The sequence below is a fragment of the Strigops habroptila genome, chromosome 1 (assembly GCF_004027225.2).
Source record: "Strigops habroptila isolate Jane chromosome 1, bStrHab1.2.pri, whole genome shotgun sequence".
Lineage (NCBI taxonomy): Eukaryota > Metazoa > Chordata > Aves > Psittaciformes > Psittacidae > Strigops > Strigops habroptila.
In genome coordinates, this window is record NC_044277.2 from 73,227,026 (window position 1) to 74,319,795 (window position 1,092,770).

Below are 1,092,770 nucleotides of genomic sequence, written 5' to 3' on the forward strand. Positions count from 1 at the left end.
AAAGTCTATCCTGGTATTCTAGGTTGTATTATCCAGAGCTATTATTATGTCTAGTAGATAAAAGCACTTGATAGACCACATCTCAAATACTGCATCCAGTTTTTCCCCCTCAATAAAGACAGACATTGACAAATGGGAGCAAGTTCAGCGGAGTTCAGTGCTACCAAGATGGTCAGGAAACTGGAGCATTTGCCCTATTAGTAGAAGCTGAGCTAGTTGGGCTTCTTAAGCCTGGAGACAAGAAGGCTTCATAGGAACCTAGTTGCAGCTTTCTAATATCTACATGGAGGACATAAAGACGATGGACCCAGGTTCTTCATAGTGATGCATGATGGGAAGAAGAGAAATAGCAGTCACGAATCGAAATAAAAGACAGAGACTTGCTAAAGGAAAGATTTTTTCATCATGAGGGCAGACAAGCATTGGAACAGGTTACTCAAAAGGGTTGTGCATTCTCCTTCCTTGGAGATTTTCAAGACAGAAGTAGATAAAGCCCTAAGTAACGTGGTTTGGCCTCCTAGTTGTCCCTACTTTGAACATGAAGTTGGACTAAAGACCTGTTTAGGTCCCTTCCAAACTGAACTATTCTATGATGCTATGATTGTACTACCTGTCTAGTAAAGAAGGTCTCAAAATCTCTCTACATCAAGGCTTTGGACTTCTTGCAAGTACCATCATGAGACAGTCTTACTATTCCATTCCAGACTATGGTAGAATACATCCCCTTGATCAGACAAAACTGGAAATACAGCTGAATCACAGAATCACAGAAGTATTGAGGTTGGAAGGGACCTCTCAAGATGTCTAGTCCATTCCTTCTGCTCAAGTTGGGTAAGCTAGAATAGGTTGCCCGGGAAAGGCAGCATATGCAGAGAATTTTTTCACTCACTCTGCTATTAAAGTTCACTCCTTTCCAGATACCCTTGCTTAAAAAAAACCACAGAAGGCCATCCAGTGACTTCCTCACTTGCAATTACTAACACAGACACCAATTCAGCTTCTCCTCTAAAGCGTAGCAAAAATATACTAAGCAGTCCTAGCGCAAACTTGGTGAAGTCCCAGGACTGTGCAAGTCTGACAGAAGACAATTGAAGCAAAGACAGATATTTCCTATGAAAACAAAATGGACCTGGTGTCTCCATGTTTTGACTTAAAATGTCCAAGCAAACTTTTGGGGCCTTGTTTTCTTTCAACTCCCTTAAACCTAACTGCAACATATGAAGCTGAAGCTGAGAACCAATGCCTTCCTAGAGCAACCAGAAAGAGTGCTATGGACTGCAAAGTTGGAATTGTCAAATGCCGTAGTGGCAGAGTAGATCAAGGTTTTGTTGAAATTGAAATGTTACCTAGGACTTGATATGCATTTGTGCAGTTGTCTTCATATATCCTGAATGATTTTTAAGTTTCTGCCCACCTTAATATAAACATAGGAGAAAGTAAGAAAGCAATTAATTAAACAATATGGAGGCAGGACTAAAGACTTTCCCTAAAGTTACTTGGGAAGATGAACTTTAAATATACTAAAGAATAAAATTCTAACTTGCTAGATATTGACAGTATATTTCTTCCTCAAAAGGGGTTACACTTTCTCACGTCAACTGCCACATGAGTTATTTAGGAACTGATTAACTTTTAATTTCACGATCTCTAGCCAATATTTCATTCAAAATAGAGAAAGTTATCATTGTTTTTATTAAAGATCTGGAGATTTACTCATTCACTTTCATAACTCAGGGGCTATAATTATAATTTAGATGTCAAGGAATTCTTCTGGATCTACCATGTATTATAATGTCTCCTAAGTGAATCACAAATATAGACTTTATAATATTTCTGGGACTTTTTTCCAAGGCAGAGAAGTTTCCTCAGGTGTCCTGAAAAAAATCTTACCTTAGCCAAACAAAGACAAATCTCTTGTGTTTATGGAGTTATCTCTCTTCCTCATTAAAATAGAAGTTATCTGTACCAATAAAGCTGGTTATCCCTGCTTCTCTCCTCTGGAGACGAAATACCTCCACTGCTGCCAGTAGAACATTGCATTTATATGCCTTTGTCTCAAAGAGAATATATCTATTCTTCACCAACTCATATTAAGATAAAAGGAAATTGATTTTCAAGAACATGAAGGACAAAAAGTTAATCAGGAATAGTCAGCAGGGATTTACCAAATCATGCTTGACCCTTCTGATTGCCTTCTATGATGAAATTACTAGCTGTACGGACCAGGGAAGAGCAATGGATATGATATACCTTGGCTTTCATAACGCTTTTGACATAACCTCCCACAACACTGATTTGGAAGCTGAGAAACTATGGGCTGGCTGGACTGTTAGATACGTTGAAAATTGGCTGGGCACTGGGCTCATAGTAATCAATGGCTCAATGTCCAGTTGGCAGTCAACACAAAGAAAATCACAGAGTTGCTTCTGGGACTGACATAATTCCTCATCTTCATCAGCAACCTGGCTCATGAGGAATATTTTCACTTTATGTTTTTACTTACCAGAAAATATGAGGACAGTACTAAATCGAGGGAAAGTTGATACACTAAGTGGTCAAGTTTTAATTCACAGCAGTCTTGAGAAACTTGTAAATGAGGCCAACTGGAATTTCCTGAAGCTCAATAAGGAGAATTGCAAAGCTCCTTGCCTGGGAAGAATAACCTCACGCAGAAGTACAGCTGGAAGCTGGCTGTTTGAGTCACAGCCCTGCTGAAAGGACCAGGAGCCATGGTAAAGTCTTCCTGTAAGGGTGGCAAGCCAATACAGGGCTACATTAAGAAAAGTGTAACCATCAGGTCAAAGATGTTACTACATTGAAGTGGCTGTATTTGGAAAGCTGTGTTCAGTCTGAGGCTCTGCAGTTCACAAAAGATCCTGAGTTGAAGAAGGTCCAGTAGAAGACTATAAAGATGGTCAGCACTTGACCCATCAGAAGAGATTGAGAGAGCTGGGCTTGCTTAGTCTGGCAAAGAGGGTGATAACAGCCTACAGCTACTTGAAGGGTAGCTACAATGACAATGGAGACAACCTCATTAGATATGGCCAGTGGCAAAACAAAGGGCAACAGGGAGTAGATGCACTTAGGAAGATAGATGGACGTAAAAAAATTTGTTCACTAGAAGGATAGTTTAGCACTGGAATATATTATTCACATAAGTGGAATCTCCATCCTTAGAGGTTTTGGCTAGACAAAACTGCAGTTACTTGACCTAGACTTACTAACAGCCCTGCTTCAAGCAGAAGGATGGACTGCCAGGCATCACTCCCAAATAAAATTTTAGGGATTTTCTGAATATAAGATTTGTCTTTACTCCAGAATTAGTTCTACAGTGCTCTTTATTCTTCTGCATCCATTCATTGTGACACTTTGCTGCTCCTTCAAGGTGCAACGGGTATGCCTGGCATTCTCTACTGTAACCACAGCTTATGTAGATATTCTTGAATTCAAAATACAGAGTCTGGATACTGCTGACAATGCAGCCACAACAAGAAAAAATGACCTTAGGCTGGCGGGTGGGTAGAGTTTTCAACCAGTTTCCATTGTGGCTTTTCTGCTGCAGCCATAATATTGACAGTACCTGAGCTAGCCAGCTTCTAGCTAGCTCAACTTGTTCACCTCAACTGCAGCTGCTATAACACAGATATACCACAAAGTCCAACACTCACAAGCCATAGGGATCTTCAGAAGCTTCTGTCAGCTGCTGACCAACCCTGGAGTTCCAGCTGGTTGGAGCTTACTGGACATGCACAGAACAGCCCACATCCTGCTCTTGCCAAATAGAAGGTGGGGTGATGTGCAAGCCCCAACAGGATTGACAGAGATCCCCAGTGGCACCCCCATACAGGCCCAGGTTGTACCCAAACACTGAGCACACCCAGGGGGTCAACCCCACAAGTGAACAGGTAGGGCAGGATTCCCCTCTTTATCTCACCAGAGGATTTTTCTCCAGTGATGCTGAGCAGAGGTGAACTAGTTCTAAAGATGTGCATATGCAGTCATATAGCTTCATCACAGAATGTCCTTCCAAAGCAGAACATCCAGAACAGGATGGTGTACCTTAAAAAGTACTGCAGTATCTCTACCTGAATCCAGTATACCTGGGCAGGTCTGAGTAGCAGTAAGGGCAAATTTTGCCCACGATATTGATATGAACACTCCACTTACTGATATTTCCATAGCTATAACAGAAATATACTTCATGCTGTATAGTCCCATCACACCAACGAAATTCAGTAAGTGGCACACTACTAACTGCCTCTGAAAAATCTAACCCTGCTCAGAATTTTAACTTCTGGTCCTAAACACTCTAGAGTTTTCAGGGTGATGCTTGCTTCCATAAGCCATCTGCAGTTTGGATAATAAAGCTTTTATTACTTTCAGGCAAGTAGATAAAAACAAGTTATGCCTCTGAGTTATTAAAGAACAGCAATAACACATGATTTTTTCACTTTCCTTCTAATAAAATAATAAAATAGTAATTCCATGAAAAAAGAAAAAGGAAAAAATGCCACACATCTAAGGTTACAACTGGTATCACCGTACTTCAGTAGCAGAGGCTACTAAATGGTGTTGCTTACAATAGTTAAAAAAATTAAAAAGAGCTACATTTCTATTCAGTGCAGATTGGTACTTGCTTCATAAAAAAAAAAAAAAAAAAATCCTCTTATTTAAGCTGACATTAAACTATTTTGTTAAGGCCTAAGCAGCTGCCCTTATGAAACATTAGTTTCTCAATTGGATCAAACTAATTTGACTTACAATAAATGGGAGGAACGGTTTAATTAGCACTATTGAATATACACCACACCAGAGTAGATTTTCTTCTCTGCATCAGGCAGAACTCATTAAAAAAGAGAACTCAACCTTTTGCTCATAATTACCTTTGGAAGACCAGCACTTGAGACAATTTTCTAATCGCAGAAGAGGAACTGCACTAAGCTACCATTCAAATGCATCTATTAATTTAGTTTTATTTTCTTCTCAGCCTTCCAAAACTAATTATTTAACATTGAGGTTAGGAAATTGGAGAGTGAGCCTCAACAGGGATGAGGCAGAAGGTCTCCTGAGCCTTGGGGGGGGAGGGAGGTTCAAGAAAATAACTTTTGTGAAATTGCATAGTGAAAAAAGGCCCCCACAAACAAACTCTGTAAAGGGCAAGTACTTATATCGGTTTTGTCTTCACAGATGTCTTAAAAGATTGGAGAGTAACATGGCACATTAAATTCACTGCTAATAAATGTAAAGTTACGCATACAGAAAAAAGAAAGAGTGACGGGCTCTGAACTGACCATAACAAGCCAGAAAATACAGCTCGGATTTGCTCTATGACAGCCAGTAGCAGCCAAGAAAGCAATCAATCACTGAGATCACCTCTGATGAAGAACACATACATGGATAGAAGCATAGGGTTACCTGCTCTGCATTTATTACCTAGAAGGCATGCTCTGACCCTATAATACACACATAGCAATGTGCATACAAGAAACAGTCTGGAGCAACCATTTTAAAATAAATATTAAAATAGACTTTGTGACTGAGAGGAAACAGCTTTCATGCAATGTAATTCATCATTATCTAACTGGCCAGCACAAGGTTCCGCTGAATACCTGTAATACAGGTGGCATATAGAAGAAAGAGCACTAGAGTCACTACAGTAACCACGACAACCAAACACTTTCCCTTGCAGGAAGCAATGCTTACACCAAGTTTAAAACTTGCTTTGGCTATGCTTAAAGCACAGCCAAAGATCAAATTACAGAGTCTTAATAGAACAGAAAGGACCTCAGCAGTACCTCTGAGAGGAACCTCAACATCTTCCAAGATTCACCTCTATGTGTGCACGTTGTCTAGTGAATGAGCTCAGTGTTGTCTTGCACATAAGAATGACTTCACTTGCTTAATCCAGAAAATCTCTGTCCTACTGTCATCCTATGTGTAGATTTTCATAAACGCCACTTACTGTTACGACAGCTGCATCATAGATGGAAGGCTGCTATTAAGGAATGTATAAGCACTTTATAAAAGGCCACTTTCTCTCTGCTAACTTACTATGATAGCATCTTGACCTATTAATTTATTGACAATCAATTCTTGTTTCACTGCATAACCTCAAGTATTGATAATACAAAGAAACAAGTTAATATGTAACATTGTTCACTACCAGGTGCTGCAGAATCCTGCAAATCTTTCAAAAGTTATTGCTGTCTTTAATGAACATGTTTAAATTAGGCTTCAGTACTTACAGCAGTATTCAATACATGTAATAGCTACTGTTACTGTTTAAACCAACTATGTTTAATCAACTACTTTCATATAAGCATCAATAAGGAAGATGGAAAAGTGCATCAGAGAAAATGCCTGATTTAAAGCTTCAAGAAGAGTAACTATGCCTGATTTAAAGCTTCAAGAAGAGTAACTGTGTTGGCTGTGGATCTGGCAATAGGGAAAACATTGAACAGCGACAAGAACTAGGGAGACTGATGAAAGAGCCAGCACTGCGGCTGGATGATACCACCTGAAATCCTCAGGTACAGCCTCACCAGAACCCTGCACAGTAGTCCTATCGCTCAAAAAAGCATTGCCCCAAACCCACACTAATTATATCTTGTATCTTAACAGTCCAAAATCAGCACAACAGTGATCTCTAACAATATACTACTTAAATTTTAGCAAGAATGTTGTCTACCTTAGATATTCAAACTAGATTTATATTTTTCATTTCACCTCATTAACTTTAGTTTTTCTTTACCACATCTTTCATACAAACCCCAAGCAATCCATTCATTAAGTCAGACTAATTACACTGCCCCATGAAAAAAATCCTCTGATTTACCTGCTAAAAATAACTACTAGACAGGAAGCCTATGGCTTGATGGTATTTTCATTTAGTTTAATTTAATGGCTGAATGGGCTGAAACACCTTCTTATTCAGACCAACTTGACCAACACCAGAAGCTGACAACTTCTCCTAGGAAACAGACTTGGAATCATTTAAGACAGGTCTAAGCTTTTTACATCCTTCTCAAAGCAGAGAGTGATTTAAGAATTCAGACCACAAGAAAGCACAGGAAGATTACTCTGTACTACAGAGGAGAGTAAGATTTGTTCTTAAAAAAAATACAGAGAAAATGCAATTTAAGAAAACCCTAGCTGTATAAAAAAGGTAATGCATTACGAAAAAAGCACAGGAATTATACCTAGAAAAATGCACTTTTTATAGCTGCAATTCAATTATTCTGAAGTATCTTAAGGTGAGACTTGAATATAAATTGAAGGAAACAATATTAAAGTCTAAATCATAAAAATGACAATATTTTATGGTGTTTCACCAGAATTACATTTAGCAAAATAGTGAATTACATAGCTTCACAAGCATAATTCTTATGAAGGTACGCTCTATGAATTTAATCACAAAAAACCTTATGGTAGACCCTAAATAAAAATCTCTATTTTAATTCCAAGATTTTCTGTAGCACACAAGTGATTAAAAAATTAATATGATTCAGAATTGTTAAAGGAAGAAATCTATGTAGGATTAATAGAAGAAACACACTTCAAAAGTTCAAATCCTTCATCAATGAGTCAATGCATTTCTATCCCTCAGAGCAGCATGCACATGAACAATATTCTATATGAACAGAAATATTATTAATGGGTATCACTATGGGGGTGGGGGAATATTGCTTTTTTTCTGTAAATGTGTCTCGCTTTCCCCCCTACAACAGGAGTAAAGACTCAAAGAAAAACATGTTTGCAATAAATTAAAGCCTCAGAAGCTTCTAAAAATAATTATGATATGAATCTTCCCACATGTACAGGCACAAAGGATTTCTTAGCTCTGAGGAAGCTCAGAAAAAAATCTTTCAGTCTATTAACCTCTTGCAGGGTAAAGAACACTAAATGTCTGAGAGGCAATCAAGACAATTTATTTGGGCACCACTTTCTGACAATCTTAAAGAACATTTCTGCTCAAGACATACAAGTATCTACTAAGTAATGGAGTTTCCAAATTTTCTTGTTCCTCCTCTTTTTTTCTTTTTTATTTTAAATATATATCTTCACCTCTCCTAGGAGCTTTCCCCACACCCCCTGACGTAAAAGGCATTTATCCACTTCAGTGGGCTGTGGATCAGGCTCTTAGTCACATGCCCACTTACTGTAAACATTCACCATAGAAATGGTGCAAAAATAATAACACCAATTCTCCTCTTCCCAATTCCTTCTTCTCTTTGTAACCATACCAGCACTGTACATCAGTCCCCCACACAGGAGCAATCCCTGCCCGCTGCTCCAGCGGTGCTGGGAAGGGGAGGAGCAGGTACCTGGGGAGATGTATGGGGTCTGCAGATGCAGGGACACCATCGCCTGCATCTGCAGTGTTGGGGCTGCAAATGCAGGTCGGGCAGTGGGGGACTGTTGGGCTTTGGCTTTGGGGTGTGTTTGGCAGAGGCAGAGCTGAGGCTGCTGCCAGCACAGGCATTGCAAACTGTGGCTGACAGCAGAGAGGCAGATGAGCCCCAGGAGCTTCTGGCTGCATGGTTCCAAAGGTGGTGTGCCCCAGCCTACGTGGTTGCAAAATGTGGTAGAGAAGCACAAGCAACATACTGGTGGCCACTGGGGTTTGGCTGCTGTGCAGTGGTAGAAAGAAAGAGCCAGGGGGATGAATCTCTTGCTGCTTCCTGCTCCAGCAGGCTCTGGAAGTGTGGTAGCAACTGCCTGTGGAGACGTATGGGCACTGCTGAGGCCAGGAGGTGCTTTAGCCCATCACTTGGTGGATGCCACCGTCACGGGCGGAGATGCCTGCGTGCCCCCTGCAGGTTGACCATCTGGGCTTCGTGAGGGCTGCCTTAATCCATCTTCGCATCCAGCCTAAATGCAGCTGGTGGTCTCTGCTGGAAGCCAACTCTTCTTTTCCACCTCTCCAACAGATGGGGATGCTCTCTGTAAAGTGGAGGTTACAGCAGCAAAGCAACTGAAAAAAGTGAAGGAGAAGAGTTAGTTGCTACCATGTAAAGACTGGAAAACCCCAGCCTACAAGAACTAAGACTCTGAACTGCAAAAGCTGAACATGAATATTAAAAAGAACTCTCAAGGGCATTAGAAAACCAAAACTTAGCCTAATATGGTACGAGACAGTTCTGTTAAGTCAACACCCTTGGGTTTTTGCTCTCTAGGAGCAAAGCAGTGTAGGATTTTCAAAAGCATAAGAACTGCTTTCAAAAGCCAAAACCACTACTTTTCAGCCATTTGAGTGTGGAACGAGCACACAGGTAGTACTATGATCCTTAGATGTATCTTCTCAGCATTGAGCAGGAGCCACAGGAAGATTTCAGATGTGGTAGAGCAAGACACATAGCAAATATATTCAAAAGAAATCAGGTTATGCCATGTCTTTGCATTGAACAGGTTCAATCTAAGCAGATACAACCAAAATGCATCTTACCCGCATTTCTACTAGTCAGAAAGACTAACTCGAAGCTTCCTGAAAAAGACCTGAGAAGGAAGTTAAAACCAGACCACTTGATACCATCCTCATCTCCTATATTGTAAGATCTTGCCTTATGTGAACATCAGTTGGTTCATGAGCAGAGCAACTGCTATACCTTGCTGTGAGCAGAAGCTGCAGCTTCTTCTTCCAGTAATTCGTAAAGTGAGGCCAATCTTTGGAAATCCTATTGCATTTTGATGAATCCATAAGGTTGAGTTGTTGAATGAATTTTGCAGCTCATGCACTCAGCTGCAAAAGTGCACAGAGGTGCTAGCCTGCCCATCACCTCCTGTTCAAAAAGGTCTTCAATAGCAATTCATTTTCTACCCTTGCTCCACCAAATGGACATAAACTGGTCACTTTCTACCATTTTCTAAAGCTTTTTTGGAAATGAGAAGAATGACAATGTGCTGGCTTCACCTGTACTCTCCTTAGAAACAGGAGGGAGTCATTTGGTCTTGTGCTCATTGCTGCAAGCATCCTGCTCCTCCTTTGTGGTTGTATGGCAGCACCCCAGGGTGCTCTTTCCTTCTGTTCTGGAGGTCCAGGAGAAGTTGTGTTTGCTAACTCATATATCATTAAGTAAATGCAAAGAGCAGCTGCAAGTATATAAGAAGAAGGCTCTGCTAGGCATAGGAGAAAGTTGTCCAAAGCACAGAGAAAGTGTTGGATAAAAGGAGGAAGGGAATTTATCTGGTCCTCAGCTTTTTCAAGTGGTATAAATATATGGAAGAAAACAGCAGGAAGAAAACTTTTCATGAAAAATCAAAAAGAAAGAAGGAAAACTATTAAGCAAAGATGTGACAGGATCAGCCTCAGCTTACACCTTTTCACTCTGGCAATGAAATGCAGAAGCATCATCTCCAATACAGAGAGCCTCTTTACTGACATCTGCTCTAGAGAGGCAAAGGTGCCACTTCCCAGCAGAAGGCAGTAGCAGCACCTGTTTTCCTCTAACCCCTTTCCACCACAGACAGGGACAAGAAGGCAGTGCTCACATGGGACCAGCTTCATTTCCAACCATTATATGCTCCACATATGAGCCACCCACTTCTCAAACCAATGCTGCAAGGAGCGACTGCATCTTTAATCATCCTAGTTGCAAGATAGCCTGCTCTGCTGTAATTCAAGGAACAGTCCAGTTAGAAAGTCTAGGTGCAAAGACTAATTTCTCCAAAGCCAAGAAAATCTGTCAAACGTCTTTTTAAATTAGAAAATGCTGTACCAATGCTATTTCATATTTTAAATAGTGTAATCATTGACACTAGACTAGCATTACCAAAATTTTGTAGTTAAGACCAAGTGATGATGTTTATACTAACTAACAACATCTATAAGATCTACAAGTACTGCTTCTGGCATAGATTACACATGCAATACAAGTGAAAACAGTTTATTAAACAGCTGAACAAATTGTGGGGTCGAGGGGGCTGTTGCTCAAGAGGAATTAGAATGTGCAACTGGAAAAACCAACAAAACAGCATTAAACTCTCCAAGTCAAGGTAAAAGTTGAAATACTGACATCATAATAATAATATCAGCTGTTAACCACCCTAGTGTCAAAAAAAAAAAAAAAGCCTTCAGTTCTTGCCTGAGAAGCTAAATGCTCCTGTGCTTCTGTAATAACAATCATGAATGTGGCTTAATAGAAGTAGTAGTAATGAGGTCCTGTACTAAGATACTACCCAAACGACGTGGAGAAATAAAATGTATATTGAGGACGTGAAGAACACCTGGAAGAACACAGGCATTTCATACAGGTTTTTTACAAAAATACTTTTAGATAATGCTCACACTGTACAGGACTTTTAAACAATATCTGACATAGCTAAAATGCTCACTAAATACTAGAAAGGCAAGTGTGAAACCAACTGATTGGGAAGGTTCCAAAATCATACAGCCCTTATCTCTCTGGACAAGAAGTGCCAGGTTAGACTTTAAAGCCTGGAAAATGAGAAAAGAGCAAAGTTTTAAGGAATGTTTTCCAGAATGTTTGGGTCATCACAAGTCACATATTCTCAAGTGAAACTGTCATTTTGTCAAAAATATGGTGTAGTAGGCCTGGGGGAAGGGGACAATTTTGTAACAGTGGTCAAAAGTACAGGTTAAAGTCCATGGTCATTGTCACAAAAAGGAATATAGCCCTTTAGAATGCTGAGCTGGGACTAGAGAATGGTGTTGAAGAGTAAGGTTGGTAAAGCCAAGGTTTTTTAAGAGGGAGAAAACACAGAGGTGGCATCAAATTACTCTTAGGTAAAAACTTCCCTGATATCTGTGAAAGTTTCCATGTACTGAAGCGGGGAACACAAGCAGAATTTGTACACCAGTGAGGCATCCTGCACTGCTACTTGGTCCATGGCAATGGTACCTCTAAAGAAAAGCAATCCCAAGGGCTTACACAAGTAAGAAACTAAACAGAGAGGTACTGTAGAGGCCAAGCAGACAGAACAGTGTCCAACTGTCACCATTTCAATACTGTCACCAATAATGACGGAATACTATCAGGTGCCTGATAACCCCTTCATTTTACTGTCCACCCTCCAAATCAGGTCTTTTTTCCATATATAAGTGATGTAAATGCTTTCTGATACAACCATGCTGTAGGTCTTTTCTAAACTCCAATTTGCACACCTGCCTTGTGCTCATCCCAAACTCCTCTGGGGTTTTTGGGCCCAGACTTCAGGCTGCCAGTTCTGACTGAACCTCAGCCTCATTTCTTCTCCATGTACTCTTCACTCTGCCCTCCCAAGTCACAGCAAGCCTTAGCAAAACCCTCAATTCCCTGCGCACATTAAATGTAAAAGAAGAAAAGAGCAGAGAAATTGTGTTTGCTACTTGCCAGCTATGGGGACTCCCCAGACTGCTCAGTTCTTTCTGCTCTTCCCTCTTGTGCTCCAGATGAGAGCACAGCATGGGGGACCAGGGAGGAGAGATGAGTTCAGCATATTTCTCTGGCAGACTTAATTGGATGCTTCTGCCTCTGAAAGTGAGCAAGTAAGGTACCAGAAGGCTCTTTAAAAAAAACGAAAATAATAAAAAATTAAACTAGACAGAGTCAAAAAATGGAGAGACAACCTGAAGAGTGGAAGGTCCCAGGTCCTATCAACATCCCAAACACTTCAGACAATTGAAAACACTGACAAGCTACCCACCTTAATCAGACATTCAGGAAGAAAAGGCCAAGCTTAGGTCTTCTCAGGAGCATCAATTAGGCTCCTGGCAGGACACAAAACTGTAGCCAGAAGCAATACATCATGAAGGACTTTGTGCTTTCATCCAGAGAGCAGTGATCTTCAGTGGCCACACTACCTCTGGCAGAAAAGGATGAGAAAAAAAACACCACCAACATTCAGAAGACAGCAGAAAAATAAAACATTTCAAGTGCAAAACTAAGTTAGCTACTGAAGAATGCTGTAGAAGCAATCCTGAAAACTGATTAAGACAGCTTCTTCCACTGTATGCTGAAAAGCAGCTATCCAGCATCTTCGATATGCACATAATGGTTGCTGCAGACAGGACTTTACAATAGTAAGGTACTGCTAGGTCAGGTGTGGCATTAAAAAGAAAAAAGGGGGAAGGGGAAAGGAGGATGGAGTTCCATCATATCAAATACTCCTGTCTCACTGAGCTTGTGAAGAAGATATGTACATTAAATTTCAATATAGGATCTAAAAGCTGTGAGGAAGGAATTACTGAGGAAAGAGGAATGTAAAAATTACAAAGAACAAAAGGGTTAAATTTCTGTGCAAAACCTGAGCTTGCTTTCTACACAGGCATTAGCAAAGTCTTTTGTTAATGATAGCAAGAATGAAGTCAAACAAATCAATGAACAGGTCAACTGGTGAAGAGTTTACAGAATTTAAAATAAAAACAAAACACACAGGAAATTACTCCACTTTCCATGCAAAATGTTCGCTACTTAATACTATCATGTACAAACCATAGCATTGACACTTTTCTAGGCCATCTTTGATTCAGTATCTATATCACGTAGCTTTGTATATGTGGAGATCTTTATAAATTCATTTTGCAATTTCTGAAAAGCTAGTTTCTAGCATTTTAATTAAACATCAGCCATGTAACAGAACTAATCTAACTTTTCTAAAACATAGTGCACATCAATATGCTGTATATACATCATTCATTTCAGTCAGTCAATCAGAAAGTTGGGCAGCTGAAATGTGAAGTAAACATTCATTTGAGATAAAACTGGAATTGGTAGATTTACATTTTAGTCACAGCACTGCACTTCTCTACTGTGATCTCTTGCTAAAAAATACTAGAACTCTGCCCATTTTCAAATGTATGTGTTCCATTTCACTTTTAAATTTACTGGTGTTTACTCCTGTAACTCAGAAATAATGAACATGGAATGACACAGGAATGCTCAGAACAAATTCAAGATGTTTTCCTGGTAGAAACATGTAGCTGGCAGCTTCACAGAATGGCAGGTGCCTCCATATGTGTTGGGCTGACCCTGAGGGACAACAGGTGCCCACCAAAGCTGCTCCATCACTCCCCTCCTCAACTAGATAGAGAAGAGGCTTGATGGGCCAGGATAAGGACATGGAGAGATCACTCACCAATTACTGCCATGGGCAAAACAGACTTGATTTGGGGAAATTATTTTGATTTATTACCACTCAAATCAGAGCAGGATAATGAGAAATAAACCCAAATCTTAAAAACACCTTCCCTCCACCCCTCCCTTCTTCCCAGGCTCAACTTTACTCACAAATTCTCTACTACCTCCCCTTGCAGCAGCACAAGGGGACAGGGAATGGGGGTTGTGGTCAGTTCACCATATGTTGTCTCTGCTGCTCCTTCCTCCTCAGGGAAGACTCCTCACACTCTTCCCCTGTTCTCCCACAGGAGACAGTCCTCCACCAACTTCTCCAATGTTAGTCCTTCCCATGGGCTGCAGTTCTTCACGAACTGCTCCAGTGTGGGTCCCTTCCACAGGGTCGCAAGTCCTTCAGCAAACTTGCTCCAGTGTGGTTTCCTTGCTCCAGCGTGGGCTCTTCACTCCAGCGTGGGCTCCTCACTCCATGGAGCCACAGGTCCTGCCAGGAGCCTGCTCCAGCATGGGCTTCCCATGGGGTCACAGCATCCTTTGAGCATCCCCCTGCTCCAGCGTGGGGTCCTCCATGGGCAGCAGGTGGATATATACTCCACCATGGACCTCCACAGGCTGCAGGTGGATATCTGCTCCACCATGGACCTCCATGGGCTGCAGGTGGGTATCTGCTCCACCATGGACCTCCATGGGCTGCAGGTGGGTATCTGCTCCACCATGGACCTCCATGGGCTGCAGGGGCACAGCTGCCTCACCATGGTCTGCACCACAGGCTGCGGAGGAATCTCTGCTCTGGTGCCTGGAGCACCTCCTCCCGTCCTTCTGCGCTGACCTTGGTGTCTGCAGAGCTGCTTCTCTCACATGTTCTCACTCCTCTTTCTGGCTGCAGTTGTTCCTGTGCAGTAACTTTTCCACCTTCTTAACTATGTTATCCCAGAGATTCTGCCACTATCACTGATGGGCTCAGCCTTGGAGAGTGGTGGATCCATCTTGTAGCCAGCTGGCATTGGCTCCATTGGACATAGGAGAAGCTTCTGGCAGCTTCTCACAGAAGCCACTCCCATAGCTCCACCGCTACCAAAACCTTGCCATGAAAACTCAATACAATATTTTAGGTCTAACTCATGGGCAGCAGCACATTAAGGATCTGAAATTTGAGTTATGATTGCAGTGTGGTAATCCAGGATGGAATTCTTAATCAGGTTCTCAACATCATTCGGAATAAAGTAGGATATTCCTCCCCCTCCCCCAGTTACCACTGCTACTGAAGCTTAACTGATTATGGTGTTCAATATGCTCTGCCACTGCTCTCAAAGGCTTAACCACTGTGTGCACATACACAAATAGTCCTGAGACTAAAAACCCTGCAGTGAAATGTTGCACCATTCCAATAGTACTTGACAAAAAAAATCCAGACAACCTACAACAGAAATCTGACATTTGGGTGGCCAGCAAAATTCAGTCCTTTGCTGATACTACAATTGGAAAGATCACATTTTCTAACTGAATGGCCCTCTTGTCATTATATGAGTAGTATAAGTACTTCTGGAAAAGCAAAAGTTTGTTCAGGAAGGAATGAAGCTACAATTATATTAATGAATTATTACTAAGAATGAAAACAGCAAAAGAATTTCACATTATGCTATGAACATTTCAATTTTTTTCATCTGCCCTGCTAACAGACAAGTGTTCAAACAGGCGGGATGAATGTTTAGTTTTGATTAAAAGACAATTCAGAATAAACTGAACTTTAAAAATGTCTGGGAAACAGCATGAATTTTATAGATACTTGACTATTTTAGTCACAAAATTCAATTTATCATGCTATCTGAAGAACCAACAAGGTAGCATCTGTTGCAGCTGAATTCTTTTTAAAAGCTGTAAATTAGAGCTGTAAGAAGTAATCTCTGCCTTAAATACACAAAACTTGCAAGAAGCTAGTTCAAGCAGGACAGAAAAGAATTACATTTGGTTAACAGAAAAGAGATCTCATGTGACAGCTAATGAAAATGAAAGCAGGACTGTAACCACAGATGTTTACATTGTCTCTTCATTGAAATACACAAATTGGATGAATAACTTCCATTTAACTTTTGAAACTACAATTCTACTACTGCTGTGATCTCTCTCCAAAACCTAAGTGGAATGCAAAACTTAATAGTGCTTTTCTGATCAAGTTATCATACATGATGCTTCTATGATGTGTTAGATCCATTTACAAATGACATAAAGCAATGGAGCAAATTCTGCTTAAATTACAAATTGGAGGTAATTGCTTCTGCATGTTATGGATTACCCTTTAAAAATAGCCCTTCTTGCTATTAAAAAGTCCAAAGATACAACTATCCAGCTAAAGCAGGTACAAGAAACCAAGGAAGGAAAAAAAAATTTAAAAAAAGATAAAAATAAAGGCAGAAGGACCCACTCTATTACACAATTGCACTAAACCAGTATGCAAGTTGTGCTCCTGGCAAGATGAGATGCACGGTAGAACAGCTAGGACTAGAGTTAAAAGCACCCATGTCCTCATACAGGATAAGTCTTCTATTAGCGTTGTTAGCTTTGCAGACTCAGGAGCAGTGTTAAGATCTGCAGAATCATGGGAAGGTAAGAAACCATCATCACCACCCCTCATCCCACCCCCCTGCTTCTCCCTGAAGCAAAAGCAAAAGATCTTGCTGATGAAATTGCGAGTGAAAAGAGAATTGTACAAGATGGTAGATCCTACACTTTCAGCAACACATTTGAGTCTTACACTCATTGAGGAATTAAGACATTTTCTCTGTGGCACCAAGACTAGATCTAGTGTTTCAGCCAGCAAGCTTAAGAAATGTGTAGAGTCAGTTCCTCCATATTATGAAGACCTAGACTTGAAGGGAAAATTGACACCAATATTTCTGTTGCTTTGACTTATTTATCAAAGAATAGGGGAAAAAAAAAAAAAGAAAAAGAGGGGAACCATTTTTAACTATCCACTTTATGTGGTTAAATACTTGCTTACATATAACATACGAATCTCCTGCAAATCAGCAGAGCTTGGAAAGGAATGAAACACCAATCCCTTGCACTCCTCACGAGAGCAGCAAAAGAGGAATGGAGCAGGTGGCAGCCCAGCAGGATCGGCAGCTGCTCCAGGATGGGTAGAGAGGCCAGGCTGCCGTCCAGCAGAGCACGTGTCACAACAGGCCTGTGGCAGGCTTCCCCACAGCCACCCAGGCACTGCTTTCCTCAGACATCTGAGAGCAGAAACCTGGCCCCATTGGAACAGATCTGCGCTGAAGACTCCAACAAGCACTGCTAATGTAAAGTATTTGAGGCTATTCTCCAAGAATGAAGTCTAGCAGGGAGGCTTCTCGGCAATACCTTCGTTGCACACCCTTGTAGCCGGACACTGCAGACATTGCAATCCCTTTGTTCGAACCCGATGCCTGGGCAGCAGTAAAATTCTTGGTTGCATTGACAGCAGTTAGATCCAATGGATCTGGTGTAAAAGGTCTAAAACAATCTACTGCAAGAGGCCACGTTCTGTTGGTTTTCCTTGTAGGATAATGAGGAATCTCAGCTGGAGCTGCCCACAGAGTCTGCCAGATGAGCCAGTTTCAGGGAATGGGCTGTGCTTGTTGTTACTTCATTTGGATAAACAAGCTTCCAGGGAGGTCAAGATGATGATCTCAATGACTTTGCAAAAGAGAGTCCAGGCACCATTTTAAAGGCTGTCTACCTAGGCATTAAGTACAGTGAAAATGCAAAATGAAGCAGGTTTTTTTTCCAGACAGATATTGCAGACTCAAAGCATACATTCAAATAGAGCTGGCTGACAGGATTTTTTCCTAATGTGTGCTTGAATAAATTCATGTACACATCAAAACAGACGGAAGGTGTTTTTAGAGGAACACTTCACTAAACTGCACTTTAACAGAAACACAATACACCAATTACTATGGAAATTCTTGCCAAAATGTTTTAGCATTAATTCTGAAAGGCCTGGCAATAAGGAGAAACATTGAACTCATACCAATTTACGACGTTTTAATTACACTGCAGCATTCCTTGGCTATCAGAGCATTGATGTATGACTGCATAGAGTTAGACAATGCAAAGACAGCAACTACAATGTACTATTCTTTTTGCATCACCTCATTTATTGCATTTCATAGAATCATAGAATGATAGAATAGTTAGGGTTGGAAAGGACCTTAAGATCATCTAGTTCCAACCCCCCTGCCATGGGCAGGGACGCCTCGCATTAGACCATATCACCCAAGGCTTCATCCAACCCGGCCTTGAACACCGCCAGGGTGAAGCATTCACAACTTCCTTGGGCAACCCATTCCAGTGCCTTGCCACCCTCACTGTAAAGAACTTCTTCCTTATATCTAACCTGAACTTCCCCTGTTTAAGTTTGAACTCATTACCCCTTGTCCTACCACTACAGTTCCTAAGGAAGAGTCCCTCCTCAGCATTCTTATAGGCCCCCTTCAGATACTGGAAGGCTGCTGTGAGGTCTCCACGCAGCCTTCTTTTCTCCAGGCTGAACATCCCCAACTTTCTCAGCCTGTATTCATACAGGAGGTGCTCTAGCCCCTTGATCATCCTCATGGCCCTCCTCTGGACTTGCTCCAACAACTCCATGTCCTTTTTATGTTGAGGACACCAGAACTGTACGCAGTACTCCAAGTGAGGTCTCACGAGAGCAAAGAAGAGGGGCAGGATCACCTCCTTCAACCTGCTGGTCACGCTTCTTTTGACGTAGCCGACGATACGGTTGGCTTTCTGCACTGCGAACGCACACTGTCGGCTCATGTTCAGTGTTGAAATAACCAAGCAAATGACAGTGCTAATCTCTCTCTTCATCTGAATTTTGAACAGAATATGTTTTCTTAATGACTTCAGGCACTCAACCTGATTGTAACTCAAAAAGCACGTGTGGAACAGTATATTAATTGTGATCTGGAACTGTCCATGTACACCAAGTAAGTATCTGTTGTATAATTTGCTCTTACTTCACTTACAGAGAAAGCAGAGTGTAGTATGCAGCAAAACCTCCTATTTTTAAAAACTATTCAGTCATTTACTAGCATCATATCAAATTGATAATTAAGCCTGGAATACCAGCAGAGATTAATGGGCTGCAGTAAGGCTTTTACAACTAAGCTTCATCAGAGTTTAATAAACAACCCAAATACTGTTTAGTAAATAGACAACAAATCTTCTGTATGCGGTTTCCAGCTGTGATCCATCAGACAGAACTCTGCGCTGTAACTCGGGACACTTGGGTTTGCCTCATGACCTTTAACAACAGACCTCACATTTACATAGAACAAAACCAAAATGGCTTGGCTTCTTCTGAGAGCTAAGATTAGAAGATGACAAGATAAGCAGCAAGAGGCTGCTATGCTTTGCTAGCTGAAACACCCCTTTTCACTTCAATACAAAATACCACCAAACCTTAGACAATCTATTTCCACGATGCATCTCTCCTTCAATTTCTTGCAACTTCTACTCTCCCCACTCTCGCCTGTAACTCTAATGTGGTATCATTCAGTTTTTCTGCACTTCTTTCTTATTCCAGATGAAGCCAAATGTCTTCCTTGCGCAAGATGGAAATACTCCTCCCCTGGGAGTCACTCACTGAAGTAGTCTTCTGTCTGTGGGATGCCTGCACCCTTGGACTTGGAAAGGTCTGTACCAAATGGGCCCCGAGACTGCAAGAGACAGAAGGATTGCCATATGGTTAAGGCACAGTTCAATGCCTTCCTGTGAGACCTGACTGACTTGATCTTTACCTCCTCAGTCCTGGAGCTCTTAGTTTTAAGCAAACTAAACTTTTCACAGCTGATTACTGAATATTCTGTGCATCCACCTGCTGAGATCCAGACTTACAGAAATGCTGACCGACCATGCAAAAAAGTACACCTGAAGACACTGGGAAGTCTATTTTCATAACAAAAATTTCAATAGTTTCAAGTACTCTGGACATTTAAAAGAACATAGGAAATTAGAATATCAATTTTAGCTTTAAATCTCTCTGTACCTTGTTTTCTTGTCTGTAAAATGAAGACAAATTATTTCCTTTCTTAGCATATTCTTTTCACAGCATCTCTGTGATATTTGTTGAAACCCATACTACAGGAAACTTAGTTTTAGAAATTATCTTTTCAGGAGAAAATTTCAATCATTCATTAAATAGGGCATCAGGTGAGGTATGGAGGGGTTACTATACTTCTTTTTTTAACTCTGGCCATTCAAATGTAACTGTCAGCACAGAAACCACATCCTATTCTGTTTGCTGAACACTTTAAAGTCTGTACTTCAACATTATTCTAATGCCGAACTAATTTTCATCCCTATATTTCCCAGTTTCTGGGCACTTATACTGCCTCTCTGCTGTCCCAAAGCTCAGCAAGGTTTATATCACAGGGAGGGGATAAAAATATAAAAGGGCATGGAAATGACAAATATTTTTTGAATATTAAAAACTACTGAGTTTGGTTTAAAGTTCAGATTGAACTTTTACAGTAATTCGCATTTTATGTACACCTCTTCATCCCTTCTCAATTAAAATTTGCACATTTGCCAATAAAGATTTAGAGATCCGCAGTTCCTTTATCACATTTGCTTGAGTTACTTATTTCTAAGTAACTGCCCATTTCAGTTACTCACCACACAGTGGTGCTTGATGGATTGATTAAAGACTATGGTTTCTGTTGCCAGTGACTGACAACTATGATAAAAGTGCTTAAAAGGAGGAAGGATTGGACCCAGTGCCATGAAAATAATGTGCTGAAATATTTAAATCTTAAAATGAAAGTATTTTCCAGCAAGACAGATACACTTGCTCTCATAAAACTGAGACTGTCAAAAACATGGCCTGCTAAACACAAATCCTGAGGGTTAAGAAAAGACGAACAGCAAAGTACCAGTTTAAACTTAAAAACTTTAAATATTCCAGTATCCAAGAACCAGAAAGAACATTCATTTTGGTTACAGCTTTCTAAAGAAATGTTGTTCTCTTTTCAGATTAAGCATGAAAACTCATCATGGAAAGACATGGCAGGGAGCAAGGAGTTAAGGTGTAAAGGGAAACAGAACAGAGTGCTGCAGGGTAGGCATTCCTGTGATCATACTGATAAAGTAGTCTCAATCTCCTTGCTTGTTACAGAGAATTATGTGCTCAGCTGCGAACAACTCTTCCTTCTTATTTGCAAGACAAAAAGATTTGAAGTCTAGCTCTGACTTATTCTCCTGTAGGTTTTTCTCTTTTTCTTTCTGTTAAGTCAGCTATGCCTCAAGCAGCTGCACAGCACATCTTAAAGTATATAAACCTTTCATCCACTTTGGCAAAACCTCAAACTACAATGACTGGAACACTTAAGCAAAAAAGAGAAATCAAAGAATTACATGTGACTCTCCAAGAGAGTCCCCAGGATAAAATGAATCCCTAGAAGATTAGTACTCCTCATGCAACCTGTTCAGTGAAACCTCTCATGATATCTGTAAACTAATGTCCTGACTGAACAATGCTTTATTTTGTTCTTTTAGTATTATTATTTTTATTTTCCACTGTAGAGGCACCAGGAAAGAATAAAATACACTCACCCAAGAAAGTGCACATCTTGGGCATGTTTTTATTTTATTATTCAAATAGACATTTTCTGACCTACACCCTCAGTTTCCTATACTTAGAAAAGCTGCTCATGGCTTCACTAAAGCCTCTGCCTGTATAAGTAAGCATGTGGAAATAGCACACCATGGAAGTTAGCTGGCAGTAACAGCTATGGAAGACATCTGAAAGCCATCCAACTAAAAATTCCTGATTTTTAAATGCGTCTCAAGACATTTTGGTAATCAGCTCACAATCATGGACTATTTAATGGAGGCAGCACTGAAACTACAGTAAGAAAGGTGTGCTTATGCGGAAACTTTTCTGTGTGGCTGGTTGGTTGGTTGGAGTTTTTTCCCCCAAGAAAAAAACTAACCACAAACTATTTTAGATCCTGCAGTTGGTTAGGAAAATGTATAATTTGATAGCTGTTCTTTGTTACCATTTGTTACCATCTATTACTAGCATTAGTTATGTTTTTATATTACCTTTATGCTCAGGACTTAAAACTATGTTTACTGTACTGGTGAAAATTTTGGCATAACCTTAATTGGAAAGTACTCAAATATTTACATGCCAGTAAACGTGCTAGGGGTAAACACTGACCGTGACTGTGATTAAATCACCATGTCCTTAATTCCATGTCAAACTGAGCACAATCATTTGGCCCTTCCTTCTACTCCCCTCCAAGTTATAAGTGAAGGAAAACAAGCACCTGGACCCGAAAAAGTTGGAAAGGAAGAGGAGCACCCAGGAAGAGGAGCTTTTCAGTCCAGACAGCCACTTTTTAATGGTGTATTTAGACAAGTAACTTCATTATTTGAGCAATGTGGAAAAAGCGTCTTTTGGCAAGAGAGTCTACAGCCAGTAGACTCTGCTGGTAAAGCCAGCATAGATTAGATCTAAATATCTCGTTCTATACCAATCCCCTCTTCTCTTTATCCTGCCTCCAGCAGATTCTTATACTTTATTCAGATGCCAAACCACCCCTTAAAAGTTGGACTAAGTAGCCTGATAGAAAAGATGTAGGCTTGTCTTGGATCTCCTTTTTGCGAGGAAGTCTCTGGGAATTCCTGCAGCTTCAGAGTTTAGTCAACGTTTAAAACTTTATGCAAAACCAGCAGGTAGGAAGGGAGGAGGTAAAAATTTTCTCCCATGTAGTTTGATTAATACATCTCAAACCAAACTTCCATCCCAGCAACTATTCACAAATTAAGCGAGCTGTGACAGCTTTGAGCAAAGAATAAATAGATAGTGATAGGAAAAGCAAAACTGCAGTTCGAAATTGTAGCTGGAATTCAGACCCCAAGGTAGAATTGAGATGTCCAAAGAAAATTCATATGGAGTGAATTGTTCCTTCCCTAAATACCCAATTCAGTAAGCAAATAAAAAATGAAACATAACACTCTAAATCCTTTTCCCATTAGAAGTTTCTTCAAGATTTTGATGTTGGTTTTGGAAAGAAAGAGGATCCTCCTAACTTGTTCTCCTTCTTAAGATGATATGATATTTCTGTGTTTCCCGGTCAACAAAAAGTTCTTTCTGGTAAGATGAAAACCACTGGTAGCAAACAGCAAATGAATCAGATTCATGCAGTGTGGTTTGGTTAAGGTTTCTGAACTCAGAAAATAATAAGGTTTTCCTATTTCAGGAGTGAGGGTTTTGGCTGTGGATCAGTAAATCCAGGACATTTCCAAACTCTCTTTAGAAAAATGAATCATCAGTCCTTTAAGTCAGTCAAGCCTTTTAAACACCACATGGACTGTTTTCTTTCCTGTAATAGCACAAAAAAAACCCCTCTCCTGTTATTTCTAGAAGTTCTTCAACTACAGATAGACAAACAAACAAGTTCTAAATTATTCACTGTGAGCAGTATCTCTCAATATCCAAAAACATGTCTGTGCAAGTAAATATAAACATGCAAAGACGAGTATATAGAAATAATAGTCTTTATTGTTATTATTATGTACTACATATTTTGAAGAAATTCTTTTCATCAAAATAAATCTGATGCTTCCTCCTGGAGCATCAATATTCCATAAAAGGTCAGAATGCACTATCATATTGTAATAAATATACATACATTTTCCCAGCCCTTTAAGGAAAAAGTTTACATATCATAAAAGTATGCCTATTGTTCTGTTGAAAGAAAAAACAAAAAACCACACACAAAACACCAAACCCACAATCCCAAATTCCTTTGACATGTTATCCAAATAAAAGGTGGCACTTTTGCAAAAAGGCAGAAAATGTGATTTCCCAGAATATGAGTGGCTAACATCTCAACATGGCTTTCCTCATGACTACCATTTGTGTTTCAGCATTTTTCAAATATCTTTTCTTACATCTCTGTGTTTTCACAGACAAATCCAGGCAAAGGAAAGGCACTGTCCATGGCAGAATCAACAAAAGGAGCATCAGCAGAAGTCAGATGCTTAACACAACTTAGATCTCAGTGCCTTAGACGTCTAGCTCCCACTGAAATCAAATGTCAGGCACTGAAATTTGCTTAAGAATATGTGACAGGGTTCTTCATACAGATCTAGACCAATATCAGGCTTATACTCTACCCTAGCATTTTTAAATATGTGATTAAATGAACATTCTTTGCCAACTTCAGCACAGACAGGTAAAGAATCAAACTATATTTACATCCATTTTCTACTGATACCTCAAGAGAAATAGCTAATTAAGCAGGTGAAAAAACTTTCATAGAATCATAGAATAGTTAGGGTTGGAAAGGACCTCAAGATCATCTAGTTCCAAACCCCCTGCCATGGGCAGGGATACCACAGACTTTCATCTAGAACTGTTGCCATCTGCCTACATAAATGGAGAAGAGGACATTTCAAAAGAAAACGGAATAAACGAAATGTCTAGTGCATTTACTGTTATACAAGAAACCAACGATCAAACACAAACAGACTGCTTGGCTACAACACGTATGTGCATGCCTGGCCCTACCTTCGCAGTGAATTGGAGAGCTGGGGAAGTCATTCCTATTTCCTGCCCATGAATTATGTTCTACAGTTCTCCTTAGCTTTCTCGAATACACACAGATTTTGTTTTACAGGCTCAGGAAAACTGGCCATATCTGCCTTAATGCATGGGTTAGTATTACATTCAGCATGAAGTTGTATTTATGTCCCCACAGCTGGAAGGAAAGGCTAGTGCTGCAATAAAAGATGTCCAGATACAAGCTGGTTTTGCTTGCCTCAACTAGAAAAACATTTAGGCAGCTCATAAAGAAAAGCTTACAGGGTTTTACACACACCTTGATCTTCCCTTTCCACCATATTCTCCACCTTTCATATCATGTTAGTAAGCGCCCTGGATTGCTCATCAGTGTAAATGGTCTCTTCACATAGCTCAAAAGTCTCTTGAGATAACTCACAAGCAAAGGAAGCATTCTACTGAATAAACTAACAATGTTCAAGATTTCCATTTTACAGCTCACAGCTGCTCCATCCCCACTGTGCCATGTTCACGTCAGTTTTCTGTTCCTTACTGCATAAAGTATGATTTCTTTCTAATGCTTGCACTCAAGACAATAATTAGAGTGGGATACTACTTGACCTGTGAGAATATTTATCTGTATATCAGATTTTTTTTTTTAATTCAATGCAATTGAGTAGCAATCAACAATAATAGTATATTGGCCTCTATGAAGGAACACGACAGCTTTCTGAAATCACCAGAATCACCATCAACGCTAACTAGTAGTAGTCTGCTTATGTGTTTGTCCTGTTATAAGTGGCACTCTATAAAAGAAAGCTAATGGTTTTAGCTTAATGATTGCACACATAACCTTGCAAATGTAGCACAGAGAATAAAACAAAATGGTAACTTCTTCAGCCTGCAAATACATTAGGGAGTGAGTAGTGCACGATTTGAATAGCCATGATCTTCTCAGCACAGGCTTTAATGTTGCCTTTGTATTCCACTACTAATTTTTTAATAGCACTGTGCTATTCAGTGCTATTAAATTTACGGTTGATAATTCAGCACAAAAAACTAACACATCCATTTGTTATGTTAGCCAGTAGCAGAACAGGCAAGTGGGTGCACTTAAAACTTGACAGAATGGGAAGCTGAGAGTTTATAGTTCCCTATGTCAAAAAACAGCTCTACGTTCACTCCCAAGGGAAAAGTAAAAAGGCGTTGCATGTGCCAAAAGCCTTAGCTGACCCTGAGCACGCAAGAACTCAAACTGGTCGCACTGGTGACACCTGCTGTTCCCTACACAATTACAGAAGCCTATAGCTTTTCCCCACAGTTGTTCCTACAATGTAGTTATGGGCTGTAAACACAAATATCCATGAGAAGTTGAAACCTGACTTTAGACTTTTTAGACAAATAAGCGAAAAGCCTCTAATATAAAGCTATATAACTACCACTAATATTGGTAGTAGTTGCATTACTTATGTTTCATAACCTAAAGGTTTGAATTAATTGATACAAGTTTTAGGTTGAAAAAATGCTACTGAAATAAAGAGGTTAAAGCTTTGCTTATTTTACTCTATTTATTACAGAAAGCTCTTTCACCATCTCAGGGTTGTTGGTGGATTTCAATGGCTGAGGCAACAGAGGCTTGTAAGGAGTCTAAGGTGAAATAGCATAGGTTATAATCACATTCATCACATTCTCCCCACACAGACATTATCTAAAGTTCAGTACTTGCCCATGGGGCTTACCTCTGATTTGGAAAACGTTTGTAGGGTTTTGGTTGGGCTTTGGTTGGGCTTTTTGTTTGTGTGGGTGGTTTTTGATTTCTTCTCCTCTCCTCCTCCCCACCCTGAAATTACATCTTTTTCAATCTTCAAAACTTTCAGACTGTCTTATACAAGAACCTTCTTTTTATGAAATACTGTTGTAAACTGAAAACCTATCAAATCTACTACCACATGCTAAAATAATCATCAGATGCCAGAAAACACATTCATCGCAGCAACTGGTTTGTATTCTGATACCTGCATGATGGTTTGATGTTTATTCTTCCGATCCATCAGCTGGCACAACATGCTGCATGACACAAAGGCAATGTTCCACATCAAGAATGTTGTGGCAAACAAGTAACTGTATGCCTTCCAGAAGTTTATTTGGCTTGACCCACTAGGCATTAAGTTTAATCCAACACAGAGACATACAACAGAAAGATAGCTCAAAGAAGCATCATATTCAGGTAGGCAGAGCAGTATGCAATCATCTTGATATATTTATATGTAATATAAAAGCTAGCTTAGAAATGTCTCTATGGAAATGAACAAATTATGGAAAATCTGGAAGGTTCAAAATAATGTTCAAAAAAAACTGTAATTTTTTAAATAATGCAAAATTATGCTAGAATAAATCTTCTATATGTTAATCTAATTGGAAAGCTACACATTTTGCCTTTGGATTATGCCAGCAATATATCATTGCTTAAGAGCTGCATTGTTTTTACAGTATACAATGATCCAATCTTTCCCTGCTCAAGTCGGAAAACTTTTCATCTTTTCAAACAAATCTGGTTTTAGATTACCTGAGCATAACTTCAGGCATGTCTTGTCTAGCTCTTCCCATATATTCATGCAACCATTTAAAGAACAGATGAACCAATTTTTGTGAAACTTTTGAAGAAACACAAAATCAATCTGAAACCACACACGAATCTAGACCAATCAAAACCTTTTGTGAAATTTAGAAGCTTTCAAGTTATAAAAGCACGCTTTCTTCACCTAACATGATAGTTTATACCAGCAGTGATAAAGCATAACAACATGTTATGCTTTTCAGAATCTAGTTTGTGGTGGCAGAGACAATGGCAGCTCCTGAATTGGCTTGCCAGAGTGGGTGTCACAGACACAATTTTGAAATATACAGGAACTTAGGAGCCAAATTCCTAATGGTTTCATAATCTTCCCTGAATCAAAGATAGGCCAAGAAATATGAGCTTTACAAACACCTGAGGGAACCATTTCATGGTCTCCACAAACACAGAGTAGGTGTAAGAGAAAGCAGAAGACTGGATAATATTCAAAAGAGATTTTTAGATTAAAATATAGGTGTTTTGGAGAAACCAAGGAAGACCAAGATTTAGAATCTAAGGAAAGAACACAGAAATAGGTAGGAACAAATTATAGGGACACAGGAATATACTGTAAAGGATCAGCAGGGTTCTAGGAAAGGCAAAACACGAAGAAAGAGACAAGCCCCTTTTCTTTCAGTCTGAATGCTTAATCCGTATGGGAATATGTGAAATAAGGAAGCTAAATGAGTTTCCTCCCCAAGTACAAATTTACCTCTTATCAGCTCAGGAATACTGAGATTTCCACAATCCCTTTTCCGTCCCACAAATTCAGAGTGATTAGAAAAAGTCGAGCAAGAAACCTGTGGGCTGGGCTGCAGCTGCTCTCAACATTGCGCAGCAAGGTAAATGAAGCCTCAGGCAATGGAACTGCACTGACAGGAAACTAAATGGAAAGTGTTGTATTAATCACCATGAAACAGATAAGCTCAAGAAGTCAATGATGCCAACAAGATCCTGTCATTCTCTAGTCCTAAACAGTTAACTGTGGCTCAAAGAGCTGGGTGCATCTGCTTTGTCTCATGCCAGCTACCACTGGTAAATCTTTCTGCAGACCTTTCATGAAGAAAACACAACCAGCACGTTTTAAGTTTAAAATGAAAATTAATGTTTTCATTAATGTTTTCATTAAAAATTAATGTTAACTTAATAAGTGTTTCCCCTCCCCATGACAATCTTCAGAAGAAAAAGAAGAAAGAAAGAAACAGTAACAAAATATTACCTGAGCTGGACTAAAACTTCTGTTAAAATCTGGTTTAGTCTTGTGTTTTTCTGAACACAAGACTAAACAAAAGAGTAACAAAACTAACAAATAAAAATAAAGTGACATTGGGTAATCTTTGGTGCTGGTTCACTCAAATTCATTGCTTGACATAGCACCCAGTCTTATCAGTGACTTCAAGACCTGACAAACAGACACTGCCCTCAGACTATGCCTGGCCTGGTTTTAGCCTGAGTTTAGATTTTCACAGTTTCAGTTGATAGCAGCAGGAGCTGGGATACTTTCATCCCCTCAAAGCTGTTGTCCTTGTCTAAGTCCTTGACAAAGCATACAGCTCAAGGTGGTATGTGAGGTTAAGCGAGGTACAGCATTTAACATATACCAGAACGAACATGGGGAGGTGCTTGTCTACATTTAATGCTCCACTCAAACCCAGTGTCCCAAAGTGCTCCTGTTTTCAAACCTGTGTCACAGATTGCACACTCCCTGCATATTCAATCTGTTGGCAACACAAAGGTATTAAAGAGTGGGCAGCAGAAGTTTTGTAGCAGATTTAAAAACGACCAGAGAGGCTTCCACAGAGGAGACTGACAGGACTTGCACTAAAAAAACATTGCAAACCGACTGTTGCCAAAGAAACACCTGCTAATAAATGTAATTGGATGTGCTATCCAGATTTTTTACAGCAGTCAGAAGGAACTGTGAAGGGTTTACAGCCACTGTAAAATCTCCTTTGATGCTCAGAACTACTGAAGAGGACACTCGACCTTCCATAAACCTTCTCCAGCTTTCTGCAAGTACTTCTAGAGTTTACAATGTCCAAAGAACTGCCAACTGTCCAAGTAAAAAAATTGTGAATGCCTAAGAAATACCTAGGATATTTATAAAACTATTTCTAAGACAAGTTTTGAAATAAATAAATTCCCTTCCCATTGCTGAAATGTAAGCCTTTGAAAAATAACCAAGAACTTCAGTATACTTTTACCCATACTTCATTAGAGATACATGAATAGTTATTTTTATTAAATTAGTAACTCATTACTCTTCTCCCAGACTACAAATTGCCAGACAGAGCACTATCTCACTAATCATCTGAATACTTTTAATGGCTTTTTTGAAGTGCATTCACCTGCCTGAAGTAACAAAGTAATCTTTTATCTTCAACTTTTAAAATCAACTGAACACAAACTCAATATTCATTCACATTATTGACAGATTATCAAGTTCAGATAATGACCTCTATTCACTTTTTCAATAACCTCCTGTAGTTATCTCTTTATTTACCTATATGCATTTACCTATCTAAAGATTAAACAAGGTTCAAATTTTATCATGACTGCATGAAAATATATAACATTAATGCAGATACAATTGTCTTCTGACATCCACTTTTCTGGCTAGGCTCCTGTCTCCAAAATGCTAATAAAAATTTATTACCTGGTTAAATTAAAATTTATCCTCAAACATACTAAGAAAACAACAGATTCTGTATAATTTGCATTATTTAAAGATATTGTGATAAGCTTCCATCGTGTCAAGGAAAAAAACCCCTTAAAGTTCTTATTGTTCCCTCATAATAATGTCATTCATATTTTGCACAATTACTGTCCATTCATTTTTTAGCACTGAACATACTTCTTGAAAAAAGTACAAAATATATCTTGGAAAAAAAATCAAAGAAATTAATATGGAAGCTGATGTTTAAACTTCACCCCTTTTTAAGATGCATCCATCAATTTTTCTGCAGGAAGGAAATCAACGACTCTCTTCCAACTGTTGTGCTTACGTGACAACTTAACTCTAGCGGGCAAAATCAAATTGCTCTTCAGTAATAAAAACCTTTTGTTTCCCTGTACCAACATCAAAACAGACTGTTATGCAACAGATCTGAACACAGTCAGTAAATGATTCGGTTAGATGTCAGCATGGTTTCACTCTTTCATGGGAAATCAACTACTAAAAATGTAGCTAAGTAGGCAAGTTTGTTAGGAAATGCTTGAAATAACTTTTTGCAAGTATATGCATGCATAACCTCAAATCGTTGTTAAGGCAAAGGTTTCCTAAACAGTTCATTTTTTGAAAAAGCTATTCACCATAAGATTAAAACATGAAATGATATACTGCATGAAAACATCTGATTTTAGAAATACCTTCACACTTACTGATTTCCCATTTAAAGAAAAACAATCCAGGAACAGTAACTGCTTGAAAACCTCTCAACTACAGACTTTTGTCAACAATTACAGGAAAATTATGACTCTCTAAACAGACCATCACTTCTTTTTCACGATCTTCAAACACTTCAATGAGAAAGTCTTTGTAAGGATGAGCAAACAAAAATAGATATGCTTCAAATGGATTTATACAGGAACCTTTCATAAGAAAAGCAAACACTACAACATGCAGGAACTGAGCTGCAAGATTTACTTTCAAATTATAATATTCTTGGTATTATTCCATTTTTGTTTCCTTATCATTTATAGCTTGATATGACTAGCAAATTTACTGCATCCTAAAATTGTTTGCTTTACAAATTCACCTCATTGCTACAGAAACAGTAATTTGAAATCTTAACATACTTCTGATGGCTGCTTTTCTCTCAAATTTTACTTCAAATTATTTTTTTTTCTTTAGCATCTGGGTTTATTAATTTCCAAATAGCATCGCAGTTTTGAGTGTCATTCAATCACAAATTCTGAATTCCATTTGTGGAAAGGAATTGATGACTGACTGTTGAAAGTTTTCAAGTAAATGGCATTAAATATGAAATACTTTATTCACCTTCCTGCTGCGAATGTAAGATGCAAACTTGTATAAATAACACAACAGGCAATCTACTTCCATCTACTGACCAGTATCCTTGAGAAAAATATATCACTTTTGTCTTAAAAGACTGTTTGGAAATTTGTTACTATTTTAAATAATTTTGAAGATAAACAAACAAAAGCTTTTCCATTAATTGCCACATTATGTTTTCAGTTAAAATATTGTAGTAATTTAAGCTTTGTCAGGTTTTTAGTTTCTGTCATCCCAAAGCACATTAAAGTATTTCAAACAGGAAAGAAAAAATTCCACCTATTTAAAATATAGTAGACTACATTAAGTATATTAACATGGTACTGTACGTGTTTTCACTGTACTAGAACAGAATGCTTTACCAAATTATGCACTGCAAAAGACTATAATAAATCACGTTACAAAGGACTGCATATTAAGAAATTGTTAATTATACTCCATATTTAAGTTTTTATATCAATTAATTTACACATAAGATAAGATCAGGAAATCAAGACAGCCTTTCCAGTTTCAACATATAGCATAATTGATAGAGTTCAGGATTTAGGGCATGATCCAAAGTGACACTTTACTGGATAGCAACAGAGGTATGTCTTTTATTTGTCATTTAAGTCCAGAAAAAGATTTATGACAACAAAAAAGGAAGCCTTCGCATTGCCTGAAATGATTACGAACAGAAAATGAACAGGTCTGTCCTCATCACCAATGGCATCATCAAAACTTGCGGGCTGGGCAAAGCAAGTAGACCTTTTCCTGCACCCCTCACTCTTCATTTGGGTGGAGAAGGAGACAGCGGAGTAGACAGCAGTTCCCTGCTGAGGAAACACTGGGGCAAAGCCTTCCTAGGACAGAGAAGATTCCATGCCACTTCCACAACACAATAATGCATGGACAACACTCATTTGGTGAAAATATGGGGAATAGAGGTAAGAGAAGTTAAAACGAGTTGCTACTTGGTCTTTTCCTCTGGTATTAGAGAAATTGCTTCATCATTGGTTAGGATCTTAATGCCAAAGCTGTCCTTCAGAACTGGTTACCAAGATGTGGGATTCCTAACTTGCAGCCCCTGCAGCAGGGGTTGCTAAATTATTCATACAGAATGAAAAGAGTTCTTTGCCCTAGCACTAAGGGGCACAGACTTCAAATTCCCTCAGGCAGAGGAAGCATTATAATCCAGGCAATCGGAGTGTTTTCCACTGAAAAATAGAGCACTTTTTATATTTAATTTCAGCAAGGAAAAAATTTTCAATTCAATTAAATTCAGTTATATCCAATATAAGTCCAAATACTGTTTAGACCAAAAATTTTGAAAAGTATGCAGTGTAATAATAAAAATTCTGACATATACATAAATGAGACATGACTATTCCTATTATATCAGATAGTACTCTCCCAAATAATATATTATCTGGACAAAAATAGCTATATAATACAAGTTCTCTTCTCAGCTTTTATAAAACTAGCTGTGTCATCCACATACTTTAGAAATTAAAAGAACCCAGCCAGAGCAGAATTATCTATATACAGCTTTGTACAGGATGTTGCATAGAGACCTGCGCAAAATTTATCAAAGCTCATTTACTTCCAGAAAATACAGTTTCAGAGTCAAAGCTATTTCTGTATCAGCTTTATTCAGCGAATATCTTTACCTAAGGTGGGGGAGGCGGGGGGAAATACACATCAGAATGTTTTCCTTCAACATTTTCCTTCAGAAAGTTAAAAATCTAAGAAGTTTTGTTTGCAGGAAAGCTAAGTATTCTGCACTATTCTCAGGGTATCTACACTTCGCTTATTTTGGTATATAAAACCATTTTTTGGTCTGCCATTTTTATGGCCTTTACAATACTTGGTGATCAAGGATTTATATCTCATTGCATTGGTAAAATTTCTCCCCACTGCATACCTCTAGCAAAGAGCAAAATAAATACCTGTGCCCTAAATTCACCTTTTCAAAACATTCTTCGCAAATAAGAACCATTTCAGACACATATTGTCTTAATGCCAATAAATATCGCTAAGGACATTTCAGGAAGCAAAACACATCCTATCACACTAGCACACTGGTGTTAAGACTTCATGATAACAGAACAGGAATATACAAAAGTGAAAAAATATACAGGAAAAAGCAAAAGCTAAACACTTAACATGTATCATGAACAATTCTGGCATTCACAGATTTTCCACCATTCCCATAATTAAGGTAACAAATTAATTCTTAAATTAAAAAAAAAAAAAAAAAACAAAAACAAAAACATGAGGAATGTTTTAAATCCATGCAAGACAAGCACCAGCTCAAATATCAGATTTATCAGATTTACCAGGAACTGGTAGAAAGAGACAATGCTGCTCAAGCAAAGATGGAAGATGTAAGGAAGTCAGACACTGTGTGGAGGAGCAGCATTACAGTAAGCATTTGTATCTCCATTGTGTAATCTTTGTTAACCTGACAAAACACCAACATAAAGCCTCTCATGTTACTACACAGCAAGTTCTGAGTATATAAAGCAATGGCAGAAAACACCAAGCCTATGCACTGAATAGGAAAAAGAGAAAACAGTTTACTTCAAAAGCAAAAAAAACCACAGCATCTCATCTAAAATATAAATAATGGTAGAAGGCAAACAGTTGCACCCAACTTAATGATGGGTCTCTTCACATGCGGTAAAGACTAAGGCTTCAGTTACAATTCAATCTTCCAATTGTTACTGAAATACACGTTATAGTGGATAAAATAATTTAAGTATGGACATTTACCTAGAGGATTCTGTGATAGAAATGTTACGTCTCCCTTGTATTCAATTACTTTCAATATCTCAGAGTCCCCTATTTGAGGAGACAGAATTGCATACTACAAACAAATTCTTATTTGCCTACCTTATCACTAACAATTTGCCTAGCAAAAGAAATTCAACTACATCTAGAAAGGCTTAGAAGCAATAAACAACTAGTTTCATAAGGATTATAGTGTAAAATGTATGTTGCATTATAAATATTGTGACATGTAATACTACCCAGTAAAAGGCTAAGGACTGCTCTACTGCTGTTTAATTGAATATCAATAAAATGATAGTCTTCTAGATACAAGGTTTATATTGATTTAAAAGTCTGCATCTCAATTATTGTTTCAATTTTCTTTCCAACAGGTCTAAATGTTACTGTTTCTCAGTGACCTCCACTAAGGTTCACATCAAAATGATGGCTGCAACCCACTGAAAGAGATTATTTATTTCCTGTATTTTTATATTGATACTGAATAAATACTAATAAAGGAGAATATGTAAGTTACATCAGGAACAAGATAAGCAGAATAACCAAAATGAGGCTTCTAAATGATGTAAATGCATGTAAAAAGCAGAGAATAGTGACCAGACTAAAACTAATATAGGTTTTGGTTTTGTTACAGTTTCATTAAATTCTGCCAGAGTAATTTGAGGGTGGCTCAGTAGGATTCAGCATAACTGTGCACGATCCTTTAAATCTACACGTGCAGAAGTTGTCTGAAACCGTGGTCTTGAGATAAGCTTCATTTTCCATAGGCTGAAGGACAAGAACTGTTCAATCAGCTAAAAAACAGCAAAAGTAATAGTAGGTTCGGACAATTACTCTTCAGACGGATTTATCACTAAGAAAGGCTAATTAATATCTTTACTCCCTCCATATAGATTTATTTTAGGAGACAAAGTTAATTCTACTTTGTAAGTCACAAGAACACTACCACTATTACTGTCTTGCCAATAGCAAGAAAAAACCTCTTGAGTTTCTCACTGTGATATGACATTGCTAGCCACCTCTACAGTATGTACTTCAGAGAGTATGGATTTGGCCTGCTGGCACGGACTTACCAAGTTTGTTTCAGAAAACACTAGGAGACAGTGATTAAAAGAACCTGATCCTCCCAGAAGAGGCAGAAGCCCATGTGAATGTCCCCTTGGGTAAGCATCCACATTTTCCTCGCTTGCTGGACACATGCTAAGCTGGGGCTTTCAGCTGCTCTAGCTGTGGCTCTGCCAACGTATAGGAACAACTAGGACCTTTGGAAAGAGATGAACACCAGTCAGTCTGTTTTGGAGATGGACTCTCATCCTCATACTCAGGAGAGCAAGACTGTTTAAGAAAGAGCAGCACTAACATTCACTAAAAGCTCTTATATTCAACGTTTTTTTCTTCTATGCATATTTTGATGGACATCTGGTCTAGCAATATTCGAGATAGCCATCATCTGATTTTTCAGTCTCTGCTTTCTCCCCCTCTTTGATGCAATCAGCAACTGCAGCCTAGATTGTATTTTAAAGATTCATTTTGGTCAGGCATGAAGACAGTTCTCTAGAAAATACCGTCTACTTTACTGCTTTTTCAGTCCATCACCTCAAAAAAGATTTGCTGTAAGGGGCTTTTCTAAGGCTGCTTTAAAATACACTTTAACCTATTTGGCGAAGGCACTGACTTAGATTCATCTATTGATATCTTCTAAACTAAGAAATTTTATCTATTGTAGAAATAGAAACTGCAGCAATTTAGATAGAACTCCATAAAGGTAGCACTTAGGAAGGAAGAGAAGGCAGGGTGGGGGCAATGGCTGATACACAGGTAAAAGCCTGACCTCTATCTGGAGGCCAGCTAACAGAATTCAACCCAGAAATTGGAAGGCAAGTGAAAGCAGCAAGAACAATATGAAAGTGGAAGAAGGATTAGACTCTTTGCGGGTCCTACACCTTATAGGTCCCCTATAAATATAACATACCAATCAATCCTAAATAGAGCATTCATGGAACATGCCAAGGTTTTGAAACATTTTGTTTTAAAATGAGATAGTATCAAATTATTCTTTGGACAGGTGCAATAAAGTCATAGTTTCAGAAATCTCAGTACCTTCAGTCTTATTTAATATAAGAGCTGAAATCTGTTTCTGAAATCTCTGGTGCCTATTGGTACCATGTACTAATAACACGTCTAGCCCACAATGTAGAAGAAAATACATTTTTATTGAGACTGACTAGCATATGGTATAAATTCATAGTGCTATGTGCAGTATACAAATCTAAAAGATAAGGACTATAATCTGTTCCAGCAGATTATCCACCTAAACACATTGAAAATTGGCATCTGCAGCACAGATATTTGATCCTTGAAAATTAAGGTTCTGTTGTATAATTGCATGGCAAAACTACACTACTGATAGGCAGAGTTTTTATCAATTTCCTACACTTTTTTCACCCTTAATAAACAGGTCTTGTTTTTCTTTTCACTACAAACTGCAGGACAAATGTTTTTTCAAATAGTTTTTATCAGCATAATCTGTCACTGTTAAAGCAGTTTACAGAAGAGATACTCCCTAACACATATGGATATAATAGATGGTGTAATGACTCTCTAATAAGCAAAACAATTTACATCGAGACACACACATTTCTTCTCTCTCACTTCTCAATAGACATTTTGAAAGTAAGTAGCATATAGGCTTCTTGATCCTCAGAAGGAGATTTAATCTTTTGCAGTTCAATTGGCCTTTTTGCATTGTTCATTCCCTTCTTGGCCCTAGCTGAAACAGTGTACTGATTTTTACCTGAACTTACGGCTCTTGCCGTAAGTTCATCAATGTGGCATGACAGAAGTAGTGAAAGCCAAACATTCAAGCATTACTATGGCTCGATAACACTACCTAAGTGGTAGTAACCTCTGTCCTCCCTACCACCTCTTCTGATTTTATGTAATTCTAGTGGCGTGAATTACACGAATCAACGTATTGAAGCAAAGTAGTATTCTGCATAAGGCAATGCAAAGGAAGGTCCCGGGGCTGCGGAAGGACTGTCACTAATCTTTCAGCTAGGGTGAAACAAACAAACAATTCCTGTTGCCGCACAGAAAACTATCTCAAGCAGTCTTGTCTCTATACCCATTCTGAACTGCTCTTCTATTTGGCAAGATCAGATTTTGCACTTGCTTTTCATGATTCAGTGATAAGAGGCAGAATCCAGCAATGCCATTTACTATGTTGTTCCTGGACTAACAAACTTTGACTATATTTACTTACCTGGTAGATAAGCGATTTGATTGCCGTGGTGGGGGTACTGTATTTGTTCATACATTGTTCAGTAGGTATTTTCCTGCACATGGCAGAGGAAGTATTTTGACAGAACCATAGAATAGTTTGAGCTGGAAGGGACCCTCAAAGGTCACCTAGCCCAACCCCCATGCAATGAACAGGGAGATCTCGTCTTGGGTTTGATCATATTTAGAGATGATGTCAAGTTGTTGCCTCTTACTTCAGAAAAACTAGTCAAAGCAACTAATCTAGTAAGATTCCACACATGATCTCAGCAGCCTGTTTTCCAAGCAGACAAATGTAACATACATCAGTGCTGGTTCTGAGCTCAATAAGCTGGTCACTATCAGCTTCTGAACGAGAAGATCAAGACAGTACTGTACTTAAAACTGATGGTTATGTCAGGGTAAAATGAGTTGGGGCTTTTCAGGACAGAAAATTGTAACAGCCAGAGCTGCTGATGAGTTACACCAACAGAAAACTTGTTCAATGAATTTCACATGCTATTTTGATGAAGGACAAAGTTATTAAGGCCTAAGAAAAATAGTTCTCTCAGTTCATCTCATTTGTACCCATGAACAAATATAGAAGTGAGAAATGAGAACATGTATGTTTACTAACATAGGCTATGACAGATCAAGCTGGTGACTTCATGAAAACCTAGTTTCATTTACGTTTAGTGAAGTGTCCTCAGTGAATTAAAACACAGACCATGCACAAAAGTTAAAATAAACACATAAGTAAGTGAGGCAAGTAAAACAGTAAGATACAAAAGTCACAATAATTATGCTGGATTGTAATCAATTTATATTTAACACTCAACCTTAACAGCAGATTTAAGTTGTTCAAAGATTTGAACTTTTCTGTCATTAAAAAATGGAAATTGTCAAAAAAAGAGAAGAACCAGACTCTCACACAAAGATAGACCAAGATGTAGCACACATGACGCAAACTTGTATCCTTCAATAGAAATAATAAGTTTTACAGCAAAGTAGCATGTATAAAGAGTGACAAGGACCCAAATGCAGTTAAAAGCAGTAACCATGAGACATCAAATGTTGTAGCAGCTAATAGAAAGGCAAGACTGAAGAAAACAAAACCAAGATCGTGAACCTGACAGACACAATCACTGCAGACGCTGTGTCTTACAGTCTTAAGCAGTAAGAAAGCACTAAATGGTGTACGTGAGCATCCGACCTCTATAACTCTAACTCCATCAGTTGTGAAATTGCACAGGTACTGTCACCCTCAGGAGTAGCCATTTAAAAAGTACATTCTTCCAGCTGTAGACACAGACACGCAGTTGCAGACTTAATCATTTTAATCACAGCATTGCCACCTATTACTTTTGTGGTCTTGAACAAGTTAGCTCTTTACTACAGGTTTTTTTCAGTTGTAAAGGGTGAAGATAATGCCAGCCAGCCCTACAAAAGTGTTGCTGGATTTACTATTCAACAGCAGTTTGAAAAAGAATACTGCTGGATAAATATTGCACTTTACTGCAGGGTCGAATACAAACTAACAACTAGCACTCCAACTGCCATCTTCTGCATCTACTTTTTTTTTTTTTTCTTTTTTAACACATGCAAATAAATTTCCTCAAAGTTAGTAGGAACAACACATGCTTACTGAAGGGAGAACAGACTTGTGTCTCCTTATCCAACTCCAAAAAAAATCTCCATTGAGTAGCACTCTGCTTAGTCTATTGCCAGAGTATTAGTATCAGAAGATTATTCTCATTTTCATTATATGAATATATTATGATGTTGTTACTGACATATAAAAGAAATCATGCTACTGTAAGGAATAAAACTTGATTCTTGATCTTCTCCAAAAAGGCAGAGAGGCCTGCTAATCCAAGCCTCCACACCAGACCCAATATCAAGCAGCTTGAACTAACCTTAAGCCATAGGTAATTATACCAAGTCTTGGTGGAAAACCAAGCTGTTCCTACTAGTGGTCCTGACAAATAGCATCTGCATCAGCAACAAGAATTTGAAAAGTCTTCCCAACGCTTCTGGTAAGGATCTTTGTGCTGCTGACTTTCCAAAGGGGAAGACCCTCAGTTAAAGAGCCTTGCTCTCAAGTTTGTGCTGGAGAGGAAGGACTCTGGTGTTAGGTTTTTCCCTCCCAGTGAAGGAAAGATTAGGCTGTACCAGAAACAAACAGCAGTGTAAAACTAAAGAATGATGTTCTATTGCTATTAGGCTGAGGGAAAACTGGAGTGAATTTATCTTCCACTTCACAGAGTTCCTGAATCAGCGAAGAGATCAAATTCAGCAGAGCTAAAGCAGTCTTTATAAAAGCTTGCCAAAAATGTTGATGCTGTGTCCCATCGTGCTAAGACAGCAAGCTCCAGGAAGTCTTCAGCACCCAAAGCCTGCTTGTTTCAGTGCCTTCCGACACTACGAGGATTTCTTAGGCAGATCCTTGACTGAGACAGCTGAAGCTAACATTGAGCCTGCTTACACCGAAATGTAAGTTGGGAAGGCCTTGCTAGGCCCACAGCCTAGACAAAGCTGGAAAGTCATGCAGTCATCTGTACCAGCAGCTGAAAACCAAAGAACACATCCTGATGAATGAGGTTAGGGGCGTCCTGTTTATTTTGTGTGGGAGGTAGTGACCAGGGAGGAGGTGGTTGCTAACAACAATAAACGCCAAGTGATGCGCAATGTTTTTGATTGGGTTATTTGCTGTGGAGCTTGAGCTCCAGCATCCTTGGATTCAGCACCACTAGGAGCACCCTAACAAGGAAGCTGTATCATTGTTATCCTGAAAGGGATTGAAGGTATGCCTCAACTTCTGATTTGTCCTTACGCTTGTAAGTATCACACAGGCGGGTAAAAGTTCCCCCTCAAATCATCTGATATTCACAATCACTCAAGGTACAGACAAGCATGAAAACAGCTATAGACAAAGCCTCATGAAAGATCCAGCATCCAGGTTTCCTGAAAAGCCCACAGACTACCTAATTTTCATGCAGTAGACAAATAATCCTGAGAAGAGTGGTGTTTGATCTGCACTTTTATTAGAGTAAGCAAACAACCTAATTGCATGTCACAAGAACTGCTAACTTTTTCTAAGAAACTTAAACTATTCATTAAGTCAGCCTGGATCTGACTACATTATACTTCACACACTCTCGTAAACAATACTCAGCTGCTGAAGTTGGCAACTTTTTTCATATTAGAATTTTCTAAGAGTGATCAATGTAGTCTCCATTTTAAATCTGTAATGTTGTCACTCTAAAGGTTGGCCTCATTGGTTTGGGGGTTTTTTGTGGGGAAGGCAGCCTCTGATTATACTGTTAGAAAATATGTTTCTTTTAAGCTACCACACAACACTGCTGCTTTGCTACCAGTCCTTCGTTCCCTGGCTTTGCTTAACACATCGGACTGACAACTGGAATTAAAAGGACCTCAATGGCAAGAGGCTCTACCATACCTATCACTAAGTAACATTAGTAGTTTCACATCATGAGCATCACTAGTCCCATTCCTGCTCAAAATCTTTTTAGAATTGCTTCAGTGCGAGATCTCTGTTTCCAAATAAACTTAATTGGTATTGATCACACCCACAAAGCTTATTTATGCATTGAGCAGAAAGGCAGTCAGGAGTGTAAATCTGGCTTCTATGTGTGCTGAGGAAAAAAAAAAAGGAAGCAGCAATAAAATATACACAAACACAGATGATGAGAGTCCTGAAACGAATTTACAGAATGGGACATATAAATTATTTTTATTTGTGTACACTCCAAAGCGCTTGAAAAAACAATGGGAAGGAGAAAAAGGAGTATACTTTCAAGAGCAGCTACATAATCTTAGGGGAAGAAAAAAGACAGCATGAAATCTTAGGGGCTAGAGTGATAGCAGCAGAGAAGGCCCCTGAGATTTTGGCTATATCCCATACCACTCATTTTTTGCTCCCACAATGATCTTCAAGTTTTTAACATTCATTTTGTATCCTCCCCTCACACATTCATTTTCAGTCAGCAAATCAAGAGAGCTTAGCAAGAGCGAGGCACATTTCTGCTCATCTGAACCAGAGCTCTGGCATGGGCATCTGCAGACATTACAGCATTAAGGAGTTTCATAGGGTCCGTCAGCTATTTAGACAGGCTTCAGTGGCAGCTGATCAGCTGCTTTGAAAATGTAAATGTCATGTTTAAGTAGTTCCTAAAAAAACCAACCAAACAAAAATACCCCAAAACAAAACAACAAAACAAACAAACAAACAAAAAAAACCAAACACACCAAAAAAACCCTCAGACCCTTAAACCACATTTATCATAGATTAACTAAAAAGCTAGAATTATTAAGTTATTAGGATGCAATGGGAACGTGCAAAACCATGTGGCTGCTCTCACATAGCGAAATACAAAGTTTCATGCTTACCAGAAGAGGCACCAGACAAGTCAGGTCTTGGCTCTGCAGGACAAGGCCCCAGCTCTAAACCACGTGCCATCCTCTAAACCACAGATGGGCTCATTGCTTACATCTGCCCACTGAGCATCAGCTGTTTGAGCAACCTGGTCTAGTGGGAGGTGTCCCTGGCCATGGCAGGGGGTTAGAACTAGATGATCTTTAAGGTCCCTTCCAACCCAAACCATTCTGTGCTTCTGTGACACAGACTCATACATTTGTACACTGCACAGGGTCAAGGCTCAACAGCCCATGCAAGCAACAACAGAAAGAAGGAAAAAACCAAGAACGCCTCACTTTGTTAAACTCATTTCCATTTAGCTACTGTCTTATGTAAACCCATACTTTTAGATCAGGGATTCAAAATTGATCATTTCAGACATATTAAAATTTTGCCAATGGAAGGACACAATCACGAGGAGCAAATATAAACCTACTGATAGCAGATCTGCTTTTCAAATTACTTTTTGTGGATTCCTCAGAAGGTAACCACAAACCTCAGGTTGAAAGCCATGAATTTACTGCTTCTGACCTTGTAAAGACCTCTGCTCACTTCAAAACTTTATGTCACAAGCTTTATATGGGTCTTCAAAAACCTACTTTATTTTTAAAAACCACAACACATACAATAAGCTGAAAAATATCCCTGCACATTTGCTGGTAAGCAGGTTTTATTTAATTTTCATCAATGCTAGTGGTTCACTGGATTGTATTACAGTGATTTTTTCCAAGGACTACACAGCAATTCGCAGGAAAAACATCAGTCTGACATTTCAACCAAAGCCTCTAATAGAAACCCCAACATTATACTAAGAAAAAGAAATCAGCAAAATTCCCACCTGAACAAATAACCCCAATCCAAAGAACTACTGAATGGATAAAAGGCCTGTATTCATTTGCCAGGTGATGAAATACAATAAAAATGTGAAATTAAGTACTTAAAACTACTAAATAGTCAGAATTGTTGTAGACTGAGGCTATTTTTCAGTCTAAATACCATATGGGTGGATGTTTTTCTTTCATTTACTGGAAACAAAAGTCATGCTGTGTCAGCATACAGACACCTAAATAAATCAAGGAGGTTAGTTAAATACATGTTAAAACATTGAAGAGAAAAAAGACATTCCTTGACAAATTCAGTCTTCCTGCAAAGTTGCTGAAAAAAAAGGGGAGCTAGTTTACACGGAAGAAAAAAAAAAAAAAAAAAGGAAATACAGCAAAACAGAAGATTTGATGAATTTATGAAGTCGAACACTCAAATTGTAAAAAGACAATACGAAAAAAAAACCCCACACTGAAATAAGAACAGTTCAGAAAAAGAATAAAAAAATTTAACTATCCATGTATCAGTCTCCCTCAGTGAAGCACACAAGGATGAATAGGAAGTTTATCATTCAAACAGAAATACTGAAAATATTAATTGTGCAGCTCACTCAAGGGTGTTTTTTAAATTAAACATAGGTGCCACAGTGTCCTGTCAAGAACTCAAGAAGTTTTCTAGAACAAACTTATGTTACTTCTGAGAAACAAGTTGGGGCTACATTGTAAAACTAGAGAAGCACAAATTTGGCAAATGTAAAAGAAAAATAGCTGACCGAAAGATTTTGTTGGTATTAAATCTAATGTTAAGCTGCCTCCTTCAACCATGATTTTGAGGAATTCATGTCCTTTCTTGAACAAATGCTTCAGTATTTGTAAACCATCATGAAAAGTAAAACTACAGAAGTATGAGGTGATCTATCAATAACTAGTTTTCATTCCAGTGTAATGGTATTACACATGAACCCATTGCTGCGTCATGGCATGCTCATCACAGTGAGAAATACACACAGCTGATATGCGAGTCTGTTAAACTGCTTCTGAAATAGTTCAAACTGCCACACTTGAGGAAGGGAATCCTATGGCCCCTTTTCTCCCATAGCTCAAAACATAAGAAGATAAACAAATGCTACCTCTGCTTACTTCTGTAGATCTTAGAGTGGTATTACTGTGGTAAAATATTTTAAAGTACACATACATGAGAAAAGCAAATCTCAAGTCCTTCTTAAAATATTTATGCAGAGTTCAGGAGATCTCTGTCATCTCCCAAGCTGCATCCTTCATTAAAGGTGACTTTCCCAAAGCCTGCGCTTTGGAACCTTTTTTCCTCACAGACCATACTCATACGTGAGTATGAAATGTGATACTTTACTTTAAACCTGATTCTGTACTGTCTTACCTGGCTACAGCTCATGAGTCAGAAACAAATAGCAGCTCAGAGACAGGAGATTAACTTAGTTGGAGCAACATTAGATTAAGTGGTAGCATATAATCAGACCAGAGGATAAATCAAGAACTTCAATATAGCCAGTAATAGAGAAGTGCCTAAAGCTCACAAAATATGTGCACATTTCACAAACAAATCTGGACAACCTTGGTTAAGGTTGCTGTGTAGCTGCAGTGACTGTGCAGAACACCAAGCAACTTGCATATCAAACGCCTCTCTTGTAGCCGTACCCCTCTCTCTCTCTCAAGAAAGCCAATTTGTGCAAAATGGGAAACTACAAAATTTGAATTGTAGCACTCAGATGCCACATTGGTACAACTGATCTTGCATCACAAAGCCTGTGGGGACATAATATGTCTCAATGCAAAAAAGAACAAAAAAAACATTGAAAGTTTGACTCTCGGAGAACTCTGACTTGCATTATTTTCAAACAGATCAAATTCTACATTATTTCAGGAAAGTATTACTTATTCAGCAATGTAGCAACTAGTTTTGCTAAGATCTGGCAGGGCAAGGAAGGAATAAAACAAGTAATTCCCAAGAGGTGAGGGATTCTACTAGAAGACGTAAACAAAGATAAACTATAGGTTTTTCTGTATACCTGAATTACTTTGGTATTGAACAGCATGCACATCTTGCATTTCCTTCTACTGGCTTCAGCCCTACGCTATAATTTGATTAAGCCAGTTCTCTAAGGCTTTCCTGGTTTTCAGAAGAAATAAATTTGTACTCTGTAGTAGTATATCAATGAAATCGTAATACACTACCCTAGCAATTGGAACTGTATCAACATAATAATCCATTCAGTGATAACTGAAGTCACAGTTAAGTATTTAATCTTGTAAACTATCAAATGAACATAGCAAGTGATATAAAAATGGAGGACATGACAAGAAAATGCTTTCCCAGCTCCCCCCTCCCCTTCCGTGTAAATTAGAGCAATTTGCTTTCCATTTCACACTCCCACCATGAAAACAGGAAATACTGGACATTTTCTTATGTAATAAGGAATTCTGAATCTTCAAACCACTGTCTATGTCAGTGTAGACCCCTGAAAGAAAATGGCCAGAGCAAGAAACAGCCCTCTGCCTTACTTTAAAAGCATTCATACATCTTTCCTTGCTGTGAGGACAGTACTTAGTGCACCCAAAGCTCAGGCCATCACATCATTAATTCTATATTGCCCTCCTCAACAAATATTTCTGGAGTGATAGGTGGGAACTAAGAATTACATACCCCAAAGCCTCTCCCATGGGCAGAATTGAGAAATTCAGTTTTACCTTTTAACAGGCAAATGATAACGCAATAGACAAATATATAGTCAAACACAGCAGAAAAATATTTGCTTCGTTCCCTGCAAACTAACTTTCATGAAAGCAGGCTGTGGAAACCTGGGTCAGAGCACTGCACTGCCGATGAGTCACAATTCACTTGATCAAACTCTTCTGTCTCCTCCTTTATAATCATTTGAGGAAGAACTCTGCATAATTAGCTTATTTCCCCTTTGTATGTTTTTCCCCCCCCAAGAGAAATAATTTCAGATTTCCTTTGTCTGAGGTTTCAGTTTTACAGCCTTGAGATATTAAAGTACATTCAGCCATGTTAGACATGTCGCTGTAGCCCTGTCCTGTCACTGTGTAATAATCATAACACTTAAATCATAGTAGAAAGCGTTCAGTGTAGTTCCACAAGGTGCACTACATTACACTTCAGTGAAAGGCTGTAAAAGACTGCTTACCAGAAATCAGCATTCTTTAGCACATAGTCTCCACGCTTACAGCTGTGCTTTGCCATGCAAGGCTGAAATCAGCTCTCCTTTGCAAACTCCAGAGCAGATACATTTGCCCCTTTCTTCTCCTGCTTTGTATAAAATATCAGGACAAAAACATTTTACTGCTCCTCAGTGTAGATTTGTATTTTAGATTCTTCTTACTCCTTCACTCCCACCAAGAATAAAAAGCCTGGGTACAGGTATAACTGTAGACCACACATCCCAAATAACACCTAACTTCTCTTCAAGTCAGACACTATAGTCCAGCAAACATGCCTTCCCAATGCCTAATAAAATGTTACAGGCTTTGTATTTACCTGAAATTGTAGGATCTCAGCACTTCTCTTGTCCTGAAGTAATTTTACTTGACAGGTGGCAATTCCTTAGCCTGTTTTAGCTTCATTCTATGGGTATCATATACGCAAAGGTCTGACAAACTTACATAGTCACTGCTTAACAGTCTATACGTTAACTGGGGCCAGGAACTTTGACTGATTTTTAAAAGGTGAAAACAGTAAAATTTTACCTGGGAACCAAAACACAGACCAAGTAAGCAGACTGACAAAATATAAGAGTGCTGTAACCATGTTAGAAAAGGAAAATGTCACAGAAGTAGCAGTAGTACCTCACTCCAAACCAGCAAAGACACAGGGAGAACTTGCCTCACCTTCCAAGGAAAAGCCATGCAGCAAAGCCACGGGTTTCTTAGATCTCATCAGATGGCACAGAAAAGTAAAGGGGAAAAGAAGCCTGACTGAAAATGTCCTTTCCCATCTCCCTATAAATTAAATGAGGTCTAATCAGATTTAACCAAGCTAGCCAGACCAACTAGCCCTAGAATCAGAGACAGTCTTTATTACACATTCAAGTAAGCAGCTCCCGCCTACACTTTATCCAAGGTTTGCAAGCACAGAAGTGGTGAAACTTCACTGCCAAGTAGGTGACTTCTGAAAACCTTCCTAAATCAGAAAGGTTAGGAAAAATCATGATCATTTGCAAAGATTTATACCAATAAGTGTTCAGCAAAAACACATTTCTGCAGTTTCATCTTCACATCACAAGTTAAATAAAAACACATCAAGGGCTGCACTTGTGTTAATGAATAAGCAACTCATCATATTTGCTTATCTCATATTCAACTTTAAAAAGTACACATTCAAGGCTGAGGTGCAAAACATTGGTATCATCATCACACTCAATCTGCATCAGTTTGATGTATTCAGCTTTATGCCTACTCAGCACACGTAACAGACATTTGGAAACCACAGCTCATTTCAGAAGCCGCTTGCACGCCGCTTCCAATACCAATAACAAATGTGACATAGGCTCAAAAAGAACGCATGTATTAAGTTCACCAATTTGAGCATCTTAACTAGTACATCTATATTCCTCTTAACAGTAGTGAACCATGTTTTATCCCATTTTCCATATTAAAGTTTTCCACTTCTATAAAACTTTCTCATAATTCTTACTAACTATATTAAGCCATTTAGCTACACCTTTCACTAAACTTTGTCTGCTTTCAGATAACCAGTGTATTTAATTTATTTTAGTGACTGTGTATCTCCATACCCTGGGGCTCTATTCATTCTTATCTTTAAAAGGTGAACTCAAAGCCAAAAATTTCAGCACAAAAACAAATTAAATTTTTAGGATTCTGTCTCTGGTGAAATTTCTAATCTTTTTGTTTCACATCCTCTGGAATGTTTCAAATCATAGGCCCACACAGTGTCTATTCCCTCTCCAGTAGTATGATCTGGGATCCAGCAAGGGAAAGGAAAACGACAGGCAATAATTCTGGCATTACTTTCCAGCTCTTCTTCCAGCTTCTTCTCCAACTGTGGCATCTGTTGAATAACAAGAAAAAGCTTTCAGAAGCAGTAAAAACCAGACACATTCTCTTTAGAATCTAGTTCAAGTATTTAAGAGAAGTCCAACGTTTGAAGGATTTCTGGAAAAGAAATTTAGGAAAGTATTCATGATATACGTTTTGCCTTTGATGCATTGACAAAGAATATCTGAAACTAGAAAATGGTTATTGTGCCCTGATTGGCGAGATCAAGAAAACTGTAGCTCTAAGTTCTAAAAATTCAATCAAAAAACCACAGATAAGCCCTTAGACAACCACACCACAAATTAAGACTTTGCATGTCCCAGTTCATCATTCTCTTCAGTGGGATTCTCTGTAGAGAGAAGAATTTATGATACCCCAAGTCACATGAACTTTCGTGTGATGCTCAAAGGCCAATATATCTCATAATTTCCAGTCTAACCCCAAGACATATTCTGGGACACTAAAAACATCATATGGCCAACAACCCAAAGCAAACATGCTGCTGCCACTGTATGGTAAAGTACTGGTATGTTTAATACTATTGAAATTGAGTTTTGTTGCGTCCAGCCTGTTAATATATGCATGTAAGTTCCTGCAGCTGTACTGTATGAAACAGCATATAGAATTATATAATAGTTTGGGTTGGAAGGGACCTTTAACAGTTATCTAGTTCCAACCCCCCTGCAACAAGCAGGGACATCTTCCACTAGACCAGGTTGCTCAGAACCACATCCAGCATGGCCCTGAATGTCTCCAGAAGATGGGGCATCTACCACCTCTCTAAGAAACCTGTTCCAGTGTTTCACCACCCTCATTGTAAAACAATTATTCCTCATATCTAATCTAAATCTACCCTCTTTCAGTTTAAAACCATTCCAAAACCATTGTCCTGTCACTACAGACCATATTAAAAACTTTGTCCCCATCTTTTTCATAAGCCCCCTTCTAGGTACTGGAAGGCAACTATAAGGTCTCCCTGGAGCCCTCTCTTCTACAGGCTGAACAACCATAAGTCTCTCACCCTTTCTTTGTAGGAGAGGTGTTCCATCCCTCTGATCATTTTTGTGGCCCTCCTCTGGACTGCTCAAGCAGGTCCACGTCCTTCTTATGTTAGGGACCTCAGAGCTAGACAGAGTACTCCAGGTTGGGGTCTCATCAAAGCAAAATAGAGGGGCAGGATCACCTCCTTCAATCTGCTGGTCACACTCCTTTTGATGCAGCCCACGACACGGTTGGTTTTCTGGGCTGTGAGCACACACTGCCAGCTTTCCATCCACCAGTACACCCACGTCCTTCACTGCAGGGCTGCTCTCAATCCCTTCATCCCCAGCCTCTATCGATACCAGGGGTTGCCCCAGCCCAGGCGCAGGACCTTGCACTTGGCCTTGTTGAACCTCATGAGGTTCACACGGGCCCACTTATGGAGCTTGTCCAGGTCCCTCTGGATCACATCCCATCCCTCAGGTGTGTCAACTGCACCACTCAGCTTGCTGAGGGTGCAACTGATCCTGCTGTGTCATTGATAAAGATATTAAATAGTACTGGTCCTAATAACGAGTCCTGAAGGACACCACTCATGACTGATCTTCATCTGAACATTGAGCCATCCACTGAACAGTCCATCCATGAACTCCATACCTCCCCAATTCAGAAAGAAGGATGTTCTTGGAGACTGTGTCAAAATACCACTACACAGCTCCCGTTGGTTGAAGACCTACAATCTAGCTTTTCTCCATTTGCAAAAAATGAGCAGATATGAAAGTCAAGGGAAATATCACTACTCTCCCAGAAAAGAGCAACATCCTTCCCAGTCAGATACTCCACCTCCAATAATTACTTTACAAATTCTGCTATGGATTAAGTGAGAAATGAATTAACACATCTAGACTTCAAAGAAATTTCTTTCCCATCCCAGATAATGATTGGGGGGGGAGGGGGAGAGGGGAGAAAAAAGGAGAAAGGGAAAAAAAAAGGAAAAAACTTGATAGATTTAGCCATTTTTGTCCTTTGGAAAAATCTGACATTATGTTTAATCTGCTCAGTGCACATCCATTTGGAATTCCTTTATTTCTTACATAATATATCTATCTCGGGGAGTAATAACAGCAGCAAGCTCCACAGGTTACTTCTATTACATGTAAAAGTCTATTTACTTGATATCTAAATGTTATGTCATGATATCAAAAGGTTAAAAGGACAGTAATTATTTACAAATACAGATTAATTAAGTCACAAAGGACACAAGACATGAAAATTTCACAAAAAGAAAAACAACAGAACATTATTAGAAAACAAGACTGACTGAAGAAAATGTATTTCCCAAGGCTGCAGATAGCTTCCACTATCACATACACACAGAGCGTGCCTTTGATGTCACATCCTATTATAGCTACATTTAAGCTTACAGTGGAATATTTTAGGAAAATTATAGTCATAGATCTAATATATCAGAGAGTTACCTCTGGCCATATGGCAGATATTTTTAAACATTTTTGCTACTGCACCTTAAACAAACCAGGAAAATAAGCCCACTTTGGTATCTCAAACCAACCTGAGACTCCAGAAAAGGAAAGACTAAGTTATTACAGAAATTACAAATATGGACATAGTCTATTTTTTTTAATGAGTAATTATGAAAATTAGTGACACTGTATGCCTATATCAGCTCAAATTATAAAACATCATTAACAGCTCAGCCAAAAGGAATCATACCCTTCAACCGAACAGTCAAACTAGTTTTTAAGCAAAATCTATCAGTAACATTAGGTGTTATAATTGTACTGTATTTTTTATCAAGCCAGGCTGGGGAGCTTTTTGTATGTCTACATAGATACACAGCTTAGTAAACCTTTTGTACAGTATACAATCAGTTAAAATACAGAGAACCTGAGAACAAGCACACCTGATAAGATTTCTGTCATCCCACCCTGAACAAGTAAAAGACTCTGCAATTACTCATAAACACACCTTTCCCCGTTCTTTCATAAGAACAAGGTCTTAGTTTTCCCTGAAGATAAATAACTCCACGTTCTGTAACCAAATCTTGGATATGAAATAAAAGCACTGCTTGGCAGCATCAAATCAGACCAGTATTATTAAAAAAGCTGAAGAGATCTTTTGCCCTCAGTAAAAAAGAAAAAAATGCATTAAAGTTTCCAGAAAATCAATTCAGTCATTCAGGAGGCTAAGCATTCACAATTTCCAAAGTAAATTTGAAGGGGATCACGAGCAAATAAATGCTCAGGAAATGCAGTAGCTCATATGTTTGGATCTGTCACATTTATGACAGTATTTTTATTGAAAGAACTTAGCCCAGTGTGTACTGAATTTACTGAAGTTATTCTGAGCCCTAGAGCTACTCTTTCTGTCATAGCTGTTACTAATTTATCCCACTTTATACTATTACATTTAAAGTTAAGCCAGCATTTCTGCTAGGCTTACTCACATTTTCCCAGGGCACTTGTTTATTTCTAGTTTAGTGAAATCTCTTTCTTCACCTGCACTTTTCCCCTCAGTGCAACTGCAGAACTTCTGACTGCAAATTCAAATATTTATACTGCCCCCTCCCGGAACTCAAGCTGGACAGCACCTAACATCCAAACCTGGCAACATCTGTAGCACAAGTAGCAGGACGGTTCCCACCAATATGCCACCACAAAAGTAGGGATAAAAAAAATAACTATTTCCACTTCAGTTTCCAACATGTGTAACAATTTGAATCTGAAGTAGGTATCTAATTCCAATGCTGTTGAAGAAAAACCAGAGAATAGTGAAGCTCTATTATGCTTCTTGTTGCATCTTTCTGTTACTACTACAGAAATATTAGCAGAGTACATTATACAGTATAGCATAAAGCTCCTTACTTATTTCATCCCACATTTGCCTTAGCAGAGGAAGAAGCAAGACAAAAACATTTATAGGGTATTTCTGTTTCATTCCTCCACCTGCATTCAACCTATATAGAAGATTCCAATAATAAATCAAAGTACCAAGAATATTTTCAATATTTAAGAAATTTTCCTCTTTTCTAGTAAAAAAAACAACTAGATCAAGCCAAAAGCCAAAGTGAGTGTGAAGTCTGACCGAATTTATTGAATATATCACTAAAGCAGTCACTGCAACTCAGTTACCACACCAGTTTTGAAGAACGCTTTTTCCCCAGGGATACGATGAACATAGGCTATAAAGCCTTCCTAAAAGGCAAAGAATTTGTGGACTTGTACTCTAAGCAATTATACTTGAAGTATTTCTAAACCTTCACAGCCTAACATGGGCAAGGGATTATTACAATATACCCACTGATGGCCTAATTGAGGTGATCTGGTTTTTGGAGAATATGTGCAAAATTCAATACTCTCCTCTAAGAAGGTTCCCAAAAATAAGCTGTAGCCAATTTCCCATTCCATCCTCTCCCTGCAATAGCTCCTCACTTTTTCAGTATGAAAAACTAAAATTGTCAAGAATCAATCTATCACCTTTCCCCCAAGCAACTTGAGCACATCAGTTTTCATTTTGGTTATGAACTAATGGACAGAAAATACTCCTTAAAAAAACACGTCTATTTTCAGAGCTCCAGCCTGCATACAGTCACAAGTTTTATCAGGTTTCACCATGGACATTAATAAGCAACAAGGAAGGAAGTATCAAAATATTAGTACTAACTTCCTTTGACATTCTGCAGGTTGGTTCATTTTGCAGATAAATGTACTAACACTGAACGCCTCCGTATTAAAATAATTAAACAATGCAAAAAAACTTACCATTTGAGGCACCCCAAAGACAACAACATTCGTATAATGCGAAAAAGAAACCTAAAATAAAATTTGAGAACAAGTCTTGATGAAAATGGCATTTGTATTTGGAGAAGCTCTCACCATTCTTTGCCCTAATCCCTCTAGCTGCACTCCCTTCAGCAGGGATTTAGACCAAAAAGGAAGGATATCCTGTATCACCTTTTCATCACAAAAATTTCTAAATAGACAACTTTATATTACTGAATAGCAAAAAGCTTTTGCTGCCTGGCCAAGAATATGGCACTAATTCTAGTAGCACAGAAAGTATTAATTTAGAACACGATTTTACGCATGGCTGAGTTTTTCCACAACTCCTGTATACGTTAAAATGATGTATGTTTGAAGTTTGACCACCTCCCTTTTGTTAAATGTTAGCTAGCTGTAAGAACTTGCCAAGCACATTAGGTGAATAAAGTCTTGTTACTGACCCCACAGTACCATGGGGGTACATGTCTCAGTGACACATGACATTACAGCACCCCACATCATTCATCAGGCACAATCATGACATAGTACGTTCAAGGAGCCTGTACTGAAAAAGGACAGCACTTGACCAAAGCACAAAACCAGCAGAGAGTGTGCTGTGAGTCTAGTCTCTACAGGCGCGACTACTCTTCTCAAAGCCCAGTACAGCATCTTGTGGCCAGTCAGTGTTCTGCTTCTTTCAAGAAAGTATTTCCAAATTACGGAAATCTCTCAAATACCCCAGATTTATTCTTACATACTCCACCACCTACCTTCCATAAGTCTGAAATATAAAACCTGGTGTTCTGATGTACCCCATCTCTCCAGGCACGGTATCTAGAGTACCAGACTAGCCAGGGATTTAATTCATAACCAACAGCTTTGAAACCCATTTTTGCAGCTGCTATCACCTACAAGGAAGAAAATAAATCTTCACTTACAAACAGAGAAAGTGTATTCACACATAGTTTTATTTACAATATAAATCAAAGGAATGCACTGTTGTGTTTCATATAGATTTTAACCCCCAACAGATTAGCAGTATAGCGAACAAAAACTCAAACTACATTTTAATATTATGACTAGTCCCACTGAAATTAATAGATACATTCACATAAGCAAACTGAACCACTTAAACATTCACAAGACAAAGCTATAAGCCTGTATTATGTCTACGATTTGCATGAAAGTTTAATTCAACATATTCATGACACTACCTTGGAGTTTGAATACTGAAATTGGCCATAGAGAGAACAGTGAAATACAGAAACAGAAATGCTCCAAATGAGACTACTTAACTTATTGGAAAAGCAGTGATGGGTAGGCACTTGAGAGACCCCTGAATCAGAGACAAAATGACCCACCAATAGAAAGAGCATGAAAATAAACTGGTGACCTACATTAAAAAAAGAGTCAAAAATTTAAATGTACGATAAAAAAATTTGAAAGAAACCCCACATATGAATCTCATAGTAGAGCTTTCATCCAGTTCTAAGCTTCCTATATCATTTTAAAAGGCAAAAGGTAATTCAGATAAATAGATTTTTAAAGACATTCCTCTAAATTAGACCCTAAAATTTAGAATTGTTAAGCTGTATTGCAAGTGAGTGTCTTCAAACAAGATCAAAACTTACTGAATTTTTAGAAAAAGAAAAAAAAAAATTAGAATAGAAAAAGGCAGCAGTTTCTAGAATTAAGGTTTAAGACATAATTTAAAAGGCTACTGCCGAATTCTCACCAGGATAAGCCTGATGAACTACGAATTACAGAACAGGCAAGGTGAAACCAGGAAGTATACATCTCAAACAGCATTACCTGGACAGTGTGTTGCACAATATTAAAATAGTGCATCTTCCATCATGCACACAGCATGTGCAAATATACTAGAAGAATCTGACATTTTTACCAAGCTTGGAAATAAAAATATGGTCATATTTATCCACTGATCACACCTAAGCACCAACTATTTAAAAACACCTGAACAGAAGCTCAGCTTTTTTTACGACAGATGCATTAAGGCAACACCAAGTATTCAGTTTTAGGCCTGGCTCTCCAAGTAGTCTTCAGGCTCCATTGAGGCACACATACACAAATATAAATATAGACATAATATATATAAATCAGAATTAAACACACAGTGCCTATTCAATTAGATGTCTCAGATGAGTGTGTCAACAGCCAGACTGCTGAGCAGAGAGGGCATCAAAAACTGCAGCTCATATACCTACGTGCTTTTCTCTGTTTTCTACTTGGGCACAATTCCTTCTAAGCCACTTTCACAGATTTGGATTTCCAAATCAAATTTTTTAGTGTTGAAAAAAGGGTTGATTCATTCACATGAACTATGGACAAAGGCAGCATTCAAGAACTTACTCATTTCCACCAAAAATCCACTCCATGCACCATCCTGTTGCTAAAACCGACTTGAAACAGATGGTTATGGCACACAAAACATCACAACTACAAAAAAAAACCCCACACCACTCTCTATTACAGCCTCACCACCACCTTTCCAAATCAGAGTTCAGACAAAATCTTGGAAGTACAGTATCACTTTGTGTCTCTTTAGTGATTCTCACCATTTCTCTTGGCAATTATCCTAGTTTCACATTGATTTTTGAAGCGGGGCAGTCAGCACCGCACAAAGGTGTGAAGAATACAGTACTAATGATACCAGGATTGTTATTTATGCAATCCACCACTCATCTCTCATTCTCCTGTGTTCCTCTATCACCTTTATACAATAAGCATACAGCTGCAGCTCCAAAAGCAAAGTGCTATTTAATCTCAAAACCTCACATGCTGCAGCTATAAACTTACACGGAATCACAGCTCTTTGACAATCACAGTACCAATACTTCCACTGCGTCTTTTCACGTGAACACAAAGCAAACAAGGATGAGTTCATCACTTTATACCCTACGTCGTCAAGCTGCAGGCAAGACTGGAGCAAAAAATACTGCCTACTCGCCTAAACAGAATGTAAACCCTTCTCAGCTTTGACCTTTTCCTAAGGCTCAGACAAAAACACTGGATGCCAAAGACAAGACATTCATAAATATGAGAAAACAACAGCAGCCATGGCTGGAGCATGAGACACTTTTTTGAGAGGCAGTATAAAAGGAAAGCGATATCCATGACTTACAATACGGCCATCCCCGCTACCAATGTCAACTAGGGAGCCACTTCTGTTTTCTAACATTCTCAGCACGTTCTGGATCTGGGTGGAAGTTGCAGGAACAAAGGGCAGGCACACTTTCCTCAGTGCCGGGGTCACGAAGGGGGTGACCACAGCATAGAGAGCCACCAAGGTCCCACCAACACCAGCAGTGGCCAACAGCCCCCAGCTCCTCCTTCTTGACCCGCCCTTGCAATCTTCTTGCAGGGCTGCTGCGTGGCTCTCACTTGCTACCACCTTAGACATCACACCTAGAGAGAGACATTAAAAAGTATTTTCTCTAATAGCTTTAATATGTGCTTAAGACAAAGCAGTATTGGGATATCGGGGGGAAAAAAAAAAACCCAACAACTTATACCCCTTTGGGTGATGCCGAGACTCTAGGGAAAACGTTACTATTACTGCTTTTCAGAGGCTAAAGCATTATTTTTCAAGGCATAAAAGAGTTTCCACGTAAGCCCGTTGTTCCTCCCACCCAGCCGGGGAGCGGCGCACCCGGGAACAGCTCTGGGGCAGCGCGGGGAAAGATCCCCTCGCCATGGACAGCTCAGGAGCCCGTGGCCAGGGAAACGTCCCAAAGTAGTCACGGTTCTTCCCCCCAGAAGTAGCTTTTCTCCACAGCACAACACCGCCTCTACCAACCAACCCACCACAGAGCTGCCTCAGCAACAACACGGCGCCCCTCTCAGCCGGCCATATGTGTAGGGCAGGGCAATACCACCGCGCCAGGCGGGGGGAGAGGGACCGAACCCTTTCTGATGGCGGCTCAGGGAGGAGCGGCGCGCACCCACTCTTCCGCCGTGTGCCTGCCCCTACCGCTTCGCGTTCACGGTGCCACCCAGCGCCACCCGCTGCCCCCGCGCTCGGCTTCCCTATTCTCCTTCACATAGCATAACCCCCCGGCCCGCCCCCTCGCTTCCCTTCCCTTCCCTTCCCGCCGCTGGGGAGCGGGGCCGCGAGCACTCCAGTTCCCAACGCTTCCAGAAAGGTCCGCTGGAGGCGCCATATAGGTCCCGCCCGACAAATATGTCGCGCAGCTACCGGCCGCGCAGGCGCGGAGCAACGCGCGGGTGAGCGTGCTGCGTCACGGCGCGGCGTGCGTCCGGCTCGTGCTTGCCCGGTGTGCGGGAGCGGCAGCGGCAGCCATGTCGGCCATGGGGACTTTGGCGTTTGATGAGTATGGGCGCCCCTTCCTCATCCTCAAGGACCAGGAGCGGAAGACGCGCCTTATGGGGCTCGAGGCTCTCAAGGTGAGCGGGCCGGGGCCGCCGATCCGTCCGCGGGCCCTCGCTGGGCGCCACGCCGCGGTGAGGGGCGGGGAGCGGGCGCCGTTAGGTCTCGGCGGGAGGATGGAGCTCGGTGGGACGCGGCGGTGCCGCTCTTGTCTTTTGTCTCATGTCACAGGCAGGGTGCCCCAAGTCTGGCCCGGGCTCGCGGGTGGGGGAGGGGAGGGGAGGGGAGGGGGCAGGGAAGGCAGCGCCCCGGGGCTGCGAATCCGCCGCCCGCGGCGCGGGGTGTGTGAGGTCTCCGTGGCGTGAGCGCCTCGCGCGCTGCGTGGCTGCGGGGTCCGTCGTCCTCTAGTTTCGGCGCGCCCCTCCCAGCGCCTCCTGCGCGCCGCGGGCAGGGAGGCTCCCGCAGCCGCCTCCTTTAGATCCCCCCTCCCTTCCCCTGTCTGAAGCTTGCCTTGCTTGCTTCTGTTGTTTCCCCGCTTTTGGCTTCGGGGCTGTCGTTTTACCTGATGTGCTGTGGCATGCTATAGCGGTGCAAGTGCAAGCGGAGCAAGAAAAGGCACAAAAAGTGTTTCTGACATAAAAACAATACACATATATTAGCTTTTTTTCCAGTCATAATTAGTTTTTGTCAGTTAAATTACAAAATTTGCGTTACTAGCTTCTCCTTGTATTTTTCTTAGCTTAATATTATGATTTTGGGAGCATGATTATGATTTGACTTATTTCTCCTTTGTTTTATAGTCTCACATAATGGCAGCAAAGGCTGTAGCAAGTACTCTGAGAACATCCCTTGGGCCCAATGGTAATAATAATTTTAATGCTTCCTTAAGCATAAGTATTTTTTTGGTGGATTTTCTAGATTTTCTTTCATGCTTTGAATATGTTTTTAGGCTTGGATAAAATGATGGTGGACAAAGATGGTGAGGTGACTGTGACAAATGATGGTGCTACCATCCTGAATATGATGGACGTGGACCACCAGATAGCCAAACTTATGGTGGAGCTGTCTAAGTCTCAAGATGATGAGATTGGGGATGGAACTACTGGAGTTGTTGGTAAGACAAGGTTTTGAATTTAACTTAGCTTTTCCAGCTTTAAACTCAAGCTTATTTAGTTGTTTTAAGAAATTTTGTGTGAAGTAACAGTAGCTTTTCTTTAGAACATTTTTAGAGTATTTACTACTTTGGTATTCTTGTCAGTTCTTGTATTAGGGCCTTGTGATAAGAAAGGCACTTTTGTGGTTGCATTTTAAGTTAGCGTAGAGAGTCCTCTTTGTACTTTCAAAATTTTTCTTGATGGTTTTCTGCCATAACCTTCTACCTGTCCTGCAGTGGTGCCCATGCTTCTTTTTGGTGTAAGAGAATGCAGTTTTCTTTCTAAGCGTAGCAAATCCGGGGTTGTTTAGGGTTATTTTGTCATTCAGGAAAGCTTGAACTGTTAAAATACTACAGTAAGAATCAGAAGGTGTACTCTTTAATCTTTGGATAATGTATTAAAGCTGATGCTTTGACCTGTGGAAGAGTAAATGTTATTTTTAAAATCTTGTTTTATAGTTCTGGCTGGAGCATTATTGGAACAGGCTGAGCAATTGCTGGATCGTGGTATTCACCCCATCAGGATAGCAGACGGTTACGAGCAGGCAGCCCGCATTGCCATTGAACATCTAGACAAAATCAGTGACAGCTTTACAGTTGATCCACAGAACATTGAACCTCTGATCCAGACAGCAAAGACAACCTTAGGCTCTAAAGTGTAAGTCACACAAACTTCAGAAAAATATATCGCTTTCCATTAAAAACACTTCAAGTTGAAAGGAGAAATCCCAGTGTTTTAATGATTTATTAAATTGTTTGTGTTATTGGAGTGGCTGCTGAAGGCTCTTTTATGTTTGATTTTGGCTAATTTCTCAATGGACTTATGTCTCAGGATAAAAAATTGTGCATCTTTTTCTCTAAAGGGTCAATTTTATGCAGTTAAAGAGCTGCAAAATCAATTTCATTCTAACCTGGTGATTCCAGATTTCTTCGTCATAGTGAATTCCGAGAGTAAGGCAGACCTTTTAAAAATAATTATGTGTTTTATTTCAAAAATCGAGTTTGGGTTTTTTTCCTAATTAAAAAAAAAAAGTTTGTCAGATTGTTCCATAACTGCGTATTTTATTATAGGTTCTAAGTGTGTATAAATTCAGGCATTGTAAGGGCTTCTTTTGCAGAGCTGTCTTCTTAATGGTGGTTTGTGGTTTCTGAGACTTGAATGTTTCTTAACAAATTCTCCTTGCTTCTTTCAAATCTGTATCTACAGACTATGTCCACAAAGACTACTTAGACAAACCATACTGTGTGTTCTGGTTTCTGCCGTATTAAGCACCTTTGTTTTTGTGAACAAATAAGCAAGACCCCCTGTACTGTGTAACAGTTGTTAGCTATAGTGATAGTTTTCCTGTTCAAGATTGATAGAATAGCTCTTTTTTTCCAAACTGGAAATGTAATGCAACTTTACTGTATGTTTTTTTTAAACCTAGAGTTAACCGCTGTCACAGACAAATGGCAGAAATTGCTGTAAATGCTGTACTGACAGTAGCAGATATGGAACGTAAAGATGTTGATTTTGAGCTGATCAAAGTACAAGGCAAAGTGGGTGGTAGACTGGAAGATACACAGTTGGTTAAAGGAGTGATTGTGGATAAAGATTTCAGTCATCCCCAGATGCCTAAGGTAAGTGATGTCCTTGTTCGTGTCTCTCATCTGTAATGGTTAAATGAGATTGTCTAGCCCACTTCTAAGGCTGTCCTAGCATTTCTTAAGTATTTAAGCAGTGTTGTGGTTTGGCTTGTTTTTTGAACCATATGTCAACAGAGGAAGGGGAGAGGAGCATTAAATTTTTCCTGTTGGAAAAGACCAAGGTAAATTTACAACAGTCTTGAGAAATGGGGGGGGGGGGAAGCGGCAGGAGGGAATCACTGTATGGGCAAGTGCAGCGTATGACAGGTGCTCAGTTCTATGTTGAAGCAGAAATAATCATCCATAATGTGTAATATGCTTAAGATGCTTAATGCAACTCAGTATCAAGAAATGCTTCGTAAGCTTTATGAGTTGCCTCATCCTGTTTGGAACACCCGGAAGCTCTCTTTCTATTATATTTAATGTAGGTAAGGTTTCCAAGTCTTTGGGCAGCATACTTGAGGAAAGATGGAGGCAACTTTAAATTTCGACTATTCTAAAATACATTTCTAGCAGTTGACATTTCTAGCAGTTGACACTGTTTATCCTATAAAAAGGAAGACTGATGGAAAATATCAGTCACGTAGTGCATAAAAGGTGGTTGTGAAGATGAGTATGTAGTACTTCTAGAAGTCACGGTGGATTGGGCAAATAATGGTTTCACTGGAGTGTTTTTCTGTTTGTATTTTTGGGGTTTTTTGGGTTTTTTAACTATAAAAAGCTAAATTGTTATGGGCTTAAAGAGTGTCTCCAAGCTGAGGAATTTGTTCTAGGTGGGCTAGAGATTTCTGAAAGACTTAGTTAGGTATAGTTAGTTTCAGTTTAGAATAAGTCAAATGATTTTTGAGTTTCCTCTTGCCCTTTATTTTTATACATGTCTGTGTGTTTTGCAGATACAAGAAAGAGGTGTTACTGAGGTCAAAACTCAACTTTTTTTTACTTTTTTTTTTTTTAATTCCATTTTGGTCTTTTTAAATTCTACAGGAGCTTAAAGATGCTAAAATTGCAATCCTTACTTGTCCATTCGAACCACCTAAGCCTAAAACTAAGCATAAGCTTGATGTCACATCTGTGGAAGATTACAAGGCACTGCAGAAATATGAAAAGGAGAAGTTTGAAGAGATGGTGAAACAGGTAAGATTGTTTCTTTGTTTTCTGCATCTTTCATGGCCTTTACACAAAATAGCATAAGCATTGTTGTGTTTCTGTAAATGAGCTGATAATCCTGGTAGGAGGCAACATACAACCAATAATATCAAAAGTTAAATTTATGTAAGAAAGAGGTGCCACACTGGTTTGAAATTTACTTTGATTTCTATGTATGCCAGATAGTTCTTCTTCGGACTTAGGAGAAAATTAGGAGAATTAAAATCATGAAGAGATTGTTTTTCATTACTGTGTTAGTTCTGATAAGGAGATTGATGTTGTGTGTTGCTTTCAGATAAAAGACACTGGTGCAAACCTCGCTATTTGCCAGTGGGGTTTTGATGATGAGGCAAATCACTTGCTGCTCCAGAATGAGCTGCCTGCTGTTCGTTGGGTTGGTGGAGCTGAAATAGAAGTAAGTAAAATCTTCTAAACTTGGGCTCTGCACCAGTTCTCAAACATTTCTTAAGTAATGTGCTGTAACAAATAAGTTCAGGCTTTCTGGGTAGAACTGTGTAATTATGTGCCTGGGTAGGTATTGGAGAAAAACCGTAGGGAATCTGTGGGAAGAACCTACAATGAATGGGATTATGGTGTACAATAGGAGTGTATGCATATTGGCTAGGAATGTTTCTGCTTTTTAGTCTCGCTGTTTGCAGAAACAAGACATCACCTGAAATACTTTGAAGTGATGGGAAGATAACCTTTTGGAGTAGGCATTTGACAGATTCTCTCCCACTAGTTTTATGTTATGAAAAAGGCAATTGAAAAGCCTTCTCAAAATAACCGATGGTTGTTTGACTTCAGTTAATTGCCATTGCAACTGGAGGCCGCATCGTTCCTCGCTTCTGTGAACTCACAGCAGAGAAACTGGGTTTTGCGGGTATCGTCCGAGAGATCTCCTTTGGAACAACCAAAGACAGGATGCTTGTCATTGAACAGTGTCAGAATTCCAGAGCTGTGACCATTTTCATTAGAGGAGGAAATAAAATGGTGAGATGCTTGGTTTGTTACAAATGTTTGATACGTACATTGCAGAATGTGTAGTTTCTTTAAAAAGCATGTTAACTCTTCTTGTATTTCTCTAAATTTTCCTTGCAGTGTGGCCAAATAGAAGGGAAGGAGGGTTGTAGGCAGTCATGACTGTGTTAGAAATCACTTACTAGATTCACATCCTAAGTTTTTCAATGAAAACTTTGTTTCTTACTCTTAGATCATATAGTTCATAAATAGAGAAGTAGTTTTACCTGTGGATGCTCTTAATTTCTTTTTTCTCATGGGAGGGTCACTTTTATGGGTAAAGACATACCAGCATTTTTAGAAGATTGGGTTTTATTATAGATTTAGGCATGTAATTTCTGATTTAGTCTAGTTAAGAAAAATAAAAAAGCCCAAACCACCTCCCGAATGAGACCATTTTAAATGCTAATGTACTTAACCTGATTCTTGGTTGTAGTGTTAATGTTAAATTGTATTTAGTGTAAGTCAAGTCCTACTCCAAGGGAAAACCTTAGGAAGAAAAGAACATAACCTCTAGTCTGAAGAGTTCTGAAAGAAAGCAAAAATGCTGCTTTAAAGGTTACCATAACTTATTAAATCTTCCTCCATCTGTTGAAGCTGGGAGTTGACACAAATTGTATTCTGAAAAGAATGTTGGCATTTAAATTTACATGTTTTACGTCTTGGAAATAGGCAAGATTGAAAACCTTGTGTAAGTTTTTGTTGCTTGAATTTACAGATTTAACAAGTAACGCTGAAAAGGTGTTGGAAGTTTTTAATTCCTGCTCAGCCATTGGATGTCCTAATGTTTTATGTTGGGCAGTAGTATAACATAGCTGCATTAGAGCCATGAAAAGATCCTACAATTTATTTACAGTTTCCACTCCTGTGGTAGGAAATGCATCTTCATAGCCTTCAGTTACGTATGTTGTAAAATACATGCTGATTTATAATTCCAGATCATTGAAGAAGCAAAACGATCTCTCCATGATGCACTGTGTGTCATTCGGAATCTTGTTCGTGATAATCGTATTGTATATGGTGGTGGTGCAGCTGAAATTTCTTGCGCCTTGGCAGTCAGTGAAGCAGCAGATAAGGTAAGAAAGAACAGTTGCAACTTTCTTTAATTTATGAAGGGAAAATAAAGATTAGGTTTGTCTTAAGAGATTCAAAAAAAAAAGTTTCAAAAAGCTTCCAGAATGTACATGTTATAGAACATGTTGTAGAACTTCCTGATGTTTGTTGATAACCAATGCCGAAAGTTTTCCTTCTCGTCTGTAAAATGTCATTCCCAGTGCCTTTTTCATTTTATGATAAGAGCAGTTTAAAGTGCTTCTAATTTGCAAGTAGTAGGTATTTATTCAGTTGATATTATTCCCAAGAAAATCTGCATATGACATATATTTTGTCGCTAATGTGAAAATCAGCTTTTGCTAACATTGGAGTTCATAATAGCTGTATGAACTTAAATTTCATTTCCCCTAGTGCCCATCTCTGGAGCAGTATGCGATGAGAGCTTTTGCAGATGCCCTGGAGGTAATTCCCATGGCACTCTCGGAGAACAGTGGTATGAATCCAATACAAACTATGACCGAAGTGCGGGCTAGGCAAGTGAAAGAAAATAATCCTGCCCTTGGCATTGATTGCTTGCAGAAAGGAACAAATGGTAAGAACTGCAGTGTGGACAAGGAGGAGCACCATGGGGTTTTCTTTTTCAGAAATCCTCTCGAGGGGGGATTTTTTGTGTTGTGGTTTTGGTGGGGTATTTTTAACCTGTATGTCACTTCAGTTATGAACTCTTGCCCCTTGTCATAATAAATGGGAATGCAAGTGGACAGATATATGCATGTCTGCTAGATAGAAAATGTATAATTGCCTGAAAACCTTTATTTGGTGGCAGAATGAGTCTTCAACTCGTCCTTCAACCACCTTGTAGTACAGGTCTTCCCATGACATCCTCGCAAGCTCAGGAAGTGCGGGCTGGATGGGTGGACAGTGAGGTAGATTGAGAACTGGCTGAATGGCAGAGCTCAGAGGGTTGTGATCAGCAGCAGAGTCTAGTTGGAGGCCTGTAACTAGTGGTGTTCCCCAAGGATCAATACTGGGTGCAATATTGTTTATCTTAAAAGTGCTTTACCAAATTCGCTGGTGATATGTGACAATACGTATCAGCTGGGAGGAGCGGCTGATACCCCAGAGTATCAGATGTGATATTCTGTGCTGCCCTTCAGAAGGATCTAGACAGGCTGGAGAGTTGGGCAGAGAGGAAGCTAATGAGGTTCAGCAAAGGGCAGGGTTCTGCTGCTAGGGAGGAATAACCCCATGTGCCAGTACAGGCTGGGGGCTCATGTGCTGCAAAGTAGCTCTGAGGAGATGGACCTGGGGGTCCTGGTGGACAGCTTGTTGTCCATAAGCCAGCAGTGAACCAAGGTGGCCAACGATATCTTGGGCTGCATTAAAAGGAGTGTTGCCAGCATGCTGAAGCAGATTATCCTCCCCTTCTGCTCTGCCCTTGTGAGGTGTCACCTGGAGTACTGTGTCCAGTTCTGGGCTCCTCAGTTGAGGAGAGACATGGAGTTACTGCAGAGAGTCCAGCAAAGGGCTGCTAGAACGATTAAGGGTCTGAAGAGTTTCTCGTATGAAGAAAGGCTGAGGGAATTGGGCCTGTTCAGCCTGGAGAAGAGAAGGCTCAGGGGGAATCTGAAGGGAGGGTGTCAAGAGGATGGGGCCAGGCACCAGGGTGAGAGGCAATTGGCATGAACTAAAACACAGGAAGTTCCACCTGAACATGAGGAAGAACAACTTTGCTGTGAAGGTGACTGAGGGTTGTAATAGGTTGTCCAGAGAGGCTGTGGAGTCTCCTTCCCTGGAAGATACTCAAGAGCCGTCTGAATGCAATCCTGAGCAATGTGCTGTAGGTGACCCTGCCTGAGCAGGAAGGTTGGACTAGATACCCCCCGTGATCCCTTCCAGCCTCAACCATTCTGTGACTGTAATAGAAGCTACTCAGAATGAGGCAAGACCAGGCTCTGCTTTAAATACTGCAGGTGTTTACCGATGGTAAATTTTGAGACGCAATGTAAGACATAGGGTTGTAAATTCATAACCTTTCTTTGATTAGGTGTTTCTGCTTTTACAGCATTTGAATTTTCACTTCTTTAGTGGTTGCTCTGCCCTTAGGATGCCTCTAATATTTGTATATGGAAACTGTACTCTGCCAAAAATAACGTAGAAAGGTGAAAAGCTGCCACTAAGGAAGACCTAGTTAGGAAAAGATTTTGCATCTTCATGTTCCAAAATGTTTGGTAAGATCCAAGACATAAAACTCCAGCTTGTACAAATTGTATCTCAACTACTGTGGCCAAGAGCAGTAATTTTAAAACGTTCATTAAAATTACATTGAAATTACTATGTGAGGTTAAATGTTGCATCTAGTTTTGAGCAGGGTGTCTAATTCTTCTGCTTCTTTCTGGCAGATATGAAGCAGCAGCATGTTATAGAAACCTTGATTGGCAAGAAACAGCAGATTTCTCTGGCAACTCAGGTCGTTAGAATGATTCTGAAGATTGATGATATCCGTAGGCCTGGAGAGTCTGAAGAGTAAAGGCTGAAAAGCACGAAAGATTAAGGGGGCCACCACAGTAGCGAAGACGGTAGTATTCTGATGCTTCATCTTCAGCTATTTATTTTGGATACTTTTTGTTTCAGATACTGTAACGGCTAAGTGTTAGAAATAAAACACAATTGAGCACTGGTGGTTTCAAGACTTGTTTCAGAAGTATCATTGCATATTTTCTTAGGTGTGAATATTCGTAGAAAACACTTCTCGAGTATATAGGGGGAAAAAAAACATCGATAATGCTGTAATAAAATTCCATGGGTCCTTTTCCATTGCTCCTGCAGGTAGTTCTATTAGCTGTTAGTATGCAAAGCCCACAGATCCTCATTTTTAGAGATCTGTCACTCTTCAGTGAAGCAAGCAGAAAATTATTATAGCCTCCAGGAATTCTCATACATTAAATATATCAGGTATGAAGTTTCAGTCTGAGGATTTAAAGGAGCTGTATTTCATGCTTCTGGTTGCTTCCATTTTTTCTGTTGGAGTACCCTGTTCCTGATGTATGTGCAAGTTTTTTCAGGGCTAAACACATTAAGCCAAGTGGGGTTTTATCCAAAACTTTTGTCTATTCTACTACAGCTGAGTGCACTTACTTGCTACATCCCAGGTATTATCTTAGGATGGTAGAGTAAAATTTACTAGTAAGGTGCCTTGCTTGTGAAACTACTAGCAAGAAAAAAGTGGTAGACCAGAACTGATGTGCAAATCTTTTTGCAAATTTCAAAAGATAGGGAACTATTGAAAATACCAACTCAGCACAACTTGTGTTATGTTTCACGTGCTTCGTTTCGACGTTTCAGAGCTTAGTAGTAAAGAGGAAATGTCTCTGGTTAGCTAGCAGGTCTTGTTCTAATAATTACTTGTACTAATGTACCCCTTCCACTTCATAGTGAAGTTGTACATGTGATAGAAAGGAAGTGAGAAAACAGTTACTCACATTTTGCTTATATTTTACTAGTGTTTCCCTTCAACTCCTATTCCCTGTAGTGGTTTAAGCCCTGCTGGCAGCTAAGCACTCCACAGCTCCTCACTTGTTTTCCCACAGGGAATGGGGGAGAGAATCAGATGGGTAAAAGTGAGAGAACTGGTGGCTTGAGACAAAGGCAGTTATGCATGCAAGCAGAGCAAAACAAGGAATTCATTCACCACTTCCCATGGGCAGGCAGCTGGCCAGCCATCTCCAGAAAAGCACGGTTCTAACATGAGTAATGGTTACTTGGGAAGACAAATCCAAAACCGCTGACTGTTTTTTCCCCTTCCTCCCTTCCCACAAACCTTTATAGGTGAGCAGGGTGCTATGTAGCAGGGGCTATTGCTTTGGTTAGTGCAGGTTACGTGTAGGGTTGTGCCCCCTACCAACCTGCTGTGCACCCCTTGCCTGCTTCTTGGGGGGTGCGGATGGAGCATGAAGCAGGGGCAGCCCTGGTGCTGTGCAAGCACTGCTCAGCAAGAGCTAAAGCACGAGTTTGTTTTCAGCATCGTTTTGGTCACAAAGCTAAAGCATAAGCACCATACCAGCTACTGTGAAGAAAACTGGCTTCGTCCCAACCAGAGCCAGTATACCTGTCCTGTCTGCATCCAGGAATCCTATAACCATGCTCTGCTGCTGGATGTCCCCACCAGAAGCGTGGAGGAGACAGGAGGGAGGACTCTGTGCAGGCGCCGCTGCAGCAGCCAGGCAGGGCGGAAAGCTATGGTCATGCTCTGCAGATGGCGCATGGAGTTGGTGTGCAGCACCGGAGCTTACAGCTTGTTAGCACTGGACACATCTTCAGTGTGTGTAATGGGCTGGTAGCTTCTCAAGAATGTGTGAGCTGAGACCTGGTGCTGGTGTGTTGCCTTTAGGGTTGCATTTTCTTCTAAGGGCAAGTTTTGACTGTAAACCCCTGCCTCGTTCAGAAGCCTCTTGGAACTCAGGACAATTTACTTCAAAACTTGTGAAATCGTGTGGTTTTGCTGACATGACTTATGGAAATAAAGGTCTTGTGCTCTGTAAATAAATACTTTTTTACTATTCGACCAGATCTTAACACGGGAACTCTGAAGCTGGGTGATGGAACTTTGAAACAATTGCACAAAAAGGAAGGCCTTTTAGAGGCTTGTACTTCTGGTTTTCAACATAATGAATGTATAGTGCTAGCATTGTCAATAATTGGTGCGTAGAGGCAAATGAAAGACAAACAACTTTCATCACAGTATGCAAGTATTAAACTAAATTAATGAAACCAGTGCAGCTCGAACTAGTATACTTTCACACGGTAGTAGTTGAATTTGTGCTTTGAAAGAACAGTGAGAATACCAGTATTGTGATCTTGTGTTCTGCCTCCAGTGACATAAAGCAGAGCAAACGTAGCTAAATAACGGTAAGATTTTTGGAGACAAGCACAAGTTAATTAAATTAATCATGGGGTGGGTGTTTGTAACCATCACGAAGTAAAAGCATTGCCTAGTGGGGCGGGGGGCTGGGGGCTACAGGCCCCCCGCTCCCTTCAAGTGCCGCGCCGTTAACTCTAGGGAAAGGCGAGGTTCACCGCTGGAGGGCGACACACGCCTGTCACTGCTGTAGCAGGCTGGAGCCAGTTTTCCGGAGCGAGCTGGAGCACCCGGGCAGGCCTTTCCCAGCACCCCTGACATGGCACAAGTACGTCAACGGCAAGACCTGAATCTTTCCGGATCGCCCTCAAAGGCTCGGTTACTTCAGCTAGTTTCATGTGCCCTCAAATCCAGGTTTTCACATCTTCCTGGGACCCATACCCTAGCCCTGCCTTGTCCTGCTAGTTCTAGTTCTCCTGTTAGCAGCCAGCTTTTCCCAGCCTCCTTTCTTAGTCTCTCCTGCTGCACTCCCAGGCCTGGGCTCCTTTCCTTCTCCAGTCTCTTGCATCTCCACGCTGACACAGCACTCATCTTTGCAGGCACACGAGCAAGGCTGCCAGGAGCAGAGCACGCAGAATTCCTCTCCAGCCCTCAGGGTCATACTGGCCCTCAGCAGCTCGGAGGGGCGTGCACCCAGGGCTGGGCTCTGGCTTTGGGTGCGCCGCAGTGATTCAGAGAAGTCAGGTCTGAGCAGATTTTTGTCAGGAACAGTGTTAAGCAGGGCTGTGAAACAACATTCTGGTTTCTCTACAAACTGACACTCTTTAAGAGGGAAGAACCTGATGTTTGAACTTTTCTGATTGTGTTCTGCATGGGAAAAGATGCCTCATAATGCAAGCAGTTCCTGTCTGAACAAGCTGATCTGACAATCTTACAGGCAACCACAGACAGGGTCTTAAGTGCAAGTCAAGCAGTCTTGCTAACACATGGGTCTGCTAGCTCCATCTGTAATATCAAGACAGCTGGGTATTAGGATACCTGACCCAGACCTACCTAACCTAAGCTGACTGGTTCCAGGTCCTGTGCAGGCTGTATGTCTTTATGTAAAGGCTGTACAGAAAAGAGGGTGCCGTGGGAGCTGCTCTCCTCTGCAGCAGAATGGCGTGACTGTCCCTTACACTGTAACAATTACTGTTATATTGGCCATAGGGATCGTTATTACACCCTCTGGACTCCTACCATCATCCAAGGAGGGATGATTCAGTTGTGAGGTTTGGGTCAGGGAGAGTAGCCTTGTTTGTCCTCCCTGCACACAAGTGCCTCTCCATTTCACTTCTTGGAGGGTTTCCCAGGAGCTCTCTGCCAGGGAACATTTCTCACCACGTTAAAGAGCCAATTAAATGGACTGACAGTGTTTGCTTTGTAAACAACTCATCTCTGTGATACAAGAGAGACAGTTTGCTGAACCCAAATGACTCAGGGGTAGAGCTTTATTACGTTCTCTGTAGGATGTGGACCCTGCGATACAGGCCTGGTGTACATGCAAGTAGGATCCGCATCCTTGTGAGATTCCTTCCTGGCACCAGTAACTGTGTTATGGTGAGGTTCCTGCCCTGCAGTGCTGAACGGCAGCAGCATGGGCACTGAGAGAAGCAGGTCTCTGCCAGCTCTCTGGTGTCTGAGTGCTTACCGAACATGGGACACTGCTGTCAGGCCCCCGAGTGCTCTCCCCTTGCTCCCCGCCAGGGGTTTGGCTACTTGCACTCAAGGCCAGCTCTGGCATGGCACATCTGTGTCACCTTGAATCACACTGCTGGGGGAACTGATGGGGGTGAGAAAGATCTGGGAGAATCCCTCCCACTTCTGCTCCAGAGCTGTGTTTAAGCTCAGGCCTGTGCCCTTGCGCCTTGACTGAGCTATGCTCAGCTATGCCTCTGCCTTGCTGGTACTGATGCTGGTTTGGCTTCCTGGCTTGTCCTTAGCCTTGCCTCGTCAAGCTGGACTTGCCTAAGTGATCTTGACTCTTCACGGACCCGGATCACCGTGGCTGGACCTGCTCTGCTTTTCTTGCATGGCTACAGTGATGTCAAGGAGGTCTGGAGTGGCCAGAAGTCTGGAAGGAACATCTAAGAAGGCCATTGAAGGAAACCTAACTCTTTGAGATAGGCAGTGTACGAGCAAGAAGGGCTGTGCAAGCAAAGGTGGCGTGAGCAAAAGAAAGCTAAGGAACCTCAAGGAAAAATCTGACCACTTGCTTACAGTGAATGGTGGACACCTGGGACTTTAGTTAGGGAAAGAAGAATAAAATACTAGAATTGGGAAAACAGATGTGAGTGATGTTATCAAGGACTGCTGAAGGCATCAGCTCTGTGGGATGGGGTACTACCATAAGCCCTCATTCCCTCTCAGAAAAGTCGAGCAGCTGAGTAACACAGGATTATAAATGCTCGGTGTGGATTCTAATGCTTTTTCTGTTTGCAGTAGGGCCCATAATGGGATACGGTGTTTTCTGCCATGAGAAAAAGATCACAACTGCATCAGCTTCATCTTCAAAGTATCCCAATACAGTGGCCAAAGGGAGAGCAGCAACGAGGAACTTCAAAATGCTAAGGGTGAGCTAAGGTGCTGGACTTGGCTGCTCATCCGTACTGTGTCCGTGCCTCAGGGATTCCCATTCTACTCGGCTGGAACTTCACTTTTCTGCCTGCATCCAAATCAAGAGGTATTTCCTTCTTCCTTCTCTGCACCAACTGGCTGTGCTGCCAAGGACTATATATTCCCCCCCGAACTCCAATGTGTCATTTGGTTCTCATAATTCATGGGGGGAAAAACTATCAAGGATGACTAAATTTAAAGTTTCCATCTCTCTGCAGGCTCCTCTTAAGTCAAAACCTGGTGAAAGCTGGAAAGTGTCTTTGAGGAATTATCACCATATACTTGACCTGTTCTTATTTTTTTTTTTTCAGAGATGGGATATTGGATTATATTAGCCCTTTGGTCTGATGTGGTAGAGGCATTCTTATTATCTAAGTATGACTATGCTGAGGCAAGCTTTTCAAACTTTGTGTTGTAGATAAAACCAGCTGATTTACAGAACAACAAATAACTGGCTAACACTGGCGAACTGACATATTGTTTCTGTTTCTCGTAAGGCAACTATCAAAATTATGAAGCTGCCTTAGACTTATAAAGAGGTATTTAAATGTACCTCTTTTCCTGCAACATAGCCCAAAGTTACAGGAACAGTGCATTCTTCCATACCCTTACATCTGGCAGAAAACGAATACAATTGTTTTATATTTGAGTTAATATTGTACCACTTCAACAATCAAAAAAGCTTTATCTCATTAAAATTTACAGAGGTGCCACTGAAGCAGCATTGTTTTCCCTCTACATCTTTTTATTAGTTGGATATTAAATGAACAGTCTTGAAAATATTTTCTTGAATTCACATTTGATTTGTGGTGGCTTGTTCATAAAAGAAAAATAAATATAACCCAAAAATTTAAAAGTCTCACTTGAACTTAAAGATTTTGTGATTTCTGATACAGTATAGTACTTTCCTTACCCCATGCAAAGAAAATCATCTGTTTCTCTACACCTCATAAGTAACCAAGCTGATTCCTCAAAGATGTCGTTTATTTTTTCGCTCCAGATCAGGAGGCAATGGTTTCCCTGCTGGCACAAACAGAGCCTATGGACACAGGGGACTATCTAGTGTCACCTCAGCTGCTCTGATCTCAGGGCATCAGGGCCTCAGGCTGTCTCGGTTTCAAGAAGCTGATTTGATTTATGAGCCTTATGGCACCTAGTTCCCAGAGCATCGTAAAAAACCTGTCCAACATTAAAACTGCTGAGTTCCTGCTCTCTAACTGGACTGTCTCATGGTGAACTTCTCTACCAGCTGCTCATATTCATCACTCACTGACCATTCCCTTCATCCAGCTCACAAGTGAAAAGCTCTCTGCCGTCTCCTGACCTTTCTCCCACGTGTACACCCCTGACTCCTCTGCTGCCAGGTATGTGTCCCCATAACCCACTGGCAGGACCTCCTGGTCCTCACACTCGGCTGGGTTTTCCAGTGAACATAAAGCTTCTCCAAGGAGCCTTGAACCATCTTTTGATGCGCTTGCCCCAGGTGGTTGTCAATTCTCCCCGCTCTCTGCTGCTGTTTGAATTTGAGTCTTGGTCTGAACTGACATTAGCTGGTTTCCTGGTTTTCACATTCAGCTACTGTGCTGGCTGGCATTTTGCAAGTGCCTTGACTAGACAGTTAGATATGAAGTCTTCTCATTAACACATTTCTTGTAATTGGAAGAAGGCCAAAGGCTGGGAGAGGCAAGTTTCCAGCTCTGCCTTTAAGGGCAGCATTAATAGTTAAGGTTAAATGAGTGCAAGTGTTAGTGACTGAGAATGAGCTCAGAGGACCAGAAGGTGATGTGTGGCAAGTGCTGGGGAAGCAGGAGTGACTGAAATGACTGAAAATCCATCCTTGGCTGAGTAACTTTGGCACAAGGTTACAATGGCACACCCTTTTAATACTTATTGCACTGCCTCTCTTTTCAGCTATGTTGACTCACTCTCTAAGAAAAGCTACTGCTACGGATCCCATGGGAGCTCCATTTCTGACTATTCAGGATCTGGGTCAGGATCTTTCTTGCTCCTTCATGCTGGGACAGTGCAAATGCCCGGGAGATGGGCAGATCAGCACAGTCTTCCTTGACAAAGAAAGTTTGCAGCAATTTCTTTTCTTTTGCTAATACAAGATGTATGTACTCTCCAGCTCTGGCTTGTTTAGGAAGAGCAGAGAACATAAGCAGAGATGTGTTTTTTTCAAAACTGAGCACTGAGTATTATTGCTTTTGAGTAGAAGTGCAGAAGCTGAAGGCCAACAAAGTTCAGTGGATGCTTAGCAGTGGTTTCATTTCTTGGATGAAACTAAGCATGGAAGAAGGCGAAACTTAGTTCTGGAGAGACCACTCTGGAGCTGGTGGAAAACAGGTCATATTACTAAGTCCCAGGAAAATCCTGATTCCTCATGCAGGGGTTAGTGGGTATGGGTGTTTGAATCGTTGGCACACTCCCAGCACTGGAAGCTTCAGCCACTGCAATGCAGCAATGCAAGCATCTGAGGGACTAAGATGTGGTAATGAGAATCCCCATAGTCAAACTGTCCCTTTAAGGTATTGCAAAAATCAGATTCCACTTTGCTTCAAGAAACTCCTCTGCAGGTAACGCAGAATGAGGAGAGGACCTTTGCACACCAGTGTGGAACTATAATACCTACCTCCAAGCCTGAGCCGTAGGCTCTGCTGCAGGTCATTAGAGGAAGATGGGCTAGCTCCTATGAGGGTTTGAGTAGTGCCACAGATGAGAGAGCAGAGGTCTTGCAGAGCACACAGAGAAGGTAATTCAGCAGCTCTGATGTCCTCAATGTACAAATCAGAGACCTGGTCCGGTTGGCTTCTGGTCTATGTGCCAGGATTTCTGTGTAAGACAAGACCTCAGTGACCTGTTACAGTGCATACTCAGGCTCTGCGCCATCGTGGAGGAGGGATGCAGAAAAGGTGTGCAAGAAATCGTTTACACGTATCCCAGTTTATGTGCTGCCAGAGTTTATCAGCCCCTAGTCCAAGTATGTTGAATTTATCCTGCGTACAACTTACCTACAGAAAATGTGTATATTTGTGCTCTCTGCGTACTAACATAACTGAGTCTCATGGCAAAGCTGCAGGCCTGAAAAAGTGGGTTTCAGAAGGCTATAAAGCCCTCTCTCAGGAACTATTTATAGCTATTTCGTAATTATTAGCCTACTGACAGCACTATAATGAAAGAAAATGTGGGGATGTGAAGATAGATAATCCAATAAATTCCTCAGCTCTGAGACCGTGAAGTCTGTCTCAAGGCATGTATTGGCTGATTTTCTGTTCTTAAATGCTTCTTTTCAGCCCCAGGACACAGGCAAGAAATTATTTTCCTTAGTGACTGCCCAGACATGACTAGTGTGTTAGTGCTTACCTGACAAGCTATACCAAAGGGTGAGTTTTAGTCTTTTAATCTAAGCAGTATGCGTCTACATGATCTTTTCCCTTGTCTGCAGGCTGACAGGTTGTAGCTCTTTGTTCCTAATTGCAACAAAGTGATTTGCCGATGAAATGGTGAGCAGATTTATCACTAAACTAAATACATGTTCAAATCGCAAAGACAATGAAGGCTAATGAGGGAGATTTGCAAAGTAACAGCTTTGTGAATCAGCGTGGAAATTGCTGCCAACATCCCATGAGACCCTGGAATAAAGAGAAAAGCCAGAAAAGTGGGCTGAACACTATCCATCTGAAAGTGAGCCTGCCTTGCAAATGGTCTGGTTTTGCTCTTGGTAAGGAAAGGTTCCTCACCTCTACCAAAGAATTTCCCATTCCCCTTTCTTTTTCTTTACCATCACCTGATTAGGATTACCTATGGGAAAATAAAAATTTCCCCATGCCATTGTCCTCAGACTCTAAGAACAAGAAAGTTTATAAGCAGGGTTGTGAAATCCAACTTAATCCAACCTGAGCATTGGTTCTGACATGCTACTCTCCCCTGAATAATTCTAACGTGGAGCTATCCAGCCATCCTCCATTAGCAAGCCGAACAGTCCCAAGAGCCACTGAAGAACAGCAAAATTCTGTATCAGAGCTTGGCAAAATGAATAGCTGTGCCAAAAACCAGGAACACAGGAAACAGGACCTGGATCTGTACAGTCATTATTGCCCCTGCCTTCTCCGACATTAGGAATTTAGCGCCTATATGGATTGTGGTGAGGTATGCACTTATCATTGCTGATATAAGATCCAAACTGCATGACTATAGACTGGCCTATTTTAATCAAGATGAGAGAAATTAGTCATTAGGTGATCCAGAAAGGAACTACAGGAGCTGCTCAGAGGAAATCGTTTTGACTAAACAGAGAGGTATTGGTTTTGGCGCCTTTCTTTCATTGGGAATGAATGCTCCAGCAACAACAATGCCCCAGATACTTTACTTCTGTGGAAATACTGTGTGGAAATACTGTGGAGATAAATATCTTTGTTAGCTTTCATGAATTATCAGCCAACCAGCCCAGCAAAAATGATTGCAACTACAGCAAAATACTTTGAATGAAACCAGCTTAAACGTTCATGCCATTTTTTTCTGTAGTGATTTAGTCTGTGGCAAGAGACATGGAATTTAAGTTGCAAGTATGAAATTCAGGTTTGTTCTAGAGTTATAACTGTTGTGTGGCTGAGTGGCAGGGCTGGCTGTACCCACACCTAGCACACTTAAACCATTAATTCCCCTGGCGGTCCAGGAACTCCCCAGCTATTCAGCTGCATAGATAAGGCAATGGACTGATCTGAGACAGTGGGCCGACTTGAACTGAACTCCTAGCCACCTTCACAATGAAGTGTTTGGCTACTTGCTGCAAGAGCTGCAGAAGGGAGTTCCAGACCACCATGGAGATCCCCCCATGCAGCTCCTGCTGTGCCCTGACCAACTGATAATGTTTCAGTATGTAGATTAACATTACGGGTGGACAATATGGCCATCCCAGAGACTCCCTATTAAAATTCTTCACATGTTGGCTGAAATCACATAGTAATGAAAGCAAAACAAGAAATATTGGTTCTGACCTCTGGAGGCAGTGGAGTATTGGAACACACAATGGGAAAGCGATGGCAACCACAATGCAGGCAGAGCAAGGAGTCCAGTGTATTGTAAACTTAAGAAAAGGTGGAAGAAAGTCAAGGCTCTTATTTCAAGGAATACAGTCCCCAGCTGAAGTCCAAGGTAGGAGCTAATGGTAAGAAGGGGTGAAAAGGAAAATGAGAACTCAGGGTCAGAACTTCCAATTCTTTGTCTGCCTCTGGGAGAACAGTGATATGTCTACTGGTTAAGGAGACCTGAAGTCGGATTAATGAATACTGTTTCCAGCCCCAGCCTGCTGGGTGACCTGACTTACAGCTCAGGACTTTGGCCTGTGCCCAGACTTCTCATCAGTGAGGCTTCCACCCATTGAACCAAAGCTATTCTTGGTGGTGGGTGGCCAGTTACCTTCCCCCATCATTCCTTTGGCCAGTGCCACATACCACGTGCCATAAACTCATCTCCCTCCCACAGTGACAGAAGAAAAGGAAAGGACAGGGGCATCCTGTTACAGCCAGATCTCTGCCAACCCTATCCAATTCCTGACATGCCCTTGTGCAGTCAGGAACCGGTGGGAGGGAGGCAAGCTTCTCAGGGGCAGAATTGCTGCCTATTGTGGCTCCCGCTTAATCCTCAGATTTCCATTATGGAGCAGTACAGAAGAGACCAACCAGTTAAGCAGTTCCTGAGGTAGCCCAGCAACAGTAAACTCAAACAGAGGCTGGCAATGGTTATCTTCAAAGACAAGCAGAGAGCCACCAGGAGGCCCAGCCTCCCTCTGTCCTAACCTTCTCCAGCACTGGGAATAGAAGCCACCCAACCGGCCTGCTGAAGTCCACTCCTACCCTGCTATCAGCAGCACCCAAACAGCAGCCGCTCTTCGTGCAAGTGTTTACTTATGTTTCTAGATGAGCGATAAACAGCCCTGGTGGGACCAAGGTGCTGCAGTCTCTTCTGAAGTACTATGATCAGTATGGGTATAACCTGAGGACACAAGTGCATGCCTCTTCTTGCTACAGCAGTGGGTCAAATGAGTCATGAGTGAGAGCAGCGCCTCTCCCAGCCCAGTGAAAGGAGCCACTGAGTTGTACACTAAGCACCCTGTATCGCTTCTTGAGAGACTAAAGTCTTCCAAGGTTTTGTATCAAGGGATACTTCTGCAGCAGGATGACCCCCATGAAAGTGAATAGTGGATGGGCAAGTGATACAGAAGCAGGACTGAAGGAGCGAGAAAGATGGAGGAAAGAGCAAGCAAGGGAGAGAAAAGAAATAACAACACACAAGGAAGACCCCTGAAAGCTCCTCAGGAGCTGAAGGAGGAGCTGAGCCAGGTGCAGAGTGGCACTGGGGACAAAGCGAGCGGACTCAGATCTGCCTGTTTCAAGTGGCTGTTTGCAGACATCTCAGTAGCAATCATGGCAACAGGATTGTTTTTCCTGAAGCCAGCTCTAAATAGCTAGATGTCAGATACAAACTAAATAACAGACCGTTTTACCACTTAAGATATGGATTCTTTCTCACTATCTGCTAAGAAATCTGTCAGCAAAGCTCAGGTGGAAGCTGCACTTAGAGTCAGCACACAGGAGGTGGCTATCAGGGTGTAGAACGAGAGCAGGATCCTCATGTGATTTAACCCTGAGACATAGGAGCCAGCCAGAGACATGTGTCCTCCTCAGTGGGGTGCGGCTTGTAAACAGTAAAGAAGGGTTAGAAGTGCAATTAGTCTGTATGACAACTGTGACCACCTTCTGTCACCACACTGGGCCAGGCCAAATCCCCCTTCCTCCCTCTCTTGCACAAAGCTGGGCCAAGACACAGGGCTTATAAACATGCCCAGCTGCCTGTCAGCCCAGGGAAAAACAACAAACACACCCACAGCAACAGGCAGGCCTGTATATGGGCAAGCACAGACTATTGGCTGGCATGGCTGGCTGTCAGACCTTGGACAGACCGTGGGCAGGGAAGTCTAGGATAGTGGAGAATCATTACAGGATTTAGTAGTGGTCAATTCTCTTCTTGTGGTCAGCACTGACACACATAGCCCAGCGCAATGCAAGGAGAACTAAAACTATAGTAGTAAGATGCTGTGCAACCCAAGCTACAGGATGTGGGAAACGCCAAGGCAGTTCCTTTGATCTCTCTTGTCTAAAACATTTCCCTCCAGTTCATGCATCGCCACTCAGGCTAACAGCTGAAATTCTATGAGCCATTGCATGTTTCCCAATCAGGAACCAGGTGTCTTCTGATCCAGCCACTTTCAATCCTGTAGCTCTTTGTCCTTTGGCACGACAATGGGGTTTTTTATGACTTCTTATGGCTTCTCAGCTACAAGCAGCTCTAGAAGACAGCAGCTGGGATGCAGTTGTCACCAGAATGTTCCTACATGAGTAAGAATGAAAGGTAACAAATTCCCACCATCTCTTTCCATCCCTGTGCTCAGAAGGACAGTTGTTCACAACAGGGTCATGTTTTATAGGGTTTTTTTATCAAAGCTCCGGCTTGCTTTGTCTTTGAAGTGAAAGTCAAAACTCAAGAATAAACAGTGTTGGCGGAGGCAGGCACAGGCACTATGCTGTCTTGCATCTGCCCTATCACATTTCCTGGCCTGAAATGCTTTCCCCTACTCATTTTTGGGGTCTGGTGCTCAGCCTCTCTACAGTCTCAAGACCTGGCACCTGTGTGCAGAGAGGAAAGGGTCACACAGGATGGTCAGCATGCAGTCTTGCTCAGGAGACAAGGTTACAAGGGAACTCTGGGGAATATGGAGAATTACTCCTTCGCTGCCCTTCCTAAAAAACTTCAGTCACACTAATGATATCTAACAGGGTTTAAGTGGGAAGGGATGGAAGTAACATTGTGTCAGTTGATAAGGCAGAAAGATTATATGCTCCAAGCTTCTAGAAATTACACCAAAAGCCTACTGGAGAGGTCCTGAAGGCTGGACTTCTGCCCTGCCTTCGGTCACTTGGTCAGCCAGTCCAATAGGGTGACTTTCATTAGTCTTCATATAGAAGGAGGAAATGACATTGATCCCGCTATCCACCCTGGTCCTACCCTCCCTTTTCTGTCCTGAGTCCAGCCAGCTTCATGACATGGTCTATGTGCTGGGGACATTGCTGACCTGTGGTTAGCCCAGATAATTTGCTTAAGTGATCTCTTCAACAATTAACATTTTAATTCTGAGATGACTCATCTGTGCCACTGTTTGATCATTATCATAGCCTGGGTCAATCACTTTCGTATCTGCCTGCAATTTCACATCTCTGTGTAGCAAAGATCTTCCACTTCCACTTTTTCCTACCAACACTTCCTAACTGGAAGGAGTGTTATGACCAAGGGATCTGTCCAGTTAATGGGCCCAGTCTTAACCCATCACCTTGCCCCTGCAATACCAAAGCGCTGGCCTATGCCTTCCATACACCCTGCAGGTTCTTGTCTGCATCGCAATCCCGAGGCTGCTGCTGAGCATGACTATTCAGGAGTGTACACACAGAATAGGGAGCAGAATCTGTAGTGGTGTGCACAAGGGGATCCATGTGTCCTACCAAAAGCCATGGGATCCATGCTCCCATCCTGTGCATGCAGTATGCTGCACTAGGCACTAGGCCCTGGATTCACACTTCTTGGACCACACAGATGCTGCTGCCAGAACTCACATAGTCTGGCGAGCTCTGTAATTACCCAATTTATCTCTTCATTCCACCCTGGAAAGGAGTGAAGTACCAGGTCTTTCCCTCCCCTTTGGAGCTACCTGATGCCTCTTCGGGTATGACACCAGATCCTAGTGCCTGCATTAGCTGAAATGTTACCCTTTACAGTGCCGGGCACCCGGCCAGCCCTCCTGCACCAGCGGCTGCGCGTGCGAAGGGCCAGCATGTTTGCACGCAGCTCCCTTCCATTCAGCCTCTCCCAGCAGCTGCTGTGGGGGCGATGGGGACAAGCAGATCTGTTTTCAGACCCCCTGGGGGGGGCTTCGGTGGGTCTGTTTATTCGTTGATTTAAGAAATCCAGCTGCAATTATGGTTAAGCCACTGAGGAAAGGAGCCCAGGCTGGGAGCTTGGCTCAGGGCAGGTCTTCTGACACTGTGCTCACTGCTGTGCTTGCTTCACTGAAACCCTGCTCACACCACCATCACACACATGATGCAGCCACAGTGCTGATTTCACCACTTAGCTACATATCACGCAACAGAAACCCCTTCTGCCAAAGTCTTGAAGTTCTGTGATAAAGGAGAAAGAGAAACAATCCTAGTCATTGCCACTGATCACTGTCAGTATCCTCTGTCACATCATCTTTGCCAGGCAGTACTGAGTCCCTGATCCTCACAAACATGATCTGCTTCTGCAAGAAAACAGCCTTGGTCCTGTTGAAATCAGACAGTTTTATCTATTTCCCCAAAAGTGTCAGTGTTCCACCTGTAGTAGTTTTGTATTTACCTTCGAATCATGGATGGAAATGGTGACTGTTTTCAACTATTGATCCCTGCAGAAGCCAACCAAAATAACCAAATAGCATTTCCAGCTGACAACTATTTCTCTTGTCCATTAAAAGTTCTCAGTTCATTTAACTACGCTTTATTGACTTGGCATGGCACATCTTCTTAATCAATACAGCACACCCTAATTTTCTTTATAACAATAGGTCATGCCTCATGAATTGTGTACCGTAATGCTCTGAATTTACTTTATCAGACACAACTTTTTTAGCAAACAGAATGCTGAGTATCACATTCCAAAAAGCCATGTTCCTAACCTGTAACTCTCTATTAGCAATCATCTGTATGAGATTTTCCATTATTTTTCATTAGATAGTTGTCAGCTACCTGGCCTTTAGAACTATTAGCGCTTCTCCACTTTAAATACAGGAACTGTGTTAGTATCTTAACACTCCTCTGCTATTCGTACAGTAATCAAAGAGTAATTCAAGCCAAATCTCAGCAGACCAAAGTTGTGCAGTATTTATTACCTTTTGGGGTAATGAAAGATTCTAAAAGATGGAAATGGACAGAAGAAAACTGTATCTTGAACAGAGTGAGCACAGTGCTGATTGATAAGGTAGATTGGGGAGTTGGAAGGAAGACACAAGGGATAAGTGATGTAGGGAGCAGGAAAAGTACAAAAGAGTAGTATGAAGGTGATGTTGCTGAGAGAAGAATGAATGAAAGGTGTTTACCAGGTGATGGGTAGTAGAAAGGGAATGTTAATGGGGAAGGTAAGTAATAGTAAAATTCCATTGGGTGAGAAGATGCTGGCAAAAGAGAGTTAGAGGCAACTATGGAAGAGTGTGTGCAGGAAAGGATCTGAGATGAAAAAAATCTGGGATGCTAGAAAATACAGTGCTGGACCAGCACATTTTTAAAAGTTACTAAGCCACTGAGAATGGAAACTGAGCTGGGCATGTTTTCAGCAATAGGGTCAGGCTAGGAGCTGGAAAGGATTACCAACAGCATAATCCTGGAGACTGGAAAGAGGTAGTAAAGTAAGAATTGCTTCTAACCCCTAATTCTCTACTTTCTACCTCTTTCCAGGATTAAAATGTGCACCTAGAAGGTCACTAGGGGATTAGGACAGGTATGTTGCTAGGGAAGGGTTAAAGTGGTGATAAAATGCGAGAAGTAAGATCTTCTAGAGTGGTAACCAGGCATCTAAGAGAGTGTGAAGGACATTCTCTTAGGACCTGAAAGCAGGTCGCAAGGTGGAGGAGATGTGCTCAGGCTGGTGGTGGATAATCTTCTCAACGCCATCATCAGTCCCCAGCTACCATCTGCAGCCACGTGCTGGGAGCTTCCCAGCACCTCCATCCCACTGGCCTGAAGCCACCCTTCAAGGGTCCTGGTGGAGGCCCAGGCAGCATCCAGGGGTGGTCCCTGCCTTGTACTGGTTGTCCTGAGATGGCTGCAGGCTCTGTCATGCCCCTGCCTTCCCACATCAAGCAGGCCCCACAGACGTTTTATTATGAAGGAAAAAGAGCCACATACAGAAACACGAAAGTACATATTTTGCTCTATTTCAAGACAAGGCAGGTGCCGCAGCACCTAGAAAACACCTTGAAGTCCCTGTGGCCAGGAAGCGAGTGTGGGCTTCACACACGGACAGTTATTTCCAAAAGAAAGGAGATGTTTTCAAGCCCCAAGGAAGCACAAGGAGGTGGCACTGGGCAGCACTGAGCCATGGGCTGAGGACCATCACCTGGAGAAGGAGCTTGGCTCCATGGCAACAGAGAGCTTGCTCTCTGAGTCACCATAGCCTCTCACACCCAGGCCACTGTGGTGCCCCAGACTCTAAAGTCCCTTGCAGGGTGAGACCTGCCATCACTGCCCCTATGGGGAGCGGGCTCTAGGGCTTCACCGCAGCCTCCTCACTGTTCCCATTCTCCAGCCGCCAAGGGCAATTGACATAGCGCAGCACCCCGCTGACAGGGCCACGTTTGGCAGGATCTAGGGCCAGCAGGCTCCGCAGCATCAAGGCAGCCTCGGCTGTCAGGCGTTTCCAGTGGCGGGGCAGGTCCTCTTCCAGGCCTGTCTCCTGCCACTGCATGAAGTCCTCAAAGAATGGGTCATCTGGCAGGCTCTGCTCCCAGGGGAAGTAGCCAGTCAGCAGGCAGAAAAGCAGCACGCCAAAGGCCCAGGCGTCCAAGCTGGTGTCAATGGGCACCCCCTGGGCATCAGCGGTGTTGCTCAGCTCCGGGGCGGTATAGGGGATTACCCCAGCCACCAGCTTGAGCTTGGTACCCTTGGGCCGTGTAAGCCCGAAGTCAGTCAGCTTGATGCGCCGACACTCGGGATCAAAAAGCAGCACGTTCTCAGGCTTGATGTCACGGTACACGAGCCCTCGGCTGTGGATGAACTCCAGCGCGCTCACGAGCTGCTTGGCACACTGCTTAGCGGCTGGCTCAGGGATCCCGTCCTGCCCAGGGAGAGAGACAGGCAGTGCAGCGCACTCGTGACACCTCGGCAGCCCTGCTAGCTACGCTTTCACCTGCTTGCTCTGCGCTGGGGAAGACCTTTGCATTTCTGGTCTTGCAAGTCTGAAGCTGTTTCAGTGCTGTAGACCACAGAGAGACCAACAGCCCATTGCCTTTACCTCCCTCTGACCCAGCCAGCCAAATGCTACAGTCCCACTCCCCACAGTCTTGTATTAGCACTCACCCGGGGTTTGATGATAGAGATGAGATCTTTGTGCAGTGCTGGTTCATAGAGGAAGCCATAGTACTGGCTGGATTCTATGGCAATTCCAAACATGCCAATGATGGCAGGGTGGGTGGCGAGGGAGAGTGCCACGCAATACTCATACAGGAAGGTGTGCAGCTTGGTACTGGCTTTGGGTAGCAGCTTGAGGGCCATAGGAGTCCCTGGGAATGGGAAGAGTGGGTTAGACTCCCCTGAAAGTCACTCTCCTCAAGGCCGAACTGAGAGGGCACTGAGCAGCCATGGGTCTGGACACTCACAGCCACAGGAGGTGTCTGGCCCAAAGCTTTGTGTGGATTTATTCTGTGGACACTACATCTGGGAAGAGGCGTTGCCACTGGTGTGAGTTTTGAGCCAGTCAGTGCATGCACAGGAGCACTGGGCAGCGCCAGGGAAGTTCAGGCTATGTGAGCCCACCAGTCTGAACTGGGACTACTGGGAAGGAGTAGTGTCAGGATCCTGTGGGCACTCTTAGGCGTTAATGGCCTTGGCCAACCCCACCTAAGACCTCTACTTACACCCTCTTGTCCATGGCCCTTAGGGCGCCATTTAAGCTCAGGCGTGGGGCTTCGCTCCCTGGCTGAGCTGCATGATGGGAGTGCTGGTTTCCAGCTACATCACATCCATGTCGATGCCTAGCCCTATTGATCCTGACTTGTGGATTGACTTCCCGGCTTGACCCTGCATTTGCCTCATCACTATAACCTTACCTGATGTTCTGGGTTGTCCCCTGGGTGCAATGGGATGGTCCCTGGCTGGGGAGGTCCTGTCCCCAGCATTCCCGGGGGAATCCCCATGCTGCCTGGTGCCTGGCCCCAAGGAACCACCAGCCCACCCAACACTCTGGTGAGCAAAGAGGAGAAAAGGCATAGTAGTTCACAGGGCACAGTGAGTTCCTTACCTCTCTGCCTGTGGGTCACCAGCATCACATGGCCGTACTTGCCCCTGCCCAGCTCCCGAATAACCTTATAGTGCTCAGCCACCTCAGCGCGCACCAGGCTCTGAGCTGTGATCTCCAGGAGCTCCTCTAGCATGGTTGGTGCTGCTGTCCCTGCCGCTGCCGCAGCCACAGCAGAGCTCTCGGCCATCGATGAGTGCTGCAGAGACACCACAGCCTGAGTCAGGAACATCACAACACGCACAGAGAAAACCAGATCAAATTCGCCACGCAAACCCTGCCATGGCAGGGGATGCTTCTGCCGTTTGGAGCCTGAGTACTCTCACAGCTGTGCTAGAGTTGAGCTTGTGCTTTTATACAGTACACCTATGGGCAAAGCCCCTTATCATACGATATGTCCCCGTATTGAAGGGAACCTCCATCAGCCCTCTAATCCTTTCTGGCCTCCAGACAGAAGTTTGACTCTCTAACTGTAGTCCACGGGGCCTCTCTTTTCAGGGGCCTGGATCACCTCTCTATGTCAGCTGTACTAAAGCTTGGCTTTCAGGCCTCCTCTTATTCTAGTCTCCAAGCTGCTAGACAACAAGCAAAAAAATTAACAGTGTGACCCAGTCCTCTTGATCTCCTTAGCCTAGTGCAGCAAGACCGTGTCTCTCTACTCAGAAACACACCCTTACTGCTTATTGCAGAAAGTCTTTCAGGTAGCAGCAGAGATGGACTTGCTCCTTAGGCAGCGGCACAGCTAGCCCATGGCAAAAAAGGGATTACTAGTCAGGCAGTGTGCTCCGAGCAAGCCAAAGGGACCTCAGTACCTCACATGCCTGCTGACATTTCTGACCCAAAGTCACTCATCTGTGCAGCCAAGAAACTTGGGCAGGAAGGAAGCTTGGACATCAATGGCATTCTGACCAGCTGCTTCAGACCCATTTCAGAGAAATGCTTTTCAGTCCCCCCAAGCCAGCTATAAGGCAACATTTTAAGGCACCTATGGCAGCACTCTCCCCCTGACTACCTCCCTGTGCATTGAGCACAGGCCCCCAGGCCTGGGAGACCCTCCTGCCTTTGGAGCAAGGTTACAGAACCAGAGTCACAGCATAGCTGAGGTCAGAATGTACCTCCAGGGATCACCTAGTGCGGTCTCCTGCTCAGAGGAAGGTTAGCTATAGTGGGTTGCTCTGGACTCGTCCCCCCCAGTTCTGATTATCTCCAAGGATGGAGACTCCACAACTGCTCTGGGCAACTTGTTCCAGTGTTCAATCACCTTTGTGGTAAAAACGTTTTTTCTTATGCTTAGATAGAAACTCTGTGTTTGAGACCCTTTTGTCTTGTCACTCAATACCACTAAGAGGACGCTGGCTGTGTCTTTTTTACAGGTATTTATGCACACCAATAAGATGATCCTGTCTAGCTTTCTCCTCTTGAGGCTAAACAAGTCCCGGATCTCTTTGCCTCTCCTTGTATGAGATGTTCCAATATCTTAATCATTTTCACAGACTGGATTCATTCCAGTATGTCCACATCTCTCTTCTGCTAAGAAGCCCAGAACTGGACCCACTACTCCAGATGTGGCCTCATAGCACTGAGTAGAGGAAGGATCATCTCCGTTGACCTGCTGGTAACACTGCCTAATGCAGCCCAGGGTGCACTCCAACAGCCTGAGGGTTGCAGGATTCTTGAATGTGTTGTAAACAGTGTGCAGTGAGACAGAGCTCTGGTGTAAAAATGGTGGCTCACCTCTGCACCTACAAACTCAGGATCTCTTCCCATCAAACATTCTGACACGCATGACATCTTCAGGGGAGGGAATAAGGCCTTACATTGCTAAAAAAGGAGTTGGCATCCTAGGAATACGAGTGGGAGCAGAAAGAATGAAGCCTTGTCCCTTAGTTTTTACATTGCTCTGTCTGTGTCCAGAGCTTCTTACAATTTCTTCAACTTCCAGCCTCCACTGCTGCCTAATCTGGTCATTCTGAAAAATCCACTAATTTAGCAACAGAATTATTTAAACCTAGGAAAACTACAAAAGGGCTGATTCTGTACAGGAGACTGGGACTGCTTGTGGGAGAGTTCCCCTTCTCTTCCCTTCCCTTCTTTCCTAGACTGCATTAAGTCTTATCCAGTTCAGAAGCACAAAGTAATTTGCCCTACTTTTCTTCAAAGGCTTTAGCTTGCTGTGAGAGCCAACAGCAGTGAAAGTTAGCAAAGTCCATAGGGAGTTCAACAATGAACAAGTGTATGCATGGGAGGGAATGAATGGAAGGCTGGTGAGAAACTCACAGTGAAAGGCAGTCTGGAAAGTATTTTAGAGATCTTGCTTTGATGTCCTCCTGCTTGCTGCCCAGCCAAACTGGTGTTGCCACATTTAAGTGTTAAAACAAGTAGCTGAAAGAGCGTTTTAAAGAGACCTAGCTAGGAATATTGATAAAAAACTTAAAATGTAATAGAGTTTTGAAAGGCACAGACCTTCCTTGATGTTAAATAGGCTAAAGCCACACTAAGTAGGGAGTGTAACAACAGAAGAGATGTCTGCTTGTCTTGTGCAGAACACATTAGATTTATATTTGGGGGGGGACGACACACCCAACTAAAAGATCTCTTCTGTAAGACAGTGTTCATCCTATATCAAATTCATGGTCATGTACAAGTTCTTGCCAGCAAATGGTTCACAATCTTCTCAGATAACTTAATTTCTCAAACTTGAGTTAGACAAAATTTCTTCCCTTGTAGGCTGGCCACCTGTTAGTGCTATCTAACCCAAAGGTTAGAATCTTCTCAGTGCACCTACTTACTGTATTAATCAATAATGATATAGTTTTTGAATATTTATTCATTAATCTGTTTTTATTTGTATTATTTATTACATGATTCATTATTCTATTTTTTTAATGATTCGTTCCTTCTATTTACTGTCTAAAAATTTGCTTTTGTAAATGGGAGAACATGCTTCTCTGAATATTTTTGGTTCTCACTCCAGCTTTGGGAGTCAAAACATTTCAGTACATAAGCTTTTGCAGTTAAAAATAATCCCCAAAACTTGTGTCCTTCCACTCCACGTTTCATGTGAACTGTGACATAGGTGCCAAGGATCCTTACTTCCATGCATGGCGCCCCTGGCATGGGAGGGCAGATTGGGTACAGAGCAGACCATCAAAGTGAAATAGCCAGCCTGGGAAAAAGATCAGCCAGAAGATATGGGTAGAGTGTCTTGCGGGACAGTGACAACACTGTGGGTCTGACCAGGGCTCCATATGAAGGAAGCCCCAGCTGTAGTCACTCCAGAACAGTCTGCAGGCTTGGCCATTGCTGCCCTTGAGGAAACTGATTACAGTACCAGTCCATACTTCAGGAAATAGCCAAAGCTGACAGGTCTTTCTCTGAGATGCCACTGCCATTAGCTAAGAAGCTAAGTGAGGTCCAGATTTGGGTCACCACTGAGTGGAGCATGCCTGGGTGCTCTGCATCTACCTCTGTTACCTTCTAGAGTGCCATCTGCCTTTGCAGAGTGACAAACACTAAGGAGGACGTCACCAGGGCTCTGGCCAAGATGCACTCACTGTTTGTCTGTGCTGTATTGAAGGCAGCAGGCAGGCTCCTATTCAAAACTGTTCTTTCATTCACTATCCTTCCTGTGCTTCATCCTTGCTACAGGTCTTTTTTCCAGGCTGTCAACATGTGAGAAACCCTAATTCCCCAGAAGAGTTTCTAATTACATCAGCAAGAAATTCACAACCTTTCCACAACCAGGAGATGCTTTCCAACTTCCTGAGGAGCTGAGGAGGAGCTAGCCTATGGACATACAGTGCCTTTTGGCTAGGTAATGTTATTCTGGTTCTTCAACCAAAATGATTAATATATTTGGTCCAGAAAAGCACTCCATACATGTCAAGAGCCAAGGGCAGTGTAACCTCTGTATAACAGAAACAGTGCTATGATGGCAGAATCACAGAGGTGTTTAGGCTGGAAGGGGACCTTTTGACATCATCTAATCCAATTCCCCATCTCAAGCAGCGACAGCTGAAGCAGATTATATAGGAAGGTGTCCAGTCAGGTTTCTAGTATCTCCACAGACGGAGACTCCACCACCTCTCTCATTGACACACTGAGAAGCTGCATTGCCTTATATATTCATGAAGACTCCAGAGATTTTCCAAATTAGTGAGCGTGTTGGGGGAAAAACTCCACTTCCTCTTCACGTCCCTTTCTGGCTGTTGCCTGCTGTGTTTCTACCTGAATACTTTCGCACCACCTTTAATAAATCCCGTTTTGCTCAAATGGATTTAGTGTATCAAGTAATTCAGAACACTTGGTGTCTCTGTTGTTATTAAATCACCACATTCATTCTGTCTAGGGACTGTGTAAGGACCCTGTCTGAGGGGGTTTCCCATCAACCTCTAAATCACTGGTAGGAGCTTGGAGCAGTTCTCAGCCCTGTATTGGTTCACACAGCACCTGCCAGAAACATCCCATTCACTGATCGTTCCCTGACAGCTGTCTGTACAAATTAATCCTGCCATTGGTCAAAATCAATAAGCCACACATTTTTAATGGATTTAAAAATAAGCCCAGTATAGTGGAAATTAATGTATTTTATTGGTGTCCTAACTCCACACAAATCGAAGTTCTTCATGCTGTTTTGTAGATAAAATGGGCACTATGTAAACCTAGAAATGTAGATCTGGCTTAGCCTCATTTTGCAGGCCTTATTATGTAGGATGATACAGAATTGCATCAGAAGTAATCTACAGTGATATAGATATACATCTTAATGATACAGATACAAGTCTAGAAGATTAATGCTGCAAGGGTTACTGATGTTATTTTGCATTCACTTTGCTGAATCGAATGTCCAGAAAGCATCAGACACAGGAAACATCAGCGGTGAGAGGCAAAATAGCATTTTCCAGATGCTAAATTTAGAAAATAAGCTTCACTGTTTAAAAAAAAAAAAAAAGGTATAGCCGCTCAGCTTTACATAGACTGAGACAGATGATTATAACAGAAGAAGAGATCTGTTCTGAGACGAAGTGTCTCTTACAGTGAACTCTGGTTTCTACAGAGGTTCCTACACACAGATGCCCTGAGACAGTCTGAAATTTAATCTCTGAAAAACAGCTGAGTTAGGAAAGCTGTATTTCTGAAGAGCTGGCCACCTGCTGATGACATCTTCACTAGAATTGAGAATACTGTGCACCAGTGGATTTTGTATTTTTATTAGAAATGCTTTCCTTCCATGTGCTCTGCTTTGCATTCTTATTTTGTTTCTTTTTTACGATTTTTTTAATGTAAAAAATACACTGATGTGAAAGGATGGGTTCTAGAGTAAATTTCCTGAACCCTTCCAGAGGCTAGCTGATAGGTGAACAGAATTAGCTACTGGATGTTTTCTATCTTTTTAACAGTATCAGTGAGACCACAGTTCAGCAAGCTTGTGCTGGTGTTCATGGTGTGATGGAAAACAGACTAGAGAAGAGCTATGAGAATGACAGAATGGCAATGGGGCTGCCAATTACAAGGGAAACTTCCTGGGGAGCAGTCTTTTTAGCTTATCAAACAGATAGCAAAGAAGTGACTCCATCATCTATGCGTACCTTTGTGGGCACTGGAATTTCACTAAAAGGGGCTCTCCCTTAGTAAAAGCATTATAATTAGTAAAAGTATTACAATAAAACCAATAGCTGAAGCGGAAATGAGGCTTCAATTGCAGTGCATATTTTGTGAAGAAGGACATTTATCCCTGAAAATCTCATCAAACAGTATGGAAGCATATCCTTCCATCTCTGGAACTTTTAACTTAAGAATGGCACTATTTTTTTTCCCCATGAGGTCCACTCTAGTGCAAACCACGTTTAATACAGGCAAAGGATCTGAACAGATTATCGCTGTGGTTGTTTCTGGCCTTTCTGGACAGGTTTATGGGCTTCTTTCTGAAAGTGGTCAGCAGGCTAATGCTTAATCTCACTGTGGAGAACTGCATGACCGTCCCCTTAGCAGAAATGCGTATCGCTCTTCTTAGGCAGAAACACCTAAGAGCCTCCCCAGAGAGAGCCCTGTAAGCAAGCAGTATACCACAATGTCCATGCAGCAGCCTCCTTGGGCAGAAGGTGGCACATACAATCTTGCAGGGACCAAGCCCCATCACACCCTCCTCCCAAGCAACCAGCCGCTACCACGGCACCATCCCGCTGGACACAACTGGACAAACAGCAACCTTTTGGGGCAGAGCCACCTAAGGAGCTCACCATCAACCAGATGTGGGAAATGGGTGCACTCCATGTTGCGCCGGCGTGCTACGCCGGAGTCTCCAAAACCAGTTTCTGACGGGTGGGTGCCCTCCTATGCTCCTGTCCAGCCTCCTTCATCCCACCACGGCTGCCACTTCTCTTCCCACACTTCTTCCCTGTCCGCACGAAGCCTCTCACCTTCTCCAGCAGCACAGCACTGACAGCCAGCCGTGGACCGCCTTGCTTCTCCCGCTGCAGCCTCTGGGCTGGGTTCAGCCTGCACAGAGCAGCCAGAGGGGGCTGCCAGGCATTACGGGGCTAAGCGTGACGCTCCGCCCCTTTCCCCTGCCTCTGGTAGTGGGGGCACGCTGCCTCCCTGCTGAAGGTGACCTCCAGGAGGGAAGAAAAGAGGGGGAGCGGCAGGAGGAAGGGAGCTATCCATCTGTCCTGTCTATGGAGAGGGAGGTGTTGCAGGCGTCGGGGTGAGTGGCTGTTTCTGTACTAGCCATACCATCATAAGCCCAAGGGACCCTTCAGCAGACCCACACTTTTCAGCCGCTCCCTCCAGCTTGGGCTCTCATTACAGCTGAGGGAGCAAAGCAGCTCCCCAGGCTGGTGCATGGGCCTTGCTCTGGGGCTGTGCCAAGTAAGAGTCCCTGATGGCAGTGCTCAGAATGACTGTGGGCTGCCAGAGCTTGCGCTTGACTACCAAGACAGACTGTGTCAGTGAGCATTAGAGACCAGGCACAAACCATGACTGCTTCAAGGTCCCTTCATGGAGCCCAGTGGGTCAGGCTCCTCACACACACCAGTACCATGGAGCATTATGCTGAAGCTGAAATTATTAATGGTAACTACAGTGACTTGCAGGCATTTCACCCATCTCACCCAGACTTGTGCCAAAGTCCACTTTCTTCCACTTGAGTGTGGAGGGGAAAGCAGCTCCTGGGGTCGTGGGCACAGTGCAGGTCCTAGATGTTGGCTCTGAAGCGCCGTTTTTTCTCCTGAGGAGGCAGATCAGTTTGTGTATCTGCAGCAGGGATGTGTGCAGCTGTGACACAGGCCTCCCTGTGCCCTAGAGCTGGGGCCACGCAGGGCACCTGTAAGGCTTGAACTGCCCTGATAAGCCTCTGCGCTCCCTCTGGGAGCACAGTTTTGTGAGGAAGGCTGATGACAGAGGTGAAAGACAATTTCACAGAAGAGAGCAGAGCAGCCCCCGTAACCATAAGTACTCTGGGTCTCCAGCGCAGGTAATTACCCTCTCTTCAGAGAGCAGGCAAGAAGATTCAGTCCTGAGTAGCACAGTCAGGCCCCCAGCTGTCCCTGTGCTTCTGGATAAGAGGTAGGGAGTGAGGTTGTGGTGCTGACGACCTACACGTCTTGTGCCACTCCAGCCTGCCCCTTCACACTCATTCTTGAAGGATGCTCCACAGATGGGGAAAGTCCTTCAATGTTCTGGATTAAAGCAGGTGCAGCGAAGAGACCTAATCAAGAAGGACTCTCCCACAGCTCTTTAATCCTCCTTTCTCTTCCCTTATCCCTCTTCCTTAGCGTACACACAACAGCCCACTTCAATCCCATCAGAATAGCAACAGTTCTTCAAGTACACCACATACACAGCTCTAAAGGATCAGGGTTGAATTCCTGTTAGTCAGTGCTCAAGTCAGTTGATGGCAGAGGTACGGTTGCAACTGGAACACTGCCCCTTCAAAGAGAAATTGGCCGGGCTCCAGCAAGCACCCGAAGAGCCCCTGAGGGGGCTGGCTGTTCCAACACACCATTATCAGGACACTCAGTTTCTCCAGTGTTGGCATTAGTGTGAACCCTTTTTCACGATATCCCTGGCTAATGACTGGTGATTTCCACAGGAGGTAGGTTGGGTGAGGAGGTTTGTACTCCTGTTTCAGAGCTACACAAACCCACACGGTTCTTTAGTTTCCATTCTGTACTGTAAGAGGCACCAACAGTATCTAGGATGATGGAAGATTTGATGCCGTTTAAACTCAAGAGAGCACTCTTTGGTGGTATGGAGGCTTATTAGCAAAGGCATGTGTGAGAGTAAGCTGCTGAAATAGACATCAAGCTCCTTTACCAGAATCTAAAATGGCACTGCTTTTTCAGCATCGTAGTCTATGACAATACTCATTTTGTCTGTATATATGCAAATGGACCATAAGCATTTACCTAGTACATCACTGATGGCAGCTTTTCAAAGCAGTCACAATCCCTTAGTTTCCAGCACTCAGTTTTGCTCAGCCCTTTTCAGAGCCAGCTTTGCCTGATGCTGGGATGGGAATAGCTCTTTGACTTTCCCCATTGCCTTCCTACTTCTTCTACTAACAATTTGGTGAGCTGCCAACACTTTCCTCCCCTCCAGCTTCAGGAGGCAGGCAAGCAAGCCATTCTGCAGGGCGCTGCAGGGCAAGGGGTGCCTCCTGGACAGAGAGCTGGGGCCCTGGGCCCTCCTCGGCGCAGGCAGGGTGCTCAGAGGAGTCCGCCAGCTGTGCCAACCATTTGTGCTGAGGTCATTCAGAGCTACCCCATCGCTGAGGAATCTGCTGGCCTCGTTCCTGACAGCGCCGTACAGCGTCCCACCTCGCCTGCCAGCTAACACAGCATGCTCACACTGAGCCCAGCCCTGCTCCGAGAGGTGCTTATTCACCATGCTCTCCAGCTTTGGAAAAGACCCTCTCACCCAAAGCCTCTGGTCACCCACTGACCACTGTATCTGCTTTAAAACAGAGCGGTTGCAAGAGGCAGTGTTAATCCACTGGAATCTGTGTGCGCTGATCCAAATGCCTCAGAGCAATGCTGGGGTGGTGCCCTTCCACCCCACCACAGGGACGGGGGCTCACAACAGCTGTATTTTTAACCTTTCCCATTGTAATATCTCCCAGCCTTTCCTCCAGGGCTTAAAACAATATACAATATCCAGTATCCAGGGTGCACATTAGGCTTCTTCCTGAAGCTCAATGACGTATTTGTCACCATAGGTACAGCCAGGGACTGTCCAGGTGGCAGCTTAGCTTAGCGCCCACCCTAGCCTGGTGAGATGGTGCCACCACAGGAGGCTGAGTTGGCTGGGGCTCTGCATGGCTTGGAGACAGACCCTGTGGAGGGCAGGGTTGTGGTGGGGCTTTGCAGGAGAAAAGGCTGGACTTGCAGAGGAAGAGTGGGACTTGGGTGGTGGGGCAGAGACAACCTGTTTTGCAGGAAAGCTGCCATTAGGGCAGAGAGAGGGGCCAGGTGCTCCTAAGCAACAGGGAGCCAGGAGACAAGGGAGATGACAAGGCTGGCAGGGCAAGGGTTCTCCAGCAAAGTCTTTTCCCATAACATTCCACAAGGTGGGAGCAGGACAGGCCCAGGGATGGACTCAGGTTCTGCTGAGAGTACGGATCATCAGGTGAGCTTGTGGTGATGAAGGAGGTCCAAGGTCCAGCTGAGAAGTTGTTTCGCAGGTCAGGGTCAGTCCCAGCAGTGGTAGCCAGTGCCAAACACAGTCCAATGATTGCCAGACAGGTCTGTGGTCAAGCCAGGAAGTCAGTCCATGTGACAGGCTCCAGACACACAGTGTCTATGGCCAGACACAGCTGTGAAAGAGATGGAGGCAGACCACAACACAGCTCAGGCCCAGGGCTGAGCTGAAATGGTACTCCTGGTCCCATGCGCAGAGGTTGCAGGCAGAGGCTGGTCAAGGCCACCAAGACCTTATCAGTGCCCTTGAAGCAAGACATAATGATGGCTCCTGCCTACCTCTCAATTTTTCATCAGCTTCATGTCTGCCTCTAGCAATGGGCTAGAAGGCAAAGGATGCTTCAACTCCCTGAGGAGCACTGATCTCTCCTGTGCTTCCTCACCTCATTTCTACAGCTCCACCTTCACAGGGCAGCCAGTCAGTGCCCTGCAAAGTGTCTTCCACCAACCAGCCCCTAGGGACCACTGCTGCTGGGACAGTGTCCCAGCATCACTGTCTCACCTAATGCCAAGGCACTGCATGGGCCTCTCCTTGGGCTGTCCGCAAAATTAAGAGGGAGAGAGAAGTCCCACATGGGTTACCAGCAGCGAGTGCCTGCTTTCTGACACATCTGGGTGGCCAGGGAGGGGCTAGGAATGCTCATGGAGGGACATTTGGGGCACACAGGTAAGTGGGGCTCTGGCACTGGCCAGGGGTATCATAGTGTCACAGTGCCAGGAGGCCCCTCTTGAGGCCAGTTTGTACTTCCCAGCACACACACCAGGGCAGCTTCAGCCAAGGTCATTCCTGGAAAAAAGTTCTCCTGGCGTAAAGGTTGGACTTGATGATCTTAAAGGTCTTTTCCAACCTAGCTGATTCTATGAAAGACACCCAGTGACTTAGGCTCCTGGCTGCCTGCAGCACTGCCTTCTTCTCTAAAGAAAAGATGACAGAAGGCAGAAGCCATAATAGCTATAATAAATAGGTATAATAAAACCTTGAGGTCAATAAATAAGGTGAAAATAAATTACTGCTCACGGTCTCTTCGAAAGATAAAGCGCAAGAACTAGAGGCAAGTCCAAGCAAGCACAAGTCTTCCTCCCGCAGCACACCTTCAGCTGTAGGCACCTTTCCACAGGAGAGTGTGGGTAATAAACGCGTATGATGTGGTTTCATAAAATAACTGGATAAAGATGCTGCAGGGGAAATGCACAATTAAATACAAAGATTCAACATCTGTCTCAGACTGCTGGAGGCTGGGAGAACATTTGGGAGATTTACTACATACTTGTTTGCTCTTTTATTTTCCACAAAGACTTTGCCACTGGGTGGACTTACAGGCAGGATATGGCATTAAACAGTGTTTTATGCTGATCTGGTTCAGCCGTTCTCACTCATTGCACTAATGAAAAGCTCATTATGCTGCAGCACCCCTTGGGCAAAGCTATCAAGGCAGTAAGCCCCACGGCCCTGCTCTGCAATCACTTCTCCCAAAAGAGCCCCATACCTGCTATTTAAATAGCTGGCAAGTGATTGTCTGTCCTGGGCTAGCTCATCACCTTTGCACGCTCTCACTGCTAGGGTGACAGCTTTCAGATGTGCCAATCTCCTTGACCTGATGAGATGTTATTGGATGGACGTGCATGGCAGGGGTAGGGATTTCAACTTCAACATCCATGCTACCACAATTCTAGCAGAAAAAAGAGGCAGGACAGCTGTGGCAGCCTTGAGGCAGACCCCCACCCCTGCTAGCCTGAGTTTACCTTCCTGCTATCATGCCCTGTAGGAGACGTGGGACCTGTCTACTGCTGTGGTCTCTGGAGATACTTCTGTTTGCGTAGCCCATCCAGGGAACTTCCCTCTCAGGGATGATCTGCAGGTATGACACAAGCTGTAGGATGCCCAGCTGTGCTCGTCTCTAGGGGAGCTCAGATACAGTTTAAGTCTTCCAGAGAGGAGATTTCATCAGCCTCTGTGACCGCATGAGAACAGGCTTCACTCGGGAGGTTCAGAGTCCTCCCTCATCAGAGAGTTGGAGAGAGCTGCTGCTGCAGAGATGTTAGCAAGGATTGTTCCAGAGGTAAAAGGAGCTGATCCTCCAGACTAATCCTGATCTGCCTCATCCTTATACCTTGTCATAGCCAGTGGCTCCATCAGTTCTCAGCAACCTCACATACATGGTAAAGCATTCCCACACTTTGTGGAGAGGCTTTTATGTTCTAATCCTCAGTTATGAAACACAGAACCAGGCAGAAAGGATATGTCCAGAAAAAACATGTCCACCCTATTGTGTCCTGAACACATTGCCATTTCTGACAGTGCAAACAGAAAGCTGTGGAAAGATGTACTGAACAGGTTTGGAAAACTCCTGAGTAAAGTGGACAGTAAGAGTGGACACACCAAGATGCTAAACCAAAATTATCAGTATTATCCAACCCATGCAAAAAAGGGAACAGAAAAAGAGATTTTGGCTTTGAGTGACATTGTGTTCTTTTGTACCTCCACCAATCCATAACTCCAGCAATTATCACAGAATTGCTTCAATTTGCAACACATTTTGGCTTATACTGCACTTATATTCCAAAGAATATAAGTTCAGAATTATTCCAACAAAATTGTGTGTAGTATGAACAGAAACTAATCCTAGAACAATAAGAAAAACCAAACAAAACCAAATAAAAAACCCTACAACCAACATAAAATAGTGAAAACTTGAATCCACAGTTCATTTTTTAAAGGATTTTATTTCTTGAATGCTTCTAAAGATATTTTTTAACAAAAACTTGGGGAGGGAGGTTGTCCACAGACTTCCTAAGACCACACAGGCCAGTAATTTGTGGAGGAACCCAGAGTACTCAAAGTTGTTGTGTATCATTGACCAACCATCTAGTTTCCTGAGATATTGCTGCTCTTTGTCATTATGCCCATTTAGTTTAGTACCAGCTCACTTCTGCTGAGAAACTTCACAGCCCAGGTAGGCTATCAGAGATCACGGGCTTGCACTACAGGAAGCTGGTCTTCCCACACAAGCACATGTAATGAGTTTGCTTAAGGCATCACTGTGAGCATCAGTCTTTTGCTCAGATGAAATTCGAAGTGCTTCTCTCCACAGCCACTGACCCAGACTTGTGGACGTGGCCAGCTGTCAGCAATAAAAACAGGACATTAAGAAGATATTTTCCTCCATTAGGAAAGATTCAGATCAAAGCTTCTTCTGTATTGGCCATATAAAGTCTTTAAAAACTATCCATCTGTTGCGGTCCCTGCGCTATGTTCTGCTATTCCTTCAGAGGAGGAAATGGCAAGGGTGTTGGTGGTGATCTGAAAGGAGCACAAATTAGATGCCCCTGTGTAATGCTGCCCAATGACTCTCAGCCACAGCTTTGAAAGCTGAAATCTCTCCAGCTAATGCATTATTTTCTTTCAGTGATCTCATGTCTAAAGCATCATTTCCTCCATCTTAGGCTCTCCCGTGGGGTCAGTAAATTCCACATTCAAAGAAGATTTTAATTTCTTGGTGAGTGACAAGCGGGAATGGCGATTTGAGCCTAATCCCTCTCTTGAGTGGTGAATGGAGCATCTTTTCATTAGTACATCAGACAGATGCTATCAACAATATCATGAGAATAGCAAACACCAGCAACCTGAGCCAGCTGGAAAACAATAAGATTTAGGATGGTCCCCTCTCCCCTCTATCAGCCTGCATCCCTCCTACTAGTATAGCATAAAACAGTACGGACATCTTTCTTTTCCTTTCTCTTCCAGCTATTTTCCTTCCTTCAGACCAACCATTCCCCAATTTGCTGGGGGGGAAGGAGGAATTCATATTTAAAACTTGTTCCACTTTATTGATTCCTGGTTTATTTCTTTACCTTCAAATTATTTTCCAGCTCCTTGTCTTTCTACTGAGACATACTGACATTCTTCCCTTCAGCCCCCTTTGCATGTACTACTTGGCATCAGATCAGCAGTATAAAGACATTTGGGAGACAGTAAAATTAGGGCCTAGCAAGGGAAGGGGTTGGGTGAGATCGCATAAAAATGCCCATTTTTCCCCAAGATGCTTTTGTCTTACTGAGGATTAACTTCCATCATCCCACCAACTTGTTTGTCTACTTCCTGTCATTATCCCAGGTTCAGCAATTTCTGGGAATTTCACTTTGCACTTTGGCAGAAGACCTACAGATCACCCAGCAACAGCCATGAAGCAACACGAGGCCACCTGTCTCTTACAGTGCCATTGCTCGCAGTCTGATGGGGAAAGGCTTAGTGGCAGCGAGGACTGTTTATCTCTTCAAATCTCTAGGGCACCTGGAAATAGAAATGTCCTCTGCCTTGCCTCTCCAGCACTGACCCACTGCCTCTCCTTTGAAGCAGGTTGCCCTTTATCTCTCTCCACAGAAGGGCTCTACATTCATTTAGTACTGCTGGCTTCTGCTCTTCTCCGACTGAGGTACCGCTGCTAATGTTATCTAGTGTGCAGCCGGGGCTGATTCTTGGCCTGATAAGTTGGGGAGATGGAGGGGAGGCATGGGATACCCATGACTTTCAGGAAGCACCATCACTGCCAGTGTCTTTCCCCACCTGGATACCCCACTTCTGCATATCCTGCCTTATCACCTGCCTCCTACACCCTTCACTAACCTGTTTGTTTTTTCACCTTTCTATCCTCACAGACAGAAAAGACCTGTTCAGCAGATCCTCGGCAAGCAAAAAAAGTCTGCACAGGTAAAATGTACATGGACTAGTGAAGGTGATCTTCGAGGGCCAGCCCTAGGTCTCTTTTCCTCTTGTTCACTCCCTGCTCTTTTCAGTGTCTGCCTCCCACACCTTTCCCTTTCACAGCCAGCCATGTGTTCTTCATCCCACCTGGTAACTCTTCACTCCTTGCCTGTTCCAGTTTCATCAAAGACTCCTTCTTCCCTCTCTGACCAGAAAGACCCTAAAGCTGTGCCATCTCTTCCTGTTCTGTGGTCTATGTTGCTCTGCCTATAGTCACTTACCATAGGTAGCTGCTTGCAGACATTCAGTCTGCAAAAAGTGAGAAAAGTGAAAAGAGACATGTTATATAGACAGATAATTGGGGCTGGGTCTCAGCAGTATTTTGCAGAGGCAAAAAAGACAGGATTATGTGCACTTAAGTCGTGTTGCCAGCCACTGCAGTGCAAGCCCCACTTGGAAGCCCTTTAGCTTTTGACCCAGGTTATCTCTATGCCTCTCAGAAAGAAAAAATCTGGGCAAAGTTGGAGCTTACCCAGCTGGGTGAGCAAAACAGAGGAAATGTGGGACAACAACAAGCACACATTCTATTCAAACCATCTGATGGGATCACCTTGCCTTGCACTGCTAACCTACCCCAAGCTGTTAGCTGCTGCACATAGCTACTCACAGTGACAGTCCTACTCACAGGGACAATTTTCACAACTCTCTGCTCTCTAAAGCAGCATCACAAAGCACTAAAAATTCAGTGTTTGCAAATACATACAACAACATGCAAACTACTCCTTCCCCCTGCATCTCTTTCTGTTTGCAAACACCAATGCCTAAAAATTACCTTCAGCTTTTTGTCCAAAGGAGTCAGAGGAGGCATTAATGTTTTGTCTTTACTGAGGGACAGGGGGTTTTTACTTGTGGTTAGACACCCATCTGAGGCATCTTGGCAACTTTCTTCATTTTCTAAGGATTCCGGAAAAAAAGAAAGAACCTTAAAGAAAGCTTCAACAGTCTGTAAGCTCAACACCTGGAAGAAAAGCTAAAGAACAGTTCAATAGTGCAGTTGGGATATTTTGCAATCCCCTTAACAAATAACATTATCACAGTTTTGCTAAAGTTCATGGCAAACTACCAGCCCAGATGCAAAATTTCCTCACCAGCTCTTAGTACAGCAGTGGCAGGAAGGGAAGGAAAGAAAATATATTGCCACAGGTGCCACCATCTGCTCCACAGTCTGAAAGGAGAACTTTGTTTTGGAGCCTTATTAGCCCATTTCATTCTCCACTTTCTGAAATTCAGTATTCTGCTATTCACTGGACTTTGATATACTTCAGTGCCAAAGATGAGAAATGGGCAAATAAGTAACATGTGCTGAGGGAGGTTTCTGAAGGCAGAAAGAGGAGGAATGCACCAAACTCCCATCACTCTTCCCATGGGAGCTCTTTGTGGGTCTACCTTTATGTTTTCTTATCTTACATGAAATGAAACCAGATTGTTTTGTGTCCCTGTGACAAAACTACCTACCTGAAAAATGGTCCCTTTCTAGAGGCTAAAGCTACCACTCATTGCCTGCGGTGAAACACATTGAAGTGTCATTAGTTAAAGGTATGAAGTCCAGTTCTATTAAAACCTATACTAGGTAGGCAACTACAGTCCTAAATAACAAGCTTAGTATGCCTGTGGATGTGGCCAAAATGGGTTACAGCAAGGCCTTCAGATGGGCGGGAGCTGAATTTACAAGTGTAGTCACCTCTACAACGCCTTCCATCAATTCTCCAAGTTCCAGCAAATTCAACTTCAGGTCAGTCTGCTAGCCACAAAGCCTCACTAATCCAGCCCAGCAATCATTCAGCTTCCTCCCTATGGCCTGCCCTATCTGCAAAGACAAAAATCCCTCCAAGATGTATCAGCAGAGTTCCGCAGAGCCCGAGGTTGCCTCTGAGGAAGGAGAACTGCTCCTCGCACTAGCATAGCTGGCACTGTGCAGAGGGACGTATGTTTAAAGGAAGTGCAAAGTCTTTTATAATCTACCACAAAGCACAGATGCCATTCTGCCTGCAGGCTAGAGGTTATTAGGAATTTTTGTATACCGACTGAGTGCACGTTACTTTGTGGACATATTGGCATATGCATTTATGTGGGTGGGTGCGTGGGTCATGGGGGGTATTTTTCTTTGTCCTTGCTGACTATAGCTGGTACACTGAAAACCCATTCCTGCTCGCAGTTTAGGAGTCAAAAAAGCTGTTAACATGTAACAGTGACTGTCTGGTTTAGACACCACAGTAAAAACCCCCACGGTAAATAAAAATAATAAAGAGATGCTAATCTGACAGAGAGGAATGCAGAAAATGGAGCGGAGTCAGAGAGTCATCTTGTTGATTAAAAATTGCTGCCATAAAGATTGAACTGAAACCCCATAAAGAAGATCCCACTCAGTGTGTAAAAAAAGTAAACAAAATGAACTAGAAGTTAAGTCTGTGTAATTTTAAACCAATTAAAGATATCAGGTGCTACCAAAATACTTGTGCCAGAGAGCAGAAATCAGAACCTGGAATTCAACTTCCAAGAAGGCAGAGGATCCAGTGGTTCAGATTCAAACTGTGGCTTAGTATTTTCTCTTTTATAAAGAACCTCCACCTTCTTGTGAAGAGGAGATTATCAGCAGTGGGCAGGATATCATAGAATCATAAAATCATTTCAGTTGGAAAAGACTTTTAAGATCATAGAGTCCAGCTATAAAGCCAACACTGCCAAGTCCACCACTAAACCATGTCCCTAACTGCCACATACTCACATATTTTAAATACCTCCGGGGATGGTGACCCCACCATTTCCCTTGAATTGATCAAAGGGCTCTAAAGTTAATAGGAAAGGACTTACAAGAGAGCACAACACCCAAGGAAACAAAAGCATCTGCGTGAGGTCCCCTGATCAGGCCTCACATATGTCTGCTATGTCTGCCCCACTGTTCTGCAGCTGATTCACCTTATACCAAGGCTGCTAGGTTCAGTAGAACTGAACGTTACAAACCTGAGTTTCTAATGTCTAACCTATATGCCTGTATGCCAGTGCTTTCTAAACAGAAAAGATATTCCCAAATGCAAGTTTTGAGAATGTGCATGTGTTTTTTAGTAAATTAAATGTTAACGCTGGAAAAATGCTGAGTTTTCCGTCTTAGATGCCATGTTTCTACAAAAACAAATACATAACGAGATGCAATACCGGTCCTACAGCAAGGCACTCTCAATTCTCCAAGGACAATGAATTCTGACAAAATACTCCTCAATTTCATAGTCTTCCCGTCTCAGGAGTAATTTGGCAAAGCTTAGCCAAATTCCCCGAGACATCTCTTCGTTCACATAAAAAGCAAGCTGTAATAGTTTGCCAGCCAAGATACTACCTTCTGAGAAACCAAGACTCTTTTATTTAAAATCCGTACGACACAATATTTGTAGGGAGATCAATTTCATCATCTCTGTCTGTTCTCATAGCAACCCTGATAAATGGGGCACGAATACATAGCTGGGATTTTGAACTGACACTTTATAGACTATCTGAACCACACACCCACGTTGCTTTCTTCTGGGAAGGTTTGTACATTGCTATCCTTCTGCTACCCCAGAGCTGTACAGGCACATGCATCAGATGTGCCTGCGCCAGTGAATGAAGGTGTCTGCAGTTCTCCCATGTCAAACTGTTTCTCTTCCATTCAATGAATCTAGAACCATGTCAGGACTGGCAGGAAGCACAGAAGTCACTGTCTGGCCCTTCTCTCCATCTGTAGGTCACTGGAAGCCACGCAGATCCAGCCCAAGGGCAGGATCAGAGAGGGCATAATGGAACTTCTCACCTCTCATGTGGAGAGACTATTTTCACCAGCATGACTCACAGCAACAACATGCTGCAGGCCTGAAGAGACTTCCCCTGTGCTGGCTGGACCCACTAAGAACAGGCTTACCTCTCCTGAAATCAAAGAGCAAGGAGATGGGAACACAACGTGTGGTGCCCAAACCAGATAAGAGCATTAGTGGCTGACCAAGGATATAAGCCAAGAAGTGAGGGACGATTTTGCACTTTTACCTCAGAGGTCCGCATGAAATCTTTTTGAAACACAGGAAAGTTTCTTTCATATCAGCTCAGTGTGATGGAGGGAGAACTATTTTCTTGTCGGAGACACACGGTGCATTGCAGGAGGAAGCAGAAGGAGTGATGTGAAGAAGGGGTTTGAAATGGAGGGATGGCTAAGAACCACTGGGGATATGAGACCTGAGGTGGGAACCACCTGGTGGGAGACTCTGAAGTAGACACTGTGGAGTTCAAAGACACACAAGCTGCTGCAGCTCCACCACAGATCACTTAGGTCTGGCCTGACACATGTCCCTGGCTAGGATGGAGCCAGACTGAAAGCGACTGCATGAGGGAGCTGCCAGGCATGGCTGGCAGAGGCAAATGCCAGAGTAAAAATGTTATAGGGCAATGGAAACAACTGAGGGGCTGCACCTTGAAGGGCAATGTTCTGTGAAAGCTGAGGGCTTCCTGGCCTCACGTGAGGTTCCAACAATGTTAAGATACACAGGGTCAAATTTTAAAATCTGTCTTTACTTTTATAGCTTTCAGAATTCAAAAAGCCATTTCTAAGCATCTACTTAGAAAATAAGTGAAAATAAGTAGTGTTGTTGCAAACGAATTTTATGAAATATTTCGATGGTTTTAAGAGCATCTTAATCAATACAGCCTGCATTATTTTCTGATTTCCTTCAGCAATTGATTTATTTTAGGGGCATTTATTTATGCTAAAGATATTTATTCAGCCAGTTGATCATATCCTTTCTTCCTTCTTCAATATAAGGTTTGTCTTGAGGATTGATATCTTCTCTTTTGCGATGTACAAACCCATGCGTCTGTCCAGGGTAGATTTTAACTTCATAATCAACTTTACAGTTTTGTTTAAGCTTCTCTTCCAGTACGGCAACCTGTAATACAGAATGTTCCATGTTGGCCACGTACAGTGTTAACATGGTATGTCCTTACACTCCTTAAATTGCCCTGGTTTTTCACTTTTCTGGGAGACAGTGTGTTCCTGCCATTGTTTTCCTTTCTACTGATTTCATACCCAAATCCATTTCTGCTACTACACTTTCTTTATTTAACTAGACTTTTTTCTCCAGTAAAATAACAGCATGTGACTATATAAAACTGTAAAAAAAAGCATGTGAGTTACTGTAATACCTGTAAAGGTAAAAACACCTATTGCTCAGTGTCACAAGAGGGTTAGCATGTAGTGATCACTGTACAAGTTACTGCTGATAGACCTCACCAAACAAAATAGGACAAGAAACTGAATTGATTTGAAATGGAGGAAGGAGAGGCACAGATACAGAATCAGCAGTTCAAAGCGACTGGCATTCTTGGCAGGAAAATTAAAGCCAACACCACTCAATGAAAGAGCATTTTCCTCTTTGATCCCCTTGGCAGATAATCATCTTCCTCCAGTCATTCTCCCCCTGGGCTCCCCAGGAAGGCTGTTGCCAAAAGTACCAGTAAGGAGCAGCTCTGCAGGACAGCAGGGGAAGGAAAAGGATAGTCATGGGATCTTTTAAATTTTCCTACAACTAGCGATTCCACCAGCAGAGGGGGGGACTTTCTGCTGATTTTGTGCACCATCAGTATGATTAAAGAGGGTCTCCTGTCTTAAACTTGACAGAAGTCTTCATCTGGATTCTTGCCATTTTCCTTCTAGGAACATTCATATATAAATCATCCATATTTTGCAACAGAAACAGAAAACATTTTCTATTGTCACTTTAAAACTTTCTGATTTGGGGATGAACAACATAAATTTGGGTAGAACTACTGTAAAAGTTAGCGAAAGAGGAAGAAAATGCAAATTAGTTTTCTGCTTCCTCTTAATTAAACATCAAATTACAAAACAAGCATGAAAAACATTAAAAAGACAAATATCTCTGATAGGAAACTGACCTGCTGCAATGGGATGAAGTCATCCTTTTCAGCAAAAATGAAGAAAGTGGGATGAAGCAAACTGGATGTGTCCGCAAAGAACTTGATCACTCCTAGGGAAGAAGGAGGGGCATATACAACGAGCCATGCTACTTAGAGTGGTTAAATCACTGCCAAAGATATATAGTTGAAATAAAAGACATTCTATTCAGTAAGAGCTGATCAGTTTGTAATAGAATTAACCACGCTTTGCTTGAAAGTCACTTTTGTTGTGAGAACTTCCTGTGATTTAGGATGTCATTAAAAATGGAAAGATCAGCTCTGTCTGAAAAAGTCATGGAAGAATTGTTACATTTTTGTGATTTTCCTTGGACATCTGCTTCTGACCACTGCCAGAGACAGGGTCTTGAGAAAGATGGACACTTGAGAGCTGCTTGCCTCTAGCCTCGCATAGCCCATTTTTAAGATAATTGTAAATATTCATTGTTCCAGCTACATGGTTAGGATTTCAGTGTACTTATATTTAAACCAATATAAATTCATAACAAATTGATATTGTAATTATGACTATTCAAATATATTTGCATTTAAGTAACAGTAAAACTAACTAGCTGCCACTCTGGCCACACTTTTCATTATTGAAATTATTACAACAGAGAAGCATTAAATAAATTAGCAAGTAGCATTGTTGAATTGACTCAGCTGATCAGCAAATCAGTGCAGCAAAATAGTCCCCATGAACATTCTAGATAAATACCTTCAACTTCCTTTCACCTCAAATGAATATTAACTGCTCTGGGTTGTACAGAAGTACAGAGGTTTATAACAAAAATATTAAAGGTAGCACAAATGCATTAAGAATGGAAGGGTGGGAGTCTTAAAACATTGAGTTAAAAAATGGTTCATATTAGTAACCAGGGACCACTGATAGCAGTAACATTGAGGAATAATTTGTTCTTGTCATGACCTGAAATGCTGCAGCCTGTGCAGCCCCCAGCCCAGATGTCTCATCAGCAAAAGGCTCTGCACTCTAACAGAAGGACAGCAAAAAGGTTGCAGCATATCCTACTGCCCCTGTTAGCCAAACAGGGGAACAGAGGGCAGACTTGTGTGTCAAACAGGTTTTTCAAACAATGAAAAATAGACGGTGGGCAGCAACCTGTCCTGACTTATGCAGGCTGAGGTAGTGAAAAATACGATGGCAAAGATGCACCTCTGAGTAACTGCTGGCTCCTGAAAGATATAAAAGATGTGCCCAGAAACCATTTTGTCATCACCGGCCAAGGGGAACCTGAGCCATCATGAGGCCTTGGCACTTGGTGTCCCTTGTAAACTATGTTGCACAGAAGCAATCCCAGCCATGCCACTTGAACACTTAGAATTTGCTGGTTATGATTAAGTACAAAACTGTGAGTGTGCAAAATCAAATTGCTTAAAAATTTTTTGTAATAAAATCACCTTCTTCCATAAGATGTTGCACTGAATTTTGTTACAGTAACAGTCCTACAGAATAGGTTTCTGCACCAGTCATCTCTGCTGAGAATAGGTATTTAAGATTTACCATAGATGGACACCCCTGCCTGTAAATGAGGATTTTTCAGCATCAGATGTTGTACTGCTGCTCCACCCCAGCAAAACCCGACGACACCGATCTTCTTTGCACCACATTGTTCCTTTAGGTACTTCAGGATGACATCAATTTCTCTGAGACATGTAAATGAAAGTGAATTAAGCCTCTAGCTCTGTTCCCCTGGCCTCCAAGGTGGCTGCTATTCAGAGACTGGCCGGGCATTGGTCTGCTTGTGGGAGGTGGTGACTGTCTTTGCATCACTCCTGTCTTTAATCTTCCCTTCACTCGTCAAACTGTCTTTATCTCGACCCTTGAGCTTTCTTCCTTTGTTCCTCCTATTCTCTTCCCTGTTCTCTTGGGATTGCGAGTGACTGAGCGCTCAAGGTGATTTTAGAAACAGCAGCCCAATTAATCTCACAGAGGGCAATCCTTGTCTTACAAGCTAACATGAATAAAAGTTTAAGAGACCCACAGCCAGTCAAGAACAGCCCGTTATCACAAATGTCACTATAGGCAAACTCTCATCAGGGAGACAAGTATTTTATGAAACTGTGGAAGTAAATTTGAGATTGCTGCTTCAAACTCAGCAGTCACATGCAATCAAGCTACCTGTCAGATAAAAATAGGAAAAACACAGGTAGAAGAATGGGAAAGTAGTATGTTTAAAACTACCTGGGATCTGATGGGGAGCAGGACCAACGTTCCCTAGTTAAACAGTGTTTGGTGACTACGTTTGCACCCTCTCTGAAACCCACGGAAGTTGTGCCTACCTGTGGGAACTGAATCAAACTGAAGCGGAAAGAGCAAGCTGCATTGTCTAGCCTTTGTTCGTTCTTTCCTTTTAAGTCATTTATCTTGCTCCTACTCTCTGCACAGGTAAACAGTGAGCACTTCTATTCTTGTTCAGAGTTTTGCTTTTCTCAACAAAAGCACCCCCTCACATGACCATGAGCTCAACCCACAAGCTGCATGAAATTTCTGTTTGTGGACTGTATTTGACCCATTAATAATTTAGGATCTAATCCTGCATCTTTACTGAGGCAGAAATTGCTACAAGAGAATGATGTCCACTGGCTGGAAAAGGAACAATGGTTGTACTTGTCTATTTTGCCGGCACTTCGGGTTTTCAGCCAGTCATCGAAAGTCGCCCAGTCATTAGAAGGTTTCCAACCTTCTTGTCCCACAAAAAAATCTGGGCAGGTGGCTCTGAAAGAAGAATTAAAACGCATTATGACCATAAAGTAATACTGAAAAAGGATTAAAGAGAAGTCTGTGTGTATTATACAGCAAACTCATTTTGTTGGAAACGTGTAGAATTTAACCTACATCAAAGCACTATACAAGCAACCCTCATTATTTTTCTCAGCATAATAAGAAGACTTAGCATAACTTCCACATACCTTTTGTCCTGTTAAAATTCATTAATTAATTTGAGAAATTGTTACCTACAATTGAAAATCCTCAGTGGTTTCCCACCAAAATAAAACAAACAAACAAACAAACACAACCTACCATTTTATGTACATTGTACATACATGGTACATACCATGTACATACATGGTAAATACATTTGGGCTAGAAGGAATGCTAATCCAGAAATACAGGAAAGAGGACACCCAATATGCTTTTCACATATTTGAGTACTTGTTTCTTTCTTCGGCACAAGCTGATACACTTCATCTTCACAGAATGTCTTTCAGCTTCTCTGGAATTTTTACCCCAAGAGCAAAGTCGCAGAGATGCCATGTCAGGAGGAAGGAAGCAGGCTGCTTTGGGCTCACGGAGGATGAAAGATGCAGAATAAGATGTTTCTCTCTTTCACCTCTCTTCTTCTGTGCTTGCCTATTCTCTTGTTCCAGTAGGAATACTCAACTATGTTAAGATTTCTTATACTGCTTTAACAAACAAGAAACTCTTTAGAGAAACATGTAAGGGAAGACCATGAAATTTTTTCTACGGTTTATATATAAAAAAAGGAAATGGTTCAACAAACGTTCTGATTAAAAAGACAATGTGAAAACAGTAGTGTTTCTTACATGTATCCATTAGTTGCTAGCATATCAGCTATGTATCTGGTGTTCGGGAGTTCCCATCCAAATATATCATGAATCACAATCACAGCCTTGTCTGTGCTGGCAGGTGGTTTGCACACATATGCCTTGATGTGCTCAACTTGTACTTCCTGCCCACGGCCTCCATAGTCCAGCTTGTCTCCAATATCACATGGGCAGGGCCTCGATTCATTAGCCATGTGTGCTACGAGGGAACATAAAACATCGAGTTGTGAATACCACAGCACACCATACTGAGAAAGATTAAAACACAGTCATATCGTAGACTGTTGAATTTCTGCATCATTGCAGTAATACTGTGAACATGCTGATTACTGTTAGATCTAAAATGCAGCATTAGTCAATAAGCCCACTGGGTTGGATTTTTATAAATAATAATCTTGTTAGTTACTTATCAACTTCTGTTATGAACTCTTCACTGGGGTACATCATAACCTGGTACATAACCAGGACTTCCATGCCTTATAGTAAGTAATACGGTAAAGATAAAGTCATGACCAACCAGCCAGGCAACCATCAGAGACTATTTAATAGCAAAGAAGCCAGTTCTTTCACTCTTCGCCATGTGTACGTCCGTGCCAGGAATGCATAACTGTCTTTAGTACAGAATGTAAAGGCTTAATACAGGACTTGGCATTTTGAAGAAAAACAACCAACCAAACAAACAAAACCCACACACAGAGCTACCGTGTAGAAAGATAAAAATGACATTTTCCTCCAGAGACTTACAATATTCCAAAGCTGACTTTTTCAGTGTCAAGAAATCATTTTTATAAACCAGCTCTAGCCTCAGATGTTGCAGACTTTTGAAAGAGGATACTTAAGGAAGGTGTCAAGAAAAATATACCAGTGAAAGCCAGAGTATAAAATCATATTTATTTAATATTAAATAAGGAATGCGTTCAAACTCCAAGATAGTGAAAAAGAAAAGTGCATATAAGGAAAAATTCCTTAAATGCAGCCAAATGTTTTGTGTCTGTGGTAACAGAAGGGTGTGGTGTGGCTACTTTTTTACAAACTATTGCCTAAATGAAAATAAACAAGTAGTTCACAAAGGTCAAAAAATGCCAACAGAATCTAACACAGGTTTATGCAGCTCCTTGGTCTCAAGTTAATGATTTTATGCCATCGACCTTAGGTTAACTAGCTGGGTTAACTGACTTCATACTGCTGCAAAATGTCCTGAATAACTTATTTGAATATGGACAGAGCACCTCCAAAGTACTAAAGAACTTGGAGAAAATGTAGGTAAGGCTTTACCTAAATTTTCTAAGGATAAATTGTATGTACTATCTAAGAAAACTTTGCTAGTACAGAAACAAGGATGTTCAAACTTGACTATGCCAAAAATACTTCCACAGAGAAGTGGGAATAAGCAGATTACTGAACAGTCCCTGAACTAGTGGGACTTAAATAGCTGCAGCACTAAAGGGACAGCTCTAGGAAAGCAAACAACCAACCAACCCTTCAGCCAGGAGATCTGCACAGATTTCCAGGGACCAAGATGTCCTGCATTTTCAGACTTCAAAATTCAGAACATCCCAAACAGTATTAGCAGGGAGAGGGTCGCAGATCCTGTGAGATTTCATTTGCACAGATCAATTCAAGATGAGTTCTATCGCATTTGAAAGCTCTGCTAACTCTGGGCACACATTTATGCTAATCCTCTACTTCTCTTTTAAATAAGCCACAGCCATGCATAGGTGGGGGGTTTTCACATATTGTAGTCTCATATGGGACTTCTAGTTTAAAATAGAAGGAAAAAATAAACTAATAGATGAGCATATAAGACAAAATACAGTTTAAATATATAACAGGAAAGAGTTGGTAACTAATTATCAATTCACAAACTATTTCCTTTTGGTTAGACTAAAATGAGAAAATATGACAAAGCCAGCAACTGAGCATTAAAGAAACATGCATTTCGGAGCTGCAGAAACACAAACACAATGCCCTTACCAGTCAGTGTATCCTTAAAGGCTTTAATTGAAGCATTTCACATTATCTGATAAAATGTAAAGCAACATGTGAAACATGAAATATTTAAAGATGCAGACGTAGCAGCTGAGGAAAAAAGCTCCAGACACAAACCTGTGAGGGGTGGTGGTGGCTTGTATGGTTTATAAGCCATACAGACTCGCAAGCTTTGTAGTGTAGTCAGAATGTTTCAGTATTTCTACATTTTTTGCAGTATGCATTCCATCCAATTTCCTTTTCTAAGATGCCACTGAAACATTCCTTAACAATTCACATCCCCCCTCTTACATCCATCAAAGCCATTCTTTTAGGAGGATGTGTAAACCCACAGCCTTGCATTCCGCCACCACCACCTCCACCTGCAAGCACTTGAGCATTTATTTGCAGACCAAACTATAACTTTGGTTTTCAGAAACTTGAACCTACAACCAGAAAAACACAAAGATACTGCTGTGTAGCACTTTTGCTTTTAACAGACCCTCCTGAGTTCTGCCCCTGTGAGAGGTCTTTCTTATCGCAGGAAGGAAAATATAAGGTTTCTGAGCCATCATCTCAAACAATCAGGGAAGAAAGTAGCCACCCGATGGCATTTAAATGAGCATGCACTCTTTAGAAAAGCACATAGACAAAATGGAAGTCAGGCCCCAGCACGCACTTGTTTTGCATTTCTCAGGACAAAAAGCTGCGAAGGTTTCTAAACAAACCAAGCACACCCCACACATACCTGGAGCACAGCGAGTGTGTGAGACAGCAGCGGCAAATCACAGGAGCTTGGTGCGGGTGGTCACCACTGCATGTGAGCCCAGAAGAAAGTGCTAACTCATAAAACGAAAGGAGGGACTGCAAGGATCGGGTTTCTCCAAATAATGGTTACGTAAGTTCCTGCCTTTATCTTTTCCTAATGCAGAGTGACAAAGTGCCCCTTAACCTTAGCATTGACGTTAGACTTCAGATACTGAATAACTTTTAATTTGATTTCCTGTGGTTTCATGTTCCTCGACAGGAAATCCAGGCAGGTTTTTTTTTACTTAGAAGACAAAACTTAATTCAACACACTCACGCTCTCTGTGCAGTTGGATGCACTTTCTGCTACTTCAAACAAGTGCTGCATCTGGTTTTTGCTTGCATTTTGCTTTTTGCTTAGTCACGGTGTTAGTGCTACAGCACACGAGGTTTCGGCATTTATGAATGACTGCTCTTCCCTAAATATACAAACTGATCACCCTCCTACACATTCAGCTAATGGAACTCCATTAATGTGGAGGTATCCAGCTTTTACTGGGGTAATTAAGGCACAATAAACTTCCAGACCTATACAGTCTTCTCCTGGAAAAATGTGTTATCAGACCTGTATCACTCAGGTAATAGCTGGATTAATATACTACACGAGTGGTTGGGAAAAATAAAAGAATTAAGATCCCATTGAGAGAGAAATGTTTAATTAGTACTGTTGATTATTTTTGCATGAGACACACCACAATGTATATTTCTCTGATAATACCTTTAATTTGAGAGATTAGTAAAATTAAGACTTTCCTAAGTCACATTTTCTCCCCATTGAATCACAAGCAGTCTTTATTAGTAACACTGAGAAGGTGAAAAGTGACATACATTCTTTTTGCTTTTTCTTTACAACTTAGGAAGTACCAGCAGCCAGTGCAGACACTAGGCACCTGATTTCAAACTAAGGAATGCAAACCTTTCTTCCCATGAAGCATAATGAAACTGAAGAAATCATTGTCATAAGATGTACTAGAGGTCAGCATCCCAAGAAGGTTCAAAAAGCGACTGGCGGTGGCCACAGAACCAGGCTGGTCCATCAGTGGCCATTCCACACACTGCTCCAGTGGCCACATGCAGCTCCGGAAGGTAATCTGTGAAAGTAATACCCCATCTGAATAACCCTAGCCACAAATTCTGGAACAAGATACACTTGCCATCTGTCAAAAAAGTTTAGTTTCTCACAATAAGCTTCACCAAACAATGTATGCATGTCCCCAAAGTTTGGACTTGTGATTTATGTAGAGGTTAGATGGATAATGGCCATAACACACAAATAGATTAATTTACCACTGGACTAACTTATTTCAAGCATTAAGAAAAATCTCAAGGGAGTGAAGAACATTTCACAGCAGATTAAAACATGACACTGCCAGGTGAAATCCAAGACTTCTTCAAAAGAATATAATATGAAAGTATCGATTAGAATCTACCAACAAAAAAGTCTACAATATTCTGTTTGCTCATTTCTTTAATTTCTGTTTCAACAAACTCTTCCCCCAGTTTTATAAAATGTGTTATCGAAAACCTCCACAGTGTGTTACATAATTGCATTACAAATCCAGTTGCTGGCTCTTCTATTAAATGTATTTATTCAGCCAGTTGATCATATCCTTTCTTCCTTCCTCAATATAAGGCTTATCTTGAGGATTGATATCTTCTCTTCTGCGATGTACAAACCCATGAGTTTGTCCAGGATAAATTTTAATTTCATAATCAACTTTGCAATTTTTCTTCAGCTTTTGCTCCAGCAGGGTGACCTGTAATAGACAGCATAGTAGTAGCTATATTAATATGGCCATATTCCATGCTGCCATTCTTCAACTTCCTAATTTATCATTCAGGCTAGACACTAATAACCAAGCTCCATATGGGCAGAACAAAAAGTAAAATTATGTAAAGAAACACCACCTTTGCAGTAAGGGTCTAGAAAATTTGTTAGAATATAAAGGCGGGTCCCACAATCTGCAAAGATATGGATGCAACAAAAGTATTTCCCATATGTGAAATACATGACAATGCTAAATACACTACATCTGAATAAAACCCTTCTAACAGACACCTGTGGATGCAATTTGGGGTATCCAACATGGTTTATGGGTTTCTAGGACAAATGGAAAACAGTGTCATACAGCAAATGATAGCTCCCTGAGTAGACTAGTCCGAAACAGCAACGGGATTTTGATAAATCTTTGTTACCTGGGTTAACCTTGTTACCTGGCCATACTTCCACAAAAGAGAGAGACTTCAGGAAAATAAATCTAGCTTTAATTCTCTGCCTAGGTTACATTAGCCCTTCTATGTAAGGGCTATGTAATAGCCCTATCTATCACGATTTTTCTCATTATTTTTTGACCTCCAGGCACTATTACGAGGTTGAGTTTTGACTCCCAATTCAGGATGGAAATTTAACATGCAGAAATGGAAGAAGACAGAGGTTATTAGCATACTTGATGAAGGGGAATTATGTTGTCTTTTTCACCAAAAATGAAAAACGTAGGGTTCAGGAGGTTGGATGTATCATCAGAATCCTTGATTAGTCCTAGAAAACATGAAAGAAACAAAAAACTGTTCAATTGACTTTTAAGGTGAAATCTAGATTCACATACAGCACTCTGCTTCTGCAGTGAAAAATTTCATGTCACATGCAACATGTAGCCACACATACTAACTTTACTTTCAAGCTACTGTAAACACAGCTCCTAGAAGAATTCCTTCCTAGATTAAAACACTATTTAAACCAGTTTCTTAAGATACATACTGAATACCTGAATTAATAAGACTTGAAAGATGCCTTCTGTGCATTCAAGCTTGAGTTCTTTTGAACTAATTGAAAAAGTCAATGCTTTAGCAAGTAATCCAAAATTTACTTTCGGAGAACGTCAGCAAGGGGCAGCTTAGCTATTCCAGCTTCTTAAGCACAGCATAAAAGGAAAGCTAGTGCTAAAATAACCACAATCTAACTTAACAGGGTAGCTAGAGCAAAAATAACACTCTCTGCTCCTGGGTGAAGCATGCAGAGCAGTAGTAAACAGGAAAAGGGTGCTAAATTGAGAAGATGACCAAAGGACAACATATCTGCCTGTCCAGACCTGAAATAAAGACATAGCTGCTATGACCCATTCTGAAACTAGGAACAAATACCCTCACCACCATCTTCTTTGCACAATATCCTTCCTATTCTGCTGAAAATATCTCTTCGTCAGCTGACAGCCAGATTTAAAGAAATAATGCTAGATCAAGAACTTAAGCTACACAATATACATATGCATGTGTATCTGCTTGTATTATATCCTTGTATTTACCCACCGTAGAGAGCTACACCAGCCTTTAATTCTGCGTCCGTCATCATCAGGTGATGTACAGCAATACCACCCCAGCAAAAACCAACGACCCCTAATTTCTTAGCACCACACTGTTCCTTTAGATATTTCAGAACTGCATCAGCTTCTCTGAAACATACAAGCAAATGCAAATTAAGCACCCATAGTAAAACCAATATTTGAAAATATGAAAACAGAGATGCATATAAGCATCCCCCATACCATGCTGCTATTATATTTTCTTTCACATACTTTAAAGAAATTATTATTTCAGACAAATGTTAGGGGTTGCTAATTTGAAATCATCAGAAAGAGAAAAAAAAATATCTGAATGGAATTAAATAAAACCACAACATGAATAACACACACTGAAGGAAAAAAACCAAAAAGGATGGAAAGTAGATGATTGATTAAACACCTACCTATGAGTTCAAAAAGCTTAAAATTCTCTGAGAAGCTGGATGCATTTTTATTTTGTAAACATAGATAGAAAAAGTAATAAAAAGCTTTATAGAGAATTCTATTCGCTAGGCAGTCAAAATGCTGACAATAACTGTAATTTAGTGTCTGAGAGGTTTGCTGCAGGAAAGTCAGTGTAACAAAAATGGTAGATGTTTCCAGAATTAACAATGCAGCTTGAAATACACCTTGCTCAGATGCTGTGTTCTGAAAAAACCCATTTACCCCCAAAGCAGGTGTTACCATGCAGAGGCAGTGAAAAGAAAATATTGGTGGGAGCGAGGTTGCAGTTAAGTCTGTCATATCACCGCAAGACGGTATTTTCAGACCCAGTTCCTCGCCCCCCCGGCGCACTCCAGCTATATATGCCCTCAATACATCAGCTTTGCAAATACCACATGATCCACCAACACGCAAACACACACAGAAGCAAATTAAGTGCCAAAAGAATCTTTCCTTACTGGAGCTGACACTCGAAACATGTGAAGCGTCTGTAAGAAATGTCAGGCAGAGGCCAACCCTTCCTTCCCACTGCAGCAGAGAAGGGACAGACTCTAAACTAAAACGTTTCCACAATAACTGACCCCTCTGAGACAGGGGGTCTTTGGAAATAATTCAGTTATGTCTCACATAACTTTCTCACCAAATACCTAAGCCCAGCAACCTTCAACACAGCTACTCCCAACAATCCAAGAAAGATATTTGCCCTCCCAGGAAGTTAATTAGTTTGGTCTCTAATTAGTAAGCCCTTATCAGCATTGTCTTGCCAGTATCTTCCTTCTGCGTTATTAAGGCAGCACAGCATCTCTGCTAGTGGCAGGTCTTTGCTGGTAAATGCTCAGGCAGTGTTGCACATAGAAGGGGAAAACATCATACTCTTCTTGGTGCAGCCAGCCCTCACTGTGCCCTGACAACAGATGACAATATCCAAGGCCAGGCTAGACGGGGCTTTGAGCAACCTGGTCTCGTAGAACGTGTCCCTGCCCATAGCAAGGGGGTTGGAACTAGATGATCTTTAAGGTCCCTCCCAATCCAAACCATTCTATGATTCTGTGATGATCCAGCCATCAGCTACCTGGGGCCAGTTACACCATGCTGGGCAAGTACTACATTGCAATCAAAAACTGTTCTTCTCTCCATACAATATCTTAAAATATCAGTCTGTTACACTCAGTGAGCCTCAAGATAAGATTATGCATTCTCGCTGCTGTTTCACTGGTCATTTTTAAACCATGCTTTTTGAGGCAGAGGAAGCAACTTGCAGTCTACGTTATCAACATTAGATGACAAAACTCTTCACTAAGCCACTACTGAGAGAGTTGTCTTTGGACTCTGTCCAAGGCAAAATAAAAGGTCACCGACTCCATCCACTTCTAAGGAGTCATTAAAAAAGGCCACCTTCACTGACAGATCAGCTGCATCCAACCTCAAACAAACAACTGAAAACAAACAAACAAAAGGAAAAGGAAAAGAAAGCAAAGAAACCAATATCTGACGGCAGATGTGATATCCAGGCAGTGTGATAACCAGTTCCCTGACATCTTACTTGTTTATTTTCCTGGCATCTCGAGTTTTCAGCCAATCATCAAACTTGGACCAGTCATCAGAAGGCTTCCAAGCTTCTCTTCCTGCAAAAAAGTCTGGGCAGATGGTTCTGCACGCACAAAAAAAAAAACCCCAAATTGAATGAATTAATCAAACACCATCAATTTTTTTAGCCCTTCATAGCAGGAAAAGTTTTTGTCCAGGCATAATTTTTATTTGATTTCTTTTTCCTGAGAAAGTAATGTTTTTAAATACCATTGTTAACTATTCTACAGAAATGCCTATGAGCTTTAGAAAACATTGACAGACATCTACATAGGCTTTTTTCAATGGCTAAAGCACATAACAATCACAACTTGTGATACAAATCTGGAAAATGTGAATATTTTTGTCTCTAGTATTTTACCTGCTCTGAGTACATAATTTGAAAATACACACAGTAAAACAACAGATTATCTTGCAAAAGAAGATCAAACTAGGTCCCAACTACAACAATTTTAGATTTTGCATATAACATAATATTATTTAACAGAAGACCATCATTAATGAGTTCCATTTAAACAAAGACAATTACATAAAATAGTTCTTTACTACAGAGCACATCATGAGGCTTACTTATGAGCTATTGAAAAAAACCCACCAAACACCCAATGGACTGAAGTCAGCAAAGAACAAGTGAAGGGAGAACATGTGGGGAGAAAGGGAAGAGCGTTTTACTGTGCACATCATTCAGTGACTTGATAAAGGGAAGTACAGTAAAAGGCCACTCAGTACTAAAGAGTTCCTGCACCACGGGGATGCCCAAACCATGATTCAGGATGACCTTGGCTGAAATGCGTTGTGAGACCAGCAGCAGAATTGTGATGGTGCAGTCACTAGTGGATAATACAGCCTCTTCATGAAGAAGGAAACAAGCAGAGACTCTGGAGACTGCCATCACTAGGTCACCCTCAGATGCTGCTGTGTTTTCTCCCGGCCCACGGGGAAGCAATGATACGCTTGCGAAACTGTGATCACCGCCTTCGGCTCTCTCCCTCCTCTGACACACTATATGTATCTTAATGATCATGGTGAAATGACTGGATCAGTTTGGCCTAAAGCAAATCAACATATCTGACAAGTATACTCATGTTTGGAAAGGTAGAGGCAAAATTGCACAGCCTTTGGATAAGTACCTGTCAGAAAGGCTACATACTGCTTTGAAAGCGAATCTTCCCAAGCCCACCTAGAACATGTTCTTTCCCGTTCAAACTAGCCTGATAAGAACTACAAGCCACCAGTATTAATGTGGTTTCTGAAATACAACTCTCATAGCTCCTCATCCCATACTGCACTGGAAAAAATGCAGCTATATTCCTCCCAATAAGCACTGGTGCACCAGATCAGCAACATCTTGAAGCAGTCGGGGAAGACACACATGGCCGCTCTTCATTCAGACACTGCTGCCTGAAAACTCTCAGCTGTCCTCCTGCCTAGAGTGATGGAAACACCAGCCATTTGATTGCTGCTGTATGAGCAGTACTGGTGGGGGGAAAGAAGGTATTACAAAAAGAAGTACAACATGGCATGATCACAGGGAAAAATTACTACTTCCAGTCTCATGTTGAGAATGATTGCATTTAGTCACGAGGCAAATGTAATTCCAATTATGGAGCAGAATAGGGCATATCGAGTCCTCAGGAAAGACAGTAGCAAGGAGCAGACTATAGACCAATTCATTGTTCCAGTGTATCAGAAAACCCTAATCCTCACACAAAGGTAGCATCTTTATCTCAGGGACATAAAGTTCCTTTCACCTCCACAGACAGACCTCAGCCACATGGCAACTGTCTGCTCACATGTGACTTCCCTCATGCTCCACAGGCTGAGAGCATTAAAGGCACCTTCTCTCCTTCTCTCAAAACTAGACTACTACAGTATTAGGTGGAGGTTTGCTTTTGGGAACTGCAGGCCAGTCCCAACCCTATATGAATGTTGAAGCATAATATAATTTTGCTTGAATTACTGTTTTCTAAATACTTCTAAAAACAGAATACCCACTTCTGTTTCAGAACACACTAGTTTTTAAAGCCATCTTACAATGAAAACCGTCAGAATCACTTTTTACTGCATTGTGTATCCTGTGCATGCAGTCACTTCTGTAAACACAAAGTATAAAGGAAGCATGCTGTACTCTGCAAGATTTCACAGCAATGTTCCTTTGTGGTTTTGTATTATGGAAATATATCACTCAAACTGCTCTGGTAATAGTTTCCTCTTATGTATGGGAGTAACAATTCTAACAGAAGGCTAGAAATGAAGAAGAGTGGGATTTCTTGGAGAAGGAAGGATTTCTTACATGTATCCATTAGTTGCTAGCATATCAGCTATGTATCTGGTGTTCGGGAGCTCCCATCCAAATATATCATGAATCACAATCACAGCCTTGTCTGTGCTGGCAGGTGGTTTGCACACATATGCCTTGATGTGCTCAACTTGTACTTCCTGCCCACGGCCTCCATAGTCCAGCCTGTCTCCAATATCACATGGGCAGGACCTCGATTCATTAGCCATCTAGGAATCTGCAGGAAAGCAAAAAGGACAAACACTGGCAAAATTTATTTGCAGTAACAACTTTCATTATGGCTCATAATCTTCATGCAGTCCCCACAGTCCCCTGCAGACACCTAATAATCCTTGCAGTATCAAGTAATACCTACTGCAAGGTTGTAAGTGAAAGCTCCAGATGTTTGATGTAAACAGGCACTTGGCACCAGCCCTTTCTGGTTGGCATAAATATCCATGAATTCCAGGTCAGCCAGCATAACCCAGGTGCGCAGTAAGGCCAGAAGAAGGGCTTATGTCAGGCTACCATTCCCAGCTTTGTGCCTGGAGCAATCCTGCATGGGATAACGACATATCCATGCGATGTCTCCACACACTGTGACTCATAACCATTCCTCTCCTGTGGTCTTACGGTTCCTCCTCACAGGCTGGCACCTGGTAACCTCTTGCTGTTACTCCTGTGAGACCCCACTGTCAGCATGCTGCTTTTCTGACTACTTTTTCCCTTCAAGTCTTCATTGTGTGTATCCCCTTTCCCTGCCTCCATGGAGAATCCAAGGCTGCTGCTGCTGCCTACACGCACTTTGCTGGTCCCTTGTATCCCCAGGGAACCCATCATTAACTGCCATCTCTAAAAGTTCTAATAAATCAACTCAAGGTAAATCAGCAGAGGCTTTTCTCTGAGAGTTACACACTACATAATCTGAACCGAGAGTGGTCAGAGGAATACAGACATACACCAGTGTTGTGCATATAACGTACCCTCATACATCACAGACACATAACTTCTCTAGAAGTATACATTGTAAAGGAGAAACTGGACACTCCTCCATTTCTCCTCAAGTGAAGAAAGGTTTCTGAAGAGTTTATGAGCTCAGATGTCTTCTCAGGAGAATCCCTCAAGCTCAGTTTAACTCCTTGTTCCTTTCAACTGGAGGTAAGACACAGTAGCATCTCTTTAAACCCAACTGACTTTTGGTGCCCCCTACTCTTCCCCCTTCACCAAGCAGTAAGTGGTTATACACAGAGCGTTTTTAATACCCCAATCTGAGAAGCTGTTTAACCTAGCTCTGCAGTCACTCTTAACTGATTAAAATGGCGCTGTTATTAACAAGAGCTAGTCTCTCTTCCCATGTAAATGCATACACTGGAACAATATTCCTTGATCTGGCTGGTCCCCTTACTAAAGTGGTGGCAATAAAAATCAAATGTACTCTTCAATGCGCAATTATTTTTGCTAGGAATATATCTTAACCATTTATCCCCGTCTAGATTTTCTAACTAACTCAAATAGATGTCAAATAAGACCTTTAATACACTTCCAGTACTCCTCCCCAATTTCTCTGCTACATATGTGTGCAACATGGTAAATGGTATTAAAAACAAAACTAGAAAACACAGTGAACAATAAACCAAATTACTCCAAATCCTGCCTCTTTACACCAGTTATACTCTTTCACAGGACAATGTACTTTGGGGTGATACAAGGAGAGGTTCCCATCACCGAGAACCGTCCCCCTTTAAGGACGCCTCTCAACTGTGCCTTTTTTGAACAAAGCTTGTCTCCTGACCTTCTGCAGTCAATCTCCACATAACCTCCAAAAGATGCAGCGGGAGTTTAACTCGCCAGTCTTTGCCAGCACTACAGTGAGGCAGAAGAACCTTTTCTAAACCTCAGGCAAAGGCGTGAGACTTGAAATACACGTGGTGTTACTGACCAGCTTCGAACAACTCTACCATCGTGCTTGCTGACTGTTTTCCTTCACCAGCAGTTCATGTGAGCAGTAAGCCCACAAAAATGGATTTCTATTTAAGTAAAATACTTGTTTCTTTTAAAATAAATCTGTTAAAAATACATGTTAAAACACAATTTGTGTTTAAACAAAAATAACAGTATTGCTGAGTTTTAATACACAAAACCAAAATGCTGCATTAATAAGTTTTTTAAAAAACACAATGGTTTGAAGAATGTTTGCGAAGTATTCACAGAAAGGGGTAATCATCTTGTACTGCTGAGGCTCTCTCCACAAACATGCCAAAATTCACAGCATAACCTCCCTCTGAACAGAGTGAATGCATGGTAAAAAATAATAATTAAACTGATTTTCAAAAGTACATAAGAACAGTTCACAGAAGGGATTAACAGAAATGTTGAGCAGACCACGAACAAAACACCTTTTTCTCCCCAAACCCCGCAGAATTTATCTGGTACAGCTAAAATACATTTAAATAAAAATTGCAGGAACCTAGGATTTTAAAAGTTACTTATTAACTGAATTCTAATTTTCACCTATATGTAATTCAACCACCACAAATTTAACGAGTAGAAGGTTGTTAGTTTAGAAATCTGATTGTATTTGCAGTTTAGAGCAGCTCTTTGCACTTGTATGTGAGATGAGCTCTTTGCACTTGTAGAACTTCAAATGAAACACAGTTCGAACTTGTTGCAGCTGAGACACGAGGACTTTTAGCATACCAGCTACTCAGGTTTGATCTCCACCTAAGAAATCCGCTGCATCCCCATCTCGTTTGACTTTTTTTTCAGAGCTTTACAAATTGTGAATTTCAGCATGACTTTAAAATGTCTGCGTGCCTTGCCTTCTCCCACAGAACTACTCACTATGCAGACTCACAGTTCTAGACACTCTGACACATTTTATCAAGGCCACGCATGACATTATTTACAGCCCGTATCTGGCCTTAATTTACCATTCCCAGTTTCAAGACTCAGGTTATCACATAAGCCCCCTCTATAAAATAAAAACAAACTGCAAAACAATTTTACCAAAACTCAGCTTAGGCAGAGAGTCCGATCTGGGAATTTCTAGTACAGCACCTGCACTGTTTTTCCACCCACAGTGGTGAGCCTGGGGCTATAGCACCAACACAGAAATGTGTTGATGGTAACAGGACTCAAACCAGCTTTAGTTTGAAACGCACCTGTGCCTTCTCCTTAATTCTTCTATTTATCCTCCCCATTGCTCATCAGCCCTTTTCCTACTTCCTATTCATCAAGGTGGCAACTCCTTGTTTTCTCATCCAGTGAGCTCTGATCCCCAAGTGATAGGACTGTCAGACAAGAAACTGGGAAAAATGGCTTCCAGAACAGTCCATACCATAGCAGAAGCTTCTCTGAGCACTAGTGATGCTTGGATGGCAGAAGTTCAGATTTACTAGTTGCTATTATTTGAATGCTACTTCTTCAGTGATATATATTCAGGTGGCCTAAGGGCTGTCATTTTAACATGATTTTTCCATTATTTGTCTAATCATGTTTAGACAAAAGAGTTGCAAGGAGATTAATTCACCAGCTTGGAACTAATACCATTTATCACAGTTAAAATTCCCTTAAACAGCCCAGTATACCTCTATTTATATTTGTTTATATGAGAAAAAAGATCTTACTCATGATGAGCAAGCATAAACAGAATACCTTCAGCGTACAATTCAAATCACGCTGCTTCCAACTCATTCGCTTATGAAGTTTTAATGGTATCCCAAGGCAATCTGAAATTGGCACATAGAGGAGATAAAACGATAAACATTCAGTAGAGTAAAATAAAACGCAGGGTGCGGTGATGTTGTATCACTACCAGGGCTCCTTTTCAGCAACTACAGAGTTCTAAGGAGGAAGAGACATTCCACCTTTTACCTCAATCCAGCAGGCTGCAGTGCCTTGCTGCACGCAGAGACAAGATTCAGCAGTTTGCTTGCTACAGCCTCCCACTTAAGTAGGAAGCCAAGTTTCCTCTGACAGTGGTGTACCTTACTGCAGGATTTGACAGGGATCATTCAGAGTGTTGATTATTGTAATTAGAGCCAAACACCCTGAAAGTCATCTTCATGACAATTAAGGAGAGGGGCCCCATCTTGTGGACGTTTCCTGGAGCGAGTATGGCTGTGAAGCTGCTAACACAGTGCTGAAAAGCTAGCTAAAATAGCCATCTGCATCACATCTCACCGAAACCAGAGTTACATCTGGGCTGAGCAGCTAGGGCTTATGAGCAGAAAACACCTCCTTTCTTTCTCTAGAGGCAAACCATGCTCCCCTTTCTGCAGGTGTGAGGAATCCTGCCTCAATACTGCTTTTAAAGACCTGGAGGAAAGTTTACATACTGCCTGCAACCTCCTTACCTGCACGCTGGGCAGGGGCAATGAGGGCAGAGGGAAATGAACCAGGATGAGGTCAGGGCAGCCACCACCACCACCACCACGTTTAACCAGCCAAGCCTGGAAACAATTCATGAAGGGCCCACAAGCCATGTCATCTGCATCCATGTGCTACGAACAGCAGAGAGCTGGGATCCCCAGCATGGCTGGAGACACCCTGTGCCAGCCCTGATGACCCCTTATCTCTTACAAAAATAATATCACATATGGCACTGCCTTCACAAACACACAATACTTGGAAGATTTTTCCGAGGTCATGAAGGCATGTGGGGACAGGAGTGATGCCAAGGGCCTGGAGCTCTCCTTCGGGTTCGTGGGAATGCTGCAAGACCTGGACCCTTGGCTACACAAGATACAGCTAGGGACCGACATGGCCATCTGGGGACCTGGGCTAACATGGACTCAAGTTTTGACGCACAAAAGCACCAGGGTTGCACAGGGATTTGGGGGGCTTAGGTTTGCCCCTGAAAGTCAGTCCTCCCATGCAATCCCCCACCAGGGGCCAGAACAGCTCCTAAGCCAGACGGCGCCTTTCAGGCTTCACACCGAGGGCTTTTGAAACTCTCCAGAGAGCGAGCTTCCATCACTTCTCGGGGCGGGTTGCTCCCGAGCTTGATCGTGAAACATCCTCCCCTCCTCCGAGCTCAGCGCTTCCCCTAACGCCGGCTGCATCCCCGCCCTCCCCTGCGCCCTCCTGACGGCGCCCCCTCCGCCAACACCACGACCCACGGAGGGCGAAGGCGGCCGCAGCCAGGGGCCCCCTCAGCCCTCCGGCCCGGCCCTGCCCGGCCCGGCCCGGCCGCCCCACGTCCCCGACCCGCAGCCGCAGCCCCCCGCCCGCCGCGCTCCGGCTGCCCAGCGCCCTCCTCCTGAGAGGGGCCCCGCCGCGCCCCGCCGCGGGAGGCGCGGGCCGATGCCGCGGCCGCCGCATCCCCCGCCCCGGAGGCCGCAGCCGGTACCGGTCGCGCCCGCTGTGTGTCGTCCGCCCGGCGCCCGGCGTGTAGAGGGCGGCGCCGGCTGCCGGGATCCGGGGCGGGAGGGCTCCGGGCAGCAGCCAGTGCCGCCCGGTGGGTGCCTCTCCGCTGGTGGAGCTGTCCTCGCCGGAGGGTTTCGGGTGGCTGTGGGAGGCCTGGTCTCCGCTCCGGCCCTTCAAGAGCAGTCGGCTGCCGCAGGGCTCGGGGCCCCGGCCTCTTAGAGAAGCGGCCAGGCCTGGGGGTGGAAAGCGGGGAGGGTGTACAAGGGGACCTTATAGAGGCCCCCCTAGAACTGCCCGAAACCTGGTCTGCAGTTGCAAAGCATGGCCAGGGAGAGACTTAATCAAAATTGAAAATGCACGCACGTATTTTTCTTTTATCCTTCTGTCTCGGTGTTGGAGAACATCTATTTCAGCAGGCGGGCGTGTGGAGCAGGCTGCATGGGGCCGCTGTTGCCATCTTTGCAGAAGCACAGCTCCCCAGCAAGGTCAGCCCTGGAGACACCCTTGTGGTTACAATAGGACATGCTGTAACAGAAAGCTTGTATTTTACATTTCGAGTTTTATTCTCTGCAGCTATTGAATGTGATTAATAATATACATAGTTTGCTTCAGCAAAAGCTTGCTTTATCTTTGTTTTTGCATTGTATCCTGCTTGAGCAGGGTAGGCAGATGGGAAGAATGTAAATCGTGTAGGCAGATGGGAAGAATGTAAATTCCTGAAACTGTGAAACAAACAGGAATAAGGGGCTTTTGCGGCCGGACATAGGACATGCAGCAGTCATGCTTGATTGAACCAACATCTAATCTGGAAGTAACAAAACAAGGTATAAGATAAGGGCTTTAGGCTCATGCACGGGGTTAAGTGGATCAAAGGTTCATATCAAAGACTACTAGCCTTTATCAACTAGCTCTTGAAAGACCCTCCTGGAAGAAAGAATGAAGATTGCATCAGCCATTGGGAGGTGGGATTCGTCTTCCTAAAAGTTCTATGAATATGTAAAAGGCTTGACTATAAGAAACTTTGACTCTGTACTCACACATGTGCATGCAGGATATGAAGGCATGCACCCAGCGCTGTAAATAAACCTTTGCTCCACCAACTTTGTCCCCAGTTAAATTTTTCTAAAGGTGAGCACGTTTCTCACATGAACATCCTCCATCACCATGTCTATAGCCATACCGACCTTGATACGGCTGCCCAAAGGTGCAGACAGACATGCTGGCTGGCCATCTGGACACTGACTGGCAGACCTGACAACCAAGCACTGCAGTACGTACAGCACCTCTAACTTCATCGCTGTGCTCCTCACAGCAGTGTTCTTGAACATACTCAGTCTGTTGAGGCATGCAGACAAGCAGCATACTGTGACCATGGAGTTACACTGGTAGGATAGCAATGTGTGAAACTGACAAACATTCCCAGTATCAAAGGGAAAGTCGTATCCACACAGACAGCTAGCCTTGATTTATGGCTACATTAGCAACGCAACAGGGTGAGAAAATGACAGATGCTGTAGAAAAGAAAAAGGGACGTGGGTCCGTTATAGGATCTCTGACTAAACACAAGTTGCCAACTCATTACCAAGACAATGAAATTAATAATAATAACAACACCACCACCACCACTAAAAAACGCACACACAAACCCCCTCCAAACAAAACAAAACAAAATAAGTCAGCAGGTCAACAAAACTGGAGCCAGTGCAGTAAAGAGAGCAAACAGGGGTGTTTATTGTTGTTAATATGTTGTGTAATTGGGAGGACGGAAGGGTGATAAAAGGAAAGAACTTGAGAGAGGAACAAGGAATATATTGTAAAGCAAACTATGAGGACTGACTGGGGTAGCCATTTGTCAGCCCTGTGCTCGATTACCCGAGTTTGGACCAGAACAATAAACCCACTGTTTCCACAGCGTTCATGCCTGGGTTTCTTCCACAGTCAGGAGGGACTGGTTATTTTTTCCCTTGATGTTGATGAAGGAATACTGGAAGTGCCCCACTTAATATTGCGAAGGGAATACCTAGAGGGTGCCAGCTAACAAGAGCATTCCTTCCTAGCTCCTTAACATAGCCAAGGGTTTGTTTCACACATGGGAAATTCTTCCCAGTACAGCAGTATTCCTGAAACAAATGCTTTGTAGTTAATAAAAATATGTCTGTGTGCAAGACCAAGGTATTTCCATGTTGGCACCTATGACCACCAACCACCATACCAAAATAAACCCTGAAACTACTTGGGTAAAGTCACAATGAAGTCAGGCTCACTAGCAAAGACAAATGGATAAACAAGTATCATTACAATTGATGTCATAATGCAGAATAATGAGGGAAATGCAAAGCAAGGTATGTTCAAGCAACTTTTTAATTCCTAATCGTCCTTTAGTCCAACTTTGATTTCACAGTCTTCTATAAAACTTGTAAAAAAATAATTAAGAATTATAAATTAAAATGTTCCTATTTTTGTTTATGACAATTTTCAATCCCAAATAGTTTTCCCTTGACTCTTTTCTTCTCTCAAATTAAGTCACTGATCTTGAAGCCTAGTCTTACTTTATGCTTTTGTCAAACAAACATTTTGATCCAGTCAATCATATCCTTTCTAGCTTCTTCAATATAAGGTTTATCAGCAGGTTTCATATCTTCTGGCTTCAATTGTGCAAAACCATGAACTTGTCCAGGATAAACTTTAATTTTATATGCAACTTTACAGTACTGTTTCAACTTCTCCTCCAATAAGGTGATCTGTAAAAGAAAGCATTTTTCCATTATGTTGTGGGGTTTTTTAAGTTTGCCAGACTTGCCATTTCTCACATCTCTACATCTTTGTCTTCACTGTCACACTTGAGGCAAGTTCTGTTGCTCAACAGATGAGAAAACCCCTCTTTGGAACATAAGGCTGAAACATTTTTTAAAAGCAAGGGTAAGTCTAAGAATCTCAACAAATATGGCTAGGTGAATCTAATTGCTGGGTGCATTTCTATTCAGAGACTTGGGCTTGTAACCTGATTTTAAGCTCTGATCTTGATAGAACATATTCCCTAAACCTCAGTGACTCTCAGTGCATGATCTTTTGATGATAAGTACATGCATGCTTACAGAGTACTAATCATATGATTATGTACCTACATACATGTGTGGACACATTTTTGTACTTGTTTCTATTAAAAAGTCAGAAAATAGGAGAATGAACACCTATTTTGTCCCTGCAAGCTTAAGTCTGCTCATTGTGCAGATTAGAGACAGTACTGTAGTTTATTTCATGTTCACTTTGGTTTTCACCACAGAGCCCTTTATTGTTCAGCGCTGAAAACGATGTATTTGAGGACTCCTTTTTTTACACAGGAATTTTTCTTACACAATCCACACAGACAGCTCAGAGAGAAAACCAGGAGAAAAAGGTATGTTTTCAATGTGTAACACATGATGGAAAAAAATGCATTCATGACAGTTGTGCCCCTGGGAAAAAGACACTTTCACCATAAAAAGTGGTCAGGGAGTGAAGGTTTTCCTGTGCAGAGGAGACACATATTTGAGGTACAGATCAACATGGTTTAGTGCGAGGTGTCCCTGCCCATGGCAGGGGGGTTGGAACTAGATAATCTTAAGGTCCTTTCCAACCCTTACTATTCTATGATTCTATGCTGAATAACACAGAAATAAATATTGATTGGCTTCTGCATTCCCAGAGTACATTGCCCATTCCCCAGTTAGACCCTACTCCTACACAACAAACTATGCTAGAGGTGGTGTTATCCTTGTCACTGATGAAAAAGAATTTATGCACAGAAGAGGGCACCAGCTTCCCACCCATATATTTATCCAACCTCTCAGATACGCTTATGATAGAGTTTAAATCAGAATATAGATGGCAGCCAAAGATCAAAACAGAGTCCACAAGTTGTCATCATCATAGTCAAAATTCATGCCCACTCTTCTGGCATAGTTCATTTTGTCTTCTTGTACCAAAAGCAATTAGTCATTGGTCCATATCATCAGAAAGTTCAGTTACTAAGCTGAAATTACTTTTTTTCCAGTTCCAGACTCAGTGGTTTAACTACCTGTTCTCTCTTCCATACCAGTAGTATCCAAGTTTTTGAGGTGTTTGGCTCATATCAGTTGGCTCTCCCTGCCCAGTTTCACACTCTGCTTGTCCAGCCACTCAGAGACCAATGACTGGTCTTTACTGCATTTCTCACCTCAAAAAAGAAGCTTTGAATAACCTAAGCAAGACATGGGGAATGTTCAAATATAAGCAAAACAATCCAGTCTGTCCATTTTGTATATAAAAATGGTTTCTAATAAGCTAGGATTTCTGTGTGGGATAAAAGAACTATGGAAAAAGAAAAAGCATTTCCAGTACAACAGCTTACCTGATCATAAGAAATAGTGTGGTCTTTCTCACCAAAAATGAAAAATGTGGGATTTAGTAAATCGTATCTTTCTTCAGAGTCCCTAATTATTCCTAGAATGTTTTTGAGAAACAACCTGTTAGTGAGGTTAATGTTATTGCAAGATAAATGGCTAATTAAAACACAACATTTCTATTTAGGTTTACTCATTATACACATTTTTTAGGTGAGGACAGTTTCTATTTGGATAGAGAAAAAAGCATTTGGAAAATATATTTCCCCACTCTCCAAGCACTAAAAAAAAAAAAAAAAAAAGATTAGAAAATTACCATGCAAAAGGAAGCAATTTTTTCTAGTTTATGGAATGATTAAATTTTTATACCAATATAGCATATTGCTGAAATAACCATAATTAAAATCTGCAACTCATCTTTGAGTTGAGTATTCATAGATTTTGTTACAAAGCAATAACTAGAGTTACACACTATGATAGTTGTGAGCCCATTTAAGTTTTCATGTTCTACACTACCATAGAGGGACACCCCAGCGGTTAATTGAGGATTTTTCAGCATCAAGTGATGTACTGCCATTCCACCCCAGGAAAACCCAACGATACCAATCTTCTTTGCATCGCATTGTTCCTTTAGATACTTCAAGACAACATCAGCTTCCCTAAGACATATAAACAAAAGCAAACTAAGGAATCTATTGCAGAATCAATACTTGACAATTTAAGAAGTAAATTAAAAGAGATACATGAATTTTTCTGTGTCTGCACCCTCAATCATTTGAAACAGGGGAAATCTACCCAAAACACATTTCAGCCCAGAGCAGTGACTTCTGTTCTTAAATGGGAGTCAACATCTCTGGTCCTAGTTTAGGGAAGTACAGGTTTAGGTACTTAAATACTTACCTGAATTGTGGCCTGCTCCTTTGTTTCAAAATAAGCAAATATTTAATTGAATCACTTTGTCTAGGACAGGACAACTAAAGACAAGACATATCTGCAAGTAGAACAACATCTTGCATTATGGATTGTAGGAGTAGATAAGCTGCTATCTCTACAGAGTCCACCTATGTAGATGAAGATTTACCTTGAGTATGTCATTCCTGTTGCATGAGTTAATGTTAAGATATCCTACCAAGTCCACATGCAACGCTATACTAAAGTAGCAATTACTCGAAATTAAATTGCCAGTATAACTATGTTCGAAAAAATGCAAGCATTGCATGAGGTATAATGCAAAAAAAATTATGAAAATCGGTTTTAAAGTAGGCCAGAGCAGGTAATACTTTTTTTTTTTAATTGCTAACATTTTAGTTCTCAATAGTTTTATCTTTTCCATTATCTATAGAGTTTTAAATGAATTTTAAATGCAGACTGTATGTACTAATAACTGTATTTTCAAATATTAGTTATATTAGTATGGTCATCACAAGTTTGGTTAGGCTGACAAAAAACCAGTATGAGAGTGAGATGAGGAGGAGGTCGTGTCCTAGACTCTCTCAGATCCAGCTTGTTTGGAAGGGTAACTCAGTCAGTCATAGGTATGTTGGATTCCTTGTGCTCTGAAAGAGCAATGGAACTTTCCTTGAGGGCAGCTTAGAAATGAACCCTCAAAAGACAGCACAGGCATGTCCTCAAGGTCTTACTTGTTGAAGACAGTGCCCACAATCTGCTCACGCTTTGGAGTTGGATTTTTTATGGGTGTTAGTCATTTGGTCACAGCTTTTGCAACTACGTGGTCAAAAGCATTGCTGAGAGATGTTGAAGTTAGGCTGTGACTGCTGAGACCACTTGAAAGGGCCAGAATAATACTTGTAGCTAACAAGATGATAGCTGAGTAATAGAGCAACACTGCCTCACTATCATCTTCTGAAGTTTTACACTGGACTGATAGATGCCGAGGAAACAGTAATGCCTCCCATAACTCAGGGAAGCCCTGTTACAGGCACTGCTAGGCTCTACGGAGAGTGGACCCTCTATTTCACATTGAGAAAAATGCTATAGTTCATCAGGGTATATCTTAGGTTTTGGGCAGTCTTGTAAATTTTGATGTAGTGCTGCTCAGGAGAGTATCATCTGCACCTATTGTTATCTACAAGGCAGAAAGAAAGATGGGCAAGTGACAACTGGCAGTTGTGGAAGAGTTTTCCTCCTTGTCTTGAGGAACTGGAGGCAGAATCAGCACTTGTGGGTGAGAGTGCTGGGTGTTTCATAGCCTGTGAAACACTGGCTATGAGCCTGTATGGCCAGTATAATAGTTGGAAGAGGGCCCAGGAAAACAAGATGGGAACAATAAGCAGAGTGATGGACAGAGCAGATGATTCTTTCCAAATCCCAGCCAAGGCAATGCCCAGAACCACAGAAGAACGGCCCAGAATAAGCAATTATTGTGCATGCAGCTGGCTTGCCCTGCTGCGAGATGCCACATTTTTTCATACAAATTCCCCTTGTTTGCTGGATGCTCTTTAAAGTTGAAGTACAAATATATATCTTACTTGTCTGCTTTCGTAGGATCATGATGTTTCATCCAGTCAGCAAAGTCAGCCCAGTGATCAGTAGTTTTCCAGGGGTCTGTCCCCTTGAAGAAGTCTGGGCAGATAGTTCTGTATGAGACATGGAATCAAGACAACTTTCACATACAGGCTGGAAGAATCTGTGGATGTCTAAATGTCTCCTAATGTCTTTTACTCCAGAGTATGCATCTACATGGTTACTTTCTGAATCATATTCTATTCATCCTGTTCTGGCACCCAGCAGAGCTATAAGTGTATGTCTTTCTATGTGAAAAACAAACGAACGAACAAAACCTACCACCTCTCACCCTTAGACATGTTTAAGACAAAAGTAAAGGGGTTAAGCAACCCTCCTGATTCTAGATAAACATATATATATCTCTGCTAGTAAAAACTAAAGCAACTATTTAAAAGGTTTGGTTCTGAAGAGCTTATACAAATTAAAGATAGATATCAGCATTTATCTTTTAATCAGCCATGCTGCCATGCAAGCACAAACACTGACACTTTGTGACTCTCCTTGTGGCTTTGTGCTCAGGTAGCCATTTTTGATGGGTCAGTTTCAGTAGCTTCGGAAACCTCATGGAAATATTTTATCCCTTTGTGTTTTTATTCACTCAGATTGAAATGGGATGGTTGCCACATGCATGCATATGGGAAACATCAAACGCCATGCTTAGCTTTTGTCCTGATGATCTCTCCATGCATTGAAGAGGAAGATAGGAAAAACAGTTACTTACATGTATCCATGACCTGCAATCAAATCAACTATGTATCTAATGTCTGGGAACATCCATCCAAATATGTCGTGAATCACAATCACAGCTTTGTCTGTGAAAAAAGATGGTCTACAGACATATGCCTTGATGTGCTCAATTTGTACTTCGTGTCCAAGGCACCCATACCGAGATCTGTCTCCAGTATGATATAGAAAAGGATCAGCCATTTGAAAACCTAAAAAAGAACAAAAAAACAGAGAGCAGTAACGTAAAAATAATTTAACACAAATTATTAAGGGAAAATAAAAGCAAACATGATCTGCAGAAAGTAGTTCAGTAACTTCTGTAAATAACATCGACAACCTTGTCTGAAAGGAGAAAAGTAGAAAAATAGCAAAAGCAGTGTTCCAGTGCAAAGTGGCTCCTAGTCCACGATGTGTTATTAAGCCGAGAATGAAAAGAAATAGCAAAAGCAAGGTTATAAAATTGCAAGCAACCTGTACATGTAGGTCCCAACTCATGTCACATTTGTTTTGCTCCCACTTGCTTGCCACTCTGTCAGCACTGCTGTGAGGCACGTCAGTGTCACTCTCTCATCATGCATGAGGCCATCATGCATGTCTTCGTGGGGAATCCCATGCTGGTTTCTCTGAATTATGTGATGGGTAAGGACCACGGCACTCAACTGCTACTGAAAAGTACAGTGTTCAATGCTTCTCTCAGTGCTGGTGCCTGTTAGCTAATCTGCTTTCGGTAGCAGCATCACGGCTGTTCTGGGAGCCAATATATGGGGTACAGTTGGTGAAGGACTGCAGTACAGATTTGTAAGTTAAATTCCAATGCCTTGGGCCCATATGTCTTTGAAAGGGATTGCAAGAAAACAAGTAGATATGCAAATCTCATTCAAAATACGTCAGACTATTTGGTTTTGTCCCTTCTCCAAAAATAGCAATTACAGACAATGAGTCAGTAGCTGTGCTGGAGAGATTAAAGCCAAAAATTTTTCTGACTCTCTGTGTCAGGAGCATGGAATGGACTCTGTACAAAAAGTAGAATGTGATCCTGTAATTAAGAGTAGTGTTATAATGCATCTATACAAGTCTGCAGGGGCAGTGTTAGTAGTAGCGTTTCCTAGCCATGTTCTGACTTTGAAACTGTCCTTGGGTATGTAGTGCACGCACTTGCATATACATGATGACTGTCTCCGCTTCATCATTTCTACATCAGCCTATTACTTGTGTTTGTGTTGTAACATGCATGATCTGGAAGTGTGTCAAATTCTGGTAAAAACTTGTACCTTCCTCAGCTCTCCATTGACCACAGCAGCAGAGAGCGAGGTTTCACTGAGTAGTTGGAAATTTTCCCTAGGCAGTACAGACACGCTTGGTGTCAGACACATGGTGCAGGCAGGCTGAAGAAGAACAGAGTCGATGCTCCAGAGATTCACCACTTACTTATGCCTTACACAACACTTCCAGCTTGCATGATTAACAGACTCAACAGCATGCAAAACTTATATGCATTTAGAGTGCCTTCTACACAAGATAATCAGCTTTCTTCCCAATGTACAGTTCAGAGACACTGTTCTTCCTCCTCCTCTCCCAACCCTGGGGCTGCTGTCACCAGATCTGGCAGGGCCAGTACTGAGTTTAAGCAAATATGCTTGATTACAACCATAACCCTTGGCTGATAGAGTGTGGTGTAGAAATGCAGGAACTGGGCCAATGTGGCTTTACTGCTAGAATCAAGGTGCTTCAGAAATAACCATGGAGTGGGTGACCTCACATCATTGCTAATCCCCTGTGCTGATAACTGAGAGCTGATTACATTTGTTAATTTTTCTTCCACCTTTCTCAACATCTGAATGTCAGGGTTGGTGCTAAGAATCGTGAAATAGCCTGATTGCAGGACTAAAACCTCTGTTGTTCTGGCATTATATGACAGTGGAAGTTGTAACATGCATGAGAGAGTATTTCCTAGTTTAAGCACCACGTAATAAGCCTGAAAATGCTTGAGAGAGATCTGTCCATGCAAAAGTGCTTCCTACTTCTTTTTCTAAAACTAAGATGAATGAGCTTTCTTCAAGTGCAAGAGGCTGCCTGGAGAATTCACAGGCACTCCCAAAGATAGCTAACACTGGCTTCTGAGATGGCAGCCACAGCCTCACTCTGCTAAGGTCATTTGTTCAGAAGGGCACAACCGATGGTGTCCCCTTCAAGGAAGTAGTGCTGAGGAGGAATTAAGCTTTGCAATGGTTGTGAAACAGCCTGCTCCCTATCTGTTGGTTCCTTCCCACAAATCGTTTCTCTGGCCTATCTTCACTGAGGCCCAGCCAGATGGCTCTCCTCCAGGCACCAGGCTGCGGAGAACGTTAGTAAATAGTCAGCCACACCTGAACTGCTTAGTAGTCTTTGATGGGATCCTGTTCAGTCAGAAGCTTTCTTTGTTGCCACCCGCTTTGTCCCACGCAACATGGTGTGGCAAACAACAAGCCAGGATATTTCCTGCCTGTCCTGCCTCACCTCATTCCCTCTTCCCACCAATTTCAGCCATTACACTTTTCCTTTTCCTGCTTTCTCCATGGCGTGGCTCCAAGCAGGCAGCATCCTGCTCCTCATCTCTGAGATCCAGCATCACTGAGGAGATGCAGGGCCTGGCGGGAAGTGAGGAACAGGAGAAAAACTGACTGCTGCTAACAAGGAAAAAAGACTGATATCTATGAGTCTGCTGTCATCCTCCTGCTTATTCAGAGAAGGCCTTCTTATAGCTTCTCCTTCACACCAGTGGTCCTGCTCTTCCTTGGGTGTCTTGAAACCATTCAGCTTTTGTGCAAGTGACATAAAAACTGAGGAGAGTTATTTACTATTATCACAAGGCAAAGGTGGGCTTCCTTGGGTGGTAGGACAGACCCGAACTACTACATTTTTAAGGAACATGGTTAGATCTTGCAACGTCTTAAGTTTTCAATAGCAAAAACCAAATCCCTACCAGGAAGGTGAGGCTAAAAGTCTTTAAAAAAACAATCAGGTAAAACAGGGACAAACAGTCCTAAGGATAATCCCTGCTTCTCAGAGAGTTTGAGCACGTGATCTCAACACACTGTGCTGTTTGGCAGGATGTTGGACTAGTGATGCCAAGATGTGACATCTCTGCCCTTTTCCTGGATCCACTGATAACATGCAGTAATTTATTTCAGTGATAAGTGCTCCAATGGACCAAACAAGAAAAAGAATGGAAATTCATTACCATAAAGGCAAAAGAAATTATTATGGCCCTTTAATGTGATCTTGCTACTGATGAATATAAAATGGTTACCAGTGTCCTCACTATTACTGTGCTACAGCTTGCATCAAGGGCTCAAAACAAAGTCCAGTCTTTCCTAAAGTTGACACACTTCATCTTCACCTTATCCATTCCCTAACACTTGTCTTTGTGCATTACTGAAAAGAAAACCTCTCTTTGAAGGAGTTGATTTTGCTGAATGTTCTGTGCCTTTTAAAAGAGCTATATCTAATTGCCTAGCAGTTTCAGATTTCTCCCTTTTAGCACAGTTAAAAGTAGTTAGCCTTTCTCTGCTGCCAACTCAGTCTTTGTGGACCAGTTCGCCATCACATACCTGGAGTACAGGATCCTGCTTTAGCCCAGCTCGCTTCTTCTGCTCAGTGAGATACCAGCTAGATTTCTCTAAGCACAAAAAGAAGAAAACCAGTTCTGCTGACAGTTTTGCTCCTGCTGCTGCCCATCCAGCTTCCAGGTGCTCCTCAACTCTTCTTCAGACCTTGGGATTGGGAGGTGAGGAGGAGAGGCTTAGCACAGGAGTCATCCCGACCGGAAAGGGTGGGGACAGATCATGCAGAGAGGCAGGGTGCAACTCTGCATCAGTTGCTTTTTACTCTACCTTTTATTTATTTATTATTCAAGGAGTTCAGAAAGCAGGATGCACACAAGCACTATAATGCATTTTTTTTTCTTTTTTTTTCTTTTTTTTCATCTCTCTAAGTGTCTGTGATTCCTAATGAAACAGTATAGAGAGACTGAAACAAGACTGCTGAGTCTTATTGCCAGCACATTTCAGCTTTCTGGGAAAATTTCCCTTCCAAACCCGTAGACTACAAAGCAAACAATTTGTGTGTGATGCAGCTATTTAAGATACTGCAGAATCTTTACTCAATATTTATATAGCTAAGACATTTAGCATCAGTGGTGCATTTGCTGATGCACTGTTAAATTCGGAGATGCATTTTCTTGTGGTATATTCATGAACTCTTATTGTCCATCATAAATGTTTTTAATGGACTTTGTGCTGAATTAAAATGAATCTGTCCTGGCAAACTTGCAGCATGAAAAAGTGATGGAAGTCTCCCTTGCCCAGAGATTAAACATATTACAGCCACACCCATAAGTATTCCCAACAAGTCCAAAAGTGTTCCAGGTTATTTCTGATTAGACTTGTTTTCAACAAGTTAGAAAGATTTGAGTATGAGCTGGTTGCTACTGATGGTGGCTCATTGAAATTTTCCATTTCTATTTCCATAATAGCTTTGTATGCAAGGAACATTAGCTTAGCCCTCAGGCTGATGTCTACTATAGCTTTAATTTTCTCTGTGTGTGCACGTGGTTTGTGTGAGTGTGCATGTTGGGGGAGGAGGAATGAGACAAAAGAGCTCAAAGAAAATGACAATGCCATTTCAAATCAAAGATCAATAAAGAAATTTTGATCCAAACTGTATATGACAAACAAGTCCCACAGTCAGTCTGTAGATTCTCAGTAGTACTCTGTGAGGTAGCGACCACTGTGTAATCTGAAGACTATGTAAACAGGTGATGGTTGGATTCAGTTCACCAAATTTCAGACATATACAATGAGGATGTCTACATGTCAGCAAGGTGTCTACACTTCCACAGTTGTCAGCAAGATTTAGGGTATGATTCACACTCTACAGGTGTCTTCTTTAGAATGAAATGGATAGTCCCCTAGATGCCACTAACTGTGCTGATCTCTGAGTTTAATAGCAGCCTACCCACCCCATGCAGGTGTAGATTGCTGTGCTGAGTGCATCATCACTCAGGCAAGATGAGTCCCACCTCTGTGTGCTACACGCAACTTAAAATTAAGGTTTGTCATGACCACACAGAAAGGGTGTTCGTCCTGTCATACCTGTCAGTAGCTCTGCACATCTAGATTGTATAAGAAATCATTTAAAAGATTGCTTGTGTTGCAAGGGAGGGAGTGGGGACACTTCACTAAAAAGATCTGGTTTATACTTTGATATTAATGGCGTCTTGCTTGAGCTTGTTTAACCTCATCTGGTTGGGCATGCTGTATGCAGATCCACGAGACTGAAGTCCAGTCTTCCCAGAACTTGCAAAACAGATTGGGCCAGCAGGAGCAGACATCTGATCCCACATGCGTCTCATCACTGTAAATCCTGTCTTCCTGCCTAGCATCTCTAATTGGGGTGGTTAGGGTGAAAGGAGAGCAAAGGACTTGCTCTGCTGTAATGCAAGCCTTTGCCTGCACACTGATTATGTTTGATCTGCAAATCCTAAATCACTTCGATCTCACATATGTGAACAGACTGTCTCATTCCCCATAAGATATAATCACCTCTGTAATGGACTTAGGATTATGGAGTTCATTGCACCCATGCGTTTCCTACAGTCTCAAAAAAAATTATACCTTTATTTTTTAAGCCTGCTGTGAGTATCTCTATTTTTATAGCTTAAAAAGAAAAGGGGGGGGGGGGGGAAGAAGACAGGTGGACGTTGGAATGGGCACAACAGATTCACTTGATCAAATTTTTCCTTCACCTGAAACACACAGCTGTGTTTGGTTTGGTTTTCTTTCTTTCTTCCTGAAGGTTTCACCAATACTCCTCCAATTGCTCCTTCTGATTTTATAGAAATGGGTGTGGAATAAAACCCCAAATAAATTCTCTATTGGGTTTGCATGGCAAGGTTTTGGTAGTGAGAGGGCTACACGGGTGGCTTCTGTGAGATGCTGCCAGAAGCTTCCCCCATGTCAGACAAAACCAATGCCAGCTGGCTACAAGACGGATCCACCACTGGCCAAGGCCGAGCCCATCAGTGATGGTGGTGGCTCCTCTGGGAGTTAAGAAGGGGAAACAGTTACTGCACAGGGGCAACTGCAGCCAGAGAGAGAAGTGAGAACATGTGAGAGAAGCAGCTCTGCAGACACCAAGGTCAGTGCAGAAGGACGGAAGGAGGTGCTCCAGGCACTGGAGCAGAGATTCCCCTGCGGCCCATGGTGCAGACCATGGTGAGGCAGCTGTGCCCCTGCAGCCCAGGGAGGATCCCACACTGGAGCAGGGGAAGAGTGTGAGGAGTGCTCCCTGGGGAGGAATGAGCAGCAGAGACAACGTGTGATGAACTGACCACAACCTCCATTCCATGTTCCTCTGTGCCACTGGGAGGGAAGAGGTAGAGAAATCAGGAGTAAAGTTGAGCCTGGAAAGAAAGGAGGGGTGAGGGAAGGTGTTTTTAAGATTGGTTTTCTCATTATCCTGCTCTGATTTGATTGGTAATAAATTAAATTAATTTCCCCAAATCAAGTCTGTTTCACCCATAATGGTAATTACTAAATGATCTCTCCCTGACTTTATCCCGACCCACAAGCCTTTTGATATATTTTTTCTCCCCTGTCCAGCTGAGGAGAGCAGTGATAGAGTGGCTTTGGTAGGCACCTGGTGTCCAGCCAGGGTCAACCCATCACAATCCTTATGGCTGTTGACTGTAATTTTAGCTGTATGTTAACATGAAACCCAACAAGCCTGCTCTCTGGAGGCAAAATAGAAGGGTATTCTCTGCCAGACAGCTACTGATAGATAAAAACCCAGAAAGGCAAGTACACTGCTGGCATCTAGTGCAGAAGGGAAAGAGTCCAATGGAGAGACCAATGGACAGGCTTAAACATGTCCCATTCACCATCACCTGGTACAGTATTTGGAGTGCTGCTGGTAGCAACAGACTTGTCAGAAAGTTGAAATCATTACAAATGTTATATTTATGGTGTGAAAAACCTGTTCAAAGCACCTATGATGAGTGATGCTCTGCTTGCAGCCTAGAAGCTGTAGAGAAATCAAGAGGGATGGCAAGGCTTCTCTCCCCTCTTGCATGGGTCCTGCTGGCAATAGCAGCCTTGTTAAGGAGTTACCATCACTAAGGATACCTTGAGAGGAACTGGTGGAGAGGATCTCAAGAAGGGTTAGCGGAGAAGCACAGTGAGATGGAGCCAGAACAGCACAGCTCTGCAGGGCCAGCTGTAGTCCAGTGAGGGCTCTGTACCCAGCTCCTGCCCGGAGAACAAGAGGCATCCTTTGGGACTTGAGGAGCTACAGGAGAGCAGCAGAGCTAGTCCCTCTCACACATTCACTGAAAACAGGGCCTTATCAGTGGGCTTGTAATTTGGAGCTGGGATTGGGGTTCTTGCTTCTGAATGTTATTCTGATTCCTTTCCCTCCATCCAGTAAAAGGCTGCATACCTAAACTTATCTACCAAGTCATCACTTGGGAGGGAAGAAATATAGTTTAACAAGTCTGATTTCATTTTCCAGGTTTCTGGCTTTGGTTTCTAGTCAGTGTTTGAATAAAGACCCTTGGAAATTGGGCCAACTCTTGTTACTGCAAATCAAGGCTTGGCATGAGGTTAACATATACTTTCACTGCCATCAGTGAAAACTAGTCTCACAGTTTTGTTCTTTACCATTTACCTAGCGTGGTACTCTGGAGATTGCTGCTGCCTTTGCCTGGAGCATTAAAAAAAGTCTCCAGGAATTCTCTGATTTGGCTAGTAGAGAGCCATGTCCCCACTCTTTCCCATGCTTTCCCATGTGTCTAAGAAGAAAGGCTCCGAAGTCTTTTCTCTGTGGGAGTGACCTTATCTGCTTCATCTGGTGCCACACTGGCAGGCACTGCTGTTTTCCCTGAGCACCCGCCATTCCTCACAAGGCACCAGGACCCAGGCCAGGGCAGTTGCTGCTTCTTTGCTATTAATCTTTGCATCTCTTGCCATGCGTTTTTATTTGCTGCTAAAAAATAAAAGATTCAGTCTGTCATCATCTCTCCCCTTTGGCCATCTCCCCATTGCATCCACCCCCTTCCCTGGCTTTCTACTCTACTCCATTTTTGTGAGTTATCTGAAACCACTGGTGTCAACTTGTTTCTGGCTGTCCCTCTTAATGTCCCTCTGAGTGTCCTGTTTTTCTTTTGGGTAGGCTAGGGTCAGCTCTCAGAGGATACAACTCCTTTTCTCCCTAAAATCAAAAGTATGGTTCTGACCACAGGGACAGGAGGTCATCTGCAAAAAAATTATTTTCAATAGGCATGTTCCTAATTTGCTTGTTGGCATGTGCAACTGGTTGACCCAACAGCTTCTGGGTTTCTCATGCCTGGTTTGGATTAATTTTTACCTAAAATAAATTGTGACTGTTTAGTCTCAAATTTCCTGTTTTTGCTGAAAGAGCCTGTGGGATTTCAGGGGGTGTGTTTTGTGAACTTTATAGAAAAAGGGTGGAGTATAACTTCAATTATGCCAAAGCAATAAACAGGAACTATTTTATTGCAGGTGACATGCAAAGAGGCGTATTAAAATTACCTAATGCTGCCCAGGTGTTTCTAGGTTATTCAGTAGCTCACCACTTTAGTAAGAAACACTTTTAATGGAATTTCAGTACAAGGCACATGACTACAAACAATAATGAATATTAATAGTAATATATAAGGAAAATAGTACATTTTGGAGCAATGCCTCTGAAATAGCTATCCCAGATCAGAGGCAACATCCCCGTTGCACTGAACGGTATAAATAGAAACATCACCAAGACAACAGAATTAAAATTACATGGATAATTGCATGGTTTAAGGGCTGATTTCCTTATCTAACATCATGAACATCTATTATTTGCATTGTTTAAGAATGTGTCTTATTTTTTCTTAGCAAATACTTTGTTTTCTCTAAAACTACAAAAATTTGGAACCCAGAAATGACTATAAAGTAATTTTCCTTTCAGTTATCCACTACTCACACTATGAAGTTCAAAGATTAATTCATTCCTCATATTTAGTCATTGAAAGCTGAATTTTGTATGCAGAATTTTCCCCATAAAATGTTATTTGGAATGCACTGTCTCATGCAAAACTCATCTAATGTTCATCTTATATTTCCAGAACTTTCTGGGATTAATCAGCTAGGAGGGGGTCATTTTGTTTGTTTGTTACTGGGGCTGTGTTTGCACAGAGATATAGACACACTTTTGGTCTTCAGTACAAATAAGTTGCCTTGGACAAAAAGCTGCACCTTGTGCCAGTAGAATTTACCCCCCTTTTCAGAAGAGCTAACTTTCATGAGTAGAAATCTGGCTTTTCCTCTGTAAACTCCCAGTGTGCACTTGAACAGTTTGACCAAACCTCCTTCCCATGTTTGCTTGACTTTAAAAGTCCTGTTTTGCAAACGTGTCTGTGTGTTAGTAATATTGGACTGGATCCAGTCAGCTTTGGACTGCATCCCACAGAGTCATACAGACGCCCAAGTGCAACATCAAAGAAGCAAGTTTAAGGAAAGTATGTGTAAGAACGTCTAATTATATTACAAGGTAATTACTATACATAAATCAATTCAGAGCAACCAAAGTACTTTATTAAATACATTTGCAGAGAGTACCTGTTCCTACCTTTTTTCTAAAGCAAAAAGAAAGCAGAAGGAAATTACATTTGAGTGTAATCCTGCAAATGGTGAAGCCTGTGCTGGGAGTGAGTGTACCTAACTACCAGGCAGTTTAATAAAATCAGTTTCTAAGAGTCCCTGAGCATATGCTGGAGTAAACACATTACGGAGGATCTCAGAAGAGAGGAAGGGTCCAGGCAGGGAAGGGGCCAGCCCACTGTGTGTCTCCTGCCCAGCGCTGCCCAGGGCAGGCACAGGCAGGCACATGGGCAACGTGCAATACGCGTGGAAGGGAGCATTCGGGCCAGGGAGGCCAACCAGGCCGCACTTGCTGTCCACTTGATTCAGAGAGGAGGTCTGCCATGTGTGGCATCAAACACCATGATGTGGAAGAGGTTGTCCCCCCCTGCCACCCAGACATCTGTCCCTGCCTGCCTGGACAGTTAAAATTTTGGCAAGGGCTATCTGTGCCAAAGCAGCTGTGCCCACAAGGACTGAACTCTCAAGCTTGCTTTTCCACAGCTTGTTTGCGAATTAGTGAGTTTCAAACAGGAGATTTCAGCACAAGCTTAAGAAGAAAACTTTAAGAAGATTTGCTCTTCAGGGCTGATATTTGCACCTCCAGATCTGACAATTCACAGCATTCTGCTTCCTTCTGGTCTGAAACAAATGGACCTTAGTTGCCTGACAGATCCACAATGAGATCTCAGAGAGCTCACAAGTTATGGGCCATGAGGCAAAAAGCTTAGGACTACCTTATTCAGTCCTTCACAAGTTTCCTTTCTAGGGTGCTTTGATTTTCCCTTTTTTTCCCAGAAAGCTATGGAGATGATGGCCTGTCTGTACTTGACACAGCAGCTACCATAAGGCAGGCCCCTTCTAGAGCTTTGCCTTGAGCTGCAGCTCAGACCTCAGGCCAAGCTCATCTGCTCATTACAGCCTGTTCTCCTAGTTCAGGAGGAAAAAACAACCCAAACCAGAAACCCTTCCCCATCAAGCTGGAATCAAATCCCCAGTCACCTGCCTCTCTTCAAAGAGACCAACAGTCTGAACCACAACTTATTAGCTTCCCCAGATGTCCCAGCCTGCATGTAGGTTTGCTTAGGGAGCTGAGATCACCACTTGCTTCTACCAAGCCAGACCCCAGTATGTTTCCTTTCCTCCTTGTGCAAACCTTCTTGTAAGCTCAGATACAAACAATAAAGTTCTCCAGTGTGTGGACGATCATCCGGCTTGTTCTCTGGATGAAGAGGGGGAGGGAAAAAAGGAAAATTAGCCACCTTCTCCGCAGAAAGAATTCATAGTGTGTCTCTACCATCACAAACTCTTTCTAATGAAAGAGTCATAGATTGGTATTAATGGAGTAGCATTTGTCTGAGTGTCCATGCAAAAAATAAGAATTTCATACAAAGGAGATAGGAATAACACTGTGGAAGGAAGTCTTGGATAGGCTGGTCCTGAAAGAAGGACCAAGGACTTGCTATCCAAGACATATGCCCTCAGTGTAGCCTTGAAGTTTTAACATAAATATGCTGGGGCAGAGATCCACATTCAAGCCACTGCTCCACCATGCTCATTCGTGCAGAGGCTGCCATACCCACATGGCTACTTCTTACTCTCTGTCTATCTCTTCTGTGAGATCCTTTATACAGACAGTTATGCTTTCACGTAAGCAGGAACCGGAAGCCTGATTCCTCTTATTCCAGTCAGATATCAGTATACTATTAGCTATTCCAACACTTCCTCTCTGGTTTTAAGTGCTTGATCTCTTTCCCTGAAATTTCGTCAAAAGCAGCATGGAAACTACACTTTTAGACAGATAGATAGATATTTTATATATATTTACCCCCCCCCCCAAAAAAATCACAGCCAGCTCATTTCACTTCCTCAGAGTTAAACCCCATGGTTTAGCTGAGCACAACCATTTCCGTATACTATGCAACAATTGTGGTAAGTTCTTTCCTGTGAGAAAAGACATAAATGCCAATATTTTTAAACGTAAAGCTCTGAGAGCTAAACAAATTCTCATGGAAAACTACATGTCATGTGATTTGAAAGCCAACAGTAAGCACGGCATGACTCAGAAGAACAGCAATGAAACTGCACATTCCTCAGTCAACTTGTGAATTATGCAAACAGAAAGCCAGAAATTAAATAACAGGCTTCTGCCTTACTATTTGTAATTAAGGCCTTTCATTACCACAAAATGCTTTTATAATACAGGTTTTTTAAAAGGCCTGTTTTATGTTTCCTGCTTTGATGGGATAAAAAGGTTTTGTGGCATTCGGGAAACAGCTGGTTTCCCTAAATGCAAACTAGGTTCTGCACGTTTCGCCTGGGTATAGTTCAGAGTAATTTCTGATGTGTTTATGTTCATCTTTCAGGCAGCTGAACACGAACTGGCAGTCATGTTGCTTACTCCTGAAAATCTCCCAAAGGATCTGCAGGCTTCAAAGGCTGTTAGGAATTCTTCATATTCTTTGGATAGGTTATCTTTCTGAGGAGCACTTCTTTCTGTGATCTCCCAACAGCAGCTGAAAGCCAGCTCCTTGTCACACCTGTAACTTTCTTTTCTCTTGTGCTAAATGTCTCTCAATTTATCTTACATGCAAATTTTACAAACAAGAATATACTTTGTTTTTTCTGTTGTGTTTTTTGGTTTTTTGTTTGGTTTTGGGGTTTGGGTTTTGGTGGGTTTTGTTTTTGGTTTTTTTTTTTGTGAAAACAAGAAATAGACGGTTTTTTCCAGTTTGTTGTCTCTGGATTGAAAAGAAAATGAACATGACTGAGATGCTGAAGAAGCCAAGCTCAAGCCAAGCTCAGAAGAGCCAAACCAGTACAGGTCCCAGTTCTACAATGCATACCACTTTCCCAAGACCCCATTCACTTTATTCCCTAGGCTCCGGGAGCAGCTTTGATTTGTCTATGGAGCACAATACTAAATATATATGACAATTTTGTCAGTACAGGGATTTAGGATGGACATCCAGGTGAGTAAAAATTTGTATCTTTCAGCTTCCAGCTTTCATTAAAATGTCATATTAAATAACTGAAAATTAATAGGCAGAGAATCTTATTGAGAGTCTGTAACTATATATGATACTTGGCACATTAGTAAATACCTTTAAGAAATTGACAGAGATCAATACAGCAACTGGAATACAGGAGACAGGGAAAGTGTGATGGAAAAATAGATGGAAAAGTCACTGAACTGTAACTACATTTTACTAAATGTTTTTTTGCTCTGCATATTATGAATATGGGTTTTCAAAAACAGAAAGAGCGCTTTAATGTCTTCTCATGTGTCTTTCAGTGACAATCTAAATTCAACCCTTTTTTGGTCATGGTAGCTGATCTGGAATTGATCCTACATCCAAAATGTACAAGCCAATCCAAAGTATAGTGTAGGTCCAAGAACATTTCAGTTATAATCATGAAAGATATCTTAACATAAATGTATCAACATATTTAACATAAGCATACATTTTCAAAACAGAGTTTTCAACTGCAGTTGATAAAATCTAAAGCAGAAAACCAAGCACAAAATACAGATTCCAATTCACTTACATTCACAGATCCCCACTGCCCAGACAAACTAGATAGCATAGGGTCCCCTCTCTTGACCTACTTAGACTGCACGATAAAGGCTGCTGGTGAGAACACATCAGTTCACACATGCATGCTGCTCAGTAGGACTGTGCTGACATGCTGCCAGATTAGATCCAATCCCTTATGGCCAGGTTCACACAACACGTAAGACCATTCATTGCATAAGTGCTGGAGCACTCCCACAACCTATCCCTGCCCCCTGTTCCCCTCCTGGTGGAGAGCCAAAGCCTTTCTCCTTCCTCTTGACTTTGGACTGCTTGACGCTGCCAACAGGACATTTTAGCAGGTAGCATTTTCCACAGAATTTCCTTTGACTTGAACCAAACATTCGCTGAATGTCTTTGGGGTGGCAGTGACCCCTACCTGAGCCCTCATCAATAAGGCAAGCTTAGAAACTTCTGGCATGTCCTTCCCATATCACCCAAACAGAGGGACAAGGGGCAGGAGCTAGGATTTTCTGCAGCTGACTGGAGGCAGAGGCCATGAGGCACTGGCACATCACCCAGCTCCTCCTGGGGGAAGTGCTAAGTCCCCAGATCTTTGTCCACAACCACCTACAGCCGCGGCTGAGCACAGGCAATGACTGCCCCAGCTCAAGGGGTTCTGGCAGCCGTGGGATGTGATCTGGGGGTTGTTCTAGGGAAGATAGAGCAAGGGACGGTGTCCTAAGGGAGGACAGCAGATCCGCAGCTTCTGGAGACTTACTTGTTCGGCTGCCTCCAGTGCTGGCAAGGTGCAGGGCAGCTGTGCAGGATGCTGCTTCACATGTTGAAGGCTTCAGACACCTAGAAATGCCCTGGGGCTTGTCAGATAATAGGCTTACTCAGGCGGCAGCATTCGAGGCAGTCTGTTTCCCAACATCGGCAGCTGCTTATTTCATGGCCCATCAAACTGTCAGATGGCCACAGCCGGGTGCATACCACCATGGTTCCTGCCTGGCCGGTCGAGTACAGGCCCCAGAGGTGCTCCATCTCCTCCACCACCCTCTTCTCAGCCTCTGCCCACCTCCTGGGGCTGGAGCGGAGGTGCCCTCTTGTGGCGCCCACGGGGCTGTGTCCCCTCTTGGATCAGCCCACACCCCTGTCTGCTCTCCAGGTCTCTGTTGCCTGGAAGCACTTTCACTGCAACTTCCATACTCCTCCTATGTAGTGAAATTAGGCTGGCTGACCTGTAGTTCCCTGGGTTCTCCTTCTTTGCCTTGAAGATGGCTGTGGCACTTGCCTTCTTCCCGTTCTCGAGGACCTCCCGCTATTACCAGTTTTTGACTTCTAGCCTCTCTCCTAGCCCCTCTCCTCTCAGTCACCCACACACACATCCCTCCCGACTCTCCACACTCATCTTGGACATGCTGTTCGCCATAATCCTTTCCACCACACTTTGCATCTGTACAGCTCCTGGTTGTTCTTCCTGCACTCCTGCATGGTAAGACCCCAGTACAGAGGAGAAACTGTTTGCCCAGCTTCAGCTTACCCCCATCAGGAGTGAGATTGAAGGAGGAAAAGAGAGTTGTCCATGAGCTTTTCCTTTCCTTGAAGCTACTGTGAAGTTCAGGCCTCTGAAGAACTCCCTGCCCTTCCACAGAAGCAGGATCAGGAACTGGCTCCCCTCAAGAAGCGATAGATAATTTGAAGACCCCTGCTTTCCTTCCTGGTGGAAGATCAGTAAGAGGAGAAAGGAGGAAGGGAAACAAACTTGAGGATCCAGGGAAAAACGTGCAGGTCTCTGACAGCAATTTGTGTTCTCAGGGCTCAGCTGATAATGAGTCAGAAAATACAAGCTCTCAGAAGAGTCTTCCTTGTAAAGCAAGGATAAAATAGACACTTCGGAAGTAGGGACTTTACCAGATATTCTCCTTTGAAAATGACAGATTCCAAACAGGCTTGTTCTCAGGAGCTGAACAGGGTCACTGAGCTGCTCAGATGTTCTTCAGACCTTCTGAGGACAAGGCCATGAGAAGGAATTACCATGTACTTCCATTTCTGTGTGTATCATTATCTTTGTGAGATGTCTTTTTCTTTACCACTTTTAACCAGGCTGAGGCCCTGGCAGAGGCCCATGTGCCATCACAACTGCATTAAAAAAATTAGTGTAACAGAATGTTTAATTGATCCACACAGAAGAGTCAAGAAAATGTAGATTTTTAGTACTAAATGTGTTCAGTTTTTCATGTCAGTTACCCAAGTGAGAATCTACTTCACTGAGCCAAGCGTTTTGCTTTTCTCTATAGACATCAAAAGCACTAAGTGGTTTCTTCACTGTATTTGCAGACCCTGCACTGAAGGCAGTACACACAGCAAATACATTATTGCTACAGGGAAACAAGCAAAAGCTGGGGTTTCTCCCCAAATTCTCAGTGTCCAAGCTACAATGAAGTGAAAGTTACTACAGAAATCAGACAACAGAGGTCATTGACCCCAATTAACCTGTAGTAACTCTGACCTTTAGACCATAGCTCACTTTTCTCTGGCTATGTTTTTTCTTGTTGCTGCAAATGTTTGACAAAAAGTAATGATAAGCCATTAGAAATCACAGTCCTTCTGCATTTCTTTCCTTGTCAGTGCAGCAGAAGCAGAGGCAGTAACATAGGTGGTGTTACAAAACCTATCTGTAGCAACTACGTGGATCGTTCTCCACAAAAGACACGTTCTCTTTCTGGCAATGCTCACGGTTTTAAATTAAGTAGAACTGAACCTTGCCCCAAGGAGTTCAATTTAATTTGGTTGGCAGTCATAACCTCCAATAACACGTGGAAGGTCAACAAAAAGGTTTCTGGCAAAACAAGATTGCTCCTGATAATACTGAGAGTAATCCCTAACTGCTGTCACCTGTAAGGATATTTTCACAGATTTCTAAAGACATGAGAAAAAGCATGTCCTCAGAAGGACTTATAAGCAGTCCTTTGATGACAGTAACATTGTGTTGGTGTTTCACACCACACCCTCTATTACCAAGAAGAACAAGAAATATATATATATACACCTCTATATATAGAATCATTCAAATGTAATGACACAAATATCTAACTATCAGAAAGGTTCACTTGAAGTTTATGGAAGCGTTTCAGGTAAAGAACTGTATGCCTCAAATGATACTACAGTTATTAGGAATGGGATAATCTGCAAGACAAATACAGCTCTTTTTTATTGTTTTACACTCAGTTCTTCACTGTGCGCACAGCACTATGGCACAGCAGCCACAGCATTCTGAATCTCCAGTAGATTAACAACAGCAGTGAGCTGCACTCTCAGCAAATCCCAACCAAGTTGATGGGGCCTATGTTTTAAACAGAAAATCCACTGTAATTAACACATGTGAAAAAATACCTGCTGCATTTAAACAATATAATTTGGTGGTGCAAAACCTGCAGACCTTGAGAAGAATCAGTGAAGTTCTGAAAATACTTTCTTACTGTGTGGAAACAGATGTGTATCAATCACTCAAGTGTTACCTAGCTTGAAATCTAGACATATATAAACTGACTTGATTTCCTTATTAGTCAAAACCATTAAACAGTGATTTCTCCTGTAATATCATTCTAGAACAGTTTTTTTAAACTCTAGAAAAACCTCATCTCTCACTGAAAATGCTAGTGGGCATAGTTTTTTTCTTGGTTGAAACGTCAATAATCCGTAGACCAAACCCCAGTGCACAGCTTCCAAAATAAGCAGATCTGGAGGCTATATCATGGCTGTGTCTGATGGTGCTGAGCCATTTTGTCTGTCCCTAAATTTATGTTCGATGCAGTACTACTACATATTTTACAGCACACAGTAGGTGTGCAAAAGAGGAATCGCAAGTCACACTTTTATTCAGGAAGCTTGATTCCTCAGGTAGCTGCTGTTCATAGCCTAGCTCAGTATGAAGCAAACACCAGCAGGAAGGAAACACATTGGTCAATACTGAGGCTTCAGAGTCAGCATTTAGCACCAGTGCAACCGCCTGTGTCATGCTCCTGATGCAGCAGTAAACATCATTGCGTACACAGCACACCTGAGACTACATCTCCCTGTCTCCGTGCTGGGAATCTACCAGCACAGCAGCTACCTGCTGGTTGGGGCAGCTTTATGAGATGTAGTGGCAAAATGGCCAGTCACCAGGAAGCATATCCTCCAAAGGCCCTGCAGTGCATGGGGAAGAACCGGGGCGCCAGTGGCTTTCACCGTGTGTTTCTGTAGTCTACAAACCTTTGTGCTTTCTGATTGTGCCAGGCTAATTTTCTGGAGGCCGTACTTTGTGCTGTACATCAGAGTGCCTGCTCTAGCAGTTTTTCCTTTGCCATGGAAGTGCTAGACCTCCCTAGCAGTGGTGAATCAGTTATTCAGGAAGCAGATACATGTTCAGCCCAAATACTGACTTTTTTTTTCTTATAAACTGACATCCATTTGGGTTTCCTTAAGATAATCTATTGGTTTCCACATTTCTGTTACTTGCTGTTTGTAACCAGCTGAACCATTTTTGTGGTAAGTCAGGCAACCAGCTGAGGAAAAGAACTAGGACGGCACTGGAAAAAGCCAAACAAGTGGGAAAGAAAATAAATGTATTAGCATTTGCTTTTTCAATGCTCTGAACATTCAAAATAACTCTAAAAATGTAGGGGAAGCATTTTTATGAAGTCAAATGGGACAAAAGATGGAAATGTCACAGTGCAAATGCTGGATAGTTTTAATTTTGCAATTTTTATTTTGTATTCTTTTAATAGAGTTTTTGGAAAAAAAAAAAAAGATTTCTAAGCATTTAAATATTACAAACCCAAAATGTTTTACCAAAATAAACCCATGTTTAAAATAATCTTGTCTTTTTTCCACTCCTCCCACCTACTCTAAATATGCCCTTCTTTTTGCCATAACCTTCTCTGATTTGCGGTTACATCTATTACTGTCTTCAGTTTCCACCTGTAGAATTTCCGTATTTCCTCTGTTATCCAGATAACTTGTTTGGAGCAGACATTTTTGTTCCAGTACATTTGCTCAGTGGCTGTTGGCACTTGGCCTTGATGACAGTCAGAAGCTAATAACAATCTCATAACATTCTCCTCTGTACCAAAAATTACGAACTACTTAAGCCGTGGGTATTTCTCAGGCGAAGAACACCTAACATACTACCAAATACACAAGGATCGATGATACATTCACCAAAAACACCAAGAAGGCTGAGAAAGGTTTAATTTAATTTAACTTACAATAAAGTATTTTACTTTTTCCTTTTCTGTTTAAATTATAATGGCCTGCCTTCAGCTCGTGGTTACTGGTGAGCTGTAGTGTAGCCCATACTGAAGCACTAAGAACAAAATTTTGGGATTAATTCTCTCTAAATGCTGAGAAGACGGCATACATCTAGTATCTGTTATGTAATTTAAATGACTGAATAGATAGATACAGGCAGGAATGAAATTATTCACTGGCAACTTACAGCGACTCATTTCAAAGGGTTTCATCTCATTTAAAAAAGCCTACCATGAAAGACTGAAATTAGAGAATTATACGCATTAATCCTGCCATGGCTTCTTAAAAGTGAATTATATGATATTTAATTCATCTTTATCGCAGCAGAGTAATGACAATGGTTACATGTTTGGGAAATAAAGGGTAGGAATTATGAATGTACCTGGAAATTGAAGTGCCCCGTTTCTTGGTTTTTTAATCAATTTTTCCTTATTCAGACAAATTAAATACATTGGCATTTCTCATCTCCTCAGCACTGCGCTTGCACTTCTTAACATGCCAAGATAATTTGTCAAGATGAAAATAAGCTTACTTTTAAAATAAAATTGATTTTTAAAGTTTTAAGTAGGAGTTTTCTCGCCTTGCCTTTCTGAGACTGAGAACACGGAAGAGCTGAATGTAATAGCGTAGCCCACGTGTTTTATTGCAGCGCTTTGCTGTAATTATACAGCTACTGGAGAGCCACTCCAAGCCTTCACAATTTCCTGATCTTTTTTTGCTTACACAGACCAGTATCATATATCCCACCAGCTTGAGAAAGATACTATTGAAGGCACTGGTGTGGTTAAAGTTGAGGGAAAAAGAGTCATAAAATTGTAACTTGGGCACGTGCCACCTCTGCACTCCGAGTCCAGACTTGACCGGCCATCCACTCTGCTGCTGACACGATGGCCAAAGGCTTAATGCAAAGGATTTAATAACTGCTTGGACATTGAGACATGAAAGTTGCCACAACTCGTCGATCAACCAGAGGGGTAAAAATAGCTGCCACAATGGAATACAAAATAATACGTATGTGCACTTCATCAGTATGGAATTTCGCTTTATCCTTAATGAAACGAACTTCTGCTTTCTTCCTTAATAAGCTTCTTGCCAACTCACCAGAGGCCATCTGACAACCTTCTGTGCCCCCGGCAGACTACAAAGTTTTAATGTATGCTGTCTCAGCTACTTAGGCAGGCAAGACCTGAAAACATAAATTATTAAGCTAACGGAGGTTTTGTGTTTTACTCAAGAGCCCTATTTTCCTGTTGGAAATCTCAGGCAGAGCAAGGAGAGGCGGGGGTTGAAGAAGGGCACTCACAGGTAACACCTTCCGCCCGAAGGGAGTAGGAGGAGGAGGGCGGTTCGCAGGGCCAGCAGAGGTCAAGCTCCTGCGCCCTGAAGCACGCACCATCCCAAAAGCTTGGCACTCCAAGCTGCACGCAGTGTTTCCCCTTGGTTTGAGGTGCAATTTAGAACCTGTTTTAGCAGCAGTGTGCCTGACGCCCGTGCTCCGCCCGGTGCAACCGCTGCCCAAGCACGGACGCGTCCCTCTGCCGTGGCGTGCGCCTCCACGGATACCAACCGCCCCGTCCCGCTCGCCTTGGCCGGGTGCTGCCGGAGGGGGGCAGCCACGCAGACAGCGACCATCGGGCTGCCCCAACGCCGGGCCCGGCCCGCCGCACCGGGCCCCTTCTCCCGGGCCTCCCGGCGCCACCATCTCCGCCAGGCGGCGCCCGCAGCGAGCTTGGCGCTCTATCCCCGGCGGCTCGGTGGTGCGGTCTCTACGGCGCCCGCACCGCGTACCGGCGCGGCCCCGCCCCGCGCGGTCACACCACCCGCTCGGCCGGCGCTGCGTCAGCCCGGCAAGATGGAGACCGCCGAGGAAGGTAGCGCGCTCGCACCTCCGCCACCGCCGTCAACCCTCCGGGGCCCGGCCGAGGAAGGGCTCTGAACGGGCGGAGGGTGGGCGCGGGGCCGGGGGGTGCACCACGGGGCCCGGTAGCCGCCGGGCGGGCCAGTGGCTGTTTACGCACGGGTGGGGGTGCTCAGCGTACCGTGGCTGCAGGTGCCCGGGGCGCCCCCCCCCCACCCAGCGCCGTTCCTCTGCCGGGCCCGGCGGTGGGGCCGCGGCGGGTGGGGTGGGGAGTGAAGGCGGGCGGCGCGCGCGGGGGCTGGCGCGCGCGGGTGCCCCTTACATAAGCGCGGCCGTTGGGAGCCGGGCGGTGGGGGAGGGGCGGGCGGTGCTGTGGTAACCCCGCTCGCGGCGTGGGGCGGGCCGGTCCTTACCCGGTGCGGGCACCGTGCGGCTGCCGCCCGCCGCCTGCACCGCGGCGGCGTGAAGGGCCGTGAGGGAGGGACCTGTGTGAAACCCTCGCCGGGTCCCGGCTTCCTAGCGGGCAGACGCTGTTGTGCCCGGTCCTGGAGTTTAGCGAGCGCAAAATACCCGCTTTTAGCTGAGCAGTACGAGCAGCTTTAGCTGCTGCTTCTCTTGCAACGTTAACTTTGTTGTGTATGCTGGAAAAATGTGCTTGAGAAAATGCAGTAGTGAAATGATGACATGTCTCTCTGTGTCTTCCACAAGGAGCTAACACATAGCAACTTACCTCGTTTTAAAAAATAAGTTGTCAAAGAGGTCATAGTCATGTTCTTTAAGTGGGTAGTTCGCATTTTTAAGGGTATTGCTTTACGTGGGATCAAATGCGGGTATGTTTCAGCAGCACTTTTGCTCTGCTCAGAGAATGTTGAGGAACTGCGTAGTTGAAGCTGTTGATGCAGAACTTTGATAAGCCAGGAGTTCATACTGTGGTGTAAACCAAAATAAATAAAGGATACCTGTTGTGCCGTGTTTCTTGTAGTATTTGAGCTTTGTTTGTCATCCTTAGCGATAACTACAAACAGTTATTGCAGCAGGGAAGCAGTTCCAAGGGAAGTGCTTTGTGTCTTGGCTTTCATTTCTTTGGCATCATTTTGAATGTGGCTTTTTATCTGGTGGCGCTGGATTGTCCAGCTTGAGAGAATTAAAAAGAAAAAAGCTGCAAAACCATGAAACACTGGATGAAGAAAGACAGCACCTGGGTTGTGCTGTGGACATCTTTAGCGCTTGTCGAAACAGATAGTTTATCAAAATATTAGTGTGTTTAATATCTCACAACTTTTCAAACTGCTTGCTGCAACTCTGGCCTGCCTCTGTAGACCAGCAGTTGCTTACACTGGTGAAATTAACAAAGTGAAGCTTTGATTGCTTGGCCTTCAGTTGCCCGGAAAACCTGGACTGTTGCAAACAGTGGATTCTTGGAAATGTCCAACTGCATTCCCACCACTCCAGTAGTTGGTAAATCCATCTTGGTGGATTTAATTCGGACAGCATTGGTGGACCTTGTTACAGGCTGTTGTTAACAGTGGTAGTCTTTGATCGTACCTGCTTTCACAGACTACATGTATAATATGTACATGTAGTCTCAGATATTGTAGCGTAGCCTTATCAATGTTACCCTTGAAAGCTCTGAATAGTAGGATGAAAGTAACTAGTCTATATATACACTCACTTTCCATAAATACCACAAGAATGTTACAACTTCTACAGTTTCAAACTTCAGTTCCCACTATTAGAATTTCACAACACTTGCCAGGATGCTGAAGAGGCTTCCCAAGGTTATAAAGCTTTAAACAAGAGTAGCAGAAAAGACTGTGTTTGTGCCGTAAGGAAGAGGAAATCTGTGCTCTGGTGTTAGTGTGTGCCTGAACTTCTGCCATAAAGTGTCATATGCACTTCCCTAGCTATTGATAGGCCACTAACAACATTACGATCATTGTGTTTCTGGTGGGTTTTGTGCTTGACTGAATTGCATTGTGGAGCTAGGAAATGTGACTGGATGGTGAGAGCTCAGACAGGAGAGGCCATCTAGGGTAATAAAGGTTAGACCAAAGCGTCAGCTTCGCCTCAGAATGAAAGTTTCTTCTCTGTAACACCTGAAAGCACCAGATACCAGGTTTTGCTGAGACGTGCTTCTGTTTCTTTCTAGTTAAATCAGTTTGTTGCTAAATAGCATAACCTTCGCTTTTGAACACTACAGCAGTGAACATCCAGTTAGAGAGGTGATAGGCAGGGAATCGCTCCCTGGGGGAACAAAAAAGAACTGTATTACTCAAGGTCATTCTTTCCAAAACAAATGCATGAAGGACGGGGCACAAAGTGTGCGTGCAAGTGGAAAAACAGCGTGTATGACGCAGTGGAATTCCCTCTGAATGTGACAGTAGGTCATAAGTAGCTTTACGTGTTGAGTCTCAGCAGGGTTTATTGATTTGAAGCTATCGACTGCTTAACAGTCCAGGTTGTTAAACTCATAATATGTTTATTTGGATTTATAAAACAAGTGGGAATATTTAGAAAATCTCACATCCTTTAAAAAAATAAAATTTAGGTTTAACTTATTTTAGTAAGCTAGCAAATGAAAACCTTTTTCAAAGAAAGAGTGTATTTGCTTTCGGTAAAGCAAAGTATGGGTTTTTTTCTCAACAGTCTTGAGGATAAGTGAACTGCTGTGGAAGCCAACAGACCATTAATGAGTGGGTTCACAGAGCTCTGGGGCTCTTCCAGAGAGTAGCGTGCTCTTAACTTGCTGTCTTTGGTGCCAGAGAGCGTTCTTAGAGCAGTGGTTTCACATCCTGTCTCTTGTGCTTGTCTGACCCTTTATGAGGCTCATCCAGTGTACAAAGTTGTCAACTTGCTATAGTTGAAATAGCTCTGTTGGAAGCAATGCTGGAGGAAGGTGGGCATGCCGCAGTTGGTGCGTCGGTCCTGCCTCTCAGATGAAGAGACCTGTCCTGTGCCGTCATTTGGAAATACTCTCTATGATAAAAGAATCATTTGTTAGGTGAAGTAGTGGGTCTGGTTGGCCTTGTCATCAGAGAAACCAGGGACTCTTGATGTTTGCAGCGATATGTCATTGCTCAATACGGCTGTGACAGAAGTGCTCTTTATGTCTCTTCGTAGCATCTTTAATGTGGTATTGAATACATGGTTTTGTTAATTCTGGGGTTCTGGCCTATGCAAATAAATTCAAATCTCTCTTTTACGGGTAGAAAATTAATTTTTTTACTTTAGAATCATTTGGATTCTTGCACTTTATGTGTAGAAACTATTCTAATACTGTGCAAACTATGGATATAGAACATTCACATTTGAATGTTTGGTACGTTTTGGAACTTTTTGTAAAAAAACATTAACTTTTGGAGGTTTCAGCCAAGAACAAAGATAAGTGGTTCAGACTTGAAACTGCATATTTTCAGTATTCGTACATCAGTACTTTAAGCTGGTAATTTTCTAGCAAGGATCTCTGATGTGTTACAGTTTCTGCATGTTACAGTCATGCGGGTTTGCTGAATGGTGGTTGATAGAGGAGTAATTTACAAAAGAGAAAACCCTGAACTTAAATCTTCAGGAAAAAAAAAAAAAAAAGGATGGTTTATGTTTGTTTCCTTAATAAAAGTAAAAGAAAAAGGGAAGATACCATCTCTCCATGAGTAAATTTACTCAGACAAGTTGTGGATGCCCATCCCTGGAAGCATTCAAGGCCAGGTTGGATGAGGCTTTGAGCAGCCTAGTCTGGTGGAAGGTGTCCCTGCCTGTGGCAGGGGGGTTGGAACTAGATGATCTTTAATGTTGCTTCCAACCCAAACTTGTCTTATGATTCTATGAAATCAAATACTTGGTTTTTATTTATATTTAGTTGTGTGTTAAAATGCTCTGGATAACTGAATGGTATTAAAATACCATCTGCTCTTTAGAGGGAGAGGTTTACACTCACTTTTTCATCTGTAAAACATCTTGCAGTCTTTAGTTGTAAGAAAATGTCAAAAAAAGAATAAAAAAGGTGCGGAACCTACTGAAATATTATTGAAATTGAAATCACGAAATAAGAAATGGAAAATGTCTTTCCTTTTGTAACTAGACTGTAGACTCCTAAATGGATGGACTTGTTCAACCTGGGTAACCCACAAAACTCACCTAATACTCACAGAATACCTATTTCTGTTTATTTTTATGGATTATTTTTTTCCTTTAATCAGGAGCACCAAGGACCATCCATGTTAGGTTCAAGAGCAGCAGGTGGCATGTCTAAGTCATTGTTAGATCTTGGTAAATCTCTTCTTCTCAGTCTCCATTTAAGTTGTCCAAAACGCAACTGAATTTTTTTCCATTTTCAAATCTCCACTTGCAGGAAGATTATCCTGAACGGTTTATATGTTGTTTTAGTGATAACTTTTTTAGGCACAGAGCACCTCTGTGTGTAGTTTTACTGTATCTATTTCCTAGAAATCTTCAAAATATAATGTTTCGGGGTTTGTTTGTTTGGTTTGGGGTTTTTTTTTTTAATAACACAACCAGGCAGATAACATTCTGCTTGCTTTTTTTGGTGATCTCTTAGTCTTCATGTCTTGCCTCAGATGAAATCTGTCTTTTGTCCTCTTTCAATGTATTCTAGTTTGATTTTGCTACATGGTGAAGCTTCTAGAATTGATCTGTATAATTTGTCTTGTAAAATTGAGTTCTTTAAGCAGTAGTGTAATAAGCTTTATGTCCTTGTCAGCAGATATATGCAGAGTCTGCCGGTCTGAAGGAACTCCTGAGAAACCCCTCTATCATCCATGTGTGTGTACTGGCAGTATTAAATTTATTCATCAGGAATGGTGAGTTCTGTCTTCGTGGGGCTTTTAATTTTTATATTTTTTTTTTTTTAATAAAACACATCATATGTTTCTAAAACCAATACTTCCCAACTCTTCAGATTAACTAGTAAGAAAATCCAGTTTTCGCCAGGAATGTGTTAGGGGTTTGATATTTTTTACATGGTGGTTCATTACAGTTCAGATTTAGTAATTATATATGACAAGGAAGTACTGGCAATTGTTTGTGTTTAGGACTACAGTTCTGCTCATATGTCAGCTTTATGAAAGCTAAGCAGAAAAGTCAGTATGCAGTCAGTGGGCTTTTTCTGCCCACTTCTAGTTGTGAATAAAAAGAAAACTAACCTCACAGCAAGAAATAAAAATACCCTAGTACTTTTGGGTCATTTTGAGGTGTGTGTTTGATCAAGGAAATGCTAAAGTGAAAACAGTAATTCTGGCCTAAAGCACACATTCCTTTTGATGGTATTTTAATAGCCATTTTTTTGCATATACAAGAGTTCTAAATCTTAGCTGTGTGCATATATGTGTCATGTCAAAGTATTTATAAGGAATAGTGTCACTTGTGGGTGTCCGTGCTGGGATGTATGCTTCAGTTTATTAACCTTTTCGATAACGTACTCTAAGAATGTACTTTATCAATAATGTAAGTGATGGAATTGAGGAATTGCTATTTTTCATAGTCAGCTTGTCTTTATAACTTTGTGAAACTTACTCGATGGCCTAAATGGACTTAATAAGCATGCTGATTGAAGTCCTGCTTGATAGTACAAATAGCCTGATTTATGTTTGAAAACAGAGAATTAGCATGTTTTCCTTTAATGGAGGGGTAAAGTGAGAGATGTAATAGCATGTGTTAATATGATCACTTTTTATTGCAGCTTAGTTCAATGGCTTAAACACAGCAGAAAAGAATACTGTGAACTATGTAAGCACAGATTTGCTTTCACACCAAGTAAGTATGTTTTACTGCTCCTATTTTTTCAGAATTCCTTTTGTTATTTTTTTCTTAGTATGTATGAAGTGATTTCTTCTTCACTCAGCATGGTAGATCCAGACTTGCATTTTAATTTACACGTTCTTGTTTGAATTGCAGTTCTTACGCATATTATTGCAGGCTGTGAATTGTTTAAATAACGGATAATCTGGTGCTTTCGTAATCTTACGTGAGCCATAAAAGAAGTGTTATTCTGTACCTTTTCTGACTGCCTCAGTCCCATTCTTTTGTTGCCAGCATTACAGCATATGGCATGTTTTCAGCTTCATTGTTAAATTTGAGTGTTTGGAAATCTGACTGTTAAGGTGAAACCACAGCAAAATTTGAATTTGAAAAACAGTTGTTAGTTACCTTTGAACTATCCATCTGCAACACTACCACCTGGCTTGTGTCAGTTTCAATTCAAATGATCTTGACAGATAATGCAAATAATTGCTCCACTTGTATTTCAGTCAAAATACAGTAAATATCCCGTATTACATCGCCTGTTGTGTTAGATTCCTCTAAATAAGTTAGGCAGCTTATGATGAATGACTGTATATAGTTCCCAGAAGATTCTTAATTACATTCTAACCGATAGTAGTAGAAATAAATGAGGTCATTTGGATTGGTGGCAGGCTAGCTCAATATTTAGTATTGCCAACTTACTGCCTGTTGAACAGGTAAAGCGGTTCTTGTGTACATGTTTTCCTCATTAAATTTATTCGTGTCAGTTCTTTACAACTGCTGAGCTCAGTTCTCCGTGGTGCAGACATGTATTTAAAAAAAAGGAACTAACTCACTCATGAGTATCTGCACTATACATGTCTCAAGAAAAAGAGGACATGAAGTTCTAATTGAAATGCACTTTATACATGTGTTACTATTTGCACTAGAAAGTTTATTCACTGTCCGTGTCAACAGAAGTGTTCCTGCAGAAGTTTAATCCTTGCCTGATACAGCTGCTGCCAGCACAGCTTGTAATGTAGTTGCAGATTATGGACATATGAGAAAACGTGTTTGAATTGCTGTGGTTTTAACAAGTTAACACTTGTCAGAGGAGCCTTGAAATTGGTAATAAGTGAACCTTTTTCTTCACTATGTAATAGAGTACTTCCTCCACATTCAGCCTGTAGCAAAGGTCTCCTTATCCTCCTGTCACACACTGGCCACTCCCCAGGCTGAGCACCCTCAGCTGATAATGTTTTCTTCTTGGCTTTCCAATTGCACAGTGTGGTTTGTTTTTTGTTTTTCCTTTTCTACCAGGCTGCACACGGTGGTAGCATATGTCAGGTATCTAGCAGAGATTCCTTCAGCCCTCTCTACTCAGCATGTCTTGTTTCATTGTTTCCCTCACACTCAACACTCATGCAGTTACAGTTTCCTTAGTTTCTCTTATCCTTCTTTATTTGGACTATAATGTGGATGTCCAGTCTGGAAGCTGGGTCTGCGTGTGGGAGCTGGGAAAGAGTCACCGGTGCTGGGGAGAGAATGATAAGGCAGAGGCAGGACTGATGTATATGTCAGTCATCCAGAATGAAGTTGGATCTGACCTAAAACTGTGTCATGTTTAAAGCACTTTCAGATACAATTCACCACAGGATGTGGTTGCATAAACACATGTACATAATTAGAATCTGTGCTTCAGCAGACACGCAATAATAGTGCAGAGAATAATAGTGCAGTAATAGCAGCAACTCCTCTTTTAGTTTAGCTTGGTTTTCTTGTTAAGGCTGTTGCTGTCACCCTGTTGAAAAGGCTTCTTTGCTGGCATAACTTTTTGCATATGGAGCATTCATAAAATATTCCTAGACCATATATTCTTTAAGTTCTATAACATCTTGTGACTTCTTTGGCACCTGAACTACAAGGTTAGTTACTGTTTGTAGAGGAAGGAAAGAGAGTAGAAGGTTCAACTTGCATCTTGGCAGGAGTACAAAGGAACTGATTTTTCTTCTGAATAATAGCACCATTCTCTAAAAATGTTTAGTCATGTAGGCAAATGACTCCATTTTCAAATGCACACTTCAAAGCTAAATTTTTTATGTTTTAAACATTCGTTTTCTGCAGTTCTCCAGTTATGAATTAATATAGCTATTTTAAAAAGTGATTGCTCCTTTTTAACCTGGATGCTTTCTTTCTGAGTTTTTAAAGAGCTAACTACTCTCTATTCTTTTCCTCCCTACACACGCATTTTCTTTTGTCATGTGCTAGGGTGCACTTTTCTTGATGCTACACTAAAGGTTCATAAGCACTGACCCGTGAAAGGCTGTATTTCCCAAGAGAAGATAGTTTTCAAAACTTCTCTTTTCTGTAGAAGGTAACAGTAACATAAATATTTTCAAAAACACAAATATGGAAGTAGACTAGCCTGATCTTTGGCTGGAGATTGGGATGGGTTCATTTCTCTGCTTCCTAGGTGGTCAATATGATGTCACAAGCATAGTTAATACAAAGATTGTAAAATAGAAGGAGGGTACATGGATAGGATATTCTTCAGTTTATAAATTATTTTATAATAAACTTTTGATTTGTGCATGCAGAGTTTCTAGTTCAAGGCTTGCATGCATTTGGACCTCGCTGTATTGCTGTAATCCTGTTTTGTTACTGTTCTTCCTCTTTCTTGTTGTTTGCCACCTTTGTTCATGTGTAACAGTTAATATGAAAGTTTGTTGGATTGGGAACTATTTGTTTCTTGGATCATTTGGATTGATTGGGCTCCTAAGATATCCTATGGCATACTGAGATTCTCCACATTAACTACTCATGGTTGTTTGTTGTTTGGGTTTTTTTTTTAAATTAACCCATAAGCCTTGATACTTTTTTTGATCATCTTTAAAACCTTTTGGATGTGACTAACATATCTAGCTTAATGTGAAAGTGTTTATGGTTCATAGATTTTAAGGCAAAGAAAAATGAGTATCTCTCTGACATAACTGTAAATTATTGAATTATATATTCATATTTTTAAGAAACTTGTGCAAAAAACACCACTTAGTAATTGCATGTTGTTTGTAGACTTCATTAAGTTCCAAGCTTTTGGCCCTTTTATTTTGTACAAAATTATCTGTAGGAAGCTGTGTAATTATACTGAGTGACCCATTTTGATGGGCTTGTCATTTGAAGTAATTAAGATTTTATTGAAGGATATAATGGGCTGATTTTTTTGCCTGTTCATTTTGACGAACTTTAACACAGTAGCCCATAGCTTCAGCATTTCTAGAAACTGTAGTTTGGAAAAACAAACTTCTGAAAGAAAAATTCAGTATGTCTGCTGCCAGCTCCAGGGTGTAGGGTAAACATACAGGTGAAATACATGAGTGTCATGTCATATGTCTTGTTAGACCCATGGCTTGCATGAGAAGGGGTGGCATTTTTCTCCTTCTACCTTAGCAGTCTTCAGCAAGTCTGTGTATGTTTCAGAAGTGTGAAACATAAAACCAGAATGGCTTGTGTTGGAAGGGTCTTTTGAAGATCATCTTATCCAGCACAAAGAGTAACTCGCAACCCCTGTTTTGCCAAACCAGTGCTTTAACCCATCATCTATAAAACACAAGGTTTTTACTTGTGAGTTATATAGTCTCATTTCATGATCAGTGCACGTGGATGATGGAGGTGGCATGTAAATGGCTTGCAAGTGTAATAGTAAATAGCAAATCTATGGGTAAGAGGACTGTTAAGTGTGCAGATTCTGTGAAGTAGGCTAAATGGCTGTTTCACCTAATCAAAGAAGATGTTTTAATTTCTTCCACACTAGGCCTGCACCCGTTTAGGTTATGGGCACGTAAATAGGCAGACTTGGATGGGGAAAGAGTGAGAACTGAAATAGGATGCAGTTGCATTGTGGCAGCTGTGGAGAAAAATAAGACTATTTGAAAAATTTAAGCCTTCATAATAAATAGTGATGGAGGTTTTGGTATGTCAGAAGGCTGTTGTTTTTCTAGTTTCTTTCTGCAGCTCTGTTGTCCTCAGCCCTTAGGAGACAAGGAAAGTCTTGGAAGGTTGCTTTGGGACCAGTTGCACATTGCTGATGATTCATTGCAGAGGTGGGCTTGTACAGAGATTCTACTGCCGATGTGGGACAGGAAAGAGGAGCAAGAGAATTCCAGAATTAGGAAGAGCCTCGTGTTCTGTCTAAGTTGGTCATTTTTTTCTGTTGTGCAGGTGGCATTTATAACTACAGAAGGTGCCAGTGCTCCTGGTGTGGCTGCTGCTTTTTTTCCTTTTTTTTTTTTTTAATACAAGCAACAGAAGTGAAATATGAAACTCTTCATGCTTACTAATATTTATAATTATCATTACGTGTTACATTATTGTAACAGAACATATTCAAAAAGCCCCTGTTATTGCTCAGATACTGCTCTGATAAGAGTTCCTTTCTGTACTGCCTGTGCCATGACCAAGTATCTCTCATATCTCCTTGCAAGGGAAATTGTGAGAGGTTAAATTGAAAGTTAGTTTGTTTTATTTCTTTGTAAGCTTGGTATGAGTTAGAGCATTCAAGTTGAGCAGATTCTCCCTGTTGTGTTTGTTGAAATAAAGTTGTATGATGTTTTTACTAAATAGCCTCTGAGGAAATGGGAATGCTGAGAAAGCTTCCTGTAATAAACTAAAGGTATCACTTTGGGAACTTTTTTTCCACTTTCCTGTTCTGGATTTTTTTTGTCAGCTGAAGTCTGTTTTCAGACTGTTTCCTTGAAAACTACGTATCATTATTGTCTGCATTTTTCCTTATTTTCTTCTAGGAGAAGGAACATTTCGAAATACAGCCTTGTGGTTTTCCTACCTTATTTGTGTCAGTGTAACAGCAGTTTTTTGTCCTAAGCTGTCTGGTTTGGAGAAACAATATTAATGTTTGTGTTCATGAAAATCTTAGGCTTAATGGGGGGGAACTTGGGTTGAACAAAAACCCACGCCCAGAAAACAACCACCCAAACCTAGTATTCAGAAATAAAACAGCAGGTGTGACCTGAGTATCCAAAAAGCTTTCTAGTCCATGGCCTGGACAGCTAAAGCTATGAAAGCTCACTTATACTCAGCCAAAGTCTGTTTGAATTTCTTGCTATAATAGAAAAAAGCTATTGTTTTAATTGGACTCTAGTAGAGAGACTTTTATTTGGACAAACTGTGGTAAATAATACAGGAAATTTGTTTCTCAAACTGAATTAGGAAAGATTACTGAGATGGGAATTAAGGGATGAAGGAAGGATGAGGAGAACAAGTGTGTGAAAGGGAATGAAGAGGATATATATTGTGGTGACAGGGGTCAAAGTCTCAGGCCTCACAGTGGTGGTGGAGAGTGGATAAAGAGGTGGAATGTGGAGAGAAAATGGCAGTAGGTGATAGACAGAAGCAGGAGGATTAGCTGTGAAAATCACTGGCAGCAAGCTTCAGTGCTGCAGTGTGCTTGCACACTGGGGGTTCCTCTTGTCCTAGGAATTTTTGCATTTCATTCACCAAATGTTGTAGGACATAGGAGGGCTTTATTTTATCATCATGGTATAAAGCTTCTGGTGGTAGAAGCTTTATATGTTTTGAGCTGTGGCAAAGGAAAATCAGCAGTCTTCCCCTGTCCCACTCTCAACTCCTGAAATCATCAAAAATCACCAAATTGTTACAATTTGGGGGATGTAGCTTGTCTTTGAGTAGTAGATATGCTGTGCATTTATTTGAATGCTCAGTTGTAATCCTAAAGCCTTTAGAAAAATGAGTATGTAAGGCTGCTAACTTTTACAACCACTTCAGCTTTCCTGAGTTGAGATGGGCATCCTTTTTGTACAATCCCTTGTGTGAGGGTTGAGTAATTCCTGAAATATGCAATTTTTTAAAAAAAACTTTAAACCCTCCCGACTTCTCCGTAACAAATGATTAATGCAAAGTTAATGTTTTGCATGTAGCCTCTGTTAAAGTTCCAAAGTGTTGACTAAAATGCATTTTTGTAAAATGAAAAACATAAGCCTCCAAGTATCCGAGTTCAGTTTTGTTTCAGCTGGCATTTTCTATAATACTACCAAATTGTATACTAAGTCTATTTCTGTAATAAGAAAATTGTAAGTTGGTAGGTAGTGTCAAAACAAATTTCTGTCCTGCTTTTCATTTACTGCTTTATTTTCTCAGCTACACTTCCCTAGTTATGAATTCCAGTTCCTTGCCAGATACCTGACAACTGAGAACCTTTGAAGTTTAAAACAAGTTACTATTTGTCTTATGGTTACTGTTTTGTTGTTAATTTGTGTCAAATATAATCCACATGTTGAAATGCACCAAACTCTCTACACTTGTTGACTGCTTACACATGTTGATACTGCTTTTCTATGTTCTTGAGGGCTTTTTTGCAATATAGAAACTAACGGAAATGTCGCTGGAGATAAAAGAGAGGTTTTTTTTCTCCTACAGAAGCTTCCTTTCTGAGATTAGTAAAAGGATGATTAGGAGTGTAGGTAAAGGTAGTAGAGATGTTCGTTAGAAAAAACGGGGGGATGCAAGTGGGTTGTATGAAGCAGTATTTCTCAGACTTTCAAGTCAAAGGGTTGTCCATGAGAGGGAAGGAAAACTTTTCTCTAGTCATTCTTATAAAACTTACATTTCCTCATGTACATACAAGCATGTGATTTTTATTTGTTGTTTCTTTTCTTTTTGGAAAATAGTCCATTAATTAAATGTGTGAAAGTCATTGAGCTCAGCTGTTTCCAACATGACTTAAAGGTCCAGGCAGCAGTGTCTTTGTGCAACTCCTAACTGTAGTTTATCTTTTTTATACAAATCTGTGATTTACGCTGTGCATAACCACTTCTGGGTGTCCATGTACATGTGTAAAAGCTAAAGAAATATAATGAAATCATTAGAGATAAATGTTTTCTAATTGTTTGCAAAAGAAGCAGCTCTGTCACTATTTTTCTTGGCTTTTGAGTAAGAACAGGTTTATGTAATATGTAGGTGTTGAATTTAAAAAGTTGAAAGTGTGCTGTTATGAAAATGTCTGTAGTGGCTGAGAGATTTGCATTGTGTTCTGTAATAGGAGTGACCTTTAAAGAAGTCTTGCATGGTATGAAATAGACATCTATTGAAAGTAAAAGGCATTCTGTGTAAATTTCAAGGTCTGTAGATACTTAATCAGGTCCCTTCTGTTTTCCTGACTGTGAGGTGCTCTCATTTTGCTGCTTTTTTTTGGTTTTGTGCTGTTGGATAGCAAATGGGAATCTAAATTACCTAACACAAAGAGTTTGTCAGTATGCAAAACTGCTAATTGCACATGTTCCTTGTAGTCTTTCCTTGAACTAAGTTTATAAATAGCAGACAAGGATATCTTTGAGGTACTGCCGAGTAGGAGAGCTACTGTATTTATAATCTGCTTTTTCTTGCAGGCTTGAGCTTATTTTGAGATAATCAGTTTACAGTTGATAAAGTTATTAAGAAAACTTACCTAAGTCAAAAACTAGCATGGAGTTTATTAATTTTCCTATTCCGCTCAGTACACAATGTAACAAATGTGTCATGCGAAGTTTTTTTCTGGTGTTTGTTTGGGGTTATCTCTTGGGAATCTGTAAAATGTGCTTATTCTTCTAGTAAGCTTTTGCCAAATACAGGCATTTGGTAATTGGCAGGACTTTTACATAAATGCTTCTTTAAAGGAAGAACTGTTTCATAAGTGCCTTTTCTACACAGTTTATTCCCCAGATATGCCTTCACGGCTTCCAATCCAAGACATCTTTGCTGGACTGGTTACAAGTATTGGCACAGCAATACGATACTGGTTTCATTATACACTTGTGGCCTTTGCATGGTTGGGAGTAGTACCTCTTACTGCATGTAAGTATTAATTTTTTGTACTGTAATAGTCTTACAGGCAGGAAAATATGCCACTTCCTGCAGCAAAGTTTTGTGAGACCATTGATGGTTTATTAAAAAAAAAAAAAAAAAATCATAAATTTGAAGACATTATTTCCGTTGTTTTTTTGCTTCGAAGTTCTAGCTGCTTGACTCTTATGCCAGTAATGCAATGCAGGAAGGTGTTAAGAGAGAGAAGAAAATGCATGAAAGGGCTTTTAAACTTCTTATTCCAATAAAATACCTCTTTTCAATTATCTTATTTCATGGAATCTTTTATTTGACACCATTTATTAATATTAGGATAGAAGAATTGTCCTGTTTTTTCTAACTATCTATAAATCAAAGTTCAATATTTATTCTTACTTTTTAGTATGAAACCCAAAGTCCCTTTAGAGTCATACATAAATTGATTAGTAAAACTCCTCTTAAAAAAAATCTCAAACAAAGGCCTGTGAGTACTAAAGGAATTCGGTAGAAAAAGAGCACACGTATTTAAATTACTGTAGTATCCAGTTTGAAATTTACTTTTCAAAAATAAACAGAAAGAGAACTATTGATGTTTCAACAAGCTAAGAATATAGAGAAGATGAAAAGAGGTAAAAGGGATATAGTGTTCAGTCAAGGAAATGATTGGTAATGGATCTTTCCAAACAGTAATATACCCCTTGAACAAAACAGCACTGAGCCAGTAAATGCATCTCCCAAGACAGTTTCTCAATATATTCTGTGCTTTTGTTTGTAGCTGGCACTGGCTTAGTTTGGGAATAGCACAATACTGGCAGCAGCTATGAAAAAGTGATCCTGTTTCTGCTGCCTCTCCTTCCTGTGCAAGAAAAAGAGCTTTTGGAGGCATTGAGTAAACAAGATTCACAAATTGCATTAGAACTAAAAAAGATTTGAAAATTCTTCCTTAGGTTTTTAGAAGAATCTTGGTTTTCTACCATTGTCTTTCAAAATGCAGATGTTGTGCATTTTTCTTACTAAAACTTCTGAAGGACAGCAAAATTATATTCAGTAGATTAATTAAGGTAGTTATGTTTCATAACTGTCTGGAAACCTGATGCTGGCTCTTCAGTAGCACTGAAATGTTACCAGAAGTTACCACCTACATCATTGTTATATAAGAGTTGGGGGTTTTTTGTTTGGTTTGGTTTTTGTTGGGTTGTTCTTTTGGGGTTTTTTTTGTTGTTTTTTGTTGTTTACAAATGTCACTTTTGGGTTTTCATACTCATTTAATAAACCAGTATAACTAACCTATGATTTGGATTTATGAGTGACCATTTTGTTTTATGGAGGGTTTTTTTTTACTTTGTCTTAATTTTCGTCTCTTAACGTTGCACATGTACCTATGTTTGTGGGTTCCTTTAAGAATTCGTGTACTGTGAAGGGTACCATATTTGCACAGGATGATATCCAATGTGATAGAGACATTCAGTCTAACAAACCTTGAAAAATCCATTTACTTCTGAAATGTGTCAGTATCTGTCTTGGATTGATTTTATATAGTTCTTGTCTTCTTACTTCAAATGCCTGTAATGTAATCTTTCATTTTCTGTAATACTTAAATGCTTTTTAATGTAATCTTTTGCCTTCTCTGTTTCTCTGATATGGCTCACACAATTTTGTGGGACTGGCTTCATAAGGAATATTATTCTCGTTATATCTGGAATAAAAAAGTGCAGCATAAAAAACTTGTCAAACATACCAAATGAGATATATGGTTGAACAAATTTGTCTTCCAGATTAACTTGCTAATCATGCAGTTTTCCCATTGTAGGATAAATTCTACATTTTTTTTTTGGTAATTTCACTTCTTTATTGTGTACATGCCGTATCTGGTTAGTAAAAGGAATCTATCTGTCTGCATACCTTCGGCCTAATCCCAGCAGGTTCTGATATGCTGTTGTGTTAACACAAAGCATATTTACATTAGTGCATGAAAAAGCCGATTATACAAAATTATGATCTGTTCAGAGGAGTAGGATTGATTGGGCCAATTTAATCCAAAGTGGGTTTATTCTCTGTGATAATTCTATTTAGCTCATGGTTCCTACAGTGAAATACCCAAGGTACCTATACAGTACATGGGGTAAGAAAGAGATGTATACCCTGAGTAAAGTTTATGTGTGCATTAAAACAGTAGGAAATGCTAAAGTGGGAGTCGGGTTATCTGAAGTGCCTTCTTTACCTTAAACTTTAGAAATTACTGTTCACACACCTATATATGGCACACAAATATATTTTTCTGGAGTGATTCGGCTGCCATTTAGAAAAAGAATATATAGATGGAAGAGAATGGTTGTATAAGTGTTTCATGTAATTGTGTAGCAGCTAAAAGTGTGGAGATGTGTGACAGGACTATTTAAATTGGCATGAGTAAAGTATGAATGGAATTGCTTATGTGAGCAGCAGAAGCAGCAGCAGGAAAATGGCTAAAGGAGTATTTGCTGTTTGCCAAAGAGCACTGTATATTGTTTTCATTCAAATCTAGAGGGAAAACAGACTAATAAATTCAGTTAGGACACCAGGTGAATAGAGGATACCTATGGTCCTTTCCAAGTGCAGCTGTAACCAAAATCTAATTTATACCATGCTTCTGTTTGTACATGCAGGTCGTATCTACAAGTGCTTGTTTACTGGCTCTGTGAGCTCACTACTGACACTGCCATTAGATATTCTATCAACGTAAGTACTTAAACAGTTTGATACAAACAACTTTTCCAGTCGGATTGCTGTGAAAATGGTTGCTTTGGAACTTCACGCCCCTTTTTTCCAGTTGTGCTTATTATCTTCCATCATCTCACGCGAGCAGCTGCCCGTTACCCTTTGCAAAATGAGATATGTAGCCAAAGTATTAGGGTAGAAATCATTTTACTTTGAAATTCTGTTATTCAGGATCTTTGGAAATGGAAAACTGATTTTACAAAATGGGCTCCAGGTAATGAAGATTCGTATTTAAAGCCAAAAAAACTTCCACTGCAAAATTACATGTAATAATTTAAAAAAATTAATTTCCTACAGTTTGAATCAGATGCCACATAGTAGAATATTAATATATATTGCTAATAATATTAATGTCACATCATGTTTGCTTTGTTATGTTTTTACTTTTATCCATCCTGTATCTCTTGTGTGATAGAGTTTTTTTTTTTAGTTTTTTTCCCTCAAATTTCCTTCTAGCTTACACTTAGTTTTAAGTGATTTAATCACCATATGCTATTGAATATTGTCTGTCTTTGTCTTTTTATAAATCAGTTTTACTTAAAACAATACCAACACAATAAAGTTTCAGGCTGGTTCTTACTTTTTTCATTATCTTGAATATGAGAAACTGAAACTGCATAGAATCAAGTAAATTTTGAGTGAATGTCCTGAACGGTTCAGCTGAGTCATCTCACTTGGGCTATTTGATTTGAGACATCAGGTGATGTTATGTTTAATTAATTTTTATTAATAGAGAGAGATGCTAGCTTGAGGTTAATAACAGTGTTTTCCCTGTTATCTCCCAGTAAGTGTAGATTTTATTTTTATGAGAATAATCTGAAACAACTGAACCTAGAGCACCTATTCTTGTACCTTACAGTCTAGGGAGAAAATAAAGGACTCCAGTGTCAGGTTTTAATGGCATGTGAAGCTGTGCTTTGGCACATATTTCTTTGATAGAGTCAATGACAATAGTCTTGCATCATCTTTTCATTTTTGATGTCCTGTCCCTGTGGTATTCACTCTGCTGTGCAGGCACAAGTGTTTGTGCAGCTGCATTGAGAGCCAGACTGATACTTCTCTAGGGGTGTCAGAGTACTATGGTGGCATATTTTAAAGAACATACTGCAGTTAGTTTCCTAAGCAAATCCACTGTGGTCAAGGAGTAGTGCAAGTGTGGAAACTAGTGGGAGGGGGTACCTGGAATTGGGGATGAGAGTTGATTAAGCCAATTTAAGTACCTTTTGCATTGCACGAAACCCTAGTTTCAGTTGGCTAAGTGCATTTTATTTTACTGCTGGTTTATGTATACAGTTATGTATGACTTTATAGATGAGGATTTTTAAAGCATGGGGATAATATCTGGGGTAAAGACTACCTGAAATATAGAGCCGTGGAACACAAACCCTGCAGTTCCATTCTTTTGGTTAGGGTAGGTTAAATGTTTCAGTGGACTGGATATTGTGCATCTGGCCATTTAAACAGACCTTTTACTGTAGCATTTACTTAGCAACTGTTGTGTTTCCTTTGCTATTCTTGAAGATTGTTTTTCCTGAACTACTCTTGAAGCTTTTCTTCATATCGAGTCAGATCCTGTTTTGCAGGAGTATTTATGTTTAAACAGTAATAATTTCACAAACCAAACCAGAGGGAAATAAAACCTGTTCCAGATCAGTATTTATCTTGGTATTAAAACCATTTATAAGCAGGTACATACAGCCTTCCTAAAAGAAACTTGCTTTGCACAGATTTCTTAAAATCAATTAAAAATTACGTCCAGGTATTTTCTTTACCTGGACATATAAATAAATACAGCTTTTTGCACAAATACCAGTTTATTTGTTGATTTGGACTAGGAGGTTGTATTTGTGGTAGCTAACAATGACTAAATTTACCTTTATTAGCAAAATATATTTGTCATTAATGTTTTGGTTTGGGATTTTTTTCTTTCTTTAACAGGGAGAACTTACTGGCTGACTGTTTGCAGGGCTGTTTTGTCGTAACATGCACTCTGTGTGCATTCATCAGCCTTGTTTGGTTACGTGAACAGATTGTCCATGGAGGAGCACCACAGTGGTTGGAACAAAATCACCAACAGCCACTCAATGGTGTTGGTCAACAAAATGAGGTAAAACTTAACCGCTCAGTAGTTAAGTTGTGAATAAATACATTCTTAGAACCCAACGGTAATGTTATTTTACTGCAGGGTGTCTCTGTACATTAGTAGAAGTTAAACATGTGTTCCTGTATAAACTCAGTGATACCACTTACATTTCTGAAGTTCTGTAAAATGGAATTTTAATGGATGTTGTAGTATAATTTTTGTAAAGCAACATTAGTGTTGTTTACATTCTTATGCCTGTATCTTTACACTTTTTAAGATAATTTTGTGCATATAAAGCCAAATTGTCAGCCGCGATCATGGAAGATGCAGCTTGCTTTTATTTTGTCTTTTTCATAAGTATTTCTGTAGTTCATGAGGTAACGATTCACTGTTCTCAAAGCAGTTGGAGGTGTTGCTGAAACTTCTGAAATTGGAGCTTCTCTGCCCTCCTCCCATCCCCCAACACATACATGCAGCACGCCTTCAGTGCTTACAGGACCCTCGTGGCAGCAGAAGAGATGATATAAGCAATATGTGCATAGGGAGGAAATAATTAGAATTTTTTTTCTTTTGTAATAAATGTCAGGTTTTTTGAAGACAGAGATGGAGATCCTCAGCTTGATGACTGGCTTGGGTTGTCCTTGAATTACCATCTTTCTAATATAATGATAGCTTTCATAAGATCAAGAGAGTTCCCCTGTATTGAGCACTGGTGAGATCACATTGGAGTGCTGTATTTAGTTTTAGGCTCCCCCGGTACAGAAGAGACATGGACACAGTGGAGTGTGTGCAGTGAAGAGCCAACAAAAAAAATGCAGGACTGGAACATCTGACATACTATGAGAGGCTGAGAGGGCTGGAACTTTTCAGCCTGGAGATGAAAAGGGCCAGGGTGGACCTTCTCAGTGTGTATAAATGCCTGATGGGAAGGTGTAAAGAAGACAGAGCAAGCATCTTCTTGGTAGCATTGAGTGACAGGACAATAGGCAGTAAGCTCAAACTAAAACACAGGAAATTCCATTTAAACCAAAAAAGCCCCAAGCAAACAAACAAACGAAAAAAACCCCAAACAAACAAAACCAAAACCAACCCACCAAAACAATACAGACACTGGTTTGGGGAGGAGGAGGGGTTGGTTTGTTTGGGTTTGGTTTTTTGTTTTGTTTCGAGTTTTGTGTCTGTTGTGTTTTATTTGCTTTCTGTAAGCGTGATCAACTACTGAAACAGGTTGCCCAGGGAGGTTTTAAAGTCTCCGTCTCTGGAGTTAGTCAGAAGCCAACTGAAAACAGCACCAACCAACCTGCTGCAGCTGACCCTGCTTTGAGTAGTTGGGTTGACTAGATGATCCCTAGAGGCCCTTTCCAATCTCAGCTCTCTGTGAAGAGTCTGAATGTTTCTCTTCCCCTTTTAAAAGGTTTAGTGGTCCCAAATTTAATGCTTGTCTAAAAAAAAGATATTAGTAACATTTTTAAAAATACTATTAGTTTTTTTCTATACACAGAATAAATGTCTGGAGAGAGGTTAATCAATTTAACTGAATACTAAATCCTGTTTCTGCAGGCTCAGGCTGTTGTAAATGGAGGCGTTGAAAATGCTGTGCTTGATCAACCTGCTAACCCAGCTGCTGAGAATGCAGTTGTAGGTGAGAACCCTGAAATTCAAGAAGAGCAAGTAGATGAAGAGGAGGAGGATAACGAAGATGAAGAAGATGCTGTAGTAGAAGATGCAGCAGATGCAAACAATGGAGCACAAGGTAACAGGTGACTCAAAACAGTAATGTCCTAGTTCTTTGTAAATACAAATGAAACCATTGAAAACAGAACTGTCATAATCCAAGGAAGCTGTGAAAATTCCCACTTCAGCTTATTTGCTTAGTTTTTGTCAATTTCGTATATTTCTTTTGAGTGCTGAAATGCTTGCTGAAAAGCTGTCAGCACTTATGAGTTGAATGTTATGCACTTAAGTCTTTTTGTTCATTTAAAACATAGCATGGAGTGGTTACATCTTATTTTGGGTAAGACAGCTGCAAAAATGGCCATTGTCTCCTCAGATGACATGAACTGGAATGCTTTGGAATGGGATCGAGCAGCAGAAGAGCTTACTTGGGAGCGAGTGAGTAAGAATCATTTTCTTGAATCGAATAATCAAGATTCATACTTGAAATGATTCATAGTATTGCTGTGTTAAAATCCATTTGGGAGAAATTTGGATACCACTGTCTAGTGTGAAAAGTATCAGTAAGAGGCTTTAGTGATGTAAAAGTCATTGTATTTAAAAGCCAGATGCTACTTGTTAACTATCCAAAAGGCGTTTCTTTGATTTGAAATACAGCAGCAGCTTAAAACAAGACTTGTTTTAAGCACAGACTTTTCTGAAGTCTTCGACTTGGTCAGGTTTAGAAATGAATTGCAGCTTGCATTAAGGATGCTAGGCCAGATTAGAAGCACATACGTGTTGTGTCATATACAGTTTAATACTTAATTTTTGTATTCATGAAAGCATTAAACTAAAGAAATTTATTTTATGTACTTGCAACAGACAAATGTATTTCTTAAAACATTATAGAGCATTTTAATGTAACATTGCTTCTGTTTTGTTTATGGATCATAAATTCCCTAATTAGAGCATGATTTGGATGATTTGGATCATGTACACTGTAATCACAGAGTAGTATAGGGGCTCAAGAACTATTTTTTTGTAGCTGGTATAGAGGCAGCCAACATCCGAGTTCAAAGTTCACCACATGCAGCAAAATCTTCCTGAAGGTAGATAGAGCAGCTTCATGGGATTTACCAATGTCACTAGTGCCTATGGCAGACAGCTGTAAAGCTAATCACTGCGTTCCCAGGCTGTGATATCTTCGTTGCCTTGATTGCTGTGTAGTAGAAATAAATTTTTCATCACAAGGGACAAGTCTTCATCTTTGTTTTGTGTCTAGTGAAAACTTTCGTTTGTTTTGAAAGCTTTTAGTGAAAAAGGGTATACATAAATTCAGGTTTACTGAACCATTCTGCTGCAGATCTCAAAATGAAAGTGTTATGTTTCCGAACCCAATTTATGTGCTGGGAAATGTTGATGTACTCCTAATTGAAAATACTTTGATGCCTCTCCATGAATATAAATTGGCTTCAGCAAACTCTCATAACCATTTTGAATCCTACCCACTGGCATAGGCAGTAGCCATCTACTTGGCATTTAGTATCAGAAGTGGGGTAGGGTTTTCTGTCATGTCATCTTGTGAAAACAGCATGCAAGCTTTCTGAGTTTTTGAAAATATTTGTATCTTGGTTTATTTTGTAAATTATTTGCAACTTAGTGCAAAATCCTGGTTAAAAAAATAGCCTTGAACCTGGTACTTCACAGCAGTAATCATGGAGTAGAAGCGTCTGTAGTGAAATAGCAAGAAATCCTTGAAGTGGAGGGGAGAGATTATTATGGTTTTTTAATAGATGCTTTACTTTTGCCTGTTCTGTGGATGCTTCCCATAACAGCTGCACAGTGCGATGGAGGATTTGGTTCCTGTCTTCCCTAGCTGTAAACCAGTTCTGCTCTAAATTTAATTACATAGTGTAGCAACATTAACCTGTTACTAGTTACTTTTATACATTGAAGGTAAAATATGAACCTTTGAATTTTCTCAGTGCAACATAAACTGATACTTTACAATTAGGAAGCAAAAAAAACGAAAAAAAAAAGTTGCTCTTGTGTTTTAATGTTCAGTTGTTTCAAAGTGTATTTAAATAACAGTTCAATCACTAAAATCTTTTGTAAATAGAAAATCTTTGTCAAAGTCTTAGAGAGAAATAGCCTATAAATTGATTATATATATGGTCTACCACATATAAATACATGTGTATTAAGATATTCCACATGTATATCAGTGCCTTTCATCAACTGAGTTTACTGTGTTGAATGAGAACTTAGTTTATATCTTTAAGAATTTATGTCCTGGTTCTGTTGGTCGAGCAGTTAAAAAAAAGCTTTTGCCTGTATTGGACATAAAAAGTTGGTGTGAAAGAGGCTTCTGTGAGGCTTATTTTAGATGCGTGTTGCTTAGTTTTTCTGATGAGCAAATAAAATCAACTTTCTTATCTTCACAGATGCTTGGACTTGATGGATCTCTAGTTTTTTTAGTAAGTGAATTCTTGCATTTCAAGAATTTCTATAGAAGGCTTTTTTTTTTTTTTTTTTTAAAGTAAAACTAGTTTTTAAGATTACATCATTCTCTTTGAAGTGCCTATTTTCATATAATACATATTCAGAATAGAATCATAGGACGGTTTGGGTTGGAAAAGACTCTAAAGATCATCTAGTTCCAACCCCCTGCCATGGGCAGGGACACCTTCCACTAGACCAGGTCACCCAAAGCCCTGTCCAACCTGGCCTTGAACACTGCCAGGGATGAGGCAGCCACAGCTTCTCTGGGCAACCTGTGCCAGGGCCTCACCACCCTGACAGGGAAGAATTTCTTCCTAATATCCAATCTAAATCTACCCTCTTGCAGTTTAACAGATTCTTAAAATCTTTTAAGAGATTCTTAAAAGACATAGGTAGCTTTGGATCATCTGCTCCCTTGAAAAACTATACACTGAAAATACGTATGTTCTAGCCTCAAGTTTTGCTTGTTACATTATGGTTAAAATAGTGTCCTCATTCCAACTTTCACGATTTGCCCTATTACCACCAGAACACCACTAGTGAATTTCTACCATAGACTAGATTTTAAAATTTAAGATCTTCAGTTATGTTTCTTGACTTCATTTGGTTTTGGGTTTTTTTGTTCCTCCCTAGATTTTTTCCCTTCTTGAATATTATTTTAATTTATATCACTATTTTATTTATTTTTTTTTTTTTAAATGGGAGCATTTTCTCATTTATAAAACAATTATCCACGTATATTTTAAGTAATTGTTTTAAGGGTGGAACTATTCATATAGATTTTAAAATAAAAGCTTACTTTAAAAACATAAGAGTATTAAAGCAAATGTAAGTGCTCTCATCTAGGTAAATGTCCACGAATGTGAACAGATGCTTTCATAATTTGCCCTGCATGTTTTGGTCTTTGTGTTAGAGCAAATTTCTTGGCTCTGACAAGTGATATGCAATTTCTGGTAATAATAGGCAGCTGAAAGAAGTTTAGATACAAACGTAAAGTCGCGTAGTTAAATGACTGATACTAACTGTTGTCTTCCTCCCTCCTTCTGCCATACTCCTTGCAGGAACATGTTTTTTGGGTGGTATCTTTAAATACATTGTTCATACTTGTGTTTGGTAAGTATCAGTTGCTCTTGAGTTTTGTAAAGATCTTTGTAGCAATAATTCAAGTTAATTTTAAGGCTATTCTTTCAGAATAGATGAAGTTGTGACATCTAAAAATGGAACCACAAACAAGCTGGGAATATAAATAATAAATCTTTGTTGCTTCTAGTTTTGTCATTTTAATTCCTTTAAGCAAATAGGATTAAAATGGGAAATCTACCAAAATCTTAATGATGTCAACCAAAGCATGGGGTGTATAAGAATGTAGCTGACTCTGTAGAGCTGTCAAATGTATTTCCATTTTGTGTCAAAAATTACTATGGAAGAACTTTCCTTAGTTCATGCAAGTCAGACTGATTGAAATTTTAGAAAATAGTAAATTCTAATCAGTGGTGTATTTTACTTTATGTTCCTTTCTCCTTCCCATAGATGCTGAACTGCAGCTTTAAATGTTCGCAAGGCTTTCTATTCCTAGTACAAGATAGGAATATTTCCGTATTCTGATTCCATGTACAGTTAGTGCTAGGAAAATTCCTTGGAGATAAACTTCCCACAGCTTAAAAAAAAATAAATATATGTATATATATAAGTAAATCCCCAAACCATAGATGTGTATTTCTCAATCATCTGAACCCTAAAAGGGTAATATGCCTGCCTTATTGTACGTAGCAGTAAGTTCCCCCTTGAAAGTGTCTGGAATTCCTGTGTCATATTTAATGCTGATATGTAGGGTAAATTTGCATTTCCAGTCTGGTTTTACTGCAGAAAGTGGGGTAACAAATTTAGAAATACTTTTTTCTTGGTACCTTACACCTATTGAGTAACATAACACCTGTGGAGAGAATAACAGCTCTTCCCTGTGCCTCAATTTTACCTGTTCCACATCAGAAGCTTTTGGATTGTGGTGCTTGAGCTTGTTAGTGTTGTTAATTTGACAGAACTGTGTGCAGAAGCAGTAGCATGGTAGTGGCAAGATGGAGCATTTCATACATTGATTATGTTGCATTGTTTTTTTCAGTGGTCCTTCTTGGCAGAAGAGTTTGAGCTTTAAAAACTGAAGTCATACTGTAGATAAGAAATAAGCAAAGTAAAGATCACACACTGAACCAGTGATTTGAGCATCTAGTTATTTAAATGAATCAGCTGATCAAGAAAATAAAAAGAAATATTTTGTATATTTAATTCACAAGAAACTGTAACTGTTCTAATTAGAATTGGAAAATACTTGAATTATTTCTGATACTTTGTCTATTTTAATCTGTAGTTCTCAGAAGTTAATTAGGTTTTTTAGCTGCTAAAAAAATATAGGCTTTTTTAAGAAGTAGATAATAGCTATGAAATTTCTAAATTCTTGATTTAAATTAAACGAGTAATAAGTATAACTAATGAAGTTGTCATATAGATGCGTTTTCAGCAACAATAAGTGTGCTTTAACAAATGGGAAACTAACAAGTAGAGAAGGGGAACGACTTTCCCAAGCAAGCGAGCAGGAGATCTGGAAATTTAATACGTGCTTCTCAAGCCTATTTTTAGTATCTTTCCTACTAAGTAATATTGCCTAATTTACAACTGCCAAATCTCTAATTATTTTTAATTATGGTCCTGGTGAGTTCAAATGTCACAGGAGGTACTTTCTAGAAGATAAAATGGAAGGAAAGCATTTAGAACTTTAATTACCAGTGCAGAAATTCTCCTGTGATGTTCTTTTGGACAAGTTAATTAAATTTGACTTAATTCATATTTTCTGTAGCTCACTATAGTACTCAGAGAAGTTTGTACTCCTTCATGCTTTTGATTAAAAGCGATCTATTAGAAATTCTGATTTAGAGAAAGTTATTTAAAAGCATTATAAACTGTGCACTATAATCTCAAAAAGATAAAATGGATCTGATATCTATAGGAACATGATCCGCCTCCCCCCGCTTTTATTTTTCTTGTTCTTATGGGGCAGGGAGAGCTCGAGTCCTCCCATTGTCTTTTATATTTTTGCTATTCCTGGTAACTGTTGATTTCTCTGAAAGGGGCATAAATTAATACTTTTCGAAAACTGATTGGGGTAATACATGTCCTCTGCAGGCTTTTCCTAGGGTTTGAGTTGTTTGGGGTTTTTTTTCAAATGTATTGGTCATATGGAAATTAGGAGGAAAGAGAAAATCATCAGGCTTTTCATTTGAGGATCTATTTAATCTACAGTAGTCCCCAGAGTGGATTATCATGATATAATGAAGGCAATATAGGTGAAAATAAAAGCTCACAGTTACTGCAGCCCTTTACTTCATTACTGACTCCTACTCCTGTAGGAAAGTGATGTTGTATTCTGTAGTCCTTCGTGGCTTGGTTAGAAGACCACAAAGAGAGATAAAAGAAGTACTTGATCCTGTTGCAGATACACAGATGTCCAAAAATGGGGAAAGTGCTGTGTTGGGTTTCTTTATTCATTCCTCCTGAGACCTCCAGATTGGCAGGAGTGAGCTCTCAGGGATGATGACAGTCCTTGGTATGTTAATTCAAAGCAAAGACTTCTCAGTTGCTCCTCATCCCTTCACTGGAGCATTGTCTTTTTCCCCTCATCTTCTCTTCCCTTTGCAGATTGCTACAGGGCTTACATGTTTCACAGTATTCTTAAGAATTAAAGCACTAAAACTGAAACCTAGCTAAAGTAAGTCCTATCTGACCAAAATGTAAAATGGCTACTTAAGTCTTTTAGTGCATGGGAAAGAGTGAGTATACAGAGCAGGTTCCTACAGCAGTCTGTGAGAGCAATACGAGCCTAGTACATAAGACTGAGAAATTGAATTAATTTACACACAGCAAGATTAATTAAAAAGGAAGAGGCTGTTTTCTTATTCTGTGTAGGTTTATATTGTTTATAGTCTTACAGTGTGAATTCTGATCTGGTTGTGTTTTGTAAAATTATGGAAATATAATGCTTGCAAATATTTGCACAGAAAGTAATTTTTTCAGTTGTTTTCACAAAATTGATGAGAAGTAGAATAATTACCATGTTACAATACACATCCTGCAAATAAGGCTCCATGTAGCAATTTTTATGGTCTTTTTCCCCTTTCTTTCTGTTTGCATTATGCAGCATTTTGTCCATACCACATTGGTCACTTCTCCATTGTTGGCCTGGGCTTTGAAGAATATGTAAGTACTGGTTTATAGTGTCAAAATGAAAAAAAAACTAACCTCCCACTATTTATTTAATCACAATATTTTTGTAGCATCCTTCCTCTTTTATTTGTGATCACAAAAGTCACCTGGAGTGTGTCTCACTTTTTAAATCCTCAAACGTTTTTTAATCCGTAGTTAAAAATGTTCTTTCACTCTTTTCCATTTCCTCCATTACTTACATGTCAAGTGAGGTTTCCTTTTCCAAAAAAAATGCATACGTTTGGGGGGGTTTAAGAGTCTTTTGTTCCCTGTGTATATTTTCAATTTGTGTAGTAAGTAATTTTCATAGTTGATGACAGTAGGTAGTGAAAGCTAATGAGGTAAAGTGACATATAGAGGTTTTTTCATGTTTGAAGAAAGTAGTTGTCAGTATTTCCAGTAAATATAATTATTTTCTATTTTTGATGGAGATACCAAAAAAAAAAAAAAAAAAGTAGTAGATTATTAGAATGTGTTAAAACTAAAGAAAATTGTCATTCTCCTTGAAGAGTTGAGATTTGGGATTTATCTTAATTACGTAAAAAGGAGGTGTAATCTCTTCAGAGACTGATAAACGTCCCCTTTTTTCCCTTCTTCTCCAGGTTCAAGCATCTCACTTTGAAGGCCTGATTACAACTATAGTCGGATATGTTCTGCTAGCAGTGACTCTAATTATTTGCCATGTATCCTTTTGTCACTAGTTACCTGCTTCAGATTTTACATGTAGATAAATATTCTGTCTGTATTTTGAGGAGGCACAGACATGATGTAGATGCAGTCAATTTACCATTTTGTTCTGCTATTTTGGTGAAATAAGAAGAAAAGATCTCTTCTGTCTGAGGAATGTAGAACTATTGGTTTTTTCCCTCACTGTCCTTACACAATTGCTGTGGGCTACGTAGCTGCAGCAGAAAGAGAAATGGGATTATGAATATATGTACGGTATGATGGAAAACTTACATCTTTTTGATCCTGTCAGATCGTTAGAGTGCAGATGGCTTTAGTTTCTCTTTCATATCTCTGAACCACTGCGAGTTTGCAGCAAGGACTTCTTTCAGGTGATAATCCTCATTATTACAGAGAAAATTAAGTAACGGTGGAGTCCTGAAAGCTTAGAAGGATTTGATTGCAAGTAAAATGTCTGCATTCAAGCTGCATGTTTTTAAAGGGCCTACCCCAAATTCAATTAGAAAGAATAAACTTTTGTTAGCGGTTTTCTATTTAAGAGTACACAAAGCTAACATCAACTTTAGACCACACTATACCAATGTCCAGTGCAAATGTGGTAAAACAGTTGATTGGCATATCTCTCTTTTACTTCGTAAAAGAAAACAAAACAAACCCCCTAAGTGTAATATGCATCCAGCTCTTCTTGGAAAAGATGAGAATTTGTTTCAGACTGAATAAAAAGGAGAGCTACCATTTAAGATAGGCTTTCAGTTTTGAGACATCCTTACTTATGGCAGACGTATTCAAAGGTAACCGTTTATTTCTTGAGAAAACTTCTGGATGCTTAATTAGGAAGGGTGGTAGTATTTTTGTTTGTTTGTTTGTTTCAGATGCATGTTGGGGGGGGTTATCCAGCACATCAGAGATTGTGACTTACAGAGTCATGAGCAATTTTGAAAATAGAATCTGGATAAAATACTTCCTTCTTCAGTTCTGTCCTTTATAAAATTTCCTGTTGCTAAAAGCCCCATAATGTAGTGTTTAATGTTAATCAAACTATGTTATAGAATATTCTTCAGTATTATTTTCTTGACAAAACTATTCAGGGTTTGGCAGCTCTTGTTAAGTTTCAACGATCACGTCGTTTATTAGGAGTTTGCTATATTGTTGTCAAGGTAATCTATTTCTCTTGTGTGTGTGTGGAGCAAAAAACCCTCTGAATTTAAGCTTACATTATAATTCTTAGCAATTTCTGTTAAACTAGTGAGATTATTTTTTTCTCTTTTTTTTTCTAAAGGTTTCCTTGTTAGTGGTGGTTGAAATTGGTGTGTTTCCTCTCATCTGTGGCTGGTGGCTGGATATATGCTCTTTGGTAAGAATGGACATAAATGGGATAAAATCTTTAACAGTGTTTATATTTAATGGAAAAGTTTTGGTGAGAAGAGAGTTGTTAAGAGTTTGACAACACTATTCTCTTTTTATAAACATAGTGTTTCCAGCAGGAAAGGGTTTTTTAAGTACTACTTAATGCTAATTTTGTTTTCCTTTATGTTACCAAATGCAAATGCAAACTTGTGCACTGAATAAACTTATTTATGTAGCCATCTTATGTGAAATGGTAATGACTTCATATTTTAATAGTTATCCAGTCTCTGTTTTGAACAAGATAGGTGCTATGTTTACTTTGAATTGAAAGGACAGTTTTTCTGTGATTAATTTGAAATGGAGAAAATTAATTTCTTCTTGTCTTAGTTAACATAGAATTTTACTTAAAGGAATAAGTATTTGCTTCTATCACAGTGCCACTTCGTTTGAACTGGTTTATAACTAATGTAATATATGTTAATGTTCGAGTTGACTTCTTTCTGTCAGAAGAAAGAAATTAATCAGAAATTGATCTTTATTTGCTGTTCTTATTGTAAATTATTCTCTTTCTGATTAAATGTTATAATTATTTATGTGTTAGAACAAGGCAGACATTTAAATTAAATGCCTTGTAGTATATATGAACTAGGACAAACAAAATGAGTAACTGTGGAAGATTACCAAACTTTATTCATATTTGTTTACTACTTACCTTTTAGGAAATGTTTGATGCCACTTTGAAAGATAGAGAATTGAGCTTTCAGTCTGCCCCAGGTACCACAATGTTTCTGCACTGGTTAGTTGGGATGGTTTACGTCTTTTATTTTGCATCCTTCATCCTTTTACTGAGAGAGGTAAGTCTGTAAGAACAGGATTGGTATGGAACAGAGAACTTTGCATGTTGAATTTTTGGTTAAATATTTCACATATGGGTATTGCTGCTACTGCATTTTGTCTATGTATATTGGATTTCAACCTTAGGTAAAAAGGGTCACACTGCAGTAGTTACTGCAGTGGGAAATGATGATATAAAGTGTATTTCACTTACAGGTTTTTAGTTTCAAAGAGTCCTTAAAAATAGGTATTGACTTCAAATGAATCTAAATATAGTTCAGTTCTTTTAGATTGATTAATACTTGAAAAATAAGCTTGTAATTAGTTATTGCTTCTTTATGTTTTTCTGATAATGCTTTTTTTATTCTATGTTTGTGCCATTTTGTTGAACATTGTTCAACAAATAACCTTATTATGTTTAAAACTTTACTGCAGCAGTGTTACCCAAAATGAAAAACAAAAAAGAGATAATTTTCTCTTCCTGTATTGTTTTCTATTTCTTCTTTCAGGTATTGAGACCTGGTGTCTTATGGTTTCTCAGGAATTTGAATGATCCAGACTTTAATCCTGTGCAGGAAATGATTCACTTGCCCATTTATAGACATCTCAGGAGATTTATCTTATCAGTGGTAAGGACTTTTTTCAAAATTTTCTGTATTTGGAAAGAAAATGTCATACATTGCCTCCCCTATACGCTGCAAAGATCTGCTTCTTACTGAAAGTCTTAAAAGATATGTTCTCGGACTGTGTTGGAGCTGATGGTTATTTGAACTTCACCTCTTAATTTATTTAGCTAATTAATTCAGAACTTTTACCAGCCTCATGCTGGAATAGGGGATGGAGTTAATTTTCTTCATAGTGGCCCATGTCCTTCTGCACTTTGGATTAGTGGCTGAAACAGTATTGCTGACACACTGCTGTTTTGGCTATGGCTGAAGGGTGCTTGCACAGCATCAAGGCTTTTCCTCAGCTTTTGCATTTTCTGTTAAACTGTCATTATCTCAGTCCATGAGTCTTCTTGCCATCCTTCTGTATTCTCCCCATTCAGCCACAGAGGAGAATGAGTGAACAGCTGCGTAGATGCTTGGTTGATAGCCGGGGTTAACCCACCACAAACGGGCAACATGTCAGAGAGATGGGTAGGGAACTGGGTTTGGTTGTTCCTGCTATTTGGACTAACTTGTTTAACTTCCTTGTTCCAGATTGTCTTTGGATCAATTGTACTGCTCATGCTCTGGCTTCCCATACGCATTATTAAATACCTTCTGCCTAACTTTCTTCCATATAATGTTATGCTTTACAGGTAAGCTTTTATTTTTAAAAAGATGTTTTTTCAGTCTCCCTATAACTAGAAAAAAAAGTATTTGCACTCTTTGAGCATTAGTGTGATGCTGGTATGTTACTGGTTTTGTTTTCAATTAATCTAAACTTCATTGTTCTAGAAAAGTAAAAATACAAAGGATGTGGATACATCAAAATTTGTCAAATAAAAAGCCAGTAAGAAGAATAAAAGGTATTTTGTATTACTTCCATGATGATAACTATTAGGTTTTTATGCGCCCTTAGAACACTTTCCCCTTCAACTTTTTGATAGTGAAGCTGCTGTCATGTTTGTTTCCACTCTCATTCCTGATTATCATTACTTCAAGAATAAAAGAATATCTGTAACTATGTTTCTTTTTAATGATACCAGTATCTTTCTGTTTCAAAGCAATAATTGAAACAGCAATGATAAAAGCAAGTAGAAGACCAAATCATATCTCTCATATAATCCTTCTCAACACTTTTTTCTTTCGTAATGCCTAAACACTCATGAACACTTCACCTCGGAATAGTATATAAGGAAAAATGTCTGCAAAAAACTAAGAATTGTTCATGTTGGCATCCAGTATGTTTTTTTATTGTGGTGGTGGTAATGTGATTCGGTGTAAATGGTTGCTATCAGAATGTTCCTTACATTTGACTTTCTGCTCTTCCCATTGTTTCTAGTGATGCTCCAGTAAGTGAGCTTTCCCTAGAGCTCCTTCTGCTTCAGGTGGTGCTTCCTGCTTTGCTAGAACAAGGGCACACAAGGCAGTGGTTGAAAGGGCTTGTACGAGCATGGACTGTTACTGCTGGATACTTGCTGTAAGTACAGAAAATCAAAATCAACTACAAACATTGTGTCCAGCTTAGCCTTTTGCCATGAAAGCAGCATGCTTTCCGGAGAGTTACCGGACAAGTAAGCTGTTTTACAGATAAATACACGATATAAAACTTCTATAGTTATTTCCGTCTTCTAAGGAGTAGTTGTACCTGCTTCTTGACAACTAATTCTTCTGGTACGCTCTTACAGCATTTTCTTAGTAAAAAAATCTATAGGAGTATGACTAACAGCTTGTTAACTTCCTATTATATGGAAAAATTAGAGGTAAGTGTCAGCAGTGCATTTCCATGAATCATCTTGCATTTCTTACTATAAGAAGAAGTGAAAAAAAAAAACCAAAAACCAAAAAAAAAAAGTAGAACACTAAACTGAAGACGTGCATACCTTTTAAATTGAGGATTTTCAAGTTAGAAGTCTCTAAAGAAGGATAAAACTGTATCTTTGTCAGATAAAATAAATGTTTATACAAAGTGAGGTTCTTTAATTTAGACTGCCAGGCAGAGCTCTAGCACTAGAAATTATTTTTTAGTTCATACGTTGTTTGCCAAATTAGCCAAGAAAAAAAACAGATTGATTTTGTTTCTGTAAAGTTTTAAATTTAACTTCAAAGTACACTGTCATTCTCTCATCATGTCTTGTTCATTGTGTGTTGTGCCAATGCAGCACTATTAAGATGAAGATTGATTTTTTGCTATCTCTGAGACTGAGATAATGAAAAACTTCCACTGCAATCCAAAATATTTCTTTTAGCTTCTCGTAAGGAAACTCTCCCCACCCTTTTTTATTAGTGTGCATTTTGGAAACTTATAGTTTTAATTAATTTGTCCATGTTTTGATAGTGCTTAAGTATGACAGAAATGAATTTCGGACATGATGGTAAAAATATCTTTGCTTTCTCTACTGTTGCAGCTGGTAACAGTTGTGAAATATCTCTTCAGCAGTTTTAGTTAACCAAAGATGAAAACCTTTTCCCTTGCTTTTCTTAAAAAGCAAACTGCTGTGAAAAATGTTTTTATTTTTTGCCGAGAGAATATCCACATGTACCTTACTGCTAATAAAAATTCAGCTAAAGCTGAGGAAAATTAGATTCTAAATGTTCATATTGGGTTTTGGGGGTTTTAATCAGACTCAAATATTTGTTTGCTATTGATGTATGCCAGAAATATCAACAGAATACTTTTTAAAGTAGATTGACTCTTTTTAGGATGGTGTTCTTAGAAAGCTCTGAACAGGTTTTGAGCAATATAGAATCTTCTTGAAGAACTCTCCCTGACTGTACTTTGGAAAATGGTCTACAGCAATTCAGTACTGTCCTTGTACAGTTTAGGTTTGAAGGCAATTGTTTCCAATAGAGCTTAGTAGCAGTAAAATAAAACCTGTCAGTTGAACTGCTTGCTTACATGAACTGAAATATTGATGCAATTTTCCTTTTATATGCACAACTTTAATACCAGATGTTTTTAAAGCAGTCAGATAAGTACTTGTGGCTGTATTCCCACTGTTCTAATCTTCATCCACGCTCTGATTTTTCTTCTAAATTCTACGTTTAGGATGACATTGAGTACACTGTCAGAAAATGGTTTATTTTACTTTATCAAGATTCTGCTAGTACTCCTGTATAAGTTTTATGCAGCTTGTACACATTATGGGTAGGCCTCTCTTTCTGTAAGACTATCATTCATATAAAACAGAACAAAGCTGAAATTTTGGTTGTTACAGGGATCTCCATTCTTACCTACTTGGTGACCAGGAAGAGAATGAAAACAATGCAAACCAGCAACCTAACAACCAGCATGCTCGCAATAATAATGCCATTCCAGTTGTGGGAGAAGGTCTTCATGCAGCCCATCAAGCCATACTTCAACAAGGAGGACCTGTGGGTTTCCAGCCTTATCGTAGGCCTTTAAAATTCCCGCTCAGGGTAGGTATATTTAATGCATTAAGAGAAAAGGGAAAGGCAAAGATTTGGCCCACATGTTATCAGAAATCAAGTGGTGGCTCATATTGTTTTGTGTTTTGTGCTATTTGCATCTTTCTACTTTTTAGAAAGTAGAGTTACTCTCACATACAGCTTTTTTTCAGCCTGTAACTTAAGACCTTCAATTACCACCATTGTTGTGTATTTTCTATTAGTTCATGTTCTTATTTTCCTAATGGTTAGTAATGAAGAGAAATAGAGTAACTCCCCAACAAACAGGTAGTTCAGGAGGCATGGCTTTCAAGAGAGCATACTTCAGTCTTGTAGCCAAAGTGTATTTTAAACTATTTTGCTTTATTAAAGAATTAAATGGAGAACTTTTATTGTGTCTATATTAAACATAGAAAGGTGTTAAAATACTTGAAAGTTCTGGATTCCTACAATTTGTTGTTGGCAAATACTTCAATTTCTAGAATAATACATAGGTCAAACTAGATAAATTGTTAATTTAGATAAATTAACAATTATTATTGTTAAACTTATTTAAACTAGATAATTAACTCAGAACTCTGAGTTAATTAAATATAAACTTAAACACAACTCATTTACAATGGTTCTAGGTATAGCTCAACAGTTGAAGTAATGGCTAAAGTTAGAACAATGCAGTATTGCTCGTGAAGTTTTCTTAAAATGCAGAATCTACCAGAATTCTCATGACAAAGTACAAAATAAAGCTTTTTCTTTCTCACTACACTCTCGCCACCTCCCCTTCTCTCCCCTTAAATCTCAACCCAATAGAACTGCAAGCAAATTCGAAAGTATTTTAGGATACTGTTTAGCTTCTAGGTGTTTGAAGTTGGGGCTTTGGGGCGGGTCAGGGGGCCAAGGGGGGAAATAATTTCCATACTGCTGGTTTTACCCTCTAAAATGGCTGTCAAGGAAGGGGTGTGTTAACCTAGGGATTCATTAAATACTTTCTAGAAATACCTTTGTATGGGTTATTTTATTTTTGTGGATGCTTCTGGATAAGGACATGTGCTAAAATCATCGTATTATAAGCTTTCAGTAATTTGGGTTGCTGACCTGGTGATAGTAACTAAGCAGTTTCATATTCAGCTGTCAAAGACTGTTTTTTCTGGTCTGCTTACCTTCATCTAGATATTTTAAGTAGTTCTTTGGAGACATTCTACAGAATGTATAAATTAATAGAGAATCTGATCCATTGTTTTCAAGAGATTGTTTTCAAGCACTTGCACAATCTCAGACACGTGGTAGCTCACTGATGCAATTCTGTGTCCCTTGTTCCACTTGTTAGAAATATTTAAATACTGAATCACTCAGCATTGCTGTAGGTGCTTCAGCTGTCATTTTTAGTATATTGACCTTGGTTCTACTTTGATCACTTCATCTTAAGAGAAATGTGTCTCCCACACAGACTTCCACTAGGGAACAGGGCTGTATTTTAATTACCTTCTCAATTGGGATTTTAAGCATTTGAGAAGGGGGAAAAAAAAAAATCTGATCTTTTCTGTGCTGTCATTTTTATTTTTTTTTTTTCCCCTCTTCATTGTATCCAAGTTGCAAGATCCTAGAAGAAGATGGTTTATATTCCGTTTTTATTATGTATGAATGTTTTCCACTAGAATGCACTCATCATGTCCATATGGATTGAGCAAGCAACAGAACTGATCCTTTGTTATTTCAGTTACAAATAAGCATGTGGTAAAATGTGGTTTTGATAATTTTTTTTTTATTAAGCATATACTGTTAATCTTAAAAGATCAGAATTTTTTTAATTATTATTCTACATAAAAGCCTGTCATCAGTTTTATCAGGCAATCTATATAATTCTTCCAACTCATTCCTTTTCTAAACAAACTTTCTCTTGTGGGGGTCTCCCAAAGCCTCTCAAACAAATGCAGATGTGAAGAAGTTGTTGAATTTTCCTGCTACTGCCTTATCTTCCTTTTCGCCTGCCCTTCATAACCCATAGTTGTCAGCAGAGCCTGCAAACTCTCTGCAAACCTTCTTCTGAGGATTTTTAGATTTTATTACTTTATTGCTGATTCTTTTTAATTGAAAAAAAACCAACAAACTATCTATAAAAATAAATTTATCATTACTTCTCGTGGGCTTTGGTATGCTATTTCTGAAATCCCTTTGGCTGTAGTTTTGAATTTCACTTATCAAAGTTCATCCATTTTCTGTTTTGGTTTGCATTGGTTTGATTTAATCCCCCCCCCACCGATTTATTCCATCTTCTGGAAGCCATTTTTAGTTTACTGTTTACTGTGGCAACTTCAGGGAGATTTGCAAGATCTTTGAGGCTGAATATATTGTGGTCACTGTCAATGCCTGCTTCTGTGATACAAGTGACTGGCTGCCTGTGCATTGTTCAGGTCCAAGTCAGGAGTTACTCGTCCTCTTGTATGTTCTCACTGGTCCAAGAAGCAGCTGTTTATAGTGTTCAAAAGCTTCATACCAGCTTTAGTTCTTCATGTGTTGTTTATTCCCACATGGACTGGCGTTCCCCTGGCATTCCCTAAGTAACAAATTATTGGAACAGTATTGGTCCCAAGCAATTCACATCATTTTCCTCACCGTTGAGGTTTTTTTTGTCCGTAGTCCAGTTGTCAGCTACTTTGATTTTCTTCCTTCCATCATTTGGGATCCCTAACCCTAAAGAGAGTATTCTGTGTGAAAAAGGGGACATAGCTGTCACCTTGGCAAGTAGTTGGGTATTGTGGAATCATCTCTCTTCACTCAGGCTAATGTTTACAAAATCACAAGATTTTCCTTCCTTTAAGCAGTGCTGAAGATCCTAACGTAGAGATGCAACTCATCTACATTGTCCCAGAAAGTCTCATCAAGGAAAATGTGTGTTACAGACTTAACTTTCTCAGTAGTACATTAAGGTGTTAGTTTGCTCATTGCTTTTTGTGTGGCTTTGATTAGTGAAGCAGAATTTCATAGCACATGGTGCTTGAGACATTCATATACTTAAAGAGATCAGGTACATGAGAATTCTGTGATAAGATATAAACCTGGCTAACTAGCTACCAGCTTTCCTGTCAGCTGCTGATCACATAAACCTGAGGGCATCTGGAAGAACTCTCTCAGCAACTTTTTCTGTGTTGTAAAACCATTGTCTTGCTTACCTGGCATGCAGAGAAACCTGTAACTGAAAGTCATGCTGACCAGTGCAGAAATAGATTATTTTTTAATGTAACACAACAAAAACCTTAAGTCATTCTGGATTCAAATGTGAATTTTTACTGTTGTGACAACTGATGTGAACTTTTAAAAGAGATACATAACACTGTAGGTGTGCTTTGTATACTGTGGAGAGGTTTCTTATTGCTGATGTATTTATACAGTGAAACACGAGTTGGTGTTTGAGTGTTCTAGTTTAGCTGTGTTTCTAGGATGATACATCTTTTTATATGTTTTTATTGGCTTTGGTTAAATAACTTCCTTATAAACTGTTTCTCTTTTTCTTTCCTCTTTCAGATATTTCTTTTGATTGTTTTCATGTGCATAACATTACTGATTGCTAGTCTTATCTGCCTTACCTTACCAGGTAAGTCCATTATTGTGAAACTACAATGAAACAACCTCAGCATGTTGCCATGCTCAACAATGGCAGATGTTTTGAAACTATTTTTTTAAGTTAAAAGGAGAAAGCATGGAAAATGATGTCTTGTTTTTAATCATACACCAACATATTTTAATAATCTAAAATGTAAATGATAAGAGATAATACCTGTATTTAAATGGCAGAGATTGCCATTTCATTTTTTTGTTGTAGAATAATTTTCTTCTAAGGGCAGGGCTTCAAATGCTGAGACAATCTCTGTAGTAGAATTGAGAGAAAAAGAGAATTTAAACTCTTGCACCTGCTTTACCATTTAGAGAAGGAAAATATACAGGTTGTTACCAGGTCTAAAATAATAAAATAAATAATTCCAGTATAATACTAGTGAATAGAAACACGATTAAAAAGTGAAATGTAACAAATGAGTCTCCCATTTTTGTCAGAGAGCTTCAGAAGCCCCATTAGTAAGTGATAAAAAATTTTATCAGGCAGTAAAATAACCCAAACATAGCTCATAAGATTCAAGTTCAAGCTTATGCACTAATTCATTATTGTCTTTGCGGTTCTGAAGGTTAGTGTTTAGGTTCTGAAGATTAGTGTTTAGGTTTGGAGTAGTGCTTTGTTTTGCTGTAGTTCAGATCACATTGCTGGTGTAATGACGTTTTAGGGGGGAAAAATCCTACATATGTATTTGGTATCCTTTATGTAACTATTTATGCAGCGCTTCACACATTCATGCCATATGGGTACAGTAGTAAAATACTGCTTTATTTCGAATAATATTTGTGCATTAATATTTAACAATAAATTTGATACGTATTTTTTAATAGGCACCCTTCCTTAATATATCAGAAGCATTACTCTAACAGTGTTTGTGTTTTCAGTATTTGCTGGCCGATGGTTAATGTCATTTTGGACGGGGACTGCCAAAATCCATGAGCTGTACACAGCTGCGTGTGGTCTCTATGTATGTTGGCTAACTATCCGAGCAGTGACAGTGCTGGTCGCCTGGATGCCGCAGGGTCGTCGAGTGATTTTTCAGAAGGTTAAAGAATGGTCGCTCATGGTGAGTCCGGAGACAAACATTTCACTGAATTACCAAAAAAGTAGCTAATGAAACTTGTTCTTTCAGTTTTGCTTCCAGGTTTTACTCTCTCATGTATCTTATGCTTTCCTTTTCGGACTATTTTGAAGCTTTTGCAGCTTACATTCTCATCGCATAGGCTAACTGTGTTTTTGGAAGCCACTTAGAATATTAAGCCATCAGTGTAACTAAGTTTGCACATATATGCTTTTTTTATAGTATGTGCATGTTTTCCTTTAAAAGTGAGTATGTTTCATTATATTACCCTGTGTGATGTATCCTCCAATACATTTACATTTTCACATACACCTGGAAGCTTAACTGTTACTCTTTTAGCAACTTGACATTATTAAATAAGAAAAACAAACTAGTAAAACTGATAGATGATGATGAACGTGTCCCTACAAAGTAGTTTGATGCATATTTTCAGGAGGATCTTTATAATTTGTCAGATCTTTGTGATGTTCAAATTAATGTTTTTAAAGAAAATTTTTTTTTTTTTTTTTTTATGAGGAGTTCAGATTCTCACCATGGCAACAAATTTATAGCTCACCTTTTTATTTTAGTTTTGGTTTTGAGGATTTCTGTAGTAGATTTTTTTGCCTTAGTAATTTTAAACATCCAGGCACAGTCATTCCTTTTTCTGGAGGGAGCACTGGAGTAGAACCCACTCTTGAAGACTTGCATTGTAAAACTATGTACATAAGAAACATCATTTTTAGGGGTATATATGTATTAATTAAAGGTCTGTGTGTTGGTTTTTTTTCCCCTCCAGCTTTCTCTGTATAGTTTAAATTACATTTTGAAGTTTAAACAAAAAGAATCCTCTGCTGAAGATATTAATCAGGTGCCTTTGTTTTTTTAGATAATGAAGACATTAATAGTGGCTATACTGCTAGCTGGTGTGGTTCCACTTCTACTTGGTCTTCTGTTTGAACTGGTCATTGTAGCACCTTTGAGAGTTCCATTGGATCAAACACCTCTCTTCTATCCTTGGCAGGTCGGTTGCTCCCGTTCTTCTTCTGCTGTTGATACATTTCTTTACTTAGAATTCAGGAGTATGGGAGGTCGTTCCATGTCAATTCAGTGCTTCAGAACATTTTCTGTGTGTTTCTATGTGGCATAGAAAAGACATCCGGTCTGGATGTGAGGATTATTTCAACGAAAAGGATATGGTTAGGAATTGAAAGTATGAAATGCTAAACTCCGTGGGATGACATCAGAGGGTCTTTGCATTTTAGTGATCGGGGGGTTTTTTTTTTTTTCAGTAGCATAATTGTAAAGATATATACAGAAGTTAGTATAGCTGTATGCACTTACACACAGACAGACATACTCTGACCTTTCTGGAAAGCTTTCTGCCTATACAGTTACACAGCAAGAGGTTTAGCTGACCTTTTTTTCATATAAGGTGTCAATTTAGTGATTATACACGCTATGAATGGAATTTTGATATGCTTTAGGATCATTCTTAGTTCTTTAAAAATTTGGAATTAAATAACTGGAAGATTTTAGGTTCATGTGGCAGAGCTTCCTCAAAATATTGGATTAGTGGGATTTGAGTTTTGTTCTAAATTAACAGGGAGCTATTTAAATAGGGAATAATTTCCATTTTTCACAAAAAAGAATAGTTATACAAAGGTTACATGCTTGAGCAAACATGAAGCAACTTTAACATGGACTTCTTTGTAACAAGTTTTTAAATTTTTGAATGTATCTGGGCTAGCAGATGTTAATAAAAGCTGTTATTTTTAAATAATTGGTTAAAGAAAATCTATTTCCGCAGCATTTTAAGAAAGTTAATTAACATATGATGTCTTAAGTCTTACCAGTTCTGCAGCTGTTTATTCTCCCTTGTCAGCCTTTGCATTCTAATTTTGGTGGGTTTTATTGAAGAACTTCTCACAAATCTGGATTACAAATCTGTAATCCAGAAGAGACTGACACATGATGCGCAGGGTTTACTAGAAGCCTGTTATTACCTTCTGTTCTTTTAATTCCATGCCATAATAATTGTGGTATATGTAAAAAGCATAAATTCTCCCCTGAATAGCATGACATTCTTTTGAGAGGAACAGTGTCTTGCTTTGTTTAGCTTTTCACATATCAGGTAGGGTTTTGTGGACAATTAAAATTTAAAAGAGGAAGAAAAAAACCCTAGCATGTTCCAGAGGGCTGAGTATTTTATAGATGTCAGTTAAGCTTGAGAGTATCCTCTCTTTCTTATGAGTTTGAAGAAGACGTCATGTCTCTTAAACAATATCGCCTGTAAATAGAAAAGTAATTGTCTTTTCACTTATAAGTAATATTAACAAGTTGCTCTAAAAGCTTTTGGTTGTCAAACTATTTCAAAAGATGTTAATGCTAACTGTTCACTTTCGCAAAATTAGGACTGGGCTCTTGGAGTTCTGCATGCCAAAATAATTGCTGCCATAACACTGATGGGTCCCCAGTGGTGGCTGAAAACTGTTATTGAACAGGTAGGGAAAATTGGCTGTGTATATTATCTGTATAATACGTTTTTAACGGTTTATGAATGTGTGAGTTGGGAAACGGAGTTACTGTTGTAGTAATGGAGTAATTTGAGTAATTGAGTAAAACTCACCTAGTTTTGTAGAATCCTTTCAAATTATATAGCCTAATCCATTAAGGTACACTTATAAAACAAATATAAACCTCAGAAATCTGAAATCAAGAAATTGCGGAGTATGTGTGTATGTAATTTTATCAGGTTTGTATTAAAGTGGGAAACATCATTATTTATTCAGGTGAATTCACACATGTACAAATACTGGATATTATTTATGTCCATCACTCAAGAACAGAGAATTTCTGCCGCCTTCACAGCTGTAGAGATTAGTTCATTCATAGATGAGTACATATGAAAGACAGTCTTTCTGTTCCCCTTTGATTATTTTGTGAGCAGTTCTGAGTGACATGGCCTGTTGCTTTCTTTGGAAGAAGTATTTTTTTCTTGATTATACTCTTAAGTTCTACAGTTGTTGTCTCAATGAAGTATCTCAATTGTTTGTCAGAAAGTAACTTTTCAGCCCTGTCTTATATGCAATGGCTATGGTGCATGTCCTGACCTCTGTACAAGAGGTGGCCTCTCGTACGTATAGCACACAGTCCCAGGTATTAAACCATTTACTAATCACTTTAGGTGTCACACTGGAGAAATGAAGTCTTAATTCTGTGAGTACCTTTTGATGCATACAACAGCTCTTCCTTCCATTTTGCATACTCTCCCTGGGCCTGTTTGTTGTACACACATTCTCCTGAGCCACCCTTAGAAATGGATGCATCCAGGCTGTGGGACAGAGGCCACTGTCTAGCTGTATGTCGTAGCCATTTGGAACCGATCTTTTCGTGTGATTAGTCATGTTGAGACTTTGGCTCCTAATAGTAGCTGCAGAAACTTAAGAATTATGGAGGCACTTTATTCAGGCACAGACTCCACATGCAGAGGCTTTGGTCTGAACAGCCAACTACAACAATCTTATTTTCTGCCTGTGTTACCAGCTTTAATAGATTTGCTCTATTAGCATACACAGGATCCTCTTTTGGCAAGCTAACAGCACAAAGCAATCTCAGGTCGTCATCCATAAAACCACCATCCACAGCTACATTTAATGACCTTTCAGCTGGTCTCTTGCACTCCTGCAACCAAATCACACTACTACTCAAGACAACGTTGCTCTCCTGAGCACTGTTTAAATGATTTCCTGGAACCCTGATGTGGATTAGTATGGAGTTTTTCCTCCTTCGACTATGGCCATCATGGTTTTCTTCAAGTTGGGAACACCTGTTTCCTCCCATAAGGAGAATTGTGTAAAACCTTGTGATTATTAATGTAAGCACAAAGCATGGCTTTTTGATTGATCCTTTCTATTTCTAACTCTTTTTCTTAGGTATATGCAAATGGGATTCGTAACATCGATTTACACTTCATAATCCGTAAACTGGCAGCACCCGTAATCTCTGTTCTGTTGCTTTCCCTGTGTGTACCATACATCATAGCCTCTGGTGTGGTACCTTTATTAGGTATGTATACATTCAGAATACCTGTTCATTATCTGATGGTTTAGAGCAATGTAAATAGATCTGTGGAAATAAAACTTCAAGCTCTAGGTTATTTAAAAACAAACACACACCACTATTCTGCCAGCAAATGTAAATCCTTAAGAATTGCTGTGTCATCTTAAAAGTTTGGGATTTTTTGAGAAATGCAATATATTATTCTGATTGGCTTTTTAAAAACTAAGTGCAGAATACATTGAGAGTATGGGACTGTATAATATCTAACAGGAGAAATGTAGGTATCTAGCTAGTTTTGGAAAGGGATGATTAATTCCTTCCTTCTTTGGACAGTCAACCTTTAATCTCTGTTTAAAAGCTATACTGAGTTGAAGACATCTTTTCTGACTTGTCAGATTCTAAGGGAAGCTTAGAACAGGTAAAAAGATGGGTTGAGATTTTCATTCAGATTCAAAATGTAAATTTTTTTTATTTTTTTTTTTTAGACTTTCCTATCTCTTTATAGTTGAGGGAAATAATTTCATTAGAAGCAGGTAGATGTGCTTTTTCATCAACAGTTGTCTTTTGCTAGTTAGTTACATGTTACAACATGTTCAAGAAGTCCCATTTTATTCTTCAACCTCTCACTTGAATGCAGCTTTTAGTGTCAACTTTCTGACAAAAGTTATAAAAAAGTCAGCAAGAAAAGCTGATAAGCCCTTTTTTTTTTTTTTTTTTTTCCCCTGTGGATTTTTGCTGTGTTAATGGAAAACTTCCAGTTTTAATGCTTTGGATGAAAAAGAACAGCAGCTGTTACGTTGGATCTGTGAGAGAAATGGTTGTGCTATTCATTCACATCCCTTCTACTGAAGTTACAGTGCAACAGAACGTATGGAAGCAGGCAGAGCAGCAGAGATGCATGAGTCACTTTAGCACTGTTGGATTATGTGGGGGTTGTGTCCTGTTTTGCAGGAGTTACTGCTGAAATGCAAAACCTCGTTCAGCGACGGATTTATCCTTTTCTGCTTATGGTGGTGGTTTTGATGGGAATTCTCTCCTTCCAAGTCCGCCAGTTTAAGCGCCTTTATGAACATATTAAAAATGACAAGTGAGTATACAGTGGGGGGGAGTTAATTTTTACACTTTAAATTGTGATAACAACTTCAGATTGAATGCAGGTGTTGTAGATCCTTAGGGCTAAAAGGGATTTTGAGAAGCTTTCTGGACTTACGACCCTGTAAGGCAGACCTGAACTGTTCTTGGCAAATGTTTTATCTGTAGTTCAGGTAGATAAACACAGGAACAGACTGTCTTTACAAGTGGAAGATACTCCCCTATGTCTAACTTGGATATGTTTTACCACAAATGAAGCTGATTGCCTGGGGTTTTCCCCCTCTGTAGTCTTGAAGGACAAGTGAATGTAATACTAAGAGTTGTAATTAAAATTAAACTCTCAGCAGGTCAATTTGTATTTTAGCACCTTTTATTCGATCAGCTAATTTAAATCCTGTCCCCCACCTGCCTTCATAACATGTTCCATAGTATTTGGCCTACTGTAGTATGTATAGCTGGTATTTATATTTACAGATGGCTTTTCAGCTAAATGTTAGTATCTTTCAGGCAGAATGTGTATTGAATTGCAACTTGCATTAATGTTGCAAGTTGCTTTCCTGCGTAAATAAGGCATGTAAACAAATATAAAGCTGTATCTAAGTGAAAATTACTTCAATATTAAAGGAACTTATTGAATGTTACAGCTATCCTTGTAGACAAGAAGTCTGTACAACCTAAGTTAATGATCTCATTTCAGGAAGTAAGCAAACATAGTCATGCTAACCAGTAGATTTATGGTTTAGAAATGTGCTTAACTAAGTCTTTCATGTAACAGATTTCAAAAGCATATACAAGTGTTTGTGACATTCTTAAAATGTGCAAAAAAATATGTGATGGTTGCTTGGTTATGATACCGTAAGAAAAAGAGCAGTGGTGAATACATTTCTGAAGGAAATGGCAGGTTTCAGGGGAATAATTCATAGGTGTATATGGCTCTTCTGCATGCAGAGCCATCATACTAATAGGAAGCATGGAAACAAATTTAGATGGCAAAAAGTAGGAGTGTGAAACAATGATCTAGAGGAAAGAAGGAATAATGTCAAAAGTAGGAAAACTGCTCAGCTGTTGAGATGTTGAAACAGAATTTAAATAAAGGAGTCCTACAGCCCTTAGGCTTGACATGAAGTAGCATTAAGATATTTTCTCTGCCTTTAAGAAAGATTGAGCTGCAGTAAAAGTTCTTCCTTCACAATATTTACTTTTTTCAAACCAGGATATTTTTCATTAGATGTAGGAGCTGAGTCTCTCTTAGTCTCACCCAATACATGTTATGTATTGTGACAGGTTCTTTATTTGAGCCAAGAACTGCATTTAGCACTCACTTGGGTTTAGATGAGTTGTTGTTCCAGATGTTCAAGTGACGATGCTCAAACAAACACTGCGAAGATGCTCTTAAAGTGCCATCCAGCAAAGGGCTGGGTATGAAAATAATGCAAACACACTCTTTATATTTCACGTTTTCATTTAGCTTGTATGAGTACCAAAGTTGAGGCTGTAAACACAAACCTGTAATGCCTATATTCCCTTATATCATGCCTGAATGTTGAGGAAAAAAGATGACGATGGTCGATGATGAGAAAATAGATGAAGACTATAGGGAGGGGCAGGAGGGATCACATGTAGGACAACTTTTACTGAAATGATAAGCTACTTCTGCAGCAAAGGAGATAAAGTGGATTTGTGTTACAGAATTGCATTAACTTCTGTTAATTTCTCACTGGTTTTACTATAATCCCAGGTACCTTGTTGGGCAACGACTTGTGAATTACGAACGGAAGTCTGGTAAACAAGGCACATCAACAACTCCACCTCAGTCTTCGCAAGAATAGATGGTCACATTAAACATCTTGACCTTCCCTTTGCCTTCACATGTCCTTTTTTTCATAGACTCTTCTTCAGTCTTTGGATATCTCTCCCAATAATGCTCTCAGCAGTGTTTTGGCTTCTGTTAATAGCATCCAGATAGCAGTTAAGGCTCTGTTCCTTATCTGCATTTTTCTGATGTTATCAATGCTGTCTGAGGTCTGTATATGTGTAAATAGAAGTATCCTGACACCCTAAAACCTTGGATTAAAAAGAATGTGCATTGTACATCTTTAAAAAAGTATATTAATTTATTAAATCTAGTTGTCACTTTATTTTGGACTGCTGTTCTGTTGACAATGTGCCACAAAGCAATAGTGCAAAAAGGCAAGATGTTTTTATAAAATTTGGAGCTTACTTTATGGCATTCATAACAGTTCTTACTGTAGTAATATAGTATGAGTTTTCATGAGTGGAAAAGCCACACAGAGAATATCAGAAGTAAATAACTGTCTTACAGTCAGCAATGAAGTGGCTGTGGTGAGAACATAATGAACTATGTATCTTGCTGTCAAGTCTTTTTTATTATTTTGTATAACACCAAAGCTGTTGTACATTTTTCTATTGCCTGATTGTTTTTCATGTGTCTGAGTTTGTAATATTGTACAGTTGCTGTTAAATCAAGAAAATACTTCCTCTTCTGAGAATTCAGATGTACTTGTTGAGACTCAGCTGGGTGTTTCTGTTGGGGGGGAGGGGTTTGGGGGGAGGACGTAACGGGGGCGGTATTGGCTTTAGGAATCAGGATTTCCTGAACTGAAACAGTAAATAAAAAATTTACTAAGGTTAGGTGATGGAAGCATTTAAAGGTACCAAGGAAAATTAGATGGGTTCATAACTGAAATTGTAGCCAATTTCTTATCAATAATAGAAATTTTCAGGACCTCAGGGGGAGGGATGAACCTTATCTGATGTGTTTGCACAGCAACAAAGAACAGAGTGTAAGCACCATTCTGACCTGGTCCTTAACTAGAGAGCTTGAAATCTTTTTTTCTGTAAGTTACCAAAGTTGCAAATTGTAGTATGGATTTTATATTGCACAATTACTTAAAAACAAAAAAAAAAAAAAAAAGACCTGCAACAACAAAAGTATCTCTTTTCTTTCAGAATTGGTCACTGTGAATTTTTATGGGAATAATATTGGGAAAGTAATTTATCATGTACCATTTATTGCCTGTGGGGCAGGGAAACACATATGCTATTAAACAGGCAAGGAAGAGTTAGCAGATTTCTTTGCAAGGATACAGTCAAACGAGCCACCAAATCAAGTCTGTGTTATTTCTATATGTAGATAAGAGTTCTTTTGCAGTAATGTTTGGGGGATTTTTATGTAGATATTTTAAAGAAACTATGTAACAGTATCGCAAAGCTTTAAATAGCATCAAATCACATGCTTAGATCGCAATATCTCTCATAGATTAAAAGGGGAAAATGTGAGTATCCATTGCAGCAATCAGAAAATTGATGAAGCATTAAACTTGCTACTCGGTACACTGTCCTTCAGTATTCCACACTTGACCATATGTGTATATAATTAATACTTGAGAATCGTTTGGCAGGTGCTTCGAGAGTGTCATCTCCTTTTATTGATGTTGCATCTCTGATCTGATGTGTTTTGAGTTAATGTGGTCCAGGCTGTGATGGTGGCAGTTCATTTTCCAGTATCTGGACTCATGCTCGGAGGCAGTGAGCACAAGCCAAATGCATCTGAATCTAGTGACAGGAGGATTGGGCTGTCACTATCAGAAGGTCAGAAACTACTATCTCACAGAATCACTGCTGTCCTAATGGTTTTGAACCACAAATACTACCCTTTGGAGTGATTTGTTAGGAAATTTCCAGGGAAGTGAAATCATAGAAAAATAATCAAAATGTTTGTCTCTCATTCACTATTGCTGACTAAATGCTAAACTGAGTATTCGCCCAATATATTTTTGATGTGCATAAATACTGCATTTGACTATTTACAGTGGTGTACATTGTGGGACAGATATATTTTCACAATATTAAATTCACTGGTAACATACATTCTTTCTTACACCAAGATCCTGTCTTTGACATACCTTCCGTAAGCAGTTCCAAAATGGTCTTGCCACTCAAAGATTGCGAGCACTCCTGTGCATCATGCAGAATTTGCAGAAGTGTGGTTCTTGTAACTTTGTGTTTTTATCCAGACAAACTGGTCTTAACATTAAAATTTATTAAGAAAAAGCCTTTGTGCTGTTTCTTATTACTGTTGTTTTGCAAGTCGTAACAGAAGAAACTGAACCGGGCATGAACCAGTCATGCAGCGTGAACTGTAGCTATTTTACGGTAGCTTACATTATCTGTATTCACTCTTTGTTATGGAAAACTGACTTCAAATCAAACAGTTGTGCTTGCTTTTGCACTGCTTTACAGATCCCAGGTGAAGCTTGTTTCTGAAACTGTCCATCATGAACTTTTACGAAATCTCATCTCCCTATTTCCTTATTTTAGCACATGTTTTGGGAAAGAAGATGGAAGTTGTACAGAACAAGAATTAAGTAACACTGCTTTTGTATGGGTTTAAATTTTAATAGTTTGCCTTACTGTGCTGTGTGTACTCCTGTGGCATAGAAACTTGATAGTAAGCATGTAAGTTAACTGGCTGTTACTAGGACAGCTGGCAAGCTCTGTACCAGAAGCTTCCATCTCTGCTAGGGTAAGACAGCATGCAGTGGTCGTATTACTCTTCAAGTGGGAAAAGGTTCTCTCTGTGTGCGTGTGGTTTTTCCACAACCTAAGCCTTGGAGGGGTTGGAGAAGCGACCTGGCCTAGTCATATCCCTTTTGTGGTGTTGAGAATCTTCTGCTGTTAGCAGTTCTACAGGCCTTCATCCAAGAACTGTCAGATGGCTCTGTAGCTGTCTTTTGATTACTGAAAGAATTGTGGCATGACTTTGACTCGGTTTATACAGATTATTTTATATTGATTAAAAATAGTTAAAACTCTGCATCCTTTCTCTGATTCCCCCTTCTCTGCTGGGTAAAGCCTACATTACTTGTTCTGTTTCCAGGAGCCCTCTGGAACCTGTAACTCTGTTCTGTCAGCACCTCCCTCAGCAAGATAGAATCATAGAATGGTTTGTGTTGAAAAGGACCTGAAGATCATCTAGTTCCAACCCCCCTGCCATGGGCAGGGACAACTCACACTAGACCAGGTTGCTCGAGACCCCTTCCAACCTAGCCTTGAACACTGCCAGGGATAGGGCATTCACAACTTCCTTTACTCTCACGATAACGAATTTCTGCCTTATATCTAACCTTAATCTCCCATTTAGTTTTCAATGATGCCAACTCCAACACCAGTTACAGCACTTGCATTGCTTTACAGCTGAGCGCATTGCTTCCTTCCTTGCTTTTTCCTAAGCTCGAGCAAAGGTCTTCATGAAAGTCTGCACAGCAGCCCTGCAGTTCTTCGGAGAACTTGGTAAGAAGCCCTCTGCCTGGTGTGTTGACTCCACTGCCTGACACACTGATCAGTGCCATTTTGTTTCCTCATGCTGCACTGTCTGTCTGCTCGTTTATGTCTAAATTGGACATTCTCCATGGCAGGGTCAGTGTTCTTGTTCTGCTTGCCCTGTGAGTGGGCAGCGTACAGCCTGAGCAATGAGCGGGGTTCTGGGTAAAAATAGTGATAAAGGTAGTAGAAACATCAAACAGGGAACTTAATCTCAGTAGTATGAAGTTCAGGACACCAAAAAAAGGAAGCTGTCTTCTGAAACGGGTAAGGAAAAAACTTTTACAAAGCATAATGATAAGAGTTCTCTTACTCTGGTATTTTAAGTTCTTGCATGGATTAACTGGAACTAAAGAATTGCATGGTTAACAGGGATTTTATCGAGTTTGATTATTCCAGACAAGCTGTGCTTCTTAAGTTCTTAGTTTAGAAGTCACCATAAATTAAGAAATGATAGGCTGAAATTAAAGTTATTCAATAATAGACGTTTTTAGAAGATGGTATTTCCAAAGGTCAAATACTGTTCCAAAATAAATGGAATGTTTGGCATTCAATATAACACTGACACATGGAGCAGTGCCAACATAATTTCACAACACAGCACAGCAGTTCTGCAGTTTACATGCTTACTTGGTGTTTTTTCTTGCTTGTTGAGTAGTGGCAACTGCTTAAGCTGCATAGCCACTTTTTTTTTTTTGCCCCTGTACAAGGAGAAATCAAACACACTATCAGGCTGGGGCGGGGGGATTACTTAGCCTTACTTGTCTGATTTATGTTAAACCACTTGGCTTCGAGGAGTGCCTCTGTTCCTGGAAAATGACACTAGTTTTACCTGGCAAGAACAGACTTGCTTGTTGCCTACAGAACCACAGCACTGCGGTGCTGGAGCAGTGGGAGGGCGGTGCTGCCCAGGCCCATGGTGCCAGCTCTGGGGCAGCAGTGCGGAGCAGCAGCTGGTACTGCCCGTGCTGCGCTAGGAGGGACAGTCCATCGGCAGTATTACTGTCCTGAACCTCCAGCACTCTGTAGCAGCAGCCACTCTTAACGGGAATTTTAGGGAATACGCTGGCTGATGCCTATTTTGCAGCTCAATCAGCGTTTGTTCACATCTCGTCCAAGCCAGGAAGTGTTGCCTGTTTGACAGAGAACTCTCGAAACACATTGCAGGTCTGTTTAGAGAGCAGAGGATGCTCACTCCGCGCAGGGTGCTCGGTGGTGCATTTCCACGCTCGCCTCCTGTTGCGGGGTTCCGGCTCTTCCCACACGGCTGGGAAAGCCGGGCGTCGCTCCGGCCTTCCAACAGCGCCGGCCCAGCCCGCGCCCGGCCCCGCCCTCCGCGTTGCCCGGCAGCGGGGCCGCGGCCAGGGGCAGGTGAGGCGGCCGTTGCGGGCGGAGCGGTTGGGGCCTGTTGTCTCGGGCCTGGCGGCGGCCCCTGAGAGAAAAGGGAGGGGTTGGCCGGCCCTCGGCCCGCCTGCCGGTAACCGGGTAACCGCTGTCGTGGCTGAGCCGGCCTGACCTGCGCGCCTGCGGCTGCCCGCTTTAGCTTTGTGCCAGGCGCCTGGGGCTGGTGTGGGGTGAGTGAGCGGAAAAGTAGAAGGTAAGAGCAAGGAGGGTTGAGAGACACGAGATGATCTCTGCGTTCAGCAAGAGAGCTGAATGGGGCAAACCTACCTGTAGGGCTGTATGAGCAAAGCGCAGTGCATAACTGCAGTACACTTTTTGTTCATCAAACGGTAAGATTTTCATGTGAAGTCTGCCAGGAGCACAAATTAGTACCTTTTTGCTGCATAATTTTTTTGTTTTGGTTTGTTTTAACCTGTAAATGCAGTATAAACTTGGTAATCTGCATACTTCAGCTTCTGTACAAAAATGACAAGACTCCCCTTGGCGTGCAGTAGTGAGTTGTCAACACAGCTAGCTTTCACATTGGCATGAGTGGTGTGACTTGCCTGGACTACCAGTTTTGCAAGTTCATACTGTGGTAGGCTTGAGGAAAAAATTAGTTTAAAACTATCTAAAGATGCGTGTTAAAGCCTTACCCGGAGCTGTGGCTGGTGTCCCAACTCCAGTCTTCTACTTGGTGTTGACACCAAGGTTGTTTGGCAATGCACAGAGCCCATCTGCTTACCCTTGTGGGTCTGTCAGTTCTCCAGTAGCCCGAGCTGTTAAGTAGGACGGGAGGGAGTTTGGATACAAGGTGATCCCTGTGTGCACACACAGTGTTTCATTCACATTCTGCATCTGTGAACTGCTGGTATATTATTTCTTTCAGGGCTGTATGACTGAACACAAACCGACCATGCCTCTTCCAGAAACCATGTTTTGTGCTGAGCAGATCAGAATCCCTCCTGAGCTACCTAATATTCTGAAGGAATTCACCAAAGCTGCTATTAGGACTCAACCTCATGATGTTTTGCAGTGGTCGGCTGCGTAAGTATGATGTTCACATAACAATGTAGTGCTGTGCATATGGACCCACAAAATCTCACTGCTGTTTATTACACAGTGAAGCTGGCTTTGACTACTAAAACAACCTGTATATTGCCTACGTGCTTCTGGGCCTTTTAAAAATGGTGTAGTACTTGATATATTTTCTGTTTCATTGAGGTTTAGGACTGGCATATTTCTGGAATAGTTTGGTTTACAGACAGAAAAATGCATCTTAATTTTTTTTTGTTATTAATTTCTCTGTCCTGAAGACCAAATATTTTTCTTTTTTTTCTTTTCCTCCTCCTCTCCTGTGAGACATAATTCTTGTAATTTAAAGGAAACCTAGAAAATAGCTTTCTCATTCTTAAGCTTGCTTAGGTTTCGTTTTTTTGTTTCCAGACACAAAATTAAGGAGTGTCCTTAAATGTTACTGAAATAGGAAAAGATCCTGAAAAGTTGCAACTTACAGGTGATAATACACATAATAAACCTCTCACTGTAAAGCTGATTTAAGATGCTTAAATGTTTCTTCTTTAACTTCTTTTTTCTTTTACCTCAACTGCTTACTATCATTTTTTCCTGTTTGTGTGGACAAGCTCTTGAAAGGTATCTGTGAGATGTTCTTAGTTGGGGGGATGGAACAACCTCTGTGCTGTGTACCTGAGGGTGGGGAGGCTGTTGACAAAGCCAGGCTGGATTGGGGCTTTTCCACTGAAAAGAAAAAATAACCCTGAAGCTGAATTGCTACAACCACAGTGTGGAGAAAGGCAGCGGGACCATCCTAAAATGGCATGGCCTGCCTTGGGAATGAGATGGAGGTGGGATGCAGCATACCTCTGGGTGATGGATGTGCAGTGAGCTTGCCCCAGCCGAGCAGTCAGAAGCAGCAGACACTAAGGACGGTAGCTTGAGCCTGTGAGGGTATGTGGCTGGTGAGAGCAGGGGCAGTGCAGCGCTGCCATGGCCATGCTACCAGCCATACCCCGACCTCTGCTTGCAAATTGCACTAGCTGGGTGGGAGGAGTCCCTGCTGATGGGTAGGTGCTTGCTGCTGATCGCACATCCCTCTTTCTGGAATAATCTCTGGTGTGAGAGCACCTGTGGCAGAGCAAGGTCTGGACCCAGGAGCCACATGAAGCAGAATAAAACTATGGTTTCACACTTGCTGCCAATGTAGTAGAGCTTGTCCCTGTGAATAATCAGAATGGGAAATAGATCTGGCTGAAAAATAGCCCAGGTGTTCTATGTACATACATGTAACATGTTATATGTACACACATACCATGCCTCTGTTTCTGAACAGTCACACTTAGTTCTGCCGTGCTGCTTGCTGTGCATTTTAGCAAGTACTTGGACAACATGGGGTAGCCTGGGCATGGATATGGGCGAAGGTGAGGGCAGGTGAGGGAGGGAGGATGGATGGATGGATGGATAAACCCTTAAATTAGACCTACCACTGACTGAGTGAAAACTGAGTTTTCCTTGCGCGGTTCAGATTGCTGGCCAGCTATGGCAGACATGGTTGCTCTTAAGGCTGTGGTGGCCTTACAATTAAAAGGATCTAAATCTAACTCCTTTTCTGCTCTAGTCTTACAGTTTATTTGGAGTGGACAGAGATAGCAGAAATGCTGATGAGAGCTGCAATGTAAATAGCCAGTTGTGCTTCTTGGGTAGTGTGTGAGGGGAATGTTAAGCAAATGAGCCCTCAGGTGCTCGTCAATCAAATAGGAAAAGCCTGTGCTTCGGTTTGCAAGCACACGCTGATGTTAATAAATCATTGCCTTTGCGAAGAAGGGGTGAGTATCTCATGCACAAATAAGTTAAATGCCTGAAGAATTATTAGAATGTCTTAAAAAGGAGTGTGTAAAGCCTAAGGATCGTGGTTTCCACTGAAAAGAAAGGTGGTATCTGGGCATGGGGAGATCAAAGTTGTGCGCACGGGCAGCTTGCTGAGTGCTGCTGCTCCTGCGTGGGAGTGTGTGGGTTCGTTCACTGGAGTGTGACAGCATTTTTGTCTGTGCAGCTTGTAATGGCCATAGGCATTGCAGTGTGTTCTCTTCCCATTCACTTAGGTATTTTTCAGCGTTGTCAAAAGGTGAGACCCTTCCTGTGAAGGAGAGGCTGGAAATGCCTTTAACGATAGAGAAAACAGAAGCTGGTTTGACCCTAGGACTCCTTAAAGTCTTGCACAAGCAGGTATAAATGAGCCTTTATCAAATGCATAATGCTGTTGAGGACTGCTGATGCGTTGGGGATGGTTGGGGAGACTGATTGTCAAGTATCTGATGTGTTTTGGGGAGGGAAAGCATTCTTAGTTTCATTCTGGTTTTCAGAGTTCTTACTGTGGTATCATGATTTTGTTTAAAGCTTTCTCCCAAAGGCATGGTGAATGTTGCAGAACTGAAGGAGAAATGGAAGCACTTGTGCTTGCCAGAGGAGCAGCTACAAGCTATCCTGCAGTTGGACGACTTCGGCGAGGAGGTGGAATGGATGAAGTTTCTGGCACTTGGGTGCAGTGTGCTCGGCAAGGTATGTTAACAGCAGCAGCAGCCCTCATATCCAAACGCAAATGGTCACATATGATCATGTATGAGGTAGACCACAGAACAATTACTGCAGATGGACTTGGGGACTGCTTTTGCAGCAGCTGGAAAAGTGACCTGTGTGTTTACTTCTATTCCCCATCAGCTTTTGATCAGGAAAGCTTAACCAGAAAGACAGCTAAGTCCTCAGCTTACTGGGAGGGCATTAGAAGAGTAAGCATGTCTGCAGGGAGCTTGGACCATGAGAGAGAGGATCATAGAGGAATGATGCTTATGGCATCAAATTAATGATGCTTATGGCATGAGCATAAATGTCTGCGAAGGAGAACTGAGGGAGAAATTAAACCATCAATTTATAATTGATTTTGCAGTCAATTAAATTTTCACAAAGCAGTTAATGTTACTAAATCTAAATTTAATTCTTTTAATGTCAGTAATAAAATCTCAGCAGAGCATTTCAACAGAATAAGAGATTATAAAATGCTCTAAGCTGATGAATTTATGAAGTATAATGCTGCTAATGATTTCTGCAGTAGGGAAGAAAGGGTACTAAAAAGAAAGTACGTATTAGGTAATATTTTGACAACGTTGCAATCTCTGGAAGTCCTGAATGTTGACCTGGCCTGGTGATGGAATTGTGTGTGTGTGTATATATATACATATTCATTTCAACTGTGTATTTCTTGATTCTAGTCCCATCCCCCAACATGATTTTGTATTTTGGGCTCTTAATTAAAAAAAGTAACAGCAACATTACTTATTAAAAAAAAAATCAAAACCAGAGTGACAGGAACATCATTCTGATGGAGCTAGACAGGCTAACTTTACCTCCATCTATCCATCCTTTCAGATATTAAGTAAGTCAATTATTTTATTTCAGCTCTATGTAATGAAACCTAAACTTCAGTTTCCTAAACCAGAGAGGAAGACACACACAAGAAATTTATTTCCTTAGCTGTAAATTATGTTCATAGTTAAAAACAAGAGTGGACAAGTCTGAACTTCTTAAGAACACCAGTGATCTGAGGTAACTTTCTGCAAAGCAGTGGTGTGTTTTCACAGCCTTGGAGAAATGATGATACAGGTTAAATTGTCTTTCAAAGGTGGCAAAAGCAATGTGAATAACTTTGCTGCGTTGTGAGAGAGCAGCCGCTTGGAGTGGCAGGAGCAGGAACGGCAGTAGAGGGGTAGCAAACTGCAGGGGGCAGATAGAGCCTGCCATCGTATAGGCGGCTGCCTCTCCTTCCCCAGAAAGGCCACCCAGGGGAGGAACTACACTAAATAAACGGTTCAGGGATTATAAACTGTCCCTTCTCTGGCCTGTGTTCTACATATTGAACAGATATTGTATTTATTTAAAATACTGCTGTTCTACCCTTAGGAAATACCTTTTTTCAAAGGCATTGCTTGCTTGTCAATGAATAGGTAAGGATACATTTTGAAAAGGTTATAGCAAAAATGTTACAACTTGGGTTAAAAAAGGCCTGTGGGGGGGGTTTTTTGTTTGTTTTAATGGCACCCAACCAGTCTTTGACTCAGTGAAGCTCTATGCTGAATTTTTCCACCTATTTCCCTGGGTAGCTCAGCACACATCAGGCACTGTGTTATGGCAGTGTACTGAATAAAGGATTTTTTCAAAGTATATTTGGAACTAATACCTTGAGGCATATTTGGTTTTAAGGGAACTTGGACATTATTGGGCTTTGACTAAACTGGAATATGCTTGAAATGCTTTATGCCTTAGTGCTTTTTCTACTAACTACTTTAATGGGACTTGCACACAAATAAGGAAAACAGTAAATATCAGCACTCCTAAAAGTTAATATCATATAATATTATAATGTTGTAATAAAAATCAAACCCCTAGCAATTTTCTGGGCTTTGTATATTTTTCTGTCTTAGCTGCTGCTGAGGATTCATTTAGATCCATTGAGATAATAAGTACACATATCTATATCACTAGGTATAGTGATGCTGGAGCTTCTACGGCAGCAGAACAGAGCAATTTGGCCATATGGAAGCTAGAGCTCAGGCTACACCGCGCGATCTTTAAACATCCCAGGATTCTGGTGGTTTTTACTCCTGACTTTACTAGAACTTCATTATTGTTTCCATCCCTGGACCTGCACCGGAGGGTACATTTGAGGTTGAAAGCTAGGCAACAACGATAAAGCCTTCATCTTCTACACTCTTAGTTGCTTACAGTGTGGATTTTGTCATGGTGTGCAAAGGATATTTGTGGCTCTGATACTGTTCCTCTCATTTCTTGACTGAACCCCCCTGCAGTCCTTGCTGAGTTCAATGAAACATGCCTGTGAAATCTTAACAAAGGACCCAGAAGGTGGAGCAGCTCGCATTCCCTTCGAAATGTTCTCCTTTCTTTACTCGTATTTGGCCAGTATTGATGGAGATATACCAAAGGAGGAAGTTGAAGTATTCCTCCACAAAATTAAAGAGGAAGCGTAAGTAAAAATCCATGCATGGAATTTTAATGTATCGATCGCCTCTGGGTTCGCTGTAAACCTTTAATTTCAGGTGAATAGTCTATCAATCACCTTCACTTTGGGCGGAGCCATGATGACAGGAGTAAAGGTTGACCGAGGTTCTGCCACCGTCACTGATGGGTTCAGCCTCAGCTAACAGTGGGTCCATCTTGTAGCCAGCTGGCATCATTGGCTTTGTCTGACATGGGGGAAGCTTCTGGCAGCTTCTCACAGAAGCCACCCCTGTAGCCCTCCCTCACCTTCCCGTCACTACCAAAACCTTGCCAAGCAAACCCATGTCCACATACACGGGGGCTCAGAAATGCACAAGCACACAACTGAACTGTTTTGTTTTGTGTTAATTACCAGAGTGACAATTTATTAGTATGAACCAATTTTTAATCACTGTGCTCTGGCTTGAAATTAATATAACCCTCAATTATCTTGTCCAACACACTAGGATTTACCATGTTCAAGTGTTGTTCTAAAACATTTAATTTATTCCTTTCCAGTGACAAACAATCTGGCATGGTGCTGCTCAGAAACTTCCTGAGCCAGGCCTCAACACTGTTTTGATCAAGCCCACTCTTCAGCACCGGCTGAGAGAATGAAAAAAAAAGGAAGAAACAAACACGTGCAAGAGAAGAATCTGTGTTCAAAGGACTGTTATTTGCACATCACAGTAAAAGAGGACCCTCTCCTGGCACTTTCTTTTCTTTATCCCACTCCTGAACTCTTCCTTCAGTGGGCCTCTCAAATATTAACACCTAGGGAGTGATACTTTCTCTCACCTGTTTATATTGAGAAAAAGGTATTTTGGCATGGATCTTCCTACCTATACTTTGTAAGTGACCGTAAGAAAAGCAGCAAACCACAGAATTAAACTGAGAGAAGACTTGTCAGCTGTACTTGGTGCATCTCATTACACTTCTGCTAGCACTGACCTTTTTTTTTTTTGACTCTTTCTTACACAGACAAAGCTTGTCTTTTGACTACCTTGTCTGCATGAATACGCTCTTTCAAATCAATAGTTCTACCAAGCCTTAAGGGAAGTTCATGAGAACCCTGTGGCTGAGCTGGTAGAAGAAAGATATACTCAAGAAAGAACTGCAATGGTTCCATATTGTTTTCCCTCTAATTAGGACCCTTTCATAACTTAAGTCTCTTTTTCGATTCTTAGATAGACTTGTCTAATTCAGGATCTGCTTTAAAGTACATCTTGTTTTTTGACAAGAAAAGCTACTGCATTGTCATGTAGGTGAGGAATGAGTTCAGTGTGGTTTTGCGCTGAATAAGCTGCAGTAGGCACAAAAGTCTAAATCAGAACTAGACTTTTTAGTGACACGTAATCACACTTACTTAATTGCAGAAACGGCTGAAGTAAGAGACAGGCCACGGTAAAACTAGAGCGATTCCATTACGAGAGGCCAAAAACAGGAGCGTGTGGAGTGCCCTCTCCTGGCAACTCGCTCAAACAGAAGAGTGTTGTAGGAAAGATGAATCCGAAAGCTTGTTCTTTTATAGTTGCTTACTTTGTTGAGGTAACAAGCTTGGCTGGTGATGACTGACCTTGCTGTAGTAGATTGTGTGAGAAATTAACTGGAAATTGATATAATAAATACCTCACTGAAGTTAAGTGAATCTTCCTCCACACCCTTAATATGTACTTCCATATCTTAAGTCTTACTTAAGTTTTATCAACCTCTATCACTAACACGTTAGTCTACAGGATGGGAACTCCTCCTAGTTATTTCTGGAAGTAAATGGGTATGCACCTGGTGTTTGAGAATGGCAGTCAGCAATATTACAGGTGTCCTTGGTGCCTCTCCACTAGTTTCTGTAGAGAGCTATATTCTCATCATCTTTGCCAGATGACATTGATCCTAAATTTCTTTGAGCATGAGCTTGGGAACAGCAGCTTTCCCGTTATGGTTCTTTTACCATTAGCTGCAGTTGAAGACACTTCAGCCTGTTGGAGAACTCTCAAATGTGCCCTCTCCCCTCTGGTACATATGGTAACCAGGCAGCAAGTGCTGTCTTTCTGGAACCCTGCTCCCAGAGGTGACAGTATCAGGTGGGAGGGTACGAGGGGAGCTCTCTGCATGCCTTTTCCATTTGTAATTGATCCCAGACTCCAGGGATTAGTACTATATCCACTGTGTGGGGGCCAGGAAGGCAAATTAGTAAAGCCTCTCCCACATTTCATTCTTCAGCCTTGTGAGACTAAACTCAGTATCTCTCATAGATGAGATGAATATCATTTATTAAGAGATGCATTAGTGTCAAAGATTTACACACTTTCTGATGTATACTGCTTCCATCCTGACAAACCTTAACACTTGTAAGTCTCCCAGCACAGCTGTGATGCAACACCAATATTATGTACATAGTGTTACTGTCCCTGGCACAACAGCAGTAATGATAGCTCTTGTTCAAGTCATTTTCTGAACAGCTGACAAACAAAATAATCAGGTTCTTGCTTCTACTTTCTTCTTTTATGGTTGTGATACTTCTCTTCATCCCTGAAACAAAACCACAAACAGTGTGTGGGCTGTTAGGCTCTGACTGACAGAATCTGAAGGAAAAAAACCCACTTGGAAAATGGAAAGCATTCATTAAATGTAATGATGCCTTTTTCTAAGGAAAGAAAGTAAACTACTTTAAGGCAGTTTATTTCCCATGCTGTTTAATCAAAGCCTTGTCATGCAGTGCCATAGTGGCACTTAGTTTAGGATGAATGGCGTCACTGGGAAATGAAGCCAGTTTTGAGATAAGCAATCATCCCCTCCCCTGCAGTTACCTACAGCATTTCTTACACACACACCAGGGACAATGCAGCATTTCTGCTGTCCAACAGCTTAAGTCTTTGCTCACACACAGGTCTCACACACCTATGGACTTGCAGGTGCAAACATGCCCTTGTTGATGGCATTAGAAGTGTGGCCTAGATTTGTTTTCTTTTGCCTAAAAATATACCCTGAACTACTTAAAAAAAGCAACACTGTTTTAAAGCACCTATCTTTGAAAAGCTATTCAAGTGATTGTGTGTATATATGTATTGGTGAAAACAAATAATCTTACTGACTGAGTCAAGTCCCAGTGCAAACTAGAGCAGAGATCAGCATTAGACATGACAAGCATACGTCATGGGTTAAACAGACAGCATGCCCCCCTGTGCATATGTTGGTCAAGGAGTAAAATAGCCTGCAACAGTACTGTGCTAATCCTGCAGCATGCAGCTCAAAGTGTCACCTTTCAGATGTGAGGGTAAATTCTGGATCACAGTTTATGATCTCAGCACGTTCTGTTTAATATGAGTAGTCTCATGCCACTGGCTTGTTATACAGTGTAAGAGTTGAGCCTAGCTTTTTAACTGAAAGAGATATTCTAATTCTCTGCACTAATTTCTTACAGACAATGGCTACAGCGGCCTGATTCAGAGGCAGACTTCAACTGTCACCAGGCCTGCCCACCTCTCTCTTTTTCTCCGAGAATCTCTGTCTTTGCCTCTTTCGCGACTCCTCCTTCGTTTACTTGGACTCCTGCTGCTCTCTCTCCTATGCCTGGTGCATTCAGTATCCTTAGAGCTTCCTCCGGACTGCCGGGAGTCCACCGAAGCTGACCGCCTGTCTTCCTTCCTGAAACAAAGGTTATTAAGTCTATTCAGTAAAAACGGTGTCACAGTCACTATTGTTTTCAGCACCACGTGTATCATATAATGACCCGGTAACAGTTTAAGACAGAGGACATATCTTTTATTAAGGCTCTCCATCTCCCTAAGAAATACAATACATCCCAAAAAAAGCCCAAAGTCCATGCTCTTGTACATGCATCTCTCAGCACACTATTTAATACAGTTATTTCTTACAAACACTGCCCCTCAGTCTTACACTCTCTGCTCATGAAACAGGAAGCAGTAGAAAGGGTTCACCCCATTTTGCTTTCAGTCCCTAGCTCTTCAACAACCTGTCCTAAGCCACTACTTACAGCTGGAGAACCCAGCAAGCCTGATCTGCTGTATGGCCTTTTCATTCACCTTCATTCTAATGATGAAAACAAACACCTCGAGTGTCACCTTTTAGTTTAGTTCAACACCATTTTCATCTCAAAATCTCCTGAAGAAGCACAAACAGGCTACTGCTAGGTCATGACTCCATCTTCATTTCAGTGACAAATGTTTGGAAGAGTGTGCAGTGTTGCCTGACACAGGAAAATAAATGTATACACAAAACATGCTCCCAGTTAGCACAGCAGCATTCACAGCAGTAAGAACTTTAAAGGGTTCTCATGTTTAGTAACTCAGGAAAACCTTTTCTCTCAAGTAATTTATATCACCATAGCATTTCCTGTCATGTCGTAGGGAAGGGGAAGAAATTGTATCTTTCAAGTATCCTTCTGTCTCCAGCTATCGCATATGTATTTGGACACAAGAGGGAGCACTATTCATTCCCTAGCTCCACCAAAACCTACCTGTTCACCTGGATCACTTGGAACTTACCTTCTTACCCCTGAAAGCAAGTTAATAATTCCTTTTACCCCCATCCCTCATAAAGGCGGAGCTTCTCAAGCAAGAAATTAATAGCATTAGTATAAACCAAACTGTGCACATGTCTCAGCTGAGGTTGATACGTGCTACTAGAAGAAGGTGGTAAGATATAATCACAGACTATCAGCCCGCTCACATGCCCAAGGAATTTGTCAACTGCAGCATACCTTCCTGAAGATTTTGACTTCCCTCCTTCAGACATCTCTGCATTATCCAGCCTATTCTCCTCCTGCCAATGATTGCTGAGTTCTTCCATATGCACACCAATCACATCCCGAATCACCTGGAGATTAAGATATAGTAGAAAGAAACAAGATGAAAAGCAGCATGTCATGGTACTGGCCTGAATTTGCAACTAGACAGCAGAAAGTAAACATCTCCCCCAAAACCTATACATTGGATGTTTGAATGGAAAGTCTTATTTGCATAACAGGTATTTCAGCAGAAATTTAAATAGCACCATTTTACAATAGACAGTCAACTACATCTTGCTGCCTTTTTCACATTCAAAATGTCATCGTCAGAAATGCTCCTGTTATTTGTAACTTGCTGCAACAAACAAACAAACAAACAGATTCCTCCACAGTTTGTAACTCTTATAAGGCAGGGTACAAGAAGTGGAAAAAGACAGACATTTTCTTTGTCTGAAAGGGTAGAGCAGAGCCTTGCTTATGCTGTTAAAGGCACTTTTGTGCAGAAAGTCCTTATTTTCAGATCTCACCTCAGTGTAAGACTTCTTTGTTATATGAACGTTCTTAGCCCTGTATGACTGCCGCCGCCTTTTGTAATCTCGCATTTCAGCCAGAATTTCAAGATGGGACTTGGGACCTTTCTGACTATCATCTAGTGAAAAACGGAAAGTAAAACATTAGCAGGACATTAACACCTGCACATATGCAGGTCTGGGGCTTTAGTGATAAAAGTCTGAAACATATAATATATTGTGTTCTTTCTGAAGTTTCTCCAGTATTTAGTAACTATTATGAATTCAGCACAAGCTTCCTCTCCAACCCTCTTGCTAGCTGTTTACACAAGACTAAAAAGCCACTGAACAAAACTGTTATGTGATCTCAGTCTCCCAATAGTGATCTAAATCAACATACGGGCTTGCAATTTGGCCAAACACCTACAAGATATGGGCCATGTTTTCAAAGCCAGTATTACGATAAGGCACAGAGACTGAGAAAGCCAGATTCTGTAAGTCATTTACCTGTGTAGATCACAAACACGATCTCCTGCCTCCCCGGCACAGCAGGGCCCACAGGGTAACAGAGATGCTTATGTCGCACTTGGTACAGTTACAAACTGGCATGACTCAACAGGGATGAGAGGCCTCAGTTCAACACTCCCATTTGTATATTGCTCAAGAGCTCCATCGGATGACTGCCAACTTTTCTTGTTTGGCTTTTACTCTTAAGTGATCTTTAATCTCATCATCTCTTACAGCAAACACTGTTCTGAACTGCGTGGTTAGTTGGCAACATTAAGCAACCTGTCGGTTGCAGCAAAGACAAAAGATTCATCTACTAAGAAACACAATACGTGTGCCAGGAGCAGAGCACCGAGGTGCGCTCAGATGAAAAATAACGTAAAGGATACCAAAAACTAGTGCTTTCAGATGCCAAGTCTTCATTGAGGCTTTTAAGAAAAGCATGCTTTTCACAATAAACAATTCTGCTTGGCTTGCAACAAAACTCATCTAACTATACAAAATGAAAGTTCCAAGACAAAATTCAACAACAGATAGTTATTCAAACCTTGGGTGATTTTTGCTGCTAAATCCACAAAGAGGTCACTGTCATTTTCCGTTATTTGGGATCTAGACCTCTGTTTCTTTGTTTCCTCAACAACATAATCATAAAGAGCAAGGCGATCAGCTTGAGTCAGGTCACAGGTGAAACGCTTGTGATTTTGGGGAACTTCTACAGGTAGTAATGAGTAAGATCCTAGAGGATGAACAAACAGCTGTTATTAGTAAAATAGTATAATTGTACAGGAAAACACAGAAGCTCAACAAACAACGCAGGAAACACCCATGCTTTTTTCACCCTTCTCCTACATTTCCGTGAGAAGTTTCATCCTTAATTTGAAAGGGTAAAAATTGCTCAAAGGTTTTCAAAGGTTTTTTCAAAGGCCCAAATCCCTCCCCAGCCCCATGCAGGCTGTAAAACCTTTCTTGCTTACGCTCTTAGTTACAGGTTTTCATATGCTTTGAAGGGATCACACTAGACAGATATCTCAAAAGGACACTCTGTATTGTCCCACCAATTTCAGCTCATGCCTTACGAGAGAGAAGAGGCACAAGCTCCAACTTGTGGGTTTGTTTTACTCCTAAAATTTTCCGTAAAGTACGGTCTGCAAAATACCTGCTCCTCTGCCAATGAGAATGAAAGCTAGGAGACTAAATAACTGCACACTGTGCAAATCAGTGTCACTCACATTGTCACTTTCTTTACAGTGCTCTTTATTAGAGACTGCCACAGGCATTTCTAGCTAAGAAGGCTACAAAGGCACTTTCAAATGCTCCAGATTAGTTCAAATAACTAATGTTATGAAAATACACACAATGCCTGCATTCTTTCCCTGAATGATCAGCCGAGTACTTGCTCTTCCTATTCCCCAGTTAAAACATACATCCTCCAAACAATAAATCCATTCTCAATCCACTGCAACAGCAGCAAAGTGACTTCCCCAAGGATACAGTATTCTAGGACATTGCCTGCAGAAAAGCATTTTACTCGAGAACATTCCAATTCCCAGCAACTCTTGACCTGATCTCCATAATCCTGCTCCCCACAATGCAACCTTCTCCCTGCAAGGGACAATCCCCCACAGACACACTCAGACAGACAGAAGAGCCAACACGTAAGATGGGGTTTATGCAGGAGCCTGCACAACAGCAAAGCTACTGTTTCTCTACATTACTCAACACCTAACAGAAGCTGGGCAATCCTTCACCTCCTAATTTCACTAAAGACACCAAAGAAGAGGAAGAGGAGCCACAATAACTCTGCAACAAACCTAGAAGACAAGATTTTGTCATTACTGTACTTGAAGCCGAAACCAGAACTTTTCCAGTACGAACTAACAGATTTAAACATGAAAACAAGAATTTCACTTTTTAAAATGCACTGTTCTTACAGGGTCACGGAAGCCCATAAAAGCGCCCTAATAGTTATGTGCTTGTAATTTTACCAGACTTTTACAGGTTGTGATTAATACCAGCTTTCCTGTCCTATTACATAGCTAGCTTAAAGAAGACTTTAAATTAAATGAACAATACTAAGTCAGTAAATCTTACAATAGGCCAAGATACCACAATGAGAACTACCACAGCACAGTTTTAGTGTTATCTTCAGAGAAATGCAAGCTTGCAGTGAAAACTGGGTAGCAAATGCTAGCACCTAGTGGTTCACGGATGTATCTTTGCAATGCACCACTTGATAAAGGGTGTATCTGTTTGTTCTCTACTTGGATGTGCTTGTGTCAAATTAGTGAGTGACCACTTCCCTCCAGAGGAAATGCACCGGATGTGCTCCAAACATGAAAGCTCCTTCCGAAGCAACCGCCTGTTAAGGTCCCATTTGCTATGCCAGAGAAACAAAGTCAACATGAAAAGCTATGCCTGAGCATGTGCTGCTGTATTTGACCATCGGGAAAGTACAAACACACTTTTCTGTCTGCACATCTATGTTTGGCAAACTAAAGGACTACCGACAGTAAATGCTGTGTCTTCCAGGTGTTGCAGTAACTTCCTAACCATACACTGCAGCTCTACAGTGGTTTCTATAGGCACCCCTACTTTTCTGCTGTCTCAGTCTGAACTTTCAAAGCAAAGCACAGCTCACTCTTAACCTGATCCCCGGACTGGTCACAAAACCCACAGAAAAATGAAACGTAAAGGAACTAACGAGCAGTGGCAAAAGACAACATGTTTGCAGATGCATCAGCATATTTCTTATACAACTTCTTAGGACAGTCTTGAAACAATCCAGTATAATAACACATGTTGTTAGGGTTTTGATCTGAGGAGTGGTGGATAAGCACATACAACTCATGTCCAGCAATTAATTCTTGAACAAAACATTACACAAAGAACCATCACACAAAGAACAAGGCTGAAGGCAGCATTAGAAGAGTTCGGGCCACAAAGTGCAGAAGGAAATGCAGTTCGAAAGTAAAGTGTAGGTAGTGGGATGGGAAGTGAAGGACTAGCGCTTTAAGAAACTCCTGAATTTGCAGTTTTGATCTTCTAGATCTCTCTGCAAAGACCTAGAGGTGTGAGCACAACAGACTCAAGTTCTCTTATCAGGTTTTCTCTCCAATTAATTTCTCTCCAAGCAGAGAAAGTAGTTATGCTCCAAAAAATACACGGGAAGGAATATTAAAAATAAGTAAAAAAAGTCTCATTGCAGTTCACCAGTGGAATGAGGAAGCTGCGATGGGGGAGACAAGAGCAGCTCTCCATGAGACCTGATAAAGTTGCCCCGGTGTCTGCTTGTTACTTACCTTCGCTGTAGCCTGCACCTTCTTTGGCACTTTGAGCTCTAGCTTGTTTAACAATGTGAAACTGTAGATCTTTATCTGCAGACAGAGAAGACAAAAATATCACAGAACTTTTACATCGAGTGCTTGGTAGGGGTAGTCTTTATTCCCCAACTTCTATTATGAGACTTATGGTATGTTACGGAACATTGTAGTTTTATTTATGCATAAGGGAAGGTCTGGACTAAAAATATCATTTGAATCTAATCCACATTTGAACTGAGGGGAGGGGAAAAAAAAAAGTAAACAAAGGATTTCTGAGTTACAGGGATATAGGGATAGGAAAAAAGACATGCACGTATATTGCAACTCTCTTCTGTACTGTTTATATACCCCTAAATTCTAGGGCCAGTTTTTCCACCTTCTAAGCATGTGTTTTAATTCACTTCTTGCACTCAATACAAGGAGAACATAGGAAGAACTTGGAAAACACCCAAAGAGGAAAAAACCATTCCTCACTGGGTGTCAAGATGAAAACAACCAAGTGACCTACAGAGCAGAATTCCACAGCGAAAGCAGCATGACAAGAGTAAAGTAAGGCAAACTACAATGGTGAGAAAATAAACCTACTGATGGAAAACACTCATGTTTTCTAGGAAGCCTGACAAGGCTGACAAGGCACTGGAGTGTGCTACTGCGAGGACCCAGACCCTGCCCCATAGGGTCTCCCTTAAACCCCATCCTCAGCTTCTCCCAGTGACCTCTCTGCAGACCTATCCTCTGCCCCTCCGAGAGTCTCCCCCCAGACCCTCATCCTCTGTCTGCCCCCGGGCATCTCCCCTCAGCCCCTCATCCTCCGCGCCTCCCCCGGGGTGTCCCATCGGCCTCCCCTCAGCCGTAGCTGTTCCCCCGAGGCGGGTTCGGCCCCCGCTGCCGCTCACCCATGGCGACGGTGGGAACCTTCAGGTTTTCGTAGAAAAAGCTGGAATCGTACATCTCGGCCTGCGGGACCAAGCGGCGCAGTCAAGGCCCCGCGGCCGCCCCCAGCGACACCAGCTCCGGGCTCTGCCGCCGAGTCGCCCGGACACAGCGGGGACCCCCCGGCGGCACTGCCGGGCGGCATCCCGGCCCCGTGCCCCTTTCCCCCGCCGAGGCCACCCGGCCGCCCACCTCCTCCTCGGCGGAGTAGCCCATCTTGCGGAGCCGGCAGGACGCGGCGTGCCTCTCCAGCGACGCCGGGGGAACGCGGTGATGGACGTCGTAGGGGCACGGCACCAGCTCCACCTGCGGTGGGACACGGGTCAGCGCGAACCCCACTGCCCCAGAGCCCCCCACCCCACCCCACCCCACCGCCTTACCGTGTCTCCGAGCCACACCGCGCCGGGAGCCGCCATCGCGGAGCGGCGCGCGGGGCCCGTCACCGCGGGAGGCGGGAACGGGGCGGAGCCGGCGCCATGCTTACTGAGGGCGCTCCCGGCACAGGGCGTGGGGCGGCGGTGGCGTCACTTTGCGCGGCAGCGGGCGCCGGGCGGCGGGCACGTTGCGTGTGCACCCCGACGGCAGCGCCGCTCCTCCCCACCGCGGGGAGGGAGGGAGCGGCCCCGGCGCGGCGGGACAGCGGCGGAGGGGCTGCGGCGGAGAGGCGGGACGGGGCGCGCTGCCTGACGCCACCTCCGGAGAGTCGTGAGGGGCCGAGCGGGGTGGGAGGGTGCCGCCTGCCGGCGGGAGGGGGCAGCAGCGGGGCCGCGTGTCCTGCCGCCTTCCCCGGGTGCCGGGAGGCGGCCGCCGCGGAGGGGAGGCCCGGGACCGTGCTGTGAGAACCCGCCCTGTCTGCGGAGCAGCGGGGCGGGAGCCACCTCCCGAAAGCAGGGGTCTGTTAGCAACGGGGCAGGGGGACATCAGCGAGCCCCTGGTACCTGCTTCCCTCTCGCAACACGAGGAAGCAGACGGCAGCCCTTCCAGCAGGCTCCTGCCACGCTGCGTGAGGGGATCCGTAAGGAACACACTTCACAGCGCGGGGCCGGGATGTGATTCCTTCCAGCACCCCTCCCGAGTACAGGCAGCGCAGGGGTCAATGCAGGGCGCAGCTGCATGACTGCAGCATGCCCCAGGGACTCCTGCCCATCACTTGGCCAAGATGGTGAGAAAGTTCCCTGGAGGCTGAGGGAGCATCAGGACCCAGTAAGACTGTAATGTAGGATGAAGAAAGAACTGCTGTCCTACAGAATAACTGTCTCATGATTGACATTTGTGCTTGCCTGGTTTTGTTGTCTATGAGAAAAGCACATATGACTAGAAGGAAGAATGGGTTTAACAAAGCAGAGTGGGGGAGGCAGCACGACAGATGTAGCTGCCAGAATGACTCTTGTACATCTGCTCTTCTTAGCAGATTACAGGCCTTTCTCTCCTGCACAGTGAATTTGGGACTCAGCTGGAATTGTAGCCCTTTGAGAGATTTGCTGTCTCTAGCTATGTTTGCCTGGGGATCCTTGACTTCAGGCGGTACAGGATACTTACAGTGGAGACTTCCCAGCTGCCCTTGCAGCTTCACCTATGCTGTGCTAGAGCGTGCTCAGTAACATCGGCACGTTTTATCCAACGAGTAATAAGAGCAGCTGGGCAAAATTGTTCTGACCATCTCCCCTGGAAAATACCATTTCTTCAAAACTACAAAAGCCAAGTGTGACAAAGTATCCAAGCAGATTCTTAAGAATAAACAATATTTTTATTCTCTTGTAAGTTAAATTGATAGTGAAGAATCATGATCAGAATAGATGTTTTGCTTTACTAAACAGGAGAAGCAGGGGGCCCTGGCACCCTTCTGGTGAGACTGACCATACTCAGAGCAGCTCTGCTAGTTTACCTTTGTAGTGGTGCTACCTCTCCTCTCTTGCCCCAAGAGCCCACATGTCAAACTAATTTTCTCCAGGGAAGGAGATGTGATACCTAAGCTGATAACATGGGCATCGCTTAGCGAAAGCTACCGAACTAGAGAGAGGTTTTGTAAAGATAAAGCACAGAGGCACTTGAATTTGTTTTTTTTGTTATTGCTGCTGTTACTCCCTGCTGTCTTAGGCTTCAGCTAAGATGCTGCACTCAAAATCTGTGGCACAGATTCAGCTGAATCAGCTTCGTTATCTGCAGGGACATGAGGTGAATTTCTGTAGCACACATGAATCAATTCATAGAAATACTCTTGATGACATAGGCAGGTTTTTCAAAATTCCCCTCTGGACCCTTGACCAGAGTATTTTCATCGTTTGCTCTCTGAGTTATGGTTTGTTGCCCTTCCAGCTCATCCCAAAGCACCGGTGTGGAGCAGCACAGGTGCCGATGGCAACCAGGGAAGTAAAGAGACTGCTCAGACCTCACTGGTTCCTCTACTGGGAGAATGCAACTGATTTATTCCTTGAGCTGCGTACCGCTCAGAGCCTGCTGCAAGTCCTTGGCTTCTGGATCTTTATTCTTTTGTAGGTTAGTCCAGTTCACAATTACAGCCTAAGGTGTATTTTACAAACTGCAGTGCAGGGGACAGTTCCAAACAGGTGGCAACTCTAGCATCTGTTAATGCTTTATTGATTCCTCTTTCTTCATCTCCACATGATCTCTCGTGGATTCATCAGATTTAGAGCAGTTTATCAGGTTGGTATCATCCTTATCTTTACAGGTGAAGCAATTGAAAGCTTGATGTTGAGCCCATGTGACAGATTTCTTCAGAAGCTATGTAACCATCTGTGTTTAAGCAAGTGGCAAGACGTATCGCTGCAGGAATATTGATGGAAAACATTCTCACTTGACAGAGCTGGGAGTTCGCCATTAAACAGGCAGAAGTAAATCCAATGTCCTCTTGCACATTGATGTTTTAGTATGTGTGGTTTTGAGCTTGCATGGGTTTTTCCATTTAAGCCCTAGCACCTTCACAGTTGCTGCACTGCGGCCCTTAATCCTTTGCCTGCTCCCTCTGCCCTGCCTTTGCTTACCTGCCATTTCCTCCTGGGTTGTTAGTGGCCTGTGATAGGCACAGTCTCCATCAGCTTTGAGCATATTCATTTATTTAACACCCTCTGTGATTAAGCATAATCCTTGTGAAGAATGAGAACCTCTTCCACACATTTTGTCACAAATACTGCCGAGATGGAAACCAACTAGACCAAAATGTGGCCAAGACTCCATAACTGTGGAGACTGGTGAGTTCTGGCTAGTGACTCAGCCCCTGATTGTCCTTTGCTGTGCCAGTGCCCTGCATGTCGTAGGCATAGAGATCCTCCCAGCATGAGGCTACTTGCACTCATTACCAAGGAAGCACAGAGGAGCCTGTGATTTTCTTCTAAAAGCACGCTATTGATGTCCAGTTGATTTCCAATTGATGTCTGCTTGAAATTGAGACATAAGAATTTACTCATCTGCTTGCTGTTTCCCCATGTCAGTCTTCTCGGGGAGTCTTTCCAGCTGAGTGCTTGGAATGAGGCTGTGTAACGTGTCCCAGCCAGGAGCTTGGGTGTTGCCTTAGCTGCTGAGCAGAATTGTCCAACCCGGAGATAGCTCCCTGCTGGCGAGTGCGGGCTGCACAGGAGAGCCCACACTGCGCAGAGCCCCGTGTCATGCTGCAAGCTGCTGTGCTCTGTGGCCGGGGCTGCTGACCAAGGTCAGCCAGCTGATGCTGACGAAGAGGCAGTCTGACGTCAAGGGTAATCCAGTATAAATGCTCACCGCTTCTGGCGATATCCTGTTGCACATAGCCTCAGGCTGCAGCCCCAAAAGCATGAGGGCAGGGGTAGTGGGTTTGGGAGGCGTGCGAGGGAGGCTTTAGCAGGGCCTCCTATGTCAATGTTGTATCCAGGATTTTCGATGAAGGTGCTGGGTGTGTTCGTCAGAGGTGGTCACTTACCAGTGCTGCTTCTCTGGGAAGGTCTGAGAGCGGGATCTGAGTGCCCAGTGGGCAGCGGACGGCAGGTAACATGTGGCCACCTCCAAAAATACATACTTTACTGTCTGCTTCATTTTCCACAGTAACAGGTCCCCACCCCAGGGCAAAAGCTAATGAATTAAGTATTTGTTAATTTGTTATGTGGCTAAAGGGTGTTAACCAAATTACACCTCCCTCCGCGAGTGCATCTAAGGCTCAGCAGCAGATGAATGCTGCTCCCTGAGTTGCTGTCCCAGCTTTCTGCCAGACCTTTGTCCTTGGGCTGATGTGGCCCCTGCCTGGTGTGTGTTAATAGGATTGTATTTCCTGAGCATGAGGAACCTGCCCAGCTGATCGGCTGCCAAAGATCAACAGGAGCAGGCCATCCCCTTGGTTCCCACTCATCCCTGTGTCAATGGAGCACACTGATGTGCCTTCCAGGGGCAGGATCCATCCCCTCCCTTTGTGCCACCTGCAACCTCTGAAGCACCTCTCGCTGCCAGGCAAGCCAGCCGAGTCCCAGCCCTACACACTGCACCGCAGCCAGCTGGAGCCCTTCCATGCTCCGGCAGATGAACCGCAACACAGGGCAGGGCAACAGGGAGCTGAAATAGCACAGACCTTACAGCGCACTCTGCACGTGCAGCACTTCTAGAGCTTTAGAGCAACACAGGACTCGTGCCAACTGCTTGTTTCAGCTGGTGCTGAAGTCGCCCTTGCATTTGCCATCTGGGCATGTGTCCCACTCTGTGCTGGTACAGGGCACTTCAGCCCCTCCCCGGGGGCCCTGTGTATGCGCCATGCATGGGGCCAGCAGTCGATGTCTGGACACATGGATGAAGCCACCTGCTTTTGCTGCATCTGCAGTCTTGTACAGCTTTAGAGGTCGCTTTGAGAATGTGGCCTATAATGTTTAGCACAGTGAATAATGATAGCTGTCCCTAGCCATTCCTTCTCATAAGGGTGTGTGAAAAAAGCAGTATTACATTAACCTGAAGCAACATTTCAAGGGAAGTCCTGGACAGGAAGGAGACACTTACTCACCTGCAACGATTTCTTTGGAAACAAGAGTCAGCAGACACAACGACAGGCCAAGTTTTATAACAAGCTTAATATTCTGGGTGTGGATTTGCAAGTGCTGCCCACAAGCATCCTTCCTCTTGCAGGAGGATTAGCACGGGAGATTACAGATGCCCTTTGAAGAGTTTGGCATATGCTCAGATGGTCACACCATCTCAGGCTTCCCAAGCACATGGAGGGGGGAGTAAGAGGAAGTGAGCGCAGGGACGAAACGGAGATCCCACTCAGTAATTGCCAATAGGGAAAATACAGTGTGGCTTCAGCCCTTACAGGGACTCATCATTCAAGGTCACTGTAGTTGCTGAGCTCATCAGTGGTGGTATTTCATCAGCCCAGCATTAAAAGCACACCCCAGCGGCATCACATTTGGAAGCACGACCTCCTGGCTGAGGCACAAAACAGAAGTGCTGCTTGCTTGTGATCGGAAGTGGTCCTCAGGCACGTGTGTGTGTCTGAATTACAGCCTCAAAATCAACGTCTTGGCCAATTTCTCTTGACTCTACACACACAAGTCATTACAAGTTGCAGCTAAAGTACTGTGCTCATCATACACACACTGTGGTCTCCATATCCCCCTCTTCCTCAGTGTAGGCTTCTGTCTATCCTCTGCTACTTCTTTGCAGGATTTCCCCCCCAGTCAGACCCCTGGTTTTGCAGTCACCCCACCTGTTCAGTATCCCCATCCACCATGTCAGCAGCTGCATGGTCCCAGGTCTTTCTGATTCTGTTCACTGATACTCAAACTTTCACTGAAAAGCAGGAACTGCTCCACTGTACTGCTACAGTTTTACTTCCAAACAAGAAATGTTCTCATCCAAGCAAAACACACTGTTTTGCTCATCCCATCGTTATTTTTGCAGTTCTGAACCATCCTTCTGCACATCCCCCAGCACATACTTTATCTCTCACAACAAGGCACTGACTGTAGTGAATACGAAAAGCACCCACCCTCACCCACTTCACCAGTTGTGTCTTCCATCCCAGCGCACACAGTACTCTGGCACACAAGTGTGCGTGAAGAATAAGGTTATTTTCTTTTAATAGTTGTTTATTTCCAGACACTAAGGCAGAACTTTGCATGTGCTGTTCTTCATGCCTGTCAAATGCACTGTGCAGTGAAGTGTCTCACCTCAGATACATCTCCCGCCCACCACAGCAGGAGCAATATAGAAACTCTAATAGGACATATCTTAAGATAACAGCCCTGTTCACATCAGCAAAAGCTGTTAGCAAAGCAAGAGCACTTCAGTAATCAATCCAGGGTCCACCTAATACATACAGAGTTGTAAGCTGTGTGAAAAGAGCTGCTTTAAAACTATATCATTTAAGCTGCAAACTCAAATATAGGAAAAGCCAGATTTGTAGCTGAGGGCCCAGACACCTCTCCTGTCTGCAGCACGGATGGAGAACAGCAGTGCCTTAGTGGGTGGGTACCCATACGTATTGTATGTGGCAGTGACCAGACAGAAGGAGCTGAATTAAGATGTCATGCACACGGCTGTGAATTACAGAACTATCTATAAGACTGCCGGGCACCAGGATTACTCTGGTCTATTCTTGGCTCCGGCAGCAGAGTGTTAATGGGTATGGCTGTGATTACGAGCAGGATAAGCAACAGCCCACGGCTGGAAGGGTTCCTTCCGAAAGCCTCTGTGGCTGCCTCTGGGGGATTTGGAGCTGTTCTGCAAGCCTGGAAGGCTCCCCGTTCTTGCTAAAGTGAGAGGAAGGATATTTACATGTTTTACAGGAATGGAGATGCAGTCAGGGAAGTCAGGATACTTTAACTCGGTCTTGCCTTTCCTAGGCTGTAGGGGGCTACATAGGAAACCAGATAAGAAATCAAGTAGCAGCACTGATTTAAACCAGATGCTCGTGCAAGGTATAGCAGTGTTATCACTGCTCTTAAAGTTCCTCACTCAGTATTGGAAAAAAGCAGCTGCTACTGTGTACCGCTGGAAAATGTGAGATCCTGCAAACCAGGCTTTATTTTTTGGTTGCAGACATAAATCTCAGAGCTGAAGATTCAGGATCCCATTTCCCGATACCTGCGCTACCCCCTGGCTCCTCATGGGATTGCTCATGTGCAATCACCCAGGCAGCAATAGCAGGCAGCAGCTGCAAGGGGAGAGGCAAAGAGCTCCTTGGCTACCTCCTCTGTCTCCTCACCCTGGGGTTTGTAGGGGCAGCAGTGCAGCAAGTTGTAAACACACAGTTACTAAAAAAAGCCTGAGCTGTGGCTCCTCTTGCTAATGGAAAGCAAGCCTGATTAACAGGGGTCGGTGCAGTTTTTTACCACACAAGCCTGCGGTGTAGAACCGTGCTTCAGGTTGCACCCGGGGTTTCTCGCTGCTCACAGCCTGCTCATGCTGATATGAGAAGGCTACCACCAGTTTAACTCAGTAAATGATACTTAGCGTAAGAGCCAAATGCCAATCGATCTCTTCTTAGAAATCACAGCTGCCCGCCGCAGCTGCAGAGCAAGGGCATGCGGTGGTGGAACTCACCAGGCACCTCGGGAGGCTTTGACAGAGAAGCGATTTGTGTTAAACAGAGAGAAGAGCAGAGGGAGGGTTTTGGGATGGGAGCAGCTCTGGGAATGCTTCTCTTGCCACAGCCCAACACCAGGTGGGACTATGAAAACTACTGTGAAGCCCTGCAGCACCAGCTGGTGGCACAGGGTGTGCAGAGGTGTTCCCTTTCCTCAAACAAAATGTTCATGGCTTTTTTGTCTTGGGACCCCAGCTCTTCTTTGCCCCATGCCTGACTGCAGCAGGCAGCAGTAGGAGATCTTATGCCTCACTGTCTGAGAAAGGCATAGCGACATGGATGCAGTGATGTCTCAGTAGTGAAACAGTTGCACAACCACTTTCCTCAGCTTCTGGAGGGGTCTGGGCTTTACATCACTGGGATAGCCATCAAAGTCCTCCCAGCATAAACCTGGAGCATGTCCTTCACCCTGCTCTTTCCACTGTATTTGGGGCTTGCTTTCCCAACCCCAGAAGGGATCCTGGAAACCTTCCCTGTCCCATCAGCTCTCCTCTCACTCTTCCACTGCCCCAGGGGCCCTGCAGAGGCTCCAGAAGCAGACAAGGATGGCAGAGGCCATGACTGCAGGAAGGTACCTGCAGTCTGGCTGTAAAAGGGTGGGCAGGAGAGACACAGCAGCTCTGCCAAGCCCTCCCAGCCAGCCTGAGCCATGCAGTGCCCTATTCCCTGCCAAAATGGAAGTGCTTCCAGGCTGACCTCATAGCAGCCTCCCAGTGTCTGAAGGGGGCCTACAAGGACACCGGAGAGGGACTCTTCGTCAGGGACTGTAGTGATAGGACAAGGGGGAATGGGTTCAAACTTAAACAGGGGAAGTTCAGGTTAGATGTAAGGAAGAAGTTCTTTACTGTGAGGATGGTGAGGCACTGGAACAGGTTGCCCAAAGAAGTGGTAAATGCCCCATCCCCGACAGTGTTCGAGGCCAGGTTGGATGGGGCTTTGAGCAACCTGGTCTAGCGTGAGGTGTCCCTGCCCATGGCTGGGGGTTGGAACTAGATATCTTTAAGGTCCTTTCCAACCCAAACCATTCTATGATTAAATGACATTTGCATTTTTACTGCTTTTTTTCCTCTCTGTGGCCATGAAAGAGGTACACAAGAAGATTTCAACTGGAGGAGCTTGTGGCAGGCTCAGACTGAAGGCACCGTGGGACAGACAGAATGGCCATACTTGGACAAATACCATAGCAGTAACATGCCATAAGCAATTCTGCAAATACCCCATTTCCTGCAGCCAGTGAGTGGACCTTTTGTGCTTTAAAAATCTAACATCTCAAGTTAAGATTGCTCCTGTGCATGTTGATTGTTAGGCCTATTGCAGCATTATTTCAGACAACATAAAGGATATTGGAACTTGTCACCTTCTCCCGGATATTTTGTTTTCCTCCTTGGTTTGAAATGTGAATTGTTTGAAGCCCAGAGGATTTCACAGGGCTCTGTTCATTATGACAAAATGGCAATAGAAGCAAGGCAAGGTTCCTTCAGCTTGGCATTGCTTTTTGTTTCTGAACTTATTACTTCGCAAGATCTTCCCCACAGTAGCAATTCCCCAGTCTAACATTCTCTAGCTCTTGATCAGAGCCTAAAATCATAAAAGAGCCTCAGAAACAAACCAGGCCCCCAGGTTCATCTGTCTGGAGAGTTTTTCAAGAGGTGCCTAGGAATTTTCTAATATCTTTTTGTTTCACTTATACTTCTCCAGCTTCACTCATGACCTGTATGAGAAGGAAGCCAGAGCTTCTTAAATTAAAGAGAAAATCTCCAAGGAAATGACAGATTTTTCTATATATAGTATTATTTATGTATATATTTAAAAGGTGAATACTGTGTATATATACGTATGTATGAATGTGTGTGCATATAGGCATAAAAGGTCAACAGTATGATCAGAGTCTCAATATTTTCAGCTGTTCTGTCTAGTTGAATAAATACTGGAGGTCACCTAGGATGGCAAAAAAGGCTTGTAATCATTACCTTCTTCTGCAGGTTTTATAGGCTTACCTGCAGAAACCTTCCAGCTTTGGAGAAAATCACACACACCCCCTGCTCTTTTCCACAAAGCCTTGTAAATTCAACAGTGTTCTTCATCATGGGATGTTTTCAATCTAATTAGGGAGGGGGGAATAACCACAGATTACAGTATGATTTTCTCCAAACCACCCTAATTTAAAATGAACTAAAGGGCCTGTGTGAAACCAATCAAGGAAAGAAAAAAAAAGTGAGGTGGATAACAGATGGAGGAACACTAGTGAACAAGACCTATAAGTAACCCTGCAAGTACTTCTTATATTTTGTTGAGCACTTGTAAGGCCCCTGATGGAGGTATATGCTTAGATTGGATGCTGTCGCTCAAAAATGAAAGGGATCTGGAATAAAGTCATGTCAGAGAAGCTGTGGAAGCTCCAGTGCCAGAAACTTGTAGGTACAGATTAGCTAAATACTAAACTGACCTCAGCAATGTTTACTCCTGTGCTCAGGCAGATGTCATCCTGGAGTTTGTGTCACCTCTGTGGTGACCAACCATAAAACACATGTTGATGGGACAAGGAGGCTTCATGCGCTCAGGCTATGCATGGAAGCCCTTGCTCTGGTCCAGTGGTCAGAGCACAGTATCTTTGTATCTGTGTTTGAACTTTGGAAGACAACATTATCCAAGTAACTAGCATCATTTGCTTGTGTTAAGGGGGTCAGAGAACCCTTAAGTGTGAGAGAAGAATCCAGAGATGGGAAAAAGCGGTCACCAAAAATCTCTTCTCTTATAGAAACCTGGGAGCAGCACCAGGGAAGAATCTTATGGAAAAAGAAAGCAATGCTTTAAATCACCTGGGCATGTTATTTTCCCCATGGAAAGCCCAAAGACAATAAAAGTATGCTGTGGCAAGGCCCTGTCAGTTCTGCTTTCTCCATTTCACACTTTGTGATTTGTAGGCAATAAGGAGCATCACAGTGTTGCTCCTGTGTGCAGGCCTCTGTGGCAGGGGTCTTTCCTGTGTTCCCGTGACAGGTTTCATTGCTCCTCTGAAAAACACTGTACAGGTAAAATGCAAAGGTGCAACAACACAGATTAGCTAAGGAGATTATCCTCTTGGTTTCTCTAATGGAGAAGGGTCAATGGGAGATCAGGGACATTCCTGTCTCACCATGCATTGCTAAAAAGAGACTTCTACAAAGTTTCTGAACAACATGCCATTCGAGTCCTTCACAGACACGCTTGGCTTTACCCTTCTAACCTTGGTAGCAGGAAGGAAAATCTGATTGCAATTAATCTTACTTGACAAATGGAGAGCGGAGCCAGAGAGACAGCAGGGCGTGCTGAAGGCAGCAATGCAGCTGGGCGGCAGAGCTGGGGTGAGAATGCGCTCCGACCTGACTGGGACTCCCCTGGGGGGCATTGCTCCAGATGCAGATACACCACCCTTTGCAGATGTGATTAGAACCATCATAAATAGCCATAAGAAACAAAACAGGCTGTTTTGTTTCTTGCTTAACTGCATAATTACCAACAGAGTCAAATATTCTTACCACTTCTACAAATGAGTCAGATTATGCATTCCATACTGCTTGACAGTGCTGTTAATGTTTACCCCATCCCATGCTGCTGCACGCAGAGCAGCACCCTGGCTATCTCACACTGAAAAGGAGATATTTTGGTAGCAAAAATGAGACTTGGCAAGCAGTACTGCTATTGTGTGCATCAGGCTAGAGTGGGGGTAAGGAGAAAAGCAGATAGAAGGGAAAGTATAATACTGCACAGTATGAGTAGTACTCTGAGATCTCATCTTCTATATATGTAGTAATTCAAATAATTTCTAAGTGCTAGTATGAGAGAAGAAATATTCTTTCATATATATATATATGCATAGAATGAATGAGAACATACCACCGTGTAGTACGAAGTAAATTGCAATAAACACAAATTTTTTCAGAGGAAGCAGTGATTGGTTTTTACCTACACTTTTATTGAAAATACTATGGAAGGACTGACTATTTAACTGTTCACCATGTTCACTTTAGCTCTTCATTTCTTTTCTTTTAAATGCACATAGTTTTAAACTACTGTATGTATTGCCTTACACGTTTTTCACTAGTCATGGTTCGAAGATAAACTTGCCCTAGGATAATTGACTATTTCACCTGTGTCACAAAAGCTAATACAAACATTTTTGCTCTTTTTAAGCTGTGATAGCCAATATGATTTTTTTTTTTCTAAATTGCTGTTTTAATGGTTTAGCTATTTCAAAATATGTTCAACTATTTTGCTACCTTGTTTTGAAGCTTGTTATTTCCCAGCTGGAAATATAGCAGACTGTGGGCTGAGGTAGCTGGCAGATGGACAGGGAGGAAGAACTGCCATCCCTCAACAGGCAACACCCACACTTGCTGCGGAATTGGTTTCCTCAAAGCACAGCCCCAATGTAGGTTATCTGGCAGCAGTTCAGTTTTGAAGAAGTCTTATGATACCCAGTGTTAAAAGAAATAGAGTCAAGCGCTCTAAGACATAGCAATACATCTCACCCACCTTTGGAGCAGCAAAAAACCCTACAGTACATGATAGATTAACAAAAAGTTCTATCACAAATGAAGACATTATTTTCCCTCCTCACACTTCATTTTCTTGTGTTTTAAGCTATGCACATTCAGAAGTAATGGAAAAACCCAGCTAACTTTCATTTTGACATGACAGCTGCATCAAATTCTTGATACAGTGGAGATCCAAGTTACTCCGGTAAAGCTTTGGGGAGGGAAGGGGATAAGGGGGAGAAGAAAGACTTCTAAACTAGAGTGTCTGGACTAGGAAAAGTAGTAGAATGGACTTCCGAATAATTAAACATGGGGATTCTCAAAGGCTAATTTAATTGGTGCTATCTACAACAGCAGCAACAAATAAGGCTTATCCTGACCTTCCTCCTCAAAAACTGTTTGACTACACAGCTGGGAAAGTGAGTTTCCTGTGCATATGTGCTCTGTATTCCAAAATACACAAGAAAGTGCTTGCAGCACATGTGGGACTTGACTGTGCAGTTTTCATACAGGCAGCCAAATGAGGGAGCAGACTGGAGGACCACAAGGCTGGATCATGAACACTGCAGTGGGTCATGAACACTGCAGCTGAACAAGTGCTTTGGTTTTGGCTGCCATTTGGAGCCCTGAAGGGTACCATTCCCACTGGCTCACAAGTGACTTCCCTTGTCCCCTCCAAACGAGCCCTCATTCAGCAGGTGTCAAACTTATGATGGTCCAGAGAATGGCAATTGCACATTTAAAAATGGACAAATAAAACATCAGACCACATATGGCAAAACTCCCCTTCCACTACCACTGACCATTCATAGCATAAAAGAATGCAGAGTGCTATGGCTTCACCCAATATTAGCCACTAAGAACAAACAGAATTCATGGCTTCTCCAAGACATTTATCCTGTTGGTAATGCCAAAATACAGTAATTATTTATTAATGACAGTTTTTAGAGTACTAGTCAGATCAGTGCTTTAGGGGCTTCTGACTGTCCAGTCAGAAGGCGGACGCTACAGGCAGTTCAGGCAAGTTGTTCATTTCTCTGTCTCGCAGTGCAGTTGCTGGCTGTAAAAAACCATTTCCATGTTAAAGGAAACGCAAAGTATGTCCTGGAGACGTTCTGGGTTTTACAGAGACTGATCACAACAGGATTCACTTGGCAATCGCAGTGGGTTATTGAAGCTGCCTCAACTTTACAAGAAAATAAAGTGTATTAGCTAAATTTAATAGATGAACCCTGGGTCCTCCCAGGCTATTTTGAGTTCTGCTCTAGGAAGGCCATAGTCCTGTAACTGACTGCATTGGCATTTCATGCAGATTAAGAAATGCAGCCATATACTGTAAATTACAGGACTAGCATCTTAGACTTTAAATTCTTCAGGATAGGAGGCTCCTTCTAGCAAGAATTATATACAATGAGTAATAAAAGCCCTATGTATGGCATAATAATGGCCTACTATGTCTATTCATTATTATTGATGATCACATTATAGTATTATTAACAATTTGCTTTATGCCAAAATTTCCCCAGAAAGCATCTGGATTGTTGAAGGCACTAAAAAGTTTTCCTTTGCTATCCTAATCTGTGGCACAGATATAGAACACTAAAACCCTGTAAAAAAAGAGGCAGAACACAAGCATTCTTCATCTTCTTATTAAAAGATACTTTCTTAGGGGGAGGTTAATTATTTAAAATGCAATTTAATTACCTCATTCACCCACTTCACTTGGTCTTTGCAGCTGGCTGCTCCGGGCTGCTGTGTCTGCTCCCAGACTGCCAGCTCCATGCAGCCTTGGTGTTCCCAACTGCTAGTGCCGTGGCTCTCACCCACTCAGCCCAGGCACCAGCCCTGCCACCATCCTGCAAAGCTGCTGCATGGTCCCCAGCACAGCACCCAGCCATATAGCTCCCCAGGCAGTGCACAGGTGTGAGTGGGGGCTGCTCCTGTCTACACTTGGGCATGAATTTCAGCTTTTTCTCCTCCTCCAGGCTCAGCAGAGGCTTGCATCAGCACTACATCCCCTAGAGCAACCATTCAAGCAAGCTCCTCACAGCAGAATTGGAGGAATGGCAACATGTATGGCTGCATGTGTCTCACCTCAGTCAGCAGCCCTTGCGGTAATATCACACAAGGTGGCTCTATGGTCCTTAACAGGAATGGATTTATTAAGAGGATGAAAATTTACCCTTTTAACACTGGCTGATGCAGTCTTGCGGTATTGAAAGAGAAGAGAATAACACACAGCCAGTTTGGGATTGCTTTTGTCCTCACTAAAACAAGACAACTCCAGAAAACATGTTTGCATGTAGCAGGAACCTACTTTCAGCAGGTGCCTGAGCCTTTGGAGCAATGCAGGGACACCACATCGTACAGCTGACAGTCAACAAAATGGACAGATGAAGCAAGAGGACAGTGATAGCCCTAAGCATGTTTCTGGGGCATGGACCCTCTTCATAGAGTTGTAGCTCTGCATCTCACTTGCTGACCTCTCTCCCACCTGATCCTTTCAGCACCTGCTCTCATGTTTAAATGGTTAAAAATAATAATCAGTTTGGGTTTTTTTTTTTTTAACCTTGCCAGGCTCTTTCGTAAGTCTTCCTTCAGCAGTCTGAGCAGATCCCTGTCTTGTGACTTTGCTGGGAAAAGATCATTCTTCTACATTTTAGAGAAACTGTGTGTCTGTGGAAGAGCACTTCTGGCTCTGTGAGCATTGGTGTTCAAGTCCAACACAGAGTAAAAGGATGGATTAGCCAAAGGACTGCCTTTCAAAGAGAAACCTGTGGTTTGAAATAGATAAGTATTGAGAACCCCCTCCAGGAGCAGTTAATACCCAAGCTGGGCATAAACACATTTTCTAATCCAATGCGCTGTATTCTACTTCTAAGCATGTTGTAAAAATTATAGAAAAGAAAAAAAATGCTTTAAACAGCCATTATAGACTGTTAAGCACACTTTAGCAAGACAGTATTATGCCTAAAAGACAACCAGAGTCCTATGAAAGAATCAAGGGAAAAATAAACAGCACCAGAAAGAAAACTCACTGCTGTGGAAATTAGTCATTAGCAATATGGCATTACTGCAGCAGTTCAGCCAAAGAGTCCAATTTGACTGTCAGTCTGCTGGTTGTGACCATTTTCAGGATGCGGCTGGTGGTAATAACTCACAATTTCTTTCCTGAACACTGTAGGTTGAATCCTGACCACTCTTAATATTTGTTACCAGTAAAAAAAAAAATCATACTTTAATAGTAAAAATAAACTGCTACTCACAAGGTTTCTTTAAGATGGACCTATACATTATTTAGTTACATTTTCAATAGTATCCTGAATTATGGCTATATGCTGTTTTTAACTAAAAGCATATTAACTGCTTATGATCAGAACATTTGTTCAAGCTTGGTAAAAAACAAGTGGGCTTGATTAATAAGTATTTGCTGAAATACTCAATTTAATCAGAAACTTCAGGTCAATTGTTCCAATACATCAAAAATCAGGAGAAATGGAGATTCACTGATTAGCTTATTAGCAGCATTCAAACCTTATCTGCTTCTGCACTACAAACTTTGCTTTGCTAGGTTGAAGAATTTCTTGACTCATAATCCAGATGTTATTTTCTCGAGGAACTTTCAGGAAAGGAGGGCTTGCAGCTAGTGGAAAGGTCTCATCTGTGTTTCTAAACAGAGCACAAATATATTGTGTGAGCTGGGGGAACTCATTAAGCTGTTGGTTACTTCACTTTTCTCAAAGAAACTGAATACTTCTTTTATTTACTGTGGGGATTATTTCATCAATACCTGTAAACAAAAGAAATCTTCAATGGAAGATAAGATCCAAGTACTATTTCTTTCCTCTTCAGAAAGTTTCTGGAGCATGAATAAAGTTAAACTTAAAACTGGTTATAAGATTCTATAATTTTGCTTCTGGGTGAAGTATATTTTCCTGGCTTGGCTTTGTTTGCTGATGTTGAGCCCATGTGTCAGCCCCAAATTAAAGTAAACTCACTGTACCATTGACAATATGGCCACCTCTATTTTTAGGATGAGCGTGTGCACAGCCAGCACACTAAGTTAGTCTTGCATAATGTAAACCTCCTTTCCAGCTGCTGAATTAAAGTTACATGTATAACACCATAAGGTGGAGTCCATCACTCTTCTAACCAAGGCCAAGCCACTAGAGCTGATGAGTGGCTGCCTATTTAGTGCAATGTGGCCATCTATAGCACATTACATGGGAGGCTACACCTCTGTGTAGGTCTCTCAGTTTGTGCCATAATAAAAGGGGGCTTTTTAGTGCTCTAAGGACTGTTTTTCAGACACACTCTTCTCTGAACAGCTAATAGGCTCAGACAGCTCCATCTGTAATGAGCATATTCTCATTAGAGTATTGTCTCAAGGTACCACTCTGCAAATTTACTTCTCTGATGCGGTCAAAAATTTGAAGTGAAATCAAAATGTGAAATAACACAATAATGTTTAATACATTTCTAGTCTTGCCACGAGAAAGCCCTGTGCGGTAACAAGAAGAATCACAGAAGGGTTGAGGTTGGAAGGGACCTCTGAAGATCACCTGGTCCAATCCCCAGTCAAGACAGAGTCATCTGGAACAGGCTGACCAGGACCATGTCCAGGCAGCTTCTAAATATCTCAAGCAACATGACAACCTCTCTGGGCAACTTGTACCAACACTCAATCACCCTCACAGTAAAAAAAGTGTTCCTTGATGTTTGAGGGGAACCTGCTGTGTTTCAGTCTGCTCCTTCCCAGCTTCTTGTGCCCCTCCTCACTAGCAGACCATGAGAGACTGAAAAGTCCTTGATCTGGCTAAGTGCTACTGAGCATCAACTAAAGCATCAGTGTATTATCAGCATTGTTCTCAGACTAAAGCCAAGACACAGCACTGCACCAGCTACTAGGAAGACAATTAACTCTATCCCCCCCAAACCAGGACACCAATATGCCTAGGTCTCTCTTGTACTGAGGAGCCCAGAACCAGACAGTGTACCAGGTGTGGGTACACCAGTGCTGAGGAGAGAGGGAGGATCACCTCCCTTGATCTACTGGCAATGCTTTGCTTAATGCAACCCAGGATACCATTTGCCTTTTTTTGCAGCACAGGCACATTGATGGTTCACAATCAACTTGGTGTTTCCCAGGATCTTTTCTGCAAAGCTGTTTTCCAGTTGGGTGGCCTCCCTCAGCCTGTACTAATGCACGGACTTATTCCTCCCCAACAGGGTGCAGGACTCGCCCTATTGAACTTCAGAGTTCCCATCATCCCATTTCTCCAGCCTGTCAAGGTCCCTCTGGATGGCAGCATGACCCTCTACCTGGCCATTCAGCCAGTTTTTCAATCCACCTCACTGTCTGGTCATCCAGCCCATACTTCATCAGCTTCTCCATGACAACCTTTCAGCAGACAGCATTGAAAGCCTTACTGAAGTCTAGTCCACCCCTCAATCCTCATCTGCCAGGCCAGTCTTTTCATCATAGAAGTTTATTGTCAAGTTGGCCCCACAGTTATAGAACCCAAAATGTTGTTACTAGCACCAGCTCTGTGGCAAATTATTGACCTCTACTATCAGTGCCCTCCTGTTCCTCATACCCTTTTCCCCACTTGAGAAGGATATTAAACACTACTTGCGCTCCCTTGCCTGTAACTACAGCCTGCAGAGCTTTGTAGTCACTGTTGATACCATCCAGGTTTCCCTGGAAATATCATTTGTGTCCACACAAAGTAACAGCAGGGGATAGTAGTTAGAGGGTCAAAGGACCTGCAGGAGCACCCCCCCAGCATCCCCAGTCCTGGCCCCTGGCAGGCAGCACACCTTTCTAGATGACAGGTCAATTAAACAGATGGATGCCTCTATGCCATGCAGCAGGGGGTCACCCATTTACATGGACTCACCATTTTTCCTGGGTGACCTTACATGGTTTAGGGTCAGGTGGACCAGATCCTTAGCTTGAAAGCATATCTGGCTTCTCCTCAGCTTGGAAGGTGGTGAACATACTTTTCAGTTGCAAGTGTTTAGGTGGGGCAGGAGGCCATCTCTTGGTGCCAGAAGTGACCAGCTTCCATCCTTGCCATTCTCCAGCAGTTATGCTTACCCTAATATTAGGGGTGCACACTGCCTGCTTCTCCGCTGCAGCTGCAGTCTAGAGTTCTTCAAGCTTCTATGTCTAAGAAAGACCCCATCCGTCTCCCTTTCCATCTTCTCTGATGCTGCACAGCCTGCTCACTTCCTCCTGTAACTCCTCCACTTGGCAGCACAGTTCCTCCACAATGGCACACATCCTGCAGGACAGCAGGTATTGGAGAGAAGCCCCAGGTCCTCTCTGCAGCCCAGGGCTTGGAGGGCTGCATCTGCCATCCAGATCCAGTGTGCATCACAGCCTCTGCCCTAGCAGGGACAGCTGCTCCAACAGCTGCTGGGCAGACTGCCCTGTGGCATGCCACCACCATAACCAAGGCTGCAACAGCAGCACAGATACAACTGAGGTCCCCTTCCCAATACTCTACTGCATAAATTGCCACCTCTGAAAGCTGTGCTCCCCACCATAGCTCTCACACAGCCCTCTCCTGAGCATCAGTTAAATAGTGCTTCATCCTCCTTAAGCAGGGACAGCTGCAACAAAGGCTCCAGGCACCCTGGGTCAAGGGCAGCTCATCATGCTCATTAGAAGCTGCTAGAGCTTCCTCAGGCCTCTGTTGGCTCCCCTTTCCTCATCCTCACCTGGCAGCAACAGGCACCCTCCAGTTTCTCAGAGGGTTCCCAGACGTGCCAAATGATCCTGGACCTTGTCCCCAAAAGACCCAGAAGCTCCCAAAGCAGAATGTAGCGGCTGCTGCCCAAACAGCTGCGCCTGTTGCACACAGCCAAGAATATCTTACTAATATCTCCAACACTTGTTCCTAGAGACCTTTGTGTGCTCTCTGTATTAACTCAAGTATGCATTTAATCTGTGTGAATGCCTTCACATGTATTATGTATATATACGTAAATGTATTTGTATACATGTCTAATATATATACATATAAATTTCAGGCCTCCTTTGTATTGAGGTGTAGGCAGCCTCAATCACTGCTTGGTCTCCCCCTTATGTTTAACTGCCCATCATCAGAGCTGTGGATAAACAGTTCTGGAGAGCTTGCTTGAACACTCATTATGTTTGCGACCCAGAAGACTGCTGAATATGAAAGAGGTGAAACTCTAGGGAGTTTAAACATAGCAGCATAAGAATAGCTGCACTGCATCAGACCAGTGGTCCATCTGAAAGTGTCCTATAGCAGATGCCTATAGGGGAGCATAGGGGCAGGGCAAGCAGGTTTGGGTACTTCCTGACCTTCCAGAGGTCTGTGCAGCCGAGAAAGTCTCCTTAACTCTCTTTATCACCCCTCTGCCCAGCCATGGGTTCAGGCTGGGATGAGAGGATTTATTCACAAATTCAGCTTCTTTGACCACATGAATCATTCTGAGTTTACTGACATCCATTAAAACCAAGTGAGCTAAATGTTTTCACTTTTAGAGCTATCCTTAGGGTATTTAATTAAAAATAGGCTCCTCACCAAAAGAATTCCATCAGATTAGCTTTCATGAAAGCATTACTGTGAAAGAAAGTAATTGCTTGGGAAAGACTTATCCGATAACATGGTCTTGTATTTTAGAAGCCATTTCTGTTTGCATTCCAGGTATTCTAACAAGAAAAGAAGGACCATAGCTGTGTCTACGGTATATGGCTTTTTTCCTCTGTGTAGCGTTATAAAGATGCTTTGACAAAAAACATTTGTTTTGCTTCTTCATTAAAACAGAAATTAAGTTGCAGTTAAGAAAATAAGAAAGGAATTAAGGGTGATGGATTACTGCTCACCTGAGGTCCTCTGTAAGTTCCCTGGTGTCAGACTAGTACCATCTCCAGCCCTTCCTCAGAACACTCTTTACAGCCAAGACAGAGGAGATCCTGAGAGGGCATGAAGGACAGGAGTATGCTGAGGCTGAGGTCCTCCTCCACTGCTCAAGGTGTGACACCCTGTAGCAAAGCAGCACAAATGCTAGAGGATTCAGGAGAAGAAAGGGTGAGTGGGGCCATAATTCACTTTTTTAATCTCTTTTTTGGCTGGAACAATTTCTCTCCATCTGCACATACCTGGACTACAGTTAATTAATACTTTTGAAGCATGTTTGAACTGTGCATGCTCTAGAATTTTTTAGGGTTTTTTTTTTTTTTTTAACCGAATTACCTAACTGGGGAAAAGGACCACGTTACACCAGCAGTTCAGAGACTGTGTTACTTTTATGTGGGGCACAATTCAAGGCAAATTGTCCTTTGTTCCTGCCAAGTGCTATACGCCAGGCTTCACCTCCTTACTCTGTAAGATTCTGCTGTGACAGATGAGCAGTTCAAGTGAGGGGATGACTTGCCTTTCCTCCAACTAGTCAAACTGCCAAAGAGTTGTTTGACAGTGTAGTTAAAAAGAAAATTCGGCAACTAGGTTTAGACAAGAAGGGAAGAGCATTTTAAAGGAGGAGCAATGAGCACTGTGCTTACCTCTCCACTGGTCCAACCTGTCTGCATCAGAATCTAAATACAAACTTGCTCCCTTTCCTTGCATTGGTGTTAGCCTGGTAAAAGTAATGTTTTGCTAACTTCTTCGATAACTTTCTTTTGATCAAATAAACCCCCCACCCCTGTTACTCATTTGCCTGAAAATATTAGAAAGGGTGGATCTTTTATAAATCAAACAGCTCCTACATGAAGACTTGTCTCACCACCTCAATTTAGAAAGAAATGTCAGGATTGCCTTCCTACCTCCCCTGACCCACCTGCATAGCTTTTAATGTCTCTTCTACCTTCTCTGCCTATGGAAGCTGAGTCACGGGTCATGGTCTCTGGACTAATGAGCTTTTTGGTCACCTCTTTTACTGCCTTATTCTCCAACTAAAACTGATGCTATTTTTCTTAATGGTGAAGGGAATCAGTAACCCAATTAAACAGGGGAGCATTTTAACCTCCTGGGCAACATGCCATTCAGAGACCATATTTTGCCCAAGAAATAATTAACCTCTATGGAGCATAGAAAGCACAGATCCTGTGTACTGAAGCCTTTCTCAGATGTCAGATACTTACTTTTTCACATCCCTTGGCCCTTAGTGTACTTTATTATTCTGAGCCCCCTAATGATGCTATGCTGAGACCAGTGGTATATCAGTACTTAGACAGCCTTGCCCTAACACAGCCTGCGCAGTGAAGAAACAAACAAGATGTAAAGACCTTAGAAGTACGATGTGCCAAAAAACATCACACATTGTGTGACAGCATCAGCATACCCCTCCAGTTAGGCAGAGACTGACCTTTTCAGAAGAAAGAGGGCAATATACATTCACTGGAAAAAAGTAATTAAGGTGGGATATTTAAAAGCACAGCACTGGCCTAAAACACTGCTCACAATCAGAGTCATAGCTGAACTGCCCTGATGGTAGGAGGCCAGGTATACTGGGTGCAGGTTCACAACACTTGTAATGTCCTGCACCCACAAGTCCTAAGCAAGGCTGATTCATAAGCGGTTAGACATTTTGTTAAAACCTCGCTCGCTCTGTGGGAGCACTTTTTACTCTCTTCCTTTCCCAAAAGCACTGAATACTGGCACCTAAAGCACTCAATCTGTCTGAATGCTGTGATAAAGACATACGGCTGTTACAGTAAGCACACTCCTCTTGTTCCCCAGAGCGCAGTACGGTGGCTAGTGGTGTTACCAGACCTCCCTCCTCATCAGTAGCTATGGGTTCAGCTAGGTTATATTAACCTTGGCTTAATCCATTACCATCACTTGAATAACAGCACAGTTATTATCAAATACTCAGTGTGGTCTTCGTTCTCCTGGAAAGATGTTTTTACTTTCTTAGCTGGTCCCTTGGCTGATATAATTCTGTAAGAGCCTGGAATAATATGTTCTTCACTAAATTTGCCATATAATAACCTCAACAATATTGCATCAAATCTATGTCCAGTTTCTCTCATTTATCCCCCCCAAAAACAGTGCCTTTGGGTAAACTGCGTCTTTCATCATTCAGCATTTGACAGCAGTAATTTTATCCACCACACTGAGAAGGAAATATTTTGTTTACTCCATATAGAACAAATATCCCAGAGAATTATTCCTAGATTAAGCATTAGGAAAGATGGTAATGAAAGACCTTGTTTCACTGGACAACTAATTACACTTGCTGGGGATGGCAGCTTAAAGAGTAATGTAAACAAACACAGTGATTCCCCTCAGGACACGCCATGTGCTGTTCTGTAATGAACAAAGTCAGCTGAGAGCCTTTTGGCTGAAATGTCGTTAGTGACATTAAGAAAATGCCAGTGCTTGCTGATATATGCAAAGTCCAGGGACTCATCAGAACTGAGAAAATGTTGCCTGTAAATTTTAAGTCCACCAAAAATGCAGTTTCATATAGGTTTTGCAAGTACTTTTGTCACTCCCATGCTTAAGCCTACAGTAAACAAAAAACCCTCCTGATTTCTTACTTCAGCCACTGAACCAAGAATATTACTATTTACTCTGGGACAACAGACTTCACACTACAACATTGTGAGAAGATTAAAAAAATGAGCTTTTAAAAAAATTTAAATTCCATGTGCCTCTACAGGGAATATCTAGTTATACTGATCTTCTTTGTTCACTCGCAGTTCACATGCATATTTTTTTAGCACCTTTTTGCCCTGCCCTTAGAATCCTGAATAGTTCAGACCAACAGTAGTTTCCAAATAATTTGTACAAGAAATATGTAATCATGCGTCTTTCGTGCCACTGAGGTCTGCAGCACCAGCAGAGCTGCCATACTCAGGCTAATGGCTGAAAACCTAGGTAGGATTTTTATTCCTTAATTTTGAGTGGCCACAGGGCAGTACTTCTATCTTGGCCAGGTGTAGGATCCACCTAATGCTGCCGGTGGAGAGCAGAGTCACACCTAGTCTCTCTCCACTGACCATCCTTGCCAGACTCCACTGACTGTACCTGGAGCCCACACAGCTGTCTCAGATGTAGGTATAGGTACCTCATGCCCTTGTGAATGAAGCAGAGCATCCCATCTCCCTCCCAGCTGCTGTGTCAGAAGGCTACAGGTATGCTGTGGGCCTATGTTGTATCTGACTTCATGTCACCTCATGTAACAGTCCTCATGTAACATGTAACTCATGTAAGCTTCATGCAACACGAATGTAGGGAGCCTACTGCCATTTAGATCACCAACATGCTCCTATCACAGCGTAAAATCTTTTAATGCTGACACAGCTTGTGCTGTTTGCTTCCCTAAAGTTCAATAAAAAGTATCTTGTCTGCTTCTGCTCTGTTGATCTTAAAATTCATATTTAGGCACAAAGCAATCTGGGAAGATTCTTCACATCTATTGTTGGGGCTGATTTGTGTGTGCTGTTTAGCAGTAGCAGAAATGCTGCAGATGCCCAACCCTCACTAAAAACCATGCATATTTGCAATCAGAGAAAATTGAAACTCAAAGTGGATTCCTAAATCTTTAAATTCCTGAGAAAGCCCCAACACCCAGTCCCAGTTTAGCAGGTTTAACTAGCTCAATCACAGCACTGTGCTGCTTCAGTGCGAGGGTAATTCACTTCTGCACCTCCCAGTTCTGTGTGGCAGAGGTGTGGGCAAGCCACAGGATGAGTGCAGGCTCCTATGTTTGCAAGGCTTTGCCACACCAGGGCTATCAATTCTGTTAAGGGTGCCAAACTGGTCAAAGCTTTCTGTCTGTTTTTGAAATACCTATGGCTCCTGATCCAGCACTTTTTTTTAGTTGATATTCGTTGTATTTCTTTGTGGTTTCCTGTCATGGCTTACTGCTTTCTGCTTTACCTCCAGATCGTCCAGTTCTTCCGAGATTTCTTTACTTGCCTTTAAATAGACCACTGGATGTCTGACCATACTGCTACCACAGTAGCACACCACGCCAGGAACTCGCTGGAACACTTCTAAAACCCCTTCTGACTTTGCACTTTTGAAAAACCCCAAACCAAACGAAACACGGTGCATGGCTTAGCCCCATACTGGAACAGCTGGATCATACACCCAAACCCAAAACTTCAAAACACTTCACTGAACTGAAACTCACTGCACCAGAATGTTTTGCTCCATCAGGCACTAGAGCTGCCTCCTCTTCTGATGCAGGCCTCCACTTACCATACTAGCTGATACTGGAAGATTGTCTTTCCAGTAGAGAACAGTTGGCTGCTTGGATGCAATCCAAAGGCAAGTTGTTTTGTTCTCATCTATAAACCAGACCTAAAATGGGGATGGTCAAACAGCTTTAAGGCCAATTTCTTCTTCTAGGAATCTCAAGCCATCACTAAGGTCCAGTGCACCAAGAACTGCGTGCAATGGAGTAGCAGCAGAGTAAGCAAACTCCATTTCCAGGAGTCTTTCCGAAGGGCACTGTTTCTCCAAACAACTTCATGGTATCTAAATATTACCAAGGCACATAAAATAGCAACTCATACACAAATTAAAATAATTTGTAAGACTAGCACCAGCAGCCCATATTTGTCTCAACAGTGTTGGCTTCATCTTGTCTATTCCTGAATAATTTTTCTTCATGTCACAAAATCTGGAATGACTGAACATCCTTGCAAAAACTGTGACTATTTCACTAGCTGCTACAGATTTCCTTATTTTCAGAAAAATCTCTTTCCTATTTTCGGCTTCTAAACAAACTCTAAACAGAGGAACAGTTCTTCTTTTTCAATTTTCTTCGAATGTCATTTGCCCATGCTTTTGATAGGAATAAAACATAATTAAATGATTTTCTTTTGTCTGTGGTTAATATAAGCAGAATTAATAACTAATTATAAGCAGAATTAATTGAGATGGGAGTTTTCCAAACCTATCCTACCTTTCAATTTCTTTCAGTTATGTTTCATTAAAAGTACTCTATCATTTCATTAAAAGTACTCTATCAAGTCATTGGTAACAGTTATGTCAAGTTTATACGCCAAGGAGAGAAGCTAGCTTCAAATGACGATTTTCTACGATATCAAAAACATAACATTTCTGCAACTACATTACTGAGCATCTATCTTATTATTAATCAGATGCAAATTTCTTTATGTCATTCCTGAGTAAATGCATTATTCCCTGACAAAAGTCTTGGATGTGCTTCTTGGTGCGCAATTTGCTCACCTTGTTTTAACTTATGATCAATACCCCTCTACATCTTTATATTCAAATAAGAGACTGTTTTGGGTACACAGACAGGAATTACACATCACTTTATTCTGCTCTAATTATATTTGAATAATTTAGAGGAGCAGTCATCTTGACAAAAACTATGCAAATCTGATCCAGTCATGGTGCGAGGAGTTCCTTTCCAGAGATGTCAAAGTCATCAGAAGCTGTGTAATCATCAGCATTGATAATTATTGGGGTTCTTTTTTTGTTGCTTACAGTTTTATAGATATCTTCATAAGAGCTCTCCTTAACCTGTTAACAAAAGTTAAGGGCAATAAGATTGTGTGCATACAAAATGAGTGTTCATTCTGTTGTTTTCTCTGGTTTTACCGCCTGAATCATGTTTTCTCCTAATCTGGTGATTCTCTAGTTTTGTTAGCTGCTATGGTAAATTTGAATTACTTTTTCTTTACATGGCACAAAGACATCACTGCAAAGCTCAATATAGAGGAGGTCTGCAAGATATTCTAAGAAAAAAAACCCTGAAGATGATCCAAAATATGGTGAAATCTGTGAAAAACCTCCCTCCCCATATCCTTGGAATGGGTCCCAGATGAGGTGCTGCACTTTTGTGCCAGACTTTCTCTCCCAATAGAAAACAACAGCAACCTGGGTCCAGCTTTTGTTCCTTACACAAAGCACTGGAGAAGAGAGATACACCTCAGCTTCTCACTCAAACAGCCTGAACGATGAGCCCAGTGCATTTATTCAGGAACATACGTGAGGGCTTATATGCCAGCTTTGTTCTTGGAGACTCTCACTGTAGGAAAATGAGAAAATAAACTACTTAACTGTGCAAGTAATTTCAGCTGGAGCCTGTTATCCATCTGCTAATACAGTGCAGCCTGAAAGCTTTGCCAATGACAGATTAAGGTCAAACAAACGATCATTCCTACAAGATATACTTCTCTTCCTAAATGTATTTTTCTTTCATTATGTTGTGAAATGAAGATCAAAGAGCCTATAACAGTATTACATTAGTATAAATTTCATGTAGTGAAGCTACAACAAGTTTATGGGATAACACTCTTCCAGACAGTATGTTTAAGACAGTGACTCTGGTCTCAAGAGCTTTCAGGCCCAAAAGGAAAAACACAGGAAAGATTGGAGAAAGAAAGTGCTTTGTTTCATTTTAAAGGGACAGAACTAAAGCAGAGGGATGTGGGAATGGGGCATATGAGGTTTGTGGTCACTGAAATAACTGTGGCAACTTTAAAGTCTGCATCCAGTGACAGTGTGAGGCTGAAATGCCACCATGTTATGCCTAAGACTATTTCCCTTGACCTTCGATTTGTGCTGACTTGTTTTTGTAGAAACACTTTTTCTAAAAGGTTTTTAAAGATCAGCTTGAGACAGCTTTGAAAATCTCAACCTGCACAGTTGTGCACACACACACAAACCACATGCATCTAAAGACAAGGTCTTTGTATGAAAAGTGTTAAGCAAACCAAGTTGCAGGGACTGCTACTTCTGCAGCCCAAAATATAAGACATCAGAGACAGAGAGGTAATTAGTAGCATTTAATTTTATGACTGAAAGGTTACACGAAGGTAATTCAGGCATGTTTCAGATTCAGACACAGGTCTTAAGTACTAAATAGTTAAGCCTCGTCTTAAGTACTAAATAGTTAAGCATCATTTGCTCAGGCACATTGCTCAAGTGTTTTAAATCTTTGCACAAGATGTCTTGCCTCTTACCACTGCTTTAACCATGAGAAAATGCTCTTTCCTCAAAGCCAGACACAGGATGGAGGATGATAACACTGACCTCTGTTCTGCGTAGAGCACTTTAATACCTAGTGATGAGAAATGCTGCCTGGAAGCTGGGTACCGTTACATAAACCGAGCATCCTCACGCCAGTAATCCACAGATGTCTCACAGATTCTTGTGTAACGGACTGGCAGGCATGGTGCGCACATTGCCTCCTCTCAAAGAAGCTGCTTTGCATGGAGGTTAAGAGCCTACTTAGCCTGTCCCACAGTAGCTCAGCTCTGACAGTGCCCCACCTGCGCCACTCACAGCACAGGTAGGAAAAACAATAGCACTACCTAATTAGGGACTGCACTGCAATGCCAGACACATGAGGAATCACAATTAAGACTGGTTTGAGCTACACATTTGAAAGGGAAATGGGGCTGGTAAAAACAGGAGCTTGTTGGAAGTGAAGGCAGTCTGGCAGAAACTCAATTTTTTTAAGGTTGCTCAGAAATTAGTTCCCCTCTCTCCTTAACTTTCCTATTTCCTGGTAAAAAAGGAATAAAAAAGGAATAATAGAAGAGAAGTCTGGCTTTTTAAAAAGAATGACTAACTGTGAAACAAATTTTGTCACACACTAGAAAAGCTTTTTCAAAGGAGATGAAGCATGAAGAGGCTGGGATCATGAGTGTCCACTAACTTAGAGCACACTGCTGAAGGTGCTTAAGACCTCGATTTCGTCAGTGCATACAAGGCAAACAAATGTATTGAGATGCCTAACACATATGCCTGGTTACCTTCATCATTCCCGTAAGAATTTTGCAGGATGCTCTCTCTCTACAGCATAGGTATGTTTTAGTTGCAGTAGTGAATGATCAGTGTGTTTGAAAAAAGCTGATGAAGGACTTTGAACAGAAGGAATCAAGACCCTCTGAAAACCAGGAACACACAGCTGGTGATCGCTAGTCTGGGTTCAAAGAGCTGAAAGGCGACACTGCTGGGAAAAAGAATTCATCATCATATTTACTTGAGAATAATCTTTATTTGAGCAACATGATCTAGTGAGAGGTGTTCCTGCCCATGGCAGGGGGTTGGAACTAGATGGTCTTTAAGATCCCTTCCAACCCAAACCAATCTATGATTCTGTGATTCTAGAATTTACAGAAAGGCAATTTTCAAAGAGGACACCTGAGTATTTTAAACATGCAAGAACAGCACACAGAATCTGTCCTTTCTTTTCTTCCCTTCTTGAAAGTAGAAAACCAAATTAAGGTAAAAAAACCACCAAAGTCATAAAAGCCACCTTCCTAAAGCCTACGGAATTTTGCCTGAGCATTTAAAACCTGGTGAAATTTTAAGTAACAGAACAAGGTTCCTTATAATGGGAAAGTGTTAAGCTGTCTTAATTCCATCAGGACCCAAGAGGCTGAATCTCTGTTACAGAAGGCTCATGATCATGAACTCCAGAAACTTTCCTCTTAAAGTCCAGCTAATGAAACCTGTTCCCCACTAACAAAAGGCTGGTCACATGAAATAGTCGATTATGTCCTTGGGCCACACATGAAAAGCTGGCAATACAGAAACTGAAATTCAGGGTAGATGTACAAAAGTAGCTGAGAACTTGGTGGGTTATAGATGCTGGACTTCATCTATATTATTTCTATAATTACTTTATATATATACTTTATATATTACATATTATTTCTGAAAGATTATTCTGCCTATGTAACAGAATAATGGGGCAGTACAGTGTGGGAGTGCCTGTTTTACTACTAACCGGTAAATATACGTTCCTCACCAGAACTTCCTAACCACTGATTCCTAACTGCTAAATTTCAAATTATGTAGAATTTTTACTAATTAATAACTAACTTGCGAAGTCATTGACATACTATCGTATTGTAGCCATCAGCAAGCATTGGGAAAGTGGGATCTGTATCCCAGATTGCAGCAGAATTAGCTCAGATAGGCCATGAATTTGGGGGTTACTCTCAATTTGTGCGTTGTTCTTTAGGAAATGTATCACAGTGGATTCACAGATTTCAAGGACTGCCACACTCAAGCTTTCAAAGATCCTGTACTTAGTAACATAAAGCACCATATTATCTTCAAAATCATCGGGTATTTAATATAGCAGCCTTCTTATTCCTTTTATTTACCTCTCTAGCTTAGAAATGTGATTTCCATATAAGCAGGTGATTTCAGAATCTCTGACTTTCAGCAAAAAATGGAAGTATCATGACACTCCATTGGAAACCAAGACAGTTACACAGGACGATAGCCTAGTCCTATTATTCACAGGGAGTTTTCCCATTAGTATGTATCTTATTCTCAGAAGTTACTCCTAGTGGATCTCAAAGCTTTTCAAAGGCCATTAACTCTTCTTTTAGTACCAGCCTTTGCTAAAACCTCAGCTGTAACCCTCCAGTTTCCATAGCAGCCTCTCTGGCCTTGTGGACCTGGGACGTAATTAATCCCTGTTTCAGAGTCTCCAGCCTGGGCACATTATTGGTATTGGCATGCAGAAGGCAGTCTTCCTCGTGCTCTCCAGAACAATGAGGAACCTTTGCTGGGACCATGCCTCACTTCCCAACCAGACCAGAGGAGCACCACCAGAGAAATGTGCCCCTGCTCCACATTTCTAATTAGCTCAAGTGTTGTAAATTAGCAAGCTCATGCCTATTGACTTAATGAATGATTAAAACTCATTTTCTCTCAACCCTCTGCTGACCAGCCAGAACATACGCTGCTGAGTAGCGCCTGCCTGGTGTGGTTTTGAGCTGTGGTGCTGGGCTGGGGAGGTCTCCTTACTCAGCCCATCCCACCCGCTCTTCCTCCATCCCTGGAAGAAGCAAACCCACCTGCTGCATAAAGGCAGGTGATTCATTGACGGGGGCTTGCACCATCTGTGCTGATTTGCACAGCACTGGTGCCGGCACACTTGGCACGCGCAGCCCAAAATGACTCACTCCAAAACGCCTAAATGGGGAAATGATGTGTGAATTGCACTTGGCTCTCACAGCCCTCAGCTCTGTGTTTCTTGCAATTCTGAAGTGGTTTAAAGTGTTATTAATGCATTTGTCTTAGCTGCTAAGGGATTTACTAGGGGTGGTAAATACAACTGGGGTGAAGAGCATGGAGGATGCCACTAGAAGGAACCCTGAACACCTATAGCCGTCACTCTGGGAGAGGAGGACATAACTTGCTCATGGTCTAGCCAGTGACATGGTTCTCCACCCTGGTGCACAATGTGTTTGCCTCCTTGCAGTCCTCCTCACCCAGGCACATAGGAACTGTGCTGGCCTTGCTCCTGTCTGTGAAATCACCTGGAAAGCTCACTCACTCTGCTCTCTTTTTGAGTGCCAGGAGCCTTCTGACCGCACCATTCAAATATTTAGGAATGCCTTGTGTGGTATAAACCCAGGGACACCTGCTGAAAACATGCATATGATCCAACATATACCCGTGATTAGGGACTCTGCCCATTTTACACCATTGTGTCTTGCTGCAGAAGTTGTCCCAATGACATCAGCAAAGGATTGTCTCCACAGAAAGACAGTGGTGCTTCACACACATAGAAACTATTGAATATCACCAAGATTGCTGTAGCAAGTCCTCATTTCAAATACAATATTTCTTAGCTATTTAAAGGGCATTTCATTATCTTCCACAACTATCATTCTAAAATACCCATTTTTTTTTACAGAAACACAGGGAATGCATTTTGGTTCTAACACAAGGAAAAGTTAATAGTAGCACAGATCCAGAGTTAGTTTTAATACGGGTAAGCAAACGACAAATCTGTAAAACTAAATATTAGATGTCTCTATTTTTTTTCCATTATTGGAAAAGGTATATTTAATTCAGCTAAGAACAAACGAGAGGTGCAGCAGAAGAGGTTTTAAATCGAAGGCCACATTGCTATTTTTGACTGGCAAAAACTTCTCTCTTGTGATTTAACTTTAGAGCATGCCATAGAGCATAGCACAGTGCAAAATCTTACAGCAGTGCTGACAGCTTTGTTTTAGCTAGAAACCTCTCAATAACCTTATTTGAAGATATACAACAAAAATTATCAACAATCTTTCTTTTTTAAATACGTTTTACCCTATTATTCCCAAAACAGTGTTTTCAGCAGAGTTTGCGATCAAACACAGCTCAATATACGAGTCCCTGGTGGTAAATCTCATTGCTGGTGATAAATAAGATGCCATTTTTATAAACCAGTCAACAAAAAAAATTCAATCAGCTTGCTAGCAAGTTGTCAATTCTCTCTTACTATTCTGTAAATAAAATCCCTCCTGGAAATTTATAGGAAACATCAAGGTTCATTTTTCCTGTTTGCATTCTGAAATGGCATTATTTTCAGAAGAGTCAGTTCACACTGAGCTCTTGGACCAATTAGGCTTCATTACATTGCTTGTAATGCTAATATGCTAACTGGTGTAATGAAACTTTTACAAGTGGTGCAACAAATTGTGTTCACTATTAAGGCAGAGCACATACCTTTCCTGGACTGCCAAAATACTGTTTCCAGGCTTCCAACGGGAGAGTTATCTTCTGTCTCTGCAGCAGCCTCCAGCTTGTGTTTCCCCTTATCAACTGGCCACATATGGGGCAGAACATGATCAGGATGCTCAGTGCCTCCAGGCAGGACATGCCACATCCAGGCAGTAAGGAGAAAGGAGATACCTCACTTGACTCTCACACCTCTCCCAGGGAAAGGGAAATATATAGCGCAAGGGGGAGTCATATCGTGTGAATGTAGGGATAAGGTAAACGAAGCACCTGTCGTCTTCTGCCACTGATTATTAAGTTAGGCAGCATAACTCGTTTCTGTGTCATGTCTGCTGAAAATGGAAGAACCTCTGCTTTGGCCATATGCCTTAATGTGAGGGAGAGGACTAAAAGGGATGATCAGTCCAAAACATTCAATTTCCACAGTTAAACCCTCCAACTTTTAAGAGTCCTTCAAATTCCATGCATTCATGTGATGCATTTGGGGTGCCATCTGGTCAGCACTTCATCAGCGAATTATCTGTAAGTGAAGAGAACACACCAGTCATGTGGCTCTTGGTCTGCATCACTGCTCACCACCATACTCTGGACTCCCTTTCAAACAGGACTGTGTGGATGTGGAAAAGAATCAAGTGCAAACCCTCTTCTAGAGAACTGTGTTGTCTGGTCCTGTCCCTTCCCTACTACTGTCCTCTGGGAAAGCAAGATGCTCTTTCTTCCCTCTTCTCTCTTCATCATGAAAGTGCATATTTTCATCTTTTCCACAATCACCCACAGAGTAGATGATACATTTTCCTTCACTTCGTGTATAAGTTCTTTCATTAGTGAGAGACAGGCTGTAGTGAAGGCAACTGAAAAAATGCAAATACAATTTTAAGAGCAACCAAGATATTTAAGGAAAATTTCCTCCTAATATCTTGGTACTACACAAGTGCAAATAGATAGAGGGGGGTAATGTAAATGCAGATATCTACTGCTGAAGGTAACATAAACCTCCAAAACCTAAAGAGATTCAGATATCTTTGACCGTGACCTAGCATTGCCCCAGTCATAAAGCAAGAATGTTTAACTTGGTTACAACACTTCTGGTGTATAAATGAGTGTTCAAATTCCCAGGATTCCTGAAAATGTGCAGCCCTTTTGATTTTTTAGGTTTCAGAAGTTTGCAATTCGTGTCATTAATTTAGCTGTTGAAATCCAGCCACAGATTTTAAATTGGAAGACGTTGACCTTGACCTCTTTATTTCAGTTTCACCAACTGAAAAGCAGAGATAACAATATTTACCTCAGTGTCTTCTGAATATGAATAGCTGCTGCTGAAGCAGTTTGACCATGGGAACATCATCCCTCGCTGCTGCCTTCTTATAGATCAAGTTAAAGACTTTCTTTTTGCTGGATATGCAAGAAGCGGTCAAAAGGAAATCACACTAGACTCATAGGATGTTTCCAAAGAAAATACCACCACATACAAGCATCTATTTCCTTTACTGAATCAGTAAAAGGCTTTATTTGGAGTTGTAAGGAAAATATAGGCAAGAAGAACAGTGCATGAGGGAGATAGTGCACTTTCCATTTTCTATTACTTCTTAAATAACTCTGAACAGGGAGGACAGAAAGACCCTCCATACATTCCCTTTATGGCATAATATGGTTTGAACAGTGATAGCTCTTCATTTTAATACACTACATCCATACAGAGGAGAATGGATAGTAACAGAACTGAAACTAAACTGCATAGGATTTAGCACAGAAGTGTAGTCGGTGTTATCTACTGACTCATCCCTCTAACTTCTTTAGCAAATTAATGGAAATATATTTTCTTAGGTGAAAGAATTCTGATAGTGGAAGGATTCTGATAAAACGAGATATTTAAAATTGTTTAAATAATGATCCCATGGGAGAAAGAGTTTCTAAAGAGGTGTGTTTTACAGATAATCTGCTTTCACTTGAGCATCTCCTGGGATAAGCCCTATGATGTTTGTGATTTGTGAAAACTGTGTTACAAAACCAAGAAACAAGGGAACCATTGGGTGAGATGAGCATCTATTTATTTTAACCTGGAAGAATAGCAATTTAGATGATTTCATGAAAACATTAAATAAATAATGTCCTTGAAGAGCATCTCTTTTCTGCAAAGATGAAAATTAGAGTGATCCTATTAGAGACAAGGAAACGTAAGAGATATTGTGCACAGTATGAAAATAATAATAGTCCCATAGTTATTCTATGAGTTTTTAAAATGTTTTCAAACCACACACACCTTTATCAGGGCACTAATTCTCTAAATCACTTAAATACATGCACAAATCTTTTCCAGAATATTTAAGCATATTTGTCTTCAATACAAGCCTCCAGTTAATAGTATGATTGCTTACTCTGGTGAAGTGCCAGTTAACACCAGAAAGACCAGCTACCTGAGGAAGACGTGGGAGGGGAAAACCAAGACATCCTTTGAGCGTGATTCATTGCACATACAAGGAATAACATTTCCAAATATAGGGTGTTATTATTTTGATACTGTACAAAGAAACAAATGTGAACTCTGAAATCCTGTACTGAAGCAACCAAGTGGTCTTGTATCCATGTGGCCTTGCTGGATACCACTTTGTTTCTCAGTGTCCTGGTTTATATATATATTTTAAGACTGTAGAAGAAACAGTTGGAAGAAAAATCCAATATACTGAATATAATAACTGTGTTCGTCATAAAGTGCCATTTACAATATTTGCAGGCCAGCATTCATTATGTTCTCAAAAGACAAATAGTTCCAGGATGACCATTTATAGCCATTGATGGAGAATCTGGATCTGTATGTATTCATCTGAATACATACACCATATGTATTCAGATGGATTTCTCTAACGGTCTCAGTGAGGAGCCATACCCTATTCCCCATCTGCCTGGCTATACATATTTGGGCAAGCCATTTAAACCATGAGTCATTCAAAGCATTTGAGTAGTGCCAAAATAAGACATCTGTATGTTTGACGTTACATTATACAATGCTCGGCTGCATTTGAATAGTCTCTAATTCAATTTCAGCACCTATAAAACGAGCATGATATTCACCTTTACAACATGAGCTGAGGTACTTTGCTGGAACATGTCACTCGATGTGGATTATGTTCTAAAGCACTCTAAATTCTCACAGGAGGGAGGATAATAAAATGAGGTGGTATAGATGAACAAATTATGGTAGCGAAACTTCTAGATTTTCCCTTTACTTTCTTTGCTTAGTGAAATCATTTCTGTTTCTGCTTTTGTATCAATGTTTCTCCAATACTGGATTGCATTAGATAGCACTGTCCAACCCCTAGTTTGAGTTAGATGAAACTGAAATAGAAAGAGGATTAAAAACATAATATTTCAGAAATAGAAACTGGGTCACATATTAAAGCTTTCTCTAGGGTTTGCCAGAAAAATCAGAATTAGGTTGAATTCATCATTGACTTCTTTATAGTTTACTGATGCAGGGCAATAGTAAGGATAGATGAACATGTATCTGTGGTATTTCTATGGCTTGAAGTCAAACACCATCTGAACTTCTACAAAACTCTAATGTCCTTAGCTCCCAAACATCCCAGGAGTAGAAAGACACAGCATTATTGTCATTCAGGAGCAAAACCAGAGGGATGGAAAGGCTTGAAGCTCCCACAGTTGTGCAGGAAATCTGTAGCAGAGAAGACAACTGATGTTAAGCTTTGTAAGTGCAAAAGCAGATGTGCTACACATCTTCTGCACATGGAATAGTGTCGGTGGGCTTATTCGTACCAGTATCAAACCAAACTATTTTTGGTTGCATTATTTTGAGAATAAAGGAAGAGGAATAATTTTAGGAAAATGTGAAGCAAATGCATGGTTTATTCTCTGTATGTGGAAAGAAATTCCTTTAAGGAGGAACAATTTCAGTATAAAGATAGCTTTGGTTTTTGATTTTAGATACTGAAGTGACATGTTTTCACACATGTATGTGGGGAGTCCTGTGCTGCACTAGAGTTCAAAAATAAAATAACGGTTTACAAATAAAGTCTTATGCACACTAATCCAGTAAAAAACCCCCAATGATCCAAGAATTCTAATCTAAAATCATGATATTTTTTCCCCTATTTTTATACATGTATTAACTTCTAGTATTTTGTTCTTTTGGTAAAAGATACCAAGATACGGGAAAAGAAAATTAAACTTATGATTTGTGAAACATTTTTTTTCTCCTACTCTCAACCTTTGTTAGCCTTCGTCCAGTATCATATTTTTACACTTACATTCCTTTGTTGTATTAACTGCACAGTGATACCATTGGGCTGGTATTACAGATACTTTAAACAACATTTAATTTGACTGAGCACCAGCTGAAAAATACCAGCAACCATGAAAACACTAACATTTAGCAAGATGATTGCTAATATTCTGTATTCTCTGGCTCCACTCTCATCATTCAGATCAAGCATTTGGTTTCTAGGAAACATATTGCAACTTCCACCCATAGCTCCTCAGCAGATGTTACTTCTCAGATCAAGCAGGATTTCACATCAAATCTTGGCCAGAGCTTAGGAAAACTGAGGCTTCAAATCTGCTCTTTCCAAAAGACTTTGTAAATGGAGTGGTCTTAGCAAGTTCTGCTGAATCTGTTCATTTGTAAACATGGCGACCCCCCCAAATCAGGTAATTATGAAAGCCAAAGCTTGCTGTCTGTCTTTGGCTCTTTCTAACGGACAGGAAATTTTTCCTCAGTGATCTCTTCAGCTTAAATCTTAATCTTTACCTTGAATGCCTTCTTCTCACATACCTTGCCAACAGTAAAGCACAAATGCTGTACGTCACCTGATATCTTTTGACGAGGTTAATTGCACTTATACACCTCACAGCAGCTAGTCTGTTTACCATCTTGCTACAGCCCCAGCAAAGTATCCAAATCAAAAATACGTTATTTGGCATAATAAACACAGGGTTGGATTTATTAGTCTGCCAGCCCTGCCAAGAACTCAGCAACTCCAGAAACCAGTTTCTTACATCTGTGCCTAAATATTGTATTGACATTAACTTCAAGCAGCCTGTTTTTGAAGCTGCAACCAGCCTTGTTTGAGGACCAATGCAAGGCTTGAAGACAGTAAAGCTGAAAGTGCATATTTCTATCAGTCTATCTCCAAAGATCCAAAAGATGCTGTCTTGTAAAAAGCAATACCCATCTCTTTTATCACCTTGTTTTGCCCAGTGCTCGTGTTTCCTCCGCAGCCCACCCACTGTGACCTTTGGAATGGACCAGGTTAGTACTGGGTTAGATCACGCCACCAAACCATTCCCCACATGGGCCTTCTGGAGGTTTCAGCTCCTCTCCCACCCGTGAAGATGGCCATATCGTTTGAGGGAGGTTTCTTTTTGCTCTGAATACTTCCTTTGGTGGCTTTGGTGGAAGTACTGTGAAAGAGATCCAGTGTCCACAGAAACTTCTATGGCTCTCAAAAGAAAAGCTTTTACAAGCTGTTCAATGAGAAAGAAAGGAAGGAAGGTAGACTGCTCTTAAGTTTAACAGTGTGGTGCTGCCATGACTGGTGGTACTGTCAGCTAGTGATGCACTGCTCCACCCTTTCACATGCTCCAAGCACAGACTTACAAAGCAATGGATGAGGAGCCAAATGGCTGCAGAAAAAATGATCTGATGTGCAACTGAGAATTTACAAAACCCTTGAATCATTGAAACCACTTTTTCTCTGAGCAGATTTCATTTTTAAGAGCACTAGCAATAACTTTCAGTGTGTTGTGAATTTTTTCCTTTGATGAAATTATTGAATGTGAGAAGGACACATAACAGTTATTGAATTTTCATATTATTTTTACTGTTGCACATTAATCTCAATGACTCTCAATCTCTGTCTCAGAACCGTTTATAATTGGAATGGCTTACAAACCTTAATGAGGCAAACTGGGGGCACCCAATGCTATAGTCGTTTCAGAAATGGATTTCTTCAAGGGAAGCTTTGTCTGCATAGGGACAGGTGAGATCAGCTCTGGATATTTTAATTTCCTACCTTGTTAATTCCCAGCAATAAATTTTGATCAGATACTCATGGTGATAATGACTAATAATTCTGGGCTATTTGTTTTAAGATGGTAATGTTTATTTCTTCACTTTTATTACAAGGTTTATAAACACCAGCATTTACTTTCAATGACGTTAACTGGTATCATTTCTAGATGGAAGGTTTGAGGCTCTCCTTTTACAAATGCCATGAAAATGTTGGGGTTTTTTTGGGGGGGTTTTTTGATAATTTGAAAGCATTTGCAGAGTTATTCTATGGCTTTTCTTCACATTGTTTTAATCTGATTTGCACTGTGGAGCATAAATGACAGGAAACCCGGTTTGCCATGTACAATCTGTGTCACTGAAAAAACCAAGAAACCAGGCATAATTTGTTTTAGATCCATAACCATGCCCAAGCAGACTAGCCTTGGTGAGAGCCTCTATGCTGACAAGATAAATGGCTGCTGCAGCATCTTAAGAAACCATGTAACAGTTTAAGTCCAATTAACTGCACCTTTCTGTGGTGACTTATTGTAGAGCTGCACAGAGATTAAATAATTTGAACTACAGTCTCAACAGCAGTTGTAAAAGTGAAAATTCCAATGGGAAAATGCAGTGCCTGCTCTGAACTAGCCTGACACCTTGCTCTGAAAGCTCAAGCAATATCACACTATTCTTTGAGAGAAAGGATGAAAGTGTCAGGCTCAGTCGAGAGAAAACATTTTTCATCTCTGAGGTCCCCGCAGAACCACCTCAGCTGTGGAAGCAAAAGGATTCATTTCTTTTCCATTTATAAACTGATAAGGTAAACTCTGAGCACAGGAAAAAAAGAGGATGAATTTTCAGAATCAAACTTTTTTCCCTGTGTTGAAATAACTGTTGTTTCCCTTTAGTTAGAATTAGAGGTTTTCACAGTTGGGGTTTGTTTTTGCTATTCAAACTTCCTGGTGCCTGCATCTTTGCTGACGTATTTCATATTCAAATTTTAAAAAAAGCAATCTGGTAAATAAAGTAAATATTCATTCTTATGAAATTATTCTATAAGACAAAAACAGAGCAAGTATATTTGATTAATCAGTTCTTACAGATGAGCTGAAACTTCCCCCCCCCCCCCAAATTTTTGTTTCTCTGTAGTTAGAACTAGTTTTTTTGTTTATCTGCTATCAAAAGTTGCTAGAGCCAAAAGTCTTTCTGAGCTTTAATGATGAGTTCAGGCTGAGAACAAGGCAAATGCTCCCCTCCAGATGCAGGGTCTCAAGTGAAAATGAATTTCTTCCAAAATATGAGTATACTACTCTAAGAAATATAGAATCATAGAATCATAGAATCGTAAGGGTTGGAAAGGACCTTAAGATCATCTAGTTCCAACCCCCCTGCCATGGGCAGGGACACCTTGCCCTAAACCACGTGGTTCAAGGCTCTGTCCAACCTGGCCTTGAACACCGCCAGGGATGGAGCATCCACAACCTCCCTGGGCAACCCATTCCAGTGCTTCACCACCCTCACTGTAAAGAACTTCTTCCTTATATCTAATCTAAACTTCCCCTGTTTAAGTTTGAACCCATTACCCCTTGTCCTACCACTACAGTCCCTAAGGAAGAGTCCCTCCCCAGCATCCTTGTAGACCCCCTTCAGATACTGGAAGGCTGCTCTGAGGTCACCACGCAGCCTTCTCTTCTCCAGGCTGAACAGCCCCAACTCTCTCAGCCTGTCTTCGTACGGGAGGTGCTCCAGCCCTCTTATCATCCTCGTGGCCCTACTCTGGACTCGCTCCAACAGCTCCATGTCCTTTTTATGTTGAGGACACCAGAACTGTACACAGTACTCCAAGTGAGGTCTCACAAGAGCAGAGTAGAGGGGCAGGATCACCTCCTTTGACCTGCTGGTCACGCTTCTTTTGATGCAGCCCAGGATACGGTTGGCTTTCTGGGCTGCAAGCGCACACTGCCGGATCATGTTAAGCTTCTCGTCAACCAACACCCCCAAGTCCTTCTCTGCAGGGCTGCTCTGAATCTCTTCTCTGCCCAACCTGTAGCAGTGCCTGGGATTGCCCCACCCAGGTGTAGGACCTTACACTTGGCTTGGTTAAACTTCATAAGGTTGGCATCGGCCCACCTCACAAGCGTGTCAAGGTCCCTCTGGATGGCATCCCTTCCCTCCAGCGTATCAACCGAACCACACAGCTTGGTGTCGTCGGCAAACTTGCTGAGGGCGCACTCAATCCCACTGTCCATGTCGCTGTCAAAGATGTTGAACAGGACCGGTCCCAACACCGATCCCTGAGGGACACCACTCGTTACAGGTTTCCAACTGGACATCGAGCCGTTGACCACAACTCTTTGCGTGCGGCCATCGAGCCAGTTTTTTATCCACCGAGTGGTCCATCTATCAAATTGATGTCTCTCCTATTTAGAGACAAGGATGTCTGTTGAGCAGATCATTGGCCACACTAACTGAGTAGGAAACAAAAAGGTAACTGAATGGAGCCCTTAAAATTTGTGAACGCAAATACTTCAGAAATGGGTAGGCAATAAAAGGAAAAAGTAAATCCTATAGAGCTGTCATGCTGCAGGTAAAGTCAGCTCAGAAGCATTTGATTTGGGAACAGGCACATAGAGCAGTATTGGAGTACAGGCCTTTCTTTACACAAAGAGATAATGGGAGATGGGCAGAATGAGCCTAAGCATGGCTGATAATACACGTCAGCTATGATCTCAGAGGTGTCTGGTGGTGAGTGAATAATTTAATCTCCTTTCTTCACAGTTTAGCTTCTTTGCTAATCAGGGTGCTCTTTGTTACTAATTCTGACTACAGATGTCCTCCAGCTAGGCACTAGGCTAACCCCGCCAGTTAGAGATCAGCAAGAAGCTACCAGGCTTTCTATCACCCATGACGTTTGGTTCACATGATGTTTTCTTTAAAGACTGTAAACAGATACTCCTTGGGCCCCATTATTCACAGTTACATTTTACTTTTCACTCATACCTTCTTTTAATAAACAAAGTGTGTATCATATTCTGTCTCACCTCATGAAGAAATACATGCAGAAAACGCAGCTTGTTTCTCCTGTCAGACTGACAGGGACTCAGACCCTGGACATTCACCTGCTGAAGCATGTCATATATATAAGGTTCACTTCAAAGTGCTCTTGAAGAAAACAAATACTCTGTTTTGTTGGCCAAAGCGTTTCCCCCCACTGTTTCACTGCCAGAGAATGGTGCTAATTCGTGGCATTTGAAAGGGAAAAAAGATTTTAGAGGCACCGTGACAAAGCAGGGACTCAATTTGTACATGCTTTATTCCTCTCAGCCTAATCTTCAAATGCCTTCCATAAAAAGTAAGTGCCTGACATCTCTTACAGCTGGTTAAACTGTCAGGTCTGTGTGATGTGATTTAAGGAATTAATTGCTTTAAAGCTCTCTTTCAAAGCACAGAAATGCCGTATTTTCCTTTGTTTCAGTATCTGTTTCAAAAGATGAATGCCACAAGGGCTAGTCATATTCCTGAAAAGTTTAGTGCACATCGCTGTAATCACGGCTTTCGGGACCACGTAATTTTTGCTGAGGTATTAGTGGCAGCCTCTGCCTCACCCGCCCGGGTCCCGCGGCCCCTCTTCCCCCCGCGGATGGGCTTGTGGTGGACGATCTCTTCGCACGGAAGGGCAACCACAGCCGAAGGGCAGGTTTCCCACCCGACAGCTACAGTGGGGTTGCGCGGCGCGAAGGAAGCCGCCGCCCGCTCCCCTCCTCCTCTTCTTCCTCCCCGCCAGCCGCTTTTACCCCGCTAAGCCTGAGCCCAAATCGTCTCAGAGAGATGCTGAGCGGATTACGGGCCAGGAGTTTGCGAACTGTCTGCTCTCCACAGACCGACCCTGCCTGCCGGCGTCCTCCCTTCGCTGAGCGAGCGATCCCGGCCGGGCCCCGGGGGAGCCTCGGCGGCAGCACCATGCCCCGGCCCGAGGGGGCCCGGCCGCCGGGCTGCTGCTGGGCGACTCGCGGGACGGGCCTCAAACTTGCGTGAGCGGGGCAGAGGGACCCCTCGCCGGACGCGGGATTACAGGGGGAAGAGCCGGTAGTCCCGGCGGGGCAGCGCTCGGCTGGCGGGCGGGCAGGGGGCTGCCGGAGCCGCTGTGAAACCCCTCCTGGTCAGCGCCCCGCGGCCGGCGGGCGAGGGCAAGCGCGGCCCGGCGGGGCCGGAGGGGAGCCCCCGCGCCCCGGCCCCCGGGCCACCATGGTGCTGCTGTCCGGGGCCGGGGAGCAGCTGTCCGGGGAGCGGGTGTACCCCGCGCCGGCGGCGGACATGGCCAGCGCCGAGCAGGAGAGCGACCCCGAGCAGGGTGCGGAGGGGGTTGCAGCCGAGGGGCTGGCCGAGGAGCAGGAGGAGGAGGAGGAGGAGGAGGAAGAGGACTGCGAGGAGTACGAGGAGTACGAGGACTTCTCCGAGCTGCCCGACACCTGCAGCATCGCCTCGGATGACTCCTTCTACCCGCCGGGTGGGCTGGAGGACGAGGAGGACCGGTGGTACCTGGAGCGGGAGGAGCGCGACAGCCCCGAGGCTCTCAGCCTCTTCCGAGCCTGCTGCACCAATAACACCATCGTGCTCAAGGCGCTCATCCGCCAAGGCCCCGAAGAGGAGGAGGTGCGGGAGACCGACCGCAACCGCCGGGTGAGCATCCCGCCCCGCGCTCTGCTCCGCCGGCCCCGGGACGGGAGAGCGACCCCTGGTCCCTCACCCTGAAATCCTCTTGGACCAGGGCCGGGGGCAGGCGGGCGCGGGGTGTGGGGCGCCACTTTCATTTGAAGAGTGCTGGTCTGCGGTCCCGTCCGCAGGCAGCGGGGACAGGAGAAAGGGATGAAGCTTCGCCCCTTTAGGCATGACCTTCTGCCTTTGGCAAAGGAAGCGTCCGGTTTATGGGAAGAGAGGAAGGCTGAGATTCCAGTTTTCCCGCCATCAGTTTTGAGCTGGGTCTCGTTTTCCCGCAGGTTACTGGGGAGAGTGCATTTCTAGTAGCAGCCGTGTTCAGCAGGGCTAAACCTTCCTCTTTGCTGCGCAGCCCATTCCCTGCAGTACTTCATCCATTTCACCTTGACAATTTGCGCAGCAGGGCTCAGGATATTCCTACGCTAAAATCAGACTTTTTAGAGTTCTGGTATTTGTTTTGCTGCTGGCGAACTGTTTTGGGGGTTTGTGTCAGTACAAGGTTTGCGGTTTGGTTTTTGCCTGTTAGTTTAACTGCAGGGACAGAAGTGTACTTCACTAAACCAGAGGGTGAAAACTTGGGAAAGATTTCGTGGGTAATGTGTAACTGGGACGTTTGAGCAACAATATTGAAGATTAGCAACAGCAACTCCTCTTGCTGCTATTACTACTATTCCTATTAAAACTAAGATATTTTTACTTGTAGTTTGCATAAACAATCTCCCAAAAAATTTCTGGGACTAGTCTGTGACAAGAACGTTTTGAAAGAAAGCTGTGTTATTTTAACTGGGCAAGTGACTTGCACATTCTGGCAATGTAAATGGTCTTTACATCAAAATAATGCAGTGATTTGGGTTTAGTGCTGTTAGGAGAGGGCTTTTCTTGTGTCTTAGATGTATGTACTTTTGGGATTTTTCCTACAAATATCTTTACTTCCCCCCCAAAGGATTTTTAATACAGATTTCTAGAGATCTGATTTATTGTAAATTTCTGCAAAAGACACAAAATTTGTACTAACACATCTGAGGGGGCAGTAACCTGTGGCTTGGGGGTGGGAATGAGCAGCATAAGACATTTAGAAATGTTTTAAATCAATTTTTCTGTCTAAGCCAACATACTGTGTAGTTACGCTCTCAGTAGGTAACATGTGGGATCCAAGCATACATTACAGGAGATTCTGAAGATCCTGCAGATACATTCTGAAGATCCTGCAGATCCTCAAGGTCCTGTATATGAGGTCTAGGCCTGAGCTGGAGCCCAAACCTGGCCCCGACATTGCATGGACACTTGCCTCCACTGAGGCCTATTGGTGCAGCATGCTCAAGTGTGTGACGGTAGGGAGGTTTGGCCCCACTGTACAAGTGGCATAGAAGACCAAGTGCTCCATGGCTATCCTGTCCACAGGGGAGGCCTTCCCACCCAGCAGAGGGTATGAGCCAGCTGTGAAGCTGCAGGCACCCTCTGTCTCAAGGCTGGGATCCTGAAAAGCTGATCAAGGGGTAAGAAAAAGTTCAGTGTCATCATCAGCCCTTGTCCCACAGTAGCTGCTTTTGCAGAGGTGACCAGATCAGGGTTGAGAAAACAGTGAATTTTCTTGTTCGGAAGCCCTCGCTTCACCATCCCACTTCCCAAAAGCAAATCAGTCTTCTTTGTCTGTCCAGCTTCCCAGAAAAGAAACAAAGTTATAGCTTGAATCCAAACTGAAAGTTCCTCTTATTTGTTCATACTGTTAAAAAAAAAGGTTTTTCTCTACTTAAGCAAATATTTCATTTGACCTGAAATTAGACTTTGACATCACATTCTGGTTTTTGCACTTTTTGTGAAAACAAAGTAAAAGAAGTTCTGGAATTCAGCAATGTCTTTAAGCCTCATAATGATATGGGATACATGAGTTTGGTTTCTCTCTCTGCCTCCCCCATGGAAGTGCCCTAATTGTACCAGTACAGAGAAGGACAGTCTTTCTTTTCCAGACAGATGTGAATGGGAGGGGAGAAACCTTTCTTCTGGGAATCTGGAACATCTGATATTAGCTGGTCCCACAGCGGACATCAGGGCAAATTCACATTTTTTTGCAAAGGAAAAGCACCTTGTTCAGAGAACTTTAACTGACAAAAGGGAATTTTTGCTCAGGTTTTTTGTCACCCTTCCTGTGGAATTTTTGTAGCTCTTGAATTTGCAGGTTATATAAAGCCATTGGACATTATCCATAAACAAAACTTAATTTTACTGCCAAAAAGTAACTGAACGAGTTACATGCACCATTTGTGCTAACAAAATTTTTCAGCTTCTGAAACTCGTACTGTTGGCTTTCAGCACCTTCTTTCGCAGAGATGTTTGTTCTAATGCTATCTTGCATGCATTTATTGGAAAGCCTTTTTTGCTGACCTTTTGTTTCTTCTAAGTTTTTGTTTCTTTGTGAGACAGGAGAGGGAGGAAGAGCAACTTGCTTTTAGGGAAGTGGGATGGTGAAGGGACGGCTTCAAATGAGTATACTAGCTCTTTTCACAATCCTGATCTGATAACCCCTGTTAAGTATGGACAGCAGAGTTTCATTTCAGAATTTAAAAATCAGGTTTCTTTTACAAAATAGACAAAGCCTACAACAGGTTGTGATAGTAAGACAATACCATATTTTGATTCTGAAAGTAAGTAAACTGATCTCACTAAACATAACATGAAGAAGAAACTTCCTAATGGTTAAATTCTTTAAATTAATTTGGGCACAAACAGCTGGAGTTTTGCCATTATTTTTAAATTTTACCTCATTCCTAAAATCTAAGTGTATGAACTTAAGATTCAGAAGGAATTATTTCCAAAAACGCAAAGATCCAAAGATAACCTTCCTTTTTTAACTCCATCCTTTTTACAAAATACATTAATTCTCTCTTTTGAGTCAATTTGCCAAGGCTGTCTGGTGGTTTTTCCTGGGGGTTTCTGCAGAAGCGAATTTTCCCCGTGCTTTGTTTGTGAGCTGCAGAACCTCCCCCAGGCACAGGTTTTCATTAAATTCACCTTCCTGCAGTAAACCAGACTCCACAACATCCGATTTATTAGTCACCACATGTAGCCTGGAGACTGGTACCTTCCCTGTCTTGTTTCCGTTACTGTTGAGACAACAACAGTTTAGATATCATTGTCTGCACAGGATCCCCAAAGAGTTGATCCCTGAATCTTCTGTGGCACTGCTGCTGTATGTGGAGTCCCAAAAGACTGGCTTGGTCCTGCTGGTTTCATCTCCTTGACAAATCTAATACTGAAATGTCTGGACAATAACTGTGACAGCATATAATACACTAGTTGTAGATCATGCAGCGTGACCTCTCATTCATTAATATTGCTGTATTTACTTGCCTCATGCTAGCAGTAAAGAGGGATTTGCAAATACATATGACAAAATAAAATTGTGGCTCTGGTGAAATCTGCTGACCTGACTGAGACCAGAGTGTCATCTTGAAAATGATGCTGCTTTTCACCATGGGGACTGGCTTTGCTTCCTTGCTGGCCACATTTCCAGAATGTCAGACATTTGCATCTCATAAGTTTAACATCAGTTAATATTAAATTTTGCCTGGTGACCAGGATTATATATACTCAGAAAGACAGAGTTACAAAATCTGGTGTTACCTAACTGCAGAATGCAAGCAAATTTAGAAATTTGCCATGACAATAGAGAAGGCAATAAGGGATGGGGGAGAGAAAGTAAAGAAGGCAAAGAACATTCCCTTGCCAGATTGAAAATAATCACTGCAGCTCATCCTCAGAAAGGTTTTGTTTTAACCATCCATGTGGTACAGTCTGTATGAGTAGGTATTCTGTAACTCTGTACTTCAGAGTTAGTACATGTGCGAGAATATTCTTGCACATATATTCGCAAATCTAGTTTTATTCAGCTTTTTGGTTTTTATGTAACTGTTCAATGAGTCTTTTCCCAGTTCCATGTATAACTAGGAACCAATCTGCAGTTAAACAGTAAGTGTATCATATAGCAAAGATCATACATTTATGATTTTTGGTTTGTCCCATTAAAAGATGTGAAGACAAAATAATCTATGTAGCTCATCTTGTAGGCTCTTTCTTCTCCTCTCAGAAAATATTCCTAAATTCATATATGAATACAGTTAACTTTTCCTTATAATGGTTTATACAGGATGCTGTTGATCAGTACTTGTCTGGAGTAAGATTTCCTTTGAGGCACAATAGCTCTGCAGCTCCACCACCAAGAGGGCCTGATTTTGTTTGTTCCTTTCTCCTTTTTCTGCTGAAGAAAGAAAACAGGGGTTTGAAGCCTGTTGTTGTTCTTCCTCTTGATCTAAATTTCTTTTGATTTCCCCTCTCATGATACTTATTTCTGGAGAGGGACAATGATTGCACCCAAAGCCTGGAAGTTGCTGTTACTGACTAAACAAAAAGGAGGTAGCGGTGTCCTGGCTAGAAACCTTCTTGAAAAGCTTGTGAGAACATAAGGTTGTGCCAAACATGGAAGTAAGCCCAGAGGAGTAGGAGCAGGAGAGAAGTTCCCAGAAAGCGGGGTTCACACCATGGTGTAGTGCATGAATTAGTAAGGTTGTTTCCCTGCTATCCTTCTCTCCTCAGCAGAGAGGAGCGGGTTTCTCCAGAGGGTGATTCAGAAGTCTATGTTATGCTCATGCTCTAATTGCTGTTCCCTCCTTTTCTGTCCAAAAGCCTCTCTTTGCAGACTTTTGAGAGGTTTCGCAGAGACCAGGCACATGAGACTTAACATTTGGGCACAGTGAATACCTCCTGCAGTGGACATGCTGCATTGGAGAGCATCAGCAAGTGACCCTCCCCCAGAATCAAGTGGAGATGTCTCTCTGAATGCAACCTAGATTTGTTTTTGTGTTTCTGGCTGTAAAATGATGTTTTGGAATGGTGGCACTTACCCAGCCTCCTTACAGGACCCATGACAGCCTCTGAGGCATCAAACATGTCATACTGGTCTCCGTGCCCTATGCTGCAGACTGCTGCTCAGCAAGGCAAAGTAGTCCATGGGATTTGTAGTACCACAGACAGGCTGCCTTGGGCAACTCAGCTAGTTTAGAGAGCATTACCCTTCAGAGTTTTTCAGAGAGAGATGCACAGTGAACCCCCCGTGGGGATAGAACCTGAATTTATCTTTGACAAAGGGCTGTGCTCTTAAAATTGTGTCTGGCTGAGAGGGACAGGGAGCCAGTGGTTCAGTTCCCACTTCCTGGGTGAGTGAACATTGTGCTGGATACTGCTTTGTTAGAAAGTCATGTATTACAAAAAGTGCCAGAGCTTGCATAGCACTCCATTAACCTGTGTATATTATTTTTGTTATCTTCACAACGCTAACTTATAAAAAATAAAAAATGACTGGAGCATTTTGTGGTGAGGGATAAAGATAACCCTGTCACATATTGCTTCTCGGTTGTCATGGCGCATAGTGGAAGTCATCCCATGTCAGAAAAAGAATTTGAAGAATGTCCTCTGCTACACTGCTGGGAACTTTTTTTGTATTTTCATAGGCAGTTTCAGTTCCCTCATATTCCCTCATAAAAGGTATTCTTATGGAAAGGCTTGTATTGAAACTTAACATCATGACACTAAACCATGAAAGGGAATTTTTTAGGGTGGAAATAGTTTTTAAAAGACCCCAATGGCAAGAATAATCTAATTTTAATCATTAAAAAAAGTACAGAAATACACAAATGCATGAAAAAAGTCCCTGGATATATGTATCTGTTTAAAAAGGAAGTGAGTGAGCAAGGCAAGGCAAGGAATGATAGCTGTCAAAATGCAAAAGCTTCTCCAAACAACTTTGGAACCCTTCAAATACTGTAAATACAACTCAAGGGAAGACATCAGAAAGGAGTAGATAGAGCATGGAAAATGCAAAGTCAGATTGCTAAGAGTAGATTCTGTGAGCTAACCAGAGTGTGAACCATATTGATACACACAGGGACTCGGAGGCGTTGTCAGAAGAGTGTGGGCAGGTTAGCTGTCTGCCTGCCCTTGTCTGCTTTCACCTCAAGTGTTAGGTGAGTAATGCCTTTGTAAATCTGGCACAAGAACGTAGCCTTTAAAATAACTTAACTAAGCAGAAGTATATGCACGGTACATGATTTCTAAAATAAAAAGGACAAATAATAAGGACCATGAAGGAGGGTGCTTAATCACAAAAAATGGAAATGCAGATCTTTAGCAGACCACTGGAAATGCATCAGCAGACCTGCTACATCCTTCATGCAGTTAACAGGTAGTAAGATATTATTTGCACTTAGTGTCAAAAGCAGCACTAGCTAACAGATGTAATTCTTACTGAAACTGATAGATACAGATTTGAAGACCTCATCAACATGTGAAAGTTTTACAAGTTTAATCTAGTTTCAAGTGATGCAGCTTTTAGAGAAACTAGATGAAGAGTAGTTTCCTTGAAGAATTTTGACAAATTACTTAATGCAAAGTGTATGGAACAGGAGGGATGTTTTTAGCCTGATGGTAGCACAGAAATGAAGGTCATAGCAATCTTTTGTTCTAGTTTAAGCAGTGTTTCACGTTAGTATCTTAAATCAAGTATGTGGACTTACAGAGCTCCCCAGAGATGCAGGATGATCCTGGTTACCCAATTGAGCACAGGTTGACTCCAGATGTAATAAAGTGTATCTGCATTTAAAATCTAATAATGGTCTAATAAGACTGGTTGTCTGGGACATCTGTCATCAATAATGATGACAGATCTATAACGGTGTCTTTAATAGAACACGTCTGTAACACAGGTAAGAAACGTGACCTTGGGATGTCTTACTGCATTTTTCCAGAAGAATCTTTGAGGTTTATTTCACAGTGCACAATGTGACACTGCTAATTCCTTCATCCCATTAGGAAATGAAAATTTATGTTCTTGTGGAGGAGTTACTCAAGAAGGAATATTGGCACTAATTTTCTCTCTTAAATGTTCCTAAGATCCTTTCCCTGAAATTTTATTGAAGCATAAAATGCTCTCAAAAATTCAAGATTTAGATAAAATTAGGTTTCTTGTAGCTTGATGTATGAAAAGGGCTATTTGGAAATAATACATAGGTATTGTAAATAGGCAACTTCCAAAAGAAGTTCCTTTTGATGCTGAAGCTGCAAGAAAGAGCAGGTCTAAAAGAACTTGGAGGGGAGAAAGAAGCTTCAGAAAAGTCCATGAAGAGCAATTGTCTTTAGAAGAGTCAGGTTTAAATCCTGCAATAAAAGAGGTGGAAAAAGACAGTGACATTGGTCTCCTGTTTACATATGTTGGATCTGAAGACTCCCATACAGAAGACTTAAACGCTTAACTGGTGCCTGATACAGGATAAGAAAACTCTAGAAGCATCCTGGGACATGAAAAAGAAACATTTCTATCCCAGCAATCTTGTATCTTCTTACAGCAGGAAATGAGCAATTTTTAATAATTTCTTCCCAGTTCTGCTTTGCCTCCCTACTATTCCTCTAAGCGTTGTGGTCTGGCTTTTCAGCTCCATAAAATGGTATCTTACATAGAGCACTGGTAGTGTCAAAGGTGCCTTAAAATTGGACCTCTCCAAAAAGATCTGGGAATTTTCCTTACTGTAAGGTACTGCTGAAGTGACTGCTGCTTGACATCGCATGGTGGTTTCAGGGTGGCCTCAGAGAACTGGGCTGTTAACACTCTCCTGGCTGCCGTGTGGCTCAGTGGTTACTGAGGGGTGCTCCAGCTCTCCTCATTTTGGACTGAGAGTCCTCAGAGGCTGAGCCAAGTGTGCTGCTTTTTTCCAGAATATAATCACATCTGTGACAGAATTCGTTGGCCTTAAATCTGTCAGAGGTATGCAGTACTTCTTCCCAGAGAGGAAGAAGGCAGGGACTTCTTTGAGAGGATGGGCACTTGGGTTTTGGTTGTCTTTACAATTCACCCCTCAGCAGAAACCAACCCCAAAACTTGGAGCTCAGAAACTATTTTGGGTATGAATAAGTTTAAAAGGGGTGATTTTAGAGACCCCACATGTGGTATGTGGGCAGCATGGCTGTTGCAAATTCAGAATCAGAAGTTAGGAAGTAGAGGGCATCTTCTGTTAGTGCAGCACTACGGTTCACAATTCCAGAAGCCTTCAGTTGCTGTCCTTGCTACTTTAGGTTTTCCATGCTGTATCTATATTTATTAGCAGGTTTTGCTTTTTTTTTTTTTTAAAGAGGATATGATAAAACCAAACCTAAACTAAGCTGTACTCCATGCTGTTTTGTTGTGGTATTCAGGCATTCGTTTTTGAGCTGTTCAATCAGTTTCAGTATACATCAACATATGTAATGGTTGGACTTGATGATTTTAAAGGTCTTTTCCAAACTAAACAATTCTATGATTCTATGTAAAGAATGCGTGACTATATGGAGAACTCCTGCATTGTTTCAATCCCAGCAACTCTGCTAATACCTGACATACCAACATACACACTAGTGGATCTAGATGAAACTACCTCTGGCACAAGAGCATGTGTGCGGCTCAGCTTGCATACATCCTACTCAGAGTTAGCCTTTCTGGAGTGGACCGATGATGTCCACACAGCCAGTGCTTGGCCCAGGTTTTGTCTGAATCCCAAGTAGTTCTCCTAATTTGTCCTTTTTTTTTCAGGCTTTTCAATTCAAAGTGCCCAAACTAGCATCATTTGTTATGTTATGGTTTTGGGAATCATTAATTATGCTGATACTAAAATTGGTATAATGCCTATTTGCACATGTTATATATTTATTTTAGAGACGATAGGATAGTTTTCGAGTAGGGTGACATAGGGTCTAGTGAAAGGTGTCCCTCCCATGGCAGGGGTTTGGAACTAGATGATCTTTAAGATCTCTTCCCACCCAAACCATTCTATGATCCTATAATATGATGCTCCAGTTTTTCCCAAATTGGTGGTTTTGTCATTGATTTTGATGTGTTTTCCGGGTCTTATATTTTGTTTATACAAGTTATTCTGTTCTGGGTAGGTTTTTTAGCAATTGACATAAACAGTATATAGCCTGCTAAAAATTTTTCTCCATATTCTTCCTAAATTGTATGTCATTGCACCGTGGAATTAGGTTTAAATTTTGTGACTGAGGTAGAGTTACACAAAGGCCACTTACTAAAAACTGCTGGTAGATTTTTTTAAATAGAAAAGAATATCTCTGGAGGATGTGAAAATGATGGAGAACTCTCACAGGCTTTATTGGAGACAGGAGCTCACCTTTAATGTTTTCACAAATACAGTTTCTCTCAGAAGGTTACCCTTTTAAATTACTTAAAATGTTATGCCACAGAGGTTTGAGTTTACCCATTTTTAAGGGTTCTTTCATTAAAAAAAACCCCCAGAAACCCTCCAACCTGGGCTAAATATAATCCTATAGCATACCCAGTGTGTCACAATAAGAAATAATTAAGTACCGCAGGAAGAGGATGGTTGTCACAGAGTCTGTGGTTGCACATCTGGCAGTGAATTAGCAATTCAAATTGTATCCACTGTGGGAAAAACCCACAATGTGGAAATAGTTCCCATTTTTCAGTTGTATTATTTTCTATTATGTCTATTACATTCCACAGGGAGCAATCTGAAAGCAGGCTGATGCAAAATGAGAATGACTCATGTTCAGGCTTTTGTTGCTTCATACATTTTGGATGTATAACGTTTTGAGCCCGATCCTGTAATACCCTCTCAAATATGTAGTTTGTTTTGGGGTTTTTTTTGGTATTTTGCCTCTTACTATGTGAGGCCCCATCTTTGGGACAGCGTGTGTGCAGACAGACCAACTGCTGCTGCTGAGAGACACTGCCAGCAGCCACCACAGCTCAGAACTGGGCCCTTGGGGAAGTTTTGTTTCTATTACTACTAGAGGGGGAAGTTAGTTACACATAAGCCATTGTTACTAGTTTTCTGAAGAGGGGAAGTGGCAGATAACTGAATATATTCAATCTGTTCATAAAAGCAGCCTTTTGGGTGTATTTGGTTGGGGTTTTTTTTACAAAACCTAGGTATCTTGCTATTTGTAGCTCATAGGATAAAGGCTCAGCACACCTGTTCACCATTTGACTGGGAAACATGAGGAGGGTAGCCATGTATTCATGCAGGGAAAGGGAAGGTGGTAGAGCACTTCTGCGTATCTGGATTTGATTAAGCTTACAAGAGAAGGCAGAGTCAAAGCTCAGGTCCATAAAGGAGTTAATTTAAAATATTTTTCTTTCTATACAAAATGATTTCCTACAAAAAGTATACGAAATAGCAATACCTTTTTAGACAACGAGTATAGAAAAACAAGTATTCTTAATAGAATAATGAGTTTGGGGAAATGAAATGTCCCAAATATTAATGGAACCATAGTGTTTAGACTTACAGAGCCCTTCTGAGCTAGCAAAAAATGCAAACACAGTAAAAGAGTTTTCTGGTTGCACTGAGATGAGCTGTACTATGTAGTAAATGCCTAGTGCACGGGGGAAGAGGAACGGCAGCCAGAGGAAACATATGGCTGGGAAACAATGGGTTATTTTCCATGTGTGCTGCAGGCGCTTCATCATGGCTGCATCAGGTGAGTCCTGTCTGCATAGCAGACTAGGCAGAATAACTGTGTCAGAGATACTGCTCTGCGGCACTGCTTCAGCAGAGCTCCCTGTGTGGAAACACCAGCCTGGAATAAAACCCATGTTGTTCCTGAAGGGCAATCTGGTTGGTGATTTGAGGGGGAATGAAACCATTTGTCATTTCATGGGTGACAGGGAAAAAAATTAGTAATTTTAAGGTCCCTGGGAACAGAGTGAAAGCATCTTCCTGCTACCTCAGGGACAGAAACTCAGTGCACTCCCCCAGGCAGAGAATGTCCCACAGCCTGCAAGCAGCGGCGGTGGGGAAAAGCTTGGGCATCTCTGGGGTCTCCCATTAACCTCCTGCCAGCACTTGCCAGCGGGACAGAGTCCACGCTGCGCTACATTCTGCTGTCATGTAGGGTAGGACTGAATCTTCCTTGTCATCTATTTATTATGTACGGGTATGGAAAGGAGGTTGTTGTTGGTTGTGCTTTGTTTTGTTTTGTTTTGCTGCTCTGCTGCTGTACGGTCTGTGGGCATTTCCCAGCCTGGAAAATTGTTCTTCTTGTGTGGAAGCAACAGGGATGCCCATGCGTGAAGGTATCCGTGAACTGCCAGTGGAATAGGAATCTGAACTGAATACTAGGTACATGATAATTCTTGTTAGTACCTTACTTGAATTAAAATACATGTATGAAGTTTATTGAAATCAGATGTCTCAGTGCATTTACAATACTTATCTCTATACAGGTTCCCATTAAGTGTATTGGATCCATTACATGTATGTGGAAAATTCCCTGCAAAAGCAAGCTGATACAATGGTTAGAGTTGGAAGGGACCTTAAAGACATCTAGTTCCAACCCCACCTGCCACAGGCAGGGACACCTTCCGCTAAAGCAGGTTGCTCAAAGCCCTGTCCAACATGGGCCCCAGGGGTGGGGCATCCACAACTTCTCTGGGCAACCTGTTCCTGTGTCTCACCACCCTCACAGTAAAGAACTTCTTCCTAATATCAAATCTAAACCTCCTCTTACAGTTTGAAGCCCTTCCCCCTTGTCCTATCAGTACTTGCTCTTATAAAAAGTCCCTAGGTCGTGCTGCTTGCACCTCAGCTCAGCTCCATAGGGAACTCTGTGTGGAGCTGGGAAGTTTAATGCTGATGAGATTTATGTTCTCAGGCCATGCAAAGATGGGTTTAAGAATGCTCCTAAAGGTCTGCTGCTGAAGGAGGACAGCTAGTGCTCCATGTACTCAGTTGTGATGAAAGAAAAAGAAGTCAAGTGCCAAAAAGGTATAGATATTTACCATTTAGCATCTTATTTGTGGTGAGGTATATTTAATCATCAATCAAATCTAGAAATGCCAAATATCTGTTTTTGCTCAGCCTCCTGTAAAGCTGCTTGATTTGTCCACAAGTGTGGCCACTGAGTCACTGCTAAATGAACAAGGACTAACATCAGAAAAATTATTGTTATTCCTTCTGGGGTGGAAATGTAATGTTTTTTGTTCAGTGTAATGCACGTAATTGGGCTGCACAGCTGAAAATTTACATTAAGAATATGTCATACATTGCTAATAACAAAATGCCAAATTTATAATAAATATTTAGTTACTCAAACATGTACTATTTTCCTTTTAAATGCAGAAATAACTCTTCATCCCAGCTTTTTTTCCTCATTATTCCTGTTTACTGCTAACCATCCTAGCTTATCCAGTATCTGGAGAGTTTCCTTCTCTATCATGCTCTTCATCATTGTGAAATAGAAAAATTGCACAAATATTAATGGAATCTTCTTTGCAATATTTCTTCAAAGTATGTGTTTCTTTGTTTCCATATCTTAGAAAATTTGTCACAAAAATGAAGAAAATTGTGTTTACAGGTCACCTCCATACTATTTCAATGGACAAGTCTCTCTAATCAACCAAGTCTATTTCTACCAAAGGTTTGCATGTACCATACAGTAATTTCTGCAGTCGTTGGCGTATCTTTGTTTATACCTTTAGTAGAAATACACTTCCAGTTTTCTGAACTTGCCAGCCTGTTTGCTTAGTGGAGCCCTCTAATAGCAACAGATCAGCCTTGACAGCTTGTGTGGCCTAATGCCATACTGAAGTGATGGGAAGTATCATCCTGTAACAGAAAACCAGAAAATCCTGGAAGGCAACACAGACTGCTGATGTATGTGCAGGCCCATTCACTCATTCCTAATTTTTTCAAGACATGAATAATATGGCTGCAGCTAAATGCTCAGTTATGTGAAAGTGCTAGTCCAATAATTGCTATGATGCCTGGCCACCATTGAATGTCATAGGATATAGTCGTCTTGTGAACAGTAGAAGTTTTCACAAACTGAGGTGGAAGGAGTCAGGTAGGCAATATTTTTCTGTATCCTTTTATTTTACATAAAGGCATTTATTTACCAATCTTTAGCTGGAGACATCGGAAAGCTTTTGTGATGAGTCTTAGTTTCCAACTGTATATTGAAAATCCCCTATAAGCCAGCTATCTATTTTTTTTTTGTCCAGTGGCCTGGAGCATCATTCAAATGCCCTTTAGTGTGTTCATATACTGCTCTGGTTAGTGAGCTTCCATCAACAAAAATGCAATCCTGCAGTCAAGCAATGTTTTGATGTACCCAAAGACTGTTGTATTTCAGCTGCTGTGGTGCACAGAGAAGTGTCAAGCTCACTCCAAAAGCTCTGAAAAAACCCACATCAGATATATTTGATACATACGACTTTTTTTTGTAGTGTTTCTTTTCCGCAAAAGGTATTCTTCTGTTAAGAAACCTGTGTTTTAAATGTCTACCATTTCTCTCTTAGCTTTAGGTCCTTAAATTAAAAAGTAGAATGCTTACATGAATTCCTGGAGAATTCAAGAGAAACTGTTTTGCATTTTACCCAAATATTCTCCAATTTTATGAAGCAGAAGAAAAGCAGTTTCTGGATTGTTTGACTGAAACTGTTCTATAAAGTGGATATGTTATATGAATGAGTTAGCAGTTTTTTACAAAGGGAGGTCATGTCTAGTCATTCCAGACGTTTGAATATAAATATGAAATTGACCCTCCCTCTTTTTTTCAGATATTTAATTCTACCTTCTTTATTTCAAATTCAACAGTATATTAATATTAAATCCCTCCCTATGTTTCTTCATTATTTAGATGAAGGTGGTGTACTCATTAGAAGATGAGATTTTTAGATCCAAACACAGAGGCAGAAGGTGCCTTCATGCCTTTATCGCAAGAGCTGGACACTCAGCTGAGATAAACAGGGTAGTCACAGGCTCCGTAGAGCAGGGGAGACCTGCACCAATAGCAGGTAGAGCCTCACTCAGCTCTTGCCACCAGGTAATGAGCTACAGTATGAGCGTGTGCTGCATTTGCTTATTAAACTCAAGTTGCAGTACTGTAGTGGACTTGAAACAGATGAAATGGTGATGCTACTCTCTCATGTGGATATTCCAAATATGATTTTCACCTTTGCTAAACTGTTCATACACTAATACCTGTTACAGCTGCAGTGGATGTTGAATCCTTATTTAGCCAATTGAGATAATAGAAGAGAGAAATTTAAAATGGAAATGCACACTTTAAAAAAACAGCCATTTTTGAACCACATTCTTTGGGATTTTTAAAAAGTTGAATCTACAAAAACCAGTGAGCTACCAGAGGAAAAAAAAATCCCTCTGAACAGATGAATTCCGTGCCACAATGTGTGCTTTCTCAGTCAAAAAAACACCAGGCTAAGCCTCTTTTTAGCATCATTGTGGACGAGCCCATTCCCTAAATACAGCACTAAATTAATGTAAGGCTACTCACCAGGACTTGCAAGGCAGTAGCAGCAGTGTTGTCCTTGATTTAGCCAAATGTAGTCTCTGATCTTTCAAAAATATAATTCTGCCTTTTGTTAAAATAAATGCACTTTTCACAGCGTGATCCTAAACCTTCAGGAAGGAACCATTCCTTAAGGAGAAGTCTGAGGCAGGCTGGCTTCTCCAGTGGCTGTATGCAGCCTATCAGTTACTTTATTTCTAAAATAGACAGAACTGTAATTTGATGGGTTTTATACGAGGAGTTAGTTCTTGGTCTCTAACCAGCCATGAACATTATGAAGTCATCAGTATAGGTGGGAAGTCACAAGAGCACAACACTCTTTGCCCTTGACCGAAGTGTAACTGGAGAAGTCTTACTGAAACATAATCCACATGCTATGCTGTAATTTAAAATACGATCGTAGTCATCAGTGTTTCTAACAGTTACAAAAGATGAAAAACTTGAGTGTAAAATGTATGCTCTTCCATTTTGGTAATGTTAGTTCACTATGCATTACTTGAAAACTGCATACTTTGTTTGAAAGTAGTGTTTTCACCCAGAACTGAAGATCTGCAGTATTCAGCGACTGAAGTTCCGTCAAGGCTGTGTTTAAAAAATTACAGTTATTAGTGCTTCTTCTCTCTTTCTTTGTGGAGATCTACTTTTCAGTGCAACTTGTGGAGCATTAGTAATAAGTAATGCATAGGTAGGAAAGAGCAAAAGGAAGTCAGGAACTGTGGCACTTTCCTCCAAGTTTCACAAGTCTGAATCCAAGGAGTAATACTTATAAAAATCCAGGTTTTAGCCTCCAGCATGGTCATCTGTGATATTCCACAGTAGCTGCATTGCATGGAGCTATGGAATTACAGGATTGCAACCCTTTAATGATCATGAGAGTTGACACTAATCCGTACATACCAAAATCCACCTTAGGTCTCTGAGTGAAAGACAGACACCTCCCATCAGTTCACCACAGATGCATCTGTTGCTCAATAGTTTGTTTTCTAAGGAAAAGCATGATATCTTTTTCACATTTACGCACAAATAAATCTTTTGCCTTGCTGGGGAAAAAAAGAGGAAGGGGTATAATTGAGTTGAAAACCAGTCTAGGTAAAACCAGATGCATATCCTAGATAAAGGAGGCTCTTTCACTGTGGAAAGCATAGTGATAAGGGCTTTCAAGAGCCTGGATACTTTGACATCCGAAGAACTGTTGTCACTTGCACTAGTTGATGATAATCTGAAGAGCCAAGCTAATGAGATCCAATCAGCGGGATCTTTGTGTTATACAAGTAAAACAGTAACACCTCTTTCATGTCTACCAATAGTATTTCAACATATATTTCTTCCTGAACATCAGTATTCAACCTGTGTTTTCATCAGTAAGTCAACTACTGATTTTTGTTACAATGTTATCCTCTTGGTTGAAAAAAGGATGCTGACTGTTGCTACGTGATAACACATCTAGACTTCAGTATGTAAGGTGAATCCTATAGGCTAAATACAAATACATCTCTCTCATCTGAGAATCATCTGCGCTTCTGCTGTGCAAGAGCAGCTGGTCTTTTCCCCTTTCTTTATTTTCAATGGGGGAGAAAGTTTTCCGCAGTTTCCTGGTACATTCAGGTCAGTTGCAGCATCAGTGTGGCTCATTATTAGAAAATCCAAAATCAATAGGGAGAGTTATTTTTAGACGTGTTATAAAAAAGGAAGCAATGAAGTTCAAAAGGTAGAGCACAGGAGTGGTGGGGAAGAAGAGACAATGAAGGTGTTACCCACTGATGTTGTTATGAACTTACTGTGAAATGGAAGACTAAGATGAAGACTGGGCTTTTATTGCTCTTACAGCTTCTTTAGATCAAAGGATGAGGAAATAGGCTGGTACTTTTATGTGTAGCATGCAGGCGATCTCCCATCTCTAGTGTCTCAAGAAGTGTATGCAGTTGCTTTTCTTGGTGAGCATAGGGCCTCTGCAAGGAAGAACTTTCACCCTGATGCTTTTGTTACCAAGTTGATTTCCTTTTGAGGAAAGAGACCTTTTTGTTTGGCTTTTTTTTTCATTTATTTTCAGTGACAGATTAGCTACTGATGCACCAACCTCTTCCTGGGATCTTTCTTTACAAGGATTGGGTCTGGTGACACAACTGAGAGGCTCAAACACAGGCAAAATGAATTTACAGAAGTTAGAGGAATGGAATTGAAACTTCTCTGGAAAGTCTTTCCCAATATAACTACAGGAGCTCATTGCCATAAGAGGGTGCTTGCAAGCTTATCACTGGCTATGTCTCTTCAGAGAACTCTACAGTGAAAATTTGTGAAAGACTGAGGCCTTTCAAATATTAGTTATAAAAGAGACAGATTAGATACAACAATAGATAACGATGGACTAGAAGGTTGTACATTTATCTTTTAGCCAGTGTCAAACTGAAAGGTATTGCTTACAAAGTTTTTGTGAGTCATTACTTTTGGAGAGGTCTCCTGAAAAAAACCTATGCATTCAAACATTCTGTTTAGCCTCTTGCAATAGATCTAAGCTATGGCCAGCCTGTGTCTGATAGAACATAACATAAAGAAAAATGTGTCTATCAAACACAGAGAGGAGTTGAATCATATGCCTTAAACCCAAAGGGAGTATTTTTTGACAGAGTTATGTCACAATGAATTTCACAATGGCTTCTGAATACACTACAAAATATGCTTTTAAAATGCTGCAAACTCTCCTTTTCATCTTCAATGTGTTTGAATATATGTGTATATTTAGAGACCAAGAGAGAAGTTAACAGTAGTGTCCATCAAGCTCAGGACTTGGAGTTCAGATCTAAACTGGTTTCCAAATGTTCCTAAAGGTCTTACGGGGTGAGAGAGTGAGCTGGGTATAAGTCGCATCAGGTTTGGGTTATGTTGTTAAATGATCCAACTTTGACTATAATTTTATTTAGTTCTTAGCGGGTTTGCCTTTCCAAATAAAATAAAATAAAAAAAAAAAAATCAAAATGCTTCAATTGTATATGGATAGGAAGACTATTATTGTCATATCGGATTTTGAAGTAATCTGGCAATTGAGAGTCTCCAAAATATTTTACATGTAATTATTTCCATAAAAGGTGTAGTTTGAGCTTTATTACAAACTCACTTTCTTTCAGTGGTTCCCAATCCCACTGCAGCTTTGTGCAGCAATTGGCTGGAGCAGCAGGTGCTCCCAGCCTCCTATGCTCACAGGAGGAAGCCATCAGCAGTTTGCTGTTTTAAATCTATCGGTAGCTGGAAGCACTTGTTCCAAGCAAAGTGTAATAATGTACTGTGTATTTAAGGATCTGGAAATACATTAGCCTTGTTCACAGGATGGTTTACAGCCTTTGGAAGCGCTGCTTAACATTGCCTAGCGAGCAAGTGAAAGATAAAGAAGTTAGCTCACTCTTTGCTGGAGCAGAATCCTGGCACTGGTGGAAGTCTGTCGTGTTGCCTCTCCCAGCCCTCTGCAGTTAATGGTTTGGGCTGCTAACGTTTAGAGCACCTTAAAGTGCTGACATGGGATTTGTGGTAGAAATGCCTTCATGGTTTACATCAGGATCCCCCAATTAAAGTTCAGTACATCATTCACATTGTTTTCTGAAGTCAGACCTCTCACTTCTTTCTTATAAGTATCTCTTCCTTTACTTTTAAGCCAGAGTGACCCCTATCTAGCACAAATACCAAAAAGCAGTCATAGCAAAGAGGGATGTATAAATCTGGCTGCCATGTATCATGTGTTGTTACTGTCAACACTATCAAAACTTAGCACTAGCATTTGACAGTATTAACACTGATTAGTATGTGCTATACAAACAGGAAAGCCAGGATTAGTAAGGCTGCACTATTTGTCAAGGGATCATCACTATTTTGTGCTTGTACCTGACAGTCTAAATAAAGTGAAAATGTGAAATTCAACCTGACAAAAATTGTGCTATTTCCCCCACCATCTTTCCATGATTTTTTATGTCCTTTACAGCTAGACATCCCATAAACAGAACACAGAACTCTTTCCCAAAAATGTAATGCTGGGCTGATTTGCCATGTTATTGCATCCTGAGATAACTTCCTTTTAACGTATGAGTAATGACAATAAGCTCCACTAGGTGACCTGTCGGTTCATTCTAAGAACGTGTTATTTTTCTTTAACAGTATGTCTTTGAAGTTTCCTTACACATTCCTTTCCTGAAATTACACCTTGTTTACTTCTGCTGTGACCAGAGATTTCACATACATTACAAAGAGTAATTTTTGACTGGTTGGCCTGTATAAAATGTTACTTCTGTTTTCAGTTGTGGGAGAACTATTCCTGATTACATATAAAGTTCTTCATTCTGTATCGTGCTTTGTTGCAGAACAGTCTGCTGTCATTAGCAAAGGCACTTATACTCGACAAAACATCAGACTGATGAGAACATTCTTAATACAATCTCACCAGCTGTCACTGCAAAAGAATACATTATTTTAACAAAATTGATCTTGACCATGGATGTGTATGCCTGCTAACATCCTAAGTGAATATTTTTTAAATATAAGTACATATTTTTCAGTGGAATTGCATTAAATTTCCAGCTCAAGCACCTTAACGTTAAAATCTGCCAGAGTTGTAGCTGCTACTGGCTGTTGTTCATACGTTCAGGCCTTCAGTTCTTTGTTTAGAGCTGAGGTTCAGAGAGGAAAGAATTATAAAAGGTTTTTCATGTGGTAGCTCCAGTTGCTGCTGGTTTTATAAGTATCATCAAGTGTCATCTTGACTCACAGTAAACCAGCCGGCAATGCAGTCCAGGTCTCCTGCAACTCAGCCAACACAGTGTCCCTCAGCTCATGATTTTTTGCAGGGCTGTTTCCGCTGCCAGATGTAACCGTGAGCGCCCTGGGCCTCCTTCTGCAATGAAAAAGGTGGCCAAAAGGATGCAATACAGCAAGGAACAAAGTGGCCCTTTTCTCCAGTGGTCGGGAGAGGAGCTGCCAGTGAGTGCTGGCTGATGACCAGGTATATAGCCAAAAAATGTCTTCTGTACTTCAGCAGCCCTCCAGCCCTTTGGACACAGTGTAATTTGGGGGGAGGCACATGCAGGGTGAGAGGTGGCAGCAAATGCTGCCAGTAAAGTAGTGTGAGAGAGAAGCTGCCTTCCATGGCTCCCAGAGCATCCTTCAGGGATAGGGTGTGCTGAAGAGCTCCTGAGCAACTGGTTCTTGCCTCAGCTGGGATTTGCCTCCAGGGAAAATGAGAACTCCCCACCAGGAGTGAGGAGAAAAAAGGATTGCTACTTTTGGTGTAACACTCCAGTTTTCCTCCCATCAGGCTCCCTGTGGGTTGAAGATGTAATTATCTGACTCTATAGTCATCCTACCCCCCAGCTTCAGTCAAGGGAGACATGTCAAGAGGCAGCTAGATGGCTGGTGCTGCGAGAAGGGGTTAGGCAGTGCGAGATCTGGGGTTGTGTTCCGGCTTCCTGTGGAACAGTATACAACCCCCAAGTCCCCATCAGCTCCAGGTCTTTTGATTTTCCATTGAATCATTTTCTTTTATTATGTAGCTTTATATTAAAAAAAAAAAATAAAATAGAGAAGGGTTAATCTCTCATAAGCATCTCTCAGTATTGCCATATGATAAAAAAAAATTGTTTCCTATATATCCCGCTTACTGGAATATCTCTGGCTACATAGCATGTGTTTATTTGCCTTGTGTGTCCCTTATGGCCCCTGGCAGTAGCTTCCTGAGGTTTCTGTCAGCTGCTTATACCACTAATGATGATGAAACTGATTCGTGTTAGTAAATAAGGAAAGTTACACTAATTTTATTGCCTTTTCTTGTTGTCCGATTTATTACACAAGTGGCATTGGTTTTCTTTGTTGTGTAATGCAAGCTTTTGCAGGCATAGTAAAATGAACTTTCCTGAGACTATTTTTAGAGGTGATCAGAGAGATTTGGATTAGAACAGATTAAGTAAGGACTTCTGCAGAGATGATACATACACTAAGCTATACCTTTACTTAAAGACATGTGGCCTGACTGATATAAGAGGGGGTTACAAAATAAGTGAAGTGGAACATATTCCACAAAACGGAGGGGGAAAATGGTGGGTTATCATCTGCCTGTCCACAGACTGGCCTGTGTTTTTAGCTAGCAGAGTGCGCTTCACACTGGGAAATGAATCTGTGAGCACTCATGATGCTGTGACGCTAAGGTGGCAATTTTATGCCTTCAGTATTCAGGACTGGAAGGGGCAGTGCCACTTAAGCTTGCTTTTGGATATGAGACTGTGCTTCAGGCTACTGTGTTCCTCTGCAGAGGAGACAGATTTGTACGCTGCTGCTCTGTCTGTGCTAGAATAATACTCCTTTGCACTTGTCTGATCACTTTCCCTGGCAAAACCAGGATCTCCTCCCTTGCCCCTCTCCAGGAATGTGGGGTTTTGTCCAAACAACAGTCAGACAAAATTAATTTAAATTCCCAGCTTTTTTTTTTGTTGCTTTCCCAGTGTAAATTTGTATGTGGCTAAGCTGTTGCAGCCCTTTCTCTAAAAGGTCAGCCTAAATTATTTTGTGCAGATATTAAAGCTTATGTGCTTGATGGATTTCTGTAGCACATAAACACCACTTCTCATGGGACTGATGACCTGAATAATTACGTCATCTCAGTCGCGGTTGGTCTAATTGGCTAAACCAATTATGATATAAGCTCAAGCCATTTATGAAAGTTTCTCAGATTGCTTTATGCAGACTGAAAGGTTTTAGGCATTATACACAACTTAGTATATAGAGGATAGTGATGCTCAGCACTAAATTTTGCTCTTTTTAATACAATGTAAATTCAGAATCTCTGTTAACCCAAGTTTCACAGCATTGCAGAGCGGAGATCAAAATTTCTCTCAAATAATTTTGGGAGATCTATTTTGAAATACTTGACCTGGTTATTTTTTTTTTCCTTTGTATGTAAATTATGTTATAGTGATAGTCATATGTAATTCTGTTATGATAGTGAGCTATACATAGCATAAAACATTAATATATGAATTATTATTTTAGTAAATCAACAAGAAAAAGTTTAAACACAACTTTGCATTCTTGTATGTCATATTATTCTTCAATTTCTGTTACTCATTACATGGTTTGTGTAATATGCTTTTGACTCAGACATAATTTTCATAGTTATCCCTACATATCATTATGGATCACAATCGTTATCCCATTTAATTCAATTACATGCAGTTTTAATCATTGCTGTAAACTAACCCTGCAGAATTGTCATTAATACTTACAGATGCAAACAAAGCAAACCGGACAGTTGTTTATCACGATGCTTATCACAAGCAATGAGTAATGTCAATTTAGTCTTTTGTCAGACCCATTTTTGCCTGGTATAATAGGTGAAAAGCTATAATAAGCTGTTTTCATTCTCAGAATTTTGGGGGAAAACAAGTTGTCTAAAGAGATTTTTTTAAAGGCTAAAATAATTGCATGCTGTATGCTATTTGCTCTCCTGTTCAGCTTGAGTTCATTATTGATCCTCTAGCATTTCTTGTGGTGCCTATTACCTGTAATGATCTAGTGTACAAATAGCCTTACATCTGTAATTTTGTCAAAACATCTCATTTATAAAAGTGCCTCCTGAGATATCCATGACCTCACTTAATCAAACACATTATGTCATTAGCCAAGACAGCTGAGCAAAAGAGTTTATTTTAATAAGTAGCAGCACTATTCCAGTTTTACATGAAATCAAAGGCACATGAAGAAACATCAGTTTAAAAGGAATCAAAAGTTTCCCAAGACTATTTTATTCTGTTTCAAACATGCAAATTTCAAGCTTATGCTTTTGTAGGAACTTTTAATACAATGATTTTAGTCTGATTACAGAAGAGCACTTTGAAACTTGCAGTTTGTAAACACTGCTTGTGGAAGGCGTTGCAACAACTTAATTTCAGGTAGTCCCATGCCTGAAATGTCCATTTATGTAGTCTGGGATTAAATTAAGAAAATTAGGTATACTTTATTTAGAATATAAGGAAAATAAGTAATTTATCCCAGAATTACTGTTTTGTCATGTTCTAAATGAAGTATTGTTAATTTTGCTCTGTTACTTCAAAACAAATGGGGGTCTTTCAAAACTGCTGGTTGCATAAAAATAAGTTATACTACAGAACCATGGGGAAGCTCTATGAAATGCCAAATATTCCACAGAGGAAAGATAGAGGCCTCAACACCTGGCAGTATTACCGCTTCTACTTGGAAAAACCCTGTGACTGAGTGGAATTTCAACTGCCCTTTGTGTGGAAAAATCCACAATAAATGTTAATGTAGTTGGTGTGACGGATGACTTATGCTTTCTTGTTTGTCACATCCAGTCGGTATGCGAAATCTGAAAAATTATATAGGATCTGTTGGAAACCTCATTTCATGTTTAAGATCTCTTCTGCACAGAGGATTAAAGCAGATTTTTTATTGCCTGCTCTGTTTCATTGGTCTGAGAGAACGAAGGGCAGCAACCCTGGCCACTGATTATGAGAGCAAGCTCAGCTAACACCTCAGTCCTTGAAAACCAGGGATACTGTGCTTGCATGCTGTGACATATGTATAGCTATTCCTTCTAATAATTGATTATTATTATATATTAATGGGAACAGTTTCAGGTTTTATTATGATTTAAAATAACTGGTGGTCGAGGACATATGAAAGGGAAGAGAGGGAAAAGGATGCTGTTGAAGGAGAAATGTTGAAGTCTCAGGGAGATGACATGCATTTAAGAATTATCCATCTTCCTTCTCCTAAAGCTTTCACATGTAGTGAATATGTGTGAGAATTGCTCTTACTGACGAAATAATTGTAAGATTCAATTTTTTTAAATTTTTCTTTTTCCACATACACTGACCACTTCATAGTTGTACCATGACCCTTCATATGAGGAGCAGAATAATTGATGCCTTGGTAGAACAGTAATGAGACGAAATGTCATCTCTTTTCTGAGGACAACCAGATTATTCAGGTTCAGAATATTCTGGCTAAAATTCATTTATACTGCTTTATTTTTGTCTTTTAGAAAAACATTAAGTGCACAGCTGTATTTTCCTGCAGACTGCTGTGATACAGGCAGCTGCTTTACCGGTTGCTTCAAAACGCAGTTTGCTGAAAGCAATTTTGTATCATCAGTTATATTTATTAATTGAAATTATTGAAAGAGTTTATAATGTATTATGGCTGTGGATAGTAGTGTTTATTGGTATATGAAGTTAAAGATTCCAGACTAATCATGTTGTGATCAATTCATTGTGTGTCCTGACTGATCTGCTTTTACTAACTTTCAGCAAGCAGCAGATAGACAGAAAGGGCCAGAAATGGATGAAAAGAGAAGGAAAAAAAAAGAGGGGTAAAAGGGAAAAAAATCAACATGGAACCACAAATTATCATGGTATCATTGAACCAGAATTTGGGAAATAATTGTCAAATCTAGGGGTTTATTGCAACTTTCATTCTAAAGCTGTAGCCTTCTGCACCTCATTTCAATATCTGACACATTTGGAAGAGTTATGCAAAGGAAAGCAGTCCTCCAGTTAGCTGTCTGTCTCACCTATCTCCCTAAGAAACACATAACCAGGGAGCACTTACATCACCTTTACAGCCCTGGACATTGAAGTGACTTCTTTTTATCTCCTCATGCAATTGCTTGTTTTGCTTCTCAACCAGGCAGTGCTGGGCACGCTCTGTCAAACACCAGGTTCTCACAATCTTATCTGACCCACTTCAGATTCATACAACCGTCCTTCAGAAATTATTTTCCATGCTACTGCACCATGTAATCCCTCGGAAAGCTCCTACTCTCCATTGCCTTTCCTTATCTTTAAGCAAGCAGTCTTTGATAGCATCTTTGGAAAATAAACTTCAGAAAATGTTGATACCAAAGTAATCCTTCTGGTTTGTAAACTCAGAACAGTGAATGAGGTTGATTTGATTGATTTTAAGATAAGTAAGTTGTCTCTCATGTTTGCTGAGATCAGAATGCAAGTGTGTGTAAATGTCAGATCCTATCTGATGGAGGTGCCCACTGAAAGTAGGACAAAAGTCCCTAAGTACTGCAGTGCAAAAGACTTTCGCAAAAAAGAGCTAATGATGTTTGTTGTTTGTTATTGCTCAGTTTACTGTTTTACAGTTTGGTCTCTTTTAAAGAGAGCAAGAAATGAACTTTTATTTTTAAGCATCTGGTAAATATTTTTAGAACACAAAAATGTCCTGTGAAAATATACTGTGAAAACATCCCTCAGATACTGTGTGAAACAGTTTTTTCCATTAGAGATGGTAATTCCTTTAAGTTATTCTTAAGGCTTTTTGAAAGTACCACTCTTTTCAAAAATGCCATTTTTTTCAGTGACCAATATGATCCGCCTTCTTATTGTCAAGAATTTTAGGTCTCCAAACTATTGTATACTTGGTTTTCTGCTGTCAGTTCATTAGGAACTGCTATTTTACTGAACGACTGGGTGGTGTTTTAAATCTGCGGAGTTGTAAAGACCTATATTGTGAACATCAGGTGAAAAATTAAAGAACTAAAATAATGCTCAAGTCCTTACCAAGTGGACACTGGTACTTTTTTTTTCTTTAAGCCAAGAATGATTACACTGTAGTAAAACTTGGATTAATGTGAACAACCCCACCAGGAGAGAACACACATTTTAGTGAATACGTATGTATATGACTTTAAGCAGAATCATCTGTGCAATTTCAATAGAATGGCTTGCAGTAATTACAGGTTCTTCACAAGAAAATGGAGATGCTTTTTATAAAGCAGTGGAAGGTGTTGCTTCATGCTGAGGACAAGAGTGAATTGAAATAAAAGAAATCAGAGGAATAATTTTATTGAAAGATGCAATTGAGAAATACTCTACATAGCCTGTGAGCACCCCAAAGAGCTGCAATTGCCTCTGTATCTTAATGAAGCTGTTTGCCACCTAAGCCAAAAGGACTATCCAGAATAACTCTAATTATAATGACAATAAATCAGAAGCAGCAGTGCCATTTGATGAATGTCTCTGTCTCAGCAGTGTCCATGGGGAAAAGAAACAAAAAGAATAATAAAATCATAGAATCATTTAGTTTGGAAAAGACCTTGAAGATCACTGAGTCAAACTGTTAACCCACCACTGCCAAGTCTACCGCTAAACCATGTCCCTAAGCACCACATCTACCTGTTTAGGCAAAAGTTGCTTAGAAAACATGATGGAGGATTTGGGGTGGACCATTCAGATTTCATAACTCGTTTCTCCTTCTTGCTAGTTTTTTGCAGTTATGAACTTGTAGCATATCTGTGTGAGTGCATTTTAGGCAGGCAGGGTTACCAGAGAGGTAGAGATTTGTGTCTCTGCCCTTATCTTTTCAATGGCCAGATAGCAATGCTGAGCTCAGAAAAACTGAGTCATACATTGGCAGTGAAGAGGGAGCGCAGGGAGCACTGATTTATCCGCACCTGCTCTCTCCCGCAACCATCAGCCCTGTGAGGATGAACACTGGGCTGCCCGAGTAATCTTGAAGACCGGAGATAGTAGTTTTAATCCTGGTGGTCAAGTGAGCTGCCAGAATTAAGTACTGCAGTTCCGTTTAATTAATGACAAGTGTATTTTGCTGTATTTTAGGGAAGCTGTCAGTTTGCGGCTGTGGAGTGAAACGCTATCTTTGTACCAAGCAGAGTTACAAGGTTTACCTCCTAGCTTGGCTTCCCCCTGGAAGTTTTACAGCTTCCAACCATGATTGGAAGCTGTAAACCATGAAAGCACATTACACACGATCTCTAAAGCAATTTTATTGTATTTATGATTATTAGAAAAGGTCTAGTTCTAATAGGAAACCTGAAGTTCCAAACAGGCAGTATGAACACAACTCCTGCCTACCACTTTCCCTTCAGAGAACAAGCAGCTATTTTTCAGAGAATTAATATTCAGAGCAGGTCCAGTTCATCTTACCTGCTGGGTTCATTTTATTACATAATAAATTCTGAGTTATTCTCATTTGGATATAGAGTATATAGCCATATAAGCATAAGCCGTTCATAAGCAGTTACTTTCCAAGTAACATAATATAATACCTACTCTCTTATGTATTTCTGAGGAATACCAAATGTTGCTCGCCAAAGGGCAGAGATAAAAAGTGGTGTTTTGGATCTGAACATTGTGCCTGGAGCTAGTCACTAGTTATGCTGATATCTTCTCTGTTCTTCAGTCTGAAAAAAATAAAATAAAATTAAAAAGGAGCCTGGTATGCTTTCTTAGTGAACTTCTCTGAGTCTGATAAACCTAACTCTCTCTTTATATTTTACTTACAGAATGGTCTTATCGTTGCCTGTTACCAAGGTTATGTGGATATTGTAATAGCCTTAGCACAATGCCCACACCTTGATGTGAACTGGCAAGACAACGAAGGGAACACGGCTCTAATTACAGCTGCACAGGCAGGTAAGGCTCTTTGTTTCACCTCTGTTACATACAGAATCTTAGGAGGAATATGTGTTGTGGCTATTATTTTTAGGATTTGTCCAAGGCCCTACAAGAAATTAGTCTGTGTGAAATAATCCTGGCCAAGCCCACTCCTAAATAGGTCTGTCATGATTTTCTTTGAAATAATTAATCTACAGTAATATTTATCCAATGGATTAAGACAGAAAAAGCTATAAATTTCTAGTAGATACCATTAACTTAAAAAAAATCTTGCCTCAAGTGTGCACTATACTGCTTTGTCCCTTTAAGCTTATTTTCCTATGTTTGCTCTGGCAAGCAACCAGTCAACATTGTGGTCATACAACATGCAGTTTTAGTGCTGATAGCATCTCTTTTCTCATGCTTGTGGCACCTAACTCAGTGGGTCTGTAGTAATTGCTGGCTGTAGGAAAATGTTTCGTCATTTAGAAATACCTTAGCTGCTAAGACATTGTTCAACCACTCCATAGTTAAAAGCAAAAAACCCCTATTTACATAGTCTCACTGGGATTCAGTGTTTGCCAATGCTGCTTTTATAACAGACATGTTAATCCTGATGCAGACTGAAGTGAGAGCAGAGTTTATCTCCAGGTTTTGTTTTATCCCACCTAGCATGGTAATATTCAGTGAATAAGTGTAATAAAACACATGAATGTAAGAGATGGTCCCAAAAGAGTTACTAGTGTACAGTTAAAAAGCAATCAGTCGATTATTTTTGTTGAAACTGCAACACTGTGCTTTAACCTTTAAGTGAAGCTGTAGTTTTCCCTTACAAGTGTTAATAAAGTGCTAAAGCATGTAAATCAAGAAAAAATTAAGTAGACCATCATGTTGTAGTCTAAAGCTGTTCCAAGGCTGCCTGGCTCTGCATTAATGGTTTCCTTTGCATTCCTCAAGCATGCTTCTCAAAGGCAAACACTTCGCAAGGAAATGCATATCTGGTCTTTATCATGTCTTGTCACTGATGAAGAATATGGGATGTTCATGGGAGTTCATGGGACATGGTATGGCCTCCCATATCCTGACTGGCTGGAGGAAACAAATTTCCATCGAGCAATGTCAATGGACATTAGAAGCCATGTCTTAAGACTGGAGCACTTTGGTTTTGATGCTAATTTAGTGATATTGTCACTAGACATTTCCAAGTAGTACCAAACTTTGCTTTGTGTTGTGCCAAAAAGTTAACTCCACTAAAGAAGTCACTGAGAGATAGGTCTTGGATACTGGAAGAAAGAATGGCAACCACAGTAGTCACGTCCATAGCGAAGTCATGGGTATAGCAGTTTTCCAAAGAAAGTGGAGAAGTCTCCAAAACTCTAATCTACTTCTATTTATCTGCCATATTATAAATTTGGACTATAAAAGGTTTAACACTGACTCCTTTCTGACCTTTATAACTCATAATAATGAGCTCAGAATTAATCTAGAGGGCTGACATTGACTTGACGCTCTCTGCCAGTACTTGCTATTGATCCCCAAAGTGACTGGAAATGACTGTAGTCAGCAGAAGCTAATAAAAACTCCTAACAATTTGGATGTTTTTCCCTGCCTATGATAATCCTGAGCTACAGTGTTGACACCAGTTATTTGACTCATTATCACAACAAACTGCTGTAGAGTTAATGGAGATTACTGTGAGGTTAACATTGCAACCAGAGGAGCTACAGTGCAATAAATGCTGCTTAATTATTGCTGAATGTTAAGTAGTAGTATAAAGAACTGAAAGCAAAGCTTATGCAAGTTTTTCTTTAGTGGAGGATATATTTTTTGTGGGGTTCTTTTATACCAGAAGTATGGGATTTCCTATGGAAAGCCTAATAGCAAATCCACATTATTTCAGTTAATTGTAAAATGGTATCAGAAGGTTTCAGAAGGTGATGCCATTGTTGTTATGACCCACTGACCAGATGGGACATCAGACCCTAAAGTAGAGCTGCATGGGAAAGAGGCTGCAGTCCTGAGGGATTGTTCCTTGTGTTTTAGAGGCTGCATCTGTAACATGAGGTACAGATACTACGGGAGACGAAAGGGAGGCCTCTTTACTTTTGCTAGCGAAGTTTAAAATCCACACTTGCCTGAAACCTGGGCTGTTTCATGACTGCCCATGATGCCCAAATCTGAGCACCAGCTTGAGTTAAATAGAATTATCTTAAAGGCTAGGTAGAGCCTCAGAAGAGAAGTGAATTCAAGCCCTCATATTTATTTTGGTAATTTAATATTTTTATCCTTCAAAGAAAGTACCTAAAGCTGACATTTTTTTGCATGGGCTGACCTGAGAATGATAGGCTGGAGTGATCGGTGAAAAGCAGTGCTTTCATAACAAGTTCAGTAGCGTAGAAAAATAACCACAAAGTGCTCTGCTTAGCGTGTAAAATTCAGGTTTGAGAATTCGTCTGTTCACTTGCACTCTCAATAATTCTTATAGAAGTGGGATCCCTTCTCAAAGAGTGCTTACCTTACAAAACTGTAAATTTGTTGTGGCCTGCAGCAGGTGGTGCCTAGAAATGGGTGGTGATGATGTTAAAGCAGAAGCAAAATCATTAAATGTCAGTACAAGGACAACGCGAAAAAAATGGGAGATTGATGCAAACAAGAGATTGAAATAACAAGTGGAAAGAAAGGAAGGGAGGAGAGTGGTTTCAAAAAGAGGAAAAGGAAGGAAAATTACCTTTTTTGTTTTCCTCTCAGTTCTGCTGCTGCTGAGGACATAGCTGCATAAGTGGCAGTGTCTGGTAATTGGCATGCACTGGTGTTTAGAGAGAGTTCTATTTAATTGCTCACCAAGTATAGATGTCTTATGTTACAGGGGCCAGTTTGGGGCAGTGCTGTAGAGCTAGCAACACAAAATCAGAATTTATCCCAGTTTCTGTTTATTAGGGGAGACATGAGAACACAAACACCTAACCCATTCATAGGATAAAACTTTCTGGGTATCTTCGGTTCCATCCATCTATCAGAAAGCATTCATCACCCATAGATGCTTTTTGCAGGTACAGTTTGAAATGGTGATGCTATATGACAGAGCATCTTCCTTACATTATGGCTTATCCTTCTGCCTGTATTACATAGATTATTAGGTAATATTGTTGTCCATTATAGGCATTTCCTTTGTGGCAGCAATTAAGTGAATTAAGCTATTACAGACATCTGTGCTGATCTCTAAATATGGCTCACAAGGCGACGAAGTGTACCCTTAGTATGCCAGTTCTGGTAGAAGATAGATCTGGCTTACAAACAGCAAAAGCCTGATACAAGTTCAGTATCACCAAACTGGCTGAGGCTGGGCTAATTTATTTTAGAACTGCATACAGCTTTCATAGCAGACTTTAAATCATAGAAGCCTCACCTGGTTTATGATTTAGATATGTGCTTCTAGTTTGCCCAGACACAGGAGAACCGAAGCAAACTTTATGGCCTTAAATCAAGTGTTTGACAGGTTTTGAACAAAAACTTGGCAGCTCTGAGCTCTGCTTTGAATTTGATATGTTTGAACTAGAAATTTGAAGCAAACCCCAGAGAACAGAAGCTCCTGCAGATTAAAACTGAAGTGGTTTTCAGGAATCCCTGAGACACAAAACTTCTGAGAATCACAAACCTCTTCATTTTCTTTGTTATTTCATTGCTGGTATTTTTTCTCTCTCATTTGAGGCCATCTGTAGCCCCCTGGGGAAGTTTGGTTGAGCAAGGTCTTTCAGGATTGACTCTTAGGATCATCCCAGATTTGCAAAACGTCTTTTACCGCAGCTATACTTTTGGCAAAAGGAAGAACATCTTTAGAAATGTAATTGCTGAAAAATCTTTCATCTTGCTATTTCTCCGTGTTTCAGTTCCTGTCTCTGGGTTCTGTGGTCAAAAAGAGGTATTTCAGCTGCTCCAAAATCTTCATGAAGACACACACTGAACATCAGTGAACCAGAGCATGTCCTGCAAAACAATTTGGGCACAAAGATTCTCCTGGTAGTAACTGATACCTTGCTAGGATTTGATCTTATGCCATAAAGTCAGCTTCTGTATTGAGTAAGCAGGACTGGGACACTTGATCCCACCCTGCACCAGGTTCACCTTTCGTTTGTTCAGTTGGTTGCAGTTTGCCCTATATTTATATTTCATTTGCATCAGACTGTGCAAGGTACAGGGAGCTCCTTATTGGGTTTTCTCTGACTCCAGCATTGCTAAGCTGATCTGTACTATCTCTACATCTCCTCAGGTTTCGGGAGAGTTTCCAGTTATGCAGCAAGGAAGCCAAGCCCAGAGAATTCTAGGAGATAAAGAGTAATACCTAGAAAACAAATTATTTGGTAAAGATTTTCTTAATTTGCTTTCCAAAGTGAATACAGGACTGTGTTGGTACAAAGTGACTGCTGAGGAAATCTGCAGCAGATATGACACCATAGACTTAAAATTGTCCCGTATGAATTATAATCTGCTTCAGTAGCACTTCTAGATGGATTTGAATGACATGCATCACAGGATATTCAGCTGGACTGCAGAGTAAGATGAGAGAATATTTTTACAGCTCCTGGTAATTAAATTGTGATTGTTGCAGCTGCCTGACAGACTGCATTATTTCATAAAGCATCAAAGCATCATAAAATGAATGACAAGTGAACAGAAAACTGTTTTGAATAAGTCATAATGGCACTAGATATTCTTCTTGGTCTGATAGTCCAATTATAGAGACTTGATATTTTAATTGGACTTCAACCATTTAGCCAGAGATGTCTTCGACTACTCAGTACGCACTTTGACACCAGTTACTCTGACACACAAGACACATGAATGGCACAACTGTTGCTTTCAGAAACAGAACTTACTAGTACCAAAACTGAACACCAGCCCCATTTTCCTGTTGTTGGAGAGTAGCCAAGTGGCTTTACACTGCGAGAAAAATAAAAATGTCGGATTTCCGTATCAGGCCTGGTATGGTTTGTTAGTATTATTGGCTGGAAGCACCACATGTAATGAAGCACCATGTTTATAAGGCTCAAATTTACCAGGGGACAGAAAAAGCCGAACCTTTGTAGTCAATTCCCCTGGTGATGGGCCTTCCTTCCATAAGCTGCAGGAATTTGCAGCGCTACTCACTGAGTCAAGAAACTGAGACCTGTTGCAACCTCAGTGACCATTGCTGGTCTTCAATTATTATTTCCTTACCTTGACTTTTCAGAAAAGAGAGCAACTTGGGAGAAGGTGGTGGGAACCCAGGTTTCCAGGCTGCTATCCCAACACTCTAGTCACAAGTCAGTGCCCCTTGGTGACTGCAATGAGCAGAAGATGATACAAGGAAAAGAGATTTTATCAAGCTTGCAGGACTAATTTTTGGTTTAACCTTGAGACAGCGCCTTAATTCTGCGACATATTATCTCTGCTTTTTCTTTTCTTTAAAGGGCACATAACCATTACAAACTATTTGTTGAACTATTTTCCTGGGCTTGATATTGAGAAGAGGAATGTGTTTGGATTCACAGCACTGATGAAGTCTGCGATGCAGGGCCGAACTGAATGCATGAAAGCCTTGATGTTGGCAGGTATGCAAAGTGCTTTGTTGCTCCTATGTCATCATATAACTGTAAATGCTAGACAGTCACACGCAGACACCAAGAAGAAAATTGGCTCTTGGGGTATTTACTCTGAGAGGCATGGAGCCTTCCCTGGAAACAGGTGCAACTTTTAAGTAAGTCATAGAGAAGGTGGTGAAGCCATGTGCTGCAGGTACAGGAGCGCTCAGTTTGCCTGCGGAAACTCATCCAGAAGCTTTCCAAGTCCTCTCAGGGGGAGATTCATTGCCTCCAGAAGGGTTTGGGGAGCATCATCATTAAGATTTGCAGACAAGGAGTTAATGAAGTTCATGACACAGCTGGGAAAGACACAGAGGTCTCCTGCTGCCAGCTCTCTGGGTGTGGTAGTGCAAGGGTGTGTGATGGTGGTGGGACCATAGCCAGATCTTCACTTTTTTCCCCCAGACATGGCAGGTCTTGAGGCAGGCAGTGGAGAGCTCTGGGGGCTCTGCCTCCTGTCAGTAGAGTTTGGTGTAGGGTTCATATCCCATAGAGGACATTGGTGGGACGTTTGGCAACACAGGGAATAACCTTTCTTTCTAACCTCTCTACGGATCTGAGTTTGGTCTCAGGTTTATGGGCAATAGGGCACCAGCAAGTCTGTATCTGCTGGGTGGAGGGAGCTGTGGCACAGGGAGTGAGCAGATCCATCTCTGCCCACCTGCTTCTCTTCTCATCTGAGAACAGGGAATTCATTTCTTGCTGTGGGCTCTTGGCTGCAGTTGAATTTCCAGCTGTATGCATTTGCGATGTGAAGGGATCTTCGAAAGGCAAGAGGCTTCAGGACAAGAGCCTCTACAGGAGCAGTCCCAGCATACAGCACCTTTTAGCCACAATATTGACTGTTTTTATTATATTAAATAATTGGTATATAAATTATTAGCGAATAATTAACTAGCATATATTAGTATACATTCTTGTAATTCAGTTGCAGATATTTGACATAAATCAAATATTACGTGAATGTGAATATTGTTACTCTCTAGACTGTGAATCCTACAGGTCCATTTCATTGAGAGAGATCTTGAACAAGTGGTTCATTTCAGTGATTTTGTTGTCACAGAAGTCTAACCCCCTGATAATATGAATACTCTAAGTTGCAGGCTTTTATCAAGCATAGTGATGTTACTACCATTCATTTTCATAACATCCAGTTTCTAGATGTTGATATGACACAGAAAATGTTTGGATGATGTGGTAACTGGCATGTTATTTTCTGCAAGGTACAGTAGCCTCTTATGCTGAAATCTAGGCTTTGGAATGGGATCATTCACTTTGGAGTTATTTTTTTGTGACACAAAATTATTAAATGACTGTCAGAGCTAGAGTACTGCTAGACACAGATGCACTTTCTGGACTAACACAATAATTCATGCAGATGCTAGTTCCGAATTTTCCAGTGGCCATTATAAATTATCACTGAAAATAAAACTTCAATCCTAAGGCCTTATGAGCTGTCAAGTTGACCTTACAGTGTCATGGTTTTCTGTTATTATCACTGGAGATCTCATGGAAGCTTGTTCTTTCTGCTTTCATCACTACAAGCTATTTCACAACCTTTCCATCTTTGTAGATAACTCAGACTTTGTTATTCTACTTCTTGTACAAAAAGTAGTGATATCAAAGTTCGCTATGTGGTTTCTGCCTCTGGCATCAAATAGCCACTTTCTTGTTTTCATGATTCATAAAAAACCAGAATATTAGGGAGAACAAAACTTTAGCCAGACAGAAAATGGCTTTGTTAGTCTGCATATCTGTATATAAGCTTACCTATAGAAAGTTGTATTGGCCTGTTTGTGCATGAGAAGTAGTAAGGATACCAAAGATCACGCATTTGTTAAAGAGCTGTAGAGTTCATATACACTGCTTCTACATTGCAGTTTATATACACATTTTGGTGAGTATTTTGCAGGTCCTCACATTTTCAGCTCAAATTAGAGGCCACATAGGAAGCGTGGTAAATTGCTTGCACCCATTTTAATACCTGATTGTTTTTTTAGCACTGTACAGTCTGGTGAAATGGAGGGAGGGAGGGAGCTGCTCATCCAGAATGGATTTAGAAGTAGTTTGGGGCTTAAGGGAAACTGAGTGGCTGCTGACAACAAAGTGCTAATTTGCTGAAGAAGGTGAAAGAAATTGTTATTAAAGATTTGGTGACAAAAAAAAGCAATTTCACAAAGAAACACAGCGAAATTCCATGTTAAAACATAAGAATGCTTGGAAATAATAGTGGGAAAATACCCATAATCAGCTGTGGATCTACTTGCATAGAAAAAGAGTTACAGCCAGGAGGTTTTTAAACCCAGTATCTGTTCAGGGGCTTGGGTAAGACCTCTATTGACAGGCCCCTACTTATGGCAATGCAGGAGGTCAGTAAAGGAAAGTAACTCATCTTCCTAGCCACCTAAGCATGAATTTAACACAATCAGATGGGCAAGAGGTAAAGGCAACGTGTGGCAGATGGTTGGAACTGGATTGTCAAAGTGACTGCTCTTTCTGGAATTTGAGTTCCTGGAAGGTGGCCAAGGTCAATCACTACAAGATTAAAGCACTCTGAGACACTTGGACATAATGTTGTTCTTTCAGAGAAAGTCTTTTGAACATGTGAATGTGCTATTCCTGAGTGCACAGCAAGTGAGGGGGGAACCCAGTCGCTCACTGGCAGTTTGTCACAGGCTGCTGCACTGCCAGGACCGCACCGATGCCAACATTCAGCAAGCGAGCCAGCCCGAATGGGAGCACAGAAATGCTGGTTGCAATTCATGTGTCAAGCCCCGTTGTAATCTCCAGTGTAAACTCAGTGCTGCTTTAGTAAACTCGTCAGAGTTGTTGTGGATCTGGAGACTGGGCTTTAAATAATGCATATAAAACAAGCTGGTAACATATGCCTGAGCTCTTTCACTCCCTATCTTTAAACTCAGGATGTCAGTTTTGCATCACGGGGGACATTAAACCTTCTTAATCAAATAGGATATTGATATCCCAAAGGGGCATCTATATTCAAACTAGTTGTGCTGAAAATGATCTTCAGGGCAACTTCTGTCGGAAAATCAAGGCAACTGGCAAAATGTAGTTTTTCTAAAAGGAAACCTGTAGGCTATACTTACAGGGAAATAATAGTTCAATAAGACTGCTATCACTTTTTAAAAGTGACATAACTATTTATGTCTCCTCCAGATGAGGCAATCTGCCCAGTGACAAGTTTGTTCAGAAATGTCTCCTGATCTGTACAGAGAATCGATACCACAGTAGTACATCACGCCTTAGAAGCGATTTTGTGGTACAAGGTACAAATTGAAATATCGGGATTTCAGTACTCTGTAGTATTGTTTTCTGAGATACAGTTCCCGAAACATCTAGGGACACATCTGCCAGGGAGCAGCAGGATTGGGCTTCTCTTCAAAGGGAGGTAAGCCAAGGGTGACAGCAAGGCACACAGGGGCACTAGCCTCATCAACAAAGGCGCTCCTTGAAGAAACGGATCAGGGCTGGTGACAATAGCCTGCATCAGCCAGTACTGCAGTGATTGACAGGCAAGTCCATAGACTCAAGGTAGGTGTGAAGTGAAAACAAGAAATGAAGTCTGTGGATCAGGTTCCAAATCAGCAAGGCGCATGGCCAGGCACAGGCATAGCTGCAACACTGCTCAAGCGAGGGTGAGAGCTGAGCATGTGAGCTTCAATGCAGCCCCCAAGCAAAGGTGAGGAGACCCCAGTGGGCACTTTCCCACACAGCTCTTTTTGCACATCTCGAATCCAAGGTCTCACATCTGCACCATATCAGAGCTGACAGGTCTCTTTCTCAAAGGTAGAGGTAAGCAGCTGACAATACCTCTTGCTTGTTTACAAGTGGAACATACTCTTCATTAAAACTTCTATTTGGAGACAATTCCTTTAGTTACTGTTGTCCCTGTAGTAAATCCTTGCCTGTTATGTGTATGACATGGAAAGAACTTCCATGTAATCTGCCATGTTCCCAGTCAGCTCTAGTGGGAAGGAGTGAAGGCCCAAGCAAGTGTTAAGAAGGGGACAGGACAAGAAGCTAGCCTGAGATGGGAGAGATTCAGGGGTAGGAAATTTGGGTAGGATGGTTCAAAAGCAGACTAGTGCAGCAGGAGGACGTGTCTTTTTAAGTCTTTGTTCCTCCCCTCGCTGGTTTGTCTGTAACTTCTGCAGCCATGAACGTTGTCAAACCCTGCTGCCTTTGAGATCTCGCAATCCTTTCTTCTGTCCACAGCTAATAAAGCTTTGATTTGATTAACTCTTCCTCCTCTGTCTTCCTCCTCTTTGCCTCCTCTCTGCTTTCCAGTCTGGGCTCCATGCCTGACTCCCTGCAGTGCCCCTGTGCTTTCTCTTTGAGTGGTCCTTTCCGAAAATTTCACTTAAATTACACTTAAACTGACATCAGGTCTTTTGCTTAGGGTGTCTCCATCCACATTTACTCTTGCTCTGTGTCTCTAGCATCCTCTTTTTAGGCATTTTCTCAGATACTTAGGAATCTCGCCCATTATCCACTCTTTGACATGTATGGGAACTTTCCTTACATTTGATTGCCCATGTCGCCATCCTCTCAAGTTTCCCTAATTCTACAGTGTCCTCTCAGAGATAAGAGAACCAGAATTGCACACTGGTGTTTTCTCTATTCTCTCGCACCGCCTCCCCCCACACACCCCCCTCGAGCCTTTTTTCTCTTTTTTCTCTATTTTTAATGCTTTTCTAGAAATTCCTTTATTTTATTTGTTATTTTTGCCCTTAGTGAGCACTGAGTAGATATTTTCATGTATCTTGTGATCATTAGCCCAAAATATCTCTTCCAAGTAGCATCAACCAGTTCAAAGACCATTATTCTTTATGGGAAGGATTTTTGCGTACAGAATTGCTTCTTTCTGTATTCGTCACTCTTTTCTTGCGAGCTCAAGTGAATGGATTTTAAAATGGCAGGCAACATTCAGTGCAGTTTCAATTCTTTATGTCATTCTTTGCATTAAGAGAATTTTATATATATAGCCTTAATTTCTTCTTTTCTTTTTTTTTTTTTTTAATAGATCAGGAGTTCAGAAAGTCGGGAACCTGGTATCTCCTTCTGGCATGTTCATTTGACATAAATATTATTGAGAGTCATATGTCACATTTTCTTGTAGGGATCTGCCTGATTCCACTCTGATCATAGAAACAAAAGTGCGGGCAGTTTCATTAATTAACACTAATTGGTTTTCTTTTCTTTGAGGGGCAAATGTTCACGCGACTGACCCAAGCCGCAGACTGACTTCATGGGAATGGGCTTGTTACACAGGAAGATCAGAATCTGCCTTCATCATGCAAAAGCTGATGGACAGGCCATGCCCGGAACAGCTTTGTGATCAATATAAACCAGAATGGCCAAAGATGAAGGAACTTCTTGCCAAGGCTGCAGAGCCGAAAAGCTGTTTGCAGAGGTTTTCTGAGTGCATGAGGGCAGCTATCTCATTCCGGTCTTTCTATGGCCCAGAAGAAGACGGGGTCCTTGACCATATGGTGAAGGTGACAACAAGCTTACGCAGTCCTTTCATTGCTCTGTCGTGCCGGACTGTGTGCCCAGGCAGTCCACCTTCTGTGGGGAAACGCAGACTGGCTGTGCAAGAAATTCTTAGGCAGCAGAGAGCCGAGGAGATCCGATCTCAGGACAAAGATCACGTTAGCAGCTACGAGAAGCTATTTCAGAACTCCAAAGTCACGCTGATCCCCAAGAAGAAGGACCGGCGAGCCAGCCTGCAGCCCATCAGCCTTGCAGTCTCTCAAGCGAACACCATAGCCACTAGGAAAGCAAGCCTCTTGCCGCTCCACCTGCTTAGACGGAGCAGCGTCAGGCCAGGGTTTGTAATCCCCAAAGTCCGAATCAGCAAGGCTCCTCCACCCACCTTCCAGCCAGAAAAGGCGAGAAGGAGGAGCAGTGCAAAGGATGACCCCTATCTGCAGATTCCCAAGTGGAGGTACAAGGAGCTAAAAGAGGAGCGGAAGAAAGCAGAGGAACAGGAGAAGAAAAAAGCAGCAGAGGCTCAAACGCTGAAGCAGGTGTCTCCTGCTAGATGCAGGACCTGATTTAAAGGCAGCTGCTTAGAAGGTTTTAGAGCCATTACTCTTGTTATCTGAGCAAGATAACAGGCTGAATGCCTTCATGTATGCCCACTGCTCATGGAGCTGGAATACTGAATAATGGCCTTTAAGGTGCAGAAACAGGGCAAGGGCTATGCTGTAGTGTGTCTGATGGTGGAGCAGGAAGGTATTTTGAGGTGAAAGACTTACTAAGTTTGCCTGTCCGCTGTTGATAGGAAGTTTTAAGTGGTGCAGTCCTTTCGCAGTTTCCTTTTTTTTTCCTGTTTCAGGTGAATGACTGAGAAACAGCTTGAAAAACATGTGTGTGAAAGGATCGTATTTCGTGTTTGTTCATATTGTAATGGACAAAATAAGGAGTTGTGGTTTTGACACTAGACATTCCTCCCTCTCCTTCCTTAGGTAGATGTATTTCAAAGTTTTATAGTAATAATGAAAAGTTTAAAATATACCACAGTGTTGGAGGGCAGTGAAAATCCATGTCTATAATCATTCTGAATATACTAAGCACTTTATTTTAATCCCAGTAATCAAAGTTTAAGACAGGATAGGTATTAAACTCTACAGCTCTATACAGTCTGTATGGATGCAGTTCTCAATGCTATTTTTTGTTCTTTTGAATATAAAAAGGGCCGCATATGAAATATTTCTGTAGCTGCGGTATTCACATCCTCTGCAGGTATAAATCAGGGGCAAAGACTGATTTCTTTGGAGCAACAGAGGAGCTGAGCTAATGCCCCCATCACCTAAGATTTGCCACCCCTATAAAGTTTCCCTGTATCTGCTGTCTGTTGTCTCCTCTTTAGTCTCAGGGAATTTTTTTGTCATTGTGTTTAACTGTGAAACAAAGGGAGATGGTGAGCCACAGGTGTGGCTTTTTTTAGGTTGATATTTACGTTCCTGTTAAAAAAACCCCACCAGGTTTATTGTGAGCCTTTCCTGATTATAGCCAGGACAGGAAAATTATGCAGCTTCTAGCAGTTCAAGCAATTTTCCCAGGTATCCAGTCCAGCCATATGCTATGAACATCCAGTCAGAGATGCAGTATCAGGCAGCTTGGCCACTGAATGTTTGGAAAGCATCGCCAGATGTCATTGTGGCATTGTGCCCGGGCAGGGCAGTACCTCACCCCTCTCTCTCAACAGAAGGAGAAAACCTTCGCTGGTATATGAGCACATTTCAGCAACCCACAGGTCGCTGCAGGTTCTTCTGGTCCACATTAAGGCTCCTTATGCCTTTACCAGCAGTCAGTCTGAACGGCATGGCAAACCCTGGCAAATTCTGATAAGGAAGGGCTGTAAACCTGCTGCTTGCTGAAGAAAGACCACATCTGTGAAAGTAGAGGTCACCTGCAACAGCAAGTCACACAGCACTTTCTCAGGCTTTCCTCTCATTTGAAATGAGATGTGCTGTGGTGTGTCCTCCTGCCAGCATTGCTCTGCTGGAGCCCCAGCAGACCCCAGCTGCCGCTGTCACCAGCTTCTCTGTTCAATTAAAGAGAGGGAAAACTTTCCCATCCTTTACTCCCACAGCGCAAAGGCTGGCTGTGGTCTCACTGAAGTTGTAATGAAACTCTGCATGTCACGGGAGAAATAAACTAATTTGACTGAAAACTGGTGCCCAGATTGATATAGTGCCAGCTAGCATCTGCAGGGTCAGGGCTTGACAGAAGTTATGGCAGACGTGTGGAACAAAGGTTTTCCACACAACCTGTACTTTTACTTTTTACTGGAGTAGATGTGCTGGCTAGACTGCCTCCAAGGTCAGAATATGGAAGGAATATGCACCCTGCTACTCAACCTCCTCAGTCCTGTGAAAATGAAGAGGATTTTAGTCTGCAAGTGCACCAGTGCAATTGGTAGATGCCAATTTTGTAATGGATTTGGTGATCAGAAGAGAGACAATCTTTTAGCTGTCTGTGGCAAAGATATTGCGATGGATTCAAAATGGATTTCAAATTTGTACACTGGATTGAATGGTTTTAACTATTAATTTTTGTTCACTGCCAACACAGCGTCCTGAAGATTTAGCATTCAGATTCAGTATCTGAAAAGCAACCTGTGCTGCAGGTGAGCATTTGAATTTTCACTCTCAGTATCACTTGCAGGAGACATACAATTGACAGGTGCTCTCAGGGATTAACATACAGTATGTTAGAATTAGGGGCTGAAAACTAAGCCTGTTTTCTAACCCTTTGTACTTTACTGTGTATATGTGTATAAATATGTGATATTTCCATTAAAAGAAGCACAAACTGTCAAACTTATTCGGCGATCTTATTCTTCAGAATGGTGTGGAGATGCCGTCTTTCACTTTTCAGTAGATCAAAAAGCCCATCCACTTTCACCAATGGACTAATCAGCTTCATCTGAAAGCAGTTTGGTTTCCCTGTAAGGAGCTATTGTTAACCTCCACTCCTTGTGAATTTTTCCCTAGGAGTAAAAGGAAAACTCTCTACTTGTCCTGACATAAGGCTTTGACTGGCCACCTTGGTGGAGAGAGAAGCCATTGCTTTGATGACCCACAGCCACATTGCTCTGCTACAAGCAGGCAGTCCCCTGGCATCCTTATAGACAGCGTGGCTCCATTTTGTGCATCTGTGTAAAGCTTTGCACTAGCTAGGTTGGGAAGTGCAGCCACAGGTCTCTCTCTCCTTACTGCCTTCCTCCCCTGCTGCATTACTGCACCCCCCGGCTGTCTTACTCCTCCTCTTCTTCATCATCCTCATCCAAACTGCTGCACCTCTCTCTTGCTTTTCATATTGGCTGTCTGAGGGACCTGAAGGTTGCAGTAGGCAAAGCTCCCACAAAGCATGCTTCTAGAAACCTGTGGCAAATGTTCCATAGTAGGGGAGGAGGCATGCCTGGCTCTCCTCCAGCCATTCGCCACCCTTGAGCTGCTGCCACCAAGGTGGATTCAACTTCTGTTGGATTCCAGCACAAACAGAGCAGTTTGGTTTGTATTTTGTTGTTGTCGTCATTTTCCAAAAGACCCGTAACTATGAAATGCCAAGCAATACCCGCTGTACTTCTCATTGCTCCTGGTCACTCAAGCAGCTTGGTTTACCTCCTAAAACCAGCATGTGAACCCTTGGCAGCACCTTCTGGCAGCTGGAGCCCCTGAGGGAAGGCAGAGGTGCTGCTGCAGGAGGATGTTCCCACAGAGGGGAAGGGGACACCAGTTCCTAGGGTGGAGGAAGATTTTCTATGTGCCTTCAATGCCAGACCGCAGGTTGGCATGGTAGTGGGAATGATGCTCCTGAGTGTTGTGAGTGAAACTGGAGCACGGGCTGTGTCTGCCTTCACGGCCATTGCTTGTCTCTGTACACTGTAAGCTTTGGCATGACAGCCAGCCTCTCACCATCTGATGCTCACTCACTGGGGAGCAAACAGCCCAATGAGGTGACTTACGTCTACAGTAAGCAACAGTGATTTAATATAGTGACGGTGGAAAGTAAAACGCCAAGCACTTCCCGATGTTCTTCAAAATGATATTGTGCTCTTGTCTCTGGAGAGCAATGGTGTCACAAGGAAGAGACCACCAACCCTGTGGAAGGTTTTTCAGGCAGGAACACAGAATTACATGTAATTGGCTTCTTGTGCCACTACGTATTATTCATTCGGGAGTTTTAATGCCAATGAAAACTGATCCTTAAGCCTTGACAAAAATCCTTGCTGGGCTTCTTCACTGAATGCCTTTTTCTTAATAGTCCTGAATGCTCATGCTAATCTGCTAAGGGACAGATATCAGAGCAGCTGGTAGAAAACCACCTTGGATAGAAAAATGTAACATTCTTTGAGGGCATTTCTTTTTTAGACATCTACATTTCTGCAGGAAACATCCAAAAGTACAACCGATATTAGGACCCAATATGCAGGATATGCCAATTTACAGATAGTCTGAACTGAAGCCTCCTCTTTTGCTTTGTAATCCATGCGATGCAGCCTGGTTTTGCTGGATCTGCTCGTATCTCAAACACTCCAGAGTCTGGTTAGATACCCGGAGGTGGCAGGTATGCCACAAGCTGGAAAGGGAAGCCATGTCCCTCTCTCCTGCCCATGCACTCCTGCTTGCCCTCAGAAAACCTGTCATTTTTATGGATTAGTATTCTGCCCATTTAATAAGATGGACAAAATCACTGGAGCCAGCGCAGGGGAGCAAAGAAGGGAAGGGACAAGACCATGTCATTCAAAGCCATCCATCTGCCAGGTCGCTCAGCCAGTGCTCCAGGCTATGCCCAAAGCAGCGAGGAATTGCTCCCCGGCACAACTTAGGCAGCTCCAGAAAACATCCAGCTGTGTGACATACAGAGATGACACCCTCTCACAGGTATTTGTATCTTTTCTGAACCTCAAGGAAAGGGGCTTAGACAGGGGTGCAGATGGTCAGGAAAACTACAGCCCCCCCCTCCTCCTTTGAGCCCTCTTTGGAAAGATATAACAAGCACCAGCAACAGAGCTGCTCAGCAACTTCAGCCATAAAGTAAGGCAGAAATGGGAATTATCCTCACTTTTTCTTCCTTTTGTATTACCACAGGTAGACTTACAAACCCATATGGACATTTGGTTCATTTAAAGAGCTTCTTCATTTCTTTGATAATTACACACCCAGAGAGCGTATTCAGCAGAGAGAGCAGCTGAGACACCCTCCGCCCTCTTCTCAAGGCAAGTGAAAACTGGACTGAGAGTTCATCAGCATCCCCATATAGTAAATTTTGCAAATAAATCTTTGAATTCCAAGTCACTGACAACTGCTAAACTAACGTTATCAGAGATAACAGTGGGAAGGGATAAGCCCTGGAAGAGTGGACAAGAGGTAATGGAGGCAGTGAGGGGGAAAGAAAATACGTCTATGTCTGTGCTGTGTCTCTGATTTAAAACAAGATTGGCTTTTTGACCCAATTTTTTCTGACTATTCTGTAGACAAGAGTGAAAAGCACCCACAAAGGCTTGCTCTAGTCTGCTAAGGAATATATTATTTTAAAAGTGATTCAATATAAGCCTCCTTCGTATGTATTTATAAATTTATAAAATGTGTACATATAAAAAGTGTCTGACCTCCCAGCGATAATGTGAAATACTCAAATATGTTAATGATGACCATCACTAAGAAAGCTAATGTTAAATAATTGTTCTGTAAGAGGAACAAATCATTCAGGGTATAATATGGAGGCTACAAAGAGAAAACAGACCAGCTGCCTTTTCACTGAACACTGTGGAGCGCTTGCATGGAAAGAGGTAGCGGATTCTGGGAAAAATTGTGTTTCACTGGGTAATTAAAGTTGTTATGCATATTAATTTTGCCTAGTCAGGTTTAAATTTGCCACTTCTCTCAGCATGTTTGAATTTACAATATTTGTGGCGTTCTTTTATGGCTATAAAACTGTGCAGAGGTTGGTGGATAATTAGTGGGCCAAATGCTGCTGTTTCAGTCCACTCTTGGGAAAACAGAAGAGTTTGGGAAAATGGGCTCAGGCTTTTTCCCCTTCCCATTATAGCAGCTTCCCACATGAATGACAGTTTGCTGCTTTGCCCAAGCCCTTCCTCCCAAAAAACCAAAAAATAAACAGAAATCCTCAGGCGGCAGATGTGCAAAATCCATGCACACAGGCACCATCTCGCATGCATTCAGTTGTTTCTCACAGGGCACTGATGGAACAGTAAGCTTTTGTAAATCTGGATCAAGAAAGGGGCACAGGAACTGCTCAAACATCTCTGCTGTGTGTGTGTGTGTACCTATGGTTAATTTTACTTTTGGTGCCACAGTAACTGAAATCTGCTTAGGGCAGTGTTCATCACCAAAGGTGCTTTCTGAGTCTCTATACACAGCCTTCTGCTGACAAAGGTGATAAAATATTTACTTTCCTACTGCATCCAGCAACAGGAGCTAAGTTTTCCTCGTTCTTGCTGCCATTATACTGACGTCAGTTTCTTGCAGAAGCTGGTAGCGTGGGGACGCTCTGCATGATTGTGGGACAGTGTTAATGTGACACAAATTAATAAGCAATGCCGTTAAGTAATGACCGCCCCTAAAAGTTCTGTTCCAAAACAACGTGAAGCAGTGTTTCAAAAGAATATACAAACATAGCTGTATTGAAAGCAGACATGCTGTATTAACAGCTTGGCTGCTTTCACAGGGAAGTGTAGTGGCATAGCTGTCACTCAGCATTTATCCAGTTTCCCCATGCAAGGGATATGTGGCCTTTGACCACGTGGTATCCTTTACCAAAAGCTGCCATTGCAGCCTCCTGAAGTGCATTGTTATAACTGAAATAAAACAACATTTGCCTGGTGAGCAGTAGAACTGAACAGACCAGTCATATTAAAAAGATTTTGCTCTGGTTTTGCTCTCAAAAACTCAAATTTGACTAACATGCTCAGTTAAAAACATACTTAGTGGATGTTTTACACAATCACTTTTTCTCTTATGGTTTATAAAAACTGTGGTTATTATTCTTCATATGATTGACTGTACTGACCTCTTTTTTATGTTCACGCGCACAACGAGCAGTGTTTGCCTGTGGTTTCCCAGCCATTATGAGGCAGCCTTCTGCAAAAGCCTTTTTAGGCTTATGCAGGGTTTTCTGCAACAGCACTCCTGAGCGTCTTGCACCGGCTTTTTGCTACAAGAAACTCTGTCAGCTACTGAGTGGCCAAGCCACAAGAACCAGGCTTCTTCGTGTGGCAGTGGTCATCTCAGTCATGGTGACCGATGGGCACTGGTTTTGATTATATGCTCAAACTGGGTTCTCCACGTTCTTGGGTAATCACTTGCTCAACAATGTGCCCATTTATGAGCCTTAAATACCCTGAAATGTCTTTGGGTTCCCATGACTGACTAAGCTAGCGTGCTCAGAGAAAGCCAAAGATAAAGGTGCTGGACTTAAAATGCATGTCAGGTGGCCAATGAAGAACTAGGCAGGTCTTGTCTATATGTAAAAACAAACCCAAAAATTAAATAAAAAGTTGAACTGGTTTAACTGAAAAGTTAAGCTGAACAACTGTGCACAGACTCCCTTGGGCTGGTTTTAATTGGGCTAATATTCACTTGACTTAATCAGAACCAGTTTGAGATTAAAGCAATATAAATAATTCATCCTGAAATCAGAGTTTCCACCCACAGAGTTGTGCTAGCTTAGCTAAATCGTTTTCAGTGAAGAGTGCTGCCCTGCCACTGGGCAAAGGGTTGTACCTTTGACCTGGGGAAGGCTCTGCCCTGAGCTGTCTGATGACCCATTCTTCCTTTCCTTACAGCTTTCATTTTCCCAACTGCACAGTAAGGTACTCGTTTCTCTCCTACAGCCTGGCGCTGATGAGCTCTCTCATCACAGCAGTCAATGGCACCTGCTGGAGCATTTCAGTGCCTCTTGCTCACTTTCGGCTAATTACCAGTCTTGCTTTCATTAATGTGGCTCGCAACTGCCAGAGACCCTTCCCCTCACACAGACCCCAGCACCACACTACAGCTTTACTTTATCATTTGGGTTTGGGAAACTTTAAACCCTTGCATGTAGAGCTGGGTAAGAACCGCCCTCCGCAGAGAACTGCTCTCTTTCCATCAAGTGAAACACTGGCTTAATCTTTAATTCAAGGCTGTCTTTTGAGGATCACAGCCCCAGCTCAGGAACAAAGTGAGCCTGACAACAGACAGAGGCAGAAGATGAAATATTAATCCATGCTTTCATGACATCCAGGCTGGATTACAGTAATTCCCTGTCTGCAGGTCTTCCCAAGGCCGCCTCCTACAAAACACAGCTCAAACAGAAGTCAGCCATGGGATTTAACCATGCACGGAAGGCAAACATCCCACTTCCCAGACACCAAGTTTGGGGCTTGCTTGGAGACCTCTACTCCTTCTTTATCTCCAGGTATGTTCTTCAACTGCCAGGTGTGGAGCACATCTGTAACTGTAGCTATTTTTAGTCACTAAAAAAAAGTCTCAGCTTCAGGATGTTCAAGAGAAAAAACATGCAGAAAATCTACAAACATGGTAGGCAAAATCTACAATATAGTAGGTAAGCTCTGTCTCTTTCTCTCCTAAGCCTATCCTCCCAGGATGCAGGATGAGCGCTATATTTGTCAGGATTGAGTGGCATTTCCTCAGGGCAAGAATTAGTTAAATTGAAAAAGCAACAAGATTAGGCCATTGTGAAGAGCTGACTGCTGTACACCAGTCAGCTAGGATACAACCAAAGTAAAGAGAATGTGCGGTTGGATGACAGAAAGGAAACCGCCCCCACAGGGGAATATGTCTGAAGAAAACACTGAGGGAAGAAAACAGAAGTGGGTATCTCCAGAACCATCAAAGCCACAGTGGTTCCTGTGTTGGCACATGCTGGATCAATTGGAGGGCTTGTTCCAGCCAGACTTACTTGTCTCCTCTGTGCATCAGTCTCTCTGGCAATTAGACAGAAATATTTTCCTAAATCTCAAGTTAACTCATAAGGTCAGCTTTTGGTTATCAGGTAATGAGGGAAAACAATGGGTGGGAAAACCCATAGGAAAAAACCCATATGATGAAAACTATGTCAATCAAGCAAACAGAGCACATCATTTACTGGGTTTGGAAAACCACATAAAGTACTTTACAGATGGTAGAGGCAGTTTGGACAGTAGGGGCCAGAGTGAAGCCTGGGGCGATCCCGATGGAAGTCTGCAGATGCCAAATGTTGGTGATGCCGGAAGCATCCATAATGTAGATCATCTGCTGTTCATGGCTGAAGGGTAGCTGAAGCTGCACCGCTTCAGAAGACAAAGAAATGCAAGAGTACTTGTGCATTCCTCACAGTATAGAATATACTGTTAAAGGCATCATCCTTCAAAACCCATGAAAAAATAAAGTAAATACATTTCTTGGAGTAATGGGAAATTGATAGTGTCTTTGGCCTGTTTTTCACACCGAGTGCCACCTTTTGGTAAATGAGTATTTGCTGTATAGCAAAAAGTACACTGAAAGCTTTGCCTAGAAATACAAGACTAAAAAAGCTTTGCATCATACTCTACCATCACGCCATACTTTTCTGAGGAGTTCCAGCTTTCGCTATTTAACAGTGGGCTATTTAACAGATTTATGAAGTTATGAAAGTGAAATCCAGGTCTGTGCAGTCTAAATCCATTAAATCCCTGTGTTGCCATTTCCCATTATCTGGGCTCTTCTGAAAGCCTTGTGCCAGCCGAGAAGACACATGAGGGAACAACACTTAGAAGGAATTTAAATGAACCTGGAGCAGAAGAGAGGAGGGAGAGGTGGCGGCAGCAACCCAGCAGCAGCAAGTCAAACAAAGCCAAGTTCCAATTTAACAGTGTTAATCTCCCACTAGTTATTTAAAAATCACATTCATGTATGCATATGAATCTTCTTAGACAATTGTGGGTTTGCACAGACCCAAAATAGCCAGGGAAGAGCATAAGAAAGCAGGATTTCCTTCACTCATGGCCTGAAGGTCTCTCCCCTGTGCCAGAGCAGGCATGCCAGTCATGTCACAGTTATCAAACCCAGACATGTGATAATAAAGCTTATAAAATGAGTATGAGATGCCCTGAGCACGCGTTCATAAATGCATTAGAAGAATAACAGATATGTCACCACTTCTAGTCTGGGCAAGATTGCTTTTTAATTAGTCCATGCAGTATTCAAGCATCAGCTTGTCTCTGTTCCTTTGAACTTGTCCAGAAACATAGCTGAGGCAAGCGATGTTTGGATGGGATTGTAAAAACTTCCTGGGCACCAAGAGAGATTCATGAGTGAGCATGAAGCAGAAGGTGTGGGGACACCACAGCCAGCTGAGACCAAACCCTGCCACAGGCTGGAGGAAACGCAACCCCTTCTCATCTAATTTATACAAAGTTGTTGAACTAAATATAAAAGTTAATACTGTGGTGAGTACAGTAGTCAGCCACAGCATGGCACGACAGCTTGTCCTTGAGTGTGGCAGCACTGGGACAGATGGGACAGGCCCACATGCTTTGCACTGCTGTCTCTGAATGACTCCAGTCCAATAGGTTTTGCTTATAAGTCCCTCCTCCTACCCCTTAGTTCATGTTTTTGCAGAAACTTTCTTTTTCCGTCTCCCTTTCTTTTCTCCCTTGTTGTTCTCGATGGGAAAGGCTGTGAAGCCAGAAGTCTCCCCCAAACCTGCACTGACCACATTGATGCTATGCCCCAACCAAGTCCAGAGGATGCTGTCAGCAAGCTGCACTGGGATAGAAGATTTGCTCTTAAGAAGCATTTCTGTTAAGTTTGCAGAGTAAAACCAAGTTCAGTTCTCCTTTTACACTTGAAGAGCTTTTGCTGCACAGCTGATGGAAAGCAAAAAGCCTTCAGCTGTGTTGTTATTAATGCCAGCAAATATGGTTGAAAATACACAGGGCTCATATTCATTGCTCATAGCTTATAGTACCCATTAAAACTATAATGCTATCAAAGTAATATTCTCCATTTACATCAGCTCTAGCATTTTGAGTACATATTATAAGCTATCAAAATGCAGTGGCCCATAAGGAATACAAAGGTGTCATCTTTATTTAGACACCTTTCAGAATAGCAGTGCTAGGTCACTAATGCTATTTAGAATTGCTTTTCAGGGTAATTGGTACCTCTCTTCTTCCTGAAGTGCTGTGCTTTAATCTTTTCACTCTATAATCTCAGCTCCTTACAAACAGCCACAGAAATATTGTCTTTTCAGAACACAAAGGACAATAAATCAGGAGTGAAGTTCCTGCTTGATTCTAGCTATTAAAAGCATTTCAAAGTATCTCCAGGCTGAGCAGATATCATGACTATTGCTTGTTTGATTATAGGCAAAGCAACACCTCCGTAAAGGAGAAACTGCAGAGCAGAAACGCTAGGACTGCTTTTGTAAATTAGCATGGGGTTTATATCATTCCTCAGAGAATGGCTGTGGGAGGGCTTATGTTTCTTTCTCTTGAAACAGATTGTACACTCATTATTAGGAATTGCAAAATTAGGATATATGCCCCTAGGTATTAAAATCAGGTAATACTGAATTATACCATATATATGTAGACCTGTGTGTTACAATAGTGATTTTTTTCCCCGTTCCTATCTAGTAAGCTAATTTACTCTGAAGCATTTTGTTCAATTGTTTTCAAAATAACTCAGGTTTTCACTCATAGCATCTTTTCTTCTAAACTTGCTATTCCAGTAAGAAGCACTCCACAGACATGTGCTGCTTCTTCCAAGGAGCTCTGTTGAATTCCAGTCCCCTGTTTTTGAAATCATGGGGCCTACACAATGACAGGCTGGTGTCACATTTTGCGTGACAAATTGCATTTCACTCCCCGAAGCCAGGGCTTTACAACACATTTGTAAGTCAGCAAAAAAGCCCAGAAACCAACCTTAAAAAAGTGCCTTAGTAGCCATCAAACTGCAGAACTGAAGATGGCACATAGGCATTTAGCACTGACATTTCCCTGCAGAGGAAACACAACTCATACAAAGCAACGGATCTGCCTGCAAGTCTTCTCCACCATTTTTCAGGTTGATGTGCCTTACAGTGTTTGAGAAGAGAGATGTTTGGAGGTCCCTACCTCATAGAAAATACCTAGTTTGACACTCCAGTCCTGCAAAATAAATCTGAAGTTATCTTCAGTGATACTCACCAAGGAATTAAGGTAACAGGACTCTTGTAAGCACATAGTAGAAATCCTCTGAAAGATCAGTCGCCTGCATGGGATGGGAAAATAACCTGCCTTGAAGGAACCTACATCTGTAGGAATCCTAAATCTCCCAGGAGAGATCTGTTCAAATGCCATTGGTAACCTTTTCTGTACCTTCAAGGTATAGATTCTGCCTTTGAAGATTCTGCCTTTTAACCTGCTCCCACTGAGCAAATTAATACCTGTTGCAAGGGACTGACCACCAGAGTGACGCATGCTGCGCACAATGGCAGCCAGAAAAAACCCTGTGTTCATAAACAAAGTAAATGTACTAAACTACAAGAGAGGAGTATTAGGAGTCATGATAAAACGTCAGATCCCCCTCTATACTTTCTATAAATATTTATCTTAGCATCAATTGGCTAATGGTGAACCAGCAATTAGCATGCAAAGTAGAGCTCCTGTACTATGAAGTATAGGTTTCCAGTGCGTATGTTGTAGGAGCTATTTGGCACAGCAAAAAGCAAGGCTGTGTGTTTAACAAATGGCCTCATAATAAGCTCAGTTGAAAGGCTTATTTAAGGCTTCAGCCTTTCATTCCAGACCCCTCCAGCTGTCAAAATTGTCATATCAGCAGTAGGCTAATGTTTATTATGTTCTGGGTGATAAATCAGGCCCTAAAAGAGAATTTTTGCATTTGATATTCATTATCTTTTATCCAGAGAGTAGGAATTAGGTAAGGAATTAGCACAAAAAGATTTTACAGTGAAAAGCTGCCTGAAAAAAGGATGTTAAAGGTGTTTAGCCAAACTGTGTGTTCCAAGGAATCTGATCTCACGTTGCTTAATGTCTCTGGGATGAACAAAATGTTATATCTTAGTTTCTGCAATTGACTGTTCTCTCTCTTTGTAGGCACACACACACTAGAATATTGATTAGGTCTCTGTTCAACTAGAATATGTCTCAGTTCCATGTTCTGCATAAGCATACACTCAGTGCTGGCTTTTGCAGCAAGGAGAGATAATACATATTTCTTTATGTTGAACCTTCTAGGTTAAAAGAACCGTGATTTTGTCAAAATACGTTTCATTTGCAGATTTTCCACATCTGAAGGTCTCTCCCATGCAAAAAGATTCAAGGACATGTAAATTTACAAATCAAAGATTTGTACTTTCAGTATACAATTAGACAGTGGAAATTGAAGTCACTGAACAGCATAAGAAATGGTCAGTATCCAGTTCTGAAACAATAGCTTAGTTTCTTTTCTCTCATCATCTTCTAACAACAGTTTTACAGAGCACAACTGAATCCACTTCTGTGCTGATCCACTTACTATTCTAGTTTTAATACTTGAGGGTTTACTGATTTAGTCACAGCTCCTGCTTACTGCAGATTTAAATACATCAAAAATAAAATGAAGTGCACAACACTGCAGCAGCACGTGCCCCAGTCTGCTGGTCTTACAAGAAGCAAAGCTACACGACCTTAAGCATCCTTAGAGTTCCCCTCCACCTTGTTACAAACCCAGCCGACCCACCCTGCCGCTGGGGACAGACCTGCCTGGAGCAGCGGCTTGGAGCTGAAAACCAGAGCTCCACTTAGCCCATGCTTCTATGATACTTCAACAACAGACGCCAAGACAACAGAGGAAGGTGAAAAAGACCAGGTCCATGTCTGCTCTGTCCTGCCAGCTTGGGACTACTATCCCTACCATTGTCCCCCACCTTCTGGGCCTTCCCTGGCAGCTGAAGGCTTGCCTCCCTTCATCATGAACCACTTCTTCTCTGGCTCTCCCTTTGCTCCTTGATCTTGATTGGCATTAGGAGTTTCTTTGCAGGAATCTGCTGTCCATGCTCCTGTTTGTGAAAATCCGCTCCAAATTCACAGAAACAATCATGGATTAGAACAGCTTTTTAAAGAAACCATGAGGTCAGCAGAACTTAAGCAAAAGTTAACCCTCACTGCAGACTGATACATCACTTGAAAAATGAAATGGAGCCTAGGATTAGGTGTACCTGACTTTAGAAATAAAGCTATTTTTTAAATACTAAGCAAAGTGTTTAGATAAATAAAGTAGGTTCACAAGGAAGTACAAAACTGATGCCTCCCTTCCTTCCGGCCCAAACACTGTCACACTGGTGCAATTTTACTCAGAAAGGAATTGACTGTATCTGTGGTTTCAGTCATGTCTGAAACATGGTGAGGTACTAGTTATTTCAAGTTGCTGGCAGCATGCACAGATTAGTAGCTAACTTTCGCTTTTCATTTTAACTAAATGTGCTGCTCTGTATTTCCAGAGACATGCTGGTTTAAGAGGGAAGCCAGGTTAGTTGCTGTGCTCTCCAGTGCACTTGCTCCTCACTATGTAAGAAAGTGATTATCCTTAACGTAGTATCAGACACCCATTGACACCTGAGACAGCCCAACAAAAACAGCTTCAGAGACATTATTTTACATACCTTCATAACCTGCTGCTTATTTGTCAGCCAGAAAGAACGACAAACAACATTTTGCTGAACAAGCATTAGTTCCAACAATGTGAGAATACACCAATGGAAGCACACGTCCTTACTGTCGGCTACAGACAGCTCGTTAACAGCTAAACAGTTTTTATAATCCTTAAAATCACTGTGGATTACAAATGCTTTTCTTTCGCTAAAGCCAGGAGTGACCTACAGAACGCCAGCTTCTCTGGTTTTCTAAAAACAGCTCCAACACAAGCTGGGCTGCAGAGATTATATTATAGGGCTTCTTTCAAGGTCACTTGCAAGATCTGCGCTTGCAATGGCTTTAGTAGCTGTGTTTCAGTTTTGTCCCTGGCAGCGTTGGAAGTGTGTTTTGCAAAAAACCATCAGCATCCATGCACGCCTGTCAGCTCCAAGCAGTAATGAATTACATTCTCACAAAAAGGTATTGCATTCTTTTCTTGCCTCAGATCAGCACCCTGAAGGGAAGGGAGTCTTTGCAATGGAACTGACTTCTTTGTTCGCAGAGACCTTTGTAAAATACAGCCCATTCCACCTCTCCTCTTGGGCTTCTCTTCCTAAATACCAGTGCTACCATTTCATAAGAAGACTCAAAAATCAGTATACACAAGAAGAAGTCTCTTTCCTGATGGAGGATAAGGAAAAATGACAAATATGTATTCTCGAACGAGACCCAAGAACACAGCAACAAGCAAAATACAAACCTCCACCTTCCTAAGACAAGTGTGCATGCCAGAGGTGTGATAGAGAAATTCTGATGAAAGGAAGAATTCTTCAGGAAAGCAAATCAGGTACTTAATAATCACCTTTACTAACTTAACATAATACAATCACGCACAGCACTTACCAAAGGCTACAGCTAGAGGGCAGGGTTATTTTACCCATCTGTTGAAGAAATCTGATGAAGATTTCCCACTGTAGACCTGATTCAGTTTCTTCTCATCGTGGCTCCTCCAGTCACTATGACCTGCATTCCTCTTTTACTGACACAGCAGATAATGTTCGCTGGAACCAGTTACATTTAAATGTCTTTACCTTGTGAGGAAGGAGGTTTGTGTGGAAAAAAAAATTCAATTAAAACAGAGATTTGACTTCTTAATTCTTTATATCATTGCAGCACCTGACCAGCAACATCTCTCCCCCCTGTAAAATTAACTGTACCATTACTGACATTCCCACACTTTCTAAAATGCAATTAATGTATCTTAATTCTACAGCTGAAGGCATTGGCCTAGAGTTAAGTCTAATTTTAACTTGATATACCCAGATCTGAAGGGTACATGAGAAGTAGCTTATAAAACCCACTTCTCTCTCCTTCCTGAAGATGGTGAGTATTCAGAATAAAGTTATTCCAAAGGGACAAAAATGTATGTCCAATCCATGCCCTTCACCTTTGCATGAAACAGATTGCTCTGAGTAATTTGCTAAACAGCCAGGAGCATGTGATGATCATATTACCACAAATAAAGGTGCAAGACTCACGTTTCAAGACATCTGATGACAAGAGCTAACCATACTATTGAAACTAGAAGGAAATAATTTCTAACTACTAACAACATTTGCAATGCTGCTGATAGCATGGCCATGAAACTTGGAATAATTATGGACAACTCAATCAACAGCATGCCAGACATCACGTACATGTATTTTCCCCAATTTTAATGAAATAAGGTATTTTTTTGAATAATGTTGTACAAAAAGGAGGTGCAGGGGGGACCTTATCACTCTCTACATCTATGTGAAAGGAGGTTGTAGTGAGGTGGCTGTTGGTCTCTTCTCCCAGGTAACAAGCCACAGAACAAGCAGAAATGGCCTCAAGTTGCACCAGGGGAGGTTTAGGTTGGATATGAGGAAAAATTTTTTCCACAGAAAGGGTTGTCAAGCACCAGAACACGCTGCCAAGGGAAGTGGTGGAGTCACCACCCCTGGAGGTATTTAAAAGATGTGGAGATGTGATTTAGTGAGGGACTTGGCAGTATTAGGTTTGGGGTTGGATTTGATGATCTTAAAGGTCTTTTCCAGCCTAAATGACTCTATGATTATGAGTGCAGTGTCTAAGGATGTAACACTGCAATAGTGCCAGGGCAGTGAATCTATCATACCTGCACTTTATCACATGTATTTGCTGTATTATATACACATTACACATTTACTAAATACAGGATGCCCAAAGTATCAGAAAGCTTCCAGAAGCACTGCAGCTATTTCTCCGAACTCTTTTGTGAATCACTTATGGCATGCACTATGTAATGTTAATTGCAGCTTTATGAGAAGCTTGCCACCTCTTCTGATTACAATACTCTTTTTTCTGAAAGAATATTATAACTTGAAAAGCAAAGGAAAATGTTAGATTTCATTTCCTTTATCAGACTGATTTATTACCAGGCTTAGATTCAATAGCTTCACAAAGATCAAGTGAGGATCTCCAATTTCACAGTGTAAAACAGCAATCCCCATTCTAGCTGGTAGCATCTAGTTTCTATTTTAAATGAGACTGGACTATCCAACACAGCTCATCCACTGTGTCATAAGAATTCCTAATAAATTTCACTATTTATAAAATGTTGATTAGTCATGAAGCGTTCTGTAATAAAATCTCATAAACCCCACAAAACTGCACCTTGCTGCTTTACATTGTACTTACAGAAAAAAAAAAGAGCTCAATGTACAACTTCGTGCTTTATTATTGCATTATTGCCACACTTACAATTACAGAAAATTTCTTTTGCAATCATTTCAAGGTAACATCTGAACACCTCCTGTGCTTGTATGTTAGTGTAACATATTTTAAAAGCACCAATAACCACCAGAAGGAAACCCAAATCACCAGTTATGATTCTTTATTTTGGACAAGGTAATGCTTAGGTAAGGACACCTATGTATAAACATGGATACCTCCCAACAATATACAATATGCTTTCATACAGAGACATTTTCTAACCATATAGGAATTCCTGCACTCTAGAAGCCACTAAAGCTATCTTGAAAGCCATACTAGATTGTACAAACTTATATATCCCTTTAAGTAATCAAAGACAAAATTCAGGTGTTCTCTATACATGGCGTAGATATTGTATTAACAACCAGGAGCAGTAGTTTGTAATCCAAAGGCATCCACGTTCATAACTTTAGTATTAGAATGGAAATGTGGTGTTGCTTTCAGAAGCATTTCTACCAGCTATTAGTAGACACAGAGTAGAGGTACCCAGCCACATCTAATTGCGTCCTTCTACACTGAGGTATGTTTAGTTTTCCACTGCAGTCAGAGCCAAGAATGATCCAGCTCATCTTGAAAGACATTTCCATTTGGTCCAAGACGCCATACCTAAACTCTACTGACTGTCCTGACTACATCACCATTGACTACAGCTGGAGACTAGACACTACTTCAGATGTAGGCACAGGACGAGGAGAGCTGAATCCCATCCAGCTCACTCTCAAGCCAGTAGCTACCAGTACCAAGCAACTGTGATGACCTGCTTCATTGCTGGCGCAGCATGCTGGCAGCTACTGGCTGCACCATCGAGATGCCACTGCTTTCAGCCCTGAATCTGCAAACATCCCTGCCGGCAAATTACCTCATGCAGATATTCCGAGAGGCTCAACAATGTTACCCTTATGAATGAGTTACTCATGTGTGAATCACTTATACACTCATGAGCAGCTACAAACAAGGCCTCAGATGTACCGTCATCAGAAACAGAAAGCATATTTTTAAAATGATGCATATTCTAATACAGAATAATTCTTATAAACAACGCTCGTTCCTTAAGGCAAGTACAGTTATCTAATTAAATTGGTAATAAGGATTGCACATACAGACTGTACATCCTTCCTTGGGTGTAGAATAAATATATCCATGCATATACTTTGCAAAACATCATTTCCATTTCAAGGCTATGGAGAGAAAAAAATGCCAAGTCCCTCTCGCCCACATGAAGTGAGTTATTCCACTTGTGAAATGGGCCATGACTGTTGTTGTTTTAAAACAGCTATTCAGGGAATAATTATTTAATCTGCAGAAATTTTATAAAAATAATATTTTTAAAACTCTCCTCACTGGTTTTCTGTATTATTTTATTTTAAACATAAACAAACTAGGTAAAGGCCCAGGTGACCTCAAACTTTCATTGATTTGCCAGGCGAATGTCTGCAGCACTATCTCTGGTACACTTTTTTTACATTACTAGACATTTCACAAACCTAGAGGGTTTTAAAGGCTCTACTGTATTTATAGTCAGTTAAAAACAAAAGAACACTTTAAAAAAGTAGATAGAATGTTTAAAAACACAATTTTTCTGGGTTTTAGAGAGATGAGCTTCAGAAGGAAAATGACAGAAGTGATTTTGAACTCTGTAACCAAACGATTTAATTATGTGGCCAAAACTAATCTGATTGGTCTATTTGAAAATTAGCTTTTATTCCCTCTTATCACTACCGTTCTTAAAAACCCATGATGAACAACAGAAGTTGGGTCATAAAATATAACACATTTACTAATGTAAAAAAGTGATCTCAAACTGTAAGTCAAAAAAGAATACAGATTTTCCACCAGTTTAAGTTCAATTCTGGAGGGTCCTGAGCTCCTTCAGCTTGTTACTGGGATTAAGAAATCATTACCTCATAAAAATGCAGCCCTCAATGAGATCCAGGAGATCACAAATCAGTTACCTACAGCAGCAGTATTCTTGTAACTCTGATGTCTCTCTCCTTTCCATTCCCACAGACCTCCAAATGGAAGAACCTCAGCAGTGCTGTGTGACTGCAAAGAGGTGTAAAGAAGATTCAGCTGGATTTTTGCCCACTTGTGAACATTTTGGGGCCCTTCTACCATCTCACTAGTTGGAATCAGAGGGCATAGCCATTGGGGTATAACACTGTAGGATACTGGAGACTGCAAGGGTTCTACATAAGCAAGACAACCACCTATTTCTGTCTTAACATACACAAACTCCCTCCAGATATTACAGATACCAGTACAAAAGGGCTATTCTTCCTTACCGGCTTAACGTAAAAGCTACATTAACTATCTGCTATTGCAATGCCACACCTAAAAGTACAAGTTTTAAGCTCATTAATCATATTATCCATACTGAAGTTTTATCTTGGCAATAAGAAAAATCTTATAAAAACCCCACCCCTAATCAGCAAATACTTAATAGAGAATTTCCCATCTGGGATAACAAATGAACAATGTCTTCATTCTTATTAACCCTTGAGAATTAAAGTAAAAGAAACAGCATATTATTTTAGAGGTCAATTTAACTGATTTGACAGTGTGAATCCTAAAGGGTTTTCATCTTCTCTTGAAAACTTATTCACTCTTGTCAGTTTGGCTGAGATTGAGAGAGAGCTCACTTGCGAGGCTGGTGGATGTGCTGTTTGACATGCTGTGGGGGAGGAAGCTTTTCCACAGAAGGATGTGGTTTCTGATGAGCTACCTGAGCCGCTGCTGGAGGGAAGTCCTTATCACCCTGTTCAAAGAACACACCAGGAAAAATGTAAGAAAACTTAAAAGTGTACTTTCCAGTTCAAATGTATGTAAGTTTTTAGGAATGTGAAAAGCAGATGGAAAATAATGTTGCATGTTACTCTGGAGCCCCCCTGTACACATCCTATCTTGCCATTCTTTCAGCCAACTTCAAAATTTCTCTTACTCAAGTTTCACTTCTTCCAATTACAGACACCATCCAAGAGCACAGTATCTATCTTAAAGTGACCCAAGGGAAAAAAACCCCAACATTCCTATCTTCAACACTTAATAGCTCCTCATGCTAAGTCACTTTCAGTGGTTCTGTATGGTCGGATCTCCTTAACCTGTTTGGTTTCCACAAAGCAACCAGAAAAGAGGAAATTATTTTACAAGGTTAGGCAGTGTGAAAAAAAAACATGCACAATGAAACCTATGTAGGAATACCAGTTCTGTAGGAAGAAAGGCAGGATCTAAACAGACTTTTGACTCAAATCTTAGGGGTGGCTGGCTTTTCGTAATCATAGAATGCTTTAGGTTGGAAGGGACCTTAACGATCATCTAGTTCCAACCCTGCTGCCATGAGCAAGGACACTTTCCACAAGTTTTAAGTTTAACATGCACCAGCTCTGCTGGTGTTAGTTTTCACATGCTGCTGCTGGGCAGGCTCAGTGCACGTGTAACCCTTACACCACCTCTTTACAACTGTCATTTCCAGGGGCAGTCCCATCAGGTTTTCAAAAAGCAATGGGAAACAACTACTAGAGCATTCAGTGACAGGGAAGGACAACAGCACCACAACTTGCCTCTTTAGAAATTGGGCAAACATATCATAAGCCAAAAGCTCCCTCCATTCCATCGGCTCACGGGGGAACAACCTTACACAGAGGTATTTTGTACAAAGCTGACATCTCAGATGACCTGTTTCACACCTGACCCCATTTCAATCTACTCCGAATTCTTTCTGTTCTGACACAACTTTTTAAAATCTTGATCATTAGGTTAACTTCTTCCATTTTTTTTTCTCTACTCCAGTTGCTTTCAAAGATCTCCTCTTTTCAGACTTGACATTTCCTACCTTTTTTCTCCCTGATGCTGCTGTTTGTCTTTTCCATACCTCTCTGACCCCTCATATTTTGTTGTCTCAAAACCAGTGGTGTGAATGCAGCTCTTCTATGACTTGTGGGTAATGTAACAGTTAGGCAGATGACAGAGTTAGTCTGTAAATGTTAGCAGGAAATGCCTGTCTTAGAATCAAAGTATCACAGAATAATTGAGGTTGGAAGGGACCTCAGGATGTCTCTAGCCAAACCTCCTGCTCAAAGCAGAGTTAGTGGTGGAATCAGACCAACTTACTCAAGGTTTTTATCTAATCTGATTGTGAAAACCTATCGGGACCAAGACTGAATAGCTCCTCCAGGCAACCTGCTTCACTGCCTGAATTTCCTCACAGTGAAAAAGTTCATTTTTTATGCCTGGTCAGGCCCTTCCATTTCAGTTTGTGTCTGTTATCTCTTGTCTGCCTGTCATGCACCACTCCAAAGAGCCTGGCTCCATCTTCTTGGTAATTACCATAAGATGTTGTGGTAGTGTTAGCATCTTGTATGTGGAATGTGGAAAGGCCGCTGTTAGGTACTCCTGAACCTCTCTCTTCTTCATGCTGAGCGAGGCCTGTTCCCTCAGCCTGTCCTCCCACAGGGCATGTGCTCCAGCCCCTGACCACCTTGGTGGCCCTCCAGTGAACTTGATCTGGTTCATCATCACCTTTCATACACTGGGTGTCCAAAACTGCATGAACTATGCCATAAGCGGTCTAAAGAGTGCCAAGCAGAGGGGGATAATCCCTTCCTTCTAACTACCAGCTACTTTCCTGTTAACACAGACCAGGATGTTGTTGGCTTTCTTGCTGTCTCACATGCATCTGGCTCATGTCCAGATACTGCCTGCCATTCTTCCAGCCTGTCCAGGTCCCTCTGAGTAGCAGCCCTGCCCTCAAACTTATGAACTGTTCCTCTCGATTTGGTGCCATCCACAAACCTGATGAGGAGCCTTCTGTCTGATAAAGACATTAAACAGGACAGGTGATAGTATATAAACCTCTACTTGACACTGATGAGAAGTTTCATACCAGGAAACTTGAGAATATAACTGAAAAATTACTCTGGGTTCAAAAGCACATTTCTAGATTTTGTTATTACCTAGAGAAGAAATTTTTGTACATATTTGGGAACTGTTAAGTCTCAGAAAATGATAGAACAATTTTGCTCTTCACAGGTTAATACACCAACTTGTAGCTGACAGCCTACTAAGGATAAATATAGTACCCTGTTAGGTAATTGATTATCTAAAGAAGAGCTGAGTTATAAAATTAAGAGAATAGTTTCTTCCCGTTTTGAATCTTTTGCATGCCTACTAAATTGGGAGCCTGTATTTTTTATGTCTAAGATTTCGTAAGTCACTCATAAAAAAACCCCCACTATTCTACAACTGTTAAAGTGCTATCAAAGTTACTAAACATTAAGGCAATAGTTAGTTACAAGGAATTAGGCATGTAAATGCCTAAATAGGTATCCACCTTGGTGCAGATGGAGGTCCAGGAAATACAGCACTGCCTGTCTGCTATCCCTATGGGCTAGGGAAAATGGCATCAGCTTGCTCTTTCCACTTACATGATCTGACACAACCACAGCATCTTACAGTAAACCACACTGCACACCCCAGTGATGTAAGGCTATCATGCTAAAGGTGGCCATCATATAAAGCCATGATAAAAACCCTGTCACAACACACAAGGCATGAATTACTGATCATGAAATTAATGGCTAGTTAATACTAATTATTTAGCTCATGTATTTCCAGGTCCTAGAAATCCAGGGAATAACATCTTGAATCCCATGTACTTCGAGGCACAAATGGCAGCTGAAACATGTATGTTCAAGCACATATCCTTACAGGCAAGAGTGTCACTCACCATCACAGATCAAGCTGTAGCAGCAGACTTAACATGCAATTGCTTTCAAAGGAAATTAATGCAGTAATGACTAGCTTAGGTATGAAAAGAAGATCCAATAAACTTAAAATGTTAAAATTCAAAATAAAACAATGGAAGTAATTTCAATAAATAATTTCAATTTCACACAAAAGCAAAAAGAATGCTCAAAGGGACTTGCAAACAAACAAAACATAAAGCCTCTTCTCATAAAAGAGGAAGGTAAATGCAAAAGATTAATTTTGGCCTCATCAGTGATAATTCTGAAAAGCCTACAATAATTTTTTGCTGATTTAAAGAATTTTAATGATAATCTTACCCTAGCAATGACACCAGAGATGAACACCGTTGGCTTAGGTGGGCTGAAAAAAGATAAGATGGATTATTTGTATAAATTATTTCGAAGGTGAAAATGAAAAGTACATCACATATACAATGAAAAAAAAAAGTAGCATTTTTGACAATTAATGAATGTTTCAAATAGACATGACAAATTTCCTCTTCAAATGACTATTGCCTTACTAGTTCTTAATGCAGCCAAGAACAGACCTATTGGGTTTGGATGCTATTGCTTCACGTTAATTGTGATAGCAGTAAAAGGCTAGTCCAGCAACAGTCTGTTCCTTACTTTAAGCTTAGAGTCTTTGTTTGTTTGCATTGGTTTCTTAATCCCCAAATTTTATCGATAAGCTGCCAGCAGTTCTTTAGGCTTAGTGTATTTGTATTGTAACAATGAGAACTGTAGTTGGACTAAACTTACTGCTGTGATGGAGAATAAAATAAAATTCAAGTTTATATGTGTCAATCAAACGGATTAAGATTCTGAGTATCAAAAAAAACCAACACCCAGTACTGTAGATTTTTCAAGTGGGTATTTATCTACTTTATTACACAGGAGGATCAAGTCTACAACAAAACAAACACTAAAAAACAAAGCAAAGCCCACCCTGCTTTTTCAGTTGCAGACCTCCATCCATGCCAATAGGAACAGACTCTCCATGGGTAGAATTCAACTCAGAGCTTGGGCAGCACAAGCGATCAGTCTCCCTGGGCCACCAATCTACTGAACTGACCAACTCTACAGGAAGGCCAAAGAGTAGCCATGTATATCAGTCTACCCCCGGGGGTGGGCATTACCAAAGTGTCTAAATTATAAATACTCAGCAACTTCAGTGGTCTCCTGGGCAAGAAAACCCATACATGTGCATGGAGTCTACCGAACAATGAAGACCAGGAGCTCCAGAAAATCTCTGCAATAGAGATAATACTTCTGTAAGAAAACCACATAACCTGAGGCACTGCAGAGGGAAGGAGAGTGCGGAGGTAAAGTTGTGCCTCGCTCTGAGCATGTCCATAACTGAGGACTCTGAGCAGGCGGTTCATTAACTTGCACCATGAGAAGGGTCCCTGCCCTCTGATGTTATAGCTAATCAGGTTGGAACAACACAAAGCAAACACAAATCAAATTATTTATTAGAGGAATGATACTGATTATTATGATGCACTTTACAACTACACAGCTTGTAAAGATTTATTAATATGATGTTATGTGATGTTAAGGTAACAAGCAGCACAGTATTAGAACTCAATATAATAGTCTAATAAATATTGCCTGAGCCCTGTTTAAGTCATAGTATTGCTACACAGCCTCTGAACACTCTAGTTACTTTAAAAGACTCATCATCCCTTCTAGAGATTTTTAAAAAGTCAGAAAGACAGGATTAGAAAAAGGGAGAAAAGAAGGGCGTTCTGCTCTGAAATACCTCCATTAAAGAGTACCAGCAACATTTCCTATCATAAGAAAGGATATTTTGATAACTATATTAGACATCTTCAATTTTCTGTTAGAATAAACTAATAACAAGCAAAGATCAATAGCAAAACACTTTCATTTTATCCAAATTGTACTGAGCTAATTAGTATGTTACAGTCTGCATGAGATTTCCTGGATGCTGAGTAACAAACTCAAAGAAGTAACTCTGACTGGGAAAACGCAGATGTACTGCAGTGGCTCAAGGTGCCATTCATAAACTAACACCATGACATTATAAAGGAAATGAACAGTAAATGGGGAAAAAATGTGTGGCAAGTTATTCTTCAACTATACATGGAATTGGGCTTTAGTCACACTCCGAGAAACAGTTATTTGTTTGACACTGCATTATTAACAATATTGGATAGTGTGAAATTCAAATCAGATGGATTTTTTCTTATATTCTTACCATGACCTTTCAGTGTTCACTATGCTTAGATGATGCATGAAATTCAAATCAACATTTCCCAGAAAGAGCCTCTATTTGCTGAACGTGCTATGGCTTGTCTGCCCATCACCACACTGTGTTATTTGCGGTGTGTTTCATACTTCTTGCTTTAAAAACAAGTTAAATGCTCCGTGGTTTTGGCCAAAAATGACAACTGGAAGAAATCTCTTGCATAATGGTTGTTTCAAACACAGCTTTCCCTGCTGCAAATTGCAAACATCTTAGAAACCCTGGTCTCCTGTTGAAATGTCATGCTATTAATATTCAAAGGACCCAAACCTTAAAGTGCTAAGTTCCCTGGGTACACAACAGAGCTGGATAGAGTTAGAATATTTGGTACATTTCTGTACTTCCTTTTACTTAGTAGTATGTTCTTCTGTCTAAGGAACTAGGCTGAAGATTCTATAAAGATAATTTTCAGATTCAGTTAAGCTAAAATCCAACCTGAGGTTTATGTTCTCAGTAATGTTGCAGAAGTAGCTAGCATATTTGACAAAAAATCAACAATACCAATTTCCTGGTAAAAACTATATGTTCAGATGCGAAGAATTTATCTTGAACTCTTTCATGAAATAACATACTTAGCATCGTTTGTATGCAATTGGTTCTAGGACTGTCTTTAGTCACTCTCTTAGGAACAGGATGCTAACTAGGGCTATCCCAGGGGTGTGTGGTAGCCACCAAAACACCTCACATTAAGTAGCCTAGGGTTCATGTGGAACATTTTAAGGTAGCACAGGGCAATTCACTGACACATAGGTAATAGGAAACCAGGGTTGCAAAAATGTATCTACATCCAAATGCAGCTGGAACAGATTAGTCCCTGACTTTCACCCTTATTTGTCTTCTTGGTAGATTTTTGACTGGACTTTTCTTGCTTTAGGCTAGATTTCCAACTTTTAAACGTAAGAACTAATGGTAATGTTGACTTGGCTTCTCAAGCACCTCTACCCTCCATCCACAAAAATCTTTTACAGAAATCCCATCATTCATTTCTGGCTGACTTCAGTTCCCACACTCGGCTGTAGGCACACACCGTAATGAGACTTCACCTCTCACTTAACTGATTACAAAGGCAAAATGCTTCGTTCCTATGGAAGACACATCAGCCTATTAGGAAGCTCATTTTCGTGCATTAATTATTCCCTAGCAAGGAAAAAAGATAGAAAGCTGGCCAGAAATGCAAATGATTAAGTTTTGTCTTTATTTACGCTCTACGTAAAAACCAGTGGCTTTCCCCCTATTTTTATCAGATTACACTGTCCCAGAAAAGATCTTTAAAAATTTAATATTACCAATTATCTTTGATGATCTATGGAACCAGAATCAGGCCAGAGCATATACAGTCACACATCTATACTAATGAGGAAATTCAATGGATCAGAGAAAGGCCTGGATAATCAGTCACTGATTCACACTTTAATTTCATACTTAATGAGAGAAATCTTTCTACAGATGAACTTCTTCGCAATAAATTCAACCTCTACTGCCAGCCTCTCAAACCACTGGCTTTTGCGGACCCAGATTAGCTGCCAGGATCGTAACTCTGTAATTGCACTCTGGGACATCTACTGACACTGCAGTGTTGCAACATCACTCATTATCTTTCCCAAGAACCTACCAAATATAGAAACAAAAATGGAGAATACGCACAGGCTATCATCACTACATTTGTAAAACACTTCAAGTGCTTTAAATTCTATTGGTGTTTTATGCAAGCACAACCTACATTTCCCGTATTTTGTAAGCTGTGATGGTTGCTTTGAGGATATGCTTAATCTGATGAAAATCGGTTTGACAGATGTTGTTTTGAAGATGCAGCATTCCTTTGTCTAGGCACCAGTAAACAAGAGAGCCAAAAAAATACATTACTTTTTGAGAAAAACTGGTTTTGTTTATATATATGTATGTGCTTTACAGCTATTTAATGCACATATTTATTTAAAGTTAAATAATAGCCACACCTGATACTGTGTAAGGAATACAATGGCATGTTTGCCAAGACTGCTTAGCGAGTGTGTCAATACTTTCAGAGCAAATCCTTGTTTTATTATAACGTATGGAGAAAAAGAACACATCTGTTAAGATCTTAGTGCTCAAAGAACCTACCCTAATTTTACATGTGCAATGCTGCTAAGAACTGCACCTGTTTAACGTCAGACTCTCTACTGGATTAATTTATCCTGATTGTATTAAAATGAAATAAAGATTTCTATTATTTTATAATACTTCACTTAAATAAGATCTTTATCTGGCATTGCAAGTAAATAACAAAGAAGATGGAATACTTAAAAAGATCATTAACTAAATGAAATAAGGCATTAATAATACCAAAATCTTATGCCTTCACCTCAGAGGGATTAGGTGAACTGAAGTCTGACAGACATACTCTAAAGCCAAACCCAGTGACACTGAAATTACTGTGAAATCTCCTACAGGCCACAGAACATACATGGGGCAGATACGTATTTATCTAAACTCAATTTAAAATAGAGAAACTGAATAAATTAGTTCTCTAAGTTAACAGGGAATTTTACAGTTCTTTGTCTATCTATGCAGTGAATGCACACACATAGGTGCAGAGGCTACGCATGCACACATGTATCGATTACACAGATTCACAGCTGTTTATGAGTGGTCCCAAGTGCAGAGAAGAGTGTGGCACATTCCCATGGCTGCTGTATTCAGTCCAGGAACACCGTAAGTAAAGAATCAGAACAGAAATAAAGGTGGAAAAAAAACCCAACTGAGAAAGCATGGAGAAACTTCTGTATGAGAAAAGAGCTAAGAACTATTTGCACACAGTATACTAAACAGTGGAGAATATCGTTCCCATTTATCTTCTTTGTAATATAAGTAGAATGTGACACTTGAAGAAAGTAGAAGACATACATTTAGAACTAATAATAGCAGATACCTTTAACATACTATTGAATGAAATGCAGAACCTTCTGAGGAGGCAACATAAATAAATATAATAAAAATAAGGCAAAATCAAGATCAAGAGTTTCATGAGGTTCAAAATCAGAATTAGACACTTAAATGATGCAAACCCATTCATATCAGTTTGGATAAAAATGTGGAAAAGTTATATGAATGCTGATGCTCCAGGGCTCAACTTATCCTTAAACTGATCAGGACTACAAAGAAATCTCTTCTGTGCAGAGGTTAAACTTTGGTATGCTATTACCCTTTCTGCCTTCAATTAAATGTCATGAGAGATTATTTTCCTGATACATCTGATTTATCCAAAAACCATCTATGTACTGTAAATCAGTATACAAGCATAGTCTCAAGATTTCCGTATGCTAACGTTTCAAACATTTACAACAGGTTAGCCTACTTTAAAAAGGCCAGAACTACACAGATGCAAGCCTTTTGTTAGGCTAGAAGATTTATTTTTTTTTCAAAATAGGCAAAAAAAAAAAAGTTAAATGCATTAAAACTACATTAAACTAATCTTCTAAACAGGAATGATTCATATTTGTCTTTTCATACTCACGGGAGTTAATAATACATCTGTTTAAGTGGATCTGGCAAAGAGACATACAAGTATATAAATAATCACGACATGTTTTTCAAAGACTTAGGAGCCACAAATCATGCCATGATTTTTAGCTACCCAAGAATAACAGCGGAGTTTGTAATTTGGTGTTTCCTTCCTTTAATCAATCACCCAGTGGCATGTACTGCGACTCACAGCTGGACTGTAGCTGTGGAAAGCAAAGGAGAAATTCCTGCAAGGATGAGAACTGAAGAGGTACCTATGCAGAACTTGGAGCTGCACCCAATTCCCTGAACCACTAGGCAAAGGCAGCACACACCTCAGCCCTCCAGTACCCCATTCCAGCAGGGAACTGAAAAATGAGCAGAAACTTCTACCAAGCACCTTCCCCTTTACTGCCTTGCTCATTTCCAGACAAATATATTATTCACTCTCATGGTAAGTTGCTTAGCATGCAAAATGAAAGACATACATGAAATAGTATGATCTGCAGTTAGTTATTGATCACCCAACTATTCCCTAATAAGAGCAGTTTGGCTATTTTATACCTTGTCCTCCATGAACAGAAAGTTCTCCCAATATTCTGAGCAGAATTCCATCTTCAATCAACAAAACTTCAGACTTTAATCCTGCCCTTATCCTTCTGGAATTAAAAACATACTGGCCAGTTGTTCAAATCATCCAACTTAAACTTCAAGGTTGCTTGGGAATTCATGATTATGAATCATGATCATGATTATGATCATGATTATGTTATGAAACACAGAAGCTAACTAGTCTGAGTTTCAGTCCAATGCCTCTTTAAAGATGTGCACATACTTCTTTATAGAGGTGCTTATTTGAATTTACATAGCTGCCTTTGATTTTGGTATTGTTTGTGAAAATAAATTCCAAGATGATTAAAACCACACCGAGATGATTAAAACCACATTTTTCAGCAACAGAGGAAAACTAACAAGCACACTGCTCATCAGCTTGCCTGAAATACTTTCCCATTGGTTATAATACATTTAGGTTATTAATTTTCTGGATAGAAAAGTAATAATTAGTTTGACTGACTACCAGAGGGAAATATTCTAGCTGATTGCATGGGGACATACAGTATCTGATATTCTATAATAGTTTATCCTGTTGAGGTCATTTATTTACCTGTCATAGCTTTCAAACCTTTAAGAGCACCCACAGGATGGCACTGTTGAACCTCTGAGTATTGTGTACAGTAAGTAGGGAACAACGTCAAAGAAATCCAGGTACTGCAACAAATACTAAATCAAGTAAAAAGGAATACATCCTCTTGATGCTGTATCTTGATGATATGCAGTACGTATGTACAGACACAGACAAATTCATACACATACCTACAAACACTACTTTTGGAAAGCAATTTTCTTGTCCCCATGTGTTAGACTGTGCCTTGATATACCCCATGAGATAGCTTCCACTCTGCTAATTTTTCCCTCTTACTATACTGGTAAAATTAATGCAAGTTTGAAGGAAGAACTCAATGCCTTATCAGGAAATTTTAATGACTATTTGTTTTGCTATTCACATACAAATGAATTGGGTGTCCTGATCATTTAATGAGGTGGTAAATCACTGGCCATTATACTTAATAGCAACTGATTGACATACACTGTTCTTACATTCTGTCATCGTATCGCAGCATATGGCCTGATTAATCGCACCAGCCTCTCATTCATCTTTGATTTAGTGCATGTGTTAGTCATAAAAGGAAATTATTTAAGAAAGATATCCACCATCTCTTATGTATATTGTTGTACATTACATTGCTATCAGAGAATCAATTTCTCTTTCATGTCTTCTTCTGATCACAAAATGAAGATTTAAGTATCTCACCTTTTCTATAAACTTGGAGGATTTAGAAATAGTCCATAATTCTCCAACTGCTGGTTCATTTATTAGGCTTCAACCCTGTTATCACAGTATCTACATTAGCTCTTAGTGAACATCAGTGACAACCTTCTCACAGGCAGCAATTGCAGTATTAGCCCACTTAATATCTGTAGCCACTAAACGGTGGAAAAATGAGCGCTGTGAGAACTGACATAAAGCAAGCAGTACTTAAATGGTGACACAACTGAAAGGAAACTCTAAAATAAGGAATGGAGTAGGGTAGACTTTAAGCATTTGCAAAATGGCCAGCAAAGGCCACGGTGCAAAGGGGAGAGAGGACCAAGTCTCCCGTGTGTTAGCCAAGTGCTGAAGTGCATCCCCATGCATGTTCCCATGACAGTAACACACTTCCATAGTAAGAATATCATGACACAAGTCAGTCGCGGCACTGCTGTAGCTCCTCCATCTCCCAGCAGATGAAAGATGGAGCAGAATTGGAAAAACAGTGTGAAACTGTACTAGGAATAGAGGATGTCAGGGCAATGAAGGAGACACAGAAGGCAGAAGCTACTAAGAAGGGGAAAATCTCACTCCTGCCCAGGTGAATCTGTGTTTGACTCGGACTCAGGGCACTGGCACAGAATTTCACAACCCTTCCTGTTAAGAGTTTGTACCCAAATTTTGCTTTCCAATGTCATGATCCATTAATTAGATGTGCACCTTTCACTCTCCTACTGCTTTGAAGAATTGCAATACTGTTTCTTGTTACTACAAACTACACTGCAGACACAAGCGTGCATGCATCTCTACGTGCATAAATACATCACCTTTCACAGCCACAGCGCTATTGTAAGGAGCCTTCTCAACCCAATTCTATACCATGTGTTGTGCATGGTTTCCATTCTGCAGTTGCACCCTACTGTTAGGTAAAGCTCTCCAAAGGAAATGCAGAGTAAAATCAGCATTTTTTCACTTCTGTGGCTGTTCTGGCCACAGCAGAACAGACCGTGGCAAAGTTCTTGCCCGTTTCAATAGGCCATTCTTGGAAAAGCTCTGAGCACAATGAAGGGCATTGTGGAAGGTCATGAAGACACTCTGGTAGTACCAGATTCCATGCTAAACACTGCATGAGCGGGCTGTATTGGCCAGGAACTTGCTTTAGTTCAAACCCTGCCAAAGTCATTGACACATTTCTCCCTATTCTCCAGTGGCAGGTGGCACTTCTAGAGATACAAATCTTGTCATAGGAATGAGACCAGTAAATCCTGGAATCTCTTAATTGCTCTTAATTCAGACATAGAAAACAAAGAACACATTTTTTAAGCATGCAATCCTACGTTTAGAGCTTATATAGAAGCAACAGAAGACAGAATTGAAGGACATTTTCAACTTAACAGCTTACTTTTAATAGCCAGAAACCTCCTAGCACCTAATAAACTTAGCCCAGCTAGGATTTTAATGTGACAAAAGACAGAATCACAGAATGGTTGAGGCTGGAAGGGATCACGGGGGGTCATCTAGTCTAAGCTCCTTGCTTAGGCGTAGTCACCTACAGCACATTGCTCAGGATTGCATCCAGATGGCTCTTGAGCATCTCCAGGGAAGAAGACTCCACAGCCTCTCTGGGCAACCTACTCCAGTGCTCAGTCACCCTCTCAAAGACCAAAGTTATCTAAAAGGGATTCAGGGTGCATCTCTGTCTAAATGAACTCAGAGAAATTTAGTTTTTCCACTGAAAAACTGACCTCAACTGACCTGAGAGGAAGCAACCACTTCACTCCCCTACTACCATTACAATGCCTGCTGCTGAGCTGTGGCAGTCAGAAAGGCTGAATCTTAATTTTCCATCTAGGAACACTCAGTCACCTGAATACAATCAGAACATGCTGTTTCTTCCTTTCATCTCTTTAACCCTTATCTTAAGGGTTTAATCTAGAAGGTCAACACCAGATACTACTACAATCTTCAAAACTTCCACTGTCAGTGGGACTGCAACCTGGTACCAAGAAAATAAACAGAAAATGACCTTGAAGAAATCAATAGCAATGGAATTCAAAGCATTACAATCTGAAGGATTTCAAGAGGAGGTCTTGGATGGTAAGCTTTCACTCAGTGTGAAATAAATGTCTAGCTTTAAGTGATAATGAAAGCCATGACAATGCAAATGAGTAACAGATCAATGTGCTGTTAAATCTGAGTATAGTTCTATAGTAGTACCAGTTCATTTCAACGGGATGTAGAAATCTTAAAGCAACTACAAACTCCTGAATGTCAATACCACTAGTGATTTTTCCTTTAATCTAACAAAAACGACTGCTAATTTTCTAGTTGAGTTTGTTAGATCTGTCACATCCTGGTGTTCCATTTGTTTGAATGACTTTTAATTGCTTTAATAATAGCTAAAGCAGTTCATTTCCTCAAAGAAGTACTATAGCTCCTACAAGATGGCAGCAGCCACTTGAAAATATTACCTTCTACCATACAGAACAGGGTTAGATTACATCTTTTCCTATGTGTGATATACATGTAGCTTTTGCTTCTTTACCTTGCTTCTACAGGACCAATACATCAGTCCCTCTGAGGAACGAAAACAAAATAAGCATGCACAGTCTCAGCTGAGTTTACATTTATTAACAGCAGCAATGCTGTTGGTACTTTATACTGGTAGTTTGTACTAGTATTTTATACTGGTGATTTCTGTACAGAGCACAACAGAAAAGAAAAAATGACACTAAAAATGACTCATTTTACTTTATCCATTACCTGGTGGGACGGTTCCGGCTACAGAGCTGTCTAAAGTTATAGTTCTGTTGTTCTAGCTGAATGGTGTCCTTAGCAAGAACACAGTTCTTCCAAAACAACTGCCTAGCAGTAGCACCTCTGGCCACTGTCTAGATGTTATAACAAGTGACAACATAATAACGGGAGTTGACTTCAGAAATTATTAGCCTACTCACCTTTGAAATCACGGACAATGGGCATAAGTAAAATGTACGAATTTCAAATATAATGTGGACCTATTTAAGTATCAATTTGGGTTAGGTTTAGCAAAAAAAAAAAAAGATTTCTAAATATGCCTTTATTCCTCTGTTTATGCTTCAAAAAGCCATTTCAGACATCCTGTGTGTACTTGGACATACAAACATTTTAATTAATAGCTTTGTATTTTCTAATGAACCCGGATATACCTTTTGCAGAAGTCTATTAACATGCAAATGCAGAGATCTCTCCTGGTTTAGAAGGTCATTTTTACTCTGTGTAGTTCAAGAGAGTAATGGAGTCCCAGTACATCAGTGTGAAAATTAATGAAAACTTATGACACCACCATCAGATTTTCAAACAATTAAAAAGTGGAAATAGTAACTGTCACAATAAGTACACCTTCTATCATACACGCAACCAAGTGTGTATATCTATAAACACTATGCTGCATGACTTTTCTCAATGTGGTATAACTAGCTGACAGCTTATTCTTTTCAAATTAAGCATTTTGAAGAAGCATTTTGTAAATACAAGACGTTTTCACTACAAAACTGCATTTCCATTATTTATCTCTTGGTTCCATTGCATTTTATTAACCTTCCTACCATTAACAATCCCCAGTCTGCTGGGCTAAGCATCTGAGTAATGCTGACTCTCTACTTTAAGAATTCTGTATGAAACACATCCCCATTTCATTTTCATTGCAAAAGCAAGTGGTTAGACAGAGCTCAAGACCTGCAGGAGTAGGAACCAGAAGAAATTTTCTAATGGCACTTTTGGCAGAGGGTACAGAGGAGGTAATGATCCTGTCCTTCTTTCCATCTTCTCCACCTCTAGCCACCTCTAACAGCCTCTTAGCCCCCAAGAGCTAGCTCCCAAACCAAACTTGATTTTTGTCATTTTTAATACCACCACATTAATTTGGTTAATCACCAAATTGTTTATTTTCTACAGAGTGATGACTCTGAGTAACATACCTCCAAAGCCGGTGCTTTCCTGAGAACACATCTCTAACTTACAGCATAATTGCTTCACATGTAAATAGAGAAGATCAGGAATCTGGAATCTGCAGCAACCAAATTTTTCTGCAAGATGATGCACTCCCTGATTCAGCTGAACTCTTCTGAATTCACATTATCTTAGAAGCAGCTGAAAACCTCTGCAACGAGGAGTCTTAAAACTACTTTAGAGGAACTGTACCATTTTGGATCTTAACTTTCTTCTTTTTTATCAACTACTTAGGGAGAAAATTAAAGATACACCTGCCTGAGATTGCTAAATCAAAGAACACCAAGAGAGGATTCAAACAGTTAATCTGCTCACAGCAGGAAAACATACCATGAAAGAGTGTGAACAGTAAGAGACAGAGACAATAGAAATCATACTGCTAGAAATTCATGTACCTGAGAAAGGCCTCACAGTCTATAAAGGCTCTAAATTCTGGTTTGATAACTTACAATACAGATAAATCTTAAAAGATGGCCACTGGAAAAAAAAGAAATTTAAAAAAATCCAAGTTTAAGCTTAACTGTACATTAGAGATTTTTATTTTATTTTTTTTCCAGATGAGACAAGATTCTGAAACATAAAATAGCAAAGGTAAATGGAAAGCAACAAAGCTAGATGTAACAATAATGTATTTTCTGAAATGGTGTCTATCTGTGGTCACTTCTCAGACTCGTAATGATTCCCAGAGCACCTACCACATGGTAGGTGCAAATCAAATACTGCGGCCGGACTACAAGTCAGGCTGCTCCCAGACACATAAAGCTGTGGTCCAGTGAATAACTAGTCTCTGACAGGGGTTGAAAAAAAATTAATCACATGGATTAATAAAGGGGTTTGGTCACAAGCAGATACACATGCTTAAGAAATCAAAATAAGAACAGAAGAAGCCAAATTAATGCCTAAAGCATGTACTGCTTGTACTTGCATTCACTTTTAACTGTCCTTTTACATTATTTCCAAGATCACATTTTATAAATTGGTATGAATCATAGACTGGTTTGGGTTGGAAGGGACCCTAAAGATCATCTAGTTCCAACTCCCCTGCCATGGGCAGGGACACCTTCCACTAGACCAGGTTGCTCCAAGCCCCATCCAACCTGGCCTTGAACACTGCTAGGGATGGGGCAGCCACAGCTTCTCTGGGCAATCTGTTCCACCATCTCACCACCCTCACAGTAAATAAATTCTTCCTAATATCTAATCTAAATCTCCCCTCTTTCAGCTTAAAGCCATTTCCCTTGTCCTATCCCCACATGCCCTTGTAAAAAGACCCTCTCCAGCTTTCTTGTAGCCACCCCTTTGGGTAGTGGAAGCTGCTCTAAGGTCTCTCCAGAACATTCTCTTCTCCAGGTTGAACAATTCCAACTCTCAGCCTGTCTTCACAGAAGAGGTGCTCCAGCCCTCTGAACATGGCTCTCCTCTGGACCTGATCCAACAGGTCCACATCCTTCTTATGTTGGGGACCCCAGAGCTGAACGCGGTGTGTGTAAACTTTTGATCAACAAACAATTTTACACACCCCTTTCATGCCAAATACCTACCCATTCATTCCCACGAAAAAAGCAAGAAGAGCTGGTGTAATGAGAATGTCCTTATCAAACTGCCAAACCATTTTCTAATTTTCATCCTCTAAATTTAAGGCAAAACTTTGTATTAACCAATGTGGCATTCCTATTACTAACCTGCACTTCCAAGAGAGAATTCAGGCCTCTTGTGTATACTTGCTCTAAATACTTGCTGCTATGACACTAAAATTGACTGAAAGGTATTGGGCTCCTGTCATATTTATTTAAAATCTTAATACAGAAGTTGTCCATGGAGACATACCCTAGGCACCCTGATGACAGCAATGCTATTGCTGCAACATAATGGTCAGCTGCAAACTGAAATTTAATTTCATTTTTGTCTATCAGAGAGATCTCTTCTCACTAGTTCAAGTTGCAAAGAAAGAAATTTCCACAAATTTTGCAGCAGCGATCCTTATTCATAACTGTAACAGATCAAGAGAAGAAGAAAGTAAAGAAGTATATAGGAGCCTTAAGCAAGAAATGCAAGCTTTGTTCCAAAGCTCTGCTGTGAAGAACAGTAACATTTCCTGATGCAACAGGGAGAGAATAATAGCACAATCCACAGTTCAGAAAACACATGGTGCAATCACTCTACTTGATTTGTAAATGGAAGTAAGAACAGAAGGGCCCATTCTTTCCAAGGACAGTTCAAGTATGTTGTGAGTACTAGGCATAAGTATAGTAGGAGAGTAAACTATTGAGGCAAAGGGAAGGAAAAGATGGGGAAAGGGGAGGAAAAAACAAAACAGGAAGGAAAAAAGGGGATCCTCTCCTTCAACAGTACTGCTGAATAAGTAGCAGGACAAATTTCATAAAACACAGTGGCAGCTTCTGTGACGGGCCTAGATGACGGGGCAGACAGATCCAGGAACGCACTTCATGTTACAAGAACTAGGTATCTTGTTTTGTAGACAATATTAATACTAGAGAAAGCACACGGAAAGACAATGCAAAAATGCCACTGATGTGCCCATGAAGTCTTTGATGAGATACCACAGGGCATCAGTAACAGGCATGTTGCCATGGGTTTACTGCCTCCTTCAGACAAACAGCTCAGCTATGACCTTGTCAAGCATTCGAAGGGAGACAACACACAAACATTCTCTCTCCTCCCCCTTTTCTGTGTGTGGGCTAACTACAGTCACATGTCTGCAATTCCCCAGACACGTTTTATTGATTTCACATGGAGAAATGATCCAAGTGTTTTGTAGCCTATGCAGAGACAAGGAGCACTTTCTTTCTCTTGAAAGAGAGCACCAAAAGACAGATCTGCAACTCCTATGAAAAGCACTAATAAGCTATCAGTAGTAATGAGCCAACAGGCATCCACAAGTTCTGTTACCCCTGCTATCTCCAGAACCCTAGTTTCCATACAAGACCACTGGAACTCCTCAATTTTTTATGAATCAAAAGGCGATGACTTGAGCATTTGAAATAGGAAGCCCACAACTGTCCACAGCAGAAGAGAAACACATGGGAAATTGCCCACAATCCGTGTCTGCTCTACGCTGGCATGGTAGAACCACGATGAAAAATTATATACAGAAATGATATACCTAGGATTGTGTCAAAGGGGGAGCTATGATCCTCCATGGAAGTAACAGAAGTCATGTTGATTTTAGTATGCATTCACTTTGCAGAGCTTCAAGTAACAGCAGAGTGTTAACACAGAATAGAAACACTACATAAAACATGAGCTAAGCCAATTCACTATTAAGAAAGTCCACCCTGAAGTAATTCCCATCTGCCTTTCTCACAGAGTGGCAAGCAGCCTCTCGTAACTTTCTCACCAAACACCAGAAAGTCTGATTTTGATTTCACTAAGCATTATCTCAAGTGTAACTGTTGGGATATGAAGCAATTTGATCAGCTGTTCCTGTTTCTTTTAGATATGGTAATCCTGAGGAAAAAATTAATTAAAAACTTAAACCAGGCTGACAGGTGTGACTATTCAGTGGTTGTTTTTTTAATGGAAATGCATATTTAGAACTTCAGGAAGGCTTGTAATTATTTCACATAGGTCAGGTTTGGGGTCAGACTGAAATACTAACACAGCAATGTGAAGGTGTAATTTGGTGGTGTTTATGCCCTTGGAAAAATCTAAGGAAAACCTATTCAGTATCTCAGCTATTGTGCACATAATGCATCAGCTTCAAAAGCAGTTTGTAAACTTAAAGTCTGGGTATTTTCATTAATATACCCTGACACAATTTCTGAAGGGGTTAGGCATTCACAATTCCACTTGATTTAAACAAGAACACTATACCTCTGAAAACTGACTAAAGAGTATCAAGTAGGGTATTTGCCCTTGGGAAACCACTTCTGAATTTTCAGTAGAATGTGTAACCCAGCCTGCATAACCTGTCAAAGCAGCATGACAAAAGGGAAACATCTGATACAATCCTTGGAGAAAATGTGAAATGAATTTGAGCATGAATGCAGAGATTAAACAGGACAGAGCAAAAGAGCTTTTTGTCCACCACCTCACACACAATCTTGGATTTTAGTCTATACAGTCTAGTTTTCAATAGCTAATGAATATTTTTCTATAAACAATTTGGTTGTAATGATAAGGAAATGCAATATTGTGCAAAATGTGGACTTGACAGCCCAAAAGATCATAGTCCTTTTAAGTACAGATCAGGCAATGCAAGCAGAGGCCAACTTAAACACCACTGCTAATGTCACCTTGCCCCTGGACCTGTGCTGCATTATCTTCCCTAGTGGTTTATGTGACTGCAGCTTAGGCTTTATTAGCAGCGCCCACAAGTAGGCGCCAGACCAGAGAACACTCCCATCGCTACAGCGATGCACTGGTTCAGTGCTCAGGGCAGGCTATCTCTGGAGGTTCAAATGCTCACGGCAGTTATTTCACTCAGACTGGCTTTTTCTTCCTTTCTGGAGCATGTCACTGCAGATATATATATTTTTTTGCACACAAAATGCACTCATCTGACGCTGCCAGTCTGTTGATCAGAACTCAGATCAGAACTCAGATCAGACAGTCTGGACCAGTTGTACAGATAAGCCAGAAGTGGTTCCCTCCTGTCCCATCAACCCAATTTGTAACAACTGGGGATGCCCACATAAGGTGTCACCCTGAAAAGGCTAGATGGGTCTTGTGGATCATCCAGTCTTTTGTACGTGCTGCTTAGGCGCCTCCTTTCGGACAGTGGCACAAAGGACATGTGCTTCCTCTAAGACCACTCTTTCTAAAGGTCCGCCACTAACTTTAACTTGTTTTAAAACTGCTACCTTGGGTTATATCACTCCTGTAAGTCTCTTAAGTAGTGCTCGGAGTGTTGGAAACACTCTTTCCTAACCTATTCCCTGGACATACTATTTACAGAGTTAATAAAGCAAAACTGTCTTCAAGGATTCTGCTTATTTTTGAGAACTAGAAGACCCAAATCTAACACACAAACAACACTGACAGAACTAATAAAACAAATTCCAGAATTGTAATTACAGAGCAGTCCACAACAGAACCACAAAACAGTTAAGGTTGGCAGAGGTCTCTGGTGATCATTTGGCCCCAGCCAGTTTTCAATTGACTTTGCTGTCTGCTCATTCAGCCCATACTTCATCATCTCCTCTCTACAAAGATCTCACGTTAGATAGCATTGAAAGCCTTGCTGAAGTCTAGGTAGACAATATCCAAGGCTCTCCCCTCACCTACCAAGCCGGTATTTTCATTACAGAAGTTTATCAAGCATGACTTCCCTTTGGCGAATTCATGCTGACTGCTCCTATCGCCTTCTTGTCCTAGTGCCTGGCAATGTTTTCCAGATTTAGCTGCTTTCTCATCTTCCAAGGGGCTGAGGTGAAGCTGACCAACCTGTAGCTTCCTGGCTCCTCCTGACTGCTTTTTTGAAGTGCTTATAAACATTGGGAATTTCCTTCTTTCCTTTGTTGAAAGAATTACAATTCTTACTCTAAGAGCTTCATGAAAATAAAAAAAGCTACTGCAATGGTGGGACTGAAATATTCATCATTTTGACATTTTCTCCTTCAAAATATTTTATTTTCATTTAGCTTTTAACTTACCTGAATCTTGAAAGTGTCAAATATACTTCTATATAGAGCAATCAAAACTTAAGTGGAGATATATACATCACATTATGCAGTGATTATTCTGCAATAAATACCAAAGATAATTACATAACTATTAACTCATGAAGTGATCATGATATCCACATTCACTTTTTTATGGTTTAGAATTAACTATGTACATGGACATTCCTGTGCGAAAAGCAGCAGAAAAGCAAATTTCAGCTTTATTACATTTGCCCCGCTGAAGAAAATCTTGATACAAACAAGATCTTAAAATTTGGTATAGTTTTTACACGGTGCTATTTGCACAATAGAATTTGATTTTATCCTTCCTTGCATTTATGAATTCAACTTCTGTGTAAAACAATTCAACCCTTCTAATATTCTCATCAGATAGTCTAATTCTCATCATAATATTCTCAACAGATCAGAGACTTCTGGGGTATGGAAAAAACTTCGGGAATTATTATATGGAGACATATTTGAAGTAAGTGGTACATGTAACACTAACAGTATTGTATATCTGATATAAGGTCTAGATAAACCTTGAGCTCCTGAAACTACCTGGGGAAGATTCACATCAGATTCCTGGAAAGTAAACAAATTGGGAAGCATGGGCCTCTATAGTCAACACTGTTCATCCTCACAGAAGCCATGTGTATTAAGAGACATAAAAACTTAACAGAAGACTGGTGAAATTCTTACTCAGAAGCACCTTACTCAAGTCCCATGAAAATGAACTTGCAAACCAATTTATTTTTTTTTTATTTTTTTTTCCATTTTCACCCTAAAATAAATGGTACAAAGTTGTCCAAAGTTTGGCTGGTTGCTGTTTAATCCCACTCCATGGGAGACCAGAGTCATGACAGATGAAGCAAAGTCTCAGCCAGAGTTACCACAGTAAATTACAAATATAAAGACTTTAAAAATCCAGTTCTGAGAGCAAAGAATAGGGAACCACTGGTAAAACTAACACCACATAAAATATTCTAAAACTGCAATAAAGACATACAAGCAAACAAGGTACCTTAAGATCAACAGACTGATTAGCTAACGGTTGTTTTCTGGGCTCAACTGGTTCTTGGAATTCATCAGCTAAGGGAAGTTGAATGCAAATAAGATAAAGACCCTGAAGAGGTGTAGAACAGAAGTCATGGGGTGGGACTCACATAATATTACATACTTGAACAACTCTAGCTATACAAAAGTCAGGACACATTACCTCTTGACTTTTTAAAAGCTCATCCTGATACTTTTTGAAATATTCATGCATGACTGACAGCAGAACCAAGACAGTTCCCAGCAGGACTTGACTTCCTTCACAGCAATGAGGTTGCCTACTCTCCGCACGTAGAAGAAATCTCTATCACAGAAGTGCTGATCCCCTGGAAAACAGTGATGTAGCCCAACTGTTTGAATACCCAGCTTCAAGGGAAGGTAAAGTGTTCTGATATACTGAGAGTGGAAGCAACTTTAAGAAGCAATAGCATTGCCACATCTTACAGTAGAGTCTCAACTGCCAATTCTTTGTCAAGAACGTTCCCTCTGGCATTGAGTATGGCAAAAGAATATGAGGTTTTGAGCTAACAGCATTGTTCTCATGATGGCCTGAGGACACAGGCAAGGCAAGATGTGTAGGCATCTCCATGTATGAAATGGAAGTCTGAATATTTCAAATATATAACTGTCCACAAGACGGAAGGCTCACCTAAATTTCCAGCTACGTTAAGACGTCTAATGAGATACATCATCTGTGCTTGTAGATAAAGCATTTATGCTTGGATGTATCTGCCACGCACATCCTAAGGCAGAACAAATACAGTTCACCCTGTACAAGACTCCTCAAAGCTCCATGGACCAAATGGACTGTCCTGCAATTTTGTCAAACAGCAGTATCCCCAAAACCAATGCATTTTATAACACCAGCTCTGCTTTATCACCACTGCTTCTATGTATTGTCCCTACTACACACTGTTACACAGGGAAATCTCAGGAGATGCGAGTGCAGAAAATAGGAGCTTCACAGAACAGGCAGGAACAGACCAAGATAAAAAAAAGGTGAAAGACTGGGATCTGTGAAAGAGAGGTAAAGACCCCTGAAGCTAAAGTGGAGAGAAACCCTACTAGCCCATCTACATCTTTTTTGTATAACGGGGACCAAAACTGAATGCAGTATTCCAGGTGTGGCCTGAGAAGGGCTGAGTAGAGTGGGATAATGACTTCCCTATCTCTGCTGGCGATGCCCTTGTTGATGTAATGCAGCATCCTGTTGGCCTTCCTTGTTGCAGCAGCACACTCTTCACTCATATTAAGCTTGTTGTCCATCAGGACCCCTAGGCCCCTTTCCGCAGAGCTGCTCCCCAGCTGGGTTGGTCCCAGCCTGTGCTGTACTCTTGGATTGTTTTTACTAGTGTAAGGTTATGTAGAAGATCCCCTTGCTGTAACAGTTAGAAAGGGTTTAGCAAATAAGATAGGGAATGCTCAAGAGAGAAAACATTTATGCCTAAGGGAGTGCAGTGACTTCCCAGAGAATGTGCCAAAGCCATACTTAGCAAATCACATAACCAAACTTTTACAACTATACTTTTTTATGGTGTCCAACTTGAGATCCTCAATTGAAAGAAAGAATGCCAACACAAATAAAGGAAACAGGAGCTATGGTTGGAAGATACAAAAAACTACATGCAAGCTAAGTATTCTAACATGACTGGGTCTTAAGGTCAAGCTGGCCAGCCAATTAACTGTACTTTCTGCACTTTAACAGTAAACTCAGCTTCTTCATACCTTAAGAATGTTTTATAAATAAACTAATGCTAGGAGCACCACTTACAAGCACCATGAAAAAGCCCATGAGGAAATTATTCAGAGGCTGCTGTGAAAAAAGATTTTTAAAGTGTAATAAATAGGAACTAGAGCCACAGGAGATTCAATGGGGATTATAAAAGGTCGAGCAACTAGCTGTTTAATGGCATAAATTCTGTGAAATAAAGCAGGTTCTGAAGAAAGCTTGGGAGAGCTGATCCTGCAACTGAAGTCTGCCAGTGAATATATAGATGGGAACAGATTTAACCCTATTTCCTTAGGTTTTGGGGTTTTTTTTGTGTGTGTTCTTTATTTTTGTTTGAAGTCTTACTGTTACTTCAAGACAACTTTTTGCACATACAAAGCTTCTGACTGGCATCATTTGACCATGACGGTCTAACAATTAAAAGAAGTTAAGTCTGAAACAATTGTTATCAAATTCACAAACATGTCTGAGAGAACGGGCAGGTTTTCTGCAACTCCTGCTATTTTTAGAAGAAACCACCAAACCAAAGATCAGTGAAGGTTAAGTAGATTTTTAATTTTTTTTTTAAAGCTTAGTTTAACCCAGTGATATTATTCAGGCTATCTGAAATCTTTCTTGCAGCAGTGTAAGGAAGATAGCTTTTTTTCTTCTGAAGAACAATAATGCAAGGCTGCACACAGCTATTAAATGGTAAGCCTGGATGGGATGAAATCTTCTGCAACTTCGCTTTTAAAAAGCGAGACAGGAAAAAAGACTTCATCACACAGCATCATACTGACCATCACACTGATGAAGATTTGTAGGTTGTTATATTCACTGAGAAAATTAGTGAATAAGACAGAGAGGTAAGCGACAGCAGTAATGAGCTGTCATCCTCAGCACGGCATGAGGTAAGGACATTCTGCTAGCATCTTGTATCTGGTTCCTGGCCATAAAGCAGCAGCAGCATTAGAAGCAAATATCCTTTTCTGCACTCCCTTCTGTTTCTCAAGTTTAATTCCTTCTGCCATTCCAGTTCACATCTTGATTTTGATCTCCTTCTTCCTCTCTTCCTTTCTACCTAGTTCCCTATTAGCTTCAGCAGGCCTCTCACTCAGCTTTCTACCATATCTAGGGCAGTTCGGGTCTCTCTCTCACACACTTAGACAACTCCACCTTCCAATTATCTTTTCAGACAATTACGATATTTTCTTTCAAGAGCCTCCTCCTACTCCCTGAACCTCCCTTCTTTGTCCTAGAAAGATATTCATCCCCTCAGGATCTTTAATACTTCCTCTTATTATCTAGCTGTAATAAATTACTGCTTGGAGACATTAGTCCCTGGATATTTCTACAGTTGGGATATTCTGCTGATTTACTTCTTGTTGCAGGATCAAAAAGGAACTTCAGGAAGCAGAACATTTTCCTGCTGCCACTAACCAGTACCACTGCAGAGCTGACATGAGGTTGCAAAGAGAGAGAGAGAAAAGCTGTTCTTAAGGAAAGAAACAAATGCCAGCGTATATTTAAGTGTCATCTTAACTTGAAAGTTTTGCTAAAAATCTTTCCGGTACTGTTGTGCAGTTTTGGCTGCTGTCACAAGGCAAGAGCTGATAAATGTTTTGCCACTTCTTCAGAAAATCTAAACAACTGCTGGAATAAAACAAAGATAAGAAACTGGTGGCAGCAGCAAAGACAGCTGCCTACAATGACAGCACTTAATCGAGATTGGTGCCTGAAGTCTTACCTTTCTGAGAAACCATCGTCTTTTCCATTTAAAAGCCAGTCTCACAGCAGTGTTTGGCAAGCTGCTTTAAATCCTGGAGACAACCGACTGTGTTCTGTGACTGACTAAAAGGTAATGCCTTATTACAGTAGTTTGAAGTGATAACAGTAAAATTTTGATGAATCGTACAATTGGTTCCAAGTTTATCTACGCCAGTTGCCAAGCAGTTCTTTTCAGTCTTTGCTTTGATCAGAGAAAGTGACCTTGCTGCCCTTTTAATACCAACTGTAAAATAAGCTTGCAATTAGTTCTTTAAAGTTCAAGTGATTCTAATGAAATCTCTTATGACCAAAAATGCAAATTAATGCTTTAGTTCTACATCTTGATTATTTAGGGAATTTGGATTGTTCTCTGTCCCAGATACACTAGAGTAGGGAAGAAAATATTAACAGGACCAAAGACATTGGGATAAACATACTAGCATGTTGCCAGAACTAGCAATATTTTTATGCCTATGTTAATTAGCAAAGATTATGAAACAAGTTTTTTTAAGCATTTGATGAAAAGAGCACAAAAACTTGCATTATTTCTACATAAGCAAAATTTATAGGCAGCTGTTCCTAAAAACATGCATGTTTCAGCTCTTCCTTTCTCATTAAATCAAACAACAGTGAGATAATAGAGCTGAAAACAATTTTGGTACCTATGTATTTATCGCATTTCCCAGCACATCAAGCTGTCAGACTAACAATTAGTTTCATTTCGAATTAAACCTGACAGGCAGTCCCTTGGTGAAAGAACAGGTGTTGACTTAACTAAAACACGTACCGCTTCTCTTTCAAAATACCTCCTCCACCAAGCATACAGCTTTTGCGACACTCTCCTACTCCTCTTCCTGTGATTCCACAAATTCACTACTGTAGCAGCTAATAATGTATAAAAACAAAACAGGAGAGAGAACTTCTGCATTAGCCTGTTAAATGAGGATGACAACACTCTCTGAGAAACATTAATAAGCACACTACCCTATAGTACCACTATACTTCACTGCTTATCCTCAGATTCTTCATCTATCCATGTCCTTACCCTTTTGCAATTGAGGTCTACAAAGTGGCTCCAGGATCAAGGAACAATAACCAAAGTAACACAGTGAGGACACTTGATATTTAGCTACCAGAAACCGAGGACACTGAAGAGCAGCTGTCTTCTCATGTCCAAGTCCAAAGAAACATTCAAAGAAATGCCAGCAAAACTAGCCTTGAAGATTTGATATTTTTAATTCACTATCAGCCAGTGCTCCCTCTCATTTTACAATCATCTTGTCCCAAGAAAAGGTGTCAGACACACAACAAAGCAAACTATACAAAATCTGATTATAAGGAAATTTCTTCCTACTTTATCACGTTTTTTTGAGGAAGGTAGTTTATACATAAATGAGACTATAAACATTGCTATTTAAAGTCTTTCTTTTTAAACCCTTCAAGGCTGTTGCTTGCAATAACATCAATTTTCTAGGTCTAAGGTGCTTCAGCCAAACATTCTTTTTTTTTTGCTTGGACTTTAAAAAAATACAGTTACAATCCATCCAGTGGTCTGAAATTTCACCCCACAAAATAGAAAATAATTTAAGTTCTATCTGTAGACATAGAACCACAGAATGCCTCAGGTTAGAAGGGCCCTTTAAAGACCATCTAGCCCAACCCTGTCATGGGCAGAGAGGGACATCTTTAACATTGGTTTGATCGGGTTGCTCAAAGATCTGTCCAGCCTGATTTTGAACTCCACCAAGGATGAGGCATCCACAACTTCTCTGAGCAACCTGTTCCAGTGTCTTGCTACCCTCATTGTAAAACAATTCTTCCTCGTATCTAAACTAAATCTCCCCCTTTTCAGTGCTAAGGTGCCCTAGTAGACAGGAATGGCTTGACTTTTGCTTTCTTAAACTACTCTTTCATGTCATTTTACCACTGGTGTATCTGTGCCCAGCCTTGTCCCCCACCCCAACTCAATGACCCCTCTCCCCAGAAGGGCTCTAGCCCTGGCTCACTGCCTTGCCTGCTTTGATGACAGCATGCACTCATTCCTGCTGGGGTGCTGTGGGGCTGAGCATCTTCTCTAGCAACTGCTCCTGCCACTTCATAGAATCATAGAATAGTTAGGGTTGGAAAGGACCTGAAGATCATCTAGTTCCAACCCCCCTGGCCAAGGGCAGGGACACCACACACTAAACCATGTCGCCCAAGACTCCATCCAACCTGGCCTTGAACACTGCCAGGGATGGAGCATTCACAACATCCTTGGGCAACCCATTCCAGCGCTTCACCACCCTCACTGTAAAGAACTTCCTCCTTATATCTAACCTGAACTTCCTCTGTTTAAGTTTGAACATATTACCCCTTGACCTGTTGCTACAGTCCCTCATGAAGACTCCCTCTCTGGCATCCTTGTAGGCCCCCTTCAGATACTGGAAGGCTGCTATGAGGTCTCCACGCAGCCTTCTCTTCTCCAGGCTGAACACTTGCAGTATTTTTCACCTGAAGAGTGTATGGCTAGCATAGAGGCACCACTAGTATTTTTTGACTAAAGAACTTGTTGGATTCCCTGCAAAGGCTTTTATCATGGTAGCTGATTCCCAGTTTAAGGCCAGATCAAAAGATATCTTGCTTTTGACAACGCTCTATCTTCCTTAAGAGGCTTTGATTTAAGAGAACAATAAGAGTAATCTTCCCCCCTGAAAACCTATCAAGTGTTACGTAAAAAAGAAGTGAATTCCACATGGATTAACAAAAATAAGGCTCACTACTCTGTCAGGTTTACCTTTATGTTGCAATAGTAGCCACCAGTTTTGCCTCTCCCTCCCTTAGCCATCACCTCCTGGACTGGTCAAGACTGGCGGAGATTAGAAAAAACAAAATAATGGAGGATTATAATACACGGTTATAATGCACCCCTTTCAGGGGAGAGCTTGAACCAGGATAGCACAAGGACTGAAGTTAGCAGAGGGGTCTTCCCTAACTCAGACCTATCCAGCAGCTTCAGATCAGGTTTGCACTTTGAGCCAGGTGGTTGTGATCTTGTTCCCAGAACACAGTACCATCCACAGCCCAAGCACCAACCCTCAGCACTCACCAGCCTGGCTGACACCCCCTTAGTTAAATGCCCTACCAATGTCCAGAAAGACATCACTAAACTCTGCAAAAAGAAGTTTTGGATTACAAAAGCCACCGGAAATTCATGGAGAATAGTTGGTTGAGGGCTACTAAATAGAAGGACACAAGAGGCCGCATGTTTCCAGAAGACTCTTCTTGCATCAGGAAATGCTGCTGTTGCTCTAACTTAAAGAGAGTCACTTTTTAATACTGCTGAAGAGGTGTCTCTGGTCCCAACTACTGTGTGGGCACGTGACAGATGTCAGTTCTGATCGTTTCAGGATTGTCTGTAATTACCAGCTTACAAGGACTATTAAGGAATTTAATGTTTATGTTGCCAATACTACTTCTACCAAATGTGGATTATTCCAGGATGCTGTCTCTAAAACAACATCACTTCCAAATTATTTCAAGATGCCTAGCAGCAGATGGACCACAGACTTATATCCTAAATGAAAATTATCACACCTTGACTGCAGGAGGTAGGGGGTGAAGAGAAGCTCATTACCAAGTATGAAAAGTCATGAACATCAAGTACTACACACTGAATTAAAGCAACACTACTCTGCATAAAGATTTTTCAGGCTATTTCCCATACAGCGGCATTTCATCTCTTCAAACAGTTTACTTTAGGGAAGTGAAAGTAAGTGATGGATGTGCAGAACCAAATTAAACTTTTACATCAAAACTATCCATGTCTTGGCATCTACCCAAAGACTGACTAGTCTCACTAGACTCTGCTAGTTAGACTAACATGTGGCACTTAAATTTTTCAACTATATTTACCAGGTTGTCTTCTCAATTTTCAACTGGGAAAATGAAGGCATTTCTCTGCCAAGTTTGAGATAAAATTCTTTTTTCCAGACAAGTCTTACATTTCCTTTTTCTTTCATATTTCGAAAGCTAAACATGTTTTTAGGTGTTTCCCCTTCCCCCTCCCTTGTTCTAGTCAAACTGATCTTGGCAGATCATGACTCATCAACTAACACTGCAACTCTCATCTCCATCTTAAGAAATAGGAAATCAAACTGTAAAATATATAAATCAAGGCTCTTCTCTCTTTGCTTTTCATTCTTTTCCTGTATCTGCTAGAAAAGCTCAGTCTGTATTCATGGCCATGACTGTAAGTCTGAAGAAACTAGGATAGAAATAATCATATCCAATTTATGCCACATATTAAAGATAATGGACACAAACCTAAGCAAAGCCTAGGAGAGTTAAGGTGCTAACTCATACACTGCTATGCCAAAACTAAACTCCTGAAAGCACTCCTTGGCAATCAAATCTTAAAAAAGGCCAAACAACCCCCCCCAACCATATATGCGTGTCTTGAATTCTCCCCCCCCTGGACTAATTCTCAGAATCTAACCAGGAGAAATTTCCTGAGGTACTGTAAACAGTATCAGGGTTATGTCTGAGCAATTAGATTTACATTTTCTCTAGCCCTTTTTGCCTAGGGAATCTTGCAAGATTAAAGATATTATTAATATCATGTGCAACAGCAGTAAATCCAGAGAATAACACTGCTCATGAGTCGTTTCCTGAACTTGCTACCTGCAGATATGCTACAGACTAAACAGGCATAGGATACAGAGGCCAGATCCTCATCTAAGGCTACGGAGACAGGCCTGTTGACACCAGCTGAGAGCCTAGCCTACTTACGCTACTTACAATGCGGTTAAGAAAAGCAGTGATTTGCTAGAATAATTTAGGATTCAGTTTTCAAATGCCTTCCTAGAAAGTGCTCTGATGTAGGCTTCCAACTTTCCAGGTCCTTAAAAATCAACCACAAATGTTCTGCGAACTACTGCAGCAGTACTACTCGATTGCCTCCGTAACCAACTAATGTCACCACGGTCACCAAGAAGCCACATTCCCAAGTACTTCTCTTACTCAGTTACAATGCATAAATCTTTCATGAGATCAATGTCTCCTCCCAGCACACATATGTCTCTATTGAAATGGTAACTGCTCTTAACGTTAAGTCAGTCTACAATTAGCCATACAGTGTTAGACCACATACTCACTTTGCTGACTCTCAGCAGGCAGCATTGAACAGTGCTATGGGGTAGATGAGGACAAATCATGCAGAAGAGTGCTCCCGAGATGCTCTGCAGAAACCTGCTACTTGGGAACTTCCCAAGCCAGAGGCTATGTCCTTGTATTTAGTAGCACTCAACAAAAACTATTTTCCATGAATTTTCTAGTGGCTTTTGTAATCCAACACTACCTCTTGTAAAGTTTAGTGCTGTCTTTCTGGAGCTCTTCATCATTGGTAGGGCATTTAACAAAGCAAAACAGCTCTGTATCACCTGCAAACTTGAAGATTTTACTGTTTACTTCCTTAAGGTCACTAGCAACAAACAATACTTTCACTGTTTACATATATGAAGTCCTAAGTCTACCACTTCTGTAAATATAGATTTTGTTTATTCATTCAAATCCTAATGCATGAATATTTGCCCAGAGGCTTGGCCCAACACTTCCTCCTGTACTGAAAGGTGAAATGGGCTACGGAATCTCATAGCAGTAAACACTCACTGAAATTATGGCAGACTAAACAAACTGCAAAGATTCAACAACTCAAATATTAGCAAGCATCATTATAAAGGCTGTTAAAATCTGAGATGACTTCTGATAGAAATTTTGCTGTTAGGTTTTTTGTACACTTTGCCATATTGGGTAATCTTCATTCTGTAGTAACATAATTAAGTTCAAATAAAAACAAATTAATACAAAAGCTATTTATTTGTCAAGGTTTCTCATTTAAATATATTCGAAGAAATAACTTGGAAAATATTAACAGGCAAACAGTTAATTTGTTTCAGCAATGTGAATGCTGAATTAGATTCACATACGAATCTATTACTTAACTCTTGTTTGCATATTTTTCCATGCCACCTAGTGAATGTAACAACGTCAGAAAACTTTAGTTCAGGATTTTCTAGAGAAAAAATGAGTGGGTTCTCAATGTAAAGTTACTGTAAAGTTATCCCAAAACAGAGTTTATATATGTTGATGCAACTGTTATTAAAATCTGAATGAATGACTGTAGGAAGAAAAACCTTTCAGTCTATTTGGGATGTGCAAAATTCAAAAAAATGCAAACAAAGCTTCTCATTAAATAAACCAAGTTACCATGGGATATGGCAGAAGACACTCTCAAGGATCAGAAACTAGAAATAAAGCACAGGGATAAATCAAATATAATGATGGAGGTTAAGAGTGGAATCCTGCAGGAATCTCAAAAAGAGATCTAAATAGTGGGATGACAATATATGCTAATGTTAGTGAATTATTCAGGTTGAAAAAACCCTGAATGTATACAGTTACAAGGGATCTCAGAGGAATGATGGAACAATAAAGTGAAAGATGACACCTTGATGAATGCAGAATATACACACTGGGAAAACCAATCCTAACTGTACATACCTAATGATGGGCTCTAGAACAGTTATTACACTCAAAACCAAATGTTGGAATCACCGCGAAAAGATTTTTGAAATCAGCAGCTTAATACCCTAAAGGCAGTTAAAAAGTCAACTGGAAAATGAGAACAATTAAGAGAAGGGAAAAAAGCAGAAAAATACAACTATGCCAGTGTGTAAGTCTGCAGTGTACTTTTACCTTCCGCACTGCAATTCAAGTTATCCCACCACAAAAAAAAACAAAGAGAGAAAAGAGAACGCCAGGAAAAATATACAGTAGAGAGAAGTTAAACCAAATACAGTTATTCACTATCTCTTAGTATGTAAGACTTGAAGGGCACAGGAAAAAGTTCCCAGGCAAGCAAAAAGCAAACACTTTCTGCAGCACAGGCTACTCAAACTGTGGTGCTACCACCAACAGAAAGACGATTATCAAAGTGAGAAATGTATGTATGTATGATCAAAAGAGGGCAAGAGAAATAGGAACTAGGTCCAACGGCTAATATGATTGGGAAATTTCTAAGCAGTAATTTGGATTGCTAGATGCTTGGAATGTTCATCAGGCTTGTTCTACACTGGTCCTTGTACACTGTTCTGAAGTACCATCTGCCAGGGAGTGCTGCACAGGCAGGCAAGGATAGACAAGAGCTTTGTGCTGGCCCTGCATAGCCATTCATACTCCTTAAAACAGAAGAGGAAGGAAGAGATTATAATGAGGTTATAATTCCCCCTTTCATTCATTATATTAATAGTTCTTTATTGTTTTAGAAGACATGGCAACAGGCAGGGAGAAGTATGATCTATACAGCATCTTAAAAAGCCATTAGCTAATAAACCTACATAAATTTATAAAAACGCTGCAGAGGAAGACAAAATCTGGTGCATTAACTGCAAGCAGTTATCTTCCCTTTCCTCTTCCTATTGGCACAAGAAAACTGTGTGCATTAACTTGGCAAATTTCCTCTTCCCAGTAAAAGGCATTAAAACCTGAAAGAATTATCAAAGCAATAATAAAAAATATCTTCTAGCCTACTTGGTATGCACAGATTTCCAAAAAATGCCAACAACACCCCTCATTAAACTGAGTTATCATGGGATACAGCAGGAGACACTCTTGAGGATCAGAAACTACTTTAAAACATTTATGACTATCACATATCTATTTCTGTTAGAAATATGCAGCTCCTAAAAACTTCTCTCTCCCCCCTACTCTAATCTGGCACAGAAAATATAAAAGAGCCAAGTCCTGATCATCAGAACCAGGTAAGCTGTTAGTCAGCTCTGCACAGAAGGAGGAACACATACTCGGAGGTCTCTCAACATTAGAACTCCTTCAGAAAACAAAGGTTGATTTTAGGTAAATACATCAGGAAGAGGACAACTGGCAATCACTAGTACAGAAATAATTTCAAGGGTAAGACACAGCACGAAGTAAGAACATGAAGACTGGGAAACAAGGTATCATAAAGGGAGACCCTCCAAAGGGCAGCAGCAGGAATAAGTAATACATTATCAGCAGGACTGCAAATTTTCTGCAATTGTGCTTGCTTATAGGATACGAAGGAAAAATATAGTATTAACTTCAAAGCCATCTAGAAGTCATCAAAACCATCCCAATACAGGGAAGGAATGAGAACAGCCAGTGTTATCAGCCAGAATGCCTATGTTTGGAGAAAACAGCAGAACACGAAGCTCTGTTCCATAGAAGCTTTTGAGGTTCTGGCATTTTCTCCCCCTTGTAAATTCAAGCAAGAATAAAATCTTTCAAATGCACCAGCAGAAACAGAATTGTGCAATGCCTGAAACCAGGAAATTAATTCTACAGCAGTTTTCAAAGCAATAAATAAGAATGCTAAATTCCATTTAGTCAATAGCCTTCTAAACAGCCCTATGTAGAAGAATTTGTAGTAATGTTATTAGTGTCGCTGTTGATATAAAACAGCATACACATGGCTACATACACTTTTCCTCTAGGATCACAAGTTAGTGTCATCCCAGAAATAAAAGAAGAATCACACAAGTGTAAAAATACCCAGTTCAGTTTACTGTAATTTCATTCCATCACCTCCAATACAAAAGCAACATTTTAACAAAAAAGCCAAATGGGATCGTGCATTAACTGGTCAATTAATGAGCGTCCCACAAAGTCAAAAGTCTAAACTACTGCATGCAAATAAGTTGGTTATTAGCAACAATAACATCGTGCATATTATCAAATATGCTAATATGTTGGATGCAAAAATAAAATATTAAAATTAATCTAGCAATGGCAGCTTTCATAAGTCATGCAAAGTACTCTTGATCATCCTAACAACTACCAAACTGTGAACACAGTTTCTAAATACTAATGTTCTAAATACTAACATGAGGTTGCAGTTTCAGGAGAGCAACTGTCAGGACTGGAGGACAATCAAGATCATTATCAGTGCTTAATGTATACAAGGATGCATACACTCAGTAATGAAATTGTGCTTACTGAATTATTTTGAGGACCTTCAGTAGTTCCAAACACTATCAACAAGGGACACTACAACTTAAGCTGTTCTAGCAAAAAATAGCCTTGCTCTTCCAATGCCTGGAGCTCTGCTTTTTCTTTTTTTTTTTCTTTTTTTTTTTTTTTATATCAAGAAGGCAGCTTTAGAGTAGGATTTGGGAAGCGATGACAAACATTCAGTATTGCAAAGTACAAACAAACCCATCTGTCTTAAATGCAGTGCCCTGTATTTGTCATTTTCCCCAGAGTGAAATTTATAATTTGAGAAGACACAGAACCCAGTCACACCCTCAGCACATCATCATCTGCAAGCTTTATGCTACCTGCCACCCCAGGCAGAATCCCACGGCAAGCAACAGGAACTCAGTCTGAGTGCATGCCTTGAGACTCAAGGCAGGCAGAGTGCCCATGCTGCAAAGACACCAAACACACCAGGACTCGGACTGTCTCATTCAATACCACAGTATGGGGTGCTAGATGAAGCATGACATGGATCTCTCCATAATTAAGAGCCAGCTGAGTATTTAATTATGGATATAACAACCGGGGGGGGGGTGGGGAAGGGAAAAAAGTTACATTTCAAGATCGTCAGGGAAAAGAATGAAGCATTTTGGTTGTACCCCCACAGCAACAAAGCCAGCTCCTCTTTGAACACACTAACAGTCCCAGGCTCACCATGTTATATATATTCTAAGGAATGAATCCCAGAGAAACGGAAACTCATCAGTACTAAGATTTGTGTGAATGTTGCTAAAATATTTTTTATTAATTGCTATTTAACAAATGCCTGTGACCAAGATTCAATCACTGAAATGTTATAATAAAATCAGAAGGCAGCAAGCCTACTGCAGCAAATGCTTTCTCATCAAGTAAGATGCTGCAATGAACAGCTCTATCAACTGCTACAGCAGACTAGATAAAAATTGAATGCTAATACAACAAATGTTTCCAGTGTTGTCCTTAATAATCTCCCATATATCTCCTGCTTCTAGTACCAGTGTCCTGGGAACAGCCAAGTGAAATTCCCTCCTGTTTGGTCTGTTTGGTCTAGTGACAGTTAACAAATGATAATTCTAAAGTTTATTTTAATATTAAATGCTTCAAAGTTCAGTGCCTGATGCAGCTAAGGCAGAGGAAACTTAAGGGAGAGGAAGGTGCTACTTGAGAAACTAGATCCCCCTCCTTAGCACACATGGTGTCAATCTCACACACCTCCTACTCATTTTCAGCTCATGGTGACTTTACTTCAAACATAGGTTTTTGATTCTAAATAAACAAGTAGCATCTGGTCCTCTGGCAGCTTTTTCTAGTAGAAATTCATACCTTTAGCTTTAGAAATGCTGTCAGTGTTGTTTAACAAGTAATAGAGGTTTGATCTTAGATGGTATAATGAAAAGGATTTGACTGTATGCTGGGGGTTGGAAATTTTTGTGCTTTATAATGAAAGTTGGCGCTGTTCAGCCTGGAGAAGAGTGGAGACTTCACAGCAGCCTTCCAGTATCTGAAGGGGGCCTACAAGGATGCCAGAGAGGGAGTCTTCATCAGGGACTGTGAAGGACAAGCGGTAATGGGTTCAAACTTAAACAGGGGAAGTTCAAGTTAGTTTTTCTTTACAGTGAGGGTGGTGAGGCACTGGAATGGGTTGCCCAACGAAGTTGTGAATGCTCCATCCCTGGCAGCGTTCAAGACCAGGCTGGACAGAGCCTTGGGCGACATGGTCTAGTATGAGGTGCCCCTGTCCTTGGCAGGGGGGCTGGAACTAGATGATCTTCAGGTCCTTTCCAACCCTAACCATTCTGTGATTCTATGCCCATGTAATATCTGTTTCAATACAAACTGGCATTGTGATCTTCATTCCATGCATTCCAATACTTCAGAAAGACACCAAGAGAAAAGCACAAAGCAAAAGGCCATTACTCAAGCTACTAGCTTAAGATACTTTATTCTTCCATACAGACATTGAAAACCACTCACAAGATACTACTTCCCATCCATTTTCCTCTCACATATGACTAAGCTTTTCTCACTTCCCTCATCACACAGAATACAAATTATAGACTTTTATTCTTTTAAAATCTTTTTCTTACACCAGCTTGGCTGACAATTCAACTCAGCTTTCCAGCTAATTTCTTAAGACAGCATATGTTTCTTTGGGACTAAACTCGGCTCTCACTGAGCTGCATGGTGTATCTTCTATTCACTTTGAGGGAGGGAAGTATCAGATCTTTTTTAGTTCTTTCACACATGCACACAGTACTTCAGGAATATGAAAAGAGCTATCCATATAATGTCATAACTAGCACTTACACTGATGGATTTATCAACTTACTGCTTCAATCATCAAGAAATACTGGAAGCATGAAACAGTCTCTCAGAAGACTCACATCTTTCTGTATAAAAATGCTTCATTCATAATCTTGTCTATATTTTTCTCCACTCCCTACATTCACAGATATTTTCACTTCTTAAATGGAGACATTCACAGTCTCTTTTCTTGCCTTACAGTAGTTCTGCATTTAAAAATCAGTATTACATATTCTATTCTCCATATTTATAGTTAAATCTATAAACGTATATGCATTTGATACGGTTCAATACAGGTCATAGCAATTACTTTGCTACTTCTCCAGTAGCAAATCTGCAGAAGGTATTATCCTGAAAACTCACATGAAAATTGCTAATATCAGGTTTAGGTTTTATAATTAAACAAATTATGCATACATAAACTTTAGTAGCCTTGAGCATCTGCTAATCATAAAAACTCTACGCAAAAGATTAAGACAAAAGATGAATGAGGTGGGAAAATGCATTGAAGGCAATGTCATGTATGCAAAGGAGAAGAGCATGACACTATTAACAAGCTATTCCCTTAACTGTGAAGTGAATTTAAGTCCAAAATAATAAAGATGAGGAGGAAGGAGAAAAAAGGAAAACTGGCACATCAAATCTTTTTGGAAAATAAAGATGTTATGGTGAAGGTAGGAAGCTATTTCCCTCACTGAGCTATGTTCTGCATTCTGCCTAATAATATTACAAAACTGTAGCTGCAATTCTTTTTTTTATAGCTTTTTTACCAGCAGAATTAACTTTTAGCCCTTGGAATATTTAAGCAAGTAAAGCAAAAGTTATAGTCACACCGAACTCTGGAATAGCAGTGGGATGATGCCCAATGTTTGCTGCAGTCAGCACCTTTCCCAGAAGCGGCTGCAAGTGTGGTGTTCACACCTGGATTGCTTTTTCCCTTCAGACATTTCATCCTCTAAGGCCAACTGTCTCTAAAGCTCCACCTCTGAGTAATGACAGCTTGAAGGACAAAGACATGAATAAAACCCCTCAAGAGTCATATCCATTATATCCATACATTTAATCAAGTTTTAGGTTTTTAGATGGTCAATCATAAAACAGCAATATACATGTCTGTGAACAAAATCTTTGTGTAAAGCCACATCAGTTCACAGACTTAACAGAATTGGGCCCCAAAAAGAGGGGAAAAAAAGGTGAAAAGTGGTGGAAGAAATGTGAAATCTGTCAAAGAGGAGGATCTGGATGCTGATGACGGATGCTTGTACATAGCACCAGCTCACTTCAGAGCTTCCTCCACTGACACAATAGGCCAAGGGACCTTTTAAGCCAACACTCAAGTGGCTATGCTGCCAGAAAGGGAGACTCAGTGAATCCTCTACCCATCGAAGTTGCATATTTCCTCTCCAAAACTTAAGCACAAGATGTAGCAGTCTATGTGTCCCAACCTATCTCTGTCTTTCAACCTTAAATATTCATCATGCTGAGCCAATGCCACCTTGCTTTTCCAATAATTTGGTTTTGCAGATGCATGAACAGAGTAAAGAGGTCTTTTTCCAACTTTATGTTGGCAAACTACATGGGAGAAACGCTCACTCTGAGTATTTATGGAAATACAATGCTACCTGTTCACAGCGGTTTGGCGTCCATGTTCAACAAACTGTGAAGTATCTCGCTTTCTTTTTCCCATTCTTAGAACTTTCAAGATTTCCCTCTGACAAGCACCTGTTGACTCTACAACAGACAACATTAGAATTAACCTGACTGAAACACCATCCATGACGGAAACTACCTCCTACAGGACTTGTGTGCAAGCAAGCTGAACAGCAAACGTCATTTCCCAAGCCTTAGCTGTGCTGAAGGGCAGCTCTTCCCGAGTGAAAGGGTCAGGACTTTGACTGTACAGTTTCTGCCCCAGCTAAACAACCAAAACAACAGGGTAAAATCAAGGAGTAGAAAGAGCTTCAAGCATTTCCATATTTAGGGTGTAAACAAACATACGAGCCTGCTCTAATGGCTTAGCTGTATAATCTACTTCCTATTTTTTAAATTCTGTCAGAAGTTTGGACAACATTAGGGTCATTACAAGGCAAATATTAAATGTACTTCAATGACAGCAGAACCTTCGGTGGCAAATGAAAAATGGAAATAACAATGCCTGTTATTTCTTGTCAGTCACAACAGAACAAAGCAAGGGAAAGGAAAAACAAATATACTTTGAGTTGAAGGATATACCTGCAGCCTAAATTTTTGAGACTTCCATCGCACTTCTAGAAGAAAAAAAGCAGATGCATCTGAACTAATATATTCAGACTTAACAAATAACACAGAGATACCTGAAGGAGAACAGGGGCCTTCAACAACTCCTCTCTCACTATGTAACTAAGTACCAAGACTGGCTCTTTGACGTGCAGACACCCATATGCTTCATTAGGAGGACTGTGGTTTTGAGTCACCAAATTCTAAATTATCCTCTTTTTTTTTTTTTTTTTCCCTTTTACCAATGAATATAGCTAAGGCCAAAATCCACATCCTTAACTGAATTAGAATTCAGGCTGAATAATTTATTCTTTCTGGAGCCAATGGGAAAGTCAGACATAATGCTGGATTCACAATCCCCAGGTAAGCTTAAGTTACAAAACACATAATTTACATATGTATACTAAAAAACCACTCTACTGCATTCATATTCAGGAATTAAATCACTGTAATTACCCACTTTGTTTCAGAAATATAACAAGGAAAGACTCTTTTAGACATGAAAGCTTCTGCAGTTTACCGTTTGTTAAAAGACAAAATGAGACAGATATTTGCTTTAAATATTTTCCTTAAAATCCAGATGCTGACATAAAATTATAGTTTCTTCTTGAGGTCCCAGAGTGACAATTAATAAAGCTTTTGCGCAAAACTGAACAAGCAGCTCTCACTTCAAATTATCTGTCTTTCAGGAGTATTTATTATGGCTAGAGTCAGATGCTGGCACAGGAGTGCGCATGATATCACGGATCTCAGTTAAACATGCATTAATGGGCTTCTAATAAGCCCAGGACTATGGGTAGCCTACTTATTCCAAATATTTTCTCTGACAATATACAGCCCTGGAAAACTATGGTTTCTATTCATAACCCTTCGTCTATGTTTCACCTTCATCTAACATAACAGAAAAAAGCACTTCCAGCAGCAATCAGTATGACTGTCAATCAACCAAAACTGCAACCATATCCAATACCCAAACCAACTCAAGTGTTAAGCAATTACAGAAACATTAAAAAAATCAGTAACAGACCAGAAGTTCATCCAGACTGTATCCTATCTCCAACTAGGTTGATCAAAATGACTGTTGTCTTGAAGAACATGTGGGCCTAGGAGCGCACCTCACAGTAAAGTTTACCACTGCCATCTTGACCGCAGTGGTGCCACTGGCTTTGGATGCCATACATATTTTTTTTAGTTCACCTAAACCAAATTATTTTGGAAACCCCTCCCTTCTTTCATTGAGTCTTCTCCATATAATCATATCCAGTCATTCCTCTTTAAGTAAAACTATATTTACACCAGACTTATAAAAGTATTTCCAATACAGCTTAAGACCAAGAACTGCCTTGCAGGAAAAGTTTAAATTTGTATAACATCATCTTACCACATACTGTTTCGAGGGGTCACAGATCACCATTATGACAACTCAGCCTACCATTTCATAAAATGGTATGCTGTCACAACAATTTTATTTTAGGAAACATAACTAAACAAAATGCTTTGCAGAGTAAATTACAGTAACTAGATTGCAGGTTGCTAAACAACTGAGAAAAGAAATATCAAAGAAAATATACCTGGTGAATGTTAAAGTCACCTTTATCACAGTTAGCTACTGCAGGGGTGTTTACCTGTATCAGCTTTGTTTACGGTAAGACTAGAAACACTGACCCAGTGTCTTTTTCTGCAAGCATGCTGCAAAAACAACGTCAGCTGTCTCCAAAGCCACAAATACTTCTATGAACTCCAGCTGAAAGCCTTCTTGTTGAGCAGCTGCTCAGATCTGTGCCATTGTGGGGAGGACCTGTGCTCTCGGCTCTCCCAAGGAACTCTGAGAAAGCTCAAAATCTTCTGCCTCAATTTACTCCCAATTTCACTAATCTGTGCCAATCGAAGCCTGCAATGAGATTAAAATAATCACTCAATCATCCTAGCCTCCTTCTTCACACACACACACAAATTACTCTTCTCTGTTTTGTTATTTTGTCCCACATCACTGTCAGCTGCCTGTATCACCCAGTACGGGTTGCCTGAAGGGCTGTTTGCTTCTTCTGTCTTCAAATGCAATAAGGAGTGGAGATTGCATCATATCGATGATACTACCTTAAAATGGCAAAGCCTAAAACCATCAGACTAGAAAGTTAAAAACACAGATGTCTTTGCATCTCCTTACCAAAGGGACACAAAATATTAGCTAGCAAAGACCAGAAAGTACATATATATTGGTAACACAGGAAGCAGAACGGAAGGTTAATGGTCTCTTCTCCCCCTCCTGATAAACGTGTTCCCATCTCCTGAAAAACCTCCCTCCATAGGCATCAGAAATCCAAGTGTTTCAGAAGGGCACTGTGAATCACCAGGAGCAGACAGAAAAACTCCAGGGGACTGCACCTTCCTGCACAAAAGCGGCTGACATGCTGCAAACATAATTTAATTTTGACAAACAACAACAACTTCAAGTACTATGGCCTGTGGAGTTTGCCTATTCTCTCTATGGCTAAATAACTTCTTGCTCACATCTATAGCTTGTACAGCCACCGGAGCTGTACAAGTATTCCCACAGGAGCCTACAACCGCACATCAAACCTTCTCCCTCACAGAAACAAAGGTTTTCCAGTTCTACCAGGAAAACAACTTGTCTCAGACTTGCAAACCAACTCACAGTTTTGTTTTATAATTCACGCTGGTTCCCATCTAACTATGCTCCTTATGCCAATTCTGATGCTTTCTTTCTCAAAAGGATTAAATCAAAGAAATAAGAAGTGCAGATCAATGCTTTTTGTATTAATATATAGAGAACAAGTGAATACACAAGTGCCTAATACAGACCAATAATGTATCTATCTTCTACAAGAAAATCAAGGTGAAGAGCACACTCTGAGTGCATATTTTGAAAATAAACTGATCAGGTGGCTGAGGGAGTGCATTTTATGAGGTGCAACAGCCAACTATTCCCCAGCTAACACCGTAGCTCTAGAGGTCATTAAAAAACTTTCTCCTTTGCCTTTAAATAGCACAAGTTGCTCACAGACCTGCTTTACAATATTAATATACAGTGCATATCTGTTAGCATCTTAGGTTCAGGAGTCCACTCCCCCTCCCGATCCTTCTGTTGGACAGGCTTTGTTTTGCTTTGTCGACTAGTCTCAGTGCACCTGACCTGGACTCTCTGAAGATAACACTAAACTGGAACAGACAGTCCAAGGAGATTGGACCTTCACTCCTGAAGACCAGACTAAATAATCTCCAAAACATCCTATGTGAACATGAAGTACTCGGCACCGCCTGCTTTCCCCCACCAATCTGCTTCTATTGTGCCACAGCACCTGCTAAAGCAGACACAGCCACAAATACCAAGGTTAAAAATTAACTTTTCCCTATGCTGTTTGAGTGAGAGGCATGGAGGAATTAAGATCGTATTTGAAGAATTCTTTATAAGGCAGATAGCTATACTGTAACAGAGGTTTAGATCTGTGAACAAGAAGTCCTCTCACTAATCCTAATGAGATTCCCTCGCAATGAGGTTGGCATGCCAAGGAAATGTAAGAATAAATAGGTATATAACACTACACTGGGTCCGGCTGAGGTGACATTTATTTTCCCCACAGCACCCCTCACAATGCTGTCCTTTGTATTAGTAGCTAGAAAGGTGCGGGTAACACACCAGCCTTTAGGCTACTGCTGAGCAGTGCTCGCACAGCATCAAGGCTGTCTCTCCAACATTCCCCCCTCACCAGTAAGCCGGCAATAGGCAAGATCCTGGGAGGGAATATAGCCAGGACAGCTAACCCAAACTGACCAAAAGGATATCCCATTCCACATAACACCTGATCAGCAAGAAAAGCTAAAGAGGGAGGAGGAGAAGAGCATTTGTTATTACGATGTTTGTCTTCTGAACCAACCACTACACATACTGGACATCGCCTACCGATGGGAGATAGAGAATAAGTCTTTTGTTTTCCATTGCTTCCATACATAGCCTTTGCTTTCGCTTTATTAAACTGCCTTCATCTTGACCCACAAGTTTTTTCTATTCTATTTTCTCCTCACCCTGTCCTGCTGAGGAGGGGAGTGAGTGACAGAGCAGCTTGGTGAGCACCTGGCATCCAGCCAAAGTCAACTCAACACAAACACACCTCAAATAAAAGGATGTATCCCCAAGCACAGTTTAAATTAACCATAAGATACAATTCCTTCCTTTAGACAAAACTTATTGCTGTACAGAATCTGTTCTGTGCCACTGAACAGAAACACAAGGTGACCAACTCAGTTAATGAAGAAATGACATAAAGTTCACCTTCCTGCCTTTCAGTTGAATATATTAATTAAAATTATTTTTCCCTTCTCATGAAGGTGTTTCCTTTCAAGTTGTGAGTTAGTAAATAGACATGGTTGGTTTTACTTATACAGACATTGTCACAATGCTTATTTATTACCATTGGTATACATGCAAAATAAACATATAAGTCAGTCTACTTCTCGAAGCACAAGAATGTCTCTGTTTTTTTTTTTTACCTTGAGCAAATAGCAAGGACAAACCCATGCAGTAAACCAGTACATGAAGATCTTGGGTAAATATAGTCTTAGTTACAAGAAAAAGCAGCACAAAACCAGGTGCCTTTGTACGAACGGAAATACAGCAACAGTCCATTGAAGCTCCCTGCTTTCAATTCTGTACAGCAGTCACCAGATAAATCTAGTTAAAACTGTGAGGTAACTGCTGTCTGTCTTGGTATCCTCCATCACTAACACTGCTTGGTATCCTCCAACACTAACACCTAAAATAAAAGCAGATATTAATGCCATTTATTTTTTACTTGTTTTTTAAAAAGCACCACATTGTCAAATACCTTACAGAGAAAAGGAGTAAGGGCCAAAGGGTAGAAGGAATCATCCAACCCACAGCAAGAACACTTTCATACAGATTGACAGCCTAATGCTTGCGTCCAAATATGCCTAGTCTCTGTATTTCTGCACAGTCTGAAATATTGTTCACAGATTTTAGGAAAGCTGATGTTTTACTTTAACTGTACTTTTTTCTGTAACCTTCGCTTACCTGGCAGGATCATTTAAAGGATGCTCAACAAGGTAAAAATTCCCAAATTCCCCAATTCTCTTGAAAGACCATGTAACTTGCTACTGCTTTAAATCAATTTTATGATACAAAACCAAAATGTTTTTGTTTTGACAAAATGGTGACAAGGTTCAAGGTCATGGAAATTCACTGTAGCACATGCACCAAACCAAAGCGCTCACCTGCTGGTTTCCCAGTCTTGGTCATCCTTATCTTTTTCTTCTTTGGCATCAGAACTGTGCGGGTGTTTCTGCACAATCCGCATCCCACCAGCTTTCACTGGAATGAAAATTAGAGAGACACAATGAAGCTCAGTCAAATCAGCACATGTGAAGAATGTTTTAAGGATAACCCTCCCTTCTCCCCTAATACTTTGCAAAGCAGTGTAATAGTAATCACAGAAAAAGGGGCCCGAAGCATTTAAAAGTGGCAAGCCTGAGGAACAGCTAGTTCAAGACCACATCTGCCATTCCTTTTCACATCATGCCATCTCTGCTCATCCTGAGAAGTTGCAGCGCATTTTACCACCTGGTTCCAAAACCATTTTACAAAACTCAGCTCTCCTCCCACCCCTACTAACTTGCAGCAGTCAGAAGAAACCAAGGAGATGGTTTGTGTAACACTATGCAAAAGTCCACAAGCATCCATGTTAAATACTCCCATAAAACAAGAAGGGCTGAAGAACCTTACTTGTCTTTTCAAGTTAAAAAAAACCAGCTATAATAATACTATTTATACAAAGAAGTACTTCACAAGCAGTATAATAAAAAGCAAAATTTAGGACAACTGTTAATTACTATTTAGAACAGAGCTTCTTGTTTTGCGAAACATAAGCATTTACCACATTCCAAATCCTTGTCATGATTCAGTTTTACAAATGACACAAACGTGAAAGCATCCCTTTGAAACAAAAAATGAGACGTGAAAGCAAATCCACTTGTGTTCATAATTTAGGCCCTCCAAAGTAAAATATAAAACAGGAACCTAGCCAGACCTAACACTGCACCTGCTAAGCAGAGCAACAGGCAATCTGCTCTTGATCTGCCCTCTGTTTTAATATTGTATTTGTATGTGTTGGTTTGTTGGTTTTTTGGTTTGTTTTTTTTTTTCCTTCAATCATTGCTATACATACAGGATGGCCCAGGATAAGACAACGCATCTTGTTAGCTAATTCAATGGGTTACACTGCCACCAGCAACGACATCAGAAAACCACTATAGCAGTCAGCAGTCAGTAAAACCACCTACAGACACGCTGGTATGTGCTACACATTGCTGCGACACTGTAAGTCTGTGGACAGCCTCAGCAGAGATGCAGCCAAAGCATGCAGGATGCCAGAGCAGCAGTCAGAAGGAACCAAAGCAGCTTGCCAGCATGGCAAGGGGCAGCTGTACCTCTGACAGCCCTCCTGTGTCCAGCCTCGGAGCAATTAAAGCACCTCATAGCAGTTCAGTGCTAATCCCTGAAATCTAAAACCAGGTTTAGCTCCCGATTCTTAAACAAGACAGCACTGGAAAAGACACTCCTGTGCATAAATTTCACAGCCTGAGTGAAGTTAAGCAGTAAAGAGAAAGCAACCTGCCTCAGAAGAGAGACTCTGACAGCTCTTTGGCCCTGAGATACTTTAGATGGATTCTAAGCTCTATGTGGTATTTCAAAGATAAACATCTGATTCCATAAAAGACATTAACTAAAGACAGATGATCAACAGACAAAACCAAAGAAGAATCTTTCTAAACCTATCAAAACTGTCCCCCCCCTTAAAATGTATTTAAAAAGAAAACATAAAAAAAAAAAAAAAAGAAAAAAATATCAAAACACTAACAATTGTGTTCTCTTTCCAGTATAAAATTTACAAGATTTAAGTTGGTGAGAAATGTTTCACACGAGACAAGGGAAAACAGAAAGGTTAGGCAACACAGAAATGTAATTTTAAAAACTAAACAAAAGTTAAATTCTTATTAACTTTTCTTGATGCAAAGTCCTTAGAAATTTATCTGCAAATGCAAACACTCCTAGTTCTGTCAAGTGCTGCCTTCTTCGAACATCTCAGTTAATCAAAGTGATTGGTATGTTTTGTTTACATTGCTTTATAAATTTAACATTGCACAATCAGTTCTTACTAGTTCCCTTTCAAATTACTTTTTGTGGAAGATGCTGTCTCCACAACAACATCTGCCTGGTTACAACAGCACTTCTGGTATATACATGCACACTTTCACATCCTTCAAAACCTAACAGAAAATTAAAGAAAACAGTACCGAAAGATCTAATGCTAATTTAAGTGGCCTAAAATCTCTCTCATATTGCATATCATTAGGCTACCAGCCACTTGTTTGCTCTTTATCTGTCACTGGCAAATAACCAGACAATTAAAAGGCACAGTAGTGACTGACCAATGCAGTAGCTTAATAATTATAATAATCTGATTTCCTGCACTAATATCAACAGGCATAATATAGACAAATAAAAGTACATTGTTGCAAAATTGAATAATCTTTAGTAGTCCAGGGTTACTGTGCAGATTTGGGAGACCAAAAGAAGAATCCAGCAAACAACTGCAGTAATAATATTTCTGAGACCAAAAGTGACATAATTAGATCATCATCCTGTACATAGAGGTGATATATACCTCTGCCACCCCGACACAGTATGCTCATACCCAATCTAGTTCCAAGAGGTTTAGCTTAAGAAGATAAATACCCTTGCAACATAATTCACCTCCCTCTTCAAAAGGTCTCAACCAGACTACACTACCTCAGGGTTAGACAGGGAGAAGAAATTATTACATCCACCAAGCAAAAGAAAAACCCACTCCATTTGTAAGATTCTCTTGGGATTTATGAGGATTCATCCATTTCTTACTTGCCTAGCATTCACTACATAATTTGACGGATGCTTAGCACTGTGATTTTGTCACTTAGAAGTCATCCTTAAAAGAGAAAGAGCTCTGATTTCCTCATAGTAAATCCAGCACAATACAGACAGGATTTAAATAACTGACGAAGCACTTTCCGGAACACTGCCAGATATCAGCGCTCAGAAGAGGAGGGTGCCAGCGACACCGTGTTGGGATTAGGAAGAAAGCAGTTCCCAGCTGACAAGGGAGCTCGAGCTGCAGGTGCTCACTGGGGAGAGGTCAGGTGGGATCTGTGCTAAGGCAGGAGGAGACCAGGAATGGTTCCCTGTGGTGGCAATGACCAAGAGGCCACCAGCCTCCAAAGCATGAAATAGAGGGGATCACCTGCCACCACACTCCAAGAAGAACGTCACACAAGTCTGTTTGTCCCGCTGCTGGAAAACAGCCAAGTTTTGGATTTTAATTATTATCTGTCATGTTTTCCCCCGAGAGGCAGACAGGGCTGTCTCGTTTGTCCTGTGAACACCAGCATGTGTTCCTCTTACGGGTATGACTACTCCTTCTGGAAATGCATTAAACAACTTTGTTAATCAATTACAACCCAAGACAACTTGGAATCAGGAAACATTCTCAGTCTATTTACCACTTCTCCTTTCCCCCCCCCCGCCCCGCTGCCATGATTCTTTCCAGCTGTTCCCAGTTTCTGGGTCTGAATTCTGAAATAAACTCCATGGAGTTGGAGCAAGCACCGAGTACCTAGAGAAGCACCACAGCTCAGTGATGGCTCCAGCCCCAGCTCGCCCAGGTTGCAGACCCAAGGCAGTCCTTCCTAGGGAAACCTTCCAGCTCAACCCACATCACCTGCTAGTCACAGCAACAAGACAGAGTTTTTTGAAATCCAGAGTATAATCAAGAGCTATAGCAGCTTCCCCTTTTCCTTGAGTACAGTATTAAATATTAATACAAAATGTATTTCATATGTACAATATAATAACAGATTCCATTACATCGATAAGATGTATGAAAAGCCAGGACCAAGAAAAACGTAAAACACGCTGCTGTGCAAGCTTAAGGAAGCATGTATTAGTGTCTGACAAAACAAGAATGGAAGTAAGAGCTATTATGTACCTTCATTTCACAGAAGTCTTGGCTCTGAGTTATACTTTTTTAATGTAGGAAAAAGCACATAACTATTTTCAAAAGCCAATTGCAAAGCTTCATAAATAAACTATTAACACAATCACCTTGCTTTATTCCTCCACATTATCTACCAGAAGAAATGAACAGCTAAAAGCATAATTACACAGACTGCTTTAGAGGGACTGCAAGCTGCACAAACCTACTCAGCAATGTATTACAGATGCATTGATCTCACTGACGGATATTTAATAAAGCTTAAGTTGGGGCCCTCTTAAGTTTCAGAATGGAGTTCAAAGTCGCTTCATGCACCCTGTTACCAGCCTGAGGTCTTGAGGTTTCTCTCAATTTCATTATCCTTTGTCTTTTCAAGTGCTCTTCTTGTCTTTCCTGCCCCCTGTCCGCCCCCCCCACCAAGATCAGTGCAGAGAGGAAGCTAACAGACTGCACACAGTGAGTAAGCAAGGGCTAACAGTGCATATGAAAAACAATGAATTTGACAATTCTGCTGCAATTTGATGACCTGAATCCTACCTTTTACGTATCTAATTCATATTCTGCAGAGTAAGACACATCTGTAATTACAGGTAGGGTTCTTTATACAACTGTATGCAGCAAAACCAGAGCTTTTAAGCCATGAGTGAGAAAATGATCCCCTATTCACATCTTTGCCTTGCTAGGAACTTGCCTTGTTATTTATGAACACAATTCCACCTGCATTTGTGTAGTGATCTTTTATTTAAGTATGTTTGACTTTCATTTTATTAGAACTTGTTTGCAAACTGTCCTATTGCATTACATTATTCTTCAAGGATCTAAACTGGCTTGTGATAGAGGATTAAAACCAAACTTCAGCCCCTAGAGTACATATGAACTGTTGCTAGTCAGCACATTTATCATGGATATTCCAAATGTTAGAAGACCACAGGGCCACCTTCCTCTGCCAAGCAGCTCAGAACCACCTTCTTCCAGAAACAATCTGAAGATAATGTAAAGCATTAGGTTTTTTCTGGCCTCAAATATAGACTTGTGCATTGCCTTCCTTCCAAAGCTGAAGTGTTGCATACTCAAAAAACCCTTCAGGGATGCTAATGATCTTAAAAGGCACATGGCTGAAAAGGTTCTTCAGTTCATATGTGGACGCATGTTTTACAAAGAAAAAAAATAAAACGCTGAAATACTCTGAGAGCAAGGGAAATCTGTACTGCACTGCAGTTGTGCTTTTGCATTGTGCATCGCTAGTTTCTCCTGTGACCTATGGAGGCTCACTTCAGCTCTAAAAGAAACCCACCTTTTTCAACAGACAGGTTTTGAAGCAAAACTCTCAGACATGCAACATCAGAAAATACAGTTACAAAGCATCTAAATGAAAATATCTGTCACTTATCCTTCCTTCCCTTCCCATTGAAGGTGTGCCAGGAAGACACAGCTAAACCAACCCTTAGGGGAGGTCTTAACCACCCCTTCATGCTGAAGCTCAGCTCAAGGCAAGCCAGCTCGAGGAGCTATGGCAGCAAAAGCTGTTTGTGCTGAGGAAGGTGCTTTGGTTTGGTTACTTGAGCCAGCTCACCAGGAGGTCGGTAAGAGCTACTGCCACAACAAGGGAGGCTGCAGAACTGGCACGACTCTACTCAGCCAGGACATCAGCTTAACTGTACTCCTGAACTGCATCTGCCCCACAAAGCAAAGCCATTATTGCTCACTTCTGTTACCTATTTAAAAGAATTTCAGGTCCTCATTATAAAAACACATGATTTGATTAGGGTTCAAAAACTATTTTCAAATTTAGCTTTAAATCTCATCAACTGATTTGAATATAAAACTAACCATCCCATGAATCAAGAATTGCAGCCAACTACGCCACCAGGAAACACTGAAGCCACATGAAAAGTTGATGGTGTGGCAACCAAAGTTCCCTTTTTTAAGAAAACTAATAAAGAAGAAAAGCTAACAGTACATGGAGGTACAAGACACCTTGGATAGTGTGAGTACCCAAACCCCACCCGTGTAGTAGAGAGGAGCTGTTGTGTATGGTCAGCAGCAGACCACTGCCCCACCGAAGGGGAACCGCAGCTTCCTACGCACACCACCTGCTGCTCTAGACACCCATGATCACACAGCAGTGGGTGGAAGGTGCTAGACCTCCTTCACTGGGCAGCTCACTGGCCACTTTACATGTTTCCTACCCTGCCAGCCTCCAGAATTACAGCTGGGAGCGTGCACTGGCTCCAGCACTGGCCCCATAATGCCCACAGGGAAAAGGGATGCACAGAGTACTACTGATCTGTGTCTGCTCACGCTCGGCGTGCCCTGTGCTGCCAACAGCCACGCAGGCTGCGATGTGGCCAGACTGCTCTTCTCTTCCCGCCGGCATCAGCCGCAGGCGGTGGTTTCGTAGGCCTCTCGGGGCCGGGATGCCCTCCCGGACGAGGTCCCATGAAGACAAGACTATTCGTCTCCCGGGTCACAAGCCAGAGACGCCGCACAGCACAAACCCGATGAGCGTTTGCCTGCAACAGGAGGGCTCCCCTGGGAAAAGCAGGGCAGGGAGCGCTACCGGCTGCCAGAGGGCCGGGGAAGCTGGGGGAGGGCGGGCGAGCGGCAAGCAGCCAAGAGCGGGGACCCGCGCACCCGTCCCGGTGCTAGAAGCCGGGTCAGCCGGATCCTCCGAGCGGAGGAGGGTGGGGAAACCGCCCGGGGCTCACACTCCCGGCAGCGGCGGGGGGGGGGGCCGCCCGAGGCCGCCCTCCCTCACCCTCCTCCGCCCCGGGACTTCGCGGGGAACCGGTGCCCAGCCGGGCCCCCCCGGGAGGCGCTCGGCCCGCGGCTGCCCAGGCCCCCCCCGTCCCGTCCCCAGGGATGGGAAGAGAAAGAGCGGAGAGACGGGAACCGGCGGCCGTACCAGCAGGAGGGTGTCCGGCCCGCGTCTCTGCTTTCTCTTTGGGAGGCGAAGACATTTTTACTGTGGCAGCGGCCCCGCGCCCGCGCCCAGCCTTCCCCGCGATGCGCGGCTCGGCCCCACTCCCGCCCTGTCAACGTGGCCGCCGGGCGCCGCCGCCAGGCCGCGCCCACCGAGGGGCGGTGCCTGGGCGCACCCGTGGTGCGCTGCCGCCGCTGCCCCGCTGCAGACGTGCCGCCGCCGGCCAACGCGGGGGAGCGAGGCAACGCGGAAGGGCGACCGTGCCCCGCCCCGCCCCGCCCCACCGCGCCGGGGGAGGGCGGTGGGGCTGGGCCGGGGCGTTAGAGGCGGTTCTGTGCGTGGCGGAGTGCGGGTTTGTTCTGCCACTCGCCCCATCTCCGTTTCTGTTTCTTTGTGTTTCCCTAGCGGTTTGAGTTTTAATTGCTCGTGATCCTTTTTCACAGCTAAGTGTGAAGCCAGAGTTGCGAAACGGCTCCCCTGCTGAAGCCTGCCTTTCTTCCCCACCCCCCGTCCTCCCCGAGCAATAGGAATTGATATTACTTTATGTAACTGGTTAGTGCAACGGGCTGCCTTTGAAGTCCCGTTGGATAGCGTATGTTGTTTCATCAAATCATAGAATCAGCTAGGTTGGAAAAGACCTTTAAGATCATCAAGTCCAACCTTTACCCCAAGATTGCCAAGACCACCACTAAACCATGTCAACAAGGGCATCATCTACATGGTTTTTGAACACTTCCAGGAATGATGATTCCATCATTTGTCTCAGCAGCCTGTTCCAATGCCTGATCACCCTTTCAGCGAAGAAATTTATCCTAATATCTAGTCTAAACCTCCCCTGGTGCAGCTTGAGGCTCTTAAGCTCTTGTTCTATCACTTGTTACTTGGGAAAAGAGACCTGCCACTTGCTCTCTCCATCCTCCTTTCAGGTAGTTGTACAGAGTGATAAGGTCCCCCCTGAGCCTTCTCTTCTCTATGCTAAACAACTTCTGGTCCCTCAGCCGTTCCTCATCCGACTTGTGCTCCAGCCCCTTCACCAGCTTTGTTGCCCTTTCCTGGACCTGCTCCAGCACCTCAATGTCTCTCTTGTAGTGAGGGGCCCAGAACTGAGCACACGATTCGAGGTGCAGCCTCACCAGTGCCGAGTACAGGGGGATGAGCGCTGCCCTGGCCCTTCTGGCTACCCTGTTTCTGATACAGGCCAGGATGCTGTTGGCCTTCTTGGCTGCCTGGGCACAAGCTGGCTCATGTTCAGGAGCCTTCAGTCAGCACCCCCAGGTCCTTTTCCATTGAGCAGCTTTCCAGCCACTCTTCCCCAAGCCTGTAGTGTTGCATGGGGTTGCTGTGAACCAAGTGCAGGACCTGTCACTTTGCCTTGTTATCCCCAGGTATGTAGTATGGAAATTAGTGTCGTAACACTTCTGTTATTTGCTAGTACTCTTTGTTACAATCATATTACCATTGTAAAAATATAAGTGATGGGTAAATATACAGGGTTCTTTTCGCAACAGTCTGAAATATAATCACATCATAGTATACTTAACAGCCTGCATGAACAAACGTTACAAAAAGTGCTGTAACTAAGTCCTTGCATTTTGCTGCTGGGTAATTGCAAATTTTTACACATACGACACTTTAGAGTCTCAGTTTGTATTTTCAGTTTTGTCACCTTCTGTGTATCTTAACACAAATTACTCCAATTTCCTTTCCAGTCTGTCAAAATCTATTCAGATTATAATATAGGGCAGAATTATCTCCTAAATGGAGGTTTTAATGTTTGCCTACTGTCCTCTGGATTAGAATTGTAAGATTCTATTTTCAGTTATTCTTCATTTTGGCAGGTGTGTTTGGTTTGGATTTCCCTGTGCTGGTTACCGGAGTCGTTATGAATTTTTGCTGTTGCAGGTTTAATCTAAACCCACTGTTATAGAACTGAAATTAAAGAAAAAAGTGCCTTATGACATTAAAAACCCCACAAATTAATATTTTTTTCTCTAAGAATCAGCTATAATTTCATATTTCAGTGCAAAGATTTGGTATGTGGAGGTGCACTGGGAGGAAGAATTACATCAAACGTGGTTTGGCCGGCCTTGCAAAAGCTGGCAATGTTACAAGACTTTGCATGTCTCCATTAACACAAGCACTTGTATGAAGGCTTGCTGTGGCTTCACAGCCAAAATACAACATCTGTCCTGAGTATGTCTCAGAAATGCAGGGCTGAAATGGGGTATTCCCTGCAAATGCAGCTTTGCATTGGGTTTGGAAGCTGGGATCCCAAGGCACACCATTCTAGTGCAGAAGGAGCAAGGACTGGAGGAGGAGAAGAGAGATGGAATCAGGAAGAAACAAGGCACAGGAGGACTTGGCCTGAGTGGAGAGGGAGATAAAAGGACAAAAAGTTGAGTAGGGAGCAGTGGAGAAGTGGCATGAGAATTGAGAAGCAGAGTGAGTGACATGGTGGGAGATACGAAAAATCTTTCCTCAGGCAATGAAGTGAAAGCCAGGACTACTTGGGTGAGATAAGGATAAGAAGCCCTGGGGGAGGGAGGAAAGACTGAAGGTAGGTCAGGCAGGAGCGAATGCACAGATCAGGCTAGCCGGAGGAAGAGGGAAAGATCTTCGCTGCTTTCCGGAGCCTAGAGGTTCTCAGACCTCACTATATTCATCAGTACATATAATTACTCATTTCCTCAAACAACAAGGATCTGTGTGTTGGGTATGTTTCTATGCTTGCAGAAGAGTTATATAGGTGTCAGTATGATACCATAGGATGGAATTTAGTTTTCAGTTATTTATTCCATTATTGTTTTTTAAGTGTTGCAAGAAAAGCAAAAAGGAGACATCACACGTTAAGAAGAAACAAACCCAAAAAAAACAAAAATTGGGATTTGTAAAATGAAGCACCTAAATGAGGAGATCCTGTAAGGGTTGTGAGTTTCCACTTTTGTGAAACAGAGTGATTTTCTTTGCAGATCTAAGGCAACATGCGTTTCTCCGGCTAGCTGTGGTGCCATAATATTAGTAGCGATGTCCTTCTTGATTATGCCAATGTACAGGAAATACAGAGGTATTCTTAATTAATGACAGGCATTATAATGCCAGGAGTTGGCAGTCGCATTGTTTGTACCAGCACGCACAAATGGGAGCAGCTGTGGGAAACTACAATGGAAAACAGGCAGAGTTTTTACACAAAGTTGGCTGCGGAGTCACTTCCTTTGCCAAATCAACCACGCCTCATGCTGACACCCCGTTCCCACAGAGTGTAGCAAAGGCAAGTCTCCACTGGAAAGCTCGTGAATGACAGCATCATGAGACAGGGCAGTGAAATGCAAAAGTGACAGAAGAGTAAATAAATCAGGCTGGTTTTATTTCATATTTTAAGGTGTTTTGAAGACTGGTGGATGTTTTAGAATAAGAGTTTTTGTAAAGGATTCCACAGCACAACTCTTCAGTTAATAGGCAAGAACTCATAATAGACATCTGAAGTATCTGTGACTTTATCCAGCGCAACCAAGAATGAGTACTCTCCAGCTTCTAATTTTAACTGAAATAGCAAGTAGAAAGAAGCTATGTCTTTTGTGATGACAGTGCAGGCGAAAATCCAGCTCCTGCATTCAAAAAAAGAAAAAACCCAAAACAACCAAAAATAGGGAAAAAATCCCTTTACAGATCCTAAAGACTAAGTTAAAAGAAGATGTGAAGAGATTAGATAGGAAAGTGTGCAAAAGCATATATACAAGAACTATTTTCAGTGGCAGTTGGCCCTCCACAGCACTTTTGACAGTAATGCTGGGTTCTTACAGCCCAAAGTATGTTCAGTAAGCAGTCTATTTTAAAAGTAGGCAGTCTGTTGAACTATGATTAGGACACCGTTTATGTCTATTTTGAAAATACGCCCTAGTACTTAACAGATGGCTGCAATTTTGCTTTTTTCACTCAGGGCTTACAGCAAAGTCTTACATTCTTTCTGAAAATACTGAAACACATAGAAAAGTGGTTTCTGGGCTCAAGTCAGGGGGAAGTTATAGAGCAGCCGAGGGTCACTCAGTGTCTAAAAGGCAGCTAAATGTTTTGCCACTCAACTTCTGCTGTAATTTCCAGCACACATATGCACATGTATGCTGTAAATCCTAGGAAGTATGATAACCTGCTGTGTATTTAGCCATAGGGTGGGCAAAACTCTCTCAGTGAATAGGTTTTTGCCAAATTTACAGATAAAAATCAAGTCAATGAAAACTACCAGCTGATTTTGATAATGCATCCAAAATAGTTTTGCCTGAAAACAGCTAGTTGTTTTGAAGGTTGGGCTATTTTGTTTCAACAGCATGTTTTAACATTTTTAAATTTTTAAAGATTAAAAACCAGCAAGAAACTAAATTATTTTTCTCTTCCTCACATTCTTCCCAGCCAGTTAATAAAAATATCGGTTCTCCATGTAGTTCTAATCCTTTGTGACATTTTTAGGGTAGCATGATAGCTCCAAGAAACGATAAACAAACTAAAAGGTTTTCTTTGGAATTTGATCTTTCACTTTGACTTTTTGAGTTTGCAGATTTTCACTTGTATATGTCACTACCCACTACTTAAAACAATCCAGTCGGAAGATGGGGAAGTTCCCTGCTTTTCTACTTCCATCTAAATATGTAAAGGAAGCCAAATAATGGTTGTTTCAGTTCTGTCCACTGCTATTCCAGGTTAAGAAAAGGGTACTGTTTTTAAGACTGTGGTTTGCTTGGAAATCTTCAGAGATTGCGTGGACTACCATCCAAAAAAGACCAATTTGTGTAAGAAAACAAGCAAAGAAATCTTGGTCAAGGAGTAAAATGTGCTGTTTTCCAGTCTTCCCTTACCACATGTTTTTGCATTGACTTATTAAAGTCAGTTGGGTTGCTGGTGTTTGCTGGTTTCTCCGTATCTTGATGATTGGATTGATTCCATGTTGTTACTCTAACTGCACTGTTACTCTGACAAGGAACACAAATTTATTTGCTCATTGGATTTACCAATTCAGTTTTCCAGGAAGACCTGTATAATTCATTTATTTTTCTTTAGAATTAGAATAAGTTCCCATTGTGGAACACCTATAAATCAGTTAAGTGTTGAAAGTTACTGAATTTAATCATAATGTAATTGTAAAACTCAAACGCTCTTTTATCTTCACGTTTCAGTAAATTTCTTTGGAAATGTTTCTGGTGAAATGTGTACAACGGGTCTATCTCATCAGAAAGGTGGAATAAATAAATGTAGCAACCTTACATTGCCACTCCTACATTATATTGTCAGAAAGTTCAGACTTCTGAGCTGTTATCAAATGTTAAATCAGCACAAAAAGCAATTTCTCAGTATGATGGATTACTGTTGAGATGTGAATCAAATTCAGGAGGTTTGTAACATGTTAAGAAGCTGCTCTGTATGCCTTTTTCACAAAAGCGTTCTGGTTTTCTGTTAATAGTTGTCTTAGATGCAATTACTACTTTTTACATTTGCTTCTCCCCACTGTTGTTTACAATATTATTTTAGCTGTGAAGTTTTAGACATAGTGCATGCTAGAGTAACATAATTCATCGTAGGTTTCTTTTCTTTCAAGAACAGTTTCAGGTTGTTATTTGCTATACAGCTGAAGTAGAAATTTATATTGACTTCACGGGAGAATTATGCCTTAAAGGAAAACCCAAATGGAAACCACTGTCACAGTATGGCCTCACATTAAGCTAAAATTTAATGCTTTTCATTAAAATCTTTATAAATGTGTCACATATATACTGAAAGAAAAATAAAGCAGGTAAAGCGAATAAACCCCTGTGAGTTTCCAGAGACCTTGCTCTACAAAATATCACCATTTGTTCTTCCTCCATTTCAGTGTAGTTCAGTTCTGCCTTAGGACACTACTCGCAGTGATAATCCTACAGAAGTATTCTGATATGAAAGATTAATAAAGCAATTTATAGATTCAAAGGAAGGAAGAGAGGAAGGCTGGAGGAGGACAGAGGGGAGAAGAAAGAGAGAGGGAAAGAAAAGAGAAGAGAGAAGGAGGGAGGGAAGAAGGGAAGAAGATGTTTAGTGCAACTGGGAAAGTAAAAGCAAAAGCCATCCTTTGGAGCTTTTTCATTCAAGGATCTCAACATTCTGCGTAAAGGCCATAATTTTCATTATCCCCTGTGTTAAAATTGGTAAATGGAAGCACAGAGAGGTAAAAATAAGTTGTCAAAGCCAAACTAGCAGCAGAGTTGAAAACAGAAGCCAGGCCTTTTGAGGCACAGTTCTCTCTCCATTTCCTCATTAGTCTGGGACTTATGAAAGAGACTGTATATTTTATTGTTATAGATAACGGGCATATTACTGCTGCCCAGTTAGAGAGGGTCTTGTTCTTCTAGCTCTGTAGATGACAAGGCTGCCCTCCACAGGAGTGTGAGTGTGCACAGACTCTTGGGGTTTGTGAGTCACATCGCAGCTTCTGTGCTGTGATTGCTCCTGGAAGCTACTGGTATGGCTCCCAAATGAGGCTCAAGAAAATTAGGTATTGTACTAATCTTTACACCACTTTTCTGTTCCTCTGCTTCTCATCTTATTCTGTCTTTGAGATTGCAACTGATTTGGACCTGTAGAAGCTGTGCTATTTGAATAAAGGAAAGAATTTACATTGGTTAAAAAAATGAAAAAAAGGTCAATTTAGATTCTTATTGTTTCCAAACACATTGGATTTGGTGTTTGGTTTTTTTGTGGGTTTTTTTTTTTTTGTTTGTTTGTTTTGTTTTGTATTGTCTTGTTTTGTTTTCCTACATTTTATTTCTAAGAACTGTTAACGTCAGAATGTGGTGGGTTTTGGTGACTGTGATGGGAACAGAGAAGCTTGCTGACAGCAAGCCTTTTAGTAAACGCTTATTATGGAATTGATGGTTGCTTTGTGTCAATATTTCATATTTAGAATCAGATACCACATCCATGGTACATACACCCAACTTTATCGATTTCTATATCTTCAGGCTCTTTCTTTTATTTCATAGAAATTGTTCCTGGCTTCAGAGGAAGTTTTGCATGTACCCGAGTATGGGCAGTTGGCCCTAGCTTCTAGGAAATACCCTTTTAAGACTGTAGGGTTGACTGTTACAGGTGCTAAACAGCTACCATTAACACAGGCTCATCATAGGTCAGCCCCTTTCAGTCCTGGCAGGGTGGCTGTCTTGGAGCTCAGGCACAAGTAGTCACTCCTAAGACACAAGTGAAGTTGGTGCTCAGCTTCCCACAGTAACGGTACCTGACATAGGCTTCACCTGAGCTCACTTTATCCATCTAAGAGATAGCCAGACCTATTCTAAAACCCACTTTTTCTCCTGGAAGACCCTTACTGCCTTAATTTTGGACCTTTGGCAGATGACCTAAGATTTCTGTTAAATTTGCAGCAAATGTACCTATTGCAAAGTTCAGGTCTTTACAATTTATGCATTATTTATTTATGTTCCTTCCAGAGAATGTTAAGAAATAGACAACAAGAAATTATATATTGTGGTGTATATTTAGTTGAAATGTATCTTTGTCTAGAGCAATGTAGTCATTTTTTTAATCTTTGAACTGATCTTAACACATAGCTCGGTTGTAAATCTACCCAATAATTTTTCTTTAGAAACACTACTTCATCTTACAGAAAGAACTAATTGCTAAACAGCAAAAATCCCTTTTCAGTTGAATTCTAGATGCCAGATTTGTGACTGTAATTGTTTTTCATTCTTATTAGAAGGAGTCTGAGTATGTCAACATTCTTATTGATGTTTTCTGCTGAATGCTTTGTTATAAACTGAACATAATTAAATGTAAGTAGACTGGTATTTCATCACAGCTCAAGGGTATAAGGCTAACACATTCTTTCTTCTGTTATCTCTCCAGTCCTCTTTCTTCTTACATGAAAAGAATGCAAAGTATCAGCATTCTTTAGGGTTGGAAAGTCTTAAGACTTTTTCTTAGGAAACTGCAGCGTTGAAACAATGGTGGAAGGGTTGCTTTGCTTTTCAGTTGTGTTCCAGAATTATGTCCATTTTAATGAATATGTTTTCAAAATACTTGCTGGCTGAGAGCTAAAGGTTATAAGACATTTTTAAAGTATGCATCTGTATTTTATTTCTCTTTGCACAAAGATTCAGTTTTATTACCAGCTTTCAATTTTTTCTGCTTTTCCAGAATTATTTGAAATTATAATTTTCCAGAATTAATTTAATTTATTTTAGTTGCTAGTGTAACAATTTTTATACTTTTTACAGAAGTCTAGTTTTATGTTCAATTATCCTGTGTTAAGCATCTATCAAAATATCATTAGAAGATTTATCATGCTTGTACTGAGTCTAGCTGGAATGGAGGTAATTCTTTGTCATAGCAGGCCTTATGGTGCTGTGTTTTGGATCTGTGACCAAAACATTGTCAATAAAACAGCAGTGTTTTGGCTATTGCTGAGCAGTGCTTGCACAGCATCAAGGCTTTCTCTTTTTCCAAATCTGTGCCCTGCAGTGAGTGGGAGAAAGGGAGGGAGTGAGCAGCTGTGTGGGTGCTTGGCTGTTGGCCCAAGTTAACCCACCACGGTACTCTACTGTGGGAAGCTGAGTACCAACTTCACTCATGTCTTAAGAGTGGCTGCTTGTACCTAAGCTCCAAGACTGTCAGGTACTGAAAGGTGCTGACCTATGATGAGCTTGTGTTAATGGCAGCTGTTTAGCACCTGTAACAGTCCTAAATGGCACCACAGACTCCTCACAAGTTTGTTATGGTGAATCAGGTTTGCTCATTAACAGATAAGCCTCTTTTGTATATGACCATCAAATTTTGCAGTGATGAGTGCACTGTGCCTTTACGCAATCACTACCACATGCGTACAAGAACTAAGTGTCCCCCAGCAACATCTGCAATTGTTTGAATGATTCTTCTTGGCCCCCTTGTCCTTCTAATTTCTCTCCACTCCTCCTGTGGCAGCATGGGTTGGTCCTATGTGGGTGTCTAGCTTGTTACCCTCGCAAGGCAGCTTCTGCGCACAAGCCCTCTGTCCTCTCCTGTGGCCACAGGGACTTCTTACCTCTCTGCTACCACAGTCCGCTACCACACTGTTGTTTACTACTCTCCTTTCTTCCCTCCATTTCCAGCAAAGTCCTGAGGACAGTAAGCTACCGGAGGCTTTCCTCTTCCCATTTCACTGCCTGTGTACTACATTTTGATGAATTGCCAGAGGCTGTACTGGCTACCGGGCAACCTCTTGACATTGCTTTCTTGAAGAAATACTGTCCCTGGATCCTGAATCCCAGCAAATTGAAGTCATGATGGTGAGCTGGTAATAGCTGAAATACCAATTTGGTGTTACAATTTGTAAGCCATGTTACAAGGCCATGGGTAAGAATGACTGATACTGCTAGGTCAAGGAAAATGTGTATCAAATTACTAATCAAGGGTCACTACCATCATTTATGGACACTTTGTGAGGATAAGAGGGGGGCTGAATGGATCATTCTGAATTCATCACATCCTTTTGTCAATATCTGTCCTAGAGGAATAAAGGCACTCATAATCCTCTTTGCAGCCACCTCATTTATTTTTTTATGGGCTATTTCTTTCCAACCCCTAACTGATTTTAAATTCTTGGGTGTTAGAGTACTCCTGGTTCCCCCTCAAGGACAAGTCTGCTAGAAATATTGTCTCTTATGGTCATCCTGAAGCAGAGCTTCAAGTTCATACAGATTATCAGAGAAAGTTCTGGTTCCCCAAACTGCCCTATCCTCCTGACCAAGGATTAGTGCTCCTTCCTTCCCTTTTCATCTATGCCTTATCATCCTACTCACCCTTTTCCATAGCACAAACTTAATCTTAGTTTCTGAACCTGCATCAGGCATGGCAGTGTGAAAGTTTATAAGCTGCCTAAAAGACAGTGCTCTATATTGAAATTGAGCTGCACATTTGCTGTCTTTATCAAGAGCCACAAGTCATACTTCACTCCACTGTCCGCTGTCCATCAGTTAATTTTTCTCTGAATTCCACCACAGGTTAAAAGCTCATCCTTCAAAAGGCTCTATACAGCTTGCCTCTGCTTCTGTAAGGCTTTTTACTAGCTCTGGCTTCTCCTTTCTCTGTTCTATTGTGATCTTTTCCCAACGCCACAATGAAAATAACTCCATATGGTCCTGTTCCAAATGGCTTTCCAGAAGATTAGACAGTCCTCCATATTGCTACCATCTCTGAACACCTGATAGAAATCCTTCCACCACAGATTGCTCAGGAAGAAATGCCCTGTTTCTTTGCTCTGCTCAGTCCCATAAGTCGGTTAAATACTTGTTTTGCCCACCTTCTGTTCACATAATTAGTTTGCCCTTTGAAGACAGTCCTGAAATAAAGTTCTGCTGCATCAAATTCACCCTGAGAAAATGAAATATATATGAAAACAGTCTAGCTACTGTTTAGTCTCACAGGCACTTCTCATATCTCATGAGTCACAGATCTATAGGGAACAAAATCAAAAAATCCCAAACAAAAAATCTCACACAATTGTCAAGTGCTTCCACTCCATCTATTGGGGTGGGTTTTGTGGCCTGGCACCCATACTCCTTGTCCCACGTGCATGTCTCTGCTGTCTCCTCAGCTATGAGGGACTTTACCGTGAGCATCTCCTCCACAAATGCTGGGATTTCAGCAAAGGTAGCCTATGCCTGGAGGACTCGCCTCTTCCTGCAGTGGCCTTGGGATGCTGCTGCAATGTCTGAGAAGTGCTGCGTGAGAACCTGCAGGCACCACTGACCCCAATTAGTTGCATCATATACCAAAGTGAATCAAACCCTGTGCTACAAATGTAGCTGTCAGCTGGGGGTACTCTTCAGTCATCCCTTGCCTAACTTGGCCTACCCTGTGGGGTAGAGCTCAGTTGCATCTGCTCCAGTGATTATAACCAACAGACAGATGTGGCATAGTCCATTTTTATGTTTGTATAAGACGTGGGTGAAGCCTTACATGAAGTGAAGCCTCCTGATTAAAGAGATAATACACACTGACTTCCAGAAGTGTTTTCAGTTTTGATCACTTTGAAGAGATGTGTATCCATTGGTGATAAACTGCTTAATACTAATCAACAATTGCTAATACTCAAGCCAAGAAGATGACTATGTCTGGTTTGCCAAAAAGAAAGCAGCGTTTTTGAAGAGGCAAGGGCGATTAGTAGAAAAAGATCCAAAGTGAAGGATCACCTTTTGCTTAAGAAGTGAAGGTTCAGAATTTTGTGGGAAGAGAAATTAGATTTTGAGCACACCCTTAAAATGTATTTAAAGGAACATATTATGAAAAGTAACATTCTTTCCTGAGCCAAGGTCCCTTCCATGAGAATGTAGTTATTTCAGGGCTGGGTCCTATGTCAAGAAGATGCGAATTTCTAGCAGTCACTCAGCTGCCTCATAATGGGTGAGAAGAAACTTTAGAGCCAACATAAATAACAACCAAACCCCTGCATGCATTTTCCATTTCCTTTTGGCACTTTGAATTTAGAAGATTTTGCAACCACCAGTTTTGAGTACTGTAGGCAAACATTTTTCTTCCCTTTTACTTTAGGTCGACTTGAATTAAGGCTGATTTCATAGTAAATAGCTAATGACTTAATCCCGTGGGTACAGCTAATCTTAGAACCAGTTTACTGGAATATTCTTTTTTCTTCCCGGAGCTTGTCAGATAAGGGTTTAAGGGGAAGAAGTGTTTTCGGTTGCCCGGTGCTAGGCAGGGAATCAGCAGAACAGTGGAGAAGAATGCTTATACCCAAGAATTCTGCCAGTTTGGTTGTCAAAATGTTTTCTACACTGAATGAAAGGATTTTTTAAATGTCAAGTTACATTAAGTGAAAGGCGTGCAGCACTGTGAGAAGCAGTAGGAAAATGATCTGTTATAAATATTTGAACTCTTGCTGAGGTATCTCTTCTCCTTTGTCCTCCCTGGAATAGGTAAAACTAACATCTCTGTTGAGCTTAAAAAACTGGGCCAATCAACTATTGAACACAAAGCATTTGTTGCCTAGAGGAATGAATAATTAATGTAGCCTCCCTAATCTGATATCAAAGAGAAGGAAAAGTAATAGCAAATATGCCTATGCATAAGGGGGAAAAAAGACAATAGTAACATCCTATCAATCAGGTCTGCTTAAGTAGCTCATACACATGAACCTGAGCTGAAGGTGCAAACTGAAATCCCTAGGGAAAAATCCCTAGGCTGAGAAACCAGAATACCTTCTTTTGCTTGAAAGAGAAGTGAGGTGAAGGCAGAAAAGATTTCTGAGCCTGTTCAAAAGGAAGCAGGGAAAGTAGTTCTAGCTGAAGATGTTGGACTTTGAGATGAAATCACTGCTGCTAAGCTTGACTACTCTCTAAGGTAATGAAAGATTCAGGCTTGTATTTCTGTAACTTCTTCAGTATATCCTGCCTCTGAATATAACTTAGGCAAATCTAGAGACAGAAATCCATTTCATTTTCTTTTTAATGGTTCTTTCTCTATTACAAGGTAAGTATTTGTCAGGAAAAAAAAAAATATATATTCAGAAGATAGTCCTAAAAGTTTGGTTACATATTAGAAGGGAGATGCTGTAGTCTGAATGTTCAAAATTGTTCTGGAGCTAGTACAATCCACAGAGACAGTGTGGAAAAAGCGGGGTAAAAAGGGAAACAGTAACTGGTGAATAGGAAGTGTAAGCACAAGAAGACTTTTTGAGATCATTGAGGTCCTCAGAAGCGGCAGTGAAATTTATGCAAGTTTTTGTTTTGGGAAACAACTAAAAAACTGTGCTTACAATTAGCGATAGAAGTGTGGGAAAGATGGGGAACTGACAGTATAGAGGAAAAATACTGCAGGGGACCATATATACTTTTTTCTTGTCTTGCTGTGTATAGTTTAAAGCCTTTTCTCCATGAGAAAGTTATGCGAATCTGTTTAGATGTGCAGCTTTAAATAAATACACTGACATTCCTATTTGAGCTTAAACCATTTTTTTTTTCTATTTTTAATTCAGGAGAATGAAAAACGTGTGTATGTTATACCAAGCAAGAAGGTCTACACAAGAATTTACATTGGTTAGACTAGATTGATTTAAAACCTGGTTATAATTAAATCAATGCATCTTTCTGCTGTAAAGAAGGCTTACACCGTGTGAACTATCCACATGAGAGACAAACCTGGTAAAAGTATTTCGCTGCTGAGGAGGTACATCTGAGGATTCACCATTTTTCAGAGAAGTACTTTGAAGAAGAAGCTAGAATTAAGAAAAGTTGACTGCCTTATAGGCACTCCTATTCCCCCCCCCCCAAACCAACCAAATAGGAAATTCTGCATACACAGCATGAAATTGGACTGCAAAATCAGGAATCAAAGACATTGAAAGACAGAAAGGCCTGTTCAAGAAGTGGTATTAAGAAAAGCCAAGACCATTGATACAGTCAGAGAAGCATCGCAGGTAGCTTGGTGAAGAAACCAGTTGACAAATTCAGAGAGTTTAAAGCATGTCTTGAAAGATTCAGTGACATGTCTTTGTTGTTAACGTAATGAAGCAAAATCATAAAGGCTGCTGGGTTTGCATGCCATAAGCAAAGGAGAGCGCACACAAAGTCATGTTCATCCCTGCTCCATTCAGCACGTGAGAGAACTGCAATCTGGTCTTCAACAAAAACCAGTGTCACATTCTGCTGCAAGGTGCGTGGATCATTGAAAATCTGTTGTGGTAGAAGGAAACAGAACTCCTGTCTCAATAGGTTGAGATGAAGATTTTCTCTTCTCCAGCAGTTCATATATCTTTGTAAAAACATAGTAGTCAGTGGAAGGGAGTCTGGGTAGAAGGCAGACTGTACAGATCTAGGAAATGAAGCCAAGTACAGAATTTGAGAAGAAATAAAGGGCAAAATTTGCAATAGTTTTACTGCAAAAATTTCCTCCTTTTTCAACCACCTGTATGTTGTAATGAGGTGACCATGAGAGAAATATGAAAAGGTAAAGCATAAAGGATTCTTTCAATAATGCAGGATGGCAGGGAAGGGAAAAAAGAAACTCAGATAATAAATGTAAGCTAGGAAAAGAATGAAGGCATAGCTGAGAAGAGAATCCATGGACTAAAAATACCTAGTGGTAGTAGGAGACCATTACACGGCTGACTGCAGACTAATTGCATTTGTTCAGTCATTGTGAAAATGGATACAGATGGGATGCACAAGTTTGGAAATATCCTACTGTTAAAGAGAAAATAAAGCAAATGTTAGATGGTAAGCCATTACCTAAGATGATGTTGTTGGAGAGAACTCAGAAGATCATATGTCTAAAATACTCTTTTCTGCTTTAGCAGCTCTTTTAATTAATTTTTACAGTTTGTTTTTTTTTTTTTTAATCAAAAAGAAATGTTGGATGGTGGTTGGTGGCGAAAAGGAGGCAGCAGATCTTAGCCAGTGAAGTAGGTTTTCCTACTGTGCCACAGACTGAAGTAACGTAACACTTCCTTGCTTGAAACAGAACTTAGTTTTGTGAAAATATGTTAGAGCTGGTAGCAGGACTTCAGTGGTTCAATGAGTATTTTGCATTTTCTTTGCTGCTGTGGTATTGCAAGTTCTTACTGGGATGCCTTCGAAGGCACAGTCCAGATTTTACAAGCTTTTTCTAAGTAGAAACAGCTGGGGAAACAGCTGATATCAAAGTCAGCAATTCCTCAGAGGTCTGAATACATTCCAGATCCAAAGGGAGAAAAAGAAAAGCCCAGACCAGTCTTTTGTATCTGTTTTTTATATACTCGTAGTACACCTAGTGGCAACTGGGACTCACAGCTGTTACTCCTGACTGCTCTGATGTTATTGCATGGTTCCTGGAGAGTTATGTTTGGTCCCAGCAAATCTTCGTCAGAGGAAAAGCATAAAGCACAAAAACTCCTGTCTCCAGCTACATAAACAACACAGCGGGGTCCTACATAGTTCTCAAAATAATAGGAGATGGCTGATGTATGCCAGGCAGGAAATCTTCTTTGCCAGTTAGCGTCCATCATTTCCCACAGTTCAGACAGATTTACCAGTCAGAGACACTGGGCAGCCTTTGGGCCAGATGCCTGGCACGTCATTCTCTGCTGAAGAAGGACGCATGTTACCCTTCATTAGGGAAATCATAAGATGCACTTGGCACTGTGTTCCTCTGAGCAGGGTGACTGCGACATTTAGTGTGCGTCTGTTACAGAGCTACTTCACTTTCCGTCTCTGCACTCCAGGTAAATCAGCTCTATTGCATGCACTCTGGTGTTTATTTGTCTCTTAGAAACACCCTGACAAAAAACTAGTCTGTTTTTTTTTTTTTTTGGCTTGGCTTTTTTTGTTTGTTTGTGGGTTGGTGGTTTGTTTATTTTTGCAAAAGGCTTTGAGGCTGATGGATAAAAGCAGAAAAAAATTGAAGAGATACTTTGTGGAGAGATTTAAGTCTGAAGATTAAAATACTACTCCATGGTGAGCAACACTGAGGCATTTGTGGTACTTCTTTAGGCTCTGTCAGTTACCTAAATAAAAAGTCAGAAGTGCAGGCTTCTGAGCTCTGGTAATTTAACACAAATTTTCATTCATTTTGGCTAAATTACTACAAACTTATACAAACCACATTAATTAGATAAGCCTGGGGAACTCTCTGTATTACGGCACAAAGAATCTGTAAGGAAGGACCTTACAGCCTTTAAAGAGAATTCTAGAAAACCACAGGAAAATTAACATTATATCACAGAAACTCAGAAAATTGAATTGTCAAGGGGAAAAAGAGCTTGGGAAGAAAAGAACAATAGGGAGGGGGAGAGAGCCAAGTGATAATAGTTTCAATATCATTTAGAAGAAAGAGGTCAGGCAGAGCAGTATACACCAAAAAATTGTGTCTTCAGCTTCACAAGTCAGAAGGAAAAGCTCATACACTTGCTACTAATAATCCGTGTTTCTCATGTTTAGCTGACAACAACAGTGGAGACTGAAAAACAACTCCTGCAGGTACATAACTAAGAAAGTTTCGAGAGCATTACTATTCACTCTGTGGAAGGCAGATATTAAATATTTAAATCAATTTAAATGCAATTGTTCTGTTCTGAGTCAGAGAATACCTGCAAGCACATCAAAGACACACAAGGATTTTGATAGCAGGCAAAAGCAATTACCTGAGATGCAATATCTAATCATCTGCCAGCCATGTCTGAAACTGGGTGCTTAAGCTGGTATGACAAAGCCACTGCCCAGATGTGTAGACTGTGGCTGCAAAGGGAAAGCTCTAATTGGCATTCACTGACATGTGTCCTATGGACTCCTAACTTCAGGAGTTCTCCCATCTGAGCCTACAAGAGAGTAAGCAGAGATGCCTAAAACAGGCTATGTTTCACACAGTGTCACTAAAACCATGGATCGCCTGGCTGAGCAAGAGCTGAGCTTCCCAGCAGGCTGGCTGGAAGGAAGAGATTGTTTGGCAGAGCAGAGTACAGGAAAAACATGTTACAGAAGTGCTGCACAAGCCGTCACCATTAACACTATAATCTTACCTACTGTTTTATCATGTCTCTATAGTCCTTGCCATCGAAATTTGCATGTTTACAGGAACCTCGTTTCACTTTACTGTATTTTGTTGACTATATATTTTACAGTGGGTTTTTTTCCCCCAGAACAATGTAGTGGTGTGTTGGTCGGCCATGCCCAACTTAACAGCCTTGTGTCTAGATTAATTATTGCCTTTTCTGCAATGCACAGCCCAAAATTACTAGCTGCTGGGAGGGACTGCTGTTTTCCCTCAGGGGATGTTGGAGTTCCTCTGCTGGTGATGAGGCTCAAATGATAGCACCCATGGGTTCGTTATCTGGCTTAAAGCCCCTCTGCAAATGATTGGTAGCAACTGTCTGTCTGAGCTAGGAGGCCCAGCAATGCTCCCTGTTGTCTCTGCTGGTTAGGTTGTCCTTGCTGCCTCACTAGCTGACTCAGGACAGCCAGAGCTGCAGCGAGCATATTCTCCTTCACAGGATTTAATGGCTGATTCTGTGATGTTTCTTTCACTAAATGCTGCATATACGTTCAGATTAAACCAAACTGCTATTCAAGGCTCTGAATGTTTCAATGAGTGAACCATCATGTAATCTTTTCATGAGTTAAGTTTACTCTCTGGGGAAATGTTGTTGAGAAGAAGATCCAGAGCAGCAGGATTCACTGTGTGACTGAAATAATGCCTGGGCAGAATATTTCATCGTTGTGCTTAGTCACCCCTCAATAACTAACATCTATAGATCTTCAGGACTTCCCCATCTCAGAGAAAGCATTTGTTGTGGTTTAAGCCCAGCTGGTCACTAAGTACCACGCAGCTGCTCACTCATTTCTCCTCCTGCCCCTTGGGTTGGGGAGGAGAATCAGAAAAAGGTAAAACACACAGGTTGAGATAAGAGCAGTTTAATAATTGAAATAAAGGAGGATAATATTATTATTATAATATTAGTATTCATTATAATTATAATTGTAATTATAATTATAGGAAAGAGAGAGGAATAAAACTCAAAACACAAGTTATGCACAATTGCTCACCACCTGCCGACCAATACCCACCACTGTCCAAGCAGCGATATGGGCCTCCTGGGCGGCTCCCCCCAGTTTATATGCTGGGCATGACGTGCTGTGGTATGGAATACCCCTTTGGCTAGTTTGCGTCAGGTGTGCTGTCTCTGCTCCCTCCCAGCTTCCCGCGCCCCTCCTCACTGGCAGAGCATGAGACTGGAAAGTCCTTGATCAGGGTAAGCGCTACTGAGCAACAACTAAAACATCAGTGTGTTATCAGCATTGTTCTCAGACTAAAGCCAAAACACAGCACTGCACCAGCTACTGGGAAGAAATTAACTCTATCCCCGCCGACAACAGGACAGTGTTGACCAGCTGCACTTTTTAACATAGTACTACAGTCTCACAGTATTTTATATGTGTTTTAGCTCACAGAGTCCAAAAGAAAGAGAGTACTGTAACACAGCTAGTCATTGCTGACATAGAAGCTATGTGCTGCATGCATTATGGTGTGGCGTGACAGCGTACAAAAATGTTTGAGATTGCACAGTCACCTGCAATTGCACTGAAGGACAGTGCAGGCCAGGTAGATGTGATACAGTCTTGTCCGTGCTGCCTAGTGTTCTTGGTCTTTGGTTCAGCTCTCTGAGAGGCTGTGGGTAGGGCGGGCAAACCCGTGCTGGGGAGTGTGCTTACAATGAGGCAGTGAGAACAGAACAGAACAAGGCAGGCAGAGGGTGCTTGAACATGCCTCTAAATCCTGATCTAGTAAGATGTACAAGCACAGCCAAAAAAAGGATCGGTACATGTACAAGAGCAAAACTTTCAGAATCTAACTTGGCTGCTGGAAACAAAAATGTTCATTGGAGTAGAAAGGACCTTTTAAGAATTAGGTGGTTAAATTGATTTCTAGCTTTCCTGTGCCTTAGCTTATCAGCAATGAGGGTAATCACAAACCCCCCTACTCAATGTTGTGAGGATGAATAACATAATTATTTTACAGGATCCAAATAAAAGAATAAGGAGGGCTAAACAAGGACTTTGAGTAGCTTGACCATGAGAACAGTAATGCAGTTTGACTGCATAATATCCTTCAGTGCTGTAGACTATATCTCAGCTCTGACAACTACAATTAACTGCAGTATTGCAAATTGACCATAGTATTGTGTTGAAGTTTTGCAATTCCAGATACCTATGTAGCCATTTGGATGGTCACTGAAGCAGTAGTACATACTTAAACTTGGTTCCTCTGATATGACTGTTGATGGGATACCAAAAAATTATATACGTTCTTCTCTGTCCCTCCTTTCATCTGAATCTCCCACATTACTCAACAAAGTCCTCAAATTATAGTGTGTTAGCCTCCAAGGCGAACTGAGGTCCCAGGTGGGCCAGGCCTTCTCTGCTTGACACTATAAGCTACATGACAACACTATGAAGTGGAACCCCTTCGGCCTCCTGAAAATGGTGATTCATTGCAGGGTAATGTGTTCATCCCTTCCAAGTCTAGGCTTAGTTAATCTTATTATATGCTGGATAGCAATCGGTCTGATGCCAGCATTTGAGTGCTGATAAGTGCTGGCAGAAATCCCAATTAGTTGTTTTTCCCTCTGTAGACCAGAGAGAATATTTTAGATGTCCTCTAGTGTGTTGCTTTTGGAGTGCCTTTAAATCTTCCAAGCTTTATGGAATCTGTCTCCTTCAGGCTTTGGTGCTGTTCGTGTAAGATGTTACTACTTCCAAACAACATTCCCTTTGAAGGACACACCATTGAAGAACTTGGTCTCTTGCTGAGGCATACAACATGATGACATTTTAGTTTAGAAACATGAAGGCTTTTGCTTGGGGTCACTGGCAACTTTGTGAAGTAGCAAAAGGGTTAATAACTTTAGTGCTTGAGCTAGAGTGTGTAGACCATGTTGTAGGGAAATGGGATCTCTGATTTTGGGAGCTACATGTTAATTTCCAGTGTGATGTACATTTTACTTCATTTCTGAAAGTGTTCTGTACTGTTCCTTGCAGGAGCAAATGCTACTAATGCTGGACCAACAGACTTGTACTTCAAGTACAAGCCTTACTTAGGCTCTGGGCGTGGTCTGAGCCCTTTCCTCCCCTCCCCTGATGAAAGGCAGCTCTGCTTAAAGCTCCCTCTAATTTAAGCACCTCAACAGTTTTGAAGCTTCACGGAGAAATGCTGCAATGACTCAGCCTGCTGGAAGCCTGGCACTGCCACGACCCAGAGCTCCTCAGGGAGTGAGCCTGTAAGAATCCACAGGAGATGAGCAGCACCTCTGCTAGCAAACAAAACAGGGGAAGGATGCAGGTTCACAGGACACTGCCTGGTGGCTATCCAGACTGTTTAATGGCTAGCGTGTTCTCCCACTCAGCCTTAGCCCATGCTGGCTGAGATGCTGAGATGCTGCTGGGACACAGTTCAGAGTAAGCAAGGGTCAGGAACTGTTTTTAGCTGGTGTTATGAGTCAGGACACACTGTTTTGGGAAGGAAGTGTTCAGTTGTATGCATACCAGTTTTACCATGACATTTGCCCTCAGGGTATCCCGGCAGGGATCTAGGTGATGATGGGATTCAGGAATGAGAAAGAGTTGTTACTGCACTTTAGCGGGCAGAATGCTGATGCTGAAGTGAGAGATATGTCTGTCCTTCATTTCCTCAGGTCTCACTTCTGGCCCCCATGTACAAGATAGAGTTGAAAGGGACCTTACCGGTTGATTTCCAGACAGCAGGGGAGCAGGGGAGAGTGTCTTTGAATACAGATCATGCTTCAGGGAGCCAGCCTCCCTCATGTGTGCCCCACACACCCCTCCCAATCTCTATGCCCATGTAACGCAGCCCCAGGATATAACCCAAGCAGCAGAGAGTGAGGATTCCAGTACACTGGTAGCAGTGGGAAGATTACAGTTGCAGACTGGCTAATCTTCTTGGAAACTTGTCCCTGTAAACCGAGCTTCAGCAGCCATCATTTCTGAGGATAACTTTTAAATGCTCTGATTTCCTGCCACTCCTGAAGTTGAAGGACTAGCTTCAGATTGGCTTTCTAGTTTAAAAGAGAAAGTTTCTGTATAGCTGCTCTGGGCTGAGTTTCTGCAAATGGGAGTTGTTCGGCTCTGTGACTGTCTTTGTGAAGGGAATTTTTGAAACTATCATTGCCCCAGTAGCAATATCTGGACTGTAAAATTGTTTAGCAGTTGCTTGGTTGATCATCGGATGATACGTTTTTCATTCTGCTCCCACTGAAAGACTCGGCAGCTTTGTAGTTTGAATACCCTCTGCTAGATTTCTAAACTATGCTTTAATAGAGCACAAAGTCTACTGAGTTGAGGCCTCAGGAGTGTGGATTAGGCAACTGTGGTTAGTTCTCAATGGACTAAGTCTATCAGAAATCAAAGCTATCTGACACTGAGTTCAGTTTAATTGCTTTTTTTTTTCAAATGTGAGCAAAACTTCTTTGTACTCAGAGGCAATTTTATAAAATTTCAGTCCTTCACTGCAAAAAGAAAAAAAAAAAAGAAGAAGAAAAGATTCCATAGTATTTTTTTCTATGATATTTAAGATTAACAGTTTCCTACAAGAACTGTACCAGTTGCTACTTTTCTACCATTGAACTGGGTGACATGGCTTTTACAGTTCAAGGGCAATTTTGGTATAATGGAGATAATTCCCCCCCCAGTTTAATACAAATTTAAATTCTTAATTTGTAGTATTTTATGCTTATTTTATTCCACAAAGATGATTAAGGGACTGGAGCACCTTTCATAGGGGGAGAGAGTGAGAGAACTGGTACTAGTCATTCAGCCTAAAGAAGAGAAAGCTCAGGGGAGAATCTCATCAATGTATATAAGTACCTGAAAGGAAAATGTAGACAAGGATGTAGCCAAACTTTTCTCAGTCGTGGCCAGTAACAGGACAAGAGGCAGTGGGCACAAAATGATGCACAGGAAATTCTACCTAAACCTAAGAAAAGCACTTTTTTACCATGAGTCTGGACTCATAGTCCGGAGAGGTTGTGGAGTCTCTATCCATGAAGATATCACAAGCTGAGTGGACATGACCCTGAGCAGCCTGGTCTAGGTGACTCTGTTTTAAGCAGGATTTGGACTAGACAATCTTCAGAGGTCCTTCCACACTCAGTGATTATCTGATTCTGTGATTCTGTTTTATCTCAGTTTCCAAGGTGTGTTTTTCTATTTCACAGGGATACTACAAGAGATAATGAAGGCTGTGAGGTGCTTAAACACTGCAGTAATAGTATGAGAAATTACCTATAAAGCCTGTTTTTTAAAATATAGTTTTCCCTGTAGCATACTGAAGAAAGAAGAGGCTGGTGATGTCCTCCTTCATGCCTAAATATATTGCTCACTGAACTCTGTGCAGTTTCAGGTGTGTTAAGTACAATCATTTGCTATTTGCTCAATAACAGAGATGCAGTTCAGGCTGTCCAGGCACATTTAATAACTTTATCAGGAACTTAAAATGACATGGAATCAGTGCAGTGAGTGCTACACTAAGAGTTTTCCATCTTTGTTTTCTGTCATGTTTGAGCAATCATTTCATAGACTGCACTGCCAAGATTTAATTCTGGTACAAATGGAATTTATTTATTTATTTATTTTTCATAAGAGGAAATTGACTTTGGTATATATTCTAAGCATTACAATAGAAATGTTCTATAATTTGAAAAGCCTAATGGTAAGTTACATTGCGTTATTGTTTTCCTGTCATGGCATATTTCATCATTGCCAAGCAGGGTACATTTCTGTTATGCCGTGGCAGATTCTCAGTGGAATGGAGTTTTTATCTATCATGTTAATGAATGGTTTAATAATACAGTAAGAAAGACTACTCACATAAAATGTTTTAATGATGGATGTCAGAAGAGTTTCTAGAATGGATTTGTTTTAATGCAGGCAAATGTGCTTCCTCAGGCATCTGTGGGATTGCTACTAATAAAAGGAATGAAGGCCATTAAATTGGTAACATCATGTGCCTACACTTTTATTATCCTTACTTCTTTTATTACGTTTTACTAGATGTTTTTGAAACATGAATTATAAAATACTCTGTCGCATTTATCAGTAGAGTTGAAGAACCTGTGTTCGTTACAGTGTTCCCGCATTGTGTTCCCGTTTTAGCATGTATTTAAATTTATCTAAAGACACACAGACACAGAGGTTAGATGACTGCCACTCTATTAGACTGATATTCCCTGGGAATAATCAATAGCAAATGATGATGCTATAAAAATTGGAATCACTGTTCTGTATGTGAGAGAGACTGTTATAAGCTTTTTTTTTTTTTTTTAGTTTTTGTTTGACTGGCAAGACATGGCTTCGTTTTGAACCCAAGCTGGAATAAAGGCTTCACCAGGCAATTTAGATTATTATCCTGAAGTACTAAGCAACAAACCTTTCTTCTTAGTGCTTAAGGACAGTACAGATTTCCTTGCAATACTAAAACTCCCTAGGATTATAAAGTAGAACTCTTGTTGAATGTTTCCCGCTGTAATGTTATACTAGTCTCTAAAGTCCTGTACAAAAAAAAATTTAGTTAGCAGTCAATACCTGCCAAATATCTAGCCTCTCATTTGCTTCCTGAAGGAGAAAAAAAAATGAGAATTACATTTATCTTGTATAAAAACGTATTTATGTTATGTATGTCGTGTGTACATTCTAGATAATGCACTTGGGACTCAATCTTTCCTCCATGCATGAAATTCTCATTTATTTGAACACAGTAAACCTCAGATTAAATTATTTATTCAGTCTCTCTGATTTTGCTGCATAGGAACTAAGCAGTTGCAAGATCATATGAAATATATTTCAATTTAAGTCCGAAATCCTGTCTCTGGCCCTGTCCAGCACTTGGTGCATCAGCAAATAAACAAAACAAAACTTACAGTTCAGCTATCTGATTGCATACTACTAAAGATCTAGGGGAGAAACTTCATCTTCATTCTCACTAAGATCATTATTAGACTTGGAGTAAGAGACATGAATGCCCCTCTTTCTAACATTTATGTCCTAATTTTTGTCAGAAATGTATTTTTGGAAACTTACTGCAGGCAAAAGAAACATCTAATGTAATATACAGGTATAATAGACATACATACATTACATGCATACATACTTGATATGTATGCATATCAAGTAAATATATATATATGCAGGTATATTAAGTAAAATGCAAGCAGAATACTATATAATTTTAGTCAGGCATAAGATACTTATTCTGAGAAATCTTCCACATTATTAGCTTCATTGATGAAAATAACATTTAAAGGTCAATTGCAAATTGTTTTTAAAGTATTCCTTTTCTGCATTTTTTTGCCTTGACAGCTGTACACTAAAGCTTTGACAAGTTTCCAGGGGAACTAATGGCTATAAATGTGACTGATAATTGAATAATACAATTTTATTTCCTAATGGTACTACTAAATCTAATTGGCACAATGCATTTCCTGAAATCTTTCTGTCTTTAGAAAGTGACTCTTCTTTCTCCACTTCTATAAGAAATACACAATTATTCCTCATTATTACACAAAAGTATGATTTATCCTTTCTCATACCACTCTAGAAAGCTGTAAAAAGATGTTTACAACCTGACCCACATAACTACTTGGACAGGATTTAGATATCTAAGACCAGCATTGCACTCTCAAAACCCTGTGCTCTACTCATGCCTAACTCCCTAGAACTTACCTTTTTTAAAAAAATTAGTATTCATATTAAGGATGTACCTCTACTTGTGAGCAAGCTTAGAAGTGTCTCAGTCTTGTCAGAGCCTCTCAAAACCTATTCATGCATAAGTCCAGTTAGCAGCCAATAGACAGGTACTTGCCCATCTATTTTGCCGGAGGGATGCTGTCAACAGGCACTGCCTAAGTGCATTTAATGACTGGTTATCTACTCTGAGGGCAGCGGTGGCTACCATTATACTCCCACTTGCTTCTCCTCAGTGGCTCTACAGTCAGTGCATTGGCTCAGGCAATCTGAATTTAAGTCCCTGCTCTTTCTTTGCAGAAGCTGGTTTTTAGAATCCAGTTTTGATGAGACATACATTATATGATTTGTGCCTTTTCTGTGTTTAAAGCTCCTCAGAAATGACAAATGGACTGAATAAATTGAGCACTTCATCTTGGAAAATGGCAAATTTTTAACAGATTTTTTTATTTCCTTTTTTTGGTATTTCATGTATCCATAAACTCCAGAACTTCTGTCATCCAAACAGGTCCCATGAAAGCAGGAATTCTTCCCACTTTACTATGCTCATCTACAAATGCTGTTTTTCTTGGGAAGGTCATTTTTCATGACATCTCAAGCTTTGAGCTTCCAGCTAAAGGTAGCAACAGGGATCCCAGATGTGCCAGTCATTTTTGCAAGGCAGCTTCTTAATAACAGATCAGGTGCAGGAGGCAAAGGTATCTGCAGCACAAAACTTCCTGCAACCTCTAAGGGAGGGTGGGAAGGGAAGCCAGGAGGACTGTGCCACGTGTGAGAAAGTAGCATGGTCCTATGGGAGAGGCCCATATGGGAGAGATGTGGTATAAACCAAAAGCTCTGGAGATAGGGGAAAGGTCAGTTGGTGGCAGGCAAAGAAGGAACCACCACTGCGGTAGTTGTTGCTGTTTACCACCAAGGGGGGCATCAGACAAAGTGAGCTGATGGCAACTTCATAACAAACACATGGAAGCAATTTCTCACATATCATGTAGTTCACCTTGCAAATGTCTTTCTGACAGATGACGTAAATGCTAGAAGTTTCTGTGAGTTAAGGGTCAAATGGACCAGTCTGGTGGAGTCACCATCCCTGGAGGAAATTAAAAGATGTGTAGAGGTGGCACTTAGTGGCATGATTTAGTGGTGGACTTGGAATTGCTGGGTTAATGGTTAGGCTCTGATCTTAAAGGCCTTTTCTAACCTAAAAAATTCTGTGATTCTATGATTCTATAATTCTACTTCTGCAAAGCCTTGAGCCAACTCTGCCTCAGGTTAGAAATGTGGGATTCATATATTTTTACTCAAGCTTCATCATATATCTTACGCAAGCAAATTCCCTCAGAAATCAGTGGAGTAAAAGATTTGGAGTTTGCGATAGCTGCAATAAAAATATCAGTTAGTAAATAAGCCTCCAGGACATCCACAGTGCTTTCAAAACAGATGAGTCCTCATTATACCAAACTTGCAGAAATATTTCCTCTACTACAGGGGGCTGTAGTAGAGGAAAGACAAGACTACAGCCTGCCACTAAGCCAAGCTACAAAACTTCATGAATAAAACTTTCAGAACACACAATTCTGATTGTGCAAGAATTGACAAAAGTAAAGAAGATACGGAAGGGGTGCTGTCCTCTTCCAATGTGCAGGGCAAGTCATGGTGAAAGATGCTTCTGCCAGACTTTGTTCAACATTGACAGTGCTCCAATTTTTGCTCCAATTTTAGTGTCTTCTGTCTCTTTGTCTTTACTCAGCCAGCACTCAGTCAAACTGTCCAGGTGTGGAGAGGTCTGTGGCCACCTGGCCTTCTGATATTCTGATATAACAGAATATATATATATTCTGTTCTGATAATATGCTTTAACCTCAGTAGTTTGCTACATTTTTCTCCTTTCTTTGCTACTCTTCTTTAAAATTAAAATTAAGTTAAAAGCAAGGAAAAAGGAAAGACTCGAATTTTTAGTTATTCCTGGACTGTTTGGCTAGAATTATGCTGTCAGACCCAGATCAATAATCACATCTGACAACTTCAAGTGAAGGTTTATGTTTAACTAAGGGGAAATAAAATAGAAGTTAGTATAGAGGGGAATTTATTTGCAGAATGATAATTTTTCTCCATTACCTAACATATAGGTGTCACAGAGGTAGACTGCATACAAGACACTGAAGACTACTAAAAAGGCCGCAAAGTGTTTATTTATAGGCAGTTGAAATATTTCCCAGAGGCCTCACTTAACCACAGCACCCTTTTTATCCCTGTGTAAATGGACTCTGATTTTAAAGGCGGAAGCTAGCACCTAATATACATTTATGTGATCTTCATTACTTCTCATAGCAGAAAATTCCTCTTCTTTTTATTTTTTTTTAACAGCATGCAAAGATCTTTCAATTTCAGCACCCAGCATGGCAGAAAAAGGCTCAGGGACAGGTGTGTGTGCCTGGAAGAAAGGACAGTGAATTGCTTTAGTGTTTGAAATTGTGCCCTATATTTAACAGTGCTGAGAGAAGCTCAGAAGTTAATTTGCTTAAGAGCAAAACTCCTTACTCTGTCTAGATAATTTCCCAGCCTGTAAAGGATGAAGAGAAATTAAAATACAATTCCAAGTGGCCTTTGGATTCTTTTTTTTTCCTTACAGTTAATATGTACAGTTACAATAGCACTCTAACAAGTCCTGCATGTCACTAACTACAAGACACAGGAATACTACTGTGGAGATTAAAGGCACAGACTCTGGCGATCTGCAGACCAAAGACCTTTATTGCTTTAACAGAGCCTTATTTATACAGTAATAAATGTAAGCATTTGCCACCAGGCAACTCCTGATAGGGTTTAGCCTTCCGTTCACACACCCTTGCTATACATTAATTGGTTAAGGTGTAGCATTTGCCACTCGGCAACTCCTGATAGGGTATAGGCCTTTGTTCTACAGTAACAGATGTGAGCATTTTGCCCCCAGGCAACTCCTGATAGGGTTTAGCCTTTTCTTCACACACCCCTGCTATATGTTGATTGGTTAAGGTGTTACCTACATGCACGCAGTCTCTGTTAGCCAAGTCCCTGCTTTTCTACTGACTATGTCTCTTCACTCAGATAACTTTCTCAAAGTTGTTTTTCTTTTCTCTTCAGAGGCACAGGGCTCTATCGTCAAGGTCAAATACTTCTATTTTGTTGCTGTCCAAGTCAGGGCCTCCTGCTACATACTACTATTACTATTGCTACTGCTATTCCAAGTGCTTTAACTGTTGACAAATGAGAAAAGTAATCCATACGTCCCATTTGGTTAGTGTTGCATTGAGGTGTAATGTTCACATTAAGGAGATTCTTGATACACGTCTCTGGAACCAATGTCTTCCTCAATGTTCTGAAATGACAAACACAGATGCATTTCTTTTAGCTGATCTTTATGCTTGCATATATTTTTCTCTTTGTCAAAACCATTTTAAGGTTCTCTGGTAATTATTTGTTGTTTATATGAGCATTACTGTTCAAAATCTGTTCCTCATTTCCAATGTATCTGCATAGAAGTTTTTTAGAGCAAGTCCAGAAACTGGCAAATTTCCTTGCTCTGGCCATTCAACATAGCAAGAACCAGCTACTTTGACCAAGCACTCTACTTGGTAACTGAGAAAAGCAGTCCCTACATCAAGACACAGGCAAGAATCCTTTCTCATTTGGGGTTATTTATAAAATGACTTATTTTTCAATCACGTAACTCAGGTTAGAGAGAGGCTCTACTTTGTGGGAAGGCTTATGAAGCAGAAGTACATCCTATATCCAAAAAATTTCTAGTCCAATTCTCCAGCCACATTGGCATTTATGTTTCTACTTTGGGAGGGCACTAATGTCAAGCACATGGAGGAGCGCTTGAAGGACATGAGCAAAGTAAGATAAGAGCCAAGAATAAGCATAAGGATCAACAGAGAGGTGGGGAATACAGGCAGGACAAAAATATAAGTATGTGGTAAGAGAAAACATCTGTGAGAAGCAAAATGGTTGGGTTTTATTTTTGATTTAATTGAAAAATACCAGACGTAACCTATGGAAAATGTTACAACTAACAGAAATAAAAATTTATTAATGAGAGGCATATTTCTGCTATGATTTTCATCAAAAGTTACTGCAAATACTTGGCCTTCCTGTAACATAATTCATATTTTTATTTTATAGGGTCTTGGCAGGTAAATGAAGCAAATCACAACCACACTGAAGCTTTACTCATTCAGGAGACCTTTTGCAAAACAGATGACATTGGAGATGGCCCAGCTAAAAGACATCCAATTCAATAAATGCAGCGTGGTCCATTATGCTGTGTAGTCCAACTTGGAATGAACGAGGTCCTCCGTCATTAAAAACCAACCAAGCAACCAACCAAACAAAAACAAAAAAGCAACAGAATGCTTCCAGCAGGAAAGGCAGCTTGTATTGATAATGTCTCGGTTCTGCTTACCTGTGTTAGAGAAAAATTAATTCAAGCTGGAACCAAAGCTGGAGAGGTCTATTAGAATTATGGGAACAAGAGAGGTTAACATACAGAAGGCTATCCAAAGAGCCTCGTTAGAGAAAGGAGTATGAATATTGTCTAAAAAACATCTAGATGCAGGATATGATATCAGGAGGGAAGAACTACTTAAAATATTGGACAAACAGGAGAGGTATTCACTGGAGCACACGACTCCAGTGTCAATTCAAAAGACTCAGCTTCAACTGCTTCCCCATTGAAATGCGGACAGTGACCTGCGGTTTCTTTCTACCTAAGCAGGTAGCCAAATCAGTAGGGTAGAGACATGTTTATTCTTTCTCTAGTAGTTTCACGTGAAGTGGAACTAGTGTAAGAGAAGAAACAGAGCACGCCCTACAGTCTTTTACATCAGAATGCTGCAGCCTGGTGGCTTCCAAACTATTGCATCCCAAAAAAAATTATGAATGCTCCAGCTTCTTCCCAAGAAGAAGGTGGGAAAAGGTTGCTATAGCAAAATGTATCCTTTTACACAGCCTTCATCTCCAATGCAATACAACACACTTTGCTTTGATAAGGCTTGCATTTCTTTTGGGATATGTGGAGCCAGATGGTCAAAACATTTTCCTTTGTAAGAGGTATATCAAGAGAGAGGTGAAACAGAAGTTCCCACTGCAGTAACTGAGCTGTCACATAAAAAATATTTCTTGCCTCTTGTTTTCTGTAAGACAGTGCCTTTGGCACCTGACCTTGGGAGAGGATGCAGGATCCTGAAGAGAGTCTGCACCTTCCTTTTCATTAGGGTAAGTAATCCAGGCTCTAAAGATGGCAAAATGTAAGACAGACATCTTAGCTTTTGTTTTTATCTTTTTGGTTAGGTAAGCTAGCTGCCTGGCAGAGCCAAACAGCTGGCTTGTGTGGATCCCTTAGGCACATATCCCTCTGGATTATATGGGGAAGCTAAGTCTGAAAAAACTTCTGTATTCTACCTCGCTGTTGGCTTCGTGACACCAGTGTGCAAGATTTAAGCGTATGAGAAGAAAAACTTGTGACAGGTGTTAGCCAGATTGCTTCATGCTCTACTGGAAGGTCCTCAGATGACAAAGAGTGTAGCCTAGTTAAAAAATTTCTGGATGCTGATGGTAGAGATCATATAACACTTTGGTTTGATGGAGTTTCTTGCACACATAAATCTAGCTGGAAATCTTGCAGTCCAGTTGAGGTTATTGTACAGAACACATCATTATTCTGTTTTGCAATCTTATACTTTCAGTACATATATACATAGCCTGTAAATTCAAACACAATTTTTCATGCATCAGTGTTCATATGACTAGGGGCCAAGATGTTCTTATCTTTTTGTTGTTTTGTCACAATAAACTTGTAAGTCTAAAAAGCAGACACTGAACACAGTGCCACTAGCTTTGCACTGATGCTTTTTTCCCCTCATGTCCCATTTTCCCAAAACAAGCAGCAAAGTAATAAAAAATTGAAAAGTAGAACTATTAATGAGTCTCAGCCAACATGACGGTTTTTTCTTTTTCTTTTTCCTGTACATCAAAGACCCATGCACTTCTTTTCCCCAGTGTAGCACAGTTCCTTAAGGCATCTAATCATAAAAATGTTGGCTCCGGTCAAGGAAAGAGAGTGAAGTGTTTAGCCCAGCCTAAGTCAAAACCTAATGAAAAATACCTGTCATGAACATAGTCTAACACTGCATTCCTTGACCACGCTTGCTTTCTGAGCAGCCTGCCTGTAGCATTGTAATTTGCAGCCAGATATCAGCATTCCCAGAAGATGGCTGCCGGAACTGGTGAGCAGCTAAAAAGAGCATCAAAGGTAAAATTACTAACACTGCACTTGAAATGATGTGTGAAAAACTGGAATAAAAAAAGGTAATTAACTTTGGGAGAGTTGCCAGAGCAAAGGCAGCTAACAAGCACTACAGATTATTCAAAATTGGGGGATTTAGTTTTGTTCCTAAAATGGTATGCAGATTACTGCTTGAATGTCTTCTTTTTACAGTCTTGTTTGTGAATAATCCTGTGAACAGCTGTTTAGCCCAACACTTCCAGCAAAGAGCCCAAATGACTGACCTGATTTAACCTCTTTCCAGCTACTAACCCTCACCGGGACTGCAGACTGGCACTACTCTGCAATGGCTGGAGTTAATGAATAGATTATTTTCTCTCCCATTTTTAGTAGTGCATTGAAAAAATACCAGTGAATATGGCGGCAAAAGTAATAAAGACCTTACTACATGAAAGGACAAACAGGAAGTAATTCATTATGCCTGAGATGTGCAAGACTGCATTGCAAATTAAACACAAAGGATTTTATTATGTGGTATTTTACATGTGTTTGATTTTTACTTTCATACACATGCTTAAAACCTTTGGATGTTCCAATTTTGTCCTTAAAGATAAGGCCATCTTCTGAACATTGAATTGTTTTAGGACATGGGCAGATTGTAGGAAGTGTACCTTTCAGTCTGCACCATTACACAGACAGCTCTAGGGAGCTGGGCATGATTTCCATGAGTGGTTTCTAGGAAAAGGAGAATGTTGCTAATTTGAATTTTGGTTTCCATGAACTGATATTCTTTGTATTTGAGCTTCACAAATGTAGAAAGATAAATTTTGTTTCAGCATTTCAAAATACAGCCTCATGTCTGGGATCTCTTGTGCACTGCTGCTAAACTGCCAAATCTGTAGTAACCCTTCTTTGCTGTAGTCAGTATGTGCCTTGTTACTATGCACTAATGACAGAGTTACAATTAAATAGGTTCTAGCCTTTCTGGGGGAAAGTAAACATTTTTTTAATCTCATTACTATATTAAAGTATTCAGGGAAAAGGCTTACGGGACACTCTGGAAGGAAACCTTTCTTCTTTGTGGAGCCTTCTGGAAATCAACATCTCAGTCAATGTGTGTAGTTGATGCATTTTGGCTCACAAAAGCTGTCTTAGAGAATAGTTTGGTGCAGATTTGAAGCAAATCCCATTTCCATTCACGAGCTTTTGGTAATTTCTCAGTATGGCTTAGATGCATAGAAACTAGATCTACATGGAGAAAACTCAACTGGAAGCTCTTCTTCAAAAATCACTCTAACTCTTACATAGGGACATTAAGTTCTGAGCTACTGGGTAGGATGCATCCATTTCTAGCACAACAGTTTTTCTTTAGAAAGTTTTGAACTGCACATATAGTAAAAGCGCTTGGGAGAAGGAATGATGGTCAATTTAATCTGAATTAAATTTCCTGTTGGGAAACAGCAAGAGCAGGCTGCTCCACAAGGGAAGGTGAGCGAAGGGCGGAGTGCTGAGGATGATGGTGGGGCAGGCAGGGGCAGCATCCTCAAGGATAAGAGGGCAGAGCAGTGCACCTCAACAAGAAGAGCAGAGCAGTAACTGAGCTCAGGTGGCAACAATCACCAAAAATGTCTATAGTGATGAAGCAAATCTGAGGTAAAGACAGGAAGTCAGCAAGGCAAGGCCAGGATCAGCAGGATACGTGGCTCCACACAGGCATACCTACCATGTGGCTCAGGCAAGGAGCAAGGGTCTGAGCTGAAATGAAGCTGAAATGTGGCATGCAGACCCCAGACAAGGATTGTCATAGCTCTTTCTCACAGCATAGCTGTTTTCACAGCAGAATAATGCAAGATTTCACTGCTGCACCATATCGGAAGCGATCCTGAAAACAAGAAGCTAAACCTTGTTTAGTAAGGGAAGATGTTGCAGATCTTGTTGGTACACTCATGGCCAATTTAACCCAGGGCTTACAGGTTCTTCCCAAGAGGAGGAGACTCTACGAGCTTTACAAGCTGAGTAGGACTTGGGGTTAGTGAACTGTGAGATAACAATGCAAAGGTTAATAGCTAATTTTACATTCTGTCCCCCATTCTGCTGTCACATTTGAGGACCTCTCTCCTGACTCTCTTGATTCTTGCTCTGTGTTGCTGATTTAGTCTCTGACCATCCAGATGTTTGTCTCATCTTGCCAGAAACTGATAGGCATTTCATTAAGCAGGTCATGTTTGGGGATTTACCTTTTCTCATGTGGAAAAAGACCCCATGTAGTTTCAGGGGGCTTTTCCCAAGCAGTCTAGGTAGCTGCTTTGGGCCAACAGGAGTGAAGTCTTTCCAAAGATATGAGAGGACACACTCAGTTTTCTCTGCAGAAAGAAAGAGAGCTCTTGCTGAGTTTTCTGTGCCATGAAAAGAATTTCTGTGTCAGCCAAGATTTGCCTAAGCAGCAGCCTGAGGTTAGCTGAGACTCAAGCTAACTTTGTTCAGAACTTGGCCTGTCCTGCAGAAATTCAGCCCTTGTTTCCCAGAACTTTTTATGAGACTTTGGCTTATGTTCAATACTCCCACCAGTCTCGGGACCAGACTAATTTTGCCTTATTCCTTATTTAGGGACTGTAGTGGTAGGACAAGGGGTAATGCCTTCAAACTTAAACAGGGGAAGTTTAGATTAAATATAAGGAAGAAGTTCTTTAGAGTGAGGGTGGTGAGGCACTGGAATGGGTTGTCTGAGGAAGCTGTGAATGCTCCATCCCTGGCGGTGTTCAAGGCCAGGTTGGACAGAGCCTTGGGCGACATGGTTTAGTGCGAGGTGTCCCTGCCCATGGCAGGGGGGTTGGAACTAGATGGTCTTAAGGTCCTTTCCAACCCTAACTGTTCTATGATTCTATGATTCTATGATTTTGTTATGAAGTATCATGTCATTCCAACCCGAGCAGTGTACTTATGCTAATAAACTGAAATCTAGATGGGGGGGGTGGGGTGTTTGTTTTTTTGTTTTTTTTGGTTTTTTTTTTTTGTTTAATTATCATCACATAAGATCATAAAATCATTACTAGGTAAGGTAATTTTGCTGTTAATATGACACCTTAGCACATGGTAAGGTTGGCATTTGAGCTGCATGCCACCGGACTCTTCCTCTTCTCTCACAAAATACCAGTGAAGTAATTCCAGAGCAACTCCACTGACTCCAGTGGAAGTAGGAAGTATCCAGTGCCTTTAAAAATCAAGCTCCTTATTTAAAGACCTAACTGCAGGCACACAAGTCTAGTAAAGCTTATCTTTCAGTGCTGAAATCAGAGGATGATAAAGGGGTACAGAAGAGAAGCAAGGGAGAATGATACAGTGCAGAGAGCTGACAGCTGTTAGCTACACAAAGAAAAAAGAGGAAAGAACTGTGGAACCAGCTTTGAAGGAGGTTTGGGGGAATAATTTGAAAGTCACAGCCCCTCTTTCAGAGTAGATGTCCCAGCTGGATTTCAAAATTTTATACAGATACCCTAAATTCTTAAGGTTTAAAGTCCTTGTTATAGACCTACCGGAAGAAAAATTTCAGGAAGTGTTCCCAGTATTCCCAGTTAATCTGACTGTCTTGGGCAAGAGAGTGCCAGGCAATTTACATTTCTGATTCTCACCTAGGGTAAAGCTAGTTGTACAAACCCCAGCAGTGACAGAAGTGTTTAAATGAGCTAATCTGATGAAAAAGAGTAGAAAATATTTTATTATGGGTGGAACTTTCGACTTAAAGACTGCAGTATATATACATAGGAAAGAAGATGATAAGAGCAGAATTAATTTTGGTTTTACTGTCCAAGTCAACGTGGTGAATTTGAGACCTGTTCTACTGTTTGTATTGTTACCACATGCCATGATTAGATCAGTTGATATCAGGATGTAACAACAAATTCAGGCCTCTAAAAAGAAGCAAGTTTTACTTTCAGTCTATTTATGATACAGGCAAGGGCTTTTGAAATGTGCCAGTTTCTGCCACGAAGGTAAACAGGGTATAAATAAGCAGATGTAGACGGATATTCCTGGATAAGTAGAACTCTTTGAGATGGTCCTGTCAACTGTTGTTCATCTTAGCAGTAGAAGGTGTATATGGTCAATCAGTAGACTTCAACAATCATTTTGTAAAGCGACATCTCCCTCAGAATCCCCCTCACCTTCTGCGTGTGTTTGTACTCAGCTCTGAGTTACTGCTGCATGATCTGGTTTTTATATCTGGGAATTCAGCCCACTCCTATCCCATGACAAGCGTAGTTTGCCAATAGTGTAGTGTTACAACCAGAAGGTAGCACACAACTACACAGCAATTACTAAATTGTTTTGTCACTAGAATCTAAATGCTTTTTTATTTCAGCCTTGCTCAGTTATTACGAAAATACAAGTAGATGTTTGATATTTCATTAATACTTGAATTGTATCATTTTACGTGGAACATGCATGAGGTTGAGGGCAAAGACATATTTATGCTAGAAGAACAAATCAGGTATTAATAGTTTCTAGAATCATTCCCATGCATCAAAATCCTAAAAAGGCAAAACTGAAGTGCTCCATAAGTTACAATAATTTATTTCATAGCTAAAGTAATACTTTAAAGCTGAAAGTATTATTTTATAGTGACAAATTCTGTTCTTCTGATAAGAATTCTTCTGTGTGAATATTTGACATAGTAGATAACAGCCAGTTCAGCTGGTACTGACTCTGCTTCCCTTATTTGAGATGAACTAAGTCACTGAGGCCTGACCAAGCCTGCCTGCACTCTCAGGACTCCAAAGGATGAAATATGCTATTTGGCTGGAGCAGCCCCTGGCATTTATAGTTTTTGAAGTCAACAAAGGCTGCTGCTGCCAAAAAGATTACTTTCGGTAGCCTCGCTAATGCCTGGGAGCCTGTGTAGAACAATCTACATGCTGCAGAACACACACATGTCATTACTACAATAACCCAGAGAAACCCTCTAGCACCCATGACTTAGTGAAATCTTGTTTCAAGCTAATCTGCAACCAGAATGTGATCATCATCTTCACTCTCAGCTGCCCTGTTTCTGATAGAGAGTGCCAGGGACCAGAAGTGCACATCTGAGGCAGCTGCAGACCACAGTGCAAAATTCTCTCCTACAGAAAATCCCTGTAATGGGAACTTAGTGACTTGCTGGACTTCCTGCTTGGAGTGGTATTATCTGAGTTTCCTCTTGAAAGAATTAAATCCTCCCTTCCGAAGCTCTAAAGCCTCTATAATGCAGTAACCATCATATCTGTAAGTGATAGTGACAGATGGTCTCAAATGCTATGACCCTAAGAAGTAATATATTCAAAGGTATCAGTGAGCAGGTCTTCTGAAATGTAAAGCTTAAAGAAAGATAATCTGCCTTTGAGTCTGTTGGACTATTTGCTGTAGTTTCCAGAAGTTTCAAAATGGAAGTTCCTTTTTAAAAATGCCTTCTTAAACAGTAAATTCTACCTGATCATAATTGAAGAATTGCCTTGCAATTCCAGAAGCTACAATATTTGAGGAGGCCCCAGCACAGGGTCTTCCAAGCATATCAGTTTGCAGGACTGAAGCTTTTCTGAGCTGCCGCTGAAGGGAAAGATTTGAACAGCCATCCAAATAATACCAGAAAGATCTGGTGTTCTTTGCTAAGGTACTGAGGTTTTAATTTTGTGCTCAATGCTTAGGGGACACTTATTTAGGCACTCATTGAGCTGCCAGGATTTTGCCTTGCCACACAAATCTTTGCTCACAGACTCCTGGGGCTCATATTGGAGAAAAGCCTTGCCCAGCAAAACCCATCAGACTCTAGCTGTACTTTAACAGTGACTTTATGTCTTTATGGCTACAGTTTTATTTTGTATACATTCAAATCTCTAAAGATCTCAAAGTAGCTTAGAAGTGAAAAAAATAAACCTAAAAGAATTCACGAGGACCATAAAGTAAGAGAAACCCTGTGAAAAAAAAGAAAATATTTTTAACCCTTCTGCCACTAAACACCTTTTCTTTTTTTCTTTTTTTTTTTTTATTTTTTATTTTATGCATGTGTCAAGTTGTCAAACACAGGAAAGCTTTACACATGGAGTTTGCTGTCTTCCTAGCCCTTCTCCTAGCTTCTCAAAATCATCAGAGCAGAAGATACGCAAGTATATGGCACCTATGTTCCTAACACACCCTTTTGGGGTATGACAGGCTCCATAAAGGCATTGTAAAATCAGCCGTAACTAGAGAAAGTCCTATGGTGGGCATGGCCCTAGGCAATTGTCTACCTTCTGGTTAAAGCTATGGGAAAGCAAAATGGTCACTGGGTGGGAGGGGAGGAGAAGGAGGAGGCTGCTTATTTTGCTTATGCTCAGGCCTGAATTGCCAGGCTGGCCGCTGCTGCCATCCCAGAGGACCAGGCTCTCCATGAGATGGGGGCCCTGGCTGCTCCCAGCAGTCGTGGTTGCCACCTTCCCCTTTCCTGCTCCCTGTGAGTAGCAAGCCAGCTCTGTAGGACTCTTTTTTAATGACAAGGGGTTGGTGTTGGTCTGTCATTCTTGTGTGAGAAAAATTTGATTTTGCATATATTTCCTATGCCTTTCGTGAGCTCTGCTTATGCTTGTCACAGCTGGAGCCTGATGATAGAGATCATTTAGGATTTGGAAGGTATCTAATTCATAAATAAAATATCAGCTATACAAATCAATGTAACACTTTTTTATGAAGTTGTTTAGATTGCCTGAGACAAGCTCAAAGGAAATTAAATTGTTATGTCACCTGTAGTGCATGCCATAATCCCCTTCAACCACAGATGTGCATCTCCCCATGATCAGCATTTTCTGGAGGAAATTTCAGCTTGCTGAGGGTTGTGAGCCTTCCAGAGCTTCCTTAACCAAACTCCCTGTATTTCATACTCATATGCCAACCATTACCAACAGTAGTGTTGTGAAATGGAAAAATCAGGCAGGGGGCATTGGAAATAAGAGCATTGTCCAAAATACTTAAGTGGGAGCAGGTTGGTATGCAGTGATGAAAAATTAGGAGCTGAGATCTTATGACTGCTACAATGACACCTTTTATCACCAAGAGCACTGAGATGGTAGTATCAGACCTCTCCTTGTGGTCAGGACATCAAAAGGGTAGTTAAACACTGAACTCAGGTTGTATCATAAAGACTAAACTTTTCCAAACAAAGAAAATTCAGGATGAGAACAGAAATAAAAGGACTTTTTTACAAGCCTTCATTATACCACCATGCTTTTTCAGGGCATGTCCCTTCTTACATGTTTGCAACTTGCTGCCTTCTGGATGTAACAAGACCTATGCCATCTCCTCTGGCTCTGTAGCAAACATCCTTTTGCTATTACGTGTCCATCTGCTTCTTGCTTTTCCCAGCAGTCTCCTTGGCAGTTCATCAGGCTCCTTGCTGCCTGACTGCCTGCTCCCTGCCTCCCTTCACCTGGGCGCATCCTGACTGCCTTGCTCAGTGGCTCCCAGGGAAAGCACAATCTTCTGCTCCATCCAGAAGTTCCTCCTGACTCAGACTGCAGCAGCCAGGACAAGGTTTTAAGATTATGCACATTACATAGTAAACCACAAACACAGCAGATGTCAACTGCCAAAGCTACTCACTTCCTTCATTTGTCTCTCTGTTGTTTTTAGGGTTCTGTTTGCAAGAAATGACATATATTAATATCAAAAATGTCTCTTAGAAATACTGATTCTGTGAACAAAGCCTATCAGAAACACCTAAGCTAACACATACAAAACAGACTTCACTTGAAGAAAAATAGTGGAACAAATAATCAAGCAATCTGTACATAAGCACCTAGAAGATCATGAGGTGGGATGGCACCAACATGGACTTCCCAATCTTTTTTTAATTTTATGCCACAATAACAGGTCTTATTTATATGGAGGAAGCATCAGAGTTCATATATCTTGACTTTAGAAAGGCAATGCCTCCCATTACAGTCTATAAGTAAGCTGAAGAAAAATGGACTACTACATAAATTTTATACAGGGGAAAAACTGTCTGGAAAATGAGACACTGTCATAATGACAGTCAAAATGGGAGATAGGTCAAGCAGTGTTCCACTACAGGTTGATGTCAGTGTTTTCTAACATTTTCAGTGATAATCTGGATCAGGAAGTTTGGGAACAGAAAGTGGGACAGTGGAAGCAAGAAAAGGAAAACTATGACTGCTTAATCTGCAAATGAAGTCAAACTAGGAAGGACCTTAGAGAACAAGCTTAGGATTCCAGATAATTTTGTTGAATATTTTGAGGAATATTCTGCAAAGAAGACAGGGTATCATTCAGTAACGAGAAGTAATACACCTAGGCAGGAAACAGAGGAGCATGTAAGTTACATAAACAGAGAAGGAGCAAGAACTGGCAAGAAATCATTCTGCAGAAAAAAAGAAAAAAAAAGATTTTATAGTAAAGAACACGAGTCAGCAGTGTCATGTTATAGCTAAAAAAAAAGGAGAAATGCTAAACCCACTATACTGAAAGATATTTTCTATTTTTATATCTCTATATAGTTAGAGAAAGAAGGGTTTAGAAGACTGAATGCCACTGCAGACAGCATTGCCAGGGTCTCAGCAGGAGGACTATGTCCACTTTTGGTGACATGCTTTAAAAAGGGTGTGCAAAGAAGCATTGCAGAGAGAACAGTGAGATCACTGTAAAACATCACCTACAAGAAAAAGTTAAGTCAGTTGAGGTTATTTAATCTAGAGAGGAAAGTGTCAAGGAGACATGCAATAACAGTCTTCAGATGTGTAAAGATGTTGCTGCTAAAAGCAAGTGAATAAGCTCTTCTCTATGTCTGTAACAGGCAGGGGATAAAGTAATAGGTTTAAACTCAGGAGGAAAGATTCAGGTTAGACATCTGGATATCAGACATACTACATGTTTCCACAGAAAGAAGAAAATTTAAGTCAATTGAGGTTGATTTGTCTCAGCAAGGGGACTGCACATAATGGGAACTCAGGGAATGATCAAAACTTTACTGACAATTACTGAATTTGATGATACTCTACTGATGCCAGAAAATGCAATAAATGGAGGAAATAATGCAAGTTGTGATGTGGAGAGAGGAAAGGTGTGGAGTACAGTGAAAACAACATTGCAGAAGAAACATTAAAGAGAAGAAGAAGGCAGTAGGTCAGAGGAAGCAATGGGGAATAAATCAAGGTGGTGAGGGAAAGCGAGGATGCAACTGAAAGATAAAAAGGTGACGATGGGGTGAGAAAGAGAGCACCTGGCACAGAAGATCCAATACTAGTTGGATCCCTTTAGAGATCTGGGGTGTAGACACAGAAAGATGGTCAAAATGATTTCTTGTCTCCCAGATGTTTCCAGACCACACTGCTTTCCAGACACCTCCACAAAGTCCTCCTCTGTTTCCTTCTGCAGTCAGGCATGACCATGAAACCAACTAGTAGAGAGTTTCAACATTTTCTTCTTCCTTGTATTGTCATGGCAGTTCATTTCACAACCGCAAGATTTCTCTGTCACTGTTCTCAGAGAGCAACACTTTCTGTGCTTGGTTTTGGGTACCAAGGAACTAATCACTATGGAAAGTTTAATAATGAGCATCACATAGAAATTCTCCAGCAGCAGGTTGTAGGATAAAGCACATTTCTCCATGGCACCATTCCACTGGATCATCCCTTCAAGCATGTACAAATGGCACAGCGATGGTTGCCCCTTTTGGAAAGGTAGTTACATGCTCCCACTTTTTCTGTGGAACTGGAAAAGAATCACCAGCCATGAAGATTTATTTGTCCAATGCTAGTGTGAGTGGTAAAATGAGAACCATCAAACAGCACACAAGAGGGAAAAAAATGCCTGAGCAATTTTCCTTCCCATGGCACAAAATGTAGTGTTGCATCTTTGGACTGCCAGATATTTTAGCCGCTCCTCCACAGAGGAGGCGTTTAGAGTTCATTGCAAAAAACCCAAGTTCATCTTAAAAATCTGTTTCCCCATTAATGTTTTCAGGCACATGTCTTTCTTTTATTCATTTATCAGCTAATTCTCTGCAGGTTGTCTTGGCAGTGCAACTTTTTCAGCAACACTGCTTAATGTGATGAAAAATGCTGTCATGATGAGCTTCAGTAATTTTTCTCTAGCCAATACTTCATTGAATTACGACCAGACTAGAGGAACTTTATGGAGTTAGAAAAAGCCCCCAACAATTACTTCTGTGTGAAAAGGAACCAAGCACTGGTGCTTCATTGCCCAGGAAAGGGGTAAGATGTCTGTGACATCAATTTAAACAAGTTACCAGACCAGACCTGCTAAGGTTATTGGGGGTGAGGGGACCTTACTATAAGCCAATGTTTTTCACCACCTTAGGAAAAAATTTGTAAATGAAAAATACAGAAGCCTTAAGTTTTTATGAAGCCATATTCCTCATACCTTATTTTTCATTTAGGGAATACTTTCTAGCTGGATTATCATTAACATCAGTATACTTTTTCAATGCAAGTTGTTTAGCTCGATAGCAAAATTCAGAGAAAAAAACCATCCTGGTAATGGACCTTAAGGTCTGTCAGGCTGAAGAGAAAGTCAGGAATGCAAGCAAAGGAAGGCAAAAAGGTCAAACTAATAGGAAACAAATAGTCTCCAAATGCTGCATGCAATAAAGCTCTCAAAGTCTGAACACAAAGCCCTAATTCTGTCCTTTATGGCCTGCCGTATCCTCATTTTTAAGACCGTTTTCTAATCACAAGGGAAGGAAAAATGAAACTGGACAACCCTGAGGCCCCAGCAACTGTACAGTGCCTCTCCCCACATCCTGGACTGACACTTTGTGTACAAAGAAAATGTGCTAATGAGCTGATTTTCTGCCCCTCTCTGAGATAAAAGATAGCTTTCCTGAAAGGGAGTTTGCTGTTAGAAGTTGCCATTGAAGTAAAGCAGCAGCAGGCAGCAGGTTGCTATCATTTCTGGATTTCACTGAGACCAGAAGAAATTATTTTCTTGTTTTGAGCAGCAGATAAAGTTCTGTATTTAAAAAGAAAACTTAAAAGTCTTGCAATATAAATTTACCCTCCTGCTTTCACTTCGTTTAACAGGTTCTCTCCCCTTTCTTTTCCCTGCTAGAGAAAATGCACTGCTTCGGCAAGATTTCCTTGTACAGTGATCATGAAAACTCAGCTGGCAGTCTTCGTCCACTTTTTCAGTGGGAATTTTCAAATAAGATGAAAGCACTAGAAAATGAAAGCATTCCTTAGATGTCCCAGGGTATCTCCTCTATGTCAGAAACTGGGCAGTCTCCAATGAGAACAAAATGTATCTCGGTTTCAACGTGGTCTTCATTAACAGAAAGACTATCTAACACTGCCTTTTCTTTTTTCTTTTTGTCTTAGTGGTGGTTTGTGCTTACTTAATACAGATTAAGAAATCCTTAAGAACAAAGCTATGTTCCCCTTCCCAGAAAAGGGGAACCATGTTTCACGGCTGGAGAAAACCAAGCTACTCAGGGCTTAGTGCACACAGCTACAAAGAGCGGTTTTGAAATCCCCCAACACATAACTTTTCGTTTTATCAGACTGATTTCTGTAGAGAAGATTGTGCATAAAGAGATAAATATGAAATAAGAGTACAGCAGGCACAATATTCTTTCAAAGATGGCTGAAGTGATCTACCTAAAGTGACCCTGCCTAACTAGCTGTTTAAAAATAGGAAGCTGTACAGCATTGCAGGATTAGTACTGGACAAAAGAGTGCAACAGTTCTACGTGCCAACATGAAGAGAATAGCAGGGGATGGGTATGGTGACCTTGGGTGTTTTGCCCTGCCGTTTGCCTTGGTGGTGCAGTACTGCCTGGGTAACCAGCTTCCAAGGTCTCCGCTCCTTCATTTCTCCTGGGTATACAACAAGCTAGTGACACGGATGTGCCCTTGGTTTAGCTTCACCATTCCTGCAGTGCACATTGGGGCCTGCAGTTCTCATGATTGGATCAGGCTGTTTGAACCTTGCAGTTGATGACAAAGAGCTTTCCTGAAGCATTGCTTATGTACTGCCTTGGGAACATGGCATGTTACCCTCATGGCATGAAAGATCTAAACCAAATGGTCTATATAATAGAACACCTTTGGCCGCCCCAGGCAAAGATCAGACAGAATCAGACAGAAACCCAAAACCAGTTTTACAGCTGCAGTGTTCTCTCAGTTACTGCAGACATCCTGAAAAAACCATGAAAACACTGCTGAAACAGCAGACATTGTGCTTGGGTTTGCCAGAATCCAACCTAAAGTACATGAAGTCACTGCAGTGTGTGTGCTGAGCAGGGATAGAATCCATGTCTGCTGCAGATGGAAGAGTAGTACTGTTAAAGTATATCGGGGTGGCTCCAGATCGCTAAACCAATGCCAGAATTGACTCAGTCATTTCTGTACATATTTGAATCTGTTATCCCACAGTTCTTCTGGAGTTTATCAGTTTTTTAACTTATATTATGTGCTTGGTTGCCTGCATGCAAATTTGTCTTTTGATATGCATTCTGTAGATGCTGAATCCTGTATAATGCATAGTTGTACTGCCATCCTAGGCACAGATTTGTTTGTTGCACTTAATATGCAAATAGCGATTGATGTCCTATTTCAGTACTACCCAAAACCACTATAATGTAAACTGCAGTTTCAGTTATTCCAGGAGAAAGTACTGTGAAGGTGCTTGGTTGGGCAGAGTTTGCTAAAACATTTGAAGTTCAATATTATGTGGCTTTCATACAAAAATAAAAAAAATTTAAAAAATCCCCCTGGTTTTGTGTGAGAGAGATTATTCCACAAAAGCTTAAAAAACTCACTCAAGTTGTTTTCTGGTTGGTTGGGGGTTTTGTTTGGGGTTTTTTTTTTTTTTCCCTAGGTTTCACTAAGAAGTCTTTTCATTAATTGAGGAGAATCAAATAAATCTGTGGTGCCGACAGAAGTTTTTATTATCCAGGGTGGTCAGGAGCCTGCAGTTAGAGGTAGTCAGGCTCGCGTAGTCTGGAGGAGGGGAAAATAAGGTCCCATATAACAGCTGCCAACAGCTACTTCAGGGAAAGTCACAAAGATGGGGGAGCCAAGTTGTGCATAACAGTCATGGATGATACAGCGATGTGCGAAGGACACCTGTTGTGCCTTGGAAGATTCAGATGGGACTCAAGGAAAAACTTCTTCACTAAGAGGTCAGTGCAGCACAGGGACAGCTTTCCTGTGAACATGAGAAACCTTGAAGCTTTTCAAGAACTGGCCAGGCAATGCTGTGGCTGACCTGATACTGTGTTGGTGATACTTTTGCTTTGAGTGGCATGTTGGACTAGGTAGACATCCCTTCCCACCAATATGACTATGATTCTTTGATCTGCTCACCAACCTGTAGGACAAATGAGAGTTTTTGTACCATCAGCAATCACAAAGCCATTCTAGATCACCTATCCACATGATCTATAAGCATAATATTAATTTCTCAGAAATGTATTACATTTTCCTTGACAAGGAACAGTTCCAGGAGTTCACTTTTCAATTTTATATTCTACTTTAGGTGCTTCAGGCACAGGGTGTCCAAAATAAGCACGCTTTCCTGAAATAAGGGCATATACAATAATATTTCTGCCTTTCCAAATATAAAAGTTAATATAGGCCTTCTGATGATTGTTGTTATATTGAACAAGGTTGACTAAACACTGTTGGTTTTTAGCATAATGACAACATTTAGTGGTGTGAAAACAGTGCTCACTGCTGTGTCTGTTGCTACCTGTAGTAAGAGTGAGTTCATTGGCTTAACAAACGGGCAGCCTAGGGCAGACAAGGAATGGAGGAAAGGGAGTATGTATAGTGGAAAACTGAGATAGGGAGATATGTTGTGATTCACCAAACATTGCTTAGAATAAGGAAAGATGAGTTATTAGATAAATGCTATTCTCCTAAGGTCTAGCTCAGTACTACCACAACATAACTACCTTCCAATAATTGTTAAAACTTGTGTTTTGTTTTGTTTTCCAATATGAATAGAGTGAAATTTTCAGAGAATCATATTCTTCAGCCTCCCAAGATAAATAAAAAGATATAATTTCATAATTCTTTTGGTGGAGTGTCCTGGGTATCTGCCCCTGCTGCTTGCTGCAGAGGCAGAAAAGTTCCCACAGATTGTTTTATAAAGAACTGCAGACAAGTTCCTGTGTCAGTTTTATTTCATTCGCTGCCTTTGTGAGTGTATACATACTGCCCAGGGCAGAGGCACAACTCCGTGGGAAATTACTGAAGTCACAATTCATATTTGGATATTCTAACAGCAGAGTCATGCCTGACTCATTTAGAAGGAGAGGAGAAACAATATAATCAGCAAACTAACCTATGGATGTAAAGCTATGGCTTGCACTGTCCAAACACAGGAAAGCGTCCCCAGTGAGCCCCGAGCTGGTTCATTTCTTGGGGTTAGCTGACCTGACAGATTTTTCTTGTGCTGTTCTGTAGTTTCTGCAAGCCAAGGGTGAACACCAAGGCAGACATCTCAAATATTGTTTCCTCATTTAGGAATTCCAGACTCTGTTCAGAGCCCATCTCTTTGCTTCTGCGTATCGAGGTGAAGTGCTGCCTACAAGGCACGCAAGTAAGTGCACTTCAGCTACCAGTAGTAGGTACTTTACAAAACCAAAATCAACAATGCCACACAGCTGGAGAACAGCATAGACAAAGGTTTTTTTGGCACGAGGAATATGCTGGTGTGGATACTGTAATAATATAGACAGTCATATGTTTTCAATCATCTTCAAAATTATGGAGAAGTTACTGCAAAGCTTAATGAGAATATGGGAATTTCTAGTTTTCTGTCATGTAAAGCAGAACAGGTTTACAAAATGAAGGTGTCCCAAAGCCCTTGTTCAGCTCAGTTGTTCCTGTGAGATAACATATGATGTAAGCCCAACCTTGCAAGAGGAGTGATATGCGTGGATTTAAAAAGTGGCTGGACAAAATCATTGTAGAAACAGCCCATTCACAGCTACTAACTATAGAGACACCAGTTCTGGTTCAGGAAGTCTCTAGAAGGATGACAATTTACTGGAAGCTGTAGACACTCAGAATCTATTTACACTCAAAATTTTGTTAATGGCAAAAGGGAACAGTTTAGCATCAGCCCTGTTAGCATTTTAACAGTCTAATAGTCCAAATTACTAGTGCACTTACAATAACATGCACTTTATTTAATTTAGATAAACCTCATTAGTAATACAGTTAAAATTGTTTTACAAGAAGATTTATTGATATCTCCTCCTTTTCTCTGGTACTCTGAAAGACCTTCCAAGGTCCCTCTTAGTGCTAAGATCAAGGACCTGAGTCTCCCTCATGAAAAATGGAGTGGGGTTGCAACAAGTCATCAGCGCCCCAAGGTCTTCGCTGTGAGTGGTGTGATGACTGTGGCAGGGGTCCCTTTCTCCTCAGCCTTGGGTCTCTTGTGGGATGTTTTTATTTAATGTTTTATCACAGGCTACCTCCTTCTCCCTGCTTCCCAGGGAAAGTGTGGGAGGTGCACACTGCCCTCCCATACCCCGGAGGAGCTGTGTGTTCTGCACTGACTGCATAGGGAAGCCAGGCCCCTGCCCCAAGCCCTCCCAGAGTGAAGAAAATGCAGGGATGCGACAAGCACGTGGCCATCAGGCAACTGCTGCCACGGCTAAAGCCTGCGGCCTTTTATTTGTTATTGTCAAAGATCGTATTTACAGGGCTACGACTAGGTGAAAACTTTAAGAAAATATTACCCTTGTTGTACATTATCTTGCTTTATAGACTATTCCATGTACATTTGCTGTTGACTGCTGCTGAACTGAGGATCCTGGACTAGGCAGATGCTTGGCTTGACCCACTGCAGTCCTCTTTATGTCTCTGTAAATACAGGTGGAGCTAGGAGACAGTATCCTGTCAGCTAAACATGATGCCAGAGCCTCTTGGTCTTCTGATTCTATAAAACAACCACCTAAAAAAGCACATCTTCAGCAGACAAGCATCCTGGTTTGTGCTTCCTTTTGTCTGAGGGTCTGCTGAAATAAAGGCCAGTAAAGGATCTGAAGGAGGAAGGGCGATATTAGTGAGATGTGTGAGAAAGTTTGCAGAGCTGAGGGTATTTTGTGACAGAGTGAGGAGCATGGTATGATGCTGAACATGTGGTGCAAGGCCAGGGAGGGTGAGGTTAGCATAGGAGTGGTGGGTAAGGAATATGGGAGAACTGAAATATGATGATTCTTCGTGTAAACATCACCTTACATCAAGAGGAGTTCCACTACATATTTTAGTAAAGTCTTTAATGTATGCCTGATTGACTCATCATAGAGTTCCTGTTTGGGTACCCAACAGGAGTTTACATCTCTCGGCTGAAGAGAGATAAATGCAAACCCTAAATTATGTAATAAAATTATAATCTGAAAAAAATAGGTTTTATTGTAGCCCAACTGACTCCTTTTTTTGTGCCTGCTGAAACATGAAGGTTTTTATATAGCAGCATGAATAATTTCGATGTGAACATACAAGGATGTCTTGTCTTCATTACTTTTGCGTTTCTTGTACTAATTGTAGTGCACTTTTAAAGCATACATTTCAGAAGGTAATGACAATGCTTTCTGGGAAGCCCAAATCTGTCTCCTTCCTCTTCCTGTAACAACGTTACTGTAGTGGCAGGACATCTTTGTCCTGCTCCTTAAACAAATGGAATCCTTTTCTTATTGAGTTAGGGCACTGACAAGTTATTACTCATGACTTGCTTATCAAGTCTTTTCTCCACAGAGAATGATTTTCATATTGCACTTTTCCTAGAATGCATTCACATGCCTAGGGATACATCCATCACGGGAATGAACAAGAGTAGCTCCAATGACATCAGCAATTCAGATTTTGTAAATTAGTATTAATCTGACCCATACTGACATTTTGATACATGGAGTATTAAAATTGTGTGTTGAAGGCAAACATTTATTTTCACAAATCAAAATGATAAGAAACTTCTGTATGAATGCTTTCTTTGGAACATGTTTTTAGGAACTTGTTGAACGTATTGATTCAAAAAGAGTAGGGTCTGCATTTTTATATACTGCATGTTGGCTTCATAAGCCAATTGATCTAAATAATCTGCTTCAAGGTGAAGCATGACTCTTTCGGTGTTAACTGTTACTTTGCCTCTGTTATTAAATTACTTTCTAAATGAGATATGTCTGATTAAATCATTTTAAAGACCAAACAAACAGCTCCAAATTTGATTAATTTGTTATTCATGAGTCACACTGAAGTCAGAAGAGGCTTTGTTCACAGCAAATTGATATTCAAAAATGCAAGTTCATGTTCATACAGTACCACTGAGAATCCAATAGAGAATATGCCTTACTTAAATAGTTTCTGACTGACAGAGAATAAATCATGACATTTATCAGTTTCTTCTTGCCTGTACTGTACAGTTAGCAATATTTACACTGAATTCATTGTGGTTGCTGAGATGCAAAACTTGTAATCAATAGAAGAAGGCCCATATTCCTGATAATGTAAACTGTCCCCTCATTCTTCTTTGAAGAAAGATGAAGACAACTACAGTGGCATTAGATTGACGTATATTATCATAAGAGAAGGGTCAGGCTTTGACATTCCTGGCATTAATGAGAGGCAGCAGTTAAGGCTGTCATCTGTCATGCTGTTGTGGTTTTTCCTTGCCTTTTATCCCCTCAGAAGTCTTATTTTTAGATCTTCAGCTCCTGGAACCATGAGACTGGTTCCAGGTTTTTACCTTTCTTTTTAAGACAATTTTTAAAATCTTGGGGACTGATGGACATCATGGGTTGCCTGTTGTGTCACTGGTGTTTGTAGTTAATACTGCAAATGGTGATCCACACAAACATAACCTCTTGGCCCTTCCTAATGGAGGAAAAGAGAGCCAGCTTACATGGCTGCCACCTCTCAGTGATGTTTTCCAAGCTCAGTTGAATGCCTTCTTGTTTGCCAGGAATTTGCCACCATCTTGTCCTTTTCTTCCCATGTGACTTTAGCAATATTTGTGTTTTAAATGTCTATATCTAGCATAAGTAGTGTCCTTTTTTTTATTAAGCCCATAGAATGAGATGGAAGGTCATGACTAGTGACTATACTGACACTCGATATCACTAAACATAATCATGGAATTTATGCTTTATCATCCTAAAAGCTAGATCCTTGGTTTAAGGATGATCGTGTAAGCTCCAATCATAGTTAATAGAAAAGAAAATAGAGGCTTCCAGAAATCAATTCACCCAATACTAAGATGAATCCCTCTTTATTATAGAGGAAGCCTAAATAACTGTCATAAACTAGCTGCCTCATAAATGGCTGCAGTTTGATGGGATGTGTCTCACCCCTGTGTCTGAGGAAGAAAAAGACCTGCAACCTCTACAGGCTGAAATTTAACATGATGCATAATATTCTTAATAGGGAATACTTGAAAATTCATCACTGATAACTCATCCAGAATTGCAACAACAGGTCACTGAATTGCTATTTATAGTGAAGCTTATTACCATTTATCCTACTCAGGTTGAGTGACCTTGGAATTTTTGCTCATCAGACCCTTGAAATTTCATTTATTGCTTAGTCTCCAGCAAGGGAAGGAGTCCAGCTACATGCTTTGGTTGTTAATGCGGACAGTAGAAGCACTATTTGCTGCAGTGCTCTAGCTCTTCATTTGGTGTTTTACTGTTGCCCGATGTTAACAGCAAGGTGTTACTGATGGTCCCACGTTCTAAAAATGGAGGAGTTACGGAGTTTCAACCTGGCACAGCTGCTGCTGTCAAAAGTTTCTTCTGTCCTTTTCCCCCTCTTTTTAATTCTTCTTGTCTCTTTCCACCACAGGCACCATGAGTAAAGCTTTCAAGGCAGGATGTCACAACCCAGAACATAGACATGAAGATACAGATACAGAAAACATAAAACTGTGTACAGTGCAGAGGGCTCCCTTCATTCTGATCAAATAAGCACAACCTCACCCTCTATTCCAGGGAGACAAACTTTTCTTGTTTTCTATTCAGTGCAGAAAACTTTTTTCAGTAAAATGATGCAATTTACCACATAGTGGAAAATCGGGTTCCCAGGCAGCTGCACGTGTAGATAAACACATAGGCACAGTGGTATGAACTAAGGTATCAGGGTATCCCGGCTTTTGCTGACTTCAACTGGCATGACCTTGCAGCTGCAGTAACACCCTTCTTGTGAATGCGTTTTGTGCATAACTGCCTATAATTGCTAAAATGCAAACATAAACAGAAGAAAACCAACATGAGTAGTTCTGCCTGTGAGCCACAAGTAGCTTCAGGAGGCTAGAACTTTTTTATCCTGAAGTTTTCCTATTTTGAGGCAATTTTTTTATTGAAAACATTTTTGGGCACTATGTAGTCATAAATGGCTATATTCTCAACACCTCAGTACACAGGACAAAGTTCTTCAAGCTGATTTCATATTTATATCTGATCTCCGAGTGGTCATATCACTTTTCTCCAGAACTACAGCATGCAATTGCAGAATGTCCCATTTGTCCTTTTCAGGCTTCAATCACTTAATTGCAGGGGGCCACTCAATGTCCCAGCTTAGCTCTTTTACCAGCAGCCTTGGATGGAAGTGCACGTTGACATTAACTACATGTAGATATCAAAGTCCTTTTTGTATGTAGATGGCAGTAACCAATTACTCAAGCCAGGATTCCTGCTGGAAGTTAGGCAAGGCTATCAAGACAGCAAGAACACAGCTGTGCTACACTTCCATGGTAAAACCTCCAGTCCATCCCAAACTGATTTTCTGTTTTCCACAAATTTGGCTTAACTATGGGTTGTCTGCAACAATTGATGCCTTTTACTGAGGAGGAAAAATGTCTAAGAGGAAGTTTTCTTTAAATGTTCATAGGTAATTAATGGTGAATCCCAATCAAGCAGACCTGAAGGTCATTCCAGAAAAATCCAGTTTATTCAGTTGCCACAGCTTACAATGGCACTGAGAATGGAGATGTAGAAGGATTTGATTGCAGCTGGTGCCAGGAAAGGATTTAGTGCTTGTGACTAAAACCTAGGTCTGAAAGCCAGGCTTTCCATACAAAGAAGTAGTCTCGGTTCCCAGAAGTGATTGTGCTTCTCAGTTGCATGTGAAGCTTCCTTAAGGAAGCATTAAAAGAGCAGGACACAAAAAAGCATGGTTTGTTCCCTGAGTTCAACTGTTTTAAGTGGCTGGCTTGTACACTGCTGAGGAGAGCAGTCACTTCTGGGAGCAAAGGACAACCTAAGAGGCTGTATTTGGCCTATTTTGTTTTTCTTTCTCCAGAGTCCTCAGCAGAAGGTCCTAATGCTCAACAAAAAAGGAAGAAACTCTCAATATGCTTCCCATCTGGCTCTTAACGCATGTGAATCTGAATCCTCTCTAATACTCCAGAGAGCGCATCTGAAAACCATGCTTGCTGTGAAAGCCCAACATGGTCTTACTGCTCTGTCCCACAGCTCTGATGTCAGGGTATCTGAAAAGACAACCCCACACAGGCTCCCTCCAGCCAGACCATGCACCACATGGTCCCACCTCAGAGGAGAGGCATCTGTTCATCATCTGGTGTCTCCTGCCTCTAAAGTCAGCCCTGTTAATACCACCAAAATATATTTTCCTTCCACGCAACTAGTATTCCTGCAAAGTAGTAAACTTGCTCTCTTCTCTACTCTTCACACAAACATACATGTTAGCACACCAGATGCTTATAAACAATGTTGAGATTTTAATTTTCCAAGGGCATTTAGTCTTTTTCATTTCACACACCACTCAGTTACATGATTCCTCAAATTTTTACTTTGCTTTTCCCTTCTTCTACAATTTGGATTAGTCAGTGTAAAAGCAAAATAAGTTGCTGTTATTTTCAGATCAGCTCTCTACATTTCCCTTCATTGTTTTAAATGGTATCCATTTCTCTGTCTTATGCACTATGTAATATGCAGTCTCTGTGGACTCTGCAAATTATTTTCTGTAATGTTTGCTGAAAGTAAACTACTCAAAGTGCAGCATAATCTTTCCAAGCCTGACTCCTTCATTTTTAAAAAGCATGTATAAAGATAACCAAATGGCATGCCACATGGGGCCTATTCATAACCTAATCAGGCAGTTTCAAATTTGAAAAACATTATTCCAATAGCAGCTTATATAGGTAGTTTCTCATCATTAAGAAAATAGATATTCTGGTTGCTGCTGGATCTTATGCCATCCACGTTCTCTCTGCTTTGTGGATCAATGAAGAACTCCTGACTCCATGTGCTTCTTTCCTGTCCCTTACAGTTTAAGCAGGTGTCTGCCAGCTGCTTGTAGGCTTATTCGGAGAATCAAATCTTCAGATGTTTAAGCTGATGTGTGTTCAGAAGGAAGTCCTCCTGCTTACCACCTCTCAGGAGAACCATCCAGGACCTGATATTTATGAGTGGAATCATACGTATGAGTGGAATCAGCCAGATATCAAAGATTTCTGTATCTCTGGTGGCTCTTCAGGTATTCTTTTGTTTCATTCCTTTGATCATTATTTTGAAGACTTAGATTGTTTCCAAACACCCTGCAGTTATGCTCTTCTGCATCTGCAAATACATTTCATACCAGCTTCAAATATCCAGTCATGTTGGGAGAAAAATGTGACTCTACACTGCTCTCTGTTTTCTTATGTACTCTTGAATGACTGTTTATAATTTCACAGTGAAAGCCCAGATCCTTGATCTTTAAAGAGTCAGGAAATAACTTGACATGAAAGAAAATCATTACTATAGGTTGGCTTTTTAAAACTACTAGGCCATTTGTGTTCTGTTTACTACAGTACATGTGTAGAGTGTATCTTTGTTCCTTTTGCATGACAGCAAACATGCACCAAATTACATAAATATGTAAATATGTAAATACATAAATACGTAAAAATATACCTTCACTTTTTCCCTCATTCTTTTCAATCGACACTTTGCATGTACTATTTGTACACAGCTCCTAGTAAATCACTCTAGTCAGAAAAGGTCCATGCATCATTTGGTGTTCACCAGCCCAGCATGATATTGAGTTGCAAATGTATAAATACGTGCAGCTTCATGCCTGCTGCTGGTGCATGTAAGAGCCACTTCATGCAGCAGTGGGAGACAGAGAGAGGTCCTCTTTTGAAAATGCACAGGACTCTGCCACATGGACATAAGGAGAATAACTTTTAGACTTACAGCAGTTATTGTGTCTCCATGGCACTGATGCATATGCACATGACACAGTACATTACAGCATTTTTTAGATCATGTCTAATTTCCCTTCCTCACTAGACAGGTTATTTGCTTGGTCATTGTAGCTATAGAATAGTCTATGCTTCTAGCTTTGAATTTTAATTTCAAAACAAGAAGATCATGATACAAACACATATGGAAGACAATATCCCAGATTAAAAAAAAAAAAAAGAAAAAAAAGGTATGTATAAAAGGAATCCTGGGAGATGGGAGTAGATGGGTTTTTTTATTAATGACTGCCTCTGTTCATTTCTACTTTGCGTTAGTGGTAGAAGATAGCAAAACAGGATATTTTAGAAAGAGTTTGATGTTACTCATTTAACTGTATGTTTGACACCATTAACAGCTGAAAGTTTACTGCTTGATACATGGTTCTAAAATTTCCTGTGAAGAACAGTATAGGCATAATTCAAAAATTAACAAGCAAAAGGGGACACACTCGGGAGCCATGTTAGTCACATCTCAGTGTCCTGGAATCTAGATTGCCAAATCCTGTTCCTGGCTTTGGTCTCCTTCAGAGCACTATGAGGTTAAATATTATTTGCATTGATGATAGACATTTTTTATTTTTTATTCATTTGTTTTCCTCAGGAGCACAGAAAGGTGACATCTTTCTAACAAGTAGACTTATGACCACAGAGCACTTTAAAGAGAAAATATGCTAAACATCCCCCAGCCAGAATGCTTAATAGTAATGATGTTAGGTTACTAGCGGCCTGCAAGAACATTCCCACATATGAGTCTGTCCAGAGATCACAAAACAATGACACTTCACTGGAAAGTGGACCTGAAACTGTACTCTTTCAACTGCAAATGTCAATCATCATTGAGGAAGACTGATTAGACTTAATGTTGATACACTTACAGACTAACTTAGCCAGTTTCCTTGTCCACCAATCTGTTGCTCCATATGTCTAAATCTACAGCAGAGAAGTGTCTCAAGAGGCAGTAATACATTTTGTGCTCTGAGGCATCTGTCACAGCTGGGGCTGGGCTCTGCCTTCTGAAATAACTTGCACCGGTGCCTGCAACTGTGTTCCCCATAGATGGCATCCAAATGAGCCTGCCTACCAGAGTTATTCAGCAGTTGACAGGAAAACGTGGAGTGGTAGTCTGGGGTCTTACAGATTGCAAGCCTTCCCTTGAAGCTAGTCAGTTGCCAGACAGATGATGGAAGGCACACAGCCCAGTAGCTAGTCTAGGCAAGCTATTAGAAAGCATCTAATAGTACAGGAGCTGTTGCATTGTCAACAAATACCATATGCAATGCCTTGGTTTATTCTCTAAGAATGAAGAAGTGATAAATATTTCAAAGAGCACTGAGACACAGCAGTGACATTTGCCTTGCTTTTTCACAGCACTGAATGAAAGTTTAGACAAACAACTTTTTTGGAAGTGAGTAGGAGATGTGGTTACACGTGTTCATATAGCTGGCAACAGCACTGATTTGTGCATCTGTTTGGTCCATGGCTAAGAAGCCTATGCTTAAATCAAAATCAAATCATGCTTTGCTTCTTTCCCAGAAAACAACTAAAAAAAAAAAAAAAAGCTTCCTAAAATCATCTAAAATATCAATGAAAACACCTTTTTTTCCCCTTGTAGTAGGGCAGGCGATCTTTCTTCTTTAAGAAATAGTGAGGCTTAAGGCCAATTCCCAGTATACTCCATGATTTCACACCTTTAATGTAACAGATGTTTAAAGTTGCCACAGGCAAGCTGGGGAAGGAAGGACAACTACTAATCAGAGCAGCCCCAGATCAAAAGATCTCTTGACTAAAATGGCCTTTGGTCTCTTCATCTGTTAACTTGGTTGAACTGCCCCCTTCATAACTTCTCTGAAGTAAATATAAAATCTCTCTTGCTTAGCATCTCTTGCAAGAATATGATCTGAAGGAAAACTTTGTGTATGCTTTTAAATATTTTATGAAATGTGTATTATGAATATATAATTAGAAAATATTATATGTTACACTGATTCATGTTTGTGTAAATATGTAATATACAATAAATAGTGCACAAATATGTGTTATACTATAGATAAGAAACTACAAAGCTTTACGGAAGAACAAAAAAACGCAAAATAAATACAGACACCTTTGATTTGCTTTTCAGGTTATCTTTTATCAGTGGTTTTATTGCTTTCAACCTTCCTTGGAAAACAATAATTAGAGTTCACTGCAGATCATGATTTCTAAGACTCAAAAGAATTCTCTCCCTCTTTCTCCTGGCAATAGCCTGTGTGCTTTTGTAACCCCTTTTATTTCCATCTTCCAAAAATGGCTGTGGATCCCTAGCCCTTAAAAATGTTTCTTAATCATTTAGATAAAAAAACTATTGTTAGGCACACTTTTCATTCCTTCTTTTAATCACTTGTATATATTCCTATTCTCTCTTGATATACACTGTGTAGCTGGGTCCTGCCGTAACTTCTTTGGGGCAATATTTATTCATGCACCTGTTCCAGCAACTAAATATTTGAAAGGAGAAGTGCTGTGGTAAGTGGTATAGTGTTTGCAAGAAGCCCTAACATGTATAAAACCACTTCTACAGATAAAGAACAAGGTAGAAATAGGTGGATATCTATGCAGCTGGTCCTGAAAGACCTGGTTGAAACCTTAATTGGTTTGGAAGAGGAATGGGAATGAATAAGAGAGCACAATATGCTGTTCCATATTATAAAAATGCTTGTGAAGAACTCTAAACTCTAAAAACAATTTATGACTTGGTAACACCCAAAGAACACTATACTCCATTGTTTCTGAAATTTCCATTTTTGAAATTTCTTCAAAAACTGGGAATTATTTTGAACTATATAATGAAGAAGCTACTTAAGGCATACTTATCTCAAACAACACATAATTTCTGTATCAAATACAATTTTTGGTTGGGAAGTTAAACTGTACAAAGAAAATCCTGAGTCCAATGTTAAAAATATTTCAGAAGTGTCATGTAATGCTCTCCTTGCCTTGGGCAGCCCAATCAGACTTTGTTACTTCGTTTCAAAAGGAACATATGTGAGATAGATGTGGTTGGCTTGGGGAAGGCAACAGGAGATCAGGGAGCTGGAGCTGTTGCCTGTATGGAGGGAGCTGCAAATGACTATGGCTATTACTGGAAAGAGTATATTAAAAGAAGATATAATAAGGGAACATCATAAAATATTGTTGCAACTCAGGGCAGATAGCTACAACACAGGAAAGAGACCTTGGAGCCATTGCTGTTTTCCAAAATCACTGACCTGCTGTGCAAGAGCAGCCAGAAAAGCCTGGCTGCTGGCATCATCAGGAGGCTCTGGGCACCATAAGAAAAAGTATTGGGAATGCCACATTTCAAGAAGGACATGGAGGTGTTAGAGAAGGTACAGAGAAGAGAAACCGCAGCAATCAAAGGGATGCAGGGGTTGCTTCAAAAGGAGCAACTAAAGAGGTTGCAGCTCTTTAGTGAGGAGGAGATGGGGGATAGGGGTATGACTAAGGTTTACAAAATCAAAAAGGCAGCAGATAAAATGAATGCAGAACTGGGCTGTTAACCATCCCATGAAGTACTGGCACTGGGGATGCTCAAAGTAGACTGGTTTAAAACAGAGAAATGAAAACACCTCTCTGGGCTGTGGGTGGTGAGCATATGGGGTTCTTGCTATGGGACATTGTGGAGGCAGTCACTGCCAGCAAGTCCAAAGAGGAGAGGGGAGTAGCCAAGTTCATGGTCTGTAGATCCACACATGCATGTTAAAGGGAACAAGCAACGTCTCTTACACACAGTCCTGAGTGCTGGAGGGGTATGAGGAGGGTGGGCTGCAGACAGTGGTAGACTTACTCTGAGCCTATTGGGCATTTCATCCATTGTTAATACAAATATAGCAGGGAGATCTCATTACCACCAGTCTATAAAATGTAGGCAAGGGGACAATTCATTTATTCCATAATCAGCAAAATGTAAACACAAAATAGAAAATGTTTTGCATATTCCAAATTCATGGAAATCATTGTGAATGACATGGAGTTAAGTAGGTCATCCAGCCCAGACATGAGCTTATACACCAATTAGGGTAACATCAAGAGGAATATTTGTCAGCTAATCCCTGAAGACAGGAAGAGATCCTTTCTGTGTATAATTTGTTAATCACAGTATGACTTGGGTTGGTTTGTTTGTTTTCTGGCAGAGTTGTTCCCTTGCACATGTGGAAGAAGAGAATTAATTCACAGCGTATTGTTGTCACTTTCTGCAAGGGCAAAGACTTTAAAGGGCAGGCAGTGGAAGGTAACTTCCTTAAATGCAAATGCATTTCCTTCTGCTTCCTTAACTGTGGCAATTACAAATTCAGGAAAGGTTGCTGTGTTCAGCTCCTTTAGTGCACAGATTTTGGCTCACAAAAGCAAGCTGATGGACTTATTAAGTAGGTATATTTGTAAGCTTCCTCCATATAAACATTTTCTTGAGTCTGTATCTCTCCAGTGGTCACATCTGCCAACTTTTACTCTTCCTTATTATTGTCTGCGACTGTATGATGGAGTCATTTTTCTTTTGCTTTTATGTTAGAGCAGCTTGAGAACCTGTACTGCCAGAGCTGAGCTCTGTGCTACTGAGAGACAATGAACCATGACCAGTAAATCTCCAGTAGCACGAGTGAAGTCCTCCATCTAATGGTTGGAAAACATTTTATAATTGCAGAACAGGAACGAAGCCCCAGCTTGTGACAATGTGCATGGTTTTCTATGAATAGACTGATTTTTACAACTTTTTACCCTGATAGAAAACCCAGACAGCCAAATTAATAGAAGTCATAGAGGGCTATTGCTATTTTATCCCTGATTCTAGAATGCATCTACTCCTGTATGTAACAAGATAAGTTAGGTTCTAAGATGGCACTTCTAGCCACTACATGAGTTTTTTGTTTTTTTTTTTCAACTTTGAGTTTCTAGTTTAATTAAGCCTTGAAGATTTAAGCATGTTTTGCTGTTCTGATTTTCATCCTCTTTGTAACCCTCTTATTAAACATGGATGTTGAAGCATGAGAGACTCCTGATGTGAGACTTTAGATGTTACTGCACAGTAATTTTGCCAAGAGCTATTATCCCTAGTGATGAATCTCTAAATTAAAAGGGAATGTCTGAAAACTCAACTACCCTGTTACTTCCATGTGTAGTCACAACTATAAGAAACACAAAGTTTTGCTGGAACTTTATGTTATAAACCTACTCTCCTACCGTAGTCAGCATCCAAAATCGCTCGGAAATCTGACATGCTTCTGTGTCAGTTCCTACCTAGATAATGCAACAAGACACATCCTTGTAACTCTTTGTAAATGCAGGTGCCTTGTATTACAGGATATACCGCATCTGCAACATTCTTGTTTTGTGGTACCTACGTGCAACCCTTGTAGCAGGACCTGACTGACAGCAATAAGGGCCCAGTTCAAATTTCAGAAGTCACTAATGAAAGACTGGCATGCATTCTTACTCAGAATCTGGGAGAAATAAAATGAAACCAGCAGTTCCTCAATGACCTAATCTTCCTCACTTGTGAACAATAAATTAACTGGCTTAAAAAATAGGATAGCATAAAGGAAAAACAGGCAAAATATCCCAACAGATACATTAAAATAAGACATGCTCCATGTATTTGTTTTTTTAAACTCTTCTCTCCATCAGCTATCAAAAGGAAAGGCTGCTCAACTTTTTCAGGCATCAGCCACTTCAAGCTCCTGTGGTGCTACAGGATCCGTCTACTTTGACAAGAAAGGGAGCTGTAGCTGCAAATGGAAAGAAAAAGGGGCATCTTCTTTAAATGGAAACAAATGGGGTTTCTCTGGAAGAGGAACAGCGTTTTTATCTGTAAAACAGTGTAAAAGTTTGTCATGCTGGAAAAAAAGGGGAAAAAAAAAAAAAGAGAGAAGCATGTTTTGAAAGCAAAAAGACAGAAAGCTTTCCTGCAGTCCTTTTGCATATTTGCAACAGCAAAAAAATACTATCAGTGATAGTAGTGGTCTCAGCAGCAGGGGAGCAAGTGCCAAATGTGCCTGGCCCTGGTAGTGGTGGGTCACTCATCTGTATAATGCACAGGTACAACCGAAACACTTCAGGCAGCTTACCTCTGCAAATTTCTCTGTTGATCACTGAACCTGGTGTGCATCTAGGGTCGAGAGACACACCAACAAAAAACTCACCTAAAGAAGCAGCCTGGGAAACAGGAAGAAGCACTTAGAATCTCCAGGAAAGCTGAATCTCTCCAGAAGCCTGGAGGACCCTGGGAGACTGAAAACAACCCCTTGCTCTGTGTCTGCAAACAGCAGCTACTATCATGAATGACACAGAGGGCGCCTTCAGTTTGTAATTCTGATGTTTTTACCAGTTTTCAATCAACTGCAGATCTATTTTACAGATATGTGAATGGTATTGTCAGTGTTTACAGGGAGTACCAAAGAAGGGGAAACAAAATAACTTCAGACTGACTTAAGGCTAAGGAACATATTCTGCATTGTGGCAATAACACCGAACAGCAAAAAAATGAGTTTATCTTGGCATCCTAGTTAACTGTCATCACCCAGGAAAAGCAAGAGAGCATACAGGTTAGCACAAGCATTGTAGGGGTTCAGACCACATGCAGATGAGAGAGTCATATCAGAGAAATCCATTCTGCAAAGCCATAAGCAATGTAACCTCCAAATTCCAGAAAAGGGGGAGCAAAGGTGGCTGGTTCTGCCTGACAAAATCTTAGCAACAGCTGTAGTTTTGAAATTAAAAGTCCAAGACCCGCTAACGTCATAGTGCAGAGACCATGCAGTTCACAAGAGGCTACTACACAGGTTAGCCATCAGGCTCCAGATAATGCAAACTCGGTAAGGGCTTTGGTTTTACCACTTTTTATTCCTAACTGCTGCTGTTTTCTGAGAGAAGAGGAGATGGTTCTGTCATGAACCAGCTGGAATAGGTCACTGAGTTTTGGTGATGCTCATGGTCTGAGTGCAATGCTGTGAAAGAGAGCTAGTGCGCTCCCTAGTTACCCTTCAACAAGAGCACAGGTTGGGGGCAGAAAATGGGCTGAATGTGCCAAAAAGAGAGGCTAGAGACCTCCAGATATGTTTCTTGGAAGCAGTGCTGCCCAAAGACACTTACAGAGCCAGGGCATGTAAATTGAAGTCTAATGGGACAAAGACCCTTCAGCATTTACCACCTTATGCTCAAAATTGCATGTGACAGGACTCCAGATGGTGTACACATGTGAAAAGGATTTGCCTGGACCTTTTGCTGCTGTGAATTCCCCAGGCAGCTTTCAAACTCAGAAAAACCGGGGTTCATTACAATACAAAACTCTACTGCTTATATTTGTGAATGGAGACAGCTCAAAGGTATTGCCAGGGTTGCTACACCAGAAAGGGACGAGCTGAGGAGATACAAAGAAGGGTAAAAGTTTGTCAGGAATGGTGAGTATCAAATTTGTGTTGTTTTTTCAAGTACCTATAAGATTTCGACTGCCATTAAATTAAGTTGGAGTTGGAAATATTCCCTCAACCACTTCTCAATGTCTCAACAGTAGAGTTTTCTTTTTAGAGAAAAGTTTCTTGTTTTAATTAAGCTCAAAATGTTGGTTTCATGGCTGGTTTTCAACTCCTGCCTTCTTTCCCTACTGCCATTCTGAAGAGATCTTCTAAGCAGCCTTCATCTCCACATTGTAATACTGTGGTAATTAGCTGCAGCTTTGCTGAGTTTGTGGAAATTTTGTGAGTGAAGTCATTATAGTAGTTTAGTGTTTCAGACTCTCACTTTTATTTGCAAGATTGTTGGCTTGATAAAAGACTTTTGACTATGTGATGGCTGTAGATACTTGAAAAATACCTCCAAGTAGTTTTCTTAGTTAAGTGTGCAGTACAGTTCCTTATTTAAGGAGCACAGTAACATTGTGGGTAGGAAGTCCAGTGATATGGTGACAATATCATGTAATTGTCACATTTTTGTTTGTCAATTGTCACAATAATTGTCATAATTCAGCTTACATGATAAAGCACATCCAGTCATCAATTCAGTTACCAGGCCCCAGCTGTGGCTAAACTCATATATTTACATTTGTTATCACATTTTGTGGGTTCAAATTAGCCTTCTTTTAAAAAAAAAAAAAAAAAAAGAAAGAAAAAATCTGTCTTCTTTATTCTCTTACTAGTGGTTCAGATAAAAAAAAATAAATTTTGTATTTCAGAACTAACAAAATTCAGTGTTATTAATAAAAGCACAAACTTAAAGGTCTTTAGAAACCATGTCTTCAGCTTTCTCCTATGAAAAGTGCAATCTCAGAAATCCCTCCCAGACAAATTGGGCATCTGCCAATGCAACTGTTTGCATAGACTATTTAAAGTAAAATGTTTTGATAGAGTAGTAATAAACTGGTGCTGGAAGGGGCACAATGAGAACGAAACAGAAGGTGGATATGTTTGCAATAAAAGACAGCTGATGGAGAAGCCAAAGAAGTGTTGAATGAGTTAGAGCCTCATGAGAGGTATACCAGGTGTTAATGGGCTCCAGTGACTGAAGTGACTTTTGAAGGTATGAAAAAGTCAGGCCAGGATAAGGGTGGCTGCCTGCTTAACTTCCACCTTATACATCAGCTGACATGGAAGAAAGACAATGAAAGATCAGCATGGGTTCAGTATTGGAACAGGAATTCAAAATTAATATTTTTTAATTTCCAGTAATGATATCCAAGGATAGGTAATGGTGTTTAAATAAGAGAGTCTGTAGACCAGACTTGTTCATCTGTCTTGATAAGAGGGTTAATGGTGGGAGCCAAAGACAATTTATCAGCATATCTTCTAAAACCTGTTTACTTCACATAGGAATTAATTTCAGTCTTGAAAGTTCTAGAGTCCTTATGGCTAAATAAAATAACTCAGTGTAACAAGTGAAGTATGCAGATGATTTTATGACAATTGTAGCTCCTTTTCTTTCACTAAATTATTTGCCAACAGGCTATGAATTTTGAATTTGTTCCAAGACCAATTTCAACATAATTTTAGCATAATTTTTGTCAGCTTGCCATGAGTATTCATTGTTTATTTCTGCCATATGAATATTCATTCAAATTCGCAATGATGTTTCTCTCTACTGATTTGGCAAGAATCATATAAGCAAATAATTCATCGAATACAAGTCATTTTTAAATACATCTTTGGTCTGAAGTCTATCAAAAGCATTGCAGCACTGAGAAAGTTTTTTGTCCAGGCACTCTCAAAAGTATTGGTGTTAGTGCATTTGATGTTTGGCTTCTGATAAAACTTCATGAAACCATTATCCTCCAATTGCTACCTCAGTGCTACAGCACGGACTCCAGCTACAGTTTTGCATAGCTGCTGAAGTTTGAACTAATGATTTAGTAGTTTATTCATAGACTGAATAACCTATAATATACATAATTTAAGATGCAGTAAACCATCTTACACTGCCTATAGGCTTGGCTGTGTTAAGCGTTACATGCTTATGCAAATGCAAGTTTTCAACTAAAGCTCTTAAAGGCAAGGTTAGCAAGGGGGTTTCAAGATAATATAGCATAATGAGGATTACGCATTTAATATTTTGCAGTGGGGCAATTGGCCTTAAGACAGAATCTCAGAAGCATTATATTGACCTGTGCAATTAGCATGGTGTTTGCAATATAATCTTCTAGTTAATTAGTTTTGCTAGAAATCCCATTGATGCTCCTCCTTCCAATAAACTAAAATGCCTTGGGGGGAAGTCTTTCATCTGCTTTCCGACAGAATTAGTGAACATTTGGGCAATATTTTATGTACTGTTATATGTGAAGGAAATGTGCTTTGGAGAAATTGGTTGTAAAATCTGCATAAAACCTTCCTGAACCTGTGGCCTCCCGCTTCTTTACTGAGTGATACGAGCTCAATAAGCAAAAGCACAACTGCGCTTCTGAACTTAATTTAGCCAATAATGTTTGAGCTTGTGCATGGAGCAATAGCTATGCCCAAACTCTCCCCTTCTCCAAAGAGAAAGGGAAAAACTCCATCTGTTTGAAGTGGTCTGAGGCAATTTGCTAAGGGTGGGCAGCAAGTGACTTCTAGTTCTCCCACAGTATTGCACCAAAAGAGGCAGCAAGCTGACAGCCAGCTCAGATCTTTCAATTAAAAAACATGGTTGGGGGAGGTTCTGGAAATGGCAATTGCTCTCTTTTACACAGTAGTTAATTTTTCAAAACATGTGTTCAGAGAGGTTAGTAAAATTATTTCTGTGCAAATGATGTGAGACTTTCGCAAAGTGCTGAAAAAATAATTTAACTACAAAAGAAGGCTGAGAACTCTGTCTTACAATTATACCAGAGTCTCCAGAACTTCATTGACTTAATTACTGCCAAGAACTGTTTGATTGTAGGGTCAAAACTGCAGATGATAATTGCTCTGGGTTGAGTGTGATACCTTGCCATAATCAGGATTTTTAAATCATAGAGTATAAATGAGCAAGAGAAATTGAGGCTGTTTACCTTATCAAGTAAAGGTGTTTCCTGTCATGTGCTACTTCCTGACTCTTCTTACTGCTTCCAACAGGGGTTGTTCAGAAACTCATTATGGATTTCTTTGTGTATGGATCTCGTTTGGGAAGGACACCAGGATGTTGAAGCATCTTCCTGCTATGAAACAGGGATGTAACCCTGGGGAGCAGGACTGGGGCATACCACAGGGTTGGCAGGTTAGAGAAAGGGCTGTGACCCTTAATGACCCTTAGTGTGACCTTGTGACCGTCGTTTTCTCATTCTCATTGATCTTTGCAATCTTTATTGTCCAAATTCCTGCCTGTGATATTATTAACAATCTGTAGGTAAGATGTATTAAGATCTAATTGGATTGGATCATTAACAACATCAGAATCGTGCTAAGCCAGCTGCTGAAATAAATACTAATGTACCAAATATGCATACACACTCACAAGCTATGAATATGTATATAATATATATATGAGAATGACAATGCAGAATTCTTTAATAGCACTCTTTAAAAGTTCTGTACTTCATTATATTTTCACTTTATCTCTGAAAGTCAGCTTTAACCTTGGCTTTCAGTGTTTTGGCTTTTCTTATTTCAAAACCTCCACAACTTTGTTGTAATGTCAACAGAGCTGGGCTATTGGGTTTGTGATTTGTTTTGGGTTTTTTTTCTTTTCTCCATTGAAAAGGAAATTTTGGTTTGAAAGTGAGGTTATTATTTATAGATTCCAAGCTAGGTGCTGTAAGTAGACAGCAAGATTATATGACATAAAATAGAAATAAAATTTGAGAGAGAAGTAACTGTACTCAGAGAAGTAGAAAATAAATCTTTTAAATATTTCAAAGTTTAGTTTTTGTGAGTAGCAGAAAAAAGTTATATGCCTGTATGTTGGTCATATAGTCAAGTTTGGGACTCACAAGAAACCTGCCTATTGGTTTGAAATGTAAAAGCCTAATAATTAAAAGTCAGCATCTCTGATGTTTGTGTTCATATTATAACCAAACAGCATTAGGCTTAAGTCATCATTTACCACTTATTAAGCTCTAAAATGATTAAGAGTCAGCCAGTCAGAAGTCAAGGTGCAATGAACGCTCCAGCTAGAGGAGACAACAGAACACAGCCTCTCTGTTGAGGCAGAGGTTCCTTTAATGGATCATGTTGAGTGGTGCTAATTATACAACTCTGACCCAAGTCTTATCAGGAAACAATCACATTTGGGTGGCTGGGGAGAGTCAGTTTCCTTTCCTGCAAGTTCCTTGTATCTTTGACTCAGGTGGTTGCCAGGATTTTCTGTTTCCATTTGGGAAAGAAATTGTTTCTCGTCCTAGCCAGCAAAAGCAAAACCCAGGTCACGTCCCTGGTTTATGCATCTGCAACTTCTCTGCAAGTTGTTTCAGCACTGAAGGTACTTTTGAATTTGGCTGTCACCCATAACAGTTGGACGAAGGGTCAGACCTATGCAAAGCATACCACTTGTAGGAGACATGGGCTGGCAGCATGTAGGTACAACACCTCCTTCGTGACAAAAGAAGAAGTGAAGGCTCAGTCAGATGGACACTTCCTGGCAGCCTGAAAAGAATGACAGTTGCTAGACCCAGGAAGGGCCATCACCCTCGAAATGGGGGTCTTAGCAGCATGCCTTTCATGCTTCCCTCCAAGAGAAATACCATTTGATTATCAGAAAGAGAAAAAGAGAGGTTGGAAACAGAGACCAGCCTACAATGAAGTGTTTCCATACTGAAATATTATTCTCCATGAGAAGAGAAATTGCTTGCCATATCAAATGTTCTATACTGAGGTGCTAACCTCTGACTGCAGGGTTCTATTTGAAAAGTCAGCAGACCCTTACCTAGAGCTGAGCAAGGTCATTTCTATGATATGTAGAAAACAGGAATATCCCTTGGCCTGAACTGGATGAGACTCTAAACAGTAACTAATTTGAAGCTAAATATTTTCTTAAGCTCAATATAAAAAATTCCCATCCTGTGCTCAAAGATGTGAGAAGTTCAAAATTTCAGACAAGAACTACTTGTGCCAAGAGGATGTTATCTGCTGTCAGTATAAAATACGTCAGATGTCATAGAAAGGACTGCTTGGTGAGCCTGAAAGCTGTAAAAGTCTCAACGGAGAAATTACAAGCTGCTTTACTGAGCAGTGTCTAATATTACAACTGAGGCAACAGAAAAGCAACACAGAGAAACCCCATCAAATCGATATGCACACAGCTAGGCTGAAGTGCCCTGAATTGTTCCACATTGTTGGCTCATGTCTCACTCATGCTCCCTACAAGTCAGAGCAGCATTACAAAACAGGATTGCCATATAGAAGTTTTTGAGGTTTTATGTCATGCCTAGCATTTGGGCTCCAGGGACTGAACACAAACTGATCAATTTAAGGGGAGAAAAATTAGTTTTAATCAGGAATTCCACTGATTTATCTGAAAGTGATGGAGGAAAGTCAACTGTGGGCTATGTTCACCTTCAGAACACAGAAGCACATTTTGCACCTAAAAAAACAAGCCGGAAGGTAGGACTATGATCCTAGAAAGAGTGTACACTCTGTGCAGCATAATAACTATGAAGGGTGCCGCTGAGCTGTGGGTGCCTTCATGTAGTCAGTGGTTGTGGCATGCAGAAATATTTACAGGATCAGGCCCAAAGAATCAGTAGCAGTCCCAGACATGGTATCCATAATTCCCATTCCTCAGGCCTAGTAGTAACCACCACAAGGCAGGCTGAAAATGAGCAAGCCTGCTGTCCTAATCATACAGTGAATTGTGCTCTTAATCACTGTAAAATTGTTTAAATCATAATAAAAACAAAAATGTATTTCCACTTTTATTTTTTCCCCTGAAACGTGTCTTATTTAATTTTTAACTCACTGACCCTGAAAGCTGTTTTATTTTCATAATTTGCCAGCCCCTATCCCACCCCATTTGGAGAGAAATAAGTGTTCTCAAATTGGGAAGGCTTGAGCAGTTCCTCTTCGCTGAGTAAAACTGGAAAAGGTCAGCCTTGACTTTGGTCCTTTGAAAATTAAGCTCTTCTTCATTTCTATTGTTGTTGGTTGTTGTTAAAATATTCTAAGTATGCCTCCCAAATCTCCTAAAAGTGAAACTAACATCTGGTGCAGGAACTTCCATGCCAACATTTAGCCTCATGGCAATGCATATTTTAGCCTGCATTTCACCTCAAAATGAAAAGGCTGAGGGAATAGCAGTGATTCAAGACCTGTCAGGTTGTGCTTACCTGTCAGGTTTCTTTCTATCATCTGCCAACTAATTAAGGTAACCTTGTCAAAGAATTAAATTAACACTCAAATGAAATGACAGAGGTTTAGATGTTCTGGTTAGAGGTTATTGCATTTCTCTCTTCTTGGCTGCAGGTGGCTATTGCACACATGCTTCTGCTGCCCTACTGAAATAATTTTCCATTGCAACACTGCGACATTGCAAAGATGATTAATCTTTCCTCTTCTCCAGAAAGCCAATTTTTTTTCTCTGCTTTCTGGTTGAATTTTATGCACAGTAGGCAGACAAAACAAGGGTTGGACAGTGGAAGGATTTTGGGTGGTAAAAGCACAACATAGTGAGTCAGGATATGGTGCCTGGTTTCTCTGATTTACTATGAACACCCTGTACAGCCATCAGCTGCTTGGTAGAAGATGTATTTCATGAAAAAAGACCAGGCACCAATTTTTCAAAAGGAACTCATGTTTGCTAATGAGATCTTCTGAAAAAAGATCTGTCCATGAAAATTACATTTGAAGCTTTAAAGTGCTGAGCATTTTGTAAAACTTCTTAAATGCTTGTTACGTTTACCTGTGCGTTTTGCATTCCTTGATTCCTCATTGATGTAAAGGTGTTTTGCCACTTATAGACACTGGAGCAAAGGAATTCATTGCTGTCTAGGATACCATTGCAGCTGCAGAAAAATCACTGAGACAAACCCATTGGATGGGCAAGAATGCATCCTGTTGTTTTCATGCAACCCCCATTTTCCAGGTGCTATTAGCAACACTTCTGAGATCTGTAATCTGTTAAATACAATTGAGGTAAATCAGCCAGGCTAGGAAGTAAGTTTTCAGCAAAAGGTCCCCAGTACTAATACCAGAGCTGAATTGGATAATAGAGTAGACTTGTTTATGAAAAGCTCAAGTAAAAGAGTCTGTTAAGTTGAAAAGAGGGGACAATCACTTAAACAGTGAAAATGACAAGCGAAAAAGGAAGCCAGAGAAGCAGTGTCAGCTGAAAGTGGAGTTAGCAGTGGATTTTATAGCTCTCCAGGGAGAGGAAGACTCAAGACATAGAAAAAAATAATTTGTAAGCTCATCCACGCAAGAGAACAAATGATAAGGGTTATGAACACATTTGCTTATATTAGAGGTAAATAAGGTATATTGGAAATGAATGCAGAATTAATTAGCAATGCTTGGAGTGATTATTTTGCAAGAGTACCATATGAAGAGAATGCAAGAGAGGAATTAAATCATGTAAATCGAACTGGAATGAGATTGGTTGTATTTAGAAAGAGCAAGTCATAAAACCAGGTAGGAATATGAAAGTGAGAAAAGTCTCTTGATGAAGTGCCAATGCATTTGTTGAAGTGACTTGTTATGGAAGGCATGTTTGATTGCTTTCCTAAGTCTGAGAAAGTACTAAACCAATGTTGTAAAAGCTTTGCAGAGTATATATTTAAATGCGGAGAAGTATGAGGCTCAGCACAAATTATCCAAGTGAAATGGTGCAGCAGAATATGAAGTCTTGGCAGAGATTACTGGAAGCATCTGTAGAGAGACTGAAATTTAGATGTGTTAGACATCTAGTTTCATGGTAGGAAGGAGTAGAAAGCTTGCTGTATGTGTTTTCTTGGAAATTTAGAGAAAAGAGACAGCTACTGGAATGGTCTTTGTAGAAATGGGGAAGGCATGCACTCACGGAATGAGAATAAGCAAGCTGGTTTGGAGAACTTCGTATGTGCCACCTCTGTCAAAAAACGTGCTGAAAAGTGATAAAGTATGAAGAGAACTAACACAGAACATGCTATTATTTAATGAGATGCAAAAGCTTGTGATGGCTTAAATAGCTAAATGTTAATAATGGCAAGACTTTCTTACATAGGCCTGAATTAAAGTGATTGTTAATTAGACCGAAGCCTTGATAGCTGGTGAAAGGCATCCTCCACAAACAGGAGCTTCCTTAGAGGAAGCAGTTCTAATACCTGTATAGACAGACTGTAGAGTGTCTCTTTGGTTCTCCCACCCACCTTCTGAAGCAGTCAAACAGCTTTGTTCCAATACCTTTGATACTCAAGTTTATGACCATATCAATCTGATTATGACCATCAGTCAATCTCCGTGTTAAATCCTTCATAAGATAGCTGTCATAGTTCACTTCAGCAGTTGCACTGCTTCGCAAAAGGGGCTGAAAGGTGGGTGTAAAAGCTGACCTGTTCAGATGAAGAGTCCACACCATTTACCAAATCCTTGACTTGTTCTTCCTTCTGCCACCAAATGTTGTCTTTGGAATGCTTGTTTTATGTGATGTGGTTTTGCATGTGGGTAATCCATGCCCTCCCAGCTCAGCTCTAAAGATACAGCATGGTATTTAAGTATTAGGTATTCTCATGATGATTTGCTTTTACAGGCATCTGTTGGAAGATAAAAGCCTTTGAAACAGAACTCTCTCTTCAAGCTGTTAACCCTGTGACTAGCTACTGCCTTGTTAGTTCTTTAGTAAGTTATATATTATTTTGGTTTCTGTAATTATTTTCTCCAACATTAATCTAACTTACAGTTGGCATCAAAAGCCACGGATTTCGCTCACACTGTTTTTCTGCAAGAAGAAACAATTCTTTAATATGCAAATCAGAGTGGCAAAGTTGGATGAATTTAGTCAGTATGCCCTTGAAGGAAAGAAAGGCTTTCATGAAAAACTCAAGGTTACAGTTATGTTCCTAAGCACGATGAAAAAGCTACTTAACCCTTTAGAACAGATAAGGGGGAAGATCGTTTTCTCATGAAAAAGAAATTATTCTTGTGTAAAAAGAATTAGCAAAAAAAATGAGAGCTAAATTAGTGGGAGGGAGGATATGCAGAATCTAAACTGTAATTTCGGCAAATGCTGCAGCCTTATCTTTCTTATTTTGCTGGGCAAAATGCACATTCATTCAAATTCTAGTCAATGTGATAAAACAACCTGTCCTCATAGACACATTGCAGGAATTCATTTTGGAAATACCTTGACAAAAGAAGTCTTTCTATGCTAACAGGTGTTAGAATTGGCAAAGGCAATTGACTTCAGTTACATTGCCATAAAAGGTTAGTTGACCATAAGCTTTGAAGCCTGACATGGGATACTGCTGGAGAGATTCTTCATAGTTTGCAATGCAGACCCAGGCAAGGAAGATTTTTCTAATGTCTGTGGTTTCCCTTCAGGACTAAAAAGCAATATTGACTCACTGAAATTTATAAAATCTCTCTTTAACAAGTCCCTGTGCGTGTGCTTTTTACAAAACAGATATCTAGCCAAAAAGCACAACTAAAATGGATGTTTATCCTAACTCAGAACTTAATCCTCCAGCCTACATCATGTGTGAGGAGTCCAAACCAAGAGATGTTCCCTGCAACACAAAATGCTTATTAATTTTGATCAATTGGATGGACAAGTGAATTCTGGAACTAAACTTTACCCAGGATGAAGATCTGTAGGCATCCTCTGATGTGAAGGCAGTGTTAGGATCTCATTTTTATTTTTATGAAGATGATTAAAAGAGTTTTATAAAAAAAAACCAACTCCAGTGTCTATTGAATTTTATGAATTGATTGTACTTCATCCTTGATGCTGCCTGAAAGCAATAGAAAGCCAGTTACATATTATTTTATTATCACTGTAAGGCATAAATGTCTTCAGTGAATTAATAGAAATTGCAGGCAAATATTTTGTTTCCAGAAAGATCAATATAATCCATATTGTACTACTTGGCTCTATCAACATTAAGGAAATAAGTAAATAATGCAAATCAATTATCAAACACATAAAAATAACATCATCCTTTTGGAGACAATAACAACAGCATAAAGAACACAAATAAGAAAAATGGTATTTGATCTCATCTATCTACACTGAATTCTGTCTATATTTTAAAGCACCTGTCCTAATCAGAGTCAGCTTCAGCAGGCCATAGGCAAAAGGTCCTCTCATTCTGCTTTTAGAAAACTGAGGTCAAGAAGAAAGGCTGAACTTTGCAAAATCTTAACCTGACCAAGTACAATGTTTTCATTGTCTTGTGGAGATCCCCTCAGCTGGACCTAGCCTTCAACAGGGCTTTTGCTCTCCCAGCTTCTGAGTCCTTTTCCATGTTAATCCAGCATGAAGGAACACCATGTGGCATTTTCCTCTCTTGAAAGCTTTTGGTTTTCTCGAAGTTTGACCCTGCATTACCAGATGTGCCCAAGGAATTTTTCATTTCCAACAAAGTAAGCTGAAACCAAAGTTGAGCAGCTCTGTGACTTTGACAGATGAGAACTGACTGAAGCAATATCTTATTAAAACAATCTTTGAGGTCCTTACCTATTAACTCACAGCCATGTATGTGCTAGGCCGAAGCGATTCCCCTTCTGGTGAGTTTTCATTCTGGGATGGGCACAGATGCTATGCTGCTTTACAGGACTTGGGTATTGTCTGTGATGCACAACAACCACTTGACAATACTTCCTGGTTCTTGATGTAATTTTAGCAAGATCTTGTACATGTAAGAACAGACACACATTCAGAGCTAAGATAATTTTCTTTCCCTAAGCTTGCCAGGACTGAGAAATGTTGGACAGGAGCTCCTTCTGTCCAGAGCATCCTCTTCTGGTATTGCTCCTGTGGGGGAAAAAACAGTGCCTTTCTTACATGTCTGCTGTTAACCAGGTTAACATACAGACACTGTTAATTCCCCTCAGATTGATTGGCTCGTGGGCACATCCATGCTGGGTAATGCGTATCAGCTTGGCCTTGAGTGCAACTCATGTCCTCCTTTCCTCACTTATCACATGCTGTTCATGCCTTAATCTACAACTGCTTAATTGGTTATACTTTATCCCTCCTGTATTTGGACGAGTATTTTTGCTTGTGGTGACTGCTGACACCACACAACTGTCCAAGGCTTTAAAAACCTCAGCAAAGACATACAAATACTAAGAAAGATGGATAACAGAGCTGCTGTTACTAAAGCTTTTTGAAAATACTGCTAAAACGGGTTCAAGACCAGACAAATCCTGAGGCTTAATACATTCTGTTATTTTATAAAGCTTAAAACTTACTATTAATATAAAGGTATCATCTCCATTAATATTATTATTATTATTGCTTGACAGCCTTGCTGACCTTGGCCTCTCTCTGTCCCAGTGTCTGAGCTCAGTGAAGCCTTGGTTCCCCTGCAGCTCTCCTTAGCTCTTGCGCCTCCACCACTGCCACCCATGCACAAGATGAGCTCCGCTTCTGTGGCCACTCACTGGGACTGCCCCAGAAGAAAAAGTGCTGCAAAGCCCTGGCCAGTCCTGTCTCCTCTGGGGCAGTAAGAGTGGCCGGTGCCACCCATCCTAAGCAAAGGCACTGAAAACACACAGCAAACTATATGTCTAGCTTAGCAGGCAGTTGTACAGCATTGTGCAAAGACCTGACAGACTCAGTGCACCTCTGCCTGTCCTGCAGGCACACTGCCTTTCATCCCTTTCCATGATCAGGGGAGCTGTCTTTCCAGAGGGCGCTTTAAATGGTCTCAGGACCTTTGGCTTGTCAATCTTTTCCATTACATCAAACTGGTTTGACTTCATTAAGCCTCAGTTAACTTCAGTTCCTGGTGGCAGTATTTTTTATCTTGCTTACTGATACAGGTACAATAAGTAGTCAAGCCTGCAAGGACTTGATTGGCAGTAACTGGAGCAGCGGGTACATTTAAGGAGGTTGTTAACAAAACACTGGCTACAGTGTGCTTCAGAGGCATGGGAAAAATTAGGTGAAAACTTTTTTGCATTTAAGAAGCTAAATTTCTTTCTGTGCCCATAGCCTTAAAATATCTTATTGAAAGGAAAAAAAAAATGAGAACCTAACAAGGAGATGAACTCAGCAACTAATTGTGCCCCACACTGTGCCTTGCTCTGCCAGTTATTCCAGCCAGCTCTGCTAGCTGTTTCTGTTATTTCATCTTGCCACAAAACTGATATATGGAGCTATGAAGTCCTCTTGCATTGAGGACACTCCTAGAACAGCTTCCTTGCTTTACAGTTGACTCCAAAAGTCATAAGCAAAAAAAGGGGTTTGCTGTTTTTCCTTTTTGGAGTATGTTTGCATCCCAGGACTGGTTGCTATTGTTTTATCTTAAAGCAATTACTCACCCCAGGCACCTAACTGGCCTGTCCATCATGCACCTACACCTACAAACCCTTCTCTGCTTTACAGCGTGCTGGCTTTTTCAGCAGAAATGCCTCCCAAGCACAGTGAAATGGCAAGTGCCAGCTATCCCTGTTACAGGACAGCCCACTGGTCACTCCCCTTTCCTTCTCTCCACCACATTTTCTGAGGGTACTTCTCCCTTTTCTAGCTACTTTTTCACTCTTGAATAATTTTGCAGGTAGGATTGCTTGCTTTTAGATACCAGCCTAGATCTTTTAGATCTGCCTAGATGGCAGAGAAGAGCAAGAAGCGCCTGGTACATCATAGGTAATAGTATCTGAATTACCTCATGTAATTCAGTGGGTTTGTTTAAGCTGAAATGGCCCCAAAGTGTTCCTGCTGTAAGAAAAATCCTCTTCTATTCCCTTTTAGCCAAAATTGCATAAGGAAACTGTACTGGAGCCCATAGTCTGAAAGAACTAGAGATAAGATATCATTAAACAGTTTTAGGTGCTGCTAGTTCCAGGCAGTGATTTATCTGAAATAGCAAGCTGGGGCAGTCACATCCTCTTTCTGCTCTTCCAGCCCTCCAGCTCTATGTGGTGTGGAGGAAGGTCTTAAGAGGAAGGATCAGGAGTTCGGTTGTGGCAAGACACAGACCTGCTGTTTTGCTTCCCAAACACATATTTGCTTCCCAACCACAAACAAAAGATTGCTTCCCAATCTTTTCTGAGATTTCATGAAAACTTTGATGGCTGAACTGTAGGGCTCCATTGTTGCCTTGACAAATGGCCTTGTGAGAGGCAGTGTGTTAGGCTTCATACTCTTTCTTTTTTTTCCCCTATCAGTTGGTGGCAAACAAAGGTTAACAGTTGATTGTGTCTGTACAGTAGCCTCAATTTTCTCTTCAGCTTTGATGTCCTATTTATTGTCTTGACGTGTTTAGTTATCAACATTTTTTGCCTATGTAACATTCACGTAGAATAAGTAAATCATGTAAAAAAAAGTAACCTCCATTGCCACTGGGCTATATATATAATTGAAACGGATTATGTGAATTAATACTTTAATTGAATTTGTGAAAAATAGTGAATCAGCAAACCACTGCTATTTTGCTTTCCCAGATTTACTGGCAAGATTCAGATTTTGCATGTCTGGAAAAGAAAGGTATTTCAGTGTCTGAAACTACTCATCTGCTACTGAAATTAACTGCAACAATCAGTCACAGCAAGTACTTTTTATCTATGTCACTCTCTTAAAGCAGTGAAAATAAAATTGAGAGAACCAAAGGCTTCATAGTAAATTTTGATAGACAGGTACTAGCAAATAACTTGCCGTTTTTCTCCCTTTTAGGTATTTGAAGGTTGCAGCCTTTGGCGTGCTGGCAAAAGTGGCCTCAAGGTGCTCATCCTTTGAGAAGGTTGCAGCAATTCTTCACCTGTTTTCACTTTGGGCCTGATGCATGGCTTGGTGAAGCTGGTGGAAGCCTTTACAGGGAGTTCTGTGGTCTTTAAAACTAGGTGTAAGCAAAAGGTTTACACTTTCCAAGAGTTTAGCATGTGCTTTCTTCTGGCAAAGCAATACCAATGCCCACAGAGGAAGGAAACTGCTTTTAAAATTGCATTAAAAATATTACAGTGAGTTTGACTGGGAATTAGGTTTAGGAATAATGCATCAGCCTGGTGTCTTGCTAGAATATTGAGCCTGGCCAGCACCAGTGCTCTTGCATGTACCTTGCTGGCCTTGCAGAGGATTGGGGTGTGCCGATCTTTCAAATGATATAGTGCAGTCAAGACGATGCAAAAGCTGGGGGGCACTGGAGAGGAAGAACTTGAAGTGCTTATGTTAGATGGCATCGTTTGGTGTGGCTCTTCGAAGGCTGGAGCAAGAGCCGAGTCAGGAGCAAGTGCTCCTAACCCAGGCTGTCAAAAGACATGATAGTCACTGCTTTTCTCACTTGTTTTTCAGAAGCACCTGGAAGGCGGGAATGCTCTGCTCCATATAGGTATCAGCTGCAGGCTTCAATCCCCCCTCACCTGGGAATGAAACTCAAATATCCCATTTTCAGCCTGAATGTCTGAAACTGGCTTTAGGCACTGTTTAAATACTGGCTAGTCCCCTGGAAAAGAGCCAGTACTGCACAGGTCTTCAGCAGATACTGGTGCACATCTGGCCTCCAGGGAGAACACTGGGCTTCAAATTGCAACCCTGTGTGCACTGTGTTCACGTACCTGCAGGGGGGACCACACTCTGCCATTGAGGATGGTGGGGCAAGGTGTGGGGGGGCTGTTCGCAAAAAGTTGCCTCTGTTTTGGCTGCCTAATATCTTTTTGGCTTAAAGGTTTTGATCAAGAGCCTCATCCCTCCCGTCTCTCCTTCACAGCAGTAAGCAGTCACTGCCCTCCTGCCCAACATCTGTTGGCTGAAGCTGGACGTGCCCAGTGGTGACCTGTGATTTCTCTCTCCTCTTCCCTCCCACTTTCCTAGCATAAAGCTTTGCGTGCATCATGTTGCTGCTATTAAGTGTTCACTACATTAGGTTGTTAGTCCTATTTGATGATCTCAGTGCATAAAATCTCTTGCTGGGTCCATTCCACTGTTAGTAATTATGGGTGTGTATCTGCCTTCGCACACAAGCTCTGAGTGTCTCTATTTGTGAATCGTCCCCCCTGCCTTGGATTGCTGCCTCCATCTCTCCTACTCCTCTCAATACAAGCAGTAACACTAAACCCAGGGCTCTTTCTGCCTCTCTGCAGGAGAGGATGAGTAACAGGGGTGGAGGGGTTGAGAAAGCCTCCCTTGCAGCACACTGGCCTGTGTTGTGCCAAGGCATAAAAAAATAAGTCAGCATTTCTTAGTTGTAAGTCTCCCAGTGAGATGCTTCTGCAGGCTAATGCAACCCACTCCCAGGAAACAATTATTCCTGAGCCCTGACATGGACCGCATGCTGGGATTCCCAGCAATGCACGAGTAAATTAATAGCTTGCTTTTTGTTTCTTGGCTGTGGTCTAAGTAACACTGGGGCCAAGATCATATTTTTTTACAGCATGTTCCTATCCAGTGGCACCAGCCTTGAGCTTTTGAGTTTTTTCCTACTGGTGTAGTTAAACTCTCTCTCTCTGTAAGCGGTGGCAGCTGGATTCTTGCAGCTATGATTAGGGTGTTCTCAAAAATAGCTCTCCCCTTTGCTTGGTGCTGTGCTTATAAACCTGGTGGAGAGGGAGGGGGGAGGAAATGACTTGAAAGCTGGAAGTTAGGCATCCAATTAACACTTTAAGTAAATACCTGGGTTTGTTGGCTGTGTGAATCTAGCATCAGTCTATGGACTCAACTTCTGAGTTTAAACATATTGCACTATGACCAGCGATTCTCCACAATACAGTAGGATTTATTAATAGAAAATATGTCAATAGGAGTTTGTCTTTGTACATGTTAGCAACATGTACAGTGAAACACATTTTTTTTTTTTTCTCAATCTATATTGTTATAGTTCTTTTGTGTTATCTGACATAACCATTTATATTTTGGGCTTAAATATGTTATTTGTCAAAATGTACTTTCAGTGTTAATATACCTTTAAAATCATAGTTTATCTTTTAAATATTGAATTCATATTATTTTTTTTTCAAATCACTATTGCTCATGTTAGTGCAAATTTGTTAATCTTGAGATAGGTTAACCATTCCTTCCAGACCATAAACAGCATTTAATAAAACAGTGAGATTTATATAGCTCTACACAGCTGAACAAGATTCTAATACGAAGCTTGTTAAAAAAAAAAAATCCAACATTTTACAGTACATCAATTGCATTTTATACATTTGTTTTTGGAACAGTTTTGTTTCTTCTCTATTTCTGTGTGTGATCTAGTACAAGAATGAAGGGAACAGCAATAGGTAATGATACTTTCCTCAATATTAAAAAGAATGCATCATATACATATCTTGCTCAGTATGGCAGCAGTGTTGGATTTCCAAGCCTAGAAAAGAAGCCAGGTAATTCAACACCTTCTCAAAACTCAGTACAGCAAGAGTGAATGTTATCAGTCGGAGCATTTGCCACTACAGAAGAATGGAAACAAAACAACACAAAGTATAGACGAAAGGTATTTTATGCCACTTGATCAATCCAGAATCTCTCACTTGAGCAATGGTCAACATTTGACTCCAAGTAATTCCGAAGAGGAGCTGAAAGGGGGCAATGTGGGCGTTTCAGTAGCTTGAAGAATGGAAATAAATCCAACTTACAATAACCTCCTGTCCTAAGAACTTCAAACAGAATGACAGATCCCCTCTGCCTATTGGCAATGCGGTGCCTGGAGAACTGCACCAGCCTGGTGGTTATCAGGCAGTCAAGAAGAACTTCAAGTTGTGAGTGACATTCTTTATTAAAAAAAAGCTTTTATACTGAAAATGTGCTTTGTTCAAAAGAGCACTGCAAATGTCACTTATCTTATTAAAATCAATGTAATAAATAAAATATAAACAACCTGTGTCCAAAACTATGAATAATATTTTTATCTACCTCGCTATACATCTGGCCCACTGTGCCCCTCCCACCCACCCTGTCTTAAATGTGTTAAAAATTTTTTTGCATGCGATTTTTTTCCCCCTGTTTACTACAAAGAGCAGATAAGGTTACATATCGTACACTGGGAAAAGCTGCCAAGATATTCAACTATAGTCCTAGATTACCAATAAACCAATGCTACGTCACAACACCCGCCTGCGTGAACTACTCGGGCTGCGTCCGTACAGAGCAGGCGATGACTTGCGAGAGACTTCTCCCCTGCGCACAGCCGGAAGTGTGCCAGGTGATGGTAAGACTATTACAATGACTAATCACAGAGATGTTTGCAACCTAAAACAAATTCTTTAACTGCAATTGAAGCAATTTACGACTACTCCATTTGTGGTGGGTCTTGCACTGCGAAAACAGTACGCTGAAATGTTGCCTGAACCAAAGAAATGAAGAAATGCTAAATTCTTCTTTTTCACTTCCAGAATCCCAAGAGCTAAGATGAATATGCCAGCTCTCCTGGCCTCCTAGCTTAGCTTCCTGTTCGTTTAAATAATAATAATAAAAAATATCTCTGTCCGTTACATTTTTTACTTTTTTGAGTTTTACTTTAAATGCATATAAATGGTCGGTATCTTTCGTATTTGAGGAATGTATTCTGGGTGTTGGGTTTTCTTTTTGGTATGGGTTAAAACAAATGATTGTCCTAATGGTTCAGGAATTGGACCCTTCTGTAAGACTGAAGAGTTTGGAGACTCCAGACTTTAGTCTGTTGGGTCTTTGTTTTCCATTCCCTCAGGGAGATGGCAAGATCAAACTCTGCCTTCCTTGAGCATTTGGTTGGTGGCTGGAGAGTAATGAAATTTCCTCAAGAGAAGATCAAGAGATGCTATTTTAAAGGAAATGGCACCTAAGGGTGAAGGAGTCAGTGAAAAAAAGCTGACAACCCCTTCATTTGTGAGTATGTGGCCTGACAATTTTGAATTGCTATCAATGGTTAGAAAGTGAGTAAGAGAAAGCACATACTGGAGTTTCCACTGTTAAAAGAACTGGAAAATCAAACAAAAATTGAAGCTTGAACAAGGAAAACATTGGATGAGAAGAAGTCTTACGCCACACAAACACACACACTCAACACACACACGCACACAGAATACTATGCATACACGGACACACACAAGTAAGAATGTATATTTGTATGGTAGGTTCTTGGAAATAGACATTCTTAGCAAATATGGATGACAGATCAATTGTAATTTATTTTCTTTTAACACTGTATCATCATAAAGAAAACTGGTATAAATGAAAAAAATCTATTTCAAATATCTACATCTAAAATTTTAGGCAGTGAAAAAGCACTTCGTTGACAAGGAGTGTGGAATGATGAATGTTAATTGTCAGAAACTGCTGAATGCCTTTTTTTTGTTTTTAGTTGCCACAAACAAATTCACATATCAGAACAAACAATACTGCTAAATATTCCTTTTTGTTTTTTTGATTTTTTTTTGCAAATTTTTTTTTTTTTTTTTTTGTTAAAACGCACCGGGGAAAAGAAAACGAAAACCTGGAAATTCATACATCTTTCAAAATTTGAAATTGAAGCAATATTTAGAACCATAGATGAAGAAACACTGTGGCATTGGTGTAATATACACAATGCACTTCTTTTTTTTTTATCTGTAATGTACATCAAATACTTTACAACAATGCATTAACAAAAGGCAAGAAACATCTTGCTGTACAGAGGAAACCCCAAATGCAACTTGAAGCCTAGATTCACAATGAATGAGGATATTAAACAAAGTGTGAGAAGCTGTTCCCCATAAAGTATGTACGCTGCTCAGTTACTTGTGCTTAACTCTTGACCCACATCCACTGCCATGTTCTCCCTCCTTCCTTCAGCCACATTCAATATACAGCACCAAACTTTAGACTCTACAGGCCAACAATAAAGTTGCCCCACACTGTAAAATATATATATGTATATATATTTCTTTCTAATTACTCCCAGGTTTAGCTTTTGTATCTTTTAGCCTTCTAAAAAAAACTCTTAAATTTTTCCATACTGGTTATCTGGGCCTTCCTATGGAACAGGCTTTAACAAACTAAATCTGCAGGAAAAAAAATGTCTTGTGGTATGCATGCACATGCACAGTTCCTGGAGCTTTTGTATCTGCCCAAGTCTCAAACCCAGGAGTCGGGAGAGGCTGGATAGTGGCTTGTTTCATAGTTAAGTTCACTATAGGGACGAGCAGCTGAATAGAAGTCGACATAGTTGCCAGTTGACTTTAGTCCCAGGTGCATGTTGTATTCGCTTGCAGGTGGGCGATGATGCACTTGGTCCTCAAAGAAGGACTCGTCATAGTTTCTTGTTGAATTCTGAAATGGCTGATATGGTTCATAATCTTTTCTGCTGGGCTCCTGTGGAACTGGCTGTGTTGAAACCTGAAAGATAGTAATACCCACAATTTGTCAAATACAACTTATTGTGGGCAACAGGATAGAAGAATGAGTAAATCATGTTGGAAGTACAAAGCTGGCCATCAGCTCAACATCTGCTCAAGAGAATTGGTAGTGAATTAATTCCACAGCTTTGCCTTGTCATTATATTTCTTTATATCTATTTAATGTTATCACTAAATACATTTATTATTTAATATTATTGCTGCTCAAGATGCTGGTTTACTTCAAATGTAGTTCAAGCATCACAGCTTACAGTTACTTTCATAACTACAATCTGTGTGTAACTTCCTGACTACTTTGCAGCTATACAACACAAACATTGGTGGCCAAAACTCAGCTTTGAAAAATTTGAATGGAAGTGATATGCGCTCCAAGAATGCTAAACATTCTGCAGCTGCCTTTGCCAAAAGTGAGATTTAGGGTGATACCATATCCTTAAGAACCATTTATATTCTGCAGGGCACTGACATGAGAAAATTTCAAGCTACGTGCTCTGAAATGTGTTCTTCTGCTAACTGGAAGCAGAAACAACTTCTTGCCACCTCCTCAACACTTCATGTTGGCAATCTTGTGGTGTTGGTACATTCCAGGAAGTTGTCTTAAAGGTAAAATATTTATGATATGCAGAAAAAAACACTTGGGTGGTCCCCTAAATATAAGTTTGCCATAAAGTTTTTTTGCAGACAGCCCTAGTGGGTCTCTGTTTTTATAGCTGGGACTTAATTAAAATCTGAAATTTATAAACACATGCTAAATATCTTAGTGGAATGCCATCTTTTGCTCTATGCCACCTCTATGTTGGGCAGACTTCGTGACTGCAGAATGATACAGCTTTTCAATCCTCAAATGGTCATCCCCTGGAATATTGATGCTCAGACACTAGTGGCAGGATAATGCAGATCCTGCTGACTCTGCAAGAGTTAGTAATGCTCCTTCAAGAAGAGAGGAACAGTTGCACTGCTATGGCCCAAACTCTGTGGTATAAAGCACATCTGTATTGGACTCCATGCGTAGAGTGCAAAACGCTGCCTTTAACAATCCTACAAGTGATCAATCTGACAATACTGGGCCCAGTATTAGAACTGCACAAGGGAGCACAATTACTCTAGCTTCTATTTCTAGGACTGCTATGCAGGTGTACAGGACCTTCAGCTGCTCCTTTAATTTCACATATTCAAACACAGGTGTTTAATTTTGGATGCAGGAGAAAAATTCTGTATGAAACAACCTGTTTGTATGTCAAAAAGTTAAGAGATGGTCATTTTTTAAGAGGAAAACAGGCGACTGAAGTAGTATTTCTGGGTTCTTTTTAGCTAAAAAAAACATTCTTTCTGATATGTCAGTCATAAACCTGACATTTCATTGAAAAAGCAAGTGGGAAAAGGTGGAAAACTAGTGGGTTTTGGGTTGTTTTGTTTTGCTTAAACTCTCATCCCCCAAATTAAATTGGTTGATTCATGACTGCAATCAGAGTGCACCAGTTGCTTCAACACCTTATACCCTTATTTCCTCCTTAAACGCAGTAAAAGCAGAAACATCTTCATGCACTGTCTTGCACAAAGAAATATGGTGCACTACAGGAAATACTGTCTAATTAAAAAAAATAAAGAGAAAGCTTTCTGGGCTGCAAGCGCACACTGCCGGCTCATGTTAAGCTTCTCGTCAACCAACACCCCCAAGTCCTTTTCTGCAGGGCTGCTCTGAATCTCTTCTCTGCCCAGCCTGTAGCAGTGCCTGGGGTTGCCCCGACCCAGGTGTAGGACCTTGCACTTGGCTTGGTTAAACTTCATAAGGTTGGCATCGGCCCACCTCACAAGTGTGTCAAGGTCCCTCTGGAAGGCATCCCTTCCCTCCAGCGTATCAACCGAACCACACAGCTTGGTGTCGTCGGCAAACTTGCTGAGGGTGCACTCAATCCCACTGTCCATGTCGCCGACAAAGATGTTGAACAGGACCGGTCCCAACACCGATCCCTGAGGGACACCACTCGTTACAGGTTTCCAACTGGACATCGAGCCATTTACCACAACTCTTTGCGTGCGGCCATCGAGCCAGTTTTTTATCCACCGAGTGGTCCATCTATCAAATTGATGTCTCTCCAATTTAGGGACAAGGATGTCATGTGGGACAGTGTCGAATGCTTTGCACAAGTCCAGGTAGATGACATCAACTGCTCTGCCGCTGTCCATCAGTTCCGTGGCTCCATCATAGAAGGCCACCAAATTGGTCAGGCAGGATTTCCCCTTAGTGAAGCCATGTTGGCTGTCACCAACCACCTCGTTGTTTTTCATGTGCCTTAGCGTGTTTTCCAGGAGAAACTGTTCCAAGATTTTGCCAGGCACAGAGGTGAGACTGACTGGTCTGTAGTTCCCCGGGTCTTCCACCTTCCCCTTCTTGAAAATGGGGGTTATATTACCCTTCTTCCAGTCATCGGGAACTTCACCTGACTGCCAGGATTTTTCGAATATGATGGACAGGGGCTTAGCAACTTCATTCGCCAGCTCCTTCAGGACGCGTGGATGGATTTCATCAGGTCCCATGGACTTGTGCACGTTCAGGTTCTTAAGATGGTCTCGAACCTGATCCTCTCCTACAGTGGGCCTAAGGTCTTCATTCTCACAGTCCCTGCATTTGCTTTCCAAGACTTGGGTTGTGTGGTCAGAGCATTTGCTGGTGAAGACTGAGGCAAAGAAGTCATTAAGAACCTCAGCCTTCTCCAAATCCATCGTAGCCAGTTCTCCTGATAGCTTCTGGAGAGGGCCTACATTGTCCCTAGTCTGTCTTTTATTTGCTACGTATCTATAGAATCCTTTCCTGTTATCTTTTACATCCCTTGCCAAACTTAATTCTAGCTGGGCCTTAGCTTTCCTAACCTGGTCCCTAGCTTCTCGGGCAATGCTCCTGTATTCTATTGCTAGCTTGGATTTTGTAGCCTGTCTCACACATATGACAGAATGATAGAATGGTTTCGATTGGAAGGGACCTTAAAGGTCATCTAGTCCAACCCCCCTGCAGTGAGCAGGGACATCTTCAACTACATCAGGTTGCTCAGAGCCCTGTCCAACCTGGCCCTGAATGTTTCTAGGGATGGGGCATCTATCTAGAACTTTAAAGGCGTTCAGGTCCCAAGCCCCTCTTGCCTTCATTATAAACTACAGGCATAAGCACCTTAGATAATTTTTGTGCATAAGCTATCATAACCTGTTGGACATTTTTGAAATTTAACTGGAATTATCCATTAGCATAAAGAATATAGCTTCTCTGAAGCTAGCGGAATTGCTAGCATTTGTACAAGCAGGTGATTCAGTTCTTCTAATCTTGATTTACCAATCTTTGGGATATTTTCCTTCATTTCCATATAAGATGTTACATTGGAACTGTAACATCTCTGTAACTTTAACTGTCTCTGTACTTACCTGGTTATGTTTGATATCTTCAGCAGGTGCACCATACGAATTCCTGTACAAAGTTGAGATTCCAGTGTTCTGAGCTGGAGACGGGAAAAAGGAAGGAAAAAGCAGGTTTACCAAACATACCTCTTTGGCCTCAAAGTGAATTCTTAGGGCTTCATTAAATACGTTACACAATGTCTGTTTTACCCCCATAAAAATCTTCAAAAACATCTGCAGATTTCTGTTTTCCTCCAACTGTACAGTCATAATTTTTGCTTTGTTGTACATGCATGTATATGGTATACACTTATTAATAGTAACAGGTGCTATGTCATGTTCACACTGATCTTGTGCATTTCACATATAAATCAACAAAATAACTTCAATAAATAACAAAATATACATCTAGTATTTGGTAATATATATCAGGTTATATAAGGGATTTTATATCACACACACACTAAAGAGGTAACAGTTGTAAACATTAAGACACATTTCAGTCCTTTCACTTCAATTGGATGATGTGGATTATTTATCCTACGTCATCATAAAATTATTCATGAAAAAGTGACTAAATGTAACTGAAAATGAATTATGCAGAAAGAAAAAAAAGTTATATGTAGTCATACTGAAGAGGTCTGGCCAAGATAGTCTGAAACTCATGAACTGCTGTCACTTTCTTTTCAGATGTCCTACTTCTAAAATGCATGGACAAAACTGAGCTATGAGTTTGAAAGCAGAAGTAATTCTAAAAGACAAGGATAACGTAGTTTTCAAAAAACCCCACATTATTTCCCACCCTGCCCCTCAAAACCGCATGAAAAGCTAAGGCTCTTCCCTGCAAAGCTGACTTCACTGATCATGTTGATTTGGCTATCTAGCTGAAGCTTAGTCTGCTGGTCAAACTAGAAAGATGGTAGTTCTTTCTCATATTTGAAAGAGCAGTATTTGAAAGATGGCAGTATTTTTTTTGTGCGTGTGTGTGGCTGCTGTGCACCATTCTTACCGGCCATGTTATTAACTTTCCAGACATTAGAATCCATGATTTGATGCTGTCATGAGGACTGTCATTATAAAGACACATGCCTGAAAGTAAAAATTGAGTAGTTGTGAATCAGAGTCATCACTGGAGATGAAACACGTTGGTCACATGACTTCTCTCAGGCCTCTGTGCAATGGTTCAAAACCTGGAGGCACCAAAGCGTTGTTTTTAATACCTTCACAACTCAAAAACTTTGGCAGTGAGGACTGATCATCAGAGCTAAAAGCTGGGTATGGGATCCATGCGAGCCACATTGCTAAGAACCACAGTTACTGAAGAAGTAACCACTCTTTCTTCGTTAACCTGCTAGCATGGACCCCAGCATGTACAACTGCCTCTCTCTGCTCCATGTTGCTGTTTTACAGATCTCAGATGGTGTTCTTAAATACCTCAAGCGTGTTCTTCGAACAGGATAAAGACAGGGATTACACGGTAGGGTGATGTGCCCTAACAGCTGCAAAAAGAGATATTTCACTTCTTCTTCTTCTTGAAGAGCTGGATGCAGTTACTGAGATAGTGCATAGTCTTGTATAGGAAATGGAGAAGAGCTTTGGACGTCTCCAAGGAGGGTAGCAGGATCTTTTCTTTGAAGGGGGAAAGAATATGAACTCTACTAACAGATGCTGGATGGTCTTTTCCAGAGGTAGGTACTTTTAGTTGCACCTCTGTGCTAATAGGTGGTAACAGATGGAAATGACAAGTGCTTGATCAGTTTGTCTTGGTCATAAATGTTAGTGCCGAAAGCTCAATCTGCAGAGGTTCTCTCTGTTCAGGCTGCATTTTGTTACCTGAGTGGTGTATAAGACTCGACTGTTATTTCAGTGGTTATTTTTTTTTTTAGCATCCTCTGCTTTAGTGTTAGAAAATTTCCTTCCTGATGACAGTCGTTGGTATCAGAGGATCCGCATCAGCATTGCTATTTATGGTGCACCTCATGACAGCATAAGTCTCCGTAGTACAACTGCCAGATCTTTCCTTGATACCATCTTCTTTTTATGCTGTTTCTGACTTTTTTGCTTGCCTCACAAAGTGCAAATTCCTCTTCTCAAGACCTAAAGATTCTCAAAATTAGCATTTCAGCTACCCATTTTGTGATGTGCTACTTCTTGAAAAAAAGTGACTTCCTGTAACCATTTTGTTTTCATGTATATGAACGGCAAGATAAGCAGGGTTGAAGTTTCCTGCATGCAAGATTTTAGTGAGGCATGACCAGACTAGACACTACTGTTCATGGTTGTTTGATGTCAAGAATAACAGACTGGTATAAGGTGCAACATCTGAGGGTTTTATGAAGAATCTGATGAAAAATAGCAAACCGGACACATGCTAATTAATTTATATGTTGTTCCTACAGGCAATCAGAGAGACTTTAAGGAGAATCATGATCTTTCCATCTTTTTACAGATGTGTAAAAAGGCACATCGTACATATGTGCCACTAGCAGCCATGACTATTATAAAACCAGAAATAGTCTAGAGTTGATGCATAGCTGTCCAATTCACTACTGTGACATTTGCACTGATATACTGTCACATGCCAGATTGAAAACTTAAGGTCTCCCAGATTACATATTCTGCCATGGAAAATGGACAGTATCAGCTTATGAAAATAGCTGCAAGGTCTGCGTTGCTGATTTCACTGCAAGTGAAATCAGTGATGTGTACAAATTCACGAGTTTAAAATGAAAACAAAATAAAAAAGGTAGCATTATTTTCTTAATGTAATAAAACCAATGACACATCAAATGCTTGGAAATGAATGCCAAGAGTTCAAGAAGTCTTGACTTAGCCTAACTGGGAAGATGAGATAACTCTCTCTGGAGGGAATGTAAGTCAAGCAATGTAGCTGCTAGCAGTGCATGCAGCCCCCTCCAGTACCTGCTTCTGAACACGCAGGTGGCATCCCTGGGAGCTCCATTCCTGCTCTGTCATGCTTCAGTGAGCAGTTGACTCTTGCTGTCCAAAAGCAGAGGGCAAATATAAGAGGAAAAAGGGAAAGAATGAGCTGGATGAATGGACAGATATTGTGTGGTTAGAATCTGATTTTTCCTGTTAATACTGTATATGAACTATCATAGTAAAATTTTCAAACAGGGAGAAAAAGACATTAATGAAATAATGTTCTTCTTTAAAATATGGCAAGAGAAGGGGAAGGAGTACTAGGAGTAAGAGATGGAGATTTTCCAGCAGCCACACTTCCTTACAGAGATATGAGAATTGCAGCTGCAGATGAAAAGACTTGAGGAGTGATGAGTGTGTATTTTATGCAGTACCTAAGCATCAGTATGTGATAGTACTGAAACAGCAGTGTATTTATGCAGTACCTAAGCATCAGTATGTGATAGTACTGAAACAGCAGTTTTTACAAAGCAAAATTGTGAAGGTTCTAAAATGAGTACTGTAATCAACCTGCAGTATTTTGTGGTCGTATTTCATAAAGAACATGATAGAAGAATACCTTCCTTTTCTCCCCTTGTTCAGTTTTCAAGGTGATATTGGTTAAACAAAAAAATCATACAGTTCCCCACAGCAGTCTTCTGCAAAGCTGACAATAGCTTTCAAATTACGTCACACTGTAGTTTATGTGACAAAGGCATCCCTGACCAAAGCTGTCCTCATATATCCCAGTCACTTGACTCATGGTTTAATATTCAGCTTTCAGTTCTTTTAAGTACTTATTCTGAACACATTTACAGATACTTTGAAATAGCAAGAGGCTAGCCTTTTGCCCTCAGAAACACAGACTGATAGTAAGAAAGGAACACTCAGCTAGACAGATAGTTGTCTTCATCCGGTATCACGTAACCTGCTTTCTCTGCTACAAGCAGCAGGACTCCATTTTATAAAATTTAGTTCAAGACAGTAAAGCAAAATGCTTCTGTGCCTCACAAATCTCAGCTACCAGAGATCATTACCTGTCACTACTGCTGCCACCTTCCTGCATGGTGAAAGATAAGGTAAGGGCATGAGAAAAAATTACAGTGTATTATGGTTTCTTAAAGTTATAATGAGTAGCCGTAGTATCTGTAGCTATTGTAACAGATGATGGTGGTTGTGTTCTGTATGTGCGGACTTGAAAATAAGTTTAAAAACTTATAAAATAAGTTTAAAAACTTATAATAGCATAGATGACTGATTCTTTAAAACCAAAAGAAAATAAACTAACCAGAAGATGCTTCTGCTGGTGAAAGTGAAGATACAGGGTGCAGTCTGTGATGCACATATTACTTCAGTGAAGGAACTAACAAAGTAAAAGAAACTTTAGAATAGGGGTCCCATGACAGTATACAGTAGCCTTATCTTCTCTGTTCTAAAGGAAAACACCATGGCATAAATAATGTTATCACATGCACTTAAAAGTTTCTGGGTTGGTTTTTTTTTTTGAGGAATATAATAGGTTTTGTCTAAAAAATATACTTTAGGTGATAAAAATTTATTATTGGTTATTATTTTCTACAGAGAAGAGATGGACAGTAAATATAAAAGGCATCATAAACCTGTGAAGAGGGCAATGAGAACTTTGATATTGTTCCTCTATTTTTTAGCTGTCCTTGTGAAATCGATGCAAGTTATCATCTTCAGCCACACTGTTTACTTCATAGATTCTCCATTTTTCCCCAGAGTTTTCCTAACAACTCCCTACAATGGCAAGAAGCCAACATTCTACTTCAAAAATCCATCAAAAAACGTTCATTTCAGTCCCAACCAAGAGGTCGTAAAATTTCTGAACTATAAACTGGGAAGAGCTTTGGAGAAGAACACGGAGACAGTCATGGATAAACTGGAACTACAACTGTGGCTTTACATTCCATGTAAACATGTAAGTCAAAGAAAGCTTTGTGTAATACATCAGCTTGGCACAAAATCCAAGAGCAGCTCAAAATATGTATATGCCAGGTGGAACCTGAAAAAATATTTATCCCATAGGTTCCACAGATGTATTAGCTGAAAAGTATTGTCTGATGCACAAAATGAAATACAGAGATTGCAATGAACTTGCTACATGAACTCATATTAGACCATTCAAATAAAGCCAAAATGTCTCACAATTGAAATCACAAATACTGATTTAATATAATTCTTTAATAAAGTATTTATTATTTAATGAGCTACAAATATGTTACACAAATTTCATGTTGAATGTTGATGCGCAAGACTTCTGTCATTTTCTTTTGTTCTTAGAATGGTGCTTAATTTGAACTTAGAGCAAATGAGCAGAGATTTGGTGATCTGAAAGAAAGAGAAAGTGATTTGTTAACTCCATATTAATTTGTACAATGGTCATATGTGATTGTGAAATATTACTGCCCTTTTCAATTTGATTTTGGTTTTGATTTTTCTCACTGAGCTCAGTAGCTGGGAAAATAGTCAATAACTGAGCATGATGCTGAGTGTTTCAAGTTTCCTTACTAAAAGCCCACCCAAAAGATCAATAAGAACAGACAAATACAAGCAGATATTAAAGGAAAACACGATGCAAAAATCAAAGTGGAGCAAAGATTGCAGGGAAAATACAAACCTCACACTCCCAAAAAGTATATTGAAAGATAAAGGAAACAAAGAAAACAGGAATGGGAGAAGAAAAGCACTACAGTAAAAGACAAAATGAAAAGGGTTGGGGAAAAAGAAAACCCCACTTTTTTTTTTTTTATGTGTGGCAAAAGACAAGACTATCTGCAGGTAAACACAGATTTTCCATATGGGAACACTTCTCTTTGGGTGAACCTTCTGATACAATCTTGTAGTCTGAATTTGCAGATACAGCTAGAACAAAATACTAATGTTTCTGCCTTTTCAGCCTTCTGCTCTTACTCCTGAGATTCCCTCTTCATGGGTCCTTGACAAAGTGCTGAAAAAAACACAGTCCTGTCCTTCACAATTGCACACGTAAGGACCACTGAAGTGCTTTAGAGAAACACCTTGTGCAATGACTATGAAACACTGAAAGTATTACAGATACATAAAATGCAGTACCTTGACTGAATCTGCTGCAATCTCATGTAGTACTCTGCAGATGTCGTTCAGGAGACTCCTAATTTCAGTGGCTTCTAAATGCTCTTGTTATTCCTCATCTTCATGTTTTCACTTTCACGCTAACTAATGTTCCGTATTGCATTTTCACACAAAGGCTGGCCTTTAGGTTTTGATTACACAGTAGTGAATAACGCAGTAGATGCAGCATGACTATCATCATATCCTGAATACGGTCTTGAAAACTAGTACCGATGGCTTGATTCTGAGTCAGTATGTTCCTGGTGTCCCCTGTGAGCTGAGGAATCCAGGGATCCCCCATTCTGGCATCCTCTGAGCAAGACCTCTATGGAGGGCATGGGGGATGACAACAAGCATTCAGAATGTGCAGAGTGACTCCTCACTGTGATAGCATTTGGAGGAAGAGGACACCACGATGCTCAGTATTATATAAATGTAACACCATGTTCAGCAAAGGTTATATATGCTTGTGCAATGGTGACGGAGACCAACATGTATTTGCAAGAGAATTAATTAAGAGGTGCAGTACTGGGCAAAGCACTCAAAATTTTGTAATTACTGAAATGCTGACAGGTTAATGAGCTCACCAGGGGGGAGAGGCCTTCAGTGAAACCTGCAATAGATGCCATAACACACAGAGAGAAAATTGTTGCATTTAAATCAGCCCAGCTGGGAAAGTAACACACACAGACTTCACAAACACCACCCAATTTCCTAGGGATGACCGATGTGCAAAATAAGCTAACTGGCCCTGGAAAGCCATTCCCTGTCAAAGACAGATGTTAGGGCACATGCTCAACCATTGTCATGCTTGCAGAAACAACATTAGTTAATTGAAAGTGATCTACCAACTTCCTTCTGAAATGAAAATAAATGTAAAATTACAAAGAAATGTAAATCTGGTTCTATAGCCTTTCTTCTCTGAAGAAACATGGTCTTCACAAATCATTTTCACATACCATTCTATTCATTAAGATCAAACACTTCTTCAGCAAACCCAGCCAAGCCTATAAAATCAGTGGTCTATCACAGCTGATTTTTACCTATGCAATGCAAGCATAAACTCACCTGTCATGGTGTCTTTCCTAGAAGTGTGTTCCCCCTTATTTCCATGGTAAGTGGCGTTTGTTCCAGTTGATTCATAGTCTGTTTTTCTTTCTTTTAGGCTGATCATTTCCCGAGGTGAGGCTGGGGCACTTGCTAGATCACAAAAATTGATTTGTTTTTTCTTGCCATATATGACTGAACATATGAATGTTTAACTCTAGAGTAAATATTTCAGTAAAGTTTATATTTGTTTGCATACTAACATTAAGCTGTTTGAAGAAACACTACCCCATTATGGAGGAAAAGAAAAGGTGCTGCTATTTCCACTACAGGACAAACATATCCATGCAACAATCAATCAACTCCAAACATAATTTTCTCTCTGAATATTTTACTTTTTTCACTTATACTCAACAACTAAGATGATCGTTACAAAAAAAGTACAATAAATAAAAGCTTGCTTTCCAAGTTCTTTAACTTGTCAAAACTTTCTGGTATAGGCACTTCCTTTTTTTTTTTTCTCAAAAAGGATTAGTTTATTTCTGTTGAAAAGCCCATTAACTATCGACTGTGTAGAAAAAAAAGTTATAAAATGATTTCTTCCTTTCTCTGTTGAAAATAAGCAAACCAATTAAAGGATTCTAATGGAGATGGGAAGAAAAGAAACATGTTTTTCTTAGAAAACATACAGCAAAGAATGCCTAACACTTAAAGGTAACTTAATTATGTGTCTTTAAAATTCTATGAACAACTGCCTTTAGGACAACAAGTGTTACTTTAAGCTATTGCTAAAATGAAATCCTTCACCTATACTTGTGGTATGGCTAAGAGGAGGAAAGTACACGGTGACTAGGAGGAGGACTGGTATGTACCTGATTTCTGTGTACTTGAGAATGTGAAGGTGATCACTGGCACTGATTATGAAGACTTAGAGCCTGTGATGCTTAGGAAAAAATAATGGCTTTCACATAAACTGACTTCACTATATGTAGGTGTTGGTAGATACAATTCACCTCCCTGTTGTGGAGAGCAGGGGAAGGAGTACAGGGCAAGTGGCAGAGCACCCAGAGCCTTGTGAACGTGCAGTGTACAAAAATAACTAAAGGGCTGGTGCTTACTTCCACACCCTCTCCTACCTCCACTCAGGTATTTGGTATATCAAAAAAACCTCAAAAGCAGTAACAATGTCCTTGCTTAAAAAAAAGGAAAAGTAGATACAAAAAATATAAGACAAGCTCATTTGGGATGCCTTGAATCATGAATTGTATCTTTCAGCATCTCTAACTATGTTACATTTTTTAGTTAAGGAGTACGGAAGCACAAGCGATGCTGAATTCTGCCTTAGATTGGTTCTGTTGGGCCCTGGCCTCTGAATTTGTAAAGCAAATGCAGGACAAATGGGTTTTTTTATGAGGCCATTTCGAATTTGGGATTGCTTTTAAATTGCTTGTCCCATAGTGATGTAATTCTAAAGTTGATAAATCCAGCAGGTATAAAGAAATGTGACATTAAATTACCAAATCAGCCAACGACAACTTAAGTCTAATAAGGAACAAACCAGAATGCAAACCTTGAAGAAGTTGCTTACAGGGGGATGCATTTTGTCTTCGCATGCTCTGGTAATGCTTTTTAAGCACTCTGGTGTTTTGAACACAATTGACCAATAAAGACAAAAACATCTCTCTCTGTTCCTCTGTGGGAACTATCTCTCTCCTCCATGTGAGAACAACGGCTTTCTGGCAAACTGTTAAAGTCCAGAAATGTCCTCTTTCAGAAGCTTTTACTGGAAGCAGATATAAAAATCACTGGTTGACATTAGACCGAAAAGTGGTATCAAGGTTTTCTATTCTTAGAGGACACAGAGAAGAAGACAGAACTCTCAAGTCCTAGCGATGAATGGGACATTGCGAGTTCATTTACTTCAACTCTTTACCCCAAGGTAGGATCCAGTATACCAAAATAATTCTTGACAGATTTTAATCTAAAACTAAAGATCGCTAATGACAGAGATCACGTAACTGCTCCGAGCAGTCTGTTCCAGTGCTTTGTTTCCCTGCTGTTAGGAAATGTTCCCTGATGTCTAGCGTGACTCCTTGCTGTTCATTATTTCCAGTTGCCTGCTATGAAAGTAGAGAAAGTTCACGCTGCCCCTCTTCACAGCTGGCTTGAATAGAATCATAGAATCATAGAATAGTTAGGGTTGGAAAGGACCTTAAAATCATCTAGTTCCAACCCCCTGCCATGGGCAGGGACACCTCGCACTAAACCATGTGGCCCAAGGCTCTGTCCAACCTGGCCTTGAATACCGGCAGGGATGCAGCATTCACAACCTCCCTGGGCAACCCATTCCAGCGCTTCACCACCCTCACTGTAAAGAACTTCTTCCTTATATCTAAACTTCCCCTGTTTAAGTTTGAACCTATTACCCCTTGTCCTACCACTACAGTCCCTAAGGAAGAGTCCCTCCCCAGCATCCTTATAGGCCCTCTTCAGATACTGGAAGGCTGCTATGAGGTCTCCACGCAGCCTTCTCTTCTCCAGGCTGAACAGCCCCAACTCTCTCAGCCCGTCTTCATATGGGAGGTGCTCCAGCGCCCTTATCATCCTCGTGGCCCTCCTCTGGACTCGCTCCAACAGCTCCAGGTCTTTTTTATGTTGAGGACACCAGAACTGTACACAGTACTCCAAGTGAGGTCTCACGAGAGCAGAGTAGAGGGGCAGGATCACCTCGATACTTGGTGTGTACTTGGTGTGTCCTTGGTGAATACTTGGTGTGTACCTCTTCCCACTGCCCCCATCTTGTGCCTCTCTTATTTGAGTTAAACAATTGCAGTACATTCAGTGTTTTTCATATCCTGATTTCTCCATCTCCTGATTCAGTGTGCAACTGACAAAAATCCTAAATAATTTCAAAAGAACTTTTGTCTAGCCAGCTATTCTCCTTGTAATTTATTTGTGATGGATTGATCTTTTTTCCCCTTTGGACAGGATCTCCAGTTTTTCAGTATCACTCTGAATTCCAATAATGACCTTTGAGGTACATGAGTTTCTCCCAGTTTGTGGCACCTGCAAAGGTAATAGGCATCTTTTGTACATTATCTGGGTTATTAATGAAGCCACCGAAGAGTACTGGGCCTCAGGTAAACCTCCAAGTAAAGCATTCCTCTATTTTGGCAATAAACAATACCCATACTATGTGAATGGTTTTTAGTCAGTTTTGTATTTACCACACATAACACTTTCTGGACTGTCTGCTAGGTTGCCCTAGCTTGCCTATAAAATTCTTGTCTGAAAGAGTCTTACAGATTACAGTAGATTTCATTTACTGACTATTCTTTCCATAAAGTGCTTTAACTATGTTGTTGTAGGAATTCAGGTGCATTTTGTAAGAACAAATCGTATTGAACCAATGTTTGGATTTTATATGGATACTACTAGGCAGACAGTAACTTAGGCTACGTAGAAATAGACACTCCTAGAGTGAAGCAGTATCTTGTGTTCCTACCTATCTTTGAGATGCTCAGATTGTGATTATTTGTTCCAGCAATTTTCTAGAATTACAGACCAGCTGACTGGTATGTAATTACATGGGTTCCTCTTACTTCAGAAACCAGCACTATGTTAGTCCTTTTGCAGTCTTATGATCCTGATGATGGCAGTAAGATTTCATCCAAAATTTCTCTAAGTATGTTCTCTAAGCAATAAAGTAACATAAGTGAAGCGACAGTTCTGGAAAGAGACAGAACTAAGATCTTAGGGCCAGACATTTCAAGTGTCTTGTACTTACAGTTAAAATGAGATTTTGGAGAAGGAAAAAAGGAACAAGAGCCTTTTATGGACTTGTGTAATGACAGATTTTGAGAAATGAATAGCAGCTTTCACTGTACTTCTGGCTACATTTTCAAATTTTCCCAGAGGTTGGTCTGCAGGGCTAAAATGTAGCTTATGTATATGTAGTGTATAGTAGGTAATTAAATAAAAAAAAGGAGATTTCTTAAAAAGAAAACTATGATCATGGCAATAATCAGTCTGGCCAATTTTAATCCTAAATTCTTTGTATATATCGATTGACAGAATTTGACTGAACAAGTAGTGAAAAGTACATTGAAAGGCTGACTGTCCTACTCTGTTTATTTTAGAAGATTTTATTTGGGAATGGTTTTATCTAATTAAGGTACGCTCTACCTTAGAATAAGCTGACGGGAAAATGCCCAGATTTATGAACAGAAAAATTAATTAACATTGCAGCGTAAGTTGAGATACTTACATTAATTCATTGTATGGATCATACAGAACTAATGATAACTGGTGTAAATATGCCATCAACATTACATGAAGACCTGTAGTCAATTTTTTGTAAAACTTATCCATACCTGTATATGAACACTTATACATGCATACACATATAATCAGAATAAAAGCTGACAAAAAATAATGCGGATCCTTCAACAACTTCTAAGTGTGCAGAGGTCATCATTAACAACATAGCAGTTTTCATGACTAGAAAAGTAAGTAACAAAATTTCCTCCTGTCCGTTTCCTTCACGGACACCACTGCTCTGAGATGCAGTCAGGTAACCCAAATCAGGAAAACACTGCATGAAAATTCATAACAAGAAGTTATGGAATATTCTCCCTGCTGTAAAACTTTACACGGTGTTAATAAAAAAAAAATAAAAATCCTGTTTTGAATAGATAATTCAGGTAAGAGTAAAGAATGTATTTTGTGCCTTTCCACCATTGTTAACAACAAATCGGGATGCCACTGACATTGCTTAAAGAAGGAAAATGACAGTGATGGATTACCTCTGTCTACTTGAGTCTTGAAAGCCTGCTCTTACCTGAGCGGTTGTTAGGAGACATGCGCACAGGAGAGATGGAGGGCGTGCGTGATGAAGAGTACGGTCTTTGCCGATCCCTTTCTATTGTTGAAGATGAGGCTACAAAGTGATACTGCGACCACCCATCCTGCAACATCAAACGTTATGACAGCAGTCAGTGAAAATGCCATACATGCCCCATTTTAAGTACAGAGTCATTTCCTCTAGTATTTTCACTACATAAACATAAGTAGGCTACTATCTCTTTCCCGCCACTGGGTGCCATATATTCTTAGTGGTGCAGGATATGACATGCTGACTGTACTGACATACCAGAAGAAAAATCAAAATGCAGAAAGTTCTATAAATTAACACATTCCTGAAACACTCAAATTATGAAAACACTGAGCAATGTTTTAGGCTATTTGTTTAATAGCCCTGTCTCTTTTCACGCCTCTATTTTCACATTCCGAATGCCATTCTGGCTATGAAAATATTCTAAATCAGAAGACTGTTTGTTTTCATGGTAAAAATCAGCTTTTGCTTTAAATAATTCTATCTTATAAGGAAGTTTTGGAGTAAGTAGATGGGGAAGCTCCAGGATTATCAAAATTAATCTATTTGGGTATCTGTAGTTTAGTTATACTAACTGCACATTTATTCACATGTGAGGGAAAAAGAATCAGTGCACTCTCCTTGTTGCGTTTTCCCCCAAGATGTACAGAAAGAAATTCTGTTCTTTCTATTTAAAGCTGTGGTAATGGCAGTGTATTAAAAAAAAACTGCAACCAAACAAATACAAACACTAGAAACAGCTAGTTCAGAAATAAAAAAGGAGATATTAACTCATTCATGTTTTATTTCTGTACCATAGTATAACGTGATAATCTAAAATAATGTAATTTAAATTTTTAAAAGGATATTGAGAATAGTTTGAAAGTATCATAAGAGAATAAATTGACTTTTGCTACTGCTCTTAGAATCATAGAATCACAGAATGGTTTGGGCTGGAAGGGATCTTAAAAATCATCTAGTTCCAAACCCCGCAATGGGCAGGGACACCTTCCACTAGACGAGGTTGCTCAATGCCCCATCCAACCTCATCTTGAACAGTGTTTCAAATGTCTTCAAGTATTGATAGATTTTAACTGTCTTCATAACTGCTTAATGTTAAATCTAAATTAGTAACACAGAGTTTTCCTAGTCTCACACTGAAGGCATAAGCCTTTTAAAAACGCTTTCTGTTGGGCTCAGTGAAAATCGAGTCAAGTGCCTGGATAGCACTAAACAAAATTTTTGCAATGAAACGCTATATAAAAGCAAAACCAGTAAGATAATACCAAACCCCAATTTTCCTCTTGCTTACAGAAAAATATTTCTCTGTTGGGGTAGTAAAGAATATTCCCACCCTGCACCTCAGGCTACTCCAGACATCCAGTCCTGAACTGCACTCCCTCCCATCCTCTGCCTTTGCCCAAGGCATCTGTCTGTCTTTATTCTCTCTACAGAAACCACGGGCACCTGGCTCTCAGAAATGCAATAGAAAATGGCTTGAATATCCCCCTTCCACTAAACTTTCAGGAAAGAGAACTCAGCAAGAGTGTGACACAGCAGGAAGAAGATACTCATAACTGATGTAGAGGGAAATGTTGCAAGTAAATTAGGATAGAGAGAGGTGACACCTAACTACAGATTCTGAACGTCTGTACTCCTCTCATAGCCATTTGTATAAACATGCATGTATCTCAGTTGTAATTTCAGAAGGAAAGAAAAAAAAAAAGTCTGGGCTGTGGCTTTCACAGTAGTCATGACTTTCCTTAGAGTTGATAGTGAGTGTTTGTCCACAGAGATCACTAATGTTTACGGCACTTCAGTGAACTGCACCTCATATTTCATGACAGTCATACAAAAAAACATAAGGAAGAAAAACAGTTAATTAATAAAAAATAGTAAGATGAAAAAAGAAATAGTTAATCTTTAATATGACTTGCTTAAACCAAAATTTTCTATATCCGATTTTTATGTGCAACACTACTTTTACACAAGCTGCATTCTCCAACCTAGATCAATAAGAAACACCAACAAAAACATATGTAAAGCCCTACATTCTTAAATCAAATTGGAAATTTTTAGAAACTTTTCAATATATATATAATGTATATATATAAAATACATACTTTTTAAATAAGAACTAATAGTTGAAGAACTATTAGTTATAGAACTAATAGCTATAAAGCCCCATGCCTTTATCCTGCTGAAGAAAAACGGTTCCCTTCTTTCTCCTCTAGGGTCAGACATTCTTACCAGAAAGGTGACTCTCTATAATTCACTCTGTTACAGTTTTCTGATCATTTATTTTTTCTTAACAAGACTGCTGAAGAGTAAGATAATAAGAAGGCAAACTCCAGATCAGATAAAAAGAGAAGGAATAGACTATTTCTTACTGTCTGCCTTTACTGTCTGCCTGCAAAAGGAGGAGACATCAGTCACGCTTACACAGTGCAAGTCATGAATGCTTCCAGCTTTGTGAATCTGGATACATGCATGGCCAGGTACACTCTCCTTTTGCACTCTTGCTTCCCTCAAAAAAATCCCCGGCATGTGGGTCAGAAAAAAGTGAACCAAATCTTCCCCTAAATGTTTCTTCCTGTGTCTATTCTAACTGTATTGTTTACATTAATACCTGGACCCTGTCTCTGATGGGAAGTGGATGAAATCCACTGTTATCTGCACAGTCCCACAGCTCCACAGGAAGAGTGCATGGCACCAGTTTTGTTCTGAAGAGTATCAACAGGTACTTTGTCAATGTTGCTTCCTCTGAAACAGCATTGCAAGGTGCCTCAACAGTGAGGGAGCAAAATCCAGCTGTAGCTGGGACACAGGCAATAGCATTCTTCTGTGCGGCAGATGTTTTTTCTTCTCCTCCTCCCTGCAAGTTTTCATTTTTCTCTCTGCTGAGAGTAGTGCCTATAAGGAGGTCTTCAAATAAAATCAGCTACAACCCTTTCAAGTTGCAAGCCTGATCAGCTCAATAAAACAAGTCAGGCAAACAACAAACTCTAACCCAAGTATTGTGGTTACTGGCACTGCTTTTGTCTAAACAAGGCATACTGCTGTCACTGCACGACAACCTTCGTGGTGTTTTTCAACAGCATTATGGGCAGCTCTCAGAACTCACAGTATTTCAAAATCCTAACACTTTTAAGTCTTCTATCTTAAGCTCCCTTATGCCTCAAGGAAAAAGCTTTTTTCTGTGGAAAGGTAAACAGTTTGTAAGAAATTTATTAAAACTATCCCCATCAACAATTCCAAAAGCTATTAGCGTTAAATATTGAAACTAATTTTTAAGAGCCTAAAGGGAGTATTTTCAATTTAATGCCGAGATAAATACCACCTGACGTGATGGCTGCTTTCATTAGTTTGTTTCAGCTCTAGTGCCTGTAATGAAATTTAATTAAATTGATTTGGGTACTTAAAGGTACAGTATATAGCAGTGTCCTGCAGAGAAGGTGGCTAACTCAAAAGCAAAGTGTGTGAGACTGTATTTCAGAAACCAATTTACCAGCCATAAACGTGACCTAGGAGAGGAAGAGTTAAGACAAAAAAGATCTGACAAATTGGAAAGAAATTCAATGCAGTTCTGTTACAAAATGGATGCATTTGTTAACTTGCAACAATTAATTAATAGCTGGCAACTGCACACTACTGGAGGGCACAGAACAATGAGAGTACAGAAATACTAGTATATGTCCTTATTGTCTCTTCCAAGATATCTTCTACTGGGTATTTCTCTGTATTGTCACTATAATGGATAAATATACTAATCTCTCAATTATAATCCATAAGGCCCAAACGTTAAAGCTTGATTGGTAGCGACATGTTTCCAATCATACATTCTTGGGAAAGCTGCAGGGATTAGGTGTGGGGCGGTTGCTGGATACCCACTGAAGAAAACAAAAGTGATACTGTATTCTCACTGATCACCTTTTAGCAGGCTTAAGCAGTGAACAGGTATTTTGTCTCCCTGCTCAACTTTAAATAATTTTGAAAATTAGTAATTTTCTTCAGGCCCATGGGAATTAATTATTTTGTAAGAGTGACTAAATTTACTGTGCCAAACACCTACTCCATAGGTATGTTATGAAAATATAATTTAGGTTTTCCACATTCTGCTGTTTGTATTTAAAATGTAGGGAAAAAGAGAAAGCAGTTCTCTATTGTATTTGTAAGAATTTCAAATTTTCAGAACTCTCTAGTAGCAGAGTCCTTGACTTGACGAGATGATTTGTGGAGGTGGATAGTATCAGATACACGATCTTCTCACTTGTACAGTAACACCGTGAGGGCTGAATGAAATTAAGCCCTTATGGGAACTGACACCATGCTCAGACCACAGGGAACCAGAGCTCCTGCCTGAAGAATTCATAGATGAGAGGAAAGAGAGGGGACCAGGTACAATGAGGTGGCCAAGGAATGGGTGGCAGAATTGGGGATGGAGCATGAACATCGCCAGCCTTGGTGTGGTGCCTAGCCTGGATGACCTCATGGCATCCAGTCTGAAAGAAACTCCACACCAGCTCATGTGCAAATAGCCAATCAACAAAAATAAAAACAAGCCCTACCCACTGACTGATTATGCTGATCGGCTGCTAAGAAGACACTGACTTGAAAGCACTGAGTGGTTTAGGAAAACTGTACAGTGGCTGCATGCACATCAGTATCTTCTAATGCTGAAAAGCATAGTCTGCTCTGACTTCCAGACACTGATATCCTAACATTGTCAAGAAGAGAAAGAGCAACTTCCTGAAAGCAGAGAAATACTACTAGGGAAAAGAAACAAAAACGATGCAACAAATCCAATAATGAAACTGCTAAAACCTCAGAAACTACAGAGAATGTTGTGTCCTGCCTCCCCCAGATTTACAAACTCTCCAGCATGCTACTTCTTGTTTCAGGTCTGATCCTTTTGTGACTTGATTTAATAGACATTTTTCCAGATGACTTGAAGCACACAGGACCAGACTTGTTCTGTCATGCTATTTCCTTACCTGTAAGCCAGCATTTTACTGTTTACAGGATATTAGTTGTGATAACCATTGCTCCTGTAATGGTAATAAGCTGTAGAAATGTGATAGGCAACCACTTGCAAGAATCTAACTAGATCCACCATGGTGTTAGAAGTTGGTGACACAGCAACAAAGCAAAGTGCCTGTAAGTACATAACGTAGGATCTACTTGCTTTGAAACTCAGCCAAACATTGCTCTGAGTTGCTGGTGTTGCTTCTTTTGCAAGCTGACGCACTGCTGTCGGGTTAAATGAAACATCCAGACTGGCGTGCACCAGTGTGACACTGTCTAGAGTAAAAGATAAATCTGATGTGAATTAAGTCAAGGCTCATCAGACTTACACAGGTCTGGGCAATTCTTCACTGGGAATTTGCTGTCGCAACGCTAATAAGACATAACAGAAATTAGAACTGGATCAAATTATCTACATACATTGACAGATGAAAGTTACGTGCATGACTTGACTGCAGTGAGAAATCTAAAATGGTAACAAGGTTGGAGTGATTCACATATGTATCTCATGGACGCGCTTTAAATGTTCACCAACCTTTCAACTGTTCACCAGAGTTATCAAGCTGGGATTGTACAATTTTCTTTTAATACAAGAGGAAGAATATATTCCAAGTGCTTCTCAACAGAGATACCGAGCCTGACTTCTCTCCCTCTGCCAGCCCCATGGCAGCAGAGGCTAACTAGCCCCCACCAATACACCTGAATGTTGAGTGTGCTAGCAGGACTGCTCCCTGAGTGCCATCAAAGTAGCTGACAAGGAAATGTCAGCTGCTAAAGGAGATAGAGAGATGGCGGTTCTCTAAAAAAGCCCCTGCCTTTCTACTTGAAGTGTTCTGATTTTGGAAGAGTGATTTCAACTAAATGCTTACAACGACAACTCTAGAAACACTCTTGAAAACTGAATCAAACAGTTTTAGATAAACTATCTAATTTAAAAAATAAAGGTATTTTTTAATTTTTCCTTTGAATTTACAGCGTCAAATCCTATTATCAGTAAATGATTCCTGGAAGGATTGTCCTTTCTGGATTTGCTTGCATTGTTCCCAGGAAAACTCAAAACCAGCAGAGTAGCTGGGCATTCATCTGCTTTATGATGCATTTTGAATAAATTACTTCACTGATGGCTTTTTACTCCTACCAGCTAAGCTACAAACACATATTAAGTAGTATATTGATATTTTTACACCTAGGATTTTATCTTTTCCTTCCAAAGTGGTAACTCTAGATACATTTTTGAAGAAGGGAGCATGGATTGAGCCTGGAAGATCCTGGTGTTCTCCCAGCTTACATGTTAGCAGTTGCTGTTTGGGTTAAATCCTTCGAATGAATTCTGTATTAAGTCTGCAAGTGGAAATCTGCAGTAATTTTAGTGGCTTCAAAAGACAAAGAGCTGCTGACTCCAATTGTCCCAATTCCCACCCTCTCCCAAAGAGTCATGTGCCAGTCCCTCAAAAACAGATACAAAGTGAAGAATATGGATCAATGGATCACTGAAGCTCATCTTAATTTGAGGATTTTCGTGTTTATGTTTATAGTCTTATTTCCAGTTTATGAAAGCTGGAAAATTACTTAGAGAAATTATTCAAGTTTAGGGGATTTAAATATATTATAATAATTAGGATAAAAGTGCAGAAGTTGCTCACAGTATGTCCACTCAGCCTAACTGGCTAAAGGAAAATGCAGTTTGCTTTCCATGCCTTCTGATGATGATGCTGCCTGTTAGTTACTGGTTGCAGGTTATGTTTGGAGTATGACACCTGCTGCTGTGTGAGCCTGGAAGGAGGGCCACTCATTCCTCCCTTGCGCAGACATAACTTAGGGGAGAGGATGGAGACCCTGCGGAGAGCACCACAGAAGCAGTGCCATCATCTGAGCCAAGGCAAACAGCAGAGGTGGCCGGGCTGGGCAGGGGAGGACCAAGTCAGCTGGGTGGCAGAGCTGCCACTGGAGCAGCTGCCTCTCCCAAGGGCTCTCAGCCCCCTACCTCAGTGCCTGATGCTGGGGGGGGGGGGTGTGCCTCACTGCTCCCCAGCCAGCGTGGCTGTGTGATACACACATGCCCTGCTTCAGTCTCCTTTTTTATGATGTGCAGTGGGCTTGACCTCAGCACTTCTCTCCTTTTTACTCAATTTCAATGCACAAATGCCTTTTACTTTTAAGTGACTGTTCCTGCATCCCAAGCACAGCAGAAGTTCGATTGCTTTAAGAAGCTAAAAGATAAATACATATTTAGGGCAGCATTAGGCTTAAAGAAGGGCTCCTAGACAGACAGATATTAACCACAGCAAAACTGTCCGGCACTGGATGAAGATTATTAAGTTTTCTGTAGGCTTTTTAAAGTGACATTTTCAGAATCAGTGGTTAAACTCATTCTTTTTGAAACGAGACACGTACCTCCCAGCCTCCATCTCAGCTTCTCTGAAAGCAAAGCTATTATACTCCTATTGTCAGCATTCCACCCCAAAATCATTTAGAATATTTTCTCTCCCTGTTTTTCTCCTGTCACCACAGAGCCTGAGGTACTATATTCTTCTGAGAGTAACACCCAATTTTTCCCTTTCAAAATAACCAGATAGCCTCGACTGGTTTTCTCTTTTTCAAATGCCTTTTTTTTGTGTGCAGTGTTATCATCTTCTAATCACGTATCTTCTACCGTAATTTCACATCTCACCCCTTGATTTTAGCTATGAAGAGACACACAATAAGGGAGAGATATGTTAATTACTTGCCAATCTGTCCAAGTGAGAAACAGCTAGGTAGCTATCCCTGGTTGTTTTACATAGTGCAATTGTGGGATGTATCAGGGAATCACTGAGGCATTGCTTTACCTATCCGTAATTAATTATTGATTTCCTGTTGTGCAAGTTGCAAAGATGACAAGACCTAATCTGATGAATAAAATAGCTATAAGAAAAGGGAATCGTATGTGAGGCAAAGCATGAAGGACAAGACTTCAGATGTGGCAGAGTTCATTATTCATTTTGTTGAGGTTATATGCAGCTAAATAATAAACCTTTCAAAACACTGCAATAAAATGAACTAAATTCATTTTTCAAAGCATCACTTTGCCTCTTAAACAGAAATAAAATTTTTTAAATATATTTTAGAGGAAATGAAGGTAGTATTTGGCCCTTCAGCTAGAATTTCTGTTTTTCTATTTTCCCCTGCATAAGATATGTAAGCTGTAATTTAAATTGTTAGAATCACAAATAACTATTTTTGCTTGAATCTTGTATGCACAAAACCCCCTGCATCCAAGAAAAAGTGTTTACAATAATTTTCGACTTACATTGTCATTTTCATTCCAGTAATGCCATTTCATCTATCTTAACATGTTTATGCCCTAGAAATGCAAACTCTGCCTCTTGACCTCAAAATCTCAGGGGCAGCACAAATACTACTTTATGCTCAGGGTCAATTTCTTAAGCCTCCTGTCCTTACAAAGGCTAGAAACTAGTCAACATCTCTTACTTTTCACGCCTTAGAACCATAAAAGCAATCAAATGCAACTCTTCTATTGTACCTGTGTGCATAAAACATAAAAAAAGATCACTATCAGAATAAAATATGCACTATTGTCTCTTCTGGTGAAAAACATGGTAGGATTGATGATACTGACTGTGATCAAGAGCCCTCAGGACTTACTGCTTCCTGAAGAGTGGCACTGTGGCTGAAAACCAGGGATCATTTTACTCAAATATGTAGCTGCCTGACAAAAAAGGAATCTGTGCCCTTTTGGAAAAATCACTAGATAAACATGCTGTTCTCAGGTTTAGGTCAAAAGCTCTTGCATGAATACACTTAAACTAAAGAATTAGAGATCTGACTGATTACTGCTAAGCTGTAAGAGTTTTAAGGAACTGCTGCTTTGAACATGTAGTTTCATTATTAACATTTAGACATTAATAACAAGAAACGTATATTTTATTTTTTTCTAATTGAGATACCTTTAAGAGTTTTTGATTTGGTAAGTAAGAGCTTTAGTACCGTTAACTCAAACAGGAACACACTACTGGACCAAAGCCTAGAACTCTCTAGGGGAACCACAATTTTCTGTAAAAGCACTTTGTTACATTAAAAGTAATGAAAACAATTTAGAAACTGCCAGTGAAACTTTTCATTTCTACTTCCTTCAGGAAGAAGAAGCTATAGCTCTTTTATCAAGACAAACTGTATCAGCTAGTGAATGAAGTAAAAAACCTCAGAACAAAGCACACATACTACAAAAGAGACTCCTTTCAAAATACAGAGTTTCTTTCTTCCAAGACCGAAACAGCAGACGTTTTCAGGCCACTTTTGAATTCTGTTAGCAGTTTTAGCACAAAAAGAGGGAAGAAACAAGACGGACAACCATAACACCCCCCCAGCAATTTTTTCCCCACCCATTATTAGATCATGTAGAACATGGAAGAATGTTCTACATGACCTAAAGTAGGATATTGATGGACCAGCTTAAGATTTCATCGAACTTTGACTGAATTTACATGTACTGGCCACATTAAACTAACACTTTTAACCTCCTTATAGGACCCAGAAGAAAGAGGATGATGATGGCATAAGTACAGGAACAGATGCCCAGTGTTACGTATCAGACCATCACAGCTAGACTATTTACCTCTGAAAAGAAAATATGCTTTGACTGCCATAGTAATAAATTCAATTTGATTTCCATCCCCTCTGTGCTGCTTGTATATGCTATTACTACTAGTAAAAGTTCTACTGATCTTATTCGTTTACAAAACTATAAGCAGCCATCCAACATACCCGTTGAGGTTTGCTGGGAGAAACTGAGTTTCTCCACCTATACTCTTTACTCACACATGCTTTTATCTGTGTCTAAACCTAGATATGCAAACATCAAGCATACAAGTTAATTAAAAATCATATTTTGTTTTGAATGTAAGAAATCATGTTCCTTGAATGAATTTTGGAGAAAAAGATTGACACAAATCAAAAATGGGTTCTCTTAACATGTATCTTTAAAGGACTTTAAAGTCTTCCGAAAAACTTTTGGATTCCTTTCGGTATTGTACATCTGAATCCAGCTAAATTTTGTTTGCCATTAATTAATGGCATGTATAGTTTAAAAATATTTAATACAGTATTTAAGTGGACTAAAAATGTCCTAAAAGACATGCAGTTAATCTTCTTACTTATCATCTACTTTGTATTCAAGTATTAAAATCCAATCTTCTTCTGAGGAACCATATTTTTGAGAAGAAAAATTCTGTAGATGTGACCTTCCACTTACGCAGAACCCTTCAGATTCTGTTTGCCTACTCATACCTCTACCCTAAGGATATTTCAGAAACTTCAGTTACGCAATTCCCTTCAGAAGGCTCCAAGTCAAAGAAGATGCTGACTCCTGGCCTGCATTTTAGATTTTCTTTTCTTCAGAGAAGTTCAAAAGATGGAATACTTTGGAGACAGACTTTACACAACTAGGACATTAAATGTCTCTCTTCTAAATCTGTATTTAGTAACCTTAAAAATAGACTTGGGTTTTCAAGTGAACAATACGTAGCCATTCCCACATAAGTCAGCTAGAATTTACCACGAGATACGATCAATGCTAAGATATCTTAGGATCACATGTATGTATGGCTCATCCTAGAGAACTGTTTGGACAAACTTTCATTCTTTTCTTATTTGTTTAGCACCTCTTGAGTCTAGCTGTAGCAGGATTTGGATGAGAATGGTGTGAGCTTCCATGCACTTGTTACTGATGATTTAGAAGAGTAACTGCTACGTTTGGTTGCTGAATTACCACTTGCTGAGTGTTAAAGTACTATCATGCCTTTAATGCCCTCATGGGAAAAGCAACAGTCAAGCACAGCTGCAGATAATTTTCTGAGCTCATAGCTCAAGCCATTAAGGCTTATTCCTTTACGTATTCCCAAGCTCTCTTTGTTCAGACATCATGCAAAAAGGCATTATCTTCTATGTTCATGCTGTGTTGTTTTACATATACTCTCCATTTGTGTATATATATGAGCACAAATACGTATTTACCAGCAAAAGTGCAGGTCTGTCTTTCCACAACCATGCAAGTATTTGCAAGGAGTGGAAAAAAAAACCAAACCCCAAAACAAAAAGCAAGCCATTACTTCGGCTTTAATTGTGCTCAATCATCATATCTGGTGTTTTTTTGATACCATTCAGTAAGAAAGCCCACACCAAAACAGTGTAAGGATGGGCAAGGTCTGGTTTCGGCTACACAGGACTGTTTTCATGAAACTACTACCATCAGTATTGAGTCTTCAGTTCAGCACAGACTGTATTTTAGATTACTGCTAATATTTTAAGTACCATAGTAAACACAGAAAAAAAGTTAGAAAGAAACATGTAAGTAAGGAAATAACTGACACACAACTAAAGGAATGGTAGGTGATATTGCATAGTATATAAACCTTTGCTGAGAGTATCACAAACAATTTAACTACGTAAAAAGCAAAATGTTCAAAATAAATGAAGTCTATTATACAGTAAACGATGGAATTCAGAAGCATAAAACATTTGAAAACATCTCCCTCTAAGACCTGATGCAGAAACACAAATTTAGATAAGTCCAATATGTGTTGTCACTGTCATACAGGTAAGAACATCAATATTTTAATTCCAGACGATCTTCTATCCTCTTTAGGTCAAGTAAAATATAAAAACCATTTTATAAAAAATTAAAAATTATATAAAAAATATAAAACCCAACATAATGGCAATCCCTTCTCTTTATAGTATTGTCTGATACTGTTAAACTCAAAGGGGGTTAGAAGGAACTAGGGAAAATATTACTTCATATGATGGATAAGCTAGGAAAAACAGAAAATGACCTACTTGACTGCACAACTGAAATGATAATTATATGCATTAAAATAAAATCAAAATAACATTTTGACTTAGCATTTTTTAATGTTTTGGATATATTTTTTGCCCTTTTTTTTTTTCCTAAATTGTTCTTCTTAAAATTTAGCCAAATGATTTAGAATAATAATACTGCTAGGTGAAGACACTTAATGGATTTGTGTTTTGCCAAATGCTGAGAATTTCTATCCCCTCCCTCACCCTTTTCTTTTAAAAAAATCAAGCACAGTTTATACATCACTTTTTCTATGTATGAATACTTCTGAATGCTTCGGCATATGCCAGTTTTTACCTGTACAGCTCAACTCAATTTATTTGCACTATTTCTCTTAAGGCTTCATGATTCGGTCATGATATGTAGATAGACAAACAGGGTATTATTTAAGCAGACAACTGGCAAAGAAAGAGCCGCAAATGTTCAAATTTACTTGAAAAAGTTTTGTATGATTCTTGAAAAAACAATCCCTGGGAAGACATACACAATCAAAACAGGAAGTAAGTTAAATGATAAGTTTATACCATACAGTGATGCTGTCTAGTGCTAATTATGGTGGAAAAAAAAGCAGCACTGAGGTAAAAAGAAAATCAAAATTCCATACTAATGTATCATTTCTCACTGAAGATGCTTTGTGTCTCTAAGAAAGAATGTGAAAAGATTAACAGATTTTTCTTTGGTCTGCAGCTACTAGCTGTTATTTCCTGCACAAGAGAAAATATGCCTTTGCTTTAATGAAGAAATACTTCATATTTGCATGTGCATTAGGAAAGGTAAACCTATCTTATATGAACACTGGAAACTAATATACAGCATAAAATACAGAATTAATAATAACTCAAGATACACGCAGAAAAAATCAGTAATTCCAACTTTTTCTCCAATACTGCAGCCAATGACAATTTCATGATTAAGTATTTAATAAGACTGCTATCTGATAAAAAGCCACATTTAAAATGCTCGCTTAAATGCAAATAACATGTTTACAGGTAAGTAAGACTGAAACAGAAATGAAAAATGGAAGTATATGTTTGAAGATGGTAATTTTTTTTGCTATATTGGTTATAGAATTAGCATCTTCTAAAATTACTCAGATGATGCTTTAGAAAGGCTTGAATGTGTTAATTCCACAGCAAATTTCCCCATTTCCTTTATTTAAAATCAATTTAGGAATCTGCTTAATTCCTGATTAACAAAACTAAGCAATGTCATATATCAGATGATGAAATGCTGGCCATTTAAAATATCATATTCCTGTTAGCTAAAGATTAAAAGGATTTATGCCAACCTTGAAAGATATTTATGTCTAAAGTATTTAAATGAGATCTCCTCTGATGTCTCCCCTCTTCCAGGGAAAATTAGTAGAAAAAAACCCCTTCAAAAATAGCGTAACTACTATGTCCTGTGTGACCAGCAAGAATGTGTAAATTCCTATTTTCTCTAAACATTTTAACAGAAATAATACACAGACATATATATATATAAAATTTTGAAAAGGTTTCTCCAAGAATTTACTTGAATGTTGTGCATATGTAGAAGGTATTTTGGTTTTTTGCAATAATTTTATTGCAGAGTCACATTTTATTATGAAAAAATATAGGGGGAGCAAACCAAAAGACTATACTTGGTTAAGGAAATGGAATTTTAGTACTGAAAATTAAACAGTGCCCAGTTGTGCTAATTCTCATCAACTGTACTTGTCTGAGGAAATCTCCATTGTTCTTATTAATAGATACTTTGAAAACTAGCATTTTAAGAATTTAATTCACTCATGGACACACTGATTTTTCTACTGGGATCCTCTTACTGAAATATGCAGCTATTGCTTCTTTCTTACAGATGTCATTGGGCCAGAAAAAGTAAGCAAAGTGCTTGATAAATTTAATCTGCTATTGCAACACAGTGCTTATCAATAACTGCCTTTCTGTTTCAAAGGTGCAGGCAATCAAAAAAGAGATTACAGAAATGCTGGAAAGCTTGTCAGGGAACTGAATGTAATGCACCTGTCCCCCTCTCTGTTATATGCTGTCCTCAGAGAGAGCAAAACTCTGCATACCTTCCTCACACGGCTGAAATGAATGGGGCTGCTCTCCAAAGTGAAGCGTTAATCTACAGTATAATTTAAAAATACGTTCTTTAGTAAGGCTTTGTTCCTTTTGATTCAAATGTCTTCTGTAGAACTTTTTTGGGTACAAATCTCAGCATGGATGAAACATAACAATTCAACACTGGTCAGCTGACAGCCAGAATACCTGGGTTGGGGAATAGATTCTGGTTTCTTGGCTCTGGGAGAGCGTATGCTGAGCGTGCCATGACCCAGAGTGGTGGGTTGGTGAAAATCCTCTGTCATCAGCCACACTGAAGCTTGGGGCCGCCCACTGCCATAAATCAATCAATCAGTCAATTATTTATTAATCAGGTACTTGCATTTTCATAGTTAATATAAAAATGGGCTCTAGACAATGCCTTCTCTATAATGACAATCTAGCTTTCTATTACAGTGGGGAGTTTGCCTTAAATTTATCCATCCCTTTTATAAAAGGGTGTCTTGCCAGTTGTACAGAAACAAATCAAGCCCCGCTGAAAGATCAGCACTGCAAAAGACATATGCTCACAAACAATTTGAGCACATGAATAGTTCCTTCAAGTCAAGCCACTTTTTTGAGGAACTATTACATTCTGATTTGGAATTTAGATCATTAATGTAGGGTTTAAGTTCTGCACAGACATTTTCACTAGGTAATTTCACCCTAAACTATCAACTTTTTTGGGGGACATCTGACTGACTATAACCTTACCTGAAGAAAATCCAAATGATGCATTCGAAGTCTACATGATAGCACTATGTAATTAACATTTTTAAAGGGTAAGTATTTATATTTTGCTTTAGAAAGGACTTCTTTAGATTCTAAACCTCCTTGACCAGAGTTTTCAAGTTTACTGCTGTCAATTTTCATGGAACATTTAGCCATAAAGGACCTTTTCATAGAGTCATCATTTTATTATTCCGAAAGTCTAGATCAGGACTGGCTTAATTTCTTCTAAGGCTTTGGGCAATTCTAAGTATTTTTTCCAGCCAATGACAGACAAGGCCATCTTCAGAGTAGAGTGACTACTCTGACTTCATTAAATGCCTATCACAATAGCATCCCTGTTGTAAATGGCACACTACATGCTGAAGGATGGCCAACTTAAACAGTCTCTCTAGTTTCAAATAATTGGTTGCCTTTTTATTCATATGGCAGGTGAATAGGACAAACATTTATATTATTCCATGCAGAACAGAAACCTACGGTACTAAATGGGGAAGAAAAATAATTTCTACAAATTCATTGTGATCTCTACTTATATACTGGAAGATGGAGTAAGTGTAAACATAATGACAGAATGTAAACATATTTTGTTGGATCCTAAGTGATTAGGCAAAACAAACCAATTAATAGAAAACATTCTTCCTGACAGTTCCTCCAGCTCTTTAATATTATACAAATTTAATGCTAATTGAAGCTTTTTTTTATAATAATATATTTTTTTTTCATGTTAAGTTCATTTAGCACAACCCTTTTGCTCAAATTTCCTCATGCAATTTAACAAGCTATCTGTGTTTAAGAGTAGCTGGTTATTGTCTGGAATACTGACATAGGTAAGAGTTTACCAGCTAATGGAAATCTGTTCTCTTACAGTCACACCTGTATTTTCCAAGGTGTACCTGAATCTTCAGCCAGCTAATTCCTGAGAGATTGGAAGGGGGTCCAGTGTTCCTGACTTGGAAATAGGCATCTTTAAAGAATCACCATAGTAGCTCCTTTCACCTTGCTTAGGTGGCTAAACATAAATGGGACAGGACCTCTCTCTGGAGACTGTAAGCAGCACTTAATTCTCCTGCTGGCTGCACAGGTTACCAAGATACTTGAAGAAGGGTGTACTGTGAGTCTGAAGCACAGAGACAAACAGGATAGCTCCTCTACCTGTTTTTTCTCAAGTGCTGAGCCACCCACGGGGCTAGCGACCATGTGACCGCTAAGCACTTTTGAAGATCAGATTTTAAATATTTCAGAATAGACTTCGGAAAACAGAGGTGGATAAATAATAATTTATGAAAATATAAGTCTTATTCGTAGAGAACAAAGAAGTTTGAAAATGACATGACATTAAAGTCACTCTTTGGGAGACAACATTTCATCTACTGATGAAAACCTGTGATGATCACCTCTTTTTTTTACTTGGTAAGCTTTAGCAGTATCTAGAAATGAATCACACTAAATAATCTAAACATTGTCTATATGGGACTGAACGTGAACCTTGTTTTCCTCTTCGTGGGATTTTTTTGAGATTAGATTTCTGTTTCTGCTATTGCTCGGAACACTGAGAAGTATTTCCTGTGAACTCTTCCCTGATGAAGGATCTGCAAGTTAAACTTCTGGGATAGATGGCAACTCCTTCCCTTCAAGACTAAATTTGTTGCTTCCTCTTGGACTGTCCAGGTGTTTTTTTTCCTATAATATTAGAACCGGAAACATTTATGTATTTTACAACTTTTCCTTGTTGGACTGTGTTAGGATAGTGTCAAATTAACCATACCAGGGACTGAAATAATGTTTGTTTTTTTTTTTCCCCCAAAGCCCCAGCCTATAAAAAATGGTAAACACTGTCACTTCATTCATGGATCTGAACGCTGACTGTTTACTTTCTGTGCCTTTTCTATGCCAGCCCAACCTAACAAGTCTAAGTGTCCCACTAAAACCACAGCACAGCTATGAACAGGAAATCCTAGTACACTGGATAGAACCTGTCGGCGGAGGGTACAGGGTGTGTGTGACACAGCTCTGCAAACACTGTACATAAGGTATTGCGGGCTTACAGAGCTTTCCAAGTGAAAACTGAGACAACAAAGCCAATGCCTTCTCCTTCATGAGCATGCAGCTCAGGCTGTGGGAAGTTAGAAATCTATCCATTATTCTCCTAAGCCAGAAAAGCTACAGTCTCTACCTGTGCATGCTTTTCAGAGAATAAAAACCTATCTGACAAGAGAGACCAACAGTTCAAAGAGTGCAGCTCCTCTTGTATTAGCTACCAATAAAGGGACACAATGCTCCTGCTCTGGCAAATTGAAAGCCACACATAAACCTTCAATCCTTATTTTTTATAGGATCTTGGGAATCCCAGGACACACTGGATGCTGCAGATTAGTTAGCCTGTCTCCCCAGTAAATTCAACTGATTGCAAGAGTTTCCACTCTTGCTTTTGATATTTTACAGAAAGGACCTCTGAAATGAATAGGGCCTTCTCATTGCTTTCATTGGAAGCAGGATCAAGCCCACTGCAGAGAAGCTTCTGGGGACCAGAACTCTGACTGTCAAAGCAACATTGCTCACAAGGTTTACTCCGTCCACCTGCTCTGCCTTTCTGTTTAAACACAGCACGTGGGCTAGCCTGAAACTCTTTTTGCAGAAACATCTCTCTAGCCTAACTTGACTTACTAGATTTAATTTTCTGTGCTTCCCATCTCACTGACTTGTGGAATAATTTTGCATTCTTCAGGATGAAAAAGATGGATAGGACCTTAAAATTTTGTGTTGTTAAAAGACTGTTTGGTTTCTTAGAAAGTTACACTACGACCTTCAGACAGGACATATTGCTTGATTTGGTCAATGAAGTTAACTGAGTAGTTGCAGTTGCTGCTGCAGTTTTTGGCTTTGAAAGGCCCGGAGAAACAGGCAATGTCTGTCAGACACTGAGTGGCATGATGAAATTTGTGAACACTACTATTCTTCTTAAGCAACGCAGCTGAAGCTGGCACCCTGAAATCCCTTAAATTTGGACTATTTTTTATGCCGCAGCTGATTCTGATAGTGTCCTTAGAAGCAGCTTCATTTAGGTTTCATTACATAGGCATATTAATGTTATAGACTTGGTTAAAGCTGAAGAGCTTGCTCACTCATGATGGGACTGAAGCTTGCAGGAAGCATTTGTTGCACACACACTGCTTACGGCAGCCCCGCTACTGACAGCAGGTGGAGGACTCGTTTCTGACTCCTACACTTCTCTCCACTTCCCAGCTAGGAATTTATCAGGGATTGCTGCAAGTGGGAAATCAGTGCCTGGGCACTTCATGGCTTCTGGTCCTCCACAGGTGTGGCATGTCATTAGGTGACCACACCAATCCTCAACTCTGGATGAACCTCCTGTCAGTGCAGTTTATATTCTGCCAGCTATGGGATGATTCCTGTTCTGTTGAGCAAAATTAGGCAGTGAAAGAGGTTTTCATGTTTTCGCTGATGCAGTCATAGTTGGACTAAATATACTGACTACTGCTGTATCTGCAGTAAACATATTGCCTTCTTTCCCCATTAATACAAATGATAATACTTCTTTTTACCTCTCCTTACTTACTGTACTGTAAACACGTAGCTCTAAAATACACAACTCAAACTACTTGGTTACAGTGTTTCTCAAACAGTCAGGTAAGCGCTGCTGCTTTTTCTTAAGTGTGATGTGATGCTTGCAATTTCCTTGTATTACAATACAAAATTGTGCCTCTCTGTAGGCCACCAATTCTTTGAAAGTAATTGTATAGATACTTTAGTACACAGGAAGAAATTGCTGATGGTTATGCAGTGGGATTTACTTGCACTTCAAAAAAGGCTGTGCAGGTGCAAGATACTGCAAAGTGACGATCATATACTGTTAACTGTATGTTCACATGTTTTTACTAGCATATTATTTTAATGGGACAAAATAAAGATTGAATTGACCCAGTATCTTTGTATGACATAGATTACCGCAAACTTTTATAATTTTCCTTTCACAAAAACATTGTTTCCCCAACATGGTGAAACTCAGACAACCAGCATAACAGCCAGCCTACTGTAGGCAAGTTTAATAAATATTACAACTTTATAAAGATTACTCTATGTCTTCTAACAAACAGGAGCGTGCAGCATATGTGATGAGGATAAAAGTATTTAGCAGAGACTGACCTTCATTTTAAGAATTTGTGAAGCCTGTAGGAATTAGCCAATATAGAGATCAATAAAATACTTCATGAGAATATAGATAGTGTCTGCTATGAGATTCCTGGAAGCTACCTCAAAGGCTAGCTGACCTTATTTTCCATACCACAAGTACATATTTGTGGTTGCAGGAAATTTCTTTTAAGCATGCAAGGTACTTAGTACCCAAGCATGCTTAGTATGTAAGTACATCACCAGGCATTCACTTTGGCAGCCAACAGAATGTCCTTTACGTAGCAGTATGCATACTCAGAACCCACACAGCATATAGATTACCTCATGCACGGAGCAACCCCAGAAACTGCTTTTCTATCACATCATGTATATATACAGACAGAAGGCTGGAAATGAGCCAGACATTGTAAGAATCTCTGAGAGATTATGGTGCAATGAAGTTCAGCCTTTACAGTGCAGCCACCCACATGCACAGAAGTCGGGCTATGCACACTTCCAGTGTGTTACTGCCTTCCATCAAGAAAAGCCTACTCTAGCTCATGTTTGTTCCCACTTCTTAATGGGACAGTTGAGTACCAGCCTGTTACTCGGAACATCATCGCATATGGTATCCCTAGGGCTGCCAAGGATGACTGAAAATACTGGAAGTGAACAATGGGAGAGACTCAATAATCATCTTCTTTACTCCTCAGACTTGACAAAAGCAGGGCTGAGGCATGCAAAAGAACAGCATTTAAAACAGAAGGTCAGCTTCTGTCATTTTGAGATTTGGTGCATACGTTTCACGTAACTAAGTTCTCTTCTTGTACAAAATACACACAACACAGATTATGCCACTGTAAACCTTCTCTACTTCACTATTCTTATGCCTCAACCTTAACTAGGACCTGAACTTTTGTGCCACAGGAAGTCTTAGCTCTCTTTGCTGAGATTACAAACACAAATATCAATTAGTTAAGCTGTGAAATTCCATGTAGCAAGAAGACCTTTGAGAAACAAATCTGAAGGCTGATACTCACACGGAATGTAATTCAGTTTGGAAATCTTCAGCAAGAATTACTTTAAATGTTATCATTTACTAAGTAGACACTGATGTTTTAAAAGCTACACAGGATATTATTTCACAGGATTGTATTACCATATTGCAATTCATTTTTAAGAAGTTAGCAGGCCCGTGGGAATGGTATGGTACTGAAGACTCCACAGACTGTCTGAAAACCAAGTATATGATGTTTCTGTCTGCCAGCTGATTGGAAGTGAAGCTAACAAGTTTCAGCCCAGCTCCACACATAACTGGTCCCTAAGCACCACTCATTCAGATACTCTTGTTTACAATCTCATGAGGAAATTTTGGAGCTGAAGGGCTGGAAGTCTGGTAATCTCAGGACAGGGTGGTGAGGTGTAAGAAGGAAAGCTTCAGTAGGAGAGCTTGCATAGGTTTGTTCTATGACTTCACTCTCCACGGCTGTCAGACCCAGCACTTTTTGTATGAATTATTTCGAAAAACAAATTCACATCCCATTTTCATCACCACATGTATTTTCAAAAGGTATTTCTATGATAAAAGTAGAAATGAGGGAAAACCTCATAGCTCCAAGTATCTGAAACTTTAAACTCTAGGTGAATTTTCAGTCACATAAATCTTTTGGTCTGAAGTTTTTGGGCAACCATATGAAAGATGATAAATCTAGAAAAAACCCAAGCCTTACCTTCTTGTAGAGACTTCTCAGGTCTCTGTACTGCCACATACTATTGAGGACCTGAGATGCTGCTTTCACCACTTTTGGCGAATGCCTGTTACGCACATATGTTAAAAAGGGAGAGAGAGAGAAAGAAAGAGTGAGAAAGAGACTGTTAAGTACAAGACTCCATTCATTCCAATTTTCAAATGCATTGCTATGGATTTAAACCCCCATTTAAAGTGTGTTTCAAATGTGCCATAATTGGCTGGCGTCTTGGAGGCCAATGTGTTTTTAAGCAAGGGCAATACATGTTACTTCTACAGTGCTAATTATTCAGTGAGGAGCAAAATGTGTGTTCCTCAGCACACTGAGAACAAGAATTCATCCTAAAAGCATAGTAGGAGGAATGGGAGAGGTAGCAACTGGCAAAATTGTTGAGTACCCAACTGGTATTATGTACATCTAAGATGTCCTGGCTACAACTTTTGGCATAAATGACAAGAAGTTAGAGCCAGAGTTTCTTTCTCTATAAGGTGCCAAACTTTAACTCTTGACAGCATGCTCAATACAATAAATGCCTCTTAGCAGTGGCCAAAAGAAACACTCTGGGTGGGTGATGAGCACTGTTCTTGAAGTGCAGAGGCAAGATGCAGAAATACAACTGTTTATAAAAAGTCAGGACAAGTTTCATTAGGAAACCAAATTAGGACTTGCTTCTTGCTCACACTATTAGCCTTTAATGACAGCAATACTGTGTCATGTTGAAAACCATAGATAACTTCACATGGACCTTCTCTTCAGAAAGGTTTCAAAAGAATCTCTAAACTACTGTTACAATCCGTTGGAGTCATATACTCCTCTTGGAATAGGTAACTTTAAAAAAAATCTAAAGCCCCAAAATTTAAAAACCAGGGAGTACTCAGCTCAGTGAAGAAAGGTCAAATAGAAAAGAACCGGGAAGATAACCCAGCTCATTGAGGAAGCAAACACTGTGCTGTACCAATAACACACCTAAAGCAGTACAGAGCTAGAAAATCTTGCAAAGCTCGAAGTCTGGAGCGAGGATTGATGGAGTTTGGGGCAGTCATTGAGATGATTTATGTTTTACTCAGAAAAGGCACATGGACTGCAAAACCAAAGAGAAACCACAAAAACAGCAGTGTATGTTACTGGTTTGGGCAGGAGGTCTTCTCAGGGGTCAGGCTTTGGTGCATCCTGTGACTTCTGAGAGGACCACTAGTAGACTGGCACTCAAACTGGTCAAGCAATGTTCATGACACAACTGATTCAACTAACCTGCACAGTATTTTCCTGGGAATTTATTTGGGCCTTTTTTTTTTTTTCCCTTTTCATCCATTTCTCACCCAGAGGACAGCAGTAGGTGGGTAATTGGTGAATAAACATGAATTTGATAAACCCTTTCAAACATAATTGTTTTTATTACACTCCCAGCTGTACTGGCTCGTGGAGTGCTGGTAGCATGGAGCAACTAGGAAAATAACTGCGCCAACCATACTGTGAGTACTGAGGAGAAACAGGAACTATGAGAAGCCAATATGGGCTTGGCCAGTATGACCTTGTTAACACCAGTTCTCTTGTGCTGCCATACACAGAGAAAGTGCTCAAGCCCTGGGCATGTTCCAAAAGCTAGCGGGGCCAGCCCCACACTCCTGGCACTGACACATACCAGGATGCATCCAGCCTAATACCTTGCACTTGTAGAAGCAGCTGCTTCATACTGGACAAGATAAATTCATACCGAAGTGTTTTACTGTATCAAAGAGAGCATGCCAAAATTTCCTATCAGTCCAACAACCAGCAATTCTGATTTTTAAACAATGGATTACCTATAAGAAACCAAACCAAAGCAATAGTGCATGATACTAACATTTCTGAAAGCTGAAAAATGGAACATTCAATCAAGATGGGCATTTGTAGCACTGTGAGTTGACAGGTTTTCTTGTTCTAGAACTGTGTAACATGGAACAGTAGTAACACAGGACTGCAACTCAAAAGTACTTGAGAGGAAGGATACGTATCACAATTTGGGAAGGCATTTTGGAATTACTCAACACTATCTGGGCTAAATACTTTAATTCAACACAGATATGGCTTTAACAGTTATGAGGGATACTTAGACAGGGAATTATACCCTTGAATCCCCCTAAAACTGCCCATGATACTTTGAAAATTCAAGACTTAACGAGTATTAATAATCTCTACCAGATTATGAACAGGTAGACAAATGCAATATTACGAGGAAAGACACATTCAACTTCACTAAAATGGATAGGAACCTGCTTGCAATATTGGTACATCTGATCTAAAAAAATATAAAATAAAGTTTTAAATAGATTTAATAATAATAAAAAATGCAAATATAAATAAATAGGCACAACTGGTTATCGCATACTTTGTTACACTACTACTTTTTATCCCTTACAATTAGAATGTCATAATGTTTCAGTTACGAATTTGGTATGAAAAGGGTGATAAGAGAGGAAAAGAAATGTGATTAAATTATCTTGGCAATGCTCAATCACATAGGTGAGCATAAGTTCTCATACCACATGTAGGGTGCATAAATCTTTCCTTTAGGGTGAAGGCGTTGTGAGGCCTGGCTCAGGCCTGGCTTTGTGAGGCTCTTTTAGAGCTCTGATGCTGCAGTAGGCTGTGGGATGACAGCTTTGAGTAGGTGGACTGATGGGTTTTGTACACTACTGTGAAGGCTTTTTGTTTTCAAACTGCCATAGTCCCATTGCACTATACTTCTGCAGGCTGACAAATACGAGAAGCAGGCTATGTTTTAGGCAGAAGAAGGATAAAGGGTGAACTCTTCATGAAGAGTGCATACATAGGAACACAGACAAGATGAAACCATAGCTGCTCTGAAAATATCACAGTCATGTGTAAGATTTTTGCATGTTCTGGTGCTTCACAAAGTAGCCTGCAGGTATCCTAATGCTCTCTCAGAAGCAAGGTGTTAGGAAAATCACCGGATCCATTTTTGTACTATGCCCCACTTTACAAGCAGACTGGTGACCCAGAAAAGGGTGCTGTGAAGAGGGACAGTGATTTTATATTCTTCGCTCCCAGAGCAAGAGGAGCAGTAACAGAACTGTGGTAAGGTCCCTTCCTTTCACAGGATCCCTCCACCTGCATGTCACCCCTTCTGTAGGGTGCAATCCAACAGCTCTGGTCTCTAATGTTTTTCAGGATCTTCTGGAAGTGCCCAGAGGCAGTGGTTACTGTAGATAATTACTCTTCCTGAAACTGCACAGCCAGTGCACTCCATACACTACTGATGGTATGTCAAAAATAAACCACAGCAGAGACTTTTGCTATTGGTATTGTCTGTTTCTTGTCATCTTTCTTACTGGGTATATGATTTCTGATGAAACTAAAGAATTCAACTCACGATTGCACAGAGGAGGCAAACACATTCAGGACTAGTAATAACTACTGGAGATGTTACAAAAGTGCAAGGGGATTTGCAAAACATACTTGTCTCCTTTACTCTTAGATATGCCAACCAGTTTCTCAATGCCGCCTGCGTCTCGTAAGGCCTTGGCATTCTCCATGTTTTTAGTGATGACTTCATGCAGAGTGCAGCAAATGGCAGTAACGGTGTCATCAGACATGGCCTTGCTTGCTGAGCTGTTGCTGTTGTTAGCGCCTGGCAGTCGGTGGACCAGATCCCTCATGGCATACTTGCCTTTGTTGAAAGAAAATGAAGGGAGAATTCAGAAGATACAGCAATAAAGGGTGACGGAGAAGAAGTACAGGGAAGACATGCGAGACTATTAGCACCACTTCCATCATTGCATGTAATCTAATTGGCTACTGAATCTATTTGGAGCGAGCCACATTTATACAATTGCATGGTCAAGCATTTCACACATTACGGACTCTTAATATTTCCATACTACATCAGTTGGAGACTTTGGATATGGCTACATCATGCCCTTAGGAGAATGAAATGATGATAGTAAGGCCAAGTACATATATAAAGATAACCTTAATATCACAACTTACAGAACTTGGCAAGCCCTCATCTCCCGCCACCCAACTCATAACTTGTTACTATAAATAAAATGTGCATCAGTTGTTAAAAACACTACAGTGAATGCAAAGCCAATGACATTGTTATTCGTGAAAAAGTCTTCTCTGAAGGACCAGTTTCACTGCACAAGGTCAATTCTATACTACATGCACTAATTTAATTAGGCTTATTAATATTTCTTAGATTTTATTGCTCATAGAGGACACCATCTTTTCCACATATGCTTAGTTGTACGCTTGGAACTGACCAGAAAAGGGAGCTGTTCTGAGATCTATTCCTGTCTGATGTTTTGTAAGGAGTTACTTTATATAACAATAACCTCCAGAACTTAAAATATCCTAAAATTAAAGGGAGAATGAATTTTTAAAATGGTCACATTGAACTGAAGACTTGAAAAAGAAATTCTGTTGATTATGGTTGGACTCGATGGTCTTAAAGGTCTTTTCCAACCTAAATGATTCTATGACAATTATAACTTTTTCATGTTCAAATGAACAAAGGTGATTTTTTTTTTTTTTTGCAAAATTGCACCTGAAAGTCATGTGGTGCTTGGGAAAATAACAAAAGAGCAGCTTCTGAGAATTTATATATATATATACACACACACATATAGTATCATTGTAAATATATAAATGTAACTATATAAATGTAGGGCAGGGTTAGCACTGGCACAGATATATGAGAAGCCTCACACCAATTCTAGAGGGTCACCATTACATTAAAATAATTTCTTGGTCCTTCAATGTGATGAAGACAAGATCAGAGAGGGCGAGGGCCTGATAAAGTTGTTGCTGAGGTCAGTGAAACAACTTTGAATCACCTTCAGTGCAGCTGTGCTAGGAATTTGCATACAGCAATCACCATGAGTGTATCATGCAGGATGAAAAAGACAGGAAAATTGGGAAAAATAAACATAATTAGTAAACTAATCTACATCACGTTTTATGAATGAAATAACCAGGTGTGATTATTGTATAGAATATGATAATTTAATCAGATTTTTTGATAACTTAAAAAAGTTCTGATCAATTAGTATTTATGAGTACTTATTAAAAATTTTACTTCTGAATTCATAAATTCAGTTGTGTTTGCCCATATTTGAAAGCAGAGGTAAGAGGAAAATCACATCTTTTAACTATCAGAGGTTAAATTATTTTTATTTCTCACAATTTTGCCTGCTGTGGTAGAAATATAGTCAGTCATTTGGAACAGAATATTCTTAATACAGATAAAAACTAAAATCTCTGTAGTGAAATGTTACAGGTTATCAAGAGATTTTGTGGTAATGTGATGTCTTAGAAACAACTCACTCTATATCATGTAAAAACATTCCTGATTATAAAAAGTATAACATTACCAACAAAATGTGTGGAGTAGGCTTTGAATCTTTACAGTGTGCTGCAATACAGATACAAACCTTTTCCTGATACATCGTTATTTCTTTGCACTTAATATTTAATTGGTCATTTGCTTTATTAGCTTTTCAGCAATATTATTCATATCAGATGTAGTACAGATGTTAACACCACTTTCTCTTTCAGAAATGGTTTGAGCAAACTGAAAATCTGTTTTTCCCCTACACATATATGAAACACTGAAGAGCATGAAATGCTAGTTACAGCTGCACCTGTTCTAACACGAGCACATTAATAGTTGCTTATCACTTACAGTGATCAGTCTGTAGCATATAGCAAACTAAGCTTGTGTATGAAAAAAAGAAGTAAAACCATGATTTGCTGTAACTTTTACTCTTCTAATGCAGTGTCTGCCATGGGTCAGGAATAAGTACAAGTAGACAAATCACATCAGTGAGACTTTCTCCTTTACTCTGTACACACATCCAGAACAAATCAATGTTCCTTTTTCATTTTGTACCTCACTTAAAGTGCAACAGAGCATCTCACGACCTCAGCCCTCTGGTGGAACCAGATTACTGTGATCATTCCATTAGCAGTCAAAGACTGTCTCCCTTAGCACTGGGTATAAGGAAATTTGGATGGGTGCCCCAAGCAGTTTTCCTGGAACTGGCCCAGTATTCCAGGCAGTAGTATTTATACCAGTACACATGCCTAGACACAGAAGATGCTTCTCAGAATAAACAAAGGCTTTGGAGGTATCAGGAAAAGCTCAGTAGGAAAACTAAAATAAACACAATCAAGCATGGTATAGGCATTCTGCACATGTTAATGCTCAACAGTTCTAACATTTCTGCTGTGCACACCCTTCAGTCAGGCATGAGAAGATCGAATCGGTACTCGATACTTCAAAACCAGGCTTTTCATAGATAATGTGTTACAGTGGGACAGTACAGCACCCCTTATTCTGGGGGGCTGTAGTAACTCTAGATCAATAATACTACTCAATTCTTAATCAGTTCCATATTTAAACTAAAATATATTCTGAGTGGTTTTGCTTTTGTTTCTCACAATTGCATCAAATTTAGCCTTTGGATAGAAAGTGCCAGAAGACTCACAGTGCACATTTTGTAGACCTAAAATCTAGTCAGTGTACAGCAGCCGTGGCAGCTGTGCAAGCTGGTATCCAGTTTGGATACACCCTGATCAGAACCTGTAACGACAATGCCAGGCCCCTAGTCCTGCCAGGTGCTGCCTGACGGGGAGACAGGCTTCCTCCTCCCTGCCCTGTCCCAAGGTGCAGCAGAAGCCAGAACTGCCACCTCCAACAGAGCTGCTCACACACACGCAGTTGAAGGAGCTGACTGCAGAGACAGGCATTACAGCTCAAACTGCCCTTCAGAGATTCACCAGAACAAGGGGGCACACCAGCTGGAAGAAGAGGGGAGTGGCTGGGCTACAGAGTCAATCTATGCCACTGTTTCTATGGTCATAAAATCTGTTAACATATTTTCTGCGGGTTTAGTACTTTGAACTCTTTGCTAGATATTTGAAAATATATTTGGCATGAGAAAACCCCCTGCCTTAGCCATAAAAAACTGTGTCATTAATTTAATTCAAACCATATGAACTTATATTGAGACAGCAGTAAATTTGCTTTAATATAGAGTTAAGTCATGAAAGTTAAAAGTTGAGTACTATTCTTTATACTGCAGAAAACATTCCACAGTAACTTGCTTGCATTCTAAATGTGTCTTCTAAACTCATACATAAAATCATCTAATAAACTATGGTACTACATTCACAGAAAAAAAAATAATCAGTTATTAGTAAACTTATCATCTCAGTTATGTTTCTGCTGCTTTACAATAGACACGAAGGAAAGAAGACTAGTGTTGTCTAGCATTAGCTATAGAAGAAACCCTTCTCAATTTTGGAGTGGTGTAAATGTCGAGTAATGCAAATGAAAGCACAGCTACTGCCACATCAGCCCAACACACCTGACAACACATGTGATCCTTGACTTTTGCATTAGTCTGTGTTACAACCTGCACAGCATTTGCCATTAGAGTTACTTTTTCGATGTTAACAACCTCTTCTAAAAGCAAACTGAAATGTATAATGGAAGCTAGCCTTGTAATGTCAGCAAAGTTTTATACAGTACTACTAGTAGGAAGGCTGGGGAATTCAACTTGCAGCGTAAGAAGCCTCCCTGAGCTGAAGAACTGAGAACTGATGAGGGTCCTGGGAAGAGAGGAGGATGTGTGTGAGAATGATATTTAAAATAAACAGCATTATTAATTTTCATTAAGGTTCATATAGAACTGCTTTATCCAGAAAAAACTGATTTTTTATTTGATCAACATTACACATTACAAGATCCCAAACTGATATGATGCCTTTAAAGAGGATCTACATGATATGATTAAACATAACCAGCTTGACAAGGAAAAAAGAAATCATATTTATTTGTTCAATTTTACTTTTAAAGGAAGGAAGAAAGACTACAGAGCCATAATTTGGGGGCAGCCTTTGACTTTAAGATGGTAATGTTTGCTTCCTAAACATTTCAACAATGTAGATTTAACATCCTTCCCATAATAAATCTCATTAGCACCTTAGTACTTAATTCAGGAAACTTTTTCCTTCATAGGAACAAACTGTTAGCTCTGCTGAGAGCCTTCAGAGCAGATCAGCAGAACAAACTATTTTGGTAGATTTAACAGGAGCAAAATCATCACAGATAAGGTTCCACTTCCGGAAATATTTCCCTACTATTGCCTGGAGACAAATTCACTGCTGATGTAACCCCACTGACTTCATTTCCATTTTCACTCATCTCTGAAAAATTACTTTCACACATTGGCACATTTATTAAATAGTTGTGACATGGTTCCTAGTTTGAAAGAACAAGACTGAGAAAATTAACCTATTGAGAACACAAGAAACCTCAAACAGATATTAATTTAAACCCTGTCCTAAAGGTAGAGCTCACTGTAATAAAAGTTATGCATCACCATTTTTTCCCCCTCAAAGATACTCATTAATTCACATCATGTAGCTAGATAATATAAAAATAGCAAAATCCCACCATATTTTATTGTAATGTTACAGATACTCTATTCCAGAACTACTCGTGTCTGTATGTCACAATGTATGTGAATTTTGTTCTCTTCATTCTAACACATGTACACCACTTAAATTTCCAGACATATGTGACTCTGTGCATTTTTATCATCCTTGTGTTTTTAATACCATTCAATTTCAGTATTTCGAAATCTTTATGGGAAGAATATTACTGGGAAAGCTTCTATTATTACTTTCAATCATTACTTAAAAAATGTGCCCAAAAGGTCTATTTAATTCAGATGGAACAAATTTTGATCATGAGTCAGTGTATTCAACTGATAGTCTAATAAATTAGAGTGTATTTATCACATGATAGCAGTGGCAGAAATACCACTACTGTATTTGATAAACAGCTCACTTGTGCACCATGCTTTCTCTTGCCAGACATTGTTGTTCTAAGGTGTAATTGGTAATCAGTATTGGCACTAGGGTAGCACCTGAAAGTGCCCCTCAGGATCCATCTGTCGCTGTTCCAGAGGAATCCTGTCCCTTCTCTGAACACTGGAAATCTAGTACATACTGTGGTGTAATATGGGGTGTAAGAGCCCACAAAAAATGATTATGCTTGTACAATACATCACAAACTCTGGAGTCAGACTGCCTAGACTGTATAAGGTATTTTGTAGGCATTGAAGCAGCACTGAAACCCATGTGATTTAAGAGGGTAAAGGTTTGTTTGTTAGTTTTCTCGGGGAGATTTTCCTCTGCTACCGAAACACTCAAGAAGAAAAACTACGCTGAATTTAGAAGGCAAAATAGGTTAAGAGGTAATAAATGCTGTCAGGCTGGGTCTTGCAGCCAAACACATGTAGTCATTTGTGGGAATCATTGAGGAGGAAGCAAACCCAAGAATATGAAGCAGGGTAATACCAGCACTGTTGGGCCAGCAGCAAAGGCAGCAGATGGAAGGAGATGAAGTTACATTTTTGAAAGCTAGCAAGGCTGCAGTACCGAGGTTGAGAAACACTTGTCCCTGTGAGTATATCATTACCCCTCAGACCTTGGGGAGCACCAGGAAAGGTTTGGTGAGCCAAGAACAAGAAATAACCTAAGTGATGTGGCGATGTTAGAAAGGAGGACCCCTATTTCAGAAGCCAGAGTAGCACAAACTTAAGTAAGGGTCATTAGCCACCACAAGGTTTAATGCCCTCTTGTTCAGTGCTGAATGATATGACTGCCTCCAGATAGGCTTTCCACTGTAACCACTGAGCCAGTGACTTTGCTATCTATGCTGCTCCATAATACATACTCTCCAGCACTGCCAACTGCAGAGTACACTGCATATGAGGAAACTATAAGTCGCAGTATTTTGTACAGAGCAACTCACTCTTTCCTTTGTCCTTTGACTTCTGGTTTGACAAGAATTAAGCTGTTAACAAGAGCAGATTTCTGAGAGTCAAAGACAATGGCTACTGTCAAACCCACATGGCTTGACCAGTGCTAGCTGACAGTCTGAGATGCTGCACATCACAACAGACCACTGTGCATGACGCAGTATTGGAAGAAGACAGTGGTAAAAAACCTGAGCAGTAAGACCGAAAAGCATGTGCCCAAAAAACATGGGCCCTACCACTTCTAACAAGTGTCAAAGAACAGAGAATTTTGGATCAGTTTGGAATTTCAGTGTAAAAGGAAAGACAAAACCAATTTCAGGCATGTAGGGTGCAACTCATGTGTCCAAATGTGAGGGCTAGTAAAGTTTCAAACCCTCTTGGATACTTGAGATGTCTGCACAGTCAGTAGGCCTGTGGAAGATACACAGCCTTCTGGAAAAGGAGATGGAGACAAAGTAGGATACTCTATACTCTTTAATGTTTAATGCTTACCTTTAAGCATCTGAATCTCATTCTCAAATGTTTGGCCAAAAATGTTTTTAGGTGTGCAAGTCCTTTAACTTCTTATGTTAGTGATGTGCACAAATATCTGTAATCTGTGGCACTTGAACGTAAATGCATATGAAGACAGTTCACTACACAGCGTTCTTGACTATAGTACTGCAATTATCCCTATAAAAAAATATTATCACCTCAGCTCAATCATTTGTAAGGGAATGAGTGATGAGTTAAACTTGTTTGAGCAAGCACCTCAAAGCTCATGGGGTGGAGCCACTGCTGTAGGAGCTTCTCATTAAGCCTACCTTGCCAATTAAGTTGGGATAATGAGTGCTTTGAGCTAGAGAACAATGCGGAGTTTCACCTCCTTGAAGGTTTATTTGAACTTAAATTTTAAGATTCTGTGGAGACAAATTATTTTTGGAGAACACAGAAAGAATTCAAATGGTTATACACACATGCCCTCCTGTGCCCCCAAACACCCAGATGCACTTTGCTCATGGCTGCTGAGACAGAACATAAGATCAGGTGGAGGTCGCAGATTCCTTATTTCCCTCAGAAAAATGATACATACTTATTACTTTCCACCACCTCTGATGACTGGCAGCAAGATTTCAAGATGTAAGATTGGTATTGGTATGGACCACGACAAAGAGGAACAATATCTTCCCTGATGCATTGTATGTGATGTGCCATTCATTGGTTTTCGTTTTTGAAAATCTTTTTTATCAAGAATAAATTCAGCCATAGGTAGTGTAGCATATAAAGCTCTACAGGGAGCAGGAATAGTCATCTTTCACAGTTTCAGGGAAGAAACCCTCAAACTTTCATAGAATGATGAAAGTATATGAACTACCAATATCTGTGCTGACAATGTCAATTGAGATTTGCTTGTAAAAGAATCAAGTATCTGAAAGGGTAACCAATATAGAAGCTTTTATCTTTTTAAAAAGATTAAAGATGCTGGTTTTATATTTTGCAACAAAATGGTATAGCATGAGGAGAACTAGGACTGACAAAAGGGCACAGTCATAATAGGGATGGAAGAGCAGTATGTATAGAAGTTAGGAGCGTTGGACAAAAGACAATCATTTTGGTATTTTCACTCTGAACATGCCATGGGAAATCACAACTGCGTGCAATGCAATCACTGTTTTTCAGCAAATTGCTTTCTCGGATCCATGATCCTTCGTAGATTTTCTTTCCTGCAGCAGCATTTTAACCCAGCCACTTTCTTCCTTCAGCTTCTCTGCTTCTAGAAACATAACTTCTCCATTTGATGTATTTCCTGCCTCCCCCTGGCTGATCATTTTTCTTGCTTTCAACTTACCTTCTCAGGGTTGCCCCTTCTCCCCTCTGTTACATGACTGATATTTTTCCTTCCTTCAGCTGTACACCCTCAGCTCCTTGGATCTTAATCGCTTTAAGCTTTGATATTCCTTTGCTACCTCTTATGCATCTGATATTTAAGCATGTGTCTCTGCATCTGCCTTGTCTGCCAAGCTTTTCCTTTCTCTCCTCATATTGGTTTAAACACATTCAGTTTGATGCTCAGCGAGATCCTGTTTTTGTCACAACCCTGCATGCCCATGACCCATCCCCCAACTCCTGCCCTTTACTGTTCTGAACTAAAGGAAATTTTAACTAGCTTACAAGCATAGGTTTTAGACTTGAAAATACCAGTGTGTTTAAAAGCTATTGCTCTTATACTACTTGTTATCTCTCTTGTATATCTCAGTTCCACAGACAACTATCTATCTAATCTACTGTTATTTCCAATAGTGATTTTCCTCCCATCTCAATGGAATACCTTCATATTCTGCATTTGTCTCACATAGCAAGACTGCAGATATTCAGGCTTTATATTAGCAGTTGTCTTAAAACCTAGAGATTACAGAACTTCCAAGGCTCTTTAGCTGGCCATAACCTGCTAATTCATACAGCCTATCTGTCCCAACATGTGCTTTAAAGGCTAGATCCCTCTACCCTTTGCATTCAGAAGCACTTCAGCTGGCTTGACTGGATCTAATGCCAACACTAGAGCACTGTACAAAGACTCTGCTATACATCTCCGCTTCCTTCATCTTTGCTGCTGCTGTTCTGGCAATTGTCATGGGATGCGTGCTGCCACTGAGAAGTGGATTTCTGGAGAAACTAGGTCTCCTTTGGGGGAGTAGATGTTTACAGCAGAACAGCTAAAAGCCTAGTACAGAAACGGATTTATGGGTACCATGGCCAAATGGAATTTCTGTTTTTCAACAGCACCTCTCACTTAGCACAGTCGATGGCTTCTGTTTTGAATGTTAATCCATATATTAGCTGAGCAATCCCTATACCATCTCCCTGGCCAGAAAGAAAGGATTCGCATGGTCGCTTTGGCTGTCTTCCTTGCAGTCTTAGCTTTGGTAGGTTGGCTAGGAACAAAAATGATAGACCCAGGCTTTATTGTTCTTGGATCCAAGGAATTTGATCTTGCATGCTTGGGTTTTATATCCAGAATGGATGGAGTCCATGTGGGCAATTACTCAAATAATTTCCTTTTTAATTAATTTTGTTTAATTTCCTGCCAGGTATACACACTGGAAAAGGCATGGGAAGGATTTGTTAGCCTATCTATTGACCAGGTAGTGCAAATGTATTGAATTAATCATCTCTTTTACACACCAGCAGATTTATTTCTCATATAGACTGCACTGTCATCTTTCCTTTCATCTTTCCACTAGCCCAAGGTAAAAAAGATTCTGCAAAGGGAAGTGATTCCTCAGTTTAATTGCTGCAGGTTAAGTTTTCTGATTACTGGAGCTGGTTTTAGTCCGTTGCTACACTCTTCCCCGCTCCCTACAGAGAATAGAGCTTTTGGAAGGCTGAATTTTTAAAAAATATAGTTGTATAATTAATGTTATGATTAATCAGTGTTTCTAAAGTGCTTTGAAGAGGAAAAGTGCTATGTGACTGTTGAGTGGAATTTTGGTTTTATCTGTATTATTTTCTGAGGTAGGGTAATATTTTGTTAATGGTCTGATTCAAGGGACTCTTAAGTTAGGTCATAATGAAGAAATAAGAATGTAATCTATTTTTTGAAAAGTAAGTTCAGGCTTCAAGATCTGTGCCCTGATCCAACACCCCCTGAAATTAATGAGCTTGTCTACCAATCTCAAAAGGTATTAAATTGGATGAAAAAAGAAGTAGCTTTTCTTTTCTACTTTGGTTTTTACTTTATGTCCAAACCAGAACAAAATTCTGACATGTATGTAGCCAGATGTGAACTGCCACTAGACATTATCCTACTTTAACTGTCCATATATAGCTATTGCTATTTATCTCCCACTATTTTTCTTCTGCTTATGCTATAATACTGCCTGAAACTCATGAACAAATTTGTCCCCATTGTATGGTCTGAAAGAGTGATTATTTTTGCATGCTTTTATACATAGCTACGACAACACCATGGTGAAACAAAAAAATTTTTATGTTTAGAGATGTACATTAAAATCTTGAGATAAATAAAATCAAAAAGGATCCTCATGATATATTCTATTATTAAAGATTACATAAAATGCACAGATGTAAATGTGTTAGCTCAATAAATATAAATCTTGGGAAAGTGATTGATAGTATCTTTTGATAACAACTCTTCCAACAAACATCAAAACCATTCCAAGTCATACTGCAGTGTTCATATATTCCTTAATTACTGCAATGTTCAAACCTTTCAAACAAGTGACCACCATGAAAACTCTACACGAAGCAGGTAAAATTACTAATCTATGCATGATGTCAAAATAATAATACTAAGGATACATGTCAGTATTTCACATTGCTTTATTAGATACCATACAATAAAATAATTTATATTTAATAACAAAATCCTGGTTAGTATCTAAGGCTCAGTGAAACCATACACTACCTTCACAGATGTCAATGTCTGAGAGAAGGACAGAAGGGGAAAAAAAAAAAGAACAAGTAAAAGAATACCAACAGAAAAAGTGCTGTTTAAAAATATTTTTTAAAATGTCAAGAGAATTTATCTGTGAAAGGGTAAAGGTATTATACAGTGTTTGCTTTTTTTGCCTGCAATTTGGACTTGTTAGTAAATACCTCATGAAGACACAGTGTCCATCTGTTAAACTGCAAATGTACCAGTGTAACTAAACCAGACCATACTAGGGTCTGCCGTAGTAATGAAGCTATAGGTACCTTTATTAGAAATGGGGTCTCTTACACCAGTCATTCAGAACGTGGACAGGTACACATTTTTAATAGTTATTTTTTAGAGGTCAATTAATTTTGCATATAATACTAATGTCATGACTCAGTTTAATTCCTATTCTTGACAGAATGCTTTGTGTTCTTAGCAAGAGAGTCATTAGAAAAGACCAAACCATAGTGTAGTTTTATATTTTAATTCACCTGAAACTACTACAATTTAAGGCCTGAATACAGTAGGTGTGTAAGCAAGGATATGGTGCAGAGTGAAAATACGCTTTGTGTTCTCATGGGAAGGGCAAACATGCATCTAAAAACATTCTTAACTAATGTATTTTTTTTCTGTTTCAACTACAACATGACTAGTTTTTACATTTCTCATAAAAAACTTCCTCACCTCTTTTTAGTTGTACAATTCATTATTAGCTGTGCTTAAAGAAATTGTGACAACAGATGAATCCTACTCCTGACTCCTCCATCAGAGTACAGGTCTACTACAGCACAGTTCTGTTTGTGCTCCCTCAGGAGGGGGAGTCAAAGGGTTCCTAATATGACTTTGTTTCAGGGTAGTGCTACTGCTGCTTCTTTCAAGGTAACAGCGCCAGGTGGCATCTTCAGGCTAGTAGCTGATCCAAGTCATTTCTCTAGTGGCCCTCAAAGAAATGTTGCCTCCAGACATCCATCTGAGCTTGCTCAGTGCCACTGTATCATTGCTTTTTTAAGTCACAGCTGCTCACCTACATCTGAGTAACACACAGAGGGAGGATTCTCAGGACTGTGCGCTCACTCAGTTTCCTTCTCTTACCTCCATGGGGATGCAATTGCCTACATGGCAAAAGTCAGGAAGTCTACACTTTAGACTTGATGTACTAGACTTGATCTCTCTCTTGGAGATCAAGTTGGACAGAGGAGATCTGCTTAAGGTAAAACCCTTAACCTCTCAGATCCTTCAAGCTCATCTCTCTCAGACCCCTGCAATGCTGGCTGATATCTGCTGCTTCCAAAGAGAGGGGGAGAATGGGGCAAGTCTTCCAAAAGTCTTCTCCTCTCCTCAGACACAGGGAAAAGAAGAATCTGACAGCAGCTGGTGCCCTGGCTCCACACTCCTTATTCTAAATGATCAGGGTGCTCTGAAAGACGAGGGTGGAGTCAGAGTGCAAAATTTAAATGTACTCTGCAGCCTTGCTACTTCCTTGCAACATGGCAGAATATAAAGTACACTGCATTGCAGGGGAAGGATGGCAGATCAGGTTTGAAGTGCTAGAAACAACAACAAAAAAAGCAAAGCTGAAAAATAGATGCTCGCAGTAAAGCAGAAGAGGAGAAAGGTCAGATACAAAAAACTGACCTCTCAACCACAGGAGATTCAGAGGACAATATTCCCAAAGGTAAACTATTTCTTCATAGACTGCTCCACTGCAAATGATAAATTGAATTTGCAGAATATCATGTTCCCTTTGTGAGCGCAACCGTTGTTGTGTCACCTTGAAAAATTTTGCACACAAATATCTGACTTTGCATATACTCATGCTAATAGAAGTATTTTCCTCTAATTAAAATTAGCACTCTGATTATTTGCTAGAATAATCCTGAGTTATGAAATCCAAATAATGTATAAAACATACCACTTTAAGAGCACCCTGAGTAGCACACAATCTAAGAGATCCTGTAACTTTTCTCCTGAGAGGAGTAAGTAATGAGGCAATTTATTTTCTTCATGTTGCACGTTAGATCTACCAAACAGCAGGTGAACTCTAAACACCACCACCACTGCACATTATTTTGGTACATGGAGCTGAATTACTGCCTTATGCTGCAAAATCTATAAACTTGGACTAGGAGCTTTTTTATCTTTCTTAGGGTTGCAGAGGACTTCTCGGGATTTTGAGAAGAAAAGGAAATCCAGAGCCTGTATCTTGAATAAAATGCAAGGACAGCCATAAACTAACAGGGTCACTTACTGATTAATTAAAAGACTAAGTTAGAGACGTTAGAAAAATCAGCCTGCCTCTGCTCCTTTTCCTCAAAAGGCTAAGAGCATAAAACCGAGGCACAACTAGGCACGAATGAAGTGCCTAGCCTAGTCATGCTTGACCATGGACCTTGATAATTCTGGTACAAATAAAGGAAATGAAACCTGATGCAAATAATTTCTTTATAAATCATAGAACACTTGAGTTTGTTAGGATCCCCTAGAGATCATCTAGTCCAACCTGTCTGCTCAAAGTAGGGTCAGTTTAGTGTTTTCTTATGTTGAGATGGATTTCCCTATATTTCACTTTGTGTTCATAAGCCCCTGTCCTGACACTGGGCATCACCAAGTAGAGTTTGGCTCTGCCCTCTTTACACCCTTCCATCAGGCATTTAGACACATGAATAAGAGCCCTTTGAGCCTCTTCTTCTCTACGTTAAACAGTCTCTGCTCTCTCAGCTTCTCTTCATGGGACAGATGCTCTAGCCCCATAATCATCCTTTCCATGTCTCTCTCATACTTGCGAGCCCAGAAGTGGACCCAGTACTCCAGATGTGGCATCGCTAGTGCTGAGTAGAGAGGAACAATCTCTGCTGCTGACCTGTTGGTAACAGTTCTAACATAGTCCAGGAGGCTGTTGGCCCATTTTGCTGCCAGGGCACGCTGCTGACTTCTGGATTTGTTTTTATTTTTCTTGGCAATTAAAGCAATGACACAATGTAGCTGGTACAGTGAATGTGAGACCACATTTTTAAGCCCTTACCCTAATTCTGACCACTAACCATAATCCCTTGCAACCCAATCCCGAACCTTTACCCCAGCACCCTTCTGTAATACCTAACACCAAGCCCTATCACAAAGCAAAGACTGAAACCCTAACACTTTATCTTATCCTCACCCTAACTCCTTGCCCTGGTCACTAGCCTTATGCTGCTGCCCCTAACCTTACCTTAGCCCTGACTGCTATTCCAAACTCAGCCCCCAACTGCTAACCCTAACTGTATACCATAAACCCTATGCAGAACCTCCAACCCTCACCCAAAGCCCTTATCTAACTCCAAAGCCTTATCCCTCTCCCCAAAAGGCAAACTTAACCCCCTCACCCTATTCAATAACTAAATATTGTAATAATAAACAATAATGAACAATCTGGTAAAAAAAAAATGCCACAAGAAATATTTATACTTGTCAAAAAAAAAATCACATCTTTTTTGCATGATCTTGCTCTCATAAAGCTGAGCAGGAGCACTGAGGTAAAGCATCATTTATCACTGTCTTAAGCAAACATAACTAAAGATTTTCCTCCTGTTAGCCATGATGTTTCTGCAGCACAAGCTGGTTCTCAGCTTATTTAACTTAGCAGAAACACCCAATTAAATTTCCTGCCTATGAATCAAATCCAGTGTAAAGCAGCTGGAAGATAGCGATGGATCTGACGTAATGCACTAGCAAATGGCACTGGTCTTCCCTTTGACGATTATGCTAAATATCTATTAAAATGGCATCACTGAACTCAGTGGATCTTAAATATCATAGCCCTACTCTTCAAAACAATTCCACTCAGTTATATGAAACTTTTGTGAAAAAAATGAGGGGAAGAAAAATAATATTAGTATTGGCATATCAGCTTTTGAGTGAGATAAAGTTAACAGCAATATTGTGCAGCCACGCATTCCTTTAACCATGAGCTCCTTATCTATTATAATCAGCAATATAAAAATATTTGCAGTCATGTTGTATGAAACTTATAGCAGGCAAACCATACTGAAAAGTCTTTAAAAATCATTAATACATAAAGCACACTCTTACCAATTATGTGATATTCTATTGGATATTCCTTAGCTTCTGGTTTTATTGTCACGCATACTCTTTATCTTTGAAAATGGCTGAAATACATCCTCAGTACATATCTATTTCAAATATTAAAAGTAAACATTCTGGAGAGTATCTTGGAACCTGAGCTATGAAATCCTTTTCTTAAAACAAATTAAAGTAGATAAATCTGTCATTTATGTTGAAGTTCTCTTTGTCCTGGAATTATTTTTCCTTTCAGAGACTGAGGCAGATAATGCTCTCCTTATAATTCATAGCAGTATTTGGGTTTAGATACACATGAAAAAATGTTTGTATTAATACAAATTTCATAATTACATTTAGAATCAGAATAACTGAGGTTGGAAAAGACATCTGGAGTTTATCTAGTCCAACCTCCCTGCCCAAAGCAAATGCAAAACCAATGCAACACAAAAAGATCACAAGAGACAACTGCGTATCAATAGAAGACTGTTTAAAACTACCTGTATTATATCTGGTACAGCTGACATAATACACTGGATGGCACGTAGAGTGCCTTTGCTGCTCTCCTGCTAAAAAGGCTACTATTCATAATGAAATAAATACTTAAATATTATGAATGTGTCTCTTCATGTGTGCACAGACGTCTAGTCTCTTCTTCCAGTACAATTTTTAAACAGAATTTCACCTACACAAATACCACAATGGACTGCACTATTTGTGATATGAATATATTCTGAGACATGAAGGCAGCAAGGGTATGCAAGCATAAAGATTAGCTACTGCAGAGCAGAAAATACGCATTTATTGATAGAACAGGAATAGAAATTAATATGGTTTCCTACTGGTACGTGCACATACCACTACGCAGCTGCAGGTGCCTTTAAAATCCAAATCTTTCTTCAACACAAACCACTAGTACATTAAGATTTTAAATTAATCCATATTTTAACTATCTCAAAAACCTATGCTTCTCTTCTTTTGTCACAGCAGTTGAAACAATGCTACTTTTCAAACATTTTGTAATTTGGGAGAAAAGTGGGCACAAGGTTATGTCCCTGGAAGGAATACACTGCTAGAGCAGCTGCATTTTACTCTCAGGATGTTAGTCTTTATCCTTGCAGGCATACAGCCTGCAGGAATGAAGAACACCACAGAAAGAACCAAGAAACAAAGAGCAGGCTATTCAAAATCATGACAGCAGTAACATGGGGTCCCATGTAAGGTTTCAAGAGTTGATTGCTGGATTTTTTTGGTAACCTACTAGTACTTTGCACCTATTAAAATGCAAATGCAGCAGTAAAATATGGTATATTTGTGCATTTTGTAGTTAAAAGAAAATACCCTGTAGCAGAAGGTCTCATGGAGGAATACTTGTGAATCTCACTTGTCTTGACATCAGTAAAGTGTACACGAGTAGTCTCACATAACACTCTCATGAGAAAGCTAGCAGAAACTGCTGCAAGTAGGATGAAAAATGTCTAGATGGTGCTACTCAGAACAGTCAGCAATGGTTCATCAATGAAATAGAAGCATGTGTCAAATTAATTCTGTAGTAAATATATGAAGTTCTGTAGACAATCTTCTATCCTGGGTTTATATCCATCCAGTGTCACAGTCTATGGTATGGATGGTGAAAGAGAGGACAGGGGCTGAAAAATGTCTGAGGCCTGAATTCAATTATCTTGAATTAGCAAGATGGCATTCACTAAAGGCAAACAGGTATTATACACAAGCAGGAGATGATTATCCACAGAAATACCCAATGAAGAACAACCTGAAGAGTAATAACTGTGAAAATGATCAGAAAGCCAAATCATGAGATAGACATGCGTTACAAGATGAGTTGTTGTGAAAAAGACATTTATACAAGAGTGTATTAACAATTATTCCTGGCAGAATATATAGATAATATGTTACTCTGTGCAAAGCTTATAGAGGAATACCACAACTAGTCTGAATGCTTAATGCCAGGAAAGAAATGGAACAACTAGAATGAGTCCAAATCAAAGTAACAAAAATAGTTAGGAAGACAGACCAAATTGACAGCTATCTCAGCTCCAATAATACATTCAACTACTCCACCTGTACCTCTTCAATCATCAACCAAGGTATAATGCTGTCTTCTTTGTGGTACTGTACTGCCGTGGCATTGTTCTTACTGATCATCTTCACGAATGACCAGATATATGGATTCTATTGTTGGCTGCAGATAATCAAGACAGAAAAAGCAGGGCCCATGAACATACTCAGGGTTCCATGACATTCAGGATGAGGTCTTCGTATGGCCTACTTAAAGAACTGGATCAAAGAAAATCGCTAGTCAAGTGTCTAAAATCAGCAGATTTTAAAGAAATGGTTCAGATTTTAAAGAAATGGAGTAGTTCTGAATTTACACTTGCAAGCTTCTCTTTCTTGCCTTGAAGTAAAATGCACCAATTTATATGTAAGTTCCATCTGTTTCACATTATTTACTCAGTCAGATGACTTAATAAGTCATCAATTAGGACTGACACAGTTTGCTCCAACAAGATAGTTTGGATCCCCAGTAAAAGACTTGTTTTGTCATGTTTTGAGGTCACAATATGGCAGGCACAGCTCAATTGCCTTCAGAATTTTAGCCCATGAGGCCCACACATTACCAAGGGGCTAAAAAGAGTTTCACCTTTCTCTTTGTCCAAAGGTGGAAGTATACTGTTGTCTCTGCAGACTTTGAAACAGATTTCTTGCTCTCTTCCCTCCGGAATGGCTCCTTGTGGTATAAAAATGCTAACTCCAGTCTCTAGGGAGCTCAATACACCATCACTGCTGTTAAATACACCACTTGCTGTTGCTGCAACAGTGTCCATAGTCTTCCTTCTCATCCTCAAGTGCTGAAGGGCTTACAGGAATGGCTTTAGGCACAGCAGTAATATTACTGGGTTGATATTTAGGCTTGCTGAACCTGTACACTGAAGGTATCCATTCCACTGTCAAACTCAGAAGGCTGCAATGAACTGTGTGCTTTCAAAACTGGTTGACAAGAACTGGAAGATTTTGATGGCTTCTCTGATTTCTGTTGAGCTTAATTTGTCAAGAGATTATGTTTGGGTTTAAGACTTTCAAACTTGTGCTCCAAGGGCCTTGCAGCACTGGTGTAAGGTTTTATTGTAAAACAGTTGTATGAAGGAGTGACTGTTTTCTGAATCTATTAGTTCCTTTAACAGGCCTTTGTCAGTATTTCTGAGGATAAAAACTGGACTGCACAGTGTTTTCTCTAGAGGATCTGAAAATTGCTGGCTTATTCTGTGGTGGAGGAGGGTCAGGCACAGAGTTAACTTCAGGAAGTGCAGGCTTATGCTGGGAGAGACAGGACAGGACTACTAACTGACTGAGGTTGCATACACTGTATTAAAGGAGTAGGAGGAGGGCTTGTAATTTGAGGGATTGGCTCATAGTGCTTTTCAATGACAGGCCTATCCATTGGCTCAGCATCAGCTGGTTTCCCTTAGAATAATTGGTGAAGTTCAGCCAATACTGCTAACGTATTGCATCAGTGGACTCAGAATGACGGCTGGCAGGAACCTGCACAGACAGCTTATTTTCAAAACTCCTGTGATCAAAGCTTTCAACAAAACTCTTTGTCTTCTTCAGGATCATAATAATTTGAGACCTTCACTCTCTGTGGTTCAGGGGCCCCATAAATATTCTTACATGAAGCACCCTTTTAGCTTGTGAATGTGTGAAACACACTGGTTGGAAGATAAGGTAACACGATACTGCAAAAGGAATGAACGACTTAACTTCCTGGTATTTGGAAGAAAAGGAAAAAAGTGATCCAAGAAAAGAAGCGAGATGAGAAAAATGGCAGATCCAGCAACCTTAATCCAGGTCTCTGAATCTGTTTTCCTTAACACTTTACCACTTCACAATTCTCCAAGTTCATTTGACCACCATCTTTTTTTTCTTACTCTCCCTGTTGTCTGCTTCCTTTCTTTCAGGATCAGGAGAAGCAGAAATTGGAGACGTCTTATCTCCTTCTACTCCCTCCTCATAATCCAGGGAATATTGCCTGGACAGGACCTTGAGCAACCTGGTCTACTGGGCGGTGTCCCTGCCCATGGTAGGTGGGCTGAAAATAGATGATCTTAAGGAATTTCCAACCCAAACCATTCTTTGATATTCTTTATCTTTGTTCACAGCCTTCAGGTGACTTGGCAATCCTGGCTTCTGCCATTGCCAGACAGAGCAAGTGCCTGCTCTGTGCTCTGACTCACCAATCCTCCAAGAGTTTGCACACACTGAAGAGCCAATACTCAAGAGTGCTGCTCTTTCCAGCAAGATTAGTGTGTGAACACCTTGGATGCTTTCTCTTGGGTTCCTGCTGCAATTTAATCTCGGCTGTGCCCCAGGACTGGTAATAAAGTTCATGTCATTCTAACTTTCAAATTAGTACCACTGCTTCTGAAAGTACTCTCATCAATTTTGAAATAATGATGCTCCTTTTACAATGCCTTTTAGCTGATGATGTCTAGGCATTTTCTGCACATTAATTGCCCCTGACAATGACAAAGACACATGATTATTCATTCATAGTTATGGAAACCAAGTCAAGACAGGCCAATGACCAACTCAAGAAACCAGCTAAGACTTCATGGTTTTCCTCCTTGGGAATCACTGAAAAAACTTAAGAGAACAAATTAACTCTTCCAACTTCCTGATGGGATTTTGTTGTGTTTGCTTTTTAAACCATTTAATTCTCTTACTTTGTTTACTTTGGTGGCAACTCTACAACAAATCTCTAGCCACGGGGCTCCTAATTGCAGCATCTTATTAATATTGCCAGGCTAATAGCTACTGACCTCTTAAATTTGAAATAGATTTTAGAATAAAAATGGTAATGGAAGAGACAACATTTGATTTCCCTAAGAATGTAGAAATGGTTACAACTAAGCTAATCTCTGATTCTTAATCAATTTTTGTCTTGTTTGAAGCTTGAACTAAAGGTGCAGTTCTCTTTTTCTTTTTTTTTTAAATAACTTTGCCTTGGCTTTGAAGTTTCTGTAAGCTGAGGATAGCTTATCAGAAAAGTCCCAGTGAATGAAAGATGCTTAAATAGGGCTATGAGTGAATGAAATGAATTTAGTCTCCCTAGGAAAAGGCTGAGCTCTTGAGTATAAGGCATATACATATTCAATCCCAAGGCAGAAGAACAGATTTAACTACAGCGGATAATGCACAAAAATCCATCCTCAGAACCCCCCGTCTCAAAGGCTTTGCTTGTGCTGTACTTGGTATCTCAGATTGTTAGTGGCTCAAAAGAGAGAAGGAGACATGGCCTTTTCTTCGGGGCTTGATTTAGACATTGCAGTACAGTATTGTACAACAGAGGATAACACCTTTAACTGCTAAGATTTAATAGCTATATAGGGAAATTATACATGCCAGCTTGCCAGCCTATCTGATATCATCACATTTCAAAGGACCTTGCTGTTGTCTGGCAGAGGAAAGCAGCTTATATGTTTTGTTATTCTAATTTTCTAGTAAAGACATGAAGGAATTACCTTATCTTTTTTTTTTTTTTTTTTTTTTTTTTTTTTGTGGCTGGATTCTAACAAAATGGAACAACTTTCAGGGCACAGGCAGACATCTAGTATGCAAGTGTGAAAATTTATCCGATAACGACCACATTCTGAGCCTCACAAGCACTTCTGAGCGAAGTCAGAGTTCTCCACCCCTGCGGTTGGCTGCTCACATGACTGGTTGGGAGCTTTTTCTGTTTAACAAAAGTTTGTCTGTGAAAGGAAAGAGTAATTCTTTGCTCACTCAGCTCATTTTGACTGATAAGTCAGGCAGCCCTGACACACACAAGTGGTTTGACTATAGGTGTGATGTGTTAATGAGAGACTGGAGGGAGCCTAGGAGCAAGAATATCTTCTGCCACTGACTGCCTCAGGGTGAGTTACCATGTCTTAAGTGAGGAAACTCTAATTTCCTAAACATGCTAACTCAATCAACTGAGAACCTCTAATTCTGGAGTGAAAATAGAAATTCCACTATTAAAAAAAGGAAGTGTTTAATGTAATATGTTTAACATGAATTTATTTCTATTATATACAGTTACTGAGGAAAATGCAACATTTTGAAAGGACCAAAGTGACTTAACTGCCATTCAACTCTATTTTTCAGAATAAACTATTAGTCCCTTTAAAACAGTCTGCTTAGAACCTACGTCTTGACTGAAAATAGAAATTCAGTTCTTAATGCACCATCCGGCATCTAAAAATTCTACCCAGATGTTATTAGCATGGTAAAAACTGGCAGTATTTTCACTGTCTCTTCTCTCATACTTAACTAACTGATTTAAAGTAGACCTCACCATTGTTTGACATTGTTATGATGATTAGCACCTTTGCAGCCTACTCATTCTATCTTAACAACGTTGCTTTGCTACTCTGAGTAGAATCCTGCTTCTCATGAACCTGATGGAAAAAATCCTTTTAGCTTCCAAGAGAGTAAGATTAAGCTACAAGATTGTATTGTGGTTGCTGCAATTGTATGCTATAATATATGTTTTTAAATGAATGAAGTTCAAATGAATGAATGAAGTTTAAATGAATGAATGAAGAATACCTTTCTGTATTATGTGTACTCCCTAACACAGCCTCTCTTCCTCTTTGGTGCAGGTAAAATGCCGAATTGTTACCTATGTACATACCTATATACAAACACACACACATGTAATGTCTGTGTATATATATTCATATATATAAGGATTAAAGACACTATGTCAATTTAATATGGGGATAATTTTGCTGATGATATACAGAGGTGAAGCTGAAGAAAGTTACAATAAATGAGAGAATGAAAATGTCTTTGGACGTTAGAGTGTTTGTGATTATATTTCTTACAATAACCATTTTTTCCATTTATCTCCAGTAATTTAAAATTTATGTTATTGCTATATAATTACATATCAGATCAGTCAGAATCTACTGGTTTACATGTGGTTACTGAGATTAATAATAGGCCTTGTTACCGAAAACTAGGGAAACTTCATTTATTTCCACTGATTTTAAAGTAACCAATTCCAAAGACACAGTTAAAAAGGTTCCACAGTATCTCTCTTTTAAAATCTGCAAGTACAGTGCCTTACTAAAACCACAATGTTTTCTGTTATTATTATAATTCCCTCTCTGGCAAATAAAGCAAAGTTCTGTGTCTAAGTGAATTTAGTGGCAACTATCCTATTATGACCTTGATTTCACAGTAAGATGATTTGACCCTGGTCCTTACACACTGTCACACTGAAACTGTATTTTAAAATTTGGTGAAACTTGTCCTGAAGTAACAAGTATATGCAATGATGTTACTGAGATTAAACACATTTAAATTGTATTTATCCACTTCTAATCTAGGAATTACAGAGTTTCCTCTGCATGGCATGAAATAACAAATATGTCAGCTTATGCACTTCTTTTACTCACTATAGCATCCTCACTGAGATTTTGACCAGGTAAGTGGATGATATTGTAGGTGGCAAACTGGCTGGACTCCTGGGCTCAAAAGATGGTGTTCGGCAGTACAAATCCAACCGGCAGATGGCTACTAGTGGCATCCCACAGGTGGTGATACTGGGGGCAATACTGTTTTACATCTTCATTAACAACATGAATGATAGGATATAGAAAGCATTCTCAGAAAGACTGTGGACACTGTGACGTTGGGAGGAGTGGTCAACATACTGGAGGGCAGGACTGCTATTCAGATAGACAGCTAGACAGGAACCTTGAAGTTCAACAAAGGCAAATGCAAAGTCTCACACTCAAGATGAAATAACCCCCTGCACCAACACAAGGCCAGGGTCAACCAGTTGGAAAGCAGGTTTTCAAAAAACCTCCAAAACCTACGGGTTCTGGTGGACAAGTTGAGCGTAAGTCCACAACGTGCCCTTGCAGCAAAGGCAGCCAACCACATCCTGGGCTGTATTAGACAGCCCGGCCAACCAATCACAGAAACAATTCACCCTCTAGACTCACATCATTCTGCCTCTACACTGCATCTCGAGTATCTCATCCTGTTTAGGTCTCCCCAGAACAAGAAAGACATTGCAATACTGGAACAAAGACTGAAGGGGCTGGAACACACAGCATAGAAGAACTGCATTTTCTAGACCTTAAAAGAAGGTTAAGGAGAGACCGTAACTGTTGTCTACAACTGCTTAATGGAATGGTACAGAGAAGATGGAGTCAGGCTCGTCTTACGGTTACAGAGTCTAAGAAAAAGAAGCAAAAGACAAGCTGGATCACAGGAAATTTCAACTGATAAAAGGAAGAGAATTTTTACTATGAGGGTGGTTAAACAATGCAAAAGATTGTGCAAGGAAGTTCAGGAATCTCCATCCCTTCATCAACTGGACAAGGTCTGAGCAATCTGCTCTTATGGGACCTCCATTTAGCAGAAGGTTGGACTAGCTGACCTCTAGAGGTCCCTTCCAAGCCCAGTCAATTCAGTAAGACCAAATTCTGTCTCGTGTTGCTCTGGCAGACTGAAACCTTCCTTACAAACTGAGGAAGCGAGCTTATTTTTTAAATACATTTTCTGAAGTTACTCAGTTAACTTTTTAGACTTACATGAACTAAAAGGAGGTAAACTGGCACAAGATCATTTAGTATCCACATGAATTTCATAGTATATGTATCCCAGATTGTTAGCAATTACTTAACAGTTAAGACTGCCCACAAAGTAACTCTTGAATTTTACTGGTGATTCCTTCCATGTACATTCATCAGGGTTTATAATGCACCAGCACCAAGGTAGATTTCCATTTCTTTCTGTAGGGTAGGGCTCTGCAATCTAATGAAAATTCTCAAAATCATCTCTTTGGAGGTAGTTCTCTGATTAGGCTTGTTCAAAATCTTCAGTCTGGAACATAGGAGTGATCATATCTAAAATACTGAATTACCAAGTTTCTTAAAAAAAAAATAATAAAAAAAAAAAATCCTTCAACTGTAAGCTTTAATAAAGCACTGTATTCTTTTGTCTTAACCCAATCTTTCCATTTGCACTACACTTTACATTTCCGCACAAAAAGTATGGGTTTAAGCAATAATGCATGTAAGTGCTTAGATCAATTCCTGAAGTCTAATCTATCATTATAAAGTATTATTCACTATACATATACAAAATTTTTAACTCTAGGGGGCAGTCACTGTATCTTTTTCAAGTTTGCACGATCTCTTCCATACCGCAGCCACATGAGGAAGCAAAAGGAAAATGAAAAACATAATAATACTAAAGATTGTATCAGTAATACCAGATTTCAAATAATTTCATAGAGATGCCATGGAGAGATCAATGGGGCTTTGAAGCTGATTCTAAGGGTTCTCTAGGCTTTCCTTGGGAAGAAAACTATATTTCTTTATTTTTGTTTAATTGAGCCCATTGAGATATTAAGTATCAGAATCACAGTCTTACCTTATGGAATTATGATAATAAGGCCCCTCAGCAAATTGATTATTTCCTCACTTATCTCAGATGATGAGAATTTGTTACCCTTTTAATATTTCATAACTGCATATTACAAAACTACTGCTATTCAATCACAGCAGTTATAAGCATAAAACAGCAGATTTGGATTTTTAAAAATTTGCTTGTTAAATCGGGGTGCAAGCTGATTTATCAGCTAGTATCCAAAAGAACCCCAGAAAGCTAACACATAGTGACAGTGCTTCCAGCCAGTCCTGGACAGTGCCTTCTTGGAGATACTACATGCACATAAAGATGCAACATTCATGAGGAAATGCAAGAATTCATTTGTACAGGCTGCAGTAAAAGACCATTATTCTGCTTTCTGTAATCAAAAGGATATTTGAAGTTTTAATAATGTTATCTTAAACAAGAGCCTGTAATACTAAACCCAATAGTAAATGATGGAAACAACTAGTGTGATTGACTTAGTTCTTATAAGCAAGCAAATCCTACATCGAAGTACTTCATGAAGAACAACTATTCTGTAAGAAAACAGAGTCAATTAAAGATGTCATGCAGAAACCAATGAGTACAAGACTGAGTTCCCCTTTCATAACTCTTAAGACTAAACTAATACTAGGATCATCTGCATTTTGGCACAGAATGCATATAACCCAACAAAGAAATGCAACCACCTTCTGTGTATACTGGGGCAACTGCTAACGACCAGCAATGTTGTATAAGCACCTAATGGTCAGGAGTGGAAAGAAAAACTAAATTCAATTTAACTGCACTGAGATTTAGTTAGAATGCCAGTTCTAAGAATCCGGACAACCATACTGTTTCCTAATACTGCATTCTTTGAACACCGACACCGGTATCTTTTACCTTTGTCGTATTTTTATCCTGAGAAAATGAGACGTTTTATGGTGCAAATATTTATGTAATGGATGGTGACAAATATCTGTGTTGCATATCCACAGGTATTTTACTTCTGTGTTAGCTACATCATAGAATCACAGAATACCAGGTGGGAAGGAACCTCAGGGATCATCTGGTCCAACCTTTCTTGGCAAACCATGACCTAGACTAGATGGCCCAGCACCCTGTCCAGCCAAATCTTACAAGTGTTGAGGAATCCACCACTTTCCTAGGGAGATTATTCCAATGACTGATTGTTCTCATTGTGAAAAATTTTCCTCTTGATTTCAATCGAAATCTCCTCAGGCGTAACTTGTGCCCATCACCCCTCCTCTTTTCCATGTGACTCCTTGTAAAAAGGGAGTCTCCATCCTCTTTGTAGCCACCCTTCAAGTACTGGAAGATGGTTGTAAGGTCTCCTGTAGGTCTTCTCTTCTCAAGGCTCAACAAACCCATGTCAGCATAGTCCTCCTGTGCAGGGGCATAGCAATCTTTTATGTCTCTGCAACTTGAATTTTCTATGTCACCTTTGTGAAGGGTGTTTAGGTTTTGTCCTTAATATTCTCCTTTTTTAAGCAACCAGCACTCTGAAACATGCAGAAGATGAGTTTGGGGATACTGAAACAGAAGTCTGTCTGAAAAGCCACATGTGGGTAAAAGGACATTGTGTACTTACACTTCACCCTGTGAGCATCTAACTCAGGAACTAGGATTGTATGAGATTTCGCAAGAACAACTGCACCAATTTAGAGAGTGCAAGGATGTAGATGCACAAAGAAAAGTACTATTAAGATGTCTAGAAGCAATCTACAGATAGCATAAATTTAACCTACACACATTTTTCCATTTCTCAGCTCCACCTCCAACATCCTTTGCAACTACAGTGCCCCAGCCCCATTCCCAGGGTCTTCACATGCAAGAAGAAAAGGATGTTGCTTTTTTCTATCAAGTGCTAATTCACCTTCCATGTTTTACTCTCATGTGTCATGAATAGGATAGGAGTTCTAGTTTCTTCAAAGAACAGTGCTTTTAGTAAGAAATGCCATATATGTAATTACTATCATTTGAAAATCGCTGAAGTTGATAATGATTTCAGGAGAAAAGGTTACTTTGCATCTTACATAGGAGAAAACTAGCTCAGTTCCATGAATTGAAGCTTGTAACAGAACAGGCTGGAAACATCCGTTTTGATACACTTATCTGTTAATATAAGGCTATCACAAAATTTGGATTTTCAAAACCACTTTGTAGATTTAGGATAATTCCTCATGGATTTAAAAGTACTTTTAAAATCACTTTGTCATTTTGAGACATTTGCATTTCTACCTTTGTATGTTTTACAGAATATGTGACTGAATTATATGCACTTTTTACTTCAGAACTCCAAATCTTCAAAAGATAAGTAGCACTTCTCAGTATCAACATACTGAGAAACAGAGATGAAAATTAATATTGAATTGTTTGAAATGTCAATCTTATGAGTGAGAAAAGTGGATACAGTTACAGCGTAATTGCTTTCTACCTTGTGCAGAACAGATTCAAACTTTTTATCTTAAATTGTTTATCTCAAATTAAAAGTATAGTGCAGGTTGGGACACTTTCATATGTGTGAAATGCTCATCAATGAAGTGAAAAGGCACATCTGTTGGCTGCTTGTTAGTTTTGGTGGTGTTTGTTTTGGCGATCACACTGAATGTAGGCTTTCCTGGGCCACCTCCACAAGGTTTTGCAACTTTTATGACTTGCACTCAGAATTTAATTTGAAGTAATACTGAATGTGAATACAAACTTATAAAACCTATAATAAAGACTTTAAGGTTTATAAACTTTAAACCATTATATAGCATAATTTAAAACTACCGCTATCATCTACATAAGATGTCAGGGTGCAATACTGAAGATGATTCTCTTGAAACTGGTATTTAAAACAGAAATACAGGCGTTTTCCAGGCGTTTCCCCACAGGTTATTGTACTGTGAGGAAGAGCTGATCTAGGGCTGTGTTGTGGTTAGTATTTGTGAGGAATCTTGATCTTATTTCATGGAATGAAATGCTGTGTGATTCTTTGACTTGGCATTACAATGAAAAACAGATCTGTGAAAGTGGTGTTCCTCACTGTCTTTGACCTGAGCCTGTATACAGTTATTTCCATTGTTTTGAGTGACAGTGAGAAACTGCAGAGCTTATTCACTAATTGCCCTTGCGAAATCTACTAAGCTAATTAAATGGGAGCAGGGCAGTAGCTGTTCTGCATTATCAGAACAAATTCTGATAGGATACTATTTGCTTACCTTCAGTCACCCAGAATTCAGCCATAGAGTCTCTGGCTACTTCTCTAGGTTCTCACACACCATAGCATGCAACACTTTAGGTGACAGAGGTAAGTGGGATGAACACTCATTTTCTCTCTACTGTCCACAGCAGAAGCCTACCTGCTTAGCTGAAACGCCATTTTTTCTGACTGTTAACAGTAGAGAAAAATCCCTCCAAATCCAGGCAGACATACTTAGGCAACAGGGACGTTCAGATGTAAGACTTGATTCAGTCTTTAAAATACCTGATCTTGACTCTGATATTAAAAATTAGAATTCAGTTTTACCAATCCTGTTTTTCCCCCTAAATGTCTTCTCTTGAGAATGTTATTTAATAAGAAATGACTGAGGAAGAAAACCTTTCCTAACCTCCATAACTACCAGGTCTGCTTGTCACCAGTATGTTTTGAGATAAACTTGAGCAAAAGGCAATGCGTAAGTGGCTGAAGGTACATGAAAAGTCAAAATCTCCTTGACACAGGCTTTTACACTGTAATGGAAAAAAAATTTAACATTTAAACTTCTATCAGTTTAAATTCTCAGCTAACTTATGTATAAAGCACTAGAAACCAGGGAGTCTGGATTTTGCCACATAGGTGTTACAAACCATCAAAGTTTAAATATGCATTTACCACCTTAACTAACATCTTTCTCTTCATGGTCTAGGGTGAGGCGTCCCTGCCCATGGCTGGGGGGTTGGAACTAGGTGATCTTAAGGTCTTTGCCAACCCTAACTATTTTATGGTTTTGTGATATAGAGTAAGGAATACCAACTATTAATGCATGACCATATCTTCCATATCAACTTCTTGATGACAGCCTCTTTTTATTCAGGTATCTATCTCCTCACTGCAATACAGGTTTAGCACAGCTCAACTATTAAACATAACAAATGAAGTGCAATAAAAAATGACACAGATTAAACATACATTCTGTCTTCACCTTCTTACGAACAAATGTCTATGATTCCTGATTAATGCTTTCTGGCACCTTGTGCATTGTAAATTTATGTCAATTTTACATTTCGGTGACTAAGATACTTTATAAGTCAATTAAAAATTCAATCAAAAAACTAGAGCTCTCTTTTTCAGATCCTTGCAGATATATGTGTGAGAAATTCAGAAGTGCTCACACTTAAAAAGGAGAGAAAACTGCATGTAGACGCTCTTAAGTGGGACGAAAGCTGCATACTTGATTTAATCATCTACCAACCCACTCCCATATTCTCTATCAACGTGCATTACCAGGACTTAGAATTTCTTACAGCTGCTGTTTTTGTAACTACAAAACTGAACAATGTTTTCGCTTGGATTCATTACTAATACTGAAACAAAGTTATGGCCTTAAAATGTGGCCATTTTCTAAGATAAGAGAACCGCACATATTTATTTCTGCTCCAGAAGAGTCACGTTCTGCTGTGAGACTGCAAATACTTGTTTCTGACGTATTTTCAGCCTAGCAGCTGAAAGAAAATCTTTCTAAATGTGAATCAATATCACACTTTGAAATAACATACCTGACCCTGATCTGAGTACAAGGCTGGGCAAGATGACCTCCTGAGATTCCTTCCAACCTGAATTATTCTCTGAGTCTAACAGTTCATTAGGGTTGTGAACTCCTTATATATATTTCAATCAAACTTTCTCAAGTTTAGCAATAAAACTCTGAAACAAAGACCACTTGTTTCAGGCACCCAAATAGATCCACACTGCTCATGAGCTGGCAAGGCATACACTCAGTGGCAATTTACACATTGCCTAGAATTTTTTCATTACTCAGCAATGACGAGACAGTAATAGAGGGGGAGATCCATTATATCACACATTAGAAAAAATAAATCACTTTCTGGAAGTCTTTCTCAGCTGCATAAAAGGGAGTCCAATACAGGTATCTTACACTGGACAATGAACTTTTAGACACCTAGCAAGATGAAGCAGGTTTCAACACATATTAATTAATAATGTAACTGATATGTTATCCTTGAATTCTGTGTATATCTTATAACTGCATTACCAACAGATCAGTAGTGAATTGAGAATAATTCAGTACTGACACCTTGTAGACAGCAACTCAGGAACAATTATTAAAAAATGACCCCTACTACAGGCTCTATTTCAGGACTTGACTCAAAATCTTGTGAAGGCGGCAGAAATTGTACCACTAACGTCACTCATCTGAATCATGTTTGTACAGCAATAGCCCCAATAGTCTTACATATTGATACACTTAAATTTATCCCATGAAACTCCCTACGATCTAGACGCCTGAACAGAAACATGGGTTCTCTACACATTTTAAGGGAAGAGATACATAAGGATGTATCTTCCGACACAGGACAAGAAGTCAACAAAAAGCCTTTAGGTGGAACTGTCCTCCTTTTATTTTCAAGGATGAGTGATCAAAATAGTTCCAGTCATCTTTTATTTAATCACAAAAATACAGGCCAAAAGGCCAAGAGAAAGAATGGTGCTCTTGAATTACTAGCACAATATTCTCTCAATCAACATTGACCCAGAATAGCATTAGAAACCACTGTCAGGATAAGAGAAAACTGATAGAAAGACCTGAAGCCCAAAACTGTGCACTGAAATTTTACATATTTTACCTCCAGCTCTGCACACACTCCAACGGCCATACGCTGTGGACCTACCACTAGACAGTATGAAATGCAATAGGGTAAATCCTATATTGTACATATTCTGCTGTACATGAATAGTGACAAACTTCTCATTTGGGGCAGCTTGAAATAGCAGCTTAACGCTTCTGAAAGACCACCTTCTGCACTTTAATATGCTGCAATAATTGTCACTGAAAATCAAATGTAAATGCCGTGCATATACAAGAACAATGCAAATGCAAAGTTTGGGGACACAGATTCATCCTTTAAAAATTTCAGTAACAGACAGTCTGTACCTGCTTGTGTAGGTAAAATAACAAGTCAGATAGTTTTCAATTAACTGTACATTTCATATTCTTTTTGGTTAAAGAGGTCATGGATGCCAGTAGAGAGGAAAACTGCTGGCTGTGTTTCAGATAAAAGAAATATGAAACTGGCTTGTTCCCCACGATTGAACAGGGAAGCTCGGTTCAGAAAGCCTTCTCACATGCAGAGTGGGGAATGGGAATAGCAAGAAGGGAGGCTGCTGCACTGGTGCTGGCTGGAAGACTCTAGGGAAGAAGAGTTTGTCTGAAGTAGGACACAGGTCTACAGTGCATGTTCAGATGATCCACAGAGAGTTTCCTAGAAGCCCAGAGGACTGCATTGAAGGTGTCTGAATCAGAAAGCCACTAAGGGTTGCTGGAGCACATTGCAAGGAAACAATTCACCCTGCAAAGGTGCTGTTTACCAGGGATGAATTTCTTTTAAGCTCTTCTGCCCTGCCCAACTGCCCAAGTTTCCTCTAAAGAAAAAAAACCCATTTTCTAAGTTATCAATTTTTGGACCTCATTCCAACAAAGTGTGTCTTTAGAGAATAAAGTCTGTAGGTGCGCTCACTGTGGAAGATGGTGGAACAGCTCTGGCACCAGGTGCTGGCCTGGCTGACATCCTGCAATGGCACTGCCAGAAGCAGCAGGTCTGCAGATTAAAAATGACCTTCCTGGAGAGGGAGAAAAATGCCATATCCTCAGATTAAGGCACCTGTATCGTGCCGAGGGACACAGAAGGGTGGTTTTGTTACGCTACTTCTCCCTCCTCCCCCCTTTTTTATTGAGAGAGAGATAAGAAGGAAGGCACATGGGATTGATCTAACTGCACTGAGGTCATCGACAAAGCTCTTGGAGGACCTGTGGGACAAAAGTGATAATCTTTTATCTAAGTGAATGATCAAAAGCAAACAAATCTGATTTTTGACCAACTCAGAGGCATCTAGCGGAGCTAGGGGGAAAAGATAACGGCCCTGTGGAGAAGCTTAGCAGAGATAGAACCTGATTCAAGGAAAGAGAAGCCTTCCAAAATGCTTACAGAGCATGTGAAAAGAAGCAAGAAGATGCTGGGATACCAAAGGGACAAGGAATGCAGCAGCCTAGACTGCTGAAACCAAAGAACAAAACAGGCAATATCCGTAGTGGATCTTTTCAAGACCCACAGCAACATTTCCCTCAGCTGTGGCACGGCTGGGAGAGAGAAAAGGCCAATGAACTTGGGGTACATTCTTTGGGAGCAATATAGAGTGGGTACTATTTCATGCACACAAGGGTCCTGAAAGGCAGGTGTAAAATCAGAGTCATCTGACTGGGACCAGGAATGCATCTGGGCAGTGCACCCAAGGAGGGAAACCTGGGTTCTGGATTATCTAGTGCCAGTACTAAACAGGCCAGTTTTACCATGTCTTTGTCTGAGCGTAGTTTAATTTTGGGAAGGAGAAAGATGAATATGGCTGCTCTCTTGGCCTAGAGACACATGGTACAATTCCAAAGTGATGGAGAAGGAGAAAAAAGAAATAAATCTGTGTGAAAAGCAAAACAGATTGGTCAATTCAATGAAGTCTAGAAAGAAACTTCTGGCCATTTAGAAAAAGGTTTTTCTGTTTGTTTTGTAGTTCACTACAGGTGACTCCGGATTTTCGTGAGCTTTATGACATATTTGCCAGATGCCTCAACACCGATTTATGAGCTGCTTAGCAGCAGCAGAAAGAAGTATTTCATTCTGTGGCAGATTTCAGTAAGAATTTGTCAGCCAGAACGGAACCACAGCACCACTGAAAAGAAAGCTTTATAGGCACATTAAAAAGCCCCAGACAACTCAATTTAACTTATGGAATTCTATTGTATATACAGTTGGAAAATTCACCTTTCAAAAAGGTTACCTTAAGGGGGAAATTCTAGTTTGTGAGCTAGGGTTTGTCAACACAAGAATACAATACACATACAAAAACTGTAAAGAGGAAAGATAAATAGGATGTCAACTCTGTTTAGGCAGAAGGACACTTGAGTGACTAACCTGAAGAGGACCCTTTTGAGTCTTTCTTTCCAAAACAACAGCTAAGGCATCATAGCGTATGTCAAACTGTAATATTCACAAAAATGGACCACCTACAATGTAAGCTGAAATTCTTGACCACTCCAGGTGTTTAGCGTTCTGAAAATCAGCTATATAATATGCCCTATTTGCCAAAAAATATTCAGGAACAAGAGCAATAATGATTGTTATGACTATTCCTTTGAAGTTCAGTCATGAAAGCCAAAGAAAAGAACACATAATGATCACAGCTGAAATGGTTCAGGAATTATAACTTCTCTGTCATATTGGCATGTTTGGACTTTTTTTAAACTGCAGCAAATTTGTATTGCAGTTATGAAGTACAATTCCCCAGAATCACACCATAAATAACTTAAATCTGAGCAGCATTGTACAGCCATTACAAGTCTGCTACATAAATACATTTATCAGGTAATTATTTTCAACAGATTTTTCCCACCTTTTAAAAATTCATCTTTGTTTCACATATTCTTTAAGAATTAATAAAATATTAAAAAATTGAGGTTGTCCAAGCTTATTAACCATAATTTACCCAGTATTTTGAATGGCACATTATATTAAGACAGCTCAATGTCACAAGATAACCTTACTTTCCTAAAGGAAATTTGCAAACTTGGGAAGGAAATAAAACTTTCAATAAAAAATAATAATCAGAGCACAGAAAAGGCTACCATAGTCTAATTCATGGCATTACAAACCATGCTTATACTCTCCAAATTCAACTGTAAAGATTTTTTTGTGATGTCAATAAGTAGTGTTAAGAGATTATAGAAGATAACTCAGTATGAATGTGGTTTGTGAACCCTGTAGAGGAAGTACCACAAATAATGGAAGGAGATGTTAAATACTAGAGATTATGACATGCTGTAGACTGAATGTGGAGGTGGGATCGTGAGAGAAAAATAAAAGGTCTGTTATTAATCCTGATTAGATGTCCTGATATACTTGCTTCAGAGTAATTTCTACTTAAAAATTCCCAGAAAACAAACAAGTAAACCCCTCTAAGCACACACATGCAGCATCCTGCTTCCTGAAAGCTGAACACAATACATAGAACAAATCTCATTTCACGCCAAACTTATCAACTATCAGGCAAGCAGAAGCTGAACAAGTAGGCTGGTCTCACAGGTAAAGCATCAGTATTGAGTTCAATCCCTGGGCAACCACAGCAGGTTTACACTATTCACCAACCTCTTACCTCTATTTGCTTTACAACATTTTGTCAGTGAAGTCTCTTTAGTTTGCACAATATGTGAGAGGAGTGATTGCTTTGTTTTAACAACTTGGAGAGCATTGATGTAATGAAGCACTAACCCTGAGATAGCAATGAATAGAAATAAAAACATTATGATCAAAGTATCTGTTTGTGGAATTCTGTAATTAAAAGCAGAGGAGAAGTATGCTGTAACAGTACAAAATAAGAAGTTAGCAAAAATGAATAAAAAATATGCTCTTAATGTATGAAAGAAGTAGAAATAATTTCGTCATGACTGGTGAAATAATTCAAAATCGAGGAAGTGATTGCTTTTCAAGGACAGAACATGAAAATAAAATTTCAAAGGTCCACAGTGTTCGGATGAATGTCAGCTAAAAAACACCACCAAAAATCTAAACAAAATAAATATATCACCCCCCCCCAAATGCCAAGATGTCTGCTTACCATACCATCAGAATTCAGGGGCAACAACGATTTATGTAAATTATTGTCCTCTTCCTTTTAACTGCATATGTGTTTGTGAAGCAAGCACCTCCCAATTCTGTTGCTGGAACTAGTAATATGGCCTGTAAAATCCTGGAACTATTTTAAAATCTTTATGATCTGTCACTTCATGACCCCCAAATTACTTGCAATAGATAATCTGAGGATAAGGAGTGGCTGTTCTGCTTAGATCCTTGATCTGGAAGATGCAAGTGCTACTGCCAGCCTAGGGATGAAGTGTTAAAGCAGAACAAAGCCATTGCTTTTCTTCTGGAGATTACGGCATGACAAATCATGAAACACCGCATATTGTTTAATTAATTTAACAATTCTTTGCAATATAGCACTAAGCTGTCGCATAAAACCTGAATGTGACACATTAGAGAGAGAATTAAAGAAATCATGCTAGAAATGTGAGAATAATTGTTTTCATTGAGCTCATTCTGCTGTGAACTGGAATAAACCCCACCAAACCCACAGAATATATAAATTGTTTGGAAAGAACATACCTATTAATTCCTTATTTCTGACATCTAAGGCCATGTTTCGTAAAGCTGTAGCAACTGCGCATACCACCCGGTCATTGTCTATTCGAAGCAGTTCCACCAGGATTGGCAATCCTTTTTCTTTGCGGACAGCAGCACGGATGTACACTGACCACTGAAAAGACACATGGGAGAGCATGAAGAAGAAAAAGAGGAATCCGCTAGAGAAAGCAAGGCGTCTGAGTTTGTAACAGACACAGAGTAAGGGGTAACGGAAGCATGTGAATGCCAACACAAAAGAGGGGAAATAATTACATTTATGATGCTAGGCAACCACTTGATTTGGAAATCTGCACTAATTTTTTATGGTAGCAGATGAATTGACTCTACTCGTAGCACACCTGGTAACATTTTTACAGCCCAAGTCTGCAGTTGACTTGCTCTGCATCAGCATTTCCTACGCAAAAGCTTGTTCATTCATAAACCAACAAAATTTATATTACAAAATATGTATTACAAAACTGACTCAAGAGGTCTGAGTATTTCTTTGTTACGACCATAAGAACTATTCAGTCTAAAACCATGAAAATGCTGTTACAATTTCTCTTGTGACTGTCAACTTGTTCAGAAGGAAAAATGAGGACAACCATGTGTCAGGCCTGGGCACTTGTCGTGATCCTAACCAGAAGACTACTGTACATCAAGCAGTTAGAGATTCATGTAAGAGTTGACCTGAGGTAGGCGCAGGCTTTTGCTGTGCCATGCTGCATGTACCACGTGGCTGCGGTATAAACCCAGTGCCTGATGGTATCAGAGAAGCCTGTAGGCATCTCCCACTTGGCAGCTGATCATGACACCACTGGCATGCCCTTGTCTGCATGTCAAAGTGAAGCATCATGTTCTCATGTGAACATCCTTTTTGCTTGACAGTAGAAATGATGAACAGAGTTGTTTACTTCTAAGAAAATGGTCTAAGAGCTCTAAAGACTATCATGCCAGTGAACCTCTCCATGGATGGGGTCTGTGCAGTGTGCTGTGACTAGGAGGTTGATCCAATACTGCACGCTCTGGGATCCCAGCACTTGAAGGGATGAAAGATTAACTATACTACTTCTTTTTCATTCCACTGTGAGCTCCAGAAATTGGAAAAAATGTAAACAAGACCAAAACTGTGACCTTGTGATTCTAAAACCTATGGGTATTGCCAAAGTTGAGATATTTGGACACCTGCAGGACGTGCAGGTCTTCTCAGCACAGCCCACTTCAAAACAAGCCATCTACTAGGCATATATTCCTTCCCACATCCTGAACTCTTCTCTGGAATTTTCGGAAAGTTCACATTCATGTTCCTTGTACTAACATTTGAAAAGAATTTATTGAAGTAGAGCTTCTCCCTCCTTTCAGTGCTATGCAATGCTATCATACCGGGTAAAGACAAAGTTCTGGAAGCCCTTAGTCTTTGAAATGTTTCAAGTATAGAATAGAATAGAATAGGATAGACCTTAGAATTTTCAGATCATAATGACCCTTCTCTTTTGACAAACCTTCCTTAAAGAACAGTTAGATCACACCTTAGAAAAGTTACATTGCAATAGCATTCATCCATAAACAGAAACAGTAAAAACTAATGCCATGAAAAAAAGCATTAGAGAAAGGTAAACATATTCACTGTCAGCAGACCATGCTTAGCCTCTGCATATGGCCTCTACTTACCATGAAGTGTTCACTTCAAATGCTAGCATCTGTTTACACTATAGAGGGGTGCCCTGAATAGCAGAAGCCAGAATATATTTTATGACAAGAGGAGAGAGACAAGGGCTGCGAGGTTGCAATATCTGGAGTGCAAATTCATTCCAGGTGACGTCATTCAGGGGAAATTAGGAAGAAGGAAAAGAAACCAGAATTTTAAAAATATTATTTTATTATTTCTCTGTAGTAAATATGCATAATAAAAGCCAACTGGCTGGACTGCTGTAGGTGAAAGTGGTAACGGTTACAATAAGCCTTCAAGTCAGGTAAATGGGACATGGGATTCTTGAAATCACTGAGCACAGTAATGTACTATGTCTAAAATGTAAACATGCCTTCATTTTCTGCAGCAAAGCAAATAGCTCTTAGGTCAGAGAAGTGGTAGCAGGATTCTTGACTGACCTTATTCTATGCTCTCTTCTCCAGTCTGTTCTCTAGAGCCAGTGTATAGGATGATCATCAGATAAAAAACTAAAACACATCTTAAGCATCAGTGAGTTTAACAGCAAGTATCTGCTGAAAAATTTCTTTCTTATACCTTGATCTTAATGGCATATTAAACATAAAGGATGCTATGAGAACACCTAAGTAATATTTCTAAGCTTCCTGCTGTAATAAATGTGTTCACCTGCCAGTTAAACACACGCTCACCTGGAGCTGGAAGTACCCAATGCAATAGCTCTCCTTGCACTTAAAAACTTCCATTGCTGTATTCTCTATACCTCTCCTGGGGAGGCCTCCCCTGTGTCTGCTGTGATTACAAGGTGACCGCTGGAGTGAGTTCATGGTTAGCACTGAGACCATCTTGCGAAAGGAGTGAGACTGTCTGGTTGAGGTGAGAGTTCAAGTTTGCAGACAGTATACTGAAAGATGCTGTTGTCCACTGCAAAAGTACCTCACAGATGTAGCGCCTCCAGTACAAATCACATGGGGAATCAGCAAGGGTGTTTGTTTCTTTTTTTTTAATTATTTGCGTCTATTCAATATCTGAGAGACTCTAAAATGATCTTATAGATTATTATATGATAAAAACCTCCATATTAAAGCCTAGTGAACGGTTTTGCTTTGATTTTTTTAGTCACCTATCAAGGGAAAACACAAGTACTTGTTTTATGAAACCCAGGTTTACAACAGAGTTCTTGGGTTGTAATATTTTCATCATCCATTCCAAAACAAAAGTTTAAAAGAAACAAATGAAGTTTTTTTTTTTTAACCCTAGGGAGAGTAGAAGTTCTAGGAGAAACTCTGAAGTAACTCAGTATGGAAAAAAAGAGGAAATATAAACTTCCTTACTGAATAAATAAAATGCAGCCTTCAGCATCTGCAATGAACCAATTAATTAGATCACCATAGTAAAAAATATGCTCCAAAGTTTTCACAGGGGAAAATCCAGATAAAATGTTTTACAGACACACATATGTGCACATATACATAAAACAATGGGAGAAACAGAGAAAAGCATGTACAAAACCTCTCCTGTCCCGTGTGTATTCCTTCCCCGCCCCAAACACTCTTTTTCCAAAGGATGTCATCCACTTTGGGAAGAGCTCACAGACTCCTCAATATGTGATTTGCTACCATTTCATCTGTGTTTTTAAGTCATGCACCTTAGGCAGAAAGACAGAAATGTCTATTAATTGTTTCAACAGTCTCTGGAGAACTTTGCATGTGGAAAGTGCTAAGAACTGTCTGTGTCTCTTTCCTTAAGCTGCCAATTAGGACAAGTCTCTGCAAGCAATTATGCTGTGTTGTGCAGATTTCAGGAACGCTCAAATTGAGATGCCTCAAAATGAGCATTATATTCTCACAGAGAATGGAAAAATTGATTCGCTCTTGCGTATCCTGATGATCCTTTTGTTTGCCTAAAGCCATCACGAAATGCGCTTGCATTTCCACATTGCAGGTCAATTGCTAATATGAGCTCAGTGATGTATAAAAGAGAAGATACAAAAAATCATAAAAAAGAAAAGAGACAAAGGGTTTGTTGCCTATCAGTAGGTAAATGAGGCACTCTACCAATATACTTAATCATCCTGTTACTCCACAAATCAGTGGCAGTGTCAACGATCAAATAGCTGTTCACTTTGTAAAGAGAAAGGGCTCCTATGGGAACAGCAAACAGTTTAGAGTGAACAAAGAGCCAAAAAATAAAACTATTACTGTTGCATCAGATTGTGGCTAAATTATCAAAGACAAGCACAGAAGCCACAATCTGTGCATGAATACACTTTACAGATAATTGAATGTGGGGGGCATAACTACTATACATCACTTTGAAGGTACCTAGTGCATCTTTATGTCCACTTCCATTAGTAGTTTCCTTTTTATTTTTGTCATAGTAATTAAGTAAAAAAATATAGTAAACCAGAAAATTATTTTTTAGTTTGTCACAGTTATTATTATAAAGGACCATTTCCAGAGCTGAATGCTTCTGGGGATTAAGATTACATTAGGCTGACACTCAACAAGAGTAATGAATCTAAATAAAATGTATTTTTTTTTAAATTTTTTTTTTCAGAAGAAAATGAAAAGCATTTAGCTACTTAACTCCTTTTAGTGTTTCTTATGGTTTTCTTTATTCTCTATAAAGCCCCACCACAGCAGACCAAACTTAAAATTGAAGAAATGTTCAGCACAAAATGGAAATGAAAAAATCCACCAAAATAAACTGACCTCTCCCCCCACCTGAAGGAATACCAGCAACTGTGTACACTTGATATTTTTAATGGATTCACTTTCCTGCCATTGATATCAGTGTTATTGGGGTACCTCCAGAATATTTCACCATCATACACCTCAGTTTTGACCAGCATTTGCATTGCATTAGTACAGTTCAACACTGTGACTCAAAGACTATTAAGACATCGAATACTAAAGGGAATTGCTGAGACATAAACTACAAAGTGAAAGCCAAATCAGGGCAGCAAGCATGAGAAAACAAACTACGTTACCAACAGAACCAGGAAGATTAGAGAGACTTAGAATTTGCTAAGAGGGACTTAGAAAGGGCTGTCTGCTAACAGGATTGGAACAATAGACCATGGAAGAGAACTGCACGTTGAATAATAAAGATCAATGAATAATCAAAGATCAATATTCCTCTTTGCCTGATCATACTCAATGTAGTAATACATGCATAAGGAAAAAAGAAAATATTTTTACATTTTTACGTTCTGCTTACAAAACCACAGATCTGCTTTACTCAAATAACTCTACTGGGATCCCTGAGAAGTCACACAAGTCACCTGACAGAAAGCAAGGGTCTGAAATCGTGACTATCTTTTTGCAGTTTCTGAAGAGAGTCCCAGGACTTTCTGCTCCCTGCTGGCAGTGTTTTGTTCTCAGAAATGATCCCATCTGGTAAGCCACCAGTATGTTCTCTACATCTTTGCGTTGGGATACAAGAAAAGTTTCAACTGCTTACTGTCCTCTTGCTTCATGACCTTAGTCAAGCTTAAAGAGAAAGGAAAAAAATCTGGTGGGAAGAGACATACAGTGAGAAAACTAAAATGGTGTTAACAAAAGGTATCTTAAACGTTTTAGGAATGTAAAGGTCAGATGAAACTGCCCTTGCACCTCATCATTCTTAGTTCTGCAGTACAAGTATGTACAGTGTATTCAGAATGATCTGAGAGCCATTACAATGACTTTTACAAACACTGTACCTAGTATCATTAAAAAAGAAAGGCTTTGAGACAAAAGTGACACATCTCATGGGAAGCAAACTGAGTATAGTAAGGGATTTCTTTGAGCATGAATTCACCATGAGCTACTGTACTCCCAATTCTACAAACCGATGTCCAAGCTGATCTCATGATGTCTGTGATACACGTGTTTGCAGCAGCACGGTCTTGTTTCTTGACTATTTCCTGTCCCTTGAATCTTGTCTCCCTTTCTATAGAGCAAATATGTTTCCCTGTATTAATTGATGCTGCCTCATCTAGAGGGGGAATCCATCCAGGTAAGAATTCCTGAAAGCCTAAAGCATTGGTTATTCAAAAAATTTGCTTTTTTTGATTATGTGGTGTGTTACAAGTGGTCTTCTCCACGCTATAACATGATTCGTAAAGATAATATTTTTGGAGAAAATCAATATAAGCCTTTTCACTGTAATCCAAAAAACTTTCTCCTGGAACAGCCCAATGAAACTCTGAAGGGTTAATATGTAAATAACTAGAATGATCAGAAAAGTCTGACAAGGAACCCACAATATGTCTTTGCCTGATAAGAGGAAGATTGATAACCTAGATGTCTGCTGCTTTAGACAATAATTACACATTATCTGCAAGTGTCTGGATGGTAAGGAGCTTGAAACTCTTTTCATGCTACTCTTTGAAGTAGATGCACTGACCTTGTGCCTGAATCAGTCCATTTAATGTTTTCAGTTTCCTTATCTAATAATCTACTTATTGGAGCTCTTGCTCTGACAAGAGTCAGATTTCTCTATGATAGAATTAAGAAAATAAATCTAGTTGCTAGCCTAAGGAACAAAGACCGAGATTGCATCTAGCTATCTCAAGAGATCAAGCCAATGACCCATAAACGCCATTCACATGGGTATTGTACCTGCTGGAGATCAAAGTCAGGGACATTCAGTTGTCTAACCAAAGAGCCTTACCATTTCCTGCTGAGTATGATCAAATATGGAAGTGAAAGGAAAGAAGGTAGAAAGCACTAGCCAAGGAATGCTATGGCCTCATGCAATTGCAGACTTAAATAGAACAGCACTTGCTCCTGATGTTAAGGAGCCCAAGGAGAAATAAGAAGGGGGGTCAGCAGAACTGCTACCTTGGACTTCTGGAGACTTTAGTTTCTGAAACCGAAAATGATTTTATAAATACATTAGCAACAAAAGGAGGGCTAAGGATAATCTCGATCCTTTATTGCATATGGAGGAAATCAGACTGAAAAACGATGGGGAAAAGTTTGAGGTACTTAATGTCTTCTTTGCCTCAGTCTTTAAAAGTAATACCAGTTGTTCTCTGAGTACCCAGCCACCCAAGCTGGAAGAGAGAGATGGGGAGCAAAATCAAGCCCCCATAATCCAAGGGAAATGGTCAGAGACCTGCTACACTACCCAGACACACACAAGTCTACAAGGCAGGATAGGAACCACCCAGAGGTGCTGAGGGAGCTGGTGGAAGTGCTCACCAAGCCACTTTCAATCATTTATCAGTAGTCCTGGCTACCCAGGGAGGTCCCAGTTGACTGGAGGTGAGCAAATGTGACATGCATCCATGGAAGGGTAGGAAGGAGGATCTGGGGAACTGCAGGCCTGTCAGCCTGACCTCAGTGCCAGGGAAGGTTATGAAGCAGATCATCTTGAATGCTATCATGTGGCATGTACAGGACAACCCCATGCAATGCTAAAGGCTTGCTAAAGGGGAAGAGGGGCTGGAAAGCTGCTTCGTGGAAAAGGATCTGGGGGTGTTGGTCAACAGCTGTCCAAGTATGAGCCAACAGCGAGCCAAGAAGGCCAACAGCATCCTGGTTTGTATCACAAATAGCGTGGCCAGCAGGACCAGGGAAAGGATTGTCCCCCTGCACCTCAAATACCATGTTCAGTTCTGGGCCCCTCACTACAACAAAGACATTGAGGTGCTGGAGCGCATCTAAAGGGCAATGATGCTGGTGAATGGCCTAGACAAGTACTACGAGGACTGGCTGAGGCAACTGGGGGTGTTTAGCCTGGAGAAAAGGAGGCTCAAGGGAGACCTTATCGCTCTCTACAGCTACCTGAAAGGAGGCTGTAGTGAGGTGGGTGTTATCTCTTCTCTCTGGTAACAAGCGACAGGACAAGAGGAAATATCCTCAAGTTGCAAAAGAGGAGGTTTAGATTGGATATGAGCAAGCTGGACCTGTTTAGCCTGGAGAAAAGATGACTGAGAGGGTATTTTATCAATGCATACAAGTATCATAAGGGCGGGTATCAAAAGCATGGGGCCAGACTCTTTTCAGTGGTGCCCAGTGACAGGATAAGGGGCAGCAGGCGAAAAATGAAACACAGGAAGTTACAGCTGAGCATGAGGAAGAACTTACTTTGAAGGTGACAAAGCACGAGTGACAAAGCCCAGAATTGTGGAGTCTCCTTCTCTGAAGATGTTCACAATTCGCCCTGATGTGACCCTGTGCAGCCTGCTCTAGTTGAACCTGCTTGAGCAGGGGGACTGGACTAGATGATCTCCAGAGGTCCCTTCCAACCCCAACCATTCTGTGATTCCATGATCCAGTCATTAAAGCAAATGAGGGAAGTTTGTAAAGCCTGAAAAGTAACTGTGACAGAAGACTGGGCACACAGAAGGGATTAACCAAGGCCCAGAGCAGGCGTGCTGGCTGTTCTAATGTAAGCCTTTGTGTTACCAACAGAAATAATAGAGTAGATCTCATGTTCTGGTTTTAAAAGATATGTACTACTAAGTTATGACAGTATTTTAAAACAAAACAGGATCTTGAGTGAAGAAATTATTTTTAAGGGTTTGACAAAACTAAGGAAACCCTACTTGTGGTGACAACACTGTGTTTTTAACTGTACGTAATAGAAAAGATAATATTGTAGGACCAGAAGCAATGTGAACAAACTGAAACACAGGATGTTTGCAGAACATCATGAAATGCTTTTTCACTGTGAAGGTGACCGAGCTCTAACACAGGTTGCAGAGAGGTTGACATCAGCCTAAATTCGGCTGTCAGACAATAGACAGACATAGTAATATACAGATATTCCATATCTCCTTTCTCTTGGAGAGGGAAATTTTGTTCAGAAGGGATATAACCTTGCATTCTTGACATCATTAACTCTAGGATATTCTGCATACAACTTTTTACATGCTCAGTAGATTTAATGTATTAATAGCCTACTGACCAAGGTGAAAACTAAAAAGAACTTGCCACTTTTATTTCCACCACCTAAGGAAAAATACTGATGCCAGACTGCATATAAAAAGATCTATGGAGATTTCCTGTTACAGGATGAGTCTTGTAATTTTATACCTCATCATTTTTTTTAATCCAAGGTATTAAATAATGATATGAGGTTGCAGAAAGGACTTCAGGTTTGAAGTGTTACAGTGAGAGAAATTTCTTAATAAGCAGGCAAGTGTCTTCAGAATGCAACTGAGTCAGCAAACCTATTTTTATTTGTGCTCACTTTCTCTTCATAATGGCATTGGCTAAGCACTGCCTGTGTTACTAGTGTTACCTCTTGGTCACCAAAGAGACCTAGACAACTTTATACCAGAGGAACCAAAAGGTTGAAAGAGCTAGGAAAGAATTATGCAAGTATGTCAAATGCACTGTATTTTTTTCCATAAGAGACTGTACCTTCAGAAGCGTGTGAGCATGCCTGATGCACTGTCTGCCTCATATATTCTGGGATTTTTCTGATATCAAAACAATGCTAACTGCAAAAAACCCCTAAAATTGCTATTAATAGCAACATCATTTATTTGCATGCAGTTTGCTCTTTTTCTTTCAGTCCATCACAAGGTTATTCTTGAAAGATTTCAGGTAAAAAAGAAAAAAACCCACCTCTTTTCCCATTCTTTTCGCAACTACAATTTCTTGGAGGAACTAAAAGATTTAAAGTCTCCTTTGGGAATAATCTCTTCTTTTAAGAGTTTTCTATCTTTTATTTCAGTCATTTTATATCCAGAAGACTGAAGCAGTGGAAAAGAGAGGTCAAAAGGTGGAAACATCAATGCTTATATAATCCCCGAAGAGGATTATTCCCCTCACAAAAAATGGCTAGTATGCCATGTGAAATTGAGGATATTTATTTTGTGTCTGCAAATCACTTGTAATGGAATTGGTGAATCTTTAGAAAAACAGAGCAACCTGAGAACAACTGAGCTTTTCCCATGGTATCGGTGAGATAGTATGCAATTTGAATCAGTTTTTCTAACCCAGCACTTGCCAAAGAGCTCTGCGGAGCTTTGCTTCCTCTCCCTGTACACTTTTGCCAGCTAGAAAATGACAGGTATACAGATTTATTAGAAATGGGAGAAGGGGTACCACTTGGATTTTAGCACTCTTATTAGTTCTGGCAAATACGCATGCACTGTTTTCTCATTTAGACCAGGGCTACACCCATTCCCAGATGGAGAAAACACATTTATTGTGTTTCTGTGCCAGGATTACACAATCTGATGTGGTCTACAACATGAGAATAATAAAAGTATAATGATTTTCAGGCACAATGTATACATAGCACTTCATAGGACAAAAATCATTGCACAAAGACTTTGTTACTCATTTCATATGTCACTGAATGCAACAGTCAAAGGCATTTTATAAGGTTGGTGGAAAACAGTGCTCAAAAAAAATGACATGCCTCTGAAGATCTATTGAATGTGCCAACTCAACTCCCAGTAAAACTTTATGGGAAAAAATCCCCATTTTATTAGTGTCACGGATAACATTTAAAAATGAATACTTAATTAAATTGGTATTTACCTATCACATACAAATGTCCAACTGCTTAAAATCAAACAGGGTATCTGCTGAGACATAACTTTGATAACTGCATTTCTGCATACATGTGTGTTTTCACAATAAATTAGAAAAATTCCCACTGAGAGTTAACTTAAAATCAACGCATTACATTTATAAAATAAGATTAGATAGTACTTTCACTCAATCAAACCAGTTTACCATCAGGAAGCAATAAAGGAATTACCCTAAAAAGTAAACCAGGCTCAACTGTTATCTTGAATGTTACTGATTTGTTCTATATTTAGAAGTACGTTTAAAATCTAGCAAATGAGTTCTTAATTTTTTTCTCAATCCAGCACAAATAATACAAGAGAGAAAAATGGATCTTTTAAATATAATTGAAAAGTAGGATTAGTTGGAATAGGGTGCCTTGATAGAGCATTTCCTTGGTCATTGGTCATATTTAATCATACTGACGTATTTTAATAATGTCTTATTTTTAAAAAAAGTAGATGGTAAGATTACTTGTGTTGGTGTTGCAGCATTTATATCTTCTGCTCATGCCTGGTTTCTCTTAAGAGGCAGAATGTCAACTAGTTTCTGCAGTGACAGAACAATATGGTTTCATTTGATTGTCACTGGTGATACTTTTAGCTCATTTTTCATGGCTCTGTCACACAGATTCATAAAGAAGCTGCTTCTCCTCATTTGGATATTGGTTTTCAGCTGCAATTTTTCATACCTGACTTGACCAATGTGATTTTCCCTGCTGTATGCTGACTTTTGCTATGATATGACTATCTGTAACAACTCATATAACTTAAAATACTATCTGAAATTTGACTGCAGATAGCTCTGTGAAAACAGAAGGTTATTCCACTACCAGGAGCATTCAGACACATTTGTATCACCAATTTGCTGTCATCTGTAGGGTTTTTTCTGAATTGAAAAAGAAATACATATCAGGTCAATATTCCTACCTTCCAACTCCCAGCAGCCAAGTTCTGCAGTGCCCCTGCTGCCCCCTCCAGCGTGTCTGGATTTGAGCACTCAGAAAGAAGTGTGAGGTAGGGTTTGACTATTGAAGGGTGCCACAGCATCTGGATTCCTTTGGGTGGTTCTGCACAGTCTGGAAGAGGTCCTACGCCATCCCACTGTTGGGAAGTATAAATCAAATTGTCAGCAAGGAACAGTGAAATACCTCAAAATTGCCTCAGTTGAAGCTATAACATCTATGTGTGCATGCGTGAAGGCATCTGCCCACAAGGAGCTGTTCTCAGTTTTAGCACATCATGTGATTCTTCATAGGGAAACCAAATTTCCTACTCAACACTCCTCATAGAATAGCTATAGCATTGGCAGAAATCACAGTGTTTTAGCTAGCTGGCATAACAAAAACACTTTTCACTGCATTTATTTTTTGGGGTAGGAACAGAAGCCCCGTGAGCATGAATGTATTTTAAGAGGCAAATCTAGAACCTGCATGGGAAGAAGATATTTTCCTTTATCCTTTTTCACATCCTGCTCAGTTTCTGTATCTTCTCTCTCCTTATGAGGGCAACACGAAACACTACTGTAGAAAACTAAACCATTCAAAGCCATGAGCCTTCCATCCCCTGAAAGGCCCAAGTGTGACAAGTCTTTCTCAACTGCACAACTTCTGCCTTCTCACTGTGTGAGTGCCTGAGGCATTCGGCCATACAGCCAGCCAGCCATAGGGTCTGAGACATGAAGCTGGTAGAAACACCTCTCACAAAACAGCCTCTTCCTCTCATCACATACAGATTTTTGCCATGAATATAATCCAGGTCTGATATCCAAAATGGGCAATATCAAAACCTTGAGAACAAGCAGGTTATGGCGCAAACCCCACTTTTACCAGAAAGAGAAACTTTTTTTGCAGAACAGGGATTCAACTCTCCAGTGGAATGCCCGATACCTGCAGCTAAGCATGAAACACCTTAAAGAAGGAAATTCTTTTTTTTTGCCTTTTTTAAACAAAAGGAAGATGGGGAATACACTTTTACTGAAAGCTTAAATGTGATTTCTATCTGTATATGTAATGTATATTTTGCTTTGCTTTGTTCAGATAAAGGGATTTAGAAAATTCATAGCCTTAATACCATTGTTAGGAACAAGCCTTGACTTTTTAATAAAATCTCTTTTCTAACACCTCTGACATGTCCAGATTGCCATTATATGATACAAAGTAAACCTTTTAATGCCTTGGGTTAGAGCTTATGTGATTACATAGATGAAAAATGTGTATCATAACATTAAACATCTACTAGACATACAAAGATAGTACAAGCCAAATTAATTCCTTGTTTAGCTCTGCAACAGTTAATTTGATTTTTTATGAATGAAACACCACAATACCTGTACTCGGAAAGACCTAGATTATCTCATTTTCAGGAAGTGTCGATCATCATTTTATTTAAGTTAACTTGAAAAATCTACATGTATTTTAAGGGACAATCAAACACATCTTTTCTAACACCAACTATCATAACTTAATTTTAACAAGGTCTTACTAGATTACTACCACTGAGAATGCGGATCACTATCGTTTTCTAAATTAAAGCAGAACAAACACCAAAGTGGAAAGCTAGTGGGACCATTTAACACATGTGAACAGTTACTGAAACCCAGAAAGCTGCTCAGATATGAAACTCACTTCACTGGACAAAAGTTACTGTAGTTTAAAAGAACTTCCACAGCAATACCCAGTGGTGGCTGAGAACCTACAGGAAAATTGCTTTCTGGAGAAACAATCCCTTTAAATAACACCATTATAGAGCTGTGCCTTTGAATTTTTTAATGCATTTCTGCCTTTAAACCAACAGGTTGACTTCACTGCATACGCCTCAGTTCTCCTTTTTTTCTCCATATAAATCATCATCCTTGCCAGAAATGACTTCTCATCAGCTCATAAAACATACATTAAAACCTGCTTCTTATTTTAACTCTTGGAATTCAATCACTTCCACTGTCAGAATTTCTTGGGAAACAAATGAGAAACATCTTACAGGGCAAATCTGACCCTACACCAGATTTAGGCTTTGTACCTTAGTAAGTTCACTAATGACTTGTGATGTCCAAGGGCACAAATTCAGGTCTTCATCTGTCTCACTGCAATTCGCACAAATTATGGATGCATTATGCAAATGAGCAGTGTTTGCACAGGGCATTTACTGTATTATTTCAGGGACAAAGTACATGATTCTATGAAATGTATCCTATTTACCCAATACATTTTTTGTGCATATGTCGGGATATAATTTTCTTTTTTTTTTTTTTAACTCAGGTATGTACACTCTTATAATCCCAAGGACTACTAAAAAATAGCCAATGTAAATAGAACTGTATATATGTTCATGCTGTGCTGGTACATATAAAGCAGTAGAAATGATACTTGCAGATAAATTAATTTTTAATGTGGTTTTGCCATTCTGCCCAGTAATGAGAAAATGTTAAAGAAAAAATAAAGGCAGACAAATTACTGCACTTCCCTGCCCTTCTTGCAACTCACTGGCAGCACGATTGCATTAATTTATCACCAACCGTGGGGAAAGACCTTTTTATCAAAGGACCGTGAAGTCTCAGGTTGCTTGTAAAGGTGATGGAAGTCTTCGGTACTGCACATGCATGTGCGGTGAAGGCACTGTAAATCCCATGATATTGGATAATGTCCTGCCTATTCTTCGGATGTGGTGTGTGTGCCCAGAGCAGCTGAGCAGCATGCACAGGAAGGGTGTCACTGCCAGCCATGCATAATGTACGTGCTGTGCCTACAAGATCTTCAAGGTTGTGTGATAAAGGGTGACAGAACTTCATCTGCTTTCCGGGAGGTAAAGGGCACAAGCAACTGACCTGTCACATACTCTCTGTCTCCATGTTTCAGCTCCTCCCTGCTCCTGCATGTGTGATCTCAGCTAACCCTTTACTGAAGAATTTAATGGCTTCTGGCATCTTCCACATAGCTGAGACTAGTGCCTGCGGCTGTACAGCCCAATTGTTGCAGGGCATGCAGGACTGATACAGGTCAGGAAAGAAGCTATTGCAAAGGAGATTTTCCTGAACTTTACCCATTTGTTTTGTATTTCCTAAATATAAGCACTGATTGCCTGAATGAAAAAAATACTACGATATTACAGTCCATTTTCTTGTGGCTAAAGCACGGTAGAATTTCCTTTGTAGTTCACACAGAATCACAGAATAGTTAGGGTTAGAAAGGACCTTAAGATCATTTAGTTCCAACCCCCATGCCATGGGCAGGGACACCTCACACTAGACCATGTCGCCCAAGGCTCTGTCCAACCTGGCCTTGAACACCGCCAGGGATGGAGCACCCACAACCTCCCTGGGCAAACCATTCCAGCGCTTCACCACCCTCACTGTAAAGAACTTCTTCCTTATATCTAATCTAAACTTCCCCTGTTTAAGTTTGAACCCATTACCCCTTGTCCTACCACTACAGTCCCTAAGGAAGAGTCCTTCCACAGCATCCTTATAGACCCCCTTCAGATACTGGAAGGCTGCTATGAGGTCTCCACGCAGCCTTCCCTTTTCCAGGCTGAACAGCCCCAACTCTCTCAGCTTGTCTTCATATGGGAGGTGCTCCAGCCCTCTTATCATCCTCATGGCCCTCCTCTGGACTTGCTCCAACAGATCCATTTCCTTTTTATGTTGAGGACACCAGAACTGTACGCAGTACTCCAAGTGAGGTCTCACGAGAGCAGAGTAGAGGGGCAGGATCACCTCCTTCGACCTGCTCGTCACGCTTCTTTTGATGCAGCCCAGGATACGGTTGGCTTTCTGGGCTGCAAGCACACACTGCCGGCTCATGTTAAGCTTCTCATTAACCAACACCCCCAAGCCCTTTTCTGCAGGGCTGCTCTGAATCTCTTCTCTGCCCAACCTGTAGCAGTGCCTGGGATTGCCCCACCCAGGTGTAGGACCTTGCACTTGGCTTGGTTAAACTTCATAAGGTTGGCATCGGCCCACCTCATAAGCGTGTCAAGGTCCCTCTGGATGGCATCCCTTCCTTCCAGCGTATCAACCGAACCACACAGCTTGGTGTCGTCAGCAAACTTGCTGAGGGTGCACTCAATCCCACTGTCCATGTCGCCAACAAAGATGTTGAACAGGACTGGTCCCAACACCGATCCCTGAGGGACACCACTCGTTACAGGTTTCCAACTGGACATCGAACCGTTGACCACAACTCTTTGCGTGCGGCCATCGAGCCAGTTCTTTATCCACCGAGTGGTCCATCTATCAAATTGATGTCTCTACAATTTAGAGACAAGGATGTCGAGCGGGACAGTGTCAAACGCTTTGCACAAGTCCAGGCAGATGACGCCAACTGCTCTGCCCCTGTCCATCAGTTCCGTGGCTTCATCATAAAAGGCCACCAAATTGGTCAGGCAGGATTTCCCCTTAGTGAAACAATGTTGGCTGTCACCAACCACCTCATTGCTTTTCACGTGCCTTAGTATGTTTGTTTTCCAGGAGAATCTGTTCCAAGATTTTGCCAGGCACAGAGGTGAGACTGACTGGTCTGTAGTTCCCCGGGTCTTCCACCTTCCCCTTCTTGAAAATGGGGGTTATATTACCCTTCTTCCAGTCATCGGGAACTTCACCTGACTGCCAGGATTTTTCAAATATGATGGACAGTGGTTTAGCAACCTCATTCGCCAGCTCCTTCAGGACCCGTGGATGGATTTCATCAGGTCCCATGGACTTGTGCACGTTCAGGTTCTTAAGATGGTCTCGAACCTGATCCTCTCCTACAGCGGGCCTAAGGTCTTCATTTTCACAGTGCCTGCATTTGCTTTCCAAGACTTGGGTGGTGTGGTCAGAGCTTTTGCTAGTGAAGACTGAGGCAAAGAAGTCATTGAGAACCTCAGCCTTCTCCAAATCCATGGTAGCCAGTTCTCCCGATAGCTTCCGGAGAGGGCCCACATTGTCCCTAGTCTGCCTCTTTTTTGCTACGTACCTACAGAAGCCTTTCCTGTTATCTTTCACATCCCTTGCCAGATTTAATTCTAGCTGGGCCTTAGCTTTCCTAACCTGGTCCCTAGCTTCTCGGGCAATGCTCCTATATTCTTCCCAGGCCGCCTGTCCTCGCTTGCACCTTCTATAAGCTTCTTTTTTCCCTCTAAGTTTCCTCAGCAGCTCCTTGTCCATCCATGGAGGTCTCCTGGCCCTCCTGCTGCACTTTCTTCTAGTCGGGATGCAACACTCCTGAGCACATAGCAGGTGATCCTTGAATATCAACCAGCAGTCTTGGGCCTCCCTGCCCTCTAGGACTATATCCCATGGAACCTTAGTAAGCAGGTTCCTGAAGAGGCCAAAGTCTGCTTTCTTGAAGTCCAGGGCAGTGAGCTTGCTGCATGCTCTTCTCACTGTCCTGAGGATCTCAAACTCAACCATCTCGTGATCACTAGAGCCAAGGCTACCCTGGAGCGTCACATTTCCAACCAGTCCCTTTCTGTTGGTGAGCACGAGGTCCAGCATGGCATCTCTCCTTGTCAGCTCTTCTATTGCTTGAAAGAGGAAGTTGTCTTCCACACAATCGAGGAACCTCCTGGATTGCTTGTGCCGGGCCGTACCGTCCCTCCAACAGATGTCAGGATGGTTGAAGTCCCCCATGAAGACAAGGGCCTGTGAGCGTGAGGCTGCTCCTGTCTGTCTGTAGAGCGCTTCATCCACAGAGTCCTCTTGATCAGGCGGCCTGTAACAGATCCCCACCGCAGTGTCCCCCATTGCTGTTCTCCCTTTGATCCTGACCCACAAACACTCACTTAACTCATCACCCGTCCCCAGACAGAGTTCCATACTCTCCAGCCTATATTGCTCAATATTAATGAACTGAGGCAGTGTGCTAAACAACTCTACCTAGCGAATTACTGAAATGGCTACTGTGTTGCTGCAGACCATCAGGAATGATCAGGAAGATCTATTTGAGATAGGCTGTGGATGTAGTAGGAGCCTCTGAAAAAGAGGACGACTGCATGCAATTACTCTTCCTAGCTTATGTTAAGGAGTTAAAAAAAGTCATAAACAAATATTCCTTCCAGGCTTCTCTCCTTCAACTGAAATTACCCACATATATTATGGCTGAAGCTGACAAACTGTTTGCTACGTGGGTGAGATACAAATCTCTCATTTCCTGAAACTGGTGCAAAGAAAGCATGAAAGTCAAGAACAAAAAGCCGAATGCAGAGATCTTTAAGAACAACAGACTTTTCAGAGTAAGAGTATTCTAATAAAGTTTCCGAAGTTTTCACATTACTAAGGAACTTTGAGAGGAGAAAAAGATCAGCCATTGAGATACTCCTCCATGCTCCACAACAGATTATCTAATGCCTTCTTCCTCATATTAATGAAAGCAAAACCACGTTTATAGTGTAATTGTACTGAATACCAGGGAAGGCTTAAACTCAGTAAGAGAAGTGCACTCCCCATATTTTATTTTGTACCAACAACCTCAAATTGGTGGGGTTTGTTATTAAGAAGTGTCACATGATGGTAGCTTTTCCTGTGATAACAACACAACAGTGTTTTATTTTCATTTATTAAATGTGATTACTTTACTCTCTCCCAGTCTGTGCAAAATAACGCTACTAAAAAAAGAAAATCTAGGCAAACTCAAACAAAACCCAGCAATGACTAAACCCATCTTGATCTGTCTCCAATGATCCTAGACATTTGAGATAGTCTGATAACATTGTAGCTGTGGTCTTTGTAGCTGCAGTGACAAAAATTATATCAGCAACTAAGCAGTGCTCACCAAAAGCATTTTTGAAATGCTGAAGACTTTCAAACTAACGAGCCCCCTAAAAGGACAATGATTTCTCACCCTGCATATCTTAGAGGCTGTGGCAGTCTATGCCAGCATGTCAGTACAACACCATCTTTTAGAAACCTTTGTCCAAGAGACGCAGACCAATGCTGTTGAGAGCAGAAATCTAAACTTAAACAACAAAAATTAATCAAAATCACAGTGCTTGCTTTCAGGTGTGATGGGAATCCATGCATCTGACACACAGGAAGCAGGAATACCGCTATTTAAATCAAGTCACATTTCAGTTCAAGACATCCAGGTCTAAGGAAAAGTGGTGAATATAAATGAAGGTGTCTACTGACAAGAGATTACAGGAGTAGGGTGGGGGAGGGTAGAGCTGCTGTGGTCCAACAACATGAAGTCCCCAGAAAGCTGGGCAATTTTTTGATAGTTTATTTCATAAATAACAGTAACCTCCTCAATTTGATGCAACAATGTCTACAATTTTGGGAAAGGTGTTTGGAATGTTCTCCAAACATTCTAATGCTTTCGATTTTTATTAATGATCTGAATAAATCTAAATTGTACTTCAGATTATGGATTACATTCTTTTCAGTGCCTTTATTCATCTTTTTTATATTACTACACTTAGCTAAGAAAAATAATTTTATTCAATTTGTGCATTTTGTCTTTGCTTGAGACCAGACCCCTCTCAAAGAAAGCAGGATGGAGCTCAATCCAGGGACAAGAGTCCTTGGCATCTCACTGTATCTCCTTCTCCTCATCCCTCTCCATAGGAAGCTGAAGCTAATGGGCTTTGCACTATATGCCACAAACTGACAAATACAAATCATACTTATCATTTTATACAAATCAAATACAAATCATACTCAAGTCACCCTGTTGTTTGGACTTTGAAAACAACCTGGTCATACATGACACTGAGATTCCCAGGGCATACAAGATGTTTCTGTGTAGACAAGCAAGAATTAAGAAATGGTTGCTAAGAAGCTCTGTAAGGAGATGCTTGATATAGTCGATTTCTTGCTAACGAACACTTGACATAACCAACTGGTAAAAGACAAGGAAGCAACAAGTGGAAACAATACCTTCCTGAGCAGAACATACTGGCAACACAGCCTTTCACCCCTAATCTCAGTTGAGATTATTAGCTAAATCCAGGAGCTGCCGCCATTTCTTGGTTTCTGTGTTTACTAATTTGGTATGGCTTGGTAGAGTACTGAAATGTAATTGGTAAAACAGTGGTCTCACCACACGAAAAGGCATATCTGACAGCTTTATTCCTTTTGAAATATTGTCTTAAACCTTCTATTTCACCTGGATAGAAGAATTTACAGCACATTTAGCAAGCATGCTAAAGGGATGTGCCAGTCAATTCATAACGATATGTAATGGTGCTGTTACACCTTAAGGCTCCTGACACAATGTAAAAGAGGTCAGGCTCATTTCAAAAGTGTCACTTCCAATCAAAAATCATATTTTGGGCTAGATTCTGGGTTAACAAGAATGATCACAGATGGGGAACTCGAGAGGAGTGTGAAGTCAAGAAGTCAGCCTGTTTCTTGTAAGTGAAGAAATGAAATAGTGCCACATGTGTATATAATGGGCTGCGTAACAAGAAATAGAGTAATGATTAATGACCACTCCCTGGTTCTTCTACTGAAGTTGGACCATGGACCTTATTTTCCCTAACTGCTTTTTTGAACATAATCCTTGTTTCTTGTTCAGCTGAAAGAATAAACCTGCTGGCTGCCAACAGCAGAGACAAAATTTTCAGCAGTGAAAAAATTAGTTTCCATCTGAACAGTGACATGATACAAGGCAGAGAGGTCTGTATCTACAATGCCCTAGTCAGAGATGAGGGCCTCTGCAGCTGGAGAGCTTTGTGGTATAAGCTGATCGCAGGTAAGCAGCAAAAAGAATATAACTAACAACAGTGACAGCAGGGAATTACAGTCCTTGGGATCCAAGACACAAATAAAGTCAGGTGAGTCTCATTTTTCCTGGGGCTTTTATGGAAGTTTTGCTTCCTGTTTTCCCGTAGATAATAACAATGCTATACCTGGCTTTTAATGCAAATCTTTAGAAGCTTTGGGTCACTAAAATTTAATGACAAAGCATATGCCTCAGGAACATGTCTGAGCTGTGGTAAACCACCAAAGAGAAGAACGATTGCGGGCTCTTTTAACACCACCCAACTTTATTCTGAAATGTAAAGAACACTTGTTTCTTGTGATCCTAATGGAACTCCTTAAGTAAAGTAATTTGAAAGTTCTTATTAGATTTAACTATGACCTAAACCAAGAAACTTCTGATTTCAAGATGTAGAGAACTTGCCATTGATTTAGACAACTGATGTCATAAACGACCAATATTTTCCAATTTGTTCTTGAAAGGCCTTTCAAGGAAAATTACCTTTTGTATTACCAATCAGTCCTGTTCTTCAAGTAGCTTATGTGTGACTACAACTGAAATATAATCTAGAGAAACAGGGATAATTCTTTCCTAAATCATAAACCAAACACATTAACTTCTACTTTCTTTACAGAGAAAACCAATGAGAATGTGACTTTAAAGTCACAGAAAGTTTCTCCTGCTTAATGGTTTAAGAAACAAACTCCCCAAGTGTGTACGAGACTTATTTTAGTATAGAAAATTGTAACTTCGTCCACGTCCACCGTCTAAAATGATACATCTGGTGCTCTTCTTCAATTACAGTACTTTTGCTACAAAGTTGAACACTTTTACTTCAAAATTAAAGACCACCCCATATTGGAGAAGGAGTTGAAAATATACATACTTGAGAAACTAAGTGAAAGACTGAAGTATACTGTAAAAGGAAAATTTCAAAATTGCATTCACAAAAATCTGAACATTTTTACCCCACCCTATTTTGTAAGCCTTATCTTCTGAGGAAGACTGAAACAGTCCATATTCTCATATGAGAATCCCATGCACTGTCAAAAAAAAAAGATACCTATACCCTCAACATGTATTTTCTGGGGACACAAAACATAGCAGGCTGCAGAACTGGAAACTGCTTTCCTGTACTGAGGTGTCACAACTTTTAGAGATGTGCCTGTGCCCTGTGCTTTATCTGACAGGAAGGGCAAAACTCTCAAGTCTTAAAGGAATCACACAGGTGAACGACGGGAGTTTCAATACTGGGCTGAACTCCACCTTGTGTATCTGTAAGTAACAATAATAATGAGCTCAAAAAAAGATTTTTTTAATTTTTTTTTTTTTAAACATTTCTTTAGAACTTTTCCAACAAGGAACTAAGGTTTGTATTGACTAGCGTGAACAATGTATTAAACGTAGCCTAAAACTCATTGCTGTCTCTTCATGGGGCACCTGGGTAACCGACTACTTTTGCATCTTTCTTGTCTCCATTTCTTTGAGGTTTCCTTCCACATGTTCAAATCCATGGTGGTGTGAAGCACTTTGTGTTTCAGATGTTGTAAATCATTGCACCCTATGAAGATTCCACAGGCATGCCTTTGTTATTTACATGTAAAACATTGTTCAACATGAATACTGTAGGATATTTCAGAGCATAAAAGCTTCACTGCTGAGGCACTTAAAGGAATGAGCACTCTAAAAACAGCATCCCAAGGAGAGCACAAGACCTGTCCTGAGGGACAGAACAAGCAGTACGTAACAGCTTAAGCACTGCAATTGATGAGACATTATCAAAGGTATTACCTGGAAAAATCCTACTGTAAAAGAATATGTACATCTGCAATAGATAGGGCAGCAGTCAGCACATATGGAGACAATGTATAGGGAAAGGACATGTGAAAATGTTCTCAGCAGAAAGTGTTAATGAGGTTGATTTAGATGGGCGAATTCTGACTAACCTGAGGAACACAAGATGACCCTGGTGTTAGAGACTTTTGCCTGGAAAAAAAAATAATCCTCCAACACCCCATGAATACTGATTTATCTTGACACACACAGAAACAGTAACCAGAGTATTCCTGACTGTGACACAGTCTAGACGAAGAAAGTTACTCCTGCTTTTCAGTAGTATGAATCTACTTGGATCCTGAAAAAACTCAAGATGACAGAGTGAAAGCAGCAGAAAGAACATTCTATGTTTTTTTTCCCCATTTATGAGGGTAACTTGGGAGAGCTGTTTCCAGCATGGTGATCTTGCTGACAGACCTCAGTCACATTTGATTTGAGTAGCGTTCTAGTTAATCTGATAACATATTTTAAAATATTCAGTATGGTCAACAACAGGTAAGTATCATGGGGTGAGAATAATGCCCTCTGCAGAAGATTCACGAGGATGCCTGAAACTCCTGAACTGAGGTCACAGGTGAGAACTGGTATATGGCAAGATGGGATAGGCTGTCCAGATTTAGAGGACATTAGATGAAAGAAAAAAAAAATCATTAAAAAAATATTTTGAATTTTTGTAAGGGGAAGTGGTCCTGTGCATAACGAAGTTAGTTCTGGAAAGAGTAAATTTATTTCCTTGTTGCAGAAAAGGCTACTGAATATAAACCTGAAAGTATGGGCATAGTTTTACTTTGCTTTGGATTTTAAAAATTGTATTAAACCCTTCCATTAGACAAACACAAGCAGATCTGAAGACACTTTTACTATGCTAATAATGAACACCCACAGAAAGAGACAAAAGATATCTAGGAACAGGCAGGAGCACGTATATTGTAAAGGAAATCAGCCAGAAGAGATTATTTCTTTGGCCTGGAGGAGCAGAAAGATCCTTTATAGGGAACCTTTAAAGTACAGAGAAGCCCAACAGGAACATTGCAACAGTCAGCAGCACACAGAAGTATGAACCTGATATCCAGAAATCACAGCAGGAATATAAAAGGAAGAATTTAAAAAGCCTTTGTATAGTGCGTGTCCATATGCACCCATGTGTTGATAAACAGAGCACTGACTGAGAAAGGAGGGTTGCAGTATGACCCATTCATACCCAGACATGCTACTTTTGTTCCTGCACTTTGAGCAACTGCAAGCGTAGTGTGTGGGAACTGTTAATTTGGGAACAGGGATGATAACTGCTTTACGGGCTACGATTAATTTGCTTTGGCACTTTTTATCTCACTGTAGCCCAATACAGGAATACCAACAAAAGGCCATAATAAATCCACCTTATCTGATGACTGCAGTGTTTAATTAGAAGAGTAGGTGAAATTAAAAGTTTTACTAGTCACGAGTGCTGCGTTTTTCAGCACCTGAATCGTAGCTTGTTAATGTTCTATAACTTTTCCACATTACCGCAACTTGCCTTTATGAACTCAGGGATATTTTCAATACTGGTTTACATCGTTTATTCACATACCCAGTGCACCTAACTGCTTACTCAAATGAGTATTTTCTTCGAGCAATCTGAAACAGAAATAAATGGCAATGGAAGAGAGCAAGTCTAGGAAGAGATGGAGAACTCAGCACAGGTCATTTGAAAAAGCTCATAAATTGGAAGCCATTCCTATTGCTATTTAGTGTGTGCACCGATAGGAAAATGTCTTTCTCTGCAATTTCATCATCATTCCCCAAATTTTAAGTCATTAATGGAAAAACAAGGAGATAAATACACCTTGAAAATCAACCCACCTAATAAAATCTGCAGCACCTCTAATAACTTGAAATGATCAAGACTTTACTTCTCAATCTTTTTTTTGGTAATGACATAAAAAAAGCATGCGTATTTTGATATATCTAAACATTTACTCACATTGCTTGATTCAATCCTGTACAGTTTTCTCTCAATATGTAGAGAAAGAGTACAAAACTAACTTTGAAGTAAGCATACAAATATAAGCCTGATGTTTGCTTGTACCAAGGCCTCTCTCTACACACTGTGTCGAAGTACAGTGTAAACTATATGCAGATTACATCTGAATGTTAAGACTTACACTGTTCATGATAAACAGCTTCCTTTAACAGACTGAGCATTTTACAGTATTTATGGCAGTGTACCCATGACAACAGTTTCCCGGTGCCGTCATGTAATGTGCAACTTTCTCAAGCAAACATATTCCGTTATTCCAGAGCAATTTCTGCTTTAAGCTCTCAGCTAATTAACAAAGGCAAGAGTTTTGTATATTATGCATCACACACTTTATTTCTAACACAGTGCATTAATTATTTATATTTTAAATGATGGGCACTTCAAGTACTTGCAATGCAGCTGCAAGTAAGTTTCATTACCTGATCCTGTGATTTCTTTTTCTTCTTCTTCTTCCCCCAGCACCCTGAACTCTCTGCGTCTTTTCCATTGGCATCACCACAGAGTAATCCATCAAGTTCATCTGTTCCCATCTGCTGTCCCTGAGATGTTTCTGCAGCTAGCCTGTATGAGAGGTTCCTCAAAATGCACACACAGTTTTCCACGGTCTGAAAAGTATGACAAAAAAAAACCAAAACGCAAAACCAAAAAACACACCAGAAAAAAAGTTAAAATCCTTCCCTTACTCCATATACAAAGCAGAAGAAATATCATTGATCTTTGCACATAAATTTTCCCAGCACAATTCTTATCTGCTCATTTCTGAGCGCTCCCTAGATAACCACAGCTTAAGAGATTTAGAAATTTTTATTGAAAAAAATCAGTAGTCCGGACAGTATTTTTCCAGGAGTTTTTTTATTGTCATTCTGAATTTCATGCTGGAGCCCCATGTGAAACAAGCTGAGGTAAAAAGTCATCAAGAGAACTTGAACACACAGAGAATGTCAGCAAACTCCCACCTCAATGAACAGAAAATGCTCTGAACAGGAAGTGGCAACAGGTTCTGAGTTTGGTTTGCGTTTTCTTTTCTGGCATAAATTCTGTGCCAGAATAGAAAACACAAAAATGCAGAAATCAACAGAAAAATTGGATCCAAGTTCTGTTGCACAAGTATTTGTAGCATGACCATATGATGCTTTTTGAGTCCCAGAGATAAGACCAGATATGTCAGTCCTGCTGCTTTTAGTGCTTCTAGCCAGGCCGCAGATACCCTGTGAGCAGCCTTTCCCTCTCATCCATTTGTCCCCCTAATAGGTTGTGCCTTCTGTAGAAGGTGCTGGTGGAAATCCAGAAATGGAGTGAGACCCAGTGGAGGAAAATTCAGTGATAATTCAATATAATTTCTGCAAGTCTAAAAGAAGTTCAGTTTAGACTTACCTGAAGCTTCCCCATTTAGTTTGTTCAATTTGGTTTGACTATACCTAATAAGAAGGATATGAGCTTAGTTTTCTGCAGGCAGGGAAAATATGGTTAGAAAAATCCATCTGTATCTGTCTGTATTTATTTCAACTATTCTTAATGCTCCATGGAGGTAAAAACCTATGGTCACTACATCCCAGCTCCATTGCTCCATTAACCCAGAATGGAACGACTGAGAGGCTTTCAGCTCTGCCTTACTCTGCCATATTCACCAGTGAGGCAAACAGATGGGGCTGCATTTACTTTTATATAGTGTGAGCTTATGCCAGGCATGCAGTTGGCACACAGTTTTTGCAACGACATTAAGTTCCAGAGATGATACTCAAACTCATCTATGCAGGATTATTGTTTTATTTTTTAACATAGGTGAAATTTCACAATATACTTGTACTAATTTGAAATCTCCAGCCAAATACAAAAACATGTGTAGAAATATGTGTGTAAAAAGTGTTCTCAGTGCACCTTTCATACCTGAAAGCTTTGCAGACCTCACAGTGACCATATATTTTTTAAAAAAGTTTGATGCCTCTTTTACTCTTCCATATATGAATTTCATTTGCTCTTGCTAACACTTACTTCTGCACAGCCATAGTGAAGCTTTGAAGCTTTGTGTTTGTCAATTAGGGTTCTAAATTTTAATTCCCCTTTTTACAAATAACAGTTTTCACACTTAATTCTCTTTATGTTGAAAAAAAAAAAGCTGAGCCCACCGCAAGGACAACATTACCTCAAACTGAAAACTGATAAGCAAACTTTAAAGGCTCAAATGCAACCAACACCTTCTTCACTAAGGTGAACTCCTATTAGCCACGCAAGCTGGTTCTAGCCGTGCAGCTGGACAGACTTCACTCCTTCTTGACTTGTATCTTTGAACTTTCCAGGATCCTTGTATTCCTTATTCCTTGATCAGTTTCACCATAAGGGGACTAAATATGAGTTCACTAGTCTTTCTACTTTAATAGATGAAATTAAAATTATGACCAGCAACTTTGTCAGGTAACCATGTCTAAGTCAGTCATTTTTAACACTTTAACTTGAATTAGCATAGCTTTTTCTTATTACATATTTACAAGAAACAATGCTGCTAAGATGCTTGTAATGCTGCTACGATTTATGCACTCTTAACTTCACCAACATGAGGAATGACTTTAACAACAGCTCTGCATGTGCTTGTAAGTCCCCAATCTTCTTTCAGAGCCTGTGTGAGCAGAGACTAGTTTTTCAGCATTTCAGTTTTTAGTCACTAACAGTATTACAAAATTATCTAATAGGGCAATTGTCATGGTATTTGGAAAACAACATTTATAACTTTATTTTAGAGTTCAATTGTTTTGTTACAACAGCACCATTTTTGAAACTAGATACCAAGTGATTTAGAGTTATTTCAATATTTTTATTAAATTACATTCTACTTTTAGACAGGTTAAAACTACTAAGGCAGGCAGAATAATTTTTCTCTCATTTCTTCATTTTTTCCTTCATACATGTCTTAGCCTGTAGTTTTTCCAAGTCATGCCAGGTATGACCATAAACAGAATAGTCTATATTAACAAGAGGCAGCAAAACAGGAGGCTTACGGTGCTCCTTATTTAGCCTTTTTAACAGTAAAACAGCCCAGCACCACACAGTACAAACCTCTCATAATTCCTCTCTCTGTCCCCTAAATTCATAGGCAAATTTCAGCTATTTGGTTCAAGCTAATGACCAGAGAGTTCTGGAGAGTATCACTCTCCAATCTATAAACCCACAGAGGTCCTATCTGGGAAACTATCCGTGAAGGATCATTTGGAAATACAAACCAGTAAGCTTTAAAACTTTGCTGCATAAAAGGCTGTTCTCCCTTTCAAACTGAAATCTCTGATTCTTAGGGGTTTGCAAATGGACCACGGTTGCTCTGCAACAGCAACGGCAATTAATTTAGCACCATCTACTGAAAGCAAAAGATATTTGAAGCTAGTCTTTTTCTTCTTTTTCTGGAATACTTTAGTGTATTACAAATCTTCAGCTGTAAACGCTTGAAGTGTTTTTCATTAGGCAGTGCCTTTCACCTTTGGAGAAGCCTGTTCATATTCCAGTACTTTCAGAGAAGTGAAGTTGACACAAAAATACATCTTAAAACAGTTGTTACTGAAGGCATTAATTAATCCTCTTCAAAGAAGAAATAATGTTGGCTGTAATGCCAGACAGCCCATTAACTGTTTGTTGGTTTGCTTTCTAAGCCTACCTCAGTATTATTAGCTCTGTCTCATACTGGGTACTGGAAAATCCATTTTAAGGTAAACGTGGCACAGCAATATCAGGAACTTTACATGGAATATGACGTATTTGCTCTTCGTAAACGAGTAGCCTCTGTTCTCCCTTAGTAGTGAGAGGATGACACGCCTACCTGTGCACACTACACAGGTAGACACAAATCCAATACTTAGTACACACAAAAATACATAGCTCAACAGAAGGAAAATAGAAAGACTGGCTAAATTATGCTTTGCTAAAGCATCTCCCTCACAACATATTTTTTAAAAAACAACCTGTCACTTTATAGTCCTGATACGCCCTGAATACTTGGATCCCTTGCACTTGAAAAGACAAAGATGACAAACCTTACTATCAATTTCACTGCTCCCCAGAGCAGACTGGATCACATACAGCAATGCGTCCGTCAGGCCATCACACTCCCTCATTCTTCTGCGGGCCTCCTCTCCAGCAGAGCTGACATTCCTGCAAGGCAACAGCAAGGGTCACCACCTCCACAGCTCCCCTGCCCACCTCCCCTCCTGAAACCTTCTCACCATTAACATACAGATAAAACACTTGTTTTCTGTTCTCCTTTCATCAGTTCAGAGCTGTGAATAATGGAAAGAGCTGTGAATGAGCTCAGGAAATGTAACAGGGAGGGGAACAAATGGAAGTCATCAGGTCCTCTGCAGGAAGGGGCAGCGAGGCCAAGCAGCATGCGCCCACCTGAGCAGGGAGGCTCACTGCCTGCTAAAATCTGGAGAAGGGCTGATCATTTTTCTTTCTTTTTTTTTTCTTTTATAGTAGTGAGAAAGTGTATTTAAAATGTGCATATGTACATATAAATCAGGCTTTAAAAAGTCTAGAGGTTTTGCCAAAAAAATCTCCCAGGATTTGAAGAGCCCAGTAGTTAGGGCTCTTAACCTGAGAGAAAAATACTATCAAAGCATAACATAAACCACCTGGTGTTGCTTGCTTCTCATTTGACGTAAGTGTTTCCTTTTCTCTCTCATTTTGAGACAACATTAATGCCTCAATCTTCTCTTTACGTAGTTACTCGCAAGTTGTTTTACATTGCAAAATTTAGAACCTCAGCCTATTATAATAACTGTGTTCCTCAGACAGGGCCAGAGGGCCTTGTGAACACATTGAGAAAAACACAACTGAAACAAAATTTACTGCATAACATGTGTCATAAAGTTCAAAATATTGATATATAAAGAAACAAATATATACGAAAGAGCACCTATAAACAGAATCTATACTTGCTACCATCAAGTCTCCCTGATGCATTAAAATTTGCACAGCAATTTTGATTTGGAAATAGTTGAATTAGCAATCTCAGGAATGGGGTGAAAATTTTCACATAGTCTCCTTCAGTAGGGGAAGACAACCCCCTGGCATTGGCCCGTTGATTACGCCATTTTCAAATGCCTTTGCCTTAAGGATGGAAAAAGGATGAGAAACCTTGGAGGAGAGAATGAATGCATGGAAGGTGAGAGGACTTAAGGATAGGTTTCCTTTCAGTTCTTTTTTTTCTCTATCTGCTTCATCCGCCTCCCTATCATCTAAAAACCAGAATTTCCATTCCCCCAAAGCACCAAAGAGTTTTCCTAATCAAGTAATCTTACAACCGGACAATCCCCCAGCCCCTCCAATGCAGGTTCCTAATTGATTCTGCTCCCTAAACACACATCTGTACTTGCATCCCTACGAAGTTCTAATTAGTTCTGCTCTCCCTCACAACCTGCCTCAATTAATTCAATACTATTCCCTTCACCTCTACAGACAGCCTGACAAAAAAATCAGCCCAGGAGCACTAGAATGAATTCCTTTATCTTCCTAGCTCACAAATTCATGCTTTCCACTCTCCTTGAGACTCCCTAGTTCACCACACATTACACATGAGAAGTGTGCTCTTCATAATGGCTTGCAAGTTTTGTGTTGCCTTCTGGTCCCTGAACTCTGTACCTCCTTCCCCCTTCTCTGCTGCTTAAGAGCAGCAGATGAAGGCTTTTCCTCCAGTTCATGTGGAAACCTGCTTCTGTCATCCAGGAATTGGGTTCTGGAGAGCCTCGACTGGAAAAAGTCTTTCATTGGCTCTCCCTTTGAAGTGGTGGAAACCTTCCAACTTCCCTTTGGATGACAGAAATCAGTAGGTAAAATTATAGAGCATGGTTTTCCCAAAACAGTGCCCACATCCTATATTCGCAGGACTGTGGACTCTGCCAACAGTTTATTTTTAGTAGGCTATCCCCTTACAAAAGCCAACAACTCCACATGAAATTCTGGAAGGGCAGCACACATAGGAAAAGCAGAATCACGGATCTGAAAAGTGCATTATGGGGTGGGCAGTGCAGAGAAGGGGGATCAGAGGACTTCTTTTATTTGAAATTCTACTTTCCCACCTCCAGGAAGATAGAGAGTTGTATTCAGCCCTAAAAGAATAACTGCACAAATTACAACAGGAGGATGCTGAGCGAATTGTTCTTAGCACACCTTCTTTCCCGGCAATGCTACTGAATCCTTTTAATCAGAACTAGATGCAACAGTCTGTAGCAATGTAACATGTCCAGGCCTCTTAATTTTCTGCAGTTACACATACTGTGTGTAAGCTTTCAAATTATATAGACTTATACATTGGCAGAAACAGAGAAAGAAATTCTTCCTGATCTTTTCATTGAGATGATTTCTCCTTCTCTCCACCACGGCCAAATGCATGCCACCTTGACTCTCCACAGCATGCAGAGGATGGCAGCCTCTCAGTTCCTTTCCAGGTTCACCAGAAACTCCTCCTCACCAAGACAACCACGTCAACCTTATAGTCCCTGGGCTGTGAGCTGTCTGCCTCATTCATTTCTAGCCAAACAAAGAATATGAGGCCTTTATACAAAGTAATACAGACACACTAGGCACACATCTTGCACAGACAATATATTTCCTTGCCCTGTGTGGAGGAGCTGTCGAGTTCATTTCTTCTGTTAATCATTCTTCTTATGCTCCAGTTGCTTCTGTAATCAAGAGGTGGGTATACCAAATTCCCATGACTGCTTTTCTTTTTCTTTTAAAAGTCTCTGTCTAGTTTCTGCACTGACTCATAGCTACTCCAGCCCTCCCCAGAACCGGCATATTTATTTACATGGAAATAGCTTAAAACCCAAGACAAACCCAAACCTGGCAGCAGCATTTTGGCAGAACTAATAATTTGGTTATTTAAAAAGAAATACTTATTATCTTACTATTCCCAGTCCACCTCTATTGATGGAATCATTAACAGATCTTTCACAGAAGGTCTCTATATCATCACGTTCAAGCTACGTAATTCTGTGAAAGAGAAGAAAGCTCCAGATTATGTGAGCTGTTGAAGAAAACATGCTGCCATCTTAGTTTTACTATTTCTCATTGTTAACTGGAACACGTTGCAGCTGTCAGTGTGACAGGGAGTAAGACATGATTTGTCATTTGTTATTTTACAGGTCACTGTGAAAACCTTAAACTGGAGCATTAGCAACGTTGGCAAAACGTCCCACTAAGTAAACACATATTTCTCCAGTGTCAGTCTCCAAACAAGTGACCAAATTTTCTGGATTTTTGAAGAGATACAGAGATACAATGGACAGGTTTTCAAGAAAAAAACACTTTGCCATCATAAAGGCAGTCCAGCAAAACATTCATTGCCTGGTAAATTTGGATTATTTGTGGAAACTCTACTCACAGGGTATATATGAGGTATAGGCTGATATTTTGAATCTAACAGGACAAGAAGTCCTTTAGACCTCTATATTCCAGTAAAATTAATTTCAAATGGAATCCAGTCACACAGGAATACCAAGAATACTGAAGAATAACTCTCAGCTTAGTCAGAAGGTCCCACTCAGACTTCCAAAAACTTGCTAATGTAAATAGCTTCTTCTCAGGAGAGGAACACTAAGAACAGATAGTCAGAACAAGACCTCAGACCTGTGGCTCATCAAACCGCAATTTTCTGAACAAATGGAAGACTGATAATAACGTAGGAATGAAAGAGAACTACAGTAATCCAGCTTCAGTTTTACAGGAAAATATGTCACAGCTGTCATTTCATCACCTGATAACTAACAGCAAGCATGATCCTCCCAACACACATCATAGAATAGTTAGGGTTGGAAAGGACCTTAAGATCATCTAGTTCCAACCCTGCTGCCATGGGCAGGGACACCTCACACTAAACCATGTTGCCCAAGGCTCTGTCCAACCTGGCCTTGAACACTGCCAGGGATGGAGCACCCACAACCTCCCTGGGCAAACCATTCCAGCGCTTCACCACCCTCACTGTAAAGAACTTCTTCCTTATATCTAATCTAAACTTCCCCTGTTTAAGTCTGAACCCATTACCCCTTGTCCTACCACTACAGTCCCTAAGGAAGAGTCCTTCCACAGCATCCTTATAGACCCCCTTCAGATATTGGAAGGCTGCTATGAGGCTGCTATGAGGTCTCCACGCAGCCTTCTCTTCTCCAGGCTGAACAGCCCCAACTCTCTCAGCCTGTCTTCAGGTGCTCCAGCCCTCTTATCATCCTCATGGCCCTCCTCTGCACTTGCTCCAACAGCACCATGCCCTTTTTATGTTGAGGACACCAGAACTGTACACAGTACTACAAGTGAGGTCTCATGAGAGCAGAGTAGAGGGGCAGGATCACCTCCTTTGACCTGCTCGTCACGCTTCTTTTGATGCAGCCCAGGATACGGTTGGCTTTCTGGGCTGCAAGCACACACTGCCGGCTCATGTTAAGCTTCTCATCAACCCACACCCCCAAGCCCTTCTCCGCAGGGTTGCTCTGAATCTCTTCTCTGCCCAACCTGTAGCAGTGCCTGGGATTGCCCCACCCAGGTGTAGGACCTTGCACTTGGCTTGGTTAAACTTCATAAGGTTGGCATCGGCCTACCTCACAAGCGTGTCAAGGTCCCTCTGGATGGCATCCCTTCCCTCCAGCGTATCAACTGAACCACACAGCTTGGTGTCGTCGGCAAACTTGCTGAGGGCGCACTCAATCCCACTGTCCATGTCGCCGACAAAGATGTTGAACAAGACAGGTGCCAACACCAATCCCTTAGGGACACCACTCGTTACAGGTTTCCAACTGGACATCGAGCCGTTGACCACAACTCTTTGTGTGCGGCCATCGAGCCAGTTCTTTATCCACTAAGTGGTCCATCTATCAAATTGATGTCTCTCCAATTTAGAGACAAGGATGTCGAGCGGGACAGTGTCGAACGCTTTGCACAAGTCCAGGTAGACGATGTCAACTGCTCTGCCCTGTCCGTGAGTTCCGTAGCCCCGTCATAGAAGGCCACCAAATTGGTCAGGCAGGATTTCCCCTTAGTGAAACCATGTCGGCTGTCACCAGCCACCTCATTGCTTTTCACGTGCCTTAGCATACTTTCCAGGAGAATCTGCTCCAAGATTTTGCCAGGCACAGAGGTGAGACTGACTGGTCTGTAGTTCCCCAGGTCTTCCACCTTCCCCTTCTTGAAAATGGGAGTTATATTACCCTTCTTCCAGTCATCGGGAACTTCACCTGACTGCCAGGATTTTTCAAATATGACGGACAGTGGTTTAGCAACTGCATTCGCCAGCTCCTTCAGGACCCGTGGATGGATTTCATCAGGTCCCATGGACTTGTGCACGTTCAGGTTCTTAAGGTGGCCTCGAACCTAATCCTCTCCTACAGTATTGTCAATCCAATGCTCTATGAAGTGTGCAGTATGTAGGAATGCACTGTGCAACACATTCCTGATTCTTGTCAACCCTGGCATTTATCTTAGCAATTCAATATAAGTGGTGGAATTTGAGGCAGGGGAAGATGGGTGGTGTCAAGTAATTTCTTTCTCCTTTAGGGTCATTTTTTACAGACTTATAAAAACTGGGAAGTTTTGAGCAAAATTCTTATGGCTCTAGGATAATGAACTTCACCTGCCTTATCCAGGGAAGGACACTGAATTATATGGAAAGATCATTCAGAAAGCCAGTGTGCTTCTAAGAAACATGCCCTCTGGATATGGGAATAGGAAGCTGTTGATATTACTCCCAGTGGCAGTTCTACAAATCTCAAAGACAGAATTGAAGTATCTACAGAAGCACAGAAAAACAGCATGTTTAATATCTAGTACATGTAATATTTTTGCTATGGACTGATGTGATACAAGAAAGGACAAACACAAGAAGGACAATATCCTAAACTGGGTGGAATGTAGAACTTTTCTTTGGCATGAAACTTCAGATGCATCCAAAGTACACCTTATTCCAAAACGTCTTGTGTAAGAGGAACTAATCATAACAGCCTTAAATTTTTTCATCCTTCTCTTTATTGTAATAGCCACCAAAAAGAGATTTTTCACAGAAAGGGGGAAAAGTTTATATAAATCAAGAACTCAAAAAATTCCATTAATGTTGTAGGACCATGTTGTTGTTTCTCTGAGGATATCTCACAAGGGAAAAGCCCTCAGCAGAATACTGAGCATCCAAGTTGCAACTGATGTGCTAAATACTCATCTTTAAAATACATATACAAAAAATAAGAATACCAATATCCCTGATACTGGCCTCCTCTACATGTGGTCTCTTACATGCTGCCTATTTTAAATCCTGTCTGATTGACTAAGCATTCTCCTTCAGGGACAGAGCCTTGTCTCAGTGGCAAGCTGGTATCCCCAGCCCCACCGCAGGCTGCAGTGAATGGTGATGATTCTCTGAGCTGGTCTGCAGTGTAGCAGATGATCACATAAGAGATATTACTTTTTCTTTGTACTTCCAGCTGTTTCTATAAGCATTCGGGCTCCTTGGTGCAAGGGTCTAATATAGTAACACAGACAGCAAAAAGAAACAACCAGCATTATGCACACATCCAGCAAGTGTGCTCACAGCCATCATCAGTCCCTTGACAGCTACACAATTTTAAGGGCTTTCTGTAATGGAGTAGTCCTTGAATCACACTGGCTTATCTGTAAGCGCTCAGTACAGCCTTTGGACATACAGTAAATAGATTAGCTGTAGTAGTTATGGTTACAACTGTAACTTTTAGACATATTTTTTTTTTTGTTTTCCATCATTCTTTGTACACTAGGATTTTTTTAATCATTCCTTAGTGGTAAAAACTAAGAGAAACTAGCACTTCTCAGACAACATACAGATTTAAACAACAGATTTAAGTGAGACAAAAAATAAGAAAATGCAAGATGGTTCATGTTTATTGTTAAGAGTTTCTAACTGTTGGGCTTTTAGTGACTACGAAAACAGCTTATTGTTTGGAAGTAATAATAAATTAAAATAGATTTTTCAGTCACTGCCATAGATCCTCCTTGCAATTTTGCCCGATTTGAATGATAGTTCAATGCAGTATTAGCAATATTTTTTCTTGCTATATGTTCTTAGACTTCTTTATGTATACGTTTGTCTTCAGAGGAGTAACAATTTACCAATACTGAATGTGGATTAAGAATAACACAGGTTTTGGGGCAACTTCTCTCTTATTAATCAGAATAGCTCATTTTGTAACAAGGAATTTAGCCCCAGATCTTTATCTCTTAGGTATTCATTTCACTTTAAAAGCATACTTTGCAATTAGACAAACACCTGACAGTCTCATGTGCATACAGTCTTGGTTATTAACCTTTCTCTCAAATGCTACGACAATGTCATTTAGCTTTGATTATTCAGCTATAGCTTTCATTTTCAAAACACCAGAGCAATTAGCCTACCAAGTAAAGCACTCAACAGGTAGCTTATACTGACTGCTGGGCTTCTGCATGTCCAATCCTTAGGATAAATGCACTGTTTATAATGACTGCTCTGTGTGATCTGTGAAGCAATTGACTTCTAACAATTCTTGCCTATTTTGATATGTTTTGAAGAGATATGTGATGGAAAAGAACATATACTGCAATAAACATCTTAAAAGAACTTGTCTCCCTAAAAAACCCTGAACAAACTCAAAATTTTATGCATATTTTTTGTAAGGTTCATGGTATAATCAACCATAGCCTCATCTGAAAGAAACAAAAAATATTTCTAACTCCCCCTCTCCAATTTGCTATGTATTTTTGTTTGAAGTGCAACTTCTATTTAAATAAAACTGAAAACTTCTATTTAAATACAGAATTACATATTGTGCATTCAGGAAATGTTTTAAATTATGGTATAAAAAAACACCTGCAGGAAATTTCTGATCTGATACTTCATTTCTCTGATAAGTAGTATGTGGCTCCATAAAAACATTACACTCATTAATGCTCAGCTGTTTATGCATATACTGCTTTTAACGCATTACCTGTAGGAGGTGAAAAAGTCAGTTTGACCGGTGTTCATTCAGCTGGTAAGAGCTAAAATATTGTGCCACTTAGCGCCCTTGCGAAGAAGCTGCTGTGGTGCAGACTCTGAAGGTCATAATGGGAACAGTTTATAGATGTCAATGTGAAGACATTTTTCTCCATTTAGAATTGTAACATTGCCAAATGAAGCTCTGTATGTGTTAAAGACCTACTGCACACAAGCATGGTGTGGTGTGGTGGCCCCAGCCAGAAGCCAACCACCACACTGCTTCTCACTCATGCCCAGAGACTGCAGAAAATATATGAGGAAAAGCAGACTTCTATTTTCAGCAGTCTTTCCTTTTTGCTCTGTATGTGAGGGAGCACAATAAAATGGCCAATCCAAGATGTCTGAATGGCTGCTTTTTCCACTGAAAAGCACAAGATTGTATGAATTTAAATGAGAAGGTGTTAGGCATAATAATTCAACCATTACTTTTGCTTCAACATATGCTGTACTCAAGTAGTAGCACTTTGCAGATCTTAGGAGGCGATATCTGAATCTCTAATGGTAGTGTCCGAACTGTTTACTATTACCTAACTGTGCCATAACCACAGTGTACAGCCTCCCATTTTAAACCACCTTGGTATCTCAGGACTGAAAGAATGTAAATACATTAGCATGCTGAAAAATGCTATGAACTATAGCAAACCATAATAAAATACAGAAGTAGTAGATATAGGAATAAATAAGATACGCTAGGATGAGTCAAAAGGGATGATTCACAATCCTAGCTTTGTACTTTGAAGATGAAACGCATAACCAATAAGCATGTTAGGTAAGGGGCAGATTGACTGATAGTATTTATTTCAGTTTTAAAAAGGCTTCTGACAAGATCTCTAACAAATGCACTTTAATGAAAATAAGCAACCATGAGAAGATGGATACATAAACTGTTAAAATAAAGCAAAATAAATGGTCTAGTTTCTTCTTACCTGGTTACCTACTCTGGTCACCGTGAAAACTCAAAAATATCGTGTCAGATGCTTCAGTATTGTAAAGTAGTCTCTCTGGTTTTTTTCATTTTTCTGCTCAGCTTGTTATCTTATTCAGAACAAAACCATTGGTCAGACACAAATGGTTTTCAATTAACCTCATTCTACCAATTATTTATCAGATTATTTTCTTCAAATGGTTACAAATTTGTCTGTTTTGATGTTCCTTAATTGCTTTCCTCTAAATTAACTGTTCAAACAATTTCTAAAATATTAACATTCAGGTTATTTGTTCAGCATTTCTGTGTCTACTTTCCTCCTCCACTAAAAGATGAAGTCTGTATTTGTCCTGTTTAGTCCTATGGTAAAGTCTCTGACTTGCATGAGCTGCATAGCAAAAACAATTCCACAATAAGAAAAATATTCCCCTTTTAATTTTTTGTATGCTATATTCTCAGGAAAAACTTGGCGTCACAACTGCGTTCATAAGAACAACTGAAAAGAAGCTGGCAAAATGCCTTAGAGTTCAGAAAAAGCATTCAAGAAATATACTATCTGTAAAAACCAGTCATTTACTAAACGTTTAAAAATATTATTCTGACTGTATTTATCAACATGTCTTACACAGCTGAGATCACTTTATAAAATCCTTTGAATGTCATTTCTCTAATATAATTTAGATTTTGTAAACAAAAAGCACTCTCCTTCCAAAATTTTAACATATACAACAACCAGGGAAAAAAATTTTCTTTCATACCTGAAACTTTTGAAAAGGAATTTAGCCAACTTCACACATTGTGTGAAATTTCTTGCCGTTCTGATGTATCTGACCTTGTTTTAGCTAAAGAACAACCAATACTAAAAACTGTAACAAAACCTTTTGGTTTTGACAGTTCTTTCCCCTTATCTTATTCCCATCATAGCTCATGTGCTTTTGAGGGATATACGCCTCTTTCCTATACACACGGAAATATTTTGAATGCCAGAGTTGATTATGACAGAAGTGCAACTTCAGAATCCAACTTTGCGCCAAAATGCCCTCCTGGCCTGCTTCCAGCTGTTACCTGAAATTGTTTAGTGCTTGCAGGCATGTCCCAGCTATAGAAGATGTATTTGTTTCTAGAGTAATAGGAAAGGACCAGACCATCACATAAAATTAATGTTAAAAATAAACATGACACTTTCCCAAACAGAGCAGTTTGCTTATTTAATAAAACTCCTAAACCAAAATATCTGCGAAAAAGTTTCACAAGTGTAGTTTTTGGAATTAGAATAAAAAACAAAAAACAAATACCAAACCCCACAGAAAACATACTTTGGGTTATGCTTCAGTTGTTAAAAATCTTGCTTTCTTAAAAGACCAGGTAGCACACCCTTTCTTCCCTCTGTCAAGAATTATGAACCCAAGAAGTCCTGAGAGTTTGTATTCTCTGGAGCCATCCTCTGCTCCACTTTAATAAGGCACTTGGAATTGGCTCTCCAGCATGCTGAGAAGTCTTTCCTGAGAGACTATGGCTCTCAATACAGAGTAAAAAGGAAACCACAGAAACAAAAAGGAAAGCAATTCAAAGCCTAACATCTGCATTTAAACTTTCTCAGTCCTTCGACTATCTTGGATTCCAGTGAGTCCCCACTATTGCCCAAACATTCTCTTAAATGTCCATTATAAAAGCAAAAATATTTTAGCTAGTAAACTATAAGTCCCTATCTCGCTCACGTTATTACTTGGGTCTCCTTTTCGGTTCATACATACAAACAAAACACCGAGGAGTGTTAGTCTCCCAGACAAAACAGGCAGTTTAAACATCTCGTGGATAGCCTGGAAGAAACTCCATATGCCAAACAGACCCGTTGGCCATACATTTGAAGGACCTCCTAAAGTTTAGTCACACAAGTTCCATTGAGGGCAACCAAGCTTGTGCAGTAGAAAGTCCTGTGCCACAACTGCCAAATTCCTTCTACAACATGACACAAAAAGACGAATCTGTCATTCAGCTACAAACCCAGTAATTTTACAGTCAACTGGGCAAACAATTACATACCCAAATAAGTAGACACTTTTAAATGGTTGCAAGCTAAAACAAGATCTCCTAGTTTGACGATATACAAATGTGCATCTGTGCAAACACGAAAGCTGTATCTTAAAAAAAGGGGAAGTAGAGCTTATTTCATACATATTAACTCCAAATAGCACCTCTATGAAGGCAAACTATTTTAAATCTTTGGACAGGATGTCATGACACTGTCACTTTGGTTTCTCACTCTGTGATAGACAAGCATTCTATTTAGGCTAGATGACAATTCAGATGTGACTTTTAGTTGCACAATTATGAAAATAAATAATGGCATTACAGATGCATTCTGGGTTCCATTTTGACATAAGATTCTATTTTGTATATTCTAATTTTCACTTTTCCATTTGTTATGCTGATTTATACCTTGACACTGTTATCACTAAACCAAAGCAAAGAGTTTTGGATCAGGTATTACAACATATTGCATATTCCTCCTATACACTTTGGTAGGCACTCAAGCTCAGTGAGTCTGTTTGCAAGTGTCCTTCAGTTTGAAACATTTAAAAGAATTATTAGTAATGCACCTCTCAAGTCTTATAAATCAAAATATTGGAAAGTTACACAGTTCTTTCGCTTTGGTTTTAGAATCAAGTGAAAAGAATAATCACCAAAATCAGACCGCAATATAGTTATGTTTAGCAGAGTTACCAGTCTGAAAATCCTATGAATAAATATTAGGTTCCAGAAAAAAAAAAAAAAAGAAAAAAAAGATCTGCAATGAGCAATCCTATCAACCTGGAGGAACGAACAACTAGGATCATGATTGCTCAAGTAAGATGATTCCCCTAACCTGCAAAGCAACCTCCCTGTCACATCTGAGTTTCGAGTGCCTTTCTGCATCTATTTTACAGTCTTGAAAAAACACCATCAGTGCGAAGTCTTGAGAAGAAAGGATGGTAAATCAGCTTTGGTTGTTGACTAATCATTTGATCACAATTAATTACAACACCAATCAGTTCACGGGATTATTAGGTTCATCTTTTTCTGATCAGCTACTTACAAATTTTAATACAGAGGATAAAAAGTCACAAAGCAGAACACTCAGTAGAGTATTAGAAAGTATGAAACAGTATTTTGAATTAAACAAATTAACTTACAGCATAGCCTACAAAAGTAGAAGTCAAATGTTTTTCAACAGTGTATATAGTGACACTACCAGTGAATTGACTGCTATGGACATCTCTCCAGCTGGAGTCTCACCGAACCTGAGGTGTCTTTCTCCTCTACCAAACTTAAAATCCTTAGAAATGCTGTCTTACCTCTCTTTTCTCTCCGTTCCTAGTCTAGACTAGTTACTAGCATATTAGTAACCTTTTGTTTTACTGTCATTATCCAATGCTCTATATTACCTATAGCACTTCCTTCGCAATTTTCAGTTAGGCATCTCAAAATTCATTTATTATTTGCCTATGTTATTTCTTTCTAGTCACATTATTCATTATATGACACTGTTCCTGCGAAATTGCATTTTACTATTTCTAGAATAATCTCTTCCCTCAATTTTCTTATTTTTATACTTTAACTCCATTATAAACATAAAGGTATCTCTGCTGCTTCCCACTAATAATGTCCCACAGTGTTACATTTTTTTTTAAGCTAAATACCTGTAAAAATATCTCATTATCCATAAATCGCCTAATTAAAAAAAAAAAAAAAAAGTGATGCATAATAAATCATAATTCTTACGCTTTGGCTAAATATGCCTTCGGCGTAAGAAATAAATATGTATATTCATGTCCTACTTTCATGTCAGTTAACCTGAAATTGCCAGAGTGTGTATCCTACCTCAGATTATGTCACTTCATCATATCTCCAAACGGCTTTATGTGCATACTGAGAGATGATGAAAGAACTGACCCTCTAGCGTGCCCTTCAGCCTAACGAGTCATTGTGCATCAATGCTGCTTGAAATAACCTGTAAAAAAAGAAGGGAATCACTCTACCACAACCCTACTTATCCCCACTTAGTCCATGCCATATAAACCAATGAACAAACCCTCTCAGCTATGCTCACTATTGTCAATGCTGCCTACGCTCTTTGGCTTATACCTCAGGGATGGTGTCTGACAACTCGGCTCTTCTGCCAAAACAAACCTCTTAGAAAACCCTACACTGCCCTGTCTCAATGTCTGACTGTTGTATGTCACAGTAATTGTTCTGGGGACAGAGATTACGTATTGTCAGAGATTTCATTTTTCCCTTTTTATTTTAACACATACCCTTTGAGCCGTTTCATTTGTTTCTGTTAAACTAAACACCAAAATTCAAACTTCCCATTGGGCCTTCAGATGGTCATGAAACTCCTGCATGACTAGCAGGCTCTCTTCCTCCACTTTGTCATCTGCTTTGCCATGAAATGTAGGATTATGCTTGCCTTCAGATATCCTTCCCTCCCATCTGCAAATGTACACATTTAGCAGGTTACTCTATTTGATTCATCCTCATTCTTCCTATAAATTGAACCAAATCACTTGTATGCAGCGAAAGAGGACAACCCCCCCAAGCATTCTGCCCCCTCTCTCCCAAACTGACTTCACAGGAGCTGTGTGTATCTGAGTAAAAGCTTCTGCAGAATCATCATGTTCTTTATCTCGTGATCACTTTCGTGCATCCTATTTTCATCAATTCTCACCTTAAAAAAGGGCTTTACTATATGTTCTTTGGGCCAGTGGGCAGAGCATGTTTGTATTCTAACAACCAACGACTGACCAACCACAAAAAACAAGAGTGGGATGAGAATTATGCAAACTGAACACCCAAAGTTGAGGGCTGGTTTCAAGTACAAAGTTACAGATGCTCTGGCAACCTTCAGCCCCAATCTCTTGAAATCTCCTACACTAAGGGTTTTTTGCAGTTGTGATAATTCTTTACTTGACAGGTAAGCATTCCCTGAGTGGCAGATACTCATTAGACTTGCCTTCGTGTGACCTGCTTTTACAACACAACCAGTGTACAAACCTCACCTCTAACACAGTGCTGACTGTAGTGGTGTTATGCTTGGGAAGAGTTTCATCCTCCGTATGCTTTGCATGCCAGTCAGAGACCAAATTAGCAAAAAGATAATTACAGCTTATAAAGGTGTCTGTTCTTTTATGAATAAACACTCATTCTAATTTTGTAATTATTATTTTACCATTCTCAGGCAATTGTCAGTTACTCAACAGCATAGCTTCCTCTGATACAGTGCAAATACAATTCCTAGAATTACAGTAGAATTTCCTATTCTTTGTATAAAAGACTGCAAACTACTTAATACAACTTTAGAAAGCTCAGTGCTTACTCCCTAGCCCAGATTATTTCCATTGCCAAATCTTGCTGAAATAAGTATGTTAATACCAAATACTAGTGAATTTTTGATTTCCTTCCTGAACAGGTGGCTCTGGTAAAATGACACTCCATCAAGATGGTAACTGGAGGAATCAAGTATCGCAATGTTCCAGTTCGTTGTGCTTGAGTTATCTTCCTGCCCAGACCAGGAGAGATCTTAAAGGCTCATGTGATCATAACTGATAAACTACCTGTCTGTTTTGCTCAAGATGATTAATTTATGGACACTGCACTGAGAAGGGCAGAATTACCACACAATTTATTAATTATGCTTAAAGTCATTCCTACCACTTCTGTATTATTTGATTTACTTCATTTTTTACATACCTACCTACTCAACTGCCAGCTTTACATACTAGTGCCCACAGCCCAGGACCGTGCACTGGTATGTAAAGGACCCCTCTGCTGCCGAGCCTGGAGCCCTGACCCTGTCCCAGAGACGCTGCAGCAGTGCTGGTCCCCAGCCCTGTTTCTGGCTTGTTTGGATTTCCTGCCTCAATCTTGGACCAGGTTTGATCCACTGCTGCTGCTTGATGCATCCTGAAGTGCCAACAGGACCCACTGTATCTTCCCAACTCTGCTTCTCTGGCTGAGCTCGCTGGTGAGGGCATTGCAGGTCCATGTCGCATCCACCCTCACCTCCCAGCTTGGAAACCATGGGGAGCAGCCCCTGCTTTTGCTGCTCCCTGACACAATTCATTAGGTAGCTGACTGTCTCAATTTTGCTATTCTGGTCATGATATTCCTTCTCTCTCAACTCCTAAAGCCACTGAAGACTGAGCAGCACTTTTGGTTAAAGGTCTATTATTCTGAATGCCCTAAGACCTTGATACTTAACTGGACTAGGCTGACGTCATAAACCTCCGCAAGAGCAAAGTATACAGTCTCCATCTGAGAGCCCCAGCATCTCAGCTTCTCAATAAACCGAAGCCATAACTATGTCATATTTAAATTATATTATTTTATTTATGCATAGACTGGAAGGTCACAACAGCCCTGCACTTTCCTCTCTATCCTGCAGCTTTTGTTCTATGTCACGTTATGCTGCTGAGGGCCCTACACCCTCCCACACTATGTGGGGTACAGGTACTGGAGGAGCCTCAGCAGAGGCTCAGCCTCTCTTCCCTAGCTGCCAGGATCAGACGATGACCTCAGTTTTGCTGGGTAGAAGCACCTCCCCCTGCATCCTTGGAAGTGTCCCTCTGGGAACAGACTTCTTAGCTGTATGAAACCACACCAGTGTTTAGATGAAGGGAAGAGCTGTATACCCACACTCCAGAAACCCTCTGGTACTGATGGGTGCCACTGAACACACCAGGAACATGCAGGCACTGTATGGACTCTTCTGCTGCAGGTAGCTTACAGAAAAGTTATTTGAATTTCATATGCAGTATTTATCCTGTGCCAACTTCCTCTGGGGACCCATGGTCTACCCTGACAGTATTCACATAGAGAATTACTGAGAAACAACTATTCTGCAGTTCTTTGCTTTCTGTTCGCCCACTGTGTAGACAAGTCTAAGGCAAAACTCTTGGTTACAACACCCAAGTTGTAACTCTTACTCAGTATTAATTTAGCCTTTAAACCTACTTCTCACCAACCATATCTGTACTCTTGCCTGATCATTTTGCCTAAATCATTGCCCTCAGCATCAAAGTATTAAGCCGTGCAACACCACTGTCATGAATGTCATCGCCTCTCTGAGAATCTCCGTGGAAAGCAGCACCCTGGCAGATGGAAACCACGAACCTCAGCGTTTACTCACACCTTTTGTGGCTGTGCTGGGCTGCTCCAATTACTGCCTCTGCCAGTCAGTGGTACTGCTGTGATGGCTGCAGCCAAAGCCACTTGAACACATGTAGCTGAATGCCGGAATTTCAATCCACACAGTGAAATCTTTTCTCAGAACATGGCTAATTAGACTGAGCTGTTAACATTTATAATTCAGATGGCAAAATCTCTTAAACCTGACTTTGCTATTTGCTCTAACCTCTTACAGTAATCATTTCACTACGCCGCCCCTGCCTTCCCCCAAATTTCCCCAAATAAAAGTGCTTTAGGTCACTCAGGTCTTCAATTTACACATTCATAACCCAAACTCCACTTGAAGAGTGGCACTACAACCTGCCCCAGAAGATTCAGGCAGCCTGTCATACTGTAAACTTGCTTTAGAAATCTACCCTGTTAACTGAACGAAGCATGACAGCAAAAAATATTGCAGGGCCAGAGAAGTTGATTGCTACTATTAATACCCAGAAAGAACAGCAGTAACAAGCATAAACTCTGAAACTACTTCAATGATCAAGTGCAACCGTCTTTAGCCCAATGATGAAGTAATTCTGAAATAAACAGCAAAGACTTTTGGAAATATCTCAGTAAAAAATTCAGAGAACTCTGGAAAAATACAGAGGTATCAATGAGACTGAAAAATAACACCTAAATGTTCCAAAATTATACTAGTTATGGATATTAATTAATGAAAAATCCACTGAGTTTTCCTTATCTCCATTCCTTCAAAAAATGTAGTATTAATATCTTGCATAGAATTTCAAAGTCTGATCCCAACTTTGAGGGGATTTAATTGATTTTAGAGACTTGCAAATGGCACTTTAGACACCGAGTAATGGTCAATACTTTTTTCTGACTATAATTTCATCTTGATGTAAAAAATTGTGAACAGCAGCTTGTAACTGCAATTCTGAGATTGTTTGTTTAAATAAACATCTTATTACGTACATCCAATGTCATAACTATGTATTTCAATTTAAAATCTCATCAAAATACCACTAATTCACAGCACTTTATTTACTTCATAAACTGCTCTATGACTTAAAATTAGTCCTAACAGAAATTAAAAGAAAACAAATGAACACTTATAGGCCTACACTACTATAATTGAAAAAAGATGTTTGAAATGGAAATCTTTCTCTAGCTGCTTGGCTGACATTTGAAAGTAATCATACTTGCAATTGCTAATCAGTTCATCATTACGGATTATAAAGAAATTCAAGAACTGAAAACTTCAGTAATATCCAAATTGAGTTGGCCTCTGCAATTGCAATTCAATCCCTTTTACAGAATGTTGTATGTTGTCTACACTGTCACTTTTCACCTCCACGGGACACGTGCCACATCCACTGCACAGGATGGACTTACGTGATGTGAATCAGAGTTATGCTGTAGAAAGGGTTGGTTTCTGTCAGCCTGCTCACCTCTGTCCACAAGCACTCCATGACGAGCTTCTCTTGCAGTAGTATGCTCGGGTAAATCTCATCCAATTTCAAAGGTCTGACTATATGTGCTTTCTCCAATTAGTTCTCAACCTGTTGCTTGTTCATTGCTGGCTCCACCTTTTTCTTCCTAAAACATGCTGAAATGTACAGTAGTCTAGGAACAATATTCGCCTGATAAGACTGAGGCATGAAAGGTGATGAGTTCTTCAGTCTTTTCCCTTTTGTCTGTCACTACTTTGTCTTCCCCATGCATTAATGGACTCACATTCCCCTCAACGTCTTTCTGCTTTCATGATAGACATGCCTGTAAAACCCCTTGCCGTGATCCTTTATGTCCCTAGTTTGCTCCATCTGGGCTTTGACCTTGCTCATTTCACCCCCAATTGCAGAACCAAGGCTTTTCATACTCCTTTACTGTTCTCCTTTCCACTCCTTGGTCTCTTCTCGTGCTTTCAGGAAGCTTTGTGTTTACCCAAGTGAGCCTTCTGCCATAATTTGTAGTCTTTCCGTACAACAGGGTGGTTTGTTTCCCAGTTCTGAGCAAGTATTTATTTATTTATTTATTTAAATTTGGCACCTTTTCCTGTGAAGCAGCTCCACAGCGGATTCAAAATCCATTGAATTCGTGACTGCCATGGATACAGTGGTGATACTGTCAGAAGGAATGATCAAAGCATAGGCAGGAATGGTTAACAACCAAGTTAAAATGGAAATTATGCCACTACAGTTTAGATTAATAATCTAAAAGTATAGTCCAGGCCCACGGAGGTTTGTACCAAATGCAACAGTCTGTACTGCTGGCTGAACATGCTGATGTGAAGCTGCTGCAGTCACATTTACCCAGTAAGTCAAGTTAGCCTTCCAGTTCTACTGCTGACATCATTCCTGTTTCCTGCCTGGGTATCAAGGACTGACAACAGTAGCATTGCTGAGTGAGACAGTAGCAGGAATTGTGCTGAGGCCACTAAATTCGTTTCACATGAACTATGAAAAGAGCAGAGCAAACTCCAAACTGGCATCTCCTGGAAACTGTTCTGTTTCTCACTGCACAGATTTTGAGCATGAACAAGTATTTACTATTGGTAAGATAGGTTAATAATTTGTTTTTTACTGAACATATGAACTTTACAAAACAAACAGCACAAGGATGGACCTCCAACAGGGAGGAGTAAATGTGAAATGAATAAGCAGGAAAGGAATGAATAAGCTTAAATGCCTGCCAAGAATTCCATTCCCAAAACCGCTGCATGTCTGCACCAAGGAAAACTCCAGCTATTCAGATGTCATTGAAACACAATCAATCTCTCTGACAGAAGGAAAGAAAGAAAGAAATGGCACTATTTGTATTATTGGAAAACAAGAAAAAAACTGGTGGATAATTTCACTATTAATTACCTTCAATAATATATTCCTGCACTTAAGAGTGGGAGCCATTAGGTTAGCTTGGCTTATGGAATGTCAATTACTTTCACTGTGTGCCAGCTACCTCTAGGGTTTTTGATAGATGAAAGCCAGTACATGACAGTTATCAAAGCATATTTCATTTCCTATGTATTTGTTTTTACCTATTATGTCTGATACTACAAGTTTGCAACAGCATCCCCCAAACTCTCTGTGTATTAACTAGAAATGCATATTTACTTTGCTAAAGCATGGTCATTTAAAGTTTTCACATACTTGTAGGAAAGAAAACAAAAACTGTATGTAGGGATTACGATACTTTCACTTCATAAATGCTAAATCTTCGAGTTTACAGTATAGAGATAATTTACAATAAAGATCTACCCAAGCCCTTGAAGAATGGCTATGTAACACATCCACTAGCAACAAAACATAATGATAGGGCTCATGCTATGAAAAACTAACATTTGTTTACATAAATTACCCCCCATTTAGTAATTACAGTGTATGTCTGCCATAAGGTCAAGCAAAATGCAACCCTGGCAGAAGCAATACTGCATGCATGATAGTCTAGACAGAGATATGTCGGAGAATTATGGGGCATAATTAATCAGTTAATGCTTTCTATGTGATTTATGATATGTGGAGCTGCAATTCTAGAATAAAATTCTTGTGCTAATGCAGTCACTTTCTGCTTTCTTAAAACAAATAATACCACCAACTGCTGTTATTCAGGCCAAAGAGTCCTGAAAAAAGAAGTATATAGCTATATAAACATTCAAATCCCCATACAGATGCACACACATCTTTCTTTCTGGTTTATTAGCAAGTAATGATATATGTTCATTATAGATAATAATAATGTCAAAGTATTTAAAGTACCCATACTTTTGGAGGAGCAAATGGTGAAACAAACTCAGTATTTATAGGTCATCTGTGTATACACAAATGTGACATATAGCAGTAGTATGACTCCAAACAGGTAGTACTCCATTCAGGTGCCTACTTAAGCAAGCCACTTAAAAGAAGTCATAAATTGCTTTTATAATCAAAGGAAGGTGACTGATTTTCTTGAACTCCTCCAAGGTGGATATGCTGCCCACTTAACTCTTTGTACCTCAGTTTTTTTGACTAAAACCCAAACAAAAAAAACCCTTAATAAAAAAAAAAACAAAAACCCCAAAATCAAACACCCACAACCCAATGAAATAAAAAACCCAACAAAATTTCTAGGAAATCTGGAATTAATTTAGTGTCCAAAAACTACATTAATTCACTTTTCTACAATCTAATTGAAGGCAAAACCAAAAATTACCTATCCTCTCAGAAGCAAAGCCAAAACAAAACTAAAAAAGCAAATAGATTATTCCTGTAAAACCTATTTAAAATTCCCACATTGTTCCTGTAAATCATATAAAATTTCAGTTCAGGAAAAATGTATCACTCGTGAATTTCCTTCTCCCCCATTTCAGTGCTGGCGATCTCAGTGACAACCATGCTCCAGCTGGTTTTGCTGGTGGATCCTGTGCCTGTGTGTGGAAAGGTGACACGACTGTGCCAAGGAGTGGGCTACAGAACAGTAGACAAGATGACATCTGTTTTCAAGACAGATGATGTCTAGCATAGAAGACACGACCCTAGTGCAACGAGAGAGCGAGCAGAGGCAGCTAACAGTAACACATAAGTAACTGCCAAAAGTACAAATGATAGTACCCATTTTCTCATATTTGCATAGATTAGAGGACACTCCTTCTTAGCGTAAAGTCGGGCAACAAGAAACAGCAGGTAGCAGTCAACATCAATCATTTTGACCAGTCTACTGAAAAATGTCTTCAATGCATATTAATTATATGAGGTGAACCCAAGGAATTAAATGATACCTTTTTGGTAAATAAAATATTTTTATTTTCTATTTTATTATATACTTTCATTTCACTATGGGATTAAAAAACCCACACTACCCCTATTTGTATATGCACAATACTTACACTGTGTGCTTTCATGACTATGTCTTTTGAAAAACTTTCCAAGTCTTGTACTTCTGCACACAGTAAATTACATACAAAGATGGATGAATGATAGCAGGGCCAGAGGAGGAGGTATTTAACAATGCTACTGTCCTTCAAGAGAAAACACCGAAGCTGCAACCAACTAACTATAATAAATGAGTACCTGACAAAAAGAAATGAACTGTGAAAGTAAAAAAGCTACACTAGGACAAATACTTCAAAAGTACTTTGTCACGGAAAATCCGCTGTATGTCGTGTGCAATCCTAACTTGAAAATAGAATATGAAGCTAATTAGGGAAGAAAATAGGGGAAAAAACCTAAACCCCACAAACCTCTAATATCATTATTTAACTCATTTTTAAAGAGGGATGTCTTCCTCCCTGCCAGCTGTATCAGACAGAAACTTGGCACAGACTTTGCTGGCAGAAGACAGGAAGATCCTTTTGGCCTGCTCTGTGTCTGCAGGTCTGTGTGCGCATCAGTGAGCTACAGCTGGAAATCAGCATCACCTTGCACCTTGCCCTAGCTTTGAACCATCTTACTCCACTTGTGTGTTAGCTTGTATAATGTCCAGAGAAATATCCAAATTGGATAAAACCGATGAAACTGAATTAGTGACAGGCATCACATCTTTTTTACTTCAGTCTTTATGAAAAGTCTCCACTTACCCCCAAATTAAAAGTCCACTTTGTTAATCCTCTCAGAAAAGGGGGAATCCATTTGATTGCAAGTAATGGACTTCCGCCTTTCTTTCTCAAAGTGTTTTTACTAGACTGCCTTCTCTACTCAAGGAAGAATCTTACAAAGTGCTAACACTTCTCTATGGAGGTGTGTAGTGGCAATAAGAACAAAAGTTCAACACTCACAGGGCAAAGTTTCACAGAAGATGACATCCAAAAATGATCTGCTGCTTTTCAGGCTTCAGCTCAGACATCGTGAGTGGACTGTAAACTAAGCAGACTTGGCAGTGTGCAGCCTATTTCATCACAACCCCCAAGAGCCCTATTTTTATTTACTTACTTCATCAGTAGGCTTCCTGAGAAAATATTTCCAAAATGGATAAAAATAATGAAGTTTGTTAAGTGTGGTTAGTGGGGACTGCAATTCTTAGGGCTTCAGTGCTAAGGATGTTAGCAGAGAGTGTTTCTCATGAGCTCTCGGTAGCTTACCAACTTGCAGAAATGTGGAATGCCATCAAAGCCCTCTCGCAGGAAAAGACTTGAGCACTGGCTCAACTTGAGCTGCTGGCATTACTCTTGTGCTTGAAGTGAGACAGTTCACATGCTCAAAACATTCTGAAAGGGGGTGATAAAATGTTCACTCTGTGATGTTGACTGGCTTATCCAAAAGGATGAAGCTAGCTCAGTGTACTTCAAACAGGTATCTCTACTGAAATTCCTCTGACTGCGTGAAGAGACCAAATCATCTCACTCCTAGGGGAAATTTCTTCAGATTTGAAGCAGTCTATCATAAGATAAGGAGGGAAAGCTGCAGAAGTATGCCCTGCCTTTCCTTCACTATGCAGAGCTGTATGTTTTCACACGTTCCTTTTTCACACTGCCTAGTAATACAAACTGTTTTAAGAGGAAAAAAGCTACTCAATATACAAATCAAGCTATGAGCACCAAAGCTCCTGAACCTTAGCAAGTATTGCTTCATTATCTGTGAGGGAATTGAGTGGGTATACAAACTGTGGATGATTGTGTTTCTCATCGTCCTTGGGTAAATAAAACATCATCCTCTATCATCAGTCACCATGACCATGACTACAGAATTGTCACAAGCAGGTTTTCTCTCATGCTGAGACAAACAGTATTTTCCGTGAAGCCAGACTGACTATACCAGTTTTTCAAAGCACCCATTTGAAAAGGACTATCCAACATTTTGGATAGTCAGCAAAGCAACAACAGAGTTACACTCTGTTTCCCACTGGCACCTGTGGCCCTTGTGATTCTTTCCAACAGGCCCAGACAGTTCAGACAGAATTGGCTCCATCTCTCCAGTTTCCCATGCAGTGACCGCATGGACGTGCTGATACATTCTAAAATACACGTGGTACCACACAGGCTTGGGGACTCTTCCCAAAAGGAAAATAGTGAGGCCACTGTCATACAGCTCTGCAGCTGGCTAGCGAGAAGGAGGCCAGTTATAGTCAGCTGGGCTTGGAGTCAGCTCAAATCAAGTCAGCTGGCCACCAAGATTCAGATCATACTTTATTACAGTGTCTGCCAAGCTAACACTCACTACTGAATAAAGGAAAACTGTTCTGAAATGAAAAAAACCCAAACCACAGAATCTAAACCCTTTCACAAAACAATTTCACTTTCTTCAGAGCTTTCATATCCACACAGCTTAAACCTCAGACAGAAGTAAATATAAATTCACACTACCTAGCCATGCAAATATGAGAGGACATTTAATTTTCCCATTAGGCACAAGTTAACAGCAGGCATTCAACCTGAAAGGAATTAAACCCACCAAAAGCAGGGAAAATCGTAATTTAAAACGTACTTGAGATAGTCAAGACATCCCTAATCCAAGGTACACCATGAGCCATTCAGCCTAAGAGGTAGCAGCTGATAGTTTTATCATCATTGCTGAGCCTAAGAATATCCTAAGACGAAAGCAAAGGTATTGCGGCACTTTCATTCTTTTTGTATGTGTGTGTACAATTTCCAGCAACAGGAAATCAGTAAATTACAGGAAGAACACACTCCTGCCACAGTAACAAGTAAATATTTATAATTGTATGACACCCAGTCAAGTTGTACTTTTTTCCCTGAAAAACCCACATACATTTCTGTTTAAGAGAATAGGAACTAAATTTCAGCTACCCCCTAAATTATCAGACTGTGACATATAGGTCCAATATTTCTAATTTTTATCCAAACATGAAGCCCCACTGCAACATAAATGACCTTCTTGTTTGCCCAGGGATCACTTCAATAGTATTTTGAAGATGGATGCTGATACATCACTTTTTAGCTATCTCAGTGCAAAATCAATACATTGGGAGTTCCTCCTGCATTTGAAGGTAGATTTAGGAAGAGCAGCCCAGCGTCTCTTATTAGGTAAAATGATGGAGGAAGGAGGTATGCCTTAAGTACAGGACAGCAAAAAGCGTCTGGAATTATGCTGTACTAGTTTTCAGATCAAACGAGAATACGAAAGACATTCCATAACATCAGTGTAAAAACAAAATTTCTGGTTGAGATTTTGATCAACTTGAGCCCAGAATGAACCTCCAGAGCTATGTGGAATTTGTAGCATCAATTTGATAGGCTGAAGTAATGCTTTTACCAGAAATGCTGAAAGAGCATTAAACTTCAGAGTGCTATTTGAATACCACTGCTATAATTAATTCAGTATGACCTTGTATAAACCTTATAAATTTGTTCATGAATATGCAAAGTGGGAGTAACTGCACTGTGAAGAAAAAGTGGGGTGCTTAAGTATCTGACATAGCTACACATTTAATTCTGCTGCTACTTTTCCCTTGAGTATCTTCTGAATAAAAATATTACTGCAGCAATCAGAGGACACAGATATATAGATACTAAAATTTCCCTCTCCTTCCCAAATCTTAACATTAGATTTTTATTTCAGCTACATTTCTGAACGATCACAGCATTCAGTAAGGAACAATCTCTCTTATGTCTTTCAGAAGTTTGCCTCTGAAACTTTATGCTTAATTGGGATGCAATTATTGCGGCCTCTCAGATTGGTTTGTGACTTTTCTTTAGACTGGACCCTGCCAGCTTCTTGAAAGGTGAAATACATTTTCCACAGCAGACTGGCTCATATTAATTTCCTGTGATCTCTCCCATTTTGGTTTGCAGTTGGAAAACTAGGAGCCTGCTTGTGAACATTTACACATGAGCTAGTGAAAGTTTTTGGCCTTCTTAAAAATACATTTTGCATAGTTCATGCCCATGAAAGCAGCCTGTCTGAAAGTTCTGATTTGGGGTTTCCGAAATCTGACAAACTCATTATCAACCACATCAAAACTACAAATGATTTTCAAAGCTGGTAAATCAGTGATAGTCTAGAAATACTAAAGCCTCTAAACCCCAGGCTCTTGTACAGAAACCTAGTCATTGATTAAAATGCCTGCCATTAAGTAAATGCAACGTAAGAATTTACTCCTTTTTATATAGTTTTAGAAGACAAGAAACAACAGTTCAGCTCATTTCCCCTCCTGTGAACTATGACCCTGTATGGTACTCTTGGATGTATTATGAAATTTACTGCACAGTTTTCAAAAATTCACTATGTACAAGTAATACAGAACTTCTGAGCTAATATATTTAAAAGTAAGCAATATGCTATTCAGCTTTAACCTGGAAGGACAAGATGTAGAAATTGTGATCAAGATACCTTCAGTTATATTAAAGTGGAAATTATCTGGTAGTCATTCGTACATACAGTGAGTATCAGGATTCCTCATTTCTTTAAAATGTTGTTAACATTTGCCCTCAGTTCCTCCATAGCTTGTTGTTGCTGGGACCCAGGAGCATAAATGATACATTTTAATAATAATATTAGTTAAAAGAGATTAAACTTCACAAAATCAGACATTAAAGGTAAGCTTTTCCTTAGCTTCTTGTCAAGGCTATCCTCAGCACTTACTGCCTGCTCCAGGTCCTAGAGGAATTACCAAGCTGAGGAATGCTCTCAGGAGTGTGCGTTTCACAATGGACACACCAGTACAGCCAGTATAACCCTGCAGACCACAGGGGTTATACATCCTAGTTGTGGCTAAATGAGGTTCAGCCCATGGTGTGCAACTCCATAGACTATGTAAAACATAAACTGTGTTTCACCAGAATACACTCATAGAATATAGCTAGATAATTGGCATCAAATCTGCTGGTCCTCAGATATTTATTTGATTACACCAGCTTTGCAATTTTTATAGCTCAAAATGTATTAAAAAGACAAGAATGGTGGTGATGACCCCTTTCTCCAAGATTAGACTGGATTTGAAGAGGATAAGAGGAGGAAAAATTGTGGGTTTGGATTTGGACAGCTTCCTCTCTACAAGCAGATATCTCTGCCTCAGTATCCTTCTAGGTAGTTGTCTCTCTCATGCCACTTGCTTGCTGTAAGTGTTTGTAGTAAAAGTCCTTCCCTTGCGTAGGCTGCCAGCGGAAATACACAATTAACAGGAGTTTTGTCCTAACTTTGGATTCTGACTGGCTGCTTGATGGAGCGTGGGCTTTCTGTTACTTGATGCGCAAGACTGCAAGGTCAGACTGAGAAGAGCTCCTGAGCTCTAGAAAAATTAAGGGAAATACTGAGATCAGTTGTCAAGGCCAATGGCTCTATATCCACTACATCATGGACAAGGATGGACAAAACGTGATTGTTGTGTTGGCAAGAGAAGAATCATGTATCAGCAGCAAAGGTCCTCGTTCTACTGTAAGAAGCCAGCTCTTTTTATGCCCAACCGAAGATATTTAGAGCTTGTACCAGTCAGTAAAAACAGAAACGTATTATAGCTTCAACAATCAGCGCTTCTGTATCTGTATGTATATACATATAAACACACATATGCACATGCACATACACATGTATCAGTTTAGTTTCATAAGAAACATGTTTCACATATTTATATAAGAATGTTTCTTCATATATATGCATGTTTCTTTAGAAACAAAACAGATGATGAATAATACAGTCTGTGCTATTTATTTTATGCTGCTCCCACATCTTTTGTCAGTATGCAGCAGAATGCTACATTCAAAACATTATAGAAGTTCCTAAGAATAGGAATCAATAGATATTGGATGCTTATAAGAGAACTGGACAAGAAATAAGACAGTGGGATAAATGAATTAGCCATAAATGTCTGTGAAACAGATAATTCACCCACAAAACAGTTAAAAATATTCGATATTCAGGCTTCGAAGTGAACACGAAAAGTTTTAACAAGTTAATTAACTTCTCAAAAATCTGATCTCTCCAGAGAATACTACTGGGTCAGTTACGTTTAATTCATGTTTTAAAAGCTCTCTTCCTCTCTGCTTTTCTACACTGAGAGCTTGCTATGTATTTTTTCAGCTGAAAAATAATTCATGGTATTTTGTGAAAAGTTTGACATGTATGAACATATGAAGTACAGAAATTTGAAGGGTACGGGGCTCTATAAACAAAACCTATTTGAATTACTCTCCCATGCAATTTCTAATGAACTAATGAGGGGAAATAAGTATTCCAACAGATCTTTGATTTTTACAATTGTTCCTGTACCTTCAGTGTATGATGAACATTTAAAAAAAAAATGAAAGCAAAAAAAGTCAGCATTTTATGAGTGTGCATCTAAAACCAGATTAGAATCTTATATCAGTAAATTCTTATAATTCTTTGACGTCCTCAGATGAGATTCTATGAACTTAAATTCATTTTAAATTCATAGCAAAAACAAGGTTCCAGACTTTACCTCAGGACAAAAAGTCTCAAAAAGATTTTTGCCTGGGATTTTTCAGATAGTCTTTGGACAGAGACCTAGTTCTGTGATAAGTAAGCTTGAGCTTCAGGTTAAGACAACATTATGCAGTGTGTGTCCTGTTGATTTTTAAATTTCATATTAGTGATTGTAATACCCCTCCCTCCCCCCATAAACAACAGGGATTCCAAATTCAGTTTTCACCTGACTTTCCCTAATAAGTCTAAATGAATCAGAACCTATAAAACAAAGATGCAGTACTTCCCTAGCACAAGCAAAGCAGTCACAGCTGAAATCTGAAAGGAAACAGAGAAGTCAAATTTTCACTGAACTTAATGAGGCAAGGTACTAGTATCTCTGTGAGGAGGCAAGTAAATCAGGTGATGACTCTAACCCATCTCACACTGAGGTCTGGCAATTTATGAAAGATGAATTTTAAGATTAAATTTGTAATGATAGGTATAACGTTCTATTTAGAGCTTTGAATTATCTAAACCATTTCACAGTATTCAAGTTATGTAAAATTAATTAGTACAATATTGTATTAAAGCTATTTCCTTTTTTCAATTCACCAAAGTACGCAAAGAGCAATTTGTAAATAATGTCTTTATAGAAGAAAAATAAAATACGAAAAGAAGGTCTGATGTTGCTGCTGTATTTCGTATGATTTCGTACCAATTTCAGCTGGATTACTGCATGACTGGAATTGCAGACTTAAGCACTTGGTTAGGAATGATAATGAATAAGCAGATAAGAGTACTAAAAGTTGTAGTTAATAAACAACTTTTTAATTGAAAAGGAATAAGAAACTCTCCTCAAGAAACTGAAAAAGGAGAAGATCAGCAGAAAGAATAATTCATACACTGTAGTGAAAAAATGTAAACCAAAGATTCTACTATTCCTATACGATAGCCATTGCAAACCATTTATTAGCATTGTATATGGGATGGATTATATTACTGCACCTCTCAGGTATTGTTTAAAGTTTTCAGCAGTGAATGCATCAGAAAACCAAAGGCACAGAAGACTTTAAAAAAAACCCCAACAAAATCCTCCTGGCATATTTGCTAGCATTAAACCTTACGTAATACAACCTGATGTCTCTAAAATCTGTCAACATTACAGATTCAGAAACATTTGTGAAGTATTCTGAACACCACTACTTTTCCTATGATACTGAGTATCATCACTGATAATCCTGATGCTACTGAATTTTAATCAGTGCCCCTTCAAAAAAGAACTCTAGTGAAAGTAGAAAAAAGCCAGCAGAGAACCACCAAACTGGAGTCTTAGAAGAAATTCTGCCATGGAAGATGGCAATGGACTTTCCATTTACTAGATAAACACAGCACTATCTCAGCCAGCAGCAACATTACATCTTCCTGATTTACACTACCTTCCTTGTCCAGTGAGATCTTGAAATGAGAAAAGGAGGCTTGTAACTAGTCACAAGTGGAAAGTGTGAGAGCTGTTCAGTTTATTTGGGGTGGTGGGTGTTTAAGAAATGCTAGCTACAGTACTAGCATACGCTACTCCAACAATCTCCACAGAGCTTTCTGATCTCTTTTTTTTTTGGCATTCACAGTTTCCTCCAGCCCACAGTCCCAGTATCTTACATGAATTCAATGCAAGAATCCAGTTACCATCTCAGAGGACAACTTACACTTTTCTCTCTTGCACAAACTCCAAATTGACATTCTTTTCAGAGAGAGAGAGATTTTCAACAGCAACCGGGGAAAGGCAAACAAGAACGTTCCCTCTGGTATGAAGCAAATGTAAGTTCAACCCTCTCCAAATGTTCTGGCTCTGCCAAAGAGCATCCACACAGAGTGGGATGAAATTGTCTAAAGAAGATAGATGAAGGCCAAATAAGTACCTGAAGCTGCTAGAGAGGGCAGAAAGATGTATCTGGGAAATAGGGAGGATTTTTTATCAGAAAGATATTACAAAGCCATGATATAGTTGAAGGGCCTCGGTTTATAAGGAAGACCAACCTGCTCAGGACAGCCGTTTGAGCTGCTGTTACAGCTACCTGGGAAGGAGTCAAGAGCTGTAATATGCACAATCTTTTGCAGGCAGATATGAGCTTTTTTTGCATGAGCTGACTAGAAGCCATTCTGCTATGACAGCGTACCATTGAGCACTTGGTAATAAGCATTACTGCAAAGCAGTGTGTATTAGATCAGGCAATGTACCATTCTCATGTGGCCCCAAGTCCTCAGGCTGACCCAGAGTGCAGGCTACAGTAAGCTCACATCAGTTTACAAATGGGCATGCACATACACTCACAGAAAAAAAAAATGAAACGAAGAAGAAAGATTTCAAGACCAACGTGCAACGAATCCATCAACTGTGAGGTAGGAAGCAGTGAGGTTTGCAGGATCAGGGATGGATAACAGTCCCTGAGAAGCGGTTGGGAAAAATTAACAGGAAGACAGAGCTTATGGTGCGGGAAAACCAACACTAGACATGCTCATTCAGCGAAAGGGCATCATTAAGCCCCAGATTTATAATAGGCACTTCTTTCAGAGGCAGCTCTTTAACTGAGATAGGTTAAACATTGGAAGTGTAAGACATGCAACATGGTACAGCTCTTTATGGAATGACTTTCGGCATAGTCATTTCAGCAACTTTTTTTCCTAGAGATTTCAATGCGATGCAACACAGTTATACTACCAAACTCTTTTCAAAATCAATTCAGCTCTGGTACTAATACCTACCTTCAGTCACATATCCCAACACAGCTGGTATTCAGATATAGATACCTGCATTTAAGTCCAATATAACTGTATTTGCAATATGGAAGTTATTCCCTTCTATCTTTCATTTTCTCCCGATCACATACCAACTGTCAACAGTAACTATTACTTTTCCCCATAAACTTTTCACATATTACTTATGAAAGTGAGACACTTCATTTGATGAAACAGCACAAAGACAAAAAGGTGCTTGCTACGGATATGTAAAAAATACTGCTTTTTTACTTTGCCTCGTATCAATGTATGTTTTATTTAGCTCTTTGATTATGGATATCTGGTTTGGATTCAGCAGACAACATAGACTGTATTACTGATATATACTATTCACCTAACAATTTTTCTGTGATGTATGTAAAAATATTAACAGAATCTCCAACATGCAAGGAGGAAAAAAATAAAATAAAATCAATGCTTAAAAGAACTTGCCTAATATGCTAAAATATTTCAACAAAATGATATTCAGAAATTGTTATGACTCAACCCTTTGTAAGGTTTTGTCAGAACTGAAACTCTTTTTACTCATCCTATTTTCATTCTCACATCTACAGCGATTTTTAGGAATGGACAGATCATATTGCACATATTTATATAAGTGCACCTTGGTGTTGCATATACAAGTTTGGTATACAAATATAAACATACTTGTTAAGGATCTATTTAAGTATTCTAGTTGCATAATGTTAAATTGGTTGGTCTCTTACTGAAATCCATTTCTCACCTTCACAAAGCAGAAAAAATCTACTTTAAATATTTATTATAGCTCCAGCAATGGCATCTGGAACCTGTAAGTCTTGTGCGCATCTTCATTACTTTTTGCACTGATTAAATTGGGTGTAATAGTGAGAACATACTGACTTCTCTTAAGCAACTGGGGAAACAAGGTACATGTACAAGATGAAGAACATTGTAACATACAAGCTCGGATGAGAAGATTGGTCAAAGCTGCTAAGAAAAGAAAAACAGAAAAACCACGGGAGCTCTTCTAGATTGTTTTCTGAATGGCTTGAAGCTCGTTTTCTAATTAATTTCCAACTTTAAGTTTATGGCACTGAAAGTCATTGTTTTAGCTAACACATAAACCAATTACTTATTATACAGATGCCTAAGAATGAGAAATGCCAATTTAAGCCAAAGCGAGATGCTTAAGGAAAAGCAAATGTTTTGCAGTACTCACCTTAGGCACCCAGTGGCATTGCGCAGCACCTGTGACGAATGGAGTTGTATTTTATGATCATCCTGGAGCGGAGAGTTTTCCCATCCAGAGTGAGGGATGATCACTGCATTGGTCAACACTGCAAGGGCATCCTGGATGATTGGCATTTTCAGTGCATCACAGGAGGATAGATTCCAGAGAACTCCTACAAAAAACCCCAAATAACTAGTAATTAACATTTCTGCAAAAATATTGAATAGTTTTCATTTAAAAAAATACCAGCAAAACATTTCGCAACATGGGTGTGCTTAACAAAACTCTTTCTGTCAAGAAAAAATAACCCTACATTTTAAATGAGGCTGAATGATACCCGTGAACTTTTGCAGTGCAAATACAACTTTGAATACACAAGTAATCACAGCAACATTAGAAATTTCTGAGAACTAAACCTAAAAAATGAGCAGCTGGTTATGATCTTGGCCTGTTTAGGCTGTGAACCACATGTGGAATGGAGTATTACATATATTTTTTTTTAGGGCTTGGACTTCTAAACGAAAATAATAAAAAACAATAGCAGAAAATAGGTCCTGATTTACGCTGTCAATGTTGATAGATATGCAATTAGAGAACAAAACCACAACCCTGTGATCTTCAATGTAATGAAAGTAACTGTCTAGACTACTTGGTACTACAAGCAAAAAGACTTCCTCCACAACCCGATATGGTAGTATGGTATTATCCCAGCCTTCAACAAGTCATTTTTTGTTTTGCAAATATTTTACTAAACAAAGTTACAGAATACTACTAGTTTTGCATAGAAACAACAAGCTTAATTGTGCAACTCACAAGAAGATTTACTGGAATTAAAACCAAACTTCTGTTAAAATTCATGATGTGCTAGAGAAAAGGAAGAGCAATCAAAAGCCAAAGCTTTCTGAGCACAGCCGCAAGGATCAGGGCCACTACTGATGTGCCACACAGAAAGCACGCAAGACGTTACATGCAAAAGAGACTCTGCTTTTCATTCCCTTGCACATATTTGTATACTTGCTGGAAAAGCAAATTTGATTTTTGTGCTGTGCCAAAAGCCTGCTGCTGCTGGGCAGTAGTGCTGCCCTGGTGCTGCTCCTAGTGCTCCAGAAGCCGGAGGGCAATACACTGCTCTGAAGAAGCAGTAGCCTTTATTCTAGCCCAATGTCCTCCCAAGAGTAGCTGGAAGAGCAAGCCTACCTCTTCCTCCCCTCCCCTTGCCAACATACGTCCTCTCCTCTAGAGTCCAACCCCGCTCCTTCCTACTTTTCCTGTACTGACAGTAGCCTGCGCACACACTAACCCTGAGTGGCAAAACTGAGTTTTGCTTTTATGGCTATCGAGTCCTGAACCAACACAGAGAATCACAGAATAATTAGGGTTGGAAAAGACCTTAATACCATCTAGTTCCAACCCACGCTAGACCATGTCGACCAAGGCTCTGTCCAACCTGGCCTTGAACACTGCCAGGGATGGAGCATTATCATCATCATATACATGAGGTTACAAACATGAACACTATGAAAAAACAAACTGAGTTGTGGTGGGAGGAAACTGCTGAAGACCTTGTGAACATTGACTCAGACATTTATAAATATAAGCAGCAAGAACACCACTTGCTCAAGGCTTTCTTCAGCATTCTGTGTTTTGAAGAAGAGGTGTAATTAACAGGAATGAACCTGCATTTTTGGGTTTCCCTTTAAAATTAATTACCTCTATGGGGAGACTGTTTCAGTTACACAATTTCATGTTTTAATTATTTTATATGGAACTGTATGCAAAGACAGTTATGCAGTTTAATGTGAAAATTTTGCTTAGCATACTAATAAAAAACCTAAACCACCTTAAAATAATCTGTATGTGATCAACAGGCAGAAACTGACAGACTTTAGCTACAGAACAAAAAAACAAAACCGAAGGCAGAAATAAGACTACTGTTCACATTTTCATTTATGAATTGGTGCTTTAAAGGGAAAAAATCTTTGAATTCTATTCTGAATGCCTTTATGAAAAATAATACTATATTTAAAGGAATAAAGACCTTCAGAAAGATATTTACCATTGCCTTTCTATGACCTGTTCTTTGTAAGCTTTATTGACACATCTATTATTCCTGAAATACCTAGTATTTTGGTGGTTTTAGTCAGCACAAACAACAATGTGGCTGTTTTGTTTTCGGTTTTTTTTATATTTATCCAGATAGGTGTAACTGATGTGCATGGTATAAAAGCAAAGAATCTGAATGCAAATCTTTTCCCCTTCAAGGTCCGATCTAGTTCGTAAGCAAGACGGTGTGTTGCTTCTTTGTGAAGAAGTCCCACTGTGGAAGCGAAGCAGAAAAGAGTGCTTTAATGGCAACAAAAGAGTATTTCGGGCTTCAAGAACTAGTCATAAACTGGAAAAGCAGAAAAAAACCTACAAAAGCGGCAAACATAACAGCTCTGCCTAGAAAAATACTTAATGTGTCTGTCTACTCTATTTTCTATCCACTCTAAGTTCTTGCTAATTAAAAGTAAACTCGCATAAGCATCGTGATAAGTTGGTATTCAGCAACACTTGAGATTCCCAGAAATAGTCTTTAGGCCTTTTTTCTCTGTTTAAACTCCACTTGACACTGCACATGAGCTTTTGCTCAATAAAATGCCATAATAACTGGCAAGCTCCAAATCCAAATAAACCCCTACGTATTCACCCATGAGCCAAAAAGTGGGGTCTGTTTTCATTAACTGGAAATGAAACCTTCCCAGTAAGAGGATGAAGGGTTTACCAGACCAAATTAGCTGTTCTACCTTCCCCTAAAATGAATATAAATCAAAGCAGAACCAAGCAAAACAGCACTGCCCAGTAAGCCTGAAACTGTGTTCAAAGTTTCTGCACCTACACACAGCTTTAAGGAGTAAGATAATCTTTCACCCTAGAATGTTTTACCTAGTTTTGAGTCTTTGAATATTACCAACCACATTAATGGAAACAACAATTTTATTCTGACAAGTTGTAATTTATTCTCACAAGTAGTGGAGTCTGCCATTTGCTGAGGTTGGCATTTTAAGTGCTCTTTGTACCCTTCCTTAATTAAGGATTTGCAATTATGAAAGGGCACTGTCAATTCACTTCCCATTACTTTTGCTGAGCACGACCTGAAGCTAGATTTATGCGGGGTCTAAGAAGATGATCCATTGCCTTGTCTTTGCAAGGGAAAGTGGTAAAAAAAATAAACCTTTTACCTGAGGCACATTACATTATGGAGCTGCCTGTTCTTCACAAGACTCCGAACATATTTTCCAAGCATGTACGCATTAAGACTGTTGTAAGGATCTGGTCACTGAGATGATTTGACACCCTTACTCTGAAAGCTCTGACTGAATTGGGTTTGAGCACAATGAGCAAGTCTGGAATAGCCTCAGAGGTGCCTTGACTGCCCCCTAAATCATTCGTGTGTCATCAGATGCCCACAGGGAGGTAAGGGACAGGACTTAGCACACCAGTGATTCATCACAAATAGTGGGACCCATCCTACTGTGTATGTATTGGTAGAGGGCTGCTAATCCAACAAATCAACAGTCTAGCTCCACAGTTTAGCATCCACAGACTGACTCTTGGGAGAGAAGGCAGGTAAGGAACTCATCAGCAGATCGGTGTTGAATACCTCCTAATGAACTGTGTTCATAGTATCTTACCTCCTCCTTGCTTTTAAGGCTGTGAGGCATTCAGAGTGGGCATTTTGTCTCCCCATTTGCCAATCACTTTAGGTTGCGTTGGATGCTTTGTAGAAAAATACCTACACCAGACTGATCATGTTTATTTGCAGGTTAAAATTTCTCACCCTTGCATATAACAAACTGAAGGACAGGGGAAAAGTGTTGTGCAATCTCATTTTGAGTTAAAAACTAATGAGAAACTGGTACTGAAAGCACTCAGCTGGTTTGGGTTTATTTTTTGGGTCTTCGTACCAGTCTTGCAGATATGAGATGAAGGACTCTTAAGAGGAATCCACAGAAATGCTCACTATGGAGATCTTCCTGTACCATGTTACTTCTTCTGGAGTAGCTTATCAGAGAACATGCATCTACTATGTTCAACAGGTCATTTAATGCACTAAATGTAAATCTTTTCTAAGAAGGCCTTTCACTGATAACAACAATCGAATTTAAAAACTGGTTATAAATTTTGAAAAGGATTATATTCAACCTTTTCAAAGACATAACTACAGATACAGTTCAGGAGGAAAACTACACACAGATCTTAGTAAAGGCAATTTAAGTTTACTGCCACTGGAAGAGGGAATTGAGAGAATAGAGAATCAGGAAAACTTCCATTTCTCTTTCTCTCAGCCGAAGTCCAGAAGATTGAAGACAAGACCAACCCTTTTAAAAGCACAGTCCGGGCTGATGAGATGTTACTACTGCTTAGCACACACAGGTTATCCACCATGCTTTCAGCTTAGAAACAACATTCCTTTTTACATAAATGAATTTAAGCTATTGTAATAGATACTACATCACTTACCCTAAAGAAACAAAGCAAATTATTTAAAAAATTCAAAGTAACTCAATTTACTGGAGCAGTCTGAGCCAAAACCCCATCATCTCTCAATCAGGCTGGAGCTCAAACTCATCCTGATTAAACTCTTCACTGCATTATTTAGCCAGTGTTTTATTTAGAACTGGTACTCGCACATGTGTATCTATAGCCAGATATAACTAAAGACCTGCTGACCCACATGCTATCCTTATTCCATTCAAAGTTAAGAAAATAGAGATCACACACTTTGATGCAAAAAATATCACCCTAGCAAGAGAGCATGTGCTAAATCAGGAGAGTCTAAACAATTATTCAGTGTATGATTTAATGCTACCTCATATTATGACTTCTATATCTATAAACAAGCCTCTTAGAACAACTAAAGACTAAAAGTGTAAGCAGAAACCAAGAAACTTGAAAAGTCAGCTTTTTCAAAAAGCATTGCGCCTGTCACACTGCCACTATGCATTTTATTTTTCTTAATGTGCTGCAAAAGATGTACTTTGCCAAATAAATTAGAGGGTAAAAGGAGTGTAAGTAAACAAACATTATTGGGAGAAACCAGACCGATTCTTCCCAATTAGGTATGTTTAAGTCAACTTTAAATTTATATGAAGATTTTGCTTATTCAGTATTGTTCGTAAAAATAAAAATCTAAAAGTCTTCCAACGCATTCAGGGTTTTCTTTTCCATCTTAATTTAATACTTTGGTTCTGGACTGATGCAGAATGCCATTCGGTAGTGCTGGGAGACTGCATGCCAGGAGGACCGAACACGAGTTGGCTTTTTTTTTGCTTTTATGCTGAAGGCACACAGGTATATGGGGAGTTTCCCTTATGAACATGACAATTAAGATTGGCATCTCAGAGCCAAATACTGTGCACAGAAGCCAAGGACAAGGGATCTTTTGCTGAAGTCCTTAGGAAAAGCATCTTCTACACCAAGCTCTCAAGTGCTAGAAAAGTCATTTGCTGGCTCTTACTGCAGCTTTGATGCTTGGAGTCCCCTGTTATTGTAACGTTGCTCTGCAGAGCTGGATCTGCTCCCTGGCGGCAGGGTGCAGGCTCCCAATGTATTACAGCAGTTCTGTTGTAAAGATGCTGAATACCAACCACAGCGTTTCTTAATATGAAGTGCAATAAGACTTCACGCCCAGCTCAGCCATCAAGGTGAAGAACTGGTCTTGGTAAGAGACTTTCTGTAGGAAACAAGTAGCTAATTTGAATTCTTATTCTAATGAACAATTCATAGGTCTTAAGAGACCTCTTTAAATGCACACTGTAAAAATAAGTTTAAAATTGGCATACCAGAGGGGTATGCCAATTCTCTTGAAATAATTTCTCTTCTGGTTACTGAATGAATACCTCTGTGCAGCTTCCTGTAATTCTCTTATTTACATGCACAGAGACGTTTTCTATCTGTGTATAAGATGACCCATGAAAAGCGCAAATTGAGAAAGGCTGGGCTGCCGTAAAACTCATAAGCAGGCAGGAGTTTAAGAAACAGTGAGTGAAGTTGCAGCCAGACAATTTTTTTCCCTTTGTAGCCACTCAGAGCATTAGAAAGCAAAAACTTCCACAGAGAATAATTACAGACACAGACTGATGTTGACTACATGTAAGTAGTCTACATATAACAGAGGAAATATAACCATTTCCTCTGAACACCTAACTTTGTCAATTCTTGCTCCTTTAGTTCCAAAATTACATCTAAGACCTTACTAAAATAAAAAGGAGGGGCCGATTTTAATACTGCATGCAAACAAATTCTGTCCAAATGCTACTGCATTAAATGGGAAAGTCTGCATTCTTCTTACGGGACTGAATTTTGACCTAACATTGCTTCTCTCTCTCTGCTGTACACTTTAAAATAATGTATAACTGTGGAAGGGAAGAACTGCCAGCCAAGAATGTTAGACAGTTATTAGCTTTAATGTTAGACAGCAGAGGAATTACTAGAAGAGCTAATTCAATTACTGTGGAAAGACCAGCGGTTCCTGGTTAACTTGTCTTCCTAACTGATGAAATGAAACTGGTCCCATGGAACACAGAAGCCAAATCAAAAGCAATTAATTCTAAGTGAGAGAAACACAGGAAAAAACCAAATCAACTGTTTTCAAACAAAACTTCATCCTAAGAAATGACTAATGGCAATCCCGTTCCCAATTACATACTTTATTGGAAAACAAGGATACATATATGAATGGAAATATTTTTTGTCAATGCTTACTCATGTATTTTACTGAATATTTTTTTCTAGCACCCAAAATCCAAACATATTGTTGGTAACAGACCCTAATACAGAGAACGAAAATGTTCTACTTAAAACTGAACATCCACTTACAGCTCTTAGTACCAAACTCCTTTCTCGCGAGAACCAATTAGGAAGTTAGTCCTATCTGCAAGGTTGAAGTTACAGGCAAAATCAAAGGCTCAGTGTACAGTTGCCAAAAAAAAAAAGGGGGGGGGGAAGGAGGAAAGGTTGACTTACCAAGCCAAATCTTAAAATTGTTATCTAAGATAAAGACAGCACTGAAAATAAGATTATTTGGAAGGGAAGTTGGGAATTTGGCCTCTGAAACTAGAACAAAAAAAAAAAAAAAAAGCAGCCACAGTAAAAAAAGTGATTTCATTATGAAGTGAAAATGTTTCAGCAGATCTTCAAACTTTCATTTTGCAAGTAAAAAAGTGAAATATTCTGATCTTTTTCTAAACAAAAACTTTTTTCAACATAAAATGTAGGTATTCTGTGTTGCAAATGGCAAACATTTCAAACTAGAGAGTGGTTTTAAACTGCAAGTTTTTTAATAGCCCATCACTCAGGCAGGGGCTTCAAAATTACATGCCCAGCTGAATTTTTCCAAAGGATTACCACTTGCTGAAAAACTTCAATGCAGCTGTTATGTCAAGCCATATGCTGCAACAGATGTCCCCTATTTATCACTCCAGATTGCCTTGCTTGATGTTTCCTCTTAAACTTAGATTTGACCAAAGTAAAAAAAACCAAAACAGAACACCCCAAAATCATTTATGTGGTGTATTAAAAAGCAAGTTATGAAATTGGTTTCATTGCCATATGACTCAAGACAACTTGAATGAATTTTCCATAGATGATGCATCTCACTGATTGTACAATGGGAAAAATAGTTATTTCCCATTTAGATCCAAAGTTCATGCGATTCATTCATGGGCATGATTCCAGTGGCAGGGAGAAAAGGAGAGCAAAAAGGGACCACTTTGGGTTTCATGCTGGGACTGAGTGTGGTAAATTCAGGACAAGTGAGTGGGAAGGTGCGTGGGAATCAGGGAGAAGGAGGCAGGGTGTGATGGCAAAATTGATGAAACCACTGCCGATCAGACCCCTAAGAGAGAGATGGAAAGGTACTCCCCTGCCAAGGGCATCGCACTGCTCCCAGAGAGAACTCCGCACTCTGGGGACTTGTTCTGGCTCTCCCCTGTTCACCTCCATGTAAACAGGCATTGCAAACCTGAGGAAGGTTTCGTATTGCTGTTGTACCAGTACATTCATCTACCTGTAACAATTCTTTAAATGCAACACTTCACTCAATGAATCAGTGCCCCAGCATGCTGCTAAGAAAGCAGGGCAGAAGATATTAGGAAGAGTCTCTTTTAAAGCCTCTCCTTATTTAACAGGGAGCAGCAGGATTTGAAGTAGTTAATCTGATAATTCAGGAAAAGTTGAGAATGACTCTACATGAATACAACAAATCGTATCAGTGGATTTTTACATTTTCAGAGCCAAAACAGTGACAGCATATTGAGAAAGGGGGCAAAGATTGTTTTATGATTAGACAGTAAATTGTAAGAGATTTTGTAAACAATGATTCAGTTGAACTGTCAATATTGTTCACGTAACTCTTATTTGATAAGACAGCATCATTTCTGAAGCAAAACTGCACAGTTTATTGAATTACTTTCAGATTTGCCACTACATATGAGCTATAAATAGGGTGTGTTTTGAATGGCTCTGGAATTTCTTGAAGATGTCATAGCCTACATGTTGGAAATCAGTTTCCCAACAACTTAAGAGTGGAAGCTGTATGGCCTTTTTCCTTCCTGGTTTGCAAGGAAAATGGCTATGAAGATATGGTGTTTCAGCGACTGATTACAAAATAGGTTCACAGGAAGACTTTCAAAACTGTCAATTAATTCCTGCTCCTAATTTGTTTGGAAATCACTTCCATATTTTTAGATATGATGATGATGTTTCCTGTGGGTGATGCTAAAATCTAAAATTTAAATTTTGCCAGACTGTAGAATCATGCTATAAGGTACAATGGTCTTCCTCTTACACGGCTGTCCCTTGTTACAACACATCCACTGACTGTGAACTGTCAGCTGATTAGTCTGGAGAAGTGCAAACAGATATTTAAAGTATTTTCTAAAAATTATGGTGATGCAACAGTGATTTTCAACGACTCTGTAAAACCTTAAAGTAACTGATTACCAGGGTGGAAAAGCAGAGTAGCCCTGTAGCCCACTTACCATGCCATTGCTAGTAACAGGACAGAGGGTTAGTACTACCTCAGTGAGACCTCTGAAGTTGAGTTACTTGAAGTTGTGTTGGGGCACTTGGACCTTTACCTTGATTAACTCTAGCAACCACTTCTGCAGACCAGGTGGCTTCATTTGTTTTGCTTTTGCTTAGCTTTGCATAATTGTGTGGCATAAGCTTAATTCTATCAAGGCAGCAGTAACAAGGAGTTTTTCTGCGTTCAACGAATCCTTGGTTTCGTTTTTTCCCCATAACAAAATCTTAAATGTAACAGCAAGGAACCATAAACTATTGCAGGGAAAGTCTGAGCTGTGTTCTGAAATGCATGTTTTCATGGCAATCTGAGACTTGCAGGAGATTTGACGTTTGGCATTTTAGATGAAATTCTCACTGGCTCACAAAAATCAGGGCAGAGGTTGAAGAATACCTTACTTAACAGTATCTCAAGCAATGGGAGGGAGTCAAAGTATTAGGTAACTTTTGGGAACTGAAAAGGCTTTTGTACTTGAAGAAAGAAATACTAAAGAAACTATAGTATGTGATTCCTTATTCAGCCTCTGGCTTCAATCCAGAGTAAACAGCTAAGAATGTTCAGCACACAAATACTTTTGTTCATGTTGAAAACAGCTGTTATTTAAAACACCTAATTAGATGTAAATTAGTACAAAAGATTTAATCAACTTCTAAAATTGATTGTGCTAGGACATTGTACTTACAATTACATCCATTTAAAGAAAGAGTAGGAAAGATTTATTAGAACTCGTACCCTTCAAATCTCCCTTTTGAATGAAAGGCATTCAAAATATACAAGCAAATTTTAGTGCATAAGCAGGCAGGTTTGAAAATTGTGAATCTTAGCCTAAGTCTATTATTGAAAAAATAATTAAGATTAAAATTTGTAGGTCACCTGCCTCTGTGTTTGCACGTTTTAAGTTATTATAGATAATTTGTCATCTGCAGAGGAGAAACTAAGCAAGAAATAAATTAATATCTTTTCTTGCCAAAATCAAAACAAGCACTTCTGAAAGCTGTGTTTTGTGCTAGCAGTTATCTATCTCCATACTTAACCTTCCTAATTTTCTTGACTTGACAGGACATAGTGATTGGATGTTGGGGGAGGAAGAGAAGCTAATTCACAGAGCTGCATCTGAAGGGACATTTGTATACTTTTTGCATTTATTCCATGTCTCCATTTTCTTTAACTACAGAGAGTTATGAGCCCCAAATTATGTTTGGCAGTCTTATTTTCTCAGCTAAGCATATATTGAAGCAAATTTACGTCAACCTTGTAGCAGCAGTATTAGCATGGTTATGCCATCATGACAATTTCAGCACATAGATGGCTTTTCACCTTGTCTGCTTGAAAACTTCATAATATTCAGGATCCATATCTGAACCTAAAACATTTTATATCTTTATAAGCTAATTTTCAGTTAGTGTAATGCTGAAATCTTCTCTTTGGTTCCAAAAGCAATCTTCTGTACACATTTAAATTCTTACCTATCTTTTTACACTAAACATCAAAAGCTGCCAATAAATTAGGCCTTTCATTGGCCAGGCTTCCTTATACTTGCATTGCTCCATGACAAAACTTGAACATAATGACATCTAAGATAAACCTGCAAAAAACAAAACAAAACAAAACAAAAAACCCCAACCCAAAATACAAAAGGGTATTTTAAGATATTACATCTTAAAAGATATTTTAAGAATAACATCAAGGTGAAATACTATAAGAATGCAACTCTTGGAAGAGTTTGATTCTTGTTTACTTAAGTCTGTGGGAGCGTCACTTCAGTGTGGGACAAAACAGCCTTTACTCAATTTCAAATCAAATTTCCAAAGAGCAATAGGGTTACAAATAGTTACCACCTCTAAAGGAATGTTTGTATCACAATAAAATTTCACATCTGTGTTTACACACTCCAGTAACTAAGCTAATGTCAAGGGCACTTTTGCAGAAAATTATTAAATTGATAAACTGCTTCAAGATCCTAAGTACTAAATAGTCAGCCCTTTGCCATAATATTGTTAAATATGATTTACTATACAAGAAATCATAAGTGTAATCTTACAAAGTCCAATTAGAAAATAACATCACAAATAGCAAACAACAGCAGGAGTGTGAATTTGACTTTGGGAACCCCCAAAAGAAGGACCGCTATTGTTCAGAAGTTAAAAATTCTTAAGAACTGGCCAGAATTACCTAAAAGCCCCACATAAAATTAATCTTCCACTGAAGAAAGCCAAAAGGGCCATTTAAATAGAGTGCTCCCTTAAACCTGCTTTACACATCACTGCAGGCTCACTAACTTGCAATTACACTGATTAGCAAAGACACATGCAAGGCTTAAAGGGACCTTCCGGAGTTTCTCGACCAACCTGCCAACAATTTATGCACATACTAATAAGCAGTATGCAATCAAAACAAAGTTTAAACTGCAGTGGTTACTTCAAATCAGATAGATACAAGGAGCACAACATATAACTGCTTTCAGTAACACTGACAGATTATCAATAAGGTTATAAATACCACATTATAAACATGTGGCATTTATTAAACCGAACAGAAATGTATAACAACTACATAATAACACTGCATAACATGAGGTGACAACAGAGGATCAGCCAAGCCAAAACACAAACTGGCCACAGATGAAATTAAAGACAACACTAATGAATATTGGAATCCCAAATCTGGGAAGTAAATGATTTTTTTTTCCTGTATGACTTGACAATGGGCCAAATACACTTGGACAACTAGTGCTTCTTTGAAAGGAACATTATGTACAAAATGCCTTACAATTTTTTTCAGGAATGGAATATATTCTTTTTGATTCAGTGAATAAATATGTGAACAAAACATATAAAGTCTACGTCTATCTACCTACATTCAGTATATGTGCATAGTGTTAGATAGTTTGTTTGGGTTTGGGTTTTTTTTTTTGTTTTGTAAATGTGATGATTTTCATAGTTTATATATTTTCACTAGACAATAGTTAAATCTCTGACATGTTAATGTCAACCAAAAAAGGCAGCAGGCTGGCTGCCAGCACAGGAAAAATCAATTTCCCCTGCCATTATTTATAGCTATATTTCTTTATCATCATGTGCTTTCTAAAAGTGGATCATCCACTTTTACCTTTCAAACAAATATGGTATATAGAGTTCGAAAACAGGTGATAGTCATATAAGGGGCCTCTTCAAACAGAGTTGTTTCTAATTCAGCTAGCTTATTGTTTACAGGCAGAAGCTGTGTTTCTAGTTGTGATGGATTTCGTTTGTCAAAATGAGAAGAGCAGCAGTTTAAAACATTTTGTCTGAGACAGGTACGCAGTTACCAGAAGGAGCTGAAGGAACAAAAAGCGAGTGTAGCTTGAATCTAGAAACAGCTGCTTGACCTCTACCTTCCCTACCAGGCACCAATGGGATTCCTGTGTTATCCTTGCTAACACTTCACATTTTTCATGTCATTTATTTTTCCTGACAGCAAAACAAACAGAAAGAAAGCTAAAATAGAATTTTGTGGAAGGGTTCATAATTAACTCGGGAAAAGCAAGAGAATCAGAAATCAGCTGCTCATTGTCATTATTAACAAGTGAAAACATTTTTTTCTACCATCTGCAGGATCTGTGCTAATTTTGTACTGTGCTCTCATCTATTTATATTTATTAGAAAAGTGTTAACATTTAATTATTTTAAAATAGAAGGCTTTTATTTTCTCCCATTAACAGGAGCCACTGTGGGAACTAGCAGCACATCACTGGGGCAAAAGATGGCTAAATTAAGCACAGTGCATTCAGCTTATACCAATTTATTTTCATTTACAGACCTACATAAAACAAGATATTGTAATTCAGGTTCTCCTAGAGTCTCTGGAAATTACCAGAGGATGTAGGCCATACTGAAATCTCTATTTCTATCAGAGTATTTAATTTCTGCATAAATGTATATATTTACCGGTATACTTCAGTTTATCCAAGTTCCTCTAATAGACAACAGTGACTATGTAAGTGTTTCTGGAAGAACAATCTTTCGGTATCTTAGGAATTATTTCCTGGACATTAACACAATTTGATTTCCTAACAGCCAGGCAGCACACTTCCCTAGTGGCTTCTACATGGGAGCCTGCTCCAAAACCATTTGCTCCACATAAAGCCTTCAATCTATCAGTCTGCAATAAGGTTCAGTTTGCGCAATCCAAATTTTGAGCATGGTAAGCTTTCCCAGTATTAGGCCGAGACCTCTGCTACTGAAAAGGAGAAACATGAGATAAAGGAAGAAATGAAAACCTCAGTTTCGGAGAGAGTATGGCAAAAAGAAATCTCTGGAAAAGAGGAAAAGCCACAAATTGCACTGAAGGCAATCCTGACAAGCAAGGAGCTACCAGGATAGAAAGCAGGTTTAAATATTCTTCCAAAATCAGTCTTGAGATAGCTGGAAATTGAAACTGTAATCTCCTTAGAGAAAAGCAACAAGAAGGAAGAAAACGTGCATGTTTGAGGAATGAACTAACTAATATCATAACTTTCAATTCTGGCGGGCATGTGCTTCATGGTACTTGGAGCAGGAGAATGCTTCGCTGCTGTTCTGACACACTGAGCTGCTAAAAACCTCTTGTGCTCCTATTTCTTCCCTTGCAGCTGAGTGGCTACTCAAGAGTGATTCACACCTTCAGCTTGCCAGATATCTGGACAGGTTATTTGGACTTGATAGGCTCAGTTCCCCATCTGTGCAACCAAGATACTGATGCTTCCCCACCTAAGAGAAGCACTCTGAGGACAAATGATGGAGAAGTATTTAGGGGTCGTGACGACAGAGCCTGTATGAATTCCTAAGGCAGGAACTTCATTACCTCTCTAAAAGTAACAAATAAGAACAGTTTTTATGTAGACAGGACACATAATGAACATGAGATGGAAAGGCTCAAGGTATTTTGTTTACTCCTAAACCACACATTTGCTATTATTTTCTCTACTTCCTTCAGTCTATGGTGACACTAGTGAAATAACTACCTTCCTGCCACCGCAACTCAGGAAGGCTGATGGGAACTTCTATTTTCCCTTGTGCCCATCACCAAGCCAGACTTTTTCCTTACTAAGGCAGCTGCTGCAGGAGGTATCTTTCCAACCCCAGAAAGGACTGAGGGAAGAAATTTAACTGGGGTAGCTGTCACACTGCAACACTTTACAAAAAAGCAAATGACAGCTGATTCAGATATGCAATTCCAGCCTGTTTCCTAAGTGATGCAAGATGAGAGGTGCAGCTATGAGCCATGCTTTGGAAAGGAGCTTTGCAGAACACTACCACAACCAGGTTTGCGAGGGTCAGTGATTTGCATTCTGAAAGGAACACACCCCACCCAGGGCAAGCACTGGCCTCCAGGGATGTAGTGGCTATTAAAAACAAAAAAAGCAATACAAAACCAGGCCCAGGAATATCATCTTGAAATATCACTGAGTTTGATTCCATTCCTCAGGGTCACCATCTTGGTCTGCTCCCCTTTCATAGGTGTCCAGCACTCCTGATGCTCACCATCCCTGGGAGCTGCATCTGTCTGTACAAAGGCTGGCCTATCACTGATGGTCAGGACCTACTCTTCTTGGTAGTAACAGTTTGTGGGCATGCTATGATACATATCCTTTGTTTTGGTGGGAATTCAGAAAAATTTAACAACATACTATGCAATGGAAGGAATGTAAACGGTAGCCTAGTACCTTTTCTTCAAATGACCTAATGACATTATGTGCTCTGTCTATAGACACCATGGGAAGTGCCACTGCAACTGCTGAGGTGTACTGCTGATGTTCATTAGCAGTTTGCCACCTACTACTCAGAATAAATAGGCAGAATGTTCCCTGGAGCCAGGACACAGGCAACATAATCAAGAGACAAACAAGTATGTTGCATTTGAAGCAGTGGTTACACTTTATTTGATGTGTCAGTAATTCTGTCACTCTGCAGGAAGCACCATCCAGGCTCGCGTAACCCAGTATCCCTGGCCCATTAATCCTGCCTAACAAGTATGAGGTGATAGGTGTTGTAACTAAGAAACAAAATTAAATATAAAAATCCACATTTAATAAGCACCATGCAGTTTATTCAGACACCCTAAAGGAAGGAACCTGGAGTCAACCAAAGGACAATAATCTTATCAATTGTATCCCAAATGAGGCCTGACCCACAAGGGTAAATAATTTCTGCAGAAGCATAGATGATAGTGTGTACTCTAATGCTTCTATGACAGAAAGGAGAACTTTTCTTGCATATTTTAGTAGGAAAATCATAATGGAAATACAGGCATTGTAAAATAGGAAAATGAAAAGATCTTAAGATTTTATATTTGTAGCATTAATCACCACACTGATATTAGCAATCAAACAGGATGAAATCACAAAGTGAAAAAAAACCCTGAACCAACTACCTAACTTCTGTTTTTCATTTTAAATAGGATAAGTTGAGAGCAAGGGTTAAAAATCTCTAAACATTTCAGATCGGTGCTGTTCGACAGTATTTCTGTATTTCCGAAAACTAAACAAAACAAACCACTCCACCTTGAATTTCCAAAGGGAGAAAGTTCGAACAATCTTAAAAAGATCAGCTCTTACTCTACCAAGAAAAGAAACAGACTCTGTCACTACCTGCATACCCTGTGTCTAACAGACATCACCTAGCATGCTACCAAGTTTCAGAAAAAAGCTTTAAGAAGATGACATTGTCCATCTCATCAACATGCTTTTTCCATTTTCCTATCAGAACCATGAGAAAGGCAAACAAAACCCCCTAAATCTTCCTTGTCACTGTACAGGATATAAAAGAAATGAGTAACAGCTTCTAAGAAAACTCAGTAAAACACAACTTCTGTATGTGCAGCCCTACACCAGACAGGAGGGAGAACAGACAGCGAGCAGAGGATTCCCACCACAATATATCTGTGTACAAAGCACACCTCCCACAAGAGCATTCATGGCTAACCAAGGACAAAGTGACCAGCAACCGTAAGCATAAACAATGCCTACATTTGTAAACTGTCTGCATGAAGTTGAATAAAGCTATTCATACATTACATATATCCAAAGGGCTTGAAAGTGTTTTGTTACAGTGAAGATGGTGATAGAATAAAAAGTTACTGATGGAGCAAGTGACACGCAGCACAGAACTGTGCTTGCAGGGCCTATATAGAGCTTGAAAAAAATATATTGAAAGATTCAAACCTGTGACCAGTTCTCTGATTTCCAAATCTGTAGTCTTGCGGAGTAACCGTACTAATGCTGGGATACCACCACAGTTTTTCAGAGCAATTTTGTTGTCATCATTTGCCTTCCCATATACCAAGTTTCTCAAAGCTCCACAGGCACTACGGTGGACTTCTGTCATCCGATGGTCCAATAGGTCCACCAGTAATTGTATTCCGCCTTGTCTTCTTATCTGAAACAGGCCAAAGTGATAATAATAAAATTAAGGAACAAACAGTGGTATTATATATGCTATCTAATGTAATTAAGCTGTGGTTTGTGCAGGCTATGCGTCATCGAAGGTATGCTGGTAGTCCTGCAAAGCTGCTACGTTACAGCGCTTTGATTCCTATTATTATTTTTTCAGTGGCAACATAACTGTACAATGACAAACCTGAACCTCTGTAAAAGCAGCCAAAAGTTAGTCAAGAGTGTTGCCTCATTAAGGTTTCTCACGGTTCAGCAAGGTTTGCCCTGGCAAGGGTTTCTCCTGCGCTGGAGAAACATCATCTGCTTCAGAGTGTGACACATCACAGGCCAGAGGAAATACCACAAAACTACAGCGAACAAAGAAAAGCACTTAATGTAATAAAATTTTTAGGAGTCCTTCCTTTTACATTTAATTCCTGGGCATGTGAGCAGCTACTGTAGTCTCTGTAAGGATTTTACATCAACAAAATGAGGAAAAATAAAGATGAAAGGAAAAGGAGAAAGTCTGCAGAAACATAAAGACAAGGATGATAGATACATCACAGAAAGCTTGTTCTATCACGATTGAAGGAGACCTGGGAGTGAGGCAGGAACAGAAGTCTTATTCATTCTTAAGGGGGACTACAAAATAAATTTCTAATGCAGTATCTTACATAAAATATCATTGTAGAAAAAGCACAAAAGTCTTTGAGGCAAATGATCAAGAAGATCAAGAATACTAAGAACAATTTATTATAAAATCCATTTGCAACAAACCCATCTTTCTTGTTCTCTGGCACTATCTGCACCTCGAACAGTAACCAGTCTTGGATCTCATTTCAAGTAACTAGACTGATGCATAATAATACAAAGAGTACAATATTTTATCTTCAAGTAATTTATACAGACATTTCTGTCAGAAAGTTTTTCCATGTGTATTGTTGGCTAAGGCGCAAAGCAAGCCAGACACTTCAGCTGACCATTTTACCACCTCTAGTAATATCTTGCCTACGACAGTAAAACAGAGACAATTAGAGAATGTTTTCAAAACTGCAGGGAAAGGTGAAAAACAAAGCTTAGAATGAAAGTTTATGATTTGTGAAGTAGTTGTGTTGGGTCACAACAACCCCATGCAACGCTACAGGCTTGGAGAAGAGTGACTGGAAAGCTGCTCAATGGAAAAGGACCTGGGGATGCTGACTGACGGCTCCTGAACATGAGCCAGCTTGTGCCCAGGCAGCCAAGAAGGCCGACAGCATCCTGGCCTGTATCAGCAACAGTGTGGCCAGCAGGGCCAGGGGAGTGATCATCCCCCGATACTCGGCACTGGTGAGGCTGCACCTCGAATCGTGTGTTCAGTTCTGGGCCCCTCACTACAAGAAAGACATTGAGTTGCTGGAGCAGGTCCAGAGAAGGGCAATGAAGCTGGTGAAGAGTCTGGAGCACAAGTCTGATGAGGAACGACTGAAGGAACTGCGGTTGTTTAGTCTGGAGGAAAGGAGGCTGAGAGGAGAACTTATCACTCTCTACAACTACCTGAAAGGAGCTTGTAGCAAGGTTGGTCGGTTTGTTTTCTGAGGTACCAAGTGATAGGATGACAAAAAGTGGCCTCATGTTGCACCAGGGGAGGTTTAGATTTGATATGAGGAAAAACGTCTTCGCCAAAAGGGTTGTCAAGCACTGAAACAGGCTGCCCAGGGAAGTGGTGGAGTCACCATCCCTGGAGGTATTTAAAAGACTTGGAGGTGTGGGGCTTAGGAACGTGGTTTAGTGGTGGACTTGGCAGTGCTGGGTTAGTGGTTGTACTTGATGATCTTAAAAGGTTTTTCCAACCTAAATGATTTTATGATTCACTGCAAATAAAGACTGGAAAATGATTCAGCCTTTGAGGTTCCAAAATTGAGCTATCAAAATTACTCACTGATAAAACAGAAGATCTCTCTTTCTTCTACAGGCTTGTCTGGCATATTCATGTTTTCGAAATAACAGCAAAACCCAGTAATAGAGCCATTCTGTAGTTAAAAAGTGCATATACTGCTATGTTACAATATTAAATTAAAATGTTTTAATGTCTATACAGCTACAACAGAGTTTCGGGCTAAGTGCCGAAGTCACGGTGTTTAAAGATAAACTAAGATATTCTCCCTTCAATAAGCATTGTTATCAGTATATTATGTAGAACTTTCTGAGCAATATGCAGGTGTAGAAGACTACAGTGGCCAGCTACATGGAGAGTGCAGAGACGTGAATGAACATTTGTAGAATATATCAGCTTCAGGCAGAAAAGTTCATTAATCTTTTTGAGAGTCTATGCTTCTGCTGCTCAGAGAAACTGTGACATCTTCCAGTTTCGAAACCAGAAAAAGAGATCAAAAGGTGTTGCAATACATCTCACTGGTCAAAACTTTACCCATGTGAACAGGATGACTTGCAATGAAATCATTTGCTCCTTTCGGAGCCAGGAAAAATTTACTAAGTTTATGAGGGAAAGAGGTAGGTGTGTGTAAGGCTTGTTTGTTTGCTTGTTTTTACAATCTATCACCATTTAATCTTCAGATTAAAATACATTTGATTTCCCTACTAACCAGATTTTCAAAAGCAAGCATAGCACATGAAGAACCACCTACATGACAAAACAGACGACATTTACTGAATCAGACTAGAAACAAAAATTCATGCATCAGTTCTACAAAAGGTGAATCAACCACTGAGCTTCACACTTCAACCTCTGAAAAGAAATGAGATCTGATAGAAGAAAGAACATAGTTAAAAAATACACAAGTTGTTCTGGTGTGATGAGTAATATCAGGAACGACAGAATGAAAACATGCCTGCTGATCTTTATGAATTATATTTTTAAAGCACAATACGCTGAATGAATATTTTAATTGCTTCACTGCTAAAAAAAATATTAAGAATGAGAAAGTATTAACTTTGTAGCAAAAATTGTTATGTGTTCTACAGTTCATCTAGAGGCGCAAAGGGCTTTGCCTCTGTTCAGAGGCATGCATCTGCTGTTTTTCCCACTCTCCCTCTCGGACACAGGCAACTGGCATCTCAGTGGATGCACTCAGGTGAAAAGTCTTCCTATCGTCTGCTCATTTCTAATGGGAAATGTGTGCTTCTGCCACATTCAGCTGGCATTCTGAGCTGCACAGTCCCTTTCAGTCACGCTATCTGACAGCACACCAGCATGCAGCTCGTGCAGCAACTCCTCTCCCAGGAACCTGAAGCCAGCAGCAGACTGAAGGGATTCAAAGATACTTTCTTAAAAGCAACGTCATTAAATATTCATCTAAAATGCACTTCTGTCTGAAAGAAAGATGGCTAATATAACAGAAATGAAACGGCTGTTACATAACACTTTACCTAACTTGACATAATTTCTTTAATTCTACTGAAGATCGAACCTATTCTTACCCGGGAAAGACAAGGCTTATTTTGCAAGCTTTCTTTGAATTTCCAAGCTCAGACACTTGGCAAAGTAGCTGTGTCATGCAGGCAGAGATGAAGCAGATTCTTCATAACTGCAGCTCAGTTTCTGACGCTTTCTTTATCTGGACTACTGTCTGGCTTTGTTTTTACTTTCCCAATAGCATATTATTCACCCTAAGTCTGACCCCATCTTTGTGTTTCCATCACGTATCTAGCTGTTTAATACTATATTCTTCAGCAGGTTTAACTATGCCTGACAAATTGTGAAACTCTGATGGATGTTACCAGATTCTATTTACATGAAATTATTTGTTCAAGTCCTTTATGGAGTTAAGAGCTGCAGCCTGGAGGACAATTCTGATCTAGTGAGTCTCTTGGGGCAGATCTCAGATGAGCTAAGTTGTCACAGCTCCAGTGAGTTCAGCAGTGCTACTGCCAAACGCCTTTGGGACGGGTGGATAAGCAGCAATTTGCTCCAATGGGGCATCAAATCCACTCCCCAAAGGACATTCGATTGATATTTCTGTCTCTCTCCTGACTTTATATGAAGAGAGCATTTTTAAAAATACTTATTGACACCTTGGTGGCTGCTGCCTAAGAGAAAAAGAAAATAGAATACGCTGGAGTCTACTTGCCTACTACAACCAAATAAACACCATAGTTGTCAGGAGATACAGGAGACCAACTCTGATCTCACACAGACCAATCCCAGAGTAGCCACTCCTGAACTAAAAAGAATGACCTTCAACTCTGCAGCAGAACTGAGTTCACCCAGTCATATCATAAAGTTCATTCTTCCTGGCTTGAATATACTGTCCCTTTTTTACGCTGTCTCCTCTCAAACCAAATAAGAAAAAGAGGACCAGACTAGAAGCATTAGAAATGCTGGGTGAATATGTGTTGTGGTGTTTGTCATGACTCAATCCATGGACAGTGTTAATTTCTGAATGTTTTTTTCCTCACTAGAAATATTTTGTGTACATCTTTGGAAGATGCTGTTGGATAGGTGTTAAATAACGAAACAGGCTGTGTTCTTTCACACATGGCATTATGGAGTGTATGGCAAATTCCATCAGGACCAGGAATCCCTGCATGCATAAGGCTGAACTCATTCTGTTGAGCTTCCTAATAAGTAAGGAATCTATGCTGTGTAGTATAAACCTACACCAATCAGAAGTAAAAACTGAAAGAAGATTACATGAATTTTGCCACAAAACAATTTCTACGGAAGAATGCACAGAGCTGCTTTCATCTGATGGATCACGTGTTTTCTTTTCCTAGGAAATTGATAAACCTTCCTTTTAAAGTTGGCCCTCCACCACTAATGTTACTGTCTAGTTGCTGGTCAGAAGCGCTTGCTCTGGTCAAGTCCCATCATGTGATGACACAGACAGGACAGGAAAAGGTGCCAGACGGTCTGGTCCACAGATCAATAAAAGTGCACTCATGTCAGCTTGATACCACAGTCTTTTCCTTTGGCATTGTATGAAGTTTGGTTTTGCATTGCACCTGATAACATTTTTGTATCCACACTATGCAGATACAAGGTGAATTTAGACTTGCAAAAGGGTTTAGACCTGTGCTAGAGGCAGTGAAGATGCTGATTACTAACAAGGAGAGCCCAGACGTCTCATGCAAAGAGCCTTTGAGAAATGTAATTTATCAGTTTCAAGGCTGACCTTTGATTCAATGGTGTTTACTGCAACAAATTTTCCATGACAGTGGACTGTTAGATATTTAATCTACCAGGAGTTACACGTGACCAGCCTGAAGCAAATGCACTGGTAAAACAAGTCAATCATACATTGATGCTATGTCTGAAACAATGCAGATATACTTGATTACTGTATGATTTTAGCATATGAGTTATGTGATGGCTTCCTTTTCTAATTCAATACAAGAAATTGGATGGATATGTGGAAAAAAAACCAAATGTGGGATGTGAAGGGTATGTAGATACCTGAAATGTAAGGACACCTGTTTTGTGAGGACATTTGGTCAATAGCTGTACAGCGTGTAAACAAAGATGAGACAGGAGAAGTAATATACCACACTTACGTATGCAAACCCTATGGAACAAGGGACAGTGCCGAATGCCAGGTCTGTGAGGTCACTGATGGGCTGGTGAAGGAACTGCTCAAAGGCTTGGAGAGGTTCAGCCTGAGCTCTGTTAAGTGGTAAGGCAGGGTGGGGTGCACAGGGAGGAATGAATGACAAGGTTATCACGGATCCTACAGGAAAGAGCATGATTATGGGATGCTTTCAAGGGATTGTGCAAAACTTATGGGATGTTTAGCAGAAGGGCAAAGGCAGGAAAGGGGAGACATCCAAATGCATGAAAAAATACAGAGAAGGCTGTGAGGAAAGGGGCTGGTCATGTAAAATGAGTTGCACTTCAGTATGCTTGTCTGCCCAAACCCTGTGCCTGATCACTGCAGTCTGTTCTATCTTATTAAGCCTAATTCCTAACAATTTTCCTGGATGAGGATGGTCTACATTCAGGATTGGCATACTGCTAGTGAACCTCGAGCTGGAACAGCTGACGAGGAGGACAGGAGATCTGGGAAAGAGCTACTAGATACACTACAGATCTTGGAGATAAGATACTGGTCAGACCAAGGTCTGAGGATGTGCAACCAGGCAGACCAAAGGTCCGAGCCAGCTACTACAGAGACCTCTTTGTGTCTCTGTGTGTGTGAGATGAGACCTGCCAGCAAACTCTGAGCCTTGTTAGCTAGAGATTAAGGACCATCTATTAATGCCTTGTGTGAGCACTGCTTTGTGTGCATGGGGTGCCTGTACAGGTACTGTTCTCATGTTTGTGCTGATCTTATATGTGATCCAAGCTTCTTTAACATACAACCTAACAAAATTACTAGGGACACTTTTATTTCTAGGATGATTCGTATCTGATTAAATTCTCATTCATTTACTGTACTGGCTTTATAGATTTAGGTTAGTACATACCACACTATACTTAAAATTTTAACTGGGTTACATGTTCAGCCTTGTATCATGTTTACAGAAGGATACAAAACAAGAGAAATCACCAGCTAGCTTGTTTAGCTAGTCTAATGGAGAAGTGTCCACCTTCTTATGCAATGCCGTAACATGTCCTGCTCCATTTCCAAGCAGCAGTTAAGAGTTTGGTCCCAATCACTCTAGAGACTGCTAACACTAATTCCATGATGGGAGGAGATGGTTCATGCAGCATTCAAACACTGCTCTTATACAAAGGATATGTTGGAATCAGAGTATCAGATACAGAGCTCCATTGAAAAAAACCCAAACAATCCAAAGACTTCTCCTGAGGAATATTTAGCTCCCTTGGCAAAGATGTCTGGATTTACAGCTCTTGGTATATTCTCCCTACTTTGTATTACACTGGTTGAATATAAGCTTTACTATTTTTGAGACTACTCTGGTCAAAGGACGCTTTCTGTGGTCTAAAAAGAACTGACGGCAGGACGACTTATGAACATGGGACCTCTAAGGAAAAAAAAAATTGTTAAGTACTGTAGGAAATATTGTAGCCTTCCTAGTTTACCTTTTACTTTCCATGACAAATGCATGCCAAAACTTGCACAAATCATAACACAGCTTGAAACTGAATTATTGTCAGATGTAAGCAGTAATGGCATTAGAGTCCATGACCTTAATTGACAAAACATGCTACCTGTCAGTGATTCACCACAGAAGCCATGCTGTTCCTCCAGGCTCTGTTTAAAGTCTAACAATCAGTTGTGAAAACCCAACTGGCTTCCTTCCCTGGGGATGGGGAAGGTTTGCCTGAAAAGTGAGGATAACCAGGACTGTCACACCAAGCAGAATTCATGCTCTGACTTACAAGTGTTACTTTCTCATATGTAGAAGGACAGATAACTTCTCAAATGTGAACAAAATATAGGTGAGTGATCTTTCTTCATATCAAGGTATGAGAAAATTGGTCCTGGAATCTGGCCACTGCTTATGGCTTTCCAATGGCAGAAGCAAAGTCAAAGAGCAAAGGCATTAGCTGTTTTGACTATTGCTATGGTTCTGAACTCAAGTTTTGAAATAAAAATTATTCTATTCGCCCCAGTAATGGAGAACCAAAACCCTTTCTTTCAATCACTGCATACTGGAAATTGTCTATTCCATCCCCTAAAAGGCTGTAAAAATCAGTTAGAGATACAAAAAGGAAGAAAAGTGAAGCTTCAAGTTTTAAACAGTTTAGCCAAAGACTGTTAGATAATGAAGTATTCCAACACAGCCTAAAAATACTGCTGTGATAGAAACCAAAACACCCTTCCTCTTCTATTTATATTCGGCAAGTGGGTATCTGAGATATTGTTCAAATTTTGCCAGTAGGTATAACTGGAACATCCTCTTCTGCATTTAATTCTGACTACCCTGCCTTAAAAAGTAAAATATAATGGAAACAGAAAAAGATTAAGAATAGGTGGCAAAAACTGTTAGAGGCTGACAGAGTGATAAAATGTGTTTCTAAAATAATACAATCTCCTCTTCCCAATAAGACATTAAGCGTTCCACTATTAACAGCTCCACAGCCCTAATTTGAAGATTAATTCATGGTTAAACGCTTACCTTCCACATTTTTCTTTATAATCACTTTTGAATAACTCTTCATCCAAAGAAGGCGAAGGATATCTAACAACAATCAAGATTTTTTGACATTATAGATATTAACTGCCAGCTTAATTGACATAACACACTGCATCATCCACCACTTATTCTGTGACATTTCCGTTATTAAGCAAGTTTCAATATACCAAAATACAAGTGTTTAAACACATGGAATTAATTTTAATGCCACTATGCAACATATGGAACGGAACTAAAAAATAACTGACTACTAGCACAGGTGATGGTATATATCCAATAAACCCCAAATTAAAAGGACAATCCAATTTAAGTCTGCTTCTGGAAATTTTTAGTAATAATTGGTTTTAATGTTCTTAGATGCTGGCTTTCTAACTGGCAGAGTAAGTGCCTATTATTTCACACACGAATGGATTCTCAACAGTTCTGTTCCACGGGTGTGGAAAGGAGAAATTACAAATGAACAGAACCAAATGTCAAGAGCATTTTTAAACAGTGGCAGGCAGTATAGTGTTTCTGAGACACTCTTGACTACGGCCACCCTGCTCCTCTCAGGCTTATGGTTTGAGCAGACCAGGGCACTACAGGAAAGCAGAAGAGGACACTGTCCGCACAACGACTTGACCACACTGATACACAGGATCCATGAAATTACTATATTTCTAGATTATTTTTTTTTTATTGCAATTCTATATCCTCTCCATGAGAGCTCTCTGTTCTTTATCTTGGCCTTGATTACATTACTAAAATGACTTTCATCTAAGAGGAAAAAAGCCACTGTTTTTCAGAGAAGGGTCTGAAAGATAGGCAGTCTCATTGCTAGCTAGTTTCAGAGCGCTGATCCCTAAAACACAAAATGGATGTGAAGGGAAGAAAACAAATCTCCATCAAAACAGAATATGGTAATAGTATTTAGTACAATATGTCTCATGATAAATGTACTGGTTCAAACTTTAATTCCTCTCTGCTATTTCTTCTGATGTGCCTGTGGAACAGCAGGTAGACAATACAAAATTCGTACGTTGCAAATGCACATGAGATTTATTGCAGACGAATTTACCTGTAACATCATAGGGTAATTTAATCTCATTAGCAAAGTAATTTGCTGCAAGTTTAAAAAAGTGCTGAGCAATTTTAGCTTAAAATATAGTGGAATGTTATGCAAATTGCTGCATTAGCTCTGAAGTCTAATTTGTTTAAGAAGTCTAAATCGGGGTTTGGATTCTAGGTCCCATTTAAGAATGGTTTTGTCTTTAGGACTTGTTTGATCAGACACAAAGGTAACATATAGCTGTGAAGAGGCAAAATAAAAATAAATTCAACCACTGGTACATATACAGTGTTCCGCTTTAAGTTAAATAAGAATTGTTCCCTGGGTGCTAGACTGTAGTGCATGCAGAAAGGGGGGAATCTTTTTTCTGTGTCCACAGAAATCAGTAAGATGATTCGAGGAATGGCTGTGCAACACGAGGATGCACAGCAAGGGGCTGATATTTAGAAGCTTTTCTGTAGTCTTCTGTTACTGACGATAGATTCGTTTTTCCCTGTGTCTCTTAAGTGACCTCTTTAGATCCTGGGATCTACGCGTGGGGTTAACAGAGACTTAAAAACATATTCTGAACAGAAGGAGACTCAAAATCATGTTCTAAAATTGCCTTGAAAAGGTATGAATAAACGTGCTGCTTTCTCAGTCAATAAGCCTTAATGCATTCTGCACTGTGATACATTTTGGTTTTCACGCTTGGTAGGAAGGCTATGTCTATTATAAATCAAGGTTTTAGTATGATTTTCTTTTTACTAAAAACATCTCCATCTAGGTGCAAGTTATCTGTAATAGTAAAGCAGTTTACCCTGATGCTCTTAAAAACCATTAGATTTGTAGGCTGCCACAAGCATCCTATTCTAAATCTAAACATCAAGCATGAATGGGATCATCCAAAGAACACTCCTAATGGCAGGTGTAGAGGTGACCTAAAGTGCTTGTCTGACTGTGAAGGTATCAGAGAAGTGATTTTCAATTCCACTGTTAAAAGCAGTATCTCCTAAAATGAACAGATTGGCATTGACCTGTATTAAGCAATCTTCTCAGCTTCTGAATCACTGGGGGCATAAACTAACACTGACGAACACACACAAATTAGGAAAAATACACAAAAGCCAAAGCCCTTAGAAGGTATGTAATTACTTGATTTTAATTTGGGGTCTTTGCTTTTCAAAACACTCAAAAAAGGCACAATACTGAAGCAGGTTCAGCAGTGTGCACTTTATAGATAATGCAACAGTATTATTAGTTTAGAATGAAAAAGACAGTAGCATTACTCAGGCACTGATTTAGTACTGTCTAAAGTTAAATGAAATATGATGATTAATGCCAAGGGTATGGATCATTTACTTTCTAATATTTAAAAAGAATTAAGCTATTTGAGAATGAAAGATTACACTTATTATTGAGGAAAAAATCAACATATATACTTCACCTAAGAACATCCTGGTATTCCAGGATAACCAGATTCCTAGTGAAGCTAAACAAGATAGAGAAAGTTCAACAATTTTTTTATGTAAAGAAAAAGTTTTTTAGACAAATGCAGTAGGTCAGGACTTCAAACATTCTAGCACTAACAGAGGACATCAGATTAGTACTAGATGAAAACTTCTGAAGCTGTAGCTAACTATATTCAGTGAAGCATAATACTAGTGGGATTTAGTCAATGTGAACACAAATAGCACCTTGGAATGAGATGGTCACCAATAAGACCACAGAAAATTCCTTTCTTTTCAGTCATAAAAGTGCAAGCAACAGAACAACTCCAACTGACATTTCAGCTTTAACTGAAAGTTCAAGAAGATCCTCTTTTGATGCTTGCTGTAGCTATTGCAGATAGTTTGCCTCACAGAAGAACATGCCACATCTCAGATTAAAAATACATTTACAATTTATTGGATCAAGCGCCATACTGCCCCTGATGACCTCTGCTTTCATGACATTCTCTACTGCGATTTAAACAACAGGTATTTTCTCCTTATAACTGATGTATTAACCTCCAAAAAATCTCTCAGTCACATGAGAATTTTCTGTCTGAAAGCTGAAATATTTTGGGGGCAAATTACTTCCTCGAAAGCTAATGAATGCGTTCTCACAACATTCCTCTATGGTAGGAAGTTTTGCTAATAGAAACTCAGGCACATAAAGTTATTTCCCTAAGCTCACAAAGGGAAGCTGTGGCACAGTTACGACTACAACCTGTAATTTAAGAGTTCCAGTGCGAAACTGCACTGCAGAATCTTCCCTCTGTCTCCCCATTTACATATTATAAATGGAGTAAAAGTCAGCACAAGTAAACCTGCCTCATATCTAACGTACTCTGTAATACCCACAGTTCAATATGCAAAATTATATATATATTAAAAAGTATGTGTTATAAACATGCGTATATGTATATATACTTGCACTGGTTTGCATATTATTCCCCCCTTGTCTAGGTCAGGTTCTCTTTGCCTTCTAAAATCCAAAACTTTCTTCTGATTTTTTTCTAAATCTTCTATACTCTTTGAAATAGGAGAGGACCAGAACTTCACACAGTATCCAAGACATGAGTAACACAAACTTGCAAAAGGCCCCAGCAACAGTCTTGGATTTACTCTCTATTGCTCTCCTGACACTTAACCTTCATTTGCCTGATGGACTGACAATAAACTTCAGATGACACCTTCCAACAGCTGTCCAGCATAACTCAAGACCTCTCTTTTTCAATCAGCAGAATACAGAAAAAGCATACAGAAATGAGGAACAACCAAAATAACCATCAAAAACAGTGCCACCTCACCGCCAATGGACTAACTCTGCTCACTACTCTATCGAGTTGCAGCTATTTTTCAGTTGCTCTGAGACATAAGAATAGCAAAGAAGCAGTTTCAAAAAAACAACCCTCACCCAAAAGCCTGTAACACTTTTGCACGTGGAATAAGAAGAGTGCATCTTTCTCTAGGTTCTTGCTTGGTTAGCCATCTGCCTGCAATACATCTATTGGAGCAAAGAGCCAGATATAGCAGTGCTCCAGACAGATGCATTTTCACCTGGTCTTCAGCAACTGTGGTAGCAGCAATAACTCAAATATAAGGGATTGATTTGGTCCTATTGTGTCATTTATCATTTTGCATGAACTTTCTTTATATATGTCAAATGATCCTTATAGTGGGTGTTGTAATACCTACTTTTTATATAGATGAGTAATCAGGAACAAATCAAATCTCCGCGAAACTAAAAAATGTTATTATATTCAAAGTAACTTTTCAAGCCATACCTTACGGATCTAATGTATTTCCATATCTGCCTGAACCAAGGTCTCTACAAGATATCAGTCTTAGAAATGTCAGCACTTATCAGTAAGCAGTACTTTTCCAGGATAAGAAAAAGAGGGAAATCTGGCCCACAACCAATAAAAAAATGTACAAAACTTCTAAATTTCAAAATAGACTTTTTTTTTTTTCTATCTTGTTTTTAATTATCTTGGGTTTTTCTTCTTTTATTCCTTATGGGGTATGAGTCATATTCTAAGTTACACCAGTGTGTACCTTAGAAGAACCAGACTGACTTCAGCAGCATTGCCATGAATTTACTGCTATTAAATTAAGGATTCTCTGCTTCAAGCGACTTCCAACAGTTTTTTTGCAGTGGCTGAACAGACAGGTAGGCAGTTTAAGTTTAAAGCCTTAGGTATCCTTATGCTTCTACAAACCTGTGCCTTCTGCTGCAGCCATTCTTTGTAGCTTAGTAATAGCCATCTCTGTATTTTTAAACACAGTCTGGAGAACACCTGATGGTCTTTACCTTAGGAGTTTCATTTGGCACGGCCTTTTTATGAGGGCTACAATTCACCTTATTGAAATCAATTTGCTGCCAACCTTTTTAGCATGAGTATCTTGAGAGAGCATCAAATCACAGATATTGATATCGATCTAGGTTATTTTATTTCTATATATAGTGTGCAAAGTCTTACTGTGGCTTGCTCGATGATGATAACTAATAAAAAAATATGCTCTACAATACGAAAGTAATCCTCTGCATTCACACATCAGCCTAATAAATCAGAGAAGCAATTGGCAGAAGAGTTATGAATAGAAAGGAATCCATAGCACATATAGTAGAACATTATACTCCTCGGAAGAGTTGCAGATCTATTTATTGCCCATTCAAAATGTGGGAACATCATACCCCCTACGTCAAATGACACTGTCTTTCAGTGCGTATTATCTTTCCTTCCCTACCACCTAATATTTTCAAATACAAAAGATACAGCTTTGACAAATATTTTAGTAAAAACAGGACATTTTTTCCTCAGCCCAGAGGAGAGGGATTCACACCGCAGTGCAATGTTCTTCCTGCGTCTGCTGCGCACCATAGAAAGTAGCACAAAGGCATTCATCTTGCGCATCTAATACTGATTTTTTTTTCCTCTCCTAACTGTGCGAAAAGCATTATCACCAGATGTTCACATTTGAATTTTTTGGCTAATTGAATTTATTACCTAAAAATCTCTTCTATGTGTGGTTACTCATTAAGAGGCAAACTCTGGATGCCCAGAGCTGAAAAAGATAGAAACCTTTTGCCAGTATTCTCATCTCCTGCAAGGCACACACTGTAGAAGTGAGTCCTAAACCCAGATAAAAAAGCAGGCCTAGAGACAGGTTTTGTTCAAGACCTCACTCACACCCTTAAGCCCACAAAAAGTCCACTGCCAGGCCCCTAAATGGCAGCAAAATAGAGGTCAAAATCCGTATCACCAAGATGTTTGCAGACATTGCAATGTACTGCATAAACAGGACAGTCCAGACAACAGCAGCGAAGCTGCAATTATCCATATGAAGCACAGGCAGTTAATGATTTAAAATAAATAAATGAATAAATAAATATTTTGTGTTGCTTTGGCTCTAAATAATCATTGCTGAGTATTTATTAGTATCATAGGAAAATGTTCCTTAAAGAGGAACTTATGGGAAAAGTGGGCGAAAGTTTGTCCATTTGGCTATTCCCTGGAGAGGGATTAACCGGGGGGGCATGGAGCAAGGAACATGAGAGAAATGTGAAGCAGTGTGGGGGGTAAAAATACTAATACATATTCTCAATACCAAGCTCACCATTTTATAAAATAATAATGTTTTAGTCACTTCGTGAATTCATTCGATTCAGTCTCTTTGTGAGATGAGAGAGGATGTGGACAGAGTCTTGGGTGACATGGTCTAGTGTGAGGCACCCCCACCCATGGCAGGTGGGTTGGAATTAGATGATCTTAAGGTCCTTTCCAACCCTAACTATTCTATGATTCTATGTTACAAAATGACTGAAAACAACAGGAAGGCAGCAAGCAGAATGTCTGATTTTTGCTTAACTACTATTAACACAGAAAAAAATCAACCACACTAGGTGTTCCACTACATTTATGAAATAATATACTCTTGTCTATTTATTTTTAAAACCATGTCATTCAAAAGGAATAATTTTGAAATGTGTATGCAATAAACCCAAAGCATTAATCAAGATCCTTAGCAGAAAAGAGAGTTAAAGACAAGAACTGTCCCTCGTAATCTGCTACTAAATTGCTGTGCAGCCTTCAGTTAACATCCTAATTCTTGAATTTCCTCTTTTAACTGAATGTTAGTTCCTCTGGGGCTTGTCATTAATACATTTATTGAACAACTTCAATATTTTCCTAATCTTAAATCAATCATGAAATGCATGCCAGGTGCATAGTAAATCATTATAATAATTCAGGCACAGTATCCTAACAATGAAATCAAGAACAAGTATGGTTAAACGACTCCAAAGGGATCCCAGAGTGTAAAATGCGACTCCTTCTGTGCTATAGAAAGCACAAATTGTGGGAAAATAGCACAGCACTCGGTGACATTCATTAACACTCAGTCTTAATAAATTTAAAGACTGTGCACAAAACAAAGACATGCACTCTATTGTCAGAAGAGACAAATCTCATAAAATGATAGTGCATAAAATAGATGGTGAAGCTAAACGGACAACTACATTCAGAAATGCTTTTGAAAGCAGGTCTATCAGGTTAAGATTTAATTCCCTGATAGAAGGTGGGCTTTTATGCCTTTTTTTTTTTAAGTGAAAAGGCCTATCATTTCATAGTTAACCATGTTTCTAGAATTTATTAGCAAAACCAATTTATTAGCAAGAAAAAAATCTTGAATGCAATGGGATAAGAAGTAATGATAAAGCTATTTGTATATTTTGTCCTCCTGTGAAAAGAAAGGCTCTGTGGTGCTGCTGATGGTTGTGCCTGGAAGTTATACCTAACTTTCTTTCAGTGTAAAATCATATGCTTGAATGACAAGGTGCAAGGAGTGTAGCATCTTGTTGGAAAAACTACTCCAATAATACCAACAAAGACAATTTACAAAAGACAAATTAAGGGGTCATTTCCAAAAATACGTTGAATAAAACATTAAAAAAACCCCCAACCAAATAGCATTATGTATATGTGTAATTGACACTAAAAACCCCCAACCTATACTGCAAAACAACACAGCATCTGTTGATTGACTTATTAGAAGCAGACTAGAGGTCCTGAAAGATATGAGGCTTTATAAATGAAAAAAAAAAGATTCTTGTATAAAGACTGTTTCTGGTTATGTCACTATGTGCTGCTTTACTTCATTAGAGTAATTTCTATCAGTAAAACCAACACAGAAAGTGTGTTAGAAAGGGACAGTTTGACATTTACTTGCACAGGGGAATACAACTGCCCCAGGTGAAGGAGAGATAGACCCAAAGTGTTGTGCGTGCAGCAAGCTAAACATAGGTAAGCAAAGGCATGAACATCTCAGCGCTCATTCTGTGTGAGTCGAGTGTAGGCAAGCACCCCATCACATAAACAATTATCATCAAAAGAGTAAATTCCTTGTGAAGTCATTTAGGAAAATATTTCTCAAACTGTGAGATTTTACCAATACAGATGTTTTAACATATGAAAATTTTGGTTTTCAAAGCAGTAATAAAAATGTTTGTAACTGAACGGGGAAGTGTACTTTCTCCAAAAGTATGCAGTTATTGTCTGCACTGAAATGCACTCCTAACAAATGTTTTAGAGTCTTTTCAATTTTTGTATTACTTTTCAGTATCGCCTAGGAGATACTTATTTAATTTAAATTAAATACCATGTCTATATTATCTTGCATGCAGAGATTGAAGGGGTTTACATAATGTCTTTAATGGAAAACTGACAGTATCATCACTGGACAAGCCAAATTACAGGCTCTAACTGAAGACATTTTAGAGGAAAAACAAAGAAACAAGAGGAACGGTAGGGGTAGGTAAATGCAAAACTATGATTCTTCTTCAAACACACCAAAAAAGAAAGACACTCCATCTTCTCTGAAACCCCTTACGGAAGCAGAGGGGAATCTCGTAGAACACTTCAAAACCAAAATCAAGGCATCCTTAAAGGATGATGAGAGCACCTCCAATCCCACTTCTGGATCCCTCCAATGTTATGGACTGAAAAATTTTATCAGTGTTAGCCATCAGGTCTAAAAGCAACATCATCGACTGTTCCTCTGTCACCCCATACTACGTGTAAGTATTCCCTGTGAGAAAGGCATGCTAGAAACAGGCATATTTGTATCCTTGACCATCATGGATCTAGCAGCACAACAGATGATACCAAATTACTACAACACTGAAATTACGTGAATTATAAATGAAGATAACGGTTAATATGGTCTATGCCCTTTGCCTTACATGTGAAAGAGTGCCACTACTGTGTTGAAAGGTTTCTGGGCATGCTTTGAAGCACTCACAGAAAATTTAACGACAAAATGTGTATGATGGTTTTCAGTAAGCTCGGAAGATAAATGCTTTCAGTGTGCAATTACTGTTTTAAGAACTCCATGCAATAACGTCTGGACTGATACTTTTCTTCTGAATGCTCTCCAAGATAAAGAGGAAACTGTCTGATCCAGCAGTGTTTATTAAGGATGCAAGAGAAGGCTTCAGGCAGGACAGTACAGCAGTTGCTGTGCTTTTATTTGGCATCTTTGCACAATTTTCCAGAGAGGAGAACTTCAAGTGTTGTGGTTTTGATGGCAAAAATTAATTTCCTAACTGGCAGAAAGGAGTCACTGGTGCCAAAACCCCTGAGTGACCTGTTACACCTTTGCAGCTGATGGCAGGCTGCCATTTTTCATGAGAGCAAAATGGTGTTGGCGTGTGAAACTGCACAACTCAATCATTTTTTACGGTGACCTCATACAAAGGAGTAAGATGTCACTGCAGGAAGAAAAACTGCTGTGGAAGAATGAGTCCTGTGTTTATGAGAATGTGCTCTTTTAAAGAAATGTTCTCTGCAAAGTATTTAAAAATGCTTCTCTTTTCCTATATCCTCTGTCTGTTCCTTCTTGGCATCCAGGACCGGCTACTCTGGCTCTGCTCACAGTCTCACCATTGTTGGTGTAAGAGCCCTCTCCTAAGGAGAAAATGACATCTGAAAGGGCCTTCTTGTGCTCTTCTGACTGATCAACTTTTCATTTGCCTTCAAATATCTGATCAAAACTTCTTCCCTCCTTTCCTTTTGACTTTTAGTTACATTCTTCGCTGTCATCAATGAAAGACTAATTTATATAATGAATTGCTGAAGTATTCTGAGATTCTGAATTTCAGAATTATTATGCCTAACTGTAACGGGCTGCCTGGTAATTTTTATAACCTTTAGCCTTCTGCCTCCCTATGTCCCCTTTCACACATGTGAGATCTTCAGATCTTCAAGACTGGTCAGTGCTCAACAGGAGATGAAAAATCCAACTATCAAACATTAGCAAAAACAATCCAGTTTCTTCAACTCCATTCTAATGTCTGATACACCACCTAAGCACCACGCACAGGGAACAAGCGTAGAGAATGAGAAGCACTACTGACAGCAAATTCTTTTTGAAAGTTTTTCAAGTGAGAGAAAAGCTTTTGCAGACCTCATTGCTACTTAAAAGACTGAGCAGGGCATTTGCATTTATGTAGCAATAAAGGCACATTTAGAATGATATAATCAAATTGAGAAGTATGCCTGTCATCAACATGTGTTTTAGAAATAGCACCTACCATAAAAAACATGGTCACGAAGGAAAAAAGATCTCTTGTTTCCCTAGCCATACTTCAAATGCTTTTAACTGAATTTCTTCTTCATAGTTGTCTTCCGCAGAGTATTTCCACTTCCTTTTCTTGGGAAGCAAGAGGCAGTATTCCAAACTTCAGCCACAGAAATTAAAATATTTAGAAGAGAAAAATGCAATGGTAAAACCATAAAAGGCATTAGGAATCCCAGAAATGCATACAGTCATAGCTGCTATTTTCTGTCTAAATTTTAGATGACACTGTTCTACTCAAAAGGAATATAAAGGCCTTTGTCCTATCAAGTACATGAGGAAAAGTTTTATACAAATTCTACTGAACACTTATGAGAGTTCATAAACTCTCATAAACCAAGAAGGTTTAACAGCACCACTCAAGATCCTCTGGCTGGGCATAAGCCTAGAAGGAATCTGGGATATCTGCTATGATATGCCCTTAACAGGATTTTGAACTCCTCACACAAAAAGGTTCCTCAAGAAATTCTTATTCAGTAAGGAGCTCAAGCAGACCCTAAGCACACTACTGAGCCCTCTGTGTAGACTCTGTAGGTTCCAATAAACAAACTCAGAAACTGTTTAAGTGCTCTCCTGCTTGTGAGCCTGAAGCTTACAAAGGCTGATGTCCTAGTGGGATGGGTTAGATCAACAACCTGCCTTTTTCACTAAATGGTTAGCAACAAGAGTCAAAGCATCTTCTTCCCTCAAATGTGATAGCTACCTAAGGGCTCTCAATCTATGGCTAACAGGAGGCAGCACAGATTGTACAATGAATAAATTGCTCTAATCATTTAACTGCCTTTCTCAGAGGTTAATCAATTTTTTAACTGAAAACCTAATTTGTGAGTGAGGATGAGAAAAGAGTATGGGGAGAGTGTGCAATCAGAATTTTCAGCAGTGTCTGTAACAGAGTTCTCTTTTCCAGTGCACAAACATTCTTCATTTTAACATTCATGTAAATATTTTTTTTTCATTATTATTTCTAAGATGTTTGAGGTTATGTACACAGCCACTGCAGTACTATCAGTGTCAGCAGACCGCATACCTACTCACTTGGGACTTTCCTCAGCATGAAAAAGCCTAGAAGGGAAAGCTGCTATAGTCGGATAGATCCACAGAGTGCTTATGTGCCGAGAGTGAGGATAATGAAGCACTAGCAAGCCAGCATCACTGCACAGTTCTGACAAAGAAGCAATAGCAGATCTTGATCTCAGTTTACCTTTACTTGCCAGGCTAAAAGATGCCAGGACAGGCAGAGATTTATGTGCACACCACATGACCCTGATTAGCAGTATCTCTGAAAAGGCCAGGGGAGGCAGCTGGGGCTGGTAACAGCTTCACTCATTCAATTTTAATTGACTCCTGTGTGTTTGTCAGATCCCTCAGAGCTGCCTGCCTTCTGTTTCAACTTGTGCCAAAAGCTGAACTGGTCCCATTAACCACAGGGAACAAGCAAGCAAAATGTACCGATCAGCTACACGTACAGAACAAAGTCTATACTGCTGCTTGAATTACATTTGAGATACAATCTGAACTGAATTTCAAGATCACAGACCAACGATCACAGTTCAATCTGCAAACCCAGTGCAACGACACTCTATTCAGACAATTATACATTAAAGTGGGCTTTGATTCAGAATCCTTTTGCTTAATTTTTACCTCCTGTGTTTGTATTTAGTGCCAAATATCCCTCTGAAAATCCTAAGGAAACGCCCATATGCTTCAGTGAGATCAAGATTATACCACAAGCTGTTTACTGAGCAACTACTGATACAGTGTTTAAATGGTATGCAATCAAAATATTCAAAACTAAACAAAAAATGTTTGACAATAATATCTGATGTATTTTTCGCTTTCTCTAATGTTAACAAATGACTTAAGTGAACGCTTAAGTAAAACGGGTCCAGACATATATACATGATTTCTTTTGTAACTCTTTCTAAGGTATGTAAAAATAATTGGCTATGATAAATGGCAGACAGCATCACTGCTGAAAAAAGGGTTCATAAATCTTACCTCTGCTTTTATTTTATTGTCTCCAAAACAGAGGTGTTGTAAGTAGGCTGCAGCATTGGACTGTACTGAGGGAAATTGATGCTGTAACATCTGTATAACTTCTGGAAGCTCTGGATCTCGCCATCCAAACTCTCTGTGAGAAAACAAACAAGAAAGATTCATCAAAAATACTGCTGTTAGTGGATAAATGTGGCAATAGTTGAGTCAACAAAGATGACAGACATGTCTAAGTAAAATCTTGATTTTTTTTCCCATTATTTTCAAAGCAAACAACATTAAATCAAATATGAAGCTGTTCTTCATTTTAAACTGTACTTCTCTGGGAAAAAAAAAAAGTTATGTAAAGTATAATTAGAGTAAATAACTTCATGGAATTAGGTCTCCAACTGCTAAAGTTTCCTGAATAAAAATGGCTATATGAAATCTTAATATAAGAAAAGAAAGAAAATACATGCTCACACCATTATTTTTTCTCTATTAAAACTAAAATATGGAGGCTAGAATTAGAAGCACAAATGGTTTGCTATGAAATACTAGTTTGTCAAAAAGTCTTTTTTACTTATTGCAATCTATATTTGATATAAATTGCTATTTTATATAGCAAGCAGTGACTTATTTTGGCGTTTGTTTTCTTTTTTCCAGGTATGATCCATGCTCAATCCAAATCAGTTCTGGCCCTTCTTGAGCAGTGGGTTGGACCTGGCAACATCCAGAGGTCCCTTCCAACCTCAGTCGTTCTGTGATTGGGCAATTTTACAATTATACATACACACTCATGTATTACTTATTCAGATTACTTTTAAATCTTCATTCTTACTACTCAATCTAAAGCAGCTAGGCAAACACAAAAACTCCGCCTTTGCACTTTTCTTTAATTCTATAAAACATAAAACACCACTAGCATTAAATGAAACAACTGAATCCAAGTCCCAGCAGGTATTCTGCAGCTTCCAGAACAAAACTTAAAATCAGTCTGTTACTTCAGGTAAATTTTTGCCCTCTGTGGGGTAAAATAATTTTAAGGGTAAAATAATTCATCATAATGGCTTTGGACTTTTGTGTCCCAAGATCCAGAGATGCACACAGATACTCTGCAAGAGATACTTAATTCTCACATGCCTTTTCCCTAAGAGCTAATTTTTTGTGTCATACAAATATTTTTACTGTCTTCCATTTAATGCTACACCTACAAGGCAATAGAGGGAAATTAGGGGAAAGAAGCGACTTGTAAAAAAGTTTGTAGGTTCTCTGTTGCCCTTACTATAATCACCAGGGAGTTCATTGCCAATAAATCTCAGAAGCAGAATCCATCTATAATATTTAAAAAAATATTCCTGATCATTAGTTTCCTTCCCAAATTATAGGGGTTCTGCTGCACTGAGGCCAACTGTATGTCACTGGAGGAATTCACAGTAGCTCTGCAATCTACTTCAAGTAGAATCAGGCATCTCACACTTTAAGTACAACAGTTCTCCAAGACACTTCTTTGAAACAAGACTCATTTTGCAATAATAATGAATTACTACAGACCAGAGCTATTGTCTGTTCTCTCCTCATACAAGATGTTTGCCAGATTGAGAGTTGTTGTTACAGTTGTATCTTTATGAAGATCCAGAATATAAATAGGAGATGTAAAAAAAATTACACTCAGACTTTCATCACCTATTTCTCGTCTGACAAAACAGATGTTAACTCATGAATATTAAATTTCACATTAAGTGTTTAATACAAAGAAACCATAAAGATACAGTAATATATCACATACGGACTATTCCAATGTATCTTTAGATTATACAGACTGTTAAGAAGTTTTTACAAAAGATGTAGCATATGTTCAGACAGAATTGATGTTTTGAAAAAGTCAGACAACATTGTAAAAGGAATAAAGGAAGACTACAAACTTCAGCAGCCAAAGATGGCAAGCACCACATTTTCTGTGCTACCAACTTACTGTGACTCTGTTGCCAGGTGAAAAGGAAGTGGTTCTTTGGTTAAGCACTTACTTCTGTTTAAGAATGGGTAGTTCAGACCCATAAACAAATCATAAATTGACAGAAGTGACAGAAACAATGTTATTTGACGTGTTGTACTTCCTCTTGTATTTGCTTTCTTACTGTTAACCATGTTAACATTGCTAACAGGTTCTTCAAACATATTGGATCTGCCTCCTATATACATGGCTCTCAGCCAACCAAAGACATCTTCCAAATTTTTAAAAAATAAAAATAAGCAATGGAAACCCCCAAACCAGTAACCTTAGTGAATATATTCTCATTTTTGATCCTAGATGCCAAAGTGCAGGTGTCGGTATTTTGGAGAGGATACAAAATACCAGAAGAAAACAGGTTGTATGACGAGACCACATGGGGGGACATTAGAAAGTTGTTGCTTTACAAATATATATTTGAAGTATAGTTACCAAATAACTATACTCCAAAATATGGGGACTTCTATCACCAAATTCTCTCCCAAAGGAAGTTTCCTCCTTTATAATACGTGTATTACTTGAACAGAAAACAGCCAACCAAAAAGCCTGTTATGTGCAGTAGTGGACTTTGGACTTTGGACACCATGGACTTTGACAACCAGCTCAGATTCTTCTTCCTTTTGTTCTGGGATCCAGGCCAGAATTGGCAATGAGGGGGCAAAAGGAAAAGGCCCACTTATTAAAAGGCATAGTTAATTGTTCTGATGAACCTGCAGTCTTGACATAATATTTATGTATGAAAACGAGGCTGTGCCTACTTTTCCCCTCTGATCTCCCAAAAGAAAAGATAGCAAATAAATGATGTATGAATACTTGTTGGACATGGTTGTGTGCACATTGGATGTAAGTAGAAAATTAATTCAGAAAAGAAACCCTTAGCACTGAATACTGAGTTTGTCATGTAACCAATTTTAGGAGAGATAATGAACAAAGCAGGAAAAGAAGTTTAAAATTTTAGCCCCAGTATGCACTGTCATTTCAAGCAGATGGTCTGTAAGATGATTATATTTTTAGCAGTTTCTAAATGAAATACAGTAGCTATATAAAACAAACAAAAACTTCTGTCAACAGTTAAGGCTGCTTGAATAATTGTGATAATTTTAGCAGCCTTCAAAGCAAGAAGGAGTAGTTTCCAGTGGTTTAAACTTTTCATTTATTATATACAAGTGTCTTATAGGTGGCAAAAAAAAGTGAGCTAGAGAAAGAGAGTTTTGGGCTTTTTAGGAACAGCAAGCTTGCAGCTCTAGTAACATTTACTTGAAAATTTAATTAATTTTTTTAATTTGGCTTCATTATGAAAAGATAGAAGTCGACTGGCAGAGGTCTTGAGAATAGAGGAGGACTGCAATTTCTTGAAAATAAAGGTAAAAAACTATCTGGAACATTTTGCACAGATGTGGGGGAACTTTCAGGCCACGGCTCCAAGCATATCTATGTGACAGAAAATACGTATTAAAATAGACAGCCAAACAAGTAGTAAGAGAAAAAAGCATGTAAGAACGGAAGGTATGCTGTAGAAGTCAAAGGCTGGAATAAACTGGGCTGCATGCTAGACAGGTAATTTAAATTAACAAAATACTTTTAACTGGCTATCAACAAAGCAGTAGTAGGTTCAGTACTTGATGAAGATAAAGGTCAGAATAAAATAAGGAAGAAGGGTAATGAAAATCAAATCTACCTCCATTTCTGTGAAGCATCTGATACTGTGCCACATGGAAATTAGTTGAACTGGCAACATACAAGGATCCAATCTCTAGTAAAATTATAATGTAGAAATAAGCAAAATATGAAACTGTAGTGAATATCCTAAACAAACACTAGTTAAGCCTGTGTCCTTTATTAACATGCCCATGCTTAGAAAATCTGAATGAGGTGATCCACACAGATGGTGAAACAAGCCAGAAGGCTGGAGTAAATCTGAAGAAGCGCATGGCATGCGATTTTGAGAATGCTAACAAAGTATCCGTGCAGTTGATCCAAAAATGAAGATAAGCTAGCATCTGTACGTGCAAGATCTTCTGCTATTGCCTACATTTCCCTTGGAATACCAACACCAAGCTTTTCAGTGAAAGGCTTCTGGTGGTGTGGGTTTTTCAACAAGAGAATCACATTTGTGCAAGAACTTCACAGCTTTGGCTATAAAGTAGCATTTGCCACGTACTCCAAATATTTCAGCAGGTTGTAAAAGTCTATTATTTCTAGGAATTGTCCTCATCTGAGGAGACTGACCAAAGCATGTCCAGGTGTTCCACCTTGTTTCTTTGATGGACTGATCTAATTTTGAATCCTGCAGAAGGTTTTAGCTTGAAGTGGTGACTAAGATTACAGTAGGCTACTGATCCAGGAGTGGAAGAGGGCCCAAAGGGGAACACTGAGTTATATGTAAGCTGGCAGTATGTATGCCTACACTATTAGAAGATGCTGCATTTTACCTGTGAACAACTGAAGAAAATCATGAAGGAGCTCGGACATGAGACACAACAACTCTGACACAGAGCAGCAGGGGCAGTAGCACCAAGAAATCGAGACTGACTTGGGTACAGCAAGTACCGCATCAAAACCAACTCCTGTTCCTGACATCGTATCACATACACATGTCACAAAGTAATGGAGATGCAGACTTAAAAGAGATTGTTAGTAACACAGTAGAGTGCAGCAGCTATGAGGGATCACTTAAAGGTGCTGCTGAATACAGAGTATGTACTGCATCTGAATATTTGCCTGAATTATGCCAGAATTTTCTTCTTCTGCTACTTCAAATGCTGATGACACATGGAAAAGAAGAAACAGAATTCCTGTTACATCTGTATCTGCACTGATTTTAAAAAGGCTACAAAAGAAGTTTTAAAAACATACGTCTCCAGTCAGTAACGAAGGATACAGATTGCTTCTACACAGCACTGCAGAAGCAGGTGTGCTGGCCCTGTCTACTCTCCATCCATTGGTCTGAATCTCATGGGACTTTGGGGTTTTATTTCTGCTTTACATTACCAGAACAGAACATTCACATCTAGTCAAGCAGCTGGCACAGGCAAGCACTGACACCCAGAGCTTTTCCCGTCTCAGGAACACTCCCCAAAGGCAGTACTGTGAAGATACCTACTATAAAGAACCACAGGCTCGACAAAGACTGAACTACAACCAAGCATTTATCAAAGAAAGACAATGCACAATTTTTAGGTATATTTATTACAATGTTTAAATCAGACTAGTCCATATGCACCTGCTTGTCTTAATACATGTATGTATATCTGAGACGGTCTTACTGGTGAAGGAGAGGTTTTCATATATAATATTTCCTGGATTTCTAACTCTCACAGTTGTATTGCTAATGCCAGTCTACAAGACTGCTGAGCTTATGACCACAGACATACACCCTTCTGTTTGCTTCTCTCCCTCCTCAAAATCTGTAAATAAAGCCTGAAAATCTCTTTTGACTTGTTTCAGGAGATCTGCGAGAATGGTTTTCTGTTAGTACTAAGAAAAAACAAACTACATGTAGCTCAGGATCAAACACAAGGAGAACTAATCAAGAGCCAAGAGAAGATCAAAGACAGAACTACATCCTCTGTTTAAAGGGATAAATTTATTTCTATTAAAAATATTTTGAAGGCAATATATCAATATTACAGGAACCTCTTTCTAAGGATTTTATCTTAGTATATTTAAAAAGAGCAAAGACAAGATGTAAAATTTAACTGGTAAAAACATGACAAATACTTAAATATAATCCACAGACAAGGACTGTAATAGAAAGAGGAAGAAGCCCTCTCTAACAACTTGTTCCCTCATTTTCTTTCTGTGATTCCATGACAGCTAGTCAAAAAAAAGTGAACACATTCTTATTACACTTTACTTATTAGAAGTTAAATTTGAAGCATTTCCTTATTTTCCCTTTTTCAAACATACATCACCATATGGAGGCACATACATATACACAGATTGTCAGCCTGGTCTGAATGATCGGCTACAGTTTAAGAGGAGGCAGAGGAGCAGTATTTGCTTTGAAAATGTTACACATGAGTACTGGGTACTTTTAGCACACAATTTTAGGAAATAACACACAGAGATGTCAATCTCTGTTCCACTCACCTTGGAAAACCCTCAAAACCTTTCAGCATATGGTCCTCCCTAGTCAAAACTTGGCCAAAGAAGTCTACAACACATGGGATCTACTTACCCAGGTATACTGTGACCTGTTAGTATATGCAGTGTTAGGATATTATCTGCCATACCTGGACACACTGTATGGGATCAATAATTTCACTGATGAAATGGGCAACAGTTTGCATTTTGGCAATGTACCATTTAAATATTTAAATGTCTAACACATACACAGTTAACACCATTTGACTGTACTTCAAGATATACTTGCTTTTCAGTTAATCATGTAGCTTAATCTAGTCTTCCTTAGATTTCAAATTTAGCACAGCTGAATATAAACCAGCTGTACAAACATTTGTCAATCTGCTGAAAACCTGGATGCTGCTCTTGGGTTAAGACATTTTCCTTGGTTTACGCTTCCATGTTGCCCAAACTAGAGCTAGCACAAGTACTGCTTACAGAGATTCATCACAAATGTGGTTTTTACAATGTATTTGTGTCTGCTAATGAGGCGCAGAGGAGGATGTGCTGTGGAAGATGCCCAGGATTCCTGCCCATCTTTGCCAAGCAGTGATGGAGATGCTCACCATGTCCCAGGTCTTTCACAGAACCATAAACCTGAGGTTTTAGGGCTAACCCAGCACTTCAAAAAAATCACTTCTCCATTATAACAAAGGGCTAAAACTGACTTGTACAATGGCAAATACACCCTCCTGCAGTTCTGCCTTTGTATCCTTCATATATTCTCTGTCAAGACATCACTTGTCTGTTTTTATATTACTACCTGTGATAAAGATTTTAAAATAAGAAAACCATAAGAACTGAGAATGTGAAGAGGCAAGACGAGAACTACTTTAACGTACCAAAAATGGTCTGGAGTGGAACCGTCTGTAGATTTCTTGAACATTTTCATCTTAAGAGGAAAAGATTTTAAAGATGATACGGTTGAGTAAGGATTCTCTAATGACACTGTCCCACATGGTACTATCTACAGCTCTATGTTACTGCCTCCATGATTACATTCAGACGTATAAGTATTATCTGCTCGAGGTTATCTTGATTTCATTTACAAATCTCTTTTTAATTGAAATATACTTACGAACCTTTATGAAATAATCTTTCTTGCTATCGGTACTGACCTATAAATATTTAATTCCCTCACTCCCAGAGAGGGAGCTTTTAAGAAAAAAGTTGCCTGTGTCCTGAGGTAGCCACACCCTGCTGTAGCTGGTATAGTGTTCTCTCTCCTCTAGACTGTGGGATAGGGAGGAGAGAAAAATTAGGGACTTCAGTGCTTTAGGATATCTTTAATTTTGCATTTTGTACTATTTAGTTTGTTCAGTGCTTGGTTTTTTTGGGGGAGGTTAGAAAGTGCCAATTGTCTTTCGGGGCTGTGGAGCTAAAACAGTCTTGAAAATCTTTTATCTCTTCCTCTGCAGGCATTTGCAAATACAGTGACTGCTTCTGCAAAGGCAAATAAGAGGCAAATTAGGTAAGCTTGATAGATGTCTTCAAGCTGCCTAATTTATCTCCTTTCTCCCTGCAATTCATAACATTTTTCTGACCCCCTACTACAGAAAGGCCTTAGAGTAGCTTAATACACTGCAGCTGTGAAAACATGCCAAATTACCCCTTGCCTGAGAGACCAGCTTACACGTGATTCTCTCCATCTGCAGGAGTTCAGACTTTACAGGGAAGATTTCAGAAGATTGTGAAATGTTGTTCATCATCAGAACAGCTTTCACAGATGTGGGTATCCTTTCCTCATAGATCAGAAAGGTGGAAATATAGACAGGAGATTAAAACAGCAGACAGACTTAAGGGGTTCCAGCCTCGACTCTGTCATTGGCTTAGTTTGTCAGACACAGTCATTTACTTTAATGCCTTTCTCTGAGGTTTGATAGATTCGCTGTCTCTGGAGACTTTCAAATCAAAATTGTCTTCTTTTCTAGAACTAGTGTTCCCATTCAGAGGCTTTTACGCCTTTCTATATTTCAGCATCAGGAGAAAGAAGCTTCTGAGGTCCTGCTCCCATCTGGCCATGTAGAAATGTATACTTCCTAAAGAACAGCTGTTACTCCACAAAACCCTGATTTTCCTAGGAAAGATACTTATTTTATTTCCCCACGTGCATTGTAACACCTAACCATTTGCAGCTATTAAAAAAAAAAAAAAAAAAAAAAAAAAAAAAAAAAAAGAGCACAAAAAGCAGCAGGAACCATTCAGCATTAGCCTAACAGCACCAGTGTTAACAATTCAAACCACGCTCATCTGCAGGTGAGGAAGCTAGCATGCACAATACCCTGAAAGTCTAAGAGCATCCATGTTATTTTATGAAATCACCACCACCACAAGAGTTCCCAAAAGGTTTTGGGGCACTCCACCTCTTTTCAGTTGAAGCTTTTAATAATGTGTTATTAAGCACAATGAGTTTCACGGTAACTGACAACACATGGATTGTCTCTCCCCATCACTCTCTTTTGCTTGATCAAGCTACTGGCCCCAGCAGATCTCCCAAGTTGCATGGCAGTGACAGAACTGCTCCTACCCTTTTCCAGCAGGGATGACTAAAAGTGAGGCTTTTTCAGGTTTGGGTAAATAAAAAAAAGCAATGAAACTGGATGTTTCCTTCCTATCCACAAATAAAAAGCTCGGGCCACCTGGGTAACCTGTAAAGTGCCATGGGAATGTAGGGACCACTGCAACCAAAAACTGGGTATTTTCTATGTTTGCAAATAGCAGACAGTAGCAAATACCAACAGTGCATGTGGTTTAGCATAAGTTGCAGAAATACTTCTTATAGCTGGGTGCAGGCAAGGAAAGGGTGCCCATCTGAAGTATTAGAAAGCATCAATCCTAAATATCTTGTGCTATCTCATTCTTTAGTGATGACTCCCTCCAGTGCACTACCTGCAATACTATAGCAGCAACTTTCACCTTATCTCTACACATACGTGCCCAGGCATCGTTCTTATCTGTGTATCACTTTGCAGCATTGCCTTCCTGAACACAGGAAACTCTTCAGAGTAGACATTTTTTGATGCTTAAATAATGAATATTAAACAATAAAAGTTAAAGGTCACTCAAAATAATCATACAAATTGATAAACCCCACCATTTGCCCTGAAATCCCAAATGTGGAAAGCCGAGAAAAACACACATGGATTTCTAACACTGAATTAAAAAAACTCCAACTAACAAACTCTTTTTATTTTCTTACAACTAGACTCCTTTTCAGTCTTTTAGACAAACAGAGGACTAATTCAGTTCATCAAAGTTGCAAGCTGTACAATTCTATAAATGCACTTGAATGTGATCTTCTTGTCAGAGGAAAACATAAGACTAATGGTTTTTCTTTACTGCCTTTATTTCAGTTTTCATTAAGCATGAAAAAAAACCCTGGTCTCCTGCATGCTAGCTTGATGTATCTCAACGTACAACCACCAAAGCAATGTAATAATGCAAGATATATCTGACACTCAGGAGACAGGAAGTTCATGGGATAAATAACCAAAAAGTCAAATTGTCAAAGAATTGCTCAAATGGAAGACTGCTGGATGGGAGGAAAAATATCCACCAGAGTATTATATCAGAAAACAAGGCTGTACTACTGTACTTACAGTAGTACATGGAAAAAAGATTATTTCTACCTGGGTAACATCTCCAGGCCACAGGATAACGCAGAGAGTCTACACAGTAACTCAAAAGCCAGCACAAGAATGAAGACAGAAGAGCTCATCAACAGACAGACATGACTAACAAAGTATTATCAGTGCTCTACAACACCAGGGAAACCCACAACTCTCAAATGCTGTGTCAGCAACAAAACCAGACCAAGAACACTGTGTCTTACCTAAAAAATAATGCACAAGCTGAATCAGAGAAGAATTATTTTACATGGGCGATACTCAGAGTTCAGCGCAGAAATAGGCTGTAGATTTTAAATAAACATAAAATAGGCATCTCATTTATATTTGATAGTTTTACCTCAGTGAAACACAACTTTCAGAAAAACATCCTTTGAATGGGGAAAACCAGCTCATCCCTTAGTTGCCATCCTATCAGGTTACAACTGGGACATGATGTTTCTATCCTTGACAAAAAGAATGAGGCTGAAGACTGTTCTACACAGCACTTTTACAGAAATATTTCCAGCTGAACTGGCAAATACTGTATATATCTAATAAATCCACTGCAGAAAATAATCATGCTATTGATTCAGGGCAATTGCCCTTATTAATGAAAGAGAGAAACACTGCCAAGGATCTGTCATTTAGAATTCAGAATCAATACCTTAAAGACGCCTTTGAAACTTGAATATATTAAGGGAAAATATTTGCCTCAATCTATGAAAAGTCTTTCCTCAGACTGTGGAAGTACAGCTACCTACAGAAGAAGGACAAGTTATTCATACGGTACTTAGCTGTATGGTACTTATTTCCATGCAATACTTTCTGGGTGGGACTTTCATCTCGTATACTGAATTCCAGTGCCCATTACCATCACTGATTCAAGATTTTAGCTGGTGGTGTGATGCCCTGCAATATATTCTGCCAACTGCAAGAAATACAGACTGAATTGCACCTTTCCCTTCTTCATCTCAGAGCTAATTCCTTTTCAGACTTTGGTTAACCTTTTTACCCCAATTTTCCTTATTGAAGCTGAAAGGACGATGCCACTCCCTCTGACTTTGATACTGTCCTCAATGTACTCAGCTGACAGCAGTGACTCCAGATATAAAACCCTCCAATATTTACATCCTATAGCTCTAACATGAATGATTGCCTCAGACTTCAGCAACTGAGCTTAGATCGTGGTTACATATAAGCAACTGATAGAATAATTATTTATAAAAGAGATTTCTAATATGGTTAAAATTACAAGTAGTTTAAACTGTGGTGAGCATTGATTCTGCAGTATGAACAAGCCATGTAGCATGTGTACCCTATATAAAACTATGTGCTTGTGAGTAATTATCATTTAAGAAATCCGATTTTGCTCTAAAACACTTCCAAGAATGAATAGTGGGTTCATTTGCTATGCTGATGAAAATTGTAATGACAGGTGTTTCCAGTCATCTCTACCAACCCTCATTCACAGACACTGAACCCATTCTGATAACCATTTATTTCCTTCTCTCTCGTCCCCTGAGATACACTTAGATCAAGAGCTGGACAGCATAACCTGATTTACAGAAGACATGAGCATGCCTGCACAGAACAGACACAAGAGCTCTCTGTCTAGGCTGGCAACCAAATGCGTGTCGCACACGATACAGAAGCAACCTCTGATTTTCCCCACTTCCCTTTCCTTTTTTAATAGCCACAGATGTCTTCAAGCAGAAAAAATAAGTTTCTTTCCCTTTATTTTACATTTTTGGTCATTTTAGGACAAATCTGTATGATTTTGAAATTCATATTTAAAATTGCTGCTGCAAATTTTAAAGTCTAGTTGAAACATAACAAAGTCCACAAATTTTCAGCATGTTGTTTGCACAAGGGGAGGCTAGGAGTGATAAAAGTCTGAGATTTTTTTAGGTCCATGTCAGTACTTGCTCTTCATAAGTTTTCTTCTAATGGCAAACACAAATTCACACAGGAGCTGGTGTTCTTGATTTAACTTGATAAAAATGAAACTGATAACCAGTTTCATTAAAACTATGTGGAAAAGCCATGGAACTGTTCTGAAACAGAGGATATTATATCTGGTGTCATTTATTTATTTATTAGTGGAGAAATCACTATGGACTATTGAAATTATTTTTCTCCGTTTCATGAAAGTATCTCTCTCTTCTAGGTTTTTTCATTTGAGCATAAGGAGAAAGGTGATCACACAATAAAGCTCTGTAGGCAACATTACAGATGAAGTTCAGAGCACATCACTCTTCAGCTTGAGATCACACGTTTTAACCACTATAATTTATACTGGAATCTCCTTTCACTCTGAAGTCAATGGAAGAAATATTATGCTCAGAGGTGGCTTATAAAGAATTTCTATCTATGAATTTACATTCACAAATCAAATGACTATATTAGATTTTCCCAGAGGCTGATATTAATTTACATTAAGGAGAATGTTCTGCAGCTTTCTTTTCACACTTGTGAAAGTCTGAGACGTACAGCAAACATGGGTATTTTTGGAACATACAAAATTAAATGCTTGTTGGCAAACTCCTCAAGGCTTGCAGACTTTCACATGGTGTCAAGTAATTCTGCGTTCTTTGGTTTTCAGCACTTTATTGCAACTAAGCACCTTCGCTATGATAAGTGGTATTTAGTGCATATATATGTCCAGTGTCTAAGTTCTTACCTGTTTAATATAAATGATAGTATTATATATATATGAACGTAGATGTACCAGCAGGACAAGGGGGAATGGCTTTACCTGAAAGGGGGTAGATTAAGCTTGGATATAAGGAAGAAATTCTTCCCTGTGAGGGTGCTGAGGCGCTGGCACAAGTTGCCCAGAGAAGCTGTGGCTGCCCCATCCCTGGTAGTGTTCGAGGCCAGGTTAGACAGAGCCTTGAGCAAGCTGGTCTAGCGGAAGATGTCCCTGCCGATGGCAGGGGGGTTTGAATTAGATGATCTTTAAGGTCCCTTCCAACCCAAACCAGTCTATGATTCTGTGATACTAAACACAGATTACAGCTTGCTGATGAGCATAAAAATAAATAGATAAGCACAGCAAAAAAACTCTCTACCTTAATTTGCTACATAATGAGATCTGAAATATTTTACCTTTTGTGAAAAGCATAAGACACCCTGATGTTGTAATCACTTTAGGATGAATTACAGATCTGTAACTGTGAAACTGGCAGCCAGACATTTACCTTGTACAATATATATTTTAACTAGAAATAAAGTTAAGTATGTTAATTAGCTACTTTTGCCAATTGTAATTTCAGAATAGGAAAACTAAGAAAAAATCTAGCAAAACAATAATTAAAGCGAGATTCAGAGTACGCTTCCCATTGGCTTTGCAATATAGTCATTTCTCAAGCCTCTGTATAACTGATTACATCTTTTTTTAACTTCTATGAGTAAATAGCAAAACTAATTAGCTGCACACTATTAAGTTAATGCACATTTATCTACAACAATTCAATTCTGACTGCGAAATAATCTTTCTAGCCCATAATTACACCCCGGCTTAATTAGCATAATTTCCGCAGCACGTTCTTTATTAAAGAAGTTGACATAAGGGTTGGTCTTAAATACCAAGGATATTCGAGACAATTAGAAAAAGGGAGACAGACAGAGCTGCATTAAACACCTATTATACTATCAAGATAGTACACATAAAAATGAGTATGAATTCAATGCTATCTGAACTATCACAAGCATCTGAAGATGCTTGCAGAGAATATAAGCAAAACACTTAAAGAGCGTGAGATGTCCCTCAGCCACTCCACTAGAAGTGGTCCCACGTCCTTCACAGATACTTCATCCCCTGTCACTGCATCTCATTCCCACCAAGGACAGCCAGCAGATTACTCATTATCCTGTTCAGTGTATTAGTTTCCTTCAAAAAGAAAATGCATATGATCTTGCATCTCTTACACTAACTTAAGTGCAGGCAGTCAATTCTCGCTGAAGAGAGTCACTGTAGGTGAAGAGACAGATCTACCTCCCCGTTCCTTTAATCTTTGCTTTGCTGGTGAGGATTTAGTGATGAGCACCCTAGTTACTAGCAACTGGGCCTCTCATGGACACTTTATTCTCTGGTACTTGGGCTGACAACGCCAAACTAGTTTTCTATGGGCCAACATGGACAACATGTATGCGGAGGTATGTGGACAATGGCACCTGGGTACTGCTGTGCTTGCTGTGAACGAGTCTTGGAGGAAAGGCTCTGCTGCCACTCACCAACTGTTCTTCTGCCTAAGCCTGCAATGTGCTGGGTATCAGTGTATATCAGACTTGTAAGTCTGGGCTATTAAATGTAACCTCTATTATAACACAAGCAGCCCTATGTCTCTCCTGACAGTGAAGAACTAAAATGAAAAAAAAAAAAAAAACTCCACAAAAAAACCCACAACCCAAACCCCTCCCAAAAAAACCCCACCAAAAAAACCTTGCTCATGTCTTCATCTGTTTCTAAATAACGGTAGTTAAAATGAACTGTTATCTGAAGAGCTCTTGGGCTCTGTGAAGGATTTTGGCCAAATACATGCTATTGGTGATGATGTCCTTGCTCTCTTTCCATAGCTATGAATGGTATAATTTCACCTGTGAAGGATTAGCATTTATTGTCTGAGATGATGAAAGACACTAAGTAAGATTTTTCAAAATCACCAAGGTAATTTAAAGCCAAAGTCCTATTTTCATGTAACCTCATAAAGGATTTTAATTTAATCAGATTTCCAAAACGCCTAAGACTCTCCTGAAAATGTAGACTTCAGCTTTTAAATCACACAGGCACTTTTAATAACTTTACTCGCTCTAATTAACTTTTTATTTTGAGGTTAGTACTATTAAGCAAGGCCAGGACCAAAATGATCTCTGCATACTAATAAGTCACTGACTCATGCTGCTGAAATGTAACGTGAGGAGATACCCTAAAAATGCAACATAAATTCAGAACAATGGAAACTGATAAATCGGTTTTTCAAGGAAAACAAGTCAGCAATACCTATTTCAACTTACTGCTTTCTTAGGAATACACACAACTAGGCAAACTGCTGATTAGAATTTAAGATAAGGAAATACATTCTAAATGAGGTAATAACTTCTTCTTTTTTATTCAGATATATAAATGATGCATCAACTACTGTGTCCAGGCTATTACAGAAACAGCCAGTTCAAGAAGTTTCAATAGCACAAGGAAAATGGAAGAAGATGCCCCAGGAAGCTGCTCATTCTGCCTCCCCGCCAATGCAATCTGTGATGCAATCTGATTTTGAGGCAGCCCCCTTTTGGCAGAAGCAGGGAGAAAGGCAACGGGGCCATGGCTAACTAGTTCAGCATCTGCAAAACCTGCTTGGCCTTCAGGCCCAGGGCTGTTTAGGAGGATGCTCCCGGCACCTTGTTGCCTGCTCTGAACCAGCATCAGCCAGGTCTGCCAACAGCCACAGCTTTGCAGCTCCCATCAGCTGACAACGCAAAGCCAACAGCAGCTGAGCCTTTTGTTTAAAGCCACCCCTTTGAACTGGAGTTAAAACATATCAGAAATTAAAAGCTAGCTTGTCAGAAGCCAAGTAGTAATCTTTTCTAGAAGGTTAACTTTTCTTGTAATAGTTAAGACCAGAAAACACAAGAAATAAAAATAGTCATAATTTCCAAGAGACTTTAATTACCGTTCCTAATAAAATATCACTTTAACCATCTGTTTAAAATCAGATTATCTAAAATGATACTAAGATAGCTGAGATCGTCAAAACATGCTAGTAATTTTGGCTGCCAAACTACAGGGGCCTGTCTGTGAGTCTTTGTCAAACCATACACCCCAAGTTAGTACACCTAAAATTCCTAGCCAATTTAAAAAATCTTGGTCTGCTACGTTTGTCTTGTTCTTTCTCCTTGACAAGTATTTAGCTCTGCCAATTTTTCTTTCCAGAGCATCAGAGCACTGAGAAAAGAAGAAAGAAATTCAGCTTCAGCTTTCAGTCCTGCAGCTCTGAGTCAGGAGATAAAGAGTTATGGCTTGAAGACATGAGATAAAAGTAAAGCAATATACTCACAGGCACAAACTCAATGAATTAAACTAAGAAAAAAACCCAACCCTGTAGGTCAGGCAGAGATCATGCAGAGTAAGCACAGCAAGAGACAAGGAAATGGGAGGCACAAATGTATTGTTATCTTTTCCATGTCATTTCATCTCTCTATACATCTGCTTTGCTACCTACAAAAAAGGCCCTTCTCAAAGGCTCTCATAAAAGATTTTTGAGAGCTTGCTGTAAAAATTACTAACTCCAGGGCAAAATGTTATTACCAGTGCTGCCACAGAGGTGCAGAGTAGCCACCAAGACTTGGATGGTTTTAAAGAGGGTGTCAAAAAGAACCATCAGGAGGCAGATTTTTTACTACAATTGGTGCAAAAAGAAAATGAGAGGAAGTTTGTAAAAGGCAATTTGTTTCACATGCCTAAAGAGGTTCTTCTGGTTTTCATTTCTGTTATCAAGGGCCTTCCTCTTGCCCTAAAAATCGCATTTCCTTCGAATAGGTTCCTCATCTTGCAGCACTGAGAACTGATGCTGACTAGAGAATATACACACAATAAAGTGAGAAAGAGAGGCTTAAAAAGAAATTCCTCAGTTTATTAAAAATAATCCCAGTGTATGCAGCTGCAAGAACAGTCAATCACACTCACCGAGGATAGCACTTAATAAAATGACACCTTAAGTCAGCATTTTACCTGTTCTGTTACCAAGCTGTCGATAAAATATGTGAATGCCTCTCACAACTGAACACTTCAGGAGGTTTCATGACTGCTTCAGCAAGACAGACTTGCTCTTGGCTTTTAATGTGATAATGGAATAGCTCATCGATACTGATATGTCAAAAGGAAGACTCATCTGTGTGAAAAGTTGTGTTTTACTTTACATACTCTCAGCAGCAACTTTTTGACAAATCTTCAACAATCCTGGGATGTGCAAACAGTATAGTCAAGTATTTATCTGATATCACCAATACCTATCAGCCTTTATCATCATCTGTTCAGCTGTCTCAATTGTTTACCAGCTACTAAAGATCTAAATACTGCCCGCACCATCTTCCATAAAAACACTTTCACCATCTACTATAACCAGGTAAGAAGCTTACACTTCTGGGGAATGCTGCTAGCCTTGGCATTGACTTCCTTCTGGATCAACAAAGGATAACATTTTGAACTGTCAAAATTTAGTTATCAACATGGTATCAGCACTAGATCTGCTTTTCACGTATTTTATTTTTTCTATTACTTACATGGCATGTTTTATTCTATTTCAAGTGTTAAAAGAAAAAACCTATCAGAGTTTCACTTTCAACTGAAATTCATTGTTGCATATTTTATCAATTGCAATGTGCGTGTTATGACATTGCATTTTGTGCAGTGCACTTTTCTTCCTAAATGCTATCTACAACCGTACAAGGCACAGACTCTCAGAGGCCTCCTTCATGAGGAAAGTACAATGTAAATGAGGGAGAACCAGGAACAGGATACGTACTTTTCCATTTGCTGGAGAAGACTTTTGAGAGTTGGAGATCAAATACGCTGTGTGCTTATTTCATGAGTAATTAACTGATCCTGGAGGGAGGACACAAGTTTGTTAGAAGTGCTCTGAGGTATTGATTGAGAAGTAAAACTAAGCTAGAAAATGGGTAACTGAACTAATCAAGCCATTTTCAATCTTTTATTCAGAGTTGAGGTAAGTAATCATTAAGAATGCATTTATTACCACATTAAACCATATCCTATGTCTTTCCAAGGCTATCTTAGGCTGATCGTAAAACTCATGAGCCAAACAACATTTAGAATCACAGAATCATATTTCCCTAACTTTAAGAGTTCACTGACATACTGCAGGCCTACCTTCTTCCTTCCTCCTACACATTTCAGAGTAAGGATCTTAAGGAAAAACTACTTAAAAAGGAACTCTATGAGGTAACATTATGAGCCTGCACATTTAAAACATACCCACTGCATGTTGCTTTGGTGGATAGCAAAATACCCATGATCTCCAGGTATGATGGACTAACTGGCAGGCAGTTCCCTACACATCAAAGTGTTAAATCAAAGAACTATACCACAGTTTACTGTGATGATTCAGCATAATCTAAATAGTCCAAAGCCCCATTTGAACTCAGGAGAAGGCAACACTCGAATAAATTACCCTCCATGACTATCTCATGCCATGTGAACCCCAGAGAAGAGGTCAGCACAGAGCCTGCCCTGACTGCAACTGGATCAGGGGTGTCTTGAAAGGAAAAAAAGGCATGGCACCCACCAGTACGTAACACCAAAGCTGCAGAATGTCACATCTCTCCTTCTGTTCTAAAAACTTCAGAGGTTTTCTAGAGTCATGTAAAAACGTTGACGTGTTTGTAATGAAATCCCAGAAATTCAAAATCCATGATAATTCAGTTACTAGAGTTGTAATGGAGGTATAGTATTAACCAATGATTATGAACATTTTCACGTAATTTGTTTTGAACCAGACTGCATACCGATGTCTTAAGGCTCACTACTGCTGAAATTCAGATGGGGTGTCAGAAGTAAGACCATCCAGCACACAACTGAGTGACAATGACAGCTATATAGCTGTAAAAACCTATGGTTCTCTGTGAGATGAGATTCCTTTGGCAGTGCTGGAAGCTAAGGACTAGTCAAAGGAATATACAGAAAAATTAAACAGTCACTTGCTTTCTGTAAAGACCTAGTTTAAGGTACATTCAAAGCAAGCTGGCCTTCAAGTATCTGTTGATAGCTGAATTCCCATTTCAAAGGTGGGCACAGACATGGTAAGCAGACAAAAAACCCCAGCTATTCTCCCTTACCCAAAAGAAAATATCCCCCCTACATAACTATCTGCTCTAAGAATACTGTCCTACCATGGGTAGATGGAAGGACATGGAAAAGAGAACAATACATTTACGCAGAGCAGGGAGTTAACAGATTTTAAGTCTGTAAAATCCAGTGAGAGAAGTAGCAATTAGCTGTGGTACACTGCAGCCCTGGGACAGCTTTCTGAACCATACAGGCAGAGGATGCCAGGGTTGTACCAGCAGCTCCTAAGCAAGTGGTGCCATAAAACATCCCCAAAAGCAGTCAGCCTGGAAAATTTGAGCTGCACAAGTTTTCTTCAGTTTTTTTGCATTTCTCTATCACCTTTTATGACTCTAGCTTTTAGTCTTTAAATAGAATATTCACTTTCCATATAGAAATTCTGCTACTGTTTTTATTTCAGTAATGGACATGAAAGTAGCAGAGAGAAGTTTTTCTTCTCCTTTAAATTGTGATGGCTCTTAGGCACAGATACAGAAAACCTTACAAGTTACAGACACTTTATTATTTCCAAAATCTTTCCACACACACTGAAACCAACAACTAACAGGGCTAAATTTTGTGGCAATATCAGTAAAGTAGAAGATAATGAGGTCTGACAGTCTAGTCAAACATAGAAATGGGGGAAAGGAGCAGGGGGGGAAATACAGTATCACCAGCTTTACGACTAATCAGCTTTAAAAAAAAAAGAACAAACCTGTTGTCGTGGTTTAAGCCCAGCCGGTAACTCACCTGTAAACGACGACACCTGTAAACCAGATGTTAAGTAAAAGAAGAACCAACTCAAAAGATGTCTTTCTTCACCATACAACTGGACCCTGAATATCTGAAGTTTTTCTAACATATATTTAACCTGCCTTTTCTATCTTACGGGAAAAACAGTTGTAAAAACATTTTTACTGATTTTCAAATACTTTTCATATTTGTAAGCTAATTCAAGAGCAGAGAGTTCTCTGAAGTAGATAAACCCCTATCATCTAATACATACAACTATCTTTACAATTTCAAATACAGCAGTTAAAAAAATACCTTTGCAACAGGAAGGAGGTCAAGCTGATACTACCACTGCACAGAAGAGCTGCGTCTGTACAACGCATTCTAACATGGGCTGTTGACACTCAGGAACAAAAGAGCTCTGTTCCCAAGTGTCAACACAACAACTGAGTTAAGGGTAACCAATTTTTGGAAGTATACCACAGCCTTGCAATATTTACTAGAGAGCATTCTGAATTTGGGATTATATCAGCTGTCTGTCATTCATACAGCACATGCTTATTTGAGTTTTCTTTTTTCACTGAGAAACCAAGAGGGACAGTATATGCCGTTAACATCTATCAAAATTGCTCTTTTAGACTGAACATAACACGGCTACAATCATGAATTCAAATCAGGTTTAAGACACTTGCATAGGATGCTATTTAGCTCTTAAATGTTTCTTAGATCTGGCTATATACAAAGCAAAAATTCAAATATTTACAGTTCTTGGTAATAAAATCTGTCGATTAAATTATTGGTTTCTTTCTCACTGTAATAGAAATAATATACAAAATTGATACAATTAATACTTTAGTTCTGAAGGAAAAAAAAATAATTTTCAAAAACACTGATATTAAGTATAGCGCAGAATGCGCCATATAGATAGCATCAGCCAGTCGCTGTATGGTAACCACTGAACTTGGGCAGATTTTAAGCTTATCACAGGTACTGATATTTTTCTTAATGAAACTTCAGTTCAATTCAATTGCTTGGCCATAGAGCTCTTCCACCACCCATTGCCAAGGAAAATTTGAGATTGGCATGTCACACTAAAACCCACAGTGGGGTAGCTGCTGGCATTTAGGCTCAACAGGGAAACACGTGTATTTTAGCTGCCAGAGCTACTCGACTCTGAGCAAATGCCATTTGTGTGCAATGACATTCTGTTAGCAAACTGCACTACTGAGCAATCCCAACGTTATTAGATTCTTAAATCCTAATTTGTTTCAGGTTGACATGACATAGTATGTTTCAGCTCCTGCTGTTAGTGATATTGTCGCAATGAAGAAAAAAAACCCATCTGTATCTTCCCACACAGTAAATGACTGTGAGAATCTGTGTGCTAATGGATTTTTTTGCTGCTCTGGAGTGTGAAAGCATTAAAATTTATCCCTACCACAAACAGCATGAATGAGTATTTAGATTTTCTAGCACGGATTTTGGTTTTGTTTTTTGGTTTGGTTTGTGGTTTTATTTTGTTTGTGGGTTTTTTGGTAGTGTTTTTGTTGTATGAACATACCTTTTACCTAGACAGTTATGTTTTTCTAAAATCTCCAGCTTTACCCTGCATTTTAAAAATGTCAAACACTGCTGTGGATCATGTAGCTGGGTCACTGTATTTGTTTATAAATCAAGGACCAGATGACCTCTAGAGGTCCCTTCCAACTGTAACAATTCTGTGATTCTGTGAAATGTTTTAAGTTAGAGTGACACAGTTGGGAAAGCATGGAAAATAGCAGTTGGCTGTGGACAGTCACATACATGATCTGAAAAGCAGATCATGTCTATGATTCTACTTGGGGCACACTTCTTGACATCATTTAGGACACACAAAGCAAAAGCTCAGATGACACGTAAGGAGTAACGCTTCTGTGGAAGAAAGGACAGCGTGTGGTAGATCTGGATAATTAATTTAATAAAAAAGATCTAGCTTTATGAGTGGAAAGATGCTCTAGAAAGAAAACGTGGATTACTGGTGCGTTAGATTTTAAGACTGTGTGAAGCACTGCATATGGACTAAAACCTTTTACTCCATGAGAAATTAAGGCCTGTGGTTTTGACAACAGCAGTACCAGAACAACAGGCACTCTCTGATTCTCTTGATATGTAACACAGACCTTTGTATCTAAAAATAATACAGAATATATTAAGTAATCCACTGCTATTTTACTCACAAATGGTAATATTAACCCGCATTATGTTCAAAATGATGAAATGGTTGTCATCAAGGTTTTTGACCTGAAAATATGGCATTTCAACAGAACCAAGATCTCTGACCACCTAATTCTTTGGAAGTAAGAAGGTCTGATGAAGAGAAACAGCCCTGCCACAGGCAGATGTTACTGGCATACTCAGGAAGCAATTCAGGACTTACTACCTGAAATGCAAAGGAACTTGCTAAGTTAAATCAAAGCCGTTAGAAATGCCATGCTGAGTTATATGTTACAAAGTAGCATTAGCCATTCTGGGTCAGGCTAATGGTTCATCCTACATACTGTTTCCAAGCACCTCCTTCTTTTTATTTTTGTTACTGACCACTGAATGGCCATTTTAATGGAGCGATCTATTAACACTGCAAGACCCTTGTTCATGCCTGTTAGTGGCTTAAAATGCATCACCGTGTATGTGAAGACATGGGTTTTTTCCACATATATCAATTCGTATTTACCAAAGATGAGTTTTGACTGATTTTGGTGTGGCATTACATTTGTTTTCTTAAAATAAAAAATATTTGCTTTCTCACATCACATTATACTAATACATCAGGTCATTTAGATTACCATTTCTATTAATTTGGTGCAAATGTGATGCAGATCTGAGCTGCCTAGACCTGCTTTGAAGCCTCTTTAGAAAACAGACATCCCATAAGACATTTTCTGAGGTTAAAAGAGGAGCACTATAGCTTTCAGTCTGCTATTTTGTGTCTGAGTGCTCTTACTACTCTTGGATGAAAATTAGCTAGCCCCAGCAATTCGTTATTCCTGATTCAGTATTTGTTCCCTAAGTTTTGCCACTGATACCACGTTTTGAGATAGGTCCTGCAAGTTCATCTCCCCTTCCTTGCTCATCAGATGTTCTGATGGAAACTGTGGTACTGGCAGGGAAATTCAGGAAGAATTAAATGTTCTTTCAGTGTAACAAACACTGTGATTCACAGGTTGAATTGACTATTGGCAAAGTCCACACAAGCAATCTGATACAGAGGGCATTTTCACTGAACTTCTTTAGAACGCTCTTCTCCATCCCACATAAGCTCTTGCCATTTCTAAGCTTTGCCTACCTTGATCTCAGGATGTCAGACTCTAGCAATTTATATCATCTTAACTGATCACAAGTGATATTTTCTCAGTTAAAGAGCTGTCCATGCATTGAGAACTGGCATGTACGTCTATGCCACTAAGAACTGGGGGAACTGGATCTGAGGCAGTGTGGGCTAAGTGAGCAACAAAGTCAACAGCTAGCACTTACAGTGCTTACTGCTTCTCACAGCTACGTGACTGAATGGCAGATCATCTCTTAAGCAGCAAAGGAAATGTGGAAATTTTCTTTGTAAATCTGAGCATACAAAAGAATGAAAAACCTGGAAGCCTTACAGACCAAGATTACCCTCAGTCTTTGTCACAAGAAAAGGAGTAAACCAAGAGACTGAGACAGATGCTATGGCTAGCCTTGGAAATGTTTATCCTGTATCACGGATGATATGATGTAAAACCCCATAGCAGACTCACTGAACCTAGCAGGTTTAGTACATTATGTCGTGGACAATCTCTAAAACCTGCCTGTTTAAAAAAAAAACCCCAAAACCAAAAAAGTATTTTAGTAGAGGTTAGGATTTGCTATTATGTCAGAATTTCAAATTAGCTTTCATAAGAATGTATTATGAATTTTTCAATTTTACAAATAAAAATTCTAATTTCTTATGTTCTATCTCCTCCACAAATGACAAACCACTTTGACATATGAATCAGTCTCATATCTATTCACTAGACAGATTCGCTTTGTGATTAATGATGTTTAAATGTTGCATTCACATTCTTCCTACTTCTAAAAATTGCCTAATTATTACAGTTGTAAAAAATCTTTTAAGAAAAATCAAAATCAGAGAAGATGTATCTGGTTTGGAATTTCATTGATAATTTGAGAAATATTTTACATCCACTGGACAAGGAGCTGAGATTAGGGAACTGATTTCCAGATTTGCGAACAGTGGTTTCATTTATGACTCAGTGCATAACAGGAAAAAAAGATCGAATTTAATGGGGTGTCTCAGAAATAAAATTCATCAAAAGTTTTAAACACCAAATTTGAAACAAAATTCAAGGTTAATGGTTGAACAGTGAAAAGCTTTTTAATTCTAAATACCGTGAATCAGAACTTCTTACTGGTCCTACCTTGTGCTTCTTCACATAAAAATCTGTAAATACTATAGGGGAGAGGAAAAAATGTTTAGGTTGGATTGAGGGAGAGGAAAAAATGTTTAAGTTGGAATGAGGCACTCTTAGCATTCCAAGTTCTTCTGTCTCCTCAAGGAATTATGCAGACACAGATCACGTTCAGCACATAAATCTTGGCAAACCTTGCCGTCTTAATAAGAAGCAGATTCTTTCCTGACAGCAGGTATAATTTGGAGTAACAATATGATGACTAAAGAGCTAGCTAAAAGAACACAAGACTAATCATTATGGTAGTTTTTGGAACAATGTATTAAAAGGAAGAAAAGCATCTGGTTTTCACAGGACCTACACTCTCAGTATGGAGCTCTGTAAGTATATGGCACTTCTGGAATGTACTTCCCTTCTAATGTATTGCTCATCTCTGTTCACTAATAGCTCCCTTCTAATACACTGAACTTTAGCTTTGTTTTTCCTGCTTTGGTCTCTTCATTGAAAAAATGTAATAAACTGGATTGTGAGAAGTCAAATTATAAAAGTAATTCCAATTACATATTTTAATATTTAAGTTAATGAGAGACATCGTAAATTCCTTCTCAACAGCCACAAAGGTCTATGTGATCTGCTTCTACATTATTTTCAGATTTTGCGATCTGCTTCTTCAATGAAGAGTAAAAATCTGATTTAGATAAACACTATTATTTACATTTTTTCAGCACATGTTTCTCAGATGAACTGGAAAACAATTACACTCTTGATACTCAAAGGAATAGCAAAATTCTTGCAAACAGCAACCCATAAAGAAAATTTTAGCTAGCTTTTGCTTTCTTGTGTTAAATTTAATGCACAGCGGGTGCCTGTCTTTCAATTCTGAAGAATATTTTCTTGCATGTTACCCTGTTTAGCTTTCAATTAATAACTTTTTTTGCACTTGACCACAGAAAAGTCTTGCAAACTACTGTAGCTCAAGTATCATACCTCTAAAATATAAGACTTGCCATCCACTATCATTCCTCATCATTACTTCTTCACATTCTTTTTCAAACACATTATCAATGTGTATGTAAATATGAGTATTTTACTTACTGACTCTTCTACTTCTTTTATATTTCTCTGTCCTTCTCCTGAGGTACTGCAAGGATGGCTTCCAAACAAGAATTGTGTATGGCTTTCATTGCTATACTTCCTCGCTCCCTCTCCCACTTTGCTGATAAGGACATCTCATTTAGAAAGACTAGATATATTCTCAAAAAAAGTATTTTTCCACAACCTAAACCACAAGCTTTAATAATCATGCCTAATCTAAAGCCTTTCAACAAGCTCTCGGAATAGATGACAACACTCATACTGAGAATATGTGAATTAATTTGAGTCACATTTCATGAGGCACAGTATGAAATGCAAAATACTAGATCTTAACAGATTCCATATAGAATCATAGAATCAATTAGGTTGGAAAAGACCTTTAAGACCACCAAGTCCAACCATTACCCCAGGACTGCCAAGACCACCACTAAACCATGTCACTGAGGGCCTCATCTACAGAGTTTTTGAACACTTCCAGGAACGGTGATTCCAGCACTTCCCCGGGCAGCCTGTTCCAAAGCCTGAGCACCCACTCTGTAAAGAAATTTTTCCTAATACCCAATCTAAACCTCAGCTGGCACAGCTTGAGGCCGTTTCCTCTTGTCTTATTGCTTGTTACTATAAGCCCCTCAACATACTTCTAAAATATTAAAATTGCCAGACAGAGGATTTGGAGGCTAAGAAACACCAAAATTATAGATCTCAATTCAGTTTTCTGTAGAACAAACAAACATCAAGACACTCAGAATGAAACAATGGTCATAGAAAATTTATGATTGCTGGAAATTTATAATTAAAGATTGAAAGAGTTCTTTAGGAAAACATCCAGACTATGAATGAATAAATATAGCAAGATAAAATAGGGATAAGTAAATGAATCAATGTTTTAAGTCCTATATATTGGAAAAACTCATGTAATTTACACGTCTATATGTCAAAGTCTGTTCTGTTAGAACACTGCTGAATCATTCAGTGTTCAGCAGCTACGTATTCTTCCTTACTCAAAACTCATTCTGACATGAAGTATCTTTGAAAGCACAAGTCATCTACTCTGAGCAGAAGAAACCAGAATAATGTACTATTATACTGCAACCAAACACACATATGAAGCCACAGTAACAGAAAACTATCATGATGAAAGCTCAGGAAGAGTTTCTGTGAAATACCTGAAGGACCACAACAGCTGCTCACAGGTTAGGATGCTTCCAGCCAATTGTGGAATTCACTTGCAAAAATACTATTAGTTAAACTGGCAGTTCCTTGGTATAACAAGATAAGAGCGCACATGCACTTTGCTTACTTATGTTGAGGATGATGGACTTTAGCTCCAGTGGTCCCAAGCGGTTAAAGCTATTCAGCTTCTAGGAACTATAAAGAGCTGACATAAAGAACTAATACAGGGTGGATGCATGGTCCAGCCAACAACCTGGTGTTCTTGGTAACTTCTTTAGGAATCCTGGTCTCAGAGTTCATGAAATATCATGGGGAAAGCCTAGGGAGCAAATCTGGAGATACTTCAAAGAAGATGGACCCAGCTAAGCCTTGCCAACTCCAAGAATACCCTCAAAAATGGTGTGACTATAGTTCAACACGCATGTTATGGATAAGGGTAGTGAGACAACCTGAAGTTGTGACCTGACTCTCCCCCGTAAGTATGGCTGATTCCTGATCAGAGGACATAGCTGGTTTTGGTATGATTCCCTTAAAACTAGGGAAGTTGTGATCTACTTATGTTTTCGCATTTTGTGTATTTCACAATTAATGCTTAAAGACAAGAAAGTCCTTAATACAATTCCTCCCACTCCCTCCCCATAAACTTCTTGTTTAAATTGAAATCAAAACTATCAGAAGTTTTGTTTTGATCATGGCATATTGTTTAATGCTCTTCCTACTTTCAAAAAACAGAATCTAGTTTTTTTTCCCAGTAATTTAAAATACATTATGTGAAACTATGACTTTGTGCAACATGAAATATTTACATGTTTTTCTGTTGTCCCTCTTGCATCAAAATAGGTCAGTCTTATCTCTCAATTTTGTGAGATCAAGGACAGAAACTCACTCAGGAAAGCATTGGGGGTGGCGGGAAGGAGGGAAGGAAGGAAGATGCATCTGAAAAAACGAAACTGGAAACAGGGCAAGCCTGGATGCACCATGATGCGGACAATATCTTTAGGAGCTTTTTTGAGGCGGCTGGACTGAAGGAAGTCAGAGAAGTACATGTACATGGGTCACATGCTGTACTTTCAGACGCACTGGCGAGCAGTCTGGACTCCAAACACAGAAAACAAGTCCTTTCAGAAAGAGCATAATCAGACTGATAGAGGAGGCTTTCAGGAACACCATAAAACAAGACCAAGTTCAGACGAACACCCATGACATCACGCAGCAGGAGGGCATGGCATTAAACCACTGATGGGGAAATGACTGCAGTGCTGAGGCCTTTCTATTCAATAGATGGCCATCCATCCTTCTGTTCTGGAACAAGGGCCCCATGATGAAGGGAAGATGAGGTTTATTACAGTGGGATTGTCATTTAGAAACTAGGGGTCAGGTGAGTCTGCAAGACCAGACAGCAGCACACAGTCACTTGCTTGTCAGATGTAAAGGTCATATGAAAGGCACAAAGACTGATCAACAGGTAAGAAGCACTGGGTATGAGAAGCCTGCACTTCAGCTCTCCATGGGTACCAGTAGCACCGGGAAAGGACAAGGAAAAGATTTTCAAAAGGAAATGTGGAACCCTGCAAGAGAAGCTGAGGACAAGGTTTTCAATGTAGTAATGTACCTGTATGCCACACAGGACCATAAACAGAAGTGCAAAGATGCCTGGCTATAAAGTGAGGTTTCATATTTGGTATGGAGTAAAGACTCTCCTGTGTGAGACATTAGATGCTGGAAACATGAAGCCTGTGCTGGAGGGGTGGAACTCATTTGAATCTTAAGGGAATCAACCTGTTAGCACCTCAAATCCAGAATGTCATGAGTGACCTTCTTACTGGTAGGTGGGGGCTGGAGGGGGAAGGGTAGAAATGGTGGTTGCAGAATAACACATGGTGAAGGATGAGTCTTCTACTATTAATGAAGACAAAGAAATTGTAAGACGTCTGCTTAGGAGTCCATAATAGAAGGTGCAACTTGATTCTGACAGCATGCAAGCTCGTTTGAACTCTTGCAACTAAAGACCCATTCCGTACGTGATCAGAATGCACTTTGGTTCAACATCCCTACGTAAAAAAATAAAAGCCAGAATATCCTTCAGTCTCACTCAACTTCAGAGAAGCGAACTACAGAAGCAAGAAAAGATTGTCTTAATAAAAAGGGTAGCTAAGATACTGAATGCTCTCTCAGGACACTATAAGGAAAGCACTACGGTAGTGCAAATCACCAATCAAAAGGAGCCTGAGGAAAGGTAAAAAGGAACTACAAAGATGAGAAAAGTTAATTTTAAAGAAGTGTTTCTGAGGTCTTTGAAATCTGTTCATCTAAAAAGCACACAAGCTAGTGAAGTTGGATAATGAAGGAGAATTTAAGAGTGGGCTTAGATCATCAGCTCAAGATTGGTGTAGTGAAATGATGTGATTCTACCTACAGGCAGCCAAGAGTAAAATCTGTCCCAAGTGTGGTGTAGTGAAGGGGAATTCAGAAGGCATCTAAAGCACTGATTGCATCACACCCATGAGATGACTCAGTAATGGAAGAACCATTTGCATGTACGTGAAGGATAACAGCAATGTAGTATTTAAATGTTTTTACAATGTGCAAAGTCAGTAAGAACCTTTGCATGGAGAGCATTAGGAATTTTTGTGCGTTTCTCATTTTGTTCCAAGAGCTGAAAATACTTTATCCACGTTAATCTACTGAGATGAATAAAATGGTATGATTTAAAACTGAAGTCACATGTGCATTGGGAGTCAACAGTTACCTAACGCAGCTTCTAAACACTCAGAAAGAGCACATCGTTATTTCAGTGCAAAGCTAGAACAGACTTTAGAGCTATCTAATAATCTCACGGAAGGAACAAATAAAGCCAGAGACTATTAATGGCCAAAAATAGCGTCAGTGCTTTGGATTTTCTCTCTCTTTGCTGGCACTCCCCTACCATCACTCTGGGCTCAGAAGCTGACTCGAAAGGCAGAGCTACCCTCATCCTGCTGCATTCACAGCATCATTCTTAGAAAGGCTGTATGTGAACATGCCTACAAAAATGCACAAGCTGGTAGGAGGACAAAGCAGTACTACAAGTTAAAGTGAGAGTGACATTAAGAACTTGTCATGGTTTAACCCCAGCAGGCAACTAATAACCATTTTCTAATCTTTGTTGTGTAAAGATACACAGAGAACACGAATGAACTCCAGACAGTGATTAATGAATACTGGCCAATTTGCACCTACCAAAGCAGCAACTGTCAGAGCTTTACAAACAAATTATTTGAAAAGGTGAAGATTATGAAACCTCCAGGGGAAAAAAAAAAAAAAAAAAAAGTAGCGCTGTGAAAAACAAGGGGAAAGGGACAAATGGGAGAGAAAAACCCCAGCAATAAACTCTGAAGTAATAAGCTAGCCATAGCTTCTTGATGCTCTCCCTTTAGAGATTATTTTTTTTTAACGACTTGCACCATCCCTAAACAGTCCAATAATCAAAATGTGTTTTGTTACTCAAGAATCTTATGGCCAAAAATCAGCATCTAAGTCCATCTGAAACTGTTTAAAAAAAGAGACTTCTTAGACTTTGAGTTTATTGGTTGGACTTGATAATCCTAAAGGCCTTTTCCAATCTAGTTGATTCTATGATTCTATTCTAACAGTGACTGCCTGAGGTAAAATGAGATCACCAGCATACCTTAATCAGTGAATATAATTTAGAAAAAGGCAGGATGACATAAATGTCTACTGTCCATCATGAAAGACTATTAACACAGTATTTCAGCTACTTTTTCAACCCTCTAGTAACTACATTTTATTGAAATCATAACCACACACTTTGTGAAACTCAAATATACACTTCCAAAATATGTTCGCATTATATATTACCCCCATCTGAATGCCATTTCCATACCTTGTACTCAAAAAAGGGCCCAAGTCCTCCTCATTACTGCAGAAGTCATTAAACTTTTATGATCACAACCAGACAAATTTCTGAGCCATTTTTGCAGATTTCTGGCAGTGATTCTACCTCTATCAAGTCGATGTTCACCAACATCAATTCAGAGTGAGAGAAAAGAGATCAAGATCATTAAGTGTCATCTTGAAAATAAAATCTCATATACTGCAGCAGAGTTAACTTGGATAATATCTGGAATCAGCTCAGAACCGAGCTTGCACACATTTCTGAAGTACATAAGCCTTTCTGATTTAAATGATTTTGACCTGTTCAACACGGTAACACTTAATCTTTTCTATACTAATTTACTGAAGTATGTGGAAATAAACTATACATCTAAACAACTAAATCCAAGATCTACTCTATTTTCAAGACTTCCTATATACATTGTATGTTAATTATACATTTATTTTTACCCCAAGTAAATCCCAACACAGGGAAATCTGAGAAGCAATTCTAACTTGGGTCACTGCTTGAACTCTCATTATTTCTTTCCCATTAAATCAGGCTTGTACAATCTCATGTCCAACCACTGCAAATGTGGAGAGGACATTTTTGGTAACTCCAGGGAAAATATCAAACCACAAAAAATCATCCATAACAACACTAGAGAGAACAGTCGGTTCCTGATATTTGGACTGTCTGGGATTTTTCATCCTAAAAGGTAAAATCTTTCTGATACTTTAACATTTTCATAGTGACTGAGTAGTTTTGGTTTGAGGAATCAGTGTGCTTTGAGAGACAACAAAAGAGATTATAGAAAAAGTCAAAATATGAAACTGAAAACTAGCCCATACCAGGTAAATTTCTTAATTTGACTGGAGAAAAGGCATTTTTTTAAAGCTAACCTCAAAACCTGTAAAACCAACTAAGAGAAATCCCAAGATTATCTGTATTAGATTTTAAAATAAAGGGGATTACCCTCATTAATAAATGCACATGAAGCTTGCCTTTTCAATAATTATTTGCCTATTGTTATACCAGCTGATCAATTTTTTCCAGTTAATTACTATGGTGTTAGATTTTTTAAGTACATTTTCCAACCTCATGTATTATTCCCCCCCTTAGATACAATCACACAAGATGTTTTAAGATGTCAAGCAACAGTTCCTCAAACAGCAAGTTCCATGATTTCAAGCAATACAAAGGGCATGTGCAGTGGAAACAAAATCGCATCAGAAACTTATTATTAAATCTGTAATCCAAAGGTGTTTTCCTAGATATACACTCCTGAATCTGTAATTGTTTCCACAAAACCCAATAATTTACTAGAAGAATTAAAGTAAATTCTTAAGTATTAAGGGGGGTTGGAACTAGATGATCTTAAGGTCTTTTCCAACCTTAACTATTCTATGATTCTATGATTATACTAGAGCGATCCCTATAGGAAGTAACTCCTAGAAATGTTATCTTACATATACTATGTAAAAAGCTGTGCAGCTTACTGTGCAATGACTGTTTCTTTTAAAAAAAAGTCTTCAGAAGAAACTGTAAGAGGAACACAGCATGCAATGGCTGTTGAACTTTCCTGTAGGAGTCATTTAAGATAAAAAAAAACAATCTGGTAACAACAATTGCATTATATCTTCATTTTCTGAATTTGTATTTACTATTATTAATATAGCACTTAATGAATTAGCATTTATTAAATATAAAGCTAACATTAGTTGCTAAATGTTAAGAAGTGCTTGTTCAAGATACATTATAGAAGCAAAGTTTTAGGGAATAAAACCAGCAAGATACACTAGCAAATATCAAGCAAATGTCAAGTATAGCCCCAAATGCAGCAGAAAGGTCATTATTTATTTAAAGAAAAAAAATATCTACTGACTGTTTGAACAAAAGTTTTAGAAGAAATAGATTAAAACGCAGGTGGGGAAAACAGATCACAGAATTTAAGCTCTGAAATTACTCCTTTGGGTCACTGATTTATTTTCCTTTTATATTTTTTTGAAAGATAAAACCCAAACTGCTATTCCATACAGAATGGACGTAGTAAGGAAGAAACGAATATTATTAGGCACAAAGATACCTGTTGCTGAAATACAGCACTTCCCAGTCAGCAGACATCAGGGAAATTCCGGTCTCTGTTTATGCCCCAGATTCATTCATCACAGTGTTGGCAGGCAAGTACCTGATGCCTGAACGAACACCAGTGTGAGAAACACACTTGGCATTCTGAGCTGCTGTGAACCAGCTCCAGATACGCTGCTAGCTAGCTTTATGTTGACGAACTGCTGCGTGACTTATCTTTCTAGTTTGCCGTTAATTGCTGTTCACATTTTTAAACATGTTCAGGTGCCATTTTCACATTGCAAATTGGCCAAATTCAGTGGCTGCCCGTACCCTCTGTTCTGCTTAATACTGTTCTCCAGAATACTTTTAACTGTGCTCCTAACTTTCCAGAAAATCCTTACAGCAGTGACAGATTAAGCCATATGCTGGTTTTCCTTTTTCCCCTGTGACGTATTAACACAGCCCCTGAACACTGATTTAAGTGCAGAGGAACTGATTACTATCATAAATCACTAAGAGCAGAAAGTCTACATTTGCTCAAAACTCTCACAGCATCTTCCTTAAACCCCAATTTGACCTGCTTTACGCCTCTGCAAAACAGCAACATGTCCCTGCAGGAAAGGGCAGTTCCTTCTCTCCTCTTCCAAGAGCAGATGGCTGTGTGCTCCCATCCTGCAGCCAGTGAGAAGGAATCCCAAGGGTCTCTTCTAGTACCACTATTTCCTACATGACTGTCTCTGTCTTTAAATAACTAAATCTGGTTTATTTCCCCTTAATCACATTAGCTTGTAATTTCCAAGTCAAATACGATTTTTCTTTCTTTAATAAAAAAATAGTTCTGCCAAATCATGTTGTTCTCCATATTCACTGGTAACCATAAGATTCTTCAATTTATAAGATTCCATCTAAGCAAAACAAAATATAAAGTTAGCATATGTTTGTATTCTTTCCAAATTAATAATGAAGACAGAGAGTGGGACTGTTCCCAGCGTCACACTCCTGGCACCATATGCTTTGCTGTCTATCCTTACATTGCTGTCTTATCTTTTATTCTTTAAATGGTGTTTAGCTTTTTTCCTTGCCTTATAAGATCAAGTTTTTATTTCAGCTACTGTGAATTCATGACAGATGGCATCAAATGCTATATAGACACACAAAGGCGACATCTACTTTACCTGATTTCTTCCAGAGGAGGTGCTCCAGGCACCAGAGCAGAGATTTCTCTGCAGCCCGTAGTCCAGACCATGGTAAGGCAGGATGTGCACCTGCAGCCCATAGAGGTCCATGGTGGAGCAGATACCCACCTGCAGCCCATGGAGGTCCATGGTGGCGCAGATATCCACCCGCAGCCTGTGAAGGAACCCACACTGGAGAAGGGGGATGCCAAAAGGATGCTGTGACCCCGTGGGAAGCCCATGCTGGAGCAGGCTCCTGGCAGGACCTGTGGCCCCGTGGGGGACCCACACTGGAGCAGGGGAAGAATGTAAGGAGTCCTCCCTTGAGGAGGAAGCAACAGCAGAGATGATGTGTGATGAATTGACCGCAACCCTCAAAATCTCTTGGGAAAATTTTAAGATTTTTTTTGCAGCTGCTGCGGGAAGGGGCAACATAGAGAAAACTGAGAGTAAAGTTGAGCCTGGAAAGAAGGGAGGGGTGGGGGGGAAGGTGCTCTAAGATTTGGTTTTATTTCTCATTATCCTACTCTGATTTGACTGGTAATAGATTAAATTAATTTCCTCTGGTTGAATCTGTTTTGCCCACGATAGAATTGGGGAGTGATCTCTACCTGTCCTTGTCTTGATCTACGAGCCTTTTGTTATATTTCCTCTCCCCTGTGTAGCTGAGGAGGGCAGTGGCAGAGCAGCTTTGGTGGGCACCTGGTGTCCAGCCAGGGTCAACCCACCACAATAGTTTAAAACATTTTTTTGTCATAACAAGCTCTGTTCTCCTAAGTATTCTCTGGCCTATTGAAAAAAAAATTAATAATAATTCAACAATGATTGACATTTGCCTATTTTCATATAAATAGGAAGAAAAACAAGATATAAAGGATGCTTAAGTTTCTCATTAAGAATACTTAACTTCTGAAGTATTTATAAAACAACCCAATGTTTATGATGTTTAAGGAAAAAAATTGGAAAAATTCCAAAGTAAAAAAATTTATTCCAAATTGTGGCAAAATTTCTATTATTTTCTTTGATCACTACCAGCACAAACATACAGGACACAAAAAAAATTATAAACCCAATTATCTTTCAGTAATGAATTACTGCAAGTAATGGATTTTAGAAACCCATCATGCACATTAAATATTAAATCAAATAAACTATGTAAACTGACAACTATTTGCCATTCTTTTTTTTTTTTTCACTATCATGTATCCAGAAGGTTATTTAGAGGTTTCACAAAACAGAGCTATGAGTTTTCAGCCTGAGGCTAAATCATAAATTGTGGGGATAGAGATACAACCAATGCTCCAACTTAAAATTCACATTTATAGTGTTAATTCTTAAGCTGCCTTTTAAAATGGAAGAATGTTGTGGTTTTAATATTTACCATTTATTCACTAATTCCCTTACAATAATACTGAGATACTTTGTATATTAGACACATATACATTAATGGAAGTTACCAAAGTGTTTTGAAAATGTAAACTATGAAGGCATATTACAATATTCCTTTACACTTTAACTTAATCTTGACCTTTTTTCTCTCCAGCCCCTGTCCCATGTTGTGCTAGCAAGAAAGATTCCAAGATGGTTTTCCTAAACCACGGACAAATTTTTCTGTCAGAACTGTGTGACCCATTTCACCATAATCTATCGTGGTAGGGGAGTAGGATGTGAATTATGAAATGACGCTATCTGAAAAAAAGGTCTGGAGCTGTCAGCTAGCTACAACAACAAGTAATTTTTCATATCCGCCTTACATGTGTTCCTTGGTTGGCTCCTTAGAGATAAAGAAGATTATCAAGGATTTGCAGTGCTGTGCGTTTAGTTGCCAGAAGTCTACTCCAAAGAAAATGTGGCATTGTTCTTTTAATCTCTAAACACTATTAAGTATTTCAGAACCAACAAATAGAAATGGTAAAGCAGAACATCAATGAAAGGACAGCCGTACTAGGAGTTCTTTGCCAAGTGTGAATGCTAACTTCACTGCAACAGCCCCTTTATGAAAAACCATACATAATATATATAATTATACATATTGTATAAATATTATCTATAGAAATGCATGCGCTGTATGTATATTATAATATATGCATACAACTATAAATACATATATGCATGTATGTATACGTATATACAAATATGTAACTACTTATAACTTTCTGCAGTAGTATGTATTAAGAGGAGCAGAGCCATCAAACTCCATGGTATTTATGCATCTGTTTGCTCTGTTAATATGTGAAAACTTATACTGGATGCTGGATTTGATCCCTTCCTTTAACATGCCATTAGGATTCATACACTAAACTCATTCTGCAGTGTTCTTATAAATACAAGATGCTTAAGAGGTGAATAGTATCAACCAAAATCCGCAAGTAGGGGGGGAAAGCCCAAGCCCTCTGTGGGGAAAGAAATGCATTTTGATAACAAGTCCACTGCAAACACCAGCTTTTGAAACTTGCTGTGACTTGGTCCCCAAATCAGACTAAGCTTGCATTGTAGTCAATCCAGTATAAATAGAATTAAAAATCATGTTACTAAGGAAAACCACATACTGATCCTAGAGGAAGGTAATACCTCTCTAGCTGAAACTGCAGAAAGGCTTATTGCATCTTTCTTTGAAGTGCTGATCACAGCTGCTAGGACTTGTCTTGCATCAAACACACAAGAGTCATTTAGGTTAGATGACAAAAACCTACTGGGTTAGCTTCTACATGATTCTACAGCAAGTAGTTATTAATGCTGGCAGAAATGTTTAGTTTGTTACTTTGTTCCAAGGGGACCACGTAACCTCAGATTCAGCATTATTTGTTCCATAGTCATGTTCTTTGTATTCAAGGAAAACTGAGCAACATATCCAGACTGAACACATTCTCCCATAGACGTTAAACTCCTTAAACTTTGTAAAAACGAAATTAGAAGATGTCGTTACTCTTAAGTGAATATTATGCTGTGAAACAACTATCACATAAACTATTAGGTAAACATTCAGAATGGGCTCTCAAATAGATTGGTCATGGGTGCATGTGAGACTGACAAATCCTGATAAAAACTACACTGAAGTAAAGACATTTCTAACAGTGCTACATCTCAGCTAACCTTAATTCTGTGGAATCTCACTGAAGATTTTGCTTTTTCGACTGTTAGTGCCTGCACGGAATAGAATTTACCTTTCATTCTCAAAATGACAGCTGATTCTCCAGCTCTTTTGTTCATCCAGTGGTCCCCGTCACATGTGTTAAGAGTGGCAGGCTTGCATGGTGAAGTTCTCACTAAGATACAGGGGAATAGTTGTCTCTGATCTCCCATAAACGATCTGGAGGAACCAAGTTTACGTATTGAAGGGCAGCTCAGAAACCAGATCCGCTCACATCCTATCCATTACCCTGAAGCACACTGCAATAACATGTCTGGAACTGAACATCTACTCTAGGCTCCTAATACTATCTGACCACCTAAAAAAAGCAGCTGTGATCCTAGACATAAAACAGTAGTCTCCATACCCTAACCAGCAAATGAGCATAGACCATAACACGGCTGCTGTCAATTACCAACCAGCTCAAGTGCTAGAGCGCAGAGCTGTATATCCAAGAAGTCGACACACTGGTGGCCATTTGTGTCGAGGGACACTATGACTCCCCATGACCAAAGCCTCCCCTCCCCCTGCCAACATTGAAGATAAAACTTTTAAAAAGATAACACCAAAAACTGCTTCACTGAAAAGCATGCTGTAGCGTGTATGCAAACAACCAGATGGAGAAAGGAGGCAACTTTCATTTGCATAACGATTTTAACTGGAAATGCTTTGCAAACACAGCATTAACAGCATGTAATATATCATTGTTACTATAGTGGCATCCCCAAATAGCATCGATGGGATCTAGGCCTTGTTATGAGATGTACGCTATAAACATATATGTAGAGACATAAACCATACTTTAAAAACCCTTTCATCTATTACAGAATATCATCTACCCCAACTGACTACAACACAAGGAAAGAGAACAGATGGTTTAGATGGCAACTGTAAACAATTTTTACAGATAGCTAAACTGCTTCTAATTATATCAGGTTTAAGATCGCCTATCACACCTTCACAATTTATAGTATGTAGCCCCCTTAACTGCCCTATAAAATTATCTATAGGTTCCCTGTTTCTAGTCCGACACTTTGTCAACTGGAGATTTTCCTTGTCCTCTCTACTCTTCCAGAAGGTATGGAAAAGGGTTTCCCTTAGCTACCGCCTCAATTAGGAGAGGACTGGAAAAATAGCAGCTCAAGTAGTGAGCTGTAGTGGTAAGATAATGTTTTTCTGCAGTTTTGCCTTAAAATTGCCTCCTTGTACATTCACACCTAAATCTTGACTAGCCTCTCGAAGAGCCAAGGAACTGGAGCCTCAGAAGGTAACCCACTCAAGTCTCCTGCTATGGGTAAAGGTAGCAGGAGAGCACCTGAGTGTTGCCGTATCCCTGCCTCTTCACTGTTCTTCCCCTATTTTAATAGAAAATCAAGTGGTCCGTTATGATTAAGTGTTTAAGCTCTTACTATTTCCATTGTTTCTACTTACAGAAGAAAGTCTAAAGGTAATTGTAAAGAAAACTTGCAGAGAAAACAAACTGATCATTTGTTACCTTGTTGCCTACAGTGACATTTCTAGGTGGTGACCATGCTGAAAAGCACCATCCCTAATTAGGTGCTCAAGAAGAGAGCTTGAGTCTCTTCTTAGGTTTCAGAAAACTGAATGTTTAAGAACTGCATCGCAGATCATTATTATAGTAGGGGGTTTTATGCTTCGATGTAAGCAAAAATTCTTCACTGTGAGGGTGGTGAGGCCCTGGCACAGGTTGCCCAGAGAAGCTGTGGCTGCCCCATCCCTGGCAGTGTTCAAGGCCAGACTGCCAGGATGGGGCTTTAAGTAACCTGGTCTAGTGGAAGGTGTCCCTGCCCATGGCAGGGGGGTTGGCACTCTATGATCTTTAAGGTTCCTTCCAACCCAAACCAGTCTACAATTCTACCATAAAAGGAACACGCATGTTGACAGAAACCAGGCTGGAAAGACACTCCTTTCTGCTCACAAGTACAAAGCATCAGTTACATGCAAAAAGAGAAAGAGCATATACACACACCTTAGGTCCAAATGCTGTCCTGAAGCAAGACTATGCTGAGCTCATTCAACTGAGCTTTTTTAAACTGAGATGTTACACTGATGGACGTATTCAATGCTGATTACTTGGGAGACAAAGAAACACAAGAAACCAAGCCTAAATGAACCAGACACATTAGGGAAAAAGTGCTCAACAACCTTTAAGAAGCAGAACAAAAAAATGCTGTTCATATACACCAGCACTTCTGTTAGGCTTACTTCTTTTGTTAGCTGGTGTATTAGGAATTCTGTATACTTGAATCGAGTTTAAAACCTAGTAAGTCTTATCAAATTCCATCAAAGCCTCAGTAACTGAGGGAAATATTTTTCTTCCATGAGAAGCATTGAAAAGTATCAGATCTGACTGCTTCAGGGACTATTTGTCTTCCCATGCTAGCCTTCCTACCCAAGGACAATAAGAAACTATAATGAGCTGGGTTCAGATTGCAGCAAGGTGAATATAAAGTCATCTGAAAATTAAACTGGTTTAAGCTGCAGCTAATTAGAAATCCAACAAATATAAAGAGGGAATACAGAAAGTATTTAAAGAGTTCTAGAAGACTGATGGATGAAGATCCAGAGAGGAAAAGAATGCTTTCATGAGGAACAAAGACAGAACAAACAACTATGCAGGGACAAAAGGACAGCTATCAACCTTCAAAGTCTGACCTCTTGGCACATTTCCCCACCGCTTGATACTCTGTTAGTCCCTAGCTTCCCACCTTCCTCTCCTTTAAAAAAAAAGTAGAAAATTACCCTGCTTTTGAGTACTCTGTTTAAGAATATAAAATATAATAAAAAGGCTTTTGGTCCTGGAACAGTAAGTTAGTAACTATTCTCTAGCAACAGACTGTACTTCCCGCAACTGACTGCTCTGTATTTCACATCACCAACAACTCTTTCTCTCATAGACTCTCCAAAAAACTTTGATTAATGCGTCTCAAATTCTTCATCTATATATATGTGTGTATATATATATACACATATATATACACACACACAATTTTGTAATTTTGTCTGAAATATATGAGTCCTATCAAACAGCTGACAAGGTTGATTGACATGAGCTTCAGACCTGGTTGCCCAGGGCTTAAACTTGACATGTCTTGAAAACCTCCAAGGATTGAAACTGTTGCACCTCTCTGGACAACCTCTTCCACTGCTTGAGTGTCCTTGTGGCAAAAATTTTTGCTGTATCAGGCCTCTTTTGCAGCAAACCTGCTGCAACCTTTGCCTCCTTCTTCTCCTTCTACCATGCGCCGCTGTGAAAACTCCTCAATATCCTCTTAGTCACTGGAAAGCCATCATTAGGTCCTGCCTCAACAGGATCCATTCTCTCAGGCTCTCTTCATAGGACACGTTTTAGACCCCTGCTCATCTTTGGTGCCCCCTCCACTGAACCTGCTCCAGTTGATATGTCTCCTGTATCTGGTGGGGTATGTGTGCAAAACTGGGCAGCCAAACAAGTTCTGGGTGGAGGGGGATAATGACCTCCCCTGATATCCTGCCTGTAACCCCTGTTAACACAGACCAGGGCACTGCTGGCTCATGCTCAACTTGTGCCTGCCAAGGCCCCATATGCCCTGCTGCAAAGCTGCTCCCAGCGAGGCAGGCACCAGCCTGAGCTATTGCACGGGCTTATTCCTTGTCAGATGCAGGACTTGGCATCTGTCCTTCTTGAATTTGCTAAGGTTCCTCTGCTGAGTCTTTCCTACAGCCTGTCTAGGTCTCTCTAGATAGCAGCCCTGCCCCCAAGGAAATCAACTGGTCACTCTAACTTGGTGTAATCTGCAGATTTGAGTAGAGGATTCTATGTTACTTCCACCAGGTTATTGATAAAGACATTATGCAGGACAGGTCCCAGGATATTCCACTTGCTACTGGCCTTCAGGTATAGTATAACCTTTAATCACTACCCTCTGAGACTGATCGTAAACCCAGGTTTCTACTCATTGAGCTCTTATGTCCTGCAGACCATAGCATCCTCAGTGCGGATAAAAGAATACTGTGGGAGACAGTGTTGAAAGCCTTGCTTAAGTCAATGACATGTGCTGCTATTCTTCCATCTCAAATCTAGTCACTTTGACAGAGAAGCCAAGTGGGTTGGTCAGGCATGATTTACCCTAACTAAATCCACGGTGACTGCTTCCAATCATCTTTTCCTTCTCATGCCCATACCTTCTATCAGAAAGACCCACTACACCAGATGAGGTCACTTTACAGTCCCATTTCATTAACTCCATGGACACACAATTTTAACACTCCAAATCTAAAAAATAAATAAATAAATGTGATGTCAATGGATGTTCTGTGAGGGGAATACTCACCCCAAACCAACCCATGTCACTAACTAGCTCATTTCTCAAATCTCTAAAGCCTTGTAAGTAACACAAAATTGTTCTACAAAAAGGCAGGCAATATAAGAATGTATTCTACAGACATAGAAAATTGGCCTACAAGTTCTAAAGATTTATTGAAAAGCCAAGTAAATATAACATATGAAACAAAAGTACTTGCCCTCTATTTATTTACAGAAGGTAAACACAATATAATATTCCCCGCATCTCACACGAACAATCCAAGAAAGTTACACAAACTGGAATTCTCAGCCTTTGATTTTTGTGAGTAAGTATATATTCATTGAATAGAATGAAAATACTAAGTAATGGAAATATTAAGACATGCAATTCCTTTGGTCTTTTCATGTGACTCAGTGTTAACATGAAGTCACACCGATCTTTGAAATTCAGATTAAAGACAATTGAAGCTATCAAAACACATCTAAATATCATTCAGACAAGCTCCTCCCCTATCATGCCCAGATAAACAGCATGGCTCTATTCATCAGCTGAAGACAGGTTAAACTAAGACCAACTTAACAAACTATGTCAGGCAGTGATGTAAAACCACAGAAACTGAAACTCTAAGCCCAGACAGGATAGGTGCATAGCTAGGACTGAATTACCAGTCACCAGCCAGAAAAGAGTGACAGCAAATGTGGCAAGCACAGGAAAAACAGAAATCCTGAGAAGGCAAAACCCACAGTCCTAATGAGATGTACATCTAGACAATTGGAAGGGGGGACATGATGCTAAGGTTAATTTTTAGACATCAGCAAAGTTATTGCATGGAAAGGCTAGACTTTGCTAATCCACATAGGGAGTGTAACATCTGTACTGGTCCTCACTTGTGCAAAGGTCTAGTCCACAATATCACAGTCAATAAACCATCTACCAAGAAATCATAAAGTACACATGGATCAAACATCTTTGCAGGAGCAAAATCCCAAAGGAATCACTACAGTTGTGTGTCTGATTTTAAGGAAAGGAGTCACAGCAGAATAAAGCAGCTTGAGAAAAAGAGGTTACGAGGAGCAGCTAACTGTGTCTCTACCATCTGTCAAGATTTAGCACTGTTTAGTACACTAAAGACTGAGACAAATACAAGCTAAAAAAGTTATCATGGCTAAACAGCAGGGAAAAGGGCATAATTAGAGATTAAGAAAGCAGTCTTCAGACAACTTGGAATTGCATTTAAATGAGGAGGAAAAAAAACCCCAAAATGTCATGAATTAACAGGTCAAATGTAGAAAATGGGGCAGGTCGAAACAGTGGCCAAAAGAATAGCTCAAAAACAACTTTCAGAAGGTATAACAGCCAATGACACATCTTTTTTTAAGGATATCAAGAGCTGAACACGCTCCTGAGGAGTACGTGTCCAAAATGCAAGGTATAAAAATATTGTTCATGAAGATAAAAGCAAGAGCAGAGGAACTGCACATATTGCTGTGTTCAGTGAGGGAAAGGTCAAAAAACTCTTCAAAGGAACTCACTAAGAAAATGGTCCTAAACTCAGAGCCACAAAAGAGGGAATGGAACAACTGGATGAAACACAGAACAACGAAAGTGCCAGGTCCAGCTATTCAAGGAATTAGTCAACAGGACTCCTTGGGAAACTGCCACTTTCCATACAGCACAAGAGCTCTTGATCCCAGGTGTAAGAAGTCAGGAAAGGAAGGCAACAGACCACCACGGATGAGTCAAGACCTGCTGGTCAAACTAGGGAGCAAGAAAGAAATGCACAGGCAGTGGAAGCAGGGAAGAGTATAACGATGTTGCCCAGTTGTATAGGGATGGGGTCAGGAAAGCCAACGCACAGCTAGAGCTCTGCTTGGCAAGAGACCCAAAGGAAAATAAGAAGGGCTTCTACAGGTACTAGAAGTCAAGGAACAGCTTCCATAGTATACACTACTAAATACATGGGGAATGCCTCAACCTGGAAAAGCAATGACTTACAGCACGTGTGGTGTAGATCTACACAATTATGAGTGGTACGGGAAAGGGGAATATGGATCTATTTTTATAAATGTGTTCAGTACAAGAGCTAAGGGATGTCAGATGAAACTCTCAAGTAGAAGGTTCCAAAGAAATCTTCGCACAAGGTGCATATAAGCTGAAAGCTCCTTGCCACACAGTGGATGCTAAAGCTTACATGTGTTCTAAGAGAGATTAGGCAAGTTAAGGAATGACAAGTCCACAAAGGAGTACTAAGTGTTGCACTGCAGGTTCCTGGCTTATGATACTTGTTGGAGACAGCAAAAACATTTTCTGCATAATAACAGCAGCCTTACTCTGTCCTCTTCCCCACGCATCTTAGTGTTGGCCGCTGTCAGAAGGGATACAGGGCTCAATAGACCTTTGATCTTAAAACTGGAATTCTGATGTTACATTGCTTTCTCTTTCAGACCCCATTTAAAATCTCACACAGAAGTCAACTGCAATTTGCAAGGAGGGATCGGAAATAAATCTGTCTCTAGCATGTTTAATAGTGGTATAAAAAGCATAATGTAAGCAGACACTGCATAACAGATGGACATATATCCACTTTAACAATACTGCTTTGGGTTGTTTTACACCAGTTCTTATAATCTCAGCTGCCCTTGCACCCTATGATAAAGGCAAATCATGCAATAGATGAACATTTGAAACCTAAGGAAGACAACCTTTATTAAATGAAAAAGGATTCATAAAAGATCTACACTGAAAAAACAATTAGGGAAGTTAGCACAATATTTAATTGTGCACTTTTTAGATGTAGTATGATCAGCAGTATCTTGTCTTAAAAAGGATCTCTAAGTCAGCTTCTCTCAGCTGTTAAGCGGCAACTGATTTTAAAACCACCAATAAATCCAAAGCCCTGGAGAGCATGATGATGCTCTTGCTTGGCTACAGTTATAACTTTTGCCAGTCAAAATAAATGCCCATAGGAAGACATTCCCAGTGCAAAGTGAAGAAAGAACAACAAAATATCATGCACCATTTTTTCTTAAAGCACAAGTTATTAATGCAAATTTTTAGGTGGTTTAAAAAGTATTATTCAAAATAAATGGCCTGCATCAAACCAAATGCCATTTTTCAAAAGTGTTCATGGTACCCGATTACATCCACTTCGAAAATGGACCACAGCAATTGACCAAGATTTTAACTTCCAGTCCACCTCCACAGTCCGTGTAAATATCTCAGGCAATTCAGACTTATTCTTAGGACCACACAGCTGGGTCACACCATCTTTTATCTTCTCCCTCCAAGAGGAAAGAAATTCTAAACCAGTTTCCTTTCTCCTTGCAGAGGGACTGGTTTACAGTGCACATACCCCAGGCAAACTTCACAGCTAGACACAGCATACCCACATCATGCATGGTGATGCACATCAGCAAAACCTTCTGAAGAGAAACAAGCTTAGTACCTCAAGAAGAGCACCCTCCATACAAGCTTATGCTGCTTTCAGGACTGCTTCTTCCTCATTCAGATGATTAGCAAATGCCTGTAAGTATAGGCAAGCTGCACATGCTGCCTTTGTGTCTATCTGTGTAGACACATTAGTGTAGAGATATTTGTCTGTCTCCAATTTTTAAAGACTGTTCTATGGTCAAGACCTTTCTTATAAAGATTCTACAGCTCTGTCTCTTTCTCCCAATAGGACACTGTAGAAGTCTCATTTCAATTTACTAGAAACATCAATATATAAGAAAAGATTTAAAATAATTCCTTGCAAGACTACTAAGGATGTTGCTTTAGGAAATTATGAATCCTTAAACTGTATCTGACTGCAAACAAGGGTCCAGCTTATGCATGTTGATATTTGGTATCAACAACAATCTTCATAGGAAAAGCAAAGAAATTGCTAAGTGGTACAGTCTGACGTGAATATGCAAATAATATTCTATCAGGCTCCTGGCATCAGCTGACCCCTTTTAGGAGACTGTGCCAGCAAGAGATGCTAAAGCTTCTTCATGAGCTTGATCAACCTCATAAGCAAGCTCTGCATTCCTTGCCTCTTTCTTACGTATGTGTTTGTGTGCATGCACACATGTAAATGAGGAAAGGAAATCAACTACAGCCCTGAATATTTTCCTAGTAGTTGATCTGTAACATTTCTACCAGCTAAGGGGAGATATCCATAAAGTAAACTAGTATTTCTTGTCAGCTTTCTAGAGATGAATAAAAAACCACCCAAACATATGGCAACTTCAGTGCAGAAAATAAGCCAAGATACCTCCTTTGCAGAGCAGTTACCCCTTAAGTTCATAAGTTGAGCGTTTAGCCACCTGAAGTAGCTGATTATGTGACCTTGTTTCAGACTATTAGCCTGCAAGGACAAGCTCATCTCTTTCACATTGCTAAATAATTTATCTTTAATCAGTAATACCCTTTCTTCACTAAGCTATAAAAGCACAGGAGCATCCGCCTTTGTATAAAAACCTTACGTATAGTTCAACCATCACTGTTTCCCTGAACTGAAAGAAACAACAGATACTACAGCTGTGGAAAAAAAAAAGACTTGAAGAAAACACACTAGCTTTGAAGCACTCCTTTAAATTTTCTTCTTTCTTAACAGTCTTTAACCAACCTAGGCTTCAACAAGTTACAGCATCCAGCATTTCTTTCATTTCAGCTTTTCCCTTTAGTAACAGTGGCGTTTTTGACAGCAGGTGGACTCCCAGGGACAAGGACTGTTTTGGCTTTTGAACAAAAAAAAACCCCAAACTTATCAAGCCATTATTCTACTCCTCTATTTTATCTGGATAAATCTTCTGGATATCTTTAGGATAGCTGCAGTTTTGGAGATAAAAACATCCCAGAATGTCTGGCATATGGAATTATGTTTTAAAATCTAGGTGATCGCTTTCATCAAGGAAAACAAGATATATATTTGAAAAAGGAAGTAATATTTTTGGGGAGATGCTTTAGCACACTCTCCATGCCTCTTCTTTCTTCCAAATCTTACAGATCCCAGAAAATCAAACTCTTTTAAATAATCCATTTTATTTTCTAATGGTTTGTCAGCATCCTCAAATTGACTGCTTTTCATTAGCTGATGGAGAATCAGAGAATAAATAGAGTAATATTCCATCTTGAAGGTCTTTCAGAGAAGGATTTTCCAGGAAGATGTCATATTCTTTGCTACTCTATCACTGCCTACATATGAATTTTGGCTAAGAGCCTGTTGTTGTTTTGGTCCTTCCTCCTCTCACACCCTCCTCCCTTCTCCCTTCCCCCACTCACCCCCCCCAAAAAAAAGGGGGGGGGGAAGTGTGATGTACTTGAAAAGATATTTTGGCTCTGGCCTGAGAAAATGTTTGGTCAGTGATAGCTCTGCTTCACTAAGCTCCAAGCTGAAAGACACTGACACATTCTACAGCAGCTATCTCGGGAGACTTACACATCAGCGAACTAATGATGAACCCTCAACATCATCTTCCCTGAGCAGCAGGAGGATATGGAAGCCGAGACTGTAGCAAAGCTTTTCTACTTCAGATTCTGAATCCTCACAGAGCTGCTCTTCCGAGTGATCCATTAACATTCTTTATAGCCACTGGTCAAGCAGGAAAGAGAGGCTGCCCTGAAACAGCAGGTCTTTGTCACAGTAGCTCACACCTTGAGACAACCACACAGTGACACTTGTTCTTTCTCAGTGAAGAACAGCCTTTGTAAAAAATCAAAGAGATACTATGCCACCTAATTTCCACATTATACACCCAAATTCAAGCCTGGAGATCAAATAATTATGTCAGTTGAAGTTGAGTGGCAGGCAGTGAGCAGGCATATATTTCAATTGCGACTAAGGGGTGGAACCCCACGAGTGTAGCTCAGAGCTCTCAGGCCATTGGGACTTTATTGGGTCCCTGTGCAAAGGAACCAGGTGGTGCCGACTTATGGTTAGTTTCACTCCCATCAGGGCTGAACTCCCTCTGATGATTTCAGTCCTTAATGCTGAACCTACTTCCTTTCCTCAAAACAAAATGGTTTCTGTGGCCAGGATCTTTTAGATCAGTCACATTGTTCCTAAATGATGCAATCAAGATAGGCAATCTATGCATATGACTCTGAAGAATAATTCATTAGAAAAATTGAAGTAATCTTAAAAAGCATTCCCTACTAACACCTTGTAATAAAACAGACAGGAGGCCACATCACTAACAAGCTTCCTAAGCATTATCAGTCTAAAAACCTTGAAGATTTATTTCTATGTTGTACAGTATAATAAAAGTAATTAACATTTTGGAATCTCATGAATTACTTCAACCTATATAAGGTAAGAAATGCTCAGAATTGACATAAGCAGTTTTCCCTTCTGGATCTTACATAAGCAAAGTCTGTAAGCAGGGCACAAAAAAATACTGTAGTGGGAAGGTGTAAAAGAGACAGATGATGGGGAAGCCCCCTAGGGAAGTTGATTTTAATACAGATCTTGCACTATACTCCAGAATATCACAGTGTTAGAAAAAAAGAGTACATTGTTTTATCATCAAAAAGCCCAGATGGCCACCAAGGAACAGCTGTTCAAGATAAACTCTAGTATCCCACAGGATTTTCAGTTTAATAATATGAAGCCAATTATAAATCTGAAAAAGTAAGCCAACACCTTTTTTGATCTGAAGTCTAGTTCATCTTTTTCAATGTATAGGAGGAGAGAGATGGGTATCAGAACAAATTAGCATACTGCAACTCTCATGGATGTATCAATGTGCTATATGACAAACATCTAAGTGTCATGGTGGCTACTTTTCAAATGAGGTGATATTCCCATCCTGTATAGCAAATGTTCTTAAACAGAATTTGTAATAGGAGCACAATTAAAACTGCCTTTTTCATTTTTTTTTTTTTTTTTAAATTCAAATCACAGTATTCAGCCTTTTTTCCCTGGATTTTTTTTAGTAGCAATGGACCTGTATGTTTGCATTTAACCTGTGGCCAAAATGACAGGCATATAGCATGAAACCAATAATTCTTAATGAAAGCTGGGCAACAAGATTTCATATACTGTACAGTTGCTTTTTTACCAGATGATCTTATCATCATGTATGGCTGAACAAGGCAACTACAATTTAGAAGGCTACTCACAACTCATTTGTATAAATGACAGTATTGTTATTCCCAAACCTCTATGGAGACATAGAGCAGGTATTTAACCACCATAAAGCCAAGTAGACATAGTTTATAATCAAACTCTGTCAAGCCATCTAAAAAATGAAAAGAAACCCCAACACCACCATAACAACTAAACACACAGAAAAAACCCAAGCAAAAACCTTTAAGGAAGCACTTTCAACCAATGAAAATACCCATGCTCCCCTCCCCCCCAGCCCCAAATGCTCCATGTCAACCCCTTATCTCACTTCTCAAAGTCCTATCAAGAATTACAAGACAAGTTCACTCTGAGGCATCTCTCTAGTAAAGTTCTGTACATGAATTAGAAGTATGAAGTATTATGATTTATTACCTGTTACAAGGAGTTAAGACAATACTACCTCAAGAAATTTCCAAGAATTTTCCAATTAGCAGATAAGGGGATTAAGAACAGGTAAATATCACTGGGCCTGAAGCAATCATTGACAATAAAAACAATGAGGATCGTGGCTTTACAAGCACAGCTATAGAATAACTAGCAAGATCACATGAAAGGGATCATATAAAAATACAACTTATCCTCTAAATACTGGAAATAAGACTTCAATGTGTATCAAAAATTTGTGTTTATAACAATCAGAAAAGCACTGCTTTGTTTCATGGGTAAGGCTGAAACAGGAAAATACCTAAACAAAAACTATTATATACTAAACTGTGACTGTTTTTCAGAAGGCAAACTGGATCAGTATATGCTGGGGCTGCACAGCAGTGCAATGACCATTCCATGACATGACACAGGCTGAGTTCTGTACTGGACAGTACAAACAAAAGATGGGGGGTGCCACATGCCTTTCTTTATCCCCCCTTTTTCTTCTCTGTAATTCCCTTCCATGATATCCTTTCTTTTACTTCTAGGTTAAGCCTGCTTCTGTGACGAACACACACACGTACATACCCACACACATACGTCTAGCACTTCCCTTCGAACGATTAGTCTTCTGAATGGTTCATAAAATCTGCACAATCAGAACCAACCCATGCTAAAAATAATACACTCTGTAACTGCAGTCATGCATTCAAATACTGTCCTCTGGAAGTCATAAAGATGGATATATTTCTTTCACATACAGCAACTAAATTTTCTTGACAACCTGAGACATTTTTTGTTGGAGAATTCAGTAATTTCAGATATGCACAAGCTAGAGTTTATGCTGACAATTAAATCTAGTTTTCAGCTGTAGCTGCCTCACCTATCCACTGAGACAGCAACTGATAGCCTCATTTTTCAGATTGTTTTGCAGAACAATCTTGGTTCTGCACATTGTTATCAAAACCCAGGCTGCCTGGCTCAGATTTGTATTATATTGTTTATGCTTCCTGCACAACAGTAACAGTACTGCATGTTTACCTGTATTGAAAAGTGGCATCACCTTCAACACTAGGAACTTAGAGGGGTTAGAAACAATTTCTGTTCTGTTCTATGTCTGTGGACCAGTAAATTTTAGAGCATTTCTTGTGAATCATCTACAACAGAAAGTATAGTATCTGAGTTACAACCAACTGTTCAAACATAAAAGGCAAATTTTGCAAATAAAATGGAAATCTCTTCTCACGAGACCTCTGAAATGCTCAGGCATTTATATCATTATTTTCCTTTAAAAAAGATGGGTAAATTAACTTCACGTAAATACATTGGCATGAACCTGCTTAAATAAGTAAATGATTACACCAAAAAGTCTTAAATTTCCAACCCAAACAGGTTGCTTTGACAGGAACTTGCTAGCAAAAGTATCTAACTTCAGCAATATGTAAACCAAAAGTAACTCTGATTCTGATTATGTAGCTTATTCTTAGCTCTGCTATCCTAAGTACTCATGAGACTCACAAAACCTTTACATCAGTACAATCAGCTTGTGACTGCAAGCAAGGATTAACTTTTCCTTCAAAGACATTTCAGACGTGGTTTGTTACTGTATCACATTCTTCCCTCCCACCCCAAGCAAGTTTCATGGAAATGAACATCCGATTGCCAGAAATGGGTTTTCCCCAGTTTTGCCTGTTACGTTTTATTTACTAAACAAAACTTTGGCAAACAGTCAGTGGATGAAATTTCCCATCAAGTTAGCAGCTACTACTTCACAGAAAAGTGTAAACTGTCACCAAAACAAACAGCAAAGTTGAAATTATACGGTAAATCAACTTGTGAAGAAAGCTGTCCTATATGAAAGCACTGAGAACCTTCCTCAAGATTTTATACTCCAGATACTCCTCAGATACTCTATATTCAAATTCTATTAAACAAAAACTTTGTTCATGTATTTGAAAGCACAGCTTAATATTTTAGAATGCAATGGCTGAAATAAAATTGTATGACTCCTAATCATAAAAAGCTGTAGAAGGGCACATTCCTTACTGAATGCATCTATGCACTTCAACCATGTAAAAATAAAAAGTCGAACTGTGGAACAAATCGAAATTTGTTTGAAATAATTTAGAATATTTAAATTGTTTTGTAAATTCAGAATTAAGATGGAAAGACAACTCATCTCAACTGACATGAAAATAAATGTAGAACAGCAAACATTCAGGAATGCCATACTTTAATTGTTCATGGCTTTGTATAACCTTCAACTTTACTAAATCTGTTGCAAGGAGAACCCTCAGATCCTTCAGTGCATGCCGCTCCATGGGGAAAGGCACACTTCCTTCCTTGTTTAAAGTACAGAATTCTTCTGCAGGACTTCCAGCGTAACTGAGACCGTCAGCTTGATATAACCTAAAGCAAGTAACTGCAATGTCAAGTCATTACTTCCAGGTCAGCCTTAATTCTGAAAATATTCATTAGCTTACTATGACAGAAGATTTCTGATCCCCTTCCTCCCCCCCCCCCCGTATGTCGTTCCATATGGCATACCATAAATTGCACGCCTCTTCAATTCTGCTCCAGTATTACTACAATTTGTGGAGTAGACAGGGGGAGGAAGGAAAGCAAAAAAAGTCATCCTCTCCTAAGCACCCCTGGCTAGCTCAAAGACTAAGTAACCCCATGTGAAAAGAATTATTTCCTACCTATACTTTGATAAATGACATCCAGACACCATTTCCAGTGTTATTTCTCAGAAGCCTGATACACGCAAAGGGCTTTTACCATTAACTAATCCATAAATAATTTCTCAACAGCAGCTTAGCTGTCAACACTCACAGCTTCTTCTACCAACTCCAACATGGTTGTCCCTGTTAGACCTGCTCCTGAAAACCTCACACTCTGCCAGCTAGAAAACTGCCTTGAAGCAAGGGGACAGAATTCACACTCAAGCAGAGAACACTTTAGAGTTGAAAACCATGGCTGGTGAGATGGCTGCACACTCTGGCACACACCACATTCTTAGAGGCTCTAGAAATGGTGAGAAATGGGAATTAAAGGCAGATACCAACTGCCATTCCAAGGGAGTGTTATTTGGCAGGACACACACATGCTACAGTTCCCGCAAATGTTAGACAGAAACTTCCAAGTCCTGCAGGTCATACTTCAAATTTGAAGGGTTCAGAAGCCTAGGAGCCAGAAATACCTCTTAGGATGAAATCAGCAAGAAACAAATTTACAACTAGTAATATTACTCTTGGAGTTCACATGTGAGTATATTTTACTGTAGGTCTTAAGCATTTTCCTGCTTTTCCCTTTGACAAATTTAGAAGAAACATTTCCATGTCAATCTTCTGACCATTTTAATTCATACTAGTTTTACATCTGTCACTCTCCTACACATTTTTAGTTACTTGTAAAAGATCACTCAACTACATCTAGTTGAAGTGTCAAACAAGAACATGACAGGAAGAAAATACCTATTCTAAGGACTTCAGAGACTAAAGCCTTTGGTTTGCAGGTGAGGTAACACACAAGGGGGATTCTTCAACTGAGTCTTCTTAGGCTCGTATTATTGCAGGGGCTTTTGAGAAAATTTGCTTTTATTACTTCCCTTAATTTCTCAAGCATCCATGAAGCGTGGTCTTCTGTCACAGGCTATAAAACCTAATTCTTCATTAAGCACGTTGGGAGTCTGCTTCCTACCCAAAAGAAGGAAGCATCTTATATGACGCAACATGCAATCATTCCAAATTATCCCACAACTCCTCAGCAAAAGGGATTTTAACCCTAAAAAGTAAAAATAAAACCCTACTCAAGGATAACTGTCCTTAAAAAAGTTCTGCTCAATTCAAACATAAAACAAAGCCAAAATGAAATAGTACCATATCAGCCAATGATTAAATCTCATTTAAAAAACTAGTAACTTTGCTGTCCTATACAGCAAACTGCTGTTTTTACAAGGAAGGATTTTGTCACATACATGTGAAATATGTAATAAATGCATGTATGTATTTAATATGAAGAGTATTATTACTCTAAAATAGTAACCCTCTAAAGTATTAATACTATTTAAAGTTTAGGCAAGTTAAGGTCTCATCCATAGGTGAGCAAGCAAACTAGCTAGGACTAAACCAAAACCTATTCGCTCCCTTACCTCTTTCAAACTGGAAAACTACTTTCTCCTTTATCATAAACTCACTCAAGAAACAAACATGGAGAACTTCAATCTTACACATTGGTCCTACTGGGCTAGAATTTCCAAATACCATATCCCTAGTAAGATGCTAGGCTTTCTTAGACATACCAGCAAACAAACTGAGTCAGAAGAGTCCTTGTCACTTCAGAATTACACTTCCTTGTCACATATTTTGGTTCTTCATATAATATGCATGCTGAAGTAATACAGTGTAGCATGCGCTGATCTGGTTGATCAGTGAACTAGATTTGTGCTAGTGTATGCAGTGTCCCAGGCAAAGTATTAAACTACAACAACTCAATAATGTACAAACAAGGCAATAAAACTATGATTTTTTGAATACGCGGATTACTTTTATTTATTTTAAACAAAGCATCCATACTTACTCTGTATGTGAAACCAAGGAAAAAAACATGGAACTCTCTGTAACTTGCCTGCTACTAAAATACTGAAAGTGAACACGTCCATTCAGCAGACATAAACAAGTCAGCGAAAGATATCACAAATACAACCAAACTAAAATGATACTGTAGTTTCCACTTTACAATCAAGCAAATCCCAATGGCATCAATAAAACTAACTGCTGCAATTGAATTTGGGTATGCAAAATTCGCAGCTCCTGAGCTCATCACTTCAAAGCAGACAGAGAAGATACTTGGGACTGACCAGTACAAAGATCATACAAGGATAGGAACAATGACTACCCGAAGTAGAGAACACAAATGACGACCATATATCCTTTCTGAAGGCGACACTTGAAAGACATGTGCTTTGAACATGAGGCTTCTGTGTGAAAAGTGCCAGAGAAGCTGGTCTCTACATCAGGCCAAGTGCTTATCAACATTTATGCAATAAATTGCAGCAGCAGCAAACTGTATTGTCAAGAAGATTCCACTCACACTGTACCTATCCTACTGTTTCTTGTAAAATGAAGTAATCTGATACACCTCTGAAAAAAAATCATACCCTGCTTCTGTGCCCATATGACAGCATACAGCTCCACACTACGTATACATGGGTAACAGAGTCTAGATATGTATACACACTACATATATTTTTTTGTGCATATATGTGTTTTTATAGTCTGTATTTATACTATATACACAATGACTGAAGTTCCTACAAACTGCACAGATCTTGTAGGCTGGGTAGAGGCAGGGGATCTTCCAGAGTGCTGCTGCTGTGGAAAATCCTGTGCTCTGTGCTTCTGCTTTCCATGATATTCCACGGCGAGCATGTGCTCAAGCTAAAAGCCCTACTTAATAATACATACATAGATATATTCACAAACATGTATTTGCATGTACATATAGTAAGCTAAGCTTATCAAATGCTAAGTGTGACGTGGTAAATAGATTTTTTTTTTCCCTGAGTTAGTTAACTAGACTTAATACTCGAGCACTTAGATTGTTAACCTATTTGAAAGACATGCTTTTTTCTTATTCCAGCAACCAAGCTTTCACAGCAGTTTTGATTTTTACAAGATGACTGCATGAGATTGTTGAGTACAGTTAGCTACATTTTCCACAGTTTCCATAGATGTCCAAGGCCCTTTCCTGCACTCTTCGAAATGCTCTTCTGACACCAACCTTGAGCATGTATTTGCCCACGTCTTCCAAAAAGATTTTTGCTATTTTCACACGACATCCTTCCTACAGCCTTTCACAGCTGACCTATCCAGAAAGAAACTACCCTCTTTCTTAATCCTTGAGTTTTCTACTGAGTAACTGGGCAGATGTTTTCCAGAGCAACAGTGTAATGTGACTACATTAAAAGCAGTTTGGGGATACCAGTAATCATTTGTTGTGAAGAATAACAGATTTTAATTGAATCAGCAAATTAAATCTATTGACATAATTAAACTATTGAACTGCTTTTGGTTTTAACCCTGCCTTCCCTTCTACTTTCTCTTTTTCTTCATGAGTCCATCTTTCTGTATTTCATTTCAAATTGAACACCAGGTTTCTGGAACAAAGATGTGCAATTTTATGTACTTGTAGCATGTATATCAAAATTAAACCACTGCACCATTTAAATGCTAGCAAGATGTGCAGAAACGGCAGCACAAATCTGTGTTATTACCTTTGTTTTACATATTAATATGTAATGCAGGCCAGTAATTCACCAAGCACTTTTCATAGCCTCCATTCCAAGTTTCACCTCCTCATGCGACTTGCATCATTATCACTAGCATATGCATATATTGGGAGTAATACATAAATCTTCATGTCATCTCCTTTTCAATAGGATCCTAAGAGAATTCGGTATTACAAGGCCTAAATTTTACATGGGTTTGGGGAGAATAAGAAAGCAAACATTCTTCCCCAAAATGTTCTTTCCCCAGGGTAAAAGAAACTAAGTCAGAGATCACATTTTTAACGCTACTACAATACTCAGGTGAAAGCAGCCATCTCTCTTCCCTCTAAGCTTTCTAAGCACTCAGTTGCTCTTTGAATTCCCAGAAAACTCAAAAGCTGCATTTACTCTGTTTAGTTTTCCATTCCTTTTTCTGACTTTTATTTCAAAACAGCATTATTATTTTTCTGACATTACTAACCAAAACCAAAAACCAGCATACAAAACCAACTACTTGCTCTACTAAAAGTTTATTTGGTTTCCTTTTTTATCACTAAGGAATTCAAACTTCAGTCTTACTACAAAAATCTAAAACATGTTACTTTATAGGTTTAATTAAAATTTTAAAGCTCCATCCACGACATCTATATTGAAACAAAATCCTTACTCTACAGAGATGCTGGCAGTGGAAAATACTTAGCTTGTTACACTGACATCTTAACATTTGAGTGATAAGTTATTTTAATAGACAGTTATTATCCAAAAAATGTTATTTTCTTATTTGAATCAAGCCGTTCTATCTGTCTGAAAGTAGAAAAAAACCAAACCCTGAACTGCTTCTAGCTGTTGTGAACAGGCTGAGAGACTCAGCTGTTGCATTTAACAGAGATACAGGGGAACTACAGAAGCATTTTAGAGGAGACAACCTGAGAAAGTTCTCTCTACACATTTCTCATTCGACATGTTTTGTGAACTTGACAACAGTGCCTTTTAAACATTACCCACCCCAAACAGGCAGTTCCACAAAGTTCAGAAAAATATGCTGTTAATGCCCCAGTCTCTGCCTGTACTGAGAACAAACGCTGAACGTCAAATTACCATTACTGAATTTCTGAAATTCATTAGTTTTAATCTTAATCTAACAAAATGTCATATTAAAGTTTTATCTTCTTAATTTTCTTAGGAAAACTAACAGGGCTCCAAAAATCACGATTTGCCTCCCCAACCACTGCTGATCAAGACTAACAAATTTCCATTTAGAGGTTTCTTTGCATTGTTGCATTTACCCCTTTCAAAGTCACATTATAAAGTAAATGGAATTTCCTCTGTGAAAAGACTGCAAGATTTAGCTTATATTGCTTATATTCAGCACAACTGGGAGCACCATGAGCTTAGCTTTCCCAAGAGGCCCGTGATACCAAAGAACTAAATCAACACCAAGTGAAGAGAATTTCATTTTTCAAAGAAGCGTAAAATATTAAAGAAGTGAGCTCATAGTTTATTTTAAGATGTTTCTGAAAACTGTTTGGTGAATTTCATTATCGTTCACGCTATGCTGAAGCTGCCGACACAGGCGTGACAAGCTACCTTCACTATTCTGCATGTCTCAGTAGTCACCTACCAGCTATTATTCCTACACGATCCATTCTATTCTTAATTGTATGGAGGCAATACAAATAACAGTCTGACATAAATTTTACAGAGATTGAGGCATAGATTTTTTTCCTTCTTCTGAAGGAAAATAACTCCATCAGTTCTTCCCTTCATCCTTCTAAAACACTTCGTTTTTTTAACTTATAGCAATGAAGTGCAGACTTTCTCATCACGGATTCTAGAAAAACACTCGAGAAGCTGATGACTCCTATCCCGTTCTTACTGCTAATGAAAAAAATCCAACAAAACCCAACCAAACCCCAAAACCACAACACAAACACTTCACTGAACAGAGTGAAACTAGTCATATTTAATGTGACTAAAGAGCAAAATCTCAGCCAAATTCTGATTTTATTTTAAAATAACAAAAGGAAAGAAGTTATGAGTTCTGTATCAGGCAGCTTTATGTCAATGAATATGTAACAGAATAAGGCTTCTGAATTCACATTGCAAGTTATTCTGAGAAGCTGTTCCCTTTATCATTATGAGGCAAATCTGGCCTACTAATAAACCTGATGGGGATTAAGAACTAATAAGCTCAGCTTCACTGCACCCATGTGTACAACCGATATGATTACAGGCATATATGGGTGGTGGTGGTGGTGGTGATAAATGGGCTCCCCAACAAAAGCATTTCCACCTACTTGACTTGAAAACTGAATCAACTAGATAGAACCCATAACTGGAAAGGAAAAGGTGGAGATGTGTTCAGCATGTATTTTGAGATACCAGCTCTTGAATTTCTCTGTGAAAGCCACATGCACACACTTCCCAGTGAGGATATTTCATTAAGGAAGTTCCCCCTGGTGAAAACGCAGCCCCTTTTCTTCCTATATAGCATAATCAAACTTCTCTAAAGTCCCTCTTATCAGACCAAGAACTGGCCCCCCATTTTTAATGAAGTAACATATATAATCCATATATAATTATATATATAATATTCATATAATGAAATCCATATAGAATCCATACTTCAGAAGGAAGCTTCTATGCAGCACTTCTCTGTTGATGGTTAGGGTTTGGTTCTTTTATTTGGGGGGGAGGTGTTGTTTTTTTAGAAGGGTAGATTCTGGTCTGCAAATTGTGCAGAAGCAGAAAGGTAACAGATGGTTGCTGGAACTGTGCCACAGAAAATGCAGTGGCTGACAGGATCTGTTATCCCTTAGTGGCTGCAGATAAAACCTTCTCAGTTTAGGATAAAGTTTCATTAAAAAAATGCAGCTGCTGACAAATGAAAAAAAACCCCATCCACTAGAGAAGACTTTGCAAAGAAGATTTCATCCCACAGAGAAGATTTTATGTATTTAAAAGAACTTCTACATACATGAGAGGAAAAGCTCTGCCTAAATGGAGGTTCTGCACTTTGGCTACCCATTGCAAACTCGGTTCTCAGCGAGGATGGTAAAGCCACAGGAGAAATCAAACCCCCTTCTCCCACTTTTCCCTGAGAAAGCTATTCAGCATCAGAACATCTACAGGACCCTCTGTGTGCCAATCTGTGTGCAGTAAGAGCTTTGCAAGGCATTTGGGAATTACTCCGATGCAGGAAAATTTCAAGCCTTCCCTATTAAAAGCTATTGGAAGGAATCACAGAACTATAGAGAAATCTCAAAAGGCATAAAAAGGGTAACTCCTTATAAAAGTCAACTTCTTGCGGGGGGGGGGGGGGGGGGGGAAGCGATCCATTTCAAGGCAAATGAAGATCATAAATTTAGGCATGGTGATATGAACACCTTACATAATTATAGGATCACACCACTGAAGAACAGAGGCCTCGTCTATCCATGAATCACTGGATGTGAATTACAACTGACTAAAACAGATCAAACACTTTATATCTTCAGGTGAAGTAAACTTCATTGTAAGCCCAGATACCCCACTCTCTGCAAACAGATAACTAACCATGCATTTGTGTTTCAGAGATGTACAACTCAAAAGTATTGAACCAGAAAGAGTGCAGCAGCAATATAATTCAGCCAACAGTAAAGGATCAACTCCACAGAAATACAATAACCTGTAGGTTGCTCCAGGCTCGCCCCCTGCCCAGATTTCTAACAGACATCTTCTGGGCTTCATGGAAGACAGGCTGAGAGAGACTTGTTCAGCATGGAATAGAGAAGGCTTTGGGGAGACCATAGAACAGCCTTCTGGTACCTAAAAGGGGCCTACAAGAAATCTGGAGAGGGTCTTTTTACAAGGGCATGTGGGGATAGGACAAAGGGGAACGGCTTTAAACTGAAAGAGGGGAGATTTAGATTAGATATTAGGAAGAAATTATTTACTGTGACGGTGGTGAGACCCTGGCACAGGTTGCCCAGAGAAGGTGCCCCATCTCTGGCAGTGTTCAAGGCCAGGCTGGATGGCGCTTTGAGCAACCTCGTCCAGTGGAAGGTGTCCCTGCCTGTGGCAGGGGGTTGGAACCACATGATCTTTAAGGTCCCTTCCAACCCAACCTATTCTATGATTTTATGATGTCCTTCCCTCGGGTCTTCCTTTCAATGCAGCAGCAGCTCCAAGCCTCTGCTGCTGGTAACCTTTCGCCACCCATGTCCAGTGATCCCTGGCGGCACGCACAGCATTGCTCTGCCCTCAATACAAGGGACACAGGATCATCAGGTATCTCCAGTCAGCACTGTTTCCCCACAGTCGGTCCCATGGGCAGGTCCCCTCAGAGAAGCATGCTAACAGGCACTGTGGTCATAGGCTGTCCCCATGTCACCTTGTGGCAGAGGAAAAGTAGTGTCATTTTCCACCTGCATCACTACCTTGCTAGTGTGAAAATCCCAGGTCATGAACATTATACCTAACATCTTACTTGCTATCATGTCCCTTGGGCCAAAGGAATCCACCCCAGAACATGTTTCTCTTCCTTTTTTGAGGCACGTTAAGAAATAAAATGGAACAAACACCTCCCAGTCACCCCTCCTGCCACTGTTCTGACCCAGGTGATTTAAGGTCAGTTCTTTGCCAGAAATGGTTTGATACGTGAAGGTCACACAATATTCTGCACTTCAACCATCTATAAACCAAGAATAGGGGAATCCCATACTGCAAAACTGTCGCGGAAATAACCTTGCTGATTTTTGGAGGGATAGAGAAGTCCCAGGTAGAAATCATACTGGTGTTTCTGTAAGGAAATAGCCAGGAATATGGAACTCCAAACACTGTGTTAGTTTGCAGTAGTTTGAGAGAAGTTACCAAGCATGACTATTTTAAGGACGATGAAAGCAGCTACAGGAAATTTAGTTTCTGAAGCTTTCCAGGACTCACAGTGAATCAAGAAGAGGGACCCCTTTTCACAGTGGTAAGAAGACTTGGAACAAGTGAGGCTGACTGATCAGCACAGTCGCTTCTGAGAGAGGGTAACACAGAAATATGACATGATCCTGACTAACAGGAAGGTAAGGGAGTTGCAGTTACTAAAAAATGTGTTACACCTGTACTGTCTGTATTCATGCCTCCCACTTCCACCAACACTGCAAAGGATCACAGTCCTCATCAGCTATCAGGGCCAAACTTTCAAACTTGGTTTTTATATTTGAGATGCTCAGATTCATGTAGGTGGAAGGAAAAACACAGCATCAAACAGCATAAAAACAAAAATCAGCCCTCCTCTTTGAAATGTAGTATATGAACCAAATACATCATGTCCTCGTATGGAACAAAAGGATTATCAAGCTAACTTCAAATGATTTCTAAAGAACAAAAAAACTGAATTCAAATACTTTAAACTTTTGTAGCTCTTGCTTATTTCCTGAAGTAAATTACTTATTTTACCTTGGGACAGAGTTTGCACAGCTCCTCTTTTCCCCATGTGTGCCTTCCTCCTCCATATTTTTACCTTTGGTATATTCACTCTGTCCTCCTTTGGGCTAAGAAACACTTTCCACTTCTTTCCAGGTCTTCAGTTGTCCAGATCCTTCCACTTCATTGCATGATAAGGATAAACGTAACCCCCAAATTATTAGTGGTGGGTGGCAAGCTAAATAGCCAGTGATCCCACTGTTGCTGCAGCAGCTTAAAAACAAACAAAGTAAAAAGAACAAATCACAGTAAGCCTAAAGCCTAGGAGTTTCCCTGGCAACAATGACTGTAGGATTTTTTGGGATCACTGGTGGCTTCTGCTTCCTAGGAAACCACTTGCTTAATGCTAAGAACTTTGATGCACCTTTGAATCTCACTTGTTCATTTGAGCTCCCAGAGTGGGGCAGTAGATTGGGGTGAGGAAGAACGATCTAAGTGAAAGTGGTGGAGATCACCAGACAAAGGCAGTCTAGGGCTCAGACTTTGTTCACACCAGGTTCTGATCTTGCGTGGGCTGGAGGAGATCAATCTATTCCCACCTAATATTTTTAATCTACATAGAGCTAGGGTTCTTAAAGTCAGGCTCTTAATTTATAAAAGCCATAAAGTTCTGCTAGAAACTAATAAAAGTTGTTGATCATTCCCTTCATTTTTAGCTCAACTCTATATGAGAAACATTATTTCAGCAAACTCTTGGTGTTAACTCTTATGGAAATCTCCTGCACTCTCGATGCATTTTGTACAAAGGCCACAACATTAGCTGTCTTTTGTTCCCTGCTTATAAAATACTTGTGCAATATCACATTGACGTCCAGCTTCAGAAACTAATAACTTCTGCATAGCACTTTATATCTCAGTGTTGAGGATGACTTCCAGTTGCTTTTTTTTAAATGAGAAAATTTGTGACTGTGTTCTGATTTTAGCAAGCTTCTTCAAAATTTTTCCCACCATCTTTTCCACCCTAACACATTTCCTTCTCCTCTCTTCCATCATGTTTCCCATAAAAGTAAGACCAAGATTACCCTTTGAACTTCAAAGCCCCTTAAAATTTCACTTACTCTCAACATCCCTGTGAACAGCAAGATCATTATTATCCATTTGGCTGATGAGATGTCCAAGAGCTACTACTGAGAAGCTTCTTGCGTGGTTTATCTTGCCAGCAGATCGTAACAGCTTACATGAGCCCAGTAAAGCCTGAAAGTATGGTTCTTTCCCATGTTTTTAATGTCTGGTTGGAAAATAGTACATTTTCTGGCTCTTAAGAGTCTGTCATCACAGAAAGGCACCACACAGATTTCGCATCTGTCAAAGTTTGCATATGAGCCACAGGATACAGAGCAAAATGTGTGGCAAACAAAGGCAGAAACTGCATAGAGACACATATATTCACCATTAGAAGCCCAGTTACGCTGTTCAAGAACCAGAAATGATGTATGGACAGTATGAGAATGAGGTACACTGTCCACCTGCTTCTCCTGGATGACTGAAGCCAAAGCGACAGAAGGAAAACAAAGAATTCAGAAAAAAAAAAACCCAAAAAAACCAAACCAAACAGATTAGGAAAGAAACAGTGGAAAGGGCTTTGTTGCTCTTCTTCAAGTGGCAGACCAGCAAGGGGTGGAGGGTAAATTACAAATTTGTCCAAAAAGGAGACACTGGTCTTGTCTTCCCCCTCAACTACTTCACCACAAGTTGACGCTTGCATGGACCAGTTAGCTCCGTATTTATTTTGCCATGCTCAAGCTGGCACTTAACATCCTCTAAGAAAGTCTTTTCCAGCCAAGGCTTCCAGCTAAGTAACTCTCCTGAAATCCTAAATTAACAAACTGTAGGATAGTCTATGGATTCCCACCCCACCTACTTTAAGGAAGCAGGCTTCATCCTTAGTTACCTACAGCAGGAAGAGGAAACAGATTGCTGTTTATTTTATCAGATCTGCTATGTTTTCTCAAAACTATTTTGTGCACTAAGTAAAAATTTATGCCTTCTATGTAGGATCTGTATGAGGAACTGCAATTTGCTCCAGAGTTGCTATTCTTGAATTGGATGTATTTTTGTGCTGTTCAGACTCTAGATTTTATTTTCTTTTAGGGTCAGTTTTTCATACTCGGAGTATACACTAAAGCCTGAGAGACTGTACAATTTTCATACAGGGAAAATAAACCAGGCATCTCCTTGCTGAATGAAATATACGCTTAAACTACAAAATGAGCACTCTCAAACACAATCTGCTTGGTTCTACCAACACAAAGGGCCTGGCCCATGTAAATTTGTTGCAAAATATTCTTAGCAGGGTATAAGCAGGACCTAGGAAGTTGAACTACTTACTTTTGGAGGTAAGCCTACACTGCCAAACATTTACATGCTCAGATCCACTAGAAGTATGTTTCCCATGGCTTCTCCCCACCTTTTGAAAATCACCTCCTCCCCTACTCTTAATTTCAGATAAGAGTAAGAGAGACCTTTGAAAACTGAGTGAAAAGGAGAGCTGTCTATCACACATTGTGTCATATAAAAACAAGGGTCTGCACGCCCTGTTCTGTCTTGTTCAGAGCAGGAATATGAACTTCAGTCTTTTATTTCTTGGGTTACAGAGTTATGCCAGAGACCAACCAACAGCCTTCTGGATTCTGAAAAGCAAAGCCCACAGCTCAGGACTGACCACAGCAGTGCTGCACAGTATTGCCACCAGCTGTACAGTAGTCACAAAAGGCCTTCTACCCCACCAGAAGTTTCTTTCTGAAGGTGACAACCCTTCCCACAGAAACTACCAGACACGTTCCCACCAAGATGTCCAACCTCCCACAAATGCAGGTTTATACCGTTATTTTCTTACCTCGTTATACTGTTTCAGTGCCTGGCTGCTATACAGATTTACAGTAGACTAACACTATTAACTCTGAGACAATACTTGGAACAAAGTGAGATTAAATATGCAGTGAAGACTCCTGCAGAAACATTTATCTTTTAACAGGCTATGTGCCAAATTCTGCATGCTAATCTCATAAGCAGTTTTGCTGGAGCACAGAAATTTAACTAGAGTTTATTTTACTTCTGTAAGTTTTCCTACAGAGTAAGAAAGCTCTTCTGCTTGTATTTTGCAAATGGAGCTTATTTTTGGAAAAAGCAAAAAAGGAGGAGGAAGAAAAAAGAAAGAAAAAAGATAAGTTCTGAAACTTACAGCTCACACAAAATGTTCTGATCTAATTTATTTCCTTTCATAAGCGGAAAGAAAGCCAATTTAAAAGTTTAGAAGACAGACAGAGAGCACCATCATCTTCTGCTTAGGAGGAAATTAAGGCCGGCGGAGGTAATGAAATGGAAAGTTGACTCTGAAAGCACAGAACAGAGCACAGATGTCTCAGGGTATTACAGTTAAATCATGCAATACCCGGAAAACTCTCTCTCTCTGCTGACCTATACCTAGACAGTTCTGAAGGTGAGAACCACTACAAGATAGCTGCTTTCAAAAAATTTGGTTTTCTTGTGAAGTTGCTACATGATTCTACTGCTAGTGTATGTGTGTGGGTTGATTTGGTTGCTTTTTTCTTAAATAAGAGCCAAATCATTATTGTGCTCTGCTCTATAATGAATAATGCACCCTTTACAGCTTCATTCACCAAATTACCCCATTTCTCCTGAATAGTTTTAAAGGTTCTGAAACACATATTGGCAAAGGGGATGCCATAAACGAAAATTGTAACTGTAGATCAATATGTAATACGAAAATGGGCATTTGAACTCTGAAATTCATTTTGGTAGCCTTAATAAGTGTATTCCACATAATTCTTGCTGTTGACTCAGCTTCTTGACAGCTTCTTTGCAGGAGAAGGTGTGTGTATATCGATGTATAATTAAAAACAGGTAAGAAGAAAATTCACAAAACAATGAAGGAAACATGTTGACTCAATCCATCAAAGCAGATGCACGGACAAGCAAAACTACTGTTACCACAAAACTTGATTGATATATATTTGACTGAAGAATGTGAAAATTATACATTTTTCACCTGCTATGCAGCAAGTGTGATTAATAAAAAAAATAGGTAATTTACATATATTTGCCAGGTTCATATTTTGGAGCAAAAATGGCAAGGCACACAGACTGACAATTTGATACCAACATTTCAATTTCTAAGGTTCCCCAGTTCCCCTAAAGTCTAGGAACAGACAAACCTTAGATAATTTGTTGGTGTCCAAATTAATCTTTCTTAAATGAAAGAAGGCTGGAAAGTATCACATGAACATATATTTCTGATACTTTAAGATACTTTAAAATACTCATGAGTTCTCTCAATCACAGTTCAGTAGGAACCAAAAGCAAGACAGTAACTAGAAAATCAATACTGCAGTCTTTCCCTCTCTCACTACACCACTTTTTCATATAAGAGATTATGGCATGAACCAGTGTATATTGCAGCCCTACTGCACATTTCTCTTCCTTTTTTGACATGAACTAAACATAAAAGAATGCTCTGAAGAATCATTCTGTAAATTATCTTTTACATTTTCCATTTGAAGAACTTAAGTTTCATTTCTGACAGGTGATAAGAGGCTTATTGCTTTTTTAAATAAGAAAGCCTCAGACTCTCCATCAGTAAAGATGTACATAGTTTTTACTACTGTTACATGAGCTCATATCAGCTAACAGTCTACATGCGTAAATTAAAATTTATCCCCTACCACAAACTTGATAAAAAATGGCTGGATACTTCATGAAAACAGTTTTTGTCCTAAGCTTTAAATTAATGAACATTAAACTGCATTTTATGACAGCTGGGTGATGCAGAACAGATGTTGAGCTAAAATTTCATTTGCCAAATATCAGCTCAGAATACGTATGGGAAACTGGAGTATTAGCAATCCAAACTACATAGTGAAAACAATGGAAAAAAATTGTCAACTACATCAGTGCCTGCCAACCATTTTCTGGGACTTTAGATGGAAATTTCGCCTGAAATGAAGAGTCCAGAAAATAATGTTCAGTTTTAGGCATGCTAATTACTTACTGGGATGAGTACGTTCTCTTCTGCGTATCTATTTCTCATCTTGAGCTGATTGACATTGCAAACGCTAATCAAACCCCTGCAATTAGGATGCTTTTGTCTTGCAGATTTTCCTCTGCCAGTGAGCCTTTGTTTGGACCTCTGGTTGAACAGGTAGGCTCAGTGTCTGAAAATGATGCCTGTCATTCCCCTTCACGATTCATGTCAGTCACAAAACACCCCAACCAACCAGCCAAACAAAGCAGCAGTAGGTCTGTAAGGAAACTCAAACCTTATCAGTTGATAAAGTCCATTCGCTGACCAACATGTTAATTTTCTTCTTGCTGTGGAAGGTATAAATGATAACCCTTTGAGGAATACAGTGAAACTTAATACAGCCCTGAAAGTCTCTCTTGTATTTGGGCCATGTTTTTCTTTTCCTGATTATAACTCTCATGTACTACCCTAAGTAATTTCTCTCCTTCCATAATATTTTTCCAAACACCTGGAAAGTCTTTCTGTCACCTCCTTTCCACACTTGTCATTTATCCATGTTTTTGTAACCTTTCCATAGAAATCAAGATGTTAGAACTCTCCTGATTGCTTTTGTTGCTTTTCACCAAACTCCTTCCAATTTTCCAATGTCCTTCCAATCGCTTAATAGTCAACAACTGCTGTACGCCATGGATAGTTACACAAACCAGTCTGCCTACGTGGGCTATAGCTACTTTACCTACAGAAATCAATACTCATGAATGCACAAATGGTATCACAGGTTGAGAGGGAACCAAAAAGCAAGTAAGTGAAAAATTTGCAAAAGGAAACCTTCTTTTACGTATCCTGTACATTAACACTTGTGAAGTGACAGTAAAGCATCTGAACAGAGATGGCTTTCCTTAAAAGGATATTGTATCTAGGACCTGTAGAGATACTGTAAATATGTCCTTCCTGTCTCAAGGGAATAGTGCCTTCAACATCACGCTGCTTCTCCTAAAAACCTCTCAGGTAGATTACAGTCATTTCTCCTCTAGTTTACGGCACTCCTAATGTAGTTTTCTTTATGTCTGACCATGAGACAATTACAAAGCAAAGCTCCTTCTATATGAGCTTTTATATTCTGGAATACAATAATATCAAAATACCAAGGTTTCATAAAAAAGACTTGTTTCCCTCTGGTTACCAATGTTTGCTCTAGGGCAGGGGAAAGAAGGGTATGAATTCAAGTCATATTTTTTCAAATTTCTGAACAAAAAGCCAAGGGGGGGGGGGGCGGAGTTGAAGACAGAAGTTTTCTCAACAAGTAAAACTCTGTAATGCCATAAGTAGCTGCAAGCAGAGTGTTTCTGATGCGCCATAAAATTTAGCTGCTGTTGTGTTCCCAGCTGGAGAGACAGAAAGGACCGCTATAATGCTAAACAAGCGGAGAGATCAGGTTGTGAATGTTTCGGGTTTTTTTTAATGCAGGGAAAGAAGTCTTGTCAAATTGTTGCTTGAACACCTCCAGAAATTTTGTTGGGGGCAAATTTTTGGGCTCTTCTATCGCTACATTACATTTAGCAAAAGAAGCAAAAAAAAAAAACAAACCAAAAAAACCCAATTAAAAAACCCCCAAACCACACCATCTACCACAGAAAAACCTCGTATAAATTAACACTTTCCACAAGTTTAATTTAAAGTTACCAAAGACACTTACTTTCTTTTCCATTAGAAAATGGAACAAAAATCACTAAATGCATTATCATGGAAGTCAAAGAAAAGTCTCAAAAATCTGCCTGCTTGGAGTTTTTTCCTTGCACCTTCCCATGGTATATGAGGAAGGTCATGCCTCACAGCAACATTAAAAGTTGCACTATATATTTCAAAAGCATGCACATTAACAACCATTTCTGCAAAGCTATAATATATACATTCTGTTACCATGGACTGGCATTGGAAGCCTGCACAACACACAGGGTGAAGCATAAGCCCGATTACGTGATCAGGTTTCCACTTTGCTCAGTCTCATTGCCCAATACCAGAATATACTTTTCTGCTGCTTTTATGAATATTAACTGCAGACAAACCAAGAACTCGTACAACTTCTGCCCAAAAAGCAACTTGAAAATTCAATCCACAATGGTTACAGAGTCAAAAGAGTCATAGCACTCCTATTTTCACAGAAAATTACTTTTCATAAGCTTTTGAGGGGTGGTGCTACTGAAAGCAGGCTAAACACATATATTCTAGAGCATACCTATCATTTTATTTCACAGAAGAGCTCAGGAGAGCCTTCCAAGGGAAAGCATTAGGACAAAGCTGTTATGCAAACGAAATCTTTCATGTTCTGTCACGGGGTTGTTTGTTTGGGTTTTTTTTTTTGATATTCAACAGCAGAAATACACAAAGCAAATTACAATTACAAACCTCCGCACGAGCAAGAAACAGTAGTAGACAATGAAGGTTTCACCCACCTGGGATCTTTCTGAATGCTATCAATGGAAGGTGACCTAGCCAAGGTCCCTTCAGGTGGGATGGCTGGCCCAGATTTGCTGTATGGTGATTCAACAGAAGGACAATACTGCAGCTGTCGGTAGGGGTCTGCGTAATTGGAGGCTGGGCCGGCCGCATAGCTGGCCCTCTGGAAGGTCGCTGTTGCGTTCTGTGTGCCGTGTTGACTGCCTGTGCGCTGTAAGGGTACGGAGTCGACACCAGGGGAAGATGGGGCTACGACAGGAAAGTAGGGACAAAGTAAAAAATTGAGGACCTGTTCACAGAAATGGTTAACCAGGTCTAGGCAGAGGAGAAAAAAACCAAAACACACACATATAAAACAGGGGTTCAAAAAAAATGAGAAAAAAAAAGAACAAGCAACATTGTAATTTTCAAAACCATTGAAGTAAATAACCATCAAACGAATTTCTAAATGACATGCCACTTCTGGACTAGAAGACCTTTACACCAGTTAAGTAGACTGTAGCAGTGCTTTTCTCTGGGGGTTTTAACTGTACTAACCTGAAATGAAAGAAGTGCAGAAGCAGCATGGGAACAGTCAAGCTAACACTCACAACCACCACTGAGTGAGGCTTTTGCAGCCCTTACAGGGGTGGAAGTCAGTCAGATCCATCAAGAGAGCCCAAACTGAAATGGATAGCTCCATAGCAGAAGAAAGAGGCAGCCGTAGCCATCCCAGATTTGTAGTCGTGGTATGCATAAAGCAGGTAAAACCAGACAGCTGCTACTAAGAGTGGCTGTGTATGCTTCGTTGACCCATCTTCTGCATATTTCATCTTAAGTAAGGCTTAGGGGACTGCTACTGCTAACTCAGTCTGAAAAAGAGCTAAGCACAAGGTGATCACGTAGATGTCTTAATGCACGCCAGCAACGGCTGTGCTCACACACCACAGCTCAAGATTAATGCATTAGCAGTTTTGAGTGGCTAAACCAATAGATTTAAACTGACTTAATGCTTTTGCAACTCAAAAGTCTTATTAATCTCTCTTGTAGCCCATTATCTTTCTGTTGCAGCACCATGTACTGGAGATCCAGTCTGCCTTCTGATTCTTATTAAGCATGCAATATTTTTTAACCTAAGTCCAGTTAACAGCAAATGGATTATCACTGCACAGGCCAGAGGACCAACAGCCACATGATCTTTGCCCTGGAAACAAATACAAATTAAGTGCTGGCTCTGCTCAGAAGGAAATTCAGACTGTTTGAAGCGGCACGTGAATTCATGGTGGCTCCCATTTCCCCCTGTCCCAAGACAAGAAGAATACTTTTGCCAAGAGAAGCGGGCTCAGGTCCATGACTATTTTTAGCTTGGTCAAATTCATATGCTAATCTGTAGGCAAAACCACATATTCGAAAGACAGGTTTGCATAATAGATTTCCCACTCATTTCTCATTAACATGCACATTTACATTTTAAGAAAATATTTAATATATTATAGGTCCATGAAAAGGACTTTAAGCATTTTCTCAAAGTGACTCTCAAAGTCAGCAAATGAAATACAGTGAGCTTTAAATACAATTACAGCAGTTCTGTCCGACCTAGTACTTGTCAAAGTTACAACACCTGAAAATCTTAAATTTGTATGAAATGTTTGCCTTATTTTTATTTTTTCTTATGGTTCTGAAGTATATATTTTACAAAATAAATATAATCTTATAGATCTGTTACAAACACAGATAAATAGGATCACCCACTTATCTATTGCCCTGAAAGCATTCAAGGATAGGCTGTATGGGGCTTTGAGCAACCTGGTCTAGTGGAAGGTGTCACTGACCACAGCAGGGGGGGTTGGAACCAGATGATCTTTAAGGTCCCTTCCAACCCAAACCAGTCTATGATTACATTAACTTAGATATATAACAATGCTTTACAAGTATTGTTTTTGTTTAATTGCTAGTATATATTTCCTTGAGAAATGAGTAGTAAGACACATACAGACCTTTACATAAAACTGCATCAGTTAAAATGCAATAACATTATTAGCATACTGAAACATCCCATGCACAAATCATGCTAAATCCAGTGTTAGGAAGACACAAGCAAAACATCACATTTTAACAGAGAATACACACAGTTCAAAACCAAAATTTGGTGCCTTGTGAGAAAAAGAGTAAAAAAACAAGTTAGAGAAAATACTGGAAATATTTTCAAATGAAAAAGCAAAAATGTAATTGTATACTGATATAGCATACTCTTAAGCACTGTCACTTCACAGAGTATGCTGCTGGCTTTTGACACATTATACGGGGGATTGCAAAAGACCCTACAACACTAATACTGATGAAAACAAGAACGTCATTGTGATGTAGATTGCATTCTTTTCCCTTTCTCTCCTTTGCAAGACAGTTCAATGGGAATAGTGTTTGTTTTAAAATTATTTGAAAACTTCTCTATTCTCTCCTTTGTCTTGTTATCAAAATAAGTATTTATATGAACTGAAACTAGCTGTCACCCTAACACCTACGTGCTTTTTCGAGTCACTCTGATTCGCTTCTCAAATTATCTTTCTAGCAGACTGTTACTTCCTTTTGAATTTTACCACAATGAACACAGAAGTGTCATAGTCAGAATATGAGAATGAGACAAATCTATGACTTAAACATTCACAAATAAGCTTGTTTGGCCAGTGTTACCCAGATCAACTAAAAGCAAAACAAAAAGCTTTAGAGTAGCTTCTACATCCAACTTGACTACAGCCACCTTCATGGACTGTAAAAGAGTCAAGCTTTAGCAGACATTTGCACACAGTAAGTTTAATGTAAAACTGAAGCAGACCCATCTCGTACCAATATGTTACTTGCTTAAACAAATCCTTCTGGCAGCCAGAATTACTAACTGAAGCGTGGCTCTTCTCGCTATGGCTAACTTTGTCTCTTAAGATCTCCCTTCTATCTAGCTATTGGAACAGCAAAGCCATAGTGATTATTCGACATCTATTAAAATAAATATATTCAGAAGACCATTTGCCTCACCCAGCAACATTAAATCTCCAGTGAGCACAGGGGTATCCAGAAGGCACACAGCCGTTGTGGACCAGAAAACATTCATGTACCAGCAAAGTTTGGAGATGGCCATGCAACCTTTCTATGTGTTTTTAACTTGAAGACACTTACCCTTTTCTCTTTCATATCCGACCTCCTCTTAAGTTCAAGGCAGCTACACCTTGCCTAGAATCAGGTCAGCGTGGGTAAGACGCAATATTACTCTGACAAGGATCAGGGTTTTGTCCCAGCAAAGGAAAAGGGAGGCGGGACGGAGTTGTAACAGAAGTGCTGTTTCTGGAGAAATGAACTGCTTTCACCTCTCCCAGAACCAGCCACCAGCCCACACTTCCCAGGATCTGGCCTGGCTGAAGCAGGATCACTGTTACCCTGGCTCTACAGCAGACTATTCTGCCTCTGCATACAGGTAAAACCAAAAGTCATAACCAGACTATGAAGAAGCAGGTCAAGTTTTGTGGACACTTGACTCGTTGCTGATTTAACAAGAAGCTTGGAGGTAAAGGTGTCTACAAGACTAGACCTGCTTCTGGTCTTCAAAAGTCCCCAAACTGATCAAGATTAAAACCAAAGAAACAAAGGCCTCAAAACTTTACTTCTCCTGTATCTTGCTTTACCATCCATGACAACGTGGTTTTTAATAGTGACTGCTGCCCCCACTTTTTAAAAACTTAGATGGAAATTCAGTGGTTGATGTCAGTTAAGTTTCTCAAGTTCTTACAAATCTTTGTCAAAGAGAAAGAAAAGTCCCTGCTAACTACAATGAAAACCTTCCAAAGACCTGATGTATGCCCTGATTATGGTTCTCTTGATTGCAGAAATAACATATAGAAAAAACAGCATTTATACTTTTCTACAGCTGTTGCATAGTCTTAACAAAGATAGAGCAACTTTTAGATTAATGCTGAAAATTTAGGTGTATCGCTAAATATGCTCACAGGCTCATGATGAGATACTCAGAAATTCACTTTCAGATTTTGTAACTTCTTTTCAAATCTGTGACATCTCTAGAAACAACCAACAAAACCTCAAAAGAAAGAACATGTTGATTTAGGCAGGAATACTACTGCGCCGTAGCTGAGTATCTTAGGGAGACCAAATTCACACAAAGAACTGCTAAGTTGTTCAGGCTTTCTATAAGTCAGCGGGCATTTTTCCCTCTTAACATACGTAGGATCAGACCTTCAGAAAGGATCAACTCGTTTATGAGACTTATCTTGCTACACTTGCTGAAAATTACTTTGCTGGTGCTGCTGTTTCATTTGTGTGTATTACCTTGTAAAATTTACCTTGTAAAATTTTCCTCTTATTATTCTATATTAGACATTCGGTTCCTGTGTTAACCTTCTCCTTGTGCCTTTCATACAGGTTTCACAATTCTTTACTTTTTTATGTCTTTCTTTTTTCTTCACTGATTTGCATCCGCAGTTGATTCTTAGTCTCAGGTGAAAGTTGAAAATTGGATCCCTATAAGATGTTCTTCCAATGCAATGTATGTTCACCATCCCTCCATGAGTTCATAGATCTTAATATTGTAAGATACAAATATAGTGCATTCTGTTGGCAGCAAATATATAGGAAGATTTATAAAACAAATACCTTTCCCATCTAATACACCATAAAAATAACTCCATGCATTCTCTGTCAATTAGGAAATAGAATTCATCAAGTTTGGGGATATAAACACTTTTTATCTCTAAATTTTGAGTGTTTTAGAGCATGCACCAGCTTTTTTGCAACAGCAGTTTAACAAAATAGTGTATAATCAAGGTAGGAGCAAATCGCAATCCAAAGTAACAAGCACATGCAGTCAAGTTTAACACTGTTCAAGATGTATGCTAATACATAAATTTTCTTAGCAGTTACTTTCTTTTAGCAGCACTTTTCCACACTGGAAGTGTAACATTTTTGAGAAATACATGATTGGGGGAACCTGAAAATGTTTACCAAAAGGGGAAAAAAACCAACCCCAAACCATAATTGATATTAACAATTATCTATAAGTTACGATTTTAGGAAGGCACTATCATGTCTTCTGTTCAAAGTACACATGCACAAGGAATTTCATATTTTAAACACGAAAATTGAGAGCAGAACAAAAAACTCCAAACACTACAGGATTTCAAGATACAATGCTCCCATTTATATTTAAAATATAGGATCTTATGCAAATATCAACACCACAGAAGTCCTTTGTAGCTTGACAACTTTGCTACATAACTTCTTGTCAAAACACGAAAAAATGGAGTCAAAACTACAACTTCCTATTCCTCTTGTTTTCCACTTTCTCCTTCCTCACTTCTCCACACTCTTTTATTTTGTCTTATTTAGTTGTAATCAAAAATCCAGTGTCCAGATTCTCAGCCAGAGGAAAATAAAAAGAACCTGTAAGCAAATCTTCTCTTGCACCCTCACAGGATGGGCTCTTCCCCATCCAGCCACCCTTTTAGGGCTTCCAGGATCACATCAAACTCCACACAGTTTTTTGGAAAAGACTCGTTCCCTCTGTTACTTCTGTGTCCTCTCCCTCTCTCAGGGATTTCTAGCTGTGCTTCGAAGACTCAGCTAGCCTTGTTCCCCCTAATTCTTTCTGCTGGCTCCAGCTTTCTCCAAATGCTCATGTTTTGCATATGTTGAGGCAACTACAACCTCTTTCCCTCCAGCCAGCTTTACCATGCTCAGCTCAGTATCTTCAACAGCCTAGTATGGCAAATGACCAGTCTCCCTGCTGTAACAGGTATGTCTTTTTAAGGGAATAAAGGCGAATACAGGTGAAATGCAAGCAAACAAAATAATTAGATACTGCACAGCATGGTACTTAGCAAAAAAGATCTCTTTTCCACCCACCAATGTGTTAGGCACAATTTCCTCACTTACTGATTATACCTGGCTATCACACCTACTTGTGATCAGGGTGTCTACATGCTGTTGCAAGCGTGTATTTGGTAATATTTTTATCATCATATGCTTCCATGACATGGTAAAGAGGAAGCCTTTTTATCAAGGCAACATCCATTTCTCTTCCAGATGGCATCGCAGGAGATTTATGTGTTCATAGTTCCTCATCCCACCTTCAAAGCCAGAGGTAGCTATTTAGCTCCTATGCTATTACTTCTCAGACACCTACTCCCTCCATCTCTGAATTAGTTAACAGGTTCATTCCTACATCCAGCAGCTGCAGAGCACTAAGCCTAATGAAGACCATAAACATAGTGAAAGCAATTGTGTGCCCCAGTAATAAATCATTACCATTTGCTATTTGATTCTTTCAAAAAAAATCTTAAAATCATCTCATGATCATTGATGCATTTATATGCCACTTCTGTGGGAGAACAGCTCTTTGATTCTTAGAAATCAAGCAAATATCACTTGTGCTCTGCATATTGTCATGTTCAATAAATCCTCTTCCAATGCAAAACCTGAAAATCTTTGAAGACTGAAGAACCAAAGTTGCTACTGCACTGATGTATCCTTTCATTTTGACTTTTTAAGAGCATTCATTAGATTTGACACTAATTGTTACAATAAGGCTGAATGTTCCTTTGCTTAGAAAATGATATTTTTCCATAATGCAGAAGGAATCAGTAGAAGAAAATGCTGCTTCCTCAGTTTCTGAGCTATTCTTCTGCCTACAGGGGAATGTGGTCACTTTGAAGGCTCCTTGTGTCAATATTGTTCTGCTTCACTTTGCACATTCTCACATTGTCTGTGTCTACGTTTCCTTGTCGTGCGTATTTCTTGTTTAAAATACATACCTTTTTCCTTTTATTGAACAGTTCCATTGGGGGAAGACATGTAACTGCCACTGCCTAGCCCTCAGCATATGGAACAACTTTCTTAATCACCAATTTAGACTTGGCATTTCTTTATTAGTAATTACTTTATTTATGGGTTTAAGTATGCAATTAGCGTACTGGGATCAGTCTGAAATTACCTACTTCCATTAGTGTTAGCAACGGAAGCAAATACATACATTATAAATAAAGTAATCTGTACGGATTTTTGTACCTCTGAAGTAAATTTTAATGAAGAAGTAGGTAGACAAGTAATTCAGTGAGCAGCAATGGTGACAGAGTTTGTATCTTAGAAATTTGTATTTCAGTTAAATAGATGCCAGAGATGAACGATGTTCAATCAAAGCTTATTTGCAGCTCTGCTTTATGCAACTTCAGTGAAATCTGAAATCAAAATTTGAACAGTCTCTCTTCCACAGCCCGGTCTGTTACAAGGCTTCGCTGCTATGCCCAACCTCACATCCCTGCACCCACAACTTTCTCAAATTCTACATCCTTCTTTCCCTTCCCCATCAGTTGCCAAAGTTATGACGTGTCCATCCCGGTAATGCAGCCTGTATCTCAAAAGCATATATAACTAAATCATCATTTTGAAATACATGTAGTCTGAGGGAACACCAAGGTTTTATGCAGATATTAGGATTCCCTAAGCAACTACATATTTGCAATTATTTCAGATTCCCAGCTTTCTTGACTCTAGGCAAGAGTGACTTCCTTTCTTCTTTACAATCAAACAGGGCAGAAGTCATGTTTTTCAAGTGTTCACTATTAAAAAATATAATACTTCTTTCCACCTCCAGGAACTGACTGCATTTTAAGTCTGTCAGATTCTAATCTCCACTAATACATGCAACTTCCATTCTCAGACTCAGCTTCTAGCGTGTTTCAGTGATGCTGCTCTGCACAAAAGAAAAAGGTGCGTCCACAAAACGTGGTAATTGGATGCCAACTTTGGCTGCTAAAGGTGTTACGCCAAGATCTTTTTTCAGATTGTCTCGTCTCTCTGAGTTGCAACCCCCAATTTGGGAAGAACATGCAGTTGACTCATTTGTTACATGAGCATTAAACATGGAAAGTAACAACTGCCAACGTCCTTAAAATCAACTGCCCTTTCAGAACTTCATCATGCCAGTTTCCTCACTAGAGATAAAATTAATCCCTGAGCAAGAGCACTATACAATACATGCACATCACCTTCCTCCTCCTTGCAGACTTCACATTGGGCGTGTGGGACATAAAGACCATAATGGTTATAAAACCTGATCACAGACCATACAACTGCGCACAGACCAGCCTACTGCAACTAAATTTTTGTTTTCACTCCGAATTCACTTTCTCTTGAAATCCCTCTGTTAAAAGTTTCCTGTCCAGCTGGCCAACATAAAACACATGGACAAAAGTCACAATCATAATTAAAAGAATACATATTATGAGACAATAACAGATTAACAGCCTGCACTGGCTCATGCTACAGCCATCAAGTACATGGATGTCTTATTCAGATTTTGACTTCTCCCTATTTAATACGCTATAATCCTAAGTAACTGAAAGGCTAATAACTGCAATTTTTTAGAACAGCTTACTAAGCTTCAGCTATTTTAATTAACAGTTTCCACTCTGGAGTAGACAGTTACTTTACTATTAAGTTAAACACTTCTGCACTGCATTGCCAGACCATGTGATATGTGCACCTTAAACTAACTTCTGCAAATGATGCTTTGAAAGTTGCAGGACCCATTAGAGTAAACCCAAACTTCTTTGAACACTTTCTGTACTTTTAAAAACAACAACCCTAAATGTAAACTGCTGAAATTAGAGTAGAAGAGACCACCTCTAAAAGTAGACAGTTTTATATTAAAAAATAAAAATAAAAAAATACAGTTTGAGAAACAACCAAACAAAAATTAACGGGCTGGTGATTTTTTAAAAAGTGCCTTTAAATATAATGCTGCAGAAAGAATGATCCCCTAACAAAAGTATTAGTCATCTTGAAGACATTACTGGGTAGCTACCCCTGGCACAGCACTGTGGCTTTATTCAGCAAAGATTTACAGGAAGATTTATGAAAGGTGTTTGAATTGCTTCTGTATGACAACCTGTATTTTGACACAACACTGAAGTAAATAAAACGGACATAGTCCTGCACCACTAACGCCTAATGTGATGAGGCTTTAACCTGAGACTTCACCTGTACAGTAAATAGATGATAAATACACAGTTTCTGGCACACGGCAGACACTGTATTTTCTCAATAGTGGCAGATGAGATTTACGGCGTATGTACTTCCCTGACCAAGATTTTATGATCACACTTCTCCTTCAATAGGTAGAAAGTGTCAAGGGACATGTGAGAAGCGTTCAGACATGCTCCAAGTCATCCTTCTATTGAAAAAGGAAAACGGAAGAATTAGAAAATGCAGAGGACAAAACACAAGCCCCTGGAGGTATCCTGTTCATGGGACACAGGAAGAACGTTGTGGATACTGACCATTTTAAAAGCTCTCTGTTCTGAGCAATGGTGAAATCTCAGGTGTCTTTAGATAGTACAGTTCCTCTATGTAACTCAACCATGGACTCAATACTTTGAAGCAATGAATATATATTTGGAGAAATGCTTCTCCACTATAAGGGGGATATTGCTCGCAGATTACAAATGTGGTTCTGCAGGTTTTTCACCTGCCACTTCCCTCCCTCTCTCACTGCTCTTTGTCCACAGCTTTACAGCGACCACTGGATACCAGTGAAGTTGAAAACAGTGTCTTCTATTATACTCCTGCCAAAATTTTCATAGGAAGGAAGTAAAATTAAAAAAAAAAAAAATTTCTTGGAGAAGATGCCACTGTACCTGAAAAAAGAATGACCTAAAAACATATATGCAATAACACAGATAAGGCTGTATCAGACACCCTGGATCTGTTGAATGAAATGGGATTATGACTTGGCACTGCTTTGAGGTGATTTGTTATTCACTATGCAGATCACTAAGGTATTTTCTGCTCAATTTACTTTGTACTGAAGATTTGTTCCCTACTTGTTTCCTATAATTCTCTCTCCCAAAGCAATGTTATCAAGTGGATGTCAGTTAGGAATACAGGTCTATTATCACAACTTTGCCAAACTGATAAGCAGTGGTAGGAATAATTTTTCTTTTTAATTTCCCTGAAAACATTATGTCTTATAGCCAGAACTCAATACTGTGTGATTTACCAGTATGATCCTCAATTAATCTGCAGCTGTGGCATCACAGTACAGTGACAAAACAGAAAAAACCAAACCTGTCCCCTAACCAGGAAAAAAACCCACAACCTAAGCAGAAAGAAGCAATTTGGTATTTATAACCTAACTATATTGCACTTTAGGACTGAACAACAACTAAATAAACGTTTGAGAAGCAGTATAACTGACGAAGGGTTTAATCCAAAGGGGGGCAAGTCAAAGCTGTTTCTTATGTTGCTCCTCCTTTCTGCCTGAAGTGACAACTTTAAAAACAAATAAAAATATATTTGAAACCAAGGCTCCCTTTTTACTGTCAAATGAAGTATTTTAATACAGGAATTAGCATGTAACAGGTAATTCCTCATTAGTAGCTAGAGGCTGCTCTGAAACCGAAGTAAAACTGTACCAACTTACTCATTGATGCTCAATATAAGAATCTGAAAACTCCTAACTGCATGTATATAGGAAACTTTTTTTTTTCCCTTTAGCCCCCTTGAAATTCCTTTTCTTCATTAATCTGAAGGCTACAGAATTACAAGTGATACATCTGACGACCTAAATTCCAGTTCCATGTTGAGAAGCAATACTAACACAACGTGAGAAAGGATGAGAGAGCTGCAGGGCAACTAGGATATAAACTGCTCTGTGGATCCTGCTACTAGTGATGTACAAGGCTTGAACTCAGAGGTGAAGTTAGGTGGTTTGGACAGCTTGCAGCAGAAAGCTGTGAACCCTCTATATGGGACTCATCATGATATTAAAATTGGAGTTCCACAACGTCATTTTTACATAGTCTAATTTCAACCTAAGAACGCCGAGTTATTTTTCTACTTTTTTTCTTTGTTAGCATGTTGAAGTCACAGAAAACTCCAGCGTTCTGAAATGGCTGAAGAGAACAACTTACCAAGGGACTGCTTGTTACAAGGTATTGTAAATGGCTATCAATAATATCTCCCAAAGTTTAAAAAAAAAAAAAAAAAAAAAAAAATCAAAAAATCTCCTTATTTCATTCAGGTATCATCTGAATACTGAGTACCAAGTGCAAGGTCCTACACCTGGGTCGGAGCAATCCCAAGCGCAGCTACAGGCTAGGCAGAGAATGGATTGATAGCAGCCCTGAGGAGAAAGACTTGGGGGTGTTGGTTGACGAGAAGCTTAACATGAGCCGGCAGTGTGCGCTTGCAGCCCAGAAAGCCAACCGTATCCTGGGCTGCATCAAAAGCAGCGTGACGAGCAGGTCAAAGGAGGTGATCCTGGCCCTCTACTCTGCTCTTGTGAGACCTCACTTGGAGTACTGTGTGCAGACCTGGGGCCTCCAACATAAGGAGGATGTGGACCTGCTTGAGCAAGTCCAGAGGAGGCCACGAAAATGATCCAAGGGCTGAAGCACCTCTCCTATGATAGAAAACAGGCTGAGAGATTTGGGCTTGTTCAGACTGGAGAAGAGAAGGCTCTGGGAAGACCCTGTAACAGCCTTTCAACACTTCATGGGACTTATAAGAAAGATGGGGACAAAGTTTTTAGTAGGGCCTGTAGTGACAGGACAAGGTGGAATGGTTTTAAACTGAAAGAGGGGAGATTCAGACTAGATATAAGGAAGAAATTTTTTACTGTGAGGGTAGTTAGATAGTGGCACAGGTTGCCCAGAGAGGTGGTAGATGCCCCATCCCTGAAAACATTCAAGGCCAGGTTGGATCGGTCTCTGAGCAATGTGATCTACTTGAAGATGTCCCTGCCCATGGCAGGGGGATTGGACTAGATGATCTTTGGAGATCCCTTCCAACCCAAACCATTCTATTATTCTATTATAAACTACTTCATAACCATTAAAAACCAAAAACCTTAAAAGGTTAAAATGTTAAAACGCTTAAAAAAATAGTCGAAGAACAGCATCTGCAAAAGCAGGCACAGAAAACCACTACCACTTCGTGATGCCACATAGCTGCAATAAAGTAGGCTTAATTATTCTTGAAAGAAGAAAATCACTCTATAGGATATGGATGTCTACCTTTTTTCATATGGTAATTGAAACATTGGAAAATTGGCTCACTATGAAAATCTGTTTACCTTGAAATAATGACTTCTAAAAATATCAATCATATCCAATAGTTCATTATATATGAAGACAAATATTTGCAGTCTTGTGAAGATGATGTATTTTGGCTCAATTCATGTATCCTTTGTAGCTTTGTGCTCCTTTTGCAAGGGGCAACAAAACAGCTAAGTAATGAGAATGAAGGAAAGCCTAAGCTGTACCAGCATAAAAAACATGCAGCAAATCAAGTATGTGGGCATGTGGAAGCAGTACTAAGTAGTCCATGCAACACCTTTCTCCATCCTTGATGTAAAAATCTCAATATAAAACAAAAGATAAATGAAAAAGGAATGACTTGCACCTACTGAGCAGTTACTGTTCCCACAGACCACTGTCTCTCTTGCTGGCAAGGCAGAGCCATCTGGCAGTAGAGCAGCACACCCTCCTGGAGCAAAGTGAGGTCTCTGCCCCACAGTGGAGGCAGCAGAGGGAGGGCAGGGCAGAGGCAAGGAGCTGGTGGCTGGTGCAGCTTTCCAGCAGCAACTCCGCACTGGACTTCTGTCTACCACATCGAGATGGAAATTCAAATGGGTTGGGTGTGCGGCTGACTTTCCTACCAGGAAGGATTCTCCAGGGTGCGTGGGAGAATCACACATGAACCTGGCACTGAGAACAGGAAGCAGTGGGACACTGAAGCGCTGGGACTAACCTGCTTCCCTTGTGCAATGCAAACAAGGAGAAGAGATCAGAGCCATGTGAGCACCCACAAGCAACAAACCTAGCAACCTCCCCTCCCTGCCAAAAATGAAACTCAAACAAACCAACAGTGCAATCAATTTAGTATGGGATGTTTCTGTCTGGGATGGCAGAAAGAGGGGTTTTTGCTTCTCCCTCTCCTTTAGGTCCTGAATAAAGACCTGATCCTCACCATAGGCACCTCATAAGATGGAACAGGGAGGCAGAAGAGAGAAACAGCCCAGCCAAGTTGCGAGAAAGCCACCAGCTCAGTGACAAGAGAAGGAACACCAGTTTTCCTTGCAAATCTTCCTTTCAGACACTGCTTAATCTCCAGGACAGCAAAAGTTCAGGCCAAGTGCAGCAGGGGTGAAGCAGCAAACACTGACAAGGCCACCTCGTTCTTCAAGGCTTTCTTCAAGGCTGTCAAGGTTCTCTTAGCTGAGAACCTTGGAGAGATGCGTACATCCTCTTTATGCATACATACTCTTAGAGAGAATTTTGGTGAGATGCGTACATCCTTCAAAGAGCTGAAGAGGACAGGCTCACTTTTGGTTCATCCTTGCCACTTGCATGAGGTTGGGGAAAAAGATACTCTCCTTCAGCCCCTGAAACCAGTGGGTCTTAGAGCATGAACAGGTCTTGAAGTCTAATGTCCACAGCCCACCAGCACTTTTAAGCAGCAGGACTTATTTAATCTGACAGAGTCCCAGTTTGTAGAGAGTTCAGAATAGGCACAGACCTCACATTTACCACCCCTCCCTCCCAGACTGCTGAGGACAGCACTCTTTCAAGGCTTTTAATAACTTTGTTTGCAAATCACATCTTTTTTACAGAAGAGGGCTCATCTCTTTCACTGTGGGACCATGATGAAAGTGAGTGCCATTAAGAGCTTCCAAGAGTGCTGCCAGCCTTCAGAAGGCAATGGCAACCAGGCCCACAGACCCCGCCGCTGCCAAAGCCATGCTCCTCTGCTGCAGGGTGGCAGTGACTGCCCAGGACCTGAGCAGCAAAGCTGCTTTTTCCTCAGGGAAGCTATGGAAATCCCAGGCTTGCAAAACAACGATTTTGCCTGCTTTGATTTGTTTCATGTTTAACGTGAATTAAGCGCCAATAACTAAAGACTAAATCCCTAATCCAAACTTCTAATTCCGCAAATGAGCGAACGATCGCCAATTCTCTGTCCCACTCTGGCTGAAAGGCAATCCTTCGCCCCTCTTAAATAACAGCCCTCTTCAAATTCTAGTGGTGTTCATGTAAATGTCCCACCAAATAAGCTCCTATTATTAACTAGGATTTAAATTAATAATGCAAAGCCTCTAGGTGTATAAAGGAAAATAAGTAATGCACCTGCCTGGACAAAAGTTATTACTGTTATTTATCTGGGTTACAAATATAAGTTGCTATTCAGTAAGTAAATTAATTTATTTTTATCGTGTCTGAGTACTTCCTCCAAGCACATCTTTTGTGGATTCCCGTTTCAAAAGTAGAATTTCATGTTTATTGCTACTTTTAGTGCAGAAGTTTGGGCTGGTACTTTATATATGACAGGAAGAATTACCCTTTGAAGACCAAAAGGGATTGTTAAGTAAAAGCTACCAACCAAAAAAGCCTATGCAGCTACCGCTGTCAACTTTGAAAGATTATTTTTATCTTAAGACAGCATGACAGTAACACACCCAGTTATAATTTAAACCACAAAGTGATGAAAAATTCATTCTGCCCCTATCTAAAGTTGTGCTAGTAAGGGAGATATTCAGTAAGCTCCTACTATTTTGTACCTTCTGCAATATGTAGCCTTTAGTGCAGAGCTATCATTATGCATTTCACTCCAGTGAAATAAAAGGGGAAAAAAAAACCCCCACGAAAAAACTTCAAACACCAAACCCAAGTTAATAGAACAAACTTAATTTAGTTTACCCCGTAGACAAATTTTAGCTTATTGAATTCTGCTCATTGTATGATGATTCACCTAGAGAATGAAAAACTCCGAGTGGGCTATATCCTTAGTTGTATAAACATTCCTGAATATAATAAGTATTTAAGAGCTCACGACAGATAAAAAGGTGATGTCTACATTAAAAAAAGCTTTCATTCTGAGTTACTTGATCTTCAAAATTAAGTGAAAATTTCACCTTCAGGAAGAATGTTCTCTTAAAAATAAAACAAAACCAGAGAAGTAAATGGCTTGCAAGTATAACTAGCATAAGTTTTGTTTTGAATAGGCAACGTGAACTGCAGAGAAAAAAAAAAGAATCCAGGCTTTGGACAAAGTCCTTAAACTAAATTTGCCTTCCCCTTTTTTTTTTCCCCCATCAGATGTGGAAAAGTGTGCACCATCTTCATGATTAAAGGTACTGATGTAATAGACAGAAAAATGTGAACTATGGTCTCTGAAGGAGCACACTGAAGTCTTAAAGCTCCCCATCACACCCCACCCAGTGCTGTTCATGTGCAAAGAAGGTACAGGGCACGAACGCTTGGCATGTACCTTCAAGGAGCACACAGCAGTCTACACCCCTCATATTTAATACCAAATAGTCAAGATGAAGAGCTATTCTGTGCTACAATAAAAAGACAACTGAATGAAGAAATAAAAAAGTTATGTGTGCCAAACTTCAGTTAAACTCCTTCCTTCCTTGCCAATTTGAGAAAAGCTGTATGGTCTCCATCAGAAGGGATATGTTCCTCCGGACATTTGGGGTAGAGGCAGGAAAAGTCTGAGAGCTGATCCAATCCAGCCCAAAATTCCCTCTGAGCACTGACAGCTCTTCAGCCTGGTTGTGCGAAAGGCTGACAGCATCCGCAGCTAACAGCTGCCAACAGAGCAAGAGAATAATTGGCCTGGGACACAGGCACCTGCTTTTATTTCCCCTGACCACAATGACAGGAGTCCCCCTGATGATGAGAGGGAAAGTAAGGGAGGATAAACACAACACGAAGCTGGACTTAATAGGGCTGTTCTTCAGAATGAGCCTGGAGCAACGTTCAAATCCGTATCTCAAACAGCAAAACAAAATTCACCTTTACAAGGCCCATCTCTGCTACCCAAATCAGTGTACTTTTTTTAGCTTTTCCTCTTCCCTTCTGAAAACTCATCTTCAGGTATTACCCACAACCACTGTGCATCCCAGTTTCATTCACTATAATTGTGATCTATATTGACAGGGTTTCTTTCCTTACAGAGGTGGTGTGAAGATTACAGTCACAAGACAGCCTGCTACTTCAGCACAGAGAACCAAGGGATATTTTGTAAGCAAAACAAGAAAACCTCTTCAGGGCAAAACCGGGAAAGAGAGCATTGTATAGGAAATACGAGGTGGCCTCATGGAATAGGAGGCTTAAAGTTGCTTCAATTACTATCACTGCCTCTGCTGCTCAGTGATTTACGCAGAAGTCTTGTCCTCTTCGTGCAAAGAATAGCAATCTTTTCTCATACACATGTATGACTCTACACAAAACATACACTATGGTAGTTTCTTTAACAGGAAGGAAATGGCATAATGGTGTATAAAGCTGTTACAGGTATTTAACTAGAGAATTCTGTGGGAAAAGTTCTTTTTAAGGATTTTCTTTTGTACTCTGAACATCCAAAACTTGCATAAAGCAACAGAAAATTTTGGGCATGCAAAATCTGACAGCTTTACTCTTGGAGAAACGGGCTTAAGATCTAATTAAAAAAATACAAAAAATATAAAGTTTTAGAAGAAAGCAAAGTATCTCACTCCAAGAAGTACACTTAACTTTTTCTTGATGAAAATGGGAGTCATCTCAGAATGGATATAATCTTCCCTCTTTGATCAACACAGCAAAATAAAACACCAGAAATACTTACAATTCCTAAGGCAAGTTCTTTCTACATCTGCTTTAGGCTATTTTGGCTGTAGCATTTATGTACTCTACTTATTTTGTGCATTAAATACCATAAATATCCCTGTTGATTTGTGATCTATTTGTGGGTTCCAACATACAGCTGTATTTCACTCGGTTGAGAGGACATTCTGCAAGTAGGACTTGTACACCAATATGTTTCATGGGCAATCGTTATTATTTATGGATAACCCAGTGATGCTAACAGCTTTTCTCTATGCCATAGTTCAATTTTACGTCTGTGTACCTATACTTAAGCCTACCTCTGCAGGAGAGAGGAAGAACATTTCTGTATGATTCACTTTGAAAACAAGTGAACAATCCTTTAGATTCATGTGGAAGGAATTTTGCACTCCCTTTGCAACACACAAAATACCTTTGCAGGCAAAAAAACTTAGCCATTTCTTCAGAGACAACACACTTTTCTAAAAGACAATACAAAAATTAGTAAAAATATTCTCTCTCCTTATAAGTAAGCCCCCTCCCCAAATTAGCTTAACTTTCTGTACGTATAGAACAACATTAAGTATTTCTCCATTTTGCACATGCCTTTGGGGTTCTATTGAGAGCTGACATCTGCACAAGGTATTTTGTTTGGCTGGCATGCACAAAACACATTCTGTTTAGCACATCAGAAAGAAAAGAAGAGTTAGTACTGAAGAATAAGGTACATCTCATAAAAAGACAATCATGCAAGTTACATCCACCTACCTGTACTAGTGCGATATGTGCCTGTGTGTGCTGGTTGCAGAGGGTCCCCCTGACTCTGGCTGAGACTCCTCATAGGGGGCTTCTGATAAACTCTGTCTTCGTAAATAGGATCTATATGGTGTTCTGGAGACTGCAGTGCCCTTAACTCGGAGCCAAGGTGGCTGTGCTGGCTGCTGTAAGATGCCCGAGACCCAGCTGCAAATAAATTTATAAGAGACAATTAAGAGAGAGAAAAATAAAGTGACAAATACAGGATCTGACTTTACTAAAAGTTTACTTGAAAGTAGTACATAAAAACAAAAAAACCCGAACACAGAAATAAACGTTTTCAACATAAGAATAGAAACAGTGTGCAAGGGCAGCAACGGCTCCAGTTAATTGCTTTAGTCGCATCATCCAGTTGCCTGCATTTACTCCAAAACTTTGTTTCTTCCAAGGAAACTACATATTTTGGTGAGATAGAGATCATTATATCATCTCTTCTTAATCACAGAACAAAATCTGCCAACCTTCTCAAAAGCTGTGTAGTGCACGAATGCCCTAGACCAAAGGGGTCTGCAGAAGAACCAGGAATGGGAGACAAGTAAGGAGCAGCAGTCAGAACCAGTTTCACGTTACACCATATCTTAAGATCTATAAATGAAGTAAGTTAAAGCCAATGAATAGATGTAGTTTTAAGAAGGCCCATCTTTTTGCTGTCTCACTAAAGCACAACAAAACGGATGTGCCTTATCAACATTTTGCCCTCAACAGTCAAAAAAAAGCAACAAACAAAATCATATTGCTAAGACTTTCTACAACTTAAGTATCTTCCGAGAATGAAAATCTATTTTACGGATACGGCTTTTTTTTTTTGTATATATATATAAATAAATAAGAGGATCAACTGGGATTGTATTGAAAACTCTTATTCTACTAATAAAAATACTATTTTCTATCATGTCATTTAAAAAAAGAGACTTGTATATTTCCAGCTGGGTTTACTTCTGCCACTTCAATCCCTTTGTCACTTAGATACTTCAGATTTGTGGTCCATCAGCAAGATTCCCAAAGAGAATCACAGGGAAGTCACACAAACATCACACATTTTGAGGGCAGGAATCAAGCCAGTACACAAGCAACACTTGGCAAAGGTTAGGTCTATACAACAAAGTGATCACATGCTACTTATCTGTTTAGAAAAGCAATCAATCAAAGACAGAACTGCTAATACTTCTGTGAGGTTAAAATCCTGGATGTGGGCAGTGTTCCACTAACTTCACTTGTACTGCTCAGACCATCGGTGCAGCCATTCCTGCTAAAAATCCCTACCACGTTCATTGTGTCAGGAGTGTGCTTTGTTGCACAAAACAAACACTAGATATTTTTAAAATGCAAACCAAACATATAAAGTAATGTGTGATGGCAACATAAGAGAGAAATGAGATAGATACACAGGCACAATGTTACTGAACTTTAATACAAATTGTCTGGAGGAAAAAATAATTTATTCCATTTCCTTCTTTCTAATCAGCTTGTGTCATATACGTGTTTTCTTCTGAATTTTTCAGCACACATACATGCTTTCAGTAGAACACCCTGTTTGCATATTTTTCCCTTCAAACATTTTTCACACTGACTTGCCATTAGCACAACACTGAAAGTAATTCTGTTGTTTCCCCTACTAGAAAGTCTGACAAGAATCCCAAGGATATATTTTACCTCTAACTACTGCAATTATTCAGGAAGTTGATATTTCTATTACAGAATTAAGTTCTTCATAGTCCACATTTTCAAAATGCTCCTTAACCCTGCATCTTTGAGACTGATTCTCAAAGCAACTGAATGGCTCCAACCAAGTCTAGCATCCTCCAGACTGGCCTAAAATACAGACTGTTACGATTATGTACAAATTTCATTGTGTACTTGGTTCAATCTGTATTCAGAGAAAAAATATAAAGGAATGGAGAGCAACATTTCAGAAGTTCAACAGTACGACAACAAACTAGACTTGCTACAGAATAATTATACCCCTTTTACAAGTACTGTAATTCTTTTTGTCCATTTACAAATTAACATTGCCTTTGGAACAACAGATTTTATTCCTAACCCTGCTTCCAGTGAACTGAAAGACTTTTCCCACTGAATTTAGCGTCAGTATAACCCAAATATTAACATGTGCTCAGTTACGCTAGCCTTCTGGTGAGGTGGGCTTAACTCAACCTCCTCCATACTCTACCAGTAGTTCTGACTTGGCAAGTGTTAATACTAGTCTAATACTAAACAGAAGGTTAGTATTAGTTTATTACACCACTATTAAACAGAGGTTTATTCGCATACTGCACGTTACACTACTGTACTAAACAGGAAACATAAAAACAACCAGAGAAACTTCTTGACCAAAACACATTACAGTTCAATTAAACAAGACAAGGAAGATGTGACAAACAACATAAGCAAACCAACGTAACTTGTCTGAAAACAGCTAAGTGGCACTCTAGAAATAACTTGAAGCACCTGAGTATCAAGATTATGGGTTAACACCCCAAAAAGAGGTGTTAAGAACTCTAAAGAGTTAAAACTCTATCAGGGAGTAACTGCCAGTATTCCTCTCACATTTCAAGAAAACAAAGATTTCAACAGGTAATTAAAACATTTTCATTTTAAAAACATGAACACTCAAATCTCAGAAATTAAGGACAACAGAAAATGAATATACTTTATAAAGCTTTATATACTTTATATATTTTATGTCGCAAACACCTTTAGTTTCAAGCAAAACTGATACTTTTCTACAGGCCTCAATATGCAATTCTACTACACTATTTCCAAATTACCAGATATCAGTATTTAAACACAAAACACTAGCAGCCTTTATAGTTCTTAAATCTAGTTAAAAAACAAACCAACCAACCAACCCAAAAAAACAATCCGGAAAATTTATAAGAAGATAGAATACCACCATAATTCTTAATGTTTCTATTAAGTGGATACGTAAAAAACTGGAATAGGAAGTTCTGTTTTCTATTAAAACCTCTTTTCCATTGCTCTTAAAATTCTTGCATGTATTAATTTATTCAAGGCTCAAGCCAGGAGCAACAGGTTTTTATGGCATGTTTTCCTAAATATTAATATCAACTAACCAATAGCTATTATACCAAGTTACCTTTGTTGCCAGTGCTGTATCATATCCAGTAAAGCTCACACAGGCAACTTCCAGAAAAACTAACAAACAATTAGATCTGAAGTAAACAAAAAAGACTTGTAGATTTTTATATCATTGAAAAAAGAAAGAAAGAAAAAGGGGTTGTGATGGATTTCAGACGACTGCATCCTACCTCATCTACACACTCAGCCCCTCTACCATATTGTGCTGCTACTTTTGAAGACACTTGAAAAACAGTTAAGATAATCAATCAAAGCAAAGACCATGAACGGAAAGAATTGATGCCACTGAGAGAGGTGCAACACATATCCTGCCTGCATCTTGGGTTAGCAGCAAACCACTACATCCTTTACTACCTGAAGCTGCAAGCTGCTTCCGTATCATCTGCTTCAAAAACCCTTGCATTAATGCAGTCTAAAGCTCACAGAGATCGGAAAAGCAATAAGGTCAGAATGGAAAAGCAGCAATCAATATACTACCAGGAAGCAATAAAACATCAGACTGCCAAGGCCCATTAGCATTCTCACATTCAAGGAGACTCAGTGCCCTCAGAAGCAGTTTCCCTAAACCCAGAGGCATCATGAATGCATCGCTCACCCCAAACTGTGCTTGTCTAAACCCGGCTTTCAACCAGCTGCCACCCCTTCACCCCACCAACACTACAATGCTCTGGGTTGCCTGAAACAAGAGCAGTGGTGTGCATCAAGGCCACATGCAACTCTCCTACATATTTTGAAGATGGACTCATCCCCACTCCCCGACCAACCCATCCCTAATAGCAGTGATTTTTTTCCTTGCAGAAGTATAAAGCATAAGCCCAAAGACAGGCCTACATACAAGTTCAAAGAAAACGCATTATTAAATTTTCAGGTCTGTAAGCTGTTAATTACAGATGATGTATTTAGCATTAGAGTAGACATAAAACTCTAATGACCATGGTTGTGAGGAGTGGATTTTTTTTCTCCCTTCTACATTAAAAAACAAAACAGCAAACTCCCAAAACATTGAGAAGTGCTAAACTGTTATTTTAGGGGATGAAGAAACCACTTGATAATCAATTCCTCAAACAGTCCAATCTTCAGTTTGGCAAAAGACTGAGAACCTATTTGATTGCAATGCCAGAGATGCATCACATCAGACAGTATGGAAAGGACTGAAAGGCTAAGGACTGAAAGGCTTTAAAATAGCTGAGAGAGACATCAAAAGTGAAGCAAGCAAGTTAAAAAACAACCAAAAAAACCCCCACAACAAACCCCAATCTAAATAGGGTACTTAAAAAAAAATTTAAAATTAAATCAAACAAACCAGAAACTAATTAACTGGAAGAAGAAACCATACAGAAGAGAGTCTTTCCTGTCTTCTGGAGTCCTTGAGACTGAAACCTGATGGAAAGCAAAATGACCCTTCTTCCGCATGTCTGTGGAGCTTGTACAAGTAGATTACAGTCAGGCTTCCGCAAGGGTATCTTGTGAGCCCCCAGCCAGGTGAATCAGATTAGGGAGACAACAATAACCTACAACCAGCCAGAAGTTTTACCAGATGAAGATACCACATTCCTACAATCTTTGTCCTCCCACATTCCAGAGGGGCAAAGGGAAGAACCCAAGAAGAGTGCAGTCCTACCTAATTGGATCAAAAAGACAATCTCCACCCTTTACACTTAAAACCCCACCAGCCTACTAGATGAAATATGTTCCTCACATATTCACATATGTTTCTCAATAGTATAGGGAAATGGTTGTTTCCTAGGAAAATGTTCTTTTTTGACAAAGTCTCACATTCTACAGGAAGAAAAATACTTAATCAGACAAGTGTAATGTGAGAGAAATAGACAAAAAAACTCCCTAATTGCTCTTCAGAGCTTGTGCAGGCTGTCATAGAAATAAATACAACAGACACACTTGAATGACACTGCTAATCTGACAGTTTAGGTCAATAAAGTAAACCACTATATTGGCAGCATTTGTCATTTCAAGAAACTAAAGACATGAAAACTATTCAAATGAATGGATACACAGGCATTTGCACACGCTTTAATAAAGCCTGAACAATTTTTATGTGTGCCCCTAGTGAAAGCCTTTGCAACCAGCCATCTTGCCTTGCTGCAGCCCTAAGAAAGAGTCTTACAAATTCATGATACTCTCGAAACACCTCTAATAGCAAGATCATATGGTACTGGCCTCCTTCCAGGATTTAAGAGTTCACTGGAAACATGAAATATGTAAGTGATCATCTCAATAAGAAGATTTGACCAGATATACTATTCAGCTTCCATTTAGAACTCCTCCACCACAAAATATATTCAAGAGTCCTCTTAAACATTTTTTCCTTATGCCTATGATACAGGAACATCATTAATGAGATAGGGGCCAAGGATGAAGCCCAGTGACTGTTCTATTACCACTTACCAACAATGCATTTACACTTAACTTGGTTATAACCCCACACATTTCAACAACAAGTATATCTCAGGCTACTGGAGGCTCTATGTATCAAACTCAGACTCTGAACACAGTACGACATGCTGCACTCAGAAGATTTGATTTTCTAACAAAGGGGATTTACCATCCACAACTGGCTGTATAGATTTTTAATTTCAAATATAATGACAACATTGCTCATGTAATTTGCATTGAGTTTTTGTTAGATGACAAGTTAAAAAAAAAAAAACAAAAGAAAACAAAAACCTCAACCCCACAGGATCGTAACATTGAAATAAGCCCATCAGCCAGAAAAGAGACTGCAGGCACAGACATTAAGAAGAGAATCACAGCAATTTTATAGCTTTGGTACGTTGCATGCTTTTCAGAGAACTGGAAGAACTTTCTGATTTAAATGGCACATCAGGGCTGAAAACCCTCTTGGACATGAGTTTCTTATAGATGCTTGTCCTGAAATGCTACTGTCCTTACAAGAAAAAAAATAATAATTATACAGTAGATTCGATCACAGCAATTCTGTGATTCTGAAATTCTGAAATTCTGAAAAAAAGCAACATGTGAGGGACAGGATACGAATAGTTGGATTATTACTGTGAACTCATACGTAATGAAACCTATTTTACAGACAGTAACCTGGTTTACATGGTAAAGAAGTTGATGTGCACCCAAGTGCAGAATTAGAAGTGAACACAGGGGAGAAGAACAACGAAATCAAACATTCATAACTAGACTCTGGATATTGACCTTTTTTTTGCCAGAAATTTATGCAGAAGCATCTCCAAAATGCTTGTCTGAATACATGCATCTTCAACACTGGAAAAGGACTTGTATGATCTACAATAAATGTTGTTATAAATAAAACTAGTAGAATTCAGATAATGGACATGTACCGGCAGCATGTGATGAAAAGTACAACGCCGAAGAGAAGAAAATGTATCTAACTCAGGTACTGAAAGCAAATACAAATTGTTAAGACATGACAGATGGTTAAATTAACCATTAAGACATGACAGGCCATATGGCAGTACCAGCTAATGCACACCTTGGGTGTGTCAGCTTGCGCTCCTAGCATACCAAAGATCTGCATTCACCAGAACCAGAACACAGCCTGCAGCTAATTCCTTTTAACTGGGTTTAGATTTTTCACAAACATACATTTCTCACCTGTTTATATTTTACACACACATACACAAAATACATCAATTTGAGCCTGAAGATTTACTTTCCTCAAGTATTGAAATTAAAGATTAACTACCAGAAGTTCAGAATTAAACTAATTTTCAACTCAATACTCTTTTTCCACCCTCACTACAGTATTCCGTCTGTGCCTCGGGACTATTTGTACAAACAAAGAAGGAAATAATGCCATTACTGAATTGACTGACTACACCTGAGGCCTTTCAATTTACATCAAACTCTGGACATCCAGAAAAAACATGGATGTGCTACTTCAACACCCCCCGTCCACACTACAGGAGATCACCACAAAAGAAATACATGCTACAACATACAAGCCCCCAGAACTGGAAGAACCACCTGCCTCACCTGTAAATATCTTACACTGCTTTTCCTCATGTTTTCTACTTAAAAGACTTAAAGCGTAATCTGATGCACGGCTTGGAGTATTTCTGGTAAACATTGCACTGTCAAACCTATTAGCAGTTTCACTGTCAGGATACTGTCACGTTCAGCAGTATGACTCACACTGTGGAATTTCCCAGACATAATTTGTCCATTAACCAGATTAAGTATCTTAGGAAAGTCTCCTCAAAACAGATTGGCTTTGGCTGCTTAACGGAGACTGCAAAACCAGCCTCTGACCTAGGGTTGGCACTTTTCACATCAGTGCTAAAACTAAAGAAACGCAGAGAGAATAATAAAAAAAAAAAAAAAAGGAAAGGAAGGTGAGGGGGGAAAAAGGATTATATTTTTTTGAGTGTAATAAACACATCCAAAATAAACTTCCAAAATCATTTGATAAAGCTTACTACATCTTATAAGAAGTATCTGGATAATTTTTTATCCTATTTAAACTAGTTTTTAACCAAATATTGGAATTAGACTTCTAAGTATATTTAAAAGAGAAATAAAGTTTAGAATATTTTCCTTAAGTTGTCTATGTTTACTTTTTAGCCATGCAATGTGACTTTACTGTATCAGTTATTTTAATCCTACAAATCTAGGAGAAACAGGGGGGGTGGAGGAGGGGAAAGCCCCTCCACACCCTAAATGTATGTTTCTTCACAAGCATTTCCTTTTTCCTGCTACTGTCCTATCCCTGTTGAAAAACATTCACCTGCTTAAAACACTTTATCAAAAACAAATTGTTAGTGGAAGAAGAGAAGTGTGACTGGGAGCAAACAGATAAGAGGCAAAGATAGCCCGGAAAAACCAGCAGATTAAAAGTGACAGACAAGTTCAGGGAGATAATTCCCATTTCATTTCTGATCTAGGGACCTGTCAGTGAAGAAAGAACAAAAAACAAACTCCTCCAAACCAACCGCTACCACACAGCAACAACTTGCCTTCAGCACGGCAGAAAGTGATAGATAATTTTTAAATATTTCTTTTTTTTAAACTATTAACTGAATGATCACATTGGGTACCCATTTTTCTTCTTTACCCTCCCTTCTCTTAAGCTGTGCCTCTTCCCTTCCGCCCAACCCTGTCAGTTTTTCCCCAAAGAAAGGGGAAAGAAGTGCTATGCACGAATGGGAACAGACGCTGCCACGCAGCAATACAAATCACCCTTTCTAACTTTCCCGCTCACTAACCATTTTGACTGAGGGCTGAGTGCCTCGGCAGCAGGATGGTGTTTCTAAGCAACAATGCTGAGCAGCCACGCATATGCTGTTTGGATAGTTCGCCACAGCTTCAGGACAACCGAATATGATTTCAAGCCTTTGTAGCAGGAGAGATCTTCTTTGAAGTTTTGCTAAGCATCTTTATCTCAGTAAAAGGTAAAAGTTTACTATTTAAAATTTTGAACTGTAGAAGCCTGTGTTGCATCGTGGTCTCCGTGCTAAAGTAGGTGCTATGACAACACAGTCAACTCGCCAACTAAAGGAATAAAAATATTAGTGGATACAGTGAGACATGCATCAAAACTAAATATCCAAAAGAAACCCAGACCAACCAAACAAAAACACACCGCTACGGGTATTTTGCAAAACGCTAGAGTCAACGCTTGTCTGACAAGGATCACAAATCAAAAGGAAGAACAGTATGTCTTTAATTCCCCAAAACTGGATCTTCCTTCCTCCCCAAGGCACAAGGCCGTACCAAGGAATACCTAGGGACTCAATTTCTGTCTGCTAAGCAGCAGTGTATATTAAACCAAAACACCACAGATCTTTTTAGGGTTAGAGACCACTTCCAGCAGCACCAGTGATTTGCTAAAAAGCATTGCTGCTGCCAGCAAAATGAATCGGGCACTATTCCACTTATGCCCACCAGTGAAAACTTAACTTTCAGATCGTGTTTAACATCATGGAAAAGCATAGTAGCTAAAAACCCCAGCAACTCACAACCCTTCCCCCAAAACAAGCGTCTGCTCAGTCAACCTTAACGGGAGCAAGTTCTCGCAGCAGCTCTGGCGCAGGGGGAAGGGGGAAGCCTTACTGGATCGACTCTGCCCTGCACATGGAAAAGGAAGAATATCTAGATCTTAACTCCAACTAGAAGTGAAAGACTCGACATTGGCACAGAAAATTCCATAACAAACATGTTTTGTGAAACAGTGGCTCCCAAAGGGAAAACAGTCACTGTGTAGCACTATGAGAAGGGTAATGAAGTGTCAAGTCTGTTCAGCTACAGTATTTCTCAACTGGCTTTTGCTGGGCAACTTGAATTTTTGATCTAATCATACTGTCATTCCTGGGAGTTCACAATCCCAAAAAGTGGCTTTCCTGCTAACAGGGAAAATGAGAATAGATAGTTCCAATGAATCCTGACCATGCGTGTATCTTTTTAAAAAGTATTAATCTATAATGAATATTGCACATACTTCTTTTGCAAACCTATGTTCCAGTCTCTGATACGCACAGTTGAAATCCCAAACCCCACATCTGGGGTTTGCGCACATGAGAGACTCTGTAACTTATCTTCTGTAATTCCTTTTACAATGACATTACATATTATTAGATGTGTGAACAATATTAACTTTTGGATTTTTCATCTGTAACACTTTGTACTCAAACTTGCATTTTACTGAGAGAATAAAGAAAAACATCAGATAGCATTTGTTCTTTTATGAAAAGTCATCTTTGATAGAATATTAAGCACTTTCTCCTCCTCAGTGAGCATCTGCTTGCAGTCCCCAGTTTCTAGAATTCATCAAGACCCAATATATAAATCTTCAGCGTTCCAGGGAAAAAAAAATGAGGTTCATTGTCTTTCTTTCAGTGCCACAACCAAGAAAGGGAGGCTCTCTCTGGATATTCTGTAACACACTACATTACCCACCAAGTTTTCATTATCCATTTGAGACTCACTGCATTTAAAATACCAGAATGAAAACATGGAACTTATTAAATATATATATAATCAATTTGAATACAATCTAACTGAAGAATTTAGTTATGCCTGTAACAAAGTTTAGACCAGCAATTATCCACTTTTACAATTATGTTTAATAGATTATCATAGCATTATTCAAGCTCATTTTAGGTTGTTCACATTACATATACACCAAGACCTCTGCTAAAACACTTAAAATAATCTCCTATTATTAAAATCATTATAATCTAAAGCGATTCTAACAGGCTTGCTCTAAATAAAAGAAATAAAAGAAATGCTGAATGTAGAGACAAAGAAAAGGAATACTGTTAACACTGTGATCATGAGGAGCTTAAGGACTCAAGCAAAGTTTATGCTGGGGTAGTCACTGTATCCCATAAAATAAAATTTTCTAATTCATTATGCCAGCAATCACACAATAGTAAGCATTTAGTATCCAACTTCCAGAAACTCAGAAAAAATCTTATGCAAATCCTTCTACAATAAGCAGCAAGCAAAGAAAGGAAATGGACTACAGATTTTTTTTTTCCAGGAACTTATTTAAAGGTGGAGGAGTGGGGGGGGTGAGAGGGGAAGAAAAAGAGAGAAACAAGAAAGTAAAGAAACAAGATCAGCACAACAGACTTTGCCATGCGCTGTTAATCTCAAAAATTCAGATTACCCCTGAAAAGCATGGCAAGGGAAAGACTATAAGGTGAAAGAGTCCTGTCACTCAAGCACAGGGTCCATGCTAAAAAAAAAAAACACCAGCCGTGACAAATGCTGTGAGAGACAAATGGTGACAGAAGTCGCCGTCAAAAGGAAAGCAGACTTCAGATAAGAAACGTAAACGTGTTCACAGCAGTTTGCAATAAACCACTGGAAGGGTTCATCTGCAAGATGGGCTTTACCAGTCCTTTCAATTAGAAGGATGAGACGCATGTTATTCCAAAGGTGACAAATACTTGAGAGACTCTGAACTGTCCCACTAGTTCCTGGTTATTCAAAAATGCAAACTGACATCATTCGCATGTCAAATGGCTGCCTCAGCTGTGAAGCCAATGCTTCCATGATCATACGGCTGGCTGAAGACATTTGCCTGATTTTACAAAAGCAGTCCGAGACCTACTGCAGACTGAGAAAAGCAGTGACATGCTATCCATCACAATCTCGATAAGCTTCAGAGAAAGAGAGATTCTCTGCTAGAACAGTTAATTCTTGAATTCCCAGACTCACAAGATAGGATCTTAAGCAGGGTAGTACACAAATTAGATCACTTTGGAGAAGACTGCTCAGTTATGTTCATATATGAAGTATTAGCTTCAAATTCCTGCCAAAAGCAGCTCAAGGTGCAACACAGACAAGGACGACATGAGCTCGACAGGAATTCCAACTTCAGACTGAAAGAAAAGCAAAATTCTGATAAATAAGCCTTGAAAACTTTGTAGCTTGGTCAGAGACTAGACAATGCAATCATGGCTCTATGTTCAACAGCTTCAATTCTCTGAGGGAAAACTGAAGAGCATTAATTCACAAAGATCCTCCAGCCAAACACATCATGGCTGGCTAGTCAAAGCCCTAAAAGCAAAGCCTAATGGTGAAAATAAGCCACTCATATGATAACTTTTGCCCTTACTCCCTTCCTTGGCCAGATGCTACAATCCTAAAAGCTGCCAAGGACTTGACTGACCTTGTCTTTGAAAAAAGGCTGGCAAATCCTTCATCAAATTAATTATTCTTACCAGGTTTCAGCAGTCTTAACCTCCATTAACTAATACATAGTATAATAATAGCTGCTACGTAAGCTGTTAAGAAAAGAAGGAAAATCACTAACAGTTCTGTGTACAACAGGCTCCTTAATTTCTTGATCATCCAGGCAGATCAGTTGAGAAGAAAAGGTGGCTGGAAAGAGTCCTCTTGTCCACAGAGGGTTACAGTGTATACAGCTCCCCAACTGAAGTCCTAACCACACACAGCACTCCCAATTTTGCTTGTTATGTGATTAGGCCATGAAATATTCTATTATGTTCCTAATATAGGCGGCTGAGACGTACTACAGTCAAGCAGGTCACCAAGGTCTTTTCCTACTCTTGTTTTCAGCCAAAGATCCCTAATTTGTAACTACCTATTATGTGTGTTATTAGCTCAGCTCCAATTCCGTTCTTTCTCTCCCACCTGCAAAACTCTTTCCACACAAGATTTATCCTCCTCTCTTCAGAAAACGCCTCCTAATATTCCACTATCAAAAAGTCTCCTTGGCATATTTCAGAGGTTTGTGCCAAGATAGTAACATGAAAAAGTATTTTTCAAGTGGCTGAAAGAGTTCTCCTTGTGGGACTTTATTAGTAGCATCCTTCCTTTCCATTAATCTAATTTTCAAAATTACAAACTGACAATGCTCCTTTGCCCAGGTCCTTGCACAACTACAGTCTCGCAAGAATATCCATCTTCTCTAGCTTAACTAAACATTTCCCAAGTGGCACTACAGAAAATGGGTAGTGCCCTGATAGGCATAGAAAGACATCAGATATAATCAGTAAGCAGGTTATTCCAGTACAATCTGGTTTTGGCGAACTCATGTTGCAAATTATCCCATTAACCATTTACCACCTTCATGTCTTCAATTATCCTTTCTATGAGCTTTTGTTGTAATGCCCAACAAAGCACTGTGATTAGCTGGTCTGCAATTTTTCTTCTACTCAGTCCTCCCTTTCTTTAATGCATTATTAGCCCCAAACACACAAAGGGTTGTCATCTCGTTTCCTTCCACCTTCCCCTCCCCACTCCTCCAATATCTGAAAGAATCCAACTCATCCTCATCCAAGGATCATGCTCCCCGGACTTTAACACAAAGTCTTTGAAGAGCTTATGGCACCTTTTGGTGAGCAAATGTAAATACGGCTGCATCCCTGCTGAAGCGGGCTGCTCAGGGAAGCGTGCAGGTGGGGGAAGGACCCCATGGAGAGGAGTCCTTTTGCTCTACAGGCACAAGAAATCTACCCCAGTGTCAGGGGCCACAGCTCCTTCTCCACCCTTGTTTTCTTCCCAGGCAACATTCTGTAAACCCAGGGAGAGTGTTAGTCCTATGATCAAAAGGTTTCATTGCCCTAGACCAGCACAGCTGGCTATCTGATAAATGGGATGGCTCACACCTGGGTCGGAGGGGGAAGGTCAGGGGCCATAAGGCAAGATAAAGACATATGCTACAGAAGAGATAATAATAGAAAAGCTATGCAAAAATTTCCTCAGAAAAATGAGGGTTGCCTAGGATTTAAGATCACTTGTATTCAAATTAATATGGCACTTTCCTACTCTTCACTTACACGTTGCAACTTGATGTACTTATTAAAAATCTATGTGATCCAAGTGGCAACTTCATATGCCATGCCTTATAATTGTAAGATTAGTCATCACTTGGTCCTTCTCATTTCAGCATATTAAATTCTGAATTTTACTTCTACTCACTTATGATAATATACAGTTCCATGAATTCATTATTAGACAACAGCTCTCTGCCCTCCATAATAACACTTTTATAAAAACGAAAAGTATTCTGTCTGTTCTGGGTCCATACCTGGGTGATCTTCAAGTTTGACCCTACAATTACAGAAAAATTGCCTCATTTATCTGCCATGATTGTTCACAGAACAAATGTGGTCCTGTGTAGTTTCTGGCAGCCACAACTGATAGCTAACATATTTCACCTGCGAGCACTTCACAGCCATGGGCATCTCCCCACCCAGGTTCTGGCCTTAAATAAACGCCAGTTGAGGTGAGCCCACCTCAACTCCCCAGCTTGTAATCTTCTTCCTACTACAGTTAATCACTTTACTTTTGAACAGAGGTGCCTGTACTCCTTTAAGGCTGGTGCGTGCACACAACAACCAAAAAGATATTAGATAACCCAATGACTGAATGCTTATGCTACTTGTGAGCTGTGTACTGACTTTCCAGGTCTTGGCTACTCCACCTACTGCTAACAGTTTATATGCCACAGCAATTGTAAGCGAAGAAGTTTCCACCACAGTAAAAATGAAGGGCATGTTCTTGCTTCTCTTAAATACCTGAAGACCATGAAGGACTAATGATTTCTGTCACTATTTATTGAGACTTTTGTGACAAATGTTTCTAGGCTATTGGATAAGGCCTTACATTGGGGTTTCAGACTCTAAGGAAACTACAGCTTCCACATGTGCCTTCTTTGCCCAGTGCACAAGCAAGACAAACACAGTCATCCCAATTTAGACTGTACAGCACAAGCAAGTATTTCTACTGATGCCACAAGACCCTGAGCATCAGAAATTTGATTGAAGGGGCTTCCCCTTGCCTAATACTACCTATCCTGTACAACAGCATTCCCTCCTGCTCTGAGCAAGTGAGTTCAAGGCCAAAGATGTTTGGGAGGACCCAGAATCATGCTCCTGGCAACTGAAGAGGACAACGGGTATGTGAGGACACCATTCAGACCTCAGGGCAAAAGAGGTGGTGACAGGCACAGACAAGACTCAGCCTCACTTAGCACACCCTCAAGAGCCTAAAGTTTAGATGTATCACAGTTCACAAGGCCTCAGCCTCTTCCTGAAATCTCACATACTAAAAATAATGTAAACCAAAATAAGCAAGACACAGCTATATGAATTGGAGTGTCAACACTGGCTAAGAAAACCAATAAAAATAGACAGAAGAATTCCAGCTCCTTGAACTAACCATCTTTCTTCTATGGACACTGACTCTGCCAGCTTTTTGCTACCTTCAGCTCTTCCTTGTGCTTCTTTTCAGCAGGTATGTGGTAAGCACAGATCTGTTAAACTCTGCTCTGATGCTAAAGAAAGTCCTTCCAGTGGCTTGCATGCTTCCATTTGAATCCTGGCCTTCTTCTGTACACTGCTAATGTTCAGGACCAGGGGCCAGAAACTGCGTGCCAGGTGATGTGGTTACAAGCAGGAGCACAGTACTGACTAGAAGTGTATTTGATGTTACATTTGCCTAGAAGCTCAGAAACAGCCACTACCACTTAGCTAACCACAGTCATTCAGATAAAATACTTGCAGGTTCATACCAGTTCAATCTATTTTCAGCAATGCTGCAGACTTTTTTTTTGCCTAAAAGCTTCTTATTTTGCAATACTACTTGATTTCACACCCCTCTGAAAGACCATTGGGAGGATCAGTCAAACAATTTCCTCTATCAAGAACAGGAAGCAAAAGGAAAGGTTATGGTCAGCATGAGAACAGGACCCAAGTTTAAACATATTTGTAGTGCTTGCTCACACAGGAAGTCAATGCCTAAGTTCAGTAGCTCAAAGATATATCCATGCACAAGAGGCCTTTGTATTTAGCTCCTGTCAATCATTCCTCTCCTACAAGCAAACTGATTTCATGTAAGCTAGATTTGAAAGACACAGGAAGAAAAAGCATGGCAATAAGAAGATGGTTCAGACATCCACCTTATTCCTTTTGCTTTATTTCTGTAGACTGTCCATTTTGGATATCTTGTCTAAGCTGCATTTGAGCACTGTTGTAAATGTTTCATTTGTAACAATTAATAACATAATTATCACCGAAGGACTAGGTAGAAGTAGAACTAGCAGCAAAGAAAAGCAGAGTGAGCATCGAGTTGTGTATTTCTGTCAGCTCCAAGAAGAAGATCGGTATTTCTAACCTCCGGGTTAAAATGTGGAAAAAAATAACTTGTTATCAGAAAGATACTGAATTTTAAGTCTCTGATTAATATGTGAAATATTACTGGGTGTCTCAAAATATTTTGTTTTGTTTTCCTGTCTGAAAGAAGAAGTCTCAAGACAAACAAGAGTAAAAGGAGAAAAAGATAAATAAATCCAATGCCTGTCTGTCCCAGAACAAGAAGGCATTAACAATGTTCTCCTGTGTAAAGGCTCTGACTGCGGATAAAAGAATTTTCTAGCTAACAAAACCAACCAAACAAACAAAAATTAGGAAGAAAATCCCTAGAGAACTCTATTTTGGTTTAAATTAATGAAGCAATTTTGTACTCCCTGTAGAAGAAATACAGTATTCTGCAAAGAGACAAGAAACATAGTTAAGGGAAACAAGTGAGCGACCTTTTCATTACGATCAATCGTATCAGTAATCCAAGTCCTCCAGCTTATCTTAAAGCCAAAAAATTCAAAGATTTTCCTTCCTTACCTGTCCAAAGAAATACAATTGCACATCATACCTAGAGTGTTCTATTAGCTCAGCCCTGTGCCTCAGGTGGGGATTTTAAGGCACAGAAAACTTTTAAATCTGAGGTGATTTAGATCAACTTTACTGTTGGTTAACATTTTGCTTGTACCTTCCTCATCTATAATGCCTGGCCCAAAAGCTGATGAGTTATGTGGTAAAGTTTTGCCTGTATTTGCGAACGTGGGTGGGAATTTGGGTTTGATTTAGTCTAAAAAGAATATTTACTTGTACACAGTTTAAATCCCTCAAAAAGGTTAATTTTAACTCAAGTCAACATTGATTTTAATACTATCTAACTCTTCTAAGAGTTACCCCTCCCACATGTTGAGGTATGAAAGAAGGGGCTGGATGCAGGTATGCTCAGGAGCAGTAATACAGCCATTCTAGCACAAATACAAAGTACAGTGTGACTTACTGGAGAACTGTAATGTTTCACCAGGTAATTTTTTGTAAAGATGGCAATGAACCAGTGATATACAGATGATCCAATACTTTCATGCAATTGAAAGGAAATCTAAACCCATGCTAGCAGTAATGTGTATCACTTATCTCATACACAGTCGCATAAGCTGATCTGTTCTGTGCCCATATGATAGCACACTGAAATGCTGAAACATGTCAACACTCACCATCAAATAGCAGTCCTACCGTAAATCTCAACAGGAAATCAGGGTTCAACATGTCACATGCAATAAAAAGCATACAGAAGGAGAAAGGGCAAAGGAAGGTCTCCAGAAAAGAGGGAGAAGAGCGAGACCAGACAGATGAAGGAGCAGAAGGAACCAGTAAAGACCCTGATAAACATAGAATTCTTTGCTCAATAGAGAGTGGAAAGCCTATTTTACATATTAATCCATGCCACATTTTTATAAGCCAGTCCTATTTTAGTATTGATACGCACATGTATACAAACAGTCCTACCTTAGAAAGGACAAATTCTTTTTCTTTCTGGTTTTAAAGGGACCTGAAAGAAGATTGTGTTTTCAAACACAAGGCTGAGCACTGGAGCATTCAGCAGTGGCACCAGGCCTGTCTGAAGGATGCTGTAGCTCTTGTTGAGGTGGAACATGCCACCACTACATGAAGAAGAGCTGCATAATATTCTTTCTACCTAACATTACACAAAGTGGTTCACATCAACACTCATTTCTTAAACCTAACCCTACAGTACAGTTGATAGAGCATGATGTGGTCTTCAAACGTATTTCTTTCTTTTTTTTCTTCTTTTGTAATAAAGCAATGCATAAAATTACCTGCCATTTTCTTTCGTGTCCCTAGTCTTCCCTAAGCCTGGATGAAAAGGCAGGAGTGGCTCTCCTGTCACATAACTGGAGGCACAAGCTACCTCAACGGCCTTTCACTGCCTCTTCTCTCTTTGCTCCTAAGAATACCCACTACTTCCTTTGTACCATCTGATTCTGGCCAGCAGGAGATGTTTCAGAGGACTGTGAAGAGATGGGCATTTGTGTGATGACCTGGCTCCTGAAGGATTTTCCCATGTTTGTGCTCCTCACCGTCTTACACACTCCTCTCCTTCCAGGCAAAATGGGCTGCTTTGGGAAGTCTGGCTCTCAGCAGCACTCCACAGCTTGGTCCCAGCGTGGAAGCTGCAAGAAGGTTATTTACAAACTGTGCTTTCTGGACTCAGATTGCTGCTTGGACAGTCAAGTATGCTTCGGAGCAGCACAGATAGGAAAACTACTTCCAAAACTGTAATTGCAGACCACAGCAATGAAGCAGCTAGACTAAGAATAAACACAGCAAATGTACACTCACAAGAACCACTATATACACAAGTACACACATACCCATACCCACACACACATTTGGCAGTGAGGACAGTTTAAGTATAACTCGACTAAAACACATTTCTGAAGACATTTCTAAGGCTACTCGGTTAAAACTGAGTCACTGCATGCTGTTGCACATCTTATTTTAAATTCAAGACGCAGTCTAAGAATTGCCATTTTTGTAATTTCAAGTTCCTTTATAATCGAATTGTAGGAAATTTAAATAAATAATGCCATCTCTTGAATTAAGTCTTACACAGATTCATTTTGGGGCAATCGATGTTTGCATTATACATTTAGTCAATTACAGTCTTTCATAAAATTGATCATATCTGAAGGTCTTCTCTTTTAAACATCTAAACCTGGTACTGATACCGTTCGGTTTGTTTAGCACATTGAGACCCAGCAGTATTTATGAACCCAATAGCTCCAGTACAAATTTCTAACATCATGCCAAAAAATTAAAACAAATGCATTATTTGTGTCCCCGGTAATTAGTCCAAATAATTATTTTTTTCTTCACGGAGATAAGAAAAGATTACTTTGAGTAACATCATCCTGATGATGACACATACATACCAATGCAACTTCACATTAATCACAGTAGGCAAACCATCAATCAGTGCAATGTGACAACTATCCTCCCCTCCTCCTCCCCCTCTCTTGAAGAAAAAAACCCAACCAACCCATCTTTGGATGTCGTGAACAAGAAGCAAAAATCTTGTTTATTGAACATTAGCTTTTTAATGTACTATTGCTTGCTCTCCTTTCCAATAAGATTGATTTCTAACACAATGGCTGGAAAACTCCTGTGATAACATAATATAGCGACAGATCAAATACTAAACCTGTTCTAATAAAAAATGCCTATAGACAAAAAAAAAAAAGATTGCCTTAGTAGTATCCCTAACATCTGATCTTGGCTAACTCTGAAGTATATGTTAATTTTAAGCCTTTGTGCAGTCCATTGACTTCAGTGAATCCAGTGAAAGTCTGGAAGATTAGTCGGGCTCTTAACACTGCTAGCAAATGTGTAACTTCGGGATGGCAGGGAGGCCATGAGGAACATGCCACAGAATGGCAATGGAAAAGAACGGGTGGGAGAACACAATAGGAAACTTTTGCAAAAGAATGGGGCATGTGATGGAGCTCCTTTCAAGGACTACTTGAAAGGCATGTCACCACTGTGGAAAAAAACCATATAGTGTTTACTAACACACTGCTGCTTCCACTTAGATTTTATTTTTTAAATACTATTTCTGCATGTCTGTCACCTAATACTTATTCAAGTTACAGAATTTTCCATTTGTAATAAAATAAGACACTGAGATTTTTATTGCGTATCTTAAAAGCAAATCCCTATGAGACATGGTAAGGAGCTCGCTATGTTTGTTCTGACTGGTACGACACTTGGGAAAGTTAGTGTTGCTTTGCCGGTTTTTACAAACTGAATGGCAAGTTCAAATGATCAATCACTATTCCCCGCCCATACTAAAATTCACACAAAAATACACCAGCCATTTCTCAAATGCATGTATCTGTAAGTTTTTCTTCCACCCGAGCCTTAAATCAATGACAAGTAACTCCTTGCAGTGGGTGCTAAAAAGAGGCAGGGAAGAGAGTACCTATGTTATGCAAGATGAAGAAGAAATGTTATCAAAAGCTTTTATTTAAAAGCAATCCAAGAAAATGAATGCCAGTTTCTTAACATGTATTCAAATCGAAGTAGAAAACCCCATTAGGAATGATTGTCCAAGCACTATGATCCAAAAAGCCCAAAGAAGTCCAAATCAGCATTGCAACTTGAGTCTAGCCTAGGACAAACAGCTTCTCTAACAATGTAGCACTTCAGAGTCACTATGGTGGGCCTTAAGCCCTACAGCACAAATTCTGACTAAGCTGTCATCGCAGGTTTTATGCTGCAAGGATATAAAAGATGCCTTCTTCAGAAAACAAAACCCTGTACAATACCAATTCCAATGCTAAAAGTACCTGAAGAAAAATATGGACCGTGCCCATTAGAAACTTCCCAAAGCAAAGACTTCTACTCTAGAACAAAGGCAAAGAAAATCAGGGAAATTCTGGTAGTTCATACCCACAGGTATAAGTTTTAAATTGAATTATCCTCTGTTCCATTGATGCTGACAGTTCACTCCATGCCCATTTAGGCTCAAATAACTCTCAGGATGAAGTTGCAAAACTTCCTAAAATACAAAGTTGGTGGCAATTTTATGTTTCCACTTTACGAAGGCATATTTAATACCTGCACCCAACAGTGTGTTGGGCTACAGCGGCGAGAAGTTATACTAATATAATTGCTAAATAAACCACTTTGTAACCTAAGACTGAATATTTGACAACAGGATTAATGTGTCCTGAGATCTTGATTTTGGCATCATTTAGTGACACTCTCCCTTTTCAAATTCTGAGCTTCAAAAATAGTGTTATGTAAAAAACAACAAAAAAGTTTCTAAATCCCCATCCTTTAACCTGGAAACCCCCCATCAAATGGTTCCTGTAAGGAGATACATTAATACTGTATTTTATTATCACTTAATCTGTATGTTTAAACACACTGGAATTATATAGGATGCCAACAACTGCTGGAGCAGGGGAGGAGAGATGGGTGAGAGGAGAAAGGGGGATGAGAAATGGTTTCCAGTAAGAAACTTGTGTACCTGCCGGGTATATACAGCCAAACCTCTTTATGTATCCTATTTATCTTCAATTCTATTTATGTCACACAAGAGAACATATGAGCATAGCAGCTGTTACTATAGCAATGAAACTGGGAATTTTGAGAACACAAAAACCCACCCCTGAAGGATGCTCAGTTTAGCAGAGATGGTTTAGGGAACAGCGCACCAGTATCTCACTTCTAGGATCTGTTCAAAGTCTGCGGTTACAGAGATATTAAATCAGCTTTAACAGCCTATTCCCTAAAGAGCACTCAGAGCCAAATAACCGCTACCTATTACTCGGCACAACTTGGTACACCGGGAGTTCCTGCCGAGTAACCCCAAACTTGTCAAATACCCCAGAACCGCCTGTAAACCCGGGAAGAGCGAATTCTCTGCAAAAGGCCCACAGCTTTTGATCGCGGCAGAGAAGAGATTCACCATATTAACACACTCCCCACCCGATCCGTGGGCAAGAGGAAGGCGCGCAGCGCCCAGCGCTGCCCGCCCCGCACCCTCCCGACACTGCCACCCCTGCCCGACACCGGGAGGACGGGTTGCGCCGGGAGAAGCGAGGTACTTTCTTGAAGCAACCGGCAGGCAGCCTGCCTCTCCCCACTCACCGCTGCCGGGATGAAACCCGCAGCTCCCAAAACGGCTCTTCTGTCAAACCCACCCCGCTCCGTCCCCTCCTCGGCCGGCAGCCCCGGGACACGCCGGGGCCGCCGATCCCCGCCCCGTCCCCTACCATCCGCGGGCGCGGCGGCACCGCGCATCCTCCTCCCTCTCCCTCCCGAAGCGCTGCCGGCCGCGATTTACCTGCGAGGGAGCCGGGTCTCTGCAGGGTGGCGGTGGCGTACAGCTCCTGGGAGTGCTTGCTGTACTGATCGGCAGCGTGAACCAGCCGCTTGGTAGGCGACAGGGTGGCGTAAGTGCCGATGGTGGAGCTTAACTGGTGGATAGGAGAGGAGGAAATGTTAGACTGGACGGTGGGCGGGGAGGTCACTCGGATGGGGGACGGCGACAGTCCCGCCGAGGAGACGACGATGTTGATGGGCGAGCTGGTGCTGTAGGACTTGGCCAGGCGGCTGGGGGACTGCTTCGGGGAGGAGAGGCGCTGCGCGGCGGCGTAGGCGGCGCCCTCGGCGGCGGAGCCGGCCCGCGGCAGCTTGGTGGGGGAGCCGCCGGGCTGGGCGGGCAGCGGGGAGCTCACCCGCTGCGCCGGCAGCGTGGAGCTGGCGTAGTAGAGCGCGGCGGCGTGCTGGGGCTCGGGCAGGTGGAAGGCGCTGCCGTGGCTGGGCGCGAAGGGCTCCCGCGGCTGCGGGGCGGCGGGCGGCGGCGGCGGCTCCGGGCCGCCCGGGTGGGCGCCGCGGCCCCCCGGGCCCTGCTGCGGGAAGGAAAGGCAGAGGCGTCAGCGGGGGACGGGGCGGGGGACGGGCGGCGGCGGGCCCAGCTCCACCGGCCCTCCCTGCCCGGGGCGGGGCGAGGGGCTCGCTCACCGGAGGAGCCCCCAGCCGCACGCAGCCCCCTCTTTTGACCTTAAACCGGGCCGGCACCCGGCGCTCTCGGGATTAAGGGACTCGTTAATCTGCTAAAGCGTTTCCAGCCTTTGAGGAAAAAACCGGCCGCCAGCTCAGACGGAGCGGTGTGAAAACTCTTCGTCGCGGCTGAAGTGGGCACCTGGCTGTCGGGCACACGGCTCCGGGGGACTCGTGCTCTGAAACGCGCCCGCACACCTATCCCTACACCGGGCGTAGGTGAGCCTGAGCTTAAGTAGATAAATAAACAAATGCCCCCCCGCTTTCATTCTGCATACACTGAAAAAGAACGGTTGAAGCCACAGAAAGGGCTTAGATGGGGTGATTTTCCTCCCAGAGAGCCATCAGTGTCCCTGGGAGGAGAGGCACCGCGCCGAACCCACACTGACACAGACGCCGCCCTCGGATGTCGCCGCTGTCGGCGGCACGACCGCTTCCCCCCATCCCTCCTTCACCCAGTGGCAGCACCGCGGCGCTCGCCTCGGCCCCGTACCCCTGCGGAGGAGCGGGGGGACAGCGTTTATCTGCGCGGCCAAAAGGAGGGCACGACAGGAGCATCCAGGACTCGGCCGGGCCGGACACCCCCCGGGCCGCATCCAGCGGAGAATCTCGCCCGGGATGGCGGGAGCGATCTGCTCCGCTGGCTTCGGGGCCCGGCAGCCGCGGGCTGGACTTCGCAAAGTTCGCCGTAAGCCCAGTAACGGGGAGGGGGTAGGGAGGGAAAACAGAAAATCCTAGGCAGATGCTGCCCATTAGAAATTTCAGCTGTGTTCCTGAGCCCCTTCTGGAGCAGCGAAGGACGGGGCTCGCCCTTACAGACGGCTCTCTTTTTTATCGGGGATCTTAGGCTCAAGGGATCATCTGTGAATCTGGTAACATTAAAATCCTCTAATAACTGCGCCTCGCAGTGAGCGAGAGCTCAGCGCTCTGTTGGAAGATGCACTCTCGTTTCAGATACTATTTTTTACCTAGTTATGCAGGGGATTTACTTGAAACCTCCGAAAGCGCTCCCAGATCCTGGGACCAGAGAGTGCAGTTTGTATCAGTCTGACCAGTGCTTCACCGAAACACAAACACCTCCGGGCTACTGATTTCCTTAGCGAGAAAAGCCTTTAAAATGTGAATAATGAATTTCGTGACTCGATTGAAAGAGGTGTGATACAACAGCAGCAGCGTTGTTTCACATTTAAATAGCAATGGCTTTTCCAGTAGCATCCTACAGGGAAAAAAAAAAACCCAAAACGAACAAGTAAACAAAAGCACCATGTTCTGGGTATGAAACTTATTTTTACTAGGGTACCAAACAAAGGATTTGGTCAGGAACTGAGGCCAAGATAAACAGCTAATCAGAACAAAGAGTAAATGAGGTTCAAAAGGCCAGAAATACGTTCTTCTTCCTATGTATGCCCCCTGGAAATTTTTCTGTCCTTTTTTGTACTTTTGGAGCTGAGCCCCTCATCTTAAATACTTTGTGTCTGGGTAAAGAAAACGTATTTTTCTAGACCCGGAAAAGAAGCGTGGCTTCAGAGGAGGAGCTTCTCCTGGTGCTTTGCTCCCAGTTGTCAGTAGCATAGCAGCGCCCAGCACTCCCAGCGTTCAGGTGTCTCGAGGGAGCATGGCCAGACACAAACCTCATTGGCTTTGGGAGGTTGTGTGCCCCAAAGAGCAACAGCCTTATAGATAAATGTAAGCTGTTCCCTCCAGCTGCTCTGTACAGTAAGTACTGGGTGGGCAAGGTGATCACAGATGCAAGTAGCCTGCTCGCTGTTGAGTTGGGCTGTTCTGGTTGCAGCCATGAGTTACAAACACCACAGCATCAAGTAAAAGCCTTAAAATTGTTATAAATGGACAACAAGCTCAAGATGCTCACTTGAAAGACTCCTAACAAAACCCAGGAAGGCAAACTCCGGGAAACATAAACTTTTAAAAGCTACTTTCATGCTGAGCTACTTACCGACTCTGCTTTAAACTGGAAAGAAGGGCTAATCTGCAACTGACTGTCCAGTAATGTATTTGACAGGAGCACAGTTTTCATTTTCCAGGTTTAAACTGTATGGTAACAACTTTCACAAAACAAAATCAGGCTGGCAAGATTGAAGACAACATGGACAGAGCAAGTTTTGCACGTGACAAAAGGTTGGTTGAACCAGCTACATTATCAATTAATATCTGTTAATACATTTTACTTTTTCGACTGTTAAATGGCATAATAATTTTGTGTTTTGTAATATTCAACCTTGTTCCAAAATACAGTCTTCTGCAATGTTACCAGTGTCTTCTGCAACACACTGCTAATGTACCAGTAACTTAGTTTGTCACTGATGATAAAGATTTTAGGCAAGCGCTGTCATCATGTATCAAAATTTCTCATCTACTTCTACACTGCTTGATGTGTCAAGGATTCAGAGTAATTAATTTCAGGTAAACCAATATTATCCCATGTTCCTAATAAATCTATAAAGCTGCAGGCATTCTGCAAGTACTAATTAAAAAAAAAAAAAAATCCCTCTTCACAATTGTCTGTTACAGGGAGGAAGGTCTAGTGGTGGGACACGAGTATTAAATGCTTAATTAAAAACACAGTGTATAGCACTTCCTAAAAAGCGAAACATTTGCTCTGTGTGAAGGAGAGAACTTTTGGATGAACAGATTGCAATGAAAACATTAGTGCGCAGTATCTTCTAGGATGTGACTAATCTCAGACCTGTCTTAAATTTACTGCGAGGTTCTTCTGTTTTTCAAAGGGCCAAGTGTACAGACGCATTCTCCACTCATGTTTTCAGAGACAAAATGTGGTTTAGTGTCTCCCTCTGTTTCTCCCTGTCTGTTGCTTAAGACAACCATACAGACATGCCACTGCTCATCCTGCAATGTGACATTATACTTCATGTGGAAGAATGGAATACAATGGTATTTTTCCCTTATTTTTCCATTTATCCATTATTGTTGTCAACCTGATCATGAAACTGTGTTTAAACTAATAAACTGAGATTTGCTTTGCAGTTGTTACATCCTCTCACATCAACCTATTTCATAGATGTGAACAAAAATCAAGGACTTCCTTATTACAGCCCTGTAAGTACCTATTCCAAGACTCAGAGATACAATTTTTCTGGTATCCCAAAGAGAAGGAGCCTGATTTGCTTATGGATCTAATAGATGGATTCTGATATATCCTTTTTAACAGCAAAAATGTGTGAAAAAAACCCCCAAAACATGAGAACATCAGTACTGGTGTGAAAATTCCTTCTTTCCCATTTAATCTGATGAGAAAGATCATTCTCTGCTGATACGGACAAAATGAGATCTACAGAGTAATATACGGAGAATTACTGAGGGTGTCCACTTAGGTTATAGGAGACTAGAGAACAGTCTAACAGCTGTTTGCCTTCCATACTTCATGCATTTAATGCACGAAAGTTCAGGATAGGTTTGGTTTTTTTTTTACAATTCCACTTGAAAATTTAAATCAGAACTTTTACAAAAAAGATTAAATGAATGACTGCAAACGAGATTTCTGTTTTACGACATGGAATTGAGAGGGGCAAAGAACTGTGTTGAATTATTTATTCTAGTGTAAATTTTGCATGGGTAAGGAGTTATAAAATCCTAGATGGCTTGACGGCTTCAGCAAAACTTTGGGATCAGCTGCTAATTACTGAAACATCAGCATGCTGATTCTTGGAGATTGCTCCCAGAGGGAAGAATGGTGTGTGAGACCAGCAAAACCTGAGTAACAGAAGTCTCAGACAAGAAGATGACCATTATGAATATGTTAGTGGGTGCAGCAGATCTATTTGCTACATCATCTAAAATCCCTTCAAACTCTTTTCCTTCTTAGGCATGCCAAAACATACTACCTAGTAGGTTTTGTGCATCTATGCTTCATAATTCAGTGAAGGTGCTAAGGAACAGAACTTCTCTTAATGCAACCCTGAGTCTTAGCAACAGAACTAAGAACAGAAATGGCTTCAGAGACATTTCCTGGGAATGAGATAATGATATCGTTTCCAGTAAAATGCTGGAGAGTTTCAATCATGATACCAGTTATCCTTAAGAAATGACAATTTGTGCTTAATGTCCTGTATACTTCTCTGACAGATAACAGAAGAAACTGAAAAGTTGTGTTACATTTGAATAAGTCTGTATGTCCATCTGAGGTCTGGATGAACCTGTATTCACAAGCATTTTTAGTTTAGCATTAAATGCCAGCATCAGCTTGCACCTTGTTTTGCTTTTTGGAACTTTCAGGGATCGTTTGGCCCTGAAAATCCCAAACAAGGTCATATCTGTTCAAGATATTCATATCAATCAAACAGTCATATGGAGTATATTGTGGCCAATGAGAAGACCCATTCTCTTGATTTGAGGGAGGATTTTCCAACGGATGCTCAAGTTGTGTGGAAGACAACCCTCCAGGCTGCTTTGGCTTCTTGAATATTGGTGGGTGTTGCTGGATTTGGCAGCAAACTTGGTCATCCCTAGTAGGGTTTTTGAGAGTCACAGGTGCTCATTTAAGGGTCCAGCTCTGTTGCACAATCTCAGTCATGCTCTGTGCTCTTTTCAGTGACTGCAAGACGTGCCAGTCTATTGAGGGCTTTTTTTCTTCTGTCAGCCCCAAGAACCTTCCATATGGCTTCACTGGAGGTATCACTCTGCTCTTGTCCAATGCCTATACCAACACTCTTCTACAAAGGGCAGATGAGGGTATGAAAATGCTTAACATTCTTAAAGTCTTGGGGATACAGACTTCAGTCCTTGGCAGCACCTGTCTTCTGCGGGACTGCTTTGCGGTCATTTATAAGTTCCTTACTTAACTAGGAAGATGCTACCTAGTTTCAAATGCACTTACGTGATAATAGATGACAGACTATACCTCTGGATCCCTCAAATGTGGCTTATTCCATCTATTTCTCCTGATTTTATCACAAAGGTAATGGCTTTACTGTGTTTGCACAGTACACCCCAACACGATTAGGAAAATTTGTCAGCCTACCTGATCTTGATATCAAAGGTCATATGTATAGATGAAAGTAGGTAATACCATTGTAGTCTTTTATACCCACAAACAGAATTATGTGAGATCCTTTCAGAGTGTCAAGAGATGGTCAATCTCTGGTTTTAAAGCAGCAATGAAAGCTGCAATCATTAATTACCTATTGTAGGATCGAACCAGCATTATGCAGATCAGTTCTTCACTACCATAAGCCAAACTAGTAAATTGTTCTCTGTGAATGTCGTAATAAGAGTAATCTGTTTTAAGATTTCATCTGCTTCCTTTCATGACAGCAAAATACTCATGTTCGTATTTGGAATCCAGTTTTAAACACATCATAATCTGCCACATCCTAACAGAAGTGAAGTCCTTATTTTAGATTTTGTCTGGGTAGATTATCAAGCAGCCTATCACCCTGTGGTACAGATGACTGATGGCAGGAAGAGCCAAGAGTCTAACTGAGAAAGGCCAGAATACAGTTTGTGCTTGACAACTGAACACATTCTTGCACTCATTTGCTAATGTTCTATATAGGGCTAGTAAGGTGTGCCAGTCTGGTGAATGACAAACTTATGACTTGTTTATAGGAAAAAGGGCACAACTTAGAAAATTAACCATTAAATGATTTTTGAAGGCTTTTTTTTTTTTTCCTTAATTACCTTTATTTTCCATCTACTTTCTGTTTTTAAGGGTTTTCAAATCCTGTGCCACCTTGATCAGTCTAGAAACTTCAGGAATAGAGTAATATGCAGTAAGGATCTGCCTCTGTTGCTGCCCCAGCCTCTGAAAAGACCGTGGCATCACCAGAGGCTAAAAAAGTTCTCATCCAGAAATGTAAACTAGTTTCACTTCCTTTCCCCTCCCCTTGTAAATACATTGTAAAGCATGTGAAAAAACACTATCTGTAGTGCATGCTATGCTTTATATTCCTACAATATCTACAACATAAGCTGACCATTCTCCAAATGACAGTAAACTCAATCAATCAGTTGCTCACGAATGACATTGTTCAAATAGAAGATTCACATTTGAGCAACTCATCTGAAAATCTGATACTTTTTGTAGTAAGAGCTACTACTGATTCCTCACAGATAACCTTAATCGATTAATACAGGCTGTATCAGGATATGGACACCAAGTTTGAAGAGCTGTTTTAAGTGGGAAACAGAGTAATTCCCTGCCAGAGAAGCAGCTGTTGCTAACAAATCCTAATCCTATTCCAGTAGCATTCAGAAGATAAAAGTTCCATGTTCTAAAGTACTCAAAGCAGTAGAAAAACTCTGTGATCTATAATGAAGTCTTCCAAATTGACAAAAATGTTAGATTGCACTTTGCAGCACCATACAGGAAGTCCCAAGCCTAATTAGTTTCTCTTTTCTATACAATTGCATTTTCAGAAATTGTTCTTGCTGTCACAGCTGGCCTTGGGACTATTTACACTTTTTTTCCCATGCATTTGGGCTATCACTCATGTTCAGAGATAGCTATATTCCTTGCACATAAATACCACAGGAAATTATCACAATCTGAGCAGTTTTGACTCCTGAGGCTTATTTTAATTATAATAAGGATAGCAAAACAATTCCAAGGATTGATGCTTTTTCTCCTTGATTGTGGGATAAGCAGTGGTCATATTCAGAACTTTTTAATTTTAACTTTTGACTCTTCCTCTTCTTGTTTACCTCTTTTGAAACCTCCTTTATATGCTTTTTATTGTATTAATTCATAGTTTATATGGCAGTTCGTTGATATTTTCAAGATATATTTTAATTAACTCGAAGTTGTCAAGCACCCTTTGCAGGATGATGGTATGAAAAATTATGCTGAGTTATTTTCCTGCAGGAACATCTACCATACATTCTGGAGGAACAGAGGAAGAAAACCTATTTTATGCTCACTCATACCAAGAAAACTTACTTACTAGTTACTTTTCTGAAGGTAACTGTTTTTCTGTGAAGTAGATGATGGTTCATGAGAGCTTTTTAGATGTAAGCAATGGCTGTTCTGTGTGATTTCAATGAAAGAAATCTAGATAATTAATTTTTTCCCTTCGTAAATTCATCTTTTCTATCAGTATGATAAATTTATATTAAGAATGTCGCTACTTCTAACTGCTAGACAATCTCACACCTGAGAGAGATTCCTTCCTTCTTGCTTTAAAAAAAAAAAAAAGTTCTTTTTCCTTCCCCTCTCATTTCTCTTTTGTTTTTGTTTCTGTTGCTTTGTTGTTCTCATAACTATTCCTTTTCTATCATCTTACTTTTTCTAGCCTCCTTGAAGAATGCTTCATACTCTTTCAGGCTAACCCCCAGGGTATGATGCTTTTCACAAAACACAAATCGTGACGGCATCTGCCTAGACTAGAACTGGATATTAGTGTCTGTTGTGGTTTAAGCCCAGCCAGTCACTCAGAACCCCACAGCCACTCGCTCACTCCCCCGCTTTCTTCCTCCCCCTGCTCCTTTTTCTTTCTAGCTGGAATCCTGCTCTCCTGTTGGCTCCAATCCCAAAGAACATCAGGGAGGTCCTCTTTGGTAAACAGAAAAACCCTGAGGCCTTACCACTGTGCAGGCTCACCTTAAAGCCTTTATTATACAATCACAGAATGGTTTGGGTTGGAAAAGACGTTAAAGATCATCTGGTTCCAACCAGCCTGCCATGGGCAGGGACACCTTCCACTAGACCAGGTTGCTCAAAGCCCCGTCCAACCTGGCCTTGAACACTGCCAGGGATGGGGCAGCCACAGCTTCTCTGGGCAACCTGTTCAGTGCCTCACCACCCTCATAGAGTGAAGATTTTCTTCTTTGTATCTAATCTAAATCTAACCTCTTTTAGTTTAGAGCCATTACCCCTTGTCCTATCACTACATGCCCTTGTGAAAAGTCCCTCTTCAGATTTCTGGTAGCCCCCTTTTAGGTACTGGTCTCTCTGGACCCTTCTCTTCTTCAGGCTGAACAAGCCCAACTCTCTCACCCTTTCTTCACAGGAGAGGTGCTCCAGCCCTCTGATCATGGAGTCATGGAATCAACCAGGTTGGAAAAGACCTTCAAGATCATCAGGTCCAACTGTTCCCCATCTTCGTGGCCTTCCGCTGGACTCACTCCAACAGGTCCATGTCCCTCTTCTGTTGGGGCCCCCAGAGCTGAACGCAGTACTGCAGGTGGGGTCTCACGAGAGTGGAATACAGGGGCAGAATCACCTGCCTCAACCTGCTGGACATGCTCCTTTTGATGCAGCCCAGAATATGGTTGGCTTTATAGAAGGAAAAAAGGACCTACCCAATTTGAAATTAAATTTAACTGTGCTTTATTTCATTTTTCAATCTTAAGAGGATAGGGAGCTTTTCTGAGCAAATTGAGAGAATAGGATATTGTATGTCTCTTGGTATCCCGCAAACTGTGAAATGACTATATAATACTTGAAATATCTTAGCAATTTAAGGTTTTGAAATTCAAATGCTACTCACTTCTACAGAATCCTGAATTATAAAGTGTCCCAGTGTCACACTGAGCAGTGTCTGCTTTGCTGGGGCGGTTACATCTAAACAGAGAAAATAACCTGTGCTGACCAAGAAAACCCAGTCAGACTTTGCATATGTAGGTACACTTCTCCAAATTTTTGTCTAAACTGAAGTTTAACGTCCCAGTGAGAAGCTTTGATGTAACAGTGAAAAGCACAGAAGGGTGAGAGGGTTGTGTGTCAAATCCGGGGGGGATCCTTTAGACATGAAAAGACATTTATAAAGTTTTCATGAGCACCCGAAACAATCTTTCAAAATGTTTGAAACATACAGGCGGCTGTCTGGTAAGTTGCTTGTTGTAAAATATGGAGGAAAAAAGGCAAAAAATGATTCTTAGACTTGGGATTAGGCCATGGCAGCAGGTGAGGCATGGTAACCCAAGCAGGTTTCACATCTCATCCCAGCCTGGCTTTGGTTTTGTTTGCTGGCACTTGCTGCTTTCAGTAGTATCCTCATATCAATGCAGGGAGGTCCTAGATCTTAGTCAGAGCTCCTAATCAGCAGTAACAGAAATTTTCAAACTTAAGTGCCTAAATATGCCATCACCAAAATGTATATGCAGGCAAGAAACTGGCATGTAAATCTCCTTTTCGATCATGATTATTTTATTACTATGCAAGTCAACCCACTTCAGAGTTATGAAAATCAAGGTGATATTCACCCTGCTGGGAATGCATTGAACAAGACAGAAAGTAAAGGCAGACATTCATATGCTGGTGGGCACCAAACAGCTCTGTTTCCTTGAAGATATTCCACACAATTCGAGGTGCAAGAGACCCACGCTGCTTAGGACACGTACCTGGCTGTAGCTCTGGATGGCACCTCTGGCCTGACTGCTGCGAGCTGGGAGCTGGGCAGCCGCTGTTTCGCCCAGGGCGAGGGTCTGGTTGCTGTGGTAGCTGGCTGAGTACTGGAAGGACCCTTCAGGTTTGGAATTGAGCTGGAGCGCACTCTGGGAGAGGAGGCTGGGCCCTGTGGGGACAGGATTTGAGAGCAGTCAGAAAGTCTCAGTGAAAGAGCACACCTGCATTATCTGTCAAGTGAGCCTCGAGATTTCCAGATGTATGTGGCTTCAGCTTTTCACAGAATGGCTTTTTGGTAATAAAAATCACATACATCAAATTGTTTCTTTACCACTCAGTCATCATTATTATTGTATTCAAGCTACAGACCACATTTCTTTCTTGGCAAAAAACATATGGTTTTGACTGGTGAAGAAATTCTAAGCCTAAACAAACCCAACCATACTGTTTGATACAGTCTTGCTGTGCAGCTCAGAATAGTCAATGAGGTATTTTTTTGCCCTAAGGATAAGCTTTGTTTATTTCACCTAATTATATCCAGTTGTTCTGCATGGGAAATGCTAACTTGTCCCTCCCTGGGCTCTCAGCACATTAGATCTATTCATTACTGCCACTCTGTCCTGTACACACAGTGATGTAATACTTTGGTGCCTATAGGGACGGATGGCACCCTTTAAAATATTAATAGCTGCTCTCATCATGTAGAACTCACCCTGATGTGAGTGAATCTTTGATGACTGTTTTATCAGCCTATCTTTATCTTCCCCATCACAGCACTGTGTGCCAGGAGAGCCAAGTGCAGGCAGTGAGCTTAAACTGGGGCTGCCAGACTGAACAGCATGTCAGGAACACGAACAGTGACACCTTCCGCAGTTATTTAGTTGTTCTGTGAAACTAAAACATGTTCTAATGTACACTGGGTTCATGTACCAGCAATTTAGCTTATGACATACCCATAGTAATTCCCTAATTTTTGCTCTAAGAGCATATATCAGACAAGGAAAGGTTCTTCTTGCAGCACACTGTTGCATGGTTTAGACCTCCAACAAACACTTTTAATCATGAACTCATTCTGTCTCCATACATGAAGAGCCACATTAAAGGATACCCACCTAATCCTTCCCTAACCTTCACTTCTTATTTTCAATAAACTAGCTTACTCTTCCATAGTGTCCAGAACCAGTAAGTGAAATACAAGAGAGAAACGAAATGCCTTGGCCATTTCATGAGTTGCAAAGAACTCTACCTTCAACCCAACAGCTATCATCTATAACATATTCAGTGGCTCTACAGGAATGACAGGTTCATCTTCTGGTTAGCACTAACAAGCTCATGAGAGCATAGAAGGTGACACAAACCTTAAGGAATGTGAAATGATTATGCTGCTTTTGCTCCTACAGAACATGTGAAAAGTTCAGTTTTAAAAATATCCACAATGGCACAATTCCAAGGAATTTTACCAGAAATAACTCCCAGTACATTTCTGATACAAAGGCCAAATTTTATGACCTTTAAGTTTTTGCTTTGAGGATATACAGCTGGTCCAAAAAGATTCCACTTAGAAAACGTGCAAACAACACGCCCCCAAAAATTAATATGGAGAGCATTTTTACCCCTAGCCTGTTTCTCAGAAATGGCAGAACCATTATAACTGATATTTTCCAAAACCCAACCCGAACCATTCCTATTACAAACAAATCATAGTAGGCTATGTAAAGTGGAAGTGTTCCTTCTAAATGTAGACTGGGGTTATGACACTATTTTACATATCAACACAATTTATGCTGCAAAGTCAATTGCACTCATGAGAATATTCCAGATACAGGACAAATTCAGACAGTAAGTATTCTCCTCACAAGCCCAGAAGGAGACAGGGCTCCATGTATGCTGTAAGGTTATTAAAAATGTATTACATGCATAGAAGAGCTGAATTTAATCCTGCATGGGTGCTTATAAATCCAAGATTCCATTCCCTGACTCTGCAAATAGGGTTTACTAAGCATTTTCCATTTAACTGGTTTTGTTGCAAATTTTTTCTTTAATGAAAGAAATATTTTCACAGATTTTTTTTGAAGAGCATAAAGAAAAAAAAAAAACCAGGCGTAGTTTTTAAATGTATCTGTAGGCTTTATTTTAACATTTTGGATTTTGAATTTTTACTGAGTATTTGCCTGTGATTAAGTGACGAGATTCAATTCAGAAAATTCACAAAAGAGTAACTGTCCGGGGGGGGCAAAAGTTGCAGCAAGAAAGCAATTTTTGTGCGTGAAAGCGTTTGTACTCATTCTGAAAGTAATTATGCTGTGACATTTCTAAAGCTTAAATAATGATTATCACATGCTATGAACTCAATATGTTTAAATTTTTACTGCATCTGGCTTTCAAGTGTTCCTTTCATATTACTATGGCTCACTAGGGGATTCACATAGCTAGCTAGCATCACATACATGGATTCCCTGCACCATGTAGCCCAAACACTTCCATGCACTTTCAAAAACTTACCCAAAGCGCTGAAAAATATTTTCAGTAAAAAGTTTGGAGCACATGGTTTAAATTCACTAACTACTGTATAGCAGTTTTCATTTTGCACTTTTACAAGCAGTAATGAACAATTAAAACATACATACATTTCAATAAAATAAGTACTAAGTCACGTGAGAGAGACAGTGAAATAGATGTTTAATTTTAAATAAGCCCACATTTCTCAAACAAATGTGGAACAGAATTGTGGCTGCTCACCTGCAAATAACTAAGTCTAAACCAAGCGTACAAACTACAAGATACATTTGAGATCAATCAGTGGGATCTTGAAAAAACACAAGTTCTTTTTCAGAATGTAGGGACTACAAGCAGTCCTATCTTGTCTGATGGGGAAAAGATGGATAGCTTTTCTCATTAACGTCTTTGAGAGTTCAATCTGAAGGAGAGACCAAACCTTCTGAGGAGCTTGCAGCTCACCCAGAAGTGGTTTGTTTTTGTACTTCATACGCTGATGCCTCTTGAAAACAAATTACTGTTTCTTCCTGGCAAAAATTTAAACTTGTTGTGTTGGTATAAGAATGTGTTTGTGCAACTATTTTTCATTTGTTTTCAGCAGCGTTAAGGCAGCTGGAAATTCTCTACTTTCAGTTAGGCACTGGGAATCACTAGAACAATTCAGTCTTATTTGTTCCCTTAATTCAACGTAACTAATTACCAATCTTCAATTTAAAATAAGCTTGAAACCAAACACTTCCAGCTTCATAAAATTTAGTTTAGCAGATACTGAGGATTTGTAGGTTTGCTTTAAAAATTTGTACTATATTTAGTTTTTACTTAGGGGTATGGGGAAGATATAACTTCCTGTTTTCCCCTGTTTCTTCACCACCACATATTTGCCTTGAGAAAGAATATTAGTGTTGGATTATTCATAGTGGATAGTACCAAAATTTCACTGATTCAGTCAGTGCCACTTTCGTCCTGTATAAAAATAAACAGTACAGATATGAATTAAGCCAGAGCCTCCATACTGCAAGAGACACCACTGTGCACTAACTTCAAAAGATGGAGCAGGGTATAGTAATTAACCCTGTGACTCCAGTTTGGTGGTCACATACTGCAGAAAATGCCTTGCTCTCCCTCTTAACCTGGAGCAGAGCAGTGTGCAAAGCTCCTCATCTTCCTCACTTTGGCTGCTGTAACCAGTAAGCTCAGTAAGGAGCTCAAAGGGGAGGGAGAGGGTGTGCATCTTGCTAGGGACACAGACAAAGTGCCCTTAAGCTGGGGAAAGCTACTGGAGCACACAGAAAACCAGGCAAGAAGAGAACAGAAAAGGATGAAGGACATGCCCACATAAGGAAGCCAACCCAGAACAAAACCTCAGAGGTGATGAGAGAATAAAGGACTTGTGTAGGACTCAGAAACACGGAACAGGAGCTTTCTTTGCAGTGTGGAGACCCAGGTGCTGGCAGGCATGGCAGACTTTGAGGAAAGGAGTCACCCATTCACACAGTGTAGGGAGGAGGCAGGCTTCTTGCAGAAGCCCTTTTAATTAGTTTACATTACCCACCCCTCTTACTGGCAGTTATGTTGGCTATTATATGGCTACTATTTGTCTCTTGCAAAAGTCCAATAGTTTAATAGATCTGGAGCACCTGAGAGTACTTGGCACAATTATTTCAAGTAAAGCAGGGGAGCGGTGCAGACGCAGTGCAGGATTTGCCCTACCCTGAGTCCTACCACTAAAGAGAGCAGCACTGAAGCTCGTGTTTGCTACCTTCCTGCCATATTGCATTCGACAAAATAAGCATAGTCTGGCATTACACTGAACAGGCTGATTCATGGCATTTAGTATGTTGCATATGGCCATAAATGTAAACTAGTGAGTTACAGGCTCCATCACGAGCCATACCAGGAAGAGAGCTTCCACAGCATCTATCTGCTTCTGTCAAGGGGGTATCAGGCAAGCGGGAGGCAAAGGCTGCAGAACGAGCCCCAACACAGGTGAGGGGCTATTCCTGTGCCCCTCATCTGTGAGCAATAGGGCACTGCTGGCAGGAATTTTTTGTGGGCCACTGTTTTTCTTTCTGAATTACAATATAATGTGCAATGCTGCAGTAAGGTGCAGTGCAGCTATTTAAAAACCAAACCAAGGAAGTGAGTGGTCTTAAATGATGAGATTATTATTAATTCAAGGACATTACAGTAACAGTTGATTACAGGAAACCGAAGTGACACAAAGAATCCAGGTTACTATTATCATCCATGGCTGGGTCAAAAATAGAGAAAAAAAATGAAGTTAATTGAAACATTTGTCCTTATATTTTCAAGAGCAATATTTTCTTTGGAAATAAAATCTTTTGCCTGTCGTTTCTGCTCTCCTCAAACACCACCTCCTCTTTCTTCTTCCACCATTCAGAGGAAAAAATATCCAAACCCAAATGAACAAAAAAAACCCACCCCCCCCAAAAAAAAAAAATCAAAATCACAACCTAAAACTTTAATTGTGATTTTTTAAAAAAAATAGATTATTCTTGAACAGCGAGTGTTTGCAGGCAGAAATACTTTATATGGCTGCTTCAGAACAGCAGAATTCTGGAATATTTGTCAGTACCAATATGTACTGTTCTAGCTCTATTAGTGCTCGCTTAGGCAAAAAAAAATTAGTTAAAAGTATAGAACAAATACACATAAACTTCTTATTATTCTACTTCTTATAAAAGAAGTGACAAGATATTACAGACCAGTAAGTAAAGGCAAAAAAAAAAAAAAAAAAGAAAAAAAAGAATAGTGGTAATGCAACAATAAGATTTCACCAATATTTTACCAGATTTCTCTATTTAAGTCGTGCCTTAGATTTCCTTTTTTCAAATCACATTTGGAGCATACTTAAAAGAAGGCAAAAAAAGTTTTCCATTGTGTGAAAAAGTGTATTTTGTTTTTAAATAATATCCTGTTCCTCAGCATAAAAAATATATTCACTTCAGCAACTGACTTTATGTCTACCTTTCTTCAGAACAATCCAACTTACACATTGAAGAATGGTCCAAAATGTCCATTTTTGTACGCTTAGAAACTGCCAAGGGCTAAGGCTACTATATTCAACTCCATTGGAATATGCTTGCCGATTTCCATAGGAGTCACATCAGTTTTTAAGATATTAAGTGTATTAAAGTGGTACATGCTGACAGGGAAAATGTACCAATTGAATGTATAGTAGAAAATTGATTTTTAGCAAAAATGATGCAGGTAAAAGAGTAGCTATATTGTTAGAAATGTTTAGCAGGCCAACTATATCAGCACCAGTGCTCCAAATTTTAAAAGCATGTTTTTTTTCAGCTAGTCCTCCATTAACAACAAGGGATTCAAAACTCCATTGCTAAACTCCAAGAATACAGCACAGCTTTTGTTTCCTCACTCGCTTGGAAGCAAACCCAAAGAGAAGCTGGGTGCTCAGCTGCCCACTACGATCCGCAGCCCCGGGCTGAGCGATGCCCAAATTAAGCAGAGGAAGGACTACATTTAAGAAAAAAGAAAGAAGCAAGAAACAAAGACCAAAGTGCGTCAGCACAGTGCTGAATTTCGTGTCGATGAATAGCCAGTCATTCATGCCGACTGGAGCTTCAGTGAGAGATTACAGAAATGGGCATCAGCACCAACAGTAGTTGAAAAGCCAAGGAACTTGTTTGGGAATCAGAGCTGGCAAGTCATCATACGTTTTCTTCCCTTCCTCCGGAGGGTAGAGCCTTGTCTAGTGACCATGCAAGTAGCAGAATTGTATCCCATAGTGGTCATAAGCAGAAGAGTATTCCATGTAAGAAATCCAGTAGGAACTTGGGCTCTAAGGAGCTTACCAGTGTCAGAAGTTAAGCAGTTTTCTAAGTGCCGAGTAACTGTCAGGTACCCTTCTTACACTGATTAGAGATGGGGGACAAAGAAGCACATCCTATTAAGTTTTGCTATTTGTAATATTACTAGATCATGAGTGAGGATTTAGAAACACACACAGTATCTGAAGTCTGTTAAGATTTAAGTACCATCAGTATTTGTGATATTTTTACCTACAGGACAACCAGTTAAGGTAGTAAGAATCTGTGGATTAACTCCATTACAAACTCAGGGAACTTTATATTTTTTCTATCATATACTGTAGCACCATTGCTGGGTCACAAAGCTAAACAGCAGATGTATGTGGGATTCTTGTAAAGGAGGATCTTGCAAAAAGAAACCAAAGAAATTGCTCCCTGCGGAGGTATCGATGACAGCCTATCCCTAGTGTCTGCCAGCCAAATATCTGAAAAGTAACTCCCGTTTACTAATCCTCAGACTACGGTATCTCAGGGAATACTTCACAAGTTGTAGCCTCACAGCATGTAACAATTCAAGATGATACTATAGCAATAGTATGGTCAATCTTCAAAACAAACAAAAAAGGCTGAATTATGAAACGGGACTAACACATTACATTACAGAGCAGAACTTATCGTGGAACAAGTATTCAATAATACACTATCTGCTTGTTGTTCAATTATAAAATAATTACCGTATAATGAAAGTTACATACAGTACTATATTATTACAAGATAAGGGCATGATTAATTCAGTATTCTAAATCTATGCAATAATTACTTCTGAATTGGCTAAAATAACTACACTGCAAACTACAGATATGTACACCTGGTCAGCCCCCATGAGATAACTGCATGCTTGTTACTTAGTTTTTCCTGTGAAGCTCCCAACAAAAATATCATGCAAGTGAAAGGAGAAAGATTTCTTTCTCTCATTAAGATTTAAAGTCAGTTGGCTTACTGGGACACATTTCCTTCTCCAAGTAAGTAGTAAAGTGTAGCACTACTATTGTGTTATACATTTCCATTTGGTCAGTCATTTATTGGGATGCCAGTTCTAATTGACAAAGGAAATAGACCAAAACGTGCTCGAACGAACACTTAATTAGCTCCCATACCAATTATAAACAACACTTCACTCACCTTCGATCAACTGACAGAAGTAGTAATGATAAATTATAGAGTAAGTGTAAATAAAGTCTTTTTAATTAGTGTAATTAATCACTTCACACATCTTCAACCTGCTTTGCTCATTTGGGGTAACAACTGAAAGAAAACACCAGCAAAACTCCTACAATGTCCTTTAAACATTCATTTATACAGTTAATAGGTTGAGGTGCCTCACATCCCAGCAAGAGGAACCATCTCCTAACTGTTAGTATATGCCTAATTAAGAGTTCAAATACCAAAAAGTCATCACTTACTGTTTCTTCTGCGTCTTAGGTCATTTAGTTTCAATGTGAAATATTGATTCCTACTCCACAATCTACTATTTTTGCTAGCTCATTTAAGTGTGTGTACTCATGGTAAGTAGTTGCTAGCTGGCCCTAAAGCAGGGTTGTATTTATTGCCCAGTTTTGCAAAGGAATGGATGATTTAAAAAGATGTAATAAAATAAAAGATCAGGTCAGGTATCTGTAAAGTGGTCACTCAGTTTCTGAGCTTTCAACCATATTTGGGATGCTGGGGGAATCCTGGAACTAGACTGAAATAAATAAGAACAATAAAACCAGGGACAGCTCTTGGTGTCCTTCCAAGTATTTGACAGTACAGAAGAGGGGATGATAAAGATGGACCTGTTCCTAGTGATAGCAAATTCTTTGGCATCTCACTGGTATATCCTGTTTTCCAAGTCCTGCTCACGGAATTAACTTGCATATCTGGCTTGGACCAGGAGTAAACTTTCCCTCGAAATCGGAAGGGTAAGGAAGATTTGTTTGTCTGTTTGGTTTAAGTCCCTTCGTTGCTCTATGGCTTATTTTTGAGGTCATCAGAAACATTCCTTGAAGAAACTCCCTCTTGATGAGATGACTTAGGATGGTTTTGAAAAGTAGAGGAGTTGAGTGAGGGGAAAGAAAGCCCTGCAAGTGCCTCAGAGGGTGGCAAGGAGCAGCTACCTTCCCACTTAAGCACAGAGGTCTCTCCCCTCCTCCCTATTTTCTAGTCTCTGAGAAAGTGCAAAAAGTGCAGCTGGAAGCATCGGAGGCAGGGGGCTATTGTGGGTGAAAACTCTGGGAACTAGATGAGAGACCTTTGTGGATATCATAAAAAGAAGATTTCTTATTTACAGGAAGAAAAAGGGAATATTAAACCAAGGCAAAAACTTAAGATCTGCAGATGAAAACAAATCTTGGCAGCTACAACTGGTCAAATGGATTCTACAGGAAAAGAAGGACTTTCAAGCCAACTGTGAGTCAGATAGGACAAGTGGTAATGGCTTTAAGCTGAAAGCAGGTAGAGTTAGATTAGATACAAAGAAGAAATTCTTCACTCTATGAAGGTGGTGAGGCACTGGCACAGGTTGCCTGGAGAAGCTGTGGCTGCCCGATCCCTGGCAGTGTTCAAGGCCAGGTTGGACGGGGCTTTGAGCAACCTGGTCTAGTGGAAGGTGTCCCTGCCCGTGGCAGGGGGGTGGAACTGGATGAGCTTTAAGGTCTCTTCCAACACAAACCTTTCTATGATTCTATGATACCAAACAGAATATAACAAGTAGCTATAATGTAACAATGGTAATAAGCATTGCTCCTATTCTCCCTTCAAATCTAGGACTAGTACTAGGAAAATATTTCAAGATCTACCTTCTAGCATATATTAAATATATCAGTACCTTTGTATAACAAGAAAAATATGCCAAGCCTACAACATAACAAAGGTATTCTATACCCTAGTAGTAAATAAAGCTGGGAAAAGTGTGTGGAGGCATGTGCATACCTAAAATGAAGAAATAAATGATAATACTTTATATGCTAAATCACAAGCAGCTCTCTTGTTAGGAAACAAACACATCTCTTTAGATGAGAGGCAGCAATTCTTAAATGAGTACACTGAAAACAAACTTGTTTTACAAAAAAAGAAAAGTGATTTATATGCAATACCATGCTCTACCATCATTAAGAGGGCTATGTTCTACCTACAAGTACAGAAAAGGGCTTTAGTGTTGCTACAGAACCTATTCTTAGATACTGGAAAATAGGATTTGGTGGAATGTATTCAGAAACGTAGAAAAAGTTCATTTTCATTCGAGAATTCTATAAATTATATATATCTGGAGAAATAATGCAAAAACTAGGCTGATACCATTATATAAGGAAACAATACAAGGATATCCCTCCTAACTCTCCGACCTAATTACTACTGGAAAGAAAGATGAAGAACACTGTATTTCAACAGTAAGTGATCAGGGAATAGGAAAAAGTTTCATTAGATGCTGATTATCTTATGCTTTTTACACAAGATACAAATTCTGCCATTATTGTAAGAGGAAAATGGAGGTGTTGGCTGGGTTTTGAAATAATAATAAATCAGTAGTCTAAGGCATAGCAAAGCACCACAAATGTCCACAAGATGTAGAGGAAAAACACAAGACCTGAAGCACATACAAAAACTTAAGGCCTGCATCCCACCCTGAGAGTAAATGCTTCTTTTTTGATTACTGAAAGTGTTTGGGATTTTTGATGGTCATATTGAAATCCCAGAGTCAGGGCAGGGGGGATAGCTCCAGTGCCTAATTCAGAGAGGACAGGTTTCCAACTACTGCATAATGCAAATGAAGTGCCTCCAAATAAGAGGAATCCCTGTGCAATTAAACTAGGACTACAGAATGGCAAATGCAATCTCTCAGTGTTTGGTAAAATCGTGTTTCAAAACTTCGGCACTCGCAAAATACTGCTGGGTGGTTAAAATTCACTAACTGTGCACCTGTGAGGGACGGGAAGAAAACCAGAGAGAAATAGGTAGTTCTTCAGTAGCTGAGCTTAATAAGGAAATATTTAACAGGAAAGAATTTCTTTCGGAATAGATAACTTTTATGGCAAAAATTTGTAGGCAGTATATTATAAAGATAATGGAAATTTCAGTGATTGTACATAAAAGTCTTCTGGAAATTAGGAAATGTGTTGCAAATAAGAAATACTGGCAGACTTATGGAACATAGCAAAGCCTAAGCAATCCTGACATAATAGGGTAACTTCAGCGTTACTTACTCACTTCAGTGCATAGAGTAATGCTATGCAACACACAGCATTACTCCAGATGTTTGTATGAAATGTAATACAGACAGATCTTCTCTCATAACAACACTTGGTAATGTCTGACAGTAGGAAAAAATTGGGAGTTCCTTTACTAATGAAATTACTGAAGATGCCAGAGAACAAGACCTAAACACATGCATTGAGCAAGAATAGGTTGATACATATTTATGCTCAGAACACAGAAGTTGCCTTCCCTTTTTTATTATTTTCTTTTTTTAACAGAAAAAGCTATCCCAAATTTAGATTAAAACCAAGGATAACCTACTACTGCAATTTTTTAAATGACCCCAAGATTAAACAACTTATTTTGTAGAACATTAATCTTACTCTATGAAATTGCTTGCTAAACTCTGCAGATATCAAAATCAGATAGTCTCTGAAAGAGATAATTTATCATTGGCCATTAGGATGATGTGCTTTGTAGAAGCAATAGAGAGAAATAACAAAGGAACAAGATGGGCAGTAGGATCGTAACTAAATTACATTTCTGCACTAGGGAGGATACAAAGAAGAAAAAGAATATCCTCTGGCCTTTCATCTAGGGATATCTAAGGATGATTTGGAGCTCTTTTGGCAGTAGAATTTTTGTTGGCACTTGTTACACCTCCATGAGAAGCTCCTGCCAAAAAACCCTCATCAGTGGCCTAAGGTAGATGCAAAGTGAATTATATGAAGAACATAAATCACTTATTTCCACAAATGGCATGCTTTGCTGATGGTGACAATGTTACTTCTGTGAACTCGGCAGGTGGCATGTAATAGCTGGAGTGACAGAAGTCACACAATACTTCACTGTAGCAGAAGTTTGCTACCTACTAAAAGACCAGACTGTGGAACCACAAGAGAACAGTACCTGAACTGGGCTTCAGGACGGGATTAAATACATTTCTGAATGTGACCACAAGAAGAAAGTGCATGCAGGAGGAGGCACTGCTTCAATGACACAGACAGCAAGCTCCAACTCAGAAGAAACTGCCATGTTTCCATTCAGGAAGCACTGAATTTTGGCATAAATAATTGTTATATTTTGATTTGTGTTTTCATTATCAACCTCCCATTTTCCACAGAATAACTACATTTAAAATGGAGTGTATGCTTTTCTACAGAAAAAAAAGCAAAGTAAATTAAGAACATATTTTACATTAATAAATCCTATTTTTTTGGAAGTATTTTATATCTTTGAACACCAACTGTGAATGTCAAGTGTTCCTAGTCACCCTCTGTGCCTAGCACAGCCTAAAAACTGCTATTGATAGGATTAAACTAATATGTTCCCTTGTTATTTCTAGGAAATAAAATCAGATGGCTATAGACATCACACAAACATGACTCACATGGAAGCTGAATGCATTATCAGAAATCAAAAAACCAGACAGATCTCTTCTGACAGACTGAAATTAAATTCTTGAAAAATAATAATTGTAATTAAAAAAGCACCCATCCGCTTCTGAAGCTAGTTTTATGTGAAGCATGTAAAACTATTCAGAGATATATGGATCTAATACAAAAGGAATCAGTAGATCTATTATGCTAATATGTTGTTCTATGAACTTAACTACTAGCACAAAACAGCTTTCCTCTTCTTGTGCAAAGTAGAACTCCATTTTTTCCTGACCTTTGACAGGCTTACATCTTTTCTGTCCACAAAGGAAAATGTCTATTTGGTCTCTGAGGCGAGCCAGTTCAGAATGTGTTTAGCACTCCCTCAGGAGTCAATTAAAAAGTAAGTCAAAAAGGTCGAAATTTTATGACAGTCTTTTTCATCTGCCAAAACCTCCCCTGCCATAAACCAGAAAGTACAACATTTTGCTTTCTCTTTCTGTGCCCGCGAATGTGCACTACTCTCTGCTCTCATGGTGAACTCAGAAAATGCATTTCTCCATTTATAAGGCCAGAATGGGGAAAAAAAAATAAAAAAATGGGGGTAACTCCCTACTGTGCATTATCATAGAAGTCACAAAAATCCTACTTTATTGAGAGCTATGTAAACTGCATGCACCACAAAAGAAATCAATGCCAAACCCATACCTGCCAAAATTTTCTGTCCCATATACATCATCTTACACAGGCTAACAAGCCAACTACCTCTTTTTCAAGGCTGCAACTACACACTGCTTATGCTCACAAGCTGGCATCAGCAGATCCCAGAACGATGCAGCTCTTGGCACTTCTGACTGTGCTGAGCGCGCGAGCGCTGGCATGCCACTAAGGCACAAGTAGGGTGAGTGGTTTATCAGACTGCCTGAGGATGTGGGTGAATTTGTTTCCTGGCCCATACTACAGACACAATATTTACTGATGTTCTTTTGCATGGTAGGTTTAGATGCCAAAAGTCTTTCTTTGTTCTGCTCCTACAAATGCTACTGTAAGTCACTGTCATTTTCTAATGAGTTTCAGTAACTGCTTCCTGCGGTGGATAAGGGAACACCTGGTTGGTTGCCTGTGCAGGATTTGTGTTTGCCAAAGGCTAAGCATTACATGCTGATCACTACCTCCTTTCCATCTTTGATGTTGCTGCTAACTGTTCCTGCTTTCCTGGTCTTGACTCTCACCTTTTCATTTCTCTCCTCCATATATGTTTTACCTGCTGTTACTGTGTTAATTTGGCATACTTTCTGTACACATTTTGTACAACAGTAATAAAACTAGATCATGAAGGGTTGTTTTCTTCAGGCAAGGATTTTAAGTCAGTTGCACAGCATAAAATGAAACCAGGTACCACAATTGGATTCATTTCAGGACAAGCAAGCTGAGAGATATTAAATAATATAATTATATCAGCATGGAGTTTACATACCATAGAATCATAGAATGGTTTGTGTTGGAAGGGACCTTAAAGATCATTTAGTTCCAACCCCCTTGCCATGGGCAGGGACACCTTCCACTAGACCAGCGGTCAACGCCCCATCCAGCCTGGCCTTGAACACTGTCAGGGATGGAGCATCCACAGCTTCTCTGGGCAACCTGTGCCAGGGCCTCATTGGCCTCATAGAGTGAAGAATTTCTTCTTTGTACCTAATCTAAATCTACCTGCTTTCAGTTTAAAGCCATTCCCCTTGTCCTGTCACTACTTGCTCTTATATAAAACTACATTTCCTCATGTAGACATAACCAGAAATAAGGAAACTCCAAGAAACATGTTGCAGGTGACAGCACATCGAAATAAAAAATAAGCCTATAGGCTGCTGTATGGAAATGGAGGGAAATTAGAAATTACTTAGTTGCAGTGTTGCCATAGCTATCTCTGGACTCCCAACATGACACGCCAATGAGCAATGTGGATTCACTTGAAGTTAGGTAAGCATGTAAAACGTGAGGATAGCAAGGTCACATTTACACAGAAAATGTGTTTTGATCTTGTTGTTGGGTTTTTTTGCTTTTGTTTTTTCCTTTTTTTTTTTGGTGTTCCCCCTCCCCCCCCACAGCCTCTGAGGATGGATCTTCATGTGTTTGGGTCAAGACACTGAGGCTTTATTTCACAACGTGTGAGAACACAAAAGGCAAAGGAACTGGAAAAGACAAAGATGGAACTAAAACAAAAAGGGAAGAAACAGACATAAGGATATGGTAAGCAGCAATGGGTAGTTTAGGGAAAGATGGGACAGCAAGAAAAGGTGAGAGAGCACAGGAAATGAGAGGGCTAGGGAGAGATACTAAGATGGTGTGAGAGTCTGGCTGGAGATTCCTTCCTGAGGAGAAGAAATTGCAAGAGGCAGCCTGCAGCAGTTTGGGTCCAACAGTAAGGGCATGTACTGGACTATCACATTTTGAACAGTACTTCTGCCAGTGGCTTCTAGCGCTGTCTCCCTAAAAAGTCTATAAACCCCACAGTCACCCTACTAATCTACAGAAGGGCTACAGAAGAATTGAGGCAATTGAATCCCTGTGTCACCCCGAAGAACTAGGGAAAGCAGGGGCTGCTTCCCTGTACAGTGATGGTTCCTTCAGCCTTCACCAGGCCTCCTGCTTGTAAGCAACCACACAGGAACTAGAAGACAGGCAGCGAACCAAACCAGAATGAGATCAGCTGGACCTGACTCACAGTCCCTAATACTCCACTGTCAGAAACTCACAGGAGACCATGGCTGGTGAAGCAGATAGGAAAGCCTGCCAGGGATCCTCGTGGTGAGAGCCCACACTGTGGCTTCGCTCCGAAGTTTGACTCTTTTGCAGTGGTCTCCTGCCTGCATAAGGGAAAAGACTGAAAAGGAGAATTTCGCTCATGCTCTTGAAGTAAGAACACTGACATGAATTTAATAGGATGTGATATGTCAGCCAGAGAGATGTGCCTGCTTTACGTGGCCCTTACCATCCTGGTAACACTAATAAGAGCAGAGGTGATGGAGCCCTGAATGACAGTGTTTGAGCTACATCTTTTCATCTGATGCTATTCCCAATACCTTTGAACTCTGCCTCTGACAGAGGATGAAAACAATAAAGTCCAAGCCCATGATGCTCAAAGCTGATGGAGCATTTCCTGAGGCAGCACTGGCTGTGAACACTGATGCTAAGATGTAAGAGCTGGCTTTCAGATCAGCGCTAGAGCCTGTTTCATATTATCAAATCTTAATGTCTCAGTGGGGTTTAGCGATCTACAGAAACTTTTAACGGTCAGCTATTTTGTAAAGACATTAATCTCCTGCGGAGGACTGCCCCTGGAAGTAGGTCTCGGTGTTTGCTACCAGCCAGTGGCTATTACAATGTTAAATGCCATGATAATTATTTCATGCTCACATGTAGAGTGACTAGGGCCAGAAAGGGGAAGTGGATAAAGCAAACAACATCTTGTTACATTGCTCAGAAATCTGAGTATTTAACAACTACTTTGAAAGACTGAATTTGACCCACAGTTGAGACAGTTGCTGTATATCCTTCTCTGTGAGAATATACAACAAATAACTGTGAGACCACCCATCAAAAGGTGTCCACCTTTCAGATTCACCCCATTACAAATTGGGCAAAGATGACTTTGAGACCCCAAAGTTTTGAAGCCAAGATATTGAAAAGGCTTGTATTAGAGGAGATGGATGGAATAATGAGAGGCATCCAAAATGCCCAGCCATAAATATTTACCCTGAATATATTACAATAGTGATGGAAGTTTTATCAATAAATCAAAATCTCCTCAGACCCCATGCTCCGATCGATTTATCTGGAGTTAAGAACTGCCAAGTCAGAAAACTACCAGGTTTGCATTAATGCAGCAGAAAGAAAGGTGGTGTGACCTGTGTCACTCACTTCTGCCACTCCTGCTCCAGAGACTCAAATTCTAAAATGACACAAGGGTACACACACTTGGTAGGTATTTTTCAGGTCTGCAATGTACTCAGAGAGCACATGATTTTATTGGTGTGTATGTTTACCAGGAGATCCCATGAGAACACCTCCTTTGTGTGCACAAAGAATGACTCAGCTGGATTGCCCTGGCTCTCAAAGCAGATAATGAAATGGAAATAACTTCATCTATCAACAAATTGTGAGGTCCACTGATGCCAAATTTCATCTCATTGAGCGTGTCAGCCATCTGACAGGTGGCAATTTCACAAAGCAAGAGCTATGGGATGGAAAACACACAAACACACATCCTTTTACACATTCATTGTGTAAATAGTGCCTTTTTGTTTAAATCCATTTTCAGTATCTATGAATAAAGCAGCTGATAAAGGCTGAAAATCATAAAGGTTGAACAAGGAGTGCTCTTTCAAACTGGGACATCTGCTTTCACATTGAGTAAGGAGGATTTCTGTTATAGTAAAAAATTGCTGAAACAAGACTGAATTAAGAGAAAAAAATAAGAGCTTAGACTTTTTATTATTTATTATTTATTTATTATGAAAATAATCTGTTCTTGTAGCATAAGTTATTCTTCAGAGGTAAAAAACCGACATCTAAATGGTACTACTACACATTTGTGCTGCATTTTGGGCAAACAGTTTCAAGTGGCTAAAAGAGTTAATATATTGTGAGATTGAGTGCTCAGTGGTGAGACATGCATTTTCTTCACAGAAGAACGGAGACATCCTTAACTGTCTACATTTCTGTCAACATGTAGCCTCAGTGAAGTGCACTCTGAAATAGCATCGTCCAAGAATACAGTGTTATCTAATCTACATTGTACTTATTCCCTTACCAGTGTGCAGAATTCTGTAATTAATCCTGAGCACCAGGACAACAGGCTCACAGATAGAAAAACAAATACATCCATAAATTTTTGGGGGAAAAATTGTCTGGAGTATTGGCAGTATCAGGTGGAAAAAACTGCAATTCCAATATAAACCTCTTATTTTAAAATTGAAATGTGAAATGTAGAATTTTAAATATATCAGACAATTGGAAGACTGATCCAAGAGGTTTCTGATCCATGTCAACAAGAACTCTGTGGCTGCAGTCTTTGGTATCGATTTAGAGAGCAAAGAAGGAGGGTTGCTACATGAACTGATCAAGCAAGTTAAAAATAGGGAACGATTCCATTTCAGTTAGAAACTTAAACACCAAAAGCTCCATAAATCTGTCCCATAATCCTTTTAAGACCAGTCTTATGCCTATTTTGCGGAGACTAAAGCAAAGGAAATAGCATAAAAGATTTAAGTATAGATACCTTAAATTAAAATTAGAGACTTCTTGGATTTGAGCCTGTGGTTTAAGTTAGGAAGAAAGTGCCAATGGATTTGCTCAGTAATCTCAGCAATCCATCTAACCCTCATTTGCTAATGCCATGACAGAGGGAGTAACTGTTGCCTGTTTCCACTACTGTAGCCTGTAAGGATTCAATGTAGTCTGTAAGGATTCCACGAGCTTCAGCTAATTACCTCAGAAACAGTTTTGATCTAATACCATGGCAGTCCTCTGATGTTGCATGCTAATGACTGACAGGGATAGGGGTGCAGGGGAACTAGTAGGAGGGAAATAAATACAGGACCACATTGTTACTGTTCCACATTTATCTCACCCTTGCACTACACATCTGTAAAATGCAAATTTAAAACATTGGCAGGAAAAGGTAGATTGGTCCTTAATGATTGCTCAGAGGCCTCCAGTTTCTCTGTGTCACAGAGGATGGACATCAGGGGGCCTCAGGCAGCTCATCAGACCTTTCTCAATTATCTGCAGGCCAGACTGTGACCTTATCAAGCCTTAATGACAAACATCCTCAGCAATCACCCTTGTTCACTCAGACAGTTGTGTATCTTTGTTTACTCTCCTCCTTTCCATAAAACTTTCTACCTTTTCAATTGTTCTTACATGGGGGGGGGGTGGATAAAACAAAAGGAGGTGTACTGACTAGGTAGTGAAAGGAATGAATCTGAAGTAGTTGCGTGATTTTGAGACAGTGGTGCAGTGATGGGAAGGGGAGGAAAAAATTGTCTTGTTTTCTTCATCCCCCATGTTTCCACAATACATACTCAGCCCTTGCAAAATGTTTTTTTTCCCATGTCTTTCCCTGGTAAATTAACCAATTCTGAGAATACATTTCCTGTGCTACAGTCACTATTCAGTACTCCCGTGTCTTATGTCTGTTTGAAACATCTCTAGTATTATCTCTGTCCTGAACTAAATTTCACTCCTCTGTATGTTTTCTTCCCTAGTAATTTCAGGCCCTACACTTACTATGCATTCCTGATCCTCTCCTGTGACTCATCTCTGGTGTCTTATATACAATTAGCTTGATACTCACATGTCTGGTCTTTCCCCTGATCCTAATTAAAGTGACAGTTATTTATCTTCATTTGTGCAAAAGCAGTATTTTTGGGTTCCATTGGAAAGAGATGATGGTGGAGGGAAGAAAGAGTTTCAGACAGAAGCAGCCAGCTCTGCAGTCAACTCCAGGTTGCTATGCTGCACATTAGAGAGACGTACAGTAGAGAGGAGGATCGATCGAGTGCCCTCACAGTGACACTGAGGGACCAGCCTAGTCCCTAGGACACACTGCAGCTAATGGCTACTGCCACTAGCAGCAGGGACTGAGGGTATGCATGGACCACCATCATTCTGCTGGTGACATCCCCACAAACACTTAACGACAGGCTGTACTCCCCTCTGACTCCATGTCAGATCACGTTCCATGTAAACTGGCATGACACAGTGGTGACAGATCTATAGGTATGTAAAGATAAAGAGAAATCACTGCAATACAGGGAACTGGACCACAGGGATGCAGGCTGAGGTCTTAGCTGCAGCTTCTTGTGTAATTCTGGAAGTTTCCTTACTTTCTGTTTGTTTGTAACTCGAAATACCTGGTTAGGACAGAAGAAAGAGATGGGAACAGTGCAGGAGTTCCCCTCAGACGCGTATAACCTTGTCGCAGGGTCAGCGCAACCACAGAAAACTTGTATGAGAGCATGCAGCAGTTATAAATCCACCCATCCTTGATAATAATTACTTTAAAAACAGTGATTGCTCTGCTTGCATTCCACCCAATAAAAGCTATATATATGTTTGGGTTTTTCTAGTTGCTGATTCATACTCAGTAAAGATAATTAGTGAGCGTCTCTATTAGCAATACAGAACCCCTCCTGTGTAAGCCCCTTGCATGTGACTTGTCCCATTAGCCTTTTTTTCATGGCTTTTATTTGCTACTAAAGGAACAGCACATGTGAAATGATGTTTGGGATTTAGAGTATCATAACAACTGCCTGCTATGTGATGACTTTTTAAAACTAATTCTGAGAAAATCAGAGCGCATGAAACCAAATTGTAAAGATCCTGACTACAGACGCACTAATCCTCTACAAAGGCAGTACTACTAATAGATTAACTCATTCAGAAAAGAAGCTGTGGTCACATCCGAAGCAGGCTTTCATATGATGATTTAAAAAAATCTGCCCTTAACTAGACTAGAGCTGCCGTGGAAGGCTGGAATGCTCTCCTCAGTCAGCCTTGTTACTTTAAATACAGCTATGCAGTCAAACTGCAGAAGTAAACATAACTACAAACTGTAAAATTAGGAGCTCAGAAGATAGGAAATCCCAGATGAAGGCGGCTCTTTCTGAACCATTGCTCTTGCCCTCCTTCCTTGTCTTAAGGTGCATACAATGCAAAACTATTCAGTGTTGGTAGCTGCCTCATTTTTAACCACATGACCTCAGGCCTTCACTGGAAATGTCCAATACAAAGGGAAAAAAACCAACCAAACAAAAACCCACCCTGCTGTGTTAGTCTATGACAATGTTTACTTCAAATACATCACAAATACAAATAATGATTTTTAGAATACCTGTAAAGTGAGACATTTATATAGATCTTATTTCCTATTTGGAGATTAAAGGACTTAAGACAGAAAGTCTCCATGAAACAGAAATGTGGCGTGTAAGACACCTCCGAGTGAGTTTTAAACTTCCTTTTATACCACGCTTCATCTATTTGAGACTGTGCTTCCAGTGTCTGGTTACAGCTCTTTGTTCTCAGCACACCTGTGAACTAACTAGGAACACCTAAGTATTAGTGGAAGATACCTTGAATGATTTCACAAGCGTTACATGAGAACTTTAGGACACGAAGGAAGGACACAATTAAATTTTAAGTGCCAAGCTGAACTGTTGAGTATGAGATTTTTTTATTTCATTTCGTAGGTGTGTTCTACTCATTGCTTAGAGAAGTCAGAAGTGCTCCAGATGAAATGAGATGTAGAGGAGTACTAGAGAAAATTGAAAAGCCAAAGTAGTGTCAGGAGCTGTAGTAGGAGTGAAGTGAAAGTGAGCATATATTGTGGCAGATGGGAACAGGGTATCAGACAGGGAGACTGAGGAAAAGAAAAGGAAATAGGGAAATAACCTTCTTTTTCAGTATCTAGTGCTACATCTGATAACAGACCTGTTAACCTGTTTGGAAAACTTTGTCTCAGTGTGACTCATGTTTGTAGGACAATCTGTGCTACAAATACATTGAATGGCATGTCCCTCGTTCACTTTTGCTGTTGTTTAGCCTTGGCACAATTCCCCAGTGGCTGGTCCTAGCAAAGGATCTATCCACTCCCTCCACAATTCTGCAAACAGAATGACTGCTAAATGACCAGTGAGCCAACCTTTGAGAAAAAATGACTTCAGCTTCCTTTGCTACAGCTGCCATTCTCTGCAGCATCTTTAAAAACTCACCTAACTATTTTTGTCTGTGTATCCACTTGAAAATCTATTGGTAAGAAGTACCAGCTATCTGGCCAAAGTGCTTATAAAGAGACACCAGAATTATTCACAGTCCTGCACTATGTTTCATTTTATTACTTTTCCATACTGAAAAAGTGCTGTTTGAAACTTTTGTAGCGGAGATGAGGAAGTCTTGTGACATTATCTTATAGTATAGCACAGCAACACTGCAATTACAAATTATTTTCCTTAAAATATATTCCGCATGTCCAGAGAAGGGCCACGAGGATGATAAGAGGGCTGGAGCACCTCCCGTATGAAGACAGGCTGAGAGAGTTGGGGCTGTTCAGCCTGGAGAAGAGAAGGCTGCGTGGAGACCTCATAGCAGCCTTCCAGTATCTGAAGGGGGTCTACAAGGATGCTGGGGAGGGACTCTTCCTTAGGGACTGTAGTGGTAGGACAAGGGGTAATGGGTTCAAACTTAAACAGGGGACGTTTAGATTAGATATAAGGAGGAAGCTCTTTACAGTGAGGGTGGTGAAGCACTGGAATGGGTTGCCCAGGGAGGTTGTGGATGCTCCATCCCTGGCGGTGTTCAAGGCCAGGTTGGACAGAGCCTTGGACCACGTGGTTTAGGGCAAGGTGACCCTGCCCATGGCAGGGGGGTTGGAACTAGATGGTCTTAAGGTCCTTTCCAACCCTTACGATTCTATGATTCTATGTTTAGTTTGTTGTTTTTTTCCCCCAAAAACTAGCAGTGAGAGTCTCTTCACTGTAAACAAAACCAAAAATGAACTTGTAAAGGCAAGGAGGCAATTTGCATGCTCACAACTACATTGTCTTTAGCCAGTATCAGAAATAATCAAGAAAAAGACTAGAAGATATGCATTCAGTTTTGAAGCATGAAATGTTACAAATATGTCTGGAAAATGTGGAAAACACATTTCTAGCAACTTACTTTCACTGGCTGAATAGTCCTGTGGATCAAGTATCCCTGATTCCTGCAGTGATCTAATACAGGAGTCCACCAGCTCCAGACCAGTGGTGAGCTCATCTTCTATATCCTTCTGACCATCTGTAATAAAATTACAACATAAAAATGTATAAAAGGAAGGCAAAAGGTAAAACCAGTTACAAGACATAAGGTAAAACCAGTTACATGTGACTAAGCCTTCGCAGCTGATGAAGGAAAGGCTAACACACCAAGATCTCATATTCAGAAGAGGCTGGCCATACTGAAAACTATGCCATCCTTTGAAAGCCTGGCCTTGGATTAATGAAAAGCAAAATGAGAAGGTTCATGTCAGATCTTAAAAAAAGTTAGAGACATGTTTAGCAATGCCCCTCACAGAACTCTACGTTTTGAGAGTGTTCTCAAAGAGAACTCGGTGTTCTTTTTGTCAACCCTAACACCTTTTGCCAAACTCCACCAGTTTTTAAGTAGGGTTTTCACCCACTAGCAATGAAAAAAATCCCAACAAATTGCATAAAAAAATGTTGTTTTCCCCTCTATCTTCTTCAGGAAATATGATCATTCTGGGAGAGGATATATGTAGCACATATATGTAGATAAGTATATTACCTTGTGTTTGCCAGTGAAACTGCTCTTCCGTTGAACTGAAAAGAGGGGGGAAAAAAGTGTTAATTTTTTTATGAAATGATTCAGTAATGTGCCATCAATATTCATCTGTAAATCTACTCCGAAGGAACTGATTTAAGGATAAATGAACTGACTTAAGGATAAATAATAAAACATCAAGGATTGTTTTACATATTTTTAAGTGAATGACTTGCACAGCATTCATTCAGCACGAGGGAAGCATCTTCACTTCGTAATTAAGTAATTCCAAACATACATATAGAAACTGCCCTCTTAGTCTTGATATATAAATTATACTTTTTCAAAGCAAAAACGTTAACATTTTGCAACTTTTTTTGATCCTCTTATTTGTCTGATTTTCCATTTTTATAGAGAAAGTTATAAACTGCTTTCTTAAGTGAACATTACATGTGTTTTCTAAAAGAAATTACAAGTATGGTTCTTGGTTCTACTGATCATTATGTGCATTTTTATATTATTCAAATGTGCAGCTAAGTTAATTCAATTGGCCTACACAAGAGAGTAAATTTAGATGTGTCTGTGCTTCTATGTACAAGCACTTAAGCAATGGAAGGTCTGAATTTTAAAATAATGAACATACACTCTAGAGGATGGGTTAGGTAGGGTTTTTTTTTCCTATAAAATGAGCTCTATATTCAAATAAATGATAAAATGAATGATCTATTCAATTAGGCAATGAGTACACTTTCCTCCAAGGCATGATCTGTTTATGCTTCAATACAGGTCTTTCCCACATGCCAAGAATACAAAAAGGATTGAAGTTACTCAGTAATAATCATTCTTTTGATAACAGTAAACTGATTTATTACAGTCATAATAAAAACATTTTTCTGTACGTTTTTACAAGATATTTATACAGGAGAACAAAATGATCTGTTGTTTCATCAGTTTAAAAAAACAAAGACAGAAATTATTTCAACTTTTCAAACAGTAAATTTATTTCTCTCTGATGTTGAGAATAAATGTTCTTTTTAATGAGCAAAAGGATTTTAAATCTTGAATTATTTTCCCTTTTCCCAAGACATGCTGGATCTCTTATGAATATGTGAGTATAGCTCCTAGTATCTATGCTCCGAACAAGAATAATGTAAATGAAATTCTCTCTTCATATTATTCTCTCTTTACAGGAGGAGAACTTGGGTTGATCATTTATCAGGTTTGATAGCGTTAAAAAAAAGTAAACTTGCCTAATTTACATGTAAATAGTTTTAAGGGGACAACTTTTAATTTCTAGCTGGCATCTGAAGTGTTAACCTGACAAATTCAAGTCTGTACATAACCATCAATTTTTCAAATATCTACCATCTGTGGTTTATTATATTGACTCACTGTGGTGAGATTTCATAGATGAAGAAGCTAGCCTTTGAATGAGACACTCAATGACAATGCTTGCATTCAAGTCCACTGAAGTTAATAATATGGAAGAAAACCATAGCCAGTGTCATCTGGCAAATAATAATGGTAAAGTGCTGAACTGGAAGAAATTAATATAAATTACCTCTTCAAATGGAGCCCTAGTGGGTGGTGACTAGGGACAGTGGCTCTTTTTGGAAAGTTACTTTTTCCAATTTGAAACTCCTTTTGCCTGATTTTCAGAATCACTGAACAACTGCAGCTTCTGCTGACACAGTGGGACTTGAGAGCAGTCTTTCTTTCTGGAATTTGTATAATCTATAATAAGCAATGTATTACTTCACACTACATGGTCCCTCTTCCAGTAACCAGATTTCTATGTGATAGATACCACCTCAAAAGACAGAAAAAAAGTAATATCTCATGTGGCATTCTTGCTGCCAGAATGACGTACTGAACGTTGCTGGCAAGAACACGCTGATGTAAAAGACTGTGCCACCTGATCCAAATCAGTGAGAAAAGAAAATCAATTCTGTGCACAGAGTGAATTATCATTTCCAGGAATTCCAGCTTAGCCCTTTTAAGCAGTAAGTTTGTATAAAATGTAGAAGTTCATTATTAACTAGTGGCTTATTAGTGATCCCTGATATAACTAGTCCGGCTTCCACAGAAATATTTTAATTAAAAATTTTAAATAAAATTTTAATCATTTATTAAGAAATCTTAAATAGGAAGATCTTGACATTTTGATCATATTTTGACTTTTCCAGTTTTAGTCTGGCTTCTCCTCACAACTACTGTAATAGCCTATTAATAAATACTATGATTTTTATAGTCAAGGTAACAGATTCACCATCAATTTTTTTTTCCTAATGCAACTTTCTTATTCAACATACGGAATATGGAACAGGCTGCCTAGGGAAGTGGTGGAGTCACCGTCCCCGCAGGTATTTAAAAGACATATAGATGTGGTGCTTAGGGATATGGTTTAGTGGTGGATTTGGAAGTGCTGGGTTAACAGTTCAACTTGATGATCTTAAGGGTCTTTTCCAACCTAAATGATTATATGATTCTGTATTAAAAGTGTATTTGCTCCTACAAGGATATCAATATATTCTGGTATGAAGAGAGTGCTATTTCCCTAGTTAAATTCATGCTCTTTAACTTTTGAACAGTCCAATATAGTTGCACATGACAATTGCCATTTCTTGGTTACAAACCGATGCCCTAGTTTTGCAGACAAACAAGTAAAGGGTTTCTCTAGAAAAATCTTATTAGAATTTGACAGTTTAAACTTAGATAACCTGCTTTCTTCTGCTTCTTTTTTAATCTTCTTTTTTTTTTATGAGCTTTTCCTGGTTTTGGCCTGAAAATGATTCCTGACTGAAGCAACCTGACATGTCTGTGCAGTGAGCCTTTAGGCTGTCACACAACTTGTGCCAAATTTGCTCGAGTGAATAAAAAGTACTTTTTGTGTTTTTCTTTTAGGTGTTTTCCAGCTTCACAAGAGAGCAGTACAATTGACTGTATACTCACATCAAATACATGAAAAGACAAAAACCAAAAAATAGAATCGTAGAATCAACTAGGTTGGAAAAGACCTTCAAGATCATCAGGTCCAGCCTTTACGCTAGGACTGCCAACCACCACTAAACCATATCACTAAAGGCCTCATCTACACAGTTTTTGAACACTTCTAGGGGTGGTGATTCCATCACTTTCCTGGGCAGCCTGTTCCAATGCCTGAGCACCCCTTCAGTGAAGAGATCTTTCCTAATATCCCATCTAAACCTACCCTGGCGCAGCTTGAGGCCGTCACCTCTTGTCTTATCACTTGTTACCTGGGAGAAGAGATCGACCCCCACCTCTCTACAACCTCCTTTTGGGCAGTTGTAGAGAGCGATAAGGTTTCCCCTGAGCCTTCTCTTCTCCAGACTAAACAACCTCTGGTCCCTCAGCCATTCCTCAACCAACTTGTGCTCCAGACCCTTCACCAGCTTTGTTGCCCTTCTCTGGACCCACTCCAGCAGCTCAGTGTCTCTCTTGTAGTGAGGGGCTCAGAACTGAGCACACGATTCGAGGTGCAGCCTCACCAGTGCCGAGTACAGGGGGATGATCACTGCCCTGGCCCTGCTGGCCACACTATTGCTGATACAGGTCAGGATGCTGTTGGCCTTCTTGGCTGCCTGGGCACAAGCTGGCTCATGTTCAGCAGCCGTCAATCAGCACCCCCAGGTCCTTTTCTGCCAAGCAGCTTTCCAGCCACTCTTCCCCAAGCCTGTAGTGTTGCATGGGGTTGCTGTGAACCAAGTGCAGGACCCGGCACTTTGCCTTGTTGAACCTTGTACCGTTGGCCACAACATCGATCCAGCCTGTCCAGATCCCTCTGCAGAGCCTTCCTATCCTTCAGCAGATCAACACTCCCAGCCGACTTGGGCACATTTACGAATTTACTGAGGGTGCAAACACCCAATGATTAGCTTTCAAAGCATGTGCTGGGGAGCAGCAAGGGCACCTTGGACTCAGGTGAAACTCCTAGAAGTTAGGGGGTGTGCCCATGGCCCTGGCAGCAGAGACAATGGTGGGGCAAAGGCAACTTACATCTGACTCCTAGCCCAGTGCAAATATCGTGCACACTACCTGGTCACAGCGGCACTTGCAGAATTGCTTGGGCTTAGACATTACATGGCCTAATGTGAGACCTGACTCCCTTCGGATTAATGCCTCTTGATAGCTTCTGAAAGCATCCTGTGCAAGAAGGAGGTTCACCACACTGTACGCACTTATAGTACAGATATTTACTATGCGGCCTGTGGAAATGCATTTTTCTTAGCCTGTGCACCAATGTACATGAGTGCAAATGCATACTGGGGCTATATGCTTTGGCTATTCAAGTCCCATGTCTTACTGCTGCTTGGCAAGAACATCATAGCAAAGAAACTCAGCTCTTGATAGGAATGCATGTAGAATTATCAAGAAATGTTTGTGCGTCTCTTCTTTGTGTGAAGTCATTCAGTCTAACAGTTGTCACTCATTTTTGGAGAAAAGTGCTATAGTTATCTGCTACACAAAAATACTTCTTCTTATGTTTTCCTAGAACAATTAATGAAATTACATCTAACACTACTATAGAACAGCTATGAAAGGATCTTTACAAGGAGTTGTATCAGCACACGATCTTTTCAATTATTTCTGCAATGGAGCCACCACAAACATCACTGTATTACAGTGATGAATTACAGCAGAACTGTTCTCACTGACTTCTAGATTGTTACTCTGGTTGTAGAAGGTGGAAGGAAAAAGATTCAGAAGTATTTCACAAAAAGCAAAGAGGCTGAGAAACTAATATTGCATCGAAAGCAAAGGAGAAGCAGATTTTAAATCAGTGGTACACCTCAGGTTATCTGCCAAAACAGTAAACAGTCTTTAGTATTAACCTATCTGGGAAAAAAAAAAACAACCAAAAATCCTAAGGATAAATTTTACACTAAATAATCCCATGAAAAACATATGAACTGCTCAATAAATACAGAGAAGACCACCACCAACTGCAGGGTTTTTTTGTTGCCTCAATTTAAAATTTAAATGTCTATAGATGTGACACAGTAATGTCTCTCAAATATTTAATCACACTCTGTTAGTCAGCTGTGGTATCAAATTGGCTACGGATCAACAAGTCCTTTTGATGCTCCAACAAACCTAATGCAATCCCTTATAATGATCCTGGATAATGTAATCAAACAAAATAAATCAACAAATCAAATAAATACCTCCACAAATCCACATATATTTACCAATGGATGCTCTTTGTACCCTGTGAATTTCAAACTGACTTTTAAATTATTACGAAGTTGTCCTTAGCTGTAGATGCCAGAAAACCATTCAGGTAGTTAATTCCCACCTGTATTAGAAAGGCCTTGCTACAAGTTCCTTACAGGGAAAGAGAATTATCTTTTTTTTTTTCTCACACAAGTTATTGTTGTTCTCTAAGTTTTACAAAATCAATAGCAGAACTTTGTGGCTGTACTACGAATTTTTTGTGTGTCTTACAGTGATGCAGGGAAATACTCACAGCCAAGTTTTCCAAAAGGTCTCAAAATAATGCTTTCCTCGCATTTAATACTTGCAGAGTTAGCAGACACAAGTTTCCCTTTAAAAGCAACTTTTTAACTGCTCCAGTTCTATTTATATCCAATTTTTCTATACTGATTGTGCTTAATAATAACTGTTCTATTTCTTCTTATTTAAATGTGGTTTAAAGTTCAGTGTGCTACACTGCTAAGAGTGCTATTTAAGTACAGAGCAGCACAGAAAGCCAGCAGCAGTTTTGCATTCCACACAGCGTGCTGCTTAGGTGCTTGCAAAGAGAGCAGCAAAGGCTGCTATTTAATGGAGAGAGCATAATACAGTCTGTTTCCTCTGTAGTTTTTGACCATCACTCCTGAAATGGCCAACATGAGTATCTCAATCATAGTAATTTTTACTGAATTCATTTCACACACACCAATGCCCCACAGACATTTACTGAACTTTTGATTGAACTTAGCCACCTAGAAACAAAACATGTGCTACTTAGCCTGCAATATCAGTTTCCTTTAGTTTCAGTTTGGCAGATAGCTATTGGTGTGACAGTGAAGACAGAATTCTTTGACAGTGGAAACCTATGAAGCCCTACTGTTCCAAGGAAAAGAATTTGCAGGGCAACACATGCAAATACTTGTTATATTTTATTTAACCTTAAACTTGGAAGCAATGACAGTACTAGGGAAAAAAGTATTATGTGACTGGACTATTCCCACGTTTCCCTTGGTGTTCGTTTCTGGCCCTTGTGTATCCCAGACAGGATACTGGGCTAGCTAGACCCTAAGTCTGAATCAGTACTGCCATACTTTTATTCTTATTTAGAGAAGCTAAAATCAAATAAAATTACTTAATTTTGAAATTTTCCTTAATTAATTAAGAAAAAGGATGATGGTTTACAAGGATGATGGCTGGATTTCTGCTAAGGTAGTACTGCTAGTTTCTTCAGTTTTGCTGCAAAACTATCTTCATTTGAGAAAGGAGCTCACTTCCAAAACTGAAGGAAGAATAATCATAGAATAATTCAGGTTGGAATGACCTCTGGGTGTCATTTGGTCCAGTCCCTAGTCAAAGCTGGGCTAACTTCAAAGTTCTGTCCTGGACATAATGTCGTAGCAAGGCATGAGGGAGACTCCTTCAGTATTCTGCTGTTCAAAACTTGTTCAGTTAATTCTCATTTTTTGAGAGAGAAAATAAAAGCTGATAAAAGATGTAACAAGACTAAATGACCAAAGAAGAAGAAATAACCAGAGGAAGCATACAGGTGGGACAAGAACAAACAGGTTCAAACTGGTCATTGAATTTTTTGATGGAAATTTTAAAAAAGTACTAAAACATCATGGAAGCAGCCATCCCCATCCAATTAGAGAGCAGGTGGCAAAACCATACTGCTCTTAGAAGGCTGATTGATAAATTTATCAGAAAGAGCTGATGTTAGTTTCAGCTTCAAGGAACTCCACTATATCCCAGGATGGTCTCTCCAGTTCTGTAATTGATATTATCTTCATCTGTGCTGCTGCCAACTTGGTGATTGTTACATAAAGGAGTATAAACACAACTGCATAAATTAACACCTCGTACCACCAGAAACACTGAGCAATGGAGAAACTCAGTTGTTCTAGAAGCAGGCAGTACAAAAATCATGTATGCAAGAAATGAGGAGTCTTAAATATACATTTCAGTGGATGAATGTAAAGACAGCAAAGAACTACTTTCTAATCGAAAATGTTGGATGAATGTAAAGGTAATTTGGCCTGTTAGGTGTGTGATAAGCATACAGATCAAGCCCTGAAAAATTGCTAATGATTTATGATTTTAACTATGGGAGTGAAAATTCTTATTTGTAAACTGTCTGTTTGTACACAGAGTTGGCAAATTATCCAAGTAACTAAAATGGCACATGGTAATAACAGCTATTTAGCTATATGGATAACCTTTAATCACACATTCATTACTGAAAATTACTAAAATTATATTAATGCAAGCTGACAAAAAATAAATGTAACCTTCAGACAGATTTGGAGCTTTGCTTAAGCACACAGTCTTTTTATTCTGGCTATTTCCACCACTGAGGCTCAGAGGGGAAAATGAGAATCAGTTCCCTAAGAAAATAATATTTGTTCCATTATTCATTGCCTACCACTGACTAAAGAAATGCAACACAAGGAGACACTATGCATAAAAAACCAGGCTTGTAAGTCAGACATTTGGTAAAGACAGATGTAAGAAATACATTATAATTCTATTTTTAAAAATAGTAGGTAGACATTAAAGAGAATATTCCTAAGGAGTAAAAGGATATCTTTGTAGAAGCTTGAAGAAAATGATCTTCCAGATATCATACTAGTAATACTGAGGACAATAATATTTTGAGTCATCTTTATTCTTAGAAGAATATTACAATATAAAATGTTTTGAAAGTTACTCAAAACAGTACTTTGAAATTTTGTTAACAAAAGGATGAAACCACCTTTATACTTAAACATACTCTACATCCGCAACATGAAGTTTCACAAGATAGCTAAAAATTGAATCTTTTCATCTTGGTGTATGTACATAATTTACCCATTTCAATACTGAGTTAAAACTTTGCAAGAGAACCGATGTGTAGTTTACGTCTGCGAGCCAGGTAAACCATGAAGGGCTGCAATAGTAGTAAGACTTAGACTGAAAAGCAGATCAAATCAAAAGGCAAGTGCTTAGCTATCTTTGAAGTTCTACTCATGACTTCTTTCTTCCATTTTGCTTTTCCATAACCTTTCTATTGCTCACTGCCTGCATATCCAAACAAGTACTAAATTCCTGTGTGCACCTATTATCATTGGGGAGACCAAAGTGGAGAGAATATTGGAATGGTAGTGAAAGCTACTTGTTACTTTATTATAAAATTTTCCAATTAAAATCAGCTCTAATATACTAAATGAGTGACTTTACAAATATTACATGTTCTCATGATTCATTAAAAAAAATATAGTGGGCTTAGATATACACCTGTATCACTTGTAAAAGTTTAAGAGAAAGATAGTCTATCAGTTACGGTAGCACTGAGGTTGTACCTCTGAACCTCTGAATAGAAGAATTCAAATGCTTAGATGGCTTGCTTGATAAAACCAAATTCTACCTGTGCAGTCCTCAAAGCATTTCAAATTAGAAAAGCTGTAGCATTTTGAAGTGTTAAGATAGGGCACTGATCTTCATTCTACTCAAGGGACCATCTAGGACTTTCCGGAAAGTCTGTAGAATTACGCAGAAAAACGTTCAAGTGTATTAGGTTAAATAAAAGCACTAATTTTCTCTGCTGACTCTGCTGAAACAGCAGACAAGGGAAATGAAACACAGATCTCAAGTAACTAGCTGAGCTTTACATTGGCAGATACAATTTTTTACAAGCCCTTTGTTTTGGTGTAAAGGTTGCTGAACCATAGGAAAATTAAGTTCCTGGCCACCTACACAAATCCCGCTGTAGGATGCCTCAACATCACTTGTTCAAAACAATTCACTAAAATTCTTTCTTCCCCATGGCTAGCAGATCCAGAATCCAGTTGGTTTTCACTACAGCTCATGCCACTAACTAATACTTTTCTCTCCATGCCCATCCTAATCACATGTTCCATCATCAGAAATAGTACATAAACATAAAAGTTACCAGCTTTGCATTTATTTTAGTTTTCTTTTCTCTAATTACACTAACTTGAATTTTGAGGGGTTCTCAACTGAGTTATCCTATCACTCCACTAACTCTGCAACTTCTTTCCCTTTAAATATCTTAATCTAGCTTTAAAAGCTGATTGTAAAACTGAGAATTTTCTATTACTTGTTCAGAGCATCTTGGAAACAGTCCAATCGAAAAGCTAAATCTGTTTTCACTGGCAAAAGAGAGCTAATATGAAAAGAGAGGAGACTGATTTTATTCTATTTTTTTTTCCTCTCCCTGAATATGAATCACATAAAATCTGTTCTGGACTTGAGAAAATTAATTTCACACAGTACAGAAATGCTAAAGCTCATAGTTGAAAACAGTTAAGCAATGTGTTTTGTGGCCATTTTGAGGAAGAACAGTGTTTGCAAGTTAGCTGAAGGGCAGTCAGTGTCAAAAGCAGAGACAGACTTTTACTCCCAATCATCTAGTTCAATCCTAGAGTGCTGGTTGGGAGGTATTAATAGTCTTCAATTGTTAAAAACTGTACCCAGATCTTAATGCCTTTACATTTTAAAGAATATAATGAGTAAGGAAAAGTCTATAAAGAAAACATGAAAAGACTCACTGAATAAGAAACGCAGTGAAACAATTTCAACTTTTTTTTGTGTTTAACAATACAGTTCAACACAAAACTGAACAGGACAACTGTAGTTTCGACTACAATACAGAATAATTTTGTGATTAGGCTGGGACTGGGATAAAAGTGATCTATACAGAGCCAAAAATTACATCTGGCCTCTTTTCAATGAGAACGACGTTCTACTGAGGGATCATGGCAAGGAGAATTCAAAGAATTCTCTAGATCTACAGTACACTCTACATCCTGTGATGAACTATAGAATCTCCAGTCCAAAACTGAGAAAACTATGATAATCACAGATTTTATTAATCTATCAAACTGCGGATGGCACTTTCTAAACAGAAATTACAAAGTATTGTACCTACTTATAAAATGGAGAAAGAAACTAAACCAATCATGGCTCAAGCACAGGCTGAGTTCCAAAGTTAAAAATTTGCTAATAATTCAAATTGTAATGGTCAACAGGTAAATAAATAAATGCACTTGATTTTATTAAGACTTCATACAGCACATAAAATGGTAAATTCCTCTCAAAGAGTAAAAAAAAAAATAAATGTAGACCCAGTATATCTGGAATTCCATCAGGCATTTAACCCATTATCAGATGACATTGCCAAGTTAATAGCTTAAAAAATGAAGTGGGAAACAGTAAAGTATTTGAACAGTTGGTGTAAATAAGGCCAGACAAGAGACAACCAGTGGTGTTGAGTGAGAGGGAAATGACACAGAATTACTCAGTGTTGGGGGAATATAGTTTTCCACAGGACTGTGTAAGACAAATTCAGCCAGTTTGAAGATGTGAAAAGATCAGTACCTGAAACATATTAAAGCAGTCTTCTGATATCAGATAAGACTGGGTTTTTTGTTCCTTAGGTTAATTCCAGCCTCGTATTACCATGACTTCGATTTAACTTTTTCAGGAAACTAAGACTGAAAATTGTCTTCCTTCTCCTTGGACATAATGAAAAAAAGAGGAAATGTTTTTTGAACAGGAATTCTGAAAACACTTTGTGGCTATCTATAAAATAGAACTTATAATAGCAATACAACTTCTATTACTTATAAATAGGTCTTTAATGAACTACTGCAAAATGTACTGCCAATAATATGGATAGTCAAATGGACAGACATTGAGGAAACCAAGGTATACTAGAATTACCACTAATGCATAAAACAGTAAGTTAAAACATTATTGGGACCAGTATATTTATTAAATTTTATTCAACATGGAAACATTGTCTGTAACGGAAAGAGAAAAAAAGCATAGGACAGCAAAGAGTAGACACAAAGCTATATTAAAGCAGAGCTAATTGCTTCCATAAGCACCACAATATATGCACATTTCATCTGCACGTTGCAGAACATTTAAATCTTCCAAAATGGGAAATACAAGTTAGTTTTAAGAGCCTGAAACAAAATTTTGCTATTATAAACATTCAAATGATTCCCTAACATACTTATTTACAAAAGTCAACATTTTAATTATCATGATGTCAATGTCTTGTAGCTATTTATAAAGACTTGTATCTAAAACATACTATTAGACAAATTGCGTGTGAAGTGTAGATGATGCAGTATAGTGGATAAAAGTTTTCTGTCCTATTTTTCCTTAAGTCATTGTTTTCATCACTGACAGAATGAATTTTAAAACATGTTCTCCTGCAGCACTGTGAGCCTAAAACACCTTTAATGTTCCCATATTACAAGGAAAAACTGTCTCCTCAAGACTCACGTGCACGACAAAGTCTACTTTACAATAGCAAAAGCGAGTTCAAGAATTAGTCTGTAATTAAAAAGAGAAAAAAAACCAGCCTGCACAAAAATACAGCTACCGCTCCCTCTGTCACAGGATCCCTCTTGTGCCAGGTTCACACCAGGCAGAGGCAGAGCAAAGAGCTGGAGACCCTCACAAGAGGCGATCTCAGAATGACTACCAACACCCTCGCCTGCCATGTCCACAGGGCAAGCTGGCCCAGCACTGGGGGGAAGCCAGAAACACCCAAGCATGGGAACGAGCATATTATCACTACTAGGGGATAAGGATCAAGAAGGATTTCCCAGTAACTCTACGTGAGGAAAATTCTCCTACAACAGATTGTGTTTGTAAAAGTGGTGGCTTGACTGCCTAGGTCATGCCTGTCCACCCCAATCCAAAGCAATAGGGTCTTCTGACAAAACTACAATTTGTCTGCTAACTGCACCTGTACTACAAGTGCTGTCCTTCTGAAAACCTTTAACGTAAGTTGTTTGTTTTGTTGTTTGTTTTTTTTTATCTTTTTTGTTTCCTTTTTTTAGAGCCGTTATCTCCTCCTCCTCTCTTCTTCCTATTACAAAAAAGCATTAACAGAACCTATGACAAGACCAAGTACACTGGAATCCTAAATACTACTTATCCAGTGAGTAAACATATTTATCTCAAACAATTAATGATCTTTTCATTTCTTCCTATGCAATTCAGATTTTACTCATATCAGAATTAGCTGAAGAAGGTAGATTATTATGCAAGTAAGGTTGTCCATAAAATACGGCATTAAAAATGGTGATTTGTTAGTAATCTGATTCCAAATATATGAAGCAGATATGTTTTGAGCATGTCAATACTTACATTAGACGCATAAATTTAATTTCTGTAAACTCAGAGCCAATGCAGCTTGGGAAAAACATGTGGCTTGTTCTGGCTTGTACAGCGTGCTCAGTGTTACTGCTGGTGTCCTAACCAGGACACTGCATGTAAGAAGCCTGCCCGCATTTACAATCCAGTCTGAAGTTGCATTTTAGACACAAAAAAGTGAAGGAAAATGTAACCCCTATTTTTATTTCTAAATTGTGCAAATGTAACCTGGAATCACTGGGGCAGCAGAAGCAGCAGCCTACGATACCATCTTCTCATGGTTGAACTACATTTTTGGCAACACATGTGAAAGGAAAGGACTCTGTCAATTTCCTCTTCAGCAAAGGGCAACAAAACATACATGGCATCACCTGGAACTCGACAACAAGCCCACCCCCACTGCAATTCACTCTTTACAGCTCTGACACAAGGTATGCATGAGACACATAGGGCAACTTTTCTCACGGCTGCAAAAGAACAACCTGCCAAGAACAAATGGAGCATCATCTAAAGTGTATGGCTATCTGACAGAAGGTGGCCTTCTTCCCCTTTTTTCTTCAAGCCCTTTACAAGTTTATATTAAAGGAAAGAATAACCTAAGACTTATGTTAAAAAAAACCAACAAAACAACCAAACATAAAAATCATCCCTTGTCAGTCTATTACTTGCTTCAGGGCACTCCATAGTTATTGTGCATAGCAAAAGCAACATGATGGGTGCTGCTGACTGCACACTTATTCTGTAGTTTTCACTTTCTTCCACAGCCCTCAAGCTTTTTTGTCTACACAAACGAATTCATGACATCTGCCCTGTTATTTTATACCTGCCCTGAATTTACCCTTCTTTCTCTCCAGACTCTTGATTGCCCTGATCCTATTTTGCATCTTACCTGCCCCTGGCAGGAACCTTCCAGTTTCCTCCCATCTTCACTTACTGCATTGTACAATCATACATTATGCAAACATCTTTCAAATGAAAGATCTTTCTGCAGCACACGTGTTACCTGTCATCATCTAACCACCTCTGTTTAAGTGGTAAAAGTCACTACATATCAGAAGGAATTAATTATGATATGGCTTTATTGCATGGCCTTGCTGACAGCATTTTGTAGAGATGCATGGAAGTATGTGACTAATTTTGGTTTATACATATACCTACTACACAGAGAAGTAAGTTTTAATGAACAAAGGCACAACTACAGACAAGATCCATGAGAGCTATTTTGATGCTCTCATAATGATGTGCTTCTGGGGAGTATGAAGATCTAATAAGTCGCCATCGGGGAAACACAGAGGTCCCTCTTCTCCACCAGCAGCCCAGCAGAAAAAGTGCTATAGCTTCTCTGTGGCAGCATTTTGTCACAGCTCACACAAGAGAGCTGTGTCAGAGAACTACAAAGCGGGTTTCTCCATCAGCAAAGTGGAGCCATGAGCCAAGGGTGACCACAGCGCAGATACTGCACTACTGCAAATATTTTTCTGAGCCCATCACACTTAATTCAACATATTTCTGTTTCCTTCTGGTTCAATGCTCTTCACTGGAGTGCCAAATAGTGCCTTCCTTATCAGTATGAACGTCTTTCAACTTCTCAGTATTATGTATATATGTAAGATACAGTTTACGCACATCAGTAATTTCAAGATGTATTTCCTAAAATTTCTCTAAAGCAATGCACATAAAACCATTTAAACACAGAGAGCTACACACTTCAGGATCAAATATAGATGCTAGTAAATTTAAGAGAGGTTACATGTGTGAGGTAGAAGTGGCACATATTGAAAATCAGAAACACGTGCTAGAGATTATTTTCTTTTCAATGAGCCAGACCCAAAAGTAGTAAATTTGGTGCTCAAAATAAAGTCACAATGCAGCCTTCCATCTGAAAATCCTACATTTATATACATATTCATAACTAGTCTCACCTAAATTTCCAAGTCAAATATCCTTTATATGCAAAGTGCTGTTCTGGACCCCCCTGTGAGACTATAGAAAATGAAGAAGAGCTCTTCACTTGTTTGTGTGTAGCACATCTATCCCCTTAACATCTACCCCCTTTCTACATTAATGCAAGGGAAAGGCAGCTGTGTGAAAATACCACATGGATTAGTACCAGTGTGGAGATGAGCATTTTGGCCATCATAATTTAATTATGTAGATGGTAGCACATGGTGCAGGCTCAGCAAGTTTACAGATGATGGAAAATTATGGGAGGTATTTGAGAGACCAGAGGCTGGTGCTGCCATTCAGTGAGACCTCAACAGACTGAAGAAATGGGCTGACAGAAACCTCATGAAGTTCAACAAGGGGTGTGCATGTTCAGCACTTGTGGAGGAATAACCCCCTGCACCAGCACAGGCATGTGGGGTCTAACCAGCTAGAAACCAGCTTTGCAGAGAAGGTCCTGGGGGTCACGTTATCTAATAAATGGAACATAAGCTAGCAGTATGCCCTTGCAGTAGAAGGTGGCCAACAGCACCCTGGGTTGCATTAGGAAAATGACTGCTAGTAGACACAACCTTGAGCAACCTGCTCTAGTTAACCCTGCTTTAAGCTGGAAGGATGGAGCAGACGCCTCCAGAGGTGCCTTGCAACCTCAACCATTCTGAGGTGTACATCAGAATTCCAAAAAGATGGTGCATATTGGTATCTCTATGTGATTCTGGAAAGGAACAGAGAGAAAGTGATAACAGTTTTTTGATCACTTGATTACTCTAAAACAATGTTGACAAGTCCAGATAAATCCTGAAACAGAATTTAAGCCCAGGTGAAAAGCGCAAAACAAAACCAAATACAAATAAATTAACAAAACCCCTAAAAGATCTTGATCTTCAACCTTTACATGCCTCTTTGTGGCCATGTGCAACACAGAGAAAGTGTGACACTTTACACTGACTTCTTATCAGGCACAATTAAGACTTGAAAACTAAAAATTAGACATCAAGAATGTCCTTTTCACTGCTTCAGCTCTTCTCTGGAAGCACTGAAAGTAAAAGCTGAAGCGGAGTTGGAAGGCACTGGTGCCATAGCTAACCTTATCCTAACAGAGTGTCCCTGACAATAGCGGTCTTTGACTTTCAAGCCTGGTCCTGCTTCAGCTCTTGGTTCCCCAGCACGTGTCCCTCAGCACGCAGTGAAGCAGCGCGGTTCCCCATTACTCATTTGAGCAATCTGCAAAGTTTGCAAATTCCACCTGTCCTGTTTTTCCCTGGCTGAAGCTGAAGTGCTATTTGTCCCTGCCAACATATGTCTGTAGCTATACATCATAAGGAGTTAATGCACAAAACTGCACTCACCATTTGAATACAGAGATGTTACCGGCAGGCACGGCACTCTCTGACTACTTAACAACATATGGCTTCGTTCTGATCTAGTACTGAGGTTGCATACAAGGAAAAAAATGTCATGTAAGTTATCCTTATAAGCCTTTCTGAAATAAGACTCTAACTTTCCTATAAATACAATGGTGTATATTCTTTTAAAATAATATTAATATCATTAACAAAGTACTTTAATATTTGTTAATCACGTATTAATACATATATAGTTTTCTAACTATGGATTTTATTCATCTGTCAATAAGCTGCTCATATCTATATTTGTCTTATTTAAGTAAAGCAACATGTTAAAAAAAAACAAATTTTCTTATTTTCCATCTTAGCTACTATGTTTTTCCACAATAAAGTCCCATCTCTTCTGTCTGTTGCCTTGCTGTTTGCTATCACAATGAGAGACCTAATTAAAGAGACTTTGTATCATTAGTTTTCAAATTGAAAATATCTGGAAGACAACACAGACGCATTTTTCAGAAGACAGAAAGTGATGTTCACATTTGCAAAATAAAATTCTACCCAAAGCAAATCTTAAAAAAGAACCTGAATAGAACCACAATGTCCTGGAGCTCAGGTTCTTTTGAGTTTCAGAAATCCAAAGGGTGATTGCCCCATCATCTAACGGTCAGCTGGAAGAAAGCGAGATCTGATTTCAAACTAAGACCTCCTGAAAATAAGAAATGTTTGCAGCTCCCAAAAAGCCTTGCCAACATATATCAACTTAGCTGGATCATAAGCAAGCATCGGAAATACCATTTCTATTTTCAGAACATCATGCATCCAGGATGAAAGCTGGGTTCCTCCCACATCTAAATTGCTCAGTAAATCTTACATTTCAAGAACAGTCTTATGATAAATGTCAATTTTGTGCTAACTGCATTCTGCAAATATTTAAATTAAGGCATCTACAAAAAACAGATAATGAAGACTTTTTTTTTTTTTAAACTGAGGATGCACCTCGGCCAAGCAAGAAAAACATTTAAGCCATGAACTACAGGTTAACTTTCAGTCCAGACTGAGTTGGGAAATGATACTTCTGTTATCCTTGAGATGTGTCAAAAATAAAATATATCATATAAATGGAATGCTTGAACATGAAGCTATGTGATACTACAAAATAATTACAGTTGGAACTTGGGGAAAAATTAAGAGACAGATGGTCTCCACTTGCTACTCTGAAAAGTAATAATAATAAAAAAGGATGATGATTCTAATCCCCGCACAGCAAACTATTTTTAAATTCCAGATTTTTGTGATGTATTAAAAAATAATCGGTACAAATCAGATAAATACAGAAAACAAAAACCTTGTCAAAATTTTCTGCAAATGTTAAAATAATCATTATCTGACACTCGTACTATTTGAAATCTTCTCTTTCATGAAAAGCATGGCGCCAGCACTCTCTTCCCATCAGAGCAGCAGTTGCTACTAAATAGCATCTTTTCTACCTGAGTTATGTCAGGATAGAAAATAGAAGAGTTACAACTCCGAGACAAACTTACTTATCATTTTAAACAATCAAAATACTCCATTATTAGCTTCTAAATCTCAGAACTGAATAAATACCTGCCATGATTACTCCTTCCCTAGAAATAGCAGATTTTTTTATAGCTATTTTCTTCTACTGCACTCAGCAGGGCACAGGCAGATGATAGGATAAGGAACTCATCTTACTGTCTAAACTGGAATCCAAATTGGAAAGGCTGCCTCCTCAGCTAGCTGGTCTGTGGATTAGAATTGAGTGGGTAGTTTTAGTCCAATTTCTCCACAGACAAACATAATACTAATTAAAGAAAGATACCTTGTTTATCAGTCTTAGTTCAGCACCAAGTGGGCCTGAAGATGTTCTCTTTCTCTATTACAAGACATCCTAGAGTATATTCTTGAAAATAAGCAAGCCTACCAAATAGTACATGAATATTTAGAGCATTTTATTTTTTCCTATACTTAACATCCTCTTTATGAAGTCAATATATTTCTGTTGTTTCTGGATATCTGTGATGTATTAAGACAAATCAGAGGCAATTAAAGCAAATACTATATATGGAAATTTCCAGTTCTGTAGATGAATCAAATAACAAAGGCCAAAATCCGAGCAGTACATAGTAAATATTGCTGCTAGAAAGGCATCTTTCAGAAGTCAGGATGAAGCTACTGAAGATGCAAACACTGAGTTTCTCTCGCTTGCAAAATATTGTCAGATCATTATGACAGTGCACGCACAGCTGTACATAAATGTTTAGTAATGATGCTGGCAATATTGCCAGAAAAAAAACTAGTAAGGGTGGAATAGGAATAAGTGCCTCCAGAGTTGACAGAAAAAAAAAGCTTTTTCTGCAGAGATCTATTGATACTAAATATTACAATTGGTTATTGAATTTTTAATATATATTTTTAGAAATACTTGAAGGCATTTTACAGCACAATCATTACGAGGAAGCCAAAGAGAATTTTGGCTAAAAACTTCAAACTGCATAATCAGGTTGAGAATATATATATACATAGTTTAAAGGATTGTTTTGATTTTTTTTTTAATGAAAAAATTAGGGGAATTTTTTTTTGATAACATTACTCACTACCCAGTGTTTCTTAAGCTCCAACTGCAAAAATCCATCATGTATTACTTAGATGAAACTATTGCATTTTATTTGCTGCACAGAAGTCATGTCTCTTCTTGGGTGTCATTTCCTGGATTAAAAGATTAGGCTAAGAATTTTGTATTGGAATGAAACGATTCAACAGGTAACTTCAGACAGGGCGGGTGAACTCCCGTTATTGGCTAGAGAGAACAAACTCCTAAGAGAAGTAACGAGCCGTACTCTGTGGTGGATCAAAATTTTGAAGGGAAGAAGCCAAGCTCTGCCAGCGTTTGCAAGTGTTTCCTTAAAGCTAAGGAATGCTGAGATGCATTAACACCGTATGTCTCATTCACAAAAGTCAGAAAATTTGCATTTAAAAGACACTACACTCTGTTTTACACAGGCAAAAGGCCATTTGTTGAAGAGGTAGCAGGGAGCACATACTGAAATATGATAATACGACGTTGTTCGGATGAAAAGCCTGGTTTCTCCTTCTCATATCTCTGAATATTTTATATTTTTAAGTTCCTTACTGTGACTACCATATAACTTAATCAGGCTAATCACCACTGAGTATCGCAAAGTGCTGTGATGCTGTACTGTTCTTTCCTTATGAGCGCATTCACCAGGAAAAGTAAAAGTGATTACATGTAGAGTTCCCACCAATGCAAACTATATATGTGCACAATTACTTTAATTTTCATATTGTAGTTTTGCTAAAGCTGTAACGTTGACACAGATAATGCTTGCAGTTCCTTAAGCATTTTGGACAATTTCACATAAACAAAAACAATAGTACCTCATCCCATTAAATTGGCAAAATTGTGATGATATTTTTTCAATGATAGATGAAAAAAATTCATTGAAAAGGAAAACAAAAAGGTCTTGGCTTTATTATAAATGACCATAACAACTGTTCTTCTCAATGTCAAATTCAATATAACTTACCAGACTTGGCAAAAATATGTAAATCTTTGTATTTACTGTTTGGCGGGATCATGCCCCCTATCAGCAGCCTTTCAGAGAAGTCCCTGTACCCTTTCATCTCTAGATTTTACACTGTGTGGTAATCCAAGCCATGTGGCTCCTACTTAAATCTCCTTAACTGAACTCCTGAACAGGGCTGTCAAGTAAGGGGAGCCTGCCTAGATCTGTGACCTCTTCACAACCGATCCTCAAGTGTAACTCAGTCAACCAGTCAATAATAAATATTATAGGTTGTAGGAACTGTGTCCCTTTGTCAAGCATGGTATAGAAAGTACCATCTCCTAATAGTTCAACTGGTGTTAAAAAAAAGAATAAATGGGGGAAGCTGGCCTCCTTTACCCTCAGAACAGGATACTGTCACTTTGAACATTATGCACTCACTCCTGCAGGCATATTACACGCTACAGAAACAGGTCCGTCCAAACAAAAAAGCAATCTTAACACTGCTCTGAATTGAATGTGAAAATCTAATTTATTCTACAGTTCAAACTATTTAATAGTTTGAATAATGAAAAAGAGAAGATTTGATTTTTTAATGGAAACAGGAAAATTTAATACAAGAAACCCTTCGTTCAATTCACAGGTTAATTTATTCCAGGATCTTTTAAAAAGAATGGTGAATTATTTACAATGAATAGACAATGCAACATCTTCCAAAGCTATAGCATGTGAAGGGCATTTACAGTAATTCCAATACTGGTTCATTTGCCCATGATCTCAGATACTGATACAAATCCTTGCTATCTCCACAAATTTCAAAAAAGCTCAAGGTTAATCTCTTACACAATTTGCCCTTAGAAAATGTTAAGATTCACAATGAAATTTAAACCATACAGTCTAATTAGTAACTTATATTGAAGCCTGCATCCTGGTAAGACAATTGACAACTGCAAACATGACTGCATGTTTACTTAGCATGTAATATTCTACAAAATACCACTGCAACAAAAATGACATCCCTACTTACATTTCATCCATGTATACGTGGAATCTAAAATGAAGAACAAATTATTGGTACAACTCAACAAAGTACTCTTAGTTTTCCTCCCTGCCTCATCAGGGTTTAGACTATGTAGCTACTCTTTTCACATCGCTTGAGCCTAGTTATTAGACCATCTATTGGTTCAAACTGCAAACCACTTTAGCAAATTCAGACCAAATAAAAACAGGTTTATTCTAAGCATAAATTCTGAAGTAAATCATGCCTGATTAGCAGCTGTTGAAGCTGAAGTTCTGTTGTGGGGTTATGCATCAAGAGCCACAACAAACAACAGCAGACTGTGTCTATGCTCTCCTCACACAGAGAAGACAGATCAAATCTAGATGAAAGATTTTTACAACTTTTGCTTTAGTCTATCATATTATTATTCCATTTGCTGAAACTGTTGATGGGTCTAATAAGATATTTTTTTCTTTGCATTGACCAAGCTAGAGCTGGTCCCCAGTGTCAGTCAGTAAGACTTCACCAAGAATAGCCATTGTCAAACTAATTTGATTCCCTTCTTAGATCTAAAGTTTTATTTTTTAAAAGTAACAATAGACACAGTTTCCACAATGCCATCTTGATTAATATTATTAGTTAAAAAATAGGTCTGGTCAGAATCAAAGCACATTTGGAGAAGTGGCTGGCATCTGCAGTAGCAAATGGGGACAGTTTGTAGGACAGCTAACATTATTTTCATTGCTAGCTGAAACTTAGCATTACAATGACTTCACAAAGCTTGCTGATGACTGGAATTGGCAAAAATGTTAGATATGAGAGGAACAACTAGAAAGACTTGATTGTGATTACTTTCCTAGGTATCGAAGTGTTCTATTACATCCAAAAGAATAATAATTCATTGAACAATAAGGAACTCTGGTCTTTCTGCAGGATGGAGAATGTATCTTGGAAAAACAGTAACATGATTTTAGGTGTCATGGCTTAACATTTAGCTAATTGAGAGTGATATGCTGTGGCAGGAAGAGGTAACATAATTTATAAATGTAAAAAGAGAATAAAAACTTAAAAGGGAAAAAAGAAGCTTACAGAAGGTGGAAGCGAGGACAGGCGGCCTGGGAAGAATATAGGAGCATTGCCCGGGAAGCTAGGGACCAGGTTAGGAAAGCTAAGGCCCAGTTAGAATTAAATCTGGCAAGGGATGTGAAAGATAACAGGAAAGGCTTCTCTAGGTATGTAGCAAATAAAAGACAGACTAGGGACAATGTGGGCCCTCTCCGGAAGCTATTGGGAGAACTGGCTACCATGGATTTGGAGAAGGCTGAGGTTCTTAATGACTTCTTTGCCTCAGACTTCACTAGCAAATGCTCTGACCACACAACCCAAGTCTTGGAAAGCAGATGCAGGGACTGTGAGAGTGAAGACCTTAGGCCCACTGTAGGAGAGGATCAGCTTCGAGACTATCTTAAGAACCTGAACGTGCACAAGTCCATGGGACCTGATGAAATCCATTCACGGGTCCTGAAGGAGCTGGCGAATGAAGTTGCTAAGCCACTGTCCATTATATTCGAAAAATCCTGGCAGTCAGGTGAAGTTCCCGATGACTGGAAGAAGGGTAATATAACCCCCATTTTCAAGAAGGGGAAGGTGGAAGACCTGGGGAACTACAGAGCAGTCAGTCTCACCTCTGTGCCTGGCAAAATCTTGGAACAGTTTCTCCTGGAAAACATGCTAAGGCACATGAAAAACAACAAGGTGGTTGGTGACAGCCAACATGGCTTCACCAAGGGGAAATCCTGCCTGACCAATTTGGTGGCTTTCTATGACGGGGCTACGGAACTCACGGACAGGGCAGAGCAGTTGACATCATCTACCTGGACTTGTGCAAAGCGTTCGACACTGTCCCGCATGACATCCTTGTCTCTAAATTGGAGAGACATCAATTTGATAGATGGACCACTTGGTGGATAAAGAACTGGCTCGATGGCCGCACGCAAAGAGTTGTGGTAAATGGCTTGATGTCCAGTTGGAAACCTGTAACGAGTGGTGTCCCTCAGGGATCGGTGTTGGGACCGGTCCTGTTCAACATCTTTGTCGGCGACATGGACAGTGGGATGGAGTGCGCCCTCAGCAAGTTTGCCGACGACACCAAGCTGTGTGGTTCGGTTGATACGCTGGAGGGAAGGGATGCCATCCAGAGGGACCTTGACACGCTTGTGAGGTGGGCCAGTGCCAACCTTATGAAGTTTAACCAAGCCAAGTGCAAGGTCCTACACCTGGGTGGGGCAATCCCAGGCACAGCTACAGGTTGGGCAGAGAAGAGATTCAGAGCAGCCCTGCGGAGAAGGACTTGGGGGCATTGGTTGATGAGAAGCTTAACATGAGCCGGCAGTGTGCGCTTGCAGCCCAGAAAGCCAACCGTATCCTGGGCTGCATCAAAAGAAGCGTGACCAGCAGGTCAAAGGAGGTGATCCTGCCCCTCTACTCCGCCCTTGTGAGACCTCACCTGGAGTACTGCATACAGTTCTGGTGCCCTCAACACAAAAAGGACATGGAGCTGTTGGAGCGAGTCCAGAGGAGGGCCACGAGGATGATAAGAGGGCTGGAGCACCTCCCGTATGAAGACAGGCTGAGAGAGTTGGGGCTGTTCAGCCTGGAGAAGAGAAGGCTGCGTGGTGACCTCATAGCAGCCTTCCAGTATCTGAAGGGGGTCTACAAGGATGCTGGGGAGGGACTCTTCCTTAGGGACTGTAGTGGTAGGACAAGGGGTAATGGGTTCAAACTTAAACAGGGGAAGTTTAGATTAGCTATAAGGAAGAAGTTCTTTACAGTGAGGGTGGTGAAGCACTGGAATGGGTTGCTCAAGGAAGTTGTGGATGCTCCATCCCTGGCGGTGTTCAAGACCAGGCTGGACAGAGCCTTGGGCCACATGGTTTAGTGCGAGTTGTCCCTGCCCATGGCAGGGGGGTTGGAACTAGATGATCTTAAGGTCCTTTCCAACCCTAACTATTCTATGATTCTACGATTCTAATAAAAAATACTGGTAGAAGGCTTTCAGAAATATTCTTGATATTTAAATACTGCTTACAGAGATCAAATTCAAAAGGGGCCATTGAAAGGGCTGGAGAAGAAAGTGAAGAATAATACAAATTAAACTGATGAAATAGCCTCTATATGACCTGTATGATTAAAAAGCTTAGTTTGATCAGTTAATCAAGAAGATTGTGAGGTTGTCTGATTACAACATATACAAAACTATTTGTCCCAGTCAAGGCACTAGGGTTTTCTTCTAGCACAGAAAGTATAACAGGAGAACATTACAATAGCAAGTTCTTCTTTCCAAAGTCTGACATAAATATTCACAAAGGTAGCTAACCACTAGAGCTACGAATTACAAAGGGCACTAGTACACTCTCCATCCCTTAATGCCTGTAAGCCAAGAGTTTGCATTTGTCTGAAAATTATGTTTAGGTAAACACGTTACTTAAATACATATAAGCTGCCTGAAATTAAATGAGTTAAGATAAGTGAGAGGTCAGATCTCAAGACTTGAAGGGTCATTTCTGTCCATGAAAGTTTTAAAGACTGTACCCAATCCATATTCATATATCAGGGAAAATAGCTTATCCATACACAAAGTTTAATTATTACGCTGAAAGCCAGAAAACCAAAGGCAAAGGCAAGATACATTTTTAGCCATCAATACTCAGCAAGTAGATTCTTGAACTTCAGTAGCATCTATAATGTTCCAATGGACATGGCCTAGACTTCACATTCAACTTCTCTCCTGCATTTATTTCCTCCACCCCACCAGAATTCTGCTGCACCTGAACATCCAGTAACACGAAACTTGGTCTTTGGGACTGCATAAGAAAGATAACAAATTTGCACAGCCTAGTGCACAAGTGCTCTGTGAATGCCCAAACAAGCTAGACCTAGTTTACAAAAAAAGTCAGTTTCTGCTCTATAAAGTACCACTGTAATACGACCATGGATGAAGTATATGAGAAAAGAAGAAAAAGGGGCACCATGAAGTAGCTTTTGTCACACAGAGTATCTTCCAATCGTCACAGTTTTGCAGTTCTCATTATCAACTTTTTCTCTAACCATCGAGAATGCTTTTAGTTTTATACACCAACCACAACAGAGTACAAAGAAGTCATCTAACTTTTGCAGCCCCCACACAAATACAGCATATATTTGAGCTGACAACTAGATAAGCTGAAAATTAGACTTTGGACCTTAGCAAACAGCTTGTCCTATCCCTTTGCAAAGAGTCTTATACAAACATTTTTAAAGGACAAAAGCGCAACAATGCATATGTTGGAATCATTTAAGTCTTGTATGTACTTGCGTAAGAGGTTTAGACTATTTACATCAACTTTTCTTAATTCTCAGCTGGATACAGAATGAATGCATGTTTTTAGCTGCCAAAAGAAATTCTGAATTAGTGAGAAATCAGGAAATAATGATCAAATAAGGTGCTAAAATTAATAGCTGCAGATTAAATGCCTATTATTTATTTCTGATTTTACTTAAAGCATTATTATAATTACAAACACATATGTATGCTCTTCCATGCAACTCATGAAATTGGCTGGATGATTACAAAGACTTAAAGATGAAGTGCACTACAACGGATTATTCTAACACTTGATTGGTTTCAGATAACTGCAGGGCTTTGACAGCTGATACTTGGCAGATGTGCTTCCATTTTAATACTGTTTATCTCCAAGTGATCCACTTCAAGGCATTTGGTCTTTTATTTGGAACGTGTGATTTTCTTCTGTAGGATCAGGCTAACCCAACGTAACCACTAGACCGAATGTACTGAACTAGAACTGTTAACTGCACAAAAACTGTAGAGTTAAAAACGGGATTCGTAAAGATAATTAATCTTATGACATCTGGCTCAAATGCTAAGGCTTGGTATTTTACAGGCTTTGATTTTCTTTCTCATGCTAGAGATTTGTGTGCTGTCACACGAGCATTCTTCTCTGTGATCTTCTTTCTGTGAGAGTAACTACTAACTTTCTGATTTGTCTTCTTCTCATTTTGGAAAAACCTGGAGGGAGAAGGAAATTACTATTCCTCCTCATAGGCCTTATACTTTGGATCTGCTCTCTTGAGCAACTAAAATAATTTCTTGGTTAACTGATTTTTACAACCCATGCAAAGCTAGGTACAAGTGCAGGTAATGGGCACAGCTCTATGCTGCCCTGGACTTCCATCTCCCAACTTCCACTTGGAGAATATTCTCAAAACAGAAGTACTGGAGTCTGACATTTGTGCGCTGCCACCAGCACACTAGCAGTGATGTGGAAGAAAAACCACATCCACAGGTCCATGGCTGGTGACTGAAATTAAAAAACCCACAAACCTTTTGAACAGAAAGCCTGATACTTTCAAAAAAATCACATTTGATAGATAAAAAGTGGTTAAAATCCTAAGAAATATTTTAGGATATTAATCTCTTGCACAGTAAAACTACTTCAAATTCTCTAAGAGGCATCACTCCAAGTTGAGAAAACTCCCCTTTGCTTGAAGGCACCCTGGATGGAGGACAGAAACTTTCACCTCACTGTGCCACTTAGTGCACAACCTTCAGAGAGGCAGTAATGTCTAACAATTTCAGTTACACAAACCATATTCCCATCTTCCCACAACAAAAGACCCAGTGTTTTCTTTTACCTAGGATCAGAGCAGTGTTAAGACATCTTTCCATTTATATTAATATATTTGTTTACCCAAATAAAATTTTGCTTTTGGCAAACATGGGGTTGCCCATAAGAGAGAGGGGAAAAAAGAAAAAGCTTTACATTCTGAATGTTGATGTCTCAGTCTTTGAAACCACAGTACAAGAAACAGTCCTGGAAGCACAATTGTGAGTACAGGTACCTCCCCAGCTGTCAGAATAATGTTCCTTGACCTCTTTCCACTCTAATGAATCTTCATTTCTGTGTACAGTAGAACAGCCATCACAGGAAGTATAAAAATAAATCTCAGCAAAAATAATTTATGTCTGGTCATTAGAAAATTTTCCTAGCAGACTGGGGAAATGAATTGAACTTGGCTCTCATACATTCTCTACCTCAAGCATCGAACCACCTTTTCTGGTGGCCTTTTGGTGATGGGTGGAAGATATCTGATTCATTTTTTAATAAACAGGAAAACATATAGGCCAGCGTGTCTCAGGTAGACAGAACTGACCTCCTGAAGCTTGAGGTGATGGAACTAAAATGTGACTAAATGTGTACAGCTGTGTTCTAGTACACTGTGAATTCAGGTGATACCCCATTCAGTATGCTGACTGTTTCAGATCACACTAGGAAGCTCTTAACCTCATGTGGTTTAGCTCACAGACACAGCAAATTAAAGGCAAGTTATGTCAATAGTAACCAGCACTTACACACTTTGGGGCTCAGTGCACTCAAGAAATACTCCAGACATAACCAAGGACACTCAGGAGATGTCTGAGACAGACATCCTCTGACTCCACTGCTCTATGCATCTATTTTTCCAAACCACTAATGCCAGACATGAGCTTACAGGCCTTTGCATACACAAAATTAAAAGTATCAACATAAATATGAGTTGCAATCAAATGTAAACACACTAAAAGCTGTGAATCTTTCCATAGTTGTCCAAAAGATAGGTGGTGGTTGTTATTGCCTTAAAAATATTTGGCTATGAGGCCTCAGTATAACAACTTATCTGGAGCTGGACTTATGCTATTTTTTCTGGACATTGAGAATTACAAAGAATCTGTTTTAATATCCTTCAAGCATTTCATGACAAATCTTGAAGCCAAAACTCCATTTTTACTGAGCTAAAATTCCACTCATTCTCAAAGACTTTATCAAAACTGTAGGATTTGACCCCCAGCTAATACATGTCAGGAGAGATATGTGCAAAAACTTTCAACACAGGAAAACAAAGACAGGTAAGTCCATGACAGCTAGGCACAACAAAATAAATCAGCCTTTAGAGATATTTCGAGAAGCAAAATGGAGAAAGAACTAAAACTTGTATTTGGCTGTATGCTTCAAGTTATTCAACATTATACTTACTTTCATGACCACTACACAATCAGGAACCATAGATTTTTCTCAGACTTGTGTGTAATACCACTGTGACACTGGTTCTTGCATCAGCTGCTTACTGTTTTTAAGGTTCTGTGTGAATGTTGTGTTTAGATATCAGAAGAAGACAGGTCACCCAATTTATGCCAAAGAAAACTTTGGAGAATGTATTTGCCTTGATTATTCCAAAACAGTATTTTGGTATTATGATGTACATTTTTGATAACACATTCCTTTTCTATCCGAAATTCCTAGAATAGGTGACAACCTTACCTTAAGACCAGCACAATATTTTTATTAGAGAAGTAAAGTAATATCCAACCAGATAAACATTTGTCAGCACAGATTTTGCAATGTTTGCTATGCTATGGTCTTTTCTACCAACATAAGGGACATCTACAGGCATGAACACGAATATGCAGTGTTCACTCTTAACCACTTTAATCCATTCTGGAATGGAGACTTCTATCCCAGTTGTAAACATACTGCTGTTTGAAGAAGGGAAAATTAGGAACCATAAACACCTTCCTTGATATATTTTACTGACACACATCAATGCTTGCCTCAAAAAGTGAAAGAATGCCATTCACTTCAGCAAAGCAGAGTTGGCAAACCTTACAGCAGTAAGCCCTTTTGTTGTGGTGTAATATTTTCCCTTCTTCTTTTCCAAACTATTACCTATTCTCACAGATAATTAGCCTGACATTTCCATCACAGTATTAACATGAGTCTCAGCCTAGGAAATAATAGTAAGGAAAAGAACACAAGCTGAGAATGTAAAAAAGCTGCAAGAAGTGTGGCTTGGAGAGTAACCGTTGGAAGCATATGTATGAAACATGAGGCCACAGGGGCCAGCTTACAATCAGTGAAATTCAGATCATGTTTAAACTCCAGACAAGGTGACATCAATCTGAAACACGTGTTCGTAACTGCAGAGGGAGGAAAAAACCAGAGTATTTGGGTTCTACAGCTTTTTTAGGGTATTACTCGGATGAATGCTGTATTCTGCTACTTAAGAGTCCTGCTAACTGTACAGCTAAGATGGAAGAGTATTTGGTGTAAGAATGGAATTATTTATGGAGATATCTTGCTGTTATTATGTACCAAATTATGTACCTGGCTAAATAAAATGTACCACATAAGGATGGATGGAAAGCAGAAGTATTTCAGGAAGCTGAAGAAATCATATCCAAAGTGAGTGAATATGCCTTGAGTCATATATTAGTGTAGGTAAGAGATGCAAAGATTCATATTGAAGACCAGCAGGAGATCAGATTTTATGACAATCTTTAACCTAAACCTCATCCTCTAAACCATTCAGATTCTAGTACAATGTCTATTTTTCTGCCTTCAAGCAAGGCACTTTTTGAGAGGAGAGGTAATTTACTAGAACGGCCATTAGCAGGTGGCACACAAGCCCCTTCTTTGAGTCCCACACCATCACCAACACTTTTTCTTCACAGAACCTTTTATGTTCCTGGTAGCCCTCCCTCTAAATGAATGTTAAAATTGCCAAAAGAACTTGAGCTGCTGACTAACTTCACTGACAGAGCTTTCAGATCAGAAGTATACCTGAGATCTTAGCTGATCTTCATGTTATTTGACATTTCAGCCCTTAGAATCAGATTCAAATAGTAAAATTCTAAGGAAAATAATTCAGGGAAAGGTCTCAAACCTTTCATTAGCTTTTTTTTACATTGAACAGAAAACTGTTTAAAGCAAATGCAGATTAGGAATGCGGGAGTTTCCGTGCTAATTGATTTGGAAGAGGTACTAATTCTAGTCAGCAAATCAAGATTTAAGACTACATTACACTTGGATATGTAAACGCCAATGAAAAAAACAAGAATTCTACTTACTGCAAACTGTTCAAGTCCCACAACTAATTTTAAAGTAGGGTGAAGATGAAATGCATTAATCTTGAGGGAAGCTGGGGGGGGGTAAATGCACTCCACTTGTTTACTGAAATAAGAATACTTGTCTGTAATTTTCTCAAACAGTAACGTTTTCTTTTGGGAACCAAGTACATCACTAACCATGATTACAATTACTGATCGTCAGTGATTGATACATCAGATGATGATTACAACTATTATAAACTGTGATATATTTGATAAAAGACAAAAAAAAATCAAATAGATAATCCATGTGTGATTTTATTGCCTATGGCAAATAACTTACTGAATAAAAAGAGAAAGAGCAGTTGTTGCACAGTTTACAAATAGATTTGAGACACTGGAGTACAATACTCTGAGGAAGTGCCTAGTAATCATAACAGTATCATGTCATCTGCTAAGCAAGTTTCTTCGTACCTAATTGATTGAGGTAAATAATTATTTCACTCCTATCAACACACTGTATTATTTGTAGCAGCAACTATTACAATCAATAGGATCTCCCACATATAACCACCCCTTTAAAAAAGTTGCTTTACAATGTTTTACAGTTTGCATATAAGTCATAGGAAGGTGAGAACATCTCTTTTCACCAGCTATGTGACGTCTGTTTGGTTTTGTTTTCCCTTTCTGCCCTTTTTTCAGAGCAGCAAGAGAATGGGAACTGTGCAGCAAGAAAAGCAGCATTATACATTGCAACTTCACACTAGTACGTGCACCAGCAAGGCAGCTTTTTTGGTCAGGTGGCCTACGGAAGCTCTCTGAGGAAAGTGTGGTTACAGGCTGCAACCTTCAAAGCTTTGGGAAAATGAGCAGATGCCTTCGCATTCAGCTACAGCCTCAAATCTTATAGCAGCTCATTCCTTAGATGGATGGTAGCATTTCAGTATTCATCTACAGTCTGCCCTAGAATGGCTTACATCTTTATATGGACATATTGTGTTACAAATAAATCTGCAGCCTATCAGTTACTCCTGCAAAACTCTTCATTTCTGCCGTGGATTACATCTCCATTCCAGGCTCTCCCCCTCAGAACCTTCCAAAACACAAACCTAATGAAGTTCAGCAAAGGCAAGTGCAGGGTCCCACCCCTGGGGAGGAATAACCCCATGCACCAGCACAGGCTGGGGGCTGACCTGCTGCAAAGTAGCTCTGCAGAGAGGGACCAGGGGGTCCTGGTGGACAAGTTGCCCATGAGCCAGCAACCTGCCCTTGTCGCCAAGAAGGCCAGTGGTATCCTGGGGTGCATCAGGAAGACCGGCCAGTAGACCAAGGCAGGTAATCCACCTCCTCTGCTCTGCCTTGGTGAGGCTGCATCTGGGCTCCCCAGTTCAAGACAGACAAGGAACTACTGGAGAGGGTCCAGCTGGAGGTCTACAAAGATGATGGGGAGACTGGAGCATCTCCCTAATAAGGAAAGGCTGAGAGAGCTGGAGAAGAGATAACTGAGAGGGGATCTTATCAATGCATACAAGTATCTTAAGGGCAGGAGTCAAGAAGGTGGGGCAAGACTCTGTTTGGTGGTGCCCAGACGTAAGGCAATGGATAAGGGGCAACTGGCACAAACCAAAACACAGGAAGTTCTATCTGAATATGAGGAAAAACTTTGAGGGTGGCAGTTGGAACAGGCTGCCCAGAGGTTGTGGAGTCTCCTTCTCTGGAGGAGTTCAAAACCTGCTTGAATGCAATCCTGTGCAACCTGCTCTAGGCAAACCTACTTCAGCGGTGGGGGGTTACACCAGGTGATCTCCAGAGGTCCCTTCCAACCCCAAACATTCTGCTCGTGGGGGAATTACTTACATTTTCTTCTAACAGCAAGAAGATGAATATATGTGATGGCCATAATATACATGAACATATCTTTACTGTTATACACAACTTGATGCTGACTGCTACATCTTAGTAATAGATGTTCATGTGAGAGTGTGACTGTGTTTTCAAGGCCTATCATGATTCTACAAGTCACATTTAGTGACAAATATGCCAGGAAGACACTGCTAGATACAACACCAAAAAACCTACATTCAATTTTTCTCTTGCCAAGGCTTCCTAGCTGAATCAGCGTAGACTTCAGACATCACACACCAAACACAGATTTAATTCAAAGCTATTGAGACAAAGCCTTTTATAAGCTAGGAAAAGTAGACAGAACTACATACAAACTTTAACTTGGTGGAAATGTGCTTCCCTTTTGTTAACTTCTTTCCTCACAAAGGTGGATGGAACAAACTGTAAAAGTGGACACACCTACCGAGTCTGCCTCAGGATTCAGCTTCTCCACTTCAAAGGTCAGAGCTTACATTTGTGAGTGACAGCAATGTGTGGTGGATCCAAGAAAGTGTGCACCCAACCAACTTTACCCACTTTAAGATCAACAAAAAAGCAGGTATAAAGACCAGGGCCCTACATGCACCTCTCACGACGAAAAACATTAGCCCCTGAACCCAGCGAGCATCAGCTCAGTACATGGGGCTTCAAGTTTCTTTCATTGAAATCAAAGACAAAACTTTTCAAAACATGCAGTAACCTACCTAAAGATAAAAAAATCACAGCAAACCTTTTTCTTTTGTGCTCTGTAAGACTTTGTGACTTCCCATATTTTTCTCTCAATTCTCTCCCTTCAATCATGACAGCTATTTAACTTGGATAAATAGACTTTTTATCTGTGATTCCAAATGAGCAATATCTAATTTTATGTAGTTATTTGCTATGAAATTCAAGCATTAACCATTTATGGGACACTATTAAGGAGAATGACTGCCACACATATTCCAGGAAACATAAGTATTCACATGTATTGACTCAAAAAGATACTTCTGGCACTTCGCATCATATATAATTTTCTCTTCATAGTCCTAGTATAATTCACATTTAAATTACTTTGTTGTGCAAAGAAACCCTATAGCTGCAAGAGAGAGAGGATGGTGACTTCTTCCAAGTACAGCAACAGATTAAATTGCCTAAAACAAAAGGTATATTCCCAGGAGTAAAAGGCTGCCTGCAAGAGAAGTGAACCAGATTACACATACAGAGTTCTTTTCCATTTACTTACTGAGACTGGACTACTAAAATTGATGTTTTGTAATTAAATTGCACCACAGCTATTAGAGGATTCCGGGTAAGTAGCTCTAAAGAGTTCAAATAACTGATGAAATCCTTTCCAAGCTTATTATCGTTCCTCGTAAAGGTGACACACTTTTTCTGAACTTGCAGTGACGAAGATGAACCAGAAATCACTGCTTACGATGTAGAAGACATTGAGAATTTGATTTCTCTAACAAGAGAGTGTGTGCTATGGTTAATTGAACAGTAAGATTATGTTTAGAGATATTACTATGGGGTTTTATATTTATTTTTATATATGTTATTTATTTATATCATAGATTATGCCCAGCCAAAATTTCAGAGTGCCTGAGAGACATAAGGAAAGTGTGGCAATTCCATAGGCATCTGTTAAGCTTTTTCCTCTCAAATGACACAGTCCCTGCTAGAGTGAGAGAATACAGCATAACTGGATTGAATAATTTTTAATATGCCTTAAATTAAATAACTTATGTTGAAGCCAATGTTGTGGATAAATGTATTTTCCACTGATTTCAGCATTAGTTAAATGCTTAAAGTTTCTTTAGCCTAGTGACTTTGAAAAGCAGCAAGTTTTATTTTTGAGAAAAATTGCCGTGAGCTTACTCTATTATGATTTGACATTTACATCGCAGTCATAGCCTGCAGCCCAGCCAAGATCAAATCCCCACTGTTCATGCACATATAAATGTATGGTCCTGCTCCAGAGAATTTAAATCTGAGGTCACTGCTAAGCAAGCTACAGAAAACAGAGATCTAAACCACCACATATTCAACGTCGCCACTGAGACACTGCAGCCCTGAGGTTATTGTTTACTGAACATAGAAAAGCCTGAAGGAGGATTTTTTCTCCCTACAGTGAGACTGCTTTCTGTATGCAGCCGCACATAATCTCGGTAACTGTGCTTTCCTAACATGGAAACCAAACAACCTCAGATTTTTTGTGTGGGCCTAACATTACACAGTAGGTTTTTTCTTGTGAATAAACATCATGCTTGAATCAGACCACTGAGAGAGGGGTCATTAATTAGATTTCAATTTATTTTACTTGTACATGAAAGGCTTGCATTACCAATTTTGCTGAAGTTTTTATTACATTTGCTTTGATGAAAGCATACTCCTTAAAAAGATAGGTTTTTCACTTTCTATTTTAAAAAAGCAGGACTTGAAGTCTGCACTTGGGCCTGCCTTTTAATTGTGAAATATACCTTAACTTGATTTCTATTTTCACCAAGACTATAATTTTGAAGGGGCTCTGCAAGTCAAAGACCTGGATTTTTTTCTTAATGCCAAAGCAACTAAACTTTTAAACTGTTTAGCTCTACTTTCTGTATGAGTTGCTTTTAGTTCCTTATAAACTCCATTTCCCATCCCCTACCCTAAAATATGCCCACATATCTTCAAAAATTAAATTACGGATCAATAAATATATATCAAACACACACCTGTCAATACTTAATCCTTAAGTTATTTACCTTGCCTAAAAGTCTATTGCTTGATGCATTGTGCAGCCTGCCAGTGAACACTCGGCATCCAAAATTCAATTCTCTCCTACTTGGAAAGCTCACACAAGTGGGATGCTGATGAGGTTTCACAACTCTCCTTCATTCTGTTTCTCATCAATACGCGTTCTTTTGCAAGAAATTCTCTGGTATCAGATAAAACCTCCAGGCACTAACTGCATTACTGAGGCAGTATGTTCTCATCAGTGTGGCAGCAATTGCTGGTGACCAACCTGTTCTAATTCTGCAGCAACAAAAGTAAGACCCCCTGCTTTCTTATCCCATGAATTCCTTTAGCATGTTAATGAAAGACTTTGTTATCTTAAAAATTTTTTTAAACAAAATATCATTAATCTATTGCTTCTTTCTTGGAAGCATATCCCATATAGAGGGCTCTCTAACAGTATTTTTTTTCAACTGTTTTCTGTCAAGACTGTGAGACTGCTGCTATACAGGATCATTTTCTTCTATACTCAGCTTGTTGTTTACATGTGGAAAAACAGTAGGGCTTTTTCGTAATCGTACTAATATTTTGTAATTAATTTGCCAACTACTCTCTGAATACTTAGGAAAATTCAAAGACTTGGTTTTATAAGGCTGGCGAGTTTTCACGTAAAATTTCTCCTTTTGACTAATTGCTTTCATATGCTTCATTGGCATTCCTTTCACCACTTCATATCAGACAGAGGAAAATTGAAAAACATAGATACTGTGTCTCGAAGATAATTTTGTAGGATTTATAATTTGGGGGGGAGGATTGTATATGAATATTCAATATTGACTCCTACTACCTATAAAGATGCTAAAAATTTAGCTTTAAAACCTAAAAACTTTACACTGTAGTATTTATAATGTGGATTTACTTATTAGGATTTCCTTTTTCTCCATCTGCAATTAAATTTGCAGATTTTCTGCTTAATAGAATGCTTTCTAATCAATCCAAACCTGGGTTAAATTCTTGAGTTAACTTTTACTGTTACACTTGGAATACTTTCTGCAATGCTATTTGAATTCCTTTATTGCATGACTGCACAATCTCTGTTGTGAAGGATTTTACTGGTTTGTTGGACATACTTCAAGTCCCATTAAAGATTACTCAAGATTTGTTTCAGTAGTTATTTTTCCTACAGCGAACACAAACTATTTGTTGTATTTTTTGCCAATCTTGATTTGATCAATTTTTATGCTTTTAGGTCTGTTTCAAGTCACTTGCCAATTAAGTTACTCAAATACATCCTTATTTATTAAAAAGTGGCTGCATTTGCTGCTTAGTTAGCAATAGTGGATGAACCTATTATGAATACATAATGAATAAAATAATGACTTAGGCCTTAATTATTACTATCATTTTCTCTTGATTCAGTTTGGTATCAAAACCTGTATCATAGCAGGAATCCATTGAATTCCGAAGGTTTATACGAGAACTGGGGACTGTCTACTTTCAAGTTTAGTGAAGCTCTGGAAGATTTAGCCGCTTCAGGGTGACTTTAAATCCAGTATTACTGTCACAAAGCTCTTGTTACTGTATGGTCTGAACACAATTCAAACACAGTCATTAACAGAATTAATATCTCTGTCCCTGGCCTAGCCTGTAGACGGGCCTGTTAACCATCATTCAGGTAAAAACCTCCCAGTGTTTTCCCACTTGTCTTCAGCTGTGAAAGTTTGTTGGATTGTGCAGTCCTTCAAAAGGTTAAAATTCTCCTGAGGCTTCCACTTCATTAATGACAACACCCTCCCACTCACAAAAGAGAGAAGGGAAATGTCAAGAGGACACTTAAGGAAAAAACAGCACCTCTTCAGCCCAATTGCAAACAACTCTTTTTTGCAAATTTGGGCCTTTCTGAATGCAGAAAACTCAAGTGCCAGTAAGGAAACAGGAGTTGCTCATTTCAGTTGGCCTCCTGACTGTCATCCTTGTGATTTTACTCCACTGGACTTTCCACGCATACCACAGCAGTGTTACGAAGTGACCCTTCTTTAATGTTGCCAACTTACCAATACTAATGGCATAAGAGAGCTGCTTCATTTTCTGCTTTTTTTTTAAAAATATATCTAAGGTGTACAACCATTTTATGCAATGCCTGTAATACCTACTTACACCTGTTTGGTTTGGATTTGTTGTCTTTTTTCAACCAGATGCTGCTAATAAAGTCTTCTGTTATCATGGCTGGTCAATTTATGAGCTGCCCAGACATGTCAGGACCACAGGAGGCCTTGCTGAGCCAACCCAGTCTCCCTTGGGGCTCCCCCAACCCTGCCCATGACCCAGGACCCCACTGCAGCCCCCAGGGCTGTCAGCCCCTGCCCTGTCTCCAGCTCACCACAGCCCCGCCTGGCCTTGGGCCCCACTGGCCTGGCCCTCCCATGGGCCCATGACCAGCCTTGCCCAGCCCCATACTCAGGGAGGCGCCTGGGACTGGGGCTGCCCCTGTTCCCCCCAGCTGCCCTGCTTGATCCAGGTTTATACCAGCCCTAATCCACTGCCTTTTTGCTGTCATTAGTGAGAAGCCAAGCCTGCAAAAAGAAGCTCAGAGGACAGCCAGCTGCGCTGAGTGGCAACAGCAGTCTCCTCTGCAAGCGCCCCTGCAGTGGTGCCTTCACCAGCTTGGGCAAGACTCCCCAAATACCTCTGCTGGATTATCACTACCTCTCTAACCCTGGCCCTGCGCGATCCCTCCAGCACATTGTCTCCTAACTATCTTAGCTCTGTACAGAAGACTTCCCGGCGTAATCATTTCTGCATTTGAAGAAATGTTTTCCACTGACTAAAATTATCAATGCGCAGTTTGGCACATTTGACCGTAGGAGCTGCCTGGTGACAGACACTTCCGTAGCAGTTGTGAAGAGAAAAGTTGAAAGAGCATGACTCTAATTCTGAATATAGCTAATCATCTGGATTGCGTATTTTCTCTGTAAGAAAACAACTAAGTGCTTATTTTAAAACAATGATGGTCTATTCCACCAGCACTGCTGTAAGACCAAGTTAGGTGAGTACTGAAAGATCAGTAATGCCAGAAATAGGCATATTTTCTCACGACAATACTGATTTCTTAGCAGAGACATAGCAAGCTATTTTGTCAAATAATGCCAAAAAACAAGCTCAAGCCAATGAACTTCCACATTTTTTTCCTGAATGTTTGGGTGTACGCAGATATGCAATTCTCATAATGTCACTCAGAACAAGAAGTTTTATGTAGTCTACCTTGGCAAGAGTGAAGGTGCTAAAAAATTAATCGCAAACCCCAAACTTCAAAGATCAAGCAGCATATTAGTTGTTTATTTTTCTTGGAAACTGACAGTAGGTGGTGATCTGAAAGTCAATTTGCCAGAAATGAATGTTGATTCTAGGAGGCGAAAGCTAAGTTTTCTTGCTTTTCAAAATGACCACATCTGTAACGAGAAACTTGACACTGCAGCCACATACAGTTATTGACCACCTTAAATATATATAAAAAAATGCTCATGTTTATATGCAGAATATCAAACACTGTATCACAACGTATTTCATTTAATACTCAAATACTTCATTTGTAGTTTGAATTACCTCATTTTTATTCTGTCATCCTTTGCAGATGTCTAGTACTTGCTAAAAAAATCGCTTGAAAATACAGTATGAAAAGAAAATTCATTAAAAATTTTTGAGTCTTTGTATATGCATAGTGATATAACAAGACCACTACAGTGTAAGAAACAAAGTGATTTTATTTAGCCTATGGACGATTACCAAAAAAGCTAACAAACTCTTGACAATGCTAATAATCCTTTGACGGCTACGTTCCCTTGGGGTTTTCTTTGGATTAAACTGAATTGATTAATGTTCACTTCAGAGAGGTAGAAGACATTTAAAACCACTGGTAAAGAAACCACTAGACATGGACAATTCAGTGTCCTATATTCTAAAACACCTTCATGATGAGGAAAACAAAGTATTTTCTAGAGTAAAAATGGAATGGAAATAATTGCAGGGCAGCAAAGCAAATGATGAAGTGAGATTGCTCAGTCACAGTGATCGAAGTAGCCCTGTGGCATGTAAGTATTCACTGAAGTTCCTATGTCTGCTAGGCTTTTCCTGCTACAGAGATGATACAGCATTATGCAAATTTGCAGTGGTAAAAGACAATTTCCATTAGCAGCAAGGCTGCTAATTTTAATAGGTCTGTTGTTAAGAAAGACCTACTCACTGAACAGTGAAAGTGTATACCAGGTATGAAGGGAAAAGTTCAATGGTATTATTGACAGATGGACCACTTAGTGCAGATTGTGCACACGTAATATTAAAAGCAGTGCTGCCATCTCTTGGTTGGTTTTGGCTGTAGTAAACATGTACTGCATTTGCCACATATTAAAAAAAACCAAACGTGCAGAAATGAATGCCACAACACGACACTATTCAGCAATGTGCAAACTACAGGACATGAAATGATAATATTCAAGTATTTCAGTAAATGGGGCTACCCTTACAGACTAAGTTCATGCCTCTCTATTGGCCATATAGGAAACACACATACAGCAGCGTTTTTCCCCCCTCTCTCTTCTTGCCTTTGGGGTAATTTCACTTCCTGAAAAAAGATCACATTTGGAGTAGACAGAAGGGAAACATCTCAGAGAACATTTAGGATGTTACATGTTAATTTCTAAGCCCAAAAGCATATGAGTTGTGCAGGAAATATTTCTGTTGGGATTTTTTTATTTTTTTTATTTTTTTTCCCCTCAGGAGACTATATGTGTTTTACATCTATATTTAAATACACATATATATATTATTTATGTATTTATGTATTTACAAGAATGTATAAGCAATATATTTTCCCTGTTACACTGAAGGAATAAAAATCAATTTGATCAATATTGCACAGATGCTGGGTCCCGCCCTTCTGGCAGAATCCAAAAGGCAAGTTCATTTTACCAATGAACTGCCAGAATCAGAGCCCTGTCTTCTCTTTCCTTCTAGATTTAAACCCCCAATATGCAAAGAACGGTTGCATTACATTTCCTTTAGTAGGAAAAAAATATAAGAAATCACAGTGCAACAGAAACCTGCATACTGCATCTCTTACAAATTAACACTCCTAATATTCTTACAATAGGTGCTTATTGCCGTGGCCCTACTCACCTAAGCTTTTGCTTGGATATAAAGTTTTGAGGCCCCTAAAATCATTCAGTTTAAATTACTTTTTAAGATACTACAAGGAAATAGAACTTATGTATCTTTAATACTTGTGCTGAGTATTTTCTTCCTACAACTCAGGCCTCTCATATATCCTCAGTAGTAAACCTAGAACTTGAGTTGGTCACTAAAAACGTGGTTAAAATATTCTCAAGAGCAAATTCACTGGACATAGAGTAGTGTAAGTCACAAAATTCAAAAGCACTTTCTGAAAAATGTATTTCATTTAGGCTTGATTATTTAGTTCAAAAATTATATACACAAACAAAAAAAAAATTGTTATTCCAACTTCAACAATGAAATGAAGGTACTTCATTAGCTACTGTTACCTTTGCAGGGCTCACCCATGCTTATCATGAAACTATAAAGAAATTAAAGTTAGAAAGGACTGCTGGAGATCATTTAGCCCAACCGCCTGCTCAGAGGAGGTTCAATTAAATCAGGTTGTTCAGGGTTATGGTCAGGTGAGGATTCAGCATCTCAGAGGACAGAGATTCCACAACTAAACTCTGCACCTGTCCCCATACCTGACCACTCCTCTGGTAAAAATACAAAAAAGTCCTAATATCTAATCAGAATTGCCCATGTTGCAGTTTGTGTCCATTGCTTTTCATTCTGCCACTGCTGGCTCATGTCTCACATGCTGTCTACCAGGTCCTCTGAGCTGCTTGCTGTCCACACAGCCCCAGCCTGTACTGTTGGATGGGGTTATTCCATTTCAAATGCAGGACTTAAATGGCATGCAAAATGGAAAGAACTGCAGGTCATGAAGGACAACTGTCACAAGTGATTAAACAGAGTACAGGGTGGAAAGGTATTAATGAAACATAATTTTTCCACTGAATACACACATCTAGGGGTTTGTTTTGTTTTGGTTTGGTTTGGTTTTTACAGCAGCTATTCAGCAGCTCAGTTCTTTCTAACCTAGGGTGGAGGTGCAGGATGAGAGAAGCATCAGATTATCAATTATCTGATGTAGCATGACACCTAAGTAATGATTCACAATTTTAATATACAACTCTGTCACAGCTTACTACTGCTTTGTTTCTGCATGGATAACTCATGACTTCTCAGCTGCTTTTAGATCTTGCACGTATGAGATGCAGGCAAGCACTCTGTGGTACTGGAGCCCCTATGTGTGTAGTAAGGGAAGAAAAGGAGAAAACAGAGAAGCCAAACACAACAGGGAAAAAATCACCATGACTAACAGAATTTAAAACCTGCCGTTGATCAAATTAAGACATTCTGCCTATAGCTGCAAATGTAGGCTAGCAATTAGTATGTCAGGTACCATAGAAGAGAAATACTCTGGTACTGAGCTGCATGGAAACAAACCCCAAAACTTCAGTACACTGTCCAAATGTAACTGATTATAACTCTTTATCTCAGTATCAGGAAATCCTGTATTATATATCAATATTGATACAATCGATGAATTATACTGGTGCACACAGTCAGTAATTTATCTTTCTTCTTTCAAGATCCCAGCTTTTTTATCTATATGGATGCAAGTATAAAGATTGTCTTTCCATGACTAAACTCATATTTAAGGCTGAACGGATAAACCCATCAACTCAGCTGAGGTTTTGACCTGACACGTCATACATGATATAAAGAAGGATCCTTAAGTCCAAAGTTTGCTTAACTATTTAAAACCCAAGAAGTTGCGATGAAATCAAGAACCAGTGGGATATATCATTCTGAACTTACTTTCCAAATATTCAAATGTTCAGTAATGAAAATGGTAAGTGGTCCTTGATCAGATCATGTCACAAACATGACAAGAGAAACAGATAAACTGTGGAAGATATTATGTTATGTTACATACAAATTTTACTTCTAGATGACCATTAAGAAGAATACATAATCAGCTTTTCTACTTAAATAAATAATGTTGTTTGGGAGTACTGTTTAAAAGAATTTAAAAAGAAACCATGTGTAATGCTTTTTAAGATATATGCTCGTTGCAATATTTTACCATAAAATTCAAACACCATTTGCCTTGCAAATTAGTGTTTCTTGTTAACAAGTGGCACCCAAAGGGCATAGCCTCAAAGTAAGGAAAGTCACCAGATATAAGACCTGTAACTGTTCAGCCTGGAGAAGAGAAGGCTCAGGGGGAACCTTATTAATGTATATAAATATCTGAAGGGAGGACGTAAAGAAGATGGTGTCAGGCTTTTTTCAGTGGTGCCCAGGGACAGGACAAGAGCTAGTGGGCACAAACTGAAACACAGGAGCTTCCCTCTGAACAACAGGAAACACTTTTTTACTGTGACGGTGACCAAGCACTAGCACAGGTTGCCCAGAGAGGCTGTGACACCTCTATCCTTGGAGGTATTCAAAAGCCGCCTGGACATGGTTATGGATAAGTGGCCCTAGGTGGCCCTGCCTGAGAGGTGCCTTCCAACCTCAACCATCCTGTGGTATCAAGTCGGCAGAAGGATAAATTGCACATAATATGGCATCAGTATCTCAGTACCAAAAGCAAGCATCCTCTACTAACCATATGATGACAACATGTAACCATCAAAATACTTGAAGGTATTCTCCAAGCTATAAAGCATCATGTCTGTATGACAGTCACTTCTGTAGCTTTCCAGGGCATTATGTTCATTAGTTTTAATAACACTTGGTCATAAACTAATCACTTTTCTGCAGACAGACACTATATTAACAGGAATGGTAATTACTACAGTGTGTTATATACTATTGACATTCTACAAGTTTATAATCTACGTATGATTTTTTATAGTAGTGTCAGTCTCTGACAATGCTTTTGTCTAGCCTTGGTTTAGTTATAATATCTAACCCTGGTAGTTTATCTGATGGAATCAACAACAACTGGAACTAAGTTTTCTACTTACTTTTTGATGAGACACCTCTACTCTCATCCTATATAAGCTCAGAGGGAATATTGCTCTTCCTAAACAAAGATGTCAATAGTTTTGAGTTTAAAGCTTTAAAGACAGCAGTACTTGTACCATCCATGAAATGGCCAACAATAATGTCTTAGCTATCGGAATGATTAACAACACATATGACAGAAGAGAGAATGTTATCTTCATTAAAACTTCCTTAGTGCAGCGAATTTCTCACCTTAAATTCACAAAATATCCTATTTTAGAAACCCTGCATGGTTTCCAGGATTCAATGTCTTGGCTATTCTGTAAACCCTAAGTTCACATGCAGGCTCTGGAGTCTCTGATTCCTCCCATTTCATGACTCAAATGAAGCCAGGCAGTACCAGTTATTTCTAATTGTCTCTTAACCACAAGAGTTTCCCTAAATATGAATCAGTTCAACTCTCTATGTTCAATGTAAACTCACATCCTTAAATGTAAATTGGGAGTCAAAGTGACACCAAGAGCAGTTGTTTTTCATGGTGGAACTGGAAAGTGAGCTGATCACGTCCGGTTTACTTCAGGTACAAGAAACCCATAGCAAGAGGCTGTCCAAAAAGAAGCTAAGGATCTTGAAGAGTCTGACTCTGTCATTTCTTTAAAAGAGATTGTTCCATCAAGGCAACAGTAGGTGAAAGATGAGACCTAAACCAACGCACAACTCAAAACACAGCAAATAATAGATTTACACATTTAGTCCAGAAGGAGTAGTTGAACTAAGGCTGTTTGACAAGTCAGATCTCTCACCAGACTGACCACACAATCAATGTGGTCAAATCAAAATCCTGAGATAATCATTAAGCAGAAGGGTTTAAAATTATCTCCAGACAGGTACATTTTCCTGGATGCAACAAAATCTGTGTTTGTTAACACTATTACTCCTGTTTGTAACATTTTCCTATCAGGAGCTTTACATCTTGCACGTCTTTAATAGGTATTGTAATGACATAAATCTTCACTTTTTCTGTAAAACTTTCAAGGGCACATACATAATTATCTATAGTGGGTCTATAATTAAACAGTTTTCTTTAAAAAAACACTTCAATTTCAATTTCTAATAAACCATTTTTCTTTTCACGAAATTCATGAGTAGTAACTTCACCCTGTACCACTTACACATCATCCTGGATCGTGTGAGATGCTTCTTCTGTATACTAGGCATCAATTGACCTTGGGGTAACAAGTGCCTCAGAAATAATTTCAGTGAATGAAATTATGTTCAGCAATATGTGAAAGACCTAAAAAGGTCTGATGAGAGAGAGTATACCGCTTAATAGAGGTCCAGGTTTCGGGAATTGCATTACCACTTGCATCAGCCTAAATGACCCCACAACAGCCATCTCACATTGACACAGCTTGCAGATTTATGCACTGTGTAGCAAAGAACCAGTCTTATCACAGCTCATCCACTATCAAGTGTTTGGAAAAGATAAGAATTCATTTGCATTTTTAATGACGGTTCAATGTCTTGACTTCTGTGCAGATGCTACGTTGACAAATACAAATTATAGCTCCAAACAATTCACTTCCTCTAAGCTTACTACATGTATTTTGGGGATGCATTTCTTCCATAAAGACCAAGTACTGGTATGACACCCATTGACACAGGTGAGTAATTACACAGTATTTAAAGTTATATTAGTTGTTTGATGAAGTATTTTAATATATCCTACAACCTCGTGGGTGAGAGGATTACAAGCTTTATTTGCATTCCAAGTCCATCCTTTTGGTAACAGAGATTGCTAAAAAGGGTTGTCAACTGATATTCACAACACAGAAATTTATTTTCTCCATCCCTTCTTTTCCTCCTTGTTCTGCCCTCATCAGGGAAATATGCATGGAAAACAAATAGTCCACACTTGTTCGATAAATTACCTAGTTGTTAATGGTAGCCATTGGGCAAACTTTTACAGGGCTATCTGCTTTGTTTAGTTTTAACAGATACCCATCATTTGACCAAATGTCCATGTTCAAAAAAGTGTAATCAAATTAATATGACACTGATACAAAAACATTCACAAAAAGACAATCCAAGAAACTGAGAGTGACCTATGCACCACATATATGCCTTTAATTTTTCATATACAGATATCAAAATACTACTTTTTTACTATAAAGGTACCTTTAAAAAAGGGATGCAAATCTCCTGAGAAGCTAAAGAGAGATGAAGAAGAATTAGCAAACACAAAGGACTTTCAGGGTGGTTTATGTTAATTAAGCATTTAGCTCTGATACATTTCCAGGAATGTACATTGACTTCATGTGATTTCTTAAGCCCGTACTCACTAGTCGTATATATTCTAAATTAAATACTAGTCACTCACTCCAAAGATGTCAACATCTTATTCTGTGTGACTCTGGAACATTAACCACCCCTGCTCAAATCAAAATTGACTAACAAGGCAGCACATCTTTTGAAGGAGTGTTAAGGCATGGTGGATAAAGACATTTATCTAAATTTCACACTGACACACAAAATACGCAATTTCACTGAGGAATTTGTATTTAAATAAGCTGAAACATCCCACATTTGAGTTCTTCATCACATTTGATGATGAAATATCATCATTTGAGTTCTACAGCAGCTATTTCAAAAGTGCAACAGCAAATTCCTGGAGGAGCTTACAGCGAAAACAACAGCAGCAGAAGAGAGAGCTTCTACAGCACTCCTTCCACATAGTTAACTTATTTACAATGCCATTATACACTATAGATTGTTCCTCTATACTGACAGTTACATGTAATCCTCACGCTAATACTTTGGGTTTATACTAAAGATATAAAAAGTGAAAATAATTCACTGGTGACAGAATGTACTGTAGAAGACTAGACTATGTTTTGCTATAACAGTGATTGATGGACTGTTTGCTGGATAAGGAATTGGTTGGATGGTTGCATCCAGAGCATAGTGGTCAACAGCTCAACATACGGATTGAGATCAGAGACAAAACTGCAACTTCTCAGGAGTCCTTATTAGACCAGTACTGTTTTAACATTTTCATCAACGACACAGACAGCTGGATCAGTGCACCCTCAGCCAGTCCGTTAGATAACGCCAAAGCTGAGTGGGTGCAGTTGACACACCTGAGGATGGGATGCGATCCAGAGGGACCTGGACAAGCTCAGCAAAGTGGGCCCACGTGAACCTCATGAGTTCAAAAAGGGCCAAGTGCAAGGTCCTGCATCTGGGCTGGGGCAACCCTCGGTAATCAACAGAGACTGGGAATGAAGGGATTGAGAGCCTTGTTGAGAAGGACTTGGGGCCACTAGTGATGAAAAGATGGACATGTCCCAGCAGTGCGTGCTCAGTCCAGAAAACCCTAACCATATCAGGGACTGCATCAAGCGTGACCAGCAGGTCAAGGCAGGTGATTTCTGCCCCACTACTTTGCTCTGGTGAGACCTACCTACTGTCCTCAGCACAGGAGAGACATGGACCCATTGGAACAGCTCCAGAGGGGGCCACAAAAATGATCAGAGGGATGGAACACCACTCCTACAAAGACAGGCTGAGAGAACTTGGGGTTGCTCAGCCTCCAGAAGAGAAAGCTCCAGGGAGACTTTATTTGCAGCCTTTTCAATACTTAAAGGGGGCTTATAAGAAAAATGATGACAAACTTTTTAGCAGGGCCTGCAGTGACAGGACAAGGCATTAGTGGTTTTAAACTTAAGGAAGGGTAGATGCAGACTAGATATAAGGAAGAAAATTTCTTAAATGAGGGTGGTGAAACCAGCGGAACAACAGAGAAGTTGTGGATGTCCCCATTCCTGGAAACATTCCAGGCCACCTGGAACAGAGCTTTGAGCAAATCTGGTCTAGTGGAAGGTGTCCCCTGCCCATGGCAGGGGGTTGGAAATAAATGATCTTTAAGGTCCCTTCCAATCCAAACCACTCTATGATTCCATGATAATCAAAAACTAACAGCTGGATGTGACTTGTGAAAATTTAAGAACTTTCACAAGATGGTATCTGAAAATACAGACACACACCAGGATGTATTTTATTACACCATTAAAACTTGTCTCAATATTACCTACTCTATTATTAAATACAATCCCTAAAGCAGTAGAACATTGCCTACTTCACAAACCCGTAGCTAAATGGAAAAGTCGGTAATATCCAGTTGGACTAATTAATGTGTCCATCAATAGTGGATAAACACAAATATGTATTTTTCTGGGGTGTATCTTTAGTATTTTCTAACAACATATTTGTAGCAAACAACATAATTGTTTCCTTAGACTTCTTTAATTTATAGATTCTCCCTCAGAAGTGAAATCTTTGTCTTCTGTTTATAGCCTTTCCTCCCACAATATAATGCTATTTATCATTTATTAATAATTTTATTTGCATTCTCAGACATTCATATTTTACAGGAAGAACTTCATATTTATACAACTATTTTTAACTGTTTTCTCATGAGAGAATCATTTGCATCTAAGATGATATATCAAATTCTCTAGCTCTGGAAAAGGCTTTAAAGGAATTAGACCTGTAACTCTTCTTTAAAACCAACAAGGAATTGATAACCTTATTAAGACTTTCCTGAAATCTTTAATCAGGAAGATTAATTTCTTAATTATTTTTTTTCTTAATTTACCTAATGCACTATCCAATTTACCTAATGTAATATCCAATTTTTAGTTCTTGTTCACATTAGCCATAATATTTTTCCTCGTAATTTTTTTATGACTTTTTTTTCTATTTTACACCATTTTCTCTTTGTGCTTCCCAGTATTTTTTACTCTTTTAGGACAACTGAGAAAAGCACTTCTCTGGCTCCCAGCTCCACACAAAACGAAATCACAAACTAAGTCTCTATCCTTCCACATCTTGTCAGCAATGATTAGTTAGGTATGTTACTGCTGTAATGAAAAACGTTTCATCCCCCCTTACCGAGGGAGGGAGGGAAGGAAGAAGGAAGGAAGGAAAAAAGAAAAGAAGGGAGGAACAGAAGGAAAAGAAATCCAGATACTATCCTAGTCCCAATGCTGAATTACAGAACTGAAATTAAAATGCAAAGTTCATTCCAATCTGTGAAACCAGTGAAACAATGAAGGGTGCTTTAAGCATTTTCTCTAGTCCCACACTGAGGCCCGTCACTCTTTAGATATTTGTCCTGCTAGTTGGATCTTACTGCTTGGTTGGCTGTTAAATAAAGATGACAGGCAATGTCCACAGTATAGTACACATTCCTGTACGTATGAGAATATTTTATCTGTAAGGTAAACTATTCACAATACACTAAAGACTGTGTGAATTACTGTGAGTCCTTGTGGCAATAATAGCTTGTAATTTGGTGAAAATATTTCAGTGCAATATTTTAAATTATTTAAAAAATGCAGTCAAAGAAGTCTCAATGTTTGCTGTCTATGTCTTGTGCTTTTAGTAAAATACAGATGCAGTCATCCATGTCCAATTATCTGACTTGAAAAACAACAAAATTACACATGGCTCTGGTGTCCCAACACCCCTCCAAGGTGGTGAGAAGGCTGCCTTCTTTCTGAGGCAACCAGAAAGTACTGAGGAAGTTTCTACCTCCACCACTTTTGTTTAACATATAAATTAAAGAGCATTGGTCCTTACACTCAAGGTGGTTTTTAAATGAATCCAGTTTTTCTCCCTTTACCTCTGTGACGAGCATTACTAGTCTGCAGGGAGTGAAACAAGGCATTAGTATCATTCTTTGACTGGTTTTAGATAGCTACTGGTACTGCAGTAGTGCATCTTTTTGCATTCAAATGCAAGTATTGTACACAAGCACTAACTAAATACACTGATAAAACAGGATAAAATTTGAACATTTGGAAAAAGTAGGAACTGCTACTAAATTCAAATTTTTAGAGAGGCATAAAATTTCTGACTTTAATAGAAGGAATAAATCATGCGAGGGTATATTCTGATATTTAATTGTGTGCCCTGCAGCCACAGCAACTGCGTACAGACTAGAATTTTACTTAGAAAACAAGGAACAATTGTCAGTAAACACAAGCAGTTAGAAATATGAAGATCACTTATGGAGAAAGGAATACACACATTCTGTATGCATTAAAAAGCTGGTAGAGAATCAAGTTTCTATGTAGTTCTTAAACAGTTGTCATGATTGAGAAAGTTTCAGTTTGGCGCACCCTATAGCAGATGTATGGAAGACAACTCTCAGACAAACAGGAGTCATGAACATCAATTTAAGTTTCCAAGAATATGCAACTCCTTGAAACAATTTCATAATTTTTCTTACGACTGTATATTCCTCTACTCCCTGATATAATATTTCAGTATTTAAGAATTTCAACAGATATAAAATAGATATCTACTGTTCATTTATGTTTCACTTACTCCGCTGGAAGAAGATTCAAAATTTTTAGTGAGATACTGACAAAACAAAGGAAAGGAAAGATACTTAACAGGATAATAAACAATCTTCAACCCACTTACTTTGTGTGCTCTTTTCGAGTGTTTAAAAAATTGAGATAGCTTAAGGGTCCATGTCGGATAACCAGTTTTTGTGTTACTGGTGCAGTGTCCTTCAGATCCTGACATGTTTGTATGCTGTAAGGTGTGTTTTTCAAATAAAAATCCTGCCAGCCTGGGGTTTCATGCTGAGCATGCACACACCAGTGATGAGTTCTGATTAACTGATCCAGGATAGGGTTTTCTAAGGAAGTCAAGATAACTCCCTGTCTCAAAGATTTACTTGAAGGCTATAAACTCAGTGGCCATCAACACATTTAATGTCAGTATTGCAGGTTTCCAGAACAGTGTCCCAAAATTCACTGCTGTCAGACACAGCTATAATTTCAGTGAAATCCACACGCCTCCATGCAATTTTCAGTGGCTAATTTTAACAGCCAGTGCCTGTTAATACATGGCTGGGTTTTGTAATGTCCACTCTTAAGACATTTACAAGCCAGCAAAACCACAAAATCATAGAATCATAGAATGGTTTGGGTAGGTAGGAACCTAAAAGATTCCACCCCCCTGCCACAGGCAGGGACACCTTCCACTAGACCAGGTTGCTCCAAGCCCCATCCAGCCTGGCCTTGAACACTGCCAGGGATGGGGCAGCCACAGCTTCTCTGGGCAACCTGTGCCAGGGCCTCACCACCCTCAGAGTGATTTTTTTCCTAATATCTAATCTAAACTTACCCTCTTTCAGTTTAAAGCCATTCCCCCTTGTCCTGTCACTACATGTCCTTGTAAAAAGTCTCTCTCCAGATTTTTTATAGACCCCTTTAGGTACCAGAAGGCTATGGCAGGGTCTCCCCAGAGCTTCTCTTCTCCAGGCTGAACAAGCCCAACTCTCTCAGCCTGTCTTCACAGGAGAGGTGCTCCAGCCCTCGGAGCATTTTCGTGGCCCTCCTCTGGACTTGCTGCAACAGCTCCACATCCTTCTTATGTTGGTGGCCCCAGAACTGCACACAATACTCCAAGTGGGGTCTCACAAGAGCAGAGTAGAGGGGCAGGATCACCTCCTTTGACCTGCTGGTTACCCTTCTTTTGATGCAGCCCAGGATACGGTTGGCTTTCTGGGCTGCGAACGCACACTGCTGGTTCATGTTGAGCTTCTCATCAGCCAACACCCCCAAGTCCTTCTCCACAGGGCTGCTTTCAATCCATTCTCTACCCAGCCTATTGCCCCAACACAGGTGTAGGACCTCGCACTTGGCCTTCGTGAACTTCACGAGGTTGGCATCGGCCCACCTCTCAAGTCTGTCAAGGTCCCTCTGGATGGCATCCCTTCTTTCCAGTGACCGCACCACACAGCTTGGTGTCATCGGCAAACTTGCTGAGGGTGCACTCAATCCCACTGTCCATGTCGCTGACAAAGATGTTCAATGGCACCGGTCCCAGTTCCAACCCCTGAAGGGACACCACCTGTCAGTGGTCTCCACTTGGTCATAGAGCTGTTGACCACAACTCTTCAAGTGTGATCATCCAGCCAATTCCTTATCCACTGAGTCATCCATCCATCAAATCCAGTTTAGAGACAAGGATTTTGTGTGGGACATTGTCAGGTTCATCCATGGACTCCTGCTTACTCTTTGTTAGGATGTGTCACTCCTGAGCTTGAAGTAGGTGATCCATGAGTATTAACCAGCTTTCTGGAGCCCCTCTTCTCTTCAGGGCTTCATCCCATGGTACTCCACCAAGCAGATCCCTGAAGAGGCTGAAGTCCACTCTGCTGAAGTCCAGAGCAGTGAGCTTGCTATGCACCCTCCTCACTGTCCTGAGGATCTTGAACTCCTCCTGACCTCCCGCCAACCCCATTTCATGATTCACTTGAGCTTCACATTCCCCACCAGCCCCTCCTTGTTGGTGAGGACAAGGTCCAGCATAGCACCTCTCTTCGTTGGCTGCTCTATCACTTGGAGAAGGAAGTTAGGACCAACTTATTCCAGGAACCTCGTGGATTGCTTGTGCCCAGCTGTGCTGTCCCTCCAATACTTATCAGAGTGGTTCAAGTCTCCCATGAGGACCAGGGCCTGTGAACGTGAGGGCCTCGTCTGCTCAGTCTTCCTGGTTGGGTGACCTGTAGCAGACCCCCACTATAATGTCCCCTGTCTCTGCCCTCCGTTTAATCCTGACCCATGAGCTCTCAGTCAGCTCCTCATCCATCCCCAGGCTCTGCACACTCCAGCTGGTCACTGCCATAGAGGGTGACATCCCCTCCTCGTCTCCCCTGCCTGTCCTTCTTGACGAGCCTGTATCCTTCCATACCAACACTCCAGTCATAGGAGCCATCCCACCACATCTCTGTGATGCCTATAAGATGCACACACCTCTAACTCCTCTTGCGCATTTAATGAAATTACACAGAAAATAACATCACAAAACATGAATACTGGTTACGGTAGTGATGTCTCTGTGTACTGAGAATAAGGACAAACTGAAGGCAAACAGTCATGCATGAAATTCACTACAGCTGATTTCTCAGGAATGTAAGGTTTTCCTTTTTCCCCTCAATATAAACCCATGGTCCACACTCACACTTTACGCTTCCCCTCTCTTGAAAACCCACAGTCAGAAAGCATTCCTGAATTAGTTTATTATCTCAAAAAATGGATTTTAAAATCCTCATTCTTAAATCCACAGAAGTTCTGGAAGTCACTACTGGCAAATAAATTGGCTATTCCCCTTGAGGCATGGGTGCTGAAGACCACGATTCTGACTTGTCAGCTGTAACCTCAAGAGTGATGACTGAACAAGTTTCAACTTTTGTTTGATTGTAATTGCAGGGTTAAACCAGGAAAATTCCAGTGCAAAAATGGCACTCATCCATATGCTTAACTTGAAGCAAATGTTATTAGCTCTTATCTTGAATGGAGGCATTACTGTTTCTCCCCTGAATTACAGAAAGGATTACATTCAAGTCCTTTTGTTACATCTACATTTCTGAAATGCTTCTTGTCAATTGCTGGTTGTAAAAATAAAATGCACAGTAGTTAATCTTTAAAGAAAGGAAAGTTTCTCAAAAGTAAAGGCATTCTCCATACATACTCATTTCTATTTCTCTTTCTTCTCTGTGGAATCACCTCAAGTTGTATGACTTTGGAATTTAAACTCATTTTATCGTATCACTGTAATGCTGAATCAGAAACAGACAGTTATACGAAGCACCATTTTACGTTTTTCCTCTTGTCACCTTTTAGCCATTCTCAGCTTTTCTCCTGCCAACCCCCAAAATATGAACAGTCATCAATAAATGTTATAGCTATTTATTCAAACATGAAACACAGACATACACTGCTATCCCAACATCTGTTCTTTTGAACTGGAGATTTTTGATAAACTTTTTTTCTCTCAAGTCAGAAAAATTACTACAACCAATAAGCATAACCTACAATATGCACAGTTGCATCCTTTGTCATCTGTCAAGCTCCTATTGAGTCAAAGGTATTTTCCTAATGTCACAGAATCATAGAATGGTTTGGGTTGAAAGTGACCTTTAAAAATCATCTAGTTTCAACTAAGTGACAATGAGAGGGACTAGATGTCCAAACTGATGGCAATTACTACCAGCAAAATTAAATGGATATTTACAGAGACTTAAAGGGACAGGAAATCATGAAAAAATAAATAAACAAATTAATAAAATCAGAAGTAATTTTAAATGAGAATTCTTCAAAAGCTGAGCAACTTCTCTCATCTTTTCCTTGTAATTTTGCCTGCTGAACACTTTACATTTTTTCCCTCTTCTTTTTTAATCCATGAGTTTTTGTCTTCATGGTTTCTCTTTGTCTGCATAGGTAAGTTCTAACCCTGGTGCAAAACCAAAGTATATCGACATACATGACAAGATGAAGTGGTCATCTTGGGCAGGTACAGTCAAACACAAGCCAGCCTGATTAAAAAAACATCCTTACTCTTCATAAAGGTGAAATGCTGCAAATGATATGCATGAGAGCCACCCTGAACCTCTACTTGCATGGAAGAAAACCTCAGCACTGCATTAAAGTGGCAAGTCATACTTTCTGAACTATTGCCATAAGGTACCAAAGCATTAGTTATTTTTAATGGGCATCTCTTTTTTTTTTTCTCTCTTACCTGTCTGTAAGCACTGATGTCTTTGCCTCTGAAAGACAGATCAGAGTCCTGGTGTTCAATGACGAATCTAACTGATTTCCTGCTTGTTCACAGCAGATGGTTTCTCAAAAAAAATCTAATTTCCAAGAGCTCTGGACCTATTGCATGTTCAGAGTGCTTCTGAAAAGCTGTGGCCCTACTACACAACATGTGTGCGGTACAGACTAGACTTAATGTACTGTGGATATTGTGTGAGACCCCCTCTGGATGAAAGACCAATAATGCTAAATAAAGCCACCGAAGCACAAAAACAACTAAAATGTGCATTTTGCAAGGAACAGCATTATCACATGTCCACAGTTTCCAAAATAGATGTAGAATTCCTTTTTAATCAAGTTAAAGAGGGTATGCAAAGAAAATGAGGGTAAAATGAGTTGCAAAAAGAGGGATTTTATTTAACTTAAATATACTTCAATCTTATCATTCAAATACTTGGTGAAACATTTTTTCCCTCCTTTGAATTACACTACACCTTCATTTTTGCTTTAATTCCCGTATCAGATTTTAGTATCTTTGAATCTTAAGTGAGTCTCCAACCTAATAAAGGGTTAACAATGAGTATTTAAGAGGCATTACCATGGATAACCATTTCTTCAACTGAGAGTACCATCAAATAAATCTGTTGCACCTTTCCGAATTTGGTCGCTAAAGTGAAACATGCAAATCAAGAACTATTTGCCAATGGAATTTAATCTCTTCCAGAGGATGCTGTTGCCTTAGAAGACAAAGTGGCCATTTTTGAAAAAGAAAAAACCTGGCTTGTTAATAAAGCAGGACAAGGAGAGAAAACTGGGTAAAAGTGGTCTAGAAATCCAAGCTATTAAGTTCAAAGCCCAAGGGCTTCAAAACTGACGCGTACAGTGGGAGAAAGGTTCATTTCTTCTGTATATTTTGTATCCCATTTTTTCCTGGTCTAGTTTCAGAAATCATTTCACAAAATCTGAGCTCGAATTTTTAAAATACAATTGATATCTTCAGAGAGCAGACTAGCATCCTCATTTCTATTTGGCCACTTTAAAAGATCTCGATATAGCACACAATTTATAGTTAGTTGTTAATTAATAATATCAAATAGCCATTAAAAAAAGAAACAAAAGCCTTTCAACATATAATTTCTAGACTCATTTCAACTATGTGGTCCATCCATCAAATTTATGTCTCTCCAGTTTAGAGACAAGGATGTCGTATGGGAAAATATTCTTCACCACTTATTTAAGGATTTCTAAAGTTAAAAGAACATTGTCAAACTAACAATTCTAAAATGTGCAGACAAATGCGGGTACTGATAGTCACTTTGCTCACAGGTGAACTCTAAAGTAAAAAGGGGGAAAAAACCCAGCCAAGCTTTTTGCAACATATGCAACTTGAAGTATTTCTACAAATTGTTTACTTGATCGGTATTTGACAAATTCATCTTACTCAACATGTGAAGAAGTACAAAAGATTCAAAATGTAACGACAGTGTCAGCTTTTAGTGAAAACCCCATCAAGCCACAGTCCCGACAGGAATCTGCCTGGTGTGGTGAGACATTCTGAAAAGTCCCTCCAGCAACCCTTTAGCACAGGGCAACTTTCCTCATTTCCCTGAAATAGCAAGTTTTTGTGCCACACGGACCCTTATTAGCCCATGTGGTTTAACACCATGGAGAGGACAGCCACTGACCAAAGCTGTCAGAGTTGCTCTGAGCTGCTGAGGAAAATCTCCCCTAATCCTGTGCTCGGAATTAGGAAATTTAACTCCCCCATTTATTGTCTCCAGAGAAGCAGTGTGAAATAATTACACAAAAACTAGGGTAGCTTCCTCAAATGAAGAAATAGCAGCTTTTTAAAGTGCCAGTTACCAGTAAGTCCATATCACAAGTCATATTAAAGTGGTGTTCTTGATTGTCTAGTGCTGACAGTAGGCCTTTAAATTCAAGAATAATTAAGGCTACAGCCTATTATTCGTAAAGTCAAGGGCAGCTTTGTTTTGCCTCGGCCACTGTGATTTAGCAATTGCTGGAAAGCAGCAAGCAGCTGCACGCTAAGTAATTCAGTGGCTGCTGGGGAAAACTACCATCATATACGTCTGCAAGGCTTGGTATACACTGGGCTCTTGGGCATACACCGGGCTCCCCGAAGGGGCCAGGCTGGCCAGGCAGCAGGGCTGCAGCTGAAGGGTGCAGGCTTTTTGTCTCCCCACTGGGACACCCAGGCATCTGGAAAGACGGATTGCCCAGTGGGGCAGGTGGCCACAGCAGGATGTGAGGTGTGGGAGGAAGAGAGGGAGCCAGAGGGACCCTGGAGCAGCTGGGCAATTGGGGCGAACAGAGGGGAAATACAGCAAGCTGTGGTGGCGGGGGGTGGGAACGTTCCCTACAACTCAAAGTCACTCGCTGGCACAAAACAAGCCCAGTAGGACTAACTCACAGTGACACAGTGGGAACCACTTTCATTTCTATGCTGTTTCTCGTAGTCAATTGGAATTTTCTGTATTTGAAAGGTAAGTGTTCTAGCTTTCTTCTCTTTTTCTCCTCTTCCCCCCCCCTCCTCCTCCCCTTAGAAACCACTTTGGTCTTCTTTGGGAAGTTCATTTTAAGGAAGAAGACTAGGCTTATTCACCTCACTCAAGATCCTGTCACAACCTCCTTCAATGTACAACTTCTAACGGCAAGACAACTTCAGTAAAACCAAGGTTCTGCTCTAATGCATGGTTTTCAAAACAGCTACCACATAATTTTGGCTTAATACCTTTTCCTCTAGGAAGCTGCAAATGCAAAGATAGGATGGTGGGTTCTTATAAAACAGAAACTGGAGTACTGTTTGTTGTCAGAAAGACTTTATCCTGTACATGCATTTCAGGTCCAATATCCTGGCCAATAAGCTACTACTTCTATGAATCCTTTAGGTGTCCTAACACTTCCAGATTTTGTAGAATTGTTTCCAAACATAATGAAGCTGCATATCCCTTAACAACTCTTACACTGCTAAAACACCGTTTTCCCAAATTAGAGTCAACAAAATGTTCTGTATTAACTGTAGTAATCCTGGAATTTGGCAGCATTGCTTGAATGCACTCACCATTTCAAAATAAAACCTTCCAAGTGTCCTTAAGTGGAACAGTTGAAAAAAAAAAACCATGCATGCAACAAAAATGTATTAACTTGGCCTGCAAATCATGCACTACTCAGAATGGGTACCTAGACAACAATTTTACAGCTACAGAGAAGTTTTCTTCATGCCCTGTTTTGCCTCTGGCGTTAAAAAAAATAAGTACAACTTTTATTCCTGATAAGTATGTACTAACCTAAGTATCAAAGTAAATTGTACTATATAAATATATTGCAATTATTTTCTTTATTATGAAACAACCTACAGTTTTTCCTCCTCACTCCTTTCCAGTGCATTTATCTAGTCAGAAAAATAAATAAATAAAAACAAGTGAACAAAAATGACCGAGACACCCATTGTAGTCTTCACCGAATACACAGTTAGTTTTGATTTAAAGGATTTTGAGTTTTTACTGAACTGCTTTGTGCTGTGTTATTGCTCTGTGCTGCTTTTGGCTGTTTCTCAGCACCTTTCTGCATGACAGAAGGGCTGCTGTTACAGTAAATAGATCCCAACACCTGCCAGAGTTCCCGTTGATCACAGAAGTTCAACATTGTCCCAAGACATTATCAGAATAACTGGAAATCTCTCATTAAGGTAATTATTTAATTGCAGAGAAACAAAAGCAGAGAAAATAAGGGGAAAACCAAGCCTTAATAGCAGCTGGTGCCTTTAGCTGGGGTGAATGCCAAAGAAACTTTGAAGCGGAAAAATACTCCAGCAGTTCCTTGCGGACTCCCTGCCGAATGTCCCCATTATGTACAGAAAGCTTTGCACAGGCCTTACATAAAACACTGCCTTGATTTGAATAATGAGGTCCACAAAAACATGACACTAAATATCTATTCTGTATGTCCTGGAGGCAAGTCCCACTTGTCAGCAAGTGCCAGAAGTGGTATCATTCCACCTCCGAAAAACTGCCCACAGAAGTATGCCCACGACCCCAAAAATCTTCAGGCAGGAGAGCCACAGCATAAGCCCATTGGGGCAAACAAGGCCACTCCAGCAGGGAAGAACTGTCCCATGCTTCCCAATCACAGAAACAGGAAGCCCTTCCCAAAGCTAGTGTGCAGAAGGAATGGCACAGGATGTGCAGCTCGTCCACAGCAGTGCAAGGCATCACCATTACCTTGCTCTGCCCTAAATGCCCGCAAGACAGTTCCTTCAGAAACCTTCCTGCGGAGTTTTTGCTGCTCCACAGAATTTACTACTACCGTGTTGGACTTGCAGGGCTAATCCTAAAAAACAAAGATGCAGGGAGCCTTCATTTATCCCCTATTTTCCCTGCCCACTGCAGAGGCATTGGAACAAAATGATCTTTAAGGTCCCTTCCACCTCAAACCAGCCTATGATCCTATGATCCCTGTAGTATTTTGCTTCAGACCACATGAATGGATGATGTCACTTATGCTAATCCTAACGTCAGCATCTGTGCCAGATCCCATAAATTCAATATTTGAGGTCCTGTTAATGTTTTACAGAAACTTTTTTGTTGGAGGTATGTGGAGTGTAAATAAGGAGAGGGAACAAGTCCCTGTCCTAATCTGAGCTTTCATGTGTTGACTCAACCTCCATGAGTCAGGAAAGTGATTAATGGAGGCACCCCACAGAGACCACCTGGCTTGCCTTCTACCATTCCCTACCTACTGCCTACCCCACGGCAGAGGAGGGAGGGGTGGTCTATGGACAGTGATTTTCTGTAAGAAGAAAATATACCCTTTTGCTGATAAAAGCACATCCAGAGGCCTGAAGATCTTAAAAACATTTCCTTTAGATTCATTCTGTGGCAGGAATAAACTACTCTACCTTCAGGTACTTGAAAGAAAATGGCAGTCTCTGAAACAGAACTTCATGTCTGCCTCATCACTAATTAACATGTATGGTCTGCCTTCGAGATCATACTGAGCAGAGGTTAAATGTCATAGATACATGGATAAACAGTACGGATAAGTAGGAATATTCTTGTCCTACATCATTGTTTTAATTTTTTTAACAGTTCTTACCCATTCCATGTGCTACAGAAGACATCTCAGTAGATTGTCTTTGGAGGTGTGTCAGGAATGTTCTTCAACTTGGTTGAACGTTAGTAAAAAAAGCGTATTTTCTGATCACACAGACAGACTTTCCAGTGACTGTCAGGGCTGCAACACACTCTAGTCCAGCTCTGTGCGGCAAAGGCCAGCTCTGAGATGTCTTGACTAGCTCCGAAGAGCTTTTCAAGACAAAGCTGGCAGAACACTCTGTGGCTGCCCTACCCTTCATGCTGTAATGGCTGTTGAGCTGTGGCAGTCATGCTGGACCCTCTTCCGAGCTGTGCCGTGGCTGCACTGCACGTGCCTCTGCCCGCATACCCTACTGACCCAGACCCAGACTGACTTTCCAGTTTGACCTAGGGAACTGCCTCATCACTGTGATCTTGACTGGTGATCACCGGACTCTGGCTGACCCAGGTTACTGTCTCCCCATCTACCTTGAACATGACTCGCTGACCCATGTTCCCAGCTTCACCTCAGATCTGCCTCATCCCCATGAACTTGTCTGACCTCTTCACTGAACCTTGTGTGGTCTCTGCTTTTTTCTGGATCTTGTTACTGTCTCCAGACCTGCCCTACTTGGGTCCTACGGGATGGGGCCCTGGCTGGTGAGTCCCCCGCTCTGATAGACGTGTTAGCACACTCTGCCCCAGCTCCCCATGCCTGAGAGACAGCCGTCCCTCGCTGGGGCTGACAGTAATGCTGGAACTAGGAGTACAGACCGGATACCCACAAAATAGAGGTCTGGCACCGTGTTAGAGCCCTGCTGAGTTGGGAAGAGAATCCAAAAGCATCCTGTTAAGTGGTAAGAAATACTATTTTGTACTCAAAACACTGTAGCCTTTGTAAGGGATGCTGGCAGAGCAGCAAAGTAAAACCTCTCGAACAGTCATTTCTAAAGCAGAATTTATACTCCTTCAGCTTGACATTGAGCTAAAAAGAACCTCGGCTCCCCGCAACTCTTTGTGGTGTGGGATGATCCCGCACGACCGGAACAGACTGCCAGAGCGCTGATTAGCCTGACCACAAAGGAAGGCTTCTGGGGATCAAATTTTTAGTACTGGGCCAGCTAAACAGCATTTGAGCATAAGCAGTGAATTACAGTATCACCATCTGAATGACATCAAAAGCAAAGGCACATACACAAGAAAACTGTACAAGATTTCCTCTACCCTGACTGAAATTTTACATTGAGAAAATACACTAATTTTGACAAGGACACAAGGGATATGCTGTAACGCATTATACAGAGATGAAGATAGCGTCCAAAATCCTGTTCCATTCAACTAAAATATTCTGAGCACTTTAAATTCTTCACAGAGAAACAATTTTGTCAGATAGAGAGTCACCTAGAGGCACCATGGTCCTGGGCATCAACTGAGAACACTCAATGCCACACAGTACCTAACATTTACTGTAGATTAAAATCCTATCCTTTGGAATAGGACAAATGACATTTGACAAGTGAGCAATTTGACAAATCTGCGTTTTCTGATTCTTTCTGAGTTGCCAATTCTAAAGTTGCCCCATACAAGATAACAGAATATATTCTTCTCTTCCTTCTGTTAGTTCACAACTTAAAATAACACCATACATCAAACCCTGGTACTTGACACAGGCATCAAAACTTACATTTCCCACAGTGATGGCAGGAATGCACAAGTTCTTAGAACCATGGCTTGACAAAAGATGGTGAAATCGGAGAAAATATGGGCCAACCAACTGCTTTTCCACTGGAACGCATTTGAGCTCATTAGTTACATCTCTTTGCCTACTCTAGATACATAAAACCAGTGAGAGCCACAGGTGAGAGCCCTGGAGACAGCTGCTGAGCTGATTTTGTGCGCTGCTTCTAGCATTACCCTCACAGAATGGGCTCTGGCTCCTCTGCTACCGCTGCACCTAACAGCAAGTACAGTGAAACACAGCACAGTGAAGCCCAGCCTCACTGACAGACATGTTGATGTGGTCAGGGAAGAAATCAGAAGGCTCAGCTAGCTCCAAAGGCACTGCAGTCACCTAGGAGAGGTGCCCCCTCCGTCCCCAAAATGCACGCAACTCAAACGCTTGGGCAGCAGGTCAGCAAAAGGGAATGCCTTCAAACATTGCCACAATAGATTTTGAGTTATAATTTAAACTGTCTCGCTCCCCTCTGCATTTCTTGAGCCCTTCCCCTAGTCTTGGCATTTCAATTACAGCTCAATAGGAACTTTTTTTCTGTGATTTAAGAGCTAAATTAGCCTGGCTGTGCTTTCCATGCCCAGAGCAAAAAGACCTAGACAAGAGAAGAGCCAGTATGTGCAAGGTACATGTTCTCTTCGGAGAGTTAAGTATTGAGTTTGAGCAGTCATCCCTGAATCACTTTCTCTGCCACAATAAACATCCATGAGATTAATCAAACCATCAAATGAAAGCTGTATATGCACTAGGATTTCTTCCTAAAAGGCACAACAGTGACCTTTCCCTAAAAAATAAATTAATGAAGCCTCTCCATCAGTGACACTTACATTATATGCTATTTTCACACAGAACCTAAAATACGTATGGGTACTGAGTCATATTTTTGGAGCTCAATTTACCAGTAAGTTAAATTGATGACTGGGTTGACAAATCAATCTTTTCTGAAAGATATTAAAAATGCATCTATTGCTTTACTGCACCAATATAAAAAAAAATTATTATTACTTGTACCAGTCATTTAATACAGTGGAACCGAAATTCCTGCACTACAGCCTCAACACAAAACTTGTTCCTCTTATTATGAATACATGCTTTGGCTTCATCCTCATCTCTTATCTTTACTGATAAATTCTTCAGCTCCTAGAAAGGAAACAGCAGGAGGCTGCTGTCACAGACTGAATAAAAATTCAGCTGTCTTCTCTTAAGTATATCCAATATATAACAAAAGCACAGGTGAAATACCACTTTTCATTATATAGTAACTTACAGGCGCCTTGACATGATATGACAAAATCTATTACGGTAAGCAAACATGAGTGGAGAGTTCTGTATGCTTTCAGAGGCATACATATAAGATGAGTTGGAACTCATTTTTGAGAATATCTAGCATAATACAACCCATTTATTTACTTCTATATTTAATTTCATTATACCTTAAGCTGCATAATAACTTTGAACCATTCTTACAGCTGATCCATCGCGTTTACAGAATGACACAAATGTTTGTGGAAAAATATCATTTGACCATTTTATTAAGGATTGTGACTTACGGAGTATAAAATATTGTTACCTTGGGTAACCTCTAACACAGATGCTACCTGTTGCACAATTGACTCCATAAATACAGCGTCAAGCTGAAATGAATGCAGATCAACAGCCTGATGGGGGTCTCTGAATCAGCTCTCCAGTCTTCTGAATTAATAGAGTAGTTGACAGATTTAAAGGCTGGTATGCTCTGCCTGTATTAAGACTGGACATACTTTCCCAAGAGACACTTGCTGACAGCAAGGAATGGCAATATGCAGGATCAATTCTGATCTCCACCCGACTCTCCAGAAGGACATTATTAATCCGCAAGTCCTCCACACACTTAGCTGACTGTGGTATTTGTTTCTCAGGGTACGGAGCGTCGGACCTATCTCCCTGCACAGAACCACCCAGGTTCACTTCTGAGCATTTTCTTCCAATTTGATTATAACTCCAGCATCTTTATTTTTTCCTTTAGCCTTTCTCCCATGGCTACGCAAATATGATTTTTGCTGTCACTAGCACAAGGGCAAAAGCTTGGTGGGCAGCAGGCAGAGCAGGCTCTCAGCACGGGTCTCGCCCTGCCTCAGTGGGAGCTGGTTTCATCCACGGCAGCACTTGCCTGGTGGCCGTGTGCCTGTTGCCTCCCTGTGCTGGTTTTGCTCAGGGAACACCTGGAGCAGAAAGCTGGCAGCGTGTGGCTCCCAGAATTTGCCTCGGAAATAAGGAGGAGGCAGACTGTGGTAAGACATTATATAAAAGTATCCCCAAAGAGAGCCAAAACTGAGGAGAAAGGAACCCCAGAAAAGACCTCAGGCTGCTGAAAACTCCTTCTAATTGTCCCCCCTTTCCTCTTCAGAAAGACTGATGCTGTCAGCCCTGGGGCCCAAAGGAACATTTGAAGAATGCACATAGCAGCACAGTGAAGGGGCAGCCTCTTGGAAGTTTCTCTTGTACACAAATTTAAAATACATTTTAAATGAAGCTTGACTTCTTTAGTTGATTTGGACTTTTAGACAAAAATATTTATTTGGCTAACAAGAAGTTCCTGTTTGTAGACATATGGTGTATTCCCTTTTGGTAATTATGAGATTTTGAGTCTAACATCTATCATTTTGTGCTATAACAGGTTTTCCTTACCTTTTATCTAATCTAGGCAAGGGGGGAAAGAGTCCTCCTGCCCCTTTAGAGAGGCCTTAGCTATCAGTGTGGAGGTTTAAGAGCTTAGGAAAAACAGAGATTGACTTGTTTGCTCAGGTGAGAAAGCACTTGGGAACAAGGAATTAACCTATTCTGTGCCTTAAGTTTTTAAAATATTAAATTTACCTATATTTAAAATGAGGCTTTCTCACAGTATCGACTTTTCCTATTTGAACTGTAATTAACTCACATCCCTTTCTCCCACCTAAGCCAAATGCTACACTTAACCCATGCTGCAGTCCCAAGCCCATGACGTCCAAAGAGGCTAGGTTTGAGAGAGGGGCAGGTTTGCTTTTTTCAACATTAAAGCAAAAAAAAAAAAAAAAAAAAAAGGCAGAGAAATAAAATGTATGTCAGTATCTATGTATCAGTAGCAAATTTTGCTCAGTGAAAAGCAGATGTACAATGGAGGATTTGGAACCCTCAAAGCAAATTTGCTCTGCCTTCAAGAACAGAGAAGGCTGTCATTACTTCAACTACTACACTGAAACTGATTTATACTGGTCATTATAATAAAAGACCAGGATGCAGCCTGGCAGATCTACACCCACACTTCCTCTTCTTTCTCTCTGGAAAAGGCTTGCAGAGCTGTAAGAGCTCTACATAAACATTTCTTTCTTTCCTGTTCATTTAGGATCCTCCGACGGTCTGAGATTCAGTGCCTGTTGGTGCGCATCAGGTGCTAGTGCTTCACTCCTTAAGAGCTAAAAAAGCAGACCAGACCCTGCCCTGAGCAGCTAACGCAGTTGAAAGCACACTTCCAAATAAAGTTGTTCTGCGCTGAGAAACTCTTATTTGAAAAGTAACCCCGGGAGATAGGGCAAAGCATGGAAGTTCTTGAAAATGTAAGTCTAGCAGTCATAAAAAACAAGATCAGGACACTCAGACTGCAGGACCTCATCCCAGGTCCCACAGGACTGTTTGGGTATTTGGCGTATCTAGGTCTTCATCACAAGATTTCCACAATACCCTATGGTTGAGAACTGTCTGAGAAACTTCTCCTCAGAGCTGGCTCCTACACCTGTGGGAATGGCCATGCCCCTGCTGTCTCCCCAGCAATGGGTATGTCAGATAAACTGAATACATGACAGAAGTATCATCACTTCCCACCATATTCACTCCTTTTGTGCAGCGCTTACCTCTTCAGTGATGTCAGTCCGCTGACATGCCACACTATTTTGCTGAAATTTAGCTACAGGATGATGAGAAATACAAACTGTCAGGGTTTGAACATACCTGCTTTTCTTTAACTGAAGCAACAGTCTCAGCATTATCTAATTAAAAATTTTGTTTGGTTGTACCCTCAAACACATATTCTGGAATATACTTAGATTTACTGACAAACTGATTGTTTTCGTTCATGTAATGATAAAATGGCTTCCATAAAAATAATTAGGTAGCTGCAGAACTTATACGCAGAACATTAACATTTACATATACTCATTCAGATGTGATGTTCTCTACAATAAAGCAAGAAACCCTGAGATCTCATAGCATGCCTTCCTACTGAGAGGCAGCCAAAGCTCAGAACAAGACAACCGGAGAGAAGCAGGTTTAAAGCACTGAAATTGCCTACCTAAGGATAATGTTAATGATGATAATGATTTATACTGTACTGCAAAGACATGTATAATTCTATGTTGGCTGAAATAAGAAAATAAAAATTATAGGTGGCTCAGTTTTAATTTTTCAGACGTAGCTCTTTTTTTCAACTGGTTTAGGAAAAAAAAGGGCTAATGCAGGAGAGACACTCTGACACAAGCTGCAGAAAGGTATAGTAGCTTTGGGATTGAAACAGGAAGAAGTCTGGGGACAAAACTCATTCTGTGTCAATAGCTTATACACACACAAAGAAAGGCAAGAAAAAAAAGAGGAAGCATCCCCACAGTTTCAGGGGCCCAGCTATGCTCTCCACTGCCTTGATTCTGGAAAATGAGAAAGAAGGCACAGGGTGACCACTGCCCTGTCAGTGACAGCAGCTGGACTCCAGTGCCCTCTCCTCGCACCAGCGAGAAAGGCACGGAGAGGTGCCTTGGGTTAGTTTCTTCTTAGACTACTCTTGATTTTCAGGTGGAGGAAACTCACAAGTGCAACCAGAAGACACCCTCAGAGTAGTGCCACCTGTCATTATGGGACAGACAGGTTCTTTGGGGATGCTAAGCAAAATGATGATGGCACCGGCGGTCAGGAGCTGGGGGTACCACTCAGAAACAGACACAGGTCGTCCTTGAAGCTGGCAAAATTTAGCTTGTGATAAAATGCTATGTATGCAAATTCTCTGTAAATGATGACCACATAAAGGGGATTTTTTTTTTGTAATCCAAAAGTAGGATGACTCTAAAGCTTGTTCTAGTACAATCCTTAAGCACTCTTCAGAAGTACTGCGTTGGTAATTCCTGTGTAAAGCTCCATCACACAAACTAATATACTTTGATATAACCTGTCACAACCTTACTGGACATACTCACATGGGTATTTTCTCCTGGAGAGAACTGATTTCAGTTTCATGAATGGTAACCATGGAAATATCAGATGAGCCAAGGTTTCAGAAGCCAGACCTGCTTATCAGATTTCACTTTCCTAAACCATGTTTAATATAATGGATATAATAAACATCAAGTACATTAAACTGTCTAAGCATTTAGTTATTTGGCACAAACCTGTTACTAAACCTGGACCATCCTAGCTACAAGCTCTCAACAACTGCAGGATATAACTAAGGCCAAAGGATCTCTGCTTCTTTCTTGAACGATTTAGCAGTGTTTTGGATGCACTGTATTGTTGAACATGATGCATAAACATTATCTGCTATTTCCAATAAAAGTGTGTGTGGTTAGCTATCCTTCCTGGTGGCTGCACTCAGATTTAGAGCAATTATACAGAAGGAGAAGGAAGGGCTTCCAGGGTGAGGCAGAGAGGGAGAAATGCACAGCGGGGAGATGTTCTGCGAAGAGCAGAAAGCAAACCTCAGCCTTACTGCAGAGAAATATCAGGGGGGAAAAAACCAAAACACAACAACTCCATAGGAGCCTAGAGGGATTGTATGGTTTCTATTCAACCCAGAAAAATCTCTGAAAGCTGCTAGCAAACAAGCAGAAAGAAACAACTTACAGTACATGGATACAAAGGATAGACTTGATTTTAGAATATTGATTTTAACCTGCCTGGACACCAGCACTGAGACTTCCCAATTTCCAGAACTAACATGATCCAATTAGATAACCTTATTTCTAACAAAATGTATATGCAGGGAATAGAATACTCTCCTGCCTTTTAATATGTTTATTTTAAAGGGAGGTGAGAGTAGTTCCAACAGGGGGCTCAGATTCAATCATAGACTGACTGAGCAGTATTTTAATATGGTATTTCAAGTAGTTTTGGTTTGGTTTTTGGTTTTTGGTTTTGGGTTTGTATTTTTTTTCCCTGAGAAAAAGACAAATGGATTGGAAAGAAAGCAGAGAATGTGAGTTCTGTAAAGTATAAGAAGGAAAATACAATGTACAATTTCTATTTGTATAATCTTTTAAGTACAGATAGACAAAGCCAAATTAAAAAGGTAGGAGAACTGACCTCAAACTAAAGCTGATCTAAAGGTTTAGGAAAGCTCAGTCAAAGAAGCATAAGCTTTGTCGTGCATTTGCTGCACCACAGATGTGCTGCCTATGAATATACTGATGTATAACAGTTTGCTATTACTTTCTGAAATTCTTCCATTCTTCTGAGGTCAACAGATAAAACAAAGACAGCCAAATACACATCCAGTGTTTGTCCATTTGTCAGGAAAGACCTCCACAAGACACCTGAAAATATTTATTATCTGCTGTAAAAAACTCTGAATAATTTGAGGAATTCCACCACATTTTTTAAACAGTGAATCCTCAGCTCTGTGAATTCTCAACCAGCAGCAACAGTGATAATCTCCTCTGAATAAACTTACCTGCTTCTCCTTCAGGGTATAGTTTGATATTATACTTAATTCAATCTAACATCAGGCAGAGGCCAGAGGGGGTGGACTTGCTTTCTCCCTGCTTTTCTGCCTCTTCCCTTGTGTTAAATTTACCAATTGTGCAATTCTGCAGTGACTCCCATCAGCTTGCTGATCTGAAGGAAAACTCACAGGTTTTCATGAGTTAGCTTTCCCCCCAAGCAGGGAAGATTTACCATGACAAGTCCAACTCAGAAGAGGAAGCAGAAGCAGCACATAAAAAGTGATGTAAACATGAGAGGGCTATTGCTCCTTTCAGTGACAGTCGTTAGACCAATCTATGCAGAAAATGAACTCACGTCCTAAGGCTTCATCTATGTTAATCCTTCAGTCTGAAGCAGCAGTATGATTTTGAAGTGAACCCATGAAATAATGGCCCTACTAGATGTTGGTTCAGTTTGCGGAATAGCTATAGCGCATGCAAGCTAGATGCTTTTAGGAGGAAACTTAGTTGAAAACATCGTTCCAGAAGTACACCAAATATCCGCCAAACATTCATATGCCACCCAAAAGGCTCTTGAAAGGTTTAGGGGTTTGGAGCTACTCTGTAGTGCTTCTCACACTGCACTGCAATGTGTGAGCTGACCAGGTGCTGCACTGTCTTCATGAAGACAAAAGCCCTGGTCTTTAAAGACCCCAAACAACCACCAGACTTAAGGAGCAGCAAAATAGACATGTCTCTGTTTCAAAAACAAAGCAGTGAGCTTTCCACAGCTTTTCAGCAGATAGGGCTGGGGACAGGACTGAGGACAAGCTACAGTGCATGTCCAAGAGGTCCATCCAGGAGACACACTATCTGTGATGTTATGTCCAAGGTCCACCCAGGTGACGGGACCACACACAGGACTGGAGACAAGGCTACCTACAATGGCCATTCAATGTTCATCCAGGAGACAGGACTGGAAACAGGTATACCTACAAAATGGCTCTGTGCTCTTCGGGCACTGTCATTCAGTCTCAGTGTCACACATTTTCTGGCTGCAGGCTAGTCCACAGGATGGATGTGGAAAGTTTTCTACAAACTTGAGCATTACTAGTGCACCATCCTGAAAATTTATGTCACAGGTGGGGGTGAGGATAGCCACACTCCTCATTTATTACCATTGGCCCCTGAATGCCTTACCAATACTATGTTGACAGCAGACAAACACTATCTTAGGTAACTTAAATTGCTTTGGATAGAGTAATGAAATGGAAATGACATTAAAGATACCAGTGTATAGCAGTGTAATGCAGTGTAATGTTAACACATTCATTTCAAGCACAACCTGCCTATACATTTACAGAGGAACATAAGCAAACTGAAAAGCAAGTTCTGTGTCACCGTCACTCTCACAGCCAGTCTGCAAGGGCAGTCATCTTGTACAGAGAACAAATATATTGTCACTTAGCTGCAACACTTGGTAAAAATTGACACTATCTGCTAGGGAAGCAGTATGCATCTTCTGCAGGTAAAGCACTGGGACATATTCAGAAAGGCTTTTCAGGACTAATTATTTCAGAGGACACTTAAATAGTCCCCATTCAATAATTCCTGGCCTTTTAATTTGATAGTGTTCTTCTCCTTTAAGTCTCTAAAAAATGCCTGTCAAAGCCTCATATGTAAAGCAAATAGCTTCCATTGAAAAGTGATCTTTCCTTAACACTATTTACATTTTATTACACAGTTATCCTACACACTTGCTACAGCACAGTAATTGCCACTGATCTTTATCGTTATAAAAGAACAAGCATAACTTAAAAGATCAAGTGCAAAACACATTAAAACAATGAAAAATTCATAGGTGAAAAAAGGACAAAAAAGAACAGTTGGTGTTCTTAGCAGAGCTTGAAGTTAGGAGAGATTTTAGTACTTTCAGAGTGATAAAAAACAGTTTAACACTTAAGAACAGCTGCAGAGGCCCACGAAACCACAAATATCAAGAGCCTGTGGACCCAGGAGTGTTTCCTAACTGTTGAGACTGACTTGAACCAGACTACCAGTTATAATGAGCTTATGAGCGTGCAGTATGACCCTGCACACCTTGGTTTCCACTTGAAAGAAACTTGCCTAAATGAACACTGATAGAGCTACAACCAGACACACAGAACTCCCTGACTGGACAAGTGGTGGACAAGTGCAATGACCCTGCAGAATAAATATACCTAGTCGCTACAGAAACCTTTAAGTGTCTGACCACTATATTGCTCAAATCAGAGTACCGTGTCAGCATGCAGCCTGCAGTTAGTCTCAGTGTGTTCAGACTCTGCTGGGTAGAAACTCAATTTTCCCTTTAAACAGCCATATGACTTAGGATTTCAAGAACAGAGTATTCTAAAAGGCTACACACAAAATACTAGTAATTAAAAAAAAAACCACCAGTGAGTTCCAATGGAACATAGTTTACTATAATCCTTTCAACAAACTGACAAAAAAATTGATTTTATTTTTTTAATCAAGAAGACGGCTTAAATGCAATATTTCATAAGTAGATCAATTCATAATATCCAAAATACTGTAACTTTAAATGTAATTCTTTATTAGTTCTGAATGTAAATATTTAAAACCTGAAAATCACTGAAGGACTTACAATACCCTTTTAGAGAAACACCAGATATTACTTTCATTAATTACAAGTGTGATTTTGATTCTGGGAAACAGAAAAAAAAGAAAAAAGCAGCTATTTATGTAAAATATATTTCTTATAGTAATTATGTTATAGTTTATGAATTTAGATGAAATACAAAAAAAATAATATGCTGCAACACTGAACAAATTTAATTTGACCAGTAAGACATTTCTCTTCCTACGGTAACACTCTGAAATCCCTATGGTTGCTATAACATCTAATAATGTAGTGAGTTTGTTTTAATCTTGATTTTCCTTGTATTTGTTTTTTTAAACATCAGCACCATTTAAAAAGCCCCTATGCAGTCAAAACTGGCATTTGAAGGCATTTTGAACTGAGTTCAACAAGTAAGCAATGCCAGTTTAGATGCCATATTCCCGTAAGAGTCTGTTTGTCCTCATGTATTTGAATCTCTTTTTTCCTTAATGTTAATAGTTTTGCCCCTTGATGCTACCAAAAAGCCATCAGGACGACAGTGGAACAGATAAGTCACACTAACTGTGCACAGTGTCCTGTCAAGTAAGCAAAGAAACTTTACTCCACGTTCATTGCTCCTTCCCTCCCTCCCCATTGCTTTCATTGCAAGCTCTATGCTCAAAGAGAAGAGGCCAGGCTTTTCCGAGCAGTAGTTGATGGTGAATCTTTCCCATCAGGCTTCATGCTAACACATTGCAAACCCATAGACCTAAAAGATCATAGTTTTAGAAAGTCTCCAACTTAAAAATAAAGGCAGTATCACAGTGTGACAATCTTGGCAGAGCACTGATGCCACAGAAGAGAATGGATGCCTTGGCAGAACTGAATGCTTCATTCAGCCCCTGAAATCTTCCCTTCCTCCATGCAAATAAAACTTGGTTTTTTCCTTCCCCTGTATGCGGGACCATCTAAAGAAAGAACTGAAAGAAGGATATCAACTTGTGTCCATGGGGTACAGTATCTAGGTCCCATCCTTTTAAAAAGCAGCACAACAATTCAACAGACAAGTAAAACTTCCATATTTATCTCTGTAACTCTGTACAAATTGAGTTATAAAAAGCCATTAAGATGTGACCTTGGACCATTAAAATGGTCCAACAGAAAATGACCTTTAATTTCTGCCTTGAAACTCTTCAAAATCTCATTTTTACAGATCTTCAAGGGGCTGAAGTTCTACAATCAGGAACTTGAAATCTAATACAAATAATTTAAATTTAGCTGTGATTGTACCGGCCTCTTAAAGTCTCTGCCTGCTCTTGCAATTCCCCTTAAGACAAGAACCAATGTCAAAACAATGCTGTAAGGCAGGGGCTTTTTGAGATAACCCCCTAACCATGGCATAGCAAGTCAAACTATTGCCAAGCTTGTGAAAATCAATATAGCAGCAACTCTACAAAATGTACTTTTAAGCACACATTTAGCACCTTTGTTTTTACTTCCATACTTTTCCGTAAGGATGATGCAACAGCAATTTAAATAGGCAAAATCAAAGGTCATTTTTTAAGTTCTTTACCCAAGCAATACCTTAAAAATTAATGAGAAGTCACTGAATTAAGATCGGTTGCACGATTTGTATCTTTCATTAAGATAAGTCTTCTTCCCTGTTTATAAGTCACATTGCACAGTACTCCTCCTTGAGATTTGGCTGCAGTAAAATTAAACATCAGTTGAAACGGATATAAGGATTTATTTTTTTAATAGATTACTTGCAAACTTTAGCAACATTGGTGCAATACTTTCAGACTGAGCAATTCAAAGGAGCCTAAAAGAGGAAGGCAAGCGTTATTTCATTGAAACTGATAAAATGTCACCTGCAATACGTGCATATGTTTGCATATAATATTCTATTTATAGCTATTATCAAGACATATAGCATGTAATATTTCTGACAGACCTTCATGGAAGTAGTTTATTCACTCAGACTGCAAGCATCTATGAAAGCATTATCACCTCTTCCAAACTTTAACCTCTAGCCTTGCAGCCTCAGATTTTTGATCTGGGAACCATTATTGAACGGAGTATGTCAGCAGAACACATAGGAGACTATGCACATATTTCTCATTGTCATGAAGTGACGTCACTTAAGAACACAAAGTGATTGATTATTAGAATCACTGAATCAACTAGGCTGGAAAAGACCTTTAAGATCATCATATCCAACTATTCCCCTAGGAGTGCCAAGTCCACCACTAAATACCTTCAAAAGCCAAAGAAGAAAGTCAGAAGGGGATTCTGATTTAACTGAAGAGAGCAGATTGGAAAGTCCTGTATCTATTAGATCAGCTAAGAACCAGAGGTGACCGAAAGAAAAAAATAGTATCTCTGTCCTTTTAGATGCATCTTATTTTTCAGAGAAGGTTAATTGGTAAGGAATTACAATTATTAAGACTTTCAGGACTCTTGGGTTTGGAAACTCATGAATATGACATCACTCTGGTAAAATAAATTATTTATCTCATCAGACATTCCAGGGTGGAAAAAACATTGAATCATATGGAACAGATCACTGCTCATCAAAAGACCTACACATTTCTAGTATCAGTAAAAGAGAAAAGGAGGGAGAGAAGGAACAGCTATAAATATGACAAGAAGTTAAATTAGAACTGATATGTTAAGAAAAATATGGAAGCAGTTGAAAATATTAGATTGCAAGAAGGCCAGAAAATGATGCTAAGAATATCGAGTCATGTTTTATACCCCTCAAAAAAGTGTATAGCATATTAATTACAATTTCTCCCTGGTTACACCGTCAACTATGCTGAATAAGAAACAAAATGGCAGGTCGGAACTAAAGCACATGGATGCTTGCTTGGGGTTTGCAATGCAAGGGTATGTCAACATGACTGGCTACTGCAGCACTGGGGCAGGAAGGTCCTGCTCAACCCAAGGTCACTTCAGTCACTATCTGTCTCAGCATAATCAGTCCTGATCCAGCTACCAATCTGCTCTGTGTTAACACTTGAGCCTAGATCGCATGCTGAACAGGAAATGCTTCTTGTAGTTTGTTTCACCAAAGATAACTGCTGTTATATATCACAAGCTAAATTCAAGACACTTGAACTCCGAACAGTAAAATAGTAACATCAAAACAACTGACTCCTATGTAGAATTTGAATAAAAAAGAAAATAAACCTTTAAATTCCTATCTTTATCATTGGAGTAGATTAAGACTATTTAGCATTAATTACTGCTTAGCATCACTTAATATGGGTTAAAGTTATAACAGGATAAAGTAAAAAAAAAAAAAAGTAGTAGAATCCAAAATCTTGCACCCCAGGTTTGGCTGCACTCTTAATGATGTGCTACTGTTAAAATACTCAGCTAAATGCAGTACTGTTTTTCACTAAAGTCACTGTTAATGCAGAAAGCTGCACCCTAACCATAATACCTTTCTAAATTACTAGCCACAATTATATCTTTCACTGTGTATATCCTGCATTATGTTAAACAAAGGTCATCCATAGTCTACATTTTCAGCAAACGCTTCAAATAACCAAAACCTGACAAGGGTTATATTATGCATGGTAACAGGGCCTTCTTTAACTTTTACTCGTCTAGGAATAAAAACCATGCTTATTTAAACATCGCTCATGTTAGGAGGTTCATGTCACAGATTCTCTCAATAACGTGAACAAGGGCATTTATTGTAACTTCATCAATAAGCTTATCTGATGTTGGGGTCTTCTGGTTTTTTAAGCTAAATATAAGCTGTCATCTAAATTCACTGCAAAGGAATAAAGCGGCATAGTATCAGTGCCTCACTGCAGAAACGGAGATTAATCTTGAAACAGTATTCCTGGGCCACTAAAATAGGTACACTTAGAGGCATCAACAGATTTTATTTTATTTTTATTTTGTTCTTTTCTCTGCAATATGGATCATGAAAGACAAACACTAAGTGATTTTAAGTGGAAACACAGGAAAAAAGCAAAGCAGAAGGCACGAAAAAGATTGTTGGTTAATGCTTCATTCCACAGGTGCTAAGATTAAGATTTTGTTAGATTTTACCAGTAAAGTTGGCCATAGCAGTGTTCACATGGATTTATTCAGTTCAGAATCAGAACAGTGAGTTGTAGTACAATCAGATCAGTGGTAAAAAGGGTAACTCACAACCTTCTGCTATTTCTAAAACTTCTCATTAGAGCCAAAAATAAAGACTCAAGGAAGGTGAAGGCCTTGAAAAGTCTTTAACTTCAAATGTAAATGCTATTGTCTTAATTACAGCACTAATTGAAAACACTGGGGGGAGGGAAGTCGAGAGGAAAGGAAGAGAACAGAGGTGGATGAGAGAATACCCGATCATAAAAGTACTATTCTTTTGACATCTAAAGTCAAGTGCGGGGGCTTTTTTATCAGGAAAAACTCTGTGAAACATAATGCTGCTACATAAGCTGTTTCGGACTGACTTCTGTCATTTACTGTGTAAGCTACACTTCCCTTTTCAAGACCAGATTTATAAACACCATTACATGTGGATAAACTGTATGTCTTCTGCTCATTCCTTCAACAGGATTAGCACGGACCGGGCAGAGAAAATGAGAAAGCTTTTTGCAGAAGCTTTTCATATACAAAGTCACTTATGCCCTGACGTTTACGTATCTCTAGGAAGAGAAATGCAATATATTGTGATGTAATATATTTAGCAGATTAAGATAGAAAGTGGAGGTGATGATTACTTTGAATTATTAATAGGGTCTTCTGTTCTCATCAGCAACTTGCAATGATTATTTCCTCCCAACAGCTACATTTATCAATTTACATACACTACATTTCATTGATGAATTATTTGGCCATAAACTTCCAAAGATCTGCCAGAGCTTTCTTATAATCAGCTAGAAGGGGAAAACTGGCTAGTTGATCTACAAAGCACTGATTATAATTAGATCAGTCATATGAGTGTAATAAAGAAAATTCTTGTCATGTTCTACATCTACTAGTCTAGCATTTTGACTAGAAGTGACTCAACATAGACTAATGCTTCCAGATCGATGTTGCTGAAATGCTGTATTAGGTCTAAGTGGTTGAAATGGATTTAGATTCAAATACCACTTACAAACTGTTTTTTAGAATAAACAAATTTCATAATGAGTAATATAAAAGTAAAATGGAATTATTAACTGCATTATACCATCCCAACTATAAATGCCACATCTTATGGAAGGGAAGGTATTCCAGCACAGGCAACTACTTGCCATTGGAGGGCAAGATCACCTAAGCACCAGGTGCAACACTAACTTATTGTGAAGATAACTGTGCCTGTCTTATTCAGTAAGCCTGTAAGCGTGAGTCAAAAAGTATTACTGATGTCTCCCTTTTACACTGGCAGACTGTTAAAGTCAGTTAAAGAAAGTCAAAAAGAAGAAAACTATAACTTCGATGTGACTTTTGCTGCTGCATTCTCTACATGGTGCCCAACACAGTGAAAGGAAGACTGAAGCCTTCAGATGGCCTAGATGAGGGGAAACTTCCATCTGCCAGTGTTACCCTTCCCGCACAGCCCTACAGCTTCCTTGCTTTCAGCCAGCAAAGCTATCTTGCCGATGCTGCTGTCCTTGCAGGGCCTGACCTAAAGCAGAGTTGCTTCTACCAGGTTTTGATCAGACACCTTGCAGGAAAAGTTACTACCACAGTGACATTGTTAGTCCTCCATCCCACTGGGCTCCAAAGTGGGGTGCACACATGCCAGGCACTGCACAAAACAAGTCACTGGAGTGCAGGAAGAAAATATTTTTGTACCACTAATACATAAAAGAAAATAAAAAATAGTGTTTATTCCATTTTTATCTCATCCTCTCCTAATTTCTGTTCCTTTTTTTAATAAGGTTCATAATATGTACAGTAGTACATGTATATAATCTATAAATAAATAAATAAATATATATATATTGTGGTCCATGCTAAAAAATACTGATGGGGTGGAATATCAAAAAAGTTTGGAGAGCACTGCTCTAACCTAGCAGGCAGCTGGTGCAGAATCCACAGAACCTGCTAAGGACCAAGTTCATCCTCCTGAAACTGATGTCTGATTTTTGTGGGGAGGAATGCCATTGCTGTAAAGCTAGCTAAAGTCCCCACTGAAGCTAGAGCATTTCTACCAAACACTGGGGACCTATACTTTTATTCTTGGGTTTTGTTGGGGTTTTTTTCATAAGCTTTGAAGAAAGTATTTTTATTGAAGCTAAAGACATTTCTTTCATGGTAGTCACTGAGTCACTGGCTCCTCTTAGCCATTCATGAATACAGCCGAAAAAAATAGCAGCTATATTGGGAACCTTTAAGGTAACTTTCACAGGATATAAGAAATGAGGAAAACTTCACATTGTACTCAGCTTCATGCTAATCCTATTGCAGCTATATTAGCAGCCATCTGTGTGATAACGTTTATGATAAAGACTTTCAAAATGAAATGTAGAAAGGAGATTTAAATGAAAACAAAATACAGCCATTTAATCTTGATCTAGTTGTTTCAAGATAACAGAGCAGATATAAACGTAAAAGTTGTACTGTATCTTCCTTCTCTATACCTGGGGAGTTGGGGGATACTCTACAGAGAGTGAAGAAGTAGAGAGCTGGTGTGCAAGAGTCCTTTTTTTTTTTTTAATCTTTGTGCAAATGAAAAGTGTGGAGGAAAAAGGTGAAAATAAAAGGGGTAGAGGAAAGCCAGAAGGAGGCAGAATATTTATTCACAATTAGCAGTAACTGAGACTACATCTACTACGAGCTAAAAGCACAAGGGATTTAAAAGCCCCTTTAAGTTTAACGTATTAAAACCTATAAAATCTTCCTTAACTGCTGAAATGGCAATGTGCCTAGAGAGCATATAACATGAGCCATTCAAAGTACATCACTATCTAATTGTGAGATGCCTGTGGAAACAGAACCGTGTTCATTCACGCCATTCCTGGAATTCAACTAAATATATTAGTAATACTTCCTGGGCACTTTTGATCTTCTATACGCTCAAGTACCAAGGAATGCATAGCTCAATTTCCACTACAGAGCGATCACAACTGCAGCACCATTAAGATGTTTATGTCAGTCCCTCAGACGTATATAGACAACACAGAGGAAAATCAGGACCAATTCCCGTGCAAATTATTAGATATGAACAAGGAGAGATTAGATACTCTAATAATTAAGAGTAATAGCACTGTTAATTTCTAAAGTACGGGAATAAAGACCAAGAGGGTATGGGAGAGGAATCTATTCAAAGTAAATTGGTAAATCTTACATTTTTGTATCAAATACTACAGCTAAATACAACAAAATTATTTTTTTTATCAAGACAGATCATGCAAGACAAAAGACCCACTTCGATGTGACAGCAGAAACTACTACTGTTAAGAGGAGAATATTTTTGAAAACTGTGACTGATGAGAAGTCTGTAACTTCCACTAATGCATTTTTATTGAAAATCTCCAGTTTCTTTAAAGATTGCACTGGCAAAGAACTATGCTTTTATTAAAACTAAGAACCCAAACAAAGCCAGCTTAATCCAAAAGTAACTTAAGTCATTTGCCAGGGACAGAAAAACTAGCCTGGATGAGGTTTTGGTAGGAAGTATTAGTAACTGTTACCATACCTGCACTTCATGAAAGGTGATCGGGACTATCCAAAGCAAAGAAAGTGCTGAGAGCAGGAGGTAAGGGCTTCATTTAGGTAAACTGCAGTGTTTCGTGACTTAGGCAGAATATAAACTTAGGCAATGGAGAAGAAGAAAGGTATCAACAGAAAGGATGCTTAAGACAAAAGTCAAGGTCACCTACACAAGCTCAGATGGTAAGAAACAGAAGGTAAGCGTGGTGAAGGGAGAGAAAACACTATGTCTGACTAATGTTTCTTTGAAACTCAATACAAAATTGAAATTGTTTCCTCAAGAATGGCAACAAGATAGGCTTTGTCTTCATCAGTGGAACTAAAAAAAAAAAGGTTTGTCTGGAGTTCTGGAAAGCCTTCAGCTGGCTGCATTTTGACTCACTCCTTGTACAAATCCATTGTTACACAACTTCTCTTTCATGACCATTTCATTTCTAAACTGCTCTGGGGATAACTCGTGTTTGTGTGGAGGGATGCTGTTGTCTATAGGAGTCTAATGGAGTTTCATAACTTGCAAAATGTTCATCAGGAAAAGAACTAGCTATCTGCTTATAACAGCTAAAGTCCATCCAGTGGAATTGTCTCAACTTCTCATGCTTAATTCTGTCCTCCAACTACATGCAGGTTCCCTGACTACTCTGCCTTATGGGCCTGTGCTGCTCTTCTCTGCCTTTTTTTTCCTTATCCTGCTCCATAACACTCTTCATTTCCCAGACCCTCTGATTATGTTACGTGACCAATAAATACAAATCTTCACTTCACTTCACTAGATTCAATCTGGTTTCTTCTAGATGCCTCATCCACATTTTAAACAAAGGTTCCTCCTCCCCCACTTTTCTTTCTATACACGCATGTAACTGGGATGCTAAATGCACCTGGAGGTCTGCTACTTGACCTCTTGCCATTGGACTCAGAAGGACCCTTTCTTACCCTGACAACAGAGAGGGAAGGATGGGATAACTCTGAAAGACTTCCCTCCCAGCTCCAGTGTTCTGCCCCACTGTACATCAGATTAGGCAAGACGGCAACAAGAATTGTAGGGAAAGAGGGATTTTATCTCTGTTACTCTGCGCGAAGGTATGTTTAGATCCTCTTTTGAAAGCAAGGCCTTTTGGTGCAAATCTGTAACGATGATGACTACAATGATGATGGTTAGTTGAAATTCCCTTCAAAATCTCAGTATGTGCATCTTGAGAAGGAAATATTCAACCTCGAGAGTGCAGCTTGGTAAAATAAGGAACAACTGAAATCTCAGTTTAGTACAAACCAGCAGGCAACATTAATGACAGACACCGTTACAGTCTCTGTCCATGATTCTTCAGAACTGACTTCTTGACACCTTGGATACCTTACTTCTGTTTCAGTGTTTGATGTCAACTGCCCGTGGCCATTAAATACTGTCACCATGTCACAGAATTTATTCTGTCACAAACTAGCTACTTCTAAGATACTGCAAAAATGGTATCTAGTACCTTTGACCCACAAGCAGTAAGCACTAAAAATGAACTTTCCTGGGCAAGTTTTATCAAACTTGCCTACACTCAAAATTCAAGAACTTTATAATAGCAAGGCACTTTCCCTTGGCATTATGCTCAATCTTATCTTCCTCCAAACCTATTGAAAACCATTTCAACATCTGGTAAGTAAGAATGGGGACAAAAACAATGCTGTCAAATTATTAAAGCAGAACCCAGCAAGGAATCATAAAAAGTAGAGCTAGAAGGGCTGTAGAGAAATAGCCTTGTCACTTGTGCCCCATTCTTGATAGATATTCTACATGTCCTTCAGCTTCAAATGATAGTTTTTATGGTCTCCTTAGGCAATCTATTACAGTGCTTATCCATCCTTAATGGTAAACTGTATTGCTCTAATTTTTCAACAAATGGCTTCTCAAAAGTAGTCTGAACACAGAACCTCACTCTGTAAGATATAACCAAGTTTTACATTAACAATACGTTTCCTGAGATCAGTATTTCCATGTTTATTTCAAATCAGTGTAATATTCAAGTGTCAGGCCTACAATAACACTTTTAAGTTATGAATGCGAGAATTGGAAAGAGTTTTCAGATTTCTTAGCATCATGCCAGAAGTGCACAAAGGCAAAGAGTATATTATTAAGTAGTCTTTCTCTCTTTTCCTTCCCTCCCTCCTTCCCTCCTTTCTTTCCTTTTCCCTCCCTCCTCGCTCCCTCCCTTTCTCCCTTCCTCCCTTTTTCTTGGCATCACTGAAACAGAAGAAATAATGAAAGATTTCACCTACCTAAGAGAATCTAAGTGACACCTGACAGCCCCAGAGAAGGCTTTCAGCCTACAAGACCCTATCTTATAGCCTGAGAGAAAAGTATCTATAACCTTACTGTCACAGCTTCCCTGCAGTAACTTTGCTGAGATTAAAATAAAATCTGATACCTTAATTTCACAAACATGCCAGTGTTACGAGTTTGGCAATGCTGAATATTACTGTGTTACTGCTCTCATGGAGGTGATATCTCAGGAGGGTATTTGGCAAGTAAAAGAGGGAGAGCATCTGTGGAGGGGGTGTTTTAAAAGTCTTGTTGAAGTTGGTGCCTACAGAGATGTATCTATCTGGGAATGATACGACACATAATACTACTGTAAAAGATACGGATATGCTGTAAAAAATAAAATTACACCAGACTTGATTGCTTGGAAATTTGCTGGAAATTTGCCCTTCAGCGACAGAAACTTATCTGTTACAAAACTGTTCCCTGTAGAGGATCAACAGGACTGATCTGTTTTCTTGATGTGCCTCATTGTGAAGAACCAGCACAAAGCCCGCACAAATGTTATAATAATGGAAATACAAAACAGTTGTACAACCTTTTACTTTATCTCATTTTCTTGCTTTTCTACAAACTTCTTCTGTCAGTATTTTTTAACCATTTCCATAAATACTAGACTTTCATACAGTGAGAACAGATAGGCTTAAATCTTGTATCTTAATCTTGTATCAGGTTGCTCTCAATGACCAGATCACGTCTGATATTTTATTCCAATAAACTTCTGATCTGCACAATATAATTAACTAATGGCATTATTAATATGAATTGTACTGACTATTCCAACCACAATTTATTTCCTGTAATGACCATTTTCTTCAAATCTTTTTTTGGTAGTGGTCTCAAACTGAGTTATTGACCAAGTCTAATAGGATACAAAGTTCATCACCTCTCAGGTGTCTACATCTCATAGCTGAAAGATCAAGAGAGAGCAAGCATAAGACGAAAGAGCAGTATTGCAAATACTAACCTCAGCATTCCCCTGATCGCTTTCTCTTACTTCTAAAACATATTCTCTGACCCAAACGATGTTACATGTGGTGGTACGCACAAAGCCACACATTAAGTGTTGGTGTCAAACTGGCACAGGAAATTAGGCTTAGTAGATTGTAATAGTTGTCACAACAAGCAGAATCTGTCCATTCCACTTCTCGACAACTTGCTGTATTTCTGAAGACTTCAGAAGTGCCTAAATGCTGTGTTTGGACAAGTAAACCCGTAGTCTAATTTTCACAAATGCTGGGCTTCAGCTATTACCTAGCAGACATGCATTCGCACAGTGACTGCCATCCATCAGCTAGCAACCCAACACCTAGAAAGTCACCACAATTTTTGTGGTAGGGAAGTACATTGTTGGAGAAGATGAATAGCACAGGGGAGAATCCCTAAATGACTGAGCTAAGCTATAGACTGGGAAAAAAAAAAACCCCACATTTTAATGAAGTGGCCAAGCATTCAAACCACATACATTGTTCATTCTTAGTTGTGGTCAGACAAAGGCTGCTTCAGTTTCTTTTCTTCCAAGATTATAAAAATGAACTCCTTAAGGATTGTGAATATAACAAATACCATTTCTGCAACTTTTTCTAAGAAAATATCTCTGGCTTTGTTTTATTGGGGTTGGAAGGGAGGGGCTTGGGAGTTTTTAAAGGTATTTTGGGTTTATTTATGCCTTTTTGAGGTAGCAAAGAACTCAAATAATGCAAAGACTTAAAAGAAAACATTATGGTATAACAAACACTTGCACATTTTCCCACCATTTTGATCTAATTGAATGTTTCCTTCCAGCTAATTTCATTCTCTTGCTGGCCTTGCAGAATTATAACCAATGATGTATGATTATTCAACAAGGAAGCTGGCTTCCTAGGAAAGAATATTGTGGGGGGTTTTTTTATTACCTTGAAACTTACAACATGCTCTTACCATGGTGTTCTGCTTTACCACAAGCCAAATAACACATGATAAGCTTTACACAAGATCTTGAAATATATCAGATAGTACCATGCTTAGCACTGACAAAACATTTCTCATCAATGTAGATAAATTTGAGTTACCCCAAAACATCATCGTAAGCATGGCCCACCTTTCATTTTAGTTTTCCTAAGTGTTGATTTTGTCCCTGTTCACAGCCTTCTAAATGGAACTGCCCTCAAATAAGATACAGTACAGACATGAATCAAGTGATACAAATGAACATCAACAAATCTAGTGCAACATTTTCCTTCTCCTCACCCCAGACTGAGGCACTCTGAGGGATAATGATGTTCAGTATCAGTTCCACTAACATTAGCACTGTCCTTGAAAGTAGAAGAGCACCTTTGAAGTGAACCTCCTGCTCTTTTGTGCTTCCCAAGGTTTAGTCTGCATCATGCAGTGGTCTCGTGGCACACCAAGTGAATTGTCTCAGAAACTAACCTGGGGAGAGGCTCTTCAAGAGCCTACCTTTACTTCAACAACTAATGGCAGGCCAATCCATGGGACCAAACTGTTACTAATCCTCTCAAAATGCTTATGATATGGATGCTTTACTCTCAGAATTTAGTGTTTCCTTCTGCTGAGCCCCAAGAATTGTGCTGCACTCCTGCTAATGAAAACGGCTTTAAGCTGATAAGCTTTGAATAAAGTCTCCTTTCTCTCAGTTCTCATTTGACTCAGTTTATTTACTTCTAAATGATTCTTCACATTTACCACCACTGCTTTCCATGGATTCTGCATAATACTTCTGAGAAAGAGGGAAATTATATATGCTGTACTTATGTCTCTTCTGCTGCGGATCCTGTTAAACACAAAACTCAAGGCTAAAATTTGATGACTGGAAGATAGCATGCTTATTATGGATTTGGGGGGACTTGTTACCCTCCTTTTCACACAGAAAACCCTTATTAAGATGTTCTTGACTGCAAAGGAGAAAGTAAAATACTGGGGAAAATAATTTTTCTTTTTTGTCATATATTCATAAACTAAACAAGGAAATCAACTGTGAATAGACTCTGCCCGTAAAATATACTGCTGTTAAACAGTATTCTGAATTGTTGCAAGATCTGGAACTAGTCAGAACCTTGTGACAGATGTACATAGATCTTTTTCAAAGACAACTGAAAAGCTTCTAAACAAATCCCATTTTTCCACACAACCGTTATTAGACTAGAAGATACAAAGTTCACATTTATTAAGAAAAACCTCAGAAAAAGACACATACCCCTCCTCCAGACAACTAAAGGTTTATATCCCACTCTTCTTTAGCTCCTGTGTCTTCACAGCTGGGTCTTTGTCTCTTGGTTTTGGCCAACTAAAGAACATTTTGAGTTGATGCAAATCTAGACAGTTGCACTTGGCCCTTAGAAATTTCATTCCATTATTCTGAGGTTTGGCTGGCTGCTCCCCCATGTTCACTGCAGGCTGTGTATGAACTCATGTATCTTTCTGGTCTCTATACAAACTGGAGATTCCCTGCTTTTCTATTGTAATTCCTTTGTCTGCTGGAACCTGAATTCTCTGGCATCTCCCCTGCGGACCAACTTTAGTTGACCTTCAGGAATGGAGCAATCAGGGTTCCACCTGACCTCGTCACTTATAGCAACATAAGAACACTGTGAGACAATGGGGGAAAAAACCAACAAACCCAACAAAATGCTGCCGTACTGCACCTAAATATTCAGACTTGCAGAATTTGGGAAGAGTGGTTTCAGAAACTCACATTTCCAAAAACCTGCCTGCTTTTATTGCCATTTTTAATTTTATTTCAGATAAACTTTATTAATTCAGCTGACAGAAGTTCATCCAAGCATGACTTGTTAAGCTTTGCACAATCCACAATGAAGAAGAGCAACAGTGCATGACAAAACTTTAAGCTTATTCGACTCCTGAATTACCGAGCAAACACACATTTCCTGAATGAGATGAAATTTTGAGCTACAGCATTTGCTGTCAAGAGTTTAGTCAAAATCTTCTCTGTCCCCTGGTGAAATGCCCAGCTTCTTAAAGAATATCACTTTTAAAAATCTGACTACATTTCTTGAATACAGCAACTGTTAATATCAAGCTATTGACTTATGTTTAAAAAAGCAAATACAAAAATTACACTTGGCTTTTTTCATAAGTAATGATAAAATATTGGCATTTTTTATTTCTGCTCTGAAATCATTGTTGAGTTTTTTCTTTTCAGAAGTTTCTAAATTATATTTAATTAAACAGCGGGTTTTTTTAATTTTTGATTTAAAAGCTTCCCAGGAGCCTTTGGAGACATCACTGTAACCAAAGCAATGTGAAAAAGTTTAACACGCTTAACTCATAACATGTTGAGTTGGTGAACCACCACAATGCGCTCAAGGCAGATTTCCAGTAATGATGATGTATAAATTTTACTTGAAAGTTGCATTATTTTCTACTATAGCTAAACATGACTGTTAGTCAAACTCTCTACATGCAAACAGCTGTTCTGCTCTTCTAATACAATAGAAACATATCCTTATTCTCTGGCTCAATTTTTGCTCTAGAGTCCACACTAACCATATATTTTTCAACTTGTTTTTTTTAATGCCTACATTCACAGGCAAAAGCAAACTATACGTCCATTAGAGACAGGTGTTTACCTGAAATATTTCAAAAATCTAATGTAAAAAGAAAAAAAAGAAACCCTACAGAATTCTAATACAACTATTTTCCTGGGATTTATGTGGGGGGAAAAAAAAAAAATAAAAAAAAAATAGAAAAAGCACAAAAGAAACCTTAGGTGGGAAGGAGAAGTTATGTTGATAGTATCTCCAAGTAGGGAAACTCCACAACTTCTCAGTGCAATCCGTTCCACTGCTTATCTAAACTCATGATGAAAAATGTTTTCATTACATCTGGTCAGAATTCTCCATGTGTCCGGAAAAGTTTCCAACTTGTGCCTGCCACCTCTCATTCTACCACAATACACCTCTGAGAATAGTTTCGCCCTGTCTTTTCTATGTCCTCCCATTACCTGGTTGTTGACAGAAGAAAGACCCATCCTGATCCTTCTCTTCGAACAGCTAAATCCTGCGCTGTTCCCTCAGCCTCTTCTCATGTACCAAGTGCTCTCTAGCCTCCAGCGTTCCTGGCAGCCATGTACCGGTATTGAACTTGCTCCAGCATGCTAATGCCTTTCTCATACCGTGTAGCCCAAAACAGGATATGGTGTTCAAGATGTAGCCTCCTGACTTTCAAATAGAAAGGAGGAATCACTTCCCTTAAATTTCTGGGTTTGCTACTGCAGCTCAGGATCCCCTTTCTTCATAAGGTTCCACTCAGCTCATTTCTCCAGCCTGTGCAGGTCTAGGCTATGGCAGCCTCACCTCTACCAGGCTGCTGGATTTTTCAACCCCAATATTAAATACCTACAAAGGCTATTACATATACTTCCACAACAAGTAGCCTAAATTAGATGTAACACCCACAGCTGTACAAGAAAACTTTGTAACTGCAATTTTATTTACTTGACCAACGCAGCAGAAATTTTCTACCTATGTCACAGTGCATTTCATCTCTCTCAATGTTCTTGAAATGAAGGATCTTACGGGTTTATCAGTTAGACTTGCTGGATGTTTTTTTCAGGGAATTTGCAAACAATTTGCAAACTCCTAAGTAAAACATCAGTTTCCCCAGTAATGACGTGTGAATAACATGAGCATCTCCAAGAGAGAAAACTACACTGAAGAAAGCATATACAAAGCAGGTAAGCTTTCCATGCAATTCAGTAAGTTTTATTAAATTTTTGCTTCCTGTAAAATACAGAAACAGTAGCTGATTGCTTAGGATGCTCCAGTCTTTTCAGGAGACTTTCAATAGCAAATGGCAAATCACTTCTACGAATTTCAGTGGGGGGTTGAAATTTAGTTTTGAAAAATTTTATTGCCTGACCAATTTGCAAACTGTATATTCTAAGAAAACGAGTAGGCTATGCTTGAGCTGCAAACAGTAGCTCCATAAGATTCTGAGTTCAAACAGTAAGGCTCCATAAAAAAACACAAACGTAAACAAACGTAAGTTGCTCACAGAAAACAGGGATAAAGAATGTGAAACAGAAACTTGTTTTAAGGATTTACTAACAAGTACAGTTCTTCGCTGAAGTCCAAAGGACACTTGTTTTTTGTAAAGACATATGTATGTTACATATATATGCATGAAATCTATTTTCTTGCTTGTTCAGTCGTTCTACTCTATGGCACTATTTTGCCTGAATTGTTTCAAGAGAAAACATGAAAACATGTAGCTGAGTTTTCAAAGTGCCTCAGAGATTTTGTTTTCACCTCTGGAAAGGAAAAAAAACATTCTCACTTTCATCAGCTTCTGTTTGGAGGAACTACATTATATGGCCGTGGGAAATTCAGAAATCTGAAATACATTAATAGGTGCTTCAAATTCTCAGAGATGGAAGATCTCAAAGATAATGCAAGCATCTAATTGCCCCCCGTACAAAAGGGGGTGACAGACTGATGGATCTGGCACAGCAGGAAAAAGCACCTCAGCCAGAGGGATGGAGCAGTATAGAACATGACTTGGCTCCTTATGCAGTGTATGATGAAATTTTAACATTTAGCAAGCTGAGTAATGAACTGCTCAGAGTCTGCCAACAGGGAAACTCTGTGGCATCGAAGAGTTCCCTAATGTTGTCCTACTTCATGGTCTAAGCATTTTATTCAGCTTTATCAGAAGCCATTGATTCTCCCTTTGATGCACAGCCAAGAACCTGTTCCTGAAGAGAATGTAATCCAGTCCTTTTGGAACAATTCCCTAACCCTTTAAAAAATTACTACTGATCAAGGATATGACAAAATTTACTTTGGGTATTCTGATGGGGCCCAGCTGTGAGACAGGTAGACACAGAAGTGATGAACAATATTTAAGCTGCGGTGTTTCCTCACATGCCCAAATTAATTCTTCGAGGTTAGCAAATGGTCCTGTGGAAGACCTGAGCTTTTGTGTCCCTTCAGTTGAGCAGGACTTGTCACAATCAGAGCTTTGGATAGAGCAGTCAGTTCTGGCTAATCCAATCTCTTCTGAACAAACTGGCACATCCACTACTACAATCTCTTCTGAACATATTGGCACATCTACAGGCAAACTACAGTACAGCAATACCACTTTGTATCACAGAAACTGAGTGCCAGATTCTTTCCTGTCTACTCAGAGCTGCCTCTCACCAGGCTTGATCAATGTGAGCTATGGAGCTACACCATAGTAAGACACAGTAATTCCCATTACGGATCTAGGCTGCATAATTCTGTGCATTACTTTCTGGATCCAAATTTCTGCAACAAGAAAAGGTTATATAGGAAGTCCTTATGGACTGAAAAATAAGCCACATGGAGCTTCATGGTACAGCTGGATACACAACTCCTTATGGGCCAACTGTCAAATATGCAAGATGAGTGCAGAAAGCAAAATTGAAGCCAGAAATAACAGCCCTTTAGCATGTTCCTAAAACCTGGTCTCAAGGGCACAATTTTAAGACATATAGGAAGACTCCATGAAACTACTACACCAAGGAGGTAAAGCTGAGATCAATTTTCCTGATATCTCCACAACAAAGGGCACTATAACTACTTATGACGTGTATCTGCAGTTGTTTTAAGATGTTAGACCAGGATAGAGCAAAAAACACCACTGTAGGCTATTTTAGACTGACTAAAATTGCAAATATGGACAGCTACTCCATTACCAGTTCTAGATATTTGGGTAGAAGGTAGCAAATATTAACAAGAAAAATGCCTTTTAGATATTTTGAGTGAATTATTTTGAAGCAGGGGGAAAAAAAAAAAAATCTAACTTCCCAATATTAAAATATGCTGATTACAATCAGTCCAGTTTGATTATTCCTTGATAAGGAAAAGGATCTGAATAATAAACCTATGTGTCACCAGACAACAGTGACATCACTGAAGGATGTATATTCTTCTGCTTCTACTGGAGACTTGCAGAAAGGATTTCACTTTCAACAATGACAGTATTTAAAATAAATGCAACTGATTTAAGGACTGTTTTAAAAAGCTCTTTACCAATAAAAGCTTAATAATTACAGCTACAAGGCCTGATTTTAGCTTGTGTTCTGCTAGAAAATCTTGTTTAAAACAATTAATTATTCAGTAGCTGAATAAAATAAAGATGGCAAAATCTTCAAATTGCCCTGTATCAATAAGAAACTTATTTTAAAAGCATTTAATACTTGCCACAAAATTAATCACCTTGAATTAAAGCAGGTATGTCTAAAAAGCTTAGCTTCACAGCAGCCGTATCTATGAAAAGAAGTATTTTTAAGCAAGCCTCTTCTGCTCCCACAGACTCCAAAAGACTTTAACAAGTTAGACACTCTTTTTTTCTTAACACGTATTATTCCACTACATAGTTCTTTATCTTCCAAGTCTTTGTCTCACTATACTATGTCAAAACGAATAATCTCAAATCTGGATGAGCACTGGAAAGTCAGCACAGCAGCCAGACTGCTATTTGACTTCACTTCATATTTGTGTTAGTTCTACCCCCTCCCATAATGATTCACTATTTTTAAAACTAACAAAAAACTATTCATTTAACACGTATGGGAGAAACAACCAGCCAGCACAAACAGTATTCAGACTATTACTGATTTCCCTTTTAAAGCACTTGCCAAGTCTATGAACAGCTATCTATTTGTAATCTTTTGACATTATCTTCTGGACAACAGTATTTCAAGTATTTCTTACAATGTTTTTAGTTGAAAGGCCAGTAGTGTTAAACTCTCATATGTAAAATGTTTCTGGTGCAAGTTACACATGTCAAAAATTTGCAGGGAACCTCCTGTTGTTCTAGGTACGAGTTTATTACACACAGACATTAGCAGTCAAAATATTAAACTTTTCAAATAACTGGAGCCTCTTAGGAAACAGCTGAGTGAGTGACCTTGATGCCACTGATGACTCAAAAGCATAACTTTACCAGTATGAAAGAACTTAACCAAGAAAACCTTTTCTTCCAAACAAGAAACTTCCCAGCCTCCGTACCACTGGCTGGGATAATCCTAAAATAATAGTATTATTCAAGAGTAGTTCATATGGCTTTCCTGAAATGCAGTCACAACATACTTAAAATTTCAAGTACTGGGGGAGTGCACTTAGGGTACTTCAGGTGCAAATCTAGTACTGAATTGCTAAATATCACCTTCTCTGCGCTTAAATAATTCTAAGTAATACAGTTTCTCTAATGTTAATGTAAGTCCAGTTGGTGGAAAAGATTATATAGAACAAAGTAAGATTTAATCTCGGGGAGTTAATTCTCCCTTGATTTATTAAGAATGTTTATATTTAAGTCAACTTTATGTACAGCTTCTGCTGAATTAGTGAAAGATTCTTCTGACTTCTGCCATTTTAACTGAACTGCTACACTCAGTATTTTTGCTGCTTCTTCGGCATTCTACTGAATAATTATTTCCTATTATCAACCACTAATTTATCTGATTGAAGTGTATTGCTTGAAGAGTTTCTTCCAATAGTGATAGGTATCTTTTGTAGTTTTTCTACTAGAATCACACAGAACTTGGCACTAAGCTTGGCATATCATACTTAATCTTATACATTGAAAAGGTAACACACTTAGTGTTTCCACTGATAAAAACACAAGATATGTCTATACAACAGGTTTTTTTCTTAATCCTTGTAACTCAAATTCTACCATCTATCATTTATTAGGTTCACCTGAACTTACTAGCTCAAACCTACAAAATCTTTACTCTCACCAAACTGATCAAGAGATCAGCTTCCTTTTGTTACATTGGCTTAATTCATCTCGCCATCATCCAAACAATGTATCCCAACAGTTCCTTAAAATAAAGAAAGCCAGTGTTTAAAAATAGAGAATGATTCATATCTTATCATTGCACTTTGATGTTGGGTCAGCAGCTTTAAGCAATTACCACTAAAGCTTTTAATACCTTGAATGATGAACTTATGAGAACAAGTTCACGAAACTTATCAATACATTTCTGCTAAAAGAAGCTAAAAACCTCTGGCTGAAAAACACAGCTGTATTGGTAATGGAAACAGGAGTTTTGCTGCTAATCCATTCAGACTACAGCAATCAATGAATTCCAAATGCGACTACTATTTTGCTACTGGGTGAACCAGATGCCAAATTACATGAAATTAAGTCTCTTCCTGAAATTCTCTTTTTAAAAAGCAAATCAAAATCCAAATTTTCAAGCTCTACCAAAATCTCATGCTCCCTGGTGTATAACTTTTTTACAAAACTATGATCAATCTTGTTTTCAGTGGCAATTCATAACAGCAACAAAATTCATTACATGACAAAGAAATTAACCATTTGTACATTACCTAATGCTGCTCATGCTTCCAGTTTCTGATCCAAGCTTACATCTCTCTAGCTGGCTAGCTACAATCTGACGTTCAGCCTCAAGTTCTCGAGTCAGTCTCTCAAACTGCAGTTCCTGAAAAAAAGAAACCATTTGGTTTTACTTCTTTTAAGATTATGAAGGAATTTCCGTACATAAAATGATGATTTGTGCAAGAACTGTTAGTATAATATCTCATAGGAAAGCTTTTGTTTTATCCTTTTCAAACACAGTTCAAACTTCTGTGGTAACACCTACTCATTCCTTCATTTACCCTAATGATATATGTCATGGAATGAGACACTTTATCAGGAACGGAATTTCCAAATACATTAAACAATTTAGGCCTACGTCAAAATCATTCATAGTTCATGTAGACCTCTTAGTAGCACACAAATGTATTCTTAACAAGCTGATCCAAGTATGACCACAAATGAGAACAATTTGTGGTACTTAAAAAAAAAAAGATGTGAAGTTCTGCAGATGATCACGTGGTTACAAAAGCTTTTGTAGTCAAAAAAGACAACCATGACAGCACACACTAGCAAAATAAACTAAATCGAAGGTGTGTTGATATGTACTGAAGGCAGTTTAATTTCTGCATTTAATGATGCCCAGAAGGGAAATTCAAGTAGTTTTGGACAAAAGCTGTGTTAAAAATCCTACCACTAATTGAATGTATTTCCTTTTATTCTGTCAAGAAAGCCAAACCAGTCCCACCAGGTAAGATTTATCCTCAGAGCTTATAAATGTATTTCTAAAGAGTTTTTGGTTTTATACACAAGAGCTTATTTTTTTTAATTAAAAGTAAAAGCAAAACTAATACAAGTAAAATCCCCACTATGCCATAAAAAGCTGCATTTCCCACATAACGGTAGCAGTAGTTTTATCAAACACAAAATTGAGACACTTTTAGGGAATTAACGTTTGTTGTAAATTGGCCAAATGTTGCTGCCGTTTCATTTCGGTCATAGTTACATGAAGTCATTTTCACAGGAAAGCAGAAACAGCTTTCTTGAACCTTTTCTTTGGGTTTGTTGAAGGCTAAAGGAGAAATATTTTGATAATTCACTTGTTAAGTTATTCCTGTGTCCACACAAATGCATCCATTATCTCTTTCTTCCTCTTTTCTTTCAAAAGCTTCCCTAACGCAGAGCTATGAGAGAGAGTCCCTTGAAAAAACTCCCCAGCAATGTCTTGCCTGGCAGAAAAATACCCCTGGAAATAAGTTACATCCACCAAGTGTCACTGAAGAACTTGTACTTGAGAGAAAGGAAGAAATGCTTGGAGAAAAAGATTCAGAAGTCTTCATCCTTTGTGCTACGTAAAATCTCTGACCAAGAAACCAAGGGTAAATGGAGGCATTAAACTTTTCAAATCTCTGAAACAAGGCAAACCATAACTTAAAAGGAAGACGGAAATGGCTGGTGGTTGTTCTACCTAATTCAGCTGCATCAGTCCTCTTTGTTTCTCTTGTTACTGGCATCAAACAGCTTGGTGTCCTGCATTGCAAGTAAGGAGAAAGTCCACACAGGTTCTGTACAGCATGAAATAGGGTGCTGTGTATACTTAAAAGGCCACTGAGTATTTGACAAAGCCTACTTAATTCTGTATTTGTTATTCCAAGCAACACTATCCAGAGCACAAAATACTATCAAGTCAGACTGATGCAAAAAGCAAAACACCACTGCTCACTGAATGTTAATAATGCATTAGTAATCACAGTTCATAATATTCTCTGCACATTTTTGTAGTACTCAGAAATGACTTTTTCAGTGTTATTTGTAAGCAGGACTATTAAAAATCACCTAATAAAAATCACCTATTTCATTTATGCCTACTTCACAGAGAGCATTTGTCTCTCACCTAGTAGAATCAATTGTCTGAAAAGATGAAGAGATCAACTCTTCATGGAGTTGATCAACTTTTCAAGAGTCATTATTCAAATCCTGGCGTTGTTTGCATAAAATAAAACCCTTACTGCAGAAAGGACTGTAACAGAAATACTACTAAACTTCTGAAGAATGTAAAATCAAAGTGTTATAGCATTTGCTATGCTACCATGCTTCTGTCGAAGTATGTAAGCACTGAGAAATCCCGATAGTATAAAATGTCAAACAAAACCAACCAGAGCATTAAGTTTACTTTCAAAATAAAAGCAAAAGCTTTAACAGTTATTCTGTTCCACTGCATTGTTAAAGTTACTTGAATCTATCATGACAATGGTACTGATGCACAGTCTGATGCTTCGCATACATTGTCATCCAGCCAGCTTCACTTCCCACCATGCCAGGTGAGGCAGGCCAGAGATGTTCTTTGTCATGGCCTACCAGAAGGCACTTTTTTTACCCACCTAGTGAGAAGGAGCAGCTGTCCACATAACCTTGCTTAGAGAACGTAAGAATCAAGGACTGCCCATGCTCACATCTGCCTTTTCCTAGACAATCGTGTAACTGATTGTGTCCTTTTACTCTAGTAGGTGTGCAAATAATCTCTCTCCAGCTCCCTTTTGTCCATACTATCCAAAGTCAAATAAATATAGAAATGACCCCAAACTTATATTACTGAAATACTTACACAGTAAATATTATTTTGCCTTTTTCTTTTGCTATCTGGAATGATCTTAAGGTCCTTTCCAACCATGGTATGATTCTGTATCTTCTAATATATTTTCTATGTTTCGTATTTCTTCAGTTAAGCACTCTGGTTGACTACTTTCCAGACACTTCTGCATTTTCCCAACTTTTACGTCATGATTACTTCATCTACAGAACATTTTTTGTTCATTATTCTAGTCTCCAAAATATACTCTTCTACTCTTGCCTCTGCATTTATCTTTCTTTCTTACTTATCCCTTTCTATTCTCTTCTAAATTCCTTCTTTCTTTTATTCTCTAGTATACTCCATGACTCATCCTCCGCTAATCTCTTTCAGTCCTACTATACAAATTGCTACTCAAACAAATGTCCTAAAATCATCAGTTTAAGCAGCCTCTCTCTTGGTAATTGTTCCCTTACAGATGGAACTCTGTTCTTAAGATATAGAAAGTGTAACGTGGTTTCACTGCCCACGTTATTCAAGTCCTACCCTGCAGAGATGACTGGAAAAGGACAGTTGTGTTTACGTTCCTCCTCAAGCAGGAAGCAGAGATATGCTGGATCACTTCAGAAAAAAAATAATCTGGGTTTCTAATGCATGAAAATGGCTATAATAGCTGAACAGTAACTTCATTACTAGCTTGATTTAATTGCTGCTATTTCTCACTTAACTGACTTCTGTCAGGTGCCATAAGAAGTTAGGGATGGAAGGAAGGAGATGAAAGGGGGGGTGGGGGGTGGGATATGTGAAGGGGCAGAGCCAAACAATTATTACCTCAGAATTATCCTCTACATTAAATCTAACAAACAACTGTGTTAGGTATTCCCTCGTATGATGGCAAAGGTGCAGGTCCACAGGGTTGCCTTTAGAATGAAAGAAGAACTCAAGCAAAAGCTGTGAGAGTCTGCTATCCCTCTGTACCAAGAATCCCTGGCAGAAAACTAATTAATAAGCTTCCTTCTCTTCACTCAGGAAGCAGTGAGAGTGACTAATATTTGAATAAATCCATATGTTTAGATTTCAAGCAGCTGTCACAGTACCAGCAAAGAGACACTAGAAATAGTATTTGCTTACATTTTATAAAAATAACCACTGAACCTGACTCCACCATTTGCCTTATTTATTCTGTTTATAATCATTTTCACCAGTTCATGGCATGTTGTGTTACCTTCACAACCTTCTGTTATTTGTCTGAATCAAGCTAATCGCAACATCAAAATTAAAAACAAATTCCTACCCACTGATTATGCAAATTTGTTGTCAAGACAATTGCAGAATGAAGAATTAACTTGCAACAGCAAATTTAGTTTAAGTAATGCCATGTCAAGTGCAACTTCACAGACTGTGCTACACAGGGCAATGATGCCAAAGCAAGTGCACGCGCACAGGCACTGCACTGTGAAATGACCAGTCTGGCAATCCTTGGCACCATAAAGGGTGTGGGAGCGGGAAACCAACAGAAAGATTAGACATAATGCTGAGAGTAAGCCAGAGAAATCACTCAAGAGAGCAGCTTGGAAAAGGAGGAACATCATGGGAACTTTATCAAATTGTTCTGAAGTGATAAAAAGAGTATGTATCTGCTAAGGCCTGAAGCAGTTTATGCTTAAAAGTGGTATTTGACCACTACCATGAGTTTTTCTGTAAAAAATATTCATTATTCCAGAGACAGCAATTGGATGTATTTGCCTTTTCAGTGTGACATTTATGTTTTATCCACCCTCTGCAGCCACCAAAATGTCAAACATTAAATAAGACTTAAGTCAGGTCATATACTTCATAGTGGTTCAGAAACTGAATAAGCCTGATTTAAAAGTTCACAGCCTATGGACAGGTTATGAACTCCTGAGCTCAGGGCGCACCAAGTTAGAAGGAATTTGGTTATTTTTATGATTTGTAGCTGCTGAGTGGTCTGTGTTGACCCATGTGAATGTTGGGGGAGGGGTAAAACAGGTCAAAAGAAATTTGGCAGATATTCAGAGTGGATCTCACTTTACTCTGTCCTTTATAAAGTAATCCTTCAATCCTTTCACACAGAGATGTGTATTGATGATGAGCAAAAGACACAGCAAAATCTGTAGAGATAGTAAAAAGCAGCTGATACAAGAATAAAATAATATATCTAAATTTCAGCTGAACAGCCTTGTGGATTTATTGAATTCCCAAGAATCTTAAGGTCATAACATTAAAAGAGGAAAAGCGTTTTAGCTTTTGACTGTAAATATGCTATATAAAACCAAATTGGTGCACTGATGATCATTTGAATCTTCAAATACAGACAAATAACAGCACTGAGGTAAGGCTGGGAATCCCTGGTGAGATGAATAGAGAAAGCCTGATTACAGCTACACAAACAAATAAATCATCTCCTGGACTGAAATCTCTCAGAAGAGTATCTTAGAAACCACAGAACTTCCTGAAGTACATTGGCTGTAGAAATGTAAAACTTTGGCTCTATCTCACTGTAACCTACTAAACAAGAAAAAGTATACCTCAATGTCACGCATAGTATGTGTATATTGCTATGCACATCCTATGGCATCATGCACAATTCCATATACTGCACATGTATAAACTCCAAGTAAACGCCATTACTTAAGAGGTGTTGGCAACAAACCGTTCTTAACCTATCGTACTGGACACACATATGCAGCTAGAATCGGGGCACATACTTCCTGAGGAAACCATCAAAATCCAGGGAAGTTTAACTTGGCAGGAATCTAGGGACAGCATCATACACAAGCCAGACCTGACAGCCCATCCTGTAACTAGAAAGAAAACAGAATGTCTTGATGCTTTCAAACAAGATATAAATGTCACTAGCAATGCCCCTATCCATCTGACACTGAATGTTGTCCAGAAGCTTCAAAACTGGGCTTTAGAACATAGCATTCAATTCTTCCGGCTTCTCTACTTTCTCCATTGTTGGGCTGTGTTTTCACTGGTACTTTTTCACTGGATTGTTTCATTCTTCCCTTTCAATAAATAACATGGGAGAATAGGGGAAGTGGCAAATTCAGAAACTCAGTGGTAGGTATATTGTTGCAGGATCTTAATGGAGGACAAAAAAATTAAAATAAAAAATAATTTAAAAAGTCTTGTTAAAAGCTATGACTGCAGCTATGTGCAACTTCAGGTTTCCAGGTAACATCAACCTTAAGGAAGCATTCATACATTGGAGGGCAGGACTCCATTCCGAGAAACCCTGACAATCTGGAGGAACAAGCCAACCTCTTTTCATTTACATGAACTTCATGTCCAGTTTTGGGCCACCAGGACATGACAAGATTTTGAAGCAAGACCACCAGAGGGCCACAAAGATGATTAGAAGACTGAAGCACGTTATACAAGAAGCAGCTGAAGGAATTTGGCCATTTAGCAGGGAAAAAGGAATTTCTAGGGAGGCTCTAATTGCACACTCTTACTTCTTAACAGAGGATTATTGTTTTATTGGTAGGTAGTGTTAAGGGATGCTGAAGAAGTTCTGGAAAAAAAGGAACAGCCAGTGGAGGAAAAAAAGTATGGGTGGGGAGAAGACAACAGGAGACATGAGGAAAGGGATGGATGAAATATGAGATATGTAGATGAAAAATTAGATGTGAGCCAGGAATGCGCACTTGCAGCCCAGAAAGCCAACTGTATGTTGGGCTGCATAAAAAGGAGCCTGGCCAGCAGGTGGGCAGAAGTGATCCTCCCCCTCTACTCTGCTCTTGAGACCCCATCTGGAGTACAGTGTCCAGCTCTGGGGTATGGACCACAAGAAAGACAGAGACTTGTTAGAGTGAGTCCAGAGGAGGGCCACGAAAATGGTAAGAGGGCTGGAGGACCTCCTGGAAGACAAGCTGAGAGAGTTGGAGTTGTTCAGAAGAGACAACTCCATTCTCTTCTGAATAACCCCAAGTGGGAGAGAGAGAAGAGAAGCATTGAAGCTAGACCTGCTTGGAGTAGAGGTCTCTTTTAACCTAATTTTTCTATGATCCTAGAACTGACGAATTCTGGAAATTTTCCCAAGGCTTCATACCAACCCTTATTTTGATAAGATGTCAGATTCTCTGATCATCATCATCACATTTACATAGACACATTTGATTTAATCTAAGTGCTAGTATTTTAGCAGCCTGAATCTGCATTTCTCTAGCTTACTCCTTTCACCTGATCACAGGGTTTTAGCAAACCCATGCTTCTTTACAAGAGACTAGCATGGCATCTGGGCTATTATGTATATGGATTATTTACGGGTTAGAAAATTAGTTTGACTGATTATGGTGTTTAGAAATACACTATTCCTTCTTTTCCACACAAGATTAGTCCAGAGAAGCCCCTTTCATGCTTTTAACAACTTTTACAGAAATCAGAGCCTATTTTATTTTCTATTTTTAGGACTCTGATACAAATGAGGTCACAAATGCATTCAGTTGCACATTTCAGCAGTCCAGGCACACTGCCCTGTTCCTCTGTGAGTTACAGGCAAGCCTTGCTCTCGGAAGGCACGCTGCCCAATTGCCTGGACTTCTGTTCCTAGGAAAATTGTATTATTTCTTCTCCAGCACAATCACCAAAGTTATTCAGATTATCTCCATTTTTCTGTTACAAATTGCCTGGTCCTTTTTTATCCCGTTTTTTTCTTCTGTTTTGTATTCAGCTTTAGCCTTTCAGCTCACTCCTTTCTTCTCCTTCTCACCAGTTTTTGCATCTCTTGCCAACACTCCCAATGGTTTATCACCCACCATGATTGCTGTGCTATTCCACTTCCTCCCATGCAAACTACTTCAGTCCTCAAAGTAATAAAGTGTAAGTAAAAGCCTTGGAGTGTTAGGACAGGATTAGAAATACCAAGAGCTTTCTAATCTCATATTTTCGCCTCTCCACCCTCTGCAGCAGCAATTTAAAGAGGATGTAAGATAAATTAACTTTCTAACCCACTAGCTTTGACTTGCTTTAGGGCTTATTGTTATTAATTGTAAAGCTCAATGTGGGAGCAAAACAAAACCTCAAAGATGATGAATCTTCTCCAAGGAGAGTGAGAGAAACAGGGGTGGAGTTCGGTAACAGACCCTGACTCTTCAGTGTTACACTGGCTTGTAATTCTCCTTTACTTCTCAGTTGTCCAGGCACAAAGATTTACTATGTCTAAGTTGAAAAGAAAAGGGTAATTCCATTTCAAGTAGACATTTTTGGAGCCTGACTTTGCATGCTCAGTAAATCTAATATATCAGACAGAAAACGGTGGGCTAATGCCTTTTACCTCGATATTCCAACACATATCTGTAGGGTAATTTTGGAAAGAGCAACACAGTCCTGTTGCTACCGGAAGATGCTTTATTATGATGTGAAAAATATGTGTATGGTTTAAAGGCCCATGAAAAGCTAAGAAAATGAAAAATGTGGTTTCAAAAAGTGAAACTTCTACAAATGTTCTAGACATTGAAGCACTAAGAAAACCTCTCTTGATTCTGACAACATACTCAGCTTGTAGTTTCCCTTTCTTCTCTCATCTGATCTGTGGTCTGATGGGCGTTATGCCAAGAAGCTACAGAGGTGTCAGTATACACACCAACATATGTGGATACCAGTAACACACAACCCTTGTTGTGCAGTCTATTTACATGTTTAGAGATCTAAAGTCTTCTCTGGCATTTTCTTCATGGAGTTCAACGGCTTCCTATTTACACATCTCTAAAATAGTTCTCCTTTCCAGAATTTTGAAGACACACTCCACCCTAGGCATTAGGTGCAGATGGAGAGCCAGCATTGTAAATCATTAGCTTTACACTTGTCCAGAACAGTCCAAGAGATTAGAGACATCTAGTACCTTTTTCTTCTCCTCCTTCTATTGGAGAAGTAGTTCTGGTGAACGATTTTCTCTTTTGATTTTCCCTGCCTTGTAAGAGAGACTGATTTCTCAATCCATACACAGACTGTCAGTGCAGCATATCCAAGAACAGACTCCATAATTTGCAATTATCCTTGAATCTCTGAATTAATTATGCTACTGGAACTGAGTATTGCCATGAGTATCTATTAAAAAGCTAGTCATTAGCATGCTAGTAAGGGATTCAAAAGTTATCTAACAAAGCAAGATGGGCTTTTTCTTTTTTTTAGGGGGTAACCTACTGCATGCAAATTAATACCTACAGGATTTTGGTTTTTCTTGTCTTACAACTGACAACACAGAATCTTGATTTTCTGCATATTTACACAACTCGGTTTGCTACACTAACTGAATGTGGCTGGACTTTCAAATAAATAAAAGTACTACAACAAAACTGTAGGAAAATTCAGCACAAATACTCGAATGTTCATGAACAAAAATTCTAGTATTCTCACAGACAGTACATTGATTGGTCAAATAATTCACTTGTTTATACTACTATTAATACTATTAAGTATTATGGGGAAAAAACAAGCTTGCAAAAAGCATGGGCTCAAATATTTGAATGACAGGACTGCAAACCCTTGAGGTTTGCACATTTTCTCTCACAGATGATTCTGTGGCAGTAGCAGTTAACTTTAATAGCCTAAACTATGCTTCTGGATCTTTCCTCTTTTATTACATCTTCTATTACAAAGAAGAGAACTAGTAAAATAATTAGGCAATTCATTCCTTTTCTGGCTACCCTGCAGAAATACCACAGATACAGGAAATTCCCAACAGATTCATATTGTTCCTTATGAAAGAGAAAAGCAATTAGTAATGAAAATGTTAGTTTTAAGAACTATCATTATGATCTTATTCTCCTAATAGCTCATCTTTTGAACAAAGTAAAAAGGTTTTCATAATGAAATTACAGCTTAAAAGTTACCTGTTTGAAAACAAACAGGTAAGGAACATGCAGTTCAGTATAACATTTGTACTATGGGCAAAGATAGCGAAAGAGCTTAGAATCAAATTATATAAACAATCTCACTGAATAAAAAGAACTTGTATGGGTTGACATATGGAGTTGACAGTACTGGCTGTCCATCAAGACAGAGACATATCTTTTGAAAGAAGGATACAAAGAGCGATAGTTCTGGGAGTCTTCAATTTCAAAAGACAGACATGGTGCACAGACTGAATTTTGGACACTATCATAGACAGCTGCTTAGGATGCCTTCCAACACTTAAAGAGAGCCTACAAAAAAGCTGGAGAGGTACTTCTGACAAGGGCATGTGGGGATAGAACAAGGGAAAATGGCTTTAAACTGAAAAGAGGGAAGATTTAGATTTGATATTGGAAAGCAATTCTTCCCTGTGAGGGTGCTGAGGCCCTGGCACAGGTTGCCCAGAGAAGCTGTGGCTGCCCCATCCCTGGCAGTGTTCAAGGCCAGGTTGGATGGGGCTTGGAGCAACCTGGTCTAGTGGAAAGTGTCCCTGTCCATGGCAGGGGGTTGGAACCAGATGATCTTTAAGGTCCCTTCCAACCCAAACCATCCTATGATTCTATGCCAACAAGAAATATACAATTCTTGACTGGGTTTTGGGTAATGCCTAAAAGACGGTTTGACATCTTGCAGCAGAGAAGCCGCTCTTTAAGTGATCATTCTGTGCTCAGATCCAACATTCCTACAGAAGGCAGAAAATCTGCCAGTTATGAGCCACATAAAAGAGAAAGTACATAACAAAAAATCAAAAAGTCTGTATAAAGCTAAGAGTTAAGTCCTCATAGGCAGCATGGAAACAACTTGATACCCCCATGCTGGAAGTACGCAGCCAATGCAAAGTGTCAAGAAAAGCTTAAAATAAAACAAGAAATTAGCACAGTTAAACAGGAGGGCAAAGGAAGTCATTAGAAACAAAAATGCTCTTTCTGAAAGCTGAAATCATCTTCAAATGATGAAAATGAAGGGCCATAAATGCTAACAGGTTAAATGTAAAAACTCAGGACTGCACAATATGGTTCTATGGGACAAGTAACCATAGCAAACAACAAATCTTTCTTCAAATGCATCAGGAGCAAGAAGCTGCCTGGAGAGTCTGTAGAGCCACTGGGTGATCACAATATAAAAGGGTTCATTGAAGAGAAACTAAATGAATCCTTCAGAAAGGTTTTTGCTATTTCATGAGAAATTCCTATGCTAAGAACTCACTGAGGGAGTCTTATCTGAGAACTGCCTGAAATTGGAGTGACTGTAGAATAGGTCGTGAAACTGACAAAACAAACAGTAACAAATTGGAAGATCAGATAGTATTCACTCAAGAGTTCTAAAGGAACTAAAAAATACATGGCTTAAAACAGATGTAGTACCTGAGAACTGAAAGATACTGAATGCCGTGCCAGCTTCCAGGAAGATCTATAGGATAAGATCTATAAGAGCAGCAAGCCAGTCAGTCATACCAAGGGAATTAGTGGAGCCTACAGCATGGAGCAGAATTAGTGGACAGCGACATAAACATAAACTACTTATCCAGAAGGTTTCTGTAAGGATAAGTACTTTCTTAAATAGGCGGTCAAGGCTAGAAAGAAGTTGTAAATTCTCACACTTGAAGGTGTTGTTCTGCTAACAGGCAGGGTACTCAACAGAACCACCACACACTAGCCCTATAACATGCACCATCTATTAAATAAGCACACTAAAGCAAACATGCACACTAACAAGCTATAAATCTATAGATATATAGTAAATAAGCACAATAAAGAAAATCAGACATATAAGTAAAGCACAGAGGAAAATTAGCAATGCATCAAATCATTTCTGCATAGAGAGAACAGAGATTAAGAAGAAATACATCACCAACTACCACCAAATCATCACCCAGGCCCACACTTCAAGGTTGGCAGCCCCATTACAGCCGATGCCAGGAGTCTTAAGTAATTGGGAAAGTTCCTACACGGTGCGTCCACCCATAGGTGAAGCGTCAGATTCAGCTACAAGAGGATCCTGCTTTTGTACCCTTAGAAAAACAACCGGCTTCAAGCCAGCTCTGCAATTCTTTACTTGTGGGGCCGTGCAGTTTTTCATGATCTCACCATTATCCATGCTAAGAGCATTGGCCAGGCACCCCAGCGCAGCCAAGTATGAAGGTCATAGAACAGTGGCACACCTGTGTTTTCCTGCCTCTTTCCGACAGTCACGATGAACATAAACATATAAACTCTACCAAATACACTTTGACAAAAACACACTTCATTAGGTCTCTCAGTCATGAGAGAGAACCAACTCTCAGCTAGGTTCCCATCCATTACAGGTGTCCACCAGTGAAGTTCTGGTTCTGTGTTCCACATTGTTCAATGCATATGTAAGTGACTTGAAACAAGGAGTGAAAAACAGGGGACCAAGTTCAGCAACAACACAAAATTATGCAGGATGGTAAGGCTGCAGGGTGACAGCAGAGAATTTTATAAGGATGTTTTCACAGCCTGAAAAAGCAGGACACAAAGTGGGAGATTAAATTCCCTGTAGATAAGCAGGTGATCCTCATGGACCAAAACCAATCCTAACTTCACATGCCCTTCAAATTCCTGGAAATACTTCCATGAGTTGCATACTTTCCCCCAGAAACATGAGGCTGACTGGCCTGTAGCTTCCTAGATCTACCTTTCTGCCCTTTTTGTAGATGGCTGTAATATTTGTTCTTTTCCAGATATACAGAATTTCCCCTTACTTCCATGACCTTTCAAAGATGTTAAGCAGTTTTGTGATCGTATCAGTCAAGTCTCTCGGCACTCTCAGTTGCACCTTCTCAGGAGCTGTACATGTCCTGTTTCTACAGACAGTCCCTCACTTGACCCTCCTCTACTAGCAGTGGTTTGCCATTTGCTTCATCATTGCTTCCTGACATGGCGATTTAGGGCCTGACATTACCTGTGCAGACAGGCCGAGTGCCTCAGCCTTTCCTGTGCCATTTTGTTATGAACTTGCTGGCCCTGTTCAGCAACAGGCCTACATCTTGCTTGTACTTCTGCTTCCTACTAACATACCTGCAGAAACTTCTATGCTATTCTTGTTATCTCTTGCTAGTTTGAGCTCCAGCTGAGCTTTTGCCTTCCTAGTTGCATCTCTGCACACTGAAGCAGTATTTCTATACTCCTCTTTGGGAGCTTGCCACTGTTTGCACTGCTCTAGTGCTCTTTTTTCCATTTGAGCTGTCTTGTAGCTTGGCGTTTTTCCAACCGGTTTCTTTTTATGTCTCCTCCTTTTCCTGTGTAGAGGGTAGGCTGCTCTTGTGCTTCATGAAGCAGCTGTATTGGGAAATCTCCTAAAATTCCTGAGCTGCTCCAAGACAGACTCCCATTGGATCCCTCCTAACAATTCCCTGAATGTATTGAAATCTGCTCCTCTGAAGTCCAGGCCTTCATTTTATCACTTGTCCTCCTCAAGCCCCTTGGCCTCTACACTCCTACAGTTGCTGCAGCCAGCACTGCTGTTGACATATGTATTTTCAAACATGTCTCTATCAGTAAGCATTTAGTCCAGAAGAGCACTGTTCCTCGTTGGCCCATCCACAGATTGCACTAGGAAGCTGTCCTCAACACGCCCTGGAAATCTCCCAAATTGCTTATGAACCACCGTGTTGCTTTCCCAGTAAATATCAGGATGTTTGAATCCCCTTATGAGAACGAGGGCCTGTAGACCTGAGGCCTCTTGGAGGTGAGCAAAGAAGGCTTCATCCACCTCCTCTTCCTGATCCTATGAGGTCTCTCTCGGTGGCTCTGATATTGACTCAAAAGCGCCCTGCAGACCACAGCCGGCCTCTGTTTATTAAAATTGTTCTTCTACACAGAGCAGAACCCTTTCTTTTCTTCTACCCAACCTCTACTGTCTTTCCTTATGGTCTTAACGGTCCATTACACAAGCTCTCCCACTGAGTTACTGTAATCTCAACAACATTGTAACTCTGTGACTATACAAGGAACTTCATTTCTTCTGTTTTCTTCCCCAGAGTGTGAGGGTTGGTGCACAGGCACTTGGGACAATCTGTCAGCTGCTCCCTCTCTCTGAGGGGAGTGCGGTAGCCTCCCTTATGGCTCTGCTACACACATGCTTCCACCTTGTCCCCTCCAGCCTTGATTCTCTCCACTCTGCCTTAACCTCCATTTAATGTCCACTTCATTGCTCCCCAGTCTATTGGCAAAGGCATCCTTGCACTTCCTTGAGAAGTGGATCTCTTCAATCTGTATATCATAGTCCTTTGATTAGGGAAGGAGAAAGAGACTGACTCCAGCTACACAGTTAGGTGTTGACCTAAGCAATACGCCCGCTTTTGCCTGCACCCTTCCCTGGCAAGACTGAGGAGAAAACAACCTGAGCATCTGTTTCCTTTAACCCCAAAGACTCTGCAGTCCTGGTTATTTTTTCCCAGATCATGCTTTGCAAGATCACTGGTGCCCACCTGGGAGAGTAGCAAGTCCTTGGACTTCATGAGTCTTGGCTGTCTATCTGCACAGGATTTCAGCTGTATTTGGACTCCAGGCAAGCAGCAACCTTCACATGACTTTGTCAGGTCAGCAGACACGTACCCTCAGTTTACCACACAAAGGAGTCTTCTGCTGTTAATACTCAGTACTACTTTTCCCTCACAAGTTAGACCTTTTGAGCTGTTAGCCTGGTTTCCTTTCCAGGGAATGTGTTCATCTTTCCAGCCTATTCCCAAGACTCCGGATCCATTCTTCAACTGAATTTTTCCAGATGAAGGGAGAGCTGCCTCAGGTCACAAGCTTCCAGGGTGCCTTCTTCTGTGCATTGCTATTCTTTCCCTATTTATGCTTACTTCTGGTCTTCTCTTGTCTGCACACTGAGGCCTTGGCCCTTACCCCTGCGGCATTGTTACTTGACATCCTATTACTTTCCTGCTCACCCCCCTGCTACAGAATAACCTGCCGAGCTCTACCCACAGGTCCTATGCCTGCCAGCTTCATGGTCCATTAGGCAACAAGTCCAACACGTGAGGTCCCCACCCCACTTAGCCCAGCAAGGACACCAGGCCCTCCCCACTGTTCCTCACCTGAATGGCCATATCCCCACCCAGCAGCTCTGGCTAGCCAATGCCTCTGTCACCCTAGGAACAGCATTGTGGATTGACACGAGTGTCGTGTCACTATCACTTGATCACCAGCTTTCCTACCAAGACAGCACCAACAGTCTTACGATGCTGAATAAAGTCATGGTGTGCTAGCATCTTGGAAATTGCAGGAAATTCTGCTCTTCCCATGTCTGAAATGATGTGGCAGAACTGAAGAGAGAGAAAAAAGGTCTACAAGGATAATGGCTTCTGTACAAGGAACTATGAAGTTGGGAATCTTCAGTGTGGAAAAGAGACAGCTTAGGGAAGACAAAATGCCACATGGCATATTCACTAACTCTTCCAAAACAAGAAGTATGACATATCAAATGAAGCAAATAAGAGCCAGACTTAAAAACAGATGAAAGAAGATGGTTCTTTATGTAACAGGCATGCTTTTGATGGTTACTGAGCATGTCATAACTTCACTGGGTTCTGGAAATCTGAAAACAGGTGGCTTTTGAGTATTAGGAAACAGTATCATACATTCTTGCCCTGTTCTCAGTCTGCCCACAGTATATACTTATGCTCATCAGTGGAGACAAGTTGCCCAACTAACAATGGCCATTCTCATTAGTGAAACATACATTTATTGATACAAAACAGAAACCAGAAAACATAATGAACCCATTTTTTAAATATAAAAACATATTTTCACCCATGAAACATCCAGCTTGGGAATCCAGGCCATCCTTCCAATAAAACACAAAAGAGTTTTGCTATTGAGAACTCAAACAAACAAAATAAAAAGACTCCCAGATTTGGACTACTTATTCTAAGTAAAATGGTGAATGGAACAAAAGAACACTGGACTGGATTTGTAGTTATGGCTCTGGGAGATCAAATACACAATAGACACTTGCTGCACTCCAGAATTACCAAGCCTCACTAAAATAATGGTGCTGTTTCCACAATTACAGGACAGATACCAGTTCAAAGACCAATCAGTTGCCACCAAAACACTGTTCAGGAAGCTGTTGGTAGATTAAAATGGACAGAAGCATCTCTACAGGGATGTTCCTTACAGGAGGGATACTGGAATTACTGCTGTGATACAATTCCAAAACAAGAAAGCCACAGGAATCATTGTTACTTTCATTGAATCGAAAGGAAAAGGAGAGAAGAGAGAGACTAAAAATAATGAATGAATCAACTTGTTCCAAGTTATTTCATTAACATTACTGTGGAAGTCATCTGAAATTCAAGCCTTTATTACAGCAAAACATCGCGATCAAAACTGTGCCTACCTCCAGGTGAGGAATGCTGGAATCCTCTAGCAGTGTTGATAACCCCAGCAATTTTGTCCAAGATCTGGCACTTACAATGCACATCACTAAAGCCCCTAACCCTGAGTGTAGAACAAGCAGGTAGGAGCTACAACTCTCTTTTCAGAAAAGACCGATTCATGATACCACAGTATTGAAAAGGAAAGGCAAAGTAAAGAAAACCAAGCCAGCACATACTGAATTTTAAATGTAGTGCTTTAAGTGAATTTAATGGCAGAAAGAGGGTTTGAATTGATTTCCAGCCCTGGTTTCTGAGCTGTGTTTTAGAGCCATATCTGTTCTCTCCCCTGCCCCCCATGTTAAATGCAAGGTCTCTCCCCACAGTGGGAACTTGGACTGGGTAAAATGCAGGCTCTCTCCTCCCCACACCTGGCAGCGGCTGAATGCCACACACATTCCCTCTTCTGTGACTGCAGGCACCGTTTCCATGGTAGCGCCAGGAAAACCACTCCAAACCGGTCGGAGTCGGCGGCAAGGAGAAGCACCGGCCCCAGCAGAGCTCCCTCTCGCCTCCCTGAACAAGGCACTCCGAGAAATTAGGAGCAGGAGCGAAGCTGGTCACGCAGCCTGGGAGGGACTGAAGGCACCGGCAGCACCACGCAGCACGGAACCCTCCCTTCATGTCTGATGAGAGCTGCTGTGGCTCACACACACGATACGGCAGGCCGAGTGCCCCAGCTGTGCAGGTAAGCAGAAGGACATCTGCCACAGCCGGCAAGTGCTCAGCTCATCTCCCCTCCTGAGTCCTCTAAGAGCACATTGACTGTGATCCTATGGTAGATATATTTCTGGCTGCTCCCTGGTTAAGGGGAAGTCGTGATGCACCTCATCTTTTTTTACTTCACAAATCTCCTAGACTAGACTAGACTAGACCAGCACTAGACTGGTACTAAAGTCTTATCTAGATTTTTCAGCATCTCAGGACCGTGAATGTGTTGCGATAATTTTGTCCAAGCCGTATGATTTGCACAGCTGAATGTCTCAGAGACAGAAATGAGATGAAATGTGACACTTCTGAATGATCTTCACTAGCCTGAAATAATGAGAATCTGGAATTGCAATCTAAGTTTGCAGAATGAATCAAAGACACAAGATTACTCTGGCCACTTCCAAATCCCAACCTGCTCACAAACCACAATGCAATATATCAGCACCAAAAACAGTCCCTAACCATGCTTGGCAGGCACCTTTACAGGATCACAGGAGGGTTCAGGGTGAAAGGGACATCTGGAAATCATCTAGTCCAAACCCCCTGCTCCATCAGGCCCACCTACAGTCAGTTCTGCAGAAGCAGGTCCAGGCAGCTTTTGAATACCTCTAAGGAAGGAGACTCCATAATCTCTCTGGGTAACTTGTGCCAGTGCTCAGTCACCTTCACAGCTGAAAAGCATCTCCTGATGTTCAAATGGAGACTCCTGTGTTTCAATTTCTGCCCACTGCCTCTGGTCCTATCCCGAGGCACCAGAAAAGAATCCGACTCCCTATTGCTCGCACCCTCCCTTTAGGTATTTATATATATACTGATGAGATCCCCCTCAGCCTTCTCTTCTGGCTGAGCAGTCCCAGCTCTCTCAGCCTTTCCTCACAGGAGACGTGCTCCAGTCCCTTCACGATCTTTGAGGCCCTTCACCTGACACCCTCCAATATGTCCATATCTGTCTTTAAGTGAGAAGCCCAGAACTGGACGCAGTGCTACAAGTGTGGCCTCACCAGTGCTGAGCAGAGGGGAAGGATCACCTCCCTCGACCTGCTGGTAAAACGCCTCCTACTACAGCCCAGAATACTGGTGGCCACCTTTGCTACAAGGGCACATTGGTGACTTACGTTCAACTTGGTGTCCACCAGGACCCACACATCTTTTTCTGCAAAGCTGCTTGCCAGCTGGGTACCCCCCAGCCTGTACTGGTGCCTGTGATTAAGGAGCATACTGCTGTCTGCAAGTAGCACTGCCAAGGCCACTGAGGCAAACATGTCACCCCAGAAGCAGAAGACTGGATGTTGCCACACACACAGTACTAGGTAATTTCCGGTCCCACTAAAATTCATCTCCTTCCCTGAACGCCTCTGCAGGAAAAGAGAAAATGTTTATGAGTTTTCCCATTCTGATCAGTGTGAGAGGTATAGCCTCTTCCTTGTGTGCCTGAGGATAGGAACAGATAGGATGTCCAACTGCATTAAAAATTATATGGGAAAATGTATTTTTTATTTTTTCCTGAATTGATCATGGATGATCCATCTTGTTTTATCTTACAAGGTTCATTCCTCTCTGCTCACGGACACTCTCCAATTTCAGTAATAGCGTGTCCTATGCAAAGCACTAAGTTTCCCTATTCTACCTGAGAAGCTACACTGAATATAGTCCTGAGAAGACTCCTAGCTGTATAAGCCTGGCTCCTTTGAACCAGACCCTTTTGAGGAGAGTCTCAGCAGCCTGGAATACACAAGTACCAGCAACATTTGCAATGCTAAACTGTAAGATTAGAAGAAAGCCTACTTAATTTTCTGGGCCTGTTCTGTTCTGTGGTCTGTTCCTTGTGTATTTTAGATTATCCAACCACCTGGCAAGCAAAATGTGACATCAAACTGATTACTTAGCAAGTGCTGGAAATTTATAAAGTAATCTCCTTTTTGCCTTAAAGAGTACATATTTAGCATACCAAAGTCAGGATTTTAAGCCAACGCTTTTATATTATTGTGTTATTTTCCCATTCCTAAAGCTTGATTTCTAACTGGTAAAGCCTGATTTTTTCATATGACATAGCTGGCAAAGCATGCATCATTCCCAAAAGCAAAGTCACTGGAATTAGAATGAAAGAAATAATTTAATGGGATGCACTGACTGTAGTCACTCGACTTCATTTCCTCAAACAAGAGACTGCATTGACTGAGAGCGACATTTCTCTGGCTCGTGTCCATTACAGAGCAAAGTCAGAAAGAGAGAGACAGAGTGAAAGAAATACAGCATTCCCTGCCTTGAATACATTCATGAAAAGTGGGGAGAGACCTTGCAACAATGTTCGGGGTGTCTTTGACAGCATCATTGGAATATGAAGTGTCTCTAACCACTTTCCACATCTTTTTTGGGGGAGAGAAAACCCCTCCACAACAGTGTAATACCACTTAAAGAGAAGGGTTTTGAAAATTTAACCCTTATAAATCAGCTCCCTTCCCTTTAATCAGCTTCGTATCTCCACACTGCAGTTTCTATCTTTTGTTCTTCCAGTTCATGTTCGACAAAGGAAAGGAGTAGGGAGCCCTTTCAGATTCAGTGCTACAATAAGCATAAGGTACAGCCTCTCCACAGCCAAAAGCAGCCTGGAAAACCAACCCTAATTCTGCTATGAAGCATTGGCAGCTTGATTATTGTCAGGACTGGACAGAGGGGAGCAGAACCTCCTGGAGGAGTGTTCAACTGCATATCAATGGTTTGGGGTTTTTTTAGGATTTTAATTTCCTCTTCTGAATTTACAGAGCACATCTTCCACTCCAGTGAGACTGGCTTTCTACCTTCTAGTGAGTTTACAGGCAGTTTTACCCACATCACTACTTTGGGCATCTTTGGTACCACGTTCATCCACCTATTTCTTGTGCAGAGAGGATGACAGGTCTCTCTGTAGCAACTGAGGACACATGGCTGTGGACACAGGACTTCAGGCAAATAACATGCAACTATGTTTTACCTAAACAAAACACTCTACAGTTAGAATCCCACTACAATGGAGGCTACAAAATTACTTACAGCGAAACAAACTTAAGCCTGAGAAGCAGTCATGTGAGAAATAACACTGAAAATAATGGTTAGCATGACAAGAACTACGTGACCTAAATTCTAATTTAAAATATTTAGAAAAGGGAAAGCTTTGAATCACTCAGATACCATAACATTGTAACTGCTGAAAATGCTGACTTCTTAATGACAATCACTGTATGCAAATGATCTAATTACAAACATCAACACACAATGCCTTGTTGAAAAACAGGGGGAAATGTTTCAAGAAGCTTAGGAAGGAGAAAAAATTACACTTTGAAAAATATTACTATGTATATGGAATAATGAGGCCTCATAATAGAGGCTGGATCTTATTTACTAAAATTTTGCTGTTTGATTCAGATGTTAATTTGATGCCGCATTAAATGAATAACAGATAAACCCCCTTTTTTTTAAATGCTCACATCAGCTCCAAAATTACAGTTCGATACAGTTTTGAATTAATCTTACAAAGCACTGAATCTAAATTTGCAAGCCACAATGAGTTGGAATTTTAAAGAGTTCTAGTAGTGGGAATGAAGAGAGAAGAGACTGGAGGAGATAACAGACAAATGGGGTGCTCTGCCCACATCTGCATACTGACAGCATGACCTTCTCATTACAGGATAGCTGGATTCATTACTGCCTTTATTGATACATAAATGGACCTATAGAACAATGACTTATAATTTATCAATCTGGCTAAACATTTTTAATTATAATTGACGTATTTTAATATTGTTGATGAACTTTAGTTAACATTCTATTTCAGTAATGTCAGAATTGACTATACTCCTGGCACACATAGAAGAAAACCAAAAGTAAAAATCATTCAGTCAGATAAACCTGGAGGCATTTTTTTTTAAGGGTGAAGTTTGAAAAAGTCTGTAATTTATCTTCTTTCTGTCTGTGAATGTCTGAAGTATCCAGTCTCCCTGCAAGAATAAGCTGCTATATGTCAAAACCACAAAGCAATTCACCCCACTGTCAACAAACCTAACACTCAAATATGCTTGGAAAGAAAGATTTAAGGGGAAAAAAAAAACAAACCCAAGAGTCAAAAAACCTGCAGCTGAGACAGTACAAAATATGGCTGCTGCAACAGGTGAACTGTTCTGTAAGATTAGCAGCCTACCATAAAATCCTTCTCTGTAACAGAGCAAACCACAATGTGACAGTAGATAAACTCCATTAGAGTGAATTTAAGTACATGTAACCATGTAGACAGAATAAGCCAAACATCTGCCCATGTTTTTTTCTACACTTTGTTGATGTTTGCTATCATCTGGACACATTATCCACATGTCCCCTGAAACCATGTATTGCAATTTCCATCAACTGGTATTACACCTGCTGAAGAGGGCAGAACTGATCGACTACAGCTTCTCCTGCTGTCGAGCTCAGCCAACAAGCTGTTTGTGAATCCTGCAGATGTTTTGGTAAACAGGGAAAAATTGATTTTTTAAAATGAGTTTTCAACCTAATCAAAAAATAAAAGAAAAAATAGACATATATAGACACACGCTGGTTTTCACAACTACATTGTGCTTCACTGGTGTTTCAAAACTTCACTTGAGGGCAGCATAAAAGGAATGACAAAAAACCTAATAAACAATAATTCCATAATATAAAAAAAACTATGTAATGACAGAAAAGTGTAATTAAGCAATAATAACTGGGCTCCCATCCCCAGAAACACTTTAAATCCCTTCACAACGTATGGATTTCATTTTTCCAAATTCCCTTCCAAGATATGTTGATTTTTAGATGGAATATCATGGGGGTATATTGTTTTTAAATAAACCTCCGTCATTCAGAAAATCAATCAGAAAATGCAAAGTCCCTATGCTGATTCTCTCAAATCTGCATCCGATTTCTCTACCCAGTTAATCAAATGGCTAATTATTCTTCTAAAGCATTCTGTGAGTATCTAAAATAAAAGTTTAAAGGAAGAAAAGATGGCAACTTGCACGAGCAGGTTGTGTAAGATTTTGGAGAACATGACTGTGTCCAAATAGAAACTGCAGTGCTTCTGTGGACAGCATTTCTGTTTTTCAAGAGCCAGTGTTAATTAAAGCTTAGGTTCAGCCTGTTTCCTGTCATAGAAATGTAAACATAAGGCTAGAAGGCCCTGGCAGGACAAAAGGTTTAATCATAAAGCCTTTTAGAGTTTGTCCAAATTGATACCCAGAGTCTATCTGGAGGTCACAGACAACCAGGCAGGTTTTTTTTGTCTGCTCTATTTGGCAGCCATGCCACAGCCATCCATATTGTATGACTTATTAAGAGAAGGAAGTTACTTTCCAGAAACCAGTGTCTGGACATGTTGCTTTTACATTTATCCAAGCTCATTTCCATTTTGAGGCAGTATAATGCTGATGCCAAGCAACTAAAAGTAAGAATAGGGAACAGTTAAGATCACTGCTGCCAGACTTCCTGAGTTAGAGCCATGCAGTAGCCCCATGACGTTGTATTGAGGTGGGTCAGTCTCTTCTCGCAAGTAACAAGTGATAGGACAAGAGGTAACAGCCTCAAGCTGCACCAGGGGAGGTTTAGATGGGATATTAGGAAAAACTTCTTCACAGAGAGGGTGATCAGGCATTGGAACAGGCTGCCCAGGGAAGTGCTGGAATCACCATCCCTGGAAGTGTTCACAAACCGTGTAAGATGAGGCCCTCGGTGACATGGTTTAGTGGCGGACTTGGCAGTCCTGGGGTAAAGGTTGGACTTGATGATCTTAAAGGTCTTTTCCAACCTAGTTGATTCTATGATTCTATGATTTCTGAAAACACTACAGAAAGAAACAGGGTAAAGGCATACCGACAGTCAAATAATGCCACATGAGACTTTATGCATTCAAAACACTGATTGGCAGCAGCTCACTAAGTAATAGTGAGATTTAAAAATACCTTAAATTCTAAAAAAATAAATGTGTCACATTTTGCTTGAAAAAAGTTTGCAAATCGAACGTATACAAAACCCACTTTAATCTGCATGCATATACCTACAAAACAAAGCCTCACTCACTTAGGTGAACGCAAATACTATTTGTGTGTGCTTTTCTGTTTAGAAGCAAATGAGTCCACTTATTTCCAGCACTCCAAGGACTAGATCGAGCCTGCAAGGCAATCTCACCTGGCTCCCAGAAGTGCTGGCCGGTTAGCAGACCAACTGAACTTGTCAAGTTGCTTCTGGATTTGTACTTTCTAGAGAAGTGAGTAAGTGCAATCTTAAGTCAACATTTTTTAGCTCACATGCTGCACTGTACAAAGTAACTAACTGGCCTGGTACCTGAACATCCAGGTAGTAACAGAAATGACCTTGGGTTGCATTTTAAGCTGACCATTGATGTGTTGTTGCTTTGTAACTTAAACTTCTATACACACAGCCCAAAGTATGCAAAATTTCCCTACTATTTGAGCATCTTACCCTATAAAACAGTACCACTTGTGTCTTAATGCATGTACCTGAAGGAAAATGGATGACAAAGGAGCCAAAGTTACTCCCCTTGTTTTCCTCAAACATCACAAAACACATTCTCAAGGGTAGATGCCTTGTGCCTTTCCAGATGGCAAGGGTATAAATATCAATTCATATACTTGGTAGACTACTGGTGTTTCCAGAATATTTGTATAGGTGACATTTTTCTGCAAAGAGAGAATTTTACACACATAACGCATGTGCTCTGGAGCAATGCTATTGTGTCTGTATGCAAGTCATCACTGGCCCATGAATAAACTGACACATTCTAAAAAAATCCTGCCATGGTACGCTACAGAATTCAGCCTAAAGATACAAAGTTTCAGAAAGGTGTTATCACAAGAGCTTATCCATGAAAAGAAATTCTGTAACTTTCAAGGAATATTCTCAGGTAATCCTCCAAATAGTGCATTACGAGAGTCCGGAGGAAAAAGATGAACTTTTCCCCAGTCCATTTCAGTGGAATCTACTATTGAGATGCACACAAGGACACTGAATGGTACTCTGGGTCTCATTCAACACGCGATGGATCTGTAACCCCTCCTGATTTCATCTTTGCTTGAGACTGTCTATTTTTACTGCTCTGTTAAAATAAGAGCAGCCTTCTCCTTTGGTTGGTATGACTCATTACCTGAGCTAGCTGTCTAAATGAAAAATTCAGACTCCCAGCACCTTTTAAGAATTTGTCTGTTATATTCCTCCTTCCCTCCCTCCCTGAAGCTGTGACTTAGCTTTAGGTCTCCAGCATGGAGCTATAGCTATAGAGCAAATGAAGTTCTGGTCTACTCAGTCAACTGAAAGGGATCGTTTGGCTCCTCAGAACAAATGAATGTATGTCGATCTACAGCAAGTCCTCAGCATACCAAAAGGATTTTTTTACAATATATGCCAGCTAGCTCCTACAATATTAGACACTTATTCATGCTACAAAGGTTCACTATGATAAAACTCACTTAAAGACATACTTTAAATTACTATTAAATGCAGTGAAAATAACACAGCTTGTCAAAGTAAACAGTACGGTGAAAATAAAGTTTGCCAAGACTATTGTTGTATGGAATGTCATCCTTCAAAGACAGGCAACTTGTGCACTGGGACAGTATATAGATGCACATTCTACATAAAGTTACTATTAATAGAGAGCCGATTTTGATGTGGCTAATTTTGATATCATTGTTTATGTAACTCTGCACTGTATGTATATATATATATGGGCTTTCAAGCAACTGCAGAAGTTTATTTAAGAGCGACAGTGGCACTTGAAGAGCCCACTTACAGGCACATTAAAGAAAAGTAAATGGTTTTGGTGGTAAATACTTATTAGAAATAAAGTATATAGGGTACATAGAGCAACAGCAATATTATAACTGAAAGCAGTAGTTATTTCATCTATGAAACAAAATTAGAGCAATGGTCTTAGAAAAAACACAAAAAATATGGATTGCCAGCACATCAGTGAATACAACTATCTGCAGCAGGTATATCCTGATCTCTAAAAATGGACGTGAGATATAACTAGCCCCTAAGTCCTATGACAAAAATGAATGAGAAATCTATACATTCCATTATGATAGCACTTGAGAAAACTCCCCACCTCTATAACTACAGTTACACTACATTTCATGTTTTGGTAGTGAATATGCAGTCTCTTTTACAGAAGGTGTATTATTTTATCGGGTGACATGGTCTAGTGTGAGGCGCCCCTGCCCATGGCTGGGGGGTTGGAACTAGATGATCTTAGGGTCCTTTCCAACCGAAACCATTCTACGATTCTGTGATTTCGGATGAAAATTACACAGCATTGCTGCACCGGATCATATAGGCTTAAAGTGAACTTAAGGAAGCAGAAAAAAAGTATGAAGAAGGAAACATGATTAATGCAGGGGTTACTCAACATTCATATGTAGCATTAATGTTGCATGAGAACAATTATATTGAAATAAAACTGCTTTAAGTTCTTTTACATATGTTTATTCAATTAATAGTTTGGGGAAAGCGAGCTATTCATCTAATTCTAGCACCATCATTTACTGGCAATGACTTTTTAGGCATCTGTGCTTGGTAAAAATTAAACCAAAAATACTTCAGTGTTTGAAGCTTTATCAGTGTCGAGCACATGCCTTTCCAGTGCAAAGTCTGACCTTGTGACTATTTAGAAGGCAACAAATATGATCAGGATGCTGTAAAATTATTTATGAAAGCCCAAGGGCTTTCACAGTTTATATACAAATTTTTTTCCTCTTTTAATCACATCATTCTGAGTGAATGTGATTTCAAACACAATTTACGTAGCTAAAACTGGTGATCTTTCGCCTCCTCCATAAGATATGCCCATATGCGGTTTAGTTTACTATGTCTGCAGTTACTTAAAGCAGTCATGTAACTTAGTTTCAGCAAAAGCACAACAAAACCTGCGAGTTCTGGAAGCTCATGCAGGTTAAGTCTCCTCCACAACTACAAGGGTATCACAAAGCAACCCAACACAGACCTACCTCCTCTAAGTCAGCCAGGTTCCACTAACCTCAGTAGATCCCGATACCTCATTTTAAAACGTGAGAACTTGTTCAGGCTTTTACTGCATATCATTGATTTGATTAGGAAAAAATAAAGAGAAAATACTAGAGACAAATCACTAAAAACATTTCCTCTGACTCAGCAGCCACAGAATTCCCTCCCTAATAGCACTGAATTTCATATGAGAACTGAGGACCGGCTCTCCCAGGCTAATGAAAGGCACTGGGCTAACAGTAGCTTTTTTTTTTTTGGACTCAGGTGGTGAGGCACTGGCACAGGTTGCCCAGAGAAGCTGTGGCTGCCCCGTCCCTGGCAGTGTTCAAGGCCAGCTTGGATGCGGCTTGAAGCAACCTGGTCTAGGGGAATGTGTCCCTGCCTGTGGCAGAGGAGGCAGAACTTGATGATCTTTAAGGTCCTTTCCAACCCAAACCAGTCTGTGATTCCATGATAAGTTTTTATCCATGCAACTGAATATCAGTTACATGGAGGGCAGTTATTTTTAAAGACCATAGCCTTGGGAGTATAGGGCTGTGTAGAGATAATGGCTTTGAGAAAGACAGACAATGAAAAATATCTGAGTCACTGTGCAGAGTGAGCTGGAGAGAAGCAATGCAACCCAAGCACAAAGATGAGAACTCGCTCCTCACAGAAAGTTGACATGGAGCCATTTCTGTGCTTGACTCTCGGTCTGAAATTTGGCTGTTAAATTTTTAGCACATCCAAAGCCAGTTGGAAGAGTCAGCTGTGGCACCAAAAGAAACGTAATCTGAAATCAGGGCAGGGCAGATGCATAACACTGCAACCTTGAAGAAAAGAGGAAAAGGAAAAAAAAAAAAAGAAGAAAAAAATGCCAAAGTGCTTACTGGGTTTTTTTGCTTAAAATCTCTGCTAGCAGATCTTTCCATTTCAATTCTTTGTCTTTATGCATTGAGAATTAATCATCTCTTGCAGGAGCATAACTCTTGAGGTTTTCTAAGTTACCGGTTGCTAGCAACAGGCTGACTTTTCTATTTCTAAAAGTCTAGCTTGTGAGAACTAACAGCTGCAGCAGTCTAAAAGTATTAGAAAGTTCATGCTAGACTGGGCCCAGTGATAAATATTGACCCTTCTGAAGATAAGTCATTAAAATAACAGCAAAAAACTAGAAGTGTAGTTTCTAAAAAAAAAAAAACAAACCACCAGAAAGTGTGAAAAGTGCCAGAGGCTAACTTAAACATATAAACTTTAGATGTACCACCAATTCCAACTGTGGGGTGGTTTCATCAACAGAAATGAGCAACTGCACAATCAAGGCTGCAGTGAAGATGCTGTAACTTCCTATATAGTCTGCTGGGCCATCTTGCAGGCTGGACAAGCAATTTACTTTTTCTCACCACAGCAGCCAACATCACCTTCAAGCCACTGTTCCTGCAAGTCTAATCAGGAATTGGTACATGTTTCAGCTGAAATAGCCCCGTGTATATGCTAGAATGAGAGCCTGTATGTACTAGAAAGCAAAGACATCTGCCCTCTGTTTTGACATGAACTATTTGCTACACTCAAATGTAGATATCCGTATACAACTCTTGTAAAACCCTAAGAGAATGGTAATAACTAGTATTAACTTATTACACAATCAAACTATAGTAACCCATGGTGCACACATGCTCAGCGATAATACTATTTAGAAGAATGCAAGTTTTCCTTTAAACAAAAATTATCGGGATTCATTACCACCAGGAAAACTGAGGCCACAACTAGGAAAAAAAGCAAAACAACAAAAGAAGATTATGACAACTGTCTGAGTGCCTGTTGATCACCAAATGATTTCATGTTATAACTCAACAGGTCAAATAGGTACTTTTTCTCTGCCTATAGTTTTAGCAGAACCTATCAATGAATGCTTATTGTGGTCTCGTTAGATTTTTACAACCTTTCCTAGCACAGAAGGGAGAGGTGTACCAGCTCATGGCTTCTCTGACAAATCCCAGAGCTGTGAAAACTGTTTGGCTTCAACGTGTGTCAGTCCACTGAGAATAAAACTTTCAGAACTGGTCTAAATACAAATTATATACACAACTGTGATAATTCCTGGGTAACATACTAAATGTGTAGGCGTTTTTCTTATTGACTCCCAAGTTCTGATTTGCTCTACCACACTGCCACAAACTCAAGGACCTTTGCTGAATAACTTAGATGCTGTCATTAAACTCGTTAGATACAGGCAGAGCCTTACTTCGACTGACATGTAGTTGTGTTTCCAACTACTTTTTCTTCCAGATCCTTAAAACTGCATACTTTCATAGCACTCATGATTGACAGAGATGTGTAGCATGTGTTCACGGCGGGCAGGATGAAGGTCCTGCTTTAATTGTCAGGTTAGCTTTTTTAAAAGCCCATTAATGGAATGACCATTCTGAGAATGTCATACACAGGTCTGGACTTCCGGCAGAAACTCTATAATAGCATGAAGCCCATTCTGAGAGTTTTCTGAAAGGATGCCTCTGGATCTCAAAGAGAAATATTTTAGATGTCTCATTAAAATTATCCCAATTATTTCCCACGTATTTCTACTAAAAAAGAAATAGGAAAAGATAATAATAAAAAAACTAATAGCCACTTTCTCATACCAGATTTAAATGTAGGGATAGCAGCTTCCATCAAACATATTATATACTCTGCCATCTGAACGGCCCGCCCAGCATTTCAAATCTCGTGCATGTTGTTAGATCAGGGCTTACCATTTTCTGTTTCCTCTGCCTCCCCTCAGGGGTTAAAGCAAGTCCCTAATATATTTAAAGTGAAGTTATAGGTACAGTTTCTATACATATGTATTTCTATATGTGCACACACACACGAACGTGACACGTTAGTATCACGGACCCATTGTTTGGAGGGCTGCTTAAACACGGTGAGAGAGTTTCTATTTAAGTATCATGCTACAAATAAGTGTTTCAAGACCTTCTACGTTAGTAGGTTACTAGGATAAATCTTTTACCAATGACAGAAAGCTGCATTATTGTATCTCTCTGTCAGTCACTTCAGGATTCAGCAACCAGAACTGGAGACTGAACAGGGTTGTCTGTTGTTTTTTGGAGTGTTGGGTTTGTTGTTCTTGGGTTTTGTTTGGGGTTTTTTGTGGGTTTTGTTGTTGTTGTTGGGTGTTTTTTGGGGGGTTGGGGTTTTTTTGGTTTGTTTTTTTTTCCCCCAGAAAAAGAAGAAAAAATAAATTACACCTTCTGCTTACAATTATTTTAAGGAAAGAATTCCTAAGCTACTGATCATCATTAGTGACTGCATAAACAATTACTAGAGTATAATAAAACCAGTGAAGTAATTCCAACTTTGCCTTGAACTTCCGAAAAGCATGATGCACACATATGGCTGAATTAGTTCACTCAGAAATCAGCAGAGTAATACCAAAGAGAGATTTGACCCATTATCTACCTGCACAGCACAAATGAATAATGCAAATGTGTATGCAAAGGACCATGAAGCATCTCAGCTTAGCAGTGCATTTAAAATGTATCACTAACTTTCAGCTTCTTGAAATATTTATCGAATGCAGGAGGTTCCACCAAGAGCACACTCTATTAGGGACTCCACTGAATTTTTATTTCTACACCTGACTTAGAGGACTTTAGAAAAGGAGACTGGAATTGACTGCTAAAACAACTTCAGGCACTGCTCTGCCACCACAGGCCTCACGAGTCCCTTCGTAACTGTTTCTGAGACACTTGAATGTTCATCCCACAGCCGAGACTAACAGGTCTTTACACAGTGCATCTTGGGAGGGGAGAAGAGGAAGGCAACGGGCTTCTGGACATGACTTCAGAAGCCACTAAAATTAAATTGTATGCAATTAGAAAGCTACTGAAAGAAACCACAGTAAAAAGCATGCTTTAAGGCACCACAGTCAACTCAAGAGTACCAAACAACAAGCTAAGCAGCCTTATTAAAATTAGTGGTACAAACTAGTTAAAATGACTAGTTGGATCAACTAGGAACAAGCCTGGATCAGTGACGCAAAGCAGTTAAACTGCTGAGCGCTCATCAAACACTGAATTAGTTTTACTAAACTTTTTGTGAAATAAAATTAGTTCCTGATCTTGAAGCAATTAAAGAAGTTTCACTGGTCTGTTACATATTAGAACACCTGAAGTAAGATCTATTTCACACTGAATGCTGTGGAATAGACATTTAAAAAATAAATAAAATAAATGAAGAAGAAAACTAGTCCTTAGCTAAAGATTGAGCAGTTAAACTATTTTGCTCTAGAAAATCTTTTGTTTCCAATTTTAACTAACAAAAACTAACAGTTATGGTTATATGAGAAGAGAATTCCCTCAAAGCCATAGATTTTATTCATTACGGACTTTGGGAGGGTACATGCTTATTCCTGTAATCTGACAAACGCAATAGCCTAGTAAACAGTATTACTCCACAATAACATATTCCTGCAGTGTCTTGAGTCAGGAATAATACGTAAACCAAATCTGCTCTAAATCCCCCCCCTCCTTTTTTCTCTTTTGGTGGGAATTACTAGGCCCTGCAGGAGGGAGGGTGGGCTGTTTTTACATTTTAGATATTTCACTTGAACTCAGCCAAAAGATCAAACTGGTAAGCAAACTGTTACCTTAATAAGTATACAGAGCTGTGTCAGAAAAGGCTGCTGGGGCTTTTTCACATAACTGACTTCCACATTGATTTATTTAATCCCTTGAACAGCCAGTCACATTTCCCTGGGACTTGAGCAGCACCAGATGAAACTCAGAGGTCACAACCGTGCATCATTTTCACTAATCTTCTCTAATGAATTTCAAATTAGCTGACCCATCCACACACACACACACAAAAAACCTACCTGAAAAGCTTAGTAAAGATTTAAAGGTTACATATAATTGTAAGAGATGCAAATCCCATTCTCACCTATGTAAAGCTATAATCTGAAATAAAGTTTTCACCACAGTTGAGTACATAGTATTTATTGAGAACATTTTCTAGGGTAAAAGTACAAAGCAACAGGTCTGTGAGCTCAAAAAATACATTTTTGCACAAGAAAGATTAGCCTGTGAAACTATTTTATCTCACTGGAATCAATGATTTTCTGAAATCTTTGCTTTAGGCAAGCTGAAACAAGAAATAACCACAGTCAAATATAGTGTTGTTGAATAAGGATGTGAAGCATTTTGGGGAGAACAAGACACTTTCACTGAAGAGCAACATTTACTTTCTTGCCTTCGATGGACTTCTTTTTTGAGCCCAGAACTCTGTTTTTAAGGAAAGAGAAAAACCCGACCAAAACCTACCAGTCACAAGTTCAATACTATTCCACGTGGACTTCAAAATCTAGCAGTGGTGCTACCTATATGCTTTTGGGTAACCTGATTTAAAGCGTTTTGAGATCCAAAACCGTTTCTAAGCCATTCAGAAGTGACGTTTAAAATCACTTATAGACCTTTCCACAAAATCCCTTGCTTTAAAGCGTTTTGAGGTCCAAAACCACCTCTAAGCCATTCAGAAGTGACGTTTAAAATCACTTAAGAGACCTTTCCACGAAATCCCTCGCTTCATCTCCAACAAACAAATTTCGAGACAGCCCCAAACAAGCGATCCATCTTTAACTCTTTACCTTTGTCGCTCATTTGTAAACCTCCTTGATCACTTCAGCACCGCCCTGGGAAGTCTCCTCAAAGCCGAGCTGAGTTTCCCTCCTCTCCGGAGCAGCAGCTCAAGCAGGACTAGCCATTTGGGGTTGGGCTTTTTGTTCCTCTTTTTACCACTTACAAGAAGAAACTTGGTGAAAACACGAGCCGGCGGGTGCTGCCGGCCATGCCTAACGCGCGGAAGGACGGCGGCGGCGGCAGCAGCACAACAAAAGCCAGCCCCTTCCCCGCCTCCCCGTCCCTCCAGGCCGCCCCGGGGCTGGCAGGCGGGCAGGGGAGAGTCCCGGCCGCGGGCAGCTGCCGCCGGCCCAGCGGGGCAGCGAGGGGGGTGAGGGGAGCCGGCCGGGCGGGGGGAGGCGCGCTCCGCCGGGCACAAAGGTCTCCATGGCAACCGCGGGCCGAGCCCCCATCGCCCTTGTTGAGGCAACACCTCATCGCGGCAGGCCCCGCCCGCCCGCCGGCCCCCCGCAGCCCTGCGCTGCCTGAGAGCTTCCCCCCTAAAACAAAACCCGCAGAGATCGATCGATCCGTCCCGAAGCATCCGCACACGCACCCCCCCTCCGGCACCGGGCACCCGCCTGGGAGCTGAAGCACCAGCAGCGGTGTCAGGACAGCCCGAGCCTCCAGCCGAGCGGGGCTGCCCGCGGCCCTGCCCTAAACCTGCAGCATGGTTGTGTTTTGCTTTGTCCCCAGAGCGCAGTCATTTAGGCTTTCTAATTGAGAGCAGAAGTCGATATGCTACTACAGAATGACAGCATAACTTCACTCTGAATTAATTAAAATCCACATTCTTCAGCTTATCATAGAATCACGGAACGGTTTGGGTTGGGAGGGACCTTGAAGATCATCCAGTTCCATCCCCCTGCCACGGGCAGGGACACCTTCCACTAGACCAGGCTGCTCAAAGCCCCATCCAGCCTGGCCTTGAACACTGCCAGGGATGGGGCAGCCACAGCTTCTCTGGGCAACCTGTGCCAGTGCCTCACCACCCTCATAGTGAAGAATTTTTTCCTAATGTCTAATCTAAACCTACCCTCTGCCAGGTTAAAGCCATTCCTCCTTGTCCTGTCACTACATGCCCTTGTAAAAAGTCCCTCCAGGTTTCTTGTAGGCCCCATTTAGGTACTGGAAGGCCGCCCTGTAGCCCTCTCTTCTCCAGGATGAACCACCCCAATGCTCTCAGCCTGTCTTAACAGTCTCTTCTAACAGAAAATACTGGGGGGGGGGGGGGGGGGGCTTGTTTTTTTTTTTTTTTTTTTTTTTAATTTTTCTTTTAAACTTCTGTTTTTCAGACTGTACAACCTGAAGCTATGAAACTTTTGTCTTAAATACACAGGCACCTAGAAAATAAAACTTACACTCCTGTTTTTAGAAGCATGCACAGCACTAATTGGGAAGGTTAAAAGTGAAGGGCTAAATGCCCAACCTGGCCTCCAGCACAGACAATTCCAACACATGCTACAAGCAACAACTTTATGTACATATGGGATTCCTCCCACTGAACACAGCAAGACTCCTTGTATGCCCTCAAGTCTGAGAGGTCTCAGGTCAAGGATCACGACACCTGAGGTAGAAATGAGGCTCAAGCCCTAATCATGACAAGTTCCTACAACCATGTGCAAGACCCCCATAGATGTAATGATGCCTGTAAAAGATTATGATCATACTTCAGATTATGATCATTCTTCAGCATAGTGCAAATGTTTAAGTAATTCAATTATTCTGCTGATGTCAGAAAGACAACTTGCTTCCAAGGATTTCTTGCTAAAGGGCTTCGTCACTCTGCGGGTTTCAGTTCACCAACTCCTGTACGATCTGAATGCTGGAGGAAAACAACTGTTCGATTATTTTGTACACAGAGATCCTGTCAGGAAAAATAATCTTCCTTTTCACAGAAATATGAGCTTCATATTCATGTGCATAAACTATCAGCTTAGACTCCAAAATGAGCCCTTCCCTTCCTGATGTTTTGAAGGAAACTAAATGTGATTATTATACCCATTTTAATTAAAAATAAAAAGTCATAGCTCACAGTGCCTTTATTATTTCCTGCCAACGTTTAGTTAAAAGGCTGAAGGACAGGACTAGAGGCTTGCGGCTTAGCATTTTCTTTAAATTTCACATTCAATCCCAATCTTAAAGAAAAGGCTCCTTTCTACTTAGAAAGAGCCGCTCCCCTTTCTGAACCACAATGACCACGTACCTAACATGCGCTGCCGTTATTGTTTACCATTACTGACTTGGAGCCATAAAATTTCAGTGCACATTTCAGTAATCTTCTCTCTAAACATCACAGCGAAGCTGAGGTCAGTCTTGCTTGATCTGACACGATACCATATACACATGGAGGAAAGGACAGTAGCATTTCAGAGTCAGAAAGGGGAAAAAACCACTTCTACCAACCTTCCCTCAGTTTATTGGCACTCCCTGGCGCAGAGGTTAAGTGCAAGGGTTGCCCTCAACTCCCCTCAAAAAGGGGACAGCAGGAAGAAACCAAAAGTAGCTAAGAAGATTCAGAGGTTTAGCATTAGAAACTGCTTTTAAACACCTGCTGAGGCCAATGCAATCGTGATTATGATGACGATAATGATGATGATAATGATAATAATGACACAATCGGCTACCTCTCCCTTTTGGAGGAAGTACTTTGGAAGGGGAAAACCCAACAGTTAACTGTATTTCTGAAATTTCAGGGAGGTAAAATGTTGCTGGGGGCAATGGATGGAAAACTAAGTTGTAAAGCCCTTTATTTTAGCTCCTGAATGGCAAACATACTAGCTTCCTTGTAATCCTGCCAAACTGTAAGTGTCATTTAAGGAGAGCAATGCAGCAGCTTACTGTTGATCTCCATTGTTGCCTATGATAAAGGAAGACTGTTCCTGATAAATTAAAGGTCACAAATAAATGGCAATTTAATAGGAAAAAAAAAATAAAAATCTATTCCACGTGAAATAATATCTCCAAGGGGTAATTAATTACACAGCAGTCTGAGCACATTCTCTTTCATTTAAATATTGTGAACAGCCATCCTGTTTCGTAGAATCATAGAATCACGGAATGGTTTGGGTTGAAAAGGACCTTAAACATCATCACGATCCAACCCCCCTGCCACAGGCAGAGACACCTTCCACTAGACCAGGTTGCTCCAAGCCTCATCCAGCCTGGCCTTGAACACTGCCAGGGATGGGGCAGCCACAACTAAAATTCCACCACTGTCTCAGGAAAGCTCTCTCGAAAAAAATAAGAAATAAAGTACTATAAATTTCATTGCACCCATTTCAGCAGCACACAACACACACATAATATTGCAGTATATTTAACAGAGAAATTTAACCTAACAATAAAATTCAATGGGATTTCACTCTCATTGCCAAGATCAATGATCAGTATTAAAATGGATTACTACATATTCATGAAAGAGTTGTTCAATAATTTGACATTTTGTACAGATTGCTACCTTCACTATGGAGTGATCCTATCTCATAAAACTGACTGATCAAAGTGGAAGAAAACTATTTTCATTCCAAACACATACGCCCTTCCTGTCATTAGAATATGTACTTTTTCTGAATCACAAAAATTCCTATACACTTAAAATTCATCAAATCCCTAAGTTCTCTGTTGATGTTTGACTTAATTGTCTTCTGAAGCTGTGCAAACTTTGAGTGTTTGGACAAGGAGAAGTCGAAGAAAATCTTGTAATGCATTTTAGGTTTTCCAGTAAAACTCAAGGAAAAATGTCTTTAAGTTGGTGTATTGAGAAAGGAGGTTAGGTGCAGGATTTGTCTCTTGCTTATCTGGCACGCAGATGGTTATGTCTGACCTGCAATTCAGTGGGTTTATGCTAACATCCACAACGTCACTTTCATCTACACAAACACATCCTTTTCACAATGGTCCTTCAAGAATCATTTAAACCATCTCCAGACACCAAGAGTGTAAAGACTAGGTGGATTCTCTGCAATTTGAATGAAAAACATCAACACTCAAATCTATGTTTTCCAGAAGAGAGAAATCTAATAAACATTTCAAGGCAGCTGTGCTAAGGCCAGAGCTAACAGTTAGTTTGTGCTCTCCCTCTGTGTCTAGTGAGCCAACAGGATGCATGCAGAGGATAAATTGCTGTACAGAGTAGAAATTAGATTATTTAATTTTAAAGTCACACAAATATTTACTGTATTAATTTGGTAGTTGTTTCTACACTTGGTTGTGGGGTTTTTTTCCCTGCTAACCCCTTTCTAGGGCACATTTAGCTGCTCTTCTGCTTGACAATCTGTGCATATGCAGACAGAGATTACTCCAGAATATTTCCCTTGTTTCTACTAACATTTTCTGGTTTGTGACATTGAAGTTATCATGAAACAGTGCTGCAAGTACTGCAAAACCTCAGACTGTTTTCAGAAGCTCAGTCCTGGGTTACAATCTCTTACTGTGTTTTATTCGAGTTTCTCTCTTGATTTGGTAACCCCATGGGGAAGACCAGTCTCAGAACAAGTAAGGGGTTTGTGTGACACTGCGCATGGTGCCTCTGCAAATCCCCCCAGTTTCTCTTCATGACATACTTGGCTCAGGCAAACTGTGTAAACAGAGAAATTTGTTCTTGAATAATAAGTGAAGAAAGCCTTTCTCTGGGTCTGAATAGACAGTAGTACATAGCACTTATTTCCACCAACTTTTGCTCTTTATGTCCTGCGACACTAATGAATAGCAGAATTCTTTTAAGAAAATATTACAGGCCACAGAATTTTTAAGACTTACTTTGTTTCACTGTCTGTGGGAATAAACGCTCAGTAACATTGAGAAAGTAGACAACATGCCTAAGCACTTGAAGATTTGCTAACCAATTTTGTTAGAAAAGCTACTAAGACATTTCCTACCACTGTGTATCAGCTTTCTAAGGACTCCTGAAAGTTTCTGACACACAGCAGGTATTTTGGAGAATATGAGCAACTTTTAAGTCAGACAGTAGAAAAGGAAAACAATTTGAGAAAGGTTGGGCATGACTTCCTGGAAACCTGAAGTAAAACTCACTGATTCTAGTCAGAACAGATTTAGGTCAACTAGAATTACCATGGAGAGGTAACGCTTATGGAAGTACTGTACTTAAATCCCAACTGATTGGGTTAGTGGTGATTTCTCTGAGTTACAAAAGGATTTTCTGGATACACTGTTCAGGAAGTTTTTGAAAATGAAGGTTTGCAATTTAAGAAGTTCATTGGAAGTTTCTCACCAAACTTCTAATAGCTACACAGTTTAACTGTATGTCATGCTTTCTGTTTTAGAAGTAAGGTTATCCTTCACAACAATCAAACCTGGGAGTGTGGTCTGCTGAGGCAGCATGAAAAGTCAAACATAAAAAATACAGGTGAATTTTGAAATAAAGAGAAAGATTCTGCATGTTGCTAGAATTTGCATTTATCCACACAACAGCTTTTCTTCTTTCAGCTGTCTGCCTGTTGTGGAGCCTGTGCTTGTGATATCTGAGAATTCTTTTCTCTTCCTTTTTTGTGCTGATTGTTTTAAAAATAGTATGAAACATCTTATGATTTTTACTATGAGATAGGAACACTAACGTGTCCATTTGCAATATGAAAACACTTCTACTACCTTCAGCCAGCTTCATTTTCGGAATTGGTAATCTGGAGGCAATGTGTTTTATCATCCCTAGACAGACAAGCAGTCCCTTTTATACGGTTCATAAATACCTCTCACACTGATGGAAATGACCAGTGAACCCTTAAAGGAGGGTTATACGTAGTGGAAATGGCAAGCACCTGCCACAGTGAAACCTGCAGGTGTCCGGCAATGACAGAGCCATGAGTAGACTGGTAAATGCACTGATGCTAGAATCACATCAGATTACACATACGATTTTAGATTTATTCTTGGTAATTGACTTGGCTGCCACCTAATTTCTGACTACTGATGATTTTCAGATTGTACAGAACAGTTATTTCTGCTGCTGTCCACATTTTGAAGTATTAATAAAAGTAAATGGGATTGTATTTTGTCCCTTCAGCCCTGAGGACTTGTATTCCCTATTTTCCTTTCCTATCTGAAGTTAGAATTACTCTTCTACAACTCCCGTTTTCCCTTTCCCCTGTCCAAAAGGGGCCATCATGCACATGCTTTCTCATCCTTCTATAAATGCTAACAAAATAGAAACAAATCCATCTTGGACGAACTCTGCTAATGTCAGTGGAAACTGTACCTAAACAGGCATGCTGAAGATAATCCCAGAGTCAGGGAGAGAACGTGGATGCCTGCAACCTCACCTGGTCTGTGCAGAGCCTTGTTATGGAAAGCTGCTTGTGAGCACTGTGTTAAAGAAAGAGAGGTGGGATGGGTAAAAAAAAAGGCAAAAAGGAAATAAACTATTCCAAACAGTGCCATCTGCATATTTTCTTCTGTGGTTGATTTAGTCACCATCAGTGCCTGACAGATAAACTTAATCTCAAGAAACCCATACCACCTGCCTCTCACAGGCAAAGCTCAATGGTCAGTGCTATTCTGGACCATTTAGCACTCTATACTATTTAAAAGCTTTAATGCAAGCACGAAAAGGGGACACAGAAGCCATGACTCCAGTGAAATTTTTTCTCCTCTTTTTTTCAAATCTTGGCTGTTGAGCTATGCAGTGAACATAGGAGAAATTGGAGAAATTCCCCCCCTCCCCGCCCAAAGGAATATTCTGTTTCTACAGTCTGTGTGCCTTTATGGCTGTCTTGCTATAAGCACAAATAGGACTAGTTTGCAGTCTGTAATTTGTTAACAATATTTCATCTTGAGCTGCAATAGTTAAACCAGAAGAAAATGGGTGTACTGATAGGCATGACTGCTGGTTAAATCTTCCAGAATAAATCAGTTGCCTGTTCACTGCATCAGAAAAATCCACTAGATGCCCAGCAATGCTAAATACAATGCATTAGGATAAGAAGGAGTATCACCAACTGACTTCCCTTTCACTTCAAAAAGTTGCTAGTAAAGATCCCCTGATCAACCAAAATTTGGTTGTCAGAGTTCAAAGTCTCATTTCACATCCTTCTGGCACATAATGCTTGCTCAAAATACTAGAGGAACAGAAAAAGCCACATCACATTACAGGCAGTGAAAGACCTTTCCTTCCTAACGAGCAATATTACGCTGCAGAACTGATGAAGAAGGGGTGCATGTTGCCTATGTGAGGAATGATCCTCTGCATTAGCAAAGGAAACCCCATTGTCAGATCTGTTCTTCCAGGAGACCAATATTTTGCACAACAGTAAGGAAGCAAAGGAGGGCAGGTGCTTCTGTCACAAGCACATTCATATTACATCTCACCTCAACAGCTTGCCTGTCACACTGGCAATACAGAACCATGGAAAACCAAATTAATTAGAGGATATACTCAGTGGTATAAAATCCCAGAGAACTGGGTAATGTGTGCTATTTTCCCTTCAAATATAAGTTGGGGTTTTTTAGTTAAAAATTATTCTTCAAATAAAGGAAACCTCAAAGTTGCTTTATTTAATAGCAAAGTAGGTCCAAGGGAAAAAATGGTATATCAGAAAAAGATTAAATCAATATTGGAACTAACAAGTGGAATGTGAAAATGTGTTATTACAGCTGTATATTCCATTGCTGGTGTGGTGATCAGTGACAGAAATAATTCATCACCACAACGCAATGTCTGCAACCCAATTTCACTTGCTACATCTTGTATGATATATACAAACATCAGGTAAAGTTCAACATCGGCGATGCTGAAGCTTTGTAATAGTCAAACATTATGATGGGTTTTCTATCAAACTAAAAAGAGTTCAAGACTCAATACTTTGAACCCACAGAACAAGCACACTGCAGTGTTGTGTGTCATACAGAGTTTTACACAGCGTCACTTCTTCAGCTCCAGAGTCACTTTGAACAAGTAGAATGCTTTTTAAGTCTGACTCCGTGTCACGAGGCAAAGAAGAAATACAGACTTTTATCTGAGAATCCAACTCTGACCAGGAATAAAGACTTGCTGCTCACAACAGGTTATTTTTCTTCTGTTTCTGAATATAAAAATTCTCTACTGGTCTGGTAACATGAGGCTGATACCTGCTCCCCAAAAGATCTTGAAAATTAAATTATACCTTTTGCCAAAGAGCATGGTGTGATATAGAAGATGAGAGCAAATGTGTTGTTTTGTATGTAGAGCAAAGATTTGAGTTTTCAACCAAACCAGAATATAAACAGGTCAGGAGCTACTAATCAAAATAAAAACATAACAGAAATCCATGGAGGGCATGGAGAATATTGACAAACATGCTTTTCATCAGAAAAGACTTTTTTCATCAATTTTTGAATTAAGAAAATCAATCAGAAGTGAAGATACACTGAGAGCAGCACCAGGAAGCAGCAGAAGTCCAGTTCAATGGAGGGAAACTGCACAATCGTTTTGACCTTTTGTCAGACACTTTACCAGCTCTGCAGAAATGGGGTATTAAGCAAACAGCCATAAAACAGGTTGAATTATTTAGCAAGTGTGGGACTTCTAAATCATCCCAGGCTATGACCTACCTGTGTCAGCGAATCCGGCTGCACTGGAAAAGAGAGCCTCCCAGGATGCAGCCGTGGTTTGATGGGAGGTCAAGAGCAAGGAGGAGCTCTTCAAGAAAGCCAAAGTCTGTGGTCAGTTCAATTAGCAAGTAGATGTAACTAAAATTTTAGAGGGAACACAGAAGTGGTTTTCAAGTCAAAGATAAAGAAGGGGCATTTGAGGGAAGATGTCATTGGCACAGACATAATGTTAAGAACTTCTCTTTTTTCATGCAAAACTTCTTTGACAGCTTGGCATATAGTTAATCACTTTTTTGAACTGAATGCACCCCAACACAGTGGACCTAATTTTTCAACCTGTCAGCCAGACTTTGTTATTAACAAACTTTACAATACAGATTAAATACTTCACTTTTCTTCAGGCTGGTGACTTGGCCTAGGATGGGATGAAGACAATGTGTATTTCCAGCAAGAATAATGAGTAATTATTAGTTGAGATTAACCTGTTATATAGATTTAATGGATTTCTGTATTAGCTGTGGAAGTTCTCAGAATAAACTGATGAATGACTGCCACAAATGCAAACAAGTTAACCTGATCGGATGAAGTTGTGGAGGCTGAGGGAGAAAAGAACAGCAGGGAGGAAACCTGATGTTCAGAAAGGTATTTGAGCCATTGATAATAACAGAAAAGGGAGAGAGACACTCATTTATGCGTGCACCCACCACTCCTCTTGGGGTGACCGGCACATTAACCTTCACTTGCTACAGCAATTGTATCAGGTACAAAATAAATCTCTTTCAGAGGATTCTTTGGGACAATCATGACTGCCCGGCTACTGGGACCTTAGTTTAGGCTTTTAATCAGGGAAAGTTAGAGGTGGAGTTTTTTGGTTTGTTTTGGTTTTTGTTGTTGTTGTGGGGGGTGAGGGCTTTTTTTCCCTCCAAAAAGCGCACCGTGCACCTGTTTCCTAAGTTTTATTAAGGATATAATGATTTTGTAGACCAGAAAGATATGGAAGTATACTATCATAGCAAATATTCAAGGCCTCAAAGTCTATCTGTAGAACATGTATATATATATACACACACATATTTGCGCAAAACCCAAGAAACACTGTTATGTACACCTGAGAGAAAGCAGTAACAGGCTAATTAAGTGACTTCAACTTCCACTAACATTCTCCAGTCGATCATGCATGCACTCTAATACTTATCAGTGCAACATTTAGCTAACATCCTTTATACACTGTCTTCACTCTGCAGCTCCATCTCTTTCCTCCTGCCTCCTCAATCTCTCCCTTTACCTTTCCTTCCCTTTCACTTTTCTCACCTCCTTCTCTTTAGGCAAAGTCCAGTTTCTTTAAGAAACAACACAAAAATCCCAGCAACGCTCTGAGAGCACACCATTCTCTCTGCTGGCGTATTATCTCCCTGCCTATCTCTCAAACCCAACAATATTTTGGGGAGAAAAAACACCTACTGTACACACTACTGGAGACTAGGTAGCTAGTTGCTCACAGTGTAGTAAGCAGTAACAGCAGTAGTGTATCTTTTTTATATCCAACTTGCTTTCCATTTACACTTCAAAATATGGCACTGGGCAATTAGCACCTCAAAACCCCTCATGCCCCCCAAATACCCAACCACCTCAATTCAGCCTGGAAAACAGACCTACCACTTCCTGCGCACCACCAAGAGGCTGCAGTGCCAGTGCCAGCCCTTCACTGCCCCTCGGGAACTCACATCCACACCCCTGCCCATGGGCTCCATTTCAGCTCTGCCTGGGGCCGCCAGTGCTGGCCCCAGAGATGATCGAGGAGCAGCTGGCCTGGGGCTGCACTGGGAGGGGGAAGAGAGTGCCCACAGCATGGGCAAGGCAGTGTCATCCCCAAACAGGGTGCAGTCCTACAGCATCTCTTTTATTTTTGAAAGGTGACAATACATATCACTGCCTACAACATCCTTCGCCTCACCTTTACCTGCCCAGTCAGCCATGAGTAACTTTGACCTAATGGATAATTATTTTTCTGTGCACAGAGTGCTCCACCATGCTATTTTCCTCTCCCCCTTCACAAATTTCAAGAGATTTTGGTTGTTGCAGATTCCCATGCAGAGATGCAGATTTATTGTCTCCTTTCTTTTTTTGGCAATACATTTTGCAAGAGTTTCTGCCTGTGCTCTGACCCATGCTGAGCTGTCTGTCAGCCTTTACACCTTGCCTGCGAGTGTTAAATTTAAAATCTGTTCCCAAGCTTTTCAAGTAGCTGCAGTCATGTGGCATGTTTATAGCTACCAGTAAACCAAGCTGATATACTGTGTAGAAAACATCAGTGGAACCTACCTAATGATAACTAAAGAGACTGTTTGGTCCAAGGACTTATTTTGATATTTGAGACCATGTTATCTTTATAAACTGGAGGATGCAAAGTTACATTATGTTGTTCCAGCTGAGAGCTCAAACTGACTTACACTCAAAATACCTGCCAGAAGTCGGCAAGGAAGTGTACCAACACACTTCCCAGGATATCTTACTAGCGTAAGAAGGCTAACCCTTCCAGTGAGTACCTTTTCTGGCTCTGTACGTTTATTAAAAGAATGGCTAAAATCTTCCCTAACTCATGCCTCCTGCAACATTTTCTTCACTGTGAAGGTGGTGAGGCCCTGGCACAGGTTGCCCGGGGAAGTTGTGGCTGCCCCATCCCTGGCAGTGTTCAAGGCCAGGCTGGATGGGGCTTTGAGCAATGTGGTCTAGTGGAAGGTGTCCCTGCCCATGGCAGCAGGGTTGGAAGGTCCTTTCCAACCCAAACCATTCTGTGATTCTGTAATCCTATGATCTTTAAATTACTAACAACAGCCATATTTCAGTGAAGACTGTCTCCTTCCCTTGGTCTCCAGAGGAAAGCGGTTGGCTTTTGGGTGCATTCACAAAATGGTAGATAGGGTCTAACTACTATAAATGAAGCTGACTTCTACACTTTGCTAAGAGCAGACAGAACTCATCTCAACTAGGATGGACACTACAACTGAGGGCATGACAGAGATAGAGGCTTACTGCATGAAGAAAATCAGTTATATCTGCCTAGAAGAATCTTGAAACATATGCTGCATGCATTTGTGGAAATGACTTTTTAAATTTGAAATCTCCATGATGAAGAAGGAGATGCCTACTGCACATTTCTAAACAAACAAAACAAAACCTCCTAAACTGGCATATGCTGGTGTTCTTCCACTTACAGACTGGGTTGCATTCCCTGTCACTAGGGAGAGCAATTCTGCTCTCACTCCCATACAGGCATATGGCTTACATGCCAGACAGAGCTGTTTTCTAATAGACCCACATGGCTTAGACAGCATGCAACTTGGCTTTTATTTATTTTAAAAGTAAAATCTAATGCCAATAAACTTCTAAACTCAGAATAGATGATCATGGAAAGAGGTTAAGACTTGCACATTTCGAAAGGTCTGAACCAGGTAAATGTTTATGCAGTACTGGTATGCACACACAGCTGCCATGTGCATCCCAGCAGTAAATATATGAGCAGAAATTGTTGCAACCATTTAAATTACCTTTTCTATACTTGAAAAGAAATCTTTATGCAAAGAATTTAGAGAATATACTGCTTTATAGCAGTAGGCAGTACAGCTTTCTAGCAGGTAATGTATGACAACCTCCTCAGAATACCATGTTCTTAGAGACTGCATTAATACAGCAAGAAGTTCCAAAAGAACTACCAAGAAGTTGTGAGGTTTTAATGAAGATTTTTCTCACACTGCGTAAAACTAGCAGACTTCTCAAGCATCTAGAACTTGAAGCAGATGTAAATAAGCAATAACCATCATTGATAATCATGTCCATGTTTCTGCTCTTTTTTGTTACTAAAGACAATGAGAAAATGAGGAATGGTTCAGTTAGAAGTCTTTTGCCAGCTGTTTAGCAGTAAAAGTAGTAGAATAAATTCAGTCTGGAGATTAATTCACACTACTTCATAAGCCTACAACCAATTACTTAGCCTGTGGGAACGTAACTGAAAGCAGTGAGCAAGGAGAGCACAGAGCCCAGCGAGGCTATTTCCCCAGCTCCCAGGGCCTGGCGGGTATTCACTGTTAGCATTACTGCACAAAACCACAAGCCAATGCTCGCAGAGGTGCACTTGTTGTCTTGCTCTCGGGTAGTCCTTCCCTGAACAGGATGGTGAGTTGGAAACACTGTCTTGGATATCAGCTATATTCTTTAAACCGTTCACCAAGTGACAAGCAACATCCTTGAGCTCCATCGTGGGCTTGGAAACATTTTGGGAACCTGACAACAAATGTTATGGAACATCATGGAGAAGAATATGTCACTCAGAAGGGGCAAGGTCTTTCTGAGGTTTTTGTTTCTTGATGACAGCTGGTAGTCTTAATGAAGCAGAGAGGTGGGTACAGAGGCAGGCAGCGTTTAGTACTAGACACAAGGCTTGCAGCAGAAAGCTTTTCCTTGGCTTTTTACTCTGTGTGACCTAACTTTCTGAAGCTATTCTTTTTATTCTGCCTTTTTCAGTTTCTTTCCCCTGTCTCTCACAGCTTTTGCTGTTTCTATTAGCATCTCTCTAATTATTTTCCTGCATGCTAAAGTAAGGACACCTATGCTTTTCTTTCTCTTAGATCTAAAACTGCATAAAGTTCACATGGAACACTGGAGAGCTATTATGCTGTATTTCTTCTCTTTAATTAACGTAACTATTTCACAAACCTATTAAATTCCACTGCACCTAAAAATGCCAGGTAATTTTTCAAATTGGGATTTTGCATTAAAGAAAGAAACCACAAGCATACTACTGAGTGCCCAGTTAAAGAAAAAATGCTATGGCATAGAAGAGCCAAAGAATTCTTGTTTGTGGTCCATACGTTTTGTCATCTGCTGCTGTACCACTGGAGATAGAAGCCTTGAATACCGTCATAATTTCTTCTATAACAAAGATGTTTTGATTTAGCTGAGTCAAATATCCAAGAGAAAAAAAAAATAGTAGAAAATATTGTGTGCCATATGTCATATTTTTCTCAATGTTAAGGTATTTTTAGTTTGATAAACTTACTATGATTAAACTCATAAAGTAGATGCTGGCCATACTGAGCAATTAAGTGTCAGTAAGGAGCTCTGATAAAAGCTGACAGTACTATATGGCCGCCTAATATGCATGCAATTGGAGATTTAGAGAAAATGTATGAGATACTATTTATTAGACTGTAGATGAAAATACACTGATTCTTTTCTGGCAAAATACACGTTAGAAATGGAAATAAATTAAGTCCAGACCATTCCTATACATTACAAAATAATACTTTTTTGTTGAAAACTGAAAAAGGCAAGAGTTGCATTTCTGAGCTAAAGAAAACACTGGAATATAAAAATTAAAAATTATATTAGAAGTAACAATAACTGTGCATCAGCTTGGAGCAGGGGCATAGTTAAAAGGAATATGTGAAATATGCACAAGAAATTTTAAAGTACAAGACAAAACAATGACAACTCCTTTCAATCCTACCAGATTTATAACTAAATATGTGAAAAATACAGATGCAGTATATGGTACTTTATTTAAGATTGTTGCAATATGAGAGAAGTTAGGACTAAAGCGTTGTGCAGAAAATAAGGTGAATTCACTTTTTGCTCTGTTATCCAAAATAATTCTTTACTCTCCAAGCACAAAATACCCATGGTGCCAATGCCTACCATAGGTACCAGGAGGTTAACACACACTTTCATCATTTCAGTGCTCCAGTTGATACTACTAGTGCCAGTCACACGTATTGGTACAGTTCAACAGTTAGGTATCATGGCTCGAAAGAGTTACACATCTTCCTACAGTTACATTAGAACAATTAAAACTTTCACTCTTTCAATGACAAGGAATTTGGAATTATAGAATGTCAGTTAAGAAAATAAAGGCAACAATACCATTAAAGTAGCAGACTATGTTTTCAATTTTGTTAAACACCATCAAAATAATTCTAGCACAGTAAATTCATTGTTTTCAAAATGGCTGAGATGCAAAGAATAGTACTATGAGAGTACCACACATGCCATGAGAGGCTGTGCCTGTTCAGAGACAAACATTTAATTTTTAAAAGAAAGTTACATGGCTTTAGCACTGTAACAGCACTGTATTGTAGGTTATGTTTCAGCACTCAACCAAGATGGCACTGCCAAGCACTGTGTTTTAAACTTATTTCATGGAAGGTTTTTAAAACTAACAAAGCAGAAAATCTGCTGTTTGCTGAAGGAACAAAGCTTTCCTAGAGTATTAAACCCCCAATGGTAGGGATTTGAGACTTAGTCTCAGAGAGAAGGATGGCAAAGAATTAAAAACCACTTGTGTATCTATCTCTTGCACAGAAAACTTCGTTACTTGAAGTCCAACCATATGAAATAAATAGTAAGCAAATAAAGTTTATCTGTGTGATGGAAACAGCATTCAAGCCAACATCAAAAGAGAAATGTACTCTGAAGGCAGTACTTCCTGAAAAAAATGAAGCTTTCCTTTCTTCTCTCCTTTCTCTCTCATGGTTTGACCTCACCAACTGTGAGCGCTCTCACTCTCTCAAAAAACAAACACTAAAATACAGTTTCTCCATATTTACAGTACCCATGCTGCTGCAAGAGACAAAGTGCTTGGAAAAACTACAGTCATGTGCAATGTCAAAAAATTGCCATGCACAAAATAAAAATAAATACTTGTTCCTCAACCTTGTCCTCTTTTTTATTTCAGAGGCTCTTTGAACCTCTGCTGTGCAATCTACACATACAAATCTGTTTGGCCAGGCAGGTGAGCTCCAGGTACCAAGGCTTTGGCACGTGGCCATTCACCATGTTACAGGTTTTGCACAATGTTTTCTGTTCAAGTTATGAATGAAAGTAAAGACCGGGGTCCTAGTAAAGGACTAAAGAAACTGCAATAACCTAAGAAGTTCTTCTAAATTCTCCCAATTCCCACACAGTAAAAAACATTTTCATAAGAAAAATTATCACAGTGAAGCTGTGATAATTCCTGTGGTGAACTGGGGCCTTTGGACTATATCAGCTCATATCACACCAAAAACATCATTAGTAATCTAATCTCGAGGCGGGGTGAGGAGGGGGAATACACAGAGAGACATCATTTCATGTACCTCTTGCATCATTCACTTAGCAGTGTGCTACACACAGGTTAGCAATCATCTGCAACAGAAAAACAGCCTCAGTCATGCCTTTCAGAAGGATAGCTAAAAGATTACTTTCAGAATATACCTGTAACTTCAGACCAAGCAGATCTTTTCATTTTTATGAAGGCTTCCAACAGCATGGTGCAGAATTTGTCAGTCTTTTAACATTTGTTCATCCATTTGGTTTTGTACTGTCATCCTGTGCTTATTTTTTCACAATTCAACATTTTAAGATAAATTTAAAAATGCAAATAGTTACCAGTCACCTTGCAAAATTTTAGTTCTTTTTAGTTCACACATTACATTGCCTTAATTCTGTGGTTTTCCACCTTACCTGAGATATTATAGGAAAGCCTGTAATACAGGCTTTCTCTGTATAGAGAATACATCTCTGTACTAATCTTCAGAGTCCAGCTCTAGTCTCAGCCTGACTTCTCTCCACATAGAATGTAATGTCATGTTACTTTGACTTACAAAGGTGAGCAGTGCTGGGACAGACTCCTTTGTGCAGTTTCTACTGGCAGTTTTTTGCTTGGTTATTATTTGGGAGTTGAAGATGGAAAGTAACATAACATTATTAATGATGCTGATGCTTCCAATTGGCATTGCAAGCTTCATGACTGGGGATTCTGAGCCAATTTGGACAAAAAGACTGACAGCAAAAATATAGTGATGCACGTACTAATCACACACACCAAGGGCCATGCTGCCTCAAAGGCTGATGCTGCTTCCCAGCAGTCTCAGGGCATTTTAGTGCCCAGAGGGGGTAAGAAAGGCATAAAGAAAGGTGCCAGGATCATCCCTGACATAACTCTGCACCCTTTTGTTTTCCCTCAGAAAAGGTTTTGCAGCGTTCCAGGAAACCCAGGATTTAGCTGGGGGAAAGGAAGAACATCTGGGACAACGTTACTGCCAAGCATCTTCTGCAGCCACATACATAGGAGTTGAGAGCCTTGAGGTTTGTTGCTTGCTGCTTGGAGAAGGTATGCCCCAGAACTGTCAAAAGACCAATAGTCTAGAAAGATAGAAATTAAGCCAAGGCCATTTAGGCCAAGTATCTTCTGAATCCAATCCCCAATTTCTATATTGAGCTGAGGCAAGATGAAGGATTTAAATTATTTCCAGTAAGAAATAATAAAAATACTTGAACACTGTAAAAATATTCAGAAAGTCATTGAGTACCGCTTCTATACAACCACAAGCATGCTGGATGCTAAAGCTATGACTTTCTCCTTGCAGCTCCTGTAATATTTACTCTTGGTGCCATCTATAGGTAGTCCTTACTGTAAACTGTTAGTCCAGTAAGATAGTGAAGGATGTTATGGCCACCAATACATTTTTTTTTCCTACTATAGCTGTTCTTGGGCTCTTACTAAGCAGAATTCAAATTGCAGTGGTTTTTAAATTACATCTAAGCATGACTTACCTAAACCCAAGGCTCCAACTAATCTTAATTTCTTCCCATTTTTGTAATTCAAATAGCCACTGAATGTGTTAAAATTGAAACTGTAGTCTAAGCAGAAATCAAGAACAAGACACAATCTAAAATAGCTATAAAAGTTGAAAAACAATTTCTTCAGTCAGCATACTGTAAAGATGCAGTATTTTGTGCAGACACTGCTAGACTGACATGAAGAAATATCTATTTTGAAGTTGTACCTAGAAGAGCAAACAAAAACCTTTTAATTCCTCCTCCCAAAACTCTTACATAATAAAAAACCATCCTCTTCTGTGCCAGCAAAATGAAAAGGAAAGGGAAAAGAAATCCTTTATTAACAGGCCATGAAGAAAGGAGCACAGGGAAAGAACTTGAATATACGCAATATTATTGCACTTATTTATAATGTAGTATGTCTTGCGTGTCTTGCACACATGTACCATCATGATAACTTAGCTGTTTTATCATGGGGGTAGAATAAATCTATTATTGAAGTCTAACTGCAAAACTTGTATTTCCATAACCTACACGGAGAAGGAGGGGGGGGGGGGGAGAAAGATTCATGTGCATGTGGTGTGTACCAGATCTCAAACTGTTTTACGAAATCTGAAAGTCTTAAAGGTAAAACTAGTAAGTGAATCTGTGACACTTCCCCACATTCAGTTCAGGATCATGCTTGGTTTTAGTCTCTCAGCTGAAGTACTTTTTGCAAACCACTAGCGTTTCCCAAACAATTCTTTTTCCTTACAATCTACTGAATCAAAATATGAATGGATGACAGCAGAGACATCATATGAAGAAAGTTGTTTATAATCATAAATACAAGTGGGTAGGAGGACTAAGTAGGTAGAAACGCCTTTTTACCTTGCTTTATACCTTAGAAGGTGTATCACCATTAGGATGCGAGTAAACTCGATCACTTTATGTGTTCTGAAAGGTACTGATTTAAAGAGTAGGTTACTCATGGAAATATGTGATCGATTTTATTCACCAGAAATTATTTAAGATGTAATAGAATTAGAAAGAGAAAGCAAATCGGAGATGGGGGGAGAGAGTGAAAAAAGAAGGGGTCTAATATTACTACAAAAAGAAAATCTCACATGATATGTTCTTTCGTATCCCAGCCAACAATAAATACCTTTAATGTCTCATTATTACAGTCGTCATGTATTTGCCAAAGATAGGCAAAGGTAAAAGACATTCTGTTTCCAAAATGTGGTATAGTATACACAGTGAATTATTATAGTTTAGAGTGAATTGTATGACAAGCCTCTACCAAAGTTTTCATGGCTTCATCACGCCCTGCCAAGTACCCTCCTCTGGCATCCTTCCTTCCTACCGTCTATTCCCTGTTCTATACGTACCCCAGAGTCCAGATTATTTAATTAGCCAATGAACACTAGCAGTGAAAGGTTTGCTTATTGCTCCTTTTGACTGTTCAACTGCATGTTCTAAACTGATTACTTGTTGCCCAGTGATGCAAACTGATTACCTGATTTAAAGCCCTTAATTAAATAGCCATTCATTGAACCCACAGTTAAATAGAACACGTGGTATTCTGTAATTAAAACAAACTGTTGTACACAATATCTTTTAATTCAATAGATTTGTATGACCCATTAACACTATATTAAGCTTGAATACAAAAGAAGGACTGTGACTGAAGTGAAAAAGGGATATACTGTATGCTTTGAATTGGAAATAACTATATAACAACCAATAGAAAGTTATTATTTACACTAGCTTTTACCTTTTTATATCACCTTTAAACTAGCTCACAATTAGCTCACTCACTGGGCCCAGTTTTTAATACCTGCATGTATGCTATGTGTTTTCCATGAAGCAGCTGCTACTTTCTAAATGGAGAGTAGCCTTCTACTATTATTAGAGTAAAATTCTAATTCAGGTTCCCCTTGTCAGAATATAAATAAGCACAAAATCATTCCAATTCACCATTAATGTATCTGAAGCTGTTTCTCTTCGCTGGTAAATCAGTTTCCTTCCTACCTTTTTTCCAATGTCACCATTTGCTTTTTTAGTTTCTGCACTACTTCCTTGCTCTCTTCTCCTGACAAGAAGCACAGAGCTTTCTAGTTTCATCCTTGTCACTTGGCCACTGCAGTTCTCCTTCTTGAACTACTCTGTTCCCTTCTCCTTAGCCATCTGAGGCTAGTCAGATCGCACTGCTTTTTCAGAAAGGAAGGTATTTCTTTTTCATTCTCCCAGGACAGTACAGGGACCACTGGGATTTAGATATAAGATGAGAGATGGAAGGGATGTGATTTTTATGACAACAGAGTGCACGCAAGATAAAAACAGCTTATGCAACTCAATACGACAGAAAGAGTCCCACTATGAAATATCTGGTTACCTTTGCCCAGGATATGCATGAAAAGCAATGGCCTTTTTTCAAGGTGGGGCAGGGAAGTTATCTTCAAATCACAAGGCTTTTCCTGGTTTATTCTTCAATAGTCCCTTCAATGCCCTGTTGCACATAGGTAGATTTTCCCCCTCTTACAGAATAAACACAGATCAACAGTACAAATTTTGTCAGTTTTCACAGATGAAGCTGGAAAGAAAGAGGAAGAAAGTATAGCACCTTTCCTCTTCACACTCAAAATCCTCCTATTATAGAGAATAATGACCCAAGAAATTGAAGTATGTTTCAGATGAATTTTTTATTAGAGGGCCCAGGAAAAAAAAAAAATTGAATACAGTTTGCCCAGCATGCTCTCTGTATAATACAGAGCACTTGTTTTTTCATATTCAAAGTACACAAACAATTTCCTGGTTGGAAGCTTCTGAATAATGGCACTTTCCTCTCTTTTGAGTGCTTCTAATTTTCTTCTTCTGTCAATTAAAAATAACCTGATAAAAATAACTTTACAAAGAGTAACTTCATAAAATGCTTATAGTTTAATCCTCTAATGAGAATTAGCACAGAGTACCAATTTTATTCAGGTGCATATAAAAATCTTACCTACTTGCTGCTAAAAATTGAGTTACCTGAAAGTAAAGTCAATGACAAATTAAATCTTGCTTTTATCTTGCAACAGAAGGCTCATGAAGAGCCAAAGAGCTGCAAGATTAAGGCAGCATAACTAATAACTGATACAAAAGAAAAATCACATTTGATTTTGCTTTCAGGTTACAGAGCTCTATGTGCGCCATGGAACTGGACTCGTACCTTGACCAAAAGCTTCAAGCTCCATTAGCACAGGTGCCTACGCTAGGGCTAGAGCTGTGATTATGAAATACAGATCTTCGTAAAGCTGCAACACGTATTTGTTACATAGAATTATAGAATGGTTTGGGTCCCCCATGGGCAGGGACGCCTCACACTCACATGATGCCCAAGGCTCTGTCCAACCTGGCCTTGAACACTGCCAGGGACGGAGCATTTACCACTTCTTTGGGCAACCCATTCCAGTGCCTCCCCAGCCTCACAGTAAACACCTTCTTCCTTATATCTAACATGACAGTTCGGATGAAATGTTTTTCCTCACTGCGATAAAAATGAAGGCAATTCTCAGACAAATTGTCATAAAGAAAGAGTTACAGTCAAGAACACCGTCCTTTAAAATAATATTAATAGAACACACTATTCACAATCCATCTTGACTGCTGATAACTGCTATTAAGTTGCAGGCATCATGCAACTCCAAACTTAATCAGTCATCGTGAAACCTACCCTTTTCTCACCTTTAACTATAAACATCAGCGGAAAGGTCTTGCTGCGTGTCCTTTACTTACAATATTCCCAAGCAACCTTTCAACTCTACTGGATTGCTTACCAAGGAGATACAAATCTGCAGTGATGAGAAATTTGTCTGCCCAGGCATCAGACTCAATGTGAAGTGAGAAGATTTGCACTAATTTCAGGGGTCAGTCTATCTGTTTCTAAGCTACAGTATTTATTCCCACACAAGCAGTTCTGAGAATATCCCAATTCTGCTGGTAATGGCATGTATTATTTAATACTCCTGAAATCATGGCCTGTGCTAAAAAAAAAAGAAGAAAGAGTCCATTTCTCAAATGAATTTATGCCTGTGTAAGTGCTGTGTTAAAAAATGAGTATTTTCCATTAGATAATAATACAGTCTAGTAACAACCACTACAGTTCTTGTAACTCCCTCCTCTCCTTTTCCCCAGGGAAAATTGCTTGAAAAAACAAGCCAAATGGTAAGTGTGGTAGTGGCCTGACTCCCTGTCCCTTCATTGTGCCCCACACTTCTATCACTCTGTGGTTTTTTTCTTTTTACCATCATTTCTCTCCCTCTCAGTGTTTGTCTCCATCCACTCAAATAAAACTGGATCCCAAAACTTCCGTAGCAGTTCTTCTAGTACTCTTTTTTGGTGCACCCCTCAAGCTACATGTGCTTTAACTGTGTGGCTAGTAAATTGGTCAGGATAGGAAGGGAACTCTTTATGACTTTCTCCTTGACCAGTACCTAGCATGACCATGTTCATCCTTGATTGCCTGATCAATGTAACAAGTAAATTTAGGATTATGGTTTATGTTATTAGGTTTCTCCTTATGTACCCCATTGAGTAGGGAAGTGTGGAGAACTGGGGAACAGAGGAATTAAGTGTCATAACATCAATAACATAAGCATCCAGTACCTACTGCCTTACTGTCCATTTTATCTTAGCACCAAAATCCACGAGAATCATTGCCTCTTCTCTCACGGTGAAATTCAACCTCTGTATCACCAATATCCTTTTAAGTGCTCCCATTGGTCTCGCTTTTGATGCCATAGCATCTAAACCTCTAAATACAGTATAGTGTATCAGTAACCACTCCGCCTCCAGCTACTTCAATAACTGTCAGAACGAATATGGAGAGCAGCTGAATTGACCTACATCACTACTCACTCATACAGTTACTTTGTTTTTACAGCACTGGCATAATGGGTTTGTTTGCTACATTTTAGATCTTAATTTTATTAAAATAATGACAATCTTTGCATTGTCTTTTCATTTATGTGCATGCGAAAAAAAATCAAAGCCCTTTGTTAGCAACAAAGCTTTTTAAAAATCTGCAGTGCATTCATTCTTCTCAGAGTCTGAAATATGAGTTGCTATTCGCATCTGAAATCGCTGTCTCACTGGGTGCAAGTGAAAAACTGCTAATATTTCAGTGGATTAATATAGTGGCTTAAATTATTCATCAGGAAAATACAGTAATCAACTAAAAGTAACTTAAGTTGACAGAAATTTGCCAGCATAAAGGAATGTTCAGAATATTTTCATAATATATTACGGAAAAATTGCCTGGAGCATGAAAAAAAATCAAAAACATCTTTAATGAGAACAATGATCTGTTTTCTTCTGGGCACCTGATTTTGAGAGACATACAAGGCCAAAAGCCAAAGAGTACAGGCTACAACAGGGCTTCTTAGTAAGGTAAAAATGAAATAGTATTATTTCGGTACCATAAATATTCAGTAAAAAATTGTCCAATGTATTTTTAGGAAAAAAAACCCAAAAAACCAACAAATGAAAGCTACTGATTTTGCTTTCCAGAATCTGACCTTTTGGAATCCAATATGGACCAGAAATATGACAGCAGTACAGATTATGAGAGACTTTTTTCAGAGATGTCAAACCGGATTTGTGATGAAGTTTCAGTTACATTCTACCCAAATTACAATCAAGTATATTTATATGACTAACGCATGAACACTGGCAGAATCTTTTCATGGTCCAAAAATGTGAGCTTCTGTAAACTGATAATACATTTTGCTCCTTAAGGAGGAGTACTACCATCTTCCTCACTAGATGAACTTACAATGGCAAGCAGCTGAGAGACACAACAGAAGAATGAGTTAAAAACTACCCTTCGTCCCCCATCCACACATACACATCCTCCGAAAACACCTTCTTTGCGCATCACAAAACAAGGTTGTTCAAAGCTCTTAAATTAAATAATTCTATGAGAAACTGTTTGGGTCCCTTTCTTTGCCCCCATTCACGAAACCAGAGGAAACAGTCACAGATGTACTGCTGAACCCTGCTAATCCACCCGTGGCAGAAAAGATTTGCTTTTCTGTGGTAAGCAAAATGGGTAAATTAGCATCCTAGAATAGCTGAGCCTTCTTCCTCACATGATGACAGTGGGTCATGAAAAGGTGAAAAAATTGTCTTGACCAAAGGGACCTGCATTTTTACAGTCTGCTGACCATCACCTAAGCTTGCTATATTATTCAGGAATTTCTCACATACCGCAGTCTAAAAGATTACTAATTGTCAAGAACTGACTGGAGTCAATTTAGCAAATAATTTGAATAGCAGGATTTTTAACATGCTCCCAATAAAATTTATTTATCAACCTGTGTGATTCTCATATATAGCAAAAGCTACAGAACTGTAACAGAGATGTTGATATACCCTAAGAATGAGTGACTGCCCAACCAGCACATTCTAGCATGGCTGCGAAGGATGACAACACCAATTAAAGGGATCACTCTGTGCACTCCATTAGATAATTATCCAGATAAGGTCAAGGCTCACATTCTCCTCAAGTGCTTTGATAATGGTTTATTACAGCAGCCCATTTCAGGTTACATTAGGCTGACAGCTGGTGTATGGAATACATTTCAGCACAGCTGCAATGAAACAGTCTGGAGGTTAATGGCAGGGGAGGGGGGGCAGCAGTCAGAAAGGCAAAGGCAGGCTTTTCCTCTCCCCACTTCATCTGCAAGGGCTGGGAAAGTGGCACATAAGGCTGCCCTTTCTGTGCAATCCCAATGGGATATGCACCCCAGTGTGCGTTACTTCGGTAGTCACAGGAGACGTGGGCATTGAACACGCAGCTTCTGCAACCATGGGGCTTCTGCTGACGGACTTTGAAGACAAAATGTCTCTTGCGGTATTAGAATCCACCCCTGGGATTCTTGTTATTTGCACAAGCCCTCCATAGATACCATAATCAAGCCCTACATACTAAAGCTATTTAATAGTTCTAATGAAGTCCTCTTTTCATCTCCATTTTATTTATAAACCTGTCTTTTCAGGAGCATATTGTAACGATTAAAAAGCACTTTAACACTGCTGTTAGGTATTTAATTTTAAAAATGATTCACATATACACTTGTAAAGCTCTAGCTAAAACACAGAACATACTAAAAAGATACACCTTTTTCTTCTGCTGATTTCAACAAACTTTGAATTATGCCTATTGGTACCACTATTTGCTTTTCAAACACCTGCTGTAGCTGCAGACTCTACTCATTTGATATTAAGTCCTGCTTACAAGAGTTTATTTATGGATGAAGTCTTCAGAGAAGGCACATTATGACTTCCCTATATAATGAAAGCCCTTCTTAAATTTTTTAATATTCTGAGAAGCCAAGATAACCAAATTCAGCTTCTTAAATCCGTACTTGAAGCAGATGTTTAAGTGACCTCATTTAAAACAAAAAGGAAAAAAAAACCAAACCAAAAATCTCTGCACATTTCCTCTTGACTTTAGCGAGAGCTGCTGAGTACGCAGAAAAGAAAACCAAGTCACATATTCAGCTGCCTTACTTTGATTTAATTCATCATGCCACGGTTCAGAAATCATGGTCAGATAGATATTAAATCAAATTTTCAAATGCAAGCTGCAGAGGTTTTTCACCTCCCAGGATTTCACTTGCTAGATTAGAAAAGGAATTTGGCTCTCTGACATCAGGGAGATTGCTCAGATAAAAAACAAATAGACTGGGTTCTCTCATGTCTTAGATTTAACACTGTCCTGTTAAGTCTCCTCTTTGAAACGCTTTCTAAATGTCAAGTAATTAATCTTTACAACATGGTGGGAAGAAAATACTGCATTTTACAACTCAGAGAAGAGAAGCAACAGCCACACCTGCAAACAAGCAGCGTGTAACAGCAGGCATGAAAGCTCAGAAGTTCTGTCCTCAACCCACATCACAAGATCTGGGCATCCTGCTGCACTGTGCACACTGGCCCTGTAGGCTCTCCTGCTCAATTGTTTGTCAAGAGCATAAAATAAGTGATGGCAGTGCACATGCATCAACACTCTCGCTGTTACTGCATAATCTTTTGATTACACCACTCTGTCAAGTGACTAAAATAGCTATCTTGAGACAGCATGCTATCTTGCAGCACACCTTTTGAGGTCTCATAGTAATTCCCTTTGTAACAAGAAAATTACTCTCTACCTCCAGCAAAAAGACACTACCAGAACAGGTGGGCCAATGAAAGGGCTGGCTTCAAATAGTTTCATCAGTCAGCCTTTTTTTCCTGTGGGGAATTCACAACATATCATGACCGTTTGTTAGTTCACAGCAGGCTTTATGATTTTGCCCATGTGTCTAGAATGTCAGCTGCCTAAACCGTGCTGATCGTAAAAAAGGAGTAAATATTTATCCTACTGCAAGAAGCTAAGATGCCTGGATACAGCAGGCATAGTCCCTACCACGCATGGCAGGCATCTTCACAGGATCACAGAAGGGCTGAGGTTGGAAGTGACTTCTGCACATCATCTGATCCAACCCCTTGCTCAAGCAGAACCACCTACAGCTGGTTGCCCAAGATCATGTCCAGGCAGCTTTTGAGTACTTCCAAGGAAGGAGACTCCACAAGCAGTAATTCACTATATAATTTAACAACAGTTTTATTCTGAGTTTAAAAGCAAGAATACATAGCTAAGTCCTTCAAGTGCTGGGTAATAAATCCAGCAGCTGTGCCCCTGAGGCACCATTTTGAATATGTGACTGTACCAAAAGAGCAATGCATGCTATCTATGACTGAAACTCTTTGAAAATATTTAGACAACTTCTGCCTGAGATCTTGTATGTGAAATATTTTGTCCTTACAATGGTGAAAGGGTGTGACAGCCAATGTTTAGAATAATCCAAACCAAAAACTTTTGAAGTACCTTTTAGACCAAAGCACTTCTGCTCTTCACTCTTAACACATCAAGCCTGACACATTCACATTACAGGCATTCTCTTTATAAACCATGCCTGCCCACCCACCAAATACGCACACGATGAAACACATATAAGTACAGCTGCTCCCTACTCCAACCAAGACCCTTTAAAAAGACGGTGTACAGTAATCCAGCTTCCTTTTTGGACTTCTTACATATTGCTCAATATCTCACTCTTACTCTATTTCCACAAGGATTTCTTACAAAGACACTGTTGTTCAGCTTCCTTCCACTTCCTTGATGGGTAAATAGTACAAAATACTCTTTTTCCTTCACACTGAATTAGAGTAACAGAACAGACCTTTATCCTTAGAGGAACTGAAGATACTACAGAGTGTTGGAGATGATCCAAGTTTTGATCTGTAAAACATTCACACTAATGATCAACACTATACTTATAAAAAATTTAGTGAGAAACAAAGCCTAAATTTGTGTTGTACAGTAAAGATAGGGTTGAAAATCCTATTGAAAACTGCTGGTATTTCAATGTTAAATTAAAAATTGATGAAAAATATATTAGCCAGTATACTTAAACCAGCATGATTATTTTTCACTCCCATAAATGTCACTCCAAATCTTGTGCAAAAAGCAGAATCACCAGGATACAGAGTCATAATGACATCTGCTGAAATTGTCAACCAATCAATTAAAATAAACAAACAAATGAAAGAATTAAACTGAACTAGGCCAGGACAAGAGTGATGCTTAGCTTACTCACTTTTGGATGAACAAAATCTAACTTGAAGACATTGTTGCTAGAAAATGGGAAGATGGAAAGGTAATGTAATTTTTCTTCTTGGTAAGGACCAATTGTTTATTTGCTTGTATTTTAGTAGACAGAATTTCAGGCATTTGGTGTTACACAGACAGAAGGTGAGAGCAGAGTGAAGTTTATAACTACTAACAACAAATCTATTTCATGTTGAAATAAATCATCTAACATTACAGAAAACATTACAGAATCATAGAATCAGAGAATAGTAAGGGTTGGAAAGGACCTTAAGATCATCTAGTTCCAACCCCCCTGCCATGGGCAGGGACACCTCACGCTAACCTATGTCGCCCAAGACTCCATCCAACCTGGCCTTGAACACCGCCAGGGATGGAGCATTCACAACTTCCTTGGGCAACATGTTCCAGGGCATCACCACCCTCACTGTAAAGAACTTCTTCCTTATAGCTAATCTAAACTTCCCCTGTTTAAGTTTGAACCCATTACCCCTTGTCCTACCACCACAGTCCCTAAGGAAGAGTCCCTCCCCAGCATCCTTATAGGCCCCCTTCAGATACTGGAAGGCTGCTATGAGGTCTCCACGCAGCCTTCTCTTCTCCAGGCTGAACAGCCCCAACTCTCTCAGCCTGTCTTGATACGGGAGGTGCTCCAGCCCCCTGATCATCCTCACGGACTTGCTCCAACAGTTCCATGTCCTTTTTATGTTGAGGACACCAGAACTGTACACAATACTCCAAGTGAGGTCTCATGAGAGCAAAGTAGAGGGGCAGGATCACCTCCTTTGACCTGCTGGTCATTCTCCTTCTGATGCAGCCCAGGATACGGTTGGCTTTCTGGGCTGCGAGTGCACACTGAAGCTGGCTCATGTTAAGTTTCTTGCCAACCAACACCCCCACGTCCTTTTCTGCAGGGCTGCTCTGAATCTCTTCTCCACCCAACCTGTAGCTATGCCCAGGATTGCCCCAACACAGGTGTAGGACCTTGCACTTGGCTTGGTTGAACTTCATGAGTTTGGCATCAGCCCGCCTCACAAGCGTGTCAAGGTCCCTCTGGATGGCATCCCTTCCCTCCAGCGTATCAACCGAACCACACAGCTTGGTGTCGTCGGCAAACTTGCTGAGGGCGCACTCAATCCCACTGTCCATGTCGCCGACAAAGATGTTGAACAGGACCGGTCCCAACACCGATCCCTGAGGGACACCACTTGTTACTGGTCTCCAACTGGACATTGAGCCATTGACCGCAACTCTTTGTGTGCAGCCATCCAGCCAATTCTTTATGCACCGAGTGGTCGATCCATTAAATATTATGTTCAATAGTGCTGCCGATTATCATATCCCTGTTATGTGGTCATGTTGGCAACACCAAGGTTTACATCTCTGTTATTTCTTCTTCCTTGACTGAAATAGTTGTTATTGCAGCACACAGTAAACCTACCCCTTGGGAGGGTCTTACATACAACAAATTCCCTATTTACATCATTAAAAAGGTCACTGTGTACCTTACTTCACAACAGTGGCATGCTGCAGGATAAATAAAATCTGGTTATAAAGCTAGACTTTTAGAGAGAGTCTAAGAAGAGAAGGTCAACTTAACAAATACAAGTCATTATCTAGAATAACTAATCTGGCTGCTAAAAACGAGCAAAGAAACGGCAACAACAACAAAACAATTACTAAATGCTGGAACTGACTGTTCTCCCATCTGACTATTCTGCCAAAGTGGAGCCCTCAGCAGCTTACATGGGAATTGGAGGAATGCATCAGCAAGAATCTTACAGGAGTTTTGATCCTACCTCAGAAAGGAGTGAAATCCACTAAGTCAAGTAAATTTTTTACCACAAAACAAGTAAACCATACAGATAAGTAATTACTTAAAAGAAAATTAGCTACAAAAATAACGTGAATTCTTTCTGTCAGAATAAAACATAAAAAGTATGTCCTATTTATCTCGTACATTTTAATTCAAAGAAAAATTTTGCATTCAAGTAGATGACCCTAGGTTAAAATGCTGTAACAAGTAATTTTTCTATATCTATCTAATTGCTTATAATCTATATAATTGCTTACAGTTCACACGTGCTGTAAGAGTTAACACTATTATCAGTACCTATGGTGCCTCCTCATTGTGAATGCACCAAATAGAGAATACTGCTTGAAGTGGTAATAATCATAAATTTGAGTGAACTATTAAAGTGGATCCATTGCATAGATTGTTGAAATGTTAAAGCAATTAGAACAGGGTGGAGTTTTTTTCAGCAGATTAGTTCAGAGAAAATTCCAAGCAACAGTGAAATAACTCTTGGGAAATAATTAGTAAAATAGTAAATGGAGTTCATGATCAACAAAGGTGCTAACTTAATGAAGCACAGTTTCCTCCTGAATAGATGATACGTCATGGCACCCTAACCAACCTTTGATACAGGTCACTTGAAGTCATATCTTAAGAGTAAAATATAAACTGCTATGGGAACACTGGCATACAGATCGCATTCCTGCAGGAACTGCTTCAATTTAGAGAAGCCGAAGATACTCATCACTGTAATTTACTCTCAAGACAACTAAGGACATAGAGGTAAGAGGCAAAAAGGGGAGGAAGAGTTCTAGTCATGATGGTATCACGATAGCTATGAGAAAAATTACTCCAATAATTAGTTCCATCATTTTAAAAAAGCTCAAATGTTCTCGTAAAGAAATGCTCAGGCAAACTTTAAATAGTAAAAATTTGGGCCTGTTGTGTAGGCTAAAGCTAGGCAAAGAGATACATGACAGAACACATTTGATATGTATGGGAAAGACTAGAGCTTTTGGATCAATTTTGTGGTATATTTAAAATCCATTTTGTTACAAATCAACAGATTGCCATATTGTTTAAAATCTGTAGTGGAATTTTTTGTTACCATCCAAATACATTTTGGATGCTTCTACTCAGCATATTGCAGAGTTTTGAATCTCTCAAAGTATCCAAAGAAGGGAAGCCCAAAGTACAGAGGCAAAAATACCACATATAAAAGCTAGGTCGCAGTGTTTGATTTGATACAACTGGGAGGACTGGGAGGTATTAACCAGGCTGAAAGTTCATCTCTCTGCAGATGAGAGGGGTCTTGACAGGCAAAACCAAGTTGCATTAGGAATCTACTCTAGTGCCAGCTCTTCCCTACCTCAGCTGGATGACACCATCTATGTCCTCAGCTGCTGCTGAGGATGTGCTATAGCGGCGGAGGTACACTCAAAATGTTGTTAGTCCATTTAATGTTTTAAGTCTAACAGACTAAAGAAAACCTACTGCTTTTCTCTGGGGCTGTGCACACCCTTTCAACGCTCCTCCGCGTCCCAAGGTTGACAGTTTCGGTCTTCTTCAAGATGAATGGGGAGAGAGATGTATAACTTATGGGCATCCTGAGGTACCTGCTGAGAGCAGTACAATGTTCACAGCAGGAGTCTCTTCTTCCTAAGTCTTAGGATCTGCTTGGACCTATTATGAATTTTCATACCACAGCCTGCCCCTTTTTCCCTGCTTCCCAGGCAAAGTCTGGGAGCTGCACACTGGCCTCCTCCAGCTCCATTACGCCAGAGGGGCTGTTTGTCCTGCAGTGACAAAAGGGACAAGGATAGAACAGCTGATTACAACCTCTGGATGGGGAATATTTTCTGAGAAGAAGCCTAATGGACTGCCTAGGAAGACTGCCTAATGGGATTTGCAGAATCCAGAGCTATGTGTGGATAATGGGGTGGGCATTATCCGATTTTTTTTCCTGGCCAGAGACATAGGAGTATCAGGCACACTTCTGCATGGGCAGCTCTTCAATGGCAGCTCTGTCAACATCCCTTCTCAGCAGAGTCAACAGATGCTCAGATGGATACTGCACCTGCTACAGGGGAGGCTCCAGCACACAGAGGCCACCTGGGCCCTGGCAGGTAGCTCTCAAGACAAAGGTCACAAAGAACATGCTCCAGACAGCACAAAGGTTAGCAAACAGTGACAGATCCTGGACACCCCTTCTCTGGTTGTGGTGGGCTGCATCTATATCCTGCAGTGTACTTGCTCAGGAGTCCAAAAGCAGTTACGCCAGCTATGGCGGGAGATGAAGTTCAGAGTCTGGTTTGGCTGCTCCCTACAATCAGCTTATCACTAGCCTTGGTAGTGGCACAAAAGAAGATGCTTCTGGTCAACATATTCTCCATAATTCCATGGCACAATAAAAGCACAGTGATATTCAGGTTACAAGACCCATTTCAGTGGGTGTCCAGTCCAGCTTGGCTGACTAGTGACCTTACACAAACTACCCAGCATACATTCTTTCAAAAACAGTCCTGGTGTATGCTCTTTAAAAACAGATGAATTTAGCCCACTCCAATCCAGGAAAGAAGTTCTTTGCTTACGGGACTCTATGTCCCTCTTCTGAGCTGAAGAGTAATTACTTTTAAAGTTATTTTTTTCTTTCTCCTGCATCTAGCAGACATTACTGCCAACTTTGAACTCAAAGATGAATAAGGGGAGCAATGGCAAAGTATAATGAGTTGCCTTAAAAAAACTCATTGACTTCCAGACGTCAGTGTCCTGAGGGCACTGATAGGGCTTAATGGCTCTGACCAGCCTCACCTGTGGTCCTCACCCACACCCTCTGCCCGGGGGCTCTACTTAAGCTCACACTTGGGCCTTCAAGCCTTGGTCTCTAGTCCTGCCTAGACTGCCAGTGAGATCTGTTACTGCCACTACACTACTTGCTGGGCTCAGGTACCACGGGTTGCACCCTGGGCAACGGTACTACCTGTGCAATGTTGACATCTTGGCTTGTCAACCCTTGGGAAGCAGCTCTGCTCCCTGACAGCAGAGCCCAGGCATAACAGACAGCCTTGGTGCTGTGTAAGAAGTTCCTGGTCTGGGTCATTCTTGTTATCAGAAATAAGCTACAGCTTTTGGAGGCCTCTGTGGCTAATGCATTGAAACCTACCCCAGACAAATAAATGAGAATTGTTCCTTCAGGGACTTTCTGGTGAAATACAAAGTAAGAGCTGATAAATGGTTGTATTTCCCCTTTCAATTAGTACAGAAACAGTAAAAGAAAAGAAGAAGAAACAGGAGTATGTGACCATGGCAGGACATCTGTACCTATGCAGGAATTATCACTGGATTTTTTTTTGTATTAAAAGCTGTACATCAGTCATTACTTTCATGTGTTCATGACATCCTTTTTCAGAATCTTGGGATCTGTATGGGTCAGCCACAGTTTCAGTTAACAATAATATCTATCTATCTACCTATCTACCTATTTAGCTAGCTAGCTAGCTACCCATCCATCCATCCATCCATCTATTAAATTGCTCCAGTATGAATTTGGCCAACTGAATTCTACAAAGACAATCCTGTTACCTACAGAAAATATATTCTGAAATAGAGGAAAGATACTATAGTCTGTGAAACTCCGTAATACTTGGCTCATTTCTTCTTTGTTATAGTGCAGAACTACAAACATATGAGGGGTTAACCCATGCCATTTAATCTTTCTAAGAGAAAACCAGAAATAAGAACTACCACACAGATGGAAGAGTAAGTGCTTTGCTTTGGATCATCCTCTCCATAATAGGAAAATCTTCATTAATAGTTAAACAAGAGATGAATCAATGAAAGATAATGAAAATAACCTGATTAATAGGATATGAAATTCTGACATATTTTGCCAAACAAGAAATGGGACACACATGAAGTACCGCTTCACCTAGAATGTAACCTGTTGCGGGTTTACCTAGTTTCCTTCACTGTTTCAAATACCGATGTTATTTTTGGCTGGAACAAAATGTCTGCACTGAGAAGTATCCAAAAAAAGTCCTGCTGATTTCATGAAACTTTAATTGCAACAGTAATTGCAAAGGCTTATCTTATTTGAAAAGACTACTTTTCTGATCCATTCAAGCAAAAATTATAAAGTTCATCCTAAATTGTTGTAATACCTATTACTTACCTATGATTTAAATCCAGGAACAAGAAGCAAGAAATATTAAAATAACTGTAGCTTAATCCAGTCCTTTGAAATGGTGAATGAAAAGGGTTTGGTTTTTTTTTCAAATGAACTGTTATGCCAGGATAAGATGGCACCTGTACATTCAGCTTTCTGAACTGGTAGAAGGATTATTCATGTTTATTTAAGAACAGACTGTGTCATCTTCATTTATAAAGGTAATTACTTTTCTAGGCAAGTAGTCCAAGTCTCTCTGCTAGAGCTTTAATGTGGAATAAGGTATAAGACACTGTGAATAAAGATAGAAGGAATCGGCACAAAGTCAGCATTTTCATTTCCTTTTGTGAGAAGCCAGATTTCACTTGCCATATAAATTATCAACCAATTTTAATATGGTTATAAATTCATCACAGTTACATTTTCTTTAAAAAGCAACTGCAGCTGAACGTTAACAATTGCAATAAAACTAATTTTGATTTAAGTGGAAAAGAACTTTGTTGACACTTCTCAGTAAATCTTTTACAAAACCACAGTTCTACTGCAGAATGTGTGTTCTGTGAAACGTCATGACCTTCTAACATAATAAGAAATTAACCTAATATGCATAAACCAGGGATCAAGTTTCAGCACAGAATTCTTCCTCATTGTTCTACCTGAAGTTCTTCAAAGATATACTCTAATGATCAAACACATTCCATGATCTAAATTCATTAGAAGTTTTCATTAATATTCATTCATTACATTTGAAGCACTCAGGTAGAAAACTGCAAGGACACTCAATTTGCAAGTGATCAGAAAGCAAAGAAGTTTTATTTGTGCCACATTTGGACCAGATCAGCTAGTCCTAAATTGCATCAAATACATTAGCTCAAATTAACCCCTGCTGCTGCAGGAAATATTATCAGCCACGCAGGAGATGGCATCTCTACACTTACTGAAGTCAGCTGCTGCTGAGGGGGAAGCATAATAACAAATAATTACTGCTCTTTTAGCATTATCTTCAAAGCTGACAGGGAAGTAGGAATCTTAGTTCAATTTCAGCACTGGCAAAATATTTTTCACTCAAATGTCTTTTACTTCATTCTCCTTCAGAAAAGATGGTTAGTATTCACTACTTCTGATGTACCATCAATCATATACAAAAGATTCTGTTTTAAAGGCTTATAAGTAAGAGTTACATTGAAATTTGGGATATTGCAACTCTTGAATCATGGTAACACTTCACCATGTATTATGTGAGAAAGTATTATATTCGCCATTTGCTTCTTAGGTAAAAAGATCTAATTCACTCAGGAAATACTGACTCCTTGCCTGGTGTATTATCTTCTACCACTCAGTGGATAAGGAATTGACTGGATGGTTGCGCTCAAAGAGTTGCAGTCAATGCCTCCATGTCCAAGTGGAGACCAGTGACAAGTGGTGTCCCTCAGGGATCGGTGTTGGGACTAGGGCTGCTCAACATCTTCATCAGCAACATGGACAGTGGGATTGAGCGCACCCTCAGCAAGTTTGCTGACACCACCAAGCTGTGTGGTTCGGTTGATACGCTGGAGGGAAGGGATGCCATCCGGAGGGACCTTGACACACTTGTGAGGTGGGCCAATGCCAACCTTATGAAGTTCAACCAAGCCAAGTGCAAGGTCCTACACCTGGGTCGGGGCAATCCCAGGCACAGCTACAGGTTGGGCGGAGAAGAGATTCAGAGCAGCCCTGCAGAGATGGACTTGGGGGTGCTGGTTGAGGAGAAGATCAACATGAGCCAGCAGTGTGCGCTTGCAGCCCAGAAAGCCAACCGTGTCCTGGGCTGCATCAGAAAGAACATCGCCAGCAGGTCAAGAGAGGTAATTCTGCCCCTCTGCTCTTGTGAGACCCCACCTGAAGTACTGTGTTCAGCTCTGGGGCTCCCAACGCAAGAGGGGCAGGGACCTGCTCAAGCGAGTCCAGAGGAGGCCACGAAGATGATCAGAGGGCTGGAGCACCTCTCCTGTGAAGACAAGCTGAGAGAGTTGGGCTTGTTTGGCCTGGAAAAGAGAAGGCTCAGAGGAGACCTGATAGCAGCCTTCCAGTACCTGAAAGAGGGCCTAGATGAAATCTGGAGAGGGACTTTTTACAAAGGCGTGTAGTGACAGGACACAGAGAATGGCTTTAAACTGAAAGAGGGTAGATTTAGGCTAGATATTAGGAAGAACTTTATCGTGAGGGTGGCGAGATACTGGCACAGGTTGCCCAGAGAAGCTGTGGCTGCCCCATCCCTGGCAGTGTTCAAGGCCAGGTTGGACGTTGAGCAACCTGGTCTAGTGGAAGGTGTCCCTGCCCATGGCAGGCGCACTGGAACTACATGATCTTTAAGGTCCTTTCCATCCCAAACCATTCTACAATTCCTAGATTATATTTTATTTTCTGTATTATTCCACTCTTTCCACCAAAAGGAGGAGGCAATAGTATATGCTTACACATACAAAAATGAGTTCACTGTCAGTTGCCACAGCTGAGACACCGCAATTTCTCAAAAACTGAAATAAGAACACCACTACATAGATTTTATTCCCCCTTGCTGTGGTCAGTTTACTTCAGTGGTACATCTTCACTGCCCCACAAAAATCCAGAAAGACAGCAGACTGCATGGATGCATCATCACTGAGCAGAAAAATGTGCTTGGACCAGCAACACTTTGACCATTTCTTGCACCAGAAAAGTTGCCAAGAGGTGCAGTATGTATTTATTGGAACAAAACCACAAGTTGCTGGCCAGGAAACCAGCCTCCATGTTCTATACTAATAGGGAAAAAAAGGGAAATAAATGCTGGCCACTTTTGAACTCAGGTTTGTATTTCCAAACTTCAGAGTGGAGCTGAATAGAAGGGAAAAAATTAAGTTGCTTTTTCAACACTTTGTTCAGATCAAACAACTCTACAAGCATTCAGACAGCCTGCCTCTATTCCTTTAGTCTTCACTGCAGCAACATATTTAAACACATAGTTAGTTTCAGTAGGCTTTATTGGGATTTAAGGGTATGTTAAAGTGCTTCTAATTGTACTCTAAATTGGCATCTCAATGATTAACAGACCAAGAATATTGTCTGTCACCATTACCTGGAACTCAAAGGGATTTCAGACAACAGAGTGGCCTGTCAGGAGATGAGAAACTGCTTTACAACAGACTGGAAGACATTTCAAGCATGACATTTTTAACTCCATTGCTTTAGAAGTCGATCTCGTATGTACTAGGAAATCAGTACACATGGCAGTGTTTCCACAGGCTTCGGAAATACCTTTTATGATATAACTATTTTTTAAATCAAATCAGAAAAGGTGTTACTGCAAACACCATTCACTAATTTTATCTCCCTCCAAGATAATTACTGCCATGCTTTTGCAATTTACGAGATTCTGAGTAAGGGAAAGATCACTACATTTGTGTTTGACAAATACGTATTTTATAATTACAAATAATAGCTGAGATAATTCTAAGTGTAAGGGATCTGTGAAAGACTTCTTACATGAAGATATGAAGGGAATTTAACCTTGCAGCTTTCTCTTACCAGGAAGGAAAAAAGTCCTCCCACTGAACCCTTCTTAAGTAAAAAGAGAAAGAAAAATACGAAGTATCTATGTGGGGGTTTTGTTTAGTTTTCTTTTCATTTAAAGAAATTAAAACACAGCCACAAGGGAATACTATTTCAAGTAAAGACTAGTCAAGTCTATGGCTAGGGCCATGTAACAGTATAAAAAATAGAACTGCTATCATGTAACACTAAAAGTGTTTAAGAAAGTATTTAAGGAAGAAATTCCATATTTCAGGCTTACAAGATACTCCAATTAAGTTCCCCAGAAAAAGAAATACTATTACATAATATTTCAAGCAAATTCTTACTAACCATGAAAACAATTCTTTGTGAATGACAGGTAATTGATGCATTACAGAAGAAGTCAGGCTGTTCATAACTTGAGAAATGTCTTAGAAATGCTACATTACAGTGTGAGCCTACTAAATTTTAAGCCCCTTGTAATGACTTTTCATGTAGTTTATCCAGTATTGCAGTGGATGGTCCAAAGCAGCCCTCTCTTTGCTCCTTATTCCTGTAACAGATGTGGCTTATTTGTAACAACCTTAACTTATTTTTAGACATTATTGCAACCTCCACCTGCAACATTAGCTCCTGCAGGTGTAAAATTAGAATCTCTATTTCCGGGGTCAGCACATGAGGCTCAGATTCAAGAAAGCACTTAAGTAAATGTTTTACTTCTCGCATAAGCAGAAAAGCTTTCCTGCAATTGTTAATGGGCTCTGGAGCAGACTTTAAAAATACCTTCTTCGCTACATGAAAAAAAGCCCACCATGTGGACTTTAGCTAGCAGAAAATGAAGCGCCCCTGTGGAGTGTGAACTGCTCTTATATTAAGCTCAGCAGGGAAACTCTCAAGTTCCCTGGCTTGCTGGTACATTTCTCACTTTTTGCCAATAAATTCCAAACATTTTAAAAACGTGACAAAAATAGATCACTATTTCTAAAACAAAACACATGAAATTGATTCCAATCACACAAGCCCTATGACAAGGCAAGCTGTTAGGTAAATTCGGACAAACTTTTGGAATACTGGCCTTGGTCTCAAGAACAACCCTATGAATGGAAAAGTACCACAACAAACTATTTCTTCCTGACTACTGAAAGAGAAATCACTGATTCCAATCATCTCGATATTTAGCAGATGACAAGGTTTTCCCATGTAAATAAAACTCAAGTTATTTAAATATCTACGCAGATTGGAGTAAACAGGAAACTTTCCATATTTAAATGCTGGCGATGTGCTTGTATAACACAATTCCAAAACAGTGGAAGTTTTGAAAAGAAGATTACATGGATATAGTTATACTGAAGGTCAATGATCAAATAACAATGGTTTGCAATGCCATGGAACTAAACACGGCTCATCTGCTGGGGAAGTTGACCAGGGCCTCTGCTAGACAGCTGATCTTTAGAGCCTGTCTAGAGGCCAGAGTTTTTAGTTCAGTTGGAGCAAAGATTAAAAAAAGCGAAGTACACACAATTCAGGGGCTTGTCTTCATTCACACTTAGAACTTTCATTTAGTTGACTGCCATGGGCATGCAAGCTTGTAATACTGGTTTTGCATCTTACTTCTGAACGACTTCTTGCACATTCAAATTGTGCATCAACGTCCACTAACTTTAACAACCACTCATATCCAGGATGGTTCCACTCTTGAGTCATTGCTATTTTACCACTTCCTACTTAGCCCAGAGGTCCACTTCCACTTTAATATATGATGCAAGAGTGTAAGAAAGACAAGAGAGGAACATTTTACTGAGGCCTGTAGTGACAGGATAAGGGGCAAAGGTTTTAAACTGAAATAGGGTAGATTTAGACTAGATATTAGGAAGTTCTTTACTGTGAGGGTGGTGAGGCCCTGGAACAGGTTGCCTAGAGAAGCTGTGGCTGCCCCATCCCTGGCAGTGTTCAAGGCCAGGTTGGACGGGGCTTTGAGCAATCTGGCCTAGCGGAAGGTGTCCCTGCCTGTGGCAGGCGCACTGGAACTAAATGATTTTTAAGGTCCCTTCCAACCCAAACCATTCTGTGATTACATTACTGTCTCCAACTGCCTCCATGGTATATAGCTGTGGGTCTTACACAAATGAAGGTTTTGACAGCCAGTTCTTCAGGTGAGGAAGGATAGCCATTTTGGCCTTGGAACATTTTATTTTCTACTAGTGCGAAAAAGAAAGAGAATATTGTGCTTTTGTCCAGTTAAATACCATTGCGGATTTTTTTAAACTAGCTTTTAATTATGGTCAGTCTTCCCCATTTCTGTGTGTATCATGAAATGATGCTGAAGCCAACTGAGCATTGTCTGGTCATCGCTCTTCTTTCTTTTGAAGTATGGGGTCAGTAACAGCTGTACTTGCTCATGCTCTCTCTTAGGTTTGGTTCTCCCTTTGCAGGGAAAGTAATAAAATTCAATCAAATTCTTTCCTAACAAACATATTTAGAAATAAATCTTGCAATTATACTTTTCTGGAATACAGCAAAATAATTTTGTTTCCTGCCTCAGGCAGTTATTGAGCTAATAATTTTCTAAAATCAAAATTGGGACTGCTGAAAAAGTCAGCTTCCTTTCTAATATTCCTAAAGACTTTCTCTATTGAAAAATAAAAAACCCTCTTATTTTCCAAAGGCTCCCTAGGGGAAAATTGTCTTCTAAACTTCAAGAAGAGTTTCTTTCATAACACAAAGATGACATACTCAATAAAATTTTCCTTCTACACTCTCAGTTTCTATTTAAACAGACATATTCTATCAAGCAGCCTCCAAAAATTGACTGGAGAAGAATACCCTCTCACCTTACTGAAGTTTTCCAGCTCACCAATTTCATTGCTAAAACTCATCAAGCCTAACCATTTTCCTTATTTATAAAGAAAGAAAAAAATCCCCTCACTTTTTACTACTTCATCCTTGAAGAGAGCTTTACTGTTTAAGCTTTAGTGTCTCAGCCCCATGGGCTGCCATCATCAACCTATGTAGAAAACGACAATAAAATTAAATCACCCATAGAGGTCATTCCTTTTGTCCTGTGATAATATGAAGAACCAGAGGACTAGCAATGAGTTCCAGAACTTTAACAACCTGAATAAATTGTGATATACAAACCAGAATGAATACAGGATGTGACATTCATTTCACATGAGTCAATGCACAGAGGTGCAGTCACAAATCTGCAAAGATATCTTCCTGTTTTTACTGAGGAAAAATGACAATGGAAGAGAGTGATTGTTTTTCATATACTTCTTTTTCAGTAAGGCAAAAATAATTTCTTTAGGATCTGAAAACAGTGTGAAAAAATAAGTTAAATATCATCTGCATGAAAACACTCCAAAGCTGTAACTGAACACCAGCAACTGGCCCAAGCTTCTGATTGTTCCAGTTCTTCCCTTCCTCCCTCTTTTCTTTTCCTTTCTTTCCCTCCCTTTTTCCCCTTCCTGCTTTCCTTCTTTCCCTTTCCCTGCCTTATCCATTTTATGAAAAACAAAACCAATAAGCCAAAAAAAATCCCCAAACCTGTACCCAAAACCTGTTACACAGCTAATTCATGAAACAGTCTTGTAATGACTCAAGCTGGATCATTACAACACAAATACTTATTTAACAGCACTGTCTTTTGATTGAAAAAAGCTTCAGTCAAGCCTGACTCACCAACGGTGATGTGACTGACAATTTTCATTCATGGAGTTTATCACTATAATTTAAGATAAATACTAGCATTGCTTATGTGATAGCACAGAACTCAACATTAAAAAAACACACACAAGTTCAAACTGTCCAAGCCCTCAAGATGATCTCTTAATGTTCAAGGACCCAAGCATGACTGTCACTTTAAGCTTTTTAGACTAACATAAAGGAGGAAACACAACAGATTTTGTAGATTCAGTAACTACTGCATCTTCAAGGCTTTCAAGTTGCTAATGTTTCCTCAAGACATGACTCCACATCTGTTTGGTTTTGGATTTTTCCCAAACACCTACAATTGACACCTTTGATTCATGTCTATTGTAGAAACGCACACTGTCTGTCTGTGCATTCTGTTGCCAATTTGTAATTTTAAGAATGTTAAACCTGAGTTGCCCAAGGGAAAATCCATAGCAAATACACCTCAAAGCAAGGGAACACAGTATATAAACAGCTGTAATTCTAACATATTTCTAAGTAGTTGTATGTTTTATACAGAATCTTTTTTTTTTTCTCCTCTCCCAGAAAATAATGTTTTATGGCTTTCAATTCCTCTGTTTATTTATCGATTCAGTTCCTGCGTTAAGTAAACCAGGAGATATATATGCCCCATAAGTGTAAAAAATCATGTCCTGTTTAGCTTGTTACATATTGGAATAAAATAATATTTTGCAGAGAATCATCTCTCTCTTGACAGAACTCATTGCAAAGACAGAAACCCAATTTAAGTTTGACAAAGATATTACAACAGAAGATATGAATTAGATGATAGTCAAGGAACAGGTATCCATGAATTAATATCTGAAGCCTGCAGAAGAAGTGATCTCTATTTATACTGCTAATGCCAATGTTAACCACAACCAGCAATTAGAATATATCAAACTTCTGGAAAACAAACCCCAAAAAAATCCCACATCAGTTTACATGTTTGTATTTCCTGCTCATGCTGTGCTGACATAACACCACCAGTGCAACACAGCATTTATATTACATGAGTTCCGAGGGGCTTCAGTTAAAATCAGAGTTCAGGTTTGTCAGATTCAATTCAAAAGTATGACAGAGACTCTTTTTCTTCCAGATGTTGCACTACAAGGAGACAAGTCTACAGAGTTATTGGAAGGGACAAGGACAAGGAAGGTACATTTCAATAGTGTTAAGCAGAGTGGTTATTAACCAGCACAATGCCAAAAATACTGTTTTTTTTCCTGGACTTCAGAATGGAAGAAGAGGATGATGCAATATTCCACAGTTTTTCTTTGGAAAAAAGAAACAGTCACATTTTCTTATTGTAGAAACTGAAAGCAGTTACATCACATCACCATGGGACCCCTTCTGCAAAGTATGCAGGAGTAACAGGAGACATAGTAATCAGAAGATGTATCATTGATTTTGTGAAAATGGTTCCAGCTCTATAGGTGTCAGCACATTGCCATATACTGAAAGGTACCTTCTCATTTACCTTTGGAAAACTTTCTCCTCTATAAATAGAGGAGAGATATATCAAAATGCTATTATCAAGATTGCAAAGCAACTTAAAATTAGGAATTAACGCCAAAAAGAATGTTCAGTGAATTACAATAGTTCTTTTTTTAACAAGGGAAATCTGCCTATTTCACAGCATGGGTTGGATATATCCTGGGGATATGCAAGTTCTGCAGTCAGTGAGACTATTTTCTTCCTTATTTGTTGAGGAAGTTGTAATTTACAGTCCTTTACTTTTAACACATGAATAGACAGTATAGCTAGACAGTTCAGGCAGTCAAATGCTGCACTAGACTAATTTAGATTTAAATAAATTTAAGGTTTTTCAGAGGGGAGCCATCAATGTTGTGTGTTCCTCACTTGCTGCTTCATCCTAAGCAAATAGAAATTGTGCTTTCAATATATAAAATGCTGTATAAATTCAGTACAATAAAAGATCATGTTCTAGGAACCTCAGGCTGATAGTAAAAAATAAGTAGACTCCTTTGACTATAATTGCTCAGTGCCTCAGTTCCCCATCACTGAAAGATGGAACTTACATTCTTCCATTGTAGTACAGCGTGTGCTATTGGAAACTGTCATGGAAAAGCCAATGTGGAAATTAAAAAATCTATCTCAAACCACAAGTCAAGGGGTAATAATTAATAGGACCTGAGGCTGAATGAAGGTAAAGCAGATTATTGAATAGCCCAGTGAATACTAAACACTTTATACACTAAAGAAGGCAAATGCTGTGGAAAATTGTGGTGTGATCATGTAACAGGAGATTATCTGAGTGTGAACATAAATAGGCTCCTGACAAATCTTAATCCCAATGACTCAAATTTTAAGCAACTGATTTAATAACCCTGAGTTATTTCTGCTTTCTTTCTTCAAATAGTATAAAAATTAATAATATCATATATGGTCCTCTTGTCCAAGTTTTAAAAAACAGAATGACATGGGGAATGTAATTCCACTTCTCTGAGATTCACAAAGTTCCCATTTGCTTGCTTTCAAATAATTTTCTACCAGCATCTTCATTTACCTCCTACTCCAGAGTTCTTTCCGTAGGCATTTATCTCTGATGTGAAAGCCTGTCAAATTCTTTTTGAAATGCAAGGATGTTACATCCTCTGAATTTTCCTTATCTTTCTTACCACCAATATCTTCAAAGAACTCAAACAGATTAGTTCAGCATGACCTCTTCTGCCTGAATTCATGCTGGGTATCCTTTATCAAACTGTTTTACTAGGTGTTATGCTGCCACATTTTTAAAACAGGTTTCCAAAGATTTTCTCAAAATAGGAGCTTGGGGATATTGTTTCTTCATTTTTCTCTCCCTTCAGACAACTATTATGCCATCTAAGAAACCTCACGCATTGCATCAAATATTTAATTAATCTTCACAACAACAAGTGAAAGTTGAGCAGGGTTTTATCCAACATTAGATACTTGGCAGATTATGCACATATTTAATCAAAGTTATATGTATTCTCACTGTATTGCATCTCATGTCTCTGAACAGAATTTCTGTACTTGCTTCTTGCGTCTTTTGATAGCACCATATAGTTTCAGGTAGTAAGTAGGCCTACGTTCCCAACAGGTATCCAAACCTTCTGGCACATTTTCTTCACATGCATTTTTTAAGCAGCCAAAGCTATGTGAGTTAGTGTTGGAATGCAAAGGAAAACTGAGAGGGACCCATACTCAGATCACCTCTCAGTGCCTGAGGTGCCTGCAATTCTTCTGAGCTGCATTTCAGTACAATTATACAGGACTGCCAACAATTTTTACCTATTTCTAGCAATACTTTCAGGGCAAGAAACCTATCCTGACATACATCCTGTCAGGTGGAGGAGAACACAGGCATTAAACTGCACACAAGCAGAGAAGGTAGGTTAAGTATGAGCATGTACAGCTGACAGAAGCAAGGCTACTGACCTTACAGAGAGAAGAATCGTATGGAAAGTCAAACCACAGCAACAGATTTGGTTGCTATTACAAACTATTACAGTTGTAGCTTTTCTCTTAAATTGTGTGACTTCTTATGTGATTTTAGCCCCTTGCCTCTCAAAACCAATACTTACTTGGAATAAATCCATACTTATCCTCTATAAATAACAAACCACCTCACATCACATCTTCAGCCTTAATAAAACACATTTAGGCCTTTTTGCATGGTGACTAACTTCTCTTTTTCTCAGCCGCTCCTTCCAACTAGAAAATCTACCTTTTATGGTTGTTCTCATCAGTTTACTCGTTCTCTAGTTCATTCTTTATGCTTGTTCTACAACATTAATACTAAATGATAGTGTTCAGCCACTTCCCTTATTTCTTTCCATTTTCATTTTCTCAGTGTGTTATTAATTCTACTAAGCCACAATTATTTCTGTTCCTTTCTCAGATATTCAGGTTTTCAATATGACTTCTAAGTATGGATTACTCAACACTTTTAAATATCTCTTTACCTTCCAATATGGATCTTTCAGAGGTTACTGAGTATTCCTCAGCTCATTCTGTATCTTTCAGAGTCTGTTCTTCTGAAGTCAAGTATTTTCCTACTACTACTTACAGAAACCATTTTTGGTTTATTAAATTCTAGGTGCTCACCCAGATGAACTACATTTATCATACTTGACTCATAGCCAGTATTTTTTAAGTCCAGCATAGTTTGTGACTTGACTGATCACTCAGCATTCTGCATCTTGAGACTGAAATTGCATTTGTAGCTTAGGTCATACTGCCATGACGTCTGGTTCCCATTTCTAAGAGGGAATTTCCCTGCATAAGAGGAAGCTGCTTCTGCCAGAGAACTCTGCCAGCTTGATTAGTAAGGAGTCAGGACAGGACATTCACTGGCATCACTGAAGGTGAGTCACAGACCAAACGGCAAAGCTTGCTTATACTCCCCTCACACATTATTTTCCTCTCTCTCCTCTCACTTGTTTTTCATTGCACAGTTCCCTTTGCAATCATGTCTCTAACTTTCTATTTCCTTCTTACCTATTGAAATATAAGAACACATTCTTTCTCGCTCTATCATTTTGCTCAAGAGGATGCCATCCAACATTGCAATACGCTGTAACTTGGAGTCTCACCTTGGGGTTCCCTCAGGACACCTTGCAGTGAAGCAGATGAGGTTGGCAGTGCCCTCCAATGGCCTCTTGGGCAGCACATTCTTGGTACCAGCTAGACCCCGCTGTATGCACTGAGAATATCGACTAAGCTGTTGTGTTTATCATTTTTGGGAACATGGTGAACAAGAGATGCTTGTCTTTGTCCTTATTCTGTGTTTGTCATAAATAATTTTTTTGTTCGGTGTTTGAAACCACTGTTCTTTTTTCTGCTTTTGCTTCATACCAGATTTTCCTATTACTCTTATAATTATCTACTTGAATGAATTTTTTTTACTACCAAGGTATAATGGGGCTGGTTTAAATGAGCAAGTCATCCCACAATCCAAAAAACCTGAATGGATTAAAGCTTGATTTTATAATACTTATAGTTAGTTTTGTTGATCATTATACTCATATTTTGTAATACAAAATAAACAATCAAAAGAACCTCATAATAGTATCTAAGCCTTAAGTGTTACATTATTTTCCAGTCAACTTTAAATACCCAAATCAAATGCATCTATTCTAGGCAACTAGCCTGAATATAATGAAGTGTGACACTTCCAGGAAGAATAGGCATTTTGGTATTATTCTTCACCCTGCTGTTTGGAAACAGCTATAATAGGAATGCATTCTTTCTGTTGCCTGGGATTTTTCAGGGACAAACTCATGTATACGTATGTCTGCTGTCACCTTCTCCCCACACACACACTAGATGTACCTTCTTTACCCATTCTGTATGATGACACAGGTCTAATACCATCAGCATAGTGTTTTCTTCAAACAGCTCTCTTAAGAGTTCTTTCTGAGTTGGTATGTTGCAAATAAACACCTGAACTCAGCAAGTTTATGATCTAGGGCAAAACCCAAAATCATATTTCCATCAGAGATGGCCTGATTAAAGGAGCAATCTTGTACTCTGATTTCAGTGGTAAACATCAGTGCCCAGTTTAATACAAGTGTCGAAAGTGTTAAAAAAAACAACCTCCCTATCTGAAGTGCAGATTACATTCCTTTCCTTGTTACACTTTTTCTTTTATCGAGTAATTTTAAACACCCAAACTCCCAAAAGACAAAAAAAAAACTACAATAAAATATGTTAATAAAGATGAACAAATCTTGTCCACAGTTTTTTTTGGGTTCTTTTTGATAGCAAATCTTTTTAAAAAGGTGAAAAATACATCCTTGATTTTGCCTTCTTGTTAAAGTTTCACAATCTTTTTGTATGAACAGAAACATCCTGGCAATCGGTCAGTTTTGTCTAAAAAAATCGAAGTTAAAATGTCATTCTTGATAAGATTTATTATTCCTCACATAATTTATCACATTCAAAATGTAAACTTCCTAATGTACTCACTGGCTTAAACACAAACAGTGTTTACTTATTTATTTGTGTTGTACAGGCATGTTTGGATTTGGTTGAATCCCTAAAGCACTTTGTGAATTATGCATGTAAAAAGCAAAAAATTTGTGTACTGAGTATCCACACACACAAAAACCAGCAAAACAAAAAACCCCAAACATCAGGCTTATCGCTTCTTTACCATTTGCTGTGGAATAAAAAGATAAAATTTTGACTTCTGTCTCAGCCAAGATTGCCAATTCAGCTTGTAAAATCTAAAAACAAACTCATGTTTATTTGAAGTTCTAAAGAATTATTCAAATTGCCCTCTTTAATGTTCCCTCTTAGGCATTCTACATCTTTCAAACACCTTTATGCAGAAATATCAATTGTGGTATACACAAAGGATGCTGCTTCTTCTTCATGATTCTTTGATTTAAATCAAAATGAAGCTAAGTCACTACATTTTAAAATTCTTTTTCTATTTTTATTCTTTTTTATATCCTTAAAAAGAGTTAACTTCCTTTGGTTGGTAACCATTAAGACATATTTCATTTCACTTTAAAATAGCTAAATATGGATACAACTACTAGATACAGAAATGAACAAGGAAGGTTTTACATAGTAAGTTTGGGGAAAAAATTAAAGGCAATCAATATATGGCTTAAGTACTAAATGAGTAATTCACTCCCTTTTTAGTACGAAAAACAAGGAAGAAGTAAAAGGAGGATGTCAAATGGAAGGAGGATACAGAAACAAATAGCAAGGTTCAAATGGGGAGCGGGGAGTGGGGAATAAATAAAGAAAAAAAAGTAAAGTAGAGCTTACCAGGCTCAAACCAAGAGACAGTGTCACTGCATGACTGCATACTAATTCAGCTAACATAACATTACTCAATTATGAGTAGCTGCAAGTGCATTGAGTGATTGTAAAACATCATAACTAGGCTTTGGAAGGGCAAAAACATCTTACAGACAACTAGAGATGCATTAAACACATCTGTTTGTGATGAAGACCAAGAGGTATTTTTCACACAGTGCTTTTTGTGCCTTGCCTTTTGGACGGATAGAAGCCCTGTAGCTGCAGCTCTGTATCCCTTCACCCAAGCTGCTAGGGAACTGGTTTTTTCCAGAGCTTCAATGGCACTGTTTTTAACTGCTCTTCCCATGCAATTGCTCTAGTGTTATTACACACCCAAGGCCTTGCACCTGCAGACCCCAAGAGTGTTGTTATGGTGGTTCTCAAAGAAAGCAACTGCACTGGTCACTCCTTCCTTCCCCCTTTTTCCTAGCCCTTCATTTGTAGCTCTTGGTTTACATTTGGGCAGGTAACATATACATGCAGAAAAGTGTGTGGCACCTTCTGCTGATCTGAGCGTGCTCCTGCCAGCTTTAACAGCATCACATGCAGGAGCAAACAGCTGGGAGTCTGAGAGGGTCCTGAAGAACACTACATAGTTACCGTGGGAAAAATACCATGGGGGAAAACACTCGCTGCTCTAGAGAGGACACACAGGAAAAGATGCTCGCCTGGGGTCCTCCTGGTGCTTCTCCTCCCAGCTAGCCACCAAGTTTGCCCTTTGTCTCTCATCCCCCCTCCTCTCCTCTTTTTTTCTATTTTCCCCAAAATAACTTTCACCATTAGAGTCAATACGTGCCACCAGCCACAGATCGCTCCTAGTAAATCTTCATGCATGTGAACTTCTCTCAACACTTTTAGTGTAGCAGCCTAGTTATCTGCCCCAGAAGAAGACTGGCACTTGGAACTCTGGAGGGACTCTGCCACTCTTGTGTCTCTGCTAATAAAGTTTTGAGATGACCAAACCACTTCATTGCTAGTGTTCTTCATCTCTCGTTTTCTTAACCACACAGAGAAATAATTTTGTCAAGAAAGTATCTGAACCAAAAGCCAAGTAGACTCAAATACAATTTTGCTGAAATATAGACACAAGACCTACAATACAATCTTTGGTGCATTCAGTGTGTTTTGTACTTATCCTGTAATTTCAACACATATTCCCTTACCTTTTATGCCTAAAATTCACAACACAATTTAGATGCTCAGTTTGAATCATTAGAAAACCATTGTGGTAGATGGCTAGTGCTTATTTCCTTTCTAATCTGAATGTGTTCCTAAGTGAAAAACCTTAAGAGTTATCCTAGTTAGGAAAATATAAGTGACGGAGGGCTTCTGTCATACAACCATGTACAATGGCAAAGATGAAAAGGACAGAAAACAGTATCCACACTTTCAACATGCAACTTTTTTCCTCCTGAAATCCAAACCAGAAGTCTGTTGCTGATATTGGCTTTTAGTAACACTCCTTTGGTCAGCCATCGTCACAGTGATTTCAGCAACATCATTATACTGGGTAATAATTTAGCTTAGATCATTTAAATACGCATTTGAAGCAAAATTCTATGAAATCTTCCTTATTGTAATTATCTGTTGTCAGCACAGAATGCATCAAAACCCGTTCTCTGACATTCTGGGCCTTCAGCTGTTTAAAGAAATTACTGTGCCTACAAAAGTCTAAGAGGAAGATTCTGGCTCCACAGAGAACTTCTTCAGCTCTGATACGAGTCTGAAGTCATTACAACTTTTCAGAAAATACTTCAAGGAGGATGATCAAGTTTTTTTCCTCACTGGCAAGCAGTCAGGAAACTCACCCAGTCATCTTGACTACTATTCAGATCTGGTCCCCTCTTCTTTCAAATGATCAGAGATCATAAAATCAGATGAGTAATAGAAAGTTCATAAATGGAGAACTACTATTTGAAAAGCAAGTAAACAAGATAAAGAAATACCATGTCTAAAAAGGAAATATTACTGAAGAGTAGTAAATAAGGAATTTCTCTTCCAGAACAAGACTAAGCAATCATCAGATGAATCAGTGGTGGCTGATTCATAGTAAGGTGGTAGTTCTTCTGACAAGACATAGTGAAGCTGTGGAACACCTTAGGATACAGTAGATATTAAAAAAGTACATGAGTTCAAGGGGAGAAAAATTCAAAATGCACCACTTCTGATCCAGGAAGTAAAAATCATCCTGGGAAGTACCGGTTAATATTTACTCTCTTGCATTCCTTTTTCTAGACACATGCTTCTGACTGCCTAGCTAGCACTAGCTTGGTGTAACATTGCTTGTATGAAGTACAAACTACACTGCTGCAAATCAGTGAACCTAATCATTTTGTATTATGAAGGATTACTGAGTAATAAAAATTATTTTGAACAGTGACATTTGAGATTTTTTAATATTACTTCTCAAGTTTGTTGGACTAGAGAAAGTATTTTGTAACTATATCCCCTTTGGCTTCCAAAGTAAAAGAACTTACAACGTTTCTCTGAATTAAGCACTTTCATTTTAAAATACAGTACACGTAGTCGAATGATCTTGATGGTATATATGTGATAATTCTTACAACAGTTTGCCAAACCTTATATACTTTTACGATTAGCAATTTGCTACCCGAGTCTGAACTTTCATAGTTTCAATTTCCAGAGCTTGAGCAATTTACTTCTGCTGGACTTCAAATTAACCCTGTTGTCAGTCATCTTTTTCCTAGACAGGTACCTTTTATCACCCCCTTGATAAACTAGTCAGACCAGGTTTCTTGAATCTTTCACCACAGAGGAAGTTTACTAGTCCTTTGGTAATTCTCATTCTCTGAATAGTTTTTGACTGCGAATGTGCTGTGTGATACCAACCTCTGTTATCCTTCAAAAACCACTTTTGTGTTGCCTTAATTTTTCTGTTTATAGTTCTTACCATTTGTTAAGTTTTCTACATTTCTCAGATTCCTTCTGATTGTATTTACATACAATAGCTTGAACTTTTTATCTATTTGGATGTGTATACATACACACAAGTATATACATAGTTTTAAACTGCCTTTAGATTGTATTTTTCCTGCTGCTGTTCTTTTCTGTCCTGGTTTATTTCTAACCAGCATTATTCCCTAGTTTTCTTGAAAATTAATTGCTTATTATCTTTTTGTCTTTAAATACTTTCTTCCAGATAATGGTTTTCACTGCTATGAAAGCAGGTATTTAGAAACATTCCTATTGACTTAGATTTTAATCCATTTCAATGCAATAATTAATAATTCAACATTTATACAGATCACTTCATTAACCTTTATTTAACAGCTCAGTTGCAGCAAGGATCTCTGAATCATTATCTTAAGCTTAAAAAGTAACCTCACCACAGTTATGAGGTACAAGCTCTGGGCAAACTCTCTTCCTTTTGCCAGTCAGTACTTGCAGGATGGGGTTTTTTTGTTGTGATTTTCTGCACTATTTGTAGCTCTGGAAGATGATTATAGATGAAAGAAACCTTAAAACCTATCTCACCCGCTGATATTTCAAGGCATTTCTTATGTGTTTCTCACTCATCTTGATAGGCCTTTCTCATTTCCACTCTTAGCAAGCTTCACATCTATGTTCTTTTTCATGATGTATCCCAACAAGTAGGTAGGCAGGTTTTTACTGTTCCAAATTATTCACAAGTATCAGAAAAATTATAGCATAATTAGGACTTTCCATTTTAATAAATAGATTTGATACAAAATGCACCCCTATTACAAGGAGAATCTTCCATTAAAAGTAAAACTAACTCAGCTTCAAGTTAATTACTTTGACAAGTAATATGTGCGGTCAAATATAGAGGTAGAAGAGATCTTGGAAAATTAGTTGTCTAAAACATCAGTATGGAACATGTATCACAGCAAAGGGATTTTAGAAGTTTTATAGTCACTGGCAAACCACCTGCACAACTCTATGAAAAAGAACCCCACAAAACTGAGTTAAAATATTTTTCTTTAAAAAATAAGCATTAAACAAGCTTATGGTCTTGCTGAGGACACAATGATGGAAGCTGACATTTTCAGGAGTATTGCAATAAGAAAAAGTAAATTATGACAGAAGAGATGAAAATATTTCTTGAAATTTACTCCCGCTGTAGGGTGTTGCAGCTGAAATATAGAACTGACCAATTATTCCCCATGTGAGCAATAAAAATTATTAGGACTATTTCACTTTTGCCACTGAAGAGAACAAATACCTGAGGTGTTTTCTGTGTTCTTCTCAAAAATATAGATAAAGTATCACAGTTCTGGTGTATTTCACTTCAACTGATTAGGGTCATCATGCTTTAAGCTGTACGGCCCTGGAATAAGCGTGCTTATTCAGAATTTCTGTAATTGAAATATTCTGCACCTAGCTTGAGAAACAGAGCGGGAAGCCAAAATACTTCTGAGCAGTTTTAGGTTTATTCCTATCTTCTGAAGGGATTTGAGATGAAAAACAGTTAGAAAACACAGTATGGCATGAAAGAAGATCAATGAAGGCTGAAAAAGGATTTAACTGATTGTCATTATGAGCTCTATTAAAGCAGAGGTCAATTAAATGAGTGGATGGCAAACAAATATACTTGTAATAATATTAAGCATTTATTTAACACTTATCTGAAAAGCGCTTTGCAAACAATTAATCTGTACAAAAGTATCAAAACAAATTGCATTGATGGAGGAGAGCAAAGTTACGAAGGCCGGAAAGTTGATTTAATTCTTTTCTTTGTTTGTTTCAGTCTTTATTTTAGAACAGCATCCATTCTATTGTATTACAAAACAAGTTATCTTAGGCTAGGAAATCAAGGAGTGAGAATTGGCCATGGCTCAACAAGTTTGAACTACTATCTCATTTTAAAACACTATTTCTGTCTCTTGATGACTAGTTTATACACAGCTGACACTGTTTTCTTAAACAAATGAAGAAATTCAAATGTCAAAGATATCATATATAAACAAAGTAACCTTATAAGCTTGCAAAGAAATATTACGTTTGTACAGTAAGCTGTAAAGAAAAAAGATTTCTGTAAATGAGGATTTTTAGTCATGTGTATTATGATCTGAGCCTGTGATTCAAATGCAATTTAAAGCTGTGTAAACCCATTAAACAGCTTAGATTGCTGGAAACAATACAGTGAATGCAAGAATAAGGGAAATAAAAGCAAGGCAAGGTTGTTGGAAGTCAAACACTTGAACATGTATTTAAGAAAAATAATATCTGGAAAACTTAATTAAACAGATGTTTTGTGTTTGTTGGTTTGGTTTGGTTTTTTTTAATTTATGACAAATGGTAATTTCCCCATTCCTATAGCAGAATATAAGTATATAAGCAAAATATGCTTTTTTGCCTCTTTTTCTTTTCTTCTTTCTTTTTTTTTTTTTTTTTTTTTTTTAAGAGCAGCTGTATATACATTAGAAATCCCATTTGGACAAACAGTGAACCCTAAAACGAAACCCTGATTCACTTCACTGCATTTCCTATGAGCTTCTTGTTCAGTTCTCAGAGCAGTTTTATGAGCAAATCAGATTTTAGAAAACTAAACTAAAAGTACTGCACCAAAGTGCTCTGCAGCTTCAATGGGGATAATTAGGTCCAAACTCAGAGAGAGCTGACACCACCACATGCAACTTCAGCATCAATAAAAGTTCTTAAACTGTAGCAAACATGAGGAGGCTCTTCCACCACGTAAAGTGACTGCAATGACTGAGAGTCCTCAACTCATTCTTCAACTCTGCTGCTCCTTCTTCAGTCACACATGTTTCTGGTCTGAAATCCTTTCTTTTCTTTACCTGCCCTCTTTTCTACTGCAATTGCCCCGTGCTAAACTTCATTTTTGCTACTATAACTTACACTTTTTATTTTCAAGTCTCTCCTGTCCTATGAATCAATGCTTACCTCTTCCCACTCTTGCAAAAACAGAGGTGTGACTTGCTGCCCCAACAGTATGATACTACTTATGAATCTTAACCTCTCCGAGAGAGCTGCATATGTCTTGGGCAGTAGCTCAGTGTGGTGACAGGACCAGCAAGTTTCTGCAGTCTAGTATGAGACGAATGCTTCACTAAAATGAAAAAGATTATGGCAGTTTTTTTGAAAACCAAGAACAATAATCATACTTTGAGGTCACTGAGGCAGACTTTGATCTATCTAAAATGGGGTTTTCCACAGGTTTCCCTGATCAGCTGGTTCTACCCCTGGTTTAACCCTTATGCAGAAGTTGTCCCCTCCTTCCCAAGCTGTGGCCACTACCTTTTCATCCTTTTTCAAGTCTCCTCCTTCCCATTCTCTCTTACAGCACGTACTTGCAGATCTGCTAGCAAGCAAAGCCTCTCCCCCTTACTCCTGAAGAGTGACTGCTGCTCTTAAAGTTCTTCAGTTCCCTTTTCACTCCCTCCTCCGTTCCCTAGGTAGTGACTTGCAGAGCTCCTAGATAGCAATTAGCTAGCTAGATCTTCTACTGCTACATTAAAAACAAAGAAAATGTGGTTTAATGGGCTGGGTAATCAAGTGCCAGTAGACACTGCTGAGGCTCCTGGGCCTCTGTGCTGAAAGCCAGGGTACAAGGAGGAGAGGAATTACTCAGGTAAGCTATTAACTTGTGAGAACTCTACTTATCAAGTCTGTAGGACCTGCTGCACCACATCCAAGGCTGCTGAAAGAGCTGGACGGTAACATAACAAAGCCTACGGCCTCTCTTCAGCCCCAGGGAAAATCATGGCGCAAGTCCTCTTGGAGCAAGTTTCTGAGACAGGAAGGACAAACGCCTGTTTGAGCAGGAGGCTGGAGTAAAGTCCTCCTGAGGTACTTTCCAAGTTGAATATCATCTGGAAAATTTACAGGGACTTATGCCACCAACAGTGTTTTCTAAATAGGAAAGTAAAAAGGCACTGAAGCAAGTGTGTAGATAACAGAACCACGACAAGGAATAACCTAATGTTACAGAGAACTCTAACTACAGAAGACATATGGAGTGCACTGGTGACTACAGCTCATAAAAGAAATGCCAAGGGTAACCTCATTTTCTGCAATCTTACTAGCAGTCTGCATAAGCCAAATCACAACTACAAAGAGCAGTGTGTCAGAAGGGGCACTGCACATCTATGTGTATAATCCTGGCAAGTAATACTCTATGTACTGTGAAGAGCTATAAAGCTGAAGACAAAAAACACACCAAAACTTATAGGCTTTTCTTTTCTTATAAACATTACAAATATCAGGTATCGTTCCTCATAAACACAAAGAAAGGGGGGAAGAAGAAATCCAGTAAATGCCAAAACCCTTTTTATGATACGCTACAGAGTAACATCCTACATGTCAGTAGGCTCCCCATTAACACTTCCATGTGACCTTTGAAGTGTGATTACATAACGATACAACCGAAAACAAGACTAAGCAGCTCCTTCCTCGTCCTTTCACCACAAGTGGTATCATCTCTTCCTTCATCTTTTAGGTTCTCTCTGACACTGCAACCTAAGACAAGACAAAAATTGTTCTACTTTTCAGGGAGATTCCTTCTTGAATCAACAGACAAACTCACTGCTTAAGTTGAGTATACTTTGTTCAGCAGCTTAAGAAGAGCATACACTTTGTTCAGCAGCTCAAGTAGAACATACACTTTGTTCAGCAGCTCCACTGATGAGCTTCTTACACTGTTACTAATAACAACCTTTCTGAAAATATGAACACTTCAAGATGCCAAAACAAGCTACATTTCTTCTCTCATTTGATCTGACATTCTCCCAGTCATATCTTTTTCCATGTATACCAAACTTAATATTTTCCTACTTGTTTTTTGGGGAGGTTTTGGGGGGTGGGTGGAGTTATTTTGTTAGGGGGTTTTGAGTTGTTGGTTTTCTTTTGGTGGGGGAGGGTGTGCACCTATTATGCCTCCCATTCTCTCTTCCTGAAAGCACTGGGGTTTTTTTTAAATCAGTTCTCTTAAAAATACTGCTTTTTCTCCTTAGCAACAATCCCTCCTTTTTTTCCTTCCTTCAGTTGCTAAATTCAGAATTGTTTCATTTGCCTTGACTAAGCTTGTAAAATTTGGTGGGCCACCAAGGTATGGGGGTTTTTAGGATTTTATGAAGGGTTGGGAACAGAGTGCCACTGAAACAATGGTTATTATAAGCAATTATGACTACATAATGATTATATTAGTATTATTATTATTAAAATAGCAGAACTGAAAAGCTCAGGTTTGGCTAAGTAGGAAAAATTTCAATGCTCATATGAATTCTGGGTCCCCTAATAACTTACTGGAAGGTAGAAAGAGACAGGATGTAACACCTCTATCGCTCGCTGTACTAGTTGGATACACAGTTGAAGCAGAACAACTTAGAACTGCAGTACTGCTGAATCTGTTACATAGGAGAAAGAACATGCAAATTGGTCACGATCAAGCTAATCAAACATCTGCAGCAGGGAAAGTTTGAATTGAAAAGTGACATTTTACTTAATGGCAATAATAATTTACTTGCAGAGTTACTTCTGCCTTTGGACTCCAGGGATGGATGGGATGACCTCATAGGTCTCCTCTAACTCAATTTTTTAATGATTGTATGAAACAAACCAAATGAAACAACGTGAAATGACAGATTATATTAATCTTTAAATGAGCAATAGAAACAGTATCAAATACTGTATGGAATTATGTTAATAGAGAAAAAGACATAGAAACTTAAATGCACCATGAAAGCTTACATTAAACCTTTGCCAACAGCAGCCTCCCTCTTACTAAGGGAGCTACTGGCATTACTGAGAATAGGTCTGGATATAGAATTTCTACATGAAGGGTTAAAGAAAAAAATAACGACCTTCTTTTGAGAGCAAGCTATCACACTGCATCATCTTACTTGGATATTGCAAATGAGTGTTGATGTTGGGTTCCCTAAAGCAATTCCACAGAAATAATCAAGCCTAATGCTGTGGAAATTCAAGACTGAAAAAGACTGTAACCATCTGCAGCAGCTTGAGGGGAGCATTTTGACTATGAGAAAAAAAGTGAGAAGAATATGTTGTATTTTACATCAGTCATTTTCCACCATTTTAAAAAGCTTCTTCCATTTAAAGTCATTAGCCACAGTTAACATGCCATCCAATTTATCATCCTTTCCAAGTCCTCATGCCTTAAATTCTGATTTTTGAGACAATAAAATAAAACAAAAGGCTTTAATCTAGGGTAAAATATTAGTTACTGTGGTTCCAATGAAGTAATATACATAAGCATTTACTATATGCATCTGTTTGGCTCAACATACCGTGCACAAAGCAGAACTGGGGACATGTGCTTAATATTAGATTCATACTTAAACTATGAAATCAAATGTGTGATTGAATGACATTTCTATGCAAAGAATAGAAACAATACAAGCAGTCTTGTACTGTCAGATGTTGTTTATAAAAAGAGTTTCAAAACACAGTGAATTATTTAAAGAGGGAAAATTTGGGTGCACCTGTTAACATTGAACAGGACTGCACAATTCTGCCAAGTCAGCAAATTCAAGGGAATCTGAGACAAAATTCCTCCACCAAGAGAGACAGAATTGCACAAGATGTCAGTCAATAGAACCTACCGGGTAATCAGGCTTTCTACTGTTTTGTAACATATAAGACATCCTGAAAAATGCCTTGGGGAGTTTGTTCTCGCATGGACATTTTTCAAACAGGTAGTCAGACCACTAAAAAGAAAATGAGTTTGCGTAATTCATTTCTACCTAGACTTTGTCTAATAATTTTAATCCTTTTTATCTCAAAGTCATCAAAATACATTTTAAATAATATGCTAGACCATCTTCCCAGCCAATCACTTAGATGTTACTTTTTGCCAGAGTTCTTTGCCTACTTAATTGTAAACTGGGTACAAATGATTATACTTTGTTGTAATACCTACACATTGCTACATACTCGTTTCATCCCTCTTACGATGAATGTGTTTGTGAAGTGCTTATCTATACTGCAGTTGGATTAGAAATACAAAAGCACATTACATGAGTATGTATCAAAAATGATAAAAAGGACAAAAATGTATTTGGTCTATTAGATACAGAGCTAAACTGTAGCAAAGCATGTGTTTCACTTTTTTCCCCACAGGAAATTGTTCACTTCGTCACAGAGATGGTACATACATGGCTATGATCTTTTGTGCATAATGCCAGTTTTGACTAATACTTGACATAGAAGTAAAAATTTGGAGAATGGACATTAATGGGCTCTTGGTCTATGCCAACCCAACCTGAAGATGGCTTCTTTTTCTCAGTTGCCTCCCTATTACCAGTAAGTGAACAAAAAAGATAATGTTCACTGTGTAAAACAGTAATGCTGCCTCACACGCAACTAACTCTGAACAGCTTGCTGGTCCCTGTGCAGGTAAATACTATAATTACTGTCCCTGCCTTCCCACTGTTACTTTGTAATTCAATAACAGACCATCTGTAGCTCACTGCTGGTGAATCATCTTGCATCTTAATGCATTGTTTGAATTATCTTCATACTATGTAGTACACATGACATAAACACTATAAGCAAAATATGTAAGCTGGGTATCTGAATAGCTGCTCCTTATGCTACTAAAGGAAGGTTTATAAAGTAATCTAAATCGATCCTATTTAGCAGAAGTAAAGCTTACCACACAATGCCTCTACAAAGCAATACACACTATTTGCTATTATTGAATTGATAGTAATGAGATGATATTGCACTTCCCCTATATCACCATGAATTTCAGAGGTCTCCTTGCAAGGGCAATATAAACCAGCAAAGAGACAACTAGCTAACTTCTCAAAGCAGCCCATTGCCCTGATACCTGTCAGATGCCAAGCTTAAACCATCCAGTTAAAAGTATCAGAACAGTGTGCTGTTTCTCTGGATACAATCTCTGGGGCCAGAAGAGGAGAGGCAACCGTCAAAAAAAAAAAAGCAGCCCACACAAAAAGCAGAACAACAAATAAAATACAGGATCCAAAATTTCCACTAGACCAGGTTGCTCAAAGCCCCTTCCAACCTGGCCTTTGTCCTGGGTTCAGCTGTAGCAGCCATTTTTCTCCTTCTTAGTAGCTGGTGCAGTGCTGTGTTTTTGACTCTCAGCCTGGGAACAACGCTGGTAACACCAAACACTGCCAGGGATGGGGCAGCCTCTTCTCTGAGCAACCTGTTCCAGCGTCTCACCATCCTCACAGTAAAGAATTTTGTCCTAACATCTAACCTAAACCTACCCTCTGTCAGTTTAAAGCCATTCCCTCTTGTCTTGTCACTACCTGCCCTTGTAAAAAGTCCCTCTCCAGATTTCTTCTAGGCCCCTGTTAGGTACTGGAAGGCTGCTATCAGGTCTCCCCTGAGCCTTCTCCAGGCCGAACAAGCCTAGCACTCTCAGCCTGTCTTCACAGGAGAGGTGCTCCAACCCTCTGATCATCTTCGTGGCCTCCTCTGGACTTGCTCGAGCAGGTCCATGTCCCTCTTGCATTGGGGGCCTCAGAGCTGAACAAAGTATTGCAGGGGGGGTTCTCACGAGAGCAGAATATAGGGGCAGAATCCCCTTCCTCAACATCCTGGCCACACTCCTCTTGATGTAGCCCAACATACGGTTGGCTGGGCTGCGAGTGCGTGCTCTTGGCTTGTGTTGATCTTCTCATTAACCAGCACCCCCAAGTCCTTCTCCTCAAGGCTGCTCTCAATCCATTCTCTGCCCAGCTGTAGCTGTGCTTGGGGTTGCCCTGACACAAGCGCACGACCTTGCCCTTAGCCTTGTTGAATTCCATGAGGTTTGCATGGGCCACCTCTCGAGCCCTCTGGACGGCATCCCTTCCCTCCAGTGTGTGGACCTGTGACCGCACCACACAGCTTGGTGGTGTTGGCAAGCTTGCTGAGAGTGCGCTTAATCCCACTGTCCATGTCACCGACAAACATGTTAAACAGTGCCAGTCCCTTGCAGAGGCCATAGTAAACACCCACTGGGACACTGAAGCTCCCAGGAGCAGAAAGTGTGTTCACCAGCTGCCGAGTTTCAAAAAAGTCTTCAGCTGATGGAAGTCAATGGAATGCAAAAGCTCTCACATTCATTTTCAGCTCAAGCAGCTTTCCCACCCAAGCTGCGTATGCCATACACTTCTGCAGAGCAGCTCTGCAGAAGAATGTGGATGACAGTAACTTCTGGAGACAGGGCTCAGGCCCAGCAGAAAGGGAAAAAGAATGATTCACCCTGAAGTAGTGGTCACCTCGTATACCACCAAGGCCAGATTTCCTGCCTGTGTGATGCAGCTCAGTGTCACACAGTACTAGGACTGAGGCTCCCTGCCTCTGTCAGTAACTGCTGCAGAATTAGATGGCAAACTAATACCTTTTCTGTTTCAAGCTTTTGTAGTACACTCTTTCCCTGAAATGATACATAGTTCAGATCAGCCATTCGAAGTCACAGAACAGCAAACCACAAAAGACGGGGAGCTGTGGACATACTTGAGTTAGCTTATCCAACAGCACTAATCTATTTTTTTAACAATATACATCAATTTGCACTTCTAAAATTGGTACTGAACCACATTCTTTGAGACTTAAAAATCAAAGTTTGTACTTCACCAGATTAAAAGAAACTTGCATCATGACAAAAGCAGTGCAATTTGCCTTTTATGATTTGGCACACAATTCAGATATAGCCTCTTGAATTTACTGCTTATTCTCAGTATTAAATTGTCCTTATGCCTTTTGACTTATTATTGCATTGAGTCATGAAAGGGAAAGAAGCTTCCCATCAATTTTGCAGATTTCTAAAAAGTGTTATTTTAACACAAAAAGACTCTCCAGCAGCAGTTACTACTCAAGGATACAAGTAGACATTTTTGCTTTTAACATGGCACAGTGAATATAAAAACCAGGTACTCCTGGCTTATGCTAGCTCTTTTCTTAACCATGGGCTTCGACTGGTAGCAGTTTCTAGAAGCCCTGCTAAGATGACATCAAAAAATGGCAGTTATTTCAATGAAGAAATTCTGAAAGCTTTAATGAATTTTACCATATTTAAGTCACTTTATGGTTACATATAGGAACCTTTTTTGAGACATTTTATCCAGCTCTTTTCTTCTAAAGCCAAAATTTAAGCTTTCTATAAAGTCACCCACCAAATCGTTTTATTTGCATATTTAGAGAATTAAAATTTTCAAAATTACATAAGTAGATTTCAATACATCTGTGATCCTAAGATATTCGCCTCCCACATTGATTTGACATCTTGCTTAGAGCTGATCTGAAAAGCTATGATTTTCTCTATTCTTAAGCATTTTTATTACCTTGTGCTATCAGTCTACTTTATCATTTACAATTGTATTCAGCTCTCTCCTGAATGTGTTAACATTCTTCGATGACACACGTTCCTTGTATCTTTATTAAAAGTAACACGCCCCATTTCTCACCCTTCTTCTGTGTCAGTCTTTGCAATAATCTTTGCACATAAAAGGCTTTGGTAACTTCTCACAATGTCCCTATTTACGATTCCCATTGTAGTTCATAGGCCAAACCTGAACAGGCTGGCTTCAATGTGTATAATCTCTATTTGAGTTGAAGCACTTATACTTGCAAGGGGCAACTATATGTTAAATACTACCTAAGCATTTAGAAAGATAATTAGTACCTAAGACAACTACTTCAGGCAAATGACATGAGCCTAACACAGAAACAGGAATCACAACACCTTGAACAAATCTGTCAACTGATGGGCAGAAAAAATAAGGGTAATATTTAACAATGAAGTTCGATGGAGTGAGATTCAGGAAGATATGCTGAGGTTGAGGTATGTAAAACATGTAAGAAAGACGTGTAAAATATGAGGCCCCTAAGCCAAGTTTAAAGAGTACTACCTCACCTGATCAGAGTAACACTGTCGAAAGATGGAAGAAAACAATGACCAGCAGACCTAGATTTGACAACACATTCTATCAAACATCTCCAAGACCTAAACTGGTTGATGCTTATGAAAGACCAGAAGAGACCCAAAGTCTGCGAAAAATGGGATGAAAAAACAGGAATGCTACAGCAAGCTACTTAAAGAAAAGCAAGACAAGAAACACCTCCAATTAAATAAAAGATTCCTTATTTTTAAGAAATCTCATCAAATTCTACCTATATGAGGCTTGGGGGAGAAGGGGTATAAATCGTACACTACCTAAAACCATAGTACTTTGCATTTCTGAGAACAGAATGCTATGATCTCTCTAAGAAGAAAATGTTGTAAGGATAACATCAGATCATTTCAGTGCTAGAATTAAAACACATCTTTCGAAAGAGAAGAGGCAAAAAACAATGGTCCCTAAAAAACTCATTCACTGTTCTTCACACTAAATGTTTTAATTTAAATGGAACAGATGAAGCAGATTTCTCAAGGTTGTTGTTTTTTTCCCCACATTTTTTCAGGCTCCAGTCCTACAGTTATGTAAAATCTGTACTCATTACAGAATAAAATAAGCTTAACTGAGATACAAATGTTGTATTTTTCTTTGTCATTATTTGCTAACTTATTAACTTCAAATTCTGTGGATGACCATTGGCACTTCGTTTCTATTCTCCTTTAGCTCCATGTAACAAACGACATCAATCTATGTTCCATAATACCTCAGTAAAATGCCATTTATATGGGCTACAAAATAGGATTGCAGAAATCTACTCTATTGGAAGACTTCAGATATGTGCAACACACCTCCTTTTTATTATAGGGGTTAAACATAACTTTGACTTTCACAAAGTGTTTCACTGGACTACTATTGGGCAATAACTGACAAAATAGACAGAGCCTTATACAATCAACGGTTCTGTCCACACACTGGGTAGCTATAGCAACTTTTCATTTGCTGGCTGGTCTTTTTTAAGACACAGAATAGTCAAGAGCAATCCCTTGTTTCAACAGGAGGAACGTGCCATGGTTGTGCTAAACAGGGGCATCTATAACCCAATCAAGTGTCCCACTCTCTAGAAGCTTCCTCTGAACTTCTGTTTGAAGCTTGTCAGCTGCCTTCCAGCACGGTCAGATAAAAGGGAAGTTAATCTGTGGGAAGCAGCTATGCAGTGAGAATGGGATGTTCTCTTTTAACTAGTTCTGGAATCAAAAAATAGTACCATTAAAAATGTAAAGCTATTGGGATTATTACCATAGAAGTCATGAGAAAGAGAGAGATCATGAAGAAATCTAGTGGAAATGAGTCCTAAGCAAGATGCAGTATGCTGTCAAAGCGGGAAACATAACCAAGCATTAAAAATAACAGGGAAAAAATCTCAGTTTATTTTCTTGTTCTTCTTAAACTACTTAATTTGTTCTCCCCCTAAAACGGAACACCATTTTAATTCTAGCTATGAAATCTTAGACAAGGCTTGCACAGAAGGAAAAAAAAAACACCTCAATTTCTATTCCTTCTTGTCTATTGTGTGATCTTAGACATGCAATTTTAGAGGCTTGTTTCCCATCCCCTAAGAAACCCTGAGCAGTTGAATTTCGTGCATAGGCAACTTTTCTTATGTACAGACAAAAAAATCTACAATAAGGGCTAGCTATACCTCAAAAAAATGCATGAATAGCTTTAATTACATGAGGAAGCAAAAAAATTTAAGGAACTAAAGTATGGGTTAAAGAAATTCACAATATTTGTAACTTTAAAAAGATCGCCTATTCCAATGATCTTGACTTGCTCTTGTCATGACAAGTTGAAAACCTGCAACTAAAGAGGAGGGGATTTCTTTTAGAATAAATGCACATTCTCCCATACAATCCTGGAAATGAAAAGAGTACTTCAGACTTTCCTGAAGTCTGTACTACTCATAACAAATCCCTCAAAGCCAATCAAAACCAGACACAAGTCCCACAGGTTGTGGGTGTTGGGGTTTTTTTTTCTCTTGATCCGTTTTCCTTCATGAATTTAATATCATAAAGTGAGAATAAAAATATTGGTTTATTTAGCATTAATTCTGATACTTAGAATTAACATGTAGCTTTGGTTCATTAGTTTACAAGGTACACAAAGTATGAGGATGTACATGGTATGTCTTGGTTATTCAAGTAGAAAGAAAATTGTATTTCCTTTCTGAAACAGGTTTCAAAGTTTATTTTATTTATTATGCTGTGCCTTAGGATATTGGCCTTTTTCATTCACAACTGATTTGACAAGGACAGAGTTCAAGTGATAATTACATTCTCTTTCATTGATTTTTGGCTGGTAAGTAACCAACCTAATCTTGTTACAATCTGCCCTAACTTTGAGCCCTTTCATGATTAACTACTCTGGACGCATATTTGAATTGTGTAGTGGCAGAAGTAAATGTGACTCATATCCTGGCACGTAAGTTAGTGTAACAATCCAGTCAGTCTAATACATATGCTGAAACAGTTGCTTTTAGCATGCATACCTTTTGCTGGTACACAAGAAAGTTGACCTGTATTGATGAGTATTCAGGAAGCTTTTGGGACAATATCATTCTTCCTTTCTACTGCCTTAGTATGTAAGAGAAGATTCAGATTACACACAAACTCTTAGGACACCCACACACTCCAAAATGTTTTGTTGAAATATTTGATAATATACACAACTTACACAGTAAAGATTGGCCTCATTCTACTTCAATGTGCAATTGTAGTCTGTAAATGTTGGGTAGAAGGAGAGGAAAGATAAGGCACTGAGAGATACTGAACTCTGTTGCATGCGATTCAAACTGACAGGTTAAAGGAACACAAAACCGTATCTGTTTTCTGTACTAGCATCCCACATGGAAGGATACAGCTTCAATTTATAGGAGAGGATGGTTGGACAGACACATGACTCTACTACATATTGCAAGAGCATCTGCTGTACCAACCAGCGTTAAAAGGCAAAGTCACCATGCCCCATGTGGTAAACCTATGTCTGCCTCACACCTGCCATGTTGTGCTCTTGGGCCTGAGACCCCAGGCATTATTTAGCAAATGCTTACTATTTCTTTTCTTGGGCTGAAACTTCAATTTAAAGTCAGCAAATTATGTTAGCTTATCATCAAATATGAATCTATCACCTTAATCATCAAAAGTTAGCAAAACAAAGGAAGAGGCAACAATCTTAGAATCATAGAATCATAGAATCGTAAGGGTTGGAAAGGACCTTAAGATCATCTAGTTCCAACCCCCCTGCCATGGGCAGGGACACCTTGCCCTAAACCATGTGGCTCAAGGCTCTGTCCAACCTGGCCTTGAACACCGCCAGGGATGGAGCATCCACAACCTCCCTGGGCAACCCATTCCAGTGCTTCACCACCCTCACTGTAAAGAACTTCTTCCTTATATCTAATCTAAACTTCCTCTGTTTAAGTTTGAACCCATTACCCCTTGTCCTACCACTACAGTCCCTAAGGAAGGGATCTTTAAGGGGATATTTTCTGAAGGATATTTTCTGAATGTGTGTAAGCCACAAAGTTGAAGTCCTTGGCATGCTTCCTTAACCTAAAAAGCCTCTCGGGAAAACAGCATTCACCATGATTACGGCATTACAGGCAAACAACAACAACAACCCCCACAACAGATAAAACCAGAAGAATTAAGAAAAACACCGCTATGCGAATTCCTGAAGTTAAGAGAGTTGTGTCTTTTCAAACCTAGGACGCTGAGAAATCATTTCTCATGTAAGTGAACAAAGCAATGGAAATTAACTTTTACAATCCAAGTATGTTTCAGCCTTCTATGGGAAGGGCTGAAATAACTATTCGTATTACAGCTTACTGGCAGAAATTCTGAATCTTTAGAAAAATAGAATATGAATTTAACTAGGGAGAGCTGATCAAAATAATTTCTGATCAACCTGAGTTGTACAAATGATTTAAAAATCATTCCTAGGCATCAAAAAAACCCACACATGTTCAGCTACAATAAACCTTATATGGCTAGATAGTTTGAGGCCAGAACACGATATAATATCAACGCTAGCGTGGTCTTAAGTACAGCACTACTAACATTGGTTGATAAAATAAAATGAAATCTAAATAATATTGAGTAGGTATCCAGTGTAGCTTCTAAACAAATTCATTAAGAAATGAATAAAATTACAAGACTAACAAAAATAAAGACTATATAGAAACATGATTTCATTTCCAGAGTCAGTTAAACACAGCCTTTATAAATAAAAAACCCTAAATAACGCTGGTGTTTTCATTCGAGCCAAGATGCATATAAAACCTTCTAGAAACCAGATAATATGAAAGTATTTTAAATCTTTAAATGAAAATGGGTAAGAAAACTCTCTTAAAAATAGCCCCTACGAAAATATCTAGTATTATCCCCACCAGACATACTACTATATCTACACACATATTATACCCCCTGTTTACCACACATAACCTCCATTTTGAAGCCCTTAACATGAAGGAAATTTATCATGTGCAAACAAAGGAAGAGAATCATAGAATCATAGTCTGGTCTGGGTTGGAAGTGACCTTAAAGATCATCTAGTTCCAACCCCCCTGCCACGGGCAGGGACACCTTCCACTAGAGCAGGTTGCTCCAAGCCCCATCCAACCTGGCCTTGAACACTGGCAGGGATGGGGCAGCCACAGCTTCTCTGGGCAACCTGTGCCAGGGCCTCACCACCCTCACAGGGAAGAAGCTCTTTGTAGTATCTAATCTAAATCTACCCTCTCTCTGAGAGGAGAATGAGCATTCTCCTCTCAGCAAACTTAGGTATGATGTCTCAGCCTTTAAAGACCTTGTGTTTTAGGAGTAACACAGATGCAAGGTTCATCTAAAACTTTCCAGCTGAGAATATGTCTCCCTTCTTGGACATAAAACTAAGTACTCTTAGGCGGAAGGAATTAAGTAATGAATTAAATCCATAATAAAATAAAAAATATTGACCACTGTGGAAAAACACAGTATAAGAGAGTGATACTTTCTCTTCATTACCCCTTATCTTGCTTCCCCACACTATGAAGTCTGTCAGTCAGTGCTATAGAGGTAGGATTTACTCTCTAATCCAATTTTACTCCAAAGAATTACCCAATGCCGTCCTATGACATATACTTTTTATATCCTCTCTTCTCACAGAGGGATGAAACATACTTGCTAAGATCCAAGATCAAGCTGCTATCCACAATAAGGAAGCAGAAGCATTTACTTTGTATACTCCCTGAACGACTACATTACATCTTTTACAGAGGGGTTAAATTAAGATAGTGTTATTCACCAGATTTAAATGACTCGATTGAGACATGACATTTTAGACATGTCTATACAAAATTTTACATTTCATCTTTTTAACGAATATTAACTCCTCTTTGAACACTTTAAAAATGTCTGCTAGTTTTATGTAGTTTAATCCTGGTCTAATTTGCAATGCATTGCTATGGAGATACTTTGGTAAGTGGAATCTCTATGTAATTACTGTCAAAATAATGAATTGCATGGGTGTTGGATTTTTATTTTTTTTTTTAATCAGTCACATCATATTGTTAGTTTTTACCACCCTTCAGTATGTAAACTAGAAAATCAATATATAAAGTGTAATTGTAAGTAACAGTAACAGCTGATTTCCTTTATCAGAAGACTCAACAACAGGGCACGGAATCAGAAACTAGAAGAGGAGCTAGGAAATATCCAACATGAGGTATTCATTTGGCTAGGGAATCTGAAAGGAGCAGAGGTCAGTGTGGGATTTGAAAAATATGCTTTAGCAGAACATGCCTGTAGCTACACAACAAGCACAACATATGAATAGAATCAATGTTATCTTCATCCATAATTTTCACAGCTTGATGCCCTAATTTAGGCTTGTAGATCCTTACTCGTTCACCAAGCATATAAATTGATTTTAAAATATAGAGCACTCACAGTATCCACCACCATCAATACTACCAGAGGGTTCACTAACCAAACCATATACCTATTTCTTGATGCAAATATTTCAGTGCTTACACAGAGGCCCAGGACTTCAGAAACTAAGTTTGAAAATTCCATGTTTTCCTTCAGTTTTTGCAACACAGTATGTTCTAAGTTACATGAATATTTCATTTTGCTTTTATTCATGCAGTTACATTATTTTGAATATCCAAGCTATTTCTGACTATTATGGGTAACAGTTGTGTTTCCTCATTAGCAAAGCGTATGAAGGAAACTTACAAACTAAAAGCAAATAACCCCTCATCCAAGCTTTGCCTATATGTAGACTAAACAGCAAGTTTTAGCAGAAATATGTAAAACCAAATCTAAAACATGAATGTGGGTGTGTTAAAAGCGAAATGCCAAATTTACAAGCCAACATTATACTTCATGTGAGGGGAATTTAAAAAGGAACATTGTGAGGCCAGACCTATACTCTGCATTCTCACAATTTAACAATTACCAATAGCCATAAATAAATTAAATCTGGAATCTTTTTTTACTTCAAAAATGGGAATAGCTTCCCCAGCCTTTTTAATGACACAGAGCTTGACAGCACGGAACTGAAGAGGTCTCGCTTCTCCACAATATGAGAGAGTTCAGATGAATCAACTGCCAACTGAATTTAAGGTATTCTACGGCTGACATATAGCTGATACTTGCAATTCAAGAATATTGGCATATGTGCTGCAGCTCTAATATTAATAGGAGTAAATCCTAAGGGAATATCGATACCAACGATGTACCTACATGCTTCCTTGCTTTTAAACCTACTCCACCAGGTTATCTCCACATAAAATACCTGCTACATGTTTGTATCTGCTCACCCACACTGGTCTATGGATGAGGTTACCAGTTTTTATTTATACAAACAGACCGTGATACCCACTTGGCTGCTCAGCAGTGTAGCTGCTGAGGGGTACCAGCAGTGACACTCAGGATTTTGGAACTATTCCGTACCACGCTGCTGCTCTTCAGGTCTTCTTTTTACTTGAATTGACACCTGTGTGACATTCGAGAGGCTCACCCAGATGAGCTCTTTGCCCTTTCTTTTACAATGTCTCTTCTACAGCTGCAGTACTCCGGTCATCTCTTCCCAACACTGCTGGAAGGCATCACTTCATCACACTACTGTCTGGACATCAGAGCTTCTAGTAAATGTAGAGGGTGATTTCGGGGTAAATGTGCCTTTAATGTTTTAAGCTAAATTTTTAACTATCTGTGAGCTAAGCTTGGTTTAGCACACAGAGCTGGTGCTTTGATATCCAATTACCAGAAACATTCTCAAATACCTGCTACCTGTAGATTAAAAACTGCAGTCAGGTTTCAAAATCTGTCTTTAAAAGCATAAAGCAGAACAACTTTTAAGATCCATGGATGATGGTGACTTACCAAAATGTTTTCAGTTATGTAACAGCCAACTTCTAACTCTGACATAAGCTTTGCTACACAAAAATAGAATTATTCCTGTGTTCAAAGACATTCTGCCTTGAAGATTTCAGTGAAATGGCAGTGTGTCTTCGGAAAGCAGCTGTGATAAAGGAGTTAAGGCTGTGTGGGTGTTGGTGATAGGGCTGTTAAGGTTACATGGGTGCCCTGAGTGTACATTTTCATATCATGGTACGGCTGACCTAATTTTAGAAAAGACAGAAATAGCTGAAACTTCACGTAGCTCAATAAGGCACAAGTCTTGCCATATGTAACCGGCTTGATTTGATTCACCGAATAACTCTTCTATATTACTACATTACTATATAACTCCCTTAAAACTATAAATTCCAGAATATTCAGTATCACTTATTGTCAACTGTATTTCGTAATAAATGAACAACACACTGGCTCTGTTGTGAGTGAGCAGTAACAAGACACCATGAAAAGAAAACATTTGATCATCATGTGGATCATAATTATAATCATATTGAGTACCACAAGATAGTAACAGAATATCACTCAGATTATTATAATAAATATTTGGAATGGAATAACTGGCAATTTTTTAAGATAAATGTGTTACTATAATATTAGAGACACACTAGATATGAGAAGTTACTATACAAAACAACTAAAAATGAACATAACTGATATTTTTCAGTGTTTTTCCTTTTTAATACAGTCTATATTTAAGATTCAGAGAACATGCAAGACATAAAAGACTTGTGAGGCAGCTGCAAATAATAAAAAAACATTTTTTAACATTTTCTATATAGGTTTTTCAGTTTGCTAACGTAGCTCTCCTTCTGAATTACAATCTTTATGTAAAATTTCCACATCTATGTCAATACCTGAAGCATTTTAGATATTTTTAACTGAAGAAATTATATGTAAAGATTTCATTTGCCCTCAATACCTCGACTTCTCTGTCCATCAACACAAAACACATATACAAGACCTTTGAAAACAAAATCCAAAGAAAGGTATATTTTTCTCCAAGGTACTGGTCAGGAGGAAGTTCCAAAAAAGAACAGAACTATGATTCCGAGTATTTTTTTTTTTATTGACTGGAATGCTAAAAGCACTAGTTAAATGCAGCTTTGTTGTACTTTATCTATAAATAAAACTACAGTCACTCCAGTGATGCTGAGGGGAAATGATAACAAAGCAAACATTTTGTACTGCACATACTCCATTTTTCATATAGAAGCACTTGATAACTGGTTTTTCACATAGTAACTGTTACGCAGAAACTGATGAGAGAAAGCCCACCTAAAAGTCTCTTCTGCCCATGTGAAAGTGCAAACTGCAACTGCTTCTAGTTTCTATACAGTTTCACAGTTTTCACACATATGCAGTGAGCATTCACATAACTAAAGCTAAATATTGGTGGAATAAAACTCCCTCCTCTGTCAGGAGATGGAAGCAGAGACAAGCTACAAAGGAGGAGTTTGAAAATACTGCCTGGGCATGCAGGGATGGTTATTAGGAAAGGCCAAAGCTGAACCAGAGGTAACATCTGCAAAAGGCATTGAACAGAACAAAAAGACCACTACATTACTAGGAAAAAGGAGAACAAGGAAAACATGTGACTGTGGTTGAATAGAGTTGGTGATTTAATGACAACAGATATAGATACATGTTGAGGTACGTGGTGCCTTCTCTGCCTCAGTCTGAAGGTGAATCTACAAGGTCTTCCAGGCCTCTGTTCCCAGAGGGAGGGTTTGGAAAAGAAACACTAGCAGTGAAGGAGGACTGAGTCAATCATTACAGGAGGGAAATCTCAGCCCACTCGTGGGACATGATAGGTTTCACCCAACCATGCTGAGATCTGTCTTATGTCCAGATCCAAAGGGATAGCTGGAGAGTGGATTGCAACTTAATGGGAAAGACAAAGAGTGAGTACAATTCTTGGGTTTGTGCCCAATCAGCAGGTGGAGGAAAGGAATGTCTCAGACCTATCAGCATGTTTCAGCCCTTTTAATTTCCAGTTCAGAGGACTTAGATCAGATATCCTTGTCTTCCAAAAGCATAGGTTCCATGTCAGTGTACTGGAAAAGCAAGTTCTCCTTCCACATTTGAGGGAACACAGCCCTGTCGTACTGCAGATGTGAGCAGTCCTGAGATCCACCCGTGCTCCTCTGTGAGCAGGGCCTGAGAGGCCTACAGAGGGGCAGTCTGGGTGGCAGCTGGGATGAAGCACAGAAAACTGGTATGACCTCAGAGATGTGTCCCCAGCACCGGGAAAGGAGATGTACCATCACAGAGCTGAACAAGCCTTTGCACTTTCTAAATCTCTAGATAAAGCATTCTCATTCATCTGAGAACCCGCTGTGCCTCTGTCTATAGTAGAATCGAGATTAAATTTAAGAAGAATTTATAAGTATTCTGAAATTTTCACACTTACTAATATTCAAAAGGCTTGCATCAGTGATCCAGGGGAAGGGAGGTGGTAAAGAGGGGTGGTGAAGGGAGGGAAGAAGGGAAGGGGAAAAGAGGAAGGGAGATTTATCTAATTATTAGATACATGTTTCAAACACTAACATGACACAGGTACTATAAAGTATGAGCAATGAACAAAGAAATATGGTCTACAAATCAGCAGGAGGGTATTCAGATCTCTATTCAGCTTTGGGCTTAGGCTCTAGTCCCTATTTTCCTATGTGACTAAGACTTCAGTGTCTCTTTTTCCCTTTGTTACCATATGACAATCATAATCCTCTGTGGACTTACCAAAGTGGAAGGAATGGTCAGAGAGATTAATAAACCCTAAATTTCAGCTGTGAGTAAACAGCTGAAGACATGGTAAATGGAAGAGCATGATTTAACACGTAAGCTGAGCTAAATTACAAACTAGTTTTTGCTGTCCCCATAATACCCTGTTGTGATATACATGCACAGCAAGAGACAGGAGCAAAAGAGAAAAAGGACAACACTTTGAGTATTATCAGCTTCTAAAATGACTTTAAAATGTTGCGGGTTAGGGAGAAGTTAAAAGTGATGGCCTATATGTTGAAAGGGATGAGAGATTAGGGCGTAGAGCAGAGTAGTTAATCAGCTTAAATTTAAGAGTTATATGCTTAAAATTACTTTCCCCCACAGATGCCTAAGCTGTTAGAGCTGAAATCAAAACTGTGAGTTCATTCAGCAGTTTCATTAAGTAGTTAGGCTGAAAAATTCCAGCTTCAGCCACTCCCACAGCAATGCAGAGAAGTGGGGAGAAGCCCTCTGTAATTGTGTATTATCTTTGAATAAATCATGGTGAGAGCACTGCCACAAGCCCTGGCTACCATCCTCATACCTGCCCTGTGTGCTCATGGCCTCCTGAGAGAAGTATTTGCGTTACATCTTATGTTAATGACAAGATACATGGTTAAAGCATACTTAAATTTGGTCAATGCTATCTATTGTTTTTGCAAACCTAATTCTATTACTTATATACTTGGAAATCTGGAATTCGAGTTAGCTGTCTGATAGCCAGCACTGTTCCCCTACTCCAAAGACTGCTTCCAAACCTACGCATTTTTACTAGAAAGCTACACTAGATTAATGACTGAAAAGCCCATTTTACTCTATATAAAGAAAATAACCTGCTTACGCTTACACTGTTTTCAGCCTACACAATCCCTCTGACAGCACACATGATGCCATCCACCACAGTATTTGTACTTATCTAGCATTACACTTAAAAACCTCATTTAACTTCCACCTCACTGCTACTGATCTCTAAGGAACAAGCTACCTATGTCTGAATTGTAAAAAATAATTTGAAAGAAAACTTCTGTGTATGTTTGTTTGTTGTGTTTTTTCTTTATTCTGACTTCAGCAAAAATAGAGGTACTATCCACACAGCATTCACCTAGCCCAAAAAAAAAAAGTCATGAAATATTGTTTAAAATGAAGTAAACCTGAATAAGGGAAAGAGCCCTTCTAGATTTAACCCAAAATGTGAGAGTTTATGGGTTGTGTTTTAAATCCTTGAAAGAGCTAAGTGCTGAGATGATGATACTTCATTCAAGAAAACCTTCTATTATGTAGGATACTATACAGTTATGATGGGACATCTTTATGTGGCAAGCTTTCAATACTCTAGAAATGAATATGATTTTACTGATAATCATAACTTTTGCCTTTCTACCATGAATATCTAGAAAACTGAGTATCGATGAGTAAATTAAATTGTATCCATTACAAGTCTAACTACTTGAGTGCAATTTCTTTTACAACAAAGTACTTGCGAATGAAACAGGTCAAACTTAATGGAACCGTAACTCACAGTTCAATTTTGTACTGGTACTTCAGGTCTGCCTGCTTTTCACATAAACTATTCCAGCAATCCTTCCTATACACACAAATCAATGTAATAATTACAGAGTTAATGTCTCATAAAACACAGTGTTTTACACGAAAAGCCCTGAATTATTGCACCAGTTTTCTTTAGGATGATTACTGGTCAAAGGTCTGAACAGTCATGAAACAAGGAAGATTTAAACAAAAGCTTTATCTTTTTAGTACGTAAAAAAAAAAAAAAAAGCATCTCTCTTCCATAATTTGAAATAGGGGGTTGGTGTTGTCTCCCCCTCCCCCCCCCCTTTTTTTTTCCTTTTTTTTTTTTTTTTCTCTTTTAGAAAAGCTTAAAAATTAATGACCTCAAGTTGAAACAGAGCCTGGAATAATTTTAGCCCCCTCAAAAGCGCTTCAGGAAGTTACAAGCATTTAAAAATCTATGAGCTATGTAATGAAAACTGCATTTCAACATGACATTTCCTTATTAACACTGTTTTTGAAAGACTGTTCCGCAGTCTTTCAATAACCTTTTTAAGCACTTTCTGAGCTTTGTATCTATAAGCCACAGACATGCAAATCTTCCTCTGCTTCCCAGCAATACATCATGAACAACTAGACACACAGGTGAGATTTGCAGCTGTATTCTTTTAACAGATATGAACATGCTTAATTGTTAAAACTCCAGAGAGGGTAAGCATTCTGACTATTCTCAGTTTTCTATAGGCAGATTTAACTGTCCATCAGCGCACAGCACCAAGATACGCAGCTCTTAACAGAGATAGCTGAAAACCAGGAATAAGGTGTCAACTTTCCTGAGGGCCCCTCTACAAGGCCTAGCTCTGCTCCAGTATCAACACTGCAGCAGAGCTAGCAAGGTGGCTTACACCCAAGCTGAGCCTTAATTAACAAGTTAGGTATTTGAATCGTGAACCCAAAGCCCGTGTCCATGGAGATTTATCAGAACAGTCTTGTTGCACGTGCAGGGGACCAATTAAGTTGGAAAGCCATGTGTGAGCAAATAAACTTTTCTGGTCCCGTTAATACACAGAAGCTATGTACGAGTCACCTCAGAATCAGACAACCCATTAATGATGTTCAACACAGACTGTGCTATATATGGGCTATCCTACTCCTATGCAGTCACTGGGTGGATGTGTGTGTCTGCTTAAGTTCCCTGGTGTCTGTTTCTACAGGGGCTCCAGGGGACAGCTGCATTTCCAAGGGTACTCGACACAGGATAGCCCCATCGCATCTCAGGTAACAGGAAGACGACTTTATTACGGAGAACTGCATGCTCCAAAATGTGTTGTCTAAAGAGGGGTTATAAAAGTAGAAAAAGCAGTACCTAGGTACCTAGTACATAGGTTTTTATCATGAGTTACAGTAACAGAGAACAACTACAGGTGTTTGAAGTCACTGATTTGGCTTTTGTATCTGCAAGTGGCTATTGCCGTGAGTCGATGCAGTCATTCAAAAAAGATTCTCATGAATAAGAGCATCTGAAAAATGTGAAGCCTGCCCCTATGGTACACAGTGAAGATCCAGTTTATATAAAGTACATTTTATTTGAAATACAATCTGACATGGATTTTCAGACAGGAGTGAATTAAGTGGAAAAGTGCATTAAACATCTGTTGTGATCTTTCAGTGTTTACTCTACAGGTGTTAGTACACACAGGATCAATGCGTTAATTAAGAATGAGATGATAGTGAGCATTTCACATCCTCTGAGCCTCAGCTACCTGCAGAGCTGGCCGTGGATGGGGAAGCCAAAACTGCATATTCAATCATTCATCAAATCAAAATAGCAACTTGGTTTTGTAATGTTAGCTGTATTACAAGAAAACTACTCTGTATAATCAGTTCTAACTATGACATGACTATAGACTTCAGCTGGAAGTAGTTTTCACTTCACTCCTTATCCTGTCTTCAGGAATAGTATGTGGCAAACCTACAGTATTAAACTATTCATTCTTACACATCCAGCATTTTACCAGGCATGGTTTTGGTGCTTAAAGGAACTTAAGACAGAGTCCTATACAACTTAATGCATTGTCTTGACTCTCAGAAGAAGCTAACAGTAAGCCTCAGGATTTCAGGACTATTGCATGGGAAATGAAAAACCAAAACCAAACCAAACAACAAAAACAACCCTGCACCACGAAAATTTATTACAACCTCTTTTACAATAGGAAAGGCTACATTTCCCATTCCCGTTTTCACAAATTTGTTTCTCCTCTTTTTCTCAGAAATTTTGTATTCAGTTATTTTTGTAATGACTTCTTTAAGCAAAGGAAGTCTTTATGCCTCAGTGTAAGTTTTACTCATTTCCCCATAAAACACTGGCAAAATGGCACTGGCAAAAACTGTTGGTAGCCCTTATCACCTTGCTGTATTATTTTCTAGCCTATCCTCAACAGGTGTCATGCTATTTTTATTTTCTATCCAGGCAGAATTCCCCGCTTTGTGCCACTGTATTCAGATACCGAGATTTGTGCACAAGCAGAGTAGCTTCCAGAAAAGTCAATTAAAAATTGTACCTGTGCTGGCCTGTCAGCATTTCTAATAAGACTGTTATTTAAATTTAGCTTTGACAGCAAGTTAAATATTAGTTTAATTGCAAATTACACTCTAAATCAAATTTTCTAGTAGGGGCAATGAATGTTTGCTATTGAGTGACGGTTTAATTTATTTCCTAACAGGGGCTTAAAAGGCTTCTCTTGCAATTGTAACTCGAAACAAAGTGGAACAGACTGAATGAAAAAAAGAACTCCTTTGTAGATACAAGTTTAAAGAGAATTTTGGGCATTATAAAAACACCGACTTAAAATCATAGAGACTCACAGGTCATGAAATGCAAAGACCAGAAGTACCTTTCGAACTTTTTAAACCACTAAAGAGAATGAAGCGATTGAGCAGAAACAACGTTTGAAAGTGCCTTTATATTTTGTTTTAAATAACTCCCTGAATATTTTAATACATTTCTGTGAGCCACTCAAGAGTTTGAGGCCAATCCTCCCTGTTGCTGCATAATGCTGCTACTACTACTATTAAAGAAGGCTGGATTCCCCAATACATTCAAATATGAATTATCAACTTTTAGTGATTGCTAGATGCTTAATATGGCTAGTTTCAAGATGTCCCACCACTCTTGGATATTAAATACTCAAACACATATTTGGTAGACCAATATTAAGTTTAAAAATCAAAAAATCCCAACACACACACACACACATGCTACTTGCCCTCTCTCCCAAAGGAATACTACTAAAATTAATAGACTCTATAATAAAGGGAGTGGAAGCAATAATGCCTCATTGGTGTCCCTGCCCACGGCAGGGGGTTTGAACTAGATGATCTTGAGGTGCCTTTCAACCCAAACCATTTTGTGATTCTTATGCTCCCCAAAAGCCAAAACCAACTTTTATGTACAAACCATTGCCCACTGCTTCTGAGTGCAACATTCTGCTTCACAGACTCTGCACTTGAAGAGTTTAAAAGACTGGGCCATCACTTGGACTACCTTGCATAAGGAGTGCTATTTACTGCCTTTTTAAAGCAGTGGTGCCGCTGCCAGTGTTCTGATGATATAAAAATTTAGGTGAATGATGGGGGAGGTGAAGGAGAGGTATTTTTTCACCCACTACGCTGAAGATCATGTTTATTAAAAGCACTAGAAAGTAACAGAGACCTGAAAACAACTTAACACCCCAGCAGTTGCAGTGGCTGTTGTATCTTTCTTTCCCTGAATGTTCTGAGAAAACTTCCACCAGCATTCACAGCAATTATGCCTTATTTTTCCAGCGAAATAACTGAAATTCAAAAACTATGCAGTATCCATAGAAATGCTTCATTCTTTAAGATAAGGGTTTGGATACACTTATTTGAAACCAACCTAGAAATTATTTCTCATTCTGAGCTTAATTATTGTGAAATTATTTCACAAACGGAAAAAAAAAGTGCTATTTCTGACAAAGACTTAATAATGTTTTGTCATTTACTGCTCTCACTGTTAACTAAAATAAATTCTAATTTCATCCTTTGTGTTTAATCTCAAGAAAGCAAACTTTTTACTGTATTTACATTTGTACAATCTATCTGTATGGTGGCTCTTAAATGAACCCAAAAGTAGTTTACTTATACCTCAACTATATATACCTCAAGTATATATACACAAAACTAGTATTTTTGAACTTTGAAACAAACCTTGCAGGCCAGCTAAATAAGAGATGGTGCTATACATGATATTGGAGAAAGAGGAAACACAACTCTTAGTGTAACACTAAGGTAGCAGCACATGTGCACTGTCTTGCTTCCTCTTCCCAGGTAGCTTTTAAGAGGCAGTCAAGTACGTGCTGTTCTCAGTGTTAAACCACATACTGTCATAGAGGGTATCAGCAACAGCCAGAGATAATGGGGTTAGCTAGCAGTAGAGTTTAGTAGGAGTTGAGGACTGTACGAGACACAGAGGAATTGAAGCATCAGCTGTATCTTCCTCAAAGACTTGAACAGTAAAATTCCACATTAAAAAGTAGTAAGGGCACAGCACTATTTTTCCCCTTTTTTGAAACAAAAGCACATTATCTGTGCAAACTTCCATTCTTATTTATATAACCGTGTAGGTATAAATTTACCCTACTCTTCAAGCAAGTGAATACAAAAACCTTTTTCCAACAATGGAATCATTTCTTGTTCTAACAAAACAAATAAACAAGGATTGATTTCAGCAACTGAAAGCTCTCACCCTATTAAAATTCGACAGGTAGGAGGAAAGCATTTTTAAAAACTGTTGACAGGTTTACTTGGAGGGTACACAGGCACATCAGGCAAGAACATAAAAAAAATGACAATCAAATCAGGAAAATATAATTTGAATTCTCATGTTTTACTAAGAGCAAAGATAAAATATTTAGATGTTATTTCAAAATGGCTCTTTTGTTTATTACTGTATTTCCTTGCTTCACTGAAAGTGATACTAGGCAGTATAAATACATACAAAACCAAAATAACCCATAACAGAATACTCACAACATTTGGATGGCAGACATTGTTTCTCCAATCTTTCCCTTTAATTTCAAAAACTGCCATTAACAGAAGCAAGAGGGTGGAAGAATAAACAGCTGCTCAAGTTGTTGTTTGTTTTTTCTAAATACTAAACATTAATTTCATTACCTTGGGAATTAGAGACTAAAAATCTAATCATAAATTGCTACAGATTCTTTTCTTTACAAATAAATTCATAAATTATTACGTCAGTTCTGATCCTTGATTGCATTCTGATGACTCTAAGACAAAAATGCAAAATATATGTTCAAAAACTATATTATAGTTCTGATTTATCCAAAATCTATAGAAACGGTGTTGAAAGAAGGAAGCCACAGGGACTGAACTCAATTTTGCTTGCTAATGCCTGTTCCTGATACTGTTACCATGGTTCACATGAAAGCTTCATATGTATGTCCATAACATTGTTGTCCTGATTTTTAGTTTTATCAGATTAAAACAAGTATGTTTGTTTTAATGAGCGGAAGACTTGAAGAGAGGCCTATTAGGCAGAAGTACAACCATTGCATAGTTAATATATTATTTTACTGTCCTTCAAGACGCGTTATGCTGTCATAGTCCAACTAGAGTGGTTTGAAGAGTGGTAATTTTGCAGTACAAGAAAACCCATAGATGAAGAAAAAAATTCTTAAAATTTACAAATACAGATGAAATACTTCTAAGACTGAATATTGTTAATACCCTGGGAAAACTTGAAAGTGTAATTTTATCTTTTAAAGACTTCACAATGTTCTTCTAACAGACAAAAACTGTTTCTGAAACTTTAAAACTTTTTTGGAATGAAGGCAAAATACAACGTATGGTTCTGAACAGCGCATCCCTTCAGCTGTTCTGCTGCTAAATAGTCTTTCATTACCTTCAAGCTAGAATGGCTCTGTACTGGAAGTAGCTGATGTCCTTTTGTGTCTACACAGACTACACAGTCCTTCATGGTTATATAAACTGCAGGTAACTGTACTTAATGGCAGATACCCAGTCCCATGACTCCCTTTAATATACCTGACGTTTCATGTCTCTATCAGTTATTTGCAAAGTCTAAGCTACACTGTGATTTTGTGACCCCATTGGGAGTTACAAGACTGGTATGTAACTCAGTATGCAAGTTACAAGACTAGTATGCAACTGGTATGCTGCACACGTGAAAGCATACACCGTCTTTTGAGCTCTTACAAGTAACTCCATTCTCAAAAGACATGCTGCTGCCACCTGTTTATAACAGTACTTTGATTTGTGCTGCTGAAGTCAACCAGCACCACTGCTAAAAATCTCGGGGCGAATCAGCATGAAATCTTCAGGCATTATTTTTTGTGGACCTATGCAATAGGAGCCCCATAAAAATTCTTTACTAAACAAACACACAGAACAATCTTGGATAGGTTTCTTTTCCTAAAAGAAAATGTTAGTCTTTGCCTGCACTAAATACAAATTACCAGCAGCAGTGGAACAGGTACAACCCCACCAGAGACATGTCCCTTCACTCCAGACTTTACGCCTACTGTAATACTGTAGAATTATTTAACTGCAGAGTACAAAAGGGCTCATTCTGGAAGCTTAAATTATATATTTCTATGTACACAAAAATAAATGGTTTTACTGTGATAGCCAATATCCATTTTCAGCCACAGCTGTTTCTGCCACAATTACACAAGATCATCTGAACTGCATTAAGATGCACTTCACTTACAGTAAGATAACTTAAATATCAACCAATCTTTCTGCATTATGGTCAAATTATTAAAAGACAGTGGGAGCCTACACTTCTCATTGACTTCGGAGAGCAAGAAATGCTCGGCATCTGTGAAAAAAGAGACTATCTTTTCTTGACTTTTTTCAGATTTTGTTTTTAAGACTCCTAGAACAAAATGGTTCAGTTTTGAGGGAATCGCTTCAATATCAGTTCTGGCAAAGTCTCTAAGATCTATAATCAAGCCCATTTTTTCCCGTTTGCACATTATTGCAAGGAGGACGATGCAGTTCAGAGCCATATAAGTGCAGCTGTGCAACTCCTTTGATTTCATTTAGCTTGCAGTGATAACTAATAAAATTCAATGAGCTTGTAAAGGAGAAAGTGAAGACAGAATGCAAACATTCAGAACTTAGAGAAAAATCAGACAGCAGATGGATGAGAACAAAAGGAATTTTGCTCAGTCTTCCACAACCCTACGATGATACCAGGGATAAAATAACCTTGCAGTTTTCAGTAAATTCTGAAATGCATTTAATGAGTAAGATCCTTGAAAATAGTTTCATCTTCATGTTAAATAAATAACCATAACTTTCTTTTATATCAGTAGGTTCGTCATATTTATAAGCTTCACTGTTTATACTTGCTTATGATATAGGAATTGGGTTGCGTAAGTGGCCTAGAATTGCTTTTGCAAAATTATTAGATAACATTAAAATCTTTGCTGTGCTCATCATTAGACTCACTTTAAAATATTCCACTGAAATATTTAGTTGTTGGGAAATGCTGATTAGTCAGGAGCAAGATGTTACCTTGAAAGAAAGGAGCAGGAAGGAGAGGCGGAGGGTGCGAAGGGGAGGAGAAAGGAGCTTTTTGGGGACGAGAAAAGAGTTTAGTTTTTTTTTTTTTTAAGTAGAAGTATTACCTTGTTTTGGGGAAAAAGCGAAAACAGGTTTTTACACAATTCTATTTGGAACCTCGTGATATAAACAACTAGACTGTGCAGAGTTTAATTCTATTTTAATATATCATAAGACAGGAAAATAACCTTGTTAACCAGCGATGAGTAATCCTCAAAACATTAACTGAGCCTACACATGACACCATTTTCTTTAATTTCTTTGTCATCAACCGTACACTAACTTTCTATCGATACACAGATATTCCAATGCTAACCTCCTGAAGTAGAATAAATGTGTAACGTATTTCCATTGTAAGATTATTAATCAGGTATTTCTTTCCAGCCATTGGGTGGTGGGGGGAAGTGAGAAAACGAGCCTAACAGATACAGGTGTCTTAACGTTGAAACCCATCTTAACTATGAAATATGTGAAAAAACAGACAAAAATCCTCCGAAAGTCAAACAACGTACTACATAACTCATGTTATATACCATTAAGTATCAATATATAAAGTATTTACAAAACGATACAGCTAAATATTTACAGTTACTTGCTGTACTTAAAATTATGAAAATGCAATGGCCTACTTCCTTTTCATATAGGAAAGTAAGTTCCAGCAGTAGGAAAAAATAGAAAGATGAGCTGATGTAAAAAGTTAGAATATTTGGGTATTACATCATTTACATTTGGATATTTACATGTTAAGATAGCTTTATACTTTCATCTAAGGATTCTTTTTCTATAATTATCATCATTTTAATCCCAGTCTTCAAAGACAGCTCTTCAGAAATAAAATCAACTCAAATCTCTAAGCCCCCTGACTTGCAAATAGCTCATATAACTTCATCAGTTGCAACATGATACTCAGGTGACTATAGTAAGTCATGCTCAAGGATATACAGGATTAGATCTCTCTCAGACTATATTTACACAAAAACAAGTTGAAAACTTAATTTCTAACATTCAAATGAATACAGCTGCTTATTCAACAGCTACATTTCTCTGTCTGTTCTCCACATCCCCTGTGGTAAGGAAGTACACGAGAAAGGACTTCTCAGATACACAATTATAGCACAGATATGACGGGGAGCTCAGATAACCCTTTCCTGACCAAGAGATACGATGATTTCATATTTGCCGCACCAGACAACTAGCCGTGCTTTATGACCTCCTTTTATATAATTTCTTTTTTTCATTTTCTAACATCCCTGTAGCTGGAAACTTTTGGTATCTTTCACGGCTCGGAAGGCTGAATACAGCTTGGCCCAACAAAGGCACCGCAGCAACTTTGGAGCAAGAAGAAAAGGTAGGGTTTAGGGAACAGAATCCCAGGAGACAGAAATGTAACAAGACGAAGTCTTGCACCTAAGGAACTGTGGAAAGATGAAAGGTCAAGGAGAGACAGGTAAAGCACCAAGCTTCTGTAAGTCATTCAATACCTGCTGGGATCTAGAAGCAATTCACTTTCTTTCATTTCTTCACTTTTGAAACTGCAAGTGGCCAAAACCATGGTGAATTCATCTGATCACATGAAGCCAAGCCAGGTCTGTCTTGGCCTATTGACACAAGCTCAGTACTACCCTTTCCCAGATACTGACTGGCTGCCAAGCCAATGACACAGCACTACACATGTTGCTCCATTTCACATGGTATGCAGATAAAGAAGTCTTGTATAGGACAACTTACTTCTAGAGATTGTGTTAACTTACTATGAAAATGTCAAAGATACAGAAGATTGAGCTAGTCTAACTGAAAAATTGCATGACAGCATCCAAAGGTCCCAGCAATAGGAAAGAATCTTACTGTGTTGGGTAAAGAGATGCTCATGGAGAAACGTGAGCCATTTATACAATACACATTCCTTCCACAATAAAATAAATCTCACTTAAGAACCAAAATTGAGACACCGACATGGTAATTGGGTAGCAATTCTTGCGCTGCAGAACTATGGCTTCATTAAGGCTAAAATTAACAAGTGCAGCAATAACCAATACATCATAACTAAACAAGCTTTAAAAACCTAACCCTGATACAAAATCCTTCCTTTAACAAGCTCCAAGTCTTCATTCAACTATTCTGAAGTATGTTCAGAATAGCACAACCTACTGAAAAAATAACACAGCATCAGATAACACCTGTAATTCAAATCTAGGTGGTATATCAGATGGAAGGCATATTCATTCATGTGGTAACCAAGAAAAGTATTGCAAAACTACTGAAGTAGCCAAAATTACATAAACTCACTTCTGACAATAAATACAGATTTACAAGCATATGAAAACACAGAAAACACTTCAGTTTTTACTGACAGTGATGCAACAGAAAGAACTGGAGAAAGTAAACTAACTGTGAACAGACTGCTGCAGAAAACGGTGGTACATGGCACACTAGACAATATAAGCTGCAGCAGGTTTTGCAGAAAGCATTATTATTACATCCCCCTTCCAGGCACTGTCTAAATACATTGGAGTCAATAAGGTATAGCATGGAATTGAAAGAAAATATCCATTAAAAGTAGCAGAAAAGCTACTGTTGAGTAACATCTCAGTAAACTACAAGATACCCACCAAAAGCTGTTAAAGCATGGATTTTCTTTAAAGCACAAAGCTCTTCTTAGGATTTAACCTGGAAGGAAGGAAGGAGGGAGGGAACAAGTACTGGTATATGGCTACTGTATAATTAGTCAGATAAAGGAGACAGAAAAAGGCCACAATCCAACTTGTGTTGCATGAAATCCATACTTGGCATTTTGGCACTGGGATTTCCTCTGAATAACCCCTAAAAAACAAGAACTGTCTCTGACTTGAACAATCATTTCTTTTCACAGTAACCACTTCAGTATTACAGAGATAACAATCAACTTACTATATCCTAAAATATATTATTGCAACAATTACATTGTATTTCTCCCTTAGCTCTAGAGAGAGCTCAACAAACACCAGGAAATTCCTTGCCGAATTGAAGGATTAACCCAAAGAAGAGTCTCCTGCAGACCTGATCATGTATTCAAAAAGCATTGACTATTCTCTGTGCCACTGAAATCAAGCAGTCAAAGACAGCCAGCTTATTGCAGCAGCATGAACAGTCACCTGATTTCCTTTACTGGGAATAGCTTGCCCTGATTTCCAGTCTATTTATTTATACGCTATACACAGACTACGAGGTAATTAGTTTTCCCACTAAAAGCATAAATGACTTTCTTGGTCTTCTTTTATGTGACCTGAGGTCCAAATCACATGAGGAGATGCAGAGTGTTTATGAATTAGCTCTGAATTGTCAGAAGGGAAGGTTCAGCCCTCATGAGAGCAGAATCTTCACCATATTAAAGTGTCTAACATAGTTTTTGTACCTATTTTACTCCTCTCCAGGTATTCAATCTGATACAAGCAAATGGCAGGAAAAAATAAAAGCACCCTACCTCCCTTAAAGGACCTCTCTTCATGTACATGTATGTGCAATCTGTCTGAAATGTAAGCAAATGTTACTATTCCCAATGCAAAAGAAAAGGGAAGCTAAAGGATTGTGAAGGGAATGGATCAGTCATACAAAGTTTGACAGAAAAGATATCAAATCTGAATGAGAGGCTACCTTTACACTTATGTATTATTAACATCAAGAAAACATTATTTATTTCTTTCTACCTGTTGCTCACTTTTAAATATTATGGTCTGGCAGAGTTTGAGAAGTAATAGCTTGGTCTCCAAAACCTGCTTAGAAAGTGAAAACTTTACATGAAGATAAAGATAGAGGATAACTCCAGGGTGGGGAGAAGAGAAGGGAAAGAGGAAGGGAGGAGAATGAAAGTAAATGTTACCAAAATCTTTCAGGATAGCATTCTGCATTAACGAGTTTTCCCCTTCATCCACCAATGCTGTTTGCTGATCTATTATTTCAGTCCCTTCCACTTAATACAAACACTGAAAAGTAATGAGATTATTCCTCAATGATCAGCTATCCTCAGTTTCTAAGCTGCTTTTTTAAAGCACTAAAAGCCATGTAATAAAATTGGGGGAATTTTTAAGCCACACTATCCTCCCTCAGAATATATTTTCCATGGTCTACACACAAAGGCGTAAATTATAACTTGAGCAAAGTTGTACATTATCATTGTATATACTATAGAATCATCAAAGAACCACAGAAATTTTGGCTGCAAGTCACCTAGTCTCACCTCCCAGTAAAAACGTGATAACTTCCAACACCAGATTAAGATTTCCAGCGTAGTTGACTGGAAACGATCAAGCTTACAGCCTTTCTGGTAACCTCTTCCATTACTACAGTATCCCCTTCATGAACAAGATTTCCTGTGTCCAGTTGGAACTGGACTACTGCCCCTTGCTAAAGTGTATGCCTCTACGGAGAAAAGTTTGGAGCCACCATCTTTGCCTCTACCTTTAAAGTTACCCTGGGCTAAGTTAAGATTGCCCCCTTACCCTCCTCTTCACCAGACGCAGCTTCCTAAAAATCCCAGCTCCCCAACCTCTCCCACCACAACACTTGGGGTCTACGCCTCTTATCAGTTTAGTATCCCCCCACTGGACTACTTCCAGTTTTTCAATATCCCCTCTGTATTAGCGGTTACCAAAATGACACACATTTGTTGTCTAAGCAGCAGCTTTCCCAGTTCGAAGCAGAGGTGGTAACAGCTTCCTTCAGTCTGCTAGTCATGTTCCTCCTTCCTTCTAACATAGACCCATATACAGTTTTGTTTGCAGAAAGGGCATCATTGGCTCATGCTCAGCTTAACAGTCTTAATGATCACAGGTCCTTTTCAGCAGGACTGTGACTCCACCAGGTGCTTCTCAGCCTGGACTGACGCATGGCATTACTCCTCCTCAGATACAGAATTTCAGTCTGCTCTTTTTCAAATATACAAGTTTTAAATACGTCAGTCCTCAGTTTGTTCAAGGTCTCAAGATGCTTTAAGATAGAAGCTCTACTTTGGCCTTCCAAGCATCACCCTAATTTAGTATCATTCACAAATTTTCTGAAGGTGCATTCTCTTCAATTCTGTCATCCAAGTCACTGAAGAATTGAATAGCACAATACCAGAATCAACCCTTGAGATATTCCACTTCTTACTGTCTGCTAACTGCTCAGGCCATTAACACCCTTTCAGGACTATAGTCCAGCCAATTTTCAGCCCATGCTTCCTCAGCCTCCTGTTGACAACAGTGTGTGAGAAGGTACAAGGAGTCTTAATAAAGCTACATTTATACCAAATCAAATGTGTTCCATGCATTCACATTGTAAGACATTTCATCCTAGAAGGTAATCAGATCAGCACTAACTGCACTTCAGATATCTGTGTTGACTCTTCCTATTTACTCTCTTGTCTTTCAGGTGCCTAGAAGCAAATGCCAACAGGATGTGTTCTATGATCTTGCTGGGGACTGTCACTGACCTGACACATCTGGTAGATGCCCAGACCATTCTCCTTATCTTTTGTGAAGATTGGTATAAGGTTAGCCCCTTCCTAGTTCTCAGGACTTTCCTCAATTACCATGTTTTTTCTTGGATGACAGCTGCCCTGCAATCCTATCACCTGAATGAGCTCTTGTCTATCTTGGGATAGAGCCCCAAGAAGCTGAATACACCCAGTTTCTCTAAGCAGTCCTTAACCTGTGGCTCTTCATGTTACTGCTTCTTGTCAGGGAATAGTTAAAAAAAAAAAAAAAACCCCACAAAAAACAAAACAAACAACAAAAAAAAAAAACCCAAAAACAAACAAAAAAAACCACCCACACAAAATAAAAACAAAAACAAAAAAAAAAAAAAAAACCACCCCCAAAAAAAACCCCAAAAAACCCAAAAAAAAAAAACCCCAAACCACAGGAAATTTCTGCCTTTTCTGTTCAGCTCCAAATAGGTTTTGGCCTTTCTGATTTCAATTTGTCTTCTCCAGAAATAATGAAGGAGAAATTAAAGTTGCCACATGAAGTACCACAGTAGAAATACATTCGACTTCTAGATCAAAATAGGCATAAGGTTAGAAATCAAATTCTACACTCTTTGAAAGAATGGTGTAGGCTTTTCTTCACTGCAATAAGGCACTGCATGTTGAAAACTTCATCCAGCAGGGGCTGCAGATGGCAAATTTCTGAAAAGTCTCAGGAAGCTTTGCAGAAAGAGAAATGAAAACTGATGAGTTTTTCCCTACTATAAAATAACTAATACTCCACAAAATGAGAATATGGCTGATGATGATCTTTTAAATTCACTTGTTAAAGTGAATGGAATCGAACAAGCTTTCTCATACTGTGCTTTTTAATAATCAATAGAAACATTTTTAAATTTACACAATATTGTATTATCTAAACCAATTAATCTTCAGCTCCAGGAAAAACAGGCAGCATTAGGCCACAACTGCAAGAACATGCTGACTCCATAATTTGATGACTCTTTCAAGAAAAGAAATGCTTAGAATAAACGTACTCAACTAGGAAGCAATATGTCAAGAATATTCAAATTTTAAAAATAATTATTTTACGTAACTTGTGCGTTTTTGTCGATGTTAATATAATCCTTTTCAGTGTTAACCTGAAGAGTCACACTTCTCTTAAGCCAGTCCATTCATCCCTCACTCACCACAACCACTGATGAGAGGAAGAACCTCTATGCCTATTTCTCCCTTTTCAAGTAATGCTTATTATTAATGCAGACTACGAATAAAAAAAGATGACTGAAAAAAAAAAAACCCAAAACATTCAAACTTAAGTCTGACAAAATAGAAATCTTCACAAACGTCTAAAATACCAAACGGAAGAGACACAAATTAATATGCTTTTATGTAAAGACTTTACTTCTCTGTATGCATACATGTGCACTGCTATAATCAAAGGAGCCACTGAATGCATTAATACAGGCATGAACTATGTGAACAGTTCAGGTAGAGCATTAATGCCCAGGTTTATTAACAACACAAGATTCATGACATAAGAATATTTTATTTTTTTTTAAATATTCTACAAAATGAACCAGGAAAGCATTAACACCTATTATCATATGACATCTTCACATCAGGGAAGGCTTGTAATGATGAGGAGTGTATGTGATTAGAACAACTAACGGTGAAAAAATTAAACAGGAGAATATTCAGGTGCATAACTTAGACCCACAGAGAAGCTTGCATATTTTTTCCCTGTAACAGTTGGCCTCATAAAATAGGTTAACTATGCCTATAAATCTTACATCGTAACTACAGACTAACAGCCTACTTTACTACATAAAAGGCAACAAAAAATAAAAAAAATTGAGGGACACTATATATCATTCAAATTTACAGTAAGAAACCATAAAGTAGATCCCTGCAGGACCATAGACAAACTGAGAGGGAGCAGGTACAGTTACCGTCACAAGAAAATAAGAAGCTAAACTGTATGTGGTGGGGAAATCTGGAAGAGTAAGCTTCTCAGGAATCTCATCATAGATGAAAAGGGGAGGAAACACATTCATTTATGTTCAGACTAAACTGATGACACTCAGACAGATTTCTTTCAATGCTTTTATCCTCAACGCACAAAGGCAATGCAGCTTCACAAACCAAAGCACACCAAAACTACCTGACAGTGGCAATGCTCTCTCTCATACACAGAAAATCTAGCAAGGTTTTAAGTACTGAACAATTTCTCAAGCCAAATAAGGGAACACAGCTGCATATCACCCACACACCACTCATGCAGAAAAGTACTTTTTCATTTGTATCTCTTTTTTTACACATTCATGGAATAAACTTCAGTTAATTTTCTAAAATTAAATGAAAAGTGCTTAGCGGGCTTACCGTCAGCCTTTAAATATTCACCTATTACTAAAGCACTAAGTGTATTTGAGTCAGTAACTAGCTCTTCTTCATTTACGAAGGCATCACTGTGGCATATGTTATCAATGAATTTATATTTCTGTGTCTGACAGTGAAACTGGCAAGTAAAAGTCCAGCACCAGCAGCCATGCTGATTCAGTATCAGCAAACAGGCACTGCGTCAAACCTCAGTTTGACTGGCTATCAAATTTATAATGGACAGCTGTCCATTTTCTATAGTCTATCATCCAGCCTCAGCATGAAAAACCTCTAAAGGGGATGCTGGTGCTGCATAAGCTGTGGGGTGCTTCCAAATCTTTACAGACTGCAGTGGGGAGGAGTCACTGTAAGTACACCTTTTGCAATGCTTTTAAATCCCAATATGCATCACAGTGACACATAAGCCCCATTTCCAGAGACAGAGACACTTACCTAGTATTATATCTGGTTTTGTAATATGCTGCTTGTGCACACAGAAAGGACATAGGATGAAACTACACTGTTAATTTAATCTCAAGAATGTATTCACTATTGTGTGAGTTTCAGCTGGGATCCAGTTAATTTTCTTCCTTGTAGCTGGTGCCGTTCCAAAGCAGCATAGAGGATAATTCTTAAAGATACCTATTTACATCCACACTCTAGACTATGAAATAGAGAAGTGAACAAAGTCAGAAAATTTTTCCATTCTGCTTTTTTCTTCTATTTTTCACTGAAAAATTTGTTGAAAAATGCTTAGCAATGTGAAGTTAAACTAACAGGTTTCCTAGACTGAGAGCCTGGTAACGGTTTACAAAAGACTCAATTTAAATCTTAATTACACAGCCAGGCACATAATTGCACTATGTTACTGTTGGGGTACATGGATAATCATGACCACAGGATAACACTGCAACATGAATTGCAGGTTACAGTGATAAGACTTCCACCCTAAGCAGCAAAATGTCATTCCAGATTAATCAGATCACTAGACTGGAAGGCACTACATACCCAAGGAAAGAAAGCTCAACGCAGACAGGTACTAGTTATGCTTAAGAGCTGGGACCGTCTGAAAAATGTGAAGAATGCTGCTTTACGAGGACTCGAGGAAAAAGAAACGTCACAACTGAAGGAACAGAGATGAAATTTGGTAAGTACAGCACACATTTTCAAACAACTAAGGAAACAGACTACAAGCAGCTATTTGCTGTATTACAATCCAGACTGAAGAAATTGAGGGAATACTAACAGAAATATTACTCTGTATGCTGCCAATTAGCTAACCAGGGGTGGTTTTTCGCTTACAAAAACTGGTGTCAGAAGTTGTTATTATTACCAAAAAGTTAAATTTCCGCACATGAGAAAACAAGATATCATACCACATTATGCAAACTGAGCAGACAAAGGGCTGTGACTGATCAAAGACCCCTGCCCCATGCAGCCCCTGCCCCACACCCACACTGAAGGAATGCTCTGAAGAGATATATCGAGCTACATGACCTGAAGGCTCAGGGGAGAATAATGACGTGAATAATCACAATTGTTAAAAAGGAAGCCAAACTCATCTCAATGCCAAAGGAAAACCTAAAGGTGCCTTTGTTTTATACAAACTGACTATATCATCAAGGTATTTCAACTGTTTGTGTAACTACCTGTCTCTGAATGTAAGGAATGCAGACCCAGAGCAAAACAATACCAGTTCTGGGTGCTTCTGATTAAAATAACATAACGTATGTATTGGATCTGCTTATAACTCTAATCAAGAGCATCTTTTACTCACATAACTGTAATAGGTATTTAGCTTAAAGCTTTGTGCTTTTCTGCAGAGCTCAGTCATTCCCTCAGCAAGTGACCTTGACCCACTGTGATTCCACCTACAATTAGCGACTGCTGAAGTGGCAACGCAACAGCACAGACTCCAGGCAAGTGGGCTCTGAGCTGGGACACACCTCCTGCCAGAGGAGCCTCACTCCCCAGCAGTTGCTAGCCTTGAATTTCAGGCCCAGGACAGATCACTCTATTGGACTTGCAGAGTGATGGAGAAGGGATGTGTCCCCCATTGTGGAGCTTGCTGGATACCTTTATACGAATTATATGGAACGCTTAATGAACCAAGTAATGGCTCAGCTTTGTACCAAGTCTGCAAGACCTCAGTACTGAGCCTTGCCAGGATTTCTCTCTCTGAACTTTTCTTGATCTGCCTGCAGCTTTGTTTTACTTGGTTTAGCTGTAACAGCAATTTCTGTAATCAAGCAAGTGCCTATGGCTAATTTGACTATAGTTTATACAGATAGAAGTATCAAGCAGTCATTCTGTGTAGAACAAGGTATTTAATGCAACTGACACAATGAGATACATGATAGCAGTACCCTTCAGAAGTGAAGGCAGAGTATCATAGTACAGTCATAAAGGGAAAAGAGATGGGCCACCAACTTGGCCGTGGAGACCCCACAGCTATAAACAACTCGGGCAGACCAGCATGGGGAGCGCACATGTGGTTAAGCCCAATACAAAAAAAACAAACCACAAACAAGAACTCTGGTGAGAGCTGCGGGCTTCAGCTGACTTCAGCAAACACATTCCTTTCTGATGACTGGGGGATGCTCAGCGTCATGATGGTGAGCATATTCTAGATAATGAGATGCACATTTACATTGTGTCAATTTTAGAGTGCAATTGCTATACTCCACTAACTGTAGTTTCTAATTAAATTGAGATTTGAGTGCATTGCTGTGTCACTGTACTATATCAAACCCCCCTGTAACGTCAATTAAACTTTGCACTAAGAAGTCCTCCACATGTGGAATATCTAAAATAACATGGTCAAAGAATATTGCACTGTGACAGGTCCCAAAACAAAAACGGGTAACATCCTAGGAAAGATTGCAAAATTCAAGCCACTATCATCTCATCACATATCTTTCCCTTAAATAATAATAACTAAATGAACAGACAAAAAACCAAACAAAAAAATCTTCCAATGAAATCTTTTCAAAAATAAAAAGGAGAAAAAACTCTTTGGGCCTCAGGACTTGGATTAACTGTTTGCACAGAAAAGGAAAATGTACACATAAAGAGTAGCAGGGAACCCACGCAAAAGGCTCCACTGTTAACACAGGCTATACATGTAAACCTCCCTCCAAAACAGCGAGTGATGTTCTACCATGCAATGCAATGTTAACATTGAGGGAAAGAATTAATTATGAATTAAGCAATTAATTTGTCTAGAACTTTACTACAAATCTTCAAATCTTTTTAAAGATTAATACCTTTTGCTGGCCTTTTACCCCTTCACACTGGAAAGATTCTCTGAGGCAACTATAGAATAAGTTTCTGTCACCAGAAATTTCAAAAATAAATTCTTCATTTTCACCACGGGGGGTGAAAGGTACATCCTACACAATTGCTAAAACCAATTTATCATGTGATTTTAGACTGGTTTAGTGTTATCATAACTACATAGCTCACAGCCAAAGTTAAGCTTATTTGGGTAGTAATGTACCTTAACACTCAGGCATAGACTGAAGTTTAAACATAGTTGAGCATTTGCTGGGTTCCAGTTTTCTTGTTTGACGATAAATAGAATAGTAACATATTTTCTCAAAGCGTAACATGCACAGCATTCAACTACCCAGGAAGTACTTTTTCCTAGCAATACAAAGGATTTAAATTACCCCCAGAAAAATACAATTCCACTTATCAGTAAATACATCAGGAGTAGAAAATGCCATCATGTGACAAAACACACAGACACAGATGGGAAAACACAGTAGAAGTATTCAAGTTTTCAAAATTACATTAAAGGAATAAAAATTGCTAAAACAATCATAAAAATTAAATCTTCAAAAATCCCTTTCAAAACTGAAGTTGTAAGGGCAGGCTGCATGAAAAGTACTGGCAAGACAAATTAAAGGAGAAGGGTCACTGTGGAATCCAGAGAGTGCTTTTAGTGTTTTTCTTTCATTTCTAGAGAAGAGAAGACAGAAGAAGTAACAAAAATCACTAAGTGTTCACAGTTGGGTTTTTTTAACAGCACTTTCTTTTCTCTGTAGAATAGGTATGCTAGTTTTGAAAGCCATGAGACTCACAGCCTCATATATTCTCTATGCAAATGCAAACTACTATTGATGGATATTGCTTAATTCAAGCATAGAAAGAGAAAAATACTGAAAGCAGGTAACATAGCTAAGCTTCAGGAACATAAAGTATACAGAAACATGACTGTGACTTCCTTTAAGACAAGGAAGCGGGGCAGGGATAGAGAGACACACCCAAAGCCACCGCTTCCCTGCACATTTAAACAGGGATGTTACGTTGGACTTTGCACCATTCCAAACACCACGAAAAGTTGACTAAACCCACGGCTTGAAGTATATTTTTACAGCAGCTGTGCTGAAGAGCCCAATTCCTGAAAACAAGTTGGCAAATTGATTCAACCACCCTTTGCCAAAAAACAAAACAACACACTCGACTTCCTATAACACAAAGCTGCTTCTTATCTTTTCAGATAGTTATTTTCAGCTTTCTCAGCTTCCCCCAAGCAGCATTCCCCACCTGGGAATGAGTAAGTCCACGTCTGTCAGTACAAGAGAGGGAGCTGCGTCAGTACAGGAAGAAGCACAACTTGACCAGCCACTTCTCTAACTATTTTAAGTTCATTAAGATCTCCCTCTCAAGTGACTTTAAGGTAAGAGTGACACCCTATTTCACTATGCTGGGTAAAAGACTTGGGGCTTGGTGTGAAAATATTTTACATTTTAAAACTCCCCAATGAACTACACCAGAGGAAATCAACAATGTTAAAATGTTACAAATGTAGTACGTTAAAATGTAAATTTCATTGTATTAAATTTCTAAAATTCTATTGAAATAGAGATCACTATTATTACTTTATTAGGGTATCTTTATTCAAAGTTTGAAATTCTTCCAGCAATGGCAGAAGAAAAAAAGTTAAGGCAGAAGTACTTGTGGATCAGTGAAAAGTGTGTTCATACACTGGCTGCATGCTAAGAAAGGATATTTTGCCTTTCTTCGTGATGCCCTTTAATAGTGCTTTAAATTAGCATTAGACTGAGCTATCACTAAGTGGCACTCTACCCAGCTTCTCTGAAATTCTTGGCTTTGAACTACTAATTTTCAACATTACTTTAAGTCAAAATAGCATCATATTTAACTCTACTTTTGTTCTGATAATTATCATTTTATTCCCTCTCTTCAAAGATGGTTTTTACTGGGAGGATATATTCTCTCTCTCAATACTCTTCTATCAGACTAAATCTTCACAGACTAAACCTTCCACTTCCAGCTCATTTCAACCAACCCCCAAAATACATATTTTGGATTATGACCACAGTGAAATAATTTTTAGTTTCTTCATATTGCACCTACTATGGCTACTGCCTCTTTGGCGTGCCTTCCAGGATACGGGGTTCTGAATAGGCATTACTTGTCTAGGTCTCGGTCTCCATTCTGTAAACCCCTATTTCCTGAGAAGCACAACACGAATACGCTTATGGCTGCTCTGGAGAGCTCTGTGAAACTAGTCCCAGACCAAACCAAGCACTTAAGAATCCTACAGAGCAGGGTGTACAGTTACTACCTTAAATTATTTCCTCCACCAGAGACTGCGACAATGCTTTTCAAAACTTCTCCATCCAAGTCGCCGTTTCCAGTAGTGGAATCATACATCTCAAAAGCAATCCCCATCAAGTAGAGGACATACTTGGGAAGCACTAGCTGTACTCAAAAAGCTTCCTATTTCAATAATACGTTGGTCTATCCAGCAACTTAAAAGTATAGTATCCACTGCATAGAATTGTGCTACTCAGTTTAGTTCTTATCTAAGAATCAATATATTAATGAAAACAGAAAGATGGCAGAAAGGAAGAGAAATATCTCTCTGGAATATTTTAAAACCTCACTGGAAACAAGGGAGTTCTGGAACTAAGGAAGTAAGTATACTGACATGCTACTTAGAGAGATGATGAAAGAAATATATATTGGTTGAGTATAATTGGCATGGGTCTGAAATAGAGCTGCTAAAACTTTTAAAGGCAGAGATAAAGCCTGATGTTTGAGGGGAAGCAAGAGATGAATATATTGCAATTGAACCTATTTAGAAAAGCCACAGAATACTCAAGGTTACTAGAGTAATTACTCATTCCTACATGGCAAGAACGAGATTTTATTTTGGTGATTATCATATATTACAATATGTCATGCATTATATTAGGGAAAATGGCTGAAAAAGTCATTCTGCAATCAGAACTGGGGCCCGGTATTTGAATGACTGTATGAAATGTCATGACCTGCTGGTCAGACCAGATGATCTCACAAGTATCTTCTGGCCTTAAAACCTTAAAAAAATCATCTGAACTTAAACATCCATTTAGACAAGTGATTTTGTTCTAAAACTTCCATATAAAAACATGGGGAAAACAACGTGGCAGAACAAAGAACAGAAATTAAATCTTTCAACTTCTACAGCCACTTCCATTTGCAGTTTTACTTACATATACATATATAGGACATGCATGACATACACAACCCCATTTCAAAGAGTACTAATACATAACATACAAGTTCACTTAAGTCATGTATATTATCCTTATTTAATATTGACATGCACTACAACACTTAGTCTTTATTACCTTGTATGTGTTTTTCAGCCTAGTTATAAACACAATTTCTTGAGAGATAAGTAGCTTTCTAATGGGAAAACTGGTAAATATTTAAAAGTAATAGAAGCTACTTTAGAAAAAAATGTGAGCATTATAAATCCAGAATAAGTATCTTTATTTGAAACGGGTAGATAAAAAGGATTCAAAAGAAATATTAAACATTACACAACTTGTTTCTGAAAAGGAAAGAGCTGTTCTCTGAAACAGACTACTACTAAAATGGTAAAGGAAACTAGTCACAAACAAACTAAAATGTATGATACTATTTCTGAGTGGAACATAGTTGTTGGTGCTTCAAGATGAACCTCACTCTTAGGAAGTTATTTTATCTTGTGTCCTCCAAGAGTTTTTACTAAGAGAATCTGCCAAAACAAGCCTCTGCTAGGTCACTGCCACTACATTCCTCCTCAGCTTCCAAGGGAGCAGTTTCTGTATGACAAGAACCAAAGTACTGTGTATGACATATATCTGGAGACTTCCCGGAAAAGCCTCAGCTTTACTACATGTTTACTCAACAGGTTCTTCAGCAGCTATTCCTACCTTCCAAACAACATTATCAATAGCTCTCTTCCTAGGATTTTCTTGACTGGGATCAGAAGTCTCTTGCACAGGTGGAAATTCCCAATCAGAAACACATCATGCTTTTCACAAAAGAAACAGTTGTATCTATCACATATGTTCTCATAAATCAGAGTCCTGATACCACACTTCGTTTGTTGAGTATTTTTTCCATATTTACAGAAACAAAAACAGATGACAAAGCAGAAACAAACGGCCTTATGTTTTGTAAAATCCATGAAGCACCGGGCCAAATGTGTTTGCCAGTACATGATAAAAAAGAAAAAACAAAAACCAAAAAACCCTTTTTCATACAGATGTTTAACACTACTTGATGATTTCTGCTAAAAGAACTTTATGCAGACCATTTATAAACAAACAGACAAACACACACAAAAAAAGCCCAACAACTTTCACTTTCACAGAAGTTATTAACCCTTCCTCTTCATAAGGACAGCTTGAAAACATTTAAGCCAAAGCTCACTGCCTGGCATTTCAACCTCACGATTTCTCAGACATATGGTGTATGATTCTGCCCTCTCCTCCAGCTGTGTCTGCTGACCCTAAGAAAGTTAACAACAAGGAGAAAAATCAATCACGAAAGATTCATATTCTTTACCCATCACTTCTTCTCAATCGCATCTCAGAAATCTGAAACTTGAAAGTGATTCAACATGCATGCCCAGAGGTAAAATACAAATATACATTAAAGCAAGGCATTCAGGGTTTTCATTTCCCAAAATCAACCTAACTTGTCAACATCAACATACAGGCTTCAATTTCTACTTTGACAGAAATCCCCCACTTGAAAAGCATGTGGCTAAACCGTCTGATCTAGTCATGACCAGCAAGAATGCCACTTTACATCTGACATATCAAGCACAGCTTTTTAGACCAAATAAATTTTTCAGACCCAATACATAGTCTCCTCAAAATAATACAGCACATGGATGTCTGTTCTTCGAGCTAAGCACTGCAAAGCTTCATATTTTGTGAATAAATCATTTATGTTTTGCATAGGAAGTTTAAGTAGAACAAATAAACATGACATTTATGACTTCTCTGCTCCATGTATCCAACCCTCTTCAAAGACCGCAAGCAGCTATTACAGTCATCAATACCATAAATCCTGCAGTTTACTCTGTTACAATCACTCAAAGATACCATTCTAGGTATTTCATGAGAAGTAACACATGAAGTTGCCACAAATGTTCCAAGAGAATTGAAACAATAAGGAAACTTCTTAAAGTTAAGCATCAGCATGTATGAAATGAAGAAAATGTAACAGATTTGATTCCTTGATTACGACCTTACTCATCTTTTTCTTTATCAGCAGTACTTCTGAATAATTGTCTGTGTTCGTATTTCTAAAACTCTATGTATGGTTTCAGCTGCAAAGGGCACTAAAGCAAATTCACATACCAGGCAGTAACTAACTTCTCCTTCTAAAAAGCAGAGGGTTACCGATCTGAACCGTCAGTTAGAAACTTACTTCATTTACTCCCCTGATGTCCCCTAATGCAGAATCAGTGTCATGGATTTCAACTGCCTGAAGCATGGTGGTGGTGGCCTTACCTAGAATTCTTCCAACAGAACATTATGGAAGTCTGTCAAAACACACAGTATTGTGGGGAATAAAAAAGGCTCAAAAGCCGGTCTGTGTGCATTTTGGTTGTTTTGGTTTGTTGGGGCTTTTTTTGTTTGGTTTTGGTTGGTTGGTTGGATTTTTTTCCAAAAATCTTTACTACACATAAAAAAAAAAAAAAAAGAAAAAAAATAAAAATTGAAGTTTATTAACAGAACACCTGTGAAATTTTGATACCCTTTACCCGCATAACTCAAGAGATTATCTTGTTAGCAGTACCTTATGTTAGCTGGCTACATTGTTCTTGAGGATAGCAGAATGCAGAATTCCTTTGTTACGGGCTCCTTTTTGCTGTGGTTCAGAGGCATCAGAAACAAATTTGCTAATATTTTACTATTTTAAATCCTTTTAATCTAGTGGATTCAGCACCAATTCACTCTAGTACTCAATTCACTGATTTCTGGGGGGGGAAGGTTCAGCTGCAAAATAGATGACCAGGTATAAACTAGTAATATTATCACAAAACCCAACAACAGAGAAGAACTCTTCACTACTCAGTAAGACGTTTCACATTGTAAAAAGCAGACGCAGCATATCTTCTGCCTATGTAACTTCCCTGCACATTTTTTCAACATTAGAGAGTCAAAACCTAAGGCAGACATTTTTCCTCAAAATAATACAGTAACACAGGCTGAAACACTGGTACATTCCCAAGTAATGTTATTGTCCCATCTAAAAAACATCTAAACCGTGAGTAATTCCAATCCAACAACATGCCATGAATCTTAAGACAAAATTCCATGCTACAAGCTTTCTTTCTTGCACTCCTCTTTTCAGAATCAGAAAATATGAGTAACTTTTAACACCCAAAAGAGACAACTGGTACATATTAAAAAGAAAAAATGAAGAGCAAGGTCATAATTTTTATAAAAGCCCAATGACTGAACAGCTATTACTCCAATGGCGATATCATAAGCTGAATTCATGCATTAATTTTACTAAAGAAGCAGTGAATGATCACAACTTTATAGTTGGAGAATCAATTTAGACACATTCAGCAAGGAGAAAGCTGACGAAGAGCAGCTATCTTTTAATGTCTCTTTTGGGGATACCTACTGCTGCTGTGGAGCCAAATGAGGGAGTGACAGAAACTAGGTGTTTTCATGAACTGGAATATTAACCATCTCCTGATGTACAAAGAGGCACTAAGCAAAATCTCATACACTCGGCCCACAAAAATTTATATTAAAATGTCCAAACCTGTCTTATAAGAATCAAGCAGAGAATCACACTAAAGACCTTACTTTCAAAAATTTCTAATACCTTTGATTTTAATCATACAAGGCTGAAAGCCTCCATCCCTACTCAAGTGTGCCCTAAAATAATCTCACATCAAGTCTTACATTAAAAAAAAAAAAAAACAAAAAAAAAAACCAACCCCAAACCCACATGTATGTTGCATTTTAAAATCCTAGAATTCTTACAAATCCCTTTAACTAAAAAGTCTAGGACAACACATCTTCACAACTACTCATTTGTCTATAGTTTTTATATGCCATGGCTAAATGCTCTATCTCCACACGCAGAGTGCCAACAAGAAAAGGAGAGATCTCTGAAAACCACCATTCACAGTAAGAGTGAAAATGGAGAATAAAATGAGCAATTAAATGATATTAAATTCACTGTAGGACAGCACATGGAAGTATACTGAGACAGGAAGAAATATTTAACATTCTTTGCAATGTGCATTTGTGAATGAAATTATTCAGTTATCACCTATGAAACCTTTGTGAAAAAAGACTAAATCATATTATTGTTCTTCTAGCCTTCAGATGAAGCACTTGCATACCTGTTCTTTAACTGAAGCTAGAATGGCAGAGGTGGTCTCAGTTTCAGAGCCATCACCATTGGATGTGTTCAACACAGGACTAAGGGAACTTGGCTTGTCAGAAGACGAGGGCTGGTCTGGAACAGGCATAGTTTCTGCAGTTGATGGAAAAACAAAACAATGATTTTGTTACAGAAACATGATATGTATCAGAAATCATATGCATATAAGAATACTATTACTAATTTCAGGAAAAAATGTAGAACATGCTTCTGTTCTGTAATATAGAATTAATCTATCACTTATTTAAAATTAAAACTAGTCCTAAATTAATAACAAAAAATTAAATGATCTCCCAGTCTTATTCCAAAATATTCACCACAGTACATTTGGAGAAGATTCAAACCATTTACAGCTATGATTTTTGTATAGTATTCCAGCGGCAGCATCCAACATGAAATTACAGTATCATGAAAGTAATGAATCATGAAATGCTTTGCAAACAGAAACCCAACAAATTATACATGAGAGAAATCTAAAACATCTAGTGTTGACTTTCTAACATGCATGATTATTTAATATTTATTATATTTTAAGCCTAGGCAACTAGCTTTGCCTTTCTTCTAGTCTACAAGGTGATTTGACAACATTTTATCAGAGTATTTTTGAGAAAAACAGCATACCAGTTGTTAAGCCATTTTGAGATGTGTTACAAAAAGGATTCTTAGTACTTAAAGGCATTTCTAGTGTTCTTTTTTAGAGAGAAAAATGTCTGCGTGACTGTGGAAAAATGTATCTTTCTGAAGGCTAAGTTATAGGGTAGCATCTCTGTTTAAATGTCACTACAGGCATATCTCAGCAGGCAAGTTGTTCCACATTCCAGAAGTCAAGGAGCAGAGAGGCAGCTTGCATGGTTATGCACAGGTGAATTACGATAAGGTCACGTTCACGTGGGAGCTGGCCAGAATTGCTCTGTGGAAGAGAAGTGGCCCACAGGCTGCCAGCTGGATGGGCCCCCTGAAGAGCCATGGGGATATTCAGAGGGATGTCATCAGAAGGGTCGTATATGCACAGCACTCTCCATTCACGTCAATGGCAAAACTCCTGCCCTGGCTCTATTCTGCTTTTCAAAGCTCATGTTTTTATAAAGTGTAACTTTTTCTGATTGAAATAAGAAGTCTGAAAAGAATGGGAAGGGGCAGTTGGTAAAAGCAAATATAAATTTTAATATCCAGAGCAAGCATCCTCACACCAGTCTGCCATAGGGCTCTAAAAGAAGGGGAGATGACTCTGAAGCCACAGTGCTACCCAACAACACTCATTCAGCACAGCTAGGCAGCCTTTTCCAAAAGCTTCCTGAAGCTCAGGGCACTGTCATACATATATAAGACAAAACCATGAAAATACAGATTATTCATCAAAAAGTTATTTCTCATAAGAGAAATCTCTCTAAATCTCAGGCCAGATTAGTTTATATATTGAAGCATGATATTAAACATAGTTTTAATTAAAGAAGCTACATATTTTCATACGGCTTCATTTCACACTTTCTGTAATCAAATCACCTGAAGTGGCTCTGGCAATATCCTTGATCAGATATGTACACTATTCAAAGTTTATCTTTAGAAACTGAGATGATATATGTGTTTCCTTCTGTCACAAGTGTACTGTACAAAACTTCTATGTGATTCCAATACATCAATCTAAAAGGACTTTTGAGTTGTATTTTCCCATTTTTTGCAAGAGAGGAATCAGCTTCTATTGCAACAAGTTACGCAGTTTGTGGCACACAGTTTAAGTTGCTACTGTGTTGCAAAGTACTACCTAAAAGACATGCGCACATATATATACACACATTTATTCTATTACCTTACTTTCCAACATTCTATTTTTTTAATTAATCATAGTATCATAACAGAAAACATTTTCTTTTCAGTATTGTAATTTATCCAATTAAAAAAAAAAAAAAAAAACCTGCCCAATAGTTCATTTTGTAGAGCTATAAAGGAGAGATATTGAGGTGCTGAAGAGGGTCCAGAAGAGGACAACAAAGCCGGTGAAGGGTCTGGAGCACAAGTCTTATTAGGAACGGCTGAAGGGAACTAGGGTTGTTTAATCCAGAGAAAAGGAGGCTCAGGGGAGACCTTATGGCTCTCTACAACTACCTGACAGGAGGATGCAGTGAGGTGGGGGTCGCTCTCTTCTCCCAAGTAACGAGCGACAGGACAAGAGGAAATGGCCTCAAGCTGTGCCAGGGAACACTTAGGTTGGATATTGGGAAAATTTTATTCTCAAAGAGGGTGCTCAGGCATTGGAACAGGCTGCCCAGGGAAGTGATGGAATCACTGTCCCTGGAAGTGTTCAAAAACCATGTAGGTAAGGCCCTCAGTGATATGGTTTAGTGGTGATCTTGGAAGTCCTGGGGTAAAGGTTGGACTTGATGATCTTAAAGGTCTTTTCCAATCTAGTTGATTCTATGGAAACACTGGAGTGCAACACTTTTTGCTATCACCTCCATGCCCTGTAAAGTCCAACTGAAAAGTGTGCACAAGAACAAGAGAAACCACAGTATTCCAGAACATGAGTAAGGACACATCAAGCAGTCCTACTGCCCCTGCAGACACCCACTCTGGGTGGTGGGAAGCCATGCTTCGCAGTCAGGACAACTGACAAGGGAGACACATGGAACTGCAACAGCATGAGGCACAAAGAACTGCCTTCCCAAGCCTGTGCTGGTAGGGGAAGAAATACCAGAGCTGTGAATGATGCTCCTGCTAAATAATCTCAGACACATTGGCTGAGAGTAGCTCCCTGATGCAAGACTACTTTCTCTGCAGTTGTGAAGAAGCTTCCCGGGAAAAGCCCCCTTGCTCCGCTAGTTCTCCTGCTCCTCCAGGCAGCCTGACCCCGGCAGGGAGACTCTGCTGACTCAACTGCTTCATAAACACTAGCCTGAGGAGAGAAAATCCAGCAAACTAAGCCAGACTAGGAATCAGCAACAACTTGGTCCTGCTCCCAGCTCCACAAATCATTGTCATTTGAGGTCCGCTCAAGTTCTCCACCCGACAAATTAAGACAACTCACCTGCTGCCTCCGACCCCAGCTCTCTATGACAGCACACGGTTACTGGGCCTGACTGGAAAGACACAACCACCACCAGGAAGGCCTCTGGCTGCAGTCAAGTCGACCCTTATTTCTGTAGTGCACCTTTCTGTACCAGGTAAAACTGGTAGGGGTTTGGAAAGTGTGCGTGTTTCGGGGTTGGGCGGCTGCACTTGTGTTGGAAGACCTTACCCATCACCTCACAAAGGGACCAAGTCTAGCATATAGTGAGGGGATGGGACACCAGGATGCGCAGAAGTGTCTTCTCTGTGTGTTCATTTAATTGAATGTCTTACTTATTTCTCAATACCAAATTCAGTACTTTAAAGCTTAGGTTGATTTGTATATATCAAATGAAGTGAAATTCCCTGACTCAAAGAATTTGGCCTGTGACACTCCCTAAGAGCAAATCCAAATGAGGTCCCCTGAGGCATGGTGCATTTCTGTTGCTGATTGGTTTTTGGGAAGATGGGGGGCTCAAGTTGCTGGGAAAAAAAAATAATAATTATCTGCTACACAGAATGCTTGCCCTAGCACAAACACTCCAAAATTACAGAGTATTTGAGAGGGACAGCAAGCCTGCACAGTCAACGGAGAAGCCCCTATGTGTCAGAAAGATGCTACCGATAAGACACTGGTTCCTGTGTGTTCAAAACAATTACATTTGTGCAATACAGGCAGCCACTGCCTGCTGCTATGCTGAACTTGTTCTGGGACTGTATTCAGCTTCAGTAAATTTTAATTTTTAGGCTGTAAGTTTTTGTAAACACATTGTTTCCACCAGAGAACACTTCAAAAACTGCTTTAGTAATCTACACTTTCGCAAGTATCAGTTTACATGGGAAAAATAATCTCATTACACAATCAACTGCTGCAATAAACTGTACTTGCTTCAAATAGGCTCAAAATCTGGACAGAACAATAGTTAATATTCTACAGCCACCAAATGTTTCCAGGACTTGGGATTTATTTTTAATTTAAGATCCTAAGGGGTGGGGGGATTAAAAAAGGCACACTGCATGTCCTCTTCATCTAGAAACAGAGAAATCACAAGAAATGTCTCTGACATAAAAAGTAATGTTTTGTGCACCTATTTAAATACTTCTTCTGGACAGAGAATATACTTCGTAAAATCTAATTAGTTCAGTTTATTACTATAGTTGTTCGAGGGGGAAAGATTGCAGCCAATTGCTCTTAATAAGCTAATATCATTGAATCTACAGCACAATGTTATCCAGCTGAGCCGCTAACATTACATATTTTAACATTTTTTCATTACACAAATTCATATGAGAAATACCACATTGAAAAGAAACACAGAATGAGTTTTCAAAGGCAGCAGAGAAGCTACTGTACCAAGGGTAGTTACATTAAAAAAAATCATACACGAGTCAGCAATAGCAATTCAACAGAGAACACCAATATATCAAAGGCCCTCATTTGCCCTAGTCCACCTAGTCAGAGATGGACTTTTAATTTACATCAGTCTTCAGTGTAAGAAATTGGACGTTCTCAGGTTTTAATGGGACTTAAAGCTGCCAATACCACAGAATTACAGAAAACAAGGCTGAAATGGGCCTCCAAGCCCCTAGACCACTACCAAATCTCCAGACAAGACAGATTTTTTTTCCTAAGTCATTCTGGATATTTATACATATAACCAATCCTTCACAGCTTCCCTCACTGCAGCATCCCTCGGCAGCCTGCCTCTGTTGGGGGCTCCAGCAGCCTTACAAGTAGGAAACTTGCTTTAGTGTTTAATATAGTACATTTAAGCTTAATGTTTCCTGTGCTGTCCATCATGGACACAAAAACCTAATTATTCCATTAGTCCTCTTCAAAAAAACACTATCCCACATGATGACGACCACCATTGTACTACTTCTGCTCTGGCGTCTCTCTAGAAAAGCCGCCCCAATTCTTTTCCCTTTTCCTCATAAAACAAGCTGGCTGATAGCCTTTTAACCCACACTCCTTGGCGCTTACCACTAAAAACAAGAAAGAAAATTCGAGCAAGTAGGAGAAGAACAATACAAATTAAGCAGCTTAACAAAGTACACCACAGGTGAGTGTACAACCACAACACAGAAGTAAATTGGCTACAACTGATTTCCACAGCAACAGTATTTCCTACTGGTGTCAGAAAAATACAAGTGAGATTCTGTAAGTCAGAGCATATACATGCTCCTGAGAGAATCAAATTAAAATCTTAGACGATCATAGATAGATGAACAGGAAGAATACTACCAGCCTTTTGGGAACATACTGGGAAGTCCGACATAAATAATTCAAGGATTCCTGTACTCCACAGCACTGGCAAAATTCTGTCTGGAGTTTGACTTTTTTGTTGTTGTTTTGTGGTTTTTCTTTTGGTTGTCTTCCTGAGAGCATCTAAAAACTTTACGTCACTTTAACTAAGAAAAAACCCAACCCCATAAATGCAAACACACACAACACCCGTCCCCATGTACTGGGTGCAGGTGCCCGGGTGCTGGCTCCATGGGTGTCTCATGGGAGGTGCGGCCGGGGCTTCCCGGTCAGACACAGCCGGTTCCAGCCAGCTCCAATGGCCCCACCACAAGGCAGAGCTGAGCCCCTCAGCCACAGGTGGGCGCGTTGGGGAAAGCCTGGGGTAAGGAGGGGCAAAACACTGCCCGGCAGCCAGGGCTGAGGGGAGCCGGGTGAGAATTGGCAGTAAATTAATTCAGTTTTCCCGAACTCAAGTCTGTTTTGCCCATTACAGTAACTGGTCAGTGATCGCCCTGCCTTTATCTCCACCCAGGAGCTTTTCCATCGTATTTTCTCCCCTGTCTTCTTGAGAAGAGAAAGTGAGAGAGCAGCTGAGCGGGGTCTGGCAGCCAGGCAAAGTCAACCCGCCACATGCCACAAGATGGTTATGACTTCAACAAGAAAGGTAGACAGAAATGGCTTGTGGTTTTTGTTTTGATTTTTTTTATCTTGTGACAACATGCGCTCCTGGACACAGAGATAGAATCTACAGTTGTGTACGCTTTATAACTATCGTCCAGAACTGACAACTACCATGGTCACCATCTCATGAGCCAGTGAAAGCCATGTAAAACCTAATGAGATTAAGATTTCTCTTCAGTCACTATTAAGTACAGTGGTAGAAGTATTTAAAAAAATTCACTGGGCAAAATAACAAACAGAAGAAAACAACAACAATCTATATAGCTATGGAAAACTCGCATGATAAACATCATAAAAATAAAGCCAAACTATGTAATTGAATTCCACTTTATTGCCTGAATGCAGATGGGCAAACACTGCCCAGTGAGGAACTGAATCCAAACAAATTGAATATCTTCCATGGCTACACCGGTTACTTTAACTCCCCACCAAAATAACTTCAGCAACATTTCTTTATTCTTCGCTAACTAGTATAGTTCCATAAGCCATAACAAACTGCCAGGTATCTATCTTACTCCGTATAGCAAATGATTTCAACAAATTTTGTTTTTCTTGTTTTGCCTTTTTTGTTGGTGGTGGTTCTGTTTTAAAACTTTTTTAGCCTTTATCACTTTGAATAAAGTCAGTCAACAGAATTAAAAATTATTTAACATCATTAAGAAAACCATAGAAACCTTTGGAAAAGCAGGTTAAAAATCACTTTTGCTGTCTAACTACTTATCAAAGAGGTTTTGCTAACTTTTAAATGCTTATTCTAACCAAGTGTTTCAATATAAATTTCAGAATAATTTTTTAAATTCTCTTGCATTTCTTTTGAACATCTGCAGCTTTACTTTTTTCCAGTGAGTTCGTAGAACTCTTCTCAGGATGGTAGTCCTTTCTTGGTCCCATGAAATTCTATTCAAACATAAATGAATGATGAGGTGGTTTATGTATTTAATTCCTTTCTTACAAAAGCATTGTGGACATGTTCACAACACGTAATTAAAAAAAAAAAGATACATCATCTTTATTGCTAGATCCCACAAATATCTAGCAATAGTAGTAATGACATTCAGAACTGGGAAATAACAGACTGCAAATCCCCGTTCCTTATGTAACCCTTGGGATAGGAGTGGATGCTGGATGGCAGACACCCTTCCCTGTAACACGAATTCATGCCTTCTCTGAGGTAATACAACCAACTTAGCTAGTTCCAAGGTCAAACTGCAAAAATCTGTTCAGGCTGAACTCAGGCACAGAGGTACACACACAATACACAGAGGTACCATAAACCCTTAGGTAAACCAAAATATTTATATCATTTATAAATGCACATGAAAATGACAATGGCAGATGCTGAGGTTTTATCTTGAAAGCTCAATTTGCATACACACTTTAATACAGATTTTAATCATACTGGACAGGGATGTACTAAATAGGGAACTAATGAGGCATAGACATGAAGACATCACTGGTAAAAGCATTTTGGTGGCATAGTTCACAAATTACATGTTGTCACTCTTTCTCAGATGGGGTGGCTATGTCTGTCTTTTAATAATCTTACTCTCCTCCTCCTCCACATCAGAAATACTAGGCTTCATTCACTGCATCCATGTAGAACACTGAAAAAAAACCCCCACCCTATAACTGAAAAAGCAGCAGCATCAACTGTAAACTATTTCATTCTTTTTCCAACTTAAACTGCATTGTTTTAATAGGCTCTTTTATAACCCCTGCTTAAAGAAAAAGGGAATATTGCTTAAAGAGGCAGACTTTCATTTATAAATACTAGTTTGATATTCCTTTAAAAGTCACTTCGTTAATGCTGTTTACACAGTATAATGTTACATCACACTTTCACAGGTTGAAAGTGTAAATAGGTTAGAAAAACCCAAAGAGCTCCACAATGTCTGAAAATGTGTTGTAAAAGGCAAGTTATTCACTACTCTGGCAATTGCATCAAATCAGTGAAATCAGATAATCCAAATACATTTCTTTATTAAAAAGTTATTGCAGTAATGAACATGTACTCCCCAGTGGGTTTTCCCTCTACAATGAACCATTAATCAGTGAGAGCATTCATTATAAAAGTCTAAGACCTGCTGTCTTACTATACAGCAATCAAATTTGGCTTGTTACTGAGCTAATCTAGAGAACTATGAACGATGCTGAACTAGCCTTGGGTAAGAACCAATCACTTAAAATAATCCCATATGCAATTACACATCTAGGAGTATTCTTTGCTTCCTTTCCTCTACCTTTGATATGCTGCATAGAGATCACAGTATGACTAGCATTTAATAATATGCATTTCTATTGTTCCTATTAACAATAGTAACTCATATCAAGATTTCAGAAGCAAGGACTAATGCTGATGCTGTTTCTAGCTGGTTTTAATTAAAAAATACATAAAATACTCCAACATTCCTCATTATAATAATTGCATGATTGCCATAGGGAACCTCTATTTCTCCCTGCGTATATGAACAAGAGTTGTTATTTGAAAGCCTACAGTCGTGAACAGCTCCAGTACTCTAGCTTCTAACAACTGTGGCAAGCAAAAAATAAGAAATAGGTCTGGCATTGTATCTATGAACATGAAAACCACCAGTTTTCATACCGTTCACCAAGTCATTCTAATAAGCTAAGAATTCAGTGGGTGTAAGTTAGGAGCAAGAACCGTAAAGAATACAATAGCCCTGGCCATTCTTGCAAATTATTACCTATATCAAGTCCTATTTGGTACAGATATGGAGGGAAAAAATACCCAAAATAATAATTCTCATTATTACATATTGTAAAGCCAATTCAATATCACATACATAAGACTATTAGTCTGAGATGTTTACAGTAGGTTTTTGGAATAAAATCCCAACTGGAAGAAGTAGAAATTGGCATTGCTTGAGAATTTAGACATGCCAGGAATCAGCTTCAGCAGAAAGGTGACCTATTGTATTCCCTCAGTAATGTCAAGCTAGGGAGGCGATTGAAGGCTGAGACAGCATTGGCTCTAGGCAGCAAGATACATATCTACTAATGTTGCAGTAAACTTTTCAGCAATTAAGCTGAATTCTTCAGCTGTATGACAGTGAAACAGGGTAGGAAGTCTGTAAAGATAGGCCTTCCCTTCTCTTGAACACATAACCATTGAATTTGTAGATTTCCTTTACTGTCCTATCTTTGCTGACAGTTTGATACAATTTGTGCCTGGGTAAGTATTCTTAAAAATAGATTGATAATCCCCCGAGTCAGCATGAAGATAAGGAAATCTGCCAGACCTTGCCAAATACCTCTAAGAGAAAAATGTCTTTTGATTGCCTAAGTAGTTATCACAACATCCTAAATCATATATCTCCTATATTGAAATTACTAGATGGGAAAACAGATTAATTAAAGGAGACATGATATCTTAAAGACCCTTTACAAAGGCTTAAGCTCAGTTAGGGATCAGGGATATGAGAGATCAAGCCACCACTCTTCTTATTCTAGCTAACCCATCAAGGGGGCTGTCCAAAGGGCTCCGTTTTCTTTCTGGGGTTGTTTGTCCATAAATCCATCCAGTTCCCTGCTCACCAAGACAGGTGAGCTTGTCTCTTGCCTTTAACTGCTGCATTCTCAGTTATTTCATCCATACTATTTAGGTTTTTAGGGCCTCCAGGTTGATGAAAAAGAATCCTCTGGTTTTAAATTTTAGGCAAAGTTGAGGTTCGGGTTCAGTAAACCATAAAATTTCCCTTTATTTTCTCCAGCTCTTTGCAGAAGTGTGGTAGAAGATACAAAAAAATCCTAACTGTCACAGTAAAGGATAAAGATGACCATATTCTAAAACCTGACTGAAGAGACGCTATATTGGCAAACTTCCCCCAGTATTGTCCTTGACTCATCCTACCCTAAAGTCCTGCAGATAAATATGTAATACCTAAAATGGAAACCACAACTGTTGGCTTATATGAAGCCAGCTTATGTGAAACTTTCTATTCCCTTACCTTCCACAGATGCATGCCTCAAAGGCATTTCCTGAAACAATGTAAACATTACAGCTCAACAGGAGAAAAGTTTCTTCATGAGGCACTCTACACTTCTGCTCTGAGTCTGATTAAAACACCTCTATTTTCCTACTCTCCAAAAAGGAAGCAAAATGAAGAGTCCCATGCACACAGGAGGCATCCACACAGTCTCTGCAAGCTGCATCAAATATTTTCTTACCACTGGCCGTATTAACCGGTGTCAGAACACTGGAAGCCATATGAAACCTAAAGTCTTGCCTACAGCTAAAGCCACCTCCAACACTTGCAAACATTTTAGTTCAGTATATTCCTGCTAAGTACTGTTTTGTTAAGCGGTATGTCATAAAGCAAGGCAGTTTTGCTTTTTTCTCTATAAGATTTAAGATTTCAAGTACTCTGAATTACTATACAGCCTTCTTCCTTCAAATCAAACAGAAAAAAAAAAAAAATCCTAAAACATTCCCAATGATTTTAGCAGGATAACACAGAAGTAGTGCTTATGAGAGAAAACCTACAGCATTTGGCCCAAACAGCTTTGAAAAAAAGGCAAGAGACCGATGGCCCAATTGTACATTCCTTGGGTTTTTGTTATTTTTTTTTAACTCTTGAACTGGAGTCAGCACCACTGCTCACTCAGGTTCAAGACTCAAGTGAAGATTTGAAGATCAGACCCAAACCACAAAAACAGCATTGTGCCAGTTAACTGGCCCCAACCCCTCTCTCTGTTGATCTCTAACAGCAACTGAATAAATGAATTATCAACACAGATAAACCACATGCTAGCTTGAAACATGTTCCTACTTCATTGGTAGTGAATCCACCTACCTAATCTGCAGGAATTTACCCTAACCACCACCTAGCATGCACTGAGCAACCTCCTAAAATTCGTATGAAAATATTTCACAGTTGGAGTCAGCAACGCAATCACAAAGAGAAACCAGCAAAAAAAATTCATGCTCCTGTCAATATTTTAGAGAACTCAGCAGGAGGATTTCCAGTAATTGATTTCAGTTTTTCTGAAAAGTCTATTCATAAATCAAGCTAAAATGTTCCATTCATGGAATACAATAAGAGAATATTGTTTGCTAGTGTTACCGAGGGAACGGGAGTTCTTATTTCAGTGACAATGCCAATATCCTCAAGTGTACAGAGCAAAATGCACATCTACAAACAAAAGCCAGAAACACTCCAGTGAATCCTTAAAATCTTGTATGACCTAGATACCATAGGAGTTGATGATACTAACATAATACGAGGTGTTCCTTTGTATTTATTTTTTGTTGTTGATTGGTTATTTATTGCCTGGGAGTAACTTGAAAATGTAAGTGACATCATGTTCTGGGTCTGGTTGGGATGGAGCTCATACGGTGGTGCTGTGGATTAGATTTGTTATCAAAACAGTGTTTCAGTTACTGCTGAACACTGCTTGCACAGCACTGAGGCCTTCTCTGTTTCTCACTCTGCCCCTCAGTGAGGCTGGGGGAGAACACAGCCAGGACAGCTAACTCCAACTGACCACAGGGATACTCTGTACCACATGATGTCATGCTCAACAACAGAACTGGGAAGCAATTTCTCCGAAATAGCTGTTGCCTGGAGACTGGCGGGCCTCAGCCTGCTAGTGGTGAGTGAGCATTTTTGCATCACTTGTTATCTTTCACTTATTAAATTGTCTTTATCTTGACTCACTACATTATTTCCTCTTATGCCTGTCCAGTTGCCTTCCCCATCCTGCTGTGAGGGCTTAGCGGCTGGCCAGGGTTAACCCACCACATACCATGATTAAGTAATTACTCCCCTGACACCACCAACAGTAATAAGAGGGGTAAAAAAAACCAACCCCGTGTAATGCAAGAGTTGGGGTCAATGACAGCAACACCTGAGGACACATGTTCATTACAAAGAACAGAAATAGTGAGGCAAAAGCACAGCCTTTTTGAGTCTGAGGCAAGTAATCCACTACAGTTCTGTGCCAAAATAGCCTCTTTGTTACTACTACTTCAAATTTAAATTGCAGGCTGATTCATGCTGACTACTCTTAATGTTTCCCATGGCTCTGAACCTGAAGGAGGACATACAGTTCTGGTATTGGTGTAGCCTCAGGACTAATTTACTTCCTCACTAATTCCTACAGTTAAGGAGCTTACTTAGATATCTTACTTAATGCACAGATCCTCTTTGCCTCACACTTTTATTAGAACCAAACAGCAGAATGCATACTTCCAAGTCCCAGACAATGCACCTCCAGACTAACCTTCAGAGACAATGTCTAGCAGCTAGGATTGCACTACGGAACCAATGCAGCAGTCATTCTGGGACTCCTTTCATGGCCATATCCCTTAAACGGAGAGCTGATAGAAGAGCACAAATTCTCCTCACTTGCTCACTACGTGCTGAAGTAGGGACCTGCTGGGGTAAAGACGTCTTCTCTTGTAAATGGATGGATCCACCTCCCCAGCCTGAGATAAGCATTACATCAAACATTTCCTTAGCATCTTCCTGAAAACGTGTGTCTGCAGATAGAGTAACTGCCATGCTTTTCTCTCTCTCTCCACTTACAGTATCCTGCTGGTGTAATATTGGCAAAACTGTCTGGTGGATGCGCAGAGCACTGAGCAGTACTTCTACTGAGAACTGTGGCTGCTTGTCTTGTCTCCTCACTCCTTTTTATATAGGCTTATGAAGCCCGAGCCCCACAAAAAGTACCAAATCCCACATCAGATTCCTGTGTAGTAAAATGAGCTCAGAATCCACTATTTTATAGGTGAAGTTGGGATGTTGTATAAATGCATCATTTTATATTTATCCACATGAATTTTTATCGTTCATTATTTTGGGTTTTTTTTCTTCATAAACTCTTTACAGTACTTTGAGACCCTAAAGCATCCCCACAAAGAATATTGCAATATGGGAAGCTCCTTAAACATACTACTTCACTCTCTGTAGCAGTTAGCATGAGTTATGTCTAGACAGGATAGCTGTTAGCATAAGGCAGTAAATGTTAACCAACTCTTTACTGTGGCAAAAGCAGATGAAATATAGTCAACCACCTGAAAAACAGAACAGGTTTTGTGTGCTGAAGAAAACAGCTGAACTATGCAAACAGCCTGTTGATCATCAGAAAGTGCAAACATATCCAAGAGTATCTGCAACAAGTAGACTGTGAGCAGCAAGAGCAGCAACCACAAATCATAAAAGATCACCTCTGAAAGGACTAATCACCAACACTGAATTCCCTGGTCAATCCTGTAACTAAGGATGCTTAATATTTTGGCAAACCAGAATACAAAACAGAGAGGTGAGAACCTTGTGATGCTGCATCAGAATTTGGGACCATCTCACCGACACTCAGAGGACCTGAGAGCACCCGAGAGCACCCAGAGGACCCCATGTCTTCTATTATAAGAAAAATAAACAGCTTTTAGATGAGAGAGACACATAAAATGTTCATATGAAAGCACTGGTAAGTATATTGCTGTGAAATCTAGATAAGACAAGTAACGTTATCCACACAGTTCTGCTTTAGGATATACATGGATTTTGTACCAATGCCATAGTTTTCTTTATGTGCATGATTGCTCGTAAAACTATAACTCCTAAAATATTGATAAGAGACAAGAAGCATTATGCTGGAAATACAAGTTTACAGAAGCTAAGTAAATATGAAAAATAAACTACTTCTGTTACCAGAACCAAAACAAACAAAGAATAAAACATTCATATGAAATCACACACCTGTAAGGATCTGCCTAGTTTTTCCACAAAATTCAATAGCATTTCTGACACCGTGTATATCTGAGATGTCATGAAACTTCACGTAGTTTGTATGTCCTATCTCATTAGCTAAAAGTGGGGTTATAAAGGGTGTTACTGTATCAGCCATCACAGCACTCTCGAAAAAAAGAAAATGCTACTGTTCCCTTTTTACAGAGTGCAGAGGCACAAAGAGGCAAAGTATCTCACCTGAGATACAATAGAAGTCTAAAGCAGATCCAAGTTGAATCCAGCTCTCCCAAGAGTCAAGCTTTATTGATCTCTATCACAGTATATACAATTTAATGGAGGAAACAAAACAGGAATTCCATCAGTACAATCCTAGCTATTTTTCTAAACTGCATACAAAGGAATATTTTACATGCTCCCAAGCACGGAATCTGGATTTTCACAGAAATAAATGCTGAATGAAATTTATGCTGACACATCAACTAATAAAGTGCATTAGAAACACAATCATAAACAAAGCCAGTAGAGTAGAAAACTGTCTCTGGATCTCTGCCCGCCAAAAAGCAGAGGCAGAGTTCCTTGCATTAGGCATAGTCTTTTACAAAGTATACTTCACATACACAAACCAAGTTTGAAAGTTTGGATTTAACTGGAATACACTTAAATCCACAATGACAATCATTATAAGAATGTGATGTGTTTGGTTGAAAACCTATAGCCAGATGTTGTGGAATTAACTGAGCAATCTACCATAAAGTACACAACATAAGAGGTTATATGTCTACTTGCATGTTGTGTCTTCTGATTTAGAAAGAACAGTCATTTGCACTGTCTTTTCAGTTACTCTGAAAGTTTGGAAATTACTAAACCCCACAAACCCAACCCAGTGTCCCTACACAATACACACCTATCTTAGTTTCTTTCCAGCCAAAATGATACTGTGCAGGAGACAGCTAATTGAATAAAAAATATGTATGTTTAAATTGTATAAGACTGTAATTAACTCTAATAGTTTCAGTCGTCAGTCTGTCACACTAAAAGGATATCAGCTTACAGTGTTCTCTTTATATACATACGTCGAGCACATTCTTAAAATGTATCAGATAGGAAGACATCACTTGCAAGACTTATAATAGACTAGCTATATTAAGTCTTCTTCCTGTTTTCAATACATCAAGTTGGATAATCTGTTAGATGATAGCAAAAATTGCTAGGGGAAAAATACAGACAAGCCTAAACCTTTGCATAACTCCCTCAGAGCCAACTTTTTAAAGGTCATTTAAGAATTCCTGCCCACCTTCACCACCAGTCTGGAACTTCTCATCCTTTGATCCTTCCAGATAAGGGACTTTGAAACTTAGTTTCAGGAAACTAACTGATCTAGAATCTACAAAATAAAATCTAATGAATGTGCTAATACTTAGAAAGACAAAGCATACGTGAGACCAAAGAGTGCAACACATCAGACAGCAATTTAAATATCCACAGGAACACTCAGATCAGCATACAGAAATAGCAGAAAGAAGGTAGCAACTGTAAGCAAGTGGCAATCACAAAGTACAAGGTAGGAAGTGCAGAAAACGTTCACTTAAATATTTTTGCCACTAAGTGATGAAACATAGGAAGCAGACTAACACAAGGATTCTGCTGTTGCTTAAGAAGAAAACATAGCACATTTCTCCAAACACAAGCTAAATAAAGTGTGAGAAAGACTCAGACTAATGGTTTGAACCGTATTTGTGAAGAACATACATGATGTCTTGCTTATCCACAGCCAGTTTGCCTACAAGATCACAAGTGAAAAGTAACCTCACCTGGCATCAACAGTGAAGTGCATTAGTAACTCACCTGAATGGTCTCACAGCACTATATAAAGCTCAGTCAAATTTCTTGGTTTAGTGTTAGTGATGTGTTGCCTAAAGAGCCACAAACTTTCCTAGAAAGCTGATACCTTTATAGATAGACCGTTTTTTCAGTAAGGATAAATAGCTAAACTAACACGGCAACTCTGCATTGGCCTTTAATTATGATTACTTTTTTGTTACACCTACCAGTATTCCAGGCAAGTGAACTTGCAATAATTTCCTTAAGAAGCCTAGACTAGGGCATGCTTTTATAGTACTGTTACATCTGTCTTTTCTAACAGGAGCCTGTTTACTTTGACAACTTACCAAGAATGTATGCCAGAACACAATTTTGTTCCTTAACAACAGGCCCATTATTAAAGGGTATGCTAAGATATTAGAAACAATAATGAAGTTGTACTGGCAACTAGGCATAAGAAGCAAGTCAGCTCTCCCTTCAGTAACCTGGGTTTAAACCAGCTAGTTACATAGAACTGAAAATTGCCTGTGACTTATCTGAACTAGAATTTTATTATACACTGTGTAATTTTGTTTTCGTAAATCAAAGTTATTAGAGGTAACAAAAGAGAAATCAATATATTCAATTCAGTACATATCCTCCAGCATCCACTTCTTCCATTTATTGTAACCCTACAAAGATGCACTACTCTCTTTTTTTTATTCTAAACACTCTCTCATGGATTGACTACTTCTGCATGATTCTATCCCAGTCTCCATGCAGATCAACTTCTTTTAACCATTCCTTCTTTTCTGGTTATTATTTTCAAGCAAGAACTATTGCCCAAGTCTTCAACAGAATTAATGCCAAGTTACTGCAATGCGTAAGTCCTCGAAATTGCTTCGCTGGGTAAACTGGGAATGGTATAGCAACTGCAGTCCCCCATTTTCACTGTGAGGTTGATTTAAGATGCCACTGAATTCCTTTGCACTGTCAAGTGGCTGGAACAGCAGCAACATCCACTCAACACAGATATCTTTCATTGCTTATGCAAAGACATGCACACAATTGGTTGAAGTTATACACCTTTTCCAGCATCTGTTTCGGCTGTCTACATTACCTACTTTTAACTACCTACATAGACACTACATGAACGTATTTACAGGATGCTCTAAACTGCCTATATCTACAGAATCTAAATTGTATTTATGATTTTATTCACAAGCTCATCCTGTCAAATTACACATCATAACAGAAAATCCAGTTTCTTTATCCTGAAAATGTCTGCACAAGTTAAGCAAACGTTGCATTCAGTAACATACTGCCAGAGATACATCCAATGATACTGGGGAGGAGGCCAAGGACGTGGGCAGGAAGCCAAGAAAGAAGGCGCCACTCCTGCCTGTGCCTCTTTTTCCCTTTCCCTCACCTTAAGGTGAGAGGCACTGCCTCCCGAAAGGGAACTGGTGAGGATGGGGAAGGTGTGCAGTGCAGACCTGAGACATCACAGCTTCTAGGAAAGTTTTCTGGAAGCAGTTCTCAAAAAGCAGCTCTGGTGGAATTCACGTATTTCACAATGTAAAGCTGGTGAGGAATTTTCGCCATTTTCTTTCTAGCTTTCTCTTTTAGTTACAGGCAGAGCTAGCAGTGCTTAGCACTTCTCATTTTAAGATCCTATTTTGAGCCACTTACACTTTTCACAAGCTCACTGTTTGGGCTACAATACTCCACCAAAGCAGCTCTCTCATAATTAAGCACACACACCCCCCAGCCTTAAACAGTACAAGCGTTTCCAAGAATTGTATCTCTGAGAAGTATCTTTTTCAGCTTGCATTATGAAAAAGTCTCAACAAAGGGGAATCTCTGGAAGTGTTTATGTTCTACAGGGCATAGCAGCAAAATAAAGGAGCATCTAAAGCCTTCTACTGCAACTGAGGATCCACTGGCCTAAGGACTGTACAAATTAAGAAAGGACAAGGCAAAAATGTCATAAAAACATAATACATAGATCTGTACTGAATTCAATATGCTCCATCAAACAAGCACACAATTTAACATATGCAATTATTTCCTGACTACAAAATAAATTATTCAAAAGCATTTTTCCTAAGTTATTTGACACTGTTATTTGATAAGAGACTTGGGGTTTGTTAGTCCAAACATCCACAGGAAAAAGAAATTCAACTGGAAGTTCACTAGCCTGCAATAAAGCCAGCTAGGAGGAGCAGCAGATATTCACAGATCTGAAGCCCCCTCACATACTTTAAAGTGACTTAAAGCTGAAGCAGTTAGAACTTCATGACCTCTTTATGACCACTCAATGAACATCGTTTTCCTCCTTGTCCTTCACTTTCAAAATAATAAAAAACCCCTCCACAACTCTTTAAAATCATTAAGAATAATTTAAAATAATTTTAAATAGACAGGGAATCGTTCTTCTATGATCTGCAAACATCTGTAAGATTTACCAAATGAAAATACTGGACACAAAGATTGTACAAGGCTAGAAATAGCTATTCATTTGCTGCATTCATGATTATCCATTTCCTTTATTAATGGTGTTAGAATCTGTCAGAGATGTTTGAATGTACAATCTCAAAAGAATAGTTATTCTAATGAACCCTCTTGACTTCACACTCATTACGCTGCTGCCCACCAAAGATAAATCTTAAGAACACAGCCAGCTATTTCCAGTCCTACACCTTAAATCATCAGGTACATTATTGAACTGACCCAGTATTCCTTTCATTGTTCAGCTATGGGCAGTCTGGGAACGCTAAGCATTATTACTATCACCTTTAGCCCATGAGTTTAAGTCAGGCTATTAGAGGTACTTAATAATTACATGCGTTTTCTATGAAGTACTCTCAATTCCACTGCTAGAAGAAAGAACTTGCCTTCTATTACTTTCTGCAAGAAAAGAAACAAATATCACTTCAGATTTCATCTGATTTAATCTGAAGTGGATACAAACTCATACATCTGACCTGCCCTGACGAGGACTCGTATATTGCCAATGGAGGAAAAAAGAGGCACGTACCTAACATCGACCTGTTGGGTCTACACAGTAATCAAGAAAAAGAAGCAAAAGAAAAGGAAAATTCTAAACACGTTTGGAGAATTCTCTCCCACACATCACTTCTACAGTTTCCACGGGTCTCCCAAAGATACCTACCCTGCTTAAATACATCTCTGGCCCATGAAGCAGAGATACTGTATGTGGATAAGCCTATGCTTCCTACCACTGATTAGAAAACAAAAAACAGACGTAAGCCTAATAGAAGTACGAGCACTTCCTGCCTGAATTTAGTTCTCAGTATACTGCAAAGAGTGCTGTGGCCCACGACGAAATGTTGCTTCACTGTCTTTTGTTGAGAACTCTCAGGTTGCCACTAGACTCCAGTAAGAAGGGAAGTAATGTCTCGTGTGAGCTATCCAGAGAAGGTGAAGATGCACACACACACAAAAAAATAAACAATCCAAAACCCAAGCACCACCACACCACCACCTCCTGTAAACAACCCACTCTGTGTATCTAGAAAAAGAGAGAGATCTGTGTTACTGACTTCCATTTTCCCAATGAGTCATTATGCCAGATACGTATCTGCGCTTTGGGCTCCAGCTGGGATACATTCCAAAATGCAATGCAGCAATGGAAATTTGCATCAGCTACCAACAGCCCTAAAATGGATTTAAGGAATTTAAGATCAACTTTTTTTAGTTGGGCTCACTCCTATTCATCCAAGGTGTTTCAGTAAAGGGAAACACAATACAGAATGAGTCTGGATGTAGAGATTTGCCAAATAAGCATACGGAACTAGTTGTCCAGTAAGAGATAGCTGCCTATAGTCTCCTTCGAGTTGGTAGGGTAAAACAGGTGCTTCTGCAGAGTGATTAATTCTATCACAAGCCAAGCCTCTAAGGCAGACAGGATGACTCATGTTTGGGGAGAGGAAAAATCATCTCTATTACCTTTAGCATGTACCTAGGCAACTATTTTAAACTCAATGACTACCTTTTTCAGGTAGCTAAAATTAGGTAAGATGAATTGCATCTGAGATGCAGAATAAATATACCAACACACACGCTCATCAGAGAAATGCTATATAATCAAAACGTTATTCAAAACTTCTGGAAAGATGAGTATAAATAACTAGAATTAGAAATTGTCCCTGACATGAAAACATACAAGCTTTTCCAAAGCGTTTCTGTCTCATACACAGAATTAAGTATCAGAGGGTTTTTTCATACCTTATTTTCAACAGAAATATATCTGCATGCAAATTCAGTACAAAAATAATTATGTAAAGTATGCAGCATTTATGATAGACTTGATTGGGTTTTTTTCCTTTTGAAAAGGAGATGATATAATACTCTTCCAGTGCAGGGGAGGAGAATTTATTCCAAACTAGAATCCCTTAGAAAAATGACGTTATTTTTACCTGTTCTTTAGTTTATGTATTAAAATATAAAAACTAAATCAGGTGAGTACTGAACAACAATATGAACAAATCTATTCTCCATAATACAATTATTTTAAAACCTTTGTTTTTAGCTAAGAAGTTGGATACTATTAAACATGCAAATAAGAAGGAGGTTATTACTAAATATGCAAGTATAAAATGAATAATCATCACACAGAATTAATTATTCAGGTCAGAAAGGACCTCAGTAGGTTTTCTTATCCAACATCCTGACCAAAGCAGATCAGGGTTATCTGCTTCAGCTAGATGATCAACCTTCAAGACCAGTTTTTACAGGGCTTCGTCCAGTTAGCTACTGAAACTTCCAAGAACGAGGATCCTACAGCCTCTCCAGGCAATCTCTTCCACTGCTTAATTACACTTATAGTGAACTTTTTTCCCCTTTAAGTCAAGTCCAAATATCTCCGCCTGATTAAAAAGTCAACCTCCAGCCACACACCTCAGCAAAAGAGCTTGCCTCAGTGTTCATGGTAACTTCCTTACAAAGTTAAGAAGATGGCTGCTAGTCCCCCCTAAGCTATCTCTTTTCCAGACTGAACAAGACCCATTTCTCAGTCTCTCTTCACAGAGGAAGTGCTGCTGCCACTGACCAGCCTGGAGGCCCTCTACTGAATTTGCCCTAATTTATCAATGTCGTCCCTGCATTGGGGTGTCCTTCAAACATGTGTATGGTAGTCCAGGCATTGTCTAACGACTGCTGAGTAAAAGTGAATAAACTTCGCCCTCGATCTACTGGCTGTGCTCCTATTGATGCAACCCACGATGCTGCTAGCTGCCAAGGCACCCTTCCAGCTCGTGCTCAGGTTGCCATCTGCCATGACCTTCATGTCTGTTTCAGCAGAGCTGCTCCCCAACCAGCGAGCGCCCAGGATGTATGGATGGTGGAAGTCTGTCCATCCCCGGCTCAAGTGTAAGTTATTAATCCAGCTTCACAAGGTCACTGCCAGCCCTCTCCAGAAGCATGTGTAGGCTCTTCTGAATGGCAGCCAGGCCTTCCTCAGAGCGCTTTGACTGCACATCACGATTTGTTGTCACGCAAAGACTTGACAAGAGTGCCACCTCCTCCACGTCACATAAAGAATTTAAACAGGACAAGGGCAGAGAACACACCCCTAGACTGCAGACCCAGCCAGTTTTTCATCCATCTAGTAGACCACTCATCTAGCATGTAATACCCCAGCCTGGATACAAGGATGCCGTGGCAATCTGTGCCAAAGCCTTTCTGAATGTTTCTGAATGTCCTTTATTGAATGTTTTTGGGTACACTAGAGAGAGAGTACATAGGATGGAAGGTCCCTTTGAGAGTGACTAATTACATAGGAGAGAACAAATGAAATAGAGTAAGCTCTTCCTATACAGACCACTGACAGATTCCTGGAGATAGCTGGGTTGCGAGCTGGGGCGTTTAACATATGTTATTCATACTGCTCATTCCATTTTCTGGATCGCAGGAGGTGATAATAGTTGCTAATGATACTAAATTGAAAGCACTACAGAAAATGTCCAATTAGGGAGAACTGCAGAGGACCTTGCAAGACTGAATGACAGGGCAATAAACAGCAATCGTTCACCTGCATCTTGAATATTGTGAGCAGCTCTGGTTCCCCTTTGTTAAAAGGATACAGCAGAACTGGAAAGGCAGAGAAGGGCAACAGAGACAAACAGCGGCAAAGAATGGCCCACACACAGGGAACAAGGACAGATGCCAGAACTCTCTGGTCCAGAAAAGAGAGGGTTGAAGGGGTGAAGGAGAAAAACTCTCTAAATCCTGTGTAGCACAGGCAGGTTAGAAAAAACAGGGTCAGCTGATGAAGTGATCAAGTGGTAAGTTCTACACAGAGTAAAGGAAAGGGCTCTTTGTACATCACTGAGCTGCTGAAGTCCTTGTGAAATGATCCTGCAGTTGCTAAACACTTACATGGTTTCAGGTGAGAAAAATGCACTGAGATTACTAAACACACAGAACCACAGTTTCTGAAAAGTCCCTGAGGCTGGTACTGTGCTAAGAAGATAGGTAATGTGCACTTGCTTCTTTACATCTTCCTTTCTGATCATTTGTCTTTGACAATTGTAAGGGGCAGGACAGTTAGATCTAATATAGCAGTTCTTCGGTTTTTATGTTGACTTCCCACGATACTGAATTCAGAAATACTGACGCTAAAGGTAACTATGGATGTCTACTGCCATTTGAGAGGCCTTTAGCTAATCCTGCCTAAGACTCCAGGTAGCACCCCAGGAGGACTTATGCAAGTCCTGTATCCTACCTGATATGCCAGAATCACAAACACTATGGCTGTCTCAAATGGCATTAGACATCTATGTTGAGGTAACTGAATCGGGCCCTCCATTCCGAGAACACAGCAAAACAAGGAAAAAATGCCATATAAAGAGCTGAATACAGGGAAAAATAACGTATTTTTCATGGAAAGCCATTGTTTTCACAGTGCACATCTAAATCAGAGAAAATTTATTACACCAGAGCTTGCTATGGAAACAAGGCATTTATTTTTACTCCATGCTGTGGAGTTATGAATGGATGTAGTGCATAACTGAAGGAGCACCGCAACCCCTCAGGAGTTGGAAGTTACATTTGATTTAAGCAATGAGCTGTGGAAAGCTGCAAAGGCTCAAGACCAAATCTTATTAACCAAATGGACAAAAGCCACATAAGGTTATGAACAGAAGTCAAATTGATCAACACGAATATGAAAAAAATAGAGCAAGTAATCTTGACACTGGCAAGCATGTTGACTTAAACTTCAGGACTATGCCAGTGACAAATTGATCTACAGTGAGCAAGGAGACAAAATGATTTCTATGAAAGGAAATTCAGAATTCCATCCCTCCCTTTTTAAAGGCTCTGACAGAGAATTTGGATATAATTTTGAAAAGATCCTACATAGCTATACAGTTTGCTAGATTAACATCTTAGAACTACTTTTCATACAAATCATGTCACTTAAACAAAACAAGAACATCTGTAAATTCAAGGATACTCAGAAAAACCCTATTTCAAAATTGTGCTTCATTTCCTAGGTTATTTTACTAAACCTCTGTAACTTAAAAAGAACTACTATTTAAGACTTTCACTCTATCATTTTGTTAAAAAAAACAACCTGGTTTTCCCTTTCTTCTTTAGGCATGCAAAAAAGCCAGCATAAAGGAGCAGATCTAAGATCTACTGAAAAATGGTAGTTGTTGCAAGTATGCAAAAAAGATTCCCAACTATTCCATGCCCCAAGAATTTCAGAACTTGCCAGCAAAATCCTCAGAATTATTGGCAGGAAGCAATGGAGTGTGGCCAGAGCCCACGCTGTGTGAATCAAAGTTGTCTTCTTCAGAAGGGCTGGTGTTCAAGAGTTATAAGGCAAAACACCATTAGTCTGTCACATTAGACAAGCACACCAACTGGAACAATCACACATTATTAAGCTCTGTTTGAGCTGGTGGATGTGAACTGGGGTCTTTTCGTACATTTCTGCTCATTGTACACTGAATTTCTGTTCAATGGTTCATTCTTGTGTTCAGGTGCAATTGCTTTTGTGACACATATTGCAGGATATAATATAATTTCAAAAAAAAAAAAGTATGATTTCTGAAATTAGGAGTGGTTACCTTGAAACTAGGGTCCAAAACAAGAAATCTGGAGCAGAAAGAAATGCAAATAATATAGTATTTAAAATTCTACTTTGACATTGCACATTCAGGGTACATAAAGTTATATATACACAGAGTACAAATAACAAACTGATTATACCATGTTATTGGGAATAGAGATTTAAATTGAAGGTTGTAATGACAAAGGTGTCCTCAGGACTGAGGCTTTGCTTGACTACTTACATGAAGATTTTTTAATACTAAAAATAGTAATTCTCTGAGCACAAAGGTAACTGAGCACACATAACTTACCCAGCAGGTTGTAGAAAACCAGACACCTCATCATTTCTCCTTAAAACTCTAGCTGCATTACAAAGCTTCTGCCTGTCTGAGATAGCCCATACCCAGGATGAAGGAAGGCGCCGCGTACACTCAGCAAGAAAACAGTTCTCTCTACAGTCGGTGAACCTGTGGCCTCTTGAACAAGATTGTAAAAGAGGTGCATCAGGATCAACTGTGGTGCGCAATCTGCTGCTCGCTCTTTACTGTCCTACATGTACATTCATCAACATTTGCCAACCGGTAAGTGATGGTCAGCTAGATCCAAACTGCTGGACTAAAAACAAAAGACCATTCCATTATCAGAGCTTTGAACTATTCAATTGAACATGAAATTCTCCTCCTGCCACATGTCAGGCATCTCAGCATAATTAAAAAAAAGAAAAAAATTAACATCATTTATTGAAGGTGATACTGCAATGATTTACACAGCTATGGAATTGGCACTGTATGAATTCTCTCTTCTGGAACTAAATTTCTCACTCATGAACAGTTTACAGTATGAAAACAGGTACACCAAAAGATACACACCAAAAATGATTTATAACAAAGATGAGTAGATGAATGAAGTCACCTTATAAAGCTAAGCTTTACAAATGCCTGTGTAAATATTTTGTAATGCATTTACAGATATGCAGAATTACTATTTTTAATTCAATATAATGTGCTGCTTCAAAACACTTTCCCTTTTGGTTTTGTTTTTTTTCCTTTTCTTTCGTTTTTCTTTTTTGGTGACTTTGTTAAGAAAAAGGGAAAACAAACCCCTGTCATTTTACCATGCTTATTATTTGCTTATTGACATATCCTTTACAACTACAAGCCTTGAGATCAGCTGGCTGGGCAGACTACATTGAACAGGAAAGAGAATTTCTGCAAAGCACACATGAAAAATGGTGTACTGGAAAAAAGATGAGTGATTTGCGAATGTCATCTGTAATACTGACCTCTAAAAGTAACATGAAGCAATTATCTTAGAAAAATATAAACACTGCAAAGAAATGCAAATTGTTCAAAAGTCTTCTAAAAGAGTCTTCTAAAAAAAGATATCAGATTTTACTGTAAAAAGTATTATACATTTTTATACTAAATAATGAATTCTGTGTTTCTGTGAATGGACAAAGCACCACAGAAGTTTAGAAACCCTTCACATACACTTAAAATAAATGCCCTTTGTCAGCAAACACATACCTGTATGAAGCAGCAGTTTTTCCAGACCAGGAAGAGTCAGGTCCTTTTAAGATTTACACAAATACTATCTGAACTTTAAACCTCTTATTTCTGCACTGATTTTAAACTGTGCATTATATTTAATAGCACATAGTGATCCAGAAAACACTCGTGTTCACAGCCATAAGAATAAAGCTTATCTCCAACATGCATAACAGCAACTAGATCTGAGGGAAACATGTCAGGAAATCAGTGTTATTATGAAATCAAGTAATACATAGCTCACTTGAAAAGAACTAATATGTAATTAGCAAAGATCAGGAGAATAGCTAATGAAGTCTAGGATGTCAACACAATCTAATTTCTTCATCAGACATTAAGACAAAAACATTATTGGACAGAAATCCATATCCTTCTGTATGCTGAAACTGTACCTTCAGGAACCTAAAGGAAATGAAATCAATCAGTCCAGAGGTTGTAGCACTGTAAAGGAGTCCACCTGGGAAGTCTGTCAAGTCTGCTTGGAAATCATACGCCAAATACACCATTTACTGAAGTAATGCAGCACTCATTACTGCCATGAGGTGACTTGAGCTTAGTGTGTGGTCAACAGATTGTCACAACACAGAGAAACAATTAAATTATTAGTGACAGCAGCCAGTCATTTTGAAAGCTGCTAACAAGACCAGGCAGAGAGCAGGACTGATAAGACCAATAAGCAATGCAAGATTTCCACCAGAGCTGACATACAGAGGCCTGGAAAAGTGGCTTCCTCTGAAGAAAGAGCTGAAGCAGGATGCAGCTGAGGAATAAAGCATCTGAAAACTATTTCTAGACTGTTAATCAAGAAACTGAAAGACAAATCAGAGAAGATACAGGAAGCCATAGAAGATAACCTTGGCACACTGGCTCGTATCCTTTCACTGCAAAGGATCTACAGACATTAAAGTTGAAGGAAACCACTGAAGAACGGGGATTTGCATGTGTCCCTCCAACAGTGAATAAAATCCACTTTCGCAAAAGCTTTGGGATCTACATTGATTCCAAAATGTTCATTATGCTGAGTATTTCCTTAGGGAAATGCTGAGCTATGGTACTGACATTCATCATTAGACATATGGACATTCATTAGGTGGACATTCATCATTATCATTCCCTATACAGGGAGAACCTCATTTAAATCTCATTTACCTTTACTGAAATCATGCTAGTTTTCATGCATTCATCTTCCAGGAATATTTATTCTCCAAGTATCTTCTCAATGAAAACAACTGCAAAGTCTAGTGCTTTGATTTAACCTTTATGAAGCATTTAGCACTTTCACACAGTTGTGAAATACAGTATGTAATAACACAATTTCAGATATATACAGAAAAATCACTTTTCTGGATTGTTCAGTGCAATGCTAGTACTTCCCTTTCCTCTATCATTAAGATTGATATAAAGAAATAATTTTCTTTTACCACCTTCTTCCATACCCTGGGGATTTGATGAGTCATGCAATTTGCACAAAAATCCATTTTCAAAGGTACATACCTTACTACTAAAGAAGCTTGGCTGGGAAAGAAATATTTTCTGCTCTTTTTTGGTTTTTAATTATCACAAAATTATACTTCTGTCCTATAGATGGAATGAAATGAGATTCACTATGTATTTTACACTTCACAAAAAAATAATTTCCTCTTTTTAGAAAAGCTTATCTATTATTACTTCATGTTTGTATTCGTAGAGCTTTTTTTGCTTTTGTTTTGTTTCTCCTTCCTCCTCCTCTTCATGTAAATGCAATCCTTTTTGCTTTTGATCTTTCATTGGCAATTCCTCCTTCCATGGTGATCCCACGCTCTGTCTGTTACAAGCCTGTTATTTGTGAACTGCAACCGTATTTTTACTTTCTTGTGATTTAGCTGTACTGATGTCAACAGGTAATTTGCTTCATGAAGAAGTCCATAGTCACCTTGTAGCCCAATAGTCCCTTAATTTAGTTGCATGATATCCTTTTATGATCTCCCTCGCCTTGGCTGTCAGCTCACGCATTGTGCCTTACCTGCAAATCTAATAAATTTTCTTTCTCAACTAAGATTACACAAACATTTTAAGTACACAGTTGTCCTTAACACAAAGAGTTAATTTGATTTGGTTTAGTTAGTCATTTGTCAGATGCTTCACAGCTACCTCAAACTCAACCCACAGAACAAGGAAGACCCTCAAAGGCTTTTACCTATGACTTCCTTTAAGGTTTTCACCAATAGGAATGTCTGAGCCTATTCAGACGTTCATCACAGCAAGTTCAACTACACTGTCCTGAGTCCCTGCAAGTGTAGGGAGCTGGGGCTGCCTTTTAGATTTGCTTCACAGCATTACTAGCGTGTCGTTTGCTTTTCATTTCAATACAGACTTGCCTATTGTATCTTCCTTTTTCCAGATCTGATGTTTACCTTTCTCATCCTACTATATTTATTTCAGAATAATTCTGAAGTACTGAGGGCATGCATTCCCTTTCTAAATGCCTTAAGTTACTTTATTATGCCTCTAATTCATGTACATTTGCCCTTCCTACATACCTTGCCACAGAATCCTCATGATCATTTTTATTTCAGAAATTAATACCTCTCCCTTCACCTTCATACCTTCTACATCATCTCTTTATGCATAAGCTCATCTATCATCTGTAAGATCATCTAACATTCATAAGCAAAGTTACATCCCGTGACAGCAAGACATAAAAATTATTTCTAAATAAAGCCAGATTCACATATTTTGTACTTATCATCACAAGAAATAAGTTTCAGCATGATTAGAATTAATTCAGAGAGCCTGTCTCATTTTTTCTCCTATGAAACTCAAAGGCAGTATCACACCGCTCATTTGGATAGGAATAGCACAAGCAAAGTTACAAAATCATTTCTAGTTTGAATTCAGTAATTTTTTCCAAAACATTTCACTGGTGTTATATGTAATATTATGATGGTTCTTTGCCTGTGGTTGGCTTTAAAATTTCTTTGGCACTACTCTCTTATCTGTTGCCTATAAGCGGGTAAGAGCATATATGCTATCCACGTTTTATATAACTACAACCACTTTTTTTATAGGCTAGCAGCTTTCTTAATTCCCTTGGCATAAACTTTATCCATGAGCTGTGTTTCAAGAAGAATTTAACTTAAAATCCACCTGAGCATTGCTTATAGGTGCAAGCATAAACAAACATTTTTGGAAGGTAAAAATACATTAAAAAACAAACTTCAAAAGCCATCAGTGATGTGGATCTCAATATACCCAGTACTATGACCGATATCTAAAGGGTAGTGTTACACATACAATGGATACTCCCTTTCAAAAGCATAGGCAAAAGGGGAGAGGGTAAGGGAAAAAAAACAAAATAATATTTCTTTGGACATAATCTCAATAGAAGCAAAATAAATCAGAGATTTTGCCTTCATTTTCTACTTTATGTAACTCCCAGTCTCTTTACTGCCCTTGTCCAAACTCCAATGAGTGCTATGTTTTGATTTCTGCATAATTTCTTATTTCTATGCAAATTCTCAAATAATTAGATACATAATGTGGTTCTCTGATGTACAAGATGTTCTCTTTCTAGCAAAACCCCCAAATTTGCTTCACTAAACTAGTTTGAATAAATTTCTATTTCAGCTTTTACAAAACTGTCTATGAATTTATTCCATGAGATTAGAAATCCTGTACGCAGTGTGTAACAGCCTATACCAGTTCTGCTAAAGGATAAAAATCTTATAAAATTACAGGTAAAACATAAAAACATTAGCGCATGATAGTGCTACATAAATAATTTCTTTCTTAATAATGCTAAATTTAAGACCCTGCCCAAACAATTTAACTGCATGTTCGATGTACATATATACTTGCAATTTAATGCTTTTACAATTTAAAATAATAAATCCCTAACCTCTGCTGAAGGGTACATAACCTGTTTTCCTTTTGAATTTCCGCTTACTTCCTATGCTTATGAGGAGGTACTGACAGTATTCCCCTCTCCCTTTTTTAATTCCCCTGTTCTCCCCCTGCCCCCAGCCACGTCACTGTTGCAACAGGCCAGCCACCACGCCAGCAGGAACCCATATGGTTGATGGTGCAGAGCTGACATGATGCGCTGTAGGCACATGTTCTCATTCACAACAGAGCAGGTACCTATCAACCTCCATTTTAAGGGTGGCTTAGACTGATTCAATGCAGTAATGATTACAATGCTGCAACTCAAAGCATAGGGAGGCAGGCAACAGACAACCTGAAGTATGCTGACATCAAGAGAACTACTTGAGCACTGATTAAGCTTTTATGTCTACAAGGCTATGGTGAGGATCACCTCCAAACAACATGAGGTTATGACACTTCAGGCAGCTAAAGCGATAATCTTCTTAAGCTGATGTGAAAATAGGACTTACACTAGGCACCGATTATTTACCATTCACTTGCAGAATAAATTTTACCAAATTTTGCTGCAACAGCTCTGAGTAGATGAAATTATAGTTGTAGAAATCATATAAAAAAAAGAATTCTGAAATCTACGCTATGAGGCACAAATGGAGAAAACCCACATATTCTTGAGTAGTCCTACCCTAAATTCCAAAGAAGCCACTGAAAGTCCAGTACCCAAACAGAATATATCGCAAAAGAAAACTGGAAGGGGTTGGGGACAGAGAAAAAAAAAAATTGGAACTTCGAAAGATTGGTCGTATCTATTGCATTCAACTGAGGCAAATGATGATCCCAAAACTTACGCATGAATTAACACAATGTCTCTTCTCTACAAATCAAAAATATACCTTAGGGTCTTCAACAGAATTCTAACAAACAAAAAGCAAACATCATCCGATTTTCTTGGTTCTTCAGAATAATTTGCTTTATGTAAATTTCTCTACCAGTGTGAGAAGAGGTGTAGCTACAAACAGTGGACAAAAATCATCCTTACCACAAGAGTAGCCAAACTGGGTTCTGTGACATGGATACTACGCAAATATGCAAGACAGCCACATTCTCTCCCGGGAAATCTGCAACAACAGAAACTAGCACCAGAGCAGCCTTGAAAAGCAAAACAAAAAAAACCCCAAGCAATCATGTTTCCTTTCTCATGAAAGCAATTTTTAGGCTCTGTACCACCATGCCAGCTGGTACTGTCTGCCATCAGAGCCCATATAAGGTGCACAGTTCATAGGCTGTTAAAATACAGTTATGCACTGGACTACATGGACAGTTACAAAGGCATCTCGTTCCAGTAACATTAAAACATCAGTGGACATACTGAAAGTCTGCCTCCAGTTTATCTTTGCCCAGTTTATCTTCTTTCAATAGACAGGCTCAACACAGGCAAAGAAACTAATCTCCATGCTGACATAAAGTAGAAGGAAGGGTCATAGAAATGTTCCAGGAAGATGGCTAACAGTAACTGAAGAGGAGGGAAAACACACTATAATCTAAATAAAGTGATTAATGGAAGGTATTGCTGGCAACATTTTTTAAACTATCTCTGTGTGAGTCAATAAGGACCCTGACTGATACGGCTACTTTGCATCAATTTCTGACTGGCAGTATAACAAAAGCAGTGCTCTGTGACAGAGGATGTTGAGTTAGAATCATCAGTCCTAATGAAGAAGTTCCAGATTTACAGCAGCACTACAGTCAGAACAACAGAATTTTAAATCCAGATAGTCAATTCAAAAATTCAATCCTGAACCAGAAGGGCACATTCACGTTCATCCCTTCCAAAAGGGAAAAAACAAGGAATATTAAGAGTAACATTCTCCAAATTTAATATATGCTACTGGTTTAAATCCCATGATGTCTTTTTCGAGCTTGCACAGAAAGAGCAACTGTCGTAAGACATGCACTTCAATGCAAAATAAATGGAGGCATCTTAGGAAACTGCCCCTCAAAGACAATTCTTTTAAATGAGAACCATGATTTTGGCTTTTCACCTAGCATATATTTATAGAACATAAAAACACAAACAAACTGAGCAGACACAGTTTCTTTGTTTCCCTTTAGAAAGGGTACAGTGGCATAAAGCAGTGAACCAAAACATACAGCTCCCCTGGCTTTGCCACCTAAGCTGACATTTAGAGCATACATATTCAGTATTAATAAGATAAAAGAATCACGCATGCATCAGTAATTCATAAAAGCATCACTGGGAAAAAACGTAAAGTGGAAAAAGAAGGGAAATTGTTTCAAAGCAGTTCTATAGTCCCAGTCTGATTAGCATTTGGCACTGATCTCCCCACAATCAGTTATACGGTAAACGTGCAGTATTTCAACCAACCAAGTCAGTCTGATAAGAAACAACTGTCCCTCTTTGTAACTACTTCCACAGAGTTTGGGTAACTTTGAGGAAAAAAGTTATTTTGAAATGGTACCTGCTGTTAACAACAGCTTGGGGAGAAAAAGAAAATCTCAAGTATGCTTTTTTCTTCTCTTCTGACCAGAGGAAAAAGTTCTCCGCTACATAAATGCTGGTGCAGCAGGAGCCTAGTGCGAAGCCCAGCATGGCCACCAACAACAATGCAACGGGCCTCATTTAATGTTCAGGCTTCACTTGGCTTTCTGTTATTTTCTCACATTACTTTGTCTGCTAACATTCATTCTTCAACTACCAAGCTCCATGGTTACATTCAGCAATATCACCAGGATGGCTTGCTAAGAGGAAGACATTTTATTATGACTTAGAGCATCATGTTTTGATCCTGTTTCACTTTTCCACCAGCAAAAATAATTCACATCATCAGATTTCATTCTGATCATGGACACAGCTACTATGCTTAATATCATCAGTATATTAGCTACTATGCTTAATATTATCAGTAAATCAGAAGCAAGTCATTGGCTTATATACATTAAAAAAAATATTTACAGTATACTATTAAGTACTTGTTTTCTCCTTCCAGGCTTTTAACGATATAAATTAAAAAGCTAAATTAGCTCTGCTATACTTTACAAATATGTACTTACTTCAAATAATTAGTTTTTCAAAAATAGAACTCCCTCTGATATTAATCCAATTCATCATTTAGCAAATGTCTTTATTTTTAAAAATATATAAAATTCCTTTAAATAAATGTAAGTATAAAGTATGTGTGATCATTAATTTTGTGGCTATGATTATTTCAAAGGGGAAATTAAACTTGGTACAGTTGATCAGCCTGTATAATTCACTATTTGAGGGGAAAAAAAAAATTGTCCAAAATCACTGCACATGCAAAATACGTCAGACATTGTTGTAAGAACATCTACTCTATGAAGAAAGGCTGAGAGAGTTGGTGTGGTTCATCCTGGACAAGAGAAGGCTCCAGGAAAACCTTATTGCAGCCTTTCAATATATAAAGGGAGCTGGTCAGAAAGAGAAAGACTTTTTACCAGAGCCTGTAGGGACAGGACAAGGGGCAAAAGTTTTAAACTGAAAGAGAGGGAGATTTCAATTAGATGTAAGGAAGAAGTTCTTTACTGTGAGGGTGGTGAGGCCCTGGCACAGGTTGCCCAGGGAAGTTGTGGCTGCTCCATCCCTGGCAGTGTTCAAGGCCAGGCTGGACGGGGCTTTGAACAAGCTGGTCTATTGGAAGGTGTCCCTGCCCATAGCAGGGGGTTGGAACTGGACGAAATTTAAGGTCCCTTCAACCAACCCAAACCATTCTATGATTCTATGACAACATGACCCCATTGCTTCTCTGAGCTATGACCTTGACAGTACAAGAAACCCAAATAATGGACATGCAGCTTTTCACAGGGGCTAGGATTTTTCCTAGCATTGTATTTCATATGTGTGTGTATATATATATATATATGAAGGAAGGAATGTATAAATACACACACTCTCAAGTCCAGACTAATTCTGACAATCTAATTAGTACTGACTCCAACCTCTAGTTCTCCAAACTTTGGCTCTGAGAGTGTCTAAGAAAGAAGATACCCCTGAGCCTTGCATCGTTTTTCCTAGCATCCCTTACGAGGGAAAGAAAATAAAATACAAAAAAGTGACAAAATCCTGAACATATACCCCTAAACCTACAACGATTTCTGGGTTGGATCAATACCTGCAGGTAACAGATGAGCACTCCAGCCTTTGTCCCCTCTAGTCATTTTTTCTTAAAATAATTGGAAATTAAACAATCCATGCTCTGGAAACAGATACTTTCTGAAACTGTCTCTCTCATTCCTGCTCCTGTGTTTTAGTTGAGATGAGGTATGGAATGAAGGCAGATATTCCTGCTCTTCTTGGCCTCTATGTAGCAGATGAGTAGGATTTTCATGACTTTACAAAGCCAACAATTGCTGGCAATGGCTCTCTGCCATATCCCATTATTTGGTCTTTCCAGTACTCTAGTCGAAGTACTTTATATTTTGAATAAGCTGAATCTAGCATGCAGTCTTTTAGGACTAGCTAAAACTATCCCTAACCAAATGCAAAATTAATGCTTTATTAAGCCATATAGCCACAGAAAAGTACTAAGAAAGCATCAACAGAAGATCATAGTTTCCTAATTTGATGCATATACAAACCCTTGAATTGCCAAGAAAAAAGAAAAATATACATATATAAATAGGTAACAAAGGGAAACCGAAGAAGAAAATTAGTTTCTGTCCAAAACACAAAGGAGACAAAAGGATGCAGTATATCCAGAGGGATGCAGTATACCTAGAGGGACTACTTAGGTTCTGAGGGTTTCTTATGATGCTGCTACTAAGCCTGAGGCATCTAAGGGAATCGTGCTTCAGGTATTTCAGATTTCAGATAAAAGGAAGATACTGGGCTTTTTCAGCCTTTTATTTATTGTTTTTTTAAAACACTCTCCACTTCTGCCACCTGTAGAATGCCCACCATATGCAGCACAACAACTTTTGGAGACATCTGGAAAAGATAAGCAAATAAAGTTTTTAAAAGTAATGAATCTATAAGAGCAAGCCACATGTTACATAAGTTGCTTCAAAGAACTGTCTGGACAGTCAGAAAAATTACAGAGAAAAAGGAGTATGCAGTAACACATCCAAGAAATTTCAGACGGCAAGGATGGTTTTCCTTCTGAGATGCCTTAGATAAGGGTGAAGCAACAGAAGATGCAGAAGAGAAACAGGAAGGAGTGTTAACAGTTGTTCAACAGGTAGCACTTCACTACAAAATCATGGTTGAAAATATACTACAGTACATCTCTTCAGCCTATATGAGAAGCAAAGGAAGGCATTCAAAGCTGAATCACATGCAGAAGAACACTGCATTTTGCCAGCCCTTTTCAAGACAGTCAATTAAGAGAACAGAAGGATTTTTCCCCCCCCTCAGGAAAAGCATAATTCTTTTCCCAGCCTAGAAACAAGCAGTTCTCCACAAGTAAGATGGCTGAATGCTTTAGATGTACATTATATAAATTCTTACATGTGTATATATACCCACAACATTAAATGAACAGTTAAAATACAGGATGCCAGTTCATCATGCTCAGTAATATTTTAATATCCTACTAAAGAAGAAAGTTCTCACAAGTAGTATTGTCACTGGTGCTCCTAAAAGTAAACTCAGTAATAGTCTTATGGACCACCTTCATGCAAAGGTAGCAGGTGTAAAAAAGTCTTACAGCAGACGACATTCTCTCTGCAAACATATTTTTCCAGAGGGGGGAAAAAAAAAAAAAAAAATTGTAAACAGAGGCCCTTGTAATACATGAATTACAGAAATTTGTACCACAATTCCAAAAATGGGAAGAGGAGCCTCACTTCAACTTGTGTCTAAAGGCCAAATGTTTTGCTCCAAGAAGACTTTCCCCTGTTTAAAGAGAAACCTTTCCCCAGGTTTAAGGCAAACTGAAAATATTCACACTATTCCCAATGCTTTTCTAAGCTTGCCACTCCTATACTCAAAAGTCCTTTACTTTTCTCATAGCACCGATTCTATGCAAGCCATTCTGATTGTTGATTTATACACTACTTTTTCAAATGAGGTAAGAGTACGAGGGGGGGGGCTGGGAGAGAGGCCGCAAGGGGCAAGACTGACCATGAGGCCATGTAGGTTGTAATTCTAACGTCTACATAATTCAGACTTCTGAAAACAACAACCAGCACAAATAAACTGCATATTATATAGTCCTTTCTCAAGATCACTTAATTTTTGTATGTCTTCATTTTCACTGTTTTTCTTCATAATTTATTTTATATATCAGCAAGTTTAAGGGCATTTCAACAAAGACTCTAAAAATAATACTGGGTACGGATGCACAGTGAAGCACTTCATTGCAAGCTATTCTAAGAACAGATCGGTAACACACAAAAGTGACGGTCGTTCAAATATATTCTTTGTTCGGTGACTACCCTTGTCTCAAAAGTGAATGATCAATGAAAAGAAAGTCAAGACCCTGACTGCAAAAAATCCACATTGTAACACTAAGTCAACAGTCATTCAACCCACCTTACATACATTCATTTATTCAAAATCATGTCTCCATAACTTTATTACTTCACAATTTTGGTATCTTTCTCTACATTTGCTCAGGATAACGTCAGTCAATATTAGAGCAGTCCTGCCAAACTAAACATTGAGGATATGAACTAGACCATGACTTAAGAGGAATGGGAACACAATGAATGATAAAGGCACAAGCAAGGAGAGCAAAAGCAAGGCACAGGGTTTTGGAAAACACAATCTAAGCTTAGGCAGGCCAGGAGCTGCAAGGATGCCTTGATGAAAGCTGTTCTGCCAGCCAATCTTGAGGAGCAAAGCAAACAAGCAGATAAGACAAAAGCAAGCAACTTACTCTGGCTTGTCTGAGGCAAATCACAAAGCAAGAACATTCACATTGTGCCCACTCTTTCTTAGGAGGCCTAGGGTTCTTTTCTTCTTCCGAGCTGCAAAGCAGCTTCCCAGTTTCTGCAGGACCAAATCTTTTAGGCTCTGTAGAAGGAAAAACTTTTCCTCTCTCAACAGCACTATTATCTTCCACTGGGGATATAATGCCCAGATAAAACCTATTCAGCTCCACACAAAAGTGTTAATTGTCAAAGGAGGGAAGTTTGCAAGTTTTCCCAAAAGAAGGGTAGGGCAATGTACAACACCCGAGAACATTTACAAACCAAGCTGAACATGGGATGAAGTTCAGATACCCTATTCAAATATGTGCTGCTTACTAAAAAGCCACAACAATGATAAGAATCTTTGATTTTTTCACCTTAATGTCAAGGAGTTTAAGTTCTGCTTATCATGCACTATTCACAGCCTCCTTAATGGGAGGATCAGATATGTTGGGTTTTAATCTAAATGATATCTGCCACTTAAATAACTCGGGTGCTATTCAGGAAGGTAACATTTCTATGCAAATGAAGAAATAGCAATACTATTTACAGGAACTTAGCACAGCAGTTACCACTGCCAAACAGACTACCAGTTTTGTTACTACAAAGAGTATTTAAGGAAAAGTAGTCCAAACTTCTATCCACATATTATATTAATGTCTAATATTTTACATTTAGAAATGTTTTCTAAATAACTTTGAATATTGGCAAAATACAGGCAAATTTACAATAAAAAGCATTGCCCAAACGTAACAAAAGCTTAGGAAATATTGATTCACTGCTTTTGAAAGCTTCCATGTACTGCTCTTACATTTGACATTTTCTGCTCTGCTCACTAAAGCCACGTCTATCTCCTCTACTTGGGGAAGGAAGGCAGTACATGAGAAATCAAGCATCACTCCATCCTTGGCAAGTAGTCTTCAAGGGCCCTGAACTTCACAGCATTCATGACTGATAAGAATGTCTGGCAGAGGTTTGTTGTTTGGAGTGATAAAATGTTGCAGGAAAATGAATTTGTTCAGCCTTGATATATATGTATTTTTAAAAAATAATAAAATGTGAAAAGACTGCATGATATCTCTAAGTCAGGGATGGGGTTTTTTGTTTGGAGAGGTTTTTTTTCCGTACACACAAGTCAATGAAATGTGAGTTCTGACATTCTAGCTTAGGACTTTGCTGTAAAAACTGTATCATGCTATCTATAACAACATATGTGTGAGAAGTAAAAATACAACACATGATTTATGCTGTGCTGCTGCTCTGTGACAGCTGGCAGTACATGTTCTACGTGAAATACCCAGTGCTAAGCAGTCAATACAATTGCAAGTCGCCTGGATGCAATGTCTTTTCGAAGACCAACTGTCTACCCTTCTCTAACCCAGCCAGACAAAGTGTTTGACAGGTTCCAAGCATTGTATTTTCTAACAGCCAGGAGGAGGGAATTCTTGGCAGATGATGCACATCTCTGGGATTTGCTACTGGCAGAAATGAATTCCAAGAGCAGACTTGGCTATAATCACAATGAATTACAAGACTTCTCTTCACTGTGTTTCCTTGTGACTACCAGCTATGACATCCTGCAGCTATGTTTACTGGCCAGATAACTGTTCATGTCCAGATCATTCAAGCTGTAGGCAATGTGGCCAGTATCTTGATTTTCCCTTTTAACAGGAAGCATTAACACCTCAAATTCATACTACTGAGATGTATACACAAATAGTGTGGTGACTGTCATTTTCTAAACATGCAATACACAGCACCTTATGAAATATTAACTCTTGTGAAATGTCTCCCAGAGACCCAATTATCTACTTGCATTTTCCATCATAAATTGAAAAGGCTTAGCAGTGCTGCCACTTCCAGAAAACTAGTTTGCCTAAATTAAATATTGTTTTTGAGGAAAAGCATAACTTTTTAATTTTTTTTTTAAGACCACAATGACACTATTTAAATAAAATTTAAAAAAATAAGAACACACAAAAACCCCCCCGCAAAACACCAAAACCCTCCTCATCCTCTCCAAAACCATATCAAAGACAAAACTAAACTGAACACTGAACACTAAACTAGTTTTATCTTTTTCTTGCTTTGAATAAGCCAGGATGACTAAAACTGTTATTCATTACATTTGTTTATAAGGAGACAAAGATTCAAAAAAATGAGCTCGTGGTACCTTTGATAACTTAATTTCATATAGGAATATCAACCTTGTGGAAATCAAACATCTACTGAACCTTGTCAATCATAATTCTTTTGAAACAGAGATCAATGATGCTGCAAACTAGGGTCCTGTAAAATAATTCGTACATACATCATTCATCCGTAGTGGCCCGGAAAGCTCTTAATATTCTTTTTTTTGAAGTTTACTTGAAACTGCATGAAGGGTGTCTCTGAAAAGATAGAAGTGAACTATTACGAAATAAAGCTGTTTTGCTAGGAAAACAATCCTTGCTAAAAAATGTCTTATCTATTAAGTAGATGGGGCCTTAAAGGTATTTAAGTCACATTATGAAGAAAGCTTTTTCCCCTGCTTAACTAAAATTTATTAGATCATAAAATTATCAGTATTACTCCAACAATTTTTTTTCAACCAAGACTGTCAGTTCTGTACCACTATTATTTCAAACAGTACTTCATAATGCATATTAGTCATGAAATTTAGTCAGAGAGGTATGTAAACCACAAGCTACCAGCTTTTAATCAGACCTCTGACCTTTACAAAAACTGCCAATCCTGCACCACTGCTCCATTTTCTTCACAGCCTGGCTGCCAGCAGAGGATATAATTTATTATGGAAAACACATACTTTAATAATAGTTAAGTCAAAATACCCTGCATTTTGAGCATGAATCTGGGCCTACACACATATCCAAACTCTCCCATCATATATGCATTGCCAAGACAAGGTTGTACTGCACAGACAAGCCACGAGTGTGCACTCCTCTAATCATGAAGGCAAAAAGAGAAATCAACTCTCCTAAGAAACCATCATCTTATAGTGTCTGCCCTTACTGCAAAAACAAGCACCTTCCACACTCATGAAGAAATTATTTATTGGATCAATATGCATAACAACTGAGGCCTGACATTTGTATTTGAAAGATGTCTCAGTCTAATGACATTTATCTGGCAACATCATTATCTACAGTAGCATCTTTATCAAGCAAAAAAAAAAAAAAATCATTATGTTGCTACAACTTTCTACTTCTCTGGTCAGCATTTTAATGAAAGAAAATTAGCAGCCACAAAGAGTACATCTTATTTTATACTCTTGGAATTTAAGTGTTTATTAAGGAGTTGTTTTAATTTTGATGGAGATGGGTATGAGACTGCAATAGCTAAAACAACATCATAACTTAGCTGAAAGGGCCCTCAAAGAATTGGGTAAAAGATCTTATGTCAGCCAAAATCAGATTTTTCTGTTTTTACAGGACTCTCTGTAATATTATTACAAGGAGGATTCTGCCCAAAGATGACAGAGACATAACCCATAAGGTAAAGAATGTTACACCAATCTCAAAATCGCTATCAATTTTATTTATTTTTAACCAGGGACTTCCATGTGAATTATGCCAAATCTACTTCACAAAACAAAGGAATATATTTCTTCACAACTCCTGAAGGAAGTAGAATGGGAAAATGACAAGATGATGATCTCCATGAGATGCCAATAACTCTCTACTTTTATGTTTTGTAGAAAAGTAAATGAAAGCAAATTAAGCTTAGTGCTTCAAGATAACCAGCTTAAAGTATCTAACCACTCAAATTAACAGAATATATAAATTCAGCAAAGGGCTTTAAGTGTCAGGAATGTTTTACCTGATTTTCTCAAAATCCAGCAAGTAAGAGTAGTACAGCTAACAGAAAGCACAGCTTAGGCATTCATTGCTAAACCCACTCCAAGGTTTAGCTTTTGCAGAGTCTATTCCCTTGGACACGCGCTTATTGTTACCATCAATGCCTCCTTCTCAGTTTCACTCTCACTAATAAAATCTGAATCCAGTTTGAATGGTAACAGAGACTGAATTCATCTAAAAGGGCTTCTTTTGCTATCCTTGGAAAACTGTTCCCTGCCTCTACTCTTGGTATCAGTAGTCACTCAACCTCAAACATAAAAGCTATTAAAAACTCTCTGGAAGTAACACTTGTCTTACCTGGACAACGTATAAATGGGCATGCTCATCACATAATCTAGCAAGACACACTGTTCAGAAAGCATTTTCATCTACTCTTGCAAAGGGCTGCAGGATTTTGAAAGATTTCATGTTTAGGTAGCTATACACCTGCTTGGAACTTCTGAGTATGGAAGGTACTTTATCATAACACAACTCTGAAAGAAAAAAAAAAAAAAAAAAAAAAAAAAAAAAAAAAGGACGACCAATTTTGGGTTGGTTTTTTTTTAGCTCCTCCATAAAAACAAATCTCTCCAGAAGGTCCCTAAGAATTGCTTATATGACACTCATGGCGATGTCAGGAGCTCAAAAAAATCCCCAATTAAAGAAGAAGATAAAAAAAGTAGAATAAATCCAAATCCACAATAAACCCAAAATTACTTCTATTTTCTTAAGAAAAGCTTCTATTATTTAATGCTCTGCTATGAAAACAACAAATATTTTCTGTTCTTTATGCTGGTCTCAGAGCAAAAGCAGCTAATTAATGCATTAAAAGCACTATTTTTGAAGGTACCAACAGACTTCATAATTTTATCTTTCTCATTTAATTACATAACAAGGTTTCATATTCACAGATTTACAGATCACAAATTTGCTACAAGCTGCAATTATTTTCCAGCATTATGACACACACTTAGACTGCATCTGCAATAAGATGTCATTATAGTACATACAAAGAGATAGGACTTTCAAAATTTACCTGAAGAAACTTAAGAGATTCATATATCAACAGAGAAGGATTCAGCAACTCAAGACTACATCTTAGTGATCAGACTTTGAATTAGGTATCAAATTATCATTAAGTGACTTTTTCTCTGGGGCCTGTTTCTAGCCACATCAGTTTTCACTTATTACATTTTAAAAATAGATCAAATTTATTACAGGAACAAAAGAAAAAGAATGAAGCACAGTTAAGAAAAAAAATACTTGGAAAAGCTACTGAAAGAAATCAAAGGTAACTGCTGCCAGACTTCAAATGTGCATTTTTAGGCAGTCTGGGCAGGGGAGGGGAAGAGCTTGGCAGGTAGACAAAGGCCATTTTTCCCTCCAGCTTTCAAATGAGCAATAACATAAAAGCTATTCACTTCCATCTCTCACTTAACATAGCCACAGTCAAAGCAATGATTTCTTTGCTCAGATGAAGTGCCCCTTAAGCATGCCCTAGATTTGCAATGAATTCAGTGTGATTTTAGCTATATGGCTTCCATTGACTTAAATGGAAAATTCATGACAAAAAGACCAAGCAATTTTATATAAAACTTCTTGAAACGATCGCTATACTCGTAAGTCAGGTTTTGGAAACCTTAAGGCATCTTTTTTCCCACTTCATACCACCAGCAAATTATAACATATGACATTTTAATTTAAGTACATGCATATGAAGAATTACAGTAACTATACTTTGACCACAATAAAATTCACACATTTAGATGATTAAATAAGATGGGATACTTCCATTCACTAGCCCATTAGTTTGCTCAATTTATTACATAATATTAGACCTGGAACAAAATTAGCATCCCGTTCTGTATTTAATTATATAGATATATACAATAAATACACAATATACATAACATAGCAGTTGTTTCTTGCATAGATCCCAGGAGAGTGGCTTTCAAATCCAGCTTTGAACAGCTAACACCGTAACTAATGAAATGCTTCTATATTAGTTTCTTTTTCTGCTTATGCTTTTCGGAAAAAGGGTCTGTGATTACGTCAGTGAAAACATGGATGTTTTAAATAAAGGTAAAGAAAAAAAAAGTGGGGTAACACATGTAGGCAAAGATTTGAAATAAACAGTACCATTGGTTTCGTATTGTTCAGATAAAATTGCAGAGGACTTAGACGAGAAGCATTAACAAAATCAATCAAACTCTACATGCATGAATGAGGGCAGTATAATCAGTTAAATAGATCCTTTATTATAAATTTTTTCTACTTTTGCATAAGGTCAAACACTAACTTAGAATATTTAATATTTGAAGGAACCTTCACATTAAATACTAAATTCATTTTCAAAGCTACTGCATCAGTAGAAGACACTCGATAACAAGTCTTTAGTCACTGCTGAAGCATTAAGAAATCTTAAACTTCTCTGAAGTTTCTCATCATTTACAAAGTTTCCCTTCCGAAATGGAAATGCCTTAGGACAGACTGCAAAACCTTAACCAAAGATGAAGAATAATTTTTCATAACTATTACATATACTTATGCATCCAGTATTATTTTGTCTAGCTTTTTTTAAGACAGACTGAAAATAACTACAGGGAAAATCAATGGGAAATCAAACAACAGAAAACTAAGATACCACATGTCTGCAGGCCAACCCCGCTGTCTTGCTGGCATGGCTATCACTCTTTCCTTTGAATTTCTGATGGTAAAAAATCCTAGGGGGAATGTATACCTAATGTGTAAGAAGGAAGTGATGGGAATGTTACTTTCAGCTGTCAGAAGACAGAACAATGTAACGATAAATATCTCTTCTTTTTCATTGCTTCAGGTTTGTAGCCATACAGCTTGTGCCTAGGAATACTAACAAGTGTAAAAATTACAATTCAACACAGAAAATGGATGACTAAAGAAAGGAACCGTATGTATTTACCATGCAAGAGGGTGTGAAGTTTAAAAAAACCCTGCACATATATGTGTAAATGCACCCTACACATTACATATATGCATATATATGTGCATATAAACATGTATGTGTGCATATTTACTTTAGAACTCTCATTACACAGTAATCTGCATCCTGTGACCCTTATATGACATGGACTCATGGGAGTCCTTCATCACAGGCTGTGGAGTGGACAAAGTCAAATAGGCATATCTTACTAAGTGCAAAGATCGTATACTCAGATCAGTAACTGCAGACCAATACTGCAGATCAATAACTGCACTATTGGTGTCCCAGATCTGACAGACACCTTGACAGGCAGGCAGTTTGCTCTTGAGAAACTGCAGGACCACACCTGAACTCCTCAGTAAGAAAAGCAGGTCCCCAGGAAAACAGCTAGGCGGGAACAGTTACTGGAGGCTACATCTCTCCTCGAATCAACATGCTTGCAGGTTTACTTTCCTCTTGCATCTACTTTCAGGATTGAAACACTACATAAACCTTAGAGACACTGACTGGTCTTAAAAATAAGAGCTGTGCAAGTCTTCAAAAATCATCGGGATACAGGTTCTCTGCTAGGACCAAAAAGATGGGGAGAACACTACAAGCGTGCTTTTCTCAGCACAACAATGGAAAACAAATGGCTTTCGGTAGCAATATATCAGCAAATTAGTAAAGACCTATGCCTGTTAAGTCTGTCTCCTGGCATGCCTTTTCTTTGGATGCTAAACCCATCCAGATGAATAAACTGCATGTACTTCGGAAGAAACTTTTCAGACAAAAGACTGTTGGCAACCCAGGCTTTCATCTTATGAATACCCTATGACAGACTGGGTCACTGCAAGTTTCCACCTCATTCTCTAATCATACCATAGCCCAGTTCACAGCCTACAACTAGGACTTGTTTCTTCCTAGAGAGCAGTGAAGCTGACGAAATCACTTCAGATCAAGTGAAACTAAATGGAAGGCTAAATAAGAGCTCACCCTTCACCTGCATTAACTCCTTGTAGTCAGCCTCTGTGAGTCTGCTAATGCAAACCTGCTTTATGCAGAACACTGAATCCAGATGAGACTAATTCTGAAAAACATGAAGAGTCAAAAACAATTTTTGCACTTTTAAAACTACAGAGATTTCTCATTTTTGCACATTTTCTGACTGGAAAAAGAGACACATGTGGCTCTATCCAGGAACCAGAGTGCAGCTTGTATTTTAAACACAACTGAAGTCGGCTCAAAACATGGCTCATGCTTGCAACACAGAGCGCATTTGTATGGAAGTGTCATTGTTGGAGAGGGTTAAATTGTTGCATTCAGTATTTCCTATCACTTCATTAGTTTTTACTGTATATGTAATGAATGCACAGCCTATCTTTAGAGGAATAATAAAGAGGGGTAAGATGCTGCTTAAATACAGCCAACTTGTAAATTCAGAAACGCCAAGACAACAAAGAAAAGTGAAGGGAAAGAAAAGATGTAGTTCCTTGAGTCATCTGTTTCTAAAGCACAGTGATAAAGCAAATGTTAGAAAAAGTGGTTTGGGGTTTGTTTTTCTGTTTTAAATCAGTGCAGGGTTTATCACAGTCATGCTTGGATTTGACCTGCTAGCCCTCCCTTAGTCCCTGGCTCAATTTAGCAGTGCTGGAAACTACCAAGGACAATTGCTTAGACCCCAGATTACCAAAGACATAAAAGAAATGCCTCAAAAGAAGAGCACTGCAGATAGCACAAGTGGTGAGCAGAAGCGGATGAAAGCTGGTTTATCACCTCTAGGAATAGGGAAGGAACTGGCCAGGGATAAGGCACATTGGTGAGACTGCCTCACAAAGATAACACTGGCTGTGCTCTCTCCAGAGAAAAACAAACCAAACCAAAGAAACAAGCCAATGCACTTCCAGGACACATCCTCTGCCCTCTACCTCTCAGATGATTAGAGTCAGCTAGAACAGTAATTTCAGAAGAAATTAAGGAGACAGCTTTAACTTCAGTTCCTTCATAAACTTCACAGGGACCACAAGCAATTTGAAATACATGAACTTTAGGGCAAAATGCCTGGTTAGTTCCCACCTTGCCATTGCCTCCTAACGCTTGCAGCTTTCCATTACCATTACTTAAACAAAAAAAAGTCACAATGCTGGAGTGCAGCTTCTGCTCCTCTGAGTGTTGTGAAAACCTAGTGGACATCAATTAGTCATCCCAACACACAAACATATGCTGCAAATTTTAAAACACTGAGTAATTAAAAAGACTACTTTAAAATGCTCACATATGGTGCTGCAGATTTTCAACTGCTTGGTTTTAAAAAGCCTCCCAACATTACATTTTTCTCCTCTTCTTCCTCTAAAAGACGCACCCCCACAGAGGCACACAATTCTCTGAACGGCCTTCAGACCTCTGCTTGCAGATGAAAGCCTGGAACTATAAACTTTATTATGTTCAAAGAAAAAAAATAAAAATTAGAAAAAAAAAAAAAAAACCCAAAAATATCATGTAGAGCCAAATCTGTTACTTAAGTATTTCAGGATAATAACAACGATGTTTCAGCAACAAAAGAAAGCATCTGAAAATTTACTATTTCCTAACTGCCCCAAATGCTAGCACCCATTTTCTTATACTTCAGTCACAACATGTGTGATTCTTCTGAGCTACCGAGTACTGTATTTTTTTCCCCACAATTACAACTGTTGTTTTCAAACCCTACAAACGTTTAAGGGGAGATGAGTCATTTCATTTTATTTTTTTTTTATTTGGAAAGCTCCTTTAGAACAAAACTTGTATTTTTATGCTTCAGAAGGGTTCAAAAGAAACCAGTGTCCTTAACGATTAAATAAACTGGAATATGAAATTACATTATGGTTTATAAACAGAATTTAAGGTCCTGTTGAAGGAACTCTGACACCCTTCTCTCATCTCCCTACTTTCTCAATGACACCTTAATGAAGCTTAGAGATAGGACTACTTCCATTTAATTAAAACTAACGTTGCTTGAAAGGGAATTTGATTAAGAATAAGGAAAGTCATATGACAGGGACTACAGTGACCTGAGTCCTATCGCTGTCTTCATAATTCACCTTGGGTGTATAATTTTTTCTTTTCTCTTCATTTTCCAATCTGTAAACCTGCAAATTAATGAAAAGGAAGTAAAAAGATAGTGACCTCTGTCACAAAGCATCTGAATGCTAAGAATGCTCTTTTAAATTATAAAGCCACAGGCATTTCAGATAACAGGGGTCAGAATGGATTGTAGATACATCAGTTTCCATATCCAACTACTTACATATGCATTAACATATGAACATTTAAATCAATGTTAGCAACAAGCATAGTGCAAGGTGGAGTTCAGTTCAATGTAAGTCCAAAGTCATTGTAACAATTTTAAACAAGCGTCTCTCATTTCTAGCAGAGACCATGTTCTGTGCTGCAACCTGCACTATGCGTACCACTCAAAGGCAACTTCTTTCCTCTGCAAAGAATTTTTCTTCATTATGAATACTTTTTTTAATTGGAAATGCATATGACATTTTCCACAACCTGGGGGAATAAAAACAACTGGCTTTCTAGTCTCATTTTAATGGATAAATTGAAGTGCCCTGAAAAGAGTGCTTTGTTTACAACGACAACATTAAACACTGCAAGAAAATACAGATAGATTAAATGCAGTAAGATATATCAATTTTATTGCAACATAAAAAATCCTCTAATTAGAAAGTAAGCTCCACTAAAATAGACAGCAAACTACTCTACTGATGTCATCTAGCAAGCAGGTCCAAATCCCTTTATTTTTTTATTTTTCATTAAAAAATGGAAGATACAGTGGAGACTTCATAAATATCATAAACAATCCTAAGTTTTTAAAATAAGTACAGACTTTATTTATATATATATAGTCTTAATGAAGGAGGTAAAATAGTCTGGAGTGTTAAACGTAATTATTAAAACTACTCCAGTACTGAAAATGGTCATCATACAGACAATGCATTCTGCTGTCCTTGCTGTATAAAACCACAAATCTTGATTCAGATGTGAAAACGGTGCTTTTGGCAGAAACCTAAGCTTTGCACCATACAAAATCGTACCATCAAAGTTTGGTTTTCAACTCTGGAAATCTTACCATCTGTTTAACCACACTAATCTGACTATCATACTTTAAAATAGCATTTCACTGTCCAGTAAGATCTAGTAAGTCTACTGAAATCTTCATAATACCAAATGATGGTATAGGCAAAATACTTAAATTGGCAAGTCCTGAAAATTATATTATGCAACTTTATTATATTCATTCATTCACTCAAAACCTATGTCTGAGTGTATACAATGCATCTTTGCCACTACTTCAGATGAAAAAGCCTGTCTGATTTAGAGGAAATGTCACATGAACAATTCTGAGCTTCATATCATAACAATTACAACAGAAAAGCATTGAAATTTTAAACTTAACAGCCTCTACACTTATTCTTTAAGGTCACCTTCACAAAAAATAGCACCATGGACTTGGTTCAATCTGTATCATTTTTCTGTTAAGACTCTGAATTGATTCCATAATCATATAAAAACAAGCTCAATACACAATTAGAGCTAACTGTTGCCCTTGCCACTGAAATGCACAAAGCAATTTGTGAAGGAAAAGAAAAAAATATTTTTTCTTTTCTGAGGTTCACTGCTTAAACAGGTATTTTCCATAGTAAGTGACATTTCTCAGCATAATTCTGAGAACTAATCAGATGGGTTTCAAGAATATGTCAAACCATTGCCCCAGGCAATGTTTTGAAAATTAAACTTACATTGCATTCAAAAGAAATGAATTACTTTTTTCTAATGAATGCTTTTCTATATATTAAAAACAAGCATATTTGCCATTTAATATAAATATGCTTTCAATTACAATCAGCTTTACTGTCTTGAATATCTTTAATGTGATAACTGGTAACTAATTCTAATGTTCTACTAACAGGTGAGCAACAAACATATTTCTGATATTGTTGCATTAAAAAAAGGGTCTTTTGGTAGACAGTTTGCCTGAACTAATTTTCATATGAATGTGCATCTTTCCTGCAAATTTCATTCTGCACATCTGAAGGACAGGACTAGGGACAAAACCATGTATTCTGAGCTCACTAAAAAGCTAGAGACTGCAAGGAGCAATATTTTGGAGCAGAAAAGACAGAGCAACCCAAAAACACTTTTGACTTTCCCCTTAGAAATTGACATGGTTGTAACTGCAGTGAAAGGGACCCCTGAATTATCTGAACAGAATCAGAGTGATCCCTCTACCATCTCCCATCACCATAAAATAAGCTAAAGAAACATGGTCTAAATAAATAAAGTAGATAAAAAATTGTTCAGAAAACAATACTGAGAACAGTTGTCAATGGTAACTATCACAAGAGAAGGATATTTTGAGTATAATTCCCATCAATCTGATATGCTATTACTCCCAACACCTAGATGATCGACTGTGGTTATTAAACTTGCAGCTTGCATGAGTGCAAGCACAACAAAAATAGAGTCAGAATCCAACATAGCGTGGGGAGAATTTGCCAGGTACCAAAGGTATTTCACACACATGTGCCCCCCTCAGTTCCTGCCTACCCCATTCCAGACTAATGTATTGATTCCTCCCATATACTTGATTTCTAAGCTGTTTGATTTTTTTGTCTTTAAAGAAAATAAAAGAAAATAAAAGAGAGTGTTTGTTACCCAGAGGTATGTGTGTTACTCCCAACAGCATTTTCTCTTGCTCGCTTTTTCAGGGGCTCTAAAGCATGGGTTCATACTATTTTCAAAGAAAAATGAGAATGGAGAAAAGAAAGGCAAGGTGGTTGCTAAGCTGTATCTTCCCACCTTTGCATGTCAGGCCGACATTCACTACCCACAAGGTGGCGTTGTAATAGAATCAGAGAATGGTTAGGGTTGGAAAGGACCTTAAGATCATCTAGTCCCAACCCCCCTGCCATGGGCAAGGACACTTCATACAAGGCCATGTCGCCCAAGGCCCTGTCCAACCTGGCCTTGAACATGACTGGAGGAATTTTTATGCCAATATCCAACACTTACTCACAGAAGCAGCCAATTAATTTCCAAACACACTTTACCCAGTCACCCTTCCCAAACACCTAGACTCAAGGTTTCTGCCCAGCTGCTTTTGAACACGTGAAGTGTTTAAGCAGCTAAGGTAGTTCTCAACTCACCAAAGATAATGCTCATTACATGACGTGGAATTCCACCAACTGAAAGTCAATCTTTCACATTAATATGCTTTTAAAAAAAAAGTAAAAATTGTTCTCTTGTTTTACAAGAAACTTGAAAATCTTTTCCCACAACTGCTCAGGAAGTCCAGCCAAGGCTTCTGAAGAGCATGGTATTACATCAAAAGATTCAGCTTTTAGAACCAATGTAAGCACCTTTTTTTTTTTTTAAGCCAGTGGCATTTTTACTTTTTAATATGCAATATAAAACTCTCAAACATAAAGTATTTTCTCACCGGATCAATGAAAAATCTTTACTCAAATTGCAAGCTTTAAGACATTTTATCTTCTTTTATCAAGGACAGCATGTTAGAGATCATACCAGACATTTCTAACAAATAGACAAGACAGCTCATCACCTTGAGAAGCTAAGTGTAACACACAGTAAGTATCTTAGCCTACCTGATCTCACTGTTTCAGGTAGCAAAATATTCTGAAAAGCCTCTGGCAGGTATATATCATGCTAAAAATATGAAGGCTCTTAAGTATAGACACAGTAAATGGCAAAAGCGAAGCCTGAGCAACGACTCAAACTAGATATCAAGATGTCTACAGCACATTTATCCTCTAACAACTAAGAGCTTCTATGGCAGTTTAATCTATTCAGAAATACAAAGCAGTCTGATGGCAAACACAGAAGTACCTTTACATTCTCAAAGCAGACAAGCACCAGAGTTACAGGATGGAGCAAGTCAAGGGGCTATGCACCACCCCGTGCACAGTACCAGATGGCATCTCCCATACCATCAGGAGACAAAACAACAGGATAGATCTTTCACGTTATGGGGATCAATCTGAGGCCACCCTCCTACTCAGAAAATTCTCCCAGTGCCCCCAACAGCTGGGGGGGGGGGATGGGAGGGTGGATATAATCAACCTGTGCTTTTTCCCTCCCTTCATTCTTGATAACCTACTACACCAAGACTACCACAGACACTATATACAAAGAGTAGCAACTGCACTAAAAGTAAGGCAACAGTGACTGACAAAAACAAAAAGCAAAACCCCACAACCAAGCCCCTGGGAACTCTTCATTGCCTGTGCAGATGTCCTTACACATTTAAAAAAAAAAAAAAAAAAAAAAAAAAAAAAAAGAAAAGTGAAAACCATTTGTTTTAAAGAACTCTTATGCATATTGCCATTCTTGCCAAGCGAAATTAAGTAAAGTTTTATGCTATTCTAAATATTCCACAGCATGGCCTCCAACTGCTCTCCTGTTTACAACAGAAATGCTTACTGTTAGACTGGGTGGCTAATAAACGTAAACTGTGAACACTGCACACAAGCAAAACTAAATGAGAATTGCTAAAAATGGTATTTAAAAGTCTCAGAAAGTACATCAATGCATACCACATAAAGAGTGAGTTTAGTGATTTTACAGGTCTTTCCTTTCTTGGATTTCTAGACAGCATTCTGCAGCAAACTCTTTGAGCTCGATATACATCACTTATCAGTATCTAGAACTAATCTAACACCTTTCTCCAGATATATCTCAATTCCTATTTGTTTCAAGGACAGCACACACTTTTTCATCAGAGGACTGCAAAAAACACACCTTGACCGCCAACCAGCTAACCCATCCTTTCACAAACTGGAAATCAATGAACTCCCTATGCCTGCCTGATGAACAGCAACATTTTGGGGCCACCATACTCTCCTGACATCAGAAAGCAACTGGAAAAATCTAAACATTTAGAGATGAAAGGTTTCCTGCACTAAGCACTATGTCTTCTTTCTTTTGCTTTCCCATGTTCCTATTCCTTGTGTCCTACTCCCGCTTCAGCTATCTTTGTGGAAGGTACAACTGATTAAAAGAGAACTACACAATACTTCATTTTCAGTAGCAGCAGATAGCCTCATGTGAATTTCACACAATCAAAGGCTACATGAGGTTGGAAGGGGCCTCAGAAAGTCATCCAAGCCAAAGCAGGGTCAGCTGTGAAAATACACTAGCTTGGTCATCTGTGTCTTGAAAACTCTCATGGATGGAGGCTGCCTAACTTTCCTCAGGGCAACCTGATCCACTGCCTGGATGTTCGTGTGATACAGAATTTTCCTAAACTGTGTAAATGATACTGGATTTATTATATGTGATGACAGTTGTATGATAACAGCTACTTTTCTAGGACAAGAAAGTGAATCCCTACGGTTTCTATACAGAAGTTCTTCGAAATGACTTGTTTTAGTTGGTTTCAAACAGTATTTCTTTTAACCTTTGGTATTTAAGCCTATCTTTGGGTGACTAAAAATAATACTGTGTTTAGAAGCTCTTGTTGAAAAAACTAATCACCTATCACTATCACAGGAGGATTTTATGGAAAGTTTTAAAAACACTGACTGGAAGTGAAGTTTGAAGACAGAGATACATTTTAATAATGCTTTACCACATGGATTCCACTCTGCCAGCTACCATCTTACAAACAAGCTTGAAAAATACCATTTAGTATACAGCTCACCAAGAACCTCCACAGCAGCCTAAACTGACTAAAGGCTGGAAAGTAATCAGTCAAAGTTGAAATTGCAAAAACAATTGGGGAGACAGGGAAAACAGTTTAAAAAGTTGTGTCTTGCACTTGGAACCATCTGGACTGATAATATCCAATAGCAAAAATCTCCTGCAGGAGAAAGGAAACACTGCAAATCATGCATGCAGTTTGAGAAGAGGACAGGCCTTTAACCAAGAGGCCTAGTTACTCCACAAGTTATCTGAATGCTTCACTGCTGGCAGCCATATACAAAACAAAATCACGTGTCTCAACAGAATCTGAATAATCCAAAATACGCTAGCTCATCGACTTTGCTAAAAATACATCACTTCACATTCACTTTCACATTCACAATCACATTCACTTCACATCACTAGTGGTTACCTACTAAATTGTGCACCTAAATGAAAAACAACGAAAAAACCCCCCAACAATATTAAGAACACTTTTTTTTTTTTTTTATAAGCTTTTCATTAGGCTATTGCAGCTAGTAAAAAAAAAAAAAAATAAAAATACTCTGAGAGTATTCGATCATAGACTTTCAGTAATTTATTCACGAGGACAAACATAACACTTGTCTAGAAAAAGACTAGAATAAACATGTAAGAAGTCCCACGAGTATGGAAATATTTGTTATTTCATTTATTACTGTCTTCTCTCATTTCTTCCCAGCAAGGTCAAATGTCACTATCAGGTTGTGGTAGTGATCTCCTCACATTAACTAATTGCTGTGAATGTTTCTTTTGCCATAAGAAAAAAAGGCTAGTGAATGTTCGACATCTAAAAAAAAACCTGGCACATTCATTAGGAAAAAAAATAGTGAAGGAAAAAGGGCACTCCTGTATTGTTTGGGAGGTACAGATATTTCAGTGTGGACTACAAATTAGCAACAACACGATTAAAGTCATCTCTGATTCCAAATAAAATTTAAGGAACAAGGGTTTCTTAATTTCCTATACACTTCTACATGAAGTGTATAGGAAAACATACGCTCAAAATACATGCTTCAATCATAGCTTCGGCTAGACATTTAAATGGAATATGCAGTAAAATTCTCCAAGACTTTAATACCATCTCTTTTTCCTGTGAACATTTATCAAAAAAAAAGTGTGTTCCTTTCATTTAAAAAGGTTGTTCAGGAAAGCTAAGATACATCCAGGCAAATGACTCAAAACTGATGACTTGTAATGAGAACATACATATCTGACAGTCCACAAATGCTCTGAAAAAAAAAAAATAAACTTGAAATTTCATTATTTGAAATTACATCATGGATCCAGTTCTGAATAGGTATAGGCCCTGATCTGTGGCAACAGATTGTCCTTCAAAATTATATAATGACTATGTCATCTGTCTCATTTATAACTACATAAAATGTGAAATATAGCCTTAAGGGCCTTTTTTTTTTTTTCTTTTTAAAGTTTAACTTGCTGGATTAAGGTTTATACCCCAATTTGACTTCTGTGTCATCTAGTATTTGAATGTGCTCTGGAGTACTGATGCATGGGCTTTTTTTAAAACATTTTATTACAAAGAGGGGATTACTTTTCAAACTTACGAAACGTGAATAGTGATGACTTCTATTTGTGTGGCAGTCCCAGTTTACAAATGAAACATGATACAAAATTCAGGTGTTACTACCTTTACTGAAAATTGTATTGATTTAAACCAGTAAGCAGTCAAATATGTGCAAGACCAAACTATATTAAAGGCAGGGGAAACATGTCCAATTTACAGAAGCACTTACATACCTAAAATTACTAGCAATGGAAGAATGACGTATAATTTCAATCCCCTCCAAAGAATCTTACATACTCTCATAGTAAAGGCTGCCTGCCTTCACACCCTGAGGTCATCCTAAATGTAGTTCTAAATCCCTACCTGCAATTGTAAAGCAAAGCAACCTCAGCGCAGCATACCTTTTCTATGTAATAGATCAATGAGCAAAATCCAAAAATAGGTGTGTAAGTTGATATGCACAACTTAATATGCCACTTAGAATTTTCCTTAAATAGCAGATTTAACTTTACTGTTCAAGTGAAATTACTGAGAACTGTTCTTAAGATACTAAGTAGGCTGAATAAAAAGAATACCCCCTGTAAATGCTCTACTGATAAAATAATTAGAGCAATTATGCGACTTACAAGATAACACTTTATATTAAATAAGGAACAGAATACAAAAGGACTTTCCTTTGCTGAAAGCAGTAGTAATGTTGGTGTTCTTCTCTAAAGGCACATGCTTTCATGTCCATTGAAATGTTAGGAAAATTGAGCTAGAAAGTCACATGTACACACTGAATAGATGTAAAACTGCCAGGTGTACACAAATGGGAAATTTTCTGTTTACTGAGGAAGAACTTAAACAGGGAAAGTTCAGGTTGGATATAAGGAAGAAGTTCTTTACTGTGAGGGTGGTGAGGCATTGGAACAGGCTGCCCAAAGAAATAGCAAATGTCCATCCCTGGCAGTGTTCAAGGCCAGGTTGGACAGGCAACATGGTCTAGTCTGAGGTGTCCCTGCCCGTGGCAGGGAGGTTAGAACTAGATGATCTTAAGGTCCTTTCCAACCCAAACCATTCTATGAACACAGGTAACACCTATGAACTGAAACGACAGTGAAAAGACAGTTAATAAACCCAATGCCAAGTACATGGTGAAAGTATTAAGTTCTGCTATCCATTGTACAAAGAAGGTGCACTGGAAGAGAGCCACAGGAACACCTCTAGACTGGAGAGCAGGGGGGGGGAATCCTTACTTTTTAAATCATTTATCAATAACCTTCTGGGTTACAGAAAATCTTGATCTCCATAAATATATGAGAACCTATAAACAAGACACAAATACTATCTTTATCTGCTTGATTAAGAAGTGGACCTCAAGAATAGCTACACTGATATTCTGAATCTACCTCAAGCTTCTAACAAAGAGGTCAAAAACACACAGCAGCAGTTTAACAACGTTTATTCACCAGTGGATATCTTGCTTAACCGACATCATCTAGCTGGACTTGTGCAGAGCATTTGACACTGTCCTGCACAACATGCTTGTCTCTAAACACGATTTGACAGACAAGGCACGGATTTGACAGACGGATAACTTGGTAGAAAAGGAACTGGCTGAGTGGTCACACTCAAGGAGTTACGGTCAACAGCTCCCCCTCCAAGTGGAAACCACTGACGAGTGGTGTCCCTCAAGGGTCTATATCGGGACTGGCGCTGTTCAGCATCTTTGTCGGCAACAGGGACAGTGGGACTGAGTGCTCCCTTAGCAAGTCTGCTGATCACACCAACCTGTGTGGTGAGGTCAATCCCACTGTCCATGTCGCTGAGTTTTTCTGAATGTTTAAGGGAACTACATGAACTGGGTTGAGCTCCCCATTTCCTGAAACGGTCTCCCGCAAAATATTTTTCCAGTTTTCTTACTTTATTGCTGCACTTCAAAAAAGAGGGGGAGTTAAAAAACTAAATAAGAAAAAAGGAAAACAAAAATCTAAACTACAGAAGGTCTCAAAACTTTTTGCTTCATTTACATATTTTCCACATTCTCAGTATACCCCCAAAATGAGGATCAAATGAGGGTATGTCCAAAGCTACAAGAATTTGGTTGTCTACAGTGCCCTCAGAGTAATTAGAAAGTAAGTATTCAAGTCTTCTTGAACAGGCCTCTCAATTTGTGGGCAAAATAAATGCATCTTAGTAAAAGATGACACTGTTACTCAAGCTCAAGTTATTTTTCCCCCAAGACACATAAAAAAATTTTTAGTTTAATAAAAACCATAGTAAACAAAGTTCCCTCTTTTGTAGTGAGCATTAATATAAGAATTATAGCATTTCAATTATTTTGGTTATGGCTTAGCAATAAAACTGAAAATATAATTTCACACAGCCTTAAAAAAAAAAAAAACAATAGGAGAAAATAAAGTTAAATTATTACATTTAAGTGTATTTTATTCTCTCTCTACATGTACAATATGCTGTGTAATCCCATGAAGGTACAGTCTTGGAGGAGAGCTGAACTGCTGATCAGATGAAATTAAGAATAAATGAGAGGCTAAAATAAAGGCATTTTTGATTCACAGGTTTTCTTGCTACTGCTTTTAAGCTTGCTTATCTGTTTTTTAAAGCAAACATAGATCATATAGTAAATCTGTGCTTGTTTCATCCCTACCTACCATTACAGTGAACAAAACAATCCATTACTCTAAGAAGTAGTATGTTGGGATTATTTACGCATGCAAACATACATTAAAATAATTTCTGCACCAGAGAAAGCAGATTATGGAAAAGCATTATATTCTATCACCAAACAGAAGGAAATTTGTGCAACGACTACTGGATCTTTTTTATGCAGGGATCCCTGATTCAGTCAGGTGTTTCAGATGTTTACTGATTTAGAATGCACTCTGAATAGTAATACAATTCACATTTTATTTCTTTTGAGAAATTACAGTGATCTACTCTGTTTAGTTGGATTCAACTTCAACAACGGCAACCACAAACAAGAAATGTCTGCTTTGGGGAGACTGGGGAAAAACACTTGATTGGTTGTGTTACGGAGAAAGAGGGTAAAAAGTAACATCTTTGTTTCTTTCAATCATAAATCTTAGTAAAACCATCTGCAAGGTACCAGGCAATATCTCTAGGAATTCCCTAAAGTACAAATCATTCTGATTTGTCTTGTACCTGGTGAGTCATGGGCGATTCTGAACATTTTGAACAGATCAAATCTAGATCAAGATATCTGTGCTTCTGTTCTAAGTCTCTTCCTTAATTTTAACCAGTAAGTGGAAAAGCCATAGGTCATCCCCATGAACACTTCTGAGATCCTGTCATGAGTATGGATAGGTGGCTGAAACTATCACACAAGCCAACTGGCATCTTTCATAAACTGTTCAACATGCAAAAAGACAAACAAGAATCCCCAACATTTCCCACACTTCTCAAAAGATCTCAGTCTAGGAGGACTGTAACAACATCCAAAAGATAGGTTTACCTGCTCCACTTCCCCTGCTCCTTACCTCAACCGAGACTCTCTGCTGGGTGAACCCTGATATCATTTATTCCCTGTTGACCATCTTTAAACTTTCCACTCCAACCCCATAAATGACAACTAATTACAGCAGTGAGGTTTTCTTTCATATTGTAGTAAGTCAGATAAGGCTAACAAAGTTCTAGACACCTTGTTCTGGGGGGTGAAGTAGGGGATAAGGGGAAAAAAAAATCCCTGTCCTTTCCCTATTAATGTTTGCGAACATCATCCTGGAATTAAAACTAGACTATAACACTATCACAAACAATTGATGGAAGCACTGATTCGAGACATGGAATTCAGCATTTTGTACTCACAAACAATTGTCTCATTTTACCGGAACTTGTCAGCAATGGTGATGAGAAGTAAAGTTTTCAAACTAAGTCCAGAGTGCAACAGGAGAAGAAATAAGAAGGGAAGAAAATTGTACAAGATGATGTTCACTCTATCAGCAACCTACACTTTGAATTTGAATCTTCCTCACACATAAGCAGAGTCTTGAAAGTTTTATCTTTAATACGGATTCATTCCTGTCATCTTGTAATCCTCCTAGCTGCCTTTATACTTCAAAGTTCCTTGAATTGACATTAGATAGAAATAAAGACTGAAATTATTGCCATCATCCCCATCCCCAATTCTTTTAACATCCTTTGCTGCCTCTTTCAATGAGAGTTCTGAACACATTGAAGCATTGTCCTGAAAACAGTCATAAGGAAAGATCTGCAAAGTCATCCTTCTAAAAATGGAGTCCCTATTACTTTTTCCAGAGCTAGAAAGTCTTTAACACTACATTATCTAACATCATCCTCTTTCCCTTTTTTTATTCATTACTGATTTGATCGATATTGCAACATCTTGTCGCCTTTGCTCTTGATTTGTTTGGTCTGGTCTCTCCTTCTCATGAAATATTAAAAAAAAAAAAAAAAAAAAAAAAAAAGAAAAAAAAAAAAGAACCTTGTATTTTTGTTCCATCATGGCAATGCTGCAATACAGCACAGCCATCTTCTGTCTTCTGGTACTATGACATGATAATTTTATCATTTCTGTTACCATAGTAAAGTTTTGAAATAACAGTTTTTAGGAAAACTAATAAAGAAGTAGTTCTGCCACTAACTCAGTCAGCTCTTTTCAAGAAAAAAAGAAAAACCAAAAACCAGAAAACATTAATGGTCAAGTAAACTTTTAGCTACTTAGAAGTATGATTAGCAGTGACACAGAATGGCAGGTTGGAAGGGATCTCTGGAGATCATCTAGTCCAACCCCCTGCTCAAGTAGGGCCACCTATAGCAGGCTGATGATCCAAGCAGCTTTTGAGTATCTACAAGGATGAAGATGTCACAACCTCCCTGGGCAGCCTGTGCCAGTGCTTGGTCACCCTCGCTGTAAAAAAGTGTCTCCTGATATTCACGGAGAACCTCTGGTGTTTGTGCCCACTGCCTCTGGTCCTGTAACTGGGTACCACTTGCAAAGAGCCTGGCTCCCTCTTCTTTGTAACCTCCTTTGAGGTATTTATATACATTGATAAGATCCTCCTCAAGCTGCCTTTTCTACAGGCTGAACAGTCTCAGCTCTCCCAGCCTTTCCTTATAGGAGAGATGCTCCAATCCCTTCATAATCCCCATGGCCCTTTGCTGGACTCTTTCTCCAGTATGCCCATGTATGTCTTGCACTGGGGAGCCCAGAGCTAGGTACAGCACTCCGGGTGCAGCCTCAGCAGTGCTGAGCAGAAGAGAAGGATTACACCCATTGACCTGCTGGCAACACTCCTCCTAATGCAGCCCAGGATACTATTTGCTGCCTTTGCATCTCAGGCACATTGCTGGCTCATATTCAACTTGGGTATCCACCAGAACCCCAGGACTTACTTCCTGCAAAGCTGCTGGCCAGCTGGGTGTCCCCAGCACATCCTGGTACCTGGGGTTGCCTTTTCTACTTGTGGGTTACACAGCCAGGAGAAATTTGTAATGACACATGACAGCCTTTTCGAAACATGACATGAGTTAACAGGAGTTAGTTTTTGGCAATAACTATGTAGTGGTGATGCAGAGCTTAAGTTCATTGTACTTGCTTAACTTCTCAGCTTCTGTTATAGTCCAGCAAGTCCTGCTTCATTTTCACCTACTAAATACGCTGGCTACAGACATGAAAACTTGGTAGCCCTACCCATGCATTCCTCATTGGTTTGTATCTCTGTTTCTCCTGGCCGATTTCCTTGTAAGTACTTAAATCCTTCCAGCTGCCCTCATGCTCACATGTAAAATAATGTAAACATCTCCTCCACCCCAAAAGAATGTTTCTAGACCAACAGTTGGAGGGGGAAATGTTACTACTATGAAGCAGGATGCAGAAAAATAGACATGCCACTAATCTCACAAACACAATCTGTAGAGAATGCACCAGCATTCAAAGCAAGAGCAGCTTTCCACTCCCCTGAAAAAACTCACAGGATTTGTCATAGCAGATCATATTGCTGCTCTGCAAAATCTGGCATGCAGCCTCCAGCACTGGCCAGTACCTGATGCTACACAGAAAAGTGAGTGGCAGCATACTGCACCTGGCTAATCTTCAGAGATTTGCTCTTTAATTGCTAAGCAGAGCAGAAATGAAATACACTGAAGTTTTTCTTCGGCTACAAATGTCATTCTGCTTATGTTTAAATTTAGCAATATAGACACCTTCAGGTGACACTGCATTAAATCCAGTCAATTAGAATTAGCTTCTTGTGTTTAGCTGATACAGCCGATTTAGATAAATGTTCAAGCACCTACAAATAATATAGCCATATCTCCCATAAAAGCTAACAGTTATTGATGCTACATCCCTAAGTCATTACATGAACAGGCAATGCTAACGGGTTTCATTATTTTTTTGCACAGGCAAGAGGAAGCATGCATTCCACAGGCACACGGGACTTAAAACCATGATCTGGGCTTCCATAAAATTACTGTCCTTAACAATAAGGAGGTGAGTCTCCTTCTGTACCTCTGGAATATCCCCATGGAACAGAGTGTAGCAATCAACAACAAAAAATTAATCATTAAGGGTTATCACATCTGGTTCTGCAAAGTTTCTCTCACGCGTTTATTGTTGCCCTCCACCCTCCCTCTCCACCTTGCCCCCAGTCCTCCTTATCTCATGTTTCCGGCTTTCCCAGAGAAAATTCACAGCAGATAAACTTCCACAGAAAATATTACTCATATCCCGAGATAATACTCAGGCAGTGATAAGAAACAATGAGGACTGAGGAGCCACGTTTTTGTAGTGAATGGTTACGACGACTATCTTTGACAACACGATATGAAAGTCATTTATTCAACCCAACACCAACATCATGGGGGGGGGGGGGGAATGAGAACCCTTCATAAATTACTTCTTATGACTAAATTATGCCACATTCAGCTCACATTTTTCTCAAGTTATCTCATTTGCTTTACAGATTGATGATGGTCTTCATGACCAAGCCTCCATATTCTACAGGATAAACATTTTCAACCTACTCATCAATCTGTCACATTCCTCACGTTTTATGACCCTCTTCAATTTAGTCAAACTACTTTTGTTGGCAGAGCAGGATACAGTGCAACTGGATTTCTCTCCCTTTGAGATAAACAAGATGGACTTCATCCTTATTTTCTCAAATCTGTACAAAACTGCTTGAAAGAAATCACACTGTATATGATCTTGGTAGGCTGGAGTTTTTTTGTAAGAATAGTTTTCGTAATTTTTAAATGGACAAAGATTGAATTTGAAATCAGAAGGAAACAATTAACATTTTCAGGTCACTCCCACTAAGTATTTTCTGTTACGGTTCACCTTTCACTATAAGCAAATCCATGGTGGACCACGTCAGCTTACCAACTGAGATCCTTAGACTCAGGAAAATGAAATACAAAGGTCTTCTAATTCTGGTAATTGAATTTAGTTTTCTGATACTGGCATCAAAAAAGGCTACTAGCAAGGAAAAGATTGAGAATGCCTACTAGCTTAAGGCAGTGTTATCTCACTATGATCTTCCCCAGCAAGGTAGTGGTAAATATTATGTGTCCAAATAAAAAGGGATCACTTACGTAGCATTGGTGGTTTTATTCTCATTGCTGCTAACATTTTCTTAAGTGTCAGACTACTGCTTACTTCTTCCATCATACGTTTTTGAAAGGCCATTTATGGTTTGTTGTATTAGTCATGTAGTAAATATACACTGTCCAACCTTTTCAGATATCAACAGAAGTTGATATCCAGCCGATTACAGAAACAAGAGCTACCTATTTTGTTTACAAAAGCTCTCATTTGTAAATGCTTCTATCTATGAAATGCTGCGCTAAGAGATAACAAGCTACTTGACTGCACAGAGAAATACTAAAGAAGTTGCCAAGAACCTCTCACCCATCATCTCCGATATAAGGAATTTGAAAGGAGGATATGGTCTTAGCCAAATCAGAACATTTTCAATTATCTGGAACATTGTTAGCTAGGCCATAAGTATGGCTCTAGTTTTTTTTAACCTCTTAAGTGAAAAAGTTGAAATATTTCATATTCGGTACATCTAATGAAGTATGAATTACACAAAAATTGGGCCAAACTAAGTAGGAAATTACAATGCAATTTGTAAAAGCTAATCCTGATGTCTTCACAGATGTGAAGATTTCTTCACAGTAATAACATACTCTGTATTCTTCACCTTGATAAATTAATTAATGAGTAGCAGTGCCATCCAAGCAACGATAACTAACTAGCCATTTCAAGTTCATATCCACCCAACGTAATTTGAATTTGTTTAAATGTACAGGAACAGAAAATCAGTACAACAGCCTAATTCTGTATGTCTACCTGTGTCTGCAATACTTATTTTTTTGGCTCATGTATATCATAGAATATCTCAACTTGGAAGGCACCCATAAGGATCACTGAGTCCAACTCCCTGCTCCTCGATGGACTGCCTGACACTAAACCATTTAACTAAGAGCATCACCCAGATGCTCCTTGAACTCTGACAGGCTTGGTGCTGTGACCACTTCCCTGGTGAAGGGAACCTGTTCCAGTGGACAACCACTCTCTCAGTAAAGAATCTTTTTCTTGTCTCCTGTCTAACTACCCCTGACACAGCTCATATCATAAGCTGATTTGAGTAGACAAATTCTTATGCCTGTATAAAATCCACAAGCCTGTTCTGAAAGCTCAGACCTACAGAGTCTTGTGTCATCAGGTAGAAATGTACAGATCTTATCTGTCAGGAGATTATAAAGCACCACGGTTTTATAGACAATTAAAAACTCCAAAACACTAATGCTTAAATATGGTGCTCAACATGGCTCAGTCAGCCTTCAACAGGATCAGGAAAATTACAGCTGTACACTGCTGAATTACCCCTTCTCCTACATTCCTTTTGACCTGCCGAAGACAACTCCATTTCAACATTTCCAGCAAACTCTATTCCCCACCATCACTGTTCTGCTTCTCATTTTCCTTTATGGCCAACCCCATCTTCTTAAACTACTGCCGGCAGTCTGGCTGTCAGTGCTGATCATGTCAAATACCCTAAAAATGGGTGCATTCAAAAGGGATGAAAGAAAAAATAAACTTCACAAGGTGGGATACTGAAAGGAAAGGACTGTATTACACTTACCTTCTAGGCAACAGCATCCAGAGCATAAACATTCAAAAATCGCCTTTGGAGCTGTAGTGAGTCAGACCTCAAGCAGCCCTTATTTGCAAGTGCCATTTTGTGTGACATCACTTGATCTCAAGTAGGATCAGCACTGATAACCAGATGGGAAGCGATAGCTACCTTGCCTTATTAAGCTGTTGGGAGCCAGGTGACCAATCCAAAACTTACCCCTCTTTTACAGGACAAACCTATACTAGTTTCATTGGGTCTATGCTATTTATACAGGAAGATTATAGCACAGAAACAGCATTGCATTGTAGCAAGGTGACATCATGACATATTCCAAGAAAAATTTAGAAACACAAAATCCAGTGAAAAATCCCATGCTGCATTTCTTAACCAAACTTGAAGACAAAAAAAAAAACCTGATCATAGTTATATAAAAAAAGATGAGATGATAAACTTCTTTTACGTATCAATTATTTCCCCATTCTACTGAACTACATATTTAAAATTGTACAGACTCCTACACAGCTTTCAGGAAGTTTATTTACTTTCTACATGCATGCTTAGTCATGTTCATTTCTTCGTATATAAGGACAAAGTATACTGACAGAGATCCAAAAAAATAGACTCCATCCTAACTGCTCCTGCCATCAGGAAAGATGAGTATGCCATACTTAAGCAGCTCTGCAATTGCACAGCTATCAAGGAACTGTCACTGCTGCAGAAGCAGCAGCAGCTGCAAGGCCACTCTAAATTGAGCCAAGGACTGAAGAGATCTGCGATACAGATGAGTAACAAAATGACGCTGTACTGTAGTTTATGTATTGCTCCTCAACACCCTTCTGGAGTTCTCAACCTTGGAGGCACTGTCATTCAGACCAGCCAGCCTTCCTCTCCTCCCGTTGGGCTGCAAAAGGAACTAGGGGGTACATTTTGAGTGAAAGGGATTCAACACCATGCATGGGCAGATTCTCACACAATTGCTTCTGCATTTTGTTACCTAGTTCAAACTGTCAGTCTTGACCTTCACCTTGCACTTCCAAAGCTCCTGCCCTGTTTCATTTCTCTTGCATGTTTTTACCATTATAAGTTGTAATTTTCCATGCCAGTGTTATTCAACAATTCAGTACCTCCTTAAAAAGCTAATTTAGGATTAAATACCCCTTCTGTCAAATGTTATATAACTTTTCCTATTTAAAGGCAGTATCAGTGCAAAGTAATTTATGATTTCAGATTACCAACACTTCAAAATAATATCTTCATTATTAAATTCCACTCTCATAAGCCTTCTTGATCTCCTTAATAAACTTGCTACAGATAACTTGGAGTTCTCCTCTGGGTGATAGTGGAAGAGAATCCATTCTCCTCATCTTATATGCACTACCTTATGTAACTTTTCAGAGGTGGTACCCATGTCAGTCCTGATGACACCAAAACATTTGAAATTTGACTGTAGAGGGTCTGACAACAGTGCTGCTGTTCACGGAACAGAGTCCAGTGGCCAAACTGTAACAGGAAAAACATAACCATTTTTACTATTCTTTTGGGGTAAACAAAATTCAAATTGCTCGACCAAGGTCTCTGTGAAAGCATGCATGAATGCGTCGATGCTCTGCCATCAGCTTCCACATTAGCCTCAGTTATCTTGCTAGATATACATCATAGTAGCCAACCATATGCACCAAGTTCCTTACCCCAAACAAATCCTAGTTTGCTACCATGACATATGTGGACAGTTCCTAAATCAAATCAGAGCATATTCATGCTGAGATCTTACCACCACAGCTATTTCCACTGACTGACGAAACTGAAACAACAAACTCCCCCCACCATAGCAGCAGTTATGCAGGCAGAGGAATTCCACAAAGGAATACGAAATTAAATTTCAGTCTGCAGTAGACTCACCAGCTATGTTCCCCTGTTAGTCACATCACAGAACAACTTCAGTTTAGGTGTGTCCTTAGGAGCCTTTTTAGATCAAAAGTCACAACATAGGCCTCAGAAATAGGTGTTAACAGTTACACTCAAGCACCTTCGAAACCTCTACACTAAAGGAACCATCTTCTTCTAAAGGTAGCATTATACATATCTTATCATAGAATGCTTTGGGTTGGAATGGACCTTAAAAATCATCTAGTTCCAACCCCCTGTCACAGGCAGGGACACTTTCCACCAGACCAGGTTGCTCAAAGCCACATCCAAACTGGCCTTGAACACTGCCAGGGATGGGGTAGTCACAGCTTCTCTGGGCAACCTGTTGCAGTGCCTCACCATCCTCACAGTAAAGAATTTCTTACTCATATCTAATCTAAATCATCTCTCCTTTAAGTTTAAAGCCATTTCTCATTGTCCAATCACTATATGTCCTTGTAAGAAGTTCGGTATCTTTCTGTAAAAGCCATTTCAGTAGAGTTAGCATGCTTACCTTTCTGATACAAACATGCAAAGCGATCCATTAACCTGCTGAGAAGTCTTAAGGTTGATAAGAACTCGTAATTTCAACAAGCTCCCCCTGAAAGGACAGGTCATGCCTAGGGCTAAGTGATATCTTCCGATACATATGCTCAAACTTAAGTGTCTTTCACAAATGTTTGTGCTGCAAGCCTACACTGAAATAGTTTGAGTTTGTCTCATGCCAAAAATAACTCACCAATTCCACTCTTTGTGCAAATAAATAAATAATTACATACACAGTAGGTCAAGGGAGGTGATTCTGCCTCTCTACTCTGCTCTGGTGAGACCTCACCTAGAGTACTGTGTCCAGCTCTGGAGTCTTCAGTACAAGAAATATATGGACCTGTTGGAAAGGGTCCAGAGAAGGGCCACAAAAACGATGAGGGGGATGAAGGAACTCTCCTATGAGGAAAGGCTGAGAGAGCTGAGGTTGTTCAGCCTGGAGGAGACTCCAAGGAGGCCTTATTGAGGTCTTTCCATTCTCAAAAGGGGCCTATAAGAAAGATGGGGAGAGACTTTTAGCAGGGCCTGTTGCAACAGGACATGAGGTAATGGTTTTAAACTCAAAGATGGAAAATTCAGGCTAGACATGAGAAAGAAATTTTTCACAATGAGGGTGGTAAAACACTGGCACAGGTTGCTCAGAGAGGTGGTGGATGCACCATCCCTGGAGACATTCAAGGCCAGGCTGGATGTGGTTCTGGGTAACCGGATCTAGTTGAATACGTCCCTGCTCATTGCAGGGGGGTTGGACTAGTTGACCTTTGAAGGTCCCTTCCAACCCTTCCTATCTTCTGTGACAGGAATATATTTGTCCCTGCCTTCCCTTTCTCCTTTCTTCCTCCTCAGATCAGAGCACTGACTTTTGAAACTCAGTTGAGGGGGTTTGGGGGGGGTTGGTTTCTGTTTGTTTTCCTGGTTGGTTGGGGGTTTTGTTTGCTTTTAATAATGTCTCATTCAAACAAATTATACAAATAGCAGATACAAGCTATTGTCACATAGCAGAAATGTTCTAAGTTTCACCCTCATGCTTGGGGTATGGGGGGGAGAAGAAAGGAATAAGGTTGAAAAGTAGACTGAAAATTAAGCTGTACCAATAACATTAATAATTTAGAAATAAGCACTATCGCCATTTTGATGAAACAGTGTTTGCATTCAGTTATAATTTTGGAATTCTGAGGAGTTTCTGATCCTAGAGGGAAACAGGATGAAAAAAATTATTCATATAAGATTAACCCATCAAGTGTAAGTTTTATGTATAATAAAGGCGTATACAAAGTAGGAAAAGACTCGATAGTTTCTTAAAATACCATATTTGAAAGGCAAAGTTATTCTGATAACAAGCCTGAGGTTCTGACTGGGAAAGAATTTTCCAACTAATTTACAAATGTTCAGTAACTCTCACAATTAATGCATCATTTAATTCAAAAGCTTTGGTTATTTGGGTTTTGTTTTGTTTTAATTGAAGCACTTAAGCCCCAACTGCTCTGGTCCACCCCCAATACTATCCATAACCTTAATCAGTTCTGGATTTTAACCTTTGAAAAATAATTGTAATTTCTAGCATTTTATTACTGACCTTTAATTTTTCTTCCCTTGACTAAGTGAAATACATGTTCCATAGCTACACTCATACACATGGCCAAAAAAACTCCTAAGATACAGCAAGTCTGGGTTTGTTGTTTTTTCTTTTTCTTTTCCACTTGATGTTTACAAGCTTTACAAAGGTATTGTATTAGAACAAACTGACTGGGAGGATGTAAACCCCCTTGGAAGAGTTAGGGTAATCTCGGTTTTCAAGATTCTTGGCAAAGAGGGGGAAAATTAACTTCATTTTGTCTGTGTGCTACATAAGGCCATTTTTACACACCTTGGGGATGGGCAGTAGATCTAAAGAATTTTGAAGATTACAATTAAGAGCTTGAGATTTTAATTTTGAGATTTAAAGAACATTCAAGACTTTCTCACTCTGCCTTTTTCTGTTTGCTTAAACAGGTTTATCTAAACTGTCAATCTATTGAGTGCCAGTTAGTTAAGGTTATAATTCCACCTGCATAAAGTAATGCAAATACTCCTTCAGTAAGTCTAATTTGGAATATAAACTTGAAAGATATCAATTTACAAATTTACTGGCTAATTTGTGGATAAATGGTGAACCAATTAAAAAAAAAAAAATTTTTTTTCAAAGACCAGTACTTCCAAGTCAAAATGGTAAAGCAATGTGGGATTGGGAGCTAACTAGGTTCAACATCTTAATAACGCTTGAGGTACTTCCAAAGAAAAAAGTCAGCTGTTTCCTTGGTCAGAAAATAGGTCTGAAATCTCTAGGCCATATGTACTAAATGTTTGCTGCAATGTATCTGAGCTTTTTACACTCTAATAACTGTAAAGTTGCATGGGAAAAGATGCCCAGGTATTGGCTGTCAAACCTGTTGCCCAAGTCCAAAACAGGCCCTGGTCGTAAAGCTGAAAAAGATAACCCTTGTCCCAAAGAGTTAACATGGGTCACTTACTTGAAAACTCTGAAATTAAGGAACAAGATGGTTTTGCTGGGAGGACAGTGGCATAGGAGCAATACCAGCACAATCACTTCACTATACAAGGATTAGTGATTATACAACATTGAGTAGTGCTTACATTAATCAGCCAGAGACACATCATTGTACCAGGCAGCTCTGCAGCAACATACCATGACACCTCTCAATCTATCATTTTCACAGGCTTGTTGAAAGGGAGGTGGGAAATGCTTTCAACTGGGTCCTTTCCAAATAAAATCTGAAACCAGAGTACAGCTGATACAGAGACTTAAGAAGGCTTTTTAAAGACAGCTTGTGTAACAGTTACCAGACTGCTTCAGGTATTTCAGTGAGATATGGAGTCAGAAATAAAGATGGTATTGGAGCAGGGGGAGGAAATCAATACTACTTAGTCTACGTAGAGTAACACTGTCTCATTTTCACACTTCAGCTGGGCAGACTTACCCCCCCCCCAATAGTGGAACTGATGGGGAGAGGGGGGATGGATGACAGGGGTGACAGACACAACAGAAAGCTTTAACAGGGTTTTCGCAAGGCTTGAAAATTTCTTTAGAGTAGATTATCCTAACAATGTAGAGCTCTAAACTGCTGAATCAAGTTTGCTATATAAGGTTGACAGATATTTGGAAAAAAAACAACAAAAGCAAACAACCCACTAATAAACCAAACTCTGTTAATGCCTGAACTATACTTGGTTAGGGAAATAAAGCTTAGATCCAGATTTGGTTCTACTTAATAAAGTTCTTCATACATTTCTCTTGAAGAAGAAATATTAGTCAATATTAAGTCATAGCACTAAGAAACCCACAAGATTTTTCCTCTATCACATTTGTATAGAGCTGCAATTAAAGACTTATTTAAGCAAAAGATCTTACTAATGAATTGTTACTCTCTATAAAATCTATTTCAGTTCTGTAGCCCTGATTAAGTCCCAATTTATAAGACTGGAAAGAGGCCAAAATAGGAAATCGGTACAGCTCCTTAACAACATAGATTTTTTATTTTTGACTTTTTTTAAGAGAGCAGTTCCGAAATAGATTACAAAGCCTTCTAATGAAAATCAATGGTGTTTGAAAAGCTAAAGGCTTAAAGCACAAAGATCTAAAATGCCAAAAATGGCAACATGCGCTTCAAACTTTGATCTTCTCATGTGCCCAAATTGGCCTAGACGGTTCATAATTTTAAGGAAAAAAGGTGTCTTTGTGAACTGCTGCTACGTGGCCTAGGCTAACAAATGGTCTTCATAAATCCACATGTGGAGTGCTAGGTAACATCTGCTGATGGACTGTCCATCACTGATGTCAAGGCTTGTTTTCTCTCTACCTGCCCTCAGCATCCCCTCCCCAGATACCTCCTCTCCTCGCCTCGTGCCATGGCCCAATGTGCCCTTCCTCCTTGCAGCTGCAGTCCCAGCGATGGGCATCAGCAGCCCACAGGCAGCTTCAGAACTCTGGCCTGGGGGGATTCACCAGAGAATGCTTTACATGGTCACAGATTTGCTTTGGCTGTAACTGCAAATATTGATAAGGGTCAGGAGAGGATCAAGAGGGTTATTTTCTATAGCTGGACACTGACTCTGCAATAACCTGTTTTCCACAGCGTAACAGGAGCTTCCTTTGCTACAGCTTAATGCTGACTCTGCCATGACATGCTTTAACCATACTGTGATATGAGCTAAGTGAAATAAGCAGTCCTTCCACAACTACCTGTGAGCTGTTTGGAGTGGCTGAACAAGACCGTAAATATATAAAAACAGCCCCAAACAGACCCCAGACCAGGGGTGAAGCTTCCCCCTCACACAGTATCACGGCACCCCCAGGGAAGAGCCAAGGATGCTGATACTTCCCTGCCCCGCCATCCTTAAGGAACACCAGTGCCGCTGACCTCAGCATCCAGGTGTATGATTTACGGTTGAGCAGGACAAACAAAGGTGTCAATGCAAGGGCGTTTATGAACAACTTTAAGCATACTGTTACTGAGTTTTTTTGAGTCCAAGACAACCTGGTATTATTAGTCCAATTAATTCTTCTTGATTAGACTGCTACAACTTCAGCAGACTAACAATAAATTCCTGGCTGCACAAGGTGGGCTTCTTTGACCTATGAAGTGTATGAGGTGCAGTGCAACACTGCACACTTGTAACGACAATTGCTTAGCTTTTGCTTTCCATATTCATGAAAATGACACAGCCCGGTACTTTCCCAGCAGTGCTCCCCTTTCCTGCTCTCCCTTCGAAACGGTAGAGTATCTGGCACAGGAGCATCAGTGCCCTCCCTGTGCCTCCTCTCTGTTTGTTGGACAGAAAAACCACCCACCACCAAAACCAAAAAACACAGACCACCTCCACCGCCACCCAGTTTTCCATGCTAGCATGAGCATTGATCCCAAGGTGCTGCCCAGCAAAACATTACCAGGGAAAGAAGGGATGCACACTGCATTGATGCAGTCCAATGTAATGCAGGGATGCAGTGTGTGTAAGCAGCATAGATGCTATTTTCACGCATTTGCTGCACTGAAAAAACCTATGTGCTTGCCTGCTCTGGATAAACATCCTAGCTTTGTAACATGAGTTCCCATAATTCTGAACAAATGAACACCGAAATGAACACCAAATACTAAGAACATACAGAAAATTAACTTTTCAGGAATCACCTCTACCTCAGTATGCTTTATGCAGAGTGCAGTGTCCAGCATCCTTTGCAGCTTCCTTTACAGAATTACAAAATTAAAGAGATCAAGTCAGTTGTGTTAGGAACACCATTCCTTCCTGTATCATAGGAGATCAGTAACAGTAGTGTATCAGCCTGACACATAAGTAGTTTTTAATCTCTATCAAATCTCCCACCTGCAGAAACAATTAACAGTTTTGACCTTTGAATTACAGATTGAATCCATATGAGTTCAAACTGACAGTTCTATGTATGCACTAATAATTTCCTTTAACTACTTAATGTATAAGAATGTTATTTTATACACAATGTATGTATCCATTACCAAACAATACCACTGAAGTAAGTTCAATTTACTTCTGCTTATTCGATCTGTCACGTGCACACACTTAAAAATCCTCTGACTTCACCTACAGAGAACAAGAGTGGCAAATACTAACATTCTAGGTCTTCCTTGATCTACTGAACACTAGAACATCATATACAATGATAAACAGAGGTTTCAAAAATTTTCTAGTAAAAGTATTTTTTTCTGCTTGATTGTGAAGGTAGAGAGCTGTTCTGCAAAATATCCACAGTCTCCAGTAATCTACCCCACTGTCATCAAGCAGAAAGGTCAATTTTCAGCTGTGAAAGAAGAGTTCATTGCATTTTAGGTTCTTTTTACAGAAATACTTCAGCATCAAGTAGCACCTCAAAAATTCAGTCACTTGTCACAGAATTTTAGAAATAATCTAAATTTTAATGTGCTTTAAGCCACCAGAGAACTGTCCCCTATCACATTTCCAGTTCTGGAGACGTACCCATCATTTTCATTCCCTTGGACAGAAGGCTCACTCTGAAAACACAGAGTTCTTCCAAACTCACTAAAAAGACTGATTATTAACCTATAAATACTATTCAGCCAAATCATACCAATGCCAAAGCACACTACATTAAATTTCATCCTCCCAAGATAATCATTTTTATGTCCATAAAATATTATAAGTAGGAGCTTATGAAAAAGGTGCCAAATAAAATCCTGGAGTACTTTCAAAATAAAGACCACAAAACACCCCTATACCAAGTTCAAATAATCGAGACAACTCCCAGGAGAGACAGAGGCAGCAGAAAGAGCCACAGAAAGAACTACACCGAGAACATGAAAGCTTGCAGTATCACTGGCAGTACCTGAGCACCATCTCCACTAAAAGGAGTGGAACAGAAAAGAAACAAAAGGAACAAGACATAGTCAGTGGACTCCTAGATACAGGTCAAGTGTTTCATCCCTAATTCTCACTTCACCCCCTTCCTGCTTTTCCCCCACACCCCAATATCTTCCTAGGCGCAGCTGATGAGCAGGACACATCATCTTGTTCATTATGGGCGAGTGAGGTTTCCAGCTTAGGTTTTTCTATCCAAGATCTCCCTTCTGGTAATCACATTGACGTAATAAAACTAAGTTCATTCAGACACGGAAGACTTTATTCATGGTACAAGCTTAATTCAGAAGAAACGGCAGAAGTACTACCAATTTTAAACAGCACAGGAAATAGTCATACAAAAGTTGAGGAAACTGAAATACTGCTTCCCCTCCCTCCCCGATCTCTTCAACAGTATTGTCTAAAACATACAGTTTTTCCCCATTTGTTGTACAAGCTTTATCTTACTTTACTATTGTAAATGATTAAAAAGCCTGCATGACAGAGCAAGAAAACAGCATGAAGATAATCATATATTATTGCACATAATGAAACTAACTGAAGCCCAGGCTGCTTTAACTACATTTTTTTTTCCCTTAAGGAGCAACACATAGCATTTTCCTTAGACAGAATTTAAGGCAGATTGGAAGCTCCTTGGTTTATTTTATGATGACACCCTAAATACAAATTATCAATCTTTAACATAAATCCATCCCTACAGTGGACATCTAGAAGCTTGCTTAATGGCATTGCTGCAAAAACAGCTAAAGGAGACAAGTCTCTGCACCAGATGTCCCCTAGGCTGCACTCACCTAAACGCTAGGTGAGTACAGCAGTGACAGCCCTCGCTGCTGGTATCACCCTTGGCGAAAAGGGTTGAAGAGAATTACATTAATAATGACAACAGTTGTTTCCTGGCCATGCTGCTGAATCTCCTAGGGCAAGCCCTAAAATTTCCAATGTTCCTTTGTACTTTTACTTCTAGCGAAAGACATGCACAATAGATTCATATATTTAAGGAGTAGCATGAAAATTGTGATAAATTTAATTTACAATTTTAATAAAATAATGTTAATTTCATAATAAAAATATGAATTTACTAATTGAATAATAGACTTTAAATTGTGATATCGCAATGACCTCAAAAAGCTGTGAACTTCAGCAGTTTGTTCTCTCTTCTCATCTCCAATTCTGCCTGCTTTTTATTCCCAGGTGAAACAAGGTAAGAATTCTTACTCTCAAATTCACCCAGGCAATAATTACCAGGGATGTTAATGTGAATAATTTGGAAGGAAGGATGGATGGGAGTGTTATAAAATAATGTATATTCCACAAAACAGGAGTAATGAGGGGAAAAGACCCTGATCCCACTGAAAATCATCCGGAAGATATTTATCCATTTAAAGCAAGCAGAAAGCATAATGAGGTCTTAAGCATATTATAGCTTGATCCTGCTCAAACTCCTTCAACAGATCTTCTCCCTTAGGGCATGCAGTTAGAGACAGACGTACCAAGGTGCTGGCACTCCAGGACCATGCCCGAGAACCCCTTGACTGTTCTGAACCCTGAATCTCTTCATTAACAGGTTTTGATTCAATTGTTTGTTCAAGTATTTTCTTCCTTACAACAGGAAAGAAGTGGATACTTAATCCAGACAGCAAAAGAAAGACAGGAATTATGTACTTTTATGTCAGTAATGAGGGTTGCAATAGTACCTTATTAAGAAAAATAAATTGAACACATGCATACAGAAACGGTGTATAGAAAATAACCCCTCATTTTTCCTACAGAGAAAATAGATGCATCTAATATGGTCTTAATATGGTCTTAACCCCAAAGCAGAGCAATTTCAGTGTTGTACATCTGTTTTCAGACTATATATACACAGAGAAGTACAATCTGTCTACTTCTCATGCAGATCATCCTATTGTTTCTCAGTCTTGACATGCCTCCATGCATAAAACTGACATTTTCAACAATTATTCTAAAACCAAATCGTTACCCCTTTAGCTCTCCATTCCTTTCCCCTAGCATGCACCAACTCCCACCCTCACCTCAAGTACATATCGCCAGCCAGAAGACATGTGCCAAGCATCACTCTAATAGTCCACCTCACTAAAAAAAAAACACACAGGCAGTCTCTGCATACAAGTTATCTTTTGGAGAATATTTCTCAGAACCAAGGATCACAGAATAGGATGCTCCTAGGGCATTTTCCCTAAAGAAATTCTCCAGCTGCTAGAACAACACAGAGCCATTGCACATATTTGTATTTTCTCAAAAATGTAACCTAATTTTGGTTGAGGGAAAGGCAAAACATTCAAGAAATTCAACTTCATTGGACTAAAATATTTGATAATTAGTAGTTTGGGATTTTTTTTCTTGTGTATTTCCTTATTAGCAACATCCCTCTTGTTCACTAAGTAGGTTACTAAATTAAATGGAGATTTCTCATAAATGCTCAACCTGCCAGTTCAGCAGCATTGCTTTTTCTCTACAATTACATTTCACAGAGAAAATGCTTTGGGTTACCATTTAATTTTTATTAAAGTGGAAATGGGGAAATATTAATTATATATTCACATTGCAGCTATGAAATTTAAGCTCTTCCATTCTTTCACAGACAAATGCTCTCTTTTGCAGCTGGAGAAAACACTTTTGAACTGTTTTGCAAACTGGAATTACTAGAAGAAAAGCAACAGTTCCACGGTCATTGTGCAGCTTTCCTTGGGCACTGGGATGAATCAGCTCAAAAAAGAAATAAAAAAGGGCTAATTTCTGAAAGATTCTTGAAACTAGTGCTTGCTCAGAAAAGCAACTTTTTAGCTAACTATACAATCTCTTCCTCATTTGTCTCAGCTTGACATATGTCAAACAGACTAAAAAAGGCCACTAAACCACAGACCACTTTTTGTCATACCTGTGTGGTAACTGGCAGCTCAGACCAGCAATTTCTGATTCAGGCACAAGTCCCACGGCAGTGTATGTTACATATATAAAAAATGCCAGACATAATGAAATGCTCATTATCCAGGTACTAGAAACATGAACAGAAGCAACTGCTGACAAAAGAACAAGAATTTTGCCAAATGTTTAGCACGGGAAAGCAGACAAAAAAAGTGAATCGGGTTCTGAATATGAATTTCCAAGATTTTTCTCCACTGTACTGTTTAAAGGTCTGTTCCTGTAAGCCTTTGTCATGCCAGCAACCCCACTGATTCTTTTAAATGTCTCAGTTAATAAAACCAATTCCTCAAACTTGGTTTAACAAAGTAGGAAACAAAGAAAAATCAGGAAAAAACACCAGGAGAAATAAAGATAGGAAGAGGGAAATTCATTGTATGCAAACTACAGGCAAGTGAAGGGAACTAATAAATGTAACAATATATATATATTGTTCCTCAATATTAGAAAGATTCTTTTGCAGTATAGCTAGAAAGCTATGCTGATGCCACTGCTTAGTAGTGGCTAGTCCCATCAAGATGTATTTTATCCCCGTAATAGAAAAGTTGCTGTCAAGATCAAGAAAAGAGTTACAGAAGAAGAGATTGATTTCCAGTTCCCGCGTTAGGACAAGTTGAGGATTGTGCAGTCTTGAAGACTTTAATGATGTTTCTGCAATAGCCTCTATAAGTCACAGTTTTCAGAGTCATATCTGACATCAAGGAGGAAGCTGAAAAATAAACTGAAGCCCTGATATGACAGCAGCTTCCATAAGGTCAACCATGAATATTCTCATGTGCATGGCTTTGAAGCATCAGAAAGTTACAGAATGAGATATGACCATGTTTAGCACTGAATAATTTTTCTTTCCAATAAATGTTTTTTTCAGCTGATGGTTGCACATATCCTAAACTGCATTTGAAAGAGTAAAATAAGTGAAAGAATCTGACATAGGAAGGATATTCAACTTCCACCGCCTTCATTTGCAAATCTTCCAGGGTTCATTTTCCAAAACACCCAGTAAACACACCCAGCAAGCAGCAGAAGTTCTGATGGAGGCGTGCAAGTAGCACACAGGGTCCTTCTTTCCCTGAGACTCATATAGCCACTGTGCTACAAGAATCCAGGCGAGAACACCAAAGGACTTCAAAACATCTCATCTTTGCTTTGCCATGCACAAAGTCTTAGAAAACCAGTTCTCAGTGTCATACAACTTAATCACAATTAAAAATGGACACAACCACTCAGCTGCAAGTATTATGATCATCTTGTAAATTACTAAATTAGTTTACACACAAGCAGATTTTATCAGAGTCCTCTAGCAACTAATTTCCAAATGAATAACAAAATATTTAATAAAAGCCCCTACCTAGTATTTAACTTCTCTCATTGACACTTTTCCAGAAATCGGTGGGGTTTTAAATAACTAAATAAAGCATAACGGGTCTCCAAAATGAAAATTTCCTTCCAGCATAATTGCGACTTTGGCTGCATTATTGACACTTGTCACATTTTCAAAATCAGCACACACAGAATTATTACACTGACTTATTAGCATCTTCCATTAACAATCATTTCACTGTGCCTTTTCCCACACTCCAGAGCAGAACTTGTGTTATTTAGGGCTACTTTAACGTACTTTAATAGACACTAACAACACAACAACATTTGCTTCAGTTAGAAGTCATCTTCCTATGCATAGTAATGTCATTTTTGATCCTCACTAATAAATTATAGCGAAAACATTTTAGTGGCAGATACATTCAAATGTCTCCCATCATCTAAATCAAGCTGTTAACATACTAGCGACACTCAAGAGTTTGGTAGCTATTTTACCATTTAACTCATGTACATAACATGAACTTGTTCATAAGAGTTAGTCACGAAGCATATCTTCATCTGACATCATCTGTCTATCATAAACATCTCAACTCCGTTGCTGAGACTATTTCATTATTCCCAGAAATATTTTAAAACAAGCATTTGATCATTCACCAGGAACAGACTTCGTGTGTGAAAGATGACATTGTTCAGAATACTTAATTTTCTTTCTCCAAATGGCTTCAGAGTATTCCCACAAATTCCCATTACACCATTTCAGGCTATTTATTAAACAATTATTTTTGCTGTTTGGCTTGCGTGTGTGTGTGTCTATGTTCAGGTTTTCTTAATAAAAGCAATTCTAATTAATGCATACAAATAAAATAATTAACATCTGAGTTGCACCACATATCATTGTATGTGCATGTTAGGGACCACCAAAAATAATTTAGTGCACAGAAACTGAAAAAGAAAAATATATATGGTATGGCGACCTCCAACACAGAGACAGATGAATTCATGTAAAGTCTTCAACACATTTTCTATATAATGCAGTTGCATAAAGGATGCTAAAATTAGAAATGAGTAGAGCATTTGCCAGTTGATTATCCACAGCTGAACACAAACCTCTGAGCTTACAGCTTTGGGAAATAAAACGTTTTTAAAAATTTTTTTCCTTCTCCTTTTTCTTTCTTTTTTTTTTTTTTAAAGTAAAAGCTAGTACAATGTACCTCATACATTTCAACATTCTGTTTCACTGCAAGTGTTTTCAAGTAGAAAGCATAAAGTGAACACAATGGAATAACTGTATTTAGGTGCTCGTTAGTATATACCACAATCAAATTTCATTAGTTACGAACTTCTGCAACCCACTAATAGACAGAAGCCTTCATCATTTGACTAGATTCATGTTGGGTTTAAAAAAAAAAAAAAAAACAAACCCAAAACCAGATGATATTAACGATGCAAGACCAAAAGCATCCGAACAAAGATAAGTGCATCTGCTTAACTGCATCATGTCTTTGGTTTTAGTGCGTACGCATAGGCACTTTTTTCTTCCAAGTGTTATCTCTTTTGCTTAAAATACAATTTAACATTGCTTGTTGTCATGACATGCAAAGACTGTACTAACAGTAGCTCTGAGGATAATTTAAAACTTATGTATTTATTTGTCAGCCAATGGCAATACTGAAATCTGGAAATCCTTTTGATTAAGTATGTCTTCTAGGGACAGCAATCTTCGTAAGTCTTCCCAACTTTTTAAAACATAGTGTTTGAGAGTGTAAGCAAACAAAGACCACCACCAAGTCAAGTAAAGCCATCAACTAAATAGTAGGCATATATGCATACGGTTTCTTCCTCCTCAATATAAAGATCAATGCAAAGGAAACAGCATGTGGGAGACAACTGTCTTTCAGCCATAGACATAATATGGTGACTCGAGGATTTGTTTCAGCACTAAAGGGAAGATGAGAATCGCATGTTGAACACCAACAAAGAGCATGCCAAAACACAGCCTATTTTCGCTTGGAAAAACCTCTTATGGAATACAGTCCCTGTTTCAAGTTTTCATTTTATAAACAATATTTCTGGCAGATGTAGTAAGGCCCATACTTCCCTTTCGCTGTCCTGTGCATCCCACTCGCATGCTTTCCAAAGGCAGCTGCTGGATGCTATACTTACAGAGCAGACTTAGTATACATTGAATTAGAAGTAGGAAGAAGTGTATAAAGCTCTGGACATTCATTAATATTTCTGGAGTTCTGCTCCTACATCTCAGGCAGTAATCACATACTTGTTATTAACATAAATTTATTCAAATATGAAGAAGCTGTTATAGCAGTTCTCTATCCACAGTTCTTGAAACATGTTGTGATGATTAAGAATCCCCCACACATTGCGAGAAAGTTACAGTGAATACATTTGTTATAGTACCCTCATACCCTATGCTCACTTGCAGTATTCAAAGTGAATTATGGTAAGTTACATCCCCTTGATTCTGTACTGGTTATTTTCTGTAGACTATTACACACTGCAACCAACCACACTGGACAAAATCTGGCTAATTTCAAAAGCTCACTTTCTTGGCAGTTGGACTTCAGTTGCCTACTCAGATTGTCCAGTAAGAGACTGGAACTTGAATATTACTGAATATGATTAAACACTGAATACTTTGTATGCAGACATTACTCGTGCTTGATGTGTTGTCAAAAGGATAAAACAATGCAAGAGTAATTTTTTGCAGTCCAAAATAAAGTTTCCTTCTGACCTTATTACATCAAAATATCATAAAGTTACTGAGCTAAATACCTCTACATATATGTTTACCAACATCTTCAAAGGACTTTTTTTTAACCAGAGAAAAATAAATTTACAACAGGATGCAAATTCCGTGGAGAAGATCCAATGATAAAACACTTTTTTGCCAGGCAGAATGCTGAACTACTGCTACATCAAGAAAACCAGCAGCAAGGTGGAAACTGCCTCTGTGCCTCTTCCAGTAAAAAAAAGACCTTTTGATTTCATGCCTTTCTGATCATTCCAGGCTCTTAGACCATCAGTGTTAATCAATCACCAATCAGTTGTCAGACTGTGACAGCATGTAATTCTAAGGTTTGCAAGTTTGGCAAATTTTGAGTTGATACAATTCACATATAGGTAATAGACTGTTCCTTGAACCAGGACATGGCAGTTCATACAGGTGTCTTCTCCTATATACTCTTCCCAAGTCTATGGTAGAATCCTGTTTAACAGCTCCCAATTGATTTTTTTTCTTCATTTATTTTTTCCAAACTTCAACAGGTGTGCTCTGATGAGTGCCAAAAAAAAACCAACCAAAACCCACAAGGAGAATTAAACACTTCCATCAGTGTAGTGTCTAACACAGCCCAGGATGCTGTTAGCTTTCACCGCTGCCAGGGAAAGCTGCAAGACCTTATTTTAGCCTACTGAACTTGAAATAAATTTGTTCATCTCTTGTCCACCTCTGATAAGAAGTTTGACACGGTTCTGCTCCACAGGAGAGGCTATGCTTTTTCTTACATGTTTGTAACACTGTCCTTAAGTAGACTTTCTAGGTACTACCACAAAATCAATTGCTATTGCAAAAAAATGAATTAAAATTTCTCCTTATCTTTATGCCTTAACAACATTTAAGTACAGCAGGGAAACATGTAAGTCACTTTCTCAGTTCAGATTCCATAACCACGCCTGAAGCACTGGAGAATGGCTCAACTTGATGATTATAGACAGAGGAAGAAGTTGCAGGCATAAAAAAACCCCTGCCTCACCAGAGAGCAACCCTCCCTGTTCTTCCTACAGTGACGGAGAAGTAATTCTGCTGTTCATGAGACTAAGGAAAATGAGATTATAGAAATCTGACTCTGGCTCTGACAACTATTTGATTGGGGAGATTACAGACTCTAAAATGTTTGGAATAGAGATTGTACTTGAGCATTTTGCTTATGTTTAGGGAATACATTTGCCAAACAGACAGACAGTACACAGTGCAGAAGAAAATCTCAGGTAAATAGAATAATAATTTTAACAGTAAAGATGCTTGTCTTAAATTTTGTCAAAAATGCAATTGCTCACTGTAGTCTGACACATTAGAGGCTAGGTTCTTTTGCTTGAACTGTTCTTGACAGATTTTAATGTTAATTGGTCTGGGGAAGATGCCAGGCAACCTAAAACACTTGCCACAAACAAATGTGAAGGAAATATGGCTCAGGGTGGGAAGTCTCACAATCCACTTACAACTGCAGAGAACAAGCACCATTCTCTACAGGGAATTACAGAGGGAGCTAAAGAAAAAAAAAATTAATTTTCAGAAGTGGCAAGTAACAAGCAACTTTGCCACAGGATTTACTTCCTGTACATTAAGTAGCAATAAAACATTAATTTCACTATAGTAAAAATGCTGACTATAAACTCCAGCAAGGTCTCAGCAGAAATACAAAGCAGTTGCAGTCAGCAGGATCTGTTCTGTACATGAATTACCATTTATGGCTAGCCAAAAAAAGAAAAAAAAAAAATACTCAAGGAAGGCAAAAGCGATGGAAACCGGGTTATGAAGGAGTCCCTCAGAGAAAAGGAAACAAAGGTCATCTCATCCCCCGTACTTAAAGCACTCATCCCAGCTGCTCACTCCCCATGCCAGGGCTGCAAATACTAAGCTAGAACAACTAAACCACAGACCATCAGCTTTCATGTTAGGATCTAGCAATGTCACTGTACCTTAACACATCCAACAGACCTACAGTAACTACAGTATTTTTGACCAAGTCAGGGCCACGATTTCTGAAAGAAGGGACCTCTGAACAACATCAGCACGCATCACAGCTTGTGTTAGTTGTGAAGCCAGTGGCACATGAGGCTCATTGGGGTATGCTCAACCAACAGCTCTGCAGTTCCAGCAAAAGCTCTTTTCACACGAGACAAGCGTATCTTCTACTTAGCAAAAAGACTCAGTATCACAATATGAAATGGAGGATGGGACATTGAATCTCAATCACCAAATACTCTGGATGTCCACTTCTCATTCATCTGCATTAGGACTGTGGGCACTTGTCTATTTAGCAGACTCACAAATAGATGAAAAATTTGAGTAAAGCTGCACAGACATGGAGGTTACTCGAGATCTTTCTGTCTGGATGGAGACTTGCCTCCCAGACCTGTTAAGGACATATAGAATCATAGAATAGTTAGGGTTGGAAACGACCTTAAAATCATCTAGTTCCAACTCCCCTGCTGTGGGAAGGGACACCTCACGCTAGACCAAGTTGCCCAAGGCTCTGTCCAACCTGGCCTTAAACGCTGACAGGGATGAAGCATTTACCACTTCTTTGTGTGACCTGTTCCACTGCCTCATCACCCTCACAGTAAAGAACTTCTTCCTTATATCTAACCTGAACTTTCCCCATTTTAGTTTAAACCCATTACCCCTTGTCCTATCGCTATAGTCCCTGATGAAGAGTCCCTCTCCAGCATCCTTGTAGGCCCCTTTCAGATACTGGAAGGCTGCTATGAGGTCTCCACACAGCCTTCACTTCTCCAGGCTGAACAGCCCCAACTCTCTCAGCCTGTCTTCATACAGGAGGTGCTCCAGATCATCCCTGGATGTGAGCACCCTCGTGGGTGCTTGTGGCCCCTGATCATCCTCATGGCCCTCCTCTGGACTCGCTCTAACAGCTCCATGTCCTTTTTATGTTGAGGACACCAGAACTGTACACAGTACTCCAAGTGAGGTCTCACAAGAGCAGAGTAGAGGGGCAGGATCACCTCCTTCCACCTGCTGATCACGCTTCTTTTGATGCAGCCCAGGATACGGTTGGCTTTCTGGGCTGCAAGTGCACACTGCCGGCTCATGTTAAGCTTCTCGTCAACCAACACTCCCAATTCCTTCTCCGCAGGGCTGCTCTGAATCTCTTCTCTGCCCAACCTGTAGCTGTGCCTGGGATTGCCCCGACTCAGGTGTAGGACCTTGCACTTGGCTTGGTTGAACTTCATGAGGTTGGCATTGGCCCACCTCACAAGCATGTCCAGGTCCCTCTGGATGGCATCCCTTCCCTCCAGTGTCTCAACCGAACCACACAGCTTGGTGTCGTCAGCAAACTTGCTGAGGGCGCACTCAATCCCACTGTCCATGTCACCAACAAAGCACACGCACTCTCCTGTGCATTCTTTGTGTAACGCCAAATTTTAGTTTTTCACAGCCTTTACATTTGCTCTTCTGCCTGCACCTTAAGACCAGAAAGAATGCACCCTTCTCTTCCTTCAAAATGAAGAGGTGAAGTAGTCATAACAGGTGCAGAAATAAAAAGAAAAGAGCAGAAGAGAGTCTTCATATTGTACTTTTGAGTAACAACTAAACTAAATTTATTTTTCCAATGAGAAATCAATGTATCGACATTGAGAAGATTCAGGAGAATTTTATTTCTGCCATTTGCAGGAGTGTGGAGAAAATACTGGCCCAAGCAATTTAACCCTTCAGAAAGTAGCAGTGAAACACAGACACAACCAACTGCAAAACATCATCTTTCTCTTTAGCAACAACAAATAAGCTACACAGACTATCAGTCTCTCTACCATTTACAAAATAAACCAGCTATTTATCCAAACACAAAGGCTCAAATGTTAACACAATCCACTGTTTAGCAGACAAAAGAAACAAAGAGATGACAGAAAAGGAATAAGAATTTTGTAACAGCAGAGAATGAAACAGAAGAGAAAGGCTTTATTTCTCTTAAATACAACAAATTAGCACCCACAGATAAACAAGGACATTCCCCCATATCCCTAAAGGTTGAAAAGCAAAAATAATCTTTAAGTCTAAATCTTTCAGTATAAATACCTTTTAGTAATCAACTGCTAAATTAATTACCTGTGTGTATAATTCTTATCTTCCTTTGAAAGCTAAAATTCATCATTAAAAGTTACTCATTTTGTATCCTCTGAAGTTATTCCCATCTTTAAAATCAGGGTAATTTTTAAACCATGAGATTAAATTTAAATGTAGGTATTAAGTTAAAAAAAAAAAAAATTAAGAGGTTTTCATAGAACCTTTGACATCATACCACACCTGTTTTTTAAAAAAAATGTTTATTTAAGAAATTGTACTGATGACATTCTAAAGTCTGTTACAAGACATTCTTTTATAACTTACTCATTATATAGTACCAATTAAGCATTAATACTTGCCATTATAATGAAATTGTGTCTAAGTGTTCTGGGAGGATCATCTTTATCACAGAAAAAGAGTTTAAAATACAGCTTACTTCATGAGACTATTACTAATGAACTATTATGAACTACTGTGAATCCATTAATGCCATTAATTCACCCTGCCCCTCAACACAGTAGCAGAGACACACCTGACCTTCCTTCCAGAAGAAGCCTAAGAAAAGGCTTCTTCTCTTTTACAGGGAACTACTCCAATGGCCAAATCAACAAAATGTCCACTCACTCAGCCAACACGCTCTTCCAGAAAAAAATCTGCATTCCACTACGACTCGTTTCAGGCTGATTTGCAGGAATTGCTTAGAAAAATTAGGCAAGCTTACCCATGTGACCAGCTACTAAATACAGTGGTTATCTTCCTCCACGTTTTCTTTAAAAGAGTATTTTAAAGAAAATATTGAACCCAACAGATCACGTTCTCTAGCAGAGATGAAAATTGATTCATTCTGCTCATGAGTTCTCAGTAGAGAGACTGGAAAATACAAACATTGGTTTCATTATTTTCTTTTTCTGGATGCAGTTGTTCCACAGCTGCTACAAGATGCTTGTAAAAGGGTTGGTAAGTCTCATCTACTTGAAGACATACACACACGTTGTATTACAACAGTATATACCTCTCTGCTCTGCCAAGTGAGACTGAACAACTGGGTTTGCCCACATGTTGCCAAGACTGCAAACATTTTACAAAATCATGCTACAAAACCAGAGCAGCATTTCTGGAATTACCTGGGAGACAGCTGCTTCAGACAGGTCTCTCTGACCAGGTGGGGAACTCAACCCATTGCCCATGACATTCTTAATGCTTTGGTTAGCATGCATGCCATGAAAACCCAGTTATTCTTTAACCTATATGGGGATACCTCCGAACTAGAGAGACAAGCCTAAAAGCAACAAGTCAGCCTCTGGAAGGGCAGGTGGGCAGCTGCAGTTTTATGTTCCCATACACAGAGAGTCTGCAAACCAAGAGAGCATCACTCCCCACCCTCAGCAAACAGACCTGATACCTTTCAGGACTTTTTAAAGAGCCATTTTCAGAAATATAGCACCATACTTGAGACTGCTATAACAAACCTGAAAAAAACTGAAGATTAATACAACTAGCACCCTATAGAGAAAAGCTCTGTCAATTTTAAAGAAATAGTCATTGAACAACTTGTAAAACCAAGTATTTCAGCAGCTAAAATCTGATTATGGTACTAAAATTCACAGGTATTACCTGAACTAGGAGAAATACAAACCCAATACTTTACCCTAACTATTGACAAACACGATTTTATAAAACAAAGATTTTACACTATCAACTCAATGCAGGCGTGCTTTTACTGGTCACTTTTTTATGGTCACTTATTTTCAAAGATATTGGAACATACCATTCTAAATTTTTTATGTCTCTTCCCCCAAAATTAGCAGCGTAAGAACCCTCTTCATATTCATACACTTACACAATGGAAAGACAAACTTTCTATCCAAGATTAAGTCCAGAGGTGCTCTTCTCAGCCAGCTAGTCTAGTCTACCAAAGCTAAGCAATTTCTGTCAGCCTTGGTTTTCAGTAATGAAAATGTTCATTGCAACTACAGTTAGTCTTTACTACTCTCTATGACTGAGTTTGACTGCCACATGAGGACAGACATGCACTACTTGACAGTGGTAGTATATACATCCTTCTAAAATGCCTGTACTTGAAGCACCAGAACACTGGTACAGCAGGAACTGCAATTAATACATAATACGTATTTTTACTCCATTCTAAATTCTGGCACTCACCAAGGAAAGTAACATTTTTTTAGCAGCCTCAGTGTGGTAACAGCAGACTCCCTCGCACTTAGCATCCACAAAGCTCAAGGAGATATTTGTCTTTTAAGACACAACAGGTCCCAGCATGTCTCTCGTACAGGGCAAACCAATGCTTTGCCTAGCATTGGTTTTAGTCATGGGGTCTTTTTGATGGTTGTTTTGGGGTGTTGGAGTTTTTGTTACTTATTGCGGGCTGGGGTTGTTTTTTGGTTTTAAACGTCTATGTTGTTCAAGCAGGGACCTAACCAGAGATGTAGCAATCACTTCTCCATCTCCCCTAGGGCTGACTGGTCCATGGATTTAAGTCCTGTTATATTAGATATGACCATGTCTACGTAAATCTCGTGCCTTATCTCCCAGATTCTCCATCTTGGATAAAGGCTTCATAATTGATGAGTGGGGAATTCAAGAGCAGAGTAAGCTTCAATTACCTCACAAGAAATATAGGACCACTGTATATAATAGATTTTTTTGATTGGGCTCTAAAGGTTCTTTAGCACCAGCCAAGTATGTTATTTAGTGAGCTATGTTGATATACCATACATTCAGCATCTCAGTAATTGAGGCACCCTGCCCAGTCAAGAACCACTTCAAAGTCCCATCGAAGCCAGTCTCTATGACTCTAATTAGTCGGCATGAAATAAATCAGCAATGCTGAATAGCACGAAGCTGTTCTGCTTCAGGTAATGTGTATCATTCATACAGACAGCCATGCCTTTCCATTCAAGGGTATCACACCATTTTTAAATATAAAATTTTTGCAGACTTCAGACCTTGGTAAATTACATTTCAACAATTACTTCAAAATAGCCAAACAGAGGAATTAGAATAATTCCTTAGCATTTGTTGTTTATTTTGGGTAGTAAACAGAAAAGATAATTGCTTTTTTTCTTTTTAAATATCAACTGTGTTTCAAGTAATTTACAAACATTTGGATTGTTTTAAAATGAAATTACCTTAAATTTGCCAGATTTACAGTGTCAAAAAAAAAAAAAAAAAGGTTATGTGCAAAAAGGTTTGAGAGATTATTAAAGCCTGTGACATTCACAGCATTAAAAGAGCCTGAACGGAGCTCAGTGTTTTGCAACTTGGCATTAAAGAATAAATGGAAATAATCTGATACCACGTAGGAACAGAGACACTACTACAGCTTTCCACCTCTGCAAACACATCAGATATTCAGAGCTTCATAACACTGCAAATGTCACAAACAGATTTACACATTCTAAACATCAAAAAGAGAGGACTTATTTTAAGTAGTACCTGACATACAACTCTGCCCCAACTAAAAAGGCCAAAGCTGTTCCTGTCTGGCCAAATCAAGGCCAAGAACTACATTCCTGTTTGTGGAGAAATATTGTCCAAATCCAAAATTATTTTACATTTGTTAACATTTTGATGTATCTGGGCTTACATGTTACAGCTCTAGCAAAGGTAATTACAATAAAGAAAACAAAACCGTTCAGTTAAACTAGATTAATTAAAATCTAAACTTAACACAGTCAGCCATATCAAGTAAAAAAATTGAAGTTTGGCTGCACAGGATGTTTTCCACAAGATTTGGAACTAATTGTGTACATAATTTGCAAAACATCACCTCACAGTAAGCCTTTTTTCTCATCGTCAGGTTTTCCTCAGTATCATTCAGTGCACAGTCACAAATTTGCTTATGGAAAAGCTTCCCCATTCTGCACTGAGCACAGCTCCACATTCTCCTCAGCACTTCCTTCACCATCTAAAGCCACCTCTGTGACCATCATACCTCACTTCCCTCAGATAAAATAATGTTACACCATCTGTAGAGACTGGGAGCTTAAGGATAGTCAAGTATAGTTGCATTAAATGAACCACAGTCTAAAGGCATACACCATTCTTTTCAGGGGGAGCAAGCAGAATTGTGAAACTCCTGAGCCAGTAACTTTATAAACTAAGTTCTGTAATACATAGTAGTTTTCCAAAGGAAAATAAAGTACTTGTGTAAGCATCTACCTGAACAATGTTTTCTTCTACCTAAACTGTAAAGATTCACAACTGTCAAAAATTAAAAACCTTTTAATTTTGATTTCAAAGTAAAAACTTGACTTTTTTATAAACCTGTGAGGAAGCAAGCCTTCGTCACTGCTAAAATGTGGGGAAAAGATAACATTTCACCAGTAGCTGCGGGTTATAAAGCATAAATCAATATTGTTTCAATACCATATCCATATTAAATGATTTTTCTATGGACCACCATATTTTATAATTTTCTGATGGTCCTATTTTATAGTTATTTGCATGTTTATTTTATGATGAATTTATATTGCGAATTTATAGTTTCTGCTATGTAAACATTTCAGGAGAAAAACTGCTCATGAAGCAACACAGGACCCCCTTATTCTTTGTACAGGTATCCTATTCACTAGTTTGGATCTTCATTATCAAATTTATTTATTAAACTTATTTTTATTACAGGAAGATCATTTTTTTTAGCAATAAAAATAAGAAAAAGCTTAGCATCTTTATCCTGCAATAGAATCTCTGAAGAAAAACAGAAAGAGGATTCACAAACATAAAAATCTTTATCTTAATTTCTTATAGAAATGTTTTTACAGTAATTATATTGAAAGAATATTCCAATCCTTTGAGCTACAAAAATAGTGACCTGTGCTAAAGAAAGCTCACTTTTCAGCAAGACATAGTGAAGATGCAGGAAGTGACAAAAAAAATCCAACATTTTCATCATGCAAAAGTTAGGAGGAACACTGGTCTTGCTTGACTAGTAGTGACAAATATGGCATTAGAGTGGCCATAAAGAAAAAAAAACACTTAGTCAATGAGATTAAGCCTTTCTGGTGTATTTTGAAATAAATATATTCCAGCCTTTACAACAAAGAAGTACATCGGTAATTCTGTGCCATCCCTGAATGTCACCAGCAGATTAGCCAGTCTCCTAGAAAAGCGTTCAGTGTATCAAAGCAAGTGAGAAAGACAAACCAAGAAACAGCACTAAATGCAACCAACACAGAAGGTATGTTTTGTTTCCAGGTTATGGTTTTAAATATGATCTCATTTATTAATACCCTTACAGGTTTGCCAGAGCTTACTACTCATTCACTTTGTTAATTTATTTATTTTAACTCTGCAACATGAGTCCTCTTAGTATAGGAAACCATCTGAACAGCAACTTTTTCTGTTCAAATGAAAAGTGATAGATCAACTTAACACCAGTTCTGCTTTGTCTCCCCCTATCCTCCTTCAGGATCTGACCAAACTAACACATAGCTTCTTTCAGAATGCCAGTAGAATAACTGAATGTTATACAGAATGGTATTTTAAAATAAAGAAAATATGATGCTAATTTGTGGCAAAAAAATAGGAATACCTGAAAGAACAACCAATGAAATTAAGTAAAAGCTTAGACTTCATAAGGTTGCCAGTGTGCTAATTATGCATTTACCTTGTAATCTTTACATATTCATAAAAAATATATTATTAGATTGATTATCCATAGTATCTGAAAGCAATCTTTCACACAACTGAATTTGTTCAGCATCATCAGGATATACTTCCAATACAATCATTTAAACAGATCTCTCTCCTACTCAATAAAGTTTCAAGTCTATGCCCCTGCAGCTAAAATAACAGATGACTAGACTTAGACTAATAAAAGATCAGTTTACTGCTAGTGAAAATACATTAACACTTTTAGGGAATTATCTAGAATCAAATTTTCAAGTTAATTTCCTTACATCAAATCAATATCAACTCACATAAACAGAAAATTTTTCCACTGCCTATTTGCTTCACTAAATTCTACTCACCCAGACTGATCTATGATACCAAACAACATTCTGCCTAGGTACAGCAGGGCTTACAAAGGCATCCCAATGGATCAACTTTTCTAATGCCTCATCTGTGCTACAGAGTCCAATCTCTCAGATTTCTTCACTATGCCAAAGTTTACATCAACAGTACACAGTTCAGCAGTTTGGGATAAACAGTGCATATAGCACACCTTTCACCTCTGAGCTGCACGACAGAAAGAGGTAGTGGGGTTGCACTGTACGTCAGGGAGCGTATTGACTGCCTTGAACTCAATGTTGTGAGAAGGCTGAATGTGGGTGAAGATCAGGTGAAAGGCCAACCAAGCAGATATCCTGGTAGGAGTCTGTTATAGACCACCTAGCCAGGATGAAGATACGGATGAAGCATTCTTCAAACAACTGGAAGAAGTTTCACAATCGCTTGCCCTTGTTCTCGTGGGGGACTTCAACCTAACAGATGTCTGCTGGAAGTACAACACAGCAGAGAAGAAACAATCCAGGAGGTTCTTGGAGTTCTTCCAAGGTTAGGAAGTTACCATAGCTGTGGAAGGTAACTGGATCTGCTGTTCACAAACAGAGAAGGACTGGTGGGTGATGTGATGGCTGGAAGCCATCTTGGGCAAAGAGATCATGAAATGATTGAATTTTCAATCCTTCAAGAAGTCAGGAAGAAGGCCAGCTAAACCTTCACCTTAGACTTCCAGAGGGCTGACTTTGGCCTTTTTAGGACGCTGGTTGGCAGAATTCCTTGGGAAACATTACTAAAGGACAAACGGGTCCAGGAAGGCTGGGCACTCCTCAAGAATGAAATCCTTAAGGCGCAGGAGCAAGCGGTCCCTATATCCCAAAAATCAAACCAGGAGGGAAGAAACCAGCCTGGCTGAACAGGGAGGTATTACTTGAACGCAGGGGAAAAAAAAAGAGAATTCATCACCTGTGGAAGAAGGGACTGTCACTCCATGACAAGTACAAGGATGTTGTTAGGTTATGTAGAGAGAAAGTTAGAAAGGCAAAGGTATAGATAGAACTAAGCCTGGCCACTGTCACAAAAGATAATAAAAAGTACTTTTACAAATGTATAAGCAATAAAAGGAGGGCCGAGGAGAACTTCTGTCCTCTACTGGATACTAGGGGAAACCTAGTGACTGAGGATAAGGAAAAAGCTGAGGTACTTAATGCTGCCTTTGCATTCGGTCTTTAATAGTCACACAAGCCATCCTCAGGGTACTCAGTTCCCTGAATTGGATGGCAGAAATGGGGAGCTGATTGAAGTCCTCAAAATTCAGGAAGAAATGGTTAGTGACTTCCTGCTCCTCTCAGACACATACAAGTCTACAACCTAGTTGATTCTATGAGTCTAAAGAAATGTATAATTCCTCACACCAGGGCTGCAAAGTCTTTAAAACTGCTCAAGGAAAACAAACTCAGGTGGAATGACTCCCGGGCAGACGTCCATGGTATAACCAACCAACTACACCTTGTTTGGGCAGAACGTCTTCATGTGTGCTGAACCTGATGACAGCTCAAGTTAATAAATAACTAAAGAAAATCAAAAAAAAAAAAAAAAAAAATTAAAAAGACTTCCTGGAGCCCAATGGCAAGCAGTAACAGACGCAATGATTCTATGACACATGAATAGTAGTTATAGATAGTACCATGGAAGGGGATGGAAGTCAAACCACTGATTTTTCCCCCCCCCATTAATTGGAAAAAAACAGAGCAAGAAATTAACAGTTACATGCTCAGTAGGTCACAGATGACTGTGAAATGCACAAGATTGTTTATCATTTATCTCCAGCCTCAATTTTTAAAGAAACAGCTATTGAAACAGAAAGAATGGAGTCCTGTAAATCCCACAAGCCATCCAAGGCTTTTTTCTAAAACACAAAAGGAAGATATAGCAAAACCTCCTTTCTTCATTTAAAACAAAACCCTAATCAACTTTTGTTATTGCTGTGACCTGATACCTACTGCATAAGGGTCTCCTGCAGGGAGACACACACCAGTAAGCCCCCCCCACCTCCTCACACCGCAGCCAAGCCCACCATGCAGCAGGACCCACACGAGCAGCACCCCAGGACCAAAGCACTGAAGCAGCATAACATCATCTTGGTGACTGAGTTTCTCTGTTTGTGTTTTTCTGGTTTGGTTTAGTTTAAGTGTTTTTCCAGTACTTAACTGCTCACAGATGGGATATCTGTGGAGAACTTATGCAACACCCCACAGAGACCCCGTAAGACTCCCATAAGCTTTAGTTATGTAAGGAGAAATACATGCAATGGTTCACTGGTGAACAGATGCTCATTGCTGTCTGTATGTAGGAAACGTTGCTGCATTATCGCAGTATTACTGTGGCAAATCTTATAGGAAAGGAAGGTGATTTTGTTTTTAAACAAGCTGTCTTTGCTCACACACTCTCACTTTCATACCTAAATACTCACCACCAACTTCAAAACACATAGGTCTGAGCAGCAGTGAGGCTGCAGGCCAGTGTGTCACTGGCATCCATCCAGGGACCCCCATGACGATCTGGGAGCCAAGGAGCTCCCAGGATGAGTCCTCCTTCTGTTGGGATGGCAGCCACAGGCAGCTCTGGGTGGGCTTTCTGCAGCTGTCAGGAGCTGCCAGGGATCAGTCTCCTCATCCTGAGGGTCATCAGGGCTTAGCCACTGTCCTCTGCCTCTTGACCTGGGTCTCAGGCAAAGCTGCATATAGACCTGTTCATTCCTATAGCTCCTTTCCTGCAATCTATTCCTCCTGGTTCTTCCACACCCACATGTTCCCAGCCAGATCACCTTTAAGACTGGTACTGCAATCCTCTACACAGGTAATAGGAGGGATCAGACCCCACCGATTTATTCCAGCTACATCTCATTACATGGCTAGTACGGGAGACTATGAGAGGATATCTTCTGAAAAATAAAACCTGTTCTAGGTGAGCATGCAACAAATAGCCTTTTATGGAATTTTCTTCCTAATCCCTTTGTGCTTAGTGGACACCCTAAAGTATTAGGACGTATTTTCTGTTTTAATCCTAAGAAAACCTTTTCTTGTACTTACAGTTTTTAAGGCCTGGTAATCTTTTTGCACTCCAAATCGAATTTTTACACAAGTTTATCACTAGTTACTTATGCCTCATATAAATAAGTTAATCACCCTTTTTTTATAAGGAGAGAGAGGACTTAACATTTTAATGTCCCTTATTTTGTTCCAGAAAAGTATCAGCCAGGCACACGGGATCAGAGGCTTCCACAATCCCACACAAAGCTGACTCCTACTACATTCACTACTTGCAGCCTATGTACTTTGCTGCTTTTGCTTCTCATCTCACATTAGGGGAGTATAGGTCCAAATGCAGGACAGTGCATTACACTGGAGGAAGCAGCAGCTTTATAATAAAAGTTTTATCACCATCTGCAAATTTGCAATTCCTAGCTATATAGGTATTCTGGTTTGCTTAACTCCTTTTCGAAGCATTCCTTGATGAAATTCAGAATCAGCCTTCCAGCTGAACTGGTTTCTTGTGCAAGCTAGCTGATGCATTTATTTAGTAGCTTTAGTGAAGCCCTAGGCACAGTGACAGCATGAATAATATACAAAGTAAAGCCCAACATGCTCAAGAAATACCACAGTTTAATAAAGAAAGAAAATAACTTGGAGGGAGGGGGAAGGTTGGTTTGGGTTCCTGTTCCCCACCGCCCTTCTTTTTTAAGAAACATACACAATCTTGATAGTCAGGATAAGCAAACTCCTTATTTTTCCCCTCGATGTGCGCATTTTTAGCCACAAATCAGCTAAAATATGCATGGCATGTTCTATTCAAACACTCCCATAAAACTGCATATGCTTCTATTAATTTAGATTTAGAGAAATAAACTACCTGAATTTTAGTTCTAAAGTTTATTCATTCTCCATGATCTCTGATAATTTTGCTCATAACTCATAAAGGGAAGAGGAGGTCACAGGAACCCAGTCAAAACATAATTGGAAGCAACAGCCTGAATTCATTAGTCCAATAAATTTTGAATTTAATACTACAATACAACATAAGCAGTAACAAGTATTCTTATCAAGCTTAAACATCTCTATATTTTTCAGCCAAGTGTCTTTCATGTGTGGCACGGCTTACCCTCTAAACTAGATAAAAGGAATCCTGACCTCCTCTACCCCTCGTCTGCCTCATAAACAACTATTTATCTAATACTTTCCAGCAAAATTCACATTGTATGGTCACTCCAGTAGTGTGAGTTCAGAGGTAATGTTTTTCTCGGGGGTGGGAGGAAGACTTTCTAGTGTACTACCATTTAACACTCATTTAAAGAAAAAAACAGAAAAAAAAGCTGTCAGCCTGTTTCATTTCTCACTAATGCCTAGATACTAAAAATCAAAATAGACATAATACTTCACTATAAAATAAAGCCATATATAAAATGTTCTAGACAGCTATAAAGTAATATGGGGTGGTTTTTTTTTTCCCCTTTCCTTATATTAGTGAAGAGAAAGGAGAAACTATTTTATACACAGATCATGTAACATATCACCTAATTCACAGGATTTCATATTTGCTTTATGACTTCTGTTCATTGTGAAATTAACCTTAAAATAACACAAATAATTTTTCTAATTATATTGTGGTATTCCTTTAGTCACGATTGTGTAAATTTCAATTTAAGCAGAAAACAGTGGGGTTATGCACACAGTAAAAATGTTAAGAGTCTTAATGATCCCCATATCACAGTGTTCCTCAGGTTTATTTGCCACAAGATCCCACTGGACACGAATCACTGGCAAATAACCAGCACTTTTTTCTGAATTTTACAATAGAAACAGCTTACACACAGTGCACATACTAGCTGATAAAGCTGGTCATTGAATCAGCCATTTCAAAAGGTATTTTAGTATTTTTATGCTAGTTTTTAAACACCTGAACATACACGACCATCTCAACATGCAAACCGCTCTTTCCCCATAATGTATAATGTATTTTTTCTGATTTTTAAAATATTTACAAAGTAAATAGGAATACCCACAATTAAACTGAGATCATTAGGCAGTATATATACAGTCACTCCTCCATAATCTCTTTCACTTGAACAATGAAAGATTATTTACAGATGCAACTAAGACACCCAGTAAAAACAAAATAAAATATATTATTTTACAGTAGATTAAAAAGTTTGTTCCTTACTTCGCCTTCTAATATCTTGTCTGAGCTAATCCAGCTCTACTAGTAAACATTTAGCAATGACCTACTAGTCATTACTACCTGTGGTGGGTTGACCCTGGCTGGATACCAGGTGCCCACCGAAGCTGCTCTATCACTGCCCTCCTCAGCTGGACAGGGGAGAGAAAATATAACAAAAGGCTGGCGGGTTGGGATAAGGATAGGAAGAGGTCACTCACCAATTACCATCACGGGCAAAACACGCTCCACTTGCGGAAGTTAGTTTAATTTATCATCAATAAGGAATAAACAAATCTTAAAAAACACCTTTCCCCCACTTCTCTCTTTTTCCTAGGCTCAACTTTACTTCTGATTTTCTCTACCTCCTCCCTCCCAGTGGCACAGAGGAACATGGAATGGAGGTTGTGGTCACTTCATCTCATGTTGTCTCTGCTGCTCCTTCCTCTGCAGGGGAGGACTCCTCACACTCTTCCCCTGCTCCAGTGCGGGGTCCCTCCCCCAGGAGACAGTCCTCCTCCAACACGAGTCATTCCCACAGGCTGCAGCTCTTCACAATCTGCTCCAGCGTGGGTCCCTTCCATGGGGTACAGGCCTTCAGAACAGACTGCTCCAGCGTGGGTCCCTTCCATGGGGTGCAGCCCTTCAGGAACAGATTGCTACCCCTGTAGCCCCACCACTACCAAAACCTTGCTATGCAAACCCAGTATACTACCCTATACTGAAGATGGTTATGACAAATAGTATTTCTTCCAGAACTGTAAAATGGAAAAAACTTCCCCAAAATCAGATGGAACCATGCAGTTTCCTGCCACAACAGCTAAGCCCAGCAATAAGGGCTCTCCCTGCCAGGACACATTGAAACAACAAAGTTATGCACAATCGTCCTCTGTTATCCATGTCTTAGCTTTTTAACTTTTTTTTCAACCAATGAAATGTCTTTCCTCCTAGTAAAACTTGACACCTTCCTAATGTAAAAGTCACCCAGGTTTCTCTGGAGACGTCCTAAGAGGGGAAAGTCTAGGGAGATGCATGTCAAAAGCTCTCATCACCTCAGAGCTACACAGTCAGCAGAGTCACGTTCCTTTAACCCAATGTGTTTTCCTCACTGCTTTCATGTTACACGCACAGTGAGGCAAACATGTCTGGGCTCATTGTAGGTAGTAGCATACAGCAGGTCAGATTTACTTTGGGTGTGCCAGAACAGCAGGATTACATGCAGAGATGACTTCCACCATGAGCAAGAACCTGGTATCCCCCACTGAGCAAAACGCTTCTATCTTATGCTTGAAGACCACTTGCAGTAGAACAGGACACGCAAGAGGAAAGGCCGTCACAGAAGCCAGAGTACTTCTAAAACCTGGCAGTAATCTAATACACCAGATGGGTAATTCACAGCAGAGACCACCAGCTCTGAGAAAAACCTCACTTTATCACACCCTTAAGAGAATACAGACCACTGGGGCTTACTAGGGAAAAAGACAAAAGGCACGTTCTCCTCAGTTAAAACACATTGCTATTTTGTTTGCAATGTGATAAAAAGACAAAGAATCCTATTTACACTAAGTACCTACATCCTTCAACACGACAAAATAAAAATTATTATTATTTCACCGTGTCATACTCACAGTGAAATACACCTCAACCAACAGGCCCAGCAGAGAGCCTGTGCTTCACACAGGCTTATAAAGCCTTCAAAATATTAGCAAATTAGGATTCATATGATCCATAGACTTTCTGCTGAACATATGAAAAGGGCATTTTTCACACCTACAGCAGAAATCTAAGCTCCTCACATCAGCAAGAAGCCCAGCAAAACACAGAAACACAAGCTGGCTTTCGTTTGCTGACTCTAGCTAAGGCGCCTGACTGCACTGACGGACCATGTAATAGGCTTGCTGCTTTGATGAATATTCACTCTTACAGCCCTTTGCTTCACCTTCTCCAAAAGTTTCCAGAAATACCATAAGAAGTTATTTGCAGCACAGTGCCTCTGTTTGGCCAAAAATTATTTGCTAGAACACAGAAGCAGAATTTAATTTTTAAAGTGGGAAAAAATCCGGATCTCAGTGAAATGTCCCATTGAAAAGAAAAGCAAAGAATAGAACAATGCTTCAAACGGGTTTTATTCCCCATGTTAAAAATCATGTAATACAAAAATGCAATGCTTATCCTACTGAAACAGAATGTTTCATTTAACTTTCCTATTTTATTGAAATTTCAGTTACCGCACATCTCATAAGTTCACCACTAAAATAACGTTCCATTCCTTTTCAGCACTTGTGATACTTAAGCTTACTAAAATACAAGTTAATATCTGGTGAAGATCATTTCAATTTATGAAAGGCTGAAGGTTGAGAATGCACAAACCTATCTAAAGGTATATTGAAAATTCATATTGACATGTGAATGTGAGTTTACTCTGTGCACACCAAAATAGCTTGGCTCCATCCCCTAGACACCTGAGAAATCACACACTTCTAAATAACAGCAAGCAGATGGAGTAATTTCTATTTTCCAAAAATTAGCTGTAAATGCTTATTAAAGTCTATAATAACATACTACTTCATGTTTTTCTTCAAACTTCAAGATAAATATGACATTAAATGAAAGGACACATTTTAATTTAACATTTAGAAACTAATTTTGACTAATTTTAACTGACTTCTGAACAGTGTCTCAACTGGATGCAAATAGTTGGCGTTCATCGGCAAGTGTTGTTCCTGCATCATAGATACACTCATCTGAGACTGAAAAAATACACTCCATCTCTTCATAAAGTGGAAGCAGCTGCAATGACAACTGATTTTTGGCAACTTCAGTCCCTACCTCCTTGTAGGTACCAGAAGCAGCCTCAATCACATTCTAAAACTAATTAACAAACCCAATAAACTGCACCGTATTAAGTACAAATGCCAGCTTCATCAGTGAGAGCAAACATCTAATTCTTACACTGCATCTCCATGTCAATTTTGAAAGCGTTTTATGGAACAGATTTGTCCGTACATCTCAGATCTGCACATGGATCTTTCAGTCCATTTTCTTGATTTCATTGCAAAGGCAGGCTCAACACATTAGACTATGGTATTAAAACAGAACTAATTATTGCAGGGGCATCACATCTCAGCAGATCTCGCAGTATGGCAAGTAAGATTCCATCTTTAGGCAGTGTTGCAGAATGGGAGATTTGGACATTCTCCTCCACAAATTCATGCTAAGCAGAGAACCTCCTTCTTTCATGACAGGACAGCACACTGTGATTGAGCCCCCAGAACAGGAGCATAAAGAGTGAAACACCAGCATTACCAGTACAACACAGGCCACAAACAAATCCCTTTCATGTGACCTTCTTGACTTCTGTAATTGAAATATTTGAGAAGAACAGGGTTGAGTAGATCACAACGGACAAAAAACTAAGTATCTTCTTCAGAAGGTCTGAAACAGACCACACCCTGAAATACCTGAAGATGATGACTTTTGGTCAGTCAGCACAGAGCACTTCAAAAGCATGTTAAAAATAAGTAGGCCACTGTACACCAAGACATCCACTAACAGCAGCAAAAATCCTGCTGAGACTTTTTCTCCCTTCTCCTTCCTCCCACTGAGGAGGGAAATATGCTGGAAGAAAAAGCTATGACATCAGGACATGGATGCAGTTAAGTCTTGAAACCTTAGAAAGGGTGTGAGAAGCTGGAAAAGCAAGACCTTTTCTAAACCAGCAGCAGCAGTTCTGGTGATCCCATGCAGAAGAGACCAAAGAGCCCATCATGCTGCCCAGGGACGAGAACCAACAGGAGAGAAAAAAATAAAGGCTGCACCCTTTCCCAGTAATGGACTTGAGACGGACAGCAACTGGTTTTTCTTTCTCTTAGATGAGCAATAGCACACATACTCCTCATTACTCAAAAAAACAACATCCAATTGAATGTTTAAATTAAGCAGATGTGGCTCATTTGCAGGACTAGCTTCTTCCTGATTCAAGCCTTACTTGGTCTGAGATTATCACTAGCAACACCACCATAAACAGTCATTCTTTCTCCTGGTAGGAATCAGACAAAACACACTGATCAGACTACACAGCACAAAAAGGCTCCGAAATTCATATTTTACTTTGCTAATTATCAAGGGGTAGAGCCTCCCAAAGCAAGCCAAGCAGCCTGACAACTTTCCTATGCCAAATTATTCCTAAAAAATAATGACAACAAATCCTACTGGATCATGTAATAGTAAACCTAAGCTTCCTAATGGAAAGTGCCGTAATGCTGTCCCAAGTCAGCAGATGGAAAGCTGAATTAATCTCCACCGTTACACACGGGCTTGTTAAACCACAGCAGAGTGAAAACAAAAAGACCATGTTATTATCACTCAGCACTGCCACTGAGAGCCCAGTGGGGAGCCACACCACCTCGAATGAACCACACATATTTCACAGTGCTGCTGTTGGCAAGACCCTGTGAAGAGCATTCAAAACAAGCAGTGCAGTTATTCATGAGCTAAATGGATGCCAGAAACGCCAAGCAGAGGATAGAGGGATAGCAAAAGAAATTTGCACCTGTCTCTTCCTCTGACAGGACTAGTAGGTGGAAGAGAGAGATCTGTTACTCTCCATACTGATATCTGCACTGGCATGGAGGTTTTGGCCAAACCTGGAAACAGCTTCTCTTCTCACATCTGCTGCAAACTGGGCTTGAAAGCACAGAAGAGCCCCCTCACTGCCCGAAGATGGAGAAGGGAGCTAAGGACGTCTCCACTTCCATGGATCAATTCTTGGAGCTCTAAATGCCAAAAACTGAAGCAGCATAAAATGGAGCAAAGCCATTTTACAGGAGATATCCTTACAACATATATATAGTGAAGAGACTTTCTAGAACAATGACCTAGTCAGATATTTAACTAGCAGGTGGTTAGCACACATCTGGGAGACAGACAAAGCACTATTAATCTCAAAGAAAAATAATACAGCCTGATAATGTAACATCTGGCTGTGCACAATAAAAAACACTGTAAAACAGTTATTCTTCCCTATTTACTAAGTAAGCAATGAATCTTTCAATTATCCACATCAAAACCAGGTTCAAAAGACGACAATGAAAACACTTGAAACATCTGGGAAAGATGTATTTTATGCTCAGCGAAAAAGGATGTTAGTGCTTGTGGACCTGATTCTGTCCATGTTTATCAAGCTTCCCCCTTGAAGTTGAAGGCTATCTGTGTAAAAGAGAGAGCACATTTGTATAAGCAGGATTCTAAAAGTGAAAATAAAGTTCTACCAATGTCATTTCAAATCATGTTTGAATCTGGCTTTGTGCTTTTGTTCTCTTCTGGAGCATTTCTGAGTTATTTGCTGCTCTTAATCTATTCAAAGAAGAGATGGTCTTAACATACCAAAAAAAAAAAAAAAAAAAAAATTAAGAGATAAAAAAAGAAAAAAAAGAGATGCAATGACTCTTTGCAACTGCAGACTTCAAATGCCTATGTAGAACTAGGTATCTTTGGGCACCAAGAACATAAGCATCAATTATTCTGAAGACAGAACCAGTTTTTCTTAGACTAAGCTAAAAAAAAAACAAACCCCACACAAAAAAAACCCCGAATGTCCCACTTTAGTAAAGCTAACATGCCTTTCTGAACTAGTCTGAACTCCATTAGTCTGAACTAATAAGCCAAGTAAGTTGTATTAATGGGTGTTTATTTAGAACTAACAAATGGGTTATTTAAACAGCCTTCAACAGAATTCAAGTTACTGTTCATAGCATCTAATACGCTTCTTGCTGAACGTTCTACTGTATTTATGAATGCCAACAAAATACTGCTCAATGTTTTCTGTTAGTCAATGTATTTCACCAGCTTCAGGTGACATACTCTCACAGGGGTATTTTTGGAAGATACATATTTGGTTTGTATGAAATTGTTAGACATACCATTTCACTGTGAGGTAGAGCTAGTCTTACAACGCTAGCAGTTAATCACTAAGGCCACCACCTCCTCTCTTAGAGCCAAGAGTGAATTTTAATAGATTTACCACAAGGAAGGATGAAGAAAGCAAACTGTCAGCAAACCGGACTGAATCTTGCCCTGATTACTTCAGCTTGGGGATGTTTCAAGACCCCTTACATAATGCTCTTTTACGTCACCTGACAATGCAATTGCCCTTTCAAGCATGATTTGTACAAATTGAGAAAGCATCTTCAGTTCCCCTTTCTGAAAACCTTATCTTCAACACAGTTTCCCCCTCAGAGTGACAGTTCTGGACCCAGACCATGGTCCTTGCACCTTTCGGAGGACATAACTCATCCAGACCGCACAACCCAACAGCAGTATAAAGCACACATCTCTCATGGCAAAGCCCAAACTGGCTCAAGGAAAGCTACATACCATTTAAATGACCACAATATATCCACTGCTTAAGGGAGAAGCTTCAATGATTTAGCCAAAGCCCTCAGAGAATAATGCAAGAGGCAAGAGAGAAAACAAGAGCTTGACCTTTTGACTAGCAGGTAGCTGGTCTAGATCCACCAGCACTGAGCTCATCAGAAAACAGTCAAAATTACTTTAAGACTTCACTTCTGCCTAGAGCAAGCAGAAGACCAGTCAGTTTCTTCCAAACTCGTGAAACAAATATTTGGGTGCACATATGACTACCAAAAAAAAGTTTAAAAAAATCCACAGATAAAGAGCATATTTTAAGAAGCCAGCAGCTTGACAGTACAGAGCGATTACAGGACTGTGTTAGCATCCCCTGAAAAAAAGAATTCGGGGGGGGGGGGAGGAAAAAAAGTGCTTGAGTAACCGAAATACAACTGAAGGCAATGCCACATCTCTCCAGGCAAATATGGAGCACTCGTGCACCGTAACACTGTCTGCAACACAGGAGAAATCCAGAGTGAAAATCAACTCAGAACTTTTTCTTGTGATAAATAGCCCAATGTACTTTTTAAAACCCCAGAAGCAGCACTGCCTTTAAGCCAGGCTTCTAATTAGCCACACATAATTGAAAATGCAGCTGTTAGAGAGTATAAAAATAAGCACAAGAATCATTTCTACTTGCACGTGCATATTTCTCTCAATTAGTTATGAGATGCTCTATTTCTGAACTCCTAGTTCACTAAAGAGCTGTCCCTACTATAACTGAGGAAAAAAATACCACAGCCTATTATCTGATCCATTTTAATTTACAAGTGTAAAAGATAAAAATACATGAAAAAAAAGTGACACTTTGGGTCATTACACTCCTAGTAGAATAACCCTGTTCTAAACTATGTATCATTGTGTACCAAATCGTTTCTGCACCATTTAAAGTTGCTTGGGTTACATTGGTCATCACTCTTCAGAGAGGACAATCACAAAAATTGCCATTGTATTTTGGGGAAAAAACAGGATTTAAAAGACTAATGCATGCTGTCTTGGAATCAGCTGGATACAGGCACTCAAAGTGCCCACATGCTTCCTTTATTTAGGAAACCATAAAATGCAACACTACAAGTTGCAAAATTGTGTTGTTTGACAAGCTCTCCATTACTCGTAAGAGGTCCTATAATTTCTCAAGAAACTTTTCTAATAACTGAAATTTTACCAAATGCCCACAAATGTTTCCTTTGACAAAGTATTTACTACAGTAAATCACAAGAAGTCACCTTGTCAATGGAAACATTTGTGAGGAATTTAGTAACATTAAAATGTCTCCACCTTAAGTGTGACAAGACACTATAAATACTGTATATATATTTTATTACGTTATAAACATCTTACGGTCATATTACTAAATAATCTACTATAAAATAAAATACTAAATGAATAAATCAGTACAAACTGAGTTCACTACTTCAGTCATAATTCAAGTTCTTTGATCTCAATCTCAACATCAAAAGTCTGGAAAAAAGCACACACCAATTAGAGTTTATAATGTCAGAACTTTCTTCACTACCTTGGAGATGTCAGAGATTTAGATTGTTCTTTCTTACGTACAGGTAAACGACATCAAGATACAGTTACTAATCAGAACTATCAAAAGTAGAATATCAGGATATAAGGATTTAACACCTGACTGATACGTCTGAAATTAATGACAAAGAGTGAGCTATCACTTTCGATTGCTAATTAATCTATTTCTGTATCAAAATTGATATAAATTACCCTAAATATAATTCTCTATCCCCAAGAAATAAAAATCTAGTGGTGTGCTGTAGGAGAGATACATCAAGGCTTGGAAAAGAGGAACCTTAAAACCCAAAAATGAAAGTTTAACTTGTAGGTGTCTAGGTTATTAAAAACCAAAAGCTACTGACTAGTCTGTAACAGCTGGATTTTGTAAAAGTTGTCTGTAGTTTTTACTGCAATCTGAGGAAGTGATCTTTATTTAAGTAATGGATTTTGATACTTTTGGTTTGCTCTTATCCATCTCTTTTTTTTCTTCTCTAAAACATGAACAAACACTCTCTTGCTCTTCATAACACGGTTATGACATTTAAAATTAATAAAGTTTAATTAGCACACCTGAAGAGCCTAAATTAAGTTTCAGAAGTGCCAGTCAGGTAAGTAGTCATAGCTGCTAAAGAGACACACTTACTCTTAAATGGCAAAACCAAGTATCGCCACACTTCAAGTCTGCTCAAAACCCGTGTTCTAGACAGCTGTCCAAGCCTAGATTGTACCAGTGCAAGGATGAGCTTAAGCCTCATAACACTAGTTGTTTATAGTATTATTAAGAAACTAAGTGGCATGTACCATTTAAAGCATCCGGATATTCAGATATTGCCAAGTACCAAAATACTTACTAAGCCTGTACTGATTATAGAGTCAGCTTTAGCAACAAGTTTTGAAGTTACCATTAGAGGAAAGCATTATACAGAGTAATCCTTATGCTAAGGTGTGGAGGTGCTTGCACCAGTATCTGCAGAGAATGGCATCATTTTAAGGCTACTTCACCAAAGTAGCTGAATTATTTTAGAAACTCAACACATTTATTACAAAAAAAAAACCCACACAATTTGAGACCAAGCTCTGTCTTCCTATGTTTCTCAGTCTTATTTGCTGACATTCTGACACTGAAGAAATTCACTTCTGCAGCTTAGTGAACAACTACCTGTAGCAGAAACAAAACTAACTCTAGCTTCAGCAAATTTTGTTACCAGTTACACTTCTTTAGATTTCTTTCTAAAAAGAAAACTTATGCAATAAGCCAATTAGCCAAGATCTGGAACAGACATTTATGACCATTAGTGTTCTAAGAGAGATTTCAAAACAAATTGACAAAAAAAACAAAAGACCAAAACAGGGCATCATCAAAAGAATACTTCCAGTACCTTTTACTATATATCAGCAAAGATTCTATTTAAACAAAACTCTCCCTTATACTCTTTAGAAGTGGACAGATGTAAAACCCTAGAAACAACCAGAAAAGGCAATCAAATGCTATGATTTGCCTTCTGGTGCTAGTTTTGATGAATATTTAGACAAAAAGACTGAATTCTCATAGTTCATGAATTTCAGATGGAGAAAGAACCATGAGATTCAGTTAATGATTTCAAATTTTCTAAGCTTCTTACATTCCAGTACCATGAAACAGAAAGAAAAAATTAAACCAGTGTTTACTGTACGTACCTATAAATACATGGTTCTCTTGGAATCATCCCAGAATCAGTGGTAATATGTAAGTAATACCATTAGTAATGTAACCAGTGACAGTACCATGGTAATGTAAGCATAAATAAATATGCTTCAAACCTTTTTTTCAAAAGGAAGGACAGAATATACAACAGTATACTAAACACTAGTTAGCAACTGAGAACAATTTAAATAATAACCTTTGAAATGCATTAGTTCAGTAACAAACTTATTAGTAAGGCCAGAAAATACTGTAATTTGATCTGATAGGCAATAGAATTGTTTACCAACCTTACTATTTATGTATCTTAAATACATATAGCATTTGATAAACATATTAAGACTACTGTTGTTTGGTAGTTTTATTACTGTGGGTAACTGTAACCAGTATGAAGAGTCTAAACTCATTTCTACAATCAATTCATTTAATATTAGCCACCAACTCTCCTTGTTTTATTTGCTACAAAATTAAAAAGCCCTCCAACAGAAAGAGGTACTAGCAGACTGCAATCAATTTACTCCCTTCAGCTGGCAAAAGAAGATAGCTTAAGCTTCTTTATCATCTTCTGCAGGTGTGTTTTCTAGATCATGACTTACTCCAGTAAGACCCTTCTCAACACACCTGCAGTGTCTCAGCTGATTGCACAGAAGGGTAAGGATCCTTAAGCTTTTTTCTTTTTGAGATCATTCATCTGATTTTTAATCTAATGCATACCATATGCTTTTATTTGGGACATATTTACCCTTCCCCCATCCTTTTCCTTAATCCTCAACTTCTGCTCTTACCTAGAAGCGACATTGGATTTTCTCTGCACTCTTATGACTAGCTTCATAAACACAACTATCTTAATTTTTGGTAAAACCAATTGATTATATTATTCCTATCCACTAGTCCTGCTATTATAACAAGTCTATATTTTTCTGGGACAACCTTTCCTCTGTAGCTAGTCTTCTCTCACCGTTTTCTCCATGTTTCCCCAGGACTCTATTCAAAATGAGCATCTCCAATTAAGAATACATGCTGACTATTTTCTAAGAGAAGTTATTTGTTTTGGGGTTTTTTTCAGGCACTTAATTTTGCAATGTTCTTAAGGTGCTCTTTTGTCAAGCCACGCAATTAATTTATATTCAGTACCATTTCTGTAGAATAAATATTGATCTTGAACCACTATAAATGCTCTGTTAGTACACATAAACTACCAAATTCAACAGGAGATTATGTAACTAGGGGCAAATCACACTGTTTTCACTCATGTAAATAGTCCCACTGATATCAACAGAATTTTGAGAATAAATATGAACAGGATTTGATTATGTGGACCAGAATACAAAGATTTCCTATACCTTCAGGACTAGGGCAAGCGATCCTAGGTCATTTGCAAAACTCACAAATGATCATATCTTCTAGCAGAAGCTTCTAAACACCTATAAAACCCTGAAGAACCTTCTCCCCAAAATACCTGAATATATTCACAAGGAATTCCTAGGAATATTTCAAACTAAAATACATAAATATATCCAGGTATTTTTGGCACACCTGTGTGAAGAGAGACAAGAAAAGCAAATTTCATGGCTCTGACAAGGTGCAGCAGGAACAAGTACTAGCCTCGTTCTTCTGATAGTGTTCTCTTTGCCACTAGTTGCAGCTTATTGGCAGCGACACCGCCTGATATATAGTCCAACTGGCAATGTTTTGGCATGTTGTACATGTTTAACTGCTATTAAACAGTGATGCTTAAGAAAAAAAAAGCGGTCTAGTTTCTCTTAAAATGTGATCACACGTCAAGAAGTCAATTAGGAGTAACTTTTCAGAGAACCTGTTCCTGGAGCTTCTACCCTGTACCTGTCTCCTCAACTTCTCTATTGAACACCTGCCCTCTCTTCTCCTCCAGCTTGGGTTTTGGCGGTTTTTTCCTTCAAATGTATGTATGCCTAAGCGAGCCAGGGCTTTTGAAAACCTGGCAACAGTGAAGGGCAGAATGTTGGGCAAGACTGAGAGTTACAAAGGAATGGGAAAATGTGTAATTTGTAGACATCTAGACTCTGCTGTTATAATAAGCCTTGGTCAAAGAAAAAGTATCTATCTTAGTGTAAGATCTGTGTGACATTAGAAACAACATGTACTCTTCCTTTCTGGAGAAAGAATGAATAAAGATTAAGTATGTTTAAAAAAAAAAAAAAAAACACATATATACAAAACCAGTCCTGTCAATCACACAGCTGGTGCCTAGTATTAAAAAAATAAATAAATAGAAACAAAAAAAATACTATCACTACAGAGTAGAAAGACTTTAGAACCAAAACTGAAGAAGCAGGCATTTTTAAGGCACCTGAATTACTGAGAGCAGGGAGAGCCTTCAGGAACTGAACTCTGACCTGCACTTCTAACATTACCAGTACAGGACCTAATAGCTTCGCGAACCAAAACCAGTTTTTGGCACCCTCAAGAGGTTTTTCTCCCACGGAGAAACAACTCAGAAGATAAATTATTGTAATTATTACAAAACTGGGGAGAGCTTACGATCCAGAACCAAGCCTGTAACCTGTGCAGACTGGTACAAAAAGGTTTATGAGAGAATACAAAACCACCACATTAGAGGATTAGTTCTGGTCCCATTCTGTAGGATCAGATGGTTCATCTCATTCAGTTAACCCCAGGACTTCTGGGTACTTAAGGACAAAAACTAGAAAAAAACATCACAATTAATACTCCTGTTAAAAGACAGGCAGAACCTAGTTTCCAGTACATGACTCTGGAGCTTTATAAAAATCTAATGTTTCACTTAGTTGAGAAAATAAACCAAACCCAAAGACAGCTAGCAAAATAATAGATCACCCAACTATGCAACACAGTAAAACAATACTGCAAACTCTTGGTGTCACATGGACTTATTTTTTTATGTAAATTAAAATTGTATTTATGTTCTCTGAAAAAAAGCAGTATTAATCATCCAATTCGCCATAATTTGCCCAGCCAATTCTCCCTTCCCACCAAACCCTGTCCATGCAAAATATAAAGGGAAGAGGACTTTATATTACAAAACTGCCTTCTGACTTTTTGATCAAGTTGGTGTTAAGATGTAACTTCACGTATTATCTAATGAAGCCACCTGTTCAGATCTCAGTAGGTCACGCTTTCCAGATCCAAGACAAATGGACATTAATGCTCAAACATTAAGCATTAATTTTCTGCTATCATCACCCCCCAAGACTGAAAGCAGAGGGTGCTTCAAGCAGTTGTGCAGATTTACGCAACATCTTCAAAAATATGAAAAAAAAAAAAAAAAAATCAAAAAACATTCTACAATCTGAATATTAAACAGGCATTTCCCATCATCAGTGATACCACAGAAATGTAAATTCCAACTGTGAAGTGTTTATTTTTAAGGTAGTTTGAAATTGTAAAGGCATTAATCCACAGCTTTCCAACTCAGAGACTGGTCTTTTGCTGCAAACATCTCTCCTTTGTTTTGTTGAGAAAGCAAATGAAGAAAAAAAAAAAAAAATACGGATCAGGGTGCCCACGGTATCCCAGGAGCAACAGCAAAAAGGGAGCATGCTACATATACTTCTTCGGTTCCAGTATCAGAGTAATTTGAGATATAGACATCACTTTATTCCAAGTAAACTGCCGCATCAGCAAATGGTGAAACGAAATGAAGACCAACTGCTAACAAAATCATACAGCGTCTGCTTCGGAGAAAACCATAATGAGACTCTTGAAATATCCTGATGATGGCTCCTCAGGGATCCAGCTACTGTGAATTTTGTATTTCAGGAGACTAGCTCTTGAATGTAGAAGAGTCTCAGGCAAGGCTGAACAGTGATACACAGATACCCTTGGTGCAGGCATATGGGCCCTACTAGAAACCATGCAAAGCTTTGAGCTCCTTTACATCCTGTTATATCTAAATTTTCAGGCAGTATCAAAACATTCACTTGCCATCTGCCTACCAAGAAACTTCTCCCCCACACTGGACAAGCCACAGTAACCAATGCAACTGACATCCTTTGAATGATCAGCACATCCAGTGTTCAATCTGAAGACCACACACAGAGTCCTATTTGCAGAGAAACCAGTTGCCTATTGTGTGAAAAAGCAAGTGTCAGTGGAAACACATTGGGCCCATACTCAAGACTTCCCTGGTCCCAAGGCTTCCATTCCCAGTTTAAAGCCTGGTTCCTCATTTGACATGAAGTAACAGTCAAACTGATATAACACCCCACTAGTATCTTGATTTCTTTGAGATAATGCAGATGCCAAAGCAGAAGTCAAAGAACAGCTGTGAATTATCTAGAAATGCAGCAGAACTGTGCAGAGCTGTCCAGATGTGGCCTTATCAGTGCTATGTAGCAGGGAAGAGTTATTTCCCTCCCGCCTCATGGTGATGCTTTCCCTAACACAGCCCAGGAAGCTGTCGGGTGTTCTCTGACATAGGAGCATACTGCTGGCTCACGTTCAGCTTGTCCATCAGGAACCCCAGATCCTTCTCTGCAAAGCTGCTTTCCTGCCAGTTGGCCCCAACATGTGTTCATGAGGTTACTCCAACCCAGGTGCAGAATGTGGCATTCTTCCTTCATTGAACTTTACAAGGTGCCTGTCAGCTCTCTTCTCCAATCTGTTAACATGTCTTTGAATGGCAGCACAATCCTCTGGCATATCAGCCACTCCTCCAAGTTTTGTATCATCTGCAAAGTTGCCGAGTGTAACTCTGTCCCATCACCCAGATCACGAACAAGGAAGTTAAACAATACAGGATGCAGTATCAACCCCTGGGGTATACTGTTTGTGCTTGGCCTCCAGCTGGAATTCATGTTGCTGACCACAACCCTTTGAGTCCAGAAGTTCAGCCATATTTCAGCCCACATCACTGTCCATTTATCCAATCCATAAATCAAGAGCTTGTCTACAGGTATGTTATGGGAGAATGTCAAAAGTCTCCCATAAAGTCATACTAAGCGGCACTCGCTGCTCTCCCTTCAGCCACCATAGTCAACGCATCGTAGAAGGCTATCAGGCTGGTAAAGCATGTCTTCTTCATAAATTGATGCTGACTATTCCCAGTCACCTTCTTGTCCTTCATATGTTTGGAAATTATTTCCAGGAGGATTTGCTCCATCACCTTCCCAGGGACTGAGGTGAGAATGGCTGGCCTGTAGTTCCCCAGATTATCCTTCTTGATGGCAGGAATGATGTCTGCTTTCCTCCAGTCCTCAGGAACCTCCCCTGATGGCCATGACCTTTCAAAGATAATTATTAGAGACTTTAAATCTCCTACAACTAGTACAAAAGTAGAATTTTTTAATGTAGGTGATGGTCAGATGCCATGATAAAGCGGATCAGTACCAACTCCTCCATGCTTCCGTGAGCAAATATACTGTTGCCTACAGGCTAATTCTGAAGCCCAAGTGAGCCGTTTATTAGCATTTGATCAGAGACATTCTTGCATGCGTAACAGAGCGCACACAAGGATAAAAGGGAAAGAACCTACTGTAACCATCCTAAGACAGCCTGATAGACGCAGATCAATAATGAGATGCCACAGAATTTCATGTTACTAATCACGATGAGTGAGTTCAGGCTCTCTGTCAGTAACAACAGGCTGTACCCTAACTCAGGAGAAAACAGTATCCAAAACAAGCCGGCTACTAGCTGAAAACACAGCTTCACTAGCTAATGAAGCCTAGAGCAAAGCTCATGAGAGCAGGAGACAGTGATGTCAGGGAAGGGTGCTCAACTGTGGAACAGTCTGTTGGAAGAAAAAGAAGAGGGGAAAAAAAAAAAAAAAAAAGAAGAAGAAAAAGATTCTAAGTATCCTCTGAGGAAAAACAAGAAAGAAAATCTTTATCATGAGTAAAGGAGATCATGTACTCTGCTGTATCCACGCACAGAGGTAAACAAACCTATCTCCTAGAAACTATGGTTTTTAAACTGAATTTTCTCCTGAGATTATATCTGTAGAAAATACCACTGTCATTCATATCGTATTTACCCTTCTGAGGCAAGTGGTTTGTTAACTCCACAAGTCTTGCTGATTGTAATCTGACAACCCAGAGAACAATGGGTAAAAAAAATAAAGACATGCTTTGAGAAGCTTCTAGAATGTAAATGTATAAAACCACAAGGACTGATCACCTTATGTACGTGCATTTAGGATAGTGATATCTAGAATAATTAAGAAGGCAGATGTTCTAAAATTCACTGTACATTTCAATAGACCATACTATCAAGGCTGATGAGACATATATAAATGGATCAGAGCTGTGCAAAGTTGTTTTCTCCAATAAAGTAAATTAATTTTGCTTAGCTATCCTTTTCTTTCTAATTATTATTTTAACTGAAATAGCAGCGGCTGTACAAAAGCTACAATTAATGTTTCATGGAATTTGATAAGTTTAATGAATTTTATTTTTTAAAGTAATATTGCATTAAATGTATTTTTGATTGTGTATTATATTACTACCTGAAAATTCCTCCAGAACAGTAAACACAATCTGTAATATGCCCAAAAACATCATTATACATTCTTGCCACCTAAGTCATTACCCATACTTGTTGAGATAATTTACTTCATTTCAAACACATGAAGTGATAAAGGCAACTTCTATCTAATAAAGTGCAAAGAAAAGTCTATGGTTACCGTACGAACTATTGAGTCAAAGCCTACTATGCTCAGCCAACCTTGGCCCCTTCCCATTTTGTTTCCTTTAGTTTCCTTTCTGTTGCGTTTGATTGTTTTTCCTTACAAAATGATTGTCAAAGAAAAAAATTACACCAAAACACACTGCTTTTGAGAAATCATCTGAAAAGCTCTGAGATTTTAGACAAACAAAAATTAGAATAGTATTTCATGTTTTGTGAGATAAAATTGTCCAAATATTCTAGGGCTTACCTATGCTAATTATTTTGCTGAAAGAATCTTTAATTACTTCAACATCAATTTAACCCCCATTTGAAGAAAACAACCTACGGATATAGGAAATTCAAACATTTGTCCTTCATCTTCCTGCTCTGAGACTGCTTCTTTTTGCTTGCAACAAAAAAGAAAAGGATTGGAAAAAAGTTATTGCTGGTACAACAACAAAGCTTGAATAGAAGCTGCCTCTCCAGTTTTCTCTCTTAGTACATGATGAAACAATAGCACAGGCTCTTGCTCATAAATGAGTTTAATACCATTCCAAATACAGTGTTAACAGAGCAGTATTAATGCTGTAGTAAGGGACCAGCAGGAGAGTATTCGCTGATACTTTGTACAGCTTCATTATTCTTGCAAAAGCAAGTTTTGGTTTTGTTCTTTAAACTTCTCATGGAGAATGGAGCTAGTACAGTTGACTTCCTCCCCCTTCCTCCCCTCTTCCCCTCTCCAAATGACTTCCTTTTAACTTATTTTCATGGTTTTAAAGAAGGGACCAAAGCTCAGTAATGACATTTTCTGTTTTGGAAAAAAGCCTCTTGCATCGCATAAAACATGTTGTTAATTACTTGGAAAAACAACCTATGAAGTCAAGCAAAATTTAGTTTTATGCCACATATGCACTGAGAGCAGTATAACAGGAGACAAGGATTTGCTTAAGCAACATGGAAAGGGTTACATGTTCTAGGGAACTCAGAGTACACAAGCAACCAGGATCCTACTTTCATGCTTGTACCTGACCTGTTTTCAGCCTCTCTAGACTTGTTTTCCCTCGTTAGCAGTTGTGTTAGCTAGGTTTCTGAATTTTTCATCACCAGAACCATCTCCGAGTATGTTTTGGACAGCACAGGTTCAACAGGTTTATAATCTAAGTTCAGTTGTCAAAACACTGCTGTAGTACAAAATATGACAGCCACCACTATGTTTGATTACTTAGATGATTGATAAATTAATATTACAGTCTGTTACTCCATCTGCATTCTTGCATATGGTCTTTTGTATATGGTACAGTTAGTGAATCCACATAACAATTTTCTAAACATACCCTGGGAGGGAGCTGGTTATATACCACTTTGCATGGGCAGAAAGTGCTGAATCATAGTCCTGACTGTGGTTCTTCTGTTTGTTACTGCTTGTAAAAGGCCACAGATTAACACAGAGGTGTTAAGATCACTCACTTGAAATCCCAGGGTTTTCAAGGTGGAAAACCCTGGGATATTCATAACTAGCTTCAAGGTCCTGTTGTAACTTAAGTCTGATGCCCAGTTTCACAACAAAATCAGCCTACTGAAATTCAGTATCAGTAAGAAGTGAATACATTTCCACTTAAACATTGAGAAGTTTGGTTTTGTATCAGTAGCATGAGAAGAAAATTTGAAATGAGAGTTGTAAACAGGACAACTGAAGGAGTTTCCTGAGACTTTCACCTGCTAGCTTGAATCTAGAGGCATCAGCTTCAGCCCCCAATGACACCTTTTTGCACCATAAAATTATTTCAGCTATGAAGAAGTATCCTAAACTGTAGAGGGATGCAACACATAACCCATGCACACTTATTAATAAGTGATAGTACCTACATCCTGTCAGAGAGCAGGAAACATCCCAGATATTTAAAATACTTTAAATATCTATATATATTCTATTGAAGCCGTTGATGACTGTTTCAAGACAAATCAACAAAAGTCTTTACAAAAGAGGAAGCCTGCCTGACAGAAAATAAAAATTAAAAGAGAGGCAATGCTGCTATAGATGTTTTGGGTAATATCTGAATGTCATATTTAGGTATTATGAGAAACTCTGCATCTACCTTCAAACTTCAAAAGTTTTGGAATATAGATGCTCAGACCTCAAATTGCAAGTCTCTTTTTATTCTTCTCTGCTACACATACATGAAAAAGGTGAAGATTAAAACATCAGAAACATTGCACAATGTCCTATAAATTCATTCAGCCAGGTAAGTCACCTTTTAGAAGAAGCTCTAAAATGATTCATGTGCAAAGAAGAAAAAGCTTTGTGCTGGCCTTCCTTTCCCCAACTGTTCCTGTGAAATGCAGATGTATAGCTGTGCTTCAGAAATACACTTTGTATCAAAAACCTGGTATTATGAAATAAATCACAAGTCTCTAACCCTTTCACAGAACAAGGATAGAAGTGCAAGCTTTAGATACTGAAAACACATTTAGAAATACCCATTCTTCTGTATGTTTTTGAATGATGGGGCTTTGAACAACCTGGTTTAGTGGAAGGTGTCCTTGCCCATGACAGCGGGTTGGAAGTAGATGACCCTTAAGGTCTCTTCCAACTCAAATCATTCCATGATTCCATGAAACAAGAATAAAAGAGAATTTGAACTCTGTAAATTTCCCTTCTTGCTGCTAAGAAACATGGTAGCCACCTGAAATTCAGTTTAGGTGAAGTTTTGGGGTTTTGGGGGGGGTTTCTTAACCAAAAATATTTGTTTTCTGACAGTGAAACAAGCAAGACTACAGTACAACTAAACTAAGAAGATGGTATAAGAGAGACAGACATACTTCAGGGTCTGTATCAAGGAGGGGCAACATATGTGAAGGTACAAATGTCTATGTAGAAGTGTGGTATGGGTTTTCAGTGGCTGCTCCCATTTGGAAGGGAAATCAACCTCAGTAGTAAGTGGTGCAAGCATAGCACCTTGGACGGCCTGCGTAATTCATCAAGAACCTTGCCTGTCAGAACAGTACGAGCAGCGATGTTATGTTCTGGGTTACCTAAAGGAGGCAACATCACTGCAGTAAGTCCTCCATAACTTCAATGGAGTTTGAGGATAGCTAAAACTATTTTAGCTTTGTATTCCATTCCCTTCAATGTGCAACTTACAGCAGTTTATATGAAAAAGACTTGTGATTTATTTCACAATACCGAATTTTAGATTCAAAGTGTATTTCTGAAGCACAGCTATACATCTGCATTTCAGGACTGCTTCATTTTCCACTCATCCCAGTCCTCCTAGCCAACTCAGCTTTTTCATACCAACAACTCATTCTCTTTTGTTAAGCAAAAATATGACTATATTGCATAGCACTACAGATTATACATTCCTAAATAAAACCATGTGACAAAAAAACTTAGATTTTGGCCACCTGCCAATACTATGTAGGTATTAAATCCAAAGTGGAACCAAAAGACCACATTTAAATAAAGATTTATGAGAAAAGTATTTGGAAAAACATGGATACTTACATGTTATAATGAGAATATTAAGCACCTCAAAAATCAGCAGTCTTGGTATCTTACCAGAGGGATGCTAAAATGTTATAAATAAGTGAATTTAAAAACAGTGGAAGGGGGAGAAACAATTGCTTCATTCCCAAGAATAGGTATTTCCATAAATTTAGTTACTTGTTTTAGAGGTCTATACAGCTTCCTAGAGAGCAATTCCATTTATTGACAAACATACTACAGTATCAGGTAAACGAATCTCACACTTCCAGAACTATACTGTCTTACAGGTCAGAAAGGATCTATCTGTAAGGTAAGTTAGCTAAACAAACTAGCATTCTGATTTTCTCCTTCTCTTCCCACTCCTCCACTATCCCCACCACCACCACCCATCTGTAACTTACACATTGATCAAATCTGGAAAATAATCATTTAACCCAGTATGGCAAAACGTACAAGTTCTAAAGTATTGAAATCATAAGCTGCTACTGAGTGTACTCATCCTGCCTGCAATTACCTGTAATTTTCTTAAACACGCACACAACTGTGTCATGACAAACATTAGATTGTAGAATTATTGAAGAATCAAGTGAAAGACAGTTGAATAAAGAGAAAATAGTATTTTTACTATGGCACATCTTATACAGCACGTTTCCCATGGAATCGGCTGGATTTCTGTTACCAAATTCAACAAGAATACAAATGGGTTTTTCCTGGGGGGTTTTCCTGGGAATGTAGTTTTGTATTCCAACATCGGAATGTAATTTTGGAATACAAAATTACATTGCTTTTGAGGCTAATATTCAAGTCAAGTAACACAGATGGCCAGAGAGGAATTCTAACATTTGACACAGATGCAGCTAATTCCATATGTAGCATACAAGTAAAATATATGCATGCATTTCTTAAGACATGTTCAGACTGCGTATCTGTGCAAGATATCCTGTTAGAACTGAGATACATTTGTAAATAAAGCACTACTGAAAAATGTATTTCTAAAAGTATTTTCCAGAAATCATCAAGACTGTCCCAACTACCTGCGGTAAAAGACTGAACCAGCATCTTTCCTACTCATCGACAATACAGCAATTGTGCTTTCCTGCTTGTCTCTCTGTCCCCCACCTTCCTTCCCCAGCCTTTTTTTAGTTTGCTCTTAACAGTATCTCAGATCCCTTTTTCTGCTTTGAACACTAGATCCACAGTTTAAAAAAAAAAAAAACAAGGGGGCAAAAGCAATTTATATTGCAGAGTCTTTGGCTCCTTGACAAACATCATTGCTCCAAGTCTGTTCTGTCAATAGATCAACAGCAATGTGTCATTTGGGGACCTGAAATATTGTCATCACCACTGATCAAAAGCCAAGTAGCTCCTCGCTGGATATTTTTAGAGGGGAGACCATGCTGAGAGAGTCTCAGACAGAGCGATCCATCAGCAATATCAGTCTGAGGACTCCAGTAGGCAGAGCAATGTTGTAGAGGAAACCCCCACTCCCCTTCACCAGCCAGTTCTGGTTTGAGTAAATGTATATAGGGATTTCACATACAAACAGGAAAATCACATTCTTTGAAGTGACTCTGCCCAGCAGGGCTTCCAGTGAAATGACACTAGCATGTTCAGGTCGTCAGACAAAGATGCCAGATGTCAAAAATCAAAATATCCCTAAGTCCTAAAGTAGGTGAAGTTTATGCCGGCATAATAAGGTGAACTTAATGCCAGGCACTTCACTGGCATTAAGTATCAGGTACAGCATATTCCTCAAATATTAACGCTGCACTTACTAAAGGGAAAAAAAAAAAAAAGTCTTATTTTGGAAATCAAACTAAATTCTTAATCTAGCTGTGCAAAGTTTCAGCCATTCTAAGCTAAATGGAAGTCATAAAACATGATCAAAGTCTTGGTTTTGCCTCTCAAAAACAGGCGTCTTCTCTGCTCAGTTTAAGTCTTTTTATACTAACAGACATGCAATAGGAGAAATATTTACTACTCACCACCAAAAATTCACATCTCTTCAAACAGACTGGGGAAAAAAAAGACAGCAAGACCTACACATGCACTGTACCTCCTAGACTTGGAGATAGAAAAGTAAGAATTAAAAAGCTGATTAATCTTGGCTACTTTTAATTAAAAGGTATTTACAGAGAGGGAACATTTAAGACCACTGATCAAAGCTCAACCTCAAAAGGGCAAAGAAGAGATGTAAAGGTTAAGTTTTATACCATACCTTTGCATTTCATCCACCTAAAGTAATTGCTGCATAGATCTATGCTACATAAGGCGACACGGAATACAAGGAAACGTTTGTTCATTTCTGAAATGAGGAGCATTATCTATCCTTTTCGTGCTCATTATGACAGTCAGCATTGAGAATTAAGTGCACAGGATCCCAGTGGAAACAAACTCATAAAAAAGAGGCTAACAAACTTCCCTAATTTGACCAGAAATATATGCTTTGGAATTCGTTTTTATTGGAAGGGAACCACAACCCCCTCCCTCAAAAAAAAGCCAACAAAAAAAACCCAAAACCAAAACAACAACAAAAAAAAAAACCAAACACCACACAAAAAAAACACCAAACAAAAAAGAAAACCCACCCACATGTAATGACACATATTAAAAGGACCTATTTACCTAGGAGTATTGAACAACTGCTTAGCAGAATACTGCATTAGGCTTCTCAGATATATTATGGCTTCTGTTCAATGCTCCCATTTATGTGAAAAAGATTTCTTGGTTATCATGACTTTGTTCCTAATGCCAGTTCTTAAAACTTGTGATTCTAAATTTACCCTTTGATTAGACATGCATGTTTCCAAGTAAGCTCAACCTGTCCATTCTTCTTTGAAGAGATTAAAGTCAGGGTCCCTCAAGACCTTAGAGGCTTTGTGCAATAATCCACTTGTTCTTGGTAAAGACAATAGAAGTCAGAAGTGGAAAATAAGTGCAATAAGCTGCCAAGCTTATTGGAAACTCTTTCAACCAAAAATATGTACTTTTGAACCTATAAAATCTTTAAGGGACCACAGTATTTATACAGGAGAAGAAGAAGAAATTGTGTGGCATCTCTTACATGCATCCACCTATAGGATGATGTATGTCATCAGTAAAATAAAAGCATCTGTAGTAGTTAATACTTAATGAGTACGGTGTCATATAAATGCTAGTTTTCCCAGGGTTAACCAAACTTTACCTTCTCAAAATCATGTAGACATAGGTGAGAGGCATTTGGGAATTAACTTGGTGATCCCTAAGCAGGACTTCCAACCCTATTACTCAAAATTCTTCAGCTGGTCATTAATGCTATCAATGTGGTTCAACAATAGAAATAAAGGAAACTGAAGCGAACTGTCTTCTGTCATTTTAATCATAATGATAATTTTGAGAATGCATTAGGCTTTCTACATTACTGACACAAAGAAGAGACGTACTATCACACTTTCAAGTTCTCCCCTGTACTGCCAGATGACATACATCAGCACTACAGTGGAAATCCACATATAAAGTCACGTTATTCTTGTAGCTCAAACTTCAAAATCATTTGCAGTAAGAATAGCAGGAATTATGCGCTTCATCAATTACTGTCAACCTCCTTCATTAAAGCACAAACTTTTTAAAATACCCAAAGCTTTTTTGTTCTATTCACTGCACTTCTGAGCACACTAGGTCAGACAAGGTTAGGCACTGAACTCAAGGTTCAGGTTACCATCATGTGGTAATCAAGGACACAGGTACTTCATCAGAAATATTCAGAAAGTGCTGAATATGTCTAGTCATTTTGTTAAAATTTGTCAAAATGCTCAAAGACTGACCTAGATTTTGATCTGTAAGAATTCACTAGATTATCCACTCTTTATTTAGCATCCACACCATTTAGGAGCCCAACTCTCACTTTCCATGAGCTTCAGCTTCTAAATCACACAGAATGTCATTTTCAGATGTATCACACCATTCAGAAATGAGATGATTAGGAGTGTTCGAAAGCTGCCCTGAATTTGAGTTGTAAGAAATATAACTGCAAAAAAGATGGCATAAGAATGCCTTTGGGTATGTTTAAAGAACTCAATTTCTCTAAAAATTCTGTCATACAAGACAACAACAAGGTTTGCCCAGGAAGGCTTTCCATGTCTAACCTTGAGCCATTTCCACTGTTGAAAACCTTTAAGCTATTGTTTCCTTCGATAACCATTCTCTGATCTAGCCTTCTGCCTTCTCACTCTGCTTTTCACTGAATATGAACCTCCATATCCAATGCCATGCCATTTCTCATGCCAAAAACTGAGTGTGAAAAGGCTTTTGCCTTCCCACATGCCAAACAGGTAAAACAATAGTCAACCTCTTGTCAAGAACAACAATTATTTTTAAACAAGCAAATTTGACTGGGACAACAACCACCTGCTCTCAAAGAAACTCAACTGCTACCCAGCCAAGTACAACATGAGGAGAAAATACCAGAATACCAGGACTTGATTCAGATAATCATGTATGTCATCTTCAGAAGTTAGATTCTTCAGTCAGATAAATCTAAAATAAAAATTAAAAAAAAAAAAAAAAAAAAGAAAAGAAAAAACCCACACCCAAACACACACACATGCCTGTAGATCAGCTACTGTACCAGAAGTACACACACTCCTGAGTTTCGGTATTTTGGTGGAAAACTATAAAGAAAAATTTTAAGGTTCACATGTTCTGTTTTCAATCTCCAGTGCGTATTTTCTTGCTTTTCAGATATCTAGCTCCAAAAACCGCAGAAGTATTCTCCTGGAAAGCAGGAATTAAAATACAATACATTCCTTGAAATTAACTGTCTGGAGCTTTGTATTACCTCTGAGACCCTTGCCAGTCACCCTCCCAAACTGCATGCTGGTTGTGAAGGAAGGCACATACCCTCTACAGGATGCAGATTACAAATTTTAGTAATCCCAGTGGTGCCAAAAGGTATGGTAATTTTCTATGACCACTCTGAAACTTATTCCTCATTATTGCTCCAAACATCTTACTAATTTAAAAGAAATTAATCTGATCTAAATTAATATGGATGTCTCAGTGAATTTAAAACAATTAGGAACCCCATCAGAATCCCTGTTTAAGCTACTTGCATTTTCATTTGTCTTCCTTCAAAAATTCAGCCTTAAAGGGATATTTTGGTGTTACTTAATTGACTGTGTTAGGGCAGAAGAATGTATGCATGGCTTAAAAAAAGAATATGTTTATGCTACACTAAGCAGACAAATTTAAGTTTTACTGTCAATCTCTGAAAGTAATTTTCTTGGCCAAAAGGAAGTTTCTGTACTGTGAAGATTTTTGGGAGATGAAGAAATCAACTGTAAACTTCCAAGGAAAAATAAAGAAGGGGGATGAGTAGAAGGCAGGAAAATGCAAAATCATCCCCTGGATAACCTTTTCTGAAAAGCCCCTTGACTCACAGATGTTCTTGATTTGGTTGTTACTAGTCAAAGTGGTCTCTGCCTATTAGTGGCTTCTCAAAATGAATGAAAACAAGTGGAAAATAATGGTTTGTCATACA

General features: G+C 39.7%; 12 protein-coding genes and 4 long non-coding RNA genes across 55 annotated transcripts; 8 read left to right on the forward strand and 8 right to left on the reverse strand.

Moving 5' to 3' along the window:
• Nucleotides 1-38,868: 38,868 nt before the first annotated feature.
• ATPSCKMT (ATP synthase c subunit lysine N-methyltransferase) lies at nucleotides 38,869-56,578 on the reverse strand. 2 transcript variants are annotated; one of them, XM_030484803.1, is made up of 5 exons: nucleotides 56,454-56,578; nucleotides 55,491-55,774; nucleotides 53,119-53,256; nucleotides 52,349-52,399; nucleotides 38,869-47,601 (listed from the first exon to the last, which is right to left on the reverse strand). In XM_030484803.1, exons 1-5 carry the CDS (start codon nucleotides 56,527-56,529, stop codon nucleotides 47,404-47,406), a joined length of 747 nt encoding a protein of 248 aa, XP_030340663.1. In that variant the 5' UTR covers nucleotides 56,530-56,578; the 3' UTR covers nucleotides 38,869-47,403. The 2 variants fall into 2 exon arrangements, with proteins under 2 accessions (XP_030340663.1, XP_030340673.1); XM_030484813.1 differs by lacking the exon at nucleotides 56,454-56,578 and adding an exon at nucleotides 56,174-56,191.
• On the forward strand, nucleotides 56,482-65,386 carry CCT5 (chaperonin containing TCP1 subunit 5). 2 transcript variants are annotated; one of them, XM_030484792.1, is made up of 11 exons: nucleotides 56,562-56,773; nucleotides 57,497-57,557; nucleotides 57,646-57,810; nucleotides 58,309-58,507; nucleotides 59,277-59,469; nucleotides 60,460-60,609; nucleotides 60,917-61,036; nucleotides 61,429-61,614; nucleotides 62,580-62,717; nucleotides 63,106-63,286; nucleotides 65,097-65,386. In XM_030484792.1, exons 1-11 carry the CDS (start codon nucleotides 56,669-56,671, stop codon nucleotides 65,222-65,224), a joined length of 1,626 nt encoding a protein of 541 aa, XP_030340652.1. In that variant the 5' UTR covers nucleotides 56,562-56,668; the 3' UTR covers nucleotides 65,225-65,386. The 2 variants fall into 2 exon arrangements, with proteins under 2 accessions (XP_030340645.1, XP_030340652.1); XM_030484785.1 differs by lacking the exon at nucleotides 65,097-65,386 and having other exon boundaries at nucleotides 56,482-56,773; nucleotides 63,106-63,475.
• Nucleotides 65,387-81,204: 15,818 nt separating this feature from the next.
• Nucleotides 81,205-89,634, reverse strand: LOC115607483 (serine/threonine-protein kinase SBK2-like). 3 transcript variants are annotated; one of them, XM_030484835.1, is made up of 4 exons: nucleotides 89,542-89,634; nucleotides 83,306-83,501; nucleotides 82,366-82,568; nucleotides 81,205-82,123 (listed from the first exon to the last, which is right to left on the reverse strand). In XM_030484835.1, the coding sequence occupies exons 1-4, from the start codon at nucleotides 89,542-89,544 to the stop codon at nucleotides 81,554-81,556; spliced, it is 972 nt and encodes a 323-aa protein (XP_030340695.1). In that variant the 5' UTR covers nucleotides 89,545-89,634; the 3' UTR covers nucleotides 81,205-81,553. The 3 variants fall into 3 exon arrangements, with proteins under 3 accessions (XP_030340695.1, XP_030340705.1, XP_030340685.1); XM_030484845.1 differs by lacking the exon at nucleotides 89,542-89,634 and adding an exon at nucleotides 86,768-87,408; XM_030484825.1 differs by lacking the exon at nucleotides 89,542-89,634 and having other exon boundaries at nucleotides 83,306-83,883.
• A 12,634-nt stretch (nucleotides 89,635-102,268) lies between these two features.
• On the reverse strand, nucleotides 102,269-110,182 carry LOC115607496 (carboxymethylenebutenolidase homolog). Of its 2 annotated transcripts, none has more exons than XM_030484858.1 (6): nucleotides 109,992-110,182; nucleotides 107,255-107,474; nucleotides 106,317-106,424; nucleotides 105,210-105,352; nucleotides 103,670-103,761; nucleotides 102,269-102,663 (listed from the first exon to the last, which is right to left on the reverse strand). In XM_030484858.1, exons 2-6 carry the CDS (start codon nucleotides 107,467-107,469, stop codon nucleotides 102,484-102,486), a joined length of 738 nt encoding a protein of 245 aa, XP_030340718.1. In that variant the 5' UTR covers nucleotides 107,470-107,474; nucleotides 109,992-110,182; the 3' UTR covers nucleotides 102,269-102,483. The 2 variants fall into 2 exon arrangements, with proteins under 2 accessions (XP_030340718.1, XP_030340728.1); XM_030484868.1 differs by having other exon boundaries at nucleotides 107,255-107,523; nucleotides 109,992-110,123.
• Nucleotides 108,309-111,644, forward strand: LOC115607523. The gene is made up of 3 exons (XR_003991256.1): nucleotides 108,309-108,538; nucleotides 109,941-110,141; nucleotides 110,908-111,644. It is a non-coding gene; the product is annotated as an uncharacterized LOC115607523 (long non-coding RNA).
• On the reverse strand, nucleotides 111,501-123,560 carry LOC115607504 (carboxymethylenebutenolidase homolog). Of its 5 annotated transcripts, XM_030484881.1 has the most exons (8): nucleotides 123,428-123,560; nucleotides 123,048-123,297; nucleotides 121,352-121,425; nucleotides 117,713-117,935; nucleotides 115,376-115,483; nucleotides 113,357-113,499; nucleotides 112,498-112,589; nucleotides 111,501-111,807 (listed from the first exon to the last, which is right to left on the reverse strand). In XM_030484881.1, exons 4-8 carry the CDS (start codon nucleotides 117,925-117,927, stop codon nucleotides 111,628-111,630), a joined length of 738 nt encoding a protein of 245 aa, XP_030340741.1. In that variant the 5' UTR covers nucleotides 117,928-117,935; nucleotides 121,352-121,425; nucleotides 123,048-123,297; nucleotides 123,428-123,560; the 3' UTR covers nucleotides 111,501-111,627. The 5 variants fall into 5 exon arrangements, with proteins under 5 accessions (XP_030340741.1, XP_030340750.1, XP_030340759.1 ...); XM_030484890.1 differs by lacking the exon at nucleotides 121,352-121,425 and having other exon boundaries at nucleotides 123,428-123,543; XM_030484899.1 differs by lacking the exons at nucleotides 121,352-121,425; nucleotides 123,048-123,297 and having other exon boundaries at nucleotides 123,428-123,553.
• A 1,849-nt stretch (nucleotides 123,561-125,409) lies between these two features.
• On the reverse strand, nucleotides 125,410-130,880 carry LOC115607525 (carboxymethylenebutenolidase homolog). The gene is made up of 5 exons (XM_030484933.1): nucleotides 130,673-130,880; nucleotides 129,915-130,022; nucleotides 127,942-128,084; nucleotides 127,434-127,525; nucleotides 125,410-125,805 (listed from the first exon to the last, which is right to left on the reverse strand). Exons 1-5 carry the CDS (start codon nucleotides 130,876-130,878, stop codon nucleotides 125,626-125,628), a joined length of 729 nt encoding a protein of 242 aa, XP_030340793.1. The 5' UTR covers nucleotides 130,879-130,880; the 3' UTR covers nucleotides 125,410-125,625.
• Nucleotides 130,881-139,675: 8,795 nt separating this feature from the next.
• MARCHF6 (membrane associated ring-CH-type finger 6) lies at nucleotides 139,676-198,676 on the forward strand. 16 transcript variants are annotated; one of them, XM_030485033.1, is made up of 27 exons: nucleotides 139,676-139,679; nucleotides 146,180-146,185; nucleotides 155,740-155,839; nucleotides 156,718-156,791; nucleotides 164,478-164,621; nucleotides 167,255-167,327; nucleotides 169,305-169,473; nucleotides 171,010-171,202; nucleotides 171,500-171,561; nucleotides 173,550-173,582; nucleotides 174,669-174,720; nucleotides 177,797-177,855; nucleotides 178,464-178,544; nucleotides 179,637-179,705; nucleotides 179,828-179,902; nucleotides 180,615-180,749; nucleotides 181,239-181,358; nucleotides 181,932-182,032; nucleotides 182,719-182,856; nucleotides 184,595-184,796; nucleotides 188,304-188,373; nucleotides 189,258-189,454; nucleotides 190,338-190,472; nucleotides 191,863-191,952; nucleotides 193,384-193,516; nucleotides 194,462-194,597; nucleotides 196,341-198,676. In XM_030485033.1, exons 5-27 carry the CDS (start codon nucleotides 164,492-164,494, stop codon nucleotides 196,429-196,431), a joined length of 2,544 nt encoding a protein of 847 aa, XP_030340893.1. In that variant the 5' UTR covers nucleotides 139,676-139,679; nucleotides 146,180-146,185; nucleotides 155,740-155,839; nucleotides 156,718-156,791; nucleotides 164,478-164,491; the 3' UTR covers nucleotides 196,432-198,676. The 16 variants fall into 16 exon arrangements, with proteins under 16 accessions (XP_030340893.1, XP_030340884.1, XP_030340840.1 ...); XM_030485051.1 differs by lacking the exons at nucleotides 139,676-139,679; nucleotides 146,180-146,185 and adding exons at nucleotides 153,632-153,636; nucleotides 155,222-155,227; XM_030485024.1 differs by lacking the exons at nucleotides 139,676-139,679; nucleotides 146,180-146,185 and adding an exon at nucleotides 146,070-146,074.
• Nucleotides 167,817-169,215, forward strand: LOC115607632. The gene is made up of 2 exons (XR_003991302.1): nucleotides 167,817-168,968; nucleotides 169,052-169,215. It is a non-coding gene; the product is annotated as an uncharacterized LOC115607632 (long non-coding RNA).
• A 2,176-nt stretch (nucleotides 198,677-200,852) lies between the features above and the next one.
• On the forward strand, nucleotides 200,853-208,303 carry ROPN1L (rhophilin associated tail protein 1 like). 3 transcript variants are annotated; one of them, XM_030485109.1, is made up of 6 exons: nucleotides 200,853-201,112; nucleotides 202,218-202,375; nucleotides 204,448-204,571; nucleotides 204,743-204,904; nucleotides 207,205-207,380; nucleotides 207,914-208,303. In XM_030485109.1, exons 2-6 carry the CDS (start codon nucleotides 202,224-202,226, stop codon nucleotides 207,975-207,977), a joined length of 678 nt encoding a protein of 225 aa, XP_030340969.1. In that variant the 5' UTR covers nucleotides 200,853-201,112; nucleotides 202,218-202,223; the 3' UTR covers nucleotides 207,978-208,303. The 3 variants fall into 3 exon arrangements, with proteins under 3 accessions (XP_030340969.1, XP_030340951.1, XP_030340961.1); XM_030485091.1 differs by lacking the exon at nucleotides 200,853-201,112 and adding an exon at nucleotides 201,199-201,316; XM_030485101.1 differs by lacking the exon at nucleotides 200,853-201,112 and adding an exon at nucleotides 201,414-201,542.
• A 1,340-nt stretch (nucleotides 208,304-209,643) lies between these two features.
• SNRNP48 (small nuclear ribonucleoprotein U11/U12 subunit 48) lies at nucleotides 209,644-218,088 on the reverse strand. 2 transcript variants are annotated; one of them, XM_030485078.1, is made up of 9 exons: nucleotides 217,791-218,088; nucleotides 217,603-217,716; nucleotides 217,374-217,434; nucleotides 216,457-216,531; nucleotides 213,705-213,893; nucleotides 212,669-212,790; nucleotides 212,115-212,230; nucleotides 210,875-211,039; nucleotides 209,644-209,923 (listed from the first exon to the last, which is right to left on the reverse strand). In XM_030485078.1, exons 1-9 carry the CDS (start codon nucleotides 217,824-217,826, stop codon nucleotides 209,884-209,886), a joined length of 918 nt encoding a protein of 305 aa, XP_030340938.1. In that variant the 5' UTR covers nucleotides 217,827-218,088; the 3' UTR covers nucleotides 209,644-209,883. The 2 variants fall into 2 exon arrangements, 1 of the variants encoding a protein (XP_030340938.1); XR_003991290.1 differs by lacking the exons at nucleotides 209,644-209,923; nucleotides 217,374-217,434 and having other exon boundaries at nucleotides 210,071-211,039; nucleotides 217,791-217,905.
• On the forward strand, nucleotides 217,943-233,373 carry LOC115607618. 6 transcript variants are annotated; one of them, XR_003991301.1, is made up of 6 exons: nucleotides 217,943-218,112; nucleotides 219,508-219,585; nucleotides 219,727-219,906; nucleotides 220,100-220,262; nucleotides 226,051-226,198; nucleotides 231,468-233,373. It is a non-coding gene; the product is annotated as an uncharacterized LOC115607618 (long non-coding RNA). The 6 variants fall into 6 exon arrangements; XR_003991298.1 differs by having other exon boundaries at nucleotides 217,943-219,585; XR_003991299.1 differs by having other exon boundaries at nucleotides 219,508-219,906.
• Nucleotides 233,374-259,176: 25,803 nt separating this feature from the next.
• Nucleotides 259,177-298,399, forward strand: ANKRD33B (ankyrin repeat domain 33B). Its single transcript, XM_030489214.1, has 4 exons — nucleotides 259,177-259,611; nucleotides 286,316-286,445; nucleotides 291,854-291,994; nucleotides 297,251-298,399. The coding sequence occupies exons 1-4, from the start codon at nucleotides 259,177-259,179 to the stop codon at nucleotides 298,099-298,101; spliced, it is 1,557 nt and encodes a 518-aa protein (XP_030345074.1). The 3' UTR covers nucleotides 298,102-298,399.
• A 16,478-nt stretch (nucleotides 298,400-314,877) lies between these two features.
• On the reverse strand, nucleotides 314,878-368,267 carry DAP (death associated protein). Of its 2 annotated transcripts, XM_030489227.1 has the most exons (5): nucleotides 367,999-368,046; nucleotides 361,282-361,378; nucleotides 355,398-355,506; nucleotides 320,996-321,038; nucleotides 314,878-317,691 (listed from the first exon to the last, which is right to left on the reverse strand). In XM_030489227.1, exons 2-5 carry the CDS (start codon nucleotides 361,328-361,330, stop codon nucleotides 317,572-317,574), a joined length of 321 nt encoding a protein of 106 aa, XP_030345087.1. In that variant the 5' UTR covers nucleotides 361,331-361,378; nucleotides 367,999-368,046; the 3' UTR covers nucleotides 314,878-317,571. The 2 variants fall into 2 exon arrangements, with proteins under 2 accessions (XP_030345087.1, XP_030345095.1); XM_030489235.1 differs by lacking the exon at nucleotides 355,398-355,506 and having other exon boundaries at nucleotides 367,999-368,267.
• Nucleotides 368,268-443,989: 75,722 nt separating this feature from the next.
• On the reverse strand, nucleotides 443,990-974,481 carry CTNND2 (catenin delta 2). Of its 7 annotated transcripts, none has more exons than XM_030485314.1 (22): nucleotides 974,353-974,481; nucleotides 844,619-844,731; nucleotides 755,880-755,914; nucleotides 755,256-755,372; nucleotides 733,639-733,811; nucleotides 723,605-723,737; nucleotides 702,032-702,226; nucleotides 684,632-684,884; nucleotides 617,457-617,589; nucleotides 597,060-597,273; nucleotides 580,801-580,984; nucleotides 549,457-549,574; nucleotides 545,860-546,045; nucleotides 532,838-533,011; nucleotides 521,703-521,853; nucleotides 486,984-487,194; nucleotides 483,507-483,591; nucleotides 477,082-477,207; nucleotides 462,916-463,042; nucleotides 458,097-458,228; nucleotides 451,020-451,093; nucleotides 443,990-447,585 (listed from the first exon to the last, which is right to left on the reverse strand). In XM_030485314.1, exons 1-22 carry the CDS (start codon nucleotides 974,479-974,481, stop codon nucleotides 447,325-447,327), a joined length of 3,324 nt encoding a protein of 1,107 aa, XP_030341174.1. In that variant the 3' UTR covers nucleotides 443,990-447,324. The 7 variants fall into 7 exon arrangements, with proteins under 7 accessions (XP_030341174.1, XP_030341138.1, XP_030341156.1 ...); XM_030485278.1 differs by having other exon boundaries at nucleotides 723,605-724,172; XM_030485296.1 differs by lacking the exon at nucleotides 974,353-974,481 and adding an exon at nucleotides 875,856-876,244 and having other exon boundaries at nucleotides 723,605-724,172.
• Nucleotides 905,205-920,318, forward strand: LOC115607728. The gene is made up of 3 exons (XR_003991331.1): nucleotides 905,205-905,279; nucleotides 916,982-917,040; nucleotides 920,097-920,318. It is a non-coding gene; the product is annotated as an uncharacterized LOC115607728 (long non-coding RNA).
• Nucleotides 974,482-1,092,770: the final 118,289 nt, after the last annotated feature.

Coding starts and splice junctions, on each gene's coding strand:
- ANKRD33B (XM_030489214.1), top strand. CDS start 259,177: ATGGTGCTGCTGTCCGGGGCCGGGGAGCAGCTGTCCGGGGAGCGGGTG. Junction 286,446..291,853: donor AATTACAGCTGCACAGGCAG/GTAAGGCTCTTT, acceptor TTTTCTTTAAAG/GGCACATAACCATTACAAAC. Junction 291,995..297,250: donor GAAAGCCTTGATGTTGGCAG/GTATGCAAAGTG, acceptor CTTTTCTTTGAG/GGGCAAATGTTCACGCGACT.
- MARCHF6 (XM_030484936.1), top strand. CDS start 153,925: ATGCCGCAGTTGGTGCGTCGGTCCTGCCTCTCAGATGAAGAGACCTGT. Junction 167,328..169,304: donor CCATTAGATATTCTATCAAC/GTAAGTACTTAA, acceptor TTTCTTTAACAG/GGAGAACTTACTGGCTGACT. Junction 178,545..179,636: donor TGACTCTAATTATTTGCCAT/GTATCCTTTTGT, acceptor AAAACTATTCAG/GGTTTGGCAGCTCTTGTTAA.
- LOC115607525 (XM_030484933.1), bottom strand. CDS start 130,878: ATGGCTGATCCTTTTCTATATCATACTGGAGACAGATCTCGGTATGGG. Junction 130,023..130,672: donor ATTGCAGGTCATGGATACAT/GTAAGTAACTGT, acceptor TGTCTCATACAG/AACTATCTGCCCAGACTTCT. Junction 127,526..127,941: donor CGCTGGGGTGTCCCTCTATG/GTAGTGTAGAAC, acceptor AAAACATTCTAG/GAATAATTAGGGACTCTGAA.
- ATPSCKMT (XM_030484803.1), bottom strand. CDS start 56,529: ATGGCGCCTCCAGCGGACCTTTCTGGAAGCGTTGGGAACTGGAGTGCT. Junction 52,400..53,118: donor ATATTTCAGACTTATGGAAG/GTAGGTGGTGGA, acceptor ATTTTATTTTAG/GTTTCTTTTTCGCATTATAC. Junction 47,602..52,348: donor TCTTTGGGGTGCCTCAAATG/GTAAGTTTTTTT, acceptor GTTATTCAACAG/ATGCCACAGTTGGAGAAGAA.
- CCT5 (XM_030484785.1), top strand. CDS start 56,669: ATGTCGGCCATGGGGACTTTGGCGTTTGATGAGTATGGGCGCCCCTTC. Junction 56,774..57,496: donor TGGGGCTCGAGGCTCTCAAG/GTGAGCGGGCCG, acceptor TTTGTTTTATAG/TCTCACATAATGGCAGCAAA. Junction 61,037..61,428: donor TTGGTGGAGCTGAAATAGAA/GTAAGTAAAATC, acceptor GTTTGACTTCAG/TTAATTGCCATTGCAACTGG.
- ROPN1L (XM_030485109.1), top strand. CDS start 202,224: ATGACTGAACACAAACCGACCATGCCTCTTCCAGAAACCATGTTTTGT. Junction 202,376..204,447: donor GTTTTGCAGTGGTCGGCTGC/GTAAGTATGATG, acceptor CCATTCACTTAG/GTATTTTTCAGCGTTGTCAA. Junction 204,905..207,204: donor GGTGCAGTGTGCTCGGCAAG/GTATGTTAACAG, acceptor ACCCCCCTGCAG/TCCTTGCTGAGTTCAATGAA.
- CTNND2 (XM_030485278.1), bottom strand. CDS start 974,481: ATGCCTGTTCCAGACCAGCCCTCGTCTTCTGACAAGCCAAGTTCCCTT. Junction 724,173..733,638: donor CCATCCAGAGCTACAGCCAG/GTACGTGTCCTA, acceptor TCCTTCCCGCAG/CAGGGCCCGGGGGGCCGCGG. Junction 451,094..458,096: donor TAGGAAAGACACCATGACAG/GTGAGTTTATGC, acceptor TCCCGTCTCCAG/CTCAGAACACTGGAATCTCA.
- DAP (XM_030489227.1), bottom strand. CDS start 361,330: ATGCCAAAGAAGAAAAAGATAAGGATGACCAAGACTGGGAAACCAGCA. Junction 355,507..361,281: donor CAAGACTGGGAAACCAGCAG/GTGAGCGCTTTG, acceptor TGTCTGTTGTAG/AGTCAACAGGTGCTTGTCAG. Junction 317,692..320,995: donor TCTCTGGTGTCATTGCTAGG/GTAAGATTATCA, acceptor TTCTTTGAACAG/GGTGATAAGGACTTCCCTCC.
- SNRNP48 (XM_030485078.1), bottom strand. CDS start 217,826: ATGGCGGCTCCCGGCGCGGTGTGGCTCGGAGACACG. Junction 217,717..217,790: donor CGGTGTGGCTCGGAGACACG/GTAAGGCGGTGG, acceptor GTCCCACCGCAG/GTGGAGCTGGTGCCGTGCCC. Junction 211,040..212,114: donor AAGTCAAAATCTTCAGGAAG/GTATGCTGCAGT, acceptor CCTTTGTTTCAG/GAAGGAAGACAGGCGGTCAG.
- LOC115607504 (XM_030484881.1), bottom strand. CDS start 117,927: ATGGCTAATGAATCGAGGTCCTGCCCATGTGATATTGGAGACAGGCTG. Junction 115,484..117,712: donor CTAGCAACTAATGGATACAT/GTAAGAAATCCT, acceptor TTGTGCGTGCAG/AACCATCTGCCCAGACTTTT. Junction 111,808..112,497: donor ACATAATTCCCCTTCATCAA/GTATGCTAATAA, acceptor TGTCTATTACAG/GTCACCCTGCTGGAGCAAAA.
- LOC115607483 (XM_030484825.1), bottom strand. CDS start 83,534: ATGTTCCTGACTCAGGCTGTGGTGTCTCTGCAGCACTCATCGATGGCC. Junction 82,569..83,305: donor GGTGACCCACAGGCAGAGAG/GTAAGGAACTCA, acceptor TCCCATTCCCAG/GGACTCCTATGGCCCTCAAG. Junction 82,124..82,365: donor TCTCTATCATCAAACCCCGG/GTGAGTGCTAAT, acceptor CTCCCTGGGCAG/GACGGGATCCCTGAGCCAGC.
- LOC115607496 (XM_030484858.1), bottom strand. CDS start 107,469: ATGGCTAATGAATCGAGGCCCTGCCCATGTGATATTGGAGACAAGCTG. Junction 105,353..106,316: donor AGTGCCGGCAAAATAGACAA/GTACAACCATTG, acceptor TACATGTCTCAG/AGAAATTGATGTCATCCTGA. Junction 102,664..103,669: donor ACTTCATCCCATTGCAGCAG/GTCAGTTTCCTA, acceptor TCTGTATTACAG/GTTGCCGTACTGGAAGAGAA.